General features: G+C 42.8%; 1 protein-coding gene and 2 long non-coding RNA genes across 3 annotated transcripts; 2 read left to right on the top strand and 1 right to left on the bottom strand.

The window, feature by feature from the left end:
• Positions 1-59,342: 59,342 nt before the first annotated feature.
• Positions 59,343-952,221, top strand: ROBO2 (roundabout guidance receptor 2). Its single transcript, XM_054974970.1, has 27 exons — positions 59,343-59,507; positions 154,716-155,042; positions 674,982-675,139; positions 676,657-676,777; positions 681,844-681,982; positions 715,577-715,704; positions 721,280-721,291; positions 731,003-731,127; positions 742,091-742,262; positions 760,501-760,706; positions 764,408-764,489; positions 772,485-772,650; positions 774,572-774,738; positions 788,695-788,816; positions 805,487-805,718; positions 815,656-815,780; positions 834,388-834,559; positions 854,147-854,329; positions 875,778-875,820; positions 877,325-877,452; positions 885,837-886,118; positions 888,495-888,651; positions 897,979-898,236; positions 905,622-905,833; positions 922,396-922,566; positions 943,603-943,803; positions 950,118-952,221. Coding segments are annotated over exons 1-27 (4,146 nt in total). The 5' UTR covers positions 59,343-59,452; the 3' UTR covers positions 950,120-952,221.
• On the bottom strand, positions 732,700-733,772 carry LOC129326675 (uncharacterized). Its single transcript, XR_008596722.1, has 2 exons — positions 733,137-733,772; positions 732,700-732,928 (listed from the first exon to the last, which is right to left on the bottom strand). It is a non-coding gene; the product is annotated as an uncharacterized LOC129326675 (long non-coding RNA).
• LOC129326674 (uncharacterized) lies at positions 736,074-737,146 on the top strand. The gene is made up of 2 exons (XR_008596721.1): positions 736,074-736,709; positions 736,918-737,146. It is a non-coding gene; the product is annotated as an uncharacterized LOC129326674 (long non-coding RNA).
• Positions 952,222-1,153,433: the final 201,212 nt, after the last annotated feature.

Below are 1,153,433 nucleotides of genomic sequence, written 5' to 3' on the forward strand. Positions count from 1 at the left end.
GCAGACCTCACAGCCACGATATACCCTGATATCACCACTATCACAGAGAAGTCCATGGACGGGCTATGCAAGCATGCCATTCTGACCTCCAAGAATTACAAGGCTGCCATCATTAATGAAACACAACTTAACTCCCTCGAAGAGGCAGAAATGGAGTACAGATCTGTGGACTCAGTGCTGCAAATGGATGATGTGGTCTACTATCCTGTGGAGTTCCTCAACATGCTCAACCCTCCTGGCTTCCCAGACCACAAGCTTCTCCTCAAAGTGGGGGCTCCAGTGATGCTGGTTCAGAAGTGCAGCTCTTCCAAACTCTGCAATGGCACCTGACTACGAGTGAAAGCCCTCCACAGGAATGTAATTGAAGCCACATTGTTCACTGGCAGTGCTCGGAGGGAGTCGGTGTTCATACCACACATACCATTCATACCATCATATAACCTCTTTGAGTTCAAGGGACTGCAGTTCCCCCTCAAGGTCTGCTTTGCTATGACGATCAACAAGTCCCAGGGGCAGACAATGAAGGTGGCAAAAATTGACTCGAAGGAGGACTGCTTCTCACATGGGCAGTTCTATGTGGCCTGCTCCAGAGTGAGCTCACCCAGCAGCCTGGTGATCCTAGCACCTGAGGGGAAAACCACCCATGAGGTCTACAAAGAGGTCCTTAAGTAGAAAAAAAAGTTGTACGTATTTTTCACTTTATTTATTGTGCTACAATCTTTTCCTTTTAAAATCTCTTCAATAAATATTACATTTACTTCACTTCATCAGTTTTTGGTATCAACACGCTTCGCTTTATACAAACACTTTTGTGACGCTCAGGTACTAAGACATTATACTACAAAACCAACTAAAAAAAAAAACCCACAAACCGAAAAATGTTACATACTCATAAGTATTATGACTGGATTTAAAGTAGATAAATACCGTAGCAAAGCATGGGCATCAAGCTAGTCTATAATAAATAAATCATATGGAATCAAGATAATACATATATTTGAATCAGCCTCCAAATGCCAGACAAACATTTCTGCTTTGCTGGCATAACCAATCTCACAGAACTGTTGTGAAAATAAAACAGGGAGAGGAACATGTCTATCACCCTTAGCTTCCTAGGGAAACAATAGGATGGCAGACTACAGATGAAGGGGAGGTTACATTTCTGTCATATGAAAAATGCTTTCCCTGGTGTAAAAAAACAACAACACATTAGAAACAAAACTGCAACATATGCCTCAACCAGCAGGATATTCTTCCTTTTACCAGACTCAACTCAGTTTGGTAGTCTTACCAGAAAGCCAAAACCTAGGAGGGTATTCCAAAGGGATGTGGTAGCCTGAGCCCAAACCATGTTGGACAATGAGGAGTAACTTGCTAGGAAGACTAGAGCTGCCATATGGGAATATGGAAGGAGAGGCAGTCCTTCAAATGTATGGGCCCCAGGTTACATAGGGCTTTATAGGTAAGCAGCAACATCTTGAATTGAACCCATAAACTAACTGGTATCCAGTGAAGGGCCATCAAAATAGGGGTGGCATGGTCCCACTGGCTAGCTCCAGTTAACAGATGAACTGTGACATTGAGCACCAGCTGCAGCTTCCAGATCATCTTCAAGGGGGGCCCCATGAAGAGCATGTTACAGTAATCTAGCCTCAAGGTTACTAAAGCATGGATCAGATTTGAAACATTAACTCTATATATGGTCATTGCATCAGAATACCTGATTCCATTAAGTGTAACCTAGTGGCTTTCTTTGTTATAAATGGAAGTGACATCACTGTCTACAATGTTTAAAGTGCAGACGGGGAGGCTGCTAAAGCCAGTGGAGCCACAGTGGTTAATAAGCCATCCATGTCTGCAAACCTGAACTTTTTGTATAGGATGTATCAAGATATATGTTTCTAAATGTTGTTATCTCTTAATGTTAAAAAACCGTAACATAAAATTACTTTACCAGACCTGTAGCTCAATGGCTTTTTTTAACCATTTCTAACTGACACCCCACAGTCCTCCTTTTTGTACTATGTTTATTCTTTTTTTACCTCCACTCCCCACTCACCCCAATCTAGGTCACAGTTTTACAGTTATCACCATAGCAACATTCTTGCTCTAATAGGAAAATACATCTTCTAAATGGCTGGCAATACCACATTAACTGTTAGAACATAACATTTTTCATGCTTCATGTTGGAAACATCTGGAATTCACAATCAGCAAAGATATGTAAAAATGCCTGTAGTTCTATAATAATCACCCAAGGCAATGCACACATGCAAGGTTTTATTATAATGCATTTAGGAATATTTCTTATTCACTAAGTATGGTATGTGATAAAATTACAACTTATTTCACCATTTTAAAAAGTTCAATTTACAAGTAAAGGGTTTTTTTAATGATATGATTTCCTCTTTGTGGAAAACTATGTTTTAGTAGATACAAGCCATATTCCATCGCTCTCTTATTACCAGCCTATTACCTAGTGCACTAATACTGCTATTTAAGGGTTGATTATATCCTCTGGCAAGATATGGGACTATGTCAACTTCCCTGCTGCAAACTAATCAGTTTTCAAAATTAGTTATTGATCCCAGTCCTGTTGTGGAGGACAAATTTGGTGGGTGTTTCATTGAGTACCAGCACTGAGGGGCAGGATTTTTTCTTTTTGTCTTTTGTGAGATGTGAAGAAGTGAAAACAAATAATATATTCAAACTTGCATGCATAGCCATTCATCTGGGAAAAGGAAAACGAGACTAAGTACTTCACGGAAAGAAAAGCAAGCCTTTAGGGACCAATAAGACCAACGTGGCACCAGTGTAATAATACTCTCAATTTTCTTGGCCATATAATAGTTATTAATCGACATTGCATCAGGTACCATATCTAAAGATATAGCGGGGGGCGGGGGCGGGGGAGAGACTGGTCCACTGAGGAAATAACTCACAAAAGTGCTTAGAACTACATATTTTGGGCCATTGGGGATATTTTATATGAAACCTTTCCTAAAGCCAAAATCAGTCGGAAAAATCTCCTGGAGTAAACATGCACACAATTACTATGGCTATACAATGTATCTACTGCCTTTCAGAAACAAGCGTCTGCTGTTTTGCTAAGAGGGCAAAATGTTGCACAATTAAACAGAGAACCAATGTGATGGTGTGATTAGAGCCTGGGAAGACCAGGAATAAATCCCCAATCAGCCATGAAACTTCCTTTATAACCTTGGCCAGTAGCACACGCTCTCTCCTAACCTACCTCATATAATGACATTCTGAGGATAAAGTGGAAAAGAAGAGAAATGTGATTCAACCTGAGGTTCTGGGGGGGGGGGGGTGTTGATAACAGTTTCTGATAGATTTTCTCACCCATGACAAGACAATGAGTTGAGAAAAAGGAATAAACCATACTTCATGAAATAACCCCTTTACCCAAGGCAAAACTTATATGCCTTCACAAAGCATTGATTGGCTTGTATAAAATAGTGGAGAACCAATAAGAAGCGTTGTGCTAATGAATAAATTATCTACTTTATTTATATTTTGCCTAGTTATTTATACCTAAAGACAGGTTACAAAATTTAGCAGTGCAATTAGCACACACATAAGAAAAACATAATAAACAGTAAAATAATATCAGAATACAAAGTTTGAAAACAATACAATAAAACAGCATAAGGCATATAATAAACATGATAACGACAGGATTACAAAATCAGAAAACAATGAAATGAAATGGTATAAGATATAAGAAATACAAAAAATGGATTACAGAAATTAGGTAACAGTGTAGCAGTAACAAGAAATACATACAATAATCAGTGAGGAAAACAAAAAGCAAAGCCCTCAAGGAATACAAAACAAAGTATAAAAGTACATGAAGATGTATAAAAAAATTAGGAAATATTTTAAACTACTAATCAAAAACACCACCTGAACCCACAATATGAAAAAAAATATGTAACAAGTATACAATTATAAACAAATTTAATATACCAATAACAAATGTATAAGTACAGAGGAATAAAGCAGGAAAAAATGACAGCATAAATGTCTAATATATCCTAAAAGTGTGCAAACGTATTTAAAACACATGACAAAACAGACGGATTGTCAGCCAAACTCCATTTTGAGTGACTCTTCATCACGTTTTGGTATTGCCCTGCTTATTCAGACCATTTGTAATTTTCAAGAGAGCCACCAATTCAAAACAAAAAAGGCCTCACACCCATGCTATGTAGAATATCTGTCCACAGTGCAGTAGTCTTACATCTGGAGAGAATGCAAGATATCAGGCATAACACCTGGAACAATGGATATAGCTGATGTGTAAATGAACTAAAATTTGTACAATTTTTTGCAATCATATTTTCAATTAATTATTCTAGAATGATTGGCTTACAGTCCAACTTCCATGAAGTTTCTATCACATTAAAAACTGATTAACTGATTAGTGTTGTAGGATGCAGTGGCATTATTCAACTACACAGTCCCTCAAATGGAAAGGCATTTTCATTTGCAGCGGAGAGGGCAGCAATTTCCACAAATTTCCCTTTTTCCACTGCAGACCACCACACTGATCTCTATACTGCTCTTGGGGAGACTGGTTAACCCAAGGAACAAAATTTTGGAGTCAATGGGCTGCTGCAGTAAAGGGGAAATAAAAAGTCCTGCTCTGTAAAGTTTGTGAAAGCAATATATTGCTTTCCTTATGACATATGCAATTCAGCATCATAATGGGAACTATTTTCCTAGACGAAACAGAATCACAATGCTTGGCCCAAATGTGATGACTGTGAGCAAGTCTAGGAAATGTTTGGTTTGTGGTAAAATTATGGAAAAATTACATGGGCATGTTTTTGTGAACGCAGTTTATGAATTATGCTTGCAAGTGAAATAATGCACATCAAACTAATTTTATTTTGTTTTTTAAGACAGTCTCTTTATCTGATTTCTTTAATAAAACTGAAGGGGGGCCAAAATAACAGCAAGCAAAATGACATCTATTATGAAGCATGTTGCTACTGTTATGGTAATAAAAGAACAGACAAGTAAACCGCTAAGATCTAAAACCAATTATGGCAGAATGTCTGTTTTGCTGAATTTACTGAAGTGAGACTACTCAATAGTAAGTTGAGGACTAAAACAAAAGGCTGTCTTGAAATCACAGTAGAATACAACATCCACTAGCTATGACTTAGTGAAATATATTTCAATTGGTTTTGTATAAAATAATCATTCCTACTTAAGCTCCATTAATCATTAGTACCAAGAATTCAGATAACACAAACTCATGCTGTTAGTTGGAGATAAAGGGATTGTCTTGTTTAACTTTAATTGTCTATAGTCAGCAGAAGAAGCAAAGCTAAATGCAAGTTCTACAGGACACATACACCCTCACTGAGAAGCAAAACATGTTCCCCCCCCCCAAAAAAAAATTTCTGCCCTTTGACATTGTTTTGATCTTCTTTGATTTTGAAACCAAAAATGAGTGAACAGATATCTGATCTAATAAAAATAAATTGGCTTCAGTTGATCAATGTAATTAATGAAAATGGTGTTTAAATATTATTTATTTATTTATTTTGACTTATATCCCGCCCTCCCCACAAATGGCCACCAGCACAAGAGTGGCTGTGCTTTTTGCTGACTTTACACTAGTAAATGGCCGTGAATGTATGAGGGACCACTTTTGCCCATATGAGCCCTCCTGTGGCTTGAGGTCTTTGGCATAGACCTATAATTTATTTAAGTGTTTGTTTGTTTGTTTGTTTGTTTGTTTTATTCGATTTATATTCCGCCCTCCCTGCACTAGCAGGCTCAGGGCGGATTATAACCATATACAATTAAAACACATTAAATAATTAATACCAATCCAAATCCTAAAACAATTCAGATTTACACAGTTAAAAATACATATATATACAGATTCATAGCGGCACAGCAGCCAGCAAACCGACCTTCACCCATCACCAGAGCATCATCATGGGGACTGTTTATTTGATGGAGGTATTGCCAGCAGGGAGGGCATATTCTGTAATCTACTGGACAGGGGGCTTCGCCTAGCACTGCACAAATGCCTGGCAGAACAGCTGTCTTACAGACCTGGTGGAAGGATAATAAATCCTCCCAGGCCCTGGTCTCATTAGACAGAGAGTTCCACCAGGCTGGGCCAGGACCGAGAAGGCCCTGGCCCTGGCCAATACCAGGCGGGCTTCCCTGGGGCCAGGCACCCTTAGCAGATGTTTATCACTAGAATGAAGAGTCCTCTGGGTTTCATATGGGGAGAGGCGGTCCTGCAGATATGCCAGTTCCAGTCCGCATAGGGCTTTATAGGTTAGTACCAAAATCTTGAACCTGACTCGGTACTCCACCAGTAACCAGTGCAACTGACGCAATACCAGCGTTATATGCTCACGCATCGGTATTCCTGTGATGACCCATGCCGCTGCATTCTGCACCAGCTGTAATCACCAAATCAGGTTCAGGGGAAGCCCTGCATAGTGTGTGTTACAGTAGTCTAACCTAGAGCTGACCATTGCCTGGACCACTGTAGTTAAGTCACGGACTGAAAGATAAGGGGCAAGTTGCTTGGTCTGTCAAAGATGGAAAAAAGAGGACCTAGCATCCGCAGAGATCTGGGCCTCCATTGTCAAGAAGGGATCCAAAATCACCTCCAGCCTCTTAACTCTCGGAGCCGGTGTGAGCACCGCCCCATCGAGTGCAGGGAGCTGGAGTCCTAAATCCATGTTTCCATGACTCAAGTACAGGATCTCCGTCTTCACAGGGTTTAACTTCAGCAGACTTTGCCTCACTCATCCAGCCACAGCTTCAAAAGCATGCTCCAGGACATCCGGGGCCAATCCAGGCCAGCCAGCCATCAACAGATATAGCTGGGTGTCATCTGCATATCGGTGACATCTAGTACCAATTCCATGTGAAATGAGATTTGGGTATGTCCCTTGAAGTCCTGCGCACATGTTTGGAGAAGGTAATGGGGCTGATATGGATCACAAGAGCATCTTAGGGTGATGTTTTAGGCCAGGATAATGTAGTCTTGGGAAACTAGCATATGATATGTTTGCCATCCTAAAAAGTTCCAATAGAGTTCTAGTGATAATGGAGCAATGTGATAAAATATAGGGTAAGCTTTTGGGTTAAAGTGATTTAACCCTGAGGTCTGGTATATAACAGGTTGCTTTATGGAAAATATGTGCTTCCAGGATAGCTGCTCCAGGTGGGAATGGTTTTTCTTTTGGAGCATTTGGAATTAGTGAAGGGCTTCTTAGCTCTGGGGATAATCCTAGGCTTGTCTTTTATGTATATCTGGTTGGTAATCCTCTACAATAGGGAAGATACTTAAATCTGTCACAGTTTAGATCTACAGGAATATTTGGAAGTCAGGGAAAGCACCAGAGTTTCTTTGTTCAGTATAGTTCTGGTCTCCCTTCCCTCTTGATATGGATTGTCATATCAAAAATAGGGCTATTGCCGCAGCAGTTTGATAATATTCATTTTGAGTTGGGGCAGTTTCCACAACAGTAGGGGTATGGTATGCAGGTTACAAAGGCTGCTTGAGTTTGTGAGCAGCTTTCTGCTGCTATTGGTTTTGATTGGAGGTGGGGGGGTGTTGAGATATTTTCAAGTGTTACGTAGAGTCATAACTTTGGGTTATTTCAGCTTCTTCCAGCCATTGGGATCAATGGAGTTTCAAGGTTTGTGTGAAGCCCCTGCTTTGGCTATGATCACTATGATGCTGGAGATTCTGTTTCTTCTCTTGCAAGTATAGGGATATGAATGGTTAGTGGGCTCATTTTGCAACCCCTTCCTGGTTAATTTCTGGGCCAAGAAGAGGACTCACTGCTCCAGCTATGGAACCCAGCTGGGTGCTCCTTTTGATCAGAAATCATTTGGAGACTGGTCAGCAGCACCCAAAGTCCTTGTTGTTTACTTTGGAGGAAATAATCTTGGCTTCACCTCAGTTTTATCATTTAGGGCCACTTTAGACATGATATCCAACCAAACTTACAGACAGATATTACACCAGGAAACTAACATTCCCAAGTGCTTGGGAGCATGGCACAGGGGGGTGAGGTGCATCAGTATTCCCACCTACTGTTTTCCCAAGCTGAAACTGACATCAGAGGCCTTAATTGCAGTGGGGCAAACAGGGTGCCTGCAGCCAATTAGGCTTGGGAAAACAATGGGGGCAGGAATGAAGCAGCTCCTCTCCATGTGCCATGCTCCTGAGCCAAATTGAGCCCCGGAGTACTTGGTAATGATAGTTACCTGATGTAACATCTGTCTATAAGTTGAGTCAAGGAACCCCAACCTAACTCATGGCAAAAGTCATGTCTAGTTTGGTCCTTAGCCACCAGGTTCAAAAGGATCTAGATTAACTAGAAAGCGGTGTACAAGTGTGACTGTGTTGTGCCCTGAAATATTACTTTTAAAGGTCACAAGGTTGGTAGGGCTTGAAGAAATATCAAGAGGGGCATGCAGAACATGTGGGTGGGAGAGTCACGATTCCTCTTCTTGCCATCCAGTCTATCCATCTGCATCTGTACAGAAACAATTGAGTTCACTGGTCCAATATAGATAAGGATTGTTTTGAGCTGGACTGTGCAATGGCCTGCACAATTTCATTTTGTTAGCCTCATCTTGAGGCAAGGGTAGTGTGGCTTAGGTGCTTCAATGTAATGAGAATGGAAAGCACTGTGAGGTACTTGAGGATAGGAAAAATTACCTAAGCCAACACTGTTGTACTTTGCAACTGAATATTACTGTGGGGAATGGGAAAATCTACTTGCAAATAACCATTAAAGTGGATTAAAAGTGCATTGTACGTTATTTTGGGTCCCCATTGGGGAGAACGACATAAATGAATTTAGTAAGTAAATTAATTCTAGCTTAACCCATATTGTTATATGGCATCTTCATTACTGTTGTTTTATGACTACTATTTTTATTACTTCTGGAATGTTCCTGTTTTCCATTGTTTAACAATGTTTAAACCCTGGCCTGGATAGCCCAGGCAAACATAATCTTGTCAGGTCCTGGAAGCTAAGCTGAGTTGGCCTTGTTAGTAATTGGAGGGAAGACCTCCAAAGAAGAACAGAGGCAGGCAACGGCAAACCATTTCTGTTAGTCTCTTGCCTTGAAATCCACTTCGGGGTCACCACTAGTCAGCAATGACTTGACTGCACTTTCCACCACCAATAGTGTTTAAACTTCACAGGAATTCTATCAACAATTTTGTTTCTGGCTTTTATTAATGGATTTTATGAATTTTTAAGCTATGTCATTCTTTGTCAGCTGTCCTGAGCAGATCTCTGGAGAGATGGCCTACACATTTCCAAAATAAATGAATAGGCTGTCTGTGTATCAGAGGTAGTATGGTGATATCAGGTGGGCAGGTAGGGCAATATTACACCCAGAACCCAGTGCAGCTGTCTAGTCACTTTCCTTATATCAGTTCAAACTGTAACGGTACTGCTAGGTGGGCAATTACATGTGTCAGGTTCCACCATGGCAGTGGTGGAGCTTTGAGCACGAGTGTCCAGGGAGGGGCGGGCTTGGGCACAAGCAGGCTTGGGGTTGTCCCCTGGATAGTGGAAGGAAGGGGATACCTCCCTCCCCCCTTCTCTCTCTCTCCTGAGCCTGCCTTTATAGGGCTTCTTCCACCTTCCCCCTCCCTTCCTTCCAGCCAGCTGGGGAAGCTCTCAGGTGTTCCTCCTCTCATTCCAGTTCCTCCCTGCTCTCCTGTCCTTTCTTGCAGGGTGGGGCTAGATGCCATCCTGCTGGGGATGTTCTCAGGTGTTCTTCCTCTTGTTCCAGGTCCTCCCTGCTCTCCTATCCTTTCTTGCAGGATGGGCCTAGCAGGGCCTTTCCAGGTGACAATGATTGGCTGCCTCCACCTCTGTTTGTGCAATGCCAGACTGGCCACCTGGGTTCTGGCCAGTCCCCTGGGGTGGACATTGGGCCCGCTGGTCCCACCTGGGGTGGGTGCAGGGGCTTCTAGCCCATCTGGCTGGGTATCAGTGTCCCAGGTGTGCATGTGCCCTTCTTGCCCTTTGGGGCTTGTCTTGGTAGTGAGTGCCTTGCCTGCCGCCCTGGCTGGCTCCATTTCCCCTTCACTCCCTGCCGGCTGGGGCTGAGTCGCCTCCCTTGGGCTCTCTGTGCCTGCAGCCAGGGTGCCGTCAGTCCTCACGCAGCCCCCGCTGGGCGGGGCACCAGGCAGTCTGTACCTGACATCAAAGGGGCACCAGGGATGCTGCAGGACCCTGCTCTGTGGAAGGAGGGGCGGTATACCTCACCCAGTCTCCCTCTCAATCCACTCACTGGCCTGCTCAACCTGTGCCACTCACCCCCTTTGACCTCCACCATCTCCTTCTTCATCCACTCTCCTCCTTGCTCTCACTCTGCTCCACTCCATGACTCCCACTCAAACCCACCACCTCAAAGCTCTTCCTAGCCATCTTTTATAGGGCTTTCTTTCCCCGCCCCGCCCTCCTTCCAGGCTCGTTCCCTCTCCTGACTTGACCCAGCTGTGCCTCCCCTCAGGTGTTTCCCTTCCATCACTAATCCCTTCTAGGCTTCCTTGCCTTTCTGGCAGGGTGGGGTTACATGCGAACAAACCCCAGCTGAGGTTTCCTTGGCCTTGCTCCTGAGGAGCTGCCCCAGTCAGCTTCTGCGCTACTGAGCTTCCCTGGCCTTGCTCACGAGGAGCCTTGGCCAGCTTCTGGGCTGCCTGCCCATTGATGCTGGGCGGGGCTGCCCATCTCCTCTCCCAGAATGCCTGTGGCAGCTCCACCTGGAGTCACTTTGCTCCTGGCATTCCCTGAGCCTGGTTGTTGCCTTCTAGCTGGTGGATAGGCTGGGGCGTGGTTCTGAGCTGTTGTGGCTGCTTCTCCTCCTCGGCCGGTAAGGGCTCTGTTTGGGCAGCTGCGGGGTCCCTATTCCCCCTGCCTTTGCTCCCTCCCTCTGCCCTGCTTAGCTCCCTATCTTCTCCCTGGAGGGTGGGGCTGGATGGCCTCATCCTGCCCCTTCCAGCCCTCTGGGGCCTTGGACCTTTGCCCCTTTCCCCTGGCACAGGCAGGTTCTGGCTCTGATGGCTGGCCGGAGCAGCAGGGCAGCTGCCTCCCAGCTGTCTCCCATTGCTTCCTCCCAGCGAGGCCAGGGGCTGTGCCTCAGACCCCGGACATGGGGCACTCGAGGTGTTTGTCCCCAGACAACATGCACTGTGACAGGAAAAATATATTGTTATCTTTGTGTAAGGAAAGCATGATGCTCCTGAAACAGAAGTGCTTTCTTGGAGCATAATATCCAGATTCTGCAAAATAAATTATATGTGCAGTTGTAATCTTCTGGAGAGTCCCTAAAACATTGAAAGGGTGAGGGAGAAGAATATTACACGTTCTTCCTAAACTCAGATTTCAGTAAATAGATGTTGATGTATATAAATATTCAGACTTAGCAGAAATATAATCCAATCATTTCTCTGAATTTCCATGTTGGCATTAATTATGGATTTTACAAAAGACAAAGCACTTAATTTTACTGTAAGAGACATTAGCATAATGGGTCACCCAGCATTTCCCTCAGTTTAGAATTCACTAACTTATCTCATGTCCTTTGAAATTTCTCCTTGAAAATAAATCTTATGTCTTCTTATAAAATGCTAACCATGTTAATGTAATTATGGACGAAATATTAATCATTTTCTTCAAAGTGAAATTTACTTTGTGAGTCATCTGCTCATTTTAGAGAGTTCAGTTTCAACAGTATCAGTTGCGGCATCCATCATTTGCTTATTCTTTTACTTGAACTGTTTTAACATTCTAAGTGCTGCAAAGTGACCAGACCATAAATCTGAAGCACTGTGTTTAATTTTTTCTTAAGCAAATGTATAGGATTTGATTTTGCCCATGCAGAGATTGCTATAAGGATGCAAGTAAGATTCCACTTGCATGCCAGGAACATCTAGCACAAGTTGTCTTCTCCAAGCTATATATTCCTGTGTCCACCTCAGAAATTTCAACATTTTTCTCTCATTAGATGAAGGCTCTACTGGTTTCTGAGCTAACTTGGGCTGCGCTCACAGACACTGATAATTGAATAGGTCCTTTCCCCTTCTCTACAAAAGGGAACTAGCATGTAACCAGCTTGAACAGAACTGAGTTTTGTTACTCTTGCTGTGTTCTTTAATATCATTAGTCCCTAGAGGTGGACAAATGTCCTTTATGATGACCTTCATACATGGAATGAATCAAGATAAGATGGTAAATCATAAAAACTTCCTATGGGGAGAATGAGCTGTGTGTTTATCATAATTTTTAGGCCAATTCTAAGAATGTATTTTAAAAGAAAAACTTAAGAGCAATTCAAAAACTTTTTGAGTCCATGAGGTTCTATTTACCTAAGTACTCACCCACCAGAGAGAAAAGAACATATGGATATGCCTTATATGGATTCAGTCAACTGGTCCATTTCACTCAGTACTTTCTACTTGGATTTATGATGTCTAGAATTTCAAGTGGAGAATAGGGTAAATATGATAAAGAATATTAAAACAAGCTAACAGCCAGGCTCTATTTCCTATTCTTTTGTGGTTCGAGTTGTCTTTCTGCTATAATTTTTTCTTCCCTATTCTCAGCCAGGCATTCTTTCAGTGGTTCTACAAGATTACCAGAAATGACCAGAGAATGAATAATAGCTTATAATATGTACTACATCTGCAGAGACCTCTATGTAAAATTTTGTACACTGTTGAGCATGTTATGATTTCTGATGTAATGCTTTGCCATTAAGTTCACCGCAAATGTACCACCAGAGTGCTTCATAGTCTCTTAAATGTTTGATTTAATAAAATAGCTTTTCTCATCTTTGTTCTGAAATCATCATCAAAATTTACCTCCATGCATAGTGATTAAGTCATTAAGTGGCATTCCAGACACCTTTAGAATGTAAATTTGCAAGCAATCTTCTAAGGAATGTTTAATACATTTTCACAGAAATGCTCACATTCAGTTAATCAAACCTCTAGCTATTCACTTGGAAAGCTCTGTCCTTAATTCTGTCTTTTCAGTATTTATAGTGTAAAGTATAATTTTAATATAAAATGTTAAGGGCAGTGTTGCTAATAAGAATAAATGCTTTTAAATATGCTTCATATCCAGTGGAAAGTCTTGTGTATAAAAGTGTGGTTTTGATTAAGCACAACGGTCAGCCACATCTTTCACATCTTTCACTGTTTCACACAACTTTAGTTCATACAGCTTTTTCCAAGTTAGGAAACATGCTTGTTACGTAACTCAAGCATATTTTTTAAATGATTGAGTAAAAGAGGAAGAAATCCCTATTTTTACGTTCATAGTAACTGAATGATAAACCACATTAGAGCATTATCAATAGCTTCAGTAGTCCATAGCTTTATAAAGTCCAAAACCTAAAAATGGCAAAGTCCTGAAAAAGGACTGATTCTGCAAATATCTACTTCAGACATTATGGCAATAATACAGATACAGGTTTTGAACAGAATACATCATAAAAGAACAAACATTCTTGTCTTGTTCTGCTTTCACACCCTTTGCTCACCTTGTCCCAGCACTTGTTTGAAATCGTCAGGTAATTTAGAAGCAGAACCTAAGAACTACTTCATTGTCCTTGTGTGCAGGAAATTCTAAGTGTGTTAGGACTAAGCATGAAAACTGAAGTGTTCATTTGATTGCTCTGAATAGAGGCCTATATTTTCACACAGCCATGGGTATTGTAACTTTTTTATTGATCTTATAATGCAATTGAAATCAGTGGATGGCTAGCCAAAACAACAAGAATTCGTTACATGATCAGGCCATTTTGGCATTGCATGAATTGATCCTAAAAGCCCCTCATCAAATAACAGCACATAGAAATAATGTTATGCTTTACTTTACTTGACTAATGATTGATGGGATTCTGATATGGCTGTTGCCAGTCATTCCCATGACAACCCATAGTAACATGTGTATATTTGAAAATTGAAAACCAGCAAGTACATTCAGCTGGTGGTGGGTGAAAATACTTCTTTCCTCTCTCTTATTCATATAGTACCAAGACTTTGGGGCTGAGATACCCTCTGCTGCTGTGAAAGGACTCTAAATTCTGTGTTATCATAATAATTCTGTGTTATGGTTGTTGTGGGTTTTCCGGGCTGTATTGCCGTGGTCTTGGCATTGTAGTTCCTGACTGTGACACTGAGAGACCTCTGTCTTTTGGTGCTGCACCTCTGAAGATGCCAGCCACAGCTGCTGGCGAAACGTCAGGAACTGCAATGCCAAGATCACGGCAATACAGCCCGGAAAACCCACAACAACCATCATTCTCCGGCCATGAAAGCCTTCGACAATTCTGTGTTATCCTAATATTCCTAATAATAAAACTAGTATAATGTCTGTCATTTTGATGGACAAAGATGGGAAGTCAAGAGTCTGTATTTTTCTACAGATAGCACTGCTTTCTTTGAGCAAGTGCAAGCAAACTTGCAATGTAGTAAAACTTAGGGGTTTTTTCACTATAGATTCTAAAGTTTCAGTACATTATGTCAATAATCTATCTGAGTTAGTTTCCAGGATCATGGAATTCAGCCACATAGTCATTTTGTTACTATAGTACAAGGCCTATCTCAAAAGAAAAAAATCATCATTATATAGACCAAAATCATGTACAAATAGGAAGGTTTTATTTTCTGGGTTGGCAGGATCTAACAGAACTGTGAACTTTCTATATGTTCTCATGCCACTATTAATGATGAGCCATCGGGGAGACCAATATTGGGGGTGGGAAAGCCTTATTTGTCACATGGAACTAGATATTTTGATTTTGCCACTGGTTTTGCCTTAGGTTGGATTAGTATGTTTATCACACAGAGTCCAAATGGAACTGCTTCTCTGAAAAGGTTTCACAAGTCATATGAGCTGCCATTAGTTTTTCCAGATCTATAACCATAAAGTACAGAGCCATTCTCTTTCTACATCATATGGAGATTCTCTGTACAAATACCGGATATGTCCTGGAATATAAGCATTTGATGTAAAAGGCAGGGCTGGTGCTACCATTAGGCCAACTAGGTAGCTGCCTAGGGCGCAGACCTCAGAGGGGCGCAGAACTGACCTGAGGGGCACAGTTTTATACAGATTAGTTTCTTTTTAAAAAGCAACTGGCCATTTAATTTTTATTTTAAAATAGATACTACAATCGTACAATAAAATGTAATTAATTATAACGTCTTATCAAAGTTTTCGCTGCCCCTCTTATCACTTGCAAAAGCCCCATTGGCACCAGCCACTGTGGTCTGCCTCCTGGGGTTATCAGTCGGCAAACAGGGCAGGAGTGGGGGAGAAAACCTATTGAGCATCCCCCAACAGGGTAGGGAGAATAGTCCTCTCAACAGACAATCAGGAGTGATGAGGATTTTCAATAAGTTTTGATAGATCCTACTGAGATTGCAAAGGAGCTTGGAATACTACTAAACTTAGAGACAGAAAAAGTTAGAGAAAGGAGAAAGCAGCAGTTTGAGTATGAGGCCCAAGAAGATGCAAAACAAGATCCAAAGCAGAAATTCAAAGTAGGTTTCTATTATGCTGTCTTAGACATGGCCATACAATCTGTTGAAGAGAGATTCCAATAGCTACAACAATAGAATTGCCTATTTAGCTTCCTGTAAGATATATACAGTATCAACAAAAAATTACTGAAGACACACTTAAGGCCTGCAAGAATTTGGAAAAATCACTGATAAACAATGGCAACAAAGATATTGATGCTGGAGATCTGTGCTGTGAACTTATAGCAATAGTTCGAAGTACACCACAAGGAGTACTTTTCTTCATACTGCAACAAAAACTCCTGAATAGTGTGCCTAATGTTTCTGTTGCTCTAAGGGTCCTTCTCACACTTCCAGTGGCAGTGGCAGTTTCTCAAAGCTCAAACTTATAAAAATGTGCATACATTCAACAGTGCTGCAAAAGAAACTAGTTGGTTTGGCAACTATATCAATAGAACATGCTCAAGTATCAGCACTTGACCTGAAGAAATTGGTGATAAAATTTGCAAAGGAAAAGGCACGCAAAATGAGATTTTGATGTTCTTGAAATGGAAACATTCAAGAGACTTAAATTTTAACATCACAATTCACAGGATTATTCAAAACTGGAGCCAGATTCCATTGTGACATAATGGGCTCTAGTCATAGTGGGCGCTGGACTGAGCCACCCCACCCCACAGCAGGCCACCAGTTTGGGCCCCCTGCACTACAGCAGATGGCCAAGCTGTGCAGCCCTGTGCCCCAATGGGCCAGGCAGTCCTACACTGCAGCATGCCGCTGGGCCAGGCAGCCCCATTGCAGTGAGCCAGGCAGCCCCATGCTACAGTGGGCCAGGGCAGGCCACCCTGCACCTCAGCAGGCCGCCAGACTGGGCCGCTCTGCACTGCAGCAGGCCACTGGCCTGGGCAGCCCTGTGCTACAATGAGCCAGGCAGCCCCATGCTGCAACGGGCTGGGCAGCCCCATGCCACAGTGGACCGCTGGGCTGGGCTGCACCACACCAGGCCCCGAGGCAGTGGGAAGGCCCAGGGCCGTAGCATCATGTCTTCCCACTGCCATGCTGGTCTTTCCTGGTCCTCCAAAAGCCCCAAGGCAGCAGCCATGGCACCGGACCTTCCCACAGCCACACTGGGCCTTTCTGGGCCTCTGGAGGCCCCGAAGAGGTGGCGGAGAGGCAAACCGTTTTGCCCCCAACTTGCTTCTTATTCCCATGTACTGCGCCTGCACAGGGATAAGGAGTGATTTGTATTTGAGAAAGAAAATCAAAGATCGTTGTATTATTCTTGAATTTTTTAAAAAAATTAGCAATTTCAAGTTACATGCTTTACATTTTTCCTACAATTCATCTGTTTTTGATAATTGGTTAGCAGTGTGTGTTGGGGGGGGGGAGTAGTTAGCCTTGTCTAGGGGTACAAAAAGGCCTGGCACCACCCTGACCACACAAGACAAAAATACAATCGAATTACATGGGTAATTCAAGTTTATTTTGTAATTCGAGTATATTTGAGTGTAATTCAAGTGTAATTCAAGTGTATTTTGTCTTGTGTGGTTTGGCCCTAAGTAACATGTAGAGAAACTCCCAGTGACAAATGTTTCGGCATGAATCTGCCCTCCTATGTTGGTAGAACCTTTGAAGCACTCCGATTTGGGCTTCAATAGATTAGATTATTCTACTTATCTACAACAACAGATTCAATTATTTAATTTATTTACAACAAACACATCAGCTCAGCATCCTCTACACACAAATCACCTGTACCCTGAGCAGTGACCAGGGTGTAAATGCGACATATTGAACAAAGATAACCCAGAGATGCCACATTCAAGTAGTAGTGAGATAAACACCAAAGCAAATTAGATATTATTGTTAAAGTTACATACCTCTCCAATATTATTAGCTTGAAAGCTTTGAATCATAGATTCAAGGAGAGCTCCATTGTTTAATTCTTCAAGTTGCTGTACTGACCGTTGGTTACCAACATCAAATGTGCATACTTGCACTCTGTATTATTTTATTGTAATGTGGCATGAAAAATCTGACAAGAAATTCAGTGTCATCTCCCTCCTCTGAGGTAAATTAATACAATAAAGCCATAAGAATTTCTTCCATAAGTTAAATGCAATTCATACTTAGTCCACTACATAATGGCTGCTACAAATTAATAGTATTTTATTTGTTTTCAATGATACATTATACAGAGGTAATATCTACTTGCAGAAAAGGGTGTTCTGTTTTGAAAATTTTCTGTAAATTTATCTCTGAAATATAGGGGCATCCTATTACCTGTTCCAAAAGACTTTCCATGAAGATTTTAATATGTCTCAGGGGATCTGCTGTCCTTTTGCTTACATTTCCACTGCCTTATTTATTTATAATTGTTATTTCAGGAGAATAACTTAAAAAGTATTACTTGAATGGCATTTGTCCTGCATCAGTATTATCTTTATGGAAAAATCTGGACTAGGCATGTAGTTTTACAGTGTTCTTTCACTTGCATGATAGAAAAGTCAGCATTTTCCATAGCAAAATTCATGAACATTTGTTTAAAAAAATACTTGGCAAATGCATAAATGGAATCTACAAAGTACATTTTCAAAGCACAAGGGTCTTGACCTCTAGCTGCCATTGATTAAGTGAGAACTGCTGAGGTAAAGCACTCTGAAATACTTTGAAAATATAGATGAATAGAGCTGTCCAGTGAGACAAACAAAAAGGACTGTAAGAGCTTGACTTGTTCAGTACTTCTTAGAGTATTTTTAATGTTTGAAAGGAGTGCATTCTGTTAATAACTTATGCATGCCACGATCTTGTAAGCAAGGAAGCTTGTCAGGATACTTAATTATAGCACTGTCATAAAAATGCAACACACTCACCAAAGGTGTTTGTGACATAATTCTAATCAATTGTATTGCAGTCAACATGAGTGTAAGAGTTTTCTAGATGGAGCTGTTCAGTTTTACTTACATATTGTAAAAAGGAGATATGAAAACTATTCACTATGGAATAGTTTTCTGCTGGTAAGACATAAGATATTGTATTTGCACCTGTAGCATTTATATTTTAAAGAGGAATTCTCACCTGATCAGTGTTAGAAGTTGGTTCTTTAAAAAGGAGAGAGGCTCCATAAGCAATTCCAGTGTGACATGAAGCTGAACATCTTGAACATTAGACTCGATAGCAGGTTCATTTTTTTCTCAACCTATGAAATCTGATATTCTGTTTTTGTGTGACCATTTTGACTTCTACTGATATGTCCTATGCAATGTCATTGGCAATTATGCTATACAACAGCTGGCTGCTGTAAGTTAAATAAATCAAAACTTTGGAACTCCCTCCCTAGGGAGATTTGTCTGACCCTTTCTAATTGCTGTCTTCTGCCAGTGGGTAAAGACTTTTTTGTTTGGGTTGGTGTACCACAATAACTGTTATTGGCCCTCTTCCCTGTCCTTTGTGTTGTGTGCTTGTGTGCATGTTTATTGAATTGTTTTTCATAATATTTTAAAAGTTGTTTTAAATTTAGATGGCTTTAAAATGTTTTAAATTGTTTGTTAGTGTTTTAATGTTTGCTGCCTTGGGGACCATATTTTGGATAGAAAGGTGGCATACAAATGTTATAAATAAAATAAATCAATAAAATAAATGAATAAAATAAAAAATATAACAATTTGTAACTTCCCTCATCTCTTGAGCTTTCCTTTTTCTCTTATTCCTTTCATTGTGTGTGTGTGGTGCCCTCAAGTCAGAGCTGACTTATGGCAACCCCTGGTGGGATTTGCATGGCAAGAAACTATCAGAGGTGGTTTGCCATTGCCTGCCTCTGCAACCATGGTCTTTGTTGGAGGTCTCCCATCCAATTACTAACCAAGGCCGACCCTGCTTAGCTTCTGAGAGATCTAGCACTTTCACCTCTTAGCTGAATGACTAACAAAACTTTACTGAATGCCAGCTGTTTTGCAAATTACTTAAGATAAATTATGTTAATCTTAGATAGTTCCAGTGCCCATAAGAGACAAGAGATAAGATGCTACAATGGCTTAGTGATAAATCATCTATATTGCATGTAACAGGTCTTAAGTTTAATCTCTTGCATCTATAGTTAAAAGGATCTGATCATAGGAGATTTAGAAGTCCAAAGCATGAGTACTAAGCATGAGACCTGCTATTCAGGACAGTACTGACTAGGATAGACCAATGGCCTGACTCAATATGTGTACATATTGTGTACATTGTACATTGTACATGTGTACATTGTAATGAAGTATGACACAATTAAATATTATTAGCTAGTATTACTGCAGCAAAATAAATTCAAGAACTGCCTTTCATATATGATCATGCTTATTTCTGTACAAAGATGGATAGAAGAACATATGAAATGTCCCAGGCAATTAAAGCCCCATGACTTCTCTACACATAGTTGACATTTACTATTACGGAAATTTAGATTAAGATATTGTGAAGTAATATGTCCTGTTGTGACTGTATAAGGGAGTGACTAGATTATTAATTGAGAGGAAATGTTCTTCCGATAAAAGTGAAGAAGACAAGAGAATGACTAACTCAAGTGATGACCTGCCCAGATTTCATTGTATAGCAGTCTGGCTGTGCAGAAAATGGCAGTACTATACTAATAGCAGACAGCATGAAGTGTCTAATGTGCTATTCTGTAAATGCTTAAAAGACGAAAACATTCCCCTGAAGGATTATGATTAGTATCCATGACTGCAAACATTTGAGGGGTCCTGCTGTCATTTGGCTTAATTTCTATAAAAAGATAATATTTTCATTGACAACATGAGACAATAATTTAAATCTGCTGCATATTTTTCCTTTTCATAAATGAAATACGTTACTGAAAAGGGGGAGGGGAAACTTTTTAGCCTGCTGAACTTGACCCCAATGAACCACAGTATAACAGCAAAATGATTTCTTTCAAGATTCTATTGCCACTGACATAACAGTTAGAAGTCTTCAAATTCCATTCTATATACATTGTCTCTCTCTCCTTACCATATAAATGAAAAGATTATGAAAGAGTCCATGTTTAATGTTCACCAACGTCTGTTAAACATTGCAGGAAAAGAAACCATTTTTTCTTGAAACAAGGAGGTCATTGACCTAGATCACATAAACCTCCCATTGACAATGTCAACAGAAAAATCAGCGTGGAAAGCTTGAAAAGCAGTATTTGCTGATGTAAATGCAAAGGCATGCCTAACTTTCCCCTGTATGTGTTCCATATTCACTGCTAGGTGAATACTTAATGAGAAGCTTTTGAAAATAAACTGTGTATAGCTAGAGTACAAAACACACAAAATAAAAATCTGAGAATCTCATCTCTTTCTTAAGGGATGAGGCTACATTGCAGCTGGGAGGTGATGCTGGGCAAAAGGCTTGCTGCTCATCCTCTCTGAGGTGATGGATGTCAGGGGCAGAGCAGGGAGGAGCAAAGAAGGGGCCTGGCTCCATGTCAGCAGTCCTCATGGTCCTTACCACATTCCTTGGTTAAAGAGAAAGCAGACAGATAGTCTCCCTCTCTGCCTAGGGGCTAGTTGGATCTGGAGATGCCTGACACAATGTGGTGGTTTCAAGGCATTGGGCCTGATCAACTGGGGTGAGTTATGCAGTCTGGGAGGCTCACCCCTCCCCCTTTTCTGGATCCCGTTAAGGAATCTGGGGGAAGCCAAAAGGTACGCACCAAGTCTGGCCATTGCAGGCTTCACCCTGGGTGGTTGAGGTTGCTGAGGTCATACCTGGATGGGGCCACCTGCCTAGTAGGTGAGCAGGGGAAGACGTACCATTGAATGGCAGGTGTGTGGTTCAGTACTGTGGATCGGTGATCTATGCTATGCCATTATTCCAGTGGCTGTAATCAATAAAGTTGCGGCTTATTTTCACACAAGATCCTGTGTGTGGCATACACCATTCTCACTTATAGCCCATACAGTTGCAATTCAGTTTAAGAGTCTATTTTCTTGCATTTAAGCCACGTTTGTACAATGATACAATTAATCAACTTCTATAGAATCAACAGTTGCAATATATCTTTACCATAGAATACACTTGAACAACAAATAGAGCTTCTTCCACATGTGCAAAGTTAGTATACATGGGGTGGAACAGTTGAATTCTACATTTCAGTTTTACATAATGGTTTCCATTATTGTCAGTGAATAAAAGTATTGAATGGTGTGATTTGGAATCTGACTTCTAAATGATTTAGCAGATAATTCCAAATAATTTCCTACCAATATATTCCAAATAAATATGTGAAACATTTAAATGGATTAAGTTGCAATAGAAATGAGAAGTAGAGTGTAAATTTGCTTCTCTCCCCACCCCCCCACAACTTCAGCAGCCTTTTATTCTCTACAGGACAGAAAGGAAATTAGTGGACACAGCTTTTCCTATCATAAAGATGGTGGATACTAATTTTATGCCAGTAAAATACAAAGAGCTTATCAGAAAAATATTGACACAGTTGTTAAAATATCCATTAGTTGTGAGATGTACATCCTATCTTGAGTATTTTGCTAAAAGCACATATAGTGGGTGTTACTCATGCTTTACTTAGTCCTACAGCATATGAAAGAGTAAAGAGACAATTGTGTGAAACACGGGTACAAAACTGGCCATTAACCCTATAGGGCAGGGGTCCCCAGCCTTTTTGAGCCTGTGGGCACCTTTGGAATTCTAACACAAGGTGGTGGAAACAAACATGAATGACCACCATGGGAGGTAGAGCCAACCACAAAATGGCTGCCATGAGACGTGGAGCCATACACAAATGACTTCCACGTAAAGGTGACAAGAGGAGTAAATTTTAAAAATATACTGTGAAAGAGCAGTAGGAGAGAGAATAATCTAACACTGTAGTAATAACTGCCACTAAAATACTATTTTAATTTGCACTGCCAAGCAGATCTCCAATGGCCAATCAGAAGCCCTGATGGGTTGTAGCCTCTCCCGACCCCACCTGGCAGCACCAAGAAAGTGTTGGTGTTGCTATGGCATCCACAGGCACCACTTTGAGAACTCCTGCTATAGAGATTGTTCTTGGTGAGTCTACCGGCCAGAAGCAAGCAGAAGCAAATCTAAGCACCTCATCCAGTATGTCAGGACACACTTGGCTTGCATTCTTCAACAGCAATGATTCTTCAATCCACCAATACTTCCTTCCCACATCTGCCAGTTTGTGTGAAGATACAATGAACTGATCCCACTGGACTGGTCTGAACTGGATGGCCCCTGCTGTGCCCCTGAATGGCCTTTGAGTTAGTTTGGATTACTCCTGGAACATTTCAACTTTCTAGCCCACCCTTGATAAGAAACATATGATTTTTTGTTAGTCTTTTCAGTACAATCCTAGCTTTTGGCATTCATCTGAGAAGTCCTTAGTAACTCTGAGGGCTGCCGATCAGATGGAATTGTGCTATGGATTATTAAATACGACACAAAGTTTACTTATAACAATGCTTAATGTCTAATACATAAATATAGATGTACAGGCAGATATGTGACCAGGCAACCTGTGTGCAGGCAACTTGTGAATAGATATGGGCATGAAATGGAAAAAATCTGAAATGAGAGGTTTGTGTTTTGTCATGTTTCATAAATTGTAAACCATGAATTTTGATGAAATTGACCTGTTTAATGAAACGATTCATTAGTTTTGTGATTCTGTCAGTTCTAGAAATGGCAGTCCCTGACAGATAGATCCCCAAACCCCTCATAGCAAGTACTCCCGGGTCTTGGTTGAAAAGCTTTTATTACAGAGATCCATTCAGTTCACAGGTCCTTCAATAATGCATAGGAATTGGCAGGAATGAGAATACACACAAATGCATTTTGATATAAAGAGTAGGATTCTCCCTCCCTTGGGGCAATTAGCAAAAAGACGCGAAAGTCCCCATTCTCATGAGAAACACAATAACTTTGTCTGGTCAGAGAAAGCCAGCAGATTACAAGGAATTCGACTCCCCCTGTCTCTTGCGAAGAGTTACATTTTAGTTCAAGATCAGTAGCAAGCTGCAGAGATAACAGTCTTCACATTAGTATTTTCGGTTTTAGGCAAGCTCAAGATGGCATGAATCTAATGGACACAGTACATGAGCATAATTATGGGTAAATGGTGTGCAGACAGGACATATTGATCAAATCAATACAGGGAACAGAGAACATATGAATGGCATGGATAAATGGTATGCAGACATGACAGATTCATCAGAACCAGGGGCATTTCAATGGCCCTCTTCACCCAGAGATGCCAAACAACAAGAGTGTGAGCCCTCAAAAGAGTAGAGAAAGAATTGAGAAGGAACATAGACAAGCAAATAAAAAAGGGGAGAACTAGACCCCAGAGCCAGGCTAAGGCCTGAGACTAGGGTGGGATGAGGTGAGGCAGAGGAAAAAAGGGACCCTCACCCAAAGACCTTCCCACAGCAAGGCCAAGAGCTGGAAATAAGAGGCTTTTCTCAGTCTCTTTTAAAGCAGAAGCAACCAAAGGTTCAATTCCACTCTCTCTCTCACTCCAATCCCAGCAACAGGTCCTCCCTCTCCCTCTGTCTACTGGGACTGAAAAGCACAAGGTGGAGAAAGGTGCCTTATATAACAAACACTGACATAGAGCAGAACAGGAGGTCTATGGTTGGCAGACAGATCTGCCTAACAGGGTTTGGAGGGGTGAGATTGGTGTGCTCATGGCTACAGAAGGTCCACCTCTTCGGTTGCCTAGGGGATTTACCCCCTGCTCCTCGCTGTACAAGGCAGAATGGAAGCTTTCCAGTTGGCTAGGAGAGCTGCCTATCAAGGTTAAGTGGGCTACAATTGGGCTTTCCAATGGCTACAAAAGGTCTGAGCCCATTGTTGCCTAGGGAATCAATGGATTGGCACCAGCCTGTCTGAAATTATGAATCGTTCATGAATCTAACGAAACAGGCCAAAAAGTCATGAAGTTCGTGAAAACTGTGCCCCCATAAAATGTGGTTTCGCAACACACAAAACAGCCCGATTCGTCATGAAAATTGCTTCATATTTTGATTTGTGCCTATGTCTGCTTGTGAAAGGCAGATCTGATGAAGTGATTGAAATACCAAATGTGCGTCGTTCGCATTTTCATCCACACAAGGCTTAAAGATTGAACTTTGTGATATTGTGGAGAGAATATCTTCTGTATATAAATCTTTTCTGTGGTCACATATCTGCCTGGACATCTATATTTATATATTAGACATTAAGAATTGTTATAAGTAAACTTTGTGTTGTATTTAATAATCCATAGCACGATGCTACTGTGGTCCAGCTGTATTGTAATCAGATTGAATCAGCAGTGTCTTTGTGCATACGTAGTTTTGTGAAAACTTGATGTAAACTACTTTAGTAGGCATTTGTGGAAGCTGCATACCTGAATAAATAGGATTGGTTATTTCATATTAAATTACATATGGCTTGCTATATAGAGACAACCACCACAAGCAGTTATAACTAAAGAAGTCCATTAGATGATCACTGATAATATTGCCTATAAAAATATCCTTCTACCAAATAACACTTTAAAAAATGCACAAATACAGTAAGGCTTCATCCAGTCTTGCACTAACAGTCTAAGGATCATTCTCCCTAAAGGCATTTTCATTTGTACATTTTTTTCTTTAAAAAAAAAAACTTGGAAGGTGCTGAAAGTGAAATTCAGTTGTTGGCATGAATACTGAGATCTTCAATCGTGACATGAATTTCACCACCATGAAGAATATTTCTAAAGATAAAAGGGAAATGTTCAACAGGCAAACTGTTTGAAAGTAACAGCATATATAAAGAAAAGGAAGGAACAGTCCCTGTTTTCAGTTGCCTCATATTTTTCATGGTGTGCAATGTATGATGACATTTTTTTAAAAAAATGAGTAATGGAAATAATACTACAAACACATGTTCTTAGTAAGTGGTCAAGATCTCTGGAGAGCATTGCAGTTAATTGGAGATGTTATCTAACTAAAGAAAAAGTCACAAATGCATGAAATCTGTAATTGGCTTAATTTACTTGGTTTATTGGTAGCATAGATCTCTGCTTAAATTAATATTGCCCAATGGAATTCCAAATGGGGGTGTATCATGACACAAATTGCCACCTGTTCTTACTACTGTATTTCAAGTCACCCATGTCCCCCAATCAGACTGGCTATAATCTAATAAACATGTCTTCAATACTTTTATTGGCAATAAAGCCTGATGAGTTTTTTTGCTCACCCCAAAGCCTAGTAATGTCACATTCACTTTAAATGGCAGTTGTCTTAGTGTTATGATAGTATTAGCAACTGGGTTACTGGCTATTGGACAGGAGGTACATGCTGTCCTATGTACTATTTTTATTATATAATAAGAAGACTGTGTTCAGTCAAAGATAACTCATGACAAGTATTGCTGTTCTGCACAAGAATTGCCTTCAAGGAGATCAGAAAATTGTAAAGCAATGCTGCTGATTTGTTTTGAATGAATAGTTACAATATACTCCTTAAAATAATAATTCATCTGATATTATGAGGTTCAACTATCTATGCACAAATGAAAGAAGAAATATAGGACTTGAGAAAGTCAGAGAAGAATATTATTCCTACACAAACAAATACATTTATGAATGCTGGGCAATTATTACTATGTATTGGAATGAAAATGCTATAGATAAGGCATTTCTTTTGCTTTTTATAAATTATTGTAAACACCATTCTTCTCTCTCTCCCTTCTTTTTATCAAGTTATTATGTAGTATAATGTATGCAATAATTACCAAAACAAACCCTTAAATGTTAGCTACTTTAATACAAATGAATTTCTTCAGAGCTTCAATATGGCAAGACCTAAGCTATGATGTATCTGAGATACGCAACTGAAAATGAAAGGTTATTAGGTATCAACAATTGTTATTGACATTTCTTGTGGGAAATGAAAATTACTAACTACAAAATATAAGTATGATTCACATAAACAGTTTTGTGTGAAGTAATTGTTAATTCACTTGAAACACTGAAATGAAACACAGGTTCATAGAAACCAACAAGATTTTCAGGGTATAAGCTCTGACTCTCAAAAACTTATACCTAGAAAATCTTGTTGGTCTGTAAAATGCCACTGGACTCAAATCTTGCTGTTATACTGCAGACCAACGTGGCTACCCACTTAAAATGTCCATAGAAAATAATCAACTATAATAATAATAATAATAATAATAATAATAATAATAATAATAATAATAATATGACAACAACTGATGTGGACTATTCAAGAGATTCTTTTGACATATGTTGGCCAGGATCCAAAGCATACAAACAGTTCTGTGCACCTGAGGTAGCTTTGAGCTTGTGCTTGTTAAACTGTGGCCCTTCCCCATGAGATACCAAGATATTTTTAAAACTGAAAAACCTTCCAAAAGCACTATTTTCTGTGGTGTGACGGAAAGGGGTCCTGCAGTTCAAAGGAAAAAATCAAGGTAGTGTTGAATATGCGTAAAATAATCTTTGGTTCCTGGCTGCTGTATTGCCATCCCAGACGTAAAGAAGAGACAGACACAAGTATTGGGAGCTAATGGGCCATATGTATTTGGCAACAACATATCATTGAACATATATAAATGGCAAGGGCCTAACTACCAGTACAGGTCAGACCCCAGGGTCACCCTGGACCTTCGCCCTGACCTGTCTCTGTGAGCCCCACTGCCCTGGGCGCAAGCCATCCAAGTGCATGACTGGGACCCGGCTGGCCAGGCAAATGGTTCCTCTTCCCAAGCCTATAGCACCTTGCCATATAGCAAGAGGGCAGGCATCTGGATCGGGGCGGATTGGCTCTGCTGATTTTATTGGATCTGTCAGCAGCGTTCAATACGGTCGATTATGATCTTTTGACCCACCACCTCGCTGATGGGGGGATACAGGGGACAGCGTTGCAGTGACTAATCTCCTTTCTCCATGATCGGGGACAGAGGGTGGCGTTTGGGGAGAGGTTATCGTCCCGTAGGCCACTAGTATGTGGTGTGCCACAGGGAGCGATACTCTCCCCATTATTATTTAATATCTATCTGTGCCCCCTCGCCCAGCTGGTGCAGAGATTTGGGCTTGGGTGTCACCAATATGTGGATAACACCCAGCTTTATCTGTTGTTGGACGGTCAGCCTGGATCAACCTTGGGGGTCCTGGAGCATGCTTTTGAGGCTGTGGCTGGTTGGTTGAGACAAAGTCGGCTGAAACTGAACCCTATGAAGACGGAGATCATGTACTTGAGTCATGGAGGGATGGTTTCAGGACCCCGGCTTCCTACACTCGATGGGGCAGTGTAGGAAGAGTTAGGAGCCTGGGGGTAATTCTTGATCCCTCCCTGAAGATGGAAGATCAGATCACTGTGGTTGCCAGGTCTTCTTTTTACTTTCTTTGACAAGCCAGGCAACTTGCTCCCTATCTATCGTCCCGTGACTTGACTACAGTGGTCCAAGCAATGGTCACCTCTAGGCTTGACTACTGTAATGCACTCTATGCAGGGCTTCACCTGAACCTGATCCAGTGGTTACTACAGAATGCAGTGGCGCGGGTCATTGTTGGAGCATCAGTATGGGGGCATATTACACTGGTGTTGCACCAGCTGCATTGGTTGCCGGTGGAGTACCGAATCAGATTCAAGGTTTTGGTATTAACTTATAAAGCCCTACGCGGACTGGGACCGTCTCCCCCCATATGAGCCCCAGAGGACCCTTCATTTGTGTGATAAACATCTATTAAAGGTCCCTGGCCCTAGGGAGGCCCGCCTAGCATCAACCAGGGCCATGGCCTTTTTGGTCCTGGCCGCAGACTGGTGGAACACTCTGTCTCATGAGACCAGGTCCGGCTGGACTTGTTAACATTTTGCTGGGCATGTAAGATGAAGTTGTTCCACCAGGCATGTGGTTGATGCTAGGTGGCGACCCCTCCCCAGGCAAGGGGGGGTTTAAACCATATGCCCTCCCATGTAATGTCATTGTCCATCTTGTCATATTCTCATTCTGGGAAGAACTGCTGTATGGAGTGTCCAAATCAAATGATGTGCTGCCTTGTTTTTTTTTGCTCTATATGTATGTATGTATGTGTGTGTGTGTGTGTGTGTGTGTGTGTGTGTGTGTGTGTGTGTGTGTGTGTGTATATATATATATATATATATATATATATATATATATATATATATATGTAATTTTAATGACAAGATGTAGTATTTTATAATTTTAATGATAGTTAAATGTGTTTTAAGCTGTGTTATGATCCGCCCTGAGCCCGCTGATGTGGGGAGGGCGGAGTATAAATTACTTGTACAGGGGAAGCCACGTGGCAGCCTGCCCTCTCAGCTGGCAGCCATCAAGCAGTACCAGTGATCCTACAGACCCTGATCCCCCCCCAAATGGGGATGTGCCAAGGGTGCTCACTGGCCCACTCATTTCTCCCCATCCTAATCCTGCCAGGGGACATCTAAATATAACTCCAAAGCTCAAGGCAACTGTTGGGTAGGAGGGGCCTTATAAGGCACTTAGCCCCGCCCCCTCCTTGATCCATGTATGATGAGCTGTTTGACAGCTCTTCTTACTGTGACGTGGCAAAAGGCGGCCCTCGGCCTTAAGCAGCTATGCTGCAGGCCTGGCAGGCCAAAAAACCTGAGCCTCACAAATGAATGAACCACTAGACATATGATCACAGGAAAGAATCTGTCAAATTTATAGTCATAGTCTAGATGACATTGCAGTAGCTGCTTAATGTGTAAAGGCACATATGGCCAGCTTCTGTGCTAATCATGAAAGCAGCAAAACTGGGCCTCTCAGAAACAAGTAAGCGGTCTCTATATAGTTAAGGGCCTCTCCAGTTATGAAGAAAAATATTACTGAAAATTAACCAAAGAAAAAAGAGGGGAAACCCCAAACTGGCCCAATGAGGACTGAAATTAATCCAATACATACAAAATGGTCAGAGAGGTGAGAGAAAATTAGTCTGTTCAAATCTCTGGAAGCTTATGGAATAATAGAGTGGGGAACTTGTGGTTGGGAATAGGAAATCCAAAATGTTTTCCCATTTTCCAGGGCACCTCTGTGTGTGTGTGTGTGTGTGTGTGTGTGTGTGTGTGTGTGTCTTTGTATGCAGCATTTACCTTCTATGAATTTTTTGGATAACTCATAATTAGGGAAAAAAGATGAGAATGGCAATACTTTCTATGTATGATTATAACATACCTTGAACTGTATGATAAGAAACAAAGTTGCCACTGGATTTACTTTAATCACTCAAGTATCATAACAGCATGGACACTGTATTCCCTGCAGTGCATTACTGCTTATCGAGTTATGGCTGGAGCCCACTATGACAGGCATAGTTAAGCAGTGGTCTCATGCCTTTCTCAAAGAAAAACACATTCAAGTTGATTTTAACTCTCTCTGCTGGCTCTTAGTTTTTAAGGGGGGGGGTTGCCTTGCGACAAACTGTACTTCAGCAAACTTCTGACAGTTACTGTAGGTCTGGAAATGATTCCAGTTAGTTTTCCTTAAGTAAAGGAACATAAAATACTTTTCTCATTAAATTCTACACTGGTGAGATCAGTTTTATTCACTATGTAAATTCCAGAATATCCTAAAACAATGACAGTCCTTGTAGTAAACTGCATTGGATTTAACACAGTGGAGTCTTGAAAATTCCTGAATTCATTTTATTTTGAATTTTATAATCAATTATTCTATTTTAAAATTTCATCTTGTGTTTTCTATCCACTAGAAGCAGCTAGTGTGAGTATGGCCAAAAAATGTTCACTGTGTACAAGAAGTCAAAGTTTACACTGTATTTTATGCATATACTATTATTTCTTCTATAATTTTTTTTAAGAAAAGGGCCAAATTCTACCTTTAAGATTCATTGCATTTCATACTCCCAGTACTGCTGATCCTCTTTCATGGCACTGAAGAAGTATTTGTCTGTCTTTATTTCTAAAAGCATTCCTCCAAGAACCTTTCAATTATGTTTGTTTCCCTCAACCAGAGGCACAAAATCCCACAATGTGGCTAGAAATAGCAAAGCCAAGTATGTCAGTTTAATGACTATGGATCTGACATGCCTAAAGTTGGCAGTTACACTTCAGGCTTCCCTACAGTATTTGCCACTTAATTTAAACCATGTCCAAGGCAAGCATAAGCCCTATAGCAGAATCTTTGTGTTCTTTTCCATGGCAATTTTGTTCTTTCCTTCTGAGAGAAAAGATTGCCAGATTCAGGTACAACATTGACCTGCTTTGAGGTTTCAGTAGTTATGGCTTTCTTACAATGACATTTAAATGATAATTTTTTTTGGAAAAGCAGCTGCAGTAATAAAATCGATTTCAATTTAGATAATCCTAAATATATTGTCGAAGGCTTTCACGGCCGGAGAACGATGATTGTTGTGGGTTTTCTGGGCTGTATTGCCAAGACCACGGCAATACAGCCTGGAAAACCCACAACAACCATCATAAATATAGTGAGTGATGTACTCAGTAGTATAACAAACATATAACTTCACATGGTCTTTATGTAACATTATATGCCATAGAATCAATTACTATGTTATACTTTTGATTCCATATAGGCAATGGATCCAGAGGAGTTAGCCGTGTTAGTCTGTCATAGCAAAATCAAAAAGAGTCCAGTAGCACCTTTAAGACTAACCAACTTTACTGAATCACAAGAATCACAGTTCTCTTCGTCAGATAGACAAACATAACTACATACAAGAAGCAGAGAGACAACTCTCCAACACAACATCCTATAAAACACTACCTTCTGACCTTACTGAGCAATACAGAAGAGAACTCAATAAAATATTAAAGACACTCCCCAAGGACATACAAGAACGTATCCATACAGACACACCCCAGGAACCACGACCAGGAACATTCTACCTACTACCCAAAATCCACAAACCAGGTAACCCAGGACGCCCCATCATTTCAGGAATTGGCACCATCACAGTAGGAGTCTCAGGATATATGGACTCTATCCTCAGGCCCTATGCCACCAGCACACCCAGCTATTTACAGGACACCACTGACTTCCTCAGGAAAATACAGTCCATTGACAACCTACCAGATGACACCATCCTAGCAACCATGGATGTGGAGGCTCTGTACACCAATATCCCACATGCAGATGGACTGCAAGCCATCAGGAATATTATCCTGGACAAAACCACAGCACACCTCGACACTGAACTTTGCCACTTCATACACACTCACAATTACTTCAAATTTGGTGACAGCTTATATCTACAGGTTAATGGCACAGCTATGGGCACACGCATGGTACCACAATATGCTAACATATTCATGGTGGACTTGGAGCAATGCTTCCTCAGCTCCCATCCACTGAAACCACTCTTATACTTAAGATTCTTGAATGCCATCTTCATCATTTGGACCCATGGAAAGGAAGCCCTTGAGATATTTCATCAGAACTTCAACAACTTTCACCCTACTATCAACCTGAGCCTGGACCACTCTACACAACAGGTACACTTCCTGGACACCACTGTACAACTACATAATGGACAGATAAATACCACCTTATACCGGAAACCCACTGACCAATACTCATATCTACATGCCTCCAGCTACCACTCTAAACATACCACTCGGTCAACTGTCTACAGCCAAGCCTTACGTTACAATCATATCTACTCCAATGCCCTTGATCGGGACTCCCACTTAAGAGATTTACAACAAGCATTTTGGGGGCTACAGTACTCACCAAATGAAGTGAGGAAACAAATCGACAGGGCCAGACTAGTACCCAGAAACAGCCTGCTCCAGGACAAGCCTAAAGGAACTAACAACAGAATACCACTGGTTGTCACCTATAGTTCCCAGCTCAAACCCATCCAACGTATCATCAGTGAGCTACAACCCATCCTGGAAAATGATGCCTCTCTCTCAGAAGCCCTGGGTGGAAGACCTCTCCTTGCCTACAGACAGCCCCCCATCCTTAAACGACTTCTCACTTACAACCATGAATCGGCCAGCAGAGTCACCAGCACAGGTACCAGGCCCTGCAACAGACCCAGATGCCAGCTCTGCCCCTATATCTACCCAGGGAATACAATTACAGGACCCAATGGCATCAACTACACTGTCTCTGGCTCTTACAGCTGCTCATCCTCCAATCTGATATATGCCCTCATGTGCCAACAATGTCCATCTGCTCTGTACATTGGACAAACCAGCTAACCTCTGTGCAAAAGAATAAATGGACACAAATCTGACATTAAAAATGGCAACATCCAGAAACCAGTGGGAGAACAGTCTACCAGGACATTCCATCAAGGACTTAAAGGTCACTGTAGTTCAACAGAAATCTTTCAGAAACAGAATCCAATGGGAAACTGCTGAATTGGAATTCATATGTAAATTTGATTAAGTCAGGCTTGGATTGAATAGAGACTATGAATGGTTATCTCAGAAGTAACTGATTTCATCAGAAGCCAACTGATCCCATTATCAGGAGCTACTGATTGCATCTACTCCCCCCTCCACCTATATATCTGACCAGTTTCTTCTTATCCTCCACGCATCTGACGAAGAGAACTGTGATTCTCGAAAGCTTATGCTACAGTAAAGTTGGTTAGTCTTAAAGGTGTTACTGGACTCTTTCGATATAGGCAATGGTGAGGCTGGTGCCCTGGGCAAGGAGTACATGACACACCATCTTTGGGTGAAAAGAGGCCAGAACTATATTGATTACAGGCGTGGTGAGACCTTAAGTACCTAGGAACACTCAAATACAATGCCTTGTGTACAGAGAAGGCAGAAGACACAGAATACCTGCAGGGTGCAGCAAATCTGACAGTTAGATAGATAGCAAAATAAGATCCTTCTTTCTGACTCTCTTTGTTCTTCTTCTATGTCTCCAGATTAGACTCCTTCCTGCTTCTTCCCGGAAGTCCCTCTCTCCCAGTTTAGTAAGGTAGTTAGTATCTATTCTATTTCTCTGTTTTCTATCAAAGTTGTAATTTCTGAATTAACTCTCTTCATTCTCTCCTTAATCAGACTCAATATAATTCCTAAGATATACCAGAGCCTACAAAGTGAACCTCATTTAACATGCCCCCCTTCCAACTTTTCATGCACTCAATTGCATAGTTACACTTCAATTTGCTCTGCTTCACATGTTTGATCAGTTCCTCCTCAACTGCTAAAAGTATCCCAGTTTCCCGCATATCCATTCATTGAAATGCAGATCTTAACACTTCCTCACACCTTAAAGAAATGCAAATTGGCAGTTCAAAGGAGTCTACAGTACTTGTTCTCACAGGGAAATCAGAATTGAATTTGCACTTTGCCCTCCAGAATCACTTGCAGATGCAGTCACACAGAGGTAGATCCTGTGAAATCGGCATTCAAGTGCATTGAGCAAGAACAGCCTGCGCATGAATTGAGGACTAGTAGATATACAAAACTGCACTTGAGCATCCCTAGATACTTAGTAACGTGAAGAGAGATTCTGGGTTTCCTAACTCTGAGGAAGTTCCTGATATCCACCTTTTGGAACATAGTGGTGACTTTAGTCATAGATAAGTATAATAGGACTTGAGCTCTCAACAGCAAACAGAATCAATGCATATTTACATATTGGCTTGGGATGTGGATTATATGCCAAATACGTAGAATCAATTGCTACATTATACTTTTGATTCCATATAGGCAATGGTGAGGCTGTGGGTATATCTACCCACAGCCCTAAAAGATACATAGTTCCACCCAACCTGATGTTGAAATAATCTATGATATCCATGAAATGGCTTGTGAAAAAATCCATGTAGCAAAATTATGCCATCTTAAATCTTACAGTTACAGCTAGGGATGTGTGCTTTGGGATCTGGATGCAGGTTTTTGACCCAAATTGGGCCCAATCTGGAAAGATTTGGCATTTCCAAATCAGCCTCAGCATTGCTGAAGTGATTCAGAAATGCTTAAGCATTAAGGTGGTACAGAAACAATCTTTCTCTGCAAAGTTTGTGTCTTTTTTCACCTGATGGGTGAGCGAGTGAGTGAGAGGCAGAAGGGGGAGAAAGGAGGGAGGTCAGGGAAGGGGGGGAATCAGAGAGTGTCCAATCCATGCAGCAGCTCTTCTGCAGGAATTTAAATTAGAGGCTTGCCTTTTAGTCAGCCTCCATTTTGCCCTGGCAAAATTGGTACCTGCTTCCTCTGTCTCTGTGGTCTGGGCTGTGATTTGGCTGATCTGCCTGGGACTTACTGCTGGACCTGCTGTGCTGACTTCTGGATCTGCACCTGGAGACTGGTAAGAGAGGCGCTAAACTCACAGGTTTTTTTTTCTTTTTGTGGGGAGGTGGATAGGGGCACTTTGGGGGGGCATAACATGGCCCCACAAAGTTCAATCTTTCTGAAACTTGGAGAGTTTTGAGAGGACAGGTAGGAGTAGGTCTTTGTGAAATTGGTGCAATTTGATTTCAAAATGCCACCCCCAGCCACCTACTACCCCTAGTTTTCCCCATAGGGAATAATGGAGATTGGAGGTGGATGGCACACCTTCTTTGGGGGGCCATGAGAGGCATGGTTGTGAGCGGGGCAGTCATGAGAGGAGAGTTAGAAGGTCCCCAGCAACTTTGGTATTATTAGGTAAGAAAATGGCCCTCCCGGGCCCCTGGATTGCCAAGAATGGTGTTTCCCATTGGAAACAATGGCTGAATCTTTCCTAATAATCTTGAAGTGTGTTAAATACCCAGTGCTGAAGCTTCACTTCAGTAAACCCAAAGCGGGAAACGCAAATCTTTTTTCAGTGCACACCCATTAGTCACAGCAGACTGAAAAAAAATCTATGTAAAATTATTGAAACTTTTTAACCCTCAATTAATGACCTTAGTCCATTCATTAATAAAATCATGTACCAATATTATGATTTACAATGTATTTCTAAATTTAAATTAAAGGTATAACTATTTAGGCTGTTATGAATATGATCAATTTCTAAATTTACATTAAGAAAATCTATGTCAAAAAGTATGCTCACAACTGGGTAGGGAGCTGCAAAAATTGGTTTACATAATTTATATTTATTTTATTAATTATTATACATTTATTAGTCATCTATCCACCTTAGACGAACTCGAGGGGTCTTACAATATATAACAAAAACAAACATTAAAAATCTATCTTCTCTTAACGACATCAAAAGGGTTCTAGACATAAATGATTGAAGGGAAACTGACACTTGACATTCTATACAGGATTTGATTTGCCATCTGAATCATACAATTTCTGCCCCCCAATAAACAATGATTTAGTATTTGGTCAGTCCATCCACTGTACTGAAAAATGTTCAATATTCCTATTCATTTACTTATATCATTTATACCCCACCTAAAGTGACTTACAACATTCTCCTCTCCTCCATTTTATCCTCACAATAACCCTGTCAGATAAGGTAGGCTGAGAAAGTGTGACTGGACAAAAGTCACCCAGCAAGCTTCCATGGAAGAGCGGGGATTCAAACCCGAGTCTTCCAATTGTAGAGATATGAATTAGATTATTATATGATGGAGTTCATGTTTTATGTAGGAGCTTATTATTTGAAATAAATAAAAAACATTATTTAAAAAAAACCCGCTGGATCTCCCAGATCATAGTCTAACAATCTAACCCCTACAACCACACTTGCTGTCCTGTTCCAAAGATATCTCTAGAGTAGCGAATATTCCTCATGTTCTGTCATATGCTTCGGCCTGATAGAACATATGGTAAGTCCTCTAGAGTTTTAATTAGAACTATTAACTACTTTTGTTTTTTTCTTGGAGTTTTGGTTACTGCTTAACAATGTTCAGTTAAATAAAGGATTCTGATTAACTGAGCAATGACACATCACATTCCTTTTATGTTAGAGTCAATGGTTTGGATCCATTTCCATTATATAAAATAATGTTGTATTATATCCAAGACGTTTTCTGCAAGCTAAACTATATCTAGGCAAAGGAACAGAGAAGGAGGAGGTGCATTTGAGCAAAGGAATAAAGAGCTTGAATGTTTTATTTTACACTGAAAAAAACTTATTCACTAGCTATGTGTTCCATAATTTAAACAATAGAAACGGAACCATAATGCCAACCATCAAACTGACACACATACATCTTTCAGATTTATATGGGTGAGTATATATGCACAAGAATAGTTATACATGCCTGCTGATACAGTTTCAGTCAGTCCCTGAAGCATAAATTTAAAATATCTATACTCCAAACAGAAAAGATTGGTGGACAGGCAGAGAACAGAGCAGGGAAAGGGAGGACAAGGAAGATACTTTGCCTATATATTTTTGTTACATATGTGTATAATATAGCCCAGGAGAGACCTGATCTCATCAGCTCTCAGAAGTCAAGCAGGGTCAGTCTTGGTTAGTAATTTGATGGAGGCCTCCAGTGAAGACAAGGGTTGCAGAGGCAGGCAACGGCAAACCACCTCTCTGTCAGGTCTTGCCAGGTATTTCCCCCCAGCATTTCAATGCATCACTTAGGCCAGGGGTGGGCAATTGTTTTGGCTCGGGGGCCACTTTGTGGGAGTGGAGGTTAGCGGAGGGCCGCATCTTTTAAAATGATTGCATTCATTAGTTAACTTTGCATTTCAGAAAAGGTATAAAATTGTATCATAAAAATCAATAAATATAAATTAAATAAAATAGTGGTAGTTTTATTCAATTTATTTATTGTGCTAATTTCATATCTTCTATAGCTGCAAGCACATTTAATTTTAGAATCAGTTTAATGAGACAAATGTACCCTATCACACTTTTCTACAATTTTTTTGAAATCAGGAGTGAGATTGCTTGTTGAGATTCTCATCACAGCCTGCAAGTTAATGTCTGTCAAAGAGCATCTATATTTACTCTTGTTGATCTTCATGCAAGAAAAACTTTGCTCACAAATATATGTAGACCCAAATATAGAGAACATTTTCCCAGCAAATTTCTTCATACATGAAAACTTTTCAGCAGACAAAGGTTGTAGGCTACCATGAAACCTGCTTCTGTAGCACTATTTTAAGTGTTGATTGCTTTGTAAATAATGTTTGTTGCAGACCTTGCTTAGCTTCTGATATCTGACGAGATCTTGCTTGCTTGGGCTATCCAGGACAGGGCTTAACGCCTATTAGTGACCAAGAAAGGCGCAGCTGAATGTAAGCCCGTTTACCCGCTGGGGCAATTCCAGTCCCACAGTTGCCCACCAGAGCTTTCCTTGGCAGTTCCCTCATTCAAGTTTGAAGACTCGCAGACTGGCAACTCAAGGCCTAACCGGCGGGCCGAGCAAATGCCAGAGCAGGCTGGGGAGGGGAGCCCGAGGCCAGGGCAGGCGAGCAGAAAGGGGAGGAGGAACAACAAGCAGACTCAAGCCCACCTGAGCCCAGCATACTACACCTCCCAGGCTGCTTTTGGTGAGGGGTGGAGAGAAGGCGAGGTTCCACCCCCGCTGCGGAGGGGCGCGCGAGGGAAGAGGCGAAGGGACTGCAGCAGCCAGCCAACCAGCCAGAGGGCCCGCAGCTGAGCTGGGCTGCACGCCACATGCGTCTTGGTGAGCTAGGCGCCCGGTGTGCTCTTGGCGCGGGGAGGTCGGGGGCAGTCCGTGCGTTTCGCCGCGCTCCAGCTCAGGCCATGCCGTCTCTGGGGAGGAGGAGAAGGGGCTGAACCCGCGCCTTGGCGGGCCACAAAAACCTCTGTAGCGGGCCGCATGCGGCCCGCGGGCCGCAATTTGTCCACCCCTGACTTAGGCGTATGAGTAAAAGTTACTTTATTAAAGAATACCAATATCAAGATGGTCAGACAGGATCATTGGCGGAAGTGACTCAAAGTAGCAAAGCAAGGTTAATTATAGGACAAAGTCCCACCCACCCCTCAACTGGGAAAGAAAGTCCGCTGAACCAGGGAGCCAGGGAAGAGGTGAGGAGGGAAAGGATGAGCTCTCTTAGGAGGTTGGTGCAGTCTCTGCTGGAACTTCAAGGCCATGTTCTTAGGCCTGCCAGGAAATTGAAACCAAAACACCTGCAAGATAAGCAGCTAGCAACCATTCAGCAAAACAGGTTTCCCTCTGCATGTTCTCAGAAGTACACTACACACTGCAGCAAGAAATCCACAACACATGACAGATATGCTGGAGACGTATCTGATACTCTCTTAGTCTCTTGCCATGAAAACCCCACCAGGGGGGTTGCCCTAAGTCAACTATGACTTGAGGGCACAATTTCATTTCATGAGTATAATAAAATGAGTAGAAATTAGTGCTGTTAACTTTGTGCATAGTAACAACCCAGCATATTTCTATTACACAGGACTTGGATAGCAAAAGTCCAATTAGTGAGTGAGAATGTCCAATAAAACAACGTCAATACTTGTTGTATATACTTGCTATGTGGAATCCAAAAACAAAGGTCTGGTCCTCCAATGGATTATCTAGATCCTCATGTGACCCGTTTCATATAATCTTCGTCAAAGAGCACACAGAGGTTAAAAGTTCATTAATCTTAGGCTGAATCCACACACCCTCGGAGTGTCCCAGCGTTGCACTAAATGTTCGCTAAACACCCGGAAGTATAGCATCTTTCTAGCGTGATTTCTGAATCACACTAGAAAGACGCTACACTTCCGGGTGTTTAGCGAACATTTAGCGCAACGCCGAGACGCTCTGCGGGTGTGTGGATTCAGCCTTATTCATAGATACTTCTTCACAAAAACCATTCAATAATTGCTGTAATAGTTATATCTTATATGTGCAATGAATTCATGTAGCAATTGTTAGCACCAGCACTTTATTATCTTGAGGTACCTGTATTTTAGCAATTGTATGAATGGTTTTCCACATGTGAAGTGTAGAATTAATTGTATTGTTTATTGTATTGATAATTGTTCATTGTACATGCATTTTACTGTGTATTGAGTTTATGTATTGTATTAGTAAATACATTGTGACTGTTAGCAAGGCTAGTACGGGTGAAGGTGTGTGGTAAGCACTGCCCCCTGTTCCACATCTGATCCCAGCTGGTTGAAGGTAGGGGACAGGCATCGCCATCTGCTCCACTCCTGATCCTAGCTGGGTGAAGTTGGGGGCAGGCAACTCTACTTGCTCCCCGCCTGATCCCAGCTGGGTGAAGGTGGCAGGCAGACATTGCCACCTTCTCTGCTCCTGATCCCTAGTGGGTGAAGGGGGGTTGCATTGCTACCTCTTCCACTTCTGAATCCAGCTGGATGAAGGCAGGAAGAGGGCACTGCCACCTTCTCCCTCCTGATCACAGCTTGGTGTAGGCGGTGAGCAGGCATTGCCACCTGCGCTGCTCCTGGTCCCAGCTGGGTGAGGTGGGGGTGGGCATTGCCACCTGATCTGCTCCTGATCCCAACTGGGTGAAGGCGTGAGGTGGGCATTGCTACCTGGTCCACTCCTGATCCCAGCTGGCTGAAGGGGGAGGTGGGCATTGCCACCTGCCTCACACCTGATCCCAGCCTGTGCTTCCTGCCATGGCATGCTATCTGGAAAGACAGGCTGCCTTGCCTGGTCTTCCCTCCACAGCAACATCCTCTGGAGGTGCACCAAGGTAGGACATGAGTTGTCTGGAACATGCTTAGCCTTTTATGTAGTAGAATATTTCAAAAAATGCTGATGTTCTACATAAATGATATGATAGATTCAGTTTCCTATTCATATAAATTGATGAGATGTATATCAAGTGTTCACCACTTTTTGATATAGAGAAACACAGTATCAAAGCTCTCTTCCTAGATCTGTAATCATTTCTGTACCAGAAACCAATGAGAATGCATTTTGAAGACCCCAGAGTGATTAACATTTTAACATTAATAGTATTGGTCATGGTAATTTGGTAGAGAGCTGAAAAACCTAAAACTTATGTATGCATGTATTGCTAAAAAAGTGTCCAGACTTACCAAAAGGAGAGAAAATGTTACTTGTCTTATAAGATGACTGATCTATCTATATTTCCATTGCATTGCAATGGAGTATCGGATCAGGTTCTAGGTCTTGGCATTGACCTAAAAGGCCCTGTGTGGACTGGGGCCAGCGTACTTGAGGGACCATCTCTCCCCGCATATTCCCCAGAGGACCCTCTGATTGGGAGGAAAGCAATTGTTATCAGTCCCTGGCTCCAAGGAGGCCTCCCTGGCCTCGACTAGAGCCAGAGCTTTCTCAGTCCTGGCTCCTATCTGGTGGAACGCTCTGTCTACCAAGACCAGGGCCCAGCAGGATCTACTATCTTTCCACCGGGCCTGTAAGACAGAGTTGTTCCGCCAGGCTTATGGCTGAGGCTGGGCCTCTGCTGGCTGGAGGATACAACATCTACGCCCCTCCCTGTGAAAGCTGGCCACCACTGTTCTTAAGCTGCTGCTATATTCAGTTGTACTGTTGTATTATTTGTTATTAATTGTATTGCCACCATCAGGAAAAAGAGTGCTGCTATTTTTGTATGATATTTTTGTATGATGCTTTTAAATGTTTTAATATGGAATGTTTTAAATGTTCTTAATGTTGTTATCCGCCCTGAGCCTGCTTGCAGGGAGGGCGGAATACAAATATGATATAAATAAATAAACTAACAAACAAACAAATAAATAATTTACCTAATAGCTTATTAGGCAAAGCTTATCTGCATGCTTTTGGATTGTATAAAGATGAATCCAGAGGCATCATTCTCGTATTCTACTTAAAGTTTCAGAGTGATTCATATTGCTTTTTGTGTTGTTCAATTCAGTGCACCTAGCATTTTTATTAGTAAAATTATTTGTTCGCTAGGGGTGTGCATTACAAAATATCCAAGCCAAAGGTATACATGGAAATAATTGGTTTGGACCATTACATTGATTTCCTGGAAAGGTAATACAAATCTGGGATTCTTAGATATTATGACTTCCCCCTCCCCCAAACAATCCCTGTTTTTTTGTGTATGTGTTCAGGTACTGATAGCTGGCTACAGCAGGTCCCTGAGTTTGACTTTGATTCCACTGATTTGCCAGGCAATGGCATTTCTCCTTTCTGATTGGATCCTTGCAAGGGAGGATGAAAGAGTGCTTGCAAGGGAGGATGAAAGAGGGGTGAGGACCAATCTGGCCACATATGCAAATGACCTCTGTGTTCTAACTGTCTCAGGGGAGGAATAAGGTGTGGAATATTGTAGGCCTCAATCAGCCCTCATATGCAAATGACCTTGAATGGCTGGCCCAGTCAGGGAAGAGTGGCCAAGCTGGTAGTGGATAGGGGCGCAAGTAGACAGCAGCCTGCCAGCCACACAGGGAAGCTGTATTCCTTTGGGAAAACACATATTACCCCTTTTTACCCCCTTAGGAAGCTAATTTCTTAAAATCCTTCTTAGTGGGTGTTTACATCATGAAAGGAATGTTCTCCCAAAATTTCATGGTTCTAAGTCCCGGAATTTGGGCTGGATGTTGATGACTCATTCAGACTCAGGACACTTGTCTTTATATATATAAACTAGTTTGATGCCTGTGCTTCACTATGGTATTTAACTACTTTAAATCCAGCTATAATACTTATGGGTATTTTTTGGTTTGGGGTGGGGGTTGAGTTGGTTTTGTAGTATAATAGCATAGTACCCAAGCTTCACAAAGGTAATAAATAAAGCTAAGCACGTTGATGCTGAAAACGATGAAGTTAATTTTGAAATGTAACATTTATTGAAGAGATTTTAAAAGGAAAAGATTGTAGTGCAATAAATAAAGTGAAAAATATGTACTGGGTTTTTTTTTCTACTGAAGGACCTGTTTGTAGACCTCATTAGTGGTTTTCCCCTCAGGTGCTAGGATCACCAGGCTGCTGGGTGAGCTTACTCTGGAGCAGGCCACATAGAACTGCCCATGTGAGAAGCAATCCTCCCTAAGTCAATTCCTGCCACCTTCAGTGTCTGACCCTGGGACTTGTTGATTGTCATAGCAAAGCAGGCCTTGAGGGGGAACTGCAGTCTCTTGAATTCAAAGGGGTTCTCTGATTGTATGAGTGGTATGCATGGTATGAACATTTATTCCCCCTGAGCACTACCGGTGAACAATATTGACTTGACGACGTTCCTGTGGAGGGCTTTTACACACAGTCTGGTTCCATTGCCGAGTTTGGGTGGGTTGAGATTCCGGAGAAGCATTGCTGGAGCTCTCACTTTGAGGAGAAGCTTGTGGTCTGGGAAGCCAGGAAGGTTGAGCATGTTGAAGAACTCCACGGGGTAGTGGACTGCATCATCCATTTGCAGCACTGAGTTCACAGATCTGTACTCCATTTCTGTCCCTTTGAGGGAGTTGTGTTTAATTAATGATGGCAGCCTTGTTATTCTTGATGGTCAGATTGGCACGCTTGCATAGCCAGTCCATGGACTTCTCCATTGCAGTGGTGATATCAAGGTATATCATGGCTGTTAGGTCTGCTAGAGTTGTCACTACTGTGCCCAGGCCTGCAGGGATGGTCATGTCATGTATGCCATGCATCCATGCCATTCTTGTGTTATATGCAGGGCTTTTTTTCAGGGGGAACACGGTGGAATGGAGTTCCGGAACCTCTTGAAAATAATCACATGGCTGGTGGCCCCGCCCCCTTATCTCCAGACACAGAGGAGTTTAGATTGACCTCTGTGCCGCAGAGCGGCGCGGAGGGCAATCTAAACTCCCCTCTGTCTGGAGATCAGGAGGTGGGGCCACCAGCCATGTGACCATTTTCTCTGAGGGCAACCCACTGAGTTCCACCACCTCTTTTCCCAGAAAAAAAGCCCTGGTTATATGCCATCACTGTGTTCTGAATTTTCTACTGAGAATGATGTAGACAATTTTACCATTGTGTTCTACTGCATTTTATATTATAATACTGTATCTTATGCATTTTATGAGAAGACTCCTGAAGGTGTCCAAACAGCTAGTATTAATTGCCAAAGGAGCTGGCAAGCTCTCCCTTATCTCTAAGAAATATGCGCTTTCATTTTTGTGTGGCCTTGGCTAAGAGCTTGCAGCTGGATACTAACATGTATCTGTTTCACAGGATAGAAGACTCCACTGTCTACCTTATCTCAGACTAAACTGCTTTTTGTTCCCATGTAACTTTTAGGCTTTCGCGCCTAAATGCAAAGGGGCGGGAGAACGTCCCTCTATATCAGTAGTCCTAATGTTTGCCTAATTACTTTTGCCAACCTTCCCTATCAGTGAATACCTGAACTGAATGGATCTCTGAATAAAGTTCTTCAACCAATGCATTTGTTTGCTTGCTGTTAGGGGCTTGGGGATCTCAATGCCAGGGACTGACACCCCAGGACTGACAGGTCACCTTGCCCTTGGACTTGGGATACTCTCTGTCACCTATTTTTAATAGGAGTTCAGAGAATTTCCCAGTGGTCACCTTACCTCTCAAGTGGACCCTCATGTTCTTTCTTAGTGAGAGTTTCCTGATGAGGGGCCACAGATATGATGCCTTGACACACACGGTAACCTCGTCACATCAAGTTCCCTTTAGGACTACTGGCAGAGTGTGCTGGAAGTCTCTAGCCAGCATCACAGTGACTCCCCCCATCACTCTCTCATTTCCCCTGACATCTTTTAGGGTTATGCTCAGTGCCTCAAAACACCCCTTGTGTACCATGGTGCTCTCATCCCAAACAATGAGCTTACAGTTCCGCAGCACTTGGGCCGTGTTGCTTTGTTTTGAGATGCTGAACAGGGATGTTTCTGAATGGATAAGGTTAAGAGGCAGCTTGAAGCTAGTGAAGGATCATAGGTCATGCCTGAGTGAGCCTTGACCTTTCATGGAAGTGAGTGCCTCTCTACTTGTCTTCCAGGATTGCTTTTCTCATAGAGAGAGACTGCCACTCTGTGCACCTTAGGGTGATCTTGTTGGTAGTTGGCCACTGCTGCTTGGTGTACCACAGGAGTAGGATGTGCATATTTCTTTGCTGCATCTCTAAGTTGCTTCCTCCTTTTAGTGTCGGTGTATCTTGCACGATGTCTGCCAGAAGGCTTCTTGGCTGCAGTAAGAGGTGATAGCTGCGAGAGGTGTGAGGTGGAGTTGGACTGAGGGAGGGGTGGTGTGGTGGGCACTTCAACAGGTTCATGTGAGAGGTTCACATCAAAATGCCCCCTAGAAAGATTGTGCACCATCTCCCCATGAACATTTAAAAACTCAGTTGCCATACTAACTTTTATATAAAATCCCTATTCAGGAGTCTTGTACTGTCTTTCTTCAACTGTCTGCAGTTTCCTTGACCTGATGTTTACCTCAGAACACAGAGTTCCACAGCTGACCCATCAGAGTGGGAGGGGGGTGCAAGCAGGCAGGTCTCACAGTAGGGTTGCCTGGTCCAGGTTGGGAAATTCCTAAGAGATTTTGGGGGTGGAGTCTGGATAGAGTTTGGGAAGGGGGCTCAGAATGGTATGATACTATATAGTCCACTCTGCAAAGCAGCCATTTTCTCCAAGGAAACTGATCTCTGTCACCTAGAGATCAGTTGTAATTCTGGGAGATCTCCAGCCACCACCTGGAGGCTGGTAACCCTATACCACAGGGAGATTGGCAACCCTAGTGAACTTTTAGGAGAAGACTGGGAGGTACATTTTACCTCAGGACACATTCAATGACTCCCTTAGGAACTGTTTAGAATGTTGGGCTGATCCCCAATCAGGCCACATATGCAAATGACCTTGAAAGCTAGCCCAAGCTAGAGTGTCTGAGTTGGTAGTTGGCAGGGAAGGAGAAGCCTGCCAGCTACACAGGTAAGCTGTATCCCTATCGGAAAATACATTTTACCCCTTTTTACCCCCTTAGGGGGCAAATTTCTTAAAATCCCTTCTTAGTGAGCCTCTACATCACAAAAGGAATATTCTTCCCAAATTTCACGTTTCTAGGTCCAAGGGTTTGGGCTGGGTGTTGATGAGTCAGTTAGGACATTTGTCTTTATATACATAGATTTAGTGAATAAAATCTGAGGTTACACAAAAGTATGGATTGGCTTGGACAAGTCTGTTGAATCTAAGAGGACAGAGTGGACAAATCCTTTTTGCCATTACACCAACTTGCTTTATGTACTTTGTAGCCTCCACCATAGACTTTCTTTAATAATATATACAGATATATGTCTGCCTGTATTAAATGAAATATAGAATATAATGTTTGATGGAAGAAAATGACGTATCACAAATGAAGTATTTGTGAGGTACAAATATTAAACAAAGATTTCCTCTGAGGCACCCTCACATCACCCCAATACTTCCCAAATATAATATGCAAATAAAAATAGTATGAAAATAAACTGCACAACTACATTGACCCCAAATTTTCTTCCAAGATCCACAGCCTCCCGAAACTTAGTAGAGTGTAATCAAGTATTTTTGTGTCATTTTCTCCTGAAAATGCAAATAACTTATTCCCAGAGTATATTGCAGTTAGAAATTCTCAGAATAAAGAAATGAAGTAAAATGTTTGTACTTTGTGTGCAATCAGGCCTTCAACTCAGTCAAGCCACAGTACTCAGATATAAGACAATTTGTCTTCTTACATCCTAATACAATGGCTGTAATGGAAAAGTGTATAAGCTCACATGTTAACTTTAATTAAACCCAGTTGACCCAGCATTCACATGATGGCCTTATCAGTTTAGCTCCTGTTCAAGGTAAGCACATAACACGATAAGGTGCCATGGTTTGTGATGATTTATTAAGTGATAACTGATGCTAGCAAATAGGGTTTTTTTAAAAAAAAAACATGTTTGTATTATCTATAGATAAGCACACTTAAGAAAGGTAGCATAACTTTACCCAAACCACATTTACAACAAGCATTGCTATTACATGACATGTGAATCAGACTTACAAAATAGTTCAATAAATGTGACGAAGCATTTGAGATCAGTAGATCTTGAGGCTCTGTAGCCTCACTGTGATTTTTTTAAAGTGCCAAAGTAAAACAAACTGCTTAACATTACACAGTAACAGTAGGAGATTATATTTGAAGTATCATTATTTGAATATATTAAAAAACAACAACAGATAACTAGGATGTCATACCAGTAGCACAAAAATAATACTTAGACCATTTCCAAGTGAGGTTGAAAGTGGGGAATAAAGCATGGGTCAGATGTTAGACATACAGCAGTGGCTCCCAATAAAATGCATGAAAAGAAATCTAATTACAAATGTATTGATGTTCATTCCTTTAAATATTCCTTTGCTATTGAAAGTAGATTTTTTCTCTAAACTTTAAGCTGCTGAAGTTCCTGTAATAGAGTTCCTACTGATTCATTTAATGAGCATGTCTGTTGAAAATGTAAAGCAGTCTTTTAAGCCATAATTCCCTGTAAAATAAAATTTAAAAATAGATGCAGAAACCTAATGAGAAACAACAGCAGAAATTTCAGGTTTCAAATGCAACCCTTCATTATATAACGTTACAACTACTACAGCTATCTGGCTACTATTGTGCGCTAAGTGGAATACGCATATCCAGGGTCCTAGCTATCACCTACAAAGCCCTTAATGGCACTGATTGGACCCATGTACCTGCAGGACCCTTCTCCTTCTGTGTTCCACTGTGATAGCTCCACTCTTCTGAGCTGGCTCTCATTCTGAAGGTTCCACTGTGCAAACAGTTACTGCCCCTTCACATGCATTCTCTATGCTGGCTCCTACATTGTGGAATGGTTTGCCTGAAGCTATTAAAGAAGTCCCCATGCTTATGTCATTCTTTGTTATTTCCCCCCTCCCTTGTTCTGTAATCCCAGAGCAGCTAAATTGTTTTGTCTTGCTGGAAATCTGTGCCCTTTTGTATATTTACCATTTTCAGAGCCATAACTGCTGGAGACTTCTACAACAAAAGCAAAAACATTCATAGAAAGTCTGGAGAAAAAAATGGAAAAACGTCTCCACCCAAGAGCCATCAAAAACATTTTGCAGAATATAGATCAGAGGTACTCTGGACAATAATAGAGTATGATGCCAACCAGGTGATAGGCAACACCACAACATCCCTTCATTGGTAAACATGACAATCCTTTCCTTAAGTCAGAACATGGAAAGGATGACTTCCATACCTCTGAGCAGATGGAACAATCACATTAAGTGCAGTGTTCTGCCCTCACTCAGAACATACATGATGGATGGAATGTCTAAAAGTAGTATAAAGAAAGCGGACTGCTAATCAAGAACAATACCACCTACTGCAATACCCTGTACCCAGACAACACATCACCCATGACTATGTCTTATGATGACAAATGTTGCAATAGATGCTTATATTATTGCCTTACAAATGCCCCTAATTGAAGCATTGGTGTCCAATGCTATTAAAGAAGATGCATATCTGAGGAAACAGGAGAAGAATTTCTTCTGGATCCTCTCTGCGTGTGAAATGTATAATACTGATGCATTTCTAGAGTCACCTGCTGAGGGATGCGTTGGATACTTTCCTTCCCTTTATGGAGGTGTAAAATGCTATGAACAGAGAATATAATTTCCTGTATGTGGGCATTCATACTTGCTGATGCATAGGGCCCTATGTAAGGAAAGGGCACACTCATAATTTTTCTTTTAGACGAAAGTGCCATGGGCAGAAGTAGCAAAAAATTATCTCCTGAGTACAATGAAAGACTACTTTAAGCATTAAGTTTGTATCAATTATGAAAGATATACAGGACAAAGCAAAGTAAACTTAGTTCAGAGACTCTGCTAGAGAAGTGACAGACACCAGGAACCTGGTTTAGCATGTTCATGGGGATCTCATATTCAAATAAAAGTTGTATTAGAGCATGAAAAACATTATGCAACAGCAAAAAAGGCCAAATACACCACTGGTGCCATGGAAATCCCATTGGTTGCCTGGAGAGTGTGATGCTATCTGCCTTTACAAAGGTCAAGGGTCCTCTGAACAATATGTTGAGGTTTAATTCCTGTTCCATACTATCCTGGACAAAGAAAGGACATATGATACAGAAGTTCCTAAGGCTGTTAATATATTTCCTTTCTCATTACCTGTTGAGGATTCTTCACATTTTGCCATAGATTCTGGATACAGACTATTTTGGTGAGAAAAGCATGGCCTGAGCAAGAACATCTATTCAATCACCGTGGTCATTTTTAGCTCATATCTGGATTGTCCTTTCCTGGATGGCCCAGGCCAACCCTGTCTCATCAGATCTTGGAAGCTAAGCAGGATTAGCCCTTTTTAGTACTTGGACCACCAAGGAAGCCTGATGTTGCTACACAGAGGTAAGCAATGACAAATGTCTCTTGCCTTGAAAACCCTATGTGTGGGGGGGAGTTGCTATGGTGGCTGTGACTTGCTGGCACTTTCCACCTCCATATCTGGATTTTTTTAAAAAAAAAACCTAATTCTTTGTTAACTACAGAGTCCATGCCATGAATTCTGTATGGAGGACTCCAGGAGGTTCAAGAAACATGGCTTCCTTAGCCAGTGAGGAGTCATGCAGATTACATACGATCTGATCCATCTTATCTTCGTAATGACTGTCGAACTAAAAGGGAGCTTGTTGCCTTGGATGTTGTTAATGTGTTTGGCTGTCCACCGATGAATTGTTTCTCTGTCTAGGTTAAAAGTCACTTACTAGAGCAACACTGGTGACCTGGTACCTCCTTGCTCATTTCTCTGGGTCATCACCATCATTTATTCATGTATTTATTTGTTTATAGTCCATCTTTCTCATTGAGACTCTAAGTTAATGAGGGATTTCTTGCTTGCCTTAAGTTCTTCATTTGCAAAGAAAAAATAAATATCTTGCCTTGTGAGAGGCTGGTCTTGCAGATGTTGAGGCAGGAGACCTTCAGTTCTTCAAAAACTGGAAAAAGTAATAATTCTCTTCCTGCCACTTGGAAAGCTTTAAGCCTGTTATGCTTTATCAAGACTAAAAACACAATGTAAGCAGGACCATTACTTCAAGGTGATTGCTCAGGTTACCATCTTGGCTTCTCCCCTCATTGAGACTCAAGGCAGATTACATAGTGTAAGTCAATATGATTAAACTTTTTAAAAAATGCAATAGAGTATGAATTGCAGAAATTTGAATACAAGCAGAAGCTGATAGAGTGAAGACAATGCTGAACCAAAGCATAATTTGACATATTAAACAATGCAGAAACTACTCAGTAGGTACACGTCCACAGTCCCTGTCCCATTGCCAGCATCTCTCTGCACTATTTTCTTACAGTACAGCCCTCTTGTGGAAAATTTCATCAAGTTATCATTGACTTACAGCAACCTCTATTGAAGTTTTCAAGGCAAGAGACTAACAGAAGTGGTTCGCCTTTGCCTGCTTCTGCTACTGGAGATTTCCCACCCAATTACTAACCAAGGTCAATCCTGCTTAGCATCCAAGATCTTACAAGATAGGGGTTGCCTGGGCTATCCAGATCAGGGTACAGCAATCTTGCATGTGTAAAAAAATCCTCCTAACTAATTCAAGTTTGCATAGTTTGTAGAAATCCAAGACAGTGGAAGCCTCCCTAATCTAATTAGTAGGCCATTTAGTAAGGTTGGGGGCCACAACAAAGAATGTGTGTGTATGGGCATTTGTTGATTTTGTTCATTTGCAGGGTGGCACTTCCAGAAGAACTTGTTGTTCTTGTGAATTAAATATGGAGGATCTGCACCACAGACCAGAATGCTATGAAAGCTAAAACAAACTGTCCACAGTGGCATTCCTAAGCCATCCTTCTAAGTCTATTTAAGTCAACAGTATTATGTTGTAAGGATGAGCAACATAAGGAATTTGAAGCACTGAACATTTACTCTTTGGTCTTACCTCCCCACCCCTCATAGTACTTTCAGTACAAACAACATAAAGAATATAAAAGTAAATTGATTTAAGGCTTGGGTAGTACTATATTGAATTTTTTTAGTGAAATCACTCATTGTATTATAACTAAATAGATTTTCTGCATGCTCTGCTCCCAAGCCACAAAAACCCTCTCTCTCTTAATATACCACTGTGCCATTTCTTTGGTAGTAATATACATACATATACATATGCTTCCTACACACATCCCTTCTCTCTGCTTCATCTACCCGACAGCCAAGAATTTAAACCCTACTCTTTCTTTCTACTGATTCTGATGGGTTCACAACCAATACTTTCAGAAACCTTACGGTGATTCCACAAGGCTATTCTCCACTATCTCTCAGCAACCTCCTTCCCAGACTTCCTTCTGAGGATCAGGGAACTCCTGTGAACAGATGACATAGGGCACTGCAGTGAAGCAGAGGCAACATTACCCCCTTGTTCTTCAACTGATGGAACAAGTTCAACTCCAAGGTTTGTTCCACTAGCAGAAGAGTGAGAGGGGATAATGATACCCAGTTCCCTTTCCTGACATAGTCCATATTGTGAATAACTTTGTTCATGAGGGTTTGTGACCCTCCGTGGTTTTATTGTGGCATAAGAGACTGTTGGATGAAGATAAAAATGATCTGTCTGAGCTAATCCCTTTTCTTCTTACACAGTTTGGATTCAACTTTTTGTGTAGACCATGTCCAATGGTTTACTCTCATAACGGGCTAGTGTTCATATATTGGCCTTTCTCCATGCTTCTGTATGGAGATTATTTTGTTAAATCACAGTACAGTATTTTTATCCTTCAATCATTTTTAGCACCATAGTTTTAAAGATAAATCACAAAGCCAGACAAAAATTTTAGATAGAAAACTGAATTAGGTTTGCAGTGAAAAATTGTATGGGAAATACATTGATTCTAATTTGAAAGTATTTCTAGAGACAATGCAAAATGTAATTCTATTGCTGAAGTGAGAAAAGGCCATTCTCAGACAAAACTAATATAGCAGCCCTACAAATAATATTGTTAATAGTTCATTGATATGTCTAACTGATGACAGTAGTGTTGACAGCCTCATATTGGGGTGGGGGGGGGACAAGGCCTGATGGGAACATCACAGTTCACTGGCACAGACAGTAAAGCTTCTCTTATTCTGTTAGAACTACCACCACACTGATAGGACAAATCTATATGAGATGACATCTTTATAAATCAGAAACTGCAAGGAAAAATACTCAGGCAATGCATCATTACCACTAAAGAAACTTGAAGAGGGAAGTAGATGGATAATTATAAGATAGATGACTACAGATTGTTATTAAAACCACAGTGTCATACTGCTTGTACAGTTAATTGCTGCTACACTGTAAGTAACAATGGTTGTAGAATACATTGCTTCACAATCTAAAACCGGGACATTTCAATGTATACAATAGATAGTCTTAATCCTACTACTGAATGGTGTAATAACTACTTTATTAGCCAGAAGTAGGAGATGAATAATGGGTTTTAATGACAGTAGAGTTGCCAACCTCTTGTTGCTAACCTCCAGGAATAGCCTGGAGATCTTACATAATTATAAATGATCTCCAGACTATAGCGATCAGATCCCCTGGAGAAAATGGCTGCTCCCCAAACCAGGATCCACCCCAGATCTCCAGGAATTTCCCAATCTGGATTTGGCAATCCTAGTTGACACTCATCTAGGGTTGACAGGTCCCCTACCCTCTGGGTTGGGGGGTGGGAGATCTGGCACTTACTTTACTGGGAAGTGACATCATCACCAGGAAGTGATGTCATCATGCAGTCCATATGCTGTCCCTGGGAGCGCTCCCGTGTTCTGCAGCGGGCCAAATCATGCCCGATTTGGGCCGAATCAGGCTGCTGTGGAGCGAAGGAGCGCTGCCGGGGTGGCACTCCACAGTTGCCAGAGTGGTGTAACGGGCCCTGTAGTGCTCCTGTGCTCTACAGTGGGCCGAGTCTGGCTTGTTTGGGGCCAAAATTGGCCTACTGCAATCCGCAGGAACACGTCGCGCTGCCTGGGAGCACACCCAAGGAGGCACATTCCCCTGCCTTTTCTCCTGCCAGCCAGATATGCGGGGGCAGGGGGGTGGAGGGTGTAGAGACTGGCAAACCTACACTCAGCCTTGGAACCTGTGAAATATTAATGATATGTGCAGGGTGCTTTTCACTCAAGAATGAGTGACTGCAGCTGATATTGATATAACTGTGATAGGCAAAAACATCCAGGCTAGGAGACCATTGTCACAGCTACCAGGCCCTGCCACCTCTGCCCAGCTGAGGGGGTAGAGCCTGCACAGAGCCTGGCAACCAGTAATACAGAAGGCAAAACAGAAGTTGAGCAAAGTGCAAATGTCAGAGTCTCTTTCCAAGAGGTACACAGTTAGGCATCACGGCAAACAGAAAGTTGGTTTCAGGCAGGCTTCCGTCTACAGAATCAGAGCCAGTTGTGAAGCCATAGCAGAGTTACAGCTGAAGTTGCTGAAACCCAATTACAAGCCTAACAGCTCCCATGATGGAAAACTGTTTTTATGGACTTTGGGGAACCGAAGTAGCCCAGGCCTCTTAGCCAATCAGGAGCCCAAAAGTTGATGTCTCCGTTGCTAGGTGCATATGTGAGAAAAGAGAAGTGAGACCAAATCTGCAGCTTTCAGCACCACCCACCTTCCCCACAGGTGCAAAATGTGCTGATTGTCCAGGAATGTTAATTGGCTCAGAAAACTGTACCATGGAGGCTCTTACTAACAAGCTAGCAAGTTATCTTATCTCCAAGGTCGCTGGAACTGAGAGGTTCTGAAGTTCTGTTACTTTCTCAAGCAGGTTTCTCAGCAAGGAGCCTCTTGACCAAAGTTTCAAAAAACATGGCTACAGTTTGAATCAGAAAAGAGCATTTTCTTCACAGCCATATCCAGGAATTTTCTGTAACTGTTTTCCTAGCCTTCTGGGTAGCCTAATAAGGAAGATGCTTTTTAATAGCACTGCTGTATAATTTAATGTTCCTGAGGTTAGGAATACCTGAGTGCTGAAACTAGCATTCAGTCTGGGTATGTTCCTGTGTCAGAAGAAGGAAAAAAATAGGTAATTTGAAATCTGACAACAAAAAGAGGACTCAGTTTTTTCCTCTGGATGGAAGCTTGGGTAGCTGCCAAGATATGCCTGTTACTTTTTCAGAATTGCTGCTGCTGCTTTAAAGACTAACACTTTGTGCTTAGGTGCTTCCCACTTTCACCCTGCTAAATATTTATATTTGTAAATAATCAGATATTGAAAAAATACCACAAATATCCAGTATCTTACCCCTCCCCTGGTCAACCAGCACTGGGGGGGGGGAAATCTATCCCTAAAACATCATACTACTGCTTGGGGGACATATTTGTACAAGTTCAAAAATGATACAAGTATGCTTTAGTAGCAAATATGACTTCTGTTGGAATGAATTGAAAAGGTTATAGCATAGTGTAATTCTATACCAGTCTAAACAATATGTAGTAAAGAACATCTTTCTGAATTGTGATTTAATATAAATTAAATGCTCTAGAACAGTCAAAAACATATTTTAAATTGGATCTCAAATTGTATTTGCAAAATGGGTGAAATATACATACAGACATATTTTTACTGACTCTAACACCTAGCAGTGAAGCTGTGATATTTTGCACCAGCTGAAGTTTCTGAGTAGACTTCAAGGGTAGTCTCTCACAGATTTTGTTACAATAGTTTAGTCTTAATGCTACTGTGGCGTGGATCAGCATGGCAAGATTGGCTGAGTTCAAGTATGATTTTAATTTACAATCCAAGTGTAAATGAAAAAAAAAATTACTCTTCATTAACTTGTTTCTCCAGCAAAAGGGAAAGCAAGACTCCTCATTGAGTCCAACACAGGCTACCTGGACTGAGACATCTGCCTCAGGTAGATCAGATAGATACTGGAGTAACATGTTTGCTCAGAAGATCTTCTGAATGTCATTTAGCTGGAAGTAAGCTGGAACTTTACAACCAAATGGATCTGCTACCAAATAAACATGGATTTTGGATAGGTCTGAGAGACCAGAATAGACTTACCTTAGAAAGATGGTTGGGGAACTGCAAGGAAAACTGCCTTTGTAATTTCAACAGAGACATCCTTTTTTGTTGTTTGTTTTGCTCAGAGGAAGTAGAATGCAACTTGACAACAAAGGCAACAATGCATACTTACTTGCCGCTGGCATTGAGAATGAAGACTTTAAAGGACTTTAAAATCATTGTCTAAATCATCTCTTTTCCACACCCCACCTTTAAAAAAAAATATTGTAACATCCAGCCTAATAAAGAGGTTTGGAGAAACCAAAAGCTTGCAAATTGTTTTCTGTAATTTTGCTTGGTCCTAATAAAAGGTATTATGACTGTAGATTGCTTTTCAATTTTGATTTTGGACAGCCTGGCTATGAACACATTTTGGGAAACTTTAGACCAGTCTCAAAACTCTTTGTGTGCACAGGGACTTTGACAGGCAGAATCATCATCGTCATCTTCATCACTATCATCATCTTTTGCTTGCAAAGTATTTCCATCATTCCATGAAGGTGGAATCTGAGTTTGCGTGGAATTTCATAGACTGTGGACTACACAGCAATAGTACATGGTCAGAGCCTTTGTAGTCTTTAGATTTAATGATACGTAAAGCTTGCAAACATTTAATTACATTTCAGTTCAAGAAACAATCAGTAATTTTCACCTACATGAAGTCCTTGAAATTTCAACAACGCAAGAGGGATATTTTTTATATTTCACATCCTCTTATGCCTATTGCTGTCAGATGGGTGATTTATGATTTTCCAGTATTGCCAGTTCAGAAGAATACAAAGAGGGCTATTTGATCACGTTACCCTCATTATCTTTAATTACAGCCTCAAATATGGAGTAGTCTTTTACATGTATTAGAAATGTGTTTATCTGTGGGGCATATTATGAATTCAGAGTAATATTGTTTCCTGTTTTACATAAAAAGGGCTTGAAGCTGTCATGCAGTTATATATCCAGCAACTACCTTGTTTAAAGAAGGAAACCAAAGTCCTTTCAGAATTATACTGTAAATTCTTTCATTTATATGATCATATAATTTAAAAATAGCTTCCACTAGGCTTTGACCTTTAATTAACAAATGTAGTACAGCTCATTTAAATGAATATTTGTAGCAGCTATACTTTTTTTCAGAAGTGAAGATGAAAATCATACTTTAAAAACAGAAAATATGAAAGATGTGAAAAAAGTTACCCCCCCTCCACTTCTGAAACCTGGTTATTGGATTCACATCCCTAATTGTTTAAATGTTCTATGGATCTCCTTTACCATTTGTATAAAAGACATTTTACTATAAATGGGTTTGCATAAATAAAAATAAACTATCAGAATGGCCAAATGGTCACAAATGAATTTTTATTATGTATTTTTTTCCCATTTGTTAGTTGCCTTGGTTGCCATGATGAGGGCAGGAAGTTGGGAAATAAATCTTGCAGATAAAAATTGAAAATCAACTGCCTCATAAACAACCTCCTCCAATTTTAGCTAAAAAGTTTATCTTTTAATTTTAAAAGTTAAGCTATTCTAAATGAAATTTACATGAGAACAAGTGACATTGAACTCATTTCTAAGAAATTACATATAGGCTTGGGATACAAATTGATATTTAGTAGTTTTGATTGAAAATGTGTATATTTTAGTTTCAAGCAATAGCAATGTTTTTAAATATGCTAAAAGAATGAGGTTGTTTACTTCTATATATTTTCATATGTTCATTCTTCATTAACGTTCTGCTTACTTTCGCTCATGTTATCCTGGGTTCTGTGTGTGATTGTATATGCATGACTATGAAGAATAAAATAGGGAGTTCTGAATTTAAGCTCAGAACAAAGGTCTTCACAGAAAACAAAAGACAAGCAAATACCTAAGAAATCAAGAAGAGCGGTTGCCTCTCACAGGCCAGCAGAGGGAACTAAAGACTCACCGTCTAACATTGCTTGTTGGCTTCCAGACCTATGCTATTCCTGAAACCCGCTGACTAATCAATGGTAACACCATACAGTTAGTAGAAACTCTGTGATCATACGTGGTCTCAGCTGAACTATATACACTAAAGACACTGGAAGTATGTAAACATCTTTGATGCAGCTTGATCTACCACCTTCCCTATTGGGAAAGATTTCTTTATACTCTAATATGCCTTTCCTCGATATTAGTTTTTCTACTTTACCTTTGTCGGTCACCCCCCCTCTCAAAATATTTTATATTCCCTAGGAAATATGACTTCTGTTTTCCACTGCTATAGATCTGATTTTCCACAACTCTCCCAAAGACTTTATGTTTATTTAAACTATTTCCTATACACAGCTAGCAAAGTGGTGGTCTCTTTTTAAAAATTCAGAAGAATCACTAGACTTAAAGGATATAGAATTATTTATAGTTAGATGTTATAATTGTATTCTTTAGATACGCTGTTCACATACTGGAAAATGAAATGGAAAAGTACTATGTTTTACATTTTGTTCATTAATTTAGACACCCATGGTATGCATGAAGAGTTGTTTGAAAAGCCTACTATACATGTTTGTAACCTGCCCACATGTAAGATCCAACTTTTGGTACACCACCAGAAATGTACTTTTTTGAAAAGGGCAGAGTCACATGATCATTTCTATATCATGTGGTATCTTACCTTCAGAGATTTCCCTCAATTTAACTGGATTTTGCATGGGAAGATGAGCCACTTAAGTTGCAGGAAGATCCTTAGGCTGGAGGAAAGCCTCACACTTTGCTTAGGGGAGGGGTAGGATACAGGCCATTGACTTTTTGGAATGTGCAGAACTGTTGCATAGCTGCTCTGGAACACAAAGAAATCAGAACTTTGTGTAGGGTATATACATTTCAGGCCAGTTTGGGTGCATTATATTTTGTTGGAATGCACAGCAAATGCTTAATGATGATGCTAACTGCTATGGAAATAACAAAACATTGCCTGTTCTTGTGGAAACAGTGTCTTGCGCAACTGCATTACGATGCATTCTGGAGAGCAGCAAAAGTCCCTAGCACCACATACATTAGCAATACCTATGTGAAGAAAGTCTATATGCTCAGTGATGCTGACATATTTATAAAGCATAACTTACATTTCAAAGCTCACTTTGAAAAGACATTAGACACAAGGGTCACATGCCTTGAACACATAAACAACCACAAACGTAAGCCAAAAGCTGGTTCCTGTATATAACATCAGAAAAATCAGCTTTTGAGTCACATTCATTTTGGGCATACTCCCAGATTAAGTCTAACACATCTTTTATTCTCTACCCCATCATGCATGATTTAATTCAGGCAAAGACTCAATGAGACTCTGCTTTGAACCTGACTCCAAGTCAGGTTTAAGCTGTATTCCATTCATACTTGACAGTGAACTCCATAGTACTCAGTGAGGCTTTTGCTAAGCATGTATAGGCAACATCAGAATGTTATTGTTAGGCAATAACCAAGGAGAAGGGAACTCTGAGCACCTATAGCATTTACAGTCCTATAGTGAATTACTCAGGTCGAAGCCCTTTGAAATCAACGGATTTAGACTGGAATAACGCTCCATAGGAAAGCACTGTTCATTCCCTTATCCTTAACTAGCCACAGCCTCTCACCACTCAGCAGAAATTAGGAGGTAGGGCTTCTTTCCAGGTATGACCAAGTACTTAACTCTTTTTTCTCTTGATCACATAAAAGTGAAGTGGGAAGAGGTTAAAAAGGTGGCCTCTTTTCTATGGGCTCCCTGTGAGGGGAAAAGAGGAGACTCGGTCTGAATAATTAGGGAAGAGACTTCTATGAAATTGCTCAGCGAGAAAATTACCTGCCCATTAAATGAGAAGCAGCGAGGAGCAATCATGTTAATGTTACCTATAGCCAACACTAGTGAGAGAAAGAGGGTCTGGGAAGAAAGGGGTGGGGGAAAGAGAAAATAAAGGGCTGCTGCTGCCCACCCCTCCCCAGTCTGCTCCTCGACCCTTCGGCGGTGTCCCGTCGCCTTTCTTCCTCCCTGAGGGGAACAAGAAGCTGGGTGTGGTGCCTGACGGTGGTTTAACCCACACGCCAGCTCTTCCCTCTCGGGCGGCAAACTGCGTCCTCCTTTCATCCCCCGGCTTGGTCTCTAGCCACAGCCGCCCCAGAGAGAACGTGCAAGGGCTGAGGCGAGACCGGCACCCAGGCGAGCTGCAGCAGGAGGGTGCTGCTCTCACACGAAACCGCCCGCTGCGCTCGCCGCTTTCCGCCTCGCGCTCTTTCCACAGCGGGAGCGCTCCCCCCCCCCATTCATAACTACGCGGCAGCCCGACCGCCTCGCAGCAACAGCAGCGGCGGCCACCCCCGTGTCTGCCCCTCGCCCCCTCCCGTAGACCCGGCGACACACTGGGGATCGATTCTCCTCCTCGAGCACTTCTTCCTCCTGAAGGGCGGGCGGCGTTTGGGTTGGCTCTAGAGAGGTGTGGGGAGAGCCGCGTGCAAAGCGACGGAAGATGTTGCTGAGGCGTCCCTCTTATGGAAGTTCAGGGAAGCAACTCTGCAGCTTGAAGTGATTTGGAAGGGAGAGAGAAAATGAGAAGCAGAAGCCTATGATTTTTTCTCCTCACCGCCTATTCCTCAAAGCGAAGAGAACTTTGGAGGGGGGGGGGCTCACTTTCTAAGAAGCAAACCCGCTTTTCAAAGTCTCTCCTGTCTGCTTGCTTTGGATTGTAATCGAGAGCCTTATCCACCCTTGAACAATTCCTTTGCCTCCGGTGGATTGGTAGGATTTCGGAAGCGAAGCCAGCGTGGAGTCAGCCCCTCTCGGTGTGTTTTCTCCCCGCTCGCGTTGCTAATCTGCATGGAGCTCCAAGTGTCCCATTCAAGCCCTTTTCCCTCGGCTGTTTTTGAGTCTCCCTTCACATACCGTTAGGTGCTGGGAAAATCGCAACTTCTGCAGCTACTTTTTCCCTTTTCCCTGCCTGGCATTGGATTGCTTTTGAATATGTTAAAATGGGGCTGCTAACGCCATTCCTGCTGTTTGGATTTGTCCATTTTCAAGTTTATGGTAAGTGTTGTATAACTGCCATTGCTTAGACTGAATTTCGGTCCGTGTTGACTTGGAAGAGTCTATGGAGTCCGGATTTTATGGGCTTGGGCGGGGAAGGGGTGGGGGGGAGACGGCACAGATAGGGCTGCAACAAGCTGCTTTTCTTATTTGTCAACTCCATGGAGAAACAGTTAATGACTGAAATAGCTGATGAATGGGGTGGTGCAGGTAACCTATACATAAGGGAGGGGGAAATCAACAGTAGTGATAAATCTCTAGGACGTATCAACTGATGTCGGTTGCTCCTGTTTTTGCTCTGTGCTAACTTTTTAGGTAAAAAATCGACTGACTAAATCGGGGTAATTGTTCGTTCCATTCAAGTCAAGTGACACAGACATTTGCAAGGATGAGTTTCTAAATGCTCCATTTGTAACGCAGAGAGATACAGCAGCGTGTAGCATGCTCTAAAATGGTGTGAAATAAATATATGCCTGCGAGATGTGTTGTCAGGGGAAGCTATATGAAGTAGAGAGTGTGAAAGTGGGTCGTGTGAAAGTGGGTCGTGTCTCTACTGTACTAGAAACCTTCCAGTACAGTAGAGTCTCGCAGAGAGATTGTCACTGAGAGGAACTCAGCATTCACCGTTAAAAGACAATAGGGATTTTGAACAGGTGCTGTAGGTGTCTCCACTTCCTCTTACAGTGCTGTAAAGGCAATAGCTTTGCACACGGTGTGTCTTTTGTTCAGTTTGCTTAGCCTGCCTCAAGTAAACTGAGGATCTTATGGTGACTAAATCTAGAAACATTTTGCAGAGAACTTCGTAAGGGAATTTGAACAGTGCTAAAAACAGCTGAGTGCTTGTTGCAGTGTTTTAAAATGAATGCTACTGAGACAAGAGATTAGATTAAATCAACACTGTGTGTATGGCAAACTAAGTGTAATTTAATAGAGACTGATGAAAAGACAGGACTGAAGTACTTAAAGAAAACAGTGTTGTGTTTGTGCATGTACACCTTCGCTTAGAATATATCATTCTTTTTTGTTCACAAGTTGTGCATCTGATGCACATGCAAACTAAAAACATACGTTCAGGAGATGCATGAAAGGGTAAAGGCTACCAACTCTTTGGCTAGCATCCTAATTTGGGCTTTTGTACTGTACAGGCTTTTGTACCGTAGTTAATTCACAAGTCCAGGTTGCTGTCTGTTATGGCTAGTCTGTGGGAGAAAACTTCGTTCCAGCAGGAAGCTGGTGCTTGAAAGCATTTAATATATCCATATCAAAGGGAGCCCTCTCTCTTGTAAACATAGAGTGATATTGAATTACCTACAATTACTGCATGCAGTTATGGGCTGTATAAATACAAATGCCAACCTCTCCACCACACCCCCAGCAACACATGAGGCGTTTTGAGTGCCCTACTGAAAGCTGGGAAGAGGGAATGTGTAGTGGTTGTTTCATGTGTTGTATGTCTCATGTAATATGGTCATGTTTAACATGGTTTTTAAAAAGTGATGCAGCATTATGATTCACATAAGGCACACTGGTTGTTAATTATAAAGGCTGAAAGTACAGCTATTGGCTGTTTTTTAAAAAATTGTAGGTAGCTAGAAGGAATACGATTAAAGTGCTCAGTGGAAGTGACAGAGTGAATCACAGGAGTCTGGTGTTACAGAACGTAATTAATGTACCAGGCTGTTTAGAGATATAGGAAACAAATGCAATTAACCAGCTTGCTGGAAGGACAGGAGTAAAGCGTAATTTATTCAGATTTTCTTCCATGGAGAGCACATCTAGAACTTTTTTTTAGTATTTAGCATTCTTGTACAGGGTAAACCTCTGAGAACTCATTGGTACATCCTTGAAAAACATGTTATAGACTTTATAAAAATAAATGTGCTAGCGTTTCATGAGAAGATACTGGAAGGCCATGTTACTGCCTGTGGCTGCAATCCTGCAAAACTGGCTGTGTATAGAGTTGCAATTGTGTATTTTGTATTGTTTTGAAACATGTACAGTAAGACAGAAATACTGATTAATGAATACTGATTAACTTAAGAAAGCATATTATATACTCAATATTTATATATACACACCCCTCCCGTGAAGAAGGTTGTACCACAGGATAACAGGATGTAAAGCTTGATATGTTGCATTTTAGCATACATGTCAGATGGTTCAGATAGATGTGTACTTCAAAATGTAAAGTGTGAACTTTACAAACACCCTACCAATGATACTCAGTGATAAACTGAGATAATTGTAGTTTGTTATAGGAACCTAGGTTTCCTATTAATATATAAAATGGTCCTAAATTGCTTTAAAATTTCTTAATTCAATGTTATAGATAAAGATACAGTATATATGAGTAAGCAAATCCATGAGTAAGGAAAATCTTTTTAATAACCAAAACCCACAGTCCCCCCTCCCCAAATAAAAATAGGTCATACCTCTCTCACAAGCTAAACCTCTGAGTTGTCCCCTACCTCAGTAGCTCTCTTTACAAAATTCAGCTTTTTGTATTTTTGTCATAGATTTTAGTTGAAGAGAGACAATTAGGATTGTCTGAGATGTGATATCTGTACTCTCCCTATGGTGGGAGGGCCCACAGGTAGCATCACCCAATGCTAAATTCAGGTGGTTATTTTTCCTTGTGGAATTACTTTTTGTCCACCTTTGCTTTCCTAACATGTGGATTACAACCTCCGTAAAAATAGAGTACACTATGAAATTTGTGTTCATGCATGTCTGTCTGCAGGTCTATGGCAGTTTAGCTTTGCATACAACTTAGGTACAAGTGATATTGTCTCTCCATCCTGCTGTCATTGTTGGATGCTGTTCTGAAAGTTATAAAGGGCTTTTGTCGTGTCATACCTGATTGTACACACTCAATTGACATAATGTTGAAACTGCTCATTCCAAGGTCTTTTGTTGTTGTTGTTCATATGCTTCCCTCTTTCCTTATGCTGATAAGGTAGAGGATCAAAATGGAATATTTACAAAATTATAGTTTGTGTATCAGTATGACTGAAAAGGAACACTATGATATAATGTTTTAATTTTTGTAGAATCCCTTATTTACGATCATTTTATCTTGGGGTGAAGTTGGTATTTTGTAGTTGCCCATTGCAATAGAACAAGTAAAATCCTTTCCTGATTTTAAAAGGTTTCCAACATGAAACATTTCACCATAGTGCTATAGGCTTTTCCTTTTCAGTTTTGGTAGAGATTTTGTGCATAAAAATGTTCTGCTTAAGTGCTGTGTCTTGTTTTTAGTATGCTTGTATCAGCAACTGTGGCCTAATGCAGATCAGTTGACTACCAGAGTACAAAAATTACATATAAAACTAGAATATATTCTTTTGAAGGGCATTTGTGGTGACAAAGGTTAATCTGTCCTCTGATGGTTTTTTTGCCTGTTGATGAATAGTCTTTGATAATATAGAATATGCACATTCTAATATATCACCCAGCCCTTAAATGTAAGAGTGCCATCTTTATGTTGTGTTTTAGTCTTTAACTTATTGCTTAGGATTCTTCTTAGTTAGTTTAGTAAACTTAATTCAGTGAATTCCAAGAATGCAAAGTAGGATGAACAAACTGCAGTGATCTTGGGCTTTCTTGTCATCAGATATTCAATGGAGCATGGGATACTTGTAGAGAAGCACCACAATGTGGGTGTGGTGGTGGAGGAATAAACAATGTTTACTCCATGGAGAAAGGTCTCAGTAATGGGGGACTATTACCCTTTAACTCTACTTCTCTAGCATCTTTGTAAAGAAGATGCAAAGTAAACTTGTTTGAGCATGACTTCTCTGAACATAATAGGCCGCCTCTGCTGCTGATTATAACCACATCTTAGTTAAAGCTAAAACACAGAACATAATAGAATACTGGTCTCCAATTTTTTCTCTGTCAAGCCCCAATGACTCTTCATAATAAAATATTTTAAAATAACAATTTTAACATGCCCTTGTTTGGCCTCAAATAATAGGTCAGATCCCATGTGAGCAGCCCTTGCAGAACCCCCCAAAATAAACTTTGCATGCTCTTTGCAAAGCTGCTGGATCTGAACTTTGGTTACTGCAAACTCAAAACATAGCACAAGGTCATTACTTCAATGAAGCCTTACAGGTTGCTACAGATAGACATTATGCAGTTGCTTGCACAAGCAAAGCCGTGCTAGTATATTTTCCTTTTCACTCATGTATCACTGGATCCAACCCACTATGAGACACTTGACGAATCACTGGGAATAGCCCTTTTCTATTTTATCACTCCTGGGAGTACATTGATCAGCAACAATCATCAAGTCAGTATAAGTAGAGGGTAGGGCTACCAGTGGTTTTTTGTTATCTAGGAAGCCATCCATGCTGCTAGTTACTTATTTCTAAAGAGTAAGATTTCCTTCCTGAGCAGGAGAACTTACTAGGAGAGATCTTTGAACTGAAGGCCCTTGTATTCCAAACTCCCCCAATTCTGAGTTCATCTCCAGTGCTACTTAAAATGCTGCCACCTTAAACTTGGTATCTGTCAGAACTTCGGAAGCTAGTACCAGCTGCGGCTTTCTTTTGCACACACTGTTAGACATATTACAAAATATGACTACACCGAACTTATTTTTACAGCCCAATTGCTTTCAGAGCTATTTAATCAAGATGTGAGATGGCTGTTGCCATACAGATGCACCCATGAACCACAACCATGTCTACTTGGAAGTAGGTTGTCCTTAGCATGTGTTCGTATGATTGCAGCCTTAGAAATGTCACTCAAACCTGCAGACAATATATATGAATTGATTTACTCTGACAGCACAAACTTCTGGTACTTTAAGGCAACACTGCTACTTGAAGTTAATGCAATTAACTTTGGGGTAGTCATGGCTGAGATTGGACTGTAAATCTGAAGATCCGTAGTATGGAAAGAGAGACTTCCACAGATTAAGACCCGGGGCTTTTTAATAAGGAGTTTCAAATAGAACAGTCAGCTGTCTTTTTTTAACGATTAGCATTTTGGTTGTCAAAGGATGTACCTGTTAAGATACAGTTGTGACTTGTGTAGCTTAAATAACACAAGAAAACAACATTTAAAGACCGCAGTATAATGTTTTAGCTCTTTATTGTAAAGTAAATTTGTATCCCAATATTGATTAGATAAGAATAATAATAGATACCCTGCTCTCTTGATCTGAAACTATGCCAGTCATTACTTTTTAAAAGACTGCTTTTCTTTTGGTTGCCACCTGAGTTGCCGCCCTATAATGATTATGTATAAATAGCAAAGCTCTGATTGGCTGACTGCTTAAAAGGCACATGGATGATTTGCTGCCAGGAGCTAGCTTTTTGGAACTAGTTTCTGCATGTTTGTAGGTATCTCTGTTTTGTCCTGTAGGAAGCAGGTGGTGTTCATGTTTGTCAGAAATTAAAACACTGAACTGTATTTGTTACATTTACACAGGAATTATTATTTGGTGAAGAACAAATTGCTTAAGGGGGTTGGGATTGGGAACCATTTCAAACAATATTTACAGCTAGAATTTTATATCCTTAGTTCTTTAATGAAGGGATATATGTTCCCTTTGAAATGCAAAAGCATTTGAACTTGTTTCTGGAAGAAATAGTTTTTCTAAATAAAAATTGGCCTTTCTATCTAGCCTTGCACATTTCCAAAGATCTGCCCAAGCTCCCATGCATATGAAAGCTGACTATTAATTAATATGAACGCCATTTACTGTTTATATGAAATATTATTCATTAAACGCACCCTGCTCTTAAAGCTTACTCATTGGGCAAGGAATGACAACTATCTTGTAGAAGAACTTTTTGACAATGCTACTTCTCCTGTCTTTCCTATTTCCATGCCTACGTCTTAATGTGTTTAGCTAGGCCAGTGTGGTACAGAATGGGGGGGGAGGTTGAATTTGCTGAGTAGTCATTCTTTCTTCCTTTTCCTCTGCTTTCAGCATAGTAAAATGCACTAGACCATAAGTGAATCAGGCAGCTTGCATGCCAGGAAGAGCAGCAGTGGTGTGTGTAAAGGAGATACAAAAAGGAGAGGGAGACTCTGTATGTGTATTCAGAAATGATGCACCCAGCTTGTACAGGAAAATTTGTACATCCATTTGTAAAGTGAAGCGCTTTGCTTAAGCTTATTTTGCTGCCGAAACCCAAGTCAAGAAAATCAAGTGATAACTTCCCAGTTTGTGACACAATAAATATTTGTGCTGCACTTCATAAATAACCATGTAAACATTTTGCATGAAGAAGCTCTTAATAATGTGAGTACTAATTTTGCCATCTTCTCAGGTGAATGGGAAAAGGTTTTATTTTTTTTAAAGAATGTAAGTAGAAATAACTTATTTAGAATATGAATGTTATAAAAGACTTTCCTGAAGCTTTTAAAATCTTGTCTATGATTAGAAGTTACTAGAAGCTATGTAATAAACATGTTAGTGCTTGTGTTTTCCCTTTGCATCAGGTACTTAAAATAGACTAAACAAAGGGTTCTCAAAGGACTAGTATTGTGACCTAAAAAGTTTCAAATATTGCAGCTTTGTAAAACCTAGATGCTACCAAGGAATACTTGCTTGTTTTTGTTTTCTTAGATTCAAGTTTTTTAAAATGCTTTTCTAATGTTGCTTTATTGAGAGCTTTAGTGTAAAAGAACAAGTATACAATTAAAAATAGTTTTGTAATAAATATTTACTGTATCTGTTTAGATATAATGTTAATTTGCCATTCATGAACACAATTTCTTTCCCCCCCGTAACTTCAGGTTAAATAGAATGATACGTGCACAAGTGCTTGGAACTTCCAGCTCCACAATTTCTGTCTAACATGAAATTATTCAACGGTTTACAGAGCATAGCTTACTTCTGAGCACATAATTTCAGGACATTTTAGAAATCCAGCTCTTGACAATAGTAGTTGGCAAGCAGGGAACCCAGAAGGACTTGTTGGAGGCATCTCATTTCCTTTATATCCCCCTCCCCACACTGATTCTTCTTTCCCTCCTCCTGACAGCCCCCATACTTGTTCCTTTTTTCATGCTTGCTTCTCTCTTTCCTATTCACCAACCGACCTTCCATTTTTCTAGTCCCACCCAAAGTCTTCACTTTTATTTATTATTTATTTACTTCATTTATATCTCACCTTTTCCCTCAGTGGGGGCCCTAACAGTAGATTACCTCCTTCTCCTCTCCATTTTATCCTCATTGAGGTAGATTAGGTTGAGAGAGAGTGACTGGCCCAAGCCTCAGCAAGTTTCCAAAGCAGAGCAAGGATTTGAACTGATCCTAGTCTGACACTGTAACTGGTACACCACACTGTCTCTCAGCTTTCACTCCTTCCTTATCCCTGAAAGCCACTTCCTGGGAAAAGTCTGGCCAAGTTACAAAAGTCATGTGCTAATGAGTCACTTAGGTGAGTTGTGTGATGGACACTAATGGGTCCAGTCAGTTTCACAGGTTATGTGGTGACTGCTGCTAGGCCTAGACAAGTTGTGTGGCATCAGGTCATCTGACAGACCTGAGTAAGTTATGCAGATTGCATGGTAATAAGTCATTCAGGTGAGTTGCCTGGGTGCTGCTGTTGCATAATAGTGAGTTGCCAGGTGGTTTCTTTTGAACCTAGCCTCAATGTTTCCCCCCTCATGGGCAGGGGGGAAAGGAGCAAGGGTAGACTGGGAGGCAAAATGAGCGTTTGGAATGGCCCTTTCATCACCTTTTACTGACAGAAACCAAGGCTTGAAAGCTGGCAATAGTGTTGTGGTTGCCTGTTTACTCCCACAACAACCAATGAGATCAAATATTGTCCATTTCTTAAAGCTACAGGTGTTGCTTCTACTATTTTGTGGGATTTGAACCCCATAATGTAGGGTTTTCCTCAGGTTTGTAGCAAGATGTGTCTTGTTTGTTTGCAGCCCTAATCTGTGGATGTAAGAATCCCAATCTTGGGCCATGTTAATCGTTAAATATAATGATAACTGTTAACACATATAACAGAATAAATAGAAGATGAGAACACACTTGTAACAATAGATAGAATATATACAGCTTTTTGGTATCAAATGTTAATACATTGCTGGCTGCTACATTTGATCCTAACTAGCACAGAACATTCCTTTGAGCTATCAGATTCTTTCAAGATGTAATGCAAAGCAAGTCATACCATAGTAATGTAATTTCACTTTAACCAAGTGTGCGTCATACTTGCGGAAGGGTAAGTACCCTGCTGCTCCCCCACCCCCTTCCCCCCCTGGTTTGGCCCCCAAGAGTCCTGGCACCCCTAGTGGCACTGTGCAGTAAAATATGTGCATAAGATAAATAATATGTGCATAAGATAAATAAACCCCCTAGTGGCACTGTGCATAAGATAAATAAATCATAGAATAAATGACTAGCAGTAAGATATAGGTACAGTAAACTTAGTCACTCACTGCTATTAATTTGTCATTGATTACAGGAGAAACTAAGTGGAGGAAATTAACCTTTAAAATATCTTGTTACGCACACCAGCTAACATCTTGTTTTAGTATACTAAAAAGAGTACCAGAGCTACCTTCCTACCACTGTGAAAGTGTCAAGAGTCAAGAACTGATTATAAGATGTAATTTACTGGGATATCTGCCTTGTAATCATGGATCTTCAAACGTTGATTTTGTGTCATTTTCTGAAGTTCTCATGTTTTAAAATCCAGTATGAGACCTTTATTGTGTGTTGGAAAATTGGAGTGCTCAGTATGAGTTATATCAAAAGAAAGAGTTATATATGCAGTGGCTGAAAAACCGCCTCCAGATTCCTGGTGTCTTATGACTATATCAAATGTTGTGGTATTTTAATTAAATTGTTTTAGAATTAAATTAATGGCTTGCCCAGTCAACAGTTTGGAAGACTTGCAATTTACATTCACAGTTGAAATCGGTTACTCAGAGTCTGTGTGGACCTTCATCCAAGTTGTTCACATTAGAGATGGGCACGAACTGAAATATGAACCAAAATTCATCGTGAACTGAGCCGGTTTGTGATTCGCGAACCAGTGTTTCGTCAGAGCCCATTTTTGATGAACTGTCATGAAATTTAGGCTGGTTAGTTTGGTTTGTTTTTTGGTTTGTCACTGCAGACAGCCTGGCGCCAATCAATCAGTTTCCTAGGCAAGAGGGGATGGACTTTCTGCAGACTTTCTGCTGACCCGGAAGTGGCCTTCTGCTGGCCCAGAAGTGGCCTTCTGCTGACCTGGAAGTGACGATTTGCTGACCCAGATGTGATGTTTTCACAAACTAAATGAACTGGTTCGCGAACGAGGGCAGGTTCATGAAAGTTCATGATTTGTGGTTCATGAAATGTGACGAACCATGAACCGCACGGGTCAGGTTTCTTCCAGTTCGTGCCCATCTCTAGTTCTCATATTTATCATTAACAAAGAAGAAGGCATGGTGATTGTGGTGTCAGTGGAGATTATGTATGGAGAAGTTGTGTATAGGCATAAAATTGTAACCTTTCCCTTCTGATTATCTAGTTTAGCATACAAGTGGCTAATTCAAAATTGGGGAAATGACTGAAGTTCTGAACTAAAAGAATTTATATTGGTATATAGCAGAGGTTCCCAAGCTTATTTGGCCTACTACCCCCTTTTTAGAAAAAAAAAATACTGAGCACCACCCTGGAAATCTGCCTTCAAGAAGTGGACAAAAAGATGCAGTGAGAAATTTGCACATAGTAAAGAAAGATGTTGTTGTAAATAAGACACTTTGAAGCTCGAAATCATAAAGTATTTTATAAAATCAGCCATATAGTAACATTTTCATACACACAGAAATTAGTGAAGAATAATATTAAATAAAAATCACAAATAACATTAAAATAATCCTAATGAGAAGGATGATCCTGGTGCGCTGCTAGCAGTTTATTAATGTTTGGCTCTATTTTTGTCAGCAGCAATCTTAAATCATCGTGATTAGCTATTTGCAGTCAGTTTCTTGCAGATTTGTGACCGCACTGAACCCACATTCCACTTAAATATGTTGAAGGAAATGCAATTAGAAACTTTTGTAATATAGCCCATAATCCAGGATAAAGTGTAGGTATCTGCTTTTGCAGCCAGAACTGTTGGTAGCCATCTTTGAATTTAAATTTCAATTCCTTATTTGTTGTTACTTCTATAAGTTCTTCTTGTAATTCTGGAGATTCTTCAGAATTGTGTCTGTACAGAATTGTGTCTGTACTTGAAAAAGGGTCCAAAACCCAGTCAGGTATGTTCATTTTAAGAATATCTTCAAATCGTTGATTAAATAAAGAATAAAGAGTCTCCAAGTGCTGACAATAGGTAAGCAAGTCTTCATCATGTTTTTCTACTGTTGATAAATTTGGAAACTGGCTGAATTCCCCTTGTCCTAAATTTCGTTTGTACAGAAGAAGTTTTCCCACAAACGTGGAAATGACAGTTTTTGTTTTGATTAAATTCAGCTCATCGCCTTGGAGCTGTAGATTTGTTTCATTAAATTTAGTAAACGTCTGTCAAATAAGCTATGTCTTTTTTGGAATCAATCAAGTTGGCTCGTAAAGCATCATCTTTGTTTTCTAGGAACTCTAGCAGTGAGTCAAAGAGTTTATAAAACTGATCCAAACAGGCACCTTTTGATAGCCAACGAACTTCTGTATGAAGCAGCAAGTGATTGAATTCTTCATTGTTTTCAATACAAAGTTGTCCAAACAATCTGTCTCATTCAATGAATTGCTTCTGATTTTGTTGACTGCTTTAATGACATAATATAATGACCTATATAGGTGTTCACTCAGATTTTTGGCAACTAGAGGTTGACGATGAATGACACAGTGTACAGTAAATACATTTGGAACCGCTTTTTTTAAATATGTAAGAAACCCCCTGTAGCGCTCCATCATTGCTGGAGCACCATCAGTAGCAACTGACAATATATTACTCAGGTGAATTTCTTTTTCTTTAAAAAAAACACTTCCAATGCATGGAATATCGATTCTCCTTTGGTTTCAGTTTGCAAATGTTTAGCAAATAATAATTTTTGGCAAATTTTCCTTCTTTTATGAATCACACGTATGCTAAAAGCAACGCTTCATTTCCTGGCAAAACTGACTAATCAAGCTGTATAGAGAGCTAGGATGTTTTTAAATACTCACCTAATGCGTCTTCAACATCTTGAGCCATTTCATCAATTCTTCTTTGCACTGTATTTATTGATCAAAGAAATTTTCTTGGTAATATCAGATGCTAGCTTGTGTAGCATGGTGCATATTACCTCACTTATAGCTGATAGAATTAGTTCTTCACCAATAGAATGCAGTTTTCCCGATTTAGCAATCAGTAACGAAATGTTGTAAGAAGCATGCAACTCATCGTCATCTTGTTTGGATACCGTTGAAAAGAGTTTTGCCAATGTCGGCTGTCTCAAAAAGTTTTCTTTAAGTGCTTGAAAATAAGATAAATCCTTATCTTTCTTATCAGCATGAACTTTTGTCAAATGTTCTTGTAGTCTTGAAGGCTTCATAGCTTCATTTGATAAAACTTTTTGGCAAATCAGGCACATTGGTAATGTACCGGTTGTAGGTGTCTGAATAAAGCCATAGTTCAGATATTGAATACTATACTGTCTAAATTTTTTCTTAGGTTCAGCCATGATATTACCTGTAAAAAAGTGCAAGGGAGTCAGAATTTGCAATCCTTGGCTTCTCCCCTTAAATGTGCTCCATTTGCATAAAACTTCTGCAGACTATGAAGAATTTGGCATTCTTTGAGGCATACAGTTCAGGAGCTCCAAGCAAAGCAAAACCTGTCAAAACGAACAAAGCACACCTTACATGCCGATCTCTGTTCTGTGCGCTGGGTGGGGGGGTGGGGATATCCAAGATCCAGTGAGCCTATCTAGCATCCCAGAAGGGGAAGTATTTCAGTGCCCTGAGTTGCTATATAGGACATTTTATCACACCACCACACCAACAAGCAACTACTACAGTTAATTTTTAAAAAATCCAACACAAATACTTTTTTAAAAAAAAATATTCTAGTTACATCATAAAAAAGGCACTTTTCACAAAAACAAATTTTAAAATAACAAGAAAGGAAGTAAAAAAAATTATGACCATTTTATGTACCTTCTGAAAACCGCCCCTCCCAACACCTGCACTGTGGCTTAAAATCAGTAATTGTTTGCCACTGTTGAGTCATATTATCTATTATCTTCACTATTTTAACTACTATATTGGAGCCAGAATAGATAAATGTTTTCGAACAGGCTAATTTCCAATAACAATAGAATAACAATAAGCAATGTAACACTGTAGACAGAAAAGTACATGAAAGTTTAGTAAAGAAGAGACCTAAAAGCAATGGAAGCATCAACAGATAGCCATGAGATATGGGTTATTTTGCCTTCTTTGTTTATCCAGTTATTGATCTATCCCCGTGTGCTTGGTAGGAGAGATCCAGCCTGGATCTCCTTAAATTGTTCTCGAATCCAGCAAATTAACTTGGGAACTGTTCTCAAAGGTATTCCTTGAGTTTCTTGGGTTTCCTGCTCTGTTGGGCCCAGAATCTTATCTTCATGATTGGTAGGGATTGGATCAACAATGTCCCCTCCTTCTAGAATCTTGCAGGACTTCTGAGGTGACCACATATCATGCACTTGCTGTATAACCTCAGATGACTGGGAAAAGTCCAAGATAGTAGATGGATTGACCAGAGAGTTGGAAATCTCAGGCTCTTGGATATCTTGGACATTACTGCAATGCCGAGAGGTTAGAATGTTCATCAAAGAAATATCCTTTGGCAAATCAAAGTCAGTTAGATCCTTCAAAGGTTCAGCCTGCTTTGATATTGGTTGCGTAATTTGTTTCAGCTCACTGACCAAATTAGTAGATGATGAAATTCCAGACCTTAGTTTTCCACTGCCATTAATAGGGGATATTACCACTTTATTCTTGCTCTGTTGTTTCTGAATTTCCTAAGGACCCCTGGCATTGGAACACGACCACCTCCTCTTAGACTAAGAGGTCTCTTACTTAAATCCCAGAAAACTCTAACTGGACGAATGCCAAAGGTGCCTAAAAAGCCTCTCATTTTTAGCAGCATCAGTGGGATGGTAGATTGCTGAAAGGAAAGAACCGTGCTTCTGTTTGAGAGACAATTAGGAAGTCTTTCAGTTGATTCAAGATCGACCTCCTCTGCCTCCAGCCTCAACAGCTGGCTCAAAGAGTAAACCTCTTCTTGTTTGTTGTCCCAGCAGCCTGCATTCACTGCAATCCGACAAATACTTTTAAATGCAAACCAAACTTTTAAAACTGTCACCAAAATTTTTCAACTTTAAGCCAAACCCCCCACCCCCAACGAGCAACTACAGTTAATTTAAAAACAATCCTACAGTAATACTTTTAAATGCAAAACAAACTTTAAAAACTTTCCCCCAAAATTCTTAACTGTAAGAGAGTAAGGATTAGCCAACCCCTACCCCACACCCAACAGAATCGTAACCCAAAGGCACCCCAAGCAGGCCGCCCAACCTAAAGTAAAGGGACACTAATTTAAAAGGTCCTTTTACTAATATTCTTCTTTTAAAAAATATATTTCTCCCAAATCTTACCTTTTAGATGTCTTCTTCAGTCCAGGTAGAGTCCACCATGATCCACGCAGCCAGACAGGCCAAGGCAGGCACAGAACAGCAGCAGCTGAAGGCCTGAAGCCAGAGGCCAGCAGCAGCCACCACACAATAGCCCAGCAGCAACCCAAGCCTTACAAGGGTGCACATGCATTTGCAATTTGCAAATGCATGGATGTGATTGGCTGTGGGGACACCTCTCCACCTCCACCTCCCTCCCTGATATCAGGGAAGACCAGGAGAAGGCAGGAAAAGGCTACTTTAGATAGGTTCTGGACTCTTCTTTCTTTATGCATCCACTGCCGCCTTATTTTTATTCAATGCCCCCCAATTGCACCCAAGGCTGCTACTGCCCACCTGGATCATTCCAGCGCCCCCCCCAGGGGGCAGTATTGCCCACTTTGGGAACCACTGATATATAGGAAAGCCAATTTGTAGAAGAGCCAGTGTAGTATAATGGTTAGTATGCTAGGATCAAGGAGACCTGTGTTCAGAACCCTGCTCTACTGTCCATTTTGCTGGTTGACCTTAGCCCAGTCGTTGTTTCTCAGTCTCACTTCGTTCTCAAGGTTGGAGGACACCAGAGGTGAGGAGGAGACCATGTAAGCTGCTCTACGCTCCATGGAGAAGGGCAGGGATAAAAATAAATAAAATTGGATGATAATGGTGCATGCTTATACGGCAATTCCACTGTTCAGGTTGCTTCATGTGCACTGTATTGTTGGAATCCTTGTAAAAAGTCTTGTAAGACAAGCCAGTATTCTTGCGCCCAGATTCCAGATGGTGGAAGACTGAGGCTGACAGAGCAGCACATCTGAAGTCACATTTTCATGGCAGAAACCAAATCTAAATTAGGTGCTTTACAGATGATAGCTCATTTTCTTAGTCTTCGTCAAGCTGCAATAATAAAACATAGGAGAAATGCAGTGTGTTGTAATTTCAGTTTCTCCACACCTAGCACACCTCAAATTGGATTTTAAATAGCAGTCCTACTTTTTCTAATAAAAATTTATATCCATTCATCTGAGAATATGAGCTATAGATTTTTCTGTTTTTGTCTTCCTAAGTAGCAAAGTATGGCTGGCAGATAATGAGATTAGACTTTAAAAAAAAACATCCCCATGGAAGTGAAAATCTGTTTGAAATTCAGTTCCCAAACGATCTATGTACAATCTAGCTAATTTTAAAACACTGACTTTGAAAATTTCTTGCATGACAGTGTTTGTATCACCAGAAAATTTTTTGGTAAAAGCTTTGAACATAACAATGAAGGTGGTCAGAGTACTGATCCAAAAGAAAAAAATGGATAAAATTATAATTAAAGTGAGCATTGATTAAAGTTATTTGATGTTTAAGGAAGGCCATTTGACAATCCGTTCTTAGGATCAAATGCAAGAGAACATGTGTCTGGCTTTGTATGACCCCAAATTCTTCTGTTCCCCTTTTAGCAGACAACATGCCTTTTTCTCTCAGTGATATTGGTTGCTAGGAGAAGTGCAGTGGTCTGATCTCTTCTTATCCTGCAGAAAAACCAAAGAACATATTGAGTTGTAGAGAGGAATAGCACAGTATGAGCCATGAATCATGAGTTGTCTCTAATATGTCAACTTTGTTCCCCTTTTTTCTTCCCCAAACTTTTGTTTTTAGTGATAGTGCTCCTTTTCATCATCTTCTATATAAGCCATTCAATGGAAGGAGAAAAAAAATTGTTCTGTTGACAGTCCACTCAGAGAAACAAAAAAATGTGTTGAGAGGTATTCACCAGTTGTGTTAGTGACAATGCGTTACTAAAAGAATAGCTTTAGTCAACTGCCTTTAAAACAGAGTGATTAATACCTTCTGTTTTTACCAAGGAGAAGGAAAAAAGAAAAGCCTTCATACTGGTTCTGCCAGTGGTTCAGCCTAAATTCTGGTTGTAAATAATAGCACTTCAGTTGTTGTTTTAAATTGAAGTGGGAAAGGCATTAGTATTCTTTGAACAGTTTTCTTTCTTTTTCCAAACTACTTCATGCCAGCCCTTTTCTTGTTTAACTAAAAATAAGCTACTTCCTGTGAATATTTCACCCTCTTTTCTCCGTCTGAAACTCACTTGAACATTTTTTATTTGTTATAAACTAACAGATTAAAAGTGAAAAATTAATTCATGTAGTACATTCATGTAGTAAAATACAAAATGAAGCACATATACCACAGTCAGTCATCTGAAGGAAGCATGGAAACTGGACAGCTAGGCCTTCTTAGTAGGGAGTTCCACAGGGAAGATAATGGAAGGCCCTTGTTGAACCGCAAATGGCAAGGGTATCCTAAGCAGGGACACAGCATTTTATTTATATAGCTAAAAAGAGTGCTTCTGCCTACAAAGACCACCTGGGAATCAAGCAGTAGCATCAGGTGCAGAAGCAATTCCCAGTTGTGAACCTGAACCTACAAATGGAAAATGACACCTTCCTGAACAGGCCTGTCATCAGTTCCTAGAACAACTGACTTGTTCATTATCATCACCAGCAACTCCCTTGTCTAGATTGAGTTTGATTATATTGATCCTTATCCAGTCAATTCCTTACTTGACTAGAGATGTAACATTTCCAACATTTTTGATCTATTATAATGGGTGCAAAGTAAAAACAGAGAACAACAAAAAGGAAAAACAAGAGATCTGTTCCTCAAAACCTAGGAAATTAAAAGGAAATTCAAACCATAGCTAGAGCTTCTGAAAGATCAACACAGAAATGGAGTATCCAATCAGGACAAACTAAAGGAAATATGGAAACAATGCACTGAAGAACTACACAGAAGAGACGGAAATATAACAGATTCCTTCAAAGAAGAAACTTTTGATGAAGAACCTGAAATCTTAGAAAATGAAAGCTGCACTCAAAGAAATTGTGAGAAAGAAATCACTAGGAGTAGAAATTGGAAGAAACAGATCATCAGGAGATAGAACTGAGTCCATCAAAATCTTAACAAGAAGAATGGAAGATGTTCCAATGCAGTATAGAACATTGCTATTTTACATGACTACAGCAGCAAGACTTTTGTATGCGCAGGAATGGAAAGTTCAAGACATACCAACTATAGAAGATTGGATTTACAAATTGTTGTACATGGCAGAAATGGACAAAATGACAAGAAAACTGAAGATCTGGATCCAGGAGAATATTTTGCAGACTGGGGGAAACTGAGACAATATTTAGAAAAAAAATGGGACGTGAAAGGAGGACTGTGGCAGTTTGAGAATTAATTTGTGATTTTATAAAGGGGAGAGAGAAGTAACTTTACCATTAATGGGGAAATTTAGTCATTAATTAATCTAAGCTAACACTATTATTAAGAAGATTGTATTAAAAATAGATAGGTTAAACAGTTAGGAATAGAATGGATATATTAGAGAATCTGAGATACAGAATAATTTGAACATTCTTAGAATAAGGGATACAATATATATAAGATTTAGAAGAATATAGTTAAAAATAATTTAAACGATAAGATGGGTTAAGGGTTGGAAAGCTGTTGGAAGTCAATAAGGGGGGGGAGGGGGTTGTTATAATTTAGGTAATATGGGGAATTTATGTAAAATATATGTACTCACCAATAAAAAATTTTATTAAAAAAAACAAAAAACAAAATCTTAACAAGAATATGTCAACAAATATGTAAAAAAAATAGTGGCCCACAGACTGGAAATGCTTAATCTGCATTCGACTTCTGAAAAAAGGGGATGACAAAGAGTGCTGCAGCTATTGGACCATCACCTTAATTTTCCACGCAAGCAAAGTGATGCTTAAAATTCTACAACAAAGACTCTTAACATATATGAAATTAGAAATGCCAGATGTTCGCGTTGGTTTCACAAAAAGAAGAGACACTAAAAATTACATTGCAAATTTATGAATGCTAATGGAATGTGCCAGGGAATTTCAAAAGAAAATCAACCTGTGTTTTATAGATTACAGCAAAGCTTTTGACTGTGTGGATCATGAAAAGGTGTGGATGGTGTTGAAAAAAATGGGTGTGCCACAACATCTGATTGATTTGATGTGCAACTTAGGCTACTGTTAGGACAGAACATGGGTAAAATGGTTTCTAGTTGGCAAAGGTGTCAGAGAAGGATGTATATTATGTCCCTGTCTGTTTAACCTATACTCAGAAAATACCTTAAGGAAAGCTGCATTCGATTTAGAAGAAGCTAGATTGAAAAATCGATGGAGAGAACATAATTTGAGATATGCAGATGGTACCGCATTACATGAAATGTCTTGAAACGATTACTGATAAAGGTTAAGGGGAAAAGTCGCAAAGCAGGATTACAGTTGAACATCAAGGAGACAAAAATAATGACCACTGAGAAACTACACTATTTCAAAGTGGATTGTGAAGAAATTGAAAGATTTTCTATTCATTGGCTCAGTCATTAGCCAAAAGAGATATTGCGACCAAGTAATTAAAAGGAGATCAAGATTCAGAAGAGCAGCCATGAAGTAACTAGAAAAGATCTTTAAGATTAAGGATGTGTCACTGGGGACCAAAATCAAGATAATCCATACTATACTATTCCCCATTACTGTGTATGGATGTGACATTTGGGCAGTGAAGAAAGCTGACAAGAAGAAAATTGATTAATTTATAACGTGGTGCTGGAGGAGAATTCTGTTGATACCATGGATGGTCAAAAAGACAAATAAGTGGGTTCTAGATAACATCAAGCCTGAATTCTCACAAGAAGCTAAAATGACAAAACTGAAGCTATCGTACTTTGGTCACATCATGAAAAGAAAAGACTCACTGGAAAAGACAATAACCCTAGGAAAAGTGGAAGACAGGATGAAAAGAGGAAGACCCCAAATGAGATGGCTTGACTCAATAAAAGAAGCCGCATCTTCAAGTTTGTAAATCTGAGCAAGGCTGTTAATGATAAGATGTCTTGGAGGTCTTTTATTCATTGGTTTGCCATAAGTCGGAAGTGACTTGACGGCACATAACACATACAGACACCTGATGCTTCTGCTTTATTTTCAGGTAGTATCAGTAGTCTGGTGCACTCTTTTCAGCTATATGAAATATGTTGTTCAGGATAACAGAAATATGGCTTTATAAACAAAAATAATACAGGATTTAATACATGCCTGGGCAAAATTCAAAATTCTAAATCATGTGGTAGAAGTGACTCCTCTCATATTCTCCTACTTAGCTTACGTTACATGTTACAAAGACCCCCCTATTGATATCCTTGTCATACAAAATTTAACAAGGGCTGCCTCAGGAATTCACTGTCTTACTGGAATATCCTGTGGTTTCTAATCATTTTATTAATATGTATAGCACAATCAAAATACATTGAGATATATAGCACAATTCAAAGGGCTGATTCTTACTTTCCAGGCCCTAAATGGCTTGGAGCTAGAGTACCTGAAAGACTACCTCTTTCCATATAGTCCAGTCAGCCTTCCAGTTAAGATCTGCCTCTCAAGCCTTTCTATGCCACCTCCTTTAGAAATGAGGTGGATGGCAACTAAACACAGGGCATTTTCTGTAGTGGCATCTCTCACTTGAGGCTCACCTGGCACCTATTTTACTTTCTTTTAGGCACCAGGCTAAAACTCATCTTTGTACCCAGGCTTTAAAGTAGAGATTTCATCTTCCAAGCTTTTTAATGTATGCTTCTGTTGTCCGGGGTCCACAACCCAGCCCCCGGACTTACCTGGAGAGAAGGATGGGAGACCCCCGGGAGACACCTGCCCAGCTGCTGCCACAGGCACTTGCCCAGGGGGAAACAGTCACAGCACCCCAGCAACAGAGTCAGGGGGCTGGAGCAGTCACAGCACCCCAGCAGCAGAGTCAGGGGGCTGGAACAGTCACAGTACCCCAGCAGCAGAGTCAGGGGGCTAGAACAGTCAAAGCGCCCCAGCAGCAGGGTCAGGGGACCCAGGAGCTTCAGGGAAGGCAACACAGCCAGCAGCAAGTGTGGGAGGGGAAGAGCCAGAGGGGGAAGCTTGCCAGGGAAGCGCAGCCACGCCCAGCTCCAAGGGACAGGCAGCTCAGATGCTGGTTGGAAGGGTACCTTGTGAGCAGAGGCAGAGACGGCCAAGGCGCAGCACCTAGAAAGGCCCTGCCAGCCCAGTCCTGCAGGGAAGGTTAAAGGAGAATGAGGGAGGGAGAGAAGAAGGCACACCCAGAGGAAGCCTCATCTGGGACACCTTTACATTCAGCCCCACCCTGCTAGAGATGCAGGGATGGCCGGGACGAGTTAATGAAAGAGAAGGAACACCTGAGAGCAGACACAGCTGAGCAGCCTCAGGGGAGAGAAGGAGCTTGGAGGGAAGGGCGGAGGCAGCCAAGGGAAACCCTATAAAAGCTCCCTCAGGAGAGCATTCAGGGTGGGTTGATTGAGTAGGAGCAATTGAGTGGAGTTGGAGCGAAGCAGAGCGAGAGCGGAGGCAAGGAGTAAAGTTGAGGGAAGAGGAGGAGATGGCAGAGGTCAGGGGTGTGTGTGGTGCAGGTTGAGCAGGCCAGTGAGTGGACTGAGAGGGAGTCTGGGTGAGGTATACCATCCCTCCTTCCACAGAGCAGGGTCCTGCAGCATCCCTGGCACCCCTTTGACGTCAGGGCTGGACATGCCGGGGTCCCGCCCAGCGGCGGTCACCACAAGCCCTGTTTTATAGATAGTTTTCATGCTGCTTATGTTTAATGGGTTCTTGTTTTTTATAGCGTAGTTTCGAACAGTAAGCTGCGTCGAGCAGGACTCTGAAGAGTCCTGAATTGCCCAACTAGATGATTACTTAGCTAGACTATAGAATGTTATTCTTTTGTGCATTGGGAAAATAGTTTCAATATTCTTACGGTCCTTTGCAGCAAAGCCTAAAGAGAAGGTGATGACAAACACCTTTGGAGAGCCACTGTCAATTCAGAGTAGACAATCCTGATTTTGCTAGACTACTGATCTCATTCATTTATGTGGTCCCAGGGTGGATTTGATTTAAATCACACTTTAAATCACTAATCAGTAAGACTTGATTTAAATCGTGGTTTTCTACATAAAGGCTCATTCTTGCTGCTTATTATTATTGCTATCCCAGATGAAAATTCCATTTTAAGATCAGTAACTTCTCAGGTTAGTTTTACAGTTATATCAGAAAATGAATGATTGTTTTATAATTTACCATTTGAAATAGATAATTATGAAATTATTGCTAGGTGAACTAACTCCGGTTTAATAGGTTAATAATTCATATTTGCACAATTTTTCTGCTGTACTTTATTGGAAGAAGTAGGGTTGCTAGGTGTTCGTTTCCCCCTCAGACAATCTGGGTTTTTTATCGGACTGCGTTTAAAATACCAGACATATAAATGTCCAGTATTTTTGCATGTGGGGGAGGAGCAACTGGCCACTGGACTGTAGGAGTTGGCAGGAGTACCAGCAGTGCACTGCTGCACTGCCTCCACCCCTACCTCCTGCTCTTCTGGGGAAGTGGCCGGCACACCAGCCCAGCCTGCACCTACTGTGCCATTTCCCCTCCTGTTTCCAGCTTGCTTGCCTGACCTCTTGCACACTGGGGAAGCAGCTGGCTGTGTGCCAGAGAAGTAGCTGGCATGCATGCCTGGCCGTCAGGCCAGCAATAACATCACTTTGCAGAAGTGATATCACGCTGGATTTGGGAGCATACACCGTGTGAAGAGGAACTGTTGTGTGAGTATCAGGGCCCCCATCTGTTTTTTGAGGGAGACCATCTGGCAACCTTAGGAAGGAGATAATATTTATTGAACTAAAACAATAAAATATATAACATGTATTCTTGTTCTTGCTTAAACATCCATGTTTCTTAATTAACATAGTTAAAACCAAACTGAGTCTGTTTTACAGCCTGCTGCCCATTATAGGCTTTCTCTTCAAGGGAGAGAATAATATGATAAATCTCACACTACACTCACAAAGATCACAAGAATTCTGGAGAATTCTGCTCAGAAAGTTTCACTTTCATTTGTACTTCTTGCCCCTACTTCCTCTTATTTAATTCTTAAAATCTCCTTATTCAGATTACAATCTCCTGTTCATTGAACTTCATGAAATTTAGTACTTAAAAGATGAGGATTGAGTCTATGTACGTAGATTTGCAGAAGAACAGTAGGATTGAAATCTCTTTTTCAACTCCCTATGTTCATTTTAAAACATTTTTGCTGTTAAGAAGAGGTAAGTTATCTCTGGAGACACAAATTCTCAGTTTTGAGAACTGCAAAACCAAGCATCTGTGATGGTATCTTCTAGACAGAAAAATTACCCAAAAGAATCTTACAGAAACCTCTGGGAGAGCATGACATTGGGACTCCAAAGAATAAATTAATGAAATTCATTTACAAAAAAAAAAATTAGGCATTGCCTGTATATACAGTCTCATACTAATTAAAAATTAATCTTTATTTCATGATGAAACCCCTCGGGCTATAATTTATCTTAAATAGAAAATGATATTTAGATTTTTCCTCAAAAAGCATTCTCTTAAAAAAAAACATTTAAATAAAAATATCTGATTTGAATTTTAAAAATCTGATATTTTTATTTTTTTATAAAAGATCATTGATTTTTTTTATCCCCCCTGTGTTGTCCCACTCCCTATCCCATCTTGTAAATACTATTCTTTAATTTAAAGACTGTTTAGAATCTTTAGTCACTGCAAAATGTGACTTTTTAATTGTATTATGTAAGAACTAGCAAGCAAGCCCATTGTATAAACAATGGGCTTTAGAAAACCTGGTGCCCTGCCCCTCCATGCCGAGGCTCCTGTTGCCCCTGCCTCCGCTTGAGCCAGTGTCTGTGGCTTGGAGGCCGATGGTGCGGTGTGGCCAGCCATTCCCTCGGCCTCTGCTGCCCTTGTGGTGGCCTACACCGACCCTGGTGCTGCATAGGACAGCAGCTGAAACCCCGTAGGGACCAATGTGGCTCTGCTGGCTGCTCTGGTGGCTACTTGGGCTGGTGTGTCTCCTTCTAGTGACCGAGGCCCAGGATGGACTGGCACGGCCCTGCTGACTGCTCTGGTGGCTGCTCAGGCCAGCGTGTCTCCTCCATCTGCTCCTCCCTCACCCAGCAGAGCAGTCGCTCTGCTGACTGTCCTAGCAGTGGCCTGTGCTCAGGGATCTTCCCTCTGCATCCTGGCTGAGTAAGTGAGCGCAGACTCTGTCTCTGGGCTTTCGCGGCCAGGTAAGTTAGTTGCTGATGACTCACTTTTTATCCCCATGAGTGTCCCTGTGTGGGGATAATATGTGAGTCGTCGGCAAGATGGATTCCTTTTTATATCTTAGGATGTTGTAGAGCACTCCTTAGGCCTATACTAAAACAATTTCATTCCCTCCTCCCACTTCTGGTACAGTTAAAGCCACTGGTTTTATCCTTTAAATACAGATTAAAGACTGTGGGTTTTTTTCACATCAGCATCCCTATATGTAACGATTTTGGCAGGTGGCTCTTATTTGACTTCCTTACTTGTCTAAACTTGGAATGTGAGGGCACACATTATCCATAAAACTCCCTCTTTAGGAAAGCCAACTAGCTTTCCTTCCTCTTCCTTCCTGTTCCTTGAAGAACTTACATAGTAAGAGGGATTGTTGTTTTGTCAAATAATGTATGTTTTGGCTGTTTATATGTTCTGAGTTTATTTTTGTTTACTGTAGTTTTGTTAGCTGCGCTGATAGATATAGGCTAGGAGATAGCTATAAACATGAAAATCAATTTAAATGATCTCTTCTGCGAAAACTGCACAAGCTCCCCTGTGCTGAAGGTATGAATTCTTTCAACCAATAAAATAATAAGGAAAGAAACATCAAGTCAGTATATATGGACAATGAAAAAGATTTTTGATGTCTGTGGATATTAGGTACTGTATTCTTTTGTGAAAACTTGCTTACTTGTCCAGGAATTCATGAGGGGTGGTTTACAATGATGGAATGGTAAAAAGTGCAGTATTCCAGAGCATACTGTAATAAAGGCTTACTGAGCTGAAGCATTGTACCTCTTAGGGATCCCATGTTCCTGGTGGGGGCGGGGGATTCCCCGCTCCCAGTATCTGCCCCCCTCATGGGCTGAATTGGCCCCATGAAGATCAGGAGCAAATGTGGGTTTAGTCTCCAGGTAAGCGCTAGGGCCCCCTCCTCCTGCCAGGAGGGTATAGGAACCTGGCAATGCTAGTACCTCAGCATGCTAATGTCACATGCTAATGTCTGTTATGCTCAAGAACTGTTCCTATGACATTCGAAAAGTTAATGTTATTATATATCAAAGTGACTGCATATATACATGCTCTCTAAAATTAGAATTTTGTAATTTTGTAGTTCGTGGCAAAAAGCTGACTTTGTGGCAAAAGCTGACTTTGAAGAATTTTAAAATGTTCCAGTAAGCAAAGATGAAGCTTTAAAATGCAAAACCCACAATGTTTTTTTTAAAGATACATTCAACATTGCTCAGATGTATTATTACTGTTCTACTGTCTTTCAAAAACTACCCAGTTCAGCAAAAATTCAATTACACTGTTAATCATGTTGTTTTTTTGAAGTGGAGCAGTAGTATTTTCCAGAGATTTTTAATTTGTTTTTGTAGTTGGGTATCCTTCAGTCATAATATGCCCAGGATTATATGTAAGAACTCCAGCATGTGTTTAATAACAACAACATTCGGTTTATATACCGCCCTTCAGGACAACTTAATGTCCACTCAGAATGGTTTACAAAGTATGCCATTATTATCTCCACAACAAAACACCCTGTGAGGTGGGTGGGGCTGAGAGAGCTCCAGAGAACTGTGACTAGCCCAAGGTCACCCAGCTGGCTTCAAATGGAGGAGTGGGGAATCAAGTCTTGCTCTCCATTTTAGAGTCCCGCAGTCTTAACCACGACACCAAACTGTGCCTGGATCAAGTACTCAAGATAATGTTAACATCTCATCTAAGCACTCCTTTCCTTAGGAGAAGACACAAAGATAATATTTCCTATGTTGCTGTAAGACCAGTTTCCTCTTTTTATGAAAATGATGCATATGTTTCAGAAGGACAAAAAGACAGCTAATTACTTAAGTATGTTTGGATTTCTAGGTTGTTGGAATGAATTGAATAAAAACACAAGTCTCAACACATGTCTTCTTGGAATGTAATACAGGGAAAAATTGCCTATACAAAACAAAAGGCCATGTGCTCAGCCCAGCTAGAGGACTATATGCATGTTGTCTTTGTCAGAAATATCATCATCAAAGCCTGTTAAAAATGGGTGATGCTTCCAACTGTTTGGATAGAGAACGAACTGGTTAGAGAATGAATTGGGCTGAATGAACTCCTCTTCTTCCTCTGAGGCGGAGGACATCTTGGGTGTTTCCCACCGTCCAATCGGGGAGGCAGGAAGTTAAACTTTCTTCCTCTTCCTTTGGTGTGCATGGGACCACCCTCTCTCCTCAGTTCTTTTCCTGCCTCAGGGGAGACCAGTGCTCATTAGGATAGCTTAGCTACCCTGATTGTTCTATCTCTTCTGTCTTTTCGTGACCCAGTGTCCTAGCCTCTTTGTATGTTTTCCTTTGTCTGTCCTCTCCTGTTTCTCTCCAGTCTTTATATATATATATATATATATATATATATATATATATATATATATATATATATATATATATATATATATAAAAATAGAGAGAGAAAGAGAGGGAAAGTTCTCTTCAGAGCCTGAAGAAGAATGGAGGGACAAGCGCGTGAGTCATCTGACTCTGAAGACTCATTCTTAGAAAGGGCTGAGGGCTGTTCCCTGGAGGCCGTCCTTCCAACGGCGGGAACATGCCCGGCCGGGTCCGACTTGCCTCAGAGGCTTGCTCGGCCCCCTGGCGGAAGAGTGCTCGCAGAGGGAAAACAGCCCACCAAAAAATGGCCCCGTCTGTCGCAGACGGTGCTGGGAGCAGCTGCACAGCAACATCAAGACGCAGGAACAAGTGCGGCTGCGAGGAGCCCTGATTCGGTGGGAAGAGCCGCAGCGGCCGCTTTCCCGCCAAATCGTACCGCTGCGGCTGCCAACCTCCCGGCTGGAGAGACGCGGCCTTCTACACCCTTCCAGGCACAGGGCTCCAACTCTGGCACTCAGGAGGAATACGTAAGTGACTCTCCTCCTAATCTACCCCCTGATATTTTGGCAGCAATCAGATGGTCCCTAAGGAAAGAGCTTTGGTCCATCTGCCAAACTGGGGGCCCGGATCCCCCCCTACCATTCCTGCCGCGGTCCCAGGCACTTCCCAGGGACAGGACAATAGGCCCACAGCCTGGCCCACTAAGGCAGCCAAAAAGCAGCAGAGTAAAACACCCAGATGGGTAGAGGGGGATTCCTCAATTGGCGAGGACTATGACGAGGGGGATTTTCTCTCAGAAGAGGAACAAGAGCTAGCCTTGGCATCCTCTGATCAATCTATTAGGCTGTTCCAAATGGATGATTACAATTATTTATTGTCCAAGACGCTGTCAGCACTGGATCTGAACGAGTCAGAAAAAAGGGAGGAGGAGGAAACTGCCCCACGGGGGGCCAAGTCAAGACCAAAGAGGAATAGGGAAGTTTTTCCCAGGGCTGATAACAATCCCAGAGTTTTTCCCTTCCCCGATTTCTTTGAATGGCAGCTCAAAGCAGAATGGTCACTGCCAGCGGCCACCAAGCAGGTCCCCAATATCATGAAAAAGCTGTATGCACTGCCTAACTTTGCAGATGACCTCTTGCAGGTGCCGATCATAGATGCACCAGTGGCAGCACTCCAGTCTCAAGGTCTCCTTTCAGAGGATGGACAAGGCATGATTAAAGATGGTCTCGACAAGAAAGGTGAGGCAGTTTTAAAGCGAGCACACGAGGCCATGGCCACGTCCATAAAGGCCTCTGCCATAGCCTCTGTGGTATCTAGGGCGGCTGTTGTGTGGACCAGAAGGTTGATTCAGTTGCTGCCTCAGAGCAACAGTAGACTATTGGAAGGAGCCAACAGAATACTCAAAGCCTGCACGTTTATGGCTGACGCTACATTGGATTCACTATCTATGACTTCTAGAGCTATGGCATCTTCTGCCGCGGTAAGGCACATGTTGTGGCTTCGGGTTTGGCAAGCTGACCTTCAAGCCAAACTGATCCTGATGTCCTACCTCTTCCAGGGCGGCAAACTCTTCGGGGATCAGCTAGAGAAAATTCTAGTTGAGACTAAGGACAAAAAGAAGTTGCTCCCAAAATCCCTCAAAAGACCAGAGAGAAGGTCCTTCGGCTATCAACCTTTTAGATCACATCACACATTACCTAGAAGCAGACAGGATCAAAAGCGCAACTGGGCGCTTCCTCGAACTCAAGCATGCAGAGGTTCCTTTCATCCCAAATTCACCAAACAGCAGGGAATCCGTGGTGGCAGGCAGGACACCGAGGACAAAGGGCAGAGGCCCTGACTCTCAAGACGCTCCGGTGGGGGGACGACTACTCAGGTTCCAGCAAACCTGGGCAGTCCAAGGCGGATGCCTGGGCATTAGAGATTGTCTCCAAAGGCTATGCGATAGAATTTTCTACCTTTCCTCCGGAGCGATTCCTCATCTCACCACTCAAGAAAGACCCTCACAAGAGGAACATCACAGTTCAGGCCATACAACATCTACTGAAGATAGCAGCTGTCGAACCTGTCCCCGAGGAGGAAAGGGGGCAGGGAGTTTATTCAGTCTTCTTTACGGTACCCAAAAGAAACGGCGACTGGAGGTCCATCCTGGATCTCAAGTACGTGAACAAGTTCATCAAGTTGAGAAGGTTCCGCATGGAAACGCTTCGATCCATCGCAAAAGCACTTCAACAAGACGAATTTCTAACGTCAATAGATCTGACGGAGGCGTACCTACACGTACCTATTGCTCCAGCTCACCGAAGATTTCTAAGATTCTGTATACAAGACATTCACCTCCAGTTCAGAGCGATGCCCTTCGGGCTGGCAACGGCCCCCAGGGTATTTACCAAACTACTAGTGGTACCCATAGTCTGGCTCAGGGAGAGGGGCTACCAGCTGCATCCCTACCTGGACGACATTCTTATAAGGTTTCCCTCACTAGAAGTCTCAATCAAGGAAACAACGTTCGTCATTCAGGTTTCCTAATGGCTTCCTAATCAACAGATCAAAATGCTCTCTACAACCGTCACAACGACTAGAGCACTTGGGACTCATACTCGACACCAAGAAGGGCTCCCTGTTCCTTCCAAAGGAGAAGCGGACGAAGCTCATCCGTTTAGCTTCAGATGTAATCAGGCAACCATCATCATCGCTTATGGACCTATCCAAATTAATGGGACTACTGGTAGTCCACTCAGAAGCCATTTACTGGGGCCGTTACCATCTCCGGCCCCTGCAATCAGCACTTCAACCTTTCCAACTGCAAATAGCGCACAAATTCAACCGCAAGATTCAGCTCCCTCTACCGGTCAGGGAAAGCATGCGATGGTGGACCATAGAGAGCAACTTACGCCAAGGCAAGAGTTTCCTGTCCCCTCGACTGGTTCAGATTTTCACGGACGCCAGCCTGCTCGGTTGGGGAGCGATGCTGGAGGGCCATCCAGCCCAGGGGGAATGGACCGACGTAGAAAGAAAACTGCCAATCAACGTGCTGGAAATGCGGGCGATCCTTCTAGCCTTGAAGTACTTCAGAGACTGGATAGCCCACAACCAAATTCTGATACGAACGGACAATATTTCAGCGAAGGCATATATCAACAAACAAGGGGGAACCAAGTCTTCACGTCTACAATGAGAAGCCAACAAGATCATCGGTTGGGCAGAACTCAACCTCCAGTCATTACAGGCAGAACACATCAGGGGAGTCCTCAACGTCCAAGCAGACTGGTTGAGCAGACAAGCTCTTCATCCGGGGGAGTGGGCCCTGAAGAGAGAGGTCTTCCTACTGGTATCAGAACGTTTCGGACAACCAAAGGTGGACCTGTTCGCCTCCCACCTAAACAATCAAGTACCGAGATTCCTTTCCCGGTACTACCATCCTCGAGCAGAAGGGACAGATGCACTCCACTCTCAGTGGCCAGCAGGGCTCCTGTACGCCTTTCCACCACTACCAACAATTCCAAAGCTCCTGCGAAAGCTGAGGGAACAGCGAGCAACATTAATTCTGATCTCACCTTGGTGGCCAAGAAGACCATGGTTGGCCACTCTACAACGCATGTCCGTAGCACCTCCTCTCAAACTTCCAATTCAACTGGATTTGCTACAACAGGGACCCATATGGCACCCCAGGCCGGCGTGGTGGTCCCTGACCGGATGGAAATTGAGCGGAGACACTTCCTGCTAGAAGGCTACCCAGCAGAGATAATAACTACTCTATTGGCATCCAGAAAGAGATCTACTATCAGAATCTATAACTCGGCATGGAAAGCCTTTACTCGTTGGTGTAGGCGCAAGAAACTCGACCCTATTCTACCATCCAAAACTACTGTTTTGGGTTTTCTACAGGAAGGGCTGGACAGAGGACTGCGTCCAGCTACGCTGAAGAAGCAGGTTGCTGCTATAGGCACTGTCCTACCGGTGTTGGAGGGAATTCCACTGTCCTCACATCCTCATGTTCAAAGATTCCTCAGAGGGGCTACTCTGTTGAACCCGCCAACAGTGCACAGGTTCCCGACATGGCGACTGAACGTGGTGTTGTCAGCTCTCACGAGACCTCCATTTGAACCCGTTAGAGATATTCAGTTACGATGGCTAAAACTGAAGACCATATTCCTCGTGGCCATCACCTCGGTGCGCCGTATCTCGGAGATGAGTGCCCTATCAATTCGTCCAGAACTGTGCATTTTTCACAAGGACAAGGTGGTTCTTCGAACGGATCCAACCTTCCTGCCCAAGGCATATTCGAAATTCCACAGATCTCAGGAGATCAATCTCCCATCCTTCTGTCCGAATCCCACTCATGCTAAAGAGCGGGAATGGCATAACCTTGACGTGAGACGGGCCCTTAAGGCGTACATAATCAGGACTGAATCGATACGCCAATCCAACTCACTCTTCGTTAACATCTCATGCCCTAAGTTGGGCCACCGCATGTCATCTGCTGCAATTGCTTACAGTATAAAGTCCTGCATTCAAGAGGCCTATAAAGCCATGAAGATGGAAGTCCCGATGGGGATCACGGCACATTCAGCAAGGAGCGCGGCCACTAACGCGGCTCTCAGGAAAAATACTTCAATAGAGGACATCTGTAAAGCCGCCACGTGGTCTTCGTCTTCTACCTTTATCAAACATTATCACCTGCACACATATGCTTCGGCTGATGCAGCTTTCGGCCGTACGGTACTTCAACACGTAGTTGAGGACGAAGGATCCATCCCACCCAGGATATAGGGAACTGCTTTGGGAGCACCCAAGATGTCCTCCGCCTCAGAGGGAGAACGACCCCTTGGATACTCACCGAGAAGGGTCCTTCTCCTCTGAGGACAGGAGGACATCTTGCCCTCCCAGGATCTTCGTCCATTCTGTGTCAATACCGTGTTATGTACTCTATATGTTCTTTTACTGTTCAGTTGTGCAAACCACTGTTGTGTTCTTCTTGCTTGACTAATTACGACTATTGCTGTCGTCAGTTGATGGTGTTCTTGTGTTTTCGTTAATTGTGTTATCTTTGTCATCTTAAGAGTGACAGTTTATTCCGACAGTTTAGGGAAAGAGAGAAGGAGTACTGCTGAGGGGAATCACCCGAACTGAGGAGAGAGGGTGGTCCCATGCACACCAAAGGAAGAGGAAGAAAGTTTAACTTCCTGCCTCCCCGATTGGACGGTGGGAAACACCCAAGATGTCCTCCTTTCCTCAGAGGAGAAGGACCCTTCTTGGTGAGTATCCAAGGGGCCGTTCTCCTACCCACTCTATAATTGATACAATTTAGTGCTTCTTCTCTAATAACCTGAATTAAGAGTATTTTAAGAATGTGAACATTACCAATGTTAAATTAATAAAGGTTCATCTTTAGCCCTCTTCAGGTGGTAGAAGACAACATATATACAGGCTGAGCAGGAATTAGCAGTTGCCTCTGTCTCCTACCTCTGCTCTCCTACCTCCAGTCCATAGGGTGGCAAGAGAAAAGGGGGAGCAGTGAAATGGTGTCTGTTGATGCTGCAATGTCACTTCTGTCTTTACCATAGAGTTTCAAGTGAATCCTACAGTGTACTGTTATGTGGTGGTGTCACTTCTGGTTATGCAACCAGAAGTAACATTGTGGCATGAACAGGCACCATTTTGGTAAGTCCTGGTTTCTCCAGTCTCTTGGGGCTTGCCAGACATCAGTTGACAATCCTAATCAACACATTGACCCCATCTATACATGGTTGCAAGAATGTGGGCAAGGCGCCTATATGCATACAAACTGTACAGTTGTAGGCCTGATCTCTGTGTTTCAGAGGGAAACATGATAGAGGTTTATAAAATAATGCTTAGGGTGGAACAAGTGGATACAAGGATGATTTATGAATGATTTCTCCCTCTGCCATAATACTAGAACTTGTTGGGAGCGGGGGCAGCAGCAATTAAGTTAATAGGCAATAGGTTCAGGACAGAAAAGAAAATACTTGTTTACTTAATGAGTAATTTAATTGTATAACTCTGTCAGACTATGGAATCCCAGTTATCTAGAGTTCATCTCCCCCCTCTGCAAGAAGCACAAGGTTTCTTGGTTTGAAAGGTTTATTGGAAGAATATGCTCAGGATACAGGTGTCCAGAATCCAAGGGCTTGAGGCCCTTGGCTGAAGGAAAGCTTTGTTGAGAATGACACATAGAATGAAAGTAACAACACTTCAAACACCCATTCCCAGCCTCCCCTTTTAGTCCTGTCTGTGAAGGCATGAGAATCTGAAAACAGCAAGGTTGTTGGCCGGAACGGGCTTATAAGGATTCTTCTCTCCCTTGGATATATGCGGCCTGGGCACCACCTGGGCCTAGAGGGAGGAAAGCTAAACAACTACAGATTATAGCAGGTCAAAATGGCGTGACTCGGGCTAGAGCTCTGACATGAATACTGACACTCTGACAACTCACTTCCAGTAGAGGTGGTCATGGCCATGAGCATAAATGCTTTTAAAAGGGATTTGACAGTTTTGTGGAGGATAGGTCAATCAGTGACTACTAGCCATGGTTAGTAAGGGGAGCTCCATATCAACAGACAATAAAACTCTGAAACATGGCAAAATAAGGCAACATCAGGGGAGGTCTTGGCCTCTGTGCCCTGTTTGTTGGCCCTCTAGGTTAGTCTTTGTGTGAAACAGGATATTGGACTAGATGGACCACTGGTCTGTTACAGCAGGGCTCTTCTTATGCAGCTTACAAAATACGTATGGTCTTAGCACTTGCAAAACATACATTGAAAGGAAGGAGTATGTCCTGGGTTGTAGAGTAAAAAGGGAGTAGCTTGAAAATAGGATGGAAGAGGCAGGGACCTGGAAAGCGCTCAGAAAATGCAGTTTGTAAGCCCAAAGTGTAAAATAGGTGACATTTCCAGAAAAGTGTGTGTGTGTGTGGGGGGGGGGGTGGATTTTCAAGTGAAATATTGGAAAAGAACAGAAGTGAGCATGGATCACAAGACTGAATATGGTTCCCTTCATCACAAGCACATATGAATGAGCCCATCCGTTATTATGGTCTAAGAGAAATGACTTGTCCAGTGAGTAGGGTTGCCATTTGCCATCCTCTGGGGTGGGGGGAGGGGGCTGGAGTTCTTCTGGGATTACAATTGATTTCCACAATACAGAGATAATTTCCCTTGGATGAAATGGCAGCCATGGAGGGCAGACTTTATGGCAGCACATCCCCATGAGTCCCCTCCTCAAACTTTGCCTTCCCCAGGGACCATCTCCAATCTCCCAAGAATTTCCCTGCTATGGTTGCCATAGTTGGCAACCACAGCTGTGAGCTTTATGACAGAGTGAGAATTTGAAATGACACCTTTCTTGTTTTGGCATTCTGACCAACCCACTTGCTGTAGATTATGACCTACACTTTGGAAATGAAATGTAATATTTTAATTAAATGGCTTGAATTATTTTGTGTAACTGGAAAACCTGTTTATGGATTATAATAGGTATAAACTGATAGGTGAGCATGAAGGACGCACTCCAGAACCTTTTGGAACAAAACAGAAACAGTATTTTCTGTTTTCCAGGAGTTCTCAGAACGACAGTGAAGTTTATCAAAACAGTCAGAAATCATTTAGTCATGCGTTAATCTTAACCATTTCTTTTGTTCAAGTATCCTTACACTTGAGCACTCTATAATACAATTCTGCCAATAAGCCCCTATTTTTGTAAGGTTTTTTAATCTGATGATAAAACCATTATTATTATACTATTTGTAAACAATTTTAGTCAATTTTTATTGTCCATACTATTGATTATGTTTTTCTATTTCAATAATAGTCTATTTTATTGTTGGTGAATAGTGTTTGTAAAGAGCAGTAACTTTTAGCAAACAGTATAGAGTATTGCTTTAAAGACTGCTATGGTTAAAGAAAAAAATTCTATATATATATATATATATATATATATGTGTGTGTGTGTGTGTGTGTGTGTAAGAAAGATTTAGCAATGCGGTGGGGAGAGGAAAGAGAGATTTGTGTTTATTACAAATGATGCACTGGGGAGATGATTGGATTAAAGAACTGGCCTTTCACCTTAAAGGGCATAGTTCAAATTAAGCTTTAGGTCCTAAATAAATTGAGATGAATGGGTTCAGCTTTGTCCCTAGCGTAAAATATTCTATATTGCAAAAATATCCATACATCTGTTTTTGCAAACTTGGCATAATTGGCATTCTCTTAGGACTGAGTTGGCATTGAGACTAGTGCATATTGCGGAGGAAGATGCTCTTTCCAGGTCAGGGTTAAGGTCATTGGCAGATCTCTGAACAAAATCTTGTTTTGTCTGAATTAATGATCTACTGTGGCCACATTAGAAATGATGCTATAGCTGCCTAAAGCAAGTTACCTCATCTCTGAAGTTAATTAGCTTTTTACTGTTTATTTCCATAATAACATGCATGACACTTGGGTTTCTAGATAGAACTTGGAATGCTAAAGTTAAAAAAAAATGAATTTTTGAAGAAGTAATTTATCCATTCCTTTTTTGACACTTAAGTGATGGTCTTTTGTTCTTCATGAGAACTCAGACTAATAGAAAACACTGTAGATTAGTATGTTATTAATATTTATTTAGGATTAGATTGAACATTGGTATTTATTTAGGATTAGATTGAACATTGGTACCAGGAGACACTTTGGATCTCAGTCTTGCTTCCTTACTTATTGCTTCCTCAAAGAGACAAGGAAAGTAACTTAACTGTCTTATTCTGGCAAGAGATTACTTTCTTTGGAGCAGCAGTGGAAGTAAAATTAAACATTATTTTTTTTAAAAACTCATCACTGTTGGCTGTGCAATGACATCATTTCTGGGGAATACCTGGGCATGTTGGTGGTAGCTCTATGAATTTCTCGAAACTCTGTGGTAAAACTATAGATTTTCTGGTGATTCCTAGAGCTACTGCAGTAGCTTCCAGGTATTCCCTAGAAGTAATGTTATTGCACTGGCAACACTCTCTCATATCGTGTTCTTGCCCACAACCCTCCTGTCAGTTGCTAGGCTTAACCTGACAATCCTAGTTGTTAGGTCTAGTTTCTCAGAGTATTTCATCTGTGAATATATATTCAAGTCACAATCTATGAAAGCTATATAAGGTGGATAAACATATGTGCGTGAAATAGAAAGTACATGAGTTAGCATCTTTTCCTTTGTACCAGGAAGGAAATGCGTTCCTCTTATTCCAACCATTTCTGCACAAGATCTTACCATGTGGCTGGTGCAGTATTTGAATGAGGGTAAGTAGGCTGGATAAGAAGTTCCTGTCGTATACAAATATCTTTTGAGAAACATATATTTAAGAACAGTACATAAGTTGAGTATGGTGTTCAGGATGTTTTGTGTGCATATATTGTGTATTTTTGAAGGCTGAGGGAAATGTTGGATTTGTAGCTAGTTTTAGTGAGATTGAGTGATTTGGAATGTATTAGTATTGGTTCCTAAGTGGCAGCTTTGGGGGAATAAAGGGGCTGCTGTGGGAAGGAGAAAATATTCCTCTGGAAACTTATTCTGTTTGCAAAAATATTAGATCTAATTTGTACTGTTCAGATTCTGTTTTGCACATCTAGAGAAACACTGTCTTATTATTTGCTCTGGTAATGCTAAATTATCAGATTGTATACAATTGTGTAAAACATGGAATAGAAACTAATAATAATTAACAATGAACAATTAATAAATAATAATTAAGAAGTAGGACAAAAATCCTTCCATAATATTGAAAATACACATATTTAATTATATGTTATCTCATTTTGTATTCTTTCCTATGTATTCCTAACAGTTGTGGATGCAAAATAATAGAAGTACTTTATGGTTACGATGATTGACAGTTGGATTATGATCATTCTTACTGATGCTGTCTTCCTGCATCTCCTTTATCAAAGTCTTCTGCAGCTGATGCATAAAAAAATCAGGCCTTTTTCGTGTCCCTGCCACTCACCTACAAGTGGGTTAGTCATGGCATGATAAGGCGTGATGCTTTTGACTTGATATCTACATGCAGTTGTCACCAGCCCCTATACAAGAAGAGAACAGTTACATACAGCAGTTCCAATTAGTTTTACTGAACTGATATGCCAGCAAACTATTTTAGCCAAACATATTAAAGATGAATAAACTTTATTATGTGTGTGTACACAGTGTTACACCAGTAAGTTTCAGCTAGCACAAAGTTACAAATCCGTCAACGATTTCTGCTCATGTTTGGTATGGCCAACTAGGTTCTTTTATGAGTCACATATCAAGTAAATAGTCTAGTTTTTGATTTGCAGAGCTGCTTGCTAAATTTAATTTCATTGTAATTATTCATAGGTAGGCAGATGCAGTAAAATATATCCCGTACTGGCAGCTACTGTATCATCTGTAGACCATATTGGCAAGCTGGGGGGATGGAAGCTGTGCTAAGCTTTAAGTAGCTAAAAGGGATTAACTTTACACAGAGGAGTTACTAATGAAGACATCACAGTTACGATTAAAAAACAACTAAAAGATAAGAAACTGCTGCTCATGATGAAGTTTTGAGAAAGTTACCTTTATTTTTTTCACTAGAGTGATATTTTTGTCTTTGTTTGGAAATTCTGATTAGCTGTGGCTCAGAAACTAGAGCTGTAATTTCAAAGGTATCTGTGGATTTGGGCCAAGTTAAATTAGTGGGACACATTTTACAAAAAACTTAGCAGTGCTTGCATTGTGCTTGCATTGGATGATCATTCTGTGGATCTCAGAAGGGACTGAAAGTGGCTTCATGCTCCCCTGTCTGAACAGCTGAATTCCCCCCCCCCCCCCACAAATGAATAGCAACCGCTTTCCTCCCCAGTACCTTTGAGGTGGTGACAAATGTGTTCTAGAATAAGCCTCTTTTTAGCCCAATAGGCTGCTAAACTAGCACCATTTATTTTCTTTAAGAATCATCATCCTTTCTGTCCCTGCAGTGCTGCTATCAAATAACAGTAACATTTGGCTGTTTTCCAGTTCTGATGAGGGCAAATGAAGCTGATGGAAAGAAATGGAACAACGGAAAAATGGCAACAGTTGATCAGCTGATCAGAGTTCCAAACAAGCATTAAGGAAGTTAAACTTCCATTTTGACCATTTTGGATCACTTCCTTTTATGCTGAAAATGTTTAATATCAAATATCAGATGTTCAAGTAAGCCTTACTGTGGATGAGCTAAGTGACAATGGTGTGGGTGTGTTCTTAAAGCAGTTTATTTGGTAGCTTTCCTTCTATTTTATATATTTTACTTAGATCTCAAGCAGGGGTAGGACATGAAGTGAATGGTGATACACCATCACTTAGCACTAGGCATTTTGTTTTCAGAGCTATGCTCACTAAAGTTTGCCTTGTGCCTAGAATGTGAGGCATTAGGTTGCTTTTCACCAAAGTTTTCACTAGTTATTGTTATGCTTTACTCCACTGGCTGTCATTGTGTGTTATCTATGATGGTTGTTTTATGCTGATATTTATGGCTGCAGTTAGGATGGTTTAACATATAAACAATACTGGAAGCTGTGTTGTGCCTTTGATTAAAAAAAGTTTCCAATATCCTTGTAAATTAAATGGGAAACACTGTAAAGTTCTGTTAACAGGTTTGTGTTTGCACACATGAAGAAACAGTGTTTTAGATTATGCACATGAGACAGTCTGCAAAAACTACTACAGGAATGTGTAGTACTGTCAAATTCACATGGATATACCATTTTAACCTATATCTACGTAATGCTGGTACCTTATTCTTTTGGTAGTCATCACTTTCAGGGCATGCTGTTTCTGTATGGGTTCTATGGGGCTAAATTAGGAACCAAACTTGCGAGACAAATGTAAGTTAAGAAATTTCTTTAAATCAAGACCTTTCAACAGATTGAACAATACAGTTCAATTTTTATAACTACACATGTAGGTGTAACAGACAACAGAAACTTGCAGCAAATAATGTCTTTGAATTCAGTAACTGGTTGTTGCTTGGTACTACTTCGGAGTGAGTAAAGTCCAACTTTTCGGGTCCAAGTGCCGGAGCCTTTTATATAGGCCTCTTAATTAAAGGAACAAACTGGAACCCAGGCTTCAGTCTTTAATGTAGAAATTATAGTCCTTCAATAATAATATGATTCCACCAATACCAAACTAAATGTAACACATTCCCCTTTTTATTCATTGATTTTTACATGCAATCTGTTTCCAGATTGTGCTCTTATCACCTTCTTCAAGGTGATAAGAGCACAAAAATTTTATCAAGTTCCTCAGCAACCAGCCCCTTCTTCGGCTGCTTAGCTCCGGACTAGACATGGGCACGAATAAACCCCCCCCCCGAACAAGCTGTTTGTTGTTCGTTGCCATCCACGAACAACAAACAATAACGAACATGACCCTGTTCACAAACATGTTCGTTGTTCGTGGCCCTTTAAAGATCTCTTTAAACTATCAGCTGGCAGGTGGCAGGGGGGATTCCCCCCTGCTGCCTGTCAGCTGATAGTTTAAAGGGCCCTTTCCTGCCCCGTGCAAGGGGCAGGGCCCTCTAAACACCCTACAAACTGACCTTCCCAATGTCCAATACCCATCAAATTTGCAGGGGGCATAGTCCTCACTGTCCTCCGAAGACCCTCCCAAGTTTCATAGCGATTGCATCCTGGGAAAGGCATGATGCATGGGTCTCCCCCTTTGTTGTCATTTTCTCTTCACAGTGGCAAAAATGGGACTCTCTGCTGGAAGCTACTTTGAGGGGTTACGAACTGACCTTCCCAATGTCCAATACCCACCACATTTGCAGGGGACATAGTCCTCACTGTCTTCTGAAGACCCCCCAAGTTTCAGAGAGATTGCACCCTGGGAAAAGCATGATCCATGGGTCCCCCCTTTGCTGTCATTTTTTCTTCACAGTGGCAAAAACTGGACTCTCTGCTGGAAGTACTTTGAAGGGTTAAAGCCAGAAGGAAATCCAGAAGGAGTTCAGACAGAGTTCAGTCCCTGCCTCCATTGCCAGGGGAATTGATTGAAAGGCCCCAGACTGTCTGGCTTGACGAACAGCTGACAAAGGCAATGAATGAGGCTTGCAACGACTTCTGGTTCATTTAGAATGGGGCCTCATGAACGGCTTGTTCGCGAACAGACAAATGGGCTGTTCGTGGGGTTTTTTCCATTCGTAATGCTGTTCGTGCCCATGTCTACTCCTGACACTGACTCCACTCTACTAGGCTAAACTAACTAGCTCATGGGGGTTACACTTTATCTACTATACACTAATATTATAGATGTTCTGGTTTGCATAAATAGTACCTACAGATCTGTGGGGATCTTGATAGGTAGTTTAAATGTTTGGGCACAATGGTTGGATCCTGCCAGCTTTTTGATTCATTCTCACTCAGTCTCCTTCTGCAGCCCCCATCCAACATGGCTCTTTTACATGCAGGTTCCTTGATCCCCCCACATAGCATTTTTTTCATGGTCAGTGAGGAACACTCCTGCCTTTTTCAATAGCAGAAAAGCTGTTTGGATCCAACCCAATACATCCGTAGCTGCACTCTCAAGCACCAGCTGTTTCCCCAGCTACTGTTCTACTTGGATAGCCCTAGTGACAGTCCTATGCTCTTGGCTGCTGGTGGTGTTCACTGGAAAAGCCTGTTATAGTGCCAGTCACTTGCTGTGTTGCTGTCATGTTTTATTTTTCAAAATAACTCTTCCTGGCAGCAGTGGTAGAACTGTTAGATAGTCATTGAGATTTGGCTACATGACAGTGTCACTGAGGGCATACAAAGCTAAACAGGTGCAAAATTGTGAAGAAATGGTGCTGTAGTTGCAGCTTCTGCATACGTTTTGCCTACCCCCATAGCACTGATCTGCAGTCCAAAAAATCACCATTAAATAATTGTCACAGCCCTAAAATTAACGATTTATGCAAATTACCAATGCTTTCAAAGGGATTTTGATTCACGTCAAAAGATACACAGTAGTTTAGAAAGTAAATCCACCCTGCATTTCGCTGCTGTTGTCTCTTAACCTGAAGGAAAATACTGGACAAGCAGAAAGAAAAGAGAGGAGATATGAAGCTATTCTATATCTTTTAATGTTTTTTATCTTGGCTTGCAAGAGCATGAATAGAGTTATGGAGCTGTAAGCTCTAAAGAAGATACAGAGGATGAAAATTTTGTTGGTAATATGAGCACACCAGTACCCATATTTGTGCTCCCTTTCCACAGTTATGCTTGCTAAATATTTTGATAGTTGTGCTCAGCCGTCCTGTAATATCAAAAGCTTGATGATAACTCAGCAGCTTTAAATGAAGTGCTGCAAAGGTAAAGGAGTAGGAAACCCAGGCAGACCTCTCATATACTATAGCCAAGCCATGTTGCTCAAGGAAACATCAGTGCCATAAGTGAGTTAAGGTTTTCAATGCTGTACATGTCCCTCAAGCAAAACAGGTTAGACGTAGGTGAAACTAGCCATGCCTTTACTGGTGCTTCCATTAAGCTCTTGTGGCTGCTGCCAGTTAGTGATTTATACATAATTAGATCAGATCTGTGTTGGGAAATCTAGGTCTAATTTTTTTCTGCTCATGAAAATATGCTAAGTAGCTGTCACCTTGAATAGCCTTTTACAAAATCTTTTTGACTTGTACACTTGTGCATTTGGATAATAAAATCACTGATAGAAACAAAGTAATATAAAAGTTCAATAAAATGAAAACCAAATTAATAAAAGGCTCCTGTCTTTCCTCTATGCTATGTTTATACGTGCAAAGAGACAAGAAAATGTACAGCACCAGTCACACAGGAAAACAATAAATATTGTGTTTTATAATTACTAAAGAGTTCTTTTTTTTCACTTGCCTTCTTCTCACTCTACACATACAGTGATCTTTCTCTTCTCTGTGACTTGGATACTGTTATAGCAGCATTTCAGATTTCTGGTATGATCTGAATGTTTTTCACTGTGGACACAAGTTACAGTGGGATAACTGTAAGTCTGTTCCAAAACAAAGGAAAAAGTTCTGTGGCACTTTAAATATTTTTTTTTAAATGTAGTTGTGAGACGCCACCCCACCCACCACGCACTCGCTGCCCTCCGCCGTCTTCCCGGGGTTCCAGTGGGAGAGTTCCCTCAGCCTCAGAAAAGGCGGCAGGGGTGGTGGTGGTGGTGGTGGTGGTGGTGGTTAGGTCACCAAGTCCCCCCTCCTGCCCACTGGGTCATGAACCTGCACACTCTCTCTATCCAACACACCCAACTTCTTCTCCCTGGCTTCCTGGGGAACTCTCCCTTTTATAACCCCTTTCCAGCCCTCCCCCTGAGGAATAGCCAATTGGCCCTCCTCCCTCATTACCTGCCCTTCTCTCCTTCTCTTCCCACCTGAGAATCCTTCCTGAGACTGGCTCAACCCCTGCCCTTCACACAGTAGTTCCACCCCCCACGTTGCCCAGCCAGTTAGGCCAGAGCCACTGTATCCCAGTTCCCCCGCCCCCTCTCGGAGCTTCCTGACCTTTCTCTCTGCTGGCCTTGGGCTCCTCCTCCCTGGGCCCCACCCTTTGTCTGGCCTTCGGCAGCCTGGATGCAGGCCCGCCGTCCCCAGCCCTGGGAACTCCTGGGTCTGTCCCACTAGCCCCGTCGTCGTGCGTCTTCACCACTTGCTGGGACCCACTGCCAGTTGCATCCCTGTGCCACTCAGCTGTTTGGCAGGCCCCACCAGCTGGGACACGGCTCAGCATTGCCAGGGCTGCCGCAGCCCCTCCTGCTTGCCCTTTTGCAGCCGCGGCATTTCCTCCGGTGTTTCCTCCTGCTGGCTCCTATCCCCGCGGCTCTCCTTTGCTCTCAGAGCCCTCCCTGACCCTCCAGCAGGTGAGTGGGGTGGTGGACCCCCAGGGGGGAAGCCCAGCCCACCCTTCCATGGGCTTGGAGGGGTATCAGCGGCGGCCAAGCCTGGGGCAGGCGGGGCCAGCTCTGGACACAAGCATATAAGGTTTTATGGGCCTGAGACCACTTCATCAGATAAAGTGAAGTGAACCCCTCCATCTGCACAGAGAGAAGCAGGGGAAGCAACACTGGTTTAAGAGGTATGGTTTGTGATATTTCTGTGCAAACGTGTTTGTGTAAATTATATATATTCTAACTGAGGCATAATTTTAAAAAATAAATGTATTCAGTGGGGGAAATTCAACTTAAGGAAATGATGAATATTCAAGGATTTTATCTGTTCAGGGGAGAAGCAAAATAGAAATTGTTTTTTTTTTAAGTCCAATTTGCAGGGATTCAACATCATCCCTAATAATTTCGCTACAACAGACTAACACAGCTACTCCTCTGGAATTGTTGTTGTGGGTAGGTACTGTACTTAACCATCGCTCATGAAAAAAAAACTTGTACAGATACAGCCAGGTATCATCTTTCTACTTAAAGGCAAGCAAATGGGCTTCATACATAAAGGACTGAGAAGAATTTACTGCAATCTACTTACTGTTCAAGTTATGATGAAAGCCTGGTGCTACACACTGGGTGATTCCACACAAGTGGTTTTCCGTGCTTCTGCTTCTAAATGACCTCGATTTTTCCTTTCCTACACACATGGGAAGGCAATCCTAGCAGCAGATTCGAAGTCACTGCAGGTTTTGTCCGTTTTTTTTCCATCCTGCTTTCCCCCGACTTATTTGTCCATTTGCAGCAGATTAGGGATGTTAATCATGCGGAATTCTTTATCCGATGTTCTCCCCACCCTTGCCCTTTTCTCTCGCCCTTCGAATCAACTTAATTTGATTGGCCAATCATGTTTTCTAAGCCACACCCACTACCATTTCCCTTCCCCTCTTTTTTTAAAAAAAAAATTGTAAAAAACGTTGCAACGTTTCTACAAGTCTATGCAGAAACGTATCCTGTGTCACATGACAACAGCTGACCAATAACGGGTCCATTTTTCAATGCACCAAATTTGTTACTTGTTGCTTGCTGACAGCTGACAGCTTCTGAGGTAGAGGGAAAGTGTGATGGAGGGACTTCAGCATTCAGCTATTTTTAGCAGCAGAGAAACCTCATTAGCTTGCCCAAAAGTTCCATGCCGTCTGGGAGCCATTTTGGGTACAGCAGAACAGCGTATCAACGTCTCTATGGTTATAAAGTTCTGATTGGTTGCCGTAGATCATGTTACTCAGGTTGCCAGTCACTCACATTCCCGTCCCTCTCCCAACCATAAACCTTCAGTTTAAAGGAACAGAGGGAACACTTTTGTCACGAGGAAGGGAGTGTGCTTCCTGCAACAAAATGCTTACTTATTCCAGCAGCCTAAAATTTCCACAGTTCCTGCAGACCTATAAAGATACCCACCTAAACCTATCCCCAACACACATACAAACACCATCTTCCACAAATGTGCAAGCTGCTCCTCAGCTTCAGTGCCAATCAGAGGGAGCTGCTCAGGCTAAGCATCTGAAAGCAAAAACCAGGCTTTTCCCTGGGGGAGGCGAGGGGAGCTGCATTCCTGGCAGCTCCCTCAGCTAAGTCTGGCAGCACCATTTCGACTCTCCCTTCCCTAGAATGTGCGTTGTCTTGGAAGCTGGAGAGAAAGGCTGAGGGCTGGGGAGTGGGGTCAGTGAGAAGAGCAGCAGCCAAAAGTGTCTTCCCAGAGAAAGGAGAGCCCCTGCAGCACAAGGAAGATTCTCCTAATGAAATCAACTCCCCCCCACCCCATCGTGCCCCCCCTACCCTTGCAGCGCAGCAGAGGCAGCAATGCCATTTCCATCCACCCTGCCCTCCAATGATCACTGCAAAGTGGGGTTTTAAAGAGGAAAGAAATGCTTTATAAAGTTCAGGAATCTAGGTCACAGGTATTCCCCCTTCCTGGCTGTAAAGTAAACAGTAATCATTTAAAAAAAAGTGTTGCAACGTTTCTTCATTTGTACATCACTATGAAGAAACATGCACTGTGTCATGTAAAGTTCTATTTGCGACCTTTTTGGTCGCTGAGAGAAGGAACTCTCTAGAAGAGCCTGCTTTCTGGCACACATTTTTTTCATGAACATAGTGCAGGTATCAATTGTGGATTTCATGGCAAGAATAATCATGCGTATCACTGACAGTATAATCACATCTCAAGCCCTCATTTTCACAGGAAACAACTGATACCAACCACGACACCGTCCTCAACACAACACAACACCTATCACTAAATCACACCGCTCACGAAGAAAGCGGGAAAGATAGAGGCGGGGTCATTGGTAACAATTTTCCCTCCAAATGTCAATAGCCAATACTCATTCCACAATATCGGCGGGAAGTGCTCTGGCTCTGGACTCTTTCGGCCGCACCAAGTGCACACAGATAATAAAGTTAGTAACCTGAAGGCTTATTTCCACCATCTACACTAGAAGAAATATTTTTATTTAATCAATGATTTATAAAAGTAAATGTACCGAAGATCACATCTCCTCCAGAAACCATAGCGAAACAGCTGCCATCTCTTCAGCCCACAAAGGAACAGATCCACTGACTATGAACTGCCATTGACTCAACGCTACTGAAAGAAGAATTCTTCATGGCCCTCTTCTGATTATTCCAGTGATTCGCTAGATTATTACGTAAGAATATTTTTGGCACCATGCTGAAACAAAATCAGCAAAGAGCATTATAATCTCAACCCTCCTGAAAGAGATGCAATAAACAACCTCAAAACCAATTATGACATCATGACCAAGAAGCGCTGTTGTCATCATGAATAATTTGGACTGCATACAGAAAAAAACTTTACAATGCTACTTTTTACAAACCACTATTCTCAGATTCAGCAATGGAATCTGAGTAATACTAGAAGAGTTAAATAGAAACTTTAAGTAATTACACAAGTGTGTATAAGAACAAATCTATATGGACTTACCCTGGTCAGTCACCTTTTATCTAGTGTCAAAATATACAAACTCTGTAAAGTGCCACGCTCCTTTTTACAAACCATTAGCCACAATCTGCTTCGTGAGATGCATGAAGTGCTACAGTCAGTTGAAAGTGAGATTTTTACAGAACTACAATCAGCAGGCTGTGGGGAAGGTGGTACTGAGACACTTATTACAAAGATAAAATCCAGTTTCCCAGGGCAAGATGTATTAAATTATGATTTACAACACATATAAAGGGATCTGTAAGCTGTAAGTGATGTCTTTGCCAGTTTCTCAGGAATTTTCAGAGTGGTCACGCCTTGGGATCTCAGAATGGTTACACCTTCTCCAAAGGGAGTTGCTAGTAACTTGCCCAACAAACCACTAGCTGTATTTGTTTTGCAGCAATAGCTTTCTCAGGGGCAGTAATATCTACATTGAATAAGAACAATTCCATTGGAAACTACCCTAGTGATATAATCTATTAAATATATCAAGCATGACGAACTCTACTTACAGGACGTCCTCCTTTCACGGAAAGAGCAAATACCGTCCACCTTTTTCCTCCTCAATATATTAGATGATATACTGGAGAAAAACTACTTTAGATTTAATGACTGTTTCTATTTCCAGCTGAAGGGGGTGGCCATGGGATGTGCGGCTGCTCCCAACATGTGCGGCTGCTCCCAAAGGTGGACAGTATTTGCTCTTTCCGTGAAAGGAAAGCATCCTGTATAGCCCTTCTCGCCTCATCATGAGGGATCGATGTGTATAACGATTTTCCAGTACCCCCCCATGTACAAATATGCCCAAGGGTCACTTTGCATGTGGTACATGCAATGTGTGCAGCCATATGGTTGGGCTTGACCAGATTCTACCGACTTATTCCTTTCATCGGAGTAATTTTTCCAATTGCAAGTCCGCGAATGTTGTTTACATCATTCAATGCAAATGCCCCTTGGTATATATAGGCAGCACTACCTGTCCCCTAAGGATAAGAATCCAAGAACATATATCTAGGATTAAGAACGGAGTGCTAGAGGCGCCTTTAGTGGGCCATTTCCGTGAGTGCAAACACCCATACAATGATTTTAAGGTCTCTGTGCTTGAACATTTGGACCGCCCACATGCTTTAGACATAGGTAAATTTCTTATGCAATTGGAATCCAAGTGGATTTTCAAACTCCAGTCCTTAACACCGCATGGACTAAATTTGGAGATTATGTTCTCTTGTTTCTTATGATCCCTAGCGACTTCACTGTAAGTTGTGAGGTCCGTTCAGATTTCCCTCCAGCTGCAATTGATCTACATAGAACATTAAGCAATTCGGCCCCAATTGCGATATATATACAGTAGCCATTTTCATTCATCACTAGTCCGTTAATACCATCCTTTCATAAGCCGTAGGAGAGTGTGTCTTGAGCTTATAATGCACTGTGAGTATGAATTTGATTAATGTTTTGATATGGGATGGTGTGTGTGTACTTGTTTATTATATTGTATTTTTATGCTTGCAGTGTGTCCGGTCCGAACTGTTCTATGCCCAGGATGAAGTGAGTTTTCACTCACGAAACGGGTTAATGACAATTGCCTGCATATTCCCGTTGGCGTTTTTTTGATGTATTAATTCAAGTTATTGGACTGTGAAAGAAATAACATCTTGCACTACTCCCTACCTACTGGCTTTTCTATTACTGCTGGCATTCTGCACTTTAAATGAGTTGAAAGAGTTCTACGGACTTTGAATATTCATTCAGGATTTCACGTGATATGTATGGATGGACTCTGTATTTTTGTATTTTGTATTTATATTGTAACTATCAATTTGTATACATTCACGTTGGCACTTTTGCACTTTTGCACTTCAAAAATTGATTAACAAAAATTTATACATAGTTGTGGATCCCCGGTCTTGTTGATTACCTCCAAGGGGGCTGTCACCAAGTGCAGGGTCTGGGGTACCCTGCCCGAGGATTATTGGGTAGAGGAGCTTCACCATGCAAACCAAGTCTACTTCCCGTGTCTTGTCATGAAATACTATCGGCACAGGGACCACATGATATTCTTCAGTGTGCCTATGAAGGCAGGTGATTGCTACTGTCTGGCTTATAGGCAATTGTGGAGGCAGGAGCCAGGTGTGAATCATTGGAACACAGCTCCTGCTGTCTAGCATAGGTGTCAGCTTATGCCCTGCAATGGTCACCTTCACCAACAATGGAGGCAGCCACAGGGAACTCACAGTTACATGCCTTGTAGCCTCCTCTCCCGTGCTCCCTTCCCTCAGTGGATATTCATGCCTGACGTGGCCCCCCTGTCTGCCGGTGAAACAGAGGTTTTGCACCCTGGAGACTATCTGCCCATGCTAGAGGGTGGGGCCCAGGTGATCGCAGGTTCACCCTCATGTGTACAGGTGCCCCCTGTGGGACTGGTCCAGGCATGGGTTCTCGGGTCCATGGACATGCCTGGCCACTTGTGGGCTTGCCAGCACTTCTCTTCTGGGGGCTGGGCTCCTCCCTCCCCTCTGGCTGTCCCCCATCCCAAGGATCATGCCTGGGTTCAACTGCCAGGAAGTTTTCTAGTAGCACCGTTGCCTCTGGCAGCCCCCCCCCCCCAGCTTGTTACAGGCCACCCAATGCCAGATCTGGACAGAATGGTCTGCATCAGTTGCTCCAACTTGACCTGGTCCACAATTCTCTTCTTGCCTTTGGTGGCAGGCTGCAGCCATTGGGTTGCAGCATCCCGTAGGGCATTGACTAAAGTCCGTGGTCAGTCTCCCTTCTGATAAGATATGGACCTGGATTTCAGCTGGTACGTTTCTGGTGAGTCCTTGAACCGGTCCTAAACGGCAGGTTTCAGAGTGCCATAATTGGCTCCCTTAAGGCTGTCTGAGTCTCCCCTGTCAAATAGGGCCCTGTGATAATGGCCCAGTGTTCTTTGAGCCACTGGACTTCTTCTGTGGGTCTCTCAAATGTTTCCAGGAATACGTCAATGTCATCATCTGGTCCTAGCTTTGTCAAGGAGAACTGGGGCCCCCAGCTGACATAGCTGCAGCCTCAATTGCTGTGAGGCCAATGGGTCCGGGGGGTTGGCTCCCTGTCTCCCCTTGAAGATCCGACGAAGATTCCTGACCAAAGATGCATGGGTTTCTGTAAGCTGGTGGGTGAACTCCTGGAGAAGCTGATCCTGGTGCTCCACCAGCCACTGATCAAACTGGGTAAAGGTCCCTGTAGAAAGATAGCCAGTCACAGTCTCCTCATGAGTCACAGTCTCCTCATGAGTCACTATCTTTGAGGGAAAAGTAGGTACTAGTACAGGCAAGCCGTGTAGTGGACGCCTCCTAGCAGAATCAGTGCCTACATTCTCCACCACTATGTGAGGCTCCTCCCTCATGAGCGCCCACCTCTGATGGTCTGCCATCCTGTCAGCTCTTCCAGCAGGTGTCCTTCAGCCTCAGATGGGCAGGGAAAGAGGTTGTTCCACCTTGTTCCTTCTCCTGCCTTGGGCGTCGCAGCACTCTTCAGCTGCCTCTCCTTTCACTTCCTCCTCGGCCTTCATAGGAACCTGACTTTAAAGGCCTCCACTTTTCCCACCTCCCTGACACCTCTCCCAATCTTCACCCAGCCTCCCTGATTGGCCCTGCTTCCAACCTATCTGATGGGAGGGCTGGGTAGACTCTGCAATTACCCTGTGGCTCTTTTTGCTGGTGAAAATAGCATGAGAGACAAGGCTGAAGCCCCTCCTCCTCCCTCAAAGCACTCAAAGCCCTTTGAGTGTCCCTATGTACAAATGACTGTGAGTTGGGTTGGGATCCCTGACCCAACTCATGTCACTTGTAGCTAAGCCCTATGGGATCATATATCAATAATGTTTCGTTTACTTATATGGGCCAATCAAAATGAAGACCACATTGTGTAAAATTGATTATTAATCTCATAAAAGTCTTGAAATTAACCAAATTGTCTTTTGATCTGGTTATCCAATTTGCCGTGTTCCCAACAGCCCACATTATTGCAAAAAACCCAAAAACAACCCCCCCCCCCAGTTTAGGAGTTCTTCAGGATGCCTCATCTTGTCTTCACTCTTTGCTCTTAGATTTCCAACCACACCCATTTCAGACCACAGTAAAGGGCTACAGTAAAGCAGCTAAATCAGTGTAAGCTGCAAGTCATTGTGGTCACAAACCTTTTCTATTTTTGGTCATATCTAGAGAATATACTATTCCCTTGTTCCCTAGATGTTCCTGAGCCTTGTGAGCTAATAACATGGAGTTTAAAATTACCATTCAGCAGCTTTTGCACAGATCTGTCCCTTTTATGACCTAGCCCTTAAATGAAAAGGCAAGAAACACTTTAAATTATAGTGGGGCTTCTTTAACTTTATAATCAAAGATTCTCTATCATGTATTTTCCCATAGGTGAACGGAACAAATTCATACTCTGAGCTGAGTTACTACAATTTCAGGCCCCTAGCAAATGAGCACTATGTAGGGATACCTCTTTGGATAGCTAAATTGAGCTACAGAGTGAAGCCAGCAGTATGGATATGTACCAATAGGATATGCTGAACAAAGCCTCTGGCTACTACAACTGTTGTTATTATTAGGGCATCGGATGCTCCCTTGTACATAACAGCCAGATAGGATGGTGGCAAAACCTCTACCAAAGGTTTGTGCCAGTCATTCTCCGCTTAAGGTCTACACAGACTTGCTGTGCACCAAGTCAGCAGAGGGACGCAGTTGCCCATAGCTGGGTTCGTTCCAGGAGGATCTGAACCCCCTCTTTGGGAACCCTCCTCCAGGCCTCCTCCCACTCACCATGTTGTGGAAATGGATTCTGGCGGTCACCACTCTCACCTTGAGGGGATGGGCTTCCCCTTTGTCCTTTTCTGCCTCCTCCTCCAGCAGAGAGACTCAGTCATCTAGAGCCAGCCTTTCACCCCACTCCAGTCTCTGTACCACTGCCAGCCTCAGAGGCCAAGCCTAGTGGGTTCCTGTGAGGACTCACAGAATACTTTTATATGTTATACTTATCAGTATCATTATTATCTAGAGCACCTGTCCTGGATGGGAAGGTGTCTGGGTGGGTCAGGGCTCTGGATTACTCCCTGTCATTGCTAGGTGTGAACCCAAACACGCACAAAGGGAATTTTAACCTCCTTCCCCATGGGTTCTCCCATCCCCTAGTCCACTAGTCCACAGAATAGTTTAATAACTTATTGTCAGTATCTTTTTTATTTAGATCACCTGCCCTGGATAGGAAGGTGTCTGGGTGGGTCAGGACTCTGGACTCACCCCTTGTCCTTGCCAGGTGTGAATGCACCCCTCTATAAGGGGAATTTTAACCTCCTTCCCCATGGATCCTCCTGTGCCCTAGCCCACCAGTGGCTGCTGCCCCCAGGCTGCATCCCAGCAGAGGAACTCGTTTGTCCATAGCTGGGTTCATTCTAGGAGGATCTGAACTGCGTCTTTGGGAATTCCTTTTCACTAGACCATCCAGGACCTCTACATCCCAACCACTTGCTGATGCAGCCACCCACACTCCCCTCCCGCACCCTGTCCCCTATTTAACCCCCTCCTCATGAGTCCCCTCAAGAATTGGCTATCCCGTTGCGTAGATCGATTCCACTGGTTGAAGGCTTCTTCTGTCTCAGCCACCCCGTTAGGAAGATAGATTCTGGCTATTGTGGCAACTCCCACCCAGGGCCTGTTTCCACATTAAAAGGCTTTTCCTTTCTGACTTTCAGGCTCCCTGTCCCTCACCCACCCCTCTGGGAAGATTTCTTCTCCCCGAAGGTCTCCTTCCCCCCCAGATTGACCTTCCCTCGTGGATCACTTCTGTCCTTTCCTGTACAAGAATATTCCTGTCTTCCCAAAGAACATCTATTATTTCCCCCTAAGATTAACCTCCTTTCATAGATTGTCTCTATCCTTCTGTCCTTTAAAAGAATATTTTTGTCTCCCCAAGAACATCTCCTTGACCATCCCCTCAAAGAGTACTTCTGTCCCCATTCCAGCTCCAGAGCAATTTTTCTGCTCCCAGGAAATGTCATTCCACTCTGGGAGCCATCATTCTGTTCTCAAAGGAAGATTCTCTAACTCCATCCCACGTTTGCATTGCAACTTTTTGCAATGTATTTCAATAAAGCCAATGCAAGTCAGTTGGCATTCATGGTTCCCCTTATTTCTAATGGAAGTTTCCTGGGGCACACGCTTTGCGGGGTCTATAACTCAGACATCCAAAATCCAATCTTCACTGAACTTGGAGGGTGCCTGGAGGAGAGCCTGGTGAAGAATCCCTGTGAGTTTGGCATCTCTGACTGCCAAGAAGACCATTCTATGGCTTCAGGAAGTGACAAACCACATGAACCAAACAAACCGGTTCGCAAACCAGTCAGTTTCATGAAAGTTTGTGGCTCATGAAATGCAATGAACTGCTGCTAACCACCATTTTCCCGGTTCGTACCATCTCTGGTAGATAGTGGTTTGGGATATTTTACATGCAAACATGAGAGCTCATGCTTAGCTTCTGAGATCTGATGAGATTGGGCTATATCATGCCACCATCCCTCCCAGCGAATTAGTATGTAACATTATTTTTAGGCATTTCATGCCAAATCCTGGTAGGTAAGCTCTCAGTTGTTGGTGAGGCTGCAGGTGGCCAAAGGCAGAAGGGGAAATGTATCTTAGTTGTGAAGCAAGGGCTAGCTAGTTTGAGTCCTGAGGTGCTTAGAACATTGAAGCCCACTTAAAAGTATATTATGGTTTTTATGCAGATTTGTAAAAGAAGATTTGGGAGGAGCTGTGGCTCATTGGTAGAATATCTTCTTGGTATATAGAAAGTCTCAGGCTAAATCTTGGAATTTCCAACTAAAATGAGCAGGTAGTAGGTGATATGAAAGACCTCTGCCTTTCAAGTGGAGATGTGTTCCTATTCAGAGTAGATAATACTGACTGTGAGATCAGTGATCTAACTCATGTGTGCATTTGTATATGTTCAAGAGTGTAAAATTGATCACATTTCATTCTATATCATTCCTGTTGGCTTGAATTGGATCCAGATTGCACTCTATATTCTCCCCCCCCCCTCCAAAAAAACCCATACTGCTTTCATCATTATGCCAAGCATCTAAGCATGAGTACAGAATAAAATATTTCAATTTTCAGCTTTTGTTGAAGAAATATGTTTTGTATGATACTGTTTCTTCCTGTTTATTCTAAAGATGAATGTCTTTAAAGAAGCAATATTTCATTATTACTGCCTTTTCAGCAAATTACAGGATAACATATTTACTGAGAAAATGGATATGCTAGCAAGTTGTCATCCTGCCACCCGTTGGTGTGCGGTGTCCCTCAAGGGGCAATACTCTCCTCCCTGATATTTAACGTATATATGCGCCCCCTCGCCCAGCTGGTACGGAGTTTCGGACTTGGGTGCCATCAATACGCAGATGACACCCAACTGTATCTGATGATGGACGGCTGGCCTGGCTCTGCCCCAGATGTCCTGGAACGTGCCTTCAGAGCTGTGACTGGATGGTTGAAGCAGAGTCGGCTGAGATTGAATCCCTTGAAGACGGAGGTCCTGCATGTGGGTCTAGGGTCCATGGGTGCGGGACTCCGGCTCCCTGCTCTCGACGGAGTGCCACTTATGCCGGTGTCGAGAGTGAGGAGCCTGGGGGTGGTCCTGGATCCTTCCTTGTCTATGGAGGCACAGGTCGCAGCGGTTGTTAGATCCTCTTTCTTCTATCTAAGACAGGCTCGCCAACTTGTCCCCTACCTATCGACCCATGACCTTACAACAGTGATCCAGGCAACGGTCACCTCCAGATTAGACTACTGCAACTCACTCTATGCAGGGCTTCCCTTGGGCTTGATCCGGAAACTGCAGCAGGTTCAGAATGCAGCTGCACGGGTGGTTGCCAGAGCACCAATCATGGCTCATATAACACCTATCCTCCGTTAGCTGCACTGGTTACCGGTTGAGTACCGGGTCCGGTTCAAGGTTTTGGTGTTGACCTATAAAGCCCTATGCGGACTGGGCCCAGCATACCTTCGGGACCGCCTCTCCCCATATGTTCCCCGGAGGTTGCTTCGATCAGCCACTAAGAACTTGCTGATCGTCCCTGGCCCCAGGGAGGTCCGCCTGGCCTCCACCAGAGCCAGGGCCTTCTCAGTTCTGGCTCCGACCTGGTGGAACTCTCTGTCTGAGGAAACTAGGGCCCAGCAGGATTTGTTATCTTTCCGCCAGGCCTGCAAGACGGAGATGTTCCACCAGGCATTTGGTGGGGGCTAGGCTGTCCTCTCGCCGGCCATACCACTGAAGACCTTCCACCACCCATGCAGGACAATGCTGTATTTTTATATTTTATACCCGCTAATTTTAATTGTTTTGGTATGATGTTTTAATGTTTTTATAATGTTTTTACTGTTTTAAGCTGTTGTTAAACTGCCCTGAGCCCGTCTGATGGGGAGGGCGGTCTAGAAATGGGATTAAACAAACAAACAAACAAACAAATAAATAAATAAATAAATAAATAAACAAAGTATAATTTTTAATACTTCATGTAAAAAAAACCCGTACAATTTCAGTGTAGGGAAGATCCAGCAACTTTATATTTATACTTTGTGGAATGTTTACACACCACAAGTTTTGCAATTGCATTTACTAGTAAAATGATATCTTTTTTTGTCTTTAGGGTAATTATGGCTGATAGTTCATATTTTCTGATGTGTAGGGTTTTTTTTTTAATTCTAAGGACTCAGATTTAAGGATACCTGAGGATTTAATGTTTGTTTTTAAAGACATTATAAGGAGGCTCTCGGGAGATCACTGACACAATACACTTTATAATGGATATTGCTGCTGAAGTTATTCTTAAGAAGTTTTCAAGATGTTAACTTCTTAAAACATTTTGGTGCTAGAAACTAGTAGTCAGTAGATTGACTTTTGCGTTGCTTTCGGTTGTACAGAAGCCAAAAGTACAGGGATAATTATATTGAAGATTGCAGGATTAAACTTCAAGTACTTGGGATTAATTGTGGGTGTTGAGAATACAGAAACATACTTTTACTTTAGTTTGGAATATGGTGTAATGGAGGGGACCAAGAACCAGTCATTTGGTGCAACCCACATGCGCAGTTAACCACCTCCTTACTTTATTGCATCCACCTGATTTGCAATTCAATAGAATGCTTAGGAAAGGAAACATCTGTTTTTCTTAGAAATGTTACTGGATCATGAGCAGAGTCCACTGTAGATGTTACCTTTATGGAAATAGCCAATATCTGTCTCTGCATTGTGAAAATAAATCCAATTTGAACTAAATAACATACTCAGAAAAGATTAATGAAAACAATATCTAATGACCATTAAATGTGAAAATACTATCAGATAGAGACTTGCAAGCGACATGAAATATCAAGGAGGTTATGCTTCTTTTAGCACTAACACAGAGATCTGCTTTATGTTCTCTAGTAATTGCATTTTGTTAGATAGGGAGAGAATCATATGTCTAGTGCCAAAAGGCTATTTTTGCAATAATAAAAGCTTTTGAAAATCAGAGTTATCATTTTCACTTTGAAAGAACATATTTCTGCAGGTTGAGATAGTATAATTTTCTATAGGTAAGAGCAGTAGGGGAAAATGCAAAAAAAATTTAGGTATGTGCAAATTTAAATGGCGTAGTTTTCCTTTGAGATATCATATAAAGTTAAGAGTTTTACACTGCAAAGAAGGTAAGAACCTAACGATGCTATCTTTTAGCATTCAAGTGAGGAAACTTTTGCAGTTAATACAACATAAATCTGAAGAAGCTTCCAGTATGGAAAATAAGAATGAGCTTCATCCTTAAAGATCATTAGAGTTTCAGGTGGCATATTGAATAGCCTAGACTAACCTAAGTTCATCAGAGCTTGGAAGCTAAGCAGCATCAACCATGGTTAGAATTTGAATGGAACACTACCAAAGAAGATGAGGGTTGCTTTTCAGAGGAAGGCAATTTCTTGTTAATGAGGCTTCTCCATAGTTTCGTATTTGTACATGAGTGACAGGGGCCCAAACATAATTCATTAGGATATATTTGCTCCATGAGGATACTTGCATAGAATATATAAAATGAGCCCAACTGTGAAGTCAGATATTTCTATAACCTTGGTTAATATTAGAGGGCTGAATAATAATATAAAGTGCTGTCATCTGAAGACCAATTTACATAGGTTTTATCCCAATGTACTTTTCTTGCAGGAAACACACATTAGGAATACAAAGTTTCCGATCATTACGTCGGTGAAATATGGTCAGCAGTTCCAGGTCCCGGGTTTCTCTAAGGCCTAAGGAGTGGCCATTCTAATCTCCTGGCAAACTCAGTTCTCTCTAAAAGCCTTGGAATTGGACCCTAGAGGCAGATTCTTTTTTATCAGAGGCACCCTAGAGGACAAATTAGTGATTCTGGCATCCCTTTATGCCCCTAACTCTTCACAGCTGCCCTTCTTGGAAGACACTTTGGTTAAACTGAAGGAGTTTCAGATGGGAGAGCTGATTGTTGGGAGGGGGAACCTAAATTATGTTGTAGACATTGCCCTGGATAAATCCCACAGGGAAAAGAGGAGACTTAAGGTACCCTCAAACATCAAGACTAAATTAGCTACTCTTCTGGAGGAAATTCAACTTTTTGATTTATGGAGAGACTGCTAGATCTTGCAGGGCAGATTGAATATGGTCCCAAATTATTAATGGATCATGCTTGGATCCACTTTGTATTCCAATTTAATAAGGCAAGGGAGACAGATTATAGATTGTACTTTGATACATTTATGTTAATGAAAGAGGAGGTTTTAAAGGAAATTGCCTGGGATATTCAAGAATATCTTTCACTTCACGATGCTCCAGAAATTAAGTGTACAATTCTATGGGATGCCATGAAGTTGGTCCTTAGGGGCAAACTGATGACAATCTCATCTAAATTGAGGGGGAAAACCCTTCAGCTTAGACAGTCTACTCTAATTAAAATCAAGCACCTTGAAAGTGAGCATGAGAGAATGGGAAGTAAAAAAAATTATAAGAGGTTATTAGTGGAAAAGAAACTTAGACTGAGGAAATTGATCAAACATGGGAAAAGTTGTTATATCTTAAACAAATTTACTGGCAAAGATCCCCTAAGCTGCTAAAGGTATTAGCATGACGTGTCAAAGAAAGAAGGGCAAGAGAATCCATTGTTATGATGAAGGATCATTCTGGCGTGATAAAAACTTTGTCCAAAGAGATATCTTTGGACAAAGACATCATGTCTTCCCTTTATAAAAAAATGTATACTTCTAAAAACCTGGACCTGATTCACATTCAAGAATTTTTTGATAACTCCTCTCTTATACATGAGCTGTTGGAGGACCACAGATGGCTCCTGGACAAGAAGATATAAGAGAAAGAAGTAGTGGATGTTATCAAGAATCTGAAGAATAATACTGTCTCTGGGCCCAATGGTTACACATTGGAGTTCTATTTAGCTTTTAACTTTCGGTTGGTTAAACCAATGAGTTATGTTTCTAATTATATTTTTTCAAACAGTTTTCTTCCTCCATCCTGGTCTAGGGCAATTGTGGTACCTACATTGAAAGAAAATAAAGACGATCCCTCCCCTGCTTCTTACAGGCCCATAACCCTGTTAAAACAAGATTATAAGATTTTTACATCAATACTGACCAATAGGATCAAATTAATAATTAAGGAATATGTGAAAGACGATCAAACGAGCTTTATCCAAAAAGAAATATTACCGATAATATCCATAGGACTCTGGATTTAATTAGCTATTGCAATTATACAAAATAGGAAGTGATAGTTCTAGGATTGGATATGGAGAAGGCGTTTGATTCTTTGGAATCAGAATACCTATTCACCTTGCTTTCTAAAATGGGATTTGGAGATGCTTTCAGGAGGGCAATCAAGACTCTATATTCCTCCTCGATGGCCTCAGTTAGAGCCAATAATCTTAATTCGGAACCGTTTCCTATCAATCGGGATACTAGACAGGGATGCCCCTTATTCCCACTGCTCTTTGCTCTATCGATAGAACCCCTGGCAGAATTAGACAGAATCTGAACATTACCGGGGTTGAGATGGATCACACAGAACATAAAATCTCCTTATATGCCAAAGATTTGGTCCTTTATCTAACTAAACCAGAGGATTCCCTACAAGCCTTGTACTCTAACCTTCAGGCTTTTAGCCAAATATCTGGCTTAGCAATAAATCAGAGCAAGTCAGGGATATACCCTCTTAACTTGAAACCATCTATTGTCTCCAATTTAAAATCTGTCTGTAAATTTGTTTGGTAGGGAAAGTTTGGCAGTATTTAGGTGTTTTAATACCCTTAGATTTTAAATTATTTATTAAATATAATTTTTATAAGAAATATAAGGAAATCTGTATGCAGATAACAGGGTGGAATAAATTAAGACTTCGTGATCAGATAGGCTCCATTTGGTTAATTTTTTTTGCTACCAAAGTTTATATTTTTATTTCGCACACTTCCAATAACCCTCACAGATTGTAGATCCAGAGGAGTTAGCCGTGTTAGTCTGTAGTAGCAAAATCAAAAAGAGTCCAGTAGCACCTTTAAGATTAACCAATTTTATTGTAGCATAAGCTTTCGAGAATCACGTTCTCTTCGTCAGATGCATGGAGGGCAGAAGGAAACTGGTCAAATATAGAGGAGGAGAGGGGAGGGAAGGGGGGAGGGGGGAGGAGGAGAGGGGGGATGTAAACAACTCTTTTGATATGGAGATGCAGACAGCTCCTTTTGGTGTGGGGATCAGTTTGCTTGTGTAAAGGTTCAAAGGAGTTTGCCGTGTTAGTCTGTAGTAGCAAAATCAAAAAGAGTTCAGCAGCACCACCTTAGACTACCCAATTCCACTGCAGCACAAGCCTTCGATAACCACAGTCCTCCCCGCCAGATGCATCTGACAAAGAGAACTGTGGTCCTCGGTCACTAAAGGGATGGCAAAAGGTTCTTACTGATTTTCTGTGGTCTAATAGGAAACCCAGAGTCCCCTTTAAGCCTTTGTGCAGGTGGGGGCATGGGTTTTCCTGACCTTAAAGGGTACTATTATGCTGCCAATTTAGCTCAGATGATAAAGATGTTCCATGGGAATTCTCCTGAAAAATGGATATCTATAGAGCAAGCCTTTTTGGCCCCATTCTCACTTCAAGAACTTTGTTGACTTAAACCGGCACTTAAACCAGCAGTATCTTATAATTGTTCTTTGACTACTTCAATGAAGATATGGGACCATATGAAAAAAGATCTAGTCCAAGTAGTCTCACCGTTAATGCCTTTCTCCATAACGGAGGGATATCTCTTAATGCCATTTAAATCCATCATTAAGAAATGGATCCCTGCTGGGTTATCATGTCCTATAGACTGGGTGTGTAATGAGAAAATAATGAACAGAGCTATGGCAGAAGTAAAAGGTAATATTACAATTCAATGGTTTAGATATTTTCAAGTCAGGGATAGGATAGAAACCCTTAAAAGGAAAGGTTGCTCCTTCTTCCTGCTTTCAGATTTTGAGACTATTTGTAAGAACTATGATGGGGGCTCAAGAGAACTTTTAGCCTCTATTTATAGTATCATAAAGGTCTTCACAGAAGTCCAGACAATTGTGCAGGAGAAATGGGAACTTGACCTTGGTAGGGAACTCTCACTAACGGAATAGCACCAGATTTGGAACTCGGGTGCTTGTTCCTCAATATTTTAAAATGCAGACCAGATGGTACTACACTCCCTCTAGGCTAAATAAGATAAACAAAAGTCTTAGTCCATTGTGTTTGAAGGGATGTGGCCAAGTTGGCACATTTGGACACTGCTGGTGGGCTTGACCCATCAGCCAGGGTTTCTGTCAAGTTGTCTTAGCTAGGATTGGTGGAATAGTAGGTCAGGTTATCCATCCTACCCAGGATCTTGCCCTGCTAGACTGGTGATTTGACTTCTCCCTGAGTAAGTGTGAGAAGGTTATGATTTCTATCTTATTAACGGTGGCAAGGTTTGATAAATTATGGACTCAATTGGTGATGGGAAAGATAGCTGGTGGTCTGAAACTTCACTCCTGTGATGATATGAACAGCAGTTTTATAAGTACCTGGCTACTGATATTGCAATATTTTGCCGAGACTGAGATTATCCCATCTAATGTACACCCTCAGGACTGGATTTCTATCTGAGGGTATGACATTAATTGTTTCTTTGATGGGGTTAAGAACTGGTTCAACACCCCTAATAGTCCAAGCGTGGTATTTGTCTCCCTTTTATTACAGTGGTGTTGTCGATCTTTTCCTCTGTCGGTTTTCTTTAATGTTATATGTTCTGTATGTTATATGATTTTTTAATAAAATTTGGGGGGGGGGATAAGAAGGAAGACAATGGCAAACCAACCACCTCTGCTCTTGCCTTAAAAACCCCTTGAGGAGATCTCCATCACCTTTTCTGCATGGTGAACTTTACATTGGGCTTTCTGTATATTCAACCCATGAGAATTGGATCCACTTTATTCATTGGTTCTGACCCTGTGCTGCTTTGATTCTTTAATTCTACACTTTGAGAGAGTTTAACCAATGTGGTGTTTGTTTTTTTTAATTTCTGCACTAGAAAAACACCCTGTTTTCTGCGGCGGGCTTTGAGGACATGCCAGTTTTGTTAGCTGATTGGCTGAGATCATGTCAGTTGCATTTGCTCATCTGCTGAGGACTTGTCAGTTTCCTCCCTTGATTGGAGGGTTTCTTTGTCTTTTTTTTAATGGAACCAACATTGCAAAACTGCTGTTTAATTTTTTTTTTTAAACCAGAAAAGGATGGACAAAAAAGTACAGCAAAAACCAAGTGGAATTCAAGGCTTGCCACCCAGTTTTTCTGTTAGCCCTATTGCAGCATTTTCCCCCAGCAGTTGCAAGGGTTTTTTTTTCCTTAAAGGCACCAATGTTGCTATTTCATTAAAAAAAGCCAGGGGGAAAAACATGGATTGGCTGCTGTTTAACATATCAGGATGCAGGGGAATAAAGGGGAGGGTGAAAGGCAAAGCCGGGGCCAGGCCTCACACAAAGAAGAAAGCAGTCAACACTTGAGAGTTTGCTGGGGGGGAAATTGGGATGTGCAAAGGGAGAAAAGCTGCAGAAAAGCCAGGGAAGGATCGATTATGCGGCAGATGCAGTCTTTCTCTATGTAGAATGTAGTAAGTCTGGGAAGCAGTTTGGAGACTGAATCATGGCATTTTGCAGAACTCTGGAGAGCAATTGATGCAGTATAGGGCCAGAACCGATGAAAAAGCTTGATGCAGAAAAGACCCATGAGTCAGTTGCAGCTTGGCAGTACCTGATTATTGTTACTGTATTTCTACTTCTGGACAGTGTAGTTCTACACCGGGGGATGGGGGGAGATTAGTTGGATAAGTGCAAATTTTAATATTGTAGAGCATCCTAGATTAATTGTTCATGTGTTGGAAACAGAGGCACTGCGAACTGCATTGCAGTCATGTTCAGCAGGCGAACAACCATTTTTAACAGCAGTGATTACTCAGAAGCCAAGCATCAAATCCCCTTGCCTTAAGGCCATCAGACTCAAGCAACTAGTAAATAGCTTTGCAGTTGTGCAGTAACTTTGGCAATGGAATATAGTTTTCATCTGCCTCATGGTTGTTTCTGTATTGAATTGATTCTCTCTCAGGGTCTTGGATAGTTCAGTCCCGCTCCCCCCCGCCCCCGCCAATGCAATGGGGAACTATGATTTTTACAGGGCTGTCAGCAAATAGGTAGGCATAAGGTCTAAGATAAACACCAAACAGTGAGACTTTGAGGGGGAAAAATCCTATTTGTTTATAAACACTGTCTAACTAGCTGGTGTTCTCAGTCTTTTTAAAAATGGCTTCTAAATGGTGCACAATAGAAACAGGTTGGTGGGGCAGGTAGGACACTCAGGGACCTGTGTGAGAACATGCATGCGTAGAATGCTACTGATTGCACTGTATTGTAGTGTTTAAATATGTGGAAAGTAATCTGCTGTACAGGGTTGAAGTGTTTATGAATAGTTATCCTACTTGACAAAAAATGGCTTCATGAATACAACCAGCAAGTGGAACGTGAACTGAACTGGCAGGTGTTTGAGCATCCCTAGTAGGAGTGGGGTGTGCACCAAGAAAGTTTCAGTTTCAGTTTCAGTTTCAGTTCTGGAGGATCTGGAATAATTCTATTCTACTAGTAGTTTGTTTCAGGTGGGCTGGTGCTGGCTGGGAACTGATTCAGTTTTTTTTTCTTTTCATGAGTTTCAGCCTATTAAACACATGTTGGCTGCACATGCACAAACACATGCTGTTCTTTTCAAGGGGTTGGGAAACAAGGCTTTGGGGCAGCTGTTTTTGCTCTTAACCAAAAACACATCAACCATTTGCCCCTCTCCTAGTCTAGACCATTGATCCATTGAGTTATTCCTCAAGCACAGTAACACACACACAACAATCCATCCGTAAAAGCTAAGTATTGGCAGGCAAGGCAGTGGCAGTGGGGTGCCCCCAAGTAGGAGGGCGCTCCAACCAGTGCAGTGCAGCAGCATTAAAAACAATTTTGCTTCATGTATTGTCGAAGGCTTTCATGGCCGGAGAACGATGGTTGTTGTGGGTTTTCCGGGCTGTATTGCCGTGGTCTTGGCATTGTAGTTCCTGACGTTTCGTCAGCAGCTGTGGCTGGCATCTTCAGAGGTGTAGCACCAAAAGACAGAGATCTCTCAGTGTCACAGTGTGGAAAAGATGTTGGCAGGTCATTTGTATCTACTCAGGAGGGGTGGGGTTGAGCTGAGTCATCCTGTAAGAGTTTCCCAGGGTGTGGAATGCTAATGGCGGGAGGCTTCACTGTATCCTGAGGAGGTTCTTTTGCATATGGATTGGTGCTTGATGTGCTAATCTTCTCTGCAGGGCTATTGTTGAGTATAGAGTGTTTTGTTAGCCTGGTGTTTTTCAGAACTGGAAACCATGCTCTGTTCATTCTTAAGGTTTCTTCTTTCCTGTTAAAGTTTTGCTTATGCTTGTGAATTTCAATGGCTTCCCTGTGCAGTCTGACAAAGTAGTTGGAAGTGTTGTCCAGTATTTTGGTGTCCTGGAATAAGATACTGTGCCCTGTTTGAATTAGGCTATGTTCAGCCACTGCTGATTTTTCAGGTTGTCCAAGTCTGCAGTGTCTTTCATGTTCTTTTATTCTTGTCTGGATGCTACGCTTTGTGGTCCCGATGTAAACTTGTCCACAGCTGCAGGGTATATTGATCAGTGTGAGTTGGTTTCCTGTAGACCTTGTGACCTAACTGAAAGTTTGCTTTGCAGATGACCAAGGTATCCAGAAATGGGAGTTTTCCCTCGATTTCTTTCTCCGTTGTGAATTGTATGTTCCGGTGGATGTTGTTGAGATGATTCAAAAACCCCATCAATTCTTCCTCCCCATGGCTCCAAATGAGTATATCATATACCCTGCAGCTGTGGACAAGTTTACATCGGGACCACAAAGCGTAGCATCCAGACAAGAATAAAAGAACATGAAAGACACTGCAGACTTGGACAACCTGAAAAATCAGCAGTGGCTGAACATAGCCTAACTCAAACAGGGCACAGTATCTTATTCCAGGACACCAAAATACTGGACAACACTTCCAACTACTTTGTCAGACTGCACAGGGAAGCCATTGAAATTCACAAGCATAAGCAAAACTTCAACAGGAAAGAAGAAACCTTAAGAATGAACAGAGCATGGTTTCCAGTTCTGAAAAACACCAGGCTAACAAAACACTCTACACCCGACAATAGCCCTGCAGAGAAGATTAGCACATCAAGCACCAATCCATATGCAAAAGAACCTCCTCAGGATACAGTGAAGCCTCCCACCACCAGCATTCCACACCCTGGGAAACTCTTACAGGATGACTCAGCTCAACCCCACCCCTCCTGAGTAGATACAAATGACCTACATCTTTCCCACACTGTGACACTGAGAGATCTCTGTCTTTTGGTGCTACACCTCTGAAGATGCCAGCCACAGCTGCTGGCGAAATGTCAGGAACTACAATGCCAAGACCACAGCAATACAGCCCGGAAAACCCACAACAACCAATTTTGCTTCATGTTCACTTCTGTTTTTTTCTGTAGTGCCAATAACTTACTACCTTTATATTCTGTGGTAGCTTGTTGCTGCTGTGTTTTCTTGTTCTTTGTACTTTTGTTCCCACAATTAGTGGCAAATCAAAATCCTTCCTTTTAATGCTCAGTGTTTCACTGCAAAATGGGGCATTCTTGCTCCCAATCGTCTCCATCACCCAACTGCAGGCAGGCAGTATTCCTTCTCCCCACAAACCTTCTCCCCCATATAAGTTTTCTTTTTGCTGTGGGGGCAGGCAGGATTGTTTTAGAAAGGGCAAAGGAACAAGTTTTCCATTTGACTAAGAAAAAGAGAGTGCTATGAAAGACTATAGCAATCCTAAACAGGTCTACTCAGATGTAAGTCCCAAGTTATTCACTAGTGTTTACTCCCAGAGAAGTGAGTGGCAGAGAAGTGGCAGAGAAGTATCTTTCAAATTGCAGCCTATGAATGAAGTTTCCCTTCCAAACATTTCCAACGCTGATATGAGGGGAGAGGTCTCCCCTAGGAGTGTGCAATCTGGATCCAGGGTTCAGGAAAAAAGCTGGATTTTTGCTGATCTGGCTAAATCTGGCTTTCAGAATCAAATAAGAGAATCTGGGATCTGATCCCAGAACTTGAATCCAAGTCCCTGGATAAATCTGGTAAATCCAGGTAAATCCAGGAAATGTGGCTTCAACCTCTGGCTGGCTCTTTCTTGGGCTTCTGCTTCTGCTTTTTTCCTAACTGGGGAGAGAGAGGGGAGTGAGGCAGGGTGGGAGGAGTGAGTGGCCAATCCACGCAGAAGCTCTCTTTGTTTGCCTGGCTTCTGTGAGTGGCACTGGTTCAGTTGGGCTATTTTGCAGCCCAACTTGTTTCAATTTGGTTTGGGTGGAATTCTCTGTTTTGACATGATTCTGTCGTGTTGGTCCCATTGATTTACTTTGGTTCTTCTTGCTGCAGTTCGAATTGGGTGGAATACTCTGTTTTGACATGATTCTCTTGTTTGATGTTGGGCCCTTGGTTCACTTTCGTTCACGGTGGGGGGAAGGATTCCTTTGCTTCAGTTTGGTTTTGTTGAGTTTCAATTTGGTTCTATTAGGAGTGTGCCCTCGACCACTGGCAGTCTTGCTGCTGTGTTTTTGCCTGAGAGCCTACTTGGAAATGTTTCCCCTGTAGAACACAATGGAGAGTGGCTCGGCAGGTTGTCCAGGGAGTGTGTTTGGGATTTGGAGGAACTTCAGTTTAGTTCTGTTAGGCTTTCCCTAGGTTGAAGTTGCATTTGAGAGTGTGCCTTTGACTGCTGGCAGTCTTGTGTATTTCTGCCTGAGAACCTTCTTGGAAATATTTTCTCCTTAGGAAACAATGGAGAGAGGCTGGGGGCACCTTGTTCAGGGGCCCATAGAATTGAACCACAGGATCCAGTCTTCCTGAAACTTGGGTAGTCTTTAGAGGACAGTCAGGAGTAGGTTCCCTGAAAACATGGTAGATTATTGAAAAATGCCATCCCCCGGATTCTCCCCCAGATAGTTTTCCCTTTAGGGAATAATGGAGAGTGGATAGGGGCACCTTCTTTAGGGGCTTATAGAATTGTTCTCCAAGGTCCAACCTTTCTGAAACTTGAGGGGTCTTTAGAGGACAGTCAAGAATAGAATTCCTTCAAATTTGGTAGATTATGCTTGAAAAAGGACCCTCCCCCCCTCCCCCAGATAGCCCCGGATAGTTTTCCCTTTAAGGAATAATGGCCCAATAAATCTGGGATTCTCCCATCTGCCATAACTGAATCAAAGGATCTTTCCCAAATTTCAGGAATCCTGGATTAATTTAGCTTCTCTGTCATCTCCTCATTTTCCTTTGGCAGTCCTTTTATTCCTTGGTCGTCTAAAGGCCCAGACTTCTCTGACTGGTTTCTTGATCTTGGTGTATTTAAAGCAATGTTTATTGTTGGTCTTGATGTTTTTAGTAATCTGCTCTTTAAATTCGCTTTTTGCATGCCTAAGATATATTCTGTGGAGATAGAGGTCCACTTCACATGTTGCACAGGAAATAACATATTGCTTACTTCATATTACAATAGTTTGAATAGCAATACAAATGTTCTTCCACATTGTAACTACCCAGCTATTACACATATGTGCCCCATTTCACACATTTTGATAAATAATGCATCTTAGTTTTAATTCCTAAATTACATTTTTCACATGCAGATATGATGTGTAAAGTAACTCTCAGTGAATGAATATCTAAGGTATTGGAAATTTTGACAGGAAAAAATTGTGCCATTTTTGCAGTGTAGTCTTTTCCCACCATGTCCTAGGAAGGATCCCTTCCCCCCAGAAGTGCATTATATTGGCTGAAAATACCTCATCATGGCAACAGTGGATGTCACAATAAATATGAATTGGGTAATATCTCACTAGAGGAAAGAAAATGAACATATTACTAGCAGATAAATGTTTTCCTTACATTTAGTAGCTTTGCTGAGGAAGTTGTAATAAATTCATCAATCCTGACTTAAACTGCTGCCTCACTATTAATTTTAATTAGTAAAAATAACATTCCTTTTCCTCATCAATGATTGCCCACAATTCCTAATTCTCCATTTCAGAATCCATTTAGACATTTGTTAAATACATTAAATCTGTCCTTGTCTTACTTTATCTAATGACTTTACCTCATTCTGTTAAATTCCAGCTGACTCCTTCTGGATTGTAATAAGTGATGATGTTGTTGTGCATATTTTGTGTGTCTGACTCAACAGTGAAAAGACTTACCAATAAGAAAGCCAAAGCTTCAAGGAGAGTGTGCTTCATGTTAATGTTTCAAAACTAAATGTAAACTGCTGGACTGGATTATAATTTTTAAAAAGAGTTAGACATCCTACTCTCTATTGATAAATGCACTTCAATAATTAATACAAATTGGCCTGGATCTGGGCGTTGTCACATGGACTGACAACTGGTTGAAGGGCTATAAATAGAGGGTAGTGAATTTGATAGGCTACAGTGTACAGCATTAGAGGAAGGTGTTTGTTGTTCGTTACAGGATATTTTTTTTGTGGGCTCTGCCTTATTCAACATCTTCATTAATAATCTGCACTAGCGGGTAAATTGCATGTTAATTAAATTCATAGATGACACTAAGTGGAGAGGTGTTACAAACATAGGGTGACCATATTTTCTAAGTGGAAAATCTAGACCACCTGTCATTTCAGGCATACAGAGCAAATAGTGATTGCAGAGAACACAGAAAGATTTGACAGCTCATAGGGGGGGTGAGCACAAAAGATAAGCATTCTGCACATTGCTATAGTTTACAGTCATTCTGTGTACCCACAAAGGTGTGTGCTAAAACTGGGAGAAATAGTTGTTGTGCATTGAAAACTGTATTTACAGTTTTTGATATTCAGGGTTATGTTCTTTAGAAAAAGCATGAAGAATTGAAACCCACATATCAGCAACAGAAAGAGAAGCACATATAGGTGTCTACAGAAATTGTGCAAGATACGGAAGAATCTGAACAGTCAGCTTGTATTTCAGGGTTGCCTGGATTGCAGCCCATTTATGTATCTTTGCATGGAACATTATGTATGGCCCCTTTCCAAATGTTTAAATCTGTCAATATGCATGTAATAACATTGCAGCCAAGGTTTTGGCAATATTATAGAGCAAGCCAGCAAATAATGTCTTTGGAAATATGTACAACTGTGCTATTCATTTGGCAATTAGTGATACATAGAGGGGGTATAAAGATTTCAATGAGTACAAGCCATTATGACATTCTTTTTTAGAAAAAAAATCTGAATAACTAGAAACTGTCCCAGCAATCTCACCGACGTAAAATAGTGGGGTTTTCTATGATGATACATTGAGGCAAGTTCCAGAGATAATGTTTGTTCACCATTCAAATTATAAAGTTTGTAGTTAACTTCAAGTGAGAAATTTTAACTGACAATCTAGAGATATCAACAAAGAAAATGTAGCTTGCTGGTGCTACACCTCTGAAGATGCCAGCCACAGCTGCTGGCGAACGTCAGGAACTACAATGCCAAGACCACGGCAGTACAGCCCGGAAAACCCACAACAACCATCGTTCTCCGGCCGTGAAAGCCTTCGACAATACATTGCAACCACATGATTAAAATTACTATTTTTAATGGAAAAACAACTGTAGAGAATATTCCATTTTGAAAGAAAGTGGGAGTTTCTTCCGGGTTTGGTGTGTTGCACTGCTTAAATCAGCCAGTTTTTTAATAGCCATATTAGATGCATTTAATATGTAAGAATATAAGAACTCCTTGCTGTTTGTTCTTTCTTATTCTGCTGACTATCTTAACCTGGAAGTTTTTTTTTTTAACTGAAATATTTCTGTGGACTTTTCTGAATGATCAAGCTACTAGTATTTATTTGGAGGTTTGCATCTCCTCTTGAAGAGTTTCTGCAGGTTAATTGATAGCTTCCTTTCCAATGTGTTATTTGATTACCCATGTTTTATGTTTTTAAAGCAGCATAAGCTATCAGAAAACTGTCAAAATAGATTGGTTTCCTGCTCATCCACAAAATACAGCATAACTTTGGCTTCATGCAATCTGCAAAAGCTCAGCATTCTGAGTGCTCCCGGTGTTCCGGGTGGTTATCTTTGTTCTCTTAGATGGATTTTCATTATATTTTTGCTTACAGCTCTTAGATATAGTGCCAGGGAAAACACTACATGGTTTGTTCCAGTGATACGGATTTTCTGGGAAAATCTGAATATTTAAATAATGTTTGCAAAATTTAAATAATGTTAGCAAAAGAAGGCAAATACACCATGTACAAGTGCTGGGGTTTGTCCATGCTTTGTATCCCATATTTAGCCCATCTAACATGATTGATTTGCAGCACAACAGCCCTGACAACTATAGATAAACAGATTATATTTATAAATGTGGGGTGGAAAATTTTCCATAGAAAAAATATAGCTTCTGAAAATGTCTGTTTCCGCATCACTGGTTTGTTTTAATTTATCTATGCAGTGTTCACTTTTCCATCTTGGCAAGTATGGACATATACATATAATATCCATCATTTTACAAGTATAGAAAATTACATAGATATGGACATATAAACTGCTAACTATCAAAATGTAGTATGTTAATATTCCAAAATAAATAAATTGTTGCCATAAATTAGTGCGTTATCTCTTGCCCAAATGCTAAAATTATCGAATATAAGCAATTTCTATATTTTAGATGATCACCAGATACATGAGCTGCTACTATCCACAAGTGGGACATTCACAATCATTTATAAACAGGCCTATTTCCCTGTTGGGGCAGGGGCAGAGAGTTCCCAGGGTCCCGTCCCCTTCTTATCTTCCTGGCTTCATGCTTCCCTCTGTTTGTATGTCCTTCCTGGTCTCCTCACAAGCACTCCTGCTGCCCATGCTCACAGCCGCCTAGTACATTCCACTGGGGGCACTGGGCATTTTGCGAGACAGGGAGCATGGGTGGTGGAGTGGTAGCAAGTGAGTGGGCAGGGGTGCTGACAGCAGTGTGTATTGCCAGAAACTCCTGGCCCCAGCAGCTGCCTCACATCAGGGTATGCTTATGCCGGCCCTACTTTTAAATATTTGACATTTTTTCCTCTTTGCTTCTTCCCTGTCTTAAAAATAAGTTGCATTTGTTGGCGGTATACATGCTAAAACACCAAAATAATTGAGGAGGTCTGGTAAAGGTACATAATATGGACGTAGTGACTGATGTTAATCATACTCGTTTATTTATAATATTAACTATACAAAAATGTATAGCTATGCAAAACCTTTTTACTTGAAAAGATTTCTTATACTATCTCTCTCTCTCTTTCCGATGACTGCCCCCCAGATCTCTTAAAGAATCTTTGCCAATTTAGTAGCAGTGTCCCAATGTACCTAAGCAACAATTTGCCATTTGGTATTACCATATCATCCATATTATCATGTGTTTTTTGGTGTATGTGCTCACCAAGAAAGATGATAGATGTTTCAAGTTTTGGTTATTTTTCTATGTTGATGTTTTAACAGTTAATGGGCTTCCTGCATCACCATGTATATAACAAGAATGACAACACTAGAAGTCACGTACCCATTGAGACCATTCTGTAGGCCACCGCTAGGGCATGATTAGCCTGACTGTGGAAGACAATTGTAGAGGCATCTGCTCGGTTAATTTTGAGAGAAAATTTACCAGATGGAGGCTGAAGATTTAAGTGATTAGAAGGTAGTAGATTGGAATACAAATTGGATTAAAAGAAATTAGATTGATATAAATCGAATTGAGTCACAACAGTTTGTGTTCTTCGTACCAAGGGGCAGTGGATTATGGGAGAAGCAGATGCTCCAATGAGATAGGAATTAATGTGGCTTTGACAGTCCATCTGGGAAGGCCTGAATATCGAGTACATCCCTAATCTCTCTCTCCATTTATCAATGCCATAATGTTAATTAGTACTTCATTCATTAAGTTACTTACAGTGGAAGAAATCTCACCCTTAGCCCCTCTCTGCTTGAGGATTTGTTGTTATGCCAAGAAACAGAAACCTCTCTAACTGAGCTAGCTACAGTTGACTCTTATTTTAGACCTCTGTAGTTTTTCTTCATGTGTGCTACTGCTCTTCTTTGGTGTAGAGGAAATTTACTAGGCTTTGTTTTACAATAAATTTCTCTTCATAAATCCAGCTGTGTAGTTATTTGAAGTCCTGTCTTGATCCCTAAAGCACATCAATCCCCAGCTACTCATAATAGCCCCCCTTTCCACCATTTTAATAAGGTACTGTATACTCTCTACTGTATATAGTTGAGTAATATGTTGTTTTATGGCAAAGATGTAGCAATCACATTGATGATGAGAGGCAGGTTCTTCCCTGAGGGGTAAAACAAGAAAGATTTGTGTATGTGCATGAACACACTGTTGGAGGGAGTTATGCTTGCTGCACCTGAAATCCATGACTGATGTTTGCACTGGTCTGCCCTAATTCTGCACACTAGGACTGACATCAGCATAGCTGACTTTCTGATACATTCTTTCATCTAAGCAATATAATGCAGGATGAATGCTTACTTTGCAAAGCCTTAGCATCACCTCAGTAGAACAGTTGAGCATTTTCAGGGAAAGACAACTCACCCCACCTCATGCTTTGCCTTGTTGTCAGCCCATTTTAACTGCTCTTCTATTTGTAGTTTTCTACAGCTTAAAAAAAGACACTGAAAAGAGCAACATTCGTTAGCTGGATAAATGGTAGACTGTTTTAATTGAAATGTCTCGCCCCCTCCCCTCACGTATACACACACTATAGATAGGATAGATCAAGACTATTCCTTCATAACATAGGCAAGTGAAACAAGGGCTGCCTAGTATTGTGTGCATAATGCAAATATTTTAAAGAGCCCCCCCCCTTAAGTAATATTTAATTAGTCCCAGATCACAAGGAAACTGTGGTCAGTGCAAACTGTAAATGTGTTCATTTACTACATTCCTTCAGATGTGAATCATAAGCAGCCAGTTACAAATGTAAATTACATTGAACGCCCAGAATACCTCTATCATATATGGATATGATGATGAATACTGAGGAGGATATGGTTTTCCTTTAGATCTGAATTTTGTTTTGAGCCAGAAGATTAATTATCCTCATTTAGATATGATGATGTGTGGGTAGTGATCAGCCATGTGTAAAAAAGCCATCAAAATATATGCATTGAAATTATTTACAGACAGAAATTGCTTCCAGGTTTTAAAACTCAGTATTTTGTGTAGGGTTCTCAATAACATACAGTTTGAGCAAAAAGAACAGCAGTCTGCTATCAGCATTGTTTATTTGTACTTCATAAACTTCTGTTGCATGTAACATACTTAGTGGAAGGTTTATATATTTTTATTTTCTTAGTGGGAGGAGGCATACTGTGCATCAAGCTTCCTGAAAATAAGTAGTAGTCAATTAATGTTTATGACCTGAAGTGATACCATCTGCTTCCTCAGCTTATCCCTTTCATTTTAGCTCTACTACTCTTAGATCTCATTCACAGATTTACTGCCCTTGTGGTAAGCAACATGAGGACTGCTTTCATATTCTGACACTTCTCATTCCTGTGCGCTTGTGCAGTGCTGCCATGGTGGAACAAAATGGATTAAATAAATCACACCCGGGGCAAGAGCTTTTAAAGGAAGCATTGTCATAGCTGTACACTGAAGCATGAGATGGTTTCTGCTTGTGCTATGTATTAATGGAAGCAATAGAGATGGTAAGCCAGTAAAGAAAATTAGGCTAGAACTTCAACTAAGAAGGCAAATCAAACGTAGACCCTCCTTGAGCAGCAAAAATAGAGCTAAAATGACCCCAGGCTTGAAAAAAAGTAAGAATTTAAAAAGTGGAATTATTTTCATTCTTCAGAGAAAGTCATTGTGTTTATTGAGACAGAAATTGTAACTTGGAACATTCATGAAAAACTCCAGTGAGATACTATACCGGTGCCTTTAAATTGAAGTTATTACAAGTGACATTCCTGGTATCTGCCAACCTTGACTGTAACTCAGTGAAGCAAGAGAGTAGAGAAAAAATCAGTAAGTGCTGTCTAAACAAGTGCCAAGAGCTGGCACAGTGTTTCAGTGTGTGTGCTCTGTCGTCAGGCCCAAGGGCATTCCATTTAATCTTGACTGTAGAAAAGACTGTTTGAGAACTGAGAATCAGAGGCCAAAAAGGGGAGGGAGTAACTGGATTAATATTGAATGGCAAGGAAGGTAGGCAACAAGAAAGAATCACCTTGGCTTTGAAAGAGGAAGAAGATGAAGGTATGGTGTGACCCGGATAAAGATGTACTCTACTTAGCCAGAGATATGGTTGCTACAGAAGAAAATGTGACAAAATTAATTAATATCAAGACAATATGGAAGACCTGTCTGAGGCTGGTGAACCTTAAAATACAACTAAATGATTGTTTTTTTTAAAAAAAAGTCTGCTTGCCAGTCACTATTTTAACAACACAAGGAAGGCTTCCCTGACTGTAGCAATGCAAAAATCCAAAAAAGAACAATCAGGAGTAAATGAACCTCTGTGAAAATGTTAATAAATATTTACTTGTAAAGTGACTATGTGCTCATGCAAAGTGCCAAGGAAATATAAATACAATATCAATTCATAGAAAAAGAGACCTATATACAAAACTGTAAAGAATCCATTCATAAATACATATACATTAATAAATAACCATAATAACCATGAAAACATGTAACAAGTACTTGTCCATCCAACTAGCAGCATATAAATGTTCACAAACACTGTCTCTTTAAATCTCTCAAGACCAAGTCGAGGAGTGAAGTTCCACTGAAGACATGCAAAAGCAGGTGAGAAAGACTATACATGTGGATAAAGTTCATACATCTGTATTCTTCTCATGCAGAAACAAAGCGTGGAACTAGAGATCATAGAATCATAGAATCATAGGGTTGGAAGGGACCTATAGGGTCTTCTAGTCCAACCCCCTGCACAATGCAGGTAGACAGGTAGTTTGCTGCCAACTTTATTGGCAACAAGTCACAGCTTCAACACTGGGTCCAGGTATTCCCAAGTATACATCTCTGTTTCCCTCAGGCCTAGAACTTTATGAGTTGTGAGTGCATCCTAAAATTTTCCAAAAAATTGGTTTTGTTAAATAATGTGATAGGGTGACATCTGATCCAGAGGAGTTAGCCGTGTTAGTCTGTAGTAGCAAAATCGAAAAGAGTCCAGTAGCACCTTTAAGACTAACCAACTTTACTGTAGCATAAGCTTTCGAGAATCATAGTTCTCTTCGTCAGATGTGTGACATCTGAGCTTCCCTAGCAATTGAGAACATGGGTTGACTGCGTAAACTGGTATTATGGTTGCCAGATGGTGGCTGGAGATCTCCCGGAATTATAATTGATCTCCAGGTGACAGAGATCAATTCCCCTGGAGAAAATGGCTGCTTTGGAGGGTGGACTTTATGGCATTATATCACTCCCCAAACCCTACCCTCTCCAGGCCCCACCTCCAAAATCTCCTGGAATTTCCCAACCTGGACCTGGCAACCCTGGTATGTATCTAGGGGTTAGAGGAGGCTTTTAATACACATTATCACATTGGCAGCCTTTTTGGGCAGCTGCATCTAGCCGACGCTGCCTTTTACAGCAGATCTAAAATGCTCTCCATGGGCATGAAAGCCTTTTCCCGTTAACAAACATTTTCACTCCAGCTGTTTTCCCCCCAAAGGTGGTTAAATATTTCCTTTCATCTTTAATCTCTTTTACTGTTTGTGAGAATAACTCCGCTATCCCCTGTGCTATCTCTAATTACAAACTCACTCAAACTCATCTCTGAGGAGTGGTGTCACGAGTAAGGAACCTCACTGGGTGACTTTGATACAGTCACACTCGCTCAACCTAACCTGTCTTTCAGGATTATTGAGAGGATAATATGGAAGCAACGAGAATGATTTAAGCTGCTTTGGGTTCCCATTGTGGAGAAAGGTAGTATATAAATGAAGTAAATTAATAAATATAGATGAAGATGGGGGCAGATAGAAGGTACACTATTTAGTGGATTTGAAGGAAAGAAGGATGCTGGGAAAGGTGAGCTTATCGAGGCTGCCAGGAGGAAAGAGGAAATGATGTGGGGAAGGGGATACAGGGAAAGTGAAATACTCCTGCAAGTCCTTGCAGGTTCCCCTCCATGCAACTGGGCAAGGCTCAGCTGGCACCACGCAACTGGACCATAGGAGAGAGGCTGCTGGGGGGAGGGGAAAGGTGAAGACGGGCAGACAATGGAGGGTGGGAAGGAGAGAAGGAAGCAGGAAAAGGGGAAGGGCTCTGAGGGACAAGGAAGGAAAAGATGACATGATGGGGAAGGGGAAATGATATATCTGCCCATGCAACTCCTTGTGGTCCCCACTTGTAAAACTACTGATTACCAGAGTACTTCTGAGCATGTAGGGCTGTCTCTTCCTACTACTTTTGAATCTTAGCCTGCCTTTGTGGATCTGGACTGAGGAAAAGGGCTTGCAGGTCAGAGCGGCAACTCAAAACAGTGTGCAAGCTTTCAAGTTCTCCAAAAATCTTTGTTAGACTGGATGTTAAAAAATGAATGGTTCTCCATGATAAACATTCCCTTCAGGCTTCACTTTAGTTCTGCAGGACAAGGGGTGGCTAAAGGCTTTCTAAATGCTAAGTTTTCTACTTTTTATGGGTAAGCATTTAATAGTGGTATGCCCCATTCCACATCCGTATGTACCCCGAAGAGTGCTTAGATCAGCTGACAAACTGGGAGGCTCATCTGGCCTCAGCCAGAGCCAGGGCTTTTTTGGTTCTAGCTGCAACCTGGTGGAACTCTCTGCAGTTACTTGGGCCTGCCAAGATCTTTTATCCTTTCGGCAGGCCCGTAAGACAGAGATGGTCCACCAGGCGTATATTCGAGGCCGGTCTTGAATCCATCTAGTGAGCCTCCCTACCGGTCTCCTGTCGGGGGGGGGGGCTGTATAGTCATCTCCCCCCCCTTGCCTGAATCATAGTCTGCTCAAGAAGGCTGTTCTTCCCTCTTCCCTTCACCCTGTGCATCATTGCAGGATTGTATGTGCCACTATCTCAATAACTGTATTTTATTGTAATATATGATTGTGTTGAGGATCTGGTTTTATTTTGGTTTTAAATGTAATTTATATCTTGTTGTAACCTGCCCTGAGCGCTCTTGCAGGGAGGATGGGCTAGAAATCAAATAAATAAATAATAACATTCCATTTATATACCACCCTTCAGAATGACTCAACACCCACTAAGAGCGGTTACAAAGTATGTCATTATTATCCCCACAACAAAACACCCTGTGAGGTGGGTCGGGCTGAGAGAGCTAGAAGCTGTGACTGACCCAAGGTCACCCAGCTGGCTTCAAGTGGAGGAGTGGGGAACCCGGTTCTCCAGATTAGAGTCCTGCACTCTTAACCATTACACCAAACTGGCTCTCTTCTTCACATATGCTAACCTAGCTTCATATAAAAAACCCCTGCATCTTCATATCTTTAATATAATCATCACAGACAATTGTATTGGATTTTAAAAACCAAAGTGTCAGTTTTATCTTGAGCAAACAATAATGATGACATTATCCTAACTTTTCTGGAACATAGGGAACAGTGCTATGGGAAATGGTGCTCAGAAGAACTACTGGTGGCATGTTGAAGAGCCACCTGAGCCACTAAGTATCAGTGCTGTAGAAAATGATTAACTTGCCTGTTGAGTGTACATTCTCTTTTTTAAACATTGAACTGCATGTGCCACACAAGCTGTGCTCATGATATTATTTTCTCATCTTTTTTTGCCTAAAGATTCAGATTACAAGAGCACTAGTTGAGGGTGGTTTCTGAATGAAACTCTGGGTACAAAGCATAAAATGTGCATTTCAGACTTACTCGACCCACCCCAAAATAGCTAATTAAACAGAAGAGGCTACAGAGTTGATGTAAATGCTGCTTCCTCCTGTGACATATCCATGCAGGACTGGTTCAAGATGGGAGGGGAGCTCGGCAGAGAGTGTTCAGGCCTCCCATGGCTCAGCACCAGACTCCTTGCTTTCTTACCTACCCATATGTCCCCTTGTGCTTATGTGTCCTTCCCCTGCCCAATCTTAAGCTCTTCCACTACCTGCACTCACACCTGTCTACAATGCCTGCTGCATTCACTGCCCCTGGAACTGGGCAGTGGATGCAGCTGGGAATGCCACTGCCATTGCCACCTGGAGCACCTCTTTTGTGTGCGCCACCCACATGCCCTTTTCCAGTAGATTTAGCCAGCAGGGGTCATGGATGACAAAGCACTTGCTGGGAAGGGCATTAATGTGGGTGTCAGGAGATGTGTGGGTGTCAGCAGTAGTGGGCCCACCAGAAGCGCTGGCCCCGGCAGTTGTTCCACCTCAGAGTATGACGACACAGGTCCTGCATCATATCCTCCCATAGAGTGGGACACTTGGTTATCTGAATATATCATTTGTTGCTTGTTCTCTGATTTAGCCAGAAATATTGGGGCAGATTTATTTGTTAACCGTTGATGGCATTACTGTGTACATTAATCAACCTTTTGTTTGCTGTTTTCCATTTGGATTTGTTTCCTTATAATGTCTGTATATAATGGCTTGAACACACAGCAATACTTGACTTACAATATTTTTTTGTAATTGGAGCAATATAAGGATTCATCACTGCCTGAACATCTTGGTATGAAGATAATAAAATATCTTCAAAATGAATAAAGCTAATAAGTCTTAATGTGAATGGGGGCCCAGCTCTGAAAAATCCTTTCTAAGATGGGACTTGGCCTATCATTGAGATGTAATGATTTTTGCATTTCCATAGATATCTCCTATTAAAGGAGGCAATTTCACAGCAGCTCCTGATACACTATGATGCTGTAAGTGAATTTATAGTTTAGATCTGTCAGTTGATAAAAGATTTTCCCGTACTTGTTCGTTCTAGAATTTCTAAGTGATCAATTAATTGATGAAAATAGAGATTTTTGAAAACCTCAGTGAAGCTACCTTTAAGAATCCTAACAGACAGGTGTATTTTCTTTAATATATTTATTTATTTATGTTATTTATAGTACACATTTCTCACTGAGACTCAACGCGGATTACACAGTGTAATTCAATATAATCAACAGCTGAGTCATTCAATGAACAATACCACTGGGTATAGATTACAGAAATTTGAAAACAAGCAGAAATCTGATACAGAACTAAAATAATGTTAAAAACATAAGTAATTTGATATGTCGTAATAAATGACAGTAACAGCCAGTACACAGTAGTGTATACAGTCCCTATCACTTTATCAAAGCATTTCTTTGAACCATTTCTTGACAGCACAGCCCTATTACCTGTGTATAAAAACCCTTCTAAATAATTTGATTTTGCACATTGTGGAAATCTAGGAGAGTGGGAACTTTCCTGACCTCTTCAGGCAGGCTGTTCCATAAGGTGGGGGCCACTGCAAAGTAAGTGTGTGTATGGGCAGCTATTGGTTTTGCTCATTTGCAGAGTGGCACTTGTTCAGATGAGCAAAGCTGCTATGAAATACCATAGGGAGAAGGGCGCTTTCATAGATATTGGAGACCAAGGCTATGAAGGGTTTAGAATGTGATAGCCAAAATCTTGGACTGAGCCTGATAACTGATGAGTAACCAATGAAGAGACTGCTGAATGGGAGTAATATGCATACTGCACCTAGTAATTAATAATAACATCCTACATGGATTGGAGTCTCCAAGCTGACATCAAGGGGAGACCTATGTAGAGTGCATTACAGTAGCTGATGTTACCATGCTGTGGATCCAAATGGCCAGATTGGCCATGTCAAGGTAAGGGGCCATCTTCTGGGCTAAACTGAGCTTATTATTTTGCAGCTGCATCCAGTATAAACCCCAGGCTCTTAACTGAGTCTGCAAGGGTCAGCTGAAACCCATTGAAAGTGGGGAGTAGAGGTGGGCACGATCCAAAAAAAAATACCAATCAAGCCGTTCGTGGATCCGGGCCGCCGCCGAACCCAGGTCACCGATTCTAACCGATCAAGTCCCGTTTCCGATCCGGAATCGGGAAGGCTAGAGCGGGAGGCGCCCCATTGATTTTAGCAGCGGCCGCCAGGCCCAGTGGGCATGGGGAAGGAGGGGACGTTCACAAACACACACACACTTAGAGCAGAGGGGGGTGGAAAGTTTTTAACCCGGCAATGAGCCGCCTCCCCTCAGAGAGGGGACATTCACACTAGGGCCGGATCTACGGTTGCCAGCGCCCAGGGCAACCGTAGTCAGGCTCTTGCGCGCGCGCGCTCCTGGGTCACCCCAGGCCTAAATTAGCTGGTGGCAGCGTGAGTGGCTGGGAGGCTGCCCGTGCCATTCACCTGCCCCACAAGACAAAGGGGGGCTGGCTTGCCCGTGCGCCCCTTCTCCTAGGGAAAGGTGAACAGCGCGGGCAGCCTCCCAGCCACCTGCGCTGCCTTTTGCCTTTCCCCAGGACAAGGGGTGGCCGGCTTGCTCGCACGCTCCTTGTCCTGGGGAAAGACGAACGGCGCGGGCGGCCTCCCAGCCTCCTGTGCTGCCTTTTGCCTTTCCCCAGGACAAGGGGTGGCTGGCTTGCCTGCACGCCCCTTGTCCTGGGGAAAGATGAACGGCGTGGGCGGCCTCCCAGCCACCTGCGCTGCCTTTTGCTTTTCCCGCAAGCCGGCCGCCCCTTGTCCTGCGGGAAAGGCAAAAGGCAGCACGGGTGGCTGTGAGGCCGCCTGCGCCATTCAACTTTCCCCAGGCGCACTCCTGGGGCTGGCAACTGTGCCTGGCACCCCCTCTTTGGCGGTGCTGGGGGCAGACTACCCCCCCCGTCAATCCGGCCCTGATTCACACACACACACACTTAGAGCACGGGGGGGGGAATCTATCCCTGTCTCTCCAAGTAGAGAGAGACACCCTGTCAACATGTTTCAGCTAGCTTTTTTAAAAAAGCAGGGACAGAATCCTCCGTTCCTCCCCACCCGACTTTAAAAGCAAGCAGCCAGTCTTCAAAAAGCATATTTTAAACACACACACAGAACCGTGAATGAGGTTTTCCCACAAAATACAGTGTTTTAAAAGCAGGTTAAAAACAGAGAGTGACAGACAGAAAAACATCCATTCCTCCTACAAAGCCCCGTTTTTTTAAAAAGCAAAAAACCTTTGTGCCCATGGCTTCAGAACACCCCCTTCCCCCTCCCTCCCCTGGGTTGCTGCTCCGTGGTTGGAAGGAAGCCTGCTAATCAAGGAAAGCTGGGCTTCCATTCGGTTTTCTAGGGTGAGAGAAGGAGGGCAAACACAGCTCAGGCATTCCCCTCTGTTGCTAGGGGAATAGATTATTGGCGCCGGAGTGTCTGGCTCTCCGATTAGATCACGATGGCCCCCCTGATCAAGCCCCCCCCCCGAAAGCTGGATCGGTCACCGTGAACAGAACCGATTAGCTGAGTCACGATGGCGCAAACGCCATTATCGGGGTTTTTTTCACATTGTGAGTCCGATCGTGCCCATCTCTAGTGGGGAGCACAGTGTCCTTGAAGATTTCTGCATTCCCAGCTATTATCACATATCTTATCTGGGTTCAGTTTCAATTTGTTCCTTTTCAGCCAACTTACCACAGCTGTCAGGCTCTACTGCATCAGCAGGGGATTTGGATAGAAACCCAGAGAGCTGGTTTTCATCAATATAATGATGACAACCAATTCCATGGCTATTAATTATTTCTTGTAAAGCTTTGTATAAAGGTTGAATAACATTGCACCACGTGGAACCCCTCGAGATAACTCTCATCCAAGATAGCTGGTCTCCAACAGCAACTTTGTGAGTCTGTTCCATGGGGAACGATTTAACATACTTATATAAAGCACTATGGAGTAGAAATGGCTTTCTATTTTTCTTTGTTACCAAATTTAGGAATCTGAAATATTTTCTGCAACAAAACTGTAACAGAGTATACAAGATATGTTGTAAGTATTCACTGGAGACATATCATAAATATTGTAAAAAGTTCAAGTTTAAAAGACATTGTTAATTACAACTGAAAAATGTCCACTTCAGTAGCCCATAGTTCTTCCTTTGGGAAGGAAATATCATAGTAGTTTCTTACTGAAGGCAAGCCATCTGGCAGATTTGAATACAATATGGAGGGGGGGAAAGTGTTTGTAAAGTTTCTTAATCCTAGCACCTTTTAAAAAACAAATTGTTACTGGAAGCCAACCTGATTATAACATGTGCTTACTGTTTCTTCCCTTGCAACAACCTGTCACTTAAAGTCCCTTTTCCTGTAATGACTTCTAGTCATTTGATAAACACAACTATATCTATGATTATAGAAATTTTACATTCTTCGACAGCATCTGAGCAGCAATTAGTGCATTGAAGTAAAATTCCTTTTAGCAAATTATGTGTATCTTCCCTTTAATCTAGTCATAAGTATTAAGCCATTTTATTTCAGCTATCATGGCAGTTTGTCTCCTAGTGGCATTTGAGGGGGAAGAGGCAACTGACAATCAGAAGAAGTATCCTTTTATGTCAGAAATGAAATGGAATATAGTAAAATAATAAGATGTCACTGCTAATGTTGCAGTATTAATCAAGACAGCAAAAAGCAAGAAAGAAAATCATGTGGAAATTAATCAGACTATGAAGAAAGCATTCAAATGAAAACATGCATTTTTATTATCATTCTCAGATAATTAAATTTGGATTTTGGTTTGTGCTCCATTTTCCCTGTATGGTTGGAAGTTCATGGAGAACATTTTATTTATTTATTTATTTATTTATTTATTTATTTATTTATTTATTTATTTATTTATTTATTTATTTATTTATTTATTTATTTAACTTGTATCCCGCCCTCCCCACGAATGGGCTCAGGGTGGCTCAAATCATAATTAAAACACAAACATGAACAATACACATAGACTACAATAACTAACACACTTGGTATAAAAACAATGAACAGCAGCAAAGCAAGCAGTACAAGCAGTCCCCGTAGGCTGGAGCAGGCAAGGAGCGGGGCCGGGCAGATGGAAAAGCCCAGCCCTTGATGGAGAGATTGATATAAATCTAGAATATCCCTGTGATAATTTGCTTATACAGAAGAGCAAGCCTTATGAGTAGAGGTGGGCATGATCCCCCCAAAAATACCGATCAAGCCGTTCATGGATCCAGGCCGCTGTCGAACCCAGGTCACCGATTCTAACCGATCAAGTCCCGTTTCCGATCGGGAATCGGGGAGGCCAAAGCGGGAGGGCGCCCCGCTGTTTCCAGCGATATAGGAATGGTGGTTGGTGGCAGCGGCCACCAGGCCCGGCGGGTACGGGGAGGCGGCGATGAGCTGCCTCCCCTATGGGAGGGAGGGGACGTTCTCTCTCTCTCTCTCTCTCTCTCTCTCTCTCTCTCTCTCTCTCTCTCACACACACACACACACACACACACACACACACTTAGAGCAGAGGAGGGGGGAGTTTTTAACCTGCCAACAAGCCACCTCCTCTCAGGGAGGGGACATTCACACCAGGGCTGGATCTACGGTTGCCAGTGCCCAGGGCAACCATAGTCAGGCTCTTGTGCGTGTGCGCTAATGGGTCGCCCCCACGCAGCAAGCCGGCTGTGCCAGTGCGCTGCAGAGCTGGTGGCAGCGCAAATTGCTCGGAGGCTGCCCGTGCCATTCACCTGCCCCGCAAGACAAGGGGTGGCCAGCTTGCCCACGTGCCCCTTGTCCTGGGGAAAGGCGAACGGTGCAGGCGGCCTCCCAGCCTCCCACGCTGCCTTTTGCCTTTCCCCAGGATAAGGAGTGGCCGGCTTGCCCACGCGCCTCTTGTCCTGGTGAAAGACAAACGGCGCGGGTGGCCTCCCAGCCACCTGCGCTGCCTTTTGCAGAGTGACAGACAGAAAAACACCCATTCCTCCTACAAAGCCCCGTTTTTTAAAAAAGCAAAAAACCTTTGTGCCCATGGCTTCAGAACACCCCCTTCCCCCTCCCTCCCCTGGGTTGCTGCTCCGTGGTTGGAAGGAAGCCTGCTAATCAAGGAAAGTTGGGCTTCCATTCGGTTTTCTAGGGTGAGAGAAGGAGGGCAAACACAGCTCAGGCATTCCCCTGGCTCCGTTGCTAGGGGAATAGATTATTGGCGCCGGAGTGTCTGGCTCTCCAATCAGATCACGATGCCCCCCCCGATCAAGCCCCCCCCTCCGAACGCTGGATAGGTCACCGTGAACAGAACCGATTAGCTGAGTCACGATGGTGCAAACACCATTATTGGGGGTTTTTTTACATCATGATTCCAATCGTGCCCATCTCTACTTATGAGGAACAGAAGGAGGAACAAATAGGCAGCATTAGATCTACAGTATCTTGGTGACCTTTAAGTGTGTCAGCAGTGAGTTTTATATGTTGTGTGAGCTCAGCTTTAGAATCTGCAGCACAGATGTACATAAGGTTGCCAGGCCTGGCAACCAGCAGGAGACTGGGGGTGGGGGAGGCAGGCGGGGACATGGAGAGGTGGCCATCAGCAATGGTGCAACATCACTTCTAGGAAAGTACATTTCTTTATTACCATAAAATCTGTGGCAAAACCACAAAGAAGACTGGCGGCTTTAAAAAAAATTCGTCTTTCTTCCACTGGCCACCGGCGTACTTGCAAGTAAGATCTTCTGCCCCCAGTGAGCATAGGGCAACTCTGGATATACATTCCAGGAGGTCAAATTCTGGATCAGCTAACAGTTTTCTTGCTTACAATTTTCTTGCATCAGATACGCTGCCTTGTTTTTTCCTTCACTAGCTTATGTGTTATTATTCATTTATTCTATTGTTTAAAAAATAAAAATACTGTTAAGGGTTGCAGAACTGCTTTGGAGATTGGGGTGGTGGTGATGTCATAGGAATGTATTGAAAACGATGAGAGTATTTTTAAAATATTATACTATTCTGGCAACAGAGTAAATTGCCGTGGTTTATCTTCGTTTGTGATATATATTCATCATTTTACATAACACACAGTACCACCTTAGATCATTTATAAAATCTGGTGAGAACAGCGTACATTTCAATTTGTGGGAGTAAGTTAAAAATGAGGTGTTAAAACATTATCTCAATTTCTGTTTATCTTTCATGTGAAATATTATTACTTTCATGTAGAGGTGCAGTTTCTTGCTCGTACAGCAAATATGTTAGGGCTTTTTATTTTTGGAATATCCTGCAAAAGTGTGATAAGAAGAGTGCTACAATGTTCATTTCAAAATGAGGGTGGTTGGAGATTTGGTTAGCAACAACCAGGGCATTCATGTCAAGTTTAAGACACTTTACAGTAAATGTACAGATTATATTTACCCAGACTCATCAAACAGGCAAATAAAAGACACATTTTAAATTTTAATTCTTAGTCTTAAATAAAATTAGAAATAAATAATGGCTTGCACAGAAATCCTAAACAGATTTGCACCCTTCAAATCCCATTATCGTCAGTGGTTTAAACAGGTTCTGTGTGAGGCTGTTGGGGGCTGAGTGAATTGCTGTTGTGTGCTGCTGGTTGCTGTTGCTCGTGGTTACAAGCCCTGCCCCCTAGTGTCCTGGGGCCCTGCTGGGCTAGGCAGAAAGGCACCTTTTGAAACAAAAGGCTCCTCCTCACCAGAGGCAGAGCAGAAGAACCTGAGCTGAGGCAAGAGCACATGGTGGAGAGCTGAAGCTAGAAGGTAAGGGTTTGTTGTCTTTCTGCCTTTTGCCTTTCCTAGCTACTGTGTGAGAAGCTGAGTGTAAGTGGGTTCTGTGTAGCTTGCTAGAGAGTGGTCCTGGTTAAGTTCTGTGTGAGGCTGTTGGGGGCTGAGTGAATTGCTGTTGTTTGCTGCTGGCTGCTGTTGCTCTTGGTAACAAGCCCCGCCCCCTAGTGTCCTGGGGCCCTGCTGGGCTAGGCAGGAAGGCACCTTTTGAAACAAAAGGCTCCTCCTCGCCAGAGGAGCCCTGTGGCTCTTAGCCTGGGGATCTGCCTGGGGGGCCTGAAACTCTGCTAGTATACTGGTTCTGCTAGTACGCTAGGTATATTTGGAAGGCAATCATGTCTACTGCAGCCCCCTTCGCAGTCACCTGCATGGAGTGTGCCATGTTTGTTTTCCTCCCAGAAGAGAAGACAGAGTTCACTTGCCAGAAGTGTAAGCTGGTCAGAGTTTTGGAAGAAAAGGTTAAGAGCCTGGAGGAAAGGATCACCACCCTTCAGGAGATCAAGGAGGGAGAGGATTTTATTAACAACAGCCTGGGGGCTCCGCACAGCCAAGAAGAGGAAAGCCAAGGAGGAGGAGAAAGAGTCGACCTCCCTTCTGAGCCTCCTCTCAAATCTACAGTACAAACCCGAAGGCATCAACGAAGAAGATGCTCTGGTCCACTTGAGCTCAAGAATCGCTTTGAAGTGCTAGAGATGGTGACAGAGGTGACAGTGGAAGGAGAACCGCAAAGATCTGGAAGAGGGAGTGCAGAAGACATGGGGCCACATGGAAGTGGAAAAAAACGGAAGGTGGTAGTTGTCGGGGACTCCTTGCTCAGGGGTATGGAACACCATGTCTCTGGGTCAGATCCCCTATTCCGAGAGATGTGTTGCTTGCCGGGAGCCAGAATTCAGGATATTACTGATCGGCTGCCAAAACTCATCAAGCCTGCTGATAAGTACCCGTTTGTGCTGATCCATGTGGGAACGAACGACACAGCTTCGAATACTGTTGTAAGAATTAAAGAGGATTATGAAGCCCTTGGAAGGCAGTTGAAGACATTGGGGGCTCAGGTGGTATTCTCTTCTATCCTTCCAGTCACAGGAAGAGGAGCACGCAGGGAACGGACCATACTTGAGGTGAATCGCTGGCTGAGATGGTGGTGCCGGCAGGAGCGCTTTGGGTTCTGGGACCATGGGATAGGTTTTCTTAGAGAAGGCCTTCTAGCACATGATGGGCTTCACCTCTCAAGGGCAGGGAAGAAAACGTTTGGAACGAACCTGGAGAACTTCATCAGGAGAGCTTTAAACTGATGCCGCAAGGGGCAGGGGACGATCGACATGGTGACTTCAATGATGAAGTGAACACAGTGGGGACCCACCTGGGTAGGAAAGGTCAAACAAAGGTACAAGGCTACAAGTTTCTATATACCAATGTCCAAAGTATGGGCAATAAGAAAGAAGAGCTTGAGCTTCTATTGCAAACAGAGGGCTATGATATAGTAGGAATTACTGAGACTTGGTGGGATGATTCCCATGACTGGAATGTGCTAGTGGATGGGTATGAGTTGTTCAAGAAAAACCGGAAGGGTAGAAGAGGAGGTGGAGTGGCGTTGTATGTGAGGAGAGGGCTTGATTGTCAAGAAGTTATGGAGAATGGGGTGGACAGCCCGGTGGAAAGTATATGGGTAGAAATAAGTGGAGGAAGGACAAAGGGTATTATTGTTGGAGTCTGCTAGAGACCACCTGACCAGCGAGAAGAAATGGATGCTGCCCTCTTTGAACAGATTGGCAGAGTATCCAGACATCAGAACCTTGTAATTATGGGTGACTTCAACTTTCCCGATGTGTGCTGGGAGACAGGCTCAGCAAAGCATCATGAATCACGCAATTTCCTGACCTGCCTGGCCGATAACTTCCTTTTTCAAAAGGTGGAGGAAGCTACAAGGGGCTCGGCCATACTAGACTTGATATTAACCAACAGGGAAGAATTGGTAGATGAGATTAAGGGGGTGGGGACCTTAGGGGGAAGTGACCATGTCCTTCTTGAATTCCAGTTGCTGTGGGGAGCCAAGGAAGTTCATACCCAGACTTGTAGGTTAGATTTTCGTAGGGCCAACTTCGATGAACTCAGAGGCTTGAAGAGAGTCATTCCGTGGGGGAGTGTGCTGGAAGGGAAAGGAGCAAGTGAAGGGTGGGCCATTCTCAAACACGAGCTTTTGCAAGCTCAAGCCCTCATTATCCCAGCAAGATGGAAACATGGTAAGGGCTCCAAGAAACTGATGTGGATGCACAGAGAGCTCCAGAATAAGCTAAGGGAGAAAAAGGAAATGTTCAGGAAATATAGAGAAGGACAGACCTCTAAAGAGGAGTATATGAGGGTTACTAGGTACTGCAGATCAGCCATCAGAGAGGCCAAAGCTCAGTATGAGCTGGGTCTGGCCAGGAGGGCTCGCTACAATAAGAAAAAATTCTACAGATATGTGAGAAGCAAACGCAAGGTAAAAGAGGCAATTGGATCACTGTTGGGAGTAGATGGAGAAACTCTGATGCAGGACAGAGAAAAAGCAGACAGGCTTAATGACTTTTTTGCCTCTGTTTTCTCCCTGAAGAACTCAGGCACATCTAGAGATAGTAAAAAATGTGGCAGGACACCTGAGTGGCTAATTGACATTGACAGAGAGGTTGTGGAGAGGCATCTGGTTGCACTGGATGAATACAAATCCCCTGGGCCGGATGGGGTGCACCCAAGAGTTCTGAAAGAACTTTCTAGAGAACTTGCAGAACCTCTGTCCATCATCTTCAAGGCCTCCTGGAGGACTGGGGATGTGCCACAAGATTGGAGAAGAGCGAATGTTATCCCAATCTTTAAGAAAGGGAGGAAGGATGACCCGGGAAACTACAGGCCGGTCAGTCTGACTTCTGTTGCTGGGAAGATATTAGAACAGATTTTAAAGGGATCAATCTGTAAGCATCTGAAGGACCACTCAGTGATCCAGGGAAGTCAGCATGGTTTTGCTCCTAACAGATCTTGCCAGACCAACCTGGTTTCCTTCTTTGATCGAGTGACCAGCTTACTGGATCGGGGGAACTCTGTTGACGTGATTTATCTGGATTTCAGTAAAGCTTTTGATAAGGTCCCCCATGACATTCTGATGGGCAAACTGGAAGACTGTGGACTGGACTATAGGACAGTTCGGTGGATAGGGAACTGGTTCGTGGACCGCACTCAAAGAGTGGTGGTCAACAGCGTTTCATCAGATTGGAGGGAGGTGTCCAGTGGGGTGCCGCAGGGCTCGGTTTTGGGCCTGGTACTTCTCAATATTTTTAGCAATGATCTGGATGAAGGAGTGGAAGGGCTGCTCATTAAATTTGCTGATGATACCAAATTGGGAGAGGTAGCAAACACCCAAGAAGATAGAATTAAAATTCAACAAGACCTGAATACTCTGGAGAAGTGGACAGCTGTGAATAGGATGCAATTCAACAAAGACAAGTGCACAGTATTACATCTGGGCCACAAAAATGGGAAGCACAAATACTGGATGGGGGATACAATTCTGGGCAGTAGTATATGTGAAAGGGATCTTGGGGTAAGAGTGGACTGTAAACTGAATATGAGCAGTCAGTGTGATGCGGTGGCAAAAAAGGCTAATTCAATCCTGGGTTGTATCAAAGGGGCCATAGCGTCGAAATCGCAGGAGGTCATAGCCCCTCTCTATACTGCCTTGGTCAGGCCACACCTGGAGTATTGTGTGCAGTTCTGGAGGCCTCACTTCAAAAAGCATGTGGACAAAATCGAGAGGGTGCAGAGGAGAGCGACGAGAATGATCAGGGGACTGGAGACTGAGCCCTACGAGGAAAGGCTGAGGGCCTTGGGAATGTTTAGTTTGGAGAAGAGGAGGTTGAGGGGGGACATGATTGCTCTCTTTAAATATTTGAAAGGCTGTCATTTGGAGGAGGGCAGGGAGCTGTTCCAGTTGGCAGCAGAGGGTAGGACGCGAAACAATGGGCTAAAACTACATGCACAAAGGTACCGGCTGGATATTAGGAAAAACTTTTTCACGGTCAGAGTAGTTCAAAAGTGGAATCCGCTGCCTAGGGAGGTGGTGAGCTCCCCTTCACTGGCAGTTTTCAAGAAGAGGCTGGATGAATACTTGTCAGAGATGCTTTAGGCTGATCCTGCACTGGGCAGGGGGTTGGACTAGATGGTCTGTTTGTCCCCTTCCAACTCTATGATTCTATGATTCTACGATTCTAGGTGGAACTTTGTTTAGTATTGCACTGTTGTACAGTTCAAAGAACCTCATATTTTTCCTTTATTTGCTATAATAGTTGGTCAATGATACAATTAGCATTTTTTTGAGATCCTTGTATTGTTAAGCTAAGTTAACCAGTTTTGCAGGACTCTGATCTGGAGAACTGGGTTTGAGTCCTTTGCTTGAAGCCAGCTGGATGACCTTGGATCAGTCACAGCTCTTCCACCCACTTCAAAGGGTGATTGTTGTGGCGATAATAATAACATACTTTGTAAACTGCTCTGAGTGGGCCGTAAGTTGTCCTGAAGGGCGGTATATTATTTATTTATTTATTTGAGCATTTAGGTGGCTTTTCTCCTAGTAGGGAGACCCAAACACAAAACACAGCAAACAAAAGTAACAGATTTGGGTGCTCTGGGTCAAGCAAGCTGATTTTCATAGATCCTAGGCTATGATCCCTGGGCTAAGAGCTGAAAGCTCTTCAGATCTTCCCCTTCCACTCATGCCCAAGGGCTCTTATCTCTGGCTCTCTCCAGTGAAATATCTGAAGAAAGATGAGGGGGAAAGTCAACCTGTGTGACCACAGCTACTGATAGCCTGCTGCAACAAGTCAGCAAGGTCCTCTCAAATTCTGCCTCTTCTAAGCGGGTGGACAATTTATGCAGCAGTCAAAAGTGTCAAGCCTTTGATGGGCAGATTGCCTCTTCAGTTGTTTCCATTATTCCCAGTAGAAATGAGAACTATTAAGTACTGCTTCCTCTGAAAGATAGTCGAGATATGCTACTTTAAGCCATTTCCTTTTGACTCTTTAAAATTGTTCTTCAAATAAAGAAGCACAGGCTTTTCTTGGTCACCTCTTTCAATTTATCCTGAAAGTAGGATCAAAACTTGATTCTTCAGTACATTTTTTGACAGAAGACAGCCAATTCAGAAAGTTCCTTTTACCACAGACCAGGCTTTACTTGAAGTACATACAGAAAAGAGGAAAACTTAAATTATTAAGGGGAGCTTTTTACTCATGTGGCTACATACATAATGGTCTTGCAACTGATGTGGTCTTTAAGTCACTGAGAACCTGATTTATGGAGAGATCAGGTAAAGAAAGCCATGTGGGATCTAGGATAAAATTTTATAGGTAAGACGATGAAAGAGATCCAAGTGGAAAAACATAGATCTCATGAGATTTATCTGAGAAAAGTGTGGCTGCAATTGGATAATGCTTAAAAATGTGGAAGATTAATGTGAAGTTAACATGGTATGAAAGAAGATCTTCAAGATTGTGACAAAAAAGGAACAGTTTAAAAGAGACATTTACATTCAAGCTATTGTATTGGAGCGTGTAGTAACAGGAAATTATGAGTGGTGGGCATTTACCTGTTTTCTTGTTAGAAATACAAGATCACTATCAGAATGTTGTGATTCCCATACTGTATAAGCATTTATGCTACGGGGCCCTGCAGAGATCCATCTTGTACCCCATGCTGTCTGCCATCTACGTGAAACAGCTGGGGGAGATTGAGAAGGGATGCAGAATACTCAGCTCTGCTTCTTTTTAACATCTCCGTCAGGTGGGTCTGTGAAAGTCCTGAACAGATGAGTGGAGGCAGTAATGGGAGGGACAAATTCCTCCCCCCCCTCATAATTCAGTGGATAAAGGATGTTACAACTTTATCTATATTTGAATGTATGAAATATAGATGACAACTGCAGATAAGATTTATTTTTAGATATTTGGAAACCTTTTATGGATGCTTATGTGTTGATTTCTTACTATTGTTTGTAGGTCAGCGGTTTAGGCACACCTACCCTGACCAAAGGACATTCTGCTGATGCTCATAAATGCTTAACAATACAAAGTGTCTTTCTCTACGTGCAGTTTCCCTGTCTCTGCTAGTAACTGGTTAACTGGATGTTAGCAAAGACAGACATCTATTTCCTTATTCATTGTTCCTGGGGATTATGCACAGGCTATGCTTAAATAAAACGACCACTGCCCGGTGGGGCAGATTGGTGTTCGAATCTTCACCCTGGGTCGTGTCATTCCTACGTGTGGCACCGCGAACAGGGACCCCGCTCATCAACGCCTGGCATAGACCCCTTGAGTGCACTCCTTCGTCGCTGTCTCAGTGACCCCTTCATTGGTGAGTATGGGAGGACAATTTTCACATGCCCAGCGCAGGCATTGAGAGGAACTCCGGTTCCTGGTTCAGAAGTCCGGCGGGACCGTGACTTCTAGTCAACTTCGCTCCTTGTTTCAGGAGCTTAATAAGCTGTGCCCTTGGTACCCTGAGGAGGGTTCTCTCCACCTCAAGGAGTGGGAGAAAATTGGCTGGGATCTTCATGCCCCGCCACGAGCTAATGTAGTTGCATACCTGGCACCAATGCAGGCATGCAGTGGAGAAGTTTACACCCGTTCCCACGACTGCTCAATTGTCTAAGGAATGCCCACCAAAGTATGCTGATGTGCAATTGCTTCCTCCAGCACCGCTCAGCTCCCCCTCCCCTCCCCAACCTTCTGCGCCTCCCGGTAAAGATTTCAATCCTCCACCTTCCGCTGGAGGAGTCCCAGGGTGGCTTGTGAGAGAGGTTCTGGAACATGAGCTCAGGCAGGCAAAATCCGAGGATGTGGCAGAATGAACTGAAATGCTTCCTATCTGCCCAGTTCATGTTACTGACCAGGTTGATGCTCAGGGCTGCCGGATTGTGGAATATAAGCCTCTCTCTTATCCTGTTCTTACTGGGTTAAGGAAGGCTATTCGAGATGTGGGATTGCAAAGCAGTTATGTGCAAGGCATAATTGAGGCTGTCATGCGTAATCATACCCTAGTTCCGGAGGATTGGAAAACCATGATTCGCATGCTTTTAACTCCTGCACAATATGTGTTTTGGGAAAGTGAGTTCCACCAGCAGTGTGTACTAAGAGGCGCCAATTCTGGTGGAGCTTACACTGATGAGCAACTCTATGGGGCAGGAGATTTCAGTGACCCTAATCGTCAGATAGTCTTACCTGCGGCTATGCTGGAGGTTGCTTCGCAATGTGCTTATCATGCTTTCCAGTGGGTTCCAGCTTCTGGCAAGCTGTCGCAGACCTTTTCGAGCATTCGCCAGAAAGCCACAGAGCCCTATCCAGATTTTAGCAACCGCCTGCAGAAAGCCCTTAAGCGTCAAGTTGATAACGCTGAAGCCCAAGAGGAGCTGTTGATTAGATTAGGTAAAGAGAATGCTACCTCTGAATGTCGAAGGGTTATCACAGGTCTGGGAAAAAACCCGGAGTTGGCAGAAATGATTAGAGCTTGCCAAGATATAGGAACCCCCTCCCATCAAGCCTCTCTGCTTGCTGTCGCTCTCCGCCAGGGTGTAAAGCCTGGTGGGAAATGTTTTAACTGCGGCAAGCCTGGTCATTTTAAAGCAGAATGCCGGGCTCCTGGGGGTGGGGGCGTAAAACCAAAACCTACCAGCCCAACTGGGAAAGGAAAGCCTCGAACCAAATGTCCCAAATGCGGCAAGGGATTTCATTGGGCTAGTGAATGCCGCTCGGGAAACTCCCGAGCGGGCCCGTCTCTGGCCCCAGTTCAAACAGAGGCAAGTCTAGGCTAGAATCCTTGCCTAATTCTACTATTTTCAATTCCCCAAGTGCCACTAAAGGCAGTGCGGGGATTGATCTTTTCCTACAAGCTGATCTTACTTTCCAGTTCCCCGGAGAAGTGCAAGTCGCACCGTTTCAGCTCTCTGGTCCTTTGCTTCCTGGCCATCTGGGCCTGATCTTACCTCGCTCCTCTAGTGGAAAAAAGGGAATCTCTGTAGTCCCTGGGGTTGTTGACTCTGATTATGAAGGAGTCATACAATTGCAACTGTGGGCTAATTTGCCTCAAACCTTGCTTCAAAATTCTGCACCCGCTCAGTTAATTCTTGTCCCCTATGTCTTGCCCGCAGGGGGAGCCAACCGTGAGCGTGGCACGGGAGGTTTTGGGTCTACCTCCACTGATTCACTCGTAGGACTGACTACCACTATCTCTTCTGCACGCCCCCAGCAACATATTTTTATCCAAGGCCGTAAGTTTAAAGGTATTCTCGATACTGGCGCTGATGTCTCTGTTCTCAGCCGCTTGCAGTGGCCCCCTGAGTGGCCTTTAGAGGCCTGTCCCAGTGTTTGGGGTGTGGGGGGCAAACAGGGAGCTCAGCAAAGTGTACATTTTCTTTCTGCTTCTCTTCCTGATTCTGATCGAAGGGTGCAGTTTCGCCCTTATGTTCTTGATATTCATGTTAATCTGTGGGGACGAGACTTGTTGAGACAATTTGGCACTGTTGTCACAGTGGGTGAATGAAATGTCTCTCACTGCTCTCCCCCTCAAGTGGCTCGCGAATGAGCCTGTGTGGATTGATCAGTGGCCTCTCCCTTTGGACAAACTTTCTGCTTTACACTCTTTAGTTTCTGAACAGCTAGCCGCTGTTCACATTGAACCAACGACTAGCCCATGGAACACCCCTGTTTTTGTCATCAAACAGAAAAGTGGCAAATGGCGTATGTTGCATGACCTCCATGCTATCATTGCCTGCATTCAACCTATGGGTCCCCTGCAGTGTGGGACTCCAAATCCTAATCTTATTCCTCATGATTTTCACTTACTTACTTACTTACTTATTGTAGATCTTAAAGATTGCTTTTTTACAATCCCGCTCTGTAAGGCAGATCGGGAGAAATTTGCCTTTACAGTGCTGGTGGTTAATCATCAGGCTCCCACCCAACGTTACCACTGGAAGGTCTTACCCCAGGGTATGTTGAATAGCCCCACTTTGTGCCAACATTTTGTTGACCGGGTATTACGCCCTTTTCGGGAAAAGCATCCACAGGCTCCTGTCTACCATTTTATGGATGACATCCTGGTGGGTGCACCCCAGATTCCACCAGGGTGGTTAGGAGACCTTACTCAGTCTCTCCACCCTTTTGGACTTATTGTGGCCCCTGAAAAGGTGCAAGTTGTGGAGCCTTATTCCTATCTTGGCCATCGGATGCTTCACTCCTTTGCTGCTCCGGTGGTTCCTTGTTTAAAGCTTCTGTCTCCGCTCACACTTGTAGCTTTGCAGCAACTCCTAGGCACCCTTAATTGGGTGCCACTGGAGTTTTGGGAATACTGCATCTTGGGCAAGTCTTTCTTGTAGAATAGTTGTATCTCTCTCATGGCTCTCACCAAAATATCCTTCCGTATCCTCATGCCACGACTGATCTCTGTGCTATGGCATGAGAGCGTGCTGTTGAGCACACTGGTCATGATTTGCTGTCTATCGCTATGCCTTTTCCTAAACATGATTTCAATCACCTCCTGCGTACTTTCCTGCAGTTTCAAATTGCTCTTGCTGACTTTGTGGGAGATATCCTCTTTCATTTGCCTAAGGATCACCGCTTTTCTCTCCTACAATCAGCACATATTTTCCTTCGATCTCTTCAGTCTCCTCAGCCTGTGCGCGCAGCGGTCACAGTTTTTTCTGATGGTGGCCGCTCCCAAGGAGCCATTGTTTACCAGAGCGATGGTCGCTGGATTACTAAATATTCAGCAAACCAGGCCTCTCCCCAGCGAGCCGAGCTTGCTGCGGCTATTCCCGCATTTCACACCTTTGCCCATCAACCTTTCAATCTTATCTCCGATTCACACTATGTTAGCAAACTAATTTCTCATGGCATTCCTTATAACTCCACTGGCCAAGCTATTGTTGAATGGGCTAATTGTTCCTTCAGAACCCTGTTGCAAAAACAATTAAAACAGGGGAAATATAGGACCCCCAATTTAGCAAACATTACACAGCAAGTCCATAAAGTTCTTTTTACTTTAAATCAATTAAATTTCTCTCAAACCCCAGGCACCATGCCTTTAATAACCTGGGGTTGAGGTTTTGCTTCTGATCTTACCCCTACAGGTCCTTTGTGGGTTTCTGCTAAGTGCATCTGTCAAGCGGATGACCAGCAAAGCGCAACAGGTCCTGCAGGCCAACAATCAGCCGGAGACACCCGAGAATCTGTGTGCTGCCATCTTTGCGGTTATAACTGCCAATTCACTTCTCATTCTTTGTGTGCTGTGCTGTTTTCTTCCTCCCGGGAGAGAAACCTCCCTGCATGACCGTTTAGATTATAACCTGTGGGAGCGGCTAGCCCGGCAAGTCAACACTTTGACCTTTTGCCTTGCAGCCTCTCTTGTTGGCGTTCCAGCGCTCACCATTGTGAACCATCGAACTCTTAGCAAAATAGCTTGCAGCCTGGCAAAGATAATAAACGCAACTTCTATTGCAATTGCTGCCCTGAATGCTGAGCTCATAGAGCTCCGCTGCGCTGCTTTGGACAATCGCACTGCCATTGATTATTTGCTGTTGTTGCACCATCAAGGTTGTGAATCTGTTAAGAATATGTGTTGTTTTAATGTGTCTGATAATTCAGAAAAAAATCTGTTCAGTTGAACAATTTACATAACCTAGCTTCTGATATTAAGCAAGATCTGCTGCCTTCCTGGTGGGCCTCATTATGGTCCTGGCTGCCTACCGGATGGCTTGGTCTCTTTGTCCAATACGGAATTGGGTTTTTAGCATGTTTAATTCTAATTTGTTGCCTGTTACAGTGTCTCCCTGCTCTTGTAACTATGGGGTCGAGGGTGATTGCTAAACAACCTCACGTGTATCCATTAATGGCCCCTCAGGCTTTAGCCAAACAACTGCGTTATTACAAACTGCATATTTCTGATGTTGAATCTGGCTTAGAGTCAGATACTGAACAGAAATGCTTGCTTTAAGGAAAAGAAAAAAGAGTGGAATGTAGGTCAGCGGTTTAGGCACACCTACCCTGACCAAAGGACATTCTGCTGATGCTCATAAATGCTTAACAATACAAAGTGTCTTTCTCTATGTGCAGTTTCCCTGTCTCTGCTAGTAACTGGTTAACCGGATGTTAGCAAAGACAGACATCTATTTCCTTATTCATTGTTCCTGGGGATTATGCAAGAATGCACAGGCTATGCTTAAATAAAACGACCACTGCCCAGTGGGGCAGACTGGTGTTCGAATCTTCACCCTGGGTCGTGTCATTCCTACAATTGTTGACATACATTTATTTCTATTATGTATGCGGTGTATTTTTATTTTTATTTACTAATAAAATATTTTAAAATATTGTAGGTTTTTAAAAATCTTTTCATAAAATTTTACTGATCGTTTTTATTTCTTGATTGCAAAGCACTTTAATAAAGGTTCCAAAATTAAACATCAACAACAACACCTATCACCCATATTTTCATGAAGGGTTATATTCACAAATAGGAGACCATTGCTAGCTTTTAATCAAGAACAATGTTAGTGGTGGTTGAGCATAGAACTACTCAAAGACAATTAATTAGGAGACTACAGTTAATATGTAGCATAACACTATTTTCAGAACTATATTGTATTGTTACTATCAAAATCTCCAGATTTTAACTCTCAATACTCAATTACACTACATTTAAACGATCGTTCATTATTTCCTCTTTGTTTATTATAAATAGCTTGTTTTCTTTTGCAAATTTAAACAGTCAGGATTGTGGGAACCTTTGAAATTCTGACACAGGGTGTTGGGCACAACTACAACATGCATAACTCTAATACTAACTTTTCAACAGGCAGGAGATCTGTTTAACAGGATGATGTTTTAAATGGATATATTGTTTCAAAATATTTTATTGCATACTCACAGATTACCTCAAGTGCTGCAATGACTGTGATTTAGTGGCGGCTGCTGCAAAAGCAACTTTTAAAAAATCTGCTCAGCCAATGAGATGACAGTGCCCAATCAGAGATCCTGCTGGCAACAGCTCCCCCTGACCCTGCCTACTTTTCAAAAACACTTGGCAGGTGCCAGAAAAGGTATCATTGGGTGTCATGGTGCCAATGGACACCACGTTGGAGGTCCCTGCTGTAGGAATTCTTATTTTAGTTGTAGGAAACTAAACTTGGTAGGAACTAAAATATGAAAGGGGCTTTAGATGCTGCACTGATACCTTGGTCTTGGTAGTACAATTGTTATTATAGAGGCCCTGAGAATCTTCTTTAAACTAGGTAGTTGAATCTCTTGGGAAAAGGGTAGCTAGTACTAGAAGAGAAGAGGGAGAATATAAAGGGCCTCTCTGACCCGTTGCTCATCAGTGTTGCCCCTTGGCATTGTATTTCTCTGGCATGTGTAAACAGGAAGGTGGAGCTCTCATTTAAATTCCACTGAATTTAAAAGTTTTGCTTACATTCAAATGTTTATTTTTTATATTGTTTCCTGTTCAGCTTTCCTGCAAAACAGCTGTGTGACTTCCAGCTGGAATGAATTGTGTGCATGCATGTTTGAATAATTGTATAAATACATCATCGTAGTACAATGTCTTAAAATATCCTTGAAAGTATGTTTTAATTTATTTCTTGCATACGTATTTCATTTAGAAATTACCAAGTAGATGTAAATGTGGCTTTTCACTTTTTCTTTTTCACTAGGATCTCGTCTTCGTCAGGAAGACTTTCCACCTCGAATTGTAGAGCATCCATCAGATGTGATTGTTTCTAAAGGAGAGCCAACAACTCTGAACTGCAAGGCAGAAGGAAGACCATCTCCCACTATTGAGTGGTACAAAGATGGTGAACGTGTGGAGACTGATAAAGATGACCCCCGCTCACACCGCATGCTGCTTCCTAGCGGATCTTTATTTTTCTTGCGTATTGTACATGGGCGCAGAAGTAAACCAGATGAAGGAAGTTATGTGTGTGTTGCAAGAAACTATCTGGGGGAAGCTGTGAGTCGGAATGCTTCTCTGGAAGTAGCACGTAAGTAATCTACATACATTTTATAAATGTATAACTTCATAAGTGGTGCCAAGCTAATAGATAAAATATATGGGAATGCATAAAAGAAAGTGTGCTTATCAGTCTTTCTGTGTGTATCTAGTCAGTTCAGTTGACAATAAATAACGCATGAATTGTATGAAGATACTATCATTCAATATATGGGACACTGGCAACTTAACTTTTTTAAAAAATCAAGTAACCTATTACTTCTACACGCGCAGCTAGCTTGCAGGTTGCTCATGTACTGTTGGAACCCTCATATATCTCAAACAGGGTCCTATCAAAAATTCGAATATAGGTCGCCTTTGTTATGAGAAGCCATTCACATGCCAATGTGAAACTCTATCTTAAAAGACTATGGAGGGCTTTTTTAAAATTGATTGCCTTTTTGTAACATTGAGCCATCACAGATGCATAACCCCCTTCTGTGATGGGGAAAAATGAGTTCAGGAAAACAAAGCAATGCAGATTTATTTGTGTTTGTTTTCTCTTTTGCTGTTAATTTTGTGCACAATCAGGCCAGGGTTGAACTCTGTTAAACTCTATTGATTATTTTCTGAAATTAGGCACATGTTTTAAATTTGTTTACTTTTGAGTAAATTTGTTTACTTTTTGAGTGGATGTTTCCCTGTATGAACATGACAAGTCTGAATAATATTCAGAACATTAAGTGAACTGCCAAAACAGAAATCAGTGTTTTGATTGGTCAACTGAATGTTTAACTGAACTTAGCTATGAGGAATGTTCTGTTATCTCTTGTGATACAAGTCTTAGTATTTAATTTGAAACTGACATTTTAATTATATTTGGAGCACAATACATTGCAAAAAGATTTGTGTCACGTCTGATTCTGTTACTACTGTATTGGAAAAGGTAAAATTTAAACAAATACTTCCCAGCATAACTGGTATAACTTTTTGAGCGAGATGCAGAGAAAAAAAATTCATGTTGGCACTGTTTTGTGTTAATAAACTTCCGTATTCAAAATAGATAGTATAAAAATGAATTTAAAATATATGACCATTCCCTACTTCCTTTGTTGTCAGAGTTGTTTCTTTAAGTGGTTGTAAGTTGAGTTTTAATTTTTAATTATGGAGTTGATTTTGTCCTGGTTTTACTGAGCATTTTGGAATCTGCCCTGATGGCCCATCTTTGTTCAATGGGGTGAGATATAAATACAAGCAAAATAGGTAAATATATTGATCATGGATTCACTGTGATTACAACTAGGAATGCTGTGGTAATGTGGGCAGTCTGATTTATGAAATAGGCACTGCAGATCTGTAGTTGCAACATAAATTCTGAACCCAACTTCTGCCATTTTTATACCAGAATCTTTTTTTCTTTTAGAGAAGAAAGAAATAGATGTTTAACTAAATGCACAACCTCTTGTACAAGCTAACTGTAATGTTTAAAAATAGAGGTGCACATCAGTGAAAGCAAAGGACAGCATCTGCATTGGTTATGCATTTGGATATACACCCAACATTTTTCCTAAAAGCAAAGATATCTCAGCCACTGTAGGGAGAATATAGATATCCTGGTAAAACAGAAAATACAGTGGGGCTATGAAACGTTTCTTGAGTGTCCCTAGTTTCTCCATAGAGTCTGTTTTAGGTGCTTAATGTGGCATCTGTATTCATGCAGCAAGCTATCTGCAACAGATTGCTCTCTGGATCATGGATTTTTTTTCCTGTACAACTACAGGCATTTTGGGAAGTTTGAAGAGGTGAGAAGAAAATCCATTCCACATGGCAAGCCACAGTAAATGAACTGCTTAATGTATTCTAGATGGAACATTTTAAAGTGGATTCCACATGGAGTGAGCTCACATGCTACTATAACAACACTATAGTGTTATAAATAAGTTTTAGGCAAGCACTCTAGGTGGTCTTGAAGCTCTCTGTACTTCTGTCCCCATGTTCTGGTATATCTGTATTGTATATAGTTGTATTTTACCTAATTTTTATCTCATCTAATGGGGTTTTGTAATTTTGTGACGGCCTATGGTTATGCACAATAAACTCTGAACTATTTATCTGTACTGCTTAATAACAGTACAGTCTTTAGTAACTTAAATTTTTCTTATATGGTTCATATAAATGGTAATTTATGACAGGCTTTAACAAATTTTCTTTGGACCTAGGACCTAGCCCCAGAGTTAAGAAGTCAGATTCATCCATACCAAATATTTGTTATTTATTTTATGTATTTATTAGATTTTTATACCACCTTTCCCTCAAACGAGGCCTGAAGAGGTTTACAACAATTGAAAACAATTAAGATAGATAGAGTTCAACGAGATCCAAACACACTGGAAAAGTGGGCAGATCTGAAAAAGAGATGATTTAACATGGATAAGTGCCAAGTTCTCCACCTAGGTAACAAAAATGCAAAGCATGCGTACTGGATGAGGGATACACTTTTGGGTAGCAGTGTATGTGAACAAGATCTTGGGATATGGGTGGATGGAAAGTGAAATATAAGTCAATGTGATGCAGCAGCAAAAAAGGCAAAGGCATAACATCCAAATCACAGGATTTAATTGTCACACTATATACCACGTTGGTCAGGCCCCACCTGGAGTATTGTGTGTAGTTCTGTGGGGGAGGGGGGGGCTCATTTCAAAAAGGAAGTGGACAAACTGGAATGGGTACAGAGGAGGATGATCCGGGGCTTGGAGATCAAGTCCTATGAGGAAAGACTGAGGGATGTTCAGTTTGGAGAAGAGAAGGTAGAGAGGAGACATAATTTCACTCTTTAAATATTTAAAAGACTGTCACTTAGAGGAAGGAAGGGAGCTGTTCCTCTTGGCAACAGAGGATAGGGCTCATAATAATGGGTTTAAACTACAAGAGGGAAGGTACCAGCTGGATATTAGGAAAATCTTCTTCACTTTAAGAGTAATTCAGCAGCAGAATCGGCTGCCTAGGGATGTGGTGGGTTCCCCCTCATTGGAAATCTTCAAGCAGCAGCTCGATGAATATTTGTTGGGATGCTTTAGGCTGCTCCTGCATTGGGCAGGGGGTTGGACTAAATGGTCTGTAAGGACCCTTCCAACTTTATGATCCTGTGATTCTATGTTAAAACTAAAAACATAACACTGCAATTAGGTGTTCCCAGAAATACAGTCAATAGTAAAAACAGCAACCAGGTGGCAAATATTCCATATTAATCATGGCTGGCTGAAGGCCTGCTGAAATAGTTCAGCATTGCAAGCCCTGCAGAACCTAAATAGATCCTGCAGGCATGAGTATTGTCAGATAGAGCATTTCATCAGGATGGGGCCACCATGGAGAACACCCTTGACCTGGTGGAAGAGAAACGAGCCACTCGGGGCCTGGCAGCACCAGTAAGCCATGAGATGAAGAATGCAGAATGAAGATTGTGGGGGATCATATTAGGAGAGCCAGTCCTTCAGGTATGATGGGCTGTGTAGGGCTTTAAAGGTTAGAACCAGCACCTTGAATTTGTTCCAGAAATCAAGTGTAAGCCAGTGCAGCTGCCGTAAAATAGGTTGCATGTGGGCAGACAACGATGAATCGGTCAAAAGTCTAGCAGCTGCCCTGCATGAATTATTGTTGTGAGGTTCAACTGAGATAAGTAGAGGGCCAGCTGGCAATCCCTGCAAAGTTGGTAGAATACTGTAGACTCCTGCTTATCCAAGGAGAACAGGGTATCCAACCAAGCCCCCAGGCTCTTCACAGAATGAATGAATTACTAGAATTTACTTTACAATAAAAAATGTATGTGTATGGTGTTATAAAACATTTTTTAAAAAGTTTAGGAAAAGTATGTATGTATGTATTAAATATAATTATATACAACTTTTTCCTGACATAAGCTCAGTTTTCTGCTTTTGGAAATCTGATGTTACCTTTTGCTACCCAGCCAGTAGTTACTGAGATCTTTTGAGTCCACAGTTACCACTGCTTTGTGATCTTCAGGGCCGGATCGAGGGGGGACGGGGGTAGTCTGCCCCTGGCGCCACCAAAGAAGGGGCGCCAAGTGCATCTGCCAGCTGCCGGGATCGTGCCGGCGGCAGCACGAACAGCTGAGTGGCTGCCCGCGCAATTTGCCTGCCCTGCAGGACAGGGAGCACGCGGCAAGCTGGCTGCCCTCTCAGCCAGGCAGGTGAATGACATGGAGGGCTGGGAGGCCACCCGCGCCACTCTCCTGCCCCGCCGAGGGGGCGGCTGGCGTGCCACGCACTCCCTGTCCTGCGGGGCAGTCAAATGGTGCGGGTGGCCTCCCAGCCCTCTGTGCTATTCGCCTGCCCGGCTGAGAGGGCAGCCAGCTTGCCATGCGCTCCCTGTCCTGCTGGGCAAGTGAGTGGCACGGAGGTCTGGAAGGCCGCCCGCGCAATTCGCCAGCCCTGCAGGACAAGGAGTGTGCGGCAAGCTGGCTGCCCCCTCAGTGGGGGAGGCAAGTGGCACAGGCGGCCTCCCAGCCACCCACACTGCCACCGCTCCACTGATGGCACGCCCACCATGCGTGAGGATGTCATGGAAGTGATGTCATCACACAGTGTTGGAAGCGTGCGCGCGCTATGCGCGCACACAAGCACAGCCAGACTTGGGTTGTCCTGGGCGCCAACAACCCTAAATCCAGCCCTGGTGATCTTGACAGCAGTGCCTGAGTCAGTAGCATGAAGTGGAGAAAAAGCAGAGAAAAATCTAGGAAGGCAGAGAGTCTAGAAAACAAGAAGAAAATAAAGGTTTGGAAAAAGAGAGAGGGAGAGGAAAATTGGAAGAGGGGTAAAAATGGTGGTATGGGGGAGAAAAGCATGAATTGGGGGAGGGAGAGGAAAAGGGGTGGATGTGAAGGCTGCAAAGAGAGATGGAGTGAAAAAAGATGATGCAAACCTGGAAAAAAGAGGGAAGAAATGTGGGATGGGGTAAAATGGTGGGAGAAAACCTGGGGAGAGGGAGAGAGAGAAAGAGAGAAGGAGACAGGAAAAGGAGAAAAGTGGAGAGAGAGAGAGAAAAGGCTGGAGAGAGAGAGAGGAAAACATGGAGTAGAGAAGGGAAGAAAAGCCTGTAGAAAAAGAAAGGGAGGATAGAGAGGGAACCTGAGGGGGCTCAACAGATAGATAAGGTGGGGACAGTATATAGGGATAGGATTTTCTCTGTTGTGGTTTTTTTCAGGTTCCTAACTTGTCAGAGACTATATGGAAAAATATTTTCTGGATGAGAGTGTTAATGTTCTGAACACTTCATGTTGAGTTTCTTGGTGATTTAAAACTGTATTAGCCATTAGCACATATATTAGACCTTTTTAAGTTAGCTAGCATATAACTGGTTCTATTTCTTAAAGCTAAAATATTTAACACCAAAACCAGAATTGGGAAGATATATATTTTGAGTAATCACCTTGGAGCAACTGGTTGTGCTTAAATTTAAGAAGTACTTCATTGAATTGAATATCACTGAGTGATCTCCAGTGACTGCAAAGAGTCTCCAGTTACGATGTGTTCAATCTCTTGAGATAACTTTTTAACCACTGCAGCTGGTGGCAGGTCATGCATGAACTGAAAATCAGATAAAAAAGAATTCAGGTTTTTTTTTTAAAACCCTCTTGGTTTCTCTGACAGGTTTTTTTTTAAAAAGAAGGATAAAAAAATGTGAAATCTAAGACTGAAACCATAGAAAGAGTTTTAAAACGGCATCATATACCTAACACCAGATCATCTTACTGTTTTTATAGCTTTGAAGTTTAATAGTCTCCAATTAAACTCTTTGAGGGCTTACAGAGAAGATTTCTTGGCTCATTATATTAAGCACTCTTTGTCTTTCCTTAAACCGAAACGGGGTTAGTGTTAGATGCACAATTTGAGACTGATAAGATGGAACTTTAAAACTGCCAACTAGGAGAAATTTGAACAAAATCCATGTAATATCTTTTATTAGAACCAACTAGATTGCCAAGTTTTCATGCTCACCAGAATTCTTCATCAGGTTTATGATTGCCAGCTTCAGGTTGGGAATTTCCTGAAGATTTTTGGGGTGGAGTCTGGAGAAGGTAGAGTTTGAGGAAGGACCTCAATGGGGTTTAATGCCATAGAGTCCACCCTCCAAAGCAGCCAAAGCAACTGATCTGGAGATCAATTGTAATTCCAGGAGCTCTCCAGGCACCAACTGGAGGCTGGTAGTGGTATAGACTATATGTTACAAAATCTAAAAATCAGTTCATGATTTTAAGACCTGGTCTTGCTGCATTGCAGAAATGGGTGAACTCAGAAAAGTTTTCTTTAACAATGGGAGATAATCCTTCAGTATTACATGAGGTGACATTTATTTCTGAATTATTGGGAAAGTTGGGGGATTTTAAAATAGAGATATTTTCTTTGTGAGTCTTAATTAGGAGTCAGAAATGTACACATGATAATATAGTTTGGTGCTTAATCTGTTCATTATATATATTTGTACATAATGCATACACATACTAGGGAAGAGTTTAGTGTGAGATTAATGTCCCAGGTCATGGACTGACATGACATAGTTCTCTTACTTGGTGGTGGATGCTCAAGGTCAATACCTTCACCATGTCTGGGTAGCCAATAGCTATATCTTGTGTAAGATTGTTCTTCTGACCTGAAGTACTCTGAAGTTGTTTCTGTCAAGCCCTAGGACATTACTTAGGAAAAGCTCCTGTAACCTGCAGTCTGTAGGCCACAGAACTTCTCTGTGTGCCTCGAGAGGATCCCATCTTTGTCACTAGAGCAAAGTATGATAAAGAAGAGTTAATGAAGAAAGTACATAACCAATGGGTAACATTATTATAACCACGAAGGAGGAAAATTTCAACTAAATTGACCGCTAGCAAAACCAACCTGAACTGAATTTTAAAATGAAACTGCTTCTGCTAAGAATTCCAGCACTCCGCAAGCTGGAAGAGCAATCCACCTTTTCAAAATTTTTGTTGTTCATTTCATTTATAGCCTACCTTTCTCACTGAGACTCAAGACAGATTAGAAAATATGAAAAACAAATTCAGCTAAACAGCAGAAATCTCAAATAAAAAATCAGTGTAGTTGGCTAGGACCAGGGCTGCTAGGTAACCCTACCTTGAAACTGAGGGGCTCCTTGCGCAGGGGGGAGGTCAGTATGTTTTGGGCTTTTGCTTTTGGTTTAAACTGGAAATGACATCAGGTGCCTGCAGAGCATGTGTATGCCATTCTTCCATGTTATCTGGCCAGCTTTCCCACACCTTCTTCCCTGGGGTGCCAGGGGCGGCAGATGGGAAATCCCGTGCCCCCGGTGGCGTGCTTTAACTATATGAGGAGAATCACGAGTCGGTAACCAAGTCAAGTATCATGAGATCCTAACGAAATAAAGTATTAACAAGCAAATACAAAATCAATTATTTGTTATTATTTCATAATATTAACCAATTGCCTTCATCAGGGTACACGCAATCTTCACCTTCTTGTGCATACAGTGCATACAGTACAATTGATGAAAATTCCTATGAACAATATTAATACATCACTCAAAAGGCTATTTAAAGCGGTTTATGACAATGTCATAAAGATGGTTGTTGTGGGTTTTCCGGGCTGTATTGCCGTGGTCTTGGCATTGTAGTTCCTGACGTTTCGCCAGCAGCTGTGGCTGGCATCTTCAGAGGTGTAGCACCAAAAGACAGAGATCTCTCACTGAGAGATCTCTGTCTTTTGGTGCTACACCTCTGAAGATGCCAGCCACAGCTGCTGGCGAAACGTCAGGAACTACAATGCCAAGACCACGGCAATACAGCCCGGAAAACCCACAACAACCATCGTTCTCCGGCCGTGAAAGCCTTCGACAATACAAAGTCATAAAGGTCATAGGATCATAGCCAAGTGTAGATCCGACTGTGCAGGATGGAATGAACCATCTAACAGGCAGACCGGTTCACTTGGAGGGTCCCATTTCCGTTCTTTGTCAAAGATGGTTAGCGAGCCGATGTCATTTTCAGTATTCCAAAAGCATCCTATTTAAACACCGATATCCCAGACGTCAGATAAAGCTCCTTAGGAAAGCCGGGGAGCTAGCATCCCTAGCTAGGGCTGAAGAGTTGGAAGACAATTCAAGCAAACAATATTTTGTTTATTTAAAAATACTGTCTAGGGCAAGAAAACAGTCAGTGTTAAGGTTTCAGATACCATACTGAAGAAAGTGTTATAAAAGGTGGAAGACACAGAATTGCAGTAAATAATGTGTAACATATGTGTAATACATTGCAATGTATTATAATTGGTTATCCTTTACAGAAGCAACTTCCCGAGCTGATCTATTATACCATAGGTCTGATCCCTTTATAAAAATGCCCTTCTGAACCTTTCTGTTTTGCTCATTTTGCAAAATGATAGAAAGTTGCTGATTTTACCTGTTTGTAGGGTGGCACCTTCAGAAAACTTTACTCAGATGAGCATAGCTGTGCCATGGGACAGAGCAGAAAGATGGTCCTGCAGGTATGGAGGTCCAAGGCCATTAAGGGTCTGTTGCTGAACTTTGAATTGAATCTATTAACTGACTGGTGACCAGTGGAGTGACTGCAGAATCAGAGTGATATGAGGGCTGTCAGGATGTGGAAAAGAAGAAATACTGGGTTGGGGGTATAGGAGGAATTTAGATGTCACCACTAGTTCTTCTGGGTCTAGCAAGGCATCTCGCCCCTCCCACACTGTTCCTTCTTTTTCACATCCTAGCGGCCCGACATCCTTTTCCCTTTCCCTATCTTTATGTACCCCATCTTCAGCTTGCCTCCATCCTGCCTCCTTTGCCAGTAGCATCTTCTCAGGAAAAGTCTGCCTGGTTGCAAGGTGCTGCTGACAGTAGTCAGGGTCCTGTGGTGTGGTGGCTGCTGCTGCTGGGCCTAGTTGATTAGTGACTTCCTCCACCAAGCTAGATCGTGTTGAGAAGTGCCTGCCACTTAGGGATGCCATACCCCCGCTGGGTACAGGAGATCCCCACCCCACCCCGCCCCCCACACCCCACCCCTGGCCAGCAGGAGGAGTGCACCTTCCGTGCGTGCTCTCCTGTGGCACTGCACGCTCCTGTGTGCTGCAGCCGCCTGGATTGGGCCCATTTTGGCCCGGATCAGGCCTGGATTGGGGCCACTGCTGAGCGCAGGAGTGCTCTTGCCCTCCACAGTAGCCCAAAACATGCCTGTTTTGGGCTTGTTTTGGCATAGAACGCTCCTGTGCTCTGCAGCAACCCAAAACATGCCCGGTTTTGCCTGTATCAGGCCTGTTTTGGGCCACTGCGGAGCGCAGCCATGCCTGGGTGAGTCATCCAAGTCACATGATAGCAAGTTACCTGGTGGTTGTTCCCAGGCCTGGCTCTCAAAGGCCAAAACTGCCATGAAAATGATTTTGTTCCTTGTCTGCCTTTTCCCGACAGAAATCAAGGTTTGAAGGTTTGCAATAGTGTTGTGGTTGCCTAGCAATAGCCACAGCGGGCATCCATTTCTTAAACCTATTGGTGCTCTGTTTATCATTTGGGAGCTTTTACCCTCCATGAATTTTGTTCTGTTCTGTTTTTAGTTTTTGTATTTTTCTGCAAAACTTTTCTCAGGTTTGAAAAAAGACCTGTCTTATTTGTCCGTTGCCCCTATCTCTGGATTTAAGTATCCATAGATAGGGCCATATTGAGAACAAGATATATGTACTTTTTGCTTTGTCCTCTGCCACTTAATGTTTTCCTGAATCACATTTCAACCCTTAAGTCATACTAATTTTTTTTTAAATCAGAATTTTGGCTTTAGAAATTTCCGGGCTGTTTATACAACTTTCTCTTAAGTACCCCTAACAGCATTTGCTGCAACGTCTTCTATCAAGTCTCAGCTCATGAGTGGCGACTGTACCGTCAAGTTTACAAGTAGATTCTTTATGCATGACTGAATTATGCATGAGCATCAGTAACTCTGCAATATAGCAATGAATGAAGAAGCAGAGCACAGAATTAGAATTTTTGCTGAATACGGTTATAGGTACCATAACTTCAGCACTTTACAGGAGAAATCACTATAATTGTGGCCATTTCCACACATTCTAAAAAGAGTGCCCCACTCACTGAACACTGGCGGCTTCACGAACGGATGCAGGCAGTTTTGCTTCCATTTTTGTGGCACTGCATTTGTCTGCATTTGTTTTGCAAACTGAGACATCAGAAATCCTATAAAAAAGCTGCCAGCATTCGGTGAGTGAGGCGCTCTTTTTAGGATGTGTGGAAACAGCCTTTATGTAAATTTATTAAGTATGAAGTTACTGTTCTTTATATTGAGAGACAATGGCATGAAAAAGAATATTGAATAAATCTTAATTTTAGAAAAAAGGACTGGTGCTTGACTAAATTCCAGTTTAACTAAAGCTGACCACAAATCAGCTCACCGGTTTTTTTAAAGTCAGTTATTTTATTATTACCATGGACTTTTAAAATTTTTATCTCGTTTCATTTTAAAAAAGCTTGGTGGAAAGCATGTAGGGTTTGCTTAAATGTCTCATGGCACTAGATAAATGATTTGTTACTGAAAACTGTTGTCAGCAACAGCTTCTTTTGTTTTCTTTTTAAGGGCTCCTGAGAACAGCCTACTGTTTCATCTTAACAGAAGGCATTAGGACACATTCCTCCAGATCTCACACATGATGTCATGTTGAAAACTTCCCTCTCTGTTAGCTGTGAAACCTGTCCAATATATAAAGCAGATGCATTAAGGCAAAGCTGAAAATGCTGCTTTTGAGTGGTTTCTAATATCCCATCTTAAAGGAACGAATATTTTAAACATAGGTGGATAAACAGATTCTTTTTCTTTTTCTTTCCAGAAGTTGTCATTATTCATGGTTTCAATCTGCCCATTGTTACTAGTATTGAAGAATTGTTGGCTTCCATTAGTACAATGTAATTATGTATTTATATGTGCTATGTGCATAATGTATGTATAATATACATATGATGTTTATTGCAGATTCATTGCACAAATAAATGTGAGAATTGCTTACTATAAATGGGAACAAATATGAATGGGAACAAAAATGTGCATATGAACAAGTAGGATATGAAAATGTACAAAAATAGACACATGACTTCTATTTTTACATGGATAAGAAACATTGAAAAATGGAAATTCAGATTGAATCAACTTTAAAGGGCCACCTTTTATGTATTACGCTGTTTTTTCCAAATAGTTGCTTGAATGTGGATTCTTATAAAACATTTATTACCCCACTGAGTGTAGGCCTTTCTTTTTACAGTTGTTGTGTAGATATTTTTTCTCACTTGATGGTATCCTACCGGCAAGGTATGGTAGATCTAATTAAGATGGCGGATGCAGAGCAGACCAGGCAAGAGACCAGCATGATCGTTTCAATACAGAATAGCAGCTATATGTTACATAGATGTTTAAAAAAAACAGGAAGTGGGATTGAAGAAATGGAGTGAACTACTTTCCATAAGAAGACGGATAACAAGAAGTTGGCAACCTAAGAATCACAGCTGAGCACATGGGAACATTTGAGAAGAGACGGTCCATTAGATATGTGAGTCCTATGCCATGAAGGCCTTTAAAGATTGTAACCAGAACCTTGAATTGAATGTGGGGACAAATTGGAAGCTTTTAAAGACAGGCCGGATAGGTTTTCATTGGCTTGTTCCAACAGTAATCAGTAAGTGTGCCGCTTTCAAGGGCAGCCCAGTATGGAGTATATGACAGCCCTAATCCAACCACAGGGTTACGTATTCACACAGTGCCTAATTAACTCACTGCCATGGGAAATGTTGTTGGGTGCTAATACAATTGTCTTTAAAAGGTTTAGCCATATTCATGTCAATGGCTATTAGCTATGATAATTGCATGGGGGCATCAATGTTCAGAGGCGGCGTAGCTCTGAATTGCTTAGGGAGTAATAGTATGAGGAGTGTTTAACCTTGCGTACCCCTGCTTTACACCTTCCAGGATGACGGTGTGAAACAGGATTCTGGATTAAATGTACTGTTGGTCTGATCAAGCAGGATGCTTGCTTCTTCAAACCATTTTTTCACACCATGTTGGGAGTACATTGAAACTGCTTCCCAGCTAAGTGGTATTGAGAAGAAAAGATGAATGCCAGAAAGGAAGGAAATAAATCCTACTAGCCATCAAGGCTATTGTAGGTGCCCAACCCAATAATTAATATGATATAAAAGTCTGGACAAGGTCTGGGCAAGGATATCCGATAGAATGGAATATTGAGGAGGTGGGGGGCATTCTACAGTTAAAAGTTGTTTTCCTGAATACATGCTCAAGATGTGGCCTTCTATTTAGATCTGAGAGGAAGAAAAAAAATATCTTGCCAGTTAAAATTTGATTTACATCTTCCCCTAAAAATACTTTAGTCAGAAATTTGAATGGAACCAAGGCTCAGTAACATTCTATTGTAAGAGGCAGCATGATGCTAAATGGAATAAGTTCCATGGCTTTTAGTGGAGTTTTTTGGATGCCAATTGAATTGTGGTTCTAAACTAATAGTCCTTTGAAATCTGAAATGATTAACTAAAACATGTTTAAAATATTAGTAAAAACATGTATGAGCAAGCAACATATCCATATTTAACTTGATATGGCTTCTCCTCATAAAATTAAAGTTGCTCATTTTTGCTTTACCAAATGTTCTGTGGAAAATAAGATGCATTAGTTCTTAAAAGTCATCTTCACACTCCTAAATAAGTTATAACATTCTCAGTACTGTGAAATAATTAAATTCTCGGTGATAGATCAAATGTTTTTGCAAGAATGTTATTTGGTTTTCATTTTTTAAAACTATGCTTATTTTTTTTAAGTTTTGGAGAATAAATGCAACTTGAATTCTATTAAATATTCACTGGTATCTTATTTTAAAGCACACCACAGAAACAATAGAAATTATATCTGTAAAAATTTGAATTTGTTAGGAACTGGTACCTCTTTTAGGGTTAGAAATTCTGTAGAACCAAGCAGAAAATAGTATACCTGCAGCTGATTATTCTTAATGAAGATCATGAGGCATGTTTACAGAGATAGGATTTCAATTTCAAGCACTATAGCACCATTTGGAAGGAGCAGAAAGAGCATGCAGGTCCTAGCATTGGCTGTGACTATCTCTGATCCAGGCAGTGTTGGTGGCAGCCCCCAGAGATAGCAGCTATAGCCCCGGGTGTTAAATATGAGACAGCAGCTTGATCTATCGACCAGTGTAAGAGGGGGCTCTGGCCTAAATGAAAATTCATGAAAAATTGATGAAGTCCCCAGATTATTTTTTCCCCTTTTCCTGTGTTGTGCCAGTGTAGTGAGGAGAAATTAAATGAGGTGTTGAATGCTTTAGTGGCAAGAAGGTTGTGGTTCAAAGGTCAAAAGTCATGAAGAATCTGATCATTTCCCCCATCCTTTCTCCTGAAGCAACACAGAAGTCACTTATTAGCTAGCTTTTACTTTGAATTCTTGTATATATTAAAATAAAAGGAAACAATGTTTAAAAGTTGGATGTTTTCCTCCAAGGACAGCAGGTTGCTGATACAAAAGAATGTACATGATTTAATTCTTAATTCGTTCAGAGAACCAGAAGACATATTGGATTCTTTAGCTGAATGGTGAATTTTTGGTATCATCTTCCAACTGATTTCAAAGAAAAGGAGAAAAAAAAAGGTCCTGCATTATTTATAGGTCACAGATTGCTGAAATAGTACGCTCTGGACCACTGTCCAAACATAATGATCCTGTTTGCTTTAAAACCAAAAACTAAATTGATGTTTTATCTGCAGTAGGAAGAGAGATTACAGCACTTGACCGAGTTTAGCAAGAGCATCATGCTAAAATATAAACAAAATCTTTTCACATAATATATCTAATCCTGTTTTGTGTCCATCAAGTCTATAAAAATATAAAGATTAAATAGGGCACACTACATGATAGACTAATAACTGTTTTACAAGATTGCTTTCAAATTATGAGAGCGGTATTCTGATGCAATTAAGTTTGATAAAAGTATCTAAGTATACAATTACAATATAATTGACAAGGCAAAATGAAATTACTTACTTGATGCACTGGGTGTCCATAGATAGTATCTAGGATGAGACAACAGTTTTGCATATCTACCTGAAAATAGTCCTGTAAGGTATTAAGATTTTTCAAAGTGCATGGTGCACTGGGATTGTAGAATAGGAGGAGTTTATTATGATCCTCCTCTTACTACGTGCTCAAACTGTTCTTAGTCTACTTGTAAGAATGTTGATACAGCTCTATAAAATCACACTGTTATTGCAATATGTTTAGTGTATTATTGTGAGGTATTTAACAAGGTACTGCAATCATGCTGCTGAAAGCTAATCTCTAGTGACTTCAGAACACTGTGTCTACCTTCAGACAATGTGCTAATAAAATTCAGTGTGTGGTGACTAAAATCTGTGCATTTAAATAGATCTAAAAGTAATCCTTTTGAACTTTTTCTGAGGATACAGGCAATGTTTTATTGCATTATGAGTCAGCCTTTGATAAAACATCCCATTGATCTTTTTTAGTCTATCAGAAGCTGGATATCCTATATTGAACTTTACCATGTGAGTGAATCGTGCAGGTTAGTGTTGCTACTACGACTCTTGGTTAAAAATGTTGTATAGAGAAGAATTCTTCATGGAAAATAATAAATTATCACAGCTGTATACAGCAGGGGTCTCTCCAGTGTGCACAATAACATCTGCTGATACCTTTCCTGGTGACCCCCAAGTGCTTTTAGGAAGTGAGTGGGGCCAGTGGGGCTCCTGACCAACAGTACTTTTGGTTGGCCATTGATCTGATTGGCTGTGCAGATTTCTTCCTTTTTTTTTTTTTGGTGGCAGCTGCCAATGTAGTATTGGTTTTAGTCTCTCTCACCCATCTTCCCGGTGTATTTTGTAAACTATCCCTCTTCTCTCCTGTGCTTGGGTTTTCTCTATGTGTAGCTCCACTTCCTGCAGCAGGCATTTTGTGGCTGATCATACTACCATGTATCAGAATTCCGAATGTGGCTACGGGCTCAAAAATGTTGGGCACCCATGTTACACACTCTCAGGAAAACTGAGCTATGGGAAGCAATTCCTTTATAGCAGCTATGCTACTTCAGTAAAATCTTCATTATTTTGATGATAATAGGATGTAGTTTTTATTATAGTTGCTAAACTGCAGCTCATCAATGTGCAGCCCACCCAACAACATGAAAACCGTCCAAATGTTTTCCTGATAATTGTAGTGAATCTTTGCTCTTAGAATAGTGTATCAAAGGGTTGTTTACAGCAAATAGGCTCATATATCTCCAGTCATCAACCTAGTTCCTTTAATGTTTGAAGACATTGTGAATACAAGACATGCTTGAGCACTTTTTGATTCAGCTTGCATTGGTGGTCATGTTTTGCAATCACAGGAGCTGAATGTTTGCCAGGTTGTTTGGCACATAACTTTACAATTCGATCCTATCCAGTGGGGAAATACTTCATCGGTGCACATGCAAAAATGCAGTCATTATCCTCCTACTGCCACCATACTCCACTATTAAATAAATACTTATAAAGATTACATTTGAAACCCTAGTTTTCATGGGACAGGGAGATTGATTTCTCTCCTTCGTAGGCACTCTGCTGCTCAATTCAGTTCCCTAAACTTCCTAAGGGGAAAGGGGTGAGGTTTGCTGGCACCCAAAAAAAGAGTCAGTGAGAGTGGACATGCTGAGGAGAGCACATACACCGTATAGGAGGCACACAGGAGGAGGCCATTGCATTGTCCCCTGCCAAATTTTCTATTGCCTCATATACAAGCCGTCAATACTTTATTTAGGTTTCTCACTATTCTCAAGTTGTATAAACGTAGCCTTCAGTTTCTGGTATAAAACTTGTCCATTTTCACAGACCAGTAGGGGAGCCATTTGCCCCATTTGCCTCCTTTTGGCAGGCAAACCCTCACTGAAGCACCGCCATTCCCCAGCAGCGCAAAATAGACTAGTGAGAGCAAATGAACAGTGGAGAAATGACCTCCAGTGATGCCATGATGTCATTTCTGGCTGTGTAATCTGAAATAATGTCACCATGTTGCCATACACTACCATCTCACTGAAATGTTACAGTTTTGCCATGGAGATTTGGGGAAATGCTAGAGTGTCCCATGACACAGTGATGTATTCTTGCCAGTCTCCCACCTGGGTAGGGGATCCCCACCACCTGTATGCCACCTCCAATCCCACTCAACATGGCTGGCAGGCGGGGAAAGAACCTGGAGGAAGAAGAGTGTGTGCTCCTATGTTCTTCTGTTGTGCTGGAAAATAACATTTTCTGGCATGACGGAAGAACTGCGGGTCATGCTGAAGCCCAGTTCATTAAAAATCACTTCTAAATGGGCAATTTTTAATGAATTATGCCTCAGAATGATCTGCAGCTCCCCTGTTGCACCAGAAAATGACAATTTTTCAGCATGTTGTGGAAGCTCTGGGTTGCACCGATCCCCAATTCATTAAAATTGGCTGTTTGGAGCTGATTTTTAATTAATTTTGCTTTAGTGAGACCTGCAGCTCACCCATTACACCAGGGGAGCACACAGGAAGCACACAGTAAATAAATACGTGCACACAGGAAATACTGTGCCCCCCAGGCTCCTGTTCCCTGGTTTGGCACCTGTGGTGCCTGACAACCATACAGTGATGTCACTTCCAGTTATACAGCCAGAAATGATGTCCTGGCTGCCTTCCTCCTCTTCCTTGCTTCTGTTCACATTGCCAGTGACTTGAATGCACAGCGTCCCAGATGACCCTTGCCTTTCAGCTCATACTGTGTATGTTTACTTGAAAGTAAGTCCTGTTTTGTTCATTGAAGCTTAGTCCTGGGCAGGGCTTTTTTCTGGGAAAAGAGGTGGTGGAACTCAGTGGGTTGCCCTTGGAGAAAATGGTCACATGGCTGGTGGCCCCGCCCCCTGATCTCCAGACAGAGGGGAGTTTAGATTGCCCTCCTCACTGCTCAGCAGCATGGAGAACAATCTAAATTCCCCTCTGTCTGGAGATTAGGGGGCAGGGCCACCAGCCATGTGACCATTTTCTTTTTTCTTTTTTAAATAAAATTTTATTGGTGAGTGGAAAAACAAAAGAAAATTTTCCAAATTTAACACATATAATCCCATTTTTCCCCTTACTCTGTCCCCCACCCTTTCCTCCCCCCTCCCTATTGACTTCCAACAGCTTTCCAACCCTTAACCCTTCTTATTACTTAAATCTATTTCATTTATATTTTCCTACCAATTTTGAATCATAATATCTCTTACTCTAAGCACATTCTTATTCTTTTACATAAACTCTATCAAACATACTATCAATATAGTATATCTCATATCAATATAACATAACAATATAGTATAATATATAGCAGGGATCACACTATCTCTTACTTTAAACTTATTCTATTTCTTTTCTTTTAGGCATATACTCCATCAAATACACTATCAATATAGTATATATTATAGTAATATATTATATATATATTGTATGCTATGCCACCAATGTAGCACAGCACACAACACCACATAGCATATCCACATAATATGTTATAATGTAAAGTCTGATCCACTAACCCGTTATTTTATGTTATACCATGTGACCATTTTCAAGAGGTTCCAGAACTCCGTTCCCCCACGTTCCCCCTGGAAAAAAGTCCTGGTCCTGGGTAACTGTGCTTCCACTAGGCTCTTTCATGTACATTTTCTCCTTCCATCATATATAAAGAAGTCTGGGTTATGCAAAGCATTACATTTTCCTACTAAAAAGATGGATTTACAAACATTGGGAAAAGATCACTTTAAATGTTCCAAACACAAATATTGCTCCCTCATAATAGTTCCATGTTCAATCAGCATAGCATAATTTGATTGCTTCAGTATATCTGTTACAAACTAGATGACTGAGTGTGCCACAGCTAATTTTCGTTTAACAGTCCTGTTTAGGTTAACTTCTGTTGGTCTATTTAAAGAAAGCTCAGGAGATAAACATTTTGCCATTGTATTTGTTTATGGAAGTTGCTTTATAATACTTGATATTGCGTAATTAAATATGGGATGTTCAGAATTTAGAGTGAAATGAGGCAAGGGCATCAATCCAGCAGGTTGTACAAGAGATCTAAGTTACATTATCCACTATTGCACTTATCATGATTTCCATTGTTTTCTTAAATTTGTTCTGCAACTACATTTATTATCTTGCACATGAAAATAATATTACATACTTGTTGATAATTTGCTAGTGGATGGGGTTTTAAAGCAAATTAACCACAGCCTTCTTACGTGGCTGTAGAAATTTACTTTCTGGCAAAGTGGTATGAATGATCCTGGACAGACATTCTCTCAACTTGTCCTGGTGTGTTTTAATGAGCCAAGATGGGCATGAAGAGGTTTTGCAAATTGTGGATTTCACAATTTGTAGCAGTCTGTCATCCTTAGTCAGGGAAAGCAACGATGACAAACAGTTCCTTCTGACACTGCTGGTATGGCATCAGTGTCTAACCTACGTTTAAGTCAGAAGAATGGTTTTTGTATGCAAAGAATGTAATAAAAATGTTTCCGTGGTGGTCATCACTGTTTCTGATTCCATTGACTGTGATCTAGATTGCAAGAGACCTCATAACATTATGAAAAGCTGTTTCTGGACAAGATTCTGAGGGTACAAGAGTGGTGGAGAAAACAAAAACTTTTGTGTCATCACCACCTGCAAATGAGTGTGTGTGATTGTTTCCTTTGCTGCAGAGAGCAGTACTCTCCCAATTGTGCTTTAAAAGGTCAGGAACAGGCAGTAGGAATGCCACTGTGGTGAAAGATTGAAATGAGTTAGGCAAGCAAGAGAGACAGCCCTTGGCTGTATAATTGTATCTCCAGATGCCCAAAATCCAGGAATGTCCCCTGACTATTGAAAATCTGTAAGTCACTGAATTCTATATTGTCCATAAAATTGTATATATAGCATTTGTATGTGGTGTTGCATATATAATTGGGATATACTGTGAGACCCACAAGCGAACACAAATTATTGTAGAAATATTTTTGCAATTCACATTTTACTAGTAAAATGTAATTAGATTGTATCAAATTATAACTTAGAGGTCAGATATCATTTTTTTTGGTAAAAGCCATGCCAAAAAAAAAAATCTGATGATATAACTTTAACAGAATGCACATTTTAATGGTGTTTTACTTATACATAATTGAAGACTGTTAATTCCCTGCATGTAATCTCTTACATGTTAGCCAGTTCTCTTATATCTCATATTCTGCTATACAAAACATGTTTTTAGATTGTAATTGTTCCTGTTTTCTGAAAATGCATTAACATTCATTTTAGTTTCATTTTAAGTAGATACACATTTTCATCCTGGTTAAACGTGCTTTTTAAAATATAGATTTATGTATAGTTTACATATGATATGAGCATACCTGAATTGTATTTGAAAATATTTTACTACAAAAGGAGATCTGAAGTGCTGCTGTATAGAAGAAGTGATACTCCTGGATTTTATTTTATTTTTGATTCAGTGGCCTTCTCTGTCATCTTACTGATCTTGCTTTGGCATCTGTCAGCAATCTTTGATATAAGACAGTTTGTCTCAAAATGAACCAACATCATGGGGGATGTGAAGGCAAAGCTGAGGGTATGCTCTTATTTCAATATAAGTGATATCAACAGCAGAATATTTTTTTAAAAAAATCAGTGTAGATGTCAGCCATTCTTTCATCACCTATCCTACAGTCCTCAGTTGAGATGACCTCTGAAATGTCTGGTGTGGTGAGTGATGTAGTTAATGAGATCCAGTGACACTGTGACCCCAACCTCTTGTGGCCTTAGCTCTCCTCATCCATCTTCTTAGCCCCACAGGCTGTGAGATGCTGTGTGGAAACAGGATTAAACAAGTGTGAATAAACAAGCTCAAGAGCTTTTTGTCATGGCTGCCAACATAGGACAGCAGTAAAGTGACACGTCAATATCTCACAACTGCAGGATTGTTGGTATGTTGCTTTGGAGAAATAGTTTCTGTTTTACTCCAAATACCTCAAGAATATTAGTAAGTTCTCTTGATGGCTGTGGGTCTTGGCCTACAATTTATTTTTATTTCTGCAGCTAGTGTCTCATTCCACCCAGTTAAGAGGTAAATACATCATTCAGGGCTTGATCCATTCAGGGCTTGATCCATTCAGGGCTTGATCCATTCAGGGCTTGATCCATTCAGGCTCAGTAGACTGATAGTCCATAGACTATCTGGGAATTTACACAAACTTTAGGCATTCAAGAATGTTGCTTGGCATGTGCTTATTTTACAATTTGTTAAGAAAGACGGGATTTTTTTAAAAAATTAAGATGGGAAGAATTCAACAGAAATTAGTCTGCTGTTTGGTTTATGTAATACATCATTTTCAAATATATTTTCAGCCAGTTACTGAAAATAAAGATACTGAAATAACATAGACTGCCAGTCGTCTGAATGAATGTATAGTTCAGGTAATGTATGTCCTCTGTTTGACAAGACCTTCTGTTTACCCCAGAGCAGTCTTTGATAAGTTGACCAGTTGGAGATTAAACATATTTATTTAGTTCAGTGGGTCAGAGCTATTCCGACAGATAGAAAATTACTGATGGATTATTAGTTTCAGTATCTCTGACATCTGGCCTTGGTATATAGTCCATCATCTGAGAATTCATAACACATTTGCTTGGACAATAACATGCTCAACTACCTGTGTGATCATGATTCCGGAAATTGGAAACACTTTGGTCAGAATTAATAGGACAGATGTCACAGAAATTAGAAGACTATCAGTGCATGCTATTCTAAAACACTATTTAGGAATTTCCATGAAGAATTATATTTGGTTTGAGATTGATTTTTTAAATATAAATTACCAAAAGTGTTTGATCCTATGCATGCACACCTTCCTCCTATCCTATGCTGATATATGCTTTTGGTATGAGAATGGTTTATCTAATGCATGTTTTGTGTAATTTTTCCCAAAATTTGTAGACTTATCCTAGCAGTCTGGAACAGAACAGAACAGAACAGAATAGAATAATGTTAGAGCAATACATATCTGAATTTTGATATGGAAGCTTGATAGGCGCTTATTGTTGAATGCTCATTCATAAAATCAGAAAAGTCTATTTGTATGTTTATTTAAACTGTTGGTTTTAGTTTTCAGTATAAAATACAACATAATACACAAAATGTTTGTCTGAACACAGAAAAATATGAATTGATAGTTTAAAAGACATTCTAAGAAGTGTCTGCACAGTTTGCTTGATTTAAGACATTCTATCAAACTGGAAATATATGTTGCTGGGAATTTTTTTTTCTTTACAAGAATGAACAAACTGTAGTCACAAGTAGGAGAATTCATTTGAGGTTTTGGAATAGCATACTTTCAATATGCTAATAATATCCAGCTCTACATTTCTTTATCTAAATCCTTCTAGGAATGTTATTTTAATGGCTAAGGGCATTCTGCAAACTTCACATAGCTCAGAAGATGTTTTCCCGTCCTGACTCAGCTGACTTGGCTATGGATCCATGGTTACCTTGAGGCATGGGTCTGCTTTTAAAGACAAATCAGAAGCTACAATTGAACAAATTCCCTGGCTCAGCTAGTATCTGGTGCTAAGTGGAATCTGCATAATTACTTCTCCTTGGCAGACAGTCTGTTGGTCACCAATCAGGTACCAAGATAAATTGAAGGTTTTAACTATCACTTACAAAACCCTTCATGGCATCAGACCCATGCACCTGCAGGATCAGGTACCTGCTATGTTCCACTTCATCATTTTGCTCATTAGAGCAAAGTCTTCTGAAAGTGCTACCCTACAACCAGATAAAATTGGCAACTCCCTATTCATGGGCATTCTCTGTGGTGGCTCCCACATTATGTAACCGTCTTCTTGAAACTAAATCCCCCATGTTTCTGTCATTTTGCAAAATATGCAAAGTAGAATTGTTCAGGAGAGTATTCTTGTAGAGGAGTATAACTGTGATGTAATTGGTCAGCTCAGGAGATGACCTTTGTTAGAGATACTGTATTTTTTTCTTTCAGTTCTTCAATCCCAGCCGCACAGCATTATGTTGTTTTATTTAGGTGTCTTTGCTGTTATACTCAAATATTATTGTATTTTGTAATCTGCTCAATTGAATGAATAGCTTTGTCTTTCAAACATTCTAGAGTCATTCAAACATATTCAAATTTTATCATATTTTGTAATCAAATATTTGTGACAGGTGGACTGTAAATAAACAAATGAATAAAATAAATAACAGCAATTTACATGTTACAATCCACTAAAAACCATTCACGTTATACAATTCATGTTCAGCTGTAATACTTTAAATAAATTCCCAAAGTTACTTTTAGTTCAAACTGTGTCCCTCCCTTGTGGGTAATCTAGAGAAACCAACATGAAAATAAGAGACAAGTAATAAATTGCTTGAAAAGGTATCAATGGGTATGGTGGAATAAGCAGGAAAGGATTTTTAGGATAAAAAGAGAATAAATCTCTAACCAGGAAAGATTCTTTGGGGAAGGCTGATGATGTCTTTAAGGATAGGCAGTGAGACTGGAGGAGGAAGAAGCTAAGAGAAGGGGATCAGATAGAGACATGTGAAGAGTCAATTTGGGAAGGGAGGCAGAAAAAGAGAGAGAGAAAAGGCATACTCTGCCTGTCTTGATGCAGTGGGTCTGGTGATTTTATGCTCATAGGGCTTGAAGACGGTTCTGAAATAGAATCAAATGAGATGGAAGAGAGGAGATTCTGTGATTTTGGCAAGGGAAGAAGGTCCAGCAGCCAACTACAAAAATGAGATGTCCTTCTTATACACCTGGATATACCTGAGTACAAATTGGCGAAGCACTGCTTTTGCTTGAATTTGGTGCAGAATTAGGATCTATGGTGGCACTGGGCCAAGAGATCATGATCTGGTTCCCTTTTGTGATATTTGGGTTGCCCTGTGATTGGTGCTGCTTTGAGATCTAAGACCCCATTGATGTGAGGTTCAGAATCTGAGCTATCATAGGAAAATTCACAGGTCACCAGAGAAGAATGCCAACAGTGATGCAATGGTGATCGGAATGTGTCCAGTAGCAAATTATTGAATCAACTAGTTGTGGCCATTGGACTTGTTGACCGTGGTCCATGAATGGGCTGATGGCTTTCTTAGGCTCTTGATTAAGTCACTTGGGAATCTTGTATTAAGATGGAGATCCTAGGACCACTGATAAAATATTCTTGGTTAATGTTCCCCTGGAGTTTTCAGGCAGCCAAGCTACTTCCTCTTGAGAGGCTGGAGGAATACCTTCCATCAAGGAACCCTGCCTTTAATATCAAAATGAATCTGTCCCTCTAATTTAGGCCATGAGTCTCAGTGGGGTGTGTGTGTGTGTGAAAGACAATTGTCTCCACAAACACAACAGTGTTGCTTGTTTTATTTTCTCTATGAGTACTAATAGCAAGTGTGCGAAATTGTCAAGTGTGTGGACATATCAATATATTCCATGTCAGTAATCAAATGGGGCCCATATAAATGAAGGACTGTCTGTCTTGATAGGAACCCATGCAGCAATTTTGCTCCTCACAACAGGATCTCCTAACAGTTCAGAAGATCTCAAAAATATGGTATGTGGCAGCCCAGACCCTAACCCTTTATGTTGCTGTCCCATTGTTATAGACAGCCTCTTGGAAGGGGTGAGGTGGGCACCTACCCATGGGTCCTTCCAGCAAAGTACTAAGAGAGAATTATTTAAAATACCTTGTGGGGCAGCTTGAATGGGCTGCGACTTAACTGTTTTAATTATGTGACTTAATTGAATTTATTATCTGTTTTTAACTGTTTCACTTAATTTAATATTGCTGTTTTAACTGTATTGTTTTTATATACAGTCAATCATTCAAGTTTATTATGATGCAAGATAAGCTCTGGAAAGTCAGCAATAATGGACATAAGAATAAAAAAATAAATTAATTAAAAATAAAATAAAAAATAGGGAGGCCACATGCAGTGTGACAAGCACAGAGCAGTGAACTCAGATTGTGGCGGAGGGACGTGGGTGGAAAGATATATTCCTTCCACAAAAAAAGGTATTGAGGCTCAGTCAGCCACTTGTGTATCCCATACACCCAAAGGCAAAATTTAGCAACTTAATTGGTTATCTCCTGGGAAGTCTGCACGAAGGAGGGATGCATAAAATTGTTCAAATCTTTCTGGTAAAGTTGACAAAATTGGAGCTATATGTTGATACTGGATGTTGCTATAGAATGAGCAGTGCAGCAGAACATGTTCAATAGACTCTACTTTCCCTGTATAGTATGAGCAGAGCCGTTGAGGGAGTGAAACATGAAGGTATCTGCCTTCCAGGAGGGCTGAAGGTAGAAGCACGCAAGTGTAAACATTCTCCGATTTTTGGAAATCTCAAGGGATCTATGAACTAAAATACAAGAAACAAATTACATGAGGGCACTCACGTGAAGGGAGTCACAATGTTAGCTGGGAAGCTGAGTTTTAAAAGACAGATTGGAAGGCTCTGTTAGTTTCTCCTCTCTACAGAACTGCAAAGAGAGCCTTTGGAGGTGAAGAGGAAATTAACAAACCCTCTGAGGAGCAAACTTTGCTGGAAGCTCAAAAGAGAAAGGAATACAAAATGGGAGCTGTTGCTTGAATAGGGAGTTAAACGTAAGACTTCTCCCTTCCTGTAGTTGTTACTTTGGATAGACAAACTTGGCAACTTCTTTCAGAAAAAAATGCATGCATATCTGTTACCTATTTAAGCAGTTAAACAAATTAGGATAGAAATAATAGTCTCTTCTGGATGACTGTGTGGTCTTCAGTCCATGCCCACTAATGGCAGTGAGATCTCTGTTCTTGGCTTGCTAAGTATTCTTCCAACAGAGCAAAATAATTGTAGTTACATAGCAAAATCTGGAGGGGGGGGGGTTAGTATGTGTTTCCTCAAATATCTTTTACTTTTAGAAATCACATGAAAATTCCATCAGCTCTACAGTAAATTGGCAGCAACAGAATAGAGAATACGAGTCCATCTGAGTTCAAAAGGCTTTTGCAGAAGAAATGGAGATGGAGCAGGCTTGCTTGTCAAGCTGTTGTTAGAAGGCAGAAAGGTAGCAGTAGAAATACGAAAACAATAAAAGGCAGCAGATGGTATGATAAGAGAGAAGAATAAACAGAGCAGGAGGATCAAGATTCTTAAATAAAAGTACTAGGAAACTTGAACTGGGAAGAGATGGGACAACAATGAAGATTTAGGAAGAATTTACACAATCGTGGTATATAGGTTGTAGATGATTTTGAGTGGATTGTATGGAAGGAAATGTCAACCAAAAGAATTATGTGCAGGAATGCTCAAGTGTTTATTGTATCTTTACATTAATTTTCACCTAGCTAGAGAATTGCCCTTTGATCTCTAACTTGTAATCATCCCAATTTTTTCATCTTTTTTTAGAAAAGTCTTTCAATTGACATGCATGTAAATTAGACTGAAAGTGCACTCTGATTCTTTTGTCTGTGCTATAAAGATGCAGAAAGCAAAACTGCACATATGCACGGAGGTGACAATAGTCCTACTCTTTTACTGGTAGAAGCTTGAAGGAATTATTTTATCCTAAAATTTGCATCAATTGTTAAGATGTCAAACTTGCCATATTAATATTCTTAGTCTTCCATTTCAGCAAGTAAGTATAATACAAATCAATCTGAAAATGTACTCTTTTACTTTTCAAATTCATGCATTTTATGTTATCTTTAAAACTATTAAATGTTTATAAAAACTGTTAAATTGTCTTTAAATTTAGATTAACTACTTTAAAATTATATTATCCTTCATGTAGAAATTTAGAGGACAAAGAAAGGTAGATGAGAACAGACCACAATTAAAAGTATTTGGATGGATGACGGAACCTAAGATTATGCCTCAGTTTATACCATTGACTTACAAACTTCTTATGCCCTGCCCCCTCCAAGAAACCAAGGATTGAAGGCTGGCAATACTGTTATGATTGTCTAGCAACAGCCACTGGTCAGCAAGGTAATAGGACTAAGATTAGAGAAATCTGAAAACAAAGCTCAAGTATTAGACATATGTTAACAGTGCCAAAGGTAGCATTACACAGGAAGAAAACAATGCAATTAGAACAAAATAATACATGTTACAAACTGATAATGTCTATTATACACCATAGTGTAGCCCACAGTCCCGTTTCCTTTATTAAATCACCTTCTTTAAGAACAGCACCATAATATAGCCTTACTGTCTTTATAAACCAAAAAAGAACAATCCTCCTGAACAATTCTGTTTTACATAGTTTTGCAAATGTAACAGCAGGAGACCCATGAGACTCACAGGAGGTGGGGAGAATACTACCTTTTAAATTCTCCCTTCCACCCAGCAGCCTTCTTCCTCCCCCTGTCTTCTGTTGCTCTGTTTGCTGGAACTTTTCCTCACTTTTTCTTTCCTCTTCTCTTACTTCCTTGTCTCCTTTTTTCATCTCTTCATTGTTATATTTTTCCTCCTTCCTTTTCTGTTCCAGTTGTATTAATTGTTAGGATACTTTCCTCTCCCAAAATCAAGATCTTGGGGTGTGGGGGGAGGGGTTCTAGCTATCTGGGAGAAAATGTTTTGATAACATCTTTCAGAGCCTGTCAACTAGTATCACAGTACTCAGATCGGTTTTACATTTTTTTTAAAAAAAGTGTAATTTCAATTAGGTGCCAATGAACAAATAAATAACATCTCATGGAACTAGTAAAATGTGAAAGTTTTAACAGTCTGCACAAAGTGTGGATAGATGACTGATTCATAACAGAAGGCATTCAGTTGGTTGGTGTGCAAACCTGTCATTTTAGTGATGAAGCTAAGAAGCCAGATTCGAACCAGAAGTTAAAGGTCACAGTGAGCTCTAAAGAACTGCATAGCAAAAGAAACATTTGCAAGGTAATACCACAGAAGTGGAGTAATAACCTGTTCTTTCACATTCAGTTCAATTTTCTAATATTGCCCAAAACATCTGGTCAAAGAACTAATTCAGTTGGACTGAAGTAGCTGAGATCACCAGAAATTCAAATTTTCTATTTATTCAGCTACCATCCTGTATGTACATTTGACCCCTAAATGACAGGGTAAATGAAAGCTCTTATTTAAAGTAATGCAGTCAGTTCAAAAATATTGTGCTAATAAAGTTATGCATTCTAATTGAAAGATTTATGGCAATCCATTTAGTTGTTACTAGGTTATTTGTGACAGGCAGATGCAGACTAACCTGATTAGAGGAGGCATTGTGATGACTTGTAGCTGCAGAGAAGAATAAAGCTTCAAACCATTGTCATGGTCTATTCTCTGAAATGCATTCAGAAGATGATTTAAAGGAAGCCCGTGAACATTAAGTTTGCAGCTGCCTGGCTAGAGGTGGTTAATGGTCAAGAAGACACAAAAATTCAATAGAAAACTTACCATTCCGTCATTTAACTTTTCTTTCACAGTATGGATTTGCATATTAAGGAAGGTATTGTAACAGCCTATTCTGCTATAAAATAATAAAATGGAATACTAATAATTATTTCTCTAAAATAAAATACTCTATTTGGCACATAAAATTATAAGTACTTATAGTTATAAGTAACTATAAAATTACTTATAATGACACGCCAAACATATTTTTCCATATAGTTAAGTCATGTATCTGTTATCTTGGTGCTGGTGTTTTCAGTGTCTGTAATAATTGTTATATCTAGCTCTATGTTATTTTCCTTACTACTTTCCTTAAAGATTTTAAAGAAATAAAAGGGAGAGAGAGCACTTTATCTTCAACCTTCATCTGGTAACTTCAAATTTCTTTTCTTCAGTTAATCACTATATGATCTCATTATTATTCAGACTGTATTGATCCTAAGTTGCATGGCAGTGTAGAACTATAAAGAGAGGAACTGGACTTGAGGAGGCCATTTTCAATGGGATTGTAATGTTTTACTTAGTTCTGACACCATCCTGTAATGATTTGCTTTTTTTTTTAACTTTTGTCTTTGGACTTCAGTTCTTCCTTATGTTACCTTATACCTCTGAAGTGCCCTGATCCTAATAAATCATAAGAACATAAGAACATAAGCAAAGCCATGTTGGATCAGGCCAGTGGCCCATCCAGTCCAACATTCTGTCACACACAGTGGCTAGAAATCCAGTGCCATCTAAAGGACTGTCAGTGAGGCCAGGACACCAGATGCCCTCCCACTGCCTTCCTTCCAGCACCAAGACAACAGAGCACCACCTCCCCACAAAGAGAATACCATCTATCTCCTGTGGCTAATAGCCACTGATGGACCTCTGCTCCATATATTTGTCCAGTCCCCTCTTGAAGCTGGCAATGCTTGTAGCTGCCACCACCTCCTGTGGCAACGAATTCCATGTGTTTATCACCCTTTGTGTAAAGTAGTATTTTCTTCTATCTGTTCTAACCCGACTGCTCAATAATTTCATAGAGTGCCCACGAGTTCTTGTATTGTGAGAAAGGGAGAAAAATACATCTTTCTCTACCTTCTCTAACCCGTGCATTATCTTGTAAACCTCTATCATGTCTCCCCTCAGTCGTCTTTTCTCCAGGCTAAAGAGCCCCAAGCGCCTCAATCTTTCCTCATAGGGAAAGTGTTCCAACCCTTTAATCATTTTAGTTGCCCTTCTCTGTACTTTTTCCAGTGCTATGATATCTTTTTTAAGGTGTGGCGACCAGAACTGTACACAGTACTCCAAATGAGGCCTCACCATCGATTTATACAGAGGCATTATGATACCGGCTGATTTGTTTTCAATCCCTTTCCTAATAACCCCTAGCATAGCATTAGCTTGTGGTATTTCCATTCATGCAGAGCTTAGGTGTTCTCTACACCCAAGCTTTTACCTCAAGAATACCTTCCCTTTTGTGATGTGAATTCACTGATGTGAATTAATTTATAGATATTAACATGATGGCAGCATAGTTTTGATAAACGTATTGATTTCAGAATAGTTCTTAAGCTTGGCAGTTTCAAATATGATTACATCTCCTTAAAGTATTTTCACAGACTCAGTCACACAAAGTAATTTTACACTCAGGTCTTCACTAACAGAATAAACTTTTTTCACAACCACACAGGTATAGAGTCATTCAGGCCTCTCCACACAGCTTGCCTGACCTAGATAGAATAATCACTCTCTCAGATATACATAGACTGCTTCAGGCACACGTACAATTTGCCTGATTTAGCCAGAATCCCTTTTATGAGAAAAACACAGACTCAGGAACACATAGTTTCATTGAATTTGGCAGAATAAATACTTTGTCTCAGAAATACATAGTTCAGGCCCCACACCTGAAGCCCAGGAATAATGTGGGGACATTGGCAATGCAAGCAACACACCCATCTTAGAAGAGGGCAACAGTTTTAATGCTCCTGAATCTGCCTTCAGGAAAGGTGTTTTTTGAACAGTTAATCGTTCTCCGATATTGAGATTTGGTGGGGAGGGGGGGAGCTTGCATGGATCTTCCTGCATAGGGATAAGGTGGAAAGTGAGAGCTGAAGGATATCAATAACTTGAAAGGGAGGATGATTGAGAGAGGGAAGGGGCTTGCATGGCAAATTTGAGTAAGAGCTCTGCAACCTTGAGATAAAGAATGTGATGCTGGCTGAGGTGACTGGGCAGTCAACTGGCAGCTGGGTGAAAGTAGAGAGGAGATGGAGGTAGGGAGGTGGAGCCTGAGCTGTGTTCTCCTTGATAAGGACCTGCATGTTTGTGCCCTCTAGCAGCAGATTGGGTGCTGGGTGGAAGCATGGTGGGGAGAAGGGAGGAGGCAGTGGGTTAACCAAGCCTGAGACCAAGCCCTCTGGCAAGATCCTGCACTTGCCCTTCCCTACTACCAAATGTTGAGTCGCCAGCCAGCCATGTGGCATATCAGCAGCTGTACAAACCTGCTGATGCTGTCACTTCCCTGCCAAAATTCTTGCATGTCCAAGTAATAGCAGCAGCTGCTGCCACTGCTCATCTTATTTGCCTCAGCAGCTCCTCCTCCCCACTGTTCGAAAATATCAGACATTTAAATGTCTCATTTTTTAAAAAAAAGTTTTCCCGCAAAGTGCAGGAAAATACCAGACTGTTTCAGTGAAAACTGGACGCCTGGCAACCCTAAAAATCTCACATTAGCAAGCAGAAATGAAACACACAAACTTAATTACTTGCAAAACGTGGCAGGAATGTTCAGTGTAATCTTACTATATAATTGAGTAAGCGTGTTTCAGACGACTCACTTTATACCCTGGTGCGCCACCAGAGGGTGCTCCCGCAGAGGAAAGCCCACATAACTCACCATATTGCTCCAGAAAACATGCCATGGTGGGAAGCCCAGGTAGGGTAGGGGAGTGGAGCAGGTGGCAATGCCCTCCCCATGCCTTAACTTGGCTGGTATTAGTTGCAGAGCAGATGGCAGTGCCTACCCCTGCCTTAACCCAGCTGATATTAGGAGCGGAGAAGGTGGCAATACCCACCCCCCTTCAGCCAGCTGGGATCAGGAGTGGAGCAGGTGGCAATGCCCACTCTCTGCCTTAACCCAGCTGTTATTAGGAGCAGAGCAGGCAGCAATGCTTGCCCCCTTTCACCCAGCCGAAATCAGGCACAGAGCAGAAGGCAGTGTCTGTTTTCCCTTCACCTGGCTGGGATCAGGAGTGTAGCAGGTGGCAATGCCTGCTCCCCTTTACCCAGCCTGTGTCAGATGTGCAGCACGTAGCAAAGCCCACCACCCTTTCATGTTGGTGAGATCAGGTGTGGAGCAGGTGGCAATGCCCACCTCCCTCCTTCACCATCCGGGATCAGTGATGGAGATGATGGAATGCCTGCCTGCCCACTCTTCCCTTTTTAGAACCCGTAGTATTTTTCCCACAATGGGCTTTGTTTCTAGTCTGATTATAATTGAAAAGAAAGGATTCTAACAGAGCAATAATGAAGGATAAAGAGGGTGTTGTGAAAAAATAACAAAAGGCTATACTGTTTTGCTTTGTTGATGAAGAACTATGCTGGTAAATACCATACTTTATGAAATTCTTAAAATTCTTAGGTCTGAATGTATGTATAGTAGCAGTAGTACAACCTACTCTTGTAACAAGGCAAGTTTCTTAGCCTGTCTTGGGAAACAGTGGCCCCCAGACTTACCTGAGTGGCCAGTTTGCTGACCGCGGGGCGTCTGGAGGGGCAGGAAGCGCCACCATATTCTGCTACCCTGCCCCTCCCTGCCCACAAGCCAACTCATGGAAACGTACACAGTTTTAAGCACTCAAAGTATAATTATCAAGAAGGCTCACACTTTCCATATGACTGTTACTAACAACCACGGAGTGATACTTACACAGACATAGCCTGTAGTAAAATCAGTTAAAAGCGCTCTTAATTCCATCTTGCATAGCTCTCTAAAATTTAGGAAGTTATCATAATGGTTAAGTGGTTGGGCTGCAAATCTGTTCAAAGATTTGAACTCTGCTGGTTCAAATCCCACTATTGCCATGAGCTCAGCAGATGACCTTGAATTAACTCCTCTTCTTAGCTCCAGCTCCCCAGCTGTATTGTGGGGATAATAATAACACTGACTTTGTTCACTGCTCTAAGTGGGATGCTGATCTGTCTAGAAGAGTGGTATATAAGTGTAGTTGTTATTTTATCAAGATGGATATCTTGCTGAGATACTCAAAGAATGATTTAGATATATCATTTACATTTATAGGAACAAGTCTGCATACTTGGCTTCTTTCACTGTGTTTTTTTATAGTTGGTGAGAAAGTGTTGAAGGATGATAGGTCTATAAACCTTGACAAGTTTACATATGATTTGTAAATACTAGAGATCTAAGGATCTAGAGCTACTAGAAATGTAAGTTACCATTCACAAAATTATTCTGAATGCTGCATTACAGTATGTTTAACCGAAAGAAAGAAAGAAAGAAAGAAAGAAAGAAAGAAAGAAAGAAAGAAAGAAAGAAAGAAAGAAAGAAAGAAAGAAAAAGAAAAGTGGGTTTCCATGGAAGTGCATGATCCGTGCAACTGTCAATGTACAGGGCAATTATAGAAAGAATCAACTCCTTAACACCTCCTGTTCTTTAGTCCGTGCCTGCCTTCTATGAAAAAGATCCAGGCATCATTCATCTATTCCCTTTCTTACTGTAAGACTGCAAGTCTTTTTTCAGCTGTTCAAGCCTTGGAAGTCAAACATCAAAACTATGTTGGTTTACAAGCAAATTATAATTGAAACTTTCAAGATGTTATATCCTAATGCCATGCCACTGTCAGAACAACAAATGTATAATTCTGCTCATAGTTAATTTGAGAAATTATCCCTGGCAAATTGCTAAACTGCAAAGGGACAAATCACATTAAATAGCTTTAAAGGATATAAAATACCTATTTTGCTCTTTTCTGTTATCCTTCTATCTGACCGTTGTGATGTGTGTATCTTCCAAGCAGTATAGGTATAATTTCTTTCAGACTGCAGCTCAAATGCTAGATAGGGAATGCAGTCTACAAAGGATGTTTTCACACTGTTAATCAAATTAAATGAATGTAAATGTGCAAAAGATGTATAACTTGACAGTGATCAAGAGATGCACAAACCCAGGGTTACCTCTCCATGGAATATGGCCTACTTGCTCAAATTGAATCCTAAATCCAGACCAAAACAACACACATACAAGGAAGCTACCTTCTTTCCACTATGAACCTTTAGACCTACTAACTTAAATTCTTCACCCACTTAAATTGATATCATTAACCACAGACACCAGTGATAAACAATTGTTGTGACCAGGGGTTTATTCTAGTGGTACATAGCAGCATGCATTTCTTTCCACAGTATCTCTTTCTTCAGTCCTGGCACCTCTTTCAGCAGGTGGGCTTGGGCCCCCAAGGGTGATTGTTGTGGCGATAATAATAACATACTTTGTAAACTTTGTATTGTCATTGTTATTGTTGTTATGAATACTAGCATCTCTTTTTTAAAGAAATAAAGCACTGGTTATGGCACATTGAGAAAACACCACTGCAAGTTTTTTAAAAGTTCTGCAAGTGATAAAATACACTGATAGGATAAACAGCAAAGCATTTTTAAAAGATTCTATTATTTCCAAGTTTGGAAAGATAGGAAGGGATAATTGGGGCACAGGTGTACACCTTCAGTAGGCAAGGCTGAGAATGGGATGGTCCAGAGTCCTGGGAACAATTCAAACAGTGCAATCCTAAACAGAGTTACACCAGTCTAATCCCATTGATTTCAATGGAGTAATTGGACTGGAGTAATTCTGTTTAGGATTGCCCTGTAAATAAGGTAAGACAGGAGGGTTTAGTGTTGCAAGAGTGTATGCTCAAGGGCATGCTGAGCCTGACTATCAACGTGAGGCTTTGCAGAAAAAATGCTCCAAAATTAAGAGAACGCTCATAGTGACAAGTTCTACTAGCTGCTAACAACAGACTGAGCAATTTCTGGGAATCATTGATTAATGCCATGCACTGGGCAACGTGGTGCTTCATCCAAGTGGCTCCCTAGGAAAAGTATTCTATTCTAGTTAGCATGATTGACTAGATGCAACTAGATGCAACAGCAAAGAGTGAAACTGGCCCCAGCACCAAAATTGAGGGATTGCATGCAAAGAACTTCCTAGTGGATTGCAGTCTAATGTCTCAATCCCTAAGGTGCACAAACTTCTGAATGCTAAGAGAGAAAAAGAGGTTTGATTTAGTGATTTTGTTCCACATGATTTCTAGACAATAGTCATAAATTATAAAATGCTTTATACTTTCCCTTTGCAAGGTTCATGAGCCTTAAAATTAAATTTTTAAATATCATTTTTCTCATTGATTTAAACCTGCATCGTGGTATGAATATCAAAAATATACTTTCTCTTTAAAATGTTCATTTCCTATTAAAAACCCTTGCAGCTTTAACATATAACCACATTATGCAATGCCCTCTCTGGATGGAGTTAATGGTTTTATATTGCCTTTTTTCAAATCTGGCAAGTAGAAAGGAAGAATTGAGTCAGCACCTTCAAAAAATCTTACAGGAAGAAATTGTGTTTGCAGCAGTCATGTGCCATAGTTCTGCTGTTTCAATTATAAATGAAAAATGCTTCAGTGGGCAAATTGTGACTGTTTACATCTCTACCTGTCAACACTTCTGAAACCTTTTTGGCAACCCATTTCCTAGAGCTTTCTTTTATCAAAGCATGACCTGCTTACTAAGACTTTCATAAGATAACAACAACAACAACCTGGTGCCAGAAGACAGGGAGAGAGATGGTCTGGGATCCTTGCTGCTAATTCCTCTTCCAACATAATCAAATCAGTACAGTCACCCAGCCAGGACTCATAACCCTTAATAAGTCACTCTACTCGATTAAGAGGAATTGATTTTCCTCCACTGTGGATCATAGTGATTATGATAAATATTGTATCTGCTGCTCACTTCTCTTTCTTCCCGGCCAGTGTCCATTTGTTTGCCAGGTCAGCAGGTAAACGAGGTAGGGAGATGACATTGTATCATTAACTGTGGTTGATGTCAGCACTCTGACAACTGTAGGATTGATTGGCTCTGTAGATCAGTGCAGAAGCTGATTTTGAGGGTCCTGTGCAGCAATTACACACACTTGACAACTATAGTGACAGCCTTAAATATTGGAAACTATGGGCTAGTAATTTGTAATTGTTGCTTGTGGGAGAAGCTGCAACTGGTGTCCGAATGCTGTTAGAAGATCAGAAATGTGAGATAAAGAAGGCAAAGGTTAACAGAGTTGTTATGATTCAGAGACTTGATGTTTTAGAATGGTATATACTTGATCTTTCACATGTCCACTCTCCTTTCTGTACTGCATAACAATTCTGTACAATAACACATCTGTTGTATTGTTAGTATTTTGGCATCGACCCAAGGTGCTATGGCAATATTAAAATGATTCATGAGTTGGTTATTGTTGGACATGTCAAGTGACTATTAGAAGTCCTTGAATCAGACTGTAAGACACACCTTATTTATAGTTAGTTGCTGATTCTTGTGATAACTTGATCAGTTTAATTTCTTAAAGAAGCTGTATCCAGTACTCTGTATCAATTTGTATCCTTTTGTAGCATCACATTACTTCTGATTTCAGAAGATCTTCTTATGTATTAGGTACTATTTCTGCAAAACATATTTATACAGGATTTTTGTAAAATTGTACCTATTTCTTGTTGATCTCATTTTGCTGCCTAGGGCTGAGGGTGAGCAGGGGGAGAAAGCACAGCAACAAACTCAGACCTGCACCATAGCTAGAATGAAAACAGGCCACATCTTTATTGAATACAGCATAAGGAGCATTGGTGGAGCATGTAGGTCAGATCCCAAAAAACATCAGCTGACCTGCCTGCCAGCCGATCACCCTCACCCCCCGACCACAGTTCAGGGAGGGAAACTGAGGAGTGACATTGAGGGGGAGATCACCTGGGTGTATACCCCTGTGTGATTCCCCTGCCACCTGGGAGTGAGTATGCCCCAACAGCCCCCGAGCTGGTCATGCACCTCTATAACTCACTCCCAAGGTCCCTTATGGTAATCTTCTTAATGGGGAGTCTGGGCATGCAGGCCCTGCCTCCCCCAAAAGGGATCCGACCCAATGACAAACTGCCACAAGAGCCAGAATGGCTCCCCACCAATGCTCCAACAGCAGCAACCATTCCATTAGGCCATCATGGAGGACCTACAACCATACATCATGCCCTCAGCTAGACAAGTGAACCCCGTCCGTGTGAAAAAGGGGCTCCAAATGGAAAGGAATGTCCAAAGGCCTGACAAGCAAGCTCCCTGTTGATGCAATGTAATTTCCCATGGCTCGGGCTAGCCTCTGCCTGACTCCACCAATCTTCTTGGGGCAAAGAGACCCTCTCCTCCAAACACGCCTTTGCAAGAAGTCTGACCACAAAAAGAAAGTCTGTGGAAAAATTCCTTGTAAGTAGTCCAAATCAGCCAGCATGGAGCATTTCAAATCCAGACCTTCCCGCTTGCCCAGGTCATTCTTTCCCAGCTGTATAACAAATGCATTCAGTGGGCCTTGTCACCGGGCCTGGTGCACTAGTGTTGGCACCAATGCCTCCCAAAGCATGCCCCGCACACCAAGCCAATGGATCCTGAGGTGGCCTTCCAGTCCCAGGTGCCTGTCCCATTTGGATGATGTGGTGTACTTTTCAGCCCAATGCACGATACTGTGGCCACATGCCTACACTGTCTTCCATGGATCTGCAAGAGTTTAAATAAACATATTGCTGTTAGCAACCATTTTAATTGGCTGGCCAAATGTAGAATCGGAAGGTCTCGGACCACTGTCTACCAATAGCATGGATAAGGGGGCTGACAAGCCCAGATTTGCAGCCATGGTGGCAACCCTGATCTGGAATGAGTGCATGCCAAACTGCATGGGTGGAGCAAAAGAGCTGAGAATTGCTAATGGGTGATGAGGGAAAGGTCCCTGTGAAGGAAAAAGAGGCCCTGGTGACAAGGGTGAATGTTCAGGTAGGCCCTGACCACCTGGACTGGGCACAAGGAGTGGTCATGCACAGCTGTCAAAGAGATAGTAGACCCCTGCCCTCACTGGTCCATCTTAGAATGATGTATCATGATGATGACTCTGCGATGTGACATGGCCACGTCCCCAGTGTCCAGGGCCCACACAGAGAAGTCAGTGTGGGAGCCAGACACCAGTTTGCTGAAGCGGAATGCTCCAAAAAAGTCAGGACAAAGGCTGTGCGGAAAAGCTGAGCCTCAGAGGGGGACCAGCAGAGGTCAGGGACCTCCTGCAAAACGTTACACAAGATGGACAAAGTTATAGGCTGCCGCTGGTCTGGTGTGGGAGGGAACTGCTGGGCCCACCCTTCCATGGTCCAGTGAGTGGTAAAGCATTCACAAGGGTCAGGGAATCCTTGGGCTTTGCAAAAGAATAAAATGGCTGCAAGGAATCTATGCATGGCCCCTGGGGCGAGGCCCAGCCCCCGTAAGTGAGCCAGATACCACAGCACCATGGTTTGTGAGGCAGGCCAGAAGACCTGATCCCCTGTATGTGCTGAGAAGTCTAAAAAGTGTGTGGTGGCCACCAAGTAGGCCCCCAGGGTTGATGGGGACACTAAGCTTAATACTCCCTGCATTATGGAGACTTGCTAATCAGCCAGAGGTCCTCCAGGAATGAGTTGGGTGCGGCGAGGTTCTAGTGTCAAAGAACCTCTCCATTTGAAATCGCAATGCCATTATCTGCACCTGCTACATAATGGGCTTTAAAAAATGATGTTAGCAGCAAGACAAATAAACACGAAACGGCGAATCAAACGCATGACCTGCTCAGAGCAAGAGGACTGCTTGTTTATAACCCTTTCTGTGGCCTGGTTGTCATACCAGAAAAGGACCTGCTTGTCCCACAAGTGCTCCCCTCAAACTTCCATTGCGACAAGGATGGGGGAAAGTTCCAGGAAGGTAACTCTGCCCAGGAGGGAGGCCAACTCTGAGCACACCAGCACCCCTTGAAATACACTCTAAAGCCGAGACTGCCCACCACATCAGAGTGGATTTGTAATTCTGGCCCTAGTTCTAAGCGGTCTTGCCATAGGGAAATCCCATTGTAACTAGATAGAAAATTTAGCCAGACCCGAAGGTCGTCTTTGATGCCCCTGGTAAGCCAGATGTGGTGATGCGGGGAGGATATTCCTCTGCAAGCCCTGGAGAACCAAGAGCAAAAGGCCCGCCCGGGAGAGACTACCCTACAGGCAAAGTTAAGGTGGCCAATGATGGACTGGAGCTCCCTTAAGGTACATTTTTTGCGGGATAGGGCTGACGTAATGAGCTCTTGGAGGCGGTCCAGCTTGTCAGTGGGGAGTTGAGACAGCCTGACCACGGAATCTAGCTCAATTCCAAGGTAAGTAAGGTGGTAGGCAGGGTCCTCGGTCTTTTCCTGGGCAAGGGGGACCCCCAAGTCCCTTGCCAGGGCCTGAAAGGTGCTGAGATGGTCAATAGAGGCTGTGATGCCAGAGGGACCCATGAGCAAAAAATCATTTCGGTAGTGTGTAATGTGAGGGGAGCCCATGCAGTCTTTAGCTGCCCATTCAGTGAGAGTGCTAAAGGTCTCAAAGGCAACACAAGCCATGGAGCACCCCATAGGCATGGCCTTGTCCACATAACATTTAACCAAGAACTTAAAATCTAGTAGGCAATGATTGAGAGAGTGGATGGGCAGCAGCCAAAAGGCTGACTGTATGTCACATTTTGCTATGAAAGCTCTGGGACCACAGGATCAGACCAGGCAGACCACATGGTCGAAGGAGGCATACCTTACTGAGCACAATTCGGGGGGGGGGGGACTCATCAACTGATGAATCACATGGGTAGGAGAGATAGTGAATTAGCTGGTATTCACCTGGGACCTTTTTTGGGACGACCCTCAGTGGTGAGACCCTCAGGTTAGGCAAATGGGGACAGAAAATGGCCCTGTGATGCGGCCAGCAGCCATTTCTTATCTATTTTTGCCACCATGACCTCTGGCAACTCCCTGGCGAATTTTAGGTTGTCCGAGGTGGTGGCTATGTGAAGGCCTACAAAGGGGATCCTGAACCTACTAGTGAATCCCTCATGCAAATAAGGAGCAGCCTGCTTATTGGGGTAGCGTGAGAGGAGGGGAAGGAGGGACTGATGCCTGACAGGGGAGTGGGCCAAGCCCAGAACATCGGGGCCAGGGCTAATTACTGCAGCTGGTGGCTTGGGAAGCAGTGGAGCTGGATCCTCCATCCTTACAGGAACCTCTGTTGGAGGACTGGCCCCCCTGAAAGGGCTGGGCGGGCAAAGAGCTGCGAGGGCAAGGAGTGCGAGAATGTGGCCCCCCCACAGACATCACAAATTGTGCTCGAAGCAGCATTTTGGCTGCTGGCACCTGCCCTGATTAAATTCCCAGCATAACCCTCCGGGCTTGTCTTGGCAGACCAACAATCCCTCCTTATGAAAACCATCGCCTTTCCCCCTCAAATGGGGCTCCACCAGTCAGAGCCACAGCTTCTGGCTGATGAGGTCCCACTTGGCTGTGGGGTTATGAGAGACCCTCTTATGAAAAGCCTCATCATAGTCCATGGCATCATTGTTCCCCGCCAGGGCCTGGGCCCGAAGTATGTTTCCCAGATGGTTGTTGAGGTGCCAACCCCTTTCACGGTAGGCTGCCTGCACAGCCGCCATGTAAACTGTGAACCCCTCTAGCCAATTCTTGAAGGTCCATTTGGCCACCTCCCTCCTTCCCCTTTTTCCTGTTTTGAAGGGGGGGACACACCTCTCATACTCTGCTTCTGGTCTGAGCAGGGAAAAGATGCCTATATAATAGCCATCTAAAATCTGCTCCTGGACTTTATAAGACAGATAAATGCCAGGTGGGTCCTCATTATGTGTAAAGGATGAGATGGGAGGGGGGGTCCCTTTCCCAGTTGGCGTCCCAAACATCCCAGACGTCCGTCCCCCATCTCGGCCCTCAGCCTGTCGGCACTGAGCCCAGGCTGGGAGGCCTGGGACTTTGGCTGCCACTCCCGATAATCCTCCCATGGCACCCCTTCCTCCAATGACAATGACTCACTTGAAGTCATCGCTGTCTGACTCGGCATACCTCTTGTGCCGGTGAGCCCCTTCAAGAGGTCTTCCTCCTTTTGGTGGGTTGCTGCTGCTTTTGGCTGCAGGAGTTCCCAGAGCTGGGGGAGGGTTATCGTGTGGCCCAGTGTCCTGATGCAGACTCACACTGGCAGCAGGCAAGGGAAAACTCCCAAGTTGTCCAAGCAGGGCAGCACCCAGTTCCAAGGTTCAGGCACCAATTGGGCACACTCACGGCTTCAAGTCTAAAGGGGGCTTCCAGAAACACATCCACAGGAACAGGCCAAGGTCAGGGACAAGAGAATCAGTTCAAAACACAGCAGCAGTAAGGTCAGTAGTAAGCGGACTCGTTGCTTCCACGCAGCCACTCCCTCTTTGGACTGCTTTTAACCCTCACAGTGCTCAGCTGCCTGTGCTACAGCAAGCACCTGCCGGCTGTCTCAGTCCTGCTCCTGCGAGCACTCATCATCACTAATGATGCTGGGCCGGTGCTGTGCTGCTAGCCTGGCACTGCGCCTTCTGGCTTGGAGGGCTCTTCTAGCCCTCCTCTGGCAGTGCTCCCGAGGCTCTGGTGAGGAAGGGGGAGAGCTGGCCTGCACCTGGCTTTCTGTTGCCAGCCCAGGGCTGGGAAGCTGAGGGACCGATGTGCTGGGACCTGGCTGTGGATCAGTATCTGAGCCTTCAGGGCCTGCCTCCTCCTGCAGTGCCTCTGCCACTGGCTGTGGATCTGGGTCAGGTTCACCAGCTGCCTCTTCCTCAGAAGAGTCCTCTGAGTCTCTCTGCTCCGCTGGGCCAGGTTGGTCCATGACACCCAGTGTCCTACTGTTGATCTTCCATGCCTTCCCAGGTTGCTTGATTTATGCTGGGGGACCTCGGCAGGCTCTGGAGGAGGCAAGGCCACCTCAGGCCCGGAGTTCCCGAAATGCTCCACGCAGGCTGTAAGGAGCTCCAGTGCCCTGCTGATGTCCTGCAAAGAACTGGCAGATGGATTGAAGTTAGGTACCTTGGGATCCTTAGACACCCTGGCCTGGGTTCGTGGGAGGGGCTGTGGCTTTTTATGCCTTTTTGCCCTTCCTTCAAATGGGTTTTTTTAGCAAGAATGCCAGAAGGAGGCTGGCTCAGCCCAACAGTGCTCCTCTGTAGCCTCCTTGTCCCAGAGAACTGCCCTGCCCCCTCCCCTTTGTGGCCGCCCAGGTACAAGATGATCTATAGCAGTTAGCCTGTCCTGCCCGAGGCCCTGGGTTCCCCATTGCCCCGCTCACCCTCCTAGAAGAGGGGAGGGCTTATTGGCTTTCCTTCCTAATATAGTGGAAACCCCAGCCACCCTGCTTGCTGCCTGGGCCCCCCTGGTTGCCCCTGCTTTCTTCTTTGGAGCAATGCCACCTAGTGCCAGCCCTGTGAAGCTCCTGGAAGAAAAAGAAAAGTGAAAAGCCTTCACTGCTTGCTTCACTCTGGTCTCCGCTGCCCTTGCAGCTGGTTAGAGCACGAGGCCCAGTTCCACCTCGTACTCCCAGCTTTCTTTGCTGTCTTCCGCTGCGCTGACCCTATTGCTGCTCCTTGGTGTGCCTGTTCTTGCGGGTGCTCGGGGCATGAGGCTCAGCTCCAACTTCGTGTACACGGCTTCTCAAGCCTTCCCTCCACACTACTTCTGCCGCGGGTCTGCGCTGCCTCAATCTTCTGGGTGCCGCTTCTGAAATCCAGGACATGAGGCTCAGCTCTGACCTCGTACTCCTGTCTCTTCAGTTGCCCTCGATGATCTGCATCCCTGTGCTCTTGCTGCTGCCGAGCCTCGTTGCCAATGCTCCCTGTTCGCTGGTAAGAGCCAAAGTGGGGAGCAACATTGCTGGCAGCTACTTAAATACAAGGCTGCTGGACTTGAGGGAAGACTGCCTGCCTGAGCTCCAGAGCCTGGCCTCATCCCCTGCCAGTTCATCCCTGGCCACCTCTGGTAGGACAGTTGGGGATTTGAATTCCATTGGCCAAGGGGCCACGCGGATACCAGGTGGGCCTCCAACATGGCAGCCACCATGCTTTGTTCTCCCTCCTGCCTTCACAGCAGCAACTTGGCCACAGATAAGTCTAGCGGCTGCCGATTTTCACTTGTTTCCACCAGCATGGTATGAGCACTTTTGTTCATCTTCAGAACTGAAAATGTTCAGTAAGCTGGTACATTTCTTTGTGTATCATTAAAGTAAAAAAAAAGGTGAGGAGGGAGTCTTCCTTGCAGTCTAAGTGTGCAATCCTAAGAACAGTTTCTGGGGAGTTCCTAGTTTCTCAATTGAATAGATCTGAATAGGATTTGGGGTAGACCTGCTTTGGATCATAATGTAATTTCACTATGTCTTCATTTGGCTAAGAGTGAAAATGGATACAATAGAATAACCCCATCAGGGGACCAGTATTTTTATTTTGCATAAATTAACTAAATGTTTTTTCATTTGCATGTGGTGGGATTCTCCTGCAGTCAGAGCTGTCAGCCCATTTTGTCAGTTTCAGGTTGGAGGGGGAGAAAATCTACTTTTATCTCCACCTGAAACTGACAGAATGTACTGCAAAAGGTAAGACCATACCCTCCTGCTGTCAGTTGCCTACCCTCAGGTACATATCACCCTGTTGTTTTCAGCCAAAGAGAGCAGCTTGGGTGGGGTGAGAGAAAACCAGTCTTTCTCTTAAACCAAGCTGCCAGTGGGGCAGAGAGAAAAAAAAAAAGATAATAGCACCTGTGCTCCATGCCCAAGCAGCTCCATGTGTTCTAGCCTTGCTGGTATAGAGAGAGAAGCTTGGGTGGTGGAGTCTATAACAGAAGAAATACCTCAACCGATATCAGTTGAGAGTTGGCTTTTGATCTCCATTTCCAAACTTCTCACTAGGTGATTCAGTAAGAAGTTTGGGAGACAGTTTATCTCAAGTTGTTCATGGGGAGAACGGACTGGGTAATTGGTTCCCAGTGCTTGGAACAGCTGAACACAATACATTCTGTTGTCGAACACATTCTCCACAAAATTCACAGCGTCCATAGTCACAAGTTGAAATCTACCCACTAAGAAGTATTCTTGGCCAGAACAAAGAATAATGCATAACGTTTGAAGTGTACGTAGAATATTTCCCATATGAAAGGCAGCCAGATAAGTTTAAGTTTTTTTTTTTTACAGAGACTCAATATTCTTTAAATCTAGAGCTCTCTAAATGATTACCAACCAGCAGAAAACAAGGCTCTAATGGGTTGAATTAATATAGCATACATTAGTGAAGAAGTGTCTTCAATAATGTGAAACTTCTGGGCTCACAGATTAATTCTTGATATGACAATATAGGTTATTTATAGCATGTCATTATTTTCATGTGTGATATGCTGGAGGGTGTGGCGAAACGACTCCCACCCAAGAATTCATCCCAAGGTTTCACTTACTGTCCAAGTACAGTGGCACAGCGGCAGACTGGTAGCTGATAGAGGGGGTTGAAGAAAGAGCCCACAAGCTCCCTGCACAGAGCACTCCAGCTCTTACCTATATTAATGGGACTGGCTAGAGCAGGGCAATGGCTTATTACCTCACATCCTGCTACCAGGTCACACCCAAAAGGGACAGAGACTATGAAGAGCCAAATGGCTAGAAAATAAAACCTTCCTTTGGGGGCAGAACCATTCAAATGACCCCCAGGTGGAACAGACTCCCCATGGTAGATCGCAAAAGCTCAAGACACAAGGAAGAAACTCTTTCTATTCTATTTTGAACAGCTCTTTGGCGGGACACAAGCCATGAAGGATTAAGCTTTTATCTATGGATTCCATCTTGTCCACAGCCAGGGACAATGGGAAGAAGACTCAACCATGAGAACTAAGGTCATGCTCTGCTTTAAACTACTGCAAGTCTAGCCAGTCCTATATAAATATCATTTTGGAAATACATAAAGTAGAAAAAGAGCACTGCAAGCCTGACCACTTGAACAGAAATGTATAATCTTTTTATTCATTTATAAAACTTTATTATATTTTGAATGCTCTTAAATTTGATATCTGGAAACATACCTATTCAGTCTTGCTTTCAAAATATGGTAATGGGGAGGGACAGCAGAGAAGATCATCTTCCCGAGGGCATGATAGCTAAAATTTGTAAAGTCATGGTAGATTTCCCCCGTGCTAGGTCGTGGAAATACAGAGTGCTAGATGTATGACTTTGCCTAGCAGGAAGTACTCTGAGTCATTGGTAGAAGTGGGTGGATACTAGTTTGTTTTAGAGATTACTCAGAGAGTGAGGGGAAGGTACAGCGTCTCCAAGCGGTGACTTGGGAAAGCCAGGGTTTTTCTTGACCTCCCTGGGGATAGCCAGAAGGAATAGGGAACGGCTTGTGAGTTTATTCTTTCACAGAATAGAAAACAAAGTAGAAAACAATCAGTTGCAAAATAATTAAGTTTCCTGATTGGTAATGTGTCATGAATGAAAAAGGAAAATTCACCTTATTTGTAACTTTTTGCTATAAAAAGGCTATCCATCAAAAAGAAAGATGCTGAATGTTCAAAGTTTTCTTTTTAAATAGCAGAATCATGGGACCTTAATTTAGAACAGGATCACAGTGCAGGAAGAAAGGGCTTAAATTCAGTCCCATTTTGTTGACTGAAATGGCACTGCAAAGCTACTGTTGCTCACTAGAGAAAACAGAGGCACTGTGCACTGGACCGTTCTGCAAAAGAATTCCTAGCCACTATTTTGGCCCTTATAATCTGGAAAGGTAGGTTTCATGTTAGAGTTCTCCTTCCTGTTCCTTGTAAGAGTGCATTATTGTGTTGTTGCCCCGTCATTGTTATTTGGAATAATATCCTTTATTCATATAGACTATGTTGCTTGTAGAATTCTGGTTATCTTGCTGTATAATAAACTATCAGTATAACTCCATTGAAGATCTAGTAGAATTTACACAGAAAGAGAATGAGAGCTAAGCTACAAGAGACAAATTACACGAGGACGCTCACGTGAAGGGAGTTGCAATGTTAGCCGGGAAGCTGAGTTTTAAAAGACAGATCAGAATGCTCTGTCAATTTCCACTCTCTACAGAGCCTCAAAGATTGCTCCTCAGAGGGTTTGTTTATTTCCTCTTCACCTCCTAGAAGGGGAGGTGAAACTGACAGAACCTTTGAAAGCAAAGAGGAAATAACAAACCCTCTGAGAAGCAATCTTTGCTGGCTCTGTAGAGAGTGGAAATTGACAAAACTTTCCAATCTTTTAAAACTTAGCTTCCTAGCTAACATTGCAACTTCCTTCACGTGTACATACTCGTGTAATTAATCTCTTGTAGTATAGCTCTAAAAGAGGGAGTGTCATGTATATATCAGTGACAGGACATGACGTGACTTTAAGGCATTGATTATGCCTTAACTCAAACACGTTCATGAGCTGGGGTGATACATTCAAAGGAAAGAAGTTAGTCTGAAAAATTAATCTTTCAGAAGGTTATATTTATTTTACATAAGACTGAAGTACAAACAATTTGTTGCAAAAATGAAATAAAATGCAAGAAACCTTGATTGTTGTGTGTTTTACTTTTCTCACATTTGTCTGTATGTAACTTAACAGGCACTCTTGCCCCCAGCAAAATAATGCAGTTGTGAATGTACTGCAAGAGTCAGCCACATGGAAATGATAAAATAATTTTCATCCTATACAGCTTTTACCATTTCCCATTGAAATTATTCATACTACTGTGACAGTTTGTGACCACAAAGTGGTTTGAAACAAAGATGCCGATAAAGGAGGAGAGTTAAAAAAAAGTTATCCCATCTTTGTAAATTCCATCACCATATCGTAGCTTGTAACCAGAACATCAAATTTTACAATCATGTTAGCAGATAGGAATAGGGAAATGACACTCCAAGTGGCAAAATATGGCTGGATGGTCATTAATAGGAGGAAATCCTGGCTTAGTGTGCAGAATCCTAGATAAGTATTGTTATAATTTGATAATATAAGGTAATTTGAATTTTAGGTATTTATATTATGTAAATTATAGTAATCTACAATTTTAATGATTACCTGGATATTTTAAGTTTATATTGTTGCCAAATAATTATGCTTTTAGGACTGATCAATTTTATGAGTAAATTTCTAAAGGTGGTAATTTGTTGAAATATGTACCTTTTAAATATTTATTTTAAAATGGCGTGTCTCGCTGATGTGCAATCATGTAATTTTGAATTTATTTCAAGAATGTGATGGCCTCTGGCTAATAAACTTTGCTGTTGTTATCAAATTTTACAGGCAATTTGATGACAACTGCAGAACAGAAACTAGTAATTAGAAAGCAGCAGTTTCTTTTACCACTAATTTTTAGAAGTCAAAACCAGGTTTTGCAAACTATTTAGGGTTAAAAAAATGATGCTATGTATATAGACAGTACCAGATAACTCATTAATGAAGTTACTATTTTTCACAATGTTTTCACTTTCAAATGAAAACATGAAAAACAACTCATAATCCTTAATTCATCAAAGTTGCTGGTCATTTCTAACAGCTGAAGTAAAGGCTTTGTTCCCTTCCTTGACCTGGAGGGACTGTGTGTATATGGGTAGGAGAATGTTCTGGTTCTGTGCTTTTTTAATTTCTTCATTCTTTGCAGTGACATTCAGTAGGGACAGAAATTACTTAGGTTTTGACAAGTTGGCTTAAAGATATAGACACTTGACCACTCATAAATAGTCTACAGTCATCATTCTTCTATCATATACATCACTGAACAGCCTTCAGATAGAAATAGTTTTGTCAGACCTGTCAGAATTCCTAATGGTTTTCTTTGGATTAGTTTGAGCAAAATAGGGGGGAGGGTGGGGATAAATGTAGCTCACAATAGAAATGCTACTGTTATTTTAATAACTGGTTGTTATAAAGGCAGCCATAAGAGCAGGGCAGATATTCTGTACAGTTCTTCTGGGGTAGAATTAGAAATCTGTAGGTGTAATTGTCTGTATTTTTAACATAAATTTGACAGTGTCAATGAATGTATTCATTTGAATATTCTGTATTGCCACACTGTACATGTATTAGAAGATGGACAACAGCTGCTCTAGTCAAGCTGTCTGCTTCTTATGCTGTTTTTCTTCAGTTATTCTGATAATTATGAACAAAGGTCAATCATTGTTGCATCAAGACAGATCCTGACAGCCCTTGATGTCAGCAACTAAGCTCCAGCTCCAGAAGACATACCTGTCAACACTGAAAATCCCTGGATAAAACTTCACTTTCTTAGGACCATATGAAAGTCAAAACCAAACAGAGAATGGTGCAAAGCAGAAGAGACTGTTTCGGTGTTGATTCCTAGAGTGACACTGAGTAAATTTCCCCCTTTAAATCTCCATGCATAAACAATTGACGCTACCTGTTAAATGTGTAGCAGTTATTTAAGAATAATCCGATTAAAATACATAATTGACATCAGCTGAATTGTTGATTATTCATTTTAGTTTTACAAGAGATCATTGGTAAGTGAGCAGTGAAATGTAAAGAAAAAGATGGAAATAGGAGAATTAAGTTATCATAGGTGACCTTGCTTATATGTTGCTAGGCAAGACATCTTAATTATATTTTGCAAAAACAGACAGAATGACAAATAGTGATTCTTACTCCATACATATTTACAAAAAAAGTTGCATAAGGGTGTACAGGTGTGTCTGCTTTATTGTTATAGCAGTGAAAACTGATTATTTGCAACAGCATCACATCCAAGACCACCTCTGCCAACTCAGAAAGGGTGCTTACTGGGGAACTATGTGGCCAGTAAACAAGTATAACCAGGCAGAGTTAGTTGGGACAGACACACAACATCATTTTCTCCCAAATCATGTCTCTGTTATGCAAGCCATGTCAATTCCTTCTTCTTGCAACATCCTGGCAAGATGTGTGATTTTCTGCCTCATTAATCTGGTAATGCATAGTATTAGTGACAAGCTGGGGGAAATAGGGGTCATTGCATCGTCAACTCTTTAAGTTTCCTCAGAGATTAGATAGGCCGTGAGCATCCTTGCTTGATACTGACCATCTTAGATAAATTCTACCCTCGTATCTACCAGCTCCCCATCTGCACTGGAATAGTACATTCACATCCTGCTTGAGGCAGAGATTGTCCCCATAAAGATACACCACAAATACCTTACATTTAACATACTAGAGTCCATAGAGAAACCATACAACAGTCCAAGGCTATAGTAGTGATGTATTTATGATAGCATTGTCCAACAAGTGGTGCTTCTGTGTTAGTTGTTCCTGATCTCCAGGTGTGTAACTGGGGGAGCTCTCCCTCTCCTATAGCGGGGACCTCCTTCCACTTGTTACGTGCAGTGGCTGAACCTTGACTGTATGCTCCAGCTAAGAAGAGCCACAGGCCAAGAGCCCTTGTGTTCTTGCCCTTCAACTCGTGCCAAGAGACTCATGCTTCCAGAGTGAGACCATAGACTAAAATGTCTACTTGTAAGCAACAAGGGAAGAGAATCCAGTCCTGTGGGGGGGGGGGGTCTTCCCATCCAGCTGAGTTCTGTTTCCAGCTCAAAAGGAGCAACCTCTTCTTAGTTGTTTCCAGAGACCAGAAACTGGCTTGCATGAAGTCTTTTTATAAAGGATATCACGGTAATGCACATTTCAGTATACTCTGGTATTACAGAAATAACTTGACAGTTTTGTTCCTTAAAACTGAATATGGTACCAGAACACCTATGCTACCTTTGGCCTAAATGTGAAATGAATGGATACTTTGAAGGTGGTTTGGTTATCTTACATTCCCATTTTTACTTTTCTAAGGAACTATTTCACCTGGCAGGAAGAACACAGAAAAAGAAAGAATCATTGGTTTGTTTAGCAAATATAGGTCTCTCTCTCTCTCTCTCTCTCTCTCTCTCTCTCTCTCTCTCTCTCTCTCTCTCTCTCTCTCTCTCTCTCTCTCTCTCTCACACACACACACACACACACACACACACACACAAGCTTCAGTTATTCATTATGGTAATGGTACTTTGTGATGTTCAGTTTCTGGATTTATGACCCATTCTCGATAAGCATAGGTCCAGGCTGCATGCGCATCTTTGATAAGGTTCTAATTGGATAGCAGTGACCTTTCTGAATGTAATTCTGGGAGGAAGATTAAAAAGCAGTCCAGAAAGTGACAGGTTTAGGACAATAACATATGAATTCAGCTCTGCTGGCAGGCAAGAGATGTAAGCCTTGATAAATTGGAGGCTGGCCAAGCTGGCTTGCTGAATGATTGCTCATTTCTGTTTCATGCTTTGGCAAAATCTCTTGTACAAATGGTGCCAACCATGCCATATTTCCCCTCTATACCACACTACTTGTTTACTGATTGCAGACACTTGGAAAACTGTGCAGTTACTGTAGTCTCTGTGGGCACTGATGTTAAATTAGCAACATGCTAAATTAGCAACATGTGCACCTGGACGATACTTTCCTTTTAGTGAGCTGGGGCATTCATGTATTTACTTTCCACATTATAAATATCTCAGGGATTGCAAGGAAGATCTATTGGTTCTCATTTGTATGGCTGCAAACAAAAGAGAAAATTTATCCAGTGTCAGTCTAAATGAATCTCTAAGCGGAAACATTATGGCTGTTAATGTTCTCAAACATTCATTTCTAGTTATTTGGTTTACATACACATGGATTCAAGAGAAAGCAGAATGGGGTGGTGATAGAGACACGCAAAAGAGATTAAGGGTATGAGGTAACAGGTAGAGCATCTGAAAGAAATTAAGTATAATTTAAAGAACAAAACCTACTAGTTAAGGAGAATGATTATGATAATATAACTTCAGTTAACTAATTTAAAGTTGAAACATAAAAACATTAAATAATTGTCCTTTATCAGTAAAATAACCTTTACAATATTTATCCTGTTCTGAGAAGGTCACTCCCAACATCATGCTCAGGAAATCTGCAACCTGTTGGTGAAGAAAATGAAGCCATGTAAGATTACACTATTATAGCTGCCAAGGAGTGCTTTTTATAGGTGTCTGTCCAGTAAGATATATCTGATCCTGATTTACACAAAACCATGTTTACTCTACACTAGACATACTAAATAGCTTTAAGAGTGCTTAGGTGTAATTTGTAATCAATTTAACATTTCTAAATACCACTAGAAGAGAGTAAAAGGGTCTAGGGTAAATGAGAATTGGGACCATTATCAAGACTTTAAATTCCATACAAGGCAATTAAAAGATTGTACTTCCCAGAAATGCTGTCTCTTAGGTGACAAAAATATCAGAGTTAAAAGCTTTTCCCTAGTAGCGCCAGACCTACTAGCTCTGATGTGGCAAGTCCAAGAAGATCAAAGTAAAGATAAATATGTATTTCATTAGAATAAGCCTTGTAATCCATCTTTGTTCTGGCTGTTTGTTTTAGCACAATAAAATCAAGTGAATAGTTTAAGGAAAGCATAATTAAAAGATAGATGTTTTGAATTTAAGCTATTTAAGCTAGTTTTCAACATATATTTCTAGTTTCCTGTAGCTTGAAATTAACTCTTAAGGTGTAACTAAAACAATAGATTTCTCATCTAGAGAATAATATAGTAGATCTTCATAATATTTTAGACATAATACTACTATTTATTCACGTGCTGCTTCATGATGATCAATATTAGTAGTGGTTACTGTAATCTGGGACACTTGTTCAAAGGCAAAGCCTACAGGACTGCCTCCCTCACTATGTTCCTTCATGGCAGCTTCGTTCATCTGAACAGGGTCTCTTGCAGGTGCCAGCCTGCACCTGGGCGAAATCAACAGCAGCCTGTAAATGGGCTTTCTTTGTGATGGCCTCTACCCCGTGGAACGGCCTGCCTGAGGTCAGGAGAGCCCCCACTCCTTATACAACTGCAGTTATTTCCATGAACCTCAATAGAAAACTGTTACCATGTATCTCATCTAACTATATAATTGAGTAAGCATGTTTTAGACGACTCACATTATACCCTGGTGCACCACTAGAGGGTGCTGCCGCAGAGGATAGCCCAGGTAACTCACTATATTGCTCCAGAAAACATGCCATGGTGAGAAGCCCAGGCAGGGAAGGGGAGCAGAGCAGGTGGCAATGCCCTCCCCATGCCTTAACTCAGCTGGTATTAGTTGCGGAACAGATGGCAATGCTCACCCCCACCTTAACCCAGCTGGTATTAGGTGCAGAGCAGGTGGCAACGCCCACCCCCGCCTTAAACCAGCTGATATTAGGAGCAGAGCAGGTAGCAATACCTGTCCCCTGCATTAACTCAGTTGGTATTAGGAGCAGAGCAGGTGGCAACGCCTGCTCCCCTTTACCTGGCCTGTGTCAGACGTGCAGCACATAGCAAAGCCCACCACCCCTTTATGTTGGTGAGATCAAGTATGGAGCAGGTGGCAATGCCCACCCCCCTCCTTCACCGGCCGGGATCAGTGATTGAGGAAGAAGGAATGCCTGCCTACCCACTCTTCCCTTTCTAGAACCCGTTGTATTTTTCCTACAATGGGCTTTGTTTCTAGTCCTTTGATATTTACTTTCTGATAGTTTTTTTTAATGGCTACCACCCCACAACAGAAAAAATTATGCATTAAGAATTTTGTACAAAATAGGCATCATGATATTTATCACTCCTCATTATGGAATTCATTTGGATTAGTATACTTTGGATGTACATGCACAGTCTGTTGCCCCTAGTTCTTTCTATAATTACCCAGTATTCTTCAGAGTACCTAATATGATTCTGGGAAAGCTACCTTTGATAATAACATCTTATTACTGCAAGGTGAGCGAACCACTGATGAAGATTGTAAATACATCATTGTTTACAGAGATCTGAGACAACATCATTGATGAAGAGTCCTTTACACAAGAATAGTATTGATAATTATAAGCTATTTTCAGATCATTTCATTGGCAAGGTAGTTAAAGAAGGTGTTAGAAGAACAACATCTCTAGAGTTTTCTGAATGACAACATCTGTCACTTCATTTCTATCTGAATTTAGGCCTGACCATGGGTGGCATAGATACAGACTTGGCTGCTCTGGCAGATGATCTCTGACAGGTGATCTCTTATGCAGAGTTATTAATATGGCTAGATCTCTGTGTAGTCTTTGACATGGTCAGCAACTCATATTTGTTGAGGCAGCTGTAGAATAGATTTGTGGCTAGAGTAAGAGCACTTACATGGTTTAAATATTTTTTAATAAATGAGTATGTTGATTCTCTCCTTGCTCCTTGGGATTTTTATCCTAAGGTTTGTCACAGAGTTCAGTGTTATCACCCATGTAAAAGACTGTTCACAACAAATGTAAAATAATATGAACCTATAAAATCAATCAGTAAGTTCAAAGAACTGAAACACAGCAATAAAGCCTAACTCAATCCCAATATCAGCATGAATAAAACCAACCCAAACCAGCATGAAAGCAAGGCCCTCTGACCCACTCAGTGATGCTGACTCAGAATCCCCAGAGAAGGAGCCTGAGGAGCCAGGGTCAGTAACTCTGGTGGACCAGAGGGACAAGATGAAGCCTTGTATTGCCCCATGAACCAGAAACCATAGGGTGGAGCAATAATCCTCAGTACTACCTTCTAAGATCTCCAGGACTGAATGGGGCCACAATAAATCAGGGGATCCTAGACCCAGCTTAGCCCAGTAGATCAGAAGGATTTAACTTATTGAATGTTATTGAAAGCCAACAGGGATGCTACGAACACTTGGGAAGGCTGTGTTCTAAATCTGAATAGATTCTAAGTAATCAGTATCTTCCAGGAATTTTTGGATCTCTGCTACCACCATGTGCTTGAGATCAATCTAATCCGGCATTCTCTCTCTCAGAATGGCAAACAAGTTGCCCTACAGGACCTACAAACAGGGCATAGAGGTTATGGATTTCCCCTTATGTTGCTTTCTAGTACTGGTATTCAGAGGTTTCCTTCCTCTGATTATGGAGGTTCCCTTTAGTCAGCTACTGATAACCTATTATCCTTAAATTTGTCTAACCTCTTTTAAAGCTATCCATGTTTGTGGCCACTACTATATCCACTAGCACTAATGTAATTACTAGTTGAGTAACGACTATGTCTTTCCTGAATCTGTTGCCCACCAAATTCATTGGGTGCCTTGAGTTCTGCTATTTTGTGAGAGATAAAAAGTTCTGTCTATCCACGTTCTCTGACCCTTGCATAATTTTGTAAAGGTCTGTCATGCCCTCATTCATTTTTTTAAAAAAAAACTGAAAAAAACCAGCCTCTTTAGCGTTTCCTCACAGGAAAGGTGCTGTCACCCCTTAATTGTCTTGTTGACTTCCTCTACACTTTCTCCAGCTCTACAATATATTCTTTTTGAGATACTGCAGCCTGAACTGTATAGAGTAATCCAAATGAGGCAATGCCACATATCAGTACAGGGGCATTACAATGCCTTTTCTGATAATCTTTGGGATAGAGCTTGTCTTTTTCTCTGCTGCTATACACTGAGTTGACATTTATATTGAGCTATCCACTGCAGCACTAAGATCTCTTTCACTCTTGGCCAGTTCAGGCCTCATGAGCATATATTTAAAATAAGGTTTGTTGTTGTTGTTTCAGTGTGCATCACCTTCTACTTGCTTACACTGAGTTTAATTTTCCACAATGTTGTCCATTCACCTCATAATAGAGAGACCCTCCTGCAACTCTTCATAATCCACTATGATTTTCACCACCTGGAATAATTTGGTATCATTCACAAAGTTGGCCACTACACTTCTCATCCTCAATTCCAAATAATTTATGAACAAATTAAATTATGCCAGTCCAGTACCAATCCTTATGGGAAAACCATTCATTTCCTTCCATGGAGTAAACTGTCCATTTATTCCTACTCTCTGTTTCCTGTCATTTACAAGGGGACCTGTCCTCTTATCTCACAACAGCTAAGCTTATTTAGGAGGTACCTTGAGGTACCTTGTTAAAAGCCTTTTTGAAATCCAAGTATATAACGTCAGATGGTTCACTGTCCGTCTTCTGTGCAGCCCCACATGGGACTGAGCCTGCGCAGGCCTGCCGACTGGATTTTTCTTTTCTAGCAAATGTCCATTAGGGAGCACCCGTCTGTCCAATGCGCCTGCGTGGCTTTTCCCGCCCGAGCGACATTGGGCGACGTCGCCCCCTTCACCCTCAGTTTCTTCTTTGCCGCCGACCGGTGAAGATCTAACTGTCCGCTGTGAAGAAACACCATTTTGTGAAGAGATCGCTCGGTTGTTTCCAAGGATGGCGGAGAAAGCGCTGTTTAAGCACTGTTCGACCTGTTCGACGAAGAGGGCGAGAACAGATGGCCATTCCGTTTGTCTCGAGTGCTTGGGTGAAGGACACATCGTTGAGAAATGTGAGCATTGTCAACGGTTCACGCCTAAGGCCAGGGCTGAGAGGGCGAATAGATTGAATGCCCTGCTTTGGAGAAGGGCTATGCGGGCATCGGGAGTCGCGGATGCCCCTTAGGGGCCACTGCCAGTGAGCGGGACGGTTGAACCCCCCTCGGTGGTCGGACAGTCTGTTCGTACCTCCACTTCCACCTCTCGCTCCCATTTGCCGGATCGGTTCTGACAAACTCCGACTCCGACCTCGGATCCGAAAGACGCCTTGGGCTCCACTTTGGATCGCAAACATCCCCTGAAGTCGGATCCGACTCGGAAGCAACGACACCGTTCCAAGTCTCCGACGAGGTCGGAACCGCCTTCCACGCTGACTCCGAAGGTGCAGAGGACTTCATCGGACCTGAACATCCCGACCGGATCGGCTCCGAAGTTGTCGGATCCGGCACCGGAACCGACGCTGTCGGTTCCAAAGCCTACGGAATTGACTCGCCTTAACCTCGGTCCGAAGACTAGTGCCAGGTCGGAACCGAAGGCTTTGGATCCGTTGCCTGACTTAGCATTACCGGATCCGGTGGACCGGAGTCGAAGCACCAACCGTGGCTTAGCCTCCCAGGGTGAGAAGAAGGCAAATAAGAAGTTGAAGCACAGACAATCGACTTCCATCCAAACTGACGAGGTGTTCTGGGAGAAGCCCAAGACTCCTTCACCGCACCTGTCTTCTCCATCGTGCCATTCCTCTGCTGATGACAGTGACCTGCCCGACGCTCCGCCTCTTGTGGCCCATGCGTGGTCTGCTGGTGACTATACTGGTAGAGAGAATCTACCTTATCACTTGCCTAGGAGAGGATATGAACAGGAAGGCTCCCTTTATGCAAGGTCTCACTGATTTTATTCACCATCTTTTGGCAGAGAGTATTGGGGTGACACTTGGAGTGAGTTCTCCTGCTATGGCTCTCCCGGACGGGGTTCACCTTACCTACAGCCTGGGCCTCGCCAAGATCCAAGCCCTAGCCCTCCTTCTGACCCATCGCCTGAGCACATCATTATTGGGACTGGTCGTATTTCACCTTCGGAAGACTACCGGCTCTACACGGAGCAGATGGTCCGAATGGCCTGTTCTCTGGACATTGAGATTTTAGCTGTAGATCCGAAACCGAAGGATAAAATTCTGCAGTATGTCCAGTCTGGGAATCCTCCAACCATTGCGTCCCCGTTCACTGAGGGATTGGTGGAAATCGTTGCCACGATCTGTGAAAAACCGGCATCCATTTACCTGACGTCTCGTAAACTAGAAGCTCTATATAAAACTAGAGATGACGTCTGTAGGTATCTCTTTGCACATCCACCGCCTTCTTCCCTCATTACAGAGGAGATGCAGACCTGTCAGCGCCAAGGGTCCCATGCCGTACCCATCGACAAAGAAAACAGGAAGCTGGATTCATTGGGCAAGAAATTATACTCATCTGCTGCCCTGACGCTCAAAATTTCTAATTACTCGGCAATCATGGAAGCCTATCAAATTTTCCTGTGGAATCGCATGGCGGTCTTCATGGAAAAGCTTCTGGCCGACCAGAAAGTATTGGCTAAAGTAATAATGGATGAGGCTCTACGACTGTCACAACAACAAATTAATGCTGGTCGCGACATGGTTGACACATCTGCAAGAGCATTGGCATCTTCGACCGTGCTTCGCAGACACTCGTGGCTCCGCACAACTGCATTGCCTGTCGAGACACGAAACAAGGTGGAGAATCTACCTTTTGAAGGTCAATCTCTATTTTCATTGAGAACGGATGAATACCTGTCGCAAAAACGTAAAGATCGGCTGACAGCACGGTATTCTCCCAACCAGGCAATTCACCGAGAATCGATTCCAGTATCATTCCTCGCAGAGTTATCGTGGTCGACAGCAGAGATACCAATCGTATCCACGTTATGGTTCCTACAGGCAATTCCAGCCCCCTGCGAGCTCTTTTCAGCGCAGGAGACCTAGCTACCGCCCACATTGCAATCAACAAGGCCCCGATGCCAAAGAGTCAGCAACTCAACCTAAACAGTTCTGACTAGAATTTGAACAATCTGTCGTGTTTGGAAACAGATTGGCTCAGTTTGCCTCGGCATGGGCAGAGATTACCAGTGATAGTTGGGTGCTTAACATTGTTACAGTTGGTTATAAAATTCAGTTTGATGTTTACCCAGTGTTGTCTCTTCCTGACCATGCAATACGATCCTCTTCTGATAAGTTGCAGACTGAGGTTGTAGCACTTCTGGAGAAAGGAGCCGTGCAGGAGGTACTCCCTCAGGACCCCCTTTTGGGTTTTTACTCTAAGATGTTCCTTGTAGACAAAAAGGATGGCGGGGTACGACCTATGTTAGACCTGAGAGAATTGAATAAGTTTGTTCTTGTTAAACGGTTCAGAATGCTTACCTTGAATACAGTCCTCCAGTTAATGCCCGAGGACATGTGGTTTGCCGTCCTGGATCTCAGGGACGCATACTTCCATATTGCCATCCATCCTGATCATAAAAAATACCTTAGGTTCCTTTGTAACAGTAAGGCTTACCATTATCAGGTACTCCCTTTTGGACTGTCAACATCCCCCCGAGTTTTTTCTAAATGTATGGCTGTTGTAGTTGCATATTTGAGAGAACAAGGTTGTACAGTCTATCCATATCTTGATGATTGGCTGTTGGCAGCACCCTCTGCTGATGCACCTGGTCCAAATTACTAAGGTGATGCTTACCTGCTCCCGGTTAGGGCTTTTGGTTAACCTCAAAAAATCTAATCTTACCCCATCCAGGAGAATACTGTTTATCGGTATGGAACTGGATGGTGATGTAAACGGGTTTTCTGCCCCGGGAACGTGCATTAAAAATTGGCAGGATGGTGAATCTCTTTTTGAGATGTAGATTCCAGTCGGTGTCTGCTATCCAGAGACTGCTTGGCCTTATGGCCTCTTCTACAGCAGTTACCCCTATGGCCCGGTTGCATATGCGACCTCTCCAACTGTGGTTCCTCTCTGTTCATGATTTTGAACACGAATCTCAGAACAAAAGATATTCCATTCCTAGAGGGATTCTTCGTGCCTTACGATGGTGGCTTAGTGAAACTAATCTCCTTGGTGGTATTGCTTTTGTGTCCATCCAAACCGAGATCACAATCTCGACTGATGCCTCCACTATAGGATGGGGGGCCCCATGTGGGGCCCTGAGGGCACATGGGGTTTGGTCAGAGCAGGAAAGGGAAGATCACATTAACCTTCTAGAATTGAGAGCGGTCCGTTATGCCCTTATCGCGTTTGCAGACACGCTGCAGCAGAAATCCGTTCAGGTACTCACGGACAATTGCACCACGATGTTCTACCTGAACAAGCAAGGGGGCACTACTTCCAAGGCACTCTGCGATGAGGCTGTTCGAATTTGGGAATGGGCCATGGACAGAGGCGTGTTCATTCATGAGGTCCATATTCCTGGCACCACAAATGTGATCACAGACAAACTGAGTCATATGCGGTCCGACAATTACGAATGGACCATAGCAGACAGTTACCTGAACGCCATCTTTTTGGACTGGGGGTTCCCAGAAATAGACCTCTTTGTGTCGGAGGACAAGAAGGCCCCACAATTTTGCTCCAGGGGAGGTCTAGGTCGCCATTCCCTCGGGGACGCGTTTCAAATACGCTGGACAGGGCACCTGTTTTATGCCTTCCCTCCGTTCCCACTGTTGTCTCGAATCGTCAGCAAAGTTCAGAGAGATGGGCCTCACATAATTCTAGTGGCGCCCTTTTGGCCCAGACAAGCTTGGTTCCAACATGTCATGCAGCTTTCACAGGGGTCATATTATCAGTTCACTCTGAACCCGGACTTTCTGTCCGACAAAGGGGTTTGGTATCACGACCTACCCAAACTGAACCTCACTGCTTGGCACATTCTGGGTCGGAAGGGATGTCTGACAGAGTAGCTGAGATTTTGCTGAATGCGCGTAGGGACACTACTCGCAGATCATACTCTGCTAAGTGGAAGCATTTTGAAGCCTGGGCTAATGACAAAAGAGTGAATGTTTGGGATTGCCATTTGTCATCTGTGTTTGAGTTCCTTCTGTCTCTAAAGGATGGGGGACTCTCTAATTCCTCTGTTAAGGTTTATCTGGCGGCCATTTCGGCCTTCCACCCTAAGATAGATGGGGAAACAGTTTTCTCCCACAGCCTCTCGAAATCCTTTTTAAAGGGGTTGTATAACATGTTTCCACAAGTCAAGGAGATTGTTCCTCAGTGGTCATTGCAGGTGGTGTTAGCAGGGCTTATGAAATCGCCCTTTGAGCCTCTGGCTACCTGTGAGTTAAAATGGTTGCTCTGTAAGGTGTCTTTCTTGATCGCCATTACCTCTGCCCATAGAGTTAGCGAGTTGGCGGCTCTAAGATAGGATCCTCCCTTTTTGAAGGTCCATCAAAATAAAGTGGTTCTGAGACCTGACCTTCGTTTTAGAACCAAAGTCTCTACTCAATTTCATACCTCACAAGACATTGTCCTGCCTATCTTTTTTCCTGACCCTGGTAATAATTCTGAAAGGGCCTTGCATTCCTTCGATGTGAGAAGGGCTATTTTATTTTACCTTCAACGTACCTCACAGTTTAGATGTGCCAAACAACTATTCGTTTGCTATTATGGGCCCAGGAAGGGAAAAGCTGCTACAGCTCAGTCAATTTCCCGCTGGGTTACTCAGACTGTTAAGGCTTGCTACTTACATGCTAAATTACCATGTCCTTTGGAAGTAAAAGCTCATTCCACTAGGGCGCAAGCTTCTTCTGCGGCCTTCCTTAGGGGAGTGCCCTTGCAAGACATCTGCAGGGCTGCTACGTGGTCGTCTTCCGACACGTTCGCTAAGCATTATGCTTTAGATTTGTGGGAAAGGAAAGAGGCTGCTGTTGGTCAAGCAGTGCTTCAGTCTCTTTTTCAATGAGAACACATGCCCGCTTCCTGGGTAAGTGGCTTGTGAGTCTCCCATGTGGGGCTGCACAGAAGACGGACAGTGAAAACAGAGTTGCGCTTACCGTAAATGCTGTTCATTGATGTCTCCTGTGCAGACACACACACCCTCCCTCCTACCCCGCTGTGTTCTTCCTGATAATGGGAAAGCATTCGGTGGCAAAGGAGAAACTGAGGGTGAAGGGGTCGACGTCGCCCAATGTTGCTCGTGTGGGAAAAGCCGTGCAGGCGCATTGGACAGACGGGCGCCCCCTAGTGGACATTTGCTAGAAAAGAAAAATCCGGTCGGCAGGCCTGCGCAGGCGCAGTCCCATGTGTGTCTGCACAGAAGACGTCAATGAACAGCAGTTACGGTAAGCGCAACTCTGTTATCACGTTTATTCACATCCTTGTTAACATTTTCAAAGAACTCCAAAATGTTGATGAGGCAGGACTTTCCTTTGCCAAAGCCATGCTAATTTTTCCTCAGCAGACTTTGTTTCTTAATCTGCTTAATAATCCTTTTTAAATAACAATTTCAACTAATTTACCTTGAACATATGTTATACTGACTTGTAATTTCCCGAATCTCTTCTAGACCTAGTGTTTCCAGGTCCCCTGGGACTGTAACTGGGGGATGGGGGTGCCAGGAGGACATAACCTCATGTCCGTGTTCTGGAGCACTTCCTCATTGTGCCAGGAAACACTAGATTGGGGAGCGATTTTTATCAAATTGGTCCCATGCTCAACTTGTTGCTTCCACATAGTGAATGACATCATTCCCAGTATGATAAGGAATCACTCTAGAGTGTGTGGGAATACGCTATGGGGTTCCCAGACACATTACTACACCCCACCCCCAGAAGCCAGGTGAGAGGTGACGGGTGAAGGGATCCCTATCTAGATCCCTTTTTAAAAATTGGTGTAACATTTGCTACCTTCCTGTCCTCAGTACAGAGGCTAATTTTAGTGATGTTAACATGTACTGGTTATTAGTTAATGTTAAGTTTGATTTTCTAAAGGACGCTTTGGCATATTCCACATAGAACTGTAGACATACCAGTTTTCAGTTTGTACAGTAGTTGTGAAATTTCATCTCGTTACCTCAATTTGGCTCAGTTTTTCAGACATCCTTCCTGAAAATAGCAGTTCGGGTACGAGGATGTGCCCTGTGTTTTCCACGGAAAAATGTGACACCAAAATTACATCCAGTTCTTTCTGTCATTTCTCCATCTTCGTTAAGCATTATTTTATTTCATTGGTCATCCAAAGGCCTTACTGTCTCTGTGGCCAGTTTCCTGCACCTGTTACATTTTAACAAATTCTTATTGTTTGCCTTGATGTTTTTAGCAATCCACTCCTTTTTTTTTTAACTTTCCTTATTGTAAACTTACATGAGAATGAAATAATAGAAGCCAGATGGATGTTACTTCGGTTGGATAGATCAAGATGTTTCTTAAATGGTACTAACAGTGGAGCCTAATTGGCTTGGACCACAATTTTCCATTATAGAGATGTATATAAACATCTCTAATCAAGTTTAATCTAATCAACTGTCCCATCCCTTTGATAGTTCTGATCATCCACAAAGGGAAAGAGCTGAGCATACAAGTGGTAGGCCTCAGTCCTTCAAGAATCATGTCCATATCTTTTAGGTTTAACAAACTGAAAGATATTTAATACAACCAGACACAAGAAGAGCAGAAGGAAAACCAGTTCTCTGTTTGCTAATAATGACACTAGATTGAATGTGACTGCCTTTGTTTTGCAAAACGTAGGTTAGTCAAAGAAGGCTCCTCTAACTCTCATTGTGAACCAAGATATAGGAAGCAATAAACCTTGAAACAGCTGAATGTTTTCATAGATTAAATTTACTTTAATGCAACAGTGGTGAAAAAGCAAATTTTTTTTGTCACCATCACCACCATGTGTTAAAATGGGCTCTAGCCTCTGTCTGATTAGTTTCATTATGGATCCCCCCACTTAATGATGAAATCCCTGTCATTCAATTGCCCCATATTTTTGGTAAACCAAAGGAGTGTTGTGATCCCTCTAGGTGGACATGGTCTGCCCCTTGACAATCCATCATCCTAAAGAGAGCTCCACCAGGCCTCAGATAGTGGGTTCATGGGCGGAGTTATGTCACCTCTGCCCTGCTCACCCTCAGGAAGTGGCTGCTTTTGGCTCCCCTCCCTCTCTGTCTGGCAGCATCTCCCTTTGTATTCTCCCTGGTCTGCCTTAGGAGCCCTCCCAATATTTCTTCCTTCAGTCCCAGGCCCCTATCCCCATTCCCAACATATGGGCCAAATGTAGGGCTAGAGGTTGGAGCAAGGTTCATGAGAAAAACCAGCCTCTGCCCTGTGTACCCCCTACCTCTCAGTATGTTGTGGTGAGGCCAGGATTGTCTTGGCCATGCTTCTGAAGGCCCTCCTTTCCCCAGTGCCTAATCAGTAGCTGGCAGGCCCACAAGCGCTCTGGTGTCCTTCCGGGTCCCTAGTTGGACCTGAGAAGGGCTTGGGGCAGCATCATGTGTCAGCCTCATGATGAGGCAGTGTGGCTACCTTATACTGGGGCTGCAGCCTTGCTGCCCAGCCTAGAGATGCCACCCCAGCTTTATTGCCTGCAAGTCATAGCTGTCTGCGGTTTGCTTGTCACTGGCCTTTGCCACGTGCTCGCTGTGCTGCTCTGCGGCTTGCCCATTGCCTTCCCCCATCACCTGCTTTCCTCTACAAGTTGAGTTGAAGGCCCATGGCAGCCAGTTGAGAGGTGAGTAGTGGTCAGGTTCGGGAGAGGTATCCAATTGGAACCTCCTGTATCTGCCTGGGCAGCAAGTAGTTTCTTCTCTATTGCCCAATAGTTTCTTCTCTATTAATTAATTTTGTTTGGTTTCCTCAAGATCCTAGTCAGTCACAAATGTCTTCCCTATTAAACCCAGACCAATCAGATTTGAAATGCTGAATGGAATGTTGGAGTGCAGAGGGCTGGTGGAGGAGGAACTCCAATCCTCTTTATAAATAATTTGGAACGGACTTTTTTGTGTGCGGAACAAAAAATCCACCTCAAATGATTGATAAAGTGCATTGAAAGTGCATTATCCAACGTGTGCGGAATCAGCCACTGAGTGACCAACTGAAAAAAAGTGAGTTTAGTTTTGGAGGAAGAAGGGATAGGAGGTGTCCTGGAATAGGCAGGAAGTCCAATAAGGGATTTAAAGTATTTTTTAGACAGGAAGTGTTTGGGTGCTTTTCCTTAAAAAAAAACAGTGAGGTGTCACAGCTTGCCTGGTTATTGATTCCAAGTCTGTGCCTCTTAGAAAACATACTTTAAAACCATCAAGCACAGAGCACCTCTCAGCTCCAGCAAGTTGTGTTTTCTATCATACTAGAGTAGAAAAGCATTTGACTCCTGTGCTCTCATCAACTCACATAAGCCACAGCAAACTCCATAGGATCCAGGGGAAAAGGTCTTGATTTGTATCTGCTCTGCACTCTTGTGTAAGGGGGGGAGGAATCCACATTGCCTCACAAGTTGAAGATGGACCTTGTAGTAGAAAAGGAAAGTGTGGGTGGTGAGGTGGTTCACAATTTTCCAGCCTGAGGAATTTTAAGGTGATTGTGACAATGTTTTATAGTTTCTTTCCATTTTAATGTTTAATGCATTTCAGATTCTTAACTGGGAGACTGTGGGATGGGTGGGGCTCTCCTAAAAGCAGTCTTTTTTCTACAAGTCTGCACCCTATCCTGAGCTGAAAACAAAGTGCATAGCTATGGAATATCATCAGAGGTAATTTAAGGACACAACCATGAGATAAGTAGTTCAATTAGCCATTTTCAAAAGGTCGTGTTAGCAAATGGAATTTTACTTTGGACCTCTTGGCCAGTCAGGCATAGTTCCACTTGCCCATTTCCTCTTTGTTGACAATTAAGGTAGGAGTTCCAGAAATTCAGAATGCTGGGTAGTAATGCTGTTCACTTTACCATATATTTCTTTGTCTGGAAGAAGGTGTATTGTAATGCAAGAGACAATGGACATGAGAGAGTCTTGGTCCTCTGCTGTCCACTAGCAAGGGATTCATGTGTCTGCTGTCCTGGAAATTTCTTGGCTAGTCTTTATTTTATAGATTACTATGTTCTCATGATATAACTAGAATGGGGCTTTTCACACTTACTTTATCTATTCCCGAGGGAACAAAAATTAATATACCTTTTGCTTACCGGACTAACTTCTGTGTTGCCCATATAAACTGAGATGAGGCTACCTCATACCCAGTAGCTTATACGCATAACTAGGCTTTTAATGGTGTTTTATAAAGCATTTGCTGTAAACCAGCATTTTTATTACGTGTTTGGATTAAGTGTTCTAAAATTTCATGATTTTATTTTTTAAAAATCCCCCAGAAGAAATATTAATATTAATATTTAGACTTCAATTTTTCCTACCCTCTTTGCTATGCTTGGAAGGATATTTTGTCTTCCTCATCTGAGGATATTTTTTTATTAAAGGATCTCATTATTCTACAAGAAAGGCTTTCAAATAGAAAACACAAACCATGCAAACCATGTATTTTATTATGAACTTCATCTGGCTAATCATCTCCTTACATTCAAAGAGACAGAAGTGGGGGTAGATATATGGTGATTGCATGTGTCTCTCTGTTTTAAGTTATTAATAAGAAAACCAGACTCTGCATCCCAGATGCACACAAAGCTTGTTCTGCCTTCCCTAGTTCTTTAATGTTCTAGGGTGGAAAGGACAACATTTCTCCCCCAATCTGCAAAATCCCATGTGGCTGTGGTGTCAGAGCCAGGAAAATCAAAGAGCCACCTACTGACCCTATCTATTGTCTGGCCTTGTCGTCTTCTATCAGTGGCATGCCACAATCAGCAAGATACATGTGTACCTTATGCTTGTTCAGGGTTTGGCAGACCCTTGTCCCCTGCACCTGTTTTCTTATTCATGAGCTGTGTGTGTTTGAATCCAAAAAGCTGGTCAGGGGGTTGGAAGTAGACAGGAACATCCATGTCAGTAGCTCTTCATTACCAATTACAGATGAGGAAACCCAGACTGATGTCATAAGAGGCATGAAAAGCATTTGCAGGGCTCTTACATGTACTGTAAAATGGGAATAGATGTGACAGTTAATCATTAGTATCTTAGTTAATAAAGTGAGGTCTAAGCCCTTCAAATTTCCTTCTCATTCTTTTTACTTGATCCTTCCTTTCTTATTGGAAAAACAGACCATAAGTTCAGGTTGAATTTCTAAGCACTGTATAAAATCACAGTTTATTTCAAAGGTGAGTATAGTTTGGCTGTCATGATTTTAAAAACCTTTTCTTTTGGATCTTCAATTCAGCTCCTCTTTGCATTACCTTAAACTTATATATCTCAGAAAGGCTCTGGTAACAACCAACATTCTTTATTTCCACTTACCCAGAGCTTCAGGCGTTCTCTAGTTTACCCAGGCTTTTACGTTAAGAATATCTTCCTTTTTTTTCTTTGTATGATCTATATATTGCTCCTTCCCTGACTCTCTCAAAATTTTTTCCTTGCCACCAAAGGCTTTTACCTTAGACCTTGGTTTAACTGGTAATATAGAAAGGCTGGTTATAGATGGTAGTTTGACAGAATGATCAGTATGTGATGGTGGTTGTGAGATTTTTTTTTAAAAAAAGGTTATTATAAGTACATGAGCATGATGGTTGCAGAGTTTTGATAAGCATATTGGTTTCAGAATAGTTCTTAAGCTTGGTAGTTTCAAAAATAATTATATCTTCCTGAAGTTATATTCACAGACTAACAGTGCAATCCTAAGCAAAGTTACTGTAGTCTAAGCCCACTGATTTTCCACACAGATCTTCACTAACAGAATAAACTCTCACCACATCCATAACGATAGATTCACTCAGGGCTTTCTACACAGTTTGCCTGACCTGGATAGAAGAATCTCTCTCTCTCAAATATACAAAAAGTGACCTAGATACAGACACATTTGGCTTGACTTTGACAGAATTAGGTTCTCAGGTTTCCACACAGTTCTCTTGACTTAGCCAGAATCCTTTTTCTGAGTTACCTAAAGATTAGAGGTGGGCACGGTCCGGAAAACAGATCAAAATTGTGCACGGTCCAGCCCAGTTCGTGCTTTGCGAACACACAGTTTGTGAGACTCACCTTTTTCACGAATTTTGGTCTGTTTGGGCATATCTGTTGGCCCATGGTCCATGAGTCCAGACATCCTGGCACCGATCTATCAATTCCCTATGCAATGGAGGGGACATCTGCAGACCTTTTGCAGACCTTAAAAACTTGACAGGCATCTCTGCCTGCGGAGGAGAGAGCTCCCATTCTGCTCTATGGAGCAAGGAGCAAGAATGAATTCCCTAGGCAACAGAGGGATGGACATTCTGCAGCCAATCTTAGACCTCAAACACTTGATAGGCAGCTCTGCCTGCCAACCAGAGAGCTCCCATTCTGCAACAGAGGGCTGGACATTCTGCAACCAATCTTAGCCCTCAAAACCTTGATAGGCAGCTCTGCTTGCAAAGCAGAGCACTCCAATTCCACAGTGGAGGGGTGGATGTTCTGCAGCCAATCTTAGCCCTCAAAATCTTGATAGGCAGCTCTGTCTGCCAACCAGAGAGCTTCCATTCTTCTCTATGTGAGCAAGGAGCAAGAATGAATTCCCTAGGCAATGGCTGGGAAGATATTTGTGTGGTGAGTGAGGGGGTTCTTCCCCCACCCTTTTCTGTTTTATTTTGTCTCATTGCAACTTTTTGGTGCTGCTAGTCAACAGGGCCGGCCCGCCCATTGAGGCTGGCCCAACAGCTGGCTCAGGTGCCGAAGGGGTGCCAGCCTAGGGGGCAGAGGCGCACGCCACAGAGCTCAATTTCCCCATGCTACTGCGCCCGGCCAGGAGCATGTGCTGGCCGCGGCAGCGTGGGGCCACTGAGCAGGCAGCCTCTCAGCCCTCCTGCCCAGTTGCTCTGTGCTGCTGCTGGTGCTGCTGGTGCTGCCAGCACACAACGGCAGGCGGCCAGGGCAGCACGTGGAGCATCTGAGCCGGAGGGCTGGGAGGATGCACGCTGCCACATGCCGCCCCAGCTGCCTGCTGCTCCTGGCCTGTAGCTGCTGCGCCTGGCCAGGGGCAGCTGAGCGGGCAGCCTCCCATTCAGTTGCTCTGTGGGCCAGGCACAGCCAGCGGCCAGGATGGCTGGCTGTGCCTGGCCTGCAGAGCAACTGAACGGGAGGGCTGGAAGGCTCCCCCCCGTGTGCGCACCCAGCCCTGTGTGATGACGTCACATGCAGTGATGTCATTGCACAGTCTGGGGCGTGCACATGCGTGCATGTGTGCACGCACACAGCAGCAGCCCTTAAGCTGCCTCAGGTGCCAGCGATGCTGGAGCCAGCCCTGCTAGTCAATGCAAGTCAATTGGCATTCGCAACTCCAGTATCTACTAGAAGTTTCCTGAGGGTGGCCGATTTGGGAGTCTGTAACTTGGATGTCCAAAATGCAATCTTAACCAAACTTAGAGAGTGGCTGGAGGAGAGGCTGCTGAAGATTCTCTTGTGAGTTTGGGCTCTCTGAGTGTGAGGAGGGTGGAGCAAGGGCTGCCGAAAATGACAGACCATGGACCGATAAACTGGCCCATGACTGGGGCTGGTCTGTGAGAAGTTTGTGGTCTGTGGTCTGTGAAAATCGATGGACCATAGGTCAGCTTCATTCACCCATCCAGCCCCCTACTTCTTTCCAGTCCCCCTACTTATTTTCTCATTTAAACCCTGAGGAACAAATATTTTTTAAAAAAAACACATGAATAAGCAACAATAAAATCCTCAAACTTTTTTACATGCAAAACTGTACATTGACTAACATTAGTTAGCACTCCCACTGGTTGGAGTGTAACATAAGTATATCATGGGTATTCATTTACAGAGTTTACATAATTCCATAGTTGTCATGTATATCTTTAAAATGAGATTAATGTGGTTAAAATTCTGTCAATAAGGGCACAAAATACAGAGATAGGATCAACAATGCGGTACTTTGTTTTTCTGCATAAAATTCTACAGTTCTTAAAGATTCACTGTTTTCTAAAATTAATTAATAAAAATGAATGGATTCCATTCATAATACTATATTAGTCAAGGTTAAGAATTGCAATTAATGTTTCTAAGATGAGTATCCTAGGAATTGTGAGAGAGAATGCATGTATATTTTATTAATTTATAAAAAGGAAGGGAATAAAACCACAAATTGTCAGGCTATGGGTGAAAGGATATGGTAGACAGATCTCTACCATTGCAATAAGAAGTCCAAGCTCTTGGTAAAATAGTTTTATTCAGAAATCCAATCATTCCCATATATATGTCCATAGAATTACTCAGAAGCAAGAAAGCATTTCTGGGACTCTCATTGGCATCAAAGCCGGTCTCCGGCTTCCCACGATTCACAAGCACTTTCTGACTTGGTGGTTTTGGGGGCCCCGTGGGTTTGGGTACCCTTTGGCCTCTCCCCCCATGTGCTGATTTTACAGGGCATTGTGCTGCAAAATGTCCAGTGCCCCCACATTTTAAACATAGTCCTTGTTGCCATCGTAGTTCTCTCCGGTTACGGAGATAGGGGCTTTTGGACCTCGTGAGGTACGGCCCCTGTCTGCAGTGGTCAGTCTCCTTGCCCCAGCATGCTGCTGCATTCTAACAAGTTTCCCTACTTGGGTTCTATTTTCAACCTCACATGCCAATTGGATTCATCCTAACAGGGTTTGTGGGCCATCTTGCATTAGTGCTCGATCTAGCAGTTTGGCATTCAGTTTGTTTAGGAAAAGTTCAATTTTTACTTCTTCATGGTAGCCCTGAACTTTGGTGGCTGTCTAAATTTGGCAGCATATTCCCTTACGGCTCTGGACCCCGTCTGATGGTTCTGAGCTTTGTTCGAGCCCTCTCCCCTTCTAGTGGGTCTTCAAATTGGTCTTTGAGCACGTATACAAAAGCGTTTAAGACATGTAACTCGGGAGCTCCCATGTTATGCAGGGTCACATACCATTTGGCTGCTGCCCCTTCCATTCGAGATCCCAAGTGGCTCACCCGACTGTGCTCTGAAGGAAACAAATGTCCCCAATCTTGGAAAAAACCCATAGCTTGTACTACAAAAAATCCCAAGTTCCTGGGGTTTCCATCAAATGTGGCTTCCAATTTGAACCATCGTTGCGGCAGTCCCACTGTGGGAGCTCCTGCTCCCTGATACCCCACCAGCTGGTGGATCAGGGCTGATCCAAAGGGGGGTGGTATAACGTATCCCTGCGCCACTAAGGGTATTTGGTGGGCTCCATCTGCTCCGTTAGCCCGTTGGACTGGCCTGTGGTATTCCTCCGTACTATGGGTGAAAGTCTTGTGCTTGAACCCCCGGTGCTCCCTGAGGGGGGTATATTGGAGGACCCTCTATTTGCGGGTGGCCCATTTGTACTCCTGCCCCCATTGTGATGATGACAGGGGTTACCTGTGGTTGGCTGGTTTGGGGCACCATCATCCCTACTGTGGCAACCGATGCCCCTGTGCTTGCTGTAGCAGGTGGTACCCTCAATGGCTAGGTTCCCCCTTGTTGGGCCCCCACTCCCTTCTGGAGTGATAAAGTAGGAATTGTCAATACTGGTAGGGGTTTGAGTCTGTAAGTTTGTCGGCACTCTCCTCCCCATTGTGGCTATTGGTGCCCCTGCGCCACCCATGATCAGAGGAACGGTCAACAATTGTGCTGTCAGCAGTTGTGGCAGGGAACTTGGACTTAAAATGTTGTACCATTGCAACAAGAAGTCCAAGCTCTTGGTTAAATGGTTTCATTCAGAAATCCAATCATTTCCTTATATATGTCCATAGAATTACTCTGAAGCAAGAAAGCATCTAAGCAGTACATGTTCCTTGACAGAAATAGAAACTTGAAGAAAGTACACCTCTAAATATCCAATCATTCCCCCCCCCCCCCAAACCGCTAGTTTGCAAGGGAAATGTTCTGGGAATTTCTTCCAGAGTTTATACATCACCCTAGACAGATCAAAAGGCATGGTATTAAACTGTAACATTTCAGACAGTGCAAGGTCGCTCCTGGGAGCTTCAAAGGAAGGAGATAAGACAGCTGTGTTCTCAGGATGCTTGTGAAACGAAAGTGATGGTTAAGGCATTTGCAAAATGACCACTTTGCAATGGTTCACCACATAGAACAATGGCATAGATGTAGGGGTACAGACATGACACAAGTACACACAATAATTATTTTAAAAAAATCAAATTATGATTTCATCTGACTGTGGAGATCAAATCAAAACCAAAGCTACAGTTCTTATGTACAGGTTTCCTCTGACATGGTGGAAGGGATATCATAATCGTCAGTCTGATATGGTGTTAACAAATGATATAACTATGATAAGCATTTCAACCATTTTCATTCAATTTTTCCTTTAATTGAAACAATATAAGGGATATGTATGATTCCTTAAATTTTTATAAGTGTTAGTCCAATTTTAAAAAAATTGCTATGTAAAGCTTTGAATTTGTTTGAATATAACATTTAAATTAGAGTTTATTTAATTTCTTTACTAAGTGGCTGCCCTCACCAGGATAGCCCAAGTGAGCCTGAGCTCATTAGATCGCTAAAGCTAAGCAGGGTTGGCCTTGGTTAGTAATTGGATGGGAGACCTCTGGAAAAAAACCAGGGTTGCAGAGCAGACAATGGCAAAATACCTCTGTTAGTCTCTTGCCCCATAAGTCAGCTATGACTTCAGCACTCTCTCTACCACCACCACTAAGCAACTATTTCAGTTCATGTATTTCTTGCTTTAGAGTAAATATAGGATATTCTTTAAATTTTGTTTAGTTTTTGCCAGTCAACTTAAATGTGTTAAATGAAATCAAACTCTATACAGAGCATTGGAAAATCGTAAAAAAATATTATGAGTCAGAATTTTGCTGAAAAACCTGTATCACTGAAAAGGATATTCTCATTTCAGGTGGAAATCTTATTTCCTTAGGATCATTGAAACCTCTGTGAAGAGAGAAAGAGGAATACCCTTCTTGTATGATGCTACCCACTGTTTCCCTGTTTTAAAATGCTCAATTACCAGACATGCCCAGTAAAAGTACCTATACAAACGATGTTATGGGATCCATTCATGAATTCTCGGCATTATGTGTAGCATGGCCTAATAGCAAGATTTTTGACTGACCATATGATAACGACATGAACAAGATACAGGTTACCTTGACAGTAGGAATTGGCATTACATAATATATGATTGTAAATCTAATTCCCCTGTCCCTAAGAGAGAGAGAGAGAGAGAGAGAAGTCAGGGTCACCTACCCTTTCAAGCTATACAATGGGCATTTTTCAGTTCCATGTAGATGAGGAACTTCCTGTTCACTTTTTTTCAGGCCTCAGCAATCCATGCTGTAACACTAGAGCTTAGACTGCTGATGTTCAGGGATGAGTAATCAGGAGTTTCTCATTTAACCTGGGAAACCTGTGGACATACACTATACTGTGGCAGGCAAAAAAAAATTCTGTCTTTTCCACTTCCCCAACATGTAATTTTCATTGGCTCTATTTTTTTTAATGTACAAAATTTGTGTGCTGCCTTTCTGTACCATCAGGGCCACCAAGGCAGCTAACTGTTAAAACAAAGCACTATAAAACATGATCAAAAACAATAACACAATAGATGGCAATTCCGTTGAACAATACAGAGGCTTTAAGTATCTTGGGGTTGAGTGAAATCCTCTCATGGAAAGTTCATCTGACCATAACAAAAGCCTCAGTTTTGAAAATCACTAGGGCCACCTTTAAATTTTTTACACCTTTAAAGGAAGATTTTTAGTTGAGTCAGCCTTGAAATTGTTCCAATGTAAGGTCATCCCACAGTTTCTATATGGTGGAGAAATCTGGAGCTGGAATGAACATTGACCTGGAACCAATTTAGAACCTCTTTTTAAACAGGATTTTAGCTTTGCCCCATGGAACTCCAGCGGTTTAAGTGTGGGCTGAACTTGGGTTATCTTCTATCAGAGCCTGTTTGCACTTGGCCTTATTTAGATTCTGGAGAAAGCAAAGAAATCTGTCTGCTAGTCCACCCTTAAGGCAAAGCAATGCACTGCTACATTCAGACACCATTTGCTCCACTGGCTTTAACAATATCCTTCGTTGTTATTCCCTGGTGGATGACTTTCAGGGTGTTCCCTTACCCGGTCTCAAAATACAAGACTACATCTTTAAGATGGATGCTGCATTGGACAGAAGTACAGCTTTCTGTTCCGGATTTTTGCCGTGGTTCAAGTTGTTCAAGAGGGACCACAGTAGAGCCTCTTATTTGACCAAAATATCTTTTCCTAGTCTTAGAATGGCTTTTACTTCTCTGAGGTTTTAAATCATGCCCTCAGCCATTCTAGACAGTTGTTACACACCAATTGATGCCCATTTTTGTATTTGTGGAGCTTCAGTCCTCGAAGACCTTCTCCATTTTCTCCCCCCACCCCCATCCTTTGTATACAGAGCTCAGAAATAATTTCTTGGGGAAATCTTTAGAAAACATTGATTCTTCCCCTGTGGTGGAAAAATTAACCCTCCTTCTTCCAACCTGGATTGTTACGACCCTCTTTATTTTTCAGTTTGATTTTATCTTTAACCCACTTCTTATACCCTCTGGGTAGATTGCTGCCACCAGGAATTATATTCCAAAATAGTTAATTTAAATTTCCTCATTAATAACATGCCCAAGCATCAGACTCCTTCGTGGGACTATATGGTCCTTAGGAATGAGATATAGGAATACCATATACTCTGGGATGGAAAAAAACAAAATGTTTATTATTACAAGAAGCGTATCAGTTTCACACTATTACTTAGCTTGATGGTTTCAAAGATAGTTCTCAGTTCCTAAAATTTCTTTACATAGGCTCAGTCAAACAGCTATACATAAACTTTCTCAAGCACACACACAGTTTGCCTGCTTCAGATAAATCAGTCACTCACTCAAATGTACATAGACTTCATCTCAGGCAATACACAGTTTGCCTACTTTACATAGAATGAATGCTTTCTCTTAGAAATAAAGAGGCTCTCAGGCTGCACACAGCTTGCCTGCCAAACCAGAAAGCCTCTTTTTCTCTCTCTGAGTAACTAAAAACAGCACTTCACTTCCCTCACACTCTCAGTTATCAACCAATCATCTCACTCACTCATCCCGCTCTTTCACCTCCATTCTTTATCTGTACCACACCAAGCATTTAAAGACACACACACACACACACACACACACACACACACGTAAAATCATTAAATGGATCTACACATTTCTTGTAGAGCAGTGCAGTTTGCTCTGGCAGCTAAGAAAACCAGGGCTCTAGCTGTCCTTAATGATTGAAATTGGGGGTGTGCACAGGAAAAAAATTAGTTTGGTTTGGTTTGGTAAGACCAAACTTGGGGGTGGGGGGGGGAATCAGAATTCAGGAAATACTGAATATATTCTCCAGTTCAGTTCAGTTATACAGAGCAAATTCAGTAAAATCTGGCCATTGTTCAGAAATAGGAAACTCAGTTCAGAAATTTTCAGTGGCCTGGGGGGAGTCAATTTTTTGATCAAATTTTACCAAATTTACAGTAGGCCTACTCTTTATTGTCCTCTAACAACCCCCTCAGCTTTCATAGGGATTAGACCCTGGGGGGCCAAAGAAGATGCTTCTAGCCACCTCCTATCTCCATTCTTTATGGGGAAAACTGTGGGGGCTATCCAGGAGGCTGAGGGTGGAATTTTGAAAGCAAAATCTACCAAATTATCAAGGGATCTACTCTTCTAACTGTCCTCTAATCCCCCCAAAGGTGCCTCAACCACCTCTAATCTCCATTATTACCTATGGGGAAAACTATCTGGGAAATATCCAAGGGGCTGGGGGTGGAATTTTGCAAGCAAAATCCACCAAATTTGCAGCGTACCTGCTCCTCTACCTGTCCTCTAATGAACATTGGACCACATGGGGCCATTTTATGTCCCCCTCCAATTAAGCTGCCCCCAGGCCCTCCATTATTCCTTTTGGGGAAAGCCTGTAACTAGCCTATCTTAAAAGCACTTTTTAAATGTTCACACTTCAAAATTCTCTTAGGATACCCAAAAAGTAGACCCAAACACCAATAGATTAAGTTAACAAACTGAACCAAGTACCCCAACAAACACGCCCCCAGAAGAGAAACAATGAACAACAATTGAACACCTGACTAAACCAGACTTCTATGCCAACAGAAAACAGAACTCCCAGCAAAAAACACCAACCAAACTTCTGTAAAGAAAGCCCAACAACAGGGGAAAACAGCCCCCATGAAGAACAAGTAAATTTAATAAAATAAACAGGAAGTATAACACTTTAAACAAATTACCCATAACAGAATGAAACAACCATTCCCAGAAGAACAAGCAGCAAAATGAACTTCAAAAGCCAGAAATCAAAGCCCCTTATACAGTAGCCCAAGCAAAGCTCCCTCACACACAGCAAAAAAGCAGTTTTTAAAATGGAAACTAAAAAAAAAAACATTTTCCCTCTTCCCCCATCCCACCCAGATACCAGGCCAACCTGGTGCAGCAGTTTAAAAAAGGCACTCTCCTTCTTGAGAATCCCATTAGGTGCAAGGATTGGCAACTCTTTCCCCCTTCCACCTCCCCTTCCCCCCTTCAGGCTCTGACTCACTTCCCCTCCTCTCCCCCCCTCCCATCTGGCAAAAAAGGTGGGAAGCAGTATTTCTTTGCTATTCCTTAGTAAAGGAACAGCGCGGCTGCACTTTTGAATTTTACCAAATACATTCGGTAAACTTAAGTTCGGTATTCATTTGGTAATACAGATTTAAATTCAGAAACACCAAATTTTACCGAATCAAGTAATTTTTACTGAATACGAAACCCGAATTGCAATCCCTAGTTGAGACTCCTTCATCTAAGTATAACGATGGTGCTTATGTGCTTTAAGTATTTTTATGTTTTTAATGCATTTTTATTGTTTAGTATTTATTTTTGCTTATTGTGATGGCCTTTGGCCACATGCAATAAATATTCTGAAATCTGATGATAAAACAATTGAAACCAAAACTAATACATATTAAAAGCACATAAAACAGTAATTAAAACATAAGATGGGAAGGATCTTTGAGGGAATACCAGAAAAACAAAGAAGAAAAAGCAGTGTTTGAAGAGGACAAATGAAGATCCTGGGGGGGAGGAGGAGTTCCATAGTTTAGGAACCATGGCTGAGAAATGACTGTCTTGGGTTTTCACCTACCTAATTTCAGAAGGTGGGGCCACCTGGGGTAGGGCCTTGGCAGGTGACCTTAGCTTTCGGGTATGTTCATATGCGAGTAGGCAGTCTTTTAGGTATGCTGGTCCCTAGCTATATAGCACTTTAAAGATCAACACCCGCAACTGGAACTGGGCACAGAAACAAATTGGGAGCCACTGTAGATAAGCCAGTGCTAGAATGATATGATCCCTACAACCCACTCCAGTTGTTACTCTGGCTGCAGCTGCCAGCTGCTTATCCAGCAGTAGGCTTTGTAATGACCCCCCTGCCCCATTACCTTTCCTTACCTGAGAGTACACAGGAGCTGATGGGAATCAGTGTGTGTGTGAGAGAAGGCTTAAAGCTACTAGCCATCTTCCTGTTCCCCCACTGATATTTATCTGCCTTCCCATTACTTTCACCTGTTTGAGGCACTGACAGGGTGACCTATGTGTGTGCTTTAGCTCTTACCCCCCCCCCCCCCCCGTTCACCAACCCTCTAGCCCAGTCAGGAAATTTTGTCTTTGCATGGATAAATGGTTAGACTCCTAGTTAAGAACCCTTCATTGCACTCTGAGATCTTTAAAAAGGAGTAAGAACTTTATTTACTAACCTACATCTCTATTTACTAGGAACACAGAAATGCAGGAAAATGATATCGGAACATTAACAGATGTGTCACAGAAACTTGAAAAAGAAACAAAACCATGAAGCAACTAGATTGTACAAGCCTGTTACCTTAACATTACTTTCAGAGGAATGAGGGCAAACAAAGCTGGATCTTTGAATAAGAGGCTAGTTGATGCAGACTTCACTCTACTTCTCTCCATTCCCTGATTTTTGATTTGCATGTATTTTAACATTTTAACCTTTTAACTCTCTTTCCTAGCTGGGAGGGTTCATGGGGTCCTGGGTACTGTGGCCGGAAATTAGGTAGAGTGCCTGGGGAGCTAATTGGGCATAGCGGCTTGGCAGCTGTGGGAGTGTGAATGGATTGGTCCCCATGGTAATCAGCATCCTGTGCTCCTCTTGGCTGCTTGAGCAGGGCTGGGTGCAGGGAAGCGCAAGCAACTTTTTTGGTTCCTTTCAAAGTCTCCCTCCTTCCAGCTGGCTGGAGGAAGGGAGGGGAGATTCTGAAGGGAAGAAGGTTCCCCATGCCGTTTGCAGATAGCGTGGGGAACCTCCTTCCAAAGTCTCCCTCCTTCCAGCCGGCTGGAGGGAAGGAGGGGAAACTCTGAAGGTAAGAAGGTTTCCCATGCCGTTTGCAAATGGCATGGGGAACCTCCTTCCCTTCAAAGTCTCCCTCCTTCCAGCTGGCTGGAGGGAGGGGTGGGGGAGACTTGGAAGGGAAGAAAGTTCCCTGCACTGTTTGCAAATGGTGTGGGGAACCTCCTTCCCTTCAAAGTCTCCCTCCTTCCAGCTGGCTAGAGCGAGGGGGGGGGAGACTCTGAAGGGAAGAAGGTTTCCCATGCTGTTTGCAAACGGTGTGGGGAACCTCCTTCCCTTCAAAGTGGGGGATTTAAATGTCCCTCTTCTTGTGCTGTGCAGCAGCAAGGAGAGGGAAATTTAAACCCCAGCAGGCTGCAATCAACCCTTGTCAGGGTTTTCCCTGACAAGTGGCTGAGTAGGGGGTGAAGTGCCCCTGGGCTTAGACTGGGGTTTCCAGGGCAACAGGAGTTTAGAAAGTCCATGCCTACTGTTGCCAAGTTTTGACTGAAAGGCGCCAGACTGTCTGGCTTGACGAATGGCTGATGAACACCACGAACAGGGCTTGGAACAAACACATGTTCGTTGGGAACAGGGCCTCATGAACAGCTTGCTCGTGAACAGTTGATCAGGCTGTGTGTGGCTTCCCCCCCCCCCATTGCTGTTCGTGCCCACCTCTAATTGTGATCTGCATTATAAAGACTCGCACAGAAAACTGCATTTTAGTTTGGGGAAAAGATGACACTGAATCATAATACAGGTAATAACATTAAGAACAATTAAATTAATTACCAATAAGCTCCGTACAAACAAAAGGAAGAGTTTTTCTTCCCCATGCAATGCACAATTAATTCATTCTCAGATGATGTGGTGATGATAGTCACCCACTTAGAGCTAAACTACAAGTGACGCTTGACACTAGTTGGACACTTGTCAGCTTCCCTCAAGTTTTGATGGGAAATGTAGGCAGCTTGGTGGAATGTTGGACAAGTGACAGTTGAAAAGTCCATTGGACAGCAGTTGGAGAGCCAAGCTGCAAGACCAGGATGCCTACATTTCCCATCAAAACTTGAGGGAAGCTGACAAGTGTCAAGCATCACTTGTAGTTTGGCTCATAGTCTCTAGGACAGGCCATGTTAACAGGCTTATCAGGCATATTATTACTAGTTTTGAAAGTTAGAAGTAGATATTCCATGCTCAGGATTGGTACCAGATTCCAGATACAACTTAAAGTGGCTATCTCTGTTATGCCTCTCTTATGACCTCCACAGAGGCTGGCCACTGGTAAAAAGGAACTAGTGGTATTCAGCCTGCAATTCTTATTTTTGTTATTGGCTTCACTTTTTGTTTTAAGTAGACTCCTGAAAGATATTTACAACTTTTTCTTCCATCAGTGATCTTTTTCTGGACTGTAATATTTCAATTTAAAATCTATGATCAAAATCATGTTTTTGTTGCAGGGGCACAGCAAACATTTTGGCTTACTTATTTGCATTTTAATATGTTATAGGCCAAATGCATACATCATATGCTTGGAACTTCAGTATACCTTGAAAGATCTTACAAATGATTTTGTTCAGCTAGTAGTGTTTTCTGTAGATTAGCTTAAGTGCCTTGGGAATTACTGTTTTTTTTTCATTTGCTAATGATATTCACTTGCTGAGAATACACAGACATGCTTCCACACAGCCTCCAACCTGTAAAACAATAGTCTAGTACTGATCACTAGAGATGTATCTTCCCACAGGTTATACATCTTCTGGTTTATACATCTTCTTGGTTTATAAATCTTTTCAGGAGATTTAGATCATTAAGCTAGCAGTCATCAGCCTGAAACATCCCTATTATCCAATTCACAGCTTGCATTTCTTCTGTAACATATAGAAAGGTAGAAAGAGAGGGCCTAAAACAGAAGAGACAGTTGCTTTAAGTAGTGTAGATAGTATTGGCCTGGCTACATTTAGTATGGTCAAAAATATTTTCTCTGTAATATATTTTCATTTGTTTTTATTCTTTTGTCCCCTTGACCTTTCTGTATTTTGACTGTCAGTTAGTGCCCTTTCTGATTTTCAGTTTACATTTTGTATATTTTATCTTAGTCTGATCCACTTAACCAAGGAAAGAGCTAATTTGCAAAATATCAGGAAAGTGTGTAAAAACAAAACAGAGAAGAGAGAGCATTCTTTGAAAAATGTCAAAATTGGAAGATTTGTCTCTTCCTCCCTCCATTTTTTCCTCCTCAATGGATATATAATTACTTCATTGTTGCAGTAATGTGGTACAAAAATTAAATGTAGGATGAAAAAATCTAAATAGCAGGACTGACTATAATGTTCTTTTAAAATGAAGAATTTAACTAAACCACTTTAAAGTCCCCTGCTGTGCTCAAGCGAGTTGAAATTAATTCAAGAAGGCAGATAAAAATTTTAACCAGCCAGAGTGGAGATGACGGATGTGACAGCTCTCAGTTAAAATGTCTTTTACTGGCAAATGCATGCATATTAGTCAAGTGATGTGACATAACTGTCCCGGGTGAGAGAAGATGAACCAATGACCATTTGCATTGAGAACAAAAGAAAATTCTTGAGGGTAAAACAGAACAGGGAAGAGAATATAACTCTGCATTCTACATAATTTTGTTCCTCCCTATCTGAAAGGAGCATAAATGAACCTTTTACTCATTTTTCTGTCTCTTAGAAGTTGTCCAATAAACAGAATGGAAGAAAAAATAAAATTAACAGTGGAATCCTAAACAGAATTACTCCAGTCTAAGCCCATTGAAATAAATGGATTTAGACTGGAGTACCTCTGCTTAGGATTGCGCTGTAAGACATGTAACATGTTTGGGAAGTAAACTGGAAAACCATAGTTTTCAGATGTGAAAAACAGGGGAAATTACAGTATGATGGAGGCAAAAACATACAGCTTAACACAATGTTTAACATGCCTTTGTTTCTGAGATGAATGTGACTATATTCTGTTTTCTCTCTAGTGGTTTAACATGGTCTATTTTTACATAAGACTCTACTGAAGTTTGAAATACTACAGCCAACAAAAGCATATAAGCAGTAATGTGCTTTAAAGAAAGAAAAAGCTTGAAAATTAAACAAACAGACCACTATTGTCCATTGATAAGTGAGGATTACCATGTTAAATTCATTTTAGATGAGCTTTAGGAAAGAGAAGCCTAGAAGTCACAGTGGTTCCCAGTTAGAATGGCCAGGGTAATTGAGTTTTCAATATTATTCTGCTTATTTTCTCTATTATAATCAAATTATATTATCATAATTCTGTTATTTGAAGGCACTTCTTGCTGTGAGCTTCAAGAACATTCAAGGCCACATCTGGAATTTGTGTGTATGTGAGTTTAAGCCTAGAGACTGAGGGGAAAAAAATGTAGACAACTTTTATTTGTGCTGCTGAGTACACATGTAAGAGACAATACAAGATAACATCAATATTAAATCTACAAATAAATATACAAATGAATCATTGTTTTCACAAGCTGAGAGGAATTAATCATCTGTTTGGGGACAAGGAGTGATAGCTTTAGGGTTTCTGGGAAACTCAAATCACTTTTATCCGTGGATGTTGAATGATCAGGCTAGAAGCCTATTTTGTTTTCAGTTTCTGTAATATTATTACATGGTCAGTTCTGTGAATTAGATTATCATACTTTTAAAATTAATATGGTATTCCTTAAAACATTAAAAACAGTAATCTGAAAAGAAATGCAAATACTTAAACTAAAACATGGTAAATGCAGTTGACTTGCCAACTCCAGTCTGGGAAATTCCTGGAGATTTAGGGTCTTCCTGAAGGAGAGAGTCTGGGGATGGATTTCACCTAGAATCTCCAGTATACTGTAGAGATTGACCTTTTCTCCAGAAGAACTGATTTTAATAGTCTCAATGGAGATTAGTTGTAATTCCAGCGGAACTCCAGGCCCCGCCTACAAATTGGCTACCCTACCAGCTGCTCTGTATAAGAAGCCCACCTATAAGGATGAAAACATCAATTATTACCTTGCCCTGATTGCTAGTAGTACGTGTGGGGGCATATTCCTCCCCAACCATTGCAGAACCTTTTAAATAGTGGCAGATGAAGCAACAGAAAAATCAACTGTAACATGTAAACTTTGGGCACAGGACAATTTATATAATTCTTCCATCACATGCCTTATCAAGGCCTTTTTAAAATTTCTGTTATTGTTAACCACTTTGAAAGAATCTTGTCAGGCAGAAAATTACCATCTAAGTGTCAAGGACGACAGTATCCACAAGCCACCCTGAGTGGGAGGTTCATAGCAATACGCTTGAAACTGGAATTGATTTTATTCCTCCGGAACTACTAAAGTCCTTTCCTGACTAGTGGTCGCCAATACTTGCCAGAGTCTTTACGCAGATTAATGAAACTGGCATTTTCCCGTCAGGATGGAAACTGAGTATTGTAGCTCCTATTCATAAGAAAGGTGATAAAGCAGATCCAAAAGACTACCGCCCCATAAGCTTGTTGAATATTACAGCAAAACTTTATAGTAAATATTTTCTGCATAAATTGGAGGACTGGGAAATTTCTAATCATGTAATCCACCCCAATCAGGCTGGCTTTAGAAAGGGCCAAAGTACAGTTGAGCACTGTCAAAATCTTTATCAATTAGCCCTATCAGGCATAAATGGCCCCACTAAAGCCCTTTTTGTAGCATTTGTAGATCTTGCTGCGGCATTTGATTCTATAGATAGAAATCGTCTCTGGAAGAAGCTAGCTAGCACAAATACAGATAAACACTTGCTGTTTCTTCTTCAGGAATTACACTCAGACATCTTTGCCAAAATCAGGGTGGGCACTTCAGGCTCTTTTAGAGATGAAATTCCAATTCTTAGAGGGGTTAAACAGGGATGTGTACTTGCTCCCCTGCTTTTTAACCTGTACTTAAACGGTATAGTGCACAGGTTATCAGGTCCCGAGTTTGTTGCTCCCTCATTTGGTCATCAGAAAATTTCGATTCTTTTATATGCTGATGACATAGTCCTGCTCTCCCTTACCAAAACTGGACTAAAAAGGTTACTGCACCAACTAGGTGAATACTGCAAAGAGGAGGCCGTCAAAATAAATTATGACAAGACCAAGGTCATGGTGTTTAGAAGGTGGCCCAGAAGGACTACCTAGAGTATTCATGGAATTCCCATTGAACAGTGCAGCTCCTATAAGTATTTGGGAGTGACCTTTAGTGAGACCCTAAGTTGGAATATACATCTGGGTATTGTCAAATCCTCCACTTTAAAAATAATAGGGGCAATTCTGAGATTTTGTTATACCAAGGGTGGATCTCTTGTAGACCCTGCAATAAAACTGTATTTATGTAAGGCAATCCCCCACCTCCTTTATGATATAGAGGTCTGGGGTTGGAAAGAACATATCATAACCCGTCTGGAATCAATTCAAAATAGTTTCATTATACGATTGCTTGCACTACCCAGGGGGACCCCTGCAGCCCTAATGAGGGCAGAACTTGGTCTGCCTTCAGTTAGAGCTAGGGTTCATTTGGCCATACTTAAATTCTGGAGCAAGAGCAATACTGTTATTACCAACACTTTCAGCAAGCAATGCTTTCAGCTGATGACACACAGTGACTCACCCTGGGCAGCCTGCTACAATAACATTCTTGTTCATTATACCATTCCAGATGATTTGTTGGTTTAAACTGATCAAAAGAGATCATGTTAGATCTCCTTATTTAGTGAATATCACATCCCAAAATCTCAGAAAATCATTTACCTCCCTGCGCTTTCAAACAATGCCGACAGCTTTACTTACAGGAAGATAACATCAAACCCCAATGGCTCTCCGTCTCTGCATATGCGGTGCCTCAGTTCCTGAGGATCTTCTACATTACACTTTATTTTGTCCCATGTATGCAGAGGTTAGAGCTAAATTTCTTGCTAACTTGTTAGTGGGGTGTAACTTTACCTCTGATATTGACAAATTAGTTTTTTTGTTATCTGATACTGATTCATTTGTTACTAGCAGAGTATCCCTGTTTGCTTTAGCTGCAAAAAAGATTAGGGCCAAGATTGTTTCCTCAGAAACCTAACTTTTTTCATAACTATCTGGTATTTATTAAGGTCACATTTTAATTGTATTTTATTTTTATTATTTTAATAACTGTATTTTATGCTTGTAAAATAGATTTCTATTTTTATTGTTCTTAACTTTGTATTGTGACGGCCTTTGGCCATATACAATTAAACCTACTACTACTGGAATTGAATCCTCAGTTACAGTAACGAGCTGCCACCAGCTTCTCTTGACTAAACCTTCAGCTGTGGAACAAAGATGCAAATTCCCAGTCCTACCAAGTTTTAAACAAGAAGTCAACCCTGTAAGGTAGACCACTTTGCAGCAGATTGAGTAGCTCTTGACCAAATCAGATTAAAGTACTGGATTCAGACTGAAGGTTGCAAATTCCCAAAGAGAACACAAGGTTATTCTGAGTTTATAAACAAAAGTGCACAAGGGTACAGATATACAACTGTGCAAGCAGAAGGGAAAACAAGAAACACTAGATAACTAAACTATCACAAACTTTCAGTCTCCCAGCCTGAGGTTACCTTTTAAGCTAATCAAAAGAGTCCAGACAAGGTTCCAAAGTTTCAAAATCCAGTTACAGATCCTGGATGGTAGAAATCCAAATAAGCAGGCCCAGAGCACAAAAACAGGTAGCAGAAATCATCCAGCAACCATACGGAGTCCAAAAGTAATAAGGGTCCAGGGCAGCAAGCTAGAATGAAGACCCTTGTTTTTTCGAAAACTGTAGCAACCGGCCTGATCCCAATTAGCTAATCAAGGACAGTGTATGTACGCTTACCCAATGTCCTTTGCTAGAATGATTCAATGTAGGTGCAAGACATTGAAGCTATGGCCTCATTGCACCTGTGTAGTTCAATTCCAGCTCTGAAACTGCAGTCATGATGACCCCACAAGGCTTCCATCAGACCCAAAGCCTGAACTGAACCCAAAAATAAACCGAGAAAGGTCAGTCTCTTGACATTTTGAATGACTGAAAAATCCATACATCACAAACGCAGTAATATTCTAAAATCGGGGGGGGGGGGGGAGGCTATCTCAAAAGTCAAGGATGCCAAACCAACCTCAGCCCTCAGGCACAGTCACTGAGAAAGAGTTGCTATCATCTCATCAGATGGAGTTGTAGAAAAGAATTTTCATGTATTGTCGAAGGCTTTCACGGCCGGAGAACGATGGTTGTTGTGGGTTTTCCGGGCTGTATTGCCGTGGTCTTGGCATTGTAGTTCCTGACGTTTCGCCAGCAGCTGTGGCTGGCATCTTCAGAGGGTGCCAGCCACAGCTGCTGGCGAAACGTCAGGAACTACAATGCCAAGACCATGGCAATACAGCCCGGAAAACCCACAACTGTCAGACTGTGGCTAAATAAGGCACTCACTACAGGGTTCCCTTTAGAAGCAAACACAAGTCCATTGTTTGGAAAAGGAAACTTTACTGCAGAAAAGGTCCATTATAGTCCACTGTCCTGAATAGGAGAATCAGGATGGTACATGATCATTGTTACCAATGAAGAGCCAGCATAAGATACAGAGTAACAATACCCATTTGGATCAGCCTCCCCCCACAGTTCTCAAAACAACATCTCTCAGTCCTGGGAAGCTGCTCTCCTTCAAGGCCAATGCTTGGTGGAACGGTGTTAGACAAAACAGTCTCCTCCGGTGGGAATGCTGCCTGGGAACTGGTGCACCTGGGAAGAAAACACTCAAACACTAGAAGCATTAGAAAATGGAGTCAGTACAGTTTAGATATACACTGGACCTGACATTCTGCCCCCCTTAAAACAGATCCCCCCCTGGCTTATATGGGTAGCGAGTATGAAAAGCTTTGGTTAATCTAGGAGCATGAACATGTGCAGAGTTCACCCATTCATCGTAACCAGAATCAAAGTCCTTCCATCTAATGAGGTAAAAAAGCTGATTTCGTTTGAGTTTAGAGTCCAAGATTTGTTGTACCTCATAGTGTATTTGGTCGTCAATCAAAGTTGGAATGGGTGGAGCTTTGACGTGCCATTTGTTGTCGATGGGAGCTCTCTTTAGAAGACTGACATGGAACGTATCGTGCACATGGCGCAGGTTCTTGGGCAAAGTTACAGCAACAGTCACTTTATTTATTATCTTGCGCACAGGGAAAGGTCCCAGGAATTTCAGAGCGAGTTTGCGGCTTGTCTGAGCGAGTTTTAGATTTTTTGTGGAAATATACACATGATCTCCGGGTTGTAATTCCCATTCGGCCACACGATGGCGGTCTGCGTATTTTTTGTAATCCAGTTTGGCTTTTTCAAGGTGTTTCTTAATAAGAGTCCATTGCTGTGCCGCCTCCCCCCACCACGAAGATACATCTGGCAATTTAGAGGAATGGAGAGGGGGTGCATCCAAGGGGAAGGGATTGAAGTGAGTTCCGTAGACAATTTTGAAGGGGGCCTCCCCCGTCGAAGCGTGGACACTGTTGTTATATGAGAACTCGGCCAGAGGGAGAAGGTCCACCCAATTATCTTGTTGAAAATTGATGTAGCAACGAAGAAACTGTTCTAATATTTGGTTTGTTTTTTCGGATTGCCCGTCGGTTTGTGGGTGGTGGCTTGAACTGATGCCTTGTTCAATATTCAACATTTTCAAAAGCTCCCGCCAGAAGTTGGCAACGAACTGTCCGCCGCGATCCGAAATCACCTTGGACGGAAAAGAATGTAATTTTACGATGTGTTTTAGAAACAAATCTGCTAGTTTTCGAGCGGAAGGTATAGTAGTACAGGGGATAAAATGAGCTTGTTTGGAGAACAGATCTACCACAACTAAAATACAATTATGTCCTTTTGAGATAGGTAGATCAGTGATAAAGTCCATGGATATTACTTCCCAGGGTCTGTTTGGCGTTTCCAATGGCTGCAGGAGACCCGGAGGCTTCCCTTTCCTGGTTTTGGCGCTGAGGCAAACAGGACAGGAACTAACGTATTGGGAAATGTCTTTGCGCATGCCCGGCCACCAGAATTGTCTTTGGATTAGGTGCAAAGTTTTCAGATACCCATAGTGTCCAGCAGTGGGAGCATCATGACAGCGCTGCAAAATTTCCAGTCTGAGGCTGTCTGGGACATAAAACTTGCTCCCGGCTAACCAATCCCCTTGTGGGGATTGGGTCAGTTTGCTTCGCGGAGCCCTATCCCCCTTCTTCTCCACTTCAGTTTTAAGTTTCGATTTCCACTCTTGGTTGGCCGGGAGGGGCTGCTTGGCACGGCTGCGAGTAGTCACCACGCCCCCAAGTTGCGTAGGCGAGAAGTCAGTGTCGACAGTCTCCTCCCGTTTGCTCTTATGTTGGGGCATGCGCGATAGGGCGTCTGCCAAAAAGTTAGTTTTGCCCGGGAGATAATTTAGAGTGAAGTTGAATTTGGAAAAGAATTCCGCCCATCGCAATTGCTTGGCATTCAGTCTGCGTGGGCTTCGGAGGGCCTCCAGATTTTTATGATCCGTCCAGACCTCGAAAGGGTATCGCGCCCCCTCCAGCCAATGTCTCCAGTTAGTAAGGGCCGCTTTTACTGCAAAGGCCTCCTTCTCCCACACATTCCAATTCCTTTCCGCCTCCGAAAACTTCCTAGACAAGAAAGCACACGGCCGCAGCCTACCATCCTCCCCCTTCTGCAGCAAAACCCCCCCTATCGCCGTATCGCTGGCGTCGACCTGTACTATGAAAGGGGATTGTTCGTTGGGGTGGGAGAGGATGGGTTCTGTTACAAATTGCTTTTTTAGACAATCGAAGGCCGTTTGGCAATCGGGGGTCCATTGCAGTTTGGCAGAGGGTTTTTTAGCTTGGTCCCCTTTATCTTTGGTTTTCAGCAAGTCTGTTAAAGGGAGCGTGATTTGGGCGAAATTTGCTATGAAGTCTCTATAGAAGTTGGCAAAACCCAGGAAGGATTGTAATTCTTTACGGGTGGTGGGTGTCTGCCAGTCCTGGATCGCCTGTATTTTGGCTGGATCCATTTTTAGACCTTCTTGGGAGATACAGTACCCGAGGTAAGTGAGTTCGGTTTTATGGAATTCACATTTGGACAGTTTGATGGGTAGCTTATTCTTCATTAGGGTGGCTAAGACTTTTCGTACCGTTTGAATATGTTCTTCCTCTGTGTCCGAGTAAATTAACACATCATCAAGGTACACCACCACCCCTTTGTACAGAAATTCGTGTAGAACTTCGTTTATCATGGACATGAATACAGACGGGGCTCCCGTCAAACCAAAAGGCATAACTAAGTATTCATATTGTCCGAGGGGCGTATTGAAAGCGGTTTTCCACTCATCCCCTGCCTTGATACGAACGTGGAAGTAAGCATCTTTTAGATCTAATTTCGTAAAGATCTTACCTTGGGCCACGACGTTGAGAAGGTCTCGGATGAGCGGTATAGGATAGGCGTTGTTGGTGGACACTGCATTCAAGCCTCGGAAATCTGTGCACAGTCGAAGTCCCCCGTCCTTCTTTTTCACGAAGAGGACTGGAGCGGCGTGGGGGCTAGCGGCTGGGCGGATGAACCCTCGTTGGAGGTTGGTGTCAATGAATTTCCGGAGCTCTTCGCGTTCATGGAGACTCATGGGATAAAGTCGTCCTTTGGGCAGTGAGGCTCCGGGTAAAATTTCTACCGCACAGTCCGTTCGTTGGTGCGGGGGTAGAGTATCTGCTTCCTCTTCAGAGAAAGCATTTAGAAAAGGCCAGTATGGTTCGGGTATTTGGTTGACTTCTTCTTGGGTGAGAAGGGCCTTTTCTTTATGAGTTGGATCTTCGCCCCAGTTTTGATTCCAACGGTGATTTTTGCAGTTGGTATGACTGAAGGTAATACATCCTTGTGCCCAGTCTATGTAGGGATTGTGATCACATAGCCATTTGCTGCCTAGAATTAACGGGTATTTGGCAGTAGAGCTGATGACAAAGGACCTCTTTTCCCAATGTTGTCCCATGCCTGTGATCACTGGGATGGTTTCAGTTGTTACAGGATTCATGTTGGTACCATCCATTTGTTCAAAGATTACTGGATTTTGTAGATCCCGAGTTGGTAGGACTAGTCCATTGACTAGAGCAGGGGCGATGATGTCTCTGGAGCAGCCCGAGTCAATGAGAGCTTGCACCCGAATGTGCATCTTCCTCTCTGGGTTGATTAGAGTCACTGGCATGAATAAAATGGACCCAGGCGGCCGGTTCCGTGCAGGGACGGGCTTAGGGCGGATCTGTCGTTTGGGTCCTCTCACGACAGATCCATTTCGTTTCCCGACTGGGGACTTTCTGGATTGGCTTCTGCGGTTGGGGAAGCGGGATCGTATTCCATGACTTCTTCCGCTTCCAGCCCTCTCTCCGAGGCTGGCCTTTGGGAAGCGCCGCGGCCTCTATTTGCTCGTGGTGCTGGAGTCGGGCGTTGGAGCGTAGGAAACGGAGCAAGGGTTGGACGCCGTAATTGGAGCGGAGGTCTTTGCACAGGCCGGTAAGGGCATTGTGCTGCAAAGTGACCAGCCTGTCCGCATTGCAAACACAGCCCTTGTTGCCATCTAGCATCTCTCGCTCCACGGGTGGCGTAGCTAGCTCCCCGTGTTCCCCTCTGTAAGGTCAATGGTCTTCTTTGTCCCGTTTGTTGTTGTTGTTCAACCAAACGGACTTCCAAAATGCGATTCTCTACTTCGCAAACAAGTTGGATCCACCCTAACAACGTGGGGGGATTGTCTTGCATGAGAGCTCTGTCCAAAAGTCTCGGGTTAAGGCCTTGTTTGAACAGGATAATCTTGGTGGACTCCTCACACCTAGGGCACTTGGCTGCTAATTGCCGGAATTTTGTGACATAGTCTCTTGCTGACATGCTGCCTTGTTTGATGGCTTGCAATTCTGTTCGGGCCCGGGTTTCTTCTAAGGGGTCTTCATATTGCGCTCGGATAGCATCCACTAACCCCTGGAGAGTATCAAGTTCTGGGGCCCCGACATTGTATAGTCCTACATACCAATCTTCTGCTTTGCCCTGTAAACGAGATCCAAGATGTTCGATTTGACTGGCCTCACTGCCGAAGAGGTGCCCCCAACGGTTGAAAAACTGTACCACTTGGACTAAGAAAAATCCCAATTTGGATGGATCCCCATCGAAGGTGGCTTCCAGCTTCACCCAGCCCATCGGGAGTTCTTGTCTCGGAGCAGGCGCTGGGTAAAAGTCCATTGGCAGTCTTAGTTGCGCCTGAGGCACAGGAGGAGGTAACTGGAGTCTCGGTCGGGGCAACGGTGCCGGCTGTACTGGCGGCGGTTGAACCGGCGGTGCCGGCTGGGGTTGGGCTGGCTGTGCGGGCGGAGGTTGCCGTGGTTGCGGTGGCGGGGTTGGTCTTGGTTGGGCCGGAGGCTGCAGTGGCGGGCGAGCAGGAGGCGGCAGTCTTGGTCTGGCTGGTAACACGGGAGGCGTTGGCGGTAGCTGTCGAGGTGGAGGAGGTTGGTGTGGTTGAGTGGAGATCGGCCGCTGAGGAGGGGGTTGGAGGTGTCGTAGTGGTGCAGGCCGTCCCGGTTGGTTCGGGGGTGGTAAAATGGGCTGGTCCTGGGGCTGCTGCAACGGTATGAGCTGCGGTCGAGGTGAGAGGGGCCGCAGCGGTGAGGGTTGAACAGGTGGAAGGCCGCGCGGGCTTGCCCCTCCGGGTGTTGTTAATCTGGGAAGCAGCGGCTGGCCTCTTGGCGCTGTTAGACTGTCCCCCGTAGGTTGCCCGACGGGGACAATGTCTCGCGGTTGACGAGGGGCTCCCTCCTCGGATGGAGCCGCGTGTGCTCCCGCTTGGTCCGGCCGGACCGTTATAGAAGAAGTAAGAGGGGGTCTCACCGGTGTATCACTTGGCTTTTCTTCCCCTTCCGTAGGCCTCTCAACGGGAGTCTCATCTGGCGGCGCATCCCCTCCCTGGTTAGGAGGTTCGGTGGGGGTCTCTCCGGGTGGCTCAACCGGGTCATCCCTTCTCGGTGGAATTTCCTGCTGTGCGGGAAGTTCCTTGGGTTGCTCTCCCGATTCGCCAGGATAGGTGTCCCCTTCGTCGGTAGGTGACGGCCGCTGCTGGACATCCTCCACCGGATAGGAGATGACACTTTGAAGGGTAGCTATCTGTATCGCCATCTCTTCAGGGGACAGTCTTTCCCCTGCTCCCATTGCCGAAATTAAATGGATGGCATGAGCCAAACTTTCTTCCATATCCATCAGTTTAGCTTCTAACTGTTGCATTCGACTTGCCCCCGGTTGCTCGCTTATGGAAGCTTCATTCGTTGCACTCACCGGGGATAAGGGGCCCCAAGGAGGAGGGTCCCCTTGGACGACTCTCGATCTCGCGGCTAGAATTCCCTTGGCCATACCCGTCACGACCGAGATGCTGGTATCCACCGCATAGGTGCGACCTTGTATCTGCTCCCAACTTTGTTCAGGGACCTCCGTTGGCTCTTTCCACGGAACAAGTTCGGAGTAATCCCAACTCAGGGCGCCGCGGCGAGACGTGTCCCCCTCCGTCTGCTCGGACGTCCTGTTCCAATATCGCCATGGTTGGCTGCTGTCTAGCTCCGGGACGGTTCCTAGGCTTCGGCGCCCTTCCATCGAAACTCGTGGATGGAGTCCACCTGCCCGACGCTCTCTGGTTTCTCGGGGTCTGGCTCCCCACTCCGACGGGGTGGGTACCGAAATCAAAGGGAGAGCGGTCGCTTTCGGCCTTGCCCCGAGGTCGGCTTCGGTCTCGTCCCGAGTACTGAGTTCGATGAGAGGCGGGGTGGAAGTGGAGGCTCCGGTTCCGTTCCCGGCTGCTCCCAGCTCCTGGGAGTCTTGGGCTTGCACGGGTTGCACAGGTTGATTGTCGGGAGACGCATACGGATCAAACAAAGGATCCCTGTCCGGGACAACCTTGGATTCCGCTGGGCCCGACTCAGACATGATTGGTAACAAAATGTCAGACTGTGGCTAAATAAGGCACTCACTACAGGGTTCCCTTTAGAAGCAAACACAAGTCCATTGTTTGGAAAAGGAAACTTTACTGCAGAAAAGGTCCATTATAGTCCACTGTCCTGAATAGGAGAATCAGGATGGTACATGATCATTGTTACCAATGAAGAGCCAGCATAAGATACAGAGTAACAATACCCATTTGGATCAGCCTCCCCCCACAGTTCTCAAAACAACATCTCTCAGTCCTGGGAAGCTGCTCTCCTTCAAGGCCAATGCTTGGTGGAACGGTGTTAGACAAAACAGTCTCCTCCGGTGGGAATGCTGCCTGGGAACTGGTGCACCTGGGAAGAAAACACTCAAACACTAGAAGCATTAGAAAATGGAGTCAGTACAGTTTAGATATACACTGGACCTGACAACAACAACCAAAGAATTTTCAGTTAACCACTCACACACACAGAGAGAGAGAATGAGAGAGAGAGAGGTTGCCAAGTCTGGGTTGGGAAATTCTTAGAGATTTGATAGAGTCTGGGGAGAGCAGGGTTTGCGAAGGAGAAGAACCTGAGCAGGGGATAATGCCATAGTGTCCACCCTCCAAAGCAGCCATTTTGACCAGGAAAACTGATCTCTGTAGTTTGGAGATCAGTTGTAATTCCAGGAGATTTCCAGTTTGGCAACTCTAAAATGATCAGATTGAGTACAGCTGAGTTTGAAAAGCTGTTTACTATAAATCATTAGCAAATCTGATTTCCATTTTTAAGGAAGAGCTCTCTATTCTTCTTACAAGATAGCCAAAAGCAGGGACAAAATGGGGTATAGTGATACTATGCTCTTGCATTCTCTGCTTTTGTCTCTCTGGCTTAGGAGATACCAGAAGCAGAAGCAAAAAAGACAACTAAAGACAAAAACTTTGTCAACATAGAAAAGCCTTGCAGAAACTGATAGTAAAAGCCAGTCGCAAAGCCTTCTGCCAGAAAGTTATTAAATCAAGTATGGAATATAGTTCTTTTCCTTAAAGTCATGCAGGAGGATGAAAAATATCCTTGCTGTTGTCAAATTGACAAGTCGTTTCTGGAATAGGGTTACCATCTGCAAGGAGTTCTTGTGGAATTACAACTAATCACCAGACAATTGAGATTATTTCCTTAGGAGGAAATGGCAATTTTGAACAGCAGACTCTGGGGCACAGAAGACTAGGAGCACCCCTCCTCCCTTTAGCACTTCTACCAAAATTATCACATGACCAGGAGGAGAGATGTTATTCCCTCAGTTTTCTTTTTGCCACCATAGAGAAAGGATCTCCATTGCTGTTTTCCACTCTTCCCTTATCTCATCCTTGAGGCTGAGGATAATTATTTCTTTTTAAAAATTTAAACCATCAATAGTCATTCTAGTGAAAAATAAAACTACTTTTGAAGAAGATAAATTGCTGTTTTTCCTGTCATTATTATGGCCCAAGAGAGGCCAAGATTCTAGAAAACATCTGATTAAAGGCACCTGCTCCCTCCCTGGCATCCTAGATTACTAAAGGCTAAGTCCAGAGGTTTAGCCTGTCAGAGCCTCCTCACAACAGCTTTCTCCAAGGCTGTGGATTTGTGCCAGCCTACTTGCCCCCCTGGCACCCTTGATTACCAAGGGCTAAGTCCAGTGGTGTGGCCTGTCAGAACCACCTCACAATGGCTCTCTCTTCAAGGATGCAGCTGTGTGCCAGCCTCATTAAAGGCACCTGCCCCTATGATTCCAAGGGGAGAAGACTGGAAATATGGCCTGATGGAAGCCTTGGTTCCAAGATTCTTTTCCAGAGGGTTTGCCTACATGCCTCCTTGGATAAAGGCACCTCCCTTTCTCAACAGTGTCAGCTCTGTTGTGAGATACTTGGAGGTGTAGCTAAACAAAGCTCTCAGTTGTGAAGGTGGGAGATTTTTTCCCTAAAAGCTTTGGCTACCTGCCAGCCTGAATAACGGCTCCTCCACTCTCTTGACCCAGTGCTTTTTGAAGACACTCCCCCCCACCATCTGTTCCATGCATGCCCATACTCCCTTTTTCCTACCAGGGAATGGTGCTAGCTCTCCCCATGGTTCTCAATCTCATTGATTCAACAATCAGTTAGGAATGTGCAGAGGGTTTCTTTTAGTCAACACAGAGTAACTTTATTCAGCAAAAACAAAACAAGAACACAAGGCTTAGCACAGGCCTTCCCTAGCAGTCCTTTAGCCAGTTTACATCATTCACAGCATGACATAGTAGCGACAGCTCACGCCAGGGACCAAATCCGTAAAAATTGGCCCCAACCAATACATTTGGTGCAGCTTTTACTGAATCAGCCTCTGGCACAATCCGCTGTCTCCATGTCACTCTAGGAATTACGTCATTCCCAGAGCGATGAAGATTTACTTTCCTACTGATTATAACAACCAATACATAGTTTCATATTAATGTGCAGTATTTCATGTTATTTCCCATGTACTTTAAATTTTTAAAGAAAACTGGGAGATTGTGATTGTGGAATCATCTAAAAACTACATTCTATGGGTTATGTATTTAGATATGTTAAATTATATATTATTAATTCAATAAGTAGACTTGTAGTAAGTCCCTCTTTTCTGTTCATGAAATCTCTTCTTCAGCAAGCTGCAGATTATTGACCCTAAACCAGATTCCAGTGGCACATTACCATTTTTCTTGAGATAACTTCTTCTATTATAAGGAATGACTAAAATACTGTAACGAGCCCATGAAATCCATACTTGGAATTTATAAGCTGTGGATTATTGACAAGCACAACTTCACTAGCCATTAGATTTTATCTTGTCATTGAACATCCAGAATCTCAGTATTACCATTCAGTCTATAGATTATTTAAAGAGATAAGGTGCACTAAAGAGATAAGGTACATTCTTCACAATCTAGGTGTCCTGTCATGTCAGCATATTGTGTTGTATGTATTATAGATAGGGTTGCAAGGTCTGGGTTTGGAAATTCCTAGAGATTTGGGGGGTGGAGCCTACGGAGGGTGGAATTTGGAGAGAGGAGGGAACTCAGTGGGGTATAAACCCACAGAGCCTTCCTTCCAAAACAGCCATTTTCTCCAGGGGAACTGAGCTCTGGTACTTGAATATCAGTTGTAAGTTTAGGAGATCTCCAGCCACTACCTGGAGGTTGGCAAACCTAATTATAGAACTCTTTAGCTTCAACAATCAGTGTTCTTTTTAAAGAGCACTATTTTAACTAAAATGTCTCCCTTACAGAATCTTGATATGCTTGATTGCATACTCGGACCTTCAGGGAAAGAACTGTTAAAGAGTTTTTTTAAAAAATTGTATAACTATCTGCAGATTGATAGGCAGGCATGATGACTTCAAGAAGATGAGTAGGCAGATTAACTGTAGCCAATAAATAGAAAACAGCAAAGGCTATGTTATTTCCACCTGATTTCCATTATCCCATTGATGTTAATTTCAATACGATTGCAATCCTGTGTTCATTTACTTAGAAATAATTTTCATTGAATTAGTTCACATTGCATTCAATGGAATTTTATTCCAATTAAACACCCATAAGATTGGGTTGCAGAAAAAAATTATTAGATGTGTCAGAACAACTTTATCTTAAAGGAATCAGTTTTTGTTTTATTTGGCATTCTGCATGTGATCCCTCCATCATGACCAAAATTTTTAATTTTTTAAATTTTTTTAGCTTTTTTAATGTATTTGTATGTTTTAAGCTCTAGTTCTGCTGTTTTAATGATATGTTGTTGTTGTTTGGGTTGTTTTAATATCTTATGCTATTGCCTCAGTGCTTCTGTGTTCCCTTTGTGACTGAAAATAATACAATAGTTTGTCATTAGAGCAAACAAAAATAATCTCTGGAAAAAGTTCAGAAGAGAGCAACCAAGATGATTAGGGGTTGAGCACCTTTCTTTAGGAAAGGCTAAAGAGCTGAGACTTCTCAGTTTAGAAAAGAAACAACTAAGAAATATATAAAATGATGCACAGAGTAGACAGAATAGAGAGAAAGATTTTTTTCTTCCTCTCCCCAAACACTGGAACTCGAGGGCATCCAATAAAGCTGATAGGCAGCAGATTCAAGACAGACAAAATGAAATTCTTTACACAATGAGTGATTAAGATGTGGAATTCACTGCCAGAGGATGTAGTGATGAACACAGGCATAGATAGCTTTAAAAGGGGCATAGACAGATTCAGAAAGGATAGATCTCTCAGTGGCTACTAGCCATGGTCACTAAAGGGGATATGCCCCATTACCACTTTCTTGTTCAAGTTGGTCTGATAGGACTGGAAATGTGCCACCAGTACCCATATCAACCAAGTACTGTAGAGCAGAGGGATTATCTGGTTAGTGGTATTAAAAGCTGAGAATTCTAGGAGAACCAAACTTGTCTCTTTCTTGACAAAGATTGTTGCTCAAGGTGACCAAGGCAGTTTCATTTCCAAAACTGTTGTGGACACTTGATTGAAATAATCTATTTATCCAAGAAAGCCTGGAGTTGCATGGCCACTACATGCTCAACTACCTTGCCGAAGAAAGGGATATTTGTAACATGCCAATAGTTCAAATTGCTTGGGTCTAGAGATGGTTTTTACAGGAGAAATTTCATTACCTCAGTGTTCAAGGTAATGTTCTTTTTTTCAATGAAGCATTCTCTACCCTCTAGGCCCAACTAGGTGGTACTCTCCAGCCAAATGTAATGAATTACAAAGGGTAAGGCTGAACACTAAAATGGTATGTAAGGGGAATTTTTCTTTTTGTTTTTAAGACTTAGAATTCGGTGGCCTGCTTCATAAATTCCTCTCACAGAATGTGGCACTTCCTAGCCTTGGCAACAGCCGTTTGGCTGGGGGGCAGCAGGATTTGCATCCCCAAAGGAGGCGGAGGCTGACAGGGCTTTCCCGGGCATCTGGGTATGCTGGAGGGGTGGAGATGGAGGCATGATAAGGCTGCTTCACCCACCCAGCAGCCAGTTGTGCCTTTGTGAGCAGAAAGGAGCAGATGTACTTTGCAGCCTCGGCTCCTTTGTGCCATGTGGTGCAGTGGCGGCTCGGCTGTGTTCCTGGTGAAGTTCCCAGCTCTCTGTCTGTGAATGTGCATTGGGGGAGGAGGGGAGGAGCTTGGAGGAGTGGATTCATCAGGCACACCCAGCTTGGGATGCCCACGGTTTGGAGCTCCACGGGAAGGAACCGATGCGGGAAGGGGGGGTTAATCTACTAAGGGTCTGCTGTTCTGGGAGTGGGCAGGGTAGGTGCTTGGTTGCTTTCATCTTCTCCTTCAGCACTCCTCTAGCAGCCAGACTGCCTGGGCTTCCTAGGGCTCACCAGTGGCTGCCCAGCTTGCCAGCCCTCAGCAGTTTGTGATCAGGTTTCTTGTCCATGTGCCTCTCTGGCCTCTTTCATTGTTTCCCCAGCCTTCTTCATTGGGATCACCTCCCCTCTGCTTCTGCTCGCATGGAAGGTGCACCCAAGGGCCATTAACACCTGGCCGCTCTCGCTGGCTTCCTTTTATAGTGTGGCACCTGCACACACACACCCTGCCCCCCCGCTGCCTTCAAGGCAGGCCTATTTAACATGGTGCATTCTGTGTGCACAGGGGACAGGCCTCAATAGGGATCTGAGGGGCAGTGCTGTGGACCAGCGGGAAAGGTAAATTGGGGAGGAAATGGTGAGGATTGCCCTCTGGGGGTTCCGGGCCTTAGGCGAGGGTTGTAGTCCTTCTCCCTCCTTATAATTTAGCACACTTAGCAGGCGGAAGGACAGCAGAGTAGTTGTGGAGAGGGGCGAATCAGCAACCCTGGACGAGCAATCCCCTCTCTTTTTGTTTAAGGACAGAGGACAGGGCCAGTTTGGTGTAGTGGTTAAGAACCACAGTTTGGTGTAGGGACAGTTGGGTGTAGTAGTTAGGAACAACCCACCCACGTGCAGGGCCTGGTGGCATGCACTGGTGGTCAGGCCAACTCTAGGTACAGGGCTGGTTTGGTGTAGTGGTTAAGAGCAGCATCCCGGATGGAGGACTGGTTTGATGTAGTGATTGAGAACCCATTGCATCAACTGGTTTGGTGCAGTGGTTGAGAGCAGCATTCCCGGGGCAGGACTGGTTTGGTGTAGTGATTAAGAACACATCGCATCAACATGGCTGCCAGGAAGGGCACCGGCCGCATTAAAGGGAAGCAGCTAGCAAAATGCTCAGCCCCTAGATGGAATAAGGTGCAGGGGAAGACAACGGCATGAGTCCCAGCTGGCAGGAAATGCTGAATCGTATCGTGAAACTGGAGCAGGCCCAGGATGTACGGAACATTAGTATGGGGCCAAAGCATTCAAGGCCAGTGGGGGACTCATCCAATAACAACTTTACTAACGATGTCCTATCTCATTTATCTGGGCTGCCTGATGAGGCAGGCCAGTCTAGACCCGACCTACAACTACAGGAGGGACTGGGCAAGGGCATTGGCAGCAATGACACTGAGGGGGCCACAGGTCACAGGCAAGTGGAGACTGGTCAAGTGATAATAGTGGTACAGCCGGGTAAGTCGTCACAGCCTCAGAATGGTTCAGCTTGGCCATGGGGGTATACGGTGGACAGGCCACTTCCTCTGTGCCCCTAGGTGCCACCCAACCCCAGTACGCTCAGCTGAGCGCATTGTATGCACAGCCAAGTTCATCATATGCCCAGCTAGGCACATCATTTGAACAACTGGCTGCATTGCAGGCCATGAATGGGAGTGGTGTCTGACCCCAGTGGGCTGGCTTGACACCACAGGGCAAGCTCCAGGGGTGTAGGTCTGGGAGCACAGTGGGCCCCCTATTATGGGTGCCTGTGGCCTAACTATGGGCTCATGCCATTTAGGGCCTTGCCCTGGGGGGACACTGCCATGCTGCTTGGTGATCATATGACCCTGGCCACCAAGGAGAAGATCTTGAAGGGGGAATATGTTGATGTCTTTACCCTGATCTTCAGGGAGCTGGAGAAGAAGGATAAAGAGGACTTGGAGGAGCATGATAAGGAGTGCTTTACAACAACAACAACAACAACAACAACAACAACAACAACAACAACAACAACAACAACAACAACATTCAATTTATATACCGCCCTTCAGGACAACTTAATGCCCACTCAGAGCAGTTTACAAAGTATGCTATTATTACCCCACAACAATCACCCTGTGAGGTGGGTGGAGCTGAGAGAGCTCCAGAGAACTGTGACTTGCCCAAGGTCACCCAGTTGGCTTCAAGTGGAGGAGTGGGGAATCAAACCCAGCTCTCCAGATTAGAGTCCAGCGCTCTTAACCACTACACCAAACTGGCCTTATGTGCTGGAGGGTCAACTGGACCTGAGCTAATTGGCTGCCTGGCTTTCTGATACATACGGGGGTAATTGCATGGGCACAGTCCTGGATGGTGGCAACTTTTATCCAGTATACGAACATCAATTCGGGGGGGGGGGGAGCTACGCCCCACAGCCTATCAAGGGTACATCAGCCCCCAGAATCAAGTGACCTCTTACTAATGCTAATTTCTTCTAGGGAGTGGCTGGCGAGAGGGGTCCAGTATCCTCATCTGCGGCCGTAGTGTAGTTTATTGCAGCTCACCAAGCCAAGTGGTGCTGGTCGGGTTCCAGCTTGGCTTGAGTCTGTGGGACCACCATTGTGTGATGTCCTGGGCCATTAAGGTATCATATGAAGTGGATTTAGATACTGATTTTCACTGAGCACTGTGCACTTTATAATATATAAGAAAAAAACATTTATTGGATTTACTGTTACTATCGGATTGGATCCTCCTGTGCGGTCCTCCACTGTTGGCTTGTAGCTTTAACCGAGGTTGACTTGTTAGTTTGTTAATAGTGTGGTTTATGGCAGCTCACCAAGCCAAGTGGTGCTGGTCGAGTCCCAGCTTGGCTTGAGCCTGTGGGGCCACCATTGTGTGATGTCCTGGACCATTAAGGTAAGGCCTTTCCTCGCAGGCACGGGCGAACTTGCAAGAGTGAGGCAAGTGCTGGCCTGATGTCCTGCTGATCTGGTCTTCAATGCTTCCATGCCAGGTGGGTGGGAAGCGTTGGACCCTACAGCAATAGAGAAGTCTAGGCGGAAGGCAAACAGATACTTCTTCTAGAGCCTTAGAGTGTGGAGTTGGAGTTTAGCTGTGCCATCTGCAAATCGGCCAAATTTGCACACTTCTGCTGAGGGGATGGAGTTTATCCAGTAGTGAAGGGGAATGGGATATTCATGGAAGGTCTATGACAAGGGCTCAGGATGGCCTTAAGCCACTGTGGGGCATGAAGGCCTAAGCAGAGGCTTCGCCTTTGCAGTGGCAGATTAGATGTGGTGTGAAAAGCAGTGGGATGGTGAGCACCCGTGGCATATCCCCATTGGTGGGGAATTGGGGTCTGTCAGGAGCAGCTGGCTTCTTTGTGGCCCAGTGGCGAGGACAGATGCCTGTGTGGGGAAGCCCCTGGACAAGCCAGTCCTCCCCTAGCTTTGTGACGGGGGGAGCTTTAATGGGGTCCACCACGTCACCTGGCCAAGCCGGGGCGCAGCCATATGATGGTTGGCTTATACTCAGGGCAGAGGGCGGCTTGCCTAGACAGGTTAGGGAGGAGGTCCAAGAATGCCCCCAGGGCCTGACCTATACCTCTAGTTAGGCCCTTGCCGTGGTTGCAAGATATCTTGCCGTTATTTAATAAATGGCCATTTATATCCCAACTCTGGTGTCTGCCTCTTCATTCCGACTAGGGGGGCAGGCAATAGACATTCTTAATCTCGGGGAGGCGGGGGGAATGCAGCAATCTGCTTTGTTCCAAAGGAAGAAAAATGCATTATATTTTTAAAAGATTGTTCAATTTAGAAGGGAAAGCATCAAAACTGATGCATGTTTTACTGCTGCTGGTACATTACTACAATTGTATCGTGATCCTAGTCCTTGAAATTGTTCACATCATGGGAAAAACACAATTTATTAGAACTGTACAATATAAGACAGTATTTATTCAGCAGGCTGTCTTGGTTGCATTTAGCATGCTTTTGGTGCTGTTTGCCTGTGCTTACAGCCAATTCCTTTGCTAAACCAGTCTCATCCAGTCATTAAAAATGACTTCTCATCTAGGATTATGCCATTCAGGAGTGCTTCCCTCACAATATTTGGATAGGTCTTATTTTTCTGTCATCTCTCTAGACTGTGTGTGTGTGTGTGTGTGTGTGTGTGTGTGTGTGTGTGTGTGTGTGTGTGAGAGAGAGAGAGAGAGAGAGAGAGAGAGAGAGAGAGAGAGAGAGAGAGAGAGAGAGAGAGAGAGAGAGAGAGAAGAAGTAGCACAGACCTGAAATAATTATAAAAGTTCAGGTGAGAGTCCTGCAAGCAAGTAAGGAAAGGAACATGGCCTAGGTGACCGACTAAAGTTCTGTGGCCCAAGGTGAAATGAGGAGAGGTCACAGAATCACAGAATCCCTGAGCTGGAAGGGGCCATACAGACCTTCTAGTCCAACCCCCTTCCCAATGCAGGATGAGCCTAAAGCATCCCTGACAAAGATTCATCCAGCCTCTTCTTGAAAACTGCTAGTGAAGGGGAACTCACCACCTCCCTAGGCAGCTGATTCCACCTTTGAACTACTCTGACTGGAAAAAAGTTTTTCCTAATATCCAGCCGGTACCTTTCTGCATGTAATTTAAGCCTGTTGCTTCGAGTCCTATCCTCTGCTGCCAACTGGAACAGCTCCTTGCCCTCCTCCAAATGACAGCCTTTCAAATATATAAAGAGAGCAATCATGTCCCCCCTCAATCTCCTTTTCTCCAAAGGAAACATTCCCAAGGCCCTCAGCCTTTCCTCATAGGGCTCAGTCTCCAGACCCCTGATCATTCTCATTGCTTTCTTCTGCACCCTCTCAATTTTGTCTACATCCTTTTTGTAGTGAGTGTCAGGGCTTGTCGCTGCCACCACTGGGCAGGGTGCCAGCTGGGACGGCCCTGACATCAGAGGGGCACCAGGGATGCTGCAGGACCCTGCTCTGTGGAAGGAGGGGTGGTATACATCACCCAGACTCCCTCTCAGTCCACTCGCTGGCCTGCTCAACCTGGCCTGCTCACCCCCTGCGTCCTCCATCATCTCCTCCCAGAACTCTCCTCCAAGCCTCCACTCTCGCACTGCTCTCACTCCACGCCATCACTCCTTACTCACACCCACCACCTCAGAGCTCTTCCTAGCCACCCTTTATAGGGTTTCCTTTCTCTGCCCCGCCCTACTTCCAGGCTTGTTCCCTCTCCTGACTTGGCCCAGCTGTGCCTTCCCTCAGGTGTTTCCCTCCTATCATTAATCCCTTCTAGGCTTCCTTGCCTTGCTGGCAGGGTGGGGTTGAATGCGAGCCATCCCCAGCTGAGGTCTCCTTGGCCTTGCTCACGAGGAGCTGCCCCAGTAGGCCTTTGAGCTGCTGAGCTTGCCTGGCCTTGCTCACGAGGAGCTGCCCCAGCCGGCTTCTGTGCTGCTGAGCTTCCCTGGCCTTGCTTGCGAGGAATTGCCCTGGCCAGCTTCTGGGCTGCCTGCTCATTGATGCTGGGCGGGGCTACCCATCTCCTCCCCCCCCCCCGAATGCCTGTGGCAGCTCCACCTGGAGGGGCTTGGCTCCTAGCAACTCCTGAGCCAGGCTACTGTCTTCTAGCCGGGGTGTGGCTCTGGGCTGTAGTGGCTGCTTCTCCTCCTTGGCTGGTAAGGGCTCTGTTTGGGCTGCTATTGGGCCCCTATTCCCCCTGCCTTGGCCCTTTTCCTCTGACCTGCTTACCCCCTCTCTTCCCCCTGGAGGGTGGGACTAGCTGGTCTCTCCCTGCTCCCTCCAGCCCTCTGAGGCTTTGGCCTTTTGCCCCTTCCCCCTGGAGTAGGCAGGTTCTGGACCTGGTTGCTGGCTGGGGTGGCAGGGCCGCTGCCTCCCGGTTGCCTCCCACTGTTCCCTCCTGGCAAGTCTGGGGGCTGGGACTCAGACCCCGGACAGTGAGGCCTCCAGAACTGCACATAGTACTCTAGGTGTGGCCTGACCAAGTCAGTATAGAGAGGGACTATGACTTCCTGCGATTTCGATGCAATGACCCTTTTGATACAACCCAAGACTGAGTTTGCCTTTTTTGCCACCGCATCACACTGACTGCTCATATTTAGTTTACAGTCCACTCTTACTCCAAGATCTCTTTTGCATACACTACTACCCAGAAATGTATCCCCCATCCTGTATTTGTGCCTCACATTTTTGTGGCCCAGATGTAATACTGTGCACTTATCTATGTTGAATTGTGTCCTGTTCACAACTGCCCGCTTCTTCAGAGTATTCAGGTCTTGTTGAATTTTAACTCTATCTTCTTGGGTGTTTGCCACTCCTCCCAATTTGGTATCATCAGCAAATTTAATGAGTGGCCTGTTTACCCCTTCATCCAGATCACTGATAAAAATATTGAAAAGTACTGGGCCCAAAACGGAGCCCTGTGGCACCCCACTGGACTCCTCCCTCCAATCTGATGAAACGCCATTGACCACCACTCTTCGGGTGTGGTCCACTAACCAGTTCCCTATCCACCAAACTGTCCTATCATCCAGTTCACAGTTTACCAGTTTACTCATTAAAATGTCATGGGAAACCTTATCAAAAGCTTTACTGAAATCCAGGTAAATCACGTCGACTGAGGGCCAAACTACAAGTGTCGAACGGCAAGTGTATTCCTCCCTGTTCACTTGCCTTACACTTGCTCTCCACTCGATCCACTTGCTGTTCAAGTGTCATTCGTCACGTGTAGTTTGGCCCAGAGTTCCCACGATCCAGTAAGCTCATCAGTCAATCAAAGAAGGAAACCAGGTTAGTCTGACAAGATCTGTTGGGGACAAAACCATGTAGACTTCCCCAGATCACTAAGTGGCCCTTCAGATGCTTACAGATCGATCCCTTTAAAATCTGCTCTAATACCTTCCCAGCAACAGAAGTCAGACTGACTGGCCTGTAGTTTCCCTGGTCATCCTTCTTCCTTTTCTTAAAGAGTTGGATAACATTTGCTCTTCTCCAATCTTGTGGCACATTCCCAGTTCTCTAGGAGGCCTTGAAGATGATGGACAGAGGCTCTGCAAGTTCTCTAGAAAGTTCTTTTGAGCACTCTTGGGTGCACACCATCCAGCCTAGGGGATTTGTATTCATCCAGTGCAGCCAGGTGCCTCTCCACAACCTCTTTGTCAATGTCAACAAGCCCCCCAGGTGTCCTGTCATGTCTACTACCACCTCTAGTTCTTCAGGGAGAAAACAGGCGAAAAAGTCATTAAGCTGTTTGCTTTTTCTCTGTTCTCCATCAGAGTTTCTCCTTCCACTCCCAACAGTGGTCCAATTGCCTCTTTTACCTTGTGTTTGCTTCACACATATCTGTAGAAGTTTTTCTTATTGTAGCGAGCCCCCCTGTCCAGACCCAGCTCATACTGAGCTTTGTCTTCTCTGATGGCTGATCTGCAGTACCTAGTAACCCTCATATATTCCTCGTTAGAGGTCTGTCCTTCTCTCCATTTCCTGAACATTTCCTTTTTCTCCCTTAGCTTATTCTGGAGCTCTCTGTTCATCCACATCAGTTTCTTGGAGCTCTTACCATGTTTCCGTCTTGCTGGGATAGTGAGGGCCTGAGCTCGCAAAAGCTCATGTTTGAGAAGATCCCACCCTTCACTTGCTCCTTTCCCTTCCAGGTCTACTTCTTCCTTGTTACCATACTTGGCTATGTCTACAGACTCTCTTCAATTAGGACTAATTTATAAACACATTTTAAAGTGTAGTTCTAACATATTTTTAGAGTACCCTTGACACCTTTATGTGTGAGTAACAAGAAGCAAAGACAAATGCATTTCCAAATACATTAATCACACTCATTAAGGAGCCAGACTTGGCTGCTGTTCCCTATCAATGTATTTTTATTTGCTTTGCTGCTGCATAGTATATGCAGATACCCAAATGAGCTTCAGAACATTTTACTGATCAGTACAAGAACCAACTACAAATATGTGTAAGCCACCAGGTCTTCTGCTGGTAACCTGTTTTTCTGAATTCAGTGGGGAAAGAGGGGAAGTGCAGGTGAAGTGTTTGAGTCTGTGCAATGCATCTGTTTTAAAATGGTAACATTTACAGTCTGGATATAGTCTTTGCGCATCTTAATTCTCTAGTTTCAAATATACCTATTGAAGAAACTTTTCCTTAAAAATGAAAATAGAATCTGGAAATAGATACATTTGTAGAATACAGTACAGTGAGTATTCTGGGATTTCCTTTATTCTCTGTGGCTCATCAGGGATGCTATACAGGCTTTGCAGACCAATTCTCACCATGCCTTGAAAGCCTTTGGCATGTTGACTGAGTGTACTCAAGATCAGAAAGCAATAGTTAGTACTTTCCTTGTGACAAATACATGTATTTCATTGCCAGCACAGATAGTTCTAGGGTTGCAATCTCTCTGCCTCCACTCACCTGGCCAGCAGGAGGGAACACACCTGGGAGGGAAGGCATGAGTGTGAAGCATGCATGCTTCCTTGTCGCCCTGGAAAATGACATCCTTTTCCAGCATGATGAGGAAGCTCCAGGTTGGAACAGGAGGGAGAGGAGTTCACTAAAAATCACTCCCAAACTTTGGGGGGGGGGGTATTTTAACGCCCCCCCCCAGTAAACCATAGCTTCCATGTTGTGCTGGAAAATGTCATTTTCCAGCGTGACAGGTGATTTCAGGAGCACACGTGCGCAAAGGGTGCACATCAGGGGTAAGTTCTCACTGCCCCCCAAATTGTGGCCCTTGGTATCCCAAGATATTTCCCACCTTCCTCTTCCCTATGTACTTCCTGAAAATTTCTCTTGGACACTACCTTTCTATGTTAGCTCCCTTGCATCAGTATTTTGTCTATAGGAATTTCCTGACCTTCAGCAACAACCTTTTTGGGGGAAGGTGGAGAAAATAAGCCTTCACAAACATCCTGCATTGCTGATTCATTGATTCCAGCTCCTTGGTTTTTGTTTTATTATATACAAAACTGAAACCTTGCCTCTGTTGAGTTCATTAGTTAATCTGCAACCCTGAGTTTAGACAGAAACAAAGACGTGTTTGCATTTAAATAAATGGAAATTTAAAAATAATTATTATATCTTGATTTTGAAAGGTTGTTGTGAGTGAATATGAAATGCAAAAAATTGAACTGAAGGACTAATTATAACAAAAAAGAGTTTTCCAGTTTGTTAAAAAGAGTTTCCAGTTATGTGGTTTCAAGTCAGGGAATTTCTCATTTCTAAATATCTTTTATCTGAATCTTCATGTATCCAACTGATGAAAATATTTTTGTGATGCCATGTCATTCTTTCCATCCCTCTTACAAATGACAAGACATATATCATGCTATTAAGGCAGAATTCTGGGAGAATGTGACTAGAAAAAAAACCTTTATAGATGGCAGGATGCAGAATTTTTTTATTCCATTGGGGCTTTGTACATTAATTTATATACTGTTTCAGAGTAGGGTTCCTTATTAAAGATGGGCACGATCTCCATTACGATAAAAAAAACCCCACGATAATGGCAATCTCCCAATCGTGACCTGGTGGATCGTTGTCTTCCCCGGCAAACGATCCAGCAGTCGGGAGGGGGCTGGACCAGGGCGACCATGATAGGACCGGGAGGCTAGACATTCAGGCGCCAACAATCTATTCCCCTGGCAACGGAGGCAGGAGAATGCCTGAACTCTGTTTGAAACTTGATAATATTTCCCCTACCGAGGAAAAACAAACAGTTCTGAGTGAAAAGGTGGCTTCCTGAGAAAAATATAAGCAAAGTGATTGGGAGAGGAATGGGTTAAGAGAGAGAGAAAACTTTGAGTGCGGCTATCAGCAGAAGTTGTTTTGCGCTCCTCCTGAATTCATTCAGTGTGTTGAAAGAGTTAAGACGATATCTCTTCTCAGTGTTAACTCTTTCAAAAACCCCTTGCTTTGAGAGCAGCTATCAAGCTGTTTTGCGCTCCTCTTCTGACTGAGTTCGTTCAGTGCGTTTCAAGAGTTAACTGAAAAGAGATATCTCTCTCCTCCTGGCTTCTCAGCCCAGTGCCTGCTTTTTGCAAGAAGTTGATATGTGATTTGATGTTTCATTTGTGTTTTTCCTATTTAAAAAACCATAAGATCTGTGAGGATCCGTGTGGATCCTGGTTTTACTTTCTTCCTGTTTAAAATATGCTTTTGGAAGACTGGCTGCTTGCTTTTAAAATTGGGTGGGATGGAGGATTCTATCCCTGCTTTTTTTAAAAAGCTGGCTGAAACTTGTTGACGGGGTGTCTCTCTCTCTCTCTCTATTTGGAGAGGCAGGGACGGGTTAAAAACATTTCCCCCTCTGCTCTAAGAGTGTGTGTGTGTGTGTGTGTGTGTGTGTGTGTGTGAGAGAGAGAGAGAGAGAGAGAGAGAGAGAGAGAGAGAGAGAGAGAACGTCCCCTCCCTGAGGGGAGGCGGCTTGTCGCTGGGTTAAAAACTTACCCCCCTTTGCTCTAAGTGTGTGCGTGTATGTGTGAGAGAGAAAACATCCCCTCCCTGAGGGGAGGCGACTCGTCACCGGGTTGAAAACTTCCCCCCCATCTGCTCTAAGTGTGTGTGTGGGGGGCGCCCCTCTGATCCCAGATCGAAAACGGGACTTGATCGGAGTGAATCGCTGATCTGGGGTCATCACCAGAGCAGATCCACGAACAGCTTGATCGGTATTTTTTTTGGATCGTGCCCATGTCTATTCCTTATACATATTTACCAGCTGTAATGTTCAGCTAGAAGACTATGATCCTCTCCTTGCATTAAATCTCTTCTCTGAACCAAGCAAAAGTGGCCTGAGAGGCTTTTTAAATAGTAGAAAATGTAAAGGGCCATCCTAAACACACTTACACCCTTCTAAATCCCCTTGAAGAAGGGTTTAATTTTGCTTAGGATATCAGTGTAAAAGAAGTTCAGTACTGTATGGGTGAAGCTGAAAGGATTTAGGATCTTTTAACATGGTTCTTGAGAAGGTCCAGTGTTTTTAATTTGCTCATAGCCACAGTGTGCCAGATTTTGCTGAATTTTGTTTCTGTATTTGTACCTGACAGTATTCTGTGCTTGAGTCTGCAAATAACTGATTCCTTCATGAGTACGTCAGAATGCAGCTAGAATCAGTGCCTCTAGAACTGAATGATTGAGAGGGATCTAGCTTTTTAAAAAGATTGCAAACATCTTTGTTGTAATAAATCCTGATGCTTTTGTCATCACTCATCGAGTAGCATACTGAAGTATAGCATCTATTTTGTATTTTTTTAATGTTTCAGTTGCATAAGATTAGTTAACTGTGGTATTAAGTAGTAAAGGGGATTGAGTTGTTTTGCAGCAAATTAAAAATAAATTCCTTATTCTCTGTAAATATCTATTTTGCTAAATGTGTAATTCTTAATGTGAAGGGGAGAAGGATAATTACATACTGCTGCTGGAATCATATTTCAGAAAAGATGATGGAATAATGTTATTTTCTACATGAAAAACCCTGTTGTAGAAGACTTAAGTGTGCCACTTAATAAATTATGCAGGTAAATGAACACAGTACATTTTCCTCTTGCCTTCCTTCTCTCTCCCATTTTGAAGCAAGAGCATTGAAGTCTATAGTGATAAAACATGGAGATAATGAACAGACTATACACATGTTATATACAAGAGGAAAGCTAGAAGGACCAATCATATACAAGATAATAGTTATTAGGAAAATAGAATTTCCGTGTGCTTCGGTTCTGTGTCATCCTATTTGCATGGAAATAATGTTAATAGCAGAGATCACATGACTGTAATGAGAGCAGGAGTTTTCCCTCATGGGTGGAAGCCAGTTGTGTGGATGGTAATGAAACCAATCTGTAAATGAGTTTTTAAAGGGTGTGATACTTTATCACCAGCTCTGTTGTCATCACTCAGGCAGCCCTTCCTCTCTTTGAAGTGTGCTACTATTAGTTGCAGATTAAGAGTGATGACAGAATTGAGTTCTAAGCACCCCCTCTGCAGTGTCAACAGGCCTTAATGATAACATAGTGCTGCTTTCCTTAAAGAGTTTCATGTCTTATTCAGTGTAAACGGGGAAAATGTGGCATTTTAGAGCCAATGATGTGTTTTGCTATTGATGCTGTCACTGTGGCCAGCTGCTGAGAGAAGAGCTGTTTGTCAGATCCTATTTTCCTGGGTGATTCATCAAACAGTAGCAGTTCAAGCATACAGTATAAGGAAAGGAATAAATAACTAATAGGTTGGGATTGAACAACATGGTATTTTATGAAACTGCCACCAGTTCTGATGCCATATATGGTGACAGGAGGCTGCTCTCAAGGCACATTTTGTCTAAATATATGTTTAGTAGACTCCTAATTGGTATTAATGGAATGGTGTTCTAATAGCGTGGTGAAGAGAAAATTGCTGTGTGGTATGTTTTATATATGCAATGTAAAGACTAGAATAAATAGCAGCTATGAGATTTTTTTTAAGTCCATATCATAAACCGTATAGGCTTTATTGTGACATGCAGTTTTATGTATGTTTACAAAAAAGTATTGTATAAACTACAGGAATAATTCTCCTTTCAAGCATAATGGAGCATTTGTAGACTAGGATTGAGATTAGGTCCTAACGTATATTATAGCTGTTGGATTCAGTAATGAATGACACCCAAGGGACACGTTGACTCCTTATTCCCAACAGTATTTGAAATCCATTGAATTCATTAGAGGCTGAATATGGGACATTTTCTGCAGATTTTCTAATGAAAACTTCAGCTGTTTTCCACCTGTGTTCAGTTGTTCATTACTGTCATTTTTTTGTTTTAATTTTTTACGTGGTGGTTGTTTGCTATTTCCTGTGTACACTGCTGGTCTTTTCCCCCAAATTTTTTGTAGATGAAAGGTCACACCATGGATGGCCATGTAAATGTCCTTTTCTTAGAGAGTTTCTCTCTCTCTGGCCCGTTTTGCACTTACAGTTTAAAGCACTATTTCTGAGCAGTTGGGACAATCAAAGTGGCTCCATCTTGGCATCCTTTCCTTTCACACTGTTTCCAGCAGTTTCGATTGGGCCTCTTGTGATTTCTTTCAGACCTTCCTGGAAACCTCTGTTCAGTTTCGGGCCTTCGGAGCATTGCAGTACATGTCACCATTTGTTTTTGTTTTAACTTTGAGCATGCGTAATAAAGTTTCAACATTACTACATCTTCTGACTGACAAGGCCCCCCATGCCTACCCTTATGTCAACCACCCACCCCTATCCCACTGTTCCCAGGGGTAAGGAGGACTTCCCTTTGCACAGTGGGGGGCATGAGCAGACTCGTATCCAGCCCCGGCTCAGCTGAAATACACCGAGCTGGGGCAGCCACTCATGCTCCACAGCCCTGGACGGCTGCATAGCAGAAGAGCAGCCGCCTCAGCTGAGCTACGGCTTGGCATGTGTCAACTGAGCTGGGGATGGATACGAGTCTGCTCGCACCCCCCCCCCACCATGCAAAGGGAAGTCCTCCTTACCGCTGGGAACAGTAGGGTGGGAGTGGGTGGTTGAAGGGTGGGCATGGAGGGGGCCTTGTCAGTTAGAAGATGTAGTAATGTTGAAACATTACTATGCATGCTCAAAGTTAAAAAAGGTAACATGCAAATGGAAGTCCTGCCTTACCACTGGGAACAGTGGGGTGGGGGTTGGTGCTTGACAGGAGGGCCACAGAGGAGAGTGGCCTCCCCAGCTGATCTGTGGTGAACCTGCTCTGCTTGCCTGGGAGGACTGCAGAGCGGCCAAAAAAAATGGCAGAAAAGGAGTTCAGAGAGCTGACTTGGGTGTGTGTAGTTAATTCCACACAAACCAATCCGCTCCCAGGGAAAAGGAGGGGGGAAGCACTGCAAAAGTGTTCACACTGGCATTAATTGGGCCAGGCCTGACTGGGCAGCTGATTAAAAATTAAACTGTGGTATGTCCATAGGGAGAAAAATTGGGGTAACGTTGACAAAGATCGGCTCCGTGTCCCATGACTAGCTTGCAAGTATGAAACCCCTGTAAACATGGGATGCGGAACAGGTACGGGCACGCTTTAAAATCCGAATGTGAAAAGTACCTCTCTCCCTTTTTTTTTCTCTCTCTCCGCATACTGCTTCTTAATTTACTAGTTTAAAGCAGATTTCTAAAATATAAAAACTAGATTGCATTTAAATGGTTGCAAAAATCAAGCACAAAATTTTGAAACGGAGTGATTTGTCTACTATTATCATCTAATAAAATACATAATTCTCCATATGATCATATTTTGGAGCAAAAGAAAAATTAAAAGATTTTTAGTCTCAAAAAAATTGCTGCATTCAAAAGTCTGGTTGTATAGAGTGTCCACACTACCCTACACCACAGTTGCATAGTCTCTCAGAGTATAATACCCTACTATACCTGCTTGCAAAACTCTAGATGGTATGTCATTTAGGCATGCCAACATAAAGGCATGCCTATACTGAGAAACAGTCAAATATGAACAATAGTCAGGAAGCTGACCAGATGGAAGAATACCAACAAACTGAGCAGAGCAAACACATCGTGCTCTACAAATCATACTGTTACAATCCTACCTAAAGAAACAGTTCTGAATCATGCTCATAGCTTCCTGACTGTGACTGAATGGAGGGAGTGCAAGGAAAGATTAAGGCCTTAAAGTCATTGCTCTACAAATATATCCCAACGGGAAAAAAAATAGTCTTCTCTAATCAAGCCAAAGTAGCTCTAGTAGATGTTGGAATGTATGATTTTAACATCTAGGGGGAAAGCCTTCATCCAAGCCCAAGTTTCAAGAGATGATTGACCCAATTTGGCTTGGAGGACCACTGCCCCACACAATTAAGAATTCTAGATATGAGTAGTAGGAATTTAAGAACTGAATCAAAGGATTTGCCTAATTTATTGATCCAAATACTCGCCCCATAAAAACTTTGTGCATCCTTCTTGGTGACGAAGAGTTTAATGGCAGCTGGAATATATTGAGCCCCAGATGGATAAAAGAAGTGACAGATATTTGTTGTTGCTGTAGCCATTCTTTTAACATGAGCAGCTTGCACTGATCAAGTTAATCTTTGAACAAACCAAACTCCTAGGTATTTAAAATAGGGGGCCTTCTCAGTGTTTTTTCCATGATTTTGCTACTTACTGCGTGCATGAGATTTTTTTTTTTACTGAAGATGATGATCTTGAATTTTTGATAATTAACTATCAGGCTTTCTTCTAGACAATAAGAGACAAAAGCTTTTGTCCTTTGAGGACAGTTCTGAAGTTCTTCTTGATAGAAGAACAGCATCATCAGCAATGAGTAAAATAGGAACTTTCATATTTATAATAGATGGAGAATACCAATCCTGGGTGGAAACAGCAGAACTCATCATTAACATGCAGATTAAGCAATAAAGAGGCCAGTATATACCCCTGATGCATATCCTGCTGAAATTACATTGGAAAGTTGTCCATCTAATCCATAGTGCACTTGTGCAGTGAGGTTAGAATACAGAATCTGAATCAAAGCCAAAAGTCTCTTGTCAATAGAAGTTGATTTTAGTTTATGCTACAATCTGACATGGGGTACAGTATCAAAACCACTTTCAAATCCATGAAGGCAGGAGCAAGAATCCCTCAACTCTTGGTTGTATATTTGTTGATTAAGAACTGTACTGTCAAAAAGTGATCTTCTGTACCAGCCCCTCTTCTAAAACTGGCCTGTTCTCTCCTCAGGATTTTATTAGTTTCTGTCCAGTCCACAAGTTGATAGTAAATAGACACAGCATAGAGTTTCCTAACCATTGATAGATAGCTAATTGGCCTGTAATTGGACAGGTCTACTCTGTCTACTCTCTTATAAACTGGTATAACCAGGGCTTTTTTCAGTGGGAATACGGTGGAACGGAGTTCCAGCACCTCTTAAAAATAGTTACATGGCCGGTGGCCTCACCCCCTGATCTCCAGACAGAGGGGAGTTTAGATTGCCCTCTGTGCCGCCGAGTGGCACAGAGGGCAATCTAAACTCTCCTCTGTCTGGAGATCAGGGGGCGGGGCCACCAGCCATGTGACCATTTTCGCCAAGGGCAATTTAAACTTTTAAAAACTCCCCCCTTGTTCCAGCTGACCCAAAGTGACGTCACTGTGCGGTCTTGAGTTCCACCACCTCTTTTCCCAGAAAAAAAGCCCTGGGTATAATGATAGCATCTCACCAGTCAGATGGCATGACTCCTGTCACATTTATCTAGGTGAAAACAGTTGCCAATATATCCTTCCACTAAGAGATATTGCCTTTAAAAAGTTCAAGGGGAATTAGCTCAGGAGCCTTCCCATTTTTCATTTGAGAAATTAGAAAACTAATTTCGAATGGTTGAACACTGGTATTCAGCTAGATTCTAGTTGATAATTGTGGTTACTGCAAGAGCTGACAAAAATATTAACAAAAGTGTTCCTCCCATGTATGTGAAGGAATATTGAATAAAAATGGACTCCTAGGGTATAAAACAGATGTAGCCAAACTTCCAAAATTAACCCAGATTTCTGTTATTTCTAGCTGCTCTGATCAATGTTTGCCAAATTAAGGCAAGCTGCTTCTTTAGTCCCGAATATAGCTTTTATATATGCTTTTTTCCAGAAAAGAAAAGCTTTTAAGGTAGTTGTAGAGCTAGCACATATATATTCTATAAGTGCCTGATAGGAGAGGGTTTTTTAGACACTTACACTCCAGGTTAAACAAGCTAATTTTTGTACATTTCAAGGCCTTGTCTTGATAAATTGATTTAGAATAAGCTGGTAGCAAGTGAGATTAAATTTGGCCTAACTTGTAACAGTTTTCTTGCACACAAGTTCCTAAAGTGATCTCAGACATTTATCTGAGAACATCAGAATTCTACTCAAAGTATAGTTTCTGGACTGACATTTTACTGTTCCCAGTTTGTTTTGATCTTGGCAAGGGAGTATCGAATGAATATTTTGGATATAGAGATTATTAGGCAAACTTATTAATAGACGTAAGGACATATGATCACAGACAGTAACCTTCTCCACTGCAAAGAGGGTCTCCCCAATAACATAAACTGTATACAATATCCAATAGTATCTGTTTACTGTTAAATCACCCTGTAAATCACCATGTAAATCACTGCCACTTACAAAAAATATTTTTATCTATCACAGTGAACACTTTAACCAATACACAGTCAACTTTAAATGAATGTAGAACTACATGTGGAAATGCATATATACAAATCAATACAGAACAATGTCTCTCTGTCTACATCCACCAGTAGTCCATTAAATGTCCTCAACTCCAAAGAATGTTCCAACCTGATAGTAAACGTCCAGAATATAGGGGAAGGTCCTCCTTCAGGTGGGGAAGATGTAATGAAAGTGCTGTTGTGCTGTGCAAATCCATGTCTTTTCAACCACAAACTGGAATATGCGAAGGGATCCCTTAGTCTCCACAAAGGTCGACACGTTCCAAGTTGCAATCTCTCCCCTGGAGTAACACGGAGGACGCTGTTCCCGATTCTCCCGACAAAATGCTAGCAATTTTTTTTTTGCATGGTAAAGCTTTCTCAGGTGCTTCGTGTTTCAATTCATTTCTAGGCGTAGAACTAGTATGGAGCCAGTGTGACAGTAATTCTCTCCTTAAAGCTATTTAAAATATTCAGTTTTCTACTGTCTACAAATGTGGCTATTAATTTGTCAGATAGGTTGATCTTATTATCCTTAGATGATCTATAAGGATGATTATAACAGCTTGTTCCTCTATTGATATTCCCAGAGTGTAAACAGCCATAGCCACCCTCATAATATTAGAAAGCATGTGGTTATGGATATGCCATAAAACCCCTTCTCTAAATATGCTCACAGCATTAAAACTACTGCCCAAGCTAGCAGAAAACATGGAAGCCACTGCCAAAGCAAACAAACCAAATGGAAGCTGCTGCCCAAGCAAGCCAGATCCTGCCCAGGAACTGGAATGTGCAAACATGGGGGAAACAGACGAGGCCAGTTCATGCCCTCTCTCACCTCAGAGGTGCACTAAGGACCTGATACAATAGGGCCTTCATGGAGTTCCTGAATTAATCAACGCATCCCACCCCAGTGATCTCACCTTAACCACTTTCCTATTCTTAGGCATTTCAGAGAGCTGACAGCCTCACCCATCCACCTCGTGGGTCATCAATCATAATTTGATAACTTGAGTTCCACCCAGGAAGTCCTCATCAAACCTTCCTAATTCTTTGTTACACCCCGGAGATGGTTTACTGGCTTATTGTCCCACATTGGGAACAATTTGCCAGTTCTTTGTTTCTCCCCAAAGACAACTTTGCAATCCTTTGTCCCTCCCCAGGACCAACCACTCAAACCATTGCTTTTTGGGTAGAAGATGCAATCTTGCCCCAAGGTAGAATACATGGTATAAAATAGACTGCCCCTCAGCCCCAAAATGTGTGCCTGTTTGCATCCAGCATTCCACCCTCGAACTCCATTTGAGCCCTTCAGCCTTGAAGCGCAGGCCACTCATCGCTCAATCACTAGACATGGGCACGAACGGGAAAAAAAAACCCGAACACCCTGTTCGTCGTTCGGTGCCATCCACGAACAATTAACAACGAACATGGGCGAACATGAACTGTTCCCGGACATGTTCGTTGTTCATTGTTCGTGGGGATCCCACCCCCCCTAGCAATGAACTGTTGGCAATGAACTGTTTGGTTTCTCATTTAACTTCTTAACAACATCTAAAATTTAACGTCTTGTTTATATTTTCATAGCAATGGTGAAAGAACTGAGCAGGAAAGTGCTTGACCCATTCTTCAAGACGTGAGAAGACAGCAAAAAATGTCCTTTTCATGAGGGAGACAAGAACTGTAGCTCACTAGCTAGAGCCTTCTAATGTTCCCAGAGATTACCCATGTCAGGCACAGAATCGTTTGAGTCTGACTGCTCAGAAAAAAACTAAGCAATAAACCTGTACCCCCCTCACATACTTTCCCGTTTCTCTATCTCCATTAGCATGCCTTCGATTACTGTTGACCTTCAGTAGTCTCCTACTTAGCCCCTACAACTCTTCCCTAATTCCCTGTCAGGTTTGTACTTGATGTGAAGAATAGGGATGTGTGCTGATAAAAATTTCATTACAAATTCATATCTGGGATTTTCAAGGTGTTTCCAGGACCCTATGTCCCTCTGATTTGGTATGGAAACTCTTCAAAATTACCAACTTTAAGTAATAATTCAGTGCTTGAAGCTAGAAGGTTAAGGAGAAAATCAGATAATCATTTAACCCTGACTGGGAAAGGCACAAATGAAAAAAGATTTCAGGGACATATTGTAGTGTCCCCAGACAGAGTGCGCCCAACCATTCCTGGTTCCCCTGATCCCAAGTTGGAGATCTTTAAGGGCCCAGATAAAGTAGCACTGAATGCGATCAAAGCTAACTTCTTCTCCTCCTTTAGGTCCCTCACTTCTTCCAAGAAGGATAAAATTATTAAAAGGCTCCTCTACCTAGAGGAAACTTGGAGAAATTAAGGCAGAAACCTTGCAGTGACAACTCAAATACACCTGTTGAAGTTTTTCTACCTGCTCCAGACATTGGAGCACTTTCAACTCATGGAATTTGAGGAGTGTCAATGGGGGATCCTCGCAACATTACAAAGATCCCTCAGCAATAATGAGAGAGTTCTATCAAGTTGGTAACCTGGGACATTGCAGAGTTGGGAGCTCAAATCCAAATTCCTGAATTTGAACTTTTTCTATGCGAGCATTCTATTATTTTGCTCCAGGAAACTTGGAGCCTTGAAACTTTCTGCCTTACAGGATATTCATCATATTGTTTGAAAGCACAAAAAAGGATGAAAGTGGGACACCTTGCCAGCTTGGTCTCTAATGGGTTGCCCCTAGGAGACATCCAGGTTTTCGAACTTCCATCTCTGGCAATTGTAGTATATCTTGATCTCCTAGAAGTGTCCTTTGATGTACTGTCAATCTACCTCCCCCACTTTTCAAGTAATGGTAGGGCAAAAAAATTTTGGATTGGTCTGGGGAACTTTTTAAAGCCGATCTCTCCCCAACTGGGGGTTTTAATTCACCACCCACCAAGTTTCAAGTGAATTGATCCAAGATGTTTGATTTTACAGCCCCTCCCACAAGTAGGTTCCTCTTTGTGCAGATGCAATTCTACATTTGTCATCCTTCCTTGTTGTGGTCTGCTGTTCATTTTCTTTCATGAAGTGAGGAAGAAGAGACTTATTGGGGTGGGAGGCTGGAATGGGTGTTTTTTAACCTAGTGACATCAAAATTGCAAAGGAGCTAGTGCTGCCTGTCCACTAACAAACCTCAAGTTTCAAGCAGATTGAACCAAAGGGATTTGATTTTACAGACCCCTGAAATAGATTCTCTGCACAGACACTTCTCTCTGCTGATTACTATTAGAGGGTATGACGCTGGCAACCAGTATTTTTTTTAACTGTCTGAATGTATTGTTGAAGACTTTCACGGCCGGAGAACGTTGGTTGTTAGAGATTTTATGGGCTGTATGGCCGTGGTCTTGGCATTGTACTTCCTGACGTTCCGCCAGCAACTGTGACTGGCATCTTCAGAGGTGTAGCACCGAAAAACTTTTGGTGCTACACCTCTAAAGATGCCAGTCACTGCTGCTGGCGGAACGTCAGGAACTACAATGCCAAGACCACGGCCATACAATCCGGAAAATCTACAACTACCAATGTCTGAATGTATTTTCATATCCCTACTCTTAAAGTGAGTAACTGACAATATTTTTTTTACCTTTATGCTGAAGACTCTTTCTTCTGAAGGATTTGCCATCCTTCTTTATGGTTTGTTGCATGTTTCCTTTCACCAAGTAAGAAAGGAGGAACTTATTTCAAGGGTGATATGGCTGGGGTGGCTGTTTTTCAACCAAGTGACCCCTTAATTGCAGTGGAGCTAGTGTTGCCTGATCATTAACAAACCCCAAGTTTCATTCAAATTGAACTGCGGGACTAATTCTTCAGGCCCCTGAACAAGGTGCCCACAGCCTTTGTACTTGGAAAGTACAAAAGAACTCTGTCCCCACAAAGGAGGGAAGGAAAGAGAACTGCAGCTCTGTGCTGCTTGTGACCAAAGATTATTGGCTGGGAGTTCTCTGTGTTTCTCCCTTGCAAGGATCCAATTGGGAATGAGAAGTGCTGTTGCCTACGAAATCAGTAAAGTGAAAGACAAACACAAACACCTCCTGCATTTGCTGGCGAACACCCAGACCTGGGGGGGGGGGGTACATACATGGATTGTTCAGGAAGGGGGGGGGAGTTGTAATTCCCAAGAATCCCAGATTTGTGTCACCATTCTGAGAAATCACTTTAATGACTTGAACTAGTGATTTCCATGTATATCTTTGGGTCAGGAATTTTGTCATGCACATCCCTAGTGAGGAAGTTGTCATTTAGAATCTATGTAGCTTTAAAAGGGGATTAGACAGAGATCTCTTCCACATGGTCAGATTGCAGTGGATCAGATTCCATTCTGCTTCTCATGATCTCCAGAGTTCCACATATGTACGGGAAGCATGAGATGCAGAATCGAATTTTCTCCATCTTTTCCTGGTGTTTTTTCCCTGCAAATATACTAAGATTTTTTTTAAGCCTCTTCTGAGTTGCCGCTGCTGTGTCTTATGTCTTTGCAGAACTCTTAGTCCCATTCTGCTTCTCCTCTCTCTTCCTTTCTCCAGGAGCTGACTGGTTGCCCATCTACCCTCCTTAGCTCTCTGAACTTCCACCATTATTTTTTAAATTAAAAAAAGAGTAGTAACTGAAACATTACTGCATTAATATTCTTTCTATCGTAGGTTTACTTTTTAGTACTATATGAGCGAACTAGTCACAGGTAGCCCACTAATACCTTCTGAGCGCCAGAAGTCTCACCCCTCTTTATTTATTTATTTTTTAAAGTGTCATAACGCTGAAGCAGTTTTTTTAAATCTTCAGTTGAAGATTTCATTTATTTCATTTATTTATTTATTTTTCAGTTTAACGGATTTTCCAGGTTCCATTTTGTGAAGGCTAACAAAATGATGAATGCTGCAACAGTGGAAGACTGCTTGATAGATCCCCCCCCCTTAGCCACGATCATGTGATTGGGTATGTCCAATAGTGGAGCATCACTGGGTTCCAAAATCTGGTCCAATCAGCTCATAGTAGAACTTGTAAGGGGAGGAGAATGTTGGGCCCCTGTTGTTGCAACATTGCAATGTTACAATAAATGCACAAAAGTTAAAAAAAAAAGTGATGTGGATCACTTCTGAAGGCAATAACTTTCTACTAAATAAAGTATGGCTTCAAGTAATTTTGGAATGTTGTAATCTCCTATTTTAGCTTTTCATATCTATACTAGTGACATAAGCTCCCATTGTTGCCTTGACCTGGATAGCCCAGATGAGCCTGATCTCGTCAGATCCCAGAAGCTAAGCATGGTTGGCTTTGGTTAGTAACTGAATGCGAGACCCCCAGCGAAGACCAGGGTTGTAAAGGCAGGCAATGGCAAACCACCTCTGTTAGTCTCTTGCCATGAAAGCCCTACCAGGGGTTGCCATAAGTCAACTCTGACTTGAGGGCGCTCTCCACCACCACCACCAAGCTCCCATTGTTAGTCTTTTACCTTCGTTCTAAGAATTGCCATTTCCCCCCCCCCCAAATGGCCATTAGGGAAACTGACAAATAGAACAGGTGATGGCAGTTTTGAATTTACTATAGGTAAAACCTAGAAGTGTTTAGTTTGAACTCTATAACTTTATTTTTCCAAGTCTTGGGTAAACACTTCCTATAGTTGGTCTTTTTCCATCATAAAAATACACCTCCCCACCAACTATCAAAGGGACTCAGAGGATATAATTTAGTGAAATAAGATACAGCACCATATATTATGAATTTGACTTATACATTTACATCACCAAGTTTTGTTTTCTGTTAGAATACCATTTCAACATAATTTTATAATGCTCCATTTGTTAATGAAGTGTTATACAGCTTGAACTCATACACCCGGTTGACAGGAATGCTGTTAGAATTAATTTTGTAAATAAGTGTGTGCACAAGTGCACACATGATTAATCTCTTTATGTATGCAGTATAATATCCAAATTGCCACATAATTTAGAGGTGTTTAAATGGTGAAAGCAATATTTTCATTATCGCTGCTGGTACAAGTCCTAGCTAAATGTATCATAATGTGTTATCACACAGATTGGCCAACAGGTGTGTGGGGGAACAGGGCTAGGCATTGGCTCCATGACACATTTGCCCCAAACAGAAGTAAACATGGCTAGGCTGGAAAGGTCACAGTGCTGCTGTGAGTTGAGTAACTACCTCCCACCCAAGTTGAAGGAGTAAATGGCTGATGATAATAGAGTTCTTAGTAGATAATCTGTCCCCAGGGCACCTCTAGCCCTTTCTACATGTTACAGTGAATGCAAGTACAGCCTGCATATACATGTGTACAACTTTTTGAAACAAAGAGCTAACATACATTCACTTCACAAATGAAACTGGGAACAGTACCTGGATAAATGTGGGTTTTCAATCACATCTTCAGCTGTATAGCACTGAGTATAACATGTGAACACATGTATGAAGGAAACTCAGGTTTATAATGTACGCAGATTGTACATGTACTCACTGTATCTTGTGAACTGGACTTTTCTCTGAGGAAGAGCCAGAGAATCTGCATGAGTCAGATGAAGAAGGAGATCTGATGGAAAACATCCCTCTTATCTGCTGATATGCCAGTCCCAGGAACTTAAGGAGGACCAGCTGTGACAGACCTAAACCAGAGAAAGAGACAACTATTATACATTATTAGAAGAAGACTGCTTCTCCATCCATGGTTCGCATGCGAACTATACTTCTCCAGCCTGGAATGAGCAAGATTTTATGCAGTGCAATTCCAATAAAAGGAAAGAGACTCACAAGACTTAAGCCCTTTCCTCTGATGATAAAATCTATCCAGTCGCTTCACACAGTGATACAACATGGTTTCAAACAGTGGCGAGGAAAATTATTTAAGCAGAAAAAAGCTGCAAGGGAGAATTTTTATGTCTGCATTTTTCCAGCAGCTTTTCCTCCCAGTTGAGATTACTTCTGATCTGGATCTAAACATCACTGGATATTATGCTACCATAAACATTTACCTTCTGGATTGTAATTTGTAAGAAATCAGCAGAGTAACTTAGTTATTGCACATTGGAAGTAATGAGAATTGACACAGACTCCAGTGTAGCTCTGTAAAATTACTTTACTAAGAGGATAAAAATAGGGTAACTTTGGAAGAAAATAAATTGCTAATAGGCTACATCTTGCTAGTATAGATAGAGAAAGAAGACTGAACAGGTTAACTGAAAGACTGAAGACTGAACAAAGAGCAATAAAACTTCAGTATATAGCATGACTTAATTCCCCCCCCCCCGAAAAACAAGTTGCCCAATAGAAAATCCTAATTCTACTTCATTATGCTTAGAGACTCCCCCTTTTACAGCGGGAATCTTTACTCGTTACATGCAAAGTACGTTTACTAATTAAGTAGGTAACACAAACAGTTTAACTCCTTCATGACTGAAATGGAAACACTTGCAAATTCCCCACAATTGTCTTGTTCATACAGGAAAATCCAGAGGCAAATGATTACTATAAGACAGGAGATAGATCCAGAGGAGTTATCTTGTGTCTGACGAAGAGAGCTGTGGTTCTTGAAAGCTTATGCTACAATAAAGTTGGTTAGTCTTAAAGGTGCTACTGGACTCTTTACTATTTTACTATAAGACAGTATCCAATGCCATGTGGATCCACACCTTGTGAGCCTAACTGGAATAAAACAGCAGGGCAAAAAGGTATCGGAGGAGAAGTGTAGGTAGGGAGAGAGTTCACCACCCTTCTCTTGTATATTCATTCTCAATGTCATATTGTTTCCTGATTCACTATTTTATATACGTTTGTTGTTTAAAAATAAGTCTGCCTCTTTGTCACATGTACTTAGAGGTTAGATGACAAGTCAACAAGGATTTCCTTGTTGCCCTTTGTTGCAAGTTGTACGTTATTTACAGAAATAGAGCCTATACCAATTTATTATATTCCTTAACTTCTCCATAATATTTCTGAATTTCTGCATTACCAATTTGTAAAACTTGTATTCATGAGCAATTATTAAGCGTTGTAAACTGACTGCTTTGGATTTTATTTATTTTTTATTTTGTTAACGTTATTTATAGTCCACCTTACTCACTGAGAAGCGAGGCAGATTACAGTGTGTGAGTCACTATAGTCAATTTCAAAGATATTTCAATAAACAATATAATAGGGTATCCAAATTTGCAAAGACTGAAAAACCAGCAGAAGTTCAATACAGAGTTGAAGAAATACTGAAACAGAGCATTAGCAATTCGAAGACTGACATATTAAACAACAGAAACTACCCAGTACAATCATAATTACAGCAACAGACCATACATAGTAATAAAGTCCATAGACCCTATCCCTTTACTGTATGCCAGATACTTCTTTGCATTTGTTCATGTAATTCTGGTTCCTCTATTATATTCAAGTTAACTGCCTATATCTGGTCATATATTGCTTCAGCCAAACTTAAGTGTTTTTAAATCATATTGATTTTTAGCAAGAGTCACAAATGTGTTTAAATATCTTCCTTTGTGGGGTGAAAGGCTATCTTGAATTAACTTGTATTTAGGGCTATATGAACTCTAGGGTTGCCAGCTCCAGGTTGTGAAATTCCTAGAGATTTGGGGGTAGAGCCTGGGGAAGGCAGAGTCTAGAGACGGACCTCAGTGGGTCATAATGCCATAGAGTCCACCCTCCAAACTAAGCCCTCCAGGCAAACAGATGTCTGTCATCTGGAGATCAGCTGTGATTCCTAGAGCTTTCCAGGCCCACCTGGAAGTCGTCAACCCTAATGAGCACTCCCTGGTTCAGCTGACATTCTGCTCACCAGTAGCAATCAGGGAGCCAATTTTTCATTAGGCAGTTTGACTGTTCATCAGCAACTCGAGAATATTTTGTCGAAGGCTTTCACGGCCGGAGAACGATGGTTGTTGTGGGTTTTCCGGGCTGTATTGCCGTGGTCTTGGCATTGTAGTTCCTGACGTTTCTCTGTCTTTTGGTGCTACACCTCTGAAGATGCCAGCCACAGCTGCTGGCGAAACGTCAGGAACTACAATGCCAAGACCACGGCAATACAGCCCGGAAAACCCACAACAACCATCGAGAATGTTTGTTGATCACTTTCTACAGACAGTACATTACAGTGTATTTGAAAGCATTTCAGACATACATATTCTCAGACAGTTAGAGGGACTCCCTTGTTTTTCCCCACCCCAGACCTGTATTCATTGTTTAAATAAAAATTGAGAAACCAGACAGTTGTTTGTAAATAAACACTTTGCTTTTTAAAATTCTTACTGTTTGGTGTTTGTCTAAGTCTCTGTTATCAATGTTATTTCACACATGTACGTTTCCATACAGACTTCTGACAGTTGCATATGGGCAAATTCTGCTTTGCCTTGACAAACGCTTATTTCATTAATTCAGGTTTTCCAGGTATTTCTGCAACTGGGGTATGTACAAAGGCATTATCAGGAAACGAGGAGTAAGCCAGGATATCTGTGCTGACACATAACATGAAACTATTATTTTAAATAAATTAAATTCAAATCGTTCTGGTTTTATTAACTGTAGTCTTTCTCAATGTGAGGCACTGTACATAATAACCAAACTGCGGGACAGTTTAAATCCTACTCCCTGATAGGGAGAATTTATAAAAAGATCATAATTATAGTGGCATTCACTGATGTGATTTCACATCTGGCTGCATACCATGAAGCCTTCTACATCTACATCTAGACTGGGGAAGGCAATGGCAAACCACCCTGTAAAAAGTCTGCCAAGAAAACGTCATAATGTGACGTCCCCCCATGGGTCAGTAATGACTCGGTGCTTGCACAGGGGACTACCTTTACCTTACCTACATCTAGATGAAGATCTATATCTAGATCAAAGAAGCCTTCTTCTACATCTATGTAAGTTTTAGCTGTGGTCAGTGGTAGAAAGGGGATATATTTTTTTGTTACTTTTTTCATTTTCTATCCAGATTAACACCAGGATTCATGAACAACATAACTAGGCTCTTTGGCTAATGGAGCTTTAGGTGTCTCAGACAGTGATACTCTCTTATCCCAGCTCTGCTGGACAAACTGCTATCCCTATGCTTTATCTGTGACTTCTTTTTTATGTCACTGTAACACTTGGGGCAGAGGCACTCATCATACAGAATTCCTGCCTTTGCCCACCCTCATCATCAGCTGCTATGAGCCCTTTATTTATTCAGTTTCACACACAACTAAAGAGTGCTGGTCACTTGCTGCAGCTCTGCCCCCACCCCCAGCTGCTTTTAAACTCAGCTGGGCCAGAGGCAGCATAGGATCTGTGTTTGGGTCTTGTGGGTCTCCTCCCTTACAATTACCTTCCATTAGCTGTAGCTAATATATCCAGATATTCTTTGTGTTCTATATCATATACTTTGGTAATCCATAGCCTGTATAAAAAGCTTATAAATGCAACTCCCTATTAAGTATCAAATAGCCATGAAAATTAAATGAGCGAAAGTTGGCTGTTCCCACTAGTAAAAAAAATATTAAACCAGCTCAGATCTAGTATTGGGTCAGATTGGTTCTTCCCTTCCCACTACAGGTCTTTATACAGAAAATGTAATAAAACAATGACTTATGCTCTGTTATAATACCATCAGCTATTAATTTTATTAGGCCATATTTTTTTTAAAAATCCATAATCAATTAACAAAGGTCATTTATCTGCAATGAAATTCTTGTTTTGAACTGTGTACACTTCTCTGTGTGTTAATTTCCTTTGACATTTGCTTTTTCTCTCCACATTCCCTCAATAGTAATGTTAAAACCTTCCAAGTTTATTAGTTGTGATAGGTAGTTGTAAATTCTGTTCCATCTGTATTTCCAGTATAGAGGAGGAGATAAAGCATGTATGCCTCCTGTACTGGCTTTGTAAAATGTAATATTTCAAACATTAGACTTGGAGAAAGATCTCAACGGTTGTCTAATCCAACTGTTTGTATCCTTAGGTGTCTTAAACACTAAAAAAAGTTTATAAATTTACCAATACATTTAAATATTCCTTAATTCTTACTGAATTGAATCTCTTTTCTCCAATGGTCCAGGGAAGTTGGACAGTCCTGAACTGTATGGGAATAGCTCCTCCTGTCCAAAGCAGGATCGGTTGTTTCAATTGATCCTGAAGGGGAGAGGCTCGTCCTTGGCTCACCAGTTTTTTCTGCCCCTGCAGCCGAGCAGGATGTCAGTAGACTCTGCTTCATGAGAGCAGCAATCCCGAACAAACAAGGAAGAAGGAAATCAACAGCTTCAAGGCACAGACCTTTGGAGCTTGTGGGGAAAAAGGAAGGCATTTTCCTCCTACCCCTCTCCTATGGCCACGGAAAGTGCTGACAGAGCAATGGAGCCGATGGCCCTAGGTTCTCCTAGGCCCCAGTCCCTGTGAGGACTCTCGCAGAGTTTTTTCTCACTGACCTTGGGAAGAACTCATTTCTCCAGCCAGACAAGCAGTGCTGGGGTTGTGGTCAAGTCCTCTCCAGTGGGAAAAAGCAACACTGACACACAGCCAACGTACGGGAACTCAACCCACCTACGCAACCGCAGCAGCTCTAGGGAAGGCAACAGCGTGCTAATCATTGATATCCAGTATGTAGCTGTGTAAAGGGCATCAAAACCTGAGTGAGGACTCCCTGTGAGTAGGGAAAAGTTCTGAAGCCAAAAGTCATAACCTCCTCTCCCCCCTCGCCTCCCTCTCTGAGTCGTTATCAGTAGGAAGGGATGTTAATTTCTCCCCTTCTCTTTGTATTTTTGCAGGAGGGGGAAAAGCCTCTTTTTGTGGGAATGGCAGCACAGGTGAGCCTAGACGCCTCTAGAGTGGCAGAGGGAGCCCTGTGCGAACTAGGGGCCAAGCTACACATGACGAAAGACACTTGCCTGGCAAGTGGATTGAGTGGAGGGCAAGTGAACAGGGAGAAATACACTTGCTGTTCAAGTGTCATTTGTCACTTGTAGCTTGGCCCTCGATCTACCAAATTCACTTGCTTCCAACCAGTCACTGCAGTTCCCAGATAGGAAAAGCCAGATGACTAATGACCTGGACCTTAGTAACCAGAATGCTAAATCAAACCTTCTCTCTTGGCTTAAAGCAGAAATGAGGACGGAATTTAAGGAGTTTGTTAAGGAAATTAAGGAACAGGGTGCAGTAACCAAAGGGGGCGACAGACAGACAGGCTCTAAGAATAAAAGGCCTGAGAAATCCTTTCATCCCACTAAACTTAAAAGAAGGAGGGTGGAGGAAATTCGGAACCAGGAGGATTTTAGCCTCTCGGAGGACCCCCAAGATGACTCGGAAATTTCAGATATCTCTTCTGCTAGTGAAGAAGGGGAATTATCAGACAAGAAGGAGGAAACTACAGACCCTATACAAGCAAGACTCTTTTCACTGGAGGTCTACTCCCAGTTGCTCCCAAAAGCACTAAGGGTATTGGAAATCCCTTTAGCATCTGCAAGGAAAGTGGAAACAGACCCAGCCATTCCCCAAGGCTTGGAGAGGGCCCTACCCCAGCTGGGAGCCACCCAAAAAGGCATCCCTCTATCAGCAATGTTCCAAAGCATGTTAACAGCAGAATGGGAGAACCCAGCCAAGTCGAAGGCAATCAATCTGTTTTTAACAAGCTTTATTATCTAGTGCAGAAGCAGCAAAAAAGATCAAGCTGATAACAGTGGACTGCCCAGTTACTAGCCTAGCAAGCAACTTGGTTCTACCTGTGGATGCAGAGGGGCTTCCCAAGGATCCATCCGACAAGAAGATCGAATAAGCCTTACATAGAGGCTTTGAGGCCTCGGCAACTTCTCTGAGAGCATCAGCTACAGGTTCCCTATTTGCCAGGGCAGCCTACACGTGGGCCTCAGATCTGGCAGCAGCAGGCAGTGAGGTGCCAAAAGAGTTTAAAGACCAAGTTAAGAAGATAGCCTTTGCATCAGCCTTCACAGCTGACGCCACCCTAGATGCCTTCCAGATGTCGTCCAGAGCCATGGGTTTCATCGTCACAGTCAGACACAACACTTAGCTGAAAAACTGGAACGTAGACCCATTGGCTCAATTCCAGGTAGTGGCCATACCCTTTCCAGGAGTCAAACTATTTGGAGAGGCCGTAAATAAATACTTGGTGGAGGATAAAGAGAAGAAAAAGATCCTACCATCAAAAAGGAAGGAATCAAAAATACTAGGCACAGTACGCAGTCCTTTTGGGACCCCAAGCAACCCGTTGCTCAGACATATCCAGACAGTTCAAAGGATGCTGGCAGCCCAGAAACCAAACAGAGAATAGATCCTTCTCATTTCAGAAAGGACTACAAACCAAGGGACAGAAGAAAGGTTCAGCATGACTATAACCATCACACAAGGATTGTGCAAATAGTGGGCCACTTACAAGATTAGATATCTACCCAGGAAATACAATTACAGGACCCAATGGCGTCAACTACACTATCTCTGGCTCTTACAGCTGCTCATCCTCCAACATGATATATTCCCTCATGTGCCAACAATGTCCATCTGCTCTGTACATTGGACAAACCAGCCAATCTTTGCGCAAAAGAATAAATGGACACAAATCTGACATTAAAAATGGCAACATCCAGAAACCAGTGGGAGAACACTTCAGTCTACCAGGACATTCCACCAAGGACTTAAAGGTCACTGTAGTTCAACAGAAACCTTTCAAAAACAGAATCCAACTGGAAGCTGCTGAATTGGAATTCATATGTAAATTTGATTCAGTGAGGCTTGGATTGAATAGAGACTATGAATGGTTATCTCATTATCAGAAGTAACTGATTTCATTATCAGAAGCCAACTGATCCCATTATCAGAAGCTACTGATTGCATCTACTCCCCCCTCCCCTCTCCACCTATATATATGACCAGTTTCTTCTTACTCTCCACACATCTGACGAAGAGAACTGTGATTCTCGAAAGCTTATGCTACAGTAAAGTTGGTTAGTCTTAAAAGTGCTACTAGACTCTTTTTGATTTTGCTACTACAGATTAACACGGCTAACTCCTCTGGATCCACAACAACATAGCATCAGACAATCACAGACAAATGGGTTCTGGACACCACAACTTCAGGATACTCCCTGGAGTTCAAGTCTGTACTGCCAAGATGCTTCCTACAGCTCCCAAGAAACCCAGTAAAACAAAAACACCTGATATAGCCAGCCATTCAGCACCTATTAGCTATAAAGGCTATAGAACCGGTTCCCTCACAGCTCACAAAAAGAGGTGTATATTAAGTGTTTTTCATTGTACCAAAGAAGAACAGGGATGTAAGAGCCGTTCTGGACCTAAACTGGTTGGACCATTATGTCAAGATTTGCAAATTCATGATGGAAATGATGATCATTGTAGGGTCCATTTAAAAAGGGGACTACTTAGCCTCCATAGATCTATCGGAGGCCTACTTGCATGTTCCCATAAAGGAAACACACCAGAAGTATCTCTGCTTTACATACGACAGAAATCACTACCAATACAAGGCCTTTCCTTTTGGACTGAAGTCATCTCCAAGGGTGTTCACTAAGATTCTTGTGACACTGATTGCGCACTTGAGGCTACAGTGGATATAGCTGTTTCCATACCTCGACGATATTTTGTTAAAGACCAAATCTCTGAAAGCGGGTCTGGAGGCAGTAAGACTGATTCCTGGAGGCACATGGATTCATGATCAACAGGGAGAAGAGCAATCTGACACTAGAGCAGAAAATTACACACCTAGGAGTCATGATAGATATGGTGACAAAGTCTTCATATCACAGGAGAGACAAGAGAAGATCACATCCATGATAAAGGAGACACAATAGAGAAGATGGAAGTAATGCGACTAGCTCAACTTCAGGGGATGATAGTGCCATGCCAGGATGTGCTACAAGATTCCATACACAGCTATTACAGGGATTTCTATTGCCCTTCCAGACAATCGTAACACATAGACATCAAAAGAAGGTAATATTACCAACATCTCTCAAACAAGACCCAGAGTGGTGGATGGCCCTGACAAGATTCCAGGGGGGCATATTGCCCAGGTAATCAAAGAAAATCATAATGACAACAGTTGCGAGGTGAGGAGCACATACTCAGGAAAGGATAGCCCAAGGAAAGTGAACAGAAAAAAAAAGAACCAAGAGCATAAACTTACTGGAGTTAAGGGCCATCAGGAAAGGCCTGCAGGAATTTCCAAACTTACTATGGGACACCATGTCATGGTGCAGATGGACAACATGACTGTGAAGTCATATGTAAACAGGCAAGGGGGAACCAGATTCAGGTCCCTGAATCAAGAAGCAACCTTGATCATGAAATGGGCGGAGAAGAACCTAAAATCAATAAAAACAGTGCATGTCACAGGACAAGAGAACATCATAGAGGACTGGCTGAGCAGAAGTACCATAGATCAAGGAGAATGGTCCCTCAACAAAGAGGTATTCAGACAAGTGTGCAAAAGATTCAGTGCAGCGCAGGTAGATCTCTTCGCAAATGCACACAACTGTCAAGTAGAAAAATTCTTAAGAAGAAAAGACAAACAGGCAATTGGGACAGATGCCCTGAATATGGACTGCCCCTGAGAACTACTATATGCCTTCCCACCGATACAACTGTTAAACAAGGTGCTACAGAAAGTGGTGGAGCAGCAGGCAGAAGTGATCCTGATAGCCCCCTTCTGGCCAAGGAGAGCGTGGTTTAAGGAACTGATTGTCCCGCTTAGGGCTGGCCACAACAGGCAGGTGGCTCACTGGTACTGTAGATGATCCCAGGAAGTCAGTAGCCAAGGAGCCAGCAAATGAGAGTCCAGAAGTCAGGCCAAGTGTCAGAGCCAATACGTCAGTCAGAGAGAGGAGCAGGCAGAAGGGAAGTCAGAAGACAGGCTGAAGTCAGAGTCCGATCAATCAAGAAGCAGAGCAGGGCACAAGGCAAGAGCAGGTCAGGAGCTTCCAGGCGCAAAGCTCTGGTCACAGGGAGTGGCAAGCTAAGTTGCTTCCACACTTGGCTTCTTCAGCTTCTCTCTCTTATACTGTCCTAATGAAGAGCAGGTGTTGTCTCTTTGCCTAATAGCCCCAGCGGTGCTGTGCCTGCTGTGTCCTCTCCAGACAAGCACTTTTTCTCTGCTTTGCTTTATGTTTCCTCTTCTCAGCTGGCCCAGGGTGCTCAGGTTTCTCTTTTGCTCTGGGGGAGTCTTTGTCTCCAACAGCCTCTGCAGAGGCTTCTGGCTGCTCCTGCTGAGTTTCCTTTGGGGCAGCAGCTGTCTGGCTCCAGAGTAGATCCTGCTGGCTCTTCCATGGCTGGCTCTGGCTCTAGAGTAGCCCCTGCTGGCTCTTCCTGCTCGTCCTCTGAGGAGGACTCTGGGGCAAGAGGTAAGGTGGCCAGTCGAGGCTGAGGCTGACTCATGTCGCTTATCAGGTCCAGAACCATGGCAGCCACCACAGAGGAAGGACCTAGTGATGCAAGGAAAAATAAGGCATCCAAACCCAGCAGCACTAAGAGCCTGGAGATTGAGCACTAGCAGTTGAAGGGGTTAGGTTACACAGAGGGAGTGATCCACACTATGCTGGCATCCAGAAAACGCTCATCCCACAAGAGCTATGACAACACATGGCAGACATTCCAAGACTGGTGTGGGGATAAAGGGGCTAACATCCTAACAACATCAGTGAAAGAGATACTCCTGTATCTCTTTTTCGTCAGGATGGGCTAGGCAAGGGGCTCAGTACTAGTTCATTAAAACTATAAGTAGCAGCAATCTCTGCCATAAGAGGAGTAAGAAAGGGATTGTCCCTTACTCAATATCCACACATAAAAAAGTTCCTGAGAGGAACGGCTTTAATAAATCATCCCCAGATACACATGTTCCCAATGTGCAATCTTAATGTGGTACTATCAGCACTTACAGAGGAACCATTCAAACCCATGGCATCATGCCCATTAAAGGAGCTGACGCTCAAGACCATCATCTTAGTAGGCATCACATCAACAAGAAGAGTGTCTGAAATAAGGGCCTTATCGGTTGAAAAGGAACTCTGTATATTTCATAATGATAAGATAGTATTAAGGCCAGATCCCTCATTTATACCTAAGATAAATTCCACATACCACAGAGGAGAAGACATAATTTTGCCATCCTTCTGTCCTAATCCAAAACACAGGTGGGAAAAGGAATGGTACTGCTTAGACGTAAAAAGGGCACTGAGTTACTACATAGATAGATCAAAGCTAATATGCAAATCAGAGAGCATGTTTGTATCATTTAGGAAGTGTTCTCTGGGACAACAGGTATCTACATCCACAATAAGTAGGTGGATTAAAGAATGTATCATCATGGCTTATAAGGCCAGGCAATTAGAACCACCAACAGCCATTGTCACAGGCTGGGCCAGCCCAAGCAGCATGTTTCAAGTCCAAGCACCAACACAAAGCCCAAGGGTAGTTCAGGGGTCAAAAGCCAAGTCCAAACTGTGGTCAGAGCACAAACTAAACACCAGGAGTGAGTCCAGAGTCCAAGAGCCAGGTCAGGTACAGTCCAAGGGCACAAGCAAGGTGCACAACACGGTTGTAGTTAGTTTGACACTTTGCTTCCACGCCTGGCAGTTTCCTCAGCTCAGCTTTTATAGCCAGGCATGGGTTACAGCCAGCTGCTGGGGTTCCATCCTACTGCTACTCATCATCACTCTCCAGCAGCTGGCATCGGTTCAGGAGACGAGCACTGCACCATCTCTCCCACAGCTCCAGCCTCAGCCTTTGTCTGTGGCGTTCTTTAGGCGTAGGCGAACCTGGGGGAGGGGTGGAAGCCCCTGGCTGGGCTTCCCCTGTGGTGTTGGCAGTCCCTGGCTGAGCTTCCCCTGTGGTGCTGGGGCTGGAGAGTACAGGTGGCTCTGCCTCAGCTGCTGGCTGTAAGCTCTGATTAGCCAGCAGCTGCAGCTCCTGATTACTGGCCTCTGCTGAGTCAGGGCTGGCTACATGGAGCTCCTCTTCTCCTGAGGAGTCCTGGCTGGCTACACAAAGCCCCTCTCCTCCTGTGGAGTCCTCGCTCTCACTGATCCTAGACTGGGCCATGACAGACATCACAGTATACTCACTCAGGGGGGCAGCCACTTCAGCAGCATATAGATCTTTTCCATCTCTGGAATTGATATGCAAAGCAGCAACATGGAAGTCAGTACCAAACACTATAAAATAGACAAGATAGTATCAGCAGAAGCTGCCTTTGGAAGGAGGATGCTACAGCACGCTCTGTAAGATAGTTGAAATCAAGACCCACCCTGAGGGACACTGCTTTTATATTTCCCAGACAGTTCAGGACTGTCCCACCCAAAGAGTCAAGAATAGTAAAACTACCGAAGGTAGTCAGACCATTTATGTTATGGACAATGCAAGACAAGTTGGGTGAGTCAGAAGAAATACATGTTTATATGTATGTAGTTAATATTTCTTAGAGTTCTGGTGAAGACTATTAGGTTCAGTAAGAAGTGGAAGGGCAGAAATTCAACTTTGAAGGCTCAAACAGTAGTACAAGGCTTAGGAACGAACTGGTGAGCCAAGGACAAGTCCCTCCCCTCTGGGTTCAGTTGAAACAACCAACCCTGTTTTGGATAGAAGAAGCTATTCACAGACAGTTCAGGACTGTCCCACTCCCGGACCACCAAGAAAGGAAGCTTCACGGTAAGTGATGATTTAAATCTTCCATTCGCTTGCATATTTTCATAAAGAAGATCAGCAATTGTCAGTTCTGCCAAATGTTTACCAATTTCCCCAGAGGTGCTAATGTTTTCAGCAGGAGAGTTGCCTTTGAATTTCATGCGTACACAGCTCAGTGTGTACTTTGATTATGATGCATTATGTTTTGAGAGCTTCATCTCCCATATGAACCCACTGTGTGTCTAGATAACAGCAATCAATAGATTATATCAAGAATGAAAGTAAACAGTTTCTGAACTTGCACCAACAGAACAGTTGCCTCTGACCCTGATTAATGCAAATCAGCTGATTCTGAGCTAAGGAGAAATTTCCAGATAAAAGGTTCAACTCATAATACACCTGAATTTTAAGGTGGGAAAATGAATATACCAAGCATTTAATTATGAATCTCAGCTCTATGATTTCTTGGATCAACATATGAAGTTCTCTTCCAAGGAGAGGGGTGTGGCTCAGTGGTAGAACATCTGCTTGGCATGCAGAAAGTTTAATCCTTGGTATTTCCAGCTAAAAGGATCAGATAGGTAGGAGTCCCTGGAAGTGACATAGCAACACAGCCTAATTTGCTGTTTTTCCCCTCATTTCTCCCACTGCTGTTCAAAGCGACCAGGGGCAAATCAGGCTGCTGGCAGAGCGAAAACCCTAATCAGAGATTTGTGCTGGGAAATAAATCTGCACTATCCAGTCCCATCCATACCTTTGTTACTCGTGGAACTTACAGAAGGCTTGTCCTAATAACAGGATTTGTTGCCTACGTTTGTAGAACTGAAATGATGTAATAGCCCTGTACTAGCACCTTATGCACACTACTAAACAGGGTTTTTTTTTCTGGGAAAAGAGGTGGTGGAACTCTCAAGAGGGAAATGAGGAGGAAACACACATGTTTCTTTGAAATAATATTATTTTCAAGCACTATTGCCGAATATTTTCAAGAGGTGCCGGAACTCCGTTCCACTGTGTTCCCCCTGAAAAAAAGCCCTGCTACTAAATAATATAGTGGTGTGCCTGGCTTCCCTACTATCAGGTGTTCAGCATGGCCAACTGTCAGTTTTTCTGGCTTGTTCTAGAAGCCTTGGGAAAATGATGTTGGCTCAAGGGTAGAATGTCTGCTTTGCATGGAAAATGTTCCAGGTTCAATCTGCAGTCTCTCCAGTTAAAAGAATCAGGTAGTAGGTGATGGGAAAGACATCTTCCTGAGAGAAGCTGCTTTCAGTCAAATACACCATCTTTCCTTGATTGATCAATGGTATGATTTAGTATAAGACAGTTTCATGTGTTCAGCTTCATGTGTAGATCTAGCCCTTTACAGGAACAGGCTCCATGTAGCTAATCTTCACTGTGTTACCAATGTGGTTAAAATGTGTATAAGAAAAATTCTAGACCATCACACAAAAAATACCCCAGAATGCAAAGGGAGATCCAAGTAAACATTCAAAGGGACAAGGATAGTAAAACTGCATTCACAAGGAGAGAGAGAGAGAGAGAGAGAGAGAGAGAGAGAGAGAGAGAGAGAGAGACTAAATTCTAGGGAAACTTGAATGTAAAGCAAAACCTCTTCCATCTGTATCTCTAACTCCCATTCTAAAAGGAGGTACTTAAGTTTTATTCCCACTTTGAGAAAAGCATACAGTAATCGTTGCGTGATTGTTTGGAAGGCAAACTGAGACCTGAATATAGGGAAATCAGTGAGAGTTTTTATTGAGTGGAATGATCAATATATGTAAGCAGTCCTGATAATATCAAGCTGCAGATATTAACACCAATTACGAGAATGCTCTTAATTAAGATGCAAGTATTACAATTTTCATTACAAATTTGAGATATATGTATCATTTAAGGGGAACCAAGGAGCTACAGAAAGAAAATAGAGCTAATATTTTCCTATCAGCACAGATCATGAGTAGAGATCCTTCAGGTATAAGATTGTCATCTGCCTGCCTGCAGCAGGGAAACCCTTGCCCTTGTGAAATTGAGGAGCAGAAGAATCAATTGCAAGACAATGGCAATTCCAGGTGATGTTCTAGGAGTTTCCTCTTGTCAATAAGTTCTTTACCACAGAGATTAAGAAAAATTCTAGACTATCACACAAAAACAATATCACATCCTCTCCAAACTTCACCCTCCCCAGGCACCACCCTGAAAATATCCCAGAATGCAAAGGGAGATCCAAGTAAACATTCAAAGGGACAAGGATAGTAAAACTGCATAAGGCACATGTAGTAAAACTCCAGCACAAATCTTTAAGTGCTGTTGGATCTGAATCTTGCTCTTCTACTACATACCAACATGGCTACCTACCTGAAAGACACATGGAGATTATCATACAGGGCTGGACAAGGAAGCTGAACTCAGTGCAAAAGGCAACTGAAAGGACAGCAGGGTTCGTAACTTGGGGGAAATTCTGGCTCAAATAAAATAAAAAAAAATCTGTTCCCCTGGGTGTGGAAAAGGAGGATAGAATTCTTGCATACTCAGTGAGCTGATCCCTGTTGACAGGCTATGAAAGAGAGGGAGTTCCCCTTGGGATTTTTCCAAATAAGGAATCAGAAGGGATGCTTAAGGCAAGAAGATGGCGAATTAGACACAATCTTCACTTCTTCACTGAAATGCGGGATATCCTTTACTAAGTCATGGAAGTGGGCAGTTGGTAAAAATACTGAAGAGTTATAGCAAGGGAGGAGGGAGTACAGGAATCAGCAAGGGTGAAGGAAATGGGAACCCAAAAAGGGTGGTGGGGAGAATCAGAAGCTGGAAATGGGGGATGAAGAGTTGAGATATCAGGCAGGATGAATGTGGAAATGGAATAATATGGGGGAGTTGAGGCTGGCAGTGGAACGAAAATCCTCCCATATTTCTTCTAACAAAGAAACAGTTCAATGACCAACACGAAGACAGACTGAACTGTGTCATCATCTGTGTATGGAAAACATTTTAGCAATATCTATCTATATAAAGAAAAGTGTCCTGACTGACCTATCAACGCCCAGCCCAAACCCCTGGACCTAGAAGCCTGAAATTTGGGGAGGACGTTCCTTTTGTGGTGTAGAGGCTCACTAAGAAGGAATTTTAAGAAATTTGCCCCCAAAGGGCGATAAAAGGGGTAAAATGTGTTTTCCGATAGGGATACAGCTTCCCTGTGTGGCTGGCAGGGTGCTCCCCCCCCCTCAAACTGCCAACTCAGCCTCCCTGAGGTCATTTGCATATGCGACCTGATTGACCATCTCCCCAACATTCTATACAGTTGCTATTGGGAATCATTGAATGTGTCCTGAGGAAAAAATACACCTCCCAGCCTTCCCCTCTAAGGTTGCCAATCTCCCTGTGGGGCCTGGCTTTCCTGTGTAGCTCGCAGGCTCCTGCCTGCTTGCACCCTCCCCCTCCCTGATGGGTCAGCTGTAGAACTCTGTGTTCTCAGGTAAAAATCAGGCAAAGGAAACGGCAGACAGTTGAAGAAAGACAGTACAAGATTCCTGAAAAGGGATTTTATATAAAAGTCAGTATGGCAACTGATAGTGCACAACCTTTCTAGTGGCCATTTCAATGCGAACTTCTCACATGAACCTGCCGAAGTGCCCATCACATCACCCTTCCCTCAATCCAACTCCACCTCACACCTCTTACAACCATCACCTCTTACTGACCCCAAGAAGGCTCCTGGCAGACGTTGTGCAAAATATACCAATGCTAATAGGAAGAAGCAACTTAGAGCAGAACCACAAGTGACAAAAGGCACAGATTGGACACTTGTCAGCTTCCCTCAAGTTTTGATGGGAAATGTAGGCATCCTGGTCTCGCAGCTTCGCTCTCTGACTGCTGTCCAATGGACTTTTCAACTGTCACTTGTCCAACATTCCGCCAAGCTGCCTACATTTCCCATCAAAACTTGAGGGAAGCAGACAAGTGTCCAATCTGTGCCTTTTGTCACTTGTGGTTCTGCTCTTAGAGATGCAGCAAAGAAATATGCACATCATACTCCTGCGGTGCACTGAGCAGAAGTGGCCAAGTACCAGCAAGTCTCGCGTCCAAGGGAAAGGTGACCATTCCTGCAGGCCTGGGCACAGTAGTGATGACCTTAGCAGACCTAATAGCCACAATATACCCTGATATCATCACTATCATGAAGAAGTCCAAGGACGGACTGTGCAAGCATGCCGTTCTGACCTCCAAGGATGACAAGACTGCCATTAATGAATTACAAATTCATTACAATTTACAATTACAAATTAATGTCATTAATGAAACACAAATTAACTCCCTCAAAGGGGCAGAAACGGAGTACAGATCTGTAGACTCAGTGCAAATGGATGATGCGGCCCACTACCCTGTGGAGTTCCTTAACATGCTCAACCCTCCTGGCTTCCCAGCCCACAAGCTTCTCCTCAAAGTGGGGGCTCCAAAGTGGGGGAAAACCACCAATGAGGTCTACAAAGAGGTCCTTCAGTAGAAAAAAAAAGTTTGCACGTATTTTTCACTTTATTTCTTGCACTACATTCTTTTCCTTTTAAAATTCTCTTCAATAAATGTTACATTTTGAAATTCACTTCACCAGTTTTAGACATCAACATGCTCCCTTTTATTCAAATACTTTTGTGAAGCACGGGTACTATGCTATTATTCTACAAAACCAACTCAAAAAAACCCCACAAACCAAACAAATGTTACATATCCATAAGTATTATAATGGGATTTAAAGTAGTTAAATACCATAGCGAAGCATGGACATCAAGCTAGTTTTTAATATATACACGTAGCCTGCCATTCAAGCCTTATGTTTTAAATTTGTTTTTAACCTATATTTTGTTGCATATCCATAATAAGTACTTTCTGGGAATATATTTCACATTTTAGGTTGTAACTTGACCCCTCTATTTTTTTTACCCTGCTTATTTGGGTTGAGTTTGTGGGGGCTTCCCTCCCCTTCTTTGTTGCAAATATCTGTGTGAATCAGACCTCCCCCCCTCCTCCCAGGCAGTCTATTCTCTAGTTTTTGTCGTATAGATGCTTTGTAGTATGTGGACAACTTACCACCACTATCTTTTCAAATATTGTTTGTTAGCACAGCAAAGTATAAATGGATATTAGAAATAATAATATGATTATGGCTCTTCTATAAATCATTGAAAGGAAATTATTCCTTTGGCTCCTTTTTACTGTTTTAGAAGTAGCTTAATTTTCAGTACTAAGAGAAATGTCCATTTTGCTAATTTAAATTAAACTAATTAAGTAACACACTTTAGTTCAGAGACAATTCTTATGTTTAACAAGTGTGAATGTGTTTATTATAGAGTTGATTGACTTTTTGGCTTCTATACTTAATATTTGCATTGTTCTTTTATGGAAGATCCTGTGTGCCTCTCATCAGGGTTATTGGAATTTGAAGCCTTATCTATAATTGCCTACCAATAGGGGTGACACAATGTCTCTCCAGTGCATTAACTTTATCGTTCCCTGTAAAACATTAACACAGAAAAAAACTTAGCTTTTAAATGAGAGGGTTGTCTTCATCCTGATCAGAGAAATGAAATTTGTAATTCAAATGAGAAAAGTTAATGAACTTAATGCAAGGGTCAGAAAAAGTGTTTCTATGTGCCAATTTGGTCTTCATAAATATCCTTCCAAACATTCCTATTAAAATATTGATTTTGTCCATTTAGCAAGGCGAAAGGACAATGAACCTCCCTAATGGTTCACACATTACACTATTAGTATGCAGGCCCTCCCTTGCAAAGGAAACCCATAATCATGTGTGTTACAACTCTTGATGTTTTTAACATAAAACACTGTGCAGGTGCTTATTCTAGTGAGTTCTCTGATAAAGAGAACCACCTTATCTTAAATCTCTCTCTCTCTCTCTCTCTCTCTCTCTCTCTCTCTCTCTCTCTCTGCCACACCCAGGGATGCCAATACACAGAGTGAAAAACACCCAAATATCTAGCACAACTACTATATCTATTTCTCTTCAATGTCAAAATACAAATATATTGTTTATACAAACAATACAATCATGCTCAAAAATACAATCATTGTACATAGTACTAATTGAATCTCCAGAACTCTTTGAATCAGTTCATTAATCACAGGGGGCTCCACACCCTACTCTGTTTCTTCTTTGAGCAAGGTAAGTACTCCAAGGGTGAAAAGGATGGTATGATGGTAAGTTTCCTAGTTTAATATTGTAGTCACTGCCCCTTTAAAATGTGTTTGGTCTTCTCAATTGTTCCTAGAGAATGTTTCCCATATAAAGATTAGCAACACCTGGGAAGGCATGTGGATCAGCTCCTCTGCGTCTCTCCAGGGTATGTTGGAATGAGTCAGCACCAGGGTGAGTTTACCGGGTTTGAATAGACACATAGAGAAAAGGACAACCTGGTTGTTATAATAGTATTTATTGTAATGAAGTTTATTGTCATTTGTGAAATGGTATTATAGCTATGTTGTTTACTATTGCATAGTGAGCCACCAGTCCCTGAGGAAGTCGTCCTGACGAAAGCTGCCGCTAAGCCGGTTGCAGTTAGGACTGTCAGTGGCTGTTTGACTTCTGTACCAGCTTTGGGAAGATTCTGTAATCATAAGAAACAACATGAATTACAGAAGACTTTTATGAATGCACTTACCATCATACCATCCTTTTCGCCCTTGGAGTACTTACTTTGCTCAAAGAAGAAACAGAGTGGGGTGTGGAGCCCCCTGTGATTAATGAACTGATTCAAAGAGTTCTGGAGATTCAATTAGTACTATGTACAATGATTGTATTTATGAGCATGATTGTATTGTTTGTATAAACAACATATTTGTATTTTGACATGGAAGAGAGAAATAGATATAGTAGTTGTGTTAGATATTCGGGTGTTTTTCACTCAGTGTATTGTGATCTGTTGCGGATATCAGGCTTGTTATTTGCACACCCAGGGATGCCAGCAAGATCTTGTTGTTTTTGAGGTAGAGATGCTGAAGAAGACGCTTGGTAAAATTTGACTTTAACCATACTTTCTCAGTGGCATTTTCACACTGCTTACCAGCCATGGAACATCACACTGAGCTCCCGGAACGACAGCGTCTTCCTGGTGCAATTTCATGCAAGAACTGCTGTTCTCGTGCAAAATTGTGCCAAGAAGCTCGGCACAATATTCCGTGGCCTGTAAGCAGTGTGAAAAGGGCCACAATTATCCCAAATTTGGCCACAATTATCCCAAATTAGTGTTTCATATATTAGATTATAGCCAATGCTTTGTTTTAGATATTCAGATATAATGCTCAACGAAGGAAAAATATACTGTAGTTAAGAATTTTGTCAGCTTGAAACTACCACATTCTGCCTTTGCATATTATCTATTCCACAACACTCACCATAACGTACTTTCAATGATGATAGCAACCAATAAAATTTACCAGCAATATAGCTGACTTGCTGCTGGGTTTATAAGGAACAATTTGAATACAGATGTGCTCTTGTCCAGGAATCATAAAGTACCAGTTGGCACAAAATTATAAAGGTTAAAAAAAGTTTAAAAAGTGATATATTACTGGTCAAGGGATATGTCACTGTTATAAAAGCTATTTATATCTGCAAAGGATTAATATACTGGGTCAGCACTAGAGGTGGGCATGAACAGCAATACAAACTAAAAAACTCACGAACAGTCCGATCGTCTGTTCGCAAACAAGTCGTTCGTGAGGCGCCATTGTAAAAGAACAAGTGGTCGTCACAAGCCTCGTTCATTGCATTCGTCTGCTGTTCATGAAGCCAGACAGTCAGGCGCCTTCAATCAATTCCCTTGGCAATGGAGGCAGGGAATGCCTGAACTCTGTCTGCACTCCTTCTGTTGCCCATATCAGGCAGGCAGGCCATCCTTGCGGAGGTTGTTCCCTTGGGATCGGGGGCAGTGCCGCTGAAAAGGGTGAGGTTGAGGGCTCAGGAGGTAGGTATTCATGTAGTGGCAGAGATGATTGTCCTACAAGGATTCCCCCTATCCGTAGTGGAGGGCGTGGGCTTCCGCAGGCTGCTTCAGCATTTCGTCCCATGGTTCTCCATGCTGTCACAACGCACTGTTGGCTGTCGAGTCTTGCCTGCCCTCTACCAGTGCATTCGAGACATGGTGCTCAGGGAGCTGTTGGCTGCCAAAGGCCATACCGTACACTTTACGGCAAACCTTTGGAGTAGCTGCCATCACAGCTATCTAGGCATCACCACCCACTGGTGGCAACCAGAGGACCTCTGCTGCCCCAGGCCAAGAACTGCCCCCCCAAAACAGGTGCCATGCTTGACACTGGGCTACAGGGTAGTTCTTTTCCAGGCCTGGGGGATGGGTGATGTTCATACTGGGAAGAACATCGCCACCACGATAAAGGTGGCATTGAGGGAGTGGACAGCCTTGGGGGAAGGGTTTGTCGGTGGCTTAATGGTGACAGACATGGGAAGCAACATGTTGGCAGCCCTGAAAAAGGCATCCCTCCCAGGCCTGGTGTGCATGGCACACAAGCTGCACCTGGTGATGAGGAATGTTCTTGGGCTAGGGGGCATGCTAAGGGACAGCTGGGATGAGGGAACTTTGTGGACGCACAACCTGCTGGACAGCTGCGGGCGCATTACTTCCCACTTCTCCCGCAGCATCAACTCTTCCCAAGAGCTCTTCCAGAGGCAGGGGGAGGGGGGACCCCGAGCACCATCTCTATCAGGACCTGCACACCCACTGGTACACCACCTATGACATGTAAGTCATCTGGTGGAGCAGAAGGGCCCGTTGCAGGACATCCTGTTATCACCTGATGTTCTGAGGAAGGGAGAAGAGCTCAGCTCAGCTCCATGGATGGAGAGTCCTTGAAAAGATGTCCCAGTTGTTGAAACCCTTTGAGGCCACTGAGCTCTTGTACTTGTATGAGGCCATCCTGGGTCAGGTCATCCCTCTGATCCATGGGCTCGACCAGTTCCTGGCCAAGGAGCTCAAGCAAAGCTATAGCTGCTCCCCAGGGTCCGGGACTTTATGAGGAGGATGTAGGCATGCATGGCCGAGCACTTGCATCCTCTGTGCCATGAGGTGCCGTACCAAATGGCCTCCCTCTGTGATCCCTGTATCAAGGGAAACATCGCCATGTGGGGGGGGGGGGCAAGATGCAGCGCTCTATAAAGGAGCTCCGCAGAGCAGTGCTCTGTTTCCAGGTAGAGAAGGCAGGACAGAGGGTACCGGGCAGAGGCAAGGGGCAGACACCGGAAAAGGAGGAGGAGGGGGATGAGGTGGGAAGAGAGCCATGCCAGGAGAGACCTACCCACACGGGACCACTCAATCTCTGGTCCTCGTCTGTGGGCTGTGTGGTTGCCTGCAGCACAGTGGGCGTGTCTCTCACAATGGAGAACTCAGCGGGAGCCATGGTGCGAGAGTACCTTGCAGAGCCCACCGAGCCCCCCCCCCCCCCCCGATTCCAACCTGTTTAAGTATTGGGCACGTAAATCTGCCATATGGCTGGACCTGGACCATATGCCATATGGACACATTGTGGCAACCAACATCCTGTCCTGCCCTCCCACCAGTGTGCAGAGCAAGTGGGTGTTCTCCCATCTGGGAGACCTCCGTCCCCACCTGCTCATCTGCACCCGGACCTGCTGGATATGTTTACCTTCATTAAAGTCAACCTCCACCTGCTTGAATATCCCTTCATGGACCTGGACCTAGCTGGGCTCTGAGCCACCCCGGTCTACTGTGGTTCTAGGCTAAGCCCCTCTGCAGTGGGCTCAAGATCTCTGGCCTGCTGCCTGGCTTCAGGGCCAAAGCTACTTATGGATATCCCCTGTTCCCGTGGTTGCTCAGGTCAGGATTTTTGAGTGGTGGTGTCGTGCTCTAGCCTCCCTCAGTTCTTGGGCCGGCTTCCAATGTACAGAGCCAAGCTCAGTAGGTATCTTGGATGAAGACTCACACCGGTTTTTATTAGTGCCTGTCCTGCCAGATCTGGTCAGGTGTCTCTGAGTGGTGAAATACTGCTCTAGCCCCCATCCGTTCTCAGGGCCTCTTCCAAGGTCCGGTGCCAAGCTCTGTGGGTGTCTCAGCTCATGGCTCACCAATGAAGGGGTATTCCCGGTCCTGCTCCTCAATGCAGCCAGTAACCCTTTGTCCTCCACTCCCTGACAAGTTCCCGGTCCCTCTTTCAACCTCACCCTTTCTGGAACCGCTCAGATTTCTCCCAATGACCTCTCTTGTCCATCCCGTCCTTTCTGCGAAGGCAGGAAGGTGGGTGGTGTCTGCTGCAGCTGTTGCTGTCCATTCTGTCCTTTCCACAAAGGCAGGAAGGTGGGTCATGTCAGCTGCTGCTGCTACCCCCGTGACTCAGTGGGTTTTTCGGCTCATGGCTCACCAGTGAAGGGGTCTTCCTGGTCCTGCTCTGTAATGAGGCCCATAACCCTTTGTCCTCTTCTCCCTGACAAGTTCCCTGACGGTCCCTCTTTCAACCTCTACCTCCCCAGAACCGCTCAGATGCCTCCCATCCTCTCTTGTCCTGCTCAACCCGCCCTTTCCGCAAAGACAGGATTTGGGTCATGTCTGCAGCCACTGCTTTTGGTCACAAGGGTCACCTCAGGAGCTGTTCCACATGTAATTGTCTGGTACGGTGGCCCCTGTCAACTACACCGACTGTCCCCTCTGAGCAGGGGGGAACGGGTCCCGTGACTCCCGTCCTTTCCACGAAGGCAGGAAGGTGGGTGATGCTGTTGGCAGCCTACACTACTTATTAGTAGTGCCTGTACTGCCTGCTCAGGTAAGGTGTCTCTGATTGGTGTGGATTCTGTGGAAATGCTCTAGCCCCCCTCAGTTCTCGGGGCTACTGGTCCCTCTTTCAACCTCTCCCTGTCCGGAACCACTCTGACCCTTTCCAATGACCTCACCTGTCCTGTCTATCCCATCCTTTCCGCGAAGGCAGGAAGGTGGGTCATGTCTGCAGCCGCCGCTGTTGGGCACGAGGAACTACCATGACACTGCTACTGCCTTTGGGTCTTCCCAGTCCTGCTCCACAATGTGGCTGGTAACCCTTTGTCCTCGTCTCCCTGACAAGTTCTCTGACGGGTCCCTCTTTCAACCTCTCTCTCTCTGGATGGAACCACTCCAAACCTTCCCACCGACTTCTCCTGCCCATCCCGTCCTTTCCGTGAAGGCAAGAAGGTGGGTCATGTCTGCAGCCGCTGCTTTTGGGCATGAGGGACAGCTCAATAGCTGTTGCAGATACTGTTGTGCCGCATGGTGCCCCCTATCCAGGGCACCTGCTGTCTCCACTGAGCAGGTGGGAATGGCTCCCGGCCGCGACTCCCATCCTTTCTGCAAAGGCAGGAAGGTGGGTCATGTTGGCGACAGCCTCCACTTCGACACAGGAGGGGTGGACAAGTCTCTCCAGCAGCAGTATGCTCATTCCTTCAAGCTGGACCCATCACCCGGGTGCTTAGTTTGGGCTGACTGTCCTCCCGGCTCCACCGTGTCTGGCTGGAGGGACCCACAACAGCATCAGCCTTCACTACAATGCTGTCTTCTATAGGGCGTTGAATAGGCTGCCACGTCCGTGATGGCAGGCCGGTGGGTGATGCTGGCAGCAGTCCATAGCTCCCCACATGGGCACCCACCTGTCTGCCCACAATCCCCTCTCCTAGGGGAACTGATTCCTCCCCCACGACATGTGAAGGCATTCTCCACAGCCTCGAGGGCCAGCACATGAGCCTCTGCTTCTACATGTTAAGGGCAGGCCCCACCTCCCACCTTTAGTTCTTTCCTTCCAACTTTCTAATGACAGGATAACCCAGAAATTTATGCAATCACCTGTCTCCCCAATATCCCTGTACACTATATCTGTCCCTCCTGTCAATCTAATACAGGTATTCAATGTATCCATGCAGCTGTCTATCCTATACACCTATCCCATACAGCTATGCACCTGTTTACTGAGAAAACTATGTCATGCACCTAACCATCCAATGCTCCATGTCCAGCCGATGTGTTTGGGCGGCAACAGCCTCTGCACCACGCAAGGTGTGGAAAACAGCATTGACCCTGATGCCACGATGTCCCCATCTCGTGGATGTATGTTGGTGTCTCTGGCCCACCAGGGTGTGTGTTTGTTTGTGCAAGGCCTCCGCATACGCCACCATGTCTTGCTGGAGGGTTTTCTTTGCAGAATGTTGCTGGGTCATTTGGTTATGTGGTGGCTGCCGACATGACCCACCTTACTTCTGTCCGGAAAGTAGCCTCTGTGAGGCCTGGCGGACAGGCACATGGGGGGGGGTGCCGCTGGTGAATGACCACACCCCTGCCCCCTAGAAGGGAGGCAGCCCACCACTGCCTCTCCAAGCCTGCCAGGCCAGGTGACCACCAACATGACCCACCCACCTTACTTCCATCCATCCGGAAAGTAGCCTCTGGGAGACCTTGCAGGCGGGCACATGGGTGGTGCCACTAGTGAGTGGCCAACCCCCCTGCCCCCTAGAGGGGAAGTGGCCTGCCTTTGAGTCCACCACTTGTACACGGGGCCAAAGTCAACTGGTGGCTCCAATTATATCGAATGGGAGTTTCCTGGGGGTGTCAGATTTGGGAATGTGTAACTCCAAGATCCATTTTGCAATCTTGACGAAACTTGGGTGATGGCTAGAGGAGAGCCTGCTGAATACTCCCTGTGAATATGGGCTCTCTTAAGTCCCAAGGGGGCCATTCTGGCCCCCACAAACAATGAACACTGAACATGTTCATTAACGGGTCATGTTTGTTACTGTTCATTTGTTCGTGTTCATCGACGGCAATGAACAACAAACAGCATTTTTTTTTCTGTTCGTGCCTATGTCTAGTCAGCACATACCCTAGAGCACCTGAAAGCAAAAATAAAACTGAAATAAAAGGTTCACAGAACAATGCTCATGTGGGTGAGGTTGTATGACTGTTATAGGGCTTTCATATAGTAATTGCAATATCTGTAAGTGCTCACTCAGGAAATACAGTATACTATATTGTTAGAGCCCAAAAACATAACATGAAAGGAAAATAGGTGCTACCGCAGTTGCACAAGTGTGTTCACAAGAACCTGCACAACACTACTACAATCAGCGCTCGTAGCAGTTTTTATTTAGTTCATTTGTATGAGTGTGCGTGTATGCACACACACAATGATCTATTACCAGATCAGCTCTTTCATAAGCAAAATTTTCTGCAGGTGGAAGGGAATCTTCTGGTCCAGTTCCCTATCTGTGGAAAGAATTTTAAGTCAGTATTACCAGTTGCTCTGAAAGCTTCTCTCCCCTAAACAGAGCCTTCTGTAGATGCCACCTTGTACACTGGCAAAACCAACAGTGGCCCATATATGTGCATTCTCTATAGTGGCTGCCTGTGGAATGGCCTACTTGAAGAGGTCGAGAAAGTTCCCACTCTTCTGGATTTTCCACAAATGATGCAAATCTGAATTATTCTAGAGGGTTTTTAAAAACTCAGATAGGAGGGTTGTATTGTAAGGTAGTGGTCTCAAAGAGAGTAAAAAGATATAGGAACCATAGACTACTATGTGCTACTCTGTACTATTTGTTCCTTTAAGTATGATCCTATTGGGTAGTTCTGCACTGTTTAATATGTCAGTCTTAGAATTGCTAATGCTCTGTTTCAGCATTTCTTCAACTCTGTGTGTTTGATTTCTGTATTTATATTTATATACCCTATTACATTGTTATTGAAACATCATTGAAATTGACTGCAGTAACTCACACTGTGTAATCCGCCTTGATTCTCAGAGAAAAAGGCAGACTATAAATAATGTAAATAAATAATCAACATGAGCCTTTAATCAGTATGGATGACTGCAATTTATTTGCTTCCCTCTTTGTCTTTATTTGTTCTTGTTATTTTTAAAACTGCTGAAGAGGTATATGGTTTTAATATCTTCACTGCTGTTGGATATGGTTTTAAATTTTGTTTTGTACTTTGTATTGTATTATTAATTTTATACTGTATTCATTGTTATTATAGTCTAACAATGTTGTCACCACCCTGAGCCCGTTTGTGGGGAGGGTGGGTTAGAAATTTAATCAATTAAATTTAATTAATTAAAAATTGACATAAAAGTCATCCAGAAAACTATACTTACTAAAGCAACTTAACAGGTTAGTATTATGAATAGAATTAGACATGGTTACAAGAATTTCAGGTTAAGTGATGGAATACAAACTCTTCCTCTGTAAGAGAGAGAGTGGAAAAGGTAGCAAATACCAACAGCTGCTGACTTTACATTTTATTCTTGGCTGGAAACTCAGCACTACTGACACTGACCTCAGTGCCATTTTGTAAATTGGCAAGAGGGGACCGCTGGGCACAATTTCATTCTCTGGAGATGAAGCACTTACCTCCACTGAAGTACTCATTCACTCTTCCTGAATAGAAACAGCCTGTATTTCCTTCAAATCTCAGGCATCCTATATATGTCATGCTGTTACTAACCTTCAAGGCTGCTTGCCCAAATATTTCCAGCCATAGTGGTAGTATATAAATAGGCCTTCTGCAGATTGCATTAATATTCAAGCCATTTTAAAAGAGCACATCATTTTATTTCTTTAGCATTTTCAGATGAGAATAGTGATGTAGTGTTGTCCCCTCCCCTCTTTTACTAAAAATGAGGTTGAATATTCTCATGTAAATATTCAAACTGGAAATGTGCTTAATAAATTGTGCTAATGGTAGCTGCATAGTGGGAAGAGGAGTGTGTGGGTATGTATATGCTTCTTAAGAGGATATTCATTTGCTTTCAGATGCATGATTATATTAAGGCAAGAAAGACTAAGAATCTGTCTGGAAGTTACCCGGCGTTATATGCAGACCTTGAACAGCAGTATGCTTGAGCATACAGCAAGTCACATTCTATTGATTGGAGTATGGTGGGATAAATGTATGGCTTCTGCCCTTAATGGAAGCTGATTGTTCAGGGATGTGCCAGCAAGGCTGGTCGATTCTTTAGCTGTTGTTTACTGGGGAGGACGATATCAATTTTCCAGAGGGATGATTGGTGGGATGTCAAGGCTGCTTGTCACCCTTTTCTCCTCATCACTGACAGACAGCTGAATGACAATTACTGTGATGGGACATTGTATGCATTGGCATATACACCAGAGGATAACTGGCAAACACAGAAAAAAAGGCAGTGGTGCTTTAAAAAAGATATAATCAGCAGTTGTCAGGACTAGTTACATATATGACGTCTGAATAACAAGACTAGAGTGAGCAGCCACTGAGATGCACACCCATTGCTCAGTGTGCATCCTGTTTAGAAATTAACTTTAGGGAATATGCCACAATGTGGGGGGGGGCCTTCCTTAATATTATTTCTCATCTCCTTTTACATAATCAAATCTCAGATTTGGTAAACTTGTAAGGCAAATAATATTGGCAATGCTACAATTTTTTTTAAAATAACTTGCAGCATTGTTTAGATTTTTAACTTTCAGGGCAAATGAAACAAGCAAACAAGAATCCAGGATAAAATGCCATCACATTAGAATATGAGAAGTTGTATAAACTCTGCCAATTTAATTCTAAATTTCAGTGGGAAACGCACATCATGTATAACTTTCCTTGGCTGAGCTAATTGGGATAAAATTCTTAACACCTGCAGCCTTCCCTTAGTTGACCCTTCCTACTAAGTTTTACACAGATAAGAAATGGTGTTCCAGTTCTATAGGCAATCGAACAGGTACAGAGAAACAAGGCTTGACATGTTACAGAGTTTTCATTCTTCTACCTGGCTCATCCTGCAGGATTGTGTTTTTGTGGTCTGTTGTTCTACAAAAACATAGTGGATGGGCAGGAGGAACTAATTCCTGTCCCTACCCATATCTTATTTTTCCTAGCATTTTTCTCCTAGGCTCTAGTACCTAACTGGAAAACATTTTGCTTGAAGTAACAAGAGCAGTGAGTTAAGGGAGAGAAAATAATATTCTCTACCTTTGCCCAGACACTCTGGTTTTGTTTAAAAACATATTCTGCTTTGCATGTGAATGGGGAGACTTGTGCTTATCTAGTCCTCTGATGGCTGAGAGATGTCAGATCCTTAATCAGTAGTTTCTTACGGTGTAGAGAGGTGATCTGATACATTTTCCTTGCTGATCTCTAATCACATCTCCAAAAATGGTGCATGAATTTTCTGATTACGGTTGTAGGGGAAAGTGGAAGCTTTCATCTTCTTCCAAGTCTTCAGGGCAAGTATCCATCCTATAGCTGGGGGAGGAAGAATGGTCTTCTGTCACTCTGCCCACCCATCTTTTCAGCCCTGTCTGACTACCAGCGTGGCAAGAAAAGCCTTTCCTCCCCCCCCCCCCCGCCCCGATACACTGGGCTTCCTATCACTGGGGTGGAGGAGTATAACCTTTCAGTCCTTTGCCTCTGTCATGGGCACAGACCGCATTACAAACTTCAAAAACCCATTAAATTAGCAATAGCGGGATCGTGATCCGGCAGTTCATGATTGTCCATGGTGAACGAACCAGCGTTCGGAAGAAGCCTGGTTCAGTGCGTTTGGCCGCGGTTCGGGAAGCCAAACAGTCAAGCGCCATCAATCAATTCCCCTGGAAATGGAGCCAGGGGAATGCCTAAACTCTGTCTGCGCTCCTTCTGTCGCCCTGGAAACCCGAATGGAAGCCCAGCTTTCCTTGATCGGCAGGTCTTCCTTCCAACCATGGAACTGCAAAGTGGTTACAAGTTGGGAGAAGACACCCGGAGGGGGGAGGGGGTGTTCTGTAGCCACGGGCACTCCAATCTCATCCCTGCAAACCCTGATAGGCAGCTCTGATGGCCAAACACAGACCTCCTGCATTGCTCTATGGGAATCAGCTTATAAAAAGCATTGCGCTCCTAGGCTGGCTTTCACTTTCAGCGAGCAGTGGAGTGTGAGAGCTGTTGCTTGCTACTTGCTAGCCTTTGGGGAGAGACAGAGAGAGTATAATTAAGCTTGGATTTTTGTGGGAGTTTCCTGGGGGCCTCGGATTGGATAGGGTATAACTCCAAGATCCCTATTGCAATCTTGACCAAACTTGGATGCTGGCTGGAAGACAGCCTGCTACACACTCCCTGTGAATATGGGCTCTCTAAGTGCAATGGGCACCATTCTGAGCACCATGAACCGTGAACTGCGAACTGGTTCAGCAACAGGAAATGTCTGTTGCAGTTCGCGACTTCGGGATTGTCATCGGCACCGAACCATGAACCACGGATTTATTAAATTTTTTTGGTTCGTGCCCATGTCTAGTCATTTCCCCTCTGCTCTGCCTTATATTTGGTGCAAACAAAAATTTGCCTCTAACTAGCATGTGGCAGGTAAAGCCACAGACAGCTAAGGCTCAAAATAGACATTATGACTTTCACCAAGTCATATCAGGTTTCCCTGAACCAGACTTGTTTTCTCCACATTCACACAGGATGTCAGTCCCTGGCAGGTAGACTCTCCTCAAGCCCATCCACAGTGAACACAGGTTGGTTCCAGCACTAGTAGTTTTATGAGGATCTATGCAATTCAGGTCTGTTCTCCATCATGGAGCTTGACAGAAGTGACAATTCAAAACAAGCAGTCTATGTTATAGTTGATTTTCTCGTTCTTCAAATGACAGTTAAGGTTTTGGCGCACAAGCCTACAAGAGTTCTGTGAGAATCTATTCAGTTATGACTATGCGTCAGGTATACAATACATAATTCCCAGCATCTGGGAAAAGGAGTGAAAACTGGCATCTAGACACACCAAGGTCACGGCTAGCTGAGACTCACATATTTCTCTAAGATAACAGAAGAGGCCCTTTCTGGGTCCCAAGGAAGTAATGTCTGCAATATGGTTACAGATGATCAGAGAGAGTTACACGTTAATTCAGTAATAATGCAGTATAGCTTCAGCATATTGTGGCACAAGCAATATAACAAACAGACAACCATGGCATCGCAGTACACAGGCATGACACAGGAGCTGCAAGGAACTGCCTTTTTTAAAGCTGCAGGGGCCAAATACAGCTGTGGCATTCTTCAGAAAGACAATTTTGTTAGTTCAGTGGAATAGTTTCTTAGGTAAGATCTTTACAATCAGAGACTAAGGCTGCTAGATTAACATACTGAAACAGCTTGCATCTACTATTTATATTTCCCCGTCCAGGCTGTCCTGCCAAGCTCCTCTGAATTAATGATCTCCATTCACAGTATCTTTAAAAAAGATATAATCTGTCCCAATCACTTGCCAGCAGTCCTATTAGAATCTAGTATGCCTAAATGTATGTCAAAGGATCCATCAAAAGCAATGGTCTTCTGTAATATAGCACCTGAAGTTGGCTGTTTCCTAGCTTCATGGCTTCCAAGAAGTACATCAAACACTTTTTGATTCTTTTTCTGTACTTCAGTTTTTCTTTGCAAATGCATCTTCTCTGACAGGGCTAGGTATGTCATTTTAAAGATCAGTGACTCAAGCATAGTCCTATAAATTGGGTTTAAAAAAAAAGAATGGTGTTTTATATCTATGGTATTCAATAGATCTAGAGGAGTTAGCCATGTTAGTCTGTAGTTGCAAAATAGTGAAGAGTCCGGTAGCACCTTTAAGACTAACCAACTTTTTTGTAGCATAAGCTTTCGAGAGCCACAGCTCTCTTCATCCATGCATCTGATGAAGATAGCTGTGGTTCTTGAAAGCTTATGCTACAATAAAGTTGGTTAGTCTTAAATTTGCTACTAGACTCTTTACTATTGTGGTATTCAAGATAGCCTGTATGCACAATTAATGCTGAATGTTCTTTCTGATAAGTCTCATGATGGAAATGCCAAATAAAAATTACTATTAATTTCCTCTTTTGAGAAGCTGGATAATTGATTTTATGCTGTACTAATTAAAACTAGACACTTTTTCTTTCAGGGGCTGTAATAGAAGACCAAGGGCAGGGCACAGCTCCCTAGAGAGCTGATCTTCAACTGACCACTCCTTTGTAGGGAAATAAAACGTCCATATACTTGTCAGATGTATGGAGGACACTTACTTCCTCTCCTGTGAAGACAAACATTTGCAAGGCAAATAATAAATAAGCCATTAATCAGGACTGACTGTATTTAATGAACTCTGAATAAAGTGGAGCTATCAGGTAACAGAAGGACAGAGCAAACTGACATCATAGATTTGAATCATGAAGAAATAGCTGTTGGGAATTCCCAGGGCTTCTATAATGCAGTTGCATTGTTTTAACAGGCTGGGGACATTTTAAGTCATGCTGATCTGCAAATGGGTAATACTTGTGATTCATAATGGTGATAATCATATTGGTACATACAGAATGTAGAGGTTCACAATTGTGAAAATACTGGTATCTGTGCTTTATCAAAATATTTTCTACATATAATATCGATATTTTGCCGTATTTTATTTGTGTCTCAGATCTGCCCATGAGAATAATTTCAGCTGTTTTGTAGCTCCTTTTAATTTGATAAAGTTTATGTTTATGTTTATTTATTTATAGTCTGCCTTTCTCACTGAGACTCAAGGTGGATTATACAGTGTAAGTCAAGTTCAGTCAACAGGATGGGACATCCCATAAACAAAGCAATAAGTATAGATGGCAGAAGAAATTACCTTCACCAAAGAAACCATACATGAAACACTAACACATGAAAAAATAAACAAGCCTAGACTCAGTAGTTGAGAACTTGAGACTAAATGGGGATATACAAAGATAAGTAACACTTCTATTCCTAGACGCACAAGTGTCTGATGTGAAAAGATTTGAGAAACAAGGTCATATTCCCCCCATTTCACAAAAATAACGTTTGATAAAGGATTCTTGTTATTCAAGAACACACCTGATTCTTGGAATGGAAAAATAAGCGGACAGATAAAATGGGCAGAAAAAACGAATGATTAGGTACAATGAATAACAATAACTGTACTTATATACTGCTTTTCTAGACAGATTAGTGCCCCACTCAGAGCTATGAACGAAGTCAGTGTTATTATTATCCCCACAATACAGCTGGGGAGTGGGGGCTGAGAGGAGTGGCTTACCCAAGGCCACTTACTGAGCCACCTACTGAGCTAATGGCAGAGCAGTGGTTCACAGCCAAGGACAGAAAGTGTAGAAGAAATAGAAAAGGAAAGATCAGAGAGAACCAGGTGGGATATTCAGGAAAGTGAAGAGAAAGTGGGGTGGGAAAGAAGGAGGTGGCAAAGGCTTGCTGGAAGATGACAGATGATGTAACTAGCAATGACAAAGGGACCCAAGAGAAGAAAAAAGGAAGTGGGAGATTCAAGCATGGTCTAGCCATGTACTTGAATGATGTGGTAAAATTCTGAGATAGCAGAACATACTACCACTGCAGATAGTGTTTCTGAATGCTCCCACTCATGAAAAATGCCAGGGAAATAAAGAATCAGGAAGTGAGGTACTAGTCCAGCCTATTCCTTGAAGTGCTAATTTCAGGACTGCTGAAAGCCCTATCAGCCCCTCATCCGAAAATTCCCATGGGGCTTTTCTCTTATACTACTTAAATCCAAGCCATAATATAAAAACTTATTGCATGAATTGCTTGGTTTCATAGATCCAGAGGAGTTAGCCATGTTAGTCTGTAGTTGCAAAATAGTAGAGTCCAATAGCACTTTTAAGAATAACCAACTTTACTGTTGAAGAGAGCTGTGGCTCTTGAAAGTTTATTCTACAATAAAGATGGTTAGTCTTAAAGGTGCTACTGGACTCTTTACTGTTTTGGTTTCATAGGCCTCCGGAGCAACTAAAATTTATCCCCCAAGTACTGCCTTCTGCTGTGGTAAACATTCTCAGGGAGATTTATATGCAGATGAACATAAAAAATTAGATCCCATGCTTGCAATCTGGGTTGGTATCACATCCTAACTCTGCCATTCACTTTTACCTCATTCTATTACGTGTATAGAAGTAACAAAAGAAGCAGGAGACAAAGGTAAGGACAGCAAGACAAAGCCTACCACTAACAGGAAATTAATATGAAGGTGAGCCTTGTCCCAAACTCAAATCTATAATCCATCTTTATGTCAATGGTACCACCATTTCTCAGGCATTACAGTGTGTGTGTGTGTGTGTTTGAGTGAGTGAGTGAGTGAGTGAGTGAGTGAGTGAGTGAGTGAGTGAGTGAGAAAGTGCAACAGACCTATAATGTAAAAGGCCCTGTTCACTTCCCCGCTGTGAGGTACATTTTCCCGCCAACCCCAATGAGGTTGTTTACTGGGTTTGTGAAGCCTTTGGTGGCATGTATTTTGGGTTAGAGTTCTTATTGTCCCACACTTCCAGTTAGGGTTGCCAGGCCCCCTCAATCTTCCGGCGGGGGACAGGGGCCTGGCACTTACTTTTGGGGAGAGGGGGAGTGCATGTGCGCAAAGCGCGTGCGTGCACCCCCACAGGCGCAATGACATCATCATGCAGTCGGGCGCAGCAGAACGCACCCAAAATCAAAACCTTATCAAGGTTGCTGGGTCCCATCGCCTCTTCTGGAGCAGGGGGAGCACGCACAGAGCCCAGCTTCCTTGTAGTCAGAACAAACTGGCAAGGAGAGACTGTTCTCATATTAGCCCTGGTAGCTGCCAGCAGTGTCTTTGTCTATCCCCAGGCATTGGCGCAAAGAGAGAAATCTCCAAACCTATCAGGGAACTAAAATAAAAGGTCCACCTTGCAAGGTTGTCTTGCAAGCAGAGTTCTTGGAACAAGGTTTTACTTAGGAGGTGGTCCAAGAGTTTCACAAAGTGGGTTCAACAGAAGAATCAAGAGGTTTCAGAGTCAAAAACTACACAAAATTAAAATATGATTATTTATTTAAGGTGCAAAGATATTCATAATAGACAGGACAGACTCTGGGGATAAAATAACAAAACTTATAGCATGTAAACACTTACTATACATACCATGGTAAATCCAAAAGGCAAAACAGAAGTTAGGGACAGGTGCAAAATATCAGAGTCTCTTGCAAAAAGGCACACAATACTTCAGTTGTTTATCACAGCAACCAAAAAGATGGTTGCATAGATCTTACAAGTTCAGAGCCAGGAGTGAAGTCATAGCAAAGTTGAAGCATCAGTTGCTAAAACTTGACTAAAGCCTATTGCTCTATGTAGTAAGCTATTTTTATGGATTTCGGGAACCTAAGTGGCTCAGTCAATCAGGAACCCAAAAGCTGATGTCACTGTTGCTAAGGTAGTACGTGAAAGGGCAGGAGTAAGACCAATCTGCAGCTTTGGTGCCACCTCTTTCCCACAGGTGCATAATGCACTGATGGTTCAAGCATGTTAATTGGCTCCAAACTGTACCATGGAAGTCTAAGGAGCTAACAAGCTTAACGAGCTAGCATGTTATCTACAAGGTCAGTATGTACCAAGAGCCTCTGTAAGCTCTGTAACTTTCTCAGGCAGTCCTCTGAACCTGAACCAAAGATTTGAAACATGGCTATAGTATGAATCAGAAAAAGCCATTTTCTTCACAAGGCTAAGTAAAGTTCAAAAAGTTAAGAGCAGATTCATTCAACAGATAGGGTTGGTATGTAGATAGGCAGAGAAAGGAAAACTGAGGTAAATTTTGTTTGTTGAACAGAATACTTCACAAGCATTAGGCACAATGGTCTTCTTAATGTTTAGTTTCAAATATTTACAGCTATAATAACAACAACAATAACAACAACATTCGATTTATATACCACCCTTCAGGACAACTTAATGCCCACTCAGAGCAGTCTACAAAGTATGTCATTATTATCCCCACAACAAAACACCCTGTGAGGTGGGTGGGGCTGAGAGAGCTCCAGAGAGCCCTGACTAGCTCAAGGTCACCCAGCTGGCTTCAAGTGGAGGAGTGGGGAATCAAACCCGGCTCTCCAGATTAGAGTCCCGCACTCTTAACCACTACACCAAACTAGCTCTCAGATGTGAGAGGTTGGTGTTTTCAGACTTAAGTTACTTATAGCAAGGTTCCTTCATTGATTTAGCTTCCCAGCTTAGGTGTACAGACTTTTACACAGCACTCTTTTCCTTTTATTGCAGACCCAGAGTACTCCACAGGCCCCTTTCGCCCCAATCCAGGCCAAAACGACCTAAAATGGCCAACAATGGCCATTTTGGGCCCGTTTCAACCCAGATTGGGGCCGAAACAGCCGGGACCACGTCAACCGGGACCAACCTGATCTGGGTTGTTTTGGCCCCCAAAACGGACCTGAAATGACCAAAAATGCCTTTTTTGACCCATTTTGGCCAGGATCGGGGCCAAAACGTCTGGGACCAGGTCGGTGCTGGATGGGGGAGGCTCCCCCTGCCTGGCACTAACCCGATCCTGGCCATTTTTGGCCCCGATCCGGGCCATTTTGGCCCCAAAACAGGCTAAAAATGGCCATTTTTGACCCGTTTCAGCCCGGATTGGGGCTGAAAAAGCTGGGATCGGGTCAGTGCTAGATGGAGGATGCTTCACCTGCCCGGCACCGACCCGATCCGGGTTGTTTTGGCCCCAATCGAGGCCTAAATGGCCCAGTATGTTTGAAAGTCAGGTGGGCGGGGCCACCTGACTTGAAGGAACTTCTGGAACAGCGTTCTGGTGCTTCCTCCCTCGAAATGAGCCCTGCGTGTAAGTAACTTAAGTCTGAAAACACCAATCTTAGGTTATCTCCTAACACTCCTGTCAGCTCCAATTTGCTACCTTTTTGCTGGCCAATCACAGAAAGGAGGGAACAGTTTGCAGTTGTTTTAACTCTCTACCTGCCTCTCTCTGGATGCAGCAGTTGGTAATCCTTGCAATTATTTTTGTTATTAAATGTTATTATTTAATGCCCATTCCATCATGTGATCATTTAGCACAGGATAATTTTTGGTCTGAAATGGTAGTTGTAACATATTGTTGCAAATCATTCTTTTGATGATATAGTGCTGCAAATAAGCTTCCTAAGCCATAGTACAGTGTAGCCCAGGTACAAAAACTTGATGCAATTACAAGGATTTCAAAAAGGTATACAATAGGATATAGATTTTTTTAAAAAAATCATGCATGTTGCACTACTGGGAATGAAGTGTTTTCTTCTTTATGTTTAAAAAAAGCCTTTTTTTGCAATTTATCTAATAACCTGCAGGTTCTCTGTCTCCCCAGGTCTCTTTCCATTAAGCCCTATCTATTCTATTTTCAAGAAAACTGTAAAAATAATGCATTCTGCCTGCTGAGTTCTTCACAGTCTGCAGAACTTCTAAACATGGAGAAATTATTTTTATACTGTAAAAGGAATATTACATTAAAAGAAGATTAAGTTTTCATTGTGGTTTGTTAAAGCAATGAATACTTGTCCTGTTACTTTTTGAAAAATATGATCTAGAAGACAAAAATATCTTTCTTACTAAGAAGTCTCTCAGTTGCACAGCTACAAGGAATATAATTCTATTGTCTGTCAAGCATGAGTGACATTGCCAAGGTATCCACTAAGGTCCTAGTCTCATTACATAGTGGACACACACAAAATACAACCAATATAGAAAAAATTAGTAATCTATTAATGCTAAACCTACAATTTCTGTGAAAGAATGGTTAGTAATGTGTTATAGATAACTTTTTAATGTGCCTTTTCACAGTACTGAAAAGATGCCATGCTAATAAACTGCATTTGATTTTTTAAAGATTAATTATTGAAAACATTAAGTTGGAGCCAATGACGTTCTTTCTGCTAAATCAGGAACCTTGGTTGGTCTGAGTAAGTCTCAGTCTGTCGGAAGAAGGCTTCCTCACTATTGAAGGGAATCTTGAGATCCAGCTCTTTGAGCAAGATTTTGTAACTGTAGTTAAAATAAGCACTTTTAAACAAAAGTAAATAGGGCTGGTTAATTTCAGACTGTGGATATTTTCACAGAATTAGTGGCAAAAAAAAAATCTGGTTTATATCCAGTCACATTTTCTTATTACTTCAGTATGGATTCGAAGAGCAGTATAAACTATGTCCATTGTTATGGATGTCTGAGTCCCTCTTCTTTTGTTTGTTTAAAATGTTTATTAGCCTCCTTTCTACCTCAGGGTGCTCAAGGCAACTTACAAACTGTATCAGGCTATATTAGGCAATCAAAACCCAGTTGCAGTTTGTTTTTATGACTATAACATCATAATTTTATTTATTTACTTACGCCATTTACAATCCGCCTTTCTTACTGAAACTCAAAGCAGATTACAATGTAAGTTAGTACATTTATTGAAGGTAATATATTTGTTTTATCACCACTCAGAATGATTTCTGATCTTACAAGTATATTAATAGGGTAATGGCATAGAGAAAAGAGATTGATATACTGGTTTCTGATGAATCAAGTATGCAAAGATTTTTTCCATTCCTAGTGAGAAGGTAATAGGAAGCAGTTTTCTCCCAATGTTGATCAGTTGTTGATATTTTTTAATAAAAAACCACATTTCTTACTCCTCCTAATACTGCACACAATCTTTTGCCACAGTTAATGTAAAATCATGTGCCATATTTCATAAATTACTCCAGCAAGCAGCTTTTAAATTCAGTAATATTGGTTCTGAGAACTTCATATACTGACTAGGAACTCCATGTGCACATTTCTTATAGACCTGAATACATGAATGTCAAATAGCATTCCTCAAATGATGATCAGAATTTGGTCATGGAGATATTCCTAGAACATATTAATATGTTTAAGAATAACAAATACTGGAGTTTGTCTTTCTGCCAAAACTTTGGCCTTTAACCACAGCAGAATTCTCATATATAATTAGAAACCTCTGCTTACAGCAATGCACCTTGCCCTAATTTGTACTGATTGTTAAAAGGGAGTACACACAGTTTTCCAAGTGTATCTGAGCCAGCCTTTGTTAGGTAATGAGCTGACATGGCAAAGACATGATCTATGATCAAGGCTTTGCTAAGCAAGTAGTCACATGAGATACCATATATTGAATGTCAATTGAAACTGTATGTACACTCCAAGTGAACTCTGATTAATAGCCCAGTTAGGAGCTCCTAAAATTATGCAATCAGACCTCAATAACAGTTTAAAGAGAGAACTTGTTTTCTCAGGTTTCTGCTGAACTAATGAGAAAACAGTTGCTGGTATTTCCATGCCATTGTTCTGTCTGTTCTCTGTACATCAGATAGTTGGTAGGGGAGAAATCCAGAAATTGAGAGGATTCAAATTAGAGACTCAGGACATATAGTTTCTTTGGTGTTTGATACCATTGCAAAAGTTGTCAGGCTCTGTTGGAAAACAACATGCCCTAAACTCCTGGAAGACATTGGGACATTGTAGCAGGAGTGTTGCAGGGGCCTAGGAGGGATGGAGCAACAGAAACCCTTTCCCATGCTGCTGCCATCTCTATCATCTCAGACAAATTAAATGGGTGGGTAGTGGGGTATGAGGTTGAGACAAATGGAGGAGTTCTTGTCTACTATGGATTACAAGTTGAGTTGAAGTACTTTTGGTTCACTATATTTGCCTTGGTTTGAAGTGAGCCTTACAAGTCATCAAAGTTCATATTCCGAAAGACAGAATTATGAACTTTGGTGACATCACTTCTTAGTGCTTGGAGAAATTCTACAGATTTGAATTTAGGATTGATTGCATATATGTTTCTAAGTAAAATCAATTAACACCATTGACCCTAATGCTCTCATTTAATGTGCAATCATAAGAAAAGTTATTCCAGTCTAAGCCATTTGACTTCAGATCACACAGTTTACACTTAAAATATATATATTTCTTATTATGAGCAATTTTTAAAGAAATTGTAAGAGCACTGATAAAACTTAGAATCAATGTTATTTGAATGCATCTGAATATGAATTTGAAGTTTTTATCAATTCAGATGTGCTATGGTTGTTGGGGGTTTTCCGGGCTGTCTTGCCGTGGTCTTGGCATTGTAGTTCCTGACGTTTCGCCAGCAGCTGTGGCTGGCATCTTCAGAGGTGTAGCACCAAAAGACTGTCTTTTGGTGCTACACCTCTGAAGATGCCAGCCACAGCTGCTGGCGAAACGTCAGGAACTACAATGCCAAGACCACGGCAAGACAGCCCGGAAAACCCCCAACAACCATCGTTCTCCGGCCGTGAAAGCCTTCGACAATACATCAGATGTGCTATGTTTATTTAAATAGTGTTCTGTAAATTGGCTGTTTCTTAGACCACAGTCCAGAAGCTCCTTTTTAGAATAATATAAAGCTGCTTGCAGAGCAGTAGCATTCAAAAACAAAACATCTTTATAAAACCTGTACATATGTTGCTGTCCCTTTTTGGCAGTAATAGGCTTTGGCTCTTGAGTACTGGATTCATTCTGGGTTTTGTGTGTGTGTGTGTGTGTGTGTGTATGTGTGTGTGTATATGTATGTATATGCATGTATATATATATACACTGACAAAGAAAGGCAATAAGTAATTTCTGTGCAAGGTCTCTTATGAAAAGTGACTAATCTGTTCTGAAACAATAGTTTCTTTTGCCTAATCTTTTGTCAGCACTTTGCCTCAATGAAGCCTTGAACAAGTAATGTCTACCCTTTGGGGAAGAGATTGGTAGTTGCAGTTTCAGCTGATCAAAGCAAACACTCTTTCTGTTTTAGTTCTGAATTTGCCAAATGTTCCATGAAGCCTTGAGGCAATGAAGTGGAATAACAAGTTCTAACTGAGTCTAATATTATTTTTAAACAAATTGCTACAGGTTTTCTTCAGACTAATTAGGATTGTGGTTCTCAGAATATTAAAAGGCAGATTTATGCCGTGTCAGTGATTTATTAATTTCATAGTATTTATTTAGCCTTCAAATCTGCCCATGAGTAGAGCTGGGCACGAACAGGGAAAAAACCCGAACACGATGTTCATTGTTCATTGTTCGTTGCCATCCATGAACAGGGAATCACGAGCAACCGCGAGCATGACCCTGTTCATGAACATGTTTGTGGTTGGCTGTTCATGGGAGGGAGGGGGGAGACTTGGAAGGGAAGAAAGTTCCCTGCGCAGTTTGCAAACGTTGTGGGGAACCTCCTTCCCTTCAAAGTCTCCCTCCTTCAAGTCAGCTGGAGGGAAGGAGGGAACACTTGTCAGGGTTTTCAGTGACAAGCGGCTGAGTCGGAGTTGAAGTGCCCCTGGGTTTTGATTGGGGTTTTCAGGGAAACAGAGGAGATCAGACAGAATTCAGAAAGTCCGTGCCTAATGTTGCCAAGGGAATTGATTGAAAGGCGCCAGACTGACGACTGATGAACACCACTAACAGGGCTTGGAACGAACACATTTTCGTCGGGAACTGGGCCTTACAAACAGCTTGCTCATGAACAGCTGATCGGGCTGTTTGTGGCTTTTTTTTTGTTCGTATTGCTGTTCGTGCCCACCTCTACCCGTGAGACCAGGTTGAATAAAATAAGTAAATTAAAAGATATATATATGAATTATCTATGGCTCATTCCTTCTATCTCCATGTTTCTTTTCCCCACTTAAAGAATTTTTTTATTAAATGATGTATCAGTGGTATATGTCTCCTTACAAATTAGCAAAAATGAATAAAGGTATGTTAAATAAATGTTGGAAATGTGAGCAACATGAAGGAACATTTTATCATCTTTGGTGGATTTGCTGCAAAGCTAAAAAAATTGGTCACATATTCACATGACAGTACAAAAATGTTAAAGATTACTATAGTATAGGTAAAGCAGAGAAGTTTCTGAGTCATCAGAAGTTATTTCACTCACACTGCAGCCAAGCTATCCAAGACATTGCTTGTACAAAAAGAGAGGAGATACCTGCTGTTATGATCTTCACTTTCTTTAGGGTGGATTTTGCTTTAATCTTTCCCTTTACACCCTCTGGGTAGTTAGCTGCCACCAGGAATATTAAATTCCAATATTTTTATTTAAGTTTTCCCTTTGGTAATGTGTTTAAGCGTCAGGCTCCTTCGTGGTTCTATGTGGCCCTGAGGATAGGAATGGGAGATAACACTGACAGCTACTCTGGGATATAACAAAACAAAACAAATGTTTATTTTTCAAGAAGCATATTGGTTTCATAAAAGTAGTTCTTAGTTCTTAAAGTTACTTCATCTAAACTCATTCACACAGATCTCTTGTAAGGCTTCACACACAGCCTCTTTCTCTAGGCTCTATATTTCTCTCACAGAGAACTCCTCAGACAGCACACAGCTAGCCTGTTTTCTTTTCACTCTCAATTCTTTCTCTCTCAGGCGCACACACAGTTTGCCTGCTTCAAATAGAATGAATATATAGTCTCACAGACACACTCAGTTCAGGCTTCCACTCAGGTTGCCTTTCCCTCACAAATACATGAACACACTCAGGCTGCACACAGCTCACCTCTCTTGCCCTAACTGAATCTTTTTCTCTCCCTCAGTAACTGAAAACTGCCTTCACTCCGCCCACTCTCTGTCATCACCCAATCATATCACTCACTCATCTCTCTCTTTCAACCCCACTCTTCACCTATCTCACCAAACATTTAAAGACACATGCACCCATTTCTTGAAATCATTACACCTGCCTTGGAGGGAAGTGTTAGATCCAGAAAGACTTAACAAGACTGCTTTTTCACAGCCATACACAAGGCACACATCCCTGCATGTATAACGGCTTAATGCTGTATAATCCACACAACATATTCAAACAAAGTAAAGTGATCATGCACATGTTAGATGCATGCATATGTTAGATTTGATATGCACACACATTTGGGCAATATACACAGCCTTTATGGGTTTAACTTTGCACAGGTGACTCCTCACGTACCATGCACAGGGCACTCTCTTTGTGTATAAACACACATATAGTGGAACTCTAGAACTGTGTAGGCTGTCTGCCACACACATCATGAGAGCTCTCTCTCTCTCTCTCTCTCTCTCTCTCTCTCTCTCTCTCTCTCTCTCTCTCTCTCTCTCTCTCTCTCTCTCTCTCAGTAAGATTTGATTCTGAAAAGTTTACAGCCAGAAAATCAGGACTAAATTCCTGTGTACTTGCTCGCTCCCACACACACTCTAAACTTCTTTGTATAGCTAGCTACCCTCACATGTTGGCCAAGTGCGGTGTAGCTGGCTGAAAGATCTGGGTTTAAAACAGATTTCTCTGGCTATGTATTCCCTTTACCTTTCTCCCAATCAAGGACCCAAAATGGCATACATTGTTCTCCTCTTTTTGCATCGTCACAACAACCCTTTGAGGTAGGCTCAAAATCACCCAAAGAAGTCCAAAGTCACCCAAAGAAGTTTCCATGACAGAGCAGGGATTCAAAACTGGGCCTCCTAGATCCTAGTCTGAACACTGTAACCATGAACCTGAGTGAACAACTCTCTTGGCCTCTCCTATCTCACAAGGTTGTTATGACAATGCAAAAAAGAGAGTAGAAGGATAGACCCGTCCTGAGCACCTCAGAGTAAAGTAGGTGGGTAGCCATGCTGGTCCGCAGGAGAACAGCAGGAGTGGAGTCTTTTTCAGGGGATGGAGTGGAGTCTTTTTCAGGGGATGAGGTTTTGGGTATGGCAAAAGGAAGCTCTGCCTCTCCAAAGCTGGAAACCTTGGTCTCGCTGGAAACCTTGGAAACCCTGGAAACCTTGGTCTCGCTACTGGACTCCAATCCCTGGAAGGGGCGCTCGTGTGGAATTCAAGCACAGGCCTTCCAACAGTTATTGGGGAGGCTAGCATGAATGGAGCCTCCTAGTTCAGAGTCAGTCTACCTTAAAGTAAATTCTACCAGGGGAATTTCAGAATTTGATCCTTGAAAGCTGAAAATCTTGCCACTCTCCACCTTCCAACAAAGGGGGATTTTCAGCAGCCCACCCTACCTTCAATGCACTCCCCCCAACCCTACCTTCACGGCATTCCTCCCCACCCTACCTTCAAGGAACTCCTTCCCACCCTACCTTCAAGGCATTCCTCCCCACCCTACTTTCAAGGCACCCTACCTTGAAGGCATTCTTCCCCACCTTACCTTCAAGGCATTCCTCCCCACTCTACCTTCAAGGCACTCCTCCCCAAACTACCTTCAAGGCACTCCTTCCCACCCTACCTTCAAGGCACCCTACCTTCAAGGCATTCTTCCCCACCCTACTTTCATAGCATTCCTCCCCACCCTACCTTCAAGGCACTCCTCTTCAAACTACCTTCAAGGGACTCCTTCCCACCCTACCTTCAAGGCATTTCTCCCCACCCTACTTTCAAGGAACCCTACCTTCAAGGCATTGTTCCCCACTCTACCTTCAAGCCATTCCTCCCCACCCTACTTTCATAGCATTCCTCCCCACCCTACCTTCAATACACTCCTCCCCAAACTACCTTCAAGGCATTCCTCCCCACCCAACCTTCAAGGCATTCCCCCACACCCTACCTTCTACTAAGTCCAGCAGCCCTCCCAAACAGCACGGAGCAGGAGGCTGGCCAGCAGATCAGCTGTCCCAGGCATGCAACTGGGGCAGCAGGAAGGAAAGTAAAGGCATGGAAAGAGGGTGGGGCCACAGAAAGCTCACCAAGGAGCAGGAAGTGAAAGAAAGGAACAATGGAAGGAGAGACACGGGCCGTTTCCACGCAGCTTACCTTATTCTGCAAAATAGCAAAATCTCGTGCGAAATCTTGTGCAAAGATGCTGTTATCGTGTGAGAAGATGTGATAACAGTGTCTTCTTGTGAGATTTCACACGAGATTTTGTAAACCATCTGGAAACGGCCATGGAAAGGGGGGGGGGGGGCAGAAAGAAGGAAGCAAGGAAAGAAGCAAAGAAAGACAAAGGGAGGGAGAGAAAGGACAGGGAAGAGGCTGGGAAAACAGGCAGCCAGAGCAGCCCCACTGCTGCCCTGGCAGAGCAGGAAGAAAGTGAAAGGAACGAACCAAGGAGAGACATGGAAGGAGGGGACAGAAAGAACAAGCAAGGGAAGAAGACAGAGGGAGGGAAGGAGGGAGAGAAAGGACAGGAAAGAGGCTGGGAAAGCAGGCAGCTGGAACAGACCCACTGCTGTCCCGGCAGAGCAGGAAGCAAGTGAAAGGAACCAAGGAAAGAGACATGGAGTGGGGGGACGCAAGGAAAGAAGCAAAGAAAGACAGAGGGAGGAGGAGAAAGGACAGGGAAGAGGCTGGGAAAGCAGACAGCCAGAGCAGCCCCACTGCTGCCCTGGCAGAGCAGGAAGAAAGTGAAAGGAACGAAGCAAGGAGAGACATGGAAGGAGGGGACAGAAAGAACAAGCAAGGGAAGAAGCAAAGACAAAGGGAGGGAGGGAGGAAGAGAAAGGACAGGGAAGAGGCCAGGAAAGCAGGCAGCGGGGGAGTAGGAGTCTTTGGGCACTGGGGGGGGGCACCAGTCATGTGTCTGTTTGTTGGAGGTGCTGGAACTGTGTTCCGGCGCCTTCTGGGTCAAAAAAAGCCATGGCGATATTAAAACTAAAAGTAATGTTTGTTAAAATATGATAGGTGTTGTAGAGAAAAAATGAAAAATGAAACATGTATTATTGTTTTTTATTATTTCTAATTTCTGTCTCTTCCTTTTTTGTACTCTCTTGTTTACTTCTTTCTTTTATTTTCTTGCCCTTTTTACTGGGCTTTTAATTCTATTAATAAAATAACAATTTAGTGGGGAAAAATCCATCTTTCTTTGCTATATGTTTGGTTTACATTTATTACTCATTAACAAAACATTACCATTCAAATTAGTCTTAAGCTGATGCACTCTAGAACCAGTGTCATGGTTTCAGGTGGGTAGTCATGTTGGTCTTCAGTAGCAAGATTTGAGTCCATTAGCACCTTAAAGACCAATCATGTTTTTGTTTGACTAGGTCTTGGCAAATTTACTTCCTACCTTTGAAGCTCTTTTGGTGGCTATGAAAGGGAGGGTTGTCTTTAAGCCATTCTTTGTCAATCATGCTGGTAGGAATAATGACCAGTTCATCACCATTTCCTGACACCACCTTTTGTTTTTCAGCTATACAATAGTGATTGTACAACAATAACAACAACAACATGATTTATATACAGCCCACTCAGAGCAGTTTACAAAGTATGTTATTATTATCCCCACAACAATCATCCTGTGAGGTGGGTGGGGCTGAGAGAGCTCCAGAGAGCTGTGACTGACCCAAGGTCACCCAGCTGGCTTCAAGTGGAAGAGCAGGAAATCAAACCCAGTTCTCCAGATTAGAGTCCTGCCACTCTTAACCACTACCCCAGATATTACTATACCAAACATTACTTTTGCTCGTATTTGTTTTCTCTCCTCATTATCTACTACCTGATCCTTTTTTAAACTGGAGATACCAGAGATTGAACCTGAGACTTTCTGCAAGCTAAGAAGATCCTCTGCTACTGAGCCATGGTCCTCTATGATTTTGGCATCATGAAGCCTACCCTTGCCCATCTCTTCATCTGCTTCCATTGACTTACTGCAATTTATTCCATAGGTCAGTACTGGCTGTGAATGTCTAGAAATACATCCTACCTATTCACAGTTCTAGTCATGACCTTAAAGGTGTAATGCAGGTCACATCAACACATTTTCTCAGATCTGAAGTTATAGTTTATCTTACTAGAATTATGATCAGGACTTTAGCTAGCCAATGTATCCTTCCCCCTTTCATAACAGTGTGTCAACGTACAAGCAATGATGCAACAGCAATTGTTCCAGGTCTCCTACAACTAGGCTTCCCAGTTGCTAGCTGAGGTAGGCAATCTCCAAGGTGTTTGCCCCATTGCCCGCCAATCGCTCACAATTGGTGGGAGGTTACAAACTCCCTGGTGATTGCCTACCACTGGCAGGCAACCTGGGAAAATGTGCACCAGAGCTGCTTGTGGAAGATGGGCCAGTTTTTTGATACATTGGAGTGGGAAGAGGAGGCTGGACTCTGTTTAGAGTCTGTGACATAGAACGTTTTGTGCATTTTGTTTTGTGCTGTGTTTAAGTCTTGCAAGTTGTCTTAAATATTAATAACGGAAAAGCAGGCAGAAATGCTTTAAATAAATAGATACAGGGCAGCTCATAATTTATTGACTTATTTGACTTGCCTCCCATTGCATCCCTCTATTTGCAAACTTCAGTGTTGCACATAAGGAGTGCATTTTGTAAAAGGACATTGAAAATATTCAAAATTTGATAATAGTTTGAAAATCTAAAAGAAGTCCAAAATGTCAAGAATAATATTATGGTTTAATTCATAATGTTGCCAGTGTCATTGTACTGCCATTTTCTAAGTCTGACAGCACTGAGAAATGTGCGGTATTCTTTAAAAAGGCAAATCATCCATTTCTAGCATGCAGTTTCTGTATTATCTTACATTTTGAGTGCATTTGTTGGGACTCGCCCTAGTGTTCAGTCTCCAGTACATCCCTATTGCTACTGGCATGCCAGAAGTGCCCTAATGATGACAGTGCTTCGTGTAGCAGATCTCAGCAGCCAAGCAGGTGGTTTTGAAAGAGTCCATGACAAAGACAAAAACCAAGGGTTGGTTGGTAACACTTGGCAATTATGTTCATAATTTCAAACAGTAATTAGCAGTACGCTGAATGTATTGTTCCCCCCCTTTTTCCCCTATTTCAGATTTGTTGGGGTAGCTACTTTTAAATTTTCTAATATCTGATGTTGCATCACGGTACCAACTTTTATAATAAAAGTGCAGACAGATAAGCTTGTACCTATATCTGTGATTTGTTTTATGATGCTATATGACTGGTTACAAAAAATATACTAATAAATTAAGATGTAGAGGAAACAAGTCTTTGTGTCAGCAATCCTTAGGAATAGTAAAATCATAGTACGGGTAGGTTTTTTCTGGGTAAAAATTTGTGGTTGAAGTAGGCTGTGATAATGAGATGGAGTTTCTTCACCTGGATCCCATCTGTAATTAGATAAAGAATACTGACAGAGACAGTGAGTAAGTGGCTGCCTTCCAATGACAACTATTGACTAAACACTAGGTTGTGCATGAAATGGGGATGCAGTCAATAAAAGCATCAGGCCTTGTTTGGTATAACCCTGCCGATTACTGTCTAATCTGCTGTTTGGAAAGAAGCCCCAGCCATTTCTGTCCTGTGCGTAGTGCTGATGAGAGCTGCTTTCTATGCTTACTCTTAAGTATAATGCACAATATCCCACAGAGTAAGGTAGTAGAACCAAAAGCTTATGCTTAAATTGCAGCTTCTTACCTGATATTTTGACTTTAATTTTTTAAAATTTTGATTTGTTTAACTTTTGGCAACAAGATGTGAGTAAATGTCCATAGAAATATTTTGCACTTAGTAAGTAAGCTTTTTGTTCCATTTCAATAAAAAAACTTGAGAGGGTGTGACATATAAAGATACAAAGTGTCTTTCATTACAATCAAAAGTCTTTATTACAATAAAACGTCTTTAATGTAAACATATTACACTCTTTCTATTTGAATATTTGAAACAGAGCAGAAAATTCCCTAGAAAAGAAATGACCTGTTCTGATGTGGGGGCATCAGGACTAGACATGGGCACGAATGAGACAAAAAACCCGAACATGCTGTTTGTGGTTCGTTGCCATCGACGAACATGAACAGTAACTAATATGTCTCATTAATGAACATGTTCGTTGTTCGCTGTTCATGGGGGCCAGAATGGCCCCTGTTGGACTTAGAGAGCCCATATTCACAGGGAGTGATCAGCAGGTTCTCCTCCAGCCATCACCCAAGTTTGGTCAAGATTGCAATACGGAACTTGGACTTACACATTCCCAAATCCAACACCCCCTGGAAACCCCCATTTGATATAATTGGAGACACCAGTTGACTTTGGCCCCGTGTACAAGCGGTGGACTCGAAAGTGGGCAGCCTGCCCTCTAGGGGGCGGGTGGTGTTGCTACTCGCCAGCGGCACCCCCATGTGTCCATCCGCCAGGCCTCCCAGAGGCTACTTTCCCCAAAGGTATAGAGGTGGATGATGTTTGTGGCAGCCAGCCCTGGTGGGCTGGGAGAGCCTCCCATCTAGGGGGCAGGGCTATCTAGGGGGCATAGGCCTGAAGGAGGGTGATGTTTGTGGCTGCTGGGCCTGGGGAGGTTGGGGAGGTGGTGGCGTGCCACCTCCCCTCTAAGAGGCAGGGTGTGTGGCTGCTCGCCGGCAGCACCCCTGATGTGCCTGCCCACAAGACCTCCCCGAGGTTACTGTCTGCCTCGGTATAAAGGTATGGTATAGACAAGTTTCTCAATAGACAGGTGCATAGTTATATGGGATAGATGTATAGGATAGAGGGATGCATGGATACATTGAATACCTGTATTGGATTGACAGGAGAGACAGATACCATGTACAGGGATATTGGTGAGACAGGTGGATTGCATAAATATCTGCGTTATTCCATCATTAGAAAGTTGGAAGGAAAGAACCAAGGGTGGGAGGTGGGGCCTGCCCCTAAAATGTAGAAGCGGAGGCTTATGTGCCGGCCATCAAGGCGGTGGAGGATGCCTTCCCCCATCTCGTGGGGGAGGCATTGGTTCCCCTAGGAAAGGGGATTGTGGGCAGACAGGTAGGTGCCCTGGTGGGGAGCTGTGGGCTGCCCCCTGCATCACCCACCAACCTGCCTTCACAGACACGGCAGTCTATTCAGTATCAGCACCCTACAGAAGACAGCTGTTCCACAGAATCCACACCACTCTGAGACACCTCACATGTGCAGGCAATACGTAGTGGGATGGACAGGGCAGGAGAGGTTGCAGGGCGGGGTCATGGCAGTTCCAAAGAGGGAGAGGTCAAAAGAGGGACTGGGTACTTGTATGGGAGAGGGGGACAGAGGCTTCCTGGCCACATTGCAGAGCAGGACCGGGAGGACCCCTATATACACCGTGTTGGACTGCTCCAGGAGAGGTTTTTCCACCCCTCCTGTCTCGAACTGGAGGCTGTCGCCAGCATCACACATCTTCCTGCCTTCACGGAAAGGATGAGATGGACATGACATGAGAAGTCGTTGGGAAGGGTCTTATTGTTTCCATCCACAGAGGGCGAGGATGAAAGAGGGACTGTCCAGGAACTTGTCAAGGAGAGGACACAATAGGCAGGACAATTCGTGAGGGTTATATTAGTGCCATCCAGAGAGGGAAAGGTTGAAAGAGGGACCGTCCGGGAACTTGTCAGGGAGAGGACGTGATGGGGAGGAGACATTCAGGGGAAGGGTCATTTTGGTGCCATCCAGAGAGGGAAAGGTTGAAAAAGGGAACAGGATCTTGTCTGGGAGAGGAGGACAAAGGGTTAACAGCCGTGGAAGAAGCCCTAAGAACTGAGGGGGGCTAAATCCCGCTGCAGAGGAGCTTGGCCTAGAACCACAGTAGACTTGGGGTGGCTCAGAGCTCAGGTACATCCAGGTCCACGGAGGGATACTCAAGTAGGTTGAGGTTGACCTTGACGAAGGTCAACATGTCCACCAGGTCCGGGCGCAGATGTGCACAGCGGGGATGGAGGAAGTCTCCCAGATGGGAGAACACCTGCTTGCTCTGCATGCTGGTGGGAGGGCAGGACAGGATGTTGGTTGCCACAATGGATAGGTCTGGCCATACAGCAGATTTATGTGCCCAATACTCAAACGTGTTTGAAGGGGGAGGGCTTGGTGGGCTCCACGAGGTACTCTCGCACCATAGCCCCTGCCGAGTCCTCCACTGCGAGAGATGCGCCCATTGTGCTGCGGCCAACAACACAGCTGACCGACGAGGCCCAGAGATCGTGGGGCCATTTGGGTGGATCTCTCCTGGCATGTCTCTCTTCCCCCCTCCTCCTCCCCCGCTGGCCCCTCACCCCTGCCTGGTTCCCTCCATCCTGTCTTCTCTTTTTGGAAATGGAGCACTGCTGTGCAGAGCTCCTTTTTCCAGCGCTGCATCTGAACCATCCTTATGGCAATGCTGCCCTTGATCCAGGGGTCACAGAGGGAGGCCATTTGGTATGACACCCCATGGCGCAGAGGAAGCAAGCGCTCAGCCACGCTGCCTGCATCCTCCTCACAAAGTCCCGGACCCTGGGGAGCAGCTCTTTCTCGTACTCGGGCTCCTTGGCCAGGAACTGGTTGAGCCCATGGTTAAGGGTGATGACCTGACCCAGGCTGGCCTCATATGAGCACAAGAGCTCGGTGGCCTCTTTAAAGGGTTTCAGCATCTGGGACATCTGGGCAAGGACTCTCCATTCCATGGAACTGAGGCTCAGCTCCTCTCCCCTCCTCAGAACGTCCAGTGATGACAGGATGTTTGTGGATGACAGGATGTCCATGGATGACAGGATGTCCTGCAACGGGCCCCTCTGCTCCAGCAGACGACATATCATGTCATAGGTGGAGTTCCATCGGGTGGGCAGGTCATGAAAGAGTTGGTTCTCAGGGTCCCCCCCTCCCCCTGCCTCTGGAACAGCTTGCGGGAAGAATTGATGCTGCAGAAGTGAAAAGCAATGTGGCAGCAGCTGTCCAGCAGATTGTGCGTACACAGCGTTCTCTCATCCCAGCTGTCCCTTGGCTTGCTCCCCAGCCCAAGCACATCCCTCATCACAAGGTGCAGTTTGTGCGCCATGCACAGCAGGCCTAGGAGAGATGCCTCTTTCAGGGCTGCCGACATGTTGCTTCCTGCGTCCATCACAATGAAGCCACAGACAAGCCCTTCCCCCACAGCTGTCCACTCACTCACTGCTGCCTTTATGGTAGTGGCGATGTTCTTCCCAGTATGGACATCATCCATCCCCCGGGCCTGGAGAAGAACTACCCTGTAGCCTGGTGTTAAGTATGGCACCTTTTTCCGAGGGCCAGTTCTTGTCCTGAAATGGCAGAGGTCCTCTGGTTGCCACCAGTGGGCGGTGATGGCAAGGTAGCCATGATGGCAGCCGCTCCAGAGGTTGGCCGTGAAGTGTACTTTACGGCCTTTGGCAGCTGACAGCTCCCTGAGCACCATGTCTTGCACAGATTGGTAGAGGGCAGGCAGGACTCGATGCCCAACAGTGCTCCATGACGGCATGGAGAACCACGGGGCAAAGTGCTGAAGCAGCCTTTGGAAGCCCACACCCTACATGATGGAAAGGGGAAATCCTTGTAGGCCAATCATCTCTGCCACCACATGAATGCCCGCCTCCTGAGCCCTTGACCTCACCCTTTTCAATGGCAATATCCCTGACGCCGATAGAACAACCTGCCCAAGGGGAGCCTGCCTGACTGTTCTGCTCCCACCAGCAGCACCCTTGAGGCAAGGCTTCTTGCTTGGGATGGATTCCAGTGACTTTCCCACTGATCCCAGCTCCGAGGAGGTGGTAGCTCTCTGTCTCCCCCTGTCGGATTTTTCGCTGGCTGAGGACGGAGACCACAGGCTCGGGTGGCGTGTCTTCAGGTGCCTAGTCAGGACCGTTGATGACAGGTGCTTCGGATCATTGCCTCTGTGCACCAGGCCATCACAGACATGGCACTGCACTATACGGGGGTCATTTGGAGGGGGCCAAAAGTGCCTCCATACAGAGAGTTTGAACTGTAGCCCACTAACTGTTCTAGGGGAAGGAGGATGAAGGGTTACTGGCTGCACCACAGAGCTGGCAACGGAAGACGGAGTGAGGGGTGGACTGCACGCTGGGACAGCACCGGGAGTTTGGGATGGGATGGATGTTTTGTTGAACCCCAACCATTCCTCCATGGATCCCTTGCTTTCCTCCTCAAACAGTTTAAAGAGTTCCTTTTCCCCCAATGGCAAGAGCTCTTCGGCCTCCTCCACAGGCCCCACAGGTGATTTTTGGGGAGCAGGACTCTCTGCTGCCCCAGAGCCTTCCCAGTACTCCTTCCAATGGGGTAACCGGGACAATCTTTGTACTTCCCCCCACCACCACCCTTGGCCCCCGCCTGAAGCCTCATTGTGCCATCAAACAAGAATTAAGGAGGAAAGAAAAGGAGAGTAACACTGTAAGCCCTCAGCCAAGGTGCCCACTGAGCTTGGCCCCAGGGCCTGTCAGCAGCCCTGGAACCAGATGGAGGGGGCTAGAGCCCTAGCCCAGCACTCCCAGATACCTGACCAGATCAGGCACTAATAATCAGGGTGAGCCCTCAGCCGAGGCGCCCACTGAGCTTGGCCCCAGGGCCTGGCAGCAGCCCTGGAACCAGAGGGAGGGGGTAGAGCCCTAGCCCAGCATTCCCAGAAACCTGACCAGGCACTAATAATCAGGGTGAGCCCTCAGCCGAGGTGCCCACTGAGCTTGGCCCCAGGGCCTGGCAGCAGCCCTGGAGGAGATAGATCCTTATTCTACCGCGCACACAAAAAATCCCAGCTCCAATACACTCTCCCTTTTCCCCAAAAGGCTAGCAACAGCTCTGTCCCACTCCACTGCCTACTGAAACTGAAAAGCCAGAGATTGGAGCACGCTTCCTTTTATAACCAGGGATCTCATAAAGAAAAGCAGGAGGTGTGTGGTTGGCAGTCAGAACTGCCTAACAGGGTTTTCAGGTATGAGATTGGAGTTCCCATGGCTACAGAACACCCCCCCTCCTCCCTCCCTCCCGCCTTGTCTCTGCTCCCCATGTAACCAATTTGGAATTCCACACTTGGAAGGAAGACCTGCCTATCAAGCTAAGTTGGGCTTTGATTGGGGTTTCCAGGGCAACAGGAGTGCAGACAGAGTTCAGGCAGTCCCTGCCTCCATTGCCAAGGGAATTGATTGAAGGCGCCTGACTGTGTGGCTTCACAAACGGCATACAAACGCAAGGAACGAGGCTTGCGACGACCACTTGTTCATCTGGAATGGGGTCTCACAAACAGCTTGTTCGTGATCCTCCGAATGGGCTGTTCATGGGTTTTTTTGTTCGTCATGCTGTTCATGCCCATGTCTAATCAGGACCAACTCTTACACATTAATGAACAGCATTAACAGAAAAGCTTATCATGGAATAAACGTTATCATCTGCAGTTTGCTGCAGGTCAAATAAAAACCAGTTTCAGCTTCAGTTTAACTCCCATTCCCTGTACCTTTAGCAGTCTCCACCCTAGATTTCTCGCTAGCATATAATAGTTCCATTTTTCTTATTCTGTTAAACTGACTGTCAAAAGATGTCCAGAGCCATGGACAGTACAGATTTTTGTTTTTAAGTTCTAGACCCTTGTTCTATACCTTCTGAAACTACAATAAATCTCTCAAGCAATTTTTTCCCTTCCATTAAAGAATTGAAAACATAGAAAGAAAGAAAGAAAGAAAGAAAGAAAGAAAGAAAGAAAGAAAGAAAGAAAGAAAGAAAGAAAGAAAGAAAGAAAGAAAGAAAGAAAGAAAGAAAGAAAGAAAGAAAGAAAGAAAGAAAGAAAGAAAGAAAGAAAGAAAGAAAGAAAATGTTTGCTGTTATGATATGGGGCAGTGCCAGGAGGGGGTGAGAAAGGTAAATCTGTTTGCCTTAGAGCTGCTGTTAAAGTTGGATACAGAGACCAAATTTCCTATTAACCTTATTGGTCTTTCCAGTACGTCTTAATCCCTTTTTACATCAATAGAAGCCATATTATTAACAATTCAGAAGAAGTCAAACATATTGAGACAGTTTTCCTTTAATAAAAAGAATATGCACCCACAGTTTTCCTGCATTAGTTGTTCTGGGAATGAGGCAACAACAACAACAACAAAACCTGTTTCTTGCCCAGATTCAGTGCTTTTCATGCAGGTTTCAGAAGTAGGCTTGTACTTAATTGACAGATTGATGTACTCTAGTGTGTAACTGCAACGTCACAACAAACTCAGAAGGGGGTAAAGGCACTGTACATGGATATAGCTTGCTTGCTGCGCTTACTTGCTGCTTGGGGTCTTTCTACTTCTATTCTTGTGTATGAAGCATTATTGAGCACTTTCTGCTTTTCATGCTCCGGTTTGTACCATGTCCAAATGCAGGTAACTTGACAGACTAGAGTTTGTTCTGTCCTAAAAGATGGAATTTTAAATCTTACTCCAGTTTAGAATTCAGGCTTGGTGGGAAGGAGACAACCTTCAGTTTTCCTTAGTATCTGATTTTGAATGTGTCATTAAATTGGACTTTGATCAAATAAGGAAGCGACCATTCTCGATTTGAAGGACGAAAGGATCTTGTGCGTACAACAAACAAGCTAGGCTTACATATGATATCAGTAAACATTGATTTAATTAGAAGTTTTTGTGGTGTATGAAACAGTGTCAAGCTAATAAAAGTCTTCATAGCTACAGTTAGCACAATTTCTGACTTCCCTGGTTGGTAGGAAGTTGCCAGTTCTTTGCCAAATTAGAGGTAACTAGTACTTTAAGCTTTATCTTGCATTTTGTGCCAGGAGCAATTGGAAGAAAAGAAGTGAGGAGATAGGGAGGGGCAGGAGGATTTTGTAACATAGTAATAAATTCGCAAACTGGATTAATGGCTTTTGTCGTGTGATGTATTTTGGACATACAATGTGGTGGATCTGGACCTATATTTTGTGGCGCGGTGGATTCTGATATGTATGTTATATAATAGGCATGCAATCTAGGGATATGACTACCCTGAGTCTGGCTTAAAGCCAGATTTATATACAGTTCCGTTTGGAGAAGAGGAGGTTGAGGGGAGACATGATTGCTCTCTTTAAGTATTTAAAAGGCTGTTACTTAGAGGAGGGAAGGGAGCTTTTCTTGTTGGCAACAGAGGACAGGACTTGCAATAATAGGTTTAAACTACAGGAGGGAGGATACTGGCTGGATATTAGGAAAAACTTATTTAAGAGTAATACAGCAGTAATCCAGAAGTGGAATTGGCTGCCTAGGTATATGTTGGGTTCCCCCTCATTGGCAGTCTATAAGGAGCAGCTGGATAAATACTTGTCAGGGTTGTTTTAGGCTTTTCCTGTGTTGGGCAGGGGGTTGGACTAGATGGTCTGTAAGGTCCCATCCAACTCTCTGATTCTACTAATAGCCAAATGGCCCTAACCCAAGGATACTTCAATCCAGTGATTGGAACCATCAATAGACAAGACAAATCTTCTGACACACCTGAAAAATACCCGCTTTGCAGAAAAATCTGAAAGCAAAAAAAAAAAATTTTTTTTAAAGTTTTCTTAAGATTTTTTTTCTTTGGTGTTTTGGGAAGACTGATGCTGAAGACATAAGCAAGGAGATAAGCATGTGATAAGCTTCACATGCCCGTCTGCTTCCCTCTGTGCAAAACACCAAAGAGTGTTTTATGATCCTGTTCTTACCATTTTACAAAAACCCAACCATTTTTTTTAGTGTTTGAGAGTGCTGATCTGAACAGCAGGTGATCAAATAGTATTGGACCCATTGGAAATCCAAACTATTCATGATACATAATTATTTCATTTCAGTGAATGACTAATGAAGGCACTAGATATGTCTGGTAGTGTTGAACTTCAGGATCAAACTTGTTTCTAGCAGGAACAGCAATTGTAGTTGTTACATTGCAGCTTTATAGAACGAGATGAATGAAGCACCTCAGCTAGAATGTGGATCAGTAACGCATTGTGATTGGCCATGTTACAACCACAGACAGGGCAAATGGTGTGAGCGCAGAGGTTTGACCTCTGTCCTTAGCTGTAAGTAGGCCATCAGTCAATACTAATAAAACTGCCTCTATAGATCCATAAAATGATGCAGAAATAGATTCAGTTGATTTAAGTTTAAGTTTTTTGCTTACTGTCTAGCATCAATAACTGTTGCTTTCTGGCCTTTGTGGTTATGGTGAAAAGTTTCAAAGAACTCAAAAATTAATCTCTGGATGGTTTTAATTTTTGAGAAGAGCTGTAACAATATAAAAGAAATCTCAGTGGAAGCCAATATTAGGAAAAATATTAAGAGACTTTAATGGTTAAAGTAAATAAAGTATAGTAAATATTTTCCCTTAAATAAATACAGTTGTTCACCTATCAGATTGTAAAAGAAATTCTCCTGTTTGCAGATGAAATTAAGGGTTTTACTTGGCAATAATGCCACATCTTCTGGAAAAGAATAATTAGTTCCAGAACTCGCTGTTGGCTGCAATGGTTGTGTCCAGTTATTGGCAGTTTTCTTGTGGCAGGTAATATTCATTTTGTACAGTTGCAAAGTTGTACTAGATTTTTGTTTTGATTTTGAAGTCTGAACCATATTTAAATATATACTTATGTATATGATTAAAATATTAATGGGTTAATAAGAAGACTCACTAGCTGGGAATATTGAAAGCCTGTGAAACCACCAATATGTAGCATGAAATTAGTTACAGACTCCTATATGCATATTTCAATATGCTTCATTCCCTCTAAAATCATAGAATTTAAAGATATACAGCAGTTAGGTGAGCACATTCTAGTATTCCTGAGCTGAAAATATATATGAAAATCAGTGCTTCAGGTTGTTAGTGTGATTTTCGGGAATTGTTACACAAATCTGTGGTTCTTAGGCATTATTAACGCCCCCTCCCCAAAATGTCATGTAGGGTTTTTTGTGGAAAAGAGCAAGATCCAGTAGTACCTATAAGATCAACAAAATTAGTGGTAGGGTATGAACTTTTGTGAGCCGCAGTTCACTTCTTCAGATACAGCTATGGCTCATGAAAGCTCATACCCTACCACTAATTTTGTTAATCTCATAGGTGCTACTGGACTCTTGCTCTTTTCCACTGCTACAGACAGACAAACGTGGCCACCCGTCTTAGTTTTTTTGTGTTCAGGTACATAAAAACATAGAGGTGGAAAGGGGCCCCAGGGTCACCTACTCCAGTCTCCTGCACAACACAGGAAATTCACAGCTGTCCCCTCTCAGTGCCCTCAGTGACTCCTGCTATATGTCCAGAAGAAGGCAAAAAAAACTTCCAGGATCCCTAGCCAAACTGGCATGGAAGAAAATTCCTTCCTGACCCCAAAGTGACGATCAGCATTATCCTGGGCATATAAGAAAAGGCCACGAGAGCCTAACACTGGCTCATCCCTTCATGCACTCCATCTTGATTTGTGTACATTCATATTAAGTCCAAGAATCATCATAGTTGTCAGATGACCATCTAGCCTCTTCTTAAATACTCCTGAGGAAGCCAGTTCCACTGAAAAACTGCTATAACTATCAGGAAGTTCTTCCTATTGTTTACCTGAAAACTCTTTTGCTTTGGTCAGCACTTCCGGTGACAACACTTCTGGGTGAGGTCATTCCGCAGGCACAGGAGCTCTTGCATGCTTCACAGCAGGCTATTTTGGGCCCCAGATGGGCCCAATTCAGCCGTGAGTGCTCTCACAGCAGCATGATGGTGTCAGTTCTGGGAAGTGACTTTGTTGTGCCACCCCGGGAGCGCACACAGGAGGCATGTTTCCATGCTTTTTCCCCCCGCTGGCCAAGTGAGTGGTGGTGGTGGGTGGTGGGTGGGAGCAGGAGAACCCCAGTCCCCATCAGGAGACTGGTAAGCCTAGATGTTACCTTTCTGTGCTTCTCTCATGGTGGATATTTCATAACTTCCACTGGCTAGATAGTGCACTTTTAAAGAAAAAGAAAAGTTTCTATTGCTTTCAAAGAACAGGGCAATAGTTCAGCTACACCAGCTTCTTCCATCTATCTTTTCTGCACAGACTCTAACCACATCTCATCCAAAACTAGCATATTTCAAATGTACATGAGCAAGATTTGAGTCCAGAAGCACCTTAGAAATCAACTAGATTTTGCTACTGGACCCAAATCTTACTATTTTACTATAGATCAACATGCCTACTCACCTGAAACTATCTTCAGGAGTGCACAGGCCTTTTTTTTCTGCCAGAACATGCTGGAACGGCTCTGCAAAGTAGTCACGTATTCAGATGGCCTTGGCTAGCTTGCGAGGGAAAGGAGCTCTTTAACCCCCTCTCTTCAGCTGGTTGGGGGCAAGTCCCCCCCACCAGCTGAAAAGCAAGGGGTTAAAAGAGCTCCTTTCTGCTTGGCAAGCTGTGGGAAAGGAGCTCTTTAATCCCCGCTCTTCAGCTGGTCAGGGGAAGCCCCGAACGGGCTTTAAACTTCAGCTGAGAGCTGTAGCCTCCCTCCCTCCTTCCCTCCCTCCCTCCCTCTTTTTCTTTCTTTCTTTCTTTCTTTCTTTCTTTCTTTCTTTCTTTCTTTCTTTCTTTCTTTCTTTCTTTCTTTCTTTCTTTCTTTCTTTCTTTCTTTCTTTCTTTCTTTCTTTCTCCCGAGAAGCGGCCGCGCTATGCGCAATGACATCACTTCCTGGAAGTCACATGATCTTGTGGTCCCAGGAGCATGCGTGTGTGTACTGACAGGGGCATCATCTCCTTCTGGGAGTTGCCCCACGTGAGAGTTCCCCCACCTCTTTCCCCAGAAAAAAGCCCTGGGTGTATGTGTGTACTTAAGCAAGATTTTGGCAATTTCAAACCATTCTTATTTAATCTTCCTCTAGACTATATTTGAAAGTCGCTTCAAGTAGGAGTTTATATTATTACGTTGCAAAAGCTATCCCTCCAGTTTTCCAGATATTCCTGTGAGAGACTCTCACAGACACTTTGGCTAGTTTAATCACACTTCTTAACTTCTCTTTTAAAGGAAGATGTGGATTAAACATAGCCAATGCCAACAGCTGGGATAATCAATGACCAACTTTATTTATTTTATATCAATGTAAGGATCTGCAGCATCCAAGGGAAAAAATCACTCTCTGCTTAATCTCAGTGTAGGCAACCAATGGAAAGCAGAAGAGTCAGATCTCATCTTTCTGAGTATTCTCGACAAGGCCACCCTGGCTGTGATTTCTGAGCTGTCAGAGTTCTACACTGTCCAGGCTTCTTCCTTCCAAGAATTTACTTATGTTCCAGGGAGATGTTCTATGTCTTTTCTCCCTAGCTACAAGATCTTTGGATCATTGATAAAAGGGGTTCCTGTTCCAGTTCCGTGAAGGTACCATAGTTCAAGTTACTAATCTTAGGAATTGCCCCATCATCTTCCAACTAATGCCTCAGGGTGCACATCTGAGCTTTATATATACAATTTAAACCTACTTTTCCCACCACAGGAGCTTCTCTATATCTGATGCCTGATTTGGAGCCCACTGCAGAGTTTGAAGCTGACTGCAGAGGCTCACCACTGTCATGAATGCCTGGCTTACCTCCCCTCATGGACCCAGTGAAAGCTAAACCACACAAGATGAATTACTCGAGGACACTCAAATGAAGGTAGACGCAATGTTAGCCGAGAAGTGTAGTTTGAATTTCACATCTCTCTACATAGCCGGCTAGATCGCTCATCAGATGGTTTGTTAATTTTACCTCTTTCCCTCTGCAAAGGCTCTGTCAATTATTTAAGACCCAATGAGAGACTTTGCCTTCTCATTGGGTCTTAAAGCCTTGCTGTGTGAGAGTTGTGTCAGAGAAATGGAGGGCCACACACTGTTGTTTTAAATAAACCTTTGCCTGCCTGCCTGCCTGCCTGCCTGCCTGCCTGCCCCTCATGAGTGCCTACAATACCCACTGACTCCCTTCTGCAAGCCCCTATTGGAGGGGCGGTTGGAGCAGCATTCTCTCACTTTCAAAAGGTCTTTCAGCAAATAGTTCTATCTAGTTCTTAACCACAATTTAACAAATTACCTTAATGACATATGAGTCTCTTGACAGCTGGAATTTTTCTTTTTTTCTGAGTTACAACTTCTGAGCGTTTAATTCCTCAGCCAAGTTCTGACATTCTGGGACCCTACATTCAGGGGTTTCCTTGTTGAAAGAAAATAGTGCATCCATCTAGATTGTGATCCATCGTCTCATGCATATATTGAACTTTTAGCCATATAAATGTGTTTTAAAATCAAACTTCCTTATGTTAGCTAGTTAATGACAGAACTGTTATATATTGGCATAGCTTCAGGCTGAGCTAAGGGTCCTGAAGCCTTTGTTACTATTGGATGTTTCATGCTGGCAGTGGCCAATCAGATCTGTGTAATAAAGACCAATCACCATACTGGAAATAAGTTACTATGTATATGGTTTATGCAAGCAAAGGATTCTAACTACTTGTTTTGTATTGGTTATTGCTAAAAAGGGATGCAGGTTTTTTATGTATAAATTGGCTCCTGTTGAGCCTGGTTTCTGTCTGTGTGCTTCCAGTCTTCAATAAAGTTGCTGTTATGAGCTGTTAATCACACAATACTAGCAACGAGGATGGGATTGAAGGTGGGTAGGCAGTCCCGCAACTCTCAGAACTGAAGGCGTGTAGGCAGCCCTGCAATACTCAGTGCTGAATCACTTGCTGGTGAGGAATTTTCGCCTCAGCCAGGCTGGCACTCGTCCCCTTTCATTCCAGAACACTAACAACATGGCTGCCAAGGGCCAGTTCAAGCCATTTGACACAGCCTCTGAGGACTGGAACTCATACGTCTCCCAATTCCAGTTCCACCTCAAGGTTAATGAGATCACCAGCGCTGAACTTGAGAAAGCCACATTCCTCAGTGTCTGTGGCCAATCCACTTTTGAAATTGCTCGCACTTTAGTGGCGCTGGAAGAGGTGTTACTCGAGACGATCAAGGGCAAGCTGAAATATCATTTTGTGCCACAACTATCCAGAATTGCAAGCTGCCCTGCTTTCTACAAGTGCAACTAGGCTCTTGGAGAAACAACTGCTATGTTTGTCATGGCACTGTGGAAGGCAGCACGGCCCTGTGAATTCGCCAATCTCGAGGATGCCCTCTGTGATCTCTTGGTGTGCTGCCTCCGAGACGAAAAACTACAGAGATGGCTCTTCACGAAAAAGAATCTTGACTTCAAAATGGCCTATGAGGAGGCCGCCGTGGCGGAGGCAGCTGACCAGTCAACCAAAGAGGTGCGTCAAGCTTGGAGTCTAACTCTACAAAAGAGGGTGGAACAGGTTCATCATGAAAGCTTCAACAGTGACTCAGAAGACTATGACAAGGTTCACTGGACTCAAGCAACGCAGCTCAAGTGTAGCAAACCAGAAAACTACAGTGGGTTGCCCTGTATCAGCTATGGGCGAAACCATGAGTGTAGAACCTGCCGATTCCACGACGCTAAGTGCTGGGCTTGCACGAAGAGGGGGCACATCACACAGGCCTGTAGAGCCACCAAGAAGGGAAGCTCCCCATTGTAGACTTCACACTGACAACAGTCAGCAGAGAAGGGTTCCTCCCAGCCCAAAGAATGTCACTCCATGACCCAGTGTGCCAGCTGAACTGTAGTCTTGAACACCAGAACGGCCACCAAGGAAAAGATCAGAATAATGGTGTGCATCGAAGGAACACCATGTGAGATGGAGGTCGAATCCGGTTCAGCGCTCTCAATCATCTCTATGGAGACCTTTCACCAAGTGTGTCCCAGGGGGAAGATCCAACAGCTCAAACCTTGTGATTTAATCCTGACGGACTTCCAGCATCATCAGACATCAAGGCAGTGTGTGCTGAGTTTCCCGCTGAATTCGACGGCTCGTTAAGGCACCACACTGGACCGCCCGTCTCCTTTGACCTCAATCTGGCAGTACCCCCAACTCATTTGAAGGTGCGTTGAGTCTCCTTCACTCTCAAACTGCGCATCGATGAGGAACTAGAGCGACTGATCACCCAGGGGGATCTGGAGCCCATATCGCACGCCCATTGGGAGACTCAGATCATCATGCCCATCAAGCCCAATGGGGAAGTACGCATATGTGCAGACTACAAATGCACCATAAACAAGGCTTTCCAACAGCATGCATATCTGGTGCCTGTAGTCATACATCATAGATTTATTGTTATGGTCCAAGACCAGCAAACAGTACAATAAAAGTATTGAATAGTGAGTAAAAGCAATACAATTATAAAATAGAGTACTATCTAAAATTATACATAAGATTTTAACGTTCTAAGATCTAAAAGTTAATATTAAGATCAGATGACCCTATCTTGCTTCTTTGTCTCTTCCTTAATTCGGTAAGCCCACCAACCAAATTTGGCAACCATCCTAGTCAGCTTTTGATTATCACCTGCAAGCATAATTGACAGAAGTATCGTTCTGCTGCAACCAGGGTAGGAATTGACAATAGCAATAACCAGAGTTTCCCAAATATTTTGGTATAGGTTGCATTAAAAAATAACATGTTCTAACGTTTCATCAGCTCCCATCCCGCACATGCAGCCTTTCTTCAAAGATCTAATAAATCTGGCCTCCAATATAGCTGAAGGTAGGGCATTATACCTTAAAAATGTAAAAATTCTCCTATGGTTACTGTTATCTAAAATTTTAATATAAGATTATCTTATTAAGTGTATTTACATCAAATACAGTTCCTAATCCTACTCACACCCATCTACCATTCATCATCCAATATTCTTTGTTTTAAAATAGTTCTAGCCCTGAGCGTAACCCAAAGCCTGTACATACTGCTTAGAGAGACCATAATAGTTCAGTTTGACCTCTATCTTCTTCTGCCACGGGGAAACAAAATTATCTTGCATCATAGTATGAGTAAGACCAATAGGTGAGAAAATCAGTTTTAACCAATAATTAAAGGCAATAATCCAGTTTTGCCTTTACCAAGACTGCTTTTGAAACACTTGTTGAAATGTGAAAAATAGTTCTTAAAAATTTTGATTGCGTTCTTTCAAGTAAGGTCAATTCAGTCTGGACTGGAATAACAATGGAGCTCCATATAATAACTGAGGTAATACTTTTATAGAATATAGCTTAATAGCTGCTTCTATATTACAACTCCCTTTGGACCAGAAAAACTTCTGAATAGCACCAGCGCTTTTCTGCGCATTAGCAGTCAGGTAATCAACATGTCTTTTCATACGTCCAGATGACTGAAATACAACTCCAAGATACCTATAGCAGCAGATCTGCTCTATGGGACAAGAGTCAATAAACCAGTTAAACACCCTAGGCTTATTTGCAAATACCATTATTTTAGTCTTAGTATAATTTATCTCCAAGCAGTTTTGACTGCAATACTACAAGAGGGCATGTAAAGCTCTCTTGAGGCCGTTGGGGGTCCTGGGAAGCAAAACTGCATCATCTGCATAAAGTAATAGCAGAATATGTCTATCAGAAAGCTTCAGGGGGTGAAAATCAAGATAACACAAACACTGGGCCATATCGTTAATATAAATATAAAAGTGGTGCCAAAATGCATCCTTGTTTTACTCCTCTATCTGTTCTAATCATCTTTGTTAGGTGACTGTTTGGATTGTATTGTACCCTTATAGAGGTATTTTTATGCAGAGCTCTCAATAAGAACAACAGATGCCTATCTATTGTAGTAGATTCCAACTTATCCCATAGAATAGTTCTTGAAATAGACTCAAACACAGATTTAAAATCTATAAAAGCTGCATATAAAGAGGTTAGGGAGTTCGAGGAGTATTTTGAGATTAAATGGTCCAGAATGACACATTGATCTAAACACGATCGTCCCTCTCTAAAACCTGCTTGCTCCTGTCCCAGAAGACCTTCCTGGTCCATCCAATCTTTTAACTTCCATTGTAGATGTTTCGAATAGAGCTTACTTATATTTAAAAGACTGATTGGCCTGTAATTAGCAGGATCCTCCATTACCTTTCTTGTAAATAGGCACAATTATTGCCACCCCCCAGTCCTTAGGTATTCCACCTGTTCTATCTAGAAGAACTGGAATCCACCATTCAAGGTTCCTCTTAATCAGATCTGCAGGTATAAGATCAGCACCAGAGGCTTTATTAATTATCAGCGTCTGAATAAGGTTCTTAATTTCTTGGGGATGCATAGGGGGCCAAGAAGGTAAGTTATCAATATCCAGATCCTCCATTACCGCCTCATCTCGACCTTGATAAAAATGCTCAAAATAATTTCCCCAGGTTTCAGGGAGAATTATATTACTGCACACTGGGGAAGATCTAATGTTACAATTATGGACCATACGCCAAAATAAACTGGAATTTGCCCCACCCAGTCGGAATAAAGAGGCAGACACAAGGCTTGGGTGCTAAAGGGCCACTTTTTATTTTGGCAACAACATTAACTGTAAATGAAACAAACCCAGCAAGGGCCTAACTAGCGGTACAGGTCAAGCCCTGGGGCCACTCCTCTACCCCGCCTTGACCTGTCTGGGTGAGACTCGCTGCTCCAGATGTGAGCCATCCAAATGCATGGCTAGTATCCGGCCGGCCTGGAAGATGGTTTCCCCCTTAAAGCTCCAGCATCCCCTGCCGTAGAGCATGAAGGAAGGACTTGTACAAGGGATCCCACCAAGCAGCCTGCCCTCTCAACTGGCTGTCATAAAGCATGCCAGCCAATCCTGACAGGCCCCTATATCCCCACCAATGGGGATGTACCAAGTGTGCTCACTGTCACGGTCACATTCTCCAACTAAATCCTGCCATCAGCTCCCCAGCCTGCCTCAGTCCTAACAGTGTCGATGGCTCCTGAAAAACTTTCCTCTACTTGGTCACCAGTTCTGTCCGTACCTGAAGAGGTAGAAGGCCCCTCGAGGGCAGAAAGCCGAGTGAGAATTTCTGCCTGAAAAGCCACTGTTGACAAAGTCTTTGTAGGCTTCTGCCTCTTAGCAACTCTGGGCCCCATTACACCCCTAGCCTGTTCCAATGCAGCAATGCAGCTCAGGGAGGACTGCATACCTGAAGTACCCTCCTCATCGTCAGATGATGACAGCACAGGTGTGGGCCTTCTAGGAGTAGGCCTTTTGGCTGGTTGGTTCCCCTTAGAGGTACCACTACCTTTTTTAGGAGACATAGTTTATAATAAAATGGCTGCACACCAAAATATTTATCAAATAGGCTGCCCCAATACAACTGTTTATGTCTTAAAATGACCACCTTCCACTGAGATATAAAATGGCTGCCTGCTAAGCCTACTAAAATAACTGCCTAATGTGCCTGTAGGCCCTAGGCTAAAATGACTGCCTTTCAAATACAAGATTACCTGCCTAATCGGAGTCGTGGGGGTTAATTGGTTCCTGTGCACCAACACCTAGGTGTCCCTGCTTGTGTAACTAGCAGGAGCCCAGCTGGTAACCCCTAATACCACTATACTTTATTTTTTTATTTTTATTTTTTTTAAAATTAAATAAATTAAATTCCCCCCAAAGGGCTATAAAGCCATCAAAATGCCCCAGCTATATGAACCACCACCTGGGCCCTCATCAGCCTGCCCGTGAGCCAGCTGGAAAGGCAGTGAGAGAAACAACTGCTGAGGCCAGGAGGAAAGCTACAAACGCTCTCCGGTTTCTGCAAACTTGAAGCCCCCAACAGCCCCCTGCCAACCGGCTAAGAGCTGGCAAACACAGCAGCAAGCCATCGACTGCTGCAGGGATGAGGAGGAATGCTCCACTCATTCCTCAAATCCCCACAGCCTCGCATCCCCCGACAGCTTACCACCAACCACCTGCAAGATGGTGAAAGCAGCAGCAGCAGCAAGCCCCAGCTGCTGCAGGGACGCAAAGGAGCGCTAAACTCGCTCCCCCAACTCCTGTTGCCTCACAGCCGCTCAGTGAGCCACTGCTGTCCACGGCCTCCAGGAGCCTCTGCTCCCCCAATGATACTCCACTGCACCTCCTGCGCTGCTGCTGCTGCCACATCCCAGAGGCCTGTCAACTTCTCTGGGGGGGGGAGAAGGAACCCTGCTCCCACCAAGCACAATGCAGCAAGTGCCGAGACCGGGGACGGGGCTGCCTTTTAAATTACCTAGCCCTGCCTCCATCATGTGATCCCCCCAATGAGGCCAGGAAAAATGCAGCTGCTTATCCTCCATGGCGGCAAATGTGGCCCCCAGCCTCAAGACTTCAGCTGCCAGCCGGGACGGCCGGCTTTTATCAACAATTGCTTGACTAAGTTTATCCCATGCAAGGATTATGGCTTCTTTCTTTTTCCGTCATATCAAGGCCTTATATTGATTTTTTAAAATTTTCATCTCCTTTAAACCATCCTCATACCTATATTTGATATACATATTATTAAGAGCATTTTTCATAGCTCTGCATTCCTTATCAAACCAAGACTTCTATTTATTATTATTATTTGATCCATTTTGTTTAGAACAAGGCTTACTCATAACCTTTTGTAATTCCTTAATAATCTGAACATAGGCATCCAAATATAATTCCTCATGGTCCTCACTTCCCAGCTTAGTTAACAGATGATCAAGGACACCCGAACTCAAAAATTTTTCAATTACTTTCTGCCTCCTTTCATTCCATGGCATCCTATAGTATTCATTTCCTTCCACATTTTCTTCCAAATGTTAATCCACAATTCGAAAGTCAAAATTCAGCATCTCAAATCTCAGTAAAATAGGTAAATGATCACTGCCCAGATAAGAAGAAACTTCAAATAGTTCAACCAATCCTAGCATATTACTTGAGACAATGATATAATCAATAATACTCCTCCTCTCACCATAACAGTAAGTGAACTCTACTGGATAGTCTGTAGGGTATGAACCATTTAGAATGTAACAATTAATTCTATTAACCATTAGTTAAAAAATCGGAATCCTGCAGAATTACACCTTTGATCTTTTGAACTTCTCACAAGTGGGGGAGAGGGTGCTTGCTCCTCCTCTGGAGGGGAAGGTATTATTTCTTTTATATACAAAATCATTATCTGGGCCTATCCTCGCATTAAAATCTTCCCCGATCATCAGATATGCAATTGGGTTCTCGCTAATTAATTTCCAAATATACATTTCAAGATCTGCCCAATCTATTTCTTTCTGAGGAGGACAGTAAACATTAATAACTATACAAAATAACTGAGAATATATCAACACTAATGCCATGACCAAATGATCAAAGACCAAATAACCTTTACATTCATAGCAGTTGAGATTAGAGTACCCAGACCCCCTTTTGCTCTCCCCCTTTTAGAGGGCAGTGCCCAAAAATGAAATGTTTTATATCCATTGAACAGAATGGGATCAAGTCTCTTGAAGCAAAATTATATCAAACTTCCTTAGGAAATTTACTGTTTCATCATCCCCCAGCCTACTAGTCCATCCCATAACATTCCAAGACACTAAAGAGATGGTCTGTGAATTAAAATATCCACCATGGTGTCAGTCACCTCCTGACATCACTAGTGGGAGGGAAGATCTTCACAAAGATTGACCTGGTGCAAGCCTACCAGCAGCTCCCTGTAGACGACGCCACCGTGGAAGCACAGACCATCGTAACCCACCACAGAGCATTCAAACTTTAGCAGCTCCAGTTCAGGGTCAGTGTGGCCTCCAGAATCTTTCAGGGACTTATGGAGGGTATGCTGAGCGCCATTCCAGGAGTCATTCTGTATTTTGATGAATTCCTGATTGCAGGGGCGTCCTCTACTGGACTCGTTGGCTGCCTTCAACAAGTTCTCCATCGTCTCCAGGACACCGGACTGAAGGTGAAGAAATAAAAATGCCAGTTCAGAGTGCTGTGAGTGGAATTCCTGGGATTCCTAATTGATGCCAATGACATCCACCCTACAGGCAGCAAAGTACAAGCTATCACCAGTGCACTGCCACCTCATTCAAAAAAGGAACTTCAAGCGTTTCTGGGGCTCTTGAACTTTTATCACTTGTTCCTGCCGCACAAGGCATCCTTAGCTAATCCCTTGCATCGATTGTTGGAAAAAAAATGCTCCTGAGGCCAAAATCATGCCCTTGCATTCTCCGCTGTCAAGGAGCTCCTGTCATCTAACACCGTGCTCACACATTTTGACGAACTCAAGCTGCTCGTCCTTGCCTGCAACACCTTTCCTTACAGAATTGGCATGGTCTTGAGCCAACGAATGCTGGAAGGTGGGAGGCCCCTATCACTTACTTTTCTAGGACATTATCGACAGCAGAGAGGAACTATACCCCAATAGACAAAGAAGATCTTGCCCTAGTAGCAGGGGTTAAAAAGTTCCATGACTATGCATATGGGCGTCCCTTAGAGATCGCTACCAATCACAAGCCTCTACTAGGCCTCTTCGTCCCCAACCGATAGACCCCGCAGGTCATGCCTCCATGGATGCTGTGCTGGGCAGTGTTCCTATCAGCCTATGTCTACAAACTGTTTTATTAGCTGGGCAAAGCCATAGGGCATGCCAATGTCCTAAGTTGTCTACTGATTCCAAGCCCTACCGCCAACCCTTTTCCGGCACACGGGGTCATGCAATTGAAGGACCTGTCTCAACCGCCCCTCCTGGCGTCAGACATTGCTGCCCATTATGTTAGCTTGTTAGTGACAGAACAAAGTTAAAAATGCAAACGATTCAACAAAACAGCACATTACATTGAAGTTAAGTAATTTGATACAGATTCCACAAAACAAGGTAGAATTATGTAATTATCTGAGCTATGTCATATGAGAAAAAGTTCTATGATATCAAATAAAAAGAATACATCAGCTCAGTGGGAATCAGCAACTACTTGCTCTTTCTACTCAACAGTATGACACATTGGTCAGTTCCTTGTTATAGCATGGCAGTTAGCAGTTGTTTCTCTCCACATTTTGGTTTTCCTTGGAGATCTTCTGTCTTTGTACTGATGAGGTGTGATCCTGCTCCTTCTGTGAGATCAGAAATGATCAAAGTCAAATGTGATATGCCTCTAGGCCATGTGCTGAAATAAAGTTCCAACAATTCACAACACAATCACGGTTCATTATTATTTCCTTTAGGAATGTTTCTCATAGGAAATGGTTTAATCAGAAAGAAGGAGTTACCTGTTGTCTGGATGAGGATGGATTTGAATTAAAGCAAATAAAAATCCATCCACAGCTCTTTTCAGATTAAAAAAGTATGCCAATAATCTTTTTCTTTGTAAATGCAGGATCACAGTAAAGTGATTTTACCAGTTTTTCTAAAATGATGAGTGATTCTGACTGATCTATCTACTGTACATTTTTCTTCCTTTTGGCAGTGCTTAATATTTCATATTTTCAAATAACTGCTTACCCAAAATAATTTAGGTAATTAGAAACCAAATTATTCCTGGACACCTTATCTGGCTCTCCAGAGACAGTTACATTAATTGTAAAGTATATTATCGAAGGCTTTCACGGCCAGAGAACAATGGTTGTTGTGGGTTTTCCGGGCTGTATTGCCGTGGTCTTGGCATTGTAGTTCCTGACGTTTCGCCAGCAGCTGTGGCTGGCATCTTCGGAGGTGTAGCACCAAAAGACGGAGATGTCTCAGTGTCACAGTGACATCTCCATCTTTTGGTGCTACACGTCTTTTGGTGTGACACTGTGACACTGTGACACTGAGAGATCTCTGTCTTTTGGTGCTACACGTCTTTTGGTGTGACACTGTGACACTGAGAGATCTCCGTCTTTTGGTGCTACACGTCTTTTGGTGTGACACTGTGACACTGTGACACTGAGAGATCTCCGTCTTTTGGTGCTACACGTCTTTTGGTGTGACACTGAGAGATCTCCGTCTTTTGGTGCTACACCTCTGAAGATGCCAGCCACAGCTAGTGGCGAAACGTCAGGAACTACAATGCCAAGACCATGGCAATACAGCCCGGAAAACCCTCAACAACCAATTGTAAAGTAGATATTATTTCCCTGCAAAGCTTATATCAGCGTTTATATTTTAAAAATGAAATGAGCAGATTATATTAGCTTTAAAATAAAGATTTTGTTCATAGAATCTGAGTATTTTAAACAACATGTGGTTTTACTTTTCAGATTCATGTGTCCTAAAAATTTATAGTTGAGTCTGTTTTTTTTAACACTCATGCAAACATGTCCTACAGTGACTATGGAAAAACAAGAAGGTGAAACGTCATTCTGTAACATACACTAGACACATGATAGGTACACAGATATGTAGGGCTTCCATCCACATGTATTCCCAAAATATTTGGAAATGATAAGCTTCTTTTTCTGCTTCATGTCATCTCTGACAGTGTATATGGAGGTTTGCACTGTAAAGTGTGAATTCACCCTGTGATAGCTTGCTATTTGGTGTTCATGTGGTAAAAGTTCTATTTTTTCTTTTCTTTGGGATCTGACAATCACGAAAGATTTTTTCACCATGCATGTTGTGAGGCCCCGCCCCGCCAGCCGCGGCCTTCTTGCCCTCTGCTGTCCTTCTTGGCACAACATGGGGGTGGGGGGTTTGAGTTCCCTCCGCCTCAAACTAGGCAGGGACAGTGGTTACGCCACCAGAGTCTGTCGCCTGCCAGTTGGTCCAGGAGCCTCGGTCTTTTTTGCCTCCTTGCTCTGGTCCAACTCCTCCTCCCTGGCGTCATTGGGACCCCTCCCCTTTATAGTGCCTTTTCCCTCCACCCCCTGCATCCTCCACCAATCCCCCGGGTGGTTCCGCCCCCAGCTGCCTCCCTCTCTAGCTGTCTCCTCCCCACTGGTGCTCACCCCTGTCACTCTCCCTCGGCCTGCCTCTGGCCCAATCCCCTCTGGCCCTCCTTCCCCCCTGGCAGGGCCAATCCCTTGCCGGGACAGCTGCACCTCCAGCCGCCCATCAGGCCAGGGAGCCCTCCCCGTCAGCTGCCAGCCAATCGCCGGCCCTGGGAAGAGGTTCCCCCACCTGCCTTCCCTCTACAGCTTCCGGGCCCACCCCAGGCCCGGCGCGGGCCTTGCCCGGCCTCAGGCCTTTACCTGCTGCTCCAGCCCAGGCCGGAGCGCCCCACCCCTCCTTTCCAGGCCCAGGCTCAGGAGGCCAGCTGCCTCCGCTGGCTTCCGCTCGTCGCGCCGTGCCGCCGAGCGTTCCTTCCCATGCTCGGAGTGGCCTGGCAGCGGTGGCAGCAGTGGCGCGTCGCTTGGCCGTCTTGCTGTCATCTCCGTTGGCCCACCACCCCGCCGTAACGTCTCTTTGTGGCCACGGACCCCCGGGACCGTCGGGGCGGCAGGTGAGTGCGGCGGGGGCCCGGGGGGGGGGGTTGGCCTGGGTCCAGTCCGGGGCAGGCAGGGCCTGCTCCAGACACATGTAACTTGAAAAAATCCCTAAATCGCTAACTTTGAAGTTACAACATGTATCAGCAACCACTCTTTTATCCCACACATTTTGCCAGGGATCTCATGAGGGCATACATGGTTCTTCCTCTGCCATTAATTTCCTCACAACTATCACGTGAGGTAGATCAGAATATCACTCCAGTGAGTTCTTATGTTTGAGAAGACATTTGTACCCAGGTGTTACCTCCTTTTTTATGGTATTCTAAAACCTATAAACACTGGCTCTTCCAAATGTGCAACACTGGCTTTCCAGCATTCTAGTGGCTATGTCAACTGATGTGAACATGTGTAGTGAATCTGAAAATACAACAGACCATGTGCTGCAAAAATAATTGCTTTTCACTATCCATCTCGATGTATTTAGCCCATTTAACTTGACTTTTATGACAAATTCTACTTATGTAGCATCAAAGTGAAACAGATAAAACAAGTATATTGAAATTAATTTGTTTTCCCCCTCATTCATAGCTATGTCTGGTTTAGGCATGGGCACGAACAGCAATATGAACTAAAAAAAAGCCACGAACAGCCCAAACAGCTGTTCACGAATAAGCTGTTTGTGAGACCCCATTCTAAACGAAAAGGTGGTCGTTGCAAGCCTTGTTTGTTGCTGTTCGTTGCTGTTCGTCAAGCCATACAATCTGGCACCTGCAGTCAATTCCCTTGGCAACCGGAGGCGGGGACTGCCTAAACTCTGTCTGAACTCCTGTTGTTGCCCTGGAAACCCCAATCTAAACCCAATCTAGCTTGATAGGCAGGTCTTTCTTTCAAGTGTGAAGCTCCAAATTTGTTACAAAGAGCAGGGGGGAGGGGGGCTCCCAGCTCTGGTTTTGCAGACAGTGAGGGAGAGACATTTGCTGTTGGCATTTTGAGAGAGAGACGGGGAGAGTGCATTGGAGCTTGAATTTTCTTTGTGTGTGGTGGGATAGGGATCTACCTCTTCAAGTTCCAGGACTTCTTCCAGGCTCTGGGCCAAGCTATTATTTATTACTGGTACCTTTCCTGCTGCCTGCTCAGGTAAGGTTTCTGGGAGTGGTGCAGTAGGGAATCTAGCCCTTCAGGTTCCAGGGCTGTGGCTAGGCCCTGGGGCCAAGCTAGTATTTATTATTGGTACATTTCCTGCTGCCTGCTCAAGTAGGGTTTCTGAGAGTGGTGCAGTAGGGATCTTGATGGCTGGACGAGAGCCTGCTGGTCCCCACGAACAACAAACAACAAACATGTTCGTGAACAGGTCATGTTCGTCAAGTTCGTTGTTCGTGGATAGCAACGAACAATGAACACCATGTTCGGGGGTTTTTCTGCTCGTGCCCATGTCTAGTCTGGATAGCTTGCTAATCAGAGCAAAAGGGAAGCTACCACTCAAAAAAGAAAGTATTCTTCACTTTTTAGCCTAAGAAAGAATTTTTAGGGCTACCTGCTTCAGCCTACAAGACAGCTTAAAAGTATTTTCAGTTCAAGTTTCAGAGAACAATTTGAAATTGTGATTCTAACACCATTATCATGGAATCCCACATAGGAATTCTGTCCCTGTGCAAAAGATTCAGTATAAGAGGAATAAAATGTTATATTATAGATTTGGTAGAAGGATAAGGACAAGCTGACAATATTTTACATAACATTTTTAAAAGCATGCAAGGTATGAATACACCCTTGCTGCCTAGCACAAATTGTAGTGAAGATTCTTGTAAGACTGATGTTTGGAAGAATGATGAGTGATATACAGGGATTACTTTGTGCTGTGGCTCAACACTGGAACAGAGTAAATTTTTTCACCACTGAATAGACAGGAAATTCCCAACATCCAGCATTTCGGGGTAAGTCTTACAGATTAAGGGATGTTTCCAGGTATCTCCTTTTCTTGAAATATAATACTGGTGATAAACAGGAATACATTCAGTTCTGATATATTCCCACAAACAAAATTATGCCATTGTTGATTCAGGAATTAAGACCAGCTGTTTAATATAGTCTTAGGTAACATTTTCAAAACTACCTTTGTTTTCTTAAACCATTGGCATCAAAGGCAACTAGACATTAAAATTTCTTTTTGATTAAGAAGATGGACAGATAAAAATACAGTACTTTTGTGCAGATGTCATAGATTAACTACCATGGAAGAACCAGTCTTCATTAAAAAAATAAATAAAATTTGGCCATATACCATAGGAGCATTTTTCAAAACTGACTGTGCTATTTTAAGGTATTACATTTTACTTTTTTTACACAGACTCAGTAATAAAATATCCAGATATCATGAATCTCATTTGTTTCTAGCTGTGACTGGCGCAGAAAGGGATTAGATATGGATCTGTATTGTGCACTCTTGTACTGAACTGTGAAATCTCAGAAGCCAGCTGAAGAGGTCTAATCTTCAGGCAAACAACCTGATCTTTTTCCCAACGATAGGATTAATGACCTGTAGGTAAAGCAATGATATTTGTAAACACACTTCTGACTTTCCCTAGGGCTGTAGTTTCAAATGTAGTTCTGTTCTATATGCAAAATGATCTGACAGGATTGTGACAAGAATCCTGACACCTGCTTCCTCTCTGTGCCCTCAAAGTAAAGGTGAGACAACATGCATGCTATTGCATCACTTACTTGGTTTGATCTGGAAGATAGAAGATGCACCTTGGAATGAAACAGACTCTACTGCAAAGTTAAACCCCCAGGCAGAGACATTTTGATGAGATAAGAACAAAAATAGCTACAATTCATAAATAACATGTTGTCCTGTTAAGGAGAAAATCCACAAGAACGAAATATCAAATTCCTAAAGGATTTCAGCATTTAATTGTTCATATGACATGTGCTCTTCATTAATAGTGTAAGAAGCTTTTTTAAAAAGCACAGCAAGTGTTACTCTTAAATGCACAAATACTCTTTAGTCTGCTGCTGCTGCTGTTATTGTTGCCGTTGTCGTTATTGTTGTTGTTGTTGTTATCTCAGCTTGACTGTGAACCAGATATTGAAGCCAACACACAATATTTTCCTAATTTGAGGTGATTATCATAAGAGGCCAGGGGATTTAGACCATAGATTTTATTGGAGTATACGTAAAGTTTCAAACCTTTTCATAGGTTTTGTAAGTCCTGCATGTGCTCATTGATAGAGTGATAAGAGCCATCTTACTCTTTTCTTTTTTACATGGGGGTTCATTAGAATATATAAGCAGCACCTGCAGTTTGAAGCAGCTGATTACAGCAATGATTTGATTCTGCTCTCTGCAGTAAATGGTTCTAACAGGATTTCTGATTACAAATCTTTACATGTTTTATTGTGGCCATTGTGAGTATAATAAATACAGACAAACTGAAATACAACAAATATAGCAGGCAAACTCAAATACTGTTCCTTAATAGAGATGGGCAAGAACCACAAAAAAACCGAACCATGAGGCTCGTGGTTTGTAGGTTTTCACAAACCAGGAATCACAAACTGGCACGAACTGGGGCAAGTTCATCAACCGGTTTGTGGTTCGTAGTTCGTGGAGTTTAAATGCCCCTTTCTGGCTGCTTAGCAGCGGCAGGGAAAGGGGCATTTGACAGTTTAAAGTGCCCTTTCCTGCCTTGCAAGGGGCCGCGGCGTCCTCCCCCTCCTCCCGCAAGGGGCAGGAAGGCCATTTTTGGCTCCTTCCGCCACTGCACGGGCCTGCAAATCAGCGGAGGAGGCTCAAAATGGGCTTTTCCACTGCGGGCCCGCAGGGTGGTGGAGGAGGCCCAAAATGGGCTTCTTGCCCCTCAAATGGCTGCTGTGGGCCCATGCAGCAGCAGAAGAGGCCAAAAACAGCCTTCTCGCCCCTCGCAGGAGGAGAGGGAGGAGGCCACAAGTCCGCAGGGTGGCTGGGCAAGGTAAGTGTGGGGCTGGGGGGTAGGGGTGAGGGTGGGGGATGAGTTTTGGGCCATTTAAAGGGCCCTACCACTTGTAAGCGGCAGGTTTCTTTAAACTATCAGCTGGCAGGCTGCGAGGAAAAGTTTCTTTGGCCATTTCCCTGGGGGGAATGAACCAGTACACCAGTTCATGGAAGTTCGTGGAAATGAGCTTCCACGAACCACTGGTTCGTGAACCATGAACTGGGCTGGTTCGTGCCGATCTCTATTCCTTAATACTAACCCAAATTTCGACATTCCCCTCACCATACTTTCAAAACCATGTCTGTCTGTAAGTTCTCTAAAGACTTCAGGTTCCTTCTGTTTGTTTTCCATACTCTGTGCATTAGTATATCCATGATTTATGTGCTCATTTTTGTCCTTATCTGTAAATTTAAGGGGTCCCTGCATATGCACCCTTCCCATGCATCATTAGTACTCTTATCCCCATTATCCCCATTAATTGGCATCAAACTAGCTTTTGGAATTGTGTCTCCCTCTCCCATAGGATTTAGTTTAAAACCCTGCTGATCAGGTTTGCAAAGCTCTTGCCAAATTCATACCCCCATGAGGTGCAAACCATCTCCCAAGAGAAGTGCTTCATCATGAAAGTGTAGATTGTGGTCCAAGAATCCAAACTTTTCCTGCCAACATCATCTGTGTAGCCAATATTCCAGCATTCTTCTCTCTCTTCCTAAGCCATGGCCTTCAACAGGAAGAAGTGATGAAATCACAATCTTAACCTTTTATCCAGAACCTCATAGGAAAATCAAGTGTCACTATGCAGAGGTAGGCAATGGCAAACCATCTCGTTTAGTCTCTTATCTTGAAAACCCCATCAGGGGTCACCATACTACGACTTAATGGCACTTTCCTCCACCACCACCACCAAAGTGAGAATTGGGTGGACTGCTTCTTTACCAAAATCCAGGCAGAACTATGGCTTTGGTTTGGTGCAAAACATATTCCAGAGTATGTCCAAGACTTGCAGCTTTCTCTTCATTCTGAGCTTGTATCAGCAATAAATGAGAGGATGATATAATGTAGTCTTTGTTGTTCCTGGATGCACTGCATCCACTCCATTTCTGGAAGACTCTGATGAATCAAGGATCTGGAAAAATTACCCCCTGTCTGGTACATTGATATTCTTATAGTGATTTAGAAGAATCCTAGACTGCCGTCTATAATCTAGGGTGTGCCTAAAGTAAGTAAGAAGACAGAGGAAGCACTGTGTTATATAGATAAGCTTAGAAGAAAGTGAAAGTTAATGTTTGACAGATAGAATAAATTTGAAATGAGTAAGGGAAAAGGGACAAGGGGTTGGAAAACTGTTGGAAGTCAACAAAAGGGGGGGAAGGGAGGGGGTTAGAACTGGGGAAATTAAAGGAAATTGACTGTAATGTACAATTTAATGATTTCTAATCCAATAAAAATTTTTTTTAAAAAAAATATAATCTAGGGTGTGCCTGGCGTCCTTTGCTGAAGAATTCCAACCACATACTGTCACTTTTAGCCAAAAGTTTTTCCCCCATATGCCGGATATCCCACATTCCTGTGAGATGGCCAAGATCACCTTTAATACATCTCTCTACCCTGAGTCTTTTGCTTCCTTTCCTAATTTGGAAACTTTCCTAGAACAGGGGAACTTCCTCTTCCATCCCTTCCTTTACCCTCAGCTGACAGTAATCATCTTTCTGAACTCACTTGGATTCTTCTCCCCTTGTCAAGGAAAGAAATCTTTATTATTCTCTTTGAAATGAAACCCAAATCATTCTCATTACTTGGATCCTGTTGTGTTCTACTCTGACTTCCCTGAGTTTGGTTACCTTGTTAAATATTTATATTGTATTTATTGTGGTTTTAATTGTGGAATGTAACTTTAAAGTTTTATGAATGCAATCCACCCTGAGCCTGCTGGTGTGGGGAGGGTGGAATAGAAATCGAAGATAAATAAATAAATTTTAGTCTTTTCTCATCAGTCAAATGCTGAATGACTTCTTGCTTCCCTTTCTCTTGGATCTCTCTGTGAGTTTTGCCTCAGATCCTGACAAGCACCCCCTTGCTCGTGTAACCCAGTTTCTCTTTTGAATTATTGAATAGCTGCTTGAGTCTCTTATCTGAAGGCACTCCACTTAGGATCTGTGCTGATAGCTATATATCCTGCCCTTTTGTTGTACCTCTTCAGTCCCTCCTCTGTCTTCTCTTCTTGAGTAGTACACATTACAAAGATCTGAGAATGGTTGAAATGCATGTGTGTTGGCAGGAGAATCTCATCCTTAATCTCAGGCTTCACCAGAGTGAATTTGGACCAGACTAGAAAGTGCCTTGTTCACCCAGATATACAGGTACTACATATGTGTCTTCCCAAACACACATAGTAATACTATGTTATGGTTGCATTGCTACCCACTTGATGGACCAATAGTCTCCAGAGATGTAACTCTGATGCAATGGAGGAATTTTTTTTCTATTTTTTCTATATTTTTTCTATTTTTTCTGCATAATTTGTGTTCTGCAGTCTTGCTATTTAGTACATATGTAAGTGCAGCTGGAGACTGAATGTATATGTGTTAATTAAAGATGATTCCATGGCAGATTAATGATGGTTAGTAGATATTTATATAGTAATGTCTGGTATAAAGCTTTCAGATTTTGATATCTGTAATGCTTTTAATCTACCATTGCATCTTGAACTCTGTTGTAGAACATGAGAGTGATTTCACCAACTGTATCAAAACATTTACCCTTAACTGATGGCTGCATTTGTTTAATGCATTGTACATGCATTAAACAAATGCATTAAATGCATCTAATGCATTAAATGCATTAGATCCAGTGACCAGTCAGTGGAAAATGCCGTCAGAAGTGGATTTTTGCCATCTTCCTAGAATTGCTTATGTTCTGTTTCAGCATTTCTTCGACTCTATATTGGATTCTCACTGATGTTGTGTCTTTGTAAAATTGTGTTTATTTACCCTATGCCATTGTTTATGGAAATATCCTTGAAATTGACTGTAATAATCTCACACTGTGTAATCTGCCTTGAGCCACAGTGAGGAAGGCGGACTATAAATGACATACATACATACATACATACATACATACATACATACATACATACATAAAAATGTTACTTTCTCTCACAGCAGCCCCTGCCTGCATGGGCTAATAGCTATGTGGCTTCGATGGCTGCAGTGAGGAATAGCAGGGCATGAAATCACCCCATCTACCTTTTTCATCAGTAGAACTGTGCTTGTAGAAGAGGGACAACTGCATATGAATCAACTTTTCCAGTCTTAGAAGAGACTCCTGTGTAGAAGCCAATACAACAAAATTTCACACTGCTTGCACTGGCAGATCATTGGATACAATACACTGTTGGGATTTATTATTCTAAAGCTCCATCAGATGAAAAATTCAATGTATCCTGGTTCACTGGAAGCATTTTAAATCAATTTTCTGCATTTGCACTGCTTTTTGGACAGGCAGGCCACACATTGAAATGGACATTTTGGTGGCTGCCTCATAATTGTTAGATTTCTTTTACCTTAAGCAACCAGTCACCAAAACCCCAGATTCGAACAACTTTTAAAGGCGTTGCAAATTGTATTTTAACTTGAACAGGTATGAAGTTTGAATGTGTGTTTAGTAATGAGTGTATGCATTATAGTTAAATGTTTTGAATCTTTTGAGTATTGGGTGGCTAGGAATGTAGATATATAGATAATATAAAGATGCTGCTGTAAATATAACTTGATCCTGCTTTCTCTCAGGTCCAAGTGGCTTTCTGTAATTAAAATTTATATATGTCCCTTTGTACTTTTATTAGCATTGATACCATCTAAAGTCACCTATTCAGAAAACTCATTGAAATTAACATTTATCAGAGTTTTAAAAAATTATTTATGCAATTTTATAACAGTTGGATTTTGATTATATTCTGGAACAAACTTTTGCTGAGGCATCCATGGAAGGATATGCTATTTTAAAACTAACTATATACAGTCACACTAGTAGAAGAGAAATAATGTAGAAATGAGAATCTTTTAATGAAGAACTTTTTCCTTAGGCCATTGCTCCTAATAGATTTTCCCAGCAATCTCTCAAAGGAAGCAAATAAAGATACTCTTGAATTAATTTTTCCCCAAGTGGGATAGATCTCCAACAGTCTTGTTTAGAATCTCTAGGCTACCCATCCCTCCCCCTGGTGACTCAGTGGTTTTGGCTTTTCTATGTCTTCATTTTGCTTCTTAAATTATCACTCTGTTCTCTGGAGCATATGCTATAAAATCTTCTTTAGGAAGCTTTGCATTGATTTGCATTTGCAAATCTGCTTTGCAAAACGGTGAAAACTCCATTACTAATGGTTTGCTTGAAATCTGGCCTACATTTTTTTTAAAAAACAAGAATGAAGTGAAAAATGTTGTAATTTGTAAAATTGCTTTTTACTATAGATGGTTATCTGATGACATAGTTGATGCAGGAGAAGTAACATGTTAAGCAGTTCGACTATCCAACCATAGAATGCTTTGCTTTAGAGCAAAGAGCTGTGATTTCTGGACTGTTCAACCAGAAATTTCTTAAGACAAGGATAATAGTGTTGAGAGCAAAGTACACAAAACCTGACCTACTAGCCTTCTTTTAGCTTTTATCTCCTGCTTAATTTTCTAGGAAAGAATCCCTATTTTCCTCTCAGACGAAATATCATAATTCCTGTTGTAACTAACAGCCTATATTCACTACAGTATCTTTGGGGGGAGGGGAGCTGCATGCATGTGTGTGCACTCACAGACTCTAATGAAAGCAAAATCTCAACTGAGAAATGTCTGTTGTTGTAAGATCCTTTGATCATTTGAAGCATGCCAAAAAAAATTACAGAAAAGAAAGATAAATGGCAGTTTCTGCCATTCCCTAGCAATTGCCACATCCTTGTCAAATTGTTATGAAGCTTTTATGCTTCAGAGATAGGTGAAATGTGGGAGAATGCACATGTGAAGAAAATCTTGAAGTACACTATATAATTCTTTTCAGACTTAATAATTTTGTAATACAATTCTTCCAAGCAGTAGAAAAACTCTTGCATAATGACTGAAAAGCTCCAAGGCAATAGCTATACTTAGATACAAATAGTTTTTTTCCCCCTAGGGATTGAAACAGGAGAAGCTAACTATACTTTTCTTTAAAAATTATCCCAGTTTGCTGTATGTGGTACTTTGAAATACAACAAAGGTTGTATTTTGCTAAGACCAGAAAATTCTTTTCCTATAAAATCTCTTTACTACAACTCTAATGGTTTTATTAGATTTGTGGTGTTCTATGCACTAATGCTTTCACTGCTCTTTTATGTTATACTCCCAGTTATGTTATATGTTATACTCCCAATTAAATATTGATGGAACCCACAGAACCACCTTCTAACATTGTCCTAACATAACAACAATATTGTCCTGTCATAACAACATAATTAGAAAAGCAAAACCTTCTTTTAACAAAATATTACAAATAATTTGTGTGCATGTGTGTCTAATAATTTGTATCATTTCAGTGAGATGATTTACAAGATAAAGAATTTGCAGTAAAATTTCACTGCAGTCATCTCCTTTCAGTACAAAATATTCCAATTCAATATCAGCTCTCCGCTAAAGAGCAGGAAGAGTTCAAGCTCATTATGACACCCCCTTTTGATTTAAACAACTTAAATGGCACAAGAGAGGTTATAAAATTCAAAAATAACAAAATATTTTATTTAACATAGAGGAGAAAGGGCAGGTGAAATCAAAAGTTGAAAATTTCTGAGATAACTCAATATAGATAATTCTGAGGTAAAATCAGTACATGCACAGACTTAAGGTCCTATGTTCCAGACTAGTAAGAGTTTCTTAAGCTCTTCACAGTTACTTAAATCTTTATGTTAAGAGGCTAATATTTCCTCAAACACTCTAGTACATTTTCTTTGAGTATCCAAATCCCTTCTCTTGAAACACCAGTACTCATCTTGAGTTTTTAACTGATGGTGTTAAGGTCTCCAAATGCAGTTTCTAACCACACCAGACCAGAGATCTCTTCACTCTTTAGAGCTAATTCCATGTTTGACTGGTAGGAAAATTCGCCTGTCACTAAAAGATCTATTTCCTTTCTTGGGCCCAAAAGGGAGTCTGCACCTACTTCCCATACTTCCTTGCTAACTTTCTTCCAGTTCTCCTGTCTGTGTTAAACTGCTTTCAGTCAGGTCTGAATCCTGAAATTGTTACTACTTGACCCCTCTCAACCAGGGCTGAAATCGGACTCCCTTCTCCCCAGCAGAAGTCTCTCTCTGTTCAGCTCATGCCACCCACTCGGCTTCCAGTTTCTGTGATGAATTAACCATCACAGTCCTCCAGCTGTTTGTACAGCACTTCTGTACTTTTAAAAAGTACAATCCGTCTCACTCATATTTTCTAGTTCTATAATTTTCTAGGTTTGAATAGGGTTGCCGGCTCCAAGTTGGGAAATTCCTGGAGATCTGGGGGGTGAGACCTGGAGAAACCTGGAGAAAGTGGGGTTTGGGGAGGGAAAGGACCTTGGCATGGCATAATTCCATAGAGTCCACCCCCCAAAGTAGCCATTTTCTCCAGTTGAACTGATTTCTGTGGCCTGGAGACCAGTTGTAATTCCAGGAGATCTCCAGCCAATAACTGGGGGCTGGCAACCCTAGGTTTGAAACAAGCTAATTAGCCTAAAAGGCATATCTCATTTGATTTTCAGCAGCAACAAATTTTAGTGATGTGGTTAATTCAGAATTGTTGACCAAATCATGCCCTTTGGGTTAAAAACATTAAACCTTTTAGGGATATGTCATAAAAACGTCTAAGCATCTCAAATCTGCTGATGCTCAGTTTTTCTCCTGCTTTGAAATAACTTATAAATGCTAGATAGGATGTTGAAAACAATTGTGGGATACAAGTAGAGTCAGATGACAGATTTTAAATGCATATGAACAAAGAATAAACAAAAGTGGTTTGCATGTTATATAATATGAAATAATCACATTAAATCACAACCAATTATAATAATTTCTCATTAAAAACAATTTTTTTAAAACTAGGTAAGCAAGATACTAACTCTCTTCAGACTTCATCCTTTTGTTAATGGAAGTGTTACCATGAAATATGAGTGTACATGTGCTATCACAAGTGTATGCCTGATTTGGATAAAGGGATCCTTGAGCGTGAATAAGTGATCCTGAAACACGGAAGTGTTTTGGAGCAATATCTTAGAAAGGAAGATGAATTCTAAATTCATAGGCTCAGTTTGACTGGCTACAAGGGATAAATAAAAGATATGAGAAAGATATTTTAGCAGCTAAAACATCCAGTTGGAACCAGCCAAACGTTCAGTTGCTGTTATTAGTAAGAATTTCAAAGTGGGTCAGTAAAGCTGAAAAGTCAGTTTAGGGGCTGGTGAGGGAAAGCTGGCAGAGTTTAGAGTATAGGATCCTGTACAGGAATGTCAAAAGGAATCTACTATAACTCAAACTAATAGCATGGGGAAGTTTCAGGAAAGAGGAAAGGAATGATTTGGTGTGAAGATGCAGAAGAAATGGAAAGGGAGCCAAGAAACTAGCTTCTAGGGTTGGGTGTAGTGATGGAGATTGGTGGCTGAATGAAAGTAGGGCAAAGAAAAGAAGCCAAGACTGAGATCTTTGAGAATGGGAAGGGGTAGTTGGAAGCTGAAAGGAAGGGGAAACAGTTAAGGATGGTGCTTCAGCAGAGTTTGACAAAGCTGGGAATAGAGAGAGAGAGCTGGATCATTGTTGTTTGGAAGGCATACAAATGTGGAGGTCAGTCTTGGCAATGATATTTTTGGAGGTGGCTGAGGGAAAAAGAAAGAGAGAGGGAGGAGGAGGACGAGAAGGAGGAAACTATGGTAGATGGTAGACAACTGTAGCTATGCCTGATCGCTGGTAGGGTGCCAGCTTCCAGGTGGTGGCTGTGGAGCTCCTAGAACTACTAGTGACCTCCAGGTGACAAAAAACAGTTCCCCTGGAGAAAATGGCTGCTTTGGAGGGTGGGCTGTATGGCATTATACCTCACTGAGGCCCCTCCCCTCCCAAACTCCACCCTTAAAATATCCAGGAATTTCCCAGTCTGAACCTGGCAACCCTATTCACTGTGCATATGTTGGTCAGATTAAAAGTGTAGTTGTGGAGGCTGTTTTGCTGGAGAAAACCTGATTCAGAACTTTCCATTGAACACCAAATGTATGGAACTTTTAGTTAGGTGGTCTGAAAACAAGGAAGAGGATGCAACACTGAACATCGTTCTAGGTTAAGGGCTTTGATGTACAATATGAAGTATTTTTGTTCACTCAAGAGGGGAATCTTGATTGTCCTACTTGATGGTTCCAACAAAACAAAACCCATTACCTGAAACCGCATTATCAAAGCCCAGAGAGGCTTGGCCGCTGATCAGGACTTCTCCACCTGAACACTATTTGTTAACATAATGCCTCTGTAAATTGCATTGCTTGCTTAAGTAAGAAATACAGCATGTTGTTATAAATTCAGTCTCAAAATTGTTTCTACCACAAATTACTTCAGTTTTGGAACATTTGCATTAGTCATTCCCAGGGCTTTTTTTCAGCGGGAACGCAGTGGAACGGAGTTCCAGAACCTTTTAAAAATAGTCACATGGCTGGTGGCCCCACCCGCTGATCTCCAGACAGAGAGAAGTTGAGATTGCCCTCCGCACTGCTCGGCGGCGCGGAGGGCAATCTCAACTCCCCTCTGTCTGGAGATCAGGGGGCGGGACCACCAGCCATGTGACCATTTTCTCTGAGGGCAACCCACTGAGTTCTACCACCTCTTTTCCAAGAAAAAAAGCCCTGGTCATTCCACTGTAAAACACTCAAAGCAGAATATTGCCAAAATAGCCACACACAAAAATTCTGCTGAGTTTTATATCATTCTATGACCATTAAAGTCAAAGGGCTTAGAAAGGTCCAACTATGTTTAGGATTGCACTCTGCATACCCTATAGCTACCACCATCACCTCCCTTCCTCCTGCTTCTTCAATCCTGGCATGCCCCCTCCCCATCTACTTTGGTTTTTCCTTCTGTCTTGCCTCCTACACCTTCCAAAACCTTTCAGGCACTTTCTACATAATACATGCAACCATATTACTCCCTCCCCTCCAAAAAAGAGCTTACATACTTACACAGCTAGGTAGCCTATCAGGGAAGACAAAGTTATTTGAAGTGATAGGTTAGGCATCCTTTTCCTCTGCCATTTCTCTGTTCATAATTTCCCTTTGGAACTAACAAAAGATTGCTTGTGTGGGGTAATAAAAAAATAATTAGGACTCTCTTTCATGTGTTTACATGCAGCATTTAGTTAGTTCCTTAGTATTCAAGAATATATGAAATAATATATTTATATTACAATATTTCTTACTTCACTTACGGTGACCCAAAGCAACTTACAAAAAAAATAGTTCAGATAAAGAAACAGACAAAAAGTGTAGTAAACATAATTAAAAACCAATAAATTACAATTGATTGCATCTGGAACTGATCCTGATCTACAGGGCTGACTCACAAGGTCACAGGCTGCAAGTTAAGGACTTTCCGTGGTATAAGGTGTGAAATTGGGCACAAGAAACAGGCTGCTTTGGAAGTCATCTAGTTTCTCTTTTTATGTAAGCTTTAATTTATTAAAAAGAAGACTATGTGTTGGTGTTGAGGCAGACATAGGCTTGTCAGCTTTTGATAATAATGGTTAGCAGTTATAGGGTTCCCAACCCCAGATTCAGAATTTCCTGGAAATTTGAGTGGTAGAGACTGAGGAGAGAAAGAATTGAGGGGGGGGGGGATCAACAGGGTATAATGACATAGGCCATCGTTCAATAACATTTTTAACAACAAATTTTTGTATTTCACAAAAACTTTGGGATGTAAGGGTAAAATAATATTAACTGTGCAATCCTAAGCAAAGTTACTCCACTCTAAGGCCATTGACTTTAATGGCCTTAGACTGGAGTAACTCTGCTTAGGATTGCACTGTCTTCCTTTTTAAAACATTTCAAGCACTTTGCAATTAACGACAAATATTGTATTATTAAAGGATGAGATTTTCAGACTGAAAATGTTTAAATGTATACAAATTCCTATGTTTATGTTTCTGTGAGGGTGAGAGACTCAGAGAGGGAAAGTGTCAGACATGCACTCCCCCCCCCCAGTAAACCTCATTAAATCTGAATTCAAAAGAGAGCCCTATCTTTTAAAGGCAGTGCAGGTATTGTCCTGATGAGTTGGGGGCAGCCCACCAATTGGCAGAACCTTTGGGTGATAAATGTCTTAAGGCCCCAAGGCTGACGACACATTTTTCATCATTAATCCAGCCCATTGTATACTGGTCCAGTCACATTGATTCCAACTAGAGGGCATCATCTGCTGTTAAAAGGGTGATGACTTGCTAAAAATGAAGGCCTGCAACTAATCAAGTATAGTTAGAGCTTTTGCTGGCAGCTTGCATTGATAGCTGCTAGTTGCAAATAGAAAAACAGGAGACATTTTGGCACTTCTCTTCTTTGTATGGGAATGCAGTGGTTCCCTTTGAAAGCACATCATGTGATTATTGGTATTACAGAATCAAATGTTGTTGTGAGGAACCTCTCTTCCTTTTCCTCTTTTCCTATAAGCCTTTTGCTGTATTAAAATATTCAAAATAAAACAGCAGGATTCTAAATTATAATGAATGTCCAGTCTACTGATCACATGCATGTTTTAGAAATTCTAGTCTGCCCATATAATTCATCTGCCTATCTCTCTGGTATTCAGCACAAACACATCCGTTTATCAAAAGACATTGTGCAAGTAACACAGATGTCTGACTTGACATCTTTGATGTTGCTTATTAATGTATATCTCTCAAAGCCAGCTGGTAGATATAAAACAATGAAGACATGACTGAAACTGAGCTTCAGGTGAAACTGTAGATGTGGTGCTGATGTATCCACATCTTCTGCAAAGCATTCTACTGGAACTGGAATGAACAAGGTTTTTTTCTGGTTGTTTTTCTTGACCTTGCTTCACTTGGTAGGGCCCTATCTAACAGTTCAACTTACTAGAGATTCCCCTTCAGAGAAATCAGCATGGCTAGTGCACAGGGGTGATCTAGGTGATTCTGGGCCATGGGCCAAGGCCAAGGATGAGGCCTCTTACCTCCTTTTTTCATGGAGTTCAGGGACATCTATAGCCAGGGCTGGCCCAAGGTGGTTTGATGCCCAAGGCAAACTATGACTTTGTGACCCCCTCCAACATTCAATGTAGAGATGCTAGCTTGATGTGCCAGTTTGGAGCGGGGGCGGGGGGGGGAGGCTTGTTCCTTTAAAAGCAGCATAGTGGTATGTTATTTACCAGGTGATATTATTTATCTCCATACTATGAACCACTGCTCCTTGCCACACATTAAGCTTCTATTAAAGGAATTCAACATTGTCCTACTACATAGAGAAAAAAGCTTAGCAAGGAGTCTCAAACAGAACAGAGTGAGACAGCAATAAAAAAGGGAGTGGTCTTGCAGGGGTGATCATTTTGAGCAGTAAGAATCAGGAAAAGAGACATGGTAGCAGTCGCTGCAGCAGATGAGAGTGACAAAGGCAGGAAGAGAAGTGAAACTATAAGGAGGAGAATGAGGACAGGGATTGGTACCAGGCATCCACCTAGCAAGCAGATTATCTGTGTTAAGGCTTGGTGACTAGCAGGGCTCCTGACTGCAGACACATTATTCTGAGCCTTCATGAGCAGAGCCGGGGGGGGGGCGGGCAGAACAAGACAAAAGATGGCAGTGGGCTGCTATCCTGATGAGGGGAGAGGACAGTGGAAGAAGAGTTTCTCATTCTGCTCCTCCTGGCCAAGGAGCAGCTGGAGACGGGGGGAAACCCCTCCTGCTTTACCCTTTTTCTTGCCTGCAGAAATTAGTTTCAATGAGTGACACACCCACCCACCCCCAGGGCTCTGTTTGAACTCATGGCCCTTCATGGCTGCTGGACAGCATTGCACCTATTTTGCTGGCAGCCCTTCTTTCCTTCCTGGGAACAACAAAGGGGCTGATGTTGCACTGTGTCTTAGAACACAGGAAGCTCCTACTTTGAGGTCCTCAGCCTTGCTCCAGCTGGAGCTTTCTGACTCTCCAAGGCCATGCTGCTCTTAGTTAGGCAGCGAAAGAGCTTCCTTGCCAGGAATAAGATGCAGCTACTCTAGAACTGGGACATCGTGGCCCATGGGAAGAGAAAGTGGAGGCCTGTGGGATTTGCCAGCTCCCCAACATCTTGGGCTTCTTTCATATTGCTAGGCAGTGTAGGGGAGCTGGACCCCGAGAAGGGGTAGGAAGCTGGATTTGCAGCATTCTCCATTCATGAATGTTTGCCCCACCTATGGCTAAGACCCCGGCCTTCCTACCATAGGAAGGCCTTCCTACCATGCACCTTCCTTGCCTCAGCAGAAAGCATTGAGCAGTGCCACAAGACAGCTGGGGCAGTTGGGACCCCTTAGGCCTTAAATGCTAAGAATGCCCCTGCTGGGAGAGTTTTCAAGGTTCGAAACAGTTCATGATATGGGGGGGGGGGGTTATTCCTCATATAGACTTTTCTCGCTGTGGAGTCCTCCTCTTGAGAGTTCCCATAGAGGGAGCAATACAATTGCAAATAGGTAGTGTATACCAACATCAACAGTAGTTAAAGTCAGGGCTCATTTCGAGGGAGAATGCACCGGATCACCGTTCCGGTAGTTCCCGCAAGTCAGGTGGCCCAGCCCACCTGACTTTAAAACATTTGGGGCCATTTAGGCCTCGTTTGTGGCCAAAATGGCCACAAACAGGGCCAAAATGTCTGGGTTCAGGTCAGTGCTGGGTGGGGGAAGCCTCCCCCCACCCGGCATTGACCTGGTGCCGGCTGTTTCGGCTCCGATCCTGGCCGAAAGAAGTCAAAAATAGCAATTGTTGGCCATTTTGGGCCCATTTCGGCTGGGATCAGGTACAAAGCCACCAGGATTGGGTTGGTTCCTGGTGGGAGACCCCTCCCCAACATGGCACTGACATCATCCCAGCCATTTCGGCCCTGATCCGGACCAAAACAGGCCCCAAATGGCATTATTGGCCATTTTGAACCATTTTGACCCAGATCGGGGCCAAAATGGCGCAGATTGGGTCGGTGCCAGGTGGGGGAAGCCTCCCCCAACCAGCACCGATGCGGTCCCAGCTGTTTCAGCCGCGATCCAGGGGGAAACAGGCCCCAAATGGCCATTGCAATTTTGGGCCATTTCGTCCCACATTGGGGCTGAAATGCCCCAGATTGGGTTGGTGCTGGCCTGGGGAAGCTTCCCCTGCCCGTCATGGACACATTCACAGCTGTTTCAGCCCTGATCATGGTGGAAACAGGCCAAAATGGCCATTTTGGGCCAGTTTTGGCCCAGATTGGAGCCAAAGGGGCCCAGATTGGGTCAGTGCTGGGTGGACCCAGCCTTTTAGGCCCCAATTCGGGCTCAAATGGGCCCAAAATGTCCATTTTTGGCACTTTTGGGCCCAGATCTGGGTGGAAGCAGCCTGGACCAGGTCAGTGCTGGGCAGGGGAGGCTTCCCCCATTCGGCTCCAACCAGATCTGGTCCTTTTCGGCCTCAATCCTGGCCCCAAAGGTCCAAAATGGCAACTTTTGGCCATTTGGGCCATTTTCTGTCAGGATCAGGGCCAGAACTGCTGGGATCTGGTCGGTGCCAAGTGGGGGTACCCTCCCCTGCCCAGCACTGATCTGGTCCAGGCTGTTTTGGCCATGATCCGGGCCCAAACGGGACCCAAATGGCCGTTTTTGGCTATTTGTGGCCCTTTTTGGCTGGGATCAGGAACAAACCTGCCAAGATTGGGTCGGTACCTGGTCAGGGACCCCTCTCCTGCCAGTCACCGACCCAATCCGGGCCATTTTGAGCCTGATCCAGGCCAAAACAGGTCAAAAATGGCAATTTTTAGCCATTTTGGGCCTGTTTTGGTCTGGATTGGGGTTAAAACGGCCCTGATTGGGCCACTGCTAGGTGGAGGAACACTCCCCCATCTGGCAGCAGTTGAAACTTGGCCATTTTGGCCCGATCAAGGGGTGTGGCATATGCAGGAAGGAGACTTTTCTCCCTGTGGAGTCCTCCTCTTGAGAGTTCCCATAGAGGGAGCAATACAATTGCAAATAGGTAGTGTATACCAACATCAACAGTAGTTAAAGTCAGGGCTCATTTCGAGGGAGAATGCACCGGATCACCGTTTCGGTAGTTCCCGCAATTGTATTGCTCCGAAAAGGACCTTCCTGCCCCTCAATGGCCATAGTGGCAGCAGAAGGAAGCAGAAAAAAGGAAAAAGCTTTGAAGTTACCAGAGACAGGAAAGAGAAAAAAGTGGGGGAGGGGATACGGGGGAAATGATGTGTTCCCCACAAGCCTTTACGTATCCTCCACTTTTCATATATTTTATTCTGAACTGAGCTAAAGAGTGTGGATCAGTACATCCACGAAAAGGAGTTAGGGACAGATAGAGGGATTTGCCCCCCCAGTTGAAATAAAGAGGCAGACACAAGGCTTGGGTAAAAAGGGCCAATTTTATTAATGGCAACAACATGAACTTAAACCCGGGAAACCTAGCAAGGGTCCTAAGCGGTACAGGTCAAGCCCTGGGGTCACTGCCCTGGACCCCGCCTTGACCTGTCTGGGCGAGACCCGCTGCCCCGGGTGCGAGCCATCCAACTGCATGGCTTGGATCCGGCCGGCCTGGCAGATGGTTCCCCCCTTAGAGCTCCATGCACCCCCGCCGCAGAGCATGAGGGCAGGACTTTTCCAGGGGCTCCCACCAGGCAGCCTGCCCTCTCAACTGGCCGCCGCAAAGCATGCCAGCCGATCCTGACAGGCCCCCAATATCCCCACCAATGGGGATGTGCCAAGGGTGCTCACCATCCCGCTAGCATCCCCCCAACTAAATCCTGCCAGTGAAACCTATACAGCACCACCGTAGCCAATAGCCACGACACCAGCAAGCAGTGCAAGGTAGGCGAAAAACTTTGTTCCCAAAGCCAATCAGGGAACAAAGAAAAAATTCCTACCTGGCCCCCCAAGGGGCGACCGGTTAGCAACCTGTACTGATACTGGGCGGGCGGGTGGGCCAAGCGCGAGGAGACAAGTGCGGAGCAGGGGGCGAGGCTGCACCGAACAGGCACCAAGCCCCGCCCCCTCCCAAGAGGCCCTGCGAGGCCGGGGGAAGCTGCCGCTTATTCTGCCGCGGCGGCAAATGCGGCCCCCAGCCTCAAGCCCTTGGCTGCCGGCCGGGAGGGGCCGAATTGCCCCCCCAGTTGAAATAAAGAGGCAGACACAAGGCTTGGGTAAAAAGGGCCAATTTTATTAATGGCAACAACATGAACTTAAACCCGGGAAACCTAGCAAGGGTCCTAAGCGGTACAGGTCAAGCCCTGGGGTCACTGCCCTGGACCCCGCCTTGACCTGTCTGGGCGAGACCCGCTGCCCCGGGTGCGAGCCATCCAACTGCATGGCTTGGATCCGGCCGGCCTGGCAGATGGTTCCCCCCTTAGAGCTCCATGCACCCCCGCCGCAGAGCATGAGGGCAGGACTTTTCCAGGGGCTCCCACCAGGCAGCCTGCCCTCTCAACTGGCCGCCGCAAAGCATGCCAGCCGATCCTGACAGGCCCCCAATATCCCCACCAATGGGGATGTGCCAAGGGTGCTCACCATCCCGCTAGCATCCCCCCAACTAAATCCTGCCAACGCCAAGGCCGAGCCTCTGCTCAGGCCTTTGCGCCCCACAGGTGACTTACAGAGAGTCGCAGCCCTTGCCTTAGGTCGTCTAAAAATATGTTGTTGCCAGCCACCGATAGGTGGACCCCATCACCTCTGTAGAGGTCAGCCAAACGGGCCTTAATTCTGGGGTGGGGAAGATAAATACCCAATCCCTTCCCCAGCGCTACCTGAAGGGCCCTATTAGCCCTACGCCTAGCCCCCTCTATCCCTTTGGGGTTCATAGCTTCACGCCACACCCGGCGCTGCAGTATCTCAGACCAAATAATCAAGACACCAGGCCATTGCCTGCTAATCCATTGCAAGTCGGCCTGTGCCTGCAAAATAAGGCCTTGTCCCTTGACAAGCCCAAGGTCATTACCACCCAGGTGAATGACCAATATATCAGGCGGAGGACCGCTCCTCCCCTCGAACAGCAAAGGTAGCAGCCCTGGCCACCGCAGGCCACGTCGGCCCTGCCACTCAATGGTGGCCCACTCACTTAACCCAAGCTGGGACCCGATGGCTGTCCTCTTGGCTTGGTGGGCTGCCCAAAAAACCATACTGTGTCCACACACAAGGATCTGCAGCCTTCCGCGGTGAAACACAGCACCTAGAGAGAGAACAATTCAGTTGAGCTTCCCAGTGGGCAGAGGACGAATGTAAGACCGGTACGCCTTGGACTTCCACCTACCCACTTGCTGTATAATCTGACTGGGATAGCCCATGGCTGCAGCTGTCGAAGCCGCCCCAATCCGGAAAGAATGGGTGCCAAATTTAACATCCTGCAGTCCCAACTGCGTTAGAGCCCGTCCAGTAACCGTCCAGAACTGGTACTTGGTCAAGGGGGCTCCGTCCTCATGACGGAATAATAACCCCTTGTCATCGCCCCGAAGTGCAATGTATTGCTTCAGAGCAGCGACCGGGCATAAACCAGTGTCAACACATGGCCCTAACTGAATCACAGACCCCCGCTGTAACTGATCAGTCTTGGAGCGCCTAATTCTTAAAGTGACCTTGTCTCCAACAAACTTCACATCAGAAGCCATTAAGGCCCTCCCAGAGCCATCCCTAATGGAGGTGGCTACCAATTCGCTTATCCTCAGGGCCCCAAAAAAGGCAGTGAGCGCAGCTGCATGAAAGAGAGCCGCCTCATACCCTGAGCAGCAAACCGAATCCCAGACTGCAGTAAGACCACTTAAGATGTCTGGGGATATAGGCTCCCTAATGTCCGGCGATCTGACTGTCTCCCTAGACCAACCCTCTAACATTTTCTTGAGGCGGAAATCCCCAGTGGCTTCTGAAAAGCCACGGGCTTTGCTAGCAAATGCTAATGCAGCTAGCTGTCCCCTGATGGACTTTACAGCCAAGCCCCTCACCTTACGATGCACACAAAACTGCATAAGGTGCGTCACAGGGATCGGCCATACCTGTCGCAGTCCCTGCTCCGTCCTAAACCCCACAAACTGCCTCACCGCACGATCATAGGACCTCTGTGTGCTGGGGGCAATGGCTAGCTGGATGGCCCTGGAGGCTTCAACCTTCCAAGCTGCCAGAGCTCCTGCGGCATCGGGGCGGGCATCAGGTCGGCCTCTGGGGCAAGCTGATGAAATCGCTCCATCTGCAGGCGAGACAGAGCGTCTGCCACCCCATTCTCCAACCCAGGGACATGTTTGGCCAGGAACAGAATATTCAGCTTCAAGCATAGAAGGGTAAAAGCTCGGACCAGCCTCATCACCCTCCGCGACTTGGAAGTGAGTGAATTCACCACATGAACCACTGCCAGATTATCACACCAGAAGTGCACGGTGTGATTGGCAAGGGCCCGTCCCCACAGGGATACCGCAACTAAAATGGGGAAAAATTCAAGGAATGTAAGGTCCCGACTGAGACCTTGTTCAACCCAATCAGCAGGCCACTGCTCGGCACACCAGTGCCCACGGAAAAACACCCCAAATCCGAGGGACCCTGAGGCATCAGAGTGTATCTGCAGCTCTGCCTCCAGCCTGAGGTTATCTCTCCAGAAAGAAACTCCATTAAATGCCCCTAAAAATTCCTCCCAAACGAAAAGGTCCTCCCTAATCCCAGCATCTATCCTGAGCCTATGATGGGGAAGCCTTAACTTGCCCATGGCGTCACAGAGCCGCCGCAGGAAAGCCCTGCCAGGAGCCACAACTCTACAAGCAAAGTTTAAGTGGCCTACGAGCTGCTGTAACTCATGCAGCGATACCCTATGCTGCTCCTTAAATGAGGCTAGCCGCAACCTGAGGTCGGCTAGCTTTTCCAGCGGCAGTCTGGAGGTTTGATGGACGGTGTCCATTTCAATGCCCAGAAAGGTGAGGGCCGTGGCAGGGCCCTCAGTTTTCTCATGAGCCAAGGGGACCCCCAGACGTGCCGCCAGATTGATAAAGCCCTCCAAGAGCCTGGCACATTGGCCGGTTCCGGGGGGCCCACAAAAAAGGTAATCATCTAAATAGTGGACGGTGTCCCAACAGCCAAGCTGTTGGCACAGCGCCCACTCCAGGAAAGAGCTGAAGCGTTCGAAGACCGCACATGAAATCGAGCACCCCATGGGTAATGCTCTGTCCATGTAGAAACGGCCCTCAAAGGAAAACCCCAACAGCTCAAAATCCTCAGGATGGACCGGGAGAAGGCGAAAAGCAGACTTAATGTCGCATTTTGCCAACTCCGCTCCCGGCCCACAACGCCTGACCACCTTGACTGCCTGATCAAAGGACGTGTACCTCACAGAACAAAGGTGGTCAGGAATAGCATCGTTGACGGATCCTCCCCTGGGGTAAGAAAGGTGGTGAATCAGGCGGAACTCACCTGCCGCCTTTTTTGGCACCACACCCAAGGGGGAGACCCGCAAACGTGGGACTGGGGGGGCCCCAAATGGGCCCAGTACCCGGCCCTCAGCGCATTCTTTTGCAATTTTGTTCCTCACAATCCCTTCCATGCCAGCCACTGACCTAAGATTGGCTGCCATGAAAGGGGTCCTGGGACCCTGAAACGGAATCCTGAAACCAAACTTAAACCCCTCAAACAAGAACGCTGCGTCCTCCCGCTTGGGATAAATATCCAAGAGGAACTTAATTTTATTCAGTTTTATTGGGCTGGGGCCCTTTTCCAGCCTGATGCTGGGCATTACCTCCGGCCCCACCGCCACGCTTATTCCAACCTCCCTTATATCGCCTAGGGCAGTAGTTAAAGGAGTGGGCACCACCACAGGTTGGGCATTCATGCCGGTATTTGCATGGTTTCCGCGTGCATGTTCCCTGATTCGCGAACTCCCAGCACAACAGCCGTGCTTGAACCGGCTGACCCGCGGGCCCGCGGGAACTGGGAGCATTGGATAACCGCTGCACTAAATGGCCGCTATCCGAGCGATCAGTAAGATTGGCCTTAGCCGGGGCCATCACCTGCAGCCACAGCTGCTGCAGAATCTTGTCCCACGGCAATTCAGGGTTCATAGCAGCTCGCATCCTAAACTCTTCGTCGTACTGCATCCAAGCAGCACCGACGAAGCCAGTGTACCCCTTGTAGATAATATCAAGGTACTGGAAAAGAGCTGCCGCCCTCCACGGCTGAGCCCGCACGATGACACCTGCGTAGATAAGGAACCCGGGTAGCCAATTGGCCCAGGTCCGATCTACCCTGCGGCGTTTCATCCGCTCTTTATCCCTATCATCTAACTCCTCCTTGTCTTTCTTCTCCAATTCCCTGTAGAGAAGGGAGAAGACATCGACAAACTCGCCCCGCAAAATCTTGTCCCTAGTGACCTGCGTAAGATGGTCACCCAAGGGGAGGGCAGTGTCTCCAAACGGAAGCGCCCGGTAAGGCACCAAACCATAGGGGGTCATAGTAAAAGTAGAGCCCACTGGGGGGGCGTAGCCGGGCCAAGAAGTGGATGTGCCCGGCAGTGACGGAGCCTCGAAACCCTGCCATCCGGGCATGAATTGCCCTTCAAAACCCTGCCTGCCGGGCTGCCCCACCAAGCCCGGGATGCCCAGTGCGCCGGGACCGGACTGTGGATATGGACCCCCTAACACCTGATTGCCCCACGCTGGACCCGCCCCAAACTCAACCTGACTAAGTGCAGGGCCAAGCCGCACACCTTGAGATGCCATCACACTCGGCACTTGGGCAGGGTCCAGTGTCCGAGGTCCCCAAGGCCAACCATCCCCCTGCTGTGTGAGTGCAGACTTACCGTCCCACACTGGGTCAGCCACAACCGCCACGGGTTCAGAGTCAGCCATCCAGCCAGGATCAGCACTCGAAGTCTCAACCTCCTTGCTTTGGGTCTCTGCCGTGCCAGGCCCGGCAGCACCTGAAGAAACAGAAGGCCCCTCAAGGGCAGAAAGTCGTTTGAGTACTTCAGATTGAAAAGCAGCCGCCGAGGACCGCCTAAGAGGCCGACTAGGCTTTGACATGCCACTAGCCCCCACGCCCCGTGCTTGTTCTAGTGCTGCAATGCGGTTCAGGATGGCCTGGCGACTAGCGCTCTCCTCCTCATCGGAGGAAGACAAGGCAGGGGGAGGCCTTTTGGGTGGGGGCCGACAAGTGCGGAGCAGGGGGCGAGGCTGCACCGAACAGGCACCAAGCCCCGCCCCCTCCCAAGAGGCCCTGCGAGGCCGGGGGAAGCTGCCGCTTATTCTGCCGCGGCGGCAAATGCGGCCCCCAGCCTCAAGCCCTTGGCTGCCGGCCGGGAGGGGCCGAATTCTCTATACACATGAAGTATCTTTTCTGTAGAAAAATCTTAAATCTTAGAAAAAGGTGATTTATGCTCCCCAAAATAATAGAAACAACACCAGTAGCTCTCAGTGGCCATTTTGGAAGTTGTGAGGCAAGCATAACAATATTACTGAACCTTCCAAGCCTTGGCTTCTATAAACATAGCCCCAGGAGGGAGCACAGGAATACTTGGAGGCCAACACAGGCCTGGAAAAGGTTCCATCCTCCTCCCTGTCATACCTCCCTAATAAAAGAGGTGTCACTGGGGACAGACCTGGTGGTTACCTCTGGAGATTCAGAATCTACACTGTTTGGCCTGACACAGTCCTGGTCCTGGCATTAGCCACCATGCAACTAGGACCAGCCCAGCACCAATTGGGCCAGTCCCAATGCCAGCAGCCACAGTACATTTAGTCCGGATTCTCTTCAGGGAGAGGCTGCCAGAGAGGGGAAGGAAAAACTGAAGACAAGAGAACAGATATATGTTGGTGCGAAGAAAAGAAGTTGGTGGGTTTGAAGAAAAGAAGGAAGTAGGAAACAGGAAGAGGCAATGAGGGCTTTCAGGAAGGGAAAGAGGATATAGTGGAGGTGAGAAATACAGGAGAAATGAGATCCCCTCCCAAGTCCTTGCAGGTCCCCCACTTTTTAATACCCAATAGTATAAATCTGTTTTATATTTAATAAAGGCAGCTGTGTTAAAAAAGTTCAATGTTGTTGAATAGAAAGCCTTGCCATACTATGAACAATATTTTAAAAGGAAGACGAATATTTGGCTTGCATCCTGGACACAATTTGAAAATTTAGCCATTTGGTTTAATCAACTGCTTTGCATAATTTATTTAAAATATGTATCAACATTTTAATAATTTGTGTCTCTGTGTGAAATACTCTTACTGAAACATAAAAGATGAAGGGCATGGTTTGACTTCTTTGTCCATTGAATACCTTTAATAAATCAGGTATCTGAATGTGGTTCAATAGACTATAGGTTAATAAGTGAAATATGACTTCACGTACATATATTTAGGTTCCAGGAAAAGACTCCTCCCCTCAAAAAAAACAAAACAAAAAACAAACCCAGGAGCACAAAATCAGGCAACTGTGAAATTACTGATCATTTGGATTTCCCCCCTTAGTTTTGACAGTATACAGTGAACTAGAATTGGCATATTTTCTGCAGTCTACAGCATTTCTACTTTACAGTACTTTATACCAATTTGCTGCAGTTGATTACATGTCCATCTTTCTAGCTAGCTTCTTTAAGCATGCTTGATGGTTTGTAGCAAATTGCTAGCAAAAGAAGAAAGACGATACAGTAATGCTATTGTTAGCTAATAGGAAGCTGCCATACTGTTTTCTTAATCAGAATAATATGTGGTAAATATATGGGAAACTTGTCATCATTTCACAATTTTAGTGTTGAAGAAAGAATTTATCATGTATGATATTAATGTGGCTAGCTTTTTAGTATTTCATTGGCTTTTAATATTTCATTATGAAAATATTATGAGTCATTTGAGATTACTTAGTTTTTTTATGATGCGTTACTATGTATCGAAAGATATATTGTTCCAGAATATTTTGCCAAGACATTCTGTGTAGTAAAGCAGTTAATCTGTTGTGGTATATTTTATAATAGAGCTGTTAGTATCATAATATTCTTTCAGAAAACTGAGAGATTTAGAGTAATCAGGTGATATTTTCCTGCTATTCCAGATACTTTTTTTTTTGTCTTCCCCTCCCCAATGAAATATTGATGGTAGCTTTGCCTTGTTTGCTTCTCAGCCAAGAATATGTACTCAGTGTTTGAACTTCTGGTTTCTGTCATGCAGAACATGGTCAGTAACCACTGGATAATGACTATTCCTTAAGCTGTTTGGCCGTAGCTGCTACCTGGCCTGTAACTTACAGTTTTGTTGTTCAGCCGCTGCCTTTTGTTGTTCTGACACCGTTATTCAAAACAGTGCTTACAGTGCTTACAGAGTGCTTTCTAACAGCCTGCATAAAAGAGATAATGTGCATAGGTATGAAGTATTTTCATTTTCCACTAATAGCCAAGTGGCCCTAATCTGTGGATACTTAAATCCAAAGATTGGAGCCGTGAATGGACAAGACAGATCTTCCTATTTCTGGTTTGCAGAAAAATCTGAAATCTGAAAGCCCTTAATGGACTGGGACCGACATACCTACAGGACTACCTCTCCCAATATGTCCCTCAGAGGGCTTTACGCTCCCCGGATAAGCATCTGTTGGTTGTCCCCGGCCTGTAGGATGTTCATTTGGCCTCAACCAGAGTCAGAGCTTATTTGGTTCTGACACCAGCCTGGTAGAACGTTTTCCCAGCAAAGACTCGGGCTCTCCAGGATCTGTTACAGTTTTGCAGGACCTGTAAAACGGAGATGTTTTGCCTGGCCTATGGCTGAGGTTTGTACAATCTGTCCCTATTGGCCACCCTTGCTCTACCATGACTGCCCTGGATTTCTTTGGCAGAGTTATCTACCTATCTGTGCCGTTTGGTCCCTCTATAGCCATTTCACCAGGGACTGTTAGTAGACACCTTCAACTGATTGTATTTAACAGGCATTTTATATTGTAGATTGTTGTTTAATGTATATTTATATCTTATTTTTGTATAATATTTGACTCTGTTGTGACCTGTTCTGAGCCTGCTTGCAGGGAGGGTGGTCTATAAATTGAATTAATTAAAATCTTTTAAAAAATATATTAAGAAATTAAAGAAAATACAACTGATAAAAGGAGCACCTGTAGCTTTAAGCATCATATGCCATCAGTGGCTGTTACTATTTTTTTATTTATTTATAATTTCAGTTTATAGACCACCCTATCCCTGAATACACATGGCTCAGGACAGTGAACAACATGTGATAAAAACATTCATACATACTAAGCTATTAAAATAATCCATAGGTAAAACATTCTCAGAATGCCGATAATACTTCTGAGTCCAACGTTTATCACTGCCTCATAGCAAACAGAGAGGGGGCAGGAAGGAAGAGGAGGAGGAGGGAAGAAGAGAGGGTGCCAGTAGGGATGGTATCTGTTGCTGTCCTCAACCAAAAGCCTAGAAGAACATCTCTGCCTTGCAAGCCCTGTGGAACTGCATCCATGTCCAAATCGACCATCTGTGGTAGAAACTCACTGGGTGATTTTGATTCAGACACACACTCTTAGCCTAACCTGCCTCTCATGGTTGTTGTGAAGATAATATCAAAGCAAGAAGAATGATGTAAGCTACTTTGGGTCCACATTAATAAATGAAATAAATTAATTAATGAAGATAATAAATGAAATTAATAATAAATGAAAGTAATTAATTAATCAATATAGATGAAGATAAAAAGTAAGTTTTTGAATGGATTTGAAGGAAAGAGCATGGGAAAGGTGAGCATATGGAGGCTGCCAAGAGGAGGGAAAGAGGAAATAGTGGAGGGAAAGGGATACAGGGGAAAGTGAAGTACTCCACCCACCCCCCCGCAAGTCCATGCATGTTCCGCATTATGCAGCTGAACCTGGTTCAGCCAGCACAACACAACAAGGCCATAGGGGAGATGCTGCTAGGGGGTGATGGAGGAAAGGTGAAGACAAAGGTGATGGAGGAAATCAGAAAGTTGATGAGGGAAAGGTGACGACATAGGAGAGTGGGAAGGAAAGAAGGAAGCAGGAAAAGGTGGGGAGAGGCTATGGGGGCAGGGAAGGGAAAGAAGACATGGTGGAAGAGGGGGAAATGAGCTGCTGCCTGCAAGTCCTTGTGGGTCCCCACTTGTATTTATATAATTTTCAGATAAGCTCTTGACCTCTTACTCTCCAAATACCTATTATTCCTGACCCAATTAGTATTAATAGTCTGATGGTATTTACAATCCAGGTTTAAACAGATAATTAATCTCATATTTGTTTTTGAAAAGTCCAAGACTTTTCAGTTGATTTCTTTCACACTGAGAATGTTAGTTGAATTTACATGCATTGAAAAATAGGCTGCATTGGAGAGGTCATCCTTTTTTTAAAAAGTAATTTTTTGAGAGTCAATTTCTTCTAAAAAGTAGCTCCAGATGTAACTGGGACATATTTCTGAATGTTTGAAGTTATTTTTCCCCATCAGACAAAAACACAACAGCTTTCATTGTGATCTGGATGCTTACATGATAAATGGCCTGGATAAAAGAGGATTAGAGAGCAAATGTGGCAGAACACATTAGATTGGCCTGTACTCTTTCCCCTGTATGTCACTGCACTTAAAGGTCTTAGTGTTAATCTCTGTCCATTGGGCATTAGTGGTATTTACACAGACATTTGATATAAGCCATCTTCAGTTTCTTTTTTTCTTTAATATTTGATTTATTTATTATAGTTGTTCGGAATCTTCTATTTGGTATTTCTTTCACATTGATAATTCCATTTGTACCTTTAACTTTTCTTATTTATTTCACTCATTTGAGATGAAAGTCTTATGAGCTGATCCCAGGGTATGCTCCATGCTGTATTTCAACTATAAAGTAGGAAGTGTTTTTGTTCTGTATCAGTGAGAACTGTGATGGTTCCCCCCACCCCCCTTTTCAGGTACCCAGGCTGGGGGGAAAATACAGGGTGGATTATTTTAAATGTGAGTATGGGAGAGGAAAGGATTTAGCTCCCCTTGTGTGTATACTCTAGAGACCAACACCAATTTCTACTTACTTGTTAATGGGTGGACTCCTGTACACAGGTTGGCCCTGATCTAAAACAGCCTATCTTTTTCTCTGGTCATATTTGAAAATAAAATAAGAGAAGTCAGATTTTCAGTCCTCATATGCAGAATTCTGATCCTTCCTTACAACAGATCATTCATATCTTTATCTGGTTTGGGCCTTGCTGCCTGTTTGTGTATATTTTATGGTTACTATCGCCTGGAAAGTCAAAGCCTTAGCCTCTTCCTCTGTCACGGCCATGGGGCCCTGGCGTCTCAACTCAGCTGAGGGGAAGAGCCGGCAAAGCCCAATAAACTGGTTCACACAAAATTACAAAACTGGCAAGTGAAGGAAAGTTCTCCAAATGCCCTGCAAATCTGCCACCAGTCCCTCAGCGGTTCTCAAAGCTTAGGAGGGGAGGGACACCACTCCCAGCCTATAAGGGAATTAACCAAAGTAAAGTCTACCTTGCAAGGATGGTGTTGCAGGTAGAGTTCACAGCAAAAGGTATTTAAATGGTAGGTGATTCATGAGAGTTAACAAAAGTGAGTTCAGCAAAGTGATTTAAAGTTTTGAGACTTCAAAGTCTCAAACCCACACAAAATATAATTATTTTATTAAGGTGCAAGGTCACATTAAAATGCACAAGACAGAATGTGAGGAATAAAATAACAAAATCTATAGCTTTGTAAGCTCTAACTTATACATACCAACATCATAGCAGAAGATAAATCACAAAGTTGTCAAGAAGGTGGGGGGCAAAGTCTCTGGTCAAGAGGCAAAGGCTGGCTAGGCTTCACAGCAAGGCAAAATGGATGGACGCCTGGGCTTCCATCCCCAATCAGAGCCAGATTTGAGACAATGGGCGAGTTACAATGGAAAGTTACTGTTACCCACCTCAGGTCTGAAGTCTCCATGTTAGATGTATTGTCGAAGGCTTTCACGGCCGGAGAACGATGGTTGTTGGGGGTTTTCCGGGCTGTATTGCCGTGGTCTTGGCATTGTAGTTCCTGACGTTTCGCCAGCAGCTGTGGCTGGCATCTTCAGAGGTGTAGCACCAAAAGACACTGAGAGATCTCTGTCTTTTGGTGCTACACCTCTGAAGATGCCAGCCACAGCTGCTGGCGAAACGTCAGGAACTACAATGCCAAGACCACGGCAATACAGCCCGGAAAACCCCCAACAACCATCTCCATGTTAGGTTAAGGATTTTTATGCCATCCTGGCTACTTCAAGGGGGTGGGCCCTGCTCCAGTTAAGTTGCAAAGAAGTGATGTCATAGTCAAAAGGAGATGACGTGCAGAAGGGGCTGGGCCCGAAGGCTACAGTCCTTGGCATCGAGCCCCCATCTTGCAGGTGCAATTAGTTCCCCAAGTCAAGAATGTTAATTGGCTACTGACTGTCCATAGAAGCTCAGTTGCTCACAGTGTGTTATCTCCAAGGTCAGAACGAGCTGAAAGGCTGGAGACAGCTCCGTTCTCAGAAAGCTGCTAGCAACAGAGAAAGGAAGGGGGAGGTTGGGCAAAAGGAATGTCCTAACAAAGCAGTAGGGCCCAGCAGGGCCTCTTGATGAAAGTTTCAGAAACATGTCCTCTGTAAAGCTAAATAGAAAAGCATTTTTCTCTACATTCTGTATTCCTCCTCTCCTTTTCTGATTCTATCTCATGCCATCAAGTATGTAAAACACATAATCTGCCGATTGCAAGAGGGCAGGGGACACAACCTTGGTCTCTAAACCTGCCTTTCTTCTCATCTGGCCCCATCAGCCCATTAGTCAATATAAGTAAAGACTACTATGCCTAGCAAGCACTGCCTCATAAAATGGAACCGCTTATGCAGGCAGGGACCCATGCTTATGTAGACCCAAGAAAACCCTTCCATGTAAGTGGTTCCATGCACAGCATTTCTACCAGCTAAGACAATCATGTTTAGAAGTATACACTAATGGTTCCGGTAGAACAATGATTCCTGACAGGCACAATATCTCCTCTTTTGCTGTCCTTCATCTCACTATCAGGGCAACCAAAAATAAACAATTATATCAGAATCATAATATTTATTTGCATTATTTACAGTCCACTTTTTCACAGAGACTCAAGAAGATATATTGTATAAGAACCAGTCATTTCTGCCACATACTGTACATTATTATAGGCTGTATTAATTCTCTTACAGATTGATATGATTCATGGTCGATTTTGGTTAGTTATTGTATGAATAAATATCTATATTGTACCTGCTATTATTTTTTTACTATTCCTTTTCACCTTATTTTGGATCATCATATGTTGCCTTTGCTTATGGAAACCATCAAAATTACAAATGCTCAACTTGGAGTCTGAAATATTTCAAGTTCAACAAACCATAAAAGAAAATTCTACGAAAGGACATGAGCAAGTCTGTTTTAAATTTAGAAGACAGTTTTGTGCTATCTTTTAAAATGAATTTTTTCACAGAATCCATTTTCTTGGGAAATAGTAAAGAGTCCAGTAGCACCTTTAAGACTAACCAACTTTATTGTAGCATACGCTTTCAAGAACCACAGCTCTCTTCATCACATTCTGTTTCTGTTTAGGAACGATTCTGTTTCTTTAGATTGGTAAGGAAGACATATCTTTATGGATGTAGCTGTAAACACATGCATACTAATGAAGTCAGTAAAGATATTACTGAATTCCTATTTTGTAAGATGCTGCTACATGATAAAGAAATTTATATTGATAACAGACATACAGTACTCAGTTTAAATTAGGACATTGGTATAAATGGGACCTAAACATGTCTAAAGACTTTACTGTGTTCAGTAACTTTTTCTGGATCACTTAGAAAAATCACTCACTGAATCACTAAACTTGTGAATAATATCAAACAGGGATAGGTACCTACACATATCCCCCTACATGAGTTGAACAACAGCACACTAAAGCATTGTGCTTAGCTCAGCATAGAGGGCTAGTTCTCTGCGAAGGAAGTTAAGTGTGCCCCTGTGGTGTGGGAAGCTTCCACTGTCTCTGATCAAGTACCACCCTCAGCTCCCACCTCTACAGTCTTTTGTTTGCTGGCAGAACAATTTCGTAGGTGGTGGGTGTTGTGAGTTTTTTTGGTACTCAGGTCGAAATATTGTGTAAACTTGACTTTGAATATCTTAGGTTAAAGTTTTGTAACTGACAAGATCCATGTTAACATTAAGTCATACTTTGCTTGCAATTATAGTAATTGCACAGTTATAATCAGTAATGGGCAAACCCCTCCTCTCAACTTGGAATCAGTCCATCAGACTATGATTTGTTGGCCAGCCGCCTTGCTGACATGGGGATTAGGGGGACAGTCTTACAGTGGCTGGTCTCCTTTCTCCAGGGTCGGGGACAGAGGGTGGCGCTCGGGGGAGATCTATCGGCCCGTCACCCTTTGGTGTGCGGGGTTCCCCAAGGGGCGATACTCTCCCCAATGTTATTTAACATCTATATGCGGCCCCTCGCCCAGTTGGTGCGGAGGTTTGGGCTGGGTTGTCATCAATACGCGGATGACACCCAACTTTTTCTGTTGATGGACGGCCGGCCAGACACGGCCCCAGACAATCTGGCCAGAGCTTTGGAGGCTGTGACGGCATGGTTGAAACAGAGCAGGCTGAAATTGAACCCAGTGAAGACGGAGGTCCTGCAGCTGGGACGGGGGCTGCCAGATGTTGGGATCCAGCTCCCTGCCCTGGATGGGACACCACTGGCAACTTTGCCAGTGGTAAAGAGTCTGGGTGTGTTCCTGGATGCCTCCCTATCGATGGAGGCCCAGGTCACGGCAGTTGCCAAGTCTGCATTTTTCCATCTTCGTCAGATCAGGCAACTTGCCCCCTACCTGACGCCCCAGGACCTGGCTACAGTGATCCATGCAACGGTCACCTCCAGGCTAGATTACTGTAACTCACTCTACGCTGGGCTACCCCTGGGCCTGATCCGGAAACTACAACTGGTCCAGAATGCGGCGGCACGGGTCCTGACTGGTATACCTTACCAGTCACACATCACACCTGTCCTGCGCCAGCTGCACTGGCTTCCAGTTGAATTCCGAATCAGGTTCAAAGTGTTGGTTCTTACCTTTAAAGCCCTGAGTGGGTTGGGACCGGCATATCTTCGGGACCGCCTCTCCCTGTACGTTCCCCGGAGATCGCTCCGATCAGCGAATAAATATTTACTTGTGGTCCCCGGCCCTAAGGAAGCCCGCCTCGCTTCAACCAGGGCCAGGGCTTTTTCAGTCCTGGCCCCAGCCTGGTGGAACGCTCTGTCAATGGAAACCCGGGCCCAGCGGGACATATTATCGTTCCACCAGGCCTGTAAGACAGAGCTGTTCCGCCAGGCGTTTGGTGATTGAAGGGGGCGGTGCCATGTTGGCCTCCCACCTTTGGGGTGGGGAAGGTTCTCCCCACCACTGCACCTTGTTAATTTGTTTTATTATTTGTATATTGATTTTAGTTTTTGTTTTTATCAATTTTAACTGTTCACCGCCCAGAGCCCCTGGGATGGGCGGTATATAAATTGAATAAATAAATAAATAATAAATAAATAGTTTTCTATCTTAAGAACTTTTGGGAAAACGCACAATTTCCTAAGAATTTCTTCCAAGCTTTTAATATGAATCCTGACTTGCTGTCTTCATTTTCATTTCATCCCGTTATATTTGACTGCTCCAAAAAATGTCAAACTCTGTTTCTTCATTCTGCATGACTAGTTTTAGAACTGAGATGGGACTAGAATGGAGGTCTTCTGACTAGATCTGTGATAATTATGGTTACAACAACCCTGTGAAGCAGGTTAGGCTGAGAGAGGCCGAATCCACACTTCTCAAGTTTTCTGCTTTTTTCCCGCCCATTATTCGCTTCTCAGAGGGCTGTTCACATACTCTTACCTCAATCCCACCATTCTCTTGCGTCTTTCGCGTTGCGCCTCAGACGAATTTGTCATGTGTTCAAACGCTTCTCTTGCACGGTTCTCACCGTGGATGTGGACAAATAGAAGCGTTTCACAAGAAGACCGCCCCCTTCAAACCACCTCACTTCCGTGTTTGCAGCCTTTCCAGAACACCATCCCTCTTTGCCGTGCAATTATCAAGCTTTTCCACTCTCTTCGCAGCATGTCTGCCTGCCCACCCTTTCCCCCCTTTTTTAAAGGGGACTTTCCCACCATTGTTGCACAATCCCAGCCATAAATCTTAATTGGGGTACTCCAAAATTCCCACAGAGACATCAAGGGGTGGCATCATTTCCATTTCCGTGTCATTTTTAGGATGCTGAACAGTCGGAAATATCGGTGGCTGTTAAAATTATTTTTTTTAACTGTTGAAATTACCGTTAAAGCGGAAATCTGTCATTCTAACATTAGATTCAAGCATCAAATAATTAGTCTGCCCGTTTGGAGAGTTTGGATCTCCCCCACCTTAAATATCAGTTCAAATTAGCTCACCAGAATAATGGTCCAATGGATTTCAAAGAAGAAGGCATAGAATAATATTAACCAATCACAGGCATCATAGGGGTGTGGCCTCGCCATAGCAATTTAGCAAAAAAACGCTATAGCGGAAATCTGATGAGAAAAAAAATGAACGTGATATCATCGTCGACGTCAGATCTAAACCTGCCCCATATTGCGCGATTCTACCAGGGATGTGGACGAAGTATAGCACGAAGCAGCGGCAGTAAGAGAAGGAATGTGAACACAGACTGGGACACTGCGGGATAGAATCCAGCGTGATTAATGCACATGAAAAGCGGAAGGTAGGGAAGTGTGGATTTGGCCAGAGTTGGGATTTGGACGTAGGCCTCCAGTCTGACACTATAAAGATATCACACAGTCATCTGGAAACTTAATAGTCACAGGGGTAGGGGAGAATGTGGGGAGAAAGTAATTTAGCAGATAATACTTATGAGTAGGGGTGTGCAACAAAAAAAAAATCAGGTTTCCCGCTTCAGAATTTCCAAAGCAGGAAAAAGTGTAAGAAATAAGCGAGTTCCGAAGTGGCAATCCACTTCGGAAATTGCTTATTAACTCGCTTCGGTGTGCTCCGTAAAGATTTGGAGCACACTGACAAACTTCCTTCCCCGCCACTTATTTTACTTGATGAGAGGGGGAGGAGGGGGTTCCCTCCTCCCATCTGGTGAGGGAATCTCCTCCCCCTCCCATAGGATGAAATAAGCGCCTCCGCCGCCGCCGGTCAGCTGAAGCAAGCTGTGCTGGGTTTGAAAGAGCCCCTTTCCGACCCGAAGCTTTCTGAAGTGATCTGAATCTATTTGGAAAGCTTTGATTCGGTATTTCTGAATTGGGCCAGCAATGCAGGGCCAAATTCAGGAATCCCGAATCTTTCCAATTTGGATGGATTTGGTTTTTTTTCCTAATCAGAATCCCAAATTGCACACCCCTCTTTATGAAATGTTTTTATGTTAATAGACACAAACATTTTGTCACTGAAGAACAATGCATAGGTGGTTGTGGGTGGTCTCCAAAACATTTAGTCATCTCAGTCATCTTGCAAGGCTCACTGATGTGGGGAAGGCTTTTCTGTAGAAACAGATACTCCTGTTTGTTTCCTGTTCTATGTTGCAGCAACTGTCTGAGCTGAAGCAAACATTTTGCTGCGAAACATTCCGGTTGCTCGTGTATTTGGGAGGATGACTACCAGGGCTTTTTTCCTGCTGATATGCATAGTACTGGTATCTTCTTCTGCTGAACAAGCAACTTTTGGCTGGTGGGCTTGGGCTGGTAGGCTTGGGCTTTTATCTAAGAATAAGTAGGTTAAAAAAAATGATACTGGCCCAATATTGGGATCAAATATTGAAAGTGTCATCTCCCAGAAGATCTATTAAAATTTCATAGGTTTAGAATCTAATGCCTAACATTGGCATGCAGCACTGGGACCCAGATGAAGGGAGGTAAACAGCCAGTATTGGGGGATTCATCACAGTTATCACTCAAAATAATTTGTGTGCTAAAGCTAAATTTGAATCTGTAGTAGACCCGTTTATCTATTCATTATGGCTGTTGAAGTGAACTATCTGTATTTCTCTTTGACCTGACAGATACTCTGAGATTTGGCAATTTAGTGTATGTAGTCAGACAGTGGATATGATCCTCCCCTATCAGTGATCCTTCTATCATTTTTGAAGATGGAATGATTTTAGATGTTTTGTCTTCAGGCAGTTTATATTATTTTGTGCAGTATTTCTTTGCTGGATATGTTCATAGGACCTAGCCCAACTCTTCATCAATATGATTCTTGGTAATATAGCCACAAATTACTTTACAAATCAAGGTATATTTAACACTGACTTCAATATTTTATTCGCTGGCTGGAGATAATTCGAATTGCTGTAGTGAACAATGTATGATTAAAAGGACAATGTCAAGACAATTTTTCAAATACATTTTCCTACACACCTGTTTACAAAAGCTCCGGGAAGAGTAATATCTTGGCCAAACGCACTGAAATCAAATAATGTCAGAGTACATTTTCTATCATAGAGTTCTTCCTTCTGGTGCTCTTAATAAAGAAAGATTAATATCTGTTTCTCCATTAAGACATTAATTAATTTTCAGTCTTCTCCTTCCACAATGCTCATTCATCTTTTCTTAAAAGACAAATTATTACACAACTTCTAATAATTCCCCAGAGATTTCTTGCTAGTATAATGAGAACACTTGTTTAAATGAGAACTATTTTATTATAGATGGCTACCGTACATAATCAAATGAACAGAACTACAGTATAGAGCATGACAAATTTCATTTAGTCCAGTACCATTGCCTTGCTAAACAATTATAGTTGTTCTTCCCTTACCTCTCTTAATCTCCACAGCCCCTGACACTCAGGACCAGACCCCTAACCCCAGGGGCAGGGGGAGGTTTCTAAAGAGACCTTCCAGCAGGCATTAGACACTGTGCTGCAGCTGTAATGTCACCACAGCAACATAGGGCCAACCTGCAGATATCACAACAAAAGGCATGGCTCAATGTAAAGGCACTTGGATAGCGTGGCTGGGTCTCCTGGTTCAGTCCTCACTTGGGCAGAAGACAGAGGCAGGCAACAGCCCTGGGGATGACTTTTTGCTTTCAGCAACTGGCAAAAAGGGGAACATGGCAGCCTAGCTGATGGGTTTCCTCGGAGATGCATCATTATGCCAGGATGCAGCTCCACAACTCCCTCTCTGCTGTTCCCATGGAAGCAGAGCCTTGCCTCCACCTTGGCTCACATCCATGCACTATTAATCTGCATGGCTTATCAGACACTGGCAGTGCTGTGAGAGAGTGTCGGACCCCTCAGAGACCCCCCCCCCTCTCCAGATCAGTTATACACCATCTTGGACAACCCTTCAGTCCATTCCCTGTGCAAGTTGCACTCAGCACCCTGCAGCTTGTGAGTTCGTGGGAGAGGGGGGCACAAACATAAGTATCAGCTCAGCCTCCAAGTGCTACTGGATCACTGCTCTGTTGTACAGCAAAACAAAACAGAGGTCCAGTGGTACCTGGAAAACCAACTGCAGCCACCCCACATTGGCCACCCCTGAGTCAGAGCCCACACTCTTGGCTGCGTGAAAGGGCAGCCCAAATGGGAAGTCAAAGATGGAGGGGGGTAGGACATGGAGCTAGTGCCTAATGCACTTCCTGATGGATTCCTGCCTGATTGAAGGAGAAACAATGACAATGTGCAGCAATGGCCAAGAGTGGAGCGTCAGCCCCAGCCATGGACATGTTTGCAATGCTTCAGAAGGGACCATGACCCTGTGCCTGGGGGTAATTTACCAGTAGACCACACTGAGCTGGATGCTGTCACCATCTAAATGGTGGTCTATGAGTGGGAATGATTGATCTGCTGCTGTTACAATTGGGTGTGCTCCCACAAAAGAAAGATTGCTTGTCCAGCTTCTCACATTGGGTCACTCCCAGTCGAGCTGCTTCCAGCCACCCCAGTTCACAGTTCTGCCCTTCCTCTGCCCAAGAGAGGGGATTTTCAAGGGAGTGAGCTAATAGCCCTTTCCAGGGCTGCAAGCATCTGAGGGCTTTCCTGGGTACACTTTGCAAGGTGCCTGCCTAATTGCATGACATGGCTGCATCCTCTCAACACACTGCTCGCCTTGGTTGTAGAAACAAATTTTGTGGGGGTGGCACCCAGCCTCATGCAAAAGAAACGGGAGGTGGATATGGATGCCCAGACTGGGGTGGCTAGATTCCCAGATCTTGCTTGCCTGTCAGTGCATACGCACCCCTTCAAGCAGGGGTACCTGTTTGGGGTCTGCAATGAGAGATGTTAGCTACACAGTCTTTGCTTTCTGGCTGGGGTGTAGGAGCCAAGTGCTTGCACAGTATTGCTAAGTTCCAACTGTGCTTTTCCCACGACCAAAGGGTCATGAGCTCTGAGTCCACATGTCAGGGAAGTTTGAGTCTTATGCCATGTGCCCCACCTAATGAGCTGCAGGACATCCTGCCTGGGATTATGTGGGTATATAATTGGGTGCTGGGGTTTGGCTGCTGCAGGAGTGGTAAGGGATTGATTATGGCTGTAATAAACATCCTATGCTCCTCCTGGCCACTTGAATGGGGTTGTGTGAGTAGAGAGGCAGTTGACTTTTCCCTTTGCATGGCTCCCATGAGCTTTGCTGTCTTCTTTGATGTTGTAATTTTGGGGACATTTTTGGGCTGGAGCAGCTTAGGGAGCTGATTAACTCTTGGCATCACCCCAGGACACACACTCCTACTCAGCACAGGAGTCAACATGGGACTACCACCTACAGCTGGCCGCAATAGGGTGGTGCCAGTGCCCAGGACTGGTGCCAGTGTAACTCCAGGTTACATTGATGTAAGTAAAAATATGCTAGTTGGCTTCCGGAGTGCTTTTCCACTTTAAGACTGCACTGGTAATTCCTTTACTCTTTAAAATTAGGTGGATATCATGGATTACACCACGTGAACAACATTTAAAAGTAGAATTCACATGAATCATGTAGGACTTAGGGTGAATCAGTTTTTCTCTATTTATAAGTATGAACATCCATTAAGTCGTAGACATCTGGTGTTAGAGGCCTTTAAATTTGGTGTTCCCAAAGAGCTGCTCTTTCCTATTTAACTACTATTAAATGAATGAACTACTATTCAGCTAATTCTCTTCATTCTTGTCAACATTACTTCAACCCTAATATATTTTTCATTCTTTCCACTTTTTCTCTATTTACAGTTGTTAGTGCAAGGGCATGTTATGCAAGCAGTTGAAAATCTGCTGTTTCAGTATTTAATGTCCCTTCCATATGTCTCTTTAGGTTGCCATAACTGTCCGAACACATACCTGATACTCTCTGTAGACAACCATGATGTGTTGTCATTTAATTTTGTGATATTCCAGTATTTCAAGTACTCTAACTGCATAAGAAATCTTGTTCATGAGGAATTAGTTTGTACAGCTGTATTTTTAAAATTTAGACTTTATACATATTTCTGGTTAAGATATATATAAGGCTAATTAGTAAGCCCAACTTTTTCTGCTTTGTATTGGTAATGTTTCCTTCCCGGCCCCTCAACACGATTCTCTCACATGCATGAAGCCCCAGCTGGAAAACTGGCATAGGAAGCTGTTAAATATTTCTCTACAAGCTTCCTTATGAGGTAGGCCACTGGAGACACCTTTTAGTAGCTTTCCATCACCCTTAGATATCTGCCCCCATCCTGGGACCTCCATTGGCACCCTGAAAACTATGCAGGTGTGCAGTTGTCCCAAGGTTTGCTCACAGTAGCATTGACTAGTGGTTGGAGGTGATTGTTAGGAATCAAGTCAAATTTGTCTGAATTAAAACAACTTTATTACTACAAAGCACAACTCTAGGATAAATGCAGTACAGATCTAGGATACAGACTAAGGAGATAAAAGGCAAGAAAAAGGTTGATAGCTAAATGGAGACATGCAAGTTCTGGACATCGAGCTTATAGTAACTAGGAGCTGATGGGTGGGTATATAGCTTCACATGCTAATTTTACATATGCAGGTCTTACATTTGTGATCCCATACATGCGCACACACACATAAAGAGGCAGCACCTCTTTTGGGCTAAGTTGAAACAGTGTCCCTTGCTTTAGTTTGAGTGGAATGGACGTGATTCTCTGGTGTGATGTTGGTCCCCTTCCTTCACTTTGGTTCTGGGGAAATTGCATTTCCTTGCTTTAGTTTGGTTCTGTTGAGCTATACCATGGAAGAACTTGCATTCGGAATCTGCGTCTGGCCACTGGCAGCCTTGTACTGGTGTGTTTGTGCCCCAAGAACAAGCTTGGGAACTGTTTTAATCTTAAGGCCAGACCACACCACACAAAATGGAGGCCGCTCTGAGGCAAGCCTCCTTATTTAAGTTTTGTAGCAAGCAGTTTGAAAAAGGTTTTCTTCTTCTTGGAGAAGCCTATTGGCCAGAGAAGAACTCCTGCAAGCATTGGCCACTCATTCCTTCTCCCTGCCTCATTTCACCTTCCTTCTGCCTATGTTGAAATTTTGACTTAGGAGAAAATGCTTTGGAGAACTTCAGTATTAATAATTACATGTTGGGGATTTTTGAGAAATCACTCAAAAATTTATGAAGGTAAAGATTATGAAGGTAATTTCCTTCTCTACAATCATGAGAGACTGTCGATTCCCTTGTGAGATGGTAACTTTCAGCGATGAACTTCAGCAGTCCTGCACAGTTTACATGGTTTGGGGTAGCAAGCTGTTAGTCTGGCCTTGGATTTGAGTGGTTCAATGCAGAAAGGGAGTGTTTCCAGTCTCTGGGAGTGGTGACAGTCAGTGCAGTCTTTCCCTGTGCTGGAAGTGATTGGGACAAGAGAATAAATTTACTATCCCATCCTACACCCCACAACCTTAATTTCATCCCTCCCATTTCAGGGGACTAATAGTTGTTTTGGGCTGTACCCCTCTATATTTTTAAATGAGCAATACATTTTTAATTTGAGAGCTGCTAGCTAACTTTGAATTACATTTTAAATTTTGTATCTTTTAATTTTATTATAGATTCTGTTAAATTTAACAATAACATTATTGATGAAATTGTAACTAGAATTAATTGCTCTAAACTTGATCCATAAATATAATAGCATCCTTAATCTACCTTTAAGAAAGTAAAATACAGTACTTTAATGATAGCCGTGATTTAAAGCATAGAAGCTTGTCCTCTTGTGGGTGAACATATTTTTAATAGGCATTTAATCCTTTTGAGAAATGCTGGGTTTTGACAGTCCTTGAAGATAGATTCCTGCAAAAGGGCACAGTCCAGGCAGCTGCAATGCATGGTCCATAGCATATGCGCCTGAACTCTGACCTAGAAATATTGCCTCTGCATGATGAGTCTCCATGCCCATTCAGTCCTTGATACTTGTGCTTCAGATTGCCATTGGATTTGCCAATTTATGATGGGGACACAGCACTGCTCGTTTCACATCTACTGCCAAACCAGCTGTGAATGATAGTGCCCTGCTGATAACCTGAAGGTAGAGAGTCAAGCCAGTGTCCTAGAGGTGAAAGGCTGTCGTTGTGTCATTTATCATACCGGCCATCCTTTTCTGTAAATGCACAGGTGATATTAAGCTGTTTCCTGAGTGTCATAATTATAAATCCATTTCATATCTTGTCATATAAAAATGGAAAGTAAATTCAGAACAGCAGTATCTTGAATGAAGTCAGGACAGATTTCTCTCTGCCTCTCTGTCTCTGTAGCACATGCAAGTGAATGCGCAGAGGCACAGGCACGCACGCACACGCACACACACACACATATAATGGATTGATCTGGCCAGCATCGTCAGTGTGACTCTTGATGATTTAAACATTATAAGCAAGGAGGCCTCTTGGTTGACCCTCACTGTACATAATATCATTTAGACCCTTCAGTGTGGAAGAGAGGCGGCTAATGCTTTTGAGAAATCTCCTCCCTTATTTTCCCATTATTAATTAATTCTAACTCAGTCACTTTCACCAACAGTTGAATGGTGTCAAGGCCCTTTCCTCCCTCCCTCCCCACCCCCCGCCCTTTCCAAAGCATTTGAATAACACTAACCTGTCTTTACCCTAGAATGCTCAGGCAATTTGAATTCTTATCCCCCCACCTTTTTTTCCTATTCACTCTTCCAATTGTTTAATACTGATTCAGCTGTGCATTACCAGCCACCCTGATGTATAAATTCTATAATAAATTAAATAAAGCTCTATGAGGGTCAGCTTGGGCAAGCCCGATTAAAAAATGATTTACTAAGGAAACTGAGAGAGAGGGACAGTAGAATGTGTTTCTAAATCAATTATGAGTCCATTCACTGTCAGTCTGTTGTACATAATAGTGTATTAAAATGCATTCTATAGTGTTAAAAATTGACTCTTTCATTGAAAGTGAATTAATATTTGCAAGCACATAATAATGTTTGAAAAGCTATAAACATTCAGATTTAATCCCTCATTTCAGACTAAGTATATGCAGCAAAAATTGTAATATCCAGATAAGTCTTTATGTTATGTTTTGTCAGTGTGATAGCAAGATGCTCACAATGTTAAAGGTAAATCTTAGTTGGCCTATTCTTATAAGCCTACAGTACAAAGGGGAAAGTGGAGCCACTGGCCTGTGAAAATAAAATTCTCCTCAAAGTTCAGTTCAGCATATTAAATGGTACTTAGTTGTGTTGGCAAAATTACTAACAGCATTTAGTATTTAAGAGTTCTTAGGATGTTCTGTTACCGGAAGTGGTCTCCTTGCAATAAATAATTTGTGGGAGAATTAGCAAGCAAGGAGAATGGCTATGCAAGAGGCCAGTAACTGCATGGATCAATCACCTGTGTCTATGGAGTCCCCTCCCCAAATTAGCAAACGAGTCTGGTTCTTAACAACAGACAATAACTTATATTAAAGCACAAGGCTTCATGCACATACATACAAAATTGCTGGGGAAAATAATTACACACATGCACAGAGTCCTAGGAAACCTAGCCAGAAATTGGGAATAGAGAGAGGGAGCAAGTATATCTACCTATCCTGAAGAGCAGTCCAGTCCATGTTGAAGAGAGAGAGCTTCAAATGTCCAGCGTCCTCGGCCAAGAGAGCAAGAGGCTCAGAGCAAACCTCAAGGGAACAATGCTTATGGATCCAGAAGCTTGAACAATTTTAATGGGGCCAGAGCTCTACCTTTATAGGTAAAATGTGCCCTGAGGTGGAAGAGCCCACCTAGCCATTAGAACAAGGCTCCAGCGGTTAGTTCCTGGGTTAGACAAAAGGCTTGAGTACCTTGAACAGTAGCTGCCGGGGTGGGTAAAAGCAAATGCAAAACGTGTTCTAGTGCTGCACAAAAGGCATCGTTAGTGAATTCCACTGGAGCGAAGTTGATGGATTTTAGGTGGGGAGGGACTGTACTTTTCCAGGAACATCTGTATATACTTATAAATGTCACTTGATTAGCTCCTCAATCAGGGACAGGAGATCTCATCGCAGAAGGAGGGAAAGGAATGTGTTAAGTGGGGTTGACTCTGCGAGGCCTTTGTTGCACGGGGCACCTGTGGGGCTGGAGAGATAGTAAATCCAGTTGCTTCTCAATCACTCCACATTGCTGTGCAGCATTCCATGCATGCCATGTTCTCCCGGGCAGGATTTAGCAACTGCTAGAGGCTCTCTGGTGGCCACACAGCAGCCATTTTATCTCCAGAGGCCTAAACCTTTTAAATATCTCCAGCAGATATAGATATAGATATAGATATAGATATAGATATAGATATAGATATAGATATAGATATAGATATAGATATAGATATAGATATAGATATAGATATAGATATAGATATAGATATAGATGTGCTGGGCTGACTGCTTACATCCGTATTGTACTGTTTAAAGTAGGGGATCCACACTACTGGGGTCAGTAGGCATTGAAGCACATGACATCATACTAATGCCTCATGTGACTGTTTTATAGGAGTGTGCACCTGCAAAAAAACTGGGTTCTGAAGTGGGAAAATTATTTGTAATAACCAGAAAGCCAAAGCAGCAGGCTGCTTCAGATTTGGGTATTTAAATCGCTTCACTATGTTCTGTAAAGATTCAGAGCATACCAAAGTGAAGGGGGGATGCTGTCTCCCAGCCCCTCCACCTCCAACCCCACTTACTTGTCTGTGGAAGGCCAGAGTTGGCGCCTCTGCCATGCAACTGCCTCCACATCGCAGCAGCCAGCTGGGTGGTGGGGAAGGCCGCACCTGCTGCCTCCGCTGCCACAGCGGCCAGCTGGGCAATGGAGAAGGCCACACCTGCTGCCTGTGCTGCCCGCACTGCAACCTCTGCCACCACTGGGAAGGCCCAGGTTAATGGGGTGGTGGTAGGGAGTCCTTTAAAAAGGCCCTGAAGCTTCCCGAAGCAACCTGGATTGCTTTGGGAAGCTTTGGTTCAGGGTTTCCAAATCAGGGCCTGCATGCTGACCCCGATTCAGGAAACCCAAATATTTGCGGATTGGGTCCAATTTGGGCATTTTTCCCGAATCTGAAACCTGAAGCGCACACTCCTACTGTTTTACACCTGCTTGTTTTTTTAAGTTGAGTTCTTTATTGTTATTCTGGGCATGATGACTGGCAGCTGAAAGTACGCTCACATTTAGTTGATAAGCATTGTATTAGAAGTGATGTGAAATGAAATGAAATTACAACTGTTCTTCAGCTTTTCGAATTTCAAAAAGATACTAGGGCATACAATTTTATGTATATATCCACTTCAGATCACTGCTTCATCTAAATCAGTATTATCTCTCCCCCCCCTTTCCCCGACTACTGTTACCTAAGAGTACTTAACTTGAGATACCTAGATTTGGATCTGGGGCCTTCTACATATAAATCACCCAACATACCACTGAACAAAGTTCCCTTCTTACTATACAAAACTCTAGGCCCAGAGAGTATGTGTTTTCATGTGTTTTTTGGAATCAAATAATTTTAATCCAATGACTACATTTTTTAAAAAAGTCTAGGGCACTATGAGCATGTTCATTTTATTGTTGATTTTATTCTTTTGTCGCTTTCTGCAAGTGTATCACAATAAACACATGACCCTTAATATAATAATTAACATCTCATTATAAAGAGATGCACTTCTATGGTAACCTCATTATAGTTCTTGGACAATAGCTCTGAAGTATTTCTGAATGTCTCTTGGGCACGTGTGGAGCTTTTTCAATAGCTCTTCAGAAGCTTTTTGCAAACAGACACACGTACCACTGCCACACGTTTGTGCTCACTAGGCTGGGGGCTGGGGGTGGGGGGAGAGAATAAAATGCATTGCTTCATTTTGAAAGAAAGCTAGGAATGAAATATCTACGTATCTGTCTTTTTTGGTTGGTTGAAATAACAGCTTAGTTGTCTGATTTCTGTTTTAGGTAAAGGGTTTTAGAATGCTTAATGTATGATATACAACTTAAATACCTTTTGAAAAAAATAAGCTATGCCTTGAAAATATTTTGTAACTATATATTTGGAAAGTTAAATCCTGAAAATCAAAGGCAGAACTGAGACAAGAAATTTCTTATTTTAGAGACATTGAAATATTGAAGAATGGACAGGGATTGATTTGACATCAATTTTATCTTTGGTAGTTTAGCAAGAATCTGATCACCTGTGGTAATATGTAAAAATTGGATGGAGGACTGTCCCCTGGATACTACCATTGCAGTAGATAATGATAGTATCTCTTCAAAGGTTACACTATATTTCAGGTGTCAATGTAAAGGGGGGGGGGAGAGGGAATCTGTGCACAGAATCCCAGCCTGAAATACTCTGTATCATCTGTATCAGTCTGAGGTTGCTTTAATCTTTATCCTGCCTTTTTAGCCATGCTGTGTTTCAAAAGATGCTAATTTTGTATGTTTTTTCTGTTTTAAATGACATTTCTGAGAGAATAATAGTATGTTGTTTGCAAGAATGAAGAATGACACACTCATGAGGCTTTAGTGTTTAACCTTGCCTAGGCTCTGGTTAATGTTCATGGTATGATGCAGGGTCTATCCAAATTAAATAATTACTTTGTCTACCAAATAAATAGCCTCATAAGAGGAATGAACTATATTAAATGGTTTTCCCTTGGTAATAGGAAGTATATCTCTCCACTAGTTCAGGTAATTCTAAGGTTGTGCCTTCACTCTTTCATGCTAGAGTGCTTTTCCAATAAAAAAGTAGAACCTGCTACATAAATGTAATATTAACCTAGATTTCTCTGAGGACAAAGGTAAATGCTAGGAGGGCTGACAAAGGCCAAGTGGGAAACAGTATTAAAAGAATATTAGTAGTAGAATTGGATGTACAGGAGTGTACAAAACCAATAGGTTTTGATTGCTGAGTTACAGAAGTTTAAATTTTAGGCAAATCCCAAAGGACTTACTGGAAACCTGAGTGTGACACGATTACTAAAGAATATATAATTTAGGGAACCCTCTTTTGGGGGGAGGGGCAGATATGATGAGAAGTGAGTGGAATAAATATTCCTAGACATTTCATGTATGAAAACAAAACATAGATATGTTAGAACATTTGAATCTTATTGTTGTATTTTAGTTGTTTCATTTGGGAATCACTTATCTTGTGCAGACTTTTAAAAAATCTGAGTATATTTCTAATGAAATAAGAGATTACTATATCCAGTAACTGGTCCCATACCAATCACAAAGCCAGGCCACAAGGAAGTGATAATGTTCATAACTTTGTACTCAGCAGAAGTCTTAAAATTTTACAGAGATACTTGGAGCATTAGAAAGATGAACTCTAGGTGGAGTGAAACTGCAATGCTCCTTCTTAGTTTTCATACAAGGATGAAAGGTTGCTTATATTTAAAAATCACTTTCTTTTTTCACCTCATATGCTCAAGATCCGTGGACTGGTTTATAATTATGCCCAAAACTGCCAATTCAGTGGTTTATTTTTTAATTGAATACATTAAAGAAGTTGATAAACTATCCAGAAATGGATCATAAGGCATAATAGTCTTACTGTCCATTTCTACTTACTTCTCTAGTATAACTTCTAATAAACAAAGTAACAGTAAAGAAAATCACATTTTAACTCTCCAGAGGGGTTTTTTTTGGTTAGATGAAACTTTGATCCTTGTTTCTCCTCAGATGCATAAGAAACTTCAGAGATGACCACAATAACCTTGTTCATTAATGTTGTACTCTGCTTGGAAATAAGCAAATATGTTTGTACTTATTACTTATGTCATGTTTGACTATCCCAGTTGAAGTGAAAGTACATGAGTAGAAATATAGTTGGGTATTTTCTTATGGTATATAAGGAACATCGTCTTCCTATATCTGGTTACTCTGTCTTCTCTGCTGAGTGTGATGGATGGTTTTATGGACTGGCTGGCACAAGCAGAGTATTTCTATATCTCTTTGTAACAAACAAGTGTCATCAGTGCTGCAGACCTGGAGAGAGTTTGTTTTCACTATCTACTAAACAATGTCAGTATTTCAATATGGCAAGCATGTGTTTATCAGGAATTCTATTTTATCTACCTGCTTTAAAAAAAAAGTTTATGGTTTATGGTCTGTCATTTACTATCACAGATGATGCCTTTGCTCTGCAGACATTAATATAGCTTTATCAATAATGAGCAAGGACACAATTCCTTTCTGATCATATTTCAAATGATGAGGTAGCTCCTTTGCCCCCCTAGTTGGAATGAGAGTCAGACACAAAGGCTTGGATAAAATGGGCCGCTTTATTAAATGAAACAGCAAAGCAACAATTATGGCAAGGGGCCTAACTAGCGGTACAGATCAGGCCCTGGGGTCATTCCTTGGACCCTGCCCTGACCTGTCTAGGCAAGCACCCGCTGCCCTGGGCGCAAGCCATCCTCAAATGGCTTGGACCCGGCCTGGCCAGGTGGAGTGGTTCACCCCTGAAAAGCTCCCCCACCAGGCCGAATGGCAGCAGGGGGAGACCGGCTTATCCAGGGGTTCCCCACCCAGGGTGTCTGACCTCGCAGCTGGGCCGTGCGGCAGCCTGCTGCTCCTGAAAGACCCCAGTTCCCCACCAATGGGGAGGTGCCAAGGGTGCTCACCGGCCCGCCACAGATATATCCCTAGCTAACTCCTGCCACCGCGGAGGCCAAGCCTCTGCTTAGGCCTCAGCACCCCACAAATGGCTTAAAGCCAACCTGAGCTCCTACCGTAAGTCATCAAGAAAGATGCTGTTACCTCTGTAAGAGAGGTGCACACCATCCCCTCTGTAGAGGGAAACAGACTCGGCCTGAATCTGCGGATGGGGCAAATAAATCCCCAACGCACCCGTCATTATCTTAAATAGGGCTCTATTGGTCATCCGGCTAGCCCTTTCAATTGCTCTGTGGTCCAATGCCTCCCGCCACACACGGCGCGGAAGCATAGCTGACCAGAAAATCAGAACGCTGGGCCATCTATTCCTGATCTCCAGGAAGTCGTCCCGCACCTGCCAAGAAAGGGCTACCCCTTTCATCAACCCGAGGTCATTGCCACCTAAGTGTACTACCAAAATATGAGGGGGAGGGGTGGACCTCCCCTCAAACAAGAGTGGCAGCAGCCCCACCCAATGTAGGCCTCTTCTGCCCTGCCACTCGATGGTAGCCCACAGGCTGAGTCCAAGTTGGGACCCGATCCAGGACCTTCTCGCTTGGTGTGCCACCCAGAAGATCATACTGTGGCCACAGATGAGGATCCATACCCTCTCCTGACGAACCACAGTGCCTGCAAAAATAATTCAACAAGATTTACCACGTCCTAGCAGCCTAATGTATAACGCATAAGCCCCTGAATGCCAACGTCCTACCCTCCGGATGTCCGGCCCAGAGAAATCCATGGCAGCAGCAGTGGACGCCGCCCCAATACGAAATGAATGGGTCCCAAATTTGACCCCATCCAGACCTAACTTATGAAGAGCCCTACCCGTGACTGCCCAGAATTGGTACCTAGTCAACGGGGCCCCATCACTGTGGTGAAAGAGAACCCCGGGCTGATCACCATGGGCCTCCAAATAGCACCTCAAGGCCGCCACAGGACACAACTCGGCGATGGAACACTGGCCGAGGGCCAGGTCCACCCCTTTTTGATGTTGGTCCGTCTTGGACCTTCTAATCCTAAGGATCAGCTGTTCACCTACAAATTTCACATCCGCTGCAGTGAGGGCACGGCCAGAGTCGTCCTTAAGGGACTGCTGGACCAGCTCACTTACTCTAAGAGCGCCAAAAAATGCAACTAAAGACGCAGCGTGAAACAGCAGCTCCTCAAAAGGAGAGCTGCAGACCCGCGACCACAAAGCCTGCAAACCTTGGAGGATGCCTGGAGAGATGGGTTGCCTATTGTCCTTGGGAGCGCCGGACTCCCATGACCACCCTTCCAGCATTTTCCGAATGCGGAAATCCCCCATGGTATCCGAAAACCCACGGGCCTTAGCAGTAAAAGCTAGTGCTGCAAGCTGGCTGCGAATGTATTTTACACCGAGCCCCTTACCTCTTTGAGCCACGCAAAATCGCGCCACATGCTCAACTGGAACAGGCCACACCTGGCAGAGGCCTACCTCCTGCCTGAAAATATCGAAATGCCTTACCGCCTTGTCGTATGCCCTCCCGGTGCTAGAGGCAATGGCTAATTGGATGGCCCTGGAGGCTTCGACTTGCCAATCATCCACAGCTCCTGAGGCACCAGAGCTGGCACCAAATCGGCCTCAGGGGCAAGCTGTCGAAACCGGTCCATCTGCAGACGAGACAAGGCGTCTGCCACCTCATTGTTTACGCCAGGTATGTGCCTGGATGAAAACAATATATTAAGGTGCAAGCACCTTAAGGTAAAGGCGCGGATCAAGTTCATGACACGGGGCGATTTGGAGGAAAGGGAGTTCACCACTTGAACCACTGCCATGTTATCGCACCAAAAGTGCACTGAGTGGTTGGCATGCTCCTCCCCCCAAAGATGAACTGCCACCAGGATTGGGAAGAACTCCAGTAATGTTAGATCCCTACACCACCCGTCTTCCACCCAATCCTCAGGCCACTTGGTGGCGCACCAGTGCCGCCTAAAATAAATCCCCAGACCTATGGACCCCGAAGTGTCAGAAGACACTTGTAGCTCCCCCTCTAAAATGAGCTCCTGTTACCAAAAGGACACACCATTGAACCCCTTCAAGAATTGCAGCCAGACCCCCAGGTCCTCCCACATGCCCTCATGCAGGCGTATCTTGTGGTGAGGAAGGCGGAGCATCCCCATGGCGTCACAGAGACGCTGCAAGAAGGCCCTTCCGGGGGCCACTGCCTGGCATGGAAAGTTGAGGTGGCCTGCTGAAGCTCTAATAAGGACACTTTGCGCTTACCCAGCAGGGTGCGCAATCGTGCCTTCAGGTCAAGGAGCTTCTCAACAGGTAGCCTGGAACTCTGCTGCACTGTATCCAACTCAATGCCCAGGAAGGTCAGGACAGTTGATGGGCCCTCCATTTTCTTGTGAGCCAGGGGAACCCCTAGCTCCTCTGCAAGGCTGACGAAGTCCGCCAAAAGCCGCGCACACTGACCCGTCCCAGGGGGCCCAACCAGGATAAAGTCATCTAAATAGTGGGCAGTGTCACGGCAACGCTGCCTGTGACGCAATGCCCACTCCAAAAATGTACTAAAGCGCTCAAAAACTGCGCAGGAGATTGAACACCCCATAGGGAGGGCCCTGTCCATATAGTATTGACACTCGAAGGCAAACCCGAGGAGCTCAAAGTCCTCCAGGTGCACGGGGAGGAGACGGAATGCCGACTTAATGTCGCATTTTGCCATCTTAGCACCCCGGCCACAATGCCTAATTATCTTAACAGCCTGGTCGAACGATGTATAACGGACTGAGCACAACTGCTCAGGAATTGCATCGTTCACCGAGCCTCCCTTGGGGTAAGACAGATGATGAATCAGCCGGAATTCACCAGGAGCCTTTTTAGGAACAACACCCAAGGGGGAAACCCTAAAATTGGGCACGGGAGGGGAGGGAAAAGGGCCTAACACCCGACCCTCCTTACATTCCTTTGCAATTTTTTCCCTGACAACGTCCTCCATGCCTGCCACAGACCGTAAGTTGGCAGACATAAAGGAAGATCGAGCCCGCTTGGGGTAATCAGCCAACATGGCTTCAAGTACCCTCACCTTTATTGGGCTGGGGCTCTTTGCCAGGGCCCTGTTGCCCCTCAAAGACACCACCCTTTCTACTGAAGGGTTTCTGTTTTTTGCACGCAGTAAGGGCATGCGGCCCCCAGCAGATGGGGCACTCATGGCCATAGCCTGCTGCACGCACCCCGCAAGGTAAACTCAAAACAGAGCAGCTGGGGCTGAACCGACTGCCCCGCGAATGCGTGGGGGCCAGAACTAGCAGCAACAGAACCAGACAGTCCGGAACCGGATCGCTGCACTATATGGCCACTATCAGACCGGTCACCCGAGCCGAATTTTGTCAGGGTCATAAGCTGAAGCCATAAGCAGTGGTGCACCTGGCCCCATGGTAATGAAGGGTTAAGGGCCACCCGCATTCTAAATTCTTCGTCGTATTGCAGCCACGCTGCACCACCGAAGTCCATGTGTGCTCTGTATATGATGTCCATATACTGAAAGAGCGTGGCGGCCCTCCAAGGCTGGACCCTTGCAATCACGCCCGCATAAATTAGGAAACCCGGGAGCCAATTGGCCCAGTTCCTATCAATCTTACGGCGCTTAAGGCGCTCCTTGTCTCTATCCTCCAGGTCCTCTTTATCCTTCTTCTCCAGATCCCTGAAGAGAAGGGTAAAGACGTCTATATACTCCCCAAGTAAAATCTTCTCTTGCGTGGCAGGAGTGAGGTGATCACCAAGCGGCATGGCCGTGTCACCCACAGGCAATGCCCAGTAGGGCACTGTCCCATAATTGGTCCAAGGCCCTCCTAAATAACAACCCCATGGCCTGGCAGAACCCATATCACCCGAAGCGTGGGCGGGGTTGGTGAGACAGCCCGTGGCCCCGGGCATCTGGCAAGGCAAAGACGGTTGGCCCCAGAGGGCCCAATCGGAGGGCCCAGAGCCTCCACCTGCACCACCCGTGGGAAGTCCCTGTGTATACGCACTATGCTGTGTTGTCTGAGGCCCCGGAGCCCACGGCCAAACACACTTACCCTCTGCCTCAGGAGACTGCACCACCAATGCCAACTGGCCTGCCTCCGCTGGCCAGCTTGCTTCAATCTCCCCAGCTGCTGTCTCAACAACATCCTCCTCGCTAGCTTGTCCACCAACTGTTGCCAAGGGGAGCGTCGAACCTTCAGAAGTTCCTTCAAGAGTGGACAAACGAGAAAGAATGTCAGCCATGGACTCAGACCGCGAAGCAGCCTGCACAGGTCTTTTACCTGCCTGCACGGCACCCGCGGTGGGTGGACCCCTAGCTTGTTCCAGGGCAACGATTCGAGCCATCAAGTCCCACCGGGCGAGCCCATCATCCTCCTCGTCCGAAGACAAGGCCACTGCAGCCCGCTTAGGCGGGCATGGAGCAGGCTGCTTGCCCTTAGAGCCGCCAACCCCCTTTTTTGGGCCCATCCTAACAATACTCACGCACCCCACGCACGTGATGCGGCACTAATTGACCCGCACTCAATGCAGCACCAATACCTGCGTTCCCGCCAAACCAAGAAACCCCCCAGGGAAGAATTTGCCGGAACTGCGAACGACCAGGCCAACCTTCAAGTGGCCGGGCCCAATTCCAGCCCCCCAAATTGGCCAATACCCAAGATGGCCCAGGGCAGTCACAAGATCGCCTTACAAAATGGCCGCCCCCTGTGTCACACCTAAGATGGCTGCCGCCCGTCTAAAAGAAAAATGGGCTGGCAATGGGCTGGCCACAGGCCCAGTTAGAAAAATGGGCGCCCTAGGACGAAATGGCCCCCAAGGAGCAGTAGGAAGGGTGGGCGGGGGCGAACTAAAGGAAGGCAAAAGGAGCGCACAGCGTCCAAACACACTGCCCTCCTCTGTCAACGCGGGCCTGGCAAGGAGCGGCGAGTGCTGCCCAGAACAACGGGGATGCGAGCGGGCCCGACGCCGCAAGCTTGCCTCGCTGCAGATCTCCTCTTTCCTTTTTTTTTTTTATAAATAGGAGTGGCGAGTGGCACCAAAAGCGGCGGGTAAGCGAGCGAGCCCGATTCCGTGCGCACACCGCACGGGAGGGGCGAGCAGCACCAAAAGCAGCGGGGAGGCGGGAGAGCCCAGCACCGTGCACTCGCCTCGCCTCTCGGGCAAACAGCAGGGAAGCGAGCGTGCCCAACTCCAGGTGCACGCCTCGCCTCTCGGGCACGCGGCGGGGAAGTGAGCGCGCCCAACTCCGTGTGCTCGCATCGCCTCTTGGGCAAGCAAAGCCGCCCGGGCCCCGTGGGGGGGGCTCAGGAGACACTACCTCCCCCACCCACCTATCAATCCCCACACGGCAATAGCCTGGGAAAAAGAAAAAGGAAAGAAGGGGGGGCGAAGCGGCTCCCAAAGCCCTGCAGAGCAGACTCCCCAACAAACCACTCCCTGACCGAACCGGCCAGGGATCGACGTCCTCCTACGGCCTCGTGCCGTGGGAGCAAAACAGAGGTCTTGCTTCCTTTGAGCACGAGGCGAGACTGAGCTTGGAGGGCGGAGCAGCAGCATACTGCCGCGTAGCTCCGCCCCCTCGAGCTAAGACCGAAAGCAGGGCTGGTCTTTTCTGCCTCCATCCTGCCAGGGAGGCAAATGGCTGCCACGTGCCTAAGGGGCTTAAGCCCCTGGCTGGAATGGCAGTACTCTCAGTAATAGGCAAGATTAGATAGCAAGTGAGTGAGTTACATTTCAATTGTATATTTTGTCGAATTTGACTCCAGATGAAGGAGGAGACCTCCAGGAGTTGATATTCACTAGCCACTAGGAGCTTGCTCTGTTCAGGAGCAACTTCTAATATAATAGAAAAATACCATTGTACAACTGATTTCTTATTCCTTATGAATAAGAAATGCTATGACTGCTACACATTGGTACACTTGTTGATTATGGTGTCTGGTTCAACCTTAGCAAAGACTAGTTCAGCTTCAGAATAGCTATCATACCACTAGCACTCTGTTCTGCTCTTCTGCCGTAAGCAATGGCTGTCTTTTCCAGTGAATAGATCCAGAGGAGTTAGCCGTGTTAGTCTGTAGTAGCAAAATCAAAAAGAGTCCAGTAGCACCTTTAAGACAACCGTATCTGCTCCAATGCTCTCAACCGAGACTCACACTTAAGAGATTTACAACAAGCATTTTTGAGACTACAGTACCCACCAAATGAAGTGAAGAAAGAAATCAACAGGGCCAGACTAGTACCCAGAAACAGTCTGCTCCAGGACAAACCTAAAGGAACTAACAACAGAACACCACTGGTTGTCACCTATAGCTCCCAGCTCAAACCCATCCAACGTATCATCAGTGAGCTACAACCCATCCTGGAAAATGATACCTCTCTCTCAGAAGCCCTGGGTGGAAGATCTTTCCTTGCCTACAGACAGCCCCCCGACCTTAAACGACTTCTCACACACAATCATGAATCTGCCAGCAGAGTCACCAGCACAGGTACCAGGCCCTGCAACAGACCCACATGCCAGCTCTGCCCTTATATCTACCCAGGGAATACAATTACAGGACCCAATGGCATCAACTACACTGTCTCTGGCTCTTACAGCTGCTCATCCTCCAATCTGATATATGCCCTCATGTGCCAACAATGTCCTTCTGCTCTGTGCATTGGACAAACCAGCCAACCTCTATGCAAAAGAATAAGTGGACACAAATCTGACATTAGAAATGGAAACGTCCAAAAACCAGTGGGAGAACACTTCAGTCTACCAGGACATTCCACCAAAGACTTAAAGGTCGCTGTGGTTCAACAGAAACCTTTCAAAAACAAAATCCAACGGGAGGCTGCTGAATTGGAATTCATATGCAAATTTCACACTGTCAAGCTGGGACTGAATAGAGACTATGAATGGTTATCACATTATCACAGGTAACAGATTTCCTTTACAGCGGCGTGGTCTGGGGGAGCCCAGTGACGCCTGGTGTGGGCTTTCAGGGACCACAGTTCTCTTTGTCAGATGCATCTGGCAGGGAGAGCTGTGGTTATCGAGGGCTTATACTACATAGAAATTGGATGCTTTTACTGCTGCAAACTAACACGGCAAACTGACTACACACCAAAAGGAGATGTTTACATTTACTAGCAAAGGAATGTTTTGGTTGCCTCCCCCCTAATTGCATCTTGTCCCTCCTCTCCTTCTCTCCCCTCTCCCCCCCTCCTCTTCTGTATTTGACCAGTTTGTATCATGCATCTGACGAAGAGAACTTGATTCTCGAAAGCTTATGCTGCAATAAAATTGGTTAGTCTTAAAGGTGCTACTGGACTCTTTTTGATTTTCCAGTGAATGTTATACCTCTCACTCTTGTAACTTGGTTTCAGAGATTCAGTCCAGAACTGGTCATTCAAGTTTCTCAGTTTTGTGATACTCAATTCCTTTTTTTTTATGTGTATATTTTTTGTGGATATTTCAAGCATTTACATGAAAATACTTCCTCCTTGAAAGTATGGGGGAAAAACATACCTCTTATTTTAAAGTATTATCATAGTGATTTTAGACCTCATCTAGTCATTTCAGACCTGGACATTTCCGACGTGAACTTTGTTTAACCTTTGCTTTATTATGATTAGACATGGTTCCATCATGTTTAATGATGGACTAAACATGGTCCATCATAACATTTAAATTCAAGTATATTCTAGAAGCAGTATGTAAGCCCATTAAGACCAAGTATGATAATGCATTTCTTCTCACTGTTAAAAATTCTAAGCTGCATAAGTGTTTATAGTTCATGTTGTTTACTGTTTTTATTTACTTATTAAGGGATAGACAGAAAATTGATGTATTTGAATAACTTGGTAAAAAAAATTTTTACAATAAATAAGAATGGTGCATTATTAAAAAGTGGAATAATATGCCTATGAATATAATTAAAACAGTATAATAAAATCATAAAGTGCTTCACTTTATGGAAAATGTAGTTGGCCAAAATCAAGCCTCTGCCCCACGGTTGTGATGGCATTACCATTTCAGTAGTGTTCCAGCATTACTTGGGTGTGAACTGAAGTTCGAAATTAACCCAGGCAGAGTCATGTTTTATTAATTTGCTGACAACGAGATTCTTTCTTGGTTGAACAATTTCTTCAGAGTGACTTAATATGCAGAAGGACTAGGAGGAATCCTAGTAGGAGAATAATGCAGATTATTTTCTTCTTAAGAAGAAGAAACATAATCTAATAGAAGATATTCATATTTTCCATAGGTTTTGGTTTATATAGACAGAACAAAAGAGCCAGAGTCCAGTAGCACCTATAAGACTAACAACATTTGTGATAGGGTGTGAGTTTTTGTGAGTCCCAGCTCACGAAATAGCTCCCAGCTCACAAATATCTGAAGAAGTGAGCAGTTACACATGAAAGCTCATATCCTACCACAAATTTTATTAGTCTTATAGGTGCTACTAGACTCTGGCTATTTTCTGCTGCTACAGATGGACTAGCACAGCTATCCATTTTGATCTATAGACAGAACAGTTATTCCTAAGGATAAGAGGGTACACGCTGAAGTATTTCATTACAGTATTTGAATTTTACCTGTCCTGAACCCTTATTCATTTGTATTAATAATATAGTAAAAAGGTATACTGTAGAAAATTAAAACGATTAAAGTAGTGTCTCCAAAGAGGAACCATGAGAGTCTAAAGAAAGAACTATCCTATATAATATAAAGACATAAAGTGTAACATTAAGATTAAGTGGTAACTACATTTTGCTTCTTGTTGAAGCCTTGTTGAAGCCACATCTTATTAACTGATTCATAGGAAGAACCCCTCTGGATAATTTTTGTATCCCTGCAAAAACTTTGATAATACTTGTGAAGGGTTTGCTCTGTTATAATCTCATTGATTGTCAATATAGAAATGATCATAGTTTGTGGAATCCTAGCCATTAGCAATCCAGCTACAGTTGATAAACTTTATATATATAAAAAAATCACTCTTTAAAAGCATGGGTGTGTGGGGGAGGTACTCCTTAATTGCAAGTCTGGCAGCTGCAACTGAGATTCTTAGGTTTATGTTTATAGGTTGCACTATTTGGATGGTAGAATTGCCACTGGTGACCTTGTAGATACATCCTGTACTGATAGTTTCATGTTGACAGCGGAATTGAATTGTTGGTTTCAGAAATGACTTTTTCTGACTTAATTGCCTTTCTATCATCCCGTCAATTAAGTTGTCCTCATTAAAAGTCTAAGCTCTACATATGTATTTATTCAGTCTCTGGCAGGACAAATCTATTCTATACTGTTGAATTTAAAATACAAGTTAGCCCTATTTATATTTTCCACAAATGAAAAGAAGGAGGGGCATCATGAAACAGAAGACATTTATAAATTGAATTCAAATGGTTTATTGGTTGGTAAACATAGATAAGAGTATCCAGTCCAAGTAGGATGCACTATTTACTGCTGTAGTGCTTTTAGACCAAAGTTCTGCCAACAGAACGTGTCACTTCTTATGCATTATATAATGTTTTGGACCTAATTCAGTAACAGTACGCTAAGGGGCTGATTAAAACAAATAACTTGTGGAGCTAAAGTCATGATTTACAATTTAAAAGTGAACTAAGCCATTCTAGCACTTCCTGGCTGCATTACAAGCTGGCATTTTCAGGTCATCTTCTGGGAATTATAAGGGACAATCATGTTGTCTGAGTGATTATAATATTAGTCTAGATGAATTGACCTGCTTTGTGATTTTGGTGCCCACATAAGTCCTTAGAAAACATTTCTACTATTTAGGAAATTTTGTAAACCAGCCTTGCTGTAATAGGGATGGGGAAAGAAAGTGATTCATAATACCAGTAATATTAACATTAACAATAAAGATTTTATACCTTTTGCAAATAAAATGGTTGGATCCCATCTAGAAATTTGTGGGTACAAGGAAGGAGCAATTTTATTCATATCTTCTACAGCATAAGACTTCTTAGGCATGTGCGGTTCCGGAATCCGATTTGGAAAAAATGCCCGAATTGGACCCGATCCGTGGAACGGCAGGGCCGTGGAGCGGTGGAGGAGGCAGAGAAAGCCCTTTCTGCCCCTCAAATGGCCGTGGTGCTGCGGTGGCCATTTGAGGGGCAGGAAGGGCTTTCTCCACCTACCCCGGCCTTTCTTGCCTCTCAAATGGCCACCGTGGCACGGCAGCCATTTGAGGGGCAGGATACAACCATGCAGGCTCAGGAGGCGGTGCGGCGGCAGAGGCGCCGGCTGGCTCCAGGCCGTCGCAGCCTCGCACTGCCGCCGCCACCACGGCAACCCGCCTCCCAGCTGATGACCCTCCCGCTCTCCCTACAGCTAGGTAAGTGGGTGGGGGTGGAGGGGTTGCCCCAGGGTGGGTGAGGGGTGGAGGGGTTGCCCCAGAGGGGGTGGGAGGTGGGGTGGAGGGGTTGTTCCCCTCACTTCAGTATGCACCAAATATTTACGGAGCATACCAAAGCACGTAAAATACCATAATTCCGAAGTGGCTTGCCACTTCGGAATTATGGTATTTCTGAATTTTTTTCCTGAAACCCGAATCTTTTCGGGCTGCACACCCCGATTTTCCCCAGATATTCCTTGTAGTTCCCTATCCACTCCCCCTCCAAAAAACCCCCAGCATTTCAAGGGTACTTTTTAGACTGCCGCTGAAGGAGACAATCTGCAAATGGAAAATTATCTGCTTCATGTCTACAGAAATGTAGATGGAATTCAACCCTGTCCTATAAACACTTTCCTGAGATTAAATCCCATTAAATAAAACAAGACTTTCTTCTGAGTAGACCTTCTTAGGATTACTCTCTTATTAAATTAAATAGCTTGATGTTTTAGGACTGGTTATCCAGTGCACAGTGCAGCAAAATCTTATCTGATAGTAAAATTTATTATAATAAGTTGTTCAAACAATCCAGGTAAGAAGTTTAAGTGATTGTAGAATTCGGGGGGGGGGAACCTTCCCGCCATCCAGTTTTTATATAAAACAAACAAAGCCAGTTATAGTATATGAAATAGCAAAACACTAATATTATAGAACAAGTTCATTGCAGAAAGCAGTATTTTTCTCATTCGTCTTCCTTTACATGCATCCTGTATCTTATTATTCATCTTTATAATATTAAGGCCTGTGAAAATGTCCAGAATTGCTGCCTGTGCTGTTTTGATGTAATGTATTTAATTTGAATTTTATTTCTGCTTGCTAATGTGGGGTTTTTAATATATGTCACCAGGGCTTTTTTTCAGCTGGAATGCAGTGGAACAGAGTTCCGGAACCTCTTGAAAATGGTCACATGGCTGGTGGCCCCGCCCCCTGATCTCCAGACAGAGGTGAGTTTAGATTGCCCTCCGTGCCACTTGGCTGCACAAAGGGCAATCTAAACTCCTCTCTGTCTGGAGATCAGGGGGTGGGGCCACCGGCCATGTGACTATTTTTAAGAGGTGCTGGCACTCCGTTCCAACGCATTCCAACTGAAAAAAGCCCTGATTATACCAGTTTATAAGAGGGTGGACAGAGCAGACCTATCCAGTTACAGGCCAATTAGCAATCTATCAATGGTTAGGAAACTCTATGCTGTGTCTATTTACTCCTCTCTGTCTGGAGATCAGGGGGCAGGGCCACCAGCCATGTGACCATTTTCTCCGAGGGCAACCCACTGAGTTCCACCACCTCTTTTCCCAGAAAAAAAGCCCTGTATGTCACTGTGGGTTTAAATGCAGGCCTCTGAGGAAAGAAGTGGGGTCTGGATGGGTGAGTGGAGTATAATCTCATTGGCCAGCAGCTTTACCCTAGGCGGCAGAGTTAACTGCAGTATTTAGTCAGTGCTGAAGAAAAGGTTTTCAGTCAACCTTTGAATGTCTCAGAAAATGGATTCAGCCAAGTGGTGTGGAAGCCTGAGTGCCTAATTCTCTCTAAGTAGGCAAGCTGTGTGAGCCTGGATAAGGCATGCTGTGTGGAAAGGCACACAGTGAATCTGTTTGTGTGGATGAGAACATAGCTTATTCTGTTAATGATGACTTGTGTGGAAAATTAGTCTGTTACTGAATCTGTCAATATATCTTTAAGAAGATATATTTATTTTTGAAACCACCAAGCTTCAGAACTATTCTGTAACTAATACACTTATCAAAACTCTGCAACCATCACTCTTATGTTCTTATTAAAAATTCTACTTTAGTTTAAGCAGGAAAGATATTTTTTTCCCCTCACAACTACCCTCACATGCTGACTGTTCTGTCACAACACCAACTATAACAAGCCTTCCTATATTACCAGTTAAACTGAGGAGGTCTAAGGCAGTGAAAACCTTTTGAGAGAGTCAGGGAGGCAACAATATATGTCATACAAAGAAAAAAGTGTTCTCAATGTAAAAGCTTGGGCAGAGAACTCCTGAAGCTCTGTCTGAGTGGAAATAAAGAGTGTTGGTTGTGAGTCTGACAAGAGCTCTCATGAGTATACGGTTAGGACAGGTGTTCCCAACCTTTTTGAATCTGCAGCCTCATTTGCAATTCTGGCACAGTGTGGTGGGCGCAGCAATAATATGGCTGCTGCAGAAGATAGAGCCAGCCACAAAATGGCTGCTACAGCTCACTTTCAGTCATACAGTGAAGATTGTTATGCTGTGGAAGCAGTTTCTGCCATCACAATGTTTTTAAAATCTGCGCACTCAACCAATACTCCAATGGCCAGTCAGAAGCCATGCTTTTCAAAAGTCCCACCTGGCCCCACCCACTTTGTAAAAACACTGGATGGGCACCGGAAAAGGTGTTGGTGGGCACAATTGTGCCTGTGGGTACCACGTTGGGGTCCCCTGGTTTAAGATAAAGTGAGGAGCTGAATTAAAGGTCCAACAAAAAGCAAACAAAAAGCAAAATTATTACAATGCACCCAAAGAAATAACTTTGAACAGAAAATGATTATTAAATATTTTGGAAAGCACACACACCCACAATCTTTCTGTTCACTTTAAAGGAGTCAGCAAAATGAAGCGTGAACACAGAGGAGAAAACACTTCAGTTTCTGAGAGATAGTCCACACTGCAGTTTGCCAGGCCAGACTGTTGTTTCATCAGCCTGTATACAGTTATTCCAAGTCTAACCCCATTAAAATCAATGGTTTTAGAGTAGAGTAACTCTTCATAGGACTGCACTATTAGCTGCTTTAACATATCTACAGTAATGCTCTTTCAGTGAGCAATGAAAATATTTGTGTGCTAAGAAAGGAATTTCTATGCATAAATGAATATTAAACACACGAAGCTGCCTTGTACTGAATCAGACCATTGGCCCATCATGTTCAATACTGAATACTCAGACTGGCAGTGGTTCTCAAGGATCTCACACAGAGGTGTTTCACATCACCTACTACCTGATCCTTTTAACTGAAGACACGGGGATTGAACCTGGGATCTCCTGCCTTCCAAGCAGATACTCTTCCACTGAGACATGGCCCTACCTACATTTAACTTTATGGAAGAGACTAGCTGTGCAAGCCTAAGCAGAGTTATGTTCTTTTAAATCCATTGAAGTCAATGGGCTTAGAAAGAAATTACTGGTTGTTGTGGATTTTCCGAGCTGTATGGTTGTGGTCTAGGCATTGTAGACAGAGATCTCTGAGAGATCTCTGTGTTTCGGTGCTACACCTCTGAAAATGCTAGTCACAGCTGCTGGCGAAGCTGGTGGGCTGTACGGTAGCCAGTAGTGAGGGCAGACTGCCGCTTGGCTCCCCTGTACAAGTAAGGCCCTCTTGTTGTACGGTGAGGTGCTGCAGACTTGGAAGGGGAACCATTTGCCTGGCCGCCGGGTACAGCCATTTATCGGATGGCTCACCCCTGGGGCAGTGGGGGCTCGCCCAGACAGGTCAAGGCGGAGGTCCGAGGTGACCCCAGTGCTTGACTTGTACCGCTAGTTAGCTAGATCCTTTGCTGTAGTGACAAGTTATGTTGTAATCAATAAAGTGGCCCAATTTTAATCCCAAGCTTTGTGTCTGCCTTTCATTTCAACTGGGGGGGGGGGAATTACTCTTTGTAGGATTGCCCTGTAGAAATCTTCTAATCATTATTGTGAACAATTAGGTTATCTTGGAGGAAGTTCAACTTTTTTCCTGCAGTCTTGTTTCTATATGCAAAGACTAGTTACAAGAAATGTTGAATTGTATAATTAAACCCTGATAATATAGGTGAAGGCCAACTAATCAGGTTCAAAAGTTACATCAGACATGCACCATATGATGGGTCAGGTTATTGTTACAATGAGGACTAAATCATTATTTACTTGCCTCATCATAACACTTTATTGCTTAAATAAGGCTAAATTGAAAATACTGTGTTTTAGTAATATATGAGTTCTAGTAAATTAGAGGAGCTTAGAATTTATAGAAGAATAAGATTTTTAAAAAATGATGCACAGATTTTACATACTAATTTCTATATATTCCAAAGTGACAGTTTAAAAATGGTGAAATTGATAGCTAAAAATAAAATGAAATACCTTATGCATTTTGCATTTTAACAAGCCTGCTGTCTCATTGGAATGCACTGTCTTTTTGTGCTATAGTTTATTTTTGGAATTTAATAAGGCACCTGTCATATCTGCCTCAAGGCTAAAGAATATAAAGGGGGAGAAATCCAAAGTACTGTCATGTTTGAATGACATGGGGCCAATTTTAATTTTTTTATGGGAGGTGACTGAAATTAGCAACCCTTAGTGGAAAAGATGCATTGCACTGCCATCTGCTTTAAATACCTTGAACTAATGAACCAGCAATGATGTTGCCTGGTGATATTCAGTGGATAGATTTTCTTTTTATGGTGGACTTGTAAGCAAGATCATTTTTGCTATGTTGTGCATTGTCTCTAGAATCTGCAGTCATAAACTGCTATCTTTTTGAGCATGGACTTTTAATATATAGAGAAAACATTGATTAATTCTGATTTTACTTTTGATATGTTGGTGGTCGTGCTAGGATCATGGAATAAACTGGAAGAAATGCAGCAGCAGCCGCCCATACAAATGAGATAAAATATCCATGGTCAAAGATTGAATCCTGTAATGACACCATATGACCTCTAGGTCCCATACAAGGGCTAAAGTGGCTAATATGAAGATATTCAGGCCTTACTGACTGAAACTGGTTTTCTCATAAACTGCTGCTTGCCAGTGGAGGCTATTTCATCAAGGTCTGTTCTTCTATGGGCTTGGCCCTAGCCTTTTCCACTGTATGGAAAAACCCCAGCAATTCTTAGAGAGGCATGACATCACTTCTGGGTTTTCCTCAGAAGTGACATAACGCTATTCCACAAATGGCAATGTTTTAGTTTATTTTTCTCTCACTGGGCATCAACATGGCAGTGGGCAGCAGGAATGCCAGCAACAGGTCTTCTGTCACAGGAACCCTACTGCTATCTGGTGCTGTCTGTGCTACTGCTTGCCAGGTGAGGCTATTCCATCAATGGGCGAGAGTTCTTCAAACTGCTTAGCCCTATCACCTGGCTACTGCTTCTGTTTTAACACTGCATTGTGATTGCTTTTCATTTTTTTGTTGTTTTTGTAAACCACTTTGAGCCCTTTTTTGCAGAAGAAAACTAAGATAAAATATTATTTAAGTATTTTTATTTAAATAATATATATATATATAAATCCTGATATTCAGTATGTACATAATCCAATACATGGCAATTACCATAAAATTTGGAGACACAGTACACTATGCTCAAGTGTACTGAAGATATAGAAGGTCCATTTCTTCAAAGCCTTGCAGAATTCTAAATTATGGAACTATAGTTCTGCTTAAATTGAATAAATGGCCCTTTAAATTCTCAACAAATACGTCTTCTGTTTCCAGAGGAAGCAGGGAGCAATCACAGATACCTGTGTGCATTTCAGTTTTAAGTGGTATAACTGCGATAGGTAGGCAGAGGAGTTGTTAAAAACAAACTGAAGAACTTAGACCCTGAAACTATTGGGGTATATAAACATTTAGTTTAGCCTACTGGTATATACAGTCAAGAGTTTGCTATTGTTTTTTTAAAGAATCCACATATTAGAAGCAGAGGAGTTAGCCATGTTATTCTGTAGCAGCAAAATAGTAAAAAGTCCAGTAGCACCTTTAAGACTAACCAGCTTTACTGTAGCATAAGCCTTTGAGAACCACAGTTCTTTTCATCAGATGCGTGACGAAGAGAACTGTAGTTCTCAGATGCATGATGAAGAGAACTGTGGTTCTCGAAAGCTTATGCTACAGTAAAGTTGGTTAGTCTTAAAGGTGCTACTGGACTCTTTACATATTAGAAGTTTTACAACATAGCTGGAAATCTACATACAGGCAATTGTAGCTTTCCAGCTACTACAGACTGCAGTAATGCAGCATTGCTATGAATATTTACAGAGAAGATAGTCACTGGGAGCTAAACTACATGAGATGCTTGACACGTACTGGGTTCCCGCAAGTTTACCTGGGAGGTGTAGTCATCCCCCCAGCCCCTGAGCTCCCTGAGGAAGACCCAAGCAGAGTGGAGTGTTGCAAGAGTGTCTCACAGAGAGGGGAAGGAGACTTGAGCCTCTCGAGCTCTGTGGGAAAGGATGGTTGAGTCTAGCAGTGGCGGTGGTGGCAGCCTCAGCAGCTCCTTCTGCCACTGCTAGCTCCCTGTCAGCTTCAGGCTCGGCTCTCTTTGAGCTCCTCCCACTGACTCCTTTCTTTCCGTCCTTTTAGCCCTGCTGCTGTTGCTCTGACATGCCTCCTCTGCCCCTGAACTCCTGGAGGAAAAGCCAAGCGGGCGGATTTTTGCAAGAGACAGTCTTGCAAAAATATACTCCGCTTGGGTTTTCCTGCCATCCTGCTGCTTAAAACTTTGAATTAACTGAGCCTTGGCAGGGTAAAGGCTCCAGAAGAGGAGACAATCCGGCACTCCAAAGGTGGCGAAGGACTGTGAGAGAATCCATCCCCTCCGGAGTCATCTCCACCGGCTCCATCTTTTAAAACTATGCTTCCTGGCTAACATTGTGTCTCCTGACACGTGAAGAACGCGTGTCAGAAGTCTTGTGTAGAGAGACTCTGAGAATACTGTTTTGAGTTATTTTCTTTGAAAATATGTTCCTGCCAGATCTGACAGCAGAAAGTTGTCAACTGATCAAAGGCATTTTGACAATAGCTGCAGCATTTCATAATGTACAGTATGTAGCCTTATCAGGTCACCTGCAGGAATATTGATGGAGGGCATACATTCATATCTCACTGAACTGCCTAATATCCTGATTTCCACCAAGGTACGGGATAAAATAAATCTTTGGTATAGATTTTGTCTTGGCATGGATTGTATTGGTGGCTGGATAACACACTTATTAAACATTTCTTACTGTTTTAAAGTGCTGTTTTATAGCTTGCTGATTTATATTTTATGCTGCTATATTTTATTATTGTTTTGATCTGCTCTGAGCCTGCTTGCAGGGAGATCAGCATATAAATTTAAATAAATAATTATATTAATTTCCTCATACATAAAAGTAGAACCTAACACAACTGCCAACATTTGATACTTTCTATCTTTTATAGTACTTATTCAAATAATCATGAATATGTTCTTTTTCCACTGTGATTTTGGTAAGAAGAGTTTTTTCTTTGTTTTGTTTTAAATTCGGCATATATCTAATGTATTTCTTATTTATTTTGTTGAAGACATGGTCACATAATTTGCTGTTCCTATAGGTTAGATTTAGGGCTACCAACTCCAGCTTGATAAACTCCAGAAGATTTGTGGGCGGAACCTGGGGAAAGTGGAGTTTGGGAAGCAGAGAGTGTGTAGTCTGGAGATCAGTTGTACTTCCAGGAGAACTCTGGGCCTCAGCTGGAGACAGGTAATGATAGTTAGAACAGAAACTGATAGCAAAAGAAAGTTAAAAAATGATTGAAGTATTTAAGCTGCTACATTTTACTCCAAAGTGGGAACATGTTGGAACTTTTAAAAGTTGTCTGCTGCATCTATTTAACATCCTAAAACATACCTGCTACTTGACCATTGCTACAAGGGCCAAGTGTTCATAAACCTCCAAGCAGTGCCTGTAATCAGTGCATCCATTCATGTTACCTAATTGTAGCAAGCACAATGCTTTCCGTCAGGTCTATTATGTCTACTTTTGCTTTCTGCTTTTAATGGAGAAGCTGTATTCCTGAATGATAATTGGTTGTTAAAATGTAATATTATCTTTCAATTGTATCAGATCCCCAGCTTCTAATCCCCTCCCCCACACCTTTAAAATAGAAATGTTTCCAGCCAGCTGCTTTGTCCAGGTATTGGTCATTCATAACTTTGACTTTCGTATTTCATAGAGTCTCCTGCTAGTGGTCAAGACAGAGTTAAATAACAAATGCCTGCTTGCTACAGAGCATTGCTAGCCAGTCGCTCATGACCCTAGCAGATGGTTATGCTGCTTTCTATTAAGGGAGTATTTTTCTTTTTTTCCTAAGGGCATATCAGCCTAGAAACTTGCCTGTTTTCATACTAGAAGGAAATAGTCACGGTGGCTGTATCTGAGCTTTCAAAAAGATGATGCAACACAGCTAAAAAAGGAAAATATGTAGTACATCACAATTTTCTTCTTTTAAAAACTCAAGCTTTAAACAAACGAGCTTTAAACAAATCTACCATGTTTTCAGTGCACTTTTCTTCACTGGTTTTGCTTATTCTATTTACTGGCCTGAAATTTGAGGCTCAGCTAGATTATACTCTGTGAACCTCATCATGTTCCTCTGACTGGGAAGGTTAGACTGTTTTTAAACTACCAGATGCTAATCATGAGTGACAATCTATAACATGCAATATGACTTATCTGTATGGTTCAGTCATCAAAATAAATAACTGGGGGGGATCCTGCTCCTGTGATTTTTATATTGTAACAAGAATTATCAAGCTGGAAGATAGCTTCTCCCATGTACATTATCCATTTGGGACTTTCTGTTCATGATGTGAAAACATAGTTAGCCTTTCCATGTTTGCCTTGTTAGTATACCAACATGATGTTTGAATGCAAAGCATCTCAAAAACTGCTTAGGGTTTTTGTTGTTGTTGTTGTTGTTGCTTAGATGATTAGAATTTGAGATCAAATATCCAGGGATGGAAAATGGGTTTGGGACAATGGAGATTGCTCCAAGAATAAGAACCAAACCATGTAATCTTATGCATATAAAGAAACCCTGATAAAAGAAAACAAAATAAAAGTTCTGTGTCTTTCTTTTGGCCAGTATGTAAAAGATAACATGAATGTATAGCCTTTGAAACAGTATTTGACATTTCACAGCTACGTTGGACAATTATATAAGACAGGATTAGTAAATTAAGTGCTGATGAAAACTCTGGTATGAGGGGCTCAGTGGTCTGTATCCAGCATCAGATGGAAGTGTGTTGTTAGAAGGAGTTCAGCATTTCAGAACTGTTACAGAACAGAAGGCTTCACAAGCAGCTGTTTGCTCAAACACTAGAAGCTGCTGGAATGAAGAGGAAGAAGCTTCCTAAAATGGAAATCACAGAGGAAGAGATTGTGCTACTTACATAGAAAGGAAATTGGCGATGTATTCATTTTCCATTTTAGCTCTATTGATGTGGTAATTGCAGCTGGAAGAGACACATACTCCTCAGCATGCTGGTTGGTGTATAGCAAAAGTATTTTTTAACACGATTGAAAAAAGTTTTTTTTAAGCAGTGACAAAGCTATCTCTTGATGATATAATGTTTGGTCAATGGTCATTATACTTCCAATAACTGAGGGGATTTTTTTTCTTTTCTGCAGCCACTTGGAATTAAATTAACTGGAGTTTTGGGTAATTTGACTGCCAAAAGCAGAGGAAGGTATCAGTGTAGAATGTTCTGCTAAACTAAACCAGTGTTAACATTGACAGATGCAATATAGGTAGATTTTAACTGTACAGTCCAAATTTATAAACCTTCCAGGACATTTTTGAAGATTTTCAGTTGTGTTACTGAGTTAGATTGAATGCAAAGTCCACACAAGGATACCCAGTTGTCCTAGCAAATATGCTTCATTCTTCCTCTGCTGTCAGTGGTGTTCTACCATACCAGTGTTATCATATGTGCTTCCTTTCCCATGTATCCTGGTTTACCTTGGGTTCAGGACAGTCATCCAGAACCAAGACCAATTTGGGGGAATTTAAGCTCAATGTAAAAGGAAAACCTCTTCCTGTTTCTACAGTCAGGCTAGCTTGGGAAACTGACACACTTGTCAATTAAGGGGAGCAGAACATACGATTTAGAAATCTTTACCTGGATAGTGGGCAAGCAAGCTCAAAGTGCCTCTGATAGACTACCAGTTTCCATGAAACAACCAAAACTTTTCCAAAACAAGGTTTAAAACAGTGAAATTGTGTTCAAAGAACATGCATATGAAGAGTTATATGAGAGGAAAAAATGGTAAAAGAGCCAACCCACTGGCTGAGAATTCTGCACTGGAGAACGGCTACAAGGAAGAGTGGGAGAGAGAAGGATTTAAAGAAGATGAAAGAGGTTTTAAGAGAAAAAGTTTTGACAGGGAAGGAGTTTACCTATCCTATTTGATGAACTGGGAGTAGGCGTAGGGGACTTCAGACAGAGCTTTCAAAGGTCCCAAGAAATAATAAGAATGTAAATAAAGAAATAATAAGAGGAAATTTCCTGGAGTCCCAAAGAAAAAAATGGCAGAGTTGGCAGCCTCTGCACAAGCAGAAAGAAGAGACCACCACCAAACTTTTCCTAGCGCAGCAGTGACAGTTTTAAGAACCAGCATAAAAAATATCAAAGGAATAATTGTAAAGTACAGACATTTATGGTGAGTACAGAATGAGCCTCTATGGATTATCTAGCTATAATTGAGTTAAAGATGGTGGGGCTTCCCAGAAGAGCAACAAATGGTGATTACATCCAGGTAGGGGGATACCTTAGTGGGTTAGAAGTGACTGGACTCAGACCAAGTAATATCCGGGGGGCGGGGGGAGAGAAGAGTACTGCTACTGTGGACTCTACTTTCTGGGGGGGGGGAGGCAGATTACTCACTGCATAGAGAGAAGGCAATCTCCAAATTTAACTCCAATTTTCTTCTCAGTCCTCACTTGTAGGGTTGCTAGGTAGTCTCTCCCCAAAAAACAGATCCTGGGGGGAGGGGGACCCATGGTATTCACTGTTGGCAAGATCCTCATTTGTATGCAAAATGTGCATGTGCTTCCAGCCCCAGGGCAATGACGTCACTTGCAGAAATGATGTCATCATGCCAGAGTCCACAGCCCCCAGCCCGTGACTCTCTCAGCAGTAGGGCCACACAGTCATGGGATGGTGGTGGGGAGCCAGCCTGGACAGCCCAGCCTTCCTGGGGGGTCTGCCATTTGATGGGAAGTGGTAAGGCAGGGGGGGCTGTGGGCCCACTGTGAGAGGTGCCAGCCTTCAGGCCAAGTCCATTCCCATCTGTTCCGTAGCATCAAGTGAGCTAGCTTCCTCTGCACCATGGCACTCCTTCCCCTTTCTTGCCTTTTCATTCCCTTCCTCCTCTTCTCCTCCCTCTTCCAAGTATCCAGTATTTTGAGTCCATTCCCCCTGACGGTCCAACAAAATGAAAACTGGACAGCTGGCAACTCTACTCGTTATTTTGGACAATAAAGGAAAGAGAAATCTATGAGAAAGAAGCTGTGGTCCCAGTGAGAAGAAGTTATGTTAAAACAGAAGAATGAATTTAATCAATAAGGGCAGCTCCAGCGGACTTGCCCTTATTCCCACTGAAGCCGGTCACGTGGTAAAGGAGGTTGCCCCCTTATTCCCCAGTTTGTTTTTCACTATCATGAGAGACAGATGTTTTTCTTCTATGCTTCGGCTTTGCCTTCCTCGTGTTTAATAGTGTTTAATAGTAGTTGTAGTTGTAGTTTAGTTTCTAGTACTTAAGTATTTGATAGTTAAAAAGAGAGACAAGAGAAGAGAGATCGTTGCCTTTTCAACGGCTGGTAGAGCAGTGAGTTACAGACTATCATTTATAACATCCCTCCTGTTGTGAGATTCGGCTGAGATGGCAGATAAGTCCCTTTTCAAGAAGTGTGTGGAGTGCAGCACCAAAATGGCTAAGACTGATAGCCACTCATTGTGTCTGGCATGTTTGGGAGAAAAGCACATCATAGCAAAATGCAAGCACTGCTAGTTATTTACTCCGAAGGTGATAGGAGACAGAGCTTCCTGTTTAAAGGCTATGCTATGGGGAAAAGCCATGTCCAGTGCCAGTAGCCTGGCAGCTAAGATATCTGCCTCGGCAGAGCACATGGCACGATCTGCTTCTGAGCTGGCACCAGATCCAACTGCAGTTTCAGAACCAAGCCCTGCTGGAACCATATCGGACCTGAAGTCTTGCCCTCGAGGTTGGACCTGGAGATGTTCTTGGTCTCGAGAGACTGCTACATAGAGCCGATCAGTAGCGAGTGTCATACCTCTGGAGGCTACTGGACATGAGACGTTGGGATCACTAATGGTGGCTGGAACCAGGGAAACCCCTTTGGATCCACCCCCGAAGAAACATAAGGACAAGCCCAAGCATGTGGAGGAGAAGCACCAACATAAGTCTCAGAACCGCACCCAATCTTCGGTTCCAGCTCCTTTTTCCAACCAAGTGGCACAATTGCCACCTGCAGTCATACCTCGCAGAAGGTCAAGCTCAAAGTCCTCACTGTCTGATGAGGAGACTAGAATGAAAGGAAGATGCCAGGGAGAAGTGCACTCTCCCACGGATCAAGTACATCAGATGTACCAGCTCCCTCTGTGGTACCCACCATACCTCCAACAGGCTATCCCCATGAGTGGGATCGATACCAGCCTTACCAATATGCACCTTCGGTTTCAGAGAGGTCAGTTTGTTCCAACTCAGCTCATCTCTTAGATCCGGACTGGTACTCGAGGATGCATACTTTCCCTTCAAACCCAAGATCGGATTCCGAGTTAGAACCAGAGCCTGTCGGAATGGAGCGAAGCCCGAGTATAACTTTGGATCCGTCACCAAAAGAAACTGTTAGTGACTCAGAATTAGAGTCACCCAATATGGATTTCAAGCTCTATGCCGAACAAATGCTACACATGGTGAAGTCTCTCAATATAGATGTCTAAAGTGGAGCAAAAACAAAGAGATAGTATCCTAAAATACATCTTTCTGGATACCCCAGACACAGTGGCCATCCCCATGATTGAATGGTTTGTAGAAATCATGGAAAGCTTGTGCCAGAAGCCTGCTTCCATTCCAGTAACAACAAAAAAGATGGGAGCTTTATACAAGATCAAGTAGGATAAATGTCCTTACTTATTTACACACCCAACTGCTTCTTCAATGATAGCAGAGGAGCTTCAGGCAAAGCACAGGCAAGGCAGATTCTTGACACCTGCAGATTAAGTAGGGGAAGAAACTGGATGCTGGGGTTAGGAAAGTCTATTCAGGATCTGCTCTAACAGTTAAAATGCAAATTACCTTGCCATCATGAGTAGAGATGGGCATGATCTGAATTACGATTTCAAACACCCCCCCCCCCCGATTTTGGCATTTTCGCCATCGTGACTCAGCTAATCGGTTCTGTCCATGGCAACCGATCCAGCGGTCGGGAGTTTGCTTGTTCGGGACTTGATCGGATGGGTCAGTTTCTGTTTGGAATTGCAGATACTCTGGCACTAGTAGTTTATTCCTGGGGCAATGGAGTCAGGGAAATGAGCTGTGTTTGCCCTCCTTCTGTCACCCTCGAAACATGAATGGAAGCCCAGCTTTCCTTGATAAGCAGGCTTCCTTCCAACCACAGAGCAGCAACCCAGGGGAGGGAGGGGGAAGGGGGTGGGCACAAAGGAAAGGCAAAAGGCAGTGCGGGAGGCTGGGAGGCCACCTGCACCATTCGCCTTTCCCCAGGACAAGGGGTGCACGGGCAAGCCGGCCACCTCTTATCTTGCAGGGCAGGTGAACAGCGCGGGCAGCCTCCAAGCCACTCGCGCTGCCGCCAGCTCCGCAGCGCACCGGGACAGCCGGCTTGCTGCATGGGCGGGGGTGACTCAGGAGCGCACGCGCGCGCGCAAGAGCCTGACTACGGTTGCCCTGGGCGCTGGCCTCCCCGATTCCCGATTGTGGACTGGAAACGAGAGTTGATTGTTTAGAATCGGTGGCCTGCGTTCGGCAGCAGCCCAGATCCACGTACGGCTGAATCGGAATTTTTTTTTGGATCAGGCCCATGTCTAATCATGAGTGGGTATCAAATATTTCTGTGGCAGAAGATGGCTGCCTCCACAGAGGCATTACCGGAAGAGAAGAGATCTTCGGCCAAATTGATTTTGGATGAGGCTATGGTGCTTTCAAAGCAACAAATTAGTGCTAGCCAGCATGTTCTTCATGTCTCAACAATATAATTGAATACAGCAGTAGTTTTGTGTAGGCATGCGTGGCTCAAGGCAATGGCACTCCCCCTGGAAACAAGAATCAAAATAGAGGACATGATGTTTGAAGGGACTATTCTATTCTCAGAGAAAACTGATGATCATCTCTCCAAGAAAAAGAAGGATAGAAAGACAGCTAAGTCCTAAGGCATTCTCCCATCTGGAGGCCATACCTGTTGACGAGGGGGGAGGTGCGATTACCAACAGTGTCGTGACTACAGGCCATACAGATTTCAGCCTTACAGACCTCAGCATCCTAACAGAGCACCCTACACGGGTCAATCCCAGTCCAGGAGGAAGCAGTCTGGGCACACCAAGCCAGCCCATCAGGGTCAACAAAGTAAAGATTCGTAGGAGACCCAGAAAAGCCCATTCTGACAAGATGTTCAGACAAGTGTGGCTGCACCACTCTTTAAGGGCAGGTTATTGGGTTTCCTCCAGGCTTGGCAGGACATTTCCAATGATGTTTGAGTTCTTTCTATTATTAAAATAGGTTACAGTTTGGAATTCTATACCTTGCCTCCTCCTTATTTGTCATCTTTGGATCCCAACAATACAATACCTTTGAGATCTGGATGTTGTTAGAAAAAGGACCTCTTCAAGAAGAGCTGGAGTCAGATACTCTGTTTGGGTTCCCCCCCCCCCGTTTCTTTTTGGTAGATAAGAAGGATGGGGGTAAAAGGCCCATTTTAGATTTGAGAAGTCTGAATGATTATCTGAGGGTTTCAAAATTCAGAATGGTTACGTTGCCCTGTGTCATAAATATGCTGTCATGTAATGCATGGTTTGCAGTTCTAGACCTACAAGATGCTTCTTTGCACATCTCAATATTCAAGGGGCATAGGAGATATCTCAGATTTGTGTACCAAGGACACATTTTTCAGTACACAGCCCTTCCCTTCGTTCTAGCCATAGCACCTTGAGTGTTTACTAAATGTGTGGCAGTAGTGGTCGCTCACTTGAGAAGTCTAGGGTGTGCTATCTACCATTATTTGGACGATTGGCTGATTACAGCAAATTCTCCAAAGGAGCTAGAGGAACGTTTGAAGCTAATACTGTCTATGTGCGAGTTTCTGGGTTTAATTATAAATTGAAAGAAGTCATACCATAAAGTTTATTGGAGCAATTTTGGACTCAGGGGTAAATAGAGCTTACTTACCCAGGGACAGATTAAACAGAGAGCCAGTTTGGTGTAAGAGAGCCAGTTTGGTGTAGTGGTTAAGAGTGCAGGACTCTAGCTTGGAGAGCCAGGTTTGATTCCCCACTCCTCCACTTGAAACCAGCTGGGTGACCTTGGGCTAGTCACAGCTCTCTGGAGCTCTCTCAGCCCCACCCACCTCACAGGGTGTTTTGTTATGGGGATAATAATGACATACTTTGTAAACCGGTCTGAGTAGGCATTAAGTTGTCCTGAAGGGCAGTATATACATTGAATGTTGTTATTGTTGGTGGTGGTTGTGGTGGTGTTAGAATAGTTAGCACAACAATTTCAGTCTAATAGGTTTCAATTGGCACAGTCCATCCAGGTTATATTGGAGCTGATGGCATCAACTACAGCAGTAGTGCCATTTGCACACTTAAGGATGAGGACCTTACAACTTTGGTTTATCAAACGCTTCAGGCCAGTGGTTTAGTCCCCTCAAGTTAAGTTTCAATACTTAGAAAGGTTGTCCGCTCTCTAAGATGGTGGTCAGACCAAGACCACTTATCCAAAGGAGTAGCCTTCGGTGTACCTAGCCATGAAGTTATCCTCACCACAGATGCCTTTCTGGAAGGATGAGGTGGTCACTGTGGGGAAGTGTCAGTTAATGGGGCATGGTCTAACACAGAAAAGGGGAATCACATTAACTTGTTAGAGCTGAGAGCAGTTTACTACACATTTAACTCCTAGCAGATATACTTTCAAACAAAAGGGTCCAAATCATGTTGTACAACATGACGACAGTGTTTTACTTAAACAAGCAAGGCAGAACAATGTCCAGGAAACTCCACAAGGAAGCTGTTCGCCTTTGGAACTGGGCTATCACCCATGGCATTACACTGTCAGCACTGCATATTGCAGGGGTTCTCAATACCAAAGCGGACTGTCTCAGCAGGATGGGGAAGTCTCACCACAAATGGGTGTTAAAGGACAAATATGCTCACCAGATTTTCCTACCGTGGGGGTTCCCACAGGTTCAATGCAAAGGCTCCCAGGTTTTGTTCTAGGGGAGGGAAAGGCAAGAATTCACTGGGCGATGTGTTTCAAATGTACTGGACAGGGGAACTATTTTATGCTTTTCATTCCATTCCATTGATCCACAATGTGGTTTGCAAGGTACAAGCAGACAAAGCCAATTGCATATTCATAGCCCCCTTTTGGTCAAGGCAGCCCTGGTTCCATACAGTCAAATGCTTAGCCAAGGGACATTATGTCCATCAGCCACTAGCACTGGATTTGCTTATGTATGGACGCATGTGACACACGATCTGAACAGGTTACACCTAATGGCGAGTTTCCCAGGTCATTAGGCCTACAGTTCTCAAGTGAAGTAGCAAATGTTTTGCTCAATGCCCACAGACTCTCTACCAGAAAGTCATATGCAGCTAAATGGAATAGGTTTGTGGCATGGACAGAAATTAAGGGAATTTGCCCAGATGCCTGTGCATTAGCTCAAATTTTTGAATATTTAATTTCTCAGCAGGCTGCAGGATTATCTTCCTCATCCATCAAGGTTCATTTGGCTGCAATATCAGCTTTCCATAAGAGCATAAATGGAAAAACAGTATTCTCTCATTACTTGTCTGAGCTGTTCCTAAAAGGTTTATTTTATAAAAACAGGACCCACCCCTTTAGGAAGGACTCTGCCTTTTTCATCTGCCATTCAGGCCCAAAAAAGGGCAAGGCAGTATCATCTCAAACACTATCATGATGGGTAGTGTCAGCTATTAGACTATCTTATAAGACATCCGGAGTTCCATGCCCCTTCACACTTCGAGCCCACTCGACAAGAGCTCAGGCTGCATCAGCTGCATTCTTCAAAGGGGTTCCACTGGCGGACATCTGTTGAGCAGCTTTCCGCCCTGAGCCCACCTGGTGGGGAGGGCGGTCTAAAAATCTAATCAATCAATCAATCAATCAAAATGCCTGCTCAATGGGAGAGACCTTTGTGAAGCATTATGTGATGGATGTCAACTCCAGAAGAGAGTCAGCAGTGGGACATGCAGTCTTGCAGTCTCTTTGCATGAGAGCATCACCTGGCGAGTAGCTTGTTATTCTCCCAATGTGGGACTTCACTAAGACCGTAGATGAAAACAGGGTTGCACTTACCAGTAACTATTGTTCATCTAGGTCTTCGTGCAGGCACACATTTTGCCCCCTCCTGCTTTGCTGTGAGCTCTCTGAAGTAATTGCAGGAAAGCAATGGCAGCACAGGAGAACTGGGGAATAAGGGGCTGAACTCCTTCACCGTGTGACCGGCTTCAGCAGGAAAAACCAGCTCAGAGCAGTTCGAGGGGGAGGTCACCCCCTTAATATCCTAGAAGCTAAAGAAATCCTGTTCCGAACGGCTGGCCTGCGCAAGCACAGTTCCCAATGTGTGCCTGCACAAAGACCTAGATGATCAACAATTACTGGTAAGTGCAACCCTGTTTTATTTCTTCTCCTGTATGTCACTACCAACTGGAAGCAAGCAGAGACACAAATCTCTCAGTCACAAATCCAGGAGTCAGTTATGCCAGATTTGTGTACATCACCACCATCTGAGACTTTCCTCACACCCAGCTAGCAGCAGCACAAGTCCAGCTGGCAAGATTAGGCATAATCCATGCCCACTTCCTCTCCCCCTGTGCATTGCTTCTGCTAGGAGCTTGCTGAGATTAGTGGCTTGTTAGTATTTCAGGGATGTCAGCAGTAGTGTAGGTTTAGGAGGCAACAATGGACATAACCGTGCAAACTGTCTTATTATCTGTCAGTACCAGCTGGAACAACCTAAGGTCTAGCATTGTTTTGGTACCTTTACCTCACTGAGGTTTCACTTGAGCTAATAACTGATTGTGACAAGCAAGAGAAGCATTTAATACAGGGAAGTCTGGGCACAGGGTAACATGAAAACTGGCTCTAAGCCTCTCTGTTTTGGATCAGAGGTCTAGTATTATTTCAGCATTTTATTATTGTGGCAGATTACTGCAGATTATTAACATATGTTTCCTACATACCACTCTGCTTAGGGGAGAAAGGAATTATCACTTTAGCATGTGCTCCCAAGGACCATCAGTTTGTTTTTAAAAACTTTTAAAATTGGAAAGCTTGTCTATATATGCCTGCTACAGACGTACAATTATATGTTACAAGTGCTCATGCTGCTCTCAGAAAGATTGAAAAATTGGCTGAAAAATTGCTAATCTAAAGAAATATATAGTTTCACAGCTAGGAACCACAAGTACTCTTTCCCATTCCTGAGAGATCCATAGCCTTCCTTCCTCCCTCCCTCCCTCCCTTCCTTCCTTCTAGAACATTTATTAGTAGAGGTGGGTATGGACCGGGGAAAAACCACAGGCCATCAGGCCATGGTCTGTCACATTTCAAGGACCACAGACCACAAACTATTCATGGACCCGCCCTGGTTCATGGACCGACTTGTCCATGAACCAGGGCATTCACACCTGTCACTGAAGCCAGCCCCATGGGGGAGCACTCACATCCGTACTGCTTACAAGCGAGGGGTACAGAAATGGGCTCTTTAAACTACACACCTTGCTTCAGCTGTCAGGTGGGGAAGTCCGACCTGTTAGGGCCAAAGAAAGGAGATAGACAGACAGACAGAGAGACAGACAGAGAGACAGACAGAGAGAGAGACAGACAGACAGACAGACAGACAGACAGACAGACAGACAGACAGACAGACAGACAGACAGACAGACAGACAGACAGACAGACAGACAGACAGACAGACAGACAGACAGACAGATAGATAGATAGATAGATAGATAGATAGATAGATAGATAGATAGATAGATAGATAGATAGATAGATAGAGGATAATGTCCCTATCCAGTTAACCAGGGTATTAGCTCTGAAGAGTGCAGAGATCCTGGTCTGGCGTGGTTAGAAACTGCCTTTGGAAACCTTAAGAGTCTGTTTGAAACTCAAAGATGTGTACTGGTTTTTCAAGAGAAGGGATTTGGGTACTGGAAAGAGAGTACCAGCCTTCTGGAAGCCAAAAGAGTCAGAGAATACTCAAAGAAAGTGTACTAGGGTGTTTGGGGAAACACTGAAACAAAAGCCTCTCAACATAAAGATTTAAGTAACTGTGAATAGCTTAAGAAACTCTCATTAGGCCGAAAAATAAGAACTAAATGCATGTACTGATTTTACCTCAGAGATATCTATACTAAATTACCTCAGAAATTTTCAGCCTCCAATTTCACCTGACCCTTCTCCTTTATGTTAAATAAAATATTTTATTATGGAATTTCAAAATGCCACAAGTGCTATTTAAGTTGGTTAAAACAAAGGGAAAAGAAAGAGGGAGCATCATAGATACCTTACCTGAGATGCTGAAATTTTATAAGAGGAGATCCCAGGCCACATCTTGTGTAGTAATGATGATTCTTTACTAACCTTAGCCACTCTTCATTCTGCCTTGTGTTGTGAAGAGCCCAATTTCCTGCATCTCCCAGACACCTTTTCATTTTATGCACGAGCTTAAAAACAGAGGATATTGCCTGTGCTTAAACCATTGCCACAACATGAGTCTGAAGCATGTGAAGCAATTCTTAGCAAAGTTTCAAAGAAGCCTACACTTTTCTTGAGAAAAATAAGTGATAGCACATTGTAAAAATGCATAGTCTGAGTTTTTTTTAAAAAGTAATGATGTCCTGATAGCTTTCAGAATACCAAGGATGTTTCTCTAACCAACTACAACCTCGAAATGGGGAGAAGTATATATTTTTGTCATCTTTATCTGTTAGAGAGTAAGCTGCTGTAGTAAAATAATTTAATCAAAACGTGTGAAAATATTACTCTGTGTGTTGTATAAGAAAAATAGAAATAATAAAAAGTATATATTGCCTCATCTGGAAGAAAGACAATTTAGGGCAGTTCCTCCAGGTGCTCTGATACAAACACACACACATTTTAGAACTCATCTAAAGTTGTGAATATGAGAATAGTTGTACTTTCTCTGAAATATCCTTTTCATTGACTGGCACAGTCTCCATATTGGAAATAATAGCTTGGGGCTGGCCATATGGTAATTTCCAGTGTTGCAGTTTTGTACAGCCTTTCTCTGGCTTTGTCTTACCAAACTATTACACTTGCATACAAATGTGTCACTTGCTTAATTTTCCAGTTCTGCAGTTTCTATTATATCTCTGGTGTAGTCCTTCTGTTATAGTATATGAAGAATGAGGAAGCAGAAACTGAGAATTTTGCCAGTGCCCATTCCCAGTTATAGAAGCAGAAGGGTATCCTGCCTCTTCTGCTTGCCATAAAGGTAATTAATATAAGAAGGGAGTTTAGGGTGTGGCCTGGAGTTCTTCTGAAATTTGTGAGGAGGGAGGGCAAGGAATCCAAGAAATACATTTTATAAGTAATTTTTTTGGTGTGTGATTCTCTAGTGTGATGTTATTTTGGGGGGTTCAAACTGGACTATATGTTGTGATTTGAATATGTAATGTGATGTATGTGATGTACTGCTGTAATGTAATGTTATTAATGCTGTTATGTGGGGAGGGAGAGCAGGAAGTCCAAGAAATAAAATTTTAAATTATTTTTGTTGTGCTTGTGTGCTTTTCTGGTGTGATGTTGGGGGTTGTTTTAATCTAGGTCTGTTAAGTTGTAATGTAATAGTGATGATGTGAATTGTGATGTTTAATGCTGTTGAGAAATAAAATTTTAAAACATATTTGTGGGGTGTGTGTGATTATCTGGTGTGATGTTGGGGGTTGTTTCAATCTAGGACTGTAAGTTATGATTTTATATGATATGGAATGCAATAGTTAATGCTGTTATTGAGAATACATTTTTTAAACATTATTTTTGTATGTGTGTGTGATTCTCTGGTGTGATGGTGGGGGCTGTTGTAATACTGTAAGTTGTGATTTTATAGTGATGATGATGTAGGTTGTGGTGGTTAATGCTGTTACTGAGAAATAAAATTTTTGAAAATTATTTTTGTTGTGTATGAATGATTCTCTGGTGCGAAGATAGGGAATGATGGAGAGTAGCTTTCCAGCCAGCTCTGGGGGTGAAGGAGGCTTTTGGGGTATGTGTCTTTGCTTCTGCTTTGCTTTCCCAAGGATGAGCTTGTACCAGGGGTGCATGCCTGTGCTGTGTGGCACCCACCCTGTGCATAAGTGCCTCTGGGAAGGAAAGTCTGTAAAGTCCTCATCATAGGGAAGAATGGAAAGTGGCTGTCCAGCCAGCTCTAAGGGTGATGGAGGATTTTAGGGTGTGTGTCTTTGTTTCTGTTGGGCTGTTGTGGGGTGGATTGTGAGTGGGACTGTGGCTGCAGCCATTGGCAGCCACAATCCATGTGTTTCTGCTGTGTGGGAGTTTTCCCCACAATAGAAATATGGTGTATGATGGAAACCATCTGGGGGGTGGCATAAAATGGCCCCCCAAAGAGCAATCTCCCTGAAACTTGGGGGGGGGAGGAGAGGTAGGAGCAGGTCCCCTGAGCATTGAGTGTATTTTACATGCAAAATGTCACCCCAAGCCACCTAGAAAGCCTCCTTGTTTTTCCCCATAGGGAATAATGGAGAGTGGAGGAGGATGGGGTACCTACTTTTGGGGGACATAACAGGGCCCCCAAAGTCCAATTGTTCTGAAACTTGGGGAGTCATTAGAGGAGAGTTAGGAGAAGGTCCCCACCAAGTTTGGTGTGATTTGGAAAGAAAATGTCCCCCCAGGCTCCCGGAAGGACAGGAGCATATTCTCCATTGAAAATAATGGCCAAATCTTTCTTTTTTAAAAAAAGTTTTTTATTAGGTGAGTACAGATTACAAATAAAATTTTATTTAAAAACCTAAATATCAATTATCCCCCACCCTTTCCCTCCCCCCTTTTTCTCGGACTTCCAACAGCTTTCCAACCCATATCTTGTTCTATTACTTACTTATCTGTTCCTCTATATGCTATTATCCCATATTTCCTTAATAACCTAAATAATATCCATTAAAATCAAATCTATTCAAAACTTAAACTTAGCAATAATTAAAACTTCACTTTAAATGGTAAAGATCCCTATCTCTAATAATTCCCCCAATTAATAACTTTCAAATTGCCATAATTTCCCCTTCACGTCCCACTTTTTCTCCAAATACTCCTTCAGTCTCCCCCAGTCATTGAAAAATTCTTCAGAATTCTGGTCTCTCAGCCTTCTTGTCATTTTGTCCATTTCTGCCATGTACAGCATCTTTTGTATCCACTCTCCAATAGATGGTGTTTCTTGCACTTTCCATTTCTGCGCATATAATATTCTTGCTGCTGTTGTCATATAAAATAACAGTGTTCTGTGTTGCATAGGAACATTTTCCATATTTAAGTTCAGTAGCAGGAGTTCTGGGTTCTTTATTATTGAAATCTGAAAAATCTCATTTATCGTTTCTAAAATATCTCCCCAGTACTGCCTAGCAACCTCACAAGTCCACCACATGTGATACAATGATCCTTCATGACTTTTACATTTCCAACACTTATCAGACATCTTAGCATTTCCATAAGCTATTTTTTTTGGCGTCAAATACCACCTATATATCATCTTGAAAACATTTTCCTTAATACTGGTACAGGTTGAAATCTTCAATGTATTTTTCCACAGAAACTCCCACGCCTCCATTGTTAAGTCTCTTTGACAATTTATAGCCCACTTCACCATCTGGACTTTAACAGTTTCATCCTCTATATACCACTTCAAAAGTATTTTATAAATTTTTGAAATTTTCTTCTTACTTTCTTGTAGTATAACTTCTTCCAATTCTGAGTCTTTCCATTTAATTCCTTCTTTTGAACGATCCGAGTTATATAAGTCCTTTATCTGCCTATATTGAAACCATCCATAACAAAAAGCTAGCTCTTCTTCTGATTTAATTCTTATTATATTTTGTTCCTGGATAAGAATCTTTTTATAGGACAAACATTGGTCTCTATTATAAATAGCTCTTGGGTTGATAGTTTCGAATGGTACCACCCACAAGGGGATACCCTCACCCAGATGGCTTTTATATTTTTTCCAGATTGTGAAGAGACTTCTTCTAACATAATGATGCAGAAACAGAATCAGCTTTTAATTTATCGTGCCACAAGTAAGCATGCCATCCAAACAATTTTTTATAGCCTTCCAAAGTTAGTAGCTTACAATTCTCCAGTGATATCCAATCTTTAAGCCAAACCAAACGAACTGCTTCATAATATAGTCTGATGTTCGGCAATTGCAGTCCACCTCTCTCTTTGGCATCGCACAGAACTTTCATTTTTACTCGCGGTTTCTTGCCTGCCCATACAAAATCGGAAATCTTCCTCTGCCACTTTTCAAATTGCTTACTGTTATGATCTTCACTTTCTTTAGGGTGGATTTTGCTTTAATTTTTCCCTTCACACCCTCTGGGTAGTTAGCTGCCACCAGGAATATATAATTCCAAAATGTTTTATTTAAATTTTCCCTTTTGTAACGTGTTTGAGCGTCAGGCTCCTTCGTGGTTCTATGTGGCCCTGAGGATAGGAATGGGAGATAACTCTGGGATATAACAAAACAAAATAAAAGTTTATTTTTTAAGAAGCGTATTGGTTACATAAAAGTCATTCTTGGTTCTTCTAGTTGCTTCATCCAAACTCATTCACACAGATCTCTTGTAAGGCTTCACACACAGTTAGCCTCTTTCTCTAGGCTCTATATTTCCCTCACAGAGAACTCCTCAGACAGCACACAGCCAGCCTGTTTTCTTTTCACTCTCAATTCTTTCTCTCTCAGGCGCACACACAGTTTGCCTGCTTCACATAGAATGAATATATCTCACAGACACATTCAGTTCAGGCTTCCACTCAGGTTGCCTTTCCCTCACAAATACATGAACACACTCAGGCTGCACACAGCTCGCCTCTCTTGCCCTAACTGAATCTTTTTCTCTCCCTCAGTAACTGAAAACTGCCTTCACTCCGCCCACTCTGTCATCAACCAATCATATCACTCACTCATCTCTCTCTTTCACCTCTCTCACTCTTCACCTATCTCACCAAACATTTAAAGACGCATGCACCCATTTCTTGAAATCATTACACTTACTGTCTCTGATAATTGGAATTGTTTGTAATAAAAACATAATCCGTGGTAACATATTCATCTTGACTGCCGCTATTCTTCCCAGCCATGACAGATTTAATTTATTCCATTTAATCAAATCTCTATCAATCTGCTGCCATAGCTTTTCATAATTATTCTTGAACAAGTCAATATTCTTCGCTGTAAACTCAATTCCTAAATATTTTACTTTGTGCATTACTTCACAATTTGTAATTTCCATCAATTCTTGTTGCTTTTGTTTAGTCATATTCTTACATAATATCTTTGATTTTCTCTTGTTAACATAAAATCCAGCCATATCTCCAAATTCCTTTATTTTATCGAGATTCGGTTTCGTTTTCCCGGCCATGTCGGACGCTCCTCTCCGCAGGTCCGGGAGGAAGTGCCCGAGCAGCCTGACCGGGTGGTTGACCTGCGAGAGTTAACCCCCAGGACTCCCGGTGAGGGGGTCAGGGTCCGGAGCGCTGCGGGAAGAGCCCCCTGAAGTCGATGCAGGAGGTAAATTGCCCATCTGCTCCTACGGGGACCGGCAGACTTGCACAGCACATCGCGTGCTGCCGGGCCATGGAGAACGGCAACAAGCAGATTTAAGGTGAAAACCTGTAAGTAAACGAATCCCTTCTGCTATTCCAAGCGTATGCAAAGGATTGGTGGGAGTTGAAGCTAAGAAAGTCCGGATATCTCCCCCTTCACTGAGTTTCAGAACTTAGTTGGTGGTCTTCCCCCCCCCCCTAAGATGGCGACAAAAAAGCAGAGCCCTGCTGTGGGCAAATCAGTTTCGGCGACGCTACAGGGGAAGGGAGAAACTCTTGAAGAGGTGGTTAAACGGTCGGTCGTTGATGCTATGAAGCCCTTTGTTGATAAGCTAAATGAAATCGGACAAAGGGTTGACTCAGTTGAGAATGAAGTGAAAACCATTAAAGATGCAGCATCTGGGGCAGAGCAATCTGCTCGGGAAAATGCAGTACTCATGAAAGCAACAAACAAAGAAGTAAAGCTTTTGGAGAATCAATTGATAGGATTACAAGTGGATCGTGCTCAGACGGTATTGCGTCTTCAGAATGTGAAGGAGGAGGAAAGTGAAAACTTAAAGGATTTGGTGTCGGAACTTTTGGCGTCATCCGCAAAGGCAACTAAAGAAGAGTTAAAAAGCGATATTCTGGAAGTCCGTCGGACATCTTCAAAATATGCAACGAAGCGTCAGCTGCCTCGTGAGATTATTATTGATTTTTCATCTAAGAAGACTCGGGACACCATCTTATATAATTTGTATAATGTGGACTTGGACTTTCTGGGCAATAAGGTTAAGATATTGAAGGACGTTCCATTTTTAGCTTGGAAAAGAAGATTCAAATATAAAAAGTTTGCAGCTCTTCTGAGGAAGCGTGAAATAAAATACAAATGGTTATTTCCGGAAGGCATCTGGTTCAGATATAAAGACCAAGCCTACAAGATAATATCGGAAGTACAGCTGAGGGTCTTTGTGTTTAATCATCAAGAGTTCCAGCAAGAAGAAGATTTAGAATCTGAAGGGGGGAGGGGGGAGGAGGGAGTGAGCACAGCTACTGTAGCTGTTCAGAGAGAACTGAGACCGAGACCCGGGGGGGGGGGAGAAGAAGACCTGATCCTGACTGTAGTTTGTATTTTATAAGATCTACCAATCTAATAGCATATTAGAAAGTTTAACTTTAAATAATTGTATTATGAAGGGAATACAATACTTGTAGATGTAGTGTGTGTTTTTATATGTTGTTTTTTCCCTCTCCCCCTGTTCCCTTTTTCCCTTTCTTTTTTTTGTAGTTTTTGATGTTAGCAATTAAAAATAAAAAAAAATTATTAAAAAAAACCAAATTCCTTTATTTTATCTAGCAGCTTTGGCATATTTTGTATTGGATCCTCAACAATAACCATCACATCATCCGCAAAAGCTCTAACTTTGTAGGTAAAGTCTTTAATCTTTATGCTTCTTATAGCATCATTGTCTCGAATCTGAATCAATAGCATTTCCAAAATCAAGATAAACAACAATGGAGATAATGGGCAACCTTGCCTTGTACCCTTTCTGATTTCCAGTTTTTTAGTTAAATCATTGTTGACTACAATTGCTGCACATTGGTCTTTGTAAATCGCTCTTACTGCTTGAATAAAAGCTTTTCCTATTTGCAATTTTTCCATTGTGGCGAACATAAAACTCCAGTTTAGATTATCAAAAGCTTTCTCTGCGTCCACAAACAAGAAACCAACTTCTTTTTCACAGTGTTTGTCATAATATTCTATCGCATTTAAAACAGTTCTCAAATTTTCTTTGATTTGTCTATTTGGAAGGAAACCTGCTTGTTCTTCTGCAATAAATTCCACAAGCCCCTCCTTTAATCTCTCCGCCAAAATTTTTGTAAAAAAATTATAATCATTATTCAGCAACGAAATAGGTCAATAATTTTTAACATTACATAAGTCCTGGTCTTCCTTTGGTATCAATGATATAATGGCCTCATTCCAAGATTCTGAGACCTTTTGTCCTCTTAAAATTTCATTCATTACCGCCTTCAAAAAAGGTACCAATTCATTTGCCAATGATTTATAGAATTTAGCCGTAATTCCATCTGGACCTGGTGCCTTGCCTAATTTAGTCGACTGAATAGCTTCTTTTATCTCTGTCTCTGTAATTTCTGCATTCAGCTTTTCCTTCCATTTTTCTGATATCAATGGTAATTTAATTTTGTCTAAATATTGTTCAATATCATCTAAATTTACTTCTTGCCTTTGATACAGTTTTGCATAAAACTTAAAAAATGCTCTACTAATCGCTGATTGATCCATCAATGTTATTCCGTTTTCTTGAATCTTAGTTATCACCTTTTTTTCTTTTTTCTTTTTCAGCTGCCATGCTAAATATTTCCCAGGTTTATTTGCCCCTTCAAATGACTTTTGATTTAATTTCTTCAGCTCCCATTCCAACTCTTTATTCTCCATTGCTTTCAATTGTTCTTGCAAGATTTTAATTTCTTGATATAATTTCTTTTTCCCTGGTCTTTTCTTCAGTTGTACCTCCTTAGTTCTTATATTCTCCACAATTTGTTTCTTTTTTTCCTCTTTTCTCTTTTTATCCCTTGCATTTAAGTCCATTAATACTCCTCTAATAACTGCTTTATAAGTATCCCAAACTTTGTAGGTTGGAACGGTGTTATTCAAATTATACTGTATAAAGAATTGGTCTCCTTTTGTAACAATTCTAAGTTATCCTTTTGCTGCAGCAAATCCTCATTTATTCTCCATCCTCGTCTTTTGGTGCATTTTCCAAACTTCCACATAATTGGATTATGGTCTGAGCCTACTTTTGGCATTATCTCCACATCTCTTGTCCATACAACCAAGTCCTTAGTGGCCCAGATCATATCAATTCTTGATAGTGTCAGATGTCTTGGCGAAAAATACGTATACTGCCTTACCTTAGGATTATTCCTTCTCCAAACATCCTCCAAATTCTCCTGATCCTTAATTTCAAAGAAGGATTTTGGCAAAAGTCCTCTTTTCTTTTGTGCACCCTTTGTTTTTTTATCCACGTCTAAAGCTGTAACTCCATTGAAATCACCTGCTAAAATTATTTGTGAGTAAGTTAGTCCGTCCAATTGTTTCTGTAGATCCTTAAAGAAATTGTCCTTAGCACCATTACCAATCAGCAAAATCTTTTCTGTATTCCAAATAATTTCCATGGCTGTATATCTACCTTCCACATCCTTAAATATCATTTTAGGTTGCAATTCTTCTTTAATATATAAAATGACTCCTCTTTTTTTTTTGCTTCGATGTAGCTGCAAATTCCCTTCCCAATTTAACATTTTTTAAATATTTCACATCCTGTTTCTTAATATGGGTCTCCTGTAAGCAAATTATATTGCAATTCTGTTTAGATAACCAATGGAAGATAGTTTTACGTTTAGAAGGTGAATTCAGTCCATTTACATTCCAAGATATGATTTTGCATTCCATAATCAAATTCTGGATCTTTTAGGTAAGTCTTTTTCATTGTCCACAAAGAACCTCTCCATCTCATCACTAGACCTGATCGTTTTCTTGACTGTTTGGAATTCAAAACTCAAACCCTCTGGTATCTCCCATCTGTATCTAATATTCAAATCCTTCAACATTTGAACCAATTCTCTATATTTCTTCCTTTCCAACAAGACTCCCCTAGGTAGCTCTTTCATTATTCGCACTTTTTCCAGCAAGTTCCAAAGGGTTTTGAAACTGCTTACTCACAATATCTTCTCTTGTTTTTTTTATTGTAAATTGCACTATCATATCTCTTGGTAGATTTTTTTGAGCTGCATATTTTGAATTAATTCTGTACGCCACATCCAAAAGAACCATAACTTCTTCCACTTCCTTGTCCAAAAATTCTGCAAGTATTTCTGATATCTGCTCTTAGGCTGATTTCCCCTCTACTTCTGGGACTCCGCGAAATCTAAGTTGTCTTTCCATGTGTTTACATTCCATCACGGCCATTCTTCCTTGCAAACCCTTGGTTTCTATCTTAAAAGAAGCAGACAATTTATCAACTTCATCTTCCATTACTTTAACTTTCAACTGCGTCGTTTGTAGTTCCTTCTTGACCTCATCAATGCTCTTGGTTACTTCTGCCACCTCCAATTTAAGTGTCTCTTTAAAATCTTTCGCCATATCCCTTATCATATCCTTAATCTCTTTATTTCCATCCACCACTTTCTTATCAAGGCTCTCCATCGCCGACTGCCACTCCTTCGACATCGTGGGGCAAGCTTTACCTCGCTCCCACGAGTCCGCTCTCTTCCGCAACTCCGTGGCGAAAATAATTTATTATTAACTCCTGATCAGATCATCCTAATGTTCCCTGCTGAATTTTATCTCAGACATAATACTATGCCAAGCAGCTTTGTGCCTACACAATAGTGGTGTGATCATTGGTTTGTAGCTGCTTGCACCCAATCCAAGAAGTAAATTGTCTTTTTATCAGAGAAGAAGCAGTATTCCCATGGACATGGTTATTGAGATCATTAAATAGACTGATTTATTTAAAACATGGAATTGTATGCAGTTCATTTCCTATTACTACATATGCAATCAGAAGCATCCTTTGAAAAACCAACACTGTTTAAAGTACATTGTCTGCTTTTTGTGTCTGTGCATTCAGCAGCATCTATTTAAGAAGTAAACACAAGATCAGCTGTGTTCATAGGCAAGTATCTTTGGCATATACAGATGCCCAGTAGTAAGTATGCCCTAAAAAAATTTCAGACTTTTATTTCTTTTACTCCAGTCTATGCCTTTTCATATTGGAGGCAGCAGCAGATTAGTGGGGAGCAGTTGAGAGAAAGGTGTCTAATTGTGTTATAGAGCTGTAATTGTACAGATTGGACAATCCAAATTTCCTGTAACGCTTCCAGAAAACTAGCCAAACAATTCGCTCCCAGATCACAACTGGCAAACAACATGCAAGCTGAACTGGTGGGTGTTCAAGCATATCTGATGTGTTTGTATTCAGAGTTCTCCCATCTGCACCTTACCTTTCTTCAAAACTGTTTTATATGAATTGAAAATAAAGGACAAGGAAATGATTAAAAACAAACAGCTATAGCCATACATTTTTTCGTGACACCTTTCTGTTTTTCACTCCCATTCCGCCCCCCCCCCCTTACTGTCTTAATTTTCTCACAATGTACAGGAAGGAAAGTGAAACAGACATTAATAGAATCTTATTTTTTGTTTAGTCCTGACTTTCAACACTTCAGGGACTGCTCAGTCCTGCATGATTGAACCTTTCAGACTACGTAAATGCATTGATTCATATCCATGCCTAGGTTGTCCATCACTGCTGAAAATGAATAAATGAATGCATTTAACAAAATATGAGGTTAAGTTAGGACATGCACCTAGTTTTATGGCTTTTGTCTGGAAGCTTTAATATAGATCTTTGTTTTTTATAAATGCACAGTCTATTAATGAAACTGTTTTATTTAAGTATAATTACATTATGACAATAAATACATCTGACCTCAATCTGTATAAACATAAATTCTAGCTCCCTTAATCCCACTATGAGTTTAAAAGATCCATTATATGCCTGATACTGTGTTTGTAAATTTTCTATTGATATTTCCATTTAAAAAGATGGTCAACAGAGCTCTTAATGCAAATGCTCGTATAGAAGCTTTCATCTCAATCAAAGAGAAACATAAAATGCATAACAATCTTTGTCGTGCTTAAAAGGCCATACTAGGAAATATGATGACTATAGGAGCTGTATCTATTGTCACCCCAAAATGAGTATAGGAACCTACCAGCAGCTAAAGTATAGGCGTGTACAAGGCCATGCTAGGCAATATGAAAAGTACAGGAGCTATATCTGTTGAAGCCTCCAAAATGAGTATAGAAACCTACCAGCAACTGAAGTATCACTGTTTACTGGCAAAGTAAATTGAGGCACTTGATGATAACTAGTGGTTCAAAGGGAGAATGGCGTCTGTGATTCTTCTACTGCTGTGATAAGCTATGTATTTGTTCAGCTTTAGTGCTTGTCATGGAAGCAATGGCAAGAAACAGCTTCTGATATTTTGCTGTATAACAGCAAACTGATATGTAATGGTTTCCTTAGTTTTTATACCTTTTAAAACCTTAAACTTCTACCTTTGAACCTTTCATCGAGCTCCTCCTTACTTTACCTTAAATTTATACTATGAGAGCTCAGGTCAAAACCAACACTCCTTTTTTCTCCAGGCTTCAGATGTTCTCTACTTTACTCAGACTTTAACCTCACAAACACATTCCTTTTGTGTGTTTGTGTGTGATCTACATATTGCTGCCTCCATTCAAAAAGTTTTTGCTGCCACAAAAAGCTTTTGCCTCTTTAGTTTGATGGGTAATATAGGAAGTCTTGTTATAAATGATGGTTTTACAGAAAAAAATCCCATAGTTGCGAGGGAACAAAAGAGATCTTTCTTGCTTAAACAAAAGTAGATTTTTAATAAGAACATAAGAGTGATGGTTGCAGAGTTTTGATAGGTGTATTGGTTTCAGAATAATTCTGAAGTTTGGTGTTTTCAAAAATAAATATATCTTCTTAAAGATATATTCACAGACTCAGTAACAGACTAATTTTCCACACAAGTCTTCACTAACAGAATAAACTGTGTCCTCATCCACACAGACAGATTCACTCAGGCCTTTCCACTCAGCTTGCCTGACCTAGTTAGAATAATCTGTCTCTCTGATACACAGTAGACTGACCTAGGCTTACACACAGTTTGCCTGATTTAGCAGAATCTTTTCTTTGAAACACCCAAACACTAACTTAGTCTCACACACAGTTTACCTTTCTAAAAGATACATGCAGACTAACTCTCTCAGACTTTGCAGAGTTTGCCTAATTTGGCCAGAATTTCTCTGAACACCACAGAAATTCAATGAACTTGGCAGAACAAATACTTTCTCTCACAAACTCACAGACACTCTCAGGTGCCACATAGTTTGCTGACTCAACCAGAAGAACCTCTCTGAGATACACAAAAGCTGACAGAAAACCTCTTCCTCATCACTGACTAAAAACTGCAGTTCAGTCTGCCCCTAGAATACATCTACTGCTCAATTAGATCACTATACACTCACCGATCCAGCCTCCCTTCTGTCCTCAGAGGTCTGCTTTTAAACTCTCATTAATTTTTGTAAAAAACCCACATTAGCAAGCAGAAATAAAATTCAAATTAAATACACTATATGCAAAACATTACACTATAAAAGAATGGAAAGAGCTCGCTGAATTTAGTATATCTGTTTTACATATGGAGAACTAGTGGTGAGCATCTAGGTCTCTTGACTGAATATGACTCAGACATGATCAAAGCCTTGATTTCCTCTCTACAAGTAATATACTTGATCTCATTCAAAACTGTTGTTTTTTAAACGGATACATAGCATCCTTAAAACAATAGTATTCTATGTATGATTCTTAGGCTGATGTCTAACTACAATTATGTGCTTTTATCTAAGACTTGCATTGTTATGCAGTTATTTTCAAAGTACGTTTTATAAAATGTAGAACAGAATTGATATATAAGTTACAGCAAAAAAAAAGAATTCTAGAAGGTGTCATACTTTGCAGGAAGCTAGTCATTCTGTATTCAGCCATGACATTAAGGAAGCTGAGCTGCAATGTTTTATGCTGAACAAGTTACAAAGAATAAATCCATGTGTGAAAAGGACAGGTCACTGTGCAAGGGAAAAGTGAACAGGAATAAATAAAGCAGTTCATTTGTAAGTGAGGTGATCCTTCTTGCTCATGCATTAGGGCTTGTGGTACAGAAGAGTAGTAATTTATTGATGCAGATGGCTATGTAAAGTGCATGCAATTTGTGAGGGGGCTTGACCCTTGACTGATGGGCCATATGTTGCAAAACCCCAGAGGCATCATTTGACTGAATTCTCTTCCTCTCTCTGTCTCTGCACCTATGGTCCTTATTCAGTCACCACATATTGAACTATAGACTTTCTAACTCCTTCAATAAATCTCTACCTAATGGCTTACAAGCCCATAATTTAACCCTTTCCTTACACAATAGCGCACAATTTTATTTTCTAATCCAATGACATATCTGGTTATGATGTGTGATAATGTGATAATGTTGTGATCTAGCTCTATATACTGGTTCTTACTATGCACTTTAATAAATTATATTTTAGAAAGGTACTATTATGATCTTATTAAAAAGGGGTTTCTTTCTGTGTTATAGTCAAAAGTCCTTGGGGGAAATGGATGGAAGAATTCTGGTTTCTCCATAATGTGTGTTATTATGAAATGGAGGTGTGTGTGTGTGTGTGTGTGTGTTGGGCATTATGTGCCATCAAGTCATTTCCTACCTACAGTAGCCATATTAATGAAAGACCTCAAAATGTCCCATCATTAACAGCTTTCTCAGATCTTACAAACTCAAGGCTGTGGCTTTCTTTACTGAGTCAAGCTATCTTATTTGGGGTATTCCACTCATTTCTTGCTGCCTTCTGCTTTTCTAAGCATTATTGACTTTTCCAGTGAGGCTTGTGTTCTCATGATCTTACCAAAGTATAATAACCTCAGTTTTGTCATTTTAGCTTCTAGGGAGATTTCAAGCTTGATTTGATCTAGAACCTGCTTCTTGATCTAGAAACTGCTTATAGAACATGCAGTATTGACTGCATGTACCTGTCTCTGGGAATTAACGATAGATTGGGTATCCAATCTAGATTGGGTATCCTTCTGGTATATAGACCACCTAGCTCTCCCATAAGCACCCTTTCTGAGTTGGCAGAGCTGCTAGCAGACTTGATGTTAGAGGTGCCTATATTTATTGTTCTGGGAGACTTCAACATCCATGCTGAGTGTTCAAAGTCAGGCTCAGCTCAGGATTTTATAGCTTCCCTGGTAACCCTGGGCCTCTCACAAATTGTGACAGGCCCTACACATGAAAGAGGCTACACCCCTACATCCTCTCTAACACAATTTGGCCTCTAGGGGAACTGGCAGCCTTGGGGGCAGGCATTGGAAGAGCAGAGTTTGAGAAGGGGAGGGATGTGATGCCATAAGGATCTACAAAACTTGAATAAATTTTTTCACCTTGCACCTGGTTCTTCTTTTCGTCTGCATACTGGTGCAGCCATTGTTCCGCCACCACCCTCCAAAGTAGCCATTTTCTCCAGGAGAAATCTGTAGTCTGGACACCATTTGCAAATCTAGGAGAATTCTAGCCCCCGACTGGAAGCTGGCAACTGTAGTGAGAATACAGCACTACATTATACACCCTGTGGGATCCTGACATACTTCAGAAAGCTTTCTGTAGATGAGCTTGATAAGTCATTTGCCTGCATCAACCCATAACTTACTGCAGTTGTTCATTACAGAATTTAAAGTTGTTCAGGTAATGGCATATTATTAAATGACAGCATGAGCATTCCAGTGTTGCTAAAAATACTACACTGTTTTTTAAATATTGTAAATTTTAAAAAATAAATATCTGAAGGCTTATCTTAAACAGAAATTACTTAGAAATAATTTACTTTAGTGAAAATTGCTGTTGTCATACTTTTAGAAGCTTAAGACTAAAATGAGAGTTAGTTTAATACTATAAAATAGTTTGCATACCTAAATATAATATATGAGTGATAAATTGTTGTCATCCATAATGATAATTATGCAGCTGAAACCTATATGGAAAATTAGGGCATTAAAAGTGAAATGTTGTTACTAAAAATTTCTCAAATGATTCATTAGCTCATTTTACTGTGCTTAGGTGCTGCAAAATAAGGCATAAATTATTTACTGTTCTGCCATATAAAATGCTGGTTGAAAACTGGCAATATTTTCCAACAGTGTGACCCCAAATGAAAATATGTCAGACTGTTTTGTATTGCTAACATAATTTCTTTTTTCTGTATATATATAACAAAATCTTTGGGTAACCTACAGCTGAGACAAGCTAATATAAACATATTTCATCTGTGGCTACTAAATAGCAGTATTTTTAATGACAAAAACAGTTGGCCTATTTTACTGAACTGTTCAAGGCCATATCGATTATGGAGCGGTCTTATGGAGGAAGTTGTTCAAGTGACCATTTGGCCATGGAACACCCATCACTTTTTCTCCTAGGGTGTTTGTCTCCTCACAGAAAGCTCCCTGTTCTTAGTGAAAGTCGATCTGCTTTGTGGATGGAAGATGTGATTATGAATTTATTTTATTATTTATTTACTTCAATCATACCTCTCTTTTCTCCACAATGGGACTAAAAGTGGCTTACATCATCTCCCCCCCCCTCCATTTTAATCTCACAATAACCCTGTGATGCACATTAATTCATCAGGACATGTGGCTGGCCAGAGGTCACCCCAGCAATATTCAGTGGGGATTCAGCCTTGGGTGTCCTAGTCCAGCACTCTAACCAACTACATCAGGTTGGTTCTCCTATTACCTCCAGAATACATCCCAGTAGTGATCACAGTTTTTCAGACTTGTTTCTTATATAAGTAGTTTCAAACAGGCTTTTGATCAAGTATAAGATCATTATAGTTATGGACAATATTAACTATTATAAAAAGGGACCACACAGAAGGTATATAACCAGCTGTATTATAACTAGAAAAGGAACACCAGGAATCTGAAACAGAACTGGAAAGTTATACTGCTCTTGCTAAGAATCTGTATGGCAACAATTCTATTACTTTCTAGTAAGGCATGCAGGAAGGGCAGATACTCTACACTATACTTATGTATTTATTTTGTTATTAGTTACAATACATACAAAAACAGGGTATTTTATAGGTATCAGAATATAAAAACAAAACATCCCCTGTCTAAACAGTTTATTTTAAAAAAACCATGGTTCCTAACCTGGCAAATACAAGAAGAGACCATTAGATTCCTCCTGTTGCAGTGTCACAATGAACGTTCTTTGGTTCTCTGTCAGGTCTGGGTGCATACAGTCTAGCAGTCTTGTCAGACACTGCTTCATTAACAGCTCAACAGTCTTCCAATCTGTCGCAGTATGTGACATGATATGTTATGTCAAGAGGAAACAAGCAAGTTGACAATCCCAATCACTCTCAACTATTAGTTTTAAAATGTCCTTTGTCATTCTGACCATCTACTCAGCTGAGCCATTTGTTACTGTATAAAAGGGGCTGATGTGGTGTGGCAGATCTTGCCATTTCCAAGGACTCCATGACATTCCTCCTGTATAAATTGGGTCCTGTTATCTAAAATGTCAGGGTGTGGCAGTCCATGTGTTAGGAGTTGATGTAAAGCACTAATAGCAGCTCAAGATGTTATTGATGAAAAAGGAATGGAAGATTCACCTATTGTGAAGCTTCCTTTCTCAGTGGTCCAGGAGTGGGGCAATCCATACTTTTGGGATATAGCTCCTCCTCTCCAAAGGCAGGGTCAGTCAGCTGATTTTGATCCTGAAGGGGAGGGCTTGTCCCTGGAATTGCCAGTCTGTTCCCAAGCCCTGACTCCCCATCACGATACCAAGAGGGAAAAATAATTCCCCTTAATTTTTTTTTTGTAAATAGAATGATCCCTCCCTTGAATCCAGTGGGAGGAAGGTTATTGTCCTAACTCTTCATCCAATCCTAGAAGCCACCTCCCAAGAAACTTAAGTGGGTAGGACTGCCCCGCTCCTGGATCACCAGGAAAGGGACCACCGGGAAAGGAAGCTTCATGGTAAGTGAATAGAAATGTTCCATTCTCCAGTTGTCCTAGGAGTGGGGCAGTCTATACTTTTGGGACATACAAGAGCAGTGTACCTCAGGGTGGGTAGTCTGGCTTCCAGGCCTAGAGGGTATGTTGTAGTACCCTCCTACTGAAGGTTGTCTCTGGGGAGGACAACTTCTCTATCCTATATTTCTTGATGAGAGAATATACTGATTTCCATGTGGCCACATTATCTATAATTTCTAACAACTAAAAGATTTATAGGCTGCCTATGTCCAGACCTTTGGCTTGACATGCTAGAATTATGTACCCTCTACTTTACCTACTTAGTCAAGAAAAGAACACTCTTTGTCCAAAGGAGGACCTCCTGAAAATACACAACTAGTGACCCAGACTTGTGAAAAACTGTTTAGTCCTGCCCAAGTGGAATCTCATGTCTCTACATATATCAAGGTAGTGAGACTCCATCCCATGCTTTTGATTAAGTTAGAAGACGGGAAATATTATCTCTTCTGTCCTATGAAAACATGGAGTTCACCTTCAGAAGAAAGTTGGTTCCGTTCATAACCATCTTGAAGGAAAGGGCATGCATCTACTGCTAGTGCCTGCTATTCTGACCGTTGTCTAGTTGATTTTATTCCCATATGAAAGGTGGCTTTAAAGGTTAATTCCTTTAGGGGTGATAGGCTCAAAGTGTTTTTTGGATAATGCTCTCAATACCAGATTAAGATTTCACGTGGGAAAAACTGGCAAATCCTTGGAGGATTCAACAGTGAGGTCCTTTTTAGAATCTATTGCCATGAAGGTGATGTATAAGGGAATGTTCCTTCCTAGAACCCCTAATTAGAGATGGGCCCTATCTGAATTACGATTTCAAAACCCCCCCCCCCCCGATTTTGGCATTTGCGCCATCGTGACTCAGCTAATCGGTTCTGTCCACGGCAACCGATCCAGCAGTCGGGAGTTTGCTTGTTCAGGACTTGATCGGATGGGTCAGTTTCTGTTCAGAATTGCAGACACTCTGGCACTAGTAATTTATTCCCGGGGCAACGGAGTCAGGGAAATGAGCTGTGTTTGCCCTCCTTCTGTTGCCCTCGAAACATGAATGGAAGCCCAGCTTTCCTTGATTAGCAGGCTTCCTTCCAACCACGGATCAGCAACCCAGGGGAGGGAGGGGGAAGGGGGTGTTCTGAAGCCATGGGCACAAAGGTAAGGGAAAAGGCAGTGCGGGAGGCTGGGAGGCCGCCCGCGCCGTTTGCCTTTCCCCAGGACAAGGGGCGTGTGGGCAAGCCAGCCGCCCCTTGTCCTGGGGAAAGGCAAAAGGCAGTGTGGGAGGCTGGGAGGCCGCCTGCACCGTTCGCCTTTCCCCAGGACAAGGGGCGCACAGGCAAGCCGGCCGCCCCTTGTCTTGCGGGGCAGGTGAACGGCACGGGCAGCCTCCGAGCCACTCGCGCTGCTGCCAGCTCCGCAGCGCACCAGGACAGCCGGCTTACTGCGTGGGCGTGGGCGACTCCGGAACCTACGTGCATGCGCGCAAGAGCCTGACTACAGTTGCCCTGGGTGCTGCCCTCCCCAATTCCCAATTCCGGACCGGAAACGAGACTTGATCGGTTAGAATCGGTGTCCTGTGTTCGGCGGCAGCCCAGATCCACGAACGGCTTAATCGGAATTTTTCGGGGGATCATGCCCATGACTACCCCTAATTGTCGAGATGGTCACTATATGTTGACTAAGGGTGCTAGTGTTAAGACTTTTCTTCAACCCTTCTTGAAGGAAGGATAGTAATTCCCTATTTAGCCCCAAAATGTTATATGTCTCTATCCATGCACAATTAACTTGGCAGGAATTTTTTATAAACTTCGAGGAACTCTTCCTGGAGGCTAGCATAGTACCAATTATGCCTTCTGCTTACTCCAACCCTATTAGTTGTTTGCATTCTACCTCCACACTGTGAGGCTTGTCAGAGCTGGTCAAGGGTGTGGTATTGTTCCCTGTATCAATGGGCCCTCATTCAGTGGAGGTGCCAGGGATCCATGCTTGAAAGATTCTTCAGATTTTGAGATCATGTCTTCCTGGACTAAAAGGTTACTATTAGTATCATTTCTGCACTTTACTGTGTGATCTTCTGAACAATTCTGTGCAATAGCTGTACTGTGGAAAGAGTATAGGATGTGTGAAGGCAGCTTGCTGCTCACATCATTGATCCTTATGGTTTGAGGGTTTCTTCTGCTTGCACCTTGCTGAAAACTGTGGTAGATCAGTTGGGGAATCTCTCTAGATAGCATCCATTCTGCTTGATCCATTACTCTCTGGCTTAGCTAGTCCACTGGGGAGTTGTCCTGGTCTGCTACGTGCACATCTTTCAGAGATTCAAGGTAATCTTTTGTCTGTATAAACATATGATGACCTGTGGGAAGATCCTGGGTTTCCACCAGACCCCATCTGATGGCTCCAAGTTCCAAAGGGTTTACACAGGTGATCATTTCTCCTTCAGCCAGATGCCCTATGCTATTCTTCCTTGGGTGTGGGATCTCCATCCCCAAAGACTCATGACCATCATTATCACTGTCCTCTTTGGTTCCCTGAGTGGGATACCATTGTGGGACTGAATGAGGTCCAGCCATTTCTTGTTCTCCTGTTTGAGCATCTCTGGGAACTCAACTATCTTGGACTTCTTGTGTTCTAACACCTCATGGTTTGGCAACAGGCATCTCTGGAGTGCACAGGTCTGGAATCTTGCCTCCTGGAGGACATCCTGATAGGATACCCTCATCCACAGCTGCTGAACCAGGAACATCACTTCCTCCAACTGTCTCCGTAAAACCTCTGATGATATTACTGACTCTTTGTTGTTTTTCCTGTGACAGAAAAACTCTGTCTTGAGCTGCGTCTATCATTACCCCCAGGTGCAATATTTACTGGGAGTTGGGAGTAAAACTGGTCTTTTCTTTGTTGACCATGAATCCTTGGTCCTTCAGGCAGCCTGCTGTCAATTTTATTGTTTCTACCTGTTGTAGTAGGGAGGGAACCATAATCAAGACATCATTTGGATATGGGAAAGGAGCCATTCTCCGTGGCCTAGCCATGCTATCAGTGATACTAGGATTCTTTTTTTTTTTTTTTTGAAAAATTTTTTATTGGGTTAGAGCATTATTATTTTTACATTACATTCAATTTTCCCCTAATTTTTCGTTTCTAACCCCCTCCCTTCCCCCCCCTTTTGTTGACTTCCAACAGCTTTCCCACCCTCTGTCCCTTTTCCCTTACTTCTATAAAATTCATCTATCTAAAACAAATATGCATTCTCCATTATATTAAGCAGTACATCTTTAACTCCTTTACTTATTATACACCCAAACCGTACGTCTTTAGATAAACAATTTATCCCATTTTCCAGTTTTGAATATTTCTATATATCATAAACCTAAACATCGTAAACCATAAAAAATTCCCCCCATTTAAATCAAGCAATTTGATTTATTCTCTATATATTACTCATTTCATCTTTTTATGGTAATTCTATCTAACTTATCACATAGTCAGTCAATTTAACTCTTCTATGCATTCAGTTTGGTGCATATAAATCTTATCAGAGAAAGAAAATATTGTTAATTACTCAATCCTCATGTTTAAACCTTATCATTAATTATTCTCTATCAGTATTCTATCACTTAATCTTTACATATCTATATATATCTCGATCAATTAATCTAACTGCTTATAAATTCACATTTCTCTTCCTCCCCCGGTAAAGTCACCCCTCCCTTTTATACTTTTATTATATATTTTATTATACTTCAGTAGTTCTCAAACTGCCACAGTTTTCCTCCCACCTCCCATTTCTTCTCCAGATATTGTTTCAGCTTCTCCCAGTCTGTGTTAAACTGCCCTGAGTCCAGATCTCTCAGTTTTCTTGTCATCTTGTCCATTTCAGCCATGTACAGCAATTTGTAGATCCAATCTTCAATAGTTGGCACTTCTTGTACTTTCCATTTCTGCGCATACAAAAGTCTAGCTGCTGCAGTCATATAAAAAATCAACGTCCTATGATGGGCTGGAATTCCCTCCATTCCCAAGTTTAGCAGCAGGAGTTCTGGGTTCTTATTTATTTGAAACTGTAAAATTTCACTCATTTCTCTTATTATTTCCCCCCAGAACTGCCTAGCTACCTCACACGACCACCACATATGATAGAGGGAGCCCTCATGCTTCCTACATTTCCAGCATTTGTTAGAAGTGTTCAAATTCCCTAGCGCAATCTTCTTTGGTGTCATGTACCAACGATAGATCATTTTGTAAATGTTCTCTTTAATATTAGTACATGTCGTTGTCTTCATTGTAGTTTTCCACAAATATTCCCATGCCTCCATTGTTATTTCTTTATTAAAGTTTATAGCCCATTTCACCATTTGTGTTTTAACTATCTCATCCTCGGTATACCATTTCAACAGTACTTGGTATACCTTGGATATTCTTTTCTTGTCTTCTTTAAGAAGGGTCTGCTCTAGTTCCGAGTTCTCTGTTCGTATGCCCCCTTTTGCAACATCCGAATTATATAAATCTCTAATCTGTCTGTACTGGAACCAATCATAGTTAGGTGACAGTTCCTCTTGCGTCTTTATTCTGAGTTTAGATACTTCAGTTTTAGTTATTTCTTTGTACGTTAAACATTGTTGTTCATTATCAACAGCTCTCGGATCTATCACCTCGTATGGAACCACCCACAAGGGGATTCCTTCTTGTAGGTAAATTCTGTACTTCTTCCAGATTGTATATAAACTTCTCCTTACAAAATGATGCAGGAACATCGAGTTGACCTTTACTTTGTCATGCCATAGGTATGCGTGCCATCCAAAAAAATTTTTATATCCCTCTAGGGCTAATAGTTTCTTATTCTTTAATGTCATCCACTCTTTTAACCAAACTAGGCAGATTGCATCATGATAAAGTCTCAGGTTGGGCAGTTGCATTCCGCCTCTTTCCTTTGCATCTTGTAGAACTTTTACTTTCACACGAGGCTTCTTGCCTGCCCAAACAAAATCTGATATTTTCCTCTGCCATTTTTCAAATTGTTTAGAGTCTCTGATGATTGGTATTGTCTGTAGCAAAAACATTACCCTTGGTAACACATTCATCTTAACTGCTGCAATCCTGCCCAACCATGACAAATTCAATCTATTCCATTTGATCAAGTCTCTCTCTATCTGAGTCCATAATTTTTCATAGTTGTTCTTGAACAAATCTATATTTTTTGCAGTCAGTTCAATTCCCAAATATTTCACCTTACTAGTTACTTCACAGTCCGTTGTTTCCATTAACCATTGTTGTTTCTGCTTAGTCATGTTTTTGCATAATATCTTTGACTTCTTTTTATTAATGAAGAAACCTGCCAAGTCACCAAACTCCTTGATCTTATCTATCACTTTTGGCATGTTCTCCAATGGATCTTCTACAATTAACATTATGTCATCTGCAAATGCTCTAACCTTATATGAATAGTCCTTTATTTTTATTCCTCGTATTTCCTCATCTTGTCGTATTTGTATCATCAGAATCTCCAATACTAAAATAAACAACAATGGAGATAACGGGCAACCTTGTCTTGTTCCTTTACTAATCGTCAATTTCTTGGTCAGTTCATCATTCACTACAATTGCTGCAGTCTGGTCTCTATAAATTTCTTTAATTGCTCTGATGAATCTTTCTCCCAGTTGTAGCTTTTCCATAGTGGCAAACAAAAAATCCCAGTTTAAATTGTCAAACGCTTTTTCAGCGTCTACAAAGAAGAAACCAACCTCTTTATCACAACGCTTGTCATAGTATTCAATAGCATTGATCACTGTCCTTAAATTGTCTCTTATTTGTCTGTCCGGCAAAAAGCCTGCTTGTTCTTCCTCTATAACTTCCGAGAGCCACCCCTTCAGTCTCTCCGCCAATATCTTCGCGAAAATTTTATAATCATTGTTAAGTAATGATATAGGCCTGTAATTTTTCACGTTAGTCAGATCTTGGCCCTCTTTTGGGATCAATGATATATTCGCTTCACTCCAAGTATCTGGAATTCTTTGATCCCTGAAAACTCCGTTCATCACCTCTTTTAGGAATGGTGCCAGTTCGTTGGCCATTGTCTTATAAAATTTAGCCGTAAGTCCATCTGGCCCTGGCGCCTTTCCTAGATTTGCAGATTGTATTGCCTTACTTATTTCTTCATCAGTTACTTCACTGTTCAACTTGTTTCTCCAAGCTTCCGAAATCTCTGGAAGTTTAGTTTTCTCCAAATATGATGCTATTGATTCTTTGGTTACTTCTTTTTTATTATACAGCTTAGCATAGAATTTATAAAAGGCTCTACTAATGGTAGTCTGCTCCAGGTACGTTTTATTTTCTTCACAGATTTTATTTATTATTTTCTTTTCCCTTTTCTTCTTCAATTGCCATGCCAAATATTTCCCAGGTTTATTAGCACCCTCAAAAGCTTTTTGATTCAGTCTTTTAAGGTTCCACTCCATTTCTTTATTGCTCATTGCTGTTAACTGTTCTTGAAGAATTTTGATTTCCTGATGTATTTTCTTTTTCCCTGGTCTCTTTTTTAACTGTGCTTCTTTGGCCTTTATTTTCTCCTCAATCTCTTGTCTTTTCTCCTCTTTCTTTTTCCTTGCTCTGCCATTTAAGTCCATTAGTATGCCCCTTACAACCGCCTTGTACGCGTCCCAAACTTTACTGGTTGGTACTTCTTTATTCACGTTATATTGTATGAAAAACTTTGTCTCTTTTCTCAATATTTCCATATTCTCACTTTCCTGTAACAAGTCCTCATTTATTCTCCAGGCTTTCCTTTTTCTCCTTTTTCCAAATTTCCACATAATTGGATTGTGATCTGAGCCTACCATCGGCATTATTTCTACCTCCTTAGTCCATAACGCTAAGTCCTTTGAGGCCCAGATCATATCAATTCTTGATAATGTAAGATGCCTTGCAGAATAAAAAGTAAACTGTTTGGTTTTAGGATATTCTCTCCTCCATACGTCTTCGAGAGTCTCTTGTTGAATCAACTCAAAAAAAAGCTTTGGCAATAGTCCTCTTTTCTTTTGTGCTGTTGTAGTCTTTTTATCTAGTTCCAAATCTGTCACTCCATTGAAGTCTCCAGCAAGAATTATCTGGTCATATACAAGATCGTCTAAATGCTTCCTTAAATCCTCAAAGAAGCTTTCCTTTGCACCGTTAGGTGCATAAAGTCCGACTACCAACACTCTCTTTAAATTCCAATTACATTCCACTGCTACAAATCTAGCTTCAACATCTCTCATAACAAATTTTGGTTGCAGCTCCTCTTTTATGTACAACACCACTCCTCTTTTTTTCTTGTTAGAGGCCGCTACAAATTCTTTGCCCAATTTTCCAGATTTTAGATACTTTACATCCTGTTTTCTAATATGGGTCTCCTGCAAACAAACAATATCACATTTTTGTTTTAGTAGCCAATGAAAAATATTTTTTCTCTTATTCGGTGAGTTTAGTCCATTTACATTCCAAGATAATACTTTACACTCCATATTCATGGTTTTGTTGGTAAGTCTTTTTCATTGTCCTTGATAAATCTCTCCATCTCCCGCTCAGATCTAATGCGTTTTTTTGCCCCTCCAAACTCAAAGGACACTCCTTCCGGTAACTCCCATCTGTATCTGATATTCATGTCCTTCAAAGTCTGAATTAGCACTCTATATTTTTTCCTGTCCAGTAACACTGATCTGGGCAGTTCCTTCATTATAATAATCGTCTTGCCATCAATCTCCAATGGATCTTGAAATTGTTTTGTCACAATCCTCTCTTTCATGTTTCTAGTTGTAAACTGCACAATCACATCCCTTGGTAATTTCCTCTGGGTTGCAATTCTCGAATTCACACGATACGCCACATCTAGGATAGCCACAATTTCCTCCTCCTCCTTCCCCAGGTAATCAGCCAACACCTCAGTCATCTGTTCTTGCGCTGACTTCCCTTCCACTTCTGGCAGACCACGAAAACGAAGCTGCTTCTCCATGTGTTTAGTTTCTGCAACTGACATCCTCCCCTTCACCAGCCTCATCTCTGTTTGTTGCGTGTCTATTAAATTCTCCATCGCGTCTTCTACTGTTTTAACTCTCTGCTGCGTTCCTTGTAATTCACTACTAATCGTTTCCACGCCTTTTTTCACTTCTGACAGCTCCGACTTTACTGTCTGTGTAACTTCTTTTACCTCTTTAATAAGCTCCAATTTCGTATCCTTAAGTTCTTTCATCATGTCTATAAGTTTTTTGTCCAAATTTTCTATTGCCGATTGCCACTCTTTTTTCGACATCGTGGGGCTTGCTTTAGCTCGCTCCCACGAATCTGCTCTCTTCCTTAGCTCCGTGGCATATATTTAAACGTTTTCCTTTTTTTCAAATGTCCCAATCTTTGCCAAAATTAATTTTTTTGTATCCAAAATGTCGGGCGTCTTTTCTCTATGGTTTCTCTATGTTATTGTAATCCAAGATGGCCTACTTCCTCTTCCGCTGAAGCTGCGACCTTTCCCCTTTCAAAAATGGCGATTCCCTACTTCCTGTCCGTCGGCAAGGGCCGCTTCCCTCCAGCCACTCTATTGTTGTTACGCACTTCCTGTCTCCCGTCTTCCCACAGCAGGTCTCGCGATGGTGTCTTTTTCCCACAGCTCCAAAACCACAGGTATTCAAAACAATAGTCCGATTTTTGCAATAACTTCTTTAAATTTAGTCTCTTTTAAAATACAACTCCTGCCGAGTCTTCACCTCCTTTTCACTAGTCTGTTGCAGTTTAAAAATCTACTTTCTTTCCTCTCTGTTTTTATCAATCTGTCCCGTTTCAAGAGATAGCGATCTTTACCTTCTCTTCAACTTTCTCGGGTTGTAATCGCTGTTTCGATCTTAAATTCTCCTCTCGACTTCCCTCCCCGATCGAAGCTTGGGTATGTAGGTCTTATGCCAGCCGAATTGGCCCCAAGACTGCCGCAGAGATTATAGCCGACCCGTCGCAAGGTGGGACCTCAAGGATCGGGGGGGAGACTCCTTGCGTAGAGCCCCCCCTCGTCCGAGATCTAGCTCACCCTAGGGTCTTGAGCGTTCTTTGCCTGCTCCCCGCCTGAGAGCAGTCGGCCGCGGGTTATTTTCACCCCTCCGGCCGGTTAAAACGGCAGTCCGGTCAGCTCCGCGAATGGAGCTGCGTTAGACCTCCATGAATCCCAAACCGGAAGTCAGTGATACTAGGATTCTGATGAACACCCTGGGTGGTGTTTTCAGGTCAAAAGGAAGGGCCCGGATGGCAGGGCTGGAAAGACTTGCTTGAATGTCCTGTTCAGATGGCAGGGCTGGAAAGACTGGTGATTCCAGGGACAAGCCCTTCCCCTCCAGGATCAAAATCAGCTGACTGATCCTACCTTCGGAAAAGTGGAGCTATATCCCAAAAGTATGTACTGCCCCACTCCTAGGATGACTAGAGAATCACTTTCACTGTTTTAGAAAATAAATCAACTGCTATCAAGGAGGCCTGCCCCTGAAATTTCTCATTAAGCTTTAAAAGGGCCATCAAAATCAATATGCAACTGTGACCATGGGATTTTTGTTAACTCCCACTGCTTAACAAGGTCATGTTACAGGGCTAACCTTGAAGTTTGACACTCATTGCACCTCTGGACTCTATCTGCAAATCCCTCTTGAGCCACCACATGTAGCTGTAAACAAAAGCCTTCTGTCAGACAGGCTAGCAAGCCAACCTGCCTGCCATACATGAAGGTATCTAGCTATTGGGGGTGGGGATGGGGAATAGAAGTAGAGTAGAATAGCTGCCTCATGGTTTCCTTTACTGAGTTTATGCTACTGTCTCAGCTGAACTGTGTTATCAGCACAGGTGGGAGTGAGCGTCTGGGAACCGGCTGTGAGAACTCCGCTCTGCTTCTCCTAGCAACTATGCTCTGACTTCAACTGGCTTTCATTCAACTTAGGGAGGAGGAGACTGGGGGTATAACTTTTCTGTAAGGGTTTCACTTTGACATTCTAGGCAATTACTCTGTACAGTGTTCTTCTATTGGAAATCTTATAATAAAGAACTTTAACTCATGCAGCTGTGTCTGATGAAGTAGAGAGTCTGAGAGAGTCCTCTAGCCAGGCCTGACACTTCATTTATATGATTCTGGAGAGCCTCCAACATCAGTTTTCTCAAGGATGTGGATAGGATGATTCTTTTGCCTCAAAGGAGACAGTCCTTGTGCATTGATAGTTCATGTTTTGATACAGATAGACTGAATGACAAAGGAATCAACACCTAGTCGAGAACCCAAGAAGCAATATAATGAAGGTGAGGTTCTGTTAATTTTCAACAGCCACATCTCCAGAGGGACAAATGAATCAGCCTCAGTGGATGTGAGGGGAAGAAGCTTCAGTTTCTTCAGACCAGTGGATACTCATACATGACTGGAAGAAGTTAAAAATATCATATACAAAGTTGACTTCCTTTTTGCTGTACTCCTGAAGGTGACTCATTCCACTCTGACTTGCTGCTCTGGCTCAAAGGGTCAAATCTAGTTATAAAATAAGCCCTGTACATTTCAAAACTAGCAGAAATTGCTCTGCTGTGCCAGGTGCCATAGTTCAGCAATATATGTAGAAACTGTTTGGGGCTCTGGTTATTCCTGTAGATAACATTACTGTTATCTGTCTTATTACTGGGTACTGTCTCAAAGGAAGATGGTGAAATTCAAAAAGGGTGTTAGCAAGTAGAGAGCCTTGACTAAGCAATGGTGGTTGTTCGCTCATATGAACAGCACATGGACAAAATCAACATCTGCCTGTACATGTGCATTCTCTGTGGTGTTCCTTACTTGATGGAATGGTCTTCCTCTCCTGGCCTTCTGAAAACAATGCAAATCTGAATTGTTCAAGAGAGCTTTTTAATCAGATAAAAGGGCTGTACTGTAAGGAAGTGATCTCATAGAATAAAGGGATGCTTCAGTAAAGGGATAGGGAGGGACCACAGACTTTACTACTATTGATGTAAATATTGATAGGCCATAAACTCCATTACTATTGCTATAAGTATGATCCTACTGGGTAGTTGCTATATTGTTAAATATGTCAGACATGGAATTGTTTATGTTCTGTTTCAGCATTTCTTCAGCTATGTATTGTATCTGCAGGTTTTTAAAATCTTTGCAAATTTGCATGTATATACAGGGCTTTTTTTGAGGGGGAACGCCCTGAAAGGGTGTTCTGGCAGCTCTGGAATCTGCCCACATGATTCCTTCCTTCTTCAGCCCCGCAGGCTCTGCAGAGGAGGTTAAGCTACTTTGAGTTCATTCTGCTTTCTTTTCATTCCTCTCTCTCTTTCTCTCTCTCTCTCTCTCTCTCTGAGTGAGAGAGAGAGAGCAAGCAAGCAAGCAAGCAGATGCTGCTTGGGCTTGGTGTGGGCTTTGCAGAGGAGGGTAAGCTGCTTTGAGTTCATTCTGCTTTCTTTTCATTCCTCTGTGAGAGAGAAAGAGAGAGAGAGAGCAAGCAGAGCTGCTGGGCCGGCTCTCCAGAGCAGGTTAAGCTGCTTTGAGTTCAGTCTGCTTTCATTTCATTCAGGGGTTTCTGTGTATGTGTGTTCTGCTTTGAGTTCATTCTGTTTTATTTTCATTGGGGGAGTGGGTGGGTGGGGCTGTGTGTGTATGTGTGCTGCTTTGAGTTCATTCTGCTTTCTTTTCAGGGGGTGGGGCTGTATATGTGTGTGTGTGCTGCTTTGAGTTCATTAATTTCATTCAGGGGTTTCTGTGTGTGTGTGCTGCATTGAGTTCATTCTGCTTTCATTTCATTCAGGGGTTTCTGTGTATGTGTGTGCTGCTTTGAGTTCATTCTGTTTTATTTTCATTGGGTGAGTGGGTGGGTGGGGATATGTATGTGTGCTGCTTTGAGTTCATTCTGCTTTCTTTTCAGGGGGTGACGCTGTGTGTATGTGTGCATGAGGTGCTTTGAGTTCATTCTGCTTTCTTTTCATGGGGTGGGTGGGGCTGTGCATGTGTGTGTGTGTGTGTGTGTGTGTGTGTGTGTGTGTGTGTGTTCCTTTCATTCTTTCATTGACTAAAGTTGACATTGTTATGGTTCCCACAGCTTTTGAATGCAGATTGGTTCTGTATTAGTTAAATATGTCAGTTATGATTATTTGTATTAGTTAAAATATCAGTTATGGTTATTTCAGTTTTATGTTAGGAATGGATAGCTGTGTCCAAGTCACAGGAGGTTTTCATCAATATATTTATCAGCATATAGGTGTTCTTACGTCTTAATAGCTGTAACTCAAATGGTTCTCCCCACCCTCAGTTGATTAACATCACTGAAATTGCAGTGGACATATGGGTGTTAAGGAAGTGTTTATGAATATTGTTTGTGTGGGACATTGGAATATTTATGAGCATTTCACAGTGTCACAACAGCTTAGCCATTGGTAAGGTAGAGTTGGCAGGCAACAACAAAAAAAGCCATTTTAAACTAAGTAGAAATCTAATGCAGCTAAAGTTGAGTATGTTCCTTTGAATTGCTCCAGTAAAGCAAAACCCTCCCTGAAATTTGAAAATTCAATATTTATTAGATTAGGAATTTCAGACTCTGTGGAATTTTGAGAAAGAATTTTGGATTTTTTTCTACGCTGGCAGAGGAAATCTGTTAGAATTTAGATTTGTGAGATGGGTTTTGGATTTTTAGAGGCCCCCTCCTTCTTGCATATTTTAAAATATGATTCCAAAGAAATGAAATGTTTGGGAAAGGGAATGGAAGATTTCACCTTTTATAGAGGATACAGAAAGGAAACAAACCCTTTCTCATAATAGTGTACAACAACAACAACAACAACAACAACAACAACAACAACAACAAAGTTTATTAGCCAGAGGCCATCACATTCTTGGAATCAATTCAAAATTACATGATTGCACATCAGCGAGACACATGCCATTTTAAAATAAATATTTAAAAGGTACATATTTCAACTAATTACCACCTTTAGAAATTTACTTATAAATTTGATCAGTCCTAAAAGCATAATTATTTGGCAACAATATAAACTTAAAATATCCAGGCAATCCTTAAAATTGTAGCTTACTACAATTTACGTAATATAAATACCTAAAATTCAATTAAAAAAATATTGTACTGATGTATGAATTAATATTACCTCCACATACAATCTATACTTCATGTACATATACATATAGAATAAATTTAACTATCCATACATCCAATACAAGCTTGTTTTCCCCCTTTTCTCACCCCGCCAAAGGAATGACCATAAAAATCATCTGCTTTATATCTTTAACCTTGAGCACACTCTTTGGAGTTTTGTTAATATAATTTGGTTGGTCTCTCCTCCTCTTACCCATCTTATGTATCTAGACCATTTCTTCCTTATCTTTAACATCTTATTTTCCTATGTCTTATCCTGTTTTAATATCGATAAAATATCTTATTGGATCTATTTATGTAGATAACAATTCCAACTTTCCTTTTTTAATTTTTTTTTAATTACTAACATCAAAACTACAAACAGAAAAAGGAAAAAGGGAACAAGGGGAGAGGGAAAAAACAACATAAGAGCACAGACTACAACTACAAGTATTGAATTCCCTTCATAATACAATTATTTAAAGTTAAACTTTCTAATATGCTATTAGATTGGTAGATCTTATAAGGTACAAACTACAGTCAGGATCTGGTCTTCTTCACCCCCCTGCGTCTCGGTCTCAGTTCTCTTTGAACAGCTACAATAGCTGTGCTCACTCCCTCCTCCCCACTCCCCTCTTCAGATTCTGGATCTTCTTCTTGGTCGAACTCTTGATGATTAAGCACAAAATCCCTCAGCTGTACTTCCGATATTATCTTGTAGGCTTGGTCTTTATATATAAACCAGATGCCTTCCGGAAATAACCATTTGTATTTTATATCACGCTTTCTCAGAAGAGCTGCAAACCTTTTGTATTTGAATCTTCTTTTCCGAGCTAAAAATGGAACGTCCTTCAATATCTTAACCTTGTTGCCAAGGAAGTCCAAGTCCATGTTAGTCGAATGATATAAAATGGTGTCCCGAGTCTTTTTAAATGAAAAGTCAATAATAATCTCGCAAGGCAGCTGACGCTTCATTGCATATTTTGAAGATGTCCGACGGACTTCCAGAATATCGCTTTTTAACTCTTCTTTAGTTGCCTTTGCAGATGACGCCAAAAGTTCCAATACCAAATCCTTTAAATTTTCACTTTCCTCCTCCTTCACATTCTGTAAACGCAATACTGTCTAAGCACGATCCACTTGTCCTGTCAATTGATTCTCCAAAAGCTTTACTTCTTTGTTTGTAGCTCTCATGAGTGTTGCATTTTCACGAGCAGATTTCTCTGCCTCGAGCGCTACATCTTTAATGTTTTTCACTTCATTTTCAACTGAGCCAACCCTTTGTCCGATTTCATTTAGCTTATCAACAAAGGGCTTCATAGCTTCAATGACTGACCGTTTAACCACCTCTTCAAGAGTCTCTCCCTTCCCCTGCAACGCAGCCGAAACCGATTTGCCCACAGCAGGGCTCTGCTTTTTCGTCGCCATCTTAGGGTGGGGGGGAGTCCGCCAACTAAGTTCCAAAACTCAATGAAGGGGAAGATATCCGAACCTTCTTAAGCTTCAACTCCCACCAATCCTTCGCATACGCTTAGAGTAACAGAAGGGATCCGGTTACTAACAGGTTTTTCACCTTAAATTTGCTTGTTGCCGTTCTCCATGGCCCGGCAGCACGCGATGTGCTGTGCAAGTCTGCCGGCCTCCATAGGAGCAGACGAGCTATTTACCCCCTGGATCGACTTCAGGGGGCTCTTTCTGCAGTGCTCCAGACCCTGACCCCCTACTTGGGAGTCCTGGGGGTTAACCTTCGCAGGTCAACCACCCAGTCAGGCTGCTCGGCCGCTTCCTCCCGGTCCTGCGGAGAGGAGCGTCCGACATGGCCAGGAAAACGAAACAAAATCAACAATTCCAACTTTCCAAAGTCCATTTAGAGGCATCTTTCCATTCATACGCTATTACAGCATGGGCAGCTATAATCATGGCTTTTAGCAAGTGCTGTCTGTTTTCCTGTACTTTATTATTCCCCCAGATGCCCATAAATAGGATCTCACCGTTTAAATTTATCTCAACATCGCAAAGCTCCTTCACCTTTCCCAATACCATTTGCCAGAAAACTCTTACTTTAGAGCATTCCCACCATAAATGAACATAATAGTCTTTTATTCTATTACAATACCAACAATCCAATTTCATTCCCTTGATCATATATGATAATTAGGAAGGAGTCCTATACTATTTCAATATTTCTTTCATCTCCAATTCTTTAATTTTTTCCATTTTTATTAACTTTATCTTTCATTAATTTATCTATCTTCTGATCTGTTAATTTTAGCTCTTTCTCCCATTTAGATTTTATCAACCTGGCCATATATTCTCTATCCTTATTCATTAAATTATATGATTTCCTTTCTATACCCTTCTTACTGACATCCTTTATACTATATAATTTTTCAAATGGGTTGCCCTCCGTATTTACTATTTTGCTATATCTCCTATGTTTCATAAAATTATATAGACCTATAATCTTTAACCAAGGTTGGTTTCCCACTCGCTTCAATACTTCCTGCATTGGAATCAAATTTCCTTGTGAATAATAAAAATCTTTCATTCTATATAAACCCTTCTGCTTTAATTACTCTGCCTAAAATTCAAATTACCTTATATTATCAAATTATAACAATACTTGTCTAGATTTCTGCACACCAAGCCAGGATTTCCTCCTATTAATGACCATCCAGCCATATTTTGCCGCTTGGAGCGACATTTCCCTGTTCCTGTCTGCTACCATGACTGTAATATAATTTTTTCTCTCTTTCCCCAGACGACTATCAATTATAGGTCTAATATATATTTCCCTAACATGATCATATATTTTACACTCAAAGAAAACTTGTAATAGGGACTCGACACTCCCATCTCCACATGGGCACAAACATTTTTCATAAGGTGTCTTCTTATATTTGCCTTCCAGGACAGCAGAGGGTAAGACATCATATCAGAGCCAGTTTGGTGTAGTGGTTAAGAGCACGAGACTCTAATCTGGAGAGCTGGGTTTGATTCCCCACTCCTCCATGAAGCCACCTGGGTGACCTTGGGCAAGTCACAGTTCTCTGGAGCTCTCTCACCCCCACCCACCTCACAGGGTGATTGTTGTGTGGTAATAATAACACTTTGTAAACCGCTCTGAGTGGGCATTAAGTTGTCCTGAAGGGCGGTATATAAATTGAATGTTGTCTTTGTTGTTGTTATTATTATCTTAATAGGGTAAAAACTCTTCTATACTCAGGATTCCCCAAGTTATTTATATAGGGCATTGGTGCAACTCTATTCATAATACTTCTTTCCAATAAATAGTTCTCAACTCTGGTCAGGTCATGTTGCCTTTCCACATCTAGGATTCTCTGTTTAATCAGGACCCTAGCCTGTGCCATATTCATAGACAATAGATATTGTTGGAAGAAACTATAATGACCTAATTTGCTCCTCAGCAATCTCAACCAGGGAGGGACAAAGTTATCCCTCAAAACTAAATGTGCCAGGCCATTTACAGTAGAAGCCAATTTTAGCCAGTATAATATAACCACTATCCATAATCAAGTTTCCACCATTACCATGCCAACTTCCAGTCTTACAGCTGCATTTGACACATTCTTAGGTGTTTGAAGTACTGCTCTTAGGAATTTGGACTGTGTTCTTTCCATCAATGTCCTCTTCACTGTAATACTTAGCAGAGCTCCATATAACATCTCTGTGAGAGACTTGTATGAAAATAATCTAATGGCCGCTTCCACATTGCGACCCCCTCTGGACCAATAACATTTTTGTATCACCCCAGCACTCTTTTGTGCATTAGAGGAAACATATTTTATATGTGTACTTTTCCTCCCTTTCTCCTGTATAATCATACCTAAATATTTATGGGGGGGGGGGCAAGGCTTCAGCTCCAAGGGAGAAGGAAGCATGGAAAGTTAGCTCCATCCCTCCCCACCCTAAAGCCTCAAAATAAAACATCATAACAGAACTTAAAAGTGAATAAAGAAAGAAATATGAGCAAACAAAGCCTTGGGAAGGAAAAAACGAAGGCAAACACTTCAAAAAAGCTTCAGGAATTCTTCCCAGCCTTGCAGCAAGCAACGGAGAAGAAAAGTGCAACATCCAAAATGGCTGCTGAAAACAGCAAGGGTAAGAATAAACTACCCAACTTCTCTAGCTCAGCAGACTCAATACTAGCCAGAATGCTCACTCAATTGGAGCAAAAAATTATGAATAAAGGCTCAACTATTCTTCAACCCTTTGAGGAACAACTTGCTGAAATAAAATCAGCTGTAGACAAAGTAGCACAAAAGGCTAATCGTGCCCTTATATTAAGCAATTCACTGCGATCTGAAATAGCCATTTTACAACAAGAAAATAAACAGCTACAAGAAAGACTATTACAATTGGAAATCCAGACAAAACAATCTAACCTTGAATTCAGAAATTTTGATGAGACGGTATCTGATAATGCAGATCTACCCTCCTTTTTAGAATCATGGCTGTCACAGCATTTACAACTTGAAAAGGGAGCAACTCCTATAATCACCAAGGCTTTTCGCCTGGGGTCACAAAATAATCCAAAGTATAATAAACCAAGAGATATATTAGCCACAATTCCAGACTGGAAGACAAAGAGCAAAATACTAGAAATAGCAAGAAATAAAGGATCAATCCCCTACTAAGGGACAAATATTCATATACTTACAGACTTGCCATCCACAATATTAAAGAAAAGAAAAGAACTCAGATCTACAACAGAAGCATTGAGAAAAGCCCAAATAAAATATAAATGGACTAATTATACACATCTTCAAGTCAAAATACAAGATACAATCTACCAAGTTTTAGATCAGGAAGCTGGAAAGACATTACTGCAAGATCTTGGCATTGAGACTTTTTCAATCAGAGATAGAATATCACAGAAAAGAAAAATGCTCAGTCCGTTATCACCCCTTAAGGAAAACAAGACCCAAGCAGGACACATTTAACAAGAAAGAAAAAACAGACTGAAATGTTAAAATCCAAGTTGATAGCAAACTAAAATATCCTATGACTGTAAAATGCATATATGTAATATCAGATTAGAGGCATGGTGCGGAGGGAATGGAGCTCACAGACAGGGCCCCCAGTTATTTACAGTTCTCCAAGTTGGTAGTAGTAGGCCAAATAGCCTATAGGGGGTTACTCTTGGGCTATAGAGAACTGTTATTAAGCAACTTAATTAATCCAAATTAAATAGCACTATTCAGTAAAGTAAGAGGGGACAGAGGGAGAGGGGAGGGGAAGGGCATTACTTTAGCAAGGTTTATAAGGGTTACAATAATGAGTATATATTATCGTTGTTGGTTCTTCTATTAATATCTGAAATCGATGGGTAAAAGATTTGACTTCATAATAATACTTATTTAATCATTGTTATATATATTGAAAATATCTTTCTTAAATAGTGTTTTTATTAATAATCTAATCATTATCAAAGTAGTTCAATCGTCTATGTTTATGATATAAATCCTCTATAATAAGGTTAAGATTTAAGTTATCATTTAGTATATCAACCTTTAATTGAAATCCAAGTTGAAATACTCATTTGTAAGAAAATTCATGGTTACAATGGGCATGTATATTATTATTAATATGTTATTAATAATATTAATTATGTTATTAATAATATTAATAATATTAATAATAATATTATTATTAATAACAGAAGATTTCTTAGTTATCAGTGTTTAATGACTTTCTCTCAATATTGTAACTAGACATGGGCACGAACCAAAAAAATTTACCGGACTAGAGGATCGTGGTTCAGTGCAGACCACAATACCGAATTCCCAAACAGCAACGAACATCTCCCGTTCCCAAACTGAATCGTGGATCGTGGAGGCCACAGCAGAGGGGCACTCCGCTGTTCCCAGCGATACAGGAATGGTGGGTGATGCCAGCAAGAGCTCTGTCCCACTCCACTGCTAGCAGAAAGTGAAACCCAGCCTGGGAGCCCATGGCTATTTATAAGCATGGGTCCCATTCGGCAACACAGGAGGTCTGTGTTTGGCCATCAGAGTTGCCTATCAGGGTTTGCAAGGATGAGATTGGAGTGCCCATGGCTGCAGAACACCCCCTTCCCTGTCCCTCGGGTATCTTCTCCCAACTTGTGACTGCTTTGCTGCTCCGTGGTTGGAAGGAAGCCCTGCTGGTCAAAGAAAGCTGGGCTTCCATTTGGTTTTCCAGGGCGACAGAAGGAGGGCAAACAGAGCTCAGGCATTCCCCTGGCTCCATTGCCAGGGGAATAGATTGCTGGCTCCTGAGTGTCTGGCTTCCCGAACCACAGCCGAACGCACCAAACCAGGCCTCTTCCGTATGCTGGTCTGTTGGCCGTGGACAATCACGAACCACCGGATCACAATCGCACGATCGCCAATTTTGTGGGTTTTTGAAGTTTGTAATGCGGTTCGTGCCCATCTCTAGTGTAGAGCCCCCAACACTGGATGGTTATAAAGTTTTTGATCTGGCAGCAGAGGCTTCCACTTATGACAGGGCCAAGGGAGGATTGGGAATACTGATTTCTACAACACAAATAAAATCAGAATGGAGAGAACTGGAAGCATATATTTGGCAAATCATTTTAAATAACCCAACGGCATATGTAATCATAGGAGGAGATTTTAATACTAAGATTGGATTAGATGATGTTAGTCTCTATAACAGATTTAAAGCCTGCCCTCCGGAGAATGGAAATTATTCTCTGCCATATGCTAGGTTGTGAAAAGATCACAAGATAAACCACGCTGGGTATATTATGTCACAGGTAACTAACAGACTGAGCCTATGCATCTTAAATGGGTCTTGTCCAAATGACCATCCTGCTGAGTTCACCTACTGGTCTAGCGAAAGAATGTGTGTGTTAGACTATATTATGGTGTCTGAAACTATGGTTCAGTTTATTGAATCTTTTGAAGTTGGTAGTTATCATAGTGATCATCTACCTCTTACTTTGTTATTTGAGATACCACCCTCATAATAGTGTAATTTCCCAAGCTTACTAACATTTATCTCGTCGTAATGCATTGTGTTGGGTTCCGGGAAGCAGTGTCACTTCCGGGAGCGGAGGCATTTCCAGGAGTGACATCACTTCCGGAAGTGCCATCATCACACATTTCTGGGAGCGTGTGTGCACTTTGCATGTGCACATGTGGTAATAAAGAGTTCCACCCCTCTTTTCCCAGAAAAAAAGCCCTGTGTATATACTCATATTTTAGTAAAATGTCTTTGATATTGCCTATACTGATTCGTATTGTATAATCTGGTTTAAGTCTCAGTGGAAAAGCAGACTGTAAATAATGTAAATAAATAAATAATACATGTACAGCACCCTTCCTGGCTTCATCTGTAACGGCATTGTCAGCTAACTAAAAAAACAAGTCTAGAATAATAATCTTCCCACTTACGCCACATAAGGTTAATTTCTTCATAACTTCCCCATTTGTGGTACATACCTCTTAGTAGCCATACATCATTACTTCACTAATCTGAAATTTTGTGAAGTGCCCAGAACACTGCTTAGGCGAAGCTCCTGTAAGATACTTTCTCTAGTCCACAACACACACTATTATGTCTCTGAAGGATCTTGTTCCTGCCTTCAGAATCAAACAGATTATAAACAGGACACACAAAAGGAGCATCATAAATTGGTAACTACTATAACTACAAAAAAGAACATCTGTAGACAAATTGAACTAAATGGGATGTTAACAAGAGACAGACAGGCCTGGAAGTTGAAAGTGAAATGGCTTTTGCTAAGAGGCTGAATTCTGATACTTTCTCATATTGCAGCACTATTCATAACAAATTGAAAAAGAGAACAGAGTTTGTAAAAAGGGTAGCATTGGTAGATGCATTAGACGAGGGATAACTTTTTTCATAACTCTAGCAGTTTTTTTCTTCATATGTGTCTTTAAAATCCCATTCCCGATCAATGCAGTTTTTAAAATCTGAAACTTTAGTGAACTAAACAGTTAATATTTTATGGTAAGAAAATATTCTTAGCATATTTTGTCTAGTAGGCAAAAAAACCCACATGCAGAATACACACAGAAAGTATGTTTTCATATCATATATTCCTAAGTGGGGGGAGGCATTCATCCTGCTATGACCGAGTTATTTGGAGAAAGGGGCAAATAAACAGGAGAGGAGTGTCAGTAATTACAAATAGAGGCCATAATCACTCATCCCTCTATCCTGATTTCAGCAGAAATGCTAATTTCTGTGGTTCCCATTTGTTTACTGCAGCAAGAAGAATCCCAACTGAATAATTCTGATACTTTGAAGCCACAAACCTGTTTTTACCCGGTGGTGTTCCTCTGGGCTTCCAACATGGTTCAGTTACTTAAATCACATAGCATCTAGCTGCTATACTCAGCTGCACCATCATAGTTATTCTGGCCTAAAAATAACAAGTAGGGGAAGAAAGGCTGTTTCATGAAAAAGAAGTCTAAATTTTGATGACAAGAATGGAAATCTTTCACAACTCAGCAAGATCCCAAGACAGAATTTAACAATTCTGGAACTATTTTGAATTATATTCATAAAAGCAATGTAAGGAGTAAGGAGGGGGGGGGGGAATATTGGTCAAAGCAAACAAGAGCATAAAATATGATCGATAGTGCCATCACAGTGGATCTACTCAGAATCATATTCAGCTCTGTTTAGTGGGCCTAACTCCCAGGAAAGTGATCTGAGGATTGCTCTGTAAACATTAGCACTACCGTCAAAATTGCCCAGTATTCCCTTGTGTGTTTTTAAGGTCTCTCTTTGTATGCTCCTATTGGATGGGGAGGTCTGTACTGTGAGAATAATTTTTCCCTTGTGGTTTTTGAAGGTCTTGTTTTCCCCCTCTTCATGTTATTTAATCATTGTATGGATCTCATTGTGTCTAACTCTTGGTCAGACAGTTTTAAATGACACAGACAAATTTATGATATTGAAGCCTTTTCTTACTGTTTTAGCTACTCTTCTCTGAAGAGAATAAATATTTCTTCTTATGTAATCAACTATCTTAAAGCATCAGAGGAAGCACTTAATATTGAGTTTTACTTTTGAAGCACAACGATATCAATATACAGTTGATGCCACATAACCAAACACTAAAACTTTTTAAAACTTTCATTCTACAACACAAAGAAGGTGATAAAGGAGGAAACTTGTTGATGAAGCAGATACGTTTGGCATAATCTTTCAGATATACATACGTGACTATGGTCCAAAATATTTTTACTTAGAAACAGTATATGGGGCACAATCCTGAGGCCTGCTGGGCTACTGCTGGCCATGTGTCCTTGTAAATGTGGTGCCACTAGTCCGTTCCCTAAGGGAATTGGTGGGAGAGTTGTGCTGGCAGCCAACCCTGGTGAGGCATTGTGCCGGCATTGTGCAGTTCGCTGAACAGGGCTGGTTGACCCTGCCCAGCCACAGCCATGTGGGCATGAGGGGGTGATCTGCTCACTGTCCCTGCCCCTCCTGCTGCCACAAAGGATCCCTCAGTGCAGATGAGGGGCCCTCCTGGCGTGAACCAATCTCTGTCATGCCTTGCCAGCAGCTGGTGAGAAAGGCAAAGTATAAATGAAGTAAATTAATTTAAAAAGTACAAATCAGTATGCAGTGATTATAGGGTTGGCAACTCTTGGTTGAGAGATTCCTGGCAATTTGGCGGTGGAGCCTGTGGAGGATATAATTTTGGGAGGGGAGGGACTTCAACAGGTTATAAAGCTATAAAGCCCACCCTTCGAAGCAACCATTTCCTCCAGGGGAATGAATTTCTGTAGTCTGGAGATCAGTTGTAATTCCAGAAGATATTCAGATCGCAACTAGTGACTAGCAACTGTACCAAAACTGTACTAAAAGCTACTCAAAGTTTTAAATTTAAAGTTTATAGAGCCCTTTAAGGAAAAAGAGATTTATGGTTTTGAGATTTTCCAGATTGTTTTCACCTCCCCCAGTTTTTGCAGATCCCCTCACAAGTTTTGATAATAATTTTCTTTGTATTTACATTTTTTCTTGTTGTTCTAGACGAAATAGGTGGGGGGAGCTAAAGGAACTCCTTATTTTAGACAAAAAGCAGTGAATCATAACAATAGAAGCAGCAGCAACCCGGTAACAAATCTTCAGATATATATTTTTTTAATTATTACTTTTTTTCTACCAGAAACACACATTTGAACTGTCCAAAGGAAGTGCTATACAGGTATAGAAAAAGGACACAGAAGTAGGTACTGTTTTCCTGTGCTGTCAGAAAAGTGATAAGGATAAGTTATCAAGTAGGTGAATTACTGCAAAGCTTGTTAATTCTCAAAGCAATTATAATCCTTTAGAACTTCATGTTATCACTACATGACACATGTAACTGCAGTTCTTTAACTGATTTTTATAATCCAAGTGTCTTATTGCACTGGGAAAACTCAGTGCTGAGTGGAATGAAGAAAAATGAACTCAAGGGATGAACAAATACTCTTCTTGTCTGTAGTTTGAATCTACCTCTTGAATTACATAGTGGTGATGATGATATTAGGAATGTAGGTGGGATTTTTCACTATGATTTTTAAATGAAGTTGTGGTGTATATGTACCCAAAGGCTAGTTTTCCAGTCATTGTTCCCTCCCATTACAATCCCATTACAATTAGTTTCACAATGTCACTGTTAAATGTTAAATGTATATAGCATGTATTACAAAATCTCTATTTGTTCTTTCTCCTTTAAAATATTGTTTGTGTAGGTTATATGTCTATTGTAAACACAAGAGTGAAACACAATTTAATAATGTATATGTATTGCATAGCTATGAATCACGTTTATGTGGCCTGATATTGACAAAGCAAGCAGTACAACACATGCCATACTCTATTCTAAACCTAACAAAAAACACAATGGTGGTTAAGGAAAACCAGTACATGATAACTGTAGGTCTGCACACAAATACAATACAAGGAAATGAAAATAGATAAAGCCCTTTATAAATTAGATAATAAACTACAACATATTCTTAGTTTAAGAAAATCACACAGCGTCAGTGTATTCTTCACAAGTTGGGAAACAGAAGTCCATCTGCCTAGAGGTTGGTCTGTCTAATTATTTCTCTAAAAAAGCACAGAATGTTTTGGGTATTGTTCTCCATCGCCATGCTTTTCTAACAGACCACCCAAGTCTTTCCCTCATCCCTATTCTTCTTTCCACCTTTTTTTTGGTGTGTGTGCCTAAAGAGCTATTTTAAAAACAAAGTTCAGGACTTGTATCTCATAATCATACATGAATTCTCCTTCAGTTAATATAATCTTGTATTTTAGTAATTACATTTTCAGTGGAAGTTGATGTTTTGAAACATTCATCTGTTGAAAATTCTAGGTATGTAAAAATAACAGCACTGCAATAGGAGCATTACAGGAACCTATCCAATGAAAATTACAAATTTATCATAGTGCTTAATGATAAATCACAATGCGTAAATGGAAACAGGATAAACACCAGTCAAATAATAAATGAAACATCTCTATTATTCGTTAGCAGCATTAGTGTTCAATCTTGTGCACTTAGCAAAAGTATGCAAATGTATATTTTTCATCTTTTTCATACAGTGTGATAGAGAAAAATAAAAAATTAGCTTATAGTGCTACTAAATATCAAAATTTAGTCACTAAGTTTTCCCCTTTACTACCTACTTAATCATTCCCCTTATTTTTACCCTCATCCACTTAATCATTTCCCCTATTTTTAGAATACAGCAGAAGCTGTTATCTTTCACCAACAGAGAATCTTTGATTTCAGAAGCTTTATATAAATATGTAGAATGTGACATACATATATTATTTAAAGGGAAAGGCAATATCTATTTGTGCATACTGTTTGAATAGAGAATTAAAGATGATAACCCCTTTTTGCCATTCAACTGGGTGTGAAAGAGTGAAAAAGATTTAAAAACTTCATTAATTGCTATAGCACGTTGCAGGCCACCTGCACTTCAAAGAATATACATTTGAGCAGATGGATGGATGAATGCACCATCAAAGATTTACAGAATGTTTGTGTGTTTTTTTGTAAAAAAAAATCAACTGATTTCTAAGCACTGATGATCAAAGCATACATTCTAAATGCTCCTATTTTCTTTGAATACTTATAAAACTAGTGCTAATATATTTATTGTTAAATACTAGATTCATTTCATATCATGAGATGAAAGCTGCCAATATTTCTCTTCTTATTGGTTAGTAATCATTTTTAAGTTAGCTGAAACATTAGCAAGATATGGAATCCTGCATATCCCCTCAACTAGACACTTAGAATGAATTCAACCGGCAATTCAGTTGTAAATATTTGGAATGCAATTCCGAAGAAGTAAGAGTGTCAGTCCCTGGCAGTTAGGTTCCCAAGTTCTCCACAGTTAACACACAGGTGTTCCAGTTGAAGTAACTTTATTAGAGATCCATTAAATACAAGGTGCATAGACAGTGGAATTGACAGAAGTGACGTAGGTGAGGCTAGCAATGTTAGTTATAGGGAATATTCCCACCTTTGGGACACGGGCCATTAACAGGGGGTTTTTGGCATGAGACATTACTTAAGAGCAGGCAGTGAGAAAGATGGACTTATCTTTGGTTCTCAGGAAGAGCACACCACCAGCCAGCTTCAGCTGGCTGTCAAGGACACTGGCTCAGCGGAGCGAGAAAGAGAAAGTAAACATTTGCAAGATAACCCACTGGCATGGAGCAATAAAGAACTTCCCACACTCTCAGAAGTCAGAGGCAGAACCCATATACATTCATGGGAGATATGCAGGAGGCATATATGACATACTGCCCTCCCCAAAAGAGCCCTCCCACCTTCACAAAGGACCTGGATTATTTGGATAAGCCTTACAAAATTTATGTATCAGTTTAGGAGCATTTACATCTGAGGCTTTTACCCACTCCCTTTGTCCTTCATCAAAGTGCTCCCAGAGAATTAAGTAAAACAATTCTTCCCATTTTAACTTACAGTCCAGTTCACTTCTTAGTGCAGTTGTCCATCCACTATGATGGTGGGGGGGGGGAAGTTCCTCGATTCGGATGCCGTCTGTTAAGAGGGGGCGCTTTCTTCAGGAGGCTGAAATGGAATATGGGGTGGACGTTTTTTAAGTTCTTGGGTAGATTCACCTCTACAGTAAAATGAAGTCTTTTTTACTGGAAAGGGTCCCAGAAATTTCCACCCCAATTTTTTGCTGGGTTGCTCCCTGCTTAGATTTTTTGTGGAAACATACACATAGTCCCCTGGTTGTAGTTTCCATGGAGCTGATCATTTTTTATCAGCCTGTCTTTTGTAATCCTCTTTGACTTTTTCCAAAGTTTTTAAAATTATTTCCAATTGAATCTTTAATGTAGACCACCGCTCTTTTAGGTCCCCAGGTGCATCGTTGCTTGAGGTCTTTACAAAGGGTCATCACTTTGCCCTCATAACTATGTACTACCAGCAGCAGCAGCAACCTTTATTGGCATTACATCCATGTTAACAAAAACACTCGACGCAACCAGAACTCAGTCTACAAATACACAACTCACCTCATAGATGCAAGATACAAAAATTGAGCTACAGTTTCGATAACTTTTTGGTTCTGAGTAGCCAATAGGAAGATAACTTTACATTTATCAGATTTTCTAATTTGCTCTCTCAACAGTGGGTCAATGAGTGTGAGACGTATATCACAGTAATAAGTACAATACAAAAAAACATGTTCCACGGTTTCTATGTCTACTATAAAGTGCGAGGCTCCTGTGGAGCTGTGTATTGTGTTGTTATAACAATATTCGGCAAAACTCAGAGAATCAGTGCAATTGTCTTGTTGGTAATTAATGTAGCACCTTAAAAATTGTTCTAACACTTGGTTAACTCTTTCAGTTTGCCCATCGGTCTTGGGATGATGGGCGGAGCTAAGTCCTTGTTCAATTCCAGCCAGTTTCAATAGCTCCCTCCATAAGCTGGCAACAAACTGGACTCCGCTGACTGATATCACCTTGTCCGGAAATGAGTGTAGCCTGACTATCTGTTGTATGAAAAGGTTGGCTAATTTCTTGGCAGTTCGGATTTTGGAGCACGGAATGAAATGGGCTTGTTTAGAAAATAGATCAACCATCACCAGAACTACAGTCTTCCCTTTGGAGAGGGGAAGGTCAGTTATAAAGTCCATCGAAATAAAATAGAGTCCAGTAGCACCTTTAAGACTAACCAATTTTATTGTAGCATAAGCTTTCGAGAATCACGTTCTCTTTGTCAGAGAGAACGTTTTCATCTGACGAAGAGAACGTGATTCTCGAAAGCTTATGCTACAATAAAATTGGTTAGTCTTAAAGGTGCTACTGGACTCTTTTTTATTTTGCTACTACAGACTAACACGTCTAACTCCTTTGGATCAAAGTCCATCGAGATCACCAATCATGGCGGGGGGGGGGGTTCCAGGGGCTGGAGGAAACCTGGTGGTTTTCTCCTTCTGATTTTCCCCATCAGTCACACTTGGCAAGTAGATACATATTGAGATGTCTTTTCTCATGTTTGGCTACCAAAATTGTCTTTGTACCAAATGCAATGTCTTTAAATAGCTGAAGTGGCCAACTAGCTTAGAATCATGGCAGTGTTTCAGCACCTCTCCTCTCAAACTGGCTGGCGCATAAAGTTTGCCTTGATGGTACCATCCACCCCCCTCTCCCTTTTGCAGTTCATTCTTGGGCAAGGCATCCCCCTCTTTTTCTGCCTCTTGTTTCGCTTTCTCCTCCCAGTTCATGACTGAAGGCTTAGGTTTTCGCTGGCTTTGCCTGGCTCCGGGTGGTTACTGCCCCCCCCAACTGAGCTGGAGAGAACATTGTGTCTACTACGTCTTCTCTCTGGCTTTCATGTTGGGGCATGCATGAAAGTGTGTCTACCAGGAAATTAGATTTGCCAGGGAGGTGCTTCAGCGTGAAATTAAATTTGTAGAACTCTGCCCAACGGAGGTGCTTGGCGCCTAATTTTCATGGGGTGTGCAACGCTTCTACATTTTTATGATCAGTCCAGATTTCAAATGGCACCTTTGCCCCGGCTTCATATAGGGTGACATACCACTTAGCTGCCAAACCATCGAGCCGGGATCCCAGCTGGGGTCCCGGCTGGGGTCATTTGGGAAGGTGTGGCCCCACTCTGAAAAATTCCATGGCTTGCATGATAAAATATCCCAGTTCTTCGGAGTCCCAATGAAAACGGGCCTCTAATTTCCATAGTCCATGCTGGAGTACTATTGCGGGGGGGGGGCTGCTGGGGCAGCTGGCATCCCTATTGGTGGCAGAGCTGGGAAAGGCTGAACCAGTGGCATGGATTGTAGCGGTACTCCCATTGGTACCCCTGGGTGTTGAGATAATCGGGCCCCGTGGGGCCACTGGTATCCCTCGTGGCAGCAGAGTGGGAGGAGGTGGAACTGGCAGCCTGGGTTGTAGTGGTGCTCCAGTCGGTACACCTCCAAGTGGTGGGATGGCCAGGCCTCCGTCTGCTGGCATATGCAGCCCAGGAAGTCCTATTGGCAGTGCTGGGACTCCAGACTTCAGCGGGGCTAACAGTCCACCTCTTGGTTGGGGAATGGCTGTTCGTCTTCCTAGCGGTCCACCCAGATCTCTCTGCGATTGCATATGGGGAGGAGGGGACAGGGGTCTGAGTAGTCCCTCCTTGGTCCCCCCAATTCCAGTTCCATAAGGCACTGGGCCCTGAGGCACTTCCATCATGGATGTCAGGTGCATCATGTCTTGTAGTCCTCTCACCACTTGCACCAAGTCCCTTTTCAGTTCATTCATCTCCCCTCATACCGCTTGCCACTGCTCAGAGTCAGTCTCTGGGGAATCTGTTGTCGTCTTGATACTTTCGTCCTCATTTGGGGGTTTTACTGGGGCATCGTAAGGACTCACCCAAGCTTCCTCCCAGTTCACCCCCATCTCTCGGTAGTAGGCATCCATCTCCAACGTCCTGAGTCTGGCGGAGTGAAGCCGATGCCCGAACTCCTCTTTCTGGGTTTGCTGAACCTCTTCCACCCCCGCCTTCCCTTGGGGTTTTCCAAGATCACCTAAGATCCCTTTATTTCCAGCGACTATCCACTTAATGTTTTTGCTCAAGGTGTCCAGGATCTCTTCCCAGGTCTGCTGATTGGTTGGCTGCTGGGGCGCCCTTTCCCTAGGGGTGGTTATTGGCTGGGTCCCGTAATCCATTCCCCCCTTCGGGATCGCCCTGAGCTTCCAGCCGGTGATGCTAAGGCTGGGCTGTATTCCAATCGGGGTTCTTCCCGTCACCCCATTTCCATAGGTCTGTTCCAACTCTAAGTTGAGAAAGTGTTCCTCTGGGGATTCTGTGGTCTCCTGGTCCGTCTTGTACAGCATCACACCGGTGGTTCAACTTCAGGATTTTGGGTCCTGAGGAAAAGAAGGACTTCTGCCAAAATGTCAGTCCCTGGCAGTTAGGTCACCAAGTTCTCCACAGTTAACACACAGGTGTTCCAGTTGAAGTAACTTTATTAGAGATCCATTCAGTACAAGGTGCATAGAATTGGCAGAATTGACATAGGTGAGGCTAGCAATGTTAGTTATAGGGAATATTCCCACCTTTGGGACACGGGACCTTAATGGGGGGGGGGAGGTTGGAGTGAGACATTACTTAGAGCAGGCAGTGAGAAAGATGGACTTATCTTTGGTTCTCAGGAAAAGCACACCACCAGCCAGCTTCAGCTGGCTGTCAAGGACACTGGCTCAGCGGAGCGAGAAAGAGAAAGTAAACATTTGCAAGATAACCCACGGTCATGGAGCAATAAAGAATTTCCCACACTCTCAGAAGTCAGAGGCAGAACCCATATACATTCATGGGAGATATGCAGGATGCATATATGACAAAGAGATTGTTCATATAGTCACCTGTGTTTGTTTGTTTTGTCCCATAAGACTTGGGCATATATATGCTTGTAGTTGGGTGGGGAAAGCTACTGTTTAAATCAGCAGTGTTCATGCATTTTTACAATTGCAGCAATAATATTTTAGAATCAACGCAGTCAAAATTGTTTTATCTATGTAGTATAGTACTTTGTATGATTGCACATCTATTTTCTTATGAAGAGAAGAAATATATGTCACAATCAGTATGAACTGCCATTTAAGAACCTGTTATATACAGTTATATGACTGAAACAGAGTTAAGCATCTACACTTCATTCTCAGTGTGCCCCACTTCATATGGAATTAGGACCCATTAAATTCAACATAACTTCTACATGAGGCTGCAATCTTAATACATCCTAGCAGAAAGTTCTGTTGAATATAGTACGGTTTACTAGGGATCTGTATAAATACAACAAATATATATATCTTGTTCACTGAGGTAAAGTTCAGAACATGCACAATCTTCAGTTTTTATACTTTTCACTGTTACTTAAGGCTTCTGTTTTTAAACTTTGTTTCCTTGTCTCCCCCCCTCCCCCCAAGGACTTGAGTATACTCTTTTTAGTATTCTCTTTCTGGGACTAGGAAAGCTGGTGCTCCCTTTCTATTTTCACACACCAGTGCTTTCCTTCAGGCCTTAACTGCATTTGAAGGTCTCCACGGACAGTTTTCAATCACACTCGACCAAGGATCTCTCCTCCCAGAGCTATCTTTCTGTTTAACTGGGAAGGGAATAGCTCATCTCCTTTGAAGATCTACTTTCTTTTTGGCCCATTTGGGAGTCTGCACCTACTACCCAAACCTCCTGCCAACTTTCCCAGTTCTGCTGTCGGTGTTGAAACTGCTTTCCCTGATGACTCCGTCTTTCAACACCTTCACATACTCTGATCTCTCTCTCTGCCTGACTCAAAGCCCTCCTCTCTCAGCTCAGCTACCCAATCCGATGTCTAGCAATAACCTGCCACTCAAATCTCTTTGACTCTGAGAGGGATTAATTCTTAACTGTCCTACAGATATGTGTATTCACCCCTTCCAGGCTTTCTTTAAATGTGCATAGATCCAGAGGAGTTAGCCGTGTTAGTCTGTAGTAGCAAAATCAAAAAGAGTCCAGTAGCACCTTTAAGACTAATAATAAAAGTAATAAATAATAAAAGACTAATAATAAAATTGGTTAGTCTTAAAGGTGCTACTGGACTCTTTAAATGTGCAGGCCATCATACACCCCAAAGTCTGGATAAGAAATTTTAGCAAAAAATATCTCAGTGTTTACCCCTACTATTCCAAGTAAACAAATGAAACTAATTATTTCCTCAAAGGAAAAAAAAAACTAAGGGTTTTTTCAATGTGAAGGGCTAGACAATTTCAAAGTGCCACAGACATCTGTTAACAGTACACTATCTGGTAGCACTGAAAGATCTGCCATTATTTCTTGTTTCCAACAATATCTAAGGAAAGAGAATAAAAGTAAAACCAGGAGTACTTAAAGGCTTTACTGTACCCATAATAGATTAAATGTTTACAGGGGTTCAATATACACAAGGTTAAATGGAATCCATTTAGAGACAGCAATATGCCTTAAGCTTTTAGAAACCTTAAACAGGCTCATGCAGTTGTTTGTTTAAAGTTTCATGGAAGTAAGTCTGATGACAAAATCACCCATTATTGTAAACAGAGTGCTTTTAAATGAAAAAGCTCTACTAATTTAAGGATATATAAAGCCATGTTAGGAATTATTAAACTGTATACAGATTCCATATATGTAATTTTTCTTTAAGTGAACATTAATAAATGAACAGAAGTAGTTGTCTTTATTGTATAGTCTGCCATCCTCAGTAATTTGTATTATTCTTAATAGAACTTCACAAATCACATTAGATCTGACCTTTCCTCACTTGGTAAAGGTGACATTTACAGGGATATATTGAACCACAATACTTTGCCATAGAATAACCAATATTTAAATTGCTGTGGCAATATGAAAATTATAGGCAAGTTCAGACTAATCTGCTAATAGCCTTGATTACCTTCTACTAAATGTTTAGCAAATATGTAAGGGATTGTTCCAGAGTAACTTTCAGATATTCTAAATAACTAGCTTTGTTGTTAGTGATTTTCGTTAACTGGGGTAAATTGTTATATGTATGCAATGAAGTTGCTATGCAAAATTGCTCTTCACTTAAACTACTAGTATGAAATAGATTAATGACAATCCTTCTAATAACCATCTCTTCCCTAGAATAAAATGGGTAAGCATGACCACTCCCCCACAGATACCACATATAAGTTCACCACATCAGGAGAGTTTTTCAGAGCCTTAGATAACTCATGAGATTAACTTGTCATTACTTTGCATGAAGAAATGAAGCATTGTGGTGAGTATGAATTTATTATGAATTTCCACACAATCAAATTATGGAACATAATGCACAGCCGTTCCTTAAGTGCTCAATAGATCTATAAAGTGTTTCAGAAATCGATGCTATAGCGCCATCTTACGTTAAAATTATGTTAACATTATTAAATAAGAGTGGAAATAAGCATTGCAAATTACCTGGGGACACTCAAGCGCAGGATTTTATGTGTGGTCCTGAATTCACATATGGGCTGTGTCTTGCTCAGCACATGAGTAAGCATGTTTCAGACGACTCACTTTATACCCTGGTGCAACACCAGAGGGTGCTGCCACAGAGGAAAGCCCAGGTAACTCACCATATTGCTCCAGAAAACATGCCATAGTGGGAAGCCCAGGCAGGGAAGGGGAGCGGAGCAGGTGGCAATGCCCTCCCCATGCCTTAACTCAGTTGGTATTAGTTGCAGAGCAGATTGCAGTGCCCACCCCCACCTTAACCCAGCTGATATTAGGAGCAGAGCAGGTGGCAATGCTGGTCCCCCACCTTAACCTGCCGGTATTAGGAGCACCAAAGCAACAGGACAATGGATGTTCCCGCAAATACTGGCAAGAAAAAGAGGGAAATCCCACAGGAAACAAAATGTACTCACTTCCCCAACTTGTATATTAAAGTGCAAGTGCTAATTAATTTATCAATACATGAAACATCAAATTTGTAAAGTTCATAATAATCATTTCATATTAACATTGCACAATATCTCTAACAGCGTTATCTGGATGTCCTTTCTCCCTATAGTGTGATGTAAGAGGTGCTTCCTGAATATTATTTCGGATCCTTGAAACATGTTCAAGGACCCTGACCTTGACTGGTCTCGAGGTGCAACCAACATACAGTAATTTGCATGGACATTCCAACGCATAAATGACGCCTCTGGTCTGACAGTTAGCAAAGTGACCAAAGGTGTATTTCACATCCTTGAGAGTGATTTCCCTGCCCTCCCATAGATTTCTACAAATCTGACAGTGGCCGCACTTGAAATTTCCATACGGCAAATGTTGATAACTCTCCCTAACTAGGATATCAGCACGTACCAACTGGTCTTTTAAATTCCTTGTTCTACAGAACCCAAACACTGGCTGATGTTCACACCCCTTTATATCTGACACTAATCTCCAAGGTTTAGAAACAATCTTTTTAATACTATTAGCTAACGGGGTATAATCCAGAGCCCATATAATTCCTTTGGCTCGTTCCTTGCTCTTAAGATTAAAATTAGGAGCACAGCAGGTGGCAATGCCCACCTCCCGCCTTAACCTAGCTGGTATTAGGAGTGGAGCAGGTGGCAATGCCCAGCCCCCTCCTTAACCCAGCTGGTATTAGGAGCGTAACAGGTGGCAATCCCCACCCCTGCCTTAACCCAGATGGTATTAGGGGCAGGAGAGGTAGCAATGCCCACCCCCATCTTAACCCAGGTGGTATTAGTAGCGGAGCAAGTGGCAATGCATACACCCCTGCCATAACTCATCTGATATTAGGAGCAGAGCAGGTGGCAATGCCCACCATCACCTTAAGCCAGCTGTTATTAGGACCAGAGCAGGTGGCTATGCCCACCCCCCTTCACCCAGCTGGGATCAGGAGCAGAACAGATGGCAATGCCCACCCCCTTCACCCAGCTGGGATCAGGAGTGGAGTAGGTGCCAATGCCTGCCCAGTACCTTCACCTGGGTGGGATTAGGCACAGAGCAGGAGGCAATTCCCTTCTTCCATTCACCCAGCCAGGACAAGAAGTGGAACAGGTGGCAATGCCTGCCCCCTTCAACCTACTGGAATAAGGCACTGAGCAGGCGGCAATGCCCACCCTATCTTCACCCTGTCAGAATCAGAAGCCAAGCAAGCAGCAATTTCCGCCCTCCCTTCAACCTGCCAGAATCAGGAGCAGTGAAGGTGGTAATGCCCGCACCCACTTCACCCAGTTGGGATCAGGAGCAGAGCACGTAGCAAAGCCCACCACTTACCTTTGCCTGTCGGGATCAGCCGATGAGCAGGAGGTAGTGCTCGCTCCTCCCTTCACCCAGCAGGGAACAAGTGGCAATGCCCACCCCCCTTCACCCAGCTGGGATCAGACTTGGAGCAGGCAGCAATGCCTGCCCCCTTTCACTCAGCCGTAATCAGGCACAGAGCAGAAGGCAATGCCCATTTTCCCTTCACCCGGCTGGGATCAGGAGTGTAGCAGGTGGCAATGCCTGCTCCTCTTTACCCAGCCTGTATCAGACGTGCAGCATGTAGCAAAGCCCACCACCCCTTCATGTTGCTAAGATCAGGTGTGGAGCAGGTGTCAATGCCCACCCCCCTCCTTCACCAGCTGAGTTCAGTGATGGAGGAGGGGGGAATGCCTGCCTACCCACTCTTCCCTTTCTAGAACCCATTGTATTTTTCCCACAAAGAGCTTTGTTTCTAGTAACAAAATATTTTATTTAATAGAGAGGAGAAAAGTCAGTTGAAATCAGGGGTTGAAAATTTCAGAGGTAACTCAACATAGATAATTCTGAGGTAAAATCAGTACATGCATAGACTTCAGTTCTTACGTTTCAGGCTAATTAGTTTCTTAAGCTATTCTCAGTTATTTATATCTTTACTAGCAACAAAGTCCATTGTGTTTAACAATACAATGGGCTCTAGCTGGACCGTGTGAGAGCATGCACCACCCCAGCAGCGTTACTACGTCCCACACCAGCCCAATTTTGCCTCAAATGGGTGGAAATCAGGGTGGTGCAGAGCACAGGAACACTCCAGGGCCTGGTGTGCATCCCTGACAGCATTTCTGCGCCCTGTACCAGGCCAATTTGGTCTGAAATGGGTGGAAATTGGGCCAGTGTAGAGTGCAGGAACACTGCAGAGCCCATCCCGCTGCCCCAGAAGCATCCCTGTGCCCTGCACCAGCCCAATATGGCTTGCCTTTTATATAGTAGGATATTTGTACTCCACCTTTCTCACTGGGACTCAAAGCATATTACACAGTGTGAGTCAATACAGTCAATATCAAAGACCATTTCAATAAAACATGTAATGGACACATGCAAGTTTGGGCAGATTTAAAACCCCCACAGCTGAAACAGAGCACAAGTAATTCTAAGGCCAATGTATTAAACAGTATGGGAATTACTCAGTAGGATCATAGTGAATAGCATTGTCCTACTTGACAGTGGCCAAGGATGTGGTCACACAATCACTCTCAAGCAGACAGTCTCTCCTCAATTAGCCACACTACACAGGAAAAGACAAGAAGAAAACCTCTCTCTTGCACGCTAAGTTCACCACTCGCTCTCAGGCCAAAGGCACCAGCTCCCTTTCAGCCCCTGTTCACACATACAGACACACATACACAGCAAGTCTAAGTCAATTATTATCTGGCAGCTTAGGAAAGACAAGGAAAAACACCTCTCCAGCAGCCCATTCCTGTGCTTCTTCTTCCAGCCCGCAAGAAAAAGGAGAAGCACCCTTAGAAACAGAACTCAACAGACCTAAGTGGAAACCCACATCTAAGGGACTAGAAACCAAAATCACAATAATAATTCTCATAAATATTTGAATATCTATATTAAATATAATATTAAGTGATATAAAGTGACTCAGTGCATACCATATCAAGGCAAAGTATATAGAGGTAAATAGTCCATACAAAATCCATACAATACTGGCAGGATAATTACATGCAAAGGTGAACGGCCAGAAACAGAACTTTCAAAGTCACTTATTCCAGAGAATATTCTTGGAGTCTCAAAGTGGAGATGCCAAAGCGAGTCAGAATGGACTTTTAAAAACTGTGGTGAACCACTGCTCCTCTCCAGAGGAAACATTTATAATGATGCTCTCATTTTGTTGAATTTCGTTCAGATGGAACAAGGAAGATGGCAGACTTTCAAGGACTGAAGACCTTGTTACCAGCTGCATCAGGGGTCAACAGTCCTCCTCGCCATACATCTCCAGGAGCCACGCTGATGCTTTGTAAATTTCAAGCGACCGCCCGATGCACAGCTCGGAGCAGTGGGGAAATGCCCATTTAAAGAGCAGGTGAGGTTTGGCTGGCCAGTTGGTAGTTCCCGGTTGGCCAGCCAAGCCCCACCTGCTTGGAGTGGAGGGGAAATGCCCATTTAAACAGCGGGGCTTGGCTGGCCAGCTGGGAACTCCTGACGCTGCACTGTGGCAAGGAGAGGGGCATTTCATCCTCCAACTCAGTCGCTTGTCAGGGGTTTCCCTAACAAGTTGCTGAGTGCAGCCTGCTAGGGTGAAATGCCCTTCTCCCTGACACTGTGCAGTGGCAGGGAGAGGAGCATTTCACCTCCGACTCAGCTGCTTTTCAGGGGTTTCCCTGACAAGCGGCTGAGTGCTGCCTGCCAGGATGAAATACCCTTTTAACTTTTAATCTATTGGGAGATAGAGTGGCAGCCCAGCAAGTTTAAACTTGCTGCACTGCCACTCGTTCATCCCATGGAGGGGAGATGGAGGAACTCCCCCATCTCCCCTCCATCGCATGGATGAGGCAGCAGCAGCTGGAACAAGTTTAAACTTGCTGAGCCGCCACTTTCTCATTCACCCGACAGAGGGGTGATGGAGGAATTTTCCCATTTCCCCTCCTTTGGGTAAAAGAGGCAGTGGTGGCCATAGCAAGTTTCAGCTTCTGAGTTGTTGCTTTCTCCTTCTCCCAATGGAGGGGAGATGGAGGAATTTCCCCATCTTCTCTCCATCAGGTGAAGGAGAAAGCAGTGGTCAGGCAAGTTTAAACTTGTTGTACTGCCACTCATTCACCCGATGCTGAGAAGATGGAGGAATTCACTCATTTTGCCTTCATTGCATAGATGAGGCAGTGGCAGCCAGAGCAAGTTTAAACTTGCCGGGCCACCACTTTCTCCTTCACCTGAGGGAAGGGAGATGAAGGAATTTCCCTGTTTCCCCTCCATCGGGTGAAGAAGGCAGCGGTGGCCATAGCAATTTTAAACTTGCCACACCGCTCTTCATTCACCTGATGCTTGCTAGACAGGGGGATCTGCGGGTGGGGCTTGGTGGGCTGGCCGAGAGTTCCCAGCTGGCCAGCCAAGCCCTACTGTTTAAATGGCCATTTCCTTGCAGCTTGGAGCAGCAGGGAAATTCCCATTTAAAGAGTGGGTGAGGCTTGGCTGGCCAGTCGGGAGTTCCCGGCAGGCCAGCCAAGCCCCACTCGCTGTTTAAATTGTCATTTCCCTACCGCTTGGAGTGGTGGGGAAATGCCCATTTTAACAGCGGGGCATGGCTGGCCGGCCAGGAGTTCCCGGCCAGCCAGCCAAGCCCCACTATTTAAATGACCAGCTGTTTGTCAGAGATCTCCCCGACAAGCAGCTGATCCAGGGGTTTAAATGCCCCTTTCCGTGCCGCTTCGGGCACGGGCTGTAGCATGGAAACGGCATTTAAACCCCCACCCACTTGGATCAGCTGCTTATCACGGAGATCCCTAACAAGCAGCTGATCAGGGGTTTAAATGCCCCTTTCCGTGCCACTGTGAAGCAGCATGGAAAGGGGCATTTAAACCCCATGAACCACAAACTGGTTCATGAACTTGCCCCTGTTCGTGAAAGTTCATGGTTTGTGAACCACGAATCACAGGGTTCATTTTTTTTCACGGTTTGTGCCCACCTGTACTCACAGCCCCAGGAAGGATTTGCCACATGTATTATACATTTTTCAGAGCTACCATAGATGTTTGGGACACTTTAGTACTTCGTGTTGGTTAAATACTTACTCAGGAATCTCAGGAATGAAGAACAGAGGTGACTAAGGCACATGTTAATAATTTCTGTAGTTTTGGTTGTTGTGGGTTTTCCGGGCTGTATTGCCGTGGTCTTGGCATTGTAGTTCCTGACGTTTCGCCAGCAGCTATGGCTGGCATCTTCAGAGGTGTAGCACCAAAAGACAGAGATCTCTCAGTGTCACAGTGTGGAAAAGATGTTGGCAGGTCATTTGTATCTACTCAGGAGGGGTGGGGTTGAGCTGAGTCATCCTGTAAGAGTTTCCCAGGGTGTGGAATGCTAATGGCGGGAGGCTTCACTGTATCCTGAGGAGGTTCTTTTGCATATGGATTGGTGCTTGATGTGCTAATCTTCTCTGCAGGGCTATTGTCGAGTATAGAGTGTTTTGTTAGCCTGGTGTTTTTCAGAACTGGAAACCATGCTCTGTTCATTCTTAAGGTTTCTTCTTTCCTGTTGAAGTTTTGCTTATGCTTGTGAATTTCAATGGCTTCCCTGTGCAGTCTGACAAAGTAGTTGGAAGTGTTGTCCAGTCTTTTGGTGTCCTGGAATAAGATACTGTGCCCTGTTTGAGTTAGGCTATGTTCAGCCACTGCTGATTTTTCAGGTTGTCCAAGTCTGCAGTGTCTTTCATGTTCTTTTATTCTTGTCTGGATGCTACGCTTTGTGGTCCCGATGTAAACTTGTCCACAGCTGCAGGGTATACGGTATACTCCTGCAGAGGTGAGGGGATCTCTACTGTCTTTTGCTGATCGTAGCATCTGTTGTATTTTTCGGGTGGGTCTGAATACTGCTTGAAGGTTATGCTTTTTCATAAGCTTTCCCATCTGATCAGTAATTCCTTTGATATATGGCAAAAACACTTTTCCTGTAGGAGACTGTTTTTCCTTGGTTGTTTGATTCATCCTGGGTTTGATTGCTCTTTGGATTTCATTTCTGGAGTAGCCATTTGCCTGAAGTGCGTGGTTTAGATGATTAATTTCCTCATTGAGAAAGTGCAGCTCCCATATCCGTCTTGCACGATCCACTAATGTTTTCATTATGCCTCTTTTCTGTCGGGGGTGGTGATTGGAGTTTTTGTGTAAGTACCGATCAGTGTGAGTTGGTTACCTGTAGATCTTGTGACCTAACTGAAAGTTTGCTTTGTGGATGGCCAAGGTATCCAGAAATGGGAGTTTTCCCTCGATTTCTTTCTTCATTGTTGAGATGATTCAAAAACCCCATCAATTCTTCCTCCCCATGGCTCCAAATGATAAATGTGTCATCCACAAACCGGAACCATACACTAGGTTTGTGGGGTGCTGATTCTAGAGCTGTTTTTTCAAATGTTCCATGTAGAAGTTTGCTATAACTGGGCTGAGAGGGCTCCCCATGGAGTTTTTTTTTAAAAAAATTACCTTTCAATCATTTTATTTCTTTTTTAATGGAGACCTTTTGGGGAATTTGTTTAATTGTGTTACAAAACTACTCAGCTGAGATGGCTCTTATATAGTGTGATTTATAGAAGCATGAAAGATCTCATTCATACATCTGTCTTTATGCCTGAATAATTACTTTTTTTATTTCTAATCATCACACAAACTGAAACAAATATGCATTGGTTGTTTTATAGTGGAATTAGTTGCTTGCTGGTTTTCAGCAGAGTTGCTGAATGGCAGGATATAGAACTCTTGAAAATTCTGACCTCTTAGAAACCTTTTCACATTTAAATGTGAAGGAATGTTGTACTCTTTGATCTAGATACACTCCCTGTCTCAAAATTGCTTTACTGAGTCCTTTTCTAATTATCCTTGCACAAAAGTGATTTCATCTCCTTTTCACTGTATAATCTTGAACTACTGAGGGGTCAATACCTCTAAATGCTCAGTGGAGTCCACACACAGCAGTAAATCAGGAAAGAGATGCCACAGAACTTGAAGGAGTCTTCAGGTGGGAAGTAAAGGACAAAAAGGATTTCATCCCTGAAACTTTGATAGTAACCCCCTCCTTATCTTTTTACCCTGAAGCATAAAGTTGAGTGCTGTGAATTCACAAGGGTTACTATGTACAATACCAGGATTAAATTAAAGCATGGGGTAAAAACATACTGTAGGGGGGAAATAAAGCTTAAAGCAACAGCTCAGCACGTAAGGCAGCATTGAATTATTCCAAATTCAGAGCCTTTGTAATTTTTGTCTCTGTTCTCAGTGGGAATATGGGATTTCACATACTATACTCATAGAGATCACAAGTCACAGGGTTAGTTTTCAGATGTGAAAAAAATAATTAAACTAAAAGTCAAAGGATTTTATAACAATTTATCTCCCTTTGCCCAATCTTATTTTTTTCCTACAAATAAATCTTATATACATTATATTTTTAACGTATATAAGCCAACATATCCCAGTAACCTCAGGTGGAATTGTAGTTTCTGCAATAATAATAATAATAATAATAATAATAATAATAGTAGTAGTAGTAGTAGTAGTAGTAGTAGTAGTAGTAGTAGTAGTTGTTGTTGTTGCTACTGCTGCTGCTGCTGCTGCTGCTGCTGTTGTTTTTGTTGTTTCCTTGCATACATTTGAAAATGAATAAACCATTAATGATGAAAAGGTATTTCACAATACACATGTACACATATAGCAGCACGTACCATTTCATGTGAGTTGTTCCTTCTTTTGTAAGAAGCCATCTGCATCCATTATTTGTATTAAATTCTTGTAAAAATGATTAACACTTATTTAAAAGTCTGTTACTTAATTAACTGGGGGCAAAGTTTAATTGACAAAAATATTATTATCAATTAATAAATTAGTTCTACACCTAGTTTAGAGTCAGTGTGTATTACATTTTGAAAGTATATTTTCTATTAAAAATATAGTTTTGGAGTTTATTTGCAAATATTTTTAGATTGCGCTGTTATTGTTAAACAGATGTCAAGTTTTTATTTTCCAAGGGCAAACATCTAGTAACAAGCAATTAAAATATTCTCAGAGAGCTGTAAAGGTCTCTCTTGGATTGTTGGCTGGGGAAATAACTAAAAACACCTGGCCTGTAGAGATAGTACACATTAGCTTTTGGGTGTAATAAATGTATCTGTTTCTGATTGCCAATTTTTCCATAGTTAAAGAGAGCAATAGCTGCTTAACACACACACACACACACAGAGTGTTTGAAAAAACACAAACAAAAAAGGGGGACTGCTCATATTCCAAAAGTGGGGGATTGCACAAACAGTCATTCTAGTACAGCACATCGTGGATGGTAGAACATTGGAAATGTTAATATTGGCTTCACAGGTTTAATCTTGATTAAAGATTTTAATTACTGTGAAAGAAACAAACATTTTACTTATTTGTTTATACCAAAAAAAAATTTCCCCAATGAGGATCCAAAGCAGATTACATCATTCTCTTCTCTATTTTATTCTCACAAGAACCCTATGAGGTGTTAGGCTGACAATCTGTAGGTCACCCAGCAACCTTTCTAGTATAACACTCTAACAACTATATTACATTGGCTGTCAACATTAATTGATTTAGGTGTACAAATTCAGTCATCACAAAAAAATTGGAATTATATCAAAGATATCCTAAATCTTGGTCTTCAATAGTGACTCCATGTCCATGGGAGGAGGAAGATGGAGCAAGGGTGCACATGATCACACCTGAGGCTGATCACTTCCCCGAAAAGTGATTTGTTTGTAGCACTAAAATAAAGCCACACTGAAAGAATATTGAGACAGTGTAGAGAGACAGAGGAAAAAAAGGAAATGACCTGGCACAACAACAGAAGGAACAAGGATGACTCAGCAGGATGTGAAAGAGATTGATTTATATATCAATGAGAGTTTGATTTGTATATCTGTATACTTCTTCCAAAAGGGGTAGCACTATCAGGAATGCAGCATATTAATGGGAATGTGCATTTGTATGTGCATGCGTGCGCACATGCACACTCACACACATATTAACTTTTGAAGGTTTCACTTCCAAGCAAAATCAAAAAGAGTCCAGTAGCACCTTTAAGACTAACCAATTTTATTGTAGCATAAGCTTTCGAGAATTAGCTTATGCTACAATGAAATTGGTTAGTCTTAAAGGTGCTACTGGACTCTTTTTGATTTTACTTCCAAGCAAGTGTAGTAGTGGATCACGAATCGCTGGTTCCTGAGCATACTGATCTAGATGCCTGTTCCTCTGGCAGCTATTAGATTGAGGTAGATACGCTTGCATACGATTTGAAATGTAAGGGTAATTTTCCAGTATTATTTAATTAATTTATTTATGTATTTATTTTCTTTGGATTTCTATTCCGCCCTCCCCCCATAGGGCTCAGGGCAGATTACAGTATTTTAAAACACATTTAAAAATTATTTATACAATTAAAACCATAAATAGATTTTTAAAAACTTCACACATATTCTAGTAGCTGTACATTTTCCCCCTTTTTGTGTATGTGCAGCAGCTATGTTAGCCAAACTGCCCTACGAATGGGGAATTAATAAGTAGCAGGCTATTATTAAGGGATCATGACCAATGTATACCCGGGGCAGAAATCCTAGAGTCTGCCTAATAAAGATGAGACTAATTCTTCAATGAATCAAAGCCTTTACTTAATAATCTTGAGTACAAGAATCACACAGATATTCATTACAAGACTAGGAAATACAGATAGGAAAAATATAGAGACTGTTGCATTAGCAGGAGTATCGTTGATGGGCAATATACACCTGTTCCAGCGAGAAGCAGAGATTTTAGCAGCAAGGGTGCTTAGTGTAATGGCCAGCACTACACTAGGTAGAGCAGGGTAGGAGTGAGATGGAGGGAGAGATGGGTAGGGGAGAGGAGCTGAGGGGTCTGAGCATCTACCTTATATAGCCAATTCCTATCATGGGGCAAGAACAGTGGAATGATCTATACCCCATTGATGGTTCTCAAGGAAATTTAACAAAAGCAATTAATGTGTCACTTTGACAGGACACAAGGTATGCGGGATGGATAATTTGGAATCTAATGTTTTTCTTGGTGACACCTTGAGAGAACAGGAGGGAGGGGGAAAGAGCAGGAAGGAAGCGATTGAGTTTATTGATGGTACTTGGTAACACCTCCACGAAGAAGAAAAGATGCGAATGGGGCACCATCTGCATTTTATTGCAGTCCGTTGTTTTGATAGTTGGAGGCGAGATAGTCTTGATGTGGGATTCCCAGAGTTTGAGGTGCCTCGCTTCCTGGTCTCCACTTTGGGTATCTGCACATCAAAGGTGCAATGTGTAAACAGTTCATGACAGCAGCACTGGCTGGCTATGGCGTCCACAGGAAGAATCTGTCCTTTAAAAACTGCTTTCTGGAACATGGCTTCTCTATCTCTCACTGCTGGTCCTGGTTCCTGTAGGGATCTCAGCAGGAGCTGGCATCTTGGCAAGCAGGCCCATTTTCCCGGGTGCAGTGTGGCCACTCCAAAGTGTTTGCAGAGAGGGTGGCTTGTGGGTGCTGATCAGGGGGTTGCCCTGCCAGTCCCATGACGTTCCCTCTCTCATGCATCTTATTAGCTTCAATACCAAGTTCATACATAAAGTCCATGTCCAGACTCTGGGGAGGGGGTACCAGGAAACAAGCTATATTTTCTGATTGGACTGAACTCTTATGCTACTATAAGCCTTACAAAAGCCAAATCATCTATTATTTAGTGCACTTTTAAAGATACTGCTAAATAGAGCACCACATTTTAGGGGAAACATTTGTATTGTATTGTCTTGGTATTGTCTTATTTTAAGTGGCTGGATTTCTCCTTTGAACTAATTTGTTCATTTCTTTCATTATGAACATTTTATTTAATGCTGGAAGTATGGTGGTAGAAAGTGCCTTCAGGTCTTAGCTGACATATGGTAACCCCTACTCAGATTTTCAAGAAAAGAGACTAACAAAGATGGTTTGTCATTGCCTACCTTTGCTGCCCCGGCCTTCATTTGAAGTTTCCCATCTAGTTACCAACCAAGGGTGACTGTCTGCTTAGCTTCTGAGAGCTGATGAGATCGGGCTTGGCTGGGCTATCCAGGTATAATTGCAAGAACAATTTCTGCAGTTTCATTCTTCTTTTGCTTTTTCCACAAACAAAGATATTCTTCAGTATATCCTGTCTTCTTATTTAAATACTGTCTCAGGGTATGTTGGTCTGAATCTCTTCTGTACAATAACAGTTTTCTGCTCCAAAATCTTACTAAATGCCACATAATTTAAAGAATTCATTAACAATGTTTGATTATAACCTGGTGATTTTTTAAAAAAATCTTTAAAAATAAGTTTGTTATGGTTATGAGAGATGAAAAGTTAAATAGAGCCTCCTTGATTAGTGGCAATATATCTCTATTTTCTAGATTCAAACAGTGAGTCATACACTGTGAAGTGGCAGCAGATTTTGAACCACTTAAAATGCTTTATCAAAGTCTATAGTTCAAAGTACTGTAATCTTCTAGACCCAAAGATATGTAAAACATTTGCACAACATCTGCAAGTGAGGTTTAAAGTGAGCTGCCATCACTGTGGTGATTTTATCTAACTCGGTTCACTTTTCAGCAGGTAAGGGACTGTAAATCAGTGGCAAAGAATCTGCTTGGTATGCAGAAGGTCCCAGTTTCAATATCTAATTTCTCCATTTTAAGGAATCCGATAGTAGGTGATATGAAAGATCTTGGAGAACTGCTGCCATTCTGAGCAGATGCTTATCTTGATGGACCAAAAAGTCTAATTCAGTATAAGGCAGCTTCATGTGTCCATGCAAGAAAGTGGCTATGCTGAACTTACAGTAAGGTCTGCAGGTGGTAAGAGACAATAAACTGAGGCCCAAAATAGGGAACACTATATGTTTGACTGAAAAAGTTCCTGCTAACGTTTTTGGGTTTTTTTTTTTACTTCTTAAGTAGTTGTTTGGCATTAAAACTGTGCAGTTGTTCTGAAAGATGCCATAGTGGTTCCAAATTAGAGAAATACAACTTCCAAGGATCTCATAAAATAGACAGTTTCAGGGCATGGTAATATCATTTCCCCCCTACATTGCCTATCATTAAACCCAGCAAGAGGATGGGAGCCCCCTTGTAAGAGTAGTGGATCCAGAAAGAAGAGGACTGCTTTTCCCCCCTCAGAATACTAGTATCTGCATTCTTTAGTAATTTTAATTTCAAACACTGTTTCCTGTGCATGTTGCTTCTAACTGTGTCATAATTATTTTCCATTTGTACTAATTTCTCCTTTCACACTTATCCTGTTCAAAATACCTATGCTATAATCCCTTGAAGTACACGCAAGATATGTATCATTTGTCTGTTTGTTTCAAAGTCTAGCTTTGCGCTTTCCAGTCTATGTTCATAGCCATGGGGTTTTTTGAAAGCTTACCAGATGTTTCTTAATTAGAAAAAATGAGAAACGGAGAACAAAGTTATCTGAAAGATAGTTTACATAACACTACTGATTTTCTGCAATGTACAGCAGCTGCAGGAGAATGCGTGCACCAAATTCATGTTGACCTACAGAGAAGTCCAATAGGCTAGTCTAGACCAACACCCTAAGAGGACAGAACACAGAGTATGTACACTATTTCCTACCAAGGGTTTGATGTCCAGGAATTCATAAGCAGAAATTCAATGGGTAAAACAACCCAATACTATGAAAGCCTCCATAGCATAGCAGTTTAGAGTGTTCACTAGGATCTGGGAGACCACGGATCGAATACATAGCCATAGAAGTTTGCTGGATAGCTTTGGGCCAGTCATATACTTTCAGCCAAACCTATCTCACAGGGATGTTGGAATAAAATGGAGGACTGGAGGATTATGTAAGCTACCTTGGGTCACCATTGGGATGGAAGGTGGTGTAAAAATAAGATAAATAAATATGTTATGGAAGACAAAATTACCTACTCTGAATTGTCTGTTTTCAATGTTATCATATTAGCTATTGGTTTAAGCATCATTTTTCACAGTCTCAGTAATTTCAAAAGTAACTCTTAATTCATATTTTATAACCTAAATGAGGGTCCAATGTTACCTTTAGGTTCTGCATTAATATTCATGTATAAAAATAGTCTACATCGTTGATATCTGGCATCACAATATTTTAGTTTTTCTTATTTGTATAATTACAGAATATATATATATCTATATAAATAAATACAAGTGTCCGGATTGACTCACCAACGCCCAGCCCAAACCCCTGGACCTAGAAACGTGAAATTTGGGCATGACGTTCCTTTTGTGATGTAGGGGCTCACTAAAAAGGGATTTTAAGAAATTCACCCCCTAAGGGGGTAAAAAGGGGTAAAATGTGTTTTCCCATAGGGATACAGCTTCCCTGGCAGGGTCCTCTCTCCCCCCCCCACCAATGCCACTCTTCCCTGAGGTCATTTGCATAGGCAGCCTTGATTGGTCATCTCTCCAACATTCTAAAGAGTATATACTTGCTATTGGGAGTCACTGAATGTGTCCTTAGGTAAAAACACACCTCCCCATCTAGGGTTGCCAGTCTCCCTGTGGGGCCTGGCTTTCCTGTGTGGCTGGCATGCTGATGGGTCAGCTGTGGAACTCTGTGTTCTGAGGTAAAAATTAGGTAAAGGAAATTGCAGACAGTTGAAGAAAGACAGTACAAGACTCCTGAAAAGGGATTTTATATAAAAGTCAGTATGACAACTGAGTTTTTAAATGTTCATGGAGAGATGGTGCATGACCTTTCTAGGGGCCATTTCAATGTGAACCTATCACATGAACCTGCCAAAGTGCCCACCACACCATCCCTCCCTCAGCAACTCCACCTCCACCTCTTGCAGCCATCATCTCTTACTGCCCCCAAGAAGCCTCCTGACAGATGCTAAAACGAGGAAGCAACTTAGAGATGCGGCAAAGAAATATGTACATCATACTCCTGTGGTGCACTGAGCAGCAGTGGGCAAGTACCAGCAAATTCTGAGTCCAAGGGAAAGGTGACCATCCCTCCAGGCCTAGGCACAGTACTGATGACCCTAGCAGACCCTACCAACATTCTAAACAGTATGCAGGACACATGCAGTACCTCAGGACACATTCAGTGACTCCCAGTCATTGAATGTGTCTTTACATAAAAATACACCTCCCAGTCTGCCCCTCTAGGGTTTTCAATCTCCCTGTGGGGCCCGGCTTTCCTGTGTGGCTGGCAAGCTGATGGGTCAGCTGTGGAACTCTGTGTTCTGAGGTAAAAACCAGGCAAAGGAAACTGCAGACAGTTGAAGAAAGACAGTACAAGACTCCTGAATAGGAATTTTATATAAAAGTCAGTATGGCAGCTGAGTTTTTAAATGTTCATGAGGAGATGGTACACAACCTTTCTAGGGGCCATTTCATTGTGAACCTCTCACATGAACCTGCTGAACCTCTCACACGAACCTCCCTCAGTCCAACTCCTCCTCACACCTCACCTCTTACTGCCCCCAAGAAGCCTCCTGGCAGATGTCGTGCAAGATACACCAATGCTAAAAAGAGTAAGCAACTTAGAGATGTGGCAAGGAAATACACACATCCTGCTCCTGCGGTGCACCAAGCAGCAGTGGCTAAGTACCAGCAAGATCACCCCAAGGTGTACAGCTTGTTTAGACGACCGTCCCTTTCCGGTGCGCTGAATCTATGCATTAAAGAGTGGTTCTCCGTCGACAGTTGGGACTACACACCAGGGTCATTTTCACACCATCCCTGAGTAAGCGGTCATCTTGAAACAAGCTGTTTAATCTGGACGCTTGTAGGGCGGTGCAGCCATCAACCCGGTGTGACTGGATTCCCCATAGGGTACTTCACATCCACAGTGCGACCCACCCCAACTCGGAGTTTTTCTTAGGGACCCTAAGTGCTTTGCCATCTGTGGCTAGATACTCCAGTGAACTAGGGGAATGCACCTGGAATGTACTGCATGAAAAATCATTTACAAGTGTTGTTCACTGGTGGAACTCATTGAGGGTTTATGGTCTATTGTGAAGCAATACATCACATTGTTAAGAATGTTTGATTATACTGTCATTTTTGTATGAACATACTTTATTATTGTACATAGTATACACGACTAAATTGATTTGTACTTTGTTATATATTTCATTGTGGCTCCTTATTGTTGGTTTGTCGTTTATTGTGTCTAAGGAGCCGCCTCTGGTTCTGTTGTAGCTGGAGACTTCCGGCAGACTCTGCCAGTTGTCCCAAGGGGAACTCGAGCTGATGAGGTTATATGTGTGTCAAGGTGTCATATCTGTGGCCCCTCATCAGGAAACTCTCACTAAGAAAGAACATGAGGGTCCACTTGAGAGGCGAGGTGTCTGCTGGGGAATTCTCTGAACTCTTACTAAAAATAGGGGACAAAGAGTATCCCGAGTCCAAGGGAAAGGTGACCATCCCTCCAGGCTTGGGCACAATAGTGACAATCTTAGCAGACCTAACAGCCACAATATACTCTGATATCACCACTATCACAGAGAAGTCATTGCGAGTGTGCCACTCTGACACCCAAGAATGACAAGGCTGCCATTATTAATAAAACACAACTTAACTCCCTCAAAGGGGCAGAAATGGAGTACAGATCTGTGGATTCAGTGGTGCAAATGGATGACGCGGTCCACTACCCTGTGGAGTTCCTCAACATACTCAACCCTCCTGGCTTCCCAGACCACAAGCTTCTCCTCAAAGTGGGGGCTCCAGTGATGCTACTCTGGAACCTCAACCCACCCACATTCACCCAGCTGGGATCAGGAGTGGAGTAGGTGGTAATGCCTGCTCCCCGCCATCCCCCAGCTGGGATCAGAAGCAGAGCAGGTGGCAATGCCCACACCCCACCATCATCCAGTTGGGATCAGGACCAGAGAAGGTGGCAATGCCCACCCCCACCTTCACCCAGTTGGGATCAGGCATGGAGCAGGTGGCAGTGCCTGCCCCCCTTCACCCAGCCAGGATCAGCCACGGAGCAGAGAAAATGCCTTCTGGGATCAGACATAGAGCAAGTGACAATGCTCAGCCTCCTTCACCTGGCCAGGATAAGCCCAGCAATAGGTGACAATGCCCACCCCCTTTCACCTGGTCTGGATCAGGCGCAGATCAAGAGGCAATCCCCATCCTCCGTTCAACCTGCTGGAATCAGACATGGAGCAGGTAGCAATGCTCCCCCACTTCACTCAGCCAGAATCAAGCACAGAGTAGGAGACAATGCCTATCTTTTCTTCACCCCACTGGGATCAGAAGCGGAGTACATAGCAATGCCCACTCCCTCTTCACCCGGCCAGGATCAGGTGCAGAGCAGCGTGCAAGGCCTGGTCCTTCACCCGGCTGGGATGAGGAGTGGAGCAGGTAACAATGCTTGCCCCCGCTTCACCCAGCTGGGATCAGGTGCGGAGCAGGAGGCAATGTCCACCCCGCCCTCGCTCAGCCCATATCAGGTGCAGAGGAAGTGGCTGTGTCTGCCCCCCTGCCTTCATGTGGCCGGAATCAGTGATGGAGGAAGAGGGAATGAGAGCCAGTTTGGTGTAGTGGTTAAGAGCGCGGGACTCTAATCTGGAGAGCCAGGTTTGATTCCCCTCTCCTCCACTTGTAGCCAGCTGGGTGACCTTGGGTCAGTCACAGCTTCTCCGAGCTCTCTCAGCCCCACCCACCTCATGGAGTGTTTTGTTGTGGGAATAATAATAACATACTTTGTAAACCATTCTGAGTGGGCATTAAGTTGTCCTGAAGGGTGGTATATAAATCAAATGTTGTTGTTGTTGTTGCCTGCCCTCCCCTTTCTAGAACCTGTTGTATTTTTTCCCACAATGGGCATTGTTGCAAGTTTATTATAACAGGCAAAACATGCACATATAATAACAATAAAACAAATGTTAAGAATAAACAATTTTTTTTCATTACATAGAAAAGTAGAATGATCTGTTGATCTACTGAATATTTGTCACTTATTTATTGCTGGCTAACAAAAAATACAGAAAGCTAGCAAGTTGAAGTAACAAAGTTCATGTAGAGCGATGGTTGTTGTGGGTTTTCCGGGCTGTATTGCCGTGGTCTTGGCATTGTAGTTCCTGGACGTTTCGCCAGCAGCTGTGGCTGGCATCTTCAGAGGTGTAGCACCAAAAGACAGAGATCTCTCAGTGTCATGTGTAGAGCCATGAGTGGTCTTATCAAGACACTGATCTCATATTACTTAAATGATAAACTTGATTGCTCAATGTATGAAATGCAAAGAATTTCCCCTGAGTTATGACAAAGGGCCATAAGAATGACACAGGAATGGTCGTGAACAAAGTAATACATTTAATCAAGAGTTTTTCCCTTTTTATTTGGTTTTTAGATTTTTATAGGTAACTTGATTTGAGATTCAACCCTTCTCTAGTGCTCATTAATTGTAGTTGCTTTTCTAAACTTGGCCTTCAGGGAGCACATTGACTGTGACAGATGGCGCAGGAAAAAAATTGCACTCGGACACTGGCTTTTGCTTTGTTTCCGTCTTACTCGTATTTTGTCTCCCACTTGCTTGCTCCATCTCTCCCTCCTTGTGCTCTGATGTTAGATTTTTTACAGGCCACATAAAACAACAGTTTCTTTCTGTGTTATATTTTTCCTTTGCCAGATATAAAAGGAGGGTTTTTTCATTTTTGAAAGAGTAAATTTTGTTCAAGAAAAATAAGTGCTTGGAACATAGTTTAAGGGCAAAAATTGCACTGCAACAAACCCAGTTTTAGACATACATTATTTCGTGAGATCATAAAACTATAGAATGAGCTAGGATGGATTGTTCAGCCCTTCAGAGTCAGAATCCCTTGTATACCTTTAACACATAAGTTTACACTGTTGAGAGGTAGCTTTATGCAATCCGCAAAATCAAGCAGCACATGATTGCCTGCCTGCTTTATGCTAGTTTGGAATACAGAAGGAGCAGGGCTACGTATTTTGAAAGGGGAGGGGGAGATCCATGCAAATAAAAGCAAAAATAGAAGCGTTCATCCTTCCTTGTGACATCATTGTTTCCCATTTGCAGGTATAAGTTTTTGAGATGGAAGTCCATTCAGTATGAGATTTTCCTTATGTAAGCTGAGGGGCTACTGTTCAGGAAATGCTGATTTTACAAACTGACTTTCATTGAATTATGCTGGGGAATAGAACTTTATAAAACAGAGAAAATAATCAATACCCCTTTTCCACAATTCTTGGTCATCCAACAGACTGAACTTGAAAAAAGGTATTTCCAGATTCAAGTCAACATGATTATTTAGATACATTCAAAAGCATATTGATTCATTAGATAAGTTGGTGTAACTTAAATGGAGGTGGTACAGATAGGATGGACAACCTCCAGGTGTGGCCTGGAGATTCCCTGAAATTACAACTGATCTCCAAATTATAGAGGTCAGTTCCCCTGGAGAAAATACAAGTTATTTTGTATTAATCACTCTGCATGTCTTACACCTCTCTGAATGAAACCTAGGGGTGTCTGAGAACATTTTGTTTGTGGTATTGCAGTTAGTGACCATGCCTTGAAAATCAAACACAGCACAATCAATTATAATCTAGTTCATACTCAGATTTGGCTCAAAACAGTAGGATCTTTGTGAATTCTGCCATATTGAATATTACTTATTAGGCAGAGTCAGCTCGGGAGTTGAAAACCTCCTTACATGCATCGAGCGGACTGACATTTGCTTAGCAGTAACAAGCTGCCATAGTATGGTGCCATGGGGGCTTTTGGACTTGATTTAAGAGTGCTGACACTCTCTGCTTGTTGTTTCATATTTTAGAACTGTCAGGAAAGCAACCAATGTCAGTACAAAATTATCTGATTGCTGTAAATCACAGAGAAAGGATGAGTCTATTGACAACAACAGATCAAAAATTGATTCAGTGGCCCATCAGTGTTTACATGGATGATGAGAGAGACCTTTGTCAATATTTATATAATTGATGATGAGCCAGATATAACAGGAGAGCAAATGCACAGTCTGTTGAAGTGTAATCCACTGTGTGCATTGTAATGCAAATCTCTGTCAGTGTCTGATGACCTATCTCTATGAATGAAATGTTCTGTTCCAAATTGTGCTGTAGTTTATACTGCTTGGAAGTAGCCAACTCCAAGAGCCATTTGAGACAAAATAGAAGTAATGATACAGGCAGGGGCGGTGGGGGGGGGGGGGAGCAAGCTGCATGAAAGGACCACATGGCATTTAAATTGCCAGGATGTTTAAAAATAAGTTGTCTGCAAACTCAGCATAAAGGAATTTATTTTGTTTGTTTAACACATTGAAAGCTCCTTCCTAAGCTCTGCCCCTAAATGACTTAGAGCCAAGGTACAAGTGACGTCTGACACAGGTTGGACACTTGTCAGCTTCCCTCAAGTTTTGTTGGGAAATGTAGGCGTCCTGGTTTTACAGCCTGGCTCTCCTTTACAGCTGCAAGACCAGGATGCCTACATTTCCCATCAAAACTTGAGGGAAGCTGACAAGTGTCCAACCTGTGTCAGGCGTCACTTGTAGCTTGGCTCTCAGGATGCTGACTATGAGTCTCTCTGCAGGAGACACCTGGGTACGTGCTCGTCAAGTGCTGGAAGAAGCAATGTTAGCCAGAAAGTGTAGTTCTAAAAGACAGAGCCAGCAGAGATCGCTCTGGAGGGGATGTATTCTCTCTCAGCCTTCCGCCACCTCTGGTGTTCCGAACTGTCTCCCCTTCCAGAGCTTTTATCCTGCCGCCCTCGCTGCTTAAAACTCTGAATTAACCGAGCCTCAGCTGGACAAAGGCTCTAGAAGGGGAGATGCCAGAGGCAGCAGAGGACTGTGAGAGAATCCAGCCCCTCTGGAGTGATCTCTTGCAGCTCTGTCTGTCAAAACTATGCTTCCCCGCTGTAAAGAAAAAATGTTATGTGAAAAGCCATCCTTTTTGAAATTCGGTTTAGAGGCTTTTCTGTTCTTTGCTAGGAAAGCTTCTCCCCTCCCCGCTCTCCTAGTTTGAGAGGCCTTTTTCATTTCTCTTTGAAACAAGTTGCTTTTGTTTTCCTAGCCTCTGTCCTTAAGATAAGATGTTCTAGCTGGTGCTACTGCCTAATCGAGCCTCCATAGCTGAGTCTTCTGAGTTAATTGACAATAATTTGCACCTGCAGAATTGGAGTCTGTGCCAAGGACTGCAGCCATGTCACATATTCCCTTCTGCACGTAGACACCTGCTTTCAGGTGATGTCAGCACGTTGTGACCTGATTGGCAGTTCAGCCCTGCGTCACTGTGGTCTCAAATGGAGTCTGAGCCTGTGGTGGGTGACAGTAACAGACAACTACCCCTTGCCCCTTTGTTTTGCTTCTGCTTCGATTGTGAGAGGGATGCCAAGCAAAAGCTTTTGTTTTGCTGTGCTGCTCGACTACTGTGACTCTCGACCAGAGACTTTGATTGCTACATCTTTGAAACCAACTTGATTTGCCTCATTAAGGAATTACTAGGGTATGCAGTGCTCATTGCTTTAGGATTTTTTATTTTAATTCCTCACATTCTGTCTTGTGACTTACGATAACCTTGCATTCTGATTAATAAATCATTATATTTTACTTTGTATGGGTTTTGTGACTCTGAAAGCTACAGAATCTTTTGTAGAACTCATCCTGTGTATGCTCGAGAACCACCTACCATAATAGTACTTTGTTTTCAGAACTCTACTTGCAAACCACCTTTGCAAGGTAGACTTCTGTTCTTGTCATGGGCTAGGACAGCCCAAGCAGAGTTGTCCAACTCTGGTCTGAGGTCAGAGCACAGGTCCAAAGCAAGGAGTGAGTACCAAGTTCAAAGTCCAGAATCCAAGAGCCAAGTCAAGAGGTCTGTAGGACTAATCAGAACAAAGGCAATCCAGAGTCAAGGCACAGTCCAGAGGTCACATGACAAGGCAAGGTTCAGCAGAGTGGTCGCAATCAGAGCAGGATTCTGACGTGTTGCTTCCATGCCTCCTGTTCTTCTGTGCCTGAGTTTTATAGACAGACTGGGCTTGCAGCCAGCTGCTTGGTAGCTATCCTGTGCTCACTCCTCATCGCTCTCAACAAGCAGCTGACGTCTGGCCAGAAGGCATGTGCTTTGCCGCCTTTCCGGCAGCTCCACACGCTGCTTTTGTCTGTGGCGCTCTCTGGGGGAGGCTGGATGTTTGGGCATCCTTAGCAGTGCTTCACCAGTGGTGTTGGAGCTGGAGGACATTGGTGTCTCTGACTCAGCTGCTGACTTGAGTACTTTGGGCAACTGGTGGCTGGGCTTCACCGGTGGTGTTGGAGCTGAAGGGTGTTGTTAGTTTTGGAGCTGGCTCAGCTGCTGGCTGTGGACTCTGATTAGCCAGAAACTGTTCTTCCTGATCACCAGCTTCTGCTGAGTCAGGACTGGCTACATGGAGCTCCTCTTCTCCTGAGGAGTCAGAACTGGCTACATGAGGCTCCTCTCCTTCTCACTCTCAGTGAGCCCAGACTGGCCAATGACACCATCCCCCCTCTCAGGCCCCCCTCCATACCATGGACCAGGTTTCCGGGGATAGGTCCGGTGAAACTGGCGGATGAGGTCCGGAGCATGAAGGTTGCTGGCAGGTTCCCAGGATTGGTCTTCTGGTCTATACCCCTTCCAGTCTACTAGATACTGCAGCTACCCTCAGCGGCAGCAGGAGTCCAGGACCTGGGCAACTTTGTATTCCTCCTGCCCATCAATTAACATTGGCGGGGGCAGAGGTGGCTGGGGCTGCTGCGAGTCCGGGGGTGAAGTGGGAACCAGAAGGAATCAGTGGAATACTGGGTGGATCCGAAGCATGGATGGCAGGCATAGTCAAAATGCCATGGGGTTGACCTGCTCTGTGATAACGAATGGGCCAATGAACCTGGCATCTAGTTTGCGGGAAGGTCTCTGGCTTTGGATGTGATGGGTGGAGAGCCAGACTTGGTCCCCCACCTTCAGAGGTTTGCCTGGTTGCCGCTTCTGGTTTGCAGCCTTTTTGTATGCCTCCTTGGCTTGCTGCAATTGTTCGTGCAGCAGCTTATGCAGAGACTGGAGTTCCTGCAGGTAGTCATTGGCTGCTGGGACACGGGAGGAGGATGTAGTGCCGGAAAAGAACCGAGGGTGGTATCTGTAGTTTGCTACAAATTGTGTCTGCTGGGTGGATGTGTGCACAGCATTGTGGTAGGCAAACTCAGCCAGGGGAAGTAGAATCACCCAATCATCCTGCTGGTAGTTAGGTATGCTGGTAGTTAGGTATGGTAGTCAGGTAGGCACCTCAGGTATTGTTCCAGGGTTGCATTGGTGCACTCGGTCAGTCCGTCAGATTGGGGGTGGTGTTCAGAGGACAGGTGGACCTGGGTGCCAAGGAGGGTGTGCGGGGCTCGCCATAACCATGAGGTGAATTGGACTTCCCAGTCTGAGGTCAGAGCACAGGTCCAAAGCCAGGAGTGAGTACCAAGTTCAAAGTCCAGAATCCAAGAGCCAAGTCAAGAGGTCCGTAGGTCAGTTACCAATCAGAGCAAGGGCGATCCAGAAACGAGGTCAAGGCTCAGTCCAGAGGTCACACAGCAAGGCAAGGTTCTGCAGAGTGGTTGCGATCAGAGCAGGATTCTGACGTGTTGCTTCCATGCCTCCTGGTCTTCTGTGCCTGAGTTTTATAGACAGACTGGGCTTGCAGCCAGCTGCTTCGGAGCTATCCTGTGCCCACTCCTCATCGCTCTCAACAAGCAGCTGAGGCGTGCGCTTTGCCGCCTTTCCGGCAGCTCCACATTCTGCTTTTGTCTGTGGCACTCTCTGGGGGAGGCTGGATGTTCGGGCATCCTTGGCTGTACTTCACCAGTGGTGTTGGAGCTGGAGGACATTGGTGCCTCTGACTCAGCTTCTGACAGAACTTTGGGCAACTGGTGGCTGGGCTTCACCGGTGGTGTTGGAGCTGAAGGATGTTGTTAGTGTTGGAGCTGGCTCAACCGCTGGCTGTGGACTCTGATTAGCCAGCAGCTGTTCTTCCTGATCACCAGCTTCTGCTGAGTCAGGACTGGCTACATGAGGCTACTCTTCTTCTGAGGAGTCCTCACTCTCAGTGAGCCCAGACTGACCCATGACAGTTCTGTTAATTCTCTAATAGGTTCTGGAGCTTTACTCCTTTACTCCTCAGCCTTGGGATAGCTAAAGGAGCAGGTGGCAGCCTACTTAGGCAAGACTGAGACTTTCACTTCTTACCCATTTTGTCATGTGTGTGATACTTGAAAAAGGTCTTCTGGGCAGCCTGTGTTCCTTCCCCTTAGCTGGGCTGGGGCAGAGGGGCCTTGGATCCTTGACACCTGCTTACATTGCATCTCTCTACACATGATGAATACATGTCTGGTGCCTTGTGTAGAGAGACTCTAAGTCCTAAACTGATGTGATTCAGAAATACACCAATGTATCTGAATGGACTGCAGTGCTGTACTGGTATAACCCCAGCACCTATGTAGGACTGAGTGATGTTAGGGGTATGTTGTGCTAGAACAGAGCTTAGTCAGCCTTTCCATCCCTGCACATCCCTTTGACTCCAATGCAATGCTGCACTACTAGAAAACCTACCATATCTTCCCATATCCCATAGAAACCCATGTGACTGGTGCTATGATATGTGCACCTACTGCACTCACAGGACAGGGTTGTATGTGTCTGTCACAATAGCAGCCACAGTGCACAAAGAGCCAAAAGAGAAAATAAATATACCTGTAGTATTTGTATAACACTGCTTTGCTCAGAACCCTTAGGAGTATTCTATGTCAGGACACCAAAGGGTCAACCGGTGCCACTGGGTGGGATACAGCAAAGAGAATTTGCTGTAAAGGTGACCAAGAGCACCCTGCCTCATGCTGGGATTGTGGTAACTATTCTCCCTGTACCTGCTCTGTTTATTGCCTCAACAACCTTGTCCCCACAGTAGTTGGTAGATGGAGGCATGGAGGTTTTTCCCCATGATTTTTATGGCTCTTGATTTTTGTTACACACACTCCTGATAACAACTACATATTTCATCATATTTATAGTGTATTTATGAGCACTTAGAAATAGGAAGCAATTCAGAATTTCTGACACATACTGTGTATTTGTTTGAGGAGCCAATGCAATTTCTCTGCTGTAGCTCAATTAAATAACAGTAAGATAAGGCACATTGCCATTGTTTGTGGTGTTGTGACAGCTAAACTGGTGATTCAGGTACATTCTGCAAAAAACCCAAAAAGCATCTAGCTTTTGAATTGTGCTATATACCACTTGCTTCACTCTGAACTTTTAAAATAGATATTAGCTTGTGACCCCTATAATTCTGTGATGTATGTGATTATAATTTTTTGTCTCTCTTTGTTCCTTCGTGGTATCACACGGGTCTTGGGGTCTTCTGATTTCTCTAATTCTGTCTCAGTATATACCAATTGAAAGCATTTAGTTGAGATTAAAGCAGATTGAATGAGATAATCCCTTTGAGTGAGCAGCTTCAAACAGCTCAGGCATAGCTCTTTGGGGACATGAACTAACTCAACACGAGCTAATTCCTGCTGCATCTCCCTGGTGGTGCATTAGACTCACCATTCATGTGTTATTTTTGTTTACCAGGCTCTATTAAAATATATATTATGTAGTTCAAGAAAACAATAGCAGCCTAGGAAACAGGGATGAGGCTTCCTGATTATTACATTAAATGTTAAACTACGTAGGAATATTCATTCACATTAAAATAAACTACAGAAAAAGTTACCTTGAGGAGAAGAGAAATAAGGTGTAAAAAAATGGAAATAAGATTGCTTAACTTGCATTAAAGTAACAGTAGAATAAAAGCCTGTTTCCCAATTATGTTGTCCCTGGCATAGCCAATTCATACTTAGAAAGAGTAGAGGGAATAAGAAAGTAAATGGGTGCCATCCACTTTACACTTGATTTGTTGTATTTTAAAAGCCTTTGAGGTTAAAGGCAAAGGTGAATTAGCACCTCGTTTTATAAATTTTCATAATATGTTTTTATGTATCCTACACTGTTGCTCTCAACCACAAGTGTACACACAGCTCAACTACAGTATAGATGTGAGATGAGTTGTATCAGGGATCCCCTAACCTGACTTTCAGTCATACTTAATATTAGGGAACTGAAGTTCCTAAGTACTCCAGGGCCTGATTCAGATGGGAAGCACAGTGTGGGGCGGGGGGACAGACCTTCTCTCCATTGCCATTTTCCCAAGGAGAAACAGTTGCATGGGAGCTCTGTTTGCCCTTCTGTGGGGCACTTCATGCTACAATCAGTGCATGTGGAGCCTCACAGTGGTACAAACAGGCATCCCCAGTGGCCATTTCAGCTCAGTATAACTGTATGGGAAGGCAGCCACTCTCTCGTTTTGGGGGGGGGGGGTGCTGAAAGTATTTTTAGGACAAAGTCAATCTTTATTAAATTTATTTAATAAAATGTTTATACACAGTCTTTTTTTGTCAATGGCAAACTCAAAGTGCTTTGCAAACAAGAGAGACCACACCATAAATCACAAGACAGTAGCTTATACACTTTGCCAATACAAAACCAACCGAACCAAAAACATCAGAATGGGGCGGGAAAGCACTAACTGTATCTTAGTCGGGAGTTTATTACACATTTTAGGGGCTAAAGCCATAACATCATTTTCCTGCACAACCGGTGGGCATGGGATCATACACACATGCAAGGTTTAGTACCCTGCTGCACCTCTACTCTCAGTTTGGCTACTGGGGAACCTGGCACCCCTACACAAATCTCATACTCTTAAGGGAAGGGGTAGGTCATATGATTGACAGCAAGGCTAATTTTAAGAAAGGTAGCCTATTAGGTATTTAAGGGCTTTCAAAGTCAAAAACAGCATCTTGAACTGTCCATGGAAACAAATTGGTAGCCATGTGCAATGATGCAAAATGCTGGCAGCTCCGACTCTTCATCATAAGTCAGGCTTCTCTGTTATGAACTAGCTGCTGTTCTAGGATGTCTTCAGACTGCCCTACATAGAGTGCCTTTACTTTTGAGGCTATTGTGGCATGGATCAGCATGGCTAAGTAGGATTGCCAGTCTCCAGGTTTGGTATTTTAATTGGAGGGTGGTCATTATGTGTTCATCTCCCCAAGCTCAGCCCTCCCCAGCCTCTGCCTTCAAATCTCTAGGATTTTCACAACCCAGAATTGGCAACCCTAGGTTGGCTAAGTCTAAATGAGTTAACATATATGCCCTCCACATGCCTCACACTCTGTCCCCTTCTGTATATTTTTCCTCCTCCCACCACATTTCCCATGCCTCTCTGTGACTTCAGTCAGATTTAAGAAACAGCCAGCTATCAGTCACCATAACAACTGGCCTTTTGGACTACCTGAGAGCAACCAACAAAATGCACATATAATCTCTCCCTCACCTTGCCCACTCCCACCCCTTCTCAACAGTCCTTTAAACGTTCAGTAGGACATTCTACACAATGATGATGGGGAAAGCGCTAGATGCTGTGTTCCACTCGAGAGGGATACACACCTTTTCTGCAACAATATAGAACAAGCATAGTTATAATTCTTGACATAATAAAAAAGGAATTAGACAAAGGGCATCTGCTCACTGAATAGCTTGATTTGATTAATCATATTTATGCAAGGTGCCTATTATTCCAAAACAACATCTTATTATTTTATTTCTATCAACTGGTTTGTCTGACATATATTGATAAAGCTCATACATGCAGTGTTTGTAGAAAAGGGTCTGTTTAGGGATCTATTAATAATGGATATCATCCATCTGTCTCTTGAAAATGAATTTTCATGATCCTATTGTTTTGTGTTTTGTGATAAAGCTCATAGTTGCTGCATTATACAGATTCACCCTACTGATCAGACCATTGGGCCATGCAGTTATCAGACAGTTTGTGCTGTAGATGTCCATTGTTTGCCTTTATGTATTCAGGATTTTAGTATAATTTGAATGGGGAATAAGAATGGTTATTGTGCTCCTCTTTTCTTTAAGGATATCACTGTAGCATGTCTAAAAAATCACACTAGGTACAGTAGCAGTTCATGCAGCATATGTCCCGAAGGAGCCTGGGGAAAACTGTGAAACAGTGGCAAATGGATGAAAATGCCACATTCTGCTACTCTGCTCCTATTATCCTGATATTTCTTCTGAAACCTTTTAATAGTTGAGTAAGTTGCAAAAGCCTAGGGCAGCTTTAAGTTGCATGTGAAACATTAAGCAATGATAGAGTCTTGGTGTCATGAGCCTTGGCAAGATGACACAAATATAGTTCCTCCTCCCATTTGAAAAAAAAAATAGTTCTGCCTTTTGCTATTGTGTTTATTGTGGCTATCAAGCCTGCTTGCTTCTTTTTCTTACATTTGTGTTGTTATTTCAGGCATGATGTGTGGAATTTTAAATTCCTGTTTCGTCTTGGGACACATTTCTGTCAGGTCTCTCATGCATTCTTTCTAAGGTCTTGGAAGATTTTTTTGTGTTTTCTGAGAGAATAATGATTGAAGCAAAAGTGATCTTTTAAAATATTCTTTCAATTTGTGTAACATAAAATATATTTCTGATTTGTGTTTATGTAAGAACTATACTCAGGCTAATTAACTCCCGTAAACCCTTAAGAATTTAAGCGTTATAATAATATGCAGGTGTGCAAACTAGGACATTTGTAAAACATACTTTCTCAATATATATTGTTGTATAATAAACAATATTACATTTGATGTATTGTCGAAGGCTTTCACGGCCGGAGAACGATGGTTGTTGTGGGTTTTCCGGGCTGTATTGCCGTGGTCTTGGCATTGTAGTTCCTGACGTTTCGCCAGCAGCTGTGGCTGGCATCTTCAGAGGTGTAGCACCAAAAGACACTGAGAGATCTCTGTCTTTTGGTGCTACACCTCTGAAGATGCCAGCCACAGCTGCTGGCGAAACGTCAGGAACTACAATGCCAAGACCACGGCAATACAGCCTGGAAAACCCACAACAACCAATATTACATTTGACTTATTCAGCATGTCACATAACTCAGGAGTTTTTGGTCGCACCTTGTTTAATGATGGTTCCATGTGTATTGTTATTCAGAAATTACTGTTCAGAAAGGGTCCTTATAAGGCTAAATTATGTTTTATAGCAGATTACTGTTTAGTTGGGGAGAAATTGTAAAACACATGCTTAAGGCAATAGTTAAGGTATTAACTGTCAAAGTCAACATTCAATAGCCATGAAGACCAGACACTAGGATTTTTATATGAGAGGAGATACCCACACACAATACCTAATACCTAACCCTAACCAAGGACCGAACTACCTGGAACAATTTTGCCGGGCATGAGCTTGCAGAAGCTATGAAACCGGCAAAGTATTCCTTCTTTGTTGCCTTTACAGCCACCTCATAGGCTTTCATAAATACTCTATAAGATGTTCTCGCCTTTTCACCTCAATTCCACCACCACACTAGTTTTAGCCGACTCAGTTCCCACTTCATCAAATGTAGCTCCTTTGTATACCAGGGAGCCAGTCTGATGCGGGGATGGACAGGGCAACAGGGAGCGATTTCATCAATGTCTTTTGAGCGATGGTCATGCCAGTCACCCACCAGCTGATCCAATGAACCCCCAGGGGGCATCAGATCCTGCAGGGCATTCTGGAAGCCAATTGGATCCATAAGTCTCCACGGGTGAGCAGAAATCTGCTCACCGTCCATGCAGAAGGGGGCCGGCACACCCAGACAAGCCCTCAGGACATGATGGTCTGACCATGGCACCACTTTAATAGCATCCAGGTCCACCTGAATCCCTGCCCCAAAGACCAAATCAAGCATGTGGCCCGCTTGATGCGTAGGAGCTGAAACAAATTGGGAGATTCCCTGTGCTGCCATGGAAGACACCAGGTCCAAAACCTGAGAAGAGGTGGCATCATCAGCATGGATGTTGAAATCAACCAGGACCAACAGTCTAGGATGATCCAACATCCACCCCAACACCACCTCTAACAAGCTTGACAGGGTAGCTACTGGTGCGCTAGGTGGTCGGTACACCAAGTAGATAGCCAAACTCTCCTCAGCATCCCACATGTGCTCCGAGGCCTGTGTGATGACATCACTTCTGGGAAGTGATGTTATGGTGCAGGCTGCAGCTGCCCCCAGGAGCTTTCCTGGGCTCCATGGCAGGCCAATTTGGGCTGATTCCTGCCTGATTCGGGCCAAATTGACCCACAGCAGTCTGATACGGGCTGAATCGGCTCAGAATGGGCTGGTTTTTGTTTTTGTTTTTGTGGGGAGGGCAGCTTTGAAATCTATAATGCAAGTCCCAGCATCTCATTGGTTTGGCTCTAAGTACTAGACTACAGCTTTACTAAGCTGCATTTAAAAAATATACTACACTACATTTAGTGGATTGGAACAGAGGAAAATGATTCCAGATAGGTTGTTTTAAACCACATAATAGTATGATACATAAGACAGTAATGTCTAAGCAATCTATGATCTAGCAGCAAAGTAGCACCAGCCAATGTGTTCAGTTCTTCTCCTGTCACTAGATAAACAATGACTTCCTTATGCATGCTGATTTTTCTCCATTGTTAATACTGAGAATCCTTGGAAAAGAACAGAGATATGTAATCTATTTGTATAGACATTGAATGGAAATCTTAGGAGTAATTTCCCACAGTATGTAACAATTTTCAAATAAAGTAATATTTTTGTTTTGGTTGACTGAAATATATAAAGTTTTTTTTTATTTTTCTGTTTTATGTCATTTATATGATTGTTTGGGTTTTTAGTAAGATATTATGTTTTTATATTTTTCCCCTTTTATTATGTATTAGGCCATTTTTTCTAGACATATACATGTATAAATTAAAAACAGGAGGTTTGCACAAAAGTTGCTTCAGCAAAAAGGCAAAAATATTTACAGTAACTAATATATGATTAATACAGTACAGCATATACAGTAGTACATAAAATAAATGCCACAAGAAATAAATTATTTAAGTAATGTAAAGCTCATCTGAGCTCACGGTACCTACCTAGAGATGAGGCTTCTGGCTAAGTTACCACATGATTTATTGCTGTATAGTTGTTACCTAATCCCTCCACAAATCTAGAAAGGTTACTGCTGCAGAAGCATGGGGCTGGGCTCCAGGATGGAGAAAACATGCTGGGTGAATCCAATAAAAAAGAATATCTCCATTACCATAAACCTTGATAACTTCCTATGTTTCAAAGTAATGGGAACACAAATAGGCAACCAAACGCTTCAACAAAGTAAGTAATTAAAGCTGCAATGGCAAATAAAAGAAATAACTGAGGGAGTTTCCCTACAATAAACAGTTTCAGGTTCATAAGTTTTGTCCAGCCAGATATCACAGCTTGAGAGTTTTACCCATTAATTTAACCTTTGTGTCCTTGGTCTTTCAGAGAAGTATGTTAAGGTGAGGTAGAACAAACTGGTGGAATTTATGGAAAAGTTCTTTTTTGAGTCTTTGCAGCTTCCATCTGATTTTCAGTTGAACAAGCTTACCGGAACCTTCATAACACTTAGCAAGACAAACACACCATCTCCAGTAATTGTCCAATTTTTGAGAGTGTGAGAGATCACTATCTATATTTCGCGAGAGATATACAAGGGATCCTAATTAGAGATGGGCACGAACAGTATTACGAATGCAAAAAAGCCCACGAACAGCCTGTTCGGCTGTTTGCGAACAAGCTGTTCATGAGGCCCCATTCTAAACAAACAGGTGGTCGTTGCAAGCCTCGTTCATTGCTGTTCATTGCTGTTCATCAAGCAAAACAGTCTGGCACCTGCAATCAATTCCCATGGCAACTCAGGCAGGGATTGTCTGAACTCTGTCTGAACTCCTGCTGTTGCCTTGAAAACCCCAATCTAAGTCCAATTTAGCTTGATAGGCAGGTTTTCCTTCCAAGTGTGGACTGGAGCTCCAAATTTGTTACAAGAGGAAAAGACCAGGGGGGAGGGGGCTCCCAGCTCTGCATTCAGGGAGAGATAGCTGCTGTTAGAGAGACAGGGTGAGTGCATTGGAGCTTGAATTTTCTATGTGTGTGGTGGGATAGGGATCTACCCCTTCAGGTTCCAGGGCTGCTGTCAGGCTCTGGGGCCACGCTATTATTTATTATTGGTACCTTTCCTGCTGCCTGCTCAGGTAAGGTTTCTGGAAGTGGTGCGGAAGGGATCTTGATGGCTAGAGGAGAGCCTACTGGCCACAACAAACAATGAACATGTTCGTGACAGGATCATGTTCATCAGTGTTCGTTGTTCATGGATGGCAACGAACAACGAACACCATGTTCGGGTTTTTTTCTGTTCATGCCCATGTCTAATCCTAATAAATACCAGATTATCTCTAGACTTAGGATTCTTACTGATTGATGTTTCAAATGAAGTGGGATCATACATATACCAAGCCAGTCACATACTGTGATTTTAACAACAATATATGTAAGTCATAGCCACATGCAGGGCTTTTTTTCAGCTGGAACGTGGTGGAACAGAGTTCCGGAACCTCTTGAAAATGGTCACATGGCTGGTGGCCCCGCCCCCTGATCTCCAGATAGAGGGGAGTTTAGATTGCTCTCCGCGCCGCCAAGCGGCACGGATGGCAATCTAAACTCCCCTGTCTGGAGATCAGGGGGCAGGGCCACCAGCCATGTGACCATTTTCTCCAAGGGCAACCCACTGAGTTCCACCACCTCTTTTCCCAGAAAAAAAGTCCTGGCCGCATGTATTTGATCTAACCTTAAAATAATTGAAGCCAATGGTGACTCCCATATTTGGGGTAGTAACGGCTTGAGTAACGGCTTGAGTGAAACACTTGCTTGATTTGATCCATTCTAAACCCATTGCCAATAAATTTTACTGAATTACCCTAATTGTTAGCATTATGAAAGAAGGGAAATATTTTTTCCCTATCCCTAAAATAATACTTTAAACTACTTTAGCACACTTCTTCCCATTTGTTTCATTAAACCTAAAATATTTCAAACATATTTTGGATAAACCCTTTCTATGGAGATAATTGGGGGTGGGGGGAAATCTTGCTGGCTTTCTTTTAAAATCAGTCCTATCCAAATAAAGGCAGTTCATCTCCCAGCAGCTGCACATCCCAAATAGAGGGGAAATAATTCAGTTTTCAAAACAATTAGTTTCAGTGCTTGAAGAAGCAAGATTGAGCAAGATAATGTACAGGGCTGAATGTAAATACAGTAGGACCCAAACTGTTGACCAGTTCCCAAATTGATTAACTTATTTACCAAATGGGAAGAGAAAATATGGTTATTAAATTTTCCTATGGGCTCTTGTATCAACCCTTTCCACAGATGTCCTACTACACCTCCAGGAGTTAGGGGGGATCTAGCCAGTCCCCACAATTACCTTTCAGACTAGCCCTGGACCTGAACCTGTACACAGGCTCTACATATACTCACTGTAACATGAGAACTGTGCTAGTGAGGGAAATTTTCAAAGAAGCGTGAATATTCTTACCACAAATTGTCTACAAGACAGTGAAACAGAATGTCAAGTTGCTCAATCTGAAGTGTGAGACATCTCTTAATCCTTTAAATTATCTTGGTCAACTGCTGGTAGAGTATGCCAGTGTTTATAAGAACAAGTCCTGAATCTTTCTCTCACCCATTGTCAACAGTAGTCTGTGCTTCTGTCAAATTAATCTTTGCTGTAGAAACTGGCAGATGAACAGCCCTAAGAGTTTTAGAAATTCTAGTCCTGCAACTTTGTCTCCAGGATTCTCATTAGAGGTCTGTGAAATCATAAATTACATTGACTGTGCTCTAATTTTGCCTTGTGTGTCTGACTCTATTTTCCAACCTGCATTTGCTAAACCATTTAACATATGAAATACGATATATAAAGATAGGAGTGCCTAGAGGTCCCCAATGTGTAAATGGCATCTCAGGTACTGGGGCAATTTCAGCTTGTAGTCTATTGCCTTGAGGAGACTCTTTAATGAGTTGATGTGAAGCCTTTCGCATCTTATTGTTGATGACATTTTGAGGACACTTGCAGTTGGGAGGATGCAAGAAAAAAATAGGATATTTTCCTGTGTACAGTATTACAGTATTGTTTCCCACGAAGTGTCATACATGTTTTGTCAATTCTACATGCAACTGAATGGCTCTTTAGGATATAATGGCAAGACTCTCTTTCAGGACACAGGTTTTGAATATGTAATAAAGTGGCATACATGAGATAGAGGACTTGGGGCTGGCGAGGGTGGGGGAGTGCTTTTCCTTACATGGTTTATATGCCCAAATGTCTCTAGATGTAAATATATATCTAGGTTGGGTTTTTTCCCCTTTTACCCAAATATCTCTACTTTAAAATATGTAGCAAGTTTTTTTCCCCTGTTGAATAGTGAAGGACTCGGAAAAAATCAGTACCTAATTTAACTTTAGAACTTATAAATGATTTATCAAATTATAAATATGCCTGGTAAGAGAAGAAAAATGTTAATTGTTTTCCTTGCATATACAAAATATCCTGTCATGCAGCATTTTGAGTGTCTGTAATTTTTCATATTCTCATCATTAGCGCTGGTGGAACTCCCTTAGGCTTGGTTTAGATGGAGTCTGGCAATTATGAGTGAAAAAGGTTGCTGGAGGGGGTAGGGAAGTAAATTGTCAGCCTCAGTCTGTGAGCCCCTTAAGTTCCCTTATCTGGTAGTTTCTGCTTCTGTTTCGTTTCCTTGTGACAGTGGCAGATGCTCCATTGGCTCTAGCACACATTCCCTCCCTCTTTCTCCCTCTGCTCTTCTGCAGCTATCTCAGGGACGGGGAGTGTGGGGGAGATGAATGTCCATCTTTTGTCACTGTCATTCTTTTATTTACTATTTCTGCTGTTATGTTTGATTTCCAAGCATAACTCTCTTTCTCTCTCTCTCTCTCTCTTGAAAACTACATAGCCCAGCAATCTGGTGGCTAGAATATTAACTTAGCATCATTTCAGGCAGCAGAAGAAGAAAGGAGGTAAAAGAGACACAAAAAGACAGCTGAGATCACAGCTAAGATTTGAGGTGGGTGGGCAGAAATGGAGATGCAGCTGGAAATGGCTGGATGGGACACATTCTTCTCTGTTTTGGATGAAATTATTGTGCTTACTTAAATGCAAGACAGGTTTTTTCACAGGTATACCATAAAACAAGAGGGGGTCATCTTACCTTTGCATACAAGTTATACTTATGTACAATAATTCATTTTTGTGGGTATATAACATTTTAATGGTGTCGTCTTACATTCAGGGTTGTCTTCCTTTTGAGTAAATATGGTATTAAAAATTTGGTACTTCCTTAAGCTGAAGATTCAAGACAACTTATTTTTTTAGAAGTTTAGTGATGTTGGCCACAGTTGTCCTTTTATTTTCTTAATGAGTATATGAGGTAAAGAAATAGGTGCAATTTTATGTGTTACCATCAGAAAACAATAAATTACTCTCTTTGTAATAAACTGCACAATCATATCTCTGGGTAGATTTTTTTGAGCTGCATATCTTGAGTTAATTCTGTACGCCACATCCAGGTTCCTTGCAATCTCCTCCAGTGTTTTATTCAAGAATCCTGTCAAAATCTCCAAAATCTGTTCTTGGGCAGTTTTCCCTTCCTCCTCCAGGACGCCTCTAAAACGAAGTTGTCTGTCCATGTATTTACACTCCATCACAGCCATTCTGTCGCTTAGCACTGAAGTTTCAACTTTGAGAGAGGTAGCCAATTTTTCTGTTTTTTCTTCAACTTCTTTAACATTTTGCTGCGTCGTTTGTAATTCCTTCTTAACATCTTCCATATTCTTCGCCAGTTCAGCCACCTCCGATTTAATTGTTTCCTTAAGATCTTTCAACATCTCTTGCATAGTTTCTTTTAACTCTTTATTACCTTCCACCATCTTTTTATCCAAGTTATCAAATGCTGATTGCCAGTCTTTTTTCGACATCGTGGGGCTTGATTTACTCCGCTCCCACGAGTCTGCTCTCTTCCTCAAATCCGTGATTTAAATATTTTATTTCCGCTATTTTAATCAGTTAAAATTCTATTTTTTTTCTGTGCTGCGCTTTATATCATCCAAAATGTCAGGCGTCTTTTCTCTGTGGTTTTAAGGTTGAAGTCTTGCCCTTTCCCTTCTTCAAAATGGAGTACTTCCTTTTACATTGAAGACATGCCCTTTCCCTCTTCCAAAATGGCGATTTTCTACTTCCTTCTCCCCTCAGCGATCCCTCTGTCGCCTTAGCTCGATGGTTTCTGACGCACTTCCTGTTCCTTCTCCCGTCTCACAGCTACCTTCTTGCGATGCCTCCTCCGTTCCCACAGTTCGTTATCTCTCAAAACCGCAAGTATATAAACAATAGTCTCTTTTCTCCTCTAATAGCTTTAAAAAGTCTTATTTTCACGTTATTTCCTTTCTGGAGTGAACTTAATTAGCTCTTTACTCAATTTCAAAGCCTGATTTCCACTTTTACTTTATTTTTCCAGTCCAAATCTAGCATCATAGAAGAGATATCTATCTTTACCTTTTTGGCTCTTTTCTGGGTTGTAATCACTGTTTCTGATGTTCAAATTAGTTCATTGGTGTTGCTGAAGCTTGGGTACGGCGGTCCTATGCCAATTCAATGACTCCAAAGCTGCTGCAGAGATTACAGCCACCCGTCTTAGAGCGGGGCCTCAAGACTGAAAGGGAGTCCTTTATTCAGAACCCCCCTCAGCCGAGATCTACTCACTCTCAAGGGTATCAAGCGTTCTTGCCTGCTCTCCACCTGAAAGCAGGCCGCGGGCGATCTTGCACCCCACCAGCCCAGACAAACAGCAACTTGGACAGCCCAGCTCCCTGAGCTGCTTCAGACCTCAATGATCCCCAGCCGGAAGGGGATATAGAATTGTGCAGGTATATATGCCAGTAAATGTTCCTCCAGTTTTCTGTAGGACTATTTAGATAAAATACATTTTCCCTGATCCCAAAAAAGTTTTGTTGTGCCTTATAGAAATTATTGTAACTTGTTATTTGATTTGAATTTGTCCCATTTATTTTGATGGGACCCAAATGATGATAAAATTATCCAGACTGGGATCATAAATATAACCTGGGCAAGTGTGAAATGTGCAGTGTGCTTTAGTAGGACAGTTCTCTTGTGATTATAATAGGTTGGAAAAATAAGCAAACATTATAGTTTTCATGTACCTTGTATCTTGTCAGAGTAAAAGCTAGTTACCTCACAGTCATAGAAGCTAGGTACATCATAGTTTCATACACACATGTGATGGCAAGATTTTCGTCCAGTGGTACCTTAGAGACTAACAATATTTTCAGAGTGTAAGCTTTCAAGAGTCAGAGCTCCTTTCTTTAGACACCTGAATGATGTCTTCTTGGTCTCTAAGGTGTCACTCGATGAAAATTCTGCAGTTCTACTGCAGACCAACACAGCTACCCATTTAACTTGTGATGGCTTGACCCATGTGAAAGAATGGGTGAGCGTATCAGGCATACTGAATCATCTGCTTTCCCACATAACAGGAGGAGGGAAGGACACACATTTCTTTAAGTATGTGTTGTTTTAGAGCAGCACAAATATTTTACTTAATGGCTTGTCTGTAGTAATTTGAAACAATTAGACATGGGCACAAATCGAATCAAATTTTGTGACAAATTGGGCTGATTCGTGTATCGCAAAAACACGTTTCTTGGTGCCACTTTGGGGGCTGATTTGTTTGATTTGTGAATGCTTCGTGATGCCCAACAGGCTGGCGCCAATCCATTGATTCCCTAGACAACATAGGGTCAGAATGTCTGCAGACATTTTGTTATTGTGGAAACCCCAATCTTAGCCCACATAAACTTGATAGGCAGCTCTCCCTGCCAACCTGAGATCTCCCATTCTATTCTGTGAGAGCAATGAGCAGGGGGGAGATGGGCCTTCTGTAGCCAGGAGAACACCAATCTCATCCCTCCAAACCCTGTTAGGCAGGTCTGTCTGCCAACCAGAGAGCTCCTATTCTGCTCTATGTGAGTGTTTCTTATATAAGACACAGCTCTCTGCCTCCTGCTTTCATTTCCAGTAGACAGAGGGAGAGGGAGGAGCTGTTGCTGGGATTTGGAGTGAGAGAGAGTGGATTTAGGAGTTTTTGGCTGGATTTGCTGCTGCTTCAGGAGAGACTGAGAAGACTTATTTTCTACTCTTGTCCTTGCTGGGAAGGTTGGTGGGTGAGGGTGCGTTTGAAGTCTCCCTGTGAGTTTGGCATCTCTGGGTATGAACAGGGCCGTTGTAGGGCCCAGGGATCTGGCAAATCACAAACCTAACAAATTGTTTCATGAAATAGGACAATTTTGTGAAAGTTCATGGTTCGTAGTTCGTGGAACATGACAAACCATGAAACTCAGGGTTTGTTTTTTCCCGTTTCATGCCCATCTCTAACACATGCTATCAACAGCCCAAGATTTCCACATCGTTTGGGAATTTGTATGGTCTGGGGATTTCTTAAAGCCAGATTTATATTTGAAATAAAGCATAACATAAGAATAAAATAATATATGGGTGTGGAATGATAGAGAGAAACTGGAAAAAGAATATTGAGATTCTTTTGGATACATTTCCTTTAACGAAAGAATAAACCATTTTTATTATCATGATCCTTAATGGCTGCCATTTCACATCCATCCACAAAGAAGCTATCAGCCACTTAAAAGTGGTAGTTACTTCAGACACATTCAGTAAGGAACACAAATCACCCATGGATACTGAATAACCCACGGATATTGGAATTAGGATGAGCAGTAAAATACTTATTGACTAAATGTGATCTTAGCAAACTAGCATTTGTTTCTGTGAAGATTGTATATTTTTTCTTTTTATTTAATTAAAAAACTGTTTTACTCTATGCCATCAACAGTGGTTATTTTGGATAGTAATTTCCATTTTTGGTAGTTCATTTTATGAATAATAGATTTATGAAGATCTCTCAGGTTATGAGCTTTCCATGGATAGATGTGAATTGTTCAATTTCCTTTAGATTGCTTAATTTCCATCTTTGTCTTACTGCATCAGATAAAGAATTCATTTTTTCCCCAAATTATGCAAACATGTTCCTATGTTACCTGCTGGCAGGATTGCTAATTTTTTATTTAGATACAATAAAAGCACTATTTAAATGCATCATGCATTTCACAGCTATGTTATGGTATGTAAAAACAAGAAAATAAGAGTGGTTGTTTCCACTTATAAGTGCATACAATTTTATTATACAATATAGTATTGCAGTTCCCAACATGTACAATGTGTTGGATGTACTATTACTTTATGTCTTCTTGAGATAAAACCTGAAGATACTAACTTTGCCTTCCCCCCACCCCACTTTCTTCCATGTAATGAATGGATTTCCAATGTGGATTCCTGAATTATGGTGGCCTTTGTGATCTAAAATGGATGTGGTCTTTCTGTAAATTCAATAGGTAAGTAATTAAATAATTGTTGTACAACTTTTATTGTGATACAGAAGTTAGTTAATGGTAAGATTTGAGAGGAAGTGTCTACATTGGTTTTATTAAGGTAATGTTTCTTACTTGTTTTACTAAATGTTTTCTGCATGAGGTTGCTTGCCAGTCAAGCAGGATGTCTTTTCTGATTAACTTGGTTAAGATGAGATTTTAGGATTGATATTTCTCAGACTACTGGCTGTGGCTGCTAAAGTAATTTACGAAGGCTGGATCTACAAAGAGGTGCTCCAAAGTTTGGCTATAGAAGAAGATGCAAATAAGTTAAACTATCACAAAAGAAGACCTTAAATATATCAATGAAACATAGTCTCATTATATTCGTTTGATCTTAGCCTTTTTCCTGAAAGAAATGTGGCAAAACCTGACCTCAGCCTCATGGGACCTGATCTTCTAGTTTTCTGCTCTGCTGGTTGTTCTGTTGCACTGATTCAGTATTTGGGTTAAATTGAATAGCTATGAAATGGAGAAAGCATTTCATCATTAAAGTGACATTTGTGCAATATGTAGAAGGGAAATGAAAGAAACAGGGTAGATTCATAAAGTGTACTGGATTACATATTATATATTATATATTACAGACCCCATACATAATGAGTAAGTACCCTTCTTAGTGCACATGCTTCAACTCATAATGCCAAAAAAATTGGAGGAACATACATTTATAGAGAGTGTTTGTTTAGGATATTTCTGTGTTGCCCCTTCAGAGTCCTGTAGGCAGCTTACAGTTAAAGCCACATCACAATATTAATCAAATATTAATCGAATTGTTCATTAAAACAATAATCAAAATTATAGATATTGGAAGATCACTGTAACACCCATCAAATAATTATTTCTGAAACACAAGAAGCTATCTCTATAAATATCTGTAACATCACTTTGCTGTGTGGAAAGTTGTCATCTAGTAAATAAATATGAATATAAAATATCACAGAGGTAACTGCTGTTTGCTGCTTGCCACCGTCTGTTTTAGTAAGTAGCAATAAGGAGCTGCAAAGAAACTATGCTAAACAGAGAAAATAATTCTATTTAACTTTTTTTAAAAAAAATCTATACTACCCTTTCCCTCAGTGCAGCTATTCATGTTTACAAATTTCATATAACTTTAAATTATTTATTTTATTTATCACATTTGTATATTCCTTGCTGCAAGTATATCACATTTTATAGCTGAAACAACCTTGTGAGACAGGCTAGGCTAAGGAAGTGGCTAAATTCAGCGTGTGTGCTTTGTGTACAGTGGAGCTTTGAATCCAGGTCTTGTTTTGGGTTCAAGTCCAGTCCTCTGTTCATTAAAACACACTGTCTCTCTTAAGGTATGCTTTCATAATGGCAGGCATTTTAGCCATCATTTTTTAAAAACAAATGTTTATTTTACTGATAGTCTATCTTTCTTGCAGATCATCAAGGTGGTGTAAGATAATGTGATCAAATAGTGTAAGAAATCCAATAAATAATGTACTAGAACTAGGATATTAAAAATCTATCACATATAAACAATACAAAAAAGGGAATCGCAAAAGTAGAAAATACAGTAAGAGCAAAATCATAGATACAACATACAGTGTAATAGACTATCGTCTCGTTCCCTTTATAAAAATGCTCTACATTCCATTATTCTCTTTATAGAAATGATTTTTGAAGTACCCAGTAATGATTTGCCCTGTTGTAAAACCTTTGACTTTGGACCTTAAATTCAGCTTGTCTTTACGTTAACTTTGCAGTCACATTAACTTGCTTCTCCACCAATAATTCTGGATCCAGTATAACCCATAGGTTCTCAACTGAGTCAGCAAGGGTCAGCTAAACCACACCAACTGTGGGAAGCAAGACCTCAGCCTTCCTAGCCAGCATTATCTTTATTTTGTGAAGATTCAGTTTCAACTTGTTCACTCTTAGTCATTTAACCACAGCAGCCAAGCAATGGCTGCAGACCTTTACTACATTAGCAGGCAATTTGAATAAAGGAATATACAGGTGGATGTTGTCAACTTAACAGCCAACTCCAAAACTTTGAATGATTTCTCCTAAGTAGAGGTGGGCACGGTCTGCATAACGGACCTAATTTCGTCACGAACTTACCCAGTTCGTCCTTCGTGAACACGCGGGTCGTGGGCTTGTGTTTTTCTCACGAAAGCGCCGAACATTGGGGCTTTCTGTCTGTGTGTCCGTTGGCCTGTCATGCCAGGATTCCCACTCAAACAATTTCCTAGGCAACGGTGGAGCCACCTTCCCCGTTTGGAACACACCAATCTTAGCCCAGGAAACCTTGATTGGCAGCTCTGTCAGCCAAACAGAGATCACCAGCCTTTCTGCATAAAAGACAAAGCGTGCGAAGCCCTGCTGCATTTTGCCGGCGCGGGGACGCGATTTAGCTTCTAAGCTTAGCAACTGCTTGCTGTGAGGAAGTTTTTTTGTGTGTGTGAGAGCGCGGCTTGTGCCTTAGGACTTTGGGGCTTCTGGTGCAAGAGAGCTTTCTCTTTTCTCCATTCCTGTTTAATTTTTTTCTCCTCCTTTCTATTCTAGTTTTCTTGAGAGCACTTTAAAAAAAATCCTTTTACTGCACTATTGGGTTACTCTGATTTCTTTCTGCGTTTTGAGTCCTTGGGTTCTTCTCGGGCTTAATCCCCCCTCCCCCCCCAAATCTCTTCCTTTTTTCTGGGTTGCCGGTGGGTTCTATTGTGCTCTGACACCACCCCACTCACAGACCCACAGTGGGTGCAAGGCAGCTTTGGGCGTTGTCTGCTTGAGTTCTTGCCTTCATTCCCCCACGTTCTTTTTTGGCTGCGCTTGTGCCTTAGCTGGGCTTTGGGGCTTCTGGTGCAAGAGAGCTTTCTCTTTTCTCCATTCCTGTTTAATTTTCTTCTCCTCCTTTCTATTCTAGAGCACTTTTTAAAAAATCCTTTTACTGCACTATCGGGTTACTCTGATTTCTTTCTGCGTTTTGAGTCCTTGGGTTCTTCTTGGGCTTAATCCCCCCTTCCCCCCAAATCTCTTCCTTTTTTCTGGGTTGCCGGTGGGTTCTATTGTGCTCTGACGCCACCCCACTCACAGACCCACAGTGGGTGCAAGGCAGCTTTGGGTGTTGTCTGCTTGAGTTCTTGCCTTCATTCCCCCACGTTCTTTTTTGGCTGCTGATGAGATGCAAGGGGAGGAAGACTGCTATTAGGCTCTGTGAAACACCCACTCTCTGATGACCGGCAGCATGTTTTGGGGGGCTCTCTCTGCTTCACTCCTTTCAAAGCCTTTTTAGTGGGTGACTTGGGGGGACATTTCCAGCCTGGCTTTTGAGGTGCAGGGGGAAGACTGCTACTGGCCTCTGTGAAACACCCACCCTAGGACCACTGGCAGCACGTTTTGGGGGGCTCTGTCTGCTTCACTTCTTTCAAAGCCTTTTTCACTCCCTAAATAGTGGGTGACTTGGGGGGGATTTCCAGCCTGACTTTTGAGGTGCAGGGGGGAGACTGCTACTGGCCTCTGTGAAACACCCACCCTAGGACCACTGGCAGCACGTTTTGGGGGGCTCTCTCTGCTTCACTTCTTTCTAAGCCTTTTTCACTCCCTAAATAGTGGGTGACTTGGGGGGACATTTCCAGCCTGGCTTTTGAGGTGCAGGGGGGAGACTGTTGCTGGCCTCTGTGAAACACCCACCCTAGGACCACTGGCAGCACGTTTTGGGGGGCTCTGTCTGCTTCACTTCTTTCAAAGCCTTTCACTCCCTAAATAGTGGGTGACTTGGGGGGACATTTCCAACCTGGCTTTTGAGGTGCAGGGGGAAGACTGCTACTGGCCTCTGTGAAACACCCACCCTAGGACCACTGGCAGCACATTTTGGGGGGCTCTCTCTGCTTCACTACTTTCTAAGCCTCTCTAGAGTGTCTTTTGTGGTGCATTCTTCACTCAACTGGGTTTCAGCTGGATGCCACTTGGCTCTGCCCTACCCTGCTCCAAGCTTTTGGGGCTCTGTGCTTCATTTAAAATTCTCACTTGTTTGTAGAGATCGTTTCTCATAGCACCATGAGGGTTGGAAAGAGGAACAAGAGTGGTCGTAGTGGGAAGAATTGCAAAGGTTCTCCTGGGCGCCCATCGGTGCCCAGTACAAGTGGCACCAGGGACAGGGAGACCTCAGAGGCAGCACCTCGTTCTACAGATTTGCTTTTGGGGATCAAGGAGCAGGCAGAAGAGCTCTTAGTGTTGCCCACTGAGGATCAGCTGCCAACACTCTCCGTGGATCAATCTCAGGGGACACCGGAGGGTCCGGCAGAAACATCCAGCTCCTTCCTATCCCAACCTCCTGTGGCTCCCCCTGCCTGCACTCCACCCCCCCCCCCGGCCCAGCCGCACACTTCAACCATTAAGGCTTTGTCCTCCTCCTGAGCCACAGATTCCTGGTGTCCGTTTTAACCCCACGCTTTGGCAGCACTTCTGAACCATCCCAAACGACCTGTGTTCAGTGTGTTGCCAGGTCTGCAATGCCATGGTGCGTAGGGGTGTGGACCCCAAACACCTGTCATCCAGTGTCCTCCGCAGGCATCTGCAGAGACATCACACAAGCCTGCTGGCTCAAGAAAAACCATCAAGCAGTGGGGTGAAGAGGGCTGCTGAGCAGGGAGAAGGGCAAGTGGAACGGGAGTCCACCCATAGTCAGAAGGCTCACACCCCTGAGAGCGCTGTGGGTGAGAGTGGAACTTCTAGGCAGGCTACCCTTCAGGAACTTGTTCCCTCTGGCTTGACCCTGCCAAGCAAAAGATTCAGGGGGAAAGCTCAGGAGGCAGGAACTCGTGTACTGGCTGAGATGATAGCCCTGGATGGACTCCCTTTCTCTGTGCTGGAGGGTGTGGGCTTTTGCAGGGCAATGCATCATTTTGTACCCTGGTTCACAATGCCCTCGCGGCGGACTGCTGGCCGGTGAGTCTTGCCAGCCATCTACAACTGCGTGGCAGAGATGGTCAGGAACCAGCTGGCAAGAGCAAGAGGGCGGACTGTGCACTTCACAGCAGATCTGTGGAGCAGCTGTCATCGCGGCTACCTCACCATCACTGCCCACTGGTGGCAACCGGAGGACCTCCGGAACACCGCGGTCAAATTGGGGGCCGGAGAGGAGGCGCCACCCCTGCCGGCGGGCTACAGAGTGGTTCTGCTCCAGGCACGGGGGGTGGATGCAGATCAGAATGGGAAGAACATTGTCGCTGTGGGACTGGTTGTCCCCAGGCAATGCTGTCTGTAGCTACATGGTCACGGACTCCAGTAGAAACATGCTGGTGGCCCTGAATGAGGCATCCCTGGAGGGCATTGTCTGTCTGGCCCATAAGCTGCACCTGGTCGTGGGGGATGCTCTTGGGTTGGGTAGTGCGGTCAAGCCCAGCTGGGACCAGGGAACGTTGGAGATGCGCAACATCTTGGATGGCTTTTGTCGTCTCGGCACCCCAAAGTCCGGTGACAAGTAGGACAGTGGCCCAGGTCAGAGCCCTGCCCCTAACCCAAGCAAGCAGACACACAAGACCTGTCCCTGGTATCCTCCTCCTGACGACATGCCCTGTCCCTGGTATCCTCCTCCTGACAACAAGTCCTGTCCCTGGTATCCTACTTCTGACAACACGTCCTGTCCCTGGTATCCTCCTCCTGATGACAAGCCCTGTCCCTGGTCTCCTCCTGATGACAAGCCCTGTCCCTGGTGTCCTCCTCCTGATGACATGTCCTGTCCCGGGTATCCTACTCCTGACGACACGTCCTGTCCCCGGTATCCTCCTCCTGACGATACGTCCTGTCCCTGGTATCCTCCTCCTGACAACAAGTCCTGTCCCTGGTATCCTACTCCTGACGACACGTCCTGTCCCTGGTATCCTCCTCCTGATGACAAGCCCTGTCCCTGGTCTCCTCCTGATGACAAGCCCTGTCCCTGGTGTCCTCCTCCTGATGACATGTCCTGTCCCGGGTATCCTACTCCTGACGACACGTCCTGTCCCTGATATCCTCCTCCTGACGACAAGCCCTATCCCTGGTATCCTCCTCCTGATGACACACCCTGTCCCTGGTGTCCTCCTCCTGATGACATGTCCTGTCTCGGGTATCCTCCTCCTGATGACACGTCCTGTTCCTGGCATCCTCCTCCTGACGACAAGCCCTATCCTTGGTATCCTCCTCCTGACGACAAGCCCTGTCCCTGGTATCCTCCTCGTGATGAAAAGCCCTGTTCCTGGCACCTTCTAAGTACCTCCTCTTATTCTTTATAAACTCTACTACTTCCATTATAATTTGTATACTTACAAAACAGTCTAAGGCACATGATGAGCTTCCTTTATTGACCACCTCACGTTCGGTGAAGTGGGTTTTGTCGGTGACTGTCCTGCTCTTGCGAGCACAAGGGCCCCTCTGAGGGTCAATCCCCAAAGTCCGGTGACAAGTAGGACAGTGGCCCAGGACAGCTTGCTTGATAGCAAGCAAGCTGATACAACATGTCACTGAGGTGGGACTCGTTGTCCACTGCCCAAAGAGCCTCCCTCTGAACAGGGTAGCATGAGTTTCCTTCCCTCAAGGTGTGGAAGACATCCTTTCCCTCGCTCCCGTGCCTTCCATTCCAGCAAGGGGCCTTTGAATTGCTCCATGATCTGTTGCGGAGTTGGCTTTCACTCAAGTACATCCATTCATTGCCCATCATGGAGAGTTGGTCTCCCCGCCCCCGGGGAGGGCATCTATTGTTGATGCAGCCCCATGTAGGTGGGTTTTGTGGCAGCCACCTCTCCTGGACAGGAGCACAAGTCTCACTCCTTCCCCCAAGGGCAGGTAAGAGTCATTCAGAATAGGGGAGGGGAAGTTGTTGTTTGTCTCTTTGGAACAGTGATAATTGAGGAGCGTTACATGAGAACCTTTGGTGGGGAAAGTCGACTCAAGTGAAAATCTGTGGGGGAAACAAGGCCTTTCTGAATCGAACCGGTTCTCGAACCGGGCTGGTCCATTTAAAAGTTCGTGGTCCGTGGTCCGTGGAAGCCCACGAACCCCGAACCGGCGGTCCATAGGCGAATGCTGGTCCGTGCCCATCTCTACTCCTAAGTGCTTTGCATAGAGATTATGGGGGGTGGGACTGTTTCTTGTGGAACCCCACAATACAAATCAACTTCGTCAAAAGCTCGGTTAAGTGCTATTTAGACACAGGGTTAGTTATATCCTTGATGTGCTTCTAGGGTTGCCAAATCTGAGTTGGAAAATTCCTGGAGATTAAGGGGTAGAACCTAGGGAGGGTGGGATTTTGGGAGGGGATGGATCTTGAAAAGCAGTATTTTATCGTCACCATCTAAAGAGAAGCTGTATTATATAAAGTTATTTTAATGTTATTTGTATACTGTTTTATCTGTTTTTAACTGTATTTATGTAAATTGAAAAGTTGTACTCTGCCCTGAGCCCACTTGGTGGGGAGGGCGGACTAAAAATCTAATATAATAAATAAATAAATAATAAATCTTACCAAGGTCAAATGCAATAGAATCCACTCTCTAAAACCCCCCAAGCTGTCAAACTGCTTATATCTCTGAGTTTTTACTTAATGGTGGGAGGGTTGAGTGTGCTTTCTAATGTCCTTTACTAATTCTTTTTTAGTGAGTAGGAAACATAACTGATATGTACATTTGTAATGTTAACAACAACTTGTGGAAATAGAAAACAAAGGATTATTTCCTACAATCTGTGAGAAAAATTCTCATGAAACAGTGTTAAAATGGCTACTGTTGTATTATTTTGCTTGGTTAGGCCGCTGGGAAATAAAGTAGCTGTCTGTGTATTTGATATATATATACAGACAGACAGCAAAGGCAAGCCCACTGAACACATTCTGAAGTGGCACAGTTATTCAGTGGTGTCTTTATGAAAATCTGACACTGCTACACCATATTCGGCAGCAGCAAGAATCACTAGGGAGTGAACAGCTGGATGCTTTATAAGGTTTTATGTTGTACATAAGGAGGCCATGTTTTCCATTGTCAGAGTGTAAAGGAAAATGAAAGCTCTGGGCATCATTAAAGTCTTGAAAGCATGGGATGTGTCAGCTTTGTTCCCTCAACACCTGGATTGAAAGCTCTTTGTGAGGTCACTTAAAAAACAAAAGCAGGCTGTCTTGTGTAGTTTTGTTAATGTGCATTTAGTTCTTAGTAGCTTTCCATTAAGTCTGTTCTTAGAAATATTGCCCCAGATGTTATTTCCCTTTGTGTGTGTTCATTTGGGCAGAGATGTTTTAATGTCAAGTTTATTTCTGCTACAATGTGGTGTAAATCATAATTAATTAGAAATTGGATAATTAAAATATCTGTTTATATCCCCAAATTTACCAAGTTTAGAAGTATTTCTCAAACAGATCTTTTGTTTTTACTCATCGGACATTTCCAGGCAATGGAATGTGTTGTTAAATAAGTTAAGACAGTGTGGTAGTTCATGTATGTTTGGTATATGGTTGACATTTAATTGCAGCTCATTATAATTGACTTGGGGGTTAGTTAATAGTTTATTAATAATAGTAGTAGTAGTAGTAGTAGTAGTAGTAGTAGTAGTAGTAACAATAATGGGCCATTCATTGAGTCAGTCACTTCGGGTAATTTAAATATGTTGGTTTTAATTGAAATTTTAAAAAGCAGTATATATTAATTCCACATGGCAGCTTTTTATTATTTCAGAAACTAAAATCAAAGGGTGTATACTTGAATGCAAGGCAGATCCCACTCATTTGTGTGAAAACACTAGATAACAGCTGATATATGTGTAGAGTAAAGCTGGAGATCAGGGATAGTGCATTTTAGACACAGTAATAAACTGGTTTGGGCTAATAAGTAATAAGTGAGATCTTGGCACCTTTCTTAAATGAGCAATAAAAAAAGTCATTCACCATGAAAAATTAATAGTGTTATGGAGATTCTGGAAGTGATTTTCTGTGTCCTACTGAAGGATTATACGAGCAATGAAGGATTCCAGTCTTTCTGAAGAGAAGATCATAATTTTCTCCAGTTCTGCAGGATACGCTATGGTTAGCAATGAAAGTGCGTAATAAAATCTGAAGTTGAAATATTACCTCTAGCATCCAGAACTTTATTTCATTTATACTTGCAAAGCAATGTTGTGGTCAGGTTAACCCCTTCAGGAAATGATGGCCACCAATATTTGCATGTTGCCGTAATATGTTCCTAGTCTGTATGTGTAAGAAAATAACTGAAAATAGTTTCAGGAAAATTGTTTAATTTTTAGTAGCTACTTGGAAGAATCAGAAAAGCCATAGTTTTCAGGGGAACTGACTAAATATCAAATCATAATGCCAATCCCAGTATGAAGCCTTATGGGTTTAATTTAATCAGAGAAAAGAGAGTCATAATGTTATTTCAGATAATTTTTTAAAACAAATGTACAGTAGCTAGTGAGTCAGTATTTATTTATATAAAACAGATTTTTTTTTTACTGGATTTGAATTGTTTCTAAAAATTTGGTAACCTATTAGAGAGGAGTACAGAGGCTGCGAAGAATTGCGATGATAAAAGTGGGGCTGCCAAGCTGCCAGTGGGGGCAGGGGTTCTCCAACCCAAGCTAACATTGCCCACCGCTGTTCCAAATAGTGGAGGGAATAAATTTTTAAAATTAGAGTGTTGTGATCATGACAATGTCACTTCCTGGGAAAGCCCTACATAGAGTTTCTGGTGATTCTAAGAGCTACTTGCTGTCACTTACTGGTCTCCCTCAGAAATAATGTAATCATGCTCATGATGACACTGGTCCTACCATGTTCATGCCCCCAACCCTCCCCCCCTAGTTAAGACCCTTCCCCGCCTTGATTTCCCAAATTAAGGCAAACAGAAAGTGCTTTTCTGTAGGCCTATCAGGCTTTTGTAAATGGGCAATTGCATGTAATATTTAGTATGCCTCTCAGCCAGGTCTATACTTGCAATTTGATATACCATAAGTAGGACTTTGCTTTTATAAAGTGGAAACTCTGCTGTTGTACAGATCTGTAGATTAGAGTTTTATGATTTGAGTACTAACACTGAGTTAATCACTGAGCCCAGGCTTATATCAATAGCATTTTTTACCTCTACATCATATCTCCAGGCATAATATACGGGCCGATTCCGCATGGCTTACCTGAAGCTGGAACTTTGCGAAACATGCCGGAAAAAGGCGGAAGATTGCATTTTCTCACACAAGTTTTGTGTGATGTCATGCAAAACTCGCGTGAGAAAACGCGATCTTCTGCGTTTTTTTCTGGCATGTTTCGTAACGTTGCAGCTTCAGGTAAGCCGTGCGGAATCGGCCGTGGTATCTGAACCATTAATTAAAAGCTGATATTTCATTTTCATAAAAATATAGTTCAAACTAAAATATGTTGTAAATCCATCATAGGGAACGATATACAGTACCCAGAAAACAGCTGCAACCAGTCTAATTTATATGAATTGTACACATGAGCAGATTTAACACCTCACAGTTTACCTTAGATTCTTCTACTCCTATTCTACTTCTAGCTCTATTAATATTTTTATTTTTGAAGAGCTATTCTGTCCATTGTACAAGTTTGTGTTTTGGTTGTAGCATTTTGTAGCATTCCCTTAATTTGATCAGCTATTCATTGTATGATAAGCAGCCAGAGTGACTATTTAAGGAAGCATGATTATTTCTTTGAATAGCAGCATTAGAAGAAAAATTGCAAACAAGTATCAAGAGCATCATGTCAAGTGAATTATTTCCTTCCGGCAGAGTTACCCCCTGGAGAAAGGGGCTAGCTCAGAAACATATATTTTGATTGTGTGCGCTACAAAAATTATAGCTACCAGCAGCACCTCACTGCAGGAAGAAAATTCACAGCAAGGGAGGGGAAAGGTCATATAACCCACCTAGAGGCTGGCTTTGCCCCATTCACTGCTGGCAAAGTTTCAGCTGGAGATTTTTATTTATTTATTTATTTTAATAGGACTTGAAAAGAGGTACGTGACACAAAACAGATAAAATACGTGTTTGTTACAGAACCATTTTCTGTGTTATTAAGTGTTCTTGTATGGCAGGTAGTACAGAATCTATTTACATATTCTATATAGTACATAATGTATGTGCATGCATAGTATTTGTATTCACCAGCTCTCAACTAAAGAGTTGGCAGAAAGGCTTATAATCTACCCAAGAAGAATGCAAGGTAAAGACAGTAAGGGTCAGTTTTCAAACACGTTTTTCCTACTATTAAATAAAGGATATCAAACAAGAAGTCTACAGAGCATGGACCTCTTTAACCCTCCTTCAAATCCCGCCCCCACAGATGCTTTCCTTGCATGGGATTCTTTATGTGTGTGTATTCATATATATACATGCATGAAATCCATTGTGAAAAAAGCAGCTTGTGTGATGTGTGTGTGTGTGGGGGGGGGGTAGTATTTTCAGTGCATAAACAATTTAAGCAGCCTCCCTGCATATTTTCTGTTTAAAATGCCCCCCTCCTGCTACATCTGTTGTCCTGTAGAAAAGATTGCCATTGGGACTCTATTGCATTTGTTTGCATGTGACATGCAGTTTCCTCCACAGCTTATCATCTTTCCTAAAAGAAAAGCCATGGAGACAGAGGCTAGTCTTTTGAAGTATGAAATGTATCTGGTTGAAGTATGCATTATCTTTAATAATTAATAGATATGCAGGAAAATGGCAGTGTACAGTTAGTTGGGAAACCCTTTTAAAACACAGTTGTGGAAAGATGGGAACAGCAGGATGCATGTAGATATAGATACCTCTATAGATTTATATTTAATTTGTTTTTGTGATTTGTACACCCCACTCCATCCCCCAAAAAGCTGGGCCAAGGTAGCTGCATGACTAAAGAATTTCAGAAATTTTGCATAAATCAGAACCACATCACTTCATTAAAAGATGGCCAAATATCTGTTTTTCACCCCCCTCCCTTCACACACAAACTTTTTTGATTTGTGTTTGTCAAAACATAACTCAAACTCCTAGACAGAAGTTACCATATCTATCTAGCAAGGCCTTGTGGTATGTGTCAGTGCAATCCTATGCAGAGATCCCCAGTCTAAGTCCATCGATTTCAGTGGCCTTGGACTAGAGTAATTGCAATAGTGTGTTGATAACCACAATCACCTTATTAGACATTACTTGTCTTGTTGTACACGAGAGTTGGTTAAGAAATTATTTTAAATATTGAAAATGTAAATATATAAAGAAAATATGAAAAGGAATATTGGAATATGCTAAGAATTTAGACACAAGCCATAACTATTTATCAGAGTACATGCTTTGTATGTGGAGGGACTTAACAGTCAGTTTCTTCTGCTTCACACCTAGGGTTGCCAGCCTCCAGGTAGTGGCTGGAGATCTCCCAGAATTGCAACTGGTCTCCAGGCCACAGACATCTGTTCACCTGGAGAAAATGACTACTTTTGGGGGTGCACTCTATGGAATTATGCCATGCCAAGGTCCTTTCCCTCCCCAAACCCCACTTTCTCCAGGTTTCACCCCCCCCCCCAGATCTCCAGGAATTTCCCAACTTGGTGCTGGCCACCCTATTCACACCCCAGAAAGTAATTTCCAGTCAGATCAAACAATTCAAGCTAGATGGAAGAACAGTCACTTCATATGTTCATAAGTATTTGTTCCAGGCTCTAATCTCAGTTTTTGAGATTTTTAAAATTAGTGGATTGGCTCCTGACTGCATTCTGTATCTGGACCTGGTTTTCTTGATAGGTGATAAACAGGATTGCCCAGTCTCCCAGGGACCAAGCTGGAGTATGGAAGGCAGCAGTCACTTATCCAAACACTCACCCACTGCATCCTAAAGTCGCATCATTTTCCAGTGTACCGCTGGGGTCATGCCAGAAAATTTACATAATTTCTGGCATAATGGAGATGTGCACCCACACTTCAGGTATGTGCCTTCTCCATGCAGGTTTCTTTTGCCCCGTGCCAGCCAAGTGAGTGAGGTGGTAGCAGCAGCTGGGGAGAGGGAATCCCCTGCCCCCAGTGGGAGGCTGGGAACCCTAGTGATACATTGTGATAAATGGCCTTAAATATTATGAATACAAAAACAGTTTTAAAATGTATGGTACCTTTGCAAGATTTATCATGTCTGAAACTCATTCACTGGAGTTCACTTGGGCCACAGTGTGATATTACAGTTTAGAGCAAAGGACTATGGTCTAGGAGACTTCAAGTATGAACCCCCACTCTGTGATAGAAGATTGCTGGGTGACTTTGGGACAGTCACATACTCTCAGCATAACCTACCAGATACAGTGGTTGTGAGGATAAAATGCAGGAGACAAGAACACTGTAAGCTGCTTTGGGTTCCATCAGAGAGAAAGGCTGGGTATAAATGAAATAATTACTCTTCCTGTTCTGATTGCTGTAAAATGGCTACCTGAATGCTGTTTTTCTACCCCCCCTCCTTTGAAGAGCTGTTGTACTTTGTATACTTCCCCATTTACTTCCTTTATAGCCTGCCTTTCTTTCTGAGACTCAAAGCAGATTAGTATATATAGATGTTGTAAACAGTGAATACTGTACAAAGTAAGAACTAGATGTGTAGTCTGCAAGTAGGCAGAGAGAAGTGCTCTAGAAAGCCACAGCCAAACATGATTCTGTGGTGTGTGTTACTGCATGTGTGTCAGAACCTCTAGTGCATTATCTTCCATTCACAGAAGGAGTGCTCCTCTCAAAAAACGGGCCCTCTTGGCTTGTCAGCCTCCATGTGGATCCTGGACATCTCCCAGAATTACAACAGATCTCCAGAACATAGTGATTTGTTCTTCTGGAGAAAATGAGTGCTATAGTATAGTAGAGATGGACACGAACCGCATTACGAACTTCAAAAACCCATGAAATTGGCGATCGCGCAATCGCGATCCAGCGGTTTGTGATTTTCCATGGCCAACGAACCAGCATTCAGGAGAGGCCTGGTTCGGGGCGTTCAGCCATGGTTCGGGAAGCCAGACAGTCAGGTGCCATCAATCAATTCCCCTGGCAACAGAGCCGGGGGAATGCCTGAACTCTGTCTGCGCTCCTTCTGTCGCCCTGGAAACCCGAATGGAAGCCCAGCTTACCTTGATTGGCAGGTCTTCCTTCCAACCATGGAGCTGCAAAGCGGTTACACGTTGGGAGAAGACACCCAGGGGAGGGAAGGGGAAGGGGGTGTTCTGTAGCCATGGGCACTCCAATCTCATCCCTGCAAACCCTGATAGGCAGCTCTGACGGCCAAACAGACCTCCTGTGTTGCTCAATGGGATCTGTGCTTATAAATAGCTGTGGGTTCCCAGGCTGGGTTTCACTTTCAGCAAGCAGTGGAGTGGGACAGAGCTCTTGCTTGCCACTTGCTAGCCTTTGGGGAGAGAGACTGGGAGTATAATTCAGCTTGGATTTGGGGGATAGGAATCTATCTCCTCTGGTTCCAGGGCTGCTGCCAGGCTCTGGGGCCAAGCTCAGTGGGCACCTCAGCTGAGGGCTCACATTGATTATTGATCAGTGCCTAATCAGGTGAGGTCTGTGGGAGTGGTGGGCTAGGGCTCTAATCCCTCCCTCCCTCTGGTGCCAGGGCTGCTGCCAGGCCCCGGGGCCACGCTCGGTGGGCACCTCGGCTGAGGGCTCACATTAGTGCCTGATCTGTTCAGGTCTGTGGGAGTGGTGGGCTAGGGCTCTAGTCCCTCCCTCCCTCTGGTGCCAGGGCTGCTGCCAGGCCCTGGGGCCAAGCTCGGTGGGCACCTCGGCTGAGGGTTCACAGTGTCATCTCCTTTCTTCTCCTCAATAGTTGTTTGCTGACACTATGAGGCTTCAGGTGGGGGACAAGAGTGGTCGTGGGGGGAAGTCAGTTGCAGCACGGGAAGCTGTGCAGTACCCTGGAGCAGCATAGACTCCTGCTCCCCAAAAATCACCAGTTGTGGCTGTGGAGGAGGCCGAAGAGCTCTTGCCGGTAGCGGAAGAGGAAATCCTGAAAATTTGGGGGGAGGAGGAGGCCGAGGGATCCTTGAAGGAATGGTTGGGGTTCGAGGAAACATCTAGCTCATCCCCATCCCAAACTACCGGTGGTGCTGTCCCTGCCTGCAGTCCACCCATCACTCTGTCTTCCATTGCCAGCTCCATGGCACATCCAGCAGCTACCCTTCGTCCTCCCTCCCCTGGAACCGTTAGTGGGCCACGGTTCAACCTCAACGTTTGGAGGCACTTTTGGTCCCTTCCTACTGACCCCTGCGTGGTGTGGTGCTGTGTGTGTGAGGGCCTGGTACGCAGGGGCAATGACCCAAAGCACCTGTCATCGACGGCCCTGACTCAGCACCTGAACATCCTGTCCTACCCTCCCACCAGCGTGCAGAGCGAGCAGGTGTTCTCCCACCTGGGAGACCTCCTCCGTCCCCACCGCGCACATCTGCACTCGGACCTGGTGGACATGTTGACGTTCATCAAGGTGAACCTCAACCTCCTGGGGCACCCTCCCATGGACCTGGACCTACCCGGGCTCTGAGCCACCCTGGGGTTGTAGCCAGCCCAGCTCATCCACAGCGGTCTGAAGCCTCCCTCAGTTCTCGGGGCTGCTTCCATGGCTGGTGACCCTTTGCCCTCCTCTCCCAGACAAGTTCCCGTTCCCTCTTCACACCTCTCCCACTCTGGATCTGCTCAGATGCCTCCCAACCTCTCCTGTCTTTCCCATCCCGTCCTTTCCGCAAAGGCAGGAAGGTGTGGTGCTGCCAGCTGATGCTGCTTTTGGCCACAAGGAACAGCTCTGCTGCTGTTGCCGATGTGAGAGTGGCACCGTATGGTACCCCCCCTTCCATAGCACCTGGTATCCCCTTTGAGCAGGGGGGAATGGGTCCCTCGCCCTCACACCCTTCACCCTGTGAAGGCCAGACAGTGGGTGCTGTATGATGCTTCGGCTTTGGGCCACAGATCAACTACTGTTGCACATAAGATTGTACATCATGGTGGCCCCTGCCAACAGCAGCGGCTGTTCCCTCTGGGCAGGGGTAAATGGGTAATGCCGCCACGACCAGTCACATCCTTTCCGCGAAGGCAGGAAGGTGAGTGATGCTGGAGAAAGCCTCCACTGTGACACAGGGGGAGCAGACAAGCCTCTGCCACAGCAGTCTACGCACTCCTTCAGGGTGGATGTGGGGTCTCTTCATCCCGGTCCTGCTGCGCAATGCGGCCAGGAAGCCTCGGGCTCAGCCCTCCTCTTCCACACAAGTACACGGTCCCTCTTCTCACCTCGCCCTCTACAGAACACTGAGTCCCCTCCCAATGACCTCTCCAGTCCTGTCCTATTCCATCCTTTCTGCAAAGACAAGAAGGTGGTTGATGCTGGCTGCTGCTGCATAGTTCCTCAGTGGGATCCTTGGAGGCCTTGCGGCTGTTGGGATCTTCCGACTTCACAGACCCTCTTTCGACCTGTCCCTCTCTGGAGCACTCTGACACCTCCAAACAACATCTCTCCCTCCCGTCCTTTCTGATAAGGCAGGAAGGTAGGTACTGTCAGCTGCCGCCACAAAGTAGCTCAGTGGGAGCTTCGGAGGAGGTCTTGCGGCTGTTGGTTGATCTTCCCACTTCCCTTCCAAATGACATCTCCTCTACCTCCCGTCCTTTCTGGCAAAGCAGGAAGGTGGTTGCTGTCGGCTGCTGCCACACTGTTCCTCAGTGGGACCCTTGGGTGAGGACCCTCACTTGCTGGGGGATCAGGCCCCTGTCCAAATGACATATCCTCTACCATCCATGCTGGGAATACCAGCGCGCTCCTCTTTGGCCTGGTGGGCAGGCACATGGGGCGTGCCGCTGGCGAGCGGCCAGACCCACCACCCCCTAAAGGGGAGGTGGCTGGTCGCTGCCTCCCAGTGCCCACCAGGCCGGGCAGCCGCCATCAACACCCACCTTCTGTACACTGGGCCAACATCAACCAGTGGATCTAATTGTGTTGAGTGGGAGTTTCCTGGGGGCCTTGGATTGGAGAGGGTATAACTCCAAAATCCCTTTTTCAATCTTGTCCAAACTTGGGTGATGCCTGTAGGAGAACCTGAAAAGACTCCCCGGGAATATGGGCTCTCTAAGTGCCACGGGGGCTGTCCTGCACCATACAAACCACAAACCGGTTCGGCAACGGAAAATATTCATTGTGGTTTGTGACCTCGGGATCGTTGTTGGCACCAAACCACGAACCGCTGGTTCATTAATTTTTTTGGGGTTCATGCCCATGTCTACTCTATAGTTTTTATATACAAATAATAATAACATTCGATTTATATACTGCCCTTCAGCACAACTTAATGCCCACTCAGAGTGGTTTACAAAGTATGTTATTATTATCCCCACAACAAAATACCCTGTAAGGTGGGTGCAGCTGAGAGAGCTCCGAGAGAGCTGTGACTGACCCAAGGTCACCCAGCTTGATTCAAGTGGAGGAGTGGAGAATCAAACCCGGCTCTCCAGATTAGAGTCCTGCGCTCTTAACCACTACACCAAACTGGCTCTCCAGTGTATGCCTGTTTCCCCCTCAAACCCCTGCCCTCTCCAGACTCTAGGAATTTCCCAACCTAAACGTGGCAACCCTAGAATGCACCCATGATCAGAAAATGATTTGTTTAGCAAAGGATAACCTTAAACCCAACCCAGTGTTTCTCAGCCTCTTTAAATATAGCAGCTGTTGTTGATCATCAGTCTTCTTATGCAGTCCCACATGGGACTGCGCACATGCATGCACGCCGATTCTAGAGATTTTCTAGCTTAATACCATTAGGGGGCGCTCTTGCCTCTCAGTGCGCCTGCACAGCTGTCCTTCCTGCCAAAAGACGGCTACTTAAGTAGTTGGCGCGCCCCCAATACCCTCAGTTCCTTTTTCGCTGCTGGTGTAGGAGGTTAGCTGCTATCGCTTGGATAAGTACTTACCTTTGGTGTACGTTCTCTTTTCCATTATGTCAGAGAAGGCTTTGTTTAAGAAGTGTGTCTCCTGCAAAGGCAAAATGACACACTTTGACAGCCACTCAGCCTACCTTTTTTGTCTGGGTGAAACGCATAACACCCAGATGTGCAAAGATTGCCACACGTTTACCCCCAAAGCAAGGGCTGAGAGGGCTGATAGACTACATGCCTGGCTTTGGAAGAAGGCTTTGGAAGATGCCGCATTCTTGCTCGTCTCTGACTTGTTCAGTCTCAAGGGCCCCATCGGAACCATTTTTGGAGCTGAGGGCCATTGACAGTTGGGACCCTTCGGATCCGACCCGTTCCTCGGACCTGTCACCTGTTGGCTCTAGGACTCCACAGAGTCGCGCCTCGTCAGTCACAACTGCTTCGACTCCCTTACCTGTACGATCTGCCCCATCTCCTTGGAGCCAAATGGCTTCGCCACTCTGGCCTCAGGTGGAACATCCCTCAGAGGCAGTTGAGCAGCCCACGGTGTTGGGGCGCAAGTCTTCCTCCGGATCTGAATCTAAGGAGAAAAGGAAGAAATGTAAATCTAAGAAAGCAAAGGCTGTGTTGGAACTGACTCCTAACGGCTCCGATGCTGGATCCGAGCCTCCTCCAAATAAGCGCAAGGACGGGGGTCACTGTTCTGCGGATCGGAGCACTTTCTGGTCTTCGGGAGATTGGATCAGGGAGGAAGTGATTGTATTAGATGTACCGCTGACCCAAAGGGGTTCCAGGTCTCCCTCTCTTAGATCTTGGACAACTTGTTCATCCACTGAGGAGGGTGAACTTCCCAGGAGGAGAGTAGAAACTTATGACTGGTCCCGGGATGAGCAATATACTCGGTCTCACCACTTTAGGGAAGGTTCTCCTTACGAAATGGATGTGGGCCGCTCCTTCTATACAAATGTATTACCGAGGAGCCATTCTCCTTCCCCACACATGAGCAGGCATTCGTTTGACAGCACCTGAATTGCCTACCAGCTATCTGAGAGAGCCAACTTGAGCTGTCTTAGTCCTAGCCCACCGTCGGATCCATCCCCAGATGAGGTGATTGGAGCGCTGGAGGATACTGCTCCAACTGAAGATTTCCGGGCCTATACGAAATTACTATTTTGAGTGGCCAAGGCTTTGGAAATCAACATTTCCTCATCGGAACCGAAGACTAAGGATAAGATCCTCAAGCATATCTATGCGGTATCTGCATCCAATGTATCCCTACCTATTATTGAAGGGTTTGTTGATCTTTTGAATAACTTGAATCTCAAACCGGCTTCAGCTCCACTGACCAACAGGAAGTATGAAGGTTTGTACAAGACCAGGGATGAACACTGCTCATACATTTCACTACATCCGCCACCCTCTCCCTTGTGATGGAGGAGATGCAATCACGACCATGACAAGGATCTCATACTACGCTGTCGGATAAAGAGGGGGGAAAGCTGGATGCTGTGTGGTGGAAAATTTACGCCTCCTCAGTGCTGAATGTTAAAATGGCCAATTACTCAGCAATGATGGCTGCCTACCAGCTGTTAACTGTAGACTAAAGTGGCTACCTTTATCCCCAAACTTCCAGAGGACCAAAGAGTGCTCCCCACTGATGCTCTTGGTTGAATTGAGGGCACGGCAGGCTATAGAGGACTGAGGGTATTGGGGGCACTCCACCTACTTAAGGAGCCGTCTTTTGGTGGGAAGAACGGCTGCACAGGCACGCTGAAAGGTGAGAGTGCCCCATAGTGGTATTAAGCTAGAAAATCTCCAGAATCGGCAGGCCTGCGCATGTGCAGTCCCATGTGTGCCTGCATGGAAGACCTAGATGAACAACAGTTACAGGTAAGTGCAACACTGTTTTTACCATGGCAAATATAAATTTGTCCTACAGTGCAAACCTAAGTAGTCTTCCATCCTACCAAGCCCACTGAAGTAGCCTTAGAACTCTGCATAGTTTGTGGTCATATAGCAATGACACTTGACTCCTGTTTTATTTTGTGCTGTAGACTAAGACAACTACCAATCTAGAATTATCACATTGCTATGTTATCTCATGGCAAGGTTTTAAAAGAAGTATAAAGGAGCAATCAATCTATCTGAACTCCCTAAGTGATGCCTTTAAGAGACCCTGTGTTTAACGCTAATGCAATAGTACTTATGGCATATGTACTTTAAAAAAAACCCAATGTATTGCTGAACATCTGTATTCAACGTTGTAGAAACTGATCCTACTTAGGAGTGATGTAAAATTTAATACTAGCAACAGCAAATATAGGAATAAATACACAGAGAATTATTTCCCCTCTTGGCAAGGTAATTTTATTCTTTGTCAGCTAGCTCTGATTCCTCTCAATAAAAAAGTAAGTATATTGACTTATAGTCAAAGCCAGACTGCTTGTTTATTTATATGGTGAACTGAAACAGGAATGATTATATTTAACACTTTAAAACACTGGTTTCAAAATTAAAATAACTCTCAGAACAACTTTTTATGCGTTTGTGATCCCAGGGGTGAAGGGTTGGGGGAATGCAAAAGAGAATAAAATGACCTCCATACAAGGCTGGAGAAAACAAAGCTACACATTTATTGATTATAACTCGCTGTCTGATGGCACCTGTTCCCAGCCTGCCTGCTGGGAGCCAACTGCAGGAGGACAGGAGATGTAATCCCACCTGAGTGCAAGCCACTCTGTGGTTCCCCTGCCATCTGACAGTGAAGCCAGATGATGTCCCCTGAGCGGGGCACATTCCCCCCAAGATCTCTTAAAGAGAGCTCCAAAATTGGGGGAGGCTACATACCAGCTCTGTCTCCCCACAAATGGATCCGGCCCAATGCCCCAAACTGCCACCAGAAAGTCATGACAATGATATTAACCAGTAACTAAACCCACACCCATTTACACCAATAGACAATAACAACAACAACAACATTCGATTTATATAGGGCAGGAGGGTGTGTAGGGAAGCCAGAACAGACTGGGGCCCCAGCAAGTCTTTGGACCCTTCTAAGTGCCTGCCAGCTCCACTTATGTCTCACCAGGGCAGCCTATGATTGGGCAACTGGCAAAAACCTCAGGAACTGGTCATAAATCTCCCTGATGTGCCACTGCAACTCCTTTCCATGTGCTGCCAAGTGGAGAGAGCAGACAGGGGAGCAGCCTCCCTTCTCCATCATCCCACTTCCATTCCGTGTTGCAGACTGGCCACTGTGTGAGTCCAGGGGCCCTCTTGTATTTATTTAAGATGTTTTTCTGCTTCCTATTAGGAAATATTCTAGATCTTTCCCGTTCACATCCTAAATTCTGCAGTCTATATCAGATCTGTTTTCTTCAACCTATTTTTTTAATTCTCTGTATAAAACACAATGAAATATAGAATATAAAGAATGCACATGCATGTTTCTGATAAATGTTGGATATATAGAAGATATCATGGCTTTTTCATTCAGGTATGCTGGTAAATAAAATTTTGCAAACAGATCTATTATCAGATCCTAAATTAGCTCTTTTAACTATTACAGCACGAGTTGCAACAAGTTAAAACAAAAAGAGTCCAGTAGCACCTTTAAGACTAACCAATTTTATTTTATTGTAGCATAAGCTTTCGAGAATCAAGTTCTCTTCATCAGATGCCTGATCCGAACTGGTCAAATACAGAAGAGGAGGGGAGGGGAAAGAAGGGGACATATATCACAAGAGGACAGGATGCAATTAGTGTGAAGGCAATCAAAACATTCCTTTGCTTGTAAATGTAAACATCGCCTTTTGGTGTGGAGTCAGTTTGCCGTGTTAGTTTGCCGCAGTGAAGGTATCCAATTCCTATGTAGTATAAGCCCTCGATAACCACAGCTCTCCCTGCCAGCTGCATCTGACAAAGAGAACTGTGGTCCCCGAAAGCCCACACGCACTCAGGCTGAGATAATTGACAAACAAAGCCCACACCAGGCGTCTCTGGGCTCCCCCAGACCACGCCTCTGTAAAGGAAATCTGTTACTTGTGATAATGTGATAACCATTCATAGTCTCTATTCAGTCCCAGCTTGACAGTCAAATTTGCATATGATACCATATGATACCTCTCTCTCAGAAGTCCTGGGTGGAAGACCTTTCCTTGCCTACAGACAGCCCCCCAATCTTAAACGACTTCTCACTTACAATCATGAATCGGCCAGCAGAGTCACCAGCACAGGTACCAGGCCCTGCAACAGACCCAGATGCCAGCTCTGCCCCTATATCTACCCAGGGAATACAATTACAGGACACAATGGCATCAACTACACTGTCTCTGGCTCTTACAGCTGCTCATCCTCCAATCTGATATATGCCCTCATGTGCCGACAATGTCCTTCTGCTCTGTACATTGGGCAAACCAGCCAACCTCTACGCAAAAGAATAAATGGACATAAATCTGACATTAGAAATGGAAACGTCCAAAAACCAGTGGGAGAACACTTCAATCTACCAGGACATTCCACCAAAGACTTAAAAGTCGCTGTGGTTCAACAGAAACCCTTCAAAAACAAAATCCATCGGGAGGCTGCTGAATTGGAATTCATATGCAAATTTGACTCTGTCAAGCTGGGATTGAATAGAGACTATGAATGGTTATCACATTATCACAGGTAACAGATTTCCTTTACAGAGGCGTGGTCTGGGGGAGCCCAGAGACGCCTGGTGTGGGTTTTGTTTGTCAATTATCTCAGCCTGAGTGCGTGTGGGCTTTCGGGGACCACAGTTCTCTTTGTCAGATGCAGCTGGCAGGGAGAGCTGTGGTTATCGAGGGCTTATACTACATAGGAATTGGATACCTTCATTGCGGCAAACTAACACGGCAAACTGACTCCACACCAAAAGGAGATGTTTACATTTACAAGCAAAGGAATGTTTTGATTGCCTTCACACTAATTGCATCCTGTCCTCTGGTGATATATGTCCCCTTCTTTCCCCTCCCCTCCTCTTCTGTATTTGACCAGTTCGGATCAGGCATCTGATGAAGAGAACTTGATTCTCGAAAGCTTATGCTACAATAAAATAAAATTGGTTAGTCTTAAAGGTGCTACTGGACTCTTTTTGATTTTGCTACTACAGACTAACACGGCTAACTCCTCTGGATCTATGAACAAGTTAAAAGTCACTTTTAATTGGAAATTTGTTCACAGCTGCGAGAACGTTGATAGCACAGGCATGGAAGCAGAAGATTATACCTGATATTGAAGAATAATTTAAGAAAGTTTGGTTTATGATGTTTATGGGGAAGTTATCTACTTAGAAAAGGTTATGGGAGGGAATAGGTCCTCACAAAGTCAGTTTATTCAGTTATGGTCCCCATTCATGATTCACCAGAATAAAATCAAACTGAAGAAATTAGTTAGAACAGCGATTTTGAATCTAGTTTAAATAAGTAAGCATGACTAATGGAGAGAAGGGTTTTGGTGTGTCCATTCAATTCTTGTCATTTTTTTAATGATGGTTAAGGAAGAAGAGGAAAAGGAAAGAGTTTGTCTTTTTTGTGAATTATTTAGGTAGCATATGTTGAATTTGGGGGGCATTGTTGTTGGAGTTTGCTTGATCTGTTGTATCGATTTACTAAAGGTTATTTTATTTTTAATATTTTTAATTTTTTACAAATATTACCAAAGTACCAAATCTTTTTGAAACATACATGTTATGTTTCATTTTTATCTCTCTGCAAGTCGGTTATTGCTTTGTGTTAACCTTTTCCCTTTACAGTGGGTAGGAAGAATGAAATTTTGAACTTGAAATCTGGAATTAAATGTATATATCAGTTTTCATTATCTCCCAGCCTTAAAGCATTATCATAGCCATTGCCATCATGATCGTCAACATCATTATCAATATATCTAATTCTCAACCCAACCAGATCTATGAATACTAGATTGGGAGAGTGGAAACATGAACAGAAAAGACGGATCATTCTACAAACTTGAGAAAAGCCTCAGGTTTGCAGGAAAAAAACCTGAAATATAATAGCAATAGTAATTGTCTGGGGTTGAGTGCCCCAAGCACCCCAGACTTGCCACAGACCGCTTACCTGAAGGTCGACGGAACCCCAACTGCAGGCACAGGAAGCCACAGGGAGGGGATTCACCTCCAGACAGCAGCAAGGGAAGGGGAAAAGGAGCCAGGGGGAGAAACCAGCCAGGTGCACACTGCCCAACCACACCCCAAAGGGCAAGAGGCACACAAGCCTGCCAGAGATGCCAACACCAGGGCAGAGGTACTGGAAACCCCTGCACAAGCCTTAGGAGTAACCAGCAGCAACAGCCACCTGGGAGAGCTGGCTGGAGCCCAGGAGACCGGCGTGGCACCTCGTAAGCAGAGATAAAGGAGGCCATGCCGCATCGTCTGGAAGGGCCCTGCCCGCCCTGTCTAGCAGGAAAGAATAAGAGAGAAGGGAAGAGAGAAAGGAGGCACACCTGAGAAAAGCCCTAGCTGGGATACATCCAGCCCTGCCCTGCAAGAGAAGAGAGGAACGCAAGGAGAAACTAGGATGAGGGAAAAACACCTGAGGGCATACACAGCGGGACAATGTTAGGAGTGGGAAGGAGACTAGGAGGAAGGGCGAGGGAAGTTGGAAGAAACCCTATAAAGGCTGGCTTAGGAGAGAGATCGGGGTGGGTTGTATAGGAGTGGTGGAGTGGAGTAGGAGGTTGGATGGCAAGGAGGAGTATGAGTGAACAAGGAGGGAAAGGAAGGTCAGTGAAGGAGTGGAAGGAGAAAGGTGGGAGCAGGAGTGGGGTCAGATTGAGCATGCCTGTGAGTGGACTGAGAGGGTGTAAGAGTGAGGTATACCTCCCGTCCTTCCACAAAGCGGGACCCTGTAGTATCCCTGACAACATCGCAGAGTCAGAGTCAGGCACCCCGGCATCTGGCACAGCAATGCCCAGGATGAATCCTGACAGTAATAGCAACAATAGTAATAACAATAACAACAACAATTAAGGGGAGTTTAAAAGCCTACATGATAAACGCTTGTAGTGTTACTTTAAGAAACAGATGCTCTCCATGGCTGTTGTTAGGCAACCACAACTGTATTCATTAATTTCTGTAAGGATAAGGCGGGGGGGGGGGGCTCTTTCCACGGCTGTTTTGGCCCTTGAGAGAGGGCTCTGTGGGTCCCAGCCTGGAAGCAACTATGAGGTGACCTGATACCACATGACTTACATGATTTACTGAGGCTTGGCTGCTACTGTTCAGCACCAACCACCTCATGATAATAACAATATTTGATTTATATACTGCCATTCAGGACAACTTAATGCCCAGTCAGAATGGTTTACAAAATGTGTTGTTATGACAATCGCCCTGTGAGGTGGGTGGGGCTGAGAGAACTCCAGAGAACTGTGACTAGCCCAAGGTCACCCAGCTGGCTTCAAGTGGAGGAGTGGGGAATCAAACTCAGGTCTTCAGATTAGAGTCCTGTGCTCATAACCACTACACCAAACTGGCTGTCAGAGACCTTATCAGAAAGGGTAGCCAGTTCCCCAAATTCAATACTAATCACCCGACTACCGCCTAGGACCCAGCATTTGCTTTCTCTAATAGGTTGCTATCATTTAGTTCAATCAATCTTCATTAAAACAGTCCTAGACCAGCATAAAATGTAACAGCATTCTTATTCTAAACTATTGTTTAGTTTAAATATAATTTATTGTGGCCAGAAAGGTTGATGTGTGTGTTTGTGTTTTACTTTTCCTCTGTTTTACTTTTCCTCCAGCTGTCAATAATCACAAAGTATCAGTTCTCAGAAGTCAGCTCTATTAAGGCTGCTCCCTTAACAGCCTCTAAAACCTCCCCTTTCCCTAATTGCCCTAAGAGATTTCAGCTGCTTCTAGCCCCAGCATTCCATTAATTCTGACTGTTCCCCAGGAGAGGCGGAGCTGGAATTGGTCCTCTTTGTCATAGTGGTGTAACACTTAATTTCAGATTAGGATCTGGGAGAGTAGGTTCAAATCCCCACTCTGCCATGGATTCTTGCTGGATGACCTTGGGCCAGTCACAGCTCTTAGCCTAACGTACTAACCAACTAAAATCTTTGTGGAGATAAAGTGGAGAGAATGATATAAGCTGTTTTGAGTCCACATTGTAGAGAAAGGCAAAGTATAAATGTTCTAAATAAATAATAAATGTAGCTGATGATAGGGGGCAGATAAATTGTAGGTTGGCTGGTGGGTGGGAAGGAGACAAGGAAGCAGGGGAAAGTAAGGATATGGAGGCTTCCAGGAGGAGGGCAAAAGAAATAGTGTGGAGAAAGGGATACATGGAAAAGTGTGGTGCCCCCTCACAATCTTGGGGATTTTCCATCATGCAGCTTGACCAGATTTTTGCCAGGAAGAGGGAAGGAGAAAAAACTGAAGTGGGGGAGAGATTAAGGTAGGTTGGACTGGTGGGTGGGAAGGAGAGGAGAAAGCAGGAAAAGATGAGAGGATTGGGGAGCTTTCAAGGAGGAAAAAGAGAAGTAGTGGGAGAGGGGAAAATGAGTACTTGTGGGTAGAGGTGGGCACGATCCAAAAAAAAATTACTGACCAAGCTGTTTTTTTTAAAAGATTTTTTATTCTTTTTATTAACTACATTAACTAACAGTACAAAGGAAAGGAAGGGGAACAAGGGAAGGGGAAAAAAAACCCAACAACAACATATAACAACTACACTACACAGAATGCTTTCCCTTCATGCTGCCATTATTAAAAAAAACTAAAGCTTTGTATAATATTGATGGAGTGGTTGACCTTACAAAATGCAAATTACAATTCAAATTCAAATTAAGTTTTCCTCCCCCTCCTGGGTCCCGGACGCAATTCTCTCTGAGCAACTGCAGCCGCAGTGCTCGTTTCCTCCCCCCCCCCCAGACTTCTCCTTTTCTTCTTTCTTGGTGTCTCGCTGAAATTCCGGATTTTTGTCCTCAAAATCCCTTAGTTGATCTTCTGATAATATCTTGTAAGCTTGATCTTTGTAACTGAACCAGATACCTTCCGGAAATAGCCATTTATACTTTATTTCACGTTCCCTCAGAAGAGCTGCGAGCTTTTTATACTTAAATCGTCTTTTCCGAACTAAAAATGGAACGTCTTTCAGTATCTTGACTTTGTTACCCTCTTCTTTAGTTGCCATCGCGGGTGTCGCCAATAGTTCCGAGACCAGACCCCATAAATCCTCATTTTCCTCCTCTTTCACGTTCTGGAGGCGCAAAATTGTCTGTGTTCATTCCACTTGTAGCCCGATCAGCTGGTTCTCCACCAGCTTTAACTCTTTATTCGTAGCCTTCACAAGTGACGCACTTTCCTGAGCAGACTTCTCTGCCCCCCCCGCTACATCCTTAATGGTTTTCACTTCGCTCTCAATTAAGCCCACCCTTTGATCTGTTTCGTTCAGCTTGTCAACAAAGGGTTTTATGGCTTCGATAACCGATCTCCGCACCAATTCTTCGAGCGACTCTCCTTTCCCCTGCAGGGCAGCCGAAATTGACTTGCCCAGAGCGGGGCTCTGTTTTTTCGCTGCCATTTTAGGGGGGGGACACCGCCAGCCATATTCTGAGACTCAGCGAGGGGGAAGAACTAGCCTTCTTAGCTTCAGATCCCACCACTCCTTCACGTGCGCTTGTAATAACAGAAGGGATTCGCTTACTTACAGGCTTCCGCCTAGTTCTGCTCTTTGCCATTTTCCATGGCCCGGCAGCACTCGAGGCGCCGCGCACGTCTGCCGGCCTCCATAGGGACAAACGGGCAATTTACCCCCCGCATTGATTTTCGGGGGGCTCTTCCCGCAGCGGCCCGGACCCTGCCTCCCTCACTGGGAGTCCTGGGGGCTAATCTTCACAGATCAGCTGCCCGGTCAGGGTGCTCGGGCGCTTCCTCCCGGACCTGCAGAGAGGAGCGTCCGACATGGCTGAGAAAACGAAACTGAAACGGAAAAAAAAATTACTGACCAAGCTGATTGGGGATCGGCGCTGGTGATGACCCCAAATCACCGATCCACACCGGTCATCTCCCATTTCCGATCCATGGATTGGGGATCAGGGAGGCCAAAGCAGAGGGGTGCCCCGCTGTTCCCAGCTATGTGGGAAGGTTGGTGGTGGCAGCGACTGCCGGGTCCAGCGGGCATGGGGAGGCGGCGATAAGCCACCTCCCCTCAGGGAGGGGACGTTCACACACACACACACACACACTTAGAGCAGAGGGGGGAAAGTTTTTAACCCAGCGAAGAGCCACCTCCCCTCAGGGAGGGGGCATTCACACACACTTAGAGCAGAGGGGGGGAGTTTTTAACCTGGTGATCAGCCGCCTCATCTCAGGGAGGGGGCATTCATACACACTTAGAGCAGAGGGGGGAGTTTTTAACCTGGCGATGAGCCGCCTCCCCTCAGGGAAGGGACATTTTCACACTCACACACACACACACACTTAGAACAGAGGGGGGGGGGTTAACCCATCCCTGCCTCTCCAAATAGAGAGAGAGAGACACCCCATCAACATGTTTCAGCCAGCCTTTTAAAAAAAGCAGGGACAGAACCCTCCATTCCTCCCCACCCAATTTTAAAAGCAAGCAGCCAGTCTTCCAAAGGCATATTTTAAACACACACACACAGCTGTGAATGAGGTTTTCCCACAAAATACAATGTTTTAAAAGCAGGTTAAAAACAGAGAGCGACAGACAAAAACAGCCATTCCCCCTACAAAGCCCCGTTTTTTAAAAAGCAAAAAAAGTTTGGAGTGCCCATGGCTACAGAACACCCCCTTCCCCCTCCCTCCCCTGGGTCTCTTCTCCCAAATAGTGAGTGCGTTGCTGGCTGCTCTGTGGTTGGAAGGAAGCCCTGCTGATCAAGGCAAGCTAGGCTTCCATTTGGGTTTCTAGGGTGACAGAAGGAGGGCAAACTCAGCTCAGGCATTCCCCTGGCTCCGTTGCCAGGGGAATGGATTACTGGCACCGGAGTGACTGGATCTCCGATCAGATACCGATCGCTCCGATCAAGCCTCCCGATGAAGGCCCCCCCCCCCCCCCGAATGCTGGATCGGTCGCCGTGGACAGCACCGATCCACTGGGTCCCAATCACACGAATGCCATTATCGTGGGTATTTTTCTATCGTAATGCCGATCGTGCCCATCTCTACTTGTGGGTCTACTGCTTGTAAATGATATTGCAGTGTACCTTACATAATTCATTGCCCTTTGAAAATGGTTATGAGGGTCACTATGGCTAAACTTTGAAAAGCAGGATGTTGCCCTGAATGCACACATTTGTTTTGATAAGTGAATCTTCAGAAGTAATAATTGAATTGAGTTATAGTGTGTTTGAGTGTTTCTTCCATGAAATTAATTGCAATAAGGAGTTTTTTCTTTATAAATGACTTTCTACATCATTGGATCCAACCCATTGTGTTGTGTTTTATATCATAGCACGTTATAACAATTGTTAACAACTGTTTTCCAACCAAAAGAAATTGATTATTACACTTGGTCGGTTCTTTTGGTAGATTGATAATAAGAATTTTTCTTAATCAAAATAAACTGTGATATACATATTTTTAGGGGACGTATGACCACTCTTTCTGTTATCATAAATTTGATAACGCAAGAATTTAAAATGCTACATATACACAATATAAAAGTAAAACTAGATAAAAGAAGGGGAAAAATCTGATAGGTATTTGATACAAACAGAAAAAGCAGTTCTTTGTTTTCATGAACTGTGTGCCCTTAAATGCTGTCTTAGGCTAAAGTGTGCTTTTTATCAGAGCCCTCAGTGTTTCACAGATTATTTTAGTAAGTGCAAAGATGAAGGTATCTCTGTTTCCATCTGCTGATTAGCAAACTCCCAAATGGCAAGTCTGATGATAAACTCTAGTCTTTTGATAGACTCCCCCCCTCCCACATCCATTTAAAGACTTTGAGATAACAAGGGTATATTTTTCTCAAACAGGAACAGGCATTTTCCTTGGAATTCTTCACAGATCAGACTTTTAAAATATATAGCTGTGTGTATACATTTCCCGCTATTTCTGATTTAAGTGTTTTAGGATGCCCTACCTGCCCACAGAATCTTTATCGGATTTTCAGGTTGTGTGTGTGTGTGTGTGTGTGTGTGTGTGTGTGTGTGTGTGTGTGTGTGTGTGTGTGAGAGAGAGAGAGAGAGAGAGAGAGAGAGAGAATAGCCACTTAATACTGAGTACCAGCACTGTTTAGGGAGCCTTAGGGAAAAATTGATGCAACCCTATATATGAGTATTGACGCCTTTTTTAAAAACAAAAGGTGCTGTCCTTACATAATTTGCAGCATTTGGAATCAACTGATACATCAGCCTATTAATTACATGTAGATACTGTCAGCATAACCACAAGTTTCTTGTAATTACTATAAATACTTTTGATAAGAAATCTGTATTAAGCAGGTGGAGCTTATGTTAAGCAAAAGGTTTTTTTTCCCTGAATTGCAATAGCAAGCATTATAGACAAAGCTTGCTTTCGTGTAAGTACTCAGTTTAAGAATGTTTTCAGTATTAGAAATCAGCCTTGGAACATGTGATATAATAAGAAGAAAGTGACTATGAACAATACATGTTGCTATTTTATCAAAGCAGAGACAACCACAATTACTTCCCTTTCTTCCTGGATTGGGGGCTAAGATTTTTCAGGCTTCAAACTTTTCAATAAATAAATAAGCAGGTTATCTGCAAATACTTTCCAAACTTCCACTTCTCCAGCCAGGTTCCACCCCCCCCAATGTTCCCATCACATTTGATGCTGTGGACAGGCAAACCTTGGATACTAATACCGCCACTTTATACTTGCAGCTCCTAGTTTCCAATGTCTTTTAAGGAGATTCTGAAATACTAATTAGTGTGTTTCGGGTTGGTTACTCATTTTGAAGATGCCAAATACAGATACTTGCAACAAAAAAACTTTCAAAATATGATACAATATATCAAGTAATTGCAAAATAATCAGTTTGTCATATAAAAATATATGAGTTGTTTAATAAATGTGATAGTTGGACCTTTGCACAATAATTTACTCCTACAGTAAAATTTTAATACACATGTCAAGATCAAAGAACAAATCTTCAATGGTCGATAATATCTACAAAACCCTTAACATCATAAACTTTGGAAAAAATACAGACAAGGACGCAATTATTTTGGCCCTTGATATTGAAAAAGCTTTTGATAGCTTAGAACCAGATTACCTATATGAATTACTTGTCAAAATGGGATTTGGTGAGAGATTTCTTAGAGCAGTGCATACAATATACACCAATCCGCAGGCGCAGCTGAAAATTAATGGGCACAGATCCAATGACATCCAAATGACATGTGGGACAAGACAGGGATGCCCCCTCTTGCCACTACTATTTGCACTAGCCATAGAGCCTTTGGCTCGAACCATTAGACAAGATCAAAGCATAAGTGGTATAAAAATAGGAGACTCCACATACAAAACCAGCATATTTGCTGATGATATGGTCATATATTTAACTATCTTCTTTAGACAATTCGACACCGACTCTCACACAATTTGGCCATATATCCGGCTTATCAATCAACCAAGCTAAAAGTGAAATATACCCAATTAGAGTTTCAGATAATACAACCAAATTAATCAAAGCCCACTTCCCCTGTAAGTGGATCCAAAATTCGTGGAAATACCTAGGAGTACGTATTCCCCTAGACTTAATGAAAACATTAGTGGATCGTGCAAGACGGATATGTGAGCCGCGCTTTCTCAATGAGGAAATTAATCATCTAAACCACGCACTTCAGGCAAATGGCTACTCCAGAAATGAAATCCGAAGAGCAATCAAACCCAGGATGAATCAAACAACCAAGGAAAAACAGTCACCTACAGGAAAAGTGTTTTTGCCATATATCAAAGGAATTACTGATCAGATGGGAAAGCTTATGAAAAAGCATAACCTGCAAGCAGTATTCAGACCCACCCGAAAAATACAACAGATGCTACGATCAGCAAAAGACAGCAGAGACCCCCTCACCTCTGCAGGAGTATACCGTATACCCTGCAGCTGTGGACAAGTTTACATCGGGACCACAAAGCGTAGCATCCAGACAATAAAAGAACATGAAAGACACTGCAGACTTGGACAGCCTGAAAAATCAGCAGTGGCTGAACATAGCCTAACTCAAACAGGGCACAGTATCTTATTCCAGGACACCAAAATACTGGACAACACTTCCAACTACTTTGTCAGACTGCACAGGGAAGCCATTGAAATTCACAAGCATAAGCAAAACTTCAACAGGAAAGAAGAAACCTTAAGAATGAACAGAGCATGGGCTCCAGTTCTGAAAAACACCAGGCCAACAAAACACTCCACACCCGACAATAGCCCTGCAGAGAAGATTAGCACATCAAGCACCAATCCATATGCAAAAGAACCGCCTCAGGATACAGTGAAGCCTCCCGCCATTAGCATTCCACACCCTGGGAAACTCTTACAGAATGACTCAGCTCAACCCCACCCCTCCTGAGTAGATACAAATGACCTACATCTTTTCCACACTGTGACACTGAGAGATCTCTGTCTTTTGGTGCTACACCTCTGAAGATGCCAGCCACAGCTGCTGGCGAAACGTCAGGAACTACAATGCCAAGACCACGGCAATACAGCCCGGAAAACCCCCAACAACCATCGTTCTCCGGCCGTGAAAGTCTTCGACAATACAACGACAATACATGACAAGCACTGTTTTCCTTAACACTTTTTTAAACTTTCATTTTCTTCTGGACACTGAAGAATTGTAAGCAAACAGGAGTATAAAATGAGCAGTTTCCACAGAAATACTATATACGATGCTACAGGACCACTGTTGCTTTTGAGGGAGCAAATAGAGTCATTTTGCAAAACTCTGGAAAACAAGCACGTGTGTTACGTAGGATTTTTTGTAATAGATTATTTTTCGCACTATACAGAGAATAAATGCCAAATTCCAGATTGGGCTGGAAAGGAATCATGTTTCTTAAGCACATTATCACAGCTCTTCAATTTGTGGCCTTTTACAACCACAATAAATTGCTTATAAATCAAGAAAAGTACATTACCACTAGAACCTGAACAATCCCACTTTAAAAAAATGCATATCCTTAAAAATCAACTTTTGACTAGGGAAAAGGTTTAACCTTTTAAAATATATATTATTTTTGCATTCCTTTCTGAACTGTGGATGAGAATCCCGTGGTTTCAACCATGTCAGTCTTGTGGTCACATGTACACCGTATACATCTAATATGGCTCAGTCTATTCCAGATGCATGGCAAGCATGGCAAAGGTGAAGGAGGGAAAGGTGAGAAAGAGGCCTGTGATGTTTTGCAGGTAAATAAGTTATAGGGTATTGATGTGGGGTTTTAAATATTTGTTACTGTGGGTTTAAATGCGGTCTCTGAGGAAAGAAAGAGGAAGGGTGGATGGGTGACAGGAGTGTGTGCTGTGATTGGATGGCAGCTGCATCCCAAGAGGTTGAGTGAACTGCAGCTTTTAGAGAGTGCTGAGGGAAAGTACTCATTCTGGCTATGTCTGGCAATCTGAGTAAAGCCTGAGCTTTTGTTTTGTATCTCAGAGAAAATATTTATTCTGGCTAAGTCAGGCATACTGTCTGGAAGTCTGAAAGGATCTCATTCTGTCTAGGTGAGTCAGGCTGTATGGAAAAGACTGAGTGAATCAATGTATGAAAGGAGTGTTTTTTCTTTTAGTGAAGATCTTTGAGAAAAATTAGTCTTCGTGACTAGGTCTGGGAATCTTACATACTAATCGTTTAGTGCCCCTGAACTGTGGATACTTAAATCCACATATTGGAAACATTAATGGACAGCGCTTCCTACACACATACAAAATGCCACAAGTTTTCAGAAAAATTTAAAATGAATAATACATTGGGTAGTTTTTTAAAAAATGATAAAAGGAGCCACGTAGCTTTAACCGGATGCCCTCAGTCGCTGTTTCTAGGCAACTGTAACAGTTCAGCCAGTATTCCAGGCTTGGTTTCTGTCACTAAAGGCAGGAGGAAGGGGCAGGGCTGTTTTTGCCTTTGAAGGGGGGCTCATTGGGGTCAGACCCAGAAGCAACTGCCAGATAACTTGATACCATCTGACTTGCAGGACTGACCCAGGACTGACTGTTTGCTATTCAACAGCAGCCTCCCCTTTCCCAGGATTGGCTGGTTGGCTGTTTGCTATTCAATAGCAGCCCACTAAAACCGGTGTAATGTAGTGGTTAGAGTTTCAGCGAAGAATTCAAGAGATCCAGGTTGAAATCACCACTTTGCTGTGGAAGGTTGCTCGATGACTTTGATCCAGTCACACACGCTCAGTATAACCTACCTCTCATGGTTGTTGTGAGGATAATATGAAGGCGTTTGACAATTTAAACTGGGATTTTTTGTTTGCCACTATGGAAAAGCTACAATTGGGAGAAAGATTCATCAGAGCAATTAAAGAAATTTATAGAGACCAGACTGCAGCAATTGTAGTGAATGATGAACTGACCAAGAAATTGACGATTAGTAAAGGAACAAGACAAGGTTGCCCGTTATCTCCATTGTTGTTCATTTTAGTATTGGAGATTCTGATGATACAAATACGACAAGACGAGGAAATACGAGGAATAAAAATAAAGGACTATTCATACAAGGTTAGAGCATTTGCAGATGACATAATGTTAATTGTAGAAGATCCATTGGAGAACATGCCAAAAGTGATAGACAAGATCAAGGAGTTTGGTGACTTGGCAGGTTTCTTCATTAACAAAAAGAAGTCAAAGATATTATGTAAAAACATGACTAAGCAGAAACAACAATTGTTAATGGAAACAATGGACTGTGAAGTAACTAGTAAGGTGAAATATTTGGGAGTTGAGCTGACTGCAAAAAATATAGATTTGTTCAAGAATAATTATGAAAAATTATGGACTCAGATAGAGAGAGACTTGATCAAATGGAATAGACTGAATTTGTCATGGTTGGGCAGGATTGCAGCAGTTAAGATGAATGTGTTACCAAGAGTAATGTTTTTGCTACAGACAATACCAATCATCAGAGACTCTAAACAATTTGAAAAATGGCAGAGGAAAATATCAGATTTTGTTTGGGCAGGCAAGAAGCCTCGAATGAAAGTAAAAGTTCTACAAGATGCAAAGGAAAGAGGCGGAATGCAACTGCCCAACCTGAGACTTTACCATGATGCAATCTGCCTAGTTTGGTTAAAAGAGTGGATGACATTAAAGAATAAGAAACTATTAGCCCTAGAGGGATATAAAAAAATTTTTGGATGGCACGCATACCTATGGCATGACAAAGTAAAGGTCAACTCGATGTTCCTGCATCATTTTGTAAGGAGAAGTTTATATACAATCTGGAAGAAGTACAGAATTTACCTACAAGAAGGAACCCCTTTGTGGGTGGTTCCATACGAGGTGATAGATCCGAGAGCTGTTGATAATGAACAACAATGTTTAACGTACAAAGAAATAACTAAAACTGAAGTGTCTAAACTTAGAATAAAGACGCAAGAGGAACTATCACCGAACTACGATTGGTTCCAGTATAGACAGATCAGAGATTTGTATAACTCGGACTCTGTAAAGGGAGGTATACGAACAGAGAATTCGGAACTAGAGCAGACCCTTTTTAAAGAGGACAAGAAAAGAATATCCAAGGTATACCAAGTACTGTTGAAATGGTATACCGAGGATGAGACAGTTAAAACACAAATGGTGAAATGGGCTATAAATTTTAATAAAGAAATAACAATGGAGGCATGGGAATACTTGTGGAAAACTACAATGAAGACAACGACATGTATTAATATTAAAGAGAACATTTTCAAAATGATCTATCGTTGGTACATGACACCAAAGAAGATTGCGCTAGGAAACTTGAACACTTCTAATAAATGCTGGAAATGTAGAAAGCATGAGGGCTCCCTCTATCATATGTGGTGGTCGTGTGAGGTAGCTAGGCAGTTCTGGGGGGAAATAATAAGAGAAATGAGTGAAATTTTACAGTTTCAAATAAATAAGAACCCAGAACTCCTGCTGCTAAACTTGGGAATGGAGGGAATCCCAGCCCACCATAGGACGTTGATATTTTATATGACTGCAGCAGCTAGACTTTTGTATGCGCAGAAATGGAAAGTACAAGAAGTGCCAACTATTTAAGATTGGATATACAAATTGCTGTATATGGCTGAAATGGACAAGATGACAAGAAAACTGAGAGATCTGGACTCAGGGCAGTTTAACACAGACTGGGAGAAGCTGAAACAATATCTGGAGAAGAAGTGGGAGGTGGGAGGAAAACTGTGGCAGTTTGAGAACTACTGAAGTACAATAAAAGTATAAAAGAGAGGGGTGACTTTACCGGGGGAGGAAGAGAAATGTGAATTTATAAGCAGTTAGATTAATTAATTGATTGAGATATATATAGATATGTAAAGGTTAATTGATAGAATATTGATAGAGAATAATTAACGGTTTAAACATGAGGATTGAGTAATTAACAATATTTTTTTTTTACTTGATAAGACTTATATGCACCAAACTGAATGTATAGAAGAGTTAAAATGACTGACTATGTGATGAGTTATATAGAAATACTATAAAAAGAAGAAATGATTAATATAGAGAGAACAAATCAAATTGTTTGATTTAAATGTGGGAAATTTTTATGGTTTATGACATACAGAAATATTCAAAACTGGAAAATGGGATAAATTGTTTATCTAAAGAAGTATAGTTTGGATGTTTAGTAAGTAAAAGAGTTAAAGATGTACTGCTTAATATAATGGAGAATATATATTTGTTTTAGATAGAGGAAATTAATAGAAGTAAGGGAAAAGGGACAGAGGGTGGGAAAGCTGTTGGAAGTCAACAAAAGGGGGGGAAAGGGAGGGGGTTAGAAACGAAAAATTAGGGGATAATTGAATGCAATGTAATGTAAAAATATTAATGTTCTAACCCAATAAAAATTTTACAAAAAAAAAAAAGGATAATATGAAGGCAAGGAAAATGATAAAAAGCTTCTCTGGGTCTTCATTATGAAGAAAGGCATTATATAAATGAAGTAAATTAATACATATAGATGAAGATGGGGGGCAGATAAAAGGGAAGTTGTTTAGTGAGTTTGAAGGAGAGGAGGGAATGGTGAGCACATGTAGGCTCCCTGGAGGAGGAAAAGAGGACATCGTGTGGGGAAAGGGATACAGGGAAAAGTGAAGTACCCTCTGCAACTCATTGCAAGCATGCAACTGGACCATAGAGGAGAGGCTGCCAGGGAGGGGGGAGGAAGAAAGTTGAAGACTGGGGGGATAAACAAAGGAAGCAGGAAAAGGGGGAAAGGCTGGGGCAGGGAAAGAAAAAGAGGCCATAGTGGGGGAGGGAAAGTGAGATGGCCACTCGCAAGTTCTTGTCAATCTCCACTTGTATATAACTATTTATGAAACCACCAATAACTCTGCACACTTATGTTTTTATAGATAAACTAGCAACAAAGCCTGTTGTGGGGAAAAAATACAACGGGCTCTAGAAAGGAGAGGGCTGGCAGGCAGGCATTTGCTCCTCCTCCGTCACCGATTCCAGCTGGTGAGGGAGGGGGATGTGTATTGTCATCTGCTCCATGCCTGATCTTGGCCATGTGAAGGGGTGGTGGGCTTTGCTACCTGCTCCATGACTGATACATGCTGGGTAAAGGGGGGGCATTTCCTCCTGTTCTGTAACTATGGCTGGGTGAAGAGAGGCAGGCGTTGCCGCCTGCTCTGAGCCTGATCCCAGCTGGGTGAAGGGGAGTGGGCATTGCCACCTTCCCCCCGCTGAGTGAAGGGAGGAACAGGCATTACCTCTTGCTCTGTGCCTGATCCTGACAGCTGAAGGTGGGTGGCGGGCTTTACTGCCTACTCTGCTCCTGATCTCAGCTGGGTGAAGGGGGTGCAGGCATTGCCACCTGCTCTGCTCCTGATTCCTGCAGGTTGATAGTGGGGGGAGGTATTATTACATGCCTGGCTCCTGACTCCAGCATGGTGAAGACAGGGTGGGCATTGCTGCCTGCTCAGTGGCTAATTCCAGTAGGTTGAAGAGGGCAGGCATTGCCACCTGCTCTGCTTCTTATCCCGGCTGGGTGAAGGGAAGAAGGGCATTGCCTCCTGCTCTGCACCTAATCCCAGCCAGGTGCAAGAGGTGGGCATTGCCACCTACTTCACTCCTGATCCCAAATGAGTGATAGCAGGGGGTGAGCATTGCCACCTTCTCCTCCACTAATACCAGCTGGGTTAAGGCAGGGGAGGGCACTGCGCACTGAGCAAACAGTCCGTTGGAAAGCTTGTAGTAGAGATAGAATATGATCCAGGAGGGTATGTGACCAGGAGATCTGCATTTTTCAGTGATTGATGTGCCCAAGAAGAAGTGTTTTAACACGGAACGGGAATTGAAAAATATACGTACGCACTAGCCCGTCGGCACAGCGATTCTCCATCCCTGTGTGGATTGTGAACTATTCAACTGGCATCTTGGCACACTGCTCTCCTACCTCTGGATCTCCCACTGTGGACTATTTATGTATTGCTCATACGGACTTTGAATATTTATTTATTGTACACTGTTTACATTACTTGAACTTGCACTTTGCACTTGTTACTAAAACACCAGTGTGAACTGGTTAATTGGTTGATTCCTGGTCTTTGTAAATTTGTTGAGCTGACTAACCGGGTTAGTCTCCCCTATTCTTGTGTTTCACTCCTAATACCAGCTGGGTGAAGGTGGGAGGCGAGCATTACCACCTGCTCCCATCCTGCTCCTGTCCTGTGCTTCCCACCATGGCATGTTTTCTGGAGGGACATGGTGCCTTGCCTAGGCTTCCCTCCATGACAGCGCCTTCTGGTGGTACACCAGGGTATAAAGTGAGTTGTCTGAAATACGCTTACTCAATTATATAGTAAGATTCCACTTCTGATTAAGCAAGAAAGGATCTCATTTTTTCCCTCAGAGCCACCTGCATGCACTGACTGTTCTGTCATGCTGCCATCTATTAAAAGAAAGCTTCCTATAATACAAGTTAAACAGAAGAAAACTAAGGCAAAAGTCATTGATTGCAGTAAAAATCTTTTGAGTGAGTCGCGGAGGAAGCAATATATAGGTCACATAAACATGGAAATATATCACAAGTGGTGTTAGCAATGGGATTAAAATCCTCAATGTATAAGCCTGGGTAAAATAGAGAAACCTGAAGCTCTGTTTGTGAGGAGGAAAAAAAAGAGTGTTGGTTGTGACCAGAGCCCTCCTGAGGTAGAAGTTTAAGGTATCATGAGAAAGAGCTGAATTAAAGAACAAAGTGGTTAAAACAAAGAGAAATCATTACAAGCCTGAAAGGAGTAAGGGAAGGAAAGTTGTTGAGTCAGAACCTAGAAGGCGACTTGTGATGCAGTTGCTGCCTACTTCAGGGCTTTCACTTTCACCCATCTTGACTCCCCGCACTGGTGAGAGGAAGATCTGGCTTTGACCTAGGCATGTGTCGCTTTCATTAACCAGTAGGACTGTGACAACTCCTTGGTATCCTGGAATTTAGGTAGGTGGAGTGGGGACCTTTACGGAGGGGTGAAAGAAAGTTTTATTTCTATGTGTAGGATAATTTATCAGGAGTTGGGGAGGAAAATGGAATTGACATTATTTGGAACAGTAAAGATTTATCCAAATTTCCTGATCTTCTTAAAATATAAGAGGTAAATTTAACAAATTGTGTGGGGCCCTGGGGACTGAGGAGAATGCATTATGAAATCATACAAGTTTTATTTTTGTGGGGGAGCATATAAAATATGTTAGGGAACGCCCAAGTAATATGACTTACTAAAATACTTCCTAGAAGATAATTTGGAAGATTGGAGGGGTGGGGTGCCTATAGAAGGTATGGCGCAGGGTCCAGAGATAATCTTTTTTTCTGGAAACTCACGGGGGTACTTTCAGCAGCCCCAAAAGCAGATTTATACATATCTTTACATAAAAGCCTTAGTCCAAAGTTTGAGGCAATTTTAAGTAAAAGAGAACTGATTCAAAATGAAACCTTGAACAAGACCCGGATTGCTTCCAATTTGCATGACTGCTTTTGAAAGGGAAATGTCACTGTACTATGAAAGCTTATCTTAATAACACCTCAAAAATAATTGTACACATCTATACATTTGTTATAAATTGGACTTATTCCAAGTACAGAACATTTTACTATGTGGCAATGGAAGACGAAATAAGAATATATGATTCAAGTATAGTGCAATCCTAGGAACAGTTTCTTTGGAGCAAGCACCATTGAATAGATTTGAGTTAGATTCTGGGTAGGTATTTTATGATTGCACTGTACCTGTAACTGCAATAAAATTAAGTTGTTTGAAAGGTTGAAGAGGCTTATTTGCCAACCCCCAGGTGAGGCCTTGAGATGTCCTAGGATTATAATTGAACTTCATATGGTGGAGATCAATCCTTTTGGAGAAAATGGGAGCTTTAGAGAGTGTGCTGTATGGCATTATGTACTTTTGAGGTCCCTCCCCTTACCAAAGTCCACCCTCCAAAGATTCCATCCCCCAATATCTAAGAATTTCTTAAATTGTAGTGGCAATCCTATTTGGTGCTCAGGCAGGGTACAGAGCAGTAATACTTAGAATGCTTATCAGTTTCTTAACACAGAACATCCAGCCAAACTTAGAGTCTCTTATCTTTGTACAATGGGCTTGTGTGTTGTTATACTTAATTCTTTTCAGGAAAAAAATAGTGTGTTCTCCATTACCCCTTCCAACCATTTTTATCCACACTCAGTTTTCCAACCACTAGCATACCACCTAGTTATTCTCTCAATTTTGTACTTAATTTCTTTTCTCCACATAATAGTAATAAGCTATGACAGACAGGAATGGCTCCAGCTCTGCCTTACCTGAGAGACAGCCAATGGGAGCAGGCGAAATGCTGGGCCAATGAGTGTCTGTTTGGAGGATAGAAGAGGCTCTTAGGAGCTGCTGAAAGAGAAGGGTTTTGACTGTGCGTAGGGAAAGTAACAGAGATGATTACAAATCTGTTCTGATACTTTGAAACATTTCCAGTTTGTTTATTAGTTTAAAATCTATTTACTCCTATATTCCATCTTGTAAATAAAGTTCATTTTTGTTTTGTATAACCCTGGCTGGCTTGAAATTGTTGGCTGAGGGGGGGAAATTACCACATACACACAAAGGCTCTTGTCATGTTAAATGGGCCTAGCTTAAATGGTGGCAGCATATATATTAGGACAATAACCTCTGAGTTCCCTTTTCCCCAATAGCCTTGGGCTGTGTGGCTGGGTGAGGGAAGGTACATATAGGGAAGTGGCTACCTATCTGGTGGAGCCTCTGGAAGAGGAGAGGAGAGGAGAGAGGGGAGCCTATCAGGATTTGAATCAGGGTTCTCTGCCTGCTGTAGCAGAGTAGTATAAACTTTTTTTAAAAAAAATTAAATCAACGACATAAGTCAAAGCAATGCAATGCCTTTTATTAATGTTATTAACAGCAAGCAAAATAACCCACCTCAGTATGCAAGCTTTCCAGTTCTTCAGAATTATTCAACTGCCTGGAAAGGGGTGGGGTGGGGAGTAAGCTTGCCATTCCCCCACCGGGAGTGGAGGATCCCCTGCTTCCACCTCCCCCCACCCCCACTTACCTGGCCAGCGGGGAGGCGCCCCACGAGGCGCCCCCCCCCAGTGGCACAAGCACCTCTGGGTAGCGCGGTGCAGCCTTGTGCCATGTCACAGCGTGCCCCCGCAACAAGCCCGTTTTCAGCCTGAATCAGGCCCATGGGGGGGGGCAATTCAGCTCTTTGGGGAGTGCACGCTCCCGGGCCGCCCTTTGAGCCACGTGATGATGTTATCACATGCGCCAGAGAACTCCAAAGCCAGTACAGGGTAAGTTTCAGTGTCCCAGTCTCCCGCCAGGGGACTTAAGGGACCTGGAAACCCTAGGAGGGAGTCTCTCAAGCAGTCTAATGGGGGAGAAGGAGGGATTTGCAGTGCAATCCATCTTGTTAACTAGAAGTAATATGTCTCACCCTCTTTCTATATTTTTTGCCATGGAGTATCCATAGGCTTTGCCCAAGAAAGGAAACTGTACTTTTAAGAAGAATGGCAGGGAGGGGATCCCTATATGCATTTATGAAAGGATTTAGCTGAGGTCCAGAAACAGAGGCAGCTAAAAAAATGGAGATTGATTATAGAAGAATCTTACAGCGTGTAAGCCCTGGACTGGTAGTAAGTTCAGCAAGGCTGTTGTGTTACTTTATTTTTACCATAACGGAGACAAGCAACAAAGAGCTGAGCTTGATTGGACACTGGTCCATTTGCTGTAATGGACCGGCTGCATCAGTTATTTAACTGTTTTTAAAGTATATAGATTACTGTACTCAGCTGAAGACTGGCATGGACTAGGAAGTAAAAATGGTTTTAGAGCAAGCCAGGCTGCATGGCCAGTGCAGTGCTAAGCGGAGCTACAGGTGCTTGGCACTGCAATGGCTGCCAATAGCCCTCCAGGGCAGTTGCCCTGCAGGAACTTTCTCTGTAAGTTAAATGGTCAGTCCACCCTTGGCCGAAAGCAGATTGTAGTCTCACAAACTATCTTGGTGTCTGAGAATACCAAAAGAATGCAAGCACACACATTTGGTGTATATGTTTTCCTCTGTTTTGTATGAAAGGCCATGTTCTCTTATCTGCTGATCATTTCTTTGATGTGCTTTTAACACTATTTGGCTAAGTGATCAGATCCTTTTTGTTCTATGTAAAACAACCCTAATTATCAAAATTTGGCATCTATTCTTTGTACAACAGTTAAATCACTTGATTTCTTAGTCCTTTTTCTTTTTTCAATTTAATTTTATTTTCTCACATAAGGGCTCTGTTGTCTTGTTACAGTACTGTAGGAAGCTTTTCTTGTTAGACACAATATTTGAATCCACTCTCAAAAACATCTAGCAGGCACTGTTTTATTAAATGTTATGAAAGTGGATGCTAATAAGAAGTGAAGCATGATTGATTTGATGCTAATTTGATGCTGTCTAGGTGCATTTTCTGGAATCTGTGCCAATAAAGAAAGTTTATTTCGTTGCTTCATGCTCTTCAGAGTGTCATTAAAAATATTCAGATTTGCTGGATTTCCAGCCTTAATTTTAAGAAATATATATGAGTTTCAAAAAGCATCTACAGATATCTTGAGTTCAAAGTGGTATGTATCAGCCCCTCACTTGGGCAAAGGAAGTCCATATTTCTCTTCTCAGAAGAGAAGTGGTGTTTTTTCTTACTGCCACTAAAGGGAGTTCTCCTTTGGGACCTTGTTAGATGCTTTCATGTGAAGACCATTTGACCCAGCTCTGATTAGTGAGCAAGCTTAGAAGGCAGGAGTGGTTGGGGGATGCCTTTGGCTAGTGTCCTCCCCCTCTCTTCTGCAACAGGAGGAAACTCTCAGTGGAATATATTAGGGATAATAACAGGGTAAAAAATGTCAGTTAAAAGAAGAGGGATAGATGGTGCTTCTTTTAGAAAAAATAGTTATGGTGCTATTCCTTTCACAAAGAAAAGCATATTAGGTGTTTGTTCAACTGTTCTTATCTCCCCTTCCCCACTTAAAACAGTGATATTTGTATTATATTTTATAAAATTGGATTCATTAATGTAAGTTTCAGAAATACAAGCATGCAGTTTGATAGATAATGCATCATCATCAGGTAACATAATGAAGCCACGTTACTGAAAGGCAAAAAAAAAAAGAGTGAAAATATTAATATGCTTCTAAAGTCCATTAACGCTTTATTTTTGGGTTTTAGAAGGATTCTTGAATACAGTGTTTTTACAGTTTACAGAGCTTATGGAATAAAACAGGTCTACTTGCACCATAAAGACTAACACAATTTATTCCAGCATAAGCTTTTATGAGTAAAATCAGATACATGTAAAGTACATCCCTTAAACTGATACATTAAAAAAAAGCCAGCTGATATGCCTATATTCAGTGTCTGTCCAATCACAATGATTCTTTCATGTGGTTCTTGAGAGATTTTCTTTGAAAGAATCATCATGATTGGACAGAAACTTAAACGTCTCCCCAACTTGCTGCATGAGAGGGCCTTTCTTTCTGACCCTCCCCTTTCCCCCCTTTTCTCCAGAAGCAAATTGGAAAAGCTGCTGCAAATGGCTGCAGCTTCAGGAGCGTGTGATTTCTGGTGCCAGGCTGGTTCTGTTAGGCTTTATTAGTTGTTCGGGATAGGCTTTGAGTCAATGGTTGTTATTTGTGTGTTTGGTTTCTTTGCCCTGGAAAAAGCTTTGGACTTCCTCCCATAGGAAACAATGGAAAGTGGCTGGAGCCTTATTCAGCAGCCTGTAGAATTGGGCCCCTTAACTTAATCTTCTTTAAACTGCAAGCATCTTTAGAGGAAAGCCAGACCTCACTCTACTGCAATTTTGATGCAGTTTGCTTGAAAAACAGCCTCTCCAGCTGCCCAGAGATATGCCCCCATAAGTTATAATGGGCCCAGTTATTTCTGAATATTTTTGGAATTAACTGGAATGCCAATACCGGTCTATCTGAGAAATCCAGATTTGATTTGGGATCCTGAATATACCAGAAAAATACCAGTAAGGTATTTTTTGGTATATTTTCTGATTGGGTATACTGAATTACACAACCCTACCTACTAGTGTCAAGGCTGTGGCAGCAGAATAGTAATGCTGATAACAGGAAGCAAGTGCTAGTACCATAGTGAGCTCCTCTCAACATGCTGACTAAGACAGATAGGATACACGAACCCTTGGTTTTACATATGTGCAATTGCAGCAGAAATATGGAGGCTCTCTAGGAGCTCACAACAACACAGCACCTGGGACTCTGTGGCCTTCCTGACACTTACAAACCTTGCAGGCCATTGTAATTGATTGGTTGTAATGCCTGAACTAAGGTCAATCCTGATCCCTTCTCTGATGTAACTCTGCCTAGCTATTGCTGAAGAGGCCTACAATGTTGTTTGACAACATCTACAAAAGGACAACTGTGAAATGAGTTGTGTGGCTGTAAATGTAAACTGCTTATCCATTGGGCATTTCAAAGCATTGTGTCCCTTGCCCAGGGTGAGGACAGAGATTGTGCAGTTTCCATCAACATTCTGCCTTTTCAAAAAGGCTTTTTGAGACAAATTGTCCCCCAAAGCAACTCATTATTCAACTTCTCTAATAATAAAATGGGTGTAATAACAGGAATTTACTGGATGGTAGGGCTGCCAGTCCCCCGCTGGGGGCAGGGATTCCCTGCTCCCACCCCCACTTCTGCCTCTGCTTACCTGGACAATGGGGGAGAAGGCAAAGGAATGTTCCTCTCAGGCCACACTCCCGCACACTGCAGTGGGCTGATTTGGGCCCAAACAGGCTGAATCGAGCCCAATTGGGACCTAAATTGGCCCTCTGTGAAGGGCAGGACCTCGCCAGGGCCATCCTGGCAGCACTTCCGCACTCTGCAGTGGGCTGAATCGGGGCCGATTGGGCCGAAATTTGCCTACTGCCAAGTGCAGGAGCACTCCAGGGCCCATTACACCACTCCAGCAGTGCTCCCCTGCTTCACAGTGGGTCAATTTTGTCCACAAACCGGCCAAATTTGGCCCAAAATGGGCCGAAATCAGCCTGATGCAGGGCACATGAGTGCTTTCAGCTGTATCAAGACACCTGTGTGATGATGTCACTTCATGGAAGTGACATCATTGCACAGCCTGGGAGCATGTGTGCATGCTTTGCGTGCACACGAAGACATCTAAAAAGATGAGTGCCAAGTAGATATGGGCACAGACCAAAAAAATAAATAAAAAGAACCATGAGATTCGTGGTTCTTGGATTTTAACAGACCAAAAACCATGAACTGGCATAGAACTGGGGCCAGTTACGACCAAGTTCATGGTTCGGGGAGTTTAAGTGCCCCTTTCTGGCAGCTTAGCAGTGGCAGAGAAAGGGCATTTAACAGTTTAAAGGGCTTCCCTGCTTTGCAAGCAGCAAGTCCCTTTAAACCATCAGCTGGCAGGCGGAAGGGGAGGTCCCCCCCCGCTGACTGCCAGCTGATGGTTTAAAGGGACCTGCCAGTGGCAGGACCCTTTAAACTGCCCTAACCCCAGCCCCCACCCCCACTTCCCCAACCCCTGCCCCAGCCCCACACTTACCTTCCCCTGTGGCGCAGGGTCCTCCCTCTCCACCCACGAGGGGCGGCAAGGCCGTTTTCGGCCTCCTCCGGCCCTCTGCGGGCCTGCGTAGGGGTGGAGGAAGCCAAAAACGGCCTTCTCCATCCCTCTGTGAGCTTAATTCTTGCCTTGAGGTGCTGCCCGAAATGACTCAGGGATTGCAGCAGGTAGGGGAGAGGACAGTTCTTTCTTAGCAGCCCAACTCCTCTCTTCAGCTTCTCCCCCCATTTTTTGTTCAGTGAGAGACAGAGTCCCTAAAAGTGATGGAGCAATGACCCTGTACTGGCTGCTGACGCCCCTGCTTCTAGGTTCTGCAGTGCCCTTCCAACCTAAGTCTTGACCAGCTGCCACTATGATCCTTCTCCCTTCACCTCAGTTCTATTGTCCATTCTTTTGCCATCTGCCTTCTTCCTACCTCTTCTGTCTTTCTGCTCTTTCTCGATGCTCTTCACTCGGGCTGAAGCTGAGCCTTATGCTGGCAGCCTGGCTTGCCTCTGAATTTAAACCCAGCAGGTAGCTCAGTAAGAAGTCTTTGCCCTCTCAGTCTACCAGCAGGGCCCCAAGCCCAAGCCCAGTGAGCCCATTGGTCATTAGCTGGCCAAGAAGTTTGAATTCTAAGTGGCCCATGAAGCCCCACAGAGGTTCCTGGGAGCTGCCAGGCCACAGGAGAGGATGGTGCCACCATGCATCATCCCCTACTCTGCAGACCCACAACTGGCGCCCCAGGTAAGTCTAGGGCTGGAGATTTGCCAAGTAATACATAAAAAAGAGCCTTAGCACAGATCTCCTATTTTGTTATGGAAATTTCCTGATAAATTTTCCGCTGTGTATAGCTAATAGGTCCTTGAGCTGTACAGTGCAATGTATGTCAGTCCTGTTTTACCTAGCTAACCAAAATACAGCTAACAATTTGAAGAATAAAAATATTTTTGTTACCATTTTATCATGCCTTCTCTCATGTTGCTTTCTCATGAACAACCTCTAGCTCTATTAGCATAAACTGTATCATTTATTGTATCTAAATGGTTTTCTAATATGTACCTAAACACATAATTTATAGAAAATAAGTTATATGTCACATAATAACTTACCTTCTTATCTTGCTGACCTCATTCTTTGACCCTGGTATGGATAGATTACTGCATTCTACAGTACCCATTGCTAAAGTGTTAAGTCCATAGCCAATTAGGATAGATGTTATGAATTTTCCATTCTATACAAAATAAAAAGGATTCGGTGCCATTTGTCCTAATCATATCCATTTTCATTTTACATTTACATTATAGGAAATAGGTAGAATTGGTAAAAGAAACATTTGTATGAAGTTTGTGAACCTTATAATGATGCAATATAGAAATGTAATCGGTGCATTATAGAAATAAATTTCAGATATTCCTTAGTATATCCTAAGAACATTTTAAGCATTTGAATTTACTAGAAAAAAATGTCCTTTTTGCAGGATCTGAACAAGTCTGTTAATGATAGGATGTTTTGGAAGTCTTTCATTCATAGGATCACCATAGGTTGGAGGCGACTTGATGGCACATAACAAAACACACAAATATACCCCAGAATTGTTTCTTGATGGTTCCTTCCTAGGATAAATAGGTCCCCTAAGGCTTGCACAGTTCATTCTCTTAGTTTCCAAACAAGGCCTGTTGTCTTGACCCTCTGCTACCTTTCTGTTTTCCTGTGTATTCCTGTATACTGTCATCTCCTTGCTATCTTATCTATGGAAAAAGTAAAGCCCTGGTCAACAGATTTATTAATGGCCACAGAGCAGAGAGAAGATTGGCTGAGGTCAGACACAATAATATTAAGGCCAGAATTGAATGAGACCACAGTTGGGAGTCATCTACTTTCTATGCAATTGTGCTAACTTATAAGAAAACTTGCAAAAAATGCACCAGATTTGCTGCCATAAGTAGTCTCTCCAGCCACTATGAGGCTTTTTCTCAACTCCCCACCACTTTTTAAAAAAAAAATTGCTTTGAGGTTTACCGTTTCCCTGTGCACCCTCTTTATTCCGTTTTTAGGTGTTCCACTTCTCTCCTCTCCTGCCCCCTGCCAGCCCACTTCATTGTGATTGGCTACTCTCGTCTATCTAGCCACTCCCTCTCTTTCCCTTTCCATCTTCACTCCCCTTCTCTTTTTCATCTTAAAAAATAAATAAATCCAGTGCAGAATTGACAAACCACTGGTTTGAAAACACACAGGGGGAAGTTCTCTTTTTATTCTTGCTTTGGTAAGGATGGGAATATTATATAGGAGGCTAAATATCTGGATATGAGAAATAAAGATTTTAATATCAAGTTTTAGCTTCCCTTTTTCTCCCATTCTGAAAAAAAAAGATGCTTAGGGGCAACAGAGAATGAGGCAGGGATGGAGCTTTGCCAGCAATGTGCTGCTGCTCTAATGAGATGATCACTTCAAAATAACATTCATTTTTTTAAAAAAAAAATATTTCTATTTGTTTCTGAGAAAGAATATTTCTTTGTTTGTGCAGATGATTCAAGAGCATTAGTGAATCACACCCCAATTTCTACTATTGTTTCCACTGTTTGGCTGGCCAATAGACAATTTTCACATGTGGAGTTCCTTAAAAGGAAAAAAAAAAGTACAGGCAAAACAGCCAATCAGGATCAACAAAGAGAGTGTTGGAGGGGTGATGAGGCTGAAATCCAGGAAACAGGTTGATCCAGCGTTCCTGCGATGCATTGATTCAGTGCATGTGCAAAAAAAAAAAAAAAGGACGAAAAGGATGGTGCTGTGATACATTGGTGAGAACATAAGCAGTCATGATTCTGACTTATTTTGGCACAATGCGGACTAAGATCACTTCTCAGAGGATTTGGTAAAATCCTCTTTGCCTCCATGAAGGGGAGGTGAAATTGACAGAGCCTTCAGGGAGGCAAAGAGAAAATTAACAAACTCTCTGAGGAGCAATCTCTGCTGGCTCTGTAGAGAGGAGAACTTGAAAGAGCTTTTGGCTCTGTCTTTTTAAACTATGCTTCCTGGCTAGCATTGTGTCTCCCTGCACTTGAATGTTCTCATATAAGATGTCTCTTGTAGAGACTCTGAGACACTGGGGAAAGCAAACAGGACTAAACTGACATTTTAGCATTGCCCAGAGACTATATCAGACCCACTGGAAATTGGACGGTGGACAATTCAAGCCGAAGTCTGATCTGAAATGGGTCAGAAAAAAATTAGACTGTCTGCAGACCAAAAGAAAGCACAGTCACTGATTTAACATTGTAATAATTTGTTCCTAGATATTTAATCTGATGTCTTTTTCTGGTTTGCCTTAGTAAATACAGCTTTCATTCTGAAAAGAGAGATATGTTACTGTTGCTACAGATTCCTTCTTGTCTAATCCCAGGATAGTTAAGATGTAAGGAAGGAACTCTCTCCTATGCCATTGAAGTACACCACATTCATGCTTGCAACTCCCATTTATTTCACTGCTTGGATAGTTTATATTTTCTTTCAAGCCATGTGACCCATTTTTTTTTCAGTTGCACTGAATGGGGGATGTCCCGTGTTTTGAGCAATAGACCATTAGAACCCAGACACATTGTTACTTTATTTGCATTTCTTCTCTACAAGCTTAACTAATATAAATAAGCAGAGTGTAATGAACTGTTACTGGTATTATGGTTCCAGAAAATGGAGTAGTCTGTGTGAGAAGTAATTGCAGCATATGGTAAACAAATACTTAAGACGTATCTAATATTACAAAACTTTTTTCTTCCTTTTTATATATATATATATCTAGTGAGGTCAGATTTTACAAATGAAACTAAGGAAGAAAAAGATTTCAGCAAAAGATTTAGGATTAGTTTCTATCTGCATTCAGTTTGTTATTGTAAGGATAAAGTTCTGTTGAGCCTTAAAATCTTTAAGATCATAGAACTTGGGTTCAGGCTCTAAGTTTTTTTCAGGCCCCATTCCTCCTTAGCTTGGGAAAAGATGTGTTAGCTTGCTAATTACCACACTTGCAAGTCTCTGCTGTTCTCAAGGGATTCAGCCTTGGGAGTCTGGTGTTCTCAGTTCCTAATCAGTACTCCCCTGATTTCTCATGCTAGAAACACAAATTAACTAAGTGAGCCCTGATTGGCTATAGTGCCAATCCGAAGAACCTGGTCCCTCACTATTGCCTTACTATCATGTGAGAAAAAAGATTTGCTTCCATGCCTTTCTACCATCAGAATACCTAGAGCTGCATGACATGGAAATGAACTCCTTTACTAAGCCCAATGCTAAGAACTTTCCAACCAAGTAGCTATGTCAGAGAAGTAAGTTAGCCAGCTTTTAAGTATTTAGACAGATAGGTGTTTAGCTAAGTGATAGAAAGTGTTATTTGTTTTGCTTGCCTGTTGCCTGACTCAAGAGTGGTTTCTGCTCTCCAAACACTGTCCGTGGATAACCTTAAAGTAAAAGACATGATCTAGGAGTGTTTGTGACTGGGAGAACTCTGCCCTTCCATGTTCATTGTGCCTAAGAAGAAGTGTTTTCAACACGAAACGGGAACTGGAAAATCTATGCACGCATCTGCCCGTCGGCACACTCTTCTTCTACCCCTGTGTGGACTGTGGTCTACTTACCTGGTACTTACCTGGTACCAATGTTCCCTCTAAGGTCTGCAGTGTTGTGAGCCACAAATTTAGTTTGTGAGCTGAAAGTTGCATAAAAATTTATTTTGTGAGCTGACTTGCACAAAAGTTTTGAGAGTGCCTTTAAAAAAAATGCAGTTCACATACAAAAATACAACTATACAAACATTTGACTATCACATAAATCCATTTTTAGAAGCTTATAATCACAACCTTAAAAAAATCTGAGAATTAAGGGTTAGGTTTAGCAGTGGGTCCAGGCACCCTGTCCTACCTACGTTGTGTGTATTTTATTGATATTGAGCCAAAAGAGTCTGGAGCAGAGGGGAGTCTGGGAGGAAAGCTATGCATGTGAAAAAATGAACCAAGCCAAATAGGGCTGAGAAAGAAAGACATGTTGAGGAAGGGGGTGAAAGGGCCAGATTATAAAACACAAGACAAATGTCTTCTCCGGCAGCAGAGTTAAGAGGGGATATGGGTGAGTCAAAGAGAATAGAGATGCTGCCTCTGAACGGAATCCAAACTGAAGTGGAGCAAGAAGGAAGCGGGGAGGAAGCCAAGAGCCATAGCAAAGGGCCTATAGATGATGCATCTGATGGACTTTGAAGCCCAACCATTTTGGTCCCTTCCCTTGCTCACCTGGGATTATTCCCCCCACCCCAGCCCCCTCCCTCCACCATTGCCACCAAAGGAGAAACAAGGGAGAGTGGGTCTGTTTAGAATTTCACATGCCTTCCTTCTCCCAGAATGCTCAACTTTTAGGGCAACCCTCCTCAACCCAAACTCAGGGGTGTTTGTTGGTGAGGCAGATCCTGAGATTTCACGTTATGAAGAACAAAGGAAAGGAGGGAGAAAGACAGGGAGAGCTTGCTTTGTGCTTGCAACAAGCCACAAAAAGGTGCATTTTTACTTAAATTTAAACAAAGGTGTCAGTTTTACGCAAGTAAAAAAGAGAGGGAAAGAAACTGCTCAGAGAAATGCCCTAATGCTCAAGCTCAAAGGTGGTAGAAGAAGAATTTCTTCTACATGAGCAGGAGACGTATGGTTGCCAGCATCTAGGTGGTGACTGGAGAGACCCCCAGAATTACAACTCATCTCCAGGCAACAGAGATCAGTTCCCCTGGATAAAATAGCTGTTTTGGGGGAGGGATGTGTGATCACTAAAGCATTATACCCTGCTAAGGTCCCTCCCCTCCCCAAATCCTGCCTTCTCCAGGCTTCACATCCTAAATCTCCAGGAATTTCACAACCTGGAGCTGGCAACCATAAAGGGGAGGGATGTATGTTGGGGAGAAAACAACTGCTTGCATGCAGAATGTCCCACACAAGTCCACACCAAGCCTACCTGGGTGCACTCTTGTGCCATCCTTCACCCACAGGCCCTCAGCAGCGCAGCCCAGGCCTGCCCAGGTGCAATCCTGTGCCATCCTTCGCCTGAGGGCCCTCAGAGCCCAGCCCAGGCCTGCCCAGGTGCAATCCTGTGCCATCCTTCGCCTGAGGGCCCTCAGAGCCGCAGCCCAGACCTGCCCGGGTGCAATCCTGTGCCATCCTTCGCCTGAGGGCCCTCAGAGACACAGCCCAGGCCTGCCCGGGCACAATCCTGCACCATCCTTTGCCCAACGGCCCTCAGGGTCACAGCCCAGACCCGCCCAAGCACAATCCTGTGCCATCTTTCACCCAAGGGCCCTCAGTGGCGCGGCCCAGGCCTGCCCAGGCACAATCCTGCGCCATCCTTTCCTCATGGGCCCTCAGAGGCACGGCCCAGGCATGTCCAGGCACAATCCTGTGCCATCTTTCGCCCGAGGGCCCTCAGTGGCGCGGCCCAGGCCTGCCCAGGCACAATCCTGCACCATCCTTTCCTCATGGGCCCTCAGAGGCACGGCCCAGGCATGTCCAGTTACAATCCTGTGCCATCCTTCGCCTGAGGACCTTCAGAGGCACAGCCCAGGCCTGCCCGGGCGCAATCCTACGCCATCCTTACCTTTCAGAGGGAGCCAGCTGAGCAGGAAGGTAAGGCCACTGGAGAGGAATCTCCTCTGCGCTCCAGAAGTAATTCTGTACACCAAGAGGTGAAATTTCCTGCGCAATTGCGCACAAGCGCACTCTACAGGGAACGCTGCCTGGTACCCTGGCACAGCTTTCTCCTACCTCCGGAGCTCCCATTGTGGATTATTTATGGATTTTGTATACGGACTTTGATGAACTGAAATTGCATTCATATTTATATTCATTTATTGCTATTGTACACTGTTTACACTGTTTGCACCTGCACTTTGCACTTGTATTTAATAGTAAGATTTGGTTAACTGGTGGATTCCCAGCTTTTTGTATTCAGAGAAGTAAGTTAGCCAGCTTTTAAGTATTTAGACAGATAGGTGTTTAGCTAAGTGATAGAAAGTGTTATTTGTTTTGCTTGCCTGTTGCCTGACTCAAGAGTGGTTTCTGCTCTGCAAACACTCACTGTAACTTGTATTCAATAAACCTAAACATATTTTGTTTTAGTCTGTGTCAAGTGTTACTTGTATGCAGTACCCTAGGATTAACCCATAGTCTGAAAAGCATCAAGAGAAACAGGAACAGAGCCTTTTCTATCTCCTAGGGGTCTTGGAGTGGGTATGGGTCAGTGTCCAGGAATGGAAGCAGGGGAGCTCTCTCTTACACAGTTATGTATATCCATGGAAGCTGGATTAAACTAAACCATGACAGTATTAAGATTCCCAATCATAATAGTTTTTTAGTATGCTTAATTAAATTTGGGACAATTTGTGGCCAATGTGATAATAATATTAATAATATTAATAATAACATAATAACATTTGATTTATATACTGTCCTTTAGGACAACTTAACACCCTTAACATTTGGTTTACAAATTGTGTTATATCCTCACAACAATCACCCAGTGAGGTGGCTGGGGCTGAGAGCTCTTAAGAAAGCTGCGAGTGACCCAAGGTTACTCATCTGGCTTCAAGCGGAGGAGTGGGGAATCAAACCCAGTTCTCCAGATTAGAACCCTGCCACTCTTAACCACTATACCAAACTTGCTCCAATTAAGTATATCTTTTAAATGTCTCCATGTGTAACTAAAGGATAAATATTGATAATGTTACACAGTGACTCACCAGGAAATGTTCACCAAGGCTTCAGACTGCAGGAAGGAGATCAGGACAATAGAGGAGCCACCCATGGTCACACCATGAAGTTTTAGGGACCACGAGCAGACAACCTGGGCGGCAGGAAAGGTCTGTTAGGAGGAGAATTGCTAGGGCTAGGTCTGGGTGGTGGTAGGTATGGCTCCAAGTGAAAAGGTTTGAAAGGAGGAAGTGGCAGGGAGAAGATGGTGAAGTGAAACAGTGCAGTTTGAAGGAGAAGGAGAAAACCAAGAGTTGGAACTTAAGCAAAAAGATGTAATGGGAGAAGACAAATATTGCCCCTGGGAAGAGCTGTCCAGGAACTTGTGCAGGCTGTTCTATGAGTAAAGGACCGTTGGAAAAACTAGTTTATTGTTTTTTGTTTTTTTTTTGAAAAATTTTTATTGGGTTAGAATATTATTGTTTTTACATTACATTCAATTTTCCCCAAATTTTTCATTTCTAACCCCCTCCCTTCCCCCCCCTTTTTTTGACTTCCAACAGCTTTCCCACCCTTTGTCCCTTTTCCCTTACTTCTATCAAATTCCTCTGTCTAAAACAGATATAGATTCTCCATTATACTAAGCAGTACATCTTTAACTACTTTTCTTATTATACACCCAAACTGTACGTCTTTAGATAAACAATTTATCCCATTTTCCAGTTTTGAATATTTCTATATATCATAAACCTATATATCATAAACCATAAAAATCTTACATTTAAATCAAACAATTTGACTTGTTCTCTATATATTACTCATTCTATCTTTTTATGGTAATTCTATATAGCTCATCACATAGTCAATCAATTTGACTCTTCTGTACATTCAGTTTGGTGCATATAAATCTTGTCAAAGAAAGAAAATATTGTTAGTTACTCAGTCCTCATATTTAAACCTTATCATTAATTATTTTCTATCAATATTCTATCTATTAACCTATACATATCTATATATAAATCAATCTATCAATCTAACTGCTTATAAATTCACATTTATCTCTTCCTCCCCCGGTAAAGTCACCCCTCTCTTTTATACTTTTATTATACTTCAGTAGTTCTCAAACTGCCACAGTTTTCCTCCCACCTCCCATTTCTTCTCCAAATATTGTTTCAGCTTCTCCCAGTCTGTGTTAAACTGCCCTGAGTCCAGATTTCTCAGTTTTCTTGTCATCTTGTCCATTTCTGCCATGTACAGCAATTTGTAGATCCAATCTTCGATAGTTGGCACTTCTTGTACTTTCCATTTCTGCGCATACAAAAGTCTAGCTGCTGCTGTCATATAAAATATCAACGTCCTATGATGGGCTGGAATTCCCTCCATTCCCAAGTTTAGCAGCAGGAGTTCTGGGTTCTTATTTATTTGAAACTGTAAAATTTCACTCATTTCTCTTATTATTTCCCCCCAGTACTGCCTAGCTACCTCACACGACCACCACATGTGATAGAGGGAGCCCTCATGTTTCTTACATTTCCAGCATTTATTAGAAGTATTCAAGTTCCCTAGCGCAATCTTCTTTGGTGTCATGTACCAACGATAAATCATTTTGTAAATGTTCTCTTTAATATTAGTACATGTCGTTATCTTCATTGTAGTTTTCCGCAAGTATTCCCATGCCTCCATTGTTATTTCTTTGTTGAAATTTATAGCCCATTTCACCATCTGTGTTTTAACTATCTCATCCTCAGTATACCATTTCAACAGTACTTGGTATACCTTGGATACTCTTTTCTTGTCTTCTTTAAGAAGGGTCTGCTCTAGTTCCGAGTTCTCTGTTCGTATGCCCCCCTTTGCAGAGTCCGAATTGTATAAATCTCTAATCTGTCTATACTGGAACCAATCATAGTTAGGTGATAGTTCCTCTTGCGTCTTTATTCTAAGTTTAGATACTTCAGTTTTAGTTATTTCTTTGTACGTTAAACATTGTTGTTCATTATCAACAGCTCTCGGATCTATCACCTCGTATGGAACCACCCACAAAGGGGTTCCTTCTTGTAGGTAAATTCTGTACTTCTTCCAGATTGTATATAAACTTCTCCTTACAAAATGATGCAGGAACATCGAGTTGACCTTTACTTTGTCATGCCATAGGTATGCGTGCCATCCAAAAATTTTTTTATATCCCTCTAGGGCTAATAGTTTCTTATTCTTTAATGTCATCCACTCTTTTAACCAAACTAGGCAGATTGCATCATGATAAAGTCTCAGGTTGGGCAGTTGCATTCCGCCTCTTTCCTTTGCTGCAATCTTAACTGCTGCAATCCTGCCCAACCATGACAAGTTCAATCTATTCCATTTGATCAAATCTCTCTCTATCTGAGTCCATAGTTTTTCATAATTATTCTTGAACAAATCTATATTTTTTGCAGTCAACTCAATTCCCAAATATTTCACCTTACTTGTTACTTCACAATCCGTTGTTTCCATTAACAATTGTTGTTTCTGCTTAGTCATGTTTTTGCATAATATCTTTGACTTCTTTTTGTTAATGAAGAAACCTGCCAAGTCTCCAAACTCCTTGATCTTATCCATCACTTTTGGCATGTTCTCCAGTGGGTCTTCTACAATTAACATTATGTCATCCGCAAATGCTCTGACCTTATATGAATAGTCCTTTATTTTTATTCCTCGAATTTCCTCATCTTGTCGTATTTGTATCATCAGAATCTCCAATACTAAAATGAACAACAGTGGAGATAACGGGCAACCTTGTCTTGTTCCTTTACTAATCGTCAATTTCTTGGTCAATTCATCATTCACTACAATTGCTGCAGTCTGGTCTCTATAAATTTCCTTAATTGCTCTGATGAATCTTTCTCCCAATTGTAGCTTTTCCATAGTGGCAAACATAAAGTCCCAGTTTAAATTGTCAAACGCTTTTTCAGCATCTACAAAGAAGAAACCAACCTCTTTGTCACAACGCTTGTCATAATATTCAATAGCATTGATCACTGTCCTTAAATTGTCTCTTATTTGTCTGTCTGGCAAAAAGCCTGCTTGTTCCTCCTCTATGACTTCCGAGAGCCACCCCTTCAATCTCTCCGCCAATATCTTCGCAAAAATTTTATAGTCATTATTAAGTAATGATATAGGTCTGTAATTTTTCACGTTAGTCAGGTCTTGGCCCTCTTTTGGGATCAATGATATATTCGCTTCACTCCAAGTATCTGGAGTCCTTTGATCCCTAAAAACTCCATTCATCACCTCTTTTAGGAATGGTGCCAGTTCATTGGCCATTGTCTTATAAAATTTAGCCGTAAGTCCATCTGGCCCTGGCGCCTTTCCTAGATTTGCAGATTGTATTGCCTTGCTTATTTCCTCATCAGTTACTTCACTGTTCAACTTATTTCTCCAAGCTTCCGAGATTTCTGGAAGTTTGGTTTTCTCCAGATATGATGCTATTGATTCTTTGTTTACTTCTTTTTTATTATACAGCTTAGCATAGAATTTATAAAAGGCTCTACTAATGGTAGTCTGCTCCAAGTACGTTTTATTTTCTTCACAGATTTTATTTATTATTTTCTTTTCCCTTTTCTTCTTCAATTGCCATGCCAAATATTTCCCAGGTTTATTAGCACCCTCAAACGCTTTTTGGTTCAGTCTTTTAAGGTTCCACTCCAATTCTTTATTACTCATTGCTGTTAGCTGTTCTTGAAGAATTTTAATTTCCTGGTATACTTTCTTTTTCCCTGGTCTCTTTTTTAACTGTGTTTCTTTGGCTTTTATTTTCTCCTCAATCTCTTGTCTTTTCTCCTCTTTCTTTTTTCTTGCTCTGCCATTTAAATCCATTAGTATGCCCCTTACAACCGCCTTGTACGCATCCCAAACTTTGTTGGTTGGTACTTCTTTATTCACGTTGTATTGTATAAAAAACTTGGTCTCTCTTCTCAGTATTTCCATATTCTCTGTTTCCTGTAACAAGTCCTCATTTATTCTCCAGGCTTTCCTTTTTCTCCTTTTTCCGAATTTCCACATAATTGGGTTGTGATCTGAGCCTACCATCGGCATTATTTCTACCTCCTTAGTCCATAACGCTAAGTCTTTTGAGGCCCAGATCATATCGATTCTTGATAATGTAAAATGCCTTGCAGAATAAAAAGTAAACTGTCTACTTTTAGGATATTCTCTCCTCCATACATCTTCGAGAGTCTCTTGTTGAATCAACTCAAAAAAGAGCTTTGGCAATAGTCCTCTTTTCTTTTGTGCTGTTGTAGTCTTTTTGTCTAGTTCCAAGTCTGTCACTCCATTGAAGTCTCCAGCAAGAATTATCTGGTCATATGCAAGATCGTCTAAATGCTTCCTTAAATCCTCAAAGAAGCTTTCCTTTGCACCATTAGGTGCATAAAGTCCGACTACCAACACTCTCTTTAAATTCCAATTGCATTCCACTGCTACAAATCTAGCTTCCACATCTCTCATAACAAATTTTGGCTGTAGCTCCTCTTTTATGTACAACACCACTCCTCTTTTTTTCTTGTTGGAGGCCGCTACAAATTCTTTGCCCAATTTTCCAGATTTTAAATATTTTACATCCTGTTTTCTAATATGGGTCTCTTGCAAACAAACAATATCACATTTTTGTTTTAGTAGCCAGTGAAAAATATATTTCCTCTTATTCGGTGAGTTTAGTCCATTTACATTCCAAGATAATACTTTACACTCCATATTCATAGTTTTGTTGGTAAGTCTTTTTCATTGTCCTTAATAAATCGCTCCATCTCTCGCTCAGATCTGATGCGTTTTTTTGCCCCTCCAAACTCAAAGGACACTCCTTCCGGTAGCTCCCATCTGTACCTGATATTCATGTCCTTCAAAATCTGAATTAGCACTTTATATTTTTTCCGGTCCAATAACACTGATCTGGGCAGTTCCTTCATTATAATGATCGTCTTGCCATCAATCTCCAATGGATCTTGAAACTGCTTTGTCACAATCCTCTCTTTCATGTTTCTAGTTGTAAACTGCACAATCACATCCCTTGGTAATTTCCTCTGGGTTGCAATTCTCGAGTTCACACGGTACGCCACATCTAGGATAGCCACAACTTCCTCCTCCTCCTTCCCCAGGTATTCAGCCAACACCTCAGTCATCTGTTCTTGCGCTGACTTCCCTTCCACTTCTGGCAGACCACGAAAACGAAGCTGCTTCTCCATGTGTTTAGTTTCTGCAACTGACATCCTCCCCTTCACCAATCTCATCTCTGTTTGTTGCGTGTCTATTAAATTCTCCATCGCGTCTTCTACTGTTTTAACTCTCTGCTGCGTTCCTTGTAATTCACTACGAATCGTTTCCATACCTTTTTTCACTTCTGACAGCTCCGACTTTACTGTCTGTGTAACCTCTTTAACCTCTTTAATAAGCTCCAATTTCGTGTCCTTAAGTTCTTTAATCATATCTACAAGTTTTTTGTCCAGATTTTTATCCAGATTTTCTATTGCCGATTGCCACTCTTTTTTTGACATCATGGGGCTTGCTTTAGCTCGCTCCCACGAATCTGCTCTCTTCCTTAACTCCGTGGCGTAAAATTAAACGTTTTTCTTTTTTCAAATGTCCCAATCTTTGCCAAAATTAAATTTTAAAGTGTCCAAAATGTCGGGCGTCTTTTCTCTATGGTTTCTCTATGTTGTTGTAATCCAAAATGGCCTACTTCCTCTTCCGCTGAAGCCGCGACCCTTCCCCTTTCAAAAATGGCGATTCCCTACTTCCTGTCCTTCGGCAAGGGCCGCTTCTCTCCAGCCGCTCTATTGTTGTTACGCACTTCCTGTCTCCCGTCTTCCCACAGCAGGTCTCGCGATGGTGTCTTTTTCCCACAGCTCCAAAACCACAGGTATTCAAAACAATAGTCCGATTTCTTTAATAACTTCTTTAAACTTAGTCTCTTTTAAAATACAACTCCTGCCGAGTCTTCACCTCCTTTTCACTAGTCTGTTGCAGTTTAAAAATCTACTTTCTTTCCTCTCTGTTTTTGTCAATCTGTCCCGTATCAAAAGATAGCGATCTTTACCTTCTCTTCACTTTTCTCGGGTTGTAATCGCTGTTTCGATCTTAAATTCTCCTCTCAGCTTCCTTTCCCAATCGAAGCTTGGGTATGTAGGTCTTATGCCAGCCGAATTGGCCCCAAAACTGCCGCAGAGATTATAGCCGACCCGTCACAAGGTGAGACCTCAAGGATCGGGGGGAGACTCGTTGAGCAGAGCCCCCCCTCGTCCGAGATCTAGCTCACCCTAGGGTCTTGAGCATTCTTTGCCTGCTCCCCGCCTGAGAGCAGTCGGCCGCGGGCTATTTTCACCCCTCCGGCCGGTTAAAACGGCAGTCCGGTCAGCTCCGCGAATGGAGCTGCGTTAGACCTCCATGAATCCCAAACCGGAAGTCTCGGAAAAACTAGTTTATTGTGAAGTAACTAACAGTAATAAAGACTGAATCTGAAGGCTGAACAGTGACTGTGACCTCCATTATGGTTGATCCCAGGAGTTACAGCATGTTCCTGTCCTAAACCAGCAGCTCCAGTCAGAAATTAGGATTTTCAAATCAAGACAGCATACTTACAAAATTCAGTAACATTCTTAATTGTGTTAACTATATTAGTGACAAATGAATTATCTGTACACCTATTTGTACTTTGCTTAGAACGGCAAGTATGTCTGAGGTGGAGCACACCTATTTATACCACAGCTTTGGTATGATATGGATGGACAGCAGCTGTCATCTTGTGTGTAGGGGCAGAGTATACCAAGAGCTGTAAGGGTGAGATTGGAGGTTGATACTAAACTTCAGGTATCTCAAAAAGTTCCTCAAACGGAGGTTCTTAAGAATGGAGACCCTGAGATCTATCTCAGAATTCTTGCTACCAGAGGGGAGTAACTTACCTCAGATCTAATAGAGGTGTATCTCCACATTGAGATTTTTTTCGGACACAGAAAATTCCTCCATTTTCTTTATAGTGGAGCTCCATCTACATTTCAGAGCACTTCCATTCAGCCTCTCCATGGCTCCAAAAGTCTTCACAAAGATCTTGCTCAACTCAGATGTAAAACTCAGGGAACAAGGCATTTACGTACACCCTTATCTAGGCGATTTGTCAATCAAGTCAAGCTCCCAGACAAAGTTGCACCAAGATACAAAAACAACTATCCAAGGTCTACAGGCTTATGGTTTCCTGATCAACTTACATAACATTTCCTTACAACCCAAACAGACAAAAGAGCTGGGAGATGCATTAAACATAACGTTCAAATTGCTTTTTCCTAACTGAAACAAAGGCAATGAAAATGAAGAAAATGCCACAGGCGGTCATCAAGGTCAGGTCTTTATCAAGGAAGGAAGATGGCAACTGTATGAAAGCACATACTTTTATGTGCTCTCAAGCCTCCTCTGCATTTTGGGCTTAGAAAAAAAAGCCAGGTCTTCATAATTGATGACACTTGCAAAACTGAAGGGCCTGCTGATTTCGAGCATTGACACCATCCAGTGGGGGTCGACTACATACAAGACCCTTACAGCAACTACTGAGACTTTTTCAACCAGGAATGACGAACAAGAAAAATCTTTACATTCTGGTCCCATTGGCAGTAAACACCAGCCTTGTACAGTGGACAAGGAAAGCAATACTGCACTCTAGTAATGAAACAAATTTTCACGAATGCCAATCTTTCTGGCCTCTGCATCCGTGGTTTCTCAGTCCTTCATTAACTGTCAACACGTCCACTGCTAACCCTTCCAGTATCTCCGGACATGCTTCAACAAGACCCAGTTTGGCATCCCCATCCAGAGTAGCTATATTTAACTGCCTGGAGATTGAGTGGAACAACTTCCTACAACTAGACTATTCCGGGGAGGTGACCAACACCTTACTAGTTTCTAGGAAATATTCTACTAACAGAATATACAACACATCATGGAAGGTCTTTGTCAGGTGGAGCAGAAGAAAAGGTGTTGACCCCTTGAAACCTAAGATCAAAATCTATTCTATTTTTTTCTGCAAGATGGCCATGTTACCAGACTCAAGTCTTCTACACTAAGACGATCAGGTTGCAGCTCTGATGATGGTGTTACCACGATTCTGGGGACTGAATCTATCCAGACACCCACACATACATCACTTTCACAAAGGTACTACCTGAAAAAGATCCACCACAAACACACAGATTTCCAACATGTAAATTACACACCATTGCTATCAGCCCTCACCAGACATTCCTTCGATTCTATTAAAGAAATCCCTCTTAAGTGGCTGAGGATAAAAACTGTTTTCTTATCACAGTCACATCAGCAAGTTGGGTATAAGAAGTAGGTGCACTGTTGGACAATCCTGAGTTGTGCATTTTCCATAAGGTCAAAGTAGTAATGAGAACAGACCTTGCCTTTAAACCAAAGGTGAATTTACTTTTCCATAGATCTCAGGAAATTTGTTTTCCTTTATTTTGCCCCATTCCATTCATCCTAAAGGAAAGGTGGTGGCATACATTAGATGCAAGACCTTCATTAGATGTAAAAACCTTCATCTGCCGAATAGAACGTATTAGGAAAACTGATACCTTATTCATTCCATCTCTCTACCAAATAAAGGAATGAGGATGTCAGTATCGACCATCAGCGGTATCCTTAAGGCTGGCATTATTTAAGCCTACAGAGTTCAAAATTAGACATACCGGTTGGGATTACCACTTATTCAGTCCAAAGTGTCACAGCAAATGCTGCCATCATCAGACATGCTATAATTGAAGAGGCTTGCAAGGAAGCCACCTGGTCATCAATATCTACATTTGTCAGATTCTACAATATCTATGACTCAGGTGAGGCAATGTTTGGCAGAAGAGTGATACAACAGATTTTACAATCAGAGAATGATGATCCACTCAGAAAATGCGGACACTGCTTTGGGAAGTCCCACCAAAATGTCCTCCATCTCAGAGGGAGAACAGACTATCAGGTACTTCTCTGAGGAAAGGAGAACATCTTGTCCCTCCTGAAGTCATCGTCATTTTCCACTTTTCTGTTCAACAGGATCACTTCCTGTCCTAGTGTTTTGTTACCTCAGTGTTACTAATTTGCTCTTTGTTATTGTCTTCTAGAGCATTGGACTTGATAGTTTGGATGCTGTTAACTGCTTTCAGAGTTGCCGGAACTGAGGAGATGGGTGACTTGCACCAAGGAGACAGGCAGTGGAAAGACTTTGTTCCTGCCTCCCTGATTGGAGGGTGGGAATCACCCACCTTTCCTCAGAGAAAGACTCTTCATGTTAAGTAATCAATGGTCAGTTCCCAGCGCTCTCAGTGTTAAACAGATGGGAGAATGAACTTCCAGTACATTCATTGTTGAGGTCAACATAATTGTAGCAAATGAAGAAAATGGAGGGGTGAGTCCATTATTTTCAGAAAGTGATATTACAGATGGCTTTTAATAAATAATGTTACAGAAAAGCAGTTTCTAGCGAGCTGATTCATTGCTTTTAAGTATATATTTGATTTTATGTCTGTTTTGAATTTTAAGCATCAAATGGATCCTGATTAATGAAGGTAATGTGATTGTTATGAATGTCCTGATTCTGTATGACTTATCAGTTGTATACAGTTATAAAGAAACTAATGCTATATAACAATAGCATAGGAAGATATTCCCATCATAGCCTTGAAAATCCCAGCACAATGTGTTTTTCTGTAGATGCATCAGCATAAGCAAACAGAATTCCATTTGAATGTAACAATCCCTTATGTATTCATTTTGTTTGCCCTTTTTCCTTTAAAAAAGCTACATTATTTGCTATTTTCTATATAATTCTTTGTATAGCGAATGTTGTTTATCGTGATATTACTGACAGTCTTTCCTTATGTGTTCAGTTTTATTTAAATGTTTTCTAAAGCCCTATCAGTCCTGTGAGCAATTCAACCAGAGCATAGGATGATACCACAAGTGAAATGAGGCAGTGATCCGGAATAGGCACCAGTCACCAGTGAAATTACACTGTCCCTCAATGAATGGCAGTTTATCATCTATGAGAAGAAAGTGAGGTCACAAAGAAAGTTCTATGTTCTTTAGACATTTCCAATAAGTAGATGGTTATTGTGTGGCTCTTCTGCATTCACATAAACCTTTCTCACTACATCTATTAAATGGAACATAAAAAAGAGCATGCTGTGGGTTAGCAAAACACTGGTGAGTTCCATATTGGGGGGGGGGAGATCAGAACCCTTTGTTTTAAATAACAGTACATCAGGACCTCTTGGATTTTAGCTAGAACAGTAATCATTAGCTTGTGTCTTGAACAGGAGATTCTGAGAGCAATCCTATGTAGGTGTATTCAGAAATCTCACTGAAAAGACTTCCTAGGATTGAATTGTTATCTCCTCCCCACATCAGAACTTTGAACAGAACATCATGGTCAAACTAGGTTTTGTATCATTTATTTGTATGTAATACTTGACCGATTTCATTATTTCATTCCTGTTTTGAGAGAGGAAATTGATTGTGGCTAGGGAGATTCTGGGTACAAATATATACAGTACAGTGCGATTTGAGCATTACATTTGAATATTACAAGTATTGCAAGAGGTGACTGGTAGGAGGGTATGCATGAGCCTGAGACGTTGGTTGTTTGACAGTTTTTTTATAAGCATTCCATCAGATTATGATAGTTAAATGGTAACTGAGGAAACAGGACCCTATATGCATTCACCTCTTTCACAAGAATATTATCTCTTTTTTTGTACAAGCAAATCTTTGTTTTATTTTGTTTTTAAATCTGCTTTCTAAAAACACATAGAAGAAGAATTGTCATTCTCATTGCAATAGCACTGTCAAGTGGATGTGGTAATGGAGAATCCTTAACAGGACTTTTTAAGGCCCATTCATGTTTAATTTTGTAGTGCACATTATGTTAACAAAGTTCCTGTTCTGTTCATTTGGCAATTGGCCAGTAGATGAAGAGACACTTCAGGCGTTATTTGGTCTGTGTTTATTTGTGCAAGAAATGTAAAAAATGACAGTTTATCTATTTAGCATAGCTCATCAGTATGCACTGTGTGTCCCGCAGCTAATCTTTTCAGGGAATTAAAGGGAATTCAAAAGAGAGATTATAATGTGTAAACAATGCTGGTTTAGATGCCTTGCCTACTGGCCTAAGGTCCCTCCATAGATCCTGCAGAGTTTACCTTCTGTATCAGTAGTTAATTAAGGTGAAACATGAGGTAATTAGGGCTAATCCCACTGCTATCCTGCTGGCCTATTGCCTCTCAGGCCATCCCTCAAACCAAAATCTTTTTCACAGCTTGTGAAATGTTGTCATTCTTTGAACAGATTTTAAAAATTGATGGCCATGTTTATTGCAAACATTGCACTTAATCCTTTGCATAAAATATTCCTGGCAAGAAAAAAAAAAGAATGCAAGGCAAACAAACAAACAAACTTTAAACAAGGATACATTCCCCCTGTAGCCGACAAGATTTGTGAAGCTGTTTACAATACCTGGGATTGCTCACTACTGGATTCAGGGAGACAAATTAGAGATACATATCATTGAAAGGTGAACTTGGAAATCTAGTTGGTCTTTAAGGTGCTTTTGGACCTGGATCTTAATCTTTGACTGCAGACCAACATGGCTGCCCTCCTGAAACTCCTTGAACAAGACTTAAACATAAAGTACAATTCAGAAGAGTATTTATACTCAGTCTTGAAGGAGTTCCTACTGAGTAAGATTGCTAGCATTTAATCTTTTTTTAAATAGTAGATCTTTTAAAGCAAAAAAATCGTAGTTACTATCTAATAAATTTTCCGTTGTTTTATACATGGCAATATTATAACAGAAAGAATGATTTTCTGTTATGTTTATGTAAACCTAGGTATTCTTTTTTTTTTAATTCTTTATTTTTGACAATTTTCATATTTTTAAATACATCTAACACAACGAAACTAAACAAGCAAACACACTAACAAGTAACCTCAAAGGTAAGTATAACAGTCCACAATAGGGATATGCTGAAGAACCATGGCATATAAGAGTGTTACGAGTAACAGTACAGGTATCAATGTATATCGATATACACAATCATAAAAAGAAAAATAAGAAGAAATTTAAAAACTAAAAGGATCAATTGGGTAAGGGGTACAAGGTGATATTTCACAAGCGGTCATATAATCAACTACCGGTAACCAATTCTCCCAAAAGTCTTGCTGCAGGTTAACAGAATCCATTAGCTTCAATTGATAGGAAATTTTTTCCATAAAGAAGGCGTCCCAGATCTTATTGTGCCAAGTTGTTAAAGAAGGTGGTTGTCGGCTTTTCCAGGACGATGCTATAGATAGTTTTGCTGCGGATAACAGCGTTGCTACTAGGTCTCTAGTGTCTATTGGGAAGTCAAAGTCGGACCACAGGTTTAATAAAATCAATTCCGGCTTAGGTGGGAGTAAGCGGCCTGTCATTTGTTTAATGCAGTCAATTACGTCAAACCAGAATTTTTGGATTACTTTGCATGACCACCAGCAATAATAAAATGAGCCTATTTCCCCACAGAGCTTCCAACACTTAGGGGAGATAGATCCTGTGCTATAGCTAAGTTTTTGTGGGGTGATGTACCATCTGGACAGGAGCTTAATGGACTGAGTCCTAATGTTAATTGATCTGGTTTTAATAGTTGAGAAGTTCCAAATTTTAGTCCATTGGGTGTCAGAAAATTTTGTGCCACAGTCTTTTTCCCACGCTAATTGGTATGGAAAGGGCTTTGTTTTGGAAGTTGAAAGTAGATTTTAAAATATATATTTGAAAGACAGCCTTTGCTGCTTTGTTTCTCTTTCAAGAGACAGTTTTCAAAATCTGTTGTTTTTTGATTTAAAGTCCCTTTTAAAGAAAATTGAGTAAACAGATGACTTATTTGAAAATACTGGAACCATGGGATTTTGTCACATAATTTGGTTTCAATTTTTTGTTTTGAGAAAAGAATTCCATGTTTTGAAATGTCATTCAGTCTAATCAGCCCTCCCTTTTTCCAGCAGGTAAATGATTCATGATGAATTGCTGGTGTAAACCAGGTTTGGCCTATGAAGCAAGAGAGAGGGGATATGGGAGGTGCTAGTTTAAGTCTATGCCTGTCCCATGTATCCAAAGCAGCATAAAAGAAGATGTTATTTTTGATGTTGGAGGGACGTTCCAATGATTTATTCCAAACAACTTCCTGTAAAGTTTTAGGAAAGGTATAATAGCTATCTATTATTTTCCAGTCTGCATTGTAATTATGGTTAAGCATAAGGTATAAATATGTAAGATGTGTTACATCATAGTATGATTTGACATCAGGTACACCTTCCCCCTAGGGTTGTATGGCTGCGCATAACAAAATGGCCAATCCTGGGTCTTTTCCCTTCTCAAATGAACTTTTTGCCAGGCTTCCAAAGTTTATTCTTAATTGGTATGGGCAAAGCTCTAAAATAAAACAAAATCTTTGGGAGAATTATATATTTCATAAGATTGATTTTCTCTAGCCAAGTTAGGTTGACCTTTTTCCAACTGGTCAGCATAGAAGAGATGTTAGAATATAACTCTTCATAGTTGAATTTCCATATATCCTTTAATTTAAGTGGAATTTTTATCCCTAAATAACTCCAATATTTTTCAACCCATTTAAATGTATGAGTATTTTTGATATGCAGTATGTCTTCCCGATGTAAATTTAGAGGGTAAAGTTCTGATTTGAAGTGGTTAACAGATAAGCCAGAAACATAGCTAAATTCCTCTAGGGTTGCTTCGATAGCTGGAAGAGATTCCTTAGGATTAGTTATATACAGTACTAGGTCATCGGCAAAAAGGCTGATTTTATATTCTTGATTATGTAATGTAATTCCCCTTATTTCGGGGTTTGCCCTCAGAGCCAAAGCCAAGGGTTCCATGGCAATGGCGAACAAAAGGTGGGAAAGGGGACAACCTTGCCAGGTTCCTCTAGATATATAAATATTGGGTGAATGTGCATTGTTAGCTCTAACTGTGGCCAATGGGGAGTGATAGAGGGCGTTGATGGCATTAAGAAAGCAGGTTCCAAATCCCATCTCATTGAGCAAGGTCCAAAGGTACACTACTTCTACCTTGTCAAACGCTTTTTCAATATCAAGCGATAAAAGCACTGCAGGAATTTTGTTTTGTGTAGAGAAGTTAATTAAGTCCAAAGTTTTGCGTATGTTATCAAATAAGGATCTAGTTGGCATAAAACCGGTTTGGTCGGAGTGAATGTATCTGGTGATAAAACTGGCTAGTCTATTGGCAAGTATAGCTGTAAAAAAAATTTTGGTCTTGATTCAGTAAAGAAATGGGGCGATATGATTTTGTATCAGAAGGGTCTTTATTCTTTTTTGGTATAACTGTGATTTCAGCTTCTTTCCAGGAAGGGGGCATAGTACCTGATGTGAAAACCAAATTACAGGCCTCCGTTAGGGGGGCTGAAATTAAATCTAGGTATTTTTTATAGAATTCAGCCGGAAAGCCATCTTTCCCTGGGGTTTTATTGTTCTTTAAAGATTTAATGACAGTATTTACCTCTTGTAATGTAATTGGTTGCTCCATAATTAGCTTATGCTCGTCTGAAATCCTCAGTGAGATATTTTTTCCTGTTAGGTAACGCAGGATATTTCCAGGGCTAGGGTTGTCGGAGGTGTAAAGAGCCTGATAAAAGTCAGCAAAGATTTTAGTAATCATTTCCGAATTGTTGTAGGATCTACCAGTTGGGTCTCTAATGGAATTTATATTGCGAGAGAGAATTTTTTCTTTCACTTTCTGGGCCAATAATTTTGCAGATCTAGGAGACCTTACCCAATACTTCTGTTTGGTAAATAAAAGTTGCTTTTGGATTTGAGCAGTCTCTAAGTTTTCCAGGGTCTTTCTCTCAACTAATAGCTGTTTATAAATTTTTTTGCTGCAAGTTTTTTTATGCTCCTCTTCTAAATTTCTGATCTTAACTAGTATAGCATTTTTAACTTTTTCCTTTTGCTTTTTATGATAGGAGGCCAAAGAAATAATTTTTCCTTGGAGTACAGCTTTCATGGCATCCCACACAAAAATTTGGGAGACTCCACATTCCAAATTAAGATCAAAATATTGTTTGATGTCTAAAGCTATTTGTGAAGATACCTGTTTGTTAAATAAAAGTGAAGTGTTAAATTTCCAATTTGGCCATGTTTGCTTATTATCACTTAAATATAAGATGCATTCTGTCCATGCATGGTCTGTCCGGATCTTATCTCCAATGCCCGACGAGATGGTTTGCTTTGCTAAATTAGGGGACAAAAATATATAATCAATCCTTGTGTATGTGTTGTGTAAGGAAGAAAAATAAGTATAATCTTTTTGTAGGGGATTTTGAAGACGCCAGATATCAGCAAAGCCAAATTTAGTCATAACTTTGTTAAGTTCTGAATTTCCTTTGTTCCCCTTGCAGCGATTGCTTCTTCTTTTTGATCTGTCTAGGTCATAATTCATAATATAATTAAAGTCTCCAGTCAAAATTATTTCCCCTTCTGCGAAGCAAGTTAGTTTAGTTATCGTGTTTTCAATAAATTGTATCTGATTTTGATTGGGCGCATAAACGACTGCTATTGTAACTGGTGTCTGGTCTAAAAGGCCCTTTAAGAATAGAGGCCCTTTAAGAATGGAATCACACAGGGATTTTTCTAAACTAAAGCAAACATTTCTAGAAAATAAAATTGCCACCCCTCTAGACTTGGATGAGCCTGGGGATTGGAATTGTTGGGGAAACCAGTTAGAGCATAAGACAGGTAAAGTTGATTTTTTCAGATGTGTCTCCTGGAGGCAAAGGATTGAAGGCTTCAATTTAGTTAAAGCTGCTGTCACCCTTTTAGCCTTGATTTTGCTATTCAAACCACGACAGTTTACAGAGATGACCTTATAATTTTGATTTTGTGTCATAATACACCAATAGACAACAAGATATATACCCGTTTTACTTCCTTGTATCATCAAGTAGTTCTCCACTATGTTTAAATAAAGCAGATGTAAGTATATATGAAGTAACTTAATTTCAAGATTTCTGTCTTGTGGACTTGTCAGTAGTACCACTAACAAATTAGAAAAAAAAACATTTCCCAATCCCCCTCTCCCAAGTAAGAACTTTCAACAGTCCCCTTTCCCCATCATAACTATTTACAAGCTAACAATAAAACAGTTTCCCCAACTCCCAATTTTACCCACCCCTACCCAAAGTAAAACAAAAAAATCAGCTAATCTTGCAAAGAACACTCTTACTCCCTTAATTCCTCCTCCCTTTCCCCTTCTGTTTACGTGGTTGGTATCATGCAACCACTGGAAAAGAAAAATAACAAGAATAAACCAGAACATCAAATTAAAAAAACACCACCCAGGCTTCAGTTGAGCACTGAAGGACAATTTCAAAGGGCACATGGCCCTTACTCCTGGGGGTTTTTAAGAAAAAAAACAAACAAACAAAATAAAGTAGAATAGAGGGAAGTCTCCTGAGGACTTCAAACGCTTTCTGTTCCCGGCCCACAATCAGCCAATGGAGGTATTCAGGTTAATATTGTACCCTTATAAAGACAGCATCCAAGATAAAGGATATCAGCGTTTGGAAAGTGATTGAGGTGAGACTCGTTTCCATTTATCTAGCATTCTAGGAATTGTTTAGTCTTTTGTTGGTAGCTTGGTAGGGGCCTCAGGTAGTGTACTCAAGCCCAGGCTCTCCAGAAGAGCGTGGCCTTCATCAAGATTTTCAGCGTAGTGTAGAGTCCCATTATGCAGCACAGAAAGTTTTGCCGTGGAGCCAGTCCATCTATATTTTACATTGGCTTTTGAGAGGATGTTGGTGATTGGTTTCAAATCACGTCGCATTTGTAGTATTCCGGCTGGTAAGTCTTGGTAGACATGTATTTCTTTATCCTTGTAGAGCAAATGGCCCCTTTTACGAGCTTCTAAAAGAATCTTCTCTTTTGTTCTATAGTCGCGAAAAGACACTAAGATATCTCTTGGAGAACGAGCTTTATTTAGGTTCATGGGGCCTAGTCTGTAGGCTAGATCAATACTAGGGGTGATCCGCTCTTCAAGCTGTATAGCTGATGACAGCCATGTGGAGATAAATATGGCAAGTTCTAAGTTAGCTTTCTCCGTCTCTGGGACGCCTCTAATCTTAAGGTTTTTAGCTTTAAATTTCATTTAAAGTTCCATTACTTTGGCAGATAGCATGTCTTCTGCTATCTGAATTTGCCTTGTTTCCTCTTGTAGTGTAAGCCCAAGTTCTAAGGCTGTCTCAGCAGTCTCTGTTACTGAAGAGATAGATCCCTGGATGTCTGCAAGCTGCTTAGTAATAGGTTCCAAGCCAGCATTTACTTTTTCAACAAGAGTTGTAGTAATTGTTGAAATAATACTACTTTCAAGGGCTTTTAAAGAGTCTATTAGATCTTGCTTGGTTAGGTAGCTATTGCTATGCTCCGCGTCGGCCATTTAAGGGCTCTTACCGGCCTGAGACTCCTCGCTGTTTTTCTTCTAGAGCAAAAAAGCTTTTTACAGAGGCTGATTGTGCTGGGGGTTTTTTTGCTCTGCTTGCTCCTGCTTTTCCCATCGCTTTCGGGTATTTTGAAGCCAGGTGAGCCGATTAAGGCACAGGAAGGGCCTGGAGCCTCAGAAGGAAGCCTCCACCATGTTTCGTAGTGGTGCTCCGCCCCCCCAACCTAGGTATTCTTGCTTAGAATCATAGAATCATAGAGTTGGAAGGGGCCATACAGATCATCTAGTCCAACCCCCTGCCCAGTGCAGGAACATTGAGAGAGCCTAGAGAGAATTTGAGAGCCTTGAGAGAACATTGTATTGAAAAATGTGAGACTTCCTTCTGAATTTATTTTATTTATTTACTTTGATTTCTCCCCAATAGATACCCAAAGCAGCATTGACCTCTTCTCCATTTTATCCTCATAATAACCCTGTGAGGTAGGTTAGACTGAGAGTGTGTAACTGGCCCAGCTTGACCTAGCAAGCTTCCATGGCAGAGTGAGGATTTGTATCTTGGTTTCCCACATTGGCTCAAACGAATAAGAATGGATACTAACAGACTGGGTAGCCACCTGTCTAAACTCTTTATTTAATAGCAATAATACAATGAACTGTAGTCAGATTTGAAGATAGTAGGAGGAACAGTAGAGGGGAAAAATCTGATCAAATATTTTGTTTCTCATATATTTGTTTTTCAAATACGTTTTTCATATATGATATGCTGATATTAGTATACGTCTTCATATGATAATTCAAACAAATCAGTTCCAATAAATTCCAGTTAAATCCTGAATTCCTGCCATTTAGAATTTAAGGAGAAATTCTATGGATTATTACTCAGGCTGTTCTATTAGAATCCAACATATAGTTAAACACTAGTTCTTTTGAGACCTCATAGATAACTTTTTTCAGTTTCAGCTCTATTTTGAACCACTTCCAGGTGCTAACTATACATAGGTCACTGCCCCATTGCATTGTGGTAAGACTAGAAGCGATACTTAAACTTTTGATTGGCACTTGTATTGGCTCTGATAAGAGGGAGGATTCATGTTTGGTTGCCTAGCAATGACTGGATATGGTCCTAATGACTTTCTGGCTGATGAGATCTGAAGCACGGCAGCAGGAACACCCAGCTGCTGTCTGCATGACATATTCTAAAGACCTGGCATGCTGCACAGTTGTCTGTTTTGTCCAGTGGGCCTTGACAGTATAGCCCTAAACCAGACATCAAGAATTGCAGTTCATGCAGTTCATTCTGATGGTGACAGTTAGTTGTTTTTAAACAAAAGCTTCACTGTTTAACTGTATTTTGATTGCATGCATCTTCCTCTTCCTCTGCAGAGCAAAGTATGCTTGTTACAAGAATGATTGGTGAGCAAAGGATTTTGGAGATGACTTGTTCTAGAAAACAAATGGGGCAGGGATATTATTGCTTATCTCACTACAGCTATTTCAGAATCCCTCTGTCACTCTAAACAGATAAAACTTATATTTAGTTTATGACTACCAGCCTCCTTTCTCTTAAGCTCCCTAGCACAATTTCTAGGCAACAGGGTTACTGTGGCAGCCAAGCATTACTGTATATTTGTTTTGTTCCTTTAATAGCCCCCAACTTTTTAAAAATGTAAGGTAGGTGGGACATTTCTCTCTGCATAAATGCAAAGAGGATTTGCAGCATGACATTTAGAAATGCACTGTATGAGATTTGCTATTGATCCCCCACAGTGGAGATGAGTGCTCAGAGAGAATAAATGGGCCACTTTTATGAGGCTCCTTGTCATCATGGATTTAGTTGTTTCATTTGCAGATTCCTGTAAATGTTGGTTTGATTCATGACCGGTAATTTTCCATTGGATAGAGAATCGACATATCGTCAGCAAATGACTGTGTGTCATTAATACTTTCAAGTGGCGCCTGAAAATGTTCACACAGTTCCATTGATTCAAACTGTCTCCTGTTCTACACTGAGTTTATTGTTCAAGGCTATAGATACTACCAGTATCAGATAAAGAAATGGAAAACCGTGTTTCTGCAAAGCCATAGAATTCTTTTGAACAAATAGCATTGTTGTGTCAAGTGATCAAGTGTGTGGAAGAAGAAATATGTTAGTTTTATATCTGAAGGTGGCAGTCCCATTCCCCACAATCACCTACTCCAGAGGAGCATCTGGCAGGGAACTGCTTCTCCCAGGCACCATTGAGGCAGGCAGCCTGACCAGGAGCTGTGGGGAAAGGAGCAAGGATGGGACCCTACTCAGACTTGCATCAGCAATGGCCTCAGATGCCCCCAGATGTCCCCAGACTCTGAGAGTGCCTCAGAAGGGACACAGGGCTCAAGCAGCACACTGCACCTGGGAACAGGCCAGAGGAGGAACCTAGCAGCAGCTGCTACCTGTACAGGCAGGTGGGCAGGAGAAGAGAAGACCCAGCCAGGGAGGCTACATGCCCATATTCCCTTTACTCACCATGAGCCTGCCCCTGAAACAAAGGGGATTGGGGGAGACCAGAGTCAGCCCACCCCCAGGAAATCCTTTATTAGGCCAGCCCAAATAAAAGTACCTGTTGCTCCCACCCACTGCCATGCTTCCCACCCCCAGTTTTGACTTGGGAGGATCTGGCAACCTTAATCTATATTACCAAAGAAGAAAATATAATTTTCTTTTATCTACCTATTAGTTAACTATAAACATATTTACATCATTATTTTCAGATCAAATATATTGAATCACAAATAGAACAAGCTGCAGTAGATTGAAAATGGGCAGATTTTCACCTGAAGCCACAGGGACATCTTTGAAGTAGCAGTCTGAAACATTGGAAACATTGGAAATGCAAAATTGATATAATTTATATAACATATAACATTGAATCTTGATGTTCAGATATTGAAATACTTTTAGCCATTAAACAACTATCAATGAAAAATGACCACCTCTGTGACACTTTATTTTGAAAGAAAGTACAGAGAAGTCCTTTCAGGGTGTTGTTACCTGCACATTAGTAAATAATGACCCTCAAATACAGCTAAGTAAAACTTTAAGTTTTCTTCTGTAAACAGAAATGCTCCTGGGGCATAACAGAAAACAGAGTTGAACCTACCTGTATCTGCTGTTCATCAAGTGTTCTTCTGTGCAGGCACACATGGGAATTGTGCATGGGCAGGCCAGCCATGGACATATCAAAGCTCCAAAAGCCCTGAGATGCTCACCCGACCTTTTCATGTCCTTTTTGAGTGGGTGTGGCTATAAAAAGCAGGGCCAGCAGCTCCCTCCCTCAGTTCACTAAGCCTCTGCTGAAGAAGGAGAAATTAGCACATTTAAAGAGCACAGGGCGGGGAAAGGAGGGAGGGATATGTGCCTGCACAGAAGAACACTCAATGAACAACAGTTCCAGGTAGCTGCAACCTTGTTTTCATCGTCGTGTCTTCCATGCAATCCCACATGGGAGAATAGCGAGCTGACTTACCCAGGAGGTGGGCGTGTTGCTCTTTAAGTCTCTTCAGGACTGTTTGTCGACTGCAGCATCCCTTCTAGAGTCTATGTCAATGGCATAATGTCAAATAAAAGTGGATGGTATCAACCAGGTGGCCACTTTACATAAGTCCACTAGACGAATGTCCAAGTTAAACACTGATGAGGTAGACTGGGATGTTGTAGAGTGTTCCCTTATGTTCAGAAGACAACGCTGTTTGGAATGTTTATAACTCGATGAACTGAACCAACCAGTTGGAGATGGTCTGAGCAGTGACCTTCTATCTTTTCTTAGATCCTTTGAAAGAAATAAATAGGTCAGGGTCCTTTCTAAGGGCATAAAATTTCAGTCTAGCATATTTTAGGTAGATTATAGCATAGAAACTGGCTATCTTTTAGGACTTTGTGGCATGTACATTAATAAATAAGACCACAAAATATTGTCAATTTTCTCTGTAACAGTTTTGAAGATTTGATAAAGCTCAATGTTGTACTGCAGTAGAATACTAACAAATAACATATATGTACCTCTTACCTTCAATATTATTATGTACCATATCCCTGATGCTATGTTCCTAGGGTCTGGGATATGGTAGATAAACACATTTTAGCCAAGATAAATGGATAAGCTATTTTGAAGTCAATGGATACTCAAAATCATAATGCTAAAGCAATATTTTCTCAGTTATTTCAAAGGATGAACAAGCTGAAGAACAGACAGGTAAACACTCACACAAGCAGGGTAAGTAGGCAGAGGACAGACAGGTAACTGGTTTCCCTGACCAATGAATGAAATGAATGAAAAGCACCAGCAGGCCCCATGAGGTATACAAAAAGAAGTGTTTGGTTTCTCATCTTCACCAAACTTCCTGGCTAGGAAAATATTGTCCATAGTTTTCTTCTTGTTGGCCTAATAGGCTTGTAGTCCTAGAGTTTTTGTTATAAGCTTAGTAGAGGCTGGCTAAAGGAACCGTTCCACACATGAGCTTCCAGTATTTTATGAGTGAGAAGTTTGCACAGAAAGGGCATCCAGACAGTGGTGCTCACATTGACTGTTCCTTAGTTCAGGAACTTGTTTCCTTCAGAATGCCTTTGTCAAGCCCGGCTGTGCTCTGCATGATGGGCCTTCTGGCTTGTCCCTCCAATCTGGTTGGCCTTTCTCTCTGGAATGAGCCCACCTCCTGAGTTGGGCTTGGCATGCCGAGATTACAACTGCCACCCTTCACCCTCATTCCTGCTCCAAGACACCGGCCGGGTCTCGCTCTGCCTGTCCCTGCCACTGCTGTGTGCTGGGGTGTTCCTTCTCTCAGCCTCTTCCCAGCTCCTGTTGCTGCATGGGAAGGCAGGGAAGGCTCTTTGTGTGTCGGTGTCTTCATCCTGCTCCTCCTCCGCAGCTCCTGCTGAGCTCCGACCTCTGCTTGCTGTCTCTGCTTGAGTAAACGGTTCAGCTGCATTGGGGAGGGGTGGGCCTGGGCTAAGTTTGTCAGAGAGGGCAGTGCTGGACACACACCCCTCGGGGACGAAGCCTCACTGTCAGGTAGTGCCTCCGTGTGGATCCAGGATGTAGTCTGCATTGGCATTGGCCCGCCCTGGTCGGTGCTGAAGGGAAAAACTAAAGGGGAGAAGAGAAAGATACCATCGTAATATACGGGGGTTATTGTCTTTCATTCTAGACATCCCTAGCAGGGGTGTGTGGTCTGTGATCAGAGTGAAGTGGTTATTGGTTAAATACAACTGGAGGGCCCCCACCACCCACTTCACTGCCAAGGCTTCCTTTTCAACGGTTGCATATTTGACCTCAGCGGGTTGTAATTTGCGACTTATAAACAGCACTGGCTTTTCTGACCCCTTGGTGACTTGAGAGAGTACTGCCCCTAAGCCTACGTAGGAGGCATTGGTGTGTATAATGAACGGCTTCTCAATGTCTGGATTACGGAGTACTGGGGTATGCGAAAGGGCCGTCCTGAGCGCCTCAAAAGCCTGGTGGCACTGGGGGGTCCAGTGGATGGTGTTTGGTTGATCTTTGAGTAGGCAATCCAAGAGGGGGCTGGCTTGGCTGGCGAAATGTGGCACAAACTTGCCATAGTAGCCCACTAAGCCAAGAAAGCGTCGCATTTGCTTCTTTTTCGTGGCAGGGGGCTTGTTCTAAGGTCATCACCTTGTCTGGTGCTGGTCACAGTTGCCCCCATCCCACTACATATCCTAGGTTGGTGAGTTCTCGGAAACCGATCCAGCTTTTCTGTGGATTAGCCCGCAACCTGGCTTCTGCAAGGGCCCACAATCCTCGTTTGAGATGATATAAGTGCGTCGGCCAATCAAGGCTGAAGATAATGAAGGGAGAAGGAAGCTTGGAAAGTTAGCTCCATCCCTCCCCACCCTAAAGTCTCAAAATAAAACATCATAACAGAACTTAAAAGTGAATAAAGAAAGAAATATGAGCAAACAAAACCTTGAGAAGGAAAAAAATGAAGGCAAACACTTCAAAAAAGCTTCAGGAATTCTTCCCAGACTTGCAGTGAGCAACAGAGAAAAAAAGTGCAGCATCCAAAATGGCTGCTGAAAACAGCAATGGTAAGAATAAACTACCCAACTTATATAGCTCAGCAGACCCAATACTAGCCAGAATGCTCGCTCAATTGGAGCAAAAAATTATGACAAGCCCCTTGGAGTCGCCGATGTCACTGCACCATAACCCGGAAGTCCAGAATGCCTTCCAGCTTTTAAAGACCTTTCCATTCATGCAACAAACATTATGCATTGAGTTCTCCATTCTCTCTCTAGTTATATTATGTAACTCCTGCTTGCAAGTACAGCTATTCAGATGATCCATATTATCCCACTTTGAATCAGAACAATCACATCATTCATAGTGTTGACATTGTAAAATCTTATTCTTACCATGTCATGCAACATCTCTCTCTTTTTCATTCACTACAGTACACATGCCTATGGGAAGTGTAGCAGATATTGTACAGGCATATAGGAGAAATATGTTTCTATATTTTAGTGCCACAGAGGTTATGATGAGAAAATCCACAAACACACACAAGCACCCATAATTCTTGACCACAAAGGATCTTGCATAAAGTATTTAAAATCATTTGACGATTTCCCCCCTTTTTTCTCCCAAATGATTTCATGTTAAATGTAAATTATATGCTTCTGCTATTGCTGCTTCCTTATCCCAGGTTTTCCAGATTGGGAAAGCCAGACAAAACTGTATCCCCAGGTGTGGAAGATAGAACAGAGCTGATTTTGAGAAAGGAAAGGGCTGTCTTCTAATACATATCCTTTAAATTATTGAAGATGATTTTCTCTATCCTGATAGGTTGCTTATTTTGTGAAGGGGCTACTGGAAGGTGGGGAGAGAAAATATGGAGTTCATTCATTTATTGATTTATTATGGAAGGGAAACATAGTAAACTTCTCCCTTACACTTGAAAACCAAACCTAATCCTGCTGAGATAACCTGCTTCTGAATTTTAAATCTGTGGTGATGCAGAAAACTGCAGTTATTCATTGATGTAAACAAGGAACTGTTTTTAAAGAGATAAAATAATCAGTAATTTTGAAGCCCTGGAAATTACTATTTTCCCACAAAATATATGCAGCACTTAATTTCTAATTAAGCCTAAATTTACCAATAACAATGTATTATTTCAAACTTATTTAACGCATAAAATTATACTATAGCACATTTAAAATATTTTAAAAGTAAACAGTATGGTCCTAAGCCGAATTATACCTTTTTAGGTCCCTTGAAGTTAAAAGTCTATTTAGGTCTGTTAGGTCAGGCTTATTCCCTGGAAAGTATTCACAGGTTTCATCGTTTAGTTTTGTGCAAGAAAATATACCCAGCGTGGTGTAGTGGCTAGGATGGTGTACTAGGATTTGGGAGACCCATGTTTGATTCTCCACTCTGCTATGGAAGCTTACTGGGTGACCTTGGGCCTGTTGCATACTCATCCAAACCTATTTCACAGAGTTGTTGTGAGGGAGAAATGGAGGAGAGCAGAATGATATAAGCCACTTGGCATCCCATTAGGGAGAAAGGTGGGATATAAATGAAGTAAAAATAAAGTAAAGTTTTTGCCATCTGAAAGATAGGAACAGTAATGTGAATTTTTGGAACAGGAAATTTTTCCAATAAACTTTCTGGAAAATTGTATGTGTTTTAAATAGAACTTACTATTTAGTAAGTTATTTTGACTTCTATTTAATAAATGACTTTTTTAAAAAGAACCTGATGTAAATTGTATATCTCAATAGCAACAACTACTGGAACTGAATTCTCTAGTTGACTTACAGATCCTTTGATACCTCCCTTGGATCTAGCCAGTGGGAATTATACCCCCATATGAAGGCACAGATGCCCAGCAGCAGCCCAACACTGTTGAATGAGTCTAGCAAATATACATCATGGCTCTGATGTTTTAAAGTTTATTTTTTATTTATTTAAAGGTTTATATCTAACTTTTCTCTTGCAAAGCATGACTCAAAGTGGCATACCAAAAAAAAAAATCTGAAATCACAAGACAACTGTAAAACAAAAAGAGTGGAATTGAGCGGGTGAAGAAACTCAGGTGGAATGTTCTCCCCGGACCAGCAGCAGCACAATATAATGTTCTACCACAATGTGTATGTGATTGGCCACTCTGCCCGCTGTGCTGGGTCCACCGTTAGCCATTGTGGCCCCCTGTCAGGACACTCCCTCCACCTTAAATATGGGGAGGGGAGAGGTTAAGACCACCTGTCTCCTCCTCCTACCCTGCTGTACAATGACTACCCCTCTCTCTCTCTCTCTGGGTTGCTTTCTGTCATGCCAGCCATCTCCTCCCCAGCTTCACGGGGAGTGTCCCTTTTACATCCTTTCCCCTACCATCATAACCAATCCCCAAACCTCCCTTGTATCCTGGTTCCCTCCTTTCCCCCTTCTCTAGCTGTCACGGCCCCAATAGCTGTCACGGCCCCATTGTCTGCTCTGTCCCGCCTCTTTGCTCCTCCCACCAGTCATGAGCCAGGCCCTCCCTCTAGGGACTGCCTGGGGATTCCCTCCCCCTCCCATCCCTGCTCCCAGGCTGGGCCCGCCATTCACTGACTGGGTGCAGCCTCTTCCTGCCAGCTGGGGCCTCCTGCCTCTGCAAGAGGCTTGGCTCTAGCAAGCCCTGCAGTCCTGGGCCAGCCACAGGAGCAGTGCCAGAGCCATCCCAATGGCTGGCTGATTGGCAGCTTCGGAGCTTCCCCTCCCTTGGAAGTGCTCCACTGGCCAGTCTGCTACCTTTCCAGTGGCCTTGCTTGGCCACAGACTTTCCCCACCCCAGATGAGTTGGGTCATGGGGTTGAGATCCTCCTGGGAGCGGTTCCTGGGCCAGGGAGGGTTTCCTGGCTGGGACAGAGGTCATCAAACAAGGTCCCCTGCCCTGGAAGATGGTTGTGGGGCCAAGTCTGGCAGAGCCAGACAGTGTAAAATAACAGCATAGTGATAGTAAACATCTACTCACTGTTCATACCTCCCTAGTGCCCTGAGATGAAGGATGTTCTAGTAACCTCCCATAATTTTTTTTTTAAATGAAGTATTGATATTTCATCTAAACCCTTATATGACGGACACCTCTGACTATACTGAAAGGGAAAGTGTATTAAGATATGTATGAGTAGTTGCTCAGGTTGGTGTAGAGAATCCCATCTTAATCACTTTTGCTCTTGTTCAGGGAATACACTAATGAACTACAGTAATAAGTTCTGGGATATGAAACACACTCTAAGCCAATATAAAATGCTTTCTCAACGAGTAGTCTCTTCCCCCCTGCCTTTCTTTTAACACCTTCCAACACTTCTTCATTGATAGAATGCATGAGGTTGATAACAACATTAACAACAAATACAGATTCACATAACATAAATAGTATAGATATGAGCTCAGTATGGCCATGGCCCCACGTCCTAAAAATAGGACCCACTCACTGAATGCTGGCGGCTTTTCTGCACAATTTCTGATGTCATTGTTTCCAAAATCGATGCAGGCAGTTTTGATTCCATTTTCACATGAAACTTGCCATAATTGATATTCAGGAACGGTGATAACTTTTATCCTCAAAGCTTTTATCTTATGGGTGAATGTGTATGGTGTTATAATATATAGTATTTAGTCATAGAGCCAGTTTGGTGTAGTGGTTAAAAGTGCTGGGGCTCTAATCTGGAGAGCTGAGTTTGATTTTCCACTCCTTTGCTTGAAGCCAGCTGGGAGACCTTGGGTCAGTCACAGCTCTTGTAGAGCTTTCTCAGTTCCACCCACCTCACAGGGTGATTGTTGTGGGGATAATATGACATTATTTTCAAACCGCTCTGAGTGGGTGTTGTGCCTGAAGGGCAGTATATAAATCGAATGTTGGTGGCGGCGGCGGCGGCAGCTCCTCCTGCTCCTTCAATGTACAAATGGGTTATTGATAAACTCTTCTTTGTAGCACATTTCACGTACCTATTTTTAATCATTGCTGGATTATATAGAAATCTAATATAATTAATTCTACTTTCTAATACAATTAATTCTACTTCCTAACTATTTTTGTGCCTACCACAAAACCATCAGCAGAGTAGATATATGATGAAAAATGGTGAGTTGTGTAGTTCTCAGAGGTCTTTGATTTATGGCAACTTTTGCTCGAGGTTAAATAAGTGTTGGATTTTTTTAATTAATCAAATTTGGATCTTTCCTCCAAGGATTTTCAAATGCCTTTTATCCTCACATCAACTCTGCAAAGTAGATTAGACCAAAACAACGTGACTGACCCAGGATCACCCAGAGAATTTTATGACACAAAGGTGATTTAAATTCAGATCTCCCTAGTCTAACTTCTCTGTATATTGTATCAATCAGGTGTGCAAAGATCCCTTGTTTCTTATTGAAAGATAAGGGGGAAATAAGCAGATAAAGGTTTTTTTTTAATGCAAAACTTTTCCTAGCTGTGAGCTTGAAATGGATAAGCTTTGAAAGGAACCGTGTGTGCACACAGGCACACAACTGTATAAGCTCAGTATGCAAAATCATGTGTTTGGTTCTAAGAATGTTTTTTTTCTTTGCTTTTGCTAGAAGCATATCCTTTCCAGATGTAAAATGAAATGAGTTGCCTGCTGTGCCACAGTTTTTGTTTTAAAATGTAGGGCATCATGCCTGCATGCCATTGTCATTTTTACAGGGGAGAATGTCTCACACAGATGCCTTGTTATAAGACTTGTTGTCTTTTACAACCACTTGAAAAACATCAGTGTGAGCAGGGTTAAATGAAACTAAGGAGAGTTACTGTGTGTGCCATATTTTAAGACTGCATGTCTAAATATTAATGGAGGGAGATGCATGAATACTAGACCGGGGTGGGGGGGGATCAGCTATTAGAGGGCATTCTGAAAAAAAGAAACTTTGGTGGCCAGGGTATCATGGTGAAGTTGTGCCATGATGTAAGAAGAAAGTTTCAGTATACTGTTTGGAAATGGGAAAGATATTTCTTCATTCTATATTGGTTAAAAATTGTATTTCTTATATAAAGTTGGGAAGTAAAATAAAATGTATTGATGCCCAGACCATAGTGTAACTTTCAAAAAATACAGTAGAAAGCAATTTCCCTACATTTAAGCAATTTTAATTTTGCCACAAAGACTTATTTCAGCATCATAGAAGAGAGAGAACAATGGCTGTAAAGGATATAAGACATTTAGTGTTATGCAAAAATAAGTATTACTGGTCAAATATTTAATCTCACAAAATGATATGTAGATGGGAAACTGTAGTAAAGCAGACATATGCCGCTCCACTCATGCCACTCTCACTCATTTTTCATCAGACAATACAGAACACAAAAATACACGGTATATTCTTCCAAAATTCAGCAGCTCCTCTGTTTCCTGGAATCAAGAGGCTTTATCACATTGTCTAGCATATTGCAAAATTGTTCACAAGTGTAATCCTAATGTATTGAAAACTATGTACAGTACAAACATATATTGCAGCCTTCATCAGAACAGAAAAATCAATCCCGGGCATGGATTAAGAGATGCTGAGGTCCTACGCTATGGCAGATTTAAGAAATTCCATAGCATTTCTTATGAAAAAAATAGTAATTTAGTAAGAGTCCCTTCTTAATCTGATGTGCTAGCATGATATTTTCTGTCCTATGCATAAATTCAACTCTTTCCACTCCCTTAGAGTATGATTTCTAGGGGTATGCACTGAAAAAAATTCCATTTCACTTTTGAATCTGGTGTTTCCAAACACATTACATACCGGTTTTGTTTTTTTCTGGATGAGGCCTTGCCAACTCAAATCTAATCCATTTCTTTTTGTTATCGTGAATTTCATCCCTGTTCTTTGCAAAGAGGGCTTCCAGGCTTTGGGGGGCAGCTGTTTTTCACTTCATGGCACCAAAATAGCACAGAACACAGTCCTTCCTCTAAACCATCAACCCGACAAATTTTTCCTCAGTTATACTACTTCCACACACCCAGAGAAAGGTGAGTTCTGGCAGGGCACCTGACAGGAGACTGGCTGGCAAATGGGTATCAGAGTGCTAGCAGCTGCATTAAAAACAATCTTGCTTTATGTTCACTTTTTTCTATTTTTTCTGTACGTTTTGCTTTTCCTGTGGGCTGGTAGGGTTGTTTTTGAAAGGGCAGAGTAGACAAATGGCTCTTAGGGGGCTTGGCTTAAGCTTGATGTGGACAATTTGTTTTTAAATAATATTTTGGTGCATGGGGAGAAGCAGTCCTAGACAGGTTTACTCAGATATAAGTTCCATATTATTCAATAGTGTTTACTCCCAGGGAAGTACCTGTAAAATTGCAGCCTATGATTGAAGTCTTCCAGAGCTTTTATCAAGTTTGATTAATTGAACAGACTGCTTGCACCCCCCCCCCAAACAGCACTTTTTCTCACAGTGACTGACCGTCCAAATGTCCTGATAGGGGTGGGGGAGACAGACCATTGCCTGGATATCACCACAAAAAACTAAAAAAAAACAATATGACCCAAACAGGTCTACTCAAATGAAAGTTCCATGTTATTCAATGGTGTTTACTCCCAGGGAAGTGTCTTTAGAATTGCAGCCTATGATTGAAGTCTGCATATTCCCCTTCCAAATGTTTCCAAAGCCAATAAGTGGGGAGGAGTCTCTTTTTGAGTAGATCCAGTTGGCAAGGAGACAAAGCCATTGCCTGGATAGTGATGGAAAAAATATACTTTCATGTGCATTGCGCACGTTACTTCTTCCTGCCAACAGAGTTAATAAATAATGTAAGGGCTCTCTCCTTGGGATCCAATTGATGAATGCCTTTAAGGAAAACAAGATGCTGGCATGCACGCCCAGTGCCTGCCTTCCCGCTGCTGCTGTGAGATAATCACAAAATACACCAATGTTTTGGTGGGAGGGTGTCGTGATAATTTGGTTTCCCAGATTTGGTTTTGCTTTCTGAAAGCTTCTTTAATAAAATGAAACAGCAATTTCCAGGTATATTTCTGGCTTGTTTGTTTTGTTTTGGACACCCCTGTCAAGAAACAGCTTGAAGAAATAGCGGGGTCTAGGATGATTACACAGTTGGTAGAATGCCAGAAAACTTTTTCTACTAAAGTGGCATTGTATGGGAGGTGGGGCTGCTATGATTAATGGTACATACTGTAAACTTGGCAGTGCAAGGGCATTGTTGTGGACTGGTAAGGCTCCATCTATAGTTTCCCCCATTTGACCAGTTTAGTTATGTTAAGCAAAGTGTATTTTCATTAACCAGAAAAAGGTAGAGAGTCAGTTTTCATGTCCTGGTCTAGGCTGTATGAAGGGATTGCTGACATACAGAAGGGACGGGGGGAACAAAAAATAGAAATGCTCTTTTTAATCGAACTCTGTAATTGGGTAAATAAGATCAGTCAGAATTATCTGCCTTTTTATTTAGCTTTCTAAGATCTGTGGGTTTAATTGACATAAATTTTTATTCACATGACTTTTGCAATAAAATGAGCCACATATGATTGTGTTTAACTAGCCTGGAGACAGGTATTAATTCCTCTTTATTTACAATGCACCATTTTAGAATATTGATTTCTTTTGAAAAATGAAAGAAAACTGAGCAAAAGGAGTCTTGTTACTAAAGGAATGATGTATTGATTATATCTGACAGTGCTTTGTCCACAGATCAATGTGGATAGACAGTATAGACCAGTTAAGAATGAATCAGTGTCAACAAAGGTTGGCAAACGAACAGTGCATCTGAAATTATTGGGTAAATAAAATGTACATGTCATAAAATATATCTGACAGTTGTTTATAAAGAACTTAGTGGTAAGCAACAGACTTGGGAGCCTTCTCCCCCCATCCCCAGTATATGCCAAAAAGCTTACAAAATTAGTCCTCAAAATTAGTGAGTTTCAAGTGATTTCTCCTCCTTTTCAAACTGGGTATTCTCCCCCCACCCTTTTTTCCCCATTTCTCACCAAATGAGAATGGGTGTTCCTAGCCTCTCCTAGCCTCAAATGAAAATTACACGTATCCATCCCCAACGTGATCCGAAAAGCCCTTTTTCTTTCCACTCTGTTTCGGAATCTAGCTGCTCTTGTGACGCTCCCACAGTGGAGGGATCTAAATGGTTCATGCTACATCTGTGCTGGATATAATGTTTAATCAGAATTGTCCCTAATAATTGCTCTGCACAGATGTTTGGAAACCCTGTTATTTTAGATTCACATTGAACAGTCACATGCTGTTCAGTATATCTCTGCCATTATTTATCATAGCTTGTTTCAGGATTCAAAAGTAACTTTTTTTTTCTTTTAACATCATCCAACATTTCTGCTTTTGAAGAAATGTTGAAATGGTGGAGACATTGATTATCCTGCATCAATATTATTCAAGGATTAATCCCAAATTAAGTTCAGACTACAGTGTCAATGTTTGTTGTTCCAACTAGTTGACTTCCCAGCCTTTTCATTCATATTTTATACTAGTGGTTATGCATAGGCTTTCCTAACTGATTCGCTGACAATGAGTTGGATCCTTCCATAAAATTTGTGGAAGAAATTGGGGAAGCAGATCTTCCTCAAATGTCTGCTGCTTGTACTAAAGTTAGGTGGGATCCTTATGAACATATTTTTATCACATATTTTTACCATTTTATAAGGAGCTACAGTAAAGTAAGGGAATTGGGAGAAATTATATCCTTATATCTTTCATTGGTGGCTTGTGCCAGCACATGGGATTTTGTCTTAAATTTGATCAGAAATACACTGGCAAGCAGTGCATTGATCTGATTCTGGGCCAACTGGAGTTTCTGAAGTGATTTCAAGGGCAACACCGAGTAAAGCATAGTCAAACTGGGAGGCTATTGGAGCATGCTCTACAGAATCAAGATCCTTTCATTCTAAGCAGAAGTGTATAATTGAATATAATTGACTAACCTAAAGTGTATAATTGGGTATAATTGACTAATCTAAATGTTTCAGGTAGGTAGCTGTGTTGGTATGCAGTAGAACAGCAAGATTTGAGTTCAGTGGCACTCTAGTAACCAACAAGATTTTCAAGGTATAAGTTTTGAGAGTCAAAACTTATTCAGGTATCAGGTATTCTTCAGGTATCAGATATTGTTGGTGTCTAAGATGCCACTGGACTCAAATACTGCTAATCTAAATATGTTGTTGCCACAGCTTCTGTATGGCCATCCAACAGGAGGCTTGGGTCCAAGAAAACAGCCAAATTATGAACTTGGTATTTAAGTAAGTGTGTGAACCCACCTAGGAACCCATCTAGAATGGGTGAACCATCTAAAACATTGTCTGCATAGTGGTGGCACCAGTTCCCTCAGCTGGTCCAAAATTAATATAGGCCACCTTTCTCACTGAGTCTGAAGGCAGATTACACAGTATGAAATTAGTACAATCAGTATCGAGTAGATTCAGTACAGTATCAAGGACATTTCATAAACAATACCATACGGTAAATCGATACAAGTTTAAAAGGCATAGTATTACCAAGAATCTAATTCAGAGTAGAAAAATACTGAAGCAGAACATAATAAATTCTAGGAGTAACATTAGACAACATGGAACACAGGTGGTACATAGGACATATTTAATGCAGCAAATATGTAAGGCAATATAGTGATGAAGTCTATGATCCCTAGTGAAGCATGAGACCCATCCCTACAATACAGCCCTCCCATTTGAGTAAAAAGCCTTTTTGAACAGTTCGGTTTTGCAACGTTTACAAAAAGCCAGGAGAGTGGGGGCTCTTCTGACTTCTTCAGGCAGGTCATTCCACAGGATAGGGGCCACTACAGAGAAAGTGTGTGTACAGGCTACTGCTGACTTCACCCGCGTGCAGCTTGGGATCTGCAAGAGACACTGTTCAGATGAGCGAAGCTGCCATGGAGGAACATAGGGAGGGAGGCGATCCTGTAGGTATGCCAGACCAAAGCCGTGAAGAACTTTGTTTGTAATAACTAATACCTTGAACTGAGCACAGTAACTGATGGGTAGCCAATGGAGTGACTGTAGGATGGGAGTGATGTTCATGCTCCTGCTTGCTCCTGATAACAGTCGAGTTGCAGCATTTTGCACTAATTGGAGCCTCCTAGTTAACTTAGATGGGAGACCTATGTAAAGAGCATAACAATAGTCAAGCTTTGATGTTACCATAGCATGGATCCAAGTGGCCAGGTCAGCCGTGTCAAGATAAGAAGCCATCTTCCAGGCTAGAGTGAGGTTGCAGAAAGCATTTTTTGCCACTGCCTTAACTTATTTTTCTAGTAATAACGCTGAATCCAGTATAACCCCTAGGCTCTTAACTGAGTCTGCAAGGGTCAGACAAACTCCATCGAAAGTGGAGAGTACAATGTTCTTCAAGATCTCTGCTTTCCCAACAAGCATCACTTCGGTCTTGTCTGGGATCAATTTCAATTTGTTGTTTTTCAATAACAAATTTTCAACAACAAAGTGTGGTACTGGAGAATCAGTATGGTGATACACTAAAAGTCTGACTTCTAGTGATTTATGAGCTAGAGTAATTAAGGCATCTGTAGTAAGTCTGTTCTGGCCCTGACAGTCTCTCGAAGGGGTGAGACATAGGGAGCAATCCTAAGTGGATATACTCAGAAGTAAGTCCCATGTTATTCAATGGGGTTTACTACTAGGAAAGCATCCTTAGGATTGCAGCCATAATTTCCTTTTGTACTAATATTAGAGACTGATGCTGTTATAAAATGAAACTCCTAATAGTCACTGTAAAATGTCTATGGGGGTAAAATAGGCCAGATGTGAATTTTAGTATTAAAAACAATGATTAAGAACCATTTTGTGGAATTTAGTTGGCAATTGAAAGTATATACTGCTGTACTTACTTTGAAAGCATTTAATGTAAGCATATTGACTAATTCAAAATTCTCTTGCTTTAAAAAATAAAACAAACATTCTTATTAAAACTGTCTTTCAATAATGAAAAGAACAGCCACCCTTCAAAAATATTATTGGCATTTTCTTTCTATTTCTTAATTTTTTAAACTGACTCTTGTTTGGAAACCCCTGACAATTATTTGTTTAATAAATATTAATTTTAAGGCTGAACTGAACTGTCCTGTATCCACAGGAAGTATAAGTCAACCTTGACCTTCATTGGCTAATTGATTCAGTGCATATTTCCATGTTATACTATACCAACCTTTGGGCTAAAGAGAGGAGGGGGGAGAGAGATGTGCTTAATCTTCTTTGCATTTGTATGCAGAACGTTCATTGTAATTTGTAGAAGCAACAAGATAGTTTCAGCAACAGCCATTTATATTAGTCTTTTTAAAAACATTGTGTTATTAACTAGGTTGGATGTATCCCAAATAATACATTCATTAGTGGGTGAAATAATGCAGGCTGAAATAATAATTTCAAAATTTGTCTCCTCTGAAGTTTGGATTTAATGCAACAGTTATTTGCTGTTATCTTTTGCATACAAATTGTGATTTGGTATGTAACATCATTGTAGATTTGTAGATTACAGCTATTGAAGCATTGATGCAGCATTGTAAACTTTGATGTGTAACTATGTGTATTAGTGTGTGTGTGTGTGCGCAAAAGAATTCTAACTCTGCAGAAGAACATCTATATAAACAATATATCCCTTATAGAAGAATCCATAAAACGTTTTTAAGAGAAAGAGGATGCATGATTATTCCCCTTGTTGAATTAACCTTAATATCTCAGCCAGACCTGGTGTCTACCAACCAAGCCTTGCAGCTCATTCTCACTAACATGTTGCTTGCTCATCTAAAGACAAAGTACTCAGAATGAAACCATTCATAGCATAACAAGAGTGTAACAGAAGATGGTTATCTCAATGTTTTTTAGTAGATAGACAATTAGATTTGTAGAAACAATTCCTATAGAAATGGGTAAAAGGAAACAACAATCACTGGTACATTTCGCACTCGTTTTTTAGAGCGCGTTTGTACCTGTTCCACATCCCATGTTTGCAAGGTTTTCACACTTAAAAGCAGTCATGGGATGCAGTCTCGCTTTTTGTCCGCTGTATCCCCGATTTTTCCCCCTGCGGACATACCCCGATGTTTTTTTAAGTTCGCTGCCGACTGGCAGCTGGCCCGCATTTTGCTAATGTGAACACTTTTGCCTCCTTTTTGCTTCTCTTCTCCCCCCTCTCCTTTTCCCTGGGAGCTGATTGGTTTGTGCAGAATTAACCCCTCCCACCCTCCTCAGCTCTCTGAACTCCTTGTCCACCATTTTTTTTAGTAAAGCGAGCTGAGGGTCATAAGGCTGCTTCTTCGTTGGGTTCCTTCCTCCCGGTATGCATGCTGTTTTATTTTTTTTCAAAAGCCAGGAATGATTCCTAAGCTTGCTGCTAATTCCCTGCTAGCTTTAAAATCAAGGAAAGTGTTAAATAGCTGCTTTCTCCTTCCTCCCTCAGGGTATGCACACACATTCTTTTTTTTTTTAAAGACAAGAATGGGTTGCAACGTTGTAATGTTCCTGCACTTTCTTCCTGGCTTTAAAAGCCAGGAAAGGATTAAACGGCTGCTTTTCCCTCCCTCCCAGGCATGTTTCAGACTTTGCCAAAGAGGGGGAAAAAACCCAAGCATTTTGCACAGCCCTTTGGAAACAAGCCTCTGTTTCCTGGGAGGAGATTAATCGGCAGCATTTTAACCCTTTCCTGGCTTGATTTAAAAAAATGAGAGTGGTATATGTTTTCCCCCAGAACTCTGCCACCAATTGCCTCTCCGGTGGGCAGGGGACAGCCCAATCAGCAAAAAGGGGGGAAGGGTTCCAACATTGCAACGTTACTACGCATGCTGAATTTTTTTTTAAAAAGTGTGACGTGAATTGCAAGGCCCCAAAAGCCCAAAATTGCACCGAGGTTTTGAAATGAAGCACAGACACCAAATCGAAATTGCAGTGGACAGTGTGAAATGAACAGGTGCAATGCCGAAGCCACTGCGATCGGGGCGAATGCTCATAAATGGCGGTTTAAACCGTAAGTGCGAAAAGGGCCACTGTTAATGGCACTAGGAAAGGTGTAGTGTGGCACAGGGGCAAAGAAGAGTTATACCTGAGGTAGGATGAAAGTAGGACTGTGGATTTTCATACTACTTCTAGCAAGAAAATGTCACCATGCCACTATGCGAGCAGTATTACATATTATTGAAAATGACAGCTGTGCCATTTTCTTACTGCTGGTGTTACTAGTACCATAAAATAAACCTCAGAGAGAAGGGGATGTTCCTGCAAAATTACATTAATTTCAATAAGATTCAAATGACTTAAGAATCCTTTGTTTAGTTCTTGATTACTAAAATATGGAAGAGTCAAGGAGTTTGCTGAATATGGGTTTAACATCTTTGATATTTACATCACTGTTTCTACTTGAAGGCACTAAACCCAGAGCAGCTGAAGTTAGAAGAGTTTGTGTGAATTTATGGGTCTCTGGAACAAAGCCCATGCGCTCTGACTAGCTGCAGGCAAGTGTATTTTTTCACTTGAAATTCAAGGAATTTTTATATAGTACTCATTATCATTCAAGGAGAAGTAGATAAAATTCAATTTTGCCTGCAGGAGCAAGGCATGTGCTGCTGCCTGCTCCCCCCCCCCCCCCCCCCGCTGCCGCCAGCCGCCAACTTGACCACTATTCTCTGATTGGCCAGCCTTTCAAGGTTGTTTGCACATGCGGCCAACATTCTAAACAGTCTGCAGTTGCTATTGGGAGTCATTGAATGTGTTCTGAGGTAAAATGCACCTCCCAGACTTCCCCTCAAAGTTCACTCACATTGCTATCTCCCTGTGGGGCCTGGCTTTCCTATGTGGTTGGCAGGCTGCTGCCTGCTCGCACCCTCCCTCCGATTGGTCAGTTGTGGAACTCTGTGTTCTGAGGTAAAAATCAGGTCAGGGAAACTGCAGACAGTTGAAGTAAGACCATGCAAAACTCCTGTATACGAATTTTATATAAAAGTCAGTATGGTAACTGAGTTTATAAATGTTCATGGGGAGATGGTGCATGAGCTTTCTAGGAGCCATTTCGATGTGAACCTCTCACATGAACCTGCTGAAGTGCCTACCACACCACCCCTCCCTCAGTCCAACACCTCACACCTCTCACAACCATCACCAGCAAGATCACCAGCAAGATCACCCCGAGGTGCACAGAGTGGCATAGTCTCTCTGTGACCAAAGCAATCCTGGAAGATGAGTAGAAAGGCACTCACTTCCATGGAAGGTCAAGGCTCACTCAGGCATGGCATATGATCCTTCGCTGCCTCTTAACCTTATCCATGCAGAAACACCCCTGTACAGCATCCCAAAACAAAGCAACATGGATCAAGTGCTGTGAAACTGTAAGCTCATTGTTTGGGATGAGAGCACCATGGTGCTTAAGGGGTGTTTTGAGGCACTGAGCATAACTCTCAAAGATGTCAGGGGCAACAAGAAAGTGATGGGGGAGTCCCTGTGCTGCTGGCTGGAGACTTCCAGCACACTCTGCCAGTAGTTCCAAGGGGAACTTGAGCTGAAAAGGTTACAGTGTGTGTCAAGGCATCATATCCGTGGCCCCTCATCAGGAAATTCTCACTAAGGAAGAAGATGAGGGTCTACTTGAGAGGCAAGGTATCCACTGGGAATTTGCTGAACTCCTACTAAAAATAGGGGATGGAAAGTATCCCAAGTCCAAGGGAACGGTAACCATCCCTGCAGACCTGGGCACAGTAGTGACGACCCTAGCAGACCTAACAGCCACAATATACTCTGATATCACCACTATTACAGAGAGGTCCATGGATTGGCTGTGCAAGCGTGCCATTCTGACGCCCAAGAACGACAAGACTGTCATCACTAATGAAACACTATTTAACTCCCTCTAAGGGACAGAAATGGAGCACAAATCTGTGGACTCAGTGGTGCAAATGGATGATGCAGTCCACTACTCCATGGAGTTCCTCAACACACTCAACTCTCCTGGCTTCCAAGACCACAAGCTCCTCCTCAAAGTGTGTGTGTGTGTGGGGGGGTTCCAGTGATGCTACTCTGGAACCTCAACCCACCTAAACTCTGCAATGGCACCAGACTGAGAGTGAAAGCCCTCCACAGGAACATCATCAAGGCCACACTGTTCACCAGCAGTGCTCGGGGCGGGGGGGGGGGAGTCGGTGTTCATACCATGCATATCACTCATACCATCAGATAACCTCTTCGAGTTCAAGAGTCTGCAGTTCCCCCTGAAGGCCTGCTTTGCTATGATGATCAGCAAGTCTCAGGGGCAGATACTGAAGGTAGCAAGAATTGACTTGAGGGAGGACTGCTTCTCACATGGACAGTTCTGTGTGGCCTGCTGCAGAGTCAGCTCACCCAGCAACCTGGTGATCCTAGCACCTGAGGGGGAAACCACCAACGTGGTCTACAAAGAGGACCTTCAGTAGAAAAAAATGAGCTGTATATATTTTTCACTTTATTTATTGCACTACAGTCTTATTTTCCTTTTAAAAATCTCTTCAATAAATGTTACATTTCAAAATCACTTCATCTGTTTTCGGCATCAACATGCTTCACTTTATTCAAACACTTTTGTGAAGCTCTGGTACTATGCTATTATACAACAAAACCAACTTTAAACAAAAAACCACAAACCAAAAAATGTTATATACCCATAAATATTATAATTGGATTTAAAGTAGTTAAATACCATAGCGAAGCACGAGTATCAAGCTAGTAATTAAATAAAAGAACACTAGGCCTATCAGGATCCTTCACAGAAGCTTGCCTGACCAGCTTACTTAAAGCCATAAAACCAGGGTTGTAACTGCTCCAAGATTCCTTGTACCCAGGATCATGAAATGGACTTTTGAATATTATAGATATATGCACATTTTCTTGGTGAAGGAAACATGTAAACTTGGCTCACAGCAAAACTGTGCAATTTAGCTCAGGTTTGAGAAGTCTGATGCTTGCTGCTGGTTCTGGACAGTGCAAAAGTTTTTGGAATACTTAAAATAACTTTCTTCTCCAGACCATTGCAACTCAAGAGCTAGACTGAGGCTGTGATGCTGAATTGGTCAGCTTTCCCACTGATGTGTAAAGCTTTATGAGTAAATACATCCTATAGCTTTTTAAAATAGTTACTAGACATTTGGGGGTAGATCCAAACAGCTTTTTCTACTGATAGAAAAAGGGGGGGGGAACCCACCTGAAAACTCTACTGGGGATAGGGTTCCTGCCCCCCTTGAACATTTCAGAAGATTTGAGTAGTGATACCAGGTGTGATCATTGTAATTGACTGGATATTGATGAGGGGGTTGCACCACTTATGTTAATGAACATATTACCTTGTATGTATCACTGAGTAAGCTTATTACTAGCATGTGACATTACTAGCGCTTAGCACTTTCACTGTAATACAAAACATAGAATTACAGTGAGTGATTGTTACTCAGGGTGGACTGTTGTCATTGTTTTTGCATCATGGTGAGGAGAGCAGGGGAGAGCTGACTGGTCCTGCTCTCTTCCTGGCTGCCCTATGAGCTGCAGCAACATTGGCTGGGTAGGGTAGAGTGAGGAGTTAGTTGGAGAACTCTAGTAGTAGCTGTGAGCGGGGAGAGAGATATATGTGAATATATTGCCCACTGGAGAGGCAATTGGTGGCGGAGCTCTGGGGGGGGAACATGTACTTTTCCTGCTTCCTCCATTCTCATTTTTTTTAATCCAAGCCCAGAAAGGGTTAAAATGCTGCTGGTTCATGCCCTTCCAGCTGCTTCTATGCTGCTTTGTTTTGCAAAGGGCTGTGCAAAAGGCTTGTTTTTTTAGCTTACCAGGAGGGAGGGAAAAGCAGCCATTTAATCCTTTCCTGACTTTTAAAGCCAGCAGAGAATAAGCATCAATTTTAGGAATGGTTCTTGGCTTTGGGAAAAAAAGAGAAAGTGCATGCAAACCCAGGAGGAAGGAAGCCAAGGGAGAAGCAGCCTATGACCCTTACCTCTCTTTACTGATAAAAATGGTGGACAAGGAGTTCAGAGAGCTAAGGAGGGTAGGAGTGTTTAATTCCACACAGACCAACCAGCTCCCAAGGAAAAGGAGACTGGGGGGAAAGAGGCAAAAATGGAACAGAAGTGTTTACACTGACATAAATCAGGCCAGCCATGACTGGGCAACGGCTTCAAAACATCACAGTATGTCCGCAGGGAGAAAAATCAGGGAATGCTGGACAAAGAGCGGTACTGCGTCCCATGTGAAACCTCTGCAAACATGGGATGTGGAGCAGGTACTGAAATGCTTTAAAGTCCCAGTACGAAAGGCACCATTGTGGGAGACAGGATACAATTGAAAAAAAATGTCTATCCTTTAAAATATAAAAACTAACAAAATGCTTCCTTCTATTGCTTCCCTTTGCATGCTTTTGCAAACTGGTTAGTCATTGTCTGCTGTAGTTTAACTAAAACAAACTCTTTGGCTGATGCAAGAATATTGCACATTTACCATAGTAATCTGACTGGTGGTATAATAGTGCAGTGCATTAGCAAACTTACATATCAATGTCAGTGCAGTAGTAAACAACAATAGCTTCATAAATTTGAATAAATTTCACAAGGATATAAATGTGGCAAAGAATAGCAAGATCCTGCTGGATGCTCACAGCAGACATTTTACACAGGAAAAGCTATTCCCATATGCCCCCAAATAGGCATTAAAACCAATGTACCTCTTCTTTGACATCTGTTAGAACAGAATGAGTCCATTTTAAATCCCCCAAACACATTCTCATGGTGACAAACGGTAGTAAATGAAGCAAAATGATTTTGGGAAATGAGAATATGTAAACAAGCCAATCAGATGTCATTTACTTTCCTGGAATACTATGATTTTTTTCCAGGAATTGTAAAATTAACCCTCCTCCCCATGTGAGTGTGTGTGAGTGTGTGTGTCCTCCCTGAACAAATCTAGAGGATTTTAAAACTTTAAATGAACTAATTCTGCAGCTTTCACATTCATGTTTATATCATAGGCTAACATAAAATTAGCCTTAACAATTAAAGTTCCACTATCATTTCTGTGTGCTTTTATAGGCAGTGGGATAAGAGTCACAGTACAATGGTTTTGCAGTATAAACCCTGAAAAAATACGTGACTTCTGGATAGACATTATTTATATTGTTTACAGTCCATCTTTCTCATTGAGACTCCAGCTGGATTACACAGTGTAAGTCAATATGATCAATGGCTGGGATATACAATGAACAGCGCAATAGGGTAATGATTGCAGAAATTTGAAAACAAGCAGAAATCTGGTGATTTTTATCACAAGCAGCCATGTTAAAATATCTATTAAAGATGGCGGAGGCCGGGCCAACTGCTTACACTACTTCATCAAAGGCTGCAGATATATCCAGGAAGCACAGCAAAGAAACATGGGCTTTGACTATATTCAGACAGATGTCATAATCTAAAGCTACCAGGGCCATGAAATGTGGAAAATTAAAAAAAGAAGAATGGAAGGATTTGACCTGTTATTGTGTGGCTTAGGATCAAATAATTGCCAAAATATATTGTACATGTGGCTTGGTGTTGCAAACACTGCATAAAAACAACTTTTGTCCTATCACTTTTTTTTCAAAAATACACAGCTCGCTAGAGTTTCAACCTTATATATGGTAGCATTCTGTGACATTCCACAAGGAAGATTTCACAGACTACAGTAAATCAAATTTGCTATATATTGTCTAGAGTAGTGGTGGCCACTTTTGGGCAAGTGTAGTATATGTCATGCTCAATTAGTGATGTTTAGGGTGTGTGTCTTGGGAAGTTCAGGAATATCAGAAATGATCCAAATACTCTTGAAATTCTGGGCGTAATGAAAATTTGCTTCCCAGAATTTGGAGAGTGTTTCAGAAAGATGCAGGAGTGGGGAGGGAGAGAGAGGAAGCCTCGCCTACCAAACATGTTGCTATCTCCTATCTCTTTAGATATTAAAAGGACTAGAAGCCATGCCTAATAGCTGGTGCTGGTTTACAGCTGATAGTGGGGGAAAGGGTACTTGAAATGAAATGAAACCAGCCCTCAAGTCAGAGCTGACTTATGGTGACCCCTGGTGGGGTTTTCATGGCAAGAGACTAACAGAGGTGATTTGCTATTGCCTGCCTCTGAAACCTTGGTTTTTGTTGGAGGTCTCCCATCCAATTACTTACCACAATCTTGCTTAGCTTCTGAGATCTGACGAGCTCAGGATCTCCTGATCAGGGAAAAGGGCATTCACCTGGCCAGTATCATGAAATGGTGGTTGGTTGGCTGGACTGGCTTCGCTGCCCAAATCAGTGGGAAGACTCTTATGTTCCCTTCAGGCTGCTGTATTCCTTGAAGTCCTCCCTCTGTTAACCACCCACAATTTTCCAATGCTGGCCAAGTAACCCCCCCTCCTTCTGCTATCAGCTGGATGAAAAGATGTCAGGTCTACCAACCATTGGAAATAATGAGGAAATTCTTTCCTATGGGTAGACTTGATATTGTTATAGCCCATAGGAAATAATGGCTCTATTATTTTATTAATAGTAGTAGTCAGCATCAGGTGTTAGATGGGGCTTCGAGTCTCTTTAAAATATAGTTTAACAAATCTTTGGTGGGACCAGCTTCCTCCCTCTTCATCCTTTCTCCTGCTGCCTCTGCGGGGGGTGGGGGAGAGAATTGGGAAAACGTACCTCCCCAAAATCCCAAAACAGTAATAAGGGTCTGGAAACTTCAAGATAACAAAAAGCATGCCTTCCCCAAATCTGGATATGAAATTAACATTATTAAAATGCATAGCCTCAGTGACATTTAAGTGGATTCTTAAGTCTATATGTCATTCTTTCCCCAGCCTGTATCTTGGGATGATTTTTAATAGTTTTCTGGGCTGGTATATATGTTATATACTGCCCATAGGTCTTTGAGTTCTAGTCAGAGGTACACACATTCCTTTCTATGCAGTTTAATGATAATAATAACAATAACAGCAGCAGTAGCAGTATACTTATATACCCCCTTCTGGACAGATTAGGGCCACATTCAGAGCAGTTAACAGCATCAATGTTATTATTGTCCACACAATACTGCTGGGGAGCTGGGGCTAAGAGCAGTGGCTTACCCAAGGCCACCTGCAGAGTTTATAGTTAGAGATGGGCATGATCTGCATTACAATTGAAAAAAACCCACGATAATGGCGATCACGCGATTGGGACCCGGCGGATCATGCTCAGGCACGGCCAACAATCCAGCGGTCGGGAGGGGGGCTGCATCGGGGCGATAGTGCTCGGATTGGGAAGCCAGACACTCAGGTGCCAGCAATCTATTCCCATGGCAACGGAGCCAGGGGAATGCCTGAGCTGTGTTTGCCTCCTTCTGTCGCCCTGGAAACCCGAATGGAAGCCCAGCTTGCCTTGATCACCTCTATTTATAGTCGTAGGGGAGTCAAACCAAAAAAGTGCTGATTTGCAGCCCAACTACTTAACCACTATGCTATAGCAGCTCAAAAGCCTATGATGTAGTTGGCCTTCCATGTGCTAGGTAAGAAAGCTCCTCTTTGGCCTAATAAAAATATCTGGTTTATGTACCCATTTCTCGTGTTGTTGTTGCCCTTTTCCTCCCTACCCCCCAGCAGTCTTTTGCATCTTACAAGGAGGTTGTTTGCTCTCTCAATATAGACTGGTAGAGAATGCCAGTGCCAAAGAGTGCATTCTTTGCAGTTTGGGTCTAGAATCGCGGAGGTCATTTTCAGAGGCCCTTCCTGGTTTGCCCCATCTTCAAAAGTGATTTGGGTACATCTGAGAGACACTTTTTTTTTACTGTGGCATCTCACGGAATTCTCTTATCCAATCATCTGATGCCTACCCTTTGGATATAAAGGAGGGTTTTTTTTCTATTCATGCTTTTATTAGTATATAACCTTGCCGTTCAGTCATGATACTCTTGGTTTTTGTTGTTGCTGTTTATTGTGCCTATGGCTGCAATTACTGCATCCCCCCCCAAGTTGGAGGTTTATGTTTTATTTTGTATTTTTTGACTGTGTAAGCTGTCTTGAAAACCTTGGTAGGAAATGTGTGGGGCATAAATAATTTTCAGTCATAAATAGCTATTTTTTGTTGCCACAAATGTGTCTGATAGATGTATTCTGAAACAGTTACTTGTAGATATGGCCTGCTTTTCTTTCTGCTGCCGTAAAGTTCTGAGAGTTCAGAAGAATTAATCCAATAGTAAAATAATGTTGATGAAAGTTTGAGAAATGGTATCAATGTTTATACCAATAAAATTACAGGAGAGGCCTATTCTATGAGGTTGATGGCAGCATTGAGGTAGATGTGTAACCTCCTGCAGAGCAAATTGCAATTAGTGATCGACTGATGTACTTTATGATCGATGTTTATTTGATATATGTTGATAGCTACAGCCTTTTTTATCCTTTCCATGTATTTCCTCCCCCTTTCATTTGTTAGTTACCATTCAGTTTGTAATATTTTGCTTGAAAAATCAATCAAAAAGCACTGAACTTCAAAAGAAATTAAATCTGAGAGCCTTGTATAATTGGATGTTTTGCTTCTAAAAGTATACTCATAGGAGGAGTTTAAAAATTGCCTTTCCTGTTCCTATCCTTAAAAAAAAATCCTACAGGATCCATGTGAAACTACAATGGAGTATTTTTTAAAACAAATCTTATTATTAAGAAAGAAGTCTGTAGAAAGAATTCTGTAATATCTGGACTTGTGAAAACAGGGGGAGGAAATCTATTCTATAGAAGTTTTCAGTATCAAATTAAGCCAGCGTTATAGGAAAGATATGGAGAGAATTTAAAAAGAAAAATAGCCACAGGAAAAGAGTTAGGAAGTCTTGTCATTCACAGCTTCAATCAAAAAGTCCTGAACATCAAAAATTAAAGTTTAGAGAGGCAGAATGCTGTACTCACTGTAGTAGTAGGGTTTGGATGACGGAACCATGGATTAAAGACCTCTCATTTTTAAATGGAGATTCACAGAAAAGATTTGCATGTGATAATGGAGCTGTCCATAGTTTCTCTTTTTTATAAAAAAACCTGAGATGTACATCAATATATATTTTTTAAAGAATTAGATTAAGCACTAGTTCTCACAAAATCTATGGTAAACCTATGTCTGAACTTTATCACTGTGATATTCTGAAGGCAAATTATATGGTAGAATGGTCCTCTTTTAAAAAAAAATCCGTTCAAAACTTGAGATCAAGATTCTATACTAGATTTATTTCTGATATTCTGCGGGTGGGGAGTAGGGATTAGCTTTACTTTTGTCAGGTCTATTCCATTAGGGGAAATCCCATCATCCCCATTCTGATAAAGTCATGTCAGATGTGCCACATCATATTTGAGAACCAGGCCAGAAACTCATTGTAACAAGAAAGGTAAGTTTTTGTTCCCCCTGAATCTGCTTCATATTGAAATCTACTATATAATAGCTGGGTTAAAACAGAAAGGGAGCTGAGGTTATTTTGAATGGAATAAGGAGTTTTGCTTTCTTTATTTTGCTAAGATCTTGGAGCTAAAAATAGTTCTTCAAATGCAACATTTAGCTAGCTTAAATAGATGAGATAATTACTGAAGTCGCACACAGTAATATACTGTAATGTACTGCAAACAGCAACTGTACTGACCCACTCTTGTCATGGAAGGAGCAAACATGCAGGAACAGATGGCAATGTATATATTTTCACCATTTACTATAACGGTTATGGAGGTCAGAAAGCCATTGAAGAAGAAATCATAAAGAGATAGTATGAAACTGAGAAACATAAAGGACTAAGTACTACAAAATTGCTTGAGGCTTTGCCATTAGATGAACTTCGTTTACTAAGCACCAGTCATTTCTGTAAAGTATCATTGTACTTAAACTGGTTTCCTGGGAAACATCCTATTTAAGCAGATTTCTCAATTAAGCACATGATGCAGAATAGAAAAAAAAGCTCCCTCATCTATTACTTGATAAGTGTGATGTGTTTTCTCAGTGCTCACATTAGGATTAGGAGAGAGACTTTGATTCTGCAAGGAACTATAAACTGTGTTTATAAAAGTATACATATACTGTTCATGATCGTGGTAAAATCCCAAGAATCTCTACAAGAAAAGTACCTCACTAAACTCTTTATTCCTAAATGTAAGAAAATTAAGGAGAGTTTTAGAGAATGCCTCAGCCTGATAGCACTCAACCCCATTATTTGTTCAAGGGAAGAGATTGAATTATGAACTCAAGATTGACAGTATCATCTTATAACATTAGGAAAAATGAAAGGCATTATTAGATCATCTAGTCTCTCTTCCAGAGAAAGATTACTTCCTATACTAGATTTTCTACTGATTTGTTCAGTCTGACATCAAATGTCTACAGCCATTGCTTTCTAGCCCTCTTCCTGAGCATACTGTATCAAAGGAAAATTGCCCAATATCGTGACAGTTCTATTGTCTTTCCTTAGAGATTTGAAAGTATCATGATAGAGCTATAAGCAGTCAAGGTGTATACATTCATTTTTGTTTTCCATTATCCTCTCTAGTTGCACAAGTTTTGTATATTGCTGTATCACTTCAAAGACCTAGAAAACAGTAATGGGCCACAGACATTGAGGGGAAAAATATAAAAATGTAACCGCAGACAAAAATGACTGTATCATAACATGTTCAGCTTGCTTGTACAGTAAAGCTTACTTATATAAAATTATTACAAATTAAGTCTCCAGTCCAAATCAGTGGCTAAATAATGTACATATTACATTGCATATATTATTAAAATATCCTGCAGTTTGATGATTTGCTGTAGTATTACATTGAAGCAAGATCCTTAAAGATAAAAGATGTCTTTTTCAGAACCAAGATCAAGACAATCCAAACTATGGCATTCCTTATTACTATGTATGGATGTGAAAGCTGGACAATGAAGAAAGCTGACAGGAAGAAAACTGATTCATTTGAAGTGTGGTGCTGGAGGAGAGTTTTGCAGATACCATGGATGGTCAAAAAGACAATTAAGTGGGTTCTAGATCAGATCAAGCCTGAATTCTCCCTAGAAGCTAAAATGACAAAACTGAGGCTATGTGTACTTTGTTCACATCATAATTAGACAAGATTCTCTGGAAAAGTCAATAATGCTAGGAAAGTAGGAGAAGAGGAAGACCTAAAACAAGATGGCTTGACTCAATAAAAGAAGCCACGTCCTCCAGTGTGCAAGTTCTAAGTAAGTCTGTTAATTATAGGACATTTTGGAGTCATTAATAGAGTTGTCATAGGTCAAAGGGGACTTGGTGGCACATAACACACACATTACATTGAAACAGATAGATACTAATAGCACTTGGTATAATTCTTGCCCTATCAGACACAAAGGGATAACTCCTTTTTCATAAATATCTCACTTCAGAATTCCTTATGTTACCAAAAGCCAACATAGCCAACATAGTGGAAAGTTACATGTTGTGATACTTGTTTGCTAATGTTTGGTCAGGCAATTGATTGTTCTTCTAGATTATTCCCCATCTTCAATTCTGTCTGTAGATCAAGTCTGTAGACTGTACAATATGTTCACTGGATGTGGAAAAGAAACTGATAAGAAAATACAGATAGGTAGGTTCTTCCAGCTCTACTATTTAGGGTTCTATGCTTTTTTGTTTCTGGGGATTTGATGCAAAGATTTCCCATCAAAGTTCATTAAATTTGATTGAGCAGAACCCTAGGAATGAAGAAAAACTGTTCAATGCCTCACATTTGTTTTGACCTTGTTTTCCCCCCTGGAGTGTGCAAAAATGATAGTCATCAGATTTTTTTTTCTAAATGCCAGAGAATCTCAGGAACTATGGAGGTGTGTTTCTCCATGATTTCTCCCTTACTTTGTTCTAAGTCCCATGAGATATACTGTAAAGAGCTACTGTAACACTTGGCAAAAGCTTTTCTATGTGCTATAGGAACTTGTTACAATCCAGGCTGATATTCGAGTTCTTCTCAGTGTTATAAAAGTTTTCTAAGTCCTGTACCTTCAGTAGATATAAAACTCCTCCGAGACATAAATTCCAGGTTCAGTCAACTGCACCCCATGGTTTGGATCCTATATCTTGCTTCCACTTGTGCAGTGCTGTCTTCTGTTCTATAGGTAGTCCTCCATTGATGAGCATTTTTTTCCAGCCCTGGATGCATCTACTCATGCAACATAAATGTCTTTTAATGAGCATAAAGCTCATAGCTCCAGAATAATGCATCCCACAGAGAAGCAACTGCATTATTTTTCAGGAGCAGATGATCCTAATAATTCCCCCCCCCACCCCCACACACACGCACACGCACACAGAGGTTACAAAACATCATCATCGGGTATTTATCAGTCTATGACAAGGGGGTTATAGTGCTATCCCACAGAATCTTATATTCCTGCTCTTGTTATCAAATACCAAATCAAGTGTAGAAGAATGCATGTGTCCCATGACACATTGCAGCAGTCTAATGTCTGTCATGGGAGCCATAAAGTTCTGAGCTACTCCGGTCAAGCTGGTTTCAGCATGTGTATTTAAGTTGCAAAGGCCCATCATCCTTGGAGATCTCGATACCATATTTTAAATCAGCTCTAAGCAAGGAGACTGTTGTATAATAGTGTGGGCAGTATGTCAACAGATCCCTAATCTCTCAGAGGACCCTAATGTAAGAGACATATGCTCACAGCCTGTGCAAACTGAGCACCTGTTAAGGACTATAGAAGGACAATATATACAATACGGCCCCCCCCAGCCAGCAGACCAGGCTGCTTGGACCAGGGGCTGCATTTGCCGCCTCGGATGGGGAAAAGGCAGCCTGCCTCTTCCCGGGCATCTGGGGATTTGCCAGGGGGCGGAGCCTTAGAGCGTTCACTGGCTCCGCTCTCCTGGCCATTCAGTTGCCACCTCGAGCTCGGCCCAACCACCTCTCCCTTTATGCAGTGCAGGATTAGCCGGTCGCTGTTTATCAGGGCCAGGTAGGAATTTTTTTCTTCTCCCTTAATTGGCTCTAAAGGGGAGTTGTTTTTCACCTACCTTGCACTGTGGGGTTGTTAATCAATTAGGTGTGGTGGTGGTGTTAATAGTTTGGCCACTGGTAGGATAGGATCAGAATGTGCGGGCTGGTGACCCCCTTGGCGCATTCCCTTTAGGGGAATTGAGGTCTGTCAGGAGCGGCTGGTGAGGCTGTACATCTGCCAGCCACGAGGCCTGGTGGGGACCCTGGACAAGGCCACCCCCAGGCACCACGACTGTGGGGGATGGAGCTTTAAAGGGGAACCACTTGCCTGGCAGCCGGGTCCATCCATTGGATGGAACACCCCCGGGGCAGTGGGGGCTCGCCCAGACAGGTCAAGGCGGAGGTCCAAGGGGACTCCAGGGCTTGACCTGTACCACAGTTAGATCCCTCTCCTCAATGACAGGTTATGTTATACGTTTTTTAATAAAGTGGCCATAATTTATACCCAAAGCCTGGTCTGTGCCTTTTATTTCGACCGGGGGGGGGGGGGGCGGCAATGTCAATTCTTCTCCCTAGTCATCAGGTCTAGACTGGTATTGTACCAAGAAATCTGGCAGGCAGATGTTTGCTCATCCAACAAGGTCTTAGTAATATATGCCAATAATCTTTTGGTATGCTTTGAGTCTCTACAAGATAATTGGTGGACAAAAAGTTAAGAATATAAATAAATAAATTTTCCTTGGACATATCAGACTCAGAACATTCACAAGCAGCATTATTAGACCCAATGACTTGTTGACATGGCTACCAGGAAATTCCTGGTTGAAACAGCAGAACAAGGGAAAGGCTTGACTTAATAGTCCTCCATTCCCTTTACCTGGCCATAGAAGTGAAGCCCATGGAAGGAAAGCAAGGATGTGCATATCTCCCCAATCCCCACCCCGCCAGGATGCTTTTGTGTGCCCATCATCACAAAGATTTTGGCATCTCATACTTCCTCCCACAACCCAAGCACATAGTATTAAAAAAAACGAATTCCAGACAATTAGTTTCTCACCAACAAAAAAGGTGACCCTGAAGACTGATTCCCTTAATGTCACTCCATTTGGCACAAACCATTGGTGGTGGGTCCCTAAGAATTAGGCCACAGCCAGTGAGAAAGTATAATTGCCTCCAGATAAATGTCGTAGCCATGCTAGGCCTTCCAGTCCTGCAGGTTTGTGGTCCTCCAGTTGCTCTGTTATTCTGTTTTCTCTTTCAACACCTTTTCAGACCGGGGGTTGGGGTTGGGGGTTGGGTCTGCTAGCATTCACCTCACCCCAGCTGCAGCTGACCTGGCTGCTGTAAGGAAATGGTAAAAGACCCATTTAAAAAATATCACAAAATCCCAAGTTTCTGCACTGGAAGCAGTATTTAATTACTTTTTGAAATGCTGATAATATTTTACTAGAAAAATCTGTCAAAAAGGATGTCTGTCTCTGCTATTTCATTCAGCATGCTTGCATTTCTCTGGAGAATGCTGGATGCTTTAAACCTGCAGCAGCAAAAGATGTATGTTTTGTTATAATAACTGATGTCATATTATCTTGGCTGAAAGTTCAAAGAACAGCACTTTTATAGAAGACCAAAAATATAATGATTAGCTGGCAAGGTCTACAAAGCCAACAAATGATGTCAAAATAGTCATCTCACATTCAGTAGAGAGCACTGATTCCCTTTCAAACAGGTTTTTGGGGGGAGGGAGGGGGGAGGGAGCACCCACCCCCAAACAGTTGCCTTTAACACTGCTGGAGCAAAAGCCCTACTACTTTAAAAGAAAATATCGCTTGCAGTGAAGCTCAAAATGGCAGTGTTTGATAGAAAAAGCTATTCATTTCCAGCAGAGAGTTTAATTAAACAGGCCTATACAGGTAGCTGATAGATCTCAATGCTGGTGTAAAGTGTAGCAGCAGTGGTTTTCTTTTTCTTTCATCCTTTCTATTTTTTTCTTTACCTCTTAATTCTATGGGTATATTTCACTGCTTTCCATGGAATGCTTCCAGGTTTCAGAAATAACCTGTTTTCCAGGTTAGATGTTGCAGCTAATTAATGCTTTTGTTACACTGGTATTTGCTTTTTAAGCTGCGGCTTTTCCTTGCAACTCCACTGTAATGTGATATACTGTACCAGGTGATACAGCCATGTAGCAGCCATATTTAAAAGGTCTTTAGCACATTTGTTTGTGTTTAGCAGTTGACATTGACATTGTACATAAATAAGTAATGTATAATCTAAGAATCTTGTAAACATTATGGTTGATGTATGGAGTCCGAATGTGGGCACTTCAGTGGAATAATAATAGTAATTGTGTGTTGTCAAGTCACAACTGACTCATAGTGATCCCAGGAGCATAGAGTTTGCAGGGAGAGAGATGAGCCAAAGGGTTTATCGTTGCCTTCCTCTGCAACCCCAGTGTTCCCCAATGGGCTCCCATTCAATTACAAACTGTGCCCAACCCTGCTTAATAATTAAGCTCTGACAAGATTGTGCTAGTCTGGGCTATTAGGCTGCTATGTGAGTGGAAGATCTAACTAAATGAATTAATGTTTGGGGCCCAAATCAGCCTGCTTTGGAATGCGGGAGCACTCCAGGGCCCTTCATGACATCACTCCCAAAAGTGATGTTATTGCACCACCCTGAAAGCATGCCCACGAAGCCTGTTCTCCCCCCCCCCCAACCAAGTAAATGGTGGCAGGGGCAGAGGGTGGGAGCAGGGGATCCCCCTCCCCCACTGAGGGACCTGGGATCCCTAATTTGAACATAGAATCTCTTCTTCCTTCATATGTGATGGAATAAAAGAAGATCATATGTTAAACCTATGGTTCTGTGATCAAATAACCTATGATTCCTTTACTTATATTTAAACACACCATTGTTACTTTAATACAATTTTAACAGGACATTATAACTTGTGATATTTTACTCTGTATATTTTATTTGCACAAGCAGGGACCTATAAGAAATTTGTTGGATGGAAGATGGGGCAATGGTGGAAGTCAGGGAGCTTACCTTCTATGGCTCTGTTGTGTGGTACTGGCTGAGCCAGGTTCACTTCCACAGCAGTGGTGGTTCAAACCTGAGTCTCCCACATCTTACTCTGAAACTAAAGCCACGACACTGGTTTTTTTTGTGCAGGGAGGGGTGCTATTGCACAGTCGCAAACAGCCAGGCCTGGGTGAGTCACACAAGTGAGGTGGTACAAGTTACCAAGTGGTTGCTTCTGGGCCTGGTCCCAAGGAGTCCTCCCTCAAAGACCAAAATAGCCCTGGAAAGGGCCCTGCCCCTCCCCCACCTTTTCCTGACAGAAACCAAAACTAGAATACTGGCTATACTCTTTTTTAATAGTGCTTGTTTGCCTGATACTGTGAGGGACAGTGCAAGCAGGATGAAGGAATTTCTGGTTTCCCCTCCCAACCCACTTTTGCCAAAGAAAATGGCAGCAAGGGGGCTTGTGTCCTTTTTCTCTGGCTCCATGTGCCCAAGGGAGGAGACATGGAACTACAGAAAAGGGGTGCCTCCGGCCACCGTTTCCACTGGTGAAAGTGGGGTGAGAGGGAAACCAGAAGCACCCCCCCACACACACACACAGCATCAAAAGAATGAGTTCTGACAAAGTTGACAGAACTCATTACAGTGTACATATGATGGTAGGTTTCTTTGCATATTCCAGCTGTTTATATTGTCCTTCATGAGTTAATAAATAAATATTATGAAATAAAATCATTCTTACCAGTGTTAGGATATGAATGAGCTTGTCCTTCTTTGAAATTGCTGTGCTGATTTCCACACTTTAAATTTGTCCTCTGGAATTTCCCAATCCCCTTTATTCTTGTAAATAAATAGGCTTTGTGTGTGTGTTTTTCTTCTAAATTTCCCTTCCTCTCAGTTGATTTGCTCATTAATAAGTATATTGAACACTTATCCCAATACCAATCCCTGGAGTGCTTCACTCAACTTCTTTCCTCTTTGAGAAACAGTCATTAATTACAACTCTTTGTTTCCTACCACTTAGCTAATTTTTAATCCGCAACAGGATTTTACCTCTCTACCCTGTGGTTATTTTCCTTAATAGTCTAATCACAGCTTTTGACAATCCAAGTAAATTACTTGAAAAAGACCATGTTTTAGCCTCTGTTTTATTAACCCTTTCCAAGAACTGTGAAGATTCAAAGAGGATTTTCCTTTTCAAGGAGGTTTGACCTTATCAATTTATGTTTACCCAAGTAATGTATTATTATGTCCTTAATTGTGTCTTCATGCATACTCTTCTGAAAGAAACGAGGTGTTTCTTAGTCTGTAATTCCTGAGTTCACCGTCATATTGGCAACTATATACATCTTTAAGTACTGTTACCATTGTATTTGCATTTAGGGCCTATTTTAATCCCTCATGCATGGTGATTTAGTTGACTTGGAATTCCCATGATATACCCTAATCTTTCCTTTAGAGATTTTCTCTAATGCTACAGCACACTTGTATCAGAGGTATCTGTTCAATCTTAAATCGGGAAGATTAATGCAAATAAGCCAATTCTTTTCCCAGCAGTCTTCTAATCCTCTTTAATAGTACCCTTGACCTTTTGAGGGGCTGTAAGATTCAGGGACTTGCAATGAAAACTCCCAACTTGATGTTTTTTGTGTTTTTTAACCAGTTATTTAACTTACCTTATAAAGTTAAAGACAGAGGAGAAACCCAGCGAAAACTGAAGTCAACAAGTTGCAGGGTGTGTAGCTAGTTAAAATAGCAGGGTTATATATTAAGGGGAAGACAAAGGTGCTTCAGAAAGAACATCACAATTGCTGATTTTAAGCATGGTAGTCTACAATTTTTGATGCATTACCATAATTTACATGGGCGCAGCCTTGCTAGTGGTATCCTAAATTTGCACAGCAAGGACATAGAGTGGAAGAAAACAGCGTGACTTTAAGCAACAGAGTACTGCAACTTCACCTAGAGTTGAGAACTATGCTACTGACACATATCATGGCTCAGCATATTGATGAAACTCCCACAGTCCTAACAAAAGAGGGCAAGCTACACATAATGATGCTGGCATACATTCATGATCCCCATGCCCTGCTGAGATGCATGCAAAGCAGAAGCTAGAAAACATAAAAGTTCCACAGCACCCTCAAAGCGTTCACCGCTGTGACACGAGTGTAGGCTATGTATTGAACACCAAAGAGATCCCTAGGGATTTTTTAAACTTTTTATTTGTCCTATGCAGGTATTGTATTCTGGGACAAATGTATCCTCATTAAAGATGGGCACGAACAGAAAACAAACAAACATGATGTGCACTGTTCGTTGCCATCCACGAACAGGGACTCTTGAACAACCATGAACATGGCCCTGTTCATGAACATGTTTGTGGTTGGCTGTTAATAGGGGCCAGCAGGCTCTCCTCCAGCCATCATCCAAGTTTGGTCAAGATCTCTACTCATCACTCCCAGAAACCTGACCTGAGCAGGCACCAGGAAAGGTACCAATAATAAATAATAGCTTGGCCCAGAGCCTGGCAGCAGCCCTGGAACCTGAAGGGGTAGATACATATCCCACCACACACACAAAGAAAATTCAAGCTCCAATGCACTCTCCCTGTCTATCAAAATGCCAACAGCAGCTGTCTCTCCCTCTCCACTGTCTGCAAAGACTAGCCAGAGCTGGAAGCCCCCCCTCCCCCATGGTCATTTGTAACAAATTTGGAGCTCCACACTTGGAAGGAAGACCTGCCTAACAAGCTAAATTGGGCTTAGATTGGGATTTCCAGGGCAACAGCAGGAGTTCAGACAGAGTTCAGACAATCCCTGCCTACATTGCCAATGTAATTGATTGCAGGTGCCAGTCTGTCTGGCTTGATGAACAGCAATGAACAATGCTTGCAATGACCACCTGTTCGTTTAGAATGGGGCCTCAAGAACAGCTTGTTTTCAAACAGCAGATTGGGCTGTTTGTGGCTTTTTTTGTTCCTATTGCTGTTCATGCCCATCTCTAATCCTCATAGCTTGTGGCCAGGGAAAAATTGTAGGCCTGGCCACCTAGGGCAGCCTCTGAGAAAACTATAGTGTTGTTATTTGTTATTAAAATTAAAACTAAAAACCATGCTTTCTCTGGTTTCAATTTAAGATCCTGTTCCCTCGCTACTGAATCTCACATCCTACCTTTCTTCTTTGATATCATTCTCCCTATCTCCTAACTTCTTAACTTTTATTTTTAAAGAAGAAGAACTGCTGACAGTGAAAAACAAAACAACTCACCTTGATTAGGATGACTTATAGAATAGCAGCACATAGGAACTGTGGTATTAAGGAGGTACAAAATGATTCCAACCATATTTTAAGGCTCTTCTGTATTAAGGATCGATTTCTGGGATACAGACTCTACCAGACCATGAGAATGCCTGCCAGTCCTAGATCCTGCTACCCAATCTCTCTGGTTCTTATTGTTTCACCAATTATAGCTGGAAGAGAGAGGAGCCATCACCATCCATCAAAAAGAGGCTCCTCCTGAGTACTTATTTATTGGACCATTTATTTACAGCCATTTACTACTTTTTGATGAGTGGTACAGTTCATGTTCAGTTTCAAGGGAACCAAACAATTTTAGGTTTGGTTTCAGTTCTGGTTCACTGAAAAAGTTCTTTGATTGAGTTTTAGGGGTTTAGGTTCAGTTTGGCTTCCTGTATTTAACAGCAAATTATCTTTTGTCTCACAATTAGGGTTGCCAGCCTCCAGGTGGTGGCTGGAGATCTTCTGGAATTAAAACTGATCTCCAAGTGACAGAGATCAGTTCCCTTGGAGAAAATGGCAGCTTTGGAGTGTGTCCTCTATGGCATTAGACCCTAATGAGGCTCTTCCCCTCACCAAACCCCATCCTCTCTATCCTCCACCCCCAAAATCTCCAGGAATTTCGCAATCCTGATCTGGCAGCCCTACTAACAAGTAAAACATATGCATCACAGTGGCAAACTCTTTGTGCACTGTTAAAAGGAGAAAGTCAGCAATACAAAACAAACGTTTATTTGTTTGGATCTGTGTATCACCAATTCCCTAAATCAGATTGCTTCATCACACAAAAGAGGGAGGTGATACTAGGGAGTATTGTTTTCAGTTGAGGTTTTTATTTTATTTTGGTTGTAATGATAAATGTTTTTAATGTACTATTGTAAGTCACCTTGAACCACGAGGAAAGGCAGGATAAAAATGTTTTAATAAATAAACAATTTAACAGGTGCTGTCGTCCAGTGTCACGCCATTATCAGAGAAGGAACTCTTGAGTTGAGATTTTATTAATTTTTTTAAAAATATTATTTTTATTTTTATTGTGGGAAATGAAAAAGATTGAACAAAAGAAAGACGGTAAAACGTAACAAAAAGACAACTACAAAGAGCCAAGAATGGCCTACAAATCAGTCTACAAAGACAGTAAAAAACATAATAGGCATATTATTAATCCATTAGTTTTTCGCCTACACTTCATCCTTTATTATCAGTCAGCCTGCAGTCTCATTAATATCTTTTTTTCTCTCTTCTTGATATCTCAGAACCTTAAAAATCAAAACCACAAATCATTAATTCGTTTTTCTTTGTCTCTTGCAGATAGTCCATAAAGGGTTTCCAATTTGCCATGAACATAGAGAGTGTTTTAGCTCTAATTAACGCTGTAAGTTTGGCCATCTTAGCTAGGTCCATCATCTTTCCAATCCAATCTTCCAATACAGGTAGCTCCTTGCACTTCCATTTTTGAACATATAAGAGCCATGCCGCTGTTACCATAAATAAAATTAAAATACCATGTTCTTTTTCCAATTTGTCACCCATAATTCCCAACAAGTGAACTCTGGTTTAAACTGTAAATTAACCTTTAAGATGCTCTGCGTTAACATATGTACTTGTAGCCATTTTTGTTTGGTTTTGTTGCAAGTCCACCAAAGATGATAAAATGTTCCTTCCTGTTGTTCACATTTCCAACCTTTATTTGAGAGACCTTTGGACATTTTTGCAATTTTGTCTGGAGACATATACCACTGGTACAACCTTTTTGTAAAAATTCTCCTTGAGAGTGAAACATAAAGTAAACTTGAGGCCCTTAAAACACCTATTTTCCCATTGATCCATTTGTATATTATATCCAAAATTCTTTGCCCATTTTGTCATGCATTCTTTAACGAATTCTTCGTCTGTATCATATTTCAACAATCATTTATACATTTTCTTAATTATATGATCATCATTTGTACATATTTCTTTTTCAAATTCTTTCCTCTCTTGCTGAAATTCCCTTTCTTTTTTATCCAATTTAAACCTTTCTCCCAATTGTGCATAAAAGAACCATAGACATTTGTAACCTTTAATGATTTTTACCTTGTCTTCAATTTACAGTCCTCTTCCAGAAGCACTATTTAGTCTCCATAAATCAACCAGTTCTGTTATCATTTCCTTTCTATAAAAGGCTTCTTGTGCTGAAATCCACAGTGGCATCTTCGGGGACAATATTGGTTTATACTTATTCCATATTCTCAGAATTGCTCATCTCATATAGTGAGATATAGTGTCAAGAGTGGACATGGGCACGAATAAAAAAAAATTAACAAAGCAGCGGATCATGGTTGGGTGCAGACGACGATTCTGAATTAGCAAACCGCAACAAACATCTCCCATTGCCGAACTGGTTCGTGGTTCGTGGAGGCCAAAGAGGAGCGCGCTGGAGTTCCCAGCGATACAGGAATGGTAGGTGATGCTGGTGGCCGCCGGGCCTGGCAGGCACGGAGAGGAGGCGGGGGGTCTGGCCGCTTGCTGGTGGCACCCCCCATGTGCATGCCCGCCAGGCCAAACTGGAGCGCGCTGGTATGCTGAGTGATAAAGGACCGGTGGATGTTGGTGGCAGCTGCCAGGCCTGGTGGGCACAGGGAGGCGGTGATGAGCTGCCTCCCCTCAGGGGGTGGGGGGTCTGGCCACTTGCCAGAGGCACCCCCATGTCCCCACCCACCAGGCCAAAAAGGAGCGTGCTGGTATTCCCGGCGCAGGCCGGAAGGTGTGTACTGGGGGCGGACGCCGGGCCTGGAGGGCACGGGGAGGCAGTGTCATGCCACCTCCCCTCAGGGGGTGGGGGGTCTGGCTGCTCGCCGGCAGCACCCCCCATGTGCCCGCCCGCCAGGCCAAAAAGGAGCACGCTGGTATTCCCAGCGCAGGCCGGAAGGTGTGTACTGGCGGCGGACGCAGGGCCTGGTGGGCACAGGGAGGTGGCGTTGAGCCACCTCCCCTCAGGGGGCAGGGGGTCTGGCTGCTCGCCAGTGGCACCCCCCATGTGCCTGCCCCGCCAGGCCAAAGAAGAGTGCACTGGTATTCCCTGCGACGACAGGAATGTGGGTGATGACGGCGGCCGCTGGGCCTGGTGGGCACGAGGAGACGGTGATGAGCTGCCTCCACTCAGGGGTCGGGGGGTCAGGCCGCTCACCGGTGGCACCCCCCATGTGCCCGCCTGCCAGGCCAAAAAGAAGCACGCTGGTATTCCCAGAGTGGGTGGGAGAGGACTTGTCATCATGAGGAGGGGGAGGGGGAATATACCCCAGCATCCACGGGTCCTCACCTGAGGGTCCCAACAAGGAACAGTGTGGCGGAGGCAGCCAACAGTACACACCTTCCTGCCTTGACAGAAAGGATGGGAGTTTCAGGACACATTCCTATCCAGCTGAAAGAGGTCCCGTCAGTCCCGTTGACAGGGTTGCCACCACATTGTCAACCAACTGTATCCGTACACAATACAATTGGCCGCGTGAGCGCAAACGAGCTGTGTAACCAAGGAGGGAGCAGTAACAGGATAGTCCCTCGTGAAGCAGGGGCTGACCTGATCCGCCGTCCTGCTTTTGCGGAAAGTAGGGGATGGGCAGGACAGGAGGCATTGTTTGGATGGGTCAGAGGGGGTCCTGAGAGGGGGAGATGGAAACGGGACAGCAGCAGCAGCAACTGACATGGGCCACCTTCCTGCCTTTGCGGGAAGGACATCAGTCAAGTGACCCATATCTCCCTGCTCAGAGGGCTCTGCGTTTGCGATGGATGGGGGCACTGTGCAGCTGAACTATATGTGCAACAGTTCCTGAGCTGCTGCACAAGTGCCCAAAGGAGATGGTTGTTGGGGGTTTTCCGGGCTGTATTGCCGTGGTCTTGGCATTGTAGTTCCTGACGTTTCGCCAGCAGCTGTGGCTGGCATCTTCAGAGGTGTAGCACCAAAAGACAGAGATCTCTCAGTGTCACAGTGTGGAAAAGATGTAGGTCATTTGTATCTCCGGCCGTGAAAGCCTTCGACAATACATTGCCCAAAGGAGGTTTCCATCAGCAGCAGCATCCACCTTCCTGCCTTGCCGGAAAGGATGGGAGGGAGAGGACCTGTCATGTTGGGGGTAAGTGGGAAGATCCCCTTTGCCACCATCAGGCCAAAGAGGAGCGCACTGGTATTCCCGGTGTGGGAGAGAGAGGACATGTCATTTGGACCAGGGGCTTGATCCCCCAGCCACCGCGGATCCTCACCTGAGGGTCCCACTGAGGAACAGTGCAGCGGCAGCTGCCTCCTGAGCCATCAGCCTTGAGGTTGTAAGCTGCGCTGTCTCAGACCCTGAGGGGACAACCTCCGCCAGCACGGCCTGCCGCAGCGCTCTGCTCTCACCAGCATCACCCTCAGGGCAAAGTGATCCTCCCACTGACCCCCTCTCAGAAGAGTGGGTGGCCCCTTTCTCCCCCCAATGGATGTTTCACTGGGTGAGGAGGGAGACAGGCTCGGGTGGTGCCTCTTCAGGTGCCGAGTCAGGGCCATCGAAGACAGGTGCTTTGGGTTTTTGCCCCTGCGCACCAGGACATCACAGGCACGGCACCGCACCATATGGGGGTCATCAGGAAGGGCCTGAAAGTGCCTCCATACGGAGACGTTGTAACGCCGACCACTAACTGTCCCAGGGGAAGGAGGACGAACGGTTACAGGCTGCACTACGGGGCTGGACATGGATGACGGGGTGAGGGGTAGACTGTGGGAGGGGACACCACCGAGAGTTTGGGATGGGGACAGGAGGGATCTTTCATAACATACATACCATTTCTCCAGGGCTCCATCACCCACCCACCCCTCTTCAAAATGTTGATACCGATTCTCTCCCCCCTGCGCAAAGACCTCTTGGGCCTCCACAGCCCACATAGGTTAATTGGGGGGAGCAGGAGGACTCCCTGCTGCCTCCAAGCCACACCCAAAACTGCTTTCCACAACTGAACCAGGAGGACTGCAATCGCACTTCACCCCACAACCACCCTTGGCAGCCAACACAAGAGGAAGACTCATTGTGCCACAAAACTAGAATTAAAGAGGACAGGAAAGGAGATGACTCTGTGTGCTCTCTGCCGCGGTGCCCACCTAGCTTGGCCCTAGGGCCTGGCAGCAGCCCTGGCACCAGAGGGAGGGAGGGAGTAGAGCTCTAGCCCACCACGCCCACAGACCTGACCCGATCAGGCACTAATAACACTGTGTGAGCCCTCAGCTGAGGTGCCCACTGAGCTTGGCCCCAGGGCCTGGCAGCAGCCCTGGCACCAGAGGGAGGGAGGGACTAGAGCCCTAGCCCACCGCACCCACAGACCTGACCCAATCAGGCACTGATTTATAATAATAATGTGAGCCCTCCGCCGAGGTCCCCACCAAGCTTGGCCCCAGGGCTTGGCAGCAGCCCTGGCACCAGAGTGAGGGAGGGACTAGAGCCCTAGCCCACCACTCTCACAGAGCTTAACAGATCAGGCACTAATAACACTGTGTGAGCCCTCAGCTGAGGTGCCCACTGAGCTTGGCCCCAGGGCCTGGCAGCAGCCCTGGCACCAGAGGGAGGGAGGGACTAGAGCCCTAGCCCACCGCACCCACAGACCTGACCCAATCAGGCACTGATTTATAATAATAATGTGAGCCCTCTGCCAAGGTACCCACCAAGCTTGGCTCCAGGGCCTGGCATCAGCCCTGGCACCAGAGGGAGGGAGGGACTAGAGCCCTAGCCCACCATGCCCACAGATCTGAACAGAACAGGCACTAATAACACTGTGTGAGCTCTCAGTTGAGGTGCCCACTGAGCTTGGCTCCAGGGCCTGGCAGCAGCACTGGCACCAGAGGCTGGGGATACAGCCATAGCCCAGCACACCAAGATGCCTGGACAAAACAGGTACAGTGACTAAGAATAATAATAGTAATAATAAGAGTCATAATTAAAATGATTAGGATTGTGATAATAATACGAATCATTTGGTGAGCCCTCAGACCAGGTGCCCACCTAGCTAGGCCCCAGGGCCTGGCAGCAGCCCTGGCACCAGAGGGACGGAGGGACTAGAGCCCTAGCCCACTGCTCCCACAGACCTGAACAGATCAGGCACTGATTAATAATAATGTGAGCCCTCTGCCAAGGTACCCACCGAGCTTGGCCCCAGGGTCTGGCAGCAGCCATGGCACCAGAGGGAGGGAGGGACTAGAGCCCTATCCCACCGCTCCCACAGACCTGAACAGATCAGGCACTGATTAATAATAATGTGAGCCCTCCGCCGAGATACCCACCAAGCTTGGCCTCAGGGCCTGGCAGCAGCCCTGGCATCAGAGGGAGGGAGCGACTAGAGCCCTAGCCCACCGCTCCCACAGACCTGAACAGATCAGGCACTGATTAATAATAATAATGTGAGCCCTCCGCCGAGATACCCACCGAGCTTGGCCCCAGGGCCTGGCAGCAGCCCTGGCATCAGAGGGAGGGAGGGAGTAGAGCACTAGCCCACCACGCCCACAGACCTGACCCGATCAGGCACTGATTTATAATAATAATAATGTGAGCCCTCCGCCAAGGTACCCACAGAGCTTGGCCCCAGGGCTTGGCAGCAGCCCTGGCACCAGAGTGAGGGAGGGACTAGAGCCCTAGCCCACCACTAGACCTTACTAGACCTCACAGACCTTAACAGATCAGGCACTAATAACACTGTGTGAGCCCTCAGCTGAGGTGCCCACTGAGCTTGGCCCCAGGGCCTGGCAGCAGCCCTGGCACCAGAGGAGATAGATCCCTATATCCCAAAGCCAAGCTCAATTGTACTCTCAGTCTCTCTCCCCAAAGGCTAGCAAGTGGCAAGCAAGAGCTCTGTCTCACTCCACTGCTCGCAGAAAGTGAAACCTAGCCTGGGAGCCCACGGCTATTTATAAGCATGGGTCCCATTCAGCAACACAGGAGGTCTGTGTTTGGCCGTCAGAGCTGCCTATCAGGGTTTGCAGGGATGAGATTGGAGTGCCCATGGCTACAGAACACCCCCTCCCCCCTCCCTCCCCTGGGTGTCTTCTCCCAACTTGTAACTGCTTTGCAGCTCCATGGTTGGAAGGAAGCCCTGCTGATCAAGGTAAGCTGGGCTTCCATTCAGATTTCCAGAGCAACAGAAGGAGGGCAGGCAGAGCTCAGGCATCCCCCTGGCTCTGTTGCCAGGGGAATAGATTGCTGGTGCCTGAATGTCTGGCTTCCCAAACCGCGTTCGAATGCAACAAACCAGGCCTCTCCTGACCGCTGGTTCGTTGGCCGTGGACAATCACGAACTGCCAGGTCACGATCACGCTATTGCCATTTTCGTGAGGTTTTGAGGTTCGTAATGCGGTTCATGCCCATCTCTAATCAAGAGACATTTTTTAGAGTCATCCATTCCTTCATCCACATCAGACATGAGGCTACGGAGTATAGCTTTAAATCTGGTAGCCCTAAGCCACCTCTTTCCTTTGCATCTTGTAATATTTTGCATTTGACTCTTGGTTTTTTTCCTTGCCAAATATCTTTTTGCCGCTGTTTAAATGGTACATCTGATGTTAGGATCGGGATTGTCTGAAACAAAAACAACATTACAAGAAGAACATTTATCTTAATAACCGATATCCTCCCCAACAGCGACAACTGTAATCTATCCCATCTCAGCATATCCTTTTTAATTTCTTTCCAAATTTTCTCATAGTTATTTTGAAGTAGCATACAGTTCTTTCCTGTCAGTGTAATACCTAAATATTTTACCACTTTAAACCCTGTTTTCTTCGACAGCTCTTTCTGTTCTTCTGTATCCATATTTTTTGTTAACATCTTTATTTTTTGTTCATTAACTTTGAAACCCATTAGATTACCAAATTCTTTCAATTTCTGCATCAGTATCTCAATGTTATTTATTTATTATTTATTTATTATATTAGATTTTTTGTCTGCCCTCCCCACCAGGCGGGCTCAGGGCGGAGGACAACATTTCAAATTACGTAAATACAGTTAAAAACAGATAAAACGGTATACAAATAACATTAAAACAACTTTATACAGTACAGCTTCTCTTCAGATGGTGATGATAAAATACTGCTTCTCAAGCCCTGGCTCATATGTGGGGTGGTGGACAGACCTTTAGTGTGGCCAGTGGGGGCCCAACCTAGTCTCCACCATATGCCTGGCAGAACATCTCTGTCTTACAGGCCCGGCGGAAAGAAATTCCTCTTAAGGCATCTTCCAGAGTTATGACAAGGTCATCTACAAAGGCTCTCAGTTTGTATATCTGTTTCTTGATTTTTACCCCTGAAATCCTTTCATCTTGTCTGATGTCTCTATTCAAAATCTCCAATACCAGAATGAATAAAAGTGGCCATAATGGACATACCTGTCACGTCCCTTTTTGAATCTTACATGATTTAGTTAGTTTACCATTGACTATAATTCTAGCTGTTTGTGAAGTATAAATTGACTTCACTCATTTCACAATTTTTTTTCCAAACTTCATCTCTTCCAAAACTCTGAACAAGAAATATCATTTCAAATTTTCAAAGGCCTTCTCAGCGTCAGGAAAGATAAGAGCTGCTTTTTTCTAGTTATGTTTCTCCAAATACTCCAGTATATCTAAAAACCATTCTTACATTATTTTGCAAGTGTCTTTTTGGCAAAAACCCACTTTGGTGTTCATGAATGATGTCTTTGAGTACCGACTAATCTTTCTGCTAATATTGTAGTAAATAACTTATAATCATTGTTCAACAATGACATTGGTCTGTAATTTTTGGGCAGAGTTAAGTCCTGATCTTCTTTGGGTATTAGTGTGATGTTAGCTTCTTTCCAAGTTTCTGGCATCTTTCCTCCCTGTAGGATTGAGTATATTGTGATCTGCAATGGCTGTAGAATCTCATCTTCAAAATATTTATAAGTACTTAGTTGTCAAACCATCCGGACCTGGAGATTTCCCTATTTTTATCTTTTTGATTGTCTCAACCACTTCTTGAATCGCAGTTGGACCAGACATCATTTTTTGTGGTTCAGCTGAAATTTTAGGTAGATTCTGTTTTCCAATATAGTCATCTAATTTTTTCAGAGAAATATCTTGACCCCTGTATAGATTCAAATAATACTTGAAGAAAAACCTTTGGATAGCACCGTCATCATTTTGCATTCTGTTCCCATCATACATTTTCAGTATCATTTTCTTCTCTCTTTCTTTCCTCACTTTATATGCCAACCATCTACCCGCTTTGTTCGCAAATTTGAAGTTTCTATGTAATTCAAATTCTTCTCCAGTTCCCTTGTTAAGTTTATTGATTTCTGACTGGATTATTGCCAGATTCATTTTATTTTGTTGTATTTCTGTTTATTAGATGTTATTGTGAACTGTCTTGAAAAATACGGGGAAAGTGAAATTAAAATATTTAACTAAACAAGTACAGCTGTGTGCTATGAGACAGAGATTTTTGTCTTAAGAACCTATGTGGATACCATGAAATTTGAAACAAAAAGGGTACCTCTGAAGATGTTGGTGAGAAATATCTATTTGCCAGTATCCCTGTCACCAAAGTTCATATTGGTGTATATTAGTACATTAAGCCAAAATTACAGTGCATGCTCTATCATCTGAGCTGTAGATATCTTGCCTGGACACTATTAATGTGTTCAGATAGGTTTCAGCATAGCAGAGATTGTGGTGATAATGGAGAGTAATTTTTGTCTTTCTATAGTTTCCAGTGGAGGTATTTTAACAGGTCCTCTTTCCTGATATTATGTTACACCCTCAGGAAATCTGAACTGAGAGTGCTTAGAATTTGAAGTCCTGCTTCAACCCTACCACACAGTGGAAAGAAGGATTAAAGTAATGTTCAGATGGTGCAGTGCACACCTACAAATGAAAGGACTACTTACACATAGAATTGGATAATCACAGGAAGTTTCAAATTCTGATGCTAATGTGTATAGAAATAATCAGTAAAACTCCAGGTAGCATTTAATTTTCCCCTTGGTCAGTACAATTATATAATATATATAATATATTATATAACAAGTTTTAAAATCTAAGATAAATAACAAAGTACAGTAATTCTGTAGTTAGCATGAGAATTTGAAGTAATTAAGTGTTCCCTCCTTTGGGGTAATTTATGCTTTGCTCGAGTGAGCTATCCCTGAACTGTTCTTATGAAAGACTGTGTTTCTAAATGATCCAACTGTTCAATGAGATAACTTCTTCATGTGATTTTGCAATCTGAGATAATTTTTCAGGATCATGGCCATTTTTGTTACAAAGCATTGTTTACACATTAGTAGCAAATTTTATCTCTTAGCATACCTGAACATGATAACATCTTCTGCAAATTCACTAATATGTTAGCCATGTTTGGTTTATGAATATCAGACATCATTCCCGGTGCGACAAGGAGGAGCTCCAGAACTTGCAGGAGCATGTGCCAGGGCTCCTGGGTCCATTCCCTGTGCTCCCCCCACCCCCTCAGGCCAGGTGAGTGGTGGCAGGAGGTAAAAGCTGGGAGCAGGAGATGCCCTGCTCCCACCAGGTGACTGGTAACTCTGGTAGTGAGAGAACTCTAGCCTGACACTGACTGAGAGAAAGTTAAAAGATCCAGCATAAGATCTTTACTGTGCCTCCCACTGGTCTCCCACTAAGTGTGGGGTTAAACATAGAAATGGCACGGACAGAAAAAAACCCGAACATGATGTTTGTTGTTCATTGCCATCCACAAATATGAACTCACAAACAACCATGAACATGGCCCTGTTCACAAACATGTTTGTTGTTGGCTGTTCGTGGGGGCCAGCAGGCTCTCCTCCAGCCACCATCCAAGTTTGGTCAAAATCCCTACTGCACCACTCCCAGAAACCTGACCTGAGCAGGCACCAGGGAAGGTACCAATAATAAATAATAGCTTGGCCCAGAGCCTGGCAGCAGCCCTGGAACTTGAAGCAGTAGATCCCTATCCTACAACACACAAAGAAAATTCAAGCTCCTATGCACTCTCTCTATCAAAATGCCAACAGCAACTGTCTCTCCCTCTCCACAGTCTGCAAACTAAGCCAGAACTGGGAGCCCCACTCTCCCTTGGTCTTTGCTCCCTTGTAACAAATTTGGAGCCTCACGCTTGAAAGGAAGACCTGCCTATCAAGGTAAATTGGGCTTAGATTGAGGTTTCCAGGGCAACAGCAGGAATTCAGAGAGTTCAGACAATCCCTGCCTAAATTGCCAAGGTAATTGATTGCAGGTTCCAGACTGTCTGGCTTGACGAACAGAAACGAACAGCAACAAACAAGGCTTGCAACGACTACCTGTTCATTTAGAATGAGGCCTCATGAACAGCTTGTTCACGAACAGCAGATTGGGCTGTTCGTGGCCTTTTTTTGTTCGTATTGCTGTTCGTGCCCATCTCTAGTTATACAGTGTCCACTGGCCGGCTGCCCGACATATGGGTACAGCATGGGGCTATGTACTGCCCATTCGTTAGCTGACCCACGTATGGGTTGCAGTATGTTATCTTTCTGCTTCCCTCCTGTATGTTGATTGGCAGAAACCTGGAATTGACCCCATCTTGAGACAGTTAATATCTGTTTAATTGTTGATTTTATGATATGAACCGTTGTTTTATATTGTATTGTATTTTTATAAATATTGTACCTTGCTCTGAGCCCACTTGTGGGAAGGGTGTATTAGAAAAGTAATAACAACAACAACAACAGCCGCCCCAAAGTGGATGACAATTTGCCAGATTTCTGCTACAGAAATGGAGCTCCAAATAGGAAGAAATTCACTTGGGAGGACTGAGTTTTCCACCATCAAAATGGAACCACCGAAATGGAACTGAAATGTGGGAATAAAATCTCCAGTGAGAAAACAGCTATGGGAAAAATACAATTTCCAGCTCTTTTGCTAAACCTCATAAGCATGACTCAGCAGAGTGCTATTGTGCTAAATGTGCAGCTGCCAATGAACTCAGATGAATGGACTGGCAATCACTCAATCCAATCAATCATTCTAGAGGATATTAACGTTTGGCAATTATGACACAAGCTGAACCTGCAGGAGTTTGTGCATTCCTAGTGCAATTCACTAAACATGCATGGTGAACATTTCTGCATTTATCTTGAATCCATCCGATAGTAGTTATTTTTACTTGGCAAGCCCAATCATCTGCCAAAAACTGAAAGCAGGTTTTTCAGAGAAAATAGGTTGATAATTGCTTCTAACATAAGCTATCATACCATAAAAAGGTAAACAAGTTAGGGTAAACTGAACAGGTGATGGTTTTGTATGATAGACATATATAAATTTTGAAAATATACACAGTGTTTCATAAATCCATTAGCATTTTTTCACTATGTCAGTAAGTATATGTGCTCACCAATATTATATATTATAAGGAAAGTTTGTGGTGTCATTAAACAATACTGTTGTACCATATGATTATTTTATGTGATCATTAAGTGTTGATGGTGGTCATTGCAGGACCCAGTCATAAACATTTCCCCTGGAGTCCTGGCCCAATAAACCTACTGCAGCATCCAACACCATCACTTATCACACACCTTGTCCTTAACTTACTGAAAACACATCTTGTACAGGACACTGTTTCCATTAGGACTCCATTAGGACTGTTTCCATAAGGACTCCATTAGGACAAGCACTTCAAATTAACCTTCCCCATATCCCCAGTTTTACCAGTTTATTAAAGCAGAGGTCAGAGGGGGTTATTCATGTTACGCAGTGATCAGGGGTCCAATCTGTTCTGCAACTTCTTCACATTCTTTTTCTGAACGTTTGGCCAAAATTCCAAACGTATGGAGTAACAGTATGCCAGAACTGCTTGCCGGCTTTCGTTTCCCACCTGCTCCCATTTCTGCGGCCTCTTGAGGTAAGGCAATTATTATAATAATTATTTGTCAGTTCAGGCATCACTCAAAACCATAGTCAGAAAAAGCCATGTTTGCAAATCCACTTCAAAAATAGTTTCTGATTCACATTTTCTGAGTCTATACTGAAATAGAGCTCATTTTCCTTAACTATCTAATGCCATAGGGTTTAAAGGAACAAAACGAAACTGCTACAGTGTAAGAATGATTCATACTTTCTGAAATGATATATCTCTAGTTGTTGTTATTATTATTATTATATCTCATTATTAAAACTATTTTAAAACTATATTTTTCTATATATATATCCCTCTGAATTCAGTAGTCTCAGTAGTCTATTCATCAATTTAAAAACTTTTAAAAAGAAGTTTAACCAACATGTGAAGTTCATTCTATAAAATAATCCATCACAAAACCGTTTAAAATGTTGCAATGTAAAAAAAATGCATTGTAACAAAGGGAGTTTGCTTGAGAACATGCCTTTGTACTTCAGCATTATCTTCGTCATGTACTGATTCTAACTGAGAACAGCCCTTCCTAATTATTTGTTGTTGTTTTTCCAGATAGATCTTAGTTCCTGCTCACACACTGAGTAGAGATCACACTGTCCTATTAGTCCTTTTAAGGGCCAATGTATGCCAGTGATACCATGTGTGAACAATCTGCAGGCGCCATTAGCACTGCTTGAATAGCTCTTGATAACACTCACTATGAAGTCAATTAAAGACGTCAGGAGGTGGGCCAGATTGCTTTCTTTTGCTAACAACAATCCTTAGGGGGTGGAGCAGAGGGATTTGGTGAACAGGTGATATTAGCATTTTCAGTAGGAGCAAGCAAAATATCCAGACTGCTTCTCTCTGTTGTTTGGCACACATTCTTTCTATTTCCATATTTCAGAACAAGTTTTGACAGATTTTGTACGTTATAGGGAGTGGATGTAAGCCAAGTGACTTCAGTTCATATTAAGGAAAATGGATAGAGGAGGCAGGAAAAATAAATCTAGAGCTTTAAAGTATAAACTTCCAAGAAATCCTAGGTAGCAAATTTGGAGCCTATTACTCTACTGATATAAGTACTGTGTGCTTACTGTATTCTTCTTAGCAGGTTAGAAATAGGTACCTAACTATATTTGAGGGATTGAACCATTCCTAATTTTAAAGTGATCAGAGCAATATATTACCTCAAGTAGCAAGCTGCTGCATCTACTCATAAAGTAGGCAATAGGCCATTTTCTAGTGTGAGAGCTTGTATACTTGCCCTCTGGCCATCCACTTTCTTGGGCCTCATGTCTTCCCCCTCTTCAAGGGCTCCCCCAGGACTCAGATATGGGATAGTAGGAACTGGGTTATGTAACCCTTGCTTGTCGCTGCTACTCCCTGGAGGGCTGTGTACACTGGCTCAGTATCTCAGCTTCCTCCTGACAGCTTCACCTTTCTCCTGTCTGGCCTGGCATCTGGAACCCTCTTTTATGTCCTCTTTCATCCCCAGCCTCATTCTTCCACCAAGCCCAGCATCTGGACCAATCTGAGAGCCCTGTTTGGAGAAAGCTCTGCCTTCAGCCCATCCCTCCTTCCCCTGTGGCCTCCCTGGCCTTAAGTAGAGTTTGTGAAGAGATTAGGCTCTGTCTGGCCTACGCCCAGCTTTCCACTGCTGGACTTGAAGGCAAAGTAATGTTCACTGCAAGAGCTTCCTGTCCCTCTGTCTTCCTGGAAGGCTGTGCTGGTGTTGGCTTCGGTCTGGGGCCCTCCCCTGTATGAGGGATGCTCATGCCTCATGCATGCTGCTTCCTCTTGTTCTGACCATGTGGTCATCTTGGGGCTGGCCATGGTGTTGACACCTGCTGGGCCGTTGCTCCTGGAAAAGCAGGCAGGGACAGTCGGTTCTGGCCAGAAGCCTGCACCTCACTCACGACTGCAAGGCACCTTCCCTGGTGGTATGTGCCATGAGTAGAGATACAGGGGTTTGCTCATCAGCTGCAGTGGACCCCCAGGGGCCAGGAGGGCCAAGTGGCACATCACCTCCTTTCCCAGACGCACCTCCCGACTTCGAAAAGTAGGCTCCACTTTAAAGACTATTATTTTAAGCCTGAATATGTGTACAGGGTACATGAAATTATCCCACTTATATGTTCAGAAGAACCTGTGAGGGAGATAAGACTGAAAGTATGTGGTTGTTCCAATGTCATCCACAAGCTTAATAGCTATGTGGCACTTCTGGGTTACTCAAGGCTAAATCAAATAACAATTTTGATCATGCCCATTATTGCCACTGTGTTGTAGCCTGGACTTTAAAAAATCCATCACACATTTCTAACTTGGTGCTCTTTTCATCATATGAAGTGGTAACAATTCATTAGAATGAATTGCATATTCTAGATTTATCATCACATACATTAGTTATTAACTGATTGTATAAACCTACCCTCAGCGTATGCATCAGCACATGTTTATATGTGGTTGCCTGCTGCTTTATTTTTTTTAATGTTTTCTTGGATTCTCCTATTCTGAGCCCTTTTAACACTCTTTACCTGGTCCTGGAATGTTGCGAAATGTTGCGCGAAACCCGCAGAAGATAGCATCTTCTCGCAAGAGTTTTGCGCGACATCACGCAAAACTCTCGCGAGAAGGCACTATCTTCTGCGGGTTTTGCGCAATATTTCGCAACATTCCAGGAGCAGGTAAAGAGTATAAAAAGGGCCCTGGTTCATTTTCTTGGTTATATTTATTGATTCCTACCTTAAATTGAGTATATTCTGTTTGTTACATAAATGCAACATGTTTGTTTTTGTTTTTAAACATGATCTACTTTGGGAACATAATCTTGCAAATCTTGTGAAAACAGTGATTATCTGTGCATACAAGGTTAACCAAAGCCATCTTTGAATATATATTGATGCCCTGCCATAAATATCAGTTAAAAATTGAGTCTCTAGTTAGTTTTGTCTTCCATTTATATACAAGGTTTGTTCTTGGATTTTCAATTTAGGTTGTGCTAACATAGGGAAGAGCTAGTAAGTATAATATGCAATTACTTGTTTTCAAATGCATCATCTATCTTCTAGTTTATATTTATGATATCTCATTTAACTTTGCTTATTGAATACATGGAAATACAATGGAGAGAATTTTCAGCATTAATACTTATTATTCCAATTACTTAGTTTCTATCTGGCTTGTTTATATCCAAGCATCTCACATTAGGCATGAAAAAAATAACATAACTTATCAGTAGGCAGGCATCTCACATTGAGCATGGAAAAAATAATGTAACTTATCTGTAGGAATGTACAATAAAAATAATAAAAGGTTTTTTACTTGGCTAGAGAGGCATATATATTTTTTCTTTTTCAAAAGGCTCAGAAAATGAAATGTGAAAGATTATAGAAATGGAAATAGTGACCAAAAGAGAGTATGCATTTTTAAAAAGATGAATCAACAGATTTTGATAATAGAATCTGATTTGTTATATAATATAACAAATTGTTAGGCCGATGTGGTAAAACCGGAACATCAAGTGAGCTGGCTGTTGAGAGGCCTAGAGACGCGGTCTGTGGAGAGACGATCCTGAGGAGCCTGACCAGATGAGAAGCAGCTAGGAATTGGGGGAGCCGCGGGCTGGAGGCTAGAGGCTCCATATCTACTCAGCAATCAACACTGAGGGCTCCTGCGCGGGCTAGGCTGCCTGGGATTACAGGGCATCCAGGTGCAGCCAGGAACATTCCAGAGGAAATGGCAGAATTCTTTCAGAGCCCTCTGGAGAGTATCAGAAGCCTCTGGAGATTGCCGGAGACTTCTGAGAAAGTGCCGAGGGCAGAGTTTTTGAAGATACTGAGAGCTGAAGAGGCCTGAGAAACCTCAAACTGGCCAAGTAAGACTTAATAAGATCTGATAAGACCTCTAAATACCACGAACCTGAATCATCTGGGAATTTTTGTGGCAATCGAAATAGGGTCAACGTTGGATGACATTTTGGCTGACACTGAAGTTATTGGAGGGTGCTTCTCTTCCCTGGAAGGCGTCTGGGGAGGAAGTGTGTGTATGGTTTGCCCTGAAGTTTGAAAAGTTGAGTCTGTAAATAACACCAGGGTAGTTTAAAGAGTCTGTTTCCTGGGTTTATAGTATAACCAGGTATCAATATCAGTGGCGCACTTTACTTGGGTATTTAATACTTAATTTAATATTTGAAATGTAATCTAATTTACATGTAATTAGGGAAATAGGAACTCGGATGTTTATAAAGTGGAGATGTTACTGATGAATTGCAGAGAAAATTGGATCTATTTATAAATTGACAACTTATGAATGAATTGATCTATTGTCCCTGGAATGAGACGATTGCTGATTCTATCAATAGTTAGTTCTAGTTGTGGCCTAAACATAGAGAATTTAGAGAGGTTCTCCTGAAAATAAACGGACATAGGAAAATAAAATAAAAATGAATTAGCTGCAAATTAGAGTATTATAAAATGGAATGATAACATAGGAATCTGGGGATAAATTTGGAATAGAAGGAAGTAGGGTGAGTGTGTCATTCTGTGTTGACTGGGAATTGAGTTATTGGATTATGGAAATTGAAACTGCCCTTATATTTATAAATCATCTATCATATGGAATGAAGAATATTTTGTGGTTGTCGTTACATGAAACTTATTGGATACGAGCTGGTGTTATTTTCTGTTGCTGGTGGGAGGCTGTTATAGGATGGTGGTGGATGCAGGGAGGGTGGCCGAGATGGGGCTAGGGATCCCAGTTCTCTGGGGACGGGAGAGATATAGTGGTGGGATGGGTCTAAGATGACAAGGTCACAGAGATACGGAAAGGCTCGGTGCCCTTCTAACTTATGTCCTATCCCAAGACACACAGGTATTGGAGCTAGGAAAATGAGCCCCCCTTCAACACTGATGTTGTGCAATGCCAGGTCCATAAATAATATGACCAAAACCCTGCAAGATGTCTTTGCAGCTGTAGATATGGACCTGGTATGCATGACTGAGACCTGGGTGAGGGAAGGTGAAATGGTCGTTGTGGGAGAACTGATTCCCCCCAGGATACTCTGTCCTTCATCAGTCCCAAATGGGAGGCCGGTGGGAGGAGTGGCAATACTTACTCGAGAGGCTTTCTCCTTCAGGCTGCTCCCCATCCCTGAGATCTCTGGCATTGATTGTGTGGGACTAGTGTGGAGTGCCAAGGAAAATTTTGGCAATCTGTCTGGTGTACAGACTGCCCAGTGCACCAGCAGATACCCTGTCGTGCCTGCTAGAGGTGGTAGCGGAGTGGGCCTTGGGGTACCCCAGGCTGATTGTCCTGGTGGACTTCAATGTCCACGTCAATGATGCCACCTCTGAATGATTTACCGTTGGTATCTGACGCCAAAGAAGATTGCGCTAGGGAACTCGAATATGTCTAATAAATGCTGGAAATGTAAAAAAACATGAGGGATCAATGTATCATATGTGGTGGACTTGCGAGGTAGCTAGGCAGTACTGGGGGGAAATAATAAGAGTAATGAGTGAGATTTTACAATTTCAAGTTAACAAGAACCCAGAACTCCTGCTACTGAACTTGGGAATGGAAGACATCCCAGCACAACATAGGACATTGATATTCTATATGATGGCAGCAGCCAGACTTTTGTATGCGCAGAAGTGGAAAGTACAAGAAGTGCCAACTACTGAGGACTGGATTTACAAATTGCTGTACATGGCGGAGATGGACAAAATGACAAGAAAACTGAGAGACCTTGATCCAGGGCAGTTTAACATGGACTGGGGAAAACTGAAACAATATTTGGTGGAAAAATGGGAGGTGGGAGGAGAACTGTGGCAGTTTGAAAATTATTGAGGCACACAGGAGGAGAGAAGTGACTATACCGAGGGGGTGGAGAGTTAATGGAAAAATTCTAAGCAACTTTATATGATTTTTAAGTATTATATTAAGTAGCAATAGCGTTGATACTATGTGAATTAATGGGATAGAAATTAACTAATCTATATTTTTTGGAAAGATAACCGTATAACATAGAGTGAATATATACATACATACGTAAATTCAAAGATAGGTCTAATTGTTAGACTTATGGTATATGTATAGATAAAGAACAACATATAGAACAGAAGCCTGAGCAAATGACAATAAGTGTGTATAATAAGTATGTGTATAGAAGTATTGGAATTGATGTATAAAGGGGGGCAAATTGTTTGTCCCATATTGAAGAGAATAGAAGGAGTAAGATAAAACACTGGTTATCAAAATGAATATTATTAGTAGTTTTAATGAAGAAGATAGATTAAGAGGATTTTATTTATATGACAATTTATATGACAATTTATATGTGAAAGGAAGTGGAAATAGTGCTTAGAAGAATCTGAAAGTATATTATAATAAACAAATAAAATAAATATGAAGGAGTAGAGCGAAAGTGGATAGGGGGTTGGAAAACTGTTGGAAGTCAATAAAAAGGGGGGGAAAGGGAGGGGGTTAGAATTAGAAAAAATTAAAGAATGTGATTATAATTGTTATTATATGTTTCTAATCCAATAAAAATTCTTAAAAAAAAAATGATGCCACCTCTGTGCAGGCACCAGATCTGGTGTTGGCCATGGCAGCACTAGGACTTTCTCAATTTGTATTGGCCCCTACACATATAGCAGGTCATCCACTGGATTTGATCTTCAGGATGGAGGTGAATGTGGTTCTGAATGAATTAGAACTGGTGCCATGGTCAAACCATGTGGTCCTGAAGGCTCAGTTGGATATGCCACCCCCACCCACCTCCCACAAGGGCGTCGCGCTCGCAGAGACTTATGGATCCGATTGGTTTCCAGAATGCTTGTGGGAGTTGATGCTCCATGGTGGTTCGTTGGATGAGCTGGTGGAGGACTGGCAGGTCCGGATCTCTGAAGCCATTGATGAAATCACACCCTGTTGCCCTCTTCGCCCCTTTGCCCGCCAAGCCCCCTGGTATACGGAGGAGCTACGGCAGAAGAAGTGAGAGCTAAGACAGCTTGAGCATGTGTGGCAGTGATCTTGTGACGAAGAGGCAAGAACATCTGGTAGGGCGCTTATGAAATCCTACGAGGTGAAGAAGGAATTTTACGCAGCTTCCATTGCATCAGCTAGCTCACACCCAGCAAAATTGTTCAATGTGGTACAGTCATTGGTCTCCCTTTCTAGGGAAAACCATCAAAATTTGAATTCGAACATTAGCTGTGAGGCTTTTGCAAGCTTTTTTGCTGATAAAATACTGTCTCTCCGCCACGATTGACTCACCACGATTGATGCGGTACATGAACTAGAGGCCCCTTGGCCATCTTCTGGGCCGATATTTGATCATTTCAGCCCACTTTCTGGGGAGAAGTTTGACAGGATCCTGCGGGCAGTAAGACCTACCACATGCCTCCTGGACCAGTGTCCGTCGTGGCTGGTGAAAGCCAGAGTTAATGGACTACGGGGTTCCCTGGAGGATATTATCAACTTGTCCTTGGGCTCTGGGGATTTTCCTGGGGCGCTAAAGGAGGCTGTGGTGAGGCTCAGGTCGCAGCGGTTGCCAGGCCTTCTGTTTTCCATCTTCCAGAGAACAGGCAGCTTGCCTCTTATCTCTCAACCTGTGACTTAATGACAGTGATCCAGGCAATGGTCACCTCTAGGTTAGGCTACTGTAATGTGCTCTATGCAGGGCTTCCCTTGGGAAGTCTGATCCAGTGGCTGCAGCTGGTTCAAAATTCAGCAGTGCATATCATCAGCGAAGTGCCTGGCAGTGCACATATAACACTGGTATTGCACCAGCTGCATTGGCTGCCAGTGGAGTACCGAATCAGATTCAAGGTTTTGGTACTTACCTATAAAGCCCTATATGGACTGGGACTGGCATATCTGTGGGACCGCCTATCCCTATACATGCCCCAGAGGATGCTTAGATCAGCTGCCAAACAACTGTTAGTGGTCCCTGGCCCCAGAGAGGCCCGCTTAGCCTCGACCAGAGCCAGGGCCTTTTTGGTCCTGGCTCCAACCTGGTGGAGCACTCTGTCCAACGAGACCAGGGCCCAGCAGGATTTGTTATCCTTCAGCCAGGCCTGCAAGACAGAGCTGTTCCGCCAGGTGTGCGGTTGAGGCTGAGCTGGGCCCCTACCAGCCAAATAGAGGCGAACACCCTCCCTACTAGAGGCATCTGCCATCAAACTGTTTTAACCTACCACAGAGGTAATTTTAATATGGTGGAGTAGGTGGCAGATTGACTGATCAACTGACTACTCCTGCACTGCTTTTTTGTACCTTTTAAAATATTTATATTGCACTGTTTTATATGGTTTGTTTTAAAATTGTAAAATGTAAGTTTTTAGTGTGTTGTTTTGCAGAGTGTAATCCACCCTGAGCCTGCTAGTCAGGAAGAGTGGAATAGAAATCAAAAGTAGATAGATAGATAGATAGATAGATAGATAGATAGATAGATAGATAGATAGATAGATAGATAGATAGATAGATAGATAGATAGATAGATAGATAGATAGATAGATAGATAGATAGATAGATAGATAGATAGATAGATAGATAGATAGATAGATAGATGGATGATATAAAAGCTAGTACAATACTGATGCAGAGCTGTAAGTAGCTGAGCAGTAAATAAATCCAAATAGGGAAAGGGTGTTACTCTGTTTAGAATTTCACTTAGAAATCCTAACTCTGGCTTGGGAGATACTTGGAGATTTGGGGGGTGTCTGGGGAGGGAAGATAGAGTATGGGGAGGGACGTAGTCTGAACAAGTATATGATATCACTCTAGGACTTCTTTCTCCTAGACTCTATGATATACCATAAAGAGGCTGACTTCTGAAGATACCATTTGCTCCATGGGAGCTGATCTCCACTTGCACTTTTTTCTTCCCTGTGTTCTCGGCCTTTTGTTCTGTGGTGGTCACAGATTTGCCTTTAAAGCAAAACTGGATGCATCAAGATTTATTTTATTTATTTTAAGAAATTTATAACCCATCTTTCTTCTCTCATAAGTGGGAAATTAAAACATAATAAAACATACATTTAAACCATTAAAAACAACCAAAACACACCATTAAAACCATTAAAACTAGAGCTAAAATGAATCCAAAAATATTTTTTAAAAATTGAATCATTGGGCAGGATGGTATGATAACTGATGGAATGGTAAATGAAACAAAAATGTTTTCATCTGTGGGTAGAAGATGGCAACAGAAGGGGATGAATCTTCCTAGGATTTCCAGAATTTTGGAGCCATGACCAAGAAGGCCCTCTCCTGGGTGGTCACCCACCTAATCTCAGAAAGTGTGGGCATCCAAATCTGAATCACTATAGTAGCCAGTTGTTGCAGCAACAGCCTGCTAAGAGTCTAGTTAGGATAAATACTGCTGAAAAAGTAATTTAGTCCGCTCGAACCCTAGGGGGAGCTGTGGAGCATGCTCTAGTTCTCTGGGCAGGAATCTGGAACTGACCCCATCTTGGGACAGTTATTATCTGATTGTTGATTTTATGATGAACTGTTGTTTTATGAATTGTTTTTAATATTTGTATTATATTTTTATAACTGCTGTACCTCGCTCTGAGCCCGCTTGCGGGAAGGGCGGTTTAGAAATGATGATGATTATGATGATGATGATATTAATAATAATATTTTTAGGGTTTATTAAATTTTTTCTCTTGTAGTTCACTAGCCTCTTGTTGAACCTCTTGTTTTTCTTTTTCTGCTGTGTATCAGTAGATGCTACTGCTTATGCTTTGAAGGCCTCTCTGTTGCATTAATGGCCTGAAGTCAGTTATTGTCTTTTGCAAAAAATCCTGTTGCAGTAAATTCATTGGAAACAAATTACAAAGCATGGATTGATGGTTGTGACCCACTCCACTCAACATCCTGGCTACAGCATTCTGCACCGAAATTTCCAAACACTTCTCAAGGGCAGCCCTATATAAAGCTCATTGCAGTAATCTAATAGTGTTGCCACCACAGTCGGAATGAAGAGGCAGACACCGAAGTTGGATCTAAGGGCCACTTTATTAAATAACAATAACTGACAACAACCATTAACTACTGCGGCAAGGGCTAACTAGCAATACAGGCCAAGCCACGTGGTCTCCCCCTGGACCTCCGCCTTGACCTGTCTGGGCGAGCCTCGAAGCCCCAGGCGTGAGCCATCCAGTGGATGGCTAAGACCCAGCCAGCTGGCAAATGGATCCCCCCAACTCAAGCTCCCAAGCCTCAGCCGTGCAGCAGTGAGGAAAGGACTTGCCTTGGGGTTCACCAAGGCAGTCTGCCATGCAGCATGGCAGCCGTCAAAGCAGTACCATCTGCCCTGGCAGACCCCTCTTCCCCATAATTGGAGAAGCGCCTAGGGTGCTCACTGGCCCGCTCCCTATTCCCCCACTGTCTCCTGCCAGTGATACCCTAAACGACACCACCCTGCCAATTACCTCAACCCTAGCCATGGTGTAAGGTAGGCACAAAAAAAAACCCCCACACACCCCAGGCCAATCGGGGCGAAAAGAGGGAAAAAATTCCTACCTGGCCCTGAATACAGCGACCGGCTAAACCTACACCGTACAGGGAGAGAAGGTTGGGCCGAGTGCAAAACCTCAACTGCGCCAGCAGGCAGGCAGAGCCGCCCCAAATGGGCGCTGGCTCCACCCACCCACAAATTCCCGGATGCCCGGGAACGGCGCCATCCTTCCACCATCCGTGGAGGCAACAAATGGCCCCTGCCATGCATGGCTGCGCTGGCAGTCGAAGGGGCCACCTTGTTAGGGGTGGAGGATTTCCCCCCCCAAATGTCCTTATTTTAGATACAATTGGTTCCTCTTATTCTCTTTTTCATCTTTCAAAGGAGGAATTTTCTTCGATTTCTCATTAAGTTATCTTTGACTTTTTTAAACCATGTGATAGTGTAGGTTTTTTCACCTGTGGATTTATGCCTGTTGTTGTGCCACTGTAATATGATACAAGGGGTAAAAAACAGTCTGGTGCAGCAAGGATACAAGTCTTGGCTTGTACTGATTTTTTTCTTTAATAGCTCACATAGTTCTTATTTTTTCTGCTATGCTTGTAGTAAAACAAATAAATATTTTACTTCTTAGAGATCCAAATTAAATCTTCCTCTTCATGAAAGAGGAAATGATTTGAAACTGACTCAAATTCCTAAAAAGAGGAATAGAAAAGGATTTCTGGATTTCAGAGAAAATTTGGCAAAGAAGAATTAAGAGAATTCTACTTAACAGCCCTATAATCTAATCAAAATATAAGCAGCTCACACACCACAGTCATGCCCGGGAAAGGCCACATTTGGCTAACCAGTTAAAGCTGATAAAAGGCATCTCTGTCCGCAGCTGCCACCTGCTTATCCAACAGTAGACCTCATTCCAATATCATCCTTAGACTATGGACTTGTTCCTTCAAAGGAAGTGCAACTCCATCCAGAATGGGAGACACCTTAATTCCTGGGTCAAGTCTTCCACTCCTGGTAGTACTTGCACCTCGAAGGGATTAAGTTTCAGTTTCTTAGGCTATATAACTCCAAAACTGTCGTATGTACTTTCGCTGGGATCAGCTGAGAGCATGAGACAGAGCTGAGTGTCATCCACATACTAGTGACAGCCCATCCCAAATCTCTGGATTATCTCACACAGCAGTTTCATGTAGATTTTAAAAAGCATAGGGGACAAGATGGAACCTTGCAAGACCCTGAAGGCTAAGGCGCTGAGCAGCACCTTCTGAAACCTGCCCTCCAGGTAGAACCAGAACCACCATAAAACACTGCCCCAGTCGTGAACAAGTGCAGTCATCTATTCTTGTTGTAACCAAATGCTGTGTAATGGGAAGCACAGGCATGAATGCATTAGAATGGCAATGCAGGGGAAGGCTGGTGGGAGCCCTGGTCTCTTCAGCAAGTAATTCCTACAAAGATCACATGGTGGCAGTGGTGTACCAAAAGAGGGAAAGAAAACCCTTCCAAGTGTCAGGAAAGCTGGGAGAGTGGCAGAGGATCAGGTGGAAACCTGGGTGGCCATTGGTGACTAGGTGCCTTGGAAGGCAAAATGGAGCAGTGCCGATGGGTTAGTGGGATGTTCCACGACCTTTTGGTAGCAGCCATGGGATAAGAATGAACAGATACCTCAATTGGCCAGGCAATTTGAATTTTGCAGGCACATAGAACAACTGTAGACCCTTCCTCACCCCCAAGTCAACCAGAATAGGGTCTTACCAGGTTAACTAAGCTGTAGTTACCTAACCAAATAAGTACTGAAGCTGACAGAGCAAGTGCTTCAGGAAGAATGCCAGAAGCAGAAAATAGATTGCAAGAACAAGACAGCTGATGAGATGTAGAGCATTGTTCATTGAATATTTCAGCTGTTGATCATATTGACTTGCACTATGTAATCTTTCTTGAGTCTCAGTGAGAAAGGTATAGAGTATAAATAATGTAAATAAATACATGAAGCCTTTCCTGTTAAGCGCTGACAAGTCTTTGGAGGCAGATCATTTTGATAGATCCCTATCCACATTGATATCTCTGTAAATCTAAACCTGAGCATATGATGTTGTCTATGAAAAGGAACCATTATCAATTCCTCTATCCTAAGTTTGCATTCCTCCCACCCAGAAAAAAAAAATACTAGATCAGGAGCATGACCTACATAATGCATAGGACCATTTATTACCTGAGATAGGACCATGATTCTCAAGGAGGCCATGAAATCCTGAACCATTTCTAACAAGATATCCTTGGCATGAATGTTGAAGTCTTCCAGGAACCCCAGCGGCCAAGATCACTTTTGTCCACTCCGGCAGGAAGGTAGGAAGCAGGATGGGAGGTACATTAAGAGAATCCCAATCCTGTCTTTCAGTCCCAGCATTAATACATAGTCTCAAAACTGGATGTGTCCTGGATGGGGCACCATGCTAGGTGGATAGAGTTCCTAAACTACAGTGATACCACCTCCCCACTTGCCAGAATTATGCTGATGTATCACTGAGATGGTGTGCATAGGCAGTGATATAATAATGTAGATAGAATAAATTATGCACTCTTCCTTTCATTAGCAAGGTAGGATGTCACAGATGTACTGTCTATATATAAAAGAAAGAAAAACAGGGAATGCGGTATCACATTTTCATACCTGCAAAATATATAGTTTCTGGGCTTGCTAGTGTCTGGTTCTCCTAGCTCCCTCTGAGTCTATTTATGATTATCACTGATTGCATAGAAGCGCCTTCTCTTTGCTTATTTCAAACTGCCAGTAGAAATGTTACAAAACTTGTTCCATCATTCCCTTAAAGCAGGGGTTTGGTTCAACTGTAGTGTCACAATCTCCCGTAATCTCTGAAGTAGCTAGGATTTAGTTATTTACTTAAAATTTGCACCAATGTCTGAGATGAAGCCTGGATTTAGCCCAAGATACCATGGGCAATCTTTGTAGTGATTTTCCATTTCTCTGTTTCTAAGAAGAAAACGTCCCTAGTGTAGTCAGTTACCCATACTCAGCCCATGTTGGATGGTAGATTAAAACCATACCTTGAACCATTAACAGTGGCAAATTTCTTTTGTAAGGACGAAACTCCCTTCTCTCTCACAGCCACATCTTTTATCTTACATCATTGATCTGTTTCTTGAATTAGCTTGGAGATCATTTTTGTCTCCCTGGCATTCCATTTTAACAAAGCACTTCAGTGCATAGTTTGAAAGCTATTCAGAATTTACAGGACATTATATTGGACTAATAAAATTGCATGTATGCATATAAAACAACTGAAAACCAAATGCTTCTAACTGAGTTATGCTGATATGCAATTTGGCTAACCTTAAATTATCATTACAAGAGATCTAACAAACATGTATGACAGAATTGTAGTTCACAGCTTCCATTCCCCCCCCCTCCCCACACACACACCTTCATCTCAGTTTCTGAGTATTTATGATGAATCTCTAGAAAATAATGTAAGCACCTTTACTTTCGTTAAGGACCTTGTATAAAAAGAGAAATAATGGGGTATGCATGTTTGGCACCTGATGGAGGAAAAGGGAGAATTCAAACATCATTAGACTTTCATGTCAGCATGCCCATTGCTTCACTACTGCAGAAGCATGGGGCATTTCTTTTGGGAATATTTGGGGTTTATTATTATTATTTCTAAGTTGGGGAAGTTCCAACTTTCATATTCATATAAGTGTACAGACTCTTAAATAAAATAAATGTTACAGCAAGTTCTTAGCTACCATCAAAAACAATAGCTCCACTTGCATACCTGCAACTCCAGTGATATGAAACATGTGACAATATGTTGTTGCAAGTTTTCTGTCCCTGCTCTACTTCTTGGGTTTCACACCCACAACCAAAGGGCCTTGAGCAGGGAATACCTTGTATCTGAAGAAGGAAACTTTGACTCCTGAAAGCTGATACTCTTCTTGTAGATCTTTAAGGTGCCACTGAACTCTGATCCTGCTGATCTGGGTATGCATTTTATGCCACTGAAGGCTGTAACTAAATGCAGTGGGGAAAAGGGAACTGCTGCTTTCAGGTTTGTGACATTCTTGACCAAAAGGGTCTGTTGTCTTATACAAGATCAGAAATCTCTACTTTGGTTTTGGATAATGGGGAAAACACACCATGTTTTGAGACTACTCAAGGTTTTAGAATTAGTAAGAATAATGTGATATGAATTATATAATTATATTAATTGTATGTATGGGCCTATGTACTGTACTGTGGAATTTACAGGACTTTTCAGATGTGTAAGGCTTATCAAAAACACTATACCATGACTCTGTAGTTTAATGTGACAAGAAACACATAGTAGGCAAAGCAGTGTTGCAACCTGCATTAAAAAATGTTTGTTCATGCAGTGTCCCAAAGCACTTTACTTGATTTATATAAAGCATTGACTAGCCATCAGGTTGCTCTTTTTAAAGGGTGCGTAGCAGTGGACCAGAGTTGCTGTATAGATTGCCTTGGATACTACTCTGGTGGTGTACTAGTACAGGAACATCTGACACAGTAAGTTACGATGAAAAAAAAAGACAGCGATCTCTCTATTTAATAATATTATTCAATAATTCAATTATTTAATAATATTATTCAATAATATTATACTATCACAATGATATGTTTAAAGGTTGGCTGTTCTGTTATAAAACTACAAGATTGCTATGTTTTATAAATGTGATTTTAATATATGATTATTGTTTATATCTTTGCTTTCAGCTTTTTTGGCAGAGGGTGCAGGAAGTAACACCAAAATTAGTGATATTATGAGTATCCAATTTTTAATGGTTCTATGTGTGAAATTTTAAATATAAAGCTCTTGGAGCAAATGTGAACACAGTCTGAAGCTAAAATAATTGAATCTCCTCTATTGGTGTATCATTTCCACCCAATTTCATGAGCTGGATTGATATGGCTACTTTTTCTAATTAGAAAAACAACCAGGAATAGGCAATAACATAAAATTATTCTTAGAAATGCATTTTTAATTACTGAACTGCTTAATTATTGAGTACCATCTAAAGTATCCTGTGAACCTTATCACTATGCAAATATATTCAGTTTTGGAAACAATTAAATGATAATAAAGCATTCTTTTTTTCTTTTACCATATATTACCGTAATGAAGCTGTTACCTCTCAGTGTGCATTTTAATGAGTTTTAAGTAACATTTTAATGAGCTCAACATTACCATAAACCTAAGGATTAGACTAAATTGAATTTACTGGGGAAAGGGAAAAGTTCATTAAGAGTTAATGATATTGTTTAAGACGGAATATTACTCATTTTATGAAGTCCCCTCAGTTAAGAGCCCACCAACATATCTATGTTTACTAATAGATATAATAATGTTGTTATTACAGTGACATGACACATGGATTTATTCATTGTTATTCTTCTGTGGATTTTAATAAAGATATGTATTCTTTTTTACAATGCTATAACCTAAAAATATACATACAAATATACATACATATACATGCATGTTTATATATCCCATATATATGTGTACATATGCTGATATGTATCAGTATGTCTGTGTGTTTATTGGTGCAGTTATTAAAAAATAGATACAGCTGCTGAAAGTCCTTTGTATTTGTTTTTTTCCCACTTATATGAACACTTAAACATTTAAAAATTTCAGATACCCAACTCTTCCCCGGAGATCATGATCACGTAAAAAATTGTTAAGAGTTGGTTACTGTGGTGTTTCCAGCTAAAATTAATAATCTCTTTGGGCTTTTTTCAGAGATGAAAATCTTTTAATAAAATGTAACTAATAAATACCATCTAGGACCAGAAACGTTTATGCTCACTGGGTAAACGGGTAACAAATGAAGCTCACTGTAGGTATAAACTGTTACATACTGAAGCAGAAAATCTTAATTTCATATTTACACTGATTGGTTCTGAACTTGCTGTGGCTGAGCAGAAAAAATATAAGAATAGCCCTGCTGGATCAGATAAATGGTCCATCTAGTCCAGCATCCTTTTCACACAGTGGCCAACTAGTTGCCCTGGAGGGCCACCAACAGGGCGTAGAGGCCACAGCCTCCCCCTCTTGCTGCTTCCTAGCACTGGTCTTCGAAGATTTGCTGCTCTCTGTTTATGGTGGTTCCTTTTATTTACCATAGCTAGTAGCCATAGGTAGACCTGTTTTCCATGAATCTCTTTCATTCCCTCTTAGGCATCACTATATGTGTGACATGACTCAAGTTGGGGATCCCCCAGTCCTCTTATAAGTAACATCAAGGAACAAACATTTCAAAGCACTGTTGGGCCAGTTTCCATTTGCAAGTGCTGCGTGAGGACAGGATGGTCTTCAGACTTAGCTCCTGTGCTGTTTTCCCAAGCTGTGGGGTGCCACTTGCATGCAGTCAGTACATACAGAATCCCACAACAATGCGAATAGGGCCCCTTGTGGCTGTTTTGGCTCAGGATAAACATGCAGGATGGAATGCTGAAGCCCCTCCTTCTACCACGCCGTGCTCACAAGCAGAATCTGTCCCTGCAGTGCTTCAGAACACGAGGTCTCTGATGTTACATGTCACACACATTTTCTAATTGAGTCTTAAAGCCATCTATAGTTGTGTCCATTGTTATTGGCAATGAATCTCACAATTTAATTACTAATTGAATAAAGAAGTATTTTATTTTGTCTGTGCTCAACCTGTTGCCTATTAAGTTCATTGGGTGTCCTCAAATTCTAGTATGGGAAAGGGAGAAAGAATTCTCTCTATCAATTTTTCTCAATCTCATGCCTAATTTTATCAGCCTCTATCATGTCCTCCTAAGTTGCCTTTTTTAAAAACTGAAATTCCCAGACTCTTTAGCTTTTCCTCATAGGAAAGATGTTCCAACTCCTTAACCAATCTGGCTGCCCTCTTCTATACTTTTTTCAGCATTGAGCTACTATTTTTGAGATCTGATAGCCCAAACTATAAACAGTATTCCAACTGGGCCACAACAAAAACTTCATACCAGGGCATTGCTATATTTACATATATTTTCAGTCCTTTTCCTAATAATATCTAACATTATGCTTGCTTTTTCCACTCTGCTGCCCACTGAGTTTAGATTTTTATTGAGCTAACCACTACAACCCCAAGATTTCTTTCCATCTCAATCTGTCTCAGCCAAATCTTGGAGGTATGCTGGTTGGCTCAATGAAAATGCCAAACTCACTGTGAATCAGAAGCAAAACAGGCAAAATGAGAGTATTAAGAGAGAGTATCAGGAAAGGGACTAGAAATAAAATCCAGGATCATACTGCTCTTGTGTGTTGGCTCACACTTGAATATAGCTTCAAATATTTGCCTGTAGCAGAAGAGGAAGATTCAGGTCTAGTAGCATCTTAAAGAACAACTATATTTCCAGGGCATGAGCTTTTAAAAGTCAATTATTTGAACAGTGCTGGTCATGCGATCTGGGGAAAAAAGGGAATCCTGGTGCTGGAAAACAGTAGAAAGGGCAATTAAAATAATCAAGGATATGCAGAACTCCCATATGAAGAAAAATTAGAGAATCTAAGATTAATAAGGAGGACATGGTAGAGTTTTATACAACTATATGCGTTTTGAAAGAAACTGTGTGGGGTTCCCCCCCCCCCCTATCACCTGCAGTTCCAGAGTTTAGAGTCATGACGTTAATGGAAAGTAGAATCAAGGCAGACAAAGGATTTCATGCAACTTACAGAACTGATTGGCACTTTAAAAAATAATAATCAACCAAAACCAGAACAAAAAAAACTTACAAAGTATTTTCAAAAAACAGATTAAGATCATAACTTGCAAAAATGAAAATTATAACAAGTGCAGGAAATGTGAGGGGGCATCTCATTTTCCCATTCCTGTTTCCTCTTTCCCTTTCTCATAAGCCCTCATATCCTCTCCCCTTATTGTGCTTCATTCTCTCTTCCTCACTTACCACCAGCACAGCTTTATCTGCACACACACACACCTTCAGGTCTCCTTCTTCCCTCCTCCTGACATTATCTACTTGAGAAAACTCTTGCTGAGTTGTGTAGTGCTATCTGGGCTGGGCAAGGTAGTGGGGTGAAAAACTTGCAAGGAATTATGGAGACAGCACCTCTGTTTCCCTCTCCTCACACTATTTCCTCTTTGCTTCCTCCTAGTAGCCCCCATATCCCCAACTTTCCATGTTTCCTCTCTCCTTCCCAACCACTTCCCAACCACCTTTTACCTGCCTTCCATTTCTATCTGTATTTATTATTTATTTAATCCTGTCTTTCTCCACAATGGGTACCCAGACTAGCTTACATTATTCTACTGCCCTCCATTTTATCCTCACAACAACTCTGTGAGGTAGGTTAGCCTGAGAGTGTGACTGGCCCAAGATCTCCCAACAAACTTCCACAGCAGGGTGTGGATGTGAACCTGTTTCTCCCAGTCTGAAACTCTGCTACACAATACTAGCATTTGTGGGATGGCTGCTGTTGAAAAGTAGCAAGCATCCAGGCCTGGATAAGTCATGCAAGTCAAGGTGGTAGCAAGTAGGCTTGTGGTTGCTGCCAGGCCTGGCCCCAAAAATGAAAACAGCCCTGGAAAAGGTCTTGGCCCTTCCCCTGCCTTTTCTTGATAGAAATCAAGGCTTGAAGGCAAGCAATAATGCTACAGTAGCATAGCAACAGCCACTGAAAATACTGAAAGCTGTGGTGAATGAATGTTGCTACTAATTTCTATTACTTTTAACAAGAATCAGACAGCTTAATGGAAGATATGTCTAGGGTTGCTTGGCAACTGTTGCCAAGACCATGCTTGGCAACTGTCAGTAGTTTCAGAGGTGGGGACATGGGTGGAGGAGGTTACTGCATAATCTACACTGAGATGTCACTTCCAGGAAAACGATAGAGTTTCCCGTGATTCCTAGAGCTTCCAGACATCACTTCCAAGTTTTCCATGGAAGTGACATTGCGGCACAGATGTCACCAATTTTTTTAAAAAATATTCCCAGTGAGCAGACAGGGTTGCCAGCAGAAGGTCTTTTGCCATAGCAGAACACTTGGCAGCCCTAGATAGGTCTATCTACAGCTGTTAATCATGATAACATATTAAACCTATGTGTTCAAAGCCAAAAAAAATAATCTGAATCCATTTTTTTAACACAGCAACTCCAATAGAAAGATGCTGTCTTCATTTTGTTTCTAGACTTTCCAGAAGTGTTTGTTATAAACTGTATTCTCGATTAGAAAAAAAATGTTGATCCAATCCAGAATGGCTGCTGGTTTGCTTACACATTGCACCAGCTTTATTAAATATAACTATGAGTCAGCAACTGCAAATTGCTCTTACAGACTGCTCAAAGGGTTTTTTGTGTGACATAGTAAATTTCTATCCTATCCAACAAGCCCAGGTGGTCAGATAAAAGGTATCATTCATACATTTCTTAACCTGTCTGCAATGCTGAACCAAGAGAGTGGAGATGAATACATTTTATGAGGAAGCAAGGTAGCTCAATACAAAGCCCATGATGATGATATGGCATATTTATATTAATTCACAAATAAAATACCATTTCATGACATATATTTGTGTTGAAGGGCACGTTTCATGTTTATATTGAAATGATGTTTGAATATTTCCTAGCTTTATGATTTTAAAAATTCTTTGGTTTGAACTTGCAGAATTTGAACATAACAAAGTTCCTTCAGAAAATTACACTTAAGCCCCTAATAGCATGTTATGAAAAGTAAAGGCTACAATTAAATTATTAAAGTATCTGGTCTCGCGGGAACAAATCAGGGTAATCCAGCATGCTTTCATAGATACTTCAATTTTCTCTTATTTAAAGAATCATTCTCTTTCTTGTATTCTTCTGAGTATGAGAAATTCCATAAAAATAGCTCATGTAGTTACACATCTGGAAAGGCCAGTTTAAGTGTCAAATTTAAAATCATTCAATTAATATAAACATATTTCAGTTATACTAAAATAGTGATTGTAGCTGTAACTCATCATCACACTTAGCAATCATAATGAATAACATTTTGAAAATCATAGGTCGAAATATTGTTTTGTCTAACTGGATGTAGAGAATCAAGAAAAACTCAAGCAAGGTTTTGAGCATAATAATATTTTGACATCACGTGGAATATAGTGGTATTTTGAGAGCATTATGTTTTATTTGTTTTACTTTTACCTGATAAGAATGTTACAGAAGGTGAAGCTGAAGCAATACTGCTCCAATGCATGGAAGTTGTTTTGCGGTTTGCTGCAAGATTATCTCAGGTTTCAAATGCTTTAATAACTACACTGAAATGCTGAAGGAGATAGAGAAAGTTGAGATTCAAATGTCCTCACTACAGAGAGGACATCCAGTTATATCTGTTTTTTTCTTGAATCTAGTTAGGCAATAAGATTTTGAAAGTATTATCCAAAGCTGGTTTGATGCATTCTTTTAAACTCAGTGAGACTTCTGAGTAGACATGGGCACAATCTGAATTACGATTTCAAAAAAACCCCGATTTTGGCATTTGCGCCATCGTGACTCAGCTAATCTGTTCCATCCACGGCAACCGATCCAGCAGTCAGGGGTTTGCTTGTTCGGGACTTGATCGGATGTATTGGTTTCTGTTCAGAATTGCAGACACTCTGGCGCCAGTAATTTATTCCCGGGGCAACGGAGCCAGGGGAATGAGCTGTGTTTGCCCTCCTTCTGTCACCCCCGAAACACGAATGGAAGCCCAGCTTTCCTTGATTAGCAAGCTTCCTTCCAACCATGGAGCAGCAACCCAGGGGAGGGAGGGGGAAGGGGGTGTTCTGAAGCCATGGGCACAAAGGAAAGGCAAAAGGCAGTGCAGGTGGCTGGGAGGCCGCCCGCGCCATTCATCTTTCCCCAGGACAAGGGGTACGTGGGCAAGCCAGCCGCCCCTTGTCCTGGGGAAAGGCAAAAGGCAGTGCGGGTGGCTGGAAGGCTGCCTGCGCCATTCGTCTTTCCCCAGGACAAGGGGCGCGTGGGCAAGCCAGCTGCCCCTTGTCCTGGAGAAAGGCAAAAGGCAGTGCGGGTAGCTGGGACAAAGGCAAAAGGCAGTGCGGGTGGCTGGAAGGCTGCCTGTGCCGTTCGTCTTTCCCCAGGACAAGGGGTGCGTGGGCAAGCTGGCCGCCCCTTGTCCTGGGGAAAGGCAAAAGGCAGCGCGGGAGGCTGGGAGGCCGCCTGCGCCATTCGCCTTTCCCCAGGACAAGGGGCGCGTGGGCAAGCCAGCTGCCCCTTGTCTTGTGGGGCAGGTGAACGGCGTGGGCAGCTGCCGAGCCACTCGTGCTGCCGCCAGCTCCACAGCACACCGGGACAGCCGGCTTGCTGCGTGGGTCGGGGGGCGACGTAGGAACGCATGCACGCACACGGAAGTGCCTGACTACGGTTGCCCTGGGCGCTGGCAACCGTAGATCCGGCCCTGGGAATGTCCCCTCCCTGAGGGGAGGCGTCTCGTTGCTGGGTTAAAAACTCCCCCCTCTACTCTAAGTGTGTGTGTGTGTGTGTGTGAATGTCCCCTCACTCCCTGAAGGGAGGCAGCTCATCGCCGCCTCCCCCTGCCCGCCAGGCCTGGCAGCCGCTGCCACCAACCACCGTTCCATCGCTGGAAACAGCGGGGCGTCCTCCCGCTTTGGCCTTCCCGATTCTGGATCGGAAATGGGACTTGATCGGTTAGAATCGGTGGTCTGGGTTTGGTAGTGGCCCGGATTCATGAACAGCTTAATCGGTATTTTTTTTTGGATTGTGCCCATCTCTACTTCTGAGTTAAATAAACTTAAGAGTTATCCTGTTGAATAGGTTTAGAGTAGGAGAATTCTCTGTGGGAGAATTGCCAGTCCAAAGTCAGCAATGGAATGGCCTGGAAAATTAAAATGTTCTCCCCTTGGTTTCTGAGTAACGTAATTTTTAATGTCAGATTGATGTCCATTCTTTTACATAGGGACTGGCCTCTCTATCCAATGTACAGAATAGAAGGGTCTTGTTGACATTTGATGGCATATATAATGCTGGAAGATAAGCAAGTGAATGAACTTGAGATGGTATGACTGGTGGTAGGTTTGGTGACTGTGGGGTTAGAAAGTATATGGGAACAAGTTGGCATCTTGGCTTATTGCAGGCCTCGGCCATGCAGTCCATGTCCGTGTTAGATAATTCTTAAATAGATGATCTTAAGGCACAAGGATGCTTACTTATATAATTATATAATTATATAAGTATACTTATATAAATAAGTAAGCATCCTTGTGCCTTACGATCATCTGGGGTAGCCCTTCTAAGGATTCCATCATCATATGAATATGGTAAGAGGCAACCTGGACTTGAACCTTTTTTGTCGTAGTGGCTTTGGGACTCCCTGTCCAATCCTCTTTCCCTTCCTTTCCCCCCATAGCCTCTCCAATTTTCCTGCTTCCTTCTCTCATTCCTACCCACCCATCTGCCCCCGTCTTTACCTCCCTGCCCCAGCAGCCTCTCCTCTGTCACCCAGTTGTGTGCTACCAGCTGTGCCAGGCTCAGATAGGGTTCCAGGCCCCCTCGATCTCCCAGCGGGAGATTGGACCTGGCTCTTACCTGAGGGGGTGTGAGTGCGTGTGTGCTCACCACATGGCCCGTTTTGGCATGGATAGGGCCCGTTTTAGGCCCCTGTGGAGTGCGGGAGCGTTCCTGCGCTCTGCAGGGGCCCCCAACGGGCCCAATCCGTGCCAAAATGGGCCCGATCCGTGCCAAACTGGGTGCGGATTGGGCCTGTTTTGGTGTGGATCGGTCCCGTTGTGGGCCCCTGTGGAGCGTGGGAGCATTCCTGCGCTCTGCAGGGGCCCACAACGGGCCCAATCCGTGCCAAAACGGGCCCGATCTGCACCCATTTTGGCGAGGATCAGGCTCGTTTTGACACGGATCGGGTCCATTGTGGGCCCCTGCAGAGTGCAGGAATGCTCCCGCGCTCCACAGGGGCCCTGATCCAGGCCAAAACAGGCCTGATCCAGGCGGCGGCTGTGCGTGGGGGCACGCAGCACCTTGTGGGGGGCTCATGGAAGGCGTGCCCCCCCGCTGGCCAGGTAGGTAGGGGTGGGGTGGGAGGGTGGGGGCGGGGAATCCCCCACCCCCACCGGGGGTCTGGCAGCCCTAGGCTCAGATGTATGGAGGGGAACCTGTAAAAACTTGCAGGGTAGACTGCACTTTTCCCTGTACCCTGTTCCTCACACTATTTCCTCTTTCCCTTCTCCTAGCAGCCTCCATATCCTGACCTTTCCCTACGTCCTTATCTCCTTCAAACCGACTAAACAGTTTACCTTTTATCTGCCCCCTATCTTCTCATATATTTTTAACTAGCTTGAGGCCTGTGCTTTGCTATGGTATTTAACTACTTTAAATCCAGTTATAATACTTATGGATAAGTAACATTTTTTGGTTGTGGGGCGGGGGGGCGTTGAGTTAATTTTGTAGTATAATAGCATAGTACCTGAGCTTCGCAAAGGTGTTTGAATAAAGCGAAGCATGTTGATGCTGAAAATTGATGAAGTGAATTTTGAAATGTAACATTTATTGAAGAGATTTTAAAAGGAAAAGATTGTAGTGCCATAAATAAAGTGAAAAATACGTACAACCTTTTTTTTCCTACTGAATGACCTCTTTATAGACCTCATTGGTGGTTTTCCCCTCAGGTGCTAGGATCACCAGGCTGCTGGGTGAGCTCACCCTGGAGCAGGCCCCATAGAACTGCCCATGTGAGAAGCAGTCCTCCCTCAAGTCAATTCCTGCCACCTTTTGTATCCGCCCCTGGGACTTTTTGGTCATCATAGCAAAGCAGGCCTTGAGGGGGAACTGCAGTCTCTTGAACTCAAAGAGGTTATCTGATGGTATTAATGGTATGCATGGTATGAACACTGACTCACTGCCGGTGCTATGAACACCAACTCACTGTGTGGTATGAACACTGACTCACTGACAGTAAACAATGTGGAGGGCTTTCACTCATAGTCTGGTGCCATTGCAGAGTTTGGGTGGGCTGAGGTTCTGGAGCAGCATCACTGGAACCCCCTCTTTGAAGAGAAGCTTGTGGCCTGGGAAGCCAGGAGGGTTGAGCATGTTGAGGAACTCCACAGGGTCGTGGACTGCATCATCCATTTGCACAACTGAGTCCACAGATCTGTACTCCATTTCTGCCCCTTTGAGGGAGTTAAGTTGTGTTTCATTAATGATGGCATGCTTGTTGTTCTTGGGGATCAGAATGGCACACTTGCACAGCCAGTCCATGGACTTCTCTGTGATAGTGATGATATCAGGGTATATTGTGGCTGTTAGGTCTGCTAGGGCCGTCGTTACTGTTCCCAGGCCTTCAGGGATGGTCACTTTTCCCTTGGACTCAGGATACTCCCATCACCTATTTTTAGTAGGAGTTCAGAGAATTCCCCCAGCGGACACCTTGCCTCTCAAGTGGACCCTCATGTTCTTTCTTAGTGAGAGTTTCCTGATGAGGGGCCACAGATACGATGCCTTGACACACACGGTAACCTCTTCAGCTCCCCTTAGGACAACTGGCAGAGTCAGTAGTTACAGCCATTTCCAGAAGTCTCCAGCCAGCAGCACGATGACTCCCACCGTCACTCTATTTTTGCCCCTGACATCTTTAAGGGTTATGCTCAGTGGGTTTTTAATAGACAGGGGAGGGTTACAACACGACACCATGGTGCTCTCATCCCAAACAATGAGCTTACTGTTCCACAGCACTTGGGCCATGTTGTTTTGTTTTGAGATGCTGAACAGGGATGTTTCTGCATAGATGAGGGTAAGAGGCAGCTTGAAGGTAGCGAAGGATCGTATGCCTGAGGGAGACTTGACCTTCCATGGAACTGAGTGCCTCTCTACTCATCTTCCAGAATTGCTTTGCTCATAGAGACACTCTGCCACTCTGTGCACCTCGGAGTGATCTTGCTGGTAGTTGACCACTGCTGCTCGGTGCACTGCAGGAGTAGGATGTGCATATCTCTTTGCCTCATCTCTGAATTGCTTCCTCCTTTTAACGTCAGTGTATCTTGCACAATGTTTGCCAGAAGGCTTCTTGGTGGCAGTAAGAGGTGGTGGCTGCAAGAGGTGTGAGATGGAGTTGGACTGAGGGAGGCATAGTATGGTGGGCACTAGGGGTTTGCAGTGGATGTGCACTGGGGTGTGCAGTGCCAGGGTGATTTGGGTTTCCCACTTTGGAATTTCCTAAGTAGGAAAAAGATTTGGAAATCACTAATCAAGCAGGTTGAATTGGAAAGATTCGGCCATTATTTTCAATGGGGAACATGCTCCCGGGTTTCCGGGGGCCTGGGGGGGCATTTTCTTTCTGAATCTGAGTGAGGGGGAGATGAAGTGATGCTCAGTGTGATGGGGGGAGGCAACTCCACCCCCCTCACCTGGCCCAGCCCCCACAGAGCGACACCGGGCTGCACCGGGAGAGCGGGAGGAAAGGCTCCCGGAGCATGTTGCATCTCCCCCTCACTTGCCCGGCCCCCACCAGAAGCTGCGCAGCGCAGAACTGCGGGGACTGGGCCAGACGAGGGGGGGGAGATGAAGTGACACTCAGTGCGACAGGGGCGGGGGGAGGCAGAGCATGTGCGGCTATGTAGCTCCGGGCCACGCAAGCAGGGGAAGGAGAAATACAGCGATGCACCTGCAAGGATGCCTACACTTCCTGTCGAACCTTGAGGCAAGGAAACCCAGGTTGAATTGAGGTAACTCGTCACGTCTGTTTCGGCTCTAAAACTTTCATTAAATCTGTATTGCCTATCATTAAACATATAGAGGAAATCTAGCTCATAATCGGTGTTTCTCCTTCTTTCTCTTTCAAAATAAGAAGGAAAAAAGAGGATAGTAGTGAAAGCAAAAAACTCTATAACTCCCCCTCTCTTGTCTCTTCAGAACACATACAGAATATATGGTACTTTAAAAGAAAAAAAAAGGAAAGAGCCATGGAGAGAAGGGGTTAGGTCTGCATTATTAAATCCTAATCTGAGTCTTATCCTTGTTTTTTCTTCTTTCTTCCTGTAAAATGGTACATCCAGACCTTATTCCATCTGCGCCGCCAAAGGTGGATTTGCTTATCTTCCAGCCAATTCTGATGAGGGTCGATAAAAATGTTATTACTTCTCTGTTTATTTTTCTGCTTTAAAATCTGCTGCACTCTTCCCCCCCCCCTTTCAGTAGTAGAATGCTAAGTTCTCTCTTTGCAGGTCGGCTTTGTGGTTCCGCCCCTTTCTTGCTACTGCCTTGTATCTTCAAGAAGACGTACTGGTACAATCGTCCATTTTGTATATTATATTTTTTCTCATTTCGCTCTATTTTTCTTTCAGAGATTTCTTCTGTATTGTCATTTTTTGTCTTACTTTTATCCATTTCTACTCCAAATGTCCCATCTTCTTTAATTAATAGTTCAGTCATTAATTTAGAAATTTCTTGCAAATTTAGAAAGTACTTCTTCTTCCCAGGAAGCCATTTCAAATTACTTATAGGTGTTATGTCCAAACTCATCAAAGTGGTAAAAAGCTTTGTTTTATTAATTATGTTCAAAGATTTATTGCTTTCCAGCCATCTGCTGAGAGAGTCTCTTTACAATCTCTCTCCGTCTTTCCCTCCTCCCAGCTTTGCCCCGGCAGCCGCCTTGCAATCAGGCTGGTTAGCCCTCATAAAACCATAAAACAATCTCCATACTTGATGGAAAGCGTATTGTGTTAATTACGGGGATTAAGATCTTTGTTGGCTGGTATTAGGAGCCAAGCAGGCAGCAATGCCTGCTCCCCCTTCAATCTGCCAGAATCAGGAGCAGATCAGGTGGCAATGCCCACACTGCCTTCACCCAGTTGGGATCAGGAGCAGACCAGGTAGTAAAGCCTGCTGCCCACCTTCCCCTGTCAGGATCAGCCACAGAGCAGGAGGCAATGCCTGTTCCTCCCTTCATCCAGTGAGAAGCAAGTAGCAATGCCCACCCTCCTTCACCCAGCTGGGATCAGGCTTGGAGCAGGTGGCAATGCCTGTGCCCCTTCACCCTGCTGTAGTCAGTCGCAGAACAGGTGGCAATGCCCCCCCCTTTACCCAGCATGTATCAGGCATGAAGCAGGTAGCAAAGCTCACCACCCCTTCATATGGCCAAGATCAGGCAGATCAGGTGTGGAGCAGATGACAATGCCCACCCCCTCCTTCACCAGCTGGAATCAGTGAAGGAGGAGGAGTGAATGCCTGCCTGCCCACCCTCCCCTTTCTAGAGCCCATTGTATTTTTCCCCACAACGGGCTTTGTTGCTAGTAATATAATAAATATAATATAAAAGCATAAATAAAAACTAAAAATAAATAATTCATCTTACATCACTCATGTGATTTCAACATTTTCTTCCTGTCCAGCTAACTTCTAGCCATGCCAAGAAAAAACAACATTTTAATACTTTAAAGCGGATGATTCTTTTTTGTGTATGAAGACAGTTAAATCATACTTACTTACACTACCTGACCTAAGCTGCTTGCAGTTTTTCAAGTGATTTTGTCTCTGTGGTTGCCAGCATTCTGCATGGCTTTTGCTACTGTTGCTATATGATAATAATTTACTGACTTGTATGTATCCTATGTGGCAGAGACCTGATTGGCAAAGCATGCATCTCTTAATTAATTAATTTGTTTCAAATATATGTACTGTTTCTTTGTCTGTACAGTGAGCCACATATAAATGTTATATTTCCCAAGCCCTACTTTCTTCACATTGGAATAAGAGTGACTGCTCCCCCCCCCTTCCTGCTTGCTTAATAGGAGAGAGAGGTTTCCATCAAGGAAATGTCATAGCTTTTTTTTAAACATGCTATTAATCCTATACAAAGATCAGAAAAGCCTTCCTCATTAATCTGTGCCATGGGAAAAGAAACAGTTATAAGATGTATAAAATGAAAAGCTACGTAGATGATGTGGTTATACCAATGACAAATCCATATACCTCCCTGATTTATGTAATGGAACAAATATTAAGATTTGGGCAGCATTCTGGATATAAACTGAATAATAAGAAAATAAAGATATTATTACTCTCAACAACAAAAGAGGAATGTATAAAGACTAGAAGCCTAACCAACTGTACCATTACTACAAAGCCAATAAGATATTTAGGGATAAATGTATCATCACGAAATGAGAACCTTTACAAAAATAATTATTGAAAAGTTTGGACAGGAATTATTAAAGTTTTGCAGAGATGGCAACATTTAAACATTTCATGGTTAGGAAGAATCACAGCTGTTAAAATGAATATATTACCTTGGTGGGTGATTCCCACCCTCCATTCAGGGTGGCAGGAACAAAGTCTTTCCACTTCCTGTCTACTTGGTGGGAGTCACCCATCTCCTGAGTTCTTTTCCTGCCTCAACAGGGAGAGCAGTTTAGAATAGGCGCAGTTTAACCTATTCATTTTCTCTTTCCTTCATTTCAACCTACTTCTACTTCTCTATTCTTATTCTTGTGCCTTTCGTCAATTCCTTCTAAATTTCTTCACTATTCTACTCTATTCGGTGTATCTACATGAAGAAACTTCAGAGAAAGACTTCTTCAAACAGGACTTCCTATCAGCTGCGGAGGCCATTTTCTCTAAATCTGACAGTATTGCAGAGCACATTTCCCAATCACTCTAAAATGGAAAACCGCGGGGAAGTGACCACTTCCTCTCCAAAGGAGAGTTAGAAGCCCCCCTCACCACCAATTCCAGTAACAACACTGATACAATCGGAACAGATTGCTCAGAGACCCCAGTGGCTGCCATTCACAGCGTTAAAAGATCTGAGACTCATAAGTGCACCAAAAAGAGGCATTATTCATCCCTAGCCAAGGAAACCGTGGCAGCCATTTCTGGCTCCACCGACTCAGGCATTCTTGCCAACTGACCAGGAGATGTCTGCAGAGTGGCTTCCCACATCCATAAGCCAATCAATGAGCATAAGATCCAGAGAGACCCAGTCAAGCCTTTTCTCAGATATGCAAATAGCAACAGCTCCAGGAACCAAAGGTCTAACCATGAATAAAAATATATCAAAGTCACAGTGATTGATACTTCTGTGAAGACATTATCAAGCTTGTTGAGAAAGTATGTTATAAATGGAATTTTGTCTGTGTACTCTTTGAGAAAGATGAGAATTTGAAACAGGATTAATAACGATCTAGACAACCCATCAGAGCACCAGGAAGATTATTCTTCATATAGAACTTCACACAGCCACTTGAATTTTGCCTCTGTCTGAGAGAGCTTTCTGGACTCTTCCTCACTATCTGAACACACAGTGCTTATAACCCTTGTGTACAGTGTTTTTGTATACTGTGATATATTTGTCTTGATGCTGCTAAATTAGGCACTTACACTTTAATATGAATGTGCAGTATTAGATAACTTTGATATATTTTTCTAATAGCACTTTAGCAGTACCACTTTAGTATACTCAAGATAAGAAGTTTTTTGGAATATAGTACGTGTATGAATTGCTACTCCAGTTTTGAGAAGGGAAACATATAAATTCTTTAATGCTTACTATAAGGTACCATTATGTATGTTAATGAGGATATATGAATTAGTGTTTATTAAAAAAATTAACGTACACATTTTGCTATAGGGCTTTATTAGTAGTAAGTATACGTGGGATTCTTTTTTCTTTGGTGGATACTTACCACGTTACTCTCTTTGCTTGGATATCAATTTTTGTCAGAGTGCTGAGGGAAGAGACAGGCCTCACTATGGTTCAGCCTCCTGTCCTTCCACTCCCAGACAGGGAAATATAGAAAGGGTAGTAATTTCATACAAGGGATACCTAGCTGGCCCACTCAGGTAGCCAGAAAGGAAACCTATACCACAAACAATAGAAAAAGGGATAACTCTCTTTGAGAAACAGAAGTTTATGCAGATAGTGAAAGTCAAGAGGGAATGTGGCATGGTACAGCCTGGTTCCATCAGATCTCGGAAGTTAAACAGTTCCAATACTTGGATGGGACTTCACCAAGGAAGACTTTGTGGAGGAAGGCAGTAGCAAACCACCTCTGATTACCACTTGCTTCAAAAGGCCCCGCAAGGAGTCTACATAAGTCAGTTGCAACTTAACTGCACTTTATACACACATAATATAAAATATATTAGGATATACAACATCCCCGAACAATCCCTAAGATTCTTTAAATCAGAGGACTATCAGTATCTCCTACCCAAGACCATGGCAGCCTTGGATCTTTAGGAGAATCCATCAGAAAAGGAAATAAGTCCATCTACCTCAGAACCCAAGGAAAGACACAAGAGCAACAAACAATTCTTCCCTAGGTCTAGCACAGTGGAGAGGGCCTTCCTTGAATTTTTTGAGGAGCAATTAAAGGTGGAATGGGCGAAACCTATGGCCAACAGGCAATTTCCAATCTGTATTAAGAAATGGTATGCTTTACCATCATTTACTAATTAAGTTTTTCCAGGTCCCCCTAGTGGATGTCACAATAGCAGCATTACAGCCATCTGAACTACTCTAAAAATATGGCGAGGGTATGCCCCAGGACAGCCTAGACAAAGGGCTGACTTTGCCCTAAGAAAAATTCATGAAGCCACTTCAATGGCCATCAAGGCTTCTGCAATCACTTCAATAGTATTGAGAGCAGCTATGGTCTGGCCTAAAATACCTATTCAGCTCATCTCAATCAGCAATCGTCACCTAGTGGAGGGAGCAAGAGAGTCCCCAAAGCCAACTCATTCACAGCAGGTGCAATGTTAGATTCCCTGATCTTTTGATCCAGGGCTACAGCAGCCACCAGGATAACTTTATAGCTCCAGACCTGAGAAGCTGGGTGCAGCCTATCAGTTTTCAAGGCAACAGTCTATTCAAGGATGCTGTTGAGAAGATCTTTATCAAAACCAGAGATAAGAAAAAAATCAATGCCTAAGACACTGACTTGCACCATCAGAGGACCCTTTGGGAGCTACTCCTTTCGTTCCCAAAGAGTATTGCTGAGATGCATCAAGAACAACAGTAGATCAATTTTAGTTTCTTCTAGACAAGCCTCCATAGAATTCATCAGACACCCATTATCTTGTTTCTTCCATTTTCAAGGACTCAGGAAAGCTTTGCAGAACCTATGCCACTATCCATCTTCTTCTCAACATTTGGGCCATAGAACCTATCCCTCCTGCAGAAAAGAGACAAGGTGTATACTCCATATTCTCCACAGTGCCAAAGAGAGAGAATGGAGATTGGGGAGTATCTTGAAGTATCTCATCAAGTTCCTCAAACTGAGGCACTTCAGAATGGAGACACTGAGATCCATCTCAGAATCTTTGATACCAGAGGAATACCTTACCTCATTAGATCTAATGTAGGCGTATCGCCACATTCCAATATCTTTTTCAGTCACAAAAGATTCTTTTGTTTTCTGGGTGGAGGGGCTCCATCTACAGTTAGAGCACTTCATTTGGCCTCTCCAGAGCACTGAGGGACTTCACAAAGATCTTGCTCAACCCAGACATAAAAATAAGGAAACAAGGCATCCATATACACCCTTATTTGGATGACCTGTTAATCAGGCCAAGCTCCCAGTGAAAGTTGCACCATCTCAAAAACAAATGAGGTCTACAGGATTACGGTTTCCAGACTGACTTACAGAAAATTCCTTTCAGCCCATCTGGAAGTCTGGGGATCTATTCACATCAGCAATCAGCTATAAAGTGAACAGGTACTTCACCAGATATTATCATCTCAAGGCTAAAGCAATCGATGCTTTGACATCCCAATGTTCAAGTGATATTCTGTTCACCTGTCGCCCCACCCCAGGTCTTCCAAAATTGATCAGGAAGACCAAAGAGCAGAGGGCAGAAATCATAGCAGTAGTACTCTATTGGCCTTGGCATCCATGATTTTCACTGTTCAGCAACTGTCAACACATCTGCCCCTAACCCTTCCAGTATCTCCAGATATACTTCAACAAGGCATCCCCATCCAGAATGGCTTCATTTAAATGCCTGGAGAGTGAGTGGAATAACTTCTTATGAGTAGCCTATTGCAGCCTATGCTAACGGTGGGGAAGAGAAACAATACAAAGCAAACAAACACAGACTCACACATAATAGCTGGAGGAGAAAATTGGCCACAACTTTATTAGAATACAGCCTGAGAGGAGCATTAACAAAGCATATGAATTGGATCCGAAACATCGACTGACCCGCCTGCCAGTTGGTGACCCCTCACCCCCTCATACCACCGCTGAGGGGGGAGCCAAGGAGTGACATTAAAGGGGGAGATCATCTGGGTGTACACCCCTGAGTGACTCCCCTGCCACCTGGGAGTGAGGATGCCCTGGCAGCCCCTGAGCTTGGCATGTACCTCCGTCCATCACTCCCAAGATTCCTTATAGGAGTCCCCTTAGAAGGGAGCCTGGGCACGCAGGTTCTGCCTCCCCCGCCAAAAGAGATACGATCCAATGCTAAACCGCCATACAAAGTTGTGACAACAGAAAGAAGCAAGAACCTAATACCAAGAGGGAGAGGTGGGTGGGCCTTCGCCGCCTGAGAGCAGAGTGTGGAGGAATAAATATATGCTGCCAGACCAGAGGGAGAACTGCCTCCCTAAGGTCTGGTGCAAGGCCCAGCCCCCCAGCAGTCCATCCCTGGCTGCCCCTGATAGGGCAGCCGAGGTGTGAATTGATTGGCTGCAGGCCCACCCAGCAGATGCCGGGTGAGCACGAACATGGCAGCTGCCATGCCTCATCCCTCTCTGATGACTGCAAACCAGCCCCTGGGTGAGTCCAGTGGCCGTCGCTTCCGGGGAAGTGACTGACACTTGACTAGCTTCCAGGAAACATTCTACAGAATATACAACACATCATGGAAGGCCTTCGTCAGATGGAACAGGAGAAAAGGTATTGACCACTTGAAACCTAAGATCAAAATCTATTCTGTCTTTTCTGAAAGATGGCCATGCTAGCAAGACTCAAGATGACCACACTAGTGGACTCAAGTCTTCTGTACTAAAACAACAGGCTGCAGCTCTGACGATGGTGTTACCACAATTCCATGGACTGCACCTACATCACTTTCTCAATGGTGCTACTCTAAAAGGTCCTCCACAAACACACAGATATCCAACACGGAAAATTACACACCATGCTATTTCCTCTCATCAGACATCTTTTTATATCTGTTAAAGAAATTCCTAAGTGGCTGAGGATGAAAACACTGTTTCTTATCACAGTCACATCAGCAAAGAGAGTATTGGAACTAGGCATGCTGTCAGTCAATCCTGAACTGTATGTTTTCCATAAGAACAAAGTAGGCATGCCAACTGACCCTTACCTTTAAACCAAAGGTAAATTAATCTTTCCATAGATATCAGAAAATCTATCTTCCATTGTGTGACATACATTGGATGTAAGATGCGCACTAAAACCTTCATCTGCAGAAGATAATATATTAGGAAAATTGATTCAGTCCCATCTATTTACCAAATAAAGGAATGAGGATGTCAAAATCAACCATCAGTAGTACCCTTAATACTTGCATTATCAAAAATTAGACATACTGGCTGAGATTATTGCCCATTCAGTTCAAAATGCCGCAACTAATGCAGCCTTAACCAGACATGCCACAGTTGAAGAGGCCTGCAAGGCAGCTGCCTGGTTGTCAATATCCACCAAGATGTCCTCTGCATCAGAGGGAGAATGGACCATTGGATGCTTACCATGAAAGGTCATTCTCCTCTAAGGAAAGGAAAACATTTTGTCCCTCTTGAAGTCATCATCATTCTTCACTCTTATGTTCAATGGGATCACATCCTGTCCTAGTTTATTTAACTTGCTGTTACTCATTTTTCGCTTTGTTGTTATCTTCTAGAGTGTTAAGTTTGATAGTTTAGCACATCATTAACTGCTTTCAGAGTTGCCAGAACTGAGGAGATGGGTGATTCACACCAAGGGACAGGAAGTGGAAAGACTGTTCCTGCCTCCCTGAATGGCGAGTGGAAATCACCCCCCCCCCGAGATGTTCTCCTTTCCTCAGAGGGGAAGGACCCTTCCTGGTAAATATCCAATGGTCCATTCCCCGCCTTCCTCTGCACAAGTGACAGTCAAAGCAAATTTACCTTTTGTTTGAATCTTTAGTACACTCTGAATAAGAGTAGTGGTAACATGATGAGTTTCCTGGAACAGGAAACCGTTGACCTGGGAATATGGAAACCTATCTAGAAGCTATTTCTCTATTTTTATTGTATAATAAGTACAGCTCACAAAATGAGAGGGCAACCTCCCCCTCCAATTAAGTTTGAACAGCACCATATTAACGCTGAGATGATGTCTGTTATATGCCCTCTAGCTACAATAGAGGTAGCTTTATTTTTACTCTGTACATAGTAATGAGAGAAGACTGCATATTTTATTTTGAATACTGGTGTGTGTTTACCAATGTGCATATAAAGAAACACATGCACTTTTAAAAATTTGTGTGTATGGATAGTTAAAAAAATCTCTGAGATCTTTCTGTAAATTGGAGAAATGAGGCACTACGAAAAAGAACTTATATTATTCCAAACCTCCTGACAGACCTGTATTACTTCTTTCGAGTTTAGCAGCTTTGACCATAGGCAACGGGCTCATGGGACATGGACCAGATTGAAAAACTAGAAGCAGACAGATGGTTATTTGTAATCATCATGTAAATGCAAATCCCATTTTTAAAAAAATCTCCTTTTCTTAGGGCATGAGTTTCTATAACAGAAAGAAGGATTAAGCAATGGACCTATAAATTAGAATAATTTTGACCCCTTCTATTCACTTGCCCATGAAACCAGTCTCCTTTAAACAAATAGCCAGCGCAATGGCAGAAGAAACAAATTAATTTTCTATGTATTTTTTTGAGTTTATAGACATGACTTTGATCAGGGTTTGGATTTGGCCTTCAATTGACAGGTGTTAGTAAAGAGTTGCCTTAGTTGCAGGACAGGACTTTATTCACACTGTACCAGATATTTAGCTGCAAGTTTTTATCATCACACTCCTATTGCAAACTAATAAATACTTTCTAATCAATACTATGAATTATATTCAATATTTTTGAGTTTCAGTGTAAAACTTACATGATATAAGTTAAGAAGCATCTGAACTACAAATGTTATCGCTCTAAATTTTTATCTTGACTTTGCATTGTATGATGTAGCCACAATATCAGTATAATCCTAAACAGAATTAAACCCTACTAAATCCATTGAAGTCAATGGGCTTAGAAGGGTTTAACTATTTAGAACTGTACTGTGTATGAATCCTTTTGATCAATCCTATACATAATGGGATCTAAAAAAGTTGTGTGTCACTGTCACTGACATGTTTACCCTGCAGTTCTGTATATTTATGGAAATAAAATACGACTTATATTTGCAAACACTTTAACTCTCTGTCTCTCTTATGAATAAGGTTGCAATCTGTTATACTTCCCTTTGGGTTCTAGATTAATTTTCAAATTGGTATTGCAGTTTCGCATCGATTCTTTCAAATGAGCATTCTAGGTCATCAATTTGACATTAGACAAATACTTATTAAATGTTTATTGAGCAATGACACCATGGTCAGCATTATATCAGTCCACAGGGGAAAGTCATAAGTTCCAAAAGAGTAAGAAGTATAGGCACATAGAGCATCAGTTCTGAGATCAAAATGTACAACATCTGTAGTGATTGATCATACAGCACAGAAGTTAAGGTGTAACACAGAAAGTATATTATAATCTCAATTTTTTTCCTGGAGCATTAGTGAATTCTGTCTTAATTCTGCTTAAATCAAAAAGATTGATCATTTTTAAGTTTTAATTTTCACTCACAATAATGAACATCCTAACACTGACACAGACTCTGGGACCAGGGCCTGTAACAAAGATGTGAACTTTGTACCCATATTCACTCTGACAGCATAATCATTGGGTCTAACAACAACAGTTATACCATCTCATATTCATATATATGCTATCAAATGTCAGCAATGTACCTCCACTCTCTACATTGAACAAATAGGTCAGTCCCTATGCAAAAGAATAAATGGATGCAAATCTGACATTAAATATCACAACTCTCAAAAACCAGGGGGAGAACATTTTAATGTTTCAGGACATTCTGTTGCAGTCCTAAAAGTGTCTGTTCTCAAAGAAGCTTCAAGGGCAGATTTCATGAGATTGCTGAATTTAAGTTCATTTACAAGTTCAGAACAATGGAACCCACCCTACCCACTCTCCACCCCACTCTGGGGCTAGGAAGTGATATAGGATTCTTATCTCACTACAGATGCTAATTTCTGCTCTAATCAAACAGCATTGTACCATTACATCCTGACTCCCTTCTTTGCTTCACCCCACCCACCTCCTAACTGGAATATAAAGAACCCGGCGGCGCGGCCCAGTGGCGGGAGGCTGGGGGAGGCGAGTGCCGAGCCACACCCCAGCCAAGCATGGCCGACACCGGGCAGCAGCTGGGCAAGGCCCACGCCGGGTGGTGGGCGGACCCAGAAACCCCGGGAGGAAGCTGGGCTAGGGAGCCTCCCACCTGCTCTTTGGATTGGCTGGGAGACACCAGGGAGGGAACTCCCATCTGACAGGCGGGTAGAGCCTCAGCCACCCAGGAGAGCCACTGGCCAAACGGGGGAAGAAGGTGGGGCAGAAGGGGAAAAGGCAAGGGCAGACCCGCCAGGAAGGGCAGGGGCAAGAACCAATCGGGGGAAGCCAGGGGGGAAATGAGCTGGGGAAGGGAAGCCAGGGGGGAATGGTGGAGGACACAGGAGGTGGGAAGGGGAAGCACTATAAAGGGGGAGAGTCATGGTGAAGCCGAGAAAGAGGAGTTGGACTGGAGCAGAGAAGGAGGGAGAGACTGAGGCTCACCATCCAGCTGGCAGGAGTCGGACCCAGGTGGCGCAACCACCGTCTCTGCCACAGTCTGAAGTGGAGGGAACTTTCCCCCTTCAGTGCCAAGGAGGACGGTGGAGGGCGGGGCAGCAGCGGCAGGCGGGGCGGGGCCTCACAGTTGTGTTTCTTGCTTTTATATTATAGATCAGTGCCACTGTTATGGAGAGCCATATTCACAATGACGAACAACCTAAAGACCCTCTATATGCTCTGAATGTTGCCCCACCAAGCACACCTAATATAAAACTATTAATATTAATTAATATTGTATGTAACTATTACTAATGTATGTAACTATAAGTTTTTAAATTACTGAAGTACCTTTGCACCTTTAGGTTTTCTTCATACAAGTGTTGAATCTTAGCCAGCCCTTGTGTATTTAGAATAGGGTTGCCAACCTCCAGGTGTGGTAAGCTTCCCAGTTGCCTGTTGTTGGTGGGCAATCCGCTGGAGGTTTGCCCCATTGCCTCCCAGAGATCGTCTGCCACTGGTTGGCAACCCAGGAAAGCCCACACTGGCCGCATTTCCTGAAGAGAAATTGTCGTGCCGTCTGCAGGCAGTCTCTTGCACATCACTAAGGCCAATTTTGGATCCAAATGGGCTGAATTTGCCGCACTGGGAGCATGCTCGTGGCTGGCATGATGAAGTCACTTCCCAGAAGCGCATGTGCTTTGCACAAGCCTGAAAAGAACAATCCATGAGACACAAGGTAAATATCAAGTCCTCTCCCCTCCTGCTGGTTGGGTATATACACATGGCAACCCTAAGGTGGGGCTTGGAGGTCTCCTGGAATTACAAATAATGTCCAGATTACAGAGATGAGTTCCCCTGGAGAGAATGGCTGCTTTGGAGGATGGGCTCTGTGGCATTATACTCCATTGAGGTCTCTCCCTGCCAAAACTTCACCCTCCCAAGATGGACAGTGTTCACTTTACTGGAATATGAGAAGTGCCACATTGGGTAAGAGCCACAAGTAACCTGACAAAGATCCACATGTGGGTTTTGAGCCACTGAGTATTTATTTATTTATTTTATTTATTTTCTATTTATATTCCGCCCTCCCCATACCAGCAGGCTCAGGACGGATTACAAACACATACAAATTAAAATACATAAAACCATTAATATAAGTTAACAACCATAAAAACATCCAGAATTATACAATTTAAAATATATATAAACATGAACATAGTAGCACAAAAATCCAACCGACCCTGCCTTAATCATCTCCAGAGCATCTTAGCCGTGAAGGAGATTACTAAATGGGGTTATTGGTAGTGAGGAGGGCCTATTCTACCATCAGCTGGCCAGGGAGGCTCCGCCTAGCACCACCCATATGCCTGGCGGAAGAGCTCCGTCTTGCAGGCCCGGCAGAAAGATAACAAATCCTGCCAGGCCTTGGTCTCATTAGATAGAGTGTTTCACCAGGCTGGGGCCAGGACCGAAAAGGCCCTGGCCTCGGTCGAGGCCATGCAGGCCTCCCTGGGGCCAGGAACCTTTAGCAGATGTTTCTCACTAGAGCGAAGAGTCCTCTGGGGTTCATATGGGGATAGGCGGTCCCACAGATACTCCAGTCCCATTCCACATAGGGCTTTAGGTTAATACTAAAACCTTGAACCTGATTCAGTACTCCACCGGTAACCAGTGTAGCTGATGCAGTATCGGCGTTATATGCTCATGCATCAGCAATCCTGTGATGATACGTGTCGCCGCATTCTGCACCAGCTGTAACCACCAGATCAGGTTCAGGTAGGGCTGCCAGACCCCCGGTGGGGGGTGGGGGATCCCCCGCCCCCCTGCCCCCACCTTCCTGGCCAGCGGGGGGGCATACCTTCAATGCGTGCCCCCCTGTGGAGCTGCGCGCCCCCGCACACAGCAGCAGCCAGGATCAGGCCTGTTTTGGTCTGGATCGGGGCCCCTGTGGAGCGCAGTAGCGTTCCTGCACTCCACAAGGGCCCACAACGGACCCAATCCACGCCAAAACGGGCCCGATCCACACCAAAATGGGTGCGGATCCGGCCCGTTTTGGTGCGGATTGGGCCCGTTGTGGGCCCCTGCAGAGCGCAGGAATGCTCCCATGCTCCACAGGGGCCTTAAACGGGCCCGATCCATGCCAAAATGGGCACGGATTGGGCCCGTTTTGGCGTGGGTTGGGCCCGTTGTGGGCCCCTGCAGAGCGCAGGAATGCTCCTGCGTTCCACAGGGGCCCACAACGGGCCCGATCCGCGCCCAAACGGGCTGCATGGTGACGTCACTAAGTGACGTCATCCAGGTTGCAGGAGCACGCGCGCGCATGCTCTGCGCACACACCACCCCTCTCAGGTAAGAGCCAGGCCCCAATCTCCCGCTGGGAAATCGAGGGGGCCTGGCAACCCTAGATTCAGGGGAAGCCCTGCATATCACAGCTATATATACATATAAACCTGACATGCTGTCCACTAGCAAGGACTTTGTTTCCTTTCAAATAATTTCTTTTTTTCCAGAATTAACTCTTCCCTGAATGTTTCCTGCCTTTTATGTATCTGAGATTTTTTTTTTTAAAAAAAGGTTAACCTTTTGGGGTTAATTTTTTGGCTATATGTTTATTGGAAAGAGGGTGTTAAAGGATATCATTTACGTTGCCAGATATGCTCTTTCACAGAAAGCAGGGCTCTTCACAGAACATGCCATTTTCTTTATTTTCTGTGTCTAGACTTAGCATACATAGACAGATTTTTTTATGTTTGAAAATAAATTAACCTTTAATTAGTTTCCTCCTCTCTTAGGATTTACCTGTGTCTTGAAAATGTTAAACAATAAGCAGAAACCCATATCTGTAGCTGAGAGCCAGATTTATATGCATGCTCACCTCAGCTCATTCAGTGCCTAATCCTTGTGCATATAAATTTTATCCTTGCATGTATCACACGGAAACAGGAAATGTGCAGTTCAAAATGTTAAAACGGAGCACATTTTATTAACAGCAAAAGCAGTAAATTAAATCTGCTTATAAGCTGAGAGTGAATATTTTTGCTGAACTATTCCTGATTGCTCCTTTAGTAAGATAAAGGCTTTTTTTTTTATTTCTCAGAGGGCTCTTTTCCCATTAAAGGTGAGATCTGTATTAAAGCAGTAATGAGTCTCTTACATAGCTGAACTACAAGAAGAAAAGATGCCCTAAATTTCAGTAGCTCATTTTGGAGCTATTTTAAGCTTTGTGTTGGCAAAGGTGCCAATTAACTTTGAGACAGGGACACATACAAAAATAATGAGTGGCTATCATTTCTGTACACGAAAGCCTAATCCTTTTTTTGTTGCAGCACAATTTCCATAAACAGGTAGTGTTTGTTGCCTGATCTAGTTTTCTAAAAGCTGGGCAATGTATTTTTTGCCCTTTTGATTTCTCTCAGAATGCCTAATCATGGCTGCAAGAGTACTAAACAGGAATAAAAGAGCAGGTGCTTTGCAAACACAATTGTTTCTATGCCTGACATCCTGGCACCCTTTAAAACTGCTGAGCATGAAAAGTCATAATAATCTTGCCACTATAAAGGCAAAATGGTATAACTTTGTCAGCTCTCTTGCACAGCTGGCTTTGAAATAGCTCCTACATAGACAGGTGCCAATTGACAGCCTGGTACACCAGATTTTCAAAAGGTTACAAGCAAGGTCCAGCATGCTGCTCTCCTTAATGAAAAGAGTTCTGTGTCAGATCAGCAATACTGCTATGAGAGTTTTTCTCCCCAGAATGTCACACTGGCCAGAAGTCACTTAGTGTGTCTATAGAATAATGGTGGAACAGTAACTGTATGTGTATGTTTGCGCATATATGAATGGTATCTCAGTGAAATATGCATGCCTAGCTTGTCCTCAGATGATAACTAAAGGCTATCTGTGGAGGTTATCTTTATTTGTTGCCTTAGTACCTGATTCTGGGCATGTTTTTTATCTTGCACATTAATTAGCTACAATCTTTCCCCCCCTCCTTTTTTTTTAACAAAGGAAACCATGATTCTGTGTATATATGTTTTCTCATATATATTTTTTTTCTGTCTGTATCTTTCTGTATCAGTGCTCCGGGATGATTTCCGTCAAAACCCCACAGATGTTGTTGTAGCAGCAGGTGAACCAGCCATTTTAGAATGTCAGCCTCCTCGAGGACATCCTGAACCCTCTATCTATTGGAAAAAAGACAAAATTCGGATTGATGACAGAGAAGAGAGAATTAGTGTAAGTCCTTCATATTGAAATGGCAATATCACACAGATTTGTGTTTTAAAAAGTGATACACAAACTGGATTTTCAGGATTACTAGAAAATGCAAACATAAAATATCAGGTAAGAATGAGGTCTAGTTTAAATACGTTATACAATAGTTCTAACAATTTGCTAGTACATTATTCTGGAATTTGTATAATTTAGTAATAGAATGGTCAGACTGGGACCAACATATCTGTGGGACCGCCTCTCACCATATGTTCCCCAGAGGATGCTCTGCTCATCAGACAAACATCTACTGGTGGTCCCTGGCCCCAAAGAGGCCACCTTGCCTCTAAAAGGGCCAGGGCCTTCTTGGTCCTGGCTCCAACCTGGTGGACCTCTCTGTCTGTAAAGGCCTGAGCCTGGCACAATTTGCTATCTTTCTGCCAGGTCTGCAAGACAGAGATGTTCTGCCAGACATACGATGGTTGAGATAGACAGGCCACTTAACCGGCCTCCTGCCATTGCTGTCCATCTGCAGCTGGCTATCCAACCCCATGGGTTCTGTTTCAACAGGTTGTGCAATATGTGCACTGCTGCTTTTTAGTAATCTGTATTATTGATGTTTTTATCTTGTTTTATGCTACCATGTTTTATTCTATTATTATGATATATGTTGTGCTCTGCTGTGAGCTCACTGCTGGGAGAGTGGGTTATAAATATAATTAAATAAAAATAAATAATTTTATAGTTAAGGCTTATATATAATTGTATGCTTTTGTTATTTTGTAATTTAATCTATATTTAGTAGCGTAAAACAAAAAAGAAAAAACAAGAAAAACATAATTGTGTTGATTTGAATTCATTTTAAAAGATCTAAACTTGTGTAAATGTTACTATTTTAGAATAGTTAAATGCATTTGAAATAGCCACTTTTTATTACATACAACTCTATTAGATAAGATAGGCTGAAAGACAGAGCTGTTTAAGGATATTTATCTGCAATGCATTAGAAATGATGTGTGTTTCACTAATGCCCTGTCCTATTAGGTGGAAAAGCAATTAGGTTACTTTTATGTTCAGTTTTCTAAGGTCACATTTACTTTCAATTTTCTAGTGAAAGTATTGTTTGAAGGTTAACATGTGGTTAGCTACTACAAGTTGCCATGCTCATAAAATTGCTAGTCTACCCTTGACGCAACAAAGACAAAAGATTTTTAGGCCAGTGTAGCTAGGTCTTAGCTTACTTAGCTAAGATCTTAGCTGTGCTCCTGAGCAAGTCAATGTTTCACACCCAAACCTATACACAGTGATATTATAATCTAAATAAAGAATTTTAAAACATTTTTATAAAGATTGAAATCTTACAAAAACAGGAACTAGTAATATTTTAACAACGCAATCCTATGAAGAGTTACTCCAGTCTAAGCCCATTGAAGTCAATGGGCTTAGACTGGAGTAACTCTCCATAGGATTGCACTGTAAGTGTGGGGGTTGGGTGTGGATACGTGAAACTTGAATAAACATTCTCATTTTCTTTAATATAGATACGAGGTGGAAAGCTTATGATTTCAAACACAAGAAAGAGTGACGCAGGAATGTATACCTGTGTTGGCACCAACATGGTGGGAGAACGGGACAGCGATCCAGCAGAGCTGACTGTCTTTGGTAAGGAAACTTTTAAAACATATGCTTGCTTGTCCTTTTGAGCTGCAGGCACATAATATTAATTATCAAACTCAATAAACAAAGTGTCAAAATATAAAATCAATACTTTAAAGTTGAATTCATAGCCTCACAACAAGCAGAAGGGGAGTCAGGGACATCGGGGGCAGCTGACAGTGACATGGTGACATCACTTCTGGGAGGGAACCTGGACATGACATTAGTCCTCTCTAGGAATTGTCAGAAACTTTATGGAATGTTTATTTTTCTGGAGCTGGGGGTGGTGAATCTCCTGCTCCCACTGGGGACGTGGCAGCCCTGTTTCAGACTCAAATGTTTTGAAACACCGCACGAAAGAGCTGGTCTAGACTCACAAGATGTAATTTTCATAAATATAGATTTTTTAATCACATTATACCTTTACAAAATGGTTTGCATATCAGTTGGGTTTGTTGTACATCTGATTCAAAATCTAGCCAACATATAGGTGGAGTTTCATAAGCTAAACATATCAAGCAATGAAATGAATAATAGGACTCATTCCTCCACATGAGACGAATTAAATACAGAGAGGAGATGCGGTGCGATCTTAAATCTATATCTATCCTATTAGCAACTAGATAATAGATAGTATTATAAAACCTTACTGTGGCAGAATTCTCAGTGGTGACATTTCTACACATCATTAGTAGGCTTTCTTTATGTGCCAGTCCAAGGTTCTTGAATAAGGCCAAAGAATATCAATGAAAAAGTACTTTATTACAAAATAAAAATTATCCCCGCACCTTAATCTACCACATTTCTTTATACAATTTGAGAATTGCCAAAACTTCATATTGTATCTCTAATGCATTTTCAAGAGAACATCAGGCACAGAGAAAGCTAGTAATCTCAGAATAAATTTACAACATGGACATATTTTGTAAATACACATGGGTCAAACCATATCTTTTCATTCAAATGCAGTTTTTTAAACCAATGATCAAAGGCCGAATCCACACGTCTCAAGTTTTCCATTTTCCCCCCGCCCATTATTCGCTTCTCAGAGGGCTGTTCACATACTCTTACCTCAATCCCGCCATTCTCTCGCGTCTTTCGCATTGCACCTCAGACGAATTTCTCATGCATTCAAATGCTTCTCTTGTGCGGTTCTCACCATGGATGTGGACAAATAGAAGCGTTTCACAAGGCGACCACCCTCTTCAAACCACCCCACTTCCGTGTTTGCAGCCCTTCCAAAACACCATCCCTCTTTGCCGTGCAATTATCAAGCTTTTCCACTCTCCCCGCAGCATGCCTGCCTGCCTGCCTTTCCCCCCCCTTTTTTAAAGGGGACTTTCCCAGCATTGTTGCACAATCCCGGCCATAAATCTTAATCAGGGTGCTCCAAAATCCCCGCGGAGACATCAAAGGGTGGCGTCATTTCCATTTCCGTGTCATTTTTAGGATGCCGAACAGTCGGAAATATCGGTGGCTGTTAAAATTAATTTTTTTTAACTGTTGAAATTACCGTTATAACGGAAATTCATCATTCTAATATTACATTCAAGCGTCAAATAATTAGTCTGCCCGTTTGGAGAGTTTGGATCACCCCCACCTTAAATATCAGTTCAAATTAGCCTGCCAGAATAATGGTCCAATGGATTTCAAAGAAGAAGGCATAGAATAACATTAATCAATCACAGACATCATAGGGGTGTGGTTTCGCCATAGCAATTTAGCAAAAAACCGCTATAGCGGAAATCTGATGAAAAAATGAAAAAAAAATGAACGTGATGTCGTCATCGGTGATGTTGGATCTAAACCCGCCCCGTATTGCGCGATTCTACCAGGGATGTGGACAAAGTATAGTGCAAGGCAGCGGCAGTAAGAGAAGGGATGTGAACACAGACTGGGACATTGTGGGATAGAATCCAGCGCGATTAATGCACATGAAAAGCGGAAGGTAGGGAAGTATGGATTCGGCCAAAGTTTACTTTAAAAATATCAAACACAGAAAACTATCAGTGCTCATTGACTTCAGGAAACTTAGTCAGGAGTCACTCTATTTAAAGACTGAACTCTCATTTGTGATGGTCTACTATAGTCAAAATTTCCTGTTGGTGGCTTTTAAAGTACCGAGTAAGTCTGCTGCATTAAACAGAATATTAGTACTGGGGATTCATGTCTACATTACAGCAGTGGGGTTAAGGTTAGGACTTTCAAAATATATGTGCTTAACTGAAACAGAATCTTCTTTGCTTCATAATTTGAAATCTCCTGAATTTTTCTCTGTGAATACTAAGTAAATTGTAGTTCAAAACTGCCGAGCACTGAACAGCTCAAAGTTTTCTTGAATGATTTTAATACTTTAGTAATTGTTTACTAAACAAATTGTAACTAGAAAATAATACACAGCTTTATTGTTGCAGCTTAATTGATATGTGCCATACTTTTTTGCAAAGGCCAGAGGCGTGTGTCAACATACATTTTACAGCTAATTCACATGTTATATGTTTACATTGTGACATTATCACATAATTGGCAGATGAGTCTAGAGTTTATGAAGATCCAATTCAGATCCTAGCCAGTATTTCAGAGCATTGTCATTTTGGCAACGGAAAGTTTGCCTTCAGTTCTAAGTCAGTTGCTGAATAAATCATTCTTTTTAAATAGGACAGATGTATACGCAGAAGTCCTTTACATATTAGTGCTCATACCTCTGACCTATTTATAATGAATATTTACATATTATTTTCCTAATATTTGGTGTCTCATTATTTTGGCCTTGAAATGTTTTCACCAGTACTGAAAATCAGTTTTAGTATGCCAGTCATCAAGGCTCTGCATGCCTCCATGCAGTGAATTTAGCTTGAGGCATCGCCTCTGGTGAAAGTGAATACCACTAAGTAAGGTGGTTACCAGGAGTCTGGTGGGAGCAGCAGGGAGGCTAGGACTAAAAGTGTATATGCAAGATTTTTTAAAAACTGAACAGAACCACAGATAAATGCAACCAGATAAAAATGGGAAAAGAAGATAAAAGTACAAGCGATTATTTTGGAAAAAGACATGGGATAATTTTGGAATCTATATAGACAGATTTAACTATTATTGAACAACATCAAAAAGATATTCAAATCAAGACTTCAGCTGTCTGTGAAGAAGAGCTTTCAAATGTAGGCAAAAGTTGGATTATAATTCTGATAGGATCAGTTTCTGAAAGACATTGTTGCATTCAATAAAGTCTGAATTCTCACTCAAGCCTCTTCAGTGCTGTATCATAATGTAGGTGTCTGAATTTGTGTATCTAATAACTAGCCACATTTATAACTGTAAGCAAAGTTTATTCAGAAGTCGTAAAGGTCGTAATAGTAATAGTCCAAACAATTGATGTGACATATAACCGTGACCTATTTTATTGCCCTCTTCAAAAGTTTTTAATATTCACCACAGAAACACAGTCCAGGGAGAGGGTACTATATTTACTCAGCTGAAGCTTATAAAATAGCTACATGTTACAAATGGGTGTGATTTTAATTTATGTGTTGAACACTGCTGACAGAATTGCAATTTTAATTAAACCACCAGAATTTATGGACAGAGCTTTGTATAAAGCAAGTAATACTTTCCAAAACATCTGCTATGAAACAAGGTTGACTGAACTCTGTGAGAAACATACTTTTATTTACTGTGCAGAAGTAAGCTCTGTTGTTTTGTCTCCTGAGAGATTAACGTGAAAACCACGTTATACAGGTGAATCAAATCCATTTAATTTCACATGAAGAATGTTAATTGCATTGGCAATGGCATTCACTCTGATCACTCTATAGACATAATTAACTATTGGACATACTAAAAAAACTATCTGAGTGATTAGGCAGAAAACAACAAAGGAAATTACTTATTATTTCCTGATGAATGCTGAAAGACTTGAAACAATATCACAAAATGGAAATAATGGATATGTCAATTTATACCACTGTGGTGTCTCTACTCTACACTTCTTGGGCTGTTTAATTTCTTTTAAGCATTGTTTCACTGAAGTATACAATATAATACTTTGAGGTTTTGCTTTAATGATACACGTATACCCTTAATGATCACAAGAAAGGTTGGCTCACAGTTGATCCACATGACCAGTTGAGGTGATAGCAATAAAAAATAATACTTTTGAAATCCTGTTGTCTCTTAAATACTGTATAAAACCACATTTATCATGAGATAAGTGCAACTATTATGCAGTTGCTTGACGGCATACAATAGCTGTAACACCTTGTTGAGATTTACATCTTAGTTGTTGTCAGGGTCTTGACATCCCCTGCCATGCTTCACTCCTGCTGAAAGCTGGTGTGAAGGGCTTGGACTCCAATACTCATTGAACTGATACTCTAATACTGTTTGAACTCTCTCCCTGTCCTAGGAAAGCTTATCAGTCTGTTTTCTAGAGAAGAACCGTAGTCATCATGGATACTTAACCTTGGAGCTCCTGAACTTTCTAAAACATCTTAATTCCTATTTGCTTTGCATTGCTTGTTGCTTTACATATGGGGGATGGGAAGTGGGAACTTAAAACGCTGGCAGTTAAGGGAGTGGAGACTGGGCTGTAGTATAGGCTTGGGGCTTGGCGTAGGTTTTCATTCCTGGAGATGTAGCTGTACTGGATTGCTGAACTATCAATAAATCTTTAACTCATGCAGTTCTGGACTCATGCAGTGAAGTCATTGAGATCTACCTGTCAGAACCTGACATTTGTATTGATGTAGATCTAAACTACTTTTTATTGAATTGTCAAGAATAAATTTTTGAGATAAATAAAAGGTACTGTGATATCTACCATGGATGCAATGCTCACCGCGGATTCCTATAAATTCAGCAGGGATTTACTTTCCCTATGAATAAATGATACTTCTGCTATGGGAGGTGCATTGAACAGACCTCCCCGTTTCTCCTGTAGGCTCTTAGTGGGAGAAAAATGTGATCTACTGATTCAATTGGAATCCCATGCCCAGGCACTATGACTGCTGTGGACTGAATTGTGCCCAAATGTTTTTAATCAACTTACTTTAAAATTTTGAACTCTTGTTTTCAAGAACGACCCACATTTCTCAGGAGACCAATCAACCAAGTGGTTTTGGAAGAAGAAGCTGTAGAATTCAGATGCCAGGTACAAGGGGATCCTCAGCCCACAGTAAGGTGGAAGAAAGATGATAACGACTTGCCAAGAGGAAGGTAAGGAGTACAATAATTGTTAGTCTTCTTTTTGGGTAATTCTCATGCTCAGTTTCTTCCTGAAAAATGCTATTAATCTTTAAAATTGTTACATAAAAACACTGTGTGACTAGCTGAATGCATGCTGTTGCAGTACCTCCTTAATTTAGTGAGCCACTCATATTTTTAGGACAGCAGATGAAAAAACATATATGGCCTGTCTACCATTAATAGTTTTGTTGGGAATGAAGTTTGTCATGCAGGAATGAAAAAGTTATATCCATATATTTCTCATGGTTGTTAAGGGTACAGTCATCTAAGCTTCCTTTGGGTATAGTTATTTTACAATAACACTTGTTGAAAAGTCCATGTTTGATTAAGAAGCTCAATGGAAGAAACAGTGGGATGTTTATCTGTAGTGTGTTAATTTTTAGAAGGTGAAACTTTCAGAGCAAGAATTTTTGTTGGTGTTGTTCTGCAGAGCACCATCCACACTGAGTGTTCTCTGTAATTATGATTGGTAAGTAACCTGTAGTTTGGCATCTGTTAGTCATTAGAAAGCCTTTTAAATGTTTTCACATCTCATATCTCATAATATTTATTTTCATTGGATTTACTAGGTCTTTCTGCTTAGCTGATTTTCATAAGGATGACCTTAATATAAAATTCTTTGCAGCCAATATTTCAAAAGTTAGTTTTATTGTTTATTCTTTGCATTTTGCAACAGATTGAGACAAAATGCTTGATTTTGACACAATTTGTTTGGATTAGAATGCTGTATATTTCCCAATAAAAACCCCAGTTTTGTAATTTTGGTTTAAATGCCTCTTATCCCTCTTATCAATTCTCAGTACATTCCTCACATTTGTATTACATTTCCATACAATATTATGAGAGCAATCATTTTCTAAAACTGACGTTGCATATATCTTAATCAGAATTATGCAGCATTTCTAACTTAAAATTTTATTAAGCACCATTAGCATCAATTCACCATGCCCGAAAGAGAAAAAAGAAGCCTAGAAGAGAGAATGAATATGAATTCATTCACAGAATGTGCACAAAGGCATTTTCAGTCTTAACATTTTGGTTTGATTAAAGTATAGTTTGATATTCTAGTTGCCATACAAAAGATTACAAACTATAGGTGGTTGTATTTTCCAGTTTAGAACCAGAAATTTTTTTAAACATCCCAGTGACTCACAAAGAGAGGAGGAGGAAGCCTGAAGACTTCCAAAGCTTTTTTCCTAAAGACAAATCAAGGTTTGTCACTATAAAAGAAGTACATAAAATAAAATTACAGCTAAATCGAGTCAACATGTTGCTTGGCTCTGGGGTTGCCAAATCCCCGTACCTTGAAATGGGGTGGGTGGGTCCTGGCAGGAGGTGCCACTTTTCTGTTTTCATGCGTGCACACTCTGTGCGCCCTCAATGGTGTCACTTTGATGTCACTTCCAGTTTAAATCAGAAGCAATGGGGTCTCAGCAGGGACAATTGTTTTGGGATCAACTGAAAAACAGCTTTTTCTCTGAGATCCCATTGCTTTCTGTTTAAACAGGAAGTAATGTCATCAAGGGTCTGTGGAGCACATGCATGCCATTCTGCCACCTACTCCAGCCAACCTGCCTACCTTTTCCCTCTTCCACCAGTCAGGTGAGCTGTGTGTGTGTGGGGGGGGGGGTATAGCAGCTGGGCCAGTGGATTGGCATCTCTACCTGGCTCACTACCATGCCTTCCTGATGGAACATGGCACCATTCACTTAGAGATATCTCAGTAAAAGAGAAGGAACTGCAGTTTAACTCTTTTTATTTAGTACTGTGGGATTTAAGAGATAGAAATTAACCCATTTTCTAAACACCTATACAGTTGGCATTTTTAACAGTTATAAAAACTTCTCTGAGATTTGCATCTGTGTAATTTATTATAATATACATTCATACTAACTCTGACAAAAAAAGTATTGCCTATTTTGTAATTGCACACTTTTGTAATTGTGTTTGCTCTCACATTAGAGAAATTTTAATGTACTTGCCCCTACCACAAAGAGAGTCACAGCTGTGTCTCTGACAGCATTGGCATGAAAATAAAAACTAATTATCTGTGATCAAGGAAATGCATGCTGTTGTTCCCCATGCATTCATACTGAAGTCCCCCCCCCCAAATGCTCAGAACTGCTGAGCATGACAAGAAGGAACTAAGGCTTGGATCCTATATTCCTTTTCCACTTTTGGAAGACATTTCTGCCCATGGAAGATGAAGAAGGTGGATTCCGATTATCTTCCCATCTCATGCAGCTTGCCGCCATCACCACCAACATGCTGTTCCTGGAAGTCTGTTGACTCCTGGGGCAGACCAAATTGTATCAGGAGAGGAGAGGTAGGACATCTGGTGTAGTTAGGGTTGCCTTCTCTGGCTTGGGAAATTACTGGAGATTTTGGGGCACTGCTTGTGGAGGGGGGAATTTGGAATTTTACCTAGAATCTATGGTAAAGATATGTTTGCAATCTGAAGCTGTTATTTTCTCCAGGGGAACCGATCTCTGATTACAACAGATCAGTTGTAATTCCAGGAGAATGTCACCTGGTGGTTGGCAATGCTAAGTGTAGTGTAGTTCTGTTCACACTAGACAGGATCCATTTCTAGGGATTAAAAATTTAGGGAACACAGATAGCCCTAGGGGTTTGGGCTAGGTATGTCTGATAGCATTAAGTGATTCAGGCTTTGAGAGAAAGTCAAGGTCAAGGAAAAAGGAATGGGCTGAACAAGAGTAAAGATCACCCAAAGTCTTGATTTTTACGTATGGTTGTAGATGGTAGATATGGGTTTGCATAAGGTGCAAAGTTCCAGAGTAAAGAAGAATCTTTTGTGACCAAAATTCAGGAAACTTCTTCATTTTTGTTCTTCATCCTTCGTTCCTTCAATTCTCTGTTTATGGAAACAAGTTTGAGCCCCACCCACAAAGGAAAAGATGTGATACCAAACACTAAGGCAGATATTTTTGGTACGCTGACAGAGTCTGGAGCAATGAGGCATAAGCGTGTAGAGGTAAGGATGGCTTACTAACTCATTATTCATCAGCAGAGCAGGGATTAAGAATTCAAAACACATGGTGGAATATGATTCAACTCCATTAGGGACAATATGGAAAGCTATAGAAATTTTTTTTTTTAATCCAAGGACATGTCCTTCCCACAGCTACACCAAAATACTTGGGACCTCTCTGTGTATGTTGTTCACTGTATTGATTTGGTGGGTCTTTTCATTTGATATTTGGTATTGGATGGGTATGGATCCCTCCATATGAGAGCAACAGCCATGCCCTTCCCACAAGTGAAGATACATCCAGAGTGCAAATCCTAAACAGTGGCTACGAGACAGAAATTAGATAAGAATAATGCCAGTAATATATTTACAATATGAATTTTCTAAATTTTCCTTTCTTTCTCTGCATGTATACATCATAAATTAGTATTAACAAATTAATAATCTGATAAGTAAACATATTTTTGATAAAAGTACAATTTAATTTTATAGTGCATATTTTGTTGTAAAGTTACATAGGAACTGTCCATTTTGAACCTGTGACCCAAGACTAAAATGCATTGTGAATCCAGGGTTGAGGAACCTTAAATATAATTTATTTTAAATGCTTTAAAAATTATGCTTAAGTCCAAATCCACACTGCCACAAAGGTTAGGGGAACAATTAATCAAGTATGACTGATGTCAATCCACTGAAACGGAAAAGGAAATTCTTGGGTCAGTAGCTGAAATAAAAGGTTTTACCATTGAATATTCATTATAGAATACAGTTTAAATTGTTGCTTTTCTAAAAAAAATGCAGAGCAAAGCAGCATTGCAAAGGTCAAATCAAAGGCTTTTGGTGTCATCCTCACAGAGTTTGGAAAATATGAACTCAGGCATCAAAATAGTGAACCTCTTCAAGTGGTTTATTAATGTGATGATTCTCCTTGATGTGTGCTTGACACAAATAGGACTGACACATATATATTGAAAAGCAGCGAGATCCCTAAATGATGGAGAACATTGATAACGACTTCTAACTAAATATGACCTGAATCAGGTTTTGAATCTTCTACTTTATTTAGGCTTAGATCTAGAGCCATTGTTACTTTCTGATATTCTGTGGTATGAGGATGACATTTCTTTGGCTTAACATTTAATAAAATTTGATTAGGGTTTGTACGATATTTCATGTCTTCAGATTTCTACCAAAGCCTAAGAGACCAGCTGTATAGCCTGTAATTATGTAGCAAGTGATACTAGATTTTTTTTTCCTAAGGAAGTGGAGAGATTTTCAATTACAAGTTAAAATTTATGACACACTGTAATAACTGTTTAAACCTTCTACATGGAAGACATTGCAGTGCCAGCTCTTGTGAGACTGAGGTACTGAACTGAATGAATGCATTCAGCAGTTTCCTTAAAAATATATAAGTATCTGCCTCATGTGTGGCTTTTTTTGAATTCCTGCTCTGAGCAGCTGGTTCAGTTCAGTAAATACATCTTTAATGAAATTACAATTTGCACTTGCGAGTTGTGTGTGGCAGATATTTTCTGATTAGATGAGTATTGGGCTAAGGAATTGAAAGAGGCAACCATACCAGCAGGAAAGAGGTGTTTGTTTAGATGCCTCCTCTGCAGTGCAACAAGGTAGGGAAAATTAATTCACACATCACTATGAAAGTGGTATACAATTTACGCAACATGTAATATTAAAGTGTAAGTGATGGTGGGTTAAAAAACTGTTATTGTTGTAAGTCTAAGGAGCAGAATTATGCTGTATTTATTTATTTATTTATAGAAATATACTTCCTACTTTTTTCTTCTCACAAGGTTGAATAACATTTGGATTTTTAAAAAAGTAAGACACTAAATGACATCCATAGGAAAGGAATGAGAAGCCCAGTTTCTGGACTAAAATGATGCTCAATAATCTTCAGAAATTTCTCTCACTATATAAACACAAGTCTCCTGACTGACCCATCAACGCCTAGCCCAAACCCCTGGACCTAGAAGCGTGAAATTTGGGGGGGGGGACTTCCTTTTGTGGTGTTGGGGCTCACTAAGAAGGGATTTTAAGAAATTTGCCCCCTAAGGGGGTAAAAAGGGATAAAATGTGTTTTCCCATAGGGATACAGCTTCTCTGTGTGGCTGGGAGGCTGCTCATCCCCCTCCCTCCCCTGCCAACTGCAAACTCAGCCACTCTGCCCTGAGGTCATTTGTATATCCCACCATTCTAAACAGTATGCAGGACACATTCAATGACCCCCAGTCATTGAACGTATCCTGAGGTAGAAATACACCTCCCCTCTAAGGTTGCAATCTCCCTGTGGGGCCTGGCTTTCCTGTGTGGCTCGCAGGCTGATGGGTCAGCTGGGGAACTGTGTTCTGATGTAAATATTAGGTCAAGGAAACTGCAGACAGTTGAAGAAAGACTCCTGAAAAGGGATTTTATATAAAAGTCAGTATGACAACTGAGTTTTTAAATGTTCATGGGGAGATGGTGCACAACCTTTCTAGGGGTCCTTTCAATGCAAACCTCTCACATGAACCTGCTGAAGGGCCCTCCATACCACTCCTCCCTCAGTCCACCTCACACCTCTTGCAGCCATCACCTCTTACTGCCCCCAAGAAGCCTCCTGGCAGACGATGTACAAGATATACCAATGCTAAAAGGTGGAAGCAACTTAGAGATGCGGCAAAGAAATATTGACATCGTACTCCTGTAGTACACTGAGCAGCAGTGGGCAAGTACCAGCAAGTCCTGAGTCCAAGTGAAAGGTAACCATCCCTGCAGGCCTGGGCACAGTAGTGATCACCCTAGCAGACCTAACAGCCACAATATACCCTGATATCGTCACTATCATGAAGAAGTCCATGGACGGGCTGTGCAAGTGTGCCACTCTGACCCCCAAGAAAGACAAGGCTGCCATCATTATGCCCGGGGTCGGGTACCCCAAGCACCCCTGACGGGTTACAACCCCTTGAAGGAAGGCTGGCAGCAGGCTCAGGGGGGCCCGGGAAAGGGGAGGCAGAGGCAGCGGCGTGGGGAGAGAAGGAGGAATCAGAGGGGGAGACAGGCAGGGACGAAATGCCCAAAGTCACCTAAAAGGACAAGAAACTCATGGGCCTGATCAGAGCTCCACAGAGAGGCGGGCGATGCAGGAAGTGCCAGGTCAAGCACGAGGGGACAGCAGCATCCCCAGCCCGCCAGGGGAGGGGGCAAAGCGCAGGGAGACGAGCGCCGGTCCTCGCGACTAAAGGCAGCGGAGGCGACACCTGGCTTGGAGGGGCCTGGCCAGCCCCGTCTTGCAGGGAGGATGGGGAGAAGAGGAGAAAAGGAAAGGAAACATGCTGGAGAGAAGCCCCAGCTGGGAGGCGTTCGCCTTCAGCCCCACCCTGCCTGAGAGACGCAGGGAGCCGAGTGGGAGTAATGAGAAGGAAGGGACACCTGGGAGCGGAGACAGCTGGGCCGCGTCAGGCGAGGGCTGGGGCCTAGGAGAGGGGGCGAGGATGGAATGCCCTATAAAAGCAGGCTCAGGAGAATGGTTGGGGTGGGTTATGTAGCAGAAGAGTGAGAGATGGAGTGGAGGAGCGAAAGGCGAGAGACTGAGGAGATGGAGCGGAGGAGTGAAAGGCGAGAGACTGAGGAGATGGAGTGGAGGAACGAGGAGCAAGCGAACGGGGAGAGACGAGGAGGAAGATTGACAGGGGAAGTGGAGGAGGAGGAGATGCACCGGAGAACCGCTAGGTTGAGGAAACTTGCTGATGGCATGAGCGGGTGCATGGGTGAGGTATACCTCCCCTCCTTCCACAAAGCAGGACCCCGCATATTCCCTAGCTGTAGCCAGGAGCCCACAGGCAGCACGCCAATGCTCGGCGCCGCCCCGCCTAGGGCAAAGCCGGGTGACCAAACTCCGGGATCAGCTGCCGCCGCTGTGGCACCGCAGGGAAAACTTGACAATTAATGAAACACAACTCCCTCAAAGGGCAGAAATAGAGTACAGATCTGTAGACTCAGTGGTGCAAATGGATGATGCAGTCCACTACCCTGTGGAGTTCCTTGACATGCTCGACCCTCCTGGCTTCCAAGCCCACAAGTTTCTCGTCAAAGTGAGGGCTCCAAAGTGGGGGGAAACCCCAAATGAGGTCTACAAAGAGGTCCTTCAGTAGAAAAATAAGGTTGTACGTATTTTTCACTTTATTTCTTGCACTACAATCTTGTACTTTTAAAAATCTCTTCAATAAATGTTACATTTCAAAATTCACTTCATCGATTTTAGACATCAACATGCTTTGCTTTATTCAAACACTTTTGTGAAGCTCGGGTACTATGCTATTATACTACAAAACCAACTCAACCCACCCCCCCAAACTAAAAACGTTACTTACCCATAAATATTATAACTGGATTTAAAGTAGTTAAATACCATAACAAAGCATGGGCATCAAGCTAGTTGTAATATAAAAGCTAAATATAAGAATTCCTGTATCCGCACATTTCCAGGAGAAGACCAAATGCCAGCTGTCCATTGTGCCTATTTCCTTCATCTATGGGATAATTCAGCTCTGAAGTGGCCAGTACCTTGGAATTGCTCCTTCTCAACTGCAGCTATAGCTCCAGAAAGGATGTTAAAATTGAGCCAGGCAGTGGCTTCATTCACAGATTGACAGAGCTTTTTCTAGGTGAGAGGGATGGTGCTGGACAGGCTGTTGAGCCAGCTTTGTCATTCTGAAGTTACACTGTCATTTCCCTGGGCAGGTGGCATGACTACATGGAATGTATTATTTATTTTATTTTCAGACAAAATTTTAGTTTCAGCATACCTCACAGCAATCAAAATCTAATACAAACGGGAACTGAAATTTAATATAAAATGTTTGTTTCATTTTTCATATTTTTCAGGGGTGGTAGCAATGGGTTGGGGAATATGCATTCTGAGGTGGAATTGTAGTGTATCAATCACAGCATGTTCAGTACAGCTCTGTGCTTATCTTACCCATAGCACCCATATAAAACGAAGATGGAAATTAGATGTTTAGACCAACTGTGTTCTCTTTTGAAAGATACGGATCAAGATAATGTTAATCCATCCCTTTCCTAATGACTGCCGCTGTAAGTGCCTGCATTTGGGAATTTTGATGAAACCAGAGAGACATTCTGAAAGTAATATAGTTGGTTTTAAACACATATTGTCTGTCCTGAAAACAGATCTCAGAATCTTACTATATAATTGAGTAAGCATATTTCAGACAACTCATTTTATACCCTAGTGCACCACCAGAGGGCGCTGCCAAGGAGGGAAACCTAGGCAAGGCACCATGTCCCTCCAGCAAATGTGCCATGGTGGGAAGCCCAGAATGGGAGCAGGATGGGAGCAGGTGGCAATGCCTGCCTCCTGCCTTCACTCAGCTGGTATTAGGAGTGAGGCAGATGGCAATGCCCACCACCTAATTTAACCCAGCTTCCCACTCACCCCTGCCTTAACCCAGCTGGTATTAGGAGCGGAGTAGGTGGCAATGCCTTCCCCCTGCCTTAATTCAGCTGGTATTAGGAGTGGAACAGATGGCAATGCCCACCCCCTGCCTTAACTCGGCTAGTGTTAGGAGCAGGGCAGGTAGAATTTCCCCTCCCACCTTAACACAGGTGTTATTAGGAGCAGAGCAGGTGGCAATGCCCCCCAACCTTAACTCAGCTGGTATTAGGAGCACTTGCCTATGCCCACTCCCCCTTCACCCAGCTGGGATCAGGTACAGAGCAGGTGGCTTTTCCCACCCACTTCCTTAACCCAGCAGGAATTAGGAGCAGAGCAGGTGGCATTGCCCACCCCCAACCCAGCTGGGATCAGGAACAGAGCAGGTGACAATACCCACCTCCCTTCACTCAGCTGGTATTAGTGGCGGAGCAGATGGCAGTGCCCACCCTCCTTCTCCCAACTGGGATCAGGAGTGAAGCAGGTGATAATGCCCCCCCCTTAACCTAGCTGGTATTAGGAGTGGAGGTGGAAATGCCCACCCCCCGCCATCACCCATTTGGGATCAGGAGTAGAGCAGGTGGCAATGCAAATGCCTGCCTGCCTGCCCTCCTCTTTCTAGAGCCTATTGTGTTTTTTTGCCACAATGGGCTTAGTTGCTGGTGCTATAAATAAGTTTCAAAGCTACTTTTGTTGTACTTAGAGTGTATTTCTAGCAGTGTACACTATGCATGCGCACGCTCATATACACTCATTCACTATGACAGAGGAGAATAAAAACCAAGTATGTGAGCATGCCTGCATGCAATTACATCACATAGATCCAGCAATTTATGCATAAGCAAACTGTATATTGCTTTTTTTCAACATTCCCCATCATAGATACAGAACCTGAACACATGCAGTATGCATAGTTGTTTTGCCCACATTGGGAAAGTGAACATAGGTGGGCAGAGGTGTAAACATACTCAGTCATGGGTGATGTGCCAGGCTATGTACCCAGCCAGCTGGTTTAAGGTGTGTGAGGATGGAATGTGACAACGAAGACCAGCCAAAGCTGGTGTCTTCTGCCAGTGCAGGAACTGAAGCTGAGGCCAAAGTAAGAATGGGAGCTGAGAAGTTGAAATGGACTGCCATTCAGAAGGTCCCAGGTTCACACCCCAGCATCTCCAGTAAAAAGGATCAGGTAGTAGTTGACCTTTGTCTGAAATCCTGAACAATTGCTGCCAGTCTGAGTAGACTGCTCTTGATAGACCAGTGCTCTGATTCAGTATAAGGCTGTGTCATGTTTATGTGTTCGTATGTCCACAAGGAGGCAACAGAGTCTGGAGAACTAAAAAACACCCTATGTAGGGCTATAACAAGAGCTAATTTGTAAGAGATGTTGAACCAGCAGGGGTTGATTTGCAAGGTTATAAAGAGATCTGATGTCCTGTCCTTTATGATAGCCGAGCAGGTTCCTGTTCCGGTCAGTATTCCTAATTGCAACTGGAGTATAAAAGGCCTTAGATTGCCAAGTTTGTGCTTCTCTGCTCTGGCTGTATGCCTCCTTTGTTCGTGTGGTCTTGGGGAAGACTATGGGAGGACCAGAGGAATAAAGGGACCACTCTCAGGAGCTCCTGATCAACTAGTACCTCTAGCCTCTGAATGAGAGCCAGTGGTGACAGTGAGGGATGCTCCAGAGATCTTCCTTGGATATCCTGGGTGCAAGAAGCCTATAAAGTAATAAGGACCATAGGGGGCTCATTCCAGCAAGCAGTCTTCCTCTCACTGGCTGAAGAAGACAATGTCACAGTGCAAGATACACTTGCTTAGTCCCCCCCCCCCGCCCACACATACACATGCACATTGATCCTGGATCTACAAAGTCATATGTATTGTATATAATTATCAGCTGCTATACAATACAATGCAGTGTTTTAGTTAGCTGAATGGAGAACGTTTAATTGGTGTTGAAGAAGCTTCAGTGTGTGAATCACACATATTCAGGTATGTCTCAAAAAACAAGTTTAGATCCTTAAAGCCCTTAAGATGTTCTTGAAACATCTACTCTTATATGATCTCTGCACTGAGATATATGAATACAGCCTTTTCAAGTATCTTTGCTGTTAGAGATAAAACTGGAGGCCACAAGGAAGTGGCAGCATCGTCCTTGTGTCGCTTCTTTTTGTTGATTTCAGGACTTTCAGATTATGGAGTTTATGTAAAGAAGATGTCCTACTATTCATTGTTAATATATTCATCATTATGTCAAGGTTGTATAGTGGTTGCCTCTATTTGATTGTTCAAAACTTTCAAAGTATTGGTATAATTGCAAAAGCCTCACTGTTGCTAATGACATGCAGTTTATCCTGAAGAGACAGGGATGTATGTGAAGCAGGACTTGTTGTGGATACCAAGGCTGTATCACCCATTTAAGGCCTCAGAAGCCATCCCAGGCTTTCATGTTTCTTTTTAAAAGTACTTAAGAAACTGTCTAAATGAAATTTGTTTTATGGATAAGGATCTGCTATGAAAGAACATTTGTATTCCATGGATGGAATGCTTAGGTATTTAACTGAAGCCTCTATGAGACACAACCAAGGGGAAAATGACCTTTCAGTGAAATATGAGTTAATAATGGTATAATACTATGTGCTGCTTTGGTCGAGTTAATCACAGCACAGATTGTAACTAAATGCAGCCTTATGTGTATTGCAAATTAATTAGAAACAAGAATTCTCTCTGTGGCATGAGGGATCTAATCTTTGGTTACATCAGCACATTTTCAATTTTTATTCATAAACAATTAACTATCTTAAATAAAAGGACAGGAGGGAAAAGGAGGTTTCTGATATTAACCATACTGTTTCCAGTATTATCTCCATTGAAATCTGTTGTGTTTTCCATTTACCTGTACAACCCATCAAATTAACTCTATTTATGTGAAGTGACAGGGAGACAACCATGTTCTTACCAATGAAAGAAAAAGGTATTTGTATGTTTTCGTACATCTGGAGAGGTTATTGTCAGTCTCCAGATTACTGTGGTGTAGTGGTTAGAGTGTCAGACTGAGATCTGGGAAACCTAGGTCCCAATCCCCACTCTATCATGGAATCTCGCTGGGTGACATTGGATTAGTCACACCCTCTCACCCTAACCTACTTCACTGGGTTATTGTGAGGCAGCTTCACTCATCTGAACAGGGCCTTCTGCAGATGCCACCCTGGACATGGACAAAATCAGCAGCTGCCTCTACATGTACATTTTCTGTGGTAGACCCCACCTTATGGAATGGCCTGCCTGAAGAGGTCGGGAAAGTTCCCACTCTCTTGCCTTTCTACAAACTATTCAAAATTGAATTATTTGGGAGGACTTTTTTACACTGGTAATGTGTAAGGAAATGTGTTAGAAAGGGATAGGGACGCGCTTACTTGATAGTTCCACGTCATATAATATGTCATGTCAATTTGCTTATGTTTTGTTTCAGCATTGTTTTCAGCTCTGTATTGGATTTCTGCTTGTTTTCAAATTTCTGCAATCTTGATTGTATTGTTTATTGAATATTCCAGCCATTGATCACATTGACCTAAACTGTGTAATCTGCCTTGAGTCTCAGCAAGAAAGGCAGACTACAGATAACATAAATAAATCAATAAAATTTTTATTCTCTTTTTTCCAAAGAGAATACATTGTGTTATTTGTTGAAATTCCCTGAGACTTGAATAGTTCAGAACAGAGAATGTAACAATAGAGGTGTAACTATTACTGGAATTAATTGGATGTTATCTTAATTGTGTTTGGGAAGAGGATCCTACCAAACATACACTTATGTTCTATCACAAATTATTTTACACTGTCATTCTATAGTAATAATTTTCAGGCTTTACTGATCAACGTACTAGCTTCAGACATAACAGCAAGCTGCAATTTCCTGCTATGAGACTGACGGTACAAGTGCCCTACATTTTTTCTCTTGCCTTCTTATTGCCCAAGGTCAGATGATTAGACATCTTCTAGGTTCATAGCAATCCTTAAGTCAATGGGATCAAAAGCTGCTGATAGGTCCAGGAGAATCAGCAGGGACGCACTCTCCCATCACTCCCCTGCTGCAGGTCATTAGACAGGATGCCCAAAGACATCTCTGTCTTTAAACCAGGCCTAAATCCATACTGCAATGACTCTAGATAATCCCTCTCCTTCAAGATTTCCCGAAACTGGGTCACAATCATCTGCTTGAACACCTTACCCAAGAATGGAATATTAGCCACTGGATGGTAGTTGTTTAAGACTCTTTCTACAACTCTCCCAACCTGGTTCAAAATGCACCCTCCCACTGAGAGGCATTTATTACTTCTGAGAACCAGTCAGCCAACCCAGCCCATCTTGATACTCTTAGCCATGAAAGGCAAGGGTCAAGACTGGACATTGAAGCCCACACACTTCAAAGCCCATTTCATTAGGCCTCGTCAACTGAGAGTAATCCATACCACTAGGACCAGACTTATCCAATAACATCCTGAGATCGAACCAATCCATGATCTTTAAGTTGAAACAAAAGCTAATGCGAGTAATTTTATCTGCAAAATGCATTGCAAGAGAATCACAGCAGACTTGTATGTTTTTCTGGTCAACATCCTCTGGTGCTTGAGATAAAAGTTCCTTCACAACCCAGAAAACTCCTACCAATGGCATTGTGCCGATATAACGGTGGCAGAGAGAGGTCATTGCAGCCACCGCCCTGTGTCAGAATTCCAGAGGTTCCTACAGGCTCTAAAAGGTCAGGGACCCATGAGGTAAAGGAAAGTGATTTGATCAGGGCTATCTTATAATGATATGTTGTCGAAGGCTTTCACGGCCGGAGAACGATGGTTGTTGTGGATTTTCCGGGCTGTATAGCCGTGGTCTTGGCATTGTAGTTCCTGACGTTTCTCCAGCAGCTGTGACTGGCATCTTCGAAGGTATAGCACCAAAAGACAGAGATCTCTTCTCTGCAGGGCTATTGTAGGGTTTAGAGTATTTTGTTAGCCTGGTGTTTTTCAGGACTGGAAACCGTGCTCTATTCATTCTTAAAGTCTCTTCTTTCCTGTTGAAATTGTGCTTATGCTTATAAATAGCTCTGCAGAGAAGATTAGCATATCAAGCACCAATCCATATGCAAAAGAACCTCCTCAGGATACAGTGAAGGCGCCCTCCATTAGCATTCCACACCCTGAGAAACTCTTACAGGATGACTCAGCCCAAACCCACCTTCCTGAGTAGATATAAATTACCCGCCAACATCTTCTCCACACTGTGACACTGAGAGATCTCTGTCTTTTGGTGCTACACCTCTGAAGATGCCAGTCACAGCTGCTGGCGAAACGTCAGGGACTACAATGCCAAGACCACGGCTATACAGCCTGGAAAATCCACAACAACTACCTTATAACCCCAGTTTATTTTTATGAGATAGATAAAATCCTCTGATTGTAACAGCAAGATTTTCAAATTTTCATGTTATTTTTTTCTGGTTGTCCATTTAGTCACTCCTAAAGAGTCAAGCATACAAGATTCACATTCACACACTCACACTCATTTTGAATCAGAGGAGTTAGCCGTGTTAGTCTGTATATCAGATTGGAGGATGAGCAGCTGTAAGAGCCAGAGACAGTGTAGTTGATGCCATTGGGTCCTGTAAATGTATTCCCTGGGTAGATATAGGGGCAGAGCTGGCATCTGGGTCTGTTGCAGGGCCTGGTACCTGTGCTGGTGACTCTGCTGGCCGATTCATGATTGTAAGTGAGAAGTTGTTTAAGGTTGGGGGGCTGTCTGTAGGCAAGGAAAGGTCTTCCACCCAGGGCTTCTGAGAGATAGGTATCATTTTCCAGGATGGGTTGTAGCTCACTGATGATACATTGGATGGGTTTGAGCTGGGAGCTATAGGTGACAACCAGTGGTGTTCTGTTGTTAGTTCCTTTAGGTTTGTCCTGGAGCAGACTGTTTCTGGGTACTAGTCTGGCCCTGTTGATTTGTTTCTTCACTTTATTTGGTGGGTACTGTAGTTTCAAAAATACTTACTGAATAGAGACTATGAATGGTTATCACATTATCACAGGTAACAGATTTCCTTTACAGAGGCGTGGTCTGGGGGAGCTCAGTGACGCCTGGTGTGGGCTTTCGGGGACCACAGTTCTCTTTGTCAGATGCATCTGGCAGGGAGAGCTGTGGTTATCGAAGGCTTATACTACATAGGAATTGGAGGCTTTTACTGCAGCAAACTAACACGGCAAACTGACTCCACACCAAAAGGAGATGTTTACATTTACTAGCAAAGGAATGTTTTGGTTGCCTCCCCGCTAATTGCATCCTGTCCCCTTCTGATATATGTCTCCTTCTCTCCCCTATCTCCCCTCCTCTGCTGTATTTGACCAGTTGGGATCATGCATCTGACGAAGAGAACTTGATTCTCGAAAGCTTATGCTACAATAAAATTGGTTAGTCTTAAAGGTGCTACTGTACTCATTTTGAAGTTTCTCTGGGGAAGATTCCCTGTGTCTGTATTCTAAGATGTTTTGTGACTCACGAGATTCAGAAGTACAGGATGGTGCTTGTGTGATCCACCATTAATCTGTTACCCTACGTGGATGGTCTCCTTGCAAGTTTGGAGAATTAGCATGCAAGGAGAGGCAGTAAGAGGAGGGTAACAGTGGGATCCTTCACCAAATTGTACTAGGCCCGTCCCCCAAGAGGACTCTTGAAATGACTAGGTGGGTATTTCAAATGAAGTGGTTTTTATTAAAGGGGAAGCAAGCAGTTAAACATGCATACAGAGTTCCTAGAAAAAGCAGTGAAGATGTTGCAGAGAGTTTCAGGGAATGAGCTATAGTTACCATACAGAAGAGCAAAGTAGTCCATGGAGGAAAGCACCATTAACAGGAAGGCTCAGAAGGGATCTGAGGGTGTAAGCACATGGATCCAAGGAAGTTCACATACACTGAATAAGGCTCGGGTAGTCCAATTATACTGTGGCATACTGAGTGATTTGGGGATTTTCTCACATACCTCTATTGGCTGGATCTCTGCTCATCTCTGGGTTGTGGAGGGCTGAAAAGCCAGTCTCACCTCAAGCCGTGCATTCTGGTATTCTTCTCTTTCCCATCTGGGATCTGGCAACTGATTCCTACCCAGCTGGGCAGTTTTGCTGCATTTTAAAATGCATGAGGAGGTGAAAAACAGGGTTTCTCACCTGTAACTGTTGATCGTCGAGTCTCTTCTGTGCAGACACACATTGGGACTGCGCAGGCGCAGGCCAGCCACGGAGAAGATTCTTTTAGCTTCTAGAAATGTGACGGGGACGTTCGGGCCCACCACGCATGCGCGCCGGTGTTCCCGCCAATTTTGAAGTACAAGTACCCGAACGTCCCCGGCATTCCCTCAGTTCACCTGAGCCGCCGGAGAAACAATGGAGTAAACCAAGCACTCACATCGGGGCAGGCGGGAGGGAATGTGTGTCTGCACAGAAGAGACTCGACGATCAACAGTTACAGGTGAGAAACCCTGTTTATCGTCGTCGTCCTTCTGTGCAGCCCCACATTGGGAGAATAGCTAGCATCTCACCAATGGGGGCGGGGTGTGAGTGTCTAGGTGAACAAAGAATGCAGAACAGCCGTGCCAACAGCGGATTCACGGCGTGCATTCACGTCTACAGAATAATGTTTAATGAAAGTGTCAGCGGTAGACCACGTTGCAGCTTGGCAAACGTCCTGGAGTGGCACTCCTCGCAGGAAGGCAGCAGAGGCAGCTTGTGCTCGAGTAGAATGAGCAGTAATCAACAACGGGCACCGGACTCCAGCTTGCTGATAACAAAGTTTAATTGCAGACACAATCCAGCGAGAGATGGACTGGGCAGAAGCTGGCGAGCCCTTGCGAGGGCCAGAGTAACACAAGAACAGGGCAGGAGACTTCCTGAAACACTTGGTGCGATGTAAATAAAACAATAAAGCACGTTTCACATCCAATGTGTGTAGAGTACGTTCCTCTGGGGAAGAGGGTGTAGGAAAAAAGGAAGGAAGGACCACCTTTTGACGCAGGTGAAATTTGGAAACCACCTTGGGCAGGAACTGCATACTAGTGTGGAGCATGACCGTACCGGGGAAGAACTGCAGGAAGGGGGGGGTCACACCTCAGAGCAGACAACTCCCCAACCCGCCTGGAGGAAGTGACTGCAACCAAAAAGGCCACCTTCTGCGTGAGCAGAGGCAAGGGACAGGTAGACAGGGGCTCAAAAGGGGAGAGCATCAGACGGGAGAGCACCAGGGTCAGGCTCCACTGAGGAATAGGATGGGCCCTAGGAGGAAAGGACTTTAGTAGGTCCTTCAGGAACTGTTTGGACAGCCAATGTGCAAACACAGTCCTCCCATCAATCTGCTCATGGAAGGCAGAGATAGCAGCCATGTGCACCTTAACACTGGAGAACGCCAGGCCTTGGGAGCACAGGTCCTGGAGGTAGTCCAGAATGACAGGCAGCGGGCAAGTGAAAGGGGAAACCCTTTGGGGGCTAACCACCTAGAGAAACGTGACCACTTCCTCTGGTAGGACAACCTGGTAGACGGTTTTCGGGCATTCAGGATCACGTTAAGCACCCTAGCAGAGAGGCCTAGTCTGGGGCGCAGAGGAGCCAGGCAGTCAGATTTAGCACTGCCACATCGTGATGCCACACCCCGTCCCTGAGTAGCAGGTCTGGGGCGTGTGGAAGCGGGAGACACCGCCCCTGTGACAGGGAGAGTAAAAGGGGGAACCAATCCTGGCGAGGCCACCGAGGGGCAATCAGGATACAATGGGTCCGGAAGGCTCTGATCCTGGAGAGGACCTTGTGAAGGAGTGGGAAGGGCGGGAAGGCATAAAAGAGCCCTGGAGACCAGGGTATCTGGAAGGCATCCCCCAGTGAACGATGGCCAATCCCGGCCCGGGAGCAGAACAGGGGAACCTGTGTGTTGTGGGCTGTGGCGAAGAGGTCGACGAGCGGGGTGCCCCACATGCGGAAAACCACATGGAGGTAAGCCCTGTTGAGGGACCACTCGTGTTGGGGCAAAAACACTCTGCTCAGCGCGTCTGCTGCTGTGTTGCTCTCCCCCGCAATATGAACGGCCTTGGGCAGGACATTGTTGGTAATGGCCCAGTTCCAGAGCGTAGTCGCTTCCCTGCAGAGCTTGAGCGAGACCGTTCCTCCCTGCTTGTTGAGATAGTAACAGGCTGTGGTATTGTCCGACAGGACCTGCACCCTCTTGTTCCGAATGACATCTGCAAAAGAAGCAAGGGAGTAACGGATCGCTCTAAGCTCTAAGAGGTTAATGTGCATGTTTACCTCAAGGGAGGACCAAACACCCTGAGCAGACAGGCGTCCACAACGCCCTCCCCAGCCTAGATTGGAAGCGTCCGTAAAGACGGTGACCTCCGGCAGGAAGGGACCAAAAGGACAACCCTTGGACAAATTCTCAGGGACAGTCCACCACACCAAGGACCGCTGTATCACCCTCGGGATGGAAAACCCACAGTGTTGACTCATAGCGAGAGGGTTGAAAACCCGAACAAACCAGTTTTGCAGAGGCCACATGTGCAGGCGTGCAAAACACACCACCCCTGTGGAGGAGGCCATGAGGCCCAACAAGGTTTGAATCAGGAGGGCAGTTTGGAACCGGTTATGCACGAAGTGGCAGGCCAGGCAGGACAGCCTGCTCAAGCGGTCCGGGGGTAGATAAGCCCGGCCCAGCAGAGAGTCAAAGTGGACCCCGATGAACCTAATGCTCGTACCTGGGGACAACACAGACTTCCCCAAATTGACCACTAGCCCCAGGCCGTCTAGCACGGACAAGGTGAGGGCGATAGAGGCCCGGAGGGAATCAGAGGAGGGACCCACCAGGAGCCAATCATCCAAATATGGATAGACAAAACAGCCACTAGACCGTAAATGTGCCACCACGGTGGCCATACATTTAGTGAACACCCTGGGCGCTGAGGCCAGGCCAAAGGGCAAGGCTGTGTACTCATAGACAGCGCCCCCACAGCTAAAACGGAGATATTTCCTGTGGCCCTCAAAGATGGAAATGTGGAAGTAGGCGTCTTTGAGATCCAAAATGGCCATCCAGACGCCTGACTCCAAGAGCTCCAATACTCGCGACAGAGTAAGCATCCTAAACTTTTCCACCCTCAAGTAAGTATTAAGGGTCCGAAGGTCCAAAATGGGACGAGACCCCCCATCTTTCTTATCCACAAGAAAGTATCTTGAGTAAAACCCCCAAGGGGAAGTAGAGACATCGACCACCCGGACAGCACCTTTGTTAACCAGCTCCAAAACATTATTTTGTAAAACAACATTACAACAAGAAGCACAACGAGGGGGGAGCGAAAGAGGGGGTGCAGTGGTGAACGATAACTTATAACCACGGGCCACAATAGAGAGGACCCAGGTATCGGTAGTAATGAGTTGCCAACGGGGCAAGAAAGGCCGTAGCCTGTCCAAGAACAAGACAGCAACAGCGTCCTTGGAGGCCAATGGGGAAGCGTCCTGGCTTAGTCAGAAGATCGAGGGCTTCTGCGCCGAAGTCGAGGCCTTGGGCGAGGGAGGCTGTTGTCGTCCCTTGGACCGGCCGGAGCGTCTCGAAGAGTGGCGCTGCTGGCCAGAGTAGGAACGGTGGCCATAGGATTGGCCCGAGAAGTACCTTCCCTGGCGCTGTTGGAACTGCTGGTAGGGGGACTGATAGGACCGGAATTTGCCGTACCGATATCTCGGACCCGACTGCGGAACCGAAGGCGCAACCCCGAGGGACTTGGCCGTCTGCTGGTTCTTCTTCATGAGGGAAAGGGACTCATCCGTTTTCTCTGAGAAGAGCTGGGGACCCTCAAACGGGAAATCCTCGACCTTGGCCTTCTTCTCAGGGGGCAGGGCTGTAGACCGAAGCCAGGCGTGCCGACGCAAGAGCACGGAGGATGCCATCGCACGTGCAGCAGAGTCGGCGGCGTCCTTGCCAGCTGTCCTGTTGCTTTGACAACCGGAAAGCCTCAGCCTGGAGAGCCTTGACCAAGGCACAGTGATCGTCGGGAAGGTCAGAGAGGTAGGAGGATAGTCGCTTCCACAAGAAGAGATTGTAGGAGCCCATTATCACTTGGAAATTGGCGATACGGAACCCCAGGGAAGCCGAAGAATACACCTTCCGACCAATGCCATCTAGCTTTCTGCCCTCCCGATCCGACGGAGCCGAAGAGGAACCGCGTCGGAACCGAGCTTGACCCTCCTCGGCCACGATGGAAGAGGGTTTCGGATGGGAGAAGAGGTAAGGGCAATCCTCCTGCTTGAGCCGATAATATTTCTCGACCTTCTTGGCTGTAGGCGGAACGGAAGCAGGGGTCTGCCAGAGCGCGAGGGCATTGTCAACGAGATCCTCGACAGGGGGGAACGCCACCGAGGCAGGAGAGCCAGAGTACAGCGGCTCCAGCAGCTTGCTCTTGGGTTTTGAGGTGGAGGAGGCGACATCAAGCTCCAGTGCCGCGGCCATCCGGACCAGCTGCTCCGCGAACACTCTGTAGTCGTCATTAGGAGACGACGAACGGAGCTCCCCCACAGCATCATCAGGGGAAGGGTCGGAGGCCGCGTCCGAGGAGTACTCTGATGGAGACGCCAGGCCCTCTTCATCCTCGGAGTCGGAGAAAGCCGCCGGGGTTTGCGTCGGAACCGAAGGGCGCTCCGTCGGAACCGAGGTACAAGGCTCGGGAGCCGAAAGATGGCGATGCGGCCGAGCGGCAGGCGGAGCAAGTGGCAGAGTCGACGGCGCCGGAACCGAGGTCAAGGGCGCCGATGGGCCAGGCAGGAAGGGGGCGGACTGTTGGATCCAAGCCACGAAATCTTGCAAGGAGGCCACGTTCCCAAAGCCCGGGACAGGCTGCCAAGGAGGTAGAGCAGCAGGCACCGGAACGGATCGGTGAAACGGCGCCGGAACCGACAAGACTGGCTGCGACGGAACGGAGACCTCCGACGGGACCGGAGCAGATGGCAGGGAGCGTTCAAACTCCTGGAACGGTTCCGAAAAACAAGGGAACGATTCATAGTCATCCGGAACCACCGGAGGAGGCGTACGAGGAGGCGAAGGGGTGTGCAGGAGACTCCTGACGTCCTCAGCAGGAGGGGCCGATCTGGGAGGCGAACCAGCCAACGATGTCGGGGCCGGCAATAAAGCACAGCTCTTGGATTTCGACCTGGCCTTTGCCTTTTTTGGCGGGGGCTCCGAAGAAGCCGCAGTGGCCAAAGGTTTCGAAGAAGGCTTCGACGAAGCGCGTTTCTTCGCCTTCCGACTGGACGGAGCACTCACGGAACCGGAGGCAGTCGAGCCCTCCGGAACGGGCGGCCCCGTCGGATCCGAGGGGAGCGGTTCCGGCGACTTACGTGGAGCCGGCGAGGGAGCGACAGAGCTGGGCCTGCTCCCGGACGATCCAGAAGGTTTGGGCGGCAGAAGGTTGGCGTCCCAAGGGAAGGCTCGGAGCCTGGCCTTGCGGTCGTTCCGCGCCTTCGGGGTGAAGGCCATGCAGAACTTACAGCGCTCCACGACGTGCCCCTCGCCCAAACAGATAAGGCACAGGTCATGACCGTCTGAGTGGGTCATTTTAGTGCCACACTGCTGGCATTTTTTAAATAGAGAGGAATGGGACATGGTGGAGGCGTTTCCCTGAGATGAAGGAGGAAACGATAACTCACAAGCGAAGAAAAAGTCCGAAGACACGAGCGACAGCTAAAGAACCTTTTCGAACGGTGGCGAAAAAGGAACTGAGGGAATGCTGGGGACGTTCGGGTACTTGTACTTCAAAATTGGCGGGAACACCGGCGCGCATGCGCGGTGGGCCCGAACGTCCCCGTCACATTTCTAGAAGCTAAAAGAATCTTCTCCGCGGCTGGCCTGCGCCTGCGCAGTCCCAATGTGGGGCTGCACAGAAGGACGACGACGATTCTATGATACTCCAGATCCGTAAGTGCTCCGCAAAAGGCTAGGGAGGACTGCTATCAGGAGCCCAACCCTTGCATCTAGTTTGGAATACAAGGCTTGCACCTAGCAAACCAGTTGATCCACTAATCCAGTCTTCTCAAACCTCACCCTAAATAGGCTTAGCTGCTTTTTCTGGCAAGTGTTTATGCTCCTCACACTGTACTATGCTTTGGCTAGAATCCTCTGAAGAATTTTTTGAGAATTCTTGGAGAACAGGCGAGGTGCCAGAAGATTGGAGGTGGGCAAATATTGTCTCCATCTTCAAGAAGGGTAAAAAGGAGATTACAGGTAACTACCAACCCATCAGCTTGATATCTATACCTGGAAAAGTTTTGGAACAAATCATCAGTCATGTACAGAGATAAATGTATTCAGGTAGGGGAAAAAAATCAAATGCCTAATTATAAATGGGGAAGAGTTGTCTTGGCAGTAGTATGTGCAAAAAGGATCTAGAGAGTCTTACTAGACCATACACTGAACATGAGTCAGAAGTGTGATGTGGTTGCTAAAAAGGCAAATGTGATTTGGGGCTATGTCAACAAAAGTACAGTGTCTAGATCACGCAAACAGATGATACTGCTTTACTCTGGTTAGACTGCACTTAGAGTGTTGTGTTCAGTTTTGGGCACCAAAATTTCATAATGATATAGACAAGCTGGAACATATCCAGAGGAGGGCAATGAAGATGGTGAGGGGGCTGGAGACCAAGTCCTCTGAGGAAAGGTTGAAGGAGCTCAGTGTGTGTATCCTGGACCATAGATGACTGAGAGGTGACATAATAACTATCTTCAAGTATTTGAAGGGCTGTCATATAGAGGGTGGTACAGAGTTGTTTTTTGTTGCCCCAGAAGGTCAGACCAGAAACAATGGGTTGGAATTAAATCAAAATGTTTTGGGCTAAACATTAAGAAGAATTTCCTGACAGTTAGAGCACGCTGCCAGTTTGGCATTTGTTCTCCTTTGTGCTGCCAAGTGGAACAGGCTTCCTCGGGAGGTGCTGGACTTTCCTTCTTTGGAGGTTTTTAAGCAGAGGCTAGATGGCCATCTGACATCAATACTTATTCTGTGAACCAAGGCAGATCATGAGAGCACGAAGGGTTACATCAGTGCTTAGTTCTCATGGCCCCTTCTTACATGCCCAGGGTAATGCCAATTGCCACTTTGGTTCAGGAAGCAATTTTCCCCAGGCTAGTTTGGGCTAGGGATCCTGATGGTGTTTTGTCCTCTTCTGGGCATGGAGCAGGGGTCACTGGGGGAGTGGGGGGGGAGTTGTGAATGTCCTGCACTGTGCAGGGGGTTGGACTAGATTATTCTAGAGTTATCTTCCAACCCTATGATTCTAGCACTCCCAGAGCTCTATTCTGGAGCCAGGATGGGAGAGCAAATTGCCAGTTTGGCATTTGTCCTCCTTTGTGCTGCCCCAGCCCTGGCCTTCAGCTGATGTTGCTCTTGTGGTGTGGAAATGGGTCCTGAGGGAGTATGGCCCTGGGTTTGCATCCTGCCTGGAACATTCCTAGTGGCTGTCTCAGAAGCCAGTGGCAAGTTGTCTTGCAGGTTCAGGCAGGGTGGCCTCAGGAGCTGCTGGAACATGGTCAGCAGGTGTCGCCACAGCAAGAGGCCCTCCCAGATCCCTCTGGACCTCTTGGTTCCCTGGCCTTGGGTCCTCAAGTACTTCTAAGCACTCTAAGTTAGGGCTGTCCAGAGGGGGTCATGACAATCCCGCAGCGGAGTAGGAAGAAATGGGGCCGGGAAAGGGAAAAGGGGGTTAGGGGAAGAGTAGAAGGGAACAAAAGGAAGGACAGTATATATTCTACTTACTTCATAAGGCTGTCATATAGCTCTGTGGAGGGGGAAGAATGGTGCTGACTAGGGGTGTGCAAGCCAAAAATTTTCGGCTATAGCCGAAAGTAGAAAGCCGAAAGAAAATTCTCTATCGTTAAAGCTGAAAGCCGAAACAAGAATCTCTTTCGGGATTCGGGATTCGGGATTCTTTCGGCATTATTTCGGCATTCTTTCGGCTTTTTTCTATGGGAAAATGCCTCCGTCTTCCAGGACGCCTGGAGGAGGCATTTTCCCACCGAATAAGCCCAAAATTGGTGGGGACCTTCCTCTAACCCTTCTCTAACAACCACCCAAGTTTCAGACAGATTGGACTTTGGGGGGCCATGTTATGGCCCCCCAAAGCAGGTCCCCCCATCCTCCCATAAAGGAGCATCTTCTTCATTATTTCCTATGGGGAAAAAATGAAGAAGCAGGCTTCCTTTGCCAGGGGTGGCATTTTGCATGCAAAATGCCCCCTTACCCTCAGGGGCCCTTCTCCCACCCCTCCTCCCACCCCCCACCAAGGCTCAGCCTGCTCCCACTTGGGGGGGCCATTTCATGGCCTCCCCAAGTAGGTGCTCTAATCTCTACCACTGACAGCTGGGGGAGGCTTGTGTTGCCAGGGGTGGCATTTTGCATGCAAAATGCCCCCCAGCCCTCTGGGGCCCTTCTCCCACCCTTCCTCCCACCCCACACCAAGGCTCAGACTGCTCCCACTTGGGGGGGCCATTTCATGGCCTCCCCAAGTAGGTCCTCTCAGCCCCTAAAGTCCACCCCTTACAGCCCCACACAAACCCAATTCCCCCCCAGCTGCCGCACACAGACCCAAATCCCCACATTAGCCCCTCACAGACCCAAATCCACCCCCACCTGCCCCACACCCATAACCCCAGGAACAGGCTGGCAAAGGCCAGCCCTCTCCCTTTGTTCCCTATGCTGGGAACTTCTAAACTCTCTTTCCCTGGGCAATTCTGCACAGCCCAGGGGTGCCACAATGGTGGGCACACTTCTGAGTGCCAGCTGGTCCCTGTGAAAGAACACCTGAACCACAGACACCCTCCCTCAAATTCCCCCACCACCTACAGAGATAGCTGGCCAGCCAGCCCCATTGTTCCCTATGATGGGAACCAACTGCACAACAAAGAATAAAACAAGAACAACACAAAATAAAGTTTTTAAAAAATTATTTTCTCCCTTCCAAAGTACAAGTAGGCAAAGCATTATGACACATTACACCAGCAGTCCCCCACACAGAAAAATAACACAACTCACTTAACATCAGAGAATCACAAAGCACGATTCCTGTCAAAAACACTTTATTTCTTGAACAGCTTTAGGTTACACAGCAGGGGGGAACACCAAAGGGCTTGGCAGCAGTATCTTACACAAAAATAACACAACTCACTTAACATTAGAGAATCACAAAAGCACAATTCCTGTCAAAAACACTTTATTTCTTGAACAGCTTTAGGCTACACAGCAGGGGGGGGACACCAAAGGGCATGGAAGCAGTATCTTACACAAAAATAACACAACTCACTTCACATTAAAGAATCACCCCAAAAAATTGCTGTCAAAAGCACTTTATTTCTGTAACTGCTTTAGGTTACACAGTAGGAAGGCACCACAGAGCAGGAAAGCAGTGTACTACACAAAAATAACACAACTCACTTCACATCAGAGAATCACACAAACACAATTGCTGTCAAAAACGGTGAAGTGGGTTGTATTATTTTTTGTAGTACATTGCTATCATGCCCTTTTGTGCCCTCCTACTGTGTAACCTAAAGCTGTTCAAGAAATAAAGTGTTTTTGCCAGGAATTGTGTTTTTGTGATTCTCTGATGTTAAGTGAGTTGTGTTATTTTTGTGTAAGATACTGCTTCCATGCCCTTTGGTGTTCCCCCCCTGCTGTGTAGCCTAAAGCTGTTCAAGAAATAAAGTGTTTTTGCCAGGAATTGTGTTTTTGTGATTCTCTGATGTTAAGTGAGTTGTGTTATTTTTGTGTAAGATACTGCTTCCATGCCCTTTGGTGTTCCCCCCCTGCTGTGTAGCCTAAAGCTGTTCAAGAAATAAAGTGTTTTTGACAGGAATTGTGCTTTTGTGATTCTCTGATGTTAAGTGAGTTGTGTTATTTTTGTGTAAGATACTGCTGCCATGCCCTTTGGTGTTCCCCCCCTGCTGTGTAGCCTAAAGCTGTTCAAGAAATAAAGTGTTTTTGACAGGAATCGTGCTTTGTGATTCTCTGATGTTAAGTGAGTTGTGTTATTTTTCTGTGTGGGGGACTGCTGGTGTTATGTGTCATAATGCTTTGCCTACTTGTACTTTGGAAGGGAGAAAATAATTTTTAAAAAACTTTATTTTGTGTTGTTCTTGTTTTATTCTTTGTTGTGCAGTTGGTTCCCATCATAGGGAACAATGGGGCTGGCTGGCCAGCCATCTCTGTAGGTGGTGGGGGAATTTGAGGGAGGGTGTCTGTGGTTCAGGTGCTCTTTCACAGGGACCAGCTGGCACTCAGAAGTGTGCCCACCATTGTGGCACCCCTGGGCTGTGCAGAATTGCCCAGGGAAAGAGAGTTTAGAAGTTCCCAGCATAGGGAACAAAGGGAGAGGGCTGGCCTTTGCCAGCCTGTTCCTGGGGTTATGGGTGTGGGGCAGGTGGGGGTGGATTTGGGTCTGTGAGGGGCTAATGTGGGGATTTGGGTCTGTGTGTGGCAGCTGGGGGGAATTGGGTTTGTGTGGAGCTGTAAGGGGTGGAATTTAGGGGCTGAGAGGACCTACTTGGGGAGGCCATGAAATGGCCCCCCCAAGTGGGAGCAGGCTGAGCCTTGGTGGGGGGTGGGAGGAGGGGTGGGAGAAGGGCCCCAGAGGGTTGGGGGGCATTTTGCATGCAAAATGCCACCCCTGGCAACACAAGCCTCCCCCAGCTGTCAGTGGTAGAGATTAGAGCACCTACTTGGGGAGGCCATGAAATGGCCCCCCCAAGTGGGAGCAGGCTGAGCCTTGGTGGGGGGTGGGAGGAGGGGTGGGAGAAGGGCCCCTGAGGGTAAGGGGGCATTTTGCATGCAAAATGCCACCCCTGGCAAAGGAAGCCTGCTTCTTCATTTTTTCCCCATAGGAAATAATGAAGAAGATGCTCCTTTATGGGAGGATGGGGGGACCTGCTTTGGGGGGCCATAACATGGCCCCCCAAAGTCCAATCTGTCTGAAACTTGGGTGGTTGTTAGAGAAGGGTTAGAGGAAGGTCCCCACCAATTTTGGGCTTATTCGGTGGGAAGATGCCTCCCCCAGACGTCCGGGAAGACGGAGGCATTTTCCCATTGAAAAGCCGAATGAAAGACGAAAGAATCCTGAAACGTTTCGGCTTTTTTCTTTCGGCTACCCGAAACGTTTCGGGATTCCCCGAAACGTTTCGGCATTCCCTGAAAGAAGCCGAAACACTTTTGTTTCGGCATTCTTTCGGCATTCTGAATGCCGAAACGCACATCCCTAGTGCTGACAAAGGAGAACCATTCAAGGAAGGAAGGCAACAGCAGCAGGACTTCACCTCCTAAGTGAATCCGTCCTCCTCTGCCTCTGCTGTCATCTACCCATCCTCCCATCCCATCTATCCTTTTCTGTGTCTCCTCTTGCTCTTCTTCCCTCCCTTTGAGCTTGTTGTTGGGCCACACACTATTAATGTTGCACCAGGTAAAACTCCAATGTGAGAAAATCAATGGGACACCCACACCCTGCACAGATTATTAGCGCCACTTTCATGTAGTCTATGAAGGTTTTTCTTTTACTTCATACCCACAACAATTTATATGATTCTATAAGCAGACATGAATCCAGAACATGCCAGCATATTCCCCTTCTGAAACTGTACATGTATTTTGGCTGAAATAAATCCATAAATTACTCCAAATGATTACTTGGCTCTTGAAATACATCTGCAGATTCCTAAAAGACACTATATTTTCTGTAAATTATGTCTGAAACAGTTTATTTCTGGATTTTGGAAGTATCTCTAATTTCTGTGGATCATATCCATATAAAACACTTTGTTTGTTTTTGTTTGTTTGTTTGTTTGTTTGTTTGTTTGTTTGATTGATTGATTGATTGATTGATTGATTGATTGATTGATTGATTGATTGATTGATTGATTGATTGATTGATACCCTGCCACACAACCCTGCAGGCCCTTGGGGTAGCTTTAGGATCAGTTTAGGATTCCATCCACTCTATAATAACAATGTCATTTAAGGAAAGTGTGACTAAATGTAGTTCTGATTTTATAAACATCTAGTGCTTCAAAGTAGTGTGTAGGTTTAATATCTGCATCTAAACTACATCTAAGCACCACAGCTTAACTTGCTTTGTTTCATATGCTGTTTGACCTACCAATGGTAATGGTGTTCACACAGTTAAGCATTCTATTTTTTCTCCAAGTAAAATACAAAGCTCTTTCCCCTCACTTTGTCACAGCTGGTTACCAATCAATCTCAATTCACGGTACAGTGATGATAGCACATGTTGTCCAAGGGCCAGATCTGATTGGGTCACATTTTTCAGCAGGGCTTCATATCAGTGAAAAAATATCTCTGTAGCAAGGACTACAGGCACACTATTGTACAACTGTCATTAATCAAAGGGGGGGAAAAAAGCTTTCATATGAGCCAGAAACTGCCAGATTTCAAAATCAGAATTGGCCCATTTCTACAAGAATTTCCTTACCAGTAGTGTTGTTTTATCTCCTTTCCCCCCCTGGTTAATGAAAAGCAGACATAGTGTGGCTATTACTTCAAAACAGGAATAATTTTATATGTGGTGTTTTACAGTTGTTCTTTATTACTGCACATAGTTCACTTAAGACATTTCAAGATACTTTTTCCTGCTTATCTTGAGGTTTTATAATAAGCTATACATTTTTAAACTAGTCAGCACTATACTTATTATATGAAATAAATATCACTTTTTAAGGAGTTTACACGCATTGTACTTTAATATATAATTATGCTTAGGATTGACTTGTTTCAGTGGTCTTAGACCAGAATAGTTCTCATTTGGATATTAAAAACTGTTTATACAGCAAATGCAAAGCTGGAGATGGATCTTTACAAAATCTAAGAAATCCTCATTTCTTAGATGTTGTAATCTAAGCGGGGGGGGGGGGATATTGAATGCGTTTTACATTTGTCACTTGTAATTTGGGGCACAAATGGCCATTTTAAATAATAGGGATCATATCTACAAAGTGTGTTTTATCTCCTACGATTAACAAATTGGGCATTTATTGTGAGCATATTAGATATAATTACTTGGTGGTGTTAATAAACATGTAATATGAAACATACTATCTATGTTACATTGCAAATATTACCATGCTGATGGTCTCTGCAATAAAGAAATAAAGGACAGATTAATTGCAGCATTAATTTCCATAAATGTGAATATTATGTGTAGTATACTATCTTTCAGGATGATTTTAGTGGACATGTTAAGAGCTGAACGAGTACTTCTTGCTTGAAACTTCAGTCTAAGTGGTAAAAGGAGATTAGTGCATTTTGAATAATGGAAATTGTCGCCCAGTTCAACAAGTCACACCTTATTTGGAGTCTGTCTCAGACCTATACTTTCATTATAATTACTTCTCTATTTTATCACAACAGTCATTTGGGTTATGTTGGTCTGGCCAAGAATGACTAGCTGAAGTTGATTCATTGAGTTTCAGAGCATAAAGAGATTTGAACCTCTCCGGGCCTAGTTGAACACTCAAACCAGTAGACTTGCTCTGTGACAAGGAGGGGATAAATTATTGTGTGAAGAACTCTTAGAGATAAGAGAGCCTGTTGTGTGTAGAGTTACCAGATAGGGAGGGGTGGGCAGGACTTACTCTTTTTTGCAAACTCCCAACTCGGCATAATGACATCAATTCTAGAATTGATGTCATCTGCTGAGCCACTTCTGGGTACCCCAGGCTGACTGGCCACTCCTAAACAGTGCCACACAATCACAGGAGGGTGGCCAGGCACCTGGGCTGGCTGGCCAAATCTCTTAGCTGGTGTCACATAGTCACAGGACAGTGGCCAGGTGCATGGGCCACTCCCCTTGCCTGACAGCGGTGCCACACAATTGCAAGAGGCTGGGTGGCCAGGCAAGGTGATGGGGAAGGGGCAAGGCCATGTGTCCATTATTTGGGGAATGTTATCCCCGGACAGTCCCCCAAACTACCAAACTGACCGAGTGAAAACCAGGCACCTGGCTGCCCTAGTTGTGTGACTTCTTAACTAGCAATGCAAATGCAAGAATCCCAAATATTGTTTCCTATTGTGTTCTGCATTGAATCAGTAGCAGAGAATCAGCTGAATATTCCATAATGCTGCAGGAAAAGATAGCAGAAAGAACTTCGTTTGTGTCAAACAAGTCCCCCTGTGGACTGTTTTATCTCTTTGCAAACAAACTTGTATAGCTTAGGAAGAAAATGATCAACAGGAAAGCTCAAAAAACTTAGGGGGTGGGGTCTCATTACTAAAAAAGTCTGTCTCCACATGAGTCAGTAATATGTAAGGAGGCTTTCTGAGATTCAGTTTGCTCGTTTGCCAAAGAAATGCCCAACCTCCTTTCAAGGACTCCATACTAAGCTATAATGAAGGTCATATGACCTTGAGCTATGAGTATTTTCAGTGTACTAAGTAAAGGTAGATTGAATTGATTAGTAGTGTTCCACCCAGAGAAACTGGATGTGTCTTTCATTTCCCCTCCCCCTTAGCCACCTATTCCACACTGTTCCTTTGCTGCTGCACAGCATATTCAGAGCCAATTATCTTCTGGCCTCTTATTTGCCTGCTTCACCTGTCATAGATTATCACTGAACCATGATGCCTTGTGAGGGCAGTGTGAGTGGAACAGACGACTCAGGGGCACTACATCAATTCTTTAAGAGACCAGATGGCTGCAATATCCTGCAAGTCTTTTGTACACTGGCTGCTTGTCAGATAGCATGCTGTTTCAGGGTGGTCTAGAAGCCCCCTGATAATGTGGCTGGCTGGAATGCAATGAGCTCAAAATAGCTGCTGATTTGACTACTTTAAGGACACATTTACTCTTCCATCATCACACTGGTACTTAAGATTATAGTTGCTGCCAGTTCTCTGCCCCAGCATGCCACACAAATAGCTTCTTCACCTGCCATTGTATGATTGACAGGTATGAACATAAAGTCTGCTGAGGTTTACAAGGCAGCTGGCTGGCAAGCCAGGACCAGCACATCAGTGCGATGGAGTGCGAATGAATCAGCTGCAGCCCAAATCTGATGGCAGAGTCAGGGCCTGGATTGTTTGCATTAACATTGGCTGTGTCTGTCTGGATTAATCACAGCCATTTCATATATCTCTATGGGGGGAGGGGTAGGAACACACCTCTGGAAATAGATGACCAAGTTTTATTACGATTGGCAGTTTTTTATTCCTACCCTCATATTCTAAATGCCAAGGTAAAAATCTTAACATATCAGGATGCTAGAGAAGAAAAACATTGGCATTAACTTTCAGGCCGGGATTAGACATAATCTGAAACCGTTGTTCAATTTAACTTGCCATAGTTAATGAGTAGTGTGAATGCTGGCCGTTACACTAAATATTAGTTAGAGTATCTTTAAGTTTTGAAGCCAGTATGTAAAGCTGGTTTATTGACTGTGAGGTGCCTCTTCCACTAGGGTCAATGCTCCACTCCCCACTATGCTGTCATGCAACCCCAGGCCTCAGACTGCAAGAGCCTATGGATGGGCTCCTGTGCCCATCGCCTCTTGTGGCTTGCTTCCCAGGAGCCCAGACGCCACAGTGCTCTTCCTCCTTATCCCTGGTCAGGTTCTGAGGGCGCTTTTATCTGCCCTCCCTCTAATAAACTGTTACACCGCCACCCCCAAGGCCTGAGCCACAAACTGGGCAAGAGATTGCAGCGCCACCTGGGCCCAGGTGTGATTTCAGCCAATGGCAGAATCTGTAATAGGACCAGTAGTGAGGTGAAACTCTGTGTGTGGAGAGTTCTGTTGGACCCTTGGAAGTTGGCAGTCTGTGAAGAGAATAGATCAATTGGGATATGATGTGCTTTGGTGTGAGAAGAGGTTTAATGTTGCCTTAAGTAGATCTCTGGAGAGGTAGTGTACACAATACAGGGAAAATAAATTGATAAAATGTCAGGAGAAAGAGGCATAAATGTGTTGCCCTGCAGTAACGATGGCCATTAGAAAATAAGCTGCTGAGCTGACACTGACACGGCAAACTGGGGAGCATAAATGCAGGTTGGGATACCAACCAGGAGAATATAAAATCTCTGAAACCAAGATTTCTTGAGACAAGCTAAGACCTACTGTTGTCTGTGAGTCAAGTTCTGGTTTCAGAAATTAACCATCTTTAAAATAATCCATGTGTGTGTGCTGTGATTTCTTGCCTAATGCTTTTGTTATGGAATGAAGGCATCCTCCCTATTACCACTTGTACAGACATCCTCTCCAAGTTCCCCAGGAAGTTCAGGAGCTTCTTGATTCAGTGAGAGTGCACCTAATTAAGATCTTGTGGTACAGCCAGGCTTTCAGGCTCTGTTGGCTATAGTTTACCTGATAATCTAGTATTATTGTATTGGTTTTAATTAATGTATTTCAAATAGTTGTTTAATTACAAAAAATATAAGAAAAATTAGACTTGAATCTATAAATAAATGAGGTTCTACTTAAGTTGTCTGAATGGATCAATTTGTCTCACAAGGATCTGATTGAGCAGGAGTGATTTTTACCCCACCTTAGAGCCACTTTAAATATGCATCATATTCAGGACACCACTGTTTGCACTAGCAACCTTGCAAAATATGAAAGGATGTAAATATTTCCAAACCTGCAGAAGAACCACGGCAGGAGCTGTGGGTAGACACCGATTACTGATACTTGTCTCTGGGAACATGTATATCTCCTTTGCATTTTCTATCTGTATTGCAATGAACACATGTAAAGGCTTTTAGAGCCAAACTAGACCATGACATTGAGATCCATGTTCAGGATCTCCCAACACATTTCTGCAACTTGGTGAAACTCTCAAGTTTGCAAAACAATCAAACTTATCAAAAAGGGAGGGGATAAACGTACAATAGTTTAAAACAGTGGTCATCTGCAAGACTAATATTTGTCCATGGCTGCCTAAGTAATCCAATGTAGCTGCCAACATTTTACGAGACAGTCTTGTGAGATTTGGGTGCTAATTTACTGTACTATGAAATTGCAAGGTGGTCACTGGCAGGGGGCAAGGAGAAGTAATGGAGTTACAGTCATGGTGCCGGGAAGGCAAAGTCAAAAGGAAAGAGAATGGAACAAAGAGTGGGAAATGGAAACCAGGGGAGAGAAATTTTTGCTCATTCACTACTCCTGTTCTTGTATCATTCTGTTCCACAAGAACAAGAAAGCCATATTCAGAAGTACCCTCATCGTACTCTTCCATGCTGGCAATAGACCTAGTTCATAAAGGAAAATGCTAAGATTCTGTTGGGCGTGACACACATACAGAGAACAAAACATAGATCCAGAGGAGTTAGCCGTGTTAGTCTGTAGTAGCAAAATCAAAAAGAGTCCAGTAGCACCTTTAAGACTAACACAAACAGATACTTTAGATAGTGCTAAAGTGAATTTATTGATTAATGTTTTCTGTGCCAGTAACATGACACACAATTTACCAACTGGAATAAAACCATGCAAAAAATAAGTCTGCACATGAAACCGTGCAGGAAGAGACGATTAGGAGACTGGGGGCATCAGTAACTGCAAATCCCTCTTTGCAAAAATATGTAGTTGGTTGCATCTCTTGCCATCACTGAAGTGAGGGCTGCTTCACCCTTTCCATTTTATATCCTTCTATGGAAACCTGAGAATGCAATACATATACCTCATCTTTCTTAATAAAATAAAAATCACAGGAAAAAAACCCTAGAAAATATATAGCTCAAATAGTTCCAGCCTGGGTAAACCTGGGATGTCATTTATTGATAACTGATACATGTTAACTCTGTTTTATCATAGTATTCTAGATCAAGGGCAGACTAGAATTATTAATAAAAAGCCACATGCACATAGCAATACTAATTTTATGGCTGTAAAGTTTTTAAGTAATGCATAGAGCAATAAAAATGTCATGAAGATTAATGTTCAGTGAAATTATCTAATTCCACATAATAAATTGTCTTCCAGGGATGTATCTAAGATACAATAAGCCTGGTATATTCCAGGTGAGAAATAAAGCCACTCTAGCTGAGCAGTTATTTTAATCTTTTTTTAAAAATGCAGATACGACATCAAAGATGACTATACCTTGCGCATTAAAAAGGCTATGAGCACAGACGAGGGGACATATACATGCATTGCTGAGAACAGAGTTGGAAAAGTTGAAGCATCTGCTACTCTCACAGTCCGAGGTGAGTGTTAAAGTGTTTGAAAGAGATTACATAACATATTTTACCCATTTCCTGAAACAGTATCAGTTTGGTGATTTTGTAGGGAAAAGAACCTATTCAAATAATTAGAGATGTTCAATTTTCAAACTATATTAAAATCAGGTTTTTGGTTAGAGTTTTCTTTAAAAATGATTATCTTAAGGTTTATTATACCAATCTTAGTTGAATGAAAAATTAGCTGAAAAAGATAGACAACTTGTATATGTTTTATTGTAGCCTTAAAAATAAGGATAATGTGTTGAGATCATTAGGCCCCTAACCAATGCTGCTGTTCAACAATGCAATGCTAAAAAGACTTACTCTTTTTAGGATTGCAGTGCAAATTATCTCTTCAGGTTTTGAGCAGAGGACTTCTAACCTATCAGAAATTCTTCAATTAAAGATGCCATGGTTTGAAGAGGGACCCTTATGTGTTCATCCAATGAGTGACAGTCCTATCTGTTTATATTGAAGATATTCCATGCCTGTAATGGTTAATATCTAACTAACTTTCATTTATCAACTCTTATCCAGAATATATAACAGTTTTAATGAATATTTAACAGCAATAACTTTTTAGTTATATTGCTGTCTTTTTCTGGTCGAAAACCCTATTGGCTTTAAGACTTAGATGGGATAAGAAGAAGATGAAAAATGAAAGCCTGCCCTCAAATCATAGTTGACTTATGGCGACCGCTGGTGGTGTTTTCATGGCAAGAGGCTAACAGAAGTGTTTTGCCATTGCTTGCCTCTGCAACCCAGGCCTTTGTTGAACGTCTCCCATCCAATTAATAACCAAGGCTGACCCTGCTTAGCTTCTAAGATCTGATGAGATCAGGCTCTCCTGGGCGTATATAACAGAAAATGATTTCAGGAATCTAATTGTGGCATCTGCATATGTCATGTGGAAATAGTAGAATGGAGGAATAAGGAAATTCTTTTATTTAAGGGGAGGAGTTCTGATTTTCCCCCCAAGATGCCCAGATAGAAGGGGCATTCGTGATTAGTAATATATCTTGTCCATAATGGCAACTGTTAGCCATCAGACTATGTTAAAGACAGGAGTAATAGAAAGGGAATGATAAAGGACAATAGGGTATTCATGACCAAAGATGTTTGACCATATGCTGATCATATATCTTCTTGTTATCCAAAGACTGTTTTGATTTAAATACATATTTCTTCTAAAATATTGGTTAACCAGTTTCTTTTTAGAGAAAATTCCTTTTGCTTTTGAAAGCCAGACAGAAGTTTCTTTTTTTAATATTCTAGTTATATATTTTGTACTGCTAATTCCTGCATATGAATGTGTCTATTTTCTTACAGAAACACCTTATTATTGTGAAAGGCCAAGTGTATTATACACATCGCTGTAATACACGTAAATGCCTGCATCTACTTAATGTGACTGAACAAAAAAAACATAATGAGAAAAGAATGATTGTGACTCCACAATCAAAATGTTTATAAGATGTCCCATATATGTATGTATAGATATATCTATACATATAGAATATAATAAAAATGTGTATATGAACACACACATACACCATGGATTCACTAGATCCACAGTGGATTCACAAAGGCAATATTTCATGATTTAACAGTGCAGGCTGAAGGTTCAGTAGAGATATGAAAGGTTAATAAAAGCATTTTTAGCTCTACCATACACATTAAATCAGATGATCAAAGACTCTATGGATTGTTTTGTTAGAGCAAGGGTCAACTGATCCAAGACACTAGCTTCCATTTCCATCCATTTAATGCATGGACAGAGTTCAGTTTAATTTGCTGAATTTGGAAGGAGTGAAAATGAACCTAATAGCATGAGGAGAACTAGGGCAGGGGGGGGAATGCCCAGTGATGACAAAAGAGTCAATTTTGCTACAGTACTGTTGTAATACCTTTCATAATAAAGTACACTGAAGAAATTATATGATATATGTTCTAAAGAAATTTCTTGAGTTTTTTTTATTTTTGAGGAGACTAGATTTCCATTTTGTGAGAAAAGTAGGCACTACATTGTTCTTTCTGAAAAAAACCATATTATACTCTATCTGTTTTCTTAAAAAAATAATTGCAATATTAGACTGTTCACTTCAGATTACTTCATAACATCATCTACTCTACACTTTGTACAGACAATAAAAAATTACTTCCACTAAAGCTTAGCATGCTGATAGGAGCAGTGAGTAGAACAAAGGGGGCAAGGGGGGATCTGTTGGATGCACTGGAGCTTGAACTTGAGCAAATTAAGGTGGAAAAGGAAAGTATATAATTTAATTGATTTTCCTACATGAAAGAAGACTTCTCATTATCTTTCCCCCTTGGCTTTCTAATTTAACTAGCCATAGGCATAGTATTTATTCAATACAAAGAAAGTCACTGTATTGGTAGTATATGTAAAACATATGAGATGTGAAAGTAAATTAGAAAAACCAGGAAATATAGAATTTGAAGTCAAAGATCAGAATTCTGTGGTAGGGGGCTTTATCTTTAAGATTCAGATTAGAAGAATGACAGTCATGTACACAGTTATATACATACCTAATCTTATGCTTTTTTACTTGAAAAGAAATTCACACAAGTAATTATACATAGGATTGCAGTTTTATATTGATTGATTTCAGTGGGGCAAACCATTTTATGTTAACATAGTATTGTCACTGAATGGCAGTATAGGCCTTGTTTCTGCACTGTGATGAATTTTTTTTAAAAAACCTAGAACTGTCCCCTAAACTTTCAACAAACAGCCATCAAATGTACACTTCATTGCCTTAGCAAATAATCTGCAAAACTGCTGACTGTTTTGATTAATTTTATTGTTGCAGATGAAGATCTTTAAGCTCTTGCAAATAAGGTTCGTTGCTTCTAGTTGCTATAATCAGATAGGGCATCCTGTGGCTGTAAGCAACCAGTGTTTGTTTGGGGTTTTTTAACAAGTAAAGGACCCAATATTTTAGAAATTTTTCTCCATTCAGACATGGTCCCAGAGGCCACAAAAGCATGGTTTAATTAAACTAGCTGTAGTTAGCATTAGGAACCTGCACCAACATACTAACTATGGTTAATTCAGCTACAAACCAGGATCTCAAACCAAGATATGAAGATAGTTTACTAGCTATGGTTTCATGTTATATATGAATGTGGTATCCTGGCTTAATCTGGTTTTCCTGTTGACACTTCGCGCTCACCCTGTTCCACATTCACCTCCACTTGCCTTTTACCTAAAGGAAAAATGGAAATGGATCCCTGGCTGCCTTAACTCCTGAGCTACATACAAAAAGTGGTGTATAAAAGCTCTTTATTCACATTCATTACACTGGACAAATTAGGGTTCCTATCTCTTCGGTGGGAGCAAGGGATCTCCCACTCCTACCTTTTACCCCTACCACCACTTACCTGGTGGTGGGGGGGACAGGCAGGGAATTGACCTGGGCGCTCTTCTGGGGCCTGCATGGTGACATCAGTGACGTCATTGTGCTACCCCATGAGTGCTTTCGTGCTTCACAGCAGGCCAATTTGGACCCCAAATATGCGTGGTCCTGCTCCAGCTGGGAGGAACTATTCATGCTGTAGAGGGATCACACATGCACGTGAGGAGCATACCAGGAACGTGCAGAAGATAAACACCGGGACCTAGCAATCCTAAGACAAAGGATGAGGTAGGGGAAATATGGGCGAAGGGAAAACAAACACCCTTTATCAAATTTTCCGACAGAGATAACCAACTGATTTGAGAGTCTCTCTATACAAGACATCTGACACATGTTTTTCAAGTGTCAGGTGATGCAATGTTTCCTGGGAATTGTAGCTTTGATTTTTCCTTGGGATCACTGTGAACAGGAAGGTTGAAATTAGGTTAGAAGCATTTTTCTAGTGTTGTTTATGGATGCAAGCCTTTAGTCCCTGCCCTCTCACTCTGGGCAGAATATGCCAGGTCTTAAAATTTTCTTTCCCTCCCCACCCCTTGCATTCAGGGTGGAATTGCAAAGTTTGTCTCCCCCAGCAATTGCACCCTGCTGTTTATATGGCAGCAGCAATTACTATGTTTTTAAAAAAGAACTTCATTAGCTGAAAAGCCACTTCTAGAGCTCAGAATATGAATCGGGTTAAATGTTTAAATAATAATAAATAAATACAAATAATAGGCACCTCTTTGTAGTCTGCAAAAGTAGATACAATAATCAACAGCTTGTAAGTTGTAACTGTGTATATTATACTAGAAAGGGTAACATGCTAGTCAAGAGGTTAATTGCAACAGGTAAAATTCATATTGTCTGTAAACTAGGAAATTGATAGATGGTTGTATTGTCGAAGGCTTTCACGGCCGGAGAACGATGGTTGTTGGGGGTTTTCCGGGCTGTATTGCCGTGGTCTTGGCATTGTAGTTCCTGACGTTTCGCCAGCAGCTGTGGCTGGCATCTTCAGAGGTGTAGCACCAAAAGACAGAGATCTCTCAGTGAGAGATCTCTGTCTTTTGGTGCTACACCTCTGAAGATGCCAGCCACAGCTGCTGGCGAAACGTCAGGAACTACAATGCCAAGACCACGGCAATACAGCCCGGAAAACCCCCAACAACCATTGATAGATGGTTCTTGGAAAAGAAGAAACTCTGTACTGGTCTCCAAATCTAACAAAATTAAATTGTAACATTAGTCGTGGTTCTGTTTACAAATTCTTCTACTAAAATTTGGCCTGTTCATGTCTCCCATGCCTGACCTACTGTAAATTTACTGTTTACCCTTGACTTTTTCCATAACAGATGTTGAATAAAAACAAGATTGACAGCTCTCAGCCTCCAACTCAACAATTCTAACATAATGAAATACTGCTGCCAGAATGAAATCACTTGTTGCAGCAATTGCTTTCAATTTCAGTATTAGTCTGAGGTAGAAATCACCTGTTGATAATTGCACATTTTAAAGAGAAACTAGAAGTTATCTAAGCAGCACTTTGGAGGTCCTGATTGTAAATCCCTATAGTCATCGGACCTTATTTGTTATATTTTCATCAGCATTGTCAGTCTGAGGAACAGGTGTGTTGTGAGCTGGTGTCTATAACTGGATAAAGAAAAAATTGCCTTTGGGCTTTTCTGTAACGTGTACTACAATTCTCCCTGGCCCAAGTAAAAATCAGTTGGTATTTAAATCAGACATCTATTTTATTGGATTGACATTTGCCAGTCTGTAGGTTTAGATGATGTATTCAACAAGGTTTAGAAGTTTCTCCTAATGTGAAGCTACTGTACTTCAATCAAGCTTTAGCAATGGCATTTGATAACAGCACATGAATCTCTCAAAGATGTTGTTCAGCTGATTGGTTTCAGGCAGCTTTTTCAAATACTAAGCAGGTTCTTGCCTTCAGCAACTGCAATTTCAGTAACTCTATTTTAAATAATGGGAATGAACATCTACTTCAGACTGACATGTTAATGTAGTACTCAGCTGAGTATCCATAGTTAAGCATAACATTACACATCAAGCATTCTGACAATTTCTTTTTTCCCCCTTTTAAATTTCTTTATGTTCTCACCACACCATTGTAATGTCTTCAGCTCGCCCTGTGGGTAAGTAACCATCATTCTATCCATTTTAGCATGGTTTCATACAGTTCATCTTTCATTTTGCAGCCTCTTAGAACTGTCTTTTCAGTAACTACCGCATTCTCATTGATTCTAATCTGGTGCTAGCTTTCTGTAAACAAGCAACATGTCAGAAAAGACAATTTGTAAATGTTTCGATGATTGTTTCAAGACATTTTGATAAATGAGGCTGCACTCCAACATTTGGTTTGTATTTGAAATTATGGATTAATGCACCACCACAATCATGTTTATTTTATTTTCATTGAAAAGAACAACCATTGACATTAGTGGGCTTTATAGTAATTTTTTGAATGTCCTATTTTTATTATCTAGAAGGTATGAATATTTGTGAGAGAGAGTGCATGAGAGTTATCACTACAAAAATTCTACAGTCTGGATTAAGTACCTGTTAATATTAAAGATTCCCAGTCCATGTTGCATTTATTTTATGATGGAGTACCAAACATTGTGAAAGGTCCCTGGATTATATCCAGTGCTTTGAACGTGATGTGCACTACGATATTAGTAGAAGAACAACTTGCATATGAGCAAACGGACTTTTCAGACTTTATGGCACTGATTAATAACTGAGTTGAATGTCAAAGATAGGAAAAGATTTTGAAATTAATATGTTTATGTTAAGTGTTTCAAGTGAATAAAGGGAAAACATTTTAATAATATGATCTTTTTCCTCATGGAAAAATTCCAGCAGCTCTCTGTATTATGTTAGTGGTAGTATCATACTTAAGTTTTTATCTATGTTTGTCACATCCTTTTTATAAACAGGCATGAAAATGTAAGCCTCTGTCTCTTTCTGTCTTTGGTCAAAGCAAGGCATTTCTAGCATATGGTACAGAATGTGCATATGCAAAGTCAAACCGGTTCTGCCTGAGGTGGATGGCAGCTGGTGAATATAACAGCTCTGTACTAGATTCCCATTAGCAAATCAAAACATTATGAGTAATAACTGTATTGCTCATCTCTAAAATAGCTGTTCTTTTTACTTTAAGCTTTTGAAAAGATTTCCTGCAGGAGTTAACAGCAGATGGGTTCTAGGAGCAGAGTATTTATTCCTATTTAGACCATTTACTCCTGTTATTGCACACATCAGATGGGTTTTCCAGATGAACAAGTTAATATTTTCACCAAAATTATTCTTGCTGTATTTTGCTGATGCAGTATAAAGTATTTGTTCCAAATTCAACAAATGAGTTTTAGCAGGGGGAAATGACCAATAATTTTACCTATAATTTTGTTATTCTCATGGGCGAATTTACAATAAAAAATATAATCAATCAATCAATCAATCAATCAATCAATCAATCAATCAATCAATCAATATGTAACGGATTAGTCTCTTGAAAATATTCAAAATCAGTTGCTCTAATGAGTAAAAAATCCAGTGGAACAGATAAGAGTTCACCATTCTGCTGTGAGATGCAGTACCAGTGATAACCTATAGTAAAAGATATTGCAGAATCCTGGTGCTCCTGCTGAAAAGTCCACGTTACCAACCATCAAGCCTCTATTTATTTTGCCATTTACATTATTTATAGTCCACTTTTCTCACTGAGACAGAAGGCAGATTATACAGTGTATCAATATATTCAACAGGATGGGACATCCAATAAGCAATGGATTTCAAAAATCTGAAACCAAGCAGAAATCTCAAATCTAAAACATAAGCATTAACATGACACGCAGTAGTATTATATTTGAAGCTACATTTGAAGCTATATTATATTTGAAGCTGTGTTTGAAGCTCTGATTGTATTATACAGAGTAGTACAGTCCACAGTCCTTTGCCAAACATCTTTCTGAGCCATTTCAGTATAGCTTTCCTACCTGTGTAAAAAAAAGCCCTCATGAATAATTCAGGTTTGTATAGTTTGCAGAAAGCCAGGAGTTTGGGAACCTTCCTAACCTCATCAGGGAGACCATTCTGTAAATTAGGGACGGCAATATAAAATGCAGGTATTTGGACAGTAGTTGATTTTTTCCTTTTTGCCAGGTGTCAGTTGCAGAAAGCCCTGCTCCAAGGAGCAAAGCTGCTATGGCAGAGCATATGGAGAGAGCCAGTCCTGCAGATATGAGGGACCAAGGGCATGAAGGGCTTTCTTTGTATGTGACAGCTAATACCTTGAATTGAGCTGGGTAATTGATGGGAGGCCAATGGAGTAACTATAGAATGGGAGTGGTATGCATGCTCTGCCTAGCTCCAGATAATAACTTAGCTGCAGCCTTATGCACCAGCTGAAGTCTCTAAGATCTCGAGGGAGACCTATGTAGAATTCAATACTACTATGGCATGGATCCAGGTAGCCAGATTGGCCATGCCAAGTTAGGGAGCCATCTTGTGGGCTAGACTGAGTTGGAAGAAAGTGTTTTTGCAGCTGCATTAACTTCTCCAGAAGCAATGCTAGATCCAGTATAATGCCTAGGTTCTTAACTGAGTCAGCAGGGTCAGCTAAACCCCATCAAAACTGGGAAGCACAATGACCTTCAAGACCTTAGCTTTGCCAACCAGCATACATCTGTCTTGCTTGTGTTCTGTTTCAATTTGTTTGCTTTCAGCCATTTGACTACAGCAGTCAGGCAGTGACTCAAGACCTCTACTCCATCCTCAGGGGTCCGGTTAGAGGGAAATAGAGCTGGGTGTTATCAGCATATTGGTGACACAATTTCAGAGCTATGAATGGTTTCTCCAAAGGACTTCACATAGAGGTTGAATAACCTGAGGGATAAGATTGCAATATGTGGGAATCTCACAAGTCAATTCCAAACTAAAGATAGTTGATCTCCAGTGGCAACCCTTTAAGTTCAGTCAATGAGGAACTATATAAGGCAGTCCAAGTCACATCAGCTAAAGCCACCAGATCCATCAGCTAAAGCCACCAGAGCCATCTTTGTCCCATAGCCCAGCATGAACCAGACTGAAAAAGTTCCACAGCAGATGATTATCCAAGAAAACCTGGAGTTGGTCTGCTATTGCTGTATCAATCACTTTACCTAGAAAGGGCAGATTAGAGACAGGGTCATAATTGGCAACTGTCAGTTCCTGGCAGGTAGATCCCTCTGTCCCTCTCCAGTGAACACGCATTAGTTCCAATAGAAGTCGGCCCCTTCCCGCCCGAAAGCGCAGCGGCTAGGGTGGGGGCCGCTTTTGCCACCGCGGATGAAGGGAAGGCAGTTTCCCTTCTCCTCGGCATATGGGTGTTCAGGGAGGGTGGAGCTAAGGGCATATAAGCCTGCTCTGCCCCCTTCCCTTTGCAGTAGGATGCTGGGTTGCTCGGCTAGTCAGATGTCTCTGCTTACCTTCCTTGACCCTCCTGCTGTATGGCAAGGTGCTGCAGACTTGGAGGGGGAACCATTTGCCTGGCTGCCGGGTACAGCCATTCATCAGATGGCTCACCCCTGGGGCAGTGGGGGCTCGCCCAGACAGGTCAAGGCAGAGGTCTGAGGTGACCCCAGCACTTGACCTGTACTGCTAGTTAACTAGATCCTTTGCCGTAGTGACAAGTTATGTTGTAATCAATAAAGTGGCCCAATTTTAATCCCAAGCTTTGTGTCTGCCTTTTATTTCAACAGGGCGGGGGGGCTTTATTCACAATTTTACAGTTCAGGTCTGAACTCCATCACGGAGCTTGGTAGAAGTGACAATTCAAAACAACAGGTCAATATTATACTTGAGTTTTCCTGCGTTCCAGCAACGATTACGTTTTGGCGCGCAGGGGTACAGTGGTTCTGTGAGAACCCATTATAGTTATGGCTAAGCAGTGAGTACACAATACTGAATTCCCAGCATCTGGGCAAAGTAACAAAGGCAAGCACCTGGAGTCTTCAAGGTCGTTTCTAGCTCAGAGATAAATAGTTCTGTAAGATAACAGGAGGCCCATCCTGGCTGGAGGAATAACAGTTATAATATGAAAAGAACATGGCTACTGAAAGAATACAGCAGGTTAGACATTAGACATTCAATATACTGTGGCATCAGTGATAGAACAAACAAACAAACATGGCATGGATATACAGAGACATGACATTCTGCCCCTCCAAAGATCCTCTCCTCCTCTCACAGGGGTCCAGGCTTGTCAGGATACAGTTCATGGAACTTCTTGATAAGCCTGGGGGCTTTCATGTTAGAGCTCTTAATCCATTCCTAGTAAGCAGGGTCAAAGTATTTCCATCTCACCAGGTAAAATAGTTGATTGTGCTTGATTTTAGAGTCTAAGATGCTTTCTATTTCATGATGAACTTGACCATCTACTAAAATGGGATGAGGGGCTCCCCTTTTAGGGTGCCATTTGTCATGTGGGGGAGCCTTCTTTAAATCCTGTCACTACCGTAGGGGCTATCAGGTCTCGACCACAGACCGAGTCTATTAACGCTTGCACGCACACATGCATCCCCTTCTTTGGATTTACTAAAGTCACTGGCATAAAATGTAGGGCCCCTTTATGTCTCACCTTCGGTGTTGGCTGAGCAGGGACCTGCTGTCGGGACATTTCTATGGCAGGCCATGGGTGTTTCCCCATTGCGGGGTGGCTTGCTCTTCCCTCTCTCCTGTCAGGGTTTCAGTGGTTTCTTCTACAACCTCTAGCCTAGGTTAGCATCTACTTCGCTGGGGAGCTTTTCCCAGTGTTGGTGTTGTGGACGGTGCTGCCTCATCTTGGGTTGGGGGGTTCCCCATGCGGCCTCTTTTGTGGATGGATTCGGCTACAAAATGTCCAGAAGCCCCGCATTTAATACATTGGCCCCATTGCCAGCCCAACTTCCTCTCTGCTGCAGGGGGTTGGGAGCTGAGTTCTGGTCTGTCCTTTGCCCCCATACTCATACGTGCCGGTTGGGAGTCTCCTTGCTGCCGTTCTTTAAGTTGGATCCATCCCAGAAGGGTGCCGGGGTTGTCTTGTACTAATCTGGAAGAATTCTATCTTCATCCCTTCTGTCCAGCCATGTATTTGGGCCGCATACCACCTGAACTCCCCCACATACTCGCACACCAATCGTCCTTGCTGGATCGACTTGAGCTTGGTTCTGGCCCTCTCCTCTTTCATAGGGTCTTCGAACTGGGCTCTCAACGCCTGCATAAATGTATTTAGAGATCCCAACTTGGGTGCATTGACTTTATGCAGGATTACATACCAAGCAGCTGCAGCTCACTCCAGATGGGATCCAAAGTGACAGACCCGACTGGGTTCATTCGGGAATAGGTGGCCCCAGGTATGGAAGAATTCCAAGGCTTGTATGGTGAAGAATCCTAGTTTCCCTGGGGCCCCAAAACAGCAGGTCAATATTATGCTTTCTGATGAACTTTAGGCTGGTTCGTTTGGTTCGTTTTTTGGTTCGTCACTGCAGAAAGCCTGGTACTGATCAATCAGTTTTCTAGGTAACAGAGGATGGACTTCCTGCAGACCTTCTGCTGACCTGGAAGTGACGATTTGCTGACATAGATGTGCCATTTTCATGAGCCAAATGAACCAGATTGCAAACCGGGGCAGGTTTGTGGAAGTTTGCGGTTCATGAAATGCGACGAACCACGGACCGCATATTTCATTTTTTTTCTGGTTCGTGCCCATCTGAAATAGATATCTTTAGCCATCCATATGGCCAGCCAGTCTCTGCTTAGCTATAACAGGTCAAGCTGCTTATTAATGACTGCTTGCGATCTCTGCTAGCTAGCATGTTTGTCTGCTAGAACCATTAGTATGAAGTGAAAGGAAAATGTAGACAGCGTTTGTACACAAATTCCACATTCATTCATAGTGCATATGCACAGCCATTCACAAATCACTTTCAGCTTAGTAAGGACACACTTGAGCAAGCAATTTTAATGACTTACGCTTTACTTTAAAAAATGATTGTGTCATAAATTTAGATTTATTTTGAAACAATAATTAAGAACCTGAAAGAGGCTTTGAAAATCACAGTTTAATTTTGGAGAAAGGACAGAAGAAGTAAGGAAAGCCTTTAAGATTTCTTTCTCAGTTCTGAAGTACTGCTCATGGATTTCCTATTTTCTTTTTTCTTTTCTTTAATTTTTTGATGCATTAAAAAGAAATGCTGCAATCCTGCACACCATTATTTTCCTTAAATTCCATTGTAGTCAGTGGGACATTGGATCTCCTTTTTCTGTTCCCAAGCATAGTTTTTTTTCAGTATATGTACTGAGTATTCATATTGAGTAATCCAGCTGAAACTGTTCCTTTAGCCCAAGGCAGCATTTTGAGAGAAGTGCGTGAAGTGAAAGAGAAGAAATGTGCTTCACCTACGTTCATATTACCATTACCAGTTAAATCTTGCCCACCTGGAAAATAATCCAAATGAAAAGGGAAGATACAGTAGGTAATTCAGGCATAATGCCATCATAGCACAAAGCCTTTATTCCCAAGGTCCTTCCATATTTGATTTTTGTAGCTGTCAAACATAGCTACTCGAAGAAGTCCAGCAGGTCATATTCAATTTTATGTCTTCTAGGAGGAGGAGAAAGGATTGGTCTTGATAGATATGGATGCTGAGGCAATAGGAAATTAAGGGTGCCTTAGTAATCCAGATCCCTTGTTGCTTCCAAATCTTGTTTGGTGTATAGGTTAGAAGCAAGCATGAAATCAATGAGTCCCGGTTTCTAATATCCACTATGAAGCTTCCTGGGTAGCCTGGGCAAGTCATTCTCTATCTAATCTGCCTGCCAAGGGTAAAATGGAGTAGAGGGGAATGATGTATGCCATCTGAGTTCCTGAGTTCCTTGGAGAAGTGTGGAATAAATATATTCCTCCTCCTTTCTTGTTGTCTGAACACCAATCCTTGACCCTCTCTGAGTTATATGTATGTTTCTGTGAGATGTGGATTAAGTTTGAGAACCACAAACTCAGTTCAAGGAAAAGGGATGACAGGACTACACCGTTGCTAATTCAGTTCAATTATAGAAGAGAAGTAGGTTGCTAAGGTGATGAATCTCAAAGCCAAAAGATTTAAGCAATTAAACTTTCAGGTCTTGCGCAGGCAATATATTAACTACAGTTGAAATAGGACTTCCTGAACAATATTTGTTTTAGATCTTGCAGCCTGAAGGCACATGAGTTCCATCATGAATTAAAGATTTCATTTGATACACCATTTCCTTTGAGGTAAACATTGTGTTAATAAATCATGGAAGTCTCAAGTGAGCTACCACTTTTGAACTGTACGCTTTCCAAAGAAATTTTAATTACATTTTACAAAGATTGGTTTTAGGTTTGAATTAACCCTTTTAATTTTGATGGTTTCATTCAGGTTGTTTTCTGAGAAACTTTCTGTTAAGCTCCTGAAATATAATCATTTTTTAAAAAATTTCATCCAGCATTATTCTCATCATAATTACAATGGCAGTTAAATATAAAAACTGTATATCATTTTTTAAAAATGGTGCCACAAGTATGTCAAGATTCTACTGAATTAATATTGTCATCCCCTATAATCTAAATGAACTACTGAAATCATCAGTATTATATTTTTTTCTTTACTACTAATTCATGTCTTGGTTACTGTGACATGTTTTATTTTGCTAACTTGCCCCTAGCTGATTCATGTTGACTTCCCCAGGAGTGCTACATGGGTGGAGCAGAAGTGATTCAGGGCAGCTTTTGAACAGCTGATGCTTTTGAGCATGTGACCCTTAGCAGAATCAGTCACATCAATCAATTGAAAATATATAGTCTTCACTCTGTATTGGAAATGTAGATTGCAATGCTAGTTATTAGCAAATAGCTGGAGATACATTCATTTGAAATATTTCACAACATTTCTTGTAACAATACTGTTTCTCTTATAAGGCCAGATCATAAAATATATTTATTTCCGATGTCTATGAGCCATTTACTCAGGCACAAAAGATATCTAGAGAGAGAGGCGCCGTTATCATCTTGAGTAATACACCAATGCTCACAAGTCCTGTCTTTCTGCCTCACTTCTAATTCCTTCTGTAGAATACAATCTTCTGCTGTAAAAACTACCCTGAACATGATGTGATTAACCTTAAGGTCCCATCCCCTCATCTCAAAACCCACCTCATACTTGGCCTGTGCTTTCTATTCGTGTTCAACCATCTCATTTCCATATAAGCTTACTCGCCCTCCCAAGCTGCTATTAGCATAACAGAGCTTTAGCATGACATTGATTGAAGCCAGCGCTTGCTGAATGCTGTATCAAAGCATAATTTGCCAGAAATCAAATCTAATTTACTATGTACAATATTTACGTTGCCTCAAAACAGTGTTTCAAGGGAAAAAAGTGTCCAAGGCCTCTAGTCTTAATTGTTGTTCTTTTTAAAAAATCATCTTGAATAATTTTCTCAAAGGCATGCAATATATTTCCTTTCAGAGCCATTGTCTTTGACTTGCAAATATCAATTAAACATAGATGTTTTCTATTTGGTTTTCTATGACCCAGTTAATGTTGGAGCAGAAGCAATGAATGGTAATTGCTTGATAGCCAAAAGCGTGGTTTATTACACTGCAAATGTTTCTTTCATCAGGTGTTTTTGTGTGATGGATTTTTAGATAATCGGAGAAATGTAATTTAGAAGAAGCTGAATTTTCAACAGCTGTTACAGGTTTTATAGTGAACATTTTTTGAGAAGGCAGCATACTTTGACAATCCCTTAGAAGAATGAACACAATTTAATGGGGCAGCCACTTAGACTTAAGCTCTTGCTCTTCCTTTCTTACCCTGGATCACTTATTAGGTAGCTCTTTATATGCCTAACATTTCCAGTCCATGAAATGAAGCTCAAGAAAGGAATGAACTGCATAATGAATATATGCTTGGTGATACATATATTTTTGCTGTAATATCAGAGGGAGAGTTCAAGTGCAGTATGTCCACGGAGAAAGCCTTCTCCAAGTATTTCATATTATAGTTTTGTCTTGGAATAATATCAAGTGATAAGAAATGATCTACTTGATAATTTATGCATTATTTCATTGTGGAACCTTGAGATGAAAAAGCTATTTGAAAATAAGGTGGAAGTGGACATTTCCCATTCAATTCAATTATTGTTTTGTCCTTGTCTCTGTCATGCACTCTGTCCCACCTGCCTTCCAGTTATCTTGTAGAACTTCCAGTCTTAATTTCAGATGGTCAACTTCACACTTAGATCAATTTTTACATCATTTTTGTGTACATGATTAAAACAATGCATTAAATGTAATAACAATGTAATTCACGTTTGTACTACAGTATAATTCCTTTCTGCACTCTTATATTAACTGATTAAATCACAGAATAAAGAATACTTATGCAATAAATAAATCACACTCGGATTCATTTGTTCATTTTAAATATCATGCATTACAAGCGGAAACTTGTAATGAGGAAAAAATGATAGGAATGGAAAACATCATGGCATCCAACAAATAACGCCAGCTATTTCAGAATGCCAAAATCTGGGGAGAAATGTGAACAGAGAGAATGTTGTAAGCATCCCTATGTATGTATTGTCTCTGGCATAATTTTAAAAAGTGCTTTGTAAAAAATTCATTCCTTGAATCTTTTATCTATTTTCCTATATTTAGAATATGTGTTTTCTGTTAATGTTCTGGAATGAAAAAGCATCAATGTAGTACATTAATACTGTACTACATTGCATATGTATGCACATTCTATAGTTAATAAGCATTTTCACATCTTAATATCTTGTTTTCGTCTCCCATATCATAGCACCTCCACAGTTTGTGGTAAGGCCACGTGATCAAATTGTTGCCCAGGGTCGGACAGTGACCTTTCCATGTGAAACTAAGGGAAATCCCCAGCCAGCTGTTTTTTGGCAAAAAGAAGGCAGTCAGGTGAGTTTTCTAATGTATCAGCATATTTCATTTTACATTGTTACATTGTTTAATGTCAGATTCATGGTATTAATATGTAGCATGCGTCTAGTTCTGAACATATATTTCCTTCCCAAGGAGATAACTTTCAGGTTATAAGACTATACATAACTATGGTTGTTGTGGGTTTTCCGGGCTGTATTGCCGTGGTCTTGGCATTGTAGTTCCTGACGTTTCGCCAGCAGCTGTGGCTGGCATCTTCAGAGGTGTAGCACCAAAAGACAGAGATCTCTCAGTGTCACAGTGTGGAAAAGATGTTGGCAGGTCATTTGTATCTACTCAGGAGGGGTGGGGTTGAGCTGAGTCATCCTGTAAGAGTTTCCCAGGGTGTGGAATGCTAATGGCGGGAGGCTTCACTGTATCCTGAGGAGGTTCTTTTGCATATGGATTGGTGCTTGATGTGCTAATCTTCTCTGCAGGGCTATTGTCAAGTATAGAGTGTTTTGTTAGCCTGGTGTTTTTCCAGTTCTGAAAAAACTACAATGCCAAGATCACGGCAATACAGCCCGGAAAACCCACAACAACCATCGTTCTCCGGCCGTGAAAGCCTTCGACAATACATTATACATAACTATACCTATCTTTTGGGGGAGAGAATTTTTTATCTCTCGTATCATTACAATACTAAATTGACAAGGTATATACCTGTATTTAAAGGTATATATTAAAAGGCTTAAATATTTATCAAATTATTGAATGTTAACAATATTTTGCATAACAAAACTGTTAATTTTAATAATAATAATAATTAATAATAATAATAAAGTTTGGCCAGTGTCTTTCATTAATAGTTTTGAGAGTGAAGAACATCAATATTGTATGGTTTCAGTTTTTCCAGCTAAGAAAATATATTGATTCCAAGAACTCTACTTTAAAATGTCAGATCAAAAATGGCATATAATTTGGACCAACAAAAGCAATAAATACAATTCTTATAGAAAGCAATTATAGAATTATGTATCTGTGGTATAATACTCTCTAGAGATGGAATAAGATGTATCTGGCAAGAAGATATAAATGTTGTAAATGTAGACTTTGCTGGTTTTGAACTCATATGATGGTTATGTCCACAAAATAAGATCTATTAATCTCCCCTGGGTAAATCAGTGTTTTTAAAAGGATTTTATTTATGCATTAAGTACATTTTTTCTCACACTTTCTCCAAGAAGGTCAGGGTGGCATACATCAATACCTCCTCCATTTTACCATTATAACACTCCTATGAGGTAGGTTAGGCTGAGAGAAAGTTATTGACCAAAGGTCATCCAGTAAGCTCCATTGCACGGGCGGATTTGAACTGGGTCTCCCAGATCTTAAACCAACATTTTAAACACAACACTAAGAAACAGTTGGATATTACTGTAAACTGATTCTTCCATTCCTTCCTCTATATGAATGTCTACATACTAGTCTTCCATTTTTCTTGTTTTATTTAGAAATCAACAAAATCCAAAAGCTCTCAACTTACAAAGGCATAGCCATCCAACAGTTACCAACAGAAAAGAGAGAGAAATTTCTCGTGGGAAACAAACCAAGAATTAATATACTTTTTATATGATATTATAAGGTAATTTCAAAGGCAATTGCACGAAAATTATACAAACTGTTTATATATAGCCAATAAAGATGTCCAGAGAGTCTATCATCTGTGTGTATTCCTCAATGTGTATTCCTTAATCGCAGTAATATCACGGTATGCAGATGAGTCTTCACAAAGTCTTCTCATATAAATTCAGCCAAACAGCTTCTCATATGCATTCAGCTTGGAATATAATCACAAAAGTCTTCTCATATAAATTCAGCTAAACAGCTTATCATATACATTGCCACGCCCAATCTGGGGCCGGCTACAAACAGATTTCGTCCCCTTCTTCAGGGGCGTGGTTTGTAGCTGTAAAAAACAACATTCTTACTTTAATATACAATAACCAACATTTAAGTATTATTGCAATCCCCCAAGCGGAACTGACCTGTTGTATTCACACAGCATAGGGTATTTGAATCAATAATTATTGTGGAAACGTGTGTCTCCAGTATCACAGTCACAGCAGCTGTATCTTCTCCTGCTTGTGGCCAAACCCTTCAACTGCAGTTTAAATCACATACTCATTATCCAATCTCAAAACTTTAAAGCAACATAACTGATTATAAAAAACAATTCAATGATAGTTCCGTATTGAGGCCGTGCGGTCTGATCGTCTGCAGAAAGACAATCCAAAATGCTTCCCTCCTCAGTAGCTTAATTTGATTTGCATGTCCCTTAGTTACAACCTCCAGTACCGCTACTTTAAAGGAATTTTCTTCATGACGATGCTCGATAAAATGTTGTACCAGGGGTGCTTCCATTACTCTGTGCCTAATTCTAGACATATGTTCAAAGATCCTAGTTTTCAATGGTCTTATCGTACAACCCACATAAAAAAGAGCACAGGGACATTCAAGTAAGTATATCACACCCGATGTGTAACATGATGCAAAGTGTTTAACTGTCAGTTTCCGTTCCTTAACAAAAATCTCCTTCCCCTCTAGCATAAATTTACACAAAGTACATCGGCCACATTTAAAATTTCCCACAGGTAATGATGTTTCCTGAAGTTGAGTGCGCATCATAGCATGAACTAAATCATCCCTTAGGCTCCTGGATCTTCGTAAACCACATAACGGTGGTTGTTCACATCCCGCAATCTCCTCAATGAGGGGCCAATGGCGAGCTACGATTCTTTTAATTTTATATGTTAAGGGTGTGTAGTCCAATGCCCATCTAATTCTTTGATCTGGTAGGGCTTCCCGAGTCTGAAATAGTACAGATCTATCTATAGCTCTAGCCTTAGAAAAGGCTTGAGATATAATTTTAGATGGGTAACCTCTATTAGTAAACATTCGTTCCATCTGCCTACCATCCCTGTCGAAATCAGTTATTGTGGTGGAATTCCGTCTGATACGCAAAAATTGGCCATATGGTATATTTTGTCTAAGGTGCCGGGGATGGAAGGAACCAAATTCCAAATATGAATTCCGATCTGTCTCTTTACTGTAGGTTCTAACCTGTATCTTTTGAAAGGCATCCCGATATGTAACTACATCCAAAAAATTGATTTGGTTGGGGTCTGACCGCCAGGTGAATTTAACATTCGCATCCCGTTCATTAAGCCATTTACAAAAATCCGGTATCTGGGCAGCTCCCTGAAATAAAAAATATAAATCATCCAGATATCTACAAAAGAAAACAATATTACCCCTGAAAGGGTTGATGTCTTGTAAAATGTGAAATCTCTCCCAACGGGCCATAAATAAATTTGCGATGCTGGGTGCCACCGGGGACCCCATAGCAACGCCTTTTTTCTGGAAGAAAAATTGATCATCAAAACAAAAATAGTTTTTTTCCAAAACTAAATCGAGAAATTGTAGTAGGCAAGATGATGGGATAGTGTTTTCTGTAGTTGTAAGAACTTCTTCTACTACCTCTCGGGCTTCCTGATGAGGAATGATGGTGTATAAAGAGTTAACGTCCATCGTTAAAAATACTGTGTCCTCCGACAGGGTGATGTTCTCAACTTTTTTAATGAAATCACGTGTATCATGCAATAGACCTTCAATTTTAGTAATAGCCGGTTGTAAAAAAGAGTCCAATAAGATTGCCAATGGTTCCAAAATTGAGCCGCAACCAGATATAATTGGCCTAAAAGACCTAATTAAGATTGTCTTGGATGAGGCAAGGGAGATGGGGGAAATTACAGATACCCTCTATTATGCTTTACAGGTTACTTCACCTAGAATCCCATTATTCTATGTACTTCCAAAAATTCACAAGAAAACAACGCCCCCGCCAGGTAGGCCAATTATATATGGTTGCGGCTCAATTTTGGAACCATTGGCAATCTTATTGGACTCTTTTTTACAACCGGCTATTACTAAAATTGAAGGTCTATTGCATGATACACGTGATTTCATTAAAAAAGTTGAGAACATCACCCTGTCGGAGGACACAGTATTTTTAACGATGGACGTTAACTCTTTATACACCATCATTCCTCATCAGGAAGCCCGAGAGGTAGTAGAAGAAGTTCTTACAACTACAGAAAACACTATCCCATCATCTTGCCTACTACAATTTCTCGATTTAGTTTTGGAAAAAAACTATTTTTGTTTTGATGATCAATTTTTCTTCCAGAAAAAAGGCGTTGCTATGGGGTCCCCGGTGGCACCCAGCATCGCAAATTTATTTATGGCCCGTTGGGAGAGATTTCACATTTTACAAGACATCAACCCTTTCAGGGGTAATATTGTTTTCTTTTGTAGATATCTGGATGATTTATATTTTTTATTTCAGGGAGCTGCCCAGATACCGGATTTTTGTAAATGGCTTAATGAACGGGATGCGAATGTTAAATTCACCTGGCGGTCAGACCCCAACCAAATCAATTTTTTGGATGTAGTTACATATCGGGATGCCTTTCAAAAGATACAGGTTAGAACCTACAGTAAAGAGACAGATCGGAATTCATATTTGGAATTTGGTTCCTTCCATCCCCGGCACCTTAGACAAAATATACCATATGGCCAATTTTTGCGTATCAGACGGAATTCCACCACAATAACTGATTTCGACAGGGATGGTAGGCAGATGGAACGAATGTTTACTAATAGAGGTTACCCATCTAAAATTATATCTCAAGCCTTTTCTAAGGCTAGAGCTATAGATAGATCTGTACTATTTCAGACTCGGGAAGCCCTACCAGATCAAAGAATTAGATGGGCATTGGACTACACACCCTTAACATATAAAATTAAAAGAATCGTAGCTCGCCATTGGCCCCTCATTGAGGAGATTGCGGGATGTGAACAACCACCGTTATGTGGTTTACGAAGATCCAGGAGCCTAAGGGATGATTTAGTTCATGCTATGATGCGCACTCAACTTCAGGAAACATCATTACCTGTGGGAAATTTTAAATGTGGCCGATGTACTTTGTGTAAATTTATGCTAGAGGGGAAGGAGATTTTTGTTAAGGAACGGAAACTGACAGTTAAACACTTTGCATCATGTTACACATCGGGTGTGATATACTTACTTGAATGTCCCTGTGCTCTTTTTTATGTGGGTTGTACGATAAGACCATTGAAAACTAGGATCTTTGAACATATGTCTAGAATTAGGCACAGAGTAATGGAAGCACCCCTGGTACAACATTTTATCGAGCATCGTCATGAAGAAAATTCCTTTAAAGTAGCGGTACTGGAGGTTGTAACTAAGGGACATGCAAATCAAATTAAGCTACTGAGGAGGGAAGCATTTTGGATTGTCTTTCTGCAGACGATCAGACCGCACGGCCTCAATACGGAACTATCATTGAATTGTTTTTTATAATCAGTTATGTTGCTTTAAAGTTTTGAGATTGGATAATGAGTATGTGATTTAAACTGCAGTTGAAGGGTTTGGCCACAAGCAGGAGAAGATACAGCTGCTGTGACTGTGATACTGGAGACACACGTTTCCACAATAATTATTGATTCAAATACCCTATGCTGTGTGAATACAACAGGTCAGTTCCGCTTGGGGGATTGCAATAATACTTAAATGTTGGTTATTGTATATTAAAGTAAGAATGTTGTTTTTTACAGCTACAAACCACGCCCCTGAAGAAGGGGACGAAATCTGTTTGTAGCCGGCCCCAGATTGGGCGTGGCAATGTATATGATAAGCTGTTTAGCTGAATTTATATGAGAAGACTTTTGTGATTATATTCCAAGCTGAATGCATATGAGAAGCTGTTTGGCTGAATTTATATGAGAAGACTTTGTGAAGACTCATCTGCATACCGTGATATTACTGCGATTAAGGAATACACATTGAGGAATACACACAGATGATAGACTCTCTGGACATCTTTATTGGCTATATATAAACAGTTTGTATAATTTTCGTGCAATTGCCTTTGAAATTACCTTATAATATCATATAAAAAGTATATTAATTCTTGGTTTGTTTCCCACGAGAAATTTCTCTCTCTTTTCTGTTGGTACTATTTGTGGGGATAGCCTTCATTTCTTGTTTCTATCCAACAGTTACAGCAATAATATTATAGATCACTATGGGGCAGTTGGTGTAAACCCCCCTCCCCCTGAGAACACATCCATCAGAGGAGATTGTAAATCACAAAGGAAACAAAGAGAATGAAAATATGTGTGCATATAACAAAACAAAAGAGAAAGGAAGACAATAGAATAACCAGATATAATAGAATTTCAGTAGGCAATAGAAATATGAAAGAAAAAAACTGCCATTTGAACTTCAAGAAGCAGTCATTTGAGTGTGTTTTATTTGTGCAAAATCAATCAGAGAAACCTGAAAATTCCTTTTGCATTTCTAATTGTAAGTGCTGTGGAATCAGTCATTCAGCTTTTCATTGGAGAAACTATGAACACATTGTTACAGGTGATAATTCCTTTCCCTCACAAATTCTGATATGAAATAATTCATATTGGTTATGATATTGACATTTAGTTTGCTCACAGTAGTGGTTACGTGCAAGAGCTACTCCGCTTTTGTGAGGAATAGTTGGTTCCAGATATCTTAGATGTGAATGGAAAGTCCTTGCATATGTAAGGTCCTATTTCAACTATTGTCTCTTCTAGAAGCTTTAGAAGCTATCAGACTTATATATTACAAGTTGGTCCTTAAGTGATCTTATGATCATTCAACAATCCCTCGCTATTATTCTTGGAAGATCTGTAAACAGCTGTTTTTTACCCACCAGTGCCTTAAATCACTATACATACAACTTAAATATTAGAAAATTCCCTGACACAGGCAATAGTAACTCAGAACTGCTGCAAAGTGTTACATTGTTTAAATACTAGCCTAACAATAAAATTAAAAGAACCCTGCTTCATCCTATGTCATCTTTAATAGGGACAATTCATAGTTCAAGTAAAATAACCAGTATAGGTAGTACTTGCATCTTTAAGACTTGTTTTAAAAAAGAAAAAAAGTTCACCATTTTAAGAAAAATGTTTTGCAGATTTAACCTTATCGACAAATTTTGTATTAGATTTTAGATGACCCCTATTAGATTATCTTATATATGTATATAGTCACTTGTGATATCAAGGCATTTTACTATGTTACTTTTGGAAAATAACTATTATAAATGAAAAATAAATTGACAAAACTTTGCATACTTCATGTACTCAGCCTTAATGAGGTAAATTGACCACGAATATTTATGTCTCCCAAGTTTTTGTAAATTGTAGCACATGCTATGATGGTGTTGGAGCCATTTTTACATTGAATTGAAACTTGAAATGAATATGTAGGGAGGCATACTCTCTGCTATCTGTGATTTGTAATGGCCTATGGCTAAATACAATAAATGTACTTTACTTATTTACTTACTAATGTAGAGAGGCATTGACAAAATTTTATTTTCTTCCTGGTGTCTTTACTGCTGTTCTAGTGTTCTACTGCCAAAGAGAAATACTTAAACAGTATTTTTTTTTTCTGTGCAGCTGGTGTCATGCTGAATGAAACCCTCACTGTTTTTTTTAAATGTTAGTTACTTTAGGCTCTGTATAGTCTCTATACCAGATTAGCTATTCCCACATATCCACAATGATGTTTGTCACCAATCAGGGTTAAACTAAAATTGATTGAAGTTATTAAACAGATAAACTGAAACATATTCACTCTTTTGCTTATATGGTTTTCCTAAGGGGCAATTTTATGGGATTACCATCATTCAGGCAGAAATATGCTGTCTCAATGGAATGATAAATAAACTATTTCTCAGTTTATTTATCACTCCAAGCCTTGAGATAGTCTGTATCAAACTTTGTTGAAACATGATGCCCAATACTGAATGAGTTCTGCCTCAGGCCATTGAACTGGTCAGGCTGCAATGTGTGTTTGATTAAATTCATCCCATACAAAGATACCTCAGGGATTTTGCTGAGTTAATAGATTTGTATCACCCAACCCATATTGATACTACCTACCCTAAGTCTTGAACAGTTTCACTGAGACTGAGACCTGTTAAACTTTTCTCAAACCACATAAAGCCACTAGGGTTGCCAGACTGGTTCAACAAAGATTGTGGACACACTTAATAAAAATGTGTTGACCTTGTGGGGACCCCATGGCTTTGCAAGGCTGAGCAGGAGGCAGAAATAGAGGAAGGCCACTAAGCACTGTTGCTGCTGTGTGCCTCACCAATGCTGGCAAGCAGATCATCTACCAGAGAGGGGTGGTTAAGTGATTCTAGGACCTTGGGCAAAAATCAAAGATGCCCCCCACAACTCCTTTACTCCCACCCAATTCCCTCATTTTAACTTCATTATAGAGTTGATGGAGAGTGCCCTTAAGTCATAGGTGACTTATGCTGACCCCTGGTGGTATTTTCATGGCAAGAGACTAACAGAAGTGGTTCACCATTGCCTGCCTACAGGTCTCCCATCCAATTATTAACCAAAGATAACCATACTTAGCTTCTGAGATCTGATGATGTCAGGATCACCTAGACTATCCAGGTCAGAGTACGTTATACGATTATTGGAGGGCTAAAGTGGATTAGGGGATTGTTGTAAGACATTTTGGGTCCTCGTTGTACCCAATTTGTGGATGAACTCAAATTCAGCAGTCTCACATTGTAATCCCCCTTGAAGCTGCTCTGTTTGAGAACTGCCACTGTTAGGTCAGCAATGGACTGTCCTGGAAGATGTCCTGGAAGGACTCAAGATCTCCATTCCTACTGGTATCTGATGAAGAGAGCTTTGACTCTCAAAAATGTATACCTTGAAAATCTTGTTGGCCTTTAAGATGCTACTGGGCTCAGATTGATATACTTTAAGGTATCTTTGTATTTTGTATTTTTAATTACCAGTGATTGTTTGTTTTCTCTAACATACGATCTGTTTCATCATTACTGCTCCCTGTCACCATTGTTTGAATTTTCAGGAATTGAAACACACTCTTGGCTAAATTTTGCTGAAGCATCTGTTTTGTTAAATAGTAACATAGTGGATAATCAGGCCTTGTTGCAGGTGCTATTAAGCATCTTCCTTTATTTACAACTTTTCTAGTTCTTTTATTTTTTGCATTGTAATATAGAACTTATGCTTATTCTTGATTCTGTTCCAAGCACCTGGTTTATATGTTAAAAGTGCAATACTATTAGCCTCTCTAAGGAGAAAATTGTATTAAGAAGAACATGTAACACTGTTTTTGAAATTATACCAGGAAGAACTGATGTGTTAGCAAACATTTTAGAAACCTTCTTGTAAAAAGGGCTTAATAACATGGTAATGTTTATGTAAAGTGGGCTTATAGTGTCACACTTGAATCTAATAAAGTGGACATCCATCATGTTGTAATAAAGAGAAGAGCTTCTAATTAAAGTAGGACATCATTTGCAGGATTAAAGTCATTTAGCGTAATTGAAAAGTGTTAATACCCTATTTTATCCTCTTCCATTGGTATTACTTCAAGGGTAAAACATTTTAAGGTGAAAATGTGTCTTGTGTCTTTAATTGAATGTTATTACCTACTGATTGTAACATGTTGAAGCTGTTTAATTACAAACCTGGAGAATTAATTACAATATTGAGACCCAGATCCCAGGAGGTTAGAATGTTCTCTCTTTTTTGGCAAATAAATGTAACATTGAAATTGATACCTTAGTTGTTTATAATCAAACCTTGAAACATAGCTCAATGTGATTCATTGTACCCACATGTTTTTTCTTAATTGAGCTGCCGCGAAGCAACAGAGGTTAACCAGGTTAATGTTTCCATCCTAATATGAAATTTTACAGGCTTTGTAGTAAGACTATTAATTTTATTTTAAAAAATATATCCAGTCACTACATTTTATTGTTAAAATCAAGAACAAGATTTTTCAGCCTTCTCTAAATGTGTATGTGCCAAGTACTTTAATGTTTTCTTCAGATAATCTCTGTCATTTGATTTTGTCAAGGGATCTTTTCTTCCTCATCAGAACCTTTCTGTTTTATAACACCTCTGTGGTAGAGCTGAGTTCAGCTACTTATGTTAGCTCTCTCCTATAAATGATATGGCATCCTTCATTTTGGACCTGTTCCTCCATCCTGTCTTGCTAAGTACAGCCAGCTGGATGGGAGGAGAACTGTTCCCACTGGAGTTAGTCTGCTGCCAGTTTATGCATCAGCAGCTGGTCCTTTGTATTTGGTAGCTATCTCCGTAAAGCTTGCAGTTGAATTCCACAGAAATGCACCAACCTGATGTTAGGGAATGTGTGTTCTTCCTTGACCCTATTCTTCCAGATGTAGTGTGATTCCATTAACATTAACAAATTCATTCTAGAGATGAAAGTTTTCTTGAATAAGCACAACCGTGTTTTATACTTTAATAGTATGTTTTACTAATAATGTGCTATTACTTGATCCCGTGGACTGATATTCAGCATCAAAAAATCCCATTTGATCATACGTAACATTCACTGGATGCTGGTAGCCTTAAAATCCTCATGTAGAAAGTTTATGAGTAATAAGGATGATAAATCAAAATAAGGAGAAAAATAAAGTAATATACATTTGTTATCAAGTAGGAGCCTAACTACCCAGTGCCGTCCATTGTGCAATTACTTCTTCTGAACTTACATTTCTAAGTATTCTTTTGCTTTCAATAAACTCTCTCAGGCCTTCACACATATACTGGTACAAATGTTTTAGCCTCCAGTAGCTTCACAATCTGGTGTGATGTCTACTTTGTACATAAATTTCCTTATAAAGGATTCTCCCAATATCTTTTTGTTATCATTTGTGTAAAGCTCCTGAGAGTAACTATATGATTCAATCACATTTCTCATTAATTTACAAATACTGACATACACTTGCTTGTTGAATTACTGTTTTTTCCATGTATTGATGTGTTGCACATTGTTTCTTTGCAGAATCTTCTCTTTCCAAATCAGCCTCTCCAGCCCAACAGCAGGTATTCTGTGTCACCTACAGGAGACCTCACTATTACCAACATTCAGCGGCCTGATGCTGGTTACTATATCTGCCAAGCACTCACTGTTGCTGGGAGCATTTTAGCAAAGGCTCAGTTGGAAGTTACAGATGGTGAGATATTAAGATTTCTGCTCTTATCTTTATCTACAACACAAATTTAAAGGACCACATCCTTCCGTGTGTCCCTGTGCACCAGCTATAGTGTTCAGGCAGCCATCTGCTGGCAGTCCCACCTCCTAGGGTAGTCTGTCTGGTATCGACAAGAGGTGACTGGAGCTCCCACCTTGAAGATCTTTAGGACATACTGCAAGGCCATTTAAACCCCCTCAAAAGTGAGGTCTTTTGAATGGGTTTAAATGGCAGGCATCTTTTATGGTGGGGGGAGGGATTTGGAGATTGTTGTTTTATTTGTATTTTAATGGTAAATGTTTTACATCTATTATTGTAAGCCATCTTGGACCATGTGGAAAGGTTTAAAATGTTTTAATACATAAACAAATATTTGGTACCTTTTGGTTTCAGGGATTACTTATACCAGTTACTTATACCATTATTTATACCATCTTTTCAGATGCAATATCTTCTGGTTTAGCAACTACTTGATGAACCTCCAGTTGATAATGTCCAAGTGATAAATATCCTTATCTTAAATTTCTTTAAGTTATTCCTTTCCTACTACTTATTAATTATGTATCTTCAAGGTCCAATTTCAAAGCTGTCTTTCCCATTGGCTGGTTCAAAATCTCAACATATATGAACAAATATATGAATTAACGAGGTTGCATAATCCTTGTTTGGTTAGAGCACTTGCTATTACAATATCAGCTTTTGAGCATTTCCTATTTGAAGTCTCTGATAGGGAATTCTTTAGCAAACCAGTTCAGATATTGTGGAGGATCAGGAAAAATCTATGTGATGGTATAAACAAGTCCTTCAGATTAAGAAAGTCAATGAGACTGGAAAGTTTGGCAGGAAAAGTGGGCATATGGCATGAGGAGTTCTCAGTTAAAGAAGAATATTTCAATGACATGAATAGTCTACTCATAATATGTTTGAGTCTGTAGTTCTGTTGTTCAGTTGAAGCACATTCATATATTAGAATACATTTAGTAAAAATTCATGAAATACTTAGAGGCATCAGTGAAGCAGGGTTCATTCTTCAGCTGTCCATTTTAATGTCTTTCACTTTGGATGAGGAGATGGAGTGTCACACACACGAACACAAAAATCCATCCAGTGTTTTCAAATTTATTCTATTGATGTCGTTGCCATTAATATGTGTACTTTTTCATGGAATTTGGACTATTAATATGATTAAATGAAACCAAAATTTCTATTTATAAAGCAATTCATTTCATTCTAAGGCCATCATATTCTTGGTCTGAACTGACGCTTTAAATGTGTACAGCAGACACTGACTTTTCACCATTCAAAATGTTAAACTGCATATTCATTTGATTTCACTGGCTCTGTGGAGACCTGAATGTTTTATGAAAATTGGGGGAGAAATGGCTAATTCTAAATAATCTGGTTTTTCACTACTGTGTATTTATCATGAATGACAGGTAGAGAACTTCAGCAGCATATTGTGATGATCTGAACATTGGCTTGATGTGTTTCTTTGTTTTCCAAAACAGTAATTTTATGACAAGGAAAGATAATTTCTTCCTTATCCTTCCTCGCATCTTTACAAGTGTGCTGCTAGTTTCTGGAGATTAAAGCCTAACCTTCACTTGATGACCTCTTCAGTCTCCCCTCTCTTTCACACTTGATGACAAAATGATGCATTTTCATACTAGTCAAATTTACATGTAGATTAAAAGGACATTTAAAATTAATGGAAGAGCAGTATTTTCTTAAAATCTGTCTACAGTGCTGTCTGATTCAGTACTGTGGCTGTGATTGGAATAAATAGAGCACACAACTATTGGCCAAGAGGACATTGAGCTGTTAATGTTTGCACCTGCTGGTGCTGAAAAGATTTACTGCATTGGGAGCTGAAAGGAGCAAGTCAGGTTCAAGGATATCAATGATGAGAAATTTTTCCTTCAGACAGTCAAGTCTTCTGGCTTGTCTTATTCACTCCTGTTTCTCTGCATGTAAAAAACAAAACAAAACTGACTTTTCCTCGATTTTCCTCTGTCTGTTCAAGTAGTCACTAGACATTAGGTGATGCCGCTGTTTCAAAGGGGAAATATTTTTAATATTATTTCTTATACATTTAGTTGTTTTCATTAAGTTTACATTCCTCTCTTTCACTAAGAGTTCTCTACATTTATCTGTACATGCTATACATTTCCTATGAAATATAGTGTCTGTGAGGAATGAAAAGGTAGCAATGCTTAAGGTGTTTTCTGCAACCAAAAAGTTTAATACGTGCAATGTATTTAGACTGCAATCCTGCACTTGTAGTGCAATCCTAAGCACTGTTACTCCAGTCTAAGCCCACTGATTTCAATTGGCTTAAACTGGAATAACTGTGCTTAGAATTGCACTGTTAGTTACACATGTTTAAGACTTATGAACTTCCATAGTGCATAATTGGATTTGGATGCCTTAGTATGACTTTGTAGGCTTATGAGGAGGGATGTGCGCTTCGGGTTTCCATTTTGGGTTTTTAACCCGAATCGGACCCAATTTGGAAAGATTCAGGATTCCTGAATTGGCCCCAGTTTTGTTGAGCTGATTTAGGAATCCTGAAGCAAAGCTTTCCAAAGTAATTCATATCACTTCGGGAAGCTTCAAGCAAAGCGGCAGCAATTGCACCCGCAGCATCGGCTCCCGCTCTCATTGGGTGAAGAAAACTGTGAGGCGTTTGAAACTTAAAGAAACACTTTTCTTGCCGCTTGCAAGCGGGGAGAAAAGTGTTGCTTTGAGCTTCAGTGTGCACTGTAAAGATTCCCAAATCTTTACAGAGCACTCTGAAGTGGTTTAAGCACTGTAGCAGGGTTTCGTGTTCCCAAGAATTGAGACCAAACAGAATCTTCAGGAAGGAATGATGTTTATTGCCGGCAGAGCCCAGTGTGGCTATCACCACAAAGAACTGAGCTCCAGTATAAGGAAGCAACCTCTCTGATATAGCACAGCTTACAGTTACGTCACAGAAGATGGTCATTCACTAGCTAACGGTTATAATTTGTTTATCATTATCTAGCTCCATCATCAAGATCATTGCCCCAAACATGACCTTTTCTGAGTGTGGCATAAATTCAGACAAATTCTCCTAAATCATCAGTCTTATCTTTCAAGCAGTCTATTCTGAGATACACAATGCTGTAACTTCCTCTTTTCCCGAGCTACAAGCTTCCTGTTTCAACAGTATCTAGCTGAGTCAACCTCACAGCTATATTTTACTTTGAAGAAGGATTTTATTTAATCTTTCTAAATGTTAGTTAATCAGAACAATATTATAACACTTATTAGTTAATAATCAATTTCCTCGGTCCTAAAACAACTTCCTTGGTCTACATAAATTCAATTAGCTAAGAATAACAGACAGTGTTAAATTTAAGCAAGAGACAAGCTGTTTGAAGCAAGCTGAAAGTGATTAGAGAGACCATTGTTCATAACTATTGGCTATGTGTTAAATTTACCAATTTCCTCGGCTACATTTCCCCCCTTTTCGGCCTTGATAGCGAAGCAGAAGAGGCTGAACAATAACAGTATATCTTCCCTCTAGGGTCAATACGCCCCCTCCTCCTCATCAGGTCCTGAGGACTCTAAGCTGCGCATTTTAAGTAAGCGCACCCTTTCTGGGGACAGTGTCAGTAATTGGGCCGCAGGTGGGGCTCCCTTACTGGGCAGAGGCGACACTGGAGTTGCTAACATTGTCAATTTTTGAAACAGTAGACTGTATTAAGCAAATAATGCATGAAATATAATAAGGAAGAAATATAATTTCAGTTAGAGCACACCCCCACTAAGAGCAAAGCCTTTTCTACCAGCTTTCCCTTAAGATAACACACACCAGCAAGATACTTATGATGACATTGATCAGAAATTAAGTCTGGATATAATGTTAGGATGCCTCTTTTATGATGGCATCTCCTGGAGTGGGAGAGCAGGAGGAGTAGACAGGAAACAACGAGGACAAGGTGTATTATTATAATGCTGACAGCCACAGTCAGGACAAACTATTTCTTGGATACCTGTCCTAAACTTATAGAAGCAATAGAAAAGGAAAACAAAACACGGGAAAAGTGCACAACCAGTAAAAGTATAGGAGAAAACACAAAAAAAAACATTAACTGTTACTGTAGTCCACCGATGATCAAAGCTTCAGCTGTGGGTAGACTAGCCAGCCCAGGAGTGGCTAGACCAGAGCTTCTTCAGAACCTGAACAGCCTTCTGGAGTGCTCAGGTACCAGGCCCCGGAACTGTTGCCTGTGAATCTCAGCCTTTTCCGGTAGGCTGAGATCCAGAGGGTAGCTTCTTCAGTCAGAGACGGAGGGCATCGTCTGGACAGATCTCTGAAACTCAAGGCGTGGCAGCAGGTTTAATATTAGTCCAATGAACTCAAGCTGCAATGCCTTTTACCTTTACAGCAGTGGGAGTTGCTAACAGGACAGTGTATGGGCCCTTCTATTTAGGTCCCATTAGAATTACTTGCCAGTCCTTTACCCAAATCTCATCTTTTGGCTGAAACTTATAGACTGGATTAAACACTGGCAAAGGCTATTGTTTTTCTACATACTTTTGAATTTTCTGCAAAGTTTTACCCAGGGCTATAACTTGTTCCCTGAGTCTCAGATCTCCCAACTGACAAGGGTTTCCTGTAACACCTTGTAAAATAGGAGGTGGCCTACCAAACATTAACTCAAATGGGGACATTTTCAAATAACTGCTGGCAGACCCCACCGTCCTACAATTTCCTTTAAGAGACACCGAACTACCTTTCTGGCCTTTTCAGTTTTACAAGGAAATGCTTTTACTCACCCAGGATATGAGTCAACAAACACTGACAAGTATCGGAATACTTGGTACCGTGGCAATTCAGTAAAATCTACAACTAGTGACTGAAATGGCAGAGACCCCGGGGGTTGGAACTCAGGAGGTGGACCTGGTCCTTGTCGGGGGTTGTTTCTGGCACACACGACACAACTTCTGGAAACAGCTGCACACAGTCCATGTAGTTTAGCAATGTACAAGTCCTTGTTTAGTAACTCTGCTATTGCTGACTTTCCATAATGAGTGGCTTCACGGGCAGCTTTTACTACTGCATGAGCAATTGATTCTGGCTTAAAGAGTCTTCTATCTGGAAACTGAAGCCAGCCATCACATCTCTGGGTATTCTGAGGACTAGCCTAGTCTTCCTCCTCATGGGAATACTTTGGAGTCCAATCAGACATCTGGACTTGGAAGAGAGGGCACTGAAGACTCAACGACTGTAAATACTCTTCCCTGGCAGCCGCCTTAGCTGCTTCATCTGCCCGACGGTTCCCTTTTACCACTGGGCTCAGTGGCTTCTAGTGGGCACGGCAGTGCATAACAGCTACTTTCAGTGGGGCATTTACGGCTTGGAGCAGTTGCAAAATCTCAGGTCCATTTTTAATTCCTCTCCCTGAAGCAGTAATGAGGCCCTTTTCTTTATACAAAGCTCCATGGGCATGCAGGGTCGGAAATGCACATTTAGAGTCAGTCCAAATATTAACTTTCAATCCCTCTGCCAGCTGAAGGGCTCTGGTTAACGCAATAAGTTCAGTTTTCTGAGCAGAGGTATTAGGGGGCAGGGGTTTAGCTTCTATATTCTTAGTCCAGGTTACCACTGCATAGCCTGCCTTTCTGACCCCATTTTCAACAAAACTGCTACCATCAGTAAAATAATCAATATCTGGGTTTGGCATGGGACATCAGTCAGGTCCTTTCGGCTAGAGTAAACTTCATCAGTGGTTCGGAGACAATCAAGGGTTGGGCTCTCCTCATCTACTGGTAGTAAGGATGCTGAGTTGAGAGCACTAATTACAGTTAGCTCCACTTGTGGGTTTTCAGCAATCCCTGATACGTGGTCATGCATACATTTGTGAACGAATCTCTTCCCTGTAGTCCATCAGGGCGAGCACAGAATGTGGGACTTTAACACAGACCTTCTGTCCCAAAGTCAGCTTCTGCGAATCTTTGACTAGCTCTGCTGTGGCTGCTACTGCACGGAGACAAGCTGGCCAGCCTTTTGCTACAGCATCCAACTGCTTAGACAGGTATGCTACTGGCCTCTCCCAGTTTCCCAGATGCTGGGTTAATACTCCAGCTGCTGTGCCATTCCTCTTATGCACAGAAGAGCAAAAAGGCTTCATAAGGTCTGGCAGACCCAGGGCAGGGGCTTCCAGCAACTGTCCTTTAAGAGTCTGGAATGCTTGCTTCTGCTCTTTTCCCCACAGAAAAAGGATCCCATTCTCCCCCCTTTGTAGCTTCATAAAGGGGCTTTGCTGTTTCTGCAAAGTTGGGAATCCAAATTTGGCAATACCCTGCAGACCCCAGAAATTCTCACACTCGCCTTCTGGAGGAGGGCTCTGGAATGGAGCAGACTGCTTCCTTGCATTCATGGCCCAGGGACCTGATTCCTTCTGATATATCAAATCCCAAATATTTTACTTGGGGCTGACAGAGCTGTGCTTTCTTCTGTGACACTTTGTAGTCAGCTTTGTATAGCACCTTTAGCAACTTCTGGGTAGCCTCATAACAAATCCCCTTACAATGATTGTTTTATCTGTCACTGGTACTACTGGCTGAGTTACTACTGAATGTTCAGCTCCAGTGTCCACTAAGAAAGAAATATTTTGGCTCCCTATGCAAATTTTAACCATGGGCTCCTGGGGGCCAAGATTGAAGGTGCTCAGTCTGGCCTATGCCTCCCATTCTTCGTCCCATTCAGAGTTTATTTGCCATCCATATTTGTTCTCTCTTAATGCTGCTTCCATGGCTGGTCCTCATCTTTTATACATTCCATTTCGGACTTCCCCTCGGCTCTGGGGGTCCCATCTCTTCCTTCTTCTATCATCTCATCCTCTTCCACATCCCCTGATACTCTGTAGCCTCTCTTTGCACTCATCTTTCCAGTGCCCTCTTTTAAAACACCACGCACGTTTCAAAATCTAGGGGCTGTCTGCCTCCTCTTCTCTCTCTCAGGGTACCCCCCATACGTCCCCTTCCAGGGGGGTACTGTCCCTGTTGGGGCTGCTGGGCCGGTGCTACAGCCAGCAATTCTGCCTTCTTTTTCATTTTCCTATCAGTCTCTCTTTGTGCTTCCTGTTCACAATTAGAAAAAACTTTATGGGCAATTTCAAGCAGCTGCTCTATATTCATTCCCAGGAACCCTTCTTGCTTCTGTATTTTCCTTCTAATGTCCCCTGCTGCTTGGGTGACAAAAGTGTTCAAAACCATTCTTCTATTTTCTTCTGCTTCTGGGACATAGGGAGTGTATTGACGGTAGGTCTGGTAGACCCTTTCTAGAAAAGCACCAGGAGGCTCATTTGGTTCTTGTTGACACTCTTGTATTTTTCTTTTTCCTGCAGCCTTTATCCCTTGCATCAGGGCTTGCTGGTACCTGGTTAGTTTAGCCATGCCTCCCTCTTCATTGGCATCCCGGTTCGGATTTGCCATAGGAAATGCCTCTTTCACCTTTTGTTTCTGCATCCTCCCCTTCTTTCACTAGCTTTGCTAGGTATTTCCTAGCTCCTTGTATAATACGTTTGCGTTCCTCTGTATTGAAGAACGTGATCAGGAGCTGGTTACAGTCCTGCCAAGTTGGTTTATGGCTATTAATTATGGACTGAAACAAAGTAGTCACCGGTTCTGGCTGATCTGAGAATGGAGGTGTTTGAGTCTTCCAATTGTACAGATCAGTAGTTGTAAATGGTATATATATTAAGTGCAAGGTCCCAGAGCGAGGGTCCATAGTCTCTCTTAAGGGACAGGCTTTAGTTTCCTTCAAGGGATAGACATTGCTCTCTTCCCCTTCTTTTTCTAGCTCTGGGATATCTTTATACTCATCTTCTGCCTCTGCATCTTCTTTCCGTGTCTGAGATCTGGTTTTGGCAGGGATAGCATTGGAGGCGTTTCTTGGTCCACCCACAGATCCCCCTACTTGCTCTTTTACAGGCCCTTCCACTCTCTCTCCTCCTCTAGGCAGTGAGGGAGCATATGGTGGTGGGGGCACCTCTTCTTCTTGGGTTTGTTTAACAGGTTTAGCCTTTGGCTGGAGTCTAGCTTCTAGAGGGGCAGTGGGGCAGGCAGTATCTCGCTTTACTGGCACCACAGGATAAATGCCTCCCTTTGGTGGTCGCCTTCTTGACTGTGGATTTATCCTCCTTCCTTTCCCTAGGGCCATAAGCTGCACCTCCTTCTTCCTAGCCCGGTACCCCGGCCAGTTCTTAACCCAGGGAGGGGGATTCAAACAAGTATCAAACCATGACTGTGCATATATAATCTGATCATCATGATACTTAAGAGTAAAGTGATAAACATCTAGGGCAGTTGTTTCATCAAAAGTCCCTTCCTTTGGCCTGCCTAAATCAAATGTAGGCCACTCTAAGGTACAGAAAATTTCCAACAGCTCAGGGGTTGGATTCTCCCCTGACTGAACCCATCCTCCACACACCTCCTGGAAATGTTTCAACATCAATGCCAGGGGGGTATTTTCTGGGGATGAGCATGAACCACCCATTATCAACACAGAGCCCAGACAAGACAAGACAGACTAGGGAGAACAAATAACAGCAAGAAACAGTAGGGGGTCTGTTTCTCAGGGGTCCCTACGCAAACGCTTCTCGTCTTTGACGACCTGATGAAGTCGCCCAGCCAGGAACTGCGTCTCAGAGATTCAATACACCGATCGCCCTAGGGCGTTCCACTCGTGTCATTCACACGACAAGTTTCCAACCCAGTACCTACAGCAACAGCGGGTTCGGAAGAGTCCCACCGACTCCCCTACTTGGGCCGTGCTAGGGGGTGATCAAGCCCCTCTTCGTTTCAAAAGGAAACGGTAACCCCAGTTACTCCATACTTACTTGTCCCGGGACTTTCCTGGATCACTCGTTCCTGATTCCGTCACTGGGTCGTTGACGCCCCAGTGGCGCACCGCTGACACCCGAGGAAGGCAGGGCCTGCTCCTGAAAAACTCAGGGGGCGCCCACAGGTCCACTACCAGTCTAGAACCAGCGGCCATGGACTGGGGGTCAAGGGGGCACCCCAATGGTCCCCTCAATCCCGGAAGAACGAGCCCCCAAAATGTAGCAGGGTTTCGTGTTCCCAAGAATTGAGACCAAACAGAATCTTCAGGAAGGAATGATGTTTATTGTCGGCAGAGCCCAGTGTGGCTATCACCACAAAGAACTGAGCTCCAGTATAAGGAAGCAACCTCTCTGATATAGCACAGCTTACAGTTACGTCACAGAAGATGGTCATTCACTAGCTAACGGTTATAATTTGTTTATCATTATCTAGCTCCATCATCAAGATCATTGCCCCAGACATGACCTTTTCTGAGTGTGGCATAAATTCAGACAAATTCTCCTAAATCATCAGTCTTATCTTTCAAGCAGTCTATTCTGAGATACACAATGCTGTAACTTCCTCTTTTCCCGAGCTACAAGCTTCCTGTTTCAACAGTATCTAGCTGAGTCAACCTCACAGCTATATTTTACTTTGAAGAAGGATTTTATTTAATCTTTCTAAATGTTAGTTAATCAGAACAATATTATAACACTTATTAGTTAATAATCAATTTCCTCGGTCCTAAAACAACTTCCTTGGTCTACATAAATTCAATTAGCTAAGGATAACAGACAGTGTTAAATTTAAGCAAGAGACAAGCTGTTTGAAGCAAGCTGAAAGTGATTAGAGAGACCATTGTTCATAACTATTGGCTATGTGTTAAATTTACCAATTTCCTCGGCTACAGCACACCAAAGTTGTTTCGGGATCCGGGTCATTCTGAATTGTTTTCCTGCTTTGGATAAACCTAAAGTGGGAAACCCAAATCTTTTTTGGGTGCACACCCCTACGTATGAGTTCAGTTCGTGGTTTGAAAAACTATATCATAAGGCCTCTTCAGTATTATATGGCTCTACAGGATTATATCTGTTAATGAAGTCATTCCTGATTTTTAAATCCCTGCTCTGTGTTGATATTGATGAGAGGCTACTTACAAAAGTAAAATAACTAATTTATTCCAAATGTAACATTGGCACATAATTTGAATTAGCTTTCTGGTGTTCAGCTGGTGATCTCAGGTTTTCTTCTTAGCACACACTTTTTTTGCCCCCCTCCCAGTTGGAATAAAAGACAGAGACAGTGTTGGGATATAATAAGGGCCACTTTATTAACTACAACATAACATAACCTGTCATTGCAGCAAGGGATCTAACTGCGGTACAGGTCAAGCTCTGGGGTCCCCCTGGACCTCCGCCTTGACCTGTCTGGGCGAGCCCCTGCTGCCCCGGGGGTGTTCCATCCATAGGATGGCTGGGACCCGGCAGCCAGGCAAGTGGTTCCCCTTTGAAGCTCCATCCCCCACAACCATGGAGCCTGGAGGCGGCCTTGTCCAGGGTTCCCCACCAGGCAGTCTGCCCTTGCAGCTGGCAGCCGTACAGCCTCACCAGCCGCTCCTGACAGACCCCCAATTCCCGACTAATGGGAATGCGCCAAGGGGGTCACCGGCCCGCTTATTTTATCCTATCCTGCCAGTGGCCAACTATTTACATCACCACACCATCCTTGTTAACAATTCCCACAGTGCAAGGTAGATGAAAAACCACTCCCCTGGTGTGCCAATTAGGGAAGAAGAAAAAATTCCTACCTGGCCTTGATAAACAGCGACCGGCTAATCCTGCACTGCATAAAGGGAGAGGTGGGTGGGCCGAGCACGAGGCGACTACTGAGGGCGAGGATGGGCGGAGCAGGCTAATAAGCCCTCAGCTCTCCCCCCCAGGCAATGCCCGGATGGCCGGGAAACGGCTGCCTTTTCCCCATCCGGTGCGGCAAACCCGGCCCCCAGTCTCAGCAGCTTAGCTGCCAACTGGGAAGGGCCGCATTCTTTAGTTAATGAGTTAATAACAGAGATAACTTATCACTTTCATTTTAGATGCATTTTTGGATGCTCTGCAATTTTCAAATGGTAGGGCAGAACAAAAACACATGACATGAGCAGAAAAGCAAGTGTATAATTATACCTTGTATACCTACGTTTCATTTGTTACCTTTTGAAGACTATTGGAAATATTTTTAGCACAAGTGTTCATATGAGGGGAGGTACTAACCGTGATAAAATATGCTGAGCTGACTGATAATTTTGCTGATTATGGATTGTGGTGAGTGGTTTTTAATATGTCAGATATACTTTCTTGAAACACTACCATATAAGTACATTTTCTCTCCATCTCATGAAAAATGAAATCATTTTTAAAATTTAAGACAATCCATGCAATTTTCGTCAAAAGAAAATTAGGAAGCATCTCAGTCTTATAATGGCACATTATGCAAATATACTAAAAGCTTCAATATACCTGTCAGCATGAGAGTAATATAGAAAATTCAATTATTAATTCTATACAGTTTAGCTTTTTTCAGTGCACTTTAATATTAAAAGCCAAACTCAATTTCTTCTTATTTATTTATTTATCATTCACTGTTGTTGGTTGAATGTATTATCGTTTTATACTTCTAGTATATCACTAATTGCTATTTATGCATATAAGTCATATTTGTCATTAAGAAGTAGTATCCTTTTCTGTGGTACCCTGTAGAAAAAGACTAACACTTTTTCCTTCTTTAAATAGTATAGAGATCTCCCAAAATTACAGCTGATCTCCAGCCTATGAAGATCAGTTCCCCTGGAAAAAATGGCTGCTTTGGATGATAGACTCTATGGCATTATACCCCACTGAGATCCTTTGCCTCCACAAAACCTGCCTTCCCCAGGCTCTACACCCAAATCTCCAGAAATTTCCCAACCCAGAGTTGGCAATCCTAATAGTATATCAGGGCAATGCTATGTAGTGTTACTTCAGCTTAAGCCCATTAATTTCAGTTGGCTTAGACTAGGGCAATTCTTAGGGCCAAGCTACAAGTGACAAATGACACTTGAATGGCAAGTGTATTTCTCCCTGTTCACTTGCCCTCCACTCAATCCACTTGCCAGGCAAGTGTCTTTCGTCATGTGTAGCTTGGCCCTTAGTAAGCAAACTTTCACACAAATGTAAGTTAAGAAAAAAATGCAAACCTTTTAACAATTAGTACAATACAACGATTTTTTTTCCTTTAAACAAACTCAAAAGTGCAACCATACAGAAACTTTCAACCAACGATGTCTTTGAAAACTACTCAAGGTGAACAGTGCAACTTGTCAGATTCCACCAAATGATAGAGTCCTTTGCCACAATCCTTCCAATTATGAAGCAACTGGAATCCAGGCTTCTGTCCTCTTTGTGGGAAATTACAGCCCTGCAAGAACAATACAATTCCAGTAATAACACCAACCAAACACAATACACATATACCACTTTTAGTAAAATTGTTCACATAGAACATTTCTATTTTGTGGGGTCGATCTTTTTTTGTGTTCCAAAACATATTTTGTATATTGCAATGTTTAAGTTCTGACTCCAAGATTGCGATCCAGTCAGTCTTATTTGCTGTAATTACAATTTGTAATGTATTGAATAGTCTGGTGGCTGTCTGATTGAGTTCTAGATCAGGGTATTTAAAGCCTCCTTGCTGTTTTCTTAGCTTAAGAGTTTTAAAGGCTATTCTTGGATGTTTCTTACATAGAACATTTCTGATTACGTTATTCAAGGCCATAAGAGCAAATTATTATCAAGCTTCCCAACAACAAGCTTCCTCCTCAGCTGCCTGGCTTTAGTTACTGACTCTGCTTTACTGGGCTAAACCAACTAGTTCATAGGGGTTACATATACTCAGCTATAGGAATCCTTAGAGAAACTTTGGGGTGCAAGTTTAATTTTAATAAAGTGGTGAAGGGACCATTGCTTGGTGGTAGAGCACAGGCTTGGCATGAAGAACTTACCAGGTTCACTTTCTGGGATCTGCAGATCTTGGACTAAGCTGTCAAAATGTCTTTCTCTGCCTGAGATGCACCAGATTAGACATTACGGAGCCAGATGGCCTGCCTGATGGTCAGACTCAACATAAGATAGCTTTCCATGTTCGTAAGTCTCGTCACTTACGGCATTGAAGTGGTAATAGTAAGGGCAGTAGAAGAAACATTCATAGGTTTGAAATTGGAATGTGAATACAGACAAAGGAAATGTCTTTAGACATGAAATAAATATTCATAATTATTTGTTAAAAGCAAGGTTTGCTGCACCTATGCATACTGTCTCTTTAAAAATGTATTCAAAACATTGAAAGGTGTTGAGAAGCCTACATGGTGAGGTATTCAAAAAAATCTGACAATAACTGAAAATTTCACAACTTTGAGCTGAGGATTTACAAGTTATGCTTATGAAGCCAATATAGTTGTCTTCAGATCACTGAAACCCTTAAGTGTTCATTTAACCTTTGGCCTTAGTGTCATGGAAACCTGTAATCTTCTTTCACCATAATACTCTTGAAAATGAAGATTTCTTCTGGTCAGGAGACTCTCAATTACTTTATTGATCAGCCACATTTAAAGGATTATGGTCTACTTATTTGAGCAGTAAAAACTAATCAGATGCCAAAGAGAGATATCGGGTGATTCCGCATGAATGGTTTTCCCTGCTTCAGCTTCTAAATGACCTCGATTTTTTCTTGTGTTTCCACATGTGGGAAGGCAATCCTAGCAGCAGATTCGAAGTCACTGCACGTTTTGTCCATTTTTTTCCATCCTGCTTTCCCCCGACTTATTTGTCCATGCGCAGCAGATTAGGAATTTTAATCATGCGGAATTCTTTATCCGATGTTCTCCCCACCCTTGCTCTTTTCTCTTGCCCTTCGAATCAACTTAATTTGATTGGCCAATCATGTTTTCTAAGCTACACCCACTACCCTTTCCCTTCCCCTCTTTTTTTAAAAAAAAATGTAAAAAAACGTTGCAACGTTTCTACAGATCTATGCAGAAACATATCCTGTGTCACATGACAACAGCTGACCAATAATGGGTCCATTTTACAACACGACAAATTTGTTACTTGTTGCTCGCTGACAGCTGACAGCTTCTGAGGTAGAGTGAAAGTGTGATGGAGGGACTTCAGCGTTCAACTAGTGGTCTAGGCATTTCATCGAGGGAGAAAGAGACCGTCCTCAACACAACACCTATCACTAAACCACACCGCTCACGAAGAAAGCGGGAAAGATCGACGCGGGGTCATTGGTAACAATTTTCCCTCCAAATGTCAGTAGCCACTACTCTTCCACAATATCCACGGGAAGTGCTCTGGCCTATCCAATATGTTTATTTGATGCAACGTTTATGTGTAGCAACGGTTTTTTGTGAGAAATTTTTTTCTAATGTGTTGGTTTGATGCAACGTTTATGTGTAGCAACGTTTTTTTGGGGGGGGATTAAAAAAAATGAAGATGTGCATCATTCGACACTTCCCCCGGAAAAAGCGATGAGGAATCGATTTTTATCCTGTCAAAAATTCCACATGATGGACTTTGAGCCGATGAAATGTGCGAAACAAAAGCCTAATGTGGAATCGGGGAGAAGTGGATTCGTAGGACTCCACCGCGGCATGACTGCTCAGAAAGTCCGATCAAAATTGATCATGCGGAATTCCCCATCTTTTAAAAAACAAGTTTTGAAAATATCACCACAGCCATCTGTCTCAGAACCACTGAATTTACAAAAAGTTAAATAGTTATCTAACATAGGCCTTTTTAAATCTAAAGTTACTACCTAGATGACTAGGAAGTAAATCTAAAGTTACTACCTAGATGACTAGTGGGATCTCAAACTTAGAGTTATTCCAGATATCCTAACTGGGGACAATCCAAAACTTCCTTTAAAAATACTATAATGAATCCGTTAATATATCCTAGAAAGATTACCATCATAACCCAAAGCAGAGTTCGTTGAAGTCAATATTCATCTGCTTAGGATTGCACTGAATATTTTCACCCTGGTCTGCAGTTTTGTGAATGTGAAATCCAAAAAGGATCCAAAAAGAAACAAATATTTCAGTTTTATTTTTTCTACTACTTTTCTCTCAAAATCCAAATTCAAATATTAGTATATTTTTGTTATGTTCAGTACTCATTTACTTTTATTGCTGTTTTAGCATTAGATTTCAGAATATTTTCATTTAGATTATGATCTGAACAGTATGGACACTACATAACTGGGATGTATGACAATAGTTGTAGGAACAACCAAATTTCATTTTTATAATCTGATGTTTGTCTTTTTAAACAAGTTATCTAGGAAGAAGAGCTGTTTTTTCTGCTTAACAGATGGCTCAGTAAATACAAGAAACTATAATTATTTATGAGGAATTGTTCTTGCATGAAAAGTGAACATGAGCATCTACTTCATCTGGTAGCAGAATGAAGCATGTCTGCAGCCAGGCACTCACAAGTCGCAGAATCATTTATAAAGTAAATCAAGCATACAAATGCACACATTTAAGATAAAGATTAGGGTTCATGGTTTCAAAATGTGATGAAAGAATTCAATGTGTAAGCAGTTAGACAGTTTGATTACATTTACTTGTTCCTCACTGGAGAGCAGTTCAGTCAATTAACTGATTGAAAAGTTGGAATTTTTATGTCTTGTTGTTTTACATGATGTTTTCTTGATTAAATCATTAAGAATTAATGCGAGAAAAGTCTGTGTTATTCAACTAGTAACTGTCAAAAATAAGAAATTGATATTATTTTGTTTTATTATTCTAGTTCAGTTGAAATATAGGCCAAGATCCAATGAGCAACTTTGACTTGTGCAGAAGACCTGTTAGCTCAATTAATTTTTTAAAACTTTCTTATTTTACCTTATATTCTATCAGAAATGGATGTTCAATCTCACTTCCTTTTCAAAGTAATTTGCCACATATGTTTTCAGGAAAATGTATTATTTTAAAGAGACTGATTTAAAGCTTGACTCCAAAGAACTTCAAACATAGTTTTAACCCCCTGCAATCCATTTGATCACCTGAAAAGCTGTGCCTGAGAAACAGGAAACCCTTGGGAACAGCATGGAGATGCACATATCGAATGGGAAATCTGCAGGAATCATGGTTGCATGAAGCTAAAGTGTCTTCTCACTCGAGAGCATTTTAATGCAACCTAATGAAATTATTTTCATGGTTCTTTATGTCCTGGACATATGGGTTGGATCTAGAGAACCATGGCTAGAAGAAAAATGGCTCCTGGACCTGTTCCACAAAACAGGTCCAAAACTTAACACATAAGGCTTTGCTCCATACAATACATAGGTTCTGTGGCAGTGTTCATGCTTGCAACTTGTCAGGAGTTGCAGGGTTTGCCCCCCTCTAACTTACCTGGGCCTCCACAAAGAGCAGCACCTACCAGGATGTCAGGGCTGGGAGTGAAGATGCCAAGGCCAGAGATGGGCACTGCTGTGCCGAGGCCACAGAAGCGGCCACAGAAGCAAGGCCCCCAAGTTCCAAAAACCCGTTGCTCTGCCAAGAAAAGCAAGTGGCTGAGGAAATGCATGACAAGTGGGTCTCTGACTGTGCCAGCCACACCACAGCTGCCGAGAAGGTCCCCTGCCAGTGGCTGCCCTTCTCATCAGCTATGAGAGTGGCCCAGCTCATGGAATGCTCCTGGGTGCACTGCCACTACTGGAAACCAGAGTGGAACCACTGGAGGAAGCACCGGTGCAGTGGCCTGCCTGCTGAGGTGGCTGGAAAGGCTCAGCCAGCTGTGCCCTGCAGGGCTGCTCTGAAAAGCTGGGGGAGGAAATAGGAAGGGAACCTTTGGGAGCCCTTGGATAGGCCTTTGGCCCCTCAGTCAGCCTGGGGGGAGGCACAGAGCCTGGCATTGGTTGGAGCCTGAGGGAGGGGCAAGAATCTTCCAAGGTGGCCCCTATGAAGGCGGACCTCCCAGGGCAGCCAGGGAGAAGGATACCAGGTAGTCAGAGGGAGGGGAGGGAGAGAGAGATGGATGGACGACAGGTTATGCAATGGGAGAGAGGACACTAGGGTGTTTTAACCTACCCATCCCCATTTCTGAGGGACACCCTGCACCTTGCCTGACCAAGCAGGTCATCCTTGAGGGTGAGCCCCCCCCCCAGCTCCAACGCCTCTGCAGTAGAGCCTGTTGTGCATATTCTTATGGAAGCAGAATAGCTTTGGGGTTTCTTTTCTGGTTTCTTACATAATGCTCTAATTCTAATGAACATGGATGCTCTAGCACAGAAGCAGCAAGAAGTTACCACTCTTAATATTCTTCTGTGGATCCACAGGAAGGTGGCATGCAGCCAGCCTGGTGCTTTACCTTCTTTGTGCCACCTCAGCCTGGGTCATATGTTGCTGTTTTTCCTGCACAGCTTCCTGTCCTGCCTGGCAGAGATTTAGTTGTTATCTCAAAGGCCAGTGGCAGGAGCTCACTTGCAAACTCTGGCAGGGCAGTATTTGGTGTATAATCACTGCATGCCTCTTCATCAGGCCCTCCCTGACCCTTCTGGTCTTTCTGGTTCCCCAGCCCTGGCTCCTCAGGCTCTTCTTCCAAGCCTTGTAGGTCAGTGGCTTTTGGTCAGGGAGTTCCCCTTTGCTTAAGGTTTCTTTGCCTAGAAAACCTTGGGAATATTCAGAAGCCCTTAGAATTGGACCCCTCTTTTGAACCAGAAATTGAGGGTGGGGGTTCTTTAGTGGACAGGCAGGACTAGGTTCCCAGCAAATTTGGTGGTTTCCTTGAATAATGCCTCTCCCCAGCTTCCCAGAGAGTTTGCCCCAGTGGCAGTAACTGCTGAATATATTAGGTATTCCTGGTTTAAACCGAACCCAAATTGAGAATCTGACCCATATTTCATAAATATGATATTCCTGGATACTGGATTCAAAATCAACTTTTTGTGTGTGTGCTGCACACCCCTAGTCAGAGTCACTGGCCTGATCAGAGTGTAGGTGAGAGGTCTGGTCCAAGGGGGTCATGACAGTATTTGTGTACATGGAAATTATTATTAGGATTTTTTTGTTAATTTTCTTTAAATAGTTTGATCATTGTTTACATTTTTTATCCCCTGCCTACAAGTAGCTCAGAGTAGTTTATGCTGTATAGAAATGAGTATTATCTTAGAGGCTGTCTCCTGTATTGCAGCACTTTATTTCTTTAAAAAAGACTCATTATGTTGAAGTGTGTACTCTCTTGCAATAGGCATGATACAATAAATATGATTTTTAATTTTAGAGGATTCAGTAATAGAAATCTATATTGTTAACTTTATTATTTTTCAGTTTTAACAGATAGGCCTCCACCCATAATTCTTCAGGGACCCGTAAACCAGACATTGGCAATAGATGGAACAGCTTTGCTGAAGTGCAAGGCTACCGGTGACCCAATGCCTGTTATCAGCTGGTTAAAGGAAGGATTCACTTTCCTGGGTAGAGATCCTCGAACATCTATACTGGACCAAGGAAGTTTGCAAATAAAGCCTCTACGAGTGAGTGTGATAAACTATAGTAGCATGTTTTTCATCTTGAGATTTAAGTTCAATTATTTATTGAATGTTATCAAGTAATCATATACTTATATGCTCTGTGTACTGTGGATGTAACCTGCTATTATCAAGACACTTCTGCAAATAAGACCTTTATGATCACTGCATTCACTATTGTCAGCTACTGAATGAAAAGCCCCATTCAAGCACATGGCTTAGGAATGTTACTTGGGAGTAGACCAGATGATCAATTTTTTAAAAAATATTTTCTGTTCATAAAATCCAGGAAGACTTAAAAAGTGAATGTTATAGAGAAGAAAAATATTAGTGAATTTATCAAAGTGCAGTCGAAAAAAAGAGAATTAAGTCTTATTTTATGTTTGAGGATACCATACATTATAATGTGTTATAAATATATGGTGTCTTGTTGACAATTGTTGTTTGCTAGTTTCAAAGATCTATACAGAATGCAGACACAGAGATAAATATAAACAGAGAGACAGCAGTGTAGCTCAGAAAAGTAAATATAGATACTGCATAAGCAGTTAAAATTTTAGTTCACGAACTATTTAGTTACCTTACGAGTAGTGCTAACATTTAATTTTATTATTGCTCCTTTTTTCCCTTTGCCAGCTCATAAATAGGCAGCTAGAGTGTACAAAAATGAAAGGCTATTTTCTTTCCTGCCACTATCTCATCAGTGCTTGTAAATGAATTGTTAACCTCCATGGAACAAAATGGAATTAATTTTTTTAAAAAATGCATGCTAGCTTTCCTTGAGTAAACAATTTATCCTCCTCTCAAGGCTAAAGGGAGGTTTGGGCCATGAAGGTTAATGTGTTTTCACTGTAGAACTGCATTAAAGAATGTGCTTGAATAGTCAAGATTCCCCGGTCATGTTAGAAAGGAGCAATTAAAGATGGAAGCTTGATGATTTCGAACAAACTTTCAAAGTATTGAAGGGCTTCTGGTGAATCGGAGCCTATGAGATACATGTCTGTGTCCAACTTTACAAATGGACAGATTTGTGTTCAAGCTTAGTTATACAGGCCCATTTAAATTTTTGTTTATTAGACACATGCTTTAAAAATAGATCAAAATAAACCAAAATAAAGAGCTTCCTAAGAAAGCTTTAAAAATAAAAAAATTATATTGATTTTTGGATGGCTCATAAATATGTAAAAACATTCCTCAAAAACATTTGGCTGCTCTATAATGAAGTTAAATTGATGCCCATTTTGAAGAACCTAAAAAATAAGTGAGGATGATAAATTGATTAAATAAATCTAGGCATGTGATCTATAAAGGCTAATAATTTCCCTTTTAAACATTTATACAAGAAGGGTATCATGGAAAATGGCACTAATTCGTTAGTAGACAGTTAAGTTCGCTCCCTTAAAAGACTGAGTAGAGAAGAGCAACAGTTTAATCCAGTAGCCTTAAAGACCCATGAGGAAGTAGTCATTCATAGTGCTTTTTTGTTTTTTAAAAAGGCGATGGTACTCATATATATGGTTGCACTGATTTCTATCAACTCCCCCTTCAGGATTTATGACACCCTCCCCTCAACAAGGTGTTGATACTCCATACTGGTGACTACTGCCACCAAAAGCCCGGGTCATTCATAATATTCACTACGCTTGCCATCCTCCCATGGGGTGGGAAAAGTCCCACCTCCACCTGCCATAACTGATTTGCCTATGCCACACCCCCTGACATCATCCTGGCTGTTTTGGAACCAATCCTGGCCACTCAGGGCTGAAATTGGGCCCAAAATGGCAAAAAGGGGCCCAAAATGGCCGAAAGCTGCCATTTTGGCCCCTTTTGGGCCCAGATCAGGGCCGGAATGAGCCAAAAATTGCCAAAAGTCAGGTAAGTGGGGCCACCTGATATGTGACCTCTTTGGAGAACTGCTGGAACTGTGTTCCTGTGTGTTCCCCCTCAAAATGAGCCCTGGTTTTAACTCTTCAAAAGAGGAGTTAAATCATCCACATTTTTCCTCCTCCTAATAAGATTTGATAAATATGTATGTTTTACACATCACGCCTCTAAAATTTGACTGCTAACTAAAGCTTCTTTAAAGCTAAATAAAAGTATCCAGAATCACTTTCAAAGATGAACCTGTGGAAATATCTTGTACGCTGTATAGCTAGGCAGTGAATTTTTATTTGGGTTTGGTTCTGAATTAGAAAATACAGCATAATTATTGCTGAGCTTTGTCCTGCAGAATGGAAAGAAAAAGTTACTTCAACCAGTGCTTAAAAATACAGTGATTGCTTTTGTGCTATGGACATCACTCATATCCTCTGTAAAGTACTGTCCAAAGCCAATTCAAAATGTATCTGTAAAAGCATATGAACAATAACCAAAGTTCAAGAGCAAACATATAATTGAAGTATATTATAGACTGGTAGTATGTTAGTAGGTACTTTTTACTTTCAAGGAATATCTAACCAATTTGCTTTAATGCTCATGAAAATGGAAGGTACAGAAATACTATCCTCTTTTTAAAGCATGTATTTATAGTCATTTTCAAAATCAATAAATCATTGTGCCTCTAATTCCATCCCTACTTTCTAGATCTGTAGGAGTCCACTGAGAGTGGATATGATTTTCTGTTCCTATCACCAATGTCAACATTTCATCTGATCTGCTTCTGTCTCTCAACTAACATAAACAGCAGGATAAGAGCTTCATGGGGCACCCATACTCAACCAACTGCAGCTTTTCATTGATCTTATGATGCCTCATCATTATAACAGTCAGTGCTATTGAAAGGTTTTCTCCTCACCTCCCTCCCAAAAGAGAGAGAGAATGATGATGGACAGAAAGAATAAAAGGATGACAAATAAACCACTGATCATTGTACCTACCAACATAAAGTAAATTAGCTAGAATTTAATGTAAGAAGGGTTCAGAATAATTACTTCCACCTGCAGAAATAAATTATCAGGTCAGAAATTGCACATTTGTTTTCTAACAGTATCGTTAGTATGGTTACACAAGTACTGGAACCAGTAATGGAAACAATTCTGCCTCACTGCCAATGTGGCAACAACCATTGATACTACAAAGCATGTCATTTTTATTTTGCACCCAATTAAGTGCAGTGCAAATATGGGGCAATGGGGCAAAGAAAGTAGGTCTTGTCAGTAGCCCCGGAGATGACATAGCAAATTGTTATTATTTTAGTGATAAGTGGTTACAAATGATAAAGGTATAATGTCTTAACAGTACCTTCCGTATCAAACTTTGTGTTTATGATGTAAATGCTGGAACAGATTTAAAAATTAAATTTACACTTTTATAATTTTATAACTAATAAATATATTACAGCAGTACAGTCCTAAGGCTTGGATGTTTATGAATTCCACTTGCATGATTCATTAATTAAAGGAACTAAATATAGCTATGTGAAATTGTTTTCTCTTTGAAATCTTATTCTGAAATAACCAATATCACCAACTTGAGACATAATAATGAGGGAGTGAAGGAACTATAAAAAGTACTGTGAGATTAAGTAATTTCATTATAGTTTACTAAAAACAAAGCATCCTTAAATTATTTGTGAAATATCTAGTATTATTTATTCAAATGTAAAGTGCAAGCTAATCTCACTGAGTTTCCAAAACTAAGCATTTATCAAAACAGAATAAGCGGATGCAGGTTTTCATTAATACCTTCAACCATTTCCTTGAATTCAGATATCTGACACTGGTACATACACTTGTGTTGCTACAAGTTCAAGTGGGGAGACATCATGGAGTGCTGTGCTAGATGTGACAGGTAAGCCATATCTATCTATTTTTTGGAATATACTGAAAGTGTTTGACCCATTGCACAAAGCTGGGGATAAAAGCAGAATATAAATATATTAAATAAATAAATAAGGCCTGAATGACAAGCATAAATTCAGCAGCTGTCACTTAAAAATATGCTTTATATCACAAGTTCAGTATCTAATTTTTAACATAATGTCATTTATGTTATTTATGGTCCGCCTTTCTCACTGAAGGCGGATTACATAATATGAGAGCAGTTCAGTCAGTATCAAGGACAATTTCATAAACAATGCCATAGGGTAAATAAACACAAGTTTACAAAGCCATAACATTAGCAAGAATCCAATACACAATTGGAAAAATGCTGAAACAGAACATAAGCTATTTTAGGGCCGACATAGGAGCACATATTTAAAGCAACAGTACGGAAGGCAACATAGTAGTGAAGTCTCTAAATCACTAGCTGAGCATCTGAGACCTCTCTCTACTAGAGATGGCAAGGAACAAAAAACCCAAACCATATGATTTGTGGTTTGTAGCATTCCACGGAATATCGAACCATGAACTTCCGACCTTTTCCCAGTTCGTGGTTCGTTGTCCCATGGCATTTCTTTTTTTTTTTTGAAGTTTTTTATTGGGTTAGAACATTGTTATTTTTACATTACAATCAATTTTCCCCTAATTTTTCGTTTCTAACCCCCTCCCTTTCCCCCCTTTTGTTGACTTCCAACAGCTTTCCCACCCTCTGTCCCTTTTCCCTTACTTCTATTAAATTCCTCTATCTAAAACAGATATACATTCTCCATTATATTAAGCAGTACATCTTTAACTCCCTTACTTATTATACACCCAAACTATACGTCTTTAGATAAACAATTTATCCCATTTTCCAGTTTTGAATATTTCTATATAAACCTATATATCATAAACCATAAAAATTTCCCACATTTAAATCAAACAATTTGATTTGTTCTCTATGTATTACTCATTTCATCTTTTTATGGTAATTCTATATAACTCCTCAAATACTCAATCAATTTAACTCTTCTAAACATTCAGTTTGGTGCATATAAATCTTGTCAAAGAAAGAAAATATTGTTAGTTAGTCAATCCTCATGTTTAAACCTTATCATTAATTATTCTCTATCAGTTAACCTATACATATCTATATATATCTCAATCAATTAATCTAACTGCTTATAAATTCACATTTCTCTTCCTCCCCCGGTAAAGTCACCCCTCTCTTTTATACTTTTATTATACTTCAGTAGTTCTCAAACTGCCACAGTTTTCCTCCCACCTCCCATTTCTTCTCCAGATATTGTTTCAGCTTCTCCCAGTCTGTGTTAAACTGCCCTGAGTCCAGATCTCTCAGTTTTCTTGTCATCTTGTCCATTTCAGCCATATACAGCAATTTGTAAGTCCAATCTTCAATAGTTGGCACTTCTTGTACTTTCCATTTCTGCGCATACAAAAGTCTAGCTGCTGCAGTCATATAAAAAATCAACGTCCTATGATGGGCTGGAATTCCCTCCATTCCCAAGTTTAGCAGCAGGAGTTCTGGGTTCTTATTTATTTGAAACTGTAAAATTTCACTCATTTCTCTTATTATTTCCCCCCAGAACTGCCTAGCTACCTCACACGACCACCACATATGATAGAGGGAGCCCTCATGTTTCTTACATTTCCAGCATTTATTAGAAGTATTCAAGTTCCCTAGCGCAATCTTCTTTGGTGTCATGTACCAACGATAGATCATTTTGAAAATGTTCTCTTTAATATTGATACATGTCGTTGTCTTCATTGTAGTTTTCCACAAGTATTCCCATGCCTCCATTGTTATTTCTTTATTGAAATTTATAGCCCATTTCACCATCTGTGTTTTAACTATCTCATCCTCAGTATACCATTTCAACAGTACTTGGTATACCTTGGATATTCTTTTCTTGTCTTCTTTAAGAAGGGTCTGCTCTAGTTCCGAGTTCTCTGTTCGTATGCCCCCTTTTACAGAGTCCGAATTGTATAAATCTCTAATCTGTCTGTACTGGAACCAATCGTAATTAGGTGATAGTTCCTCTTGCGTCTTTATTCTAAGTTTAGATACTTCAATTTTAGTTATTTCTTTGTATGTTAAACATTGTTGTTCATTATCAACAGCTCTCGGATCTATCACCTCGTATGGAACCACCCACAAGGGGGTTCCTTCTTGTAAGTAAATTCTGTACTTCTTCCAGATTGTATATAAACTTCTCCTTACAAAATGATGTAGGAACATCGAGTTGACCTTTACTTTGTCGTGCCATAGGTATGCGTGCCATCCAAAAAATTTTTTATATCCCTCTAGGGCTAATAGTTTCTTATTCTTTAACGTCATCCACTCTTTTAAACAAACTAGGCAGATTGCATCATGATAAAGTCTCAAGTTGGGCAGTTGCATTCCGCCTCTTTCCTTTGCATCTTGTAGAACTTTAACTTTCACTCGAGGCTTCTTGCCTGCCCAAACAAAATCTGATATTTTCCTCTGCCATTTTTCAAATTGTTTAGAGTCTCTGATGATTGGTATTGTCTGTAGCAAAAACATTACTCTTGGTAACACATTCATCTTAACTGCTGCAATCCTGCCCAACCATGACAGATTCAGTCTATTCCATTTGATCAAATCTCTCTCTATCTGAGTCCATAATTTTTCATAATTATTCTTGAACAAATCTATATTTTTTGCAGTCAGCTCAACTCCCAAATATTTCACCTTACTAGTTACTTCACAGTCCGTTGTTTCCATTAACAATTGTTGTTTCTGCTTAGTCATGTTTTTGCATAATATCTTTGACTTCTTTTTGTTAATGAAGAAACCTGCCAAGTCACCAAACTCCTTGATCTTATCTATCACTTTTGGCATGTTCTCCAATGGATCTTCTACAATTAACATTATGTCATCAGCAAATGCTCTAACCTTGTATGAATAGTCCTTTATTTTCATTCCTCGTATTTCCTCATCTTGTCGTATTTGTATCATCAGAATCTCCAATACTAAAATGAACAACAATGGAGATAACGGGCAACCTTGTCTTGTTCCTTTACTAATCGTCAATTTCTTGGTCAATTCATCATTCACTACAATTGCTGCAGTCTGGTCTCTATAGATTTCTTTAATTGCTCTGATGAATCTTTCTCCCAATTGTAGCTTTTCCATAGTGGCAAACAAAAAGTCCCAGTTTAAATTGTCAAACGCTTTTTCAGCGTCTACAAAGAAGAAACCAACCTCTTTATCACAACGCTTATCATAGTATTCAATAGCATTGATCACTGTCCTTAAATTGTCTCTTATTTGTCTGTCTGGCAAAAAGCCTGCTTGTTCTTCCTCTATGACTTCCGAGAGCCACCCCTTCAGTCTCTCCGCCAATATCTTCGCAAAAATTTTATAATCATTGTTAAGTAGTGATATAGGTCTGTAATTTTTCACGTTAGTCAAATCTTGGCCCTCTTTAGGGATCAATGATATATTCGCTTCGCTCCAAGTGTCTGGAATTCTTTGATCCCTAAAAACTCCATTCATCACCTCTTTTAGGAATGGTGCCAGTTCATTGGCCATTGTCTTATAAAATTTAGCCGTAAGTCCATCTGGCCCTGGCGCCTTTCCTAGATTTGCAGATTGTATTGCCTTACTTATTTCCTCATCGGTTACTTCACAATTCAACTTGTTTCTCCAAACTTCCGAGATCTCTGGAAGTTTAGTTTTCTGCAAATATGATGCTATTGATTCTTTGGTTACTTCTTTTTTATTATACAGCTTAGCATAAAATTTATAAAAGGCTCTACTAATGGTAGTCTGTTCCAGATACGTTTTGTTTTCTTCACAGATTTTATTTATTATTTTCTTTTCCCTTTTCTTCTTCAATTGCCATGCCAAATATTTCCCAGGTTTATTAGCACCCTCAAAAGCTTTTTGATTCAGTCTTTTAAGGTTCCACTCCAATTCTTTATTACTCATTGCTGTTAACTGTTCTTGAAGAATTTTGATTTCCTGACATATTTTCTTTTTCCCTGGTCTCTTTTTTAACTGTGCTTCTTTGGCCTTTATTTTCTCCTCAATCTCTTGTCTTTTCTCCTCTTTCTTTTTCCTTGCTCTGCCATTTAAGTCCATTAGTATGCCCCTTACAACCGCCTTATAAGCATCCCAAACTTTATTGGTTGGTACTTCTTTATTCACGTTGTATTGTATAAAAAACTTTGTCTCTCTTCTCAATATTTCCATATTCTCACTTTCCTGTAACAAGTCCTCATTTATTCTCCAGGCTTTCCTTTTCCTCCTTTTTCCAAATTTCCACATAATTGGATTGTGATCTGAGCCTACCATCGGCATTATTTCTACCTCCTTAGTCCATAACGCTAAGTCCTTTGAGGCCCAGATCATATCAATTCTTGATAATGTAAGATGCCTTGCAGAATAAAAAGTAAACTGTTTGGTTTTAGGATATTCTCTCCTCCATACGTCTTCGAGAGTCTCTTGTTGAATCAACTCAAAAAAAAGCTTTGGCAATAGTCCTCTTTTCTTTTGTGCTGTTGTAGTCTTTTTGTCTAGTTCCAACTCTGTCACTCCATTGAAATCTCCAGCAAGAATTATCTGGTCATATACAAGATCGTCTAAATGCTTCCTTAAATCCTCAAAGAAGCTTTCCTTTGCACCGTTAGGTGCATAAAGTCCGACTACCAACACTCTCTTTAAATTCCAATTACACTCCACTGCTACAAATCTAGCTTCCACATCTCTCATAACAAATTTTGGCTGCAGCTCCTCTTTTATGTACAACACCACTCCTCTTTTTTTCTTGTTAGAGGCCGCTACAAATTCTTTGCCCAGTTTTCCAGATTTTAAATATTTTACATCCTGTTTTCTAATATGGGTCTCCTGCAAACAAACAATGTCACATTTTTGTTTTAGTAGCCAATGAAAAATATTTTTCCTCTTATTCGGTGAGTTTAGTCCATTTACATTCCAAGATAATACTTTACACTCCATATTCATGGTTTTGTTGGTAAGTCTTTTTCATTGTCCTTGATAAATCTCTCCATCTCCCGCTCAGATCTGATGCGTTTTTTTGCCCCTCCAAACTCAAAGGACACTCCTTCCGGTAACTCCCATCTGTACCTGATATTCATGTCCTTCAAAGTCTGAATTAGCACTCTATATTTTTTCCTGTCCAGTAACACTGATCTGGGCAGTTCCTTCATTATGATAATCGTCTTGCCATCAATCTCCAATGGATCTTGAAATTGTTTTGTCACAATCCTCTCTTTCATGTTTCTAGTTGTAAACTGCACAATCACATCCCTTGGTAGTTTCCTCTGGGTTGCAATTCTCGAGTTCACACGGTACGCCACATCTAGGATAGCCACAATTTCCTCCTCCTCCTTCCCCAGGTAATCAGCCAACACCTCAGTCATCTGTTCTTGCGCTGACTTCCCTTCCACTTCCGGCAGACCACGAAAACGAAGCTGCTTCTCCATGTGTTTAGTTTCTGCAACTGACATCCTCCCCTTCACCAGTCTCATCTCTGTTTGTTGCGTGTCTATTAAATTCTCCATCGCGTCTTCTACTGTTTTAACTCTCTGCTGCGTTCCTTGTAATTCACTACTAATCGTTTCCACGCCTTTTTTCACTTCTGACAGCTCCGACTTTACTGTCTGTGTAACTTCTTTGACCTCTTTAATAAGCTCCAGTTTCGTGTCCTTAAGTTCTTTCATCATGTCTATAAGTTTTTTGTCCAAATTTTCTATCGCCGATTGCCACTCTTTTTTCGACATCGTGGGGCTTGCTTTAGCTTGCTCCCACGAATCTGCTCTCTTCCTTAGCTCCGTGGCGTATATTTAAACGTTTTCCTTTTTTTCAAATGTCCCAATCTTTGCCAAAATTAATTTTTTTGTATCCAAAATGTCGGGCGTCTTTTCTCTATGGTTTCTCTATGTTATTGTAATCCAAGATGGCCTACTTCCTCTTCCGCTGAAGCCGCGACCCTTCCCCTTTCAAAAATGGCGATTCCCTGCTTCCTGTCCGTCGGCAAGGGCCGCTTCCCTCCAGCCACTCTATTGTTGTTACGCACTTCCTGTCTCCCGTCTTCCCACAGCAGGTCTCGCGATGGTGTCTTTTTCCCACAGCTCCGAAACCACAGGTATTCAAAACAATAGTCCAATTTTTGCAATAATTTCTTTAAATTTAGTCTCTTTTAAAATACAACTCCTGCCGAGTCTTCGCCTCCTTTTCACTAGTCTGTTGCAGTTTAAAAATCTACTTTCTTTCTTCTCTGTTTTTATCAATCTGTCCCGTTTCAAGAGATAGCGATCTTTACCTTCTCTTCAGCTTTCTCGGGTTGTAATCGCTGTTTCGATCTTAAATTCTCCTCTCGACTTCCCTCCCCGATCGAAGCTTGGGTATGTAGGTCTTATGCCAGCCGAATTGGCCCCAAAACTGCCGCAGAGATTATAGCCGACCCATCGCAAGGTGGGACCTCAAGGATCAGGGGGGAGACTCCTTGTGTAGAGCCCCCCCTCGTCCGAGATCTAACTCACCCTAGGGTCTTGAGCGTTCTTTGCCTGCTCCCCGCCTGAGAGCAGTCAGCCGCGGGTTATTTTCACCCCTCCGGCTGGTTAAAACGGCAGTCCGGTCAGCTCCGCAAATGGAGCTGCGTTAGACCTCCATAAATCCCAAACCGGAAGAGTTGTCCCATGGCATTTCAATCGCCCTGCACCAGCTGCTGAAGCCGGTGCGAGACGTTTGAAACAGACAGCCCCTTTCTTTTGCTGCCTGGCAGCAGGAGAAAGAAACTGTCATTTCCCAGACGGTTCCAACGTGGGGTCTGTGAAATGACAGCTTCTTTCTCCTGCTGCCCGGGCTGTCTGTGAAACTGACAAACTGACAGCCTGGGCAGCAGGAGAAAGAGGCTGTCAGTTTCACAGCCCCCACGCCGGTTCCAGGGCGGGGTCTGTGAAACGGACAGCCTGTTTCTTCTGCTGCTTGGGCTGTCCGTTTCACAGACCCCATGCTGTGGGTCTGTAAAATGGATAGCCCAGGCAACAGGAGAAATGAGTTGTCAGTTTCACAGTCTCCACCCTGGAACTGGCACAGGAGCTGTGAAATGACAGCTTCTTTCTTCTGCTGCCAGAGCAGCGAGAAAAAGAAGCTGTCATTTCACAGACCCTGCGCCGGTTCCAGCGCGGGGTCTGTGAAACCGACAGCCCGTTTCTCCTGCTGCCTGGGCTGTTCGTTTCAGAGACCCTGCGCTGTGGGTCTGTGAAACAGACAGCCTGGGCAGCAGGAGAAACGAGCTGTCAGTTTCACAGACCCCATGCCGGTTTCAGCCCATCGGCTGAACCCCACGCAGGGTCTGTGAAACAGTCAGTCCCTTTCTCCTGCGCAGGGGCTGACAGATTCACAGACCCTGTGCTGGGTTCAGCCGATGGGCTGAAACTGGCGCGGGGTCTGTGAAACTCCAAACCCGGCCACGGAAAGGCTGGAAAAATTCATTTGTTCCGTAAACACACGTTCCCATGGAACGTGTGTTTCGGTGCAAATGAACCAGCCATTCTGTACGGAATTTTGTTCCGTGGTTTGTTTTGTGCCCATCTCTACTCTCTATAATACAAAAGCATTTTTGAATGAATCAGTTTGAAGACTACTGACTAAGACCCTGAAAACAATTTCCAATCTGAACAAATAGCATGTCGCTAGATGAACCAATGGTCAAATATCAAGAAAGCTTTCACGGTGGGGTTTTTGCTTGTCATATAAAAGGCACCCCCTCCTTCCCAAATATATAAATTCTGTGATACAGTGGGCATAAATGGAGGAACTGCTTCTTACACAAAAGTAATTCTAAAAGTATAGCTTTAGCCCATTGCAGATTTAGGTATTAAACAATATATATTCAATATGGGTTGTTTGGTTTTTATTTTTTAAAAATAAACATTTAAGAAATAAATTGTAGTGTATTATCTCCTACAGAGTCTGGAGGAGCAGCAGTCAGCAGAAATTATGACTTAAATGACCTTCCTGGGCCACCATCCAAGCCTCAGGTCACTGATGTTACTAAGAACAGTGTCACCTTGTCATGGCAGCCAGGCACCCCTGGAAACCTTCCTACTAGTGCATATATCATTGAGGCTTTTAGGTATGTTCAGATCTTCTTTTGATGTCTTCCATTATAATTTTCATTTGACCTTCATTTCCACTAGACAATGATGCAGTTATGGATGTCTTCAGGTTGAACAAACACATTTCAATATGAAATGAATATATGATGAGCAAATATATGTAAAATATATTTATATAAACTGTAGTTTATATAATCATTGGTTTCTAAGGAAAATTTCAGAAACTTACTCAGTTTTACAGGAATAGTATACATTTCGGAAGCAATGTGTAAATGCTACATTCCCATGTAAACAAGATTTTTTTTAAAAAAAATCAATAATTAGAATTCTGGACTTCATCTAAAACAATTAAAATCTGTATACATATCTTTTCATTAGGGCTTGTATCCCACCTAAGGCTTGTGTCCATTGGGGGAAGGGGGATTTTCAACATTTCTCCAGACCCCCTTCCCCCCCACCCAAAGCTATTCCCAGTGGTCTCCTCTATCCCAGAAGCACCATAGGAGGTATTTTGGGGTGTTGCAGGAGCAGGAGCAGGAACAAGAAAGTCATGCATCCATGAATGAAAGTCCTTCCACGTGTGGAAATTATATGTAGCATCCAAGCCTAGGTCTACTACAAATATTCACCATCCTAATAATATAATACTTAGAGGGATGAAATCTTCCTGTCTAACCACAATAATCAGCATTTGTATCACATCATATATGCTCATACATGCTATGTATTTATGTTGTGAGAGATTTATCAGCACAAGAAAGATAATTTAGTCTGTCCCTGCAGAAATCCAGACCAACTATTAAAGGTAGGAAACAGTCACACAGTATTGCAGGTTAGTGCTGAATGGGGAAGGAGAGCAGGAAGGGGGCACGGTGACAAAATACAACAGTGTTGGAGTTGAAAGAGTCCACAACTTTATTGAAATTACAGCTCGTGGAGCATTGGCGCTGCAAAAGGCATTGAGCCAAGCATTGGCTGAGCCGCTTGCCAGCCGATGACCTCCACTCCCCTCAGACTGCTGCTGAGGGGGGAACCATGGGATGACAGTCAGTGGGATGCCACGTGGGTGAACACCCCTGTGTGAATCCTCTGGGAGTGAGGTGGATCTGACAGCCCCTGAGCTGGACATGCACCTGCCATGCCTCACTTCTCAGGCCCCTTAAGGGGATCCCTATAATAGGGAAACTGAGCTTGTGTGCCTAGTTTCCCCCAAAACGGATTGGTGCCCAATGCCCAATCTACCTGCCCCATTCCAAAGTTGTGATGAAAGTTAGGGCTGGACGGGATGCCAGCCAAAAGCCAAGTACTGAGGGGCAGGGGCCAGCTCTCCTGACCAGAGGCCTGCAGCAGATGTGCATGGAAGAGCTTCCCAGGCCCTCCACACTTCCCCTGCCCCTCTCAACAACATGATGGCCGCCATGCCATCTCCATTCTCCTTCACCATGCAGCCTGCAACCTGCCCCCCACCCCCGGTGAGTCTGGGGGCCGTGCTTTTTGTTTCAAAAATGTGTTGGACGGTTGAAATTTTGCATGATAGTTTAATACAAGATAAGAAAATATTTGTATCAAGATACATTTGGTATGTGTTTACTTTGTAAAATATATTCTTTTAGCAGGCCTGATCTTCTCAAAAGTTTGCTCAAGAAGGTTCCATCTAATCTATGCATCCATTCCCTTTTCTGTTTCTATTTTGCAGGCATTTTTTCTAGTAGGATACTTCCACATTAGCAAAACAGTCATTTCATTTGTTTTAGTTCATGATCTTTGTTGATTAACTTCACCTATTCAATGAGAACTAATTAATATTTTAATTCTGCATTTTAACCTTTCTTCTCTCCCTGTCCCGCCCCCCACAGTTATCTTTGGAATCTGATTTCAACTTTGCATGTCCAACTTTATATTACTTTGATCTAGTCTTCCAATATATCTTTATTGCAGTCAATCAGTGAGCAATAGTTGGCAAACAGTTGCTAACCATGTAAAAACAACACCTTACACGGTGAGAGGACTTCGTCCAAATACGATCTACCTGTTTATGGTGAGAGCTATCAACTCACAAGGTTTGAGTGACCCCAGCACCATGTCAGATCCTGTCCGAACCCAAGGTAAAGTCCTTTGATTATTCAGGCTCTCTGTCTAATTTTTTAAAAGTCCAGTGATCTCTCTTTGTGACACTCTACTGTCATTCCTCCATACTCTAGCATGACTAAGAAAACAGACCCAAACAAACATATTATGTAGCTTAGCTCTCAGACTGACCTACACCTGAGCCTCCCTCTACCACCACCTTCTCCTCCTCCAGGAACTCCTTTAATTGTAGTAGTTTTAGTTATTAATTAAGGTACTTCTGCAGTGGACATCTAGTGTGAAAACATGTGCCCCATAGCAATTGGATATTTGATTCATCCCATTCAACATACAAACACATGCTGTATATTTTTTTAAAAAACTGAACTGTTTTCCTGTTTGCCTGTGTGATGAATTTGTATGTTCCACATTAGTTTGCAAATCCATAGTGCATTTTCTAGTTCAGTGAAAAGTTCTATAATCCAGAGCTTCTGTTCACAGGATTAGAGGGAGACAGTCCTTTTGCATGCAGAGTTTATAGTGAGGGTAAGTGGTTGCCCTGTCTTTGTCTGTGAACAGTATGATTAGACATGGGTGTGAACCAAAACAATTTAATAAACCAGCGGTTCACGGTTCATTGCCGAGACGATCCTGAGATCATGAACCGCAACAAACATTTTCCGTTGCTGAACCGGTTCGCGGTTCGTGGGGCACGGAACAGCCCCCGTGGCACTTAGAGAGCCCATATTCCTGGGGAGTCTTTTGCAGGCTCTCCTACAGCCATCACCCAAGTTTGGACGAGATTGCAAAAGGGATCTTGGAGTTATACCCTCTCCAATCCAAGCCCCCCAGGAAACTCCCACTTGACACAATTAGAGCTATCGGTTGACGTTGGCCCAGTGTACAGAAGGTGGGTGTTGACGGCAGCCGCTGGGCCTGGTGGCCACGGGGAGACAACAACAAACCACCTCCCCTTTAGTGGGTGGGGGGTCTAGCCGCTTGCTGGCGGCACCCCCCATGTCCCTGTCCGCCAGGCCAAAGAGGAGCATGCTGGCATTCCTGGCATAGGTGGGAGAAGACATGTCATTCGGATGGGGGCCTGATCCCCCAGCAAGCGAGGGTCCTCAACTGAGAGTCCCACTGAGGAACAGTGCAGCAGCAGCCGACAGCACCCACCTTCCTGCCTTGCCGGAAAGAATGGGAGGGAGAGGACATGTCATTTGGAGGGGAAGTGGGAAGATGCACCAACATCCGTGAGGCCTCCTCCAAAGCTCCCACTGAGCTACTCTGTGGTGGCAGCCGACAGTACCCACCTTCCTGCCTTGCCAGGAAGGACGGGAGGGAGAAGAGATGTTGTTTGGAGGCGTTGGAGTGCTCCAGAGAGGGACAGGTTGAAAGAGGGTCTGTGAAGTCAGAAGATCCCAACAGCCACGAGGCCTCCTCCGAGGATCCCACTGAGGAACTCTGCGACAGCAGCCAGCATCAACCACCCTGTTGCCTTTGTGGAAAGGATGGAATAGGACAGGACCGGAGAGGTCGTTGGGAGGGGACTCAGTGTTCCGCAGAGGGCGAGGTGAGAAGAGGGACCGTGTACTTGTGTGGGAGAGGAGGGCCGAGCCTGTCGCTTCCTGGCTGCATTGCGCAGCAGGACCGGGACGGAGGGTCCCCACACCCACCCTGAAAAAGTGCACAAACTGCTGTGGCAGAGGCTTGTCCGCTACCCCTGTGTCACAGTGGAGGCTGTCGCCAGCATCACTCACCTTCCTGCCTTCGCGGAAAGGACGTGACTGGTCGTGTTGGCATTACCCATTCCCCACTGCTCAGAGGGGGCAGCAGATGCCCATGGAAAGGGGGGATACCGTGCAGTGCCACACTAACACCAGCAACAGCAGCAGAGCTCTTCCTCGTGGCAGAAAGCGGCATCAACTCCCAGCACCACACCTTCCTGCCTTCGCGGAAAGGACATGACTGGTTGTAGCGGCATTACCCATTCACCCCTGCCCAGAGGAGACAGCCGCTGCTGTTGGCAGGGGCCACCGTGACGTACAATTTTATGTGCAACAGTAGTTGATTTGTCCCTCATGGCCCAAAGCCGAAGCATCATACAGTACCCACCGTCCGGCCTTCATGGAAAGGGTGTGAGGGCGAGGGACCCATTCCTCCCTGCTCAGAGGGGGCAGCAGGTGCCCATGGAAAGGGGGGGTACTGTGCGGTGCCACACTAACACCAGCAACAGCAGCAGAGCTGTTCCTCGTGGCAGAAAGCGGCATCAACTCCCAGCACCACATCTTCCTGCCTTCGCGGAAAGGACATGACTGGTTGTAGCGGCATTACCCATTCACCCCTCCCCAGAGGGGACAGCCGCTGCTGTTGGCAGGAGCCACCGTGACGTACAATTTTATGTGCAACAGTAGTTGATCTGTCTCTCGTGGCCCAAAGCCAAAGCATCAAACAGCACCCACTGTCCGGCCTTCACGGAAAGGGTGTGAGGGCAAGGGACCCATTCCCCCCTGCTCAGAGGGGGTAGCAGGTGCCCATGGAAAGGGGGGTACTGTGCGGTGCCACACTAACACCAGCAACAGCTCCTGAGCTTCCCCTCGTGCCCAAAAGCAGCAGCGGCAGACCTCAACCACCTTCCTGCCTTCACGGAAAGGACACATGACTGGCCGTGGGTCCCATTCCCCCCATGCACAGAGAGGACAACAGGTGCACATGGATAGGGGTGCACCGTGCAGCTCAAACCTGTCAAGCTTAGCAAAAACTTCTGAGCTGCCCCTTGGGGTCCAAAGAACTTCCTACCTTTGTGGAAAGGGTGGGAGGGACCCATTCCCGCCTACTCAGAGGGGACAGCAGGTGACATGGAAGGGGGGGTACTGTATGGTGCCACTCTCACATCGGCAACAACAGCAGAGCTGTTCCTCGTGGCCAAAAGCAGCATCAGCTGGCAGCACCACACCTTCCTGCCTTCGTGGAAAGGACGGGATGGGAAAGACAGGAGAAGTTGAGAGGCATCTGAACACATCCAGAGAGGGAGAGGTGTGAAGAGGGAACAGGAACTTGTCTGGGAGAGGAGGGCAAAGGGTCACCAACTATGGAAGCAGCCCCGAGAACTGAGGGAGGCTTGAGCCCGCTGTGGACGAGCTGGGCTGGCTACAACCCCAGGGTGGCTCAGAGCCCGGGTAGGTCCAGGTCCACGGGAGGGTGCCCCAGTAGGTTGACGTTCACCTTGATGAACGTCAACATGTCCACCAGATCCGGGTGCCGACATGTGCAGAAGGGACAGAGGAGGTCTCCCAGGTGGGAGAACACCCGCTCGCTCTGCACGCTGGTGGGAGGGCAGGACAGGATGTTGGTGGCGATGACGGACAGTTCCGGCCATTGGTCATATTTCCTCACCCAGTACTGCAACTGGTTGGCATGGGTGGTCTCGGTGGACTCAGAAAGGTACTCGCGCACCATGGCCCCCGCTGAGTCCTCCACTGAGAGGGATGCGCCCGCCATGCAGTGGCCAACCACACAACCCACCGATGAGGCCCAGAGATCGAATGTGGCTGTTGGGGTGGCTCTTCCCTGGCGGGGCTCTCTTCCCACCTCTGCCCCTTCACCCTCCTCCTCCTCCACCGCCTGCCCCTTGCCGCTGCCTGGTTCCTTCTCTACTGCCCTCTGTCTCTGGAAATGGAGCACCGCTCTGTGGAGCTCCTTTTTCCAGTGTTGCATCTGACCCGCCTGCATGGCGAAGCTACCCTTGATGTGGTGGGTCACAGAGGGAGGCCAGTTGGTATGATGCCACGCGGTGTAGAGGATGCAGGCATTCAGCAACACAGGCCTGGATCCTCTGGATAAAGTCCTGGACCCTGGGGAGCAGTTCTTGCCCTTTCTGGAGCTCCTGGGCTTGAAACTGGGTGAGGCTGTGGATCAGAGGGAGGACCTGCCCCAGGCTGGCCTGGTAGGAGCACAAGAGCTCTGTGGCATCCTTGAAGGGTTTCAGAATCTGGAACATCTGGGCAAGGACTCTCCAATCCATGGAACTGAGGCTCAACTCCCCTCCTCAGCACATCCGAAGAGGACAGGATGTCTTCCAACATGCCCTTCTGCTCCACCAGACGACATATCATGTCATAGGTGGAGTTTCAGCAGGTGGTCAGGTCCTGGAAGAGTTGGTGCTTACGGTCCCCTGCCTTCCCCTGCCTCTGGAGCAGCTCACTGGAAGAGTTTATGCTGCGGGAGAAGTGGGAAGCGATGCGACGGCAGCTGTCCAGCAGATTGCGCGTCTGCAAGGTTCCCTCATCCCAACTGTCCCTTGGCTTGCTCCCCAGCCCGATCATGTCCCTCATCACAAGGTGCAGCTTGTGCGCCATGCACACCAGGCCCGGGAGGGATGCCTCTTTCAGGGCTGCCAACATATTCGCTCCCGCATCCGTAACCATGGAGCCACGGACAAACCCTTCCACCTCAGACGTCCACTCCCTCAGAGCTGCCTTGATGGTGGCGGCGATGTTCTTCCCAGTGTGGACCTCATCCATCCGCCAAGCCTGAAGGAGAACCACCCTGTAGCCCGGGGTCAAGCTGGGCACTTTTTTACAGCTGCCAGATCTTGGCCTGGGAAGGCGGAGGTCCTCTGGTTGCCACCAGTGGGTGGTGATGGCAAGGTACCCATGATGGCAGCGGCTCCACAGGTTGGCTGTGAAGTGCACTGTTCTTCCTTGGGCGGCCGACAGGTCTCTGCGCACCATGTCTTGCACTGCCTCATACAGGACGGGCATGACTCGACGCCCAACAGTGCTCCGTTATGGCATGGAGAACCATGAGGCAAAGTTCTGGAGCAGCAGTTGGAAGCCCACACCCTCCACGACCGATAGGGGGAAGCCTCGCAGGGCAATCGTCTATGCCACCACACGAACACCTGCCTCCTGAGCCCTTGACCTCACCCTTTTCAGCGAAGCCACCCCTGACCCCGATGGAACAACTTCCCCCAGGGCGGCCTGCCTGACCCTTCTGCTTCCATCAGCTGCACCCTTGGGGCAAGGCTTCTTGCTCGGGTTGCATTCCAGAGACCCTCCCATCGATCCTGGATCAGACAAGCTGATGGCCCTCGGTCTCCCCCCAACGGATGTTACTCTGGCCGAAGATAGAGGCCACAGGCTCGGGTGGTGCCACTTCAGGTGCTGAGTCAGGGCTGTCGATGACAGGTGCTTCAGGTCATTGCCCCTGCGCACTAGGCCCTCACACACACAGCACCGCACCACACGGGGGTCAGTAGGAAGGGGCCGAAAGTGCCTCCAAACATTGAGGTTGAACCGTGGACCACTAAAGTTTCCCGGGGAGGGAGGACGAAGGGTTGCTGCTGGATGTGCCATGGAGCTGGCAATGGAAGACGGAGTGATGGGTAGACTGCAGGCAGGGACAGCACTACCAGTAGTTTGGGATGGGGATGGGCTGGATGTTTCCTCGAACCCCAACCATTCCTCCAAGGATCCCTTGGCCTCCTCCTCCCCCCCAAAATTCTGGAGTTCCTCTTCCGCTGCCGGCAAGATCTCTTCGGCCTCCTCTACAGCCGCAACTGTTGATTTTGGGGGAGCGGGAGTCTCTGCTGCTCCAGAGTCCTGCACAGCACTGCTTCCCGTGCTGCAACTGAGACAATATCTGCATTTCCCCCCACAACCACGCTTCTCCCCCACCCGAAGCCTCAAACAACAATTGAGAAGAAGAACGGAGATAACACTGTGAACCCTCAGCCGAGGTGCCCACCAAGCTTGGCCCCAGGGCCTGGCAGCAGCCCTGGCACCAGAGGGGGGGAGGGACTAGAGCCTTAGCCCACCACTCCCACAGACCTGAACAGATCAGGCAATTATGTGAGCCCTCAGCCGAGGTGCCCATTGAGCTTGGCCGCAGGGCCTGGTAGCAGCCCTGGCACCAGAGGGAGGGAGGGACTAGAGCCCTAGCCCACCACTCCCACAGACCTGAACAGAACAGGCACTTATGTGAGCCCTCAGCCTAGGTGCCCACCGAGCTTGGCCCCAGGGCCTGGTAGCAGCCCTGGCACGAAAGGGAAGGAAGGACTAGAGCCCTAGCCCACCACTCCCACAGACCTGAACAGATCAGGCTCTGACCAATAATCAATGTGAGCCCTCAGCCGAGGTGCCCACTGAGCTTGGCCCCAGGGCTTGGCAGCAACCCTGTCACCAGACGGAAGGAGGGACTAGAGCCCTAGCCCACCACTCCCACAGACCTGACCCGATCAGGCACTGATCAATAATCAATGTGAGCCCTCAGCCGAGGTGCCTACTGAGCTTCCTGAGCCAGGCAGCAGCCCTGGAACCAGAGGAGATAGATCCCTATCCCCCAAAGCCAAGCTGAATTATACTCTCAGTCTCTCTCCCCAAAGGCTAGCAAGTGGCAAGCAAGAGCTCTGTCCCACTCCACTGCTCACTGAAAGTGAAACCCAGCCTGGGAGCCCATGGCTATTTATAAGCACAGATCCCATTGAGCAACGCAGGAGGTCTGTGTTTGGCCGTCAGAGCTGCCTATCAGGGTTTGCAGGGATGAGATTGGAGTGCCCGTGACTACAGGACCCTTCCCCCTCCCTCCCCTGGGTGTCTTCTCCCAACTTGTAACCGCTTTGCAGCTCTGTGGTTGGAAGGAAGACCTGCCAATCTAGGTAAGCTGGGCTTCCATTCAGGTTTCCAGGGCAGCAGAAGGAGCGCAGAAAGATTTCAGGCATTCCCCCGGCTCAGTTGCCAGGGGAATTGATTGCTGGCGCCTGTGTGTCTGGCTTCCTGAACGCACCGAACCAGGCCTCTTTTGAACACTGGTTCGTTGGCCATGGACAATCACGAACCGCGGGATTGCGATCACGCGATCGCCATTTTTGTGGGGTTTTGAAGTTCGTAATGCGGTTTGTGCCTATCTCTAAGTATGATATTGAAAGCCCCATCAGAAGACTGGACAAGTAGTAGAAAAGAAACCATAAAATTATCAGCTAACAGCGGATACAGTTTACTACCCCAGTTATGATCAAGTCATCAGGATCCATACAACATGTTAGATGAGCTCCTTAGCTCATGCTACAGGGAATGCGGTGATGTGATAGGGACTGATACAGAAGTCTCTGCAGTGGAGGCATACCATTCTTTCTTCTGATGGAGTGCCTCAAATGACTGTTTGAGGCACTCCACTAGAAGTGTTGCCTCTCTGTTGTCCATTCAGGAAATATGAGGAAACAGAAGAAACAGTCTTCTGTGCCTCCTGTGTTCCACTGGGAGCCTCTGCACACTGGCTTTTATGTTGCTAATACCACCCAGCTCTTCAAGAAGGGACCAAAGTTTGCATAAATATGTCAGATTTATTCTTTTCACCTGACAGATTGACAAAGGATTTTACTTCATTAAAACAGTTCTTTTCTTTGCTTTCACTGCGTGTTATGGTTGCTGTTTTCTCAAGCTTTCTGCCAGCCACATGTGCTCCAGCATGTATAATATTGACAGCCTTTGTAGTATCCTACAGTTTGGAAAAATTAAATACTAAATCCAAATGACACTTAACATAATATTTTGATATAATCTCAAATGTGCTCACATTCAGTCCAGCCCCACAAAAAAAAACTGGCACACAAAGAAAACTGTCTATTTATACTATCCATTACAAGGGGAAGAAAGATCTACAAGCAGTGATGTATCATAACTGCAAGAAGTATATATAACCATGGTATTTATTCAAAGAAATATAACAAATACCATTGTATAGTGTGGGTACTTTAATATTACACACAGACGCAGAATGATGAAAGCTACACATCTTATTTGAGTACTTGATGAATCTGAGTAAACAGATTAGTGTGGCAATAAAGCAGGCCATGGAGAACTGAAGTTGATGAAGCACTAAACAACAGATGAGAGATTTTGCTAGGCACTAGCTGGATGAAGCTGGATATGTCTAACAACAGTACCAGGCTTTTTCCTAGCTGTTTCAGATTACCTTTCCGGGTTGCTCATTGAAAGTTGCAGAATGCAAAATCCTACACAATTGGCCACATAGGGCAGAAAACTTGAGGGAGAAATCTGCTGTCCTCTGTTACTTCCTTAATGAGTGAAATATTGTTCAATTTTATTTGAACAATTTTAATCGTTACCTGCTTAAAAGCATTTGAATAGCATACCTGCCTTCAATGTAAAACATATAAGAATAGATAAACTGTAGGAATATTAATGATTTGTTTATAAAATGTAATGTTTTCTTGGTGCTTTGTAAGGTCTATGATTCAGACTTATCTGCTGCATTATTTCAGGAGAAATTAAATTCGGTGAATCATGAACATTAAGCTTCTCCTGTGGTCCTGGAGTGGGGCAGTCAATACACTCAGGTAGCTCCTCCTCCATCTCTTGCACAGGGTTGGATACATTTGCAAGCCTGGGGGAGGGGCTACCAGTTTTTTCCAGCCCTGCTCAGCAGGGGATGCGAAGTTCTAGCTCCATGGAGCAGCGATTCTTTAAGGGCATTAGGAGGTGCGGGAAGGCCCATGCTTGCTGGGGAAAAGGAAGGGCATGATCTTCCTCCCCCCCTCCCCACTCGGTCATTCGGCAGTGTCAGAAGCCATGGGGAAAGAGACAAGCTGCAGAGCCAATGATCCTAGCTCACTAGGACCCGGCTGCTGCAAAGGCCAGCCAGAACTGGGCAGGGACGCCACAGCAGCCACAAATTAGAGGACAGACCTGCAGGGCTCCTAAGCGGCAGAGGCCTTAGAGAACGCGCTGGAAGTATGTGAGTTCATCTAAAGCACTCACGTGGAGAAGTTTTTTACTGTCAATGAAGCGGGGGTGGGGGGTAATCTCGGAGAGCCGCCCAGACATGAGAATGACTTTAAAGTGGATCCTGGGTTAGGCAGGCTTCCCTAGTGCTTGGCACTTGGCAGCAGGCTCTGAGGCAGGCTAGCTTCTCCATACTGGGCCCCCTAAGCCCTGGTCTTTTGGGGTTTTCTTGCTGCATAAATGTCTTGCTTTTAGTAATACCCACTTTCATTTACTTTCGCTTTTAGGCAGGAAGATTTGGCGGGAATGGTGTCTAAGGCTGGCATAACAGAGGCAAAAGCAACTGAGCCAACACTTAGTGGCATGGAATCCTCAAGTTCACCACAGCCCACAGGATATACCCAAGGGAACATCAAGAGAATTTTGACCCTGATCTGTTAGGGCCAGAGGCAAAGGCTAATATCCTGGCATAGCTACAGACAGAAATAAAAAAGAGCTAGACAATGCTGTAAAAAATCTTAAGGGTGACTTGGCCACCCAAAGGAAAGACAAACAGCAGCCAGGTGCCTCTAAGGGGAAAAGGCACACAAAGGCCACTTCCCAGAGCAAGCCCCAAAAGAGAAGGGTCGATAAGTGGGCAGAGGAGGACTCCACTGACTCAGATGGGTCGCAGCGGGGTTCAGAAACATCCCATCAAACCTCAGAAAGTGAGGAAGGGGAATTGTCAGAAGGAGAAGCAGAGGAAGATGCGGGTCAAATGCAGATCAGGCTTTTTCCACCAGAGGTGTATTCTAAGCTGCTTGCTAAGGTATTGAGAACTCTGGAAATTTCACAAACTGCGACAGATAAAGAAGCTGCAGAGTGATCTTACCCCCAAGGTCTGGAGTGGGCACTTCCAAAGATGGGCACTAGACAAATAGGCATGCTTCTTCCAGCTGTCTTCCATGACATCATTAAACTGGAATGGGATAACCCAGCGAAACCAAAAATGTACCAATCAGTGTTTAACAAGTTTTATTCTCTAACGTCTGACTCCACCAAAAAGATAAAATGCCCATAGTGGATGACCCGGTTACTAGTCTAGCAACAACATCGGTTCTGCCCGTGGATGCAGAAGGCATGCCAAAGGACCCATCCGATAAGAAGGTTGAACAAGCACTGCATAGGAACTTCGATGCATCGATGGCATCCTTGAGGTCATCAGCAACTGGGACACTGTTTGCTAGAGCAGCTTATACCTGGGCTTCAGACCAAGCAGCCAAAGGTAGAGAAGTCCCAAAACAAATCAAGAATGAAGTCAAGAAAATAGCCCTTGCAGCAGCCTTTTCAACAGATGCTACCTTGGACTCTTTCCAAATGTCTTCCAGGGCTATGGGGTTTAATGTGGCAGCACGACAGAACACATGGTTGAGAAATTGGGATGTAGATCCACAAGCTCACAGCAAGGTAGCAGTGATATCCTTTGCAGGCACCAAATTGTTTGGGGGTACACTAGATAAGTACCTAGTGGAGGATGCAGAGAAAAAGAAAATACTACCATCAAAGAAGGACTCAAAATACAAGAGGAAACATTCCTTTTGAAACTTCAAGAGACCCTCATGGCAGAACACGGACAGACCCTTTAAAAGTAGGTGGCAAATCAAGCCAAGAACTGACAGCAGATCTTTCATCTTCAGAAAGTCAGTCTCCCAGACCAAAGGCCAAAAGAAAAAGAAAAGCAATCAAGCATGACTATACCAGGCATCAGGCACTGGAGAAGATCGGGGGACGCCTTCAGGAATGTTCTTACCAATGGAATTAAACAGTATCAGACAAATGGGTACTGGAGACAGTATCCAAGGACTACTCCTTGGAATTTGAAAAGGTACCACGAAGGCACTTTATACAAGTGCTTCGGAACCCTTCACTACAGAAACATCTGAAAATACAAAAAGCCATTCAGCACCTATTGTGGATAAAGGTGATAGATCCGGTACCAACACAACACAGGAAAGAGGGAGTGTACTCAATTTTCTTTATCATCCCGAAAAGAAACGGATATCAGGGCCATTCTGGACCTAAAATGGCTGAATCTCCACATCCGATCCAGGAGGTTCAGAATGGAGACAATGAAGTCCACCACGGGGGCCATACAGAAAGGAGACTATCTAGCCTTCATAGATCTGTCTGAGGCCTGCCTGCACATCCCTATAAGAGGCACTCACAGAAGGTACCTGCGTTTTACTTATGACAGGAAGCGTTACCAGTAGAGAGCACTCCCGTTTGGCCTGAAATCGTCACCGAGAGTATTCACGAAGGTACTAGTAACTCTTGTAGCCTTCCTCAGAGTCCAAGGGATAGCCCTGTCACCTTACTTGGATGATATCTTGATAAAAGCTCCATCCCTAGAGTCAGCCCGGGAGGCGGTAACAGCAATGGTAGGCTGCCTGGAGAGATATGGTTTTGTTATCAACCGTCAGAAGAGTGTTCTTACACCAAGGCAGCAGACAACACACCTAGGAATAATAGTAGACACAATTATGGACAAGGCCTTCATATCTCCAGAGAGAGAACAGAAAATCACGTCCCTGATAGTATCGGTCCAGAGCGAGAAGACAGTGGAAGTGATGCAACTGGCCAAGCTTCAAGGGATGATGGTTTCCTGTCAGGATATACTCCAGTGGTCCAGATTCCACACGAGACCTTTACAGAGGTTCCTGCATCCCTACCAACAGATCATAACTCACAAGTGGAACAAACTTGTGGAGATTCCACAGACGCTGTCCGAATAGCTGAGCTAGTGGACGGAAGCAGGCAGGTTTGTAGAGGGTTTGCCATTGAGGGAACCATACAGGATAATGATGATGACAGACGCAAGTCTGACAGGATGGGGAGCACACATAGAAGACAGGATGACCCAGGGAGAGTAGCACCCCGAGGAGAAGGGGTGCAGTATAAATCTTCTGGAATTAAGGGCGATGAATGGCCTATGGAAGTTCCAGGACTCTCTGAAGGGGAAACACATAATGGTGCACACAGACAACATGACGGTAAAAGCCTACATAAACAAGCAGGGAGGCAGCAGGTCCAGAACCCTAAACAAGGAGGCAGAGGAGATATTCCTCTGGGCAGAGTTGAACCTAAAATCTATAAAGGCAAGTCATGTTGCAGGGCAGCATAACGTTCTGGCGGACTGGCTGAGCTGGAACAGAGTGGACCAGTCAGAGTGGATGCTGAACAAACAGGTCTTCTCACAGATATGTCAGAGGTTCAGCAATCCAGAAGTGGACCTATTTGCCTTGGCAAAAAACACACAAGTTCCAAAGTTCTTTTCAAGACGAAGGGAATGGGAGGCAATGGGAACAGACGCTCTGTCCAAAAATTGGCCTCAGACGCTCCTCTACGCCTTCCCTCCATTGAAAATAATCCACAGGGTGATACAGAAAATAATGGAGCAGAAGGCAGAAGTAATAATGATCACACCATTTTGGCCTTGGAGGCCATGGTTCCAAGACCTCAGAAGGCTGTCAAGGGTGGACCCCATGGAGGCTCCCATACAGGGAAGACTTACTAACCCAAGGGGAGATGCGGCACCCAAATTCGAGGTCTGTAAGATTAACAGCTTGGAGGTTGAGCACAACCTGCTCAAGGACTTAGGATATTCCGAAAGACTGATTTCCACGATGTTAGCTTCGAGGAAAGGTTCCACAAACAAAAGCTACAATAAGACATGGCAGGTGTTTCATGAGTGGTGTGAACAGAAAGGGAAGGATCAACTGACAACATCTGTTAAACAGATCCGATTGTTCTTACAAGATGGCCTTGACAAGGGACTTAGTACCAGCATACTGAAAAGGCAGGTTGCAGCGATCTCAGCGATCAGGGGATCGAAGAGAGGAGTGACTCTCACCATACATCCCCATATTAAAAGGTTCCTGAGAGGGACCATGTTACTGAATCCTCCACAAGTGCATAGGTTTCCAACTTGGAACCTGAACTTAGTGCTTAAGTCACTTAAAAGTGAGCCTTTTGAGCTGATGGCAACCTGTCCCCTTAAAGAACTGACCCTTAAGACAGCCTTTCTGGTGGGGTTGACTTCAGCGAGAAGGGTGTCAGAGATAGGAGCGCTGTCAGTAAATAAGGATCTGTGTATTTTCCACAATGACAGGGTAGTTTTAAGAACAGATCCTACCTTTATCCCAAAAGTCAATTTGACCTTCCATAGGGGGGAAGATATAATCCTACCTTCCTTTTGCAACAATCCAAAACATGAGAAGGAGAGGGAATGGCATAAGTTGGATGTGAGACGGGCATTGAGCTATTACATAGACAGCACCAGACAAATATGCACAGTAGAGAATATGTTTATCTCGTTTAGACAAAGCTCATTGGGTGAGAAAGTGACATCCTCTACAATAAGTACATGGATTAGGGAGTGCATTGGGCTGGTGTACAAAACGAGGAAAGTGTCACTCCCTAAAGGAATTACATCCCACTCCCTGAGAGGGACAGCCACCTTGGCAGCATACCGATATTTCCCATCGTTAGAAAAAATATGTAGGGCTGCAACTTGGAAGTCAGTGCATACTATCACAAAGCACTATAGGATAGATCAGATGGCTTCAGCAGAAGCAGCCTTTGGCAGGAGAGTGCTACAGCACGTCCTGGAAACATAGGGCTCAAAATACCCACCCGAGGGTACACTGCTAGACATATACCCTGAGTGTATTGACTGCCCCACTCCAGGTCCACAGGAGAATGGAAGATTTATATTTGCTTACCGTGAAGTTTCCTTTCTCGGTGGTCCGGGAGTGGGACAGTCCGAAACCCACCCAATCCTTAGTTAAAAAAAAAAAAGAGGGAGAGATAGAGAAGGGACAAAGAGGACAGGTTCTGGGTATATGTAGGTATATCAGTGTTGTTGCAGAATTGTACTTGAGCAGCTTAATCTGTTGGAGTTCTGGTTATAATGAATAGGGCTCGGGAAGCCTGGAAAGGAGTCAACGGGATCATTGGGGGCTTGGAAAGGAACTGAGAGCCTGGTAGCCCCTCCCCCAGGATTGCAAATTTGTCTGACCATGCGCAAGAGATGGAGGAGGAGCTACCCGAGTGTATTGACTGCCCCACTCCTGGACCACTGAGAAAGGAAGCTTCATGGTAAGTGAATATAAATCTTCCATTTTCAGTCATCACAGTGAACTGATTTTTTTCTGACTGGCTCTCCTCATTAAGGTAATTCATGTGTCTATACATGTGTGTTTGACCTTCCAGATATTAGCCCACCAGCACAAGGAGTGGATCACAGGCAGGTCCAAAAGGAGCTGGGGGATGTTATTGTGCGACTGCATAATCCTGTTGTTTTGACCCCTACCACAGTTCAAGTGACCTGGACGGTAAGACTCTGGTTAAAATATAGCTAACAATAAGAACTCTAAGCTTCATGTCTTTCCCTTTCTTCTGGAGTACTTTCTTGTCCTTTCAAATTCTTTTCACTCTTAAGTACTCTAACGGTGCAATCCTATGAAGAGTTACTCCAATCTAAGCCTATTGATTTAAGTGCTCTTAGACTAGATTCATAGGATTGCACTGTAAGCTGCTCTACAAACTTTGTTCCTGTTCCTCCCCAAGTCCAGAAGCTTTGTGAGGGGGACAGTGTTGCTTTTATTAGCATTTTATTGCAACTTTCTACTGTCTAATAAAAGGAGAGGAAATATTTAATAGGAAAGCAACTATATTATCTCTTCTGGGTCATATAAAATTAAGCAGAAGGAATGTAATAATTAAATCATATCCTGATTGTTAATTATTTGATCTTGAATTCTCAGCCTACTCTTCATTCAAATGAGATATTAGGTCACAATAGCTGAGGTAGTTATCCAAGCACTTCCCTGCTTACATTGGAGCACCTATATGTGCAAGAAAGATCAAGCTGAGTGAAAATGATACACTGGTATTCCCCCCCCCCTTTCTTAACTATCTGTTTACTTTTTACAATAAAGATATTATGGCAGAATGTGTCTTGAAGCGTACACAAAAGTATGAATGATATTTACAAGATTCTTCCATGCGTGTGTCCTGCTAGGCAATAAAATGTATACAGTGATATTTTAATACTTCCTCTCTTACCAAATCAATGCAATGGGTCACCCACAAGACTTATTTTACCAATGACCTTTATACTAAAATGCTGCCTTCCTAAAGGGTATTCTCTGATGATCCATGATATTTAGTCTAGAAGTGTGAGAATCAATGGCATCAAATACACGGTCTGAAGAAGGGAGCTCTGACTCTCAGAAGCTTACATTCTGAAAATTTTGTTGGTCTCGAAGGTGCCACTGGACTGAAATCCTGGTGATCAAATACATGATCATCTTGCTATTACCTGCATTTTTTGTTAAAACAGTGAAATGAGTAGATTAAGCACTGGTAAAGACAGAACTTCAAAATGCAACATTTTTTCCCTCTACTTCAGGGAAAAATCCATAACCATAGAAGCAGAAAATTTTTAGGCATCTAAATGAGCAGCTCTATGTCCTTCAGGCAGTTTCCCTACGGAGAGAAAAAAGAGCATCACAGATGGGAAATCTGAGAACTATGCACTAAGGCAGTACCATTCTACAAGAGTTTTGGGTGGGGGGGGATGAGATGAATTCAGCTGCAGGGATGAAAGCAATGAAAACTGAATTTTCGTATGTTGATTCAAGACAAACAGTAGCTAAATATATCTGGGAAGCTATTTCATAGATGTAAGACTGGTATGACTATGACATACAGCTATGGCTGTCCTTAAGTATTTGGGCATCCTAGGTTCACATTCAGGTTTACCCTCATAAGGACCCGCAAAAGGGCTGCTTCAGAGGCAGTAACAGATGACATAAAGTAGTTTGCTGATTGGTGCCCCCTACAGGATTGTCTTCCCGGATATATATATATCCTTGCAAAGAAATTGTTTGGGCTTGATATAAATGGAAATTTCATTAACCTACAGCTTAAATGGAGGTACAAGGAATATTATTGTTTCAGGCAGATTTAAACAGCTATGTAGCAACCACAAACTAAGCTGAAACAGAAGGTTCTTGACAGGTCAGAAGGAGAATGAAAGTGTCACCCTCAAGGAAATATATCATAGGGAAAAACAAGATAGTGTTAAGTGAGCAGAATCTTTTTTCACCACTTTTTTTAACAAAGAAGAAAAGGAGCAAGGTTTTCTGCAAAGCAACACAACTATTATTATGATTACTAATTCCAATTTACATGCTAGAGGAGAAAAGCAGTGACCCAATACTAACTGAGTCACATACAATACCCACCAGAGACATGTGAAAATTGCTTCAGGGAGAAAAGAGAAAAGGAAGAAAAAAGCAAGAGCAGCTAATTAAAAAGTTTCCAACACCCAAGACAAAACCAATTAATTAACCAGAGTATCCAGAATAACATCCATATTATCCCAAGAATGAAGCCAGGACTATTAACTTAACATAGAGAGACCCAGTGTAGCTAGTTGACAAATGCCAGATGAGTAACGATGACGCTTTGTTTTCACCTTTTGCAGTCTGGAATTTCATTTGGCAGATGATGGGCAAGGCTTTGGGCATTCTGATTGCTGGCGAACAACCATCTGCCACTCCTACTTTCTGGCCTTCTGTTTTATTCCTGTTAACAGTTACTTGGAAACTCTATATTCTCTGCGTCAAATCAGAAGTTTTCCATTCTAAAAATAGGGGGGGGGGGGAAACCCTAGCCAGTTAACTACAATATTGCGTAATGTTGATGAAACAGAAGTGAGCTAACTGTTTAAAAACACTAACATCAATCAGCAAGGTCTTGTACTGCATAAAGAGAGAGAGAGAGAGAGAGAGAGAGTATGACATCTCTGTGGCGGTACTCACTGGTACTGAATACCAGCACCTTAGTTTTATTGTTTAGAAAGAAGCTTAAAATGCAATATACCGTACAACTTCATCCATTGGTATTAGGAAGGAAAGGTAAATAACTAGAAAATGATCAAGATTCTGCAAGATATTCCCACCAGTGCATTTGTGCTTTTCAACAACCATGGCTTTTCCTGTTCCCAGTGTCCTTTACGTTGCCTACTGGCTGGGAGGAATGAGGCACAGAAACAACACCAAAGACAAGCTGGGTTTGTGTATACTTAACTGCAATTAAATGTGCTCTTTCAATGCAACCTAACACTTGTTAACAGCTACAGTTTTGGATCTCTCTGTGTCATACATGGGACACGTGCATCAAGTAATAAACCAGCCAGCTAAGGGCTACTTAACAGAACATAAGCAGGAGTGCTTTCTTATAGTAAGTTATGGAAAGGCAAAGAGCCTGTGAATTTAAAGATTGTTCCTGCCCCTAGCTAATAGTAGTGGTTAGAATTTCAGACTAGGATCTAGAGAAATTTATAAAATGCAAGCTTAACATTGTTCTAACATATGTTACAAGACTAGGATCTGGGAGACTAAGGTTCAAAACCCCACTCTGCTATGGAAGCTCCCTGGGTGACCTTGGGCCAGTTATACAATCAGCCTAACCTACTTCACAGGGTTGTGAGGGTAAAATGGAAGAGAATTATTATCTACAGGAAATGACAATGTAATGCTGCAGTTGCTGTAGTTTAAGCCCTTTAAAACCAACCAAGCTTTGTCACAACTTTCCTGCATGGACATTAGGAGAGTCTTTCCCTTGCTGGTCTAGATTTTGGATCAGGTGCATAACCTGACAGGAAAGTACAAATGACTACATTGCCAGGCACACCACAAGCTAGCCTTGGTAAACAGTTTTCTGCATCCTATCTAGTGAGGAGGAGACCTGTGCCGCAGCTCTTCATCTGACAAAAGACTGAAGTAACTGTAAGAGCCTCTCGGCCCCTGTCAGTACAAGAACAAGTTTACCATGTGGTTGCTTGAACAGCTTGATAAATTCCCATTTGTTAAATAATCCTTCTACGACATGTAGAATCGCTAGCAAAGCCAGACTTGTGCCTCTCTTCAATAAGTCAAAATTAAAATCAGACACATTCGTATCTATTGTGCTATAGTATTCACTTAATTAGAAGGCAGCATTGATAACATGGGGACTTCTATTGTCTTAGTTAACATACAAATTATAACTTTTCTAAGATAATACATAACAGTTACTGAAAGCTACATATTAGTTCATTTGATTACAAAGGAGTACAAAAAAGTGATGAATAATTTGAAATAATGGATGAATGTGAAAAATCTGTTTTGTTTTCACAGTGATTGGGGACGAGAAAATATGGTTTAAAATCCAATACTGTACTTTTTTTTTTACTTTCTACTTTTTCTTCTTTTGCTCTTCTGTAGTTGCAGTCATTGCCAATGGTAATGATCTTTGCATTACAGCTTTTAATTAGCCCCTATCTTTATGAATCTGCCGCTGAAAATTCATTCTTAAGCCATTGGCTTTGACAAGGAAATTATCTTACATTACATAAAGATTTTTTATGTGTGTGGAAATTTAACATATGAATGAAAAGTTTTGCCAGAAGCTGGAAATCTAAAAATAATTGTTCATAATTGCCCTAGAGTCTGGGGCAGGAATGTCAACCCCATAGAGTTTGTACATGGCAATCCTAAGCAGAGTTTAGAAGGATGTAACTACTGCACTGGTTTGCACTGATAATTTTTAAATGGCTCATTGCTCAACATCTGAACATTTAGTAGTAGAATAACAAAGCAAAAAAGGCCCTGATAATCATATTGTTACTTGGTCACAAAACCTCTTAGCAAAGCTAGTTATTAGTATATATTAAATTAAATAGCTATTTTTTATTTACATAGTTGTTTACAATCTTTATTGCATTCATCCACAAAACTGCCATGTGAATTAGGTCATTAATGTTCTCATTTTATAGATAGGAGATGAAGTTTGAATGATATTCCCAGATCTGCCAGACAATCCAAGTCTGTTCACTTGGTTGCTTTCAGTGGCTTGGTCACAGTGGCTTTCAGTGCTGGCTTGTGTTTTCTACTGCCTGAGAAGGCAAGCGACTTCCCTTAAATGCACGCTGTTCAATTCAAACCAGAGTATGTCAGAAATAGGGATGTGTGGATAGCTCTGTATGTTGTCTGTGTCTGCTGTAGCGTAGGGGTTAAATGGTTGGATTGTGAGTAGACATGGGCACGAACAGAAAAAAAACGAACATGGTGTTTGTTGTTCGTTGCCACCCACGAGCAATGAACAATGAACACTGACGAACATGATCCTGTCACGAACATGTTCATTGTTTGTTGTTTGTGGGGGCCAACAGGCTCTCCTCCAGCCATCAAGATCCCTACTGCACTACTCCCAGAAACCCTACCTGAGCAGGCAGCAGGAAAGGTACCAATAATAAATAATAGCTTGGCCCAGAGCCTGGCAGCAGCCCTGGAACCTGAAGGGGTAGATCCCTATCCCACCACACACAAAGAAAATTCAAGCTCCAATGCACTCACCCTGTCTCTCTAACAGCAGCTGTCTCTCCCTGAAAGCCAGAGCTGTGAGCCCCCCTCCCCCCTGGTCTTTTCCTCATGTAACAAATTTGGAGCTCCAGTCCACACTTGGAAGGAAGACCTGCCTATCGAGCTAAATTGGGCTTAGATTGGGGTTTCCAAGGCAACAGCAGGAGTTCAGACAGAGTTCAGACAATCCCTGCCTGAGTTGCCATGGGAATTGATTGCAGGTGCCGGACTGTCTGGCTTGACGAACAGCAATGAACGAGACTTGCAACGACCACCTGTTCATTTAGAATGGGGCCTCACAAATAGCTTGTTCGCGAACAGCCGAAGAGGCTGTTGGTGGGCTTTTTTGCATTCGTAATGCTGTTCATGCCCATCTCTAATTGTGAGTCAGCACTCTGCTGGTTCGAATCCCACTCCTGCCATGAGCTCAGTAGATGGCCTTAGGTAAACCACTTCTCTCAGCCCCAGGTCCCCAGCTGTATTGTGGAGATTATAATAATAGCATGGACTTTGTTCACCTCTCTGAGTGGGGCACTATTCTGTGTAGAAGAATGGCATATAAGCACACTGATATTATTACTGTTATTATTTTTGTTGATAGTGTTCCCAATTTGTTTGTTTTATGGCACTTTTATGGCATACAATTGATGCAAGATCAGGCATCATTTTTAATATCATGGCATATGAAGAATATATGAAAACTATTTCAAAGAAGTTGTAGCAGGACTAGGGATTTGCCCAAGGACTTGAAACCAAACAGAATCTCAAAAAGGAAAATTTATTAAGCCAGCTGGCTCAGATGTGATATCATATCACTTCAAAATCTCTGAGCCCCGAATAGAGAGAGTTCAGATGCTGAAATAGTCAAGCTTGCTTACATCACATAGCATGTGGTACATAGTTGATTACAAGCTTACAATATTTTAGCTTCATCATCAGAATCAATTGACCCAGACATGACCTTTTCTTAATGCAGCATAAATCCAGACAAATTCTTTTAAATCATCAGTTTTATCTTTCAAGCAGTCTATTCTGAGATACACAATGCTGTATACTTCTTCTTTTCTCAGGCTACAAGTTTCCTGTTCCAACAGTATCTAGCTGACTTGACAGCTATATTTTACTCTGAAGAAGGATTTTATTTAATCTTTCTAAATGTTAGTTAATCAGAACAATATTATAACACTTATTAGTTAATAATCAATATAATATAAAACATTTTCCTTGAGGCTTGCTACAAAGTGATATGTCAATATACAATGAGGAAACAGTCCATGGCTTCACTTTTGTCCTATCTTTAGTGTAGGAGTAGTTATTATAAGCTCCAAGGCAAATCATTCATCTAGCAGGCTGAAGAGGTTAAGTATGTGGTTGATGGTAGGTGATGCTAGCTTGACTTCATGCATCTCCTGTACTTAGAATGCTGCACCATCCAACAGAGCCAAGAAAATATTAAGCTGAGCTGTGTATTGCCTCTAGGCATTGTTGCTGTAGTATTAGCATGGGTAGTACTGGTACTTAACAATTTCTGTGATTGTTTTGCTTGTGAAGTTAAAAAGTTTGTTCCACAGAGTAAGAGTTATATTTCTTTACCCAGTGGTTTGGCTTCAACACTACAGCTCACGTTATTCAAAGTATTGTTCATCATACCACAGTGGCCGTATCATTGATCCCTATAGGTCAGTAATATCAGTGGGGATTGCACCTCAGGGCTTTTATGTTTGAAGTATCTGCTCTTCCAATGAATCACTCCCCCTCCCCCACCATCCCACTTCTAAAATTTTAGCACTGATAATCAACTCAAGGGATAGGGCACACCAGCTTCTCTATAATACTGAGTGGGAGAGAAATGGGTATTATACTGGCAAATATCTTCTGCTCTTATTTGTGGGAGAAGAGCAACCTAGAAAACTCTTAGAAATTGCCCATAATCTCTTCCTCTTCTTCTTTTGTTTGCAGTAGTTTTCTGAAGCTGCCATTGTCTAAACAAGTAGAATAGCATTGCATTCAACAATATTTTTAAGTAGGTACATACTTCATCCCGAATTATGATTCATTTTGAAAGCTCTGATGATTGATATCCAGTTTCCCAAAGCATCATATTAGAGACTGTAGCTATAGAAAACATCTTTATTGTCCCCAGAAGGAATTTTTGACACATAATGAGAATAGATTTTGAGTTGCCTCTTGTGAAGAAATGAAGCTTATTAATCAAATGTTCAATAATATGTTGTTAGTGTTCCATGGGACACGTTCTGCTGCTTTTACCAAAGTGACACACATATGCAGTGTGTCTTTCTGTGTCCCAATGGTTCCATAATCCTTTACATTCATTGCATGAACTCTGGAAGACATATTACTATAACATAAAAGGCCACAATCCAAAAAAGCTGGACCATGCACAGTTGTGAATTATTTTGCAGTTATTGCTGCTGCATAGACCTTTTCTACAGATTAGTTTACAAATGCATTCTCTCAGGAGTGTTCTGTTCTCTCTCCCACCCCTTCACCTTCCAAACAGTGATTGACTGAGAGGTGCAAGAACTCAAGCTGACCTGGAATTGTCTGACTCATAGTACAATCCTATGCATTCAAAGCTAATTTCAGCTTAACTCCACATAGGTGTGTACAGGCAGGAGTCCTTCCAGTGAATGTTGGCTGGCTGTGATTAATCAGGGGAGATAAAATCTCCCCAATCATAATACTCTTCTTAGTAGCCCTACATATGTCATATGGCTGGACTGTACTATTGAAAGAGATTTTGGAACTGTGACCAAGAGAAAAAGAAAAAAAAACAGGAAAGAAAAAGAGAGAAGACAAATGAAAAATATTTATAAAATAAGTAGGAGGAGGGATGGGGATTTAATGAGCATAAAAGAATAATAGAGGGAAACAGAGGAATTTGGATCTATGAAGAAACTTTTAAGGAACAAGAAAGTTATGTAGAAAAAGCTGGCATTGGAAGTAATGTTCAAGTCCTATATGGAGCAGCACGTGACAAACCTAATCCATAGCACACCAGTTATCAGGACCACCCGCTGCACCTGGCTGGGAGTGTGCACCAGCAGCAGCAGCATGGGGCAGTCTGATTGGACAGCCTCCCATCCCTCCTGCCCAACCGCCTCACGCCATCGTCAGTACACAGCTGTGGACCAGGCATGGCAGGTGGCCGGGGCGGCCTGGGGCAACTGAGGGCTGGGAGGCCACCCACACACTGTTCCAGCTGCCTGCCGCACCAATGGGGCTGGCTGGCAGTGGCATGCTGCATGATGATGTCACATGCAGTGACATCATCAAGCAGTCAGGGCACACTCTGCACGTGTGCTTGGGGGTAGCAACAGACCTGAAACTGCCCTGGCCTTGGATGCCAGAAATCCTGGCACCAGTCCTGATGGTCCTTACCTATCTTGTAATGCTAGGGTCAAGGCAGTGAAAAATGTTAATATCATGACTTCCGGTTTGGGATTCATGGAGGTCTGACGCAGCTCCATTTGCAGAGCTGACCGGACTGCCGTTTTAAGTGGCCGGCGGGGGAAAAATAGCCCGCGGCTGACTGCTCTCAGGCGGAGAGCAGGCAAAGAACGCTCAAGACCCTAGGGTGTGCTAGATCTCGGACGAGGGGGGGCTCTACACAACGGGTCCCCTCCCGATCCTTGAGGTCCCACCCTGCGACAGGTCGGCTACAATCTCTGCGGCAGTTCTGGGGCCAATTCGGCTGGCATAAGACCTACATACCCAAGCTTCGATTGGGGGAAGAAACGGAGAGGAGAAGCTAAAATCGAAACAGCGATTACAACCCGAGAAAAGTGAATGAGAAGGTAAAGATCACTATCTTCTGTTACGGGACAGATTGATTAAAGCAGAGAGGAATAAAAGTAGATTTTCAAACTGCAACAGGCTAACGATAAAGAGGGGAAGACTCGGCAAGAGTTGTATTTGAAAAAAGACTCAGTTTAAAGAAGTTATTAAAGGAATTGGACTATTGTTTTGAATACTTGCGGTTATGGAGCTGTGAGAAAAAGACACCATCGCGAGACCTACTGTGGGAAGTTGGGAGACAGGAAGTGCGTAACAACAATAGAGTTGCTGGAGAGAAGCGGCCCTTGCTGGAGGGCAGGAAGAAGGGAATCGCCATCTTTGAAAGGGGAAGGGTCGCGGCCTCAGCGGAAAAGGAAGTAGGCCATCTTGGATTGCAAAATCATAGAGAAACCATAGAGAAAAGACGCCCGACATTTTGGACTCTTTAAAATTTAATTTTTGCAAGAAGACCGGGACATTTGAAATAAAAGGACATTAAATTTTACTCCACGGAGTTAAGGAAGAGAGCGGACTCGTGGGAGCGAGCCAAAGCAAGCCCCACGATGTCAAAAAAAGAGTGGCAATCGGCAATAGATAACCTGGATAAAAAACTTTTAGATGTGATTAAAGAACTTAAGGACACGAAATTGGAGCTGATTAAAGAGGTTAAAGAGGTCACACAGACAGTAAAATTGGAGCTGTCAGAAGTGAAAAAAGGTATGGAAACAATACAAAGTGAACTACAAGGAACGCAGCAGAGAGTTAAAACAGTAGAAGACGCGATGGAGAACGTAGTAGACACGCAACAAACAGAGATGAGACTGATGAGGGGAGAATGTCAGTTGCAGAAACTAAACACATGGAGAAGCAGTTACGTTTTCGTGGCTTGCCAGAAGTGGAAGGAAAGTCAGCGCAAGAACAGATGACTGAGGTGTTAGCTGAATACCTGGGGAAGGAGGAGGAGGAAGTTGTGGCTATCCTAGATGTGGCATATCGTGTGAATTCGAGAATTGCAACCCAGAGGAAATTACCAAGAGATGTGATTGTGCAGTTTACGACACGAAATATGAAAGAGAAGATTGTGACAAAACAGTTTCAAGATCCATTGGAGATTGATGGCAAGACGATTATCATAATGAAGGAATTACCCAGGTCAGTGTTATCAGATCGGAAAAAATACAAAGTGCTAATTCAGATCTTGAAGGACATGAAAATCAGGTACAGATGGGAGTTACCAGAAGGTGTGTCCTTTGAGTTTGGAGGGGCCAAAAAGCGCATCAGATCTGAGCGAGAGATGGAGCGATTTATAAGGGACAATGAAAAAGACTTACCAACAAGTCTATGAGTATGAAGTGTAAAGTTTAATCTTGGAATGTAAATGGACTAAACTCACCGAATAAGAGAAAAAATATTTTCCACTGGCTATTAAAACAAAAATGTGACATTGTTTGTTTGCAAGAGACCCATATTAGAAAGCAGGATGTAAAATATTTAAAATCAGGAAAATTGGGCAAAGAATTTGTAGCGGCCTCCAACAAGAAAAAAAGAGGAGTGGTGTTGTACATAAAAGAGGAGCTACAGCCAAAATTTGTAATGAAAGATGTGGAAGCCAGATTTATTGCAGTGGAATGTACTTGGGACTTAAAGAGAGTGTTGGTAGTCGGAGTTTATGCACCTAACGGTGCAAAGGAAAGCTTCTTTGAGGATTTGAGGAAGCAACTAGATGATCTTTCATACGACCAGATAATTCTTGCCGGAGACTTCAATGGAGTGACGAACTTGGAATTAGATAAAAAGACAACAACTGCACAAAAGAAAAGAGGACTATTACCAAAGCTCTTTTTTGACTTGATACAACAGGAGACTCTAGAAGATGTATGGAGAAGAGAATATCCTAAAAGTAGACAATTTACTTTTTACTCTGCAAGGCACTGTACACTATCAAGAATTGATATGATCTGGGCCTCAAAAGACTTAGCGTTATGGACTAAGGAGGTAGAAATAATGCCGATGGTAGGCTCAGATCATAATCCAATCATGTGGAAATTAGGGAAAAGGAGAAAAAGGAAAGCATGGAGAATAAATGAGGACTTGCTACAGGAAGGAGAGAATATGGAGATGTTGAGAAGAGAGACAAAGTTCATCATACAATACAACGTAAATAAAGAAGTACCAACTGACAAAGTTTGGGACGCTTATAAGGCGGTTATAAGGGGCATACTAATGGACTTAAATGGTAGAGCAAGAAAAAAGAAAGAGGAGAAAAGACAAGAGATTGAGGAGAAAATAAAAGCCAAAGAAATACAGTTAAAAAAGAGACCAGGGAAAAAGAAATTATATCAGGAAATTAAAATACTTCAAGAACAGTTAACAGCAATGAATAATAAGGAATTGGAGTGGAATCTTAAAAGATGGAATCAGAAAGCGTTTGAAGGTGCAAATAAACCTGGGAAGTATTTGGCATGGCAACTGAAGAAGAGAAGGGAAAAGAAAATAATAAATAGAATTTGCGAAGATAATAAAACGTATTTGGAACAGACTACCATTAGTAGAGCCTTTTACAAATTCTACGCTGTATAATAAGAAAGAGGTAAATAAAGAGTCAATAGCGTTATATTTGGAGAAAATGAAACTTCCAGTAATTTCGGAAGCTTGGAGAAATAAACTGAACAGTGAAGTAAGAGATGAGGAACTAAACAAGGCAATACAATCTGCAAATCTAGGAAAGGCGCCAGGGCCAGATGGACTTACAGCAAAATTTTATAAGGTAATGACCAACGAACTGGCACCATTCCTAAAAGAGGTGATCAATGGAGTTTTAAAGGACCAGCGGATTCCAGATACCTGGAATGAAGCGAATATATCATTGATCCCCAAAGAGGGCCAAGACTTGACTAATGTGAAAAACTACAGACCTATATCGTTACTTAACAATGATTATAAAATCTTTGCGAAGATACTGGCGGAGAGACTGAAGGGGTGGCTTTCGGAAGTCATTGAGGAGGAACAAGCAGGCTTTTTGCCAGACAGACAAATCAGAGACAATTTAAGGACAGTGATTAATGCTATTGAATATTATGACAAGCGTTGTGACAAAGAGGTTGGTTTCTTCTTTGTTGATGCTGAAAAGGCGTTTGATAATTTAAACTGGGACTTTATGTTTGCCACTATGGAAAAGCTACAATTGGGAGAAAGGTTCATTAGAGCAATTAAGGAAATTTACAGAGACCAGACTGCAGCAATTGTGGTGAATGATGAAGCGACTAAGAAATTGATTATAAGTAAAGGAACAAGACAAGGTTGCCCGTTGTCTCCACTGCTGTTCATTTTGGTATTGGAGATCCTGATGATACAAATACGACAAGATGAAGAAATTCGAGGAATTAAAATAAAGGACTATTCATACAAGGTCAGAGCATTTGCGGATGACATAATGTTAATTGTAGACGACCCATTGGAGAACATGCCAAAAGTGATAGATAAGATCAAGGAGTTCGGAGACTTGGCAGGTTTTTATATTAATAAAAAGAAGTCAAAGATACTATGCAAAAATATGACTAAGCAGAAACAACAATTGTTAACGGAAATAACGGATTGTGAAGTAACAAGCAAGGTGAAATATTTGGGAATCAAACTGACTGCTAAGAATATAGACTTATCTAAAAACAACTATGAAAAACTATGGACTCAGATAGAGAGAGATTTGATTAAAGGGAACAGACTAAATCTGTCATGGTTGGGAAGGATTGCAGCAGTTAAGATGAATGTGTTACCAAGAGTAATGTTTTTGCTACAGACAATACCAATCATCAGTGACTCTAAGCAATTTGAAAAATGGCAGAGGAAAATATCAGACTTTGTATGGGCAGGCAAGAAGCCTCGAGTGAAAATGAAAGTTTTACAAGATGCAAAGGAAAGAGGCGGAATGCAACTGCCCAATCTAAGACTTTACCATGACGCAATTTGCTTGGTGTGGTTGAAGGAGTGGATGACGCTAAAGAATAAGAAATTACTAGCCTTAGAGGGATATAAAAAAATATTTGGATGGCACGCATACTTATGGCATGACAAAGTAAAGGCGAACTCGATGTTCCTGCATCACTATATACGGAGAAGTTTATATATAATCTGGAAGAAGTATAGAATCTATTTGGAAGAAGGAACCCCTTTGTGGGTAGTTCCATATGAGGTGATAGATCCGAGAGCTGTTGATAATGAGCAACAATGTTTAACTTACAAAGAAATAACTAGAACGGAAGAATCTAAACTCAGAATAAAGACTCAGGAGGAACTATCACCTTATTATGATTGGTTCCAGTATAGACAGATTAGAGATTTATATAACTCGGACTCTGTAAAGGGAGGTATACGAACAGAAAACTCGGAACTAGAGCAGACCCTTCTTAAAGAGGACAAGAAAAGAATATCTAAGGTATACCAAGCACTGCTGAAATGGTATACTGAGGATGAAATAGTTAAAGGACAAATGGTGAAATGGGCCATAAATTTCAACAAAGAAATAACAATGGAGGCATGGGAATACTTGTGGAAGACTACAATGAAGACAACGACATGTACTAGTATTAAAGAGAACATTTACAAAATGATTTACCGTTGGTACATGACACCAAAGAAGATTGCGCTAGGGAATTTGAACACTTCTAATAAATGCTGGAAATGCAGGAAGCATGAGGGCTCCCTCTACCATATGTGGTGGACGTGTGAGGTAGCTAGGCAGTACTGGGGGGAAATAATAAGAGAAATGAGTGAGATTTTACAATTTCAAATTAATAAGAACCCAGAACTCCTGCTACTAAACTTGGGAATGGAGGGAATTCCAGCCCATCATAGGACGTTGATATTTTACATGACGGCAGCAGCTAGACTTTTGTATGCGCAAAAATGGAAAATACAAGAAGTGCCAACCATTGAAGATTGGATCCACAAATTGCTGTATATGGCAGAAATGGACAAAATGACAAGAAAATTGAGAAACCTGGACTCAGGACAGTTTAACACAGACTGGGAGAAGCTGAAACAATATTTGGAGAAGAAATGGGAGGTGGGAGGAGAACTGTGGCAGTTTGAGAACTACTCAAGTACAATAAAATGTAGAGGGGGGTGACTTTACCGGGGAGGAGAAGAGGTAAAAGAGAATTTCTAAGCAGTTATGATATTAGATTGATATATATAGAATAATAAATAGAATATTGATAGAAAACAATTAATCATAAGGGTTAACTATAAGGATTGACTAACTAATAATATTTTCTTTTTGATTCCGTACAGTGTACCAAACTGAATATGTTTATTTGAAGCTGTATATGAGTCAAATTGATTGATATCATATATAGACTTATGATTGAAGGGGAATAGAAATACTAATGTAAACAAATATAACTAAAATAGAAAGAAGAAGATAGAATGAATAACATATAGAGTATAAGTTAAACTGGTTGATTTATATGAATGTATGGTTTACATAGTTTATGATATATAGAAATATTTGAAAGTGGAATAATGAAAAATGGGATAAATTGTTTATCCATTATGGAAAAAGGGACTCATAGTCAGGGTACAGAGTATTAAAAATAGTTAAAGAAGTATTGCTTAGAATAAAGGGAGAATATATATTTGTTAGATAGAGGAATATATAAAGAGTAAGGGAAAAGGGATAAAGGGTTGGAAAACTGTTGGAAGTCAACAAAATGGGGGGGGAAGGGAGGGGGTTAGAAATTGGGAAATGGGAATATTGACTGTAATGTGTAAACATTTGATCCTAACCCAATAAATATTTTTTCAAAAAAGAAAAGAAAAGAAAAATGTTAATATCATTTCACAAATTATAGGATTGTGTGCTTGTGTGGGGGTGTGTGGAGAGGTATAACTTTGAAAGTAAGAAGAACAGGTGCCCATGGAATGAAGAAACACCAGATCCAAGGCACTAGATTGGTCTGCAAAATGTAAGGTACCCTGATGTCACCAGCACTACCGCCGCCAACTCCGTGGCACGCCCCCCGCCCCCGGCTCCCCCTCTAGTGTCTCAGTGCTCGAGGTTGTTGCCAGACCTGCCTCAATGGACATGCCAGCCCTAAGGACCATAAAAGTCAAATAATTCATCTGTTGAATATATGTATATTTAATGTGGATAAACCCTAACCTGGATGGCCTAGGCTAGCCCAATGTTATCAGATCTTGAAAGCTAAGCAGGGTGATGGGACACCATCAAGGAAGTCCAGGGTTGCTACATGGAGGCAGGCAATGGCAAACCATCTCTGAACATCTCTTGCTTTGAGAGATGCCATAAAATGAATGTGATTTGATGGCACTTGACACCATCACACCAATAAGTGGACAAACATCACAACTTACATTATTGCATTAATAATTGCATACATTAACTACTGTAGACTAAGTGTACATATGATGAGCAATTCAAAGAGCTGAAAAAGTGTTTTGTAGTAAACACTAGGTTAATAAAGGCTGTATGTCCATAAAACATTTAATTAATGAAACTCAAATGTGGGTAAAAACAATTTGTCCTGATTTACTGACTCCCTTCATTGGCAAGCAGCTGCTTAATGTTTTTCTTAAAAACACAGCTTGATTCCTTCAGTATTAACAAGCTATTATTGTGAGTTATGCTGCTCTTTCAGTGCATAAATTCCCTTAAAGTGTATCTAGAGAAGTTTCTAAAACGCAAGCTTAACATTGTTCTAACATATGTTGCAAGGTTTTTAACAATGGTAGTTTTGATAAAAAGCCTTTATGCCTTCATCTCATAAATTTGGTATCAGTTTCTTGTTTACCCTTTGTGGGTTCCCAGCCTCCTCTTTATAAGAACTTCATCCTTTGATGAAGAAGTTAATGAACAGTGTAAAGAGAGTTTAGTAAAGGTAATTGATATTGGGAAAATGTTTTAGGTCTTTAACCTTGCATTCACTCACTCTTGATATTGCCCAAACCAATATAACTGTAATGTTGGAAAATCTTTGATGAGATTAGCGAGCTATCAAGAGTACAGAAAATCCTGCTTGTAGACTCATCTTTCCAAGACTAGTATTAATCACCCAGTCAGCCAGCTCTATGTTTACACACATTCATTGATGTGCCACTTACATACTTTTATTTGGTACTTGGCTTGGCCACTCTACGGATAAATTTTTACTGATTTTTCAGGAAAAAAAGTTATATTTGCATGTATCTAAACTATGTTCAATCCTCCTAATTCTGGAAGAAAAAAAGTTTATGGACACAGTGCTGTAAATTCTGAGCAATTTTTATGGGGACTGGGATGGATGTGATGCTGTAATTCCCAGTGTGGTACCCATGGGCACCACAATGCCCACTGATGTATATCCTGTGTCCCCTCACTTCTTTCCAAACCACCTCTTCCCAAAGCTAAGAGCCAAATACCGGATTTCCTGCGCCCCATTGGATCAGGAGTGCCTCAAAAGAAATTAGAAGACATCACTTTGGGTCTGCAGGGGGTTGCTGTTTGTAAACAGCTACCTCCATGTACAAAGATGTTTGGCTTAGAACCCCCCAATATTTGAAATTGCCTTTCCAAGAGACCATTTTGTAATTGGTCCCAAACTTCAATGGCAGCCATTTTGTAGTACGCCCCATACCCTTTCTCAAAATTCCAGTGGTGTCTGCAGGTTCAACAGGGATGAGGATACCTGATATACTGCATTGTACAGTTTAATTCTCAATGGATAATAACTTAGTACAAGGAAGTCAAATTCTTCTTTGATATACTGGTAGAAATGTTTGTGTTAATATTGTTTTAGGTTGATCGCCAATCCCAATTCATTCAAGGTTATAGAGTCATATATCGCCAGACATCGAGCCTACCCTCTCCAACTGCATGGCAGACTCTGGAAGTCAAAGTTCCCACTGAGCGTGGTGCTGTCCTAGTGAACTTGAAAAAAGGAGTTACATATGAAATTAAAGTTCGGCCATATTTCAATGAGTTCCAAGGAATGGACAGTGAAGCAAAATCTGCCCGAACCACTGAAGAAGGTTAGTGAGGCTGTATCATAATATCATGATAAGCTACAATTAAACTTTGATTGGGCAGGAATACAACTAACTGGCATCTGTGCTTGTGCATAGCTCTAACTCTTCACATGTCTCTCCTACTTGCACGTGTACAGTTCAGCACAAGTCTGGTCGAATTCCAGTTCATCATGTCATCTGAATGCAGGGACCTTTGGGGTTTGTTTACTCCACACAAACTGAGTTTCTAAATTGGAATTAAACTAAAGTTTATATTCCTAGAGTAGATGGAACAAACATACAAAACAGCAAGATCTGGGAATCATGCTGGGATGCTCCATAAAAGCTTGGTGAAGGAAGAGACAAATTCCATGTTAGGATTTTACTAGGAAGAACTGAAAATAAACATCCATTATAATGCCCTTATATAAATTAATGGTACAGATTTATATATACAGGTTTGGTTGCCTTGAATCAAAAGGCATAGTATAGAGCTAAGCAAGATATAGGCAAAAATTATCAGGGTTCCATTCAGAAAGGCTAAAGCTTTGGGGAACATCTTAATTTAGGAAAAAGATGGCTATCTGATGCTGGGCTGGAGGGAGAACAGACCTAAAAGATGTTTATAAAATTATGAATAAAAAGAAGGAAATGTGTCTCCTTCTCCATAATAATAGAAATCAGGCCTATTGTATTAAGTGTTAGTGGTAGTAGATGCAAGATAAACAAAAGGAAGGGGGGTTGTACAAAGAATCATTAACTTGTCTAATTCATTGTCAAAAGAAGTACTGATGATGCAGTAGATAACTGTACCCACCATAGTCAGTGCAGGTATACTTCGGAATATTTGTTCCTTGGGATATAAACAACGAGGGAAGGATGTTTTTTCTTCGTGTCCTTCTTGTGAAAATTCTTTCTAGGTCTTATGAGAAACAATACTAGATTAGATGGACCCTTGGTCTGACAAAGCTGTGCTGCTCTTAGTTTCTGTGTTCAAACACAGCCAAGTTAAACAAGATTTAACCTAACCTTCACCCAGTAGTGTAGCATCATTTGCTTATGCATATATTTGCTATTTACTTATTTAATCTGTTTTTATTAATGTAAAGTCAGGAGCTGCTAAATTAGAAAGGGAGGGGGGAAATACCCTCTATTTTTCTATTCTAATTCAGTGATATGCTTAAGAAATGAGTAAGTTTCACTGACAATCTCCCTCTGTGTATAGATTACCATGTAACCTCCTTTGAGAAAAACGACTTCTTGTGGAGTAACTTCTAAAAGAGTAACTGATTGTCCCGGCCTACAATTATGTTAAACTCACAGCGCATGAGCCATTGTGTAGGTTCATGTAACCTTCAGTCCCTCTGCCTGTTGGTGTCTCCTTCAGTGCAGCAAAAGACTATAATAAATTGTACTGTCAACAGTTAAATGTCAGGTGCTATTTTTTTTTAATGTGAAGTATGTATGTGCTTGTGTAGCAAACTGTAGGCTTATATCGGAAAAATGCTTCATTCAAAAGGTGTCATTCTGTGATGATTTTCTTTAATTATCTTTGTAATGATAATTATGGGTTTATTTATTTGCAAATCTAATCTCTAATGGATTTTCATATTAATGAATATTGTTCACTTATCAGAGAAAATCAGGGCAATCTTAAGTGTTACATTTCATGCATTGATGTATGATTCTTTGGGGGGGGGGAGAAATAAATGTTTTTCAGTAGGAAGAAACTATTGTTAAAAATATTTTGTAAGTATGATATGAATTCTGTACTTTTTCCATATCAGGATGTGTATTTCTAGTAAAGGCAAAGACTTAAGTATCTAATTTTTCGAGGAACTGAATTTTAGAGGAAATATTTCTTCTGAGGCTTAACCCTAAAAATCAATTTTATCACAGATTCCACCCCCCCCCCCCTTTCCTGAAGTCTAGACATTTGTCATGATTCAATATCCATTCATCTCCTACCTCTTTGGCCTTGTGAAAGTAACAAATGGAATTCTGCTTGGTTGTGTCTGGAAAAGATGAGCAGCGATTTGGGTGCTTTAATATCTGTGGGAAGGAGCTGAGCACTGGAATAATTGACCTGTCAAGAATCAGGCATGGTGTTCTCCACAAGTCAGCAGCAAGGGAAATGAGAGAACGGTTTAAAAATGTTATTTTTCAGTGTGGTCCATTTAATAACTGCAATACTGTCAGAGAAGTGGTTTAATTTATATTATAGTGTCAGCTTTTAAAGTGGAGTTATTGAACATGAAAAGATAGAATGGTTAGATTACATAGAACTATATATGCATGTATATGTAGGCAAACGTTAAAAAAGACCACAGTGTTAAAAGAAATTCAAATTCCTAGATCCATGTTACAGTGTCAGCAGCAGATCTTTTAAATACTGAAAATTACTTCCAATTTCTTGGAGAGGCCTACAAGAAGACTTCTAGAATACCAGACTGTTTTCCAGATCCAAATATCCATATATCAAGTGAGCATATTATTACTAAAATATAAAATTATTCATTAATTTCTGTAAAGTTGCATACTACCACAAACCTAGCAGCCATGTGTTACATGTGTTTATTGGAAAGAAGAACATGGAAACAGATCCTGTAATCTTTCTTTGTAAATAGGATGTACATGCTAAAACCTGACAAATTTGGAGAAAGTCTGCTTCTTTCTCTTCCATTGCATGGCCATAATTCATAGATATTCTTAGGTCGTACATTGATACCACTGCCTTTTCCTTTTCTCTTAAAATTCCCCCTTAGTGTGTAAAAACTCTGCTAAGGGTACAAAGGCAAAAATCATGATGTTGTATGAAGCTAGTTAAGTAGTTATCTGGGTTGTGAACCATCTTCCTCTAGTTCCTTTAGTCAGTTTTCAAAGTGGTGTACAGCTTTACAAGAATACAAATGATAAAGCAAACACTAAAAACAAATATCAATAAAACACACAAACCAAAGGTTTGACCCTTAAGAGCTGAACAGAACAAAGTTTTTCCTTTTTCCACTCATATCTAACAAAGGGAGATCTGACTCTCATACCCTAGAAATCTATTTTTTTTTTTGAAAAATTTTTATTGGGTTAGAATCCATTATTTCCACATTTACATTCAATTTTCCCCAATTTTTTCATCTCTAACCCCCTCCCTTTCCCCCCCTTTTTGTTGACTTCCAGCAGCTTTCCAACCCTTTGTCCCGTTTCCCTTACTTTTATTAGCTTCCTCTATCTAAAACAAATATATATTCTCCATTATTCTAAGCAGTACATCCTTAACTATTTTTAACATTATATGCCCAAACTGTAAGCCTTTGTTTCCATCTTAGATAAACAATTTATCCCAATTTTTCAATTTCAGGTATTTCTATATATCATAAACCATATAGATCATACATTCGTTTATATCAAACAATTTGACTTATTCTCTATATATATTACTCATTCTATCTTTTTATAATAGTTCTATATATCTCTCCTCACGTAGTCAATCAATTTGACCCATCTATATCTTCAGACATTCAGTTTGGTACAAAACTTGTCAGAAAAAAAAGAAAATATTGTTAGTTAATCGCTCCTTATATTTAGTCCTTATAATTAATTATTTTCTCTATGTTCTGTTTGTTAACCTATATATATCTATATATATGTCAATCTATTAATCTGACTGCTTATTAATTCACATTTATCTCTTCTCCCCCCGGTAAAGTCTCCCCCCTCTACTTCAATACTTCAGTAGTTCTCAAACTGCCACAGTTTTCCTCCCACCTCCCATTTCTTCTCCAGGTATTGTTTCAGCTTCTCCCAGTCTGTGTTGAACTGCCCTGAGTCCAGAACTCTCAATTTTCTTGTCATCTTGTCCATTTCAGCCATATACAGCAATTTGTAAGTCCAATCTTCAATAGTTGGCACTTCTTGTACTTTCCATTTTTGCGCATACAAAAGTCTAGCTGCTGCTGTCATATAAAATATCAACGTCCTGTGTTGGGCTGGAGTTCCCTCCATTCCCAAGTTCAGTAGCAGGAGTTCTGGGTTCTTATTAATTTGAAATTGTAAAATTTCACTCATTTCTCTTATTATTTCCCCCCAGTACTGCCTGGCTACCTCACACGACCACCACATATGATAGAGGGAGCCCTCATGCTTCTTACATTTCCAGCATTTATTAGAAGTATTCAAATTCCCTAGCGCAATCTTCTTTGGTGTCATGTACCAACGATAGATCATTTTATAAATGTTCTCTTTAATATTAATACATGTCGTTGTCTTCATTGTAGTTTTCCACAAGTATTCCCATGCCTCCATTGTTATTTCTTTATTAAAGTTTATAGCCCATTTCACCATTTGTGTTTTAACTATCTCATCCTCGGTATACCACTTCAACAGTACTTGGTATACCTTGGATATTCTTTTCTTATCTTCTTTAAGAAGGGTCTGCTCTAGTTCCGAATTCTCTATTCGTATACCTCCCTTTACAGAGTCCGAATTATATAAGTCTCTGATCTGTCTATACTGGAACCAATCGTAGTTAGGTGATAGTTCCTCTTGTGTCTTTATTCTAAGTTTGGATGCTTCAGTTTTAGTTATTTCTTTATACGTTAAACATTGTTGTTCATTATCAACAGCTCTCGGGTCTATCACCTCATATGGAACCACCCACAAAGGGGTTCCTTCTTGTAGATAAATTCTGTACTTCTTCCAGATTATGTATAGACTTCTCCGAACAAAGTGATGCAGGAACATCGAGTTGACCTTTACTTTGTCATGCCATAAATATGCGTGCCATCCAAATATTTTTTTATATCCCTCTAGGGCTAATAGTTTCTTGTTCTTTAATGTCATCCATTCTTTCAACCAAACTAGGCAGATTGCATCATGATAAAGTCTCAGATTGGGCAGTTGCATTCCGCCTCTTTCCTTTGCATCTTGTAAAACTTTCACTTTCACTCGAGGCTTCTTGCCTGCCCAAACAAAATCTGATATTTTCCTCTGCCATTTTTCAAATTGTTTGGAGTCTCTGATGATTGGTATTGTCTGTAGCAAAAACATTACTCTTGGTAACACATTCATCTTAACTGCTGCAATCCTGCCCAACCATGACAAATTCAATCTATTCCATTTAATCAAGTCTCTCTCTATCTGAGTCCATAGTTTTTCATAATTGTTTTTGAATAGATCTATGTTCTTTGCAGTTAATTCGACTCCCAAATATTTCACTTTACTTGTTACTTCACAATCCGTTGTTTCCATTAACAATTGTTGTTTCTGCTTAGTCATATTTTTGCATAATATCTTTGACTTCTTTTTGTTAATGAAGAAACCTGCCAAGTCTCCAAACTCCTTGATCTTATCTATCACTCTTGGCATGTTCTCCAATGGGTCCTCTACAATTAACATTATGTCATCCGCAAATGCTCTGACCTTGTATGAATAGTCCTTTATTTTTATTCCACGAATTTCATCATCTTGTCGTATTTGTATCATCAGAATCTCCAATACTAAAATGAACAACAATGGAGATAACGGGCAACCTTGTCTTGTTCCTTTACTTATCGTCAATTTCTTGGTCAATTCATCATTCACCACAATTGCTGCAGTCTGGTCTCTATAAATTTCCTTAATTGCTCTGATGAATCTTTCTCCCAATTGTAGCTTTTCCATAGTGGCAAACATAAAGTCCCAGTTTAAATTGTCAAACGCTTTTTCAGCGTCAACAAAGAAGAAACCAACCTCTTTGTCACAACGCTTGTCATAATATTCAATAGCATTGATCACTGTCCTTAAGTTGTCTCTTATTTGTCTGTCTGGCAAAAAGCCTGCTTGTTCCTCCTCTATGACTTCCGAGAGCCACCCCTTCAATCACTCCGCCAATATCTTCGCAAAAATTTTATAGTCATTGTTGAGTAGCGATATAGGTCTATAATTTTTCACATTAGTCAGGTCTTGGCCCTCTTTTGGGATCAATGATATATTCGCTTCACTCCAAGTTTCTGGAATCCTTTGATCCCTTAAAACCCCATTCATCACCTCTTTTAGGAATGGTGCCAGTTCATTAGCCATTGTCTTATAGAATTTAGCCGTAAGTCCATCTGGCCCTGGCGCCTTTCCTAGATTTGCAGATTGTATTGCCTTGTTTAGTTCCTCATCTCTTACTTCACTGTTCAGTTTATTTCTCCAAGCTTCCAAGATTTCTGGAAGTTTGGTTTTCTCCAAATATGACGCTATTGATTCTTTGTTTACTTCTTTTTTATTATACAGCTTAGCGTAAAATTTATAAAAGGCTCTACTAATGGTAGCCTGCTCCAAATACGTTTTGTTATCTTCGCAAATTTTATTTATTATCTTCTTTTCCCTTTTCTTCTTCAATTGCCATGCCAGGTACTTCCCAGGTTTATTAGCACCCTCAAACGCTTTTTGATTCAGTCTTTTGAGATTCCACTCCAATTCTTTATTGCTCATTGCTGTTAGCTGTTCTTGAAGTATTTTAATTTCCTGGTATACCTTCTTTTTCCCTGGTCTCTTTTTTAGCTGTATTTCTTTGGCTTTTATTTTCTCCTCAATCTCTTGTCTTTTCTCCTCTTTCTTCTTTCTTGCTCTACCATTTAAGTCCATTAGTATGCCCCTTACAACCGCCTTGTAAGCATCCCAAACTTTATTGGTTGGTACTTCTTTATTCACGTTGTATTGTATAAAAAACTTTGTCTCTCTTCTCAGTATTTCCATATTCTCTCTTTCCTGTAACAAGTCCTCATTTATTCTCCATGCTTTCCTTTTTCTCTTTTTTCCAAATTTCCACATAATTGGGTTGTGATCTGAGCCTACCATAGGCATTATTTCTACCTCCTTAGTCCATAATGCTAAGTCTTTTGAGGCCCAGATCATATCAATTCTTGATAATGTAGAATGCCTTGCAGAATAAAAAGTAAACTGTCTGCTTTTAGGATATTCTCTCCTCCATACATCTTCAAGAGTCTCTTGTTGAATCAACTCAAAAAAAAGCTTTGGTAATAGTCCTCTTTTCTTTTGTGCCGTTGTAGTCTTTTTGTCTAGTTCCAAGTCTGTCACTCCATTGAAGTCTCCAGCAAGAATTATCTGGTCGTATGCAAGATCGTCTAAATGCTTCCTTAAATCCTCAAAGAAGCTTTCTTTTGCACCGTTAGGTGCATAAAGTCCGACTACCAACACTCTCTTTAAATTCCAAATACATTCCACTGCTACAAATCTAGCTTCCACATCTCTCATAACAAATTTTGGCTGTAGCTCCTCTTTTATGTACAACACCACTCCTCTTTTTTTCTTGTTGGAGGCCGCTACATATTCTTTGCCCAATTTTCCAGATTTTAAATATTTTACATCCTGCTTTCTGATATGGGTCTCTTGCAAACAAACAATGTCACATTTTTGTTTTAGTAGCCAGTGAAAAGTATTTTTCCTCTTATTCGGTGAGTTTAGTCCATTTACATTCCAAGATAATACTTTACACTCCATACTCATGATCTTGTTGGTAAGTCTTTTTCATTGTCCTTAATAAATCGCTCCATCTCTCGCTCAGATCTGATGCGTTTTTTGGCTCAGATCTGATGCGTTTGAGGACACTCCTTCCGGTAACTCCCATCTGTACCTGATTTTCATGTCCTTCAAAATCTGAATTAGCACTTTATATTTTTTCCGGTCCAGTAACACTGATCTGGGCAGTTCCTTCATTATAATAATCGTCTTGCCATCAATCTCCAATGGATCTTGAAACTGTTTTGTCACAATCCTCTCTTTCATATTTCGTGTTGTAAACTGCACAATCATATCTCTTGGTAGTTTCCTCTGGGTTGCTATTCTCGAATTCACACGGTATGCCACATCTAGGATAGCCACAACTTCCTCCTCCTCCTTCCCCAGGTACTCAGCCAACACCTCAGTCATCTGTTCTTGCGCTGACTTTCCTTCCACTTCTGGCAAGCCACGAAAACGTAGCTGCTTCTCCATATGTTTAGTTTCTGCAACTGACATTCTCCCCTTCACCAATCTCATCTCTGTTTGTTGCGTGTCTGCTAAATTCTCCATCGCGTCTTCTACTGTTTTAACTCTCTGCTGCGTTCCTTGTAATTCACTTCGTATTGTTTCCATACCTTTTTTCACTTCTGACAGCTCCGATTTTACTGTCTGTGTAACCTCTTTAACCTCTTTTATCAGCTCCAATTTCGTGTCCTTAAGTTCTTTAATCATATCTAAAAGTTTTTTGTCCAGGTTTTTATCCAGGTTTTCTATTGCCGATTGCCACTCTTTTTTTGACATCGTGGGGCTTGCTTTAGCTCGCTCCCACGAATCCGCTCTCTTCCTTAACTCCGTGGCGTAAAATTTAACGTTTTTCTATTTTAAATGTCCCGGTCTTCTTATAGAAATTAAATTTTAAAGAGTCCAAAATGTCGGGCGTCTTTTCTCTATGGTTTCTCTATGATTTTGTAATCCAAGATGGCCTACTTCCTCTTCCGCTGAAGCCGCGACCCTTCCCCTTTCAAAAATGGCGATTCCCTACTTCCTGCCCTCCAGCAAGGGCCGCTTCTCTCCAGCCACTCTATTGTTATTACGCACTTCCTGTCTCCCGTCTTCCCACAGCAGATCTCGCGATGGTGTCTTTTTCTCACAGCTCCAAAGCCACAGGTATTCAAAACAATAGTCCCATTTCTTTAATAACTTCTTTAAACTTAGTCTCTTTTTAAATTCGATTCCTGCCGAGTCTTCCCCTCCTTTTCACTAGTCTGTTGCAGTTTAAAAATCTACTTTTTTTCCTCTCTGTTTTTATCAATCTGTCCCGTCTCAGAAGATAATGATCTTTACCTTCTCTTCACTTTTCTCGGGTTGTAATCGCTGTTTCGATTTTAAGTTCTCCTCTCAGCTTCTTCCCCCAATCGATGCTTGGGTATGTAGGTCTTATGCCAGCCGAATTGGCCCCAAAACTGCCGCAGAGATTATAGCCGACCCGTCGCAAGGTGGGACCTCAAGGATCGGGGGGAGACTCGTGGTGTAGAGCCCCCCCTCGTCCGAGATCTAGCTCACCCTAGGGTCTTGAGCGTTCTTTGCCTGCTCCCCGCCTGAGAGCAGTCGGCCGCGGGCTATTTTCACCCCACCGGCCGGTTAAAACGGCAGTCCGGTCAGCTCCGCAAGTGGAGCTGCGTTAGACCTCCATGGATCCCAAACAGGAAGTCTCATACCCTAGAATTCTTTTTTTCATACCCTAGAAATCTAGTTGGATCTAGATGCTACTGGACCCAAATCTTGTGCTTCTACTACAGACCAACACAACTAACCACCTGAAATAAGGTTTTTCTCAAGTTCCTAAAATAGGAAAGTCGAAGAGTCTAATCTATTTAGAAAAGTCTAATCTATTTCGTCAAGCTACTGAAAAAAACCTCTGCTCTCAGTGGATGCCAACTCTGCATATGCAGAAAGATGGTCACTGGAACACAGTATCATTAACAGAAATTAAAGTCATATGGGCGTTTTGAGGCATCTGAAATCTACTATATACTATAAACTTGAGAACCACATGAGCTTTGTAATCTAAGAACCAATTTCACAGATGAATTATATTAAGCAGCATAAAATTAAAAACAAATTGTATATTAAATAGAATATTCTATTTGAAATAGAGTACGTCTAGCAATAATCGAGTTGTATACTCATTTTGCATTGGGGCTTCATTTAACACTGGCTCAAACCCAGGAGAAGCCTGATTTTGTCAGATCTCAAAAGCTAAGTAGGGTTGGCCTTAGTTAGTAATTGTGGGGGAGACCTCCAACGAAAACCATGGTTGCAGAGGCAGGCAATGGCAAACCATTGCTGTTAGTCTCTTGCCTTGAAAACCCAGCAGGGGTCACCATGAGTCAACTAGGACTTGATGGCACTTTCTACCACCATGAATGTGGTAATAAAGAATTTTTTTTCAATTTCTTCAATCTCTTGTCTGATACAGCTCCAAGTGCCCCTCCACAGTCTGTTACTGTCTTGACAGTTGGAAACCATAACAGCACCAGTATCAGCATTTCCTGGGATCCTCCACCTTCAGATCACCAAAATGGGATAATTCAAGAATACAAGGTATGAAATATAGCATAGGAATGAAATATTTAATTTAAATTGTGCTTGAGAGACACGTGCATAACTCTAACCAATGAGCTTGTATGATAAGACAAGTAATTGAGAAGTTCAAGCGGTTGTCCACAACGTATGTCATAGCTCAACATTACCTATTTTTGTTAGTTTTGACAATATGTAACAAGCACCTATATACCTGCAAGTATATGTTCATGAGCACAGAATGTTCTTTTATAAAAAGTTTCAACATCTTGGAAGGAAAAAGATGCCTGCTTACTATCACTGAAGAGCGTGAGCCTTCTGATGATTGTTGGATTCATTTCTGCTGATGCAAATTCATTGCCCTTGAAATAGTCCAAGCCACAGGAGGGTTTTAGCTTTCCTTTGAGCAGTGTTTCTGTCTAAAAAGAAGCAATTTCCTCTAGGCACAAGACTTTTTATTCACACAGTGAAGCTTTAAAATTCTTTTCCTAGTGGCTCCTCTTTTGCTGTGTTGCCACCTTCTTTTGAACTTTGTCCCAGTTTAGAAGGATCTCGTGATCAGTTCCAGCCTTTGACATTTTTTGCACCAGAAGCAAAAAGTTAAAGTGGCACCCTCACCTCTTGTTACCCTGCTTACGACTCAAGCTCACTGTTTTTAACTATGCACAGAGATTGAACTGAGAGCTTGAGATGTGGCATACTCTTAATAATCTGTTACCTGAAGCAGCTACACAGTATTGCTGCATGATAAGACTGGCCCAGCTTCACTTGAGGGCAGGCAAACAACTATTATAAAAACAAACTCTAAAGATTCTACTGGGCATACAGAGAAATCTGAAAAATCACAGGTTATGGCCAAATTGGTCATTAACTGCACATTTGAAAAAATCCTCTTACAGTGGTTCTTGTGGCTTTAGAAAGGTGTTCATTATTTCTTATTTCCACAGATAAGTATGTCATAAGATACTAAATTCACAGAGAATATTAACTTGCATATGTTCAGAGCATTTCTGATGTCGAGTCTATACAGCATCTCCATTCTTTTTAAGAAGCTCCATTAATTCTTGCAGGGGAGGTATGGAGATTTTTATAGCAGGTGGTTGTATGTATTGTATGGTTGGTTTATTTAATTGCTTCCTGAATACACATGACAACATCAACACATTCTGGATAGTATTACTTCTGCTTCACGAGCATGGGAAACACAACTGCTTTCTGGTGAGATGGCTAATTGCCCTGGCATGTGTTATCTGTCAGTATGGCCATCTGCTGACTTGGGTACTGCTTGTTCCTTCCACATTTGTATTCCTTTATGTGTGAAGCCACTTAAAGAAACAGAAATTGGGGAGTCTATACTTCAAGAAGTTTTGTAGATGTTGAAGCACACTTGTACACCTACCCTTTTATATTAGGGAGAAAGAGGCAATAAGAGAGTTATACGTTCTGTTAACCATCTGACATGTAGAGCCTGTTCCACTGTCTCCAGTTTACAGTCGTGTACCCCTACTTGACTGTTTTCATGACTCAGAACATTGCTTACATCATTTGACCAGTATCACTGTTCCTTGGTACTGTAATTTCACAGATGAACACATGATTTCTTGAGAGCCCTTGAGTGCTACTTAATGTATTTTTGAATATTTGGATAATTGAATACATACCTATTTTCAGCTAAAAAAAGAATTCTTCCAATTTTCTCCAATTCCTGCCATGTCTGTCAAAAAATACATGAATCAAACATAAGGAAATGCCTTGAAACAATCTATTTGTCCCCCCATTCGGAATGAAGAGACAGACACCAGGCTTGGATGAAAAGGGCCATTTATTGACCAACAACAACTTAAGAACAGCAAGAGAATAACTAGCAGTACAGGCCAAGCCAAGGGGTCAACTGGACCTCCTCCTCGGCCTGTCTGGGCAAACACCCCTGCCCCAGGCGCAAGCCATCCAAGAGCGTGGCTTTAACCTGGCTGACCAGGCAAGTGGTTCCCGCCTTAAAGCTCCATAACCCCCAAACCATAAGGCCCTGAGGGAAGGACTTTTACAGGAGGTCCCATGGGCAGTCTGCCCTCTCAGCTGGCAGCTGTGATGCTTGCCAGCCAATCCCGGACAGACCCCCATTCCCCAGCAATAGGGAGGTGCCACCGGGTGATCACCAGCCCGCTCTGCCTATCCCAACTAACCTGCCAATAACCAGGCAAAACTCTAACTTAACCACAACAGCTAACTAACCAGCAGTACAAGGTAGGCAAAAAACACCCCTTCCCATGGAGCCAATTTGGGAAGGAGTGAAAAAAATCCTATCTGGCCCTGTAAAAACAGCGACCAGCTAATCCTGCACTGCATAGGGTGAGGTGGGTGGGTCAAGATTTCTGCAACAGCTGCAGCAGTGGGGAGGTGGAGCCGGCCTTTATAGGCCCTGGCCCCGCCCCCACCAGATCCCCGAATGCCCGGGAAAATGCTGTCCTTTCTCCCTCGGTGCAGGGAGACAAATGGCGGCACCCAGGTGATCGTGCTTTGTGCATCCTGGGAGTGCCGTTTTGTCCCCCCATTCGGAATGAAGAGACAGACACCAGGCTTGGGTGAAAAGTGGCCATTTATTGACCAAAAACAACTTAAGAATGGCAAGGGAATAACTAGTGGTACAGGCTGAGCCAAGGGGTCAACTGGACCTTCTCCTCAGCCTGTCTGGGCGAACACCCCCTGCCCCAGGCGCAAGCCATCCAAGCGCATGATTTTAACCCAGCCGGCCAGGCAAGTAGTTCTCCCCTTAAAGCTCCATAACCCCCAAACCGTAAGGCCCTGAGGGAAGGAATTTTACAGGGGGTCCCACGGGCAGTCTGCCCTCTCAGCTGGCAGCTGTGAAGCCTGCCAGCTGATCCCAGACAGATCCCCATTCCCCACCAATGGGGAGGTGCCACCGGGTGATCACTGGCCCACTCTGCCTACCTCAACTAACCTGCCAATGCAAGGGCCAAGCCTCTGCTTAGGCCCTCGCACCCCATAACTGCTGCAGCGCTAACCATAACCCTTGCCGTGACTTGGTCAAAAATATATCGTTGCTCTTCACCGAAAGGTGTACACCATCACCCCTGTAGAGGTCAGCGAAATAATCCCTTATCTGAGGGTGGGGTAGAAAGATCCCCAAGCCGGCAGCCAAAGCTTTCTTCATGCCCTTATTGGCCTTACACCTGGCTCTCTCAATAGCATCACGATCCAACGCCTCACACCATACCCTATGAGGGAGAATGGTGGACCAAATTATCAATATCCCGGGCTACTGCTCAGCTATATAACGCAAGTCCACCTGCGTTTGCAGGGAGAGAGCTTTGCCCTTCACTAAATCTAAGTCATTCCCACCCCGGTGAATGACAAGAAAATGAGGTGGAGGCACACTCCTCCCCCCAAACAAGAGTGGCAGCAGGCTCGGCCACCAAAGGCTCCAACAGCCCTGCCACTTAACCATGGCCCAGCGACTGAGCCCAAGCTGGGACCCAATTGGTGACCTGATGGGCGGCCCAGAAGACCATGCAGTGTCCGCATATGAAGATCCCACACCTCCCATGGCGAACCACAGCACCTAAGAAGAAAGAACAATTAGACATTGGTCCATGAAAGCCTTGGCAGGGGGTGCACATACCCCCAATAAGCAGACAGCCACCACCTACCAACCTTCTGAATGGCTGCCATGCGGTAGCCCATTCTGGCTGCTGTTGAGGCCGACCCAATCCGGAAGGAATGGGTACAAAACTTGACCCCTTCTAGACCTAATTTACAAAGGGCCCTCTCCATCACCGACCAAAACTGGTACCGAGTGAGAGGGGTCCCATCGCTATGATGGAACAAAATTCCATCTCCACTACCCCTGAGATCCAAGTATATATGCAAGGCCTGGAACAGACATAACCCTAACTCGTTGCAAGGGCCCAGCTGAACCAGGGACCCACGCTGGTGATGGTCAGTCTTGGATCGCCACAACTGGATGATAACCCCATCAACGTCGAAGTGCAAATCCTGTACTGCAAGTGCCTGGCCCGACTGGTCAGCGTGCGACTGGGCCACCAGCTCACTCACCCTGAGGCCCCCCAAAAAGGCTGTTAGGGATGCTGCATGGAAGAGCGCCACCTCATAGTCTGATAAACACACCCATTTCCACACAGAAACCAAGCCATGGAGGATGGAAGGGGAGATGGGCTGCCTGTCATCGGACCTAGCCCCAGCCTCCCTGGCCCAACCCTCCAACATTTTCCTTACCCGGAAATCCCCAGTAGCCTCAGGCAAGCCTTGAGGCAAAGGTCAAGGCAGCCAACAAGCCCCTAAGGGACTTGACAGACAAGCCTGATCCCCTACGCTCCATGCAGAACTGAATATTGTGTTCTGCTGGGATAGGCCATACTTGCTCCAGGTTCGCATCCTGGCAAAAAACTGCGAATTGCCTCACTGCATGATCATATGATTTCTGGGTACTGGGGGCGATGGCTAAATGGATAGCTCTGTATGTCTCTACCCTCCAAGATTCCACAGTTCCAGGGGCATCTTGGCAGGCTGGATATTGGCCTCAGGGGCAAGTTGACAAAAACGTTCCATCTGCTGGTGAGACAAAGCGTCCACCATACCATTGTCAATGCCAGGAACGTGTTTCGCCCTGAATAAAATGTTCAGCCAAAGGCACCGGAGGGTAAAGGCCCAGACCAGTCGTATTACCCGGGGGGACCGGGATGTGAGAGAATTGACTGCGTGCACAACTGCTAAATTGTCACATCAAAAGTGGACTGCATGGTTGGCCAGTTCATTCCCCCGCAGCCAGAGAGCCACCAGAATTGGAAAAAGTTCCAAAAAGGTAAGGTCTTTGGTAAGAACACCATCCTGCCAATCGACTGGCCATTGCTCAGTACACCAGCACACCGAATGGCATAACCCTGTAAAGTACAACCCCCAAAGAGGTTGGCTGGTAATAAGGCCCCAGGGAGTAGGGAGGCCAAACCAATTGCGGAGGCACTACCACCTGACCTGCCACCAGGCTGCTCACTGCGCCCGTAACAGGAGCTGAAGCTGTGGAAAAAGCTCCCCCGACAGGCTGCCAGGGCCATGCTTGCTGGCCCCACACTGGCCACAAACCCGCCCCCAGCATAGTTGGGTAGCAAGGTTGACCCTTCCAAGATGAACAACCAGGCTGGGAGGCCGCCTGCTGCACATTAGGCTGCTGCCCGGCACCAACCCCCCCACTGCCCGAGCATTTCCGACGTGGACTTACCCTCAGTCTCTGGAGGATCAACCACCACCATCACCGGTGGTATAACAGAAGCCCAGCTGGCATCCACCTCAGCTCCACTGCCAGTCATGGCTGCCTCCTGGTCTTCTGTGTGGCCGCCAGCCGCCACCGAAGAATCTTCAAGAGCAGACAAACGATTAATTATATCCCTATGGAACGTGATAGCAGAAACTTTCCTGGCTGACCTATTACTCCTGCTGCCAGTAGCCTTCATTGGTGTCACCCCTCTGGCCCACTCAAGCGCAGCCAATTTATCCAAAATTTCCTGCCTGCCCTTGGCCACTTCATCTTCGTCAGAAGACGAGTCAGACTGAAGTGCCCGCTTAGCTGGGGGTCTCTTAGCTGGCTGCTTGCCCTTGCTAGGGCCACTGCCCTTCTTAGGAGGCATAGTGCATCTGGTAACACTCCCCAGCCAACCTTTCAAAGAAAAGCGCTGCCTCACAGCCTAACCACTTAACCACTATGCCACAGCAGCTACCTTTTACAAGTTACTTATTTAAAGATATTGTTGGTATTATTATCCAGGTATTCCTCCCTTTACCTTATTTCTCCCTTTGCCGCAACTAATGCAACACTACTGCTCAGAAGCAAGGCAGCCAAGAAAGGAGGAGGAGGGGGTGCCACACTCACCCAAGCCCAAGTACCGAGGCCCAGTAAGTCATATGCAGGCAACAGAAAATGGCCACCCAAGCAGCCCAGCAACAGAAATGGCCGCCTTCCAAGCTAATAATCCCCCCTTCTTTTTTTTTTTGAAGTAATAAGGCAGAATGTAGTGTTGCCCAATAAAGGGAAAGAAAGGCACCAAAGCTCTCACCCTGCCGCCCTGGGCCCACAAATACACCCTCAGGGTAAATCTTTTAAGTAGAATGAGGGCCAAATATCCCCCTACTAGCCAAAAGCAGAAGCCCAAAGCCTCCCAATGTTGGGAGGCAAGCGTCCCAACGTTTGCACAATCCCCTGCAGGTACAGGCCGTGCCACCAAGAATGCCCCCCCCCGGCAAAGCCCCACTTAGCCTGCCACCCAAAGGATACCAGAAGATCCACAGCACCCCTGACAGGGGCTGCCCCACCGCTGCTGTCCCCCGCAGCCACGTGAGCCTCGCCGCCGCTTGAGCCTTGCTGCCGGGATGTCCACACCGCTCCAAGGGAGAGCAGGTGGGGAAAGGTGTGCGCTGCTGCGCACGCATGAGCCTTGCCGCCCAATGAGCTCCGCCACCGCGCAAGCTGCCAGTGGGCTAAAATGCACGCTGCTGAACAGCCGAGCAATGAAGGGTGCAAAGCCGTGCTGAACGCAACTGCGCTGCTCCCTTCACAGCAGAAAGCTGAGGCCAGAGAATACACCTATGTCCTCGAGCTTTCTGCAATGGCTGCAGCAGTGGGGAGGCAGAGCTGGCCTTTATAGGCCCTGGCTCTGCCCCCACCAGATCCCCAGATGCCCAGGAAAATGCCATCCTTTCTCCCTCTGTGCAGGGAGACAAATGGCGGCACCCGGGTGATCGCACTTTGCGCGTCCCGGGAATGCCGTTTTCTCTTCATAAAGTATTAGTTTAGATTGTGACACATACCAAAGTTCTTTTAAGATGGTTTTGCTGTGTTTCTTTACTTACAGCAAGAGGCAGAAATCTAGATTCTAGAAATATTTCAGTAATGGCAGTAACAAAGTGACAGAAGTAGAGGAATATTTCTCTATTGTTTTCAGCATTGTTTTCCAACCTTATCAGATTTTTCCTTTTCAAATTTCCATTTCAAATTTCCTTAACCTATTGTATTCAGTGTTAAATGTTTATTGTATGTCCCAGCTGTTGACTGTACTGACCTACACTGCGTAATCTGCCTTGAGTCTCAGTAAGAAAGGCAGACTATAAACAAACTAACAAACATATTTATAGCAGCAAATACTCTTTGGGATCCATCTAGCTATTACTCTACTGAAAAAGAGAGGAAGGGTTCCTGTTTGACTTCCAAAATGGCTATGATGGGGATTATGTGTTCTGCATGGACAAAAGTCATGTGGGACCAGGGCTGCAGTAAGAATTGGAACTGAGTGAGGCTCTGTGAAAAAGCTGGTTGGATCTAATCCCTTGATTTTAATATGAAACATCCTTTTTATGTATTAACATATGAATTGATAGTATCTATAGAGGTGAAACTGGTTGAATATAAAAAATGAGAGGAAACTATTGCACCCTTGTGCTTTATAAGACCGTGGCCCATTTTCTCTTCAATAAAAATGATAAATGCATAAAAAGTTAGAGGATGCAAGTAAGTCAGTTGATTGTATACCAAAAAATTATAAGTATGGACATGTAAATTATTGGCTACCTCAACTACTGAGATTCACCTCAGTATCCCCACCTGTCACTTATATCCTCTGCAACTTATTATATTATTTATTAATCAAATGCAATGTATTTGAACTGGTGAAGCTGCTTTGCATCAAGTCAGATCACTGGGTCTCCTAGCTCAGTATCCTACTATATAAAAGGCAAATCTTATTGGCGTCTGTCATGTCTGCATACCATTCATCCATGCCATTCATATGTTCTCTGTTTCCTGTATTGATTTGATCATACTTTGTAACTATATGCTCTTTTATTATGCTCAGGTATTGTAACCATTAGATTTGTGCCATCTCGAGCTTGCCTAAAAACGAAAGTACTAATGTTGAGCCTGTTACTGACCTTGTACTAAACTGTAACTCTTTACAAGAGAAAGAGGGAGTTGAATTCCTTGTAATCTTCTGGCTTTCTCTGGTCATACAAAGCATTTGTGTTTCTCATGAGAATTGGGACTTTCGCGCCTTATTGCTAACTGCCCCAAGGGAGGGGTAATCCTGCTCCTTATATCAAAGTGCATACGCTTGTATTCTCATTCCTGCCAGTCCTATTCATCTTTGGATGTACCTGTGAACTTAATGGATCTCTATAATAAAACCTTTTCAACCAAGACCCTGGAGTACTTGCTGTGAGGGGTTTGGGGATCTATCTGTCATGGACTGCCATGCCTAGAACTCACTTTTTATCCTCACACAGGCATATTGCCAATGACTCTGGCCTCAAGGCCACTGCAAAGCGCCCGCTTGCCACTGGGAGGGGGCCCACTAAACCAGTGGCCTAAGCACTCCTCCCCACACCTCCCCTCAGCGCCTTCCCTCTCTGGCCTCCAGGCTGCTGCAAAGTGCCTCCTCGCCGCCGAGAGTGGGCCTACCAAATCATTTTGCTAGATACCATTGTTTCTAGTTGTATATATTGACTGATAGTGGTTTTCTAGGGTCTCAGGCAGAGAAAGGCCTTTCTCAACATCTGCTCCCCAAGATGTTTTAACTGGTGATGCTGTAGCTGGAACACAGGGCCTGTCACCTGCTTGTAAATCATATACTCTGTCTCTTAATTAGGGTTATCAGGTCCCTTTACCCTCCCAACAGGAAAAGGGTAAAGGCATTTACCTTTACATTGGTCCTATTATGCTCCTTGCACATGGGCTTTGTGCACATGTGCCCCCCATGCTCCTGTGATGACATTACTTCTGGGAAGTGATGTCATTGTGCAGGCATGCAGGCATGTGTGCAGTTCACAGCAGACCTATTTGGGCCTCAAATGGGCCCGATTTGGCCCATTTGGGGCCCAAATCAGTGCGCTGAGAAGCAGGAGTGCTCTCGGGGCAACGTAATGGCATCACTCCTGGGAAGTGACAGCATTGTAGGGGTGCAGGAAGCATGCACTGTCCTAAGAGCACGCCTGGGAGGCCCATTCCTGCACCTTTCCCCCTTGCTAGCCAGATAAGTGGTTGCGGGAGGTGGAGGAATGGGATCCCTACTCTGAATCATGAAAGTTGTCTACTGCACATTTACCCAAGTCCCTTTGTGCATTTGTAAGGACAATCTGGCCTGTATTCCAATACATATAACCAACATAATCCCCCATAATAAAAATAAGATATCCTTAAAACTTTGGAACAGTGTAGTTGTATACATGCCATTGTACATTTTCTTACTTACTTATTTGGCAAATTCTTAACGGCTTTTATAGAATTTTGAAATGGCGTACAATAGGACCTGTGGAAGTCCTGAATAGGTGCCTGGAGAAGGTAATGAAGTAAATGATGACCAATACACTGACAGTCATTCCAGACAAGAACAAGATGCTATTGGTCAATCGAGAAGCTGCTTGAGGACTGTGGAGCCAGCCTGTCCTAGAGGGGGTTTTACTCCCTAGGAGTGAGCTTGTGGGTGCTACAGGCTCCTGGTCTATGGTCGGAGGCTCAGGTCTCCTCCATGGCACATAGTGCCTTTTATCAGCTATGGCTGATTTGCCTCTGTGGCCGTTCCTCGAAGAGTGTGATCTGGCCACAGTTATCCATGGTCTAATCCTATTCAGGTTTGATTACTGTAATGCATTCTACATGGTATCGCCTTTGAAAATGGTTTGGAAACTTCAATTGATTCAAAATGTGGCAGCTAGGCTATTGTCAGGAGCAGGATGCAGGGGTCATATCACCCCTGTGCTGGAAGATTTGCGCTCGTTACCTGCAATTGGGCACAACTCAGAGTGCTGGTTCTTACCTTTAAGGCCCTAAATGACTTCTGGCCATGGTACCTGGACTGTCTCCTCCCATAATATCCAGCCCATTGGTTAAGATCTGCCTCTCAAGCCCTGCTCTCTCTGCCCCCACATTCAGAGCTGCGGCAGGTAGCAGCTAGAGACAGGGCACCTTGCTTTTGTAATTGTGGCTACTGTGGCACCTACTTTAATTTCTTTTTGGCACTAGGACAAAACACATCTTTTTACCCAGCATTTAAATTTGTAGTTTTACCTCATCAGCTTTTTAATGATCAGCTTCTGTTTTATGGATAGCTTTCATGTCACTTTCTTTCTTCCTTCCTTCCTTCCTTCCTTCCTTCCTTCCTTCCTTCCTTCCTTCCTTCCTTCCTTCCTTATTTATTTATTTATTTATTTATTTATTTATTTATTTATTTATTTATTTATTTATTTATTTATTTATTTGATGTCATTTATATTCCACCTTTCTCACTGAGACTCAAGGCGGATTACATAGTGTGAGATTAGTCCAATCAGTGGCAAGGACAAGGGCAAGCTTTTCCATACAGTGTCAAGAACATTTCCATAAACAATGTCAATGGGTAAATGTATACAAGTTTACAAAGACACAGTATTAGCAAGGATCCAATATGGGGTTGAAGAATTGCTGAAACAGAACATAATCAATTCTAGGACTTACATTAAACAACATGAAGCACAGATAATATATAGGAGTACATATTTAAAGCAACAGATAATATGTAAGGCAACATAATGGTGAAATCTATGGTTTCTAACACATTAGCGAAACATCTGGGTCTCCTTTCCTACAATACCACCATCTTACCTGAGAAAAAGGCCTTTTAATTCAGTTTTGCATTGTTTGCGGAAAGCCAGGAACATGGAGGCTCTCCTGACCTCCTCAGGCAGGCTGTTCCATAGGGTAGGGGCCACCCCAGAGAAAGCCCATGTATGGGTTGCTGTTGATTTTGCCCATGTACAGGCTGACACTTGCAAGAGACCCTGTCCAGATGAGCGAAGCTGCCGTGGAGGGACATAGAGAGGGAGGCAGTCCCCTAGGAATGCTGGACCGAGGCTGTGAAGAGCTTTGTATGTAATAACCAATACCTTGAACTGAGCACGGTAACTGAAAGCTAGCCAATGGAGTGACTATAGGAAGGTAGTGATGTTCAAGCTCCTGATCGCTCCTGATAATAGAATCATAGAATCATAGAGTTGGAAGGGGCCATACAGACCATCTAGTCCAACCCCCTGCCCAGTGCAGGATCAGCCTAAAGCATCTCTGACAAGTATTCATCCAGCCTCTTCTTGAAAACTGCCAGTGAAGGGGAGCTCACCACCTCCCTAGGCAGCTGATTCCACTTTTGAACTACTCTGACCATGAAAAAGTTTTGCCTAATATCCAGCCAGTACCTTTGTGCATGTAGTTTTAGCCCATTGCTTCGCGTCCTACCCTCTGCTGCCAACTGGAACAGCTCTTTACCCTCCTCCAAATGACAGCCTTTCAAATATTTAAAGAGAGCAATCATGTCCCCCCTCAACCTCCTCTTCTCCAAACTAAACATTCCCAAGGCCCTCAGCCTTTCCTCGTAGGGCTCAGTCTCCAGTCCCCTGATTATTCTCGTCGCTCTCCTCTGCACCCTCTCGATTTTGTCCACATGCTTTTTGAAGTGAGGCCTCCAGAACTGCACACAATACTCCAGGTGTGGCCTGACCAAGGCAGTATAGAGAGGGACTATGACCTCCTGCGATTTCGATGCTATGGCCCCTTTGATACAACCCAGGATTGAATTAGCCTTTTTTGCCACCGCATCACACTGACTGCTCATATTCAGTTTACAGTCCACTCTTACCTCAAGATCCCTTTCACATATACTACTGCCCAGAAGTGTATCCCCCATCCAGTATTTGTGCTTCCCATTTTTGTGGCCCAGATGTAATACTGTGCACTTGTCTTTGTTGAATTGCATCCTATTCACAGCTGTCCACTTCTCCAGAGTATTCAGGTCTTGTTGAATTTTAATTCTATCTTCTTGGGTGTTTGCTACCCCTCCCAATTTGGTATCATCAGCAAATTTAATGAGCAGCCCTTCCACTCCTTCATCCAGATCATTGATAAAAATATTGAAAAGTACCGGGACCAAAACCAAGCCCTGCAGCACCCCACTGGACACCTCCCTCCAATCTGATGAAACGCCGTTGACCACCACTCTTTGAGTGCGGTCCTCCAACCAGTTCCCTATCCACCGAACTGTCCTATAGTCCAGTCCACAGTCTTCCAGTTTGCCCATCAGAATGTCATGGGGGACCTTATCAAAAGCTTTACTGAAATCCAGATAAATCACGTCAACAGAGTTCCCCCGATCCAGTAAGCTGGTCACTCGATCAAAGAAGGAAACCAGGTTGGTCTGGCAAGATCTGTTAGGAACAAAACCATGCTGACTTCCCTGGATCACTGAGTGGTCCTTCAGATGCTTACAGATTGATCCCTTTAAAATCTGTTCTAGTATCTTCCCAGCAACAGAAGTCAGACTGACCGGCCTGTAGCTTCCCGGGTCATCCTTCCTCCCTTTCTTAAAGATTGGGATAACATTCGCTCTTCTCCAATCTTGTGGCACATCCCCAGTCCTCCAGGAGGCCTTGAAGATGATGGACAGAGGTTCTGCAAGTTCTCTTGAAAGTTCTTTCAGTACTCTTGGGTGCACCCCATCCGGCCCAGGGGATTTGTATTCATCCAGTGCAGCCAGATGCCTCTCCACAACCTCTCTGTCAATGTCAATTAGCCACTCAGGTGTCCTGCCACATTTTCTACTATCTCTAGATGTGCCTGAGTTCTTCAGGGAGAAAACAGAGGCAAAAAAGTCATTAAGCCTGTCTGCTTTTTCTCTGTCCTGCATCAGAGTTTCTCCATCTACTCCCAACAGCGGTCCAATTGCCTCTTTTACCTTGTGTTTGCTTCTCACATATCTGTAGAAGTTTTTCTTATTGTAGCGAGCCCTCCTGGCCAGACCCAGCTCGTACTGAGCTTTGGCCTCTCTGATGGCTGATCTGCAGTACCTAGTAACCTTCATATACTCCTCTTTAGAGGTCTGTCCTTCTCTCCATTTCCTGAACATTTCCTTTTTCTCCCTTAGCTTATTCTGGAGCTCTCTGTGCATCCACATCAGTTTCTTGGAGCCCTTACCATGTTTCCGTCTTGCTGGGATAGTGAGGGCTTGAGCTTGCAAAAGCTCGTGTTTGAGAATGGCCCACCCTTCACTCGCTCCTTTTCCTTCCAGCACACTCCCCCACGGAATGACTCTCATCAAGCCTCTGAGTTCATCGAAGTTGGCCCTACGAAAATCTAACCTACGAGTCTGGGTATGAACTTCCTTGGCTCCCCACAGCAACTGGAATTCAAGAAGAACATGGTCAGTTCCCCCTAAGGTCCCCACCCCCTTAATCTCATCTACCAATTCTTCCCTGTTGGTTAATATCAAGTCTAGTATGTCTGAGCCCCTTGTAGCTTCCTCCACCTTTTGAAAAAGGAAGTTATCGGCCAGGCAGGTCAGGAAATTGCATGATTCATGACGCTTTGCTGAGCCTGTCTCCCAGCACACATCAGGAAAGTTGAAGTCACCCATAATTACAAGGTTCTGATGTCTGGATACTCTGCCAATCTGTTCAAAGAGGGCAGCATCCATTTCTTCTTGCTGGTCAGGTGGTCTGTAGCAGACTCCAACAATAATACCCTTTGTCCTTCCTCCCCTTATTTCTACCCATATAATTTCCACCGGGCTGTCTGCCCCATTCTCCATAACTTCTTGACAATCAAGCCCTCTCCTCACATACAACGCCACTCCTCCTCCTCTTCTACCCTTCCGGTTTTTCTTGAACAACTCATACCCATCCACTAGCACATTCCAGTCGTGGGTATCATCCCACCAAGTCTCAGTAATTCCTACTATATTTATTTATTTATTTATTTACATTTTTACTATATCATAGCCCTCTGTTTGCAATAGAAGCTCAAGCTCTTCTTTCTTATTGCCCATACTTTCGACATTGGTATATAGACACTTGTAGCCTTGTACCTTTGTTTGACCTTTCCTACCCAGGTGGGTCCCCACTGTGTTCACTTCATCATTGAAGTCGCCATGTCGATCGTCCCCTGCCCTTTGCAGCATCAGTTTAAACCTCTCCTGATGAAGTTCTCCAGGTTCGTTCCGAACGTTTTCTTCCCTGCCCTTGAGAGGTGAAGCCCATCATGTGCTAGAAGGCCTTCTCTAAGAAAACCTATCCCATGGTCCCAGAACCCAAAGCGCTCCTGCCGGCACCACCATCTCAGCCAGCGATTCACCTCAAGTATGGTCCGCTCCCTGCGTGCTCCTCTTCCTGTGACTGGAAGGATAGAAGAGAATACCACCTGAGCCCCCAATGTCTTCAACTGCCTTCCAAGGGCTTCATAATCCTCTTTAATTCTTGCAACAGTATTCGCAGCCGTGTCGTTCGTTCCCACATGAATCAGCACAAAAGGGTACTTATCAGGCTTGATGAGTTTTGGCAGCCAGTCGGTAATATCCTGAATTCTGGCTCCTGGCAAGCAACACATCTCTCAGAATAGGGGATCTGACCCAGAGACATGGCGTTCCATACCCCTGAGCAAGGAGTCCCCGACAACTACCACCTTCCGGTTTTTTCCACTTCCATGTGGCCCCATGTCTTCTGCACTCCCTCTTCCAGATCTTTGCGGTTCTCCTTCCACTGTCACCTCTGTCACCATCTCTAGCACTTCAAAGCGATTCTTGAGCTCAAGTGGACCAGAGCATCTTCTTCGTTGATGCCTTCGGGTTTGTACTGTAGATTTGAGAGGAGGCTCAGAAGGGAGATCGACTCTTTCTCCTCCTCCTTGGCTTTCCTCTTCTTGGCTGTGCGGAGCCCCCAGGCTGTTGTTAATAAAATCCTCTCCCTCCTTGATCTCCTGAAGGGTGGTGATCCTCTCCTCCAGGCTCTTAACCTTTTCTTCCAAAACTCTGACCAGCTTACACTTCTGGCAAGTGAATTCTGTCTTCTCTTCTGGGAGGAAAACAAACATGGCACACTCCATGCAGGTGACTGCGAAGGGGGCTGCAGTAGACATGATTGCCTTCCAAATATACCTAGAGTACTAGCAGAACCAGTATACTAGCAGAGTTTCAGGCCCCCCAGGCAGATCCCCAGACTAAGAGCCACAGGGCTCCTCTGGCGAGGAGGAGCCTTTTGTTTCAAAAGGTGCCTTCCTGCCTAGCCCAGCAGGGCCCCAGGACACTAGGGGGCGGGGCTTGTAACCAAGAGCAACAGCAGCCAGCAGCAAACAACAGCAATTCACTCAGCCCCCAACAGCCTCACACAGAACTTAACCAGGACCACTCTCTAGCAAGCTACACAGAACCCACTCACCCTCAGCTTCCCACACAGTAGCTAGGAAAGGCAAAAGGCAGAAAGACAACAAACCCTTACCTTCTAGCTTCAGCTCTCCACCATGTGCTCTTGCCTCAGCCCAGATGCTTCAAGCTGCAGCATTTTGCACCAATTGGAGCCTCCTACTTAACTTAGATGGAAGACCAATGTATAATGCATTACAATAGTCAAGTTTATTCAAGTTTTTTATTATGATCTAGGATCAGAATTTGAGTCAGCGTATACAATAATATATAACAAATACATTGATTACATGTCTAAGTATATCTAAGAAACTGAACAATATATTTAAATAAATAAAATTGTTAAATGTTGGTTAAAATTTCTTAAAGGAAGTTGTGATAGTCTATCTAATTAAACTAGTCAGGGTGCAGAATCTTGCTACCTCAGCAGTGATTTCATTAGATTACAATAGTCTTGATGTTACCATAGCATGGATCCAGGTGGCCAGGTTGGCCGTCTTGAGGTAGGAAACCATCTTCCAGGCTAGAGTGAGATTGTAGTAAGCATTTTTGCAGCTGCCTTAACTTGTTTTTCTAGTAGTAGCACTGAACCTAGTATTACCCCTAGGCTCTTATCACAGTCGGCAGGGGCCAAACAAACTCCATTAAAAGTGGGGAGTACAATGTTTTTCAAGATCTCTGACTTCCCAACAAGCATCACTTCAGTCTTGTCTGGGTTCAATTTTAATTTGCTATTTTTCAGCCATTTCACTGTGGCTGTCAGGCAGCGATCTAAGATTTCTACTGCATCTTATGGGGACCTGGATAGTGAGATATAGAGTTAGATATCATCTGCATATTGATGACATCCAACTCCATAGCTGTGAATGAATTCTCCTAAAGGTTTTACATAGAGGTTGAATAACATGGGGGATAAGATTGCACCCTGAGGAACCCCACAGTTCCCATTCTGGAGATAGCTGATCTCCAACGGTAACTCTTTCAGTCTGTTCTATAAGAAACGATTTAAACCAGTCCAAGGCACCTTCTTTGATGCCCACTTCTGTTTCTAAATGCCTCAACAGGATGGCATGGTCTACTGTGTCAAAGGCTGCATACAGATCCAGGGGGAGCAACAAGGAGGCATGGCCTTTGTCTATATTCAGACAGAGATCATCCACTAATGCTACTAGTGCTGTCTGTGTCCCATACCCTGGTCTGAATCCAGACTGGAAAGGGTCTAGAGTGCTTGAGTTTTCCAAGAAGATCTGGACTTGGTCAGCTACTGCTGTCTGAATCGCTTTGCCCAGAAAGGGCAGATTAGAGACTGGATGATAATTGGCCACATCAGTTTTGTCTAGAGATGGTTTTTTAATTAGCAGATGGAGAACTGCCTGTTTGAGTGGCCGGGGTAAGGTGAGTAAGCAATTGATTTACAATAGATCTCAGTGGTTCACTGATGTGATCTTTACTTGATTTTAACAGCCAAGATGGACAATCAAGCACACAGGTAGTGGCTTTCATAGATGCCAGGATCCTGTTAAGGTCTGTTATTGTAATTGGTCCAGTGACTTCTTTTTAATGGCTTATCCTACTATATAAAAGACTAACCATCTTCCAGACAACTCACTTCCTAACCTCGTGCACTTCCAGAGGGCACTGCCATGGAGGGAAGCCCAGGCAGCCAGTCCCTCTGAGAGCACTCCATGGTGGGAAGCCCTGGCTGGGATCAGGCAAGGAGAAGATGGCAATGTCCGCCCCTCACCCCATCTTCACCCAGCCGGGATCAGGAATGGAACAGGTGGCAATGCCCGCCTCTACACCTTCATTCAGCTGGGATCAGGAACGGAGCAGATGGCAATACCTGCTCCCTGCTTGCACCAAGCTGGGATCAGGAGCAGAGCAGTTGCCAATTCCCACCCCCCAACTTCACCCTGCTGGAATCATGAGTGGAGCAGGTGGCAATGCCCACTCCCCTTCACCCTGCCAGAATCAGGAGTGGAGCAGGTGGCAGTATCTGCCCCCTACCTTCACCTGGCCTGGATCAGTCACATAAGAGGAGGCAATGCCCGCCTGCTCACCTTCCCCTTTCTAGAGCCCATTGTATTTTTTTCCACAATGGTCTTTGTTACTAGTTTTTAATATTGGTGATTTTAATTGTAAGCCCCCTCAAGCAGACTCTGAAGAGGCAGCATCGCACTATCCTAAATAAATAAATGATAGAAATAATTCTATAATCAGAAAGCCATTGAAACAATATTAAAAACATTGGTCAGTTAAAAACCCAGAAAATAGAAACGTTTTCACTTCTCAGTGGAGTATCTGTAGAGATGGGGTCAAATGAACCTTTGGGGGGCAAAGAATTCTAGAACTCCAGGGCAACCACAGAGACAGATCTGCTCAATATGTAGGGCTTTCTTGTAATGAAACTTTAGTCAGGGCTTCCCCGATTATCTTAATTCGCAGAATATGTGGTTATAGACATTCTCTGGTATAGTGAGAGAGTGAGCTGTTCAGGGCTTTATAGGCCAAGACTACCACCTGGCCCAGAAACATGTAGGAAGCCATTGCACTTGTTTTAGTACTGGCAAAATTTGTTCATGTTTTTCATATCAAACAGAAGCCTGGCTGAAGCATTCTGTACCGGCTAAAGCTTCAAAATCATATAAGTGAAAACTTGCATTGTATTAGTCTGATGTAGAGTTCGTAAGGACAACCATGGTGAGAGAATGTAAATTTATATTACACACATACACAGTGTGTAATACACTGATACTTTGCCTGACACCTACATACATTTCTGTATTTCCTAATTAAATACAACATAAAGAAATACAAAATGTCATTTTTCTCTGAATCAAGAAAATTACATTAATTTGGTTGAATGTCAATGAGAAACATAAATTCATATTGATTTAAGTTTAGTTGCTGAAATTACAAAGCATGTGTAACAATACACACATAATTATATAAGCTTGAGTTAACTTTTGCACATTACCAAGCTGCATTAGTTTCCTTAGAAATAATTAATATCTATAACTACATAAATGTTAGAGAATGAATAAGAATTTTCAAGCCCTGTCAAAGGGTTGCCAACTCCAAATTTGGAAATTCCTGGATATTTGAGGGTAAGACCTTGTGAAGGTAGGTTTTGGTAGAGATATAATGTCACTGACTCCACTATCTAAAGCAACCATTTCCTCCAGCAGAACTGATCTCTGTCATTAGAGGTTGGCATCCAGACATCCCTGGAGGTTGGCAGCCCTAAATGTTGGATAGAACTTGAAATGAATGTCTCTACTTGGATATATGAAGTTTGTGTGTGTATAGTGTATGCAGGCTTGTTATCTCACAGTACACTGCTAAATATGTGTGAAATAAGTTGCTCTTCCACAATTTCCTGTCTCTGTTCTCAGATCTGGTGCTTAGCTAATGAAACGAGATTTCATATCAACAAGACTGTGGATGCAGCCATTCGATCTGTTGTGATTGGAGGCCTCTATCCAGGCATTCAGTACAGAGTGGAAGTTGCAGCAAGTACCAGTGCTGGCGTCGGAGTGAAAAGCGATCCACAGCCTATAATAATTGGTAAGTGATTGTTGGCCTTATCTTTTTCTTTTTGTGCCAGTAGAATTCCATGGCTCTTTTACAAATACCAACAGAATTTGTAAAATATAGTCATATGCCAAATTTTTCTTCCTCTTTGGCAAACATCTCAAAATTGAAAACAGATAAGAACAATTTTCTTGAAATACATTAAAATGTAGATTGTTGTATGAAGCTTATGTTGTATTATGAATTTATCACTTCAGCATCTTGACAGATTTATAGAGCAGATCTCCAAAGATTTCTAGAACACTGTTGTTGCTAGTGCCTAAGGCCATTGATTAAAGTTTGTTTTCTGAGCATATGAGGTTTAGTGTTTCTCAGCTATTCTAAGCAGATGGTCTATTCTGCCTTGTGCCAAAGCACAAGAGGTTCAGATAAAGCGGAAAACTGGTAATATTGTCTCTTTCTTTTGAATGCGTGTTTCTTATTAGTTGTTTCCATGCTGAATTAATTTCATTACCTTAGGCCAGTCTAGAACTTTACTCTTCTAAGATATTTCTCTAGCATAAACTGAAACTGCGTGGGGCGGGGGAATATACCAGACAACTGCATTTGATGTGTGCTACACTGCTGTGCTACAAGGTATAAAATAGAAGAAATCTTTCAGGTTAAAAAACAGCCAGTCTGCATTCAGATGATCTCACAGTGTAGTTCTGCGGGGACTTCAGATTTTATCGGGAATATGTTTAGCCCTATTTAACCATAAAACAATGACTGTTCTGAACTTAGTATATCAGAGAAGGAAATCCACATTTAGCTGCTGCTGTGATTTGCAAGTTGCCTACATCTATGGAGGTGTTTATGTTTGGGAGAATTCAATTTCAGAATCCCTGATCCTCAGTCTAAATTCTATAGTCCCAGTACAACTGTATTACATGATTGACTGAGAGTATAAATGAGCTCCAAACTGATGTTCTTTTTAAATAAATGCATCTATAATATCCCTCTGAAATTAAATATTTCTGAGAGATAACAAGACACATATCAAACAGCTATGTTATTTCTTAGAATATCTTAATTCAGAGAAAATAATGGTTCCAAAAACTGTATTCTAGCTAGACCTCATAGAGAGTTCATATTGTATAATGCTCCAGGGAGACCTTTGTTCAAATTACCATCCAGCTATGACTTGAAACTTTCAGTTTATCCTGTCTCAGAGGGTTATTGTGGGAATATAATGGCCTGGCATACTTTATATAAGTGCCTTGAAGGAAGAATGGAAATCAAATGAGATAGGGATATTGATAGCATGCAAATGGCTTTATTTCATTTCACAGCGTACTTCAGGCATTTTATCTGAACAATAACTCAGTGAAGTGTATACTGAACTCTGATCTCCCTGATCCAAGTTCTACACTTGACAACATTGACTCTGTCCAGCCCTGCTAGGCTGCAGTTTTGTAGAGCCAGTTTATAGATTGCACAAAAGGTTGGAATAAAAGGAGAACATGTGTTTTTTTATTCAGTCTAGAACACTGATCTTACATAATTTACAGCATTTCTAAAACCATCCTTTTTTAAATCCTATCTTTAATGGTTAATTATTCTGACACTATGTATCATCTAAACAGTGCCAACTGGGTTTTGGTGCTGCTTAGGACACAGGATTGATATTGTTCCTACCTTGAAGAGTTACCATATAATTAAATAAGTGCCTGAGATGAAGAAAACCACAAAGAAGAAAAGAGGAAAGAAATAATAGATTACACTTGAAAGAAAAGAGAAGTGACAAAAAATCATAGAATGGAAAAAAAATAGTAGCCTACATAACCACCACATCCTTCAAGATGCAGGAAATGAGGGTTGGTTAAGGAGCCAAATGAATGCCAGACATTTCTACACATAGAAAAAAGTTTGTTCAGTGAAGAGTAGATATTTCAAAGGGAATGATCAGAAGGAAGAAGTCAAAGGTGGGGAGAGAGAGAGAGAGAGCAAGAGAGAGAGAGAGAGAGATTAGTATGGTGCTTCTCAATTGGGCTCTGTATGTCCCTTTAATGGCTAACTTGTGGATAGACTCATTGTTCGTGTAATAATTTGAGAACCAGCTGCAAACTTTCAAAGTAACAGTGCAATCAAATCTGATGTGTCTAATTAATTTTTGGTCCAGCAAATTAGTTTTGTTCTTCATTACTCTCCAATGGGAGGAAGACATTATATTTCATTATATTTTTGTCTGTGGAAACAATGGAGCGTTACAGGTCGCCCACATCCCTTGTCTGTATTCTAATTAGCTGAACTGACAGCATTTTTATAGAAACACCTGCAGTATATAAAGTAATACACTGATACATTGCCTGACACCTAAATACATTTATATATCTTCTGATTAAATACAACATAAAGCAATACTAAATTAATACAATTTTTCTCCAAATCTTAACACTTACATTAATTCTGTTGAACATCAATGGGAAACGTACATCCATATTCATTTATGTTCAGCTGCTGAAATCACAAAGCATATGTTAGCCTGACATTTAAATGAATTATTACTTTTGCACATGTAATAGTAAGGCACTGAAGGGTACAGCAAGCTGGCAGGCTGCTAACTTAGAAGTACGTTGACCTAATTTGGAAACCAGCTTTTCTAAAGAAGAGCCTGGGGGGGCTTATAGTCCTCTGCAAACTCCCTTGAAGGGTTTTTTCTTTCATTCTGTTTTTTAGTTCAATTAAAAGGGATTCTGAAGTCATAACAGATGCAGTTTTAAGGTGCATTGCACTCCACTGGGAATAAGGCGCCAGTCCATCACCAGCCTAGCATTGATATAGGCTAGAGGAATGGGGAAAAGGAGACCGAAAAACAAAGCTAATGGTTCCTGGAGCCATAGATACTACTCAGCAGGCTGTCAGTATAAACCTAATGCACTCTACAATGTAGTCACTACAGATTATAGCCACTTCCTTGTTACAGTCTTGTATATCCCCCTTGGTTTTGAGAATTTCCTTCTACACACAAAATAAGCAGCAAGTGTCTACTGAACGATACCAAACATTTTTTGTGAGATTTGAACCAACAGAGTGTCATTTTAGAGTGGATAGAATTGAAGCCAGTGCTGGATCAGTTTAAATTACTGAAGTTTGTACATTTACCCTAGAATACTAGGTCTGGGTCATCTAGGTTTCCCTTAAGTATTCATGTTTCCAAGCTTAGGCTGCCCCTATGACATTAGAGCAGTTAAGTCATCCCCCACTGTATCATCAGAATGGATCAGTCACTTGTTGCTCAATGATATTAGTAATTCATTGTTTATGAACATATTAGTATTAGAGCATTAGCCTTAGTCACAGCACCAATTTTTAACTAGTTTTAAATTTCAGGCTAAGCACCCTTTAATTAAGATGTTGAGCTTTAATTAATTTTCATAATATTTGTTTAAAACAAAATGATTTAAAGGGTTAATTGGAACAGTGGAAAGCAACACTTTATGTTTCCCATTAGCTTGCTTAAGAGAGAATAATGAAGTATATTTTATATTATGTAAAGGGTCAACTCAGTTACCAAGAGAGAGATTAAATATTTTGGCCTGAAAACAATCAATAACAAATTTCTGTGAACACCGCTAGACTCGCCCTTATGAGCTCACAAATTATTCCTTACGTTTTCAAAAGATTTAGTATGAAATTAATATTGGGGATAAGCAGAGCTGTCCAGTTACATTAATTTATTGTTCTGGGGTTTTGCTTCGCTGTGCATTACACTTAATGTATAGTTAGAATAAGTTTTTAAATTAATTCAGGAATTGAAGCATGTGCAGTTTACTGTAGCTTTCATTTCCTTTAGTATCTCTCCTGCCCATGCTTGATAGGGCTTGGTAGCTGGTATTAAGAAAGAATGTTTCTCTCTATGCTCTGGCTATGAAAATAAGAGAGGGGAGTAACCTCACATTACAGCGAGATTCCACTGAATGAGAATTATGTCCACAGCTTTTACTCATTTGTAACCAGTTCACAAATAACATTATTTGTTTACATGTGGAATCAGTGTGTTGACATAGCGCTGGCATCGTTTCAAAGCAAATGGTGACCTTATTCATTCTGAAACAAAAACACCATAGTTTTTCACAGCATGGCACTATACAGTATTTTAACTGTTTGTGCTGTGGTCATTTGTTTCATATTTATTCTGCAGGATAAATTTAAATAATACTGATTGGCATGCAAAATAACAGCATTATAATACCAAATTATCTGGTAGCTTGGCAGTTATATTTCAATAAATGGGCAGGGGAATTGTTCACTCCATGCCAAAGGACTAGAAATTGTATCATTGTTTGACAAAAATCACACAGTGCTGGAATATGCTTCAAAATGCTGGAATGTGTTGCCAGGAAAGGAAATATTTTGGGTACTGGATATTTTAATGAGTATGTAATTGTTTGCAGCTAGCTGCAGAGTTTGATAAAAAAGTTAATTTTTATGATCTGTTCAAACAACTAGCTAATAGAGATGGGCACGGAATAGGAAAAAAAATGGAAGTTTTGTGGTTCATCGCATTCCACGAAACACAAACCACAATCTTTCATGACATTGTCCCATTTCACAAAATGACTTGTTAGGTTCATGATTTATCAGATCCCAGGGCCCTACAATGGCCCCCTTCATACCCAGAGATGCCAGACTCACAGAGAGACTTCAGCAGGCTCTCCTCCAGCCATCCTCCAAGTTTGGTGAAGATTGCAATATGTTGACCAGGAGTGTGAAGCCTCAGCAGAGGAACCCAGAAAGAATAGGAAGAAACAAAGAAAATCAAAGAAAAAAAGGGGGAAGGCCTCAGAGCCAGGCAATGCCCTGAGATTGGGGTGGGGTGGAGGAAAAAAGGCACCCTCACCCAACAACCTTCCCAGCAAGGACAAGAGCAGAAAATAAGAAAGAGGCTTTTCAGTCTCTTTTGAAGCAGCAGCAAATCCAGCCCAAAGCTCCCAAATCCACTCTCACTCCAAATTCCAGCAACAGCTCTTTCCTTTCCCTCTGCTTACTGGAACTGAAAGCAGGAGACACAGAGCTGTGCCTTATATAAGAAAGACTCACGTAGAGCAGAACAGGAGCTCTCTGGTTGGCAGACAGACCTGCCTAACAGGGTTTGGAGGGATGAGATTGGTGTTCCCCTAGCTACAGAAGGCCCATCTCCCTCCTGCTCATTGCTCTCATAATACAGAATGGGAGCTCTCAAGGCAGGGAGAGCTGCCTATCAAGGTTATGTGGGCTAAGCTTGGGGTTTCCACGGCAACAAAAGGTCTGCAGACATTCTGGGCTTATGTTGACTAGGGAATCAATGGATAGGCGCTAGTCTGTCTGGCATCACAAAGCATTCACGAATAGAATGAATCAGCCCCAAAAGTCATGGATTTCATGAAAAACTCAGACCCATGAAATGTGTTTTTGCAATACACAAATCTGCCCGATTTATCACAAAATTTGATTCATGTTTCCATTCATGCTCATGTCTAATAGCTAGTTTGCCAGTTCTGTTCTCCTACTTTGTCATTTATTTGGAGCAGCAGTTATTTAGACCAAGTGTTGGATATGTAGCCAGTTTCTTATCTAAAAGAAAGGGGGAGCGAAGCATCTGTGGAGGAACTGGTGATTTCCAAAGCAAGGTCACTCAGTATCTGCATTCTGCTACAGATTTGTGCTACTCATACATGCTTGGGTCTAAAACTAATTTATTGTTAATTTGCTCTCTGGCAGCACCAATTCTTTTGAAACTGGCTGTAATATTTTGTCATATAAATACATCGGGTTTTTTTTTCTGATGGTTAATGTGGGTTTTTTTAAATATGTTACTGTGGTTAAAAATGTAGGCCTCTAAAGCAAGAAGAAAGGGGCTTGCCTGAAGCGTGCTGTGACTGGATGGTAGCTGTACCCTAGGGGGCAAAGTGAACTGCAGTTTTTGTCAGAGTGCTGAGGAAAAGTAGTCAACTGAGTTCAGTCTGTCAGAGAGTATAGTTGAGAGAGTCTGTCAGGTTCAGTGAGTCAGTATGGAAAAGCCTTAGTGAATCTGTACGTGTCTGGGTGAGGGGAGTGTTGATTCTGTTAGTGAAGAACTGAGGGAAATAAAGTCTTTGTAACAGTCTTATTATTATTTCTAGATGGGAATAAACATTTAAGAATCTATACCTACGCTGAAATTACCAACCTTATGACCCTATTCCGGGAGCAATACTTTTATCAATACTCTGCAAGCATTACACATATATAATTATAAATAAATTCTACCTCTGGTTAAGCAAAATGCCTGTTTCGTCTGAAATATAGGATCCCTTTTTTAACTTCCTAGCCATTCCCACACACTGACCATTCTGTCATCTATAACTAGGTGTTCTAAGAAACACATTAAGACTCTCCAGGGTAAACTGCCCAAAGTTTTTTTTTTTTGATTTAATGGACAATTTGGGTTTGATTGATTTGTGGAGACAGAAAAATGGCAATGGGAGAGAGTATACTTTTTTTCCAGAAAGGCATAGATCTTTTTCAAGAATAGATACGATTTTGACGTCAAAGGACAATGCCACTAGGGTGGCTAAAATAGAAGTTCTACCTAAGACTTTCTCAGATCATAATCCTGTATCTATGACTTATAGGGAGAAAGGGGGTACCTTTAGATGGAGATTAAATGAAGCTGTGTTACAAAATGAAAGGATTATGAAAGACTGTAAAAGTAAACTAAAAGAATTTTTAGAATTAAATTTAAATAAAGGCACAGACATGAGAGTGGTCTGGGATTCAAGTAAGGTGTTTATTAGAGGTTATTTAATTTAACATAATTCCCAACTGAAGAAAAAGAATCAAGAGAAAAAGAAACATATTCTGGAGGTGATAAAGAGTAAAGAGGAATAATTAAAGGGAGCTCCTGGAAACGCAAACATTGTGCAATATATCAAGATGATACAACAACTATCAATGTTAATGTCAAGAGAAATAGAAGTAAATTTTAATTATGCCAAACAAAGAATATTTGAATATGCAAATAAGCCAGGAAAATGGTGGGCATACAAACTGAAAAAGGAGAGAGAAAAGAAAATGATATTGAAAATACAAGAGGGAGATACTGTATAAATAGATACTTCAGACATACAAAATGCATTCTATCAATATTATGCAAATCTGTATAAGAGTTGTGACATATCAGTGGAAAAAAATAGATGAATATATTAATAACCAGAAGTTACCTAAGATCACTGAACAACAAAGACAAATTATAAATAGACCTATAACAGTAAGAGAAGTGGGAGACACTGTAAAAAAGAGTAAGTTGGGAAAGGCTCCTAGACCAGATGGACTCCCAAGTAGTTATAATAATAATAATAATAATAATAATGATAATAATAATAATAATAATAATATGTTTGTTGCTTTTCTGGCCGAAGCCATAAGCAATAAAAAACACCAGCAAAATATGAACTGTACACTTGAACATACCCAATTCACATAGACATAACTCGTCAGTATCACTTTAAACTATCTAAACTCATGAAAATCTTGTTTCTTTATCACCGTGGCTAAAAAGGAAGCCACTGTAGCAGAGGTTTGATTGTCAGGAAAGTTATCAGACAATAACACTGAGATTGCCCAAGGAAGGAAGGGAAGCTTTTCTTTTAACATAATAGGAATAATAAATCTCTCTCTTTCCTTACTCCACTTAGGGCAAAAAACTATTATATGATCCAAGGTCTCTAACTTTCCTTGTCCACAGTCACAAACTCGTTCAGAATAAGGGAGTCCAGAGAAACGACCAGAAAGCACTTTAGAGGGGAAGGAGTTAAGTCTAGCCAATGTGAAGGCTCTGCGTTGAGCTGGAATCTTTAAAGAATAGCAATAAGATGGAATAGCTTCTGGGGGTGAAAGTCCCAGGGATAAGCCCGAACATGTACGTCTGGCTCTCTGGAGAGTACTACTGTAATCGAGATCCTTTAGTTTTAATTTTATAACTCTTAGGGCCTCATTTGTCTGTAAAGATGTTATATCAGTATCCAGAATTTTTAGTTTCTGGTTAATTAAATTAGTTCGGCTACTCTTATAGGTATCCTGCGAGATCAAATGTGCAAAACCTACTTTCCCTGAATTGTCCTTGTAAATTTCCTTGTTCAAGAACAACTTAAAGGCTGTAATCCATGCTCTCTTCTCAATTGAGGGTTGGGCGAATTCCACCCTAAGTGCAGTACCTGCTACACATCTCGGGACTGCCGCTATCTCCCTCAAAAATGTGTGTAGAGGGGTGTCAAGGTTGTCAGATACACCTTCAAGCCACACTCCACACCCATAAAGTATCTGTGGGATAACCTTAGCATTAAAAATCCTAATGGCTGCTGGTATATGTTTTGCTCCTTTGGAGTAAAAGAATTTTTTAATTGCCATTGATGAAATGTTTGCAGTCTTCAGAGCAGCTTGAATATGTGGTTTCCATGGTAGATTGTAATTAAAAGTGATACCAAGATAACTAAAGGAGGGGACTCTCTCCAAAGCCCCTCCCAGTACTCTTATCGATTTGGAGCCGTTATGGAAGGACCTGGAAAATCTCAGGACTTTTGATTTAGCATAATTAACTTTAAGTTCCTCAGTATTACAATATGTGATAAATGCGTTAATGAGTGATTTTAAACCTAATTCTGTTTTGGAGATAAGGAGAGCATCGTCTGCGTATAAAAGAATCGAGTATTTGCTAGATAAGGGGGGTGTCTGGTATGTGATTTCACAAATGGAATCATATCATTAATGAATAGATTAAATAAGGATGGAGCCAGCAAACAACCTTGTTTCACACCTTTATCGGTTTGAAAACTTGGAGTTAATTGACCCTGCCAGTTGTACCTAATTTGGGCGGAAGTGTCAGTATATAAATTCATAATTAAATATAAAAGTCTTTTATCTATTATAGATTCTGACAATTTACGCCACAATCTACAACGATTAATAGAATCAAATGCGGTCTTCAAATCCATGAAATCCATGAAGGCCGCATAGAGTTTACCGCCGGGGGGTGCCAAATATTTGCTTGCTAGATGGTGTAAAACCAAATAATGATCCATAGTCGAGGCCCCTGTATGGAAGCCTGTTTGTTCAGGGTAGAGTACTGCTTCTTGATCCATCCAATCCGTTAACCTATCAAGAAGTTGTGCCGCAAAGATTTTCCCTGGAATAGAAAGTAGACTTATAGGACGATAGTTATGAGGGTCAGACCTATTACCTTTCTTATAAATTGGGATTATAATTGAACGCTTCCAGTCAGACGGCATGGAACCTGAACTATTTATTGATGAAAAGATGGGAGCTAAACAAGCCCCCCACCAATCAGGGTTCATTAGGAACAATTCAGGAGGGATAAAATCTGGTCCGGGTGCTTTGCCCCGTTTCAGACGTTTTATTATATTAGTTATTTGGCTTGGAGAGACTATTGGCCAAGTTCCAATGTTCTCATTTGAAAAGCAAGGTACTGTGACAGTGGTCTGTATAGGTTCTTTTGTACTCTGAAAAAGGGCACTAAAATGAGAAATCCACTGGTGTGTGGTAATATCTGAGTTTTCATGAGAGTAAGTAGATGAATTTTTGACTAGCTTCCAGAAAAGCTTATGATCATTTTTTACTGTCGCTAGATGAAGGGATTCCCAGTCTTTCAAGGCTGCCAACTCTTTCTTCCTTTTAATGGTCTTCCTGTATTCTTGTTTAAGAAGTCTGATCTTTACAACTTCCTTCTGATGGCCTGTGATTTTAGCAACTCTAAACTGTGTTCTAATTAATCTCTTCAACTTTCCACATGCCTCATCATACCAATTATTACCCCTTAAATTAGGTGCAACATTTTCTTGCTTAATAACCCTCTTATCTACAGAGAAGAAAGATGACACACTCCTCATCAACGTTCTATAATATTCCAACCCTCCTTGCGTTCCATCTTAATGGCAGTGTTGTGCCCAGCATATATCAGACTTTCCTTGATTAAGCAATTCAGCTATCTGGGACTCGATCTCGTGGGACTATTTGATAGATTTCTTGAAAAGGGTCCGATCTTGGGGGGCCATAGTGATATAGGTGGACATATCCATCTGTTGAGGTGTGAATTCAAGAATCAAAGGGAGGTGATCTCCCCCAAGATATTCACCTACTTCCACATTGGTGGTTAAGGAATGTAAGCTTGGGGATGCCAATAAGTGGTCAACTATGCTTAGACCATTAGAGGTAATACAGGTGAAACAACCTGATCTCTTAGGGTTGACAGTACCATTCAAAAGCACCAGATTTAACGTGACCGCCAGTGAGGCCAGATACTTGCCAGCTGAGTTATTATAAGTGTTCTGAGGATGAACTTCTCCAGCCTTTACAAAATACAATGAACACTATGGCCGTTTTCACACTACTTACCTGCTCCCGGAACATTGCGAATTATTGGGCAAAAAACGCGGAAGATAGCGTCTTCTTGCGAGAGTTTTGCACGACATCGCGCAGAACTCTCGCAAGAAGACACTATATTCCGTGTTTTTTGTGCGATGTTTCGCAACGTTCCGGGAGCAGGTAAGTAGTGTGAAAACGGCCTATCTTAGAGGAAGGTAAAATGCCTGAGACGTGGAAGGAAGCCAATATAACACATACCAAAAGATGGAGAGAACCAGACATTGACAAGAAATTATAGGCCAATATTGTTATTAAATAATGATTATCAGTTGTTTGCAACGATATTGGCTGTAAGACTTAAAAGTATTCTCCAGGACATTATTCATGAAGACTGAAGTGGATTTCTACCTAAGAGGCAGCTGAAGGACAATGTAAGAATAGCACTGAATATTCTGGAGTACTTGGAAAAACATAATGAAAAACAAGCTGCTTTGATTTTTCCAGATGCTGAGAAGGTCTTTGATCATTTAAATTGGAAATTTTTGTTTAAGATCTTGGAAGCTATGGACTTTGGAGATAATTGTATAAAATAGACCAAGTCAATTTATACATCCCAGTCAGCACGAATAGTCGTTAATGGGGAGTTAACTAAACCATGTGGAATACAAAGAGGTACAAGACAAGGTTGTCCTCTATCACCCTTGTTATTTATACTGGTGCTTGAACAGGGTGTGAGGCCCCGCCCCGCCGGCCGCGCCTTCCCCGCGTCCTGCCGTCCCGGGGGTGACCACCAGGGGGAGGTTGAAGGTGCTCCCTCGGCCTCAGACTGGATAGGGGCAGTGGTTCAAGCACCAAGCTCTGCCTCCTATCTGGCGTTCTGGAATATACTCGCTCTCTCTCTGTGTCCAACCTTCCAACTAGCCGTCTCCTCCTCGGCGTCACTGGGAGCTCCCTTCTTATAGTCCCTCCTGGCTCTGCCCCCTGGCTTTCCACCAACCCTCTCCCCTGGCTCATCTGCCCTAGTCGCTAACACCTGGCTACTCCCGCCTGGTTGGTTCCCCTGCCCTTCCGTCACCCTTCCTCCCCCTGCCCTCTCTCTAGTGCCTGTTTCTTCCCTCCACCACCCTTCACCAATCCCCGGTGCCGCTTCAGACCGGGGAGCCCTCCCAGGAGCCATCCAGCCAACCCAGAGCGGGGATGTCTCGCTGGGCGTCCCTCCTTCCGCCCGCCCCATCTGGGCTTTCCCCCTCCCCGCGCTGGGCCGCGCTCGCCCCGGAGCCACCTCCCCGGGTGGCTGCGGCGGCGTCGGAGCTACTCTCCTCCGTCCGCCGCTCCCGCTTCTCTGCCGCGCGGCCGTCATCCCGCCGGGCAGCCCGCCCGGCTCCGGCCGCTCCGCGGTCGCGAGAGGCGGCCGTGGCCGCGGCCGGCCCCGCCGCGGCAACGGCGGCGCCGGGCTCAACTCTCCCGGCGGCGGCGGCGGCGGCAGACCCGGCGGTTCTCGCAGCGGCGGCGGCGGGCCCCGCTGCCCCTGTGAAGGCTGCGTCGGTGGCGGCAGGTCTCGCGGCTCCCGCGGCGGCGGGGGCGCAAGCGGGAGCGCGGCCGGGAAGCCGAGGGTCGACGTCCCCTCCGAACCCTGTGCCGTGGGCTCCCAGGTAGGTTGGGGGGCTGGGCGGGGCTCGGGGGGCTGGTGGTGGGCTCCCGAGGGGGTGGGGGGTCGGGTCCAGTCCGGGGGGGGAGGGCCCACCCCGGACACACCCCCCCCTGGGGGTCGGGAGCCTCCTGGTCCGTGGAATGTTCCGGGATTCGCGACATGTAGTCCGCATTCGCATGGAGCCGTCCCGGACGGTGTCGGAGCTGGAAGCTGAAAGGGAGCAGAGAGAGGTACCACCTGAGAACCCGTGGGTTGTGGTCCTTCATGCGGGCCATCCATAGCAGGGGGGCGTGGTCCGTGACCAGGGTGAAGGGGTTGTTGGCAAGGTAAAACTGAAGTGCCCCCACTGCCCACTTCACCGCCAGGGCCTCTTTCTCTACGGTAGCGTATCTGACTTCTGCCGGTTGCAGCTTCCGGCTGATAAACAACACGGGGTACTCTTGACCGTCGACTTCCTGGGAGAGGACCGCCCCCAGCCCCACGTCGGAGGCGTCCGTGTGTACGAGGAACGGTTGCTCAAAGTCGGGGTTCCGCAACACGGGGGCCCCTGACAGGGCCCGGCGTAGGGCTTCAAAGGCACGGAGCCGGTCGGGGTCCCAGTGTATGGTAGCCGGTTGGTCCTTGCGCAGGCAGTTGGAGAGTGGGCTGGCCTGGCTGGCGAAGTGGGGTATGAATTTACTGTAGTAGCCCACCAGCCCCAAGAAGCGCCGCATCTGCCGCTTGGTTCGAGGACGGGGGCTCTGCTCCAACGTCGTGACTTTGTCGGGTACGGGGCGTAAGACCCCGCGACCCACCTGGAATCCCAAGTACGTGAGTTCCTGGAACCCGATCCGGCTCTTGCGCGGGTTGACTCGCAAGCCGGCCCCGGCTAGGGCTGCCAGGACCGCACTCAGGTGCTGTAGATGTGACGTCCAGTCCGGGCTAAAGATGATGATGTCATCTATATAGGCTCGGGCGAACCCCTGGCAGTGGGCCAGCACCTGGTCCACGAGGCGTTGAAAGGTGGCGGCGGCCCCATGCAGCCCGAAGGGCATGACTTTGAATTGGAACAGGCCTTGGGGGGTCGCGAAGGCCGTTTTCTCCCGGTCTTCGGGTGCCATGGGTATTTGCCAATACCCCTTTGTGAGGTCCAGGGCTGACAGGTAGCGCGCCGTTCCGAGTTGGTCGATCAGTACGTCAGCCCGGGGCATGGGATAGGCATCGAAGGTGGCGATGGCATTGACCTGCCGGTAGTCCACACAGAAGCGTACGGAGCCGTCCGGTTTCCCCACTAGCACAATGGGGCTCCGCCACGCACTACGAGAGGGCTCGATGACGTCGAGGCGGAGCATGTCCTCCACTTCCTTGGCCACGACTTCCCACCGTTTTAGGGGGAGTGGCCTCCAGGGGGTCCTTGCCACTTGCCCCGGGGGTGTAGGTATGTGGTGAGACAGCATAGTGGTCCGGCCCGGTCGGCAGGAGAAAAGACCTGGGTTCTGTCGGATCACTGCCCTTGCCTGCGCCCGTTGATCGTCCTGGAGGTCCGTGTCCAGGACGGGCTCCTCTTCGGCGAGTCCGCTCGGGGTCCACGGCAACTCGCCAGCGGGGAGTTCTAGGGGGTCGGGCGACAGGTTGCACTGGTGCGCCTCCGCCTCGTGCCAGGCTTTCAGGTCATTAATGTGCAGTCTCTTCCGGTGTCGGGGGCTCGGCCCGCACTGGACTTCATACGACAGGGGCCCCCGCACTTTGGTGACGGGGTAGGGTCCCCGCCACGGGGCCCCTGGGCCCGGCCCCATGACCCGATGGTGGACAAGGACCTTCGCCCCCACCTGGAATGTCCGAGCTTTGGCTCCCCGGTCGTAGTAGGCCTTCTGGGCCCGCTGGGCTTCCCGTAGATGTTCCCGGGCGGCGGCCCGACAGGTCTCCAGCCGGTCTTGGAGGTCCTGAACATACTCGGGGGCGGGTCGTCCCTCGGGGTCGGCCCTCGGGGCCCACTGCTCCCCCACCAGTCCCAGTATCCCCCGGGGTCGCCGCCCATACAGGAGCTCGAAGGGGGCATATCCCGTAGAGGCCTGGGGTGTCTCGCGGACCGCGAAGAGCAAGGGGTCTATGTACAAATCCCACTGGCGGGGGCGGTCATGGGCTAACTTGCGGATCATCGCCTTCAGAGTCTGGTTGAACCTCTCCACCAGCCCGTCGGTTTGGGGGTGGTAGACACTGGTGAAGATTTGTCGTACTTGCAGCGTACGGCACAGATGTCTGGTGAGCTGGGCCGTGAAAGGCTTCCCGCAGTCCGACAGCAGCTCCCGGGGCAATCCTACCTGAGCGAAGAATCGCAGCAGCACCCGGGCGACCCCCGGGGCCTTCATGTCGCGCAGGGGAATGGCTTCAGGGTACCGGGTAGCATAGTCCATCAGGACCAGGATGTAACGGGCTCCCCGTGGCGTCCGTGGCAACGGGCCGACGAAGTCCATGGCCACTCTGGAGAAGGGCTCCTCGATGATGGGTAGCGGGGCCAACGGGGCCCGGGCTGGACGGCGGCTGGCTTGCCGCTGGCACAGCGGGCAAGCCTGACAGTAGCGTTTGACCTCCTTGGCTAGCCCCGGCCAGAAGAAGTGGGCTTCAATCCGGGCCGCAGTGCTTCACGCACCCTGATGGCCGCCCCAGGGGTGGTCGTGGGCGGCCTTGAGGACCTCTGGGCGGTAGGCAGTTGGGACCAACAGCTGGGCCACTTCCCCTGGTCCTCCTTTCACTAAGTGGTACCAGCGCCCTCCTACTTGGATGACCCGCGGTAGCCGTCCTGCTCGGCGGGGATCAAGGACCCGTCCCTCACTTACCGCGGTCATCCGGCGTAGGCTTTCCAGCGAGGGATCCTCGGCCTGGGCGGTGGCGAATCGGGGCTCGGTTCCCCATCCCCGGCGGAGTTGGGCTGGGACATCCCCGATTCCATTCTCCTCCGGGTGTCCCTCGGCGTCTCCTTCGTCGTCCCCGACCATGACCTCCCCAACTTCCTCCAGATCCGGGGGAAGGGCCGTCTTCATGGCGGGGCGGAAGTGGGGGGAATCCCTCCCCAGCAAGACTGGGTAGGGGAGAGCCTGTACCCGGGCCAAGGGCGTCTCGCAGGTCTGGCCCCGGTACGTCACTGGGGCCAAGACGACGGGGCATTCCTCCACATGGTTGTGGACACAGGCGATGACGGCCTGACGGACCACCGGGAGGTCTGCGGGCAGGAGGTGGGAGCGGATCATTGACACGGAGCTCCCGCTGTCGAGGAGTGCCGTCAACTTCCTACCCATCACCGAGACCAAGACAAGCATAGGGGGAGGCCGGGGGCCCGGCTCGTTGCGGGCAGGGCCGTGTCCCAGCCCAGGTCGCACTCCATGAGGGGGCATTCTCTTTTCCAGTGCCCCCGTTGCCCGCAGGTGAAGCACGGCCCTTTGTCTCCCGGCTCCCTAGCTGAGCTGCCGGGCTTAGGCGTAGCGGGGGTTACGGGCGGCGGGAGAGCTAGTCGGGGCCCGGCCGAGGGTCCTCCGGTTGCTCGATTCAGCGGGGCAGGGGCGGGGTGCCGGGGTCCCGCCCGCGCCCGTCCCCCCTTTTCGCCTGTGCTGCGGCTCCCGTCGCTGCCGGGGCGGGGCTCCGGCTTCCCAGGCTCCCGGGGCTCCACGGCCATCACGTTTTCCCACAGCGTGGTGGCTTCTTTCAGGGTGGCGGGCTTATTATAGGCCACCCAGTTTCGAGCCCGCGTCGGAATCACCTGGAGCAGCTGCTCGAGGACCACTTGGTCAGCAATCCTCCGGCCGTCATCCGAGGTGGGCTTCAGCCAGCGGTAGGCGGCATCCTGGAGATTGGCCACCAGGGTGCGAGGCCGGTCAGTCTTCTGGAAGGCGATGGACCGGAACTTCTGCCGGTAAGTCTCCGGGGTGATTTCGTAGCGATCCAATATCGCCTCCTTAAGCCTCGCGTAGTCCGCGCTTTCGGCCTTGGGAAGGGCCTTCAGGGCGGCCTGCGCCTCCCCCGTAAGGTAAGGCCCGATGATGAAGGCCCACTGGCCCGGTGCCCACCCTGCCGCCTCGGCGGTACGCTCGAAGGCCTCCAAGAACGCATCCACGTCATCCTCCGGGCCTAGCTTAGCGAGGTGGAACGGCGGCCTGGGGTTGGGTCCGGCGCCTCCGGCGGCCCCGGCCCCGGCGCCAGCCAACGCCTGTTGAAGGTTCTGGATGAGGTTTGCCTGGGCGTCCTGCTGCTGACGCGCGAGAGCGGCTTGCGCATCCAGTTGCTGTTGGGCCACCTCCTTCAATAGTTGCCCCTGGTGCTCGGCTAGCCACTGGCCAAACTGCGTGAGATCCATCGTGGAGCCTGCAGTCTCGGCAGGGGTCTCCACACTCGCCGCTTTCAACACCGCCGGGCGCAGGAGGGGTCGGGGGCTGCTCCAGCCGGCTGGAGTGGGCAGGTGCGGGCGCGGGTGCCTCACGGGGCTGCCAGTGCCTGCATTCTCCACCAGTTTGTGAGGCCCCGCCCCGCCGGCCGCGCCTTCCCCGCGTCCTGCCGTCCCGGGGGTGACCACCAGGGGGAGGTTGAAGGTGCTCCCTCGGCCTCAGACTGGATAGGGGCAGTGGTTCAAGCACCAAGCTCTGCCTCCTATCTGGCGTTCTGGAATATACTCGCTCTCTCTCTGTGTCCAACCTTCCAACTAGCCGTCTCCTCCTCGGCGTCACTGGGAGCTCCCTTCTTATAGTCCCTCCTGGCTCTGCCCCCTGGCTTTCCACCAACCCTCTCCCCTGGCTCATCTGCCCTAGTCGCTAACACCTGGCTACTCCCGCCTGGTTGGTTCCCCTGCCCTTCCGTCACCCTTCCTCCCCCTGCCCTCTCTCTAGTGCCTGTTTCTTCCCTCCACCACCCTTCACCAATCCCCGGTGCCGCTTCAGACCGGGGAGCCCTCCCAGGAGCCATCCAGCCAACCCAGAGCGGGGATGTCTCGCTGGGCGTCCCTCCTTCCGCCCGCCCCATCTGGGCTTTCCCCCTCCCCGCGCTGGGCCGCGCTCGCACCGGAGCCACCTCCCCGGGTGGCTGCGGCGGCGTCGGAGCTACTCTCCTCCGTCCGCCGCTCCCGCTTCTCTGCCGCGCGGCCGTCATCCCGCCGGGCAGCCCGCCCGGCTCCGGCCGCTCCGCGGTCGCGAGAGGCGGCCGCGGCCGCGGCCGGCCCCGCCGCGGCAACGGCGGCGCCGGGCTCAACTCTCCCGGCGGCGGCGGCGGCGGCGGCAGACCCGGCGGTTCTCGCAGCGGCGGCGGCGGGCCCCGCTGCCCCTGTGAAGGCTGCGTCGGTGGCGGCAGGTCTCGCGGCTCCCGCGGCGGCGGGGGCGCAAGCGGGAGCGCGGCCGGGAAGCCGAGGGTCGACGTCCCCTCCGAACCCTGTGCCGTGGGCTCCCAGGTAGGTTGGGGGGCTGGGCGGGGCTCGGGGGGCTGGTGGTGGGCTCCCGAGGGGGTGGGGGGTCGGGTCCAGTCCGGGGGGGGAGGGCCCACCCCGGACACAGGGACATAAGACAAGATGAGAGAATTGGAGGTTTAAAGGTGAAATGGGAGACTTACAAGTTAAGAGCCTTTGCAGATGATTTGGTGCTGGCTTTGGAGGATCCCCTAAAGGGAATTGAAATCTTAATGTCAAAATTGAAAGAATTTGGTGCAGTGGCTGGTTTTAAGGTTAATAAGCAGAAGACCAAAGTGTTAACCAAACATATGAAAATACAGGATCAAATGAAATTGGAGAGTAAAACAAGGTTTAAAATTGAGAAAAAGGTAAAATACTTGGGTATCACTTTGTCAAATATGAACAGTATGTTATTCCAAAAATAATTATATTAAGACTTGGAATGAAATTAAGGCTGTCTTCACACTGTCTATAAATAGCGCAAGACTCATGGAAGGCTGCCGGCTTTCTCGCACGATTTTTGACGCCATCTGTTTACAAAACGCCACAAACAGTGATTTATGGTGTTTTGTAATCGGATGGTGTTAAAAATCGCGCGAGGAAGCCGGCAGTCTTCCGTGAGTCTCGCATTATTTATAGACAGCGTGAAAATGGCCTAAAAGTGATATGTTAAGATGGGATAAAATTCAACTATCATTGCTGGGAAGAATAGCCACAATTAAAATGAATGTTTTACCTAGAATGTTATTCCTATTTCAGACAATTCCAGTATTGACAACTGAGGCACCATTTAAGCAATGGCAGAAGGATATATCGAGATTTATATGGCAAGGCAAAAACCCCAAGGGTTAAATTTAAGGTTCTACAGGATGCAAAGGAAAGAGGAAGTTTGGGTCTACCAGATTTGAGATTATATTTTGTGGCTAATTGTCTGGTTTGGATGAAAAAATTAATTTTCTTTAAAACCAGAAGTCTATTGGACCTCGAAGGGCACAACTTAAGATTTGGGTGGCATGGATACTTATGGTACTACAAGTTTATGGTCAATACAGAGTTTAATAATAATTATTTAAGGCATTCCATCTTGAGAGTATGGAATAAATACAAATTTAGGTTTTGTTCAAAAATACCTCTCTGGTTATTATCGCACTTTAGAAGGGAAATGGTAAGTCCAACTTTATGGTTAACATCATGATTTGTTGGAATTTTCTCAAGGTCAAGTCAAAACTAAATCAAGAGAGGATTTAGCAGCAGAAGGGCATATTTGCCAATGGTTTTCTTATATGCAAATATAAGTTAGACAAGAGACATTATGACTTTGAGCAATGTAAAACTGAATTTGAAATTGCCCTCTGTGCAAATGATGAACATGTTATTTCTAAAATGTACAAACTTTTGTTGATGTTTGAGATGGAAGAACAGCAAGTAATAGAATATATGATTAAATGGGCAAAAAATTGCAGACATGACATATTAATGGAGCAATGGGAAAATATGTGGACAAAGGGGTTGAAATTTACATTAAGCTCTAGTTTTAAGGAGAATTTCTATAAGATGATGTATCGTTGGTATATGACTCCTGAAAAATTGGCTAAAATGTACAAAGATGTCTCAAATGTATGTTGGAAATGTGCTAAACAAGAAGGGATGTTTTATCATATGTGGTGGACATGTAAGTAAGCAAAGCGGTTCTGATTGCAGATACAATCATCGATTCAGAAAATTTTGATGATTAAAATCCAGTTGAAACCAGAGACTTTTTTGTTGGGAATGATGGACAGCCAGTTAGAAGCTTTGGAACTTTGTTTTTCTATTTAATCATGGCAGCAAGAGTACTGTATGCACAAAAATGGAAAACCCCAACATTGCCTACAATGGAGGGATGGTAGATAAAAGTTTTGGATTTTGCGTCAATGGCAAACTCTGTATCTTATAGTATGAAAAAAATATTTTACTTATGAATGAAAATGTAACTTTTTACTATACATTAACTAAATTTCATGCTGCAAGTATCAGATTTTGGGAGCCATAGTCTATATTCTCCAGTTGCCCTTCTCACAGTAAGATATGTATATTTGTGTGGATGGAAGACTTTTTTCTAGATTTTCAGAATCTTCATCATCTTTGTTATTTTGCATTATCAATGCAGTTTGATATGATCTCTTTCTCTCTCTTCTTTTACTAGGAGGGCGTAATGAAGTCGTCATCACTGAGAACAGCAATAGCATAACGGAACAAATCACAGATGTGGTTAAACAGCCTGCCTTCATAGCTGGAATTGGTGGTGCATGCTGGGTAATTCTCATGGGTTTCAGCATCTGGCTGTACTGGCGCAGAAAGAAGAGGAAGGGACTCAGCAATTATGCGGGTAAGAATAAGGTTGTTAACTAAATATAAATGTAGCAAAAGACTGCCACTCGGTGAAATGAAGAGTGGAATGGATAAATGCTGTATGCTTGCTGGGTATGCTTAAAAAAACAGAAACGTGAAGAGCTTCCAGTGCATTGCTCTGCACCTCATTCCATCATTGCTACAAGAAAGCCTTTATATTCATATAATGAGTACATCTGATACACAGCTCCCAAGAATTTTGAATCCATTATTTACAGTCACATTTTTGATGTAGAAGGAACTCAGGCATATTTCCAATGTTTAGTGGGCTGTAAATCAAACTATGTACTTGCAAAAATGACCACTCCTAAAATGATTCTTGTACAATTCAAATGACTAACTTAAGGTACTCAGCACTGCCCCATTGAACACAGTGGGGTGTAACCAAGATTAACTTCTTCTATTTGTCTTAATCATGATCTAGTAATGATTATTGTAGCTAAATGGGGGATATATATTTTAGTTGATATTTTAGCAAATATAATTATTCAGCAATGCCATCCTAAGCAGAGTTATGCCCTCCTATGTCTATTGAAGTCAATCAGCTTAGAAGGACGTAACTCAGCTTAGAACCATGCTATAAACCACCTAGTTCCACCATAGACCATGAGTAGAGAAAAGAGGGTGCATTCAGGAGTAGTAAAGTTGACCCAGTTGGATGGCAGTCTGTCATTTTATAACTTTAGCCACTGTGCATGATTTAAACTTGAGGATAAGGTTGCCAGTTGTCTTCTATTAAAGGCTTTAGATCATTGTCGGAGAGCACATGGGACTTTCCAGTTGCATGCATTGAGTATTTCCCTGTTTGTAAAAGAAATAGGTTGTACATTGGAATCTCTACATTATGACTCTTAATTTCACTATATTCTGCTATTCATGTTCAGATAAAGTTATATATTCATATTCTAGAAAAAAGTAGAAACATTTTGAGGCTGTATGCCTTCAAAACATGTCTCATGTGCAGCAACATTCTACAGTAAGATGCTATGCCTATACATAAACTTTAGTTCACAACTGCATAAAACGAAGTGCAAAAGCAAAAAGAGTTTTTAAAAAAAATATCCCTGCCTCTCAGTATGGTTTGGTATGCAGCTGAAGTGGTAGGCACCAATTGTGTCAGAATAACCTCTGAATTTCTACAGAATTCAGCCATCAATATTAGTATTATTGTTTCCAGGAAAGAAAACATTCCTAGTAATTTAAACATTCGTGGCAATTGAAGCATATTTTCTCCTGGCAGTGTGCCACACAAATCTTACTCAAGAATTCTGTTGATTTGTTATTGATTACAAACAGTGAGCCCAAATGACCATCATGGTAAAGCTACATTATTCATACGCTATGCTGTTTGCATGTTTTTCTTCCTTCCCTTCTAATTAATGTGCTTATACATGATGGTAGTCTGCTGCTCTCTCTGATCTTGTTTTGTTAAATGAAGCACTAAGTTCTGTTTAGAAGTTAGATACATCAAGATCACTGATACTGAAAGCTACAATGTTCCGTCACATTCTTATTTTAAACTGCTGTTAATAAGACATTAGGCATTTAGCAGGTACAGTCCTTTATCTTACACTTTCACATAGATCAGATGTGCTAAATAAATCACACGCCTAGTTCTTTATTGTTAGTGAAAATTTCATATAATGAATTGCGTTCTCTGTGTGATATCAAGTAGCATGTTTCTGTGAAAATTGTGATATAACATCCTGTGATTTTATCATATATGTAAATATCTGTGCAGAGAAAATTTGCCTTGAAACATGTAGAACATTTGGACCTTATCTGACAGCCATAAACCATTCGTCAATATCAAAATGGTGAAAAAACTAAGTTGAAAGTCTCACTGCCAGTAATACATATATGATGTTAGTGTTCATGACATTTTATAAATGTCTACTTAATACTTGGCTGGTCATTGTATTGTCACTGAGTTGTTTATTGATTGCTGCATTTGCTTGACAATGAGAGATCATAAAGAGTTACATTTCAAAGCTTATCATACATTTCAAAGCTGAAGGCAGGTTGCATGACCATCTTAAACTGGTCACCATTTAATGCAATTCTCAAATTCTATCATTCACTTTTTTCCAACCCTTTATTTCTCATGAACTGCTGGCTGGCTAGTGCTGAGTTGCTAGAAACTGCACATAATTTTAACTATATACGTGAGTCAATTCTGAAGAACATGCATACTCTTTAATTGGCTCTTGTAACTCACAATGTATTTACTGTTCTTGTTTTGCAGTTCAGTCCTTCACCTTCACCCCAGCAGGTACTGTCCATAAGTCTGTATCTTACCCCACCCAACACACACATTTAGCATATAGAGCTTGAATCCATTCCAGTTATTCAAACTATTTTAAAAAGTCCAAGAGCATGAAGAAATTCTCTATCTACTCATCAGTTACATTTGTGTGATACTGAGTATACCAGTGATTCCAGCAGAAGCTACAATATCTAGAGATTTACAAACCCAGAGCCAATACAAACATCCAGTGGTACCTAGAACAAGGATGGGATGGGTAGGAAGCCAGTTAAGCAGTGGCTTTGCCTTCTGCCAGCAGACTGTAGGGAAGCTGCTGCTGTCTGCCCTGCCCTGCCCTGCCCAGAGGCAAGCTGCCAAGCCCCACAGGATGACAGCAGTCTTTTCCTGCCCCCCCTCCACTGCCCATAGGCTACAAACTGGGCTGCAGTGAGTCTGCAGCCATGGCTTTTTGTTTTATCTTCTAATATCCCTTGCAAATGCAGGATAAAGGTAGATTTTTTGCCGCTTACGGTTAAAGGCAGGAAGGAGGGGAGGCGCCGCAACAAATAACACCCACACATGGTTGGAGAAAACAAGGCCACAACTTTATTAAACAAACCGTAAGGGAGTATTGGCGCAGCATATGGATCAGATCCCCAAGAAGCATCGGCTGACCCGCCTGCCAGCCGATGAACCCAGTCCCCTTCAGACCCCCGCTGAAGGAGAGACCAAGGAGTGGCATTAGAGGGGAACACCCGGTGTACACCCTTTGGTGATTCCCCTGCCACCTGGGAATGAGATGCCCTGGCAGCCCCCGAGCTGGGCTTGCACCCTCACAACTCATTCCCAAGATTCCATATGGGAATCCCCTTATGAGGAGCCTGCGCGCACAGGCCCAGACTCCCCCCAAATGGGATCTGATCCAATGCCCACCGCTTAACAGTTGTGACAAGAAAATGAAAGAGGGAGAGGTGGGAGGGAGCACCGACGCCGGCGACGAACTGGAGGCCGGGCAAGGCAGGCCAGGTATAAATACCCGAGCGCCGGACCAGAAGGAAGACTGGGGCAACGCGGTCCGGACGCACGCCCCACCCGTCCCAGCCTGAATCCCAGGCCAGTGATTGGGTGGCCCAGGATTCAAACTAATTGGCTGCTGGCCGGTTCCGAGAATCCTGGGCCAGCCCTCCACAATGGCAGCTGCCGCGCGCTCCCTCCGTCCAGCCCTGCAGCGGCAACCCGGCCCCAGGTAAGCCTGGAGCCTTCGTTTGCCGCTTACGGTTAAAGGCAGGAAGGAGGGGAGGCGCCGCGACAAATAACACCCACACATGGTTGGAGAAAACAAGGCCACAACTTTATTAAACAAACAGCGTAAGGGAGTATTGGCGCAGCATATGGATCAGATACCCAAGAAGCATCGGCTGACCTGCCTGCCAGCCGATGAACCCAGTCCCCTTCAGACCCCCGCTGAAGGAGAGACCAAGGAGTGGCATTAGAGGGGAACACCCGGTGTACACCCTTTGGTGATTCCCCTGCCACCTGGGAATGAGATGCCCTGGCAGCCCCCGAGCTGGGCTTGCACCCTCACAACTCATTCCCAAGATTCCATATGGGAATCCCCTTATGAGGAGCCTGCGCGTGCAGGCCCAGACTCCCCCCAAATGGGATCTGATCCAATGCCCACTGCCACCAGAGCCACCCGTGGCTCCCGCCAACACTCCTACCGCTGAAGCCACTGCAGCAGACCGTCCCGCAAGTCCTGGAGCCAAATGTCCTGCCCCCAGCTGGACAGATGAACCCTGTCGTCCCGAAAAAGGGGGGCCACTAGGTGAGAAATGTCCCAGTGCGTGATCAGGCCTCCCGATTCCATGATGAACTGCCCCATGGCCCGGGCCAGCTTCTGCCGAACCCCATCCACTTTCCTCGGGCAACGCGCCCCACGCCACACGCGCCTCTGGAGTAAGTCCGACCACAGAAAAGACGCCTTTGGAAAAACTCCCCACAGGTAGTCCAGGTCCGCGCACATAGCTCGCCGCAGCTCAGGTCCCTCCTGCTTGCCCAGGTCATTCTCGCCAAGCTGAATGATGATCGCATCCGGTGCGCCTCTGTGTTGAGCCTGCCGCAACAGCATTGGTACCAGGGCCTCCCACAACATGCCCCGCACTCCCAGCCTGTGGAGATGAAGACAATCATCCAAGCCCAGGTGCTTGCCCCAGCCGGATGACTCCGTGTACCTCCCGGCCCAGTGGACAATGCTGTGTCTGCACACCCATATAGTCTTCTTACTCCCTGGAAAATAAATCACAGAAAGACCACTCAATTACTCAGCGGCCCCTCCCACAGGGCGAATGTAGGTCCAAAAAGCCCGAGACCTCCAGCGGCCGATGACTTGGATGGCGGAGCCGGGCAGGCCCAGGCTGGCAGCCACCGATGCAGCCCCGATGCGAAAAGAATGGGTGCCGAACTCCCTAGGAGGGAGCCCTGCAGCATGCAGGCATGCCCGCAAAACTGCGCTGAATTGATAGCGAGTGAGGGGGGAAAGATCCTTGTGCATGAGGAAAGGGCCTGCCCGGTGAGGTCTAAGGGCCATGTAGGCCCCCATGGCCCGAACAGGGCATGAGGCCCTGCTGCGAGAGGCCCGCAATCGAATGGTGTGCCCCGGGCCACGCTGGGTAGTCTTGGAGCGCCTTAAGCGGATAGTCACACAACGCGGGGACCAAGAAACGTCACCGGTGCACAGCGCCCGGCCTGAGGTGTCCGATTTGGAATTTGCCACCAACTCGCTGACCCTGAAAGCCCCGAAAAAGGCCAAGGTGAAGGCTGCGTGAAAGAGCTGGGCTTTGAAGGGGGACCAGCACAGGCAATGTGCGGCCTGTAAGATACTGCCCAAGATGGCCAAGGTAATGGGACGCCTGTGGTCCTCCAGGGGGGGAGCCAGGCGGGCCCACCCCTCCACCGCCCTCCTCGCAATGAAACTGTCACATGGGTCCGAGAAGCCAGCTGCCTTGCAGAAGAAGGCTATAGCCGCTAAATCCTTCCGCATAGATCTGGAAGACAGGCCCCGGTCCCGCAGGTGCCCTAAGTAGCAAACGACCATGGCCTGGGAAGGAGGCCAATGGGGCCCCTCACCTAACCCCATGGAAAATGTCAGAAACCTGTCAGCCGCAGCCGAGTAAGCCCGGAGGGTGGAAGAAGCCACCGAGCTCAATACTCCCTGCATTATGGAGTCCCTCCAACCAGCCAAAGCTCCTCCGGGAAGGGGTTGGGTGTGCGCTGCGCCTCTGGAGCCAGGTCGTGGAACCTCTCCATCTGGAATCGAGACAATGCGTCCGCCAAGCCGTTATCCACACCTGTTATATGCTGTGCCGAAAATGTTATGTTAGCATTAAGACAAGTCAACACAAAACGGCAAATAAGACGCATGACCCGCTCAGAGCGAGAAGACTGTCTGTTGATAACCTTGACCGCCGCCAAGTTATCGCACCAGAAAGTGACCCTTTTATCCCGGAGGGACCCTTCCCAGATGGAGACCGCCACCAGTATGGGGAAGAGCTCCAAAAAGGTGAGGTCCCTCAGGATGCTCGACCCGGCCCACTGCGCCGGCCATCACTGGGCGCACCAGTGACCCCTGAAATAGACCTCAAAACCAAGGCTGCCGGCCGCATCCGAATGCACCTGCAGATCTGAGCCCAGATCGATCGGAGCTTGCCAGATGGACACCCCGTTAAAGTCAGCCAGGAAGCTGAGCCAAAGCTGTAGATCGGCTTTGATGCCCTTGGTGAGCTGAACATGGTGATGAGGGGCACAGGCGCCCCTGCAGCCATGGACAGCCAGGCGCAGAAGGCCCGCCCAGGGGAGACCACCCTGCACGCAAAATTAAGATGGCCAATGATGGACTGAATCTCCCTAAGTGTACACTTACTGCGGGACATGACCCCCGTGAACAGCTCGCGGAGGCGATTGAGCTTGTCCGTGGGGAGCCGGGAAACTCCGGCTACTGAATCGAGTTCTATGCCCAAATATGTGAGCCTGGGCGAGGGGCCCTCGTTTTTTTCCTGGGTAAGTGGGACCCCCAGCTCGTGAGCCAGGGCCTGAAAGATCCAGAGGCGGTCTGCACAGGTAGAACTGCCGGGGGGGGGGCGCCATAATCATAAAGTCATCTAAATAATGTGTGATCAAAGGGGTCCCCATGTGGTCCTTGGCAGCCCATTCCAGGAAAGTACTAAAAGTTTCAAAAGCCGCACAGGCGACGGAGCAACCCATTGGCATGGCCTTGTCCACGTACCACATGCCCCGAAACTTGAAACCCAACAAGGAGTGGTCTGATGGATGGACAGGCAGCAGCCTGAAGGCTGACTGAACGTCGCATTTGGCCATAAGGGCCCCAGGCCCACAAGCCCGGACAAGACGTACCGCGTAATCGAATGAGGCATATCGGACCGAGCATAATTCCGGGGGGATGAACTCGTTAACCGATGGGGTACGAGAGGTGGTGGATGAGGCGATATTCGCTTGGGACCTTTTTGGGAACAACCCCCAAAGGAGAAACCCTTAGATTAGGCAGTGGGGGGCTGGCAAACGGCCCTGCAACCCGACCGGCGGCGACCTCCTTAGCTACCTTAGCAGCCACCACCTCAGGCATGTCCTTGACCGACTTGAGATTCCCCGATGAGGTGGCTATGCGGGGCCCCGTGTATGGAATGCGAAACCCACAGGAGAACCCCTCCCACAAGAAACTGGCTGCCTGCCTGTTGGGGTACCGAGAAAGGAGGGGAAATAGGGTCTGCAGCTGGATTGGGGTATGAGCAAGGCCCAAGCACCCCTGCGGAGGCTTAAGAGCCACCGCTTTGGGTCTGGGAGGCGACGGGGGCTGGCCCCCCATCCCTTCGGGGGGCGTTGTTGGAGGACCAGCCACCCCGAAAGGGCTGTGTTGAGGCGTTACCCCTGGGGCAGGAGAGACGAGAGTGGGATCCCCCGCAGGCCTCGCATGAATGCTCAAAACGGCACTTGGACCGTTGGCACTTGCCCTGATTGTATTCCCAGCAGAGGCCACGGGGCCTATCCCTCTTGAAGGACCACTGGGCCCCTTGGGATGACTCCCCTTTGCCCTTCATGTGGGGTCCCACCAGCCAGAGCCAGAGCTTCTGGTTAATAAGATCCCACCTAGCCCTGGGGTTATGGGAGGCCCTCTTGCGAAAGGCCTCGTAATCCATGGCCGCCGAGTCCCCCGCCAGTGCCCGGGCGCGGAGCACATTCCCCAAGTGATTCGTGAGGTGCCAACCCCTTTCCGGGAAAGCTGCCTGGACCACCCCCATGTACACGGTGAAGCCCTCCAACCAGTTGGCAAACGTGCGCTCCACTATAACCTTCCTATCCCTCCGTTTATCCCGCTTCGAAGAGGGGGCACACCTCCCATCCTCAGCTTCGGGTCTAAGTAAGGACAGCACCTCGACGTAGTAACCGTCCAGGATGTGCTCTCGGACTTTGCGGGCCAGGTGGAGGCCAGGCGGGTCCTCTCCGTCCGTAAAGGCTAATGCCCCAGATTTCCCCGCGGAAGACTCCCAGACCTCCCAGGGATCCCCTTCCCCGTGGGTGCCCCTGGCCCTACGGCGACAAGCCCAGCTAGGGAGCCCGGGGACCCTAGCCGCCACCTCCCAGTAGTCCTCATCAGGCCCCCCCTCGTCCGATGAGCAGGACTCACCTGAGCTGCACTCGCTGTCTGAGTCCTCATCCCAGTGGCGGCGGTGAGAGCGCCTCCTGCTGGATGCCCTTTGCTTCTTACTAGGCCTTGGGTGCTCTGTACTCCCGTCTTCCTCGGAGCTTGAGGGGGAACATGACCTCTGAAGCCGCGATGCTGCCTGACCTCTCCGCCGCTTGCTGGTCCCCTGCCATTGGGGGGCCTCGACAGGCGCCGAGGCAGCCTGAGCTGCCCCATGCCCGGAGTTCCCCAGGTGCTCCACCCGCTCAGTGAGGAGCTCCAAAGCCCAAGTTATGTTCTGGAGGGAACTGGAGGGAGCCTCTTCATGGGGGGCCAGAGGGGCCACAGCACCCGTCCCTCGTGCCTGCTGCCCGCCTCCCCTGGCCTTAACCCTTATGGCAGGGGGGGCTGTTTCGACCTCCCAGGGCCCGCCTTCCGAGAACCAGGCCTGAGAGCCCCACCAGAAGGGGGGAGGGGAGCTCCGCCCCCGCTACCACATCTTGTTCCCCCGGTGCCTCGGGCCGCCCCACCCCCACGGGGGGCCAAAGCCGAGCCCCCCCATAGGGTTTTTGAGGGATGGCCTCTTAGCCGCCGCGGGACCCGCTCTAGCGGCAGCCCCTGCTGTTCGTGCTGGGTTCCTGGTCAAGGGAGCCCTTGGCCCCCCTTCCCCCCATCCGGGAGGCTTTTCCCCCGGCGGAAGAGGACCCCCGGGTGGGGGCATTCCGTGCCGATGAAGCAGCCGCCGCGGCCTTCTTCTTGGCTGGGGCCATGTCCTGCCGCCCGTGAAAAGGCTGCAGTGCCGATCTTCGCCGGGCGGAAGGCACCCTCGCTGGCTGCTGAGTGCGAGTTCAGCTCTGCTCCCTCTGTTGCAGACTTTGCACTGGCCCGCCCGGTCTTCTCCGCCGTTCTTCCACCGGGTCCGAGGGGTTGCTGCTAACCTGGCGGCCCTGTGACCGAGGCTCAGCTCCGACCTCGCACAGGCGCCGCCTCAACCCTTGACCCGGTCTTCGCCACCTTCAGTCTTCTCCGTGCTGCTCTGTCGATCTCCTCAGCACCGACGCCGGCGACGAACTGGAGGCCGGGCGAGGCAGGCCGGGTATAAATACCCAAGTGCTGGACCAGAAGGAAGACTGGGGCAACGCGGTCCGGACGCACGCCCCACCCATCCCAGCCTGAATCCCAGGCCAGCGATTGGGTGGCCCAGGATTCAAACTGATTGGCTGCTGGCCGGTTCCGGGAATCCTGGGCCAGCCCTCCACAATGGCGGCCGCCGCACGCTCCCTCCGTCCAGCCCTGCAGCGGCAACCCGGCCCCAGGTAAGCCTGGAGCCTTCGTTTATCATGAGACCAAAGTGTTACCAACCCCACTATCATCCGTATGAAGAGAACCTAGACTTCGGTTATATAAATGAGTAGATTTCTGTCATCATGAGAACAGTGAATCAGTCATGTACTTGTAATTTGAGGAATATTCAAAGTGAAAGTGTGGCATGGTTAGTCCTTTGCCTCTTATATGTTTATTCAATGCGTATTTATCTCTGTAACACTCATTATTTGCACAAATAGCTTCTTCATGCTGTTTTGATACTCCTCCTCCCCCAGCACGCACATGTACACAATTCGAGCTGTTATAGAATATCACAAATGTCCTGCTTTTCATGTTCAGCTCATAAATTCTTCAAGTAAAAAATACAGTTTAGGATTATATGTGGCCCAGAGAAGGAGGGTCCCACCTAGGCAGATTCCCAAATTTTAGATTCAATACAATTGACAGAATAGAATTCATTTCTCAGATCAATCCTTTCTGTAATCAGTACCATTTCATCTCATTTTTCTTCTCTGTTTCCTTCTTTTAAATTCATAGAAATCCATCTGATGAAATAGGGAAAATGAAAAGTATCTATCTGACTGTCTCATAACTGTAGGCACACCCATTTGTAGGAATAGGAAGGTGTACTCGTGATTATATATATTATCTATCAACCATGCAAACACCCTACATACTTGCTTATGGAGTAGTAAACTTCTTTGGTGAATAGCAGCTTTGAGTTTAAAGAGTTTGTGAAACTGAGTAAACATAAATTACAAATGGCTAGACAGGAAATTATGATGCGCTAAACATATTACACACAAGTCCTACCAGTGGTAGATGCATATAAATTATTTGACAGAATCATGCGAAGCAGGCTGAAGATTTGATGGAATTTTTATATGCTGATTATCTGTTCTGAGTTAATGCTTATTAAAAGAGGATTAATCTATATTCATATTTGAGGAACAGCTTATCAGGAAAAGGAATGAGGCTTGGCTAGCAACATTAAAGTTTTCATTTGTAAGAGGAAAATGTGGCCTACTGGAGATAGGCATACAGAAAGCTCTCTTGCCTCAAAATGTCAGCTGAGTGTGGTGTTTCCATTTTTTAGTTCTAGCAGGCATGCAGATTAGGTTTAACCTTGTCAAATATTATTTGTAAACAGTTTAGATACAACCACAGAATATCTGTATGTATAAGATTTCCCTTCAATTAGTGTCTTAATTAAGTTTGTTATTTTTATTGCCCATCATTTTTACAAGGTTTTCTTAAATATCTTTCTTTTTATAAATATAAATACACTATCACTGTATTTTATAAACAAGTTTCTCCCTTTATAATATGATGGCTACTGTTCAGCTTTCTAAACAATCTGTGTAAGATTTGTCACTATTGAGTACACTTTTCTTGAGGTAATAAATACCAAGGCATAGAGTATTAGGTAGTTTTCCAGTTCTTTCTGATGAACTAAATTCTGGAGCTTTGGAAAATCCAGCATATTTAAGAAACAGTTTAGGAAAAGAAGATGTAATTGCCCACCCAGATGAAATGAAGAGGCAGACAGAAGTGTCTGCCTAATCGGCCATTTTATTTTGGCAACAATATAACATTAAACATAATACAGCAACAGCCTAAGTAGTGGTACAGGTCGGACCCTGGGATCACCCCTGGACCTCTGCCCTGACCTATCTGGGCAAGCCCTGCTGCCCCAGGCACGAGCCATCCAATGTGCATGTCTGGGACCTGGCCACCCAGGCAAATTTTATGTCTGTCTGTCTGTCTGTCAGTCTGTATGTATGTATTTATTTATATTTGATTTATATTCTGCCCTCCTCACATCAGCAGGCACAGGGTGGATTACAACCAAAATTTAAATTACATATCACAATTTATACGATTTAAAACCATAAAACATTTAAATGGACTCCCACCAAGCCTTTAGCACCCCAGCCATAGCATGAGGACCGCATTGTTCGTGGAGTCCCATGCTGCAATCTGCCCTTACAGCTGGCTTCCATCAAACAATACCAGCGATCATGACAGACCCCGGTTCCTCCTCAAATGGGTATATGCCAAGGGTGCTCACCAGCCCGCTCTTTCCCCCCAAACCCTATTCTGCCAAGGAAAACCTATTTATGGCACCACTGCAAAGCCAATCACCATAACCTATGCAAGAAGTGCAAAGTAGGGGAAAAACTCTGAACTCCATCAGCCAATTGGAGAAAGAAAAAATTCCTATCTGGTCCTGATAACCAGCGACCAGCTAAACTTACGCTACTGCAGGACGGGTGGATGGGCCAAGCATGAAGCAAACTGCTGAGGACGGCTTGGGCAGAGCTTCCACTCAAGCATTTGGCTCCGCCCCCTCCCCAGATGCCCAGATGTCAAGAAGAGCATGCTGCGTCTCTTCCTCCACCAGGGGGAGGGGAAGGGGACCCCTGGCCCAAAGCAGATATGTTGCTGGCCGGGAGGGCTGAATTGTGCTATTATAACGTTCCACTGTTGTTGTTCTTTTATTGGCTCATGAATAAACTAGCAACATTGTCAATTATCACTGAGGATGAATTTATAATAGTCATTTTGTTAGACAAAAGTTCCCATGAATTAAGATCCATTCTTTTCTGGTTATTTGTCCTTAAAATGAGAAATTTGTGATATAAAATTGAGCCACTGAAAATTAATATCACATTCACTATATTAGGTGACAATAAAATAATTTTGAAGGCATATCTCCTTTTTGATTTATTTTCTCCATCAAAAAATAATCAAAACATTTCCACAGAGTTTAGGAGGCCCAGTCAGTTTTACTGAGCATATTATTCCAAAGGAACAATAAGCATATCCAGGGATTCTATTAGACATGTAGCAAAGCTGGAATATACATGTGTTGCCCCTTTCAGACAAAAGGCTGACAGCCAGTATCCTACTTTCTTTCAAACGCCAGACTCTATGGGGTAACTCTCTTTAGTCTGAGTCTGAGATTCCTCTAGTATTCGATCATCTTCTTGTTTTGTGTGGGATCCTTAAGAAGAGTGAAAAATAGAAATATACACTGTTCAGTCTTCATTACTAACTGGAAATTCTTAAGTTATGTGTGCATCAAATTTCTTAACAGTTTTAGAGTATGATATACTGTTTCATTAGATATGATCCTTTTAGAATAGGACAAGCAGGGACCCTCCATACTCATGGGTGGGGGAGAATTACATCCTTCACTCACTTGCCTGCTGAGCAAGCTGCTCTCCAGCCAACCAGACCAACATCAGCACTCTTTCTTTCTCCCCTGCCTGCTTGTCTGATTCATGCAGTGGGAGGGCAACAGTCCTTGCTTCCCCCCTAATTCAGGGCTGCTGCTTTAGCAGAAGAGAGGGTGGTAGGGAGCAGAGTGGCTGTCTCCCCTGCCTGCAGAGGAGGTAGCTGTGATGGGGCTGGCAGCAGTGGTGGTGGACATTGGTGACTCCCATTCCTCCTTTCCTACCTGTCCCCCCTACCTGTTTATCTGCAGAGGAGATGCAGTGGTGTCAAAGTTGGCATCAGTGGCAGGATCTCCTACAGGCGACTCCCCCACCTCCTTTTCCTGCTCACAATGTGTTTACATTGTCTGCACAAGCACAATGTGCCTCTAATTTGAGGGAGATTTAACCTCTCTCCATTTGGGGGGTTTGCACGTTATCCTGCAAACCTGTCGAGTCCCTCAAGTCTAAGCCAAACAATGTATTGACCGTGCCCAACTAACTAAGCAGCCTACTGGCTGTGTAAACAATAATAATTTCACAAGTCAAAGAATTAATCACTTGTTTAGTCACCAGTACTGTACCACAACTTATATTTCATAAGTATTTGAAACTGTGTGTTTATCTTCTAACCACTAGGGTATACTGCCCACTAACCACTCAATAGTTTATAACAAGCAAGTACATATGCAACTGGACTATGATTCCATATATATCTCACAATGAAAGTAACTGCTTATTTGAAACTGTGTGTTTATTTTCCAACCACTAGGGTGTACTGCCCACTGACCATTCAATAGTTCATAACATAAGCAAATACATATGAATTCTCACAATGAAAGTAACTGCTGACGGGTTCGCCAGCCAGAAGTTCCCGTTCCAGATACCCCTTTATCAAAGCAGTTACCACTGTAAAAATATAAAAACAATTTTTAACAATATATAGATAAGCTTATAAATAGTACCCTTTTAAAAGTGCAGACATTACAACCATACCATCATATACTCACAACCAACAATTTTCAGGGATGCAATATCTCAATAAATACTGTAAAACAAAATCACACAACAATCTTATAAATATCTCTACATAATCATATACAAATATTTGCCATTAGAAACATTCTCCATACTTACAAGCAAATGATCAAAACATCTTTCAACCTTCAAAATACAAAGTGGCAGTATACACAACCATCAATCACACACCTATTAAGTATTACAATCAATAAAGAATAAATCAAGATCTTAGTAACATTTAAAGTGCTAGTGCTCCTAGAGTATCTCCTACAGATATGAAGTTAAATCAAACGCATTGTTCAAGCCTTTTGGTTCCATAGACTGCAGTTTAAAAATTCACCATGCCTCCTGCCGCAACAGGTCTTGTTGTGTCAGCAGGGGCTCTCTGCAGCGACTCACATATAATACAGTATATGTAAAATCCTTGTCAGAATGTCCCATTTCTTCAAAGTGTGCAACCAACGGTGCCTCCTCAATTTTCCTTTGTAGCCTCGACCGGTGTTCCTGAATTCTTACTTTGATAGCTCGTCCTGTGCAACCTACATACATTTTTCCACATCTACACAATATTAAATACACCACATTTATGCTATTACAATTAGAAAACTCCCTCCAGACCAATCCTAAATCCTTAAATTGTCTCAGTGACATAACTAGATCACATGTATTGCATTTGCCGCACTTATAATGTCCCTTAGGTAATTCCCTTGTTGGAGCCCACCCTTTCAAGTCTGTATGTATTAACTGATCTCTCAAACTTTGTGTTCTACGTAGGGCAATGAGAGGCTTTTCCTGACATCCAGGCAAACTCTCCACCAGGGGCCAGTATTTATAAATAATGCTCTTAATGGTTTTTGTCAGAGGTGTATAATCTAACGCGAAACAAAACCTGCCCTCCTGTCTGTTTTCTCTATTCTTTAAGAAATCCTGTCTATTCCTCTTTAATGCCCTATTCTTACAATCGCTAATTACCTGAGTTGGATACCTCTTTACCTTAAGCTGTTCTTCTAAACGTGCGGCATATGTTTGAAAGTCCTTTATTGTTGTTGAATTTTTCCACAGCCTTAGAAATCGACTATATGGTAAATTATTTCGGAGGTGTGGGGGATGGAATGAGTGAAAGTGCAACAATGCATTCTTATCAGTAGATTTTCTATATGGCCGCACCTGTACTATATTCCCTCTTGATCTTACCACTGAAACGTCCAAGTAATTAACACTATTCTCGTCAGCCGTCCAGGCGAACTTGATGTTGCTATGCTGGGAATTCAACCATGCGCATAGTTCCTCAACTATACCATTTGTGGACAAAATTAGAAAAAGGTCATCAATAAAACAACAATAAAAAAGAATGTGTTCAAAAAAAGGATTCCGGGTAGGATTTTGTAAGCAAGTCTCCTCAAAGCGCCCCATAAACAAATTTGCAACGCTAGGTGCCGCGGAGCAGCCCATGGCAACTCCGCGTACCTGCAAAAAGAATTTTTCTTGAAACCGAAAATAATTATGTGACAAAACTATATCCAAAAGTTCTAACAAAAAATGCGAGGGTGGATTGGACGATGTTCTATGCTCCAGTGCTAGCCGGACGGCTTCCATAGCCTCCTCATGGGGAATATTTGTATACAATGAAGCCACGTCCAAAGTTACAAACGTTGCTCGTTGCGGGATAATCATGCCCTCTACAGCATTAATAAATGCCCGTGTATCTTGTACATATGAAGGAAGTTTCTTTACAAAGGGTTGACAGAAACCATCTATATACTTAGCTAATGGTTCTAAGATGGAATCCGACCCTGAGATTATCGGACGTCCTGGGGGGGGGGGGGAAATCCTGGCTTGTGGATTTTTGGTAGGATATAGAAGATGGGTATTCTTGGACTAGGATTAATTAAAGTTCTATAAATCGATTCAGAGATCCAATCTAAGGCCAACGCTTCGTCCAATGTATTTTTTATGATACTGGCTACTCTCTTCGTAGGGTCACTTGGAATACTCCGGTAGCTTTCTCTGTCTTTCAACTGGCGTTCAATCTCCCCAACATAATCCTCTCTATTCATAATCACGATCGCACCCCCTTTATCTGCCTCCTTAATAATTATAGATTCATCTTGAATGAGGGAGCGTAGAGCAAGATTGTGTACATAATTAAGGTTTGACTTCCTCGGAAGGAAGTTTTGCTCCGCTTTCTCTACTTCTTTATTTACCATAATCTTGAATGTCTGAATGAGATGATTGGTAGTTGGAGGTACAAAACTAGAACGGGGGCGAAGATTGGGGGGAACATCGTTCGGGGGAGTTGCATTACCAAACAAGTCTCTAAGTTTAAGAAGCCTAGTTAATTTAAATAGGTCTACTCTAGTTTTAAAGGCATTATAACGAGGGGTAGGGACGAAACCTAAGCCTAAATTTAACACTTCAGTTTCTGTAGGGGAGAGTTGTCTAGCTGACAAGTTAGCTACTAAGTTTTCCTGCCCCATCCCCTGACTCCTCCCCTCAAAAAATTCCCTCTAGGTTTACTGCGACTCAGCCTATTGCTTCGTGTATTATATAAGGTGTTATCTTCTAATGAGGTATCAGTCTCCTCTCCATCTGTCGTGTCCAATTCTGAATGATGTTCCAGTGGATTGGACCAAGTTACCCTTTTACGTGCTGAGTTGTTCTCAAGCCACCAAGAGTATACCCTTCCTGTTGTATAATCTTTAGTATCCCTATGAAATTTCTTTATCTTGATTTCCTTCATCTTTTTTTCAAAGTCTAACACCTGTGCCTCTAAGTCTGCCAGTTTTGTTTCAAATACTGTATCCGTCAGGTCCTGTTTGAGAGTATTTTCCAAGTTTCAGCAATAGATATCTGGAAAACCAGACTTCAAATCACTACAGAGCAGCTCAGTTGATGGCTTCGTGCCCATCACTTTCTCTTAACCTAATGCTTTATCCACAAAACAATCTCAGGAACAGGGGTGAGCAGGGAATATATTTTCCTAAATGGTTTGAGTTTAGGCTCAGAAAGAGAATTCAGTATGAGCATATGCTGGCATAAGTGAAGTTGATACAAGACCTTTCCTCCCTAACAGCGCAGCCCCACTAGACATGGGCACGATCTGAATTACAATTTTTTTAAAAAACCGATTTTGTCGTTTGTGCCATCGTGACTCAGCTAATCGGTTCCGTCCATGGCAACTGATCCAGCAGTTGGGGGTTTGCTTGTTCGGGACTTGATCGGATATATCGGTTTCTGTTCAGAATTGCAGATGCTCTGGCGCCAGTAATTTATTCCCGGGGCAACGGAGCCAGGGGAATGAGCTGTGTTTGCTGTCGCCCTCGAAACACGAATGGAAGCCCAGCTTTCCTTGATTAGCAGGCTTCCTTCCAACCACAGAGCAGCAACCCAGGGGAGGGAGGGGGAAGGGGGTGTTCTGAAGCCATGGGCACAAAGGAAAGGCAAAAGGCAGCGCGGGAGGCTGGGAGGTCGCCCGCGCCGTTCATCTTTCCCCAGGACAAGGGGCGTGTGGGCAAGCCAGCCGCCCCTTGTCTTGGGGAAAGGCAAAAGGCAGCGCGGGAGGCTGGGAGGCTGCCCGCTCCGTTCGTCTTTCTCCAGGACAAGGGGCGCATGGGCAAGCCAGCTGCCCCTTGTTTTGTGGGGCAGGTGAACGGCGCAGGCAGCTGCCGAGCCACTCACGCTGCCGCCAGCTCCGCAGCGCACTGGGACAGCCATCTTGCTGCGTGGGCGGGGGGGGCGACCCAGGAGCACGCGCATGAGCGCACGCAAGAGCCTGACTACAGTTGCCGTGGGCACTGGCAACCGTAGATCCCGCCCTGGGAATGTCCCCTCCCTGAGGGGAGGTGGCTCGTTGCTGGGTTAAAAACTCCCCCCCTCTACTCTAAGTGTGTGTGTGTGTGTGTGTGTGTGTGTGTGTGTGTGTGTGTGTGTGTGTGTGTGTGTGAATGTCCCCTCTCTCCCTGAAGGGAGGCGGCTCATTGCCACCTCCCCTTGCCCGCTGGGCCTGGCAGCTGCTGCCACCAACCACCATTCCTATATCGCTGGAAACAGCGGGGCGCCCTCCCGCTTTGGCCTTCCTGATTCCGGATCGGAAATGGGACTTGATCAGTTAGAATAGGTGGCCTCGGTTCGGCAGCGGCCCGGATCCACAAACGGCTTAATCGGTATTTTTTTTTGGATCATGCCCATCTCTAATCCCCTCCTAGTCTTTCCAAGTTTCTGTTCTAGCATGAGGAAACAGATGCAGCATAGGCTGTGAATATACACTATCACCAACCCAAGCAGAAATGTAAATCTGGAAAACTTTAATTCTTGATCCAAAATTAACATGTAGGATGTATAATTATACCCAGGCAACCCATAAATTGTTTTTGAAGATTTATGTTAAAGGCACATTCATTGTTGTTTTTGACAAATACAGGATGTATTGTAAGAAAATGAAATTGAAATATATTGCTTTAAGGGGGGAAAGAGAATCTAAATTATATTTAACTCCCACATTTTCTAACCCAATCAGTCAGAATCAAATAAATTATCTTGTGCCCATATTTTCATGCATATTGCTTAAGTATTTATCTGAAGCCTATCTGTTTTTAAAAGATTGATACTATTGTTCATTAGTGCATTAAAAACAACATAAGAGTAACATGGATATTTGTTAACCTATCATTTTGTAAACAGGCTTGTATTTAATATTTTACCCACTAGCACTTCCATTTTATTTGTGTTATCTCATTTTCAAATAAGGATAGGGAACCGTTTAATGTAAAATATGCCTGTTGTGACTTTCTAGAAACAATAATTTCCCATACTATGATGATAGGCAATTAATCATTGGTTCCTATGTTCATTCTATATGGGATCCCAAAGGGGTTCCCTTTGTTTTCATTGTCATTAAATGTGCATTGTGAAGCCACTTGTGGAACTGATAACATGGCAAAAATGTAGCTCATCATCAGAAGACTGCTGATACCCAGGTTTATGTGTCACTGTCTCTGCTGATCATAGCATTTCTATCTTCTTGTTGTACAGTTGTTCAACTGAGATTGTGGAACTGTGGAAGCGATCAACAGAAAAAGCTGTTTCCTGAGTAATATTTACATATATTTCTGAGAAGCATTTTTGTGTGTAGGGTATCATTTCATTTATTCCTTTACTTCATCTATATCCCACCTTTCCCTCCAATGGGGATGCAAAGCAGCTTACATTGTTCTTCTCTACTCCATTTTATACTTGTAACAGCCATGTTAGGTAGGTCAGGCTGAGTGTGTGTAACTGGCCAAAGGTCTCCCAGCAAGTTTCCATGGCAGAGTGGGGACTTAAACCTGTGGTCCCCCAGATCCTAGTCTGAAACTCTAACCACCACACAATGATGTCTCTCTTTCACAAAAATCTTTTCTCCATACAGGATTAATCTTTAATGAATATTTTATTTTAATTATATTTAATTTTAATTTTGTAATGAATATCTGTCTGCTTGTACAAAATAGTTAGGCCTTGAGCTTGTTGTACGATGATAGTTAGTGAGAAGTAGGGAGCTGGAGTATGGTTGTGGATAGATATTTAATTGACCTCTGAGATCCAGCTTAAAAATTCCACATAGTCATGAACTTCAGTAGGTGACTTTGGGCCTTTCTCTGTTACCCAATATATGTCACAGAACTGTTGCAAGTGGAAACTGGGAAGAAACAGAAAACATTTTTTCTTCCTTCTTGTGGTTCTTTGTGGAAGGGTAGGATGCCAATATATAGTATCTCAGACTGTCTTAACTGAACCTTTAAACTTTGTGCTGTTCTTCTTTGAATACCAAAGTTACCTGACTTCAGCAGCAAGAATACAACCTGCTATGGGCATTTGTCATTAGAAATAGTTCAGTGATTCTAGCACACAACTTTTACTCTGTACAGGAGTTGTTACAATGCCCCATTCTGCACTGTCAATTTAGGGTGATTCTGATTTCATTCTGCTTCTCTCAGTCTCCATATTTCCATGAGGAAAGGAGATGTAAGATGCAGAATCGACCTTTTCCTTGCTTTCCCCAGATTTTTTCCATGCACACATATAGTGACTTTTTTTTGAAGCTGCTACTGAGTCACTGCTGTTGTGTCCTATGTGTGTGTGGAATTCTGAGTCCCTAACTGCATCTCCCCCCCCCTTTTTTTCCTTTCCCTGGACACTGATTGGTTGGCCAACCACTCCCTCCCCAGCTCTCAACACACTCCCTTATTTATTATTTTTTTTAAATGAGGGAAGGGTCGTAATGCTGTGGTGTAGTTTCTCAAATGGCTGTGGAAACCGCTCTCTCCCTCCTCAGCTCTCCACACAGATCTTCCCCCCCCTCTTTGACAATAAGAAAAGCCTGAAACAAGCCTCAAGCAACTGAACATCCATTTCCCTCCCTTATTTTTAACTAGGGGAGAGTTGCAATGCTGTGAGACATTTGTGCGTTCTACCCCTTTAAGCACAATGTCCATCCCTTTCTCTGATGGCAATCCACATTTCCCACTGATCACCTCTTGGGCTTACTCCCCCCCCCTTTATTTACAACTGGTCTTATGTTTACAATGATTTGGAAAGGGGAGTGAGGGACTCATCTCAAGAATCTGCCTTCTCCACCCCAGAACACAGCCACAAAATGTGAGGAGGCCAGTGATAATGCCATTTGGGGGAGCAACAGCATTTGAATATTTTGCTGTGGCAGAGAGGTGCAATTTTTCACCACACCAGAGCAATCTGCTAGAAGCTAGTGGAACAAGAGCGAAAAATAATTTGTAGATTCCCCACAGAACTCTGTCACCAATTGCCTCTCCAAAATTTTTTTTTAAAAAAATTAGTGGGCACAGGGCTGCCTAATCATCAGTTACAGGGACCAGAAGAAGGAGGGTGTGTGTGGATACACTGGGTTCCAAATTTGCAATGATACAACATGTCCTGAATTTTTTTTAAAAAAAGTAATGTTAGCTCCAGCGCCCACAAAAGATGGCTTCAAGCAGACACATCTCAACTCATCTGGAATAAGAAAGCAGACTCCAACAGTGCAATCCTATGGAGAGTTACACCAGTCTAAGGCCATTGACTTCAATGGGCTTAGACTGGAGTAACTCTGCATAGGATTGCACTGCAAATCACCTTGAGGTTGTGCGGTGCAGAATGCCAGGAGCCCAAGACAATTCAGTGCCAATCAGCGTGACTACTCAGAAGCACCGACTTAAAATGTGCCATTTGGAATGGCCAATGTTTGGCCACAACATCATCTACAGTGGTTCAATGTGGATTATAAAAGAGAAACTTTCAAGGTTTTAAGCAATCCAAAGGCCTTCATAGTAATTTAGTATAGGATATGTGAATACAGACTCTGACCTGAAAAGCATTCATTTGAAAATTCTGGACAAGAAATAATATTGGTACTTAACATATGTATATCATGCATTCAGTTCATCTTTCTTCAGGTATGAAGAAAACAATTTTATAATTTTGGATGGGAATGTATTTACACTTTTTGTGTAGCTCCCATTTAGCTTTCAACAAGATTTCTATTTTCACCCTTTTATAATAGTAAGATAATACTTTAATTACTAACTTAGCTCGAAAAGATGAAGGACAACATTCTCAACAGAACTGTGCCAATTCAAGGGCTTCTGTCTATATTCCATTTGAAGTCAAGGGTCTATTGATTTCAGAAAAAAATTACCAAAACCTTAAGATATCAAGAGATCAAGAATAAGTTGTCTTATGAGACTGAAACTAAGAGATTGATTTAGATCAATATTATCTAGTAGAAACCAGGAAATAGGTCAGCTTTCCTTTCAAGGTTTATAGTTGGTTATTTTGTTTAATGCATTATCTTATGATAGTACTTCATGTAAAATATACTCTATGACTAATGAGATTTTGTATTCTTTTGTATTTGAAACCCAACCAGTCACTTTTCAAAGAGGAGATGGAGGACTTATGAGCAATGGAAGGTATGCCTGTTATTGAAAGGTCTTATTTAATTTCTGATTCTGTCATATTTAAGTTGTATCATATTTCATACTTGATTGGGAATTTAAAATTGTAAGAGTGACAATTCTTAGGAGGAATTAAATAGCTTAGACCAGGTTTTAATGATCTATCTCTTGTACACTTGAGGGGAATCAAGTCCAGATGTTTCATATCTCCCAAATGCCCAAGAAGAAATTAGTAGAAAGTATCACAAAGAATGTGTTCATTTGTTTCCAGGATGTTTATTGCATTAATTAGGCATTAGTAAATGAAGTTGCTGTTGTTTAAGGAGTCCTTATTGGCTCGCACTAAATTGCTGTGAGTGAACAATTACATACAATCGATCACAAAATAAATGACTCATGGAAGATGAATAGGTTGTAGATTGATAGGACTGGATTCTACAACTTTGGCTACTCAATTGAAATTGATAAAAGTTGATAACAGACCAATATATCCTCATATATTTTCTTTATGCCAATATGGAGATTGTAATTAGGCTCTGGTAATAACTTCCAATCTCCTATTTAATCAATATTTAGCAAAAAAAAAAATTAGGCCTAATGAGAGTTCATAGATGTTGCAAGAATTCTGCAGGAGTTTCCATTGTTTCCATAGAAACCCATAGAAGCCCGCATTTCCATAGAAACCCACATTTCTCTTAGGGATTGTGCCAGAAGGGATTCATTCATGAAGGAGGAAGTATAATGGGTATAAATGTTTTTTTATTTTTAAGTTTGCTGATGCTCATGAGCAGGTTCAGAGCTGTGCCTATTATGATGGTAAATTCTATGTGGTGTTTCGCATCTTTGTCCTGTTCACCATGCCAAAGCTGAATTGCTCAGTGAGACAAAATCTTTAAATTGCAGTTACAAAGAACATACTGCCTTAGTTCTATTTGTTCTTCATTTTCTTCAGAGTGTTTCTATGAAATCGAATCATAAGAACATGAAAGCCTATTGACACAGATTAAAAATGCTGTTTTGAACTTTCCATTAGTCCCACTCAATGCTAGAGTGCTCAAAGGGATAGCTAGCAGTTTGTGGATGACAGACATATATTTGGGATGTAGGAAGTGGAGGAATAGTAGCCCAGAGTCCTGGAAATGGCTGATACAGAACAGTCACTTTGAGTGATTGTTCCCTTGAGGTGGCAATTTATCATTCATTCCTAGTTTAGGATCCTTCAATTGTGCAGCCTTTTTCTCATTTCAAAATAGACAACGGAGTTCACTGGGATTCTAGAAGACTTGTAGCTAATGTTTTATTCCATTTCAGAATACTGTGCTGATTAGTATAAATCCCCAATTACCTGCTGAAGCTTGTTACATCACAATAGACTTCAAATTTTGAATATAAAATAAATGTAAAATCTCATAAACTGTGCATTACATACAGTACCCCAGGGGAAAAAATATATAAACTCTTTTCAATTATAATTACCTGAAGATTCCTCACAAACATATTTAATCTTTTTTTTCTTCAGCCGTCCAGGTCTGTTAAATGCAGGGGACCCCAGTTATCCCTGGCTTGCAGACTCATGGCCTGCCACCAGCCTGCCAGTCAACAATAGTACTAGTGGACCAAATGATCTTGGGAATTTTGGCCGTGGAGGTGGGTATTTCATCAAAAAGTTGTCAGACGTGATATTGTGCATTAAAAAAAACCCACTTCCCCCCCACCTTATAAAGAATTTGTTTTCCTGACAAACATCTGTGAAACTTTAAATTCTTTTATGAGCTTTCCGAATGGTGTAACCCAGATTCTCAACACAGTATTTTTAAGGCACTGCTGTTTTGTTATCAATCTCCCTTTAAATCACTGAGTATATATTATATTTAAAGAAAATATTGGATTAATTTTTCCTTTTGCAAACAGCGCTCCCATCTCCCAACTTTAACTCTTACATAAGAAGTAGGATTGCCAGGCCTGGCCTGTTAACCAGCAAGAGCCTGAGGGGGGGCAGGGACATGGAAGAGGTGCTGTTGGTGACAGTGTTATGCCATTTTGAGGGGAAACCAGTAATTGTTGTCACACTTCTCCAGGAATCACCTGAAACTCTATAGTAAAGCCATAGAGTGATGCCATTTCCAGGTTTTCCTTGGAAGTGACATGCTATTGCCAACTTTAAAAAAAACATCCTGCTAGCTTCAGGAGCAGTGGTGGGAAACAAGAGTGGGTGAGGGGAGGAAAAGGGCAACCTTCTTGGGAAGTAGATGCAGGCTGTGATCTTTTGAAGTGTGTATATTAAAATACTAGACACTCAGCTACTAAATTTTGTTGAATTTTTGTTTCTTTGTTTTAAATTTGGCTGTTGGAAGTAATTTCTCAGAATCAGAAGATAAAGATCTTTTATTCTTGTCTTTTATTCCATCTTCCTGTCTTTCCTTCCCCCTGTCTTTCTTCTATCCATTTATGACCTTTCTGGTTTTTCTTTCCAGACTTTTCTTCCTTTACATGTAAGAGAGAAAGACCAATCAAAATAAGACAGAAATAGAACAAATACTGAAAAGAATGTCTGAAAAGCCAGTTAATGTCTGAAAAGCCAACAGAAATAACAATTTGCATGTTTCATATAAATCAGGGTAAATAAGATATAGGGCCCCCGAGTTGGATGAGGGTTCTCCCAATCTAGTTCACTTTCCCCACAGCCACACAGATGAATGTCAGGACACTCTGTTGGAGAAAAGTGTCTAATTTACACAAAATCTATTTTTTTTTTTTTTGAAAAATTTTTTATTGGGTTAGAACATTTTTATTTTTACATTACAATCAATTTTCCCCTAATTTTTCGTTTCTAACCCCCTCCCTTTCCCCCCCTTTTGTTGACTTCCAACAGCTTTCCCACCCTCTGTCCCTTTTCCCTTACTTCTATTAAATTCCTCTGTCTAAAACAGATATACATTCTCCATTATATTAAGCAGTGCATCATTAACTCCTTTAATTATTATACACCCAAACTATACGTCTTTAGATAAACAATTTATCCCATTTTCCAGTTTTGGATAATTCTATATAAACCTATATATCATAAACCATAAAAATTTCCCACATTTAAATCAAACAATTTGATTTGTTCTCTATATATTACTCATTTCAACTTTTTATGGTAATTCTATATAACTCCTCAGATACTCAATCAATTTAACTCTTCTATACATTCAGTTTGGTGCATATAAATCTTGTCAAAGAAAGAAAATATTGTTAGTTAGTCAATCCTCATGTTTAAACCTTATCATTAATTATTCTCTATCAGTTGACCTATACATATCTATATATATCTCAATCAATTAATCTAACTGCTTATAAATTCACATTTCTCTTCCTCCCCCGGTAAAGTCACCCCTCTCTTTTATACTTTTATTATATTTCAGTAGTTCTCAAACTGCCACAGTTTTCCTCCCACCTCCCATTTCTTCTCCAGGTATTGTTTCAGCTTCTCCCAGTCTGTGTTGAACTGCCCTGAGTCCAGATCTCTCAGTTTTCTTGTCATCTTGTCCATTTCAGCCATATACAGCAATTTGTAGATCCAATCTTCAATAGTTGGTACTTCTTGTACTTTCCATTTCTGCGCATACAAAAGTCTAGCTGCTGCAGTCATATAAAAAATCAACGTCCTATGATGGGCTGGAATTCCCTCCATTCCCAAGTTTAGCAGCAGGAGTTCTGGGTTCTTATTTATTTGAAACTGTAAAATTTCACTCATTTCTCTTATTATTTCCCCCCAGAACTGCCTAGCTACCTCACACGACCACCACATATGATAGAGGGAGCCCTCATGTTTCTTACATTTCCAGCATTTATTAGAAGTATTCAAATTCCCTAGCGCAATCTTCTTTGGTGTCATGTACCAACGATAGATCATTTTGAAAATGTTCTCTTTAATATTAATACATGTCGTTGTCTTCATTGTAGTTTTCCACAAGTATTCCCATGCCTCCATTGTTATTTCTTTATTGAAATTTATAGCCCATTTCACCATCTGTGTTTTAACTATCTCATCCTCAGTATACCATTTCAGCAATACTTGGTATCCCTTGGATATTCTTTTCTTGTCTTCTTTAAGAAGGGTCTGCTCTAGTTCCGAGTTCTCTGTTCGTATGCCCCCTTTTGCAAAGTCTGAGTTGTATAAGTCTCTAATCTGTCTATACTGAAACCAATCATAGTTAGGTGATAGTTCCTCTTGCGTCTTTATTCTAAGTTTAGATACTTCAATCTTAGTTATTTCTTTATACGTTAAACATTGTTGTTCATTATCCACAGCTCTCGGATCTATCACCTCATATGGAACCACCCACAAGGGGGTTCCTTCTTGTAAGTAAGTTCTATACTTCTTCCAGATTGTAAATAGACTTCTCCTTACAAAATGATGCAGGAACATCGAGTTGACCTTTACTTTGTCATGCCATAGGTATGCGTGCCATCCAAAAATTTTTTTATATCCCTCTAGGGCTAATAGTTTCTTATTCTTTAATGTCATCCACTCTTTTAGCCAAACTAGGCAGATTGCATCATGGTAAAGTCTCAGATTGGGCAGTTGCATTCCGCCTCTCTCCTTTGCATCTTGTAAAACTTTTACTTTCACTCGAGGCTTCTTGCCTGCCCAAACAAAATCTGATATTTTCCTCTGCCATTTTTCAAATTGTTTAGAGTCTCTGATGATTGGTATTGTCTGTAACAAAAACATTACTCTTGGTAACACATTCATCTTAACTGCTGCAATCCTGCCCAACCATGACAGGTTCAATCTATTCCATTTGATCAAGTCTCTCTCTATCTGAGTCCATAATTTTTCATAATTATTCTTGAACAAATCTATATTTTTTGCAGTCAGCTCAACTCCCAAGTATTTCACCTTACTAGTTACTTCACAATCCGTTGTTTCCATTAACAATTGTTGTTTCTGCTTAGTCATGTTTTTGCATAATATCTTTGACTTCTTTTTGTTAATGAAGAAACCTGCCAAATCTCCAAACTCCTTGATCTTGCCTATCACTTTTGGCATGTTCTCCAGTGGGTCTTCCACAATTAACATTATGTCGTCTGCAAATGCTCTGACCTTATATGAGTAGTCCTTTATTTTTATTCCTCGTATTTCCTCATCTTGTCGAATTTGTATCATCAGAATCTCCAATACTAAAATGAACAACAATGGAGATAACGGGCAACCTTGTCTTGTTCCTTTACTAATCGTCAATTTTTTGGTCAGTTCATCATTCACTACAATTGCTGCAGTCTGGTCTCTATAGATTTCCTTGATTGCTCTGACGAATCTTTCTCCCAGTTGTAGCTTTTCCATAGTGGCAAACATAAAATCCCAGTTTAAATTGTCAAACGCTTTTTCAGCGTCTACAAAGAAGAAACCAACCTCTTTGTCACAACGCTTGTCGTAGTATTCAATAGCATTGATCACTGTCCTTAAGTTGTCTCTTATTTGTCTGTCTGGCAAAAAGCCTGCTTGTTCCTCCTCTATGACTTCCGAGAGCCACCCCTTCAATCTCTCCGCCAATATCTTCGCAAAAATTTTATAGTCATTATTGAGTAGTGATATAGGCCTATAATTTTTCACGCTAGTCAGATCTTGGCCCTCTTTTGGGATCAATGATATATTCGCTTCGCTCCAAGTGTCTGGAATTCTTTGATCCCTAAAAACTCCGTTCATCACCTCTTTTAGGAATGGTGCCAGTTCATTGGCCATTGTCTTATAAAATTTAGCCGTAAGTCCATCTGGCCCTGGCGCCTTTCCTAGATTTGCGGATTGTATTGCCATATTTATTTCCTCATCAGTTACTTCACTGTTCAACTTATTTCTCCAAGCTTCCGAGATCTCTGGAAGTTTGGTTTTCTCCAAATATGATGCTATTGATTCTTTGTTTACTTCTTTTTTATTATACAGCTTAGCGTAAAATTTATAAAAGGCTCTGCTAATGGTAGTCTGCTCCAAATACGTTTTGTTTTCTTCACAAATTTTATTTATTATTTTCTTTTCCCTTTTCTTCTTTAATTGCCATGCCAAATATTTCCCAGGTTTATTAGCACCCTCAAAAGCTTTTTGATTCAGTCTTTTAAGGTTCCACTCCAATTCTTTGTTACTCATTGCTATTAACTGTTCTTGAAGAATTTTGATTTCCTGATGTATTTTCTTTTTCCCTGGTCTCTTTTTTAACTGTACTTCTTTGGCCTTTATTTTCTCCTCAATCTCTTGTCTTTTCTCCTCTTTCTTTTTCCTTGCTCTACCATTTAAGTCCATTAGTATGCCCCTTACAACCGCCTTGTACGCGTCCCAAACTTTACTGGTTGGTACTTCTTTATTCACGTTGTATTGTATAAAAAACTTAGTCTCTCTTCTCAGTGTTTCCATATTCTCACTTTCCTGTAACAGGTCCTCATTTATTCTCCAGGCTTTCCTTTTTCTCCTTTTTCCAAATTTCCACATAATTGGGTTGTGATCTGAGCCTACCATCGGCATTATTTCTACCTCCTTAGTCCATAGCGCTAAGTCCTTTGAGGCCCAGATCATATCAATTCTTGATAATGTAAGATGCCTTGCAGAATAAAAAGTAAACTGTTTGGTTTTAGGATATTCTCTCCTCCATACGTCTTCGAGAGTCTCTTGTTGAATCAACTCAAAAAAAAGCTTTGGCAATAGTCCTCTTTTCTTTTGTGCTTTTGTAGTCTTTTTGTCTAATTCCAAATCTGTCACTCCATTGAAATCTCCAGCAAGAATTATCTGGTCATATACAAGATCGTCTAGGTGCTTCCTTAAGTCCTCAAAGAAGCTTTCCTTTGCACCGTTAGGTGCATAAAGTCCGACTACCAACACTCTCTTTAAGTTCCAATTACATTCCACTGCTACAAATCTAGCTTCCACATCTCTCATAACAAATTTTGGCTGCAGCTCCTCTTTTATATACAACACCACTCCTCTTTTTTTCTTGTTGGAAGCCGCTACAAATTCTTTGCCCAATTTTCCAGATTTTAAATATTTTACATCCTGTTTTCTAATGTGGGTCTCCTGCAAACAAACAATATCACATTTTTGTTTTAGTAGCCAATGAAAAATATTTTTTCTCTTATTCGGTGAGTTTAGTCCATTTATATTCCAAGATAATACTTTACACTCCATATTCATGGTTTTGTTGGTAAGTCTTTTTCATTGTCCTTGATAAATCTCTCCATCTCCCGCTCAGATCTGATACGTTTTTTTGCCCCTCCAAACTCAAAGGACACTCCTTCCGGTAACTCCCATCTGTATCTGATATTCATGTCCTTCAAAGTCTGAATTAGCACTCTATATTTTTTCCTGTCCAATAACACTGATCTGGGCAGTTCCTTCATTATAATAATCGTCTTGCCATCAATCTCCAATGGATCTTGAAATTGTTTGGTCACAATCCTCTCTTTCATATTTCTAGTTGTAAACTGCACAACCACATCCCTTGGTAGTTTCCTCTGGGTTGCAATTCTCGAGTTCACACGATACGCCACATCTAGGATAGCCACAATTTCCTCCTCCTCCTTCCCCAGGTAATCAGCCAACACCTCAGTCATCTGTTCTTGCGCTGACTTCCCTTCCACTTCTGGCAGACCACGAAAACGAAGCTGCTTCTCCATGTGTTTAGTTTCTGCAACTGACATCCTCCCCTTCACCAGCCTCATCTCTGTTTGTTGCGTGTCTATTAAATTCTCCATCGCGTCTTCTACTGTTTTAACTCTCTGCTGCGTTCCTTGTAATTCACTGCTAATCGTTTCCACACCTTTTTTCACTTCTGACAGCTCCGACTTTACTGTCTGTGTAACTTCCTTGACCTCTTTAATAAGCTCCAATTTCGTGTCCTTAAGTTCTTTCATCATGTCTATAAGTTTTTTGTCCAAGTTTTCTATTGCCGATTGCCACTCTTTTTTCGACATCGTGGGGCTTGCTTTGGCTCGCTCCCACGAATCTGCTCTCTTCCTCAGCTCCGTGGCGTATAATTAAACGTTTTCCTTTTTTTTAAATGTCCCAATCTTTGCCAAAATTAATTTTTTATATCCAAAATGTCGGGCGTCTTTTCTCTATGGTTTCTCTATGTTATTATAATCCAAGATGGCCTACTTCCTCTTCCGCTGAAGCCACGACCCTTCCACTTTCAAAGATGGCGATTCCCCACTTCCTGTCCTTTGGCAAGGGCCGCTTCCCTCCAGCCACTCTATTGTTGTTACGCACTTCCTGTCTCCCGTCTTCCCACAGCAGGTCTCGCGATGGTGTCTTTTTCCCACAGCTCCAAAACCACAGGTATTCAAAACAATAGTCCGATTTTTGTAATAACTTCTTTAAACTTAGTCTCTTTTAAAATACAACTCCTGCCGAGTCTTCACCTCCTTTTCGCTAGTCTGTTGCAGTTTAAAAGTCTACTTTCTTTCCTCTCTGTTTTTGTCAATCTGTCCCGTTTCAAGAGATAGCGATCTTTACCTTCTCTCCAGCTTTCTCGGGTTGTAATCGCTGTTTCGATCTTAAATTCTCCTCTCGACTTCCCTCCCCGATCGAAGCTTGGGTATGTAGGTCTTATGCCAGCCGAATTGGCCCCAAAATTGCCGCAGAGATTATAGCCGACCCGTCGCAAGGTGGGACCTCAAGGATCGGGGGGGAGACTCCTTGTGTAGAGCCCCCCCTCGTCCGAGATCTAACTCACCCTAGGGTCTTGAGCGTTCTTTGCCTGCTCCCCGCCTGAGAGCAGTCGGCCGCGGGTTATTTTCACCCCTCCGGCCGGTTTAAAACGGCAATCCGGTCAGCTCCACAAATGGAGCTGCGTTAGACCTCCATGAATCCCAAACCGGAAGTCCTAATTTACACAAAATCTAGATTGCAAGCCAACTTTGAAACTTTGCCTTTCTTCAAGAATATTTTTTTAAAAATGAAAAATATGGTGATCTCCATGGACTACATTCTGAATAACTCATTAAAATATGTGAACACCGCATTTGGTTTCTTAAACTTCTTTCTAGTGTTTGGCTCCATAAATATTAATGGATGGATGCACGCATTTTTTGAAATGTCCATGATTCAGTTTTAAAAGCTCCATACTTTTCTTCATTTATCCTTTTACAACACTTGTGTTTTCATTAGTTAGGAAGATTAATTTCTCAAAGTGTCAAAAACTGTCATTGTGAGGATATATGACACAGCCTTCAGCATGCTAAAAGATTAAAATTATTAATTTATCTATGTGACTAGGGAAGGTTCATGAAGCTGCATATGAACAAATTGCAAGATCTTGAGTTAAATATCCCTTATTGTTTCTCTGATTTTGCTATAATTTAAGGACCTATTTTTTTAAACAGAGCTGTCCTTCTATTTCCATGGTTTAGTTTATTTTATCACTATAATTGACTTTTAATTTACAGTAATTTTCTTTATGACTTCTGAAACCTTGACACATTCCAAAATGATTTATTCCTTATTCTTTTACTGACCTTTACTGTTTAATTTAAGTTCAAACATCAAAGCATCTAATGTGTTGGGTAAAAAATCTTTTAAAAATTATTTACTTGGAAAAGAAATATCTATCTGAGGATGGGTCAGTGTTCAGTAGTTTTGTACAATACAAGATGTGTGTTAGATGGTGACAATGGCAGGAGGGGAAATAGAGGAATATGGTTTGTAAAGTCATTCCTTTCAACATTTCCCCCGGAGCACAGACAATTTCTTTGGTTCTGACATGAAATGAACAACTGAAAACATTCTTCAGGACAGAAATATTCCAAACTTTCACAGCAGAAGGTATGAAGAAAAGAGAGTTTTCGGCAGTGAGACGTGAAGGACAAGTGGCAAGTTTGTCACAGATGCTTATACTGAGGCAATGGTTGTGCATCATCTTCCCTTCATTGGCTCATGGACTCTCTTTCAGCTGAAATGCAAACCTGCAGAATGACACATTTATTTTTCATATTAAATCCTTGATAGTTTGGGGTTTCTTGTGCACTGATGATTTGTTTCCATTACCATATTTTCATCACAGATGTGCTGCCTCCAGTGCCAGGCCAAGGAGATAAAAACGCCACAATGCTTTCTGACGGAGCCATTTACAGCAGCATTGACTTCACGACCAAAACTAGTTACAACAGTTCCAGCCAAATAACACAGGCCACACCATATGCCACAACACAAATACTGCATTCCAACAGCATCCATGAATTGGCAGTTGATTTACCGGACCCCCAGTGGAAAAGTTCAATTCAACAAAAAAGTGACCTAATGGGATTTGGTTACTCTTTACCTGATCAAAGTAAAGGAAACAATGGTGATTCCAGCTTTTAGTTTTCTTATAAGAATTGTTTCTGAAAATATTCTGTGCATGATTTAATTTCTAGTTCCTTCTTCTCTGTTCCTGTCTCCTTTAACTTGCATGCATTCAATACTTTTGCGTATTCCTCATGCTGTATTATGCTATAATTTCAGCTCACTTCATATTTGCTAATATACAGCATATCTGTTCTGCCACCTCTACTGCCATTAGGATAAACTAGGTTAAATATTTTCCACAGTTCCAACTACATCGGCTATCTATCAGCTAACTGCATGTTGTGCATGTGCTATAAACTAATCACATGATGGCACTGTGACCTTTGCCCTTTAACCCTTAGCCTTACTTTACATTCCTGATTACCGATTGGCTGAGGGATTGTCTAATAGAATGCCACACAACCAGTCACAGGATTTCAGCACCACCAGCTCTCACAACAGCTCAGAAAGAAGTGGCAGCCTCTCAGGTTGGTTTCAATAAAATGTTTGTAAGGAGAAGTGTTTATGTTTGTAAGCAGCGTTCTTTATATTCCCAGCTTTCTTTATATTCCCAGCATTAACCTTGAAAGAGTGATCACAACACTAAGAGCTTGTGTTCAGATATTGTGGTGTCCCTTCCATTTAGACTTCTGTGAATATGTTGCTTTGACTTGGGAAAAAAATTCTGTGTGTCTTATTTACCCTAACTGAACAAGAAACCCATTTACAGATAATAAGAAAATATTTGTAGCCTTTGTACTCTGTGTTTTACAGCATGATTGAAAATCTTACTGTGTAACACTCTCACTGTTCTGGCACAATGCTAGCTTTATTCGTAAATCAATCTTCTCTTTATAGCACTGGCTTTCTCAGTGAAGCTTCATGATGAGGTTAATATTTTTGTTGTATTATTATTGCTACCCCCCCCTCCAGCTCCTGTGGGGCTTCATGATATTTCAATTGTGTATCAAGAAATTCACCCCGTTATATACTGGAAATGAGAGAAAAGTGTTTTTATGAGAGTGGCTGTTTAAATAGTTTCAAAGCTGCATATAAACATAAACTATAGGTATTACGCTGCATGCCATATTGTAATGATTATATCACATCATTGGGAACTGGCTGAACAAGCATTAGAAGTAGTTACAAAATTTGTGGTAAACTGTACTGTGCAAAATTGTTACCAATACATTTAAATATCTGATCTAGAATCACTTAAATAGCTTTGCTTTTTCTATACTATTTCATTTTGTTTTTATAGCTCTTCTGCCTTCTTTTCCTGTATCTCTTACCACCTAAGAGCATTTGCATATCTCTGTTCCTCTCCCCTACTCAAATGCCCCACTGTATGATTGCATACATCCTTGATCCTGCTGCTTCCTTTTGCCTTGGTCTGCACTTCATAGCATGATTTTCACAGAATTGTCCTTCAAATTCTCCTATATTTTTCCATGTTATGGGTTGGATCTCATTGAATAGATCCACATTGGTGTGTGTGTGTGTGAGGGGGGGGGGGAATTTCCACGAATTCTCCCCTTCCATAGCATCCCTCCAACTGCTCCCAGTTTTCTGGGAAGGGGGTGTCGGTCCTCCAACCTTCAGAAGTAGCATTTTGTTAAATTTTGATGGGGTGCAAGCTTCTACCTTGTTTCTTGCATCCTTGTTAGACGACTTGTTTGTTTGCCCAGTCTTCCTCTAGTTGTCTGTTAGGCATTTTTTTTCCTTTTAGGAGAAATCAGTAAATTATAAGTGCTTACAACATTAACAAGAGCTTATTGATACTTTTTAATTTGACCATCTTATTACTGCTCCAGTGAGAAACCAGTTACGTTTAAAATTAACATTTTAACTATTACTCTTGTCCTTGTGAGTGAAAAAAGAGACTTGAACTCAAATAGTAAAGTTTGGGGTTGTGTACTTAACAACCCTTTTCCAGAAAGAGGGGGTGGGGAGAGAGAGATTATGCAAAATATTTTTATGAATACACTGAGATTCGCTGTCTGGAAGAATTTTCTGCATCTATTATTTTTTCCAACAATGGCTGCCTAGAGGCTTAAAGCAGACATGAATAAATCAATAAATATAGTTTTGATATAGCAAGTACGTTTTAACTTTTATTCAGCTTATGCTTCATTGTGGCTACGCTATACGAAATGTGTGAAATAAAAAGAAGTAATTCTGGGCAATTATACAGACTATTTTCATTCCTTTCCACCCTATTATTATTTATAACCTTGTGACAACTATAACACATTACTGCTGATGTTGCTAAGATAAAAATACTCTTCTCTGTTCTTTTTCTTTTTTGAGCATGCCATCTGGAATCAGCGCTCTTTCAGGAAATGTAAATAACCAACTTTGTTCTTTGTACTTTTATAATGTTTCTTGATTTCAGGTGGAAAAGGAGGGAAGAAAAAGAAAAACAAAAATACATCAAAACCACAGAAAAATAATGGCTCTAGTTGGGCCAATGTCCCTCTCCCACCCCCTCCAGTACAGCCTCTTCCAGGCACAGAGCTAGAGCACTATGGGGTGGATCAACAAGAAGCAGGGTAATATTTTGTTTGTTTTTTTCCTTTGGATACCATTTGGAATTCAGTATTTCCTAGCTATGCTAGACAAGGTGTGCAATACATGTTACTGTGGACCAATCAGTTTCGGGCATTTTTAGGAAGGCCTTGGCAATCTTATGTTGGTGTGGAGCTCATGGTCTCTTAGTACCTGTCACAACAACTGTTTTTTATACATACTATTACACATATATAACATAATAAACTTTTATAATCACAGATTTCCCTTTTATTCACACACACACCTTTTCCCATAATAAGAAGACACAATAATTTTTTAAAAATGGTGTTCTGTTTTTTGTACTGTACTATATAATTTTTAGGTCTTGAGCTGTGGCTCTGAGACTCAGAATTCGGAGCTCATTTTCAGGACCTATAGGAGGAATACTGAAATCTCAGGGGTGCCAGTTAGTATGCACTCTTGGTGGCTTGTTTAAAGACTTCTATGTATCTATAACTGCTGTACCTGTTGATTAAAGATGGAAGGTAAAAATCTGGCACTAAAAGTTCAACTATATTTTACATTAAGTTCATAGTTAATTTCCATTAAAATACTGTTTGCAATGGCTCATCTCTTCAAAGTCACATGAATATGGTCATATAATTTTACAAATAACATGTTGTTCATTACCTAGCATTATGGAATGCCATTCAATAGGACATCACAAAGTCTTACTCCATGACATCATCAAATCCTGTGCCATGTGTCTCAGGGTTTGGGATGGTAAGAGCCTTGCAACAGTAGTGAGTGTCATTTTATTGGCAGTATTGTTGCTGATCTTCCAAACTATTATAGAAGAAAAGCAGGGCCAAAACTACCATTACAAAGATCAGGGATGCCCATCAGTGTACAAAAGGTAAATGGCAGCGGTTTGGAACAGGGCCAAATGAGAAGGGAGCAGAATTTAAACCTTCTGTTCCACTTCACTAATTTAAACCTCATGTTCTTCTTAGAAATTTCAAGAGGACAAAGATGAGTTTTTAAATAACACAGCTTTTCTCCTTTAAAACTGTAATTACAGCAAGGAACATTGGTATCAGGGAAACTGAAACTGAAGATTGGTGTCAGGAAGATTGAAGAAAGTTATATTTTCTCTCCCATCCCCATATAAACCCAATCTGAATCAGCTCTGTCAGCATGTGCTGTTTACCTTTAATAAATAAACAGACATATATGAACATCCTGATTGTTTTGGATCAGAGCAGCAATGTTAAACATAAAAATGCAGAGCTACTTGCTCTCAAGTAGCATCTTTGTAGGGCATTGAGGGCCTGATTACATTGTAAAACGGTTGCCATGCAGAGGAGTATCTGCATAGGCTCCTCCTTTACGATCCTAGGCTTTTCAGATTAATTAGCAGCCCATGAAGGAACAGTGTTTCTGCAACAACCACACTACCCTAGTAACACAAGTATTTGGTCTAAGAAAAGGAATGTTGATACCATTTGCCCTGAATTATATTCCAATACATTGCTACTAAATTTGAGGCATGTAGGTTTTAACTATTACAGCATCATAGTGGAGAGAATCATAGGGTTGGAAGGTACCTCTAGGGTCATCTAGTCCAACCCCCCACACAATGCAGGAAATTCACAACTACCCACCCACCCCCAACTGCTTCAGTGACCCCTGCTCTATGCTCAGAAGACAGCAAAACACCTCCAGGATGAATGATATTGAGAACTGTGCAGAATTTAGTTGTTCTGAGTCCCATTTTTTCTCTAGGCATATTTATAGTATCAATAACAGTGCTTAAAATTTCACCTACTGCAGTGACAATTTTTATACTTTGTGTACGGAAGGTCTCTACTACAATCCCTCTGTCTCCTGTTATAAGGATTTCTTGTCACAGGGCTGGAAAAAAATACCTACATGAAGGCTGAGCTGGCTGGGCTTCCCCTGTGGTGCTGGCAGTCCCTGACTGAGCTTCCCTTGTGGAAGTCCCTGACTGAGCTTCCCTTGTAGTGCTGGGGCTGGAAAGTACTGGTGGCTCTGCTTCAGCTGCTGGCTGTAAGCTCTAATTAGCCAGCAGCTGTGGCTCCTGATTACCCAACCTCTGCTAATTCAGGACCGGCTACATGGAGCTCCTCTTCTCCTGAGGAGTCCTGACTGGCTACACAAAGCCCCTCTCCTCCTGAGGAGTCCTCGCTCTCACTGAGCCCAGACTGGGCCATGACACTCACTATGTCCCTTTTGAAAAGGAATGCATTCAGCTGATCTTAGTTATCTGTGTAAATAATTCAACAACAAATCTGTACAGGTGTTCTTGCTGTCCAGTCCACAACCATGGAATGTTTTTCCTGTGCAGACTTGCTAAAATCCAAGCTACTTTCAAAAGCATTTTAAAACCTTTTCTTTTGTAATGGGTTTGATGGCAGGATTAAGCTGGTACAAACTGGCATGTGTTTTTATTTCAACTGTAATTAATGAGCTTTTCTTACTAAATCTGTGTGCGTGCACAAAAAAGTATATACACAAAAACTGCAAAAATCTTTTGGCTTTCATTCATGTATGTATTGTGGCTGAACTTGTATGGTGTGAGAACTTAGGACATTTTTTTTTATTTGGGAGGGGGATACAAGTATGTAGATACGTAATTTGAATTGTAAATTCCTTGAGAGATGTTCATTTGTAATGTAACTTATCAAAACCAGGCTAACCTTGTTCATTAACCTTGGGAAAATTTCTCTTACTTTCAGGTCTCAGCCAACTAGGTCAGATCTGTCTCTCCCCCCCCCCCCACCAAGTACAGCTACACTTGGCTTTCAGTTTCCATTTTTTCCATGTTGTTTCTAAACTTCATTTCAGGATAGAGGTAGTAAGAAAAGAGAATGCCACTCAATTCTCTCCCCTGCAAAGTGTGAGGACAAGGGTATGGGATTTACTGGCTGTGCCATGAAGCTGGTGAGTGTGGACATGTCTAGGAGGGTGCCCAACAGTGTGAGGAGCAGCATAGGAGGTCTCATTTTCTATAATTAGCCTTCTGCTTCTCCAAGCCATTCCAGATATTTTTGGTATTAGACTGAGGATAAGAACAGGCAAATGACATGATCTGAACACATTTTAATTTTAATTTTAAAATTTTATTTATTGTATATTATTATACTGCCCATCTTCTAAGGACTTCAGGGCAGCATACTTTGCCCCTCCCCTTCATTTTATCTTCACGACAGCTCTATGAAGTAGGTTAGGCTGAGACAGTGACAGGTCTAATCCCCCCCACACACACACTAGTGACCTTCATAGTGGGGGTGGTGGAGAGTGCCATCAAGTCATAGCTGACTTATGGCAACCCCTGCTGGGATTTTCAAGCAAAAAGACTAACAGAGGTGGTTTGTCATTGCCTCCCTCTGCAATCCTGGTTTTCTTTGGAAGTTTCCCATCCAGTCATTAACCAAGGCTGACCTTGCTTAGCTGACTAGATTGGACTTGCCTGGGCTATTCAAGTCAAGGTGACCTTCATGACAGAGTAAGAATTTAAACCCAATTCCCCTAGATCCTAGTTTAACCCTAACCTCTGCACCATAACAGCTGTGTAGTCACTATGCAAGTTGGCAAGAAAGAAGGTGAACAGAGGCAGAAGGCTTTTCCTAATCCTAAAGAGTCCAGTAGCATCTTTAAGACTAACCAACTTTACTGTAGCATAAGCTTTCGAGAACCACAGTTCTCTTTGTCAGATGCATTGACTTGATGCATCTGACGAAGAGAACTGTGGTTCTTGAAAGCTTATGCCTCAATACAGTTGGTTAGTCTTAAAGGTGCTACTGGATTCTTTACTATTTTGCTACTATGCACTAAAAAGGCTAACTCCTCTGGATCTTTTTCCTAATCTTAAAATCCTTCTAGGAAGCCTGCCACATGCATGGTGTAATATTTAGAGTGTTGAACAAGAATTTGGAAGGCCGACTTTTGACTCCCTGTTTTTCCATGGAAACATGATGATTGCTCTTGGGTCAGTCACTTTCAGCCTGACCTACCTTACAGAGTTGTTGTGAGAATTAAAATGAGGAAAAGGGAACGATGATGTAAGCTGAATTTGATCCCCATTGGGGAGAAAGCTGGGGTATAAATATATAAATAAATGACACTTCAAGAGGCAAAGGCTCTTATATCCTCTGTAAAGGGGTGCTGTGCCATGGTTTGAGGCAGCCAAAGAGTCAGAGGTTCTCTTACTGTACTTCATCCCCTCTTCTTCCAGTTGTCTGCTTTGCAGTACAGAGACGGCAGTCTCCCCTTGCCCACTTTTTTAAAAATAGGAGAAACACAGATAGGGTAAGGTAAGAGAAGGGTTTTATATCTCTGTGTGAGAGAATCAATCTGTTCATCTAAAAGCAGTCATGATTTGGGCCTATTTATGTATGAGCAGGGCTAGGATGGGTGTTTGTTCCTTTTGTTTTACAAAAATGGGTCGTGTTAGTGAAAAGAGGTGTGGACCAGACCATCCCATACCTTACCTTATTAAGCTTCACAGTTTGAAATGTTTAATTTCCTCTGGCAAGTTTGCAAACTCCTTGATGGACCCCAGGAAATAAGTGTATATCTATAATAGCACATTTCAAGATCCTTTTTGTATTTAGTGACACTTTAGTTTCAAAGGGAAACATATTGCTACCCACAGCTGCTCCCTTCCTCAATTAGGATGCCATTTTGAAGGATAGTTCTCCTCACCCAAAGAATCCTCCCTCCTATGACTATGTGAAATTCAAATATGTCTGTCCATGATTATTTTAAAGAAGCTATAGCTTGCCAAATTCAACATGAGAAAAAGTCTTTGAACTTTTTCCTTTGGCAGTTCCATGGGATACGTTACAAACCAAAGCTTGCCCTTTGCTAGTTAAAACCCTTAAAAGTTTCGTAAGGGAACCTTTTGCCCTGAGGGAACTTCAGAATTGTGCCTGTATACAAAGAAAAAATAAATTTAGTTCCACTGGTTACTGATTAATAATGCTCCCTCTCTCCTACAACAAATTGAAATCTACACTTTAATGTATTGCTGTTCAGTTAAGATAATTGAGCAATAACAGACAAATAACCCCATATATTTCTAAGACACCACATTGATAAATAAGACAGGTAAATTGATGCATTATCTGTAGAGAAACCTTTGTGACACAGGTCTTGGCTTCTCAGTTATGTACAGTATCTATTATTTGGCTGGGAGAATTATATTTGTCACCAAGACAACACTGGTTATTTAAAACTAAGCAATCAGTGATGATGACAGCATATTTTCAATTTTCACACAACTCAGGCTTAGCTTTTACTGTGTTTGTCTTTCAAATTACACTTCCCAGTTATTTATAATGTCACATTGATAATGGCTACATTTTTCCAAAAGTACATCTTTACAAGATGAAAACTAAACTTGAAAGGCCAGATCCTTTATAAGAAAAAAAAATCACAGCATGCATAGAAGAGATCAGGCTTTGCAAGTTTATTCCTGGATTGGATTTATATAAAAACTAGCAGCAAAGCCCACTGTGGGGGAAAAATACAACGGGCTCTAGAAAGGGGAGAGTGGACAGGCAGGCATTTGCTCCTCCATCACCGATTCCAGCTGGTGAAGGAGGAGGTGGGCATTGTCATCTGCTCCACGCCTGATCTGCCTGATCTTGGCCATGTGAAGGGGTGGTGGGCTTTGCTAACTGCTCCATGCCTGATACATGCCAGGTAAGGGGGGGGGCATTGCCTCCTGTTCTGTGCCTGACTATGGCTGGGTGAAAGGGGGCAGGCATTGCCGCCTGCTCCGAGCCTGATCCCAGCTGGGTGAAGGGTGGGCATTGCCACCTACTTCCTGCTGGGTGAAGGGAGAACATGCATTACCTCCTGCTCGGTGCCTGATCCTGACAGGGCTTTACTGCCTACTCTGCTCTTGATCCCAATTGGGTGAAGGGAGTGCGGGCATTGCCATCTGCTCTGCTCCTGATTCCGGCAGGTTGAGGGGGGGACAGGCTTGGCTTCTAACTTGCTGCATGCTTGGCTTCTGACTCCAGCAGGGTGAAGACAGGGTGGGCATTGCTGCCTGCTCAGTGGCTAATTCCGGTACGTCAAAGAGGGGAGGCATTGCCACCTGCTCTGCTCCTTATCCTGGCTGGGTGAAGGGAAGAAGGGCATTGCCTCCTGCTCTGTGCCTGCTCCCAGCCAGGTGAAGGTGCAAGGTGGGCTTTGCCATCTGCTCCATTCCTGATCCCAAATGGGTGATGGCAGGGGGTGTTCATTGCCACCTTCTCTGTCACTAATATCAGCTGGTTTAAGGCAGGGGAGGGCATTGCCACCTGCTCCACTCCTAATACCAGCTGAGTTAAGGTGGAGGATGGGCATTGCCACTTGCTCTGCTCCTAATACCACACAAGTTGGGTAGAATACAAATCAAAAATGTGTAATAAATCACTCTAGAATATATCAGAACAAAAAACAACTCGAATCAGTAACATCCAATAAATATACATATGGTGCAGCAAAGCAAGGAATCAGTCCACAGGCATTGCCACCTGCTCCACTCCTTATACCAGCTGGATTAAGGTGGGGGTGGGCATTGCAATCTGCTCCGCTCTAATAAGAGCTGGGTTAAGGCAGGGGGCAGGCATTGTCACCTGCTCCACTCCTGATCGCAGCTGGCTGAAGGGTGGGTGGGCAATGCCAACTGTTTTGTTTCTAATACCAGCTGGGTTAAGGCGGGGGGGGGGGAATTCCAACTGCTCTGCTCCTGATCTCAACTGGTTCAAAGGGAGGTGGGAATTGCCACCTTCTCAACAGCTGAAGATACCAGCTGGGTTAAGGCAGGGGTTTGGCATTGCCACCTTCTCCACTCCTAATACCAACTGGGTTAAGGTGGGGGTGGGCATTGCCACCTGCTCCGCTCCTCATACCAGGTGTTAAGGTGGGGTGGGCATTGCCACCTGCTCTGCTCCTAATACCAGCTGGGTGAAGGCGGGAGGCAGCCATTGCCACCTGCTCCCAGCCTGCTCCCAGCTTGGGCTTCCCACCATGGCATATTTTCTGGAGAGACATGATGCCTTGCCTAGGCTTCCCTCCATGGCACCGCCCTCTGGTGGTTCACCAGGGTATAAAGTGAGTTGTCTGAAATACTCTTACTCAATTATATAGTAAGATAAGAGGTAAGGAATTAATATGTGTTCTTAATATATGACAATAAAAGTGCAGTTTAATATTGCATATCAGTTTAATAAACATTTGGGGTACAGCTTCGTAGGGATTTAGGCAGCTCCATACTAGGGATGCCAGGAACTCCTAACCTCTTGGCGGGAGGGCAGGGGACCTGGTGCTTATCTCATTCATGTTAAGCTGCAGTGCCTATACGATGACATCACTTCTGGGAAGTGACATCACTGTGCAGGCTTGGAGCACATCCGTGATTTTTAGCGGGCTGATTTGAGCCTCAAATGGGCCCAGTTCAGCCCATTTGGAGTCAAAATCATCCCTCTGAGAAGCTCAGAAGTGCTCTCAAGGGCGGTGCAATGATGTCACTTCCAGAGGTGATGTTGTGCCTCCTTGGGAGCACACCTGGCTTGGCATTTCCCCACCTTTCCTCCCCCACCATCCAGGTGAGTAGAGGTGAGGGGCCGGAGTGGGGGAATGGCATCCCTACACCAGTATACTGCACTGTACTTTCCCTCTTGTTCACTTTTCTTGGCCACTGTGAGTATTCCAGCTCCAAACTCTTGAGATGAGAGACAGGAAGGTCACTGGCACTCAACATGGTAACGTATGGCCTTCTTGTTGGTTTCCACTGCCTATAGACAATAAGAGCAAAGCACAGCTGAAGGCACTGCCAGACAGGTCTCCTTTTGTTTCCCTCTGTACTTGTTCTTCATTATACAGTCGACTTGTAGATATCAGTGGTAGCCTTCAGAGGCCAACTTTAAAAACTTTTCTAAGCAAGCAGAAAATGAAAAGCAAGGGAATAAATGATAACAATTGGATAGGGAAGCACTAGAGCTCTCCATATCCCATCTATAAATATCCCCATTCCCCATCCATAAAATTCCATAGGCATTTATCAGTACTTAATGTAAAATGGCCCTTTGTAATTTAATCATATGTAGTTCTGTTTGATATGAATGATGTGAATAGAACACATATCCTCCTATAGATGTTTCCCTTCTCCACAAGTTATATAGTATTTAGCTTCTTCTGAAAAACAGTCACCAATAAACAAAAACACTTCAGGATCTTTTCTTCAGTTAAGCCAGGGGTGGGCAAATTGCAGCCGGCGGGCCACATGTGGCCCGCTACAGAGTTTTTTGTGGCCCACCAAGATAGAAAAATCCGCCTTGAACCGAGATTTCCTTCATTTCCTTCATTCCTACATTTGTCTCATTAAACTGATTCTAAAATTAAATGTGCTTGCAGCTATAGATGATATGAAATTAGCACAATAAATAAATTGAATAAAACTACCACTATTTTATTTAATTTATATTTATTGATTTTTATGATACAATTTATAACTTTTCTGAAATGCAAAGTTAACTAATGGATGCAATCATTTTAAAAGGTGTGGCCCTCCGCTAACCTCCGCTCCCACAAAGTGGCCCCTGAGCCAAAACAATTGCCCACCCCTGAGTTAAGCCATTGTGGTACTTTTTTTGGCTTTGTTGCCATCTATAATGGATATTTTAGCCTATACTTACTCACAATCAGATGGTGTTATTCTGGGCATGCTTATTTCACTAAGTGGACCAATTGGAATCTTTGACAGGCCAGATTTCTATAGAAATCTATAGTCCTGGGTGAAGGTAAACTGATTTCACAGTAGAATTCTACCTTGCTAAGCAGTCCCTTACTTTTTTTGTTATCACAACACCACAAATTAAGTTATTTACTTGGAAGTGATTCTTATTAATTCAGTGCAACTTATTTTCATGGAAGTCTGCCTTTAATTAGGTAGCCAGGAACAAAAGTATTGAAGAATGAGGGATTGACATATAAATTTATCAAGTATTAGCATCTTATTTTCCGCAGTTTGGCATTTGTCTTTAGAGATTGTTTGATATAATTGCCTTGATGAGCAGCACAAAAAATGTAAATTATATTAAAAACATGACGTTGCAAAATCTGAAATGAACTTACATTTTATCTAACAGTTATGTAGGCTGGGCCCTTTTTTGCTTTATATATGTAGACATATATGAAAAAATGCTTTAAAGAATGTACCCTTGACAAAATAGCACTAGTTTTGATGTAGTTTACTCATGTCATTTAAATGTTTATTGTCAATATTTCATAACTGTTGGGATTTCATAATCTAAATATATGATCCTAAACTTGAACAATTTGTATTTTAGGTATGACAGTGATGGCTGGTGCCCTCCTTTACCCGTTCAGACATACCTGCATCAGGGAATGGAGGATGAGCTTGAAGAAGATGACAGAGTCCCTACACCTCCTGTCAGAGGTGTTGCCTCTTCCCCTGCAATTTCTTTTGGGCAACAGTCTACTGCAACACTCACTCCATCTCCACGCGAGGAGATGCAACCTATGCTTCAAGCCCACCTTGATGAACTGACCAGGGCCTATCAGTTTGATATAGCAAAGCAAACATGGTAAATGTGGCAAACGTAGATGAAAACTCCGGAAGCCATAATATCAGAGTGTAAAATTTAGGTTTGGGCCTTTTACATTTGTATAGCATGAAGATTTTGGCAGAGATGGATTCTAGTACCTTTAAAGTAGTGGAGTCACATGTGGCTCTTTGACATGTCACTTGTGGCTCTTCTGACCACTGTTACCCAATGTGACACTCATCCCATGTTTCAGGAAAGTGGACAAGGCCTTTGCTTGGCAGATGTGGTAGGCAATTTGAAACAGCCACTGTCAGAGGAATGGGTAGGTGCAGGCCTCATGCCAGGGTTGGAAGTAAATGTGGCTCTTTTTGGCTGATGGTAATTGCAGATGTGGCTCTTGTAAGCCACCGAGTGGGTACCACCACTAAAGGGAGAGGAGAGGAGAATCTGTCAAGTTGCCATATTTTGATTCAAACACTGCTTTGTGTTTTTAAAAATCTGGTCTCTAGAAAATACATGTTCAACATCTATATTAGTGCTCTGCTCAGAATACTGGCCTCTGCAAACATTGGGTTTTTTTGTGGAAATAAATTCTTAAATCAAAACAGTAGAATGGTGGCCTTGAAAGACACACTTGGAGTTCTTGTTTCTCTAACATAGTAATGATAATTGTTTCAGTGAAGAGACATAGTTTATAATATGCCCCACATATGAGACTTGCATGTCCATCTGCAGAAACCAGGCTCCTAGAACTCGATAGCTGCTGATCTGCTTTAGCAGTACTTTCGTAACAATTTGATTGAACTTCATCTGCCCTAGTCCAATGTTCAGAACATACACTGCAATACCTGAAGTAGAGTTGGTTATTAGAACATATAGAACACTTCAAATCTCCAGATGACCTCTCCTAATATTTTCATAAAATAGTTATAAAATAGCATGGAGCACAAGATGGAATATTGCAAGACTGATACAATATGTGACAAGGAGTCAAGCTACTTATGATTATAGTCTGCCAGATTAAGTCCAGAACCATCAGAGTGCAGTGCTCTAGACCCCCATCACTGATAACTAGTCCAAAATATTTGATACATCAAAATCCACCGTGAGTTTTCAGAGAATCAACATTCCTAGCACAAGTTGTTACAGGGAAACCAAGGTAGTTGAATATCTGGTTGGAAACTACATTGAAATAGGTCTAGTGAATCCTTTGTTCAAGGAAATCCCTCTGTTAAAATCTGTTGTATGAAATAACTATTTATTGCATTCTTCAAGACCTGGAGAAGCCTCATTTGGGGAACATAGTGGATCATAAACTTTAAGAAATGAAGATAAGGCGGTCTTTGTAAATGTATCTTACAAAAACATTCAAATTTTGGTGATTCAGGAAACAACTTTTATTGTTATAACAATGCTCGTACATACGTTGGTCAAAAGTAGATTTTGCCAATGCGCAAAAAAGACTTTCCTGCCTCAAAACAAAGCAAAATTCCATTTATCTATTTTTAACTTTCTCTGATGGTCTTGCAAACTGCAGGAAGCCACAGCCTTCAGTTTGCAAGTCCTGAGCAAGGCTATCAATGATAGAACATTTTGGAGGCCCTTTCTTCATAGGGTTACCGTAAGTCACCACAGGAGATCCTTTTTTCATATAATTGCCATAAATCAGAAGGGACTTAACAATACATACCACACACACTTTCTTTAGGAATTCACTTGTACTCAGTGTTAAATAAAAATAAAAAATATTTTAAAGTCTTTCTACATGCTGATAGACTCTTGCTTAAAGACAAATAAGCATTTTATTCCTCCAGTAAAGTAGACCCTTGTTTTTAAAAAAGCTGATCTTTTAAAAAGATGTTGTGTTACTATTTTCACTCCTGCTGGTGTGCACAAGGTAGAAAAAGTTGTCATCCAAGAATTTCATGAACATCCATTTAAAAAAAAAACTAACTGCAATATGTTGTCGAAGGCTTTCACGGCTGGAGAACGATGGTTGTTGTGGATTTTCCGGGCTGTATAGCCGTGGTCTTGGGGCATTGTAGTTCCTGACGTTTCGCCAGCAGCTGTGGCTGGCATCTTCAGAGATCTCTTTCTGTCTTTTGGTGCTACACCTCTGAAGATGCCAGCCACAGCTGCTGGCGAAACGTCAGGAACTACAATGCCCCTAGAACATGGCTATACAGTCCAGAAAATCCACAACAACCATGACTGCAATATGTATTCCCAGATTTAGAACATTTGTTAAAGCCAAGTTTAAAAAACATTTAGATGCATTTTAATGACAGCTAAATTTAACATTTTTAACATAATCACTTACCTTGAGATAATTTTTAATGCTGTGGTAAGCAGACCTACACCCTTCTAAGTTTAATTGGCCTAGAAAGCTGTAACTCTGATTAGTATGGCTTTGTTATGGCTTAAAATGTATTTAATAACATTGGTAATGTGAGGTAGGGGACACGTTATGTAAAGAAGGTGCTAAAGTGGCTTGTGTGCCTTCTGAGTACAGCTTGCCTGCCTGTTTGGAAAAAGAGTTGATCAAGTTCTTGCCCAGAGAGGTAGTGGTATTTTCCTGTGAGTGACCAGATTTGTCCTAAAAACCATACTCTCACTGGTCAAAGGGAAGGATTTTATTGCAATCTTGGAATATAACACACAAGAGACAGAGACAGCTCAAATTTCACTCTATCCTCACTTCAGTCTGCCAAAGACATAAACAAAACTCAAACTTTTTCCGGATTCTTACTCCAGAATCTCTCTCTCACACACAATCACACGTTGAGTTCTCACCCCAGAGTTGGTCAGCAAGTAGATAGCACAGACGAAGAAGCCCCCATCCATACCCCCTCAGACATGGGTTATTATTAGCCTTCCAAAATTTCCGTCTCTCCTATGTCACCTGTTTTTCCCACCCAGTTTCTACTTTCAACTCTTGCTGATAAAGCAATCAAGGCTCTATTGTTCTCTTTTATCTCAAATGTCTTCAGACTCCCTATGGCAGAGAAACCTAACTCAAGCTGCTAGCTTATAATTTTTACTACATTGTACTTAAGTTGCATGCACTAGAACTTATTCAAGTAGGTAGCTGTGTTATTCTGTTGCAGCAAAAACACTGTGGTATAGATATAGATGCTCTAGGATGACTTTTTGTAATGTGCACAGTAAGCATTAAAAACCCTGTTCTAGTGCAGGTTGATATTCTATTCTTGTTTTGAAGTTACGTGGGAATTTGAATTGATTTTCAAATGTTCTGTCGAATCTGAGTAAGCCAGGTTAACAAGGCTGATACTTAAGAGTATCTTAAGTATTTCTGAGTATTCGGTGCAAGAAAAATAGAAGTATCAAAATAATAGAACCCTAAAAGAGAGCTGTTCATAGGTTGAAATCAAATCCCACAACCTCACAAAACAGTACAGAAAGCCACTAGCTTAAGATCATCTCAGAGATATCCTTCAAAAACAATAAATATCAGCAAAACAAGAAATGTGTGAAAATGTTAAGTAAATCTAGTGCCTTAGTGGCATGACGCCAATGGAAAAAAGTGGACATATTTCTTGACATACAGAGGCCAAAACTTACATTGCAAGAGTTATTATAGGTCAAAGAAGCTTGAGCATATTCTCTGCTGATGCCAAAGCCAACTGTTTTCCTTGGACATTTTTCAATACACCAACCCCGTTTGCAAGCTGCAGCCAATCAACAGGGTGCTTAGGCCACTTCCTCCATGGGATAGTGCTTGTTTATGTAATAAGCCAGAAGCCCAAGCTTCAGCTAATTCGGGTCTAGGTTAAATGTATAATTGTGCCAAGCAGGACACAGATGCATGTCCTGGCATGCTTTCAACCTGTACATTGCAGCTGCTATGTTTCCTGTGGTGGCATACAAACTGCAGGTGCAACTTTTGATGTCAGTTAACATCATGAATCTCATTATGTAATCTGAGCTTTTTAGACTGGGAATTATGCTCCCGATATATATCATATCAATGATAAACTGCCTATGCCTCTCTGTCGTTCTTTCTTAACAGCCCAAGCATGCTTTTTTGTTAATGTAAAAATAGTCCTTGTACTAACCATTCTTCATATCGCCTCTTTTACACTAGCAGTGGCAAGATATGAAAAAACAACAACTATATTTACTTCACTAACACTCCTTATGTTCTGTAGAAGTCATATTTGGGAAAGACACACTTCACAAAAGTTTAGCTTTAACTTAATAGAAATTGTTTCTGTTTGAAACAATTGAAGGTTTGGTGATGCTGGATGTAAGCAGAGCAAGTGAGAAGCAGAGCATCTTAGAGAGCACAATTTAGCATGTAAATGCATGTTGATGAGGCAATAGAGCCTCATCACATGGAGCCTATTTACTTTAGTAACAAAAATAGGAACTCCACTCAGGATAAGAAAGAGGAGAGAAAGAAGTCTATCTAAGCTAGGGTGCTAGTGGATGCAGAAGTCACATCCTGCATCCTCCATGGTGGCAAGATGGAGTGTGCATGCATGTAAGGTAGAAGGTAGAAGTAAGGAAGTTCCCTGAGAGTAGCAATCTACAGATCAAAAGGATAGCATCAGAAGAGCAAAAATGAGGGATGTACGTCCCCCACCCCTCTCTCTCATACGCCTTCTGTCTGCACCTGTGACAAAGGACAAGAGACAGTGTACTAGTCCTTTACTTCTTACACTAGAAACAAATTATGTAGTTATAACAGAGTCAAAGTGTACCCATTCCAATCATTAATTTCAAAAACTAATGGGCAAACACTGCCATTATAGTGAAGAAATAGTTCTTTTGGTTTGTTCTGAAAACATCCTTGCTAGACCATTGCTAAGAAATCTGCCATTTAGAAAGAGAATTGGCTTTGAAATTGCTCTATATATTCCAAAATTTGGTTCCCTGTAGCATACACGTTCAGGGGACTGGATGAATTGGAATTACTCCCCACAAACTAGGATTTTTTGCCCGGATTAACCTGTAAACTATCTCCCAGTTTGTGGGCTGTAAACAAACTCTGCTTTACCCGAGTGCTTTCATTCATGGGGACCTAGAGTTTGTTTTAATCTATATATATATACAACAAGGAAAGGGGTGAAATGAGGAGAATAAGCAAACCATGTCTATGCATATCTTGATTTAAGTAGCTACTTGTGATGTCTGAATGTAGCCACAATAATAAATCAGGGTTTGGCATTATATAAATGTGCCTCTGGCTGACACTCTGTGTCATTCGCACCCCCCCTTCTTCTTTCTCCTTCCTGTTTTAATCAAATCAGAAGCTGTTATTATATGTGAGGCATCAACCAAGCAAACTATGATTTATAGAAACAACTTGCCTGAAAACCAGAATTGATAACCACAATCAAATAGTCATCCAATATTGGTGTTCAATGAACTATTGTTTCCACAAATCAATTGGTCCAGTTAGGATGTAATGCCAAACCATGATTTATTATTGTCTTAAATTTGAACTTTAGTTTGCTGTTGTTTTGCAAATATCACCTCATTCCTAGGCAATTGAAAAGCATAAGAACACAAGAAGATTCCTGGTCCATTTAATCCAGCATCCTGCTTCACTGTGGCAAACTATTTATCCAGGAAGGCCAACAGGACATTATAGTCCAAAGCCTTCCCCTGATGTATTACAAAGGCCCTTAAAATAGAATCCCAGTTATGGCATAGGCTCATGGTTAAAATTCCTTGTCCCAAGTAGAGATGGGCACGAACTGAAATACGAACCAAAATTTGTCATGGACCTGGCTGGTTCGTGGTTCGCCCATTTCTGGTTCGCCCATAAGAGCCCATTTCTGACGAACCGGGAAGAACTTTAGGCTGGTTCATTTGGTTCGTTTTTGGTTCATCACTGCAGACAGCCTGGCGCTGATCAATCAGTTTCTTAGGCAACCGGAGATTTGCTTTCTGCAGTAGAGGTGTGCACCCGGTCGCTTTTCAGCTGATGGGAGGGGGATCCCCCATGAGCTGAAAAAAGTGCCGGCAAGAAAAATGTTGCTGCTTTCAAATGCTGGCTGGAACTTTAAAGCGTTTCAGTATCTGTTCTGCTTCCCAGGTTTGCAGAAGTTTGCTTATTTCCTGCTGGCTTTAAAAAGATTAAAAGGATTAAATAGCTGCTTTTTCCTCCTTCCACGGCATGTTTCAGGCTTTGCAAAGAGGAAAAAAACAAAGTGTTTTTCACAGACCTTTGGAAACAAAGTGGCAGGGAAGAAGCAGCTATTTAATCCTTTCCTGGCTTTTAAAGCCAAGAGGAAAGTACAGTAATGTTACAATGTTGCAATGCTACAATGTCACACTATTGCTACACTTTCCTGCTTTGAAAAAAAGAGAGATAGTGTGTGCATACCCCAAAGGAGGAAGGGAAAACCAGCCATTTACCCCTTTCCTGTCTTTTAAAGCCAGCAGGGAATAAGCAAACTTCTGCCAGCATGGGAAGCAGAACAGCGGCAGTTTTTTTCAGCTGATGGGGATTCCTCTCCCATCAGCTGAAAAACAGCTGGTGTTTAAAAGGGGGAAACCATAGGCTCACACCCCTATTCTGCAGACCTTCTGCTGCCCCGGAAGTGACGTTTTCATGAACCTCACGAACCGGTTTGGGAACTGGGACAAGTTCATAAAAGTTCGTGGTTCCTGGTTCGTGAAATTGTATGAACCTCGAACCTCCTGGTTCGTTTTTCCCCCAGTTCGTGCCCATGTCTAGTCCCAAGATCATTTTCAAACAGGAATTCTGCCATGTATATCTCATGTAGAACCTGCCCTCTGATCACCTCCCATTGATCCTCTGTCACCTGATTGTATCATATGAGATACTCATAACCAACCTATATGTGCATCACATAAGTAAACATTACTGTTTTTATTTAGCATGTTTGTTCTTCTGAAGTAGAAGGCTGTGGTCGAAATGTCCTTTCCTTTCAGGGCAGTCAAAATGGACTATGTATCTGACTTCATCTTTCTAGGCTCATAAATGTATCCAAAATATACTCAGATTTAACTTGATCATTCCCCAAACCGTCCTACTTATAGCACTGTTTTAATCACATTCTCTGAATTTATTGCCCCTCATTTGTCATACAACATGGTAGAACCCATTGTTATACTTTATTGGCTATATAATTTGGAAATAGTCACATGTTGTTTCAGAGCTGTCAACACATTCCTTAGAAGAGCAGTTTTATTTTCATCTTTTTGTGTTGACGCTCCACTAGACAGTTAGTAAAACCTATAAAGTACATACTTGCCAAAATTAAGAACATGAAGTTCAATTTATTGCAATAGAAGTTTTGGATCAAGAGCTTAAATCTCATCACTAATATCAATTAGATTTAGCTTTCAACTTTGAATTGATTGCATTTGTTATGTATGTGTGTTAATATTCTAATACTCGCACAGCTTAAATGTATATTTTATTCTAGGCACATTCAAAGTACCACTCAGCCACCTCAGACCCCTGTTCCACCATTAGGGTATGTGTCTGGAACTCTAATATCAGAGTTGGAAACAGATATTCAAGAAGATGAAGATGAGGATGATGTTGAAGAAGAGGCTATAGAAATCACAAGGCCGCTGAGAGGACTAGAGCATACTCCAGGATCCAGCATGGACAATCTAGACAGCTCTGTGACAGGTAGGCAAATGGAATGAATAGCAAAACCCTATTTGTGAAAGCATAAAATATGTCATAAATAGAATGATGTTTAAGCACATTTTATTCTGCTCTATTTCTGTTGCATTAAAATGTGTTAATATTAAGCACAAACGTTAAAGAAGGATTTGGAAATGCTTTTGCTTTGCTGCAAAATGATAAGAAAATTCATGAATTTTAAAAAGCTTTAAAGACATGAAAGAAAACTCAATTATATCTCAGCTTTCATGGAAAGTTCACTCTACTGAGGAAGCAAGTCTATTACACAGAGTGTAATAGGGAGGGGGGGAAAGAAAGTTGACTTTAAAATAATATATTTTGTATCTCAGGAGAAATGTGAAAAGCTGACATTATCTATAAAAGGCTTCTAGATTGTTTTTTAATTGGGAGGGAGGCTGTATACAAGTGCAGGATTTTTTTCTGAATAACCCCAGTTAGATCATCTCAACATTTGAGCACAAAATAAATGGTCTTTTGTGCTTTCTTCATACTGTTCCACCAGGCATCTGGTTGATGCGAGGCGGTGCCCCCTAGCTGGGGGAGTACAGCACATGCCCTCCCTACTAGTGACACCCTCCATCTCTCACATATTTCCCTACCAAAATGCTCTGGAGATGGCTAAAAAGGTGGTCGGTTAGATCATTGTGCCGTTGTGTTTATATATAAATATTTCAATTATGGTATTTAAATGTTTTATGGTTTTAAATTATATAAATTGTGAAATGTAATTTTAAATTTTACCTGTAATCCGCCCTGAGTCTGCTGATGTGGGGAGGGTGGAATATAAATCAAATATAAACAAACAAACAAATAAATAAAAATACTGCTATAGCATAATGGTTAAGTGGCTGGGCTCCAAGACATCACTTTGCTGGTTCGACTCCCACCTGCCATGAACCACTCCTCTCAGCCCTAACTCCCCAGCTGTATTGTGGGGATAATAGTAACACTGACTTTGTTAACTGCTCTGAGTATGGCACTAATCTGTCCAGAAGAGCGGTATATAAGCAGACATTATTGTTGTTGTTGTTATTTTTATTACTATTATTTCATTGTTCCCTTTAAGACAAATGCCATTTAATTAATTGAACACCTTTTTGCCTTCTGTTTCTTATTCTTGGCATGCCTAGCAAATAAGCTCATCCAAGTCAAACCTGAGAAATACAAGCTTGCCCATAGTCTCTGAATTGGTAATAAAATTACTGGTGGTGGAAGACTGGCAGCCATTCTGTCTTATGACAAAGTGCTGTTTTTACATGAATAACATGACCTTATTCCTAGGCCCCAGCAAACTCTCATTTCAGCCAATGTTGAACTCATACTTAACGTACTGTATCTAGGTTGAGTGTGGTCTATTGAAGCCCAAGCATGCATGATCTATATAGCTCATTAAAAATATTGTATGTCTCTTCAGTCGTTGAACTTTATGGGATAATACTAATTTCTGAATATATCTTAAGGATATTTCTGTTCACTGAAGACATATTAATGAAATGCCACTTAATTCTTTTGTCTTGCAAGTTGTCTTGAGCATTTCATGCCCTTATCTAAACACTGCAGTTTTGAAAACATGCTACAGTTTCCACTGACAGATAAGGGAATATGAAATAACGAAGCATTAGTACCTCTGATTTTCCTCGTTCCTTTTTCTTGAATTAAAGTGATGCTGCTTTATCCCACTTTCCAGTTTCCTTCCCCTTGCCTTGGGAACAAACTGCTTGCCAAGCTAATTAAGTTTTGAAAACTGTAGCTCTTCTGTTGTGATTTAAAATTCAGATCCAACTGGAAGATTGAAGTGTTACAAGGTTAAATCTTTGAATCTGGAAAATTAACTTATTACCCAATTATGTTAAACCACTTTCCCTGAATTTCCAGCATAATCTGCCTCAGACTGTAATTCTGCAGCTTTTGCATATCCCTTTAATGACTCTGAAGCTTCACTAAAAATAAAACAGTGAAGGTTTTAAAGTGATAGTTCCTTTTAAATATATAGTAATATGTCAGCACAGATATAGCTAGGATTTTTAATGACCAATTTTTACCATTATATTTCTACAATTCACTTTTATTCTGATATTCCTAATATTATATAAGTATAATGCTAACAACTTCTGGTATAACTAAATAGTTTTAGGTAAGTACCAGTGTTGGTCTGCAGTAGGCACTTTAAAGACCAAAAAGATTTTCAGGATATGGTATAATTAAATAAATCCTGTACACATACAGACTGTAAATTAACATATTCAGTATTTTTTTTTAAAAGTCGGGTTCTTTGTTATTGCACAAAGGCACAAAGTTATATGTTTGGTGTCAACAAACAAATTATGTTAAATGTCATGGTGGAAGCCATCTTCAAGGAAGAAGAGGTAGGATCCTTTTACATTAATTATCTTGACGGCAGAAGGGTTCAAGACCGACACATCTGTTGTCCCTTCTTTGGAAATGTTTGACATATGTATCAAATGTCCATAGATTTTAATGCTCAAGGGAGACCCTTTTTAAAAATAGGTGCTATTCCCTTCTGCTTAAGAAAACAGCAGGCAAATTCAAGAATATCATAGGATCCTTTTGCAAGAAACTGAGATCTGTGCCACGTCCCAACTCCTTTTATTAAGCACGAAGCAAATTGTTCTGGTGTATCATTCAGTCAACACAATTCTACCTCAGCTCCAATGGAGTATTCAATGGTGGCATAAAATATGTTCAAAAGCACAAACCTTGACCAGGACGGATTTTAACCAACATGGTGCCCATGGGCACTATACTCTCAAAATGTATTTCCTGTTGCTCACTTACTTCATTAGTAAAACAAGATCCTGAAGGATCAGGAAAAAAAGAGCTTCAGGTTCATTCCTACAAGCTTAATGAGACTAAGAAAGCACGGAGCTCTTCCGGGATTGGTGCATCCCAGCCTTGTGCCCTTGACTTAGCCACAAACACATACTTTCTTATGTTTCCTGTGTCTGCACATTATAATGATACATTTTCAGAAAACTTTTTTAAAAAACGTAGTTTAATGCTTATTAAAAATATTTATCATGGCTTCCTAAGGAATCACTCAAGTTGGCTAAGAATAAAAAATTCAAAATAGCAGATGCTAGTAAGAGAGTTATTATGTATACTACACACTTTCTCCTCAAAAACCTTACTCTTAAAAATTCAAAAAAGTTTTGAAAAAGTTTGGCTAAGGGAAAACATCTGATAGAGATATGGGTCATCATGGTTCTCATATCTCTATATTCTACATAAGGCTATGTTTGATATGTGTAAGTGGTAAAAAAGTAGTTGCCCAGAGGGGTTACCTGCATGTCCCAATAATCTGTAGGTAACTTAACTTTCATCTTAATCTGCATTATTTTTAATTACTGATAAAACTTCTTTTTTATCATGTGTTTGGCAGAGTCACAAGTATAATAAAGCAATCTCTGTACAGAAATGGATAAGATTTCACTGAATTAAAGTGTTATTCTAAATGTGAAATTTACAGTGCTGAACTTGTAGCCTTGCTGAGAGCATTGGTGTCCTTGACCCAGTGTATTTTATTGTGTTGTCTTTCCATTTGCAAGGTAACACCATTCCTGCACAGCATTTTCTATGCATTGGATGATTCCCACGCTTGGTATTTCTTTGTTACACCTCATTCTTCTTCAAAAGAGTTTAGGGCAGCTTACATAGAGTTCTGTCCTATCTATTTGGCAGTATTCATGGCTAAAATGTTTTGCTGGAGCTGTAAAACTGTGATTTTTCTCAAGGTCATATGGATAGCATGACTCAGTGCCTGTATTATCTGCATAGATACCACTTGGAATGGCCAGATAGTGCAAGAGTTCTGCATGGGATTGTACCCTGTGGTGAATCAAGTAATGTTTGAAATGTCCTTATATGTTATCCAAATATTAATTGTTGCCTAGTGACCTATTTTACGTCTTGGAAAAGGAGATCCCCTAAGGTATTTATTAAATCAACTTTTCTCTATGTAGCTTATACTTGGACATAAAATTGGAATTCATTTCATAGACTCTGTGAAAGAATTGACTCAATTGATGGTACAGTAGATACATGGGAATACAACTACCATTGTCCCTTATAAAGAAAGAAAATATGGTTGTAGAATGTAATGTCATAAATGAAAGACAAGAACTCTGAATAATTTGCAGAAAGAAATGTAAAAGAATGCAAAACACTTTGATAATATTGGGTAATTAGACCTTGATCAACTGAGCATCAGTAACAACGTACCAATTAAAATTAAAAAATTTAAAGATGAGATGGAATCTCTATGTTCATATACTTGTTTTGCTTCTCAGACCAATTTTCATAAACAAATGTAAGTAATACATAAAACTTTGACACATTTTATGTGTGCAAACTTCATCAAAGTATTTATAAACTCGAATGAAAAGTGAATTTATGCCACTTAGCCAAATTTATTTGTTTGAGATTTCAATCTTTTCATGTAATTCTCTCCCCCTCCCCCACAATCCACATTGCTGAAAGGCACAAAATTTTCTCAAATTTATTCAAGCTGTTAGCATGCACATAGAACATTAAGTAGTTGTTCAAATGTTGCTGAGCAGTAAAATACTATGATAAAGTGGCATCTTGCTGTGCCTCCATTACATCTTCGGCACTAAAATTAATTTATGATCAGTCATCAATTCATTTACATGTCGTTTTATGCTAAATCCATCCTGCTGATGAATGCATATCCCTAGATCCATTAAGCTAGAATAAAATCTGTGCTTTATAATATGACCCTGCTAATTGTTGCATTACCATTTTTATGAGATACAAAATCTTGTAGGTCCCTCTTTCCGCAGCACACATTTAAGCTGTGAGCCACCTTTATTCTACTAAATGAAAATTTTCAGACTTCCAATACAATGTTTAGCTATATGTATTCCACTCAATATAAATATTAATCTCTTCTCAGTGTAATTTGATTGTCAAAACTGATCTTTCAAAGAAAGAGATACACAAAAAACATTTGGAGGGTGTTTGTGAAAAACAACGGATTTCCCCCCTCTGACTTATACTGAGGGTACTGTCACATTAGTGTCGTGTAGTGGTAAAGAGTGGCAGGACTCTAATCAGGAGAACCGAGTTTGATTCCCCACTCCTCCACTTGAAGCCAGCTGGGTGACTTGGGTCAGTCACTGCTCTTCCAAAGCTCTCTCAGCCCCACCCACCTCACAGGGTGTCTGTTGTGATTATTAACTGCTCTGAGTATGGCAGTAATCTGTCCTGAAGAACGGTATATAAGCACAAGGTGATGACAACAACGACTTTAAGATATTGTATGGAGGATGTTAGAGTGGTACTGACACCAGTCCTGTTCAGAAGAACATTTGTTGGACATGTGGGATTGTGTCTGCTACCCCTGTTCTAAGCATACACCAGACATGTGAGCCCATTCATATGTTCAGCTGAATATACAGAAGTTAAGGATTGGGCCAGCTGTTGTGATCCCACTCTCCTTTCCTTGTATTCACTGAATGTAAAGATGTCTTCTGAACAAAATTCTAGGAATTGTGACTCAGAGAGAGAGGTAGTGCATAGAATGCCCACTCACTCCTGATGCCGTTGCAAGTTGGGACACATCTTCCTCTCTGACATTCTTTCCCTTTCTTAAAAGCCACCATAACCTCTTCCCTTTTCCTGCCTCCTTCTTTCTTTCCCACCCCCCAGCCAACCTAACTTTATCCTCCCTCCCCTTTTCATTTTTCCCACCTTCCCTCACCCTGGCAGCATCTCCATGGGAAAGCTCTGTTCCAGTTGTGCAGTGCTTCAAGGACTTGCAAGGGGCACCTCATTTCCCCTGTAACCCCTTCTCCACAATATTTTCTCTTTCCCTCTTCCTGGCAAACCATATATCTTCACATCTCTGCTTCCTTTTCTCCTTCCCACTAGACATGGGCATGAATCAAAATACGAAGCAAATTTCGTCATGAAAAAGGCTGTTTTGTGTGTTGCGAAACAGCATTTTGTGGAGCCATGGTTGTCATGAAATTACCACGAAATTCACAACTTTGGGGCCTGTTTTGTTAGCTTTGTGAACGATTCATAATTGCAGACAGGCTGGCACCGATCCATTGATTCTCTAGGCAATAATGGGCGCAGAGCTTTTGTTGCCATTGGAAGCCCCAATCATAGCCCACTTACTCTTGATTGGAAGCTCTTCTAGCCATCTGGAGAGCTTCCATTCTGCCCTATACAGCCAGGAGCTGGGGGTCAATCCCCTAGGTAACCAAAGAGGTGGGCCTTCTGCAGCCATGGGCACACCAATCTCACCCCTCCAAACCCTGTTAGGCGGCCAACCACAGACTTTCTGTTCTGATCTATGTCAGCATTTTGCTGGGATTGGAGTGGGAGAGTGTGTGGAAGGATTTGGGATTGTGCTTTTGGCAGCTGCTGCTTTAAAGAGACTGAAAGAAGCCTCTTATTTCCAGCTCTTGGCCTTGCTGTGGGAAGGTCTTTGGGTGAGGGTGCCTTTTTATCTCCACCCTACCCTACCCTTCATTCTGTCTTCCCGGCCCAGTTCCACCACAGCTGGACCTCCATCCTCTGATCGAGCAACTCCCAGTCCCCGTTTCAGTCATGCACTCTGTCAGCACGTCCCTTCCCACCCTTCCCGATAAACGTATTGCAAACTGAGACGGTGGGTGGAGGAGAGCCTGCTGAACTCTCCCTGCGAGTTTGGCATCTCTGGGTATGAAGGAGGCCGTTGAAATTCCCCAGGTTCTGACAAATCACGAAACTAATGAATCGTTTCGGAAAACATGTCAATTCCATGAAGTTTTGTGATTCGCGATTCATGGATTGCGACGAAACATGAAACTCTTGTTTTGGGCTTTTTCTGTTTTGTGCCCATGTCTCCTTCCCACCCACCCACCATCCCAACTTTTATCTGCCCCCCCCCCATCTTCAGCAATATTCCACTGCCCTTCACTGACTCTTACCTGGCTGCCAGGGAGGGGAAGGTGCGGGGAATGGGAATGGGAACTCCGTAGTTTGCTTCTGCATGCTTCCTGTGCATGCAAAGTAACTTTCCCTCATGTGTATCCCACCTGTAACTCCCTCAACCCCCAGTTTGTGCTCCGTGGACCTGGAAACCTTGACAATATTTATTTTATTGTTTATTTTCTTCATTTATACTCCACACTTCTCCACAATGGGGACCTAAAGCAGCTTACTTCAGTTTTATCTCTTCTATTATATGCTTGAAAAACCCTGTGAGCAGGGACAGATTGGGAATGACATACCTTGGGAAAGTGCTCCTCCCCAGCTCCACAAGAGTGGTTAAGGAAAGAGGGAAGAAAGGAAGGAGCCTGCCTAAGCAATTGGCTGGGCTGAACCTGGCACCACTGCCTCCCTTATCTTGTGAAGGTCTCAGGGGGCCAGTCCCTCCTCCCTTGCCTTATGCAAGGCCCAGCACTGCTTCTCTGACCCTGTGCAGGTCGAGTTGGGTGCTGCTATCTCCCTTGCTTTATGCAGGCTGAGTCAGATGCCACCACCTCCTTTGCCTTAGCTTGTATGGGCTGATTCCAGTGCCGCCACCTCCCGCATCTTGTGCAGGGCTCAGGTTGACCAGGTGTTGCCTCCTCTGCTTCACCCTGTGAGTAGCTCAGGTGCCGCCTCCCTTCCTCACCTTCTTCCATTTTTTGATTTTCTCTTCTTCATTTTTCACTGAGCTCAGTTGGGTCAAGTTCAGGCCACTGTCACAGGGCTGGCACAACCCAGTTGGGGAAGAGGCTATTTTCCCACTGAGAAGCTTCCTGGTGTTCTTATGGATCACTCTGCCCTGCTGCTGATATAGACTGAGAATGTGTAACTGGCCCTGTGTGTTTCCACGCCAGAGTGGGGATTTGAGGTACTAATAAAAAAATCTAACTACAAAACACCGGCTTTTGTGAGCGGCTGCTGTTGAAGAGCAGCAAGAAGCTGGGCTTGAGTGAGTCATGCAAGTAAGGTTGTAGCAAGTTGCCCAGTGGTTGCTGCAAGGCCAAACCTCAGTGAGTCCTCCTTCAAAGGCCAAAACAGTCCTGGAAAGGACCCTGACTTTTACTGACAGAAACCAAGCCTGGAATGCTGGCAAAATAGTTGTGATTACCTAGCAATGGTCAATTAAGGCACCCATTTCTTAAAGCCACAACTGCTTCTTTGGTTTTTTTTTTAAAGCCTCCAAAATGGTGTGTGGTTTTGTTTTTTTAGATTTCAGATTTTTCAGCAAATGTGGGGCCATTTCTGGTTTGTAGAAAGAGTTCTCTTTTCTGTCCATGACCCCAGTCTTCTGATTTAAGCAGCCTCAGATTTGGCCAGGCTGCAGATTAGATATATTGATGTTTGTCCCCTTTTTAAGGACAATTTAACCACAGCTGGTCAGTAGGATTAATGTGTGTGAACCTTTTTCAACCTTTTGTAACATTCCTGTGGAGCTTCTAACAATATTGTAGTTTTAAAAATCAGGTGTGGACAACTTTACTTAATTTAGATTATTTTAAAATAATTAGTAAAATTACCTAATGTAAAGCAGGATGTAAAGGGGGGAGAGGGCTCTTGCCATTACCAGCATATTAAAAAAATTGTTGAGAAGTTTTAGGTACAGAGAAGCCCTTTTAAATTATCCTGCTGGTTACAGTGAGAAACATTTCAAACTGTACAGTTTCTTTTATATTTGTCTTCCTTTATAGTCCTCTGGAGATTAACTGGATGAAAGAACAATTGTAAATACTTAGGATGTAATTATGGAATATGATCCCTCGATACATATATGTACCTTTCTATTCTTACTGTTTTTAACTTTGTATTGTGACGGCCTTTGGCCATATACAATTAAACCTGACTGACTAGTTGGGACAGACACACTAAAGACACATATATGTACCAGAGTAAATAACTAAATGTAAAAATAGCAGATATTCACTTTATGTTTTTCATTACATTGAGATAGAGAAGAAGAATTTTTTTAAAAAAATATTTAACTGAAAGTCAAAGTGGTTGGTTTTCTTTTTCTATGGAAATTAGAAAGTAGATTTTCAAATTTGGAAAAACAACCAGATTTAAAAATTTGTTGATAGATTATAGTACTTTTATTCTGACGACATGTACCACTGAATAAATGAAGTACTGCTCAGATTGCACTGTTCTTGCAAACTCATATTCCATGAGAAATGACAGCCAAATATTGTTGCCCGTGATGTGCCAGTACCTCGAGGCTAGGCAAAAGATCATGGACATTGTCCAGCAACTTGCAGGCTGCGATTCTTGTTTGCCAACCATGTACAACCCAAGGGCTCTGGGTGGCTGCTCTAGATTAATTTAAAAAACAAATCATTATGTAAATTTTAGTTTGTCTCTATCCAGATTTTAACTACTCATGAGCACCATTCACATAAGAAAATCTGTGAAATGCTTCCAGATCGCATAAAAACACTTCGCTTTACATTCTGATCTGCAATAATCTTCTCTCTGCTATAGTGTCCATTTTTCATATGGAGCATATTTTATTCTAAAGTTTTCTTATGTGAAGCTAAGCTATATAGCCAAAATAAAGATCATCTCAGAAAGGCAACAAGGAAGCAGTTATAGGTCTCTTTTTTCAAATAGAACCCCACGGAATCCGTGGCTGTTTCCACATGTTGTTAAAGCAACGGGCTACTTACTGAATGCTGGCGTTTTTTCCCACAGATTCCAGATGCCTCCAATTTCAAAGTGGAAGCAGGCAGTTTGTCTCTAGTCTGATCAGCGTCCTTGACCCGGCACAGGAAAGAGCGGGAAATCCTGGTCTCAGAAAAGACGCTGATCAGATGAAAGGCAAACTACCTGCTTCCACTTTGAAATCGGAGGCATCTGGAATCTGTAAAAAAAACGCCAGCGTTCAGTAAGTAGCCCGTCTCTTTAACAGAATGTGGAAACGGCCTGTATGTGGAGATGGGGAAAGGACTGAGGTTGCCAACCTCTGGTTGAGCCTGAAAATCTCCTGGGATCTCCAGATGACAAAAAAGCTGCTTTGGATGGTGAATTCTATGGCACTACTGAGGTCTCTCCTCTCCCCAAATTCTTCCCTCCCCAAACACCATTCTCCCCAAATTTCCATAATTCTCAACCTGGGGTTGGCAACCTTAGAAAGGACAGAGTTTGAGAGAGTTATAGATGTACATTGATGTAACATGGACTTGTTTATTCTAAAACCAGACTGCCATATCTGAATAAGGATAATAGTTGTCCTTTTTATTATCTGAAAACATCTGGTAATAATGCATTTCAGGATCAAACATTTTAGTCCAGTCCCAATCTCTCTTTTCTTTAACTTTCTTATTGCTTTAGCACCTTGGATATTTTATAGAAAAGAAAAATGCTATTCAGCTTTTCAAATGGTTGATTATGTTCTAGATAAAGTGCTTACTTCTGCTTTCAACAGGAGAAAAAAATACAGCTGGCAGAAAGCATGAAAATTCAAACAAGCTCTGGAAAACTGAGTGAGCTGAATTGTATGGGAAAGGCACCTGCTTAAAGGCTCTTTTGTGCTCTTTGAAAAAGGCACAGCTGATCACTACTGCTTTTTGTTCTACTACACTATTTCTCACACTGGAGTTCCTGGACTTGTGAATCCTTTGAAAGGATAGATGCATGCAAGTCCTTCTTGCGTAATCTGGCTAATGTGAGAGCTGAGCACTTTAAGTTTTCTAGGGATGAAGGAATGAACTTTCTGTTCAGGAAAAAAAGTCAAAATCTCCATCTTTTGAAGGGCAGGAAGTTGTAGATCCACCCTCCCCTCAGCCACTTAGACCACCTCAAAGCACTAACCATACTACATGCTCACTGTATGCAGGAATCCAATAGCTCAGCTGTAGGAACTAGCTGAGTAACACCAAAGAGGTACAGTCCTGATGCAGGCACATAGTTACATCCAGTATATAATTGAACCGGTTTCCACTCTATTTTCAAGTGCACAGGATTGCATCATTCCTTCACATCATTTCAATAATCTGCAAACAAAGTATACAAACAAATAACATATTCATAAAGCAGTTTCTCTTTCAACACATTCTGGCCGTATCTTCTATGTTAAAGCAAACCAACAAGTTCATAATTGGACAGTGACTTGTCTCTTCAACAACAAAAATGCAACAGAATATATACAACAAAATGCATCAGAATTCAAATAGTTCTCCCCTACACATGCTGAACTCTTTTTTTAAAAAAGCTGTTAACCATTTAGTATCTATACTTGTTCTGTTTAATGTTAAATATGCATGTTGACCTATTGACATCCCTAGAACTAATTGCTTTCTCAGTGATGCGTATGCTCACTTTTCTTGGATGTAAACCAAGGTTTGTTTTAATTAACTGTGCCAAGATATTGCAGTTACACATCATTATAGTCTTACCTGTTTATTTTTGTTTCATACAAATCCCAACCATTAAGATGTACTTGGTTTTTAGCTTTAAAAGCTGGCCTTTTGAAAGAGGTTTTTCTTGCTTTCACTGTTACCTTGGCTTCCCTACTGTGTCAGGTCCATTTGGAAAGTAACAATTTTATTTACACCTTTGGCAAGCAGAATCAAATTGTCACTCTCTGTTCACTTAACCCACTTTCTGTCTGTCAGATCTCTGTAGCCGCTTTCAGTTTCTGTTCTTATATGTTAGGAGTACACAAACTTGTATTATCACAGCCTGCCCTGTACTGATGTTGAAAGATTTACTCATTCCAGTGCTCCAAAGTGTATTCATTGGGGAGGGGGATGGCACAGGATTTTCTGTCTCCTAGCTATTGAATTCTTGTTTTGGAATGTTAAGTTTGCAATTCCAATGTGAATCTGATACCAAATTCAACATTTGTAAAAATTGATGTAAGGCAGCAATATGACTATAAATGATTGCATTTTAGACTGATGGTATGTATTAGGACCTCCTTTACTATTAGTATATGTGTGTATAAATTTATCAAGTTCAGCTTTTTCACTATTTCAGTATTATCAAATGACAGGCTAACAATTGCCAAAATCCTGTATTCTGCCTTGTTCATTTTAGTAAATACATAGACTTCTCTGTGTCTGAGGACATGTGCTGTGCTGACCACTTGTGTGTTATATTTTACCCAACTTGCTGGTAGTTTCTACTTCTTGAAGGCACAAAGCTGGCATGTATTTTAATGAAGAATTAATTATTGAATGAATCCTATTGAGACATATATAATACGATACCGATGTCTGATTATTTATACCTTCAGAATAATTTGTAATAAAATATGGCACAGAACAAGGTCATTTTTAAATAAATAAGTATATCAGCATTGCCTTTTGCCCAAATTTATATAAACTTTATTCAGGTAACAAACCTAATTTTAATAATTGAAGTATTCAATTTAAAAAAATTAATAATTTAGAAGTGCCCGTAAATGTGTAATGAATTAATTCTTTCTTATTTTAAATTCTGTGAATCAAAATATACATTTCATAAACATCTATAAAATATTGAGTTGAACTAGGAATCCCTTTATTAATAAAGGTACATAGTAGTGGAAGAAATATCAAACAATTTCAGACTGCATAGTTTTAGGTGGGCAGCTGTGTTGGTCTACAGTAGAACAGCAGGATTTGAGTCCAGTAGCACCTTCCTTGAAAAGAAGAAGGGAGCTTGCCTCTCGAAACCTTGCACCCTGAAAATCTTGTTGGCTTCTAAAGTGCCTTTGGACTCAAATCCTGCTGAATTTCAGATTGAGTTTCCCTGTTCTATTAATTCCAGTTTCATGAAGGTAAATTTGGACAGTGAGGGGGAGGAGAGATATTTTAATAGGCCTTTGACCTGTAAATATACAGTTGAGCTTTTTAATGTGTACAACTTACTAGCCCCCCTACATTTGTTTTTAGGTTCACTGTTAAATGGATGGGGTTCTGCGTCTGATGAGGACCATAACTTTTCTAGTCATAGATCTAGTGTAGGTAGCTCCTCAGATGACTCCATCTTTACCAGCGGCAGTTTTGCACAAGCTCTGGTTGCAGCAGCAGATAAAGCTGGGTTTAGGCTGGATGGAACCAGCCTATCAAGAACAGGTTTGTAGACTCAAAGCTAATGCTTTCTGCATGATGCCAAGGTCTTTCCCTTCTTTATGCTTTCTTCTGTCCTCCTAATTTTAATGAAATCTCAGCATGAATATGTTTAACAAGCATGTAATGACAGATGAGATTGTTCTGCTGTTTTAATTTTTAAAATTAAATTAATTAAATAATACAAAAACATTTTATTCCATCTTCTCCCTCCCAAAAAATGACCCAAGGCAAAGTACTTTAAGCAAAGCCAAAGCAATGCCTATTTATAGATTCTTTATCATGGTTTTTGCTTTGCTGTATCACATTGCTCTGAGGTCACTATAGGATTACTGACATGTATTGCTTTTCATACTGTTTCGAGGGACTGCTAATTTCACCATGCAGTTTTTAATGATATATTATTTGTAACACCTTCTCACAATCAATCATATTTCTTATGTAGAACTGCATACTTCGCTTTTATCATCATTACTACTTCCTTCTTGCGTCTCTCTTGCCAAATGTATTTTCTGGGAAGATGTTGCCAGCATGGGGTGAGCTGGTGAAAGTTTATCACTCTAATAACAATGCAACAGTTTAACAGCCTTACTACACAGTTTCAAGGCACTTAATACAATCATTTGTTATATTTGTACTGTATTTGTAGTGCAGGATTGTAATTAAAACTGTATCAATGGCATAATCAAGTTGAACATATTGTTAACAATGTCTTGCTTAAATAAAACACATTCCAATCTTATTTTTCAAATAGATATTAGCACTATTATATTTATTTTTCTATGGTTCTACTTCCCTACTCCTAAGAGTACCTCTCCAAAAAAAGTTCCATAAAAGCCATCTAAGATAACATGAATCCATTTGGAATGGTGCATTTTAAAAAAGTGTATAGCAGAAGATGTACTAAGCAAATGGAAATTTATATGGTAGCTCAAGCCTTCACTTGAGCCTCGATGTACATTATCGCTTCCATATTCCATACCTTGTATATTATTTATCTATCAAGTATGTTTTATCATGTCATAAGCTGTATTTGTGCAGTGACTTACCATACTGATCAGGAAATTGGATCATACAAACTCAGTGATATGAAAATTGCTTGATCCATATGGTAAGTTGTTCTAGATAAACTGGCCATCAGATAATGACTGCCAAGTGCTAACTAGTATAACTTTTATTGTTAAAGATTTGTCCTTCTTTATTTTGCTCCCAATCCTTTCAGTGCATTTAATTTATAGAACTATATGCTCATAAATTAATCCCCTTTCTATGGAGAGGATATAGAGCACTTTCTTCACATTCCCCATTCAGGATCTCAGCCAGAACTAGATAGTGCCAGCATTTCTACTAAGGATCTTGTGAATTTCTTGGCAAACCTGTTCAGAACTCAAATTTATGTTGTTCGATACAATAAAATTGTGAGCCCATCAGGAGTATGTTCATATTGCATTGAGCAACTCAAACAACTGCAGAACAAGCTTTCAACTGTTTGTTGGATCAGCCCCCAGCAAAATAGAAAAGTGAAGTGGCTAACGGGAGAAGAGACAGAGCTCATTTCTCTTTCCCTACCCAAGCTGGGGTGGGACAGATACAATACTTTTAATCTTTGCATTATGAAAACGAGAAGAGAAAGGGGTTCTTCTCATCTCCCCATTCCAAGCTGAGCAGGGTCACTTCTGAGCTCCTTGTTACCAATGGGAGAGGTGAAAGATCTCATTTCACTGTATCCCAAGCTGACAGGTTGGTGTAGGGAGAAGGGAAGAGGGATCAGCTGGGTTTCTGGTCACCCCATCCCCAACTAAACTTGCTGCATCTCAGCAACTCTTGGAGGCAGCAAAGTGTTCAGGACAGGAGATCAGAAAACCTAACTTCCAGATGATCAGCTCAGAGTCAGCTCCTTGTCCCCTATCCTCCCCTTCAAAAAAAAAATCTTTGCAGGTGGAAAGAGAGAGTGGGAAGACCATGCTGCCCATGTGAAAATTCTTGCACATGAACAAATCCTACTCTGTGTTCAAACCAGTGCGTTGTACCCATCCACTACCCTGACTGGGTGGTTTACTTAAAATAAGCGCCTTGGTATGTAGACCTTCTGCAAATATGATTAATCTGTGCACTGGGAAACTAGAATGCTCTGTAATGAGGTCCAGAGTGGGGAAGGTTTCAAATACAACTTATAAGGATAGACCATGGCCTTTGTACTTTCTTGTATGAAAAATAAAATTTGTGAGATGAAAACTACATCTGTCACCATCAAGCCATAACATCAGCCCCTCAGTATCTTTTGTTTTTCTCACCTTCCCTTCATTTCTTATGAAACATTGTCCAAATTGTAATGCACTTCCATGATGTTTCTGTTGTTTATCTCACCAACAATTTCTTCAGTAGAAATCATTATCCATAAAAAGAATGGAACAAAGCATTTACAGTATGTTTACAGAATGGAACAAAACATTTACATATAGCCCAACTTTTGAATGGTTTTGCCCAAAAGGAGATTTAGGTGATAAGATTTAAATAAGATGTTGCAATGAGAAAAAGTTGGAAAGAAATCAGTAATAAAACTTGCATGAGTTGCTTGCCAACAAAGCAGGGGGGAAATGGTCCATTGGATTTGGAGCTCATGAACACTTGTTTAAACATTATATAGCACTGGAAATTCAAATAAATCTGTAGGAGGACACCCAAATATAGCATCATGTCAACATCTCTTTATTATGGATGAAATTGAGAATAAAACAATGGCAGCTAAGAAAATGTTCACCATTCTCATTAGAACTAGACACTTGACTAAAGTACAGTTAATACAACCAATGAGCATAAAAATAATGAGTTGAATCCACAGATATCCTTGTGCTCACAGAAGAATTCCTTTCTTGTGTGGAAGGTTACTTTGGGATCCACCACAGTGCATGGAGGAACTTTTTTTTCTGATACTCCAGTAGTACAGAATGGAACAAAACATTCCTATTAGATTTGAAAAGTATTCTATTATCCAATAATTAGCATTTTAACAAATTTTTAAATTTCATATCATACATACAAAATAATGAACTAAATTAGTCTTTTCTTGAATGATTTGGGCAACAGCATAAACAAATACTTTTCTGCAACTTGCTTCATACAGTAATTGAGGCAATAACAGTAGTTAGATTCTTATGTGTTTTCTACACAGGGAAGACATTGTGAGTAAATGCTGCTTCCAAGAATAAAAATATCACAACAGTTTTGTTTAGCATACAAAAGAGTGATGATAAGCAAGCATACAGTAAGTAAGATCATCATGCAACGAAAATAGACTTCAAACATTTTAGTACAGTACAATGCTAAGTTATGTAACCTTGCTGGTTGGGATCTACTGTGAAGTGATTTCGTTCATCGACACCATTCTCCTTAAAAATGCCCCAAATTTAAACAGAAGACTGTTAAAGTAGGCATGGAAGACAAATGGATCCATCCTCACAATAACATTTTTTTTCATCTTAACTTTGTCCTTAGGCAAACCATATTCCTCTTCTCAAAGGCCTCGGCCAACCAGCCCATTTTCTACTGACAGCAACACCAGTGCAGCCCAGAATCAGAGTCAAAGGCCTAGGCCTACCAAAAAACATAAGGGAGGCAGAGTGGACCAGCCTCCATTGCCTCACCGTAGGGAAGGAATGGCAGATGGTAAGTTCTCTGCTTTGAAGTAATTTCAATAGCAAAATGGAGGTATACCAAACTATATAAAAGATTATTTTAAGGAATAACCATTTGCCACTATCAGCTTAACTTTTTCTCATAGAGGAAATTGCTTACGATAGATCTATGTGATGTTCCATGTTTAGGTTGTATGTTTATTTGTGCCTTGTTTATTAAAAGGCCCTTAAACAACAGTTTTCAATGTGGTTTTCAGCACAAAACCATAAAAATACTAAAAATCAGTGTTAAGATACAAACATCATAAGACATTAAGTTAGATTCTCCACAGCTTCAGCCCTTAATCCTCAAAAGCCTAAAATAAATTTCCACACACACACACCCATAAAGAAGTAGAGGAATGTCGTTGGAAAAGGCATTCCACAGCACAATGATTATCACTAAAGACCCTGCTTCAGACCTACAAAATTGCATCCTTGGGTAGGCCTCATTGATAAAGTTTGTAGAGAATAATAAAAGGAGACTTTCATTGTAATTCTCAGGACTCAGACCATTTATGGCTTTGTAGGTCAAAACCAGCTTCTTCAAGAGAGCAAAGAAACATATTTAAAACAGTCATGTAAATCACTAGAATAACAGTGCAACCCCATGCAGAGTTATTCCAGTCAAAGCCAGTTGAACTCAATTGCACTGTAAACATTTTTCTTCTTTAAGGTGCCTTTTACTTTTGTTTTATATTCCCAACTAGACATGGGCATGGAACAGGAAAAAAATGAACCACATGGTTCGTTCATTTTCACAGAATGTGAACCACGAATTAGCCAAACTTGAGCTGGTTCCGAACCGGTTTGAGGTTCGAGGGATCCCAGAATGGGCACCTTCACGCTCACAGCCAAAATAAACAAAACTTTCCCAATGTCCAATACCCACCAAATTTGCAGGAGACCTAGTCCTCACTGTCCTCTAAAGACTGCCCGTTTCAGAGAGATTGAACCCTGGAAAAGGCATGATCCATGGGTCCCTCCCTTTCCTGTCATTTTCTCTTCACATTGGTAAAAACTGGAGTGTCTACTGGAAGCTACTTTGAGGTGTTACAAACTGCCCTTCCCAATGTCCAATATCCATCAAATTTGCAGGGGACACCGTCCTCATTGTCCTCTAAAGACCCCTCCAAGTTTCAGAGAGGTTGAACCCCGAGAAAGGCATGATCCATAGGTCCCCCCTTTCCTGTCATTTTCTCTTTGCAGTGGTAAAAACTGGAGTGTCTGCTAGCAGCTTCTTTGAGGGGCTGGCCCTTTTCCTGGCTGGATGGGCCAGAGTGGGAGCTCTCTAGTTCACAGGGACAGCTGCCAATCAAGCATGGAGGCCTCAGATTGGGGGCAACCAAAAGACTGCCTCCGTTGCCTGGGCGATGGATTGAATGGCACAAAGTGTCTGGCTTCCCAAACCAGAAACGGAACGGAACGGAACAGTAGGAAAAGTAATTTGTTCCATAAAAACACAGACCCATGGAATGCGTTCCTTTGAAAACTAACCAGCCATTCAGTTCGGAATTTTGTTCCGTGGTTCGTTTCGTGCCCATCTCTATTCCCAACTTATACCTGGCAAGAGTTTGGCAACAGCAATCTAAACCAGTGTAAGATCTTGGTGTCACAGTCTCTGATCCAGGCCTTTCTCTGGTGAACCACCTCACCATTCAAACCCTCCTTTTATTTTACTATACCAGCTTTAGGTGTGTGAGGTGAAGAAGATTTCTTTTATTGGTGTATCTTTTTCCACACATACCCACAAGTCATTAGCTACAAATCAAACCCCCTTTCTTCTGGATCCTACAGAGTGTGTAGTGGGTTATATGAAGTGTATGTGTTGAGGATAACACTAGAATCACATCCAACAAAACAAACAAATTTAGTTAGTAAGCATAACCTATAATGCCTTCTCAATGTGTCTGATAGCTGACCCAGTTACCAGGGCTAGGAGGCACGTTATGTTTGTTCTTTTAGCATTTCATACTCACAGACAATAACTAGACATCTGTAAAAATTCTCTGGTTTTATTGAAGAACAGCATCCAATCCCTGTCTGTCAAAAATCATATACTACTGTACCCACTGGACTATCTGCCCCACTAACCTATCTCCTATTCCCTCCAAACCCCAGTTCTCTTTTTGCTCATTGATGGTTGGCTGTTAAGGTCCTTGGATTCCCCCCCCCTCTCATTTCAGCATTCCATTCTGTCTTTCAAATCCTATTGGTCTGCACTGAATGGGGAAAAAAGAGGGCGGAATCTTCTCCTGTCCATTGCACTAGGCAGCACTGAACAAATTTTTAATTTAATTGCCACAGTAATGCTCTCTTATTGTTGCCAAACTTAAATCAGGAAAGATTGCTTAAGGTCACAGCACTGGATCCAAACTAAATTGGCAGTTTCCACCAATTCCCCCTTCCCACTGCAGACCAACCCTTATATATCATTTCTCATGCTCTCCTGCTCCCCAGAAGTAGCATTGCATGGAGATTAGTGGGCTGCTGTGAATTAGGAGAGTAGGGAAAGTACCATTTTGCCATTGGAAAATTCAGTCTAGATGTAAGTCCAACCCACATCTCTTGTTGAAAGTGTCATAATCCCTGACATATACTTGAAACATTAATTTGTCGTCATGTAGAGGCCAAAGTAAAACAGATAACTTTTTTTACTCAAGCATAATTGCTGATATGGATAGGTACAATCCAGCTTTGGACACAATGTTTGAGTTGGTGGGGTTCATCCCTTTCCCCTGCATCATTTTCTGACACCCGGCCTCCTCTCTACGGAAGTGAGCTGTGACTCACAAAAGCTTATACCCTACCACAAATTTTGTTAATTGTATAGGTGCTACTGGACTCTTGCTCTTTTCTATTGCTACAAACAGACTAACAGGGCTACCCATCTTTTTTTTTATATATAAAATTTTTTATTGGTGAGTATACCATTCAAATTTAATACATACATTCACTTAATATCTAATTAACCCTATCCCCCACCCTTTTCCTCCCCCCTCCCTATCGACTTCCAACAGCTTTCCAACCCTTAACCCCTCTTATTACTTAATGAAATCCCTTACTCTAAGCACATTCTAATTTTTTTCCAGATATTCTATCATATATATCAAATATACTATCAATATAGTATACATCTATCAGTTATACTATCAATATAGTATACATCTTATAACCCTCAATATAGCAGACCAGTATGATATAGTATAATATATAACAAAAATCTTAGTTTAAACATATTCTATTTCTTTTAAACATATATTCTATCAAATATACTACTATCAATATAATATGTATTATAAAACCCCTACTGTGTGCCATGCCACCAATGTGGCACAGCACACAACACCATATTACATAGTCATTATATAATATACAACCTGATCCACTAACATTATATATCATTTGTAGTATATATAGTATACCCCATTAATATATTTATTTGACTATACTCTTATTCGTATACTCTGAAAGAAAATTCCCCTAACCCTTATACTAGCTTAGATTATAATTACATTTCCCCTATATGGTAAGATTCCCCCCCCTCTCTTATCCTTATTTTTCTTTAAAAATTCTCAAACTGCCACAGTTCTCCTTTTACATCCCATTTTTTTTTCCAAAAATTGTTTCAGTTTCCCCCAATCAGTAATATATTGCCCTAGGTCAAGCTCTTTAAGTTTCCTGGTCATTTTGTCCATTTCTGCCATGTACAGCAATTTATAAATCCAATCTTCTACAGTTGGTATTTCTTGTGTCTTCCATTTCTGCGCATACAAAAGTCTTGCCGCAGCAGTCATGTAAAATAACAATGTTCTATGCTGCACTGGAACAGTCTCCATTCCGAGGTTCAGTAGCAACAGTTCTGGGCTCTTATTAATTTGGATTTGCAAAATCTCATTAATTGCTTCAATTATTTCACCCCAGTACTGCTTAGCTACTTCACAAGTCCACCACATATGATATAGTGATCCTTCATGCTTTCTGCATTTCCAGCATTTGTCCGACATATTGGTATTTCCTAGCGTAATTTTCTTTGGTGTTAAATACCATCTGTAAATCATTTTATACACATTCTCTTTAATATTCGTACAAGTTGAAATCTTCAATGTGTTTTTCCATAGATGCTCCCACGCCTCCATCGTTATCTCTTTGTGAAAGTTTATTGCCCACTTCACCATCTGGACTTTTACTGTTTCATCCTCTGTATGCCATTTCAGAAGTAATTTATAGATTTTAGATATTTCTTTCTTGCCTTCTTGTAATAACACTTCCTCCAGCTCCAATTTTTCCAATCTTATACCTCCTCTCAGGCAGTCTGCATTATAAAGATCTCTGATCTGTCTGTACTGGAACCATCCGTAACAAGGAGACAATTCTTCTTCTGTCTTTATTCACAACTTTGAATATTGTATTTGTATAACCTCCTTGTACATTAAGCATTGCTGTTCATTATCAACAGTTCTCGGATCTATTACTTCATACGGAACCACCCATGAAGGAATTCCTTCCTCCATATACGCTTTATATTTCTTCCAAACCGTGAAGAGGCTTCTTCGAATATAGTGATGCAAAAACATAGAGTCCGCTTTTACTTTATCATACCACATATACGCATGCCAACCGAATATTTTTTTATGTCCTTCCAAGGCCAGAAGCTTACGTTTTTTTAACATCATCCAGTCTTTCAGCCATACCAGACATATTGCTTCGTGGTATAACTTTATGTTGGGCAGTTGCAGACCACCTCTTTCCTTCGCATCTTGTAGTACCTTCATTTTCACTCGAGGTTTCTTGCCTGCCCACACAAAGTCTGAAATTTTTCTTTGCCATTTGTCAAATTGTTTGGAGTCTCGGATGATTGGAATGGTTTGCAACAAGAACATTACTCGTGGTAAAACATTCATTTTTACTGCTGCTATTCTTCCCAACCAGGATAGGTTCAGTTTGTTCCATTTTATTAAGTCTCTCTCTATTTGTATCCACAGTTTCTCATAATTATTTTTAAACAGATCTATATTTTTCGCAGTCAGTTCAATACCCAGATATTTTACTTTGTTAGTTACCTCACAGTCTGTTATCTCCATTAGCTCTTGCTGCTTCTGCTTAGTCATATTCTTGCATAGAATCTTTGACTTCGTTTTATTCACATAAAATCCAGCCAGGTCTCCAAATTGTTTTATTTTCTCTATTACCTTTGGCATGTTTTTGATTGGATCCTCTACTATTAGCATTATGTCATCCGCAAAAACTCTGACCTTGTAGGAAAACTCTTTTATTTTCATACCTCGAATTGTGTCGTCCTCTCGTATTTGAATCATCAGTATTTCCAAAATCAAGATAAATAACAATGGTGGCAAAGGGCACCCCTGTCTCGTTCCTTTTCTTATTTTTAGTTTTTTGGTCAAGTCCTCATTCACTATGATTGCTGCACTTTGGTCTCTATAAATTCCTTTAACCGCTTGTATGAACTTTTCTCCCATTTGCAGCTTTTCCATAGTGGCAAACATGAAATCCCAGTTCAAATTGTCAAATGCTTTTTCCGCGTCCACGAAGAAAAAACCAACCTCTCTGTCACAGTGCTTGTCATAGTATTCAATAGCGTTTATCACTGTCCTCAAATTGTCTTTAATTTGTCTGTTGGGTAAAAATCCCGCCTGTTCCTCAGCAATGAATTCCGACATCCATCCTTTCAGTCTCTCTGCCAACACCTTTGCAAATATTTTATAATCATTATTCAACAAGGAGATTGGTCTATAATTCTTAACATTTGTCAAGTCTTGACCCTCCTTCGGAATCAGTGATATGTTGGCTTCATTCCATGAATCAGGAACTCTTTGGTCTTGCATTGCTCCATTCATTGCCTCTTTCAGGAAGGGCGCCAGTTCATTAACCATCACTTTGTAGAACTTTGCCGTTAGGCCATCTGGTCCTGGTGCCTTCCCTAATTTGGTTGATTGTATAGCGTCCCTTATTTCTTCTTCCGTCACTTCCTTATTTAGTTTCTCTTTCCATTTTTCAGAGATTGTCGGAATTTTCATCTTCTCTAAATATTCCGCTATTGAACTCTTACTCACTTCTTTTTTTTGGTACAGTTTTGCATAGAATTTAAAGAAGGCTCTACTAATGGCAGCTTGATCCATCAACACCCTATCATCTTCCAGAATTTTACTTATAATTTTCTTCTCCTTCCTTTTTTTTAATTGCCACGCCAAATACTTCCCGGGTTTGTTGGCCCCTTCAAACGACCTCTGGTTCATCCTCTTAAGATTCCATTCTAGTTCTTTGTTATCCATTGCCGTCAATTGCTCCTGCAAGATTTTAATGTCCTGATATATTTTCTTTTTCCCCAGTCTTTTCTTGAGCTGTATCTCTTTGGCTTTTATTTTATCCAGAATTTCCAATCTCTTTTCCTCCTTCTTCCTCCTGCTCCTTGCATTCAAATCCATTAGTACGCCTCTTATCACTGCTTTATATGTGTCCCATACCTTATTAGTCGGCACTTCTTTATTCAGGTTGTATTGTATAAAAAATTTGGTCTCTCTTCGCAGCAACGCAATGTTTTCTTCTATTTGTAACAGATCATTTATTCTCCATCCTTTCCTTTTGAGATTTTTCCCAAATCTCCACATAATTGGATTGCGATCTGAGCCTACCTTAGGCATTATCTCCTCGTCTCTAGTCCATAGTGCCAAATCTTTAGAGGCCCAGATCATGTCAATTCTTGATAGTGTCAAATGTCTTGCAGAGTAAAATGTGTATTGTCTATTTTTAGGGTATTGTCTCCTCCATACATCCTCTAGGTTTTCTTGTTCCTTGAGCGCAAAGAAAGTCTTTGGCAATAGTCCTCCTTTTTTTGTGAGCTACTTTAGACTGCTTATCCTCTTTCAAGTTTGTAACTCCATTGAAGTCACCTGCCAAGATTATGTGATCATAGGACAGGTCATCTAGTTGTTTCTCTAAGTCCTTAAAAAAATTCTCTTTTGTGCCATTAGGTGCATATATCCCAATCATCAATGTCTTCTTAGAATTCCATATAATTTCCACTGCTATATATCTAGATTCTGCATCATTTAACACTAGTCTGGGCTGCAGTTCATCTTTTACATATAGTACAATGCCTCTCTTTTTCTTTTTAGAAGCGGCAACAAATTCTTTTCCCAATGTAGCAAGTTTCAAGTATTTTACGTCTTGCTTTCTAATATGTGTCTCCTGCAGACAGACTATATTACATTTTTGTTTTAACAACCAGTGGAAAGTAGCTTTACGTTTACAAGGTGAATTTAGTCCATTAACATTCCAAGATATGATTTTACACTCCATAATCACTTTCTTGTGGTTTTTGGTAAGTCCTTTTCATTTTCCCTAATGAAAGTCTCCATCTCCTGACAAGATCTGATGCTGTTTCTTGCTCCACCAAACTCAAATGTCAGTCCTTCTGGTATTTCCCGTCTGTATCTAATTTTCAGCTCCTTTAACATCAGAACCAGTTCTCTGTATTTTTTCCGCTCCAACAACACCGATCTGGGCAGCTCTTTCATGATTCTCACCTCTTTTCCATCGACTTCTAATGGATCCTGAAATTGTTTGCTCACAATTGATTCTCTTGTATTTCTGGTCATAAATTGCACAATCATGTCCCTTGGTAATTTCCTTTGGGCTGCAAATCTGGAGTTTATTCTGTACACCACATCTTCCTCCTCCTTCCCCAGGTAGTCTGCCAAAATCTCTGTAATCTGCTGTTTGGGTGTTTTTCCCTCAACTTCTGGGATTGCACGAAATCTTAATTGCTTTTCCATCTGTTTACATTCCGCAACGGGCATTCTCCCTCTCATTCCCCTCATCTCAGTCTTATGCACTTCTGCCAACGTTTCTACCATTTCCTCGACTACATTAACTCTCTGCTGTGTAACTTGTAGGTTGTTCTGTATTTTATCCATACCTTTCGTCAGTTCTGCCATTTCTGATTTAAGTGTCTCTTTAAAGTCTTTAAGTTCTTTCGCCATCTCCAGCATCATGTCTTTAAGCTCCTTGTTCCCCTCCGAAACTTTTTTGTCCAAATTCTCCATCGTAGTTTGCCATTCTTTCTTCGACATCGTGGGGCTTGCTCTGCTTCACTCCCACGAGTCTGGCCGTTTCCTTAACTCCGTGGCGCTAATTTATTACTTTCTAATGTTTTTAAAAGTCCAAATCCAGTTTGTTTTTGTTAAACGCTGTTTCAAAGTGTTCAAGATGTCGGGCGTTTTTTCTCTATGGTTTTATGCTGAAGTATTCGCCCTTACCTTCTTCAAAGATGGCCTACTTCCGTTTTTATTGAGGTCTTCTCTTGCCCTATTCCAAAATGGCGTTGCCCCACTTCCGGCATTCAGACAAAGCCCCTCCTCACCCGTCTCTTTATGGTTTTGATGTACTTCCTGTTCCCCTACGTTGCACAGCAGTTCTCACGATTTTTAAACTTTTTCACAGTCCCTTATCTCTTCCTCGCCGCAGGTATGTAAACAATAGTCCAATTTCCGCGCTAACTTCTCTTACAAAATTACTTTTTCAAAATTTTTCTTGCCGGAATCTTCCCCCTTATATGCCCAATCTGTAGGAGTTCTTTAATCCGCTTAAATCAGTTAATTCTTTTTAAAGTCTGTCCCGTACTGAGAGATAGCGATCTTTACCTTCTTAGGCGTTTTTCTTGGGTTGTAATCACTGCTTCTTTTGTTCAATTTAATCCAAAACCCTTGCCGTTTCACTGAAGCTTGGGCATGAAGGTCTTATGCCAGAAATTTGACTCCAGAGCCACTGCAGAGATCTAGGCAACCTTTCTTCGGGTGGGACCTCAAGGGTGGGTGGGGGTTCGTTGTGTGAAACCCCCCCTCACCCGAGATCAACGCGCCCTCAGGTGCACAAGCATACTCGCCTGTTCTCCACCTGAGAACAGGTGGCTGCAGGCTTTTTGCACCCCTCCAGCCTTCCAAACAGCGGCACGGACAGTTCAGCTCTTAGAGCTGCGTTAGACCTCCATGGATCCCAAACTGGAAGTCCAGGGCTACCCATCTTGATCTTCTTCCTCAGAGTTGCTGTTTGTCTCATAGGAGAAATATATTGATACCTATATGGTGTTTATATGTTTTCTCCATGAGACAAGTAGCTTCAGGATGGATGGATAAGGTTGGGGAAATGATGTGAGAGAAAGGACTAAAAAGTAACTGTTTCTTGCGCCACATCCTGTTAATTTTCCAATGGCTACTATCAAGCATCTTATTTAAAATGGAGAGTATATTACTCTGATCCTAGTTTTATAATAAAAAACTAAATACTGCTCATACTCATTTTTATTAAAATAATAAATAGATTTTGAAGAAAACATTCATTAATATTTTTCACTGGATTTGGAAGGAATATTCAAATGAAGTTAAAATTAGTGAATTTAATAAATGCCAGTTTTGAAATGAAACCCTTAACATTTGGGAGCTTCTCATTTTAAAAATGAAAGCTGCTTTCTCCTTGTAGTTTGTAACTCTGTGAGCTCATCTTTTGCACCATACAATTTGTAAAATAGCACGTGAGGAAATTCTTGTCCAAAACCAACCATCCTATCATAATGAGGGGCATTTAAAAGTATTGGATAGGTTAGTGCATGGTATGGTTATGTTTTCAAATGTATTGAGAACCATAATATAACCTATGTTTCACTAATAAATAAGAAATCAATTCTTACTCCACAACCTAATCCTCAGGATATCTTCCACAACTAATTCAGATTATCATTAAAGTATATAGGTAGAGAATTAGCAACATTAAGATCTTTAAGAAGTCCAAACTAACACTTGATGTTTCAAATCAGTTTGAGTAATCTCTCACACTGTTTTCCTTAATCCCAGATGAGTTGTCAAACGGACACACATTTAGGTCCTGTTGAGGTTTTTGCAGTCACAAAGTATTAGAATCCCCAGCTCCCTAATTACTGAATTGGGAGAAAAGCCACCACTCTCCAATAATATTACATTATTGTACTAATTGGCTTGTAAATTTCTCCTTCTGGAACTGTACTGTCATTAGATGCAGCTTCTGATGAGTTGGCTAGCATCCAACCAAAGCAACCGTCTGCCAGCTAAGTCTAGGTGTTTCAACAAGTATGTTTTAACTGAAGATTTGAAACCTCGTGAGGATAGAACCTCATTGTGGTAGAAGAATGAAGGGCAGTCAAGAGAGGCATAGTTATGTGCAAGTTGCCCTAGTTAAATGGCCATATCTTATGGTTTACATTCACCAAATTTTGTAATTCATGGGAAACCAATTTGGCTTCTCTTCATGCCTGACTGTGTTCAAATTGACAAATTATATTTGCCCAGCCGCTAGGATTCTAGCTTATCGGTTCCTTCAGCAAAGTTGCAGTTGAACCAGGACAAAGGAAATCAGTACAATCTTCTGTACGTTCACCTTATTATTTGGAATGAATAGCAGTAACAATAATGACTGTTTTCTCCACTATTTCCAGCTGGGAAATAACAAAGGCTTGTCTTGCCAGGGGTGGCATTTTGCATGCAAAATGCCCCCAACCCTCAGGGGCCCTTCTCCCACCTTTCCTCCTGCCCCCCACCGAGGCTCAGCCAGCTCCCACTTGGGGGGGGCATTTCATGGCCTTCCAAAGTAGGTGCTCTCAGCCCCCAAAGTCCACCCCCTACAGCCCCACACATACCCAATTCCCCCCCCAGCTGCCACACACAGACCCAAATCCCCACATTAGCCCCTCACAGACCCAAATCCACCCCCAGTAGTCCCACACCCATAACCCCAGGAACAGGCTGGCCAGCCCTCCCCCTTTGTTCCCTATGCTGGGAACTTCTAAACTCTCTTTCCCAGCGCAATTCCGCACAGCCCAGGGGTGCCACAATGGTGGGCACACTTCTGAGTGCCAGCTTGTCCCTGTGAAAGAGCACCTGAACCACAGACACCCACCCTCAAATTCCCCCACCACCTACAGAGATGGCTGGCCAGCCAGCCCCATTGTTCCCTATGATGGGAACCAACTGCACAACAAAGAATAAAACACAAACAACACAGAATAAAGTTTTTTAAAAAATTATTTTCTCACTTTCTAAGTACAAGTAGGCAAATCATTATGACACATTACACCAGCAGTCCCCCACACAGAAAAATAACACAACTCACTTAACATCAGAGAATCACAAAAACACAATTCCTGTCAAAAACACTTTATTTTTTGAACAGCTTTAGGTTACACAGCAGGGGGGCACACCAAAGGGTATGCCAGCAGTATCTTACACAAAAATAACACAACTCACTTCACATTAAAGAATCACCCCAAAACACAATTGCTTTCAAAAACACTTTATTTCTTTAACTGCTTTAGGTTACACAGTAGGAGGGCACAACAGGGCATGAAAGCAGTGTACCACACAAAATAACACAACCCACTTCACCATTTTTGACAGCAATTATGTTTGGGTGATTCTCTGATGTGAAGTGAGTTGTGTTATTTTTGTGTAGTAGACTGTTTTTACGCCCTGTTGTGCCTTCCTACTGTGTAACCTAAAGCAGTTAAAGAAATAAAGTGCTTTTGACAGCAATTTTTTGGGGTGGTTCTCTGATGTGAAGTGAGTTGTGTTATTTTTGTGTAGTAGACTGTTTTTACGCCCTGTTGTGCCTTCCTACTGTGTAACCTAAAGCAGTTAAAGAAATAAAGTGCTTTTGACAGCAATTTTTTGGGGTGATTCTTTAATGTGAAGTGAGTTGTATTATTTTTGTGTAAGATACTGCTGCCATGCCCTTTGGTGTGCCCCCCTGCTGTGTAACCTAAAGCTGTTCAAGAAATAAAGTGTTTTTGACAGGAATTGTGTTTTTGTGATTCTCTGATGTTAAGTGAGTTGTGTTATTTTTCTGTGTGGGGGACTGCTGGTGTAATGTGTCATAATGATTTGCCTACTTGTACTTTGAAAGTGAGAAAATAATTTTTTAAAAACTTTATTTTGTGTTGTTCATATTTTATTCTTTGTTGTACAGTTGGTTCCCATCATAGGGAACAATGGGGCTGGCTGGCCAGCCATCTCTGTAGATGGTGGGGGAATTTGAGGGTGGGTGTCTGTGGTTCAGGTGCTCTTTCACAGGGACAAGCTGACACTCAGAAGTGTGCCCACCATTGTGGCACCCCTGGACTGTGCAGAATTGCCCTGGGAAAGAGAGTTTAGAAGTTCCCAGCATAGGGAACAAAGGGGGAGGGCTGGCCAACCTGTTCCTGGGGTTATGGGTGTAGGGCTACTGGGGGTGGATTTGGGTCTGTGAGGGGCTAATGTGGGGATTTGGGTCTGTGTGTGGCAGCTGGGGGGGGGGAATTGGGAAGCCTGGGGAGGCTTTTCCCCATTGAAATGCATTACCGAAACAAGCCAAAATACCGAAACGATTACCGAAACATACTGAAACGTTTCTGTAATTGCTGTTTCGGTATTACTGAAACGTTTCGGTAATCATGAAATGTTTTGGTAATAGTTAAACAAACAGAAACAGGTATGTTTTGGTTTTTTTCCGGTAATCTGATTACTGAATTGCACACCCCTACTGTCAACTGGAACAGCTCTTCCTTCCTCAATTTCCTCTTCTCCAAACTCAACATTCCCAAGGCCCTGAGTCTTTCCTCATAGGGCTCAGTCTCCAGACCCCTGATCATCCTCGTCTCTCTCTTCTGCACCCTCTCAATTTTGTTCACATCCTTTTTGAAGTGGGTCCTCCAGAACTGCACACAGCAATCCAGGTGCGGCCTGATCAAGGCAGACTATGACCTCCTGTGATTTCGATGCAATTGCCCTTTTGATACAACCCAAGGCTGAGTTTGCCTTTTTTGCCACACTGACTGCTCATATTTAGTTTACAGTCCAGTCTTACCTCAAGATCTCTGTCGCACACACTGCTACCCAGAAATGTATCCCCCATCCAGTATTTGTGTTTCACATTTTTGTGGCCCAGATGTAATACTGTGCACTTATCTATGTTGAATTGCATTCTGTTCACAACCATTCACTTCTCCAGAGTATTCAGGTCTTATGGAATTTTAACTCTATCTTCTTGGGTGTTTGCCACTCCTCCCAATTTGGTATCATCAGCAAATTTAATGAGTAGCCCATTTACCCCTTCATCCAGATCACTGATACAAATATTGAAAAGTACTGGGACCAAAACCGAGCTCTGCGGCCTCCAATCTGATGAAATGCCATTGACCACCACTCTTTGGATGCGGTCCTCTAACCAGTTCCCTGTCCACTGAACCAGAGGCGTTAGCCATGTTAGTCTGTAGTAGCAAAATAGTAAAGAGTCCAGTAGCACCTTTAAGACTAACCAACTTTACTGCAGTTCTCTCCATTCATATGCATCTGACAAAGAGAACTGTGGTTCTCGAAAGCTTATGCTATAGTAAAGTAGGTTAGTCTTAAAGGTGCTACTGGACTCTTTACTATTTTTCTATCCACCGAACTGCCCTATAGTCCAGTCTGCAGTCTTCCAGTTTGCCTATTAGAATGTCATGGGGAACCTTATCAAAAGCATTGATGAAATCTAGGTAAATCACACCGACAGAGTTCCCATCATCCAGTAAGCTCGTCACTCCATCAAAGAAGGAAACCAGGTTGGTCTGACAAGATCTGTTGGGGACAAAACCATGTTGACTTCCCCGGATCACTAAGCGGTCCTTCAGATGCTTACAGATTGATCCCTTTAAAATTTGCTTTAATGTCTTCCTAGCAACAGAAGTCAGACTAACTGGCCTATAGTTTCTCAGGTCAGCCTTCTTCCCTTTCTTAAAGATTTGGATAACATTTACTGTTCTCTAATCTTGTGTCACATCCCCAGTCCTCCAGGAGGCCTTGAAGATGATGGACAGAGGCTCTGCAAGTTCTCTAGGAAGTTATTTGGGCACTCATGGGTGTACACCATCTGGCCCAGGGGATTTATATTTGTCCAGTGCAGTCAGGTGCCTCTCCACAACCTCTCTGTCAATGTCAATTAGCCACCTAGGTGTCCTGTCATGTCTTCTCCCATCCCACATTTTCTCCAAGGAACTGAGGGTTCTCCCTATTCCAGTTTTGGACTCACAACAGCCCTGTAAGATAGGTGCAGGTAAGAAGTGATTGGCCCAAAGTCATCAGTACATTTCATGAGAAATAAGAATTAAAATTCAGATCTCCTGGATCCTAGTTCAGCACTCCAGTCATTACATCACACTGGCTCTCATTGGTTGGAATAAGTATTATGGGAAATCATAATCCATGAGTGACTAAACACCTCAGGTTATTTACAGAGGGTTCTTTTGTTTTCTCTTCTACTACAGAAATTAAAATTGGTTTGGTTGAGGTATCCTGTGAACTGTCAGAGTTCAGAAAAAGACATTTAGTTCACAAAGCTTATGTAAATAACTTGATTTTTCTTTACATCATGAATGGTGGCTGTATATGTGAAATGACTCCATTGAAAAACATTTTGTTTAAGGTTAATATGAAAGTCCTAGCTATGATAGTTCATTCACACATACAAGTTAGTATTTGATGTTGTTTTAGAGGGGAAGGGAAATAGTACTTATCTGAAAACACACAAAAATCATGAAGTGCTACAATTGGTAGATTTATAGCAGTGCATATGCTACTTCATGTGCAAGAGATTCTGCAATGAACCTCTTGTGGAGGGGAAGTACATCCTGTAATTCTCTGAACACAATTTCTTTTTGAGTGGTTTGTAATAATCATGCATGCTTATTTTGAAACAGCATGTTCAGAATCTTGGAATGCAATTAATATTGTGAATTACTAGTGTGTCTTCACCATTGCAAGGTACAAAATATGTAAAATACAATTTTTAAAGATACGCATACACACACTTAAAAGCTAAGGGATAAAACTTTTTCTTTCAAGAGAGTAAAAAGTAGCCTCTCAGAAGAGCATGATCAGAGACATGTGTGCAAAAATATGTTGTAAAAAATTGTCAGTGTAAAATTTTGTCATACGCAGGATATGGTTAAGACACATGATGCTGACACTAAGTTGGTCTGACTCTTGTCAGTGCTCAGATGGGAGACCTTTTGGGAACCCTTTGTCCCCAGCTTCAAATTTTACAGAAGAAAGGCAGGATATAAATGTAATAAATAAATATATTTATACATATGTATGTGCTGTTAAGTCCCAGTTGACTTACGGCATCCCCAGCAAGGGGCTTTAAAGGCAGGTGAGAAACAGAGGGGGTTACCATGGCCTTTCTCTAGACAGTCTTCCTTGGTGGTCCCTCATCCCACTACCAAACCTGCATAGCTTCTGAGATCTGATGAGATCAGGCTATGCTGTGCCACCTTCCCTCCAAATACATGTATAGGGCCAGAAATGTAAAACATAGGATTGTTTTAGTCCATAATATACTTGAGATTCATTCAAGGTAACATATTTTAGAGGATTTTCACTTGTTGGAAAGGATGGGTCACACACCAACTTGGAGTTCTAAATACTTTTTCAGTGTTTGCTATGAGGTAAATGAATTTTTATGGGGCACTTCACAAGACAGTTAATTGTGCATACATTCATATAAAAAGGCAAGACAAGTTGGATCTGGTCTTTTCATAGAAAGCAGTCTTTATATACCTGGCGACAAAAGTCCCATCTAAAATGTGCTCTGCATTATGAAAAAAAAATTTCAACTGAAATAATAATATGGATTTTGATTGAGTCTACTTCATACCAAAGGTAAATGTTTTGCACATCCCAAATTGAATGACTTTAAATACATTGTGTTTCTTAACTCATTGACTACAGCCCAACTGAATTATCCTTAACATAGTTCCAATGAAAGCCTTCTCATTGTAGGCTACAACCATTGAAATGTATAGACAGAGCTTTTAAAACCTTCTTTTTTTGCTCTCATTTTTAAACATGACTTACATGTCTCTTAAATTCTGAGTCTATTCACATTTTTAGATCTTCCTCCACCACCAGACCCACCCCCTGGTCAGGGTTTAAGACAGCAGATAGGCCCTGGCCAACGTGGCGGTTCAACAGAGAGAAAAGGAAGCTCTCTAGAACGACAGCATACATCAAGCATAGATGAAACAAAGAGCTCTTTGGATCGTCAAGCTAGAACATCACTAGAGTGGCAGCGGCAAACCCAGGAATGGATAAGCTCCACAGAACTTCAAGGCCAGCAAAAACAAGCATTTGATGCAGGTGTGTTGCTGCCCTATTCAAAGCAGCTTAGGCAGTTTCTTGAGTATATTCTCTTTTAAAATCCCCTTAAAATGATGAAGGTCATGGCTTACTTCAGGACAGTCAAAGGATTGTTATTAAAGTTTGACCTTCAGTGTTCACTCTGCAATGGTGAAGCTATTGACTGAATACCACTAAACTACTAAAATTACAAATGCATGCCTTTGGGGGTTAATAATACTGCTATGTGCAGTAAGGGGAGATGTTCTTGACATCTTATTGCTAAGTGAAAAATACATACATATGGAACACACTTTGGTTTGATTTTTATTTACTGGAATGGTACTTTTGCATGCATATGGACCAAATATCCTGACTTTCCATCTTTATGAACTGCATTTCCACCAGTTGGTTCGTAAATGGATTAGGTTGTCCCATAATATGCTCCAAGTCAAGCCACTTTCATTTTGGATTCACTAGTTTGTCTTTTTAATACAGATCTTGTTATTGGTAAATTCACAGAGCAATCCTTAGCAATTATACTGAGAAATACATTCCATTGAGTTAATGGGACTTACTCCGTAGAAAGCATACTTAGAATTGCAGCCTCAGAACCTTATTTCTATTGATTTTGTTAACATTACAAAACACAGTATGCTGAATTTAACTGTAGGTGCATTTTTGCAGCTTTGCTGTATTGATTTCAAATATCAATCATTTAAGTTTCAGATCCTTTACACAATATAGCCTGTACTCATAGCTCTTTTCCAAAGAAACTATAATATTCATAGAAATAATAATTGGAAGATTCATATAGAGTGTGTATGTGTGTATTCCTTTGTTTCACCTTACACAGTCCTGTTTGAATGTAGAAAAAGCTGATGATCAACCATTAATATAAACAGGGTAAGACCCTTGGTATAGTATTATAAGAAAAGAAATTTATCAATTTGAAGATTATCACTGGGAAATATTATCATGTACAATGTAAAAATTCTGTATATTCAGCAAAACTTCAACAATATTAACAATTGATGACAGACCTTGTCCTTATTTGTCTGATATGGTTACTGGCCTTCCAATAAGTACACTCACTAAAAATTATTCACAGCATGGTATTCATTCTGTTTATTCCAATTACAATTTTTCATCTCTGAAGTGCTCCAAAATGCATGGATGGATCCCAACACCAATAGAAATGCAGATCTTTGCCATCTACATCTCTGCTCATGCATCCCCCCCCCTTTCCAATCCCCGGAAAGTAGATTCCCAGAGTCACAAGACACAAATGCATTGGTAACCATAGCAGGTTAAAGGCTGTAGTGAGGAGGGAGCAGAGTACAAAATCACCCTTCTTGTATCCTCTTGGTTGGGGGACTACAGTGGGGAAGGTCAAGAAAGTGAAATCAACTTCTTGCTCTTCTTATAGCACAACTCCACTGATGGAAGATGCAAGGAGGGCAATTTTGTACTATTCTCCCTCCCCACTACAGCTCCCCCCCCCCAACACAGCTATTAATTGAGCAGGCCCTGTGATCCTAGAAATCTACTTTGCCGGGGATGGCCAACAATCCTAGAAAACCACTTTCCCCAGGTTGGCATGTTCTGCCATGGGGATGGAAATGTGGCAGAATATGGACTTCTACTGGTAGTAATTTGGAACCATCACCACCCCCTTATTTTTTGAAATTTTCTGTTGTTCATCCTGTTCTCTGTAAATCCAGTTATATGAGAACAACAAAAAATGTTGAATTGCTCAGTAGAAAAATGCTGACTAAACTTAGAAATTTGTTGATCTTCAACCCTCCGACATATACCATATAGAGATCCAAAGATATTTTAGTGCCTGAGGCAGAAAAGTCAGATAGTTTTCCAGAAAGACCCAAGTTCTGAATCAATATAAAATAATTATATTTGTTCAGATGTTCCAAATGCTTATTACTACAATAGAATCAGCTAATTTTCATGGCTGTCAATACCTACAGTATGATCAAGTCACAATCATTTTAAGTACAATTAATTTTAAGCGTAGATTTAAAATCTCAATTAGAATCATTAGGAGTTAAAAGTACTGAAATTGGCTGACTGAACCTCTTGTTTTCTAAGGGACCACATAGATCCCTGCTCAGAGACAGCGAATATGACCCTGTCACAATCAAGTCTCAAGGACAAAACCTATTTGTAGAGATATTTTTCTATACACAATGTAAGCCCAATAATGTAATTTCCCATGTGCTTGAGATCCTTGCAAATAACTCCAGGAAGCTAATTAAATTAGCTGATTTTAGAGTTATCTTAATTGATTGTAGTAATGTTACCATAATTTAAAAGAAAGAAAAGAGAGAGGCATTTCTTTAAGCTTGAACGAAATGATAATCTTAGACTTATTGTTCTGAAAATTGTGTGCATGTCTAGAGAGAGAGAGGGAGAGAGCAAGCAATCTATGATTCATCATGTTTTCCCATAATGAATCTTGATTTTATAAATAATATACACCAATTTATATACTTAGATGAAAACATGATTACATTTAGGTTCAAATATGCACAAACTTGTTGCCTGCAAATCTAACTTTGCTTTTACATTTTAGTGGCAAGAATGTGAAAATAAATCCAGGATTTTCTATATATGGTAGGAACAAAGAAACTAATATTGCACTGAAATGCAGAGTAGATGCCAATATGTATATGCATTAACATAATAAGAATTATTGGGGCACAGCTTCCATAGCTAGCTGAATCGTCAAGCCACTTGATTTATCAAATCACCCTAGCATTACTAAGTAGCTCAAAAGACCAAAAATCCAGTGAACCAATTGATGTCTTATCTATGAATAAAACAAGAGTACATAAAACATGTTACATTTAATGTTGTCAAACGCAGGCAAACCATGCTTGGTTTTCAGCTTTAAGCCATGAGAGCTATGTCTTTCTTATACTCTTAAGATTATATTTTCTTATACTCTTAAGATGCAAGAATTCAGTAATCAAGTTCATTTGTGTATATTCACAGTGAATCTTGCTGGACAAGGTTCATGGCAATAACTTGATAGTATTCTTATAAATACTAGTAAATATGATTCTGGAATCATAGGTACATATTCCTGGCTGCTAGTGAAAATACCACTCTCTACACTGAAGACAGAATTAACTGTATGAAAACTAGGGCTCTGGCTCAGACCATGTCAAACGACATGGAATGATGGTTTGCAAACAGTGTTGTTTAGAGAAATTTTCTCAATTCAACTTTACCCAATGTCTCCCTGAAAGCTCCCTTTTTCTTTCTTTCTTTCTTTCTTTCTTTCTTTCTTTCTTTCTTTCTTTCTTTCTTTCTTTCTTTCTTTCTTTCTTTCTTTCTTTCTTTCTTTCTTTCTTTCTTTCTTTCTTTCTTTCTTTCTTTCTTTCTTTTGGAAATTGGAGTAGATTTTGAAGCAATCCCTTTTTGATTAAAAGAAAAATTCAAAGAAATGAGGTTCAGGAAGGGGAGGGGTCTGCAAAATTTCATTATTTCACTTTGCAGATGCTCGTGGCAAGCAGTGTCTTCCCAGTTCTTCCTGTCTTCTCTGTTTAGATTTTACTAGTTGGGTTAATGGGTTAGTAGAAGTTCATTCGGGAGTAACTAGTCACTTTCCAAGCAAGTTAAAGCAGCTCTTTACCCTTCCTCTACTACTGCTATATTGTGGTCTATAAGAGAATCATTATGATTGGACATACAATTGAATTGCTCTAACAAGTGATGCTATTTGCCTATAAGAATCCCCTCCCTCCCCTCTACCCTTTTTTTGCGTGGAAAATCTGCAAGGGGGATAAAAAAACCCCAAGTTGTTGCAACCAGCTGAACTTCAGGGCAAGATTTTTTTTTTTTAATGTGTGCCTTCTGCTGCCTGCTGCCAAGTTGGTTCTGTTGTGATTCTCTGGTTTGGCATTGGTTCTCTTGGGCTTTGTTCATTCTTTTCTGTCAGTGGTTGGTCTTGTGTGCTTGGCTAAGACTTCTTTGCCCTGGTAAAAGCATTGGATTTTTCTCACATAAGACCTTGTTCAGGAGCCTGTAGAATTGGACCCCATGACCTGATCTTTTTGAAACTTAGCGGAAACTGTGAACAGGCATCCCTAACTCTGCTGCAATTTTGGTGCAATTTGCATGAAAACAGCCCCTCCAGCCCCCTTGAAAGATTCTCCCATAGGCAATAATGCCTAAAAAACCCAGACCTGAATACAAAACTGGTATCAGAGGACCCAAATATTGGAAATACTAATATTTATGGCCCTCCTAATACCTGAATCTGAAAAATACTAATTTTTTTGTGCACATCCTTACGTATGTGTACCCCTGTCGTGAATGGGGAAAGACTCTTTCCCCCTGCATCAAAGATGCTATTTGCCTCTTCCAGGAATGACACAGAGGTAACTGTATATTTTCCCTACAGGGCAAGTTACCATGTGGGATGGCAGTGATGGTTTGCTTTGGGAAAAGAGCAAAGAAAAAGTTTCCCCACCCAATCACTGTAAACTTGTTCTGAAATGCTGTAATTTTGTATAAGCCACCAAAGGTTTCTCTCTCAAAGAGCATACTTGGGTACACATGTACCAATTTTCAGTTTTCAAGCTAGTATGGAAGTACTTATACATCCATGAGCAAACTACAAACTTAACATTTGAAGGAAGAGATATACAAGTGTCAGCATTTCCATATTTTTCTAGTTGCTTCATCATTTTGGAGTACACATGTACCAAATTCCAAATTTCTAGGCAGTAAGGAATTATCAAATAATTTTTGCTATCAAATAAGTGGGTCAGTCAGTCCCAAGCATATTTAAATTATTTTTCCATTTTCCCCATTTGTGTTTACAGAAGAGGCACTGGTGCCATATAGCAAGCCTAGCTTCCCATCCCCAGGTGGTCACAGCTCTTCAGGTACAGCATCTTCTAAAGGATCAACTGGACCCAGGAAAGGAGAGGCCATGCGAGGTAGTCATCAACGCAATGCCAGTGACCTTCTTGATGTAGGATATATGGGATCAAACAGTCAAGGACAGTTTTCTGGTGAATTATGTAAGCCTCTTTTGAGATTCCATAAAAATGTCAAAAGAACTTCAACCTTTCTACAACTAATTCTTGCCTTTCTATTCTGCGAGGGACCATACAGAGTACCACCAGTTTTGAATGCATGATGTTGTTTTGTTCACTAGGAATGTGCTTAAAGTCTTATGTACTAAACTAAATGGAAATCTGTAATACTCTTCAAGCACTGAGTATTCCAGGGACAGGGCTATATGGTTTAATTTCTGTTGACAGAAAAACTAGAAAACACATGGTGCATTTAATATCTATTTATTTCCAAAAGGACCACTTTGGTGAGAAAGCGACTCTGAATCATAAAGCAGAACATCAACTTCTAATGCTGCATTATTTCCCAAGTCAGTTGCTTGGCTGGCTGGCCTGTGAGAGAGCTTGGGGCTGGGGGCTTGGAGCCTAGAGCTTGGGACACAAGGCTTGTGGGAAGTGTTTGGGTTGATCCAGCACTGAGCTTTTGCTAAGCCTCAGACTAAATAGGCTGAGAGGTGATCTGGCTCATCTGTATCTGCCAAAGCTTGGCTGTGCTCTGGCTATGGTCCTACAAGGAAGTATTGCCATTGGAGTCCTCCCTCATAGGCCAGCCAGCCAAGCAACTGACTCCTAAGGAAACCAGCTGACCAGGTGCAGGCAACTAAGCCTGTACATGTTTCCCCCTTGGATCTGAAGAAGAAACAAAAAAAGGATAAGAAGAGTCAGAGGACATCATTGACACAATCCTCAGACACACTGCCCAAATCCATAGCAACAGGCTGTCATTCAGATGGAGGGTAGAGGATGTGTGCACACATCCTTAAAGGTACCACAATACCAATCCTTGACAAATTGTAGGACACCTTGGAAATTCTATGTCTGGAAATTCCAAGAAATATTCAGCTCACTGACACCCTGTCAGGAGGAGGACACTTTTAAAGACATTCATACCTCTCCAGTACAACAACATAGACCTGGGGATGTGTCTCAGGACCATTGACTTAGATATTGTTGAACTTGGCCTCAGGATTGCTTTAAGTGCCATTCCTGATCCCTTGAACTTTTCCCATATGCTTCCATACTTGAGTCAGTATAAGTATTCTAGCTTCAAATGCTCTCATTCCACCCATCATCAACCATATTCCCCTGACTATTAATCAGGGGGGCAGCCATGAAGACCAGGGACCATGACAGAGTGGAATTTTCATCTTGTCCTGGACCCCCACTATTCTCTCATTTTAATTAACCAGACTTGGGATTGCCTCCAGTACAGAACTGGATTTGCATAGCTCCAGAAGCAGAGACAATGGTCCTGAAGCTGCAGAAACTGTACCACTTGTTCAATAAGTGACCTCCAATCACCATTCATTTACTTATACTTTTAGGGAGTCCTTCTTAAAGACATGATCTGCATTTCAACTTTTTAAATATTATAAACACAGCCTTTGACCCCTGCCATGTCATGCCTCCACAACGTCCCTGACTCACAAGTCATCTCTTAGCAATGGTATACATTACATGGGTATACACGTTCTCACAATTATCTACAAAACATTACCAAGTTGTCACACAGAGCTGACCATTATTCCCAGAGTTGACTACTCTTCCTATGACTGCAGTTTCCATAACTACCAGTCTTAAATTACCCCATTTTGTTGGAAGAAGTCTCCTCCAATCGAAGGAGGATATAAAATCTACTCAGAGAGATTCTATTCTCACTACTTTGCGATGCCCAAAAACATAGGAGTCTGTATCCAATATAAGACCTGAGGTTCTCCAACAATTTATCTTCCTCAAAGAAGTTCTGGATGGACTTCCTAGCTAACTGCTACTTCTTTCAGATGGAATGTGGTTTGCATCAGTATGTATCAACTAGTAACAGTGCCCATTGTGGAAAAAAATACAACGGGCTCTAGAAAAGGGAGGGCGGGAAAGTGGGCATTGCCTCTTCCTCCATGACTGATCTCAGCCAGGTGAAGGGAGGTGGGCATTACATCATGCTTCGCTCCTAATCCCAGCCGGTGAAGGGAAGGCAGACATTGCTTCCTGCTCAATGCCTGATTCCAGCAGGGTGAAGGCAGGGGAGCGGGCATTGCCTCATGTTCCATGCCTGATCCCAGCCAGGTGAAGAGGGGTTTGACATTGCTTCCTACTCCATGCCTGATCCCGGCTGGGTGAATGTGGGGGTGGTGGGCATTTCACCAGATCCATGCCTGATTCCATCCAGGTGAAGGGGGGCAGGCATTGCTGCCTGCTCTGTGCCTGATTCCAGAGGGTTGAAGGGGGAGTAGGCATTGCCACCTGCTGCGCTCCTGATCCAGGCTAGCTAAAGTGGAGAGTGGGCATTGCTTCCTGCTTCACACCTGATCCCGGATGGGTGAAGGTGGGGAGTGGGCATTGCCACGTGCTCTGCTCCTGATCCCAGCTGGGTGAAGGGGGACAGACATTGCAACCTGCCCCCCTCCTGATCTCAGCTGGGTGAAGGTGGGGGTGGGCATTACCACCTGCTCTGCTCCTGATCCCAGCTGGGTGAAGGGGGCGGGCATTGCCACCTACTCCGCTCCTGATTCCAGCTGGGTAAGGGGGGCAGCCATTGCCACCTGCTTCATGCCTGATCCCAGCCAGGTGAATGGGGAAGGCAATGCCATCTGCTCCATGGCTGATTCCAGCGGGTTGAAGGGGGCCGGGCATTGCCACCTACTCTGCTCCTGATTCTGGCTTGGTGAAGGGGGGGAGTGGGCATTGCCTCCTGTTCCACACCTGATCCCAGCTGGGTGAAGGCAAAGGCAGGCATTGCCACCTGCTTCGCTCCTGATTGCAGCTGGGTGATGGTGGGAGCAGGCATTTCCCCCTGCTCCACTCCTGATCCCAGCTGAGTGAAGGCAGGGAGGGGAGGGCATCACCACCTTCTCCACATCTGATCCCAGCTAGGTGATTGTAGGACGGGGCTGGCATTGCCCCCTGCTCCATGCCTGATCCCAGCTGGGTGAAAGTGGTGGGTGGCTATTGCCACCTTCTCCGCTCCTGATCCCTAGTAGGTGAAGGGGGGCTGGCATTGCTACCTGCTCTGCTTCTGATCCCATCTGGGTAAAGGTGGGAGGTGGTCATTGCCACCTGCTCCACTCCTAATCCCTGCTGCATGAAGGCAGCGGGGGTGGGCATTGCTACCTGCTCCACGTCTGATCCCAGCCTGGACTTCCTGCCATGGCATGCTCTCTAGAAGGATGGGCTGCCTCGCCTGGTCTTCCCTCGATGGCAGCACCCTCTGGTGGTGCACCAGGGTAGGAAGTGAGATGTCTGGAACACTCTTAGCCTTTTATATAGTAGGATGATACATTATTTTATGTAGCTATTTGACCAGAGCAACAGAAATGTCTTTGTTTTGCCATCAGATGACATTTCTAATACAAAGTCTTGCCTTTTGGTGTACACATGATTGGTGTACACATGTTCACTAAAAGTAGGGTGGCAGAAGTGCATCTATATAGTCAAGGTGTTTTTGTATATAGACTACAAGCTACTGACAAATACCTCACACTTCATTCACATCTTGTTATACCTTCTAGCAGACTTCATTCACAAATTGTATGCCTCAAAATCCCAACTTTATCAAACATATAAGATCACATTCATAGGTGTTGTCATTTTCTCCCTTAACAGTCAAGTGTTTATTCCCAGAGACAGACGAAATTCCATTTTTTCCGTGCAAAGGACTTTGTGCGACTTCAACCACAAAAGCTTTCAAGAGTCAAAGCTATCCTTGTGTAGTCATGTTCACTTCAGCAATGAAGTCCATGTTTACAAGTCCGTATATATAGAGTGAGCATGATGATAGTCCAAAGGGGATGCATTCGTATGGCCCCCAGATGTACATGTTTTCCTTTGTATATCTAAACACAAAAGTAGTCAGCAAGATCCAAAGAGACAGATTCAAACTGCATTCCCACAACTCATTCCGGCCACTCCAGCCATGGTCTGCAAGTCTTCTACATTTCACCAATGGGTACTTTATTCAGTTCCCTTGATTCTGCAACATACTCTTTCAGGACTGGAACCAGAGTCTTTCTCCAGACATACACAAGTTGGATCTAACAGGCCTCTGCCACATTTTACTGAGTGCTTAAAGCATGTCAACCAGATGCTCATTCATATCCAAGAGGAATCAGTTTTTGTGTTGTGTGGCATCTGCAGGATGTATTCTGTTTCTTCTGTTCTGGAATATCTGATTTATCCAATTCCTTAAAGCCTACTTTGGAAGTATAGTTTAAAACTTTTGCTGCCAATTGGTCACTGATATTAGGCCAATCTTGTTTTTTCAACGGCAAGTTTAAAATTCACTGGATTCATCTTAACTGATTTGGCTTTAGCATTTACAGTTTTTCTGTTTCAACTTATGAAATGTCCAGTAGAACCTCTGGTGACATGTGACTACTGTTTGAATTAATTCTTTATTGCCATCAGCCTTGCAAGAAGGACAAGCGAACCTTGTGCTTTCAAGCTGACCCTCCACTGCCCTGATCTTAGCTTTCTTAGCTGTGGTGTATGCTATCCACCTTAACCAAGACTTAGAGCAGAACCACAAGTGACAAAAGGCACAGATTGGACACTTGTCTGCTTCCCTCAAGTTTTGATGGGAAATGTAGGCATCCTGGTCTCGCAGCTTCGCTCTCTGACTGCTGTCCCATGGACTTTTCAACTGTCATTTGTCCAACATTCCGCCAAGCTGCCTACATTTCCCATCAAAACTTGAGGGAAGCAGACAAGTGTCCAATCTGTGCCTTTTGTCACTTGTGGTTCTGCTCTTAGTTCTGCCCATTTATTTTCAGAATCCCACTTAGGATGCAGAGCAGGACCTACATTTTCTGGCTGTATCCCAAATTTTCACTTCCAATGTTGACAGAATAGCATCATTCAGGAAAGGTCCTCATTTTTTTCTCCGTATTATGTAGATCATAAGAAAGGGAGAAAATGTCTTTGCAGCATCTAAGCCAGTGAACCTCACTCTCTGCTATGAACTGGCATACCATGAACAGATCTCCTCCACTAGAGTTGTTGCAACATCTACAGCTTTTTACAAAATATTACAATATGCTCACTGGATCAGAGCACTACACAACATCACAGTTTGTTCATCAGGACAGGTTTTAGCAGGGTGCTTCTCAACACTTTATTTGTGTTTCTTCACCTCTTCCCCATCTCATGGTGTGTCAATTTGATAATATTATCGTTGTGATGCACAGAGACCACAAAGAAGACAAATGCTTTGCTCATCTGTAACTGGTGTTCTTTGAGAGTTTCTAATGTTCTCTGGAAGGCAGCATCAGCCCTACATCCTGAAGAGAGTTCAACAACCTGAGGGCAGCAAATAAATAGGATGATGGCCATGTTCCTGCAGAACAGCACCACTCAATGATTATAGGGCTTGGACAGATGGATATAGGAAGAGACAGGATAAAACTGTTGGTGACACAAAACTCCATGTCTTAGAAGAAAGAACAGCAGAATGCCTCATGAAAGTCAGTGTCTTCTGAGTGCAAATGTGAATGTGTAGTCTCTCCTGTTCATGTTATATAAGTGGTAGCATTAAAATTCTGTTCCAGGATTCAGCATTCCACATATGCCTGTTCTCACTGTAAACTTGTACATGGTTGCACCACTGAAAGTGGGAGTTCATACAGTCAAATGCTTCTCCATTCCCTCCTCCCAAAAAATTCTCTACATAGAAAGCTGGCATGTCAGAGAAAAGGTTATTTTAGAACCTTCTTTCCTAACATCTAGGTTTATTATTACATTAATTAATCATCTGAGCTCCAATCTGCATACTAATGTAATAAAGTCTCTAAAGAGGATTTCCCCAATTCAGTGAGAACTAGGCTGTAGCTGAGAATATGTAAGAACTTTTCATAGTGTTATGCCAGTGAGATACTTGCAGTTCCACTTAACTTCCTCTTTTCCTCCGAGTAGGCATGGTAACATTTGCTTCCAATAAGATGCTTCTAGACATTTGCTTTCCAGGGAGACTGTAGTGCTGTGAATGGGGTCCCTGTGATACCAAGCACTTTTGTGAAGGTTCCTTGTTTGCCTGATGATTTGGTGCCACAGACAATGGAAGTCAGAGAACCACACTGAAAAACACAATCAGGCATCATCCCACACAGACTATGAAAACAGTCTATTTTAATTTACAATAATTATTTTAATTATTTGTGTAGAGTTATAATAATTTTTCATGGTCTATTATCTCTACTTTGATATGTGCAGAAATATTAAAATGAAGATATTTTAAAATATAATAATATTCTTTCTCTTTGTTTCAACAGAGTAGTTGAATATAGACATCTTGAGCTGCTCTCCAGGGCCACCAAGGTCTGAACTCATGGAAGTGATGATACTAAACAGTGCAATGAACATTTTCTTTATTTATGTACTTACTATTAAAAAAACTGTAAATGCAATGTAAAGACACACACAGCCACACATATCCCACAAATACTCTGCCTGTGTTCTTCTCTTTACTACACCTTCCACCTTAATCTATTTCTTCTCAAGCATATATAAAGAAAAAAATCACCCTCCAGGATGAAATGGATTTCCCTTGTACATAATTTCTTTTTATTGCATTGCTATGCAACCTCACCTTTTAGCTATGTTCATATTATTGTCTGTTCTTATTGGTCTGTTGTACTATATGTGAATTAATAGGCTGTGGTGCCATATAATAACTTTTAATTGTGTAACTTCTTATGTTTAAAGTTTGCACTGCAATTTTTTGTTGGTGATAAGCACAAAACCCTTACTCCTCGTGACATGAAGAAAAAGACTGAATGTGAAAGGAGTCTATGTACTGTAAGCTATGTCGGATAATGATGGATGTAATGAATTATGTTAGGTGGTTTTCCATTTGGGTGTAGATTTAGGAAGATGACTTACAAAACTGATGTTGGCAAAGACTTACTGGGGCATCAGAGATGGAATACTATCGGAAATAGTAAGCAACATGTTGCTTTTACCATTTTAAAAAGGGGTCAAATGATGGAAGTGTGAGTTTCAAGACCAGACTAGATCTACAAGAGCCTCTTCTCTTTTTAGTATCTGTTTTCATTTGCTCAACACAGTTGAACTTGCCTCAAAGGAAAGAAGCTAAGGTGTTTCACTAAAGCTGTTTTTATATATATTACAGTTTTAAAAGAATTACTATATGATTGAGTCACTATCTTACTCCCCCCCCTTTCCAGGAAACACAAACCATACAAGCTAGAGGAATATCTAGCAAAGTTAAAGATGCAATTTATGACTGAAATATATCCAAGCTGCTTCCAAAAACGTTAGTCTATTTTAGTTCATCTTTCCAATACATGTACAGTACAATGGAAGGTGTAGAGCTGCATCACTTGAAATTCATGGCATAATTGTTTTTATGCAGGCTAAGACTTTTTTGTATTGTATTACCTAAAATTGTCATACATTGACAATTAGTTTGTATGTAAACCTTGGGTTACAATGTTTGAAAAGAAAGCAATGATAAATTTATGCTTAGTTTGAAGTTAATATGTCTTTTGGCAATGCAGTAAATTATTGGAAACTCAATAGAAAAAAACCCATCTTTGACCTATTTTTGATGAGTACATTTCAAGCCTCTTCTTATGAAAACAAGATGCATGTTTATACACTTTTTGAATAAACCAAACTCTCTGTAAGTGGACATTAACAAAAGCATCCTGTCTCATCATTAGTTCTCATGACTTTCGCCAGCTTCTCTACAGTATTTTAGTTCTTTGTTAGAAATGCTGTACATGTATATCAAATGCATTAAAATTTTTATTTAAAGTTTACATCACAGAGCTTACTTCATTTAGTAACATCATTATTACAAATTTGCATTCAAAGACATCTGAAGTAGAATCAGTTCATGTTGATTTATATTTTGCCTTGGCATTCACGCTGCCATTAACAGAAGTACACATTTAGACGAGCCTATCAATCTGCTAAATATGTTTTACATTTTATTACATTACATTGATAAGATAGAACATTGTCATTACCAGTTTTAAGTCAGCACTGTCAAATGTCAGTTTATCTTATTTACTTATGATCAGGGCAGTGGTGAACCAAAAAAAAAAAAAAAAGACAAAAGCAAGGACAATTTATTTTTGGTGTATATGTGACCAAGGAATTTTATGTAATTTTATTGGTTACTTAAATGCTGGATACAGTTAAAGCCATTATTTTATAAATGTATAGAAATGTTCAACAAATGTATAAAATGGACTTTTTTCTTTCTAGAACTTATTGATGATAAGCAAAATGTTCCAGCAATAGTAATGTGTGTACAAAAACCAGGTTTTGTGCACATATCTGCGTGATGGGCTGCTGTTAAAGGGGAGAAATGCCCCAAACCTAGCAATTTTCTTGAATGACTGCATAGTTGTGTGGGGGTATTAATATTTTCTTGAAACCCATCTAATAGTAGATAACTGTTTTGAGGATGTTCTGGGTATATTTCTTATCTGTGCCCACCTGCTATGAGGCAGTGGTAGACACAGGGTAAAGGGACATGAGTCAGACTGAGGACCCTTCCCATCCTGATTATCTGATGACAGATGCTCTGAGGAGCTACTTATCTGTTGTTGGAGGTTTGGGATAGGAAAACATCAATCCTGAGTCATGTGTTGGTCCCTCTTTCTGTAAGCTCCTACTCATACAAAAAGAAGATCTGTTCTCCGGTCAGGATTGTATAGCATTAAGCAGCCTCAATTTTTGCTGCTGTCTATGACAGTTTTATACAGGTGGATTCATATGATCATTTTTAAAAACTTAATTAAATGGTGTCTTTAGTGCATCCTAGCTTAAAAGTACAGCACTCTTCACAAATGAGAATATCCTAATAAAATCTGGCTTGGGCTGCAACACCCATTGAAACAAAACAGGGATATATATATGGACACCTACCACTGCATAAAAAAACATTCATACAGAGAAAAGTTCAGTCACAACTGATCACTTGAATCCATCCCAACTATATAGAATTTGGATTTAGAGCTTTAGAGTTTACATGTTACCTGAAATGAAACAGTTACAGCCATCTGAGTAGTTGTTTTCATATAACTCTAAGTAAAATATCCATATTTCTGCCCTTATGCTTAGGTCAGCTTTTATGGATACTTACCATAGAGCGCTGCCCAACTCATTATGGGGTAGAAAATAACAGTGTAGAAAATAACCAAGCAATCTGCATGATGAGAAATGTGCACATAAGTACCTGAAATAGGAGGATGCCACTACTTGGGTGTCTGCAACCACATTGTTCCAGTGTAAAGGAAGCCCTACAGCAAATCCAATGTGCAATATTTATTTAGTAGATTACTCACAGGTCTGAACTGCTTTCAGGATGCACAGGGAGAATCACAGAGTTTTTACTTGCAGATGGACTTTGACGTGCATTTTGTGGTCATATACAGCATGTGACCATCCTGAATGTTTTAATTAGTTTTTAGAAGCCTGTGCTGAGTTTTGGTGGAACACCTTACTGGCTAATGTCACCTTAAAATTCAATCTGAGTGGTCTTACCAGGTTCCTTCTGATAATTTTATCTTTTCCATTGAAAGGAGTGTGTCAGTATTAAAACTGCAGCACCATAATGTGGTTCCTATATAATTATCTCTACAATAACCTAATAAGAATTTTTGTGCATACAAAATCTCCATTATTTGAAAGATGAAACCTCTCTTTCTCATTCCATCTTTCACCTGTTCAGAATATTTCAAATAATCACTGAACATATATTTTTAAAATGTAGTGTAATTTTCCATTTTTTAAAAGAACCCCCTTTTATAATTGAAAATATTTCTTGTGCTTAATGTGTCTAATGGAAAGAGATGTAGTGGCAGCACTTAGAACTGTTTTCTAATTTTTTTTAATAAAATTGTTCATTGATAACAGTTTGTTTAGTCACAAAAAAGAAATTATGAAATTATGTGTTTCATGTGTTGGTGAAGCAAAATTTAATGGGCATAAAGTTGGTTAATAGTAATGTTGAGTGTGTATTGTATATTTACTGGAGGGAAATAAAAATTCCACATTTCAAATATATGTTACAGAGACTTGAATTTAGCACTCAGTATCTGATAAGTATATATAAACCTGAACTTTAAGTAATCAGGTAATTATACAACATGGTGAGCTTTTATTTCCATAATACCCAACATATATACTGGTTTATAAAATCCTGTAGTGGCCATCTGTTCTTTCAGAATTCCTACTGGGGTGGGAAGGGGGGAATGGGGCCTGCTACAGGTCTCTTTAGCAAAGTCCATAAACATGACAAAAATCATTTTTGTACTGTCTTTGTAAATGCTAATCAAGAAAGTGTTTAAAAAAGAATTGTTTTACTGTGTTTTATTTTCCCACATCTGTTCAGATAGTTTCTAGAGAAACTAGTGAACTAAGCAAAAAAGTGTTATTCGGTGACCTTCTAGAATGAATCTTATATGGACTATAAGACTGTGAGGCAAGGTCACCTGTTGTGTGACATTTATACACAAAGCTTTATCCACCATCACAGTTGTGTAGCCTAAAAATCTTATGTTTTGCTTGGAATTTGATGAAAATTTTAATCTAGTACTTGATGACTATTAGTGTCAGTTGTCATGGTGCCACTGAACAGCCTACACAAGGAGACACTAAAATGACCCTGTGACATATTTTCCACATGCACTTGACTTGCTAATGGAAGTTTAGCTTATACAGACTATCACATTATACCATGCCTATAGACCAGAGTTCTGAGCTCAGAAGCTCTAGTACGTGGTGCTGCCTTTGCCACCCAAGTTGGAATGATGAGACAGACACAAGGCTTGGAACTAAAGGGCCACTTTATTAAACATAACATCAACCATTAATATGGCAAGGGCCATCTAGTAGTACAGGTCAAGCCATAGGGTCACCCCTGGACCTCTGCCTTGACCTGTCTGGGCAAGCCCTGAAGCCCCAGGTGCGAGCCATCCATGTATATGGCTGGGACCCAGCCGGCTAGGCAAATCTGCCCCCCCCTTTCAAGCTCTTAATGCCTCAGCCATACAGAACTGAGGGAAGGACTTGCACGCGGGGTTCCCCAGGGCAGTCCGCCCATGCAGCTGGCAGCCATCACAAGCAGTATCAACCGATCCTGGCAGACCCCCATTTCTCCACCAATGGGGAAACACCAAGGATGCTCACCAGCCTGCTCCCTATCCCCAAACTCTATCCTGCCACCATCAGTGCCAAGCCTCTGCTTAGGCCCTAGCACCCCAAAGGTGGCCTAGTGCCAACCTCAGTTCTTGCTGTAGGTCATTGAGGAAGATATGTTTGCCTTTAGTGGCCAGGCCCATTACCTCAGTAGAGGTTGGCAAATTCAGCCTAGTATGTAGGGATGTGGCAAATAAATGCCCAGATCCTCCTCTAAAGCTTTCTCTATGGCTCTGTTAACATTTCACCTAGCCTTTTCAGGGGCTAATGAGTCCCAAGCTTCCCACCGCACTGATGTGGAAGCATTGTGGACCAATCATCAACACACTAGGCCACTACTTGCCTATGCACTGCAAGTCTGTGTGAGCCTGTAACAAAAGGGCCATGCCCTGCAGCCAAGGTCATGCCCAGTAAGCAAAGGACATTACCAAATGATGAATGACCAGAACGTGAGGTGGAGGACTGCACCTCCCCTCAAACCATCATGCTACTACTTGCCTGGGCGTTGCAAGCCTGTGTGAGCCTGTAAGGAAAGAGGCCATGCCCCACAAGCTAAGGTCAACATCATGCAGTGAATGACCAGGACATGAGGCAGAGGACCACCCCTCCCCTCAACCATCAGGGCATTGCAAGCCTGTAAGGAAAGGGCCATGCCCTGTGAGACCAGGTCAACACCGCACAGTGAATGACCAAGCTGTGTGGCAGAGGACTGCACCTCCCCTCAAACCACCAGGCGACTACTTGCTTGGGCACTGCAAGCTTGTGTGGGCCTATAAAGAAAGGGTCGTGCCCTGTGAGACAAAGTCAACACCACACAGCAAATGGCCAGGACGTGAGGCAGAGGACCGCACCTCCCCTCAAACTATCAGGCCACTATTTGCCTGGGCGCTGCAAGCCTGTGTGAGCCTGTAAGGAAAGGGCCATGCCCTGTGAGACAAGGTCAACACCACATGGCAAATGACCAGGATGTGAGGCAGAGGTCTGCACCTCCCCTCAAACCATCAGGCCACCACTTGCCTGGGCACTGCAAGCCTGTATGAGCCTGTAAGGAAAGGGCCATGCCCTGTGAGACAAGGTCAACACCACGTGGCGAATGACCAGGATGTGAGGCGGAAGTCTGCACCTCCCCTCAAACCATCAGGCCACTGCTTGCCTGGGCACTGCAAGCCTGTGTGAGCCTGTAGGAAAGGGCCGTGCCCTGTGAAACAAGGTGATACCACCCAAGGGAATGACCTGAACATGAAATGGAGGCCTCTCCTCCCCCCCAGCTCACGAGCACTATGCTGATGTGTACAAAACTGCATGAGCCTATACTGGAATGGCCATGCCCCACAGCCAAGGTTATTACTGCCCAAGTGAATGACCAGTACATGAGGCAGAGGTGTGTGCCTCCCCTTGAGTGCACTGGGCCACCTTGCCTATGCGTGCACATTTGCGGGGTCTGTAATGGAAGGGCTGTGCCCTTAGGAAGCCCAGCTCATTACGCCCAGGTGAATGACCAGGAGTGAGGCAAAGGCCTCCACATCCCATCAAACAGAAGTAGCAACTAAGCCAACACTTTCCCCATGGCTAATGCGAAGTCAACCAGAACGTTCCTTAAGGAATTGGGTCATCACTGCGCTAAAGCTCAGGATCTAACTCTCATGCCCACCATTAATGTCTTGCGACCTCGGAAACTGCCTGGGCTTACATCAAACTGGCAGGTTTACTAGTGAACCTAAATGCATCTAAGCTGCCTGATGGCTGCCACTGGATATGAGGCAAGCCCCTTAACATTCCACTCCCCCATAACTGGGAGAGATCCACCAGCTTAGCCATAACTCCTACAGACCAACTGGTACCCCAGCCTACAGACTGCTGACCACTTGGTCATAGGTTCACCACATTCTAGGGGTGATGCCACCGCGTTGCCAAGAAACAATAGCCCTCCCTGGAGGCATAGCTGAGAAGAAATCTGAAGGACAAGCTGCACCATTCCATCTGCAGACGAGACCGGGTGCCGCCTTAAAAGAAATGTCAGGACCAGTCTCCAGAACCCTCCTCAAAATCCTATGCCATGTGGATGAAAGAGGGTTAGGTATGGGCACCACTGCCTAATTGTCCACATGAAGTGGGTTGAGGGGTTATCTAGTTCCCTCCCCCACAATCCAACTGCCATGAGGATTTGAAAATTCCAATCATATATGGTTTATAATAAAACTCCTTTACTGACTGGTCAATGGGCCACTGCTCAGCCCACCGGTGCCCCTGAACTAAACCCAGAAGCCATTGGGCCCCAAGGCAGAGGAAACTCCAAGGAAATTCCACTGCTCAGCCCATCAGTGCCCCTGAACTAAACCCAGAAGCCATTGGGCCCCAAGGCAGTGGAAACTCCAAGGAAACTTCACTTCTAGGTGCCAACCCAGAAGCCATTGTCCCCCAAGGCAGCAGAAACTCCAAGGAAACTCCACTTCTAGGTACCAACACCCTGAAGACAAGGCTCGATGCCCCGCCAGCTGCTGGAGCTCCCATAAAGAAGGCCAGCTAGCAGCTGACTGTCCCAGGTGCAGTAAACTTTCTTGTTTCATTTACTTGTCCTCTCCTCAGGTCCACCTCATCCTTCTCTTCTGCTTCCTGAAGAGGAAAGTTAACCCTCAACATGCTGCTCCCTTTATGACTGTCCCTTTATGACTGAATCAAGTAACAACCTAGTGGCCAAACTGCAAAACCCAAAGGCAATACCCAAGACCAGGGGTGGGCAAATTGCAGCCCGCGGGCCGCATGCGGCCCGCTACAGAGTTTTTTGTGGCCCGCCAAGGAAGGGGAGCCTCAGGGAACTAACCGTGGCTGCCCTTTAAATGACGCGAGATCTGCCCCTTTCATCTGCGGCCGGGCCTTTCCTTGGGGAGCGCCTTGTGCTCCCTGTCATCTCTAGGCTGTACGGAAGCTGGGAAGGTTGGGCGGCCTCTCCCGTCACCTAGGTGAGGGCGCCATTCCCCCGTCCCCTTCGTCTGCACTGCCAATGCGGAGCCGGCCGCGGCGAAGGCGGAAGTGCTGCAGGGAAGAGAAGGAGGGAGCCCTGAGCCGCCGCCGCAGCCATAGAGAGCTCCTTGGAGAAGGTCGGCGCTTGCCACGGCTGTTTTAAAGGGGAGGGGGCAAGGGGGAGGGTCCCTTCCCAGCCTTGTGGGGAGGGGATCCGGTGGGTGGGGGGAAAGGGGGCGATCACGACAGGGAAGGATCCCGAGAGAGCGCCTTGCAACCATGGGATCTCTTCTTAATTGGGGAGGGGGGTCTTTTTCATTATTTAAAAAAGCGATTATGTTAAATAGATTGTCTTTTTGAGGGGGTGGGATTGGTATTTTTTTCTAGCTGGGGAGAGGGAAGGGAATGTAGCTAAAGTGGTAGATCCATTACTGTGGTGTGCATTATGGGTGAATAATGGGGCAGGTATTTATTTCTTTTTTTTGCTTACTTGGTTTATACAACACTTTCTCCCCAGAGGAGACCCTAAGTGGCAGACGTTTTGCCTATCTCCATTTTAATTAATTTATTTCAATTTTGTCTCATTAAACTGATTCTAAAATTAAATGTGCTTGCAGCTATAGATGATATGAAATTAGCACAATAAATAAATTGAATAAAACTACCACTATTTTATTTAATTTATATTTATTGATTTTTATGATACAATTTATACCTTTTCTGAAATGCAAAGTTAACTAATGAATGCAATCATTTTAAAAGGCGTGGCCCTCCGCTAACCTCCGCTCCCACAAAGTGGCCCCCGAGTCAAAACAATTGCCCACCCCTGCCCAAGACGATACAACCTAGGAGCCTAAACATGGGAGTCGAGAGACTGTCGCCTGACCCCCTGGAGCCCCCGCAGCCAGGCACTAGAGGCCAGTGGACTTACCTACCTTGTCAATCAGGTCCACTGTCACCTCAACATGACTGGATTACAGCAGCCGTCAATTGTACTAATCTGGTAGAAAGATCAGATCACATCTTAGACTTTGGAGACCTGCATGACAGCTTTGCCGATTTCAGTAGATGCAACAACATAGCATGCCATTAGGTGGCCTGAGTGACAAAACCTAAAAAATGGCTCTTTAGGCTGCAAATTGAGCAAGGAAAGGGGGGGGGGTAACCAGCCACCACCCTGGGACTGTAGATCCTTGCTAAGTCAGTAGAAATAGTGTAGAAATAATGTGTGCAGCAAACCACCCTTCAGATGACTGCAAGCCCCCCCCCACCTGAGCCTCAGCCAGGCCTTCACTGCTGCTGCTGCTGCTGCTGCTACTGTAAGTACTCTCTCCAAATAAAGTGAAAACAGTGAGGGATGCCTAGTTAGACTGGAGGCCTGCAGGGGCTAGGCCTAACCCTGCTTCAGCCCTCCTGCTGAGAGCCACTGATAGCAGTATTTCCCTCCTCTCTTTGGCCACTTCATCCTGAAAGGAAGAGTCTGCAGGGCCGATTTGCAGGAGGCCTATTCGCTGGCTGCTTGCCCTTAGGAGGGCTACTACCCTTTCTGGGTGGCATGATGGAAATGTACAGTAATGTAATGTAAAATTACTGCTTTTAGAGCTTCAAAGCCAAATAAGAACACAGCCCCCCCCAAATGGCAGCCCAAACACTGCATAGGCTGCAGAGACCTCTATAAAATGGCCACCAGTGTAAGGAGGCTAAGCAGGCAACCATGAAACACACTCAAGACACAAGATAAGCTGCAAAAAGCCCACAGAAATGGCCACTACTGCCACTAAGCTGGAGGCAAAGCAGGCCACACAAAGCCCACACTCAAAATGGTCATCCCTGGTGCTGTGCATATTGCAGATGCCTTCACAACATGGCCACCATTTTCAGGAGGCTAAGCAAACCACTGGGTGCCACTCTCAAAATGGCCCCCTAGCACAGGATAAGCTGCAAAAGCCCCATTAAAATGGCTGCTACTGCCTGTAAGCAGGAGGTAAATCAGGCCACACAAATGCCACACTCAAATTGGCCACCCCCCAGAGCTGTGCATATTGTAGATACCTTCACAACATGGCTGCTACTGCCAGGGGGCTAAGCAGACCACTGAATGCAACTCTCAAAATGGCTGCACCCAACTGAATAAACTGCCAAGTCCTCCCACAAAATGGCCCCTGCTGCCTGAAAGCCTTAGGCCAAGCTATTGTTGCTGGTAATACTCCCTCCTAAGTAAGTGTAACAGCAGGGGAGGGGAAAGCCTAGAAGGGGGGAGGGGAGCTACCAGCATCCACCCTGCTAATTATGAATTATTCCCCCCTCATATGGCTGCATCTCAGGCTTTGGCCTACAGCAAAGCCTATTGCTGCTGCTGGAAGTACTCTCTCCCAATAAAGCAAAATGGGGGGGAAGCCTAGGTAGGCCAGAGGCCTGCAAGGGCTGGGTATAATCCTGTTTTAGCCCTCCTGACTGATAGAGAACAGGTCCCAAATGTAAATAAGAAAAAGTCTCTGCCAAACCAATGAGCTTGGTGCTGGACCCTGGCTCTCCTCCTGGAGTTTGAAGGTAGCAAGCAGGGGAATATCACAGCTTCTCCAAGGCAGCTATCACTGCATAACCCTGAGGGCCTTCGGTAAAACAGCCTCAGAGGAGCTTTGCTGAGACAGCTTGATATGAGCTCTGCTTCAGGCCGAGCACGCAGAGCAACTGCCAGCTGGCTGGGCAGAACTGCCTCATAAGGCTCCTGACTCTGCCCCCCGGCCTGAGACCCAGATACCATGGAATTCTCAAGAATTATGCCCAAGAAGTTATCTCACAAATTTCAAGCAGATAGGAAGTGTGAAGTATATTGGTGAACTTCAGTTTTTGTTTATGGGTTCCTCAACATCTGTTTGAACATCTAGGTGCACAGCAGATTAAATCATAGTAATAGAGATTATCCCCTGAGGACTCCATGATACAAACCAGACTGTCACACTCCTTCTGGGTCATATTGTGGATTACACATTGTGGATTAGATCAGGCAGGATGGTCAGATACCTTATGATTGGCAGAAAGACAACAAGAAGGAACACTTCTCCAATCCATCCATCCTATTTCTACTCCAGACACTCTTGTTGGTGGCACCTTTATTTATAACCCCCCTCCCCATTACATACATCCTTAGTAGATTTTAAAACCAAAGGTCATCTAATGGACATCCCCCATCAACTTCTCACAGTAGTGGTCCAGTAAAGCTCCCCCATCCACTGCCATAAAGAATTCCAGTAGTAGGGTCTAGGGTGAATTGATTTCTTTCCAGACAAAAGCAGATACCTTCAAGATGACCTACTAGCAACAGCCCACTGCCAGAAACAGTTCTGAAGGAAATATAGCCCAAAATGTAAGCCTCAGTTTTAGCAAGGCAGCCACTAATTCTTTATCAAATCTAGTACTGGAGTCATTGTTGTGCATTGGCTCTCCTTGTTAGGAATCACTTAAATCATTATCAGTGCAATCCTACTGCAGTGAACTTGGGAAGATGTAAGTTTAATTAAGATTGCACTGTTGGTCTTCTTTTCAACCTTCTTGAGAGGAAGAAAAACCAAGTCTAGTGACATAGTTGTGCTCTTTGGAATCCTTTTGCTACACCGTCTTCTTTCAGGCTGTGGCAGCTAGGAATTAATGTAAATGTTCTATACTACATGCAAAGAGTGAAAAACACAAGTTCTCTACTAGTAGCTCTCTAGTGAAGGAGAAAATTTATGCTGCTTATTCAAAGATCAGAGTTCATTAACTGATCACAGCAGAATAGGGATTTTACAGGCATGTAATTTAAGGAAGATTTTGCATAGCAATAAACAATTACTGTTGCTAAAATGTGTGCATATGAAACAATGCACACTTTCCCCATTTGAATTTGGTTGATTTGACCTGACAAGTAGGACACAAAAAATGTGAAAGGTGAGCATATGTATCAGCTTAATACTAAAACAGAAGTCTTGTGTAATCTTAAATACTATCTTTTAAAAATTCTAGAATAATACAAAATAATTTATATTGGAATAATAATTTTTGTCTTTAAGATAACACCAGCCTGCTATTTGTTTTCACAAATATGGTTGCCCTTCTAGAAAGTGTTACCATACCCGTTTTAAATGATTACAATGAGCCAATGTGACCAAACTGCAATGTGTTGAGGCATCTGTGTGGTTACTTCATTGTAATCCTGTTTCTGACCTACCCCCACAACCATTATGCCTAATGCACCAATTGTCTGTAGTCCGGCATTGGTATAACAAATGCTGGTCAAACAACTAACTATGTAGTAATTCAGTTTGCAAATCTTGTCCCCATCAGCCAAACTGGGCATTAATCTGTTAAACAACTTTCTTATAATTTTCATTGAGTAAGTTGTCCTCAGTTGGACTTGCTTAGGCCTTGTTTCTTGTAACAGAGGAAAAGACTAGTTGTCCAAAGGCTTATCTGTGCTTTCATCTTCTGAACATTATTTTGTACATATTTCACATTTGATTTAAAGTTAATGATCTCTCAGTTGTTGTGGAACTCTAGACCTTCAAAGCTGGTACCTTCTGTTTATATAACTAACTGCCTGAAATTTTTTCTTGTTAATTTGCTCTCTTTGCAGTTCCTGTTTGGGAATCTGCTCAGTTGTTCATCACTGTATACTGTATGACAAAGTCAGAGAGAAAATACAGACAACCACTAATTTATGGATATATCATCTAGAAAGCAGATATTTTTAATCAGAGATGTGCTGTACAGGATTTTGCATTTTGCATACAGATAGATTTACATTAATATTTTAAACCCCTCCCCCCCAAAAACCCCTTTTTTCCGTTCTGAATTTAATATACCTCTCTAATTGAAGGTATATCTACTTTGCCAATGAGGTATTTGGAATGGTTTCAGTTCAAAATAGTGAACTGTAAAGCATTGTACCAAGTCATAAATCATCATAGAGCCTGGCATTGATTAATTGGTTTTGGCCTGCCCTAAATCATCTAGGAGTTCTATGAGGCACCTGGCTTTAGCACGGCTATAGCATTAATGGCACTCAGGGAGTCATTTTCAGACTGCAAGATAGAAATGGATATTTAAACAAAGATGCTTTGTGAGCAAATTTCAGACCTACTCAGCTACTATTCAGACCTAAAGGCAATCACTGATTTTCAAACCTAAAAAACTTCACAGGGTTTTTTTAATGGTTTCCAACCAATTAAACTGAGCCACAACACTGAGTCAGGATTTCTTTAATATCACAGCTAATATCACATTTTCTAAATATCCTTCAAAACAAACAGAATTAATTTTGTGTTTGAATAATAAAAAGGTGTAATGTTGTACTTTATACTAGCCAGACTTTAGGTTTTATCATCTTGAGGCTTCTTGTCATCAAAAAACAACCTGCAAGCTGAGAACTCACAGAGCCTCTGAGCAAGTAAACCACTCTTTGTATACTTGGGACACTTACTTAATATATATAGTCTGGGCACGGTAAAGACTCAAAGATACTTTAAGAACATATATTTCTATATCTCAAATAATCAGATGTGGATACTCAAGAAAACATACTATTCCACCTCTTGACCAAATTGTGAAAATCTCTCTCTTAAACTTTGCTAAAAACAGCAGCAGGAGCAGGAATTTGAACTGTGATCTTAAAAAAATTTACTCTTTTTCCCATGCTCATTTTCACCAGTGTAAATCCACCCTTGGAAGCACTTTTTGCCTTTTTGAGGTGAAATTACATATTCCCCCATTTTTTCCCCATATGAGGCTACAAAGGAACTTCAGGTAGTTTCTTTACATTGGGAAATGGGGGTAGGGGGTAGGAGGCAAGGTTATTTATTTATTTATTTATTTATTTATTTGGATTGCTAAACTACCCTCCTTCGTAACGAGGCTCAGGGCGATGTACAATGTTCTCATAACAGTTACCAGCAGCATAATTACATAATTAAATATATAAATATTTAATTTATATTAAATTAAAATCGTAAATCAAATTAAAATAGTAAATCAGGGCAGAAACCCTTAAAATAATACAGTCTGAACTATAGATGGCATATCTCTGTATATTTTATCTCTGTATATTTTATTTATTGTTGTGACCCGCCCTGAGCTCACTTGCGGGGAAGGTGGGATATAAATATAATAAATAATAATAATAAAATAATAATTAAGACAGCATACATTCTTCCCTCCATAAGGGGACAGATATGAGGGTAAGCGCTGCAGTCTCAACCATAAGACTGGCAGCTCTATCTTATATGCCCTGCAGAACTGTGCATGGATGTCACCAGTAGAGATGGACACGATCCAAAAAAAATTAACGATCCAGCTGATTGTGGATCGGCGCCGGCGACGATCCCGAATTAACGACCCACACCGAGCATCTCCCGTTCCTGAGCCATGGATCATGGATCATGGAGGCCAAAGCGGGGCATGCTGGTATTCCCAGCTATGTGGGAAGGTGGGTGGTGGAGGCGGCCACCGGGCCTGGTGGGCACGGGGAGGCGGCGACGAGCCACCTCCCTTCAGGGGGTGGGGGATCTGGCCACTCGCTGGCTGCTCCATGGTTGGAAGGAAGCCCTGCTGACCAAGGAAAGCTGGGCTTCCATTCGGGTTTCCAGGGCGACAGAAGGAGGGCAAACAGAGCTCAGGCATTCCCCTGGCTCCGTTTCCAGGAGAATGGATTGCTGGCGCCTGAGTGTCTGGATCCCTGAACCGAGCCCGATCGCCCCGATCCAGGCCTCTCCCGACTGCTGGATCATTGGCCATGGATGATCACAATCCGCTGGGTCACGATCGCGCGATCGCCATTATCATGGTTTTTTTTCATTTGTAATGCAGATTGTACCCATCTCTAGTCACCAGACAGGGCGTTCCACTAGGCAGGAGCCAGGGCCAAGAAGGCCCTGTCTCTGGTCGAGAACAGCCGGACATCTTTTGGGACAGGGATCACCAGGATTAGGTTAGTCTCCGCCCCCCCACCACACCCAGCATCACAGTATGAATCCAAGTTAGTATATCCACACCCACATAATTGCAAAATTTAAAGAGATAACAGAGGATCTAATTATGAATATCCACTATTTTGTATAGTAAGATCCTCAAATAATAGTGGGAAAGGAAGTCTCATATTTAGTTATATTTTTATAGATTATCATCCTGTTAACTTGAAAATGAGTGCCTCTAATAAACTCTATTGCTCACCTTGTGTGTATTTACCACAGCACAGCAATACCAGATCTCCTTTTTTCCTCAGCAGTACAAAATAACATTACTTTGGGGGATGTGTCTCTACTGTTTTTACTGTTTAAGATTAGCAGCCTCTAGTCAATAAAGGACTGCTGTCAAGAAATCCAACAGCATGGTATTTGTCTACATGTTAAGCACCTTAAGTAGAATGGTGCCTATGTAGTGCAAGTTTCAGTAAAAAAAATTCTGCTATGGTTGAAAATTAATGTAGCTACATAGCCACAACATGGAATACAAACTTTGACCTTACTGCCCAGGTAACATATTAAATGAGCAGTAGTTACCTTTTACAGAATGAGATCATATATAAATTTTTCAGCGTAACCTTCCTATATCCTAGGATCTCTTTTATAATCTATTCCCTTATTCCAGCAATTATGAATATGAGAAGACATAAAGCAAGTAGTCTTGCTAAATTGTACTGATTATGTCAAGGAAACTAACATCCTTTCACAAAAATGCTATGAATGCAGGTCCTAAACTTTTCACTTTAGCTTTCAGGAACAGTTCCATTGCAATGTTTTTCATCCAGAAGTGTCTGATGAAATTGTTCCTGTGGTTTAAAGTAGTAACAACTATGATGTGGCCAATTTGTGATTCCTATAAACAGTTCCAGGAGCTGGTTTATTTATTTTCATGCTGAGATATAAAGCAGATTACAGGATACAAAACAGTGCAGACAGACAGCATAAAGCAACCAATGAATAAAGCAGTGGGACTAGGATTACAGGATTAGAGGAAAATGAGAAACTTCCATTTACAGAATTATTTGCAGATTTCATTGATGACATGACAAAGAAACCAAAAAGTCTTCCTCAAAAGCTTATATTGGGACTTCCCATAGAACGATCATATGGAACAGATCTATAGTTTGTCATTTTTACATTTTGCCTAAACTGAATGGAACATGAGCTCTGGTATGATAGCCACATTAAATATGTGGGTTAAATGACATCTGCCGCAGTCCTCACTTTTCTACAAATGGCACTGCTCCAGAATAATCAGGTTGTGGACTGCAGCCAAAATATCTGATATTCCCATTTAAGTGCACATAAAAAGTCTTAATTTCTGTCAATGAAATGCTTTATTTCTTAATTTTATTTTATAATTCAACTCTTGTCTTCCCTTTTACACTTTGTGAAGCAACAGATCTCTGTAATTTCGTAAATTTGCTTTCATACTTCTTTTTGGATTTTCTGGGATTTTTGTTTTCCTCGTGATTCCTTCTACCTCAGTGTTGTTAAATTCATTTATCTTCTTTCAGACCTTGAGTTGTCAACTCAGATTCCAGAAATATGTTCCTAAATTTCTTTGCCAAATAATACATTCTATTAGTCTACTGCCTTCACAATCTATCTATGGCATCAGATATAATTATGTCTTTGTTCAGTGCATATGAAGGGCATAGTCACCACAGCTAGCACCTAGAAGTTTGTTTGGGAAGTGCCTATATCTCAGTATTATGCAGTAGAGGACATATTTTGCATGCAGAAGATCTCAGCTTCGATCTATGGTATCTCCAATTAAACACAATCAGACTGTAGCAAAGATTGTTTATGTTTGACTCATTTTGAACATCAGTAATTTTGTTTCAGTTCTTTAATATCATTATGGAATGTATCATCATTGTGTCTGAGTTACTGTTTGTTGATTTCAGTGGAAGACTATTCCACCTATAACTTTTTGTTCTGCAAGCCTATTGGGATGAAATTCTTAAGGATTGTACCCTTCACCAAAGATATTGCCCCTTTCATGATGCAGTTAAACTGGACAAAGCCTCAGTTTATTTTCTTTACAAACCAGGCTAGTTTTTTAAAAAATGAATAGAACAACCAAGCACACTAACCACAGCATGGTAAGGGGGAAGACAATATGGTTTGCTTCTCCCCATGGCATGCTCTGTTTTTGTTTAAAAATAGATCTCCTGTAATGTATGGGTTGGACTTTTCATATCATCATGTCTCAGTAGTGGTTAGAGCAGCAGAACACTAATCTGGAGAACCAGGTTTGATTCCCCACTCCTCCACTTGAAGCCAGCTGGATGACCTTGGGTCAGTTGCAGCTCTTCCAGAGCTCTCTCAGCCCAACCCACCTCACAGCGTGATTGTTGTTGTGGGCAATGTAAAGAGCCATCCAAATCCTGAACCAGTAGTTATTCAGTGTTACTTGGCCAGAAGTTCTTGCTGGATAAGTTCCCTATGAGGCACCTATTTCACAAGTTGCTTCCTCTTCTTGAGACCCTTTCTACTTCCTTGAGATATAAAAACACATAGCAATATGCCAAAAATAACAAGGAGCATAGGAAAACTCTCATGATTCTTAGCTCTTCAATTATATCAGCTCAGCAACATTATGAGACTTCCTTATGACCTTATGGAAGGCTGATTTTCTCTTTAAAAAACTTTCCCGTTTACATGAACTTTGTTTCCAGAGATTATGCTTGTATTTTGTCACACTGAGCATGTTATTTTTTACAAGAGAAAATTAGAGCTGAAATTTTAAATCAGATTTTTCATCATTTAATCAAATGTATTATTAATATCATTATACAAAGTCATTGATTTATTTCCATTCTGATTCTAGAACCTTTGGTAGGGTACTGGATGATGACGCTCACCCATATCCATTGGTTAAAAGCAATATGGGATTTAAAAGTAATAGGGTAGGATGGCACATCTAACACAGCTAGAACTGAAATTTCAATATTCAGTGCCTTTACTTATAATGCAAAGGTCTTTAAAAGGTATATCTTTGCTAGAAATGATGCTGGAGATATTAGAGATCAAAGATTGCAGAGAAGAAGGCTAGTGGAGATTCTCCATCATACAGATATTGTGCAACTCATGGCATTGATAAATGGGCAACTTTGTCATTGGAGAAAGTCTGAGGATATCCCTTTAAGATTAAAGGAAGTGGGAGACAAAAAGGCATACAGAACCTGCTTGAAAACAGTTAAATGTACAAAAGACATTGATGATATTAAAATGAAATATACTGAACTTGGAAATTTAGTGAAACTCTATCCCAATTTTATTATTCCATCCTATTTCCATATATTTAAATATCAATACATCGGTGTCCAGCTAGTAATTGCTCTCTGCATACCATGTGTGCCTATTTTGTGTTTTTAAAAGGCATAACATTGCCGTTTCAGTCTCCTGCAGCAATGTTGCACATCTCTTCTATTTTCTTACAATACTGGTGATTAGTTGATTTCTACTTGATGAAGAAATACCAATCTCAAGAATGCCCAAGGCAGTGTTTCATAGAATCATAGAGTTGGAAGGGGTCTTACAGACCATCTAGTCTAACCCCTTGCCTATTGCAGGAACAGCCTGAAGCATCCCTGACAAGTATTCATCCAACCGTTCTTTAAAATGGCCAATAAGGGGGAACCCAACACATCCCTAGGCAGCCAATTCCACTCTTAAATTACTCTTAATGTGAAGTTTTTCCTACTGTCCAGCCAGCACCTTCCTTCCTACATTTTAAACCCATTATTGTGATTCCTTTCCTCTATTGCCAACAGGAACAGCTTCATTCTATCCACTCAGTGACAGCCTTTTTAATACTTAAAGAGAGCAATCATGTCTCCCTTCATCCTCTTCTTCTCCAAACTGAACATTCCCAAGTTCCATAATCTTTCCACATAGGACTTGATCTCCAGCCCCTGATCATCCTGGTTACTGTCCTCTGCACCAATTCCAACTTGTTCACATCCTTTTTGAACTGAGGCCTCCAGAACTTCACACAATACTCCAGGTGGGGCCTGACCAATATGGTATATAGTGGGACAGTGACATCCTGCGATTTGGATGTTATGCCTTTGTTGATGCACCCAAAGATTACACTTGCCTTTTTTTGCTGCTGCATCACACTGACTGCTCATATTTGCATCCCATCCATTCGTACCCCCAGATCTTGTTTACATACACTGCTACCCAGAAGTGTATCCCTCATCCAGGATACCTGCTTTGCATTTTTGTTACCCAGGTGTAGAATCCAGCAGTTATCCTTGTTAAATTGCATCTTACTCAAATCAGCATATTTTCCCAGTGTGTTCAGATCTCATTGAATTCTATATTTATCTTTGAAAGTGTTTGTTACTCCTCTCAGTTTGCTGTCATCTGCAAATTTAACGAGTAAATCCTTCACACCCTCATCCAGATCATTTATAAAAATATTGAAAAGCACTGGGCCCAGAACTGAGCCCTGTGGCACTTCACTGTACACCTCACTCCAGTCAGACGTGATACCATTGACAACTGCTCCTAGGATGTGGTTATCCAACCAGTTCCCTAACCATCTAACCATCCTAGAGTCGAGTCTACAGTCGTCCAGTTTGCCCATTAGAACATCATGAGGAACCTTGTCAAACCCTTTACTGAAATCCAGATAAATTATATCAACAGTATTCCTGCAATCAAGTAAGCCTGTCACTTGGTCATAGAAGGAGATGAGGTTGGTCTGGCAGGACCTGTCGGGAACAAATCCATGCTGTCTTCCCAATATCACCATGAAAATATATAAATGGCTCACAATGAAAGTATTGAGTGCTGCATGGAGAATTCATGTAATTTGTTAATCTTTTAATTGCAAAATATGTATTTTAAAATGTAAAATGAACTATGAAGAATTTAAGAACTGGTATCAGATGGTAAGACAAATACTAAGCCTAAACAAGAAAGCATGATGTATATTCATTACAAATTGTTTGGCAGGCATTTTCCATTGACATGTTCAGCAGGTTTAAATGTTAGGTGAATGACTGTGTACAATAGATTCAGTTTTGGCAAGCTGCTATGTAAATTAGCCTTCTAAAAAAAAAGTAGGCATCTGATTTCCATACCATCCCTTACAAACTGAAGCACTTAACCATCATACTGAAAGGATGTGTGTGTAGATTTGTGTGTCAAATAATATATGACTTGATTCTGAAGAGCAGTAGCCAAATTCTAACTATTTCACAAACCTATGGTGTTTGGCTTGGAGAAATACAAGTCATCCTACTAAATGAGATTCCCTTTTTGCTGCATTTTCAAATACAACTATATAACATGGATACCATTAGCTATGTCAGTACAACATCATGATGTGATCTCACAATTAATTTTAAAAATCAAACATCCCACATACAATGCCTATTTCCTCTCAACTCAAGCACCCTATATGCTGATACTGATGATTTGATCAGAATTTAAGATGAGCAGTATTTAATAATAATAACAACATTCGATTTGCCACCTCAGTCGGAATGAAAGGCAGACACAGTATTTGGGTTATAAAATGGGCCACTTTATTAACATTCCAACAGTTAAACATCAACTACGGCAAGGGCCTAACTAGCGGTACAGGTTGGGCTCTGGGGTCACTACCTGGACCCCACCCCGACCTGTCTGGGTGAGTCACCCGCTGCCCCGGGTGCAAGCCATCCATTGAATGGCTGGGACCCGGCCTGGCCAGGCAAAGTGGTTCACCCCTGTAAAGCAACCCCACCTGGCTGTACAGCAGCCAGGTGGGGCAAATAAATCCCCAACCCCCCTGTCATAGCATTGAATAGGGCTCTGTTGGCCTTTCACCTAGCCCGTTTTTTTTTATATAATATTTTTTACTTTTCAATATCTAACATACAAAACTACTACATACATACATAATCTACAAGACAGTAACTACAAAAGACTACAATAGCACAAGGGATGGGAAAGAAAGGAGAAAAAAGAGAAAGGGAAGGAGGGGTGGAAAAAAGGGGAAGGTGACCTACAAACACTAAACACTACATTTCAATGCTTTCCCTTCATACTGCCATAGTAAAAAATAGCTTAATAAAATAGTGACGGAGTGGTTGATCATACAAATTACAAATTACAGTTCAAATTAACTTTTTCCCTCCCCTGGGCCTCGGGCGCAATTCCCTCTGCGCAGCTACCGCCGGAGCGCTCATTGCCTCCCCCCTCCCTTCAGGGTTCGAATCCTCTTCTCTTTGCTTGGTGTCTGGTCCAAATTCTGAATTTTTATCCACAAAATCCTTTAGCTGATCTTCCGAATTAATCTTGTAAGCTTTATCTTTATAACTAAACCCGATTCCTTCCGGGAGTAGCCATTTGTACTTTATATCCCGTTCCCTCAAAAGAGCTGCCAACATCTTGTACTTAAATCTTTTCTTCCGCACTAAAAATGGAACGTCCTTCAATATCTTGACTTTATTTCCCAGAAAGTCCAGTTCCGCATTGTATGAATTATATAGGATACTGTCCCGGACCCTCCTAGATGAAAACTCGATAACAATCTCGCAAGGCAGCTGCCGCTTCGTTGCATATTTTGAAGATGCCCGACGGACTCCCAAAATGGCGCTTTTCACTTCTTCTTTAGTTGCCCTCGCGGGTGTCGCTAAAAGTTCCGAGGCGAGATCCCATAAATCCTCTTTTTCCTCCTCTTTAACATTCTGGAGACGCAAAATGGTTTGTGTTCGCTCCACTTGCAATCCGATCAGCTGATTTTCCACCAACTTTAATTCCCTGTTCGCTGCTCTCGTAAGTGACGCACTTTCCCGGGCAGACTTCTCTGCCCCCCCCGCTGCTTCTTTAATGGCTTTCACATCGCTTTCAATTAAGCCCACCCTTTGATCTGTTTCATTCAGCTTGTCAACAAAGGGTTTTATGGCTTCCATAACCGCTCTTTTAACCAGTTCCTCAAGCGTCTCGCCCCTCTGCAAGGCCGCCGTAACTGACTTGCCAAGAGAAGGACTCTGCTTTTTCGCTGCCATTTTAGCCCATTTTAAAGCGTTGTAGTCCAATGCATCCTGCCACACCCGGCACGGAAGCATTGCAGACCAAAATATCAGGACACCGGGCCATCGCTTGTGAATCTCTCGCAAGTCATCCTGTGCCTGCCATGACAGGGCCATGCCCTTCAACAGACCAAGGTCATTACCTCCCAAGTGCACGATCAGGATGTAATGTGGAGGGACACTCCTCCCCTCAAACAACAGTGGCAGCAACCCAACCCCAGCTCAGGGCTCTTCTGCCATTCAACAGTGGCTCACTGGCTGAGTCCAAGCTGGGACCCGATCGGCATCCTCTTTGCTTGGTGCTCTGCCCAAAAGACCATGCTGTGGCCACCAATGAGCATCTGCAGCCTCTCCTGTCGAACCACAGCACCTAAAAGAAAACAATGTCAGAACAATTGACCACTGGTCAAAGGCCGCACGTACGCTCTATACGCAGAAGAACACCATTGGCCCACCCTCTGAATATCAGGCCCAGAGAAGCCCATCGCTGCTGCCATAGATGCAACGCCTATCCTAAAATAGTGGGTTCCAAATATGACGACACCCACCCCCGACCAAGCTTCATGAGCGCCCTGCCTGTGACTGTCCAAAACCGATATTTAGACAACGGGGCACCATCGGCGTGACAAAACAGAACACCTGGTGCATCTCCCCGGGCCTTGATTTAAACCTTTAGGGCCATCATAGGGCACAAATCAGTGAGGGCACACGGGCCGAGCACCACATCGGCCCCCTTAAGCTGCTGGTCCATTTTGGAAAGCCGTATCCTAAGAACCACCTGTTCCACTTTAAACTTAACATCAGCCACCACAAGGTCCCAGCCCGAGTCGTCCTTAAGGGACTGAGGAACAAGCTTGCTAACTCTGAGAGCGCCAAAAAATGCAATCAGAGAAGCAGCATGGAATAGCAACTCCTCAAAATGGGAATTGCAAACCTTGGACCAAATTGCTTTCAGACCCTGAAGGATGCCTAGAGAAATGGACTGCCTCGCATCCCTGGGTGTAGAAGACTCCCGAGACCAACCCTCTGGCATCTTCCAAATACGGAAGTCCCCAGTGGAGTCCTCCAAGCCTCGAGCTTTGGAGGCAAAAGCTAATGCAGCCATCTGGCTCTGGATGTACTTGACCGCATTCGCCTTACCTTTTTGGGCCACACAGAAACGCATCAAGTGTTCCATGGGGATGGGCCACAATTGCTGAGATCTACTTCCCTCCTGAAACCTGTAAACTGCCGCACCGCCTGATCATATGCCCTCCTGGTACTAAGGACAAGGGCTAAGTGGATGGCCCTGAAGGCCTCGGATTCCTAATCCTCCACAGTTCCCAAGGCACTGGGGCTGGCACCAAATCGGCCTCTGGGGCAAACTGCCAAAACCGGTCCATCTGCAGGTGAGACAAGGCATCTGCCACCTTATTGTTAACTCCAGGGATATGCCTGGTTGAAAACAATATGTTAAGGTGTAAGCACCTCAGTGTAAAAGCCCAGACCAGCTTCATGACCCTGAGTGATTTAGAAGAGAGGGAGTTCACTACCTGGACCACTGCCATGTTATCGCACCAAAAGTGCACTGAGTGGTTAGCCAGCTCCATCCCCCACAAGTGAACCACTACTAAGATTGGGAAAAATTCAAGGAAAGTCAGGTCTCTACTCAGACCCTCTTCCATGCAATCAGCGGGCCAGGGGGAGGCACACCAGTGCTCCCTAAAATAAACTCCAAACCCTACGGAACCCAAGGCATCAGAGGAAAGCTGCAGTTCCTCCTCCAACAACTGTTCCTGTCTCCAAAAGAAAACTCCATTAAAAATACCCAAAACCTGGTGTCAAACATCCAGGTCCTCCCTCATACCAACAGAGATACATATCCTGTGATGGGGGAGCCTAAGGGACCCCATTGGACCACAGAGGTGCCTTAAAAAAGCTCTGCCCAGCACCACCACCCTGCATGCAAAATTAAGGTGGCCTACCACCTGTTGCAGCTCCAATAAAGACACCTTATGGCTCCTTATAAGGGTCTGCAAGAGAGCCTTCAAGTCTTGGAGCTTCTCAGCTGGCAGCCTGGAGGTTTGCTGCTCTGTGTCCAACTATATGCCTAAGAAGGTAAGGACTGTTGCTGGGCCCTCCATCTTTTCGTGTGCAAGGGGGACGCCCAGCTCATCTGCAAGGCATATAAAGTTGCCTAAAAGACGAGCACATTGCCCAGACTGCGGGGGCCCCACCAGGAGAAAATCATCTAAATAGTGGGCAGTGTCACAACAGTGCTGCCTACGATGCAATGCCCACTCCAAGAACGTACTAAAATGCTCAAAAACTGCACATGAAATAGAACACCCCATTGGGAGGGCCCTGTCCATATAAAATTGACCCTCAAAGGCAAACCCCAGCAGCTCAAAATCCTCAGGGTGAACTGGGAGGAGGCGGAATGCCGACTTAATGTCGTATTTCGCCACCTCCGCTCCCTGGCCGCAACGACTTACCACTTTGACCACTTGGTCAAAGGACTTATAACACACTGAGCACAAGCGCTCATGTATTGCAACATTAACTGAACCGCCCCTGGGGTAAGACAAATGGTGAATCAGCCTAAATTCACCAGCCGTCTTCTTAGGAACCACCCCCAAGGGGGAAACCCTCAAGCAAGGGACAGGAGGGGAGGGGAAAGGGCCTAAACCCCTACCCTTGGTACGCTCCTTAACTATCTTGGCCCTAACAACATCCTCCATGCCCACCACTGAATGTAAGTTGAGTGACATGAAGGCACATCTGGGCCCCTGAAAAGGTCTGCGAAAGCCAAACAAAAAACCATGTAACAAAAATTGGGCATCATCCCATCTAGGGTAATCGTCCATCATGGCCTCAAGTACCCTCACTCTTATTGGGCTGGGGCCCCTTTCCAGAACCCTGTTGCCCGCCCAGGCCACCCCCTCTCTTTCCAAATGGTTTTTGTCGCTTGCAGGCAGTGAAGGGGTGAGGGCCCTGCAGATTGGAGACTCATGGCCAAACTTACAGTTCTTCCGGCTGCAAACACCTTGTGAGGTAAATTCAAAACAAAGCAGCCGGGGCTGAACCGACTACCCTGCAGAGGCGCGGGAGCCAGAAGCACCTGAGAAGGAGCCCGAAATTTCTAACAAGAATTGCTGCACGATGTGCCCGCTATCTGATCACTCCCCAGTGCTGGATTTTGCCGGGGTCATCAGCTGGAGCCATAAGTGCTGATGCACTTGATCCCATGGCAATGATGGATTGAGGGCAGCTCGCATTCTAAACTCTTCATCGTACTGCAGCCAAGCTGCACCAGCAAAGTCCATATACCCCCGGCATATGATGTCCATATACTGAAATAGGGGTGCCGCCCTCCAAGTTTGGGCCCATGCTGTAACTCCAGCATAGATAAGAAATCCTGGCAACCAATTGGCCCAGGTCCTATCAATCTTGCAGCCTTTAAGGTGCTCCTTATCCCTTTCATCCAAATCATCTTTATCCTTCTTCTCCAGGTCCCTGAAGAGAAGGGTAAAGACGTCCACGTACTCACCCTGCAAAATCTTTTCCCGTGTTGCTAGTGTCAAGTGATCACCTAAGGGCATTGCCATATCACCAAATGGCAGTGCCCGCCAAGGTACCATCCCATAATTAGTCCATGGAAGCCCATAAAAGGAACCCCAGGGTGGAACCATCCCCATTCCTGTTTGAGTCTGAGAGGCCGAAGGTGGCCATCCAATAGGCCCAGACATCTGCCCTGCAAATGAGGGGGGAACCCATTTGGTCCAACCACCAGCCACACCACTGACTGAAGCGGTTCCTGATGTGCCTGCCTGTGTGCCTGCCTGTGCAGAAATGTGTTGTGGTGTAGCTGAGGGTGCAAGGGCAGTGACCTGACTCCCTTGCATCCAGGGCCAAGCAACCCCGTGCTGAGGCCAAGAGAACTTACCATCAGTTTCCAGTGTCTGTACTACCAGTGCTACTTCCCCCGACTCAGCCATCCAATTCCCATCAGACACTGGTGGTCCAGTGCTCTTCAGATGCATCCTCAGTGGCGAGACCACTGGGTGATGCCACTGCCTGCACCCCCGCTGGGGCTCCAAGGCCAGAAGACTCCTCCAAAGCGACAAAACGAGAGAGATTATCAGTTAGCACAGCAGACTTAGAAGCAGCCTGCACCGGCCTCTTATTTTTTGCACCCACCGAAGGGGATGGCAACCCACGTGCTTGTTCCAGAGTGGCTAACCTGGCTAAAACTTCTTTCCTAATGGGCCCCCCATCCTCTTCATCAGAGGATGACAAGGCTACTGCCGGCCTCTTAGAAGGGTGCTTAGTGGGCTGCTTCCCCATAGATACACCCCCACCTTTTTTCGGAGGCATGACTCCAAAGATTGGGCTATAAGGCCCTGAACCTTGCCCAAGGCGGACAATAACTTTTATAAGGACCCAACAGTTCTTGCCAAAATTCAGGTGGACTGCCCAATGGGCACAAAATGGCTGACACCACCGAGGACCTACCAAAGTGGCTGCTGCCACCCAAACCAGAACTCAGGGTGACTACCCAAGGGGCACAAAATGGCTGCCACTGCCTAGGACTTACAAAATGGCTGCTGCCACCTAAAGCAGAATAGCTCCCACCAAATGGCTAACAAGGCCAAGGCCCACAGATAATAACGTGCCTGAGTGCCTGCAATAGCAAAAGCACTGTGCCCGCAAGGCCTAAAATTGCCCCCTTGTTGCCTGGCAGTGATATAAAATACCATCCCCTATGATGTGGGGGGGTTGGAGAAAGGGCGATATGCCCCCAACAAGACCTGGCAGCGGGGCAATACAAAGGTCCTCCACACACTAACGAGAGCCCTCAACCCAACTCTCTATAAGGGGGGGGGAGGCAGGCTGCAGGCCGCAAGGTAGGAACAGCCTGAGAGCCCCTCAAGCCCCAACTGGGATTGCGAGGGCGGCACGGAGCGGTGCGACGAAGCGCTGAGCTCTGTAATGGGGGGAAGGCAGGCTGCAGGTCACTAGTTGGGAACAGCCTGAGAGCCCCCCCAAGCCCCAATTGGGACTCCAAGGGGGGGCGCGGAGCAGCTTGGCGAGACGCTGAAGCAAAAGGCGCCAAAGCCACTTCTTGCCCACCTCGCTGCAGCAGCGCGGTCACTGCAATGCTCCCCGTGAACCCCAGCCGCTCAACACCCCCTCGCCCGCCTGATCCTCCAGCTGACCCTGGCTGACAAAACACAGCCTTGCCGCTCGATCTTCGGGCTGAAAAGCCTCGCCACCGTTCTCCTGCTCCTCGTGCTGGGGAAGAAGTGAATGCCGTCCTGCTTCGCCTGAGCATGAGGCGCAACTGAAGCAGCAGGGGGTGGGGCGGAGAAGCCAGCTAAGGCTACAGTCTCTGCCCCCGCTGAGCCCCATATGCTGAGAGCGCCATTTGCCTTCCTCCTTCCGAGGAGGCAAATAACGGCCACCAGCCTAAGTGGCTATTGCCACTGGCTGGGATGGCTGGATTATATACCGCCCTTCAGGGCAACTTAATGTCCACTCAGAGGGGTTTACAAAGTATGTCATTATTATCCCCACAATAAAACACCCTGTGAGGTGGGTGGGGCTGAGAGAGCTCCAGAGAGCTGTGACTAGCCCAAGGTCACCCAGCTGGCTTCAAGTGCAGGAGTGGGGAATCAAATCCGGCTCTCCAGATTAGAGTCCCGCACTCTTAACCACTACACCAAACCACTATCATATATTTGTGTCTGTACGGTTGGCAACATTGCTAACAAAGGCAGTCAGCCAGTAGCTATTGTCAATGCATGCTTAGAATGTGCTAAGTTTTATGAATCAGTTTGAGTAGCCACAAGGCTACAATCTGTGTAGTAGTCAGATTTTCAGCGTAGGATTGGAAAGATCCAGGTACCAATTCCCATTCTACCATGATACACTGAATGACTTTGGTCGTCATTCTCTTTCAGCCTAATCAATATCACATGATTGATATGAAGATAAAATGTAGGAGGGGAGAACCACGTGTGCTGCCCTGAGTTCCTTGGAAGGAAGAAGTGGTAAAAATGTAATAAATAATAAATGAATCCTGGCAAGAAGTTAAAATTGGGAAAATAATTTGATGAAAAAGAGATCTAAGCCTCTGTTTAAAAGTTGTCCTTATTATCATCATGCTTCCATTTTAGCTGACCCCTCTTCTTCACCTTAGCTCTGCAATCAGCTCATCCATGCTGCTCACTCCCATGTACAATTCATCTCAATTCATTTATAGTCCAAAGGCTGAGAACCAGCAGAAAAATGTAGGATCAGGGTACACTAAACTTGACCATATCATAATTTATTGAAAATAATAAGCCCAGTGATAGAACCCAGCTAAGTACTAAAGACTTCTTAGTAATTATTCACAGTGCATCACAGCACAAAGACTCTTTCTACATTTACAGTCCTCCCTAACTATAGACTCCAATCAGTGTTTTAACTAATAAGATTCTGTCTTCACAAAACTGAGCACTGCACTGCAAAACTCCATTTTCTACTTTTTATTGTATTAATGGCTGCCCATTTCCTTGTCCCAAGACTTCTCTTATTGGGAGAAGTTCTCACAACACTGGAACTCCCTTCACCATCACCACCTGAATTAAATAGAAAAGATTTGATTTTCCCAGACATTTCCCAAGTCTGGGAAAATCAAATCCTTTCTATTTAATTCAGGTTCCTCTAAATGTAGTTAAATCTTTCCACAAATCAAAATGGCCCTGTGCTCTGCCTACTTGTGCTCCAAATGTTAAAGATATGGTAAGATCCAGCCATCCAAGAACAGAAGGTGCTAAAGGATGCAGATGTTTGCTGCAGCTGTCCACCTCGGAAGTTCCTTCCAACCCAGGGAAAATTGATTCTCATGGTTGAAAGACCTTTGTGGACTAACAATAATATAGTCAGAGGACTTACGTAAGAAGCAAACAGGACAAAATTGTTCCCTCCTGCCTTTTCCAGCAGTGGAGCTGCACTTGCAGAAGAAGGTCAAGAGGGCAACTGCTGGGGGGCATGCAGAAAGCATATATATTCCATCTGCTCTTCTAAATCAAACCCTATAAATAAAAAATCTCTCAAATCAGCTGTGTTGGCAATGGCAAAGTAGCATGTGACCAACATTTAATAGCACCAAAAAAAAGTTTGACATTCTTATGGCACTCAGCATAGCAGGATGCAACTTCAGCCTTGATAGTTGAATTCTGAGCACCACACCTGTAGAATTGGCTTGATAGAAATGAACCTATTGTGCAAAATCTATTTCACCACAGAACTCATATTGAAATCATGATTTTTTTAACCATTGATTTTCTAGTATTTCAGTAAAACGGCAAGAATTATTTAGTAAAACAAATTTCTTCCGAACTAATGCATATGAATATTGAATGAGTCCATGTGGATATATATCCTCAGCATGTAACAAAGATTCACATTTAGAAGGATTAAGGAGAGCAATAAACCTGGCTACTCACTTGATTGCTATGTTGTCAAGATGGTAACAAATGAAACCACATTGAAAAGAACCCTCCCAAAGTGATTTAGATTTATATTTTGTCAATGGAATACTCATAAAGCCAGCCTTCATGAACCAATAAAGCTCTTCAAGGGATGTGTGAATTCCAGAATTACCTATTAAATGGAAAAAATAAATGTCAGAGGTATTTGTGACATTGTGCATTTGGTGTCATTGTCTGATAAATTTGTCAGACAGACTAAAGGGATTAAAATGGTCATTACTTAGGCAAGGATTAGTAATAAATAAGCCAAAGCTTTTTGCTCAGGCCCTAGGTGAACAATGGCACTTGAAAATGAAATGCTGGCAAACTGCCCAGCTCCTTTGGGAAAAAACCAAAGAGGCACAGCATCCTTTTGTAAGCAATCACACAACAGAATGGATGCTTCTTCCCAATACATTAAGAACATCACAACAGGGCACATAGTATGAAACAATTAAGCAGTGCCATTGTACAGTGGGAGAAGGAGGTGCTCCATTTTACAACTGCATTCTGTAGGGTGAGGAGTCTTGAAATGCAGCTGCATGATACGCATATTAATTTTGTTAAAAATATTTAAAGATATAAACATAAGCTACAATCACTACCATCCATGATTTTTACAGATATAACAATAATCTACACATGATGGTTGTTGTGAGTTTTCCGGGCTGTATTGCCGTGGTCTTTAGGTGCTACACCTCTTTTGGTGTTACACCTCTGAAGATGCCAGCCACAGCTGCTGGCGAAACGTCAGGAACTACAATGCCAAGACCACGGCAATACAGCCTGGAAAACCCACAACAACCATCGCTCTCCGGCCGTGAAAGCCTTCGACAATACAATCTACACATGGTTTGTAACTTCATTCACATTGTCACAGTGCTTTTGTTCTTTTGTCTGATGCAGGTTTTTGGCACAATTTTCTTTCTTCATTGCAATACAGTGCTCACTATAGATGTGTGAGCCCCACTGGTTTCAAGGCATTAGAATATCTGTGTGAAAGATTGTGGCATTAAAGCCAATTCCCTGAGGCTTAAACCTACTTAGCTCTCATTTAAAGGTGTAACAGCTACATGAAAGCATTATATGGTATGCTGCCAGGTTCCTGTGACTGAAGTCACAAAAATTATCTAGCCAATGTCCCTAAAGCTGCATGGAGCTGTGATGCCCTGTGTAAACAAAAACTGCCCAGTTCTCTTCTATTTAGGGAATGCTGTATGTAAACATCTCCCCGGACCAAACTTGAGTTCCCTGTAGCCATACAGGGGCTATGGGGAATGGCTTTTTTAAAAAATAAAGTGTTAGCAGTTAGACCTCTTCCTCATACTGAAAGGTCAGTTTATGAATGTAATAGCATAAACCTCATTTCTTCATGTACCTTAAAACACTGCCTGGAAAGGCAGAATAGATGCCAACCCTGTCTTGAAAATAACCAGAAGGGGTATCAGATTGACTAGCTGCTTCCCCATGCTCCAGAGAAGCAATGGAGTGAAACAAAGAAGTCTTCCAGGAGTTCCTGCTTGATTTCATCTGTGCCTTTCCATATCTTCCTCACCTACCTTCCTAATCAGAGTTATTCTGAGAACCTGAAAGCTCTCCCTGTCTGTCAATTGCTGGATCATCAAACCCCATTCACACATTTCTACTTTCACACCCATTCTACTTCAGGTAGAGCCATTAGGCCTTTCCTAACCTATTGTCCAAACCTCTCTACAAGACATCAAGCCATTGTTTTTTGAAGCAAGACGTCAGTTTTGCATCAGGACACATTTTGCCCTATAATTGGGCTTCCCTCAACCATATACAGTGTGTGTGTTTTGAGTCCACAAACCCACAGATAACATCTGAACCCTCCCTTCTCTTCTGTGAAGCACTCGTCTTTTTGTTGCTCCTCCACAAACCTTGTTTCTTTCTTCAAGACTGGTAACTAGACATGGGCACAAACCAAAAAAAATTAACCAACTAGCGGATTGTGGCTCGGTGCAGACCACAATCCCGAATTCCCGAAACGCAACGAACATCTCCCGTTGCCAACCGTGATCGTGGTTCGTGGTTCGTGGTTCATGGAGGACAAAGCGGGGAGCGCCACTGTTCCTAAGCGATACAGAACGGTGGCTGATGCTGGTGGCTGCTGGTCCTGGCAGGCACGGGGAGGAGGCAGGGGGTCTGGCCACTTGCTGGCAGCACCCCCCATGTGCCTGCCCGCCAGAACAAAGAGGAGCACGCTGGTATTCCCAGCGTGGGTGGGAGAAGACATGTCATTCGGACGGGGGCCTGATCCCCCAGCGAGGGTTCTCAACTGAGAGTCCCATTGAGGAACAGTGCGGCAGCAGCCGACAGCACACACCTTCCTGCCTTGCCGTAAAGGACAGGAGGGAGAGGAGATGTCATTTGGAGGGGAAGTGGGAAGATCCACCAACAGCCACGAGGCTTCCTCCGAAGTTCCCACTGAGCTACTCTGTGGTGGCAGCCAACAGTACCCACCTTCCTACCTTGCCAGAAAGGATGGGAGGGAGAGGACCTGTCATGTGGGGGTAAGTGGGAAGATCCCCCTGCAACCACCAGCCTTCACGGAAAGGACATGACTGATCGTGGTGGCATTACCCATTCACCCCTGCCCAGAGGGGACAGCCACTGCTGTTGGCAGGGGGCACCGTGGCGTACAATCTTATGTGCAACAGTAGTTGATCTGTCCCTCATGGCCCAAAGCCGAAGCATAATACAGCACCCACCATCTGGCCTTCACGAAAAAGGTGTGAGGGCGAGGGACCCATTCCCCCCTGCTCAGAGGGGGCAGCAGGTGCCCATGGAAAGGGGGGGGTACCGTGTGGCACCATGCTAACATCAGCAACAGCTCCTGAGCTGCCCCTCATGCCCAAAAGCAGTGGCGGCAGACCTCAACCACCTTCCTGCCTTCGCAGAAAGGACATGTGACTGGTCGTGGGTCCCATTCCCCCCATGCACAGAGAGGACAGCAGGTACACATGGATAGGGGTGCACCGTGCAGCTCAAACCTGTCAAGCTCAGCATGAGCTGCTGAGCCGCCCCTGGTGGTCCAAAGCGGCGGCAGAATACAACACCCACCTTGTTGCCGTCATGGAAAGGGTGAGAGAGACACACTCCCCTCTGCTCAGAGGGGACACCAGGTGCCAAGGAAAGAGGGGGGGTTCTGCACAGTGCCACTCTCACATCGGCAACAGTGGCCAAGCTGTTCCTCTTGGCCAGAAGCAGCATCAGCTGGCAGCACCACACCTTCCTGCCCTCACGGAAAGGACGAGATGGAAAGAAAGGAGAGGTTGGGAGGCATCTGAGCAGATCCGGAGAGGGAGAGGTGTGAAGAGGGAACGGGAACTTTACAGGGAGAGGAGGGCAAAGGGTCACCATCCATGGAAGCAGCCCCAAGAACTGAGGGAGGCTTGAGCCCGCTGTGGATGAGCTGGGCCGGCTATCACCGCAGGGTGGCTCAGACCCCGGGTAGATCCCGGTCCATGGGAGGATGCCCCAGTAGGTTGAGGTTTACCTTGATGAACATCAACATGTCCACCAGGTCCAGGTGCAGACGTGCGTGGCAGGGATGGAGGAGGTCTCCCAGGTGGGAGAACACCTGCTCACTCTGCACGCCGGTGGGAGTGCAGGAAAGGATGTTGGTGGTGACGATCGACAGTTCTGGCCATCGGTCCGATTTCCTCGCCCAATACTGCAACGGGTTGGCATGGGGGGGGGGCTTGGTGGGCTCCGAAAGCTACTTGCACACCATGGCCCCTGCAGAGTCCTCCACTGGGTGGGATGCGCCCGCCATGCAGCAGCCAACCACGCTGCCCACCAATGAGGCCCATAGATCGAATGTGTCCATTGGGGTGGCTCTTCCCTGGCGTGGCTCTCTCCCCACCTCCTGCCCCTTGTCCTCACCCTCCTCCTCCACCGCCTGCCCCTTGCAGCTGCCTGGTTCCTTATCTCCTGCCCTCTGTCTCTGAAAACGGAGCACCGCTCCGCAGAGCCCCTTTTTCCAGTGGTGCATCTGATCCACCTGCGTAGCGATGCGGGGGTCACAGAGAAAGGCAAGTTGGTAGGGCGCCTCACAGTAAAGAGGATGCAGGAGTTCGGCAACGCAGGCCTGGATCCTCCGGACAAAGTCCTGGACCCTGGGGAGCAGCTCTTGCACTTGCTGGAGCTCCTGGGCCAGAAACTGGTCAAGGCCGTGGATCAGAGGGAGGACCTGACCCAGGCTGGCCTCGTAGGAGCACGGGGGCTCCGTGGCATCCTTGAATGGTTTCAGGATCTGGGACATCTCTGCAAGGACTCTCCAGTCCACGGAGATGAGGCTCACCTCCTCTCACCTCCTCAGCACATCATTGCCAACTTCTGGCGGGAGCTTTTACAAATTCTGGGTATTGAGCAAGGTTTAAGTTCAAGCCATCACCCACAAACCGACGGGCAGTCGGAAAAAACTAACCAAATACTAGAACAATTCCTCCGCTGTTATATTAACTTTCAACAAGACAACTGGATCGATTTGCTTCCCCTCGCAGAATTTTCCTATAACAACAGTGTACATGCATCTACTGGAGAGACTCCTTTTAAGGTCGTTTATGGTTTTCACTTCAAACCCTTCCCGTTTGAAGCGCTCCCCCCTCCTACTTCCACAGCCAAAGACGTCTCGGATTGGTGGGGGGAAGCTGCTCAACAATGGACTCTAATTAAACAGCATCTAGACAAAGCCAAACAGGATTACAAAAAATACGCAGACCGCCATCGTGCGGCCGAATGGGACTTGCAACCAGGAGACCTGGTTTACCTGTCCACAAAGAACTTGAAAGTAAGCTAGCTTTGAAATTTTTGGGACCCTTTCCTGTTAGAAAAGTAATCAACAAAGTAACTGTTGCCTTAGATTTGCCAAAGAATTTGCGCCATGTTCATGATACCTTCCACGTCAGCCTCTTGAAAAAAGCACCAGCAGCAGACCACTGGCATGCTCGGGCCCCTCCCATTCCAACCTTAATTGATGATCAAACCCATTACGAAGTACAGCAAATTTTGGACTCTAAACTTAAACGGAACCAGTTATTTTACCTTATCAGATGGAAGGACTTTGACTCTGGGTTTGATGAATGGGTGCACTCTTCACATGTACATGCACCCAGACTTGTCAGAACATTTCACACTCGGTATCCGCTCAAGCCTGGGGGAGGGGCATCTTAGAGGAGGCAGAATGTCAGGGTTGAAGTGTATGTATGTAACCGAAGAGACTCCATATTAATTCTTTCAGTATTCTAAGTGCTTTGTTCCCGGGTGCCAAGATGTTCCCAGCAGCTATCTCATGGAAGAGGACTGTTTTGGCTATCGCTTCTCCAGTAGGGGTGTGCAAGCCAAAAATTTTCGGCTATAGCCGAAAGTAGAAAGCCGAAAGAAAATTCTCTATCGTTAAAGCTGAAAGCCGAAACAATAATCTCTTTCGGGATTCGGGATTCGGGATTCTTTCGGCATTATTTCGGCATTCTTTCGGCTTTTTTCTATGGGAAAATGCCTCCGTCTTCCAGGACGCCTGGAGGAGGCATTTTCCCACCGAATAAGCCCAAAATTGGTGGGGACCTTCCTCTAACCCTTCTCTAACAACCACCCAAGTTTCAGACAGATTGGACTTTGGGGGGCCATGTTATGGCCCCCCAAAGCAGGTCCCCCCATCCTCCCATAAAGGAGCATCTTCTTCATTATTTCCTATGGGGAAAAAATGAAGAAGCAGGCTTCCTTTGCCAGGGGTGGCATTTTGCATGCAAAATGCCCCCTTACCCTCAGGGGCCCTTCTCCCACCCCTCCTCCCACCCCCCACCAAGGCTCAGCCTGCTCCCACTTGGGGGGGCCATTTCATGGCCTCCCCAAGTAGGTGCTCTAATCTCTACCACTGACAGCTGGGGGAGGCTTGTGTTGCCAGGGGTGGCATTTTGCATGCAAAATGCCCCCCAACCCTCTGGGGCCCTTCTCCCACCCCTCCTCCCACCCCCCACCAAGGCTCAGCCTGCTCCCACTTGGGGGGGCCATTTCATGGCCTCCCCAAGTAGGTGCTCTAATCTCTACCACTGACAGCTGGGGCACCTACTTGGGGAGGCCATGAAATGCCCCCCCCAAGTGGGAGCAGGCTGAGCCTTGGTGGGGGGTGGGAGGAGGGGTGGGAGAAGGGCCCCTGAGGGTAAGGGGGCATTTTGCATGCAAAATGCCACCCCTGGCAAAGGAAGCCTGCTTCTTCATTTTTTCCCCATAGGAAATAATGAAGAAGATGCTCCTTTATGGGAGGATGGGGGGACCTGCTTTGGGGGGCCATAACATGGCCCCCCAAAGTCCAATCTGTCTGAAACTTGGCTGGTTGTTAGAGAAGGGTTAGAGGAAGGTCCCCACCAATTTTGGGCTTATTCGGTGGGAAGATGCCTCCCCCAGACGTCCGGGAAGACGGAGGCATTTTCCCATTGAAAAGCCGAATGAAAGACGAAAGAATCCCGAAACGTTTCGGCTTTTTTCTTTCGGCTACCCGAAACGTTTCGGGATTCCCCGAAACGTTTCGGCATTCCCTGAAAGAAGCCGAAACACTTTTGTTTCGGCATTCTTTCGGCATTCTGAATGCCGAAACGCACATCCCTATTCTCCAGCCTTGGGAAACTTTCGTTTTCTCAGCTTCAAAGGGATTGTTTTGAGAACTATGGAGGGAGGTTGGGCCTGCTGGGTTCTGATACTTTGTAACTCATGCTTTGCCTGTCATTCGTAACAATACACGTGTACCAGCCTGGATATTGTATCTGGGCCTGTGGACTATAATGAATTCTTTCTTCAGTAAACGTTTGAAAACAACGGGCTTTTGTCTGATTGCAGAAGGTAGTCTGGATTAAGGACATTATCTAGCCACAGTTCTGACAGACAGGATATCTTGCACCATGCACCTCTGCTCCACCAGATGACATATCATGTCGTAGGTGGAGTTCCAGCAAGTGGGCAGGTCCTGGAACAGTTGGTGCTTGGGGTCTCCTTCCTCCCCCTGTCTCTGGAGCAGCTTGCAGGATGAGTTGATGCTGCGTGAGAAGTGGGAAGCAATGCGACCGCAAGTGTCCAGCAGACTGCGTTTCCGCAAGGTTCCCTCATCCCAGCTGTCCCTCGGCTTGCTCCCAAGCCCAAGCACATCCTGCATCATGAGGTGCAGCTTGTGCACCATGTACACGAGGCCCGGGAGGGATGCCTCTTTCAAGGCTGCCAACATGTTGGCTCCTGCGTCCATGACCATGAAGCCACAGACAAACCCTTCCACCCCGGATGTCCACTCCCTCAAAGCTGCCTTGGCGGTGGTGGTGATGTTCTTCCCTGTGTGGACCTCGTCCATCCCCTGGGCCTGAAGGACAACCACCCTGTAGCCTGGGCTCAAGCTGGGCACCTTTTTACGGCTGCCAGATATTGGCCTGTGGAGGCGGAGGTCCTCTGGTAGCCACCAGTGGGCGGTGATGGCCAGGTAGCCGTGATGGCAGGCGCTCCACAGGTTGGCCGTGAAGTGCACTGTTCTGCCTTGGGCGGATGACAGGTCTCTGCGCACCATGTATCGCACTACCTCGTACAGGGCGGGCACAACTTGACGCCCAATGGTGCACCGTGACAGCATGGAGAACCATGAGGCAAAATTCTGGAGCAGCAGTTGGAAGCCCAAGCCCTCCACAACTGATAGGGGAAGCCTTGTAGGGCGATCGTCTGTGCCACCACATGAATGCCCGCCTCCTGAGCCCTTGACCTCACCCTTTTCAGCAGCACCACCTCCGACTCCCATGGAACAACTTCCCCCAGCGAGGCCTGCCTGACCCTTCTGCACTCTCAGGGCAAGGCTTCTTGCTCGGGGTGCATTCCGGAGACCCTCCCACCGATCCCAGATCAGACAAGTTGGTGGCCCTCGGTCTCTTCCAGACAGATGTTTTGCTGCCCAAGGATGGAGAACAAAGGCTCGGGTGGTGCCTCTTTAGGTGCCGAGTCAGGGCCGAAGATGACAAGTGCTGCGGGTCATTGCCCCTGCGCACCAGGCCCTCACACACACAGCACTGCACCACATGGGGGTCATTAGGAAGGGCCTGAAAGTGCCTCCAAACATTGAGGTTGAACCGTGGCCCACTAATGGTTCCAGGGGAGGGAGGACGAAGGATTGCTGCTGGATGTGCCATGGTGCTGGCAATGGAAGACGGAGTGGTGGGTGGACTGCAGGCAGGGACAGCACCACTGGTATTTTGGGATGGGGAAGGGCTGGAGGTTTCCTCGAACCCAAACCATTCCTCCAAGGATCCCTCGGCCTCCTTCTCTACTAAAATTTTTAGGAGTTCCTATTCTGCTGCCGGCAAGACCTCTTCGGCCTCCTCCACAGCCTCAACTGGTGATTTAGGGGGAGCGGAAGTCTCTGCTGCTCCAGAGCCCTGCACAGCACTGCTTCCCGTGCTGCAACCAGGACAATCTCTGCACTTCCCCCACGACCACTCTTGTCCCCCACCCGGAGTCTCATAGTGCCAGCAAACAACTACTGAGGAGAAGGAGATGACACTGAGAGCCCTCAGCTGAGGTGCCCACAAAGCTTGGCCCCAGGGCCTGATAGCAGCCCTGGCACCACAGGGAGGGACTAGAGCCCTAGCCCACCACTCGCACAGACCTGAACAGATCAGGCACTAATGTGAGCCCTAAGCCGAGGTACCCACTGAGCTTGGCCCCAGGGCCTGGCAGCAGCCCTGGCACCAGAGGGAGGGATGGACCAGAGCCCTAGCCCACCACTCCCACAGACCTGACCTGATCAGGCACTAATGTGAGCCCTCAGCTGAGGTACCCACTGAGCTTGGCCCCAGGGCCTGGCAGCAGCCCTGGCACCAGAGGGAAGGAGGGACTAGAGCCCACCACTCCCACAGATCTGAACAGATCAGGCCCTGATCAATAATCAATGTGATCCCTCAGCCAAGGTGCCCACTGAGCTTGGCCCCAGAGCCAGGAAGCAGCCCTGGAACCAGAGGAGATAGATCCCTATCCCCCAAAGCCAAGCTCAATTGTACTCTCAGTCTCTCTCCCCAAAGGCTAGCAAGTGGCAAGCAAGAGCTCTGTCCCACTCTACTACTCGCAGAAAGTGAAACCCAGTCTGGGAGACCACGGCTATTTATATACATGGGTCCCATTCAGCAACACAGAAGGTCTGTGTTTGGCCGTCAGAGCTGCCTATCAGGGTTTGCAGGGATGAGATTGGAGTGCCTGTGGCTACAGAACACCCCCTTTCCCCTCCCTCCCCTGGGTGTCTTCTCCCAACTTGTAACTGCTTTGCAGCTCCGTGGTTGGAAGGAAGCCCTGCTGATCAAGGAAAGCTGGGCTTCCATTCGGGTTTCCAGGGCGACAGAAGGAGGGCAGACAGAGCTCAGACATTCCTCTGGCTCCATTACCAGGAGAATAGATTGCTGGCTCCTGAGTGTCTGGCTTCCCAAACCACGCCCGAATGCCCTGAACCAGGCCTCTCCCAACTGCTGGTTCGTTGGCTGTGGCTGATCACGATCCGCTGGGTCACGATCGCGCAATCGCCATTTTTGTGGATTTTTGAGGTTCATAATGCGGTTCATGCCCATCTCTACTGGTAACTATAGCCCTCCCTGAAACTGTTTTCTCATTTCCTCACTGTGTGCTTAGTTAGCTCTGTGTGTATGCTGTGTGTGTTTTCTGTATACTTTCCTCTTATTCCTCTGTTAATAAAGAAACTTCTCCTGTTAAACATCTTTAAAAACCTGAATGTGCAGTTTGGCCTATAGAAGAAAATCAATCTATCAGTAGACCAAATACAGTCAGATCTTTACAGCAGTATAAAGCAGTAAGACATAGCATCAAGGAAAACATACTTGTGAATAAATATGAATAGCATTTTCACATAGTATAGTTGCCTTTTGAAACTAAAAAATTGGATAATGTGTTCAACATATTAATATATGATTCAATTGGTAACCAAGATGCACATAGTATAACATTGGTAAATATAAATTACACTTCTGGACCTTCATGGACAATGCTTAATCTAATAGGTTTAATATTATTCAGGTTTATATACTTGCAGTGCAATCCTATGCAGAGTTACTCCAGTCTAAGTCAATTGAAGTCAATGGGCTTAGACTGGAGTAACTCTCCATAGGATTGCACTCTTAGTCTGAATCTTTGTCTTTAAAGGCCAAAGAGGATGCAGACCAATTTCAGTTCTCAAAAGACTTAAAAATATTGATGCACAAGCTAATAATGTGCTATGGCTTTATAGTGTCAGAGCACAGAAGGAGGATGTTGTTAAAAAGCAAAAAGTGCAGGGTAGAATCAGTAAGAAGCTCTAATCAAGAGGAGCACAAACTAAAGTGTAAATTAATGGTTTTCCAGATGGCGATGAAAAAAAGATGAACACCAGTGGAGTTGCAACTTGCAACACAAGCAATTGAGGAGAGCTCAAGCCCCTTAAGCATATTGCTCTTAACAGAAAGTCCTTTATAAAAAGTACAATATTTGGAATCCAACCCAACATGCAAAACCCAAACAAATCCAGTAAAGCTAATTATAAAAAGAAGCAGGTATATTTGCATAAGATGACATTTATAGTATGATGTGCTGTGCTTCCAAAGACCTTTAATGATTGCAATAGAACTGATTGGTCAGTCTCCCAAATCATTCAATTTCTTGTAACAAGTCAGCAAATCAACTGTAAAAGGTTTTGTTGTCACTCAGAATTAAATGTAGCATTGCAATGGCATACTTTTACATGGAGGACTGCAATAATTTGTTTTACTTTATTTTAATTTACTTCAGGCCTGCTGCTTCCATGGAGGTGGTGCCAGCAGCCGCCTCGAGCGCTGAACTCTAAAGGAGGTGCCGTGCCAGCCCCCGATGACCCCCCCAACCTGGAAGTGGGCTGCATCCGTGCTCTCCACCCCTTCACCGCTGCCACCTGCCTTGTCTTGGCTCTCAGCGAGCCAGGTGCCAGGTGGTGCTGCAGCGAGCAGGGAAGCAATCGAGGAAGCGGGCTGCCTTCCTGACTCTTCGCCACTGCCGCCCACCTCAGGTGAGGGGGACGCTGCTGCATGATGACATCACAAGTGATGTCATCAGGCAGGGCTGGAGCATGAGTGCGGTTAGCGTGAACACACAGGCGGGAGGTGCAATTTGGTCTCTCACCTCAGACGCTAGAAAACCTGGCACCGGCCCTGTTCACTTTTCCTACACTCTAGTTGGATTACACAATGTAAATCAATGCAATCAGTAGAATGAAACCTCTAAGAAGCAATGCAATAGAACTAGGACAAGTGGGGGATCCTCAAGGACTTGTGGGAGGCATCTCATTTTCCTCTGTCCCATTATTTCCTCTTTCCCTTCGCTGAAAGCCTCCATATCCTCTCCCATTTTACTACTTCCTTCTCTTCTTCCCACCCAGCAGCCAGTCTACCTTTATCTGCCCACACCCCATCTTCAGCATTCCCTTCTTTTCTCCTCCTATCAGGATCTACTAGGGAAAACTATGGCCCAGTTGCATGGTATACCCCCACCATATTATTTCCTTTCTCCTCCTAGCAACCACCATAACTTCACCTTCCCTGCTTCTTTCTCTCTTTCTCACACACTTACCAAAGTTTTATCTGCTCCTCATCTTCAGCTACATTTATTATTTATTCATTTATACCCTGCCCTTCTCGACACTGAGGATCCAAAGCAAATTACATTATTCATCTCTCTTCCATCTTATCCTCACAAAAGCTCTGTGAAGCAAGTTAAGCTGATTTGCGACTGGCCAAAGGTCTCTCTGTGAGCTTCCATGGTGCAGTGGGGACTTGAATTTGGGTTTCATGTCTCTTAGTATGATACACCTCACACTGACTTTTGTGAGGTGGCTGCTGTTGAACAGTAGCAAGCAGCCAGTCCTGGATAAGCCATGCTAATCATATGGTATCAAGTCTCTTGGTAGTTGCTGCCTTGCCTGGCACTGATGTCATCCTTTAAAGGCCAAAACAGCCCTGGAAAGAGTCCTGCCCCTCCCCATGCTCTTTACCAGCAGAAACCAAGGCTTGAAGTCGGGCAATAGTGTTGTGGTTGTTTAGCAACCCTCATAATAGCCACTGGGAGGGCATTCATTTCTTAAAGCTACAGATGTTGATTCTATTATTTTGGGCTTTTAACCCTCCAATTTATTATTTTTTTAAAGATCTCAGATCTTTCTGCAAACTTGGGGCATTTTTTCAGGTTTGCTGAAAGATATGTCTTGTCTATTCATAGCTCCAGTCTCCAGATTTAAGTATCCCCAGATTTTGCATGCAATGAATGTAATATGCATTATAGTAGGTGATAGTATTTATGCAATATTATGCCAATATTATTAGCTTTCTGTTGTGTGTCTCAATTCCTGTTGCCTTATTTTTTTCAGAAGTGGTGGCAATTTAAGAGTCTATATAAAGATGAGGTAAGAATGTAAATGACTGGACAGCACAATCACAATGTGAAAATTCAACTTAAAATCTTGGTTTTGAATAGAAGGCAGGACAACATTTCACAAATAAATATGGTATAAACATTACAGTTCTTATTCTATATACATACATACATTATAGTCTGTTTGTAGTGGTTAGAGAGTCAGACTAGGATCTAGACGACCCAGGTTCAAACCCCTACACTACCATGGAAACTTGTTGGGTAACCTTGGGCCAGTCACACATCTCAGCCTAACCTACCTCACATGGTTGTTATATGGATGGAATGGAGGTAAGGAGACTGATGTAAGCTGCACTGCCCTTTAGTGAGAATGGTGGGGTATAAACAAGTTAAATAAATAAATAATAAAAAAATAAAATAAAATAACAAAATTCTGCTATGCTGAGCTGTTTATATACTCTTACCAATGAACTCATGCTATTAATTTACTGTTTAAACTGTATTTAACAGTATTTATAAACAGTATCTATTGTTTAAACAGTATCTATGGAACTGGGGTGATTTACTCCAGTCAAGAGTGATGAATCCATCACTCTTGACTCCTCTAATAGGATGCATACTTGTTCCTCATTTACAAAACAAACAGTTTTCGACAAGATGGAGTCAACATTGGTTTGACAACATTTAGCATCTCTTTTACCGTATTGTTTCCATCAGAACTTGGATGCCATGTTTTGCAGTTTTCAATTTCCATTTTTCTCATTTCAAGCCAAGCCAATTATATCATTTCTTCAGCAGTTCATTAATAAGGATGCTGGTTCAAGGCAATGTCAGTTGTCTTTGCACAATTACATTAATACAGCTGAAGCTCCTGCTGTGTCCGTTTACTCTTGCCCATAGTTATATTTCCACTGCCATCAATGACCATTAGTTTTTAAATATTATTTTACTGCCCAATCTTGGGAAATACTAAGTATACATAAATCTGCATTACAACTCTTTTCCCCAGCCTTTTATGCAACACAGCGTCTGATTAATCCAGACCTCATTTTTATTTTTTATTTCAAAAATGTATTTATGTTGGTTGTTGGGGGTTTTCCGGGCTGTATTGCCGTGGTCTTGGCATTGTAGTTCCTGACGTTTCGCCAGCAGCTGTGGCTGGCATCTTCAGAGGTGTAGCACCAAAAGACAGAGATCTCTCAGTGTCACAGTGTGGAAAAGATGTAGGTCATTTGTATCTTTTGGTGCTACACCTCTGAAGATGCCAGCCACAGCTGCTGGCGAAACGTCAGGAACTACAATGCCAAGACCATGGCAATACAGCCCGGAAAACCCACAACAACCATCGTTCTCCGGCCGTGAAAGCCTTCGACAATACATTGTATTTATGTTATTTATAGTCTGCCTTTCTCACTGAGACTTAACTGGCCTTACCCCAAAGCCAAAACTGAATGGAAATTTACTCTGGAATGTCCCACAGAATTTGTCTTTTCTCATCATAGAAACAACATGTGCCAATATGCTAAGGAAGTCTTTGAGAAATTCTAGGATTAAAGCATATATTAATTTTGTCCTTTGGTCTTTCTTCTTACCTATATCTAAATTGAAATTGTCTTTGAATAGCTAGATAAACCTCAGTTTATATCATCTATAGAAATTTTAAACCAACTATAGAAATTTCATGAATTTTGTGTCCAGTTTTGAACACTTCAGTTTTCTGCTAGAAATTGGTAATAGAGTTGTTATAAGATCTCTTGCCTTTGACAGATGAAGACAGGCGAAAATGCTATAGATCCAGATTCCCACAAAAGAATTTTTTTGAAGGTGATCTTTCCCATCCTCTTCCCCCAGTAGTCTTCATCACTTGCTCTGTAATGCCAGAGCTGTGAATTGAGAGAACCTCTTCATCAATATTGATATTCATTTTTATTCCACTTTTCCTCCTAAAAGTTCAGGGCAATGTACAAGATTCTCCACCACCCACTGTATCCTCATAATAACCCTGTGGATAAGTTAGGCTGATAAGTGATCCAAGGTTACCTAATAAATTTCATGGCTGGATGAGATTTGGAAGCCTGGACTGAGCTCATACAGAAATAAGAGGGTGATGTCATCTAATTCCTTCTCCTTGCTAGAGTGCCATGAAAGACTATTCAGAACGGTAGCCTAACCCTCAGCAATGAGAGGGTATAGTGGAGTATTGGAAAAAGTAGAGAGGAAAGTGACTGCTTCATCGAACTATTTCCATTTGTGATCATTGGTATCCAGTCCTAAATATACACCAACAGAGAAGTGGAAATTGTTTTTAAAAAGTGAAGTGAGAACATGATTCAGATTTCAACACAGAAGATTCTTGGGCAGTGCAATCCTAAGGGGGGGGTGGGGAAAGTGAATATGAACCGAACTAAGGCTTGCGATGACAGAACTGGCTCCTACGTGAGCATAAATGCGCTTCCGGCAGCGGCACCACAAGGCACAGCACCGCTGGCAGGCCAGTGCCACTGCAGATGAGAGGCAGCTGGGCGGAGGCAAAGCAGCGTAGGGCCCCGCGGCAGTGCAGGAGGGGGTGAGGCAGAAGGCAGGGCCAGAGTTGGTTCGCTCCCTAAGCCCTTCCAGAAGTGGGAATGCCCACAGTGGCGCAAAGGAGCTACGCCACGAAAAAACAAGGCATAGCCCATACACACCAATTGAATGGCAAAAATTTGGCCCCCTCTCTGAGTGCCCAGCCCTGCCCCCGTGGCCCGAGGGAGCATAGGATGGGAACTATCATGGGAGCCAATCCAATGCACTCACTGAAGGGAAGAAGGGCAAAGTCCAGAATGTCTGGCTAACTAACAATAGCCACTCTTGTTTCCTTGCAGGTTATCCGACTCTGAAGTTCCATCTCAGTAAGCAGCGAGGTAGCACTTACTGGTAAGAAGAAGATGGGGCAGTGGCTAAGCTGGCTCGCTGATTTGTACTGGCCTCCCCATCACCTGAACCTGCCTGACTGCTAGCCGTGGCGGGGGAGAGGATGGTGGCGGCAGCCCTTGCCTGACCCAGAGGCAGTTGCCCAGAAAACCACTCTTGACCAGGTGTTTGTAACTACCTGTCAACTTTCTCCCTTAAAGGTACAATCACCCCAAGGCAGAGTGCTTCCTCGCCAGAGGGTCTCACATCAGCTGGTCACTGCTGCTGCCACTGCTGCTCTCTACTATGTGCATCTTCTCAGATGTTGGAGTGTGGGCTTTGCCTCGGTCATGGACCGAGGCAAAGCCCACATGTGTGTCTTTCTCTTGCAGGCACGTCCTGAGCATGTCTGCTTCTCCCCCCCCCCCAATACTCCACAAGTGACAGTCGGATCCAGCCCAGGAACCAATATCTCACAGCAGTCTGCATCTTAGCCTCACCCCTGGAAGCAAGAAGGAGGGCTGCGCGAAATGCCTTGGCTTGACTCCCTTTCCAACCTAGAAACAATGGCTCTTTTTCCAGTTCAATAAAACAAGTTGAAAAACAAACTCCTGTGTTTGCATGCCTGACTGACATTGTCATCGTTAGCCCCTCCCTCAACACCCTGTCACACATTTCCATTCACACATCCCCACAAATGTATCAAGCAGACCCCATTCAGCCTCCCTGCCCCCTTCCTCCCCCCAATGTAACATCAGGCAGAGGGGTGGGAATTGAACTGTGGCCCATGCATGTCTGCGGGGAGGGGGGGGAGACACTGAGGACTTTCATTCTCTGATAGGCTGAGCCTCTGGCATCTGATAAGCCAGGAAGAGGTTGGTCGGTACAGGTGGAAAGCTGCTGCCAGGGGGTGGGAGTTGTGTTTGCGGAAGCAGGGATGGGCTTGGCATGGGGAGGGTCTGTCAGTTCACTCTGGAGGGGCATCTCCCCAGTACTGGGACATGGCTGTCATGGTCCGGCCCCCACTCTGGCTTTGTAGAACTGCAGCGATGTGTTCAAGTTGCGCGGCAGCAAGTCTGAGCACGCTTTTCATTCCCCTCATTTCCAAACGGCCTCCGGGCCTCCCACGTGGTTCCCAATGGGCGTTCCTGTCACTCATTGCTGGCCCCGCTCCCCCCCCACCTGCTTCTCTGGAACCTGGGGACTACTTTGGTTACCAGTATCCAGGTGGTAGCTGGAGATCTCCCAGATTTACAACTGCTCTCCAGGCAACAGAGATCAGCTCCCTACTGTCTGGCCCTACTTTTCAGGGAGGGGGAACCTATTTCTTGTGGTGGTAGCGGTGGCGGGTATTTGTGGGCGCACCAAGCTGCAGCCTCCAGCCTGGCCCTCATTGGAAATGGGGGCTGGATGGGTGATGGGGGGGGTGGTTCAATCTGGTCCTTCACTGTCACCTCTGCCCCCCTCCCTGGCAGGGATGCCTGCCCTCTGACGGGGGCCTACTGGAGACGGCAGCAGCAGGGATCATGGCCTCCCCATTGGCTGTGCCGCTGCTTTCCCCTCGCCTGTATGTGAGGGAGGGGTGTGGCCATTGGCTGGTGTGAGCAGGATTGTCAGGGGAATGGTGCACAGGACCTCCCAGGCCCGCTGCATTTTGCCTTGCCATGCTTGGGTGCCAGCGGGACTATCCTGCAAAAGTCAATAGGGTGCCAGCCAGCGCCGCCCCATTTACACCGGTGCACGAGCAATGGCACTGCCTCGGGGGTTAGGATTGCACTGTTAGACTATGAAAATTTCTACATTTCTTAACCTTTGGCAACAAAGATGCAACCACTTCTAAGTTTCTCTTTTTATTTTCTCTAATTTTTGCATGATGACCTGCTGAAGCAACATTCAGGCTAAAATAGTGGACATAATTGCTTGTAGGCATTCTTTTTTAAATTAAAGGCATCATAAAAGATGCTTTCTCAGTACAGGAAATCCTTCCTTACCCTCTTTGTAGAAACAACTTATAGTTTCTAGTCTAACCAGCAATTATTACTTTGATCAGTCAATGTTCTTATATTTGTGTTCAGAGCTGTTTTTTAAGTAGTAGTTGCAGTGTTTTATCCATTGTATTTCATATTGCTCATGAAGATACCATGGTATGATCTTTTACTAATAAAACTTACTTCAGGTTTTCTCATTAGAACAAAACATTTATTTGCAAGAGGCATTATTCAGTTCAGTAAGTAGATTTTATGTCATCTACACTAGAGAGTTTCTGTGATGTTTAAATCTTTATTTTACCATCAATCTGTCTATGTGGTAAAACAAAGGGGGGAAACTGAATGCTGGAATTGACTAACGGTACTGAAAGCATTAGGGAAATGAAAACTGCTTTGTTAGACAAACAGAACAGCAGAACCATGCACCACATGAATCCAAAGCAACCACCTGGAAAAGAAGGTAAGGAAAGCTGAGGCCATTCAAACAGACTTTCAAAATATTTTGTCAGCAGGGCACTGCAGGAATTTGGCAGCTACCACAAGAAATTATTACATGCAAGTGCACTGATGGAACAGAATGTAAAATACTGGTTTTATTTTATTTTTAGGCATTATAGTGGCAGTCTCAATATAAGAGATCTCTGACCTCAAGCAGCTATGACATTAAAAAGTTCTATCAGATACGTTTGGAGTAAATCATATATGAAGCATGCTGTGGGAGAATTCTGCAAGAACAAGCTGTGATAGAATACCAGATTCTTGAGCATTCTTTTTATTTCATTTTTAATCCCTTCAACCATAGGTTGGTGGGATTAGAGATAAAACAGAAATGGAACAAATCAATAAAACAATAAATACTAAGACCATTTAAAAACATATGCAAGATATCTAGCAACAGCTTCCAGCCAACCCACATCATTTGAGGTCCCAATATATCATGCCTAGCTTCAGTAAACAAAAGACAATATAACAGGACATTGTGAGATGGTCAATATTGCTTCAGATGCACAAGAACCATTTCTTTCAATCCAGGGAATACCTTTAAGCCTTTAAGGGATTTTTTATGGTAACCATAACTGTAACTGTAAAGGAAGTTGTAAGAATATAACCATAATACAAAGGTGAACACTTCCTGTATGAATCAGTAAGTAACCCAGACTAATTGTGTGACAAAATTGCTTTGGTTATAGTTTTCAATAAATAATCGGAATAGTAATTAAATAGGTTATCATCTAACAAAAATCCCAGTTCACTAAAAAGTGCATTTGCACTTGATGATAAAAATAAGTCTTTCCTCATTAGATGTAATAGGGCCAAGCTACACATGACGAATGACACTTGAACGGCAAGTGGATTGAGTGGAGGGCAAGTGAACAGGGAGAAATACACTTGCTGTTCCAGTGTCATTCGTCATCTGTAGCTTGGCCCTTAGTTGACTTGGGGGTTCTAGTAAGAATATTTTTAATCTCATCATAATAATATATTTCCATGTGATTGATTGTAAGGCGCACAGTCCAATTTCTAGACTCTGAGTTGGGGACACAATTGGGAATTCCCAAGATGGTTCGGAAGAAACTAGTTTACAGCCTCTCAAGATCTTTAGCAGTTACATACTGCCATAGTGGTGCCCCATATTAGGGTTGCCAGAAAGGTCTTAGAATTGTATAGTTTAAGCAATGTTGAAAAAACAATGTTACATAAAGTGCCTGATCGAGCACACACACAGTCTTGGACAATTGCATGCATGATGTCGATAGACTGGTTTAGGACCTCATAAACGGTTGACATTTCAATTGCAAAAGCATTTACTACGGGCAAATGGCCAAGGCTGTGTTGCTACAATTATTTAATATACTTCAGATGACTATATGCCATATGCCATAAACTTTATTGGAAAAAATGTTCTTTGATAGATGGCCTAGATCACAAAATATAGTTATCTGTAGGGGAATTTATTAGCTTTCCAACAGTGCTTTGAAATTTGAAATTGTTCACTTGGTTCATGAGTTATAGCTCAAATTAGAAAAGGGAGGAAAAACTTACTTTGGACATTTTGATGACATCATAAAAAGCTTGTCAACTACCAATCAGAATGGTTATCACATCAAAACACAATATATATCCATACACCTTTCTGAAAAATATAAAAGACATTTTGCCACCTTACCTGATACCGACATCTTGTGTGGCCTGTGGACTAATAGTTGGGGGGGGGGGGGGTGAATGAGATGCCTTCAGCAAGTTCTTGCATGTTCTCCACCTGTATACCTAGAATCTCATTTAAACTGGGTCCTCAGCTGCTAGGCATGCAATGCCTAGCACACATTAGCAGTACACTGCCTAGGACATATTAGCAGTATGTTGCCATGTTAACACTGCATTCTTGGCAGCCCCATTTAAACAAGATACTGGGTGCATGCAACATTGTATTGGTACATTCTTCTTACTCTAAAACATCACCTTTAAGCTGGTCCATACAGATACCTACTAGCATGTGTTCCACATGCTTACAGTGATGTGCTGATGTAATAACTTATTTTTTATCGCAGATTTGTTTTGTTTTACTGGCTTTTGCTGTAATAATAAATGACTGAGTGACTAACAGCCTATGTGAATGAAGGCTTGGGCAGGATTTCAAGCATAAGCTCTCAGCCCACAATCTGTTCCCCGTTTCTTTTGTACTCTCCCATCCTTCCACCAGTTATCAAAATATGTTTAAAAGCAGCTATAACTTACTCGAACAATGAAAGAAAGCAGTTTTCATTTTGTTGTCTTATCAATAAACTAAATTGCATATGAGGTTAAATACCATCTTTCTTTTGTCACACCTATTGCAGCTCTAGCTTTTCTTCTCAGTAACCTGAGACAAGGAAGTAGCTAAAGTGTCTTATTTGGAAAGAAAATTCAGAGTGGGGAAATCATCAAATGCATCAAAAATTACATGTTATGCAATTTCTGTGTCTATAGACTTACATAGTTATGAAATAAACAGATAAATCTGATACTCCCAATATAAATCTGTAAGTTGATGCACTTTGGTTAGGGTAATTATTTTATTGGTCTTTGCGGCATTTATTCAGAGTTTCAGCTTTGGTTGCTATTGGCAACTATACTAATGAATAAAAGAAAGAAAAATAAGTGTAGTTATTGCTTTAAAATCAGATGTGAGAATCAAGGTTTCAACAGGATAGGCCTCTGAAAAATGGAATGCATGTAAAAGCAGTTCTGAATTTACTTTTCATATTTTGATTGATTCTCTAATTACCCAATGCTTCTGTTACTGCACTTTTGTGTTTATGTGTGTACATACTGCTGAGAATCAGGACCACAGAAGAGAGTGACGGAATCAAGACAATCTAACTACATCATGGTTCTTCTCAACAGAGAAATAATAAGTGGATTTGTGGTAATGAGATAGAAAGAAAAACTTACTGTAGATACATGGTGACCTTCACAGTCCAAGTTTCGCTATTCTATATAATCACTGAAAGTACAGGAGCCCTTTCAGTCTTTGCATTTGGCCATATTAAGCAGAATTGTACATGATGAGACAAGACCCCTGGGTGCCTGGAGAAACCAGAAAATTCACAGCTTGATTACAAATTAACCAGCATGCAATCTATATTTGTTCCCGAAGAAATTACCATTTCAATAACCCTAAACACCTTCTTATCTTTTTAATTATCTTTTGGATTATATTTTTAAGTTAGTATAAACTACATCGTAATCATATACTTCTTTGGCATTTGTTTTAAAGAAAAGTGATCTGCTCCTATAAATTAGCACCCATGGATCTGTTTATTGCACCCTGCAATGCTGTTTGTGCTCATACACAGGGCCGGATCTACGGGGAGGCAGGGGGGGTAGTCTGCCCCCAGTGCCGCCAGGGAGGGGGCGCCGGGAGCAGCTCCCAGCTGCCGGAGCGCGCAGGCAGCAGTGTGGGCAGCCTCGCAGCCCCCGCGCTGCCTTTTGCCTGCCCTGCAGGGCAGGGGGTGCACGGCAAGCCAGCTGCCCCCTGTCCTGCGGGGAGGCAAATGCCGCGGGCAGCCTTGCAGCCCCCCGCGCTGCTTTTGCCTGCCCTGGATGGTAGGGGGGTGCCCGGCAAGCCGGCTGCCCCCTGTACTGCGGGGAGGTGAATGGTGTGGGCGGCCTCGCAGTCCCCTGCGCTGCTTTCGCCTGCCCTGGAGGGCAGGGGGTGCATGGCAAGCTGGCTGCCCCCTGTACTGTGGTGCAGGCGAAAGCAGCATGGGGAGCCGCGTTGCCTCTTGCCTGCCTTGGAGGGCAGGGGGTGCCCGGCAAGTCGGCCGCCCCCTATCCTGTGGGGAGGCAAATGCCACGGGCAGCCTCGCAGCCCCCCGCACTGCTTTCACCTGCCCTGGAGGGCAAGGGGTGCGCAGCAAGCCGGCTGCCCCCTGTCCTGTGGAGCAGGCAAAAGCAGCGCGGAGGCTGCAAGACCGCCTGCGCCATTCGCCTGTGGGGAGGCAAATGGGGCGGGCAGCTTCTCAGCCCCACATGCTGCCTCCGTCCGCCCTGTGTGATGACATCACCAAAGTGACGGCATCACTCAGTGCGGGGCGCGCGCGCACGAGGCAGTAAGCCAAGGGTTGTCCTGGGCGTGGGCAACCCTGGATCCGGCGCTGCTCATACATTAATGTGGATATTGATATACCCCAATCTATATGTACTAAAACTTGCAATTTAAACTTTTTTGCTATATGAGAGAAGTAATATTTCCAAATCTAGTAAAGTCTTTTGAAACCTTTCATTGTAAAAGATATTTTTGGTATTCTAAAGAAATATCTATGCAGAGATAAACTACCTAAAGGCTTATTATAAATTCCTGACTAGGCAGTAAAGATGCAGCTGTTAGCAATTCATCACCTAACTTCTCTTCATTCCTATTGGAGAATTATTTGAGAGTTTAGAATTATGCTAACAGATGCAAAACTTCCTGTACTTACATGCCACAGCTTTCACTTACTAAACCAGATTGTTTCATTAGTATATTTCTTCTTCCCTCTATTTTCCATCAAAAACTGCATCACAATGGCAGGTCTTTCTTTTCAAATTATAATTCATTTAGGTCATTTAAGACATGATGTTGCAATTTTACCTGCTGAAGTGAACAGTGACATACAGAAAGAAATTGGATGCAGTATGATTAGTAAGTGATGCTTTGAATCAGAGGTGGTAGGACAATTTACCTCCTGAGAAACATTTAGTTTCAGCTTTCACATTTTTCCTGATCCTTACTTTTCCCTCAAGAAATCATACCAGAAAACAAATTCCTGTTTCTTGCTTCTGTTGCAATCCACTGACTTTCACTCAGCCATTGAAGGAGATTCCAGAGAATCTCTAAAGGAATTAAAGTATTGCAGTAATTATCAGCTAATAAAGCTCTTCTTCAGTGGCTCTGGAGCTCTGTGGTTAGACCAACTGTTGCTCCTTACCCTCATGACCAGCAACGGCATACCTTTGGGTGGGGCAGCTGCCAATACCCAGAGTTTCCAATGGGACTGATTGCCACTGCTCCCCTCCTCTGCTGCCACTTCTTTGCTTGTGAAACCTCCTCCATCCATACTCCTGGCTGCACGTGCTGCTCAGCTCCGCCAGAGGAAGGGCATTCAGTGGCACAGTGTGGTAACAACAATAACAACAACATTTGATTTATACACTGTCCTTCAGGACAACTTAACATCCACTCAGAGTGGTTTATGCTCCTGGCAGCATTACTCCTGGATAGACAAATTGCCCAGCACCTTTAGTGAAGGGCATGTGAGAGTTGGGAGGGCTGGCAAGTGAATGAGTGGTAAAGGGAAAGATGTATGGTGAAGGGGCATGCAGGCATGTAGGAAGAATGTAGGCATGTGAGTGAGGGAGGGCAGAGCAGCAGACCCAGGAAGAGAAGGGCTCCAGGCACACTCTGCAATCTGGAAGGGAAGCCCTACTTCCCTTCCCTATTAAACCTCATAAGCTGTGAAATACTGTTATCAGTGCATGATGTGCCTTTTGTGCATAGTTTAATGGTATCCTGCCTCTTCATGAATTATACTGTATCCCCAGATTCCTGGACAGGCCCAAATAAAAACATATTTTCAGTAAACGAAAGATATAAATAGGATTGTTAAACAGGGTTGCCAACTGACCTATTTATTTATATACCCTGCCTTTCTCTTCCATGGGGACCCAAAGCAGCTTACATAATTCTTCTTTCCTCCATTTTATCCTCACAACAATCCTATGAGGTAGGTTAGACAGAGAGTGACTGGCCCAAAGTTACCCAGTAAGCTTCCATTGCAGAGTGGACATTTAAACCTAGGTTTCCCAGATCCTAGTCCAACAGTCTACTTATGTCCTGTCCCTTGAACAGAAGGATTAATGTGTGGAAATGGGCAGATGAAACTTTTCCTGGCATGGAGATAAAATAGCAATGGGAAAATAACATGATGTCAAACCTGGCTCCATCTATTTCTTGAAACCACTTGACAGGCACTAGGTAAAGCATCAGCGCCGTGGAGTCCACAAGCCCTCCGTTGGGGACTCCTGCTGTAACACACAAACAGGGCTTGTGTCTCACAGGATCCTTTGGAAGACAAAAAATGACATTAATGTTCACTGGTTTAATCTCCCAGGAGGAAGGGCAATATACCAATTTAATACCCTTAAATTAATTATATAGTTATTAAAGGTTAGCATTAATAAAATCACAAATATTGCATTAATTCAAATGTTGATGGTAGCGGTTTTCATTCTTTTTACAAAATTGTTGTCAATTTCTTTACTAATTGTCCTTTGATATTAATAGCATTAGGAATTAGGAATTAATAGCATTAAGGAAATTCATACAAACATACAATTATTTAAATATAGTGAATTTTTATCCAACTTTCTTTTTGTTATTTTATCTCTCTCCTTTATTTGGGTTTTTAAAATGACCACTGACCACTTTAAAAGCTGTTAAGCATGTCAAGCTTCTGAACGATTTCTTTCTTTGTGTTTTGAACTGATAGAAAGACACTGCTGCTCAACCAGTTGAAAATAATTTGTAAAAATCTCATTCTTTTGCTTATGCTAGGTCTGTGACTGTAACAGCCGTGGCAGCTTTTATAAACAATGTACTTTTTCATATTTGATATTATGGGGCAATGAATTGCTCATAGATGCTAAAAGTTGACTCATTTTTTGTTGTTGTTCAGAATGATAAGTTTAGTTCTGTTTGTGGATCCTGCTAATTTAGGTCCATCACATGGCAAAGATGAAATGTGCCTGCAAATTTAATGGAAAGTTCTATTATGTGACTTCCTCTCTCTTTTTTTAATGCAGCATACAAATACAAGGACTGATTTCAGAAAGCAGCTTTGATAAAGCCCTTTTGCTTGGACCTAACAAGAGTCATTTAGTAATGGAGCAAGAGGATAATATATTTTATTGTTGGTGATTATTCAGTTCTTCACCTCATCTCTTTCAAAAATAAGGGGATAATTATATTTAGATAAAACACTTTGGCTACACTTTCAATTTTGTCTAGAAAAGCTTCTACAAACTTAATTCCAGTTATTAATTTTTGATGGACTTCCTTTTGTAGTTCTGGATAAGAGACTAATGATTATTAATACCACCTGGTCAAAGAGAAATTATCTAACATTAGCACATCAAGATGACCATGCATTTGATGGTTTTTAGTAGGCCAACACAGCTGTCTAGAATGAAAAAAGAGGACCAATTATGTTTCGTATCACCAACAACATATTATTTAAATTACAAATGTACAATATGTTGGTCTTATTGCCCATTGTTGACATGTTTGCTTGTACCATATGCACAGGGGTAAACCAGTTAAGAAGATTTATAAGAACTCATGCCCTTTTTATTGTTTAGCAATGGAATTTTCTTCATGCTGTCCCCTTATAAGATTGACATTGAAAAACAGATTAGGTTGTTATCTGCCATTTTGTGTTGCCATGACTAGGGGTGTGTATTTTGAAAATCACTGTTATGTTGTCGAATCTGTGGCTGTTGAGTGAAGCTGTGATCGGGTGGTTTTATGGTGAAGCACTACTGAGTTGGACTAGAAATTTATTTGTTTTCTTCCATTTTCATGGTTTTCGTCGTTGTTCTTTGCAATGAGGAAGAGGAAGGGGGACCAATTGGAGGCTATGAGGCAGCTGATTTTGCACTCAAAAGTATCAAAATAACACAGAACATAGCCCTCCCTCTAAAAAATTGACTCACTGTGTTTGCAACACACACAGACAAGGGATCCAGAATTGGGTGAGTGGTGGTGGCATAGATCATTTCACTGACTGTTAGGGCAAGAAAATACAAGCAAATCATTAGCAGTGGGTTGGTCCCCAAGCAGGAGAGCAGCACCACTGGCATGTGTGTAATTTATTTGCATACTTTGATTCTTAGCATCTGATTTCATCAATCATGTGAGCACAAACCAGGGCCAAAATGTTTTGCATCTGCATTGGGCAGTGATATGCAAAATTGGCACCCTGTTTGTGGCAGACAGAGAAATGTTTGCTGAGAGTCTGGGACAACTTTGGAAAGGTTGATGGATTCACCTTTTTTTCTATTCTTGTCCAATAAAGTTGGGAGATTGGCAAGCCTGGCCCTTCTTTCCAATAAAAAAATGAAAGAAAAAGAGAAGGAGTTGAGGTAAGCTCAGAGGCAGTCTCACTAGTCATTCCCTGAAACCAGATTGATTGTTCATGTGGGATACTGATCTGGGAAGATAGCTATCTGACTGGCATTCAAACAGACATAATTCTCCAGCATTCAAGTCACAGTTAATGTTGTCAAACAGAGAGAGCAACCAAAGATTCCAATCTATGGGGAAGATATAGAGCATGTCTCGATGCTTCTCCATCTTACTTCTGCAGGACTATTACAGTCATAGTTGGCAATTGGAAAACAAGTACACTAGCAGACGACCACAGTCCAGTGCTTTGGGCCATCACTGTGGTTCTCATCTCCATTTTAAAAAATCATTGATTTCAAATTTACCCTAATTTGCATAACATTACCCTCCCTGTTTTGCAGGGAGGAGAGACCTCTCCTATGGCACACAGAGAAACTGCCTGTGTGTCTACTTTTGTGTGTAAAGGCACACAGAAAGGGTCCAACTCCTTTCTCTGTGTAAAAGTGCACAGAAAGGGCCTGCTGGCCCCAGTGATCAACAGATGGGTCTAGTGGCTCAACACAAAGGGAGCTTTGGGCATCTCAAACAGTTCACTGAACTCAGTTTCTTACAGGGGGGCAGGCGGCTGCGGCTGCCAGTATATTGAGAATGAGTTTAGCAGAGAGTAAGTGTTGGGAAAGGGCAAAGATGGGATAGACAGAATTTCTCCATGAGTTTAATTTCTTTGCACCTTCATGGGCCACATTCATACCAATCTTTACTCACTTTCCCTCCCCACAATGCAAGTCAGCAGAGGAACAACAATCCCTCCCCAACATGTTAATTATTCTGCAAAGTAGAGATGGGCATGGAACAACAAAAAACGAACCACGAGGTTTGTCGTTTGTGGGTTCCACTGAAATGACTGAGGAAATCAACACATGTGAGTACTGTAGGTATACATGTGATCCCTGTAACGCACAGCAAATTGCTGGACTTTGGTGTATACTTATTTAAATCAACGACATATAAGTTACTGATATTTCTGACTCTTAGAACATAATAGCGCACTTTTGGCTATGAAAATCCCATAATTTGATCATCAGTACAAACTCTTTATAGGCAGAAACATTTTGACTTTTTAGAAAGAGAGCCAGTGTGATGTAAAGTGGTTAGTATCAGATTAGAATCAGAGAGAGCCTGCTCAGCCATGAAGTGCATTGGAGGACATTTGGGCAGGTCATCATGATTTCAATATAGTCTAACTCACTGAATTGTTGTGAGGATAAAGAGGAAACTATATAGTTCCAGCATTCCTTGGAGGAAAGGCGAGATAATAATGCCATCAATAATAATTAATGTCACAACAATATAATATAAAAGTCCATGATAATTTCCAGAAGAAATGTATATAGATAGTGGTTAGGAGTTGTCATCAGAACATTTAAATTGCAGAAATGTAAATGCATCCACACACTGTCAAAATAACATAATCTTGCTTTGGTGATGGGCAGAGTAATTTTAAATGCCCCACCTTTAGTTATGATGCTTTAAATGCCATTTATTAGCCTTATTTCAGTGAAACAATTCCTTAAGTGTCAGCTTAACAGATGTCCCGCTGTCAACCAACAGATGACCAAAATGAGTGTACAGAGAGGATTTGATCTAATGTCCTTCTATTGCGGTGTTAATCTTTTTTTTTTTTTTTTTTTTTTTGAAAATTTTTTTATTGGGTTAGAACATTTTTATTTTTACATTACAATCAATTTTCCCCTAATTTTTCGTTTCTAACCCCCTCCCTTTCCCCCCCTTTTGTTGACTTCCAACAGCTTTCCCACCCTCTGTCCCTTTTCCCTTACTTCTATTAAATTCCTCTGTCTAAAACAGATATACATTCTCCGTTATATTAAGCAGTGCATCATTAACTCCTTTAATTATTATACACCCAAACTATACGTCTTTAGATAAACAATTTATCCCATTTTCCAGTTTTGAATAATTCTATATAAACCTATATATCATAAACCATAAAAATTTCCCACATTTAAATCAAACAATTTGATTTGTTCTCTATATATTACTCATTTCAACTTTTTATGGTAATTCTATATAACTCCTCAGATACTCAATCAATTTAACTCTTCTATACATTCAGTTTGGTGCATATAAATCTTGTCAAAGAAAGAAAATATTGTTAGTTAGTCAATCCTCATGTTTAAACCTTATCATTAATTATTCTCTATCAGTTGACCTATACATATCTATATATATCTCAATCAATTAATCTAACTGCTTATAAATTCACATTTCTCTTCCTCCCCCGGTAAAGTCACCCCTCTCTTTTATACTTTTATTATATTTCAGTAGTTCTCAAACTGCCACAGTTTTCCTCCCACCTCCCATTTCTTCTCCAGGTATTGTTTCAGCTTCTCCCAGTCTGTGTTGAACTGCCCTGAGTCCAGATCTCTCAGTTTTCTTGTCATCTTGTCCATTTCAGCCATATACAGCAATTTGTAGATCCAATCTTCAATAGTTATTGCGGTGTTAATCTTGAATGTAATGTGTAGTAGTGAAAGGCAATCTGTGCTTTGAAATACTAAACTTGCATAAATAAGAATTTATTTATAACATAGAATTGTTTTTATGGCTTAAACTTTACTTAATTACAAATCCTCATTAAAATTGGCCCCTAGTATATGAGATGATTGTACTTATAAGCAGTAAATGTTATTTATATATGTATTGCTTATTTACTGACCTTGCCTACTCTCCCACAGAAAATTTAATTTAGAAATTAGACTCTGCCTTTTCCAAAGAGTTCAATGCATCTTTCACCAAACAAAAACATTTCAAAACATTGACTTCCAGGATGAAGCAGTGAATTTACGGCAGCTCTCTGCCGTGACCTTCCTGGTTCCTTGGGACTCGAGAATTTGGGCCCCCCAGTCCCCCCTGGAGAGGGGAGGCAGGCTGGAACAAGGTGAAAGAGCTCAAGGAGTCTGGCAACCCCCGGGAAGCCCCAACACCAGTTCTGAAAGCAAGGACTAACGAAGGAGCCAATATGGCTACGAAGCTGCCAAAACTGAAAGTCCGACAAGCCAAAATGAACTACAGCGAATAAAGCAGATTCCTAACAAGACAGATAAAAATAACTCGAAGACAGCTCAAGAGATTCCACAAAGCTTTCCATCAGGTAAGGAGATTGTTTTATGGTTTTGCTCCAGTGGTAGGAAAGGCGAGTGGGGAGCTGTGAATGAGCGGTGTACTCTTAGCCCGTGTCTTCTGCCTCCACACCTTCATTTTCCTTTTGGTTTCCTGATGTGGTGACAACCATCCACAGCGTGTCGGGGAGGGAGCTGGGGGGTTGCTGGGAGCATTTTGTGCCAGCTTAAATAGCCGGTGGGGTTTCCTGCCTCCTTCCCCTTTATGTTTGTACTGTGCAACAGCCTGAGAGGTTTTACACCCTTCCCTTCTTTGTTCCCTCTTCACTAGAGATGGGCACAAAATGAACTACGGAACAAAATTCCACATAGAACGGCAGGTTCATAGTCCAAAAAACATGTGTTCCATGGGACTGTGTTTTTCTGAACCAAACAAACTTTTCTTACCGTTCTGTTGCCAGTTCGGATACTTTTGGGGCCAAATACTCCCTCGCCCAGGCAATGGTGGAAGTCTTTAGTTTGCCCCCAATCTGAGGCCTCCAGACATGATTGGCAGCTGTCCCTACCAACTAGAGAGTTCCCACTCTGGCGTATCCAGCCAGGAAAAGGGGGGAGGGTTAGAATCTCCAAGGCAACTGAGGAGATGGGCCTTCAGCAGTCATGGTAACACCAATCTCTTCCTTCCAAAACCATGTTAGGCAGGTTTTTCTGCCAACCAGAGTGCTCCTTTGTTCTTCAGTCTCTTGGCTTTTTCCATAAATAGGGGAAGCCGTGTGATTCCTGGTTTCAGTTTCTCTAGAGTGGGAGAGGGAAGAGAGCTTGGTGGCTCAGTGGCTGGCTGTGGTGTTGGGATTGGGATTGGAATTTGGATCTTTGGCCTGCACTTCTGGCTGCTGGAAAAGGGGCTGAAAAGCCTCTTTTCTTTTCTCTTGCTTTCTTGTTTTTCTTACTGACTGGGGACTGAGGAGGTGTTTGGGAAAAGGGTGCTTTTTTCTCTGATCATGAAGGGGGCCGTTCTGCCCCCCCCAAACCCCGAACCTCAAACCAGTTAGGAAATTGGGTGAGTTTGTTACGTTCGTGTTCCGTGTTCCATGGAAATTAACAAACACGAACTGAGCGATTCGGGTGTTTTTCATTCCATGCCCATCTCTACTCTTCACTAATGTAGTGCTGGCTGGATCAGCTAACAGGGATTTTCTACCTTCCCTTAACATGAATTAGCAGCGGGTGGGGCAGCATTCCTCCCCCTCTGCTCGAGCATTTATTGGGCAGGGGATTTAGGGCCTTTACTCTTCCTTCTCTGCCCAGTGAGTGTGTGAATGGGCTCCCCTTTGCTGGGCATTTTAAAGGCAGGCTGGTGGCGGGCTTGTCTCCCTCCCTCTTTTCTGTATATTAATATGGGCCTCATTCTGCTAAGCGGCTACTGCCCCCAGGGGGCCTGGCACCTACCATTGGTAAGTGGGTTTGAAGCCCAATGGCCATTTTGGGGGTGCCCACAGTATAGGAAATAGCCCAGACCCTTCTGTCAAGGTCAGTGACTATTTTGCCATTAATCTTAGCATGCTTGGTGGCATGAGAATGGGCAAGGTGAATGGGAAGTTCTGCCTCATTGGGGCAAAGAGGAAGCGGTTCCTTTTGAACATGATGTTTTATCTTGCTTTCCTGCCATTGAGGATCCATGTGGCTCGGGTGGAGCATCTGGTGCAAGTGGAGGTGAGGCGACATCTGAGGAAGTTCATGGAATTGCTGTCTCAGAAGGTGATATGGAGTTCTTGCTGAGGGAGCTTGGCAAGCAAAAGCAGGGCCAGTTTCATTGGCAGTTGAACCAAGTGCAAGTGAGGGTAAGTCAACTTGGCCCCAGCTTGGGCTTAGCGTGGCTATTAAATACTGAGATTTCAGCTCAGAGAAGCATCTTTAGCATCAGAGAAGAGCCAGTTTGGTGTAGTGGTTAGGAGTGCAGGACTCTAATCTGGAGAACTGGGGTTTGATTCCTCACTCCTCCACTTGAAGCCTGCTGGGTGACCTTGGGCTAGTCACAGCTCTCTGGAGCTCTCTCAGCCCCACCCACCTCACAGGGTGTTTTGTGGTGGGGATAATAATGACATACTTTGTAAACCGCTTTGAGTGGGTGTTAAGTCATCCTGAAGGGTGGTATATAAATCGAATGTTATTATTATTGTTATTATTTTATTGAGAACTGGATAGGAACAGAACAGACACTCAACAGGAGCTTACATATATACACACGAATCATGCCCCCATGTCAACTCACAACCAATTGGCACTTGAAGATAGAATCCTCAGTTGCATTAGCTATATACAAAATAGCTTATTGCAGTGCTGTGATTGGGCTTGATTGTGCAGCGTGGATTGGATGCAGTCATTGGGGCAACCCCAATAACAATGAGGATGTCAGGAGCCTGGGCTCACACAGAAGCTAAACCAATACTTGACAGTGGCCAAGGGGTGTCTGGGGTCAGGCTGCTGCCCCTTTCACCCTTAGGTATGGCACAATCTGCCTACACTCAGGTTGGTGCTTTTTGAGGGCCGGCTGCATCTGGCATCTGGCCACAATGGGGTCAGCAGGTTTCCTGGCAGCTTTCCTGCAAAGTGATGAGGAATTTCTAATACATTTGGCCCTTAACCCTTCCTTGCCTTGGGAGAAGGTTCACCAGCAGCTCTGCTGCAAGCGATATCTCTGGCCAGGCCCATTCAGGCAATCTCTCTGATACCAGCCACGAGGGCCTTCACCGCAATGACAGAGCAGCCTAGTTATTGTTTACGTTTTATGGCCTTGTTGTTTAAGGCAGTTACTAGTTGTGTTTTTATTCCTTAGGTGCAGTTGTTGGGGCTGGCAGTGACCCATGATGTGGGATGAATGACCTAGCTGGCCCTCACTGGAGACTAATGAAATTTTGTTGGTTTACCATTGTTGTAGGATAGGACCTACAGTCTATATGCAGCATGTGCTTCAGAGGCTAAGTGGTCCTATGTATTCGTCCCAACGTATTTGATCCTAGGCTTCCCCGCCGGATGTGCGCAAGAAGCTTGGAACCTGTTTGGTTTGGGGCCCATGGCCTGGGTGCGCAACACTTCCTGCCTATGGTTGCAGGAAGTTGTAGTTTGTTGTTTTGGGCCCAAGGCTTCCCCGCCGGGTGTATGCAAGAAGCTTTGGCCCCAGTTTGCATTTTTTCCAAGGCTCCTGCATGTTGTGCAAGGAGATTGGAATTGGTTGAAGGGCTGGGCGGAGGCCCTATACTATATTTATAGTATTGGGAAATGGGGATTGCCCTCCCCCACCATCTGCAAAGCAGGGCCGCATTTGCTGACCTCTACTGAGGGGATGGGAATAACAACAATTTGGAGGAGATGCAACAAGGGCGTGGGTAGCTTTATGCCATCTGTGAGGCGCAAAGGCCTAAGCAGAGGCTGGGCTTTAGCAGTGGCAGGTTAGAAGTTGGGGGAAATGAGCAGGCTGGTGACCACCCTTGGTATATTCCCATTGGTAGGGAATTGGGGTCTGTCAGAAGTGACTGGCTGCTGTACGGCCCAGTTGCAAGGTCAGTTGCCCTGGTGGGGAACCCCTGGACAAGCCGGTCCCCCCTGTAGTTTTACGGCCGGGTGGGGGAGCTTTAAGAGGGTGAACCACCTTGCCAGGCCAGACTGGGTCACAGCCATATGATGGATGGTTTGCTCCTGGGGCAGATGGTGGATTGCCCAAACAAGTCGGGGCAGAGGTCCAGCAGTGACCCCAGGGCCTGACCTGTACCACTAGTTAGGCCCTTGCCATGTTGACAGATACATTGTTATAATTTTAATAAAGCAGCCCTTTAATTCTCAACACTTGTGTCTGCCTCTTCATTCTGAACTGGGGAGGGGCAATGAGGAAACTGAAATTGTTCATGATTTTCTATTTCTTGGCTCAATCATCAACCGAAAGGGAGACTGCAATGAAGAAATCAGAAAAAGTTTGAGACAGCTGTGAGGGAGCTCGATAAGATCCTTAAAGGTAAAGATGTCTCTCTGGGAACCAAAATCAATATAACCAAACTATGGTATTCCTGGTTACTATGTATGGATGTGAAAGCTGGAAAGGTGACAGGAAGAAAACTGATTCATTTGAAATGTGTTGCTGGAGAAGAGCTTTGCGTGGTCACCCCAAAATACAAATAAGTGCATAATAGATCAAATCAAGCCTGAATTCTCCCTAGAAGCTAAAATGACAAAATTAAGGGTATCGTACTTTAGTCACACCATGAGAAGACGAGATTCTCTGGAAAAGTCAATAATGTTAGGAAAAGTAGAAGGCAGTGGGGAAAGAGGAATACCTAAAATGAAATGGCTTGACTCAATAAAAGAAGCCACATCCTCAAGTTTGCAGAATCTGAGCAAGTCTGTTAATGATAGGATATTTTAGAGATCTTTCTTCATAGGTTGCCATAGGTTGGAAATGACTTGATGGCACATCACACACACACACAGAACAGAATAGTTTTGTGAGCTTTTGTAAAAGCTAACACATTCATTTATGGTTTTGTTTTGGCTTTTTTTTGCTAATACATTTCAGAATATTGGGGAAATGAAAACAGCTTGATTTGCCACCCCAGGTGGAACAAAGAGGCAGACACAAAGTTTTGGGAACTAAGGGCCAATTTTATTTTGGCAACAACATTAATTACAACATAATGCAAACACAGCAAAGGCCTAATTAGCCATACAAGTCAAGCCCTTATGTCACCCTTGGATCTCCGCCTTGACCTGCCTGGGTAAGCACCACTGCCCTAGGTGTGAGCCATCCATACACATGGCTGGGGTCCGGCCAGCCAGGCAAAACTGGTTCACACCTACAAGCTCCTGCAGCCCCAGCCATCAACCATGAGGGAAGGACTTGTACAGGGGTGGTCCCACCAGGCAATCTGCTCTCACAGCTGGCAGCCGTAAAACATACCAGCCGATCCTGATAGACCCCAATTTCCCAACAATAGTGATGTGCCAAGGGTGCTCACCTGCCTGTTACCTTCACCTAAACTCTATCCTGCCACTAATAATCTATTTAGGGCACCACCATAAGCCAATTACCACTGCCCATGAAAGCAGTGTAAAGCTGGTGAAAAAGCACCTCTCTGCATCAGCCAGTTAGGGGAGAGGATAAAAAACTCCTACGTGGCCTTGATAATCAGTGATTGGCTATCCTGCAATGCTACAGGGTGGGCGGGTGGGCCAAGCGAAAGGCAAACTGTGGAGTTGGGCAGGCAGAGCTTCCTTTTAAGGTGCCTAGCTCTGCCCCATGCTCAAGCCCTGGATGGGAGAACAATGTCCTGCTGCTTTCTCAGCTGGGGCAGCAAAAATGGCCCCTGGTCTAAGTGGTTGCTCCGTAGGCCAGGAGGGGCCAGATTATATTAGAAACACTAACTTTTAAGAAGTCTAGTCAACCAGGATCTCTGAGAATATGTTCTTCAGAATCATTACTGAACTATGCACTTGACTGGAAGAATACAAAACTTAGAAGAAGTATTGTGGCCTACAATAATCGGTGAGAGGCTCTGGAGAATATCAGTTCAGATATAGCCAAATGATGTCCATGGCGCAGTATGCCCATGATGACACTTTGTTCCTCAAAGCTCCTTTCTGGGTCATCAACATAATGTCATTTCTATCATTCCTTAAACACTCCCCCTCCCATTGATTCCTTTTACTTCACTGTTTAGTCTTCATTTCTAGCCTAAATGAAGATTAAAAGGGTGGAACTGCATCTGATCCTATTCAGAGTTCCATGTCAGCCTATATATGCAGTCCTCTTTCTCACTGTTTCTATGGGGTTGCTACTTTGGGAAGTGAGGGAGGATCATATTTTCTACATGCTTGGGGTATACGCATATCTTGCATGAAATCTCACGAGACGTTGGACAAACCACTACCTCGTGAGATCACAAACTGTGAACTATCTTTTGGAGGTCATTTAATTACTTGGTAGATTTCCTGTGGCTTTCCTTCCTCTCCGTGCTACAATACGAGACCCATCTCTCTGCAGCCTTACAAGACATTTTCAAATTACACCTAATATCCAGAGTCTGTGACAGAAACAAATGCAAAATTGCAGTGCAGACCAATTCAATGCCTGTACTTTTATCAGTTTTAGGTCATTATTTTTGGAATGAATATATCTTCTGCAAATGAGAATTGCTTTTCACATGTGCACTAACTTGAAATTGTTACGAAGATATTGAGGCCTTATCATATTTTCATTTTCATTTTTACTGTTACAGTGTAATGATGCATATAATGTGATAATGTACAATGCAGATGGAGTCATCTTTTAAAGGATGGAGTATTATTACAACAAAAGTGTGTTTCTCTGTGACAATCAAGGTAGGAAATCACCACGTTAAAGATGATTTATTAGATTTCTTTTGCAGCAACAATCTGCTAGAAACTATTTAATCTGAAGGAAGTTACAAAAAAGAATGATGGGACAAAGACAATATTTTGGAACTGTAGTTAATGTGGATGTGGGCATACAAGGACAATAGACTGGTTAACTAACAATGCAAACCTAAATGGAGTTGCATACTTCTAAGCCCAAAGACTTGGTTTAAGGATTGAGTGACAAAGTCAAAGGCATCACAAGAGAAGGGTGAGATTTAAGGACTGTTAGAGATAACATTATGTTGAACAGTGACCCAGCCATTCTCATGGTGTTATATGAAGTTGAGAAATCCAGGAAGGTTTCATATAAATATTGTAATCGTTTTTGAATTTCAACATGTTGCAATTAATAGTTAGCTTTAAAAAAAACCCTTTCTTCTTGTTAATACACTACAAGGTTAAACACTGATTTCAGTTTGCATGGAGAGATTCAGTATGGTGTAGTGGGTAGAATGACAGGCTAGGATGCGGGCAACCCATTTGTGATTCCGCACTCTGCCAGGAAAGCTTGCCGGGTGACTTTAGGCCAGTCACATACTCTCAGCCTAACCTAGCTCACAGTGTTGTTGTGAGGAAACAATGGAAGACAGGAGAATAATGTAAGATGCTTTGGGTCTCCATTGGGGAGAAAGGTGGGGCATAAATGAAGTTAAAGAGGCTATAACAAAGTAACTAAAGTTACAATTTGTGTTATATATATCAACATTCAGGCTGAGTGTAGGGTCTGTTGGCATTAGATAGCTACTCCTATTATGATGCGTGTGTCAGTCCTGTAGATTCTGGTCTTGAAGTTCAACCTGTCAGAACCTCTCCCTCATTGGTTCTTGCAGCTGTTCCTGTAAGTCTCTTCCTACAGGCTCTACCAACTCTGTCAAGCTGTAGGAACCCAGCTTTGTCTCATCCACTTTCTGTGACAATGGGGCACTCTGGCCGGCGGCAACAACTGCCGGGGCTGTGGGCTGTGATTTGCGTCCCTGGGGGATGGGGAGGCAGCAGCTCCTTCCTGGTCATCCGGATCTGCTGCCAGGGTGGTGCTGGTGGTGGAGCCAGAAGCCTTTTAAGGCCGCTCCACCCCTTGAGGCTGCAGTTGTGCTTTGTGCTTGGGAATGGAAACAACATGTAGAGTTCCTTCTCTCCCGGCATGAGGATCACACAGCTGTTGCTTGCGGCTCCTGCACCCGCTGTTGCGGTGGCATGAGGAGCCTGTTTACCTGGCCTCAGCTGATTGTTGGAGAGGCAGCTCTGCAGAAACGCGTCTCTTGCTGCCACTCTTTTCCACCCACCACAGAGGCTGCTGGCAGCAGCAGTTTGTGTGCCCTGCCTAGACATGGCTTTTTGCTCTCATGCAGCTTTTTGCATTCAGGCTCTGGGCTTACACAACCTCAACTGATTACTGGAAAGGCGGACCTTCATGGAGATGTGCCTCTTGCTCCCGCTCTTTTCCACCTGCTGCAGAGGTGGCTGGTGGCGGCGGTGTGCCTGGCCCTGCCTCGCTGTGGCTTTTCATCTCCAATGCATCCTTTTGCCTCTGGGCATTGGGTGGCTGCCCACAGATGCTTCCGTTGCTGCTGGTTGTCTGGTTCCTTTTGGGGGCATGTCTTTATTGGCCTGAGCTGCTCCTGCCTCAGTAGTAGGTCAGAGTGAGGGCCTTCAGTGCCTGTGGGCAGTCAAGTTTGGGCCATCTCCCTTTATACCTGGAGCAGTGGAAGCGAGCACTTTCCCCCCATTAACTGGCAGGTGGTTGGGTGATGCCCCCTCCTCAGGCAATTATCAGGTGTGGCCCTTGCAGTGGCTGTGGGAATCAGGTCCTTTACCCTTCTCTGCCTATTGAGTGGGTGGCAGGGTGAAGGCTCCCCTTTTTATTTCTCAGGACATACTGCTTGTAGGTTGGTGACAGGTTTGTTCCCCCTCCCCCCAACTTTTCCTTCAGATCAGTAAGGGCCCTGCTCTGCTGTGTGGCCTAGGCTCCCTGTGGGGCATGGCCTTAAGGCCGTGTACGAGTATTTTGAAAGCAGGGTGGCCATTTTGAAGGCAGCCATTGATATTTACTTGCAGCTAGACATGGGCATGAACCCAAAAAAATTAATGAAGCTGCAGTTTGTGGTTCGGTGCCTCTGATGAACCCAGACCAATGAACTGAAACAAACATTTCCCGTTACCGAACCAGTTCACGGTTCGTGGTTTGTGGGTGTCGGAATGGCCCCCATTGCACTTAGAGAGCCCATATTCACAGGGAGGGTTTAGCGGGCTCTCCTCCAGCATCCAAGTTTGGTCAAGATTGCAATAGGGATCTTGGAGTTATACCCTCTCCAATCCGAGGCCCCCAGGAAACTCCCACTTGCTACAATTAGAGCCACCAGTTGATGTTGGCCCAGTGTACAAGGGGTTGGCCATCAGAACTGCCTATCAGGGTTTGCAGGGATGGGATTGGAGTGTCCATGGCTACAGAACACCCCCCTTCCCCCTCCTTCCCCCCGGATGTCTTCTCCCATGTAACCAATTGTAACCAATTGTAACCATGGTTGGAAGGAAGACCTGCCGATCAAGTTAAGTTGGGCTTCGATTCCGGTTTCCAGGGTGACAGAAGGAGTGCAGACAGAGTTCAGGCATTCCCCCAGCTCCATTTCCAAGGGAATTGATTGATGGTGCCTGACTGTCTGGCTTCACAAACCATGGAAGAACGCAATGAACCGGGCTTCCAACGAACGCTGGTTCATTGGCCATGGACCCTCACGAACCGCCGGTTTGCAAACAGATGATCAGGCAGTTCGTGGGGTTTTTTGGTTTGTAATGTGGTTCGTGCTCATGTCTACTTGCAGCCATTTTAGGGAGCCTGGGGCCATCTTTCAGTAAGGCAGGCAGCTATTTTAGGCAGCAGAATCTACCATTTTAGGGAGCCCGGGGCTGCTTGTGTCTGGAGCAGGCACCATTCAGGCTTCGGCCTGACAGCTTTTGCCCATATAGGGCTGGGGTTATTTGAGTTATATCATTACTCTTGGTGGCTCTAACCTGTCTAGAAGAGCGGTATATAAGCCCAGTTATTATTGTCAGCTGGCTGAGTGAATAAGCGAGTGCTCCCCAAGAAGGGAGCTGGGCCCTCTAAGGGTAAACAACGAGCAAACAGGCCTACTTCCAGGCGGCCATCTAATAGCCCCATTGTCATTGGATGACGATGACTTAGGGCTGAGCCAGCATGGAATCTTAGCACGGTTGGTGGTCTTGGAATGAGAAAAGGGCATGGAAGGTTCTGCCTTAGGGGGGTGGGAAGAGGAGGAGGCCCGCTAGGCTTGCCTCTGGGGTTACTTTTAAACTTGATATTGTGTTTCGCCTTGCTGCCCCTGAGGGCCCATCTGGCTCAGGTGATGTGTCTGGTGCAACTGGAGGCAAATTGGCATTTGAACAAGTTCCAGAATGTGCTGTCCAGGAAGCTGATGTGGAGTTGGCTGAGGGGGCTTGGCAAGTGGAGGCAGGACCAGTTACTGTGGCAGTTCAACCAAGCAAGAGTGAGGCTAAGTCAAATTGGCCCCAGGAGGGGCAGGTGTGGCCATGGGGTTCCTGGGATCAGGCTGCTGTCCAAAGCACCTTTAAGGATGCCACAGTCTACCTACGCTCAAGCTGGCACTTGTCAAGGGCTGGCTGCATCAGGTTTTTTGCTGCAATGGGGTCAAGAGGCCTTACACAGATCAGTTGACAGAGGCAGCCGGATGGCTGACCATTCCAATGCAAAGCCAGGTGAAGATTGGGCTGGCAGCACTGTCAGGCTCCTTCTTTAGTTCCCCCTGGGCTTCTTATGGGTTGGTACCCTTCAGGGCACTGCCTTTTGAAGATACGTCCATGCCCCTGAGTGACCATCTGATGGCTGCCACCAGGGAGAAAATTCTAAAGGAAGAATATATAGACATCCTTACCCTTCTCTTCAGGGAACAGGAGAAGAAGGATAAAGAGGATTTGGATGAGCAGGACAAGGAGTGGCTTAAGTGCCATAAGGCTGATCACACATGGCCTAACTGGCTGCCGAGATTCTTAATTTATGTGGAAGTCATTGCCTGTGCACAACCACTGTGGTCAGCACCTCTGTTCCAGTACATGGACATAGTGTACAGGGGGTATTCGGACTTTGCCAGTGCAGCTTGGCCCCAATACAACAAAGAATTTCAAATGTGCACCACACTTAACCCTTGCCTGCTCTAGGACCAGGCTCACCAGCAGCTGTACTGCTACTTAGGCCCTTGCCATATTGACAGATATGTTGTAGTAATGTTAATAAAACAGCCTTTTATTTCCCAATTCTTTTGTCTGCCTCTTCATTCCAATGGGGGGGGGGATTGTTTCTTATCCTGGTAGCTTTCTTGCTCTTCTATACTAATGGATACACTATTCTCACATTGACAGCATTCCTCAAGCAGGACTTAAACCCTTTTTGTACTGATCGCCACAGGATTCAAATGGCCTCTGAGCATAGTGCATATAGTGATCCTGTATCTACCTTCTTTCCCCTTAATCACAAGCTGCAATTATTGCCCAATTGTAGCTCTGTTCTTGTCCCCCAGTCCCTATTTTCCCCCCAACAACTCCATTGTGGCTATGATGGATGCAATGGAGTAGAACTTTCTTACAATGCTTTTAATCTCACTGGTGCCAAAAAAGTCAGACAGTGGCCATTTCCACACACATTGAATAATGCACTTTCAATGCACTTTCGCAATCCTTTTGAAGTGGATTTTTTGTTGCACACATGGAAAATCAGTTTCAAATGTTCACTAAAGAGTATTGAAAGTGGATTATCCAATGTGTGTGGAAGCAGCCTGTGTCACTGTAACTGCAAAGCTTCTTGCCCGGAGGCATGTTGTGAGTTTTTTGTGGTTTGCTTCCTCAAACTCATCCAATGAAAAATAGAAGATTGGCTTAGTGTCTCCAGTTGATGGTGGGTCCTCTGGTTGTACCACATGGCTTTATACTGGCCATTATACTGTGCACAGCTAAATATGTCTGTGGCTTCCACCAATATTCAGTAGATTTTGCTACTAGTTTATCATGAAGTCTCAATATAGTCTGGTATTGACTAATAAGGCCCTGTGCGGACTGGGACCAGCATATCTACAGGACCTTCTCTCCCCATATAATTCCTGGAGGACACTCCAACCAGGGGACAAACAGCTGTTGGTGGTCCCTGGCCCCAAGGAGGCCCGCCTAGCCTCAACTAGAACCAGGGACTTTTCGGTCCTGGCTCCCACCTGGTGGAACACTCTGTCTAATGAAATCAGGGCCTGAAAGGACCTACTATCCTTCCGCCAGGCCTGCAAGATAGAGCTGTTCTGCCAGGCATATGGCTGAGGCTGGGCCTCTGCCAGCTTGAAGGAAAAAGAAAAAAAAGGTGTGTGTGTGTATAAAATCTTAACCCTCCCTGTGAAGGGTGTCCACCATCCTGTTTTAAATGTGTATGGATTTTATTGTATTTTGATACGTTGTTTTTATTGTATTTTGTATTTTAATATGTTGTTATCTGCCCTGAGCCCACTCGCGGGGAGGGTGGAATAGAAATTTGAAATAAATAAATAAATCTTACCATATAATTGAGTAAGCATATTTCAGACAACTCACTTTATACCCTGGTGTACCACCAGAGGGCGCTGTCATGGAGGGAAGCCTAGGCAAGGCACAATGTCCCTCCAGAAAACATGCCACGATGGGATGCCCAGGCCGGGAGCAGGATGGGAACAGGTGGCAATGCCTGCCTCCCACCTTCACCCAGCTGATATTAGGAGCAGAGCAGGTGGCAATGGCCTTGCCCCGCCTTAACCGAGTTGGTATTAGGAGCGGAGCAGGTGGTAATGAACTCTCCCCACTTTAACCCAGTCGGTATTAGGAGCAGAGCAGGTGGCAATGCCCACCTTCCCTTCAGCCAGCTGGGATAAGAAGCAGAGCAGGTGGCAATGCGTGCTCCCTGCCTTAACCCAGCTCTTATTAGGAGCAGAATAATCAAAGTGGAAACCCACAACCAAGGGATACAGTCAGTCAGGTTCTGAAATGCTAGTGTATTAAAGTGGCACAGTGCAATAATAAATAACAATAAGCATATCAAATCACATAAATAAACAATGTGCAATAAACAGCTCACAATTGGCCAATACAGAAATATCCAACGGTGCAATCAAGTTCATATCAGAGTTCAAAGCAGAGATGAAACATAGACAGCAAACCAGAGAAGACGTGAGGACCCCTCATTCCTGTTCAAGGTAAGTTCTTAGATAGATGTACTCTTCTCATTTTCTTTCAACAGGTGGAACAAGGAGATGGAACACTCTGCAGGACTGAGACCCGACAAGGAACCGGTCATCAACAACACTTGTTTCCAGACTGCATCAGGGGCCAACAGACCTCCTCACCAAACATCTCTGAGAACTGCAAATGTATAAGAATTTCACTGCTGCCGCTGTGTGTCACACCTCTCTTAATTGGCCATGCACCAATTAATTTCAGAATTTCAGAACCTGACTGACTGTATCCCTTGGTTGTGGTTTCCACTTTGATTATTCAGTTTGTTGCTAAGGGAGCTTCCTTTTATCTTATTAGGAGCAGAGCAGATGTCAATGCTCACCCCCACCTTAACCCAGCTGGTATTAGGGGTGGAACAGATGGCAATGTCCACCCCCCCAACTTAACCCAGCTGGTATTAGAAGCTGAGCAAGTGGAATTTTCCCTCCCACCTTAACACAGCTGTTATAGGAGCAGAACAGGTGGCAATGCCCACCCACCCCTTCATCCAGCTGGGATCAGAAGCAGAGCAGGTGGCTTTGCCCACCCATTGCCTTAACCCAGCAGGTATTAGAAGTGGAGCAAGTGGCAATGCCCACCCCCACCTTAACCCAGCTGGGATCAGGGGCAGAGCAGGTGACAATACTTACCCGCTTCACCAAGCTGGGATCAGGAACAGATCAGATAGCAATGCCCGCCCTCCTTCACCTGACTGGGATCAGGAATGGAGCAGGTGACAATGCCCCCTCCTACCTCAACCCATCTGGTATTAGGAGCGAAGCAGATGGCAATGCCCATCCTCCAACTTAACCCAGCTGGTATTAGGGGCAGAGCAGGTGGCAATGCCCATCCCCTGCTATCACCCATTTTGGATCAGGAGTAGAGCAGGTGGCAATGCCCACCTTGCACCTTCACCTGGCTGGGATCAGGCACAGAGCAGGAGGCAATGCCCTTCTTCTCTTCACCCAGCCAGGATAAGGAGCAGAACAGGTGGCAATGCTGCCTTCTTCAACCTTCTGAAATTAGCCACTGGGCAGGCAGCAATGCCCACCCTGTCTTCACCCTGCCGGAGTCTGGAGCCAAGCATGTAGCAATGCCTGCCCCTCCTTCAACCTGCTGGAATCAGGAGCAGAGCAGGTGGCAATGCCTGCACCCCCTTCCCCCAGCTGGGAGCAGGAGCAGAGCAGATAGTAAAGCCCGACACCCACCTTCACCTGTCAGGATCAGACGTGGATCAGGAGGTAATGCCTTTTCCTCTGTTCACCAAGTGGGGAGCAGGTGGCAGTGCCCCCCCCTTTACCCAGCATGTATCAGGCATGGAGCAGGTAGTAAAGCCCACCACCCTTTCACATGGCCAAGATCAGGCAGATCAGGTGTGGAGCAAATGACAATGCCCACCCCCCTCCTTCACCAGCTGGAATCCATGACAGAGGAGGAGCAAATGCCTGCCTACCCGCCCTCTCCTTTCTAGAGCCCATTGTATTTTTTCCCACAAGGGCTTTGTTGCTAGTAAATAAATAAATAAATAGTCAGAAGTGAGAATTATCTTGAAGGTATAAATAAATCATATATCTAATCTGAACAAGGCCATAGATCCACAAAATGGAGCTGGGGACAGATAAAGAAGATTTCTCTACAAACCTGAAGGAAGTCCCCAAGTGTGCAGAAAAATCTTGAATTTATAAATAGATAAATAAATGCAAAAAGAAATGCACAAACAAACAAACAAACAAACAAACAAACAAACAAACAAACAAACAAACAAACAAACAAACAAACAAACAAACAAACAAACAAACAAACAAACAAACAAACAAACAAACAAACAAACAAACAATAGTGTATAGGCAGCTCAATCCTATGCCCCAAGGCAGCGTGTTCACTCGTGTGCTGATGTAAATTGGGCGCCGTTCCATGGCTCCCTATGGACTTTTGCAGGAGAGTCCCTCCAGCTGCATCTGAGCATGACAAGGCGAGTTGCGGCCACTGCCAGAAGCGCCTGACAACCCACTGCCAGGAGCCCCTGACAACCCTGCTCACATCAGCCAATGGTCACATCCCTCCCGACATCCAGGTGAGGAAAAAGCAGCCAATGGGGAGGCCACGATCCCCGCTGCTGCCAATAGGCCCCCATCAAAGAGCAGGCATCCCTGCCAGGGAGGGGGGCAGAGGTGACAGTGAAGGTCCAGATCAAACACCCACACTCTTGCCTGTCCAGCCCCCATTTCTGATGAGGGCCAGGCCAGTGGCTGCAGCTTGGTGCACCTGCAAATCCATACGGCCGAAGCAGGTGTGAGGGGGAGGCGGGTCTTCAATGAGTGACAGGAAACCCCATTGGGAACCACATGGGAAGCCGAGAGGCCATTTGGAAGAGAGGGGGATGAAAAGCACCCACTAACTTGCTGCGGTGCTGCTTGAACACATCACTGCATCTCTACAATGCAAGAACGCAGGTTGGACCTCAACAGCCATGTCCCAGTACTGGAGAGATGCCCTTCCCTAGTGTGGACTGACAGGCCCTCCCCACGCCAGATTACCCAAGTCTATCCCTGCTTCAGCAAACACCCCCCCCCCGGCAGCAACTTCCCATGTGCAGCGACCATTTTCCTGGCTTATCAGATGCCATCAGAGAAGGCATTGAGGGGAGGAAAGGGGCACAGAGGCTGGACGGGGCGCCACTTGATACATATGCATGTATCAGGGAGTTGAGGGAAGGTGACTTCAGGCAATGTCAGTCAGGCATGCAAACAGAGAAGTTTGTTGTTTTTCAACTCGTTATATTAAATTGGAAAATATGCCTGATTCGTTTTCGTTTTCTCGGCCATGTCAGACGCTCCGCTCCGCAGGTCCGGGAGGAAGCGCCCGAGCAGCCTGACCGGGCAGCTGACCTGCGAAGGTTAGCCCCCAAGACTCCCAGTGAGGGTGTCAGGGTCTGGAGCGCGACGGGAAGAACCCCCCGAAGTCGATGTGGGGGGTAAATTGCCCGTTTGCTCCTATGGAGGCCGGCAGACTTGCACAGCACTTCGCGTGCTGCCGGGCCATGGAGAACGGCAAAAAGCAGATTTAAGGTGAAAACCTGTAAGTAGCGAATCCCTTCTGTTACTACAAGCGTATGCAAAGGATTGGTGGGATATGAAGCTTAGAAGGCTCGGATTTCTTCCCTCTCACTGAGTTTCGAAACTTGGCTGGCGGATTCCCCCCCCCTAAGATGGCGATGAAAAAGCAGAGCCCCGCTGTGGGCAAATCCACCTCGGCTGCTTTGCAGGGGAAAGGAGAGTCTCTTGAGGAGCTAGTAAAGCGGTCGGTCGTCGAAGCCATAAAGCCCTTTGTTGACAAGTTAAACGAAACTGATCAAAGGGTTGGCTTAATTGAGAGTGAAGTGAAAACCATTAAGGAAGCAGCGGTGGGGGCGGAAAAGTCTGCTCGGGAAAACGCAGCACTCATGAGGGCAACAAACAAAGAACTAAAGCTGTTGGAGAACCAACTGATCGGGTTGCAAGTGGATCGTGCTCAGACAATATTGCGTCTCCAGAATGTGAAGGAGGAGGAAAATGAGAATTTAAAGGATCTGGTGTCGGAACTTTTGGCGATACCCGCGAAGGCAACTAAAGAAGAGTTAAAGCGCCATTTTGGAAGTCCGTCGGGCTTCTTCAAAATATGCAACGAAGCGTCAGCTACCTCGCGAGATTATTATTGACTTCATCTAAGAAGATTCGGGACACCATCCTATATAATTCATACAATGCGGACTTGGACTTTCTGGGCAATAAGGTTAAGATATTGAAGGACGTTCTATTTTTAGCTCGGAAAAGAAAATTTAAATATAAAAGGTTTGCAGCTCTTCTGAGGAAACGTGAAATAAAATACAAATGGCTATTTCCAGAAGGTATCTGGTTTAGCTATAAAGATCAAGCTCACAAGATAACATCAGAAGACCAGCTAAGGGACTTTGTGTGTAAACATCAAGAGTTCCAGCAAGAAGAAGAGGATTTAAAGCCTGAAGGGGGACGGGAGGAGGGAACGAGCACAGTGACTGTAGCTGTTCAGAGAGAATTGCGACCGAGACCCAGAGGGGGGAAGAAGACCTAATCCTGATTGTAGTTTGTATTTTATGAGATCTACCAATCTAACAGCATTTTACAAAGTTCTAATGTTAAATAATTGCAGTATGAAGGGAATGCATTACTTGTAGATGTAGTGTTTGTGTTGTTGTGTGTTGTTTCTTCCCCTTCTCCCTCTTCCCACTTTTCCTTTTTGTAGTACTGGTAATTAAAAAAATAAAAAAACTTTCAAAAAAAAAGAAAAGAAAATGTGCCAATGTCTCTCAGCTGGAAAGGGAACCAAGGCCTTTTGCGCAGTCCTCGTTCTGCGTTCCCAGGGGCGAGAATGAGATGCGGACTGCCTTGAGATATTGCTTCCTGGGCTGGATCTGAATGACACTCACAGAGAATTACGGGGCGGGGGGGAGCGGAAGCCGACATGCTCAGTCGTCTCCCAGAAAAGTCATGACTAGGGGTGTGCAAGGCCTGCCTGTTTCAGTAAACCTGATTCGGTTTTAAATGAATCAGGAAACCATTTTGGTATTCAGGGAATACTGAAACGGCAAGCGGACACTACACAAAAATAACACAACTCACTTCACATCAGAGAATCACCCAAACACAATTGCTGTCAAAAACGGTGAAGTGAGTTGTGTTATTTTGTGTAAGATACTGCTGGCATGCCCTTTGGTGTGCCCCCCTGCTGTGTAACCTAAAACTGTTCAAGAAATAAACTGTTATTGACAGCAATTGTGTTTTGGGTGATTCTTTAATGTGAAGTGAGTTGTGTTATTTTTGTGTAGGGGAATGCTAGAATGCCCTTTGGTGTGCCCCCCTGCTGTGTAACCTACAGCTGTTAAATAATTAAAGTGTTTTTGACAGGAATTGTGTTTTTGTGATTCTCTGATGTTAAGTTAGTTGTGTTATTTTTCTGTGGGGGGGACTGCTGGTGTAATGTGTCACAATGCTTTGCCTACTTGTACTTTGAAAGTGAGAAAATATTTTAAAAAAAACTTTATTCAGTGTGTGTTTGTGTTTTATTCTTTGTTGTGCAGTTGGTTCCCATCATAGGGAACAATGGGGCTGGCTGGCCAGCCATCTCTGTAGGTGGTGGGGGAATTTGGGGGAGGGTGTCTGTGGTTCAAGTTCTCTTTCACAGGGACAAGCTCACACTCAGGAGTGTGCCCACCATTGTGGCACCCCTGGGCTGTGCCTAATTGCCCTGGGAAAGAGAGTTTAAAAGTTCCCATCACAGGGAACAATGGGGGATGGCTGGCCAGCCTGCTCCTGGGGTAGTGGCTGGTGTGGGAATGTTGGGGAGGGTGTCTTTGGGTCAGTGTGGGGCTGTGTGGGGGTGTGGATTTAAAAGGGGGACTGTGCCTGTGGCCATAGATGCCACATTCCATGGGTTCCTGCTGTGGGAGAATTTCCCATAACAGGAATCAATAGAAAGTGGCTGGCCACAGGATAGGGGAGGTTGCGTTTTGGGGAGGGTGTGTTTGGTATTTGGCAGTTTGGGTGCAGGTGGACTGTGGCTGTGTCCATTGGCAGCCCCAATCCCATGTGTTTCTGTGGTGTGCAAGTCTTCCCCACAGTAGAAAGACAAAGTGGTGTGGCAGGAGAACCACCTCTGGGGGGGCATAAAATGGCCCCCCAAAGTGGGATCTGGTTGAGCCTTGGTGGAGGGTGGGAGGACAGGTAGGAGATGGGCCCCTGAAGCCAGACAAGCCTCTCTTATTTCCCCCATAGGAAATAATGGAGAAAGGGGGGGGCTAAGAGCCAAAGTGGCCCCCCAAAGAGGGATCAGCTTGGGCCTTGGTGGAGGGTGGGAGGACAGGTGGGAGATGGGCCCCTGAAGGTTGGGGACATTTTGCATGCAAAATGCTATCCCTAGCCGGACAAGCCTCTCTTATTTCCCCCATAGGGAATAGTGGAGTGGAGATGGATAGGGGCACCTTCTTTGGGAGGCCATAAAATGCTCCCCACAAGTGGAATCTGCCTGAAACTTGGTGGAGGGTGGGAGGACAGGTGGGAGCAGGTCCCCTGAAAGTTGGGTGCATTTTGCTTGCAAAATGCCACCCCAAGCCACCTAGAAAGATGACTTGTTTTTCCCCATAGAGAACCATGGAAAGTGTAGGAGGATGGGGGCACCTTCTTTGGGGGGGGCATAACATGGCCCCCCAAAGTCCAATCTTTCTGAAACTTGGGGTTAGTTAGAGATGAGTGAGGAGAAGGTCTCCACCAAGTTTGGTGTGATTTGGTCAGAAAATGCCCCCCCCAGACTCCCAGAAAGCTGGAAGAAGGTTTTCTCATTGAAAAGAATGGCCGAATCATTTCGGCAATCTCTGTTTCAGTATTACCGAAATTTTTTGGTATTCAGAAAAAAATTCGGTAATACTGAAAAAAACTGAAACAGCCCTGATTCGGTAACTTTAACCTAATCAGAATACCGAATTGCACACCCCTAGTCATGACATGCCTGCAAGAGAAAGACACATGTGGTCCATGGCCAAGGCAATGCCCACACTCTGACATCTGAGAAGATGCACATAGTAGAGAGCAGCAGTGACAGCCCCACGGGTTCAGCTAGCGACCAGATGATGCGAGACTCTTTGGCAAGGAAGTGCTCTGCCTTAGGGTGATTTTACCTTTAAGGGAGAAAGTTAACAGGTAGTTACAAACACCTAATCAAGAGTAATTTTCTGGGCAACTGCCTCTGGGGCAGGCAGGGGCTGCCGCCACTGTCCTCCCCACCCCCCGCCAAGCCTCACCTGAAAATGCTAGTGGTCAGGCAAGTTCAGGTGATAGGGCACCCAGCACAAATCAGCGAGCTGCTCCACCCCATCTCCTTCTTACCTGTGAGTGCTACCTCATTCCTTACTGAAATGGAACTTCAGAGTAAGATAACCTGCCAGGAAACTTGAGTGGTTATTGTTAGTTAGCCAGACATTCTGGACTTCGCCCTTCTTCCCTTGAGCGAGTGCAAAGTTTTCCCAGTTTTCTCTCTAAGTCCCCCCAGTGCACTCAGTGCCCACCACCATGAGTACCCTCTCTCCCACCCATGGTAGAAGGCAGACGGGCAGAGCCTTCGGCCGTGTGCTCACCTACCTGAGGCCATGAGCAGCGCAGCCTGACATTTTGTAGGGTGTGTGAGCAGGCGATTGGGTGCGAGGAGGGGGGCTCACCCACCCCTGGAAGCGGATGCGGATTGGCCCCCATGGTAGTTCCCATCCTATGCTCCTTCGGACTGCGGGACTGTGTTGTATTCCTGTATAGTGAAGCCAACCTGTCAATCCTGAAGCCATTTTGAGCATGGAAAATGCCAGTTTAACAGAAAATCTTATTTTAGACACAGACTGTGTCTCCTTCTAACAGATCCAGATGCTGTGTCCTTTGGTCGAAAAACAGTGTATTGTTTGCTTACGGCTTGTTTGCTCATGGCATGTGGACAGAGACAAAATCAATAATGGGAAGAGGGTCAGTGTTTTTGATAACTATCCAGAATTCAGTAACTATCTAAACATGTTACAAACAACTAGTGAAGGAGGGGCTGGCAACTCAAGCCGCAGGTTTAAAAACAATTTTCCTTTTCTGGCCCTTAAGATTCAAGACACAAAAACAGTAATTGCTACACCAGACCACCTGTTTCTTAAAGGAAAAACTTGCACATATATTTATGGCTAAGGGGGAGTAGATGGAGGGAACAGAACATAAGAAATCAGAAAATTAAAGTTCCTTTTTGATCTCTCTGGAGGAAAAACCCATCTGTCTCTGTCTGTAAAGTTAACCAAAATCTCTCCCTGCCATCTAGAATGCTGTCTTCTTGACATTATCATCTTACTAACAGTGACCACATGATTGCTTTTGCTGAATAATACATCGCACCTGCATATATACTCATATATTTACATAGGCTACTACAAGTTACACAGAATAACCAATCAATATATATATCATCATATATAGCTCTAATCACATAGTTATAAGGAATTTAGGATATACTGAACCAAACAAAATGGAGTCTAAATGAACCTTTGGAAAACTACGTGGCATAATGGGCATGGTTGGAATGGGCTAGAATAACCTAGGGGGCGGGGTTGTTGACGCATGTTGTCATAATTTGAGCAATGATAGTAAATATTGGGGAATCATAGTGACCTGACTGTTTTGCAGACGTTACAATTTTTAGGTGGTTTCTCTGACAAAGATGACTCTGAGGGATCTCATTGGTGGAAAGGAGGGGAGAAGCTGTTCCAAAAAGATATAAAATGAGCAGTAAAGATGATGGAATCAATAAGAAGAGAGAGGGAAGGAATTACTTTCCTTCCTATCTCTCTCCCTTCCTTTACAGATCTGGTGAAGCTCTCCCCCTCTCCTCATCAATACAGACCTCTTGGGACATCTTCAGTATTGGTAAGATAACTCATTATGCTTTATTGTACTGCGAGTATCTTTTTAGCTATGCTGTCTTTGGCTTGCCAGGTTCTTGTGTCATGATTTCTAAAAGTTTTCCTGTAACCTATACAAGTTGATTTGAATAAAATTACTAAATTTATGTCCTGGCTTGTGTTGTATCTTCATTTGGGGAAAGTCTTTTCAGTCCAAGATATGCAAAGATCCCTCTCTTGCATAGTAACATTGGTTTAGCTGAAAGATAAGCTAACAGGAGGGCTGAGCAGCAAAAGAGGGGCTTGAGTTTTCTTGTTCAATGGGTGCCTATGGGCTGCACCACCATTTTTCCTGGTGTAACTTTTCGCTGCTGGAGGGGGCGTTCCTAGCACTGGAGTGGCTTTGGAAGCGGACTAACTTGAGCCCCCTTGCCCCGCCCCCTCCCGCGCCAGCATGGGGACTTGTACCACACTTGTGCCTCCGCCCAGCTGCCAACATGCCCACTGGTGGTGACCCATCTGTGGTACTGTGCCCTTGGGTGGGCGCAGGCGAACAGGGGTTTAAGTTGGTGTAAGTGCCATTTCCGCCCGTGCAAGGCTTAGTTCACTCCCTATGCATTTTCCACCCTGCTGCTTAGGATTGCACTGTTATAGAAACAAGAAAAGAATGGCCAGTGAGCTCTCAATTGCTATTTTGTAGGTTGGGAGGCAACTACAACAATATTGGTGCACCTTCCAAGCCTGGCTTTTGTAAAGCAAAGACATGGTGGGGGGCAGCAAGTGTGGACTTAGCCCAAACAGATAAGGAAAGGGTGAAGTCCCTGTCCCCTGCCATGTCCTCTGATGGAGGATGACTTACTGGGGAGAGGCTTGGAAGGGACTACTGAACATTTACTACCCACACCACTCTAAAAGGCAGATCAGTGGTCACCATGCAACTGGGCCTGGCCTGCCCCAGTGCCACTGTGCAACTGGGTATGTCCTGGGGTCCCAACAGCCACTGCACAACTGGGCCCATCCAGCAGCTACCACGTAACTGGCAGCAGGCTGATCCAGCAGCCACCACCACATAAATGCACCCAACTGCAATGGTCCCTTCCCATCTGGCTCTGGTTCTTCAGAAGCAGCAACTGTACATCTGTGCCAGGCCTGGCACAGTGCCAACCACTGTACACCTGGGCTCAGTCTGGTGCCAGCAGTGACCACAGTGCAACTAAGCCTGGTTAGTGGCAGCCACTGTGGAACTTGGCCAGTTTTTTCCTGGGGAGAGGAGGCCAGGGGAGGAAAGTGGGAAGCTGAAGACAGGGAACAGATAAAGGAAGGTTCTCCAGTGGTGGGAAAGAGAGAAGGAAATGGAAGAAGGCTGTGAGAGCTGCCAAGAAAGGAAGAGAGGAAACGGAGAAATGAGATGCTCCATACAAATCCTTGCAGCTCCCCCACTGGCAGTAATTTTATTTTTAATTTGGTAAACTGCCACTGTTTTATTTAGAGGCTTTGTGGGAAATAGTTTGTATGCTGTGGCACATTTTAGTTCGGAACAAAATATTATAAGAAAAATCTAGGTAAGTTAGACAAAAGAAGATAAATTTCCTTGAGAAAGGAAGCAATTGATACCAGAGATGTAGAATAGAGAAGTTCAACCTTGAGAAATGGCATTTGCTGTTTAAAAACATTTAGCTATTTAGCTAGTGCTAAGGAAATGGTTTTGTCCTTGACAAGGATGTCATTCATAAAAGAAAGGGAAGAATGTGAGAAAACATCTTTAACAATTCTTAATGGACAGTGCAAGAGGAGAAAGTACTGAAGCTTTTAAATCTACAGAGTGGAGAACTGATTTGTCAGTAATGGTTAAAGATTAAAAAAATCATTTTATTATGTTTTATTTAGTTCATATATAGCCCACCTTTCTCACTGAGACTCAAGGTGACTTATAGAACAGCAAGCAGCCAGAATAGTTCATCTGAACAATGAGAACTTAAAATTGTAAAAGAAACCATTATTGGCTTATTCCAGAGACTAGCAATCACTCTCTGTGGGATCAGTCTAAAGAATATTTCTGTTCTACACTTCTGACTATTGAGTTTGTGTGATGTCATAGAAGTACAAGTATTTGAACCAAGACCTAAAATTTAAAAGCAATTAGTTTAAACACTGAATATACTGTACACTATATGATAATGTTTTGCACAACATGTGCTTCATGTCTGGCTAGAAAGATACAGGGTTTTTTAAAAAACTGAGCATCTTTTTCTCATCACATGCCTTGTTGCCTCCCTATTGAAAATAAATTCTACTATTCTAAGTTAAGAAAAAGGATGACATGATTACTAGACAAGAAAAAAAATCTACATTTAGTCTGATGCTATTTTGAGGTAAAATGATGTTAAATGTAGGATACACTTGAGCCTTGAAAAGAACTAAACATTCCAGTGTTGGCAGCATCCCAAAGGCTGCTGAATATGGAGTCTAGGAAGGATGTAGAAATTGGCTGGTTGATGTTGCCTGAGTAATGGCTCCCGAGGAGCCTGTATCTCATCTACAAAAGGACACCATCTGTTGAAAAGGGTGCTGCCAATCTCTAAATTCACTCAGAGCTGAGCAGTTTTTCAGTCCTATTGTTTTCTAATCTGTCCTTCAAATAGTGACCATGAGTTAGAAATGGTTTTATATTATGTACAGTCAAAATAATGGGCTCGTCACATCCTCTTTTACAAGGTGTTTTGAGTACCTGCTTATTTTCAGAACTTGTAAAAATATTTACTTTTATTGAATTTTGAGTTGTAGATGAATACATTTACAGACATGGCAAAATTACATGAATATGTGGTATTTAAAGAATGGTTGAAACAAAACAAAAATGATAGATGTGATGGTACACAATAAGATTTCCAGTGAATAAGGAAAGAGGCAAATGTTTGGCCACATTATAAAAATAAGGCCTGTATCTGCCTAAATTAAGTACTTTGATTGACTGGAAGTTAATAAATATTTTAGTCTCTCATACTGAAATCAATAGAACTTCAAAATGATTAACTTTGGGTGCATCATCCTCATAAACGTAAGGGATTATTTGAACCATATACTAAAAAGCATTTCTTGGATTTAATTGGTGTCCAATTTTAAGGTTTCTTTTGTTCATGAAAGATTAAGCGTTTGTTTTTCAAACTTATTCAGCATCTATAAGCATTTTTTATTTATCATATTTAAAATTCTATGATGTGATCCAACCTCTGCTGTTCTTTTAAAATGAATGAAGACTTAAAAGCATTTGTGATAAATTTAATTCAATATGACTGCATCATCATCCATTTTATTTTGTAAACTATATTATAAACAACCATGAGATCCACTTAAATATCAACAGGAAGGGAGTTGAATTAATTGGAGGCAATAACCTTGAGAATACCTAGAATCAACCAAGATTTGTCTTCATACCATAATGATACTGTTTCTGTTTAAAAATGAATCTGTTACTAACATATGTCTAAAAATATATTAAACATATGTTTAAAAATGAATCTGTTACTAATTTAAGAATCCTGGTGGGTTCTGCATATAATATGGATGTCAAATGTAAAATAATTGCATGAATCTCATGGGTCATCATATCTAATCTATGGTTAAATTTATTTATTTCTTTGAAATATTTGTCAGAAATATTGTGCAAACTCACAGTGCATGGCTCTTGGGATGATTTTCAACATGTCCCAACTCCATGTCATTCAGTGTTTCTTTGGATTCAATTTTCTGTTAAGTTTAGGAATCACCAAAGAATAGAACTCAAAGATAATAGAGAAAATCCTAGTCCCCTTTGTAGTCCCTGGGTCCCTAGACACTATAATGGCCGATTCCAGATGGGCACAAATAAAACGAGTGCTTTCGCTTTTCCAGCGACCTCACTCGTAAAAACCCGTAATGTCCCGTCCCTGCTTACCTCCGGTTCATGGCGCTGTGTTGCGCTCCAGAAGCGGATGGTGTGAATGCCGTATTGCGGGTTTGCACACTTCTGGACGCTTCGTCGCCGTGGAGAGACCCTCCCCTTTCCCTCCTTCCTTTGCCAGCCGGCCGGCAACAATATGCCCTTAATTTTTTTTAAAAAAAAACGGGTGCCATTTGTGCAGTTGCACGTTTGCGCACATTGAACTGCGCAAATGCGCACAAATGTACAAATGCACAAATGCACAAAAGTTGACGCTGCGTATTCGCATACCTGCACATTTGCGCATTTGCGCATTTGCGCAAAACACGTAAAACATTTTTTTTAAAAAAACCTGAAATGCGAACCAATGAAGGCCCCCGACGTCAACTGTGATGGGGAGGAAACAACCAGTCCCGGGTACCTCAGTTGGCCATGCGAACATCCGGAAGCGGGATGGCACGGCACGCTGCGAGACAAAGCGGATGGAGACGAAAGTGAACGTGTGGCTGGTAAGCGATTATTTCCGCAGAAAAACCGCAATTTCTGGCCATCTGGAATCGGCCAATGATTTGAAGAAAAATTATTATTTATAGCTAACCCTAACTCTTTCACTAATGTGATATTAAAATAATTTCACATTGGACAATGTGGATGTAGACTTGGAAGCTTTTTTTTACTGATGTTGGAAATGCATACCCAAGGACTAAACAAACAATTTTGTGGCATCCCTGCTTGGTTAGACCACAGAAACCTTAATATATAATTGTGTGCTTTTACAAAGATTCCTCCATCACAAGATTTTGGAAATACATGGCCATGGCATTTATTTTCCCCATGATGTTTTTAACTCTGCCGATAGTGGAGAGAAAATACAAACCTAGTCAGACTGCTCAATACAAATCCCATGAATTCAGTCTGGTATGGTTTCAGTTTCATGTGGAGGTATTAGAGTTGGGATCATCCCTGCTACAACTGTTATATATAGCAATCAATCACAGTAGTAAGAAAACAGCAGTAAAAGGATCAAAATACTATAATTGGAAAACATGTAGCAGTAAAATTTTGAAAAGCAGAATAAACAAAAGAGCTCCCCTGCGCATGCACGCACATATACACAAAGAGAAGAAATACCACAAGAAAATATAGAAACCAAGCAATTTTAAAAAATGCCAAAACTTGGATATGAATCTAAATCTAAAATACATAAAATAGTACTACTGTAGAAATTGTATAAAGCCAATATTGTACTAGCTTTTACCTTATAATTTTAAACTGAATGCAAAATATATTTTTCCCCATTTATTGTGACTTTATCTGTATTTTTTCCTGTGTAACCTTTCAACTCCTTTCTCACTTTCCTACCATGCAAAGACATCACTTCAGTACAGTAAGAAATGTTCCATATTGGATTCTTCGCCTCTTGTCAGTTTCACATCCTACAATGAGCTGACTGGGTTACAGAGGTCATGTTCACAGCCTTCAAGATGTCTCAAAGACCTTGGGATATCAGCCAGTGACTAAAACAGAGCCTTAAACAATTTACTTTTTGTAAAATGCATATCAACTGAGAATGTGTGTGACATTTTATCTTCAGTTTTGCTTTCTATGCTGGCTTTAAGCTTCGGGGGTTTTGTTAGTATTCCAGCATTTATTAGGTTTTCTAATAACTTTTCCATCTTAGTTGAAGAATGATTTTTCTCTGATCTTTTACATTGTGAGTTTGCCATGATGGATCTCTATTGTTCTGTTTTGCACTCCTAAAAGGAAAAAAAAATATCCATCTGGCTGAAGCTTTGTGGTTGGATGACTTCCTTCTAACCCTTATTGTTATTTGTTTGTCTTCTGCTAAATACAGTTTTGTGTTTATCATGTAATGTGTGCTGGACACTCTGACACTAAAATTTGGCAGAGTCTTTGGGTCAGCTTGGCCAAAGTGATTTACAGCTTTTTCTTTGTGACTAACTTCCATTACTCTGGAAAGCAAAGTCAACCGCCATTCTTAGGAGACCCCTTTGGGATGTTTTAGAGCCAGGGGACAATTACTTCATGTCTCACATATAGCACATTTTAAATCAGGAATTCTATATTTTCTTTTTACAATCAATCTGATTAAAAAATAGGCAGAAAGAATGTCCAACAACAGCCATTCTGCTTGTAGAAAAATGCCAAACTGCAATTCAGTCTTTTTCTTATTTCTCCAAATAAACACTAACCTCTGTCTTTGATTCTTCTTATTCATACCAGCTGTTAGAGTAAAAGAATTCTGGGTATGATGATATTATCATATCGTGGCTCTGGTTTGGGGTATGCAAACTGAAAAAAGAGAGTCTGATTAAAACTGTATATTGTTTCAAAAGTTGAGACCATTTTTTTGTTTAAGTATTGGCAGGACATTTAGTACTGCTAACTGTTTGTAGTTTGCCCCCCCCCGCCCCAAATTCAGAATGAAGAGACAGACACAAGGCTTGGGTATAAATCTGGAAAGCCTGAAGGTGCCTAAGCTGCCTGATGGCTGCCAGTGGATATGAGGCAAGCCCCTTAACTTTCCACTCCCCCACAAGACAAGCCCCTTAATTTTCCACTCCCCCACAACTGTGAGCAGGGGTCATTTCGTAGAAAAAGAGCTGCAGGAACTCATTAGCATATATAATTAGCATATACCATGCCCCTTGATCAAGCTGAAATGGCCGGGATTCAGCTGCTGCCAGATGAGGGAGTGCTCCCCCACCTGGCAGTGGCCAGATCAGGGCCATTTTGACACCAATCCAGGCCAAAATGGGCCCAAAATGGCTCAAAATGGTCATTTTGGGAATGTATTAGCCTGGATCGGACCCATATCAGCCCAGATTGGGTCAGTGCTGGACAGGGGAGGAGTCCTCTGCCAGACACCAACCCAATCCTGGTGGTTTTGGACCTGACTCCGACCAAAATGGGCCCCAAATGGCCTGTTTGAGCCGGGATCAAGGCCAAACCACCCTGGACCTGGTCAGTGCTGAGAAGAGGAGGGTTTCCCCGCCCGGCACCGACCCGAACTCGGCTGTTCTGGCCACGATCCCTGCAGAAATGGGCAGAAAAAGGCCATTTTGGGCCCATTTGGGATTGGATTGGGGCCAAAATGTCCAGGACATGGTGCTGTGCAGGGAAGGCTTCCCCCACTTGGCACTGATCTGATCCTGGCCATTTCTGCCCAAATCCCGGAAGAAAATGGCCCCAAATGGCCAAAAGTTGCAATTTTGGGCCCTTTTCAGCCCGGATCAGGGCTGAAACAGCCCAGATCGGGTCAGTGCTGGACAGGGGAACTTCCCCTGCCCAGCACCAACCCGATCTGGGGTGTTTCGGCCCTGATCCAGGCCGAAACAGCCCCAAATGGCCAAAAATGTCCATTTGGGGCATGTTTTGCCCAGATTGGGGCCAAAATGGCAGGGTCTGAGTTGGTGCCAGGTGGAGGAAGCCTCCACCACCTGGCACTGACTTGATCTGGGCTGTTTTGGCCCCGATACGGGCTGGAACTGGCCCAAAATGTCCATTTTCAGCCCATTTCCACATGGATCAGGGCCAGAATGGCTGGGACCAGGTCAGTGCTGGGTGAGGGATGCTTTCCCCACCTGGCACTGACTTGATCCAGGCCGAAACGGGCCCAATATGGGAGGAAATGGCCATTTTAGGTCCATTTCAGACCAGATTGGAGCCGAAACGGCCAGGACTGGGTCGGTGCTGGGCAGTGGAGGGTTCCCCCACTCGGCACTGTCCTGATCTGGGCTATTTCAGCCCCAATCCGGGCCAAAATAGGCCCAATTTGAACAAAAATGGCCTTTTGGGGCCAATTTTGCCCAAATCAGGGCCAAAATGCCTGGGACCGGGTTGGTGCCAGGTGGGGGAAGTCTCCACCGCACTGCACTGACCCAGTCCTGGCCATTTTGGCTCCAATCCAGGCTGAAATGGCCCCAAAGTTGCCATTTTGGCCCATTTCCACAGGGATAAGGGCCGGAACAGCTCAGACCGGGTCAGTGCCAGGCGGGGGAGGCTTTCGCCATCCAGCACTGACCTGATCCAAACGAAAACGGGCCCATAATGGCTGGGATGGGCCATTTTAGGCCCATTTTGGCCAGGATCGGGGCCTAAATGGCCAGGACCAGGTTAGTGCTGGGCAGTGGAGCCTTCCCTTGCCCGATACCAACCTGATCCAGGCTGTTTCAGCCACAATCCAGGCTGAAATGGTCCCAAAATGGCCATTTTGGGCCTGTTTTAGCCCAGATCGGGGCTAAACAGACAGGATTGTGTCGGTGCCGATCCAATCCGAGCTGTTTTGTCCCCAATCCAGGCCATTTCGGTCCCAATCAAGGCTGAAAATGCTCAAAATGGCAAAAAATGAGGTGGGTGGGGCCACCTGCCTGTTGGAGGAACTGCCAGAACAGTATTCCGGCACGTTCCCCCTCCAAATGAACCCTGACTGTGAGAGAGCTCCACCATCTCAGCCATCACTCCTACAGACCAACCTGTATCCCAGCCTAGAGACTGCCGACCATTTGATCATAGGTTCACCACATGCTGGGGGTGATGTTACCTGGTTGCCAAGCAACCACAGCCTGCCCTGAAGGCATAGCTCAGAGGAAATCTGAGGAAAAAGCTGCACTGTTCCATCTGCAGGTGAGGCCAGATATTCACTTGAAACATAAATACCAAGATCAGCCTCCAGGATCCATCTCAAAATCTTATTCCACTTGGATGAAAAAGGGTTAGGTACAGGCACCACTGCCTAATTGTCCACATGAAGTAGCCTGAGGGGTTATCTAGTTTTCTCCTCCACAATCCAATTGCTGTTAGGATTGGAAAATTCGAAGTGTATTTGGTCTATAGTAAGATCCCCATTCTAACTGGTCAATGGGCACCAACACCCTGGAGAGAGGGCTCGGTGACCCATCAGCTGCTGGAGCTTCCATAAAGGAGGCCTGCTAGCAGCCTCCTGGCCCAGGTGCAGTAAACCTTCTTAAGTCACAGAATCACAGAATTGGACAGGGTCATACAGACCTTCTAGTCTAACCCCTGCCCAACGCAGGATGAGCCTAAAGCATTCCTGACAAATATTTATCTAGCCTTTTCTTGAAAACTGCCAGTGAAGGGGAGCTCACCACCTCCCTAGGCAGCTGATTCCACCTTTGAACTACTCTGACTGTAAAAAAGCTTTTCCTAATATCCAGCCAGTCCTTTTCTGCATGTAATTTAAGCCCGTTGCTTTGAGTCCTATCCTCTGCTGCCAACTGGAACAGCTCCTCGCCCTCCTCCAAATGACAGCCTTTCAAATGTTTAAAGAGCACAATCATGTCCCCCCTCAACCTCCTCTCCTCCAAACTAAACATTCCCAAGGCCCTCAGCCTTTCCTCGTAGGGCTCAGTCTCCAGACCCCTGATCATTCTCGTTGCTCTCTTCTACATCCTCTCAATTTTGTCTACATCCTTTTTGAAGTGAGGTACACAGTACTCCAGGTGTGGCCTGACCAAGGCAGTATAGAGAGGGACTATGACTTCCTGCAATTTCGATGTAATGGCCCTTTTGATACAACCCAAGACTGAGTTTGCCTTTTTTGCCACTGCATCACACTGACTGCTCATATTCAGTTTACAGTCCACTCTTACTCCTAGATCTCTTTCACATACACTACTACCCAGAAGTGTATCCCCCATCCTGTATTTGTGCTTCACATTTTTGTGGCCCAGATGTAATACTGTGCACTTACATATGTTGAATTGCATCCTATTCACAACCACCCACTTCTCCAGGGTATTCAGGTCTTGTTGAATTTTAACTCTCTCTTCTTGGGTGTTTGCCACTCTTCCCACTTCTTTATCATTAGCAAATTTACCCCCTCATCCAGATCACTGATAAAAATATTGATAAGTACTGGGACTAAAAATGAGCCCTGCGGCACCCCACTAGACTCCTCCCTCCAATCTGATGAAACACCACTGACCACCACTCTTTGCGTGCGGTCCTCTAACTAGTTCCCTATCCACCAAACTGTCTTGTAATTCAGTCCGCAGTCTTCCAGTTTACCTGTTAGAATGTCATGGGGAACCTTATCAAAAGCTTTACTGAAATCCAGGTAAATCATGTCGATGGAGTTCCCATGATCCAGTAAGCTCGTCACTCCATCAAAGAAGGAAACCAGGTTGGTCTGACAAGATCTGTTGGGGACAAAACCGTGTTGACTTTCCCGGATCACTAAGTGATCTTTCAGATGCTTACAGATCGATCCCTTTAAAATCTGCTCTAATACCTTCCCAGCAACAGAAGTCAGACTAACCGGCCTGTAGTTTCCTGGGTCATCCGTCTTCCCTTTCTTAAAGATTGGGATAACATTTGCTCTTCTCCAATTTTGCAGCAGATCCTCAGTCCTCCAGGAGGCCTTGATGAACAGAGGCTCTGCAAGTTCTCTAGAAAGTTCTTTGAGCACACTTGGGTGCACACCATCCGGCCCAGGGGATTTGTATTCATCCAGTGCAGTCAGGTGCCTCTCCACAACCTCTCTGTCAATGTCAGCTAGCCCCCCACATGTCCCATTGTGTCTACTACCATCTCTAGATGGGTTCAAGTTCTTCACAGAGAAAACAGAGGCAAAAAATTCATCAAGTCTGTCTGCTTTTTCTCTGTCCTGCATCAGAGTTTCCCCTTACACTCCCAACAGCGGTCCAATTGCCTCTTTTACCTTACATTTGCTTCTCATATATCTGTAGAAGTTTTTCTTATTGTATCGAGCCCTCCTGGCCAGATCCAGTTCATACTGAGCTTTGGCTTCTCTGATGGCTGATTTGCAGCTTTCACGAGTCAGGCTCCCTTTATCAGATACAAGATATTTGATGACTCTCAAAAGCTTATACCCGTAATATCTTGTTGGTCTTGAAGGTGCTACTGGACTCAAATTTTGCTCTTCTATTGTAGAACAATATGGCTACCCACCTGAAACTGCTTAGGAAGTCACTGCTAGTGAGTGAACAGGGACTCAGTCTCTGCTTCAAACTTCTGCCATGAACTCACTCACTAACCCTCATATATTCCTCTTTAGAGGTCTGTCCTTCTCTCCATTTCCTGAAAAATTCCTTTTTCTCCCTTAGCTTATTCTGGAGCTCTCCATCCATATCATTTTTGGAGCCCTTACCATGTTTCTGTCTTGCTGGAATAGTGAGGGTCTGAGCGTGCTAAAATAGTGAGGGCTTGAGCTTGGCAAGTCTTATTTACTTGTCTCCCTCCTCAGGTCCTACTCATCCTTCTCCTCCACTTCCTGAAGTGGAAGGTTAACCCCCAACATGCTGCTCCCTTTATGACTGTTCCTTTAGGACTGAGTCAAATAATAACCAAATGGCCAAACTGCAAAAACCAAAGGCAAGACCCAAGATGATACAATCCAGGAGTCTAAACATGGGAGCCCAGAGACTGCTGCCTGACACTCGGAGCTTCCACACCCATGCACTAGGGGCTAGTGGACTTACCTACCTTGTCAATCAGGTCCACTGTCACCTCAACATGATCGGATTACAGCAGCCTAGGCCAGATCCGCTACCGACCATCAATTGTGCTAATCTGGTAGAAAGATCAGATCACATCTTAGACTTCTGTGCCCTGCGTGACAGCTTTGCAGGTTTCAGCAGATGCAATAACACATCATGCCATTAGGTTGCGTGAGTGACAAAACCTAAAAAACAGCTCTTTAGGCCTACAAAGGCTTCAAAATTGAACAGGGGAAGGGGGAGGTGTTTAACCAGCCACTACTCTGGGACTATAGATCCTTGCTAAGCCAGTAGCAATAATATGTGAAGAAATACACCCTTCAGATGACTGCAAGCCCCTCCCCCGGCCTCAGCCAGGCCTTTGCTGCTGCTGTAAGTACTCTCTCCAAATAACGTGAAAACAATGGGTTGGGGGAGGCCAAGATAGGCCAGAGGCTTGCAGTGGCTGGGCCTAACCCTGCTTCAGTCCTCCTGACTAACGGACACTGATAGCCCATTATTTCCTTCATCCCTTTGGCCTCTTCATCATCCTCAATAATGTGTTCAGGCTGTTTGCCCTTAGCAGAACTACTACCCTTTTTTAGGTAGCATGATGGAAATGAACAGTAATGTAATGTACTGTAAAATGACTGCTTTTAGAGTGGCAGCCCGAACACTGTGTAGGCTGCAGAGGCCCCTATAAAATGGCCAGCAGTGCCAGGAGGCTAAGCAGGCTACAGGGTGACACACTCAAAATGGCCACCCCAGCACAGGATAAGCTGCAAAAGCACCACTGAAATGGCTGCTACTGCCAGTAAACAGGAGGCAAATCAGGCCACACAAATGCCACACTCAAAATGGGCAACCCTGGAGCTGTTCATATTGTAGATGCCTTCACAACATGGCCACACTGCCAGGAGGCTAAGCAGGCTACTGGGTGCCACTCTCAAAATGGCTGCACCCAACTGAATAAACTGCCAAGCCCTCCTGCAAAATGGCCTCTGCTGCCTGAAGGCCTTAGGCACAGCTACTGGTGCTGGAAATACTCCCTCTCAAATAAGTGTAAATGGCAGGGGAGGAAAAAGACTAGACAGAGAGGGGAGGGCCTACCAGCATCCACTCTGCTAGGCCAGTACCAATTATGTATGAATTAATCCACCCTCAGATGGCTTCAATTCACCACAGTGGCCTACAGCAAAGCCTATTACTGCTGCTGCTGCTGCTGGAAGTACTCCCTCCCAACAAAGTAAAAATAGTGGGGGAGAGGGGGAGAAGAGCCCCCCTCGGTCTAATCCAACAGGTCCCAAATGTAAATAAGAAAAAGTCTCTGCCAAACCACTGAACCTGGTGCTGGGCCCTGGCTCTTCCCCTGGAATTTGAAGATAGCAAGTAGGGGACTATCACAACTTCTAGCCCTGAGGGCCTTCAGTAAAACCAGCCTCAGAGGAGCTCAGCTAAGAGAGCTTGAGGAATGCTCTGCTCAGGCTGAACTTTCAAAGCTGACTGAGCCCTATGGAGGCGGACCCGCCCTTTATAGGGCCAGGCCCCGCCTCCCAAAGACCTGGATGCCCAGGAATGCAGGGCTGCCTCTCCCTCCCTGTGGTGAGACAAAAGTGGCCCTTGGTCAAAGCACATTTCACATGAAGCTGGGTGTGCTGTCTTCTTCTGGTTTCAGGAGAGGAGAGGAGACCTCAAAGCATTTCCCTCTACTATAGGCTGACTTCTGTTGAAGTCTCACAGTGAGAAAAATGCAGCACTAGAATAAGATTTGTTCTCTTCACCTGCAAGCTCTGGTTTAGTTTAAAAACAGAGCTTCTCTGTGCTTTCTTTGAACATTTGAACAGGTTCCTTGTCTTCTTCCTTTACCTGGAAGTTGCTGGAAGAATATACTTCTTTTGAGGAAAAGATACTACTGCTTAATGATTTTATATGAAATTAGAGATGTTAAGAGTTCTCAGGTCTGGAATCAGCAGTTTGGTCTGACAGAGATACATATTTCTTCACTGATCACTTTTCTGATTTGTTATTTGTGTTTTCCTGTTGAGGGGGAAAAGCGAAGTTTTAGCCTCTATATTTATCATGAGAAATCCTTGGAGAATAAAATATATATATATACGTACATGGGTGGGCCGCTTATTTCTAGAGAGGGGATCTTGGACCTCAGCTTCTGCTCTCCCATCTCTGCAGGTTTGCCTGCCTTCCACCTTGTATAAACTAACTCCCGCCCCCCCCTTCTCCTTCAGGACATGCAGAGTGACTGGTGCTGCCTAGTGACTGGGGAGAGAATTGTGCATTCATCTCCTTCCCCTCATCCTGCCTGTCTACTGGCTGATACAAGCAAGACATTTCTGCTAAGTGCCTGGCATGCTACCCTCAGTAATGAAATAGCTCCGGCTGCTAGTGTGTGATTATGTAGAATCAGACCTTGCTGGAGCCAGTGAGATGATGCTAGAAAGTGGAAACACTGAGCCAATTTAGGACTTTTTTTCAGCAGGATGCCGCCTGCCATGCATGTCTGTACTCATATGCTGGATCTTTCTGCACCCTCATTGCTTCAGCCCATCCTACCTTTAATTTTTTTTGTTTTATATATTGACAAAATTTATACTCTGCCTTTATGCCCTCATCAGGGCCACCAAGGCAGATAACAGATTAAAAACATTCATAATAAAAACACATCTTAAAAATCATTAAAACCAAACAAAAACACATCATTCAAATAATTAAAACCAATTTAAATACACATTCAATACAATAAAATACACTTACATTAAAAATACATTAAAAACAGGGCATGAAGGAACAATCACTGAGGGAAAACCAGATGAAACAAAAAAGCCTTCGCCGGCTGCTAGAAGACTGCAACAGAAGGAGACAGGTGAGTTTCTCTGTGGAGAGAGTTCAAGAATTTTTATGCTACAACTGAGAAGTCTCTGTCCTAGGTTGCAACCCACCTAATCTCAGAAGGTGGTGGCACCCAAAGCAACACCTTGGATGATGGACATCATGGTTGGGTAGCTTCATAAGGAAGTAGGTGGTTATTCAGGTATGCTGGTATGTGAGATGAAAGAACAATAGCTTTCCATTGACTTTCAAAATATTGTTTGGGCTGTCTTATGATTAAACAATTGCCACATGCCATGGTTGCCAGCCCCCTGCTGGGGGGTGGGGGATCGCCTGCTTCCACCCTTTACTCCCCACACCGCTGGCCAGGTGGGGGAAAAGGTGGGGAAACATGCCTCCCAGGGCATGCTTCTGGGTGGCACAGTGCACTGCAGTGGGCCAATTTCATCCCCAAATGGGTGATTTGACCCAAAATGGGCTGAAAATGGCCTGCTGTGGACTCCAAGGCCTGTTGTGCTGACCCAGCAGCACTCCCATGCTCCACAGAGATCTGATTCAGCTTGAAACACGCCAAAATTGGCCTGCTGCAAAGCACTCCAGGGCCCATTACACCACCCCAGCAGCACTCTTGCACTCTGCAGTGGTCTGATTTGGCCCAATTTGGCGCAAAATGGACCAAAATTGGCCCACTACAGAGTACAGGAGAGTTCCCAGGGCAGCACATAGCCTACGCAATGATGTCACTTCCCAGACATCTCTAAGTTGAATGTCAGGTCTCCCACCTCCCACTCGGAGGGTAAGAAGACCTGGCAACCCTACCACATGCACATACCTAACTTATATGAGAATATACTTAATTCCATACTGTACATAAAATTCAAATATAATTTATTCAAACAAAGAAAACAGTTTGAGTTAATAATTAAAATGAATTACTTCATTGTAGTGCAATATTTTTATCTTATGAGTATTTAAGTAGTAATATGAGGGTAATTTAATGAGGGTAGCAGATGACAAATTATTGAAATGTGTTTTGTAAGGTGGCTGCAGGTGAATAGGTGGTGAATTTTAGTTTAACTGTTTCTTCCTAGTTGACTTGACCTCACTTTTCTATAAATTCAGTTTTCCCTCTTTTTCCATTCTGTGAGACTCTGTTTTTGTCCCCACTTACAACAATATTACACAAGTTACAGTCACTCAAGTGGTTTCAGTCAGTAGCTCTGCTGGTTGCTGTTTACCTATGCAGCATGCCCACTTCCATTCTTCCATGTATACCTATTAAACATGGTAGTCTTGTCCACTTTCCTTAGTATCATTAACGTTGTTCAGCAGACAACTCATTAAGCCTTAGATGAAGACCAGAATTCAAATAATGACAATGATGCTACAAAGGCCTTTTCGGTCCTGGCCCCAGCCTGGTGGAATGCTCTGTCTGATGAGACCGAGGTCCGGCAAGGCTTGCTATCCTTTTGTTGGGCCTGCAAAACAGAGCTGTTCTGCCAGGCATATGAGCAGTGCTAGGCAGAGCCCCCCTGGCCGGTTAATGGTGAATTGGGCCCTCCCCACCACATATACTCCCCATTCAGATCATTTTCTACTACAAAGAGGCTCTGGAGATGATTTAGGCTGGTTAGTTGTGCTGCTATTTTTATGTATTTATGCATTTTAAAGTGTGTGGTAATTTTGTACGTTTTTATGGTTTCTAATTTATAATAATCATTTTACATATTTTAACTATATGTTTCTGTAATCTGCCCTGAGCCTGCTGGAAATGTAGGGAGGGCGGAATATAAATTGAAAATAAATAAATAAATAAAAGGCTATAATGCATACCTAAAGAGATGAAGGAAGTCCTCTTCTTCTATATAGCTCCTAGGCAACACATAGGACTGAGCAAATGTTTCCTATTTTTTTCCTTTTTATTTCGTCTGTCGTCTAATACTAAAGTGTGGTCCCCATATAGATCAGAAACCTGCAAGAAGGAGCATATAAGGCTAAAATGATTCTTATGCCAACCCAGGGAAAACCCAGATTTTTGGTAGCAAACTACAAAAAAGTAATCCAGGGGTGGGGGGAATAATCTCACTAGAGCAACTTATGTTCAAACACAGTTATTGCAAAAAAACCCCAAAAAACTTGGGAAGCATACTTGGCAGTTATAGAAGTAATGATAATGACCGAGCTGGACATTGGGAACTCCATGAAAGACAGGCAGAGTTACAGGGCAGAAGCAAAAGTCTCTGAGTCTCCTGTTAGAAAGGCAGCAACAGTATAGACTGGATCCAGGAACAGTACCTCCTAGCAACACAAAGCTTATCGTGTGCAGAAAACCAATCAGCATGAATCCTCTTTAGTGGCCACACCATTATGTTAGTTGGTCATATGATCTGCTGACTCACTGTTTCTCTTCTCCCCCCTCCCACTGCCCTTGTCAAAATGAAACAGCATCAGCATGATGCCTAAATATTGTCAATTAATGACTTTTCACAATTGGTTTCAATCTTAGTAATTTTTGAATTTAGATTCAATATAATAATTATATTGAAGTAAGGGTTACATCCAGTAAAGGTTTTCAGTTAGTTACCATCCAATTGCTCATTCTATTTTGGTAAAACATGCAGGAATAATTTTAAAAAACAAGTTAAATTAATTTCAATGATTACTACGGTCAGAATGAGGTCTTCTTCCATATCTAAAATCATAGACCTTTTATAGTTTGTAAAAATCTGCTACATAATTTTGACAAAAGTAAAATTTGAGCTTTCTTTGGATTCTGACAAAACATCTGTAAAATGTTGCGGGGGGGGGCAGATGGTGGCTAGTTACATTTCTAGGACGATACCCATATTTTCACATTATTAGAGGCATTTATGTTCCATATTCTACTCTATATTCTATTGACATTTTCCCACAAGAAACAAAAATCGCCCCAATTATATAGAAAACAAAGTCTGTAGAGAATTTCAAGTACAACTCATTTTCACATGAGGCTGACCAAGTAACATTAGAGGCCATTTTTTAAATATCATACTGCAACCTCATTGTGTAACAGCTGTGTGCTACATAATTCAACAATGACTTTTTAAAGCATGAGATGGATGAATAATGTGTGTTTCCAAGCTACCTGTTGTTCTGATCTGTAATTAGTTGAAAACCTTGAGTTGTGTGTTTGATTTACTGAGTTGTAATGTTGTATAGCTCATGACTGCTTGGCAAAGTCTCTTCCCTGGGAAGTTCACTGGAGAGCAGTTGTGGTGGTAAATCTCACATTTGTCAATGAAATCCCTTTAGGAGAAGAGATTTATGTTAAGCTGCTTTGTACTTCCATCCCCACAGGAAACTATAACCAGGTTCCTCTCTGCACCTCCTTCACACATCAGAGTAGCTGTTGATATCCTTGTCCCCTACCCCTTTCCCCTTTGCTTGTCTTTTGTCTGTTTTCACAGTCCTCCCTGCTTTATAATCACTCACTCACACTCATTTATCACCAGCTTTCCTTGGCCTGCCTACACTATCTTCCATTTTTTTGTCATGGTGCACTGGTACATTACAAATACAATTAAACCTTTTACGATACTGCAGCTTTTGGCTAACGCATCCCAGCTTCAGGGTTGAAAGATTTCTGATATTACCACTGATATCAGTTCTTTCCCATTTATCGGCAGTGTCTGGACTAATGCAGAAATGTTGCATTAATTAAAGGAAGCATCCAGTATTGCTGCTGTTTTTGCCAGCCTGACACTGAATTGAAGCCTGATGCCCGCTCATGTTTTAAGAGCCATTCATCACACATGTCATCCCAAAGCAGCCAGCTGTCTGAGCAAAGCCTCATTTGCATTTCATCAACTACAGTCTCCCTCTTCTTTCCCCTCCATCCTTTGTACAGAGCTTTGGTTTTTAAAAAGAGCCTAGTCTTCAAAAAGCAGCTTAGCAAAAATTAGTATTCCATTTAGAAAGATGATTTTACTTTAGCTGAGAGGTCTCAGCATTGATCCTGGGAAAAATGTGGTTCACAAACCTACATATACAATCTGTCTACATAAAAACATGTATTGTTTTATAAAATAACCCACCAACTAGGCAATGGGTGACTAAATATGTTTAGTTGTTGTAAATAATGAAGCATTTTATTTTTGAGGATTCTGAATGGGTGTGCAATACTAAAATACAGCAAGTTAATAGTGACTGTATTAATTACTGTGGTAATCTTTCATTCTATAGTATTTGCCCTGATGCATATTCCTGCTTGGGTTGCAGCAATGTGCACATTGAAAGCTTTAAAATGTAGGTTACATTGTTCTATTCCACCTCAGCCTATGCATTTGCAGAAGTACCTATGACTGAATCAGATGTTGCTTACTCACAAATAAGCATGTTTAGGATTGTATTCTCAGCAAATGTACCCTAGTGTATAAGGAGGAAATATTTTCACATTTTTATTGGAATGAGATCTTTAATATGTATGTGTGTGCCGTCAAGTCACAACAGACTTAAAGTGACTCCAGCAAGGGGCTTTCAAGGCAACTGAGAAGCAAAGGTGATTTGCCATTGCCTTCCTCTGCAGAACCTTCCTTGGTAGTATCTCATCCAAGTACCAACCCTTAGGTTCCAAGAGCTGATGAGATTAGGTTATACCATGCTGCCTTCCCTTCCATGAACTTTAATATAGAGTTCTAAAACAGTCTTTTGCCAAATGTACCTAATAATACATAAATACTACAGGCAATTAATGAAGCTTTTTAAGTCTTTAAATTACTAATATATTCAAATATATTATTCGTGAATGATATATTTTTAGAAATTGGTATCTGGATGCATAACGCAGCACAGCAGGTACAGATATAGGGTAACAATAATTCTGTCTTCACCGATACTGGGGTGTAATGTTTCTTTTGTGCAATCATAAAAACACCATTTGACAAAGGCTAATTCTTTACCCAGCAGGTGACATGATGCATATGAAAAAGTCTTGCTCATGAGGAATTCTCCATTTACTTAAAAGGATAGTTCTACATACTTGTCTTTTTGTTCACATGGGAGCAGACATTTTCTCAAGAGATTCTAGAGTATAGTTCAAGGTCTCAGTACAATTTTACAAATTCCAGAAAAGACAGTGGGTTGGATACAGATCTTTTGCAAACAGAAAATTGGCAGAAGTGATTTTTTTTACCACATTTCTGTACACTCTGCTCCTCTCAAAGCCCCTTGAAGACTGGGGAAGTCCTCAAGAAAGAAGTGGGCATGGACTGGGAAAACTCCATGGACCACCAGACCATGGTCCATCACATTTCACAGACCATGGACCACAAACTTTTCATGGACCAGCCCATTCACGGACTATTTCGTCGGTCCATGGTCCATCACTTCCATAGACCCTGGCACTGCCCCTTCACACCCAGAGAGCCCAAACTTTCCGTGAATCTTAAGCAGCCTCTCCTCCAGTCACCCTCCAAATTTGGTCAAGACTACATTTTGGATGTCTGAGTTACAGACCCCCAAAGCAGACACCCCCAGGAAACTTCCAGGAGATACTAGGAGTTGCAAATGCCAATTGACTTACATTGGCTTGCAGCACCAAAAAGTTGCAATGAAGCAAAATCAAACAGAAAAGCATGGGGGAAGAGCCCCCTCACTCATCACACAGACACCTTCCCAGCCATTGCCTAGGGAATTAATTCTTGCTCCTTGCTCGTATAGAGAAGAATGGGAGCTCTCTGGTTGGCAGGCAGAGCTGTCTATTAAGGTTTTGAGGGCTAAGATTGGTGTTCCCATGGCTACAGAATGTCCATCCTCTCCATTGCCTAGGGAGTTAATTCCTGCTCCTTGCTCGCATAGAGAAGAATGGGAGCTCTCTGGTTGGAAGCCAGAGCTGCCTATCAAGTTTTTAAGGACTGCAGAAGGTCTGCGGACATCCCCTCTGTTGCCTAGGGAATTGAAAGATTGGCACCAGGTTGTCTGGACTCATGGACCACGGACCGATGGAACGGCCCAAATAGACCAAAGTTCATGAAGAACACGAGTCCCATGAACCACGTTTATGTGAGCAACAAACCGGGCTGGTCTGTGGTAAATTTAGGTCTGTTTTCCAGTCCGTGCCCACCTCTACCTCTGGAATGGGATGCAATGTAACAAGGATAACTGCTGCAAGAAGAAGCAAGAAATACAACCCTGCCTCATGCAAATGAAGAAGTTCCATGAATGGAGCAAAAGCTCATGGAAGAGTGAGAAAAGGTGATTTCTGCAATTTTCCTTTCTCACTGTACTTCCTGGTATCATGTAGCACAGTTTCTGAGGGTCACTTGACTGTCAGGAGCAGCTTTGTAGGGAGCATAGGGAGAAGAGAAAAACAGTTTGCACCTATTACATAGACAGTGCCATCCTAATAACACTTTCCAGGGAATAAGCACCACTGAATAGACTTAAGTAAGATTCTGAGTAGACCTGCATAGTAGAGATGGGCACGGAATGAAAAAAACCCGAACCACGTGATTTGTAGCATTCCACGGAACATCAAACCACGAACTTCCGACCTTTTCCCAGTTCATGGTTTGTTGTTTCGTGGCATTTCAATTGCCCTGCACTGGCTGCTGAAGCTGGTGTGGGGCGTTTGAAACAGACAGCCCCTTTCTTCTGCTGCCGTGCTTAAACCAGCATGGGGTCTGTGAAATGACAGCTTCTTTCTCCTGCTGTTCCAGCGCGAGGTTTGTGAAACTGCCTGGGCAGCAGAAGAAAGACCCCCGTGCTGTGGGTCTGTAAAACGGATAGCCTGGGCAGCAGAAGAAATGGGCTGTCAGTTTCACAGACCCCGCGCCGGTTTCAGCCCATCGGCTGAACCTCACGCAGGGTCTGTGAAACTGACAGCCCCTTTCTCCTGAGCAGGGGCTGCCAGTTTCACAGACCTTGTGCTGGGTTCAGCCGATGGGCTGAAACTGGTATGGGGTCTGTGAAACTCCGAACCCAGCCACGGAACGACTGGAAAAATTTGTTTGTTCTGTAAACACGTGTTCCCATGGAATGTGTGTTTTGGTGCAAACGAACCAGCCATTCCGTACGGAATTTTGTTCCGTGGTTCATTTCGTGCCCATCTCTACTGCATAGGATTGCTCTCTAAGAGCTGTATTATGCAGTGCATGTGAGATGTAACATGGGAAGAGAAGTTGGGATAACTGAATAAAGTGAAGAGATACAAGTTCGCAATGCCAATGTGGAAAAGTGGAGCAGATTTGCAAAAATTAAAAAAAAATATATAGGGTACCCTAGTGTTTGAAAGTTTGGGAAGAATGAGTCAGATCTCACCCATGCTGATAATTCCCCACAGAGTGTCATCACATAGGGCAGCATGTTATGGTAGCTATAGTGTCAAAAAAGGACCTGGGAGACAGATTCATATCTGTACTCAGCCATGAAGCATACTGTGAGCTTGGGCCAATCATTCTATCTCAGTCTCATCTACACACAGAATGGGGTTGTTGTCCTGAAGTTCTCTTGGAATGTGTCATGGACCAACCTGGCCCAGCGGAGCAGAGAGACTCAGAGGACTCTTCTGAGGAAGAGGCAGCTGGTGAACCTGACCCAGATCCACAGCCAGTGGCAGAGGCACTGCAGGAGGAGGCAGGCTCTGAAGGCTCAGATACTGATCCACAGCCAGGTCCCAGCACATTGGTTCCTCAGCTTCCCAGCCCTGGGCTGGCAACAGAAAGCCAGGTGCAGGCCAGCTCTCCTCCTTCATCACCAGAGCCTCAGGAGTGCTGCCAGAGGAGGGCTAGAAGAGCCCTCCAAGCCAGAAGGCGCAGTGCCAGGCTAGCAGCACAGCACCGGCCCAGCATCATTAGTGATGATGAGCGCTCGCAGGAGCAGGACTGAGACAGCCGGCAGGTGCTTGCTATAGCACAAGCAGCTGAGCACTGTGAGGCTTAAAAGCAGCCGAAGAGGGAGTGGCTGTGTGGAAGCAACAAGTCTGCTTACTACTGACCTTGCTGTTGTGTTTTGAACTGATCCTCTTGTCCCTGACCTTGGCCTGTTCCTGTGGATGTGTTTCTGGAAGCCCCCTTTGGACTTGAAGCCGTGAGTGTGCCCAATTGGTGCCTGAACCTTGGAACTGGGTGCTGCCCTGCTCGGACAACTTGGGAGTTATCCCTTGCCTGCTGCCAGTGTGAGTCTGCATTGGGACAGAATGATAACTGCTCTACAGACTACAAAATGAAGTTCCCCTGAAGGAAATGGCAGCATCAGAGGACAGGCTCTAAGGCATCATATTCCCACTGAGCTCCCCCTCCCCAAATTTCCAGGCTCCTTCCCTAAATCTCCAGAAATTTCCCAACCTGGAGCTGGCAACCCTAATGGAGTTACTCTAAAGACAAAATGGAGACACAATGGGATAAAAACTAATTCAAAATTTATCACTTTTAGCTGACTATGTGTATATGTAGGTTTAAAATGGCACAGTGTCTGAAATACTATGAAACCTATATCTATGATCTTTGTGTGGCTCTGTCAAACACAGAGATGAGGGTGGGGAATGGAAACCACTTGGCATTTTGTTAAACAAGTAATAAGAACACATGTGTGAACAAGGCCCATATCAGACTAGTCCTTCTAGTTTTTCTTTCTGATTGAAAAGTTAGTCAAATTTAATATCTCATGTCACTATGATGATTATCAGAAGAAATGTATAGCCATCTCGTTCAGGAGAAGGGTTGCACAGTAGCTCTACACACTCAGTGGAGTTTCCCTCAAAGTGATGATAGCTTTTCTTGAGGCATTATTCTGAGAAAGCTGCTATTACAAATCAAAAAGACAATTAAGCCTAGCACAGTTCAGCTGTAAATATACAATGGAAAGGTTCAAATAACCTTTATTTTCTATATGTTTAGCATGTTTATTTATATTCTGTTTCTCATTAACTTAGTTCAGTTTGAGGATTTATTCACTTTTTTTTGTAAGGGGAACTGAACACTTCTTATACTACAAGAAACAGTCCATATGAATACTGAACTGTTCTGGGACTATGGTTGCCAACTCTGGCTTAGGAAATTCCTGAAGATTTGGGATGACACTTGTGAAGGGCAGAGTTTGGGGGAGAGAGGGAGCTCTTCAGACATGTGATGCCATAATGTTTACCTTCCAAAGCTGCCATTTTCTCCAAGGGCACTGATATGTGAAATCTGGAGGGCAGCTGTAATTCTGGGAGACCCCCAGACCACACCTGGAGGTTGCAAATCCTGTTTGGAACTAAGATTCAAAGGAGAGGCTTAGGTACTGCAACATTACTTAAAACAATTGTTTAAAGAGACAGTTAGACTCATATAAATTGTTCTGTTAAAAGAAAAATCTGCCTCAAATCTTTACTAAAAGAATCTCTGAACTTAAAACTGGAGGTATGAAAAGGGAAAGGTCGTATTCCCACCTTCCCCAAAGAAAACACCTCAGCCATGCAGCTCTTGGCATGCACATGTATTCTAATAAAGTTTGTGCATTTGCAAGGATGTCCTCTACTAACTTGGCAATATTTGCTTTAAAGTGTTCATTCTAATAAAGTGCTGAAGCAAACAATGAGAGGAATAGCAGCAAATCCTTCCAGTGTATTTCATTCATTTGTTATCATGTACAATTAAGGGTTAAATTGAAGAGCTTGAAACCATTTCTAAAGATATAAGACTTTCAATCCTAGCAAATTGCTCTTGTCTATAAGACTTGTAAGTTGATGGCAAGAACTATGGTTCCCAGAGGACCTTGATAGGAAAGCTACAAAACTGGCTAAAGATTAAGAACTACATCACAGCCAGTGTGATTTCTTAATTCATTTAAAAGGAGCTCTTTTGTTGTTAGTATATTTGATTTCTGAGGGTACAACCACATATCTTCACATATATATCAACTAGAATGCATGGATCAATAAATGTGATTTTATTTATTTATTTAAAATATATATATTAGGCTTCTTTTCTTCAAAGGTGCCAAAAGAGGCTTACAATGTAAAATATCAGAAAACAGCTGTTCAGTGTTATGTAATATACAATTACAATAAAACACAATATATAATACTTTAAATACAAAAATATATAACATCATTTCTTAGAAATAACCTCCCAAGTCCAAGTAGGACTTTTTGTTCTCGGAAGCAGGTTTCTGTGCTTCCAAGGTCAAGGGGTGTTTCGAGCTCAGGTGGGTGTTGTATATGTCATTCTTCTCACTTCACCTGCCAAAGTGCACAGGTTAGGGACATGGAATCTTGCTGTATCCCACATCTTAGTTTTTCCTCTCCTTATTCAGAATTCCACCTTTGTTATTTTAAAAAAAGCTTTCAGTGTTCCATCTGAAGATTTCAGAAAAGTTCTCACACCTTCCAGTGTGCTGTGCTTTATATTAAGCTAAGATTGAGGTGTAATGATTCAAGTTGGAAAAGTACCAATTCAAAACTTTTTCACTCTCAAATGATTTTACATTTGTAGAAAAATTCAAAGGAAAACCTTCCCTCCCCCAAACTCCAATTCAGTTTGCCTTGAAGTTCAGGAAACTGAAGACTCTTCTACAGTTATTTTTCATAGCAAAATATTTGCCAGAGGTATAGTCAGATGGGCTAATTACAATTATTTATGAAAATGAAGACATCACCAGTGAAACCAATATAGATTAATTTCACCTTCAAATTTTTTCCCCATTGTATTCTCAACAAAAGTATCTAATCCAGTACATAGTAAAGCACAAGAATAATTCATGAAAGCCAAATTGGTTTCCGTCACACAAAGGAAACCAGTGATCGCATCCTTACAATAGAGATATTTACCAACAAATGTATTTTAAAAATTAAAAGAGAGAGGAGATAACTGCCTGCTTCATAAAGCATGGTTTCATCTGCCAGGGTAGAACATAACAATTCAAGGTTTGGAAATGGAACTTTATTAAATTGAATTGGAAGAAAGATTCTCATCTATATGTGTGCAGCTCAGCCTCAAAAGCAACATACTGATGTGGTAGTTTCTGTGGCAGCTGCCTCGTAAGCAGTAGAGCTGAGATCAGTCTGCATTTCCAGGGAAACTTATTGTACTCACATTGACATTTGATTCCTGTGCTATGAGAACAACCTATATGATTGGCCTATGACAATCATATGAAAGAAAAATGCTATCTCTAGGTCTGCTTTGATGCTTTTCAGAGAATATTTTATTTAAACAGCTTTTTAAATATACTTTAGATATGTATATAATTCCTTGGGATCCACTGGAGCAAATAATTAATTAGATGTATACTTCCTAAAAGCAAAATATTCTGGATAAATATGCAACTATAGCCGTCAGGGGCAGTATTAGTGATTCTAGGGCCTTGAGCAAAAAACCCAGATTGGAATCCCAGAATTACTGTCATTATAGGAAGCGGCTGACTTACCAGCAAGCTGGGTTGGCACCTGGGGCCGGACGGTGTGGAGGCGGGACCAGAGCGGAGGCGGAGCGTCCATCCTATGAGGGTCCAGCCGCATGGTCAGTGCCATTGCTGTTCGAGCATCTGCCGGATCAACTTGCACCCTCCGCAGAATTAGAGCCATTGAGGGGGCTCTGTCACAACTTTATGGGTTGGCGGTTTTGAGGCATTGGGCCGGATCCCATCAGGGTGAGCTGGCCTGCGGGACTGCTCACCCCAACGGAGCTGGAAGCAGGGGTTGCCAGGCGGAGCTGGCGACGGAGCAGGATGAGCCGATGGGCCAGCGGGAGGCTGGCGGGGGATGCATCGGTCGGCAGGAAGGCCTACGATGCCAACGGGGATCCAGCCCAGATGCCAGGCCAATGCTCCATACAGCTGTAATCAATAAAGTTGTGGCCATTTCTAACCCACACAAGTGTCTGGTCTGATTATTTAGCCGTAACGCAGACCGACATAGCCCCTAGGTGACAACCCCCACAGGGTCAAGCAAGAGGTGGTTTCCACCTTGTACACAATGGGTAGGAATTACTGCTCCTGCTAGAAGTCAGTGCTCAAGCTGCAGTTGGAGCAAGCAGAGGCAGGAGCCTGCTTCCCCCCTGCCCCGTTTTTCGGGAGCAGGGCCATGGGTGGTTGGAGCTCCAAGTGTACAGCCCATGTTGCCCATTGGCTAAGACCTCCCCTGATAGCTGTAGATATGATCAGAATCCTATTTTGCCTTTAATAAACATATTGGTACAGAGTAGTGTGATAGCTACCAAACAGCTAGAAATCATATTAAATAATTTGCAATTAAATAATATTTCAACATGTTGGAAGGAGTGAAACTAACATCCAGGGATGTTCCTGTTATCTCATAATCTACTAGAAAGGGGAGGGTTTTTACATGACTCCACAGATACTCACATACCTGCAGTACCTACATGTCTTGGTTGAACATATCATTTCAAATTGGTGTCCCTAACTGATGTGAATAGGATCTTTGAACTTGTGAACTTCATCTTTGCTAGTGAAGTGTTCCAGGAAAAGGTGAAAGCCCCCTGTGATGGATTGCACATTTTAAAAATCCTGGAAGGGCTGTACACACACAGCTGCAGGACTAGTAAGGGTTAATTCCTCACAGAATCAGAGAGCTTTGAGTGACAGTCTACTCCAAGGGATCAGATTGCGTAGAATGAGCTGAAAAGAGCAGGATCTCTTTTCATTCCTAGCAGAGAGGAATTGAGTTTGAAGAGTTGGGAGATGGAGTCCTACCAGAGAGCAGTTTTAACACCAACAGGAGAACTGGGGACAAGTTGGCAAGGAAGTTTTGGAAGTAGGTGCAGACTCTCAAACAGGCCAAAGAAAAGGGGACAGATCTTTTAAGGAGATGAGATTTTCCCCTACCCAGTCAAACAGGAATAGTGAAGAAATTCCTGGCCGGGTGTGGTTGGAAACTGCCTGTGGAGACCTTCAGATTCAGTTACCAACTGAAGGAAAGCACTGGTGTCTGCAGAGAAGAGGATTGGGGTACTAGAAAGTGGGTGCCAGCATTCCTAACTCCAAAAGAGAGAGAATACTAAAAGAAAGTATCCTAGAGTAAGTGGGGAAAAACAAGGGAACCAAAGTCTCAAAGCATAAGCCTTTAAGTATCTGTGAGGAGCAAAAGAACTAAAGTCTGTGCATGTTCTAATAGAGAATATACTAATATCTATCTAATAGAGATATATACGTTGAATTGCCTGATTTCACCTGACTTTCCCCCTCTAATATAAATATAGTTAGTTATTTTTGAATTGTAAAAATGCTTCTGGTGCCATTTCTGTTGCTTAAGGACGAGGGAACATCATACCCCTAGGAACTGGAATTATTAACACTAGACATGGGCATGAACGGAAAAAAAACCCGAACATCCTGTTCGACGTTCGGTGCCATCCACGAACAACGAACATGGATGAACATAAACTGTTCCCAAATATGTTCATTGTTCATTTTTTGTGGGGGCCAGAACCACCCCCACCTCAACCCCCCACACTTAGCCCCCCTCCCATCAAACCCACTTACCTGGCCCTTTAAAAATCCCTTTAAACTATCAGCTGGCAGGGGGGAAATAACCTCTTCTGACTGCCAGCTGATAGTTTAAAGGGCTCAGGGAGCAGTCACACAGCCAGGCTGCCTGCCCAGTGCGAGAGAGGTGGGGAGATTCTCCCCGTCCCTCTCGCACCTGAGAGAATCTTCCCAATGTCCAATATCCACCAAATTTGCAGGGGATATAGTCCTCACTGTCCTCTGAAGACCCCCCCCCCAGTTTCAGAGAGATTGCACCCCAGGAAAGGCATGATCCATGTGTCCCCCCCCTTTGCTGTCATTTTCTGTTCACAGTGGCAAAAACGGAACTGCCTGTTGGAAGGCAGCTCCTTTGAGTGGTTACAAACTGACCTTCCCAATGTCCAATACCCACCAAATTTGCAGGGGACATAGTTTGTACTGTCCTCTGAAGACCCCCCAAGTTTCAGAGAGATTGCACCCTGGGAAAGGCACGATCCATGGCTCTCCCCCTTTACTCCCCACTGTCCTCTGAAGACCCCCCCCCCCAGTTTCAGAGAGATTGTACCCCGGGAAAGGCATGATCCATGGCTCTCCCCCTTTAGTCCCCACTGTCCTCTGAAGACCCCCCCCCCAGTTTCAGAGAGATTGCACCCTGGGAAAGGCATCATCTATGGCTCTCCCCCTTTAGTCCCCACTGTCCTCTGAAGACCCCTCCCCCAGTTTCAGAGAGCTTGCACCCCAGGAAAGGCATGATCCATGTGCCACCCCCTTGCTGTCATTTTCTGTTCACAGTGGCTAAAACATTGGAAGTCAGCCTGTTGGAAGGCAGCTCCTTTGAGTGGTTACAAACTGACCTTCCCAATGTTCAATACCCACCTAATTTGCAGGGGACATAGTCCTCACTGTCCTCTGAAGACCCCCCAAGTTTCAGAAAGATTGCACCTCAGAAAAGGCATTTTCCATGGATCCTTCCCTTTGTTGTCATTTTCTGTTTCCAGTGGCAAAAACGGGACTCTCTGGTGGAAGCTACTTTGAGGGGTTACAAATTGATCTTCCCAATGTCCAATACCCACCAAATTTGCAGGGGACATAGTCCTCACTGTCCTCCAAAGACCCCCCAAGTTTCAGAGAGATTGCACCCCGGGAAAGGCATGGTGCATGGTTCTCCCCCTTTGTTGTCATTTTCTCTTCACAGTGGCAAAAACGGGAAGTACTTTGAAGTACTTTGAAGGGTTAAAGCCAGAAGGAAAGCCAGAAGGAGTTCAGACAGAGTTCAGTCCCTCCCTCCAGTTGCCAAGGGGATTGATTGAAGCAGGCTCCAGACTGTCTGGCTTGCCGAGGGCTGCGGAAGGCAATGGACAAGGCTTTTTTTTTTTTTGAAAATTTTTTTATTGGGTTAGGATCAATTATTTTCACATTACAATCAATTCTCCCATTTCCCAATTTCTAACCCCCTCCCTTTCCCCCCCTTTTTGTTGACTTCCAACAGTTTTCCAACCCTTTGTCCCTTTTCCCTTACTCCTTTTATATTCCTCTATCTAACAAGTATATATTCTCCCTTTATTCTAAGCAATAATTCTTTAACTATTTTTGATACTCTGTACCCTAACTTTGAGTCCCTTTTTCCCTGTTGGATAAACAATTTATCCCATTTTTCATAATTTCAAATATTTCTATAGATCATAAACCATATAAACCATACATTCATATAAGTCAACCAATTTAACTTATGCTCTATGTGTTACTCATTCTACTTATCTTCTTCTTTCTGCTTTAGTTATATTTAATTACATTACTATTTTTGTCCCCCTTCAATTATAAATCTATATAACTATCATCATATAATATCAATCAATTTGACTCATATATATCTTCAGATAAACTTATTCAGTTTGGTACATTATACAAATTTTACCAAAAATAATGTTAATTAGTCAGTCCTTATGATTAATCCTTATGGTTAATTATTTTCTATCAATATTCTATATCTTATTCTACATATAATAATCTAATGACATAACTGCTTAGAAATTTTCATTTACCTCTTCGCCCCCCCGGTAAAGTCACCCCCCTCTGCATTTTATTGTATTTCAATAGTTCTCAAACTGCCACAGTTCTCCTCCCACCTCCCATTTCTTCACCAAATATTGTTTCAGCTTCTCCCAGTCTGTGTTGAACTGTCCTGGGTCAAGGTTTCTCAATTTTCTTGTCATTTTGTCCATTTCCGCCATATACAGCAATTTGTAAATCCAGTCTTCGATAGTTGGCACTTCTTGTACTTTCCATTTTTGCGCATACAAAAGTCTAGCTGCTGCTGTCATGTAAAATAACAATGTCCTATGTTGAGCTGGAATGCCCTCCATTCCCAAGTTCAGTAGCAGGAGTTCTGGGTTCTTATTAATTTGAAATGGTAAAATCTCACTTATTACTCTTATTATTTCCCCCAGTACTGCCTAGCTACCTCACACGTCCACCACATATGATACAGGGAACCCTCATGTTTTTTACATTTCCAGCATTTGTTAGAGGTGTTCAAATTCCCTAGCGCAATCTTCTTTGGTGTCATGTACCAACGATAAATCATTTTGTAAATGTTCTCTTTGATATTAGTACACGTCGTAGTCTTCATTGTAGTCTTCCACAAGTATTCCCATGCCTCCATTGTTATTTCTTTATTAAAATTTATGGCCCACTTCACCATTTGTACTTTAACTGTTTCATCTTCAGTATACCATTTCAACAGTACTTGGTATACCTTAGAAATTTCCTTCTTGTCATCTTTTAAAAGTGTCTGCTCTAGTTCCGAATTCTCTGTTCTTATGCCTCCCTTTGCAGAGTCCGAATTGTAGAGATCTCTGATCTGTCTGTACTGAAACCAATCATAATTTGGTGATAACTCGTCCTCTGTCTTTATTTTAAGTTTAGAAGATTCTATTCGGGTTATCTCCTTGTAAGTTAAACACTGTTGCTCAGTATCGACAGCTCTCGGATCTATTACCTCATATGGAACCACCCACAGGGGGGTTCCTTCTTGTAAATAGTCTCTGTACTTCTTCCAGGTTGCATATAGGCTTCTCCGTATATAATGATGTAAGAACATCGAATTCGCTTTTACTTTGTCATACCATAGATATGCATGCCATCCAAATATTTTTTTGTATCCCTCTAGGGCCAATAATTTCTTATTCTTCAGCGTCATCCAATCTTTCAACCACACTAGGCAGATTGCGTCGTAGTAAAGTCTTAGATTGGGCAGTTGCATTCCGCCTCTTTCCTTTGCATCTTGTAAAACTTTCATTTTCACTCGAGGCTTCTTGCCTGCCCAAACAAAGTCTGATATTTTCCTCTGCCATTTTTCAAACTGCTTAGAGTCTCGGATAATTGGTATTGTCTGTAACAAAAACATTACTCTTGGTAACACGTTCATCTTAACTGCTGCAATCCTTCCCAACCATGACAAATTCAATCTATTCCATTTAATCAGATCTCGCTCTATCTGAGTCCATAATTTTTCATAGTTATTTTTGAATAGATCTATATTCTTAGCCGTCAGTTCAATTCCCAAATATTTCACCTTACTTGTTACTTCGCAATCTGTTATTTCCATTAGCAATTGTTGTTTTTGCTTAGTCATATTTTTACATAATATCTTTGACTTCTTTTTATTAATATAAAAACCTGCTAAATCTCCAAACTCCTTGATCTTGTCTATCACTTTTGGCATATTCTCCATTGGGTCCTCTACAATTAACATTATATCGTCCGCAAATGCTCTGACCTTGTAAGAAAAGTCCTTTATTTTTATTCCCCGAATTTCTTCGTCTTGTCGTATTTGTATCATCAGGATCTCCAATACCAAAATGAATAACAGCGGAGACAACGGGCAACCTTGTCTTGTTCCTTTGCTTATAGTCAGTTTCTTAGTCGTCTCGTCATTCACTACAATTGCTGCATTCTGGTCTCTGTAAATTTCCTTAATTGCTCTTATGAATCTTTCTCCCATTTGTAGCTTTTCCATAGTGGCAAACATAAAGTCCCAGTTTAAATTGTCAAACGCTTTTTCAGCATCAACAAAGAAGAAACCAACCTCTTTATCACAACGCTTGTCGTAGTATTCAATAGCGTTAATCACTGTCCTTAAATTGTCTCTAATTTGTCTATCTGGCAAAAAGCCTGCTTGTTCCTCCTCAATAACCTCCGCCAGTATCTTCGCAAAAATTTTATAGTCATTATTAAGTAACGATATAGGTCGGTAGTTTTTCACATTAGTCAGATCTTGACCCTCTTTAGGGATCAATGATATGTTAGCTTCGTTCCAAGTATCTGGAGTCCGTTGATCCTTTAAAACTCCATTGATCACCTCTTTTAGGAATGGTGCCAGTTCATTGGCCATTACCTTATAGAATTTAGCTGTAAGTCCATCTGGCCCTGGCGCCTTTCCCAAATTTGTTGACTGTATTGCCTTTCTTATTTCCTCATCCGTTACTTCATTATTCAATCTATCTCTCCAAGCTTCCGAAATTACTGGGAGTTTCATTTTATCCAAGTATGTCGCTATTAATTCTTTATTCACCTCTTTCTTGTTGTACAATTTAGCATAAAATTTGTAGAAGGCTCTACTAATGGCTGTCTGTTCCAAATATGTTTTATTATCTTCACATATTTTATTTATAGTTTTCTTTTCCTTTCTTTTTTTCAGTTGCCATGCCAGGTATTTCCCAGGTTTATTTGCACCTTCAAACGCTTTTTGATTCAGTCTTTTAAGATTCCACTCCAATTCTTTGTTATTCATTGCTGTCAGCTGTTCTTGAAGTATTTTAATGTCCTGATAAATTTTCTTTTTCCCTGGTCTCTTCTTTAACTGTGTTTATTTGACTTTTATTTTTTCCACAATCTCCTGTCTCTTCTCTTCTTTCTTTTTCCTGGCTCTACCATTTAAGTCCATTAGTATGCCCCTAATTACCGCCTTGTAGGTATCCCAAACCTTGTTGGTTGGTACTTCTTTATTCATGTTATATTGTATGAAGAATTTTGTCTCTCTTCTCAACATTTCCAAGTTCTCTCCCTCTTGTAACAAATCCTCATTTATTCTCCATCCTTTCCTTTTTCTCCTTCTCCCCAATTTCCACATGATTGGATTATGATCTGAGCCTACCATCGGCATTATTTCCACCTCCTTAGTCCATAACGCTAAGTCTTTTGAGGCCCAGATCATGTCAATTCTCGATAGTGTAGAATGCCTTGCAGAAAAGAACGTAAATTGTCTACTTTTGGGGTTTTGTCTTCTCCATACATCTTCTAAAGTCTCCTGTTGTATCAGTTCAAAAAAGAGCTTTGATAACAGTCCTCTTTTCTTTTGTGCCGTTGATAATTTTTTGTCTAATTCCAAATTTGTCACTCCATTGAAGTCTCCAGCAAGAATTATCTGGTCATATGAAAGTTCATCTAGTTGCCTCCTCAAATCCTCAAAGAAGCTTTCTTTTGCTCCGTTAGGTGCATAAACTCCGACTACCAGCACTCTCTTTAGATTCCATATACATTCCACTGCTATAAATCTGGCTTCCACATCTTTCATTACAAATTTTGGCTGCAGCTCCTCTTTTATATACAACACCACTCCTCTTTTTTTCTTATTAGAGGCTGCTGCAAAATCATTACCCAATTTTTTCAGTTTCAAATATTTTACATCTTGTTTTCTGATATGGGTCTCTTGCAAACATACAATATCACATTTTTGTTTTAATAGCCAGTGGAAAATACTTTTTCTCTTGTTTGGTGAATTTAGTCCATTTACATTCCAAGATAAAACTTTACATTCCATATTCATAGTCTTGTTGCTGGTAAGTCTTTTTCATTGTCCCTTAAGAATCGCTCCATCTCTCGCTCAGATCTGATACGCTTTTTGGCCCCTCCAAATTCAAAGGACACACCTTCTGGTAATTCCCATCTATACCTGATTTTCATGTCCTTCAGAATCTGAATTAGTGCTTTATATTTTTTCCGATCTAGTAACACCGATCTGGGTAGTTCCTTCATGATGATAATCGTCTTGCCATCAATCTCCAATGGATCTTGAAACTGTTTAGTCACAATCTTCTCTTTCATATTTTGAGTCGTGAACTGCACAATCACGTCTCTTGGTAATTTCCTCTGGGTCGCGATTCTTGAATTTACACGATATACCACATCAAGGATAGCCACAACTTCCTCCTCCTCCTTTCCCAGGTATTCAGCTAACACCTCAGTCATCTGTTCTTGCGCTGTCTTTCCTTCCACTTCCGGCAAGCCGCGAAATCTCAGCTGCTTCTCCATGTGTTTACTTTCCGCAACCGCCATTCTTCCCCTCATCAGTCTCATCTCTGTTTGTTGCGTGTCAGCTAAGTTCTCCACCGCACCTTCCACTACTTTGACTCTCTGCTGTGTCCCTTGCAATTCGTTTTGTATTATTTCCATACCTTTCTTCACTTCTGACAGCTCAGTTTTCACTGTCTGTTTAACCTCTTTAATCAGCTCCAGTTTCGTGTCCTTAAGTTCTTTAATCACTTCTAAAAGTTTTTTATCCAGGTTTTCTATTGCCGATTGCCACTCTTTTTTCGATATCGTGGGGCTTGCTTTAGCTCGCTCCCACGAGTCCGCTCTCTTCCTTAACTCCGTGGCGTAAAATTTAATGTCTTTTTAAATTCAAATGTCCCGGTCTTCTTGCAAAAAAAAAAAAAAGGCTTTTAAAAAGTCCAAAATGTCGGGCGTCTTTTCTCTATGGTTTTTCTATGATTTTTGTAATCCAAAATGGCTTACTTCCTCTTCCGCTGAAGCCGCGACCCTTCCCCTTTCAAAGATGGCGATTCCCTTCTTCCTGCCCTTCGGCAAGGGCCGCTTCTCTCCAGCAACTCTATTGCTATTACGTACTTCCTGTTTCCCGACTTCCCACAGTAGCTCTCGCGATGGTAAATTTTTCTCACAGCTCCGTAACCGCAAGTATTCAAAACAATAGTCCAATTTCTTTAATAACTCCTTAAACTTAGTCTCTTTTCTTATGCAACTCTTGCCGAGTCTTCCCCTCCTTTTTACTAGCCTGTTGCAGTTTGAAAATCTACTTTAATTCTTCTTTACTTTTTACAATCTGTCCCGTATCAGAAGATAGTGATCTTTACCTTCTCATTCACTTTCCTTGGGTTGTAATCGCTGTTTCAATCTTAATTTCTCCTCTCCACTTCTTTCCCCTTTTGAAGCTTGGGTACGTAGGTCTTATGCCAACCGCATTGGCCCCGAAACTGCCGCAGAGATCTTAGCCGACCTGTCGCAGGGTGGGACCTCAAGGGTCGGGAGGGGGCCCGTTGTACAGAGCCCCCCCTTGCCCGAGATCAATGCGCCCTGAGGTCTTGAGCGTTCTTTGCCTGCTCTCCGCCTGAGAGCAGTCGGCCGCGGGCTAAATTTCCCCCGCCGGCCGCTTAAAACGGCAGTCCGGTCAGCTCCGCAAATGGAGCTGCTTCAGACCTCCATGAATCCCAAACCGGAAGTCGCAATGGACAAGGCTTTTTATGACCACCTGTTCATTTAGGATGGGGGCTCACAAACAGCTTGCTCGCGAACAGCAGATTGGGCTGTTCGTGGGTTTTTTCTGTTTGTAATGCTGTTCGTGCCCATGTCTAATCAACACATCTCTAACAGATCAAAGTTTGCATCTGGAGTTCTCTAAGATCCAGTCTTGCTCTTTGAAGACCATGTTGAAGTGGTTGCTGAGAGTTCTTTCTATTATCTAATGTTAGTAATGATAGGCTGCCTAAAGTAACCCAGAAATTCCAATTGATGCTGAATGTGGCTGTCCAATTTTTGATGGGTATAGAGTGATTAGCAGCACATGTAGAATATCAATACCGAAGCAACTATACTGTTTACTTACGTGTTCGAGAGCTCAAACTGAAAATATTAGTTCTTAACTATAAGGTCCTTTGTAACTTAACCTCATGCCTGAAGGACTACCTCTCCCTGTAACAATCCATATACCTGTTTAGGTCCTTCATTCACTTGGTACAGGTGATACTGCCTTTCTTTCAAGTTCAGTTTTTTATGACTAGAATCTGCTTATTCACAGCAGTGGCCCCTATACTGTGGAACAGTGTCTCCAGAGAAAGTTTGTAGGACTCCCTCTTTTATGTTACATATGTCATTTAATATATATTTATATCCTGCCATTCCACAAATCTTAAGGTAGTTATTAACCTGAATACAGACTCATTAAAATAGTAAACAGAAAATCTACACAACTAGAAATCATTAAAAAGCTTCAGCACAGCATTTAATCAAAGACTCTGTGTGTGTGTTATGTGCTGTCAAGTTGCCTCCAACCTATGACGAGCCAAAACATCTTATCATTAACAGACTTGCTCAGATCCTGCAAACTGCATCAAAGACTACATTAGCCATAAAGAGACGAGACCGGTCAAGTCAACAGAAAGTCCTGTCCAAGAACAATGCTTACACACCATCCTAAAACCTGACAGTAATTTTTAGTACATTTTTATACTAACATTCCAAGGAGGGCAGAGCAGCATATATTGTTCTTTCCTCCTTCATTTTATCTTCACAGGTAAATTAGGCTGAGAAAGAGAGAGAGAGAAAATGTCTCAAGGTCACCCAGCAAGCTTCATGGCAGACTGGAGATTTGAACATGGATCTCTCAGATCCTAGTATAATTCTGTAACCGTTACATGAGTCTGGCTCTTTCAGATGCCCTTTGCTCCTCGTCAGGCGGGCCATTTGGTACAGAATGTTCAAGAACAAGCAGCAAACTTGGGGATAACCTTGTAGGAAGAGTCAATGGTTACCAATTGCTGCAAGGATCGCAGCTGGTAAATATTAGAGAAAGGTGCCCTTTGCTGACCTTTAGCAAACTTTAGCAAGTGGCCTTTGTTTCAAAAGCCGATTTTGTGATCCTGAATTTTGTGGTGTTGATGGGATGCTGATTCTAGGACAAAGTACTAAAGAGCTGTTACTTTGGGCAAGTTCCTGGTATTTTTAATATTGTAATCAACTTAGAATGGTGCAAATAGTGGGATATAAATTTTCAAACAGACAAAGACTTTAGTGATTTTTTGCAAGCTTGGAGGGAACAGAGTAAAACAGAGTAAGAGGGAGTTAAAGTATGCTTTAAAATGAGCTCTAGCCCTTGTCATGATGGATTTGAGTTTTTTCCCACTCTGAGTCCCTCTCCACTGTTGCTGTAGCTGTCTCCTTTGTCTTTTCATTATCCATAGCCCCTCTGTAAACTGAGAGTCTGCCTCGAGTCTTAGATCTGAATAAAAGTGCCTAGATTGTGCAATTGCCTGGTTCTTTTCCTCATTCCAGAGATCAGCCAGGGCATTGACAAGAACGCCTACTGCATCAACAAGAAAATCCCCAAGTGCAATCAGAAACCAGTTGGATCCATCATGCTATGGGGACTGATCATCTTGATCCCCTACCCCTGTGGAGGATTTTATCCTCACATCAATCCTCTGAGGTAAGTTAGGCTGAGAATGCATAATTTGCCCAAGGCACTAAGTGAGCTTCTTCAGCAGAGTGGGAATTCGAACTTGGGTCTTCCAAATCTTAGCCTGAAACTCTAACCACTACACTGGTTTAAGGAGTGGCTGTTGTTGAACTGCAGCAACTATAGGCTTCCCAGTTGCTTGCCGGTGGCAAGAAATCTCCTGGGGGTTTTCCGTGTTGCCCATTGATTGCTGGCGATTGGCAGAAGGTGGCAACCTGCTCAGTGATCATTTGCCACTAGCTGTCAAATCAGGAAAGCACACACTGGGCACTGGTCTGCTCCCACAATTTGCAGGGGCCAATTTTGGCCCCCAAATGGGCCAGAACTGGCCCTGCGCACATGTCCGGGGTACTGGGACATCCTCACATGTGCGTCTCTGCTGGGAGCAACTGCGCAAGGAGTCTACTCAAGATAAGTCCTGGATCCCTCTCCTGCTGAGAGGGTATAGAGACCTGGGAACCCTAAGCAAGGAGTCGGGCTTGGATGAGTCATGCAAGTTGCCGGATGGGTGCAGCTGGGCCTGGCTTCAATCAGTCCTCCTTTACAGGCTAAAATGGCCCTGGAAAGGACCCTTACCCTGCCTTTTCCTGACAGAGACCAAGGCTTGAAGGCTGGCAGTACTGTTGTGGTTGCCTAGGAAGGGACATTGAGAGCATCTGCTGCACTCCATCTTGCCACATAGGAGCTGTTCCAAAATGCAGAGCTCCTATCCTCAGAGCAGAAACATCAACACTGTAATCCACCGAGCATGCACTGGCACCTTGTGCACCATCATCAGCAAAGGAAAGTGAGCTACAGGGCTCAGCATGCAGGTCTTCTCCCAGGCTGCCACCAGAGCCAAGCCCATCCATCACATAGACACATAAAGCTTCTCTGGTCAGCTTATTAGCTGGTAGCTTCTCACCGGTTGGTTCAGTAAAGTTGTCCCTTTCCATGCCATGCATCGTGAGGCATACTGAGATGACAACAGACATGGAACCAATCTTCTTTCTTACATGATGGTAGAATAATAATGGTTCAAGAAGCCACCTTTCAGGACTCAAGGCTTCACCCTACCAACTGTCAGTCAGGGCTCATTCACTTAATTGGTGTTGCTAGTTGTGTGAAATTAGGAAATACAGATAGAGGCTGTGAAAGCCAGTCTCTCAAGGACAAAATCTCCAGGGAAGCAAGATTGGCTTGCAGGTGGTAAAATTGGCAGAGCCAGCACATTTTCTAGCTAGGCCAGAAACAGGGCCTGCAAACACTTGGAGGACTGAACCAAAGTCCAGTATCTCATGAAAAAAGCCTAAGCCTTTACTGGCACTTCCTTGTAGTGAGGTTCATTTGTGCTGGGTGACACCATGTTGTTCACCTTGCGGAGCACGGCTTCCCTTGCCTTGTGCAGGAGGGACTCAGGAGGTCTGAGTCTCACCTCATGCTGGGTTTGAGCAGTGCCTCCCTTGCCTCACATGAGGTTTAGGAAGCCTGGCTACTGCCACCCTTGTCTTGTGCAGGGTTCCAGTGGACTGAGCCAGGTGCTTCCTCCCTCAACTTGCATGGGGTTTGGGTATGTAACAAAAATGGCTTTTCTATTCAAACTGTGACCATCTTAAAATCTTTGGTTCAGGAGAGAAGGCCTGAGAGAGTTTACAGAGCTTGCTAGCAGACCAGTAGACAGTGACCTTTGAGATAAGAGATAGCTCATTACCTTGTTACTGGAGCTTCCATGGCACAGCTTTGGACCAATTAAGCACATTTTATACCCTGTGGGAAAGAGGCCAAACCAAAGTCTGCAGATTGGTTTAGTTTCTGCCCACTCATGTTGTCAGGATGTCAGCTCTCTAGCCAGAGTACCGCCATGTTATCTTATAACCAGTAGTTATCCAGTTTTCCTCCCTCTAGGCCCAGACATTGTCCAGGCCGTTCATACTCATGGGAGCGAAGAGGCTTATCTATCCAGTCCAGCCAACGACCTTGATGTCCTCGTCTTCTCAGGCCTTTGCAGACAGGACTAAGGGGGGAGGCTGGGACTGGGTGTTTGATGTATTGTAACTTTCATTTTACATGCCATTCTCAACAAAGCTTTCGTTCAGCCAGGGGCCTCTCCAGCCCTTGGATCATGGACACTTGTATCCTGAGCATAGTCTTTCAATAAATCTTTTGAACCAAGAGACCTGGTGCTTCTTGCAGAAGGGGTGGGAGATAAACTCGAGATAACTGGGATTACATAGTCTGACACGTGTTCTAGCTAGCAATAGTGATATCAGTTCTTGGGGTTCTGATTGGCTAAACAGGCCTGGGCCTAGACCGATTGAGACTCCCAGCCATAAAGTTAAGTTAGCAACATGAAGAAGCAAGAGGCTAGAAGCTAAGAGAGAAGCTAGTCTTCCTTTGAAAGATAGTTGCTTCTTTGCAACCATCGTTTTTTCTGCTGCTATGGATCTAACACCATAACCCTGCTTGTCTCTATGAAGGAGAGTCTGAGGTAATTTGCACCTATGCCTAATTGTGTTTGCCTTCTGAAAATACTGTGGATTGTGTAAGAGCTTAATGCTAAGGTTTTATTATTTTGTCTTGTCTTTTTTGAATATCTCTGCACCAAATAAATAATTATATTTTTTACTCTGTTGTGGTTCTTGGCTCCTAAACCTCAAAAGGTTGAAGCCAGTGTCTTGACCCTGAACCACCTACAAGGTAAAACTTTGTTGAGAAACTCTGCTTGCAAGTCACCCTTGCAGGTCAGACTTTCTGTTTAAGTTCCCTGATAGGCTGGGAGATTTGTCCTTTTACTCCTGTGCTTTGGGATAGACATGGGCATGAACAGAAAAAAAAATGAACATGATGTTCATTGTTCGTTGCCATCCATGAACAACAAACAATGAACAACGAACATTGACTAACATGACCTGTTCACAAACATGTTCATTGTTTGTGGGGGCCAGCAGACTCTCCTCCAGCCATCAAGATCCCTACCACACCACTCCCAGAAACCCTACTCGAGCAGGCAGCAGGAAATGTAGCAATAATAAATAATAGCTTGGCCCCAGAGCCGGGCAGCAGCCCTGGAACCTGAAGGGGTAGATCCCTACCGCACCACTCCCAGAAACCTTACCTGTGTCAGACTATGCTACTCCAGAGTTGATAGTCTGTTTCACTCCCTTCTGCAAGAAGACAAGGTCTTTTTGGTTTCAAAAGGTTTATTGTGAAAGATAGCATTCATCTCCAAGTATGCATAATCCAGGATAGAGATCCTGGCTGACCAAAGGATTGACAAGAATAACTCATGAAAAGAAAGTGGTTACATTTCACACTCCTAAGCCCAGCCTCCCCCCAGAAATCACTCAGCAAAGCTTCTCAAAGGCATGATGTGCTGGCCAAGGTCGAGCAGACAGATAAGAGAGTTTCCTTTCCCATGGACTCGGCTCCTTGCAGGTGTTGAGGCCTGGAGGGAAAGACAGACTAAATACTACAGAATTAAATATGGCTTTACTCAGGTTAAACAGGCTCTGACAACCTGAGCAGGCAGCAGGAAAGGTACCAGTAATAAACAATAGCTTGGCCCAGAGCCTGGCAGCAGCCCTGGCAATTGAAGAGGTAGATCCCTATTCCACCACACACAAAGAAAATTCAAGCTCCAATGCAATCTCCCTGTCTCTCTCTCAAAATGCCAACAGCAACTGTCTCTCCCTCACTGCCTGCAAAACCAGAGCTGGGAGCCCCCCTCCCCCCTGCTCTTTGCTTCCTTGTAACAAATTTGGAGCTCCGCACTTGAAAGGAAGACCTGCCTATCAAGCTAAATTGGGCTTAGATTGGGGTTTCCAGGGCAACAGCAGGAGTTCAGACAGAGTTCAGGCAGTCCCTGCCTCCGGTTGCCAAGGGAATTGATTGCAGGTGCCAGACTGTCTGTCTTGACGAACAGCAACGAATGAGGCTTGCAATGACCACCTGTTCATTTAGAATGGGGCCTCACAAACAGCTTGTTTGTGAACAGCTGATTGGGCTGTTTGTGGCTTTTTTTAGTTCATATTGCTGTTTGTGCCCATCTCTACTTTGGGATAGACAACAAGGACTGGTGGCAGCTACCAAGGCTAATGTGAGAGCAGTCTCTCATTGGCACTTTTATAAATTAACTCAGAGCTGGAGCCCTGCGTGCATTCATCCCTGGCTTGGGTGAAGGAAGCGGAGTCCTGGCATCTGTGTCAGGGTGGGTCAAGAGCAGCATCCCCTGCCTCTCCTATGGGGCTCTGGCAGGGCAGACACTGCCTTCCCCACCTCACCTTGTGCAGGGCTTGGGTGGACCAGACTGCCAGAACTGGCCCAATGAGTCTACCCTCAAAGGCCAAAATAGCCCCAGAAAGGGCTGTATCTCTCCTCCTTCCTTTTACTGTCAGAAACCAAGTCTGGAATGCTGGCAAAACTATTGTGTTTGCCTAGCAATGGCCATTGAGGACACCACTTTCTGAAATCTACAGGTGCTCCTTTTAGCATTTTTAGTTTTTTAAAAATATTTATTTCTCTTTTCAGATGTTAGATTTTTTGTGAGCCTGGGATGTTTTTCAGGTTTGTAGAAAGATCTGTCTTATTTATTAATGTCTCCGGTCTCTGGATTTAAGTATCCTCACATCTGGCCATGTTGAGTATTAAGATACATTGATTACCTACACTATGTCATAAACTGTTCAGGATACCTTTTCTCCTTCAAAAAGCTGTGTTTCCAAAACCAACAGATAAATATATAGCAATTTAAAACAACAGCAAACATTAGTGAGGGGTGGTCATTTCCCAGAATGTGTTCTAATTTTTAAAGATATATATAAAAAATCTGCTGACTTTGTGTAGCTGCTGCAGTAAATGATGTATGAAATAAAAAGGCTTCCTCAACCCAGTGAGCTTTCAGCAAGTAGCATTCTCCATGATGTAGTATTTTCTAATAGCTTCAACCAAAAGAAAATATTCAGCTAGCAATGTAAATTATATTTAAAATGAGTCTCTTTTTATTGTAATAGTTTAGCCTGCCTTTTCTTTACTGACCAAAAGGAGAGCAGTAGTGGCTTGGAGACGATCCCAGTCCAAATTCAGTTTTGAAAAAGTGCAAGTGAGTTTCCCTCTGCCTTCTCTATCTCTCAGGGTTGTTGTGAGGGGAAAAATGAAACCATAATGTGAAAGGAATGAAAAGTATGATAGAAAATATTCATAACAACAGATCTTCATTTCTTCTTCTCAGTGTTACATTTTGCTACAATGCAGAATTCTACTTTTGCACACTACCCAAAATTTTCATTCTTCCAGCAGATTCATATCCATAGCATGTTGTGGTTTATAAAAGTCACTGCGCTTTGCCATTTCCTGTGTATTTTTATTTGTGAAATAAGGTATTAATGTGTAATATATATTGCTTCCTTATAAAATGGGTCCCCAGATTTCTTGGGGAAGAAAATTGTGTGTTTCATTTTTGCGTGTATTGCAGATAGAGACAAGAAAATAATCCCCAAACAAGAAAATGTTAATCTTTCTTACATCTTCCATGTTGCCACAAATGTACCAGGCGCAATAATCTCTCTTAGAACAACATGAAATTTCATATTACACAATGCATCATGTGTTGTGTAATATTCAAATATTCTAATTTTTTGCTATTGCTCATTCTTGTAGCTGCTGATATTGTCATGTGTAGATTGTTTTCCTAAATAAAAAGATGTAATTCTAAATGATTAAAGTATATAAATTACAAGCATCTTTGCAGAGCAAGTGGATTGGGGAAGAGGCATTATGACAGAGCATAACAAAGACATGGTACGGATTAATATTAGCAATTCTCAGTCAATGTTTAAGGTGTTTGTGGGGAGAATGCAGACTCTTGAGGATGGCTTAATGCTGACTTGGCACCCTCTTTCTTGCTTGAAGAAATAAGGGGAATCACTAAAATAGTGACACAAATTGATGGTAATAAATTAGTACATTCATTAAGGGACTTCCAATTTTAGCACTAAAAGCACACTATTATATGCAGTATAATGCAGTTTAAAAGGCATACTGATAAGTGGTGGTATTCAAAACCATTTCTGTGCCCTTTTGTGTTCTTATCTACCCTAGGCCAGCAGACAATCTGGCTTTTCACTAACCTTTGGCACTACACCATCAGCAATAAAATGTAAGCTCCTTTATATTCCCAGGACTTCCTTAATTAGCATCACCTGTGGTATGGCCTATTTGAAGCTGCATCAGCAGCAGAACACACCTGCTTTCATGGCTGCAGGTAGAATGAGGTTCAATGGCTTAAGGCTCCTGGGAGTTGCATCTGTGTGCCCTAAAGCAATGCTAGACCAAAGCCATGGCTAAATACCTATCATCTTCAAGTCATCCACTAATCCGGATAATTGTTGCCTTGATGAAGTGAAATGATAAACATTGTCTCATGATAAGGCTATTTCAAGTTCCAAAGAAACTATTTTCTTGTCTTCTCTTTGAGAAGAACCATTTTTGGTGCCAGAGACACAATATAATAGTAACATTTTGGCTGTTCATCGTCTGAGATGTTTGAAATGTTAATTATTAAGCTATTTGCATAATCACTTTTTAATCTACCTTTCTCATTTGGAAGAACATTTGTAATGAAATTTGAGGCAGTTTGTCTATGTAGTAATGGATATATCTACTTAATTATATGTACTCATTTGTATATTCTAGACAACAATGTTTGTACTGTATTCTGGGACTGCACAGTAGTTTTACAAATGCTTTATAAATGCTATGATAGTAGCACTGCAAATACAGACGGCAACAGTTGGCATATAAGATTAGCAATATTTTATTCTTACATTTCCATTTTCTATAGTCAATTTTTATTTTTTTAATTTTATTCTTTTTTCCTCATTTTTCTATAGTAAATTTTCAGTAAGATGTATATCAGGTACATTGGAGGAAAGCTGTGACGCTTTTTCATTGCCAAGCTATTATGCTATACCTCAAGCTATTATACTGTATCTTGTAATTCTGCGAGGAAGATGCTGCCTTGATTTCTAACAAGTTGGAACACATTCTTCCTTATGCAGATAAGTACTTTTCAAAAGCATTGTGATATACTAAAAGATGTGAAATTCACTTCTATAAAGGAAGAATCAGAAGGGAAAAGAGATTACATTTGGGATTGTAAAACAGAAGTTTTCTGTTTCACTAAACAATAGATAATAAAACAGGGTTATTTTTAGCAACATGACACAATAGCAATATAATACCATTTTTTGGCAGGAAGATCAGGTTCCCCCCCCCCCAAATTCAGACCTTAAATATTATCTTATGTTGTTTCAGAGAAATGTGAGAGTGCCATCCCAAGAAAAGTTACATCTTTCTAAGTCCACTAACTTCAAAGGATTTAGGAGGTTGTAACTCCAATTAGTATGGCACTGTAAATATACTACAAAAAAATTAACCAGTAGAGCAGTGGTTCCCAGCAGCTTATCAAGGACCCTAGTGGGGGTTGAGTTATTGCAAGGGCCCCACAAATCCATCCAGCTTGTGCGGGTTTCTGCCTTCCTTTGTCTGTGCTATCTCCCTGGGCTCTCTTCCATGGCAGCCACACCCATCAACTCTGTATCAGTCAAGCAGTTGACTGGGCTTCATCTACCAGCTGGATTACTGCTCAGGCAGGCAGCTTTAGGCCCCCACTAGAAGCCCCCAATTATGTACCAGCCCAGTCAGGGCTGCTTGCAAGTAGAACCACTTCTAACAAAAGATTTGGCTAGGGTATATTGGCTCCTACCTCCTACCCCCTTCAATCTCCAATGACAGCTGGAATGCTGCACTTTGAATGGAGATGTGAGCTGTGGCCCTTTACGGAGACACTGTTTGGCCAGCAGCTTCCCCATGGGCCCATTCAATGGCTTTTCTGGATCCTTCCACAACTATGGAAGCCTTTGAAGGCCTAGACTACATCAAGCTGGGGTCCAGAGCTTCACCAGGATGCAGTATCTCCCTCTTGACTACCCCAGGCTAACCCAGTAAGTAAAGGGGAGGAGTAGTTGCCCCCAGCCAGTTCATACATCTGAAGTGAGCTCTGATTCAAGAAAGATTATACTGGAATAACATTTTAACTTGTTAAGGTATCACTGGACCTTTAATTTATTTTGCCCCCTAGATCTGTAATCACTAAATTATGAATTGTGGGAATTTATTGACATATCAGAGACTCACAAGTGTAGCAGAACATGCTGTCCAGTTTCCAATTGTAGCAGTGGAAAGCAAGTGAAGTCAATGGGTGTTGTTTTGCTTTGGTGTGTTTTGCTGCTCTGAAAGGGCAGGGTAGGGCAGGGCCTGGCCTGACTGGAGCCTTTGCAGTGCTGTCTGGTAAAGAATAGACAGAAAATGGGAGTTTGTTGATGATGATCCATGGAGATTATTGTTTCCTAGCTCATTTGGCCCAATAAGGGATAGAAAGGTGTGGTGTGATTTTTATGATAAAGTTGAAGATAAAGGGACACTGAGTTGATACGGACATCTAGGGTGGTGGTGTATATAAAAAATCAAGCAATCTGACAATCCATGTAGGTGTAACTTCTACTCTTTTTTACGTTTTAAAACAAGAATCCTTTATCTAGAAATATGGTGAGGGAAGTTTTTTTTCTTTTGTTGTTCTTTTGTAATCTAGGATATGTGTATGTCCCCAGCCCCATTGAACACCAGCCACCACTACAGCCAAGAGTTGTGATTATTTCAGATTTCACATGGTATTGTGTCTGTTCATGGTTTCTCTCACGGCCTGCTGCCCCACATTTTCCACCCTTTTCAAGAATAGTGGTTGTTCATTTGTGTAGCATCAGCTGAAATTTGTAATAGAAATTGTGAAGATTATTCAAGTCATCAGTGCATCTTGGACTTCCTCTGGTTCATTCATAAATATAATCTGGTTGAATATTACCCAGATTTAGGGCCAAGCTACACATGACGAATGACACTTGAACGGCAAGTGGATTTAGTGGACGGCAAGTGAACAGGGAGAAATACACTTGCTGTTCAAGTGTCATTCGTCATGTGTAGCTTGGCCCTTAGAAATAGATTTTCAGACATTTCTCTGCTTGCTAGTAACTGTGACTTCTTCTGAAAGAAATTTCAGTATGCTTACAATAATTTTTTAAAAATACCTTCCAGTATCCATGGGTTAACAAACATCTTTATCTTGTCAATAGAGCATGAGATAGCAAATAATATTAATTTTGATGCAATTATTTATGAATTTGCCTTGTTGAAAGCAATTGTAAAGAATGCTCATACCTGGTGTAGTTTAATTTTGTATTTTTAAAATATAAAGTTAAATACTCACTTGCTTATGCATTTGTTGTTTGGGTATGCAGATCTCATGACTAAAACATTGTGATTTTTTTCTTGTTATTTACATATTTACCTTTCTGCCAAAATAACTTCTGTGAAAGTAAAGGGGGTGCACGTTTATATTCTTGCCTTGGGCACAAAATTAGCTAGTTACAGCTTTGCTTTAAATACTGATTCTTCTGAAATTTTCTGTTAATAATTTCATCTATTTTACGTAACTTAGCCCATGCCCATATTTTCCTCACACCCCATTAAAGGCTGAGTGAACAGACAGTTGGCACATAAGAGGTATCCCACTAGCATTTCTGCCAAACATATTTTTTTTAATTAGTAGCAAGACACGTATACTGGAACAGAGATGCAATGCCAAAAGGAACCCTGGGGCCCTGATAATCTAAATCTTTATTACTAAGTAATGGAACACGATACCTGACACTTCTGATTCGTGGACATTGCCAAGTCAAGGGCATAAATAACAATACTGGGATTAATGTCACCCCTACTGCTGTTGAGCATTAATGTAGCAATGGTCTAGTCCCCCATACTGGTATAAACTAATTCTGCCTAGCAGGAAAATCCAACCTCTTTTAGCTAATGCGCTCATCAGGAAGAAAATTAATACTGCCTCATACGTTCCCAGTAAACCTAGTAAATGCTCTTCTTAATTTTATAGAAGGAAGACTAGGAAAATAAAGTCTGTGATTTTTTTGTTTGTTTGTTTTAAAGCTTCTTTCACATCTTCACAGAATGAATGGCCCAATAACATGATGATGAAGCCCATGTTAATATTATATATTAAATAAACACTCACCTACAAAATTATAGAAATTTTTATAGAAAAATTCTGTAAGAGCAATGTACAAATGTTATTGTGAAAGTAAAGAATTTTAAAAATAATATTACACTCTTTTCTTCTTTGCTAAAAAGATACAATTATTAGTGAAATATGTGTCATCCCTATAAACACATGTGAATGCTAAAGCAAATCAGGCAAAAGGCCGTATTAACTAGTCTGAAGTGATTTGTATAGAGACATTGGGCATAAACATTAACATTCTACCTGTTAATTTCAACAAGCACAACATGCTACTCTGTCCTTAAGTCCTCGGCTACATCCACATGAACATTTTTCTCTGCCTTGGCCTACAAATTTCAGTGTTTGGGTTTTTGAAGGTGGTGGAGCATCCACATGGAGTCATCCTCTGATCATTCACTTTCCAGGCTTCTTTGTCCTTGGTCTGTTCTTTCTCAAACATGGTTTGGAATAATCTTTGTGTAAATAACACAATCCAAGATCATTAGCTAACCATCTGGACAGGCAGCGAGAGGGGCCGGTGCTTAGTTGTAGAGCATCTGCAGATTTAGTCATTAGCATGTCCAGAAAAACAGATCAGGTAGTAGGTGATATGAAAAAATTTCCCAAGTCCCCCCTAGCAACTGGCAGGATGTAAGGGAGACTTATTGCCTGCCATACACACTCCCTGCTGACTTAATGACATTCAAGTGGCATCATCATGTCACTGACATACTAGAACCACTCTGCTTTGGGGCAAAAACTCTATGGTTTTTGCCCTAAAACTGTGGATTCTCTGATGATATTGTTCTGAATAACTCTGGTCAGGCCTGATTCAGATACAGGCATACACTTAAGAAGCCTTGAGCATCTAGTTAGCTTTCCTATATCAAATAATTTAACTCCTGGCAAGAGGTACACCACAGATAATGTCTTTGGTTCATTACCAGGTATTGTACACAAGTAATATAATCAGGGCTTTTTTTCAGGGGGAACGCGGGGGAACGGAGTTCTGGAACCTCTTGAAAATGGTCACATAACTGGTGGCCCTGCCCCCTGATCTCCAGACAGAGGGGAGTTTAGATTGCCCTCCACGCACAATGGAGGGCAATCTAAACTCCCCTCTGTCTGGAGATCAGGGGGCGGGGCCACCAGCCATGTGACCATTTTCTCTGAGGGCAACCCACTGAGTTCCACCACCTCTTTTCCCAGAAAAAAAGCCCTGAATATAATTATGGCATCTCTGCTTCCATTTTGAGCATTCATTATTACGAAATAATTATTTAGTATTCTTGATATCAACTCAATCAACAGTAAATCATACCAGCCATTATAACTACATAGGTCTTTAAAGGACAGCAATTACATGAGTCCAAAAAGGTATCTTACCCAATGATACAAAGGTCACAGGAAAGGAGCCTCTTCTAAGAAGAAACTCGCTATCAGTTTAGCTTGTCATATTTATAGAGTTTCAGAACCTTTTCTTAACAATAGCTGCTTCAGAGACTCAAATTCTTGGCTAACTTGTTATCTTTATGTTTTCAATATCATCCATCTTTGAAACATCTTCTTGAAATATTTAACAATAGCTAGTTCAGTCTTGCTACTTTTTGTGTTGACAAACTTTATGTAAAATTAGCTATTACAAGTTTCTCATACATCTGAATATCTTTTGTCTATAATATTGCCAGCTTCTATGAAGTTAGACATTTCTGCCATTCTCAGATACTTCCTGCACCTGGGCCTGGTACATTGTATGTGTTAGTATGAGTTAGATGGCTCTTCTAATATATACATAACAATATAACTGTGCAACTCTATTGTTTTATGCCCCTCTCTAAGGTTATTTTATTCCAGGCCTCTAGACTCCCTTTGTGGCCTATCTAGTTATGGGGCTGGGCTAGCCCTGTTTCTGTGTGCATAGATATCTTGAATAACTTTCTTGGTCATCACCAGCAATTGTTTCCTATAGTTCTAGCTATATCCATGACAATGTGCTGACATCACTTCCAGGGACAAGGTTAGTGATGCCAGCATGCCTGCTGGTGACATAATTAACATTTCCATCAAGTGCATGTGAAGACTGGTTAGTTGCCCGTTTCCCCTTTCATTTTCTCCCCACCAGCCAGGTGAATGGTAGTGGGTGGTGGCTGCCTTACCTGGAATGTTGGAAAGCTGCTGCTGGTCAGAGTAAACAATACTGACAATAGACCCATGGCCTTATTTAGTATAAGTCAGTCATGAGTAGATCTATGTATACAGATTTTCTTATGTTGTTGAGCTCCCTTTTAGGGTGGAATGTATTGGCACTTGGTTATACATTAAAATCACTATATTTTGAAGACTGTTGCCTTTCACAGAAATATGAATCTGGGTTTCCAACTTTAAAACCTATAGTGGCACCGCACCTCACTTTTACTAGCTTGATTAATGAAAATGATCTTTAAAGGGTTTTTTGCATGCTATTAAGATACATAACATACATAGAAGACAATATATCAACAGTTCTCAAATTTTAGCAACCCAAGTATCCCAATTTTTAAATCACAATCTTTCCTGCTCCTTACAAACACACGTGATATAGCTCCTTCTCAAAGAGAATGCAGGAAACTGCATATGCTCCATACATGCTTCTTGATGTTGCCCCCTGCCCCAGTCAGAATAACGAGGCAGACAGTCATTCCTCCCCTCAAACAGCAAAGGCAGCAGCCCTGGCCACTGTAGGCCCTGTCGGCCCTGTCACTCAATTGTGGCCCACTCACTTAACCCAAGCAGAGACCTGATGGCCATCCTCTTAGCTTGGTGGGCTGCCCAAAAAACCATGCTATGTCTGCATATAATGATCTCCAGCCTTCCATGGTGAAAGACAGCACCTAAAGAAAAAACAAGTCAGTTGAGGTTCCCAGTGCCTAGTGGGTGAATGTACGAATGATAAGCCTTGGACCTCCACCAGCCCACCCACTGGATAATCTGAATAGGGCAGCCCGAGGCTGTCCCAATCCAAAAGGAATGGGTGCCAAATTTAACATTTTGCAGTTCCAATCGCCCGTCCATTAACTGTCCAGATAGTCAAGGGGGCTCCGTCAATAGGATGAAACAATAACCCCCATCATCCCCCCCAAAGTGCAAGGACCCAGCTGGATAACAGACCCCCGCTGTAACTGATCCGTCTTAGAACGCCTAATCTTTAAAGTAACATTATCCCCCACAAACTTTATGTCTGAGGCCATTAAGGCCCTACCTGACTCATCCTTAAGAGAATGGGCCACCAATTCACTTATTCTAAGTGCCCCCCAAAAGTCTGTCAGTGCAGCTGCATGAAATAGAGCTGCCTCGTAACCAGAGCAGCACACTGAATGCCATACCAAACTAAGGCCACTGAGGACAGCTGGAGTCAGGCTCTATATTATCCCTTGGTCTGACTGCTTCCCAGGACCAACCGTGTAACATCTTCTTAAGGCAGAAATCTTCAGTGGTTTTTGCAAACCCATGGGCTTTGCTGGCAAATGCTAATGCTGCCTCTAGCCCCTAATTGACTTTAACTCTAAGCCCCTAGCCCTCAGTTGAACACAAAACTGCATAAGGTGATCAACTGGGATTGGCCATACCTGTCGCAGACCCTGCTCATTCCTACAGCTCAAAAACTGCCTCACTGCACAATCATAGGACCTCTGTATGCTGGGGGCAATGGCTAGCTGGATGGTCCTGTAGGCTTCAACCTTCCAAGCTGCCATAGTTCCTGTGGCATCTGGGTGGGCATCAGGTCGGCCTCTGGGGCAAACTGATGAAATCGCTCCATGTGTAGGTGAGACAAAGCATCCGCCACCCCACTATCCAACCCTGGGACGTGCTTGGCCATGAACACAATGTTCAATTTCAAGCAGCAAAGAGTGAAAGCTCTAACTAGCCTCATGACCCTTCGTGACTTGGAGATAAGGGTGTTCATGACATGAACCACTGCCAGATTGTCACACCAGAAGTGCACGGTGTGATTGGCAGGGTCCCGTCCCCATAGGAATACAGCAACTAGGATAGGAAAAAATTCAAGAAAAGTGAGGTCCCGACTGAGGCCCTTCTCCACCCAATCTGGTGGTCACTGTTTGGCACACCAGTGCCCTCGAAAGAACACCCCAAAACCAAGAGAGCCAGAGGTGTCAGAGTGCACCTGCAACTCCACTTCCAGCAAAAGATTGTCTCCCCAAAATGAGATGCCATTAAATGCCTGTAAAAATTAATCCCAAACCATAAGGTCCTCCCTGATCCCAGCATCTGTCCTGAGCCTGTGATGGAGAAGCCTTCGTTTGGCCCTGGCATCACAGAGATGCCAAGAAAGCCCATACAGGAACCACAACTTGACAAGTGAAGTTTAAATGGCCTACAAGATGCTGTAACTCAATCAGAGATAATCTATGCTGCTCTTTAAATGAGGTAAGCCGTGCCCTGAGGTTGGCTAGCTTTTCCAGTGGCAGCCTGGAGGTTTGATGGACAGTGTCCAGCTCGATGCCTAGAAAAGTGAGGGCAGTGGCAGGGCCCTTAGTCTTTTCGTGAGCCAAGCGGACCCACAATTGTGCTGCTAGATTAATGAAGCCCTCCAAGAGCCGGGCGCATTGGACGGATCCAGAAGGCCCCACGAAAAGGAAATCATCCAGATAATGAACAATGCCCCAACAATGCAGCCAATGACACAATGCCCATTCAAGGAAGGAGCTGAAGCATTCAAAGACCACACAGGAAATAGAGCACCCCCTGGGCAATGCTCTGCCCATGTAGAAATGGCCTTCAAAAGAGAAACCCAACAGCTCAAAGTCCTCTGGATGAACTGGGAGAAGGCGAAATGCTGACTTATGCCATCACGGCACCCTGTCCACAACGCCTAGCAACCTTGACTACCTGGTTAAAGGATGTGTATCTCACTGAGCAAAGGTGCTCAGGGATAGCATCATTAACTGATCCCCCCCCCCCAGGGTAAGAAAAGTGGTGTATCAGCCAGAACTCACTCGCTGCCTTTTTCAGCACCACACCCAAGGGGGAGACCTGCAAATGTGGGACTGGTGGGGCGGCAAAGAGGCCCAACTCCCGACCCTCAGCACACTCCTTAGCAATCTTTTCCCTATCAATTCCTTCCATACCAGCCACTGATCAAAGATTGGATGCCATGAAAGGGGGCTTGGGGCCCTGGAAAGGGATCTTGAAACCAAACCTAAACCCATTAAACAAGAACAAAGTATCTTCACGCTTAGGGTAACTATCCAAGAGGTGCTTAAGGTCCTTCAGTTTTATTAGGCTGGGGCCCTTTACCAGCTTGCTGCTGGGAGTTACCACCGGCCCCACCCCCTCCTGCCCCCATCTCTATAGTGCCTAGGGCAGAAGTTAAAGGAGTGGGATCCCCCACACATCGGGCATTCATGCTTGACCCTGCATGGTTTCCTTGTGCACATTCCCTGAATCGCAAAGTCCCAGCACAATGGCCGTGCTTGAACCAGCTGACCCGCGAACCTGCGGGTATTGGAAGTAGCAGAGGAGCACTGGATTAAATGGCTGCTGTCAGAATGGTCTCCAAGATTAGTCTTTGCCAGGGCCATCACCTGCAGCCAAAGCTGCTGGAGAATCTTATCCTATGGCAAAGTAGGGTTCATTGCAGCTCTTATACAGAATTCTTCATTGTACTGCACCCATGCAGCACCTACGAAGCCTGTGTACCCTTGGTATATTATATCAAGGTGCTGGAACAGAGCTGCAGCCCTCCATGGTTGCACCCTAGCAATTACTCTTGCATAAATCAGGAACCCAGGGAGCCAATTTGCCCAGGTACGATCGACCTGGCGCCATTTCAGCCGCTCCTTGTCCCTATCATTGAGGTCCTCTTTGTCCTTCTCCAATTCCCTGTAGAGAAAGGAGAAGACATCGACAAACTCTCCTTTTAAAATCTTGTCCCTAGTAGCTTGAGTAAGATGATCACCCAAGGGTAGGGCTGTGTCCCCAAATGGAAGGGCCCGATAAGGAACCAAGCCATAAGGGGTCATTCGTGCAAAAGGGAAGCTCCAAGGTGGAGTGTAACTGGGCCAAGTGGAGGAAGAGCCAGGCAATGACTGGCCATCAAAACCTTGCCAAGAGGTGGTACCCATCTTTGTCGATGCACCCAGGTCAGCTATAGCAGACCAGATCAGCTATAGACAGGCCCAGCCCCATAGGCACTGACTTTGCATGATGTTCTGCTGCATACCAGATGGATGTGTCACAGCTGAGGGCGCTGGGGCAGTAGCCTGACCCCAGGGCCCCCAGGGCCATCCACCACTCTGCTGAATCGGAGGACACTTACCATCCACCACCAGGTCCATGGCCACCGCCACTGGTTCAGTATAAGTCATCCAGCAAGGATCGACTTCAGAAGGCTCACCACCGCCAGACATGCCTTCCGTGGCTTGGCTTCTTCTCGTCTCTGCACCTGCTGACGTAGAAGGCCCCTCAAGGGCAGAAACTGTATTAAGCACTTCAGCTTGAAAAGCAGCTGCTGATGATAACCTAAGAGACCTACTGCGCTTCGCACCCTCTGTCCCTACTACACCTCTAGCTTGCTCAAGGGCTGCTATGTGGCTCAAAATGGCCTGACGACCAGAGGCTTCATCTTCATCTGAAGATGACAACGTGGGAGGGGGCCTCTTAGGAGGGGGCTTCTTGGCTGGCTTCTTCCCCTTAGAGGGGCCAGACCCTTTTTTGGGTGCCATGGTTATGCGTTTATTCTATTTTATGAATAATACTAACGACAGCAATAACAATTACTACTACTACTACTAGTACTACCACCACCACCATAATTATTATTACTGACACCCAATAACAACCAGTGTGAGCAGCCCCAAAGGTGTATAGGTCTATAATGTATACTGGTAAGCAGGGCTTATTTTCTGAGAAAAGAGGTGGTGGAACTCAGTGGGTTGCCAGCACAGGGGGCAACTCTTGGCAGGAGGTGGTGCCCCTGGTACCACATGTGCGTGTGCAAAGTGCATGCATGCTCCCAGGGCCAACAAAGTCACTTTGGGTCAGCTGGAACAAGGGGGGAGTTTTTAAAAGTTTAAATTGCCCTTGGTGAAAATGGTCACATAGCTGGTGGCCCTGCCCCCTGATCTCCAGACAGAGGGGAGTTTAGATTGCCTCACTCCAGTGGCATGGAGGGCAATCTAAACTCCTCTCTGTCTGGAGATCAGGGGGTGGGGCCACCAGCCATGTGACCATTTTCAAGAGGTTCCAGAACTCCGTTACACTGCGTTCCAGCTGAAAAAAAGCCCTGCTGGTAAGGCAGCCTTAAAATGGGCACGAGGAAGCTTCCTAATATGAATGTAAAATGGCTGCCCACTTTTACTTGCAACACAGAGTCCCATTAAAATGGCCACCGCTTTCACCTACAAGGAAGCAGCAACCAGCTATTAAAATGGCTGCCACTTCCCTATAAGCCGATTGTAAACTGAACCTACATCCCCCTGTAGGGCAAACCCTATAGCAATTCCAATTAAACAAATATTAGGGGCAGCAGTAAAGCTAATCTCAGCAATTCAAAATAAAGAAATGGTAGGGGACATGTTAACTAATCTACTAATTGGGCCCTTTACCCCAAGCGCGAGAAATGTGGGGCTGCCTAAACCTAGGAAGCTTGCAAAGTAAGTTAACTGCCCCGCCCCCTGCACACCACCCCTTATACTAAGGTGAAATGTGAAGGAAGAGGCTCCCCCCCAAAAGCCCCCCGAGCACTCACATCACCCCCTATAACCACCCGCTAAGCAAAAAAGGGGGGTGATTGATAAAGAAAGGAATTTTCTCAAGAAGTTCATAGGGTCAGAATTCAAGTATAGGTCTAGACACATGCAGGTTGGATAAGACCATCTAACAGGCTGACCAGTCCTAGCTTTTTTGAGTGGAGTTTAAATAGGAGCTTCTGAATACTGAGAATTACATTGGTGTGATAACCATCTTTGAAAAAGACTCGGAAACGGGACCCCCCTAAATGAACTGGTTGGCCCGTTAGATGGTCTTATCCAACCTGCACGTATTTGGACCTATACTTGAATTCTGACCCTATGAATTTCTTGAGAAAATTCCAAGAATACTGATGGACTTCAGAAATAATAATTGTTCATAGGTGATACCATCATGACTTCACACTAACACTTTATGTATAGGTCTATATATGAAGATTGTGTGTATTGATGATGTATTGAATGGCAATTGGAATTAGGAAATAACAGCAGGAATACTTTTGTAATTTTTCTAAGTCTTTATTTCATCAGGATTTCACGATAGTTGTTTATTGCTGGCTTTTATTTATTGACTGATTGATTTGATTTGATTTGATTTGATTTATACCCCGCCCTCCCCACAGATGGGCTCAGGGTGGCTAACAACATTCAAAAAATACATTAAATGTCACAAAAACATAAAATCAATAAAAAAATTTAAAAAGTCATTAAAATAGTCCAGGAGCAGGATATTTAAACAAATATTGGGAGTCAGTATATGGGCATAGCAGATGGCCGAGGGCAGCCCCAGAAGAAGTGGTGGTCTTAGATGGAAGGAGGACACCCGCTGGCATTCAGTCAAAGGCCCGGCAGAACATCTCCATTTTACAGGCCCTGTGAAACTGTAACAGGTCCCGCAGGGCCGGATCTCCAGCAGGAGAGTGTTCCACCAGGCTGGGCCAGGGCAGAAAAAGCCCTGGCCCTAGTTGAGGCCAGAGGTATGTCCTTCGGGCCAGGGGCCACCATGAGTTGTTTGTCTGCAGAGCACAACACCCTGCAGGGGACGTAATGGAAGAAGCGGTCCTGCAGGTATGCAGGTCCCAGTCCGTGAAGGCTTTTAAATACCAAGGTTGAACCGGATCCAGAACTCCACTGGGAGCCAGTGCAGCTGGCACAGCACAGGATGAATGTGCGCTCAGATTGGCATTCCTGTAAGGATGCGTACTGCTGCATTCTGGACCAGCTGTAACTTCCTGGTCAGGCCCAAGGGCAGCCCAGCATAGAGTGAGTTGCAGTAGTCTTGCCTGAAGGTGACCATTGCATGGATTACTGTGGCCAGGTCCTGGGGCAAAAAATAGGGCACCAGTTGCCTGGCCTGTCGAAGATGAAAAAAGACAAACCTGGCGACAGTCATGATTCTCGTGATTCTCCATATATTTGATTAATTGAATTCTAGCAGTGAATTCATAATACTCCAGAAGAATGTGTCACCTACAGCCACTATTATTATACATGGTGGGAGGTGTAGCCCTAATTTATTAAGGGAGGTAAAGTGAAGTGTGGGTTGGCTATTGTCTTTCTTCATAACAGATTCTGTGGGTCTTACAAACTGATGTTTAGTTACTGTACGAAAAGGAGCTATGCTGAAGGACAATGATACTGCTGTTGCTGCTCTTCACAATAAAGTTTCTGCACATTCTACTATGTGAATCAGTCTAAAATTATCCATTCTGTGATATACCTTATTTCTCTCTTGCCTATCCTTTCTTTCAACAGCACATTTATTGTTTTCCCTCTAGATCATATTTTGTCTTTTTTATCTTTCCCAGCTCATTGTCTTTTTTATCTACCTTTCTCCAGGGCTCTTCTACTGTCTACTTCTCCTATTCTCGATGTGCTACCTATGCCAAAGTTTTTAAAAGTTGCCTGTCCTGTAGCTCCCAACTTTGTGGGATATAGTCCCGCTAGGTTTCCTTAAACTCCAGGTTTCTGATGTTAAAGAGTTTATAGCTCCTCATAGAACCTGGGGATTTGTGAACATTCTGTGGTTTAATAAGAAGGGAGCTCTGACTCTCCAGATCTTATAGCTTGAAAATCTTGTTGGTCTCTGAGGTGCCACTGGACTAAAATCCTGCTGTTCTACTGCAGACCAACACTGCTACCCGCCTGAAACTGACCAACAAGAATGTTTCTGAACATTCTGTGACACCACAAGAAGGGGTGTGCAATTCTGTATTCTGATTAGGTTAAAGTTACCGAATCAGGGCCGTTATGGGTATTTTTCGGTATTACCGAAACTTTTTCTGAATACTGAAAAATTTCGGTAATACCGAATCAGAGATTGCCGAATCAATTCGGCCATTGTTTTCAATGAGAAACCTTTCTCCTGGCTTTCCAGGAGTCTGGGGAGGGGGGCATTTTCTGTCCGAATCACACCAAACTTGGTGGAGACCTTCTCGTAACTCTCCGCTAACTACCCCCCAAGTTTCAGAAAGATTGGACTTTGGGGGGGCCATGTTATGCCCCCTCAAAAAAGGTGCCCCATCCTCCTACACTCTCCATGGTTCTCTATGGGGAAAAACAAGTCATCTTTCTAGGCAGCTTGGGGTGGCATTTTGCAAGCAAAATGCACCCAACTTTCAGGGAACCTGCTCCCACCTGTCCTCCCACCTTCCACCAAGTTTCAGGAAGGTTCCACTTTGGGGGGCCATTTTATGGCCTCCCAAAGAAGGTGCCCCTATCCACCTCCACTCCAATATTCCCTATGGGGGAAATAAGAGAGGCTTGTCTGGCTAGGGGTGGCATTTTGCATGACCCCAAACTTCAGGAGCCCATCTCCCACCTGTTCTCCCACCCTCTACCAAGGCCCAAGCTGATCCCACTTTCGGGGGCCATTTTATGGCATCCCAAAGATGCTGCTCTTAGCCTCCCCTTTCTCCATTATTTCCTATGACGGAAATAAGAGAGGCTTGTCTGGCTAGGGGTGGCATTTTGCATGCAAAATGCCCCCAACCTTCAGGGGCCCATCTGCTACCTGTCCTCACACCCTCCACCAAGGCTCAACCAGATCCGACTTTGGGGGGCCATTTTATGCCCCCCTCCCAAAGGTGGTTCTCCTGCCACACCACTTTGTCTTTCTACTGTGGGGAAGACTTCCACACCACAGAAACACATGGGATTGGGGCTGCCAATGGCCACAGACACAGTCCGCCTGCACCCAAACTGCCAAATAGCACACACACACTCCCCAAAACCTAACCTCCCCTGTCCTGTGGCCAGCCACTTTCAATTGATTCCTGTTATGGGAAAATTTCCCACAGCAGGAACCCATGGAATGTGGCATCTATGGCCACAGGCACACTCCTCCTTTTAAATTCACCCACACAGCCGCACACTGACCCAAAGACACCCTCACCAACATTCCCACACCAGCCACTACCCCAGGAGCAGGCTGGCCAGCCGTCCCCCATCGTTCCCTGTGATGGGAACTTTTAAACTCTCTTTCCCAGGGCAATTATGCACAGCCCAGGGGTGCCACAAAGGTGGGCACACTCCTGAGTGCGAGCTTTTCTCTGTGAAAGAGCACCTGAACCACAGACACCCTCCCCCAAATTCCCCCACCACCTACAGAGATGGCTGACCAGCCAGCCCCATTGTTCCCTATGATGGGAACCAACTGCACAACAAAGAATAAAACACAAACACACACTGAATAAAGTTTTAAAAAAATTATTTTCTCACTTTCAAAGTACAAGTAGGCAAAACATTGTGACATAATACACCAGCAGTCCCCCACACGGAAAAGTAACACAACTCACTTAACATCAGAGAAGCACAAACACAATTCCTGTCAAAAACACTTAATTTCTTTAACAGCTGTAGGTTACACAGTAGAGGGGCACACCAAAGGGCATTCTAGCATCCCCCTACACAAAATAACAACTCACTTCACATTAAAAAATCACCAAAAACACAATTCCTGTCAAAAGCACTTTATTTCTTGAACAGCTTTAGGTTACGCAGCAGGGGGGCACACCAAAGGCCATGCCAGCAGTATCTCACACAAAAATAGTACAACTCACTTCACATTAAAGAATCACCCAAAACTCAATTGCTGTCAAAAACACTTTATTTCTTTAACTGCTTTAGGATACACAGGAGGAGGGCACAACAGGGCATAAAAGCAGTCTACTCCACAAAAATAACACAACTCACTTCTCATCAGAGAATTGCCCAAAACATAATTGCTGTCAAAAAAAGTGAAGTGAGTTGTGTTATTTTGTCCATGCAAAATGCCACCCCTGGGCAGACAAACCTCTCTTATTTCCCCCATAGGGAATAGTGGAGTGGAGGTGGATAGGGGCACCTTCTTTGGGAGGCCATACAATGGCCCCCCAAAGTGGAATCTTCCTGAAACGTGGTGGAGGGTGGGAGGACAGGTGGGAACAGGTTTCCTGAAAGTTGGGTGCATTTGCTTGCAAAATGCCACCCCAAGCTGCCTAGAAAGATGACTTGTTTTTCCCCATAGAGAACCAAGGAGAGTGTAGGAGGATGGGGCACCTTGTTTGAGGGGGCATAGCATGGCCCTCCCCAAAGTCTAATCTTTCTGAAACTTGGGGGGTAGTTAGAGGAGAGGTAGAAGAAGGTCTCCACCAAGATTGGTGTGATTTGGACAGAAAATGCCCCCCAGACTCCCAGAAATCCGGGAGAAGGTTTTCTCATTGGACACAATGGCCGAATCAAGCCAAAAAGCCGAAACTATTACCGACACGCAAATACCGAAACAGTTTCCTGATTCAGTTAAAACCGAATCAGGTTTACCAAAACAGGAAGGCCTTGCACACCCCTAATCACAAGAAGTCAGTTACCAAAGATTCTTCTGTAACCCTGGCAGAGGCTGGATTCATACAATATGTATTACATCAGTGACCATTAGAGGAATGGGGTGGCTATCAAAACTGTCATGGTAGTGTTGCCTATAATATGGCAAATAAATATTTTAATATAATATAGTTAATGAAAATAGGGGGCTTTTTCTGGGAAAAGAGGTGGTGGAACTCTCAAGAGGGAAATGAGGGAGAAACACATCTGATGCATCGGATGAAGCTGGAAGTTCTCAGATAGATGTACTCTTCTCATTTTCTTTCAACAGGTGGAACAAGGAGATGGAACACTCTGCAGGACTGAGACCCAACAAGGAACCGGTCATCAACAACACTTGTTTCCAGACTGCATCAGGGGCCAATAGACCTCCTCACCAAACATCTCTGAGAACTGCAAATGTATAAGAATTTCACTGCTGCCGCTGTGTGTCACACCTCTCTTAATTGGCCATGCACCAATTAATTTCAGAATTTCAGAACCTGACTGACTGTATCCCTTGGTTGTGGGTTTCCACTTTGATTATTCAGTTTGTTGCTAAGGGAGCTTCCTTTTGTCTTATTAGGAGCAGAGCAGATGTCAATGCTCACCCCCACCTTAACCCAGCTGGTATTAGGGGTGGAACAGATGGCAATGTCCACCCCCCCCAAAATTAACCCAGCTGGTATTAGAAGCTGAGCACGTGGAATTTTCCCTCCCACCTTAACACAGCTGTTATAGGAGCAGAACAGGTGGCAATGCCCACCCACCCCTTCATCCAGCTGGGATCAGAAGCAGAGCAGGTGGCTTTGCCCACCCATTGCCTTAACCCAGCAGGTATTAGAAGTGGAGCAAGTGGCAATGCCCACCCCCACCTTAACCCAGCTGGGATCAGGGGAAGAGCAGGTGACAATACTTACCCGCTTCACCAAGCTGGGATCAGGAGCAGATCAGATAGCAATGCCCGCCCTCCTTCACCTGACTGGGATCAGGAATGGAGCAGGTGACAATGCCCCCTCCTACCTCAACCCATCTGGTATTAGGAGCGAAGCAGATGGCAATGCCCATCCTCCAACTTAACCCAGCTGGTATTAGGGGCAGAGCAGGTGGCAATGCCCATCCCCTGCTATCACCCATTTTGGATCAGGAGTAGAGCAGGTGGCAATGCCCACCTTGCACCTTCACCTGGCTGGGATCAGGCACAGAGCAGGAGGCAATGCCCTTCTTCTCTTCACCCAGCCAGGATAAGGAGCAGAACAGGTGGCAATGCTGCCTTCTTCAACCTTCCGAAATTAGCCACTGGGCAGGCAGCAATGCCCACCCTGTCTTCACCCTGCCGGAGTCTGGAGCCAAGCATGTAGCAATGCCTGACCCTCCTTCAACCTGCTGGAATCAGGAGCAGAGCAGGTGGCAATGCCTGCACCCCCTTCCCCCAGCTGGGAGCAGGAGCAGAGCAGATAGTAAAGCCTGACACCCACCTTCACCTGTCAGGATCAGACGTGGAGCAGGAGGTAATGCCTTTTCCTCTGTTCACCAAGTGGGGAGCAGGTGGCAATATCCCCCTTTACCCAGCATGTATCAGGCATGGAGCAGGTAGTAAAGCCCACCACCCTTTCACATGGCCAAGATCAGGCAGATCAGGTGTGGAGCAAATGACAATGACCACCCCCTCCTTCACCAGCTGGAATCCATGACAGAGGAGGAGCAAATGCCTGCCTACCCGCCTTCCCCTTTCTAGAGCCCGTTGTATTTTTTTCCACAAGGGCTTTGTTGCTAGTAAATAAATAAATAAATAAATAGTCAGAAGTGAGAATTATCTTGAAGGTATAAATAAATCATATATCTAATCTGAACAAGGCCATAGATCCACAAAATGGAGCTGGGGACAGATAAAGAAGATTTCTCTAGAAACCTGAAGGAAGTCCCCAAGTGTGCAGAAAAATCTTGAATTTATAAATAGATAAATAAATGCAAAAAGAAACGAACGAACGAACGAACGAACGAACGAACGAACGAACGAACGAACGAACGAACGAACGAACGAACGAACGAACGAACGAACGAACGAACGAACGTGTATAGGCAGCTCAATCCTATTCCCCAAGGCAGCGTGTTCATTCGTGTGCTGATGTAAATTGGGCGCCGTTCCATGGCTCCCTATGGACTTTTGCAGGAGAGTCCCTCCAGCTGCATCTGAGCATGACAAGGCGAGTTGCGGCCACTGCCAGGAGCGCCTGACAACCCACTGCCAGGAGCCCCTGACAACCCTGCTCACATCAGCCAATGGTCACACCCCTCCCGACATCCAGGTGAGGAAAAAGCAGCCAATGGGGAGGCCACGATCCCCGCTGCTGCCAATAGGCCCCCATCAAAGAGCAGGCATCCCTGCCAGGGAGGGGGGCAGAGGTGACAGTGAAGGTCCAGATCAATCACCCACCCTCTTGCCTGTCCAGCCCCCATTTCTGTTGAGGGCCAGGCCAGTGGCTGCAGCTTGGTGCGCCTGCAAATCCACACGGCCGAAGCAGGTGTGAGGGGGAGGCGGGTCTTCAATGAGTAACAGGAAACCCCATTGGGAACCACATGGGAAGCCGAGAGGCCATTTGGAAGTGAGGGGGATGAAAAGCACCCACAAACTTGCTGCGGTGCTGCTTGAACACATCACTGCATCTCTACAATGCAAGAACGCAGGTTGGATCTCAACAGCCATGCCCCAGTACTGGAGAGATGCCCTTCCCTAGTGTGGACTGACAGGCTCTCCCCACGCCAGATTACCCAAGTCTATCCCTGCTTCAGCAAACACCCCCCCCTGGCAGCAACTTCCCATGTGCAGCGACCATTTTCCTGGCTTATCAGATGCCATCAGAGAAGGCATTGAGGGGAGGAAAGGGGCACAGAGGCTGGACGGGGTGCCACTTGATACATTTGCATGTATCAGGGAGTTGAGGGAAGGTGACTTCAGGCAATGTCAGTCAGGCATGCAAACAGAGAAGTTTGTTGTTTTTCAACTCGTTATATTAAATTGGAAAATGTGCCTGATTCGGTTTCGTTTTCTTGGCCGTGTCAGATGCTCCTCTCCGCAGGACTGGGAGGAAGCGCCCGAGCAGCCTGACCGGGCGGCTGACCTGCGAAGGTTAGCCCCCAAGACTCCCAGTGAGGGTGTCAGGGTCCGGAGCGCGACGGGAAGAACCCCCCGAAGTCGATGCGGGGGGTAAATTGCCCGTTTGCTCCTATGGAGGCCTGCAGACTTGCGCAGCACATCGCGTGCTGCCGGGCCATGGAGAACGGCAAAAAGCAGATTTAAGGTGAAAACCTGTAAGTAGCGAATCCCTTCTGTTACTACAAGCGTATGCAAAGGATTGGTGGGATATGAAGCTAAGAAGGCTCGGATTTCTTCCCTCTCACTGAGTTTCAAAACTTGGCTGGCGGATTCCCCCCCCCCCTAAGATGGCAACGAAAAAGCAGAGCCCCGCTGTGGGCAAATCCACCTCAGCTGCTTTGCAGGGGAAAGGAGAGTCTCTTGAGGAGCTAGTAAAGCGGTCGGTCGTCGAAGCCATAAAGCCCTTTGTTGACAAGTTAAACGAAACTGATCAAAGGGTTGGCTTAATTGAGAGTGAAGTGAAAACCATTAAGGAAGCAGCGGTGGGGGCGGAAAAGTCTGCTCGGGAAAACGCAGCACTCATGAGGGCAACAAACAAAGAACTAAAGCTGTTGGAGAACCAACTGATCGGGTTGCAAGTGGATCGTGCTCAGACAATATTGCGTCTCCAGAATGTGAAGGAGGAGGAAAATGAGAATTTAAAGGATCTGGTGTCGGAACTTTTGGCGATACCCGCGGAGGCAACTAAAGAAGAGTTAAAAAGCACCATTTTGGAAGTCCGTCGGGCTTCTTCAAAATATGCAACGAAGCGTCAGCTACCTCGCGAGATTATTATTGACTTTTCATCTAAGAAGATTTGGGACACCATCCTATATAATTCATACAATGCGGACTTGGACTTTCTGGGCAATAAGGTTAAGATATTGAAGGACGTTCCATTTTTAGCTCGGAAAAGAAAATTTAAATATAAAAGGTTTGCAGCTCTTCTGAGGAAACGTGAAATAAAATACAAATGGCTATTTCCGGAAGGTATCTGGTTTAGCTATAAAGATCAAGCTCACAAGATAACATCGGAAGACCAGCTAAGGGACTTTGTGTGTAAACATCAAGAGTTCCAGCAAGAAGAAGAGGATTTAAAGCCTGAAGGGGGACGAGAGGAGGGAACGAGCACAGTGACTGTAGCTGTTCAGAGAGAATTGTGACCGAGACCCAGAGGGGGGAAGAAGACCTAATCCTGATTGTAGTTTGTATTTTATAAGATCTACCAATCTAACAGCATTTTACAAAGTTCTAATGTTAAATAATTGCAGTATGAAGGGAATGCATTACTTGTAGATGTAGTGTTTGTGTTTTTTTTTAAAGAAATTTTATTGGATTAGAATATATAATCATTCAATACAAACATTCCCCCTTTGTAAATATCTACTTCTAACCCCCTCCCTTTTCTCCCCCCTTTTGTTTGACTTCCAACAGTTTTCCAACCCTTTGTCTATCTCATTACTTATTACTTAATACCTCATATAATCTATTAAGCATACACTTAAACTCTCTTCTAAGCTTATTATTTTTTATAACACAGAATTTCCTTTAACCCCTCCTTTACTAAATCTTATATTCTAAATAACACATTGCTAGCATATATTAATAGTCTTTATATTATTAGTATAACATTTTATCCATTTTCTATTCCCTTACTTAATCTCGTTACTCTCCCCCATATAAGTTAATCAATTTAACCTATATTCTATATATTTCTTTAAACATTTCTTATTCTCAATCTATTTTAATTATATAAAATATCTGTTATACTAGAAACTTAACTACAGTAAAATATACCTAGCTAGCATGCTTGTATATATTCATAATATATGTTCATAATAATGCATCTGTTATTTAATACTGTGTATAAAAAAAAATTATCTTAACCCTAATAATAGCTTAGAATTTAATAATTAAATCCCCCTTTCCCGGTAAAGCCACTTCTCTCTTCTTTTATAAAGTCTCAGTAATTCTCGAACTGCCACAGTTTTCCTTCCACATCCCATTTTTTCTCCAAGTATTGCTTCAGTTTCTCCCAATCCATGTTAAACTGTCCTGGATCAAGATCTCTAAGCTTCCTTGTCATTTTGTCCATCTCAGCCATGTACAGCAATTTATAAATCCAATCTTCAATAGTTGGTACTTCTTGCAGTTTCCATTTCTGCGCATATAAAAGTCTAGCTGCTGTCGTCATATAGAATAACAATGTTCTATATTGTGCTGGAACATCTTCCATTCCCAAGTTCAGTAGCAGCAATTCTGGGTTTCTATTAACTTGAAATTGTAAAATCTCATTAATCACTTCTATTATTCCTCCCCAGTATTGCTTAGCTACCTCGCAAGTCCACCACATATGATACAAAGATCCTTCATGCTTTTTACATTTCCAGCATTTATTTGACATATTAGTATTTCCTAACGCAATTTTCTTTGGTGTCAGGTACCAACGATATATCATTTTATAAACGTTCTCTTTAATATTGTACATGTTGTGATCTTCAAGGTCGTTTTCCACAGGTATTCCCACGCCTCCATTGTTATCTCTTTATGAAAATTTATCGCCCACTTCACCATTTGAACTTTGACTGTCTCATCTTCTGTATGCCATTTTAAAAGTACTTTATAAATCTTTGAAATTTCCTTTTTACCCTCTTGAAGAATCACCTCTTCTAATTCTGAATTCTCCGTTCTTAGTCCTCCTTTCACACAGTCCGAATTATAAAGATCTCTTATCTGTCTATATTGAAACCATCCATAACTTGTGGACAGCTCCTCTTCCGTCTTTAATCTTAATTTAGAGAATTCCAGTAATGTTATCTCCTTATATGTTAAACACTGTTGTTCATTTTCGACAGTTCTTGGATCTATTACTTCGAATGGAACCACCCACAGGGGAATTCCGTCCTTCAGGTAATTTTTGTACTTCTTCCAGACAGTAAAAAGGCTTCTCCGAATATAATGGTGTAAGAACATAGAGTCAGCTTTTACTTTGTCATACCACAGGTATGCATGCCATCCGAATATTTTTTTATATCCCTCCAAAGCCAGTAGCTTGCAATCCTTCAACGTCATCCACTCTTTTATCCAAGTAAGGCAAATTGCTTCATAATATAGTCTTAGATTGGGCAGCTGCATTCCACCTCTCTCTTTAGCATCCTGTAGTACTTTCATTTTCACCCGAGGCTTCTTGCCTGCCCACACAAAGTCCGATATTTTCCTTTGCCATTTTTCAAATTGTTTAGAGTCACGAATAATTGGAATTGTTTGTAACAGGAACATCACTCTCGGCAATACATTCATCTTTACTGCTGCAATTCTTCCCAACCATGACAGATTCAGCCTATTCCATTTAATCAAATCTTGCTCTATTTGAGTCCACAGTTTCTCATAATTATTCTTGAATAGGTCTATATTCTTCGCAGTCAGTTCGATTCCCAAATATTTTACCTTATTCGTTACATCGCAGTCTGTTATTTCCTCTAGTTCCTGCTGTTTCTGTTTAGTCATATTCTTACATAATATCTTTGACTTCTTTTTATTTACATAAAGTCCAGCCAAATCTCCAAATTCCCTAATTTTCTCCATTACCTTTGGCATATTCTCAATTGGGTCATCCACAATTAACATTATATCATCCGCAAACGCTCTGACCTTGTAGGAAAACTCTCTTATTTTTATTCCTCGGATTGCATCATCTTCTCGAATTTGAATCATCAATATTTCCAAAACTTAAATAAACAACAATGGTGACAGCGGGCAACCCTGTCTAGTACCTTTACCTATTGCCAATTTCTTAGTCACATCTTCATTCACCACAATTGCTGCACTCTGGTCCCTATAGATTTCTTTCACAGCACGAATGAACTTTTCTCCCATTTGCAGCTTCTCCATAGTGGCAAACATAAAGTCCCAGTTCAAATTATCAAATGCTTTCTCAGCGTCCACGAAGAAGAAACCAACTTCTCTATCACAACGTTTGTCATAATATTCAATAGCATTTATAACTGTCCTTAGGTTGTCTTTAATTTGTCTGTTTGGCAAAAATCCAGCTTGCTCCTCTGCAATAAATTCAGACATCCATCCTTTTATTCTCTCAGCCAGAATCTTCGCAAAGATTTTATAGTCATTGTTCAGCAACGAAATTGGTCTATAGTTTTTGACACTGGTCAAGTCTTGTCCCTCTTTAGGAATCAATGATATATTGGCTTCACTCCAAGTATCTGGAGTCCTTTGATCTCACATGACTCCATTGATCACCTCTTTCAGAAAAGGCGCCAGGTCATTTGCCAGTACTTTATAAAATTTAGCTGTAAGTCCATCCGGACCTGGTGCCTTTCCTAATTTTGTCGACCGTATTGCCTCTTTTATTTCTTCTTCCGTCACTTCTCTATTCAATTTGTCTCTCCATCCTTCAGAAATTGCAGGGAGCTTCATATTTCCCAAATAGCTCATTATTGAGTCTTTATTGACTTCTTTTTTTTGGTACAACTTTGCATAAAATTTGAAAAAGGCTCTACTAATGGCTGTCCGTTCCAAATGTATTTTGTTCTCCTCGCAAATTTTGTTTATGGTTCTTTTCTCCTTTCTTTTCTTCAATTGCCATGCCAAATATTTCCCAGGTTTATTTGCACCGTCAAACGACTTTTGATTCATTCTCTTAAGATTCCATTCCATTTCTTTATTATTCATTGCCGTCAACTGTTCTTGAAGGATTTTAATATCCTGATATAGCTTCTTTTTCCCTGGTCTCTTCTTTAGTTGAGTCTCTTTGGCTTTTATTTTTTCCATAATCTCCAATCTCTTCTCCTCTCTTTTCTTCCTAGCTCTAGCATTTAAATCCATTAGTATGTCTCTAGTCACTTCCTTATAAGTGTCCCATACCTTATTTGTTGATACTTCGTTGTTCATGTTATGTTGTATAAAGAACTTAGTCTCTCTTCGCAGCAATTCAATATTTGCCTCTTCTTGCAATATATCTTCGTTTATTCTCCAACCTCTTCTTTTTATTCTTTTCCCAAACCTCCACATGATTGGATTATGATCTGAGCCTACCATAGGCATTATTTCCACGTCCTTAGTCCAAAGCACTAGGTCTTTGGAGGCCCAAATCATATCAATTCATGACAAAGTGGAGTGTCTTGCCGAATAAAATGTATATTGTCTACTTTTAGGATTCTGTCTCCTCCATATGTCTTCCAAAGTTTCTTGTTCTTTTATTGCAAAAAAGACTTTGGTAATAGTCCTCTTTTCTTTTGTGCAGTTGCAGATTTATCTTCATCCAAATTAGTAACTCCATTGAAGTCTCCAGCTAAGATCATCTGGTCATAAGATAGCTCATCAAGTTGTTTTCCCAAGTCCTCAAAAAAACTTTCTTTTGCTCCATTGGGTGCATATATTCCAATCACCAACAGTTTCTTTAAATTCCACGTAATTTCCACTGCTAAGTATCTAGCTTCGACATCACACACCACTAATTTTGGCTGCAATTCCTCTTTTATATACAACGCCACACCTTTTTTCTTCTTTTTTGAAGCAGCCACAAATTCTCTTTCCAATTTTGCAAATTTTAAATATTTTACATCCTGCTTTTTTAATATGAGTTTCTTGCAGACAAACAATGTCACATTTTTGTTTTAATAACCAATGGAAAATATTTTTCCTCTTGCTGGGCGAATTAAGTCCATTTACATTCCACGATGAAATTTTACACTCCATATTCATGATCTTGCTGTTGGTAAGTCCTTTTCGTTGTCCCTAATTAACTTTTCCCATCTCCAATTCAGATCTGATGCGCTTTTTGACACCACCAAATTCAAAGGACACTCCTTCAGGCATTTCCCATCTGTATCTTATTTTCATATCCTTCAGAATCTGGACTAGGTTTTTGTATTTTTTCCGGTCTAGCAGCACCGATCTGGGCAATTCCTTCATAATAATAACAGTCCTGCCGTCGACCTCTAATGGATCCTGAAATTGTTTACTCACAATCATTTCTCTTGTATTTCTGGTTGTAAACTGCACAATTATATCTCTTGGTAATTTCCTGTGGGTCGCAAATCTTGAGTTTATTCTGTAAACCACATCTAGGATAGCCGCAACTTCCCCTTCCTCTTTCCCCAGGTATTCAGCCAACACTTCTGTAATCTGTTCTTGGGCAGTCTTTCCTTCAATTTCCGGCAAGCCACGAAACCTTAGCTGCTTCTCCATATGTTTACTTTCCGCAACTGCCATTCTCCCTCTCATCACCCTCACCTCAGTTCGTTGCGTGTCTGCTAAAGTATCCACCGCATTTTCTACTACATTAACTCTTTCCTGTGTGGCTTGCAAGTCATTTTGTATCTTTACCATACCTTTCGTCACTTCCGCCAATTCTTTTCTGAGTGTCTCTTTAAACTCTTTCGCCATCTCTGGTATCATGTCTTTGAGCTCTTTAATTCCTTCTGAAACTTTTTTATCCAAACTTTCAATTGCCGCTTGCCACTCCTTTTTCGACATCGTGGGGCTAGCTTTGCCTCGCTCCCACGTGTCTGCCCTTTTTCTTAACTCCGTGGCGTTTAACTTTATGTACTTTTACTTTTAAAAAGTCCCGAATTCACTTTGTTTCTTAAAAAAAAACCAATTACAGAGTCCAAAATGTCAGGCATCTTTTCTCTATGGTTTCTCTATGATTGTTCCCCCTTTACTTGTAATCCAAGATGGTCTACTTTCTCTTCCGCTGAAGCCACGACCTTTCCCCTTTCCAAAATGGCGTTGATCTACTTCCTGTAACATGGAGAAGGCCGCTTCTCTCCAGCTTCTCTATCATTGTGACGTACTTCCTGTTCCTCAGCCACACACAGCAGTTCTCGCGATGTTAAAACTTTCTCACAGTCCACTAACTCTTTGTCACCGCAGGTATGTAAAACAATAATCAAATTTCTTTAATAACTCTGTTATAGTTAGTCCTTCTTTAAAAATTTTTCTTGCCAGAATTTCCCCTCCTTATACTCAGCCTGTCACAGTTTTAAAATTAACTTTAATACTTCGTTTCTTAAAATAATCTGTCCCGTTTCAAGAGATAGTGATCTTTACCTTCTTAGTCGATTTCTCGGGTTGTAATCACTGTTCCAATCTTCAATTCACATCAATTCCCTTTGTCCCTGTTTGAAGCTTGGGCATGTAGGTCTTATGCCAACCGAATTGGCTCCGGAGCTACTGCAGAGATCTTGGCAAAACCTGTCTTCAGGTGGGACCTCAAGGGACGGGAGAGAGTCCGTTGCGCAGGACCCCCTGTCATGGGCTGGGCCCGCCCAAGCTGGTAGTCCAGGTACTAGCACGAAGCCAAGGGGTGTTCAAAAGTCACAAGCCAGGTTCAGTCCATAGTCAGAGCACAAGGTTAACGCCAGGGTTGCCTCCAGGATCCAAAAAGCCAAGCCAAGTCCAGTCCGTAAGTCAGAGCACGAGGGTATCAAGTCAAGGTGCGGGCAAGAGCAAGACACAAGGTACCAGGGAGTGGTTGCAGGCAGTTGACACATTGCTTCCATGCCTGGCAGTTGCTCCTGACTGGCTTTTATAGCCAGGCGTGATTTTCAGCCAGCTGCTGGGGCTCCATCCTGATGCTACTCATCATCACTCTCCAGCAGCTGGCGTTGGCTCAGGAGGAGAGCACTGCGCCGTCTCTCCTGCAGTTCCAGTCTCTGGCGCTGCCTGCGGCACTCTCTAGGTGTGGGTGAGCCTGGGGGGGTGGAAGCCCCTGGCTGGGCTTCCCCTGTGGTGCTGGCAGTCCCTGACTGAGCCTCCCCTGTGGAAGTTCCTGGCTGAGCTTCCCCTGTGGTATTGGGGCTAGAGGGTGCTGGTGTCTCAGCTGCTAGCTGTGAGCCTTGATCAGCCAGCAGCAGCTGCTCATGATTGCTGGCTTCTGCTGAGTCAGGGCTAGGGCTGGCTACACAGAACTCTTCTTCTCCTGAGGAGTCCTGGCTGGCTACACGAGGCTCCTCTCCTCCAGAGGAGACCTCACTCTCAGACTGGGCTATGACACCCCCCCTCACCCGAGATCAACGCGCCCTGAGGTTCTTGAGCATTCTAAGCCTGCTCTCCGCCTGAGAGCAGTTGGCTGCGGGCGATTTTAGCCCCTCCAGCCATCAAAACAGCAGCCCAGACAGCTCAGCTTTTAGAGCTGCGTTAGACCTCCATGGATCCCAAACCGGAAGTCCAGATGTAGTGTTTGTGTTGTTGTGTGTTGTTTCTTCCCCTTCTCCCTGTTCCCACTTTTTCCTTTTTGTAGTACTAGTAATTAAAAAAATAAAAAAAACTTTCAAAAAAAAAAGAAAAGAAAATGTGCCAATGTCTCTCAGCTGGAAAGGGAACCAAGGCTTTTTGCGCAGTCCTCGTTCTGCGTTCCCAGGGGCGAGAATGAGATGCGGACTGCCTTGAGATATTACTTCCTGGGCTGGATCTGAATGACACTCACAGAGGATTATGGGGCAGGGGGGAGCGGAAGCCGACATGCTCAGTCGTCTCCCAGAAAAGTCATGACTAGGGGTGTGCAAGGCCTGCCTGTTTTGGTAAACCTGATTCAGTTTTAAATGAATCAGGAAACCGTTTCGGTATTCAGGGAATACTGAAACGGCAAGCGGACACTACACAAAAATAACACAACTCATTTCACATCAGAGAATCACCCAAACACAATTGCTGTCAAAAACGGTGAAGTGAGTTGTGTTATTTTGTGTAAGATACTGCTGGCATGCCCTTTGGTGTGCCCCCCTGCTGTGTAACCTAAAACTGTTCAAGAAATAAAGTGTTATTGACAGCAATTGTGTTTTGGGTGATTCTTTAATGTGAAGTGAGTTGTGTTATTTTTGTGTAGGGGAATGCTAGAATGCCCTTTGGTGTGCCCCCCTGCTGTGTAACCTACAGCTGTTAAATAATTAAAGTGTTTTTGACAGGAATTGTGTTTTTGTGATTCTCTGATGTTAAGTGAGTTGTGTTATTTTTCTGTGGGGGGGACTGCTGGTGTAATGTGTCACAATGCTTTGCCTACTTGTACTTTGAAAGTGAGAAAATATTTTTTAAAAAACTTTATTCAGTGTGTGTTTGTGTTTTATTCTTTGTTGTGCAGTTGGTTCCCATCATAGGGAACAATGGGGCTGGCTGGCCAGCCATCTCTGTAGGTGGTGGGGGAATTTGGGGGAGGGTGTCTGTGGTTCAAGTGCTCTTTCACAGGGACAAGCTCACACTCAGGAGTGTGCCCACCATTGTGGCACCCCTGGGCTGTGCATAATTGCCCTGGGAAAGAGAGTTTAAAAGTTCCCATCACAGGGAACAATGGGGGACGGCTGGCCAGCCTGCTCCTGGGGTAGTGGCTGGTGTGGGAATGTTGGGGAGGGTGTCTTTGGGTCAGTGTGGGGCTGTGTGGGGGTGTGGATTTAAAAGGGGGACTGTGCCTGTGGCCATAGATGCCACATTCCATGGGTTCCTGCTGTGGGAGAATTTCCCATAACAGGAATCAATAGAAAGTGGCTGGCCACAGGACAGGGGAGGTTAGGTTTTGGGGAGGGTGTGTTTGGTATTTGGCAGTTTGGGTGCAGGTGGACTGTGGCTGTGTCCATTGGCAGCCCCAATCCCATGTGTTTCTGTGGTGTGGAAGTCTTCCCCACAGTAGAAAGACAAAGTGGTGTGGCAGGAGAACCACCTCTGGGGGGGCATAAAATGCCCCCCCCCCAAAGTGGGATCTGGTTGAGCCTTGGTGGATGGTGGGAGGACAGGTAGGAGATGGGCCTCTGAAGCCAGACAAGCCTCTCTTATTTCCCCCATAGGAAATAATGGAGACAGGGGGGGGCTAAGAGCCAAAGTGGCCCCCCAAAGTGGAATCAGCTTGGGCCTTGGTGGAGGGTGGGAGGACAAGTGGGAGATGGGCCCCTGAAGGTTGGGGGCATTTTGCATGCAAAATGCCATCCCTAGCCAGACAAGCCTCTCTTATTTCCCCCATAGGGAATAGTGGAGTGGAGATGGATAGGGGCACCTTCTTTGGGAGGCCATAAAATGCCCCCCCAAGTGGAATCTGCCTGAAACTTGGTGGAGGGTGGGAGGACAGGTGGGAGCAGGTCCCCTGAAAGTTGGGTGCATTTTGCTTGCAAAATGCCACCCCAAGCCACCTAGAAAGATGACTTGTTTTTCCCCATAGAGAACCATGGAAAGTGTAGGAGGATGGGGGCACCTTGTTTGAGGGGGCATAGCATGGCCCCCAAAGTCTAATCTTTCTGAAACTTGGGGGGTAGTTAGAGGAGAGTTAGAAGAAGGTCTCCACCAAGATTGGTGTGATTTGGACAGAAAATGCCCCCCCAGACTCCCAGAAATCTTGGAGAAGGTTTTCTCATTGGAAACAATGGCCGAATCAAGCCAAAAAGCTGAAACTATTACCGAAACGCAAATACCGAAACAGTTTTCTGATTCAGTTAAAACCGAATCAGGTTTACCAAAACAGGAAGGCCTTGCACACCCCTAATCACAAGAAGTCAGTTACCAAAGATTCTTCTGTAACCCTGGCCGAGGCTGGATTCATACAATATGTATTACATCAGTGACCATTAGAGGTATGGGGTGGCTATCAAAACTGTCATGGTAGTGTTGCCTATAATATGGCAAATAAATATTTTAATATAATATAGTTAATGAAAATAGGGGGCTTTTTCTGGGAAAAGAGGTGGTGGAACTCTCAAGAGGGAAATGAGGGAGAAACACATCTGATGCATCGGATGAAGCTGGCATGCGGGGCTTGAAAGCCCCCCTTCTCCTTCCAATCATGAGTGGCAGAAGAAGGGGTGCTTTCAGTTTCAAATGCACTGCCACCAGCTTCACCCAATGAGTCTTGCAGAGATCAGTTCCCCTGAAGGAAATGGCCATTTTAGAAGGGAGATTTGGAAGTGGGTGTGCAAGTTTAGAAGTTAAAGCACCCCTTTCCATGTGGTTTGCAAGCTGTGGGGAAAGGGGGCACTTTAACTTTTAAACCCTGACACTAGCTTCAGCTGACCAGCAGGGAGCCTCCTGTCAGTTGAAGCAAGCCATGAGGGTTTAATGTGCTTCTTTCCACGTGGCTTCCAAGCTGCGCCAAAAGGGGCACTTTACCTTTTAAACTTGCACACCCTCTTCCAAACCCCCCTTCCAAAATGGCCATTTCCTCCAGGGGAACTGATCTCTGTCTGGAGATCGGGGGCGGGGCCACTGGACATGTGACTGTTTTCAAGAGGTGCCGGAACTCCATTCCACTGTGCTCCTGCCGATAAAAAGCCCTTTATTGGAAATATCATAGCTGTAATTGAAAATACGTTCTTTAAATATTGAAGGAATTGCATATGCATATGTATGAAGTGCCAAAATTTGCAAGCAGATTACCTAATATTCAGTGAATCTGTTTGCTTGACTGAATAATTATGTCCTTTGAATGAAACAGGATGTTCTTGTTAAGAATGTTGTTTATGCCACATTTGTTTTTACCTTGTACCGAATCCATTGCTGTGTGTATTGTACTAACATCTGTGAAAGTACTTGATTTAGTTGATTCAAGTACAAGAATGATTTGCTGTAAAATACAAATGTTTTAATCTGTTCCTTTACCAAAATTTACCATGCCCGGTCCTCTGCATTGAACTGAATCCCATCAGAGAGATCATAGAACTTTTGATTAACGTTGCATATGTATGAAAGTTTTCATGGAAAATATTCTTATCATGATTGGGATCTGTTACTATCTGGTTTTACATAAGGATGGCCACAATGGGATAAATGTGTATGTTGTGTTTTACATAGCTCCTGGGTCCTGCCATCTACTTTTTCACCCAGGTGAATTCCCTTGGCCTTCTGCCTGTCATACTGTCCCTATGGTTTGTTTGTTCTATTGTTTTTCCAATGGAGTGATACATTGCTGTATCTTCCTTTGCTGCAGCTGAAGTAGAACCATCCATCATCCCAATCATTGTAGCCAAAGACCTTATGGACTGGGAGTAAATTATGAAGCTATGGGAAGAGAGCAGGCAAGCAAGAGAGGGGGAGATAACTTTTTGCAGAAACAGCTATTTTCTGCTGGTGCCTGTCTCTACATATTATTCTTCCCTTGTTTGAAATCATGATGAGGCCAATGCAGTAAAAAAAGGCTAATTATTTTAGGAATAAAATGAATCTAATCAATCCAAATACACTTAACATATACAAGGACGGCTTGTCTCTTGCTTACATTAGACTTTGTGTTTCAGTTGTGGTTTTCTTGTTAATGCAATGCAAATACAGAGCCTAAAGAAATAAATGCCCTGTCAAGATCCATACTAAAACCGTAATTGATGTGTCTTTCTGTTATGCGTACATTTCTGACCCTTGCTGTACTGGCAACTAATGTGATTGCAGATAGTGGCACCGTATGCATAACTAGTTAGAATCAGCAGCATCTTTAGTATGTGATGTAATCACTTTAATCCCTTGAAATGCCCCAGATGAAATGTGAAAAAAATTATTGCCCTCCAGTTCTACTGCTACTAGAATAGAAAATAGTGTAGAGACTAGAAATGATGCCTTTGATTACTGATAATGTTGCTAATCCCATACCCAATATATGTGCACACTGGTATCAATTTGGGGTGGTATTATTACCACTGGTAATAATTTGGGGTGGGGGTTTGATACTCAGTCCTGTAAGTAAACTCACTTTATCCTTTCTTGTCAAGAGAGTGTTAAAAAGAGAACTAAACATGGACAGCTACCATAACTTAAAAAAGAAAAAAAAACTTTCATAAGGAACAGAGACAGAGACAGTGTGATGATTAGAGTCTTGACTATGAGTCTCTTTACACAAGATGCCTGGGCGTGTGTTTGTCGAATGTCAGGAGATGTGATGTTAGCTGGAAGCATAGTTTTGAAGGACAGACAACAGAGATCACTCTGGAGGGGACAGATTCTTTCACAGACCTCTGATGCCTCTGGCATGCCAGATTGTCTCCTCTTCCAGAACTTTTACCTTGCTATTCTTCTACTGAAAACTTTGAATTAACAAAACCTCAGCAGGGCAAAGGCTCCAGAAGGGGAGACACCAGAGGCAGCGGAGGGCTATGAGAGAATCTGTCCCCCTCAGAGTGATCTCTGCCAGCTCTGTCTTTCAAAACTATGCTTCCTGGCTAACATTGCATCTCTTGACATGGGAAGAACACAAGTCAGATGTCTTGCGTAGAGAGACTCTTTGTTTCAGTTCAAATTCCCATTCAGCCATAAAGCTCACTAGGAGATCTGTCTAACCTTAGATGAGGTTATTGTGAACATAAAATTGGGGAAGGGGATAAGTGCTGTTTTGAACTCCTCAGGGGAATGGCAGGATACAAATGTGATGGATGGAGAATTAGATTCTTGATACCAATCGAATAAGCAAAAGCTATGGAAGATCTTTGATATCTAATACATACACTATAGTCTTGGTTTACCAGAGTGGCTTTCAACATACGAAACAAAGAAATTTATGTGTTTTTTTTAAATAAAAAGAAAATGAAATATATAATACCCTATAAAACATTTTAAATAAAACATTTGTATTAAGAAAAAGCATGCCATTATAACATACTTTAAAAAAACTTTTCTGTTTAGTTTACTAAATGGAGCTTGGGAACTTGCAGTGGTCTTTACTTTTTAAAAAGCATTAAAAGAAACCTAGATATGGTTTCTATTATTGCCTATTACAAAGTTTGGTTTGCTGGTAGAGTAAGACAGATCTGATATTTAAAAATCCAGATTATGGAGAATCCCTCAGTTGCGCTGTGATTCTGATTTTGGAAGTGAAATAGCAAGATGTGCATTCCAGCAAGTCAAACATTTGCTCAGTCATTTCTCAGTCCCCTCATTCTTCAACAAGACTCTCTACCTTTGTGCTAAATGAATATTTGTGTGTGCATATCTATTCAATGTCCAAGAGACCTTTTTAGAAGAACAAAATGGTCTCAGGCATAAAGTGAAAAGTTCTTGATAAAATCATTTGGCACCAAACAATTATATACACACACCAACACATGAAGCTGCCTTATACTGTTTCAGACTACTGGCCCATCAAGGTCAGTGTTGTCTGCTAAGACTGGCATCAGTTATCCAAGTCTTCAGCAGAATCTTTCACATCATCTATTACCTGGTCCAAGATGCCAAAAATTGAATATGTGACCTTCTGCATGCTAAGCAGCTGCTCCACCACTGAGCCATGGTCCCTCCTCTATCAGTGCTCTGAATGACTAGCTTCTCTTCTAAACAGAACAGATCCCCCCCTCAAAGTCATATATGGAGGGCAACACAATACAATTTGGATGTAATAAAGTGAAGACACTTCCAGAGATCCACATGTTCTAAGAATGGAACATATCTTCAACCTTAATCTTGTCTTTAAAAGCTTGCTGCATGCCACAGCAAAGAGAGGCAGTTCTGAGCTATGCCTCTGCTGTGGGTCAGTCCGCCAAGCCTGACCAGGTTTGCCCAAGGCCACAGCTCCTCCTCTAGGTTCCCTTCACCCCTTCTCTGTGTTTTCTCAGCCTTCCCCAGTCAGCTTGCCTCCACCTCCCTCTCCTTACCTGACTCCACCCCCTTCTCCCTTGACATCCAAGATGCCAGGAATTGAATATGTGACATGGAAAAGCTACGATTGCCAGCCTCGAGGTGGTAGCTGGAGATCTCCCAAAATTACAATTGATCTCCAGGCCATAGTAATCTCTTCCCCTGGAGAAAAATGGCTGCTTTGGAGGGTAGATTTTATGGTACTATACCCCAATGAAGTCCCTCTCCTCCCCAAGCCTCTACAGGCTTCACCACCAGAATCTCCAGGAATTTCTCAAATGGGAGCTGGAAAAGCCCGCCTCTGCTTTTCCCTTCTTTGAGCCCTAATAATCTCTTGACCCCTCCCTTGCCTTGCCCCACTCCAGCTGGGTTTGTATAGGCATAGCCAGAGACCCTCGAGGCCAACTTCAACTCCACCCAAGGCAACAGAATGGCAAAGCTCCTCCGGCTGCTGGTGTGATAAGCAGCTCTGTGAGAGGGAAGCACCCCTATATGTTGCATTCCCCCACTCCTGCTCGGGCCAGCAGTGTCCTGCCCCACACTGTCCTGGAACAGCTACTGCCTTTGGCCTAGTAGTCTGGACCTTCTCTAGCCTCTGCTGCCACTTTTATGACACAACATGAAATTCAATGACTGTCAGGACTGTATTGCTGTTTCATATTATCTCTGTTGCAGTAGATCTAATTGTTCACATTTCTATCTAAAATATTTTTAATACAGATTTCACAATTAATGCTCACAAGATGGTCACTGTCAAAGCAAAGATAGAATTTCACCAGATAATGCTTCTGGTGCAATTTTTCCTGTCATTACTGTTGTTTTCAAACAACAGTCCCAGAGAATTGTGAAAGCAGCAAAAGGCTATTGTTAAAGTGGGCAGGACCTATAGGAAGTATGTGCTGGATTCATTTCAGACTTCCTGTCCAGCTCCCCCACTCCTTTGATTACATCGGTGTTATTATATGCAGTATATAAAGTACACACGTTGTTAGAGATAACACGAATTACTTTTTCACATTTTAACTTGTGGAGGAAGGTGTGCATTTGCACTGCATTGCATGAGTGAGTTTCAGACTTGTGCGTTTAGATTGCATATTTCTCACCCAGGTGTGCAACCCCCCCCCCTCATTTCAAAATTTTAATTCAGTTTTCTTACATTTTACACATATTTATTATCTTTCCCATTATGGGAACTGTTCTTTCCTGTTCCTGCTCTTCTTTTCCCTAGTACTTTGGTACTGTTTTGGATGCACCCAAGTTATTTATTTATTTATTTATTTATTCAATTTATATACCGCCCATCCCCAGGGGCTCTGGGCGGTGAACAGTTAAAATCGATAAAAACAAAAACTAAAATCAATATACAAATAATAAAACAAATTAACAAGGTGCAGTGGTGGGGAGAACCTTCCCCACCCCAAAGGTGGGAGGCCGACATGGCACCGCCCCCTTCAATCACCAAATGCCTGGCGGAACAGCTCTGTCTTACAGGCCCGGCAGAACGATAATATGTCCCACTGGGCCCGGGTTTCCATTGACAGAGCGTTCCACCAGGCTGGGGCCAGGACTGAAAAGGCCCTGGCCCTGGTTGAAGCGAGGCGGGCTTCCTTAGGGCCGGGGACCACAAGTAAATATTTATTCGCTGATCGGAGCGATCTCCAGGGAACGTACAGGGAGAGGCGGTCCCGAAGATATGCCGGTCCCAACCCACTCAGGGCTTTAAAGGTAAGAACCAACACTTTGAACCTGATTCGGAATTCAACTGGAAGCCAGTGCAGCTGGCGCAGGACAGTTGTGATGTGTGACTGGTAAGATATCCCAGTCTGGACCCGCGCTGCCGCATTCTGGACCAGTTGTAGTTTCCGGATCAGGCCCAGGGGTAGCCCAGCGTAGAGTGAGTTACAGTAATCTAGCCTTGAGGTGACCGTTGCATGGATCACTGTAGCCAGGTCCTGGGGCGTCAGGTAGGGGGCAAGTTGCCTGATCTGACGAAGATGGAAAAATGCAGACTTGGCAACCGCCGTGACCTGGGCCTCCATCGATAGGGAGGCATCCAGGAACACACCCAGACTCTTTACCACTGGCAAAGTTGCCAGTGGTGTCCCATCCAGGGCAGGGAGCTGGATCCCAACATCTGTACAACAAAATAGAGCAACACGGTAATGTAATTGTCACAACAGAGAATCTCCCGTGTGGTATTATGTCTTCACAATTGTTTTAATAAAGGATATATTAATTGAGTACTGTTTCACAAATTTGTTTATACAGAGTAAGGGATGTAATAAACAATTTGTATATTCTTTTGTTTCTCTTGACACAACCATATACTACACCATATATTGCAACCTCCCTAGACCTCAATTATACAGGCATCTTATGCGTTCTAAAAACAATTCATTAAAGTGTCCCGTGCTCAAAGTGCTATCATGGATGTTATTAAAGTGCAATTGCTTTTGGCATCCTATGACACTATTTCTCATATAGAACTCGATTTGCCTTGCATACAGGTACAATACAGGTACAGTATAAGGGTAATTCCAGACACTGTGAATGTCACAGATCAAAAAGACCTATAATCATAGGTACACGTAGTTGGTTCTGTGACTGCATTCTCTAACGGACGGTCCAGATCCTTGTAAGGTCCGTTTCCAAGCTTCTTTCTCAAAGAGCACAGATGTCAAAGATTCATCATAGTTAACCTTCCATATCCCTCTTTGATTTGTCAATTACTTCCATTGTACCTGTATGCAAGGCAAATCGAGTTCTATATGAGAAATAGTGTCATAGGATGCCAAAAGCAATTGCACTTTAATAACATCCATGATAGCACTTTGAGATAAGATGCCTGGGCAAGGGGGCGCATATAGATGTTAAATAACATCGGGGAGAGTATCGCCCCTTGGGGAACCCTTGGGCGATAGATCTCCCCCGAGCGCCACCCTCTGTCCCCGACCCTGGAGAAAGGAGACCAGCCACTGTAAGACTGTCCCCCTAATCCCCACGTCGGCAAGGCAGCTGGCCAACAAATCATAGTCAACCGTGTCAAACGCTGCTGTGAGATCCAGTAACACAAGCAGCGCTGACCCGCCTCGATCCAGATGCCTGCGAAGGTCATCTGTGAGGGCAACCAAGGCTGTCTCCGTCCCATGGCCAGGACGGAAGCCAGACTGGAATGGGTCCAGGACTAGAGCATCATTCAGGAATTCCTGCAGTTGTACCGCCACCCGCCCGCTCAATCACCTTGCCCAGGAATGGGAGGTTCGACACTGGGCGTTAACTGGATGGGTCGGTGGGGTCCAAAGATGTTTTTTTCAGGAGGGGCCGCACTACCGCCTCCTTTAACACTCCTGGAAAAACCCCAGAGCTCAGGGAGATGTTAACAATGGCCTCCAGATGGTCCCGTAGCCCCTCCGAGATGGCCTTCACCAGCCAGGATGGGCAGGGGTCCAGAGGACAGGTGGTTGGCCTCATCCCCTGCAGGATCCTGTCAACATCGTCCTGAGAGAGCAGCCTGAAATTGTCTAATACGGACCCAGAAGATGGCCAAGGGGTCTCCAGTTCCCTTACTGTATCAACAGTGGGTGGCAGGCCACGGCGAAGGGACAAGATTTTACCCGCAAAATAGCTTGCAAAAGCCTCGCAGCCAATAGTTGAATTAAGAATTTGGTGGTCTCCCTGAGGGAGGGAGACCAAGGACCGAACTGTTTGAAATAATTGAGCCGGGCGTGAGCTAGTGGACGCAATGGAAGCAGCAAAGAAATCCCTCTTTGCTGCTTTCACTGCCACCTCATAGGCTTTCATAAATGTCCTATAAGATGTTCTTGCCTCTTCGTCGCGCCCCCGCCTCCACACTCGCTCTAGTCGTCTCAGAGACCACTTCATCTGGCGAAGCTCCTCGGTAAACCAAGGAGCTACCCGTTTGTGGGCTCGGAGAGGACGGCAGGGGGCAATAGCGTCGATGGCTTCGGAAAGACGGCCATGCCAATCATCCACCAGCTCATCTAACGTACTGCCAGGGGGCATCGGATCCCGCAGAGCCGCCTGGAAACCAATTGGATCCATAAGCCTCCGCGGGCGAGCGTAAATCCGCTCACCGCCCACCCGGGAAAGGAGCGGCATGCTCAGACGAGCCTTCAGAACAAAGTGATCTGACCATGGCACTGCATCATAGGCATCCAGGACCACCATCATCCCTGCCCCAAAAATCAAATCCAGCGTGTGACCTGCTTGATGCGTGGGAGCCAAAACAAACTGGGAGAGTCCTAGGGCCGCCATGGAGGACACCAGGTCAATGGCCTGCATGGAGGCATCGTCGTCAGCATGGACGTTGAAATCCCCGAGAACCAAAAGTTTCGGGAATTCCAAGGCCCAGCTGGCCACCGCCTCCAAGAGACCAGACAGGGAAGATGCAGGTGCAGTAGGCGGTCGGTACACCACGCATATTGCCAACCTCTCCTCGGCGTCCAACGCTAGGCCCACACAATCAATGCCAGTAATTTTTGGGGTGGGGAGTGGTCTGAAGGAGAAAGACTCCTGAATGAGCAAAGCCACGCCTCCCCCCCCGACCACTTGTCCGGGACTGGTGGAGGACCATATACATACTTTGGACAGTTGTACTACACAAGTAATAGCACAACGTCTAATGCAATCCATAGTGGTTCATTAGAGTATCAACCTAATAAAAAACGCTTTGGTTTTAAGTAAGTGGAAACAGAAGCACTTTTGCTTGTATAAGGGCTGTTGCTCACACAGAAATGATCCATGAGATCCAATCCTATGTCTGCAATGAACTGAAGGAAGGTCCCATACTACAGCACCAGATGTCCCAACATGGCTTTGCTGGAGCAGCAAGGGGCGGGGCCAGGCAGATGGAAAGCCCAGCCCTTGATGGAAGCAGCTCCCTTTTCTGAAGGTGCCGGTCAGTTAAGTTCTGTGGCGGGAAAGAAGAGGAGAAGAAAGGGAGTAGAAGAAGCAGGGGAGTTTACAGAATTATGTAAACCAGACTGATATAAGTTCTAAGAGAGCAAGTGATATTCATTCACTCACTCCTCAAAATGAATATGGCTTCTTCTTTTTGCTTTTGCATTTTGTTAGTGAATGCATACATCTCTCTACTGGTGATACCAGCAAATGGAAAAGATGTGTAGACCACTTGCACAGTTTGGGTATAACACCTGAAGCATCCTTCAGTGAAGCTTTGGTCAGAGGGACACAGGGACAAAGAAGCGGTAATAGATAAGTGTGTTGAGTAAAATTTGGGGAGAGTCAAATAAGAGCAAGGCAAGGTAGTGAGAAGTTGCTCATTGACAGAAATATCTCAATGTGAATTGTAAAATTTTGACTTGTTGCTAAGATTGACTACTAAGTATTTGGCGTGGTTTTACACCAGTCAGTTGTGGAATAGTTGGTGTCATTCATACATGCAGTTGTAAGAGAGATTCTGAATGACCTTGGTGATCTGCAGTTCTCCTCCTCCTTCTCTACCCCCTTCCAATTTTTCCAGGGGCCATTCCCCCCCTATTGTATTGTAATAGAAGTGCAATTTCTGAGGCATGAAGGATTTTGGGGTTGCAGTTCTTTGAGCTGCTGTTTTATGAAACTGTAGTACAAATTTTCTCATAAAAACAAAGCCATGTTGGGATGATATGATATGAAAATAGAAAGATAGCGAAGAAAATAAAATAACTTTTTAAAACAAGTCATTGCTGTGAAATTTCTTTGTTGGACACTCCTGAACCACTATTTTTCAAGAAGGCATCTGAATAACTAGGTCAAATCAAGACATGATGTTCTAAACTGACAGATTAGAAATTAAAAGTTACTGGGTCCATTCATATTTTAAAGGACCAGAATGTGGAATTATTGGCCTTCTCTCCAGAGGATGTGTATGTGTGTGTGTGGGGGGGAGACAAGGAAACATAGGTTAATTTCTGGAAAGCATTACTAAAACTGGAATGGCTAAAATTATAGAAGAACAATATGTAAAAAATTTACAATTTGTGCAAAGTATTGTCCTACCTGCTCAGACTTTGAGAACTCTGAGGCTGCAATCTTGAACATACCTACTAGGGACTAAGTTTCACAGAACTCAAGGGATCCACTTCTGAGAATACATGTTTAGGATTACACTGTGACAGCCCCAAATGTGTACATTGGGGATAATCTGATGGATACTGTATAGTTGAATTTCCAAAAGACTTTTGGTAAAGTCCTTCATCAAAGGTTCTTGAGTAAATCTATTAGCAATTATGGAATAAATTACTCTTATGGATCAATAACTGGTCAAAGAAAATGCTTACAATAGAATAAACAGACATTATTAATGGAGAGGAAGTGAACAGTCTTGATTCTCCACTTGGATGTATTTTGCTTAAATTTGTTTATAATTTTTCTCTAGCATGATAAATGGAGTCAAGAGAGCCAAGTTTTAGATTACAATGAATTATGAATGGTGAAAGCCTAAGAAGCTTAGGAAGACTGTGAAGAGCATCAAAAGTATTTTCAAATTGGTGAATGAACAAGAAAAAGAAAAATATTTAATGTAATTGTAATATAATGTAAGAATCAATTGATCAGTTTGGCAAAAACCACCACATTACACATATTGAAGGATGACTGGCTATGAGTGGGAATTTTGATGTTCTCCATATGTTCTTCAGATGTTCAAACATTTGCTGCTGCTAATATTTCACTTTAATAATTAATATTTAACAGTATTTGCCCTAACAGCTGATATGCAAATTTGTATCAGCATTTTCTATATTTTCTACTTTCAGGGAATGCTTTCCATACTGATTTTTTTTTGTCAAGGAATCTGTGTGTTTGCATATTGCAGAAAATTTGGAAGTATGTTCTATGGTACATACTTACATGACCCTCATTGGACACGGAACACTGACCATTGTAACATGATTTTATGCTCCAGAATATGCAATGTTTCCACAGGGCTAAGCATTGCTGTCTTCCAGGGAAGCATGTCCATTGTTAGTTTTCAAATCGAGGAAACAGATAAGCTTCCAAAAAACCAGAAATTGCCCAGAAAATGGTTTAAAAAACCCACACTTTATCATGTGCGATTATGCTTTAAAATTGGTGTGCAGTATTATTTACTATTTAATAGTTGCAACGTAATAGTTTAATCAGACAGCATTTGAAAAGTAACATAAATAGTGGTTAGTAATAGTATCTCACCTGTGATTGTTAACACAGAGTGGACATTAGCCTTGATGCTTGACTTCTTAGAAGATTAAACTCTTGAAGCCTATCAATATAAAAATCAACCTGCTCAGCTGCCGGTGCAAACCGTGCAAGCTGCGGGATGCACTTTGCCTCCTTGGAAGGAGGAGGGGACAGCTCAATTCCTGGGCATCCGGGTCTTTGCCGGGGGGCGGAGCCTGCAGCCTGTTTAGGAGGCTCCGCTTTCCCCGGCCGCAGTCTTCACAAACTCTCGGCGTAGCAGGATGTGTCCTGCTCAGCCAAGTGAAAGAGGCAGGGTGGCATCGGCGGTGGCCTTGGCAGCAGGCGCAGTGGCAGCCTCGGCAGCAGGTGTGGTGGCGGCCTCGGCCTCGACATCTGGTGCGGCGGCAGGTGTGGTGGCATGATCGATGGCAGCAGAGCTGCAGCGGGCATCTTTGGAGGCGGAAGATCGCCCTCTTTTACTCACAGCGGCGGTGGCTGCTGCAGGAGCAGAGCAGCTTTTCTGCTTGCAGCAGCGCCGGCTGAGGCAGAAGTGGGGCCCGCTTCTTAGGGATGCCTGAGCCCTGCTGGGGGCTGCAGGAGGCTGATGGCATTATTCTGGCCACACGCAAGCGGCATGGATTAATCCAGGTTCTGTGGGGGCAAGGGAGAGGCAGCGTTGGGGCGGCCTGTTTTGCCTTCTGGCTGGCCTTTCTTGTGTGCTGCTGTTAGGTGGTGGTGGGGCCTTAATTCCATTTGCCCCCACTCCCCATACCACCACCCACCTTCCCCTTCTGCCCCACACAGGTATTTGCCCAGTGGCAGCCATTTTGTGTAAGTGGCCATTTTGTGGTGGGTGGCCATCTTGTATCTAGGGGAAGTAAGCTCCTACTGCTATTTGGCGTTGGTTTGTTGTTAGGCTGGCTGCTCCGTATCTCCCCCTCTTTTCTTGCCAGCCTTGAGGCTCTTGCTGATTACTACTATCTGATCATTTGGACTGGTGGGCTAGCTTGAAGCTTAACCCCCCCTTTTTCCAGACATCTGATTAAAAGGGTTATTAGGACCCATAATTATGCCACCCAAGAAAGGTGGGGGCCCTTCAAAGGGCAAGCAGCCATGTAGGAGGACCTCTTCCAGGGGTCCCCCTCCTGCCCTTTCCTCGTCTGAGGAGGAGGAAGGTGGCATCAGTCAGCAGGACATTCTGAGGAGATTAGCTGCTTTCGAGCAGGCTAAAGGGAGGCCGGGGCCCACCACATAAGGTTCTGTCAAGAAGAGGCCGCTTAGAATGGCATCCAGAGATGCTGTTAATAGAGAAATATTAACAAGGCTCTCTGCTCTTGAAGGTGCAGGTGTGGTTGGTACTGCATCTGGGGAAAGCAGCTGTCATCGCGGTGAGTCTGGTAAAGAACCTGAGGTGCTCCTGGTTGATTTGGAACAAGACTGTTCCAAAGATGCCACTCCAGTGGCGGTGGCTGTTGATCCTGTGGATACAGGTGGTAAGGACAGTGCACATTACATGGGGCAATCCTGGTCATGGGGCAATGTGGGTCAAGGGACGGCACTTGGGGTGCAGGAGCTCACTGGTCAAGGGATGGCCTCTGGACTGCAATTTCCGGCCATCTGGCCACCTGTTGTTCATGTCCCCTGGGCCAGTCAAGGGATGGGGGCAACCCCCCTGAATATGGCTCCATCTTCTCCATGGGGTAGTGCAGTTCCAGCATATCCAAGCTGCTCTGCCGGTTGGGCCGCATACCCATCTGGCTCTTGGGCCTGCTATCCAAATCAGTCCCTTGGTTATGGCAGTGTGCCATTCAATGCCCTCCCATTTGGGGATACAGCTCTCCACCTTGGTGATCACCTAATGCAGGCCACAAGGGATAAAATACTCAAGGGGGAGTATGTTGACATTTTTTCTCTCCTCTTTCAAGAGTTAGAGAAGAAAGACAAGGAGGAGTTGTATGACAGGGACAAGGAGAGATTAAAGCGTAGGCAAGTCGATAGGACCTGGACTAACTGGCTTCCTGGTTTCCTAGTATATGCAGGTGTACTGGTAAGGGCTCAGCCACAGCGGGCAGTGCCTTAGTTTCAGTATTTAGACATTATCTACAAGGGATATACTGGCTTCTGGGGTGCTGCATGGTTGCAGTACGACGAGGAGTTTAGGATGAGGGCGGCCTTAAATCTGGGCCTTCCATAGGACCGTATTCACCAGCAGCTTTGGCTGCAGGTGATGTCCCCAGCGAAACCTAGTGTAGGGGATCCGTCGGATAGTGGCCATGTTGTGCAAAGGTCTTCTTCGGCCACAGTTTCCTGCCAGCCAGCGGGGCAGCAGGTTCAACCCCGGCTGCTCTGCTGGGATTTTGCCTTTAAGGGTGTGTGTTTCAAGAAGCCCTGTAGGTTCAAACACGAATGACCCTCCTGTGCTGGGCCTCACCCCCACAATGCCTACCCCAAATCAGGCAAGGAGGGGAGGGAAGGAAACTTGGGGCCAGAGGATCAGGTAGCCAGTAGTTTGCTGGTAAAGGGGCCCAGCCCAGTAAAGCCGAGGGTACTTGAACACTTGTTACGTTTGTACCCCAAGAAGCAGGATGCTTTTTCTGTTGAATGGTTTCACGTTGGGTTTTAGGATCCCAGTTCAGGGTTCATGTTCACCGTTTATGTCAGATAATTTACATTCTGTTGTGGGGAGGGAGGACATAGTGCGTGCAAAAATTGCTAAGGAGTGTGTTGAAGGCAGGGTGTTAGGCCCCTTTAGGACTCCTCCAGTTCCCAATTTGCAGGTTTCCCCCTTGGGAGTGGTTCCCAAGAAGGCAGAAGGTGAGTTCCACCTCATCCATCATCTCTCATTCCCTAAGGTGAATTCGGTTAATGACGCTATTCCTGAACAGTTGTGTTCTGTTAGGTATACGTCATTTGACCAAGCGGTAGCAGTAGTTCGTAGGTGTGGCCCGGGGGCCGAGATGGAAAAATGCAACATTAAGTCTGCATTTCGCCTTCTCCCAGTTCACCCCGAGGACTTTGAGCTACTTGGGTTTTCATTTGAGGGGAACTTATATATGGATCGTGCCCTCCCAATGGGTTTTTCAATTTCCTGTGCTGCCTTTGAGCGCTTCAGCTCCTTTCTCGAGTGGAAATTGAGGAGCCAGTCACATTGTTGTGACACGGCGCATTATTTAGATGACTTTTTGATGGTGGGGGCAGTGGGATTGGGGCAATGTGCCCAGCTGCTGGCCACCTTTGTGGAGGTTTCAGAGGAGCTGGGGGTCCCTTTGGCACACGAGAAAACAGAGGGCCCATTCCAGGTATTGACGTTTCTGGGCATCCAATTGGACACAGAGCGTCAACTCTTTAGGCTCCCCCAAGCAAAAGTTAGTGACCTTAGGGCCAGGCTATGGGAGTTTCAGGGCAAGCTCAAGGTTTCTCTTCTTGAGCTATAACAACTGGTAGGCCTCTTGAATTTCGCCTGTAAGGCGATTGCCCCAGGCAGGGCTTTTTTGAAGCGGCTTTGTGATGCTATGTCATCGCTTCGTGCCCCTCACCATTTCATCCGTGTTAGAAGGGACATGCATGAGGATTTGGCGGTTTGGTCCAATTTCCTCTCGCAGTATAATGGGGTTACTTTCTGGAGGGAGGACCTGCTGCTCGAAGCCAAGTTGCAGGTCACCTCGGATGCTTCTGGCGCCACTGGCTTTGGAGTGTATTTCTGTAGGCACTGGTGTGCTGAGTGGTGGCCACCCAAGTGGTTGGCCTGTGGCCTGGATCGGGATTTGACCTTTTTGGAATTCTTTCCCATATTGGTCGCAGTTTACCTATGGGGTGAGGAGCTTGCCAACCACTCTGTCCACTTTTGGTATTACAACCAGGCGGTGGTTCATGTGGTCAACTCCTTGACTTCCTGGTCTGCCAGAATTATGAGGCTAGTGCGGGCCTTCGCTTTGCGTTGCCTCTAGCAGAACATTTTATTTAAGGCCAGACACGTTCCTGGAATCAATAATGGAGTGGTGGATGCTTTGTCCTGCCAACAGATGGAGTGGTTTTGGCAACTTGCCCCGGAGGCCAACTTGGAACCTGCTCAGATGCCTCGGGAGTTATGGCTGCTTGGGAATCCGAAGCTCTCAGGGCTATATAGCTTGCCGTGGCCCCCAGCACGTGGAGGGCCTATGCAAGAGTGGTAGGACAATTGGAGGGGTTCAGGTGTGAGGTTGGACTGCAGCAGCAGTGGCCTATCCCAGTGCATCATATTATGCAATTTTGTGTACACCAGAAATGGCGTAGATTAGCGGTAAAGACAATAAAAAGGCAGTTGGCTGCCTTTGCATTCGTCAGCAAGGCTCAGGGGTTTTCTGAGGCCATGGGCAACTTCTGGGTGAGAAAGATATTAGGAGGGTGGTCTTGGGAGGCTGGGGCCCGCACGGACCCTAGGGAACCTATTTCCCCTGAGGTGCTCCGGGGTCTTTGTGCTGCATGGGTGAATATCTGTAATTCTGATTTTGAAGCCAGGTTATTTCATGCAGCTGCCTTGACAGCCTTCTTTGGGGCACTGCAGATAAGTGAACTTGTAGTTCAATCTAGTACAGACACATTGGGTCGAGCCCTTATGGCTTGTGATGTCAAATTCGAAGGAGATGGGGTTTCTCTCAGGATCAGCAAGTCCAAAATGGATCAAGGGCAGAGGGGGTGACTGTCACTTTGGGGACTTGTTCGGAGTTGGAGTTATGTCCGGTGCGGGACTTACGCAGGTATTTGGGACTTTGCGGGGATGAACAAGGTATGCTGTTTAGGCATGAGGACAGTCAACCTTTGACCCGTTATCAGTTTTGTGCGGTGACTATGAGGGCCTTAGCTAAGTTGGGTTTAGCAGGCGTCAAATTCGGCACCCATTCCTTTTGGATTGGGGCAGCATCGACAGCCGCTGCTATGGGGTACCTGGTCCAAATGATTCAACGTGTTGGCAGGTGGAAGTCCTCAGCTTACCGTTCATATGTTAGACCTTTGCTGCATTTTTAAGTGTGTTACTAATTGGTTTTTTCTGTAGGTGCTGTCTCGCTGAGAGAAGCAAAAAATTTTGATCTGCAGGCACAGTGTGGTCTTTTGGGTGGCCCATCACGTGAGGAGGACACAGATCGGGTCCCAGCTTGGTTTGAGTAAATGCGCATCCATTGAGTGGCAGAGCCGACGGGGCCTTCGCTGGCAGGGCCTGTTGCCTTTGTTATTCTGGGGCAGGAGTGGTCTTCAGCCCGATATAGTGGTCATTCACCTTGGGAGAGAATGGCCTGGGGCTTGTGCAAGGCAGGGCTTTGTCTATACAGGCAAAACTTGATTTGAAGGAGATTGGGCATTGTTGTCTGGGGGTGCTGATCATTTGGTCAGCAATGTTACCTAGATGGGTATGGTGGGAGGCTGAAAACTGGCAGGTGGTTGAGAAGGCACGGATGAAGGCCAATTGGGCCATTCAGAAGTCCCTCGGGGAGGGGGTGGGTATTTATTTACCCCACCCCATGATCATGGCCGAATTTGCCAACCTCTACAGAGGTGATAGGGTACACTTGTCAGTAATGGGCAATGAGCTTTTCCTGGATGATTTGCGGCAAGGGCTGTCTTGGGGAACCCCGTGTGCTAGTCCTTCCCTCACTGCTGTACGGCTGAGGTTTAGGAGCTTGAAGGGGGGATCAAGTTTGCTGGCTGTCTGGGTACAGGCCATCCACTTGGATGGCTCACACCTGAGGCTTTGGGGCTTGCCCAGGCAGGTCAAGGCAGAGGTCCAGTTGGTGACCACATGGCTTCATCTGTACTGCTAGTTGCCCTTGCCACAGTTATTAGTTGTTGTTCCAGGTTAATGTTTATTAATAAAAGTGGCCCTTAGATCCAAGCTCTGTGTCTGTCTCTTCATTCCGACTGGGGTGGCAAAAGCCAATAAATATAAAGGATCCAAATCAGAATTCTGAGATAAACGTTGCTCATTCAGCAAGTTGGCAAATCCACCAAATCATGAATATTTGTATTTTTAGAGCTTCATTCAAGAGTAAACCTATGAGCAATTCTATCTTTAAATAAATGACATACACATCCATTCTGCAATGCATACAGAGATTTCTCAAAATACCCACTTTCCCTTACTCATTCATGTTTTTAATTCTGCTTTCACGCTTTGGAAGACATGTACTCATAACACTGGCAATGTAGAGAATGAACCATCCAGTGATCACCACAAATATTACTGGACTGCCAAAGTCATTCCTGGATTTATATACAACAATATGCAGTGAGCCATGTATTGATTCTAGTGTTCCAAATGCCAGTACTACAAAAAAAAGAGGATCAAATTGTTAATCTCATAGGCTTCAATGAAACTAGTAACAACTTTATCCTTTCAGAGTTAGGCTAGCCAATATGTTGGTCACTATAACTTCTGGCACAACTGAAGTAAACATTGTAAGCAGAGCAATACCAGTTCTAATTTGACAAAAAGAGAGCTTAAGCATCACTTGGCCAAGCAGCTTCATTAGGGAATTTTTACCAACACAATGCAATTGATGTCCGCACAAAGCCCTGATGAGTCTTGGCTTTGCCCTATTGACCACTTTAAAAAAGCAGTGGGGAAAGAGAAATCAAGACCTCAAATTCTATCCACAAAACTAGAGTTACTATCATCCTTGTGGTTTTGATATTTTAACTTCCCTGTTTTTATTTTCCATCTTGTTCAATTCAAACCTGTAAATATTTAATTCTGTGACACGTTTTTCTTTTCTCATATTGAATTTTTTCCTGTAAAATATACACATCTTGATATTGTTTATGCCTCAATAAACAATCATTATACATTATAAGTATATTATTTACTTAGTTACATACATTGTGCATATACATTGTGTATACAGTGCATGTACATATAAAATGCATATAAGTTGAGTAAAAGTTCTCATGGCCAGGATCCCACCACTTCTCTCTTGAACTACTAATGCTAACAAAGAAAGTGGATAGACCAAAACTGTTCAGAATATAGGTAAGGTAAAGGTAGTCCCCTGTGCAAGCACTGACCTATGGGGGGAATTCGCATCCTGACATTTTCTTGGCAGACTTTTGTTATGGGTTGGTTTGCCATTGCCTTCCCCAGTCATCTATACTTTACCCTCAGGAAACTGGGTACTCATTTTACCGACCTTGGAAGGATGGAAGACTGAGTCAACCTTGAGCCAGCTACCTGAACCCGGATTCCGCCAGGATCGAACTCAGGTCGTGAGCTTGGGCTGCAGTACTGCAGCTTACCACTCTGCACCACGGGGCAGCTTACCACTTCTGTGAGCCCCGTGGTGCAGAGTGGTAAGCTGCAGTACTGCAGCCCAAGCTCTGCTCATGATGAGTTCGATCCCGGTGGAAGCCGGGTTCAGGTAGCTGGCTCAAGGTTGGCTCAAGGTTGACTCAGCCTTTCATCCTTCCAAGGTTGGTAAAATGAGTACACAGTTTCCTGTGGGTAAAGTGTAGATGGCAATGGCAAACCACCCTGTAAAAAGTCTGCCAAGAAAACGTGATGTGATGTCCCCCCATGGGTCAGTAATGACTCGGTGCTTGCACAGGGGACTACCTTTACCTTTGCTCAGAATATACTGAAACAAAAGTAACAGTAAAACCTGTTCTATCCAGCACCTGGTTGACTGGTAAACTTGCTTAATGCTGGCTGCTGCTGCCTGTTCTCAAGGCCTGCATCCCAGCCTTTTAAATCCCCATCCACCTCACAGTTGATTGGCAATATAGGGGAAGGAAGTGTATTTGGGCCATGGGTGCTGCCCACATGCACTGCCAAGCCTATGGCTGGGAGCCACTGGGACTTGCTGCCTGCTCCTCCTTCACCTTCTCTCAGGCTGTGGAGGTGGAAGAGAATGTAGTGGGTCTGGCTATGGCTATAGTAAAAGCTTCATCAACTGACGTTTTTGGTTAACAGGGAACCCAAGTACTACAATGATGCTGGTTAACAAAACTTAGTCATCATGAGCCATTTTCTTAGGACTATATTACAACTTCAACTAACCTGAGTTAAAATGTGTGTGTGTGTAGTGAACTGTGAGAACAGAATAAAACTCTGAATAAGGCCCGCTCAAAACAGGCAGCCCATCAAAGCACAGAATACTGAAAAGGTCAGTTTGAAATGGCATAGGCTTATATTTCATAAAACATGGGCATTGCATTTCAGAAACCTTATTTGTGTGACCAAAATTGTGACAAGAACAGAGGCTGGCATAAAATCAATATACTCGGTCATGGCCTGCAATAAATAACAGAAATGAGGAACAGCATAAATTTAGCCAGTTTTCATTACAAGTCTAATTTCATAGCTTAGCTCTTAGAACTGCATAATTTCTAAAGAAAAATCAGAGTCAGAATATTTTTCCTGGAAAGTGCTAATACAAACTTCAAAGTGAAAAATACATTGACTGCTTTCATTTACCTTAGGGGTGATGCTTTTAGGCAGTTATCGGGATCTAGAGGTGAAGTCTTGAAGAACCATTTGATCAAAAAAAGAGGAGAAACTGATATACACATTCCACCAGCCACAGAATAAAACATGTCTATGAACAAATCTGAAATCTTTAAAATGCTGTAATATATACTAGCAAAGGATCCACAAGGACTTGATGTTGCTTGGGAGAACTTAGTATGTGTTTGAGTTTGTGTTCTATGAATATTATTTTAGGCTGCTGAAAGTTGTTTTATGCTATTATTATGCTACCATTAGCCCCCATACAATCTCCTCCTTTATTGCTTCCTTTTGTCTTCTTCTCACTCACCAGCCAATCTACCTTTACCTATCCCCCTTCCCATCCTCACTTTTCCCTCATACCCTTCCCCGGCAGCTTCTTCCTGGGAAAACCCTGAACAAGTTGTTGGGCTGGGCACAGTTGTATGATGAGGAGCTTGCAAAAATGTCCATTTGTGTGTACATGCACGAACACTCATCTCTTTGGGGGTTATTTCACCACCACCCATCTATGTTTCCAATTTTTCTGCAAACCTGGGGATCCTCCAAATCAATCTGTCAATTTAAGTATCCATAGATGCGGCCATACTGACTATTAGATATATTGATATTTAATTTAAATAACTCTTAATATGTTGCTTGGGAGAACTTAGTATGTGTTTGAGTTTGTGTTCTATGAATATTATTTTAGGCTGCTGAAAGTTGTTTTATGCTATTATTATGCTCTATCGTTTTTTAATGGAAGACTAGCTTAATGGAAGACTAGCTTCACTATGGTATTTAACTACTTTAAATCCAGTTATAATACTTATGAGTATTTTGGTTTGCGGGGGGATTTTTTGAGTTGGTTTTATATTATAACAGCATAGTATCCGCACTTCACAAAGGCGTTTGAATAAAGCGAAGCATGTTATCCTTATTCAGGAGTCTTATTTCATCTTTCTTCAACTGTCTGTAGTTTCCTTTACCTGATTTTTTACCTCAGAACACAGAGTGCCACAGCTGACTAATTGGAGAGAGGGGAGTGCACACAGGCAGGAGACTGCCAGCCATACAGGAAAGCCAGGCCCCACAGGGAGATTGGCAACCCTAGGGAACTTTGAGGGGAAGACTGGGAGGTGCATTTGAATATGGCAGGACATATTCAATGATTCCTAACAGCAACTGCATACAGTTTAGAATGTGGGGAGTGGGGACCAATCAGGCTGCATACACAAATGACCTCTGCATTCCACCTGTTTCTGGGAGGGGGGATGAGGTGTGGAATGTTGTGAGGCCCAATCAGCTCACATATGCAATTGACCTTGAAAGGCTCACCCAATCAGGGAAGAGTGGCCAAGCTGGCAGTGGGTAGCCGGCCAGCTACACAGGGAAGTTGTATCTATTTAAGGGAGTTAAGTTGTGTTTCATTAATGATGGCAGCCTTGTCATTCTTGGGGGTCAGAAGGGCACGCTTGCATAGCCAGGCCATGGACTTTTCCATGATAGTGATGAAATCAGAGTATATCATGGCTATTAGGTCTGCTACGGTCATCACTACTGTGCCCAGGCCTGCAGGGGTGGTCACCCTTTCCCTTGGACTCAGGATACTCTCCATCCCCCTATTTTTAATAGGAGTTCAGAGAATTCCCCAGCAGACACATAGTTTCTCAAGTGGACCCTAATGTTCTGTCTTAGTGAGAGTTTCCTGATGAGGGGCCATAGATATGCCTTGACACACACAGTAACTTTGTCAGCTCGAGTTCCCCTTGGGACTACTGGCAGAGTCTGCCAGAAGTCTCCAGCCAGCAATACGGTGACCCCCCCATCGCTCTCTTGTTATCCCTGACATCTTTGAGGGTTATACTTAGTGCCTCAAAACACCCCTTAAGCGCTATGATGCTCTCAACTGAAACAATGAGCTTACAGTTCCACAGCACTTGGGCCATGTTGCTTTGTTTTGAGATGCTTAACAGAGGTGTTTCTGCATGGATGAGGTTAAGAGACAGTGAAGGATCATATGCCATGCCTGAGTGATCCTTGACCTTCCATGGAAGTGAGCACCTCTCTGCCTATCTTCCAGGATTGCTTTGCTCATAGAGAGACTCTGCCGCTCTGTGCACCTCGTGGTGATCTTGTTGGTACTTGGCCACTGCTGCTCAGTGCACCACAAGAGTAAGATGTGCATATTTCTTTGCTGCATCTCTAAGTTGCTTCCTCCTTTTAGCATTGGTGTATCTTGCACTACGCCTGCCAAAAGGCTTCTTAGCGGCAGGAAGAGGTGATGGCTATGAGAGGTGTGAAGTGGAATTGAACTGAAGGAGGGGTGGTGTGGTGGGCAGGTTAATGTGAGAGGTGTGCATTGAAATCACCCCTAGAAAGTTCATGCACCATCTCCCCATGAACATTTAAAAACTCAGTTGCCATACTGACTTTTATATAAAATCCTTATTCAGGAATTTTGTACTGTCTTTCTTCAGCTGTCTGCAGTTTCCTTTACCTGATTTTTACCTCAGAAGACAGAGTTCCACAGCAGACCCATCTGGGAGAGGGAGGGGTGAGCAGGCAGGAGCCTGCCAGCCACACAGGAAAGCTAGGCCCCACAGGGAGATTGGCAACCCTAGAGGGGAAGACTGGGAGGTGTATTTTTACCTCGGGACACATTCAATTACTCCCAACAGCAACTACACACTGTTTAGAATGTTGGGGTAATGACCAATCTGGCAGCATATGCAAATGACCTCAGGGAAGAGTGGCTGCGTTGGCAGTTGGTGGGGGCAGGGGGAGGAGAAGCCTGCCAGCCACACAGGGGAGCTGTATCCCTATGGGAAAACACATTTTACCCCTTTTTACCCCCTTAGGGGGCAAATTTCTTAAAATCCCTTCTTAATGAGCCTCTACATCACAAAAGGAACATTTCCCCCAAATTTCATGTTCTAGGTCCAGGGGTTTGGGCTGGGCCTTGATGAGTCAGTCAGGACACTTGTCTTTATATATAGAGATTATATTACAGATAATTGTCATAGGTTTTTTTAACAATTATGTTCTATTGGTTTAATTTGTGATCTACTTTGACTAGCTGTCTGAAGAACTGGCATATAAAGTTTCTAAATAAATCCCCTCATTCTGAGCTTTGTCATGAATACAGTGAGACAAAGAGGTCAGATACCTATAATCTCTGAGGCCAGATTTGTTTTGCCTTGTATTGGCTATTCTTTGCAGAGCCAAAAAGAGATTTTAGCCTTATCTTAACCTTATTTATCTTTATTGCATTGTTCTTCAGAATCTATTAAACTTGTGTTGAGACATTCATTGTAGTTGCATGTCTAGCTACTTGTTCTGTATCTAGTAAAGTTTGTTTCATTTATTTTATTGTTTTTAATTCCAAAAAGGATTATTTTCTTATTAGGTTGTTTCACATGCCTTTGTTTTGATAGTGTTGTTTTCATTATTGTTGTTTCATTTTCATAATTGTATTTCATTATTATTTCCCATCGGTTTAAATGGAAGGACCCTCCTCTTGGGAGGAGGAGGCCGTACAGGTAGATTTTCTTTGATGAGGGATAAAGTGTGAAAAGCAGCAGAAAAACAGGAGAGAGCAAACTAACAGGGGAAATTTGGCACAGCAGATAAGACTGGGAGGAGAGAAAAAAGCAAAATCCCACCCCATATCCTTCAGGACTGGAATATTACCACAGTGGCTACAGCTTGCAGTAAATCAAGAAAGCACAGAGCCCCTCTCTCTCCTCCTTCACTGGGCTCTCTTTACACCCTTTATAGGAAAGCTCTGGCTGTCTTGTAAAAGTGAAACCAATAGAGTCAGAAGAGGCTGTTTAAATGAGAATTTGTTTTTAAATATTAATTATGATAATTACAAAACATCTGATTTTGTGATTATTGTGTACCAATAATGAAACAAATGCACTAAGTCTAGTAGCTAAAGTTGGATAAGTTTGGCCTTCTTGGCCCTGTACACTTAGTGCTAATACCGAAAAGTCATACCACATGGATTTCTTTCTGAAAAGTAGCCCCTTATTTTTTGCATATGTAAAGTAAGCAAAAGACAAAGCAATTGCAGTATTTAATAGGACTATGTTTCTTCCTACCATAAGAATCTGTTATAGCTGTTATCAGAATTACTTTTTCCTTTGAATATTTGTATGAAAGAAAAGGCTGTTTTCTTTAACAAAGTTTGCAAAGAATAATCGAAGCAAATCCACACTAGAAAATGTATTCTCCTTCCTGCTTTAGCTAATGAATAAAATTCATTTCCACAGATATGGTGATCTCCACAAACTCAGAATTTAAAAAAAAATGTTACACAAATTCAAAGATGATAATTCACAGCTAAATGAAACCTCCAGCTATATAGGCAGTATACCTCTAGTTAAGGTTTGTACATATAAGCAATACCAATTATTTTCATTCCCTGGAACCCATGGTTAGAAATAGAACATTGGACTAAGCCGACTCAATTTGATCCAGCAGGTCAGTTCTTTTCTTTCTGTAATGATTGTATTGAAGTAATTGACGAAGCATTCATATTTGCAAACACACTTTTGAAACCATTAGGAAATCAGTTCACAAGAACAGATCACATCTAACTCTGAGTGGCAGAAGATTGGCAGCACAATCCTAAGCAAAGTTACACTCTCCTAAATGAATTGAAGTCTATAGGTTTAGAAGGATGTAACTCTGTTTAGGATTGCACTATAAGTTTCTTTCATGTAATGTTAATGTGTACGTGATATGCTACTTTAAAATGTTTGTCATGAATAACAGGTGTTATAGAGATACTCTTCTTTAATTATGCAATTTCAAAATAGTAGTAGCACCAAGATTCTGGCTAAAGTACTGGCCTCCTGCTCCACCTACTGGATCATGATATATTTTCCTATAATTGATGTGTAAATTATGTACATTTTGAAATATTTAGAAATCAAATATTGTTCCAATTTTATACTGGTAATATATTAAACATTGTTTCTCTTTTGGGTTCACTGAATAGATATCCCTAAATGTTTCTTATGTACAGAGTGTTGAAGGAAAGAGTTGAAGTGGAATGGATTATTGAATAGTTCTGACATTCATCAAATACTCCCAGTTCACATAGCGAGATATACCAAGCAACACTGAGACCATTTGAGAGCACTCTGGGGTAATCCAGCAGATCATCAAAGGTTTGTGAATTGCCCCATAAAGTGGTTTTCAGGAAATACATTATTAAATGAGATGGCTAAAACTGAGGCCAACTAATCTTGAGGATGCTTCTAAAGTGTGAAATGTTGATTCTAATCCATTTTAGTCAGTAAGGGAACAAAATTCAGCAAGTGGGTTTAATCCAGATTCATTCATCCAGAAAAAAAGAGATTGGTTGTGAAACCGAGCCTCTGGAGTAATATATCAGCTCCTCAGAAATGTGCTGCTGTTCTGGCTTCATCTTGGGAAAGAGAGTAGACTTATCTATCATTTCAAAGAAAAGGGATATATAAAATTGGATTTCTAAATTTTAGAGAGAGGCAGATACAGGCAAGGACTTTCTGAAACCTGTCCTTCATCCCAGTGCTGCAGAATTTCTGTTTATTATTCCTTGAACAATGATACATTTTGAATCTTCTTTTCCTTGGCAAGATGCTTGAGGAAATGCTGACAGAATAATTCTAGATGTAACTAGATGACGCTTCTGTTCTTGATTATTTCAGTCTGGCTTCATCTTGGGTTTTGGAACTAATACAACTTTGGCTGCTCTGGTGAACCATCTCTTTTCCCAGCTATATAATGATACTCCATTGCTTTTAGTTCACGAGACTTATCCGCAATTTTTAACACACTGGATTGTCCCATTTTGTTAGTGTGATTATAATACAGGCTTGGGGTTAAATATCACTTCTCTGAAGATTTTCATCTTCTGTATCTTGAGAGAGATGAACAGCATGTTCATCTGAGATAAAGAATTAGGAGCTTGGGACCTAACATATGAGATGCCGTGGAGTTCCATGTTATTACCAATGACCTTTAATATTTATGGCAGGCAACTGAATGAGATTGTCTAATCTTTGGGTTGGAGTCAATATGCTGTTGAACACTTTTCTGCATCTCATTATTTAACACCCAGAGTTCCTAGGGCCAGATTCAATTTCTAGAGTAATGTTCACAAATTCAAAATGTAAATCCACTGTAATTAAATACAATAGAACACAACTATGAAAAGCATCCCCCAAACTATCAACTAACTAGTGCCCCCAGAGCAGAGTCCTATTCACAATCCACCTTGTAAAAAACAGATAGTACTGTGGGTACATCCGCAGGCCACACCTGGAATAGAACCCCTGATATCCAAAGGGCCTTCTGGCAATAGCAGGAACTCTTCTAGTGAAGATGCTGGATGAATCCACAGCTTGTTTTTTGCCCTAGGAGCAGTTTCCCTTTTCTCCTGGCAAGACAAAGTTGGGCAGCTCTGTACTTGGGTATTGATCTCAGGCACTCAGTGAAGAGTTCACCAGTCAGCAATTCTTGCTCTTTGGTCTTCCCAGTTTATTCAGCTCTTCGTAGCTGCTGCTGCTCTTAGCTTTGGCTTTTGGACAGCACTACCACCAGCAAATTTCTTTTCCTTCTTTCTTGTCCTTTCAGCTAGCCCAGACCTGCTTTATATTGCCTCTCCTAGTCATGGTGACCCTTTCAAATGCATGACCCATGATAGGGTTGCCAGTTCCCTATAACCTCCTGGTGGGAGAAGGAGTGATCTGGCACTTACCTCGTACCAGCAGAATGGTGTTCCTTCATGCACACAGAGCATGTGTGTCTTCTGGCACCGGTGCGATGACATCACTCCTGGAAGTGATGTCATTGTGCCAGCTGAATGAGTGCTCCAACCCTCTGTGTGGGGCTGATTCTGCCTGTTTGGGGCCAAATTTGGCCCAAAACGAAGTGCAGGAGCACTCCTGCGACTAGCATGATGACATCACTTCTAGGAGTGATGTCATCGAGCCTGCTGGGAGCTCACACATGGTATACTTTCCTGGGATGCCTGCCAGTGGTGGACAACCTCCAGGAGCTTGCCACCTCCCCTGGTCACTGGCAGGTTGCTGAGCAAGGAGGCAAACCCCCAGGAGTTTGCCTGCCACTGACGGGTACCTGGAAACCCTACCCATGAGCCTTTGCAAAATATGCAAATTCATACAAGCCTATGGACACATCAGCTATCTGCTAGTCTAGTCTGGCCTAAGGTCTATCTAAGTATCTACAGTCTACTAATCAGACATAAGCCCCAAATCCTTTTTTCCATTCAGGCTTACATTCAACTAAACTCTCAGAAGTTTCTAAACTGGAGTATAGAAGTGGTCAAAGGGCTAAATGAGAAAAAGCTGAAGCAAAATCTAGGGGGGGGGGGAATTTAGGAGATGTTGGTTGAAAAGGTTGGTTTTTTTAAAAAAAGAGAATGATTTTCTCTCCACAGCATAAAGTTTCGTAGAGAGTTTCAGAGTTCTTTTTAACATAGCCTCATTAGTTGAGAAACAGATTGGTATTAACATTATCTTCAATCAGTTATATATAACTGAATTAGCTCCTCTTCTAGATTCAGCAAACTTGATCATGTTGATGTTCGTATGAGACAGACAACTAAGAAACAGCACCAACTGCAACAGCCAATTTTCTAACTGGAATAAGCCACTATGAGCATTTGACACCTGTTGTAAAACTATTTGTGGGTCTGTTTCTGAGCTCCATCGAGCTGATTCTGATCTTCGCAGCGTAGAATCCACATATTTTAAAGACTACCTAACCTTGCGTGAGCGTGCATGCTGTTTCAGTCTCCTCACCAGCTCCCATTCACAGTACACCCCCAGGAGAATTTGATCCTCTTCAGCCTGATCCAGGCCTTCTTAGTATGACTCCAACTCCTGGAAAAAGGCATCATATTTAATAACTTTTAGGAAACATTTAGGCATGTTTTAATTCCAGTGCTTTTAGCATTTATTGGAAACTGCTTTGAGCCATTTTGGGGAGAAAGGGTAGAATATAAATACTGTAAACAGACAACTAAATATTTGCATTCCCTTATTCAGCCTGACTGTTTCTCCAACACCCATCAACATACCTAATATATCAAAACTAAAAGTATCATTTTTCCATTACTAGTATGAATGATTTTTGTTTCAGCCAAAGAAATGTATGATAATTTCCCTGAGACTGAGCATTATCCAAAGATCCTCAGACTTTGAAATTCCAGGTTTCCTTTCATAATAGGAGGGCCTATGTAGGCCATATAGGCTCATAGAAGAGAATGAGTAAGTCTCTGCTCAGTTGATCATTCAGATGTTAACTGGAGCCTTGGGGCAGAATGAACACCGTGTCTACCTCTTAATTTTTGCTCTAAAAATATGAAATAATATGCAAGGGGTGCACTATTTTCCTAATGTTAAACAATGAGCAGTCCCATTTAATAATAAAAATTTACTGAATTAATGACTAGACATGGGCACGAACAGAAAAAAACAACACGAACATGGTGTTCATTGTTCGTTGCCATCCATGAACAACGAACAATGAACATTGATGAACATGACCTGTTCACAAAAATGTTTGTTGTTTGTTGTTCGTGGGGGCCAGCAGGCTCTCCTCCAGCCATCGAGATCCCTACCGCACCACTCCCAGAAACCCTACCTGAGGAGGCAGCAGGAAATGTACCAATAATAAATAATAGCTTGGCACCAGAGCCTGGCAGCAGCCCTGGAACTTGAAGAGGTAGATCCCTACCCCACCACACACAAAGAAAATTCAAGCTCCAATGCACTCTCCCTGTCTCTCTCTCAAAATGCCAACAGCAACTGTCTCTCCCTCACTGTCTGCAAAACCAGAGCTGGGAGCCCCCTCCCCCCTGCTCTTTGCTTCCTTGTAACAAATTTGGAGCTCCACACTTGAAAGGAAGACTTGCCTATCAAGCTAAATTAGTCTTAGATTGGGGTTTCCAGGGCAACAGCAGGAGTTCAGACCGGGTTCAGGCAGTCCCGGCCTCCAGTTGCCAAGGGAATTGATTGCAGGTGCCAGATTGTCTGGCTTGACTAACAGCAATGAATGAGGCTTGCAATGACCACCTGTTCATTTAGAATGGGGCATCATGAACAGCTTGTTTGTGAACAGCTGATTGGGCTGTTCGTGGCTTTTTTTAGTTTGTATTGCTGTTCGTGCCCATCTCTATTAATGACCTCAGAGATGTTGAAATGTTTAGTTTTCAGTGACACAGGTTTGAAAGGAATGTCTTATTCAGGAATGATGCTTGTGTGTACTTAATCTTCTTTGGTTAGCAGAAAAACAGAATCAATATCATAGCTAACTGATACTATATTGCAAATATCTCAAACAATAGCCATTGGGAGTTTTTCTTAATATCAGAACCATGATTTCCCACATTTCTATTAATTAATATGGCTATTTTAATGCCTTAAGATTTATTGATTTTAGATGGAAAATAATTAGAAGTAATCATATTTCTAAATGGGACTGCTTATTTGTGTAGCATAAGAAATAAGCTTTCCCCTCCTGGATATTTTTTCAAGCATTAGGAACACACTTAAGCCTTCTATTGAATCTACAGTGAACCTGTGGGAAGCAGTAAAGAATACAGATAAACATTAGGGATGTCAGATTGCCACAAATGTGCTGTCATACCTGCAGTGAGAAATATTACCAGGGAGGCAGGATCCTGTAGTGAATTAAATAAAAATGTTATTTATAATAACATTGCAAATTAAATAGATGCAACATTTTGCTTTCATCAAACTGCAAATTATTTAATTTAAGGAAGTCAGTATATTGTTTTGGCTTAATTATTTCTTTGGAGGGGAGAAAATAAGAATAGAAAATAAAATATATTTACACATTTAGACTTGGAAAGTGCGTATAGCAGACATGCCACAATAATTTTGTCATTGAAAATGCTCAGCAAATCCCTAGCTGATAGACACAACATTCATTTAATAAAATGAACTGGCCACAAAGCATTACTGTAAATTCTATATCATTTTCAATAATATCACTGCTTTTACTCTATGTCTATGATCATAATCTGTAATCATAAATCATTGTTGACCTTTAAAAAGGCTCCCAATCAATGTCCATATTTCTTACCTCTCCATATCACTTTTCCTTGGTCAACAACATTTTAACCACCTATATTAATTTTAAAAAGCCATGAAGAACTAATATACACAAATGCAAATCCTGTAAACTTAATGACATTCCAATGGTTTATCCAGCATTTAAAATAAATGCTGCTAGGTCTTTCTTACTACGTTTGTCTTAATAGGTAAAATCTATTATTCTAATCAATTACTTTTTTGAGGACAGTTTTACAGATGCAATGCCAAAACTGAGGAATTCAAACAACCAATCTCACCACCCAGGAAAATGGGACTTAGAACAAAAATTCTCTGCAGGAAAGATTTGCAGAGACTGGAAAGATTTGGTACAGCACTATGTAAAGCAAGTGGAATCTACAGCATTCGGCATTAGAGAGTTGGAAGATGAACATGTCACCGCCTGTAATTTATTGTACTGGGTATTGATGGAAAATACAGTCAGTTTTTGAAACAGAGTAATAAAAGAGGTGCATCACAAAGGAGACCTACCTTTTATATTTTGGATGATCAGCCAATGGAAATGAACTGCAAAACAAGGCAAGAGTAAGTCATCTGCATGGCAGTTGCAGGAACTACATACACAGTTTATGGCTCCTTCAAAAGAGCCTTAGGCTTGCAAACATTTCACATCAAAGATTTATACAAAACTGTACTTCTTTTTAAACATGATGGATGGGGAGACAGTTCTATTGAGTGCTTTATCAACTCTCATCCACTCTCAGTAGGGTACCCAGTAAAACCTCAGTCATTCTGACAAGAAATGCATCATTAAAATATGAATAGATATATACAGATGCTGAAGAAACTAGGCTAGAGAAATGACCAACCTAATAGCATCATATATCAGCATGTGACCTGATGGAAACCCTTAAAAATATTTATGGACTCTAAAATCAGCTATTATGCCAGTAGATCAGCCATAGAGATTTTCTGGGACTATTTTAAATAATGCACCTTCTACATAAAGCATATCTTTATTAATCCAACCAGCTGCCTATTCCATGTAACCCCCAAACACATTTCTAGATTCATTACTTTTATTGTAAGAAGAAATCATAGTTAAACAAATAAGACTGTATGTGTTCTGGTTACTTTCTGTGTGGGGCTGACAGCTCAACCACATGCAAACATCAACTCCCTTAACTCCAGCACTGATAACGGAGCTCCATGCAGGTAATAAATTCCCCTTGAAATGCCATTTTGGAGGATCATTCAGTATCACTGAAGGTCACATAAGGATTAAAATAGTTTTGGTAAGATTTTCATCCTTGGTGGCTTCACAATTTACATTCAGTTGAGGTGTGTGTGTGTGTTTGTGGATATGTGTTTGAAACATGGTAAGGCTATAGCGACATTTGTGGTCCCGCAATGAATCTGGTCACTCTTTGGGAATACTTTGTAATGCTCTTGCTTCATGGATACAATGTGGAAGTATAGGGGATATTAGAGATTTATTGAGGCTATAACTACTTGTTCAAATTGCTCTGGAAGAAGGAATAAGCCAATCATTCTGATCATAGTCAATTTATTCTGTTGGTTTCTTTAATGCTCAATACAGGAAATAGAAAGTATATGTGAATTGAAGATAGTGAAAGCTTTCTAAATTCCAACCAACTTCAATGTTGAACAAATGTTATCTCTGTGGTCACAATATGCATTGATTGTGCCTTAACTTCTCTTAAATGTCATGGATGGATGGATGGATGGATGGATATGGTAATCCTAGTCCACATAAGAGTTTTAGTGAGAAAGGTAACAATATAAATACATGAACAAATAAATATAGAAAGACAGACAAATATATAGATAAACCTTAGAGTGTTTTCACACACAAATCATGTTCAATTTCTATGTCTTAATTCTGATTTAGTACACAAATGTATATGAATTGTATTGGAGACATTCTTTATTGAGAAAAGAATAAGGAGAGAAAAAAGAACAAGCAAGTAAGAAAAAATGGGCTTCAAACTAACAGATGTTTAGAATGTGGAAAGGCCTCACCTAGAAGAGACAAGAGTAGATTATTTACTTATGCAGAATTAATTGAAGAGTAGGATGATTGATTTTGTTATTGAAAGTGATTATAAACCAGTTTATTCATAACAACCTAATCACTCAGGAGTGAAAATGTTCTACTGCTATGGAAGCTACTTACATTAATATTTTTCTTTCTTTTTTTAGTCTTGTTTGCATTCCAACTAGGAGTATAATTTTTTTTAAAAAAATATTTTTTATTAAAGGTTATTAAGCACATAGTCCAATTCAGGTCTTACTTTTACATTCACATAACAATAACGTATTTACAAGTTTACTATTAACATGTAAAGTTTCTTTTTCTTTAAATAGTTTTCCTCATATAGATCCACGAAAGTTTTGTTGTTCTTCAATTGCTTATATTTCTATTAATGACTGGTAGATTGTGTTCGTAGATTGTATGTTGCTTGTTGTAATGTAGTCAAGAAATGGTTTCCACTTACTGTAAAATTCTGTTGTCTTTTCTTTTTCTGAGGATTGTTGAATTCTTTCTGTAATTTTTTCCATAATCGTTTGGTCCCACACCTTACTAAGCCATTGGTCTATATTTGGTGCTGCCTTAGCATTCCATTTTATTGTGATTATTGTTTTTGCTGCTACAAATAGACTACTTAGGAGTTCTTTTCTAATCTGTGGAACTTTATTGTCTTGCCATAAGTCTAGAAATATTATTGTAGGTTGCAGTTGTATTGAATAGGTAGTTATTTTATGTATGATCTCTATTACTTCTTCCCAAAAGGCCATTATTTTCGGTCATAGGAGTATAATTTTTTAAGTGATCCAACTGTAATAAAAATATCACAGTTAAGTTTCTTTGACATGTTCATAGTTACTATGAGATCTTGTGGTCTGGTGTATCTTTCCTACATGGTTTATTTTTTTAGTTTATTAAATCACTTGTTAAAACCACTGTAGCATACTGCTGAGCATTCAGTGCACAAAACATGCCAGTTACAACTACAAAGATTACCACTTTAATTTCAAATTTTCTAGCCCTTATACTGGCAGAACTGTTTTTGAAAATATGACCAAAAAGTCCTTAAAGCATTAACAGCAAGGATGCTGTGATCAAGAGATGAATATAAATATGAATAAGGCAATTAGGAGAATGCTACATGAGCTCCAAAGCTCAAGTATTCCAACTCCCATGTATAGCATTTGACAGGTATAACATATATACATGAGCCCATTCATTTCAGTTTGGAATTGGTCAGTTGGGTTTTTTTTTAGTAGATGTCCATCGATGCAGCTACATTAAACTACTTCATAGAATGTGTTCCATATTTGCACCATATAATGTCATTGCAACTTTGAAACTAACATGGGAGGGTAACATCAACTTCGCCTCTGTCTTCTGAAGATACCAGCACCATTTTAAAAGTTTCTTATGTAGAACAAAGGCTCCTTGGAAACAGCATGGAATGAAGCATGGGGCAAGGGGAAGTTGCAGCTCATGAGAAATCAACAGAAACTGTGAATCCTCTCTTGCATGAGTGGAAGAGTGTTCTGGTCACACAAAGACATCTCTGGATCAATAAATTCAAAACCAATAAATCCCCAAAAGGAATGTGTTACATTTGGCTGCAACAAAATGATGTGCTACTTCCCTGTTTATAATTGTTGCATTCTTAATTTAATACTGAAACAATAGAGCTGTATCAACTCAATACCAAGAAAAAAGATAAATATCAAAAAAGGTGCTGTAGAAAGTTAATCCTTAATTTTTCCATTTATTTATTTTTATTCATAAGAATAAAGCTACAGACTGTAAATCAGGTTCTGAATTGTTCTATAATTGTGCTTTTCAAAGTAGATAATTAAATTGCTATGTCTTTGGGAAAAGGTCAACATGTTGGGCTAACATATATTCATCTCTCCAAGGCATTTGACCTTACTAACCATGAATCACTGTTTCATTGAACTGAGCTTTTTGGCTTCATCCCATAAACCCTAAAATTATAAAAATTCGCTGAGTGTACTTCCATTGCTATATTTTATTACTAATTAACCCTCATGTGGCCTGCGATGATGAAACTCAGCTATTAATACTATTGCTACTGTCTAGTCGGACACAAGCTATGTCATCCTTTTTGCCCATTGCCCTGGGTATGTATCTATTCTACTATTAAATTTTTACCAGTGAAATCAATAATACTGATTGGGAAAAAATATAGACCCCTCCAAAATAGAACACATCAATGGGTCATTAACAAAAAGCTGATCACCATTATTTATGGGTAGCATAATGTAAACATTGTGTCAATGGTAATTTGGTTGAGTGGCTGTAAGGCAGACAAGAAAGGCATGCTCTTCTCCTATTTTCTCTTCATTCAGGTTGCAGTTTTTGTCATGCAAGAAAAGGGTGGGGCGAGGCCTACAACCAATCATATTCATCTTACTGCAGCAGTTGAAGGGGATCTCAGCCTTTGAAGTAAGACTCTGCCTCATATATGATCAATGTCAATTGCTCCCCCGACTTCCACACCATCAGACTAGAACTTTGCATTCTGTGCATCACTCAGGATTTCATTTCTGGGCTTCACTGGCAGATTACACATTTCTGATTTCTGTATAGGTACTGTTGTAGTGTGAAACATCAACTATAGATTAGCTATGTGAGTATGTTACATATTGCCGCCCCCCCATGGAATAAAGAGGCAAACCAGTTATTTGGGAACTAAAGGCCCATTTTATTTGGCAATAACATTAACATTCAACTTACTGCAAACATGGCAAGGTCCTAACTAGTGGTACAGGTCAGGCCCTGGGATAACCCCTGGATCTCTGCCCTGACCTGTTTGGGTGAGCCCTACTGCCCTGGATGCAAACCATCCATACGCATGGTTGGGACCCAGCTAGCCAGGCAAAAAGTTTCCTCCCTACCGGCTCATCGACCTGCAGCCATCAAACATGAAGGACAAACTTGTACAGGGGGTCCTATCTGGCAGTCTGCCCTCTCAGCTGGTAGCCGTCAAACATACCAGCAATTCCGACAGACCCAAATTACCCCAACAATGGGGATGTGCCAAGGGTACTCACCAGCCGCTCACTTAACCCATATTCTATTCTGCCAGTGACAACCTGTTTAAGGCACACCCGTAAGCCAATTACTACAACCCTTGTAAGCATTGCAAGGTAGGTGAAAAACACCTGTCCCCATTACCTAATTGGAGAAAGGAGAAAAAATTCCTACCTGGTCCTGATAATCAGCGACTGGCTAAGCCTTGACTACCACAGGGTGGGTGTGTGGGCCAAACATGAAGCAAGCTGTGAAGGCTGATAGGCAGAGCTGCCTTTTAAGATGTCTGGCTCCACCCCAACCTGAAGACCTGGATGGTCAGGAAGAGGCTCTCTGCCTCTCCCTCCATTCTATAGGCAAAGGACAGCCCCCTGCCTAAGTGGCAGAAGCCGCAGGCCAGGAATAGCCACATGGTCATAGAATGAATAAAGTTATATATTTTGACTGGAGAAAGTCCTTATGACAACAATTTTATAATATTCTACCCAGCATTGCATTTTAATTTGGCTTGATTGCTGTATGCTTTCCATGTATAAAATGGGAGGCACTTTCCAATGCAAGCCTTAGCACAAAGAAAGAAGTTTAATTTCACAATGTCACTTTTCTGTTTCTTGTAATTTCATCTTTGACCTGTCAACAAAAGGCAAAATTTGAGGAAAGGATGCACTGGTAATCTGCTGGATTTAATTTCCAACATGGATATTATTTAATGTTTCTTATGTTAGATAGAAATGATTGAACACTCACCAGTTCACGTCATGTCCTATTCACCGATGGCAAACAGGGTGCTGATATGTATGTATATTGCATCTGTGATAGGTTGCATTCTGAAATATTATATTGCAGTATTAATGGTATGATTTAAAATGTATGGAATATTTGGGGTAATGTTACATATTAGTTGTTGATAATGATCATTTTATTTATTTATTTATTTATTTATTTATTTATTTATTTATTTATTTATTTATTTATTTATTTATTTATGTCATTTATAGTCCGCCTTTCTCACTGAGACTCAAAGCGGATTACATAGTGTGAGATTAGTACAATCAGTATTGGGAATATTTCCATATAGCAACAAGGACATTTCTATACAGTGTTAAGGACATTTCCGTAACAATGTCATAGGATTTTACAAAGATGCAGCATTAGCAAGGATCCAATACAGTCGAAGAATTGCTGAAACAGAACATAATCAATTCTAGGACTGACATTAGATAAACATGAAGTATAGTTAATATAAGAATACATATTCAAGCAACAGATAATATGCAAGGCAATGTAGTGGTGAAGTCTATGGTCCCTAACTCATTAGTGAAGCATTTGAGACCCCTCCCTGTAATGGTTCCCTCCAATCTGAGTAAAAAGCCTTTTTGAATAATTCGGTTTTGCATCGTTTACGGAAAGCCAGGAGAGTAGGGGCTCCCCTGACCTCCATTCCCTATGGACCATTCCATAGGGTGGGGGCCACTACAGAGAAAGCCCATGAGCAGGCTGCTGTTGATTTTGCCCATGTGCAGGCCAGCACCTGCAAGAGACCCTGTTCAGATGAGCAAAGCTGTGATGATAAAGAGTGAGACAATCTCATAGGTATGCTGGGTCAAGGCCCTGAAGAGCTTTGTATGCAATAAGCAATACCTTGAATTGAGCACGGTAACTGATAGGTAGCCAATGGAGTGAGTGTAGGATGGGAGTGATGTTCATACTCCTGCTTGCTCCTGCTAACAGGTAAGCCGCAGCATTTTGCACCAGCTGGACTCTTCTAGATAACTTAGATGGGAGACCTATGTATAATGCATTACAATAGTCAAGTTTTGATGTTACCATAGCATGGATCCAGGTGGCCAGGTCAGCCAGGTTGAGGTAAGAAGCCATCTTCCAGGTAAAGTGAGATTGTAATAAGCATTTTTTGCAGCTGCCTTAACTTGTTTTTCTAGTAGTAGCACTGGATCCAGTATAACCCCTAGGCTCTTAACTGAGTCTGCAAGGGTCAAACGAACTCCATTGAAAGTGGGTAGTACAATGTCTTTCAAGATCTCTGACTTCCCAACAAGCATCACTTCAGTCTTGTCTGGGTTCAATTTGAATTTGTTATTTTTCAGCCATTTCACCACGGCTGTCAGGCAGCGATCTAAGATTTCTACTGCATCCTGTGGGGACCTGGATAGTTAAATATAGAGTTGGGTGTCATGTGCATATTGACGACATCCCACTATAGCTGCGAATGAGTTCTCCTAAAGGTTTTACATAGAGATTGAATAACATGGGAGATAAGATTGCACCCTGCGAAACTCCACAAATTAGTTCCCATTCTGAAGATAGCAGATCTCCAATGGCAACCCTTTGAGTCTGTTCCATGAGAAATGATTTAAACTGGTCCAGGGCACATCCTTTGATGCCCACTTCTGTTTCTAAATGCCTCAACAGGATGGTATGGTCTACTGTGTCAAAGGCTGCAGACAGATCCAGGAGGAGCAATAAGGAGGCATGGCCTTTGTCTATATTCAGATGGAGATCATCCACTAACGCTACTAGTGCTGTCTCTGTCCCATGCCCTCGTCTGAATCCAGACTGGTGCCCTGAGTTAGTGATTGATTTACAATAGATCTCAGTGTTTCACTTATGTGATCTTTACTTGATTTTAACAACCGAGAAGGGCAAGGGTCAAGCACACAAGTCGTGGCTTTTATAGATGCCAGGATCCTGTAAAGGTCTGTCATTGTAATTGGTTCAAAGCAGTCAAAATGTAGACCAGATGGTGTATTAAGCATTTCTCCTATCTCATTTGCATTGCATCTAGCATCTAGATCAGAGTGTATGCGTGCTATTTTGTCAGCGAAAAACTTAGCAAAGACATCACAGCTAATTGTCTGTTCTTGGAACGATAAAGGTTCAGATTTAGGGGTTAGAAGGTGTTTGGATATCCTGAACAGTTGGGAGAGTCGTGAACTAGCTGACACAATGGTTGCCAAGAAATAACGTTTCTTTGCCGCTTTCACTTCTGCTTCACAGGTCTTCCAGTGTGTTCCGTAGCAAGCTCTATCAGCTGCCCTGCAGGTTTTTTGCCAGCATCTTTCTAGATGTCTTCCAGCCCTCTTCAGATCAGCCAGCTCCTTGATAAACCATGGTGCTGGCTTCCATCTCAAGGTCTGGAGGGATTGACAAGGAGCAATGGTGTCAATAGCTTCAAGGAGCTTTTTGTTCCATGCTCCTACAGTAGCTTCTGTGGAATTTTAAAAACCCTCAAGGCATTTTGAAATCTAGGAGGGTCCATGAGCCTTTGTGGCTGAATCATATTAAGTGGACCTCCCATTTTGAGGGTTGTTGGAGCTATAGTCACTTTTGCCTTCAGCAGATGATGGTCTGACCATGGTTCTGGCCGAATTTCCAATGCTGAGCCAAGGTTTTCCCTCAAAGGCTCAGTGCAAAATATTAACTCTAGCGTGTGGCCTCTTTCATGTGTAGGGCCTGACAGTATTTGAGAGAGGCCCAGGGTTGCCAGGGAAGCTATACATTCTTGAGCTGGGCCTGACTTTGAACACTCAGCATGGATGCTGAAGTCTCCCAGAACAAGAAGTCTAGGTGTCTCCAACACCATGTCTGCTAGCAGCTCTGCCAACTCAGAAAGTGTGTTTATAGGGGAGCTGAGTGGTCTGTAAACAAGCAGGATACCCAGTCTATCTTTAATTCCCAGAGACAGGAACATGCAATCAATACCAGCTATAGTTTTTACTGGAGATCTGCGGAAGTTGAAGGAATCATGAAGAATAATAGCAACCCCTCCACCCCAGCTACAATAGCAAGGTTGGTGTAGGACTCCAAAGCCAGGAGGAGTTTGCTGGGATAGACACACCATGACATTTTCCTGCAGTCATGTCTCATGATTATGATGGTGATCTATACCTTTAAGGACATGGTAGTTTCACTCGCAGCTGTATGGAATTGCGGAGGATAGTTTTTCTTAAGAAAGGTATGTTGCCAATATTTTAAGAGTGTTTTGCCAGGTAGTATTATAACAGTAGGCTTTGTACCTGATTAAGAAAGACTATTGGACTGGCTTGCTTCCTATGGAAATATTGAGTTGCAAACAATGTGTGTCAGTTATGTGCCATCAAGTCACCTCCAACCTATAGTGACACAATGAAAGACCTCCAAAATGTCCTATCATTAACAGACTTGCTCAGACCCTGCAAACTGGAGGACGTGGATTCTTTTATTGAGTCAAGCCATCTTGTTTTAGGTCTTCCTCTTTTCCTGCTGCCTTCCACTTTTCCTAGCATTATTGACTTTTCCAGAGAATCTTGTCTTCTCATGATGTGACCAAACTACAATACCCTTAGTTTTGTCATTTTGCTTCTAGGGAGAATTCAGGCTTGATTTGGTCTAGTACCCACTTACTTGTCTTTTTGGCAGTCCATGGTATCTGCAAAACTTTCCTCCAGCACCACTTTTCATATGTATCAATTTTCTTTCTGTCAGCTTTCTTCGCTGTCCAACTTTCACATCCATACATGGCAATGGGGAACACCATTGTTTGGATTATGTTGATCTTGGTTCCCAGAGAGACTTCTTTATCTTTAAGGATCTTATCTAGCTCCCTCACAGCTACTCTTCCAAGTCTCAATTTTCTTCTGATTTCTTCATTGCAGTCTCCCTTTTGGTTGACAATTGAGCCAAGGATTAGAAAATCTTGAATGCTTTCAATTTTCTCATTGTCAACTTTAAAATTTGTGTAATTCCTCATTAGTTATTACTTTTGTTTTCTTGATGTTCAGCTGTAATTCTGCTTTGGTGCTTTCTCCTTTAACCTTCATCAGTAGTCATTTCAAGTCTTCACTATTTCCTGATAGTAATGTGGTGTCATCTGCATATCTCAAATTGTTAATGTTCCTCCCACCAATTTTCACTCCACCTTTTTCTAGATCTAATCCAGCTTTCCTTATGATATACTCTGCATAGAGGTTGAACAGGCAGGGAGATAATATGCGTCCTTGTTTGACATCGTTGACAATTGGAAACCATTCTGTTTCCCCATATTCTGTTCTGACAGTAGCCTCTTGTCCAGAGTACAGTTTGTGCAGGTTGTGCAACAAAACAATCAGATATTGTGGCATCCTCACTTCTTTTAAGACTCTCCGTAGCTCTTCATGATCCACACAGTCAAAAGCTTTGCTGTAATCTTCAAAACACAGGCTGATTTTCTTCTGAAATTCCCTAGTATGTTCCATTAGACATTGTAAATTTGCAATGTGATCTCTAGTGCCTCTTCCTTTTCTTAATCCAGCTTGAACATCTGGTATTTCTCATTCTGTATATGGTAAGAGTCTTTGCTGTATAATTTTGAGCATCACTTTGCTTGCATGGGAAATTAACATGATAGTCCGATAGTTCCTGCATTCTTTGCCATCCTCTCTTTTAGGAATTGGAATGTAGACTGAGCATTTCCAGTCTGGGCCATTGTTTTGTTTTCCATATTTGTTGATAGATTCTTGTTAAGATTCTGATGGACTCCATTTCTGTTGCTTGAATTAGCTCTACTGGTATTCCATCTACTCCAGGTGCTTTGTTTCTCCCAATTGCTTTGAGTGCAGCTTTTACTTCACTTTCTGGAATTTCTGGTTCTTCATCAAAAGATTCTTTGTCGAAAGTATCTGTCTTCCTTCCATCTCTTTTATATAGTTCTTAAGAGTAATGTTTCTATTTTTCCTTTATTTTGTCCTGATCAGATACTGTATTTCCGTGTTGATCTTTCAGCATCCCAAGCTGTGGCTTGACTTTCCCTTTCAGGTGATCCAGAGAGAACTGCTGCAAAAATAAACTTACTGGATCCACACACTGGACAGTTTAAAACCTAAGGGTCTCAACAATGATCTAAATTTATTTTGTTTCTTATAAGTGTAGTAGAGACATTGTTTGATCATGCCACAGTGGTTCTTGTATCTTTAATTTTTGGGTTTGGGTGTAATTCTTCTGTATTTATATTGTTAATTACTCAGAATGGTGTTGCGCACAGCCATAACTGAGGTGCTCTGCTTACAGGATTTGTAAGTGATTGATCTTTTGAATGGGGTAAGTTGTAGAAGTAATCTGTATTACATTGGAAATAACAGGATTATAATAAATATATTTATTGAGAGCATATTTGCTATTACACATACTATCTGGGTGGACCTCACTTGTTGCCCCTGAAGAAATTGGTTAATGAAACATGAGGTCTCAATAGTCGGCCTTCTGTTGGGCTAGGGGGTTGTGCTATTCTCCATGCCCTCGATATTCTCGGCTCCCCCTGCAAAGAAGAAAACAACAGGGTTATAGAATGTTTCAATATTATTAGAGACTTAACTTAAACATGGATATTCCTTTTGGAGCCTTCTTCTTCAGCGTACCTAAGAAAGACGATCATGTTACCTTTAAATTGCACTTGTGTTGAGCATTGGTTATTCATATATGGCCATTTTCTATTAGATATTGCCTATGAATTTGACATGTTTATATTAACATGCCTCTCAGCCCTACCCTTCTCTGTGCCTGAGGTACTTCAACAACATCTGCCTCCAGGAGCCTGAGATGCCAGAGAGGGAGGGAGGGAGAAGAGCAAACACCTGCCTTGCCTGTGAGAGAGAAGCCGTGTCTCAGCCCCATCCTTTTCTGTGCCTGAGGTACTTTAAGAACATCTTGAAGTGCCTCAGTTGCTTGAATTAATATTGTGCTTGTCTAATGTTGTTGTTGGGAATGGAGAGTAAGTTGGATGAGGGTGGACATAGGGAGGAGGGCCAGCATGGAGTCAGGGATCCCAGTCCTCTGGGGATGTGGGAGGTATGATGGTGGGAGTTGGTCTCAGTTGAGAAGGGCATGGAGATATGGAATGGCTTGGTGCCCTTCTAACCTGCATCTCATCCTGAGAAACGCTGGTGATGGAGCTAGGAAAAAGAACCTTCCGTCAACACTGATGTCGTGCAATGCTAGGCCCATAAACAATAAGGCCACAGCACTGCAAGATCTCTTTGCAGTGATTGATGTGGACCTGGTATGCATGACCGAAACCTGGTTGAGGGAGGGTGAAACAGTTGCCCTGGAAGAACTGACCCTCCCCAGGATATTTGGTCCTCCACTAGTCCTGAATAGGAGGTCGGCGGAGGGGTGGCAATCCTTGCCCGAGAGTCTTTCTCCTTCAGGCCACTCCCCACCCCTGAGATCTCTGACATTGAATGTGTAGGCCTAGTGTGGGGTGCCGAGGAGAGTTTGGCTATCTGTCTGGTGTACCAACCACCTAATACACCAGCAGATACCCTGTTGTACCTCCTAGAGGTGGTAGTGGGGTGGGCATTGGAGTACTCCAGACTGATGATGCTGGGGGACTTCAACATCCATGTCGATGATACCTCCTCTGTGCAAGCTGCGGACCTGGTGTCTTTCATGGTAGCACTGGGACTCTCCCAATTTGTATCGACCCCTACACATCAAGCAGGCCACATGCTAGTTTTGATCTTTGGGATGGGGTTAAATGTAGATCTGGAAGTGGTAGAACCAATGCCATGATCAGACCACTTGGTTCTGAGGGCTCGGCTGGGGATACCACCACCCCTCACAAGGGCGGTGAGCTGATTTATGCTCACCCACAGAGACTTATGGACCCAATTGGGTTCCAGAATGCTTTGCCGGATCCAATGCTCCATGGCAATTCATTAGATGAGCTGGTGGAGGACTGGCAGTGGTGGATCTCCAAAGCCATCAACAAAATCGCCGCCCGGTGCCCTCTTTGCCCCCTGCAAGACAGGCTCCCTGGTATACAGAGGAGCTCCGACGGAAGAAGCGGGAGCTAAGACGGCTTGAGCGAGTGTGGCGACAATCTCGGGATGAAGAGGCAAGATCATCTTATAGGACATTAATGAAAGCCTATGAGGCGGCTGTGAAGGCTGTGAAGAAAGAGTTTTATGCAGCCTCCATCATGTCAGCTAGCTCATGCCAAGCAAGATTGTTTAATGTGGTTCAGTCATTGGTCTCCTTGCCAGAGGGAGGCTGTTAAATTTTGAATTCGGATATTAGCTGTGAGGCTTTTGGGAGCTTCTTTGCTGATAAAATCTTGTCTCTCTGCCACAACTTGCCAGCCACAGTTGATTCAGTGAATGAGCTAGAGACCCCTTGGCTGTCTTTGGGGCCAATATTTGATCATTTCAGCCCACTCTTTGGGGAGCAGATTGACAGGACCCTGCGATCAGTTATGCCCACCACATGTCCCTTGGACTCATGCCCATCGTGGCTGGTAAAGGCCAGTGCCGAGGGGCTGTGGTCCTCACTGGATGCCATTGTTAACCTATCCTTAGGCTCCAGGGTTTTTCCTGGGACATTAAAGGAAGCTATGGTGAGGTCTCTTTTAAAGAAACCATCACTGGACCCCACCGACTGGGTCAATTACCACCCGATTTTGAACCTCTCGTTTCTGGGAAAGATGATTGAGCAGGTGGTGGTGGAACAGCTGCAGGGTTTGCTGAAGGATGTCTTGGCCCTAGACCCCTTCCAGTCCAGGTTGCATCCAGGACATGGGACGGAGACATTGCTGGTCACCCTCACAGATGATCTTTGTAGACATCTGGATCAAGGCAGCTTGGTGCTGCTGATATTATTGGATCTGTTGGCAGCGTTCAATACAGTCGATTACGATCTTCTGACTCACCGCCTTACCAATGTGGGGATATGAGGGACTGCCTTAAAGTGGCTTGTCTCTTTTCTCCATGGTAGGGGACAGAGGGTGGCACTTGGGCAGAAATTGTCATCCTGCCACCCATTGGTGTGCGGGGTCCCACAGGAAGCAATACTCTCCCCATTATTGTTTAACATCTATATGCACCCCCTTGCCCAGTTGATGCGAAGTTTTGGACTTGGGTATCATCAATATGCAGATGACACCCAGTTGTATCTGATGATGGACAGCCGGCCCGGCTCAGCCCCAGATGTCCTGGAACATGCTTTTGCAGCCGTGACTGGTTGGTTGAAGCAGAGTCAGCTGAAACTGAACCCAATGAAGACGGAGGTCCTGTACTTGAGCCACGGGGGATTAGGTTTGGGACTCCGGCTCCCAGCCCTCGATGGGGCACCATTAGTGCCAGTTCCAAGGGTTAAGAGCCTGGGGGTGATCTTGGATGCCTCCCTGAAAATGGAGGCACAGGTCACAGCAGTTGTCAAGTCCTCTTTTTTCCATCTGCAGCAGACCAGGCAACTTGTCTCTTACCTGTCAACCCGTGACTTAACTACAGTGATCCAAGCAACGGTCATCTCTAGGCTAGATTACTGTAACTCACTCTACGTCAGGCTGCCCTTGAGCCTGACCCAGAGATTACATCTGGTACAAAATGCAGTGGCGCGTGTTACTACGAGAGTGCCAAATAAGGCACATATAACACCATTCTTACGCGAGCTGCATTGGTTGCCAGTGGAGTACCAGATTAGATCCAAGGTTCTGTGTGGACTGGGTCCAGTGTATCTATGGGACCATCTCTCCCCATATATTTCCTGGAGGACACTCCGACCAGGGGACAAACAATGGTGGTGGTCCTTGGCCCCAAGGAGGCTAACCTAGCCTCGACTAGAGCCAGGGCCTTTTCGGTCCTGGCTCCTACCTGGTGGAATGCTCTGTCTGCTGAAATCAGGGCCCGGCAGAACCTACTATCCTTTGGCTGGGCCTGCAAGACAGAGTTGTTCCGCCAGGCATATGGCTGAGGCTGGGCCTCCGCCGGCCTGAAAAAAAGGAAGGTGTATAAAATCTTAACCTTCCCTGTGAAGGCTGTCCACCATCCTGTTTAAATGTGTGTGGATTTTTATTGTATTTTAATATGTTGTTTTTATTGTGTTTTGTATTTTAATATGTTTTTATCCACCCTGAGCCTGCTCGTGGGGAGGGCGGAATTCAAATTTGAAATAAATAAATAAATTGCTGATTGTTCTACCTTGACTTTGAATCTTGGAATGTTTATTGTATTTTTGTATGAATTCTTCAGGAACATTAGATTGTTTTTGGCACTGTGATACTTTTACAGTGCAATCCTATGGAGAGTTACTCCAGTCTAAGTGCATTGACTTCAATGGGCGTAGACTGGAGTAACTCTCCATAGGATTGCACTGTTAGTGTTTCTCTTCAGCTTTACTCTAATTTTTGATATTAGCAACTCATGATCTGTATTGCAATCAGCTGTTCTGTTTCCAATTATATAATATCTTTGGTTTCTGTATTTCAAATGCTAGCCACATCTGCCATACTCATGCCTGTGAGTTGGGCAAGGATGTTATGATTTTCCGTTACAGTTAAGCTGTACTGTAAGCTGTTTCTTCACTCTCACAAGGTGAGAGTTTCCACTGTGGGGGCAGCAGAAACTAGAAGCCCACTAAGGCTATGCAATGATTACAGAGGAATAAATGCAGTGTCCATATCAAATGCATATCCTCTACCCCTTGTTAGGGACCTCGTGGAGTTGTCTATAAAAGGAAGATCTTTACTAAACTGGACTTAAGAGATGCTTACTTCCAAGTGAGAATCAGAGGATGGAAAACAGCATTCAATACCCCACTGGATAAATTTCAATATCTGGTCATGCCATTTGGGCTACAAGGGGCTCCTGGGGTCTTCATGAACCTAATTAATAAAGTGTTGCATAAGCACCTGTACAAAGGGGTGGCTGTTTATTTGGATGATGTTTTAATATATAATACAAGGTGCACCGGGGTCTTCATGAACCTGATTAATGAAATGTTGCATAAGCACCTGTAGAAAGGGGTGGCTGTTTATTTGGCTGCTGTGTTAATATATAATAATGACTCGAAGTCAAATGTGAAGTTAGCCAGGGAGGTACTGAATACTCTCTACCAGAACCAATTTTATGCAAAGCTCTCCAAGTGTGAGTTTCACAAGGGGGAACTAGATTTCCTGGGGTAATGAGTATCAGGCAAGGGGCTGGGAATGAACCCAGACAAAGTGCAGGCTGTCAAGGAGTGGGAGGCTCCAAAAACAAGGTGTCAGTTGCAATCATTCCTGAGTTTTGCAAACTTCTATAGCTTGTTTATTAGAAATTTCTTAGAGATCACCCTGCCCTTGACTTATCTGTTAAAAACCAAGGGAAAGGAGCCAGGAGAAGCAAAACCAGGAGCTAAACTGACCTGGTCTAAGGGGTGGGTCCTCTGTTGTTTGGTATGGCTGGTCTAAGGGGAGCCAACAAGCGTTTGAGAAACTAAAGGAACTGTTTGCCTCTGAACCCATACTGTGTCACCCTGATGAGAATAAAAAGTTCATTCTTCAAGTTGATGCAAGTGATGTTGTCTTGGGAGGGTGATTCTGCAAGAAGGCTCAGACAATGAATTGCACCCCTGTGCCTATGTCTCATACAATAATTCTCTGAGAAAGAAAGGAACTGGTCAGTGTGGGATAAAGAGGCAGCCACTGTAAAACTAGCACTTTCTACTTGGAGACATTGGTTGGGAGGTGCTAAAGTACCATTAGAAATATGAACAAATCATAAGAACTTGGAAGCTCTCCGTTCACCCAGAAAGCTAGATGCAAAACAGCTCAGGTGGGTGGAGATTTTCTCCAACTTTCAATTCTTAAGCATCTTCCAGGGAAAACAAACTTTCTCGCAGATGCACTGTCCCACCTCCCACAGCATTAGAGTTAGAGGGAGGAGATTATTGACACAATGTTTACACCCAGCCAACTAGGAGGAGTGGTTGTAACACGATCTCAAACTTACAAACCTCCCCCAACCCCTCCTGATTCATGGTTGAAGCAAGTGAACACAGAGACTGAAAAAAAGAGGAAGCAAGCTTTAGAGGAACCTTTGGTGAAGGGGAAAAATGGGTGCTGTTATTGCCAGCCATGATTGTATGTACCCGAGACCCTTTGGGGAGAAATATTTAAAAAGTGTCATGATGACAAACTAGCTGGCCATTTTGGACTTGTCAAAACATTGCATCTAGCTCAAAGACAGTTTTAGTGGCTGTGGATGAGAAAAGACATTTCTCAATACGTATCCACTTATCAAGTGTGTGTGATGGGCGGGGAGGAAAACCCCCAGGATTACTCCAGCCATTAGAGACTCCTTCCAGTCCCTAGGTTACCATTTCCATGGATTTTATTATGGATCTTCCCCCCAGTAAAGGGATGACAGTGATTCTAGTGCTGGTGGATCTGTTCTCTAAGCAAGCTCACTTCATTCTCTGCTCTAAAATCCCTACAGCAAAGAAACTGGCCAGTTTGTTCATGCAACATATTGTGTGTTTACATTCTTTCCCCACCAAGATAATCTCAGATTTGGGGAGCCAATTGGTTGCCAACTTCTGGCAGGAGCTCCTGAAGGTAACTGGGATTGAACAGGGACTCAGCTCTTTCCATCATTCGACTGATGGAAAATCTGAATGCCCAAATCAGATATTAGAACAATTTTTGAGATGCTATATCAATTATCAACAAAATAATTGGATGGACTTCTTTCCCTATGCAGAATACTGTTATAACAACAGTGTACACAGTTCTATTGGTACCTCCCCCTTTAAAGTGACCTAGGGGTTCGAAGGGAAGCCAGTGCCACTGTTAGAACCTGATCCAGCTGTCAAGGGAGATGAATTAAGGCAATGGTGGACTGATATTATAAATCAATGGGACATTCTAAAGCAAGCTCTGGAGCAAGCTAAAATTAACTATAAAAGGCAGGTGGACAAAAAGAGATCCCCCTCTTGGGATCTGAAGGTGGGAGATAGTGTATATGTATCCACAAAAAACCTCAAAGGGGCCCAACCAAGCAAAAAGTTTGGATGGAAATATCTAGGACCTTTCAAGGTGATTAATCTAATTAACGATGTAGCTGTGGAGCTGGAACTGCCAAAAAACCTGAAACAGGTGCATCTGGTATTCCATTTCAGTTTTCTAAAAAAGACCCAGGGCCAGATAAATGGCACCCCAAACGAGCAGCTCCACCTCCTATTATGGTGGAAGGGCAGCCCCACCACAAAGTCAAGCTGATTCTGGACTCTAAACTAAAACAAGGAGTGTTGTATTATCTCATCCAGTAGAAGTATTTCCTAAAAGCCAAGCTGAGTGGGTTAAATCAACTGACTCTGGAAATATCTGGAGAAACCAGTGGGAGACTGAATTGGGTGGGGTGGGGTGGGGTGGCAGGATGTCAAATGCTGGCAACATGTGCCATACTCATGCCTGAGGGTTGGGCCTGAATGTTATGATTTTCTGTTACAGTTAAGATGTGCTATAAACTGTTTCTTCACTCTCACAGGATATGAATCTGTTTGTTCCTGAACTTATCTCTCCTAGACTATGTTTGCTCCTAGCTTCTGAGAAAGGAGCCCACATAACCTTGAAATCCTGTGTGTCATCCCCTGTGTAGATGTTTTCCAGTGGAATTAGCCAACCTCTCGGAATGGGTGAGAGGGGAATGCTAACCTGTGAATGATATATGTTCTTGATACTTAATTGTACCTCATTCCTGACAAAGAATCCAGTAAGATCATGATACTAGCAACTTTTCAATAATGCTTTACTAACAGTAGTGGTGTTTTTTGACAGATCCTCACATTGAGTCCTGATTGATTCTGGGTGCAGTTGAGACCTGATTGCCCCTGCCCTGGCCAAGGGTTTAGGGCTGGATCTGGTTAAGTTGCCAAAGCCACTTCAGTTTGAGCACATGGACAGGTCTCCAATGAAGGGAACCCCGTATACCTATGAGACTGAGGGCCAAGCTACACATGATGAAAGACACTTGCCTGGCAAGTGGATTGAGTGGAGGGCAAGTGAACAGGGTGAAATACACTTGCCATTCAAGTGTCATTTGTCACTTGTAGCTTGGCCCTGAGTTGACCCTGGTGGGAATGGGGAGTCATTGAGGGGAAAGAAGTTTTGTTATCAGTCTCAGTGCAAAATTCCCAGCTGTGCTGAGAGTCCGATGGCTCTATAACCATGACCCATATATACAGAGGAAGGCAGGTTGCCTTTGCTTCTCTGCAAAGGAGTATCAAGAACATGTGTGGAACCCTCAGTGGGGTGTCACCCCACCTCCCATGCCTGAGACTGTGTGCTTAACAAGGGAAGAGATTGATGGGATCCCCTATGAATACCAAGATTTGAAACAAGTTTTTGAAGAGATAGAGGCTGTCAAGCTTCCCCCCCATCGTGCCACTGACAGTGCCATTGAGTTAATCCCTGGGCAGGATCTTCCCAAGGGAAAGTTGTACTCTATGAGCCTCACTAAGGGAGCCAAGCACCACAAGTTCATTGATAAGAACCTAAAAAGAGGTTTCATCCACCCTGCAAGCTTACCCCATGCTGCCCCAGTGCTGTTTCACAAGAAGGATGGGGGGGCTAAATCTGTGCACTGATTACAAAGGAATAAATGCGTATCCACTGCCCTTAATAAGAACCTGCTTGGAGCTGTGGCGAAAGGGAACATTTTTACCAAACTGGATTTAAGGGATGCTTACTTCCACATAAGGATCAGGAAGGGGGATGAATGGAAAATAACGTTCAATACCTCCAGGTCAATTTGAATATCTGATTATGCCATTTGGTCTCCAAGGGGCACCTGGAGTCTTCATGAACTTAATTAAGTTTTTCATATGCATCTGTATAAAGAGGTAGTGGTTTATTTAGATGATGTGTTAATATATTTTAATGACTATGAATCACATGTAAAATGGGAAAGGGAAATACTGAGCACCCTCTACAAGAACCAATTATATGTGAAGTTGTCAAATTGTGAGTTTCACAAGGAGGAACAGGATTTCCTAGGATATTGAGTATCAGGGATGGGACTGGGGATGGACCCAGCCAAAATGCAAGCCGTCCTGGGGTGGGAAGCTCCATAAAGAAAAGACCAGTTACAATCGTTTTTGGGCTTTACAAATTTTGATAGGCTGTTTATTAGGAATTTTGCCCAGGCCACATTGTTTTTGATTGATCTACTAAAAACCAAGGGGCAGGGGCCTAAAGGAGTAAAGCCAGGGCCTGGTCTAAGGGGTGCCAACAAGCATTTGAGAAACTAAAGGAACTTTTTACCTCTGAACTCATACTGTGTCACCATGATGAGAATAAAAAGTTCATTATTCAGGAGGATGCTAGTGATGTTGCCATGGAGGGGGGTGATTCTGCAAGAAGGCTCAGAAAATGAGTTGCACTCATGCTTATCTCTCAAAAAAATTCTCTGAGATGGAAAGGAATTGGTCCGTATAGGATAAAGAAGCAGCAGCTGTAAAACTGGCACTCTCTACTTGGAGACATTGGTTGGAGGGGTGAAGGTACCATTTGAAGTATGGACAGA

This window comes from Eublepharis macularius, chromosome 3, assembly GCF_028583425.1.
Source record: "Eublepharis macularius isolate TG4126 chromosome 3, MPM_Emac_v1.0, whole genome shotgun sequence".
NCBI classification, from domain to species: Eukaryota; Metazoa; Chordata; class Lepidosauria; order Squamata; family Eublepharidae; genus Eublepharis; species Eublepharis macularius.

Coding starts and splice junctions, on each gene's coding strand:
- ROBO2 (XM_054974970.1), top strand. CDS start 59,453: ATGGGGCTGCTAACGCCATTCCTGCTGTTTGGATTTGTCCATTTTCAA. Junction 59,508..154,715: donor TGTCCATTTTCAAGTTTATG/GTAAGTGTTGTA, acceptor CTTTTTCACTAG/GATCTCGTCTTCGTCAGGAA. Junction 742,263..760,500: donor TCAGTTGGAAGTTACAGATG/GTGAGATATTAA, acceptor ATTATTTTTCAG/TTTTAACAGATAGGCCTCCA.